We start from the raw sequence: 1,082,894 nt of genomic DNA, 5'->3' as shown, positions 1-1,082,894 counted from the left end.
CCGTGCCGGAGTTCTGGGGCGGCGTGAGAATTATTCCTGACCGTATGGAGTTCTGGCAGGGCAGGGAGAGCCGCTTGCACGACCGGTTCGTGTATGAGCGTGAGGGAGAAGCCGATGAGTGGACGCTCAAGAGGTTGAGCCCTTAGGCATGTGGTTACGGTGACCATCTCCACTCGATCTTCGTTAGACTTGCGAGGATATTGTCTTGCATTTGTAAGCCCGGTGCAGCCATTGACATTTACATGGTTATTAGACTAGAAGGAAAAAAGCGAGCTGAATGAAAGTATGTTGTGTCAATTGATTGACAAGTTACCGTCCCGGCAAGTTGGGTGAAGCCATTAACAGTCCCGTTCCAGGTGCTGAGTATTCGCACGCAATGCTAATATCTTAGGAGGGAATTATCGGCAATTTACATATAGGGATGAATATTCATCTTCTAGTCTTCCAGCTTCTCACCTTTCGGCCATATATGATGAGACCGCGACATAGGAAGTCTCAATTGGCATCAAAGACAGCATCGCATGTGAAGAACGGAGATTTAAAAAGGGAGGTGGGTCCGGAGTGGATCCCGGCGTCCTCCGGCCCCGAAGTCTCCGGCCTGCCACCTTTGGAAAGAAAGCACAAAACAACACCAAAACATCATCGAAAGGCGCAAAAAGAAAGTGATCATGATGGGGATCGAACCCACAATCTTCTGATTCGTAGTCAGACGCCTTGCCATTGGGCCACACGACCTCTTGATTGGTTGATAATCTGGCTGTCTGTTGCAGCTGAAGTCTCCGGGCCGAACGAAGGATTTGAGGGCGGCATGTGGGAAAAGCGGGTCTCGGGGCGGACTAAAATCTACGCAAACCCACTTGAAGAGGCATGATGAGAAAAGTTTTCGTCGAGGCCGGGTGAGAGCCGGACAGTAGTGGCAGTGATGTGTATTGTGCTTGTTGGTTATGATTGAGAGCAAAAAAAGAGGTAGAGTCAGTTGGGTAGGATGTCAAGAGTTGTCCAAACCTTGAAGCCCCTCAACACCAACGAAACTCTCACCATCTGCATCTAGCACCGCACAACACCAAGGCAAAAAGAAACGTTGATCATGATGGGGATCGAACCCACAATCTTCTGATTCGTAGTCAGACGCCTTGCCATTGGGCCACACGACCATCTTGTCTTGTGTTGTGACTGTCGGGTCGTTATTGCAGTCCATGCAGCTGGAGGGAGGTTGTTATCGTTCTGTGGCTGCATCTAGGCGTCATGTCGGACTGTAAAAGAGATCCAAATGAGACTCTGACAGGTCTTTGTTAGCATTGACTTGCATGTTGCAATGTGTTGGCGAGTACAGAGCTGTACACATTGATCCTGTTACCTTGCGCTTGGTGCTCCCTCAAAGTATGCGCGGGGTCTTGGAACTCTTGTCGAGTTACCCTACAAAAACAAGGTCCATGGAAAGGCTTGGGACGAAATGATACCTATGAGTATTAGCTATTCTCTTTTTCTTGTTCCCTTCTTTCGTTGTCTGGTAAATGTGTGGGTGGTGATTTCGTTGATGGATGTTGACAGATGCCTGATGACAGTTGTTGCTTTGACTGGAGATTACACTAACATGACTGACCGCCACATATCTCGGAGAAAGTGACTACCCTGCTCCCGAGACAAGGAACCTGAGTCACTATGTAACCCCTGGAGTACCACTTACACCAATGTACTATAGAATCTCCCAAGTCAGAAGTTATTGACAAGGTAGTGATGGGAATAGAGTCTTTCAGTGGTCAGTCTAGGGTATCTACATTGGCCAACATCTCAACCCGAGCACCGTCAACATGAGTAATTGACTCCCAATGCTTCACATGTGAACCCTTCTAACTCCAATAAATCCATTTCTCATATCAATTCATCCATCAAGGTCGCAAACACCACAGATATCCCGTGTCCCTCATATCTGCCGTGTCCCCAGCCAAGGAGCACCGCCCCACAAAAAAAGCACCAGTGACTCGTCCCTCCGGCGTCGGAATTGACTTTGGACAAGTTAAAGAGCCACGAGGGAAGCTCTCTTTTCGTCTACTCACACCCGACAACCCATCACAGCTCAGAGGACTCTAGTCAAGATGTCCCCCTTCAACCTCGAGGCCTGCGCAAGGCCAAACATCCTCGCCCTCCAGCCCTACCGCTGCGCAAGAGAGCAAGTTGCTACCCCTCCCCCGCTATGGACTCAAACTGACCAACCGTCCCGCAGCGATTACAAGGACGACGGCACAAACATTCTCCTCGACGCCAACGAGAACGCATACGGTCCTTCGCTCGGGGAAGATATCGCCAAGGATGGAGGATCCGATGTCGACTTTCTCGGTCTTCACCGATATCCTGATCCTCACCAGGAGCCGCTGAAGCAGCAGCTCTGCCAGCTTCGTAATACCCACGCTCATACTCCTAAGACGCTCAAGCCTGAGAACCTGTTTGTCGGCGTTGGAAGCGACGAGGCCATTGACGCTCTGCTGCGATGCTTCTGCGTTCCCGGCCGCGATCGCATTCTTACATGCCCACCCACATACGGCATGTACGCCGTGTCCGCCCAGGTCAACGACGTCGCCATTGTCAAGGTCCCTCTCCTCTCAGCCCCGTCCTTTGCCATTGACGTTCCCGCCGTGCTCGCCGCCCTGTCCAATGAGCCCAACGTCAAGCTCGTCTACCTGTGCTCGCCTGGAAACCCCACAGGTTCGCTCCTCGCAAAGGCCGACGTTCAGCAGATCCTCAACCACCCGACCTGGAATGGCGTCGTGGTGCTGGATGAAGCTTACATCGACTTTGCCCCAGAGAATGCTTCTCTCGCCGAGTGGGTTACCGAGTTCCCCAACCTCGTCGTCATGCAGACCCTGTCCAAGGCATTTGGCATGGCCGGTATTCGTCTCGGCGCTGCCTTCACTTCGCCCCCAATTGCTAGGCTTCTGAACAGCCTCAAGGCTCCTTACAACATCTCTAGCCCTACGAGCTCTCTCGCATCTTATGCCGTCTCTGAGCGTGGCCTTGCCGTGATGCGCGCCAACCGCGCGCGTCTTCTCGAGCAGCGTGACCGTCTTATCGAGGAGCTTCCCAAGATTCCTGGCGTGGGTCGTCTCCGCGGCGGCACCGAGAGCAACTTTCTGCTCTACGAGATGCTCGACTCGGCGGGCAACCCTGACAACGCGACAGCACTGGCCGTATACGAGAAGCTTGCCGAGTCCAAGGGCGTCGTGGTGCGGTTCAGGGGTAAGGAGCACGGGTGCCTAGGATGCCTTCGTATCACTCTCGGCACCGAGGCTGAGGTGACGAGATTCCTCGAGTCGCTGCGGGTGACATTGGCCGAGGTTAGAGGACAATAGAGGAAAAAGAAAGGGAGAAAAGGCGATAAACAGACGGCGTTCTGGTTGGATCTAGGTTGTCTAGACGTAATCTCGTGAAATTATAGAAGCAACGCTCATGACTTGGGCCTTTTTACAAGAAAGAATCCAGACGCCCATTCTATCATATCCTAATAACGCCTGTGGTCTAATCCTGGTGCAATATCTATAATACATGTATATGTGCTTAGGCCAGCCCCAACAGCAGGAGAACTGTGCCGATGCTAAACGACGCAAGAACAAGATCTGCCCGGGCGAGACTGGCGGCGTCGTCGCTCTCTGTGGGCTTGGGCTTCTCTGTGTTGGTAGGCGACGGTGTAGGAGTAGCCTTGACCCTGGACTCCTTGTTCCAGTCGGTGCTGCGGACCACCTTGATCTGGTCTCCCTGAAGAGGCACGGGGAGATCATCTAGCAGAAGACCCTGGACAATCTCGAGGGCGCACATTTGCTGACCAAGACCCGGGTTTCCGTCAAAGCCGCCTACCCACCATCGCATACCACACTCACGACCAGACTTGCCACCGGTGCAAGTCTTGGCAGCAGCCTGAGCTGAAGGTACGAGGAAACGCTCAACGTGGTCCTTCAGTGAGGGCTGCATCTGGATGCTCTGGTACATGAAGCGAGATAGATAACCCTTGAAGGTGGACATGTCCCAGTTGCACGTGTTGACCGTCTCGCAAGCCGCCTCGTACATGATGTCCGTGCTGTTATCAAAGGGGGAGAAGAACCAGTCAGTGCCATCAAGGAGCCGCTTGGAACGCTCCTCCCACTCGGGCTTGCCAGTGTAGTTTGCGAGGACGGCAGCGCCGTAGAGGTAGATGCCGCTGGTGTAGGTGAAGGAGTGGTAGGTGGTCTTTTCGCAGTTGTCGAGCACGCTGGCGCCGTCGTAAACGTGGTAGTTGCGCTTGTCGATAAAGCCAACCTCCCACGACCAGTCCCAGACCTTGTTCGCCCAGTCGAGATACGTGCTGTTGCCGGTGGCTCGGGCGAGACGAGCCGCGAGCTGGAAGAAGCCGCCGTTGCTGACCGAGTTCTTGTAAGTGAGACCGTTCGGGTTCTCGGGGAAGATCTGCCAAAGGAGGCCGCCGTTGCAAGCCGACATGTTCCAGCGGCCGACTAGCTCGTTGAATACGTTGGCGCTAATGTCGAGCCACGAGGGGAGCGTTGTATTTGGCTGAGGAAAGTTGCGCTCGGCGGCAGAGAGGACGGCCGAGCCCCAGAAGAAGAGGTCGTCGTTGCCCTCCTCATCGGCGTGCTCCGGAGGCATGTAGTCGTGGTCGGGGCCGAGGTTTGTGGGAGCCAGCAGGGCCTGGATGATTACATCGTTGTAGCTGGGGTCTCCGGTGAAGTGGTAGTAGTCCAGCATGACGCCCCAGAGGGCGCCGGCAACCCACCAGTAGTAAGGATCCTGGAGGTCGCCGAGATCCTTGGGGACGGTGGATGTGTTGCCGCTGTAGTACGTCATGGCGTCGTAGGCGATACTTGCTGCCACATCCTTGATGGAGTCTGGGCTTGTTAGTCGGGTGTGCGACAAACAGACAGACGCGACATACCAGGGTCATTGATGTCCAAGGAACTGGGAGCTGTCTTGTTAGCAGCCGCGGCGAGCGAGGCCAAACTGGCCAAGGCCCAGAGCTTCATAATGCTGGTAAAAAAAAAAATTGGTGTCGCTCAGCGATGATTGTGTTGATGTGGGTGTAAGTGAGCGATGGGTCGAGTGGGTAACGTCTGGTTTTGCGGGCGAATGAATATTGAACCCTCGCAGATAATGAATATCAGAGGCAGCCGATGAATAAGTTGAGTAAAGCGAGAGAGAAATCTATGTACGATTCAGACTGAGAAGTCGCGTCGAAGCTGAGAATTGAGGGAGAGAATGGCCCTAAAACGGATGGAAGGAGAGAATGAACGTTGTGGGGAGATAGAGAAAGAAGTAAGAAAAGAGAAGGAAAAAATGTCAGAGGGGCCAGAAGCGAAGCGATTCGACAAAGATACGATAACAGAATGGGAATACGAGGACGAGAAATAAGCTGAGGCTCGACAAAAGATTCCAAGGCTGGACCGGGCTAGATCGACCAGGGCATGGATAACATGGAGCTTGGGAAGACGGGAGAGGGCTCCAGGCTATTAATATCGCCCCCAACTAACCAGCGGGCTTCTGCTTTCAGGCCTGTCTTGTCTTGTCTTGTCTTGCAGTAGGCAGGGTCAGCTAGACCAAAAGCAAAGTCTAGATCAAGAGGAGCTGAGAGAGAGAGAGAGAGAAATCCATGCCTTTTTCTTTCTCCTCCGCAGTTGGGCTGGCTCAGCCTCTTCAGCCCAGGGATTATAACCCCTGAAACTCGGCTTCCCCATGGGATGGGATTTTGACCCACGATGCTCGGTCGATCAACCGTCACGGCTGGCCAGTGACATGCCTCGCATTGAGAAAATCCGTGTTACAGACAAAATGGCCATTGTTTCGTCTGGCCGCGCGGGTAAGGGCAAACACTCTACAACCCAGTATCTCCTGTTTGTCTGTTGCCGCTAGAGGAACACATGGCGGTGATCGACGGCGCCAGGAGAGAAAAAACGCCTTCGAAACAGTGTTGGAAAAAGCGCCAGGGGTAAAGAAAGACCCACTGGACGTGTCTTGGCTTGGGTGGCAGCTGGGACAGTACGGTAGGCTGAGAGGCCGCTGAGAGACGCTGAGATTGTGAGTTTGGCGCCATGGGGGTAGTCAACGTCATCAAGACTCCTGATAGGGCCATGTTGATGATGGCGCGTCTACGGAGAATTCAAGTAGATTATTCCTTCAAGGCCTCTCTTCTTGCCTGTATATCTTGTACTTCGTAGACCTCTGAATGCTTCACTGTCCAGAGTACAACGTAGCACGGAATCATCCCTGTAGCCCACCCGTCAGCTCTGCATAAACGTTACCCACACGCATTCTTCCCTTGCTTCACCTTTCCATCCATTCATCGCATCGCATTGCATCCCAGACCAAGACACACGCACACGCAAGCAAACGTGAAAAAAAGGGGGGTCGGCTTGAAACGTGAAACATGTTCAATCAGAAACAACAACAACAACAACAACATGAACCGTCCAACGCTTTCTGTCTCCTGTTTCGCCTGCGTCAACCATCACGATCGGTACCTTGCAGACGGCTGCTGAGTCAGACACGTAAAAAAGCAAGCAGGCAGGCCAGGAACAAGAAAACCGTCGGTTCTAGACCCTGTCCCTTTCCAGTGACATCAATGGCTAGAATGGTTTCGGTTCGCGGTGCTTACCCGACCGTCTGTGCTAGCTGTCAGCCCCTCAAGGTGACAAGGACGATAAAACATGGGACGAAAAGAGACGAGCAAACTGGAAGGGGAAGGGAGCTCACGGCCAAGACCTTGGCCTGCAGACGAAGAAAAAGACTCTGGTCTTGGCTTCTACACCAACATTCCTCGGGAGCCGAGATGCACCTCTCGTATGCGTAAATCATTCTCCTGATGCATGATCCGAGGTAATCTTGCGACCCTGAAGCCTCGCAGCAAGCCCGTCAGCAGAGAGAGACAGGGCTGACTTGCTGTCACTGTGATAGATCTGCCTATTTTTCGTCATAGACTTGGCCTCATTTCCTCGAGCGTTTTTGATATGCTGGCTGGCTGTCGGCACTAGCGGCGTGATCTGAGTCGCACAAACGGATGGTTCCAACAATGGGTGGCAGAAGGGTACCTGCATGTGGGATGGTGGTTTCACGAATCAACCAAGCTTTGTTGTAGCCGGCCGTTTGAACCAGAGCCTCGGCGTCTGACAAGGAGCAATCATTAAGCATGGCAGCTTGTAATGAACATGACCATGCATATGCGGTCCAAAAAATCTCACAAAAGCTCACGACTGTCACCCGCCAAGACTCACTATCCAGCCTCTACGTATCAGCCCTGACAGAATCGCCGTTCTCCATCAAATCGTCAAGATGGCCGAGCGGTCGAAGGCGCTGTGTTCAAGACCCACTTGAGTTCTCTTGCCCTCTAAACAAGGGTGTTTCCACAGTATCGAAAGATTCTTGGGTTCGAATCCCAATCTTGACATTGAAACCATCGTGAGATGTCTTTTTTTGCTTCATCTCACATTTCTTTGTGGTTCTGGTGCCCTGGCGACTCCATAGTGCCAGATACGAGTGGCACTTTCAACAAATAAGCCAGGATGGCCGAGTGGTCTAAGGCGCTGTGTTCAAGAAAGTTGAGCTTCTTCCCTCTAAACAAGGGAGTTCCACAGTATCGAGAGATGCTTGGGTTCGAATCCCAATCCTGGCAATTCTTTTTTTGCTCTTGTCCTTTTTTGTTTGGAATTTCTGATTGTAGACATCTGTCTGGGTGTGTTTGTGCGAGCAAGCCTGTGCCCTTGTATCTCTCTTGTCGTTGTCGGTATTCACCTTTATCCAAGCTGCTCCCTGTAGCGTATATTGTCACACACCAAAAGACCATCCGTCACGGCCAGCACACAAATTCAATCAGCTTGCTTATCCTTTGTAGTGTCACGATTAATCTTGCTCAAGGAGAGGCTGGCTGAACTGTCATTCAAAGAAAGACATGGCACCTCATGGCTCACTCAACTGCCGTAATTGACTCAAGACCTCACCTCATGCTGTGGACCAAATACCAAGCTCATGAAACAATCAAGGGGTCATGAAATGCGGCTCTGTGACATCTGTTTTTAACCATCCTATTCCCTTTCTCTCAACGCATTTCCCGCTCTTTGCCTCCATTCCCAATGCCACGCAATCGCGATGCCAAACGCCGAAACAAAACAGCCAACCTATTAACACGCCTCAAACAACCGGGTATCATCGTCCCAAAAGATCACGCTTCGTGCCACCCTAGGTTCTCGGTATTTGCTCTTCCCTTCTGGAACAAATCCTTCTCGTGGTGCTCGTTTGCTGTGCTCGTCACCTTGCCATGCTACCATAGCCATCCAGCAATACACATAACCGCAAACACGGCTCTACACACGTCGATGTGTCTGCTTGCGCCGGCACTGTCACTGTCGCTCTCGGTGGCCATCGGTACAGACACAAACTCGCTTGCTCCAGTCGGTGTCGCCCATGTCGCGGTGAAAGAGTCGGGGTCGTGAGGCAGTTCGGCCATGGTCAAGACGCCCCATTCCATCTGGCTGCCAGAGAATGTCGATGTCCAGGTTACCTCGGTTGGACCCTCATTCACACCGTTATCGTAGCCGTCGGCGAAGCTGGAGTATCCGGAACATGTCGCCCTCGTCTTGCCGTGGAGTGTGCATTCTAGATTGGCGGTGCTTTGTAATGTCAGTGCTCATGATCCTACTCGTCGTGATGTTGCGACCTACAGTGTCGATGTGTGAGTGCCATGAAACTGGATCGTGTCGGGTCCTTCTATTAGCACAAAAGGAAACTCGAGCGAAAGATCGCAAGCCGGTGGGTTCGAGTCGGTCGCATCGGGGCAAAAGATTGTGTAGGTGGTCTCCTGCGCTTCCGGATTCTTGAGGGGTTAGTTAACATCACGCGATTGGATCCGAAGCACTCACACTTGAGATGATACTCCCGCGCACGACGGACCACGACTCCTTGTTGTAATAGGGGAGATAGATAGGCGCAGTCGTGACGGCGGGGGCCTCCTGGTTGGCGGGCGCGGCTGTGCAGAGGGCTAGCAGAGCCAGCAGCGTCCATGAGAGGGTCAAGATCATCGAAGAGACGTGGGCGCAAACTCTTGCAGGGATGTGAGCGGATAGATAGCAGGGTTTGACAGCGCACGTAAGACTTGGAGCAGGCCCAAGAGCGAAAGGGCTACGGCACAAGAGAACAGCAGCTACGACGAGGAAACAGGATCATGGCCGAGTTTAAAGGGTCGGATCCGTCGCTGGAAGAGCCAAGCCAAAAGGGCCGCCGAGTAGAGCGCCAAGGGCTGGGCGGACGGGGTTAGAGGCGAGTCGACGGGCGAGAGTGTAGCAGAGGGAAAAAGGAAGAGAGAAGCGATGGCGTCTGCGACTCTGGGCGAGGCGATTGTGGTGAGTTGCCAAGACCAACAGTCTCCCGTCCAGGCGCGATGCCAAGACTTGGAGGGTGCCAAGAATGGCGCCAGTTTTGCGATATTTTTTGTTCTTTGCAACCAACATCAATTGAACGAATACCTATACGAATAAACTGGTGATATCATAAACATAAGAAACAGCCAGTCAAAGACCTTGACGTCTGCTTGAAGCTACTGCAATTAATTACCCAGTGCAGAGCCTCTCTTTGGTGGGTATCAACCCCATGGATCAAACCAAGGATCATCACGACCCACTATGAGTTGGCTTCCAGAAGAAGCTTGATTACGCGCTCTGGTTCATTCTTTCCCCATGAAAGCCAAATTGGTTCCCTCATGGGTGCTATTATTGGTTATGTTACTATGTAGCGGCCCAAACTGGCCGTTCGGTCACTCTGACGTCCACTGCCTCGCCGAATGAGACTCAAGTCCCAATTCAACCTCTCAAAATTAGCAATAGAGCGAGAATGTCAATCCTTTACGTCGCATCTCATTATTCTGAGTGTCATGTACTAGTAAATAGATGCTTCCCGGGCAGGTATTTAACCAAGAGAGCACCCGTTGAGGGAGCTCCCTTTGTAGACTCAACTCACCTCATCCATCCTCATACCAAAAATGGCTCGCTCTCTGGCCCTCCTTGTCGGTGCCGTCGCCGTCGTCGCGGCCGCTGAGACTAAAACGATCAAGTGGTGGATTCCAGAGGGCATTGAGACCAAGGGCTACAAGGCCTCTGTCGTCTCCATTGACGGCGAGGACACCACGTTGGCCGTGAATAAGGACTCTACCACCGGTATTATCGCCAGCGGCCCGTCCACTCTTACCGCGGCCATCACCATCGAAACTGATAATGCTATGAAGTGAGTTATTCGCCTCTCAAGAATGAATGTATCTGACAATACGCCAGCTATCAGGAGTATCACTGTGAGCTCGACCCAGACAAGGACCAAGCCAGCTGCACACACCAAGTTTCCATGTCGCGCAACGAGAACATCATTCAAGATGTATCCGACACCACTGTTGAAAGTTACCAGGAGACAATGGCGCCCATAATCGTCACCGCTGGTGCCGACAAGCTGGGTGACGACGCGAACACGACGGCAGCCGATAAGTCTTCTGCCGTTGACGAGTCTTCTTCTACTGAGGCTTCTGCCACGGCCGCATCAAAACCCAAGGCCACCGAAGCCGAAGCGACAAGCTCGGGTAATGCGGCGCCCATGATGACGCAGAATGCCGTGTTTGCCGGTGTTGCAGCCGTTGTTGGAGGTGCTGCTGTGTTGTTGTAGTTTATGGTGAAGAGTGTTATTAATAATTCGGCGTGTTTGCGACCTTTGAGAAGAGTACAGCCAGTATTCTTTCAGAAACGAGTTGGCAGCCTGAGATTATGGAGTTCAGGAAAATATCAGCGCTTTTACTTCTGCTTGGAGTACCGTCCCATCTTGAGTTTAGATATACAGAAGTCTTGACTTCTTCCAGCCATTAACCGATAAACCTGTGAAACTCAATGAATGGAGTACACGAACCAGCAACGCCTGACGCGTTGCTAGTGGTTCATCCTCGCGGGAGAATCCGATTGGACTTAAGCCAGGCCAACTTGATACAGGCACAAAAGCTTAATTCAACTATTAAAAAGGACAACATACCGAACAAGGTCGTTTTAATAGTTCCTTACAAACCCAACGCTGGTTCCCCAGTTTTAAGCGCGCGGCAGATCCACACTCGAGGAATCTCCCGGCGCGCCATCAGGAAATACGGATATAGACATTATAAATACCAATCACCGGGAGCCTCGTTCTCCTTTTAAAGGGTTCAATATCAAGTTCCAAGGTGAGAAGCCATTGTGATCAACATGACCCAGTTCAGAGCTCTGATCGGCATTGTCTCGCTTGCTGTCGCCATGCTTGCCCTCTTTGGCGCGGTGCCCCTCAAGGCTTTCTCATCGACGTTGCAGAGGGTTGGTTTGGATTGGTATGGGCAGCAGAAGAATGCTAGTGCTTCGTTGGCGACGCGATCAACTACAAAGACACCGGTTTACTTTTTCAGTCATGGAGGTGTAAGTCGTCTTTGCACGCATATACAGAGACCTTGCTGATGGCCTTCAGCCCGATGTCCAGTACAACACGGAGCACCCCGTGTACCCAGTCCTCCAGCAGATCGGAAAGGAGATTACACAGCAAGTCAAGCCAAAGGCTGTTGTTGTCTTTTCAGCTCACTGGATGGGTAAAGAGGACACTATCCACGTCAACAACGCTGTTGACACTGACCTGATTTACGAGTGCGTTGTCTGCTGACTGCTTGGGCCATTGCTGACACGTTGATAGCTTCTATGGATTCCCTGACCACTTTTACAAGGCCAAGTATCCTAGCAAGGGTGACCCTGAGCTCGCTAGCAAGATTATGGTCATGCTTTCAGAAGCTGGTATTCAGTCTTATGGAGTGAAACGCGGTCTTGACCATGGTGTCTGGTCTGGGTTCCACGTCGGTACGTGTATAGAGCATCCAATGCATAACATATACTCACATCAAGATAGCTTTCAACCCAGAGACAAACCCCTTGAACGTCCCTCTGGTGCAAGTTTCGCTCTTCAAGAACGAAGACCCTCACGCTCACTACGCCCTTGGTCGTGCCGTCGCGTCGCTTAGAGACCAAGGCATCGTCATCATTGGTGCTGGCATGTCGGTGCATAACCTTCGTGACATGCACTTCATGTTCGAGGGCAAGACGGAGCCTCTTCCCTATGTCGTGAGCTTCGACAACGCCCTTAGAGACGCGGTAGAGTCGGACCCTGCCGTGAGAGAGGACAAGATGGCCGCCGTGTGTAAGCGCGGAGACGCCAAGCAGGCACATCCCTTTGCCGACCACCTCATGCCTGTGTATATTGCTGCTGGCGCTGCCGGAGAGGACTGGGGAAAGAGGACGTGGACATTGCACGAAGGAAGCTTCGGTTGGGCGCAGTATCGATTCGGAGAGGTGCCTTCGTCATCATCGTAGGCTTGGGCATCGCCAAAAGTGCAGCAGTCGGAACGAGAACGATAAGTAGGATGGGAGGCGAGGCAGCAATCAGTCCGGGAGTTTGTTTCTATTTCGGCCCAAGCTGAACCCTCGGTCAGCGGGAACATGGTCAATTATATACCCAGCGTCCCAGGATGGTGACACAAAGGCAATAAAGCCAGCCGTCGTCTATGTGAGACCCCTCTTGGGCATCGCCGACAATATTCCCGACAATTCACCCCGCGAGACACGTCACTAGTCACTCCACGACGCACAGCCAGATAGCGTCATTGGATGGGCTGAGCGGAAAGGATTTTGCGCCCACATGGTCCCAATTGTTTAAGTAGTAACCCTGATCAGGGCTTGGTTAGTTAGACTTTGGTGCCGGCGCCCTTCACCAAATCGCCTTTGTTGTAAAACTCGACACTCGGAAGCAGTTCGCTGACCAGCCATCTTGCCGTCTGCGCGTGCAGTGAACCATGTCCAAAGGGCTCATGCGTCTTTTCCTTTCTCATTCGTCCGTTGCCGATGTCTAGGTTGCCCATTGCGTCGATAAGAATGTCGGGCGAAGATACGTCGTTGCGAGGAAGGGAAGAGTAGCCATCGCAGAGTGCTTGGAACACAACAACTTGGTCCTGAAGATGGACATCTGCCTGGCCTCCTGCAGATGTCTCCTCATATAGACCACGGCATACCTTGCTAGAGATCTGCGCCGAAAAGTTGTCCCTATTCTTGGTCTTCTTGGGCATGGATCCTAGGAAATCATGTCCCCATCGGATCCCCGACCCTGAGTGAGCCACCAGGAGGATGTACCACCGTGAATCGAGACTCGAGTCCTCAACCAGCTTAAAGTGGACATCTGACCCAGGAAATAAGTCTGCCAAGTCCTTTGTGAGTGATGCCTGGAGCTTCTCCTGTACGCTGATAGGCACAACCATGCTGACGTCGATAGACTTGACTTCATAGGACTGTGGGCGCTCGGGGGCTTTGAACCGCAGGCTCTGTCCTACCCTCAAGGGGAAAAGCTTGATCCATATCTTGCCTCTTGACTGGGGACCAAGGCTCCAGCCGCGTCTGATCAATCTCCTCTCAACGCGGATGGAGAAGCGACCTTCCAGAGTAGGCAGAAGGACTTGATCCAGATACTCAAAGCTGAGGGAAAAGGACACATTTGTGCCCCCTGATATCTCGAGCTCCACCGGCTCGTCAGATTCGTTGCCTGCGAACACCAGAAATGGCAGAATCGCTTGCAGGATGAGAAGCGTACTGGCTGAGCCAGACTCGGCCGAGATGCTGATGTTTCGCCGAAGGAGATCAGCTGGACCACGACGGGGGCAAAAAGTGACTGTTCTCGATCCCACGGTCAAACCCTCGACGTCTGCGTCTGTTGCCTCTGCCAGGAACTGAATGGCCGTGGCGTGTTGGCTTTTGAGTCCTGTGAGTGGTAAGCAGGACATCCAGACGCGTCGGTCGGCGCAACACTTACCTCCGCGCTCACGTCCACCCCTGATATCGGAAATGGTTACTGCCTGGCCGGTGAGAGCTGAAAGAGCGACAGCTGTCCTCACTAACTGCCCGCCACCCTCGCCTGTCGTTCCAGAGATTTCGAGGGGCTTCATTTGAGGGATGTGGCGGTTTGAGGGGATGGGTCTTTGTCCTGCAGGTTGTGTGCCTAGAAGTTTCGTTGGCCCAGGCTCAACTATTACAAAGCAGTCGCGTTGCACGAGGCGAAAAAACTCTGAGGTTCTCGTTTGCACCATATACCTACGGTACGATATATAATATCCAAGGGATCCATTGCGAACGATCATTTCTGGGGAAGCGTTTGCGGTGGTCGCCTTGTTTGAGTCACTGGCCGGGGTCGCTGTGACTGTTTGTTAGTGGCTGCAGTCACTTATACGCAGGAACGGCAAGGCAACCAAGGCTTCCCGCCCTGCCAATCCAGCAGTACGGGTCAGCCATTCAGGCGACAGCCCATGATTGACAGGGGATCGGCATGAATTCCTGTGAACGCGAGAACGCTGGTCATGAAGCAACGACTTGAGTCCAGTTGAAGCATTAATTGAGCCATTTGTTGCGACAGCCATGGAGTTGTGGGTTTCTAATGACTCTCATGCATACTCAGCCTTCGATAATAAGCCGGCAAGTCCGGCTCAATGAGTCCACGGTCTCGTGCACCATCTTCGGGGATCTCGGTCGAATTATGAGGAATACGAGCATGAGACATGAGGCCTCAATATATGATGAGACGGCAAGCCTCATGCTCATGCACATTGACAATCACCTCCCTCAGACACTTTCGACGTCACGATCCCGGTCGTCTGGGGGCTATCACACCCCGGCGGCCTGCAATTTGCGTTCGGTCTGACCTAGAGCAAGTTAAGGCGAGGCCTCATTTCTTTTTTCGAATGATTTATTCTCCTGGTCTCGGCGACCGAGTTTAAAGCCATTTTTGCCTCGTTTTCCTCCTTCTTCTGTACTCGGTCGCTGTCCCTCGGTCTCTGGGCATGGCAGCTGAACAATATGCGACTTACACGAATGGCTTTCCGCAATCCGCCCATAACCCGACGCCAAGTCACATAAAAATGGCTGTGTAGTCATGATGGGTGGTGATGACCCTCGTATGGACAAAAGTCATCATGGAGATATTGCTGTTCTTGGATCGTGCCGGGGCTGTGGCGAGCTGCGAACGGCAACATCTCAGCTTGTCGCCAACTCAATTGGTCCCTCGAGTCATGATCGCCGACGAGGCACCACCATACAGGGCGGCTCGACACCAAGGGCCACAAAATGGTTTGCGTACGCTCTCGCCTTCTGTGGCGTCACGGCATGGCCTGAAGGCTTGCAACCATTGAGACGGGTTATGTCAAATATCAAACTAGGGCGAAATAACCGAAACGAATATTAACCAAAGGACATGTCCAAAGAAGCAAAACAGACGAACTTCACCCCTGACTACCATGGATGTCCAATCTCGGCTTGAACGATCAAGGCTGTGCATATGTGGCAAGCAAACGCACATTACCTTGATCAAACGTCAACCTTGACGCGACATCAAGTCCTTGTTCCTCCCAGGGAAACAAATTCACCTCCTGGGAAGACAGCACCTTCCTCCCGAAACTCTTCCCGAAACTCATACTCCTGATGAATGCACCTTCCTTTCGAAAGCCCTCCTTTTTATGGTTCAATGCACCTTTTCCTGAAAGTCTTTCCGGAAGAACACATACTCCATCCGCCCCTTCCCTCCTCTCTCTTTATCCTATGTCCATCCCATGCAACCATCCATGCAAAAAGAATCCGTTCTCTATCATCATCATGCTCATCATCATCAGCGAAAAGTACCCGCTCTTCACTCGACGTCTTTTATGGTGTCGACCTCTTCGAACGCCTTGGACAACACCGACGGGCATCTCAAGTGAGGGTGCCCTTCCACACTTCGCGCGTCCAATCTCGCCATGCCCATCTTGAGGCCCCAGGACTGGCCTCTACTCGACGTTGGACTGAGTGTTGTTGGACTGAGTGACGCCGGACTCCGACCCATCTGACAGGCACAACACAGGCGGGTAGGACGATCGATACTGGTCGCGAGTGTCATGATTGAGATGCTCAGGGAAATAGGTCGCGAACTGGCTAATTTCTTGGTTGGCGAAGTATTGGTCGTCCCTTTCGTCTATACCCACGGCGGGTTGTTCTTCGACATACGGCATGACATTGTCTTCGTCGGCGTTTCCGGTCATGCTAGCGTCCTCGTTGTCGGGGGTCTCGGTTGAGGTGGGCGAGTTTGTCTGGCCGGCGCTGAGGCAATGTCAGTAACTTGAGCATTCCAGAAAGAGACATGTTTCTTACCTCGACCAACTACCCATGTTAACCGAGACATCAGACGCGGGGCCTGGCGGCTGGACGTTCCACTGGTAACGGCCATCCTGATAGTCGCTCCGACCGACATTATCCTGCTGGTCGTTTTGTGCGTAACCGTTCTGGTAACCACTGGGCTGGCCGTCGTCCTGGTTGTTATACCGGTGATTGTTCTGCTGGGAGACGTTCTGCTGGTTGTCGTGCTGTTGGACAACATACGGGTACGCATCTTGGCCTTGTTGGCTGCTAGGCTGATGGTCGCCTCGCCATTCATCATAGGCAGTGGTTCCTCCATACCCGAAGGTCTCGTCACCCTGAGAGTCTGTCAGCATGGCTCCATCCAGAATTGGGCCATCATCAGTGACGGAGTTGGCAACCTACCAAACTGTTCTGTCCATTAGCACCACGCCCCGCGGCCAAGTCATATCCGTTGTGGCCTGCAATATCATACGTTCGGGAGAGGTCTGCGGTCCCTGCAGGCACCGGTTCGTATCGATATCCACACCGTTCATCCAGACAGCACCAATACCCCTGACACCAGAAGCCATGGGTGCAATAACCCCATGCGGGGCAGATACGCTCGTCACTCATGATGACGCAGGTGTCGACGGCAATGTTTGGAATCGGGGTCTTGGTTCACTAGCGTGTCCTCCGATCCCACTTTCTTCTCAACCTACTTGGAAGCACCTGTTGATGAAGAGGAAATGATGGCTGGAGAGAGACGGCGCTCCACACGGTCAAACCGGCCTTCGGGGACAACGGCAACACTCTAACGGCGATGAAGGGATCGGGATAGCTGGACAGCACCTCCTTTCGGATCTCGGGGAAGGCCTCGTTGCCGCAGATTATCTCGCCCTAGTCAAGGCTAGTTGATCAGGAAGAGGGTCTGGGATCCCAAGGCCTGGTGACAGTCTTCGAGGTTGCTCGCACACGACGAACGATAGTTGCCGACTGGAGAGAGTGTAGTTCCCAGATCGAGAGCGGTGTGTCCGTTTGAGGGTTCAGAGGATCGAGTTACGCTTGGCTTTGATGGATTCGATCGCTGCGATTTTTTGACAAGGAGAACCCAAGGGGTTAACGATGGAAGAGGTGCGTGTGACTGCCTAGGCAGAGCGAGAGAACTAGCTGACCGGGGGTAACAGTGAGGAGCAACAACAAGACCATGACAGGCTGGGGAATGTTTTGGATTGTCGACAACTTGGGGCACCGACTCAAGCTGCCTGAAGGATGATGGAACACGACGGCTTTATAACGACAAGATGGAGAAGAAGCTTTCGCCCTCCGCCGTATGGACGATGTGGTTCAGTCATCAACGGGGGAGTGCGGTCTCGAGCCATGCTGCCTCTGATGAAGACAGCCAATGACGCGCCAGGAACCCCCGGCGTCGTGACAATGAGGCGGACCATAGCCCTTGGAAAAGATGAAAAGGCATTCATTGGGGGATTTCACCGACGGGCTCCTAGTGCCCAGTCCCTCGCTCACCGACACGGCATTGGCTCCTTTGCTGAAACGCCTTGCTGCACGTCATGGCGGAATTGGTCGAAAACGAAACGGATCGAGGGAGAAGGCACAGGACGTGTCGTGTGTTGAGGCTGGGAAGACCAAAGTGTCGCCAAAGCGCCACTCCACGATGGTAGAACCAAAGTGCTAGTGGGAGCCAACGCATCGCAGACGACTAGAATCCGCAAGAAAAGCAGAAAGGGGCAAAAGAGCAAGATCAGAAAAGATCCAGCGGGAGCGCGGCCACTCTTAACTCCCTCCTCCCTTGGGTTGAACACCCTCCCAGCCATCCGCCCATCCACCAGAGAGCCTACATACCCGCCCGCAAGCCAGTGCGACGTGTGCGTGGATAGGACTGGCTCGTCCATTCGAAATGGAGACGACCCTGGTTTTTGGCGTCTCTCCCGTTCAGGTGGCGTCGGTGGCCACTCGTCCCCCTAGAACTCGGCTTGTAGCAGATCAGGGCGCTGTGGGATACAGCTGAAGGCTACTAGCTATCAGTGATAACAGTGGCAGTTTCTTCCCTTGAAATGCCCTGGGGAGGGCTGTGACGGGGAAGCTTTACCGGTGGCTTCGCCCACCGATGGTTGCAAGTCTTAGTTGGCCCCCGCATCCTATCTCTTGCGCACCGATCAATGTACTGTATCTGTGGGAGCCCGTTACACGGGACGATCTAGATAGGGACGACATGGCGGCCGCCTGCACTTAATCTCGCAAGACATGATGGGCAGATGCAGCTATCCCCTTTGTCCCGATTGGCATTTGAGACACAGCCGACAGCGTGATGGCTTGCACCCTTGGAACCCAAGACTTCCCCAATCGGAAATGGATGGCTGGAAGGGTTACAGCAGCTGAATGCTCGATGGCACTGTTATTCGATGGCCACTGGATAGGTCTCAGCTGCAGAACGGGGCCGCATATTGTTGCCAATTCTGCATCTATTCATGGCTTGCTTGCTGGTGCCGCACTCTTGCGTTGAGTATGCAGCCAACAAGCAGATCACTTGGAGTTCGTGGTTGGTTCGAGATGATAACTCCACACCATCACCAAGCCAGAGTTCGACAGGCTCGTTCAGCTCGTTCAGCTTGTCTATTCAGTCTATGGAAAACGGTCCTTTACCAATCCCAACAAACCAAATTGGAATCCATTCTAATGATACAATCTGTCAAGTGACAGTTATGCCCGAACTTAGCGAGTGCTATCCAAGACAAACTAACCCATAGGAGACGAAAGAAATACCGAGAATGACTATAGAACAAACTCGAAAACAATCCATCCAACCGCGACACAGCCAAGACACCGAAACCTTTCTAATCTTAATGTACAACCTCGAACGCCAATCATCGCAAACGACACAGTCACCAACCACACTAGCCTTCGGTCTAGTGGCCTCCATAAGAGCTACCACCGTGGTTGGGACCATCGCCACAGTCAGGATAGTCTGGATTCGGATAGTACTGGGCAGGCCCATAGCTGGACTGGGTGTTTGCGTCGCCGTATGTGGCGTAGAAGCCGGCAATCGCGTCCCTAGCACTATCCTCCCTCTCCCTCTGGATGTCCCGACCGGACTGCGAAGATCCGGACGATGCCACTCGATGTCTGTGGCCTTCTTGGACAAACGACTCGGTCCGGAGGGCGGGATCCTCGGGGTCGTCCCGGTAGCCATGGAATCTCACGCGGGTGTTGTCACCATCCGGGGAGTACCGGCTGTCTTGGGCACTATGAAGCTGGTCAACAAACGCCGATCATGTCACGAATACACAACAGCAACATACCTTCCCTGATGGGCTTGAGGCGTGGATGGAGCTTGGGGTTGGTCTTGAGCGTCATAGTCTGCCGTCCCATATTGCCCCCCTTGGGGAGCGGCATAACCAGCATAGCCGCCAGTAGCTGTGTACCCAGAGCTCGACGCATAGCTGGGTGTGTATTGCTGCTGCTGCATTTGCTGCTGTGGTAGTTGCTGCTGCTGCACTTGAGACTCGGACTGGCGTTGTCCTCGATGATGCTGGTGCGTCTGCTCCCTACCCCGACTGCGGCGTTCTCGACGGGAAGTGCCACGGTGGGTATCTGATCGATGGGTCATGATGGAACAAGAAGCTGGATTTGGCGGGAATGAAGCAAGGAAGATGCGTTCGATGACAGGAAAGTCTTGGAGAGAAGGGACTCGAGGTCCTTGGCGAGCGGCAGACGGGCCATTTTATCACGACTTTCGAAACATCGCAGGCCAGCAGCACAGCCCAAGGCCGATCCATGGCAGATTTTGTGGTTGAAGCACATTTCGGTACCTCTAGAGGCAGTGCTCACAGTTGTGCTCCTAGTGGTTGAAGCTTGGGGTTAGCTTGCTCCGGGAGCATGATGGAAGGACAACGCACGCCTCAACAAGATGCTGCCTGAGCATCCAGAGCCAACCAAGGCCAGAAGGTGCTGGCCCTGTTGAGCTGTACTACTCTTCCAGGGGCTTGAAAGGTAGTCGTCGTCGCTTCATCCGTGGCTAGTCGTTCGGCATGCGTCAGGGGGAGCTTGGTCGACACAGTAGCTACCTGTATTGCCCTGCTTTTTTTCTGCGGTGCCCTGCTCAGGTCACAGGTGGCAGTGTTGCGTGGCCGCTTGTCTCCGAATCGACGAGTTACCCCTTTCTCTAGTGGGCAAAAGAAGGCGTCCAGTTCGCCCATGGGACGTGGGTCGCCGAGGCAGCTGCTATATCAGGTGCAGTAGCTTTTGCTGCATCTCGAGACTGGTGGGGCGGAGAAGTACGGCATATATTCCAGTGGAAATAGAAAGTTCTATTTACTGAGGATCGCGGGCTGGAGACGGACGATTCGACATGAGGCTTGAGGGAGTTGTGTTTCGGAAGATAGGACAAGGGCGGCGACAACGACGACGACACATGACCGGCAATTTTCTGGGATGCGCTTTCAGTCATGTCGACTGACGTATTTTTGAGGATCTGTCATGGTTGATGACGGGCTGATGGCAGGCGTCACGGGATCTTTTTGGTCGATCACTTTGTTGTTTGCAATTAATTGTTGGATTCGGTACTCGAGGGGTTGAAAGACGAGAAGATGGATTGAACCTGGACAAACAAACAACACTCGATTCATGAAGGGGCAACAACGGTTCATCAAGTCCAATCTCTTTTCTGCAGACCAAGACATAGTGTCCATGTGGCTGCATGTGTTGGTGCAAGGATTTAATCCTAACCCACCACAAAACTGAATCACATACGCGCACAGCAAATTCATCACCAAAGACCCCTGTCATTGTATTTCGCGCAACAAGACAGAGTTACACCAAAAGACGACAGCGGCAGCTGGCATGGCGCGGGTAGATTTCAATGGGAGGGTTCATGCAACATCACGTCGCATCGATGTACATGACAGCTGAAAACCGATGCTACCTAACATTCCTTCCACTGCGGCTGAAGTGGAAGAGTGTCAATCAATTCATGGAGAATTTTGGACTTGATTGAGACATACGCTACGCTACCGACGCTACATATCGATTTCCTTCAACAGCCGCGTTATCCGACTTGGCTTTCCCCATCCATGCCCATGCCTTGGGTCTCTTGATCTGAGGCCTCTGGTGTTGGTTCATTCGACACTCCAATCTCGTCCTGGCCTTGAGAGTATGTTTGCTTCCCCAACCTCCTGCAAGCCTCATCACACGCTAACTGAACCTCGGGCCAATCTTCCCCATCACACTTCAGAATGGATGGGCAACTCTTTAAATAGCGCGCTTGATGTGCATTGGAAGCACATCGAATGGCGTGATATTATGCGCCGTGGCTAATCACTTGCAAAGCTGCCATCGGTGCAGTCGAATCGAATCTCAAGCAGAATCGACTCTCGGCTGTCTGTGTCGGCTTCCGCAGACAAGGCCTTGTGGAAGGATCTCTCGACAAAGCCTGCATCACACGAGATGCTTTTATGTTGCTTCATGCTTGTCAGCAGTGGAAACAGTCTCAGGTCAAAGCACTCACTTCCTCTTATTGGGTGGGAAGCTTTTACCCCACCCTTCCATCTTCACGCGGGCCGTTACACGCTGCTGGAAGCTGAGAGTGACAGCCCTGTCCCGGAAGTGGAAGCTCTTTCGTCCCGGCAAGGGGAGTCCCGAGGTCCCCCCATCCCGACGGCTGCGCCGTTTTCCTCGCCTCTTGTCGCCTCTACCAAGAAGGAGAGGTCCCGGTTGACGGAGAGGTTGAGTCCCTCCCAGGGGCGATCGGCGGCACAGAGCCATTCCAATGTTCGAGGTACCGGGTCAGGGTTGTTGTCATCGCTGCCTGGAATCCATGACATGCTGCTGCCGCTGCCGCTGCTGCCTTCAGAGTCAGGGTGAGAGTCAATGTCGTGGCCGCCTGCCGATGAGATGTCCTGGGCAGGGCTTTCGTGACTCAGGAGAGAGTAAGTGTCGAGGCTTTCTTGTCCCGAGGCCGTCGAGACATGGCACCAGGAGGAAGAGCTTGAGGATGTCATAGTGCTTCTGCAGTGGGTCGTGCACTCTACATCGAAAGAAGCGGTCTTGATCCTAGGATCTACCATCCCCCTTCCCCAGCAGCTCCGCCCGATCCTTCTAATACCCGTATGGGAAATGCGGCTCAACTGGATGGAGGCCTGAGGCCGTGTTGCGCTAGTTCATGGAGTCGGGCCTCTATGATCCTGCCCGAGACTGTACACACATCTCACACATCCGCTGTGAACACATTCGCAACAGGTCCCAGGATACCGCTGCTTCACAGCAATATCCGGACGCAGATCGGGTTAGGCTGGAGTGGCTTAGTTTTTGCAGTGTATATGGCTGGCTCCAGGAGCACACACAGCAGCACAGCAGAGAATTCTCATAGCCACAAGAGGCTGTCGACGAGAGAGGCTATGCTGACGTTTCGTTTGAACGTGGTACACATCGAGGGATCGGCACTTGCTTGACGCCAGACAGCATGTCACTCTCCTCGCGCCAGAAGCCACGACACATGCTTAGCCTTGGGGCGGCTTGGGCGGAATGGTTGGTTGGGGGAAGCTCCAATTGGTACAACCTTCGAGCTCACATCACAGCCGCGGCGAAGGCAGGACAAGCCAGGGGAGACGTGGGTTAGCGCCTCCACAAGTGCCTCGAGATACGAGCATGAGCTGTCTCCTCTTGTCACCATCACCAGCCTCATGGCGCTCGAGTTTGCGGTTCCTATGATTGAGATACTTCTATGCAGTCTCGATGGGGGCGCAGTATTGCCGCGGAAACCTGGGCTGCACTGCACATTTCATTTCACCCAAAGTGCGGTACATCCCTTGCACCTTGCGCCATGCATCGTCCGCCTTCCATTATCCGCTTCATTGCAACGACTGGATATCGACGTTTATACAGTTCGGTCCACATCTTGACGTGGTCTCTTGTCAGCCAGCGCTTGAGTTGATTCCGTTCCCCCGAACATGGCACCTGCTTGGTGTCACAAAGCATGGCGCATCCCGAGACATGGGGCCAGCGCGCATGGCGGCCAACGGCAGTGGTTTCCCCCTGTCACATGGAGGATTAACTTTTCGAGAACGAGGCGAAGGAGGAAACCAGTGGCAGTGAGTCGTTCGACCAGGTTTCCCCTTCTTGTCGATAAGGCCGAGACCCTCCCTTGCGCTAGAAGCCGCTGGGCCTCAGATTCGGAGAATAACATGCTGACAAGGCGTCCGCGCTAGACCTGTGGGATTCAATCCTCGGCACCCCCCTTGTACAAGGGCATTTCACCAAGCTCCAGGGAAAAACTCGCCTGACATAGCCATCCCTGTTGCACAGGACGGAACATCGGGAGTCTAAGGGTACAAACAGGAACCAGAGGATATGTACAATGCAAGGCTGTGAATCAACAGCATGCACGGTTGTACTGGGGAGTGCGCCTCCATGTGGTTTTGCGCCTTTGTGCATATATGGAGCTGTACTAAGCCAACGCCCAGTGCAAGTGGCTGTCAGCCCTAACGCGACATTCACAAGAATACTTTATATCAAGTATTTCGTGGATAATGGAGAATTGCACGTCCATCTGGTTATCGGTTGCTGTCTACTAAGCAGCATGTTTCCAGCCCCGTCAGCAACACCGAGGCGGTCAGGGATGAGGCTCACACTTGTCAACCTCACCTTGGGCCTCCTGCTCGGCGGGGTTGAACGTCGAGAAATGCATCAGACAGCACATGGACGGTTGAAAATCAAACGAATATTTCCGTCTTCAACAGGCGTGACGTCAAACATGTACATGACAGGTCGCGTCATTGGTGGCCTCATGCGCACCCGACTGAGGCTCCGCAGATCGACCACCCACAAAGCCGGGGTAACGGCCGCAGGCGACACGTGGGAAAGGAACCGTCTCACCGGCTAACCCTAACCCCCGTCGGTGGTCTGGGGGAGGGACAGCAGCTGGCCTGGGCGCGATGTGCAACGGGTCACTCGAGATGAACTACCTCGGGAGGCAGTGTAACTAGACTGCTGTCATGTTGATCAACTGAGCCTCTGTGCATGGACATCAGAAATCAAGGCTTTTCAGCATTGCTTTGTCGAGTCTTGCGAGCCCAACAAATTGGGCCGAGACGACATCTGCAACTCGTAGAGATACCTACCACCATGGTGTGTAACGGCACACCCTAGTTGCACATCACGGATGATACCGAACCACTCCATCGGAGTCTTTTGATTTGCAGTGCCACAGAGAAGGGCCGAGGCAGAGATGAAGTGAAGAGGCATTGGGAGTGGTGATTCGACATCCCCAGGACGCCCCGGGGTGGGCTTGTTCCTTAGCTTGAGGCCGTCCGCCTCACTTTTTCCATCCAATGCCCTGTTACATCAAAAAGCAACATGCAGTCAGAGAACCAATCAAGGCGAGGTGAAAGCCTCTGCATCCTCAGAGACTCACATGTCCCAGGGATTATGTCGGTGGGCGTGCAGGTCTCGACGTGTTTCATGGAGACGGGTGGTGGGTGTGGACTCGTCAGGGACCAGGTCTGATCGATGATGGTGCTTCTCCAAATGTGACCCACGGTTTTTAGACCACTTACACGCGACTTGGTGAGGATTCGTGTCCTTGTTTTTCTTGGTGCCTGACGATAATTCCTGATGAGTCGCCGAGTCATGGGTTAGGTGCCTGACGGGGGAGGAGACGACGCTTGCATACTGCAGCTGACAGGCCTGACATCACCCCCGTCCTGTCAAATCAAAGTCTCTAAACTCTAATAAAAGTGATATCCAGGCCCAGTGAAGCTATTGGCTCAGAGTCGGCTCATCTGCTCTCACCGATTGAAGCACTGTCCACCAATCACCACGTGCTAATGACCTCGGCTGGGGAATAGGCCGTGCTTATTAGACGAGCCCCGGAAGGATTTTAGGTCAGAGATCTTGATGGACAGGATCAGCGTTTGATTCCGAGACACGGTCGGTGGAAGGTGGACGACATGGCTCCGTGGCCTCCGGGATTGGCCCACTTTTCCGGTCCGTGGACGGAAGGGCATGGCATCAAGGTGTTCTATGATCAAAGCATGGTGGTTACGATACAAACCAGTTTTAGGTACCTACTCAATACACATGGCTCATGACGAAGTGTATAATTCCCAAGTGATTACAGATCAGCAGGTGCTCGCAGCGTTGCCTGCAATAGTACCCAGCTTTGTCACTCCCTTCGCACCGTGGATACGGGGACTTGACAAGTGAAATCTCAATCTTGCATTGTTCTTAAGATTCCCATGTTTTTCTCGATAAATTCATGAACTGGTAAACGAGTTTTGTCTAATCAGGTATCTATTATAAATCGCTAATAGCACGAATTAGCATGCCGGACAACACCATAAGCTGGAATAGAGCGAGACATCTGTATCCCTAACACCCCAATCAGGTTCTACAGTAGTAGGAAGAACAACTCAATTTTTCCCATAAAAGCGTGTAACGGGAACAAATTTCAGAAAGAAGGGCACGGGCTTGATCAGAATGCTGAATGAACATCAGAGCAACCAACCGGAAGGAAATAACACAGATGTAATAAACAACTAAAGCTTATCAATAAGGTTCCATACCATAACAAGTGGGACAAGGACTAGGAGGCCTAGGACGAGGGTCGCAACAACAAGGCCGCCAAAAAGTGGCATTCTCATTTGCCGTTCTGGTCCACTCTCGACATTCCTCGGCCAAGCAGTGGTAGCGCAGCCCCCCTATCTCAAGCCTCCGGTTTGGCTTCTCAACCTTTCGTATACACTAACGCCTAACCATGACTGGCCTGTAGAGGTACTGGAAATCCCAATGGCAACAGCAATGCCATGGCCCCAGACCGTTGTGAGGAGATCTGTGGAAGAATTCATCCCATTTGCTCGAGACCTTGCCTTCGAAACGGAGGGAGAGTGTGCCCATGGCACATGCAGAGTCCTCGCAACATGACAAGCAGTCCCACCATTTGTTAAGCCAGACGACATCCGGATCCCTCGCCTCGCACTCGGAAGTTGCCCACTGAAAACGCCATTCAGCCAGGTCCCTGCCGTTCCAACTATACCGTATCCCTTTTGGATAATTCTTAAGCCACTCGGAACTGAGGCAATACTGCCGGGGAGATGCTTCAGCCGAGGGGTCGGTGGCCCATGGCACGGCCGACAGATGAGGGCAGCTCGTCCGGAGCTTTCGAATATCCTTGGAGGCAAGGGGGTTAAACAGTATCTTGAGACGATTATTAATCTCGGGTGCTGCTCTAGAGAGTGACGCGAATTTCTTCAGTGCCGTCTGTTCTTCTCGGGCGAAGAAGTTGGCCTCGGATGCGCCCATGGTCTTGAACCGATGTAAGCGCAGCATGTCCAGACAGCCACCCACCGGCCCTGCCAGGTTGTCGAGCAAGAACTGGAATCGGTACTTTAAGTTTGCTGCACCGTAATCATTTGCCTCCCAATATCTGCGGGTTTGATCATTTGGATTGTCTCGATTCCGCAGTTCGGTCATCATCTTGGCCGAGTAGACGGCAAGCTCATCGCGGAAATCTCGAAACTTAGCCAAGCACTTCAGGGACTCCTTCTGGCCTATTTCCCGGACCATGAATTCAACGCCGTTAGGGCAGCGCTTCTTTGTTGACTGAATATGGGCGCGAGTACGTGGCCAAGAACAAAACTCGATCTTGGGTGGATGTGCAAATGTGACTGGGTGATTGATTAGGAAGTACTCGTAAAAGCATGGCATCGAGCAGTTGTCATGGCAAATGTGATTTCTGATGCTTTCCTGAAGAACCTTTGCGGAGCGGCACTCCCAGAAGTTCTTGGCCTCCTTCTCCAACTGGCCTGGCTGTACTGGTTCGGTCGAGAAACGGATGGTGATGTTGCTCGGGTCCGTGGTAGCAGTGTCCTTGGACATGTTGCTGATGAGATGGTAGACATCATCTGCCTTCGCAAGCATCATAAACAGTGCGCCAACAAAGTGGCCTCGTCTAGGGGCCTGAAAGTGTACCACAATTTCCTCAGCGTGGGTCATCTCGAGCAGTCTCTGAGCAATTTGATCGTCCCGGTCACGGACTGTTTCAATAGCGCGATAAGTATGGCCCTTTTCTTCCCAGCAGTACTCAAACTTGAGCCAGGACCCATGGATATAAGTAGAGTCTACCCATATGCTGAGCTTGACGAGTTTGGTGATGTCGTTGGTCAGGTTGCACTGGCGGGAGAACTCGTCTAGTATTTGGCGACAGCACCGCATGAGTCCATTGGCATCGCCGGTAGTAGCTGAAGATGCCCAAATCATGTCCCTCAGCTCAAATGGGAGATGAAGAAGATATCCCTGGCGCTCCATCGTGATTATGAGGGAGAGAGTATTCCGGAGTTGTTAAAGACAGTTTCCAGGAACGTTGATGTAAACAATAAGTTGATAAGTAAACAACAAGGGGAGAGGAGTCACTTTATAAATACCGTTAAAACTCAGAGCTTGACTCACCCGGGCCCGGATGCTTTCCCAACGCATGTACGTCAGCGCAATCATGGTTGACTCTGAACTGTATTTCCACGTAGGTTTCAACCTTGCATTTTTCTACCTTTCTCAATAACTCTCGACTCATGGCCGAGACAACATGCGACTCTTTAACGGTCCTGAGGCTTCGCTGGCATAAATCTAGAAGTCGAAATGATAAATACAAGTTAGTTGTGCTTCAGAAGCGCTTCCATTGGCGATACAGGGAGATGACAGAGCCAAGTACTAGGTACGTTCGGTAACGCTTCATATTTTGCTGGTGTTTCCCCATGTCAAACGTCCTCCATCTAAGCAGTCTTGATCGTATTAATAAATAAGTCCCTCTCGCAAAATAGAACTAATATATAGCATTGCTCTTTAAGTATAATCTCTGATCCACTTGCTTTTGCTCGTAAGTCAACACGACTTCTCATACTGCTTGCTGATGCTTTGAGTAGGTTCACTCAGTCTTTGAGAGAGGGCCTCAGTCCAGAGCCTTCTCAGACCGCCGCAACTCCTAATTTTGGTCAACTCATCCGACTCCTCGAGGACAAACTGGCCCAAGGCAGTGAGTGATGTCGACATTTCCCTCTCGGTGGACGACACGCATGAACTGGTACGCGTTCTGCGGTGCTCGAAGGATGCCAACGATCGATCGTCTTCAAGACAATCTTCCGCAAGCCTGCCGAAACGTTGCGCCACCCTTGCTTGACAGAACGGGCTGCTCGATGTGCTGCCTTCGCCTACTCTGCCCGGTGCCAGCTTTTTCATTCCGAGGAGGTGTACAACGCAACCAATGACCTTCGTTTAGGGAGCGCCTTTGCGGAGGAGAAGTAGAAGGAGGAGTACCTACCCAGGTGAGTCCACATAGCCCCCCCACCCTTCGTTTCGGTACAGCGTGTCTTAAAGGTGCCAGCGTAGAGATGCACAAGACTTTGTACATAGACTGAATCTCGAATGTGAAGGAGATCATGCTTGAAGCGTGGTGCCGCGCATTTGCTCCATGTCGAGAGCGGGGCCTGTTCATCCATGGGGTCAAGACTAAGTCAAGTTTGGATAGAAAACAACTGAAACATCTACTACCCCATCGACTGTACTGTCTGTTCTAATGAGCAAGTGGCTTGACTTCGTAATATCCCAGAAGAGTTCTCATATGTCATTCTCTGTTCTGTGAGATTCAACACCGTGTGAAAATACCAAAGTGCCCCTGAGATTAACACCAGGTCCTCTACCACAGCATCTCGCAAGCATTAATCTAGGTATAGGAAGAAAAATAAACTGCATGTCTTTGCTTTAAGGGCGCCTAGGTCAACGGTGCAGAGGGAGTGATAAGGTAGGTTAAGTTAATTTTGACTAAATCTCGAATATGAAGGAGGATCGGAGATCATACTTGAAGGGCAGCGCTACATTTAGTTGCATTTTACGATAGGGAACTATTCATCAATATGACCAAGACTGAGTCGAAGTTAGTGATGGGAGTAAATGCCAGATCATACCCAACCTGTTTACTAATATACGACTTTGCTGAGACGTACTTCACCATTAGCAACCCAGAAGTAAGAAATTCCTTATTTTATTATATTAAATAGTCGCTGAGGACTCCTCGCTATTCTACTTCAGCCAGGAATGGTGACCGGTTTGCCACCAAGTTTTGATGTTCAAGCTCCATGACTCCTTGGGAAAAGGAAGAGCGGCTGCTGCGAGTTAATAATGATCCCTAGAACTTGAGCTCATCACTCACCCATTCAGATCAGGACGATGAAACGTGATGTCAAACTTTTGGCGAAGATGTCGAAAGACACAGGGCGATAGGGCCATTCCCCCGACCAGCACGATGGACTGACTAGTTAGCATGGGTACCTAAGTGGACATATCGTTCTCATCACAAACATTTGGCTTTCTCCCTATGGCATCTAGGGCCGCAAATTGTGCGTTAATGACTTGTTCGATAGTCTCCAAAGTCTTTTCGAAGAATTTGAGAATCGTTTCTCTAGCATTGGAATCAGCTCTCAGGTCCGGATCCAGGTCAGGGAGGATGAAAACGAACGGTTTGATCGACAACGTGCTCGATGTGCGTCGAAGCCGCCCGATGACGGAAGTGGCCTTTTTTGGCACTTGTAGATTGATGTCATCTCTCTCATCGCCCCGGAAGGTTCTCTTTATGCCATACTCCCACTCTTCAGCAATAAGCCGGTCTAGCTCATCTTGCGCGGATTTGGATGATGTCCTCCAACTCAGACCTGAACGGTTGAGCAGGTAGTCAATGAATTCCATATCGACCGAGCGTGTTCCAAACTCTTCACCTAAATTGCCAATTCGTCAGTCTTACAGGACTACTTCACAGAGGTCTCCAGTTTGTGGGTATACTTACTGTCCCAACTTATGAGTTGGTGGACTAGAGGAGGGGCCCCATGGACGACCTCGTAGCTGGCAGCACGCTAAAGAGTGCAGAAACGTTAGCTCGTTGTCGTGATATCAAACAGTGGTGTCCCAAGGAGTAGCACGTACCGCACCAGTGCCGCCACAATCACACACAATAACGACATCTCCTGACTGGAATTGATCAGTAGCAAGTTCTGGGCTCTCGAGTGCAAGAGACAATACCTCAATCATTCTTATGCGGCCTCCTGGCGACTGCTCCCTTCGTTGTTGCGCCCTAAGCGTATTCAAGATGGCCGCATCCATCGGTTCCATGAGATCGATTCCGATCAGTTGGTAGAAGTTGCCAAGCCGCTTGTCCAGCACATTCCATACCATGTCTCTGATCCGGTTGTGTGAATCCCACGGAAATCCAAGAGGCACTGAAAGAGAAACGACGATATTAAAATATCCGACCATCTCGGCCCTAATTTTGGCGTTAAAATGGTACCACAGGCCTCTCACATGAGCCTCCAGAAGTCCGAGAGCCTGGTCCCGAACTTGATCAACGCTGCTGGACAAGTCCTTCCAGAGGGAGAAACAGGTCTGTCGGTGAGTGTTTGTGGACTCGCGCAGTCGAGCAGCTTGTGAGATGGGATTCCCCCGTGCTCTTTTCGGGTCATAATGGGTGGAAATTTGAGAGTGCGGTTCAAATCTCGGGCCATCGGTACCGAAAAGCTCGAGATGTTCAATGTCGAAGGGCTGTGAGGGGTCCGCCCAGGACACAGACGAGAACCTAGAACACCAATTCAGTACGATTGCGCCAGTCAGCTTGTCTCAAAAGCACTTACATCTCACCCACGTCCATGGCGACGACGAGTGTCCTTGGCTCTATATGAATTCCCAGACGGGACAGACGGGACCGCCCATCGAGAGCCACCCCGAAGAAGAATTCATCTCGCTCCTCCAAGGCTGCGAGTTGCTCGCATGACCACTGTCGTATATCGCCCCAACCATGATGCGAGGCGCGCTCGTACCACTTCCTCGCCTCGCCGATGTCCTCTAGCACGTATGTGCCAGTCTCATAATGGTAGCCCATCATGTATTTCGATCCACCGTCGTCCTCAGATGCTCCCCATTGAGCGAACTTGAACGACAGTGCCGGGTCTGCCACAACCAGGGCCTCTTTGCCTGTGCTAGGTAGGAACCAGCGACTCAGATCGTAGGCTGCCGTTCCCCAGCCCTGTCTTGCTGCGAGATGAAAGTAGTGTATGGACTTGGCTGCGTCCACGGGACAGCCCAAGGTCCCCATCTCGTATGCGACTCCCACGCGCCACTGTGCCTTGGAGTACCCGATATACGCGCTCTTTTCGATGTACATGAAAGCCATGCTCGTGTCTTTGGGTAAAAAAGACTCATGTATGGCCAAACCTGGTAGGTCTCCTAATATGGCCAGTCCGTAGACATAGGCGCCTTGAGGAGCATCTTCGTCGGCATTGTCCGCAGATTGTTTCAACAGGGCCAACCCCTTTTCCAGATCTGGTTCCTCGAAATGGCTCGAGTGCAGATATCTGAAGGCCAGGTGGAGGCTTGCCGCAGCATCTCCCAGCCCCTCTCCTTTCTCGTAGTGCTTGAGAGCCGTCTCCCAGTCATCCCACTCTCGCTGATATAACTTGCCCAAGCGATAATGAGCGCGCCCGTAGCCACCGTCCGCCGCTCGGCGGTATCTGTCGAGTGCCTGCTCAATATCCACTGCGCGACCAAATTGTCCCAGCTCAAGCCATTTGCCTTCGTGATAGAGGGCCTCTGGATGGTCTTGTTGGGCCAAGAACTCCATGATATCCAAAGCGCTAGTCCTGAGTTGTCGCTCGGTATCTGGGATTGGTTGGGTTACTGGCTCTCTGCGCCTGACCTTTTCAGCAGTCATGGCCCAAGCCAAAACGTCACGAGCCCAGACTAACTGCATTTCCGGATCGTTGGAGTGGAGAACATGTTCTCGAGCGTTTTCCAGTATAGCCTCTTTTTCGTCGTCCGATGGGGGTATGTTTTCACCCGTAACGTTGGGGATCCCAACCACTGGAGGGGGTGGTGGTGCCTTGGGTCTTTCGGGTTCATCAGCGTCAATGGAAGGCTCCCGAGATGGCTCCTCCTCTTCCGCACTTAATACCCCGGTCATGTATTCTACACCAAGCTCGATGCTGATACGCAAGTTATCCTCCATGTCTCGCCGCTGTTGGACAGTGAATTCCGAGTCATGATACAGCTGAGCCATGGCTTGGTTGATACTGATGAGATGCTGCAGCGCAGTCTCGTTCTGTGTGTCAAGCTGGGCATGAGGTGACCATATCCCAATGATGTCTTCAAAAGCCGCCACCAAACTGTAGAACCCATCCGAGAAGACAAAGTCCCCGTGTGGCTGGTGAGCCTTCCAGCGAGCCACCTCGCGCTCGATTGCGTCTGATATTGTTGCCGTGATGCTGTCGGTTTCGTCTTCGGGGAGTTCGCTCATCTCTGACATTCTTGCCAAGTCGTTCTCAGATCCCATCTCGGGTGAATCAGACGAGGCTTCATCATCCGGGTTCAAGTCCCAAGGAAGGGCTCTCAATGCCCATGAATGAAGATGCTCTGCAATGTGGTCATCTCCATCCGGCCTCGAGTGCCCACAGGGCCGTTTGCAAAGAGGACACTGTGCCAATTCTACAAGCTTTCTCTTGCTCATGCTGCATAGTAGTGTCAGGCGATCATCCGGGCAGCTGTGACGGGATCTCATGTGACTCTCCCATAGCTCCTGACTGTCGAAGATGAATTCGTCGTCCTGGTCGCTCTCAAAAATGCAATCGTCACAAACCCAGCGCTCCTCGTTGTGTTGGCTCCTTATGTGCTTGATCCATTCCTCCCTGGTAGCATACAGGTCATGGGAATCTGGACAGTCTTGATAGATGCATGAATATGGATTCAAGTCTTGCGCGACATGGCCCCTATATATAAGGATTAGGTTCCTCATCAAACAACATGTGGCAGCCACAAAACATACCGCCATCTGGACTTTACTGTGTAGTCCTCGGATAGAACTTGCACGCAGTACGGGCACTGGAAGCTGCCCTTCTTGCCGGGGCATGTTGGATAGTCTTGTTTGATGCCGGTTTGCGTCATCTTGGTCACGACCGACATGGCCCCCTTCTTGGGTTCGAATGGCACGATGACAGGTAGGACGAATTGCGAACCTAGCTCCGTCGCTGTCAAAGTCTTTGCGGTCAGAGATTCCGCAGGCTCTGGGGATATGGGCAACGCTTTGATGGGGTCCGCAATTGGGAATGGCTCTTGTTCATCGGCGCCGAAAGCGCTTGGCTCTTTGGCTGGCCGAAGCACGGCATCTGGGAGTGGTGAAGGGACGATCGTCGGAGCCGCTGCTTCTTTGCCCTTGGTTGGGGCAGCACCCTTGCTGATGAAGCGTCTCGCGTATGCAATCCTGTTCCTTCTTGTGATGTTGGTCTCAACAAGCCGTTGCTGGTTCGATGTCGCCCGAGAGGGATCAACAATCCATGAACAGATCACGATTTCGACAGCCTTCGGTAGCTGTTCCTTGGTGGTTAGACGTCTAAGCTCGCCGAAAAGCTTTTGTTCGTAGGGTCCGACTAGAATCAGGAACAAGAGATGGCTCCTTAGCTGTGTGTACTCATCATCGTCTGAGTGAGCTTTCAGGTAGGCATCAGCTTTCAAGTAGCGCAGCTTTGCCCCCGATCTTCTAATGGCGATGGATATCTTTGCTAGCAGCTTCAAGTTGGTTTCAATGTAGAACCTAGGGTCAGAATCCTCGGTATTTGGGGTGTCTGCTTCGTCCTTATCCTTTGACTGATTGGCTTCGTCTGAGAATTCGGACCAGGACGAGCCACTTGAACTAGTTTCGGACTCAGAAGCCTCGCCCTCATGGTCATCGTGCATGGAACCTTGGCCCTCATCTGTTTCTGGCAAAACTGAGCTCCTGCGTTTCGGATACGCCTCGGGGATTAGACACAGACGTACCGGGTTGTAGGCAATCATTCAGCGCCTGTGCCAAACTATCGAGAAGGCCTTCAATGACTTTCTGGATGTCTGGTCGGTCTCTTAGTCGATAATCGAGAGAACTCCGACCAGTTTTTTGCGCTTTCAAGCCGTGGGACCACCACACAAAATCGGCAGCCCGATCTTCGAACCAGTCATCGTCGGCAAGCGTCTGGTGCTTTGATACATCTTGAAAAAGGGAGAGGCATTCTTCGGTCCGTCGGCAGAGCTCATTCGCGCGTTCCATGCTCGTACGCGCGCCGGAGGGCCATCGAGCCTCGCGAGGTCAGCGCTGAAATGAGTTGGCAGGGTTTGAGGGTGAGGCTGTGAGGTCAAAAAACCAGACCAGCGCAGAGATATTAGCTTATCCTTCCCTAAGGGTAGCTACTAGAGTAAAATAAGAATAATAAAATAATAAATAAAAAAGATATAATATCTTGCTTTATTTAGGATATTATTTGAGGATTTGTATAGAAATTTACTTATGATTTTTAAGAGGAATTAACTCCGTTCTGTCGTTCTGGTGTCTGGTGTTTCTTGGCCTATGCGCAAGGATCACATCAGCCTGAGGCTGAGAGTTGTCAGGAAATGAGGGGTCGTAGGACTTGATTGCATGGATGGATATGTAGTTAAGATTGGCCCCGCAAAGGTCGTGGTTGCCTGGTGAAAACGAGTTCTCTTTCATCTCTAATCCTGAACGAGTGCGGCGTGTGACTTTTGACGTTTGAGAATACATATTGCTATGGATAAGTGTTGGTTCGTTCTTTCCCAAACACATTTGCCCCCTCCTCGAGAAGCCGACGAAGATGGCACGTTCAAAGGGCCCCTCTGCCTGGGTCATTTCATCAAGGACCTCAAACACCTCGACCACGTGATCAACACAAGCGGCCCAGAGCAGCCGTTCCCGCTCGATATGCCTGTATATCGTTCGGGCCCGATCGAGTTTGAATGGGATTCGAATAGAGAATGCGGATTTGATGTTTCTGTTGGAGCCGATGTGCCTTCAGTACCGGGCATCAACGCTAAGGCATCCCTTGGTCTCGCCCTCAAGAAATCCCTCGGTACCTCTTGGCAGATTGACCAACTCGAGACTCTCACCGTTGATCCTACAAGGGTATATATCAATCGATGCTTGGCAGGCGAGCAGATTGCCGAGTTCTTAGAGGACAACAAGTTCGGCCCAACGTGGAAGATATTCATCGTCACTGGACTCAAGATTGTCCGTGGCAACTCTACTCAGAAAATCTCTCACGGAAGAGAAAGAGGTATCAATGGAGGCCCAGGAGTGTAAGATATCCGTACCCTCACCCCGCTGCTTCATCTAACTGGTGTTAGTGGAGTCGCTGGCATCGCAGAAGTCTCGGTCCAAGGCGGTTTCTCTTCAGCGACTTCTACTTCAACATCTGCAAAGAACACCCACGACTTCGTCTGGGCAGTGAGGCTTTCAAAGATCACCAAGGGTCTCTTTGACAAAAAGTGGTCGAAGAAGACCTACTCCCAAGGCGCGACCTTCGACATGGAGGAACGCGGTCGAAGCATTGAGAGCATTCTCTTGGACGAGGGCTTGGAAGATAGTGAGGTTTTCATGATGGACAACGACGACGACGAAGCCGGCCTAGGGAACATCGTGATTCCAGCCCAGTTAGGTACGACAGAAAATCAGAACTCTACCTAAAAATATAAAATAATTATTAAGATAATATGATAAGATTATAAAAGAAGGCTACTATTATTTTCATAATTTAATCCCATCGTTTTACTCATTATTAGGTTAGGTTCATCTAATGGCACGGCCCGGCCCGCCAAAAGCCACTTCCATTCCTTAGCCGAAAGTAAAAAAAATCATCTCCTTGGTTGGTGGAAACGGGTTGGTAGATCCCTTTGATCATGTCGCCGACCGTGACGGGAGGCTCTGTGTTCTGGAGTATCCATGCAATCAGCCCTGTGACCCCTCATTTCATTTGACAGGTCTCAGCCTCAGCCTGATCCAACTCTTGGTCAACTTCACATCCCTTCCAACAATCAATCAGCCACGGCAGTCAATGGCACATCACAAACATGGCCTCGTCCGACCCTCTAGTCGTCAACTTCGCGGTAGATGTCACTGAACGCCTGGCCACCGTAGCGCGGGGCGTTGGCGGCGTAAGCGACGACAAACTCTTCGGCCCAGCGTTAGCCGCCGCGCTCTGGCTGGTCAACGACCACCTGAAGAAACAATCGGACTCGGTGCTTGGAACGCAAGCACGTCTGTTGAAGTTGTTGAGTAATCTTGAGAGGATGTGCAAGGTATGAACCAGCGCCGATTAGCACGATCTACGTACGCCTAATTATTCCGGATCCCTAGCCGCCAACAGGCCCCAACACGTCCAGAGCAAAGAGTGGCCTCGATCTCGCCAACCGGTACCCTGGGTTAAGTCTGCTTCGCCAAAACAATCGCAAGAACGCTGTTGACGGCATACGCAAGCTAGCCTCACGCCGGAGCCCTGAGGGGAGAAAGAAGCAGCAGGACCTACTGCGGATCCTTGAAGCCTTCATCAAACCCCTCACTGTTGCAGACGAAACGCCAAATCCCAAGACAAAGGCTGAGGTCTGGGTAGGAGATGACTTCACTGGCTCAATGCGGACCCTATACAAGGTTCTATCTTCGTACATCTTTTGCAATACTGGGAGCGAGCAGACCCAGATCGCGGGAAGGCTTCGGTTGGCACTAGAGAGCGGAGCAGAGGGCGACCCTCCAGCGTTCGACTTGATGTTCCTTGCACATCCGCATCACGAGCTGCAGGAGGAGGCCTTCCGATGGCGTGAAACACGCATCGCCGTGGATCGCAGGTATGGGAACCCGCCGCATTTACGCCTGAGGCTTACCAAAACTCAGGAAGGCCAAATTTGCTGTCGCGGGTGACGAGGACGTGAAACTCCATATCAACGGCCCAACGCACATTGCCGACTTTTGCGAGAGAATCAGCACAAGGGAACAATACCAATTGTCCCTCAAGGTATCAGGAAAACAACTGCATTTTGTTGAATGGTGCGAAGGAGCAAGATCATGGGTCCCCAACACACCCTCTGTATCCTTATCCACCATTCTGAGGAACCACAAGCTGTCCCAAAAGATGAAGTATCTGCTCTCCTATCTTCTAGCCAAATCAGTGTGGCAGTTCTACTCCACTGATTGGATGGGCAAGGAGTGGAAAAACGAGAGCATACACTTCATGTTTGAGCGTCGCCAGGGAGCCAAGAACGCCGGTATCTACCTGAATGAACCCTTCATCTCCGCTCGCTTTGACCCAGACAGCAGCAGCAACGACGCTGAGTTCCGGCCCCACAAGTTCCCCAAGATAAAGGCCCTCGGGATAGTCTTGCTGGAGATCGAGCTGGGAACAGTCATCGAAGATCACTATGAAGAGGAGTGCTATGCCGCTGACGGAGAGCTCAACGCCGATGCGGACCTATATGCCGCCCTCAGGCTTTTCGATGACCCTGACAGGTTGGAAGACACCTTCCCGCTACTAAAGACTGTCATCGGGGACTGTCTACGGCCTACCAAGTTCATGCAGCACCGTCAAAGTGCTGAGGAGCTTCGCAAGGTCCTACAAGAGGAAGTGGTAGATCATCTGCACACTCTGATAAAGCTCTATGGCCAGCCAGAGAAGATTGACCTCAAGCCGACCGTACAGATGCAGACGTCACAGATACAAATAACACAACCACCCCGCAGCGCGCCTCTACTGCAACAACCACAAGTACCAAGGTAAGTTCCATTCATCAAATATTGTTGCTTCAACTGCTGACCCGTCAAAGAAACGTCCCCAGCCAAGAACAACAAGCCGTGAACGCAAAATCCGTCGCCTTCAATGGAGCTGTGGCAAGCAGGTAAGATATTTTGATGCGGACTTTAGCTGTCCAGACTGACCAGAGTCAGTATCACTCAGGCCTCGTCAAAGGCTTGGTTCGAGGAGTTGGACCAGCTTAACGAGGTCCTCTCCTCGCTGCCAAATGAGATTGACCAGACATACGAACGAGTTCGTGTTGCGGTCATTGATACGGGCATCAACGGGAGCGACGTTTATGCTAAGCATATACGAGGCTACCGAGATTTCGTTACAAACAAGGATGACATAAAGCAAGATAATACGGGGCATGGGACTAACTCGGTTAAGCTGGTATACAAAGTCTGCGCCGATGCTGAAGTGTATGTCGCTCGAGTATTTAAGTACGATGAGGCGGACGATGACACGCAGGACCTGATGTTGAAGGTGAGTGACAGAAACCAGGAAAACACGTAAAGGACTCTGATTAACAGGTGGCCAGGCGATCGAACATGCGAAGAATGTCTGGAATGTGGACATCATCAGCATAGCGTCCGGCTTCGAGCGAGATCACGCCTTGATGAGAAGAGCGATTAAGAGAGCCGCTAGTGATGGGACTCTGGTGTTCGCCGCGGCATCAAACTACGGAAATATCAGACAAGTTACTTTTCCCGCACGCATGCAGGACGTGATATGCGTCTACTGCACAGATGGTCGAGCCAAGGTCTCACAGTCAATCAACCCAGCTGCCCAAACCACCAAGTCCAAGAACTTTGCCATCCTCGGTGAAGGAGTTTCAGTGCCGCCGTCGATAAAAGAGCAGGTCACGGGCACTTCGGTGGCAACGAGCATCGCGGCTGGCCTGGCCGGACGATTACTCGATTTTTCACGGCAGAAGGATTGCCGGGAACGAATACGATGCGTGGGGAATTTGGCGAGTGTAGAGGGAATCTCCGCGGTTTTCAGTCACATGGCAAAAGGAGCCGAGGACTATAAGTATAACTGCGTGGTGCCAGGAAGACTCTTGCAGCACTTGGATGAGGGTGAAGGGAGGGCGATGAAGAGGGCGAGGATATGTGAGAGACTTTCAACAGCGTTGGAAAATATCGACCTGGATGTATGATATTTACCTAACCATTAAGATCTTGAATTAAAATGTTCAAATCATTTTATGATTATATACCCATTTATAGATAGGTGCGTTACAACACTGAGGACAACTCTTCTCTCATTCTAGTCCTACTGTATGCCCGGTGCAAGATCGGGTCCGGACTCCGTGAAGAGTGGGCCATGTATCCGGGGCGGGGTCTTGGCACTTCCCGATCAATCGGTCTCACCAATGGATATTGCATTGCTCAGATGTATCAAGACGCTTCCGTTACTGACAATGTCCTGGATGAATTGAATCCGTAATACTTTCACCATGCCAGGTTACTTGGGAGCAATAGAGCTACCATGGAGCTTGGTGGTGGTAAAAATGTGTTTAGGGTCGATGAAAGCTAGTTGGCTAGGGAGCTAAAGGAGGATCTCGTTGAAACCCAGATACCTCTGGATGCTACCGCCAAGCGAGTCTCAGGGTAAGTCAATGTGGTGTGATGCTATCTTGGCTTGTAGTCATTTTTATGTTGCTGTTGTAGAGCGCCCAGGGTAACTATAGTTCAACAGCATTTACCGTTCCTACGTTCCGTCGCCCAACTCCGACGAACCACCTAAGCTGATTCATGGGCGCATCTTCTAGAAATTGAAACGCCGTAAAACCAAGTCGTTTACGCATTAGAATTATAGGCAAGTATTCTATAACACCTACGTAGCATCCCGCACGTCTCCAAAACATGGCAGCAAACAGTGTTTGTGTTTGCCAAAAAAACACTCGCCCTAGGGTAGGCAACCTCAAACACCATCTGTTACAGAGGAAGCCCCGTTTCATATAAACTTGAGTTTGGTGGATAAGCTTAACAGGCATAGTCCATTACCTTTAAGGGTTTGGTTCATGCTTAATCACCCTTGGGAATCTTGCATCTCTCTAAAATTATGCTTGCTTTGACTTTTGGTAGGGACATTTCTACACCTGAAACCGCATTGGCTGGCGTAGAGTATTGCTCTTCATTTGAGCGTCACGATAATATCAATCTGGTAAACACCATTGACGGAGCCGTTTCACGGTCGCAATGAAAACACCGAAAGTGGTGTGAGATTCACGGCATAAGAAACAGAAGAAAACTCTTCGAAACACCGTTTTGCGTCTTTTTTGCCTCGTTTGCGACATTGATCAATGCTCAGCGGCGTAGGTAGGGAGACATTGTTTCAAGACCTCACCGCTGGGCTCCTTTGAGGCCGCAGCTGTCCAGAAAATCCCGTCCACTCGGATCAGATGATTTTTTCTTCTGTGACGTCGTTTCAGGTGGGAGAGCGGTGGGTGCGTATAATCGCCAAGGAAAAAAAGAGACAGGCAAATACGGTTATTGGAGGGTTTAGTGGCGATGATCATCAGGGGCAACAAGAGCGCAGCTCCTCAACGGCGCCAACTGCTTGAACAGAGGAGAGAATCCGACAGGAGGTCAAGGATAGAGTGCTGACATGGGTTTGGGCCCTCTTCCATGGGGGATTGATTACAGGGATCATTTACTGGTCCTGGGGCTGGGCGCTAGAGATTTCGACAGGCGATTCTTCGTCATTGGAGGGATCTCATCCAGATCAGGGGCCTCGCGAGTTTCACCGTCTCAATTGTCCAATAATGGATCCGCTCGCCGTGAGGCTCAAACCGAGGCGCCGGGGAAGAGGCACTCTTTTGGGTAGAGGAGGCGGCGGGCCCAATAGGCGACCCAGGTTTCAATTTCCGCCCGTGACATTTTTTCCGTCTATCAATGTCCATCTCGGTATGGGGAAAAGACCTGCACGGCCACACCCCTGAGGGCATCTCGAGTTGAGGCGCTGCAAGGGGCAGCAGAGCCCGGAGATGGATTCCGTCTGCCAGCTCTAGGCGGGAGATAGGCGCAGAGCTCGTCCCAATTCGATCTAGATTGCGTGAAAACTGCCGTTCCGAGTTCCCCCTTCGCTTAGAGAAGTGCTCAACTGTGGCACAGGGCACTCACTCACCTGGCACACCATGTCAACGGTGTGTTGACGAGATGAAAGATGATCCTGGCGTTTGCAGAATCTGCGGAACGCCTGGGTTCTCTTTCTCGTTTTCGTCTAGTTGAGAGCAAGGATGTGTGGGGACTTGTCCATCACCGAGGCTTCCATGGAAGCCCATCTCTTGATATATAAGTCGACGTGAGCCTCCCTCCTCTCACAGCTTTTCTTTCCTCCTCACACTCGTCCTTGCAAACACAATCTTTGTTGTTGTCCTTCATTCTCTTGTTTCACTTTCTTTCTATTGGCTGTGCCAAACCTTCATTCTTTGAACTACCTTGAAGTCGAATCTTTCCCAGCGAATTCCACGCTTCATCCAATCCTTTATCCAACTCAACATCAAAAGCAAAACAACAAACCATCAAGATGCGTTTCTCCGTTGCTTCCGCTCTGGCCATGGCCAGCACCGTCTCCGGCCACGCCCTCATGTATGGCGTCTGGGTCAACGGCGAGGACCAGGGTGATGGTCAGAACGTCTACATCCGATCTCCCGCCAACAACAGCCCCGTCAAGGACCTGACCAGCCCCGACATTGTCTGCAACGTCAACGGTGGCAAGGCTGCCCCCAAGTTCGTCTCTGCCGCCGCTGGTGACACCCTCACCTTCGAGTGGTACCACAACACCCGCAGCGACGACATCATCGACGGCTCCCACAAGGGTCCCATCATCACCTACATTGCCCCCTACACCGAGACCGACGGTACTGGTGCCATCTGGACCAAGATCCAGGAGGATGGTCTCACCGGCGGCAAGTGGGCTGTTGACAAGCTCATCGCCAACAAGGGCAAGATCGACTTCGACCTTCCCTCCGGCCTTAAGGCTGGCAAGTACCTGATCCGCCAGGAGATCATTGCCCATCACGAGTCCGATACCACCTACGACCAGAACCCTGCTCGTGGTGCTCAGTTCTACCCCTCTTGCGTCCAGGTCGAGGTTACCGGCTCTGGCAGCGCCGTCCCCGATGAGGCCTTCGACTTCAACACTGGCTACAAGTACACCGACAGTGGTATCCACTTCAACCTCTACGGTGGTGCCTCCACCTACGAGATCCCCGGACCTGCTGTCTGGTCCGGCACCAGCTCCGGCTCTGGTTCCGGCAGCGGCTCTGGCTCTTCTCCCTCTGCCCCTGCTGCTACCACTGCCGCCCCTGTTGCCTCTGCTCCCGCTGCCACCCAGCCCGCCGCTGGTGGCAACGACGACAGCCCTGCTACCCAGGCTCCTGCTCCCGTCCCTACCTTCTCCACCGTTGTCCGCCCTGAGTCTCCCTCTGCCACCCAGGCTCAGCCCGCTCCCGTCAACACCAGCGGCCCCAAGACCGGCTGCGGTTCCCGCCGCCGCCGCCGCTCCGCCAGGAAGGTCGCCAAGCGCAACGTCCTGTAAGCTTTTTACAGCGACTTGCACCCCCATGCGTCTGAGACGTGTGACTCTTCTTGGGATGGCTGTGGCCGAACTTGCTTCTCCCTAGTGGAGGGCGACGAAACTACATCTATCTAGATGGTTTTCTATTTGTGTATATAGATTTTGCTCTCGCGTTTGCAGGGACATGTCTTAAATGTATAAATTATTATTGTGACTTGATTTTCCAACATGTGACTTGACTCTCCTATTTCGAAACTGCAATTTGTGACTGTGATATTGAATCGGTACAAGCTCATTTCCGGCTCTTCCGAGGTGGCTTAGATTGATGTGTTTTGACATTTGGATTGGAAGTCGATATTCAACTATCTAACGAGCGATGACTTGCTTGGAGACTGTTCTAATGCGATGTGAATAGCTAAATCAGACCACGTAACTAACCCCTCGACCCTTCCACCATTTAAGCCTCAGTCAACTTTTCAGACTCGGTGTAAAACAACGGCAGAGGCTCAAGGTCCTTTCGCAGAACCCACTTCTTAAAATGCCACACTGCATTCTTGATCTGGTAGCTGGCATGCTTCCTCGTGCTGACACCAAACACCTGGTCGAGCTCCTCTAGCGTCAAGGCCTTGGTCTCGGGCACGAACAGCAGAATGAGGAACCATAAGACTGCACACCACGCTGCGTACCAGCCAAAGGCGCCCGTGGGCGTGAAGCTGGAGCGCAGACGCGGCCATGTCATGGAGATGACAAAGTTGAAGCACCAGGTTGTCGCCGTCGCCCACGACATGCCCACATCTCGTACATGAACAGGGAATGCCTCGGCCGAGTAGGTAAAGGGCACAGGGCCTTCACCAGGGGAGTAAAATACCTCGAAGAGGTACATCCCCGTCGTCACTAGTCCGACTTTGGCTTTGTTGCTGTTGGCATAAAAGGCCAGCCCGGTCCAGAGGAGGAACACAGAGAGCCAAGGGAATGTAAAGAGCAACAAGTTCCTGCGGCCCCATTTGTCAATCGTGAATAAAGCGGGAAGAGCGAAGACCCAGTTGAGGATGCCCGTTCCCATCGAGGCCAAGAGAGCCGAGTTGGTCGAGTATCCTGACTCGATGAAGATGGTGGTGGAATAGTACGCAATAATGTTCACTCCGCAGAACTACATGACGTTAGTTCATGTTAAAACAATTGGTCTAATAGGGGAGCAAACCTGTTGACCAAACATGACAATCCAAGTTGCCAAGGTTGCGCGTCTGTTTCGCGGCACAGTAAAAAGCTCGATAAACTGAGTAAATAGGTTCTTGCCCTTGTTCGCCTCACGCTCAAGTTCTACACCGACATATGTATAGTAGGTGTCACGCGCAGCCTGGACATTGGTGTATCTCAAGCGCTGAAACGACCGAAAAGCCTTGGAGATTTTGTTGTGCTGGATGTACCATCTGGACTGGTCAATAGGGAAGCATTCAGGGGTAAAGGTGATAAGCTTACCTGGGTGATTCAGGGCAATAGTAAACCTGCGCGCAGACTATCAGGGGCAGTACAACTGTGCTCCCAAGCATAAGACGCCAGCCCAAGTTGGGGTCGATGCCGGTTGAAGGGCCAAAGGCGCTGTCGTCATTAGTATGGCTCCTATGCAGCGATCGAAGAGTAGACATACACTCCCATGATGTTACCCAGCATGATACCAAAAGCAGTCCACATTTGCCATTCTAGTTAAGTGTTAGCTAGGATCTACACGATGAGAAATTCGTGACGACTTACGCATCACCAAGGCTCCTCGAATAAGGGCGGGCGCACATTCGGCAGCATAGACAGGAACAGTTGAAGACTTGGGACCAATGCCAAAGCCTAGAACAAATCTCGCAATGAAGAGATTCACCCAAGAGTTAGCAACCCCCTCCCAGACAGAAGCAATGGCCGCAATGAGGCACGAGATGAAGATGGTGCCTCGACGGCCGAGGTAGCGATTGAGGGGCTCGGTCAACCAGCATCCGATGATGGCGCAGCAGAGATAGGGAGCACCGACGATGAGTCCAGTGAGGTTATCCTGCATGCTAGCTGAGAACCGCGTCACGTCCGGCCCTGCTACATTGAGATCTGACAAGTATAGTGCCTGAGCACCATTATTGACAGTCTCGTCCATCCCCTGGACCGCAGCAGCCAGAGAACACATGACGCAGAGCCAGTATAGAGCAAAAGGCTGTGACCATCTATGAGTATGCTCTCGCTCGAGGACCTCCTTATCTTCGGCAGACAGCTCGGGCATGTACTGCGCCTGTCGAGGAGACTGCGCAACGAGTGCTCCCTTGCGAAAGTCGTCGTGAAAGTCCATGAGGTCGAACTTGCGGCAGAACTCCTCCACGTCTGCCATCAGCTCCTCCTTGGTTCTGGTGGAGAGAGGGTTCTCGAATGCCTTGGCGAGGTGGTCGGGGTCGACGGCGGAGGAACGACGACGAGGGGCATTCTCGATCCGTTCAGTGCTGCCCAACTCAGGGCCTGGAGTGGTTTCTTTGGTGTCTTTTTCCATTGTGCTTCAATTTATTACTAAAAATTTTGAAAACCTGATCATCATTTATCAAGCATTGAGTGAAGAAGGGACTCGGTCTAGATATAAGCGAACATTGTGCACTAACCCCAGACTCCAGAGCCCAAGTTCTCCATGCTCCCCACAAGGATCGACGTCTTAGATACCGTCTATCGACCTCAATGATTAAAAACCCGCCATCCATAAAGTCGTTCTGAGTAGTTGATGAGTCGCGTCCCCAAATATGACTTCATACCCGCGGTGTTCCCGAACAGAAGATCCAATGAATGAGGTCATCGAAACCACCGTCAGAACAAGCTTACTTGCCAAATCTGATACTAACCGGGCGGAATGATGGCATGGCGCTCAAACAAGATAGCGTTCGATGGTGTTGAGGACGGATAAGTCGGCCAGGTGTATCAGCGCTAATGCCAAGCACGGCATTCCTATTCTGTCATTTGCTCCTGTTCCCCAGATTTTCAAAAGTCCCCGATTAATCCCCATTGGTGGGTAAGGGATTTTGGGAGTTGATCGCTCTGACGGACCAATTGGGAGTTGGAGCTGTCGGGGTAGGATTGCAGCTGAGGGAGGGCGACACTTGTCGATCAGAAGTGTTGCGTCTTTGTCAACTCTCTCTCCGCAAACGCAGGCAGCAGAATTTCGAATCCGAGATAACCGATATATTCATGGGCTTCCTTGTCCAAATGATGCCTTATAGGTAAGCAGGAGTTTTACACTAAGTTGGTTGTTTGACGTATTGCCATGGTTTATCTAATGGTGTGAGGGGGTCGATCTGGTTAGCAATCAGGATAAGGATCACATAAACTCAACTCAAAACTGAACTATCTCGAGTCGGCATGGGTCTGTAAGATCACACTCATGAGAATAATTCTCCAATGACTAAGCCCTAGGAACAGCTTGCTTCTATCACAGCGTCGATTACAACTCCCGTGCCTCGAAACCCTCGAGTTCTCGATACTCCGGAATCCTCCAAGACCCCCTATTCTCTGGCAAGATCGAGAGAATCGCTTTGTCAATCTTCAGCTTGGTCACCAACGCCAACAACGAGTATGAAATCTTGATACCAAGAGCAGAGTTGGGATACGCTATCCCCGGCACAAGAGGTGGCAGCTTCTGAGACTGCTCTACATACGGTCGCAAAGTAGTCTCATACGCCTCCAGCGCCCTGGGTATGTTGCTGCTGTTCCTTGCAATCTCTCCGCTGAGAACACAGGCCCCAATCAAGGCGAGTGTTGTACCAACACCCGTCAATGGTGATGGTGCATATCCAGCATCTCCAAGCAGGACAACTCGACCCTTGGACCAAGTTTTCGTCTTGATTTGTACGGCAGGCTGGGCGTAGAAGTCGTCGGCTTCATTCATGGCCTCGATGAGCCGAGGAGCCTGCCACCCAGCATCCTGAAATATCTCGCTGAAAAGCTTCTTCTGAGAGGCAACATCTTTCTTCATGACCTCTTCAAACTCCTTGTCGTGGGACATGGTCAAAAGATACGCCTGCCCCCTGTCTTTGCTATGCCAGCGTGTCGACATGACTCTTCGACCTGGTGCGCTATACACCGTCGCCAGATTAGGATCACCTGGCTTCCGTGGGAGACCGTAGAAGCACCCATTCAAACCGAGATAGCGTGTATATGTTGACTCAGGCTCGTCTTGGAACATCCTTCGTCGTAATCTTGATCCTTGGCCGTCGGCTGCAATGAGCAAGTCGTAGGTCTCAGGGGTTCCTCCAGTGAGCTTCACATTGACCTTGTCGCCGACATTCTCAAAACTCTCGACTGACGTTCCAAACCGGTATTGTGTTCTTTCCTCTGCCGCATCGTATATGATCTTGCAAAGGTCGCCTCTCATAATCTCATACTCGCTGGTGAAGGATTGTCTCCCTTTACCAGAGTCGTTTCGCTCCAGCAGGGCTTTCTGGTCCCCATGAATGTCCACATACTGTAATCCACCTTCGTCGACAGCATGTTTTCGGATTTGGTCAAGTATCCCCATGCGCTTTGCGGCTTCGATGCCCTGCCCACGGATGTCAATCTGCTGGCCACCTGTACGCAGCGAAGGGAACCGCTCGAGAACGGTGCATGAGTGACCGAGCCGTGAGAGCCAGAAAGCAGCAGCAGGACCGGAAATTCCACCGCCCGATATGAGAACTCGTAACTGGGTCATTTGAGGTTGGCTTGTGGGCTTGCTGGGTATATGGGTATAGAAGGGACTGGTGAACTGAATAACAAAAAGATGCGCAATGGGGAATGGCTAGATAAGTAGGAAAAACTGTTCGGTTTTCTCGATGCTTGGGATGTTTGTTTATTTACTGATCTCGGATTACAGTGTTTGATCAAAACCGAGGACGTCATTGACTCTGTAAATGAGAGGGTGGATACAAGTGAGACCCTGACACAAGGTACTTAGGCCAACAAGCATAACGCCTCTGTTTAAATTGCTTCCTAGACAATTCGAACAAATAGAGCACCTCATTAAAATACCATGGGATGGATCTGAGAGGCATCGCAATCGACCAATCCTCTATGGTTTGCGAGTTGCGTCGATAGCCACGGTTGGGACGGGCAGGCAATCTCATGATGAAGATGATCAATGCAGCTCTTGGGTACACAGACTCACAATAATCGACCTTCTTTCAACATACAGAATTATAAAAGTATAGAAAAAGCCAAGAAATTAACCAAAATTGAGCCGTTATCCTTGTAAAAAGAGACAATCACAAGCAACGGAACCCCCCGCCTGAATCTGCCCCTCCAAAGTCCCCCGCCTCCACCTGCTCCCGTTCCTTCCTTCGGCTCCCCCGCATCCATTCCTTCCAGATCCGTTCCGCCATCCGCAAAACCCCAAACTCCCGTTCCGCGACAACCCGGCTCTACGGATCAGCCGCCCATCGCTAATCTTTCTTCCTCCTCCATCTTTCTTCCGCCAACCCAATTGCCTCTTCGAAAATGGCCCAGCCTCAAGGAAACCTCGCAAACCTCCTTCCTCCCTCGTGGAAGACTTCCGTCACTGCCTGGCTCGCCGAGGATACCCCCTCGTTCGACTATGCCGGCTTCGTTGTCGGGGACGAGCCCCGCGTCGCGACCCTCTGGGGTAAATCCGCCGGCGTCATTGCCGGTCGGCCCTTCTTCGACGAGGTCTTTACTCAGTGCGGCTGCACCGTCGAGTGGCACGCCGACGAGGCCACAGCGGTCGACCTGAGCAACGGCAAGCATCGTGTCGCCACTGTCAAGGGGCCCGTCCGCGGCATTCTCCTCGGCGAGCGCGTTGCTCTGAACACACTTGCGAGATGCTCCGGTATCGCTACGCGGAGTCAGAGGCTGGTGACGATCGCCCGCAACGCCGGATACAAGGGTGTCATCGCAGGCACGAGAAAGACAACTCCCGGGTTCCGCCTCGTTGAGAAATATGGCATGCTGGTTGGAGGCGCCGATGCGCATCGCATGGACCTCAGCGCCATGGTCATGCTCAAGGACAACCACGTCTGGAGCCGGGGCAGCATCACCGACGCCGTCAAGGCCGCCAAGTCTGTCGCAGGCTTCAGCATGAAGGTCGAGGTTGAGGTGCAGAGTGAGGCCGAGGCCGACGAGGCCATTGAGGCAGGCGCCGACGTCGTCATGCTCGACAACTTTACCGGTGATGGCGTCAAGGTTGCTGCGCAGAGCCTGAAGCAGCGTTGGCAAGGGAAGAGACACTTCTTGCTCGAAGTGTCAGGAGGCCTGCAAGAGGACAACTTTGAGGCCTACTTGTGCAATGGTAAGTCATATTGCCTTGTGTCAAAATTCTTCGCTAATAGAGGGAGACGTGGATATCCTGTCGACAAGTTCCATTCATCAGGGTGTACCACATATCGATTTCTCACTAAAGATCGAGCACTAAGTCAAAATACAAGATATCCAACGGCATCATTCCCATTGTGATAATTCTCACGCTCATCTCTATTATCCATGATGACGTTACATTAATCCATACATAACTCGTCGTTCAAGTCATGCCATAACCAAACAGGTCGTCTATGTTCAGCACTCAAGCATCGACGACACAGCTATCCCCGAGGTCTGGATCTGACCGTGAGGCACATGTGAATATTGTGAATCCTCTCCATTCATTCGTCTTCGGGCTAGAGATCATGTGCGATGCAATCAACTAAGAGACTCTTTTAATGGTCACCTCTTCGGAGTTGCGATGTAGCCGACCATCGATACTAATTAGGTGTACAGCCATGCGACCATGAGACTAGAAACCCAGTGGGACGTTCTAGCAACGTAAACTCAGACACGACGTCGTTGAAGAGTCCAGATTAAATAGACCCTTCACCCAAAAAGAAAAACTCGCCGAGAGAATCCGGGACGAGCAAGACTGTCTCACAGCGGCTTCGGATGGTCATGACACCAACGGCTGAGCTAGTCTCGACAGCGGCAACGATATCACGGATGTGTCTGATTTCATGGGGCCGTCTGCCCCTTGCGAATTCATCTGAGGATACTTAGTTGCATCACCTTCAAGGTGATGAGACGGGGTCATGCAAAGGTAGCTCAAGTGACCAAAATGCTTCTCCATAAGCATGTGTGAGGACAGTTCTGAAAATCTCTTCATCCTCAACTACCATGAAACTGTCCTCTTAAGAAACATCAACAGAGATTTACCCAATCACAATTCTCAACCAGGTCATCACCTAAAGATAAGTAGCCCGTGTTTGACAAGACATTCCAGAACGTCAACGTCTCGGCCTCAGTCCAAGACCACGACTCAACACCATCAATATGAAACTCGTTCTACGCAATGTCACGCGTCACATGGATAAGGGACTGTCTTTGGCGTAATCACTGTGCCATTTCATGTCTATCGACAAGCTTCTCTTTATCAGAGGCATTGCAAAACAAAACACCCTTTTGGTAAACCCCAACGGGCCTGACTCGGATCTCATCGTTGGCTATCATCCGCAGCCAGAACAAGTCCATCTGTGAGCCAGGCAATGAATAGAATCTGCGTGCGGTTCATTCGTGAGAAAAAGACCAACACAGCCATTCTTCCTTATCCCTTTCCATCCCTCGCGCGCCGTTTCCATCCGATGCGATTTTCATCAAAGACGCCAGGCATGTAGAGACAAGAACATGAGAAGAAAAATCGGCCAAGTGACCATGTTTGAGCAAAGAAGATCGTAAAGGTACGATGTTGCGTAACGTACATTTGAGAATCGAAGATGAGAAAAATGAAAAATAGTGCCTTGGACGCGGACTACCGGCTACGTTTTATACACTCGCAGTATGCAAGTGACGTGCCCAACCAAGAAGTACCTGGCTTATCAAATCCGGGGGTATAGACAGCCTTTACCGCTCATGACGAGAGGGGCCATTCGTGCCTTCTTAGACGGTGACGCGCTTCTCACCCTTGGGCTGGAGGACGTTGTCGCCGTAGCGGCCGCCAAAGTTACCTTTAATGCAACATTAGTCTCTTGACTTGAGGAGGTTGGAGTGTAGGACTTACCCTGAGGGTTGTAGTTGCAGACGGTGTACCAAGAGGGGTACTGAAGGACGGAGCCAGCAGGGCACTTGACAGTGGCGCAGCCGACCTTGGTGGAGTCCTTCCAGACAACCTGGGTGAAGTGGCCGTAGAGCTGGATGTCCATGCCATCAGGGGGGTTCTCCTGGCCGTAGAAGGCCCAGTTGCCCATCTCACTGTTGTACCACTGGTTGGTGATACCACCGGCGGCGGACTTCTTCTGCATGTCATCGATGTCGCCAGTAGCACCCCAAGAGGCGAGGTTCTGGCCGTAGCCACCGTTGCCCTGCGTCCTATGTAGGGGTCAGTGTACAGTTCAACAACACATCAGACTTATACTTACATGTCGTGCTCGAAAACGCAACCGTTGGCGGTGTTCTCAGCATAGCCGGCGAGGGTCTCGTCCCAGACCAGATCGGGAGCAGAGTGGTTGGAACGGTGGATGTTGTGGTAGTTGAGCATGATAGACTTGTAGTCGCCCTCAAGGGACAGGTCGTAGGAGCCGCTGGAGCTGCCAGACTCTTCAGTGGCGACGGGCTTAGCCTCCTCCTTGGTGGTGGGCTCCTGCTTGGTGGTGACAACGACAACCGAAGGCTCCTCCTTCACGGGCTCAGGCTCGGGCTCGACATAGGTAGGCTTGGGGGCGGGAGCCTCCTTGGTAGTGGGCTGCTGCTTGGGTCGGCGGCTCACGGGCTTCTTAACCTCAGTGGTGGGCTCAGGAGCAGGCTGCGAGGGCTCCTCAAGGAAGACAACGGCGGTGGGCGCAGGCTTCTCGGTCTCGGGGGCATCGCCCTCGGTGACAGTGACGGTGACATACTCATAGACCCACTCGGTGGTGAGGGCACGCTTCACGAGACGCTTCTCGAGAGGAGCGCGGATGGGGCTGGCCGAGGCCAGGATGGCGCTAGCGCCGACAAGGAACATAGACGCCTTCATGGTGATCGGTACAGAAGCACGAGACGAAAATGAGGTGAACTGGAATCGAGTCAGTTAAATAAGCTCGCAGGGAATTAGGTGTGGCTGAATTCGGTTGAGTCGACAAGGGATCAATGTCGCTTGACAAGAGCTGTTTCCGAGGACGTTGGACGAAAGCGATGAGGCTGGCTGGACAAGGGAGTGGAATGATGTTTCTTGTGGGGAATGTGTAAAGGAGCGTAGACGAGAACGTGTAAGACATTTGTTGATAGTGAAGATTTGGGGAAGGGGACCCATGAGCGACATGATATCTGCATTTTGGTGTTGCAGATGCAGCCCCTCCTCCAAAGGGAGAGGCTTTGTCGTCGATATCGGTTCTGACAGCCAAGGCGGGCGCGTTCTTTATCGGGGTGCTTTGTCGAGGGCAACACCAGATGGTGTTCACAAAAGGGAGGGAAATCGATAGTTGCTCCATCAAAGGCTGAGACGGTGGAGAAGGCGAGACAATGAGGACATGGGGCGGGTGCAGGAACACGAGTGCGAGGCTCAGACAAAGTGATTCAGGCTTACCTTTGTGGGATGCTTCGAGGTTGGTGGTAGTGGTTGGAGTGTCGCGTTGGGATAGTCGGACTATCGGTGGTGATTCAGAACCAGTCTGGGAGCGGTCGACAGCACTGCTGAAGCTGAGGGTTCCGTCTAGGAGCCTCGGAGTATCAAGAGTTGATGTGGTTGGACGACAAGGTGAGGTCCACCGATAAAGGAATGACAGAGAAGGGAGAGCCGAAGGAGCGACGACTTGGTCTGCTTTGCGATGCCGAAGGGGAAATCGGGGAGGAAGTCGAGGGCTATTTCAACGGTTCAACCGGAGGGGCTTGGCTTTGAGTTTTGTGGTAAAGGAGTGGACTGCAATGTCGTAGACACGCAAACAAAGGAGTGGACAGCCGAAGGTGGAGGAGAAAAGAAGGTCGGGCCCTGCTAGCGGTCGACAAGACTCTTGAACTTGGAGGGGGGTGAAGAGGGAGAGGGAAGAGGTCGAGATGGCTTCGGGCGGACGAGGACGTTAAAAAGGAACCGCACGGCGGGTCGCAGACGGCCAGCCGCTGCGAGACCAGGGATGATTGGCTGCGCGGTATGGATTGGATGCTTCGCAGGGGATCCAGGGATCTCGCCGGGGGCTGCAGAGGAGTCGAGCGAGTGCCTGGAGGAGGTGAGCCGGGGGGGTCCGCGAGGGGTGCGCTAGCACGGCAAGGGTCGCATCGCAGCACGTACAATGAGAAAATGAGCCAAGGCTTGTTAGTGAGAGCGCCTGGGTGAGGTCTGAAGCTTGTCGGTGGCGTCTCTTGGAAGCGTGAGAGTGGAGGGGAGGCGGACAGAGGTGGAGGCGTTTCGAAGGGAAAGTGAAGGGCGACGCCCCAGAAACGGGAAGGAAGGACCCCAGCGAGGAGGAGATGAGGCTTGTTTGGGGCGCCTCGCCAAGGGCATGGCAGCTGGCCAGCACTGGCTGTGAGGTTCCAATGCACTGCTGCTAGACTGACCCCTGGCGCTGAGCGCTTCCATAGTGGGGTCGCGTGAGCCAGGGGCATGCTTCCCTGTTGGGCGCTAGAAAGATCGTGCTGCAAGGCACCAGGCACAAGGCAATGCGCGAGTGCCTTGGAGACCAGGCATGACGAATGAATGTCTAGGGTGTCGGGTGGCATGGAAGCTTGGGAGAACTTGGCAGAGCAGATTGAATATGTCAATAGCTCAACAGGTATTCACTGCAGTCCAATACAGACAACTAACATTCAATAGATCCTCCTTACAATATCTCTAGCGCCAAACCTGACTCCATTCTCCATCGAACAAGCTAGCAATGGCGACACATCTCCACGGCGATGGCCTTCCTCGGTCGTCGGCAAACGCACGGACCAACCCTCAACCTCGAACAACTCGATGAAACCCCTGCTTTTCCGCTCCCCTTTCCCGCGCCTTTTTGACGCCTCTGATGAAATGGAAGAGCCCGCCTGGACCGCAAGAAGCGCTGCTGCCCGCGCTGCTGCATCGCCCAGGTCAAGCCCAACTGGTGCCGCATTAGCGGGCGCTGACACATCATCCATCACCAACTTTGCATTCTGCATTCTGCATTTGCGCATCCCCGGGTCTGGGCAGGTTTCAAGGAATACGCCGAAACACGTCAGGAAAGAGATCTACGACGAGGCTTGCATCTTGACTTCTTTCTTTGACTTGGTGAAGCCATCGCTTAGGCGGCAGATGGCGGCGGTCGAGACAGGCCCGAGCATCAGCGAGGCAATCAAACACGCGACCAGAGGCCCCGGCCAGGCTCAAACAGAAGCGGGATGAGAGCAATCAGCCGCGCATGCCCTTAGCTCCCTCCCATGTAATTGATCTAATCTCTCAACTGGCCTGTTGTTTGATGTTGAATTTGGAGTTGCCGATGCAAGCTGTTGGTGGTTGCTTCTTCTTGTTGGTGCTTCCCCTCCTAGATGCCGTCGTATCCTCTCCCCTGGACTCATCATCCCCCCATCATGGTACCTAAACGAGAGACGCTCACTCTACTTCTAACATCATACCCTGTCATCTCTCTGGCCAACGAGCTTACCCCCGATCGGTACCGGGCCCTCCGAATCGGCATCCAAATCGAATCGAGGCCCTTCTCCGCTGCTGATCAGCTCTCATCACGCTGAGGGAGAGTGGTCTAGCCCTCTGACTCGCCCATCCTTTCCTCCTCTAATGATCTCCAACCGGGCACCCCCCAGGAGCGGTCCACAGCTGACCATGCTGGAGAAAGCTGGGCTTGGCTTGGTGGAGAGTTGCTTGCGTGTTCCCCGGGAAGCCAAAAGCCAAGTCTGCCAGCCCTAGGGGACATGCAAGCCTCTGGTATCCAATGCGTACGTATTCCACATTCGCCATCTCGACTAGCCTGAGCTTCAATTGCCGGAGGCGTACTGGCCCCGAGGATCCGAAAAGCCTCGCCCTTCCCCCCTCGGTAGTAAAATCCAAAGAGCTGGTTTCCCTTTGCGGGTTACACGGACTAGTGTCTGAGCCAGAATGCCACAATCGCAGAGAGCTTCAGGTTAAGATTATGCCTCGTATCCCCTTTGGAAACATGGGCATCCGATGCATTCTGCTGCAAGAGGCCGAGCATCAACAAACACGAAACGCATTCCTTCAGGTCGTGATCTGCCATGCATTGACCTCACCTGTGTTGACCAACGGGAGCTGGAGGTACGTACCGCTCCCCTTTCCCGTCCCTTGCAGTTTGTAGATGTGGCGCGTGCTGTGGCGAATGCTGTTGGTCGGCTTTAACCAATGAAAGCCCCGTCGGCCGCCCTTTCCCCACCAAACAAGCTCCCCGGGAGTGGAGAGCCTCAAACCACCTCTTCACGGCGGGTCGAGGCGGGGCCTGCAAGCTTAGAAACCCGCTAAGGCCGTGCTCCGGCACTCTCTCTGAAACGGGACTAATTTGGCTGCTCCGTTCTTCATCTCCCGACCAGGGAGGGCATGGCATCTATGCTGCATTGCCAACAACGACGGCAGCAACTGCGCTCTTTTGCGGTCTGTCATGACTTGTCACCGCCTGATCTTGGCCTGGTCAATCAGAACTGCTCATCTCATGACCGCCATCAAAGACCCCGTCCTGAATGTCATCGGTCATGTCCAAGGCCCCGGAAATGCTTCGCAAATGGCCTCAAACTCGGCCGCCTTTTCCTTGCTCCAACCCGTGCAGTTCCACACTCGGGCATTGGCACGTCGCAGAGTAACATTGGCAGTTCTCTCCTTTGCTGCAGGCTGCCAGCACTGGTGAACCCAACCCAGGAGCCTGGGTCCAGTCCCGACACTTCCTTCACCTCCTCGACTGGTTGTCTGATCTACTGCAGGCCAGCCATGAACTGACCATGGCAGATTCTTTCAATGTGTGACTTCGTTGGCTTCAGTGGGCGCATTGCTTCGTTGGACGTACAACCCTTCCTTTCTCAGCTGCCTTGGTTTGCTCTCGCCTCACACACCCCCTCCCTTTTTGCCTCCCTCAAAGCTAAGGAAGCCATCACACTCATTGTCTTGAAACTACCAAGCTGACGAGACGGCGATTCAACCCCGATCCCCGAACATGGTCGACATGACACGGAAATCCTCTAGTCCCGTTCTCTCCCACAACCCGACCACAGGCTAATTGACATTGAGTTTCTGAAGCAATGCCTCCGCCTCGTGGCGTCCAGCCTCATTCCTTTCAACAACACGATCGTAACTTTTTTTTTAAAAAGAATTCCAGCAATCCCGAACCAGTCTCTAACTTAGTGTCCGGGATATGAGGTGGTCCAGGTCCCGGTGCTTCGTGGCCTAGCAGAGTTTATCGATCAGTAGCCGAGTCTCATTTCGATGCCGGCAGCACCGAAGACTCGGATATCCTCGTCTATCGGGTTTCAAGACCGGGCAGAGAATGTAGTATGTCCCGGTCCGAACCTCTTCTTCGGCTCCGTCTAGTTGGGTCTCGTACCTAGGCGCCAGTGTAAGTCATGGCTGAACTCAGATGCAATATCCGGCTCGACGTCTATTTCATCACCCATTCGTATAGCTCATTGAGACGTCGTATTCATGTCAATTTAGTTGATCCATTTCAATCCTTCATCATCCTTTAGACTTTGATTGATTGTTGTCCCCATCGCCAACATCCCAGCATCCCGGTCATATCCCAGCGCATGGCTCCCCTGCTCCCCACAAGCCCCTTTCACTCTCTCCCTCATCCCACAACGTGCGTGACATCTCACCATTTAATCACCGACTCGAAAAGCAATAAGGGAAAAAAGAGGGAAATTTCGCCAGTCCGCGGCTCTCCGGCACGCATCCAGAAGCACGAGAATCCTCCCCGCACGGGCTCCTTCCATGCCGGGGATGTTGGGCCGCTCACAACATGATTACACACGTCGGGGGAGGACATTTCCGGACGTTGCTGTCGTCGGAACAACGCAGAGGCTTGTTGTCTGTGCATTATGTGCGATGTGATATGTCGATCAGTTAGCTGGTTGGTTGATCAACGTGGAGGCGCAGATTGGCGGTTTGAGGTGCCAAGCGGAGTGTTGGTGTTGGCAACGTGTGCACTCCGCCATGAAACGTCGGTGGGATTTTCGTCTGAACTGGTTGGATCATGAAAATGAAACCGGTTCATCTTGTTGGGAGACGATGTCCTGGCTCTTGACCGTTCTTTCCAGCCTGTCTCTTTAAACAGATGTTCATACTTGAGGCATGAGTTGGTGGTAGTCAAGGGTAGGCATCGTCAGGTTGGATGTTGTATTCACCAGTTCTCTGAAGACGAAACACGCTGATACCTGTATCACTTTGTCAACTCACCGAGAGATGTTCTAGTGTACTTCAGAGCAGGCAATGCATTGAGGCCAAGGTGCATCTTTGTTGGGTACATTGCTGCTTGATGACGCGCAAACTTCGACATTTGTGTTTTCTCGCGCAATTAAGCTTCAAGTTTCGGTGTATTCAACAACGCATGACGCTTTTTATGAGTCAAAGACGAAAGGTTATCAAAGAACAGCTACACCATTTCTAATTATTTAACCCCCCGGTGTTCGCTGTTGTCGCTGTCACCACACCTTTGTTCCTGACAGTGATTCTTCGATAGATTCCATAGGTTATAGGGCAATAGGCCAAATATGTGATATAAACCATAGAAAACAGTTGCGGCGATGATGAAAAAGCATGAAGTTGGTCAACTGCGGAGCGGCCACGCATGACATCTCGGCTATTATTCTGAGTCACATGGATCTATTGAAATGATGTTCAGTCAATAACTGTCAAAGTTGGCAGTTGTTGTCGTGATCAAAGGCTCTCTTACATCTGCCATCGCTGACCCTATACCAGTACTGACCCAACCATCAATCACCAAAAAGGGGAGAAACCCGTTACCCTGACCAAGAACCCGTTCATCTATTCAGTAGCAGTTCTCGCAGCCTTCTCGGCTCCTTCTCCCTGCATCTCGTACCACCGCCAAGCCCAAGATGCGTGCCACACTTTTGCCGTGTTTGCCAGATCGCGAGCATCGCATTGTTTTCCTCATGGGAAACAGCATCTCCTGACATGTCGTGCGCCCCCTCGAAACAACCCGATCTGTTTCAAAGAGGCCCAGTTCTCGTGATGTTTTTCTTTCTTTTCCTTATTCTTGGAAGAGCTGAAAAAAAGGGAGGGGGGTAGATGACCTGGGCCAACCAATGGTGCGGGCCAACCTGGACTTAAAACACGGCGCTTCCAAGCGGCCAGTTTGTCGTTTCACCAAGCGCAGAAGCGCCCGATTGCCTGTCAAGCGTAGGTTCGTTGAGAGGAAAAGGATGGAATGGCCAAGGGCCGATGAGGATACTACTCTGACTTACCAGTAGTGGCATCATTTGAAGTGATTTCAGGAAATGAGAGGCAGACAGTAAAGCGTTGCTAAAATGAACAGCTGTCAATACATACGCAGTATAACTATAACTATAGTCCCACCATTAGATCTTTCTCTACTAGATTTCATTTCAGCCTTGAGAGAAACTCAACTACGACACCAACACCAAACCGAATCAGCCCACCCGAAGAGGCACTCGCCGTCTCGGAGCCCAGCGTATGAACAAAGCCGCTTCACCACCAACAATGCAGCCGAGATAGACGAGCCCAACCATTATCACCCTATTGATGACGCGCACGTTGAAACGAAACGGGTGGGCGCATGCCGACGAGTTGCTGCCCCCGGCCCCAGCAGTTCTGAGCGAGGCCGAAACAGATGGCCCGGCCACCAGACTTGGGATGAAGCCAAGGCGTGGTGGTCATGCGGCTGGATTGTTTGTGGAGAGGCTTTTGTGCCACCGGGAAAAGATCCAGTCATCGCCGAGAGAAGCTTCTTTGGGGTAGCATGATGTGACGAATCCTCAAACAGGTGGCATAGCTGAAGATGGCCCAATTCGTAACCATCACGACCCGATGGCTGACGAAGCCTCTCCGAAACTCGACGTGAACTTGGCATAATCCATGTCCTCTCCGCTGTTCAAGCCATAGTGCTGGGCTTCCAACCCTCGTCCTACCACCGGCAACGTTGCCTCCCACCTGCGTATCAGGTTACTACAGCCCAGGATGTCAATATACCCCAAACCCACCAGCAAGCACGGGGTTTGGACACCGCTGATAAGCTCGCTGGGTATTCTTGCTAGTTCGCATTTCTCTGGTTTCGCAAGCATGTCAGTTGGTTTCCACAACACCAAGCAAGGAGGGATCTCTTGCCAATGCAGGCTTCACAGCTTATCCGAGATGCGCGATATTCATGGAAAGCCTCCCAGGCATGTCTCAGAAGGCCGTGTATCGGGTGTTCAAGGCTTTCTACATCATGCTGCACGCGGGGTTCTCGCTCTGTGCCAGGTAGTAATGTGCTGACAACTCAACTCTGTAACTGTAGTTTGAAAATGACAGGTTGGGTTGCGAGGTGACTGATAATGCCGTGCTGGTTAGACGGGCCATGACATTCTGCAGAATCGGACACCCACAGCGTGCATCGCGGGGAACGTGTTGAGCCGTGAGCTGTCCGAATCATGCTCGTCTTCGCTTGATGTTGTATAACTGACCTGCGGCTCTGTTCGTTGTGTGAGTCTGCCTCCGAGCACCTGACGGCTCCTCTCGGCGTAACATCCTAGCAGCTGTTCATTGAGAAAGTACCAAGTACTTGGCTGACAAGCCATTGTGTTCAGATTCAACAATTGGTAATCCACTCTGTGATTCATTCATTCGGCAAATGTACATGATCGAATCTCGATCTTTCAATGCTTCCAGCTCCTTATTGCTTCGCCTCCTCCTGCCCCGGGATAAAGGGCTTGCCGTCGCCAGGGCCGATGCGCACGTCGGCAAAGATCTGCTTTGGTCGAAGGTGGACGGGGGTGACGTTGGTAGGCTGGTCAGGAACCTTCTTCTCGAGTTTCTGCGAGCTGGTGTCAGTAGATACATCCCCGGGTAGTCGTGTGCCGGGTGTCCGAGGTGGCATACCAGGTTGTCAAAGACACACTTGTTGAGCTTCCACTCAGCAGGGCGGCACTGCCACAGCTGATGATTCCGGTCGTCCAGGCACTCCCAGTGTTTGCGGAACTCGGCGAGGCAGTGGGTGTTGATGTCCTGAATGCTGTTGATCCGGTCAGCGGTCATGTCTAGCCCACGTATTGTAGCTTCCTCCAGTCCGATCCATGTCCAGAGAAATAAAGGCAACGTACACGCTGGAGGCGCATCGAGTGACCCGTCGGCCCTCCTTCAAGCACTCAAACTCTCCTCGGCCGGGGTTCTCGTTCTTGCATTGCATGTAGTCATCGTTGTAGTCGCGGCACCGGGCACCGATGAAGAAGGAGGCAGACAGAAGAGGCGCAGAGCTGGCACCGACCTCCTTCACGGCGGGGATATCATCGGGCAATGGGGTGGTGTCAATGAGCACCTGCTGGTTGAATCTGGTGGATCGATCGGTTAGCCATTTTCCAGGTGTCCCGGCAGCCAATTGCACCCGCTGGCAGCTCCGGTGTCTTCATCGAAGGGTGATCAATCGTGGGTGGACGTACTGGGGCCTGCGGGTAGACATGGTGCCGATGTTCTGCGCTTCCGGTCTTCGAACGTTGCGGTGATTCCAGAGACGGGAGTGGGAATGTGAGGTCGTTCGGCTAGGATTTGAGAGCGTAAGGACGGAATTGGTTCGCTGTGATTGGTTGGAGTGTGGGGCGAGGCTGGTGCACGAGGCTGAGATGGGGCGTAGTGAAGGTAGCTTTGTTTTGGTGGCTCCAGCTCCAATAATTTCGAGGTCGCCCAAAACAAAGGCAACCATCGTCGACTTGACTCTGCAGCCTCGCAACATCACAAAGGCTCTGCACGACGGCAATACATCAGCTTTGTCACTGCCCGATCCCCTAAGTCGCAGCGTCGTGTCGGTTCATCTCCTATAAGAGCGACTTTAGCTGAAGCTGAAGCTCAGCTCGCCGCGACACGAAGCTCCTATTCGCAAACCTTCGTCATGTCGCTCTTCGGTCAACCCAAGCCTACGGGCTCCTTGTTCGGGCAGTCGCAACCTGCGCAGACTGCGCAGCCAGCCCAGACGCAGGGCTTCGGCTTCGGTCAGTCTCAGATGGGACCCCAACCGGTCAAAATCAACTCTCTCGCCGCGTCGATCCAGCAGCAACAACAGGCTCAGCAAATGCCCACTTTATCTCAGTCCCAAGCGCAGCTAGCAAACTCGCTATGGCAGCCAGGCAAAGAAACCCCCCGTATGTTGCTTAACTGCTGCTTCTTGAGCGCGACGCAAGACTGACCATGAACCAGACCAGAAGCCCATCCTTGAGCAGATGAAGCTCGTAACGGAAAAGTGGGATGCCTCGAATCCCAACTGCGTCTTCAAGCACTACTTCTACAACAAGGTCGATGAGAGCATCGTCCCCTACTTTAAGCCTCAAGACTACGAAGACCCTCGCGAATGGGAGGAAGCTCTGCAGAACAAACCTGCCCCAGGCTTCATGCCCGCCCTCTGCCGGGGCTATGCTGCCCTTGCCGACCGTCTCTTGGTTGAGAAGCGCGCCCTCTCCGAACTTAACATCCGCCTGCACCAGATCAACGGCAGCCTGGACGCCATCCTCCAACGCCACGAACTCGAAACCGAGGTGCGAGCCGTCGCCGCTCACCGACGACAGACGACCATCAGTGAGCGATGTCTGGCGCTTGCCGCACGGGTACAGGTTTTGCGCAACCGCGGTTACGCGCTGAGCGGCGACGAGGATGATCTCAGCAGCCGACTGCAGTCGCTGGAGAGAGAAGTGCAGGATCCCGCGGTGGGAGCGAGGGAAGAGGAGCTCTGGAGCAGGCTTATCGTGCTAAGAGGGTATGCCGACCAGCTCAGCAAGGAGATGGACACGCCCGCCGGCACAGAAGGAGCCATCCTCGACCCAGAGCACGAGGCCAAGGCAAAGAAGGTAAGTTTATATGTGATCGCATTTAAGGATCGGCTTGGCTAACTTGCGCTAGGTGCTCGAGGACTACGAGAAGCAAATTCAGCATATCAAGAAGGAGCTTGAGTCTCTTTCGATTGACTACACGGAATGGGAGAAGACACGAAACCCCCACTCGAAATAGACGATGGTGGGTCAGGCTGTTGGGCATGGAAGGTAGAGCAATTACTTGTCTTTGATAATATGTACTTTTGTGGCATTGTGTGGGAGTCGGGACTTTGAGGATACGGTCATCATAGGCGTCACACGGGATAGGAATATTTCAAAAGCAAAGACTTGAGAGCAGAAGACAAAGCTTTGAGTCTCGTCTTGAATATTTGTAAGCACCACTGGTGCATGTGTGTGTATTCATGGGAGAAATATCGTTGCGTGGCTCCATCCACGTCTTCCAGGTATGATACAGATTAATCGTGAGCCTTCCCGTCTATCCGGTCCGCCTCTATCGTACACGGAGCGCCATTATCCGCAGAGCCTGCAAGCCCGAGACTCTATCAATGCAGCAGCATCCTTGGGTCATGTCTTTTTTCGATTCGTTCTTGGTGAGGGGCGGGGTTTAAAAGATCTTGCCGCAGAGGTCAATGGCGAAGGGGGCTGAGAAACAATTAGCGATTTGCTGTGGGAAATCTGAAGAGCGGGAGAAGTCATACAGAGGTACAGGAGGACAGCGGTGGCGACGGCCTGCTGGATGGTAAAGGTAGCCTCGGCCTCGAGGGCGCGAATCTCCTCCTGAGACTGCTGAGGGGGGGCGACTGCGAGGGGTCAGTTTGAGCTGCTCAATGTGTAAATGGTGCAGGTTCCATACATCCTCCGAACATGTTGACTGTGTATATAAGGGCGTGAGGGAATTCAGCGTTGGGCAGTGCGGGTTGTTGGAGCTATGATGCTATCTCCAAGTGCCAAAGAAATTTGACAAGCGCCTTGGGCGGCCGAGCCGCGCGGACCAATCAGAGCCTGCGATCTCGGCCGGGTCGGGGTTCTTATCGATAAGCCTATCGCCGAGTCCGGATCACGGAGGACGGGACGGGATTCAATACATTGCTCTGGGTTTCTTTTTAGAAACGAACTTCTTTTCAGAGGCTCCGTACTCATAATTCTGTTTTGAGCACTACCTTAAGCAAAGTTGCAATTAACACATCCACCGTTTTGCAACAAAGACGTTGGCATATCTCGCCTTGGTCACTCTCCCTCAATTACTGGGCGTCAAACCCAAGATGGGAACGAAACAAGTCCATTGCGAGGTGAGTTACATACCTCTTAGCACGAAACTTATTGGTCCATTCATTAGTGTGATCGGAATGGCGATTCTTCACTGCAATTTTAACCCCCGCCGAGGCCAGAGAAAATACAAGATGAGAACCAAAGGAGGGGCGAAGCATCTTCCCCGTGTATGGGCGGGATCGCAGCAGCACACCGGTGTTGCGGCTGGCTCAGCCATTTCACTACACTTTTGACACTCGCCGCGTCCGGATCACGGAGGAGTTTAGGACGGGATCCAATACAACGCTCGGTGCTTCCTTTTAGAAATATGAACCTCTTTTAGAGATTCCGTATTCATGGCTCATCATTGGCTCATCATTTGATTACTTTCTGAAGCAAGGTTGTAATCTTGGTATTCTGCCAACAGAAACTCCATCTTGGTGACTCTAGGTGGTACTTTAGCATATGGCCCAAATTTCTAACTACGTTACAAGACAAGGTCGGAGGAAGAGAAGTTGCAAGATGAGCCCCTGGTCCCTTGGCGCTTCGTGATCAGGCTTCTTGCTTTGACATGGAAACTATCCATGGCGGGCAGTATGTCTAAGCTGCGCATTGGCAGTGTTGAGAGCCGCACTGCGATGTCGAATACCCTTCACTGCGATTTTAGCCCGCTCCAAGGCCAGAGAAAATCCAAGATGTGAACGAAAGAAGAGGGCGAAGCACAATGCAACGGAGTATAGGCAATACAATTCGTTGGCCCATCTCTGCATCGGCGAGTCCGCACCAAGACGCCTCAGCCACTCGGCCATGAGTCACTGCGGGACGAGGGCATCTTCACTGCAATTTTAGCACACGCCGAGGCTAGAGAAAATACAAGACGAGAACGAAAGAAGAGAGCGAAACACATTGCAAGGGGGCATGCGTTGAACAAAACTGGCTGGTCCACCTGTGCCCCTTTCTATGTTCTCTTAGATTCGACGCCTAACCTCTCGTTCTTTGACCTCGGAGTGGGTTAATATTATAGTAAAAAGAAGTATCTAGGTCAGTACCTCCGAGCTAAAAAATTCACTGCAATATTAACCCACTCCGAGGTCAAAGAACGAGAGGTTAGGCGTCGAATCCAAGAGAACATAGAAAGGGGCGGAGTGCATTGCAAGGGGAGCATACGCAGGACGAAACATATTGGTCTATCTGTGCGAGGCCCTCCGCACATGCCTGATTTGCTGTCATTCTTCACTGCAATTTTAACCCACGCCGAGGTAAGAGAAACTGGACAACGGATCTGACGTAGCTCGCGGCGTCTGTGAATTATTGGTAATAGGTTATTGTCAGAAACAAGGTAGCCATTGTAGACTGAAAAGAAAGGTACGGTTGTAGTACATGGTTATGAAGATAGAAGGTGGCAGATCGTTAATGTCAACCTGAAACTTTCGAGTTCAAGCAGTCCTGTCACTGACCTAGGTATGGATATTGATATGGGTGGTTTATTGAACAGGTATCTGCCATTCATGGAACTAACAAGTCGAGAATTCATCTGTCCAAAAGCCATCTCTGTTGCGGCTCTGTAAGCTCGTCGAAACCTGGTTATAATTCACCAAAGGGTACTCCGTTTGAAGGGAAGACACAGCGCATGGTCCAGTTGGTGGTTCATATCCAGGGTATCATCCCTTGAATCTATTCATTCATCGTCATAAAATCGCAGATCCAAGACTCCTCATCTGCTTATTCTCTCTCTATATACCTTTTACTTGCTTTTACCATTTGCCAATCCATTATGCTTCGAAAACCAAGGACACACCGTCATCACCAGCCGTTACGATCCTGGCACCGGTTTCACCCTGCACAAAGCCCAGAACACCACCACCCTCGCCATCACCCCGGTGACCCTTCCACTCCTTCTGGAGACCAGCCTCTGCAGCGGTGGCGGCAGCGTTGGGGTTCGTCGCGCCAGCGCCACGGAGATCCCACCGGCGCACCACGCCGTCCATGCCGCAGCTGGTGAGCTGCCATGAGTTGGGGATGAACTCGAGCTTGACTACTGAGTGCTCCTCGTGGGCACCCGCGATGTGACGACGGACGGCGAAACGGCGGGTTGCGTCGTACACGACGATGGAGCCGTCGACGGAGCCGGCAGCGAGAAGTGTGCTGGGGGGAGTGTTGGGAGTGGTGACGACTGCGAGCGACTCGATACTCTCGGACTGGGTGTGAAGAGCGGCGAGGATCTGTCCACCAGCGGTAGATGACGATGCGCCGGCCGCCTTTCCTCCGCGGCCCTTGGCCTGAGGCTTCGCACCAGCAGGAGCAAGTCGAGGAAGGGAAACAATCTTGATAGCACCAGTAGCACCACCAACAGCGGCGAATGTGCCCTTGGGATCAATGGCAAGGGAGTAAAGACCACCCTCAACCTCAAAACGCTGGTCCTCAGCAGTCAAAGACACGGCAGTCATGCCATTGTCGCCAACAAGGTTCTTGGCCGCAGCCTCGCCCCAGACATCCCAGACATAGAAGCTACCATCCTCGGAGATGGTGGCCAACAACTGACCATCAGGGGTCCAGGCACCGGCTGTGCAAGAACCAGTGTGAAGGAAGTAAGACTGAACGATCTGGAGCGGGTTCGCCTTGTCGGAGACGTCAATAGTGTAGACCCAAACGGAGCCATCTGAAGCGCCGAGGGCGATGGTGTTGGGGTTTGTAGACGAGGGGCACGGCACAAGCCAGTTCACCTCGGGCACCTCTTGCGCTTCACCCAGGAAGTCCATCTTGAGAGAGGCGTCGGCCCCCACGGTGGCCTTCCATGCGCGTATCCTGCCATCGAGACCACCACTGACGAGAACATCACCCTTGGGAAGCGTCCAAGCGAGCGCATTCACTGAATCGGAGTGACCGTCGATGCTGAATAGGGAGTCGAGCTGGGTGGTCTTGCTGGCGGCAGCGCTGGGGTCGCTGGAGTAGCTGGCAGGCAGGGGAGGCCGCGCCTGAGCAGCAGAGTTATCAAAGACCCAACCGGCACCGGGAGCATCGTCTTCTTGGCCAGCCGAACCGCCGACGGCAATGATGGAGGGGTAGACGGGGTGCTGGGCGATGGCGAAGAGGGAGTCTTGGGGGAGGTCGAAGTAGCCGATGGAGTCGTTCTGCAGGAGAAGCTCCTCGTTGTCCGAGTCCATGGCGAGGTCATCGTCTTCGGGGATCTCCTCGGCGGCGTCGTCAGCGGCGAGCATCTCCAAGTCGTCGACAGGCTCGTTCTGATCGCGGGGATCGCGGGGGTTGGAGGACGACATGATGGCGGGGTAGTTGAAGGATCGAGATTTGTTGCAGCAGCTGTAACCCTCTGAGGGAGAAGGATCTTTAATAGATCGATAGACAAGAGATAGAGTCACGCTAGATACGACCGCGCTCTAGAAGGGTTTGTCAGTCGAAGCTTGCTTGATAAGCAGGCGAAATGTTTTTTTGCTGCGTCGTGGTTGACGGGGCAAGGATTTTTTTTCTCGACTGCGGGGTGGTGGCGGTCATGGCAGCTTCTAAGAAGCGCCAAGCGAATTGCGGAGATCTTTAATTGAACAGAACGAATTTCGAGATTCATCTTTCAGAATGGTTTCTTCTTAAGAAGGATATATATCTGCTGCTCATGTTGACTGGGACGAAAGTGAAATTGTTAGAAATCATTAAAATTGAAATTGCTCAACTGAAAGAAGCCCCATCGGACGCTCTTTTGAACCAGCATTCAAGGTTCCAAATGCCAAATATCTGAAGAATCTAGCAGTTCTCCTTCTCAAACGCCTCGCATTGTGAATCGTAATAGTATATACATAAACAGAGTTAAGTAGAATGAAGCGAAGGTTATGTTGCTGGTATCATCGCTCAATAGTGAAAAACCTCCACTCCAGGATATCTCTCCCCCACCATCCACTCTCCCTCCTCCACATCACCTTGGTCATGATCGAGGCGACGTTCCATCAGCCCTGTTGACAGCGGAATGGCTCAGCGCGGGCGAGCTACCGTCATTGTTCCAGCCCGTATGCATGGGGCCATCGCCGGGCAGTTCCGACACGTATGAAGAACCTGTGGGCAGCTCCTGTGGTATGCTCTGGGTTCCGTATAGCTCGCTCACGCCGTGGCTGGGTGGTAGTTCCTTGGTCGCGTCGGGGTCGTCGGTTGGGATGGCGGTTGTGCGGTTCTTGCGACGACGCCACCAGAAGAAGCCGCCGATGAGTGCGCCAATGACAACGATAGGAATTACAACGGCGATGGCGACGATACCGCCTGTACCAATTCCACCGTCGTTTCCACCGCCGCCGGACGATGATGTCTCGGCTGGTAGTTCAGTCGTGCTGCTCGTTCCGCTCGTTTCTTCAGCCGTCGTGGTATCCGAGGTTGTCGTCGCAGATGTCGAGGCGATATCGCTGGCTTCATAGACCATCTTCAGTCCGTACGCATTGATTCCATCGCCGCCGCTCATCGTCACGGCCGAAGTGGACTCGGTTCCGCTGACAAGAGTTGTGACGAGCAACACAGTCCTTGAATCGCCTGCGCTCCACGTGCAGTACAGACTCTCCCAAGGTCCCTCGAGAGATTGCGGGTCTGCGACGCACCACATCTTGATGCCGTTGCGCTCCGGGCAACACGTCACGGTGGTTCTATCATCGCCGCTGTTGGATCGTGTACAGCTCCTTTGCGCCGTGTACCCCGAGGGACACGCTGTCCCGGGAGAGTAGTAGGCTGTTGGGGCTGGGTCGAAGTCGTCGGGGAGACATGATGTTGCAAAGTCGATGCCCACGACTGTCCGGCTTGAGATGGCGTTGCAGGTGGTGCCGGGTGAGTAGTCGGTGGGAAGGGGTCCCACAATGGATATAGATGTGGATGTCATTGTGTTTGAGCGTCAAAGAGGTCGCCTTCTCAACGTCCTGCTATGATGGCGATCAACACCAAAGGAACAATGGTTGGATATCGTGTCGTACGCTGCAAGGAAACCCTCGGCGCTTAAAGAAAAGCAGAATGACAAAGCAACCTGCCACCGGCAACAACACCTTCATCTCTCACGCAGGGGTCCTTCAATCGTAATATGCCCTTAGTGTTCCAGCAGGGCCTGAGTCCAATTTCTCCATTCACATCGTGTCGGAGCGTCTGGGCCAGTTGTGGGATCGTCTTCCCTGCTCAGCCCTGGGAGATGGGGGCTATCGTTGCCTCAAGGGGGCTAGACTCGAGCCGCAGCCCGTTGGACACGGAGGAGGATCGTCAAGCTTCGCCTCTCTTGAATGGACCGCGATTCGGTCGATAGTCCTCTTTGGAACTTGGCTTCATTAGCTCACGGCTTCATTTGCTGGGTCATAAATAGCAGCTCAGACAACCTAGCTGCAAAGAGAACTGCGGCGGCTGTTGTTGGAGACTCGAGTGTCCCAAGGAAGCCACCATCCCCAACTCTTAAGTTTCAAAAGCTTGGCTTCGAGCCAAGAACCCATGTGAAACCGCCACATGCACCGGGCCTAAGGGGAGACGCTTGCAACGGCCGCAGCGGCTGCAACGCCTCCCGAGCAGCGCCCCAGACGCCGTCGTATCCTATTCGACAACCTGGCGATGGCTTCACTTCCTTCTCCACTGTGTATTGGCAGCATTCTTGACCGTTGCCCCAGCCAAGGCATATCGACATGCGATATCCTCAACCACTTGCGTTTGCATTCCCAGAAAACGCCGGACCCCAACTCGCTAACAAGAATAGACTCTCGCTTCTCAGTAGCGCTTACACCCGCTCCCTGCAAAAGCCCATCAGAAATCCATGACAAAGCAGGCAGTCTGGCGACTATCTCGGCCGCTGATTCGCGATGCCGCGTAAAGACAACCGCGAGAGCGAGAGATCCATTGGGCTGACACCGGGTATCGAACATGGGGCTATCCTTGATGTTGGAGATTGGACGACTCTGAGGGGAAAGTCCCGAGCAGGCTTGGATCCTTGCATGTAACCCTAGTCTCTGCTCGGACTCGTCAGAAGTGCGAGGTGCGCAAGGATCAGTTTTGCACCTCCACCCATCAACTCGGATATCGTATGTGCAAGTCTGCAGGTTAGAGTGCGAGCTGTCGGCTTGTCATTGACAGACGGGCTCAATTGGCAGCTTAGGATGGTCAATTGATAGCAATTGGCCGTTTCGTAGGTCACCTAGGATGAATATATAACCTGACTTCATTCCCCTATAGTGTAAGTTTGCGTCGTTCACAATGAAATCAACATGGACATGTGATACCAGAAACCTCAAATTGACCCGAGTCAAACTGGTAGACTACTATACCAGCATTGCTCGATAACACCTATAAGTTCGCCAATCTGCCTAAGATATAAGATATTGATAGCTACCTACGAAGCATTTGGCTCTTCCAGCTTAGTGAAGCATAGCCTAAACAACAACCTCCTGAATGGTATCTTGCATGTGCACCGTCAACGCCTTGATCCCCTGATTCTTCGCCTCAGCCTATCCATCTAGCACTTGGACCCAGTTCTTTTCGGACCGCTTCCTCCTCCATCGCTCCTTTGCAGCCTGACGAACAACCTTCTCCTCCTCTCCAACCTCACCGGCCTGGCTTGCCAACTCACGAATCTGGTACTTGATTCCCAAAGACAGCATCTTATACCACCCGCTGTGAATCTTACATCGCTTCCTCTCGCACATGCCCCTCACATCGTCGTCCTCGCCTAGAGGATCGCCTAGCTTGGATGCTTTGAAGATGGCCTCGCCTTCAGGTGATTTGGCAAAGGCTGCAAAGGCGTCTCGAGCGCTGATGGTGTCGAGACGCTGGTCGTAGCCGCAGATGTCTTCCTTGAAGTGACCTGCACTGATGGCTGCCTGACGTCGGCTGTGCGCGAGATCAAGGAGTGTGAGCATCTTGTGGCAGAGGAGTGTCTCTTCGGCAAGGTGGAACCGCGCTGCGGCAGCGTTTTCTAGAAACTCCTTCTCTTCTTCGGACAAATGCTTCGATGCATCCTCTTCGTTGTCTAAGAAGTGGTCAATAAGCTGCGCCATTAGAAACAAATGACGAAATGACTGACCTTGCTCCTTCTTTTCTTCTTTTGGCTTTTCATCCGAGAACGGGGTCTTGATCAGCCGCCATAGCCCTTCCTCATCCACGCCGGAAAGACCACTGCTCAGCAATGCCATGAACTCCTCCTGGACAAGCTGATCATTGATGCCCCCCTTGCCTTTTGTCTTGGGCAACTTGGCCACCATCCGCTCCCACCAGGTCTGGGCATGCTCGTTCGAACAAAAGACGCTCTGCTCCTCCTGTGCTACACGAGCTGCCCGCCGGCAGCCACTCAGGGCGCAAGTCTTTTTGTATAATGTCATGAGATCGTCGGTGGTGCAATTTGGGCAGATAAACTTCTCGATCAGAGACTCGCCAACGTCCTTACTCATGTTGATACATTCTCCGTGAAACCAATCCTCGCAGTGTTCGCAGAAAATCATCCAACGGTGGTCATCCGGGCCGCGGCAGAGACAGTATGGACCATTGTCTGACTCCTCGGATGCCGCTTCGGAAGGGGCTTGGCCAGAGCCTGATGAAGGCGTGGACTTGGACTTTTTGGCGGCTCTTGGACCACCACTGTTTTTTGTTCGCTTGGTATTCTTCTTTACCGCAGACGCGGTGCCCTTCTTCTTTGCTGCTGTATGGGAAGGCATGTTGGATGGTTCTGTGGTTGTAGATGGAGGATGAGAGGGAGACTTGGAAGAAGAAAGATGGGCATCTGAGGGAGGATGAGGAGTAGAATCGGCCACAGTATCGCTTCTGGCACCATCCTCAGCAAGCTCAAACCGGGCCTGTTCAGCCCCTCCCATTGTGAATGTTGTTTGTTCCATTGCTGACTTGTTGGTGTAGGTGAATGCAGATGCGGTCTCTGCAATCGTGTTTTTGCCCCTTAAAATAACCTGGTCACTTGACACAAACGCCGATTTTAGATTATACCCATGAGAAACACACCGACAATAAGTTTTCCCAATAAAGAAAAGCCCAATCCGTTGGGTATTCGCGAAAAATGATGAATCGGTGTAAATGCTGGCTCAATGAGGAAAGCATTCATTGAATGAACACTTGAGGAAATTGAATGACTAAGCATCCCATGCATCAAATCCGCCTCCACCCCACCTGTGTTTTGGTAGCCCGCCGGAAAAAGCTCGGGCCTCGTAATTTTGGAGAGCTTGTGATAATCGGAAGATGTAAGTTAGCAGAGACACAGCTTTTGCATGAGCTTCACCGAAATCTCTCCGTAGAGACAATTCGTCATGTCCAACCCGGTCGCGGCTTCCAGAGCCCTCAGGGGCGTCTTCTCTACCGTCTCAACACGGCAGTGCCAGCGGTGCTTCGCCAGCAGCGCCCTCCAGCCGAAACAGCTCCGGCCGACCCTCCGAGCACCCGTTCCGTCGAGACAGCCGATTACCCAGCGCCGGACCAAGTACAAGACGATCGAGCAGGCCAAGAGCCGATATAGCAATGGGGTATGAGTTGGCGGGATCTGCGAGAATGCAACCAGCAAAGAGGAAATGGACGCTGACAAATGCGCAAATAGCCCTTCTCATGGAAGGCCGGTATCCTGTTCGTCGGCACCTGCGGCTTGTTGGTGTGGTATTTCGAGTACGAAAAGGAGCGCATGCAGCGCAAGAGAATAGCAGAGGCTGCTAAGGGCGTGGGCCGGCCCAAGGTTGGAGGAACATTTGAGCTGGTGGACCAGAACGGGAAGCCCTTTACGAGCGAGATGATGAAGGGCAAATACTCTCTGGTGCGTTTCAAGCTATTTGAGAAGATGCCTCCGGGTCAATTTTGCCATTGGGAACATTGCTAACCTGTATAGGTCTACTTTGGCTTCACTCGATGCCCCGATATCTGCCCCGAAGAGCTCGACAAGATGGCCACCATGTTCGATATCGTCCAAGAGAAGGCCCCTGATGCTCTCCTCCCCATTTTCATTACTTGCGACCCCGCCCGTGATGACCCTCCCGCGCTTAAGGAGTACCTCAGCGAGTTTCACGAGAAGTTCATCGGCCTTACGGGCACATACGACCAGATCAAGGCTCTCTGCAAGAAGTACCGTGTCTACTTTAGCACACCGCAGAATGTCAAGCCAGGACAGGATTACCTGGTTGATCACAGCATCTACTTTTACCTCATGGATCCTGAGGGCGACTTTGTTGAGGCCCTGGGCCGACAGCACTCGCCTCAGCAGGCTGCTGCTGTCATTTTGGATCACATGAAGGACTGGAAGCATTAAGACGTACGGATTAATCTGTTCATGTAAAAGCAAAAAAGCGGTGCAGGAATCTTGGGCATGAGAGATGATGGGTTCTGTAAAAGTACTGTACCACCAGAACGATGATAGAAGGATGCCACGACGGTAAAACCACTCAATCAATTGTATACTTGTACATCTATCATCTAGCAGCGGCACAATCTTGAGAGTTTCCCCATATCAATTGCCTTGGAATTGTTGTTTGTGAGTTGTTGGGTCCATCTGATCAGCACGTTCATCAACGCGTATCGGATATTGGCGGGGTTTTCCGACGATTGCTGTTATCGCTTATGACTCTAACAAATAACTACGTGAGCAAGCTCCATGCCAACCGAAACATTTGAGTGACAACTCTTCTTTTCCACCACATCCGAATATTTCACTCAGAAATAGATCACCCACTCGGTTCTTCAACCGGAATTGGTCTCTTCTTTAACTGTGTAGCCACCAACTATGCAACGTTTCGGCGCGATCGGCCAGTGCCGATTGGCTGCGCGTCGGTGTGCCACGCCGATGACGGCCGCTGTCTCTAGGTTCCCTCGCGGTATCCAGGGAGGCTCACGGGCGTTCCGTACTTCTTCGCTCCTCTTTTCAAAGCCAGATGGGTCATTAGTGAACCCAAATGACTTTCAGGAACCTAGCGAGGCGTCACGAAAGCTGTTCTCTGAGATTGCGTTTGCTTTCGAGTAAGTACCAGATGGCACCATCATACTGCTTCCTCAACACGAAACTCGAGACATGCGTGCCATCTATGTTGAACTACAGACTACTAACTCCTGACTAGCATCGATGGCGTCCTATACCAGGGCCGAAATAGGGTGGAGGGAGCTGAGAAGGTGATCAAGATGATCCGCAGCAATGGCATCCGATATGTCTTCCTAACAAATGGAGGCGGCGTACCTGAGGTCAAGAAGGCCGATACTCTTCAAGAACGTCTGCAGATTGCCAAGCACGACGACGTGATACGTGGGAGGATGATCTTGTCACACACGCCCATGAGCGCCTGGAGTGACGAGCTCAAGAACCATGGCACCATCCTGATCACAGGCTCCCATCCCGAGCAGGCTCGCCAGATCGCACTTGAGTAAGCTGCTATCCCTGAATTTAAATGACATATTTTTGTGGCTAACTGTTTCAGTTATGGCTTTAAACGAGTCGTCACTCCTGCGGATATCCTCGCCGAGTGTAAAGATGTGTTCCCGTTCGATCACCTAGAAGGCGACATAAACGGAAGACCTGTGCCCTTGCCTGATGGAAAGCGAATTCCTCTTCTCAAGGATCCTTACACAACAAATATCCCGCACAATGCTCTCAAGATTGACCAGATTTTCGTCTGGAACGACCCAAGGGATTGGTCCGTTGATATTCAGATCATCCATGATCTCTTGATCTCGCATGAAGGTTATCTCGGCACCATCTCGCATAGGAACGGCGATAAATCATTGCCAAACAATGGCTGGCAGCAGGACAACCAACCCGGACTCTGGATCTCCAACATGGATCTTCTGTGGAAGACGAATTATCCCGTGAACCGCTTCGGCACCGGGGCGTTTATGGAGGCTCTCAAGGGAGTGTGGTCGATGACGACGGATGGAAAGGAACTCGAGTACAACGCCCTGGGAAAGCCATCCAACTATACATACAAGTACGCCCACGACAGGCTACTACAGTACTACCATGACATGGCCTGCAACAGGGGCAAGAACCCCTCGCACGACATTACAAAGTGTCACCCTCTACGACGCGTTTACATGATCGGCGATAACCCCGAGAGCGACATCCGGGGCGCCAACGACTTCAACGCCGAGGACGGGACCGAGTGGGTGCCTATTCTAGTTCGAACTGGCGTCTGGCGACAGACCTTGACGGAGAAGGAACCGCGCCACAAGCCGGCGGTCATTGTCGACGACGTGGTAGATGCTGTTGTCTGGGCACTCAACAACGAGGGTATGAAGGCAACAAGGGAGTGGCTCCTGTCAGCGATCTCGCATACCAAGGGCTATGTCAAGGTGCCGGAGCTGGAGCAGACGGGCATTGTGAAGGGGACAGGAGTTAAGTACCCTAGTGAAGAGGAAGCCAGCGAGGCGAAGCTTTAGGAATTACTGAGCATGGATTATAATCACAGCTGAGTATTCACATAGAGAATTACACGGTCAGACCGAAGATGTCTAGCAGATATTCTGTTAATCTCACTTTACCATCCATAACCCCAGGCTGAAGACAAGCTCAATCGAGGACGAGGAGTCGAAGAACATGACCAAAACTCGCTGAAGGAGTTACCGATGGGCCTGCATGTTTCGGAATGCGCGGTACGGTCCGCAGCCCCCAAAACGTTGCCTAGTGTTGAAGATGCTGTTGGCGCTAACGTCTCGGGAATGCCGTCTTGATGCATGTCGCGGACCAACAACAACACCATTGCAACGTTGGCTTCACACACGAGACCACCTGCTGAGAGAAGGTGTTGTCAGAAGAGGAAAGAGATGTAGGAGATCCTGAACTTTAACCGCAATTTCCGGTTCTGGTTGGCAATTGCAGAATCAGCTCACAAAAGGACTATCCGTTAGGCCTGAGGCTGGACCAACTTGAGGCCAGATGGCCATGTCTCAGGTTTCTTGGCCTGCAGCTGCATGAGATGGGATGCAGGTAATCGAGTTCTGTCCTTTCAGCTATGATGCGAGTGCAGCCTATAACCCAGCCTCAGACTTCGAGTGTTCCCAGCTGTGCCCTCTTTTCCCTCGTTCCTCCTTGTCCACCTCGATTTGGACTTGTCTTTCATTCAACTTGAAGCCGTTTCTACACCCTCCATACCTCCATACCTCTAATTATCCTTGGAGTATCGTTACATCTTCAAGATGGGGAAAAAGAAGAGTTCAACCACGAAACTCGACTCGCTTTACGATAAGCTCGAAATTCCGCAGGAGGGCAAGGTCCCATGTTTTGGGCACACGTTCTCCGGCATCCCATGTACGACCAATCCGAAACAACGAAAAGACGAGATTGAATCGATTCTACACGACATAATCGATACCATAGAGAATGGATGCGCAACCGGTTCGGACGAGGTTAAAGCGTTGCTTGTGGATCTAGCCGAGCGGCTTACATGTGAGGAAATGCATCACGATCATTTGGTTCCTTGCGGACGCAGTGACTGCGGCAAGCACAAATACGTTGCTTTTGTACTTGGCAAGAGATTGAGGAAATGGGATAAAGATTCGAATGGCGAAACACCAGGGAGTGCAAGGAGTAACACACCGACCGTGCCTCAACATCATAAGCAGGCTACATCGAGCGACGACGAAGACGAGCACGTGGAAGACGGCGATGAAGACTACGACGACGAGGATGATGACGAGAAGCTCAGCGAAAAGGACAGCGAGGAAGACGATGATGAAGTGACTAAAGTGTCTGCCAAAGAGTCGACCAAGTCTAACCGCCAAAGACCAGGACTCCACAGAGAGACGGCTATGATAGACAAGACGGCATGTGTCACACCAACCAAACAGCGCGGCAGACCAGGCCGCAACTCACGGCCGAGCACACCGAGAACGAGACAGCCAGTCGACGCCTTTGACTCTTTGTCAGTCATGGACGAAGGCTCGCCCTTGTCTCCTGAGTCGGTCATCTCGCCAGGAGTCAGCGAAATCTTCAGCCCTGTCTCGACTGTTTCGACACCAATGTCTATTCCTGACTCGGACATCCGCCCTCGGCGCTCTCGTTACTCAAGAGGCGAGGACGAAAGTCCAACGCGAAGGCGACGATCTTCGAAGGGCGACGACCTCACCGACGGTGCAAGGGGGAGCAGAAGAGCTACCGATAAGGACCCTGCCTCTAGCCTGTCACGAACCTCAAAATACGGCGATGACTCTACTGCCACGAGGGAAAAGCTTTCTCGAAAGGGAAACAAGCAACTCGATCAGAGTTCCCAATTGGTCGACCAAGACTCTGATAGCCAATGGCAGACGGACGACGAAGATGAGTTTGAGGAGCGACCTACAGGCAAGGGGAGAAAGGCATTACTTTCCCGGGACTTAGGGAGATGGAATTTGATGAGGTGCGCAAGTCCACGAATCCGGTGGGAGACCTTCTGCATCGCTTGCATATGGTCCCTGGAAAATCGAGTCGCTCGGCCGGCTGGGTATACTGCTTTGCTGAAAAGACAGCTCCTGGGTATCTCAAGATCGGATACAAACAATACAAGGACGACGATGGCAACACTGCGCTATCGCGCGAGGAGCAAAATAACAAGGACCAGGTCATGAAAAGACTTCGGGAGTGGGAGCGAGATTGCAAGCACAACATAGACTACAAGTTCATCTACTATATGCCGTGCGCGGCACGGACGATGGAGGGGTTAGTCCACCTGACGTTGCACAAGAGCAAAAGAAGGGCCCGTTGCCCCAACCCAGACTGCAAGGCGAAGAAGGGACACATGGAGTGGTTCGAGATTTCGGAGATCGAGGCCCGCAGGGCCGTGGAGGTGTGGCAGCAGTTCAGTAACCTCAAGCCATACGCCGGCAATGGGCGACTGGAAGATTTCTGGTTCAACCACACATGCAATGACTCCGAAACCCATAGGGACTCTTCGATCAAGAAGTGGCTGTATGAGCGATGGACCAAGGTGATAGTCCCAGCTGCACTTAGGCGCATCGAGCTGCAAGAGAAGGGGACTCAACTTGCAGAGGAACGGAGGGAAGCACAGGAGAGAAAGCAGGAACTTGAACATGAAATCCAGAGACTTAAGGGAGAGGAAAACAAGATTCAACAGGAGTTGGCTGAGTTGCAAAGCCAGCGCTGAGAGGACGGACTGGTGGTGTTTGTCAAAAGCCGGTTCCAAGCAAACCACAGAATGTAGTATTTTGCAGAGATTTCACCTTGCGGGCGCAATGACCACATCTTTTACATGGGACATCTACCATCACAGTTTCAGTGTACGAGGATCAGTCGAGCATTGACAAGACCAATGAGTTGTTGAGATGCAGCTCGGCCATTACCGGCACTACTTGCTTTTGTGCTGGGTCAGTAACACACCCCCGAGGTTGCATACATTGTATCGGCCTGACGCCGTGCAAGGGATGACATGACGATACACGTCAAACCAAAGGATGAGGTTCAAGGTCGGCAATGAAGCCGGCCGCAACTGAGGCTATAAAGGTCCACCGAGCCTGGGATGGAGCGTGTTCTGGAGCGTGGGGGAACATGGCGAGAGTCAGCCTGCAGGCTCTTGCAAGAGTACCATGACACGGCCGAGTGGGTTACCTGTGGTGAACTGTCGCCGTCGCCGTCGCCGTGACCGAGCCTATATCATCTATCTGGTCGCTTCATGTTATGCCGAGAGTAGCCCCCACGGCTTCGGTGCCCGAGTGGATCTTTTGTGCCGGGACCCGGTAGGCAGGATTCCGGATGGGCAGGCCACCCTCCGGCACGGACCGAGAACGAGAGGGTCAAATAGTTTCAGAGGAGTGAATGCGACTTCACATTATCACCAACTTATGGGGAGAATCCTTGTCTGAATGGTGGTGGTGGTCGGCGGTGAAGAATTTCTCCACGAAAGACCCCACCGAGAGCATGTGAGATACTGCCAAAAACTGCCACCGAGGATGGCCCAAAGTGGGATAGCGCCACTAGCCACCGGAAATTACGTCACCCGGCAAAACGGGGTCTAGACGCTTTCGACGCCTCCCGACAGCCGCATTCCCCTCCTTCCCCCGTGCCCCCCTTGTTCAGCGGAGAACTGCTTCTGGTCCCCTCCTTTCGGTGACGATTTTGGGGAACAGATTCCAAGGGATTGGGTAAAATATGCAGCCAATGAGTGACAGGACGTATTGCCATTTTGCCTCTTTTGTGTGACGTGGTATCGCCTCTCGCCAGACAATCCCAGGCCGTGAACCGCGAACCCTTGAGCTTCTGGGCGCCGCGGATGCTTCCGGTCCAGGGTCTACGGTGACGTTTGTTAGCCCAGTTCGAGACGAGACGGACGGGCACCGAATGGGAAACCGGGACTTTGTCGTACCTGCCTTCTGGCTCTCAGTGGCTCTGGAGCGGGAGAGATCATGTGGCCTCCTTCCCTTGTGACATTGGCGTAGTTTTTTTCTTCTCCTCCCTGCCTTGCTCGCGATTACTTTTACTCTCTTATCTCCCACTTCAATTCGAACTTCCTCTCTTCTTTCACCTCCAGATTCGCCTCCTTGATACGATTCGCTCTATCAATGCCCTTGTCCTTCTATCGAAAGACGTCTATTAAACGAAGCGAATCACAGGTGGCATAAAGCGAACAAGCCTTTTCGACCCTACCCAGACCCCTGACTCGCTGATAAGCGCACTCCTCCACCTCCCTGATCCAGCAGTCCAGGCCAGCCCACACACACGCGAGCCACTGATTGACCCTTGGACCGCTTTTCTTCTTTTTGGGAGCGAGAGGGGGACACAACCGACACATCTCTCGCATATTGCGTCCTGCAGCCTACATACGCCTCAATTATTTGCCAATTTCTTCCTCACCGCGACTCCTGTCCCCTCTCCTTGGATATTTTCCGATCAACTTCGAAAATCCTTTTTCTCCAGACGACAATCAATTGGACCCCAACAGCTGAAAACCGATAGAACCCCTCCTCCCCCGCCATGTCTGCGGCACCGAGCCCCACGATCAATGGCCTCTCTGCGCCCTTGCGCTCGGCACTCAAGAGCGAGGACGATGAACGCCCCTACCCGTCTAGTGGCTCTCTCAAAGGTACGTTGAAAAAGGATTCTGTAGATAGTCATCGCCTCGAATCACGTTCAAGGTGGTTTCCGATACTGGGGCTGGCGCAACTCAATTCCCCCTGAGCATGTGATGGAGCTTGACCCGCGAACGGATCCAGGATGTGACGCGCGCGGGCATGCGATGGCATTTTCGGGTCTGCTTGGCATCATGTTTATGATTGCCGAGCAAGGCCATGAGCAAGACGGACTGACGACTCGGTAAGTTGGCTCTGTGCCTTGCTCATGCGTTCGAGTGATTGTCCTCTGACCCGTTTGCTATGCGGCTTGCGCGTGCTCTCATCTTGTATCTGGAGTTTGCTTGAACACCACACATGAAATTCCTGCACAATCAATGTAAATGAGATCCAGAGCTCACACACCACAGCTGTACAGATTGCGGAACCCGAGTCCGAAATCCAGATGCTGGAGGATGAGTCCTTGCCTATGAAGCAGTTCTCTGCTGGCTTCAGACGACGCCTGAGCGGTAAGCTCGCGCCATCTCAACTCCCCAACGGTTCGTCCAGGTCGTCATACAGCGAAAGCCCTTCCCCGGCTCACCACGCCGAGGACTCGGGACCGACATCCCATCCCACTTCCCATCCTCACAGTCACCGCCGCCAGTACTACAGTGAGAAGCTTCTAGCCCAGGTTGGAGATTGGTTGGAGCATGAGCGTACCAAGGCAGCCGGGAGAAAGTCCAAGAAGACCACCCGTCGACGCAAGTCCAAGTCGCCTCCCAAGGCAAAGGGCTCCGAAACGGCCTCAGCTTCGGGCAAGGAGGCTGAGCGCTCTCAAGGGTCTGATCAAGAGCAGAATGGCCGCTCGCGCTCTGATTCTATTGACTCTGACTCAAGCGATGTTTCCTTCGACAGGCTTCAGCGCATTCTGGAGGACTCGATGGCTCACATGGGCTTCACGGCGGTTCCTCACTTTCCTCCCAAGTTGACACGTCCAAAGAACCGAAAGGTTCCCTCTCGGGCCTCGCTGCGTGGTGCCTCCTCCGATACCGACTATGTCGATGGAGACGCCATCGTTCCCAGCTGCGATGCTTGGCTGGACAATTCCAAGACCATGAGCTACGCAGGCGGTGGTAGCACTGAGGACTTGGCGGCCACCAACGGCTCCGACGATAAGGTCGAAAAGGAGCGTGAGAACTGGCTCAACTTCAAGAACGAAATCATTCGTATCGCACACACCCTCAGGCTCAAGGGGTGGAGACGCATCCCTCTTGGAGGCGGAGATAAGATCTCCGTGGAGCGTCTCAGCGGTGCTCTCACCAACGCCGTCTACGTTGTCCACCCTCCTCGTAACCTTGACGAGGTCGAGGGCAAGCGTATGCCTTCCAAGCTTCTGCTTCGTATCTATGGTCCACAGGTTGAGCACCTCATCGACCGAGACAACGAGCTCCAAGTGTTGCAGAGGCTGGCACGCAAGAGAATCGGACCACGACTGCTCGGTACATTCCAGAATGGTCGATTCGAGCAGTTCTTCGATTCCATCACCCTGACTCCATCGGACCTTCGCGACCCCGAAATGTCCAAGCAAATTGCCAAGCGAATGAGGGAGCTTCACGAGGGTATCGAGCTGCTACCTCATGAGAGAGAACGGGCCCGCAACATGGAGGAGTTGGGATCAGTGGCTCGATAATGTCGAGCGGATCGCCACCTTCCTAGACAAGGAGCTCGAGAAAGAGGCCAAGCCGCCGACGGAGCCACGCAACCCCATTGTCCACGCCTGGAAGAGCAGAGGCTACGTCTGCGGCACTCCCTGGCCTCAGTTCAAGGAGATGATTGCCAAATACCGTGCCCATCTCTACAACCACTACAAGGGCGGTCAACGGGAAGTGAAGGACAAGATTGTCTTTGCCCACAGTGACGTGAGTAGATGCACTGATATCCCTCGATGAGAAAATTGGCTAATACCTTGCACAGACGCAATATGGCAACATTCTTCGAATTCGCCCCGACGATGAAAAGTCACCGCTTCTTCAGCCTGCCAACCAGCACAAGCAGCTCATCGTCATCGACTTTGAGTATGCAGGCCCCAACACGCGTGGCCTCGAGTTCGCCAACCACTTCAACGAATGGACGTACAACTACCACGACGCCGCAGCGCCATGGGCGTGCAACGAGAGGCGGTATCCCACCCCCGACGAGCAGCGTCGTTTCGTCAGGGCTTACGTCGATCATCGCCCCCGATTCCAAGGAAACGGGTCCACTCCAAGGTTGGCTCCTTCAGACGGGAACTTGTCTAGTGGCACTTCCACGCCCATTGCGACGCCCCTGTCGACCCCCAGCAACCCTCCTGCCAGCAGCTCCAGCTCTATCGTGGAATTCATGCTTGATGCACGAGTGCCTCCCGGAGGATGGAGCGCTGCAGAGCGAGCCAACGAGGAGGAGCGAGACCAGCGCGTGCGAGCTCTGTTGGAGGAGACGCAGTGGTGGCGCCCGGCCAATCATGCACACTGGATCGCGTGGGGTATCGTCCAGGCCAAGATCCCAGTCCTTGACGACACTGTGAAGGAGGAGGACCTCGGACCTGACGAGTTTGACTACCTCAGCTATGCCCAGGATCGTGTCATGTTCTTCTGGGGAGACTGCGTGCAGATGGGTCTCGTCAAGAAGGAAGAACTGCCAGAGCTTCTGCAGAAGAGGCTGAAGATTGTTGAGTACTGAGAGCTGGCCTCTGTGAGTGAGCGGCGAGGAGGTTCGGATCGGAGGAACCAGAGCGGACAGCCGAGGTGAGTTGGTTTTGATCTTAATAACGAATGCAATGACACAGCGAACCATCCATCGCCTTGCATCCTATAGATTGAACAACTTTTGGATGTTTCCTTTCAACACTTTCTTAGTATCAGCGACGGCATAGAATCTTCAGTTGAAGAGATGCACAAGCAAGCTTTCGTATTTTCAACAATGCCATAAACGTATCTTGTAGATACTCAAAACAAAAAAATAAATATACACGTTGAAAACGAATTTGGGCTCGTGAGAAGGCGTGATGTCGTAACTTGTGTCATTTTTTTCATGCTTAAAAGTGTCTAGATGCTTATGCCCCTCCAGTTGAACATGTCGTAAATCTTTATATACATGATGATTAACTTAAGCATCGAGCTTCAGACGATCCAGCATGGCATCAATCTTGCCCAGCAGGATCTGATAGTTGATGGCATCCGAGGCAAACTCGTCCTCTGCGACCTCACCATCAAGTGTCCGCACGGCTCCCTCCTTCTCCGCCTCGCCATTTGCCTCCTTTGCCTCTCCGTTTGTCTCTCCATTTTGCCTAGCTGTACCATTCGTCTCTCCTGTAGAAATAGCGGCCTGATCCGCCATGGCAGCTGCCAACTCGGCGTCGAGCTCACCCGTCTCGTCCATCATCTCATCCAGACCAGCATCCTCGAAGCGTAGTCTGAATCGATCTGACAGGTAATATCGAATATCATCGAGCAACTCGATTGTGTCAGTCTCTTCACGTGCCGTCAAACGCTGGGCAGACTCGGCAATAAGAGCTTGGAAGTCCTCCTCGTCGATGTAATCCTCGAGGCGGTAGGCGAGATAACGGGCTGCGAATTCTTCGAGACGTTGCACGCGGAGGTCCCAGGCAGCGTGGATGACGTCGTAGATGTTGATAGGCTCCATTTCAACAGTCTCGTGGGCTTCTGCGTCACCTTCGCCGTCCTCATGGGCATGGCCGTGGGTGCGGTCGACCAGGACGTTGGAGGAACCGCTACCTAGTGTGCTGATGGCGACAGCAGCCTTGCTCTTGAGGCTGTCGAGGAACAGCATATCAGCTGCGTACAGAAGATCGAGAGCATGTTCGAGGGGGCAGACAACAGTCTCGGTGTAAAGGAAAGTGAGGATAATCTCGAGAACAGCCGGTGAGCAGTCGACAGTAACGACGCGGAGGTGATCAGCGCGGTGAGACTCGACAAAGTCGCCCGAGAACATCTTTTCAAAGTACTCGCTTCGGATGAGCATGGCCTTATGAGCGGGATAGAGGACCGACTTGGGGGATTTGGTAGAGTCGTTGCTGTTTCCGGCTGGTCCGATAGGTATGGTTGGTTTGTCCTCAGTTTGCTCAGGCTTTTCCTCTTCAGTCTCGACTGGCTCGTCTGCGCGCAAGAGAACGTCTGCAAACATGGCGTTGTCGTGTTGCCACTTGACATCCTTGACTCTATCTGAGTCTACCACCATCTTATGCCCCACGACATTCTGCTGGAAGAATTCCTCCAGTTGTCCCCTTGCTCGTTCCACCTCGTCTTGATACCGCTGACGAGCAAGTCTCCTGTCGGCCCCGGCGAGAATGGCCTCCCATAGTGACTCAACCTCGAGCTGCTTGCTAATTTTGGACAGTCCGTTGAGTATATCCTCTTCAGACGCATCGGTTCCCGTTGGTGCAAGATCTCGTGGCACCTCGCCCAAGTAGAGATACCTCAGGACGATCTGAAAGGCCTCAACGGGCACAGCATTGGCAAGATTCCAAGTAACGGTGTTGGGGGCAGCGGCCAGCTTGGCCTTGAAGTAAGGTGATCTTGCAGCGAGTAAAAACTTGTGCAGCTCAAAGGAGCGTGAGCCGGCGACGAGAGTAATATCTGCGGTGCTGGGTGACGGACGGCCCAGGAGAGTCGATATGTGGGAAGACCAGTAGACGTAGGGGTCTGAGGACTTTGAAAAGTCGTACTGTAGGAGAAGGTTGCGGATTCTGTCGTTGAGGGCGTTGTAGATGCATCGCTCGCCCTGGAAGGTGTTGCGCTCGGCCAGTGCGCCTTGTAGTTGTTGATGTGAGTTTCATGATGAGATACAACTAGAGACTATGCGATACGAAATAACACAATTGAACATGAAAGAGAATGAATTAAACTTACCAGACTCTAATAGTAGTTGAACAAGCTCATAATGTCCACACAAACTCGCCTATCACCGTCAGCCCCTCAGCTCAGAACTCAAACTGCATGACAAACAACCCACGATGATGAGGGGCGTATAGTCAAACTTGTCCTTGCCATTGATGTTGACGCCGCGGCTGATGAGCTCCTGACAGGTCCTCAGATCACCATGTCGACAGGCCATGAGGAACTCGTGAAACTCGGGGCTGTCGTCGAGGGGGTTCTCGTCACGAAGGACGCCGCTCTTGATGAGCAATGCTTCCTCGCCGAGTTTGCCTTCGAGTTCATCTTTGCGGAGGACCATGGTGAAGAAATAAAGTATATACTATATGCCTCAAATGGCTAACAAATAAAAGAATCCAAGTTAAGTTGTCTATAAGAAGTCAATTCTTATCTCCGAAAACCGTAGGCCTTGATTATCAAATCAAATCATGGACCCCTCCAAAAAGTCGCCATCACCATAATCGGCCACCAAATTCCCCTTAGCCAATCAACGTCGACCGGTTCCTCGACGTCACCGCCACGGTCCCCTTATCGATAACGAAGCTCTTTCCGGGTCAACCCCGGGTGGGCCTCGGTTGCCATAACAACGGCGCCAGGTGTTTACTCTGTGGGACGGACCGGGGTGAGTGAGTGGGAAGTTCAAGTTAGTCCAGGCCCATTTTCACGACCACGCTCTCTTTGTTTAAGCTCCGGTCTTTGCTTTCCCAACTCTTCTCCTCCTCATCCTTTTCAAACAAACCTTCTCTCACATCGCGAATAACCTCTACTAACCGACAGCAGGGTGTTTTTGTTTTTTACTTTACGTTCACATTGTTCTTTGCTTGTCCGTCTTGCGCACCTCGTCCCCCACCACCTTCCGACTCGATCGCCAATTTGAGTACTCGTTCAACGGCGTGAAAGCTACCGTCGAAGCAGGACTGCATGGGTTGGACCGGTTATTTATCGTGAATTGACTTTGATCATGTCTTCCGAGGACAAGTACGAGACGTTGGAGAAGATTGGTAAGTCACGCTCAAACTCTCTCTCACGCACCGCCTATTCACGGTCGACTCACCGACTGACACAACCACCCAGGCCATGGATCCTTCGGTGTCATCCGCAAGGTTCGGCGGAAGGCCGATGGCTTCATCATGTGCCGAAAGGAAATCTCATACCTCCGAATGTCGCAAAAGGAGCGCGAGCAGCTCCACGCCGAGTTCCAGATTCTGTCGACCCTCCGCCACCCCAACATCGTTGCCTACTACAACCGTGAACACCTCAAGGTCAGCCAAGACCTGCACCTGTACATGGAGTACTGCGGCAACGGCGACCTCGGCCGTGTCATCAAGGACCTCACAATGAAGGGTCAACGGGCCCAAGAAAGCTTTGTCTGGAGCATCTTCAGCCAGCTGGTCATGGCCTTGTATCGGTGTCACTACGGCATCGACCCGCCCGAGGTCGGCGCCAATGTTTTGGGTTTGACACAGGGGACTGCGGCAGGTCCCAAGGTTCCCGCTGGAACTATGACTATTCTCCATCGTGACTTGAAGCCCGAGAATGGTGAGAGTTTCTGGTACTTTGTTTACTTGTGGTGTGAACTAATAGCCCCCAGTCTTCCTCGGCGAGGACAATTCGGTCAAGCTTGGAGACTTTGGTCTCTCCAAGATGATCAAGTCCCACGACTTTGCTTCTACCTACGTCGGCACACCATTCTACATGTCGCCCGAGATCTGTGCCGCCGAAAAGTACACACTCAAGTCGGACATTTGGTCCCTGGGTTGTATCATCTACGAGCTCTGCGCACGAGAGCCACCATTCAACGCCAAGACACATTTCCAACTTGTGCAAAAGATCAAGGAGGGCAAGTTCCCTGCCCTGCCTGACGTCTACTCTCCCGAGCTTGGCCAGGTCATCAAGGACTGCCTCAGGGTCAACCCTGACCGGAGACCCGACACGGCGTCGCTGCTTAACCTGCCCGTGGTCAGGCTCATGCGCAAGGAGAAGGAGGTTGTCGACCTCAACAAGTCACTCAAGCTGAGGGAAGACGCTCTCCGTAAGAAGGAGAGAGAGGTGATGGAGAGGCTCGCTGGCCTTGAGATGGAGAAGGAGCTCATCCGAGAAGAGCTGGACTCGTCGCTGCGGAGAGAGTGGGAGGTCAAGGCCCGCCTCAAGATTGATCACCTGGTCAACGCCGAGATTGAACAACTGCATGTTCGCTTTGAGGAAGAGGTGCAGGCTCGGGTGGAGGAAGAAGTCCAAGCCCGTGTCGAGGCCGAGCTGCAAAAGAAGACAGTCGCCTTTGTCGGCTCAAGACCCCAGAGTCGCGAGGACGAGCACCCGACATCACCAGCCAAGTCGGATTTCAAGCCGGATTACCCTCACTCCTCAGTCAATACCAGCGGAGACGAGTTCCCCTCGACGACGGACCTCACTGAGTACTCCATCGATAGCCCCGAGAGCTTCCGGGAGACGAAGAAGACGACGCGCACCCCTTCGCCCGTGCGCAGACAATGTTTGTGGGCAACGCTGCTAATACGCCCATGGACATTGAGATGGGTTCACCCAGCCCCATCGCCGCCATTGAGTCGCTGTCCCTATCACCCCGTCGCAATGGAGGTACCAAGGCCCCGACTTACAACGCGGGCAACATCTTCACGGCCAACATCTTTGCCAACAACGCCAACCGAAGCTCAGGCGAGAGCCGGTGGGATAACCCTCGTGGCGAGCCGTCGTTGTCTGATTCTGAGGATGACGACATCATGCCCTCGCCCACTCGCAACATCAAGTCGTCCAAGAACCCCTTCACATCAAAGACTCGCCCTGTCTTGACGTCGCAGAAGTCGTGCCCCATCAACCGACTCAAGCCTGCGGCCTCGAACCCCGGCTTTGTGTCGAAGCAGATCATGCCCCAAGCCGAGTCTGGTCCTAGATCTCCCAACCGGCGACTCAGCAAGATACCATCTGCGGCGTCGCTTCAGCCTGAGGCCAGCACCGCTCAGGGTCTGACTCGCACTCTGTCGCTCAACAGCAACAGGAAGAACGCGGACGAGGCGATGGGCAGGATGGTTGCCAAGAACAACATGGCCAACATCAAGGGCCGAACCCTCGTCGAGCTGCAACAGGCTCGTGCTGGCGGACGTCCCATGAGCGCTGTTGTTCTCCCCACCACTGGTGAGAACGTGAGCCCCAAGCGGGCATTCAGAGACCGCATCGGCCTCGAGCGGAAGTCGAGCGGTGACGAGCCCGTGGCTGTATGGGATCCCGAGCGTGACGAGATGCCCAGTCCATTCCTCGTCCGAGCTCGACGCATCGCCCGGGTATAGGCCTCCTCGATGCTTGCGGTGCAAGAGCAGAGTAATCAGGCCAAGGGCAGTTGACGCCCTCGACCCTCGTTGTGTTCTTATTCTTTTTCACTTTCTTTTGTCTATTCTATTCCCCTACATTGAAAGAAGCAAGCAAGCATCATGAGAAAGAGACAGAGGAGGAAGTATTTGAAGGAGATGAGAGAGCGAGTTGTTGGAAACGAAACCATGGCAAGCGGCGTTTTATGGCGTAACAAGGAAGGGGGCAACACAGCAGCGTGAAACCATCATCTTTCCATGTTGGTTTGTTTGTTTGTTGGGGTTTTTTCTTTGTTGTTGGCTTTTTTATTTGGTCTGGATTATTGGTCGGTTGGCATAACTTGATGACGGTCGATCGGTTTTTGGTCTGGTCTATGATGAGGCGTGGGAAAGGGAGGGGAGGGGATTTGAATTGTGGTATTCAATGGATGAATGGATGGATGGGATTGATTGATTGATGGATATTGGCTTCCTTTGTTGTGTTTTAGACGTTGATAAAAAGACCATGATTCTTTAACTTGAGGTCTCTTGATAACGTGGTATTGTCTATTCGTGGTGGATTGAGTTGGCTCTATCAACTTGTACATGTCTCACTTACAGACATAGCCATTGAGTTGTATTCACTCACAGTAACTAACACCTTGATCTGCCCTTTGGGTATGCTATGAGGTTAAGTTACTTGAACTCCTCAACAGTTATCTATGGAGTATATCCTCCCTGAACCAATAACTGCTCGACTATCCTCCGAGCCAATAATTGCAAGTCCTCGGTGAGTCTCCAATAAGAAGCATCCACAAACAATCAACCCTTGTCTAGTTCAACTACCTGCACTTCAAGGTCATGGGCATCTTTCAAAACTCATCCACCAATTGGCCCACGATGGGTGGAATTGGGCATATATACCCTTGACGGCGGAAGCACAACCCGCCGCATCTCACTTGCTTTGGCTACTGCATCATCATATCATCAAACTCCCCCCAACGAACAACAACAATTCCCATCCAATATTCAATCAGCCAGCCTTATTTCCTTAAACCACGTCAGCTAGTGCCCCTCGAGTTGGGCATCACTGCGTCTGAGTTAGCTAGCAGCGGCAGCAACACACCAATATCTCTCCCTTGCAACGCCATGCATATGCATCCATCCCCCCTCCTCATCTGCACCCCAGAACCAGTCGTCCGGGCGAGGCGACAGTTGGAGGCGTGACGACTTGCAGAGACGACATGATGAGTTGTCTAGAAGCTCACCAAACGGAACAACTACCTTTGAACAAGAGCATCAACAACAGAGCAAGGGCATCCATGTTCATCATCACATCACATCGTAGAAGCAGCTTCTACACAAGTCGACAAACTTGAATTGGAGTATTTGCAATGCTCAAACGAGGAAATCAAGGGGGTATTTTTTTCTCTCCATCCGCAAGCTAAAACACCACACACATTTGACAAAACAATTAAAAAATAGAGCAAAAATAATAAACACATCCCATCCACCAACAGAGCATCATGTCAACGCCAAGTAGCACCGTGTCAGCCGTAAGTGTCCAAGAAACAAAGCAGAGCAACTATAAAAACAGCATTAAAAGGCGGCCGCGAGGCCAGTTCCATCTTGCGTTGCGTAGCGTGTTGTAGCCGTGAGGCCCGTCAATCTTCCGATATTCCCACGTTCCGGGCGCCCTCCCTGATAAAGTGTCGTGTCGTTAGAGGCTCTTGGTCTGGCCTAAGAGCCTGTCCATCTCGCCATGGTTGTTGTAGTTGTTGTTTGTGAGAATGGCGGTCCTGTGTAACCCGCGCAGGACCTTGTCTTTCTCCATCTCGTTTTGTCTTATTTTCATCTCTTTTTTTCTCCTTTTCTTTTTCTTTTTCATTTCGTTAGTCAATGGTCTCTAACCATTGTGATACCATGAGGCTCCTGGGAACCACCAGGGCGATTAGGGAGGGTCATTAGCCTGATTAATGTCGTGAACGGTGGGAGGTGCTGTGACGGGAGCTGTGGCCGTGGCTGTGGCGATGGGACGAATGGTGCGACGACGAGTGTCTGTGGTGATGATGCCGGCTCGAGGTACTGCTGCTGTCGAGATCACGCTCCAAGCTTTCAACCCTGGACCTGTAACCCTTGACAATCTCCTTGATATGGGCGATGCGGTCAAAGTCCACCTCGAGCTCATCCAGCTGCTGGAGGATCTCGGTGTAGCGAGCGATCTCAGCGTCGGCTCCCCCAATGATACCATCGGCTTCGTCGTACTGCAGCTGCGTAAAGCGCTGTGCTTCGTAGCTTAGGTGCTGTATCCGCTGCTCGATGCTGGCCATGAGATGGTCAAAGTAGCGACCCAGAGCTGATAGCGATGAGCTATCTAGCATCAAGAGGCCCTGGCTGCTGGCGCGGCTGGCGGCGCGCGAGCTGCTGGATCCCCCTCCCAGCGCCGCTTGGCCCTGGCGTAGCAGTTGGATTTCCTCGGCATCGAGGCCTAACTGGGTGTCCGGGACGGCCTGTGCCGACATGGCGGGCAGCCGCTGGAGGGGCTGCTAGCTACGGCGCGGCGGGGCCGAGGGGATCGTAGAGGCGACGGATGCGATTGAGGTCGGGGGGGTCACAGGAAGGTTCTGGTGTAATGGGTTGTCGCCGGACGGCGGTTGGGTATGTGCCGAGCTGGTGGGCGAGGAGAGATTCTGTGTGTGTATAGGACGGCTGCAGCGACTCGGGACATGGACTGTAGTGGTTCGGAAGTGGCCAAGAGGCCGAGGGGAGTCGGGACTCGGCGATGTTGTGGTAGAGATAGAGGCGCGGAAGATGGTGATGCCAATGGTTGCGACAAGAGCGCGCACAGAAGCGACGGTGATGGAGACGACCAGGACGACAACGGGGACAACAGCAGCTGCGATGGCGCTAGAATCGGCGTGTGCTGTGCTGCGCAGAGCATCATGATATCGCGACCGAGACAATCATGAGCATCATCGGCGGGGAGGGCGTGAGCGTATGCGCAGGTAGTGTAGCGTAGCGTCTCTTGACTTTGTTTGGAATGGTGTCAGTGTGGTGTCGTTGGGTCGATGTCGGGTTGGTAGGTTATCTTGTCTGGAGGCTCCCAGACCTCGCGGCACCCGAACGAGGAAGAAGAAAGAGGAGAGAGAAGAGGTGTGAGCCGGCTTCTCTTTTGGGGGAAAGGACGGGAGAGCCGTGATTGGAGAATGGGAGGAGCAACAAGACAGAGGGGAGGGGGGAGGACGCAGTAGAAAAGGGCCGGTATACCGACCGAAAGGCGGCGGAGAGTGGGCGGCGTGGGTTTCGGTGAGAGAGGCAGGGATGATTTGATGGGGGTTAAGGTAGACCCAGGTCAGTTGGTACCGGGGTCAAGCCTGACGTCGACCGGGGTGCGCTGCGCTGAGGATGAGTTGACCGAGTGGTGACGACGATTCGATTGATTTGCTGCTCGAGAGCCGAGAGGATAGGAGAGTCGAGTCAAGTCGACTTTGTGGGCAGCACAGCACAAGCAAGAAGGCAAGTGCAGAGGGAGAAGAGACGGCGCGTGGGAGGTGCAGCGACCAGCAGGGGTGTCGTTTCTTTTGATTGATAAAACCCCCGGCTGTTAGTTTCTCTGGGGCTGAAATCCGTCGATGTTGGTTGGTGGTGTTTTGGAAGGAAAAGACGAACTAGACCAGACAAAGATGGGATGGATGGATGGATGGATGGGATGCGGAGGGAGGAGAAGAGGAAGGAGGAGGAGACGAGGTTGCACGAGTTGCTTGTGATGCTTGCACGTGCAACTCGAACTGCCTGTCTTGTTTCAATTGAAGAGAAGGTTCTTGAGCCGCGGGACAGATTTAGGTAGAGTCAAGACAAGGCACGGGCGTGTGACTCGATCTTGTCTTGTCCTGTCTCGTCTTGATTTGTCTCGAATGGATCGCTCGCTTCGTATCGTGGAGATGGAAATCAGTGCGGCGGCGTCTAATAACAAAACAGTGACAATCAATGGATGGATCACCGCCTAAAGACCTTGCAAGACCTGGGGGCCAGGTACCGACAGAGCGGAAACCGGCGCAGCAGCACCAAATCTCAGTAGCGCGCGCTAGCTGAGCTCTCCAAGGCCGATCTCGAGACCGATTTTTTCTTTGTTTGCTTTTCACGGCAGATGAGAAGAAAGAAAAAGCAACGACGGCCGGTAGGGGAACTGTTGGGGCAGACAAGGTTCGGTTTGGCGCAAGAGCCTAGCAGGGCTGTTTGATGAACCACAGTAGCTGGCTATTGATGGTGGTAGTGAGTGGTGGTGGTGGTGCTAGACAAGGTCGGTGAGAGCTTGTGTGAGAGTAGGCGCCCAGACCGTGGTGAGAGGAAATAGGTCTAGTCGCCAAGGGAGGGAAGAGAAGAGGAAATAGGATCAGAGAGTGGGAAAAAGAAGAAGAAGAGAAAAGTAGTCGGCCAGAAAAAAGAAAAAGAAAGGAGGTGGTGCAAGAGAATGGAACGATGTAATAGTCGATAATGCAAAAACATAATGACCGAGACTGGCTCGTCGCCAAAGTCAGGAGATGGATCATGATACACCTCAACCGTCATGACCCGGGATGGATGGATGGATACATGATCAAACACACCGACCTCTATTACTTACTTACCTACTGCCTCTCCCCGTCAACCGATGCCGAGTCCACCACGAACGGGGAGCCGCAGATTGCTGGCAACATACGACAAGGAGCTTGCTTCTCTTCCCATGACCGAACCGACGGACGGAATCCCGGATCATGGGCCGCGCTGCCTTTCATTTCTCGTTTTCGTTTGTGGGACTTGATCTTTGTAGGTGGGACTATTATATCTTGTCTCGTCCTCGGTTCAACTTCCATCTCGATGCTAGGAACGGAGTAGTCAGGTACTGAAAAAGGTGAGGATGGAGACGCGGGTCCATGTACATCCAATATTTTTCTCTGACCGCTGCTCTCAGCCTCTGACAGATTCCCATGCTGTCCTGTCCTGTCTTGTCCCCTCGGCTGATCATGACGGAACCGTGCCACCTCGGGACATTTGAAAAGAAGTCCATGGATCCCCGGGCTTTCTCTGGTGTCTTTCACCTACCCACGCGCCTTGGGACGGATGAGAGCCACGCTTGCATGGGAGCAGAGCCACGCTTGCATCCATGGCAAGGGGAGCCACCCGCGGGGAACCGCCTGAGGAGCCCCGAGACGAGATGCGACGGTAGGTGCCGTCTGTCTGTCAATACAAGTCATGTCACGCCAGTCCGGGCGGTGACGGGAGCAACATCCAATGTGTATGAGTATTGCGTAGGTGCCTAGTATGATCCAGCAACGGAGATTGTATCCTACATGGAAGACTTCTGCTCAAACAAGCATCTGCCAGTCATCAATTCAATGGACCACACCACCAGCCCTATATCTACAAAGGAAGGTCCAGTACATACGTAGTGATTGCCAAACTCGGTAGGTGCTAATGTAATGCGCACGTGTCTCTCAATGCATGAGCTCCACTCATCCATTTCTCTCTCAAACATCCATCATCAAACATCCATTTCATATCCTCCATGACCAGAGGCATCCCATTCAAATAACCAACTCTTCATCTGTCATTTCCACCAAAGAGCTGCATCCTTTCCTTTCATTTCATCCTATCCGCAATTACAAGTACAAGCGCCGGCATCTACCGGCCCACATTTAGCTGAAACCTCTTCCAAGACATGTCCAGGCGCCCTGTCTCAAATCACCCTCATCACCCATCATCGCCATGACCATCGCCGTCGCCATCACTCACCCATCTACCTAGCCTCTCCGTCGATCCGGAAATCGGCCTCCAGCTCCCCGAAATCAAGCCCCCTCCAGTAGTTCTAGAGCTGGCGATTGGGCCCTTGGCTGTGGCGCGCGCCAGACGAAACACATCCTGGCAGGGGGCACACACGACGAGCAAGGAATCACTCGCCAAAGCCCCTTCAGCGCCAGCCACACCAGAGAGCGACTTTTACCTACCAGACAAAACAACCGCCGTTCATTCGACCTTGCGCGTTCGTCCCATCGCTCAAGGCGTTCATGTCGATTTGCACTGCATCTGCATCATGCATCTCGCCGCCGACGTGCAGGATCCCATCCCCCGTTCAGCCTCAACATGACGTCCTAGAGGCACAAGACCTGCGCACAGTGATGCTCTTCAAACCCCGGATTAAGAGCCTGTCCAACCCCGGAACCCCGCCGCGACTCTGCGCCTCCCCCGCCCTCACCCTCGCAAACCGCTCTCGAAGTGCGGATTAGAGTCCCCGATGTTGGTGCCCTCCATCCGATCACTTTGTCTGTTCTCATCCCCGTGTCGCATTGCGAGTGACCTGCACGAGGACATGTCTGTCAAGTGGTTGCTGCCGCTGCAAGTAATACCACCCCTGTCCCGCCGTATCTGTCCCTGCGTGCTGCCCTGGGATGCGGTGTTTTCACCCTCCAAACCGGCACCTGGCAATCAGTCAGTGTCTTCCTAGGGGTAGGCTCTGAGCTGCCGTGCTACGGCCGTCTTTTTGAAGGCGATTTGACGCCAGAGTAATACGAACGGATGGCGTGCTCTTTGCGCCCTTGTTCGTTGACCTAGCGCTGACACCCTCTGGTCGTGATGCCCTCGCCATACCGCCGCTCTACCTTTAACCGCAGCCGGGGAGGGGTGTCGCACGGGATCATGATCTTTACCCGCACGTTCCTTGCATTCTTCTCCCTTCAGCCGTGGCTGAGCTAGACCCCGGATTCTCGGAGTCTGACCGGTTTAAGACGTTGCGCGTAGCCCCTCGTAGCCATCGACTGCCCCAGACTCACTCTGGGTGGCTAGTCCTTGAGGATATGTGTCGCTAGATGTATGCTCATGACTTTCCACGCCATGACACCAACCTTTTGGGCCGCTTGCAGATTGGGAGCAAGGGCAACACAGAGCCAAGGTCCTTGGATTGTGTGACCAGCACTCAGCTCACGGTTACCGGACAATCACTCACGCTTTGAATACTCCTAGCATGCCAAGTCACTAGCATAATGATTCTGCTGAGGTGTGCAATTCTCTGACTGGTCCAGAGTTGGGTAACTGGGGAAAGGGGTTGACGGGGATATAGATCTCGACTTGGTATTCCCGAAGGTATCTCGTGATATCTTCAGCCATGATCCTGGGGTACGTCAAACTTTAAGCAATCCAGGCTACTTCCGCGCTCTCCGTCAATACCGAGGTAAACCAGAAGGTTGGGTAGGGAACATTCCGAGTTACGTCCCGCTCTCCTGATCTGTTCATGGCAACAGCATCTTGGCCGTCACGAACCCCAGTCAGCACCCATGAAGCTCTCAAGGGAATGATGCCGATTCTTCTACCAAGCAGAGAATACACCTGTATCATACATAAGACTACTAGAATACTCTGGTCTATAGGCCGAGGTCGTTTCGGGGCCGCTCATCGGGGGTCTCGTTAGACATCATGTCAACTCGGGGCGGTTCCGAGGCCTTGGGAAGTCACTGGGGTACGCACACCGTTCATGTTGACCCAGGCGACTATTGCCAGGACCCTTGCGATTAAGACCATCCTGTCAAGTTCGGCTCTTTATTCTATACTGCATCCACACGGCTCTCCGGGGTTTCGTTCGTTGACGTATACACCCTACCTCGGGAGACATCTCAGGGGTCTGTCTTTCATTCTCGGCGAAGGGTTACGGTTCAACAATCTAGCCACTGCACTTCCTTTCGAGACTCTCGCCTTCAGTACCATGGGAGTGTTTCACATGAGGCTTTTCCTTCCTCTGGCTACCTATTCATCAATCGGCGTTGTGGCAAGGGAGGTCAGAGTTGGCTGGTTGGAGGTAACTTGGCAGGCGAACAGGCAAACAAAGTCATGAAAGCGATAGACGTTGAACCTGATGTGAATCATTTGTCTCTCGGTTATGTTCTTCTTCCTTACTTGGGCAGTCATCCGCCGCCCTCCTTCTCTCCAGCTCGTCGCCTCGTTCTGATGTCTACCCCTTTTGCACAGCTGGAGCCCCTATCGCTCCGGTTCCAACCGCCACCTTGAATTCAACGTTCATATACCCATCACACGTCCATGTTCTCTTCCTTGTATTTCAATAGTTTATGTCCGCGATTTCTTCCTTCAACCCATGTCTTGCATCACAACTAATGGACAGTTCCAGATACAGGCCCAAGTCATGAGTAACTCCTGCACACACAATCTTTAGCCCTGGTGTCTCTTTGAAGGGCTTAAATATATTTATTTTGGTCTCTTATTCATCTTCAGTTAGTCTCTGATCCCGGACTTGCCCCCTTAGAACACGAGGGCCGAGTGTTCAAAGTCCACTCTTTGGATGAACACTACCCAAGGTAAGGCTTTGAGGGGGTAGTGTGCAAGTTGGTTACTTCCAACAGTTTCTCGTCATGCCCTTTTGCCAGAGTCGAAGACTTGCGCAGTATCTATCCTCAATTTGGCCCTTCGAGGAGCCATTCGAGGTTATTAGTTGTGGTCAAAGGTCATGAACCGCCACCCACAAACAAGCACAACCCCCTTCCCCCTAATTATCCCCTCACGCCTCATATTGCTTTCTGGAGAGGAACAAGTGTGATAGAGGACTTTATCTATAGCTGCAAGTGTGTACATGTGTTGTCCCCTCCACATCGCTCCGAGCTGAGCGCTCACTCTAGGGTAGCTCAGTTCATCAGAGGACGACCCTGGAACTGCGTGTTGCGTGGCAGATTGGGTAGAGTAACTGATTAAATATAATTTGAATAGGTTTATGATGATACTTGGTGATTATAGACAGGTTGTATGGTTATGGTAGATAAAGTGTGGACATATGGCAAGCGAGTTGCAACACCATGGTTGGACAACTGGCCTGATATTCACTACAACTCCATTTCAACAATAGCGAATATAAAAAAGCCCACTTAAAGCTCAATCATTTCATTTTCAACCAACAATTTTACATTAATACGACGTCGTGAAGCTTTGATTATCATGTTTTTGTACATCGTGACTCACAGACCGCTCTCCATCGTGAGTTCACAGCGTCCTTTCGCCCTCAGCTATGTCGACAACAAATAACCAACAGCCAGACACTATCAGTATGAATGCGTTAATTTTCCCTTTACATCTCTACTGTGACCTACAGCCCTACGAGGTCAAGAGCGAGCATCAAAGCTGAAACTTGCTCAGCGCCGAGCGAACTACTCACCGATTTTCTGGAACAAGGCGTGAAGTTGCTGGATGCCACGAAGACGCCGAGTTGGCAACTGGCTCCAGGCACCCACCCGTAACGTGGCATTGTTTCTACCAGAGCACGAAGCCTATTGAGAATAGGCCTTTTACGACGTTGCGCAACAATGAAGCCCAGACAGCTCATCAACATACTACTCCAGCCATCTGCAGCTACTCTTCACATTCAAATCGAGACCTCGGCTAACCTCACCTTCACCTCTCGGCACATGGTCTTCTCTATCACCACACCTTTGAGCCAAGCGTCTTATTTCCACAACTCGTCTCAAAGAGAAAGCCCCCTCAAGATGCAGCGTGACTACACCCTTTCCCACTCTCTCACCGCAACTGTGTAGATATTCACATCTAACAGGCAGACCTAACGCACACCGACCCAAAAAGGTTCCTAGCTTATAGACTCTGACGCACTCGCGACAGTGCACGTCTGAGGAGCCAATCGCGCCGCCAGGGTCGTAAACTATCGACTCCACTAACTATGCAAAGACGCTGGCTGGCAACCAACACTTGGCCTCTTGGTTTCCGGTGCAGTCGGCTGCGACGGTCTCGAGTAAGTTTGTCGAGAGAGCCCTCGTGCTGTGAAGAAGCTGATGCACCAGAAAGTGAAACAGGTTTCAACTCGTGGCTCATCAAGATCGTGGAGCCGCGTCTCGCTTAGAGTCGACAAACATGCAAGCGAGAGAGACAACAACTGAAAAGGAGTGAGATAAGCAAACAACCATTCTCCACCACCATCATCATGTCTCCCCCATGATGAAACAAACGTCTCCTCCAGAGCCTTCATCACCAACAGGCAAAAAGCAAAAAACCACATGGCCACGAGCGTCGTCCGTGCTTCGCGCTCGTGCCGCGGACAAAACGCGCTTGCATAGGATCCCATCCGGGGCAGCAGCAGAACCCTTAAGATGCTGCTCGGGACGGAGAAACGGGGGTCCTGGACGGCGATCACCGCTTAGGGCGCGCAAGCGTTTATCGGGGTTCACGTTCTGTCAGGTTCCGGTGCAGCGTGACATCGTGTGTTTTTCTTCTTCGCCCAGGTTTTTCTTCTTTCGGAGACGAGAGCGTTTGGCAGGGAGTGGCCCCTGCTCCCGAGACCTGAAACGCCTCGGCGTGGGACTTTGAGCCAGGGCTTAGTGTTTCCTTTTTACTTTCTTTTTTTCCGCCTGTGAAACTTGCTTATGTGAAGATGATAAAGAAAGCCATAGGAGAAGGGAGGACTATCCACGAGGAAAGGGAACTCAGGAGGTGGCATCCAAGGCCAAGCAATATGGCCATGCCATGCCATGCCATGTGGAGTGACGTAAGTAGGGAGGTAATGAAGATCTGTCAAAAGAGGGTTCGACTAAATCACGGCACTTACATGTAAGGCAGGACAATAGCAGTGGTAGTGGTAGCCAACCGAGTAGTCAGGCCAATGGGGTCAGCCGCTGGGTTAGGCCACAGTTGGCAATGGACGACACCCATTCCCAAAGTTGAAGCTGCGGCTGCCCAGTTTCCACAGACTCTCTGCCTGACCTTACCTGACCTGATTCGATTCCCGAAGTCGATCCCGTATCTACCAGGGCTAAACATGGTACTGGAACCGAGGGAGGAGGAAAATCATCTCGGTGGCCGAAGGGAGCAACTCCGTTCCGTCATCCACTCTGACGGGGCGTAGCTGGAACAGGATCGGTTTCCGGCACGTAATAGAGGAAGCAATCAAGGTTTACCGTGCCTCAAGGCCGCCGTCGTACCAGTCTCGGCTGGCAAGCAAGGTGATATCGTCTGAGACTGAGACTGACCGATCTTTTGGTTGAAGCTTGGCGGCTCAAGAACCCTGGCGGATGGATGAAGGTGCCGTGGGATATGGAATTCTCCGTGTCTGGTCCTGAGTCAGTTTGTGCAGGTGAAGGTGCAGACCAAGGGGCATAGAGTTTGCATACCTGGTCATCTTGAAGCCAGGTTAGGTAGGTTACGATGGATGAGACCCGGCTGGACGGTGGCCGGACGGCAGAAGGAGACGGAGAATGAGTTGATTCAAGTAAAGTCCGGTTGACAGAAGCACGGATAGTGTGGGTTGGCCGAGCTAGGCAGGGCAGCGTGGCTGCACGGCCAGGCTGCCAGGCTAGGCCTTACCTGAAGGATCCAAGAAGCCTCGTGGAAGAGGGTCCTCGTCGATCAATAGACACGGCAGACGGGCAAGGCAGGGACGGATGAATTCATGGTGCCGTACGAGTGGGAAGTGGAAGTGGAAGTGGAAGTGGATATCGACGCCCACGCCGCCGTCGGCAAACCCTCGAGAGGAATGGTGGCGGAGTTTTCCGTTGACGGTTAACAGCCGGGGACCGTTGAACCCTGACGACATGTCACCCGAGGGGCACAAGTAGGAAGGTGCATGCGCAGTCCGCGGCCGTGATCTTGAGAAGCTTGAGCGACGGGAGGGATCGAGGATAATGAGAGAAGCGGAGGTTTTGGTGGATGTCGTCGACGGTGACCATTCGGGATCCGATGCTTGCTTCCCTGCTGACCGGTCAAGAAGGGTATCCAGCGATCCCATACCATGCTATCCCGCGAGGATGGAACCGCCATGTGCTGCAGGGAACGAAGACCTTGTGTCGCATCCTCCATCAGGTCGGCATCAGGACAGGCAGCCTTGCAGCGATCCAAGCGCGTGTGCATGCTTCAGTTGGTATCCAGGAGACTCGTAAGCGAGGATCCATCTAAAGGCATATATGCAGGAGCAGAAGCAGAAGCAGCACTTTACATGCAAGAGCTGCAAGTCCACGACCCCCAGCTTAGAACAGAGAGCGAGACAGAGACGGCGTCGTGATAGTTGGACGACAGACTGCCATGTTGGTACGTAGTCAGACATGTGCAGCTAAAGATGGAGAGAGCAAAGACGGGCAGCATCGACGCGCACCTGTCAAAGTAGAATCTGGGAAGTCCCTTGCTGCACCGGCCGTCGCGGTGGCATTACGAGTGGAACATGGGGTGATGCCTTTCCCCAGTGTTTGTGTGTTTCCATTGCCGCCCTCGGGACTGCCAAGAGGAGCTCGAAAGGTAGGCAACATCATCAACAACAGGAGATGGGCCAGATCTCAGGGGGTCATGGTGTAAAAATCAGGCTTGGGAGTCCCGGCAATTGAAAACCGGCCAGAAATTGAGGGCCCATGCGCTGCGGGCGTAGGGGGGTGACGATGGTTGTGATGGTGTTGGAGGTTGGAAGTGAGGGACTCTTGAATGGGAGAGGCCGAAAATAGGATTAGCTCAAGGACATAAGTTGGCACAAGCAGGGAAGGAGGCAACTCAAACAAGATGAAGTCCTCGTATGTGACAATATCTAAGTTTGCCCGGCGGGACGCAAAAAGTCCCCGATAGGTAAGGATTCCCTTCTATAATTCATCCCAACTATAGGGAGAGGCGAAACCTTGATGCAGGAGAGGTGCTGCTGCTGCTCGGACTCTAATGGAGCGAGTGTGTAACAGTCACGCCAGAATCATCCATTCACCGCAAAACGAAGAAGCAAATTTTCACGATCGAAGGATTCGATCTTTAATGAAGAGCAAGAGAGAAACATGCAAGACCATGGGAATGGTTCTACCCAGAAATATTTCCCGCAAAAACCATGGAGCGTCCAAACAAACAGGCCTCATCCTGTACATGGAGACAATGGCGTACGCAGTGGTGCTGTCGTGGACGGGAAATCCTGACTCCGGCAGTGAAGAAAGAGGGTTGGGTGGGGTTTCAGGGGGGTCAAGGTCCCCGATTGGCAGCCAGCAGCCGCAACTTATCCACTGGAACCAGACCCCCGGCCACGGGCGTTTGGCCCTTCTGGCCTGCTGGGGTTTAGCGCGACCGGGCGCCAAGAAAGAGGAAAACCCCTGGGACCCGACGGATCTTTCTGGGGGGCGTTGGGAAGGGGAGGGTGTGCAGAAGAATCGAATCGGAGCCCCGGCAAGATGTGGATCCTTTTTTGGAAGCGCATCTCGAAGCTCTTCTCTCTCTGTTCGGGAACACAGACAGGGCAGGGCAGGGCATGGCCATCTCTCTCCGTGGCACAAGCCCAGGGCGATACGCCCTCCCACACACACTCTTTCACGCCCCCAACCCGCGGGTCCTGCACATCCACATCCCGTACCGCTGCTGCTGCTGCTGCTGCTGCTCATGTATGTTGTTCTGGTCTTGTACAACCCATGGATCTCCCCTCAACCACCCATATCCATCTCATCCACTGCTTTGGTCCTCGACCAGCATCACCCTGGGACACGATAGCGCCCTGCGATCCTTTTCTCCCCTTCCAATTGACGCCGTCCTGTCCCCTCTTTCTTCCATGAGCAATTCTTTCTTTCCCTCGGTTCCAGGCCTTTTCCCCACCGACGACCGTTGTTGGGAGGTACCAGGTCCCCAAAAACGTGGCCTTGATGGGATCCCCCTTCAACACTTTCATGTACAAGACATCCCACAATCGAGAACACAAACAAAAAAAGAAGTCAAACAACGTCAGAGCACACAAGAGATGAATGAAAATGGAATCCTTTGCATGTTGAAATTAACTCTGCCTGCGCCCGCGGATGACGTCTCCCGCTTTGCCTTGTCTTGCCGCGCCGTGTTCCCGTCTTTTTGACGTGACATTTGCATACAGTAGAGAAGGGCGCTGATGAGAGCCCCGATTCTCCCCTCGGAGCGAGCATCATCCATCGAGCAAAGACGAGGCCATCGTCAGCCATCGGCCAAGACCATCATCATGTCATGGTATGAGCTGCCCCCGTTCACACCGCCAACACGGCCAACGCCAATCTCTGTCGGGAATCCTCTTCGCCGACCTTAATTGTTCGCGCGTGTCAGTGTCAGGTACTAGGCTGAAGCACGAGCACAGTGATCGGCCTCGAAGCCATCCATTGCCGTGCCCGTTAAATGAGTCGTGCAATGGGGGATGGATATCAAGCTATTCCGGCACGGAGAAGCCAACGATAATACCCTATCCCACCCGGCCGACGCTCTGCTGCCATTCTTCCACCCTCGCTAAACCTTTGCACGCCCATGATCCAGCCGATCATTCCAAGCAACATCCATGTCCCTGACTGACCTAGGCCCCCAGCCCGTTCAACTTTCTGGCGTCCCTGTCCCAGCACGACGAGAGCACAGGACAAGACTCCAGAAAAGACACGAGGCGGGCGGAGCAGCATCCCGAACCGGTCCGTCCAGCCCTGACCAGAAATCCCCAGGTTTACCCCTACCCGCCCTGGGCTGGTTCCCTTTTGGCGCGCATGCAACAGCCCTTTCCGGGTTGACGGCGCGTCTGTTCGCCGTTGCACATGTAAGGCGATATAAGCCCGTCGGTATGGATGGATCATGTTGCGAGAAAACCCTCGGGAACTCGGCTCAGCAATCACGGACTTCAGTTGGGCCCTCGTAGGACTGTGGTCGTCGCCCTAATTGTCAGCTTCGTACCCAAGCGAGTCTTCCAAGGAAGTTGTTGCTGGTCGTCTCTTGGGCCCCTGTATTTCTCCGCCTCGAGGCAGTGTAGTCGACGACGTCACACTCTTGGAGGCGCAAGTGACACTGGCAATGGATCTCCAGAGCAAGGGTCCTGTCAAACTCAGAGTTGCTGGGTGGGATTCATGCTCTTGTTTACAGTAGCAATCGGCATAAGAAATAAAATAGAAATTATTCAATAACGGCAAGGAAGTCTTGACATCTCTAGCGCCCAGCGACCAATCAGATCCCGCTCATCTCGTTCTTCGTTCCTGATGTCTCACTCCTTTCCGGCAAACCAACAGCGACATTCTCACGCACAACTCTTCCACCACCAACCGCAAAACCCACACAATATGCACCTCCTGCCACCGGCTCAACCGCCATCTCGTACAAACAGACACTAGGAAATCTAGGCGTCATTTATTCCCTCTGCCTTTTCCCCTCTCAAAGCCGATTCTAGAGCTTCCATAATCTCCCTCAATTGGTCCACTTGCGAACTGCCGCACATACGCAGGACACACAAAATCTCGGAAATGACCGCTATACTCGCTTTACACGTAGCTATACCGCACGGACTGCTCAACCCATCAAGCGCATGAATCTCAAAATGTCTTGGTATATTGTTTAGACCCACGGCTGAAATAGCCTTGGCCTTCTTCTGCTCCTTTGCTCTGCTCTGTCGCTCGACTCCTATCAGTCGATGCCCTCGTCCAAAAAAACGCCATGCATGATGCTTCGCTAGGCCATCAACCCAGGTTCCAACTGTACGCCGTCTAAGTGACCTCGCCCGCTCCCAGGAGCTTCAACGGGCCCCGACAAATAAACAAACAAAAACAATAAAGTAAAGCACCACAAAACAGAGTGTCCAGTAATACAGATCCAGGTCGTGAAGCGAATGTAGCTTTTCCTTCCCTCCCCATCCTATTCCCCTTCCTTTCCCACCCTGTCCGCAACGCCGTGCCGGTTGAGCCTCCCAAACCGAGGACTCCGTGAGACCTTCCCCCGTGACATGTTGGAGAAAATATCGAAATCGTATCACCGAATTATCGTTCCATGAGGCGTCGCTCATCGACCACTGCAGTCATCATCTTCCTGGGCCCTTTAGCCTCGCATAACGGAGCCGTTGAACTCGAAGCTATGGCAGCCCCTCTCGTGGCGCTTCATGTTGCTGCGTACGCTGAATGCCTTGCCGCACCCGGCATGTGGGCACTTGAATGGCTTCTCCCCAGTGTGCGAGTGGCTGTGGATCCTTAGGCTGCTTGGTCGACTGAATGCCTTGTTGCATGTCGGGCAGATGTATCGGTCCTGGCTCTGCGGGAAAGCTGCTGCGCCTGTTGGGTTGAGGTAATGGTGATGTTGCCATGGGTTTGCCCCTGATGGAGCAGGTGCCGGCATGCCTACTGGAGGAGGGTACGCCTGGGGGAGAGGACGTTGATAGTAGGGGCTCATTTCTGGAGCAGGGGTAGCACCAGGGTGCTGTGCCGGAGGGTAGTATGTACCCATCGGAGGCTGGTTGACGTAGGTGGTGGAGTAGGGCTGCTGAGGATAGGCCGCCGGAGCAGGTGTCGCTCGAGGGATGGCCGCGGCAGTTGGCTGGCGCTGAACATCAGGCTCCAGCGGCGGTGTCGTCTCGTAATAGTAGGCTCTAGAAGCCGACCCAGGATACGCCTGACTCGAGGGCTTTCTTGCAGGAGAGTTGGCTGGTTCGAATGAAGCATCTGTACCCATGGGGGGTGTTGGGGGCAGTCCGCGGTGCGATGACTTTGCCCATTCTGATCCAGATCGGGTATGAGACGGAGCAGGAGTAGCTGTAGGAATGTGAGTCACCATTCCTTTTACCTTGTTCTCCAGGAAAGCCACTCACCTTCGAATCGAGGAGAATGTTGCCGTGAGGCGGGGGAGGCTTCGCTCGTGGGGAGCCAGCATCAGCCAGACCCAGAAGGTTTGAGATGGAAGGCAGAGAGCACTTGTAGTCTTCCATTGGGGGCGACGGAGGAGGATTCGGCTTGTGTCGAGGAGTGTAGTGAGTTTCGGGTTGAGTGTATTGACCAGACATAAACAGAGAAGTTGATGTATGCATTTGTAGGATTAATCACGGCGTTTCCAAGCGTCGGACCAAAGGTGGTTGGTTGGTCAGTGTCGGTCAGTGTATTAAGACAAGAAAGAGCAGCGCCAAGTAAGGAGGGGCTGCTTGTATTAAGGAAGAAGGAATGGCTCTGGCCGAGATTAAAGAGCCTATAGAGTTGCCAAGTTCGAGTTCGATGTGAAAGGTTCGCCAAAAGCTGGTGTTCGCAGCCAAGTTGTCGGGGGCTTGGGAACTTAAGTAACTCTCTGGTCCGGGAAAGGAACCTGTCAAAGTGGAGGGGACCCGTCTATCAGATCTGAAAGCCGTCGACGCCTTTGCTGGGCCTACACCCGCATACGCCCCCTCCAAAAGGCCCTTCTTCCAAGCGCAGCTGTCACAAAATTGGGAGTGGGCCCTACCGGTGCGCCAGGGCCTGGGACTGAAGGGCATCGTTGGCGGCAGGGTTTGAGAGCAGACGATAGGCAAGGGAAGGGGCCGGTGACGCTGACGGGAGGTTCCCTGGTGCCGCTCGATGGGCCTAGCCTCCAGGGTCATTGTCGAACATCTGTCCCGGCAGTGACGTCCCCACCTTGAGAGGAAATGTTGTGATGACTCTCGTGGTGATCCTGAGCAGGGGGAGGGTCCCAAGGCCCAGAGGGTGTGTGGGATGCCGAGGTGAGTGGAAAGGGCGGGTGTGGGTGAGATCCGGGAGTGTGTGCCAAAACTCTTTGCCATGCGCCAGGATGTTCATGGATCGCCCCGTGGTCAAACGGTCAATAGGCTGGTTGATGCACAGGAAATCGCCCTCATCCCTGTTCCCTGGTTGTGGCTCTCTCGGGGTGTCGATGGCATTAACCACAGTTATTTTGCTCCAGCCCACTTACTACATTGTCCGTCTCTTTGTTCCTGTAAAACGGCCGCCTCTCGAGCATGCCTCACTTCGCCAAAGTCGACAGTAACGTTAGGGTTTTTGCGCAGTGACCTCTGGCCCAGTAAACTACACCTCGGCGCCGGCGCCGGTGACGCACTCGCCCGGCCGAGATAACCAAGGCACAGGTAGAGGTGTCCATCTAACTTTCGGCCAAGCGTGCCATCCCGGCCGCCTCGCTGCATCGACTCCCGGGCCACTATTTCCCCTTTGGGTGTCAGTGCCGCCCCGAATGCTGAACCCCCAGGCTCTCCCTCCACCCCGGTTTGGTCGCTGTGGCTTGCGCGTAGAAGTCCCATATGCTTCTACTACCCCAGAGCTGGACTGGCGTCCTCTCTCGAGTCGCCAGGGAGCACCTTGAGACGTTGATTGACTCGAAACCACTGTTTGGCACGAAACCTCCCACATTGTTGCGCGTCTCTTTGATGCCCGGGAGAGCAAGCATTCTTCATGCCGACCGCCATCTAACAGCTCGTGTCTGAGATTTGGCCCGTGACCTTGTTTCTTGTCCGGCACGCGATAATTTCGCCATGTTCTGATCTGCAACTCTGGTGAGCGCTTCACATTCATTCTGTTCAACCCCTTGACGCCCTGGAGGTTGAAACTCGACGAGTTGGCTGGGCAGCTCCTCTCTGCCGGACATTAATTGTACTGGTATTAGTCTTCTGCCTTAGCACCGCAGCAGGACAAGTTGATGTCCTCTACCAGGCCCTCACACATCTGAACCCATCGACGGTATGACGGCTGCCGTGGTGCCTACCCGCTGCAGATTCTCTTGCACTGGTCTCGTGGCGTCGAGTTGTGATTCTGTAAGCGAGCTGGGCCGGCGCAACGACGGCGTTCCGGCACTGCGTAATGCCGCCGTACTGGCTGTGTTTGGGCAGCGGCAAGGGCCCCATGCTGCAACTGACATTTTGGTCGTTTTCGACAACGCCTTTCCCTCTGTCGTCACTGGGCAGGCAGGCTAATTTGGACGATCGTCGTTTTAGCGGGCGCTCCCCTTCCTCGCTTACACTGGCGGGATTTCTTGGCGCGGGCCAAGGAGGCGGGCGTGCAGTGATCGACCGAGCTTTTTCACGAGGGAGGGTACAAGGGAATGAAGCCAACCCGTCCAGCACCTTGCTTCTCCCCAAGTTGGTGGTCCAAGGCAACAATCGAGATCCCTCACTCTGACAGTTGTGGCTACTCTGGTTGGTGCGTGTGAATGCAGACAGATGCAGCAGGGCTCTGTGCCTCTTGGGACAGAACCACGAGTCTGTTTCAACCAAGTCCTAACCCCGATGCTGTACTGCGGTTGGCTCGTTGCCGGTCCGAGAACGGGTGAATAGCGGATGAACGATCCGTCCAAGGATGAGCATCCAGACCTTGGCAAGGTGCTGTTGAGACAAAGCCAGGCGAGCCGTCTTCAGACCGCGCGTGTCAAACTTTAAGCGACGACACGTGCGAAGTCCCTTACTTTGCTTTTGCTATTTCGTCGTGGCCGCGCCGTCGTCAGCCACGCCCGGCAGGACAAGTCAGCGCCAAGAAGAATCAAGCGCCTTATTCGTGTGCGCGGAATTGAACCTATTCCGCTCACACTTGTTTTCGAATGGCGTCTTTGGTCGTGGTAGCTGGAAGCGCTGGACTAACTAGAGCCCGTTGCGCTGCTGTAGACTCGGAGACGACGTCGGTTTTCGTATCCCTTTCCATGTCATTTCAGACGAAGATCGCGTTGCCCAAGTCCTCCCTCACCTGTCACTTGATCTGGCCGACGAGTGTGCTGCAGCATACGCTCGAGTGATGTGCGCATTATGCACGACAAGGTTGCTGTGCATGCTGTTACTGCAAGCTGTCATTCTGCTCGATGTGATCCCCATTCCCTATTCCGTTAAGTCTCAAGTCAACCGCAGCATCCAACCTGGAGTAGTCGTTCTCAACCCCCAGGATCCCAAGATTGCAACCCAGCCCTACCTAGCATCCAAGCATCCTGGGCAACTCTACCCTTTCGGGATGTGCCCTCACGTTCCCGTCAGAAGATGCCAGGCTGATGAAACGGTCATACTTCGGACCATCCCCCGATTGCCTGCCGTAGAACTCACGTCACTGCCGAGCCTCCGTAGTCTCGGACCTTTCTCAGGACCCGGATCTAGCAGCGACATGCTTTGGCACCTTGACGTTAGTCCTGAGGCACAGCCGGCCACGCCGTCGGTGTCTGGTGTGGGATGGGCGCTGATCGGCGGGGTACCACTCGTATACCGGCAGTGAGTTGTGGATCACTTGAGTGGATGAGTCGTGCGAAGCTTGATGTCAAGAGAGATTGCAAACTGGTGTTGTTTCAGGCGTCCCTCATAAGTTGGATCGAAGTATTGACTAGGGCAAATAGGGAGGTGAGGTGGGATGTTTCGACGGGAAAAAGATTCTCGGGGCTCCGTGATGCAACGCAACCCGCGCTGCTCTTGTTGTTTTGGTGGAGCCAAGGCCAACTGGGCCGGATAACAATTATCCAGTAGGTACCGAACTATTAGAGGTGGTGAGACAAGTCTGTCGCCGGGCATGAGGCTTGCATAGCGCACGACGGTCGCAACATCTGCGCAAAGACACGGGCAGCATCAACTTGAGTGCTCTGAGCGTCGAATATGGGGCTGCGTAGATGTTGGGAGCCTTGTCTTGGATCGAAGCACGGAACGGGTGGAAGTGAGGCTCTCCCGCAGTGTGGGCATGACCAAATGCCAGGCATTGCAGATCATCTGGGCTAGGAGTTTGCGAGGGATGTCAGCGTTGTTTCTTTTGGGGGTCAGCGTCATAGCCGCAAAACAGACGGCAGTTTGGGCAGATTCGTTCGTTACTCCACGTCCATACTCCCGAACCAGACAAGCCTCAGGCTGTCCCAACTGACCGGCAAGCCAAGCGGGATGATGATGGCTGGGAAAGCTGGGACAGGATCCAGCGCTTCTATTGGTGGGGGAGGAGGAGCTAGCAGCTGCCGGGGTTGCTTCCAGAACTGGTCGGTGGGAGAACAAGGTTGAGGCTTGAAGAAAATCTGTCGATCTCTACAGCCTCCTGCACGGTTCGGCGAATGCCCAGCTCAGCGGAACAGAGAGAGTCAGCGAATCCGATAGCGAATCCGAGGACTGTGGCTTATTTGATGAAATCGTGGATGAATTGAATGACGTGGTGAGCATGAAGCTGTCTTGAAAGGACAAAAAAAATATGGATGTTGTCAAGAAACAAGTCTTGGTTGTTGGTTGTTGGCTTTTTCCCAGGGGGCAGTGACTGCATTCTGAGGCAGGTGCAAACTGGCAGCGGTTGAATCATGGGAATGCATGAGACTTGCTGTTTCCCATCATCAAAGCCACCAAAAAGGGATGCGTGCATAGAAACCTCCACAGTGGACCATGCAACAACAGTTCTGACCCCTGCGTGAAAACAAAGTCAGCGGCCTTCACACGTCTGACCTACCCCTTCGGGAGAACACTGCTGGCGTTAGGGAGCCCCTAAGGATCTGACTGTCCCGAACGTTAAGCGAGTTGATCCCCTGTAGGGCCCCTGAGACTTAGCGCGCGTCGATGGGAGGCACCTGTCGAGACAGAGAGGCCAACGAACCTTCCTTCGGTTGCGTATCCTGTACGAGAATGGAAGGCGTTGGCCGATTAGTCAGACAGGTTTGATGAAGCTCACGGCAATCCAGCTAATGGCAGACATGAATGCCTAGAGAACCAAACAATCAGCTCAGCACAACATTGTCAAGTGAATCCTTCCTTCGCCAAGGCTCTTGTTTCTGCAGGCCTTGTCATGCCACTTTGTGATCGGTGTGGATTCATTCACCACAAGTCATTTTCTTAGACAATCCTTCGGGCGATGCGGGACGAGATGAAGCGAAGCGTCTCCGAGGGAGGATAGGACCTCGCGACGGAGAGAGCGCAGGACACGACGCGGCGACACGGACCTGGGGACAGCCTCGCGGAACGGAGGCTGATGCTGCCTGAATAGCTTCACCACTTGCTTGGCTCTCAACTCTGGGTCCGTTCATTCATATCCAAGCCACTTATAGATCACTGCTTAGCATTTGCTTACCAACGAGACCAGCGCGAGCCTCGCCAGATTTAGCACCCGAGACATCATCCGACCACCGCCACCATCCACGGCGATATATCATTAATTCAACACTGGCCACGGCATCGTGAACTGCGACCGTCAGCGGTTGCTAGGTGTTGATAGATTGGCATGCCCAAAACACGACCGAAATGTGCAAGGACATGCGACTGGGGTGAACCATGGCTCTGTATCAACCGCATCGACGGGAAAGTCCGAGCTATTGGTCAGCACCCGCGCCCCAGAAGATCAGCAAAGCCAGACGATGGATCCGAAAAGCCAAGGCGCCCGGTTTGGGGGCCTTGGGGGTCCCAGGAGACCAACGGGCCACGAGGATTTGCTGTGATCTTCAAAGACGGCGGCGATCAGCAGGGACCACCCTTGACGGACCAAGGTATCGGCCACGCGAGATGTGGATTAGACTCGATTCGGGAGCCACACACCCCCTTCGCCCTACCTCCCCACTCGTCATGATGGCCTGATTTTAATCTCTTGCGTCGTTGCTAAACTCGTCGAGTGTGACACTTCCGCCTTTGGTGCTGGACTGGGCCGACCTTAGCTTGCCCCGATGCGTGCGCTCGCGCAACCATGGGGTTAGGGGTTTGAGGGTTTGGAGCTTTGAGGCTTCGGTTGGGCTGCACTAGACTCGATGACGGACCGACAATGCGAGACCCTTTCTGACCTGTCGTTGTGCCGGACGCATCGAGTCTCTCCGCCGTCTCCGGTGCCGCACAATCACCAACAACACCATCGTGTTCGGCTTCATTACTCGACTTGCCCGTTGTCCCGACTCGACTCTAACAAGCTCTATAGCAAGCGTCCCGGTTTCAGGATGGATTCATCTCCCATAGACGGCACGGCATATTCCGCCTCGTACTCTTGTTCTATTTCCTGCTATTGACCGGCTTTTGCTCCCTTCCCCGAGAGCCAGGTGCCCCCAACCCACAGACCGTTGTCGACGACTCCACTGCCACGACGAGATTGCCCGTTTTGGCAATTCTGGTCCGTGTCGGGGAAACTTGATCGACTTCATCCCATGTTATACTACAGGACAACATAAGCAGTTCTTCCAGGGCCTCTATGGCCGGAACTTTCCGCCATGGCCTCTTGTTCACTTGGTTCCCTTTTCAAATCAGTCCATCGCCTGGGAGATCGTCGGCACGTCAGACCCTTAACCCAGCTTTACCGACTCCGGTTCCGACAAGGCAGAGTCCCTTGTCCTGGGAACACATGGATGGTGCCGCGGCAAGTCCTGCTGAGGGCAAGTCGACGATTGACTTTGGCTTCACAGGTATGCTGTCAACTCCATGGTAGTCTTGATGGGGGACACTGCATTAGGCTCTTTCCAGCTCCCTCTTTGAGAATAGCTGCCTCCAGTCGACCCTGGCCGTTATCCTTCTCGCCTGCCCCAAACTCGGGCCGTTGACCTTACAGCGGGTGTGCAACCTGATGCGATCCCCTTTGCAGCAACACGAGCATCAGGGGGTGTGCGCCATCAGGACGGATATGGAAAGCCATCCGTGTTCCACGTCATCTTTCTCACTGAGAGCTTTACAACCAACCCGTTGGTTGAAAACCAGGTTTGATGCGGTAAGGACGCCAATGTTGTCGAGTTTACGGTGGCCGCTCATGACCCCTACATACCATTCTATGTGGCCACCACAACTGATCTGTTGCGTCGGGTATGCGGCAGCATCACAAAAGGTCCAGAAGAACCCTTGTGGGTGAAGAAGGATTGAAGATCTACGGATATCCTAAGCGAATCGCCGAGCAGATGGTCTCTGGCAGGACAAGAGGTCACCTCGATGATGCTGATGAGGGTTGGGAAACAAGTCATGTGTCAGTTTTGATCGACTTGAGCCTTGACGGCTAAACAGGCACGCGGCCCGAGCCCTCCAAGGAGGCGAAGATCAAATTGGGGATGCCTGGTTTCGGAGCCGTCCCCCGCAAAGATGCAGACCTGATCACCGGGTGTAAGGGCTTCACGTTCTTGTTTGAGGCTCGATGTGATCTCTTGATGCGCCATGGTGGCGGAGTGACATGCTGACCTTGCCAGGGCAGCCTGGAGGGAGGCAAGGGGCGCATCGAGATTTTGGAGCTACCTGGAGCTGGCGCTGTCACATTTCAGATGCCTCCTTGCTGTCACTAAACCCTCTGAGGGGTTCAGAAGCGGGAGCCCATGCTTACGGGCATCAAGAGGTATGAGTTAATCCGGCGATTCAATGCCACATTCAGACACAGCTCGATGCATGATGGTCAGTCACTGTTGCCAGATGACCAGCTTCTCAACTTCTGTTGCTCCAAAGCGCTTGATGAAGCTCTCAGAGATACCCCCATATTCATAAGCGGCTTCCCAGCAATGGCTACCCGTCGCTAGGGATCTCCGATGTAACCGCACCGCAACCCTGCATGATACATACGGTTAAATCCACCAACGGCATGTGGCACTGTCGTTTCACAGCACCAACTATCGACTACGTTCATCCAACACCGACTGCTATTGAAGAGATGCCAATATCTGGTGGTTGGTTGTAGCGGCAACTTGATCAAATGTCCGGGTGCGGAATACTACCAAACAGTTGAGGGACCTCGGTCTGGACTGTGACAGTTGCAACAGCCTCATCACCTCAACAGCCTAGTGCGCCGACACGGCAAGGGGGAGCGGTGCGGCAAGTTATTGGCTTGTGATGATTACCACGGTCCGTCAACGGGACTCTCCCGGGAACCGTTTGAACTGGCCTCCCTTGCATTTGTTCATTGCCTGCCAAGGCAGAGCCCATGTGGCTTTGCGACGTTGCCCCTCGGGCGAATATCACTGAGAGACACCAAGGCAAGGCAAGGCGAGGCCAAAAGCATGGCCGTGAGACACGTCGGTTCGCTGGACCTGCGCGTGCTACGCCAGCCACCTCATGGCAGGGCGTGCGTCGACAAGAAGAGTCCCGAGAGGAATGTGGCTGTCATGGTGTAACGAGACCGCATGCTTAGCCCAGCCGCGAGTGGTGAGGTATTGCTTTTGACATGTGCTTAGCGCCAACTGCTATTCATAGCTGTCGATCTCTGCATCGTCGCCAGGTCGCCTCAGACATGTGGGCAACGAGAAAAGAAGCCACAGGTCTCGCCTCAATTCAATCCCGTGTTTGCTAGAATGGCAAAAGGTTTAGCCAATGCGACAGTTGGGCTTGCTTCGCCATGCTGGAATGTCTCTCCCTGTCATATACCGCCATCGTATGAGCGTGTCTCACTTTGCTTTTTCCTCATCTCTCCCCGCCATGTGTTCTCCCTCTGTTCAAGGGCGGACACAAGAAACATGATGAGTGAGGAGAGACGAGACAAGAGAACGCCCTGCGGTCGTTGACGCCACCCCGCACTCGTTCACAAACATTGCTTTTTACCGCGCTCGGGAGGTCGCATCTTGGGTGGCCAACGGCTCCTCCCCCGTGTCTGTACACTGCAGGTCTCGGATATCACATGGGCGAGAGAAGAGGCTGGTTGGCCACGCTCCGAGGGAGAAGCTTCTGCGGTGGCGGCTTGTGATAAGTAAGCCTCTGTGGCTGCTTTACTTGGGACTATTGTGTAGATCAAAGTGATGTATAGCTTTTGAGTCTGTTCTTTGAGTCTCACTTGCTTGCAACCGCACGAGGTTACATACAAGCAAGGAAGAAATGATGGAGTCCTGAAGCAATTGCAATAAGTCAAGGACCCGGTCAGGACTCGAGACCCAAGACCCAACTCACTCTGAATCACCGGTTCATGGTCGAGAGCCACATGGTCAGCACTCCACGTTCCTCCCCAGTTTCACGTGGACTCAGGCTCGTGGCAAGCAAGGGTTGAGAGACAATATTGAGAGACAGATGAATCTCCCTACCAAGTCTTGACTATCAACTACAGTATCCAGTCGAGCGGGTCTATCGTATCTGCCAAGTCTATCTCTGGAGTAACCCAATGCGCAGGCAAGTGATGGATGCTGATGCACTGTGTAACACCAATGACATTGTCTACAGATGACCAACCTTGTTGCCACAAAGTACCCAACAACGCCTCTGCCTTTGGATCCCTTCCGCGTATCTATTGCCGTTGTCTCTACCCGCATAGTCTCGTCCCCCCAACCACTTCTCCTGACACTAGACAGGCCCTTTCTAAAAAGTGATAGCTCCCCGTCTCCCTGCTGTAGGATTGTGGGATCCTATACCTGGTCATTCTCCACAGGCTGCCCGCGGAACCCGCAGATCTACTGAGAGAACAGGCTGAAGCCAATTGGCTTCCCGGCCGGCGCTCCGCGCCTTCCTTTCGGGAGCACAGTCGACGGGGGAGGCTCATGGGGGTTTCTAGGGGGAGCGCATTTGGAACTGGCGGGATGGTTCGTCGATCTCAATGAGAGGCCTGTCGGCAAGATAACAAGAAGCGGCTGGGTTCGGCCTAGGCCCATGACATGCGGCACGGGGAAACCGATGTTGGGCAATTGCTCAAGATGTTTCCTTGATATTCTGGCAAGGGGCAGGTGACATGGTGCTTGAGGTCTTGAGATGGTGCCGTTCTCGACACTTGCGGAATAGTCAGGGGATGACTGCCACGTTTGCGCACCGCTGGTGATCAAACTGTAGAGGAACAATAGAGTTCGCGCAGACCAGCCGGTCCATCTCCTGTGGCCGGGTTTACTGTGCCGTACCCTCTCTGGGTCGCTGAAGCTGGAAGCCCAACGGCTTGTTGAAGCGTTCAGCCCCAATTGACGTACGCTTTGAATCTCTCCTAAACCGTATGCGTGTAGGCCTAAGCAATAACACCATACACGCTAGCATCGCCCCTGAGGCTTGAGAGAGCAGGCAGGATGGCGGTCCCGCGTCGCGCGAGGTTGGAGTCGCGGTACCCTACGGGCCTGAGGTGGTTTGCACTGGAGTTGAGGTCCATGTCGAGAAAGGGGTGTGTCAGTGAGATGAGTAACCAAGGCAATGCATCCCGTGGATCCAATAGTTGAAGCTGCTCGATGCGACGAGGTTGCGGCGCCTCTGGACCAAGAACAACGATCTCGCCGCCCCTCTGGGGCCTCCAAGGGCCAAACCACTACCTCCAGATCTGCCGTGCCACAAGTTCCCCATGGCCCTGCGGGTAAACTGAAGCTGGCGCTGGAGATCCGAATTGAGTACAATCGGGGCTTCAATCTTCTTTCGTGATGCATGTGCCTGGATTGGCGATATCTTCACGAAACACTGCAATGCTACGCGCCAACACCAATCCGGGGAATGTGTAGCTGGTACTCGAGTTTGGCGTACTTATAGAGGCCTCTGGTGATCCACATGGCAATGAAAAGAGTTTTGAAGCTATCTTGATTGTTGTTCCTGAAGGCGTCAACTTGTCGATTGCGTCGTCCGCCTGGAATAGCCAATATCGGAAGCGAGTTGCCTAACAGAGCCACTTGTGTCATCCGGTAACACTGATTCCATCTCCTTGAGTGAGATCGATCCAGCCAGTGTAATCGAGAAAGGGGGGCTTTCAGGCGAGGGGAACGTCGGAGGGCAGAACCAGCACCGACGTGTTATTGCTGACGAAGTACCCAGAGTGCCCATGCCCACCACCAACCGCTGGACTCTACTGTCAAGGCCAAGCGTGCTGGAAGGAGACGACATAATTAGCGACTCACTGCTTATGTTTCTTTCTCACCGCTAAAATGCTCGAGCAGGTGATGGTATTCGGGGGCGTTCTGAATCCTGATGGAAAGGGGGACTGCATTGGCGTCCCCCTTTCAGCGATGCGAAGGCAGCCTAACCTGGCAAGGGCAGAACTTGATGGAAGATGGCTATATAACGAGCTAGAAAGGTATTTAGAAACCCATTCTGGGGTTGTCGCTGATCGACTCAAATGGGTGTCGTCGAGTCGAGCGTACAAACCGGCAAACTGCGACCCAGTGGAGTGAAATGAGAAATGGTGGTCCATGAATGTAGTATGACACTCTTCAAAATAACTAGAACGCGCTGCTGAATAAACTTGAGGCCCAAAAAGAAAATTAGAACCTTGAGGATGAGTAGTTGCACCTGGGATATTTGTAGTTGAATGGTGGTGGGAGGAGAAGAATAAGTGGCGGGTGACCCATTCATGGACGTGCAACCTCTAAGCGAATTGAAAGGACAGAGAAGAACATACTCGAATAATTTGGATGATGGGAAAGAGATTTGAAGGATAGGTTGGTGAGAGAGTGGCCTTATACTCGCCTTGTTGCTGAACAAGGAGCAGATGGCCGGATGTTGATAGGCGGTATTGGATATCCAGATGGAAACAGAGCTGCCGACCCTCAAGGGACCGTTCTGCAGGAATACTGTCAGCCTTCTAATTTAATTCGCCTGATGAGAGTCTAGAACCGAGTTGCTGTTTTGCCTCCTGTACTAGAGTCCTGGACTTCTACTCGCTGGAGATCTTTTGACGAGGGAATTGTGACAGAGATCTCAGATCAACAGGAAGCCAGTCACTCGGCAGTTGACATTATCACCCATGTTGGCCCATATTCTTGAATCTCATGCTTCCGCCGTCCTGGCCGTCCCGTCTTTCCATCAAATCTTTTCGACTGGGTTATGAAACAGGAGAAGCCGGACATGGGCTGCAACTCGACACTTACCCCCATAACCTGCGAAGCGGCGGAATTAGACCAGTAGCCACGAACACAAGATTCAATAGGCATTCGAGGTAAGTGCCCTTATTCTGGGGCATGACGTTCACGATGAGGCGGGTGTAGAGACGATCCATCCCGTGGAAGGCCCGATCGAGTTGAATAACGATTGTAACAAGCAGAGAGAGAGTGAGAGAGAAAATTGGACTATTTAAGTGTTTATAAGCCCCCAGTTACTACTTAATCTGTTGGCTTGCAGTCTTCTAAGCGATCTGTACAGCGTCACGGATGCGTCGTTGAGACGGACCAATACCACCCTGAACATGGTTTCATGCAACAGACCAACATGGTAGAACGCCTGGAATGCATCTAATTGCCTAATCCGTGCAGATAGATACTCAATGCCTCAACAGGGGCGTTCCAACGTGCTTTCCCTACTTTCTTGTGCCTGTTCGGGGTTGCCATTGGCTAGAGACACTCCTTCTCCGTCTCGCAACGGAGGAAGCCCCCTTCTCGGCCGACTGTCAACTGTCACGAGGATTTAGGTGTGCTGCCATGTTAGGATGATCGAACCATGTGGAAGGAGGGGTTCGGCCAATCTCAGTTGCATCGAGACGAGTGGCGTAAGAAGCATTCGGGATCTACAGTAAATGTCACCCTTTGCCGCCTTCTAGTGCCTTTAGTTCTTATCTCTGTGTGCAGCTAGCTGAGAGACTTTACTGGATCTAAGGGGTTTGAAGGTGTTTGGATACAATATCTACTTACCAAACCCATGACGTGAACCCGCCATCTGATATACATTTTCTTGTCGTTGATTGCCTATCACTCAGGGAGACTCGCACATCTCAAGATGGGAGCTCCAAGGGATGGGGCAGCCTGAAGATGGGAGAGGAGTGAATAGTTCGGGGCATGGGGTTGCTGCATGGTAGTACGATGGAGGGTAAGTGGTTGCTGGCACCATATCGAGTCAAAGGATCGGGCTGGAAGTGACTGCTGATCCCTCAAGGCCTGCCCTCTTCCAACACCCAAAGTCCCTACAGAGTCTTTTGATGTCCGGCCAACTGCGTTCATCCGGAACTAATAGTTCCTGCTGGATCTGTTGAGGCAATACGGTAGGAGCCTAACAGCTTACAAAGCCATATATTCACCGCAGGGTCTCCCTTGGTCCCCTGGCAACTTTATCATGCAAGTACAAAGATTATACGCCTGCAGGATACTTTTGAACATTGCTGACGTCAGAAATATCCTGTTCCTGGGCTTCAGCCAACAGCCAAGCACCCTTTGTCAAACCCCTTTTCACCTACATATATCAAAACCTGTCCGGCGTTAAAGGCTAGGCCTGCGAATACAGCGCTGCGGGCTCTAGTACTTTCTCCTGGAGATAACAGAGAATTTTGAATCGGTGCTGTCAATTTATTGACTGAATGTCGGCGGTATTGTTCCCCTTGCTTTGCTTCTCATTCGTTCATCAGCCACTTACATCTAGAAACCAACCTTCCCCAGGCAAAAACTTTGGCTGGCGTTGGCATGAAACATCAGTGACAGCACAAGATACCGAATTACCTGGACAGCCTGATCAGGCTGCGTGTGCTGTGAACTGTAATATGCCAGTTAGCTCACCTCTGCCAGAACAGACTCTCACGAAATAGCCAGTAAACCATGAATTCTGAGTGTGAAAAGGTCCATAAAGTAGTATATATATCTAAGGAACAGTCGATGACAGTCTGAAGGTTTGATTCTTTGATTTATGATTGGTTTATTATCAGATCAGGCTGCACTGCTCATGGAGCTGTCTCAGTCAAACCTTCGACAACCGTGTCCGTCAGCAGGCCATTTCTCGGCCAAACTCAATTGCAGCGAAATCTCTTCCCAACAACAAGATTCTGTATCAATGACGAGACTATGGATGGGTTCTTCAGTTATTCTTTGTATTTCCGAGGTTGCAACGTTGACGGCGCAGCATTAGCGACAGGTCACATCATGGAACCGGGCCGTTTAACAGCAGTTCTACCCAGAGCAAGCATCTGTACTACAAAGCTAACAACTGAGACAATCAATCAGATTTGGTATTTGGTCTACAAGACAATTATTGATGAGTGTCTTGACGCAGCAGTCCGTGGATTACTTGATGCTCCTGGGCCAATGGACTCAACCATCATTGACACCGCAACTTTGCCCTATCGCGGCTAAGATCTCAACCACTCAAGAGGACTCATCGGTGGCGTCTTCCCCTCAACCGATTGATACATCCTCATGACCGAAATTACAATGACAATGCATCCGGAATGCTCCTTGATGCAGAGTTTTCCATCTCTGGCACCTCCGAGCCTGGTGTCCAAGCCTAGAAACCTGGCATGCATCGCGGTATTAGATGTGAATGGCTGGTTTTTGAGGCAACTGGTTGCCTTGCGTTAGGCGGGTGCGGCTGAAAATCGGAGAACCTCATCCAACATCAATTCAACCTGTCATGGGCAGCGAAAATCGCTCAGATTAATAGGGGGGCCCATTATGCAATGCTTCTGTCCAAAGATGATCAAGGCGTTACCACATCGAAGTTTCCTCTTCTCTCATTCAAGCAGGGAATACAAAGGATGGATGGATTCCTTCACCAACACATGCGGCAAAACGCAGCACAGCAGAAATTCTAGGCTACTCGAACACGGTAACCCGCTCGATGGTTCATTGTCCACACGTGCTAGGGTCACATTCCAGTCTTTAGTAGCTGCCCTCGGCATGTCGGACAGAGGCATCCGAGTTGTACTTGATCAAAGCTCCTCGCTTCGATGACAATAGTCTCAGAGCGGGAACGGGAACGCGCATGAACTGCTCGTGTCTGCTGTGTGCCCAGGGTGCAGTCATCAGCGCGGGGGAAAGACTTGTCACAGAGCAGAGCCTCATGAACAAATGGCGAACAGCTGCAAGGCATCCAATCTGTTGCCCGATGTTTCATGGCAGTGGGCAGATCAACAGACGATTAAATCGTGACATCATGTGCTCCATCCCAAAACTCAAGGGGTGTCAACCAGCTCGGTGAGGACTTGATTGATAAGAAGCCGACATCGCATTTGCGATCTCCAAGCTTGAGAGCAACTGCGTTGCAACACATGCGGCTGTCACGTGTCGTGCGTGTCCTGGGCAGGCCTCAACAAGTACAGTATGCCTGACATGGATGCTGGCGAAACTTGAACCACTTGAACCTCGCACATTGATGGGTAACTTCTTCTGAGAGCCTACCAAGGTGCCCACGCAAGCCGACCCCACGACTAAGAACGGGGGTCCGGCCCCCAACCTACCTACTTTGTACACAACCACCACGCACGCGCGTCCTAACTCGGCTTTCTCTATCCACCAAGAGACACTCGGTCAACGTGATTCCATAGAATATCATGCTAATTGTAGATAGCAGCTCCAGCCGAGTTTGTACACGTATTGCTCCGTAATGCTGTTGCCTCGTCCCCCACGCACAAGATGGACTCGATCGGGCGCAATTGCGGTGAGAGACGACGAGGACAGCCTCGTCTTGTTAGCGGGCTGTCACATGGCCTGGCGAGGCTGCGCCCAAAGTGGATGCCCCTGCTAGGTCCGTTGCCTTTTCTGCTTGGGTCCTTCGCTTGTCAGAATTTGGGGCTAAGCAGGACGGACGCCTTGCGACGACGACGGACTTGGGGTTCGTTTCTTCTTTCAAGCCTCGCGGGACTGAGAATTCAGCTCGGGGCTTCACGATAGATACTTCCGAGGGAAACCTCGGGCTTCATATGGTAACCATGGAAGCTTCGGGAGTCTTAACGGGCATATGGGTATGTAGCTGCCTTGCAAGGTCCCGCGGGTTCCGAGATTACTCGATACAATGTAACGTTCGGAAAAGTTTCTAGAAGATTGATGACTGAGGTGTCTAGGACTCGAATGTGGAATTTTCCGGAAATGATTCTGGAAACTGCCCAGTGAGGACTGAGACTTTCAAGGCGCAACTATTTGATGTGGTGGCTGGCTGATCCAATTGCTGGTTGACTTGACAGCCATGATGCACCCCCCGAGTCTTCAAGTCAAGCGTTGACAAAAAGGCGTCCATTGCACCCTGTTGTGTAAAGCTCAAGGCCCAGGCCTTCAGATCTTCGTCGCATACTCTACCCGAGATAACTGCCGCGTCAAGTTGTGATACACTGCGGATGCAGATCATCAAACCTCGGTTTCGAGGCCCTGTCGCCAATCACACCGGTCTCCATGTATAGCCACGATCCTATCACATCGGTAGGATCCTTCAGGAACAGGAGCGGTTGCCTTATCTAAAGATAGGTTCCATGAGGCTTGCCGGTGAGTATCGCGATCTGTGTGGCCTGGCTCAACTGCGACATCGCCAACAACTCTAGCCGTGACGAGGCCATCCCTACTATCTTCAAAGGCAATATTCACATTGCCTTACATCCAAGTTTAGGCGCTGACGTGAAGCTTGGCAGGGGGTTCGCAAGCTGCGTGGCTGAGTCTTCAACTGTCAGATCGTCAATACTCCTAAAAGCCAACGCACACAATTGCCTTGCTCCAAGGGATAGGTGCTGGCACAAAGCACTCCCGTCACTGAAAATCGCAAGGCGCGCGATAGTGAACGGGACTGCACCATCACAAACGGGCTATGGGTAACATCACATCACTGTGAGGCCATCCCCGATACCCCTAGGATCAACATGTGCAATTGCGTGATATCTCAGTATAGGCGCTGGTAGAATGCATGGCTGTCACTGAGAACCACGAGATGAGTGACGGCGAAGGTGACTGTGCGGTCACAAGCAAGCCATGGGTAACACCAGGCGAGGCCATCCCAAATATCAGACATGTGCAATTGCCTTGCATTGAAGGACGGGCGCTGGCATTAAGAATGCCTGTGATTGAGAAACACAAGATGCGTGAGTGTCAAGAAGATGCACCACCACGAACAAGCCATGGGTAGCATTCACGGCGAGGCCATCGTGAGCTTTGGCTGTGACCATCCTCAGCTTCAGTTGTGGCCTTGCAATTTGGTTCGTATCAAAGCGCCCAAGGCACATTCAAGGGGGGCCATCCTCCAAATCCTGGCTGATATTTACGACCTCAATCAGACCGTCAGTGTAATTACGCGTGTGATGAGGCCATCAACAGCAGGCCTCACGGTGACCTCAGTCTCGGGTGGGTGATGCGATGCCTGAACCATACCATCAGCAATCAAACATGTGCTGGCAATGTATAAACCAACTTCTCACCTATTGGATCGGAACCCGAAGTTGTGCAGCCGGTAGGCAGGCCTCCGGGTCGGCGTCCAAGAAGACGGCGAATGAACGCGCAACTCCCTTTCCCCGCGTTTCACCAAGCCACACACGCCGTGACGCGTAGTTAAACACCCATGCAAAATTTGGTTCATTTGCTGCGCCGACCCAAGCCCAGTCCACGACATCAGGAGCTGCGTCAGCGACACCATTCTTTGCGAAAAGAAAATCAAACAAACACGTACCATCATAGAGACAATTGATTGCCTAAATAGGGATTATGGATCACATTCCTGGGGTGCGGGCGGTTACAACTGTCGCCCGCAGCCTGATTCTGCTTTCCTGGCCCCCAATTTGCTCAGTTGGTCCCGAGTGACTGGGACGTCATGCAGGGTCCTCTTGTGGAGGAGGGGCTCCACTTCCCCGGTCGGCCCGCTCCGTCGCGCTTTTTGACAGCTCGAGAAACGTGGTTTACCAAGTGGAATGCCATGTTATTGGGTTACTTCGAGGCATGCGATTCGTAGATATCCATGAACCAGAGTGAGAGTTGAATGGCTAACACAATTGTGCATGCCATGGCCATTTCAAAAGCACACCTTGTCAGATCATATCAGGGGGACGAACAAGGGTCACCTCCCCTTTTGGCTCACTGCCACCCAGTGTCTCCGGAATGGTTCACTCGTGAAAACAGGTACAACTCGGAGCTGAGCGCAACATTGGCGGTATGAAAACAATGGCTTCCCCTCCCGACAGGGGGTACGTCATTGTTTACGAACCGGTTCGTGACGCCACATGTCAGTCGCCCCGTGCTACCGAGCAGGTAGTGCTTCTGTGCCCCAGGCTCTACAAGCCTACGCCAGGTGCGCTGTTGGGGATTAGCCATTAGAAGCAAATCCAAAGCCTGGTCACCAATCCGAACAGGCGAAAAGCACATTTGTTTGGTTTATTGGCACTGGTTATCACTACATCGGATCTACCCAAAAAGACCTCCTCCAGTTTATCCAAGCCGTTTACACCTTCTTCTAATAAACAAGGACGGGGGATGACAGAGTAACAAAGGAAAAAGAAACATATTGAGCCCCAAAAGACCCTTTTTGAAGGCATGTATCCCAAACACAGCATCTCTGTAACAATCTGGATGCACCACAACCTGACATCACCAAACGAGCGTCCATCTACATTAGGTACCGTACAACCATCGAGTCGAACAAAGGACAATGACCAAGATCTCCCACATCTCGACCAAGCCCGCAATCCATGCACCGTCGGAACGTATATGGGTAGCTGACGTAGGTACGTACCAACGAAGGGGGCACGGAAGCAGAGGGTTTCCGCTTCCCCTTCGCATGGCGGCCTTGCGCCGGGGAATAGCGCCCCAGCTCGCTGGAGCTGGGGACACATTCGGGTCAAGGAGACGGGAACTGTCCCAGCGTCTCCCAGAAACCGAGATGAAATGCCTGTTGAATCCCATAAGGGGGCATTGTGTTTTGAATCCCGCGAATGCGAAGAGAACGTATATTGTGTCGTCTGAATTCCCAGCTTGACGGAAAGAAAATTGGCTCGCACTCTCACTTCGCCACAGAGAGCGTCTCTCCTGCCGGACATAGAAAGAAAGGGAGTTAGGGACAAGGGCTCACGGCTGTGAGTCGCCGAGACCAGTATAGCCGCCCCGGCTCTAGAGTGGTTGTAATCGTAACTCTGGACCCCAGCTTCTGCCAAGGGAAACCACTCATTGGAGAGGTAGATTTCCTGAACGATGTCCCAGTATGTCTTCCCTTTCCAACTCACCTGGCATAAAGTACGGAGAACCGCTCTCTTTAGACTCAGCAAGAAATTGCCTATCTTTCTTTCTGCCAGGCTGCCGGTGGAAATTCAGACTGGGACATCCTCCAGCTCCACATCATACTTGGCCGGGACTGAGAATTGTCGGGTTTCTGGGTTCCAGATGAGCCAGGATCCCGAGGTGGCCATCTTGCAGCCCAGAGACAGGATGCGATCCTTTCTCTCCTCCACCATAGACCCCAGCTCGAAATATTTCTCATCTTCGTCAATTTTGTCATTCTTGAACCAGTCGCTGGGGAAGTAATCCTCCGAGTAGATCAATCCCCGCATGGCAAAGTCCTCGGGGAGAGGCCGGGGCAACTCCCTCTCAGGACGTCGGAAATCGGAGTGGACTTCATAACCAGCCTCGCATGATACCAGGAGGGAGTTGAGCATCAGAGATGTCAGCTTCCATGGGAAAACCTCTTCAATGTGAGAAATGGCCCCTGGGAATCGTGTCATATGGTTCATGAATACCAGCACGGTGTGCAGGAATGGGAGCGTGTTGGTATCGCCCCATCGTCGCATCACCGTCTCGATAATTCGGACCGCGAAGTCAAGTGCCTGCTTGAACGTCTCATCTGGATTCGCCTCTACGATAGAGCTTCCGTCCATGGCAACGTCGTTATCTTCAGGCTTTTGTGACATAGCTCGCATGAGCACGTTGGACTCGGCACCATAGCCAAGAAGAGAGCAACCTGTTGAAATACCGATATAGTATCTGGCCTACTTAGCAAAAGTTCTTCGAAACGTTAATAAGATAAGATACTGACCCTGCGTCTAGCCATCTCTTGGTCACACGTCCAATGTAGCTATCGAGCTGCCCAATGAACTCGTCCATCGACTCTGGCAGTCTATCCTTAGACTTGCCAGAGAACAGAATGCCATGAACCCTCACAAATGCTGCATCGATTGGCGCCAGGCGGTTTGGGCTCTTGCTCAATACTGGGTCAAATAATGTCATGATACTCTCCCGGGCGCTGGGGAAAGGGATCAGGACACAGAGTGACTTTGTGTAGTATGAGAGCTGTTGCAAGGCATTGGGCCTGGCTAGAATAGCAAGGTGATGATAGAGGCGTCCAGTCGTGGGGGACTTATCAGAAGCCTTGCTATACCAATGGCGGCTAACTCCAGTCCACGTCTCGCGGTCCCGGATGCAGTCGTCCTCGATGGCCATTCTGTATCGGCCCAAATCTCCTAGGCACTCAATCCAAGTATCTTCAAAGGCAGGCACAGTCTCGTACAAAAGAGCGACAATGCTGTATGCCAGGTATAAAAACGTAAGCATATGTTCCAAAGACGCAGGAAGCCTGTGCCTCAGAAGTTCAAGAAACGAATGGATGCCATGACGCCACATGCGCGCAGGCATAGCATATTTGGATGCTAGCCGTCGCAGCGCAGGACTAGCCGATGGATGTTGACTGGCAAGGAAGAAGTCATGATGCTCATGTAATAATGTTCTGTGCAGAGCGATCAGAGCTTGCCACTGGTCGTTATTGAGCTTGGGATTGGATTCCGCGTTGGAGGATTGTGCATTGTCGACCTCTATGCATTTTGTTTCAACCATAACAAGGCCGGCATATATACCCTTTACTTCCGCAACAAGCTGGTCTTGGGAAATAGGTCTTGTCTCCGGCTGAGGGATCATGACTGACGTATTGTCCTCATCTGGTCCAGGCTGAGGCGAACTCTGTGGCGCCGTGATGGGGTTGTTGTTGCTGTTCTGGTTCGAAGGTGTTGGTCTTTGCGAGGGGACGGGCACAGCTCGAGTCTGATGTTGAGGAGCCTTGGAGGGTATACCATCTTCCGACGACCAGAGTTGCCGCCCAGAGGTATTCTTGTGAGGCCTTCCCTGGTCATTGCGAGCTCTGCTCCGGTTGTTGGATGGACTTGATGGCGGAAGGGGGTTTGTGGCTGGTGGAGGAGACCGGCGCTTAGTTTCGCGCGTGTCACCGTCAGGCTCGGCAACATTGTTGGAGGCGGGGGTCTCTCCGGCTTGTCGTTTGCGGGTATTTCGTGAAGTATCGGCCTTGGTCGATCTGCAGGAACAAGTGTGATGTGTGAGCAAAAAAGCCACAGCGGCAAGAATAGGGCAAGACAAGGGCAACATACGAAACGTATTGGTGATATGCATTGTCCACATCCTGCTCCGTCGGCCACCTTTGCTGGTGTTGGGGATCCGACGCGACGTGGTTCCGCCAGGATTCGATACTGCTCTCAACCTCGGTGTTGCATTCTGGGCATGTCAAGATGATCGATTCCCCTTCCTTGTCCTGGCGGTTCCGGTTCCGGAGGTAGTCAACCCATTTGTCTGTGATGTTGGCCATTGTTCATATGGGAAAATCATGGGAACACTTCCTGACCGAACTGATGCTGGGTCGGGGGTGTCCCGCTGCTCCGATGCCGTACAATGGCAGGAGCGCCTCAGTCGCCTCGCTCGTCGCGAATGCGCGCACTGCAGGCCGGAACAACACGTCAGTAAGGCAACAAAACAGAGGCGTAAGAATGGGGGCCGTAAGGCAATTCATGAAATGAGAGGCTGTGAGCTTTTAAAAGGACATGACAGCAGTCGAGTTTCAACTGGAAGTCGTCGTGGGCAAGGGAAACTGATTTCATAATGGGGGGTGCAGATGGGCCATTTTTCGGGCCCCTCTACAGTCACCCCCATTCGGGCATGCCAGGGATTTCAGTCGGGTACGTACCTACGGCCTTGACGCACGTCTGGAGTGAGGCGAAAGCAATCAGGGTGGAGAGGTGGGGTTCGCCAGTAGTTCGCAAAGTTGCCTTGTTTAGCAGAGCCTCAATTTCTGCACACACGCGTGAAGTCAGCGATCCCATCCCTCAATTCACGCATGGCGCCATGAGTGCTGGGGGTCCGTACCTTTTGCGTGGTCAAACGTATAGTGGTAGCAGTGTCGTGATGGCACTGGGGAGGATAATGATGAGAAGTTGGCAAATTGCGACGCCAGCTTTTCTCTTTGGAAAATAGAATGTGTGTCTCTCGATAAATCGCCACACTACGACGTGCTTGTGCCCGCCATTCCCACCGCCTGCAACGGGTGTTATGAGATAGGCAGACAAGAGGCAAAAATAACGGCGAACGTAGGAATTGATAAATAGAAAAGAAGCTTTTAGAAGGATCTAGAAGCAGTTGTGTCCAACTTCAACTTCAATACTTCAGTTAACAACGCAGAACAAGCTGGCCCTTATAGATTTGGTGAGTCCCAGGCGAACCTCTGTGAAGACGCCCAGTTTTCAGGTAAAAATACAACGCCCGCCCTCATGCTCGGTCAGCCAGGCAACTGCACTTTGGCGGACAGCCATCAGCAATTTATTTTCAACCCGATTTATTAAGAACCCGGGGGTGGGCACATTTATGCCTCGGATACTCCGCACCTATGCTTGTCATTAATACAGCCTGGTCCGCCATCTTTGCGACCCATCGCCTCCTGTTTACTGGGTTACCCGACTCTCCCCCAGACGATCGTCCTTCTCTTCACTCCGTTTCTTCCATATTCCAGTCGTCGTCGATAATCTCAAGGAGATTCTCTTCTAGCCTCATAGGACGTGTCCACAAGGCTTCGAAGGGAGCGGCCGCCAACCTCTCCAGCCCCCCTTTTTGAGCAGATATCGATTGGGTCCTCTCGACCGCGAGACCCGCGAGCCGACAGCATCAGCAAGTGCTAAGCACCAGTCATGTCTCGCACAAAAGCTTTCCTGGACTTCCCAAATCCCAGAGGTGTCAAGATGACATCTCTGAGGTTGCTGGTTCGCTCGCAAAAGCCGGAATCTCGAATACACACTGATGAGACGTTGCCAGTGGTCGACGAAGCTCGTGTGAGGCTTGTTCTCAGCCGGACATGGTCCTCAAGGGAGACCGTATCACGTTGGTCGGCCGAATGAGAAATATTGAAATGTTTCAACAATTTGGCGGATCGCTCGCCGAGTTCCTTTTCATCGATATTGCGATGATTTCCTTCGGTGGGTGTGACTTGGTTGACTCACCCCGTGCCCCATGATCGAGACGGGGCGAGGAATGCGGACTCGGGCCTCCGTGTACGAGGGCAAGTGCAGGCGAATATCCATCCGACTGGTCTGGGATGAAAGTTCATCCATCAGCGAGAACTGCCATTATGAACTCGAGGCTCCTGGTAGCCTGGGCCACATATGGTGCGGCGACAGGCGTGGCAGAGATTTCCGCGGCCCCTTTGTATGGGGCGTTGATCAGGCTGCCGAGTCAGTCATTTGCCTTGCGTGGCAAGGGGAATTGTAGTTATCGGGTATGATCTCCGAGAATACGTAAGTGGGCATAGCTGAAAAGCAAGGCGTGGAGGCCAGAGTTGAAAAGCCCAAAAGATAGAGGCGAGAAGAGAAGGGAGAGGCCTGATATAAGGCCTCAAGCCAACTCCTGCAGGAACAAAACAAGGAATTAAGCCCAACAAAATGTCTGCATTTTCTGGCCTCAATCTGCGTTGAACACATCATCAAACGCCACGTCAATTTGCGCCATCAGTATCAAAGAAAAAATTAGAGGGGCGGTTATTGGGCAGTAATGATTGTAAACGCTTGCCTCCGATCCGATGCCCCGATTCTTCCGGCCGGATTATGCGGGGTGTCCCCCGTCGCGTCCGAAGTTGCCACCGTCATTTTAGTGGGGGCGAGGCCGATGCCGCGCGCCTCACTCCTCATGCGGCCGTACCTGCATATTTGGAACTGACGCGGAATTACCAGGAAGAAAAAAAGCAAATGAGTGTGATGGGACGGAATCGTACGAAACACTTCGACCTCGGTAAGACCTTTTAGGCAGCTGGTTCGCCCTGGGGGCGAGAAAGGTTGCCTCAGCTGAAGTTCCTTGGACAAAAACCGTCCACTTCGAGAGTCTCGTCTAACGCATGGCGCACTTGTGTAGCCAATCAAACATGAAAAATCCACAGCCTTGTCTGTCTTGGCGAGAGGATTGTCTGGTAAATCGCGCTTGTGAGATCCATGGATGTCTTGCATAGGCGCGGGCGAAAAGGGGCCAACGAAGGCGGCCATGACTGGAATTAAGCCCAAGCGCCAACAGCCAAACGATTCCTGGCTGAGTTTCAACCTTTTGAACAATACCAAACCAACAGGGAATCCATTGATTGTCCGTAAAAGGCTGGAGCCATGGCTTGATTGCCTTGCCCCTGACACTGTACTCACCAGTCAAAGGGGTAACAGTGCCAGCCTTGTCTCACAGTCGCTATTCAGCCGCCGTGCGTGGTTGCCTTTCGGCTGGATGCCTTCCAGTCAGCCATTTGCAGAGCCGCATCTGTCTGCTCACACGCCATCGGTACGAGCTAGGGAAAATAGTTTCCGCTTATGGCTTTGATCTTATGAGCGGCGCAACCGAAGTTCCCTTCGCAATAATCTGACCTCACCAACCATTGGAAAAGAAGCCCCTGTGCTTTTTCTGACAAAATGGGACAATCAGCTTCGCCAGGATTGCCCTCAGCTAACCTCAGCAGACTCTCGCAACCATCAATAATAACAGCCACCGGATACGTGCTGACATGGAGGTCCCCTAGCCGACGGAGAGCGGCGAGTTTAGTCGCATCTAGACAAATAGCGGACATCACCGGTCCAAGCCTTTGGTTCTAAAGCACTCAGCCCTGGAGAGGCAACGTCCTCTTGATGCGGTCACGACCCCTCGCTTCCGATTTCCATTTGCTCAGAGCACACACACGGGTGTCCGCCTTCTGTCTCGGCTTGTCAAGGCGTATCGGCGCATCGGCGTATCGGTGGTGCCCTCCAAAAATGCAATGCTCCAGGGCGGCGTGAAACATATTTAATTTGGAAGCTGCCGTGCCCCCGTGATACACAACCGATACATGCCTGGACTGCCAAAGATCTGCTGTCTTGAGCGGCATGGCGGCTCTAATGCACTGTCCTGTGCCCACATGCAAGTCGCCGTCTTACATGCGTATCACATCACGTCAAGCTCAGCCTCTCTGTGATACTGTCCGGGCTACACGAGGAGGGATTCTCGTGCAACCCGATTTTACAGCGTGCAAAAATTCACGGCTTTCCTCCCTCTGCAGCGTGTGAACCAGGGTCGTCACATATTAAATAGATGACCTCCCCGCCATGTCATCTTCTTCACCCTTTCATTTGATGCATATTTACTACCTCCTTCTCGGCTCCTGCTTGTGTCTCGTCGCACATCCATTGGGCTTGTGCATCAACCCGTCCACTCGCTATTGTCATGGGACCAGGAGCATCTGCTCAACGTCGTCACCCGTGCAAACGCCCGCAGAGTGTTTCTGCCTGCTTTTCAAGGTAACCAGGCTCTGAGTTCTCGTACACACATTGTCTCAGAGGCTCACCTGGCTGGTCTTAAGCCACAACCAAGTCCATCACCCTATCATCTTCCCTTTAATGAGGTTGGTTGCATCTGGAATTGACTTTTAGTTGCCGCAAAACAGACAAAGAACCCAATGTAACTACATAGCACACAGACGCAATTTTAAGGCAACCAAAACTCAAGCAGGGCTCCGAAACCTGCGCCATCATGCTTTGCAAACGCCCTTTGTTGAGAAAGGGGTCTCAGCGGCAGGACCAACTGCAACTATCGTCATTCCCTCTGATCCTGAATGGCGGTAAGAACTGTTTGCCGCCGTTACCTCTGTTCATATGCGCTACTGCGAGCGCCTACATACAAACACTTGCCAGTTGATGAGTTGTCAAGTTACCACTAAATAGCGGTCTGTACGGAACATGTATGTCTGAGATCGTGGAAGCGGTGACGATCCGTTCGTTCCCAGCCCTACACGCACGGTCTATTCCCCACGTTTGGAGGTTCGAGAGCCCCCAACACACGGAAAATACTGCAACAAACATTGAAATCACGGAAAGGCGTCCATTCTTTGTGGGTGTTGGCTGCTACATTTTTCCACTTGTTGTTTTTCAGGATCAAACGACATCCTCCTTGGACCCAACTGCACAAACCAGGCGGTCTCCGCGGCAGACTACCAGCTTCCCCGGGCGCAGCCTGGTCGTCAATTACACGGCCTGCTTGGCCAGAGCTATTGACTGGCTAACGGGCGCTTACAGTGTTGGTCCAGCCCTAAACAGGGCGATGTGGCTGCCATGGATTTGGCTGGGGGAGCAAGCAGGCTGGAGGGGCATGTGATGATGTCAAGAGCTGAAGATCATGGAATGGCATGCTTGATCAACTCATCGCGATTGCGCTCATCCCATCGCAAGTCTCAATGGCGCGATTTGTACATGTTCAAGCCGCCTCGCCAAAAGGCGCCCAGGACTGCTCGTCATCCGATCATCAACATCCAGATGTGTGTGTGTGCTATACTGTTGGGTAGTGAATGTGAAACAGGATCAATGACGAGTTGCAAGCCATGTGAAAACTGTAACCACTTGGCTTTGGGAAGTAGGGTTGACCCGGGGCACAGATTGGCCAGGTTTCTCAATAATGATTGCATCCAAGACCAATACTATCACTTTCTGCCTTATCAGCCTGAAAGCATAATGTGATGAGTTGAAGCAAGTTTCCGTGGGACAACTTGGCTTTGTATAACGGTCAAGCTTCACTAAAAGTGCAGTGCTAAGTACCTGCACTTGAGAACGGCACAGACATTCGTAGTTAGGTACTTGGTAATCTCGGCTGTAAATAACTGAGGATAATTAGAGCGGGCATTAAGAAATGCAATTTGACATGCATGTATCATTTGCCGGCAGATTGAAATAGCAAAGGAGGGGCGCAGTGAGGGGAACCAGCATCGCGCGTGATAGATGGCCTCAGTCACACTCGGTGAGTGCCCTACGTGTTATGCAAAGATTAGGTGCCTCGCTACAAACAGAGTGGCAGCCATCATGGAGTGTGAATGCCTTGTTCTACACCAACCTCACCATTGGTGACAACATCATCGTATTGGTACCGGAGACTGCACTGCAATTCAATAGGAGGGTTTCCAGCTTGCCCGATAAGGAATCCCGATAACCAAGTCAATCCCAGGTGCAGCTGCTATGGTTGAGTCCAGTCTATAGCTCAGTTTCGAAGAGACAGGATAGTCGGGTGCAGCCTTGCTAATCAAGTCCAATAGGAGTTTCAGAAATCACAGATAGTTCTCTTCATTTATAACTTTATTTCAGGCGGTGGAGAGATAGATTCTCTGTCAATCATTCTGTGGCGTTGTGATTGGGTGATTGCCGTTGACGACACGAGTTGACAGTCGCTCAAATCTATTCCTATAACGTGAACCTAGCCAACGACTATGGATTCCTAGAAGACTATGCGTAACCTTGCTAAATAGCTAGGAGGTTCTTCTATTGGATATTAATTAACAAATGAGCTGACCTATGTAGTGGGTGGGACATCTATATCTCACATGTGGATTCATTGCCTCCTTGTCTAGGGTGGACTAAACTCGTGTGCAATAAGCTGCTACTGTTGAATGATAGGTTTTTGCATTAGCTCCGCAAAGCATCTTGAGTAAAAAATCTTTATGCAATGTAGCCGATGACAGTATCGCGATTCAGGAGCTTCAGGTTCGCAGTGGTTCCCTTCAACACGGTGCACACCAACTGGATCTAGTCTGGAAAAGGACAAGCATGCAAAACATTAATACTGCGTATGAACTACTCAGCTGCCTCAAGTAGAGCTAGTGTGTCAATAGTGTCTCCTGCAGAAAGTTAGGATGGGACTCATAGTCAAGCTACCCTCCACTGCAGAGCTCAAGGACGAGGAACTGGGATCGTATCTTCGACCAAGGAAAGAGGCTAGAAGTAATTGGGAACAGATAACAATCTGAGGTTCGGCCTATTGGCTCGATTTTATTGATGTCGACAACGCAAGCGTATCGAATTGCGTCTTTGGCTGTTGATCTGCTCCCCCTACCTTCCTAAGCACAACACAGATGACTCTGACAAAAGGACCCTGAATACCGGGGCACCTATGCATAGGAGCATAATAACTCAGTGCTATTATGTTTCATAATGTCCAAAGAGATATTCTTGTGACATACATGCCATGATCCTCTTCATACCTTCCCCTTGGCCCGGGCGTACAACTAGGCTCCAACCCAGATCACAGGGTCTATTGAACCAACACATGCCGCCCAAGCGAACGAATCAACGCTTTCAATTGAACTTGGCTTGGGGTTACTCCGAGGACAAGGTCCAGGAAGCTGAACTGCACCTGTCAAACCCAGCCCCATTGTGACTCAGATCGCCGGAGTCATTTGGAAAGGGGAGCCTGTAGCCGTGAAAGGAGACGGTAAGAATGAACGGGCGTTGGCACCAAGGTGTGATTAATTTATGTCCGCCTTCTCAATGGTTGTATGCATGGCTTGTGGCTATTTGTTAGAATTGCTGGTTGGCAAGCAAACATAGTCCTACCCGCCAAGGCGGCCATGCTATCAGCAGCAGGGCTGCGCCATCTGAAGACACATTTTCAACAACCATGGCGTTGAAACCGTTAGGCCCTGTTCTAGTGACGACAAGTATATCACACCGAGAACGTTTCATTCAGTGCGGTGCACGAGTGTGGCACTCGTGCGTGCAAGCGAGGCTGTCATTTCGGCAGAGGTGGTTGCCTTTTCTGCCCTCCTTACAATATCACCAGTTTTCAAGGTATAGCAGGCAGCAGCGGCATGGGTTATATCGCCGCAGTGCTGGGCAGATAACGTTTCTCTCGAGTCAACCAAGGAACTCCGGAGAGTGTCGGCTTGTGACCCGGGCGCCTGAGGCGCAGCGTTGCAACATCCGGACGGGAGGGTGACTTGCGGCCCGTTGGTCCGTTTTATACAATAGCAGTTATATATCCAGCTGGAAGAGGTCTCCCGTTCATTTGAAACTGGAAAGAATGTCTGTGGCATGCTCCTCGGATAGAAGGACCGCAATTCCCACTCCAGGGGAAGAGTTAAGAAGAGCAACAAAGAAGGAGAATCAAAGAGAACTTGTGCAGTGAATGAAAAGTCTAATGGAAATTTAACCCACGTCATGGAGTCAACAAGGCTGTCAATCCCAGGTGTTTTACATGGGTTGGCTAGGTAGATTGATGGCTGCCAGGGAACAACTCATACTATTGGACAAGCATTCCCCTAGTATATTTTCCAGGAAAGGAATGAATCTAGAAGACCGAAAAAAGAGTGTATTATACAACCTTTATCTACCAGCCCCTGTTGAACATTTTCTGCCGGGGCTGTGGCCTGAAACATTTGGAAGCATATCCAAGGTGCCTCTTTGCTAGAGCTGATGAGGGCAAGATTAACAAGTCTAAGAGTTGAGTTGTGTTTTCACGGTGGTGATTGACAATAGATACCTCCTTAATATCGTACCAGGCTTTCTATACTTTTTGTTGGGGGTGTTGTCCAAGATGGTGCAGTCTTGCCTCGGGCTGGGGTCATCTCAGTGCTCAATCTTGAACTTAAGACAACGCAGCGCTCGAGACTTCTCGAAAGGATTGAAGATGTCCGGAGGTTGTTCTCATCTTTGGGAGGCTTTAGGATCTATTAAAGGGAGATAGGGGAAGTTTCCTGAAACTTCCTGCCTGGGGGAGCAAGGTGGCCTATTGTCCTCTCAGCTATTTGACCAGGTTCATCTAAAGGCCGGTAAAGTTGTGCATCTGGTGCTAAGTTCAGGACAGTTGAGTAAAAGCGACACGCTGTTCCTGGTCTTGCTGGTAGTGACTGTCATTGGGAGCCTTCCGTTCGAGGTAGCCTGAAAATGACACATCATCTTGTCAACCATGTTGGTCTTGTCAACCATGTTGGTCTTGTCAACCATGTTGGTCTTGTCAACCATGTTGGTCTTGTCAACCATGTTGGTCTTGTCAACCATGTTGGTCTTGTCAACCATGTTGGTCTTGTCAACCATGTTGGTCTTGTCAACCCAAAGCGGTACCATATATCCAGGTGTCATGGATAGAATACCATCCTGCAACCTACCTGGTTGCAACTGGAGAAGTCGTTGTTTTCACCATCAATGCCACGGGAAAGTCAACACCTCAGTGAAACTTCAAGAAACCGGAGCCTGATTGCCGCCATCCACTCAGGTTGCAGCCGGAATGAGTCGAGATGATATATTATCTCGGTCTTTCTTCAGGAGCACGAAATGAAGGACGCATGTGCAAATCGCGGGTGACTGGACATAGATACGATCATCTACATTTTCATATATCCGCAATCGGTGTTTACTCTCCAGCTCATCCACATTACAAGGCATGGCTTCAATCACATCATGACCATAGATGAAATATTCAATGTAAGTTGCCCGTGTATTATGTTGGACTTTTACATGCGAGTTCAACTTTTCTATGGTGGCAGAGACCACAGCGGCTGTCTCGGTGACAACGGTGGCCTGCCTCCATGGGTGGGCGATTTAGCTTCAGAACACCGTACCTAACGATGGATGGATGCCGACTTGGGCGCCACTACCCCCTGCTGGTACAAAAATCAAGTCTCAGTAATGAGTAGTGAGTCCTGCAAAATTCTTGCTCCTTGGCTTGCAAAAGATCCATCCGTCCAAGTCTCAGCTTCTAAAATACATTTGGAAACACTGCATTTGCAGCCCCGCCATCGCCAGCCAGCACCTTGACCCAGGAATCAATTCAAAGATAATGGAACAAGACTATAATGTTGACGACTTGTCGCCCTCCTAGGCATAGGCAAAGTTCGCCTTATTTCCTCGTCGTCTCCCTTGAAGTCGTCTTGAGTTCAAGAAGAAGAGGTTTAAAGACGACGAGGTTTGAAGAAGAGGCTCAGAGAAGTCGGCCATCTTCCTGAAGATGCCGGTCACCGTCTTGCAGAAGTCGGTTGTTAGTGATCGTCTCAAAGAAGAGGAGCAGAAGAAGTTGGCCATTGGTTGTGATCTCGAAGAAGAAGAAGGGCAGAAGGGGTTGGCTGCTGGTTGTCGTCTCGAAGAAGTTGGTCATTTTCCTGAAGAGGTTGTCGTCCTTGAACTCTTATTCTTGCACTCTTCTTCTTGATCTCCTGTTCTTGATCTCCTTTTCTTCCTAGACCTCTTTTTCTTAAATTCTTCTTCTTCTTTGGCCTCTTCCCCTTCAAGGGCTATTGGCTGCAGGTAACCTCCAGCCTACATCCAATTTGGAGTGTTTGGGCTGTGAGCGATGCCCTCACGCACGTGTCTATATGTACCTACCGCGACTTCATATTGGCCAATGGTTAAAGATAATTTATCTGTGCCCTCACTTTAAAGATGCAAAGCTGGGAGCTGCACCCAACCGCTTCGTATTGTGATCACCTTCTCAATGTAACTTTGCTTAAAAACATTGCTTTATATGATGGACCAAATCTAGTTGATCATTTCTATCCTGTCCTTGATCGACACGCCCCTGGCGCTTCATCGAAAGGCTTCATATTTCTCAGCCTCCTTCCTCCTCTCCTCGACCCTCGCAATCGTCGCCGCGTCGTACACCTCCTCTAGAGGCTTCCCCGACTTGAAGACCTTCTTCTCGTGCCGTATGGCCTCCTCCTTGGTCATGCAGACAAGGTCACTCAGCTGGACGGTGGAGCACTTTTGCATGTCCTTGCCCTTGCCCAGCGTCGTCATGCTGCTGCCAGATGGCTTTCTCCACCTGATGAGCACCAGCTTGGTGGGGATCCCGCTGATGGCGCTCCTCCCGCGGTATATCTCCTCTGAGAGGAACGCCACGTCGCCGACAGTGATGGGCATCTTGAGACCTACTGTGTCACCGTTATGGGTGATGCGCGCCAGCTTGTCTTCGTAGCCCTGGAGTGATGCCAGGATACCCTCGTACATGCGATCACGGCCCTTGGAGGGAACGTAGTCGAGGGGATAGCCTGTAACGCTCAGGATAACGTGGTTCGCCACTGTAAGACCGAAAATGGCGGGCATGGTGCCGAGGACGGGAAGAATGCGAACGCGGAAGTTGGGCATGGCTGCTAGGTCGCCCACGGAACCCTTCTGGAACTCCTCTTCTGGCAGGGGGAGTAGCTCGGCCTTTCCAGCCCCTGATGTCTCTGTCGAGTAAACCACCGGAATGCCGCTCGTGATGCCCTTCAGCTTGAGTCTCCGCCGTGTCGCCCTCGATAGACCGTCGTCCTTGCTGCTTCCTATGTCTCCCACAATAATCCTTGTTGGATCACTCTTGCAACCGGCCCCCATGGCGCTGATGACGGGGATCTTATTGTTGTAGCAGTACTCGAGGAGAGACACCTTTGTCTCAATATTGTCGATGGCATCGATCACATAGTCGGGTGCTCGTCCATCCCAAGGCTGGAGCATGCGCTCTGCCACTCCCTCATTGAACTGCTCCTGTATCAAATCGAACTTGACCCATGGTGCAATGGCAATCAGCCGTCTCTGAAGGCACTGAACCTTGGGGATGCCGACATCCGCTAGGGTAGCCACGGCATGACGGTTCAGTGAGCTCAGCGTTACTTGATCAAAGTCGATGAGTCGAATCTTGGAAACTCCTGAGCGAGCCAGGGACGCAGTGCAGTGAGAACCGACACCACCGCAGCCCACCACAATGACGAATGAGTTGCGCAACTTGTCGAGACCTTCATCCGTCAAGAAGACCCTGTTGCGCGCCAGTTGCTCAAGGATGAGTTCCTCATCAAAGTCTCCTGCCTGAGCCCGGCGTGCTAGCGCCTGATTCCTGGCATCTTCCTTGTCGACAGGCGGTGCTGATGAGCCGCCATAATTGTTCAACTAAGCACTAGTCAGAATCTACAACTACAACAAGCCGGAGAGAGAGGAAAATTACTGGCTGAAGGTTTGGGTCATCGTTGGGTATCGAGTTCTTGAGCTCATAGACCCGCTCCTTTCGCTCAAGGGCCTGGTAACCGAGCAGCAGCGACGCGGCGGTGGCTCCGGACAGGACGGCAGTCGCCAAGAGCTGGAACCTGGGGTTTGAGAGGTTCTCTGACAAGAAGGACGACATTTTTTCTTAAACCCTTCTCGGAAGAAACCCCCTGTTAGCATTCGAGACGGTGTGCCTGAGCCGGTATGCATCTACGAGGTTTTTTGTGGGAAAAGGCGTTTTCTTAGTCAGCGGCTTCCCATTGGCTGAGGATTACCCATCGTCACCATGAGCTGAGCCCATGGTTCGACTTGAGCCTCAACCCCACGATCAGATCTATATTCGAAAAACCAATTGAATCGCCGGCGCCATGCGTCCCCGGCTCGTCGGCCGTGTCCGGCTCATCCAGCCCAGCATACGAACGCGATCACCGTGTCTGCGAACATTCACCTACCACACGCAGCTCACCACAAAGTCGAGGCCGAACCTCCCTTTTCTCACCATCCCCGTCACCAACCGCGCCGCAGTGCGCTACTTCACCACCGAGCGGAGGCAATGGCTCAAGCACGAGGCGAAGCTCGCCGTCCGGTACACCGCGTCCTTCTGGGGTCTGCTTGCCTGCTGCGGCGTCATCCTCTGGCTGGTCAACGAGGAGAGGCTCGAGAGGGAGTTCCCCACGCCGCACGAGTGGGGGTGGATGACGAGGAAATACCTGCGCGACGCCAACCTCAACAAGGATCCGGCCAATGGACAGGTCAGTTGGCCATGGGCGTTTGAGCTCTCTCGAGCTACGGTGCTCAGGTTGGAGGACGCCAAGGTCGACGGCCAGGACGTGACCAAGCTCTCGGACAGGGTCGACCCAGAGGCCGAGATCCCCGGGGAGTTCAACCCCTGCGACATCTCGGGCAAGAGCGAGGAGTGGAGGAGGGGCTACTTTGAGGCTATCATGGTGGCAGCAAAGGCCGCAGAGCACGTTGATGGCTGGGTTCGCGATCTTTCCCGCAATATCATCTCGCCTCCCGAGTTCGTCATTGGACCTTCTAACCCCAGACCCACGCCGATTCCCCCAGGTCAACCCCATGCGCCCCGCGAAGAGGATTGTGAGGTGGCCTACCCCGGTGCTGACAACTTTTACATGAAGATCCTGGCCACCAAGGGCTTCACCTCTCGGCAAAAGCTCGAGGCAGCTCTGGAATATGCCAGTTTCATGGAGTTCAAGCAACGGCCCGAGGGCGCCGAGGCTTTGTACAACCTCGCGCTCGCCGAGGCCACTCAGGGGCTCGACATGTCGAACCCGCCCTACAACCCAAAGACCTTTGTCCTCAATGAAAAGGCCGGTCCTCCCTCACAGAATATCCTCGACGCCATCACCGCCATCGCCACCCACAAGGCCCGCAATGGAAACATCAACGCCGCCCTCCCCATCTACCTCTCCCTGCTCAAGGCCCGCCGCTACCTCTCTAACAAGCCCCCTCCTTCCGTTGCCCCCAAGCGCAAGCCTACCTCGGTCTGGGGCCAGTTCATCGAGACTGTCTCTCAACCCGACTATCCCCCTCCTCCTCCGGATGGCACTCAGCCTCCTTGGCGAAGTCCCGAGGAGCGCTGCCAGGAGGCTTCTCTGAGCCTGTGGATTGGTGAGATCCTATTCGCCTCATCATCCAAGGACGATGGCCTCTCTTGGACGCGTGATAGTGTCGATGCAGCCGAGGAACAGCTCCGCAACATGGACCCCCTGAACGAGGACAAAACTGCCAAGAAGACATGCCGAGAGTGCCTAAGCGCTGGTCTCGACAACTGGGGCAGGATGGTTGTCAAGCTGGCCAAGGAAGAAGAGCAGCGCCGCGAAAAGGCCGCCTCGCAATCTGGCGTCTTCTCTTTCTGGAGCAGTTCATCGCCAACCACACCCAGTACCAAAAACCGATGGACGGCCGAGGACGCCGTTGTCAAGGAGCGCGTGCGGAGGACGAGAGAGCTCATCGAGGAGCTAACACCAGGTGGTCCCACCCTGGCTTCGCTGTTCAAGGCATAAGAAATGTGTAAAAATATCAAACTTGGGTTTCATGATGGGAGTATGATAGTTTTTGGGCGCTACCAAGAGATTGTGCCGTGTATCTTGTATGGTCTTGGTGTATGACATGAAATTGACCCTAGTCTATTTCTAATAAACGAAATATCCCCGAATATCATTCTTCTCCAAGTACAGATTCAACGCTTACCACGCGTCGCCCTCACGCCAGTTTTCTTTGCCTGAGCCCTGTGGGAGTTCCTCTTCCTCCTCGTCATCGGAGTCCCAGTCAGGGGCTTCACCAGTCTCTTCAAACTTCTTCCAGCGTCTCAACTCCTTGATCCGTTTCTTCATCTCTTCCTGATCCAGGGTGGCGACGCCGGGCTTGTTCTCTTCAGGCAGCTTGCTCCAGTCCTCGTCGGTAAAGTCGGTGGGAGGTCTCTCGGCCACGGCCATTTCGGGGTTGACAAAGCCCTTTGTGAGGGCAATCTCCTGGAGGTAGGCTAGAGCAGGTTCGAGAGCTCTGATGGCAATGAGTTCAACGTAGTGTGGCTCTCCGGAGGACAAACAGGGGCAACCCAGAGGTTCGATAGAGAGGGATGGGTTGCCTCGAGCTGTAGCCAGGGGAGTGTCGAGAGGTTCGGGGGAGACAAGGTAGGCACGAGTGCGCTAGAGAGGTCAGTGATAAGCAGACGAGGCTATGATATTGTTGGACTTACCTCGGCGAGGAATTGCTTGAAACCGTCATTGGTGAGCTTCTCGGTATTGTAGACGGTGCCAAACATGAGCATGCCACCCATCCGACCCCCCCATTTCTCCCAATTTTCCTTGTCCTCAAAGAACTTCAGCGCAACTTCACAGCTCTCTCCAATAGCAATGACATCGATCTTGGCTATGTCGTTCCACTCGGCAATGTTCTTGAAGACGGTCGCCATGTGGGCGTCAGCAGTCTCGCTCCCGGGGATCTCGTTGAGCTCCTTAATGTACTTGCGCCCAGTGTGTACCAGACTCGGCAGGGGAATATCAGTACTGTCCGCCACCGTGATGGAGCGCTTTCCCTCGGGCCACCAGTGTCGCTCTCCCATGTTTGCGAGCACAACGGATGGAGGACATGGCGACTTTGGGGTACCCTTTTGCTTGGCGATGGCCCGGAGGACGGAGATGATGCTGCCCTTTGTGAGGCCTCCAGGACCGCTGGCGACGCGGCCGGCGAGCATGCCGACATTCTGTATGGGTTCACCCAAGATGACGATGATGCGCGATGCGACAGTGGTTTTGGGCGAGATGAAGATGGGACAGTGCTTCTTGTCTGTGCCGAGTGGGATTCTCAAGAGACCCTTTTTCATCAAGCGATCGTGAATGATGTCCTGCATCGCACCTACACGAAACTGATTAGCCTCATTATCCAGGTTTGGGGGCAGCACTGGAGATCACCATTGAAGTGGAAGCGCTGGCGTTCGTTGACGCGCATGTTCTTGCTGATAAAGAACTTGTAGTAGCAGTCGGGGTTCTCGATAGAACGAATCTCATCCTCATCGTTGACAAAGTACCTGATGAATCTTAGCACGAATCTGCACACAGAGTTGATATCACAAACCCCAGGCCTTCGAGGTCGGATGCGAAAGAGGCATCCTTGGGGAGGCCAGACCAACGTCGGCGAAACATAGTATGTGAAATGTTAGCGATGTGGAAGTAGGAAAGAAAGTCAGGCTAGAAGAGAGGGGAGGTGGAGTTGAGTTGAAGAGGTGGTGATGGAGGTGGAAGATATTGAGGTAAGTGTTGTAGCGCTGCACTGATGGTTAGGATATGAACAGGTGCAGGCCAACGGCAGCGGGTGCAAACAGCAGATGCAAACAACAAGCGGCAGCTGAAATCTCAGAGCTCAAGTTTGGCGGCACGGAGCATACAAGCCCTCTTTACCTCATTGAGCACCTACACAGTTTTCTCAATCTGGATACGTGATGCTCAGCATATAGTGCCACGGGAGATATCAACAACTCAATTTAGGTAGTCTACCCATCATCGTATTAAATCAACACCAAGAAGCTCCGGATTTCAAGTGAGTCTAGACAAAGGAACAAATTACCTAGTCAGCTGTGCAAGGCTCTTCATGATCGACTGCTCGTCAAGTATCCTTCAACATTCATTTCATAGCATAAAAGAGGAGGGATATCCGCCAACCAGATCCTACACACAAACAAACCCTACCTAGTCATAGTAAAAAACGCCATCCTGGATGCATTCCGTAGTATCCCAAACACCATGCCAAACAATTAGTATCAAGCAAACAAATGCCCCTCACTGGTTGGAGCTGGGTGTGTATCGGCTGCGGAAAGCCTGGCTAATACTGAAGCGGCTTCCCGCGCCCCGATTCATGTGGCTAGCCAATGCCTCCTCCAAGGCAGACTGCGTTACAGAGGCATCTAGAAATGTGGTTAGCAGGCAACCCAAGCACATGCCAGGCAACTAGACAATACCATCCAGATCACTAAAACTGCTACCCATGCTGGGCGTTCCGTCGCTGCCTTCACGGGAGTATCCCCTGCTCTTGCTGCCTGGACTGCGGCCAGCCAGCTCCGCTGCTCGACGTGGTGAAAGGGGTCCGGGTGTCCGCTGCTCGCGCGACTTGCCTGGCCGATGGACCATTGCAGCAGAGCTAGCCGAAGAGTCAGATGTTTGAGACTGGTGGATGGCCTCCTTTCCATGTTTCTTATGGAACCGTTTGCCTGAGCCCCGCCCGTCTTCCCGCAGTGTTGAACCAAGGTCCTGGGCGGAGGTCTGATTTGATGGAGCCGTGTAGGGTTGAAAGGCAGGCTCTGACTCGTCGTCGTCATCATCTTCGTACGCTCCTCCATCGTTCTGTTGGAATCGAGGAGGCCGACGAATAATTCGAGACTGTGCAGGGCTGGATTCATCCTCAGATGACATGGTCGAGCTATCATCTGCTGGCCCGGGCGACGCGCTTTGTTCGTCTGGTGATGGATCCGGCTGCGCCACTCTTTCCGGCGACTTAGGCACGTTTGAGATGGGCAGTGATGTCAGACGTCGTCGTTGTTCACCGGCTCGTGTTGATGTTATGCCCATTCCCGGTCGGGGCGACGCCGAACCTCCCGTCATGTCCCGCAGAACTGTGGTATTCGTCGAAGGATTCCGTGAGATGACTGGTCGTATCGATGCATTCAGCGGGGTCCCGGTGCCGCTTCCCACCTCGTTGCGTGGCATGGGCGAATCTCGTCGGATCGATAGAGAGGACGGTGCTCGTTGATGACCAGGTCCCGTGGAGTCTGGTACTGGTGATGGGGCGGCCGAGCCGCGGACGGCGGCAGTGGCCTTTCGGACCTGGGCGCGGACCTGTGAGGCATGTCGTTCGGTAAGATATGCGACCTGCTGTAGAAGGAAGTCGACGGGAACATCGAAACGATCGGCACTGGAATCGGATGAGCATCAGCCGCACGGCAGTTGACAAACCAAGATGACCTACACCTCACTCCCTGTATCGAGTTAGTTACATGGCCATGGGAAATCAGCATTCATCATCTTACAGTCAATCTCCGTTTTCGCGGCTCCAGATAGGATCTTCCACAGAGCTTCGTCCTTGTTGGGGTCCCAGTTCACCTGTAATGCTCCCAGTTAGCCTCCCCATGACTGTTGGCGGCGTGAGGCGCATGATGCGGCGGAAAGAAGCGGCGCAAGGGGCCTTACTGGGGGAGGATCGACAAAGTCACCCCGGGGCATGGGCACCCGGACGAATACGGTGTATGTCGGCTCAGCCATGGTCCGTGGATGGCGAGTCGGTGGGATGAGGAGATGGAGGAGGATGAAAGAAGAAGCAGCTGGACCTGGTAGAAGCCGACCTCGAAGAGCTACCTACCTAGGACCTACAAGGTGCAGGGTTCCGGGATCGGCTTATCGATAAGCTAGCTGCCGCTCTAGCGTCCCAGACGTGAGACAGGCCCACTTTAGGGATCGACGTAACCGGGCACCTTCTAGGCTATGGAGGGAGGACAGACTATGGTCGAGCTTTCACAGAACATCACAAGAAATCATCCCAGCTTCCATGGCAATGCTCCTTTTGTGCGCCGTCCGGATCAAAGTTTTCACGCTTGTTTGAGTTTTATTGGAAATCTTCAACACGTCCACGTACCGAAACGCTCGGTGTGATCCACCAATTTGGAGTTTACAGCGTGCAGCAACAAAGTCTCACATGAGACGTCCATGCAGCTCTGCTTCCTCACGCTTCCCCATCTCCCTTTGATTTTGATCCCTCATTCCCCATCAGCAACCTGCCTATTCTAATATCAATGTTGCATCATGTCAGACAAGACACCCTGTCTGTCGGTCAGTCTCCCGTCTGTGACCCCTCAAGCGATTGGGCCAACTTTGCTCTCAAGGTTACAAGTTGACATTGCTTCATCAACACCCTTTCTAATCTCTAATTTCTTTGGCTTTCTAACGGGTACCTGCGTCCGGGGTATGACAATAAGCTCAAGCCAAGCGGCCTACCCCAACCTTTCACTCTCAGACTGCCACACCCTCCGCTCTGCAAAGCCTCATTCCTCCCCAATGATGGTCTCGCAGTCGCTTGACAAGTCATCCTCTCTGTCGGACTTGACAGACTCCTCTCGCTCCATGGCCTTCTTCCATAGTCCCTCCAGCTCATAGCACTTGACCATGACCCGCTTCTCCTCCTCGAATCGCTTCAGAGCTGCCTGGTAACCCTTGTCTCCATGCCGCAGCCGGCACGCCTCCATCTCATGCTTCTTCTCCCGGTTCCAGAGTCGAAGTCTGTCAACTCGGTCCGGTGTACGCAGACGCTTGGCCTGGTAGTGGAACTGGGCGTCACGGGCCCTAAGATAGTCCATGCTGATGTTGACCTTCTTGTCGAGTCTCGTGACATCGCTGATCACCAATTCGCGGTAGGTCTTGAGAGCTTCCAGGTCGTCGGATGGTGGAATTCGAACCCCCGGACCAACTCGAGGATGATGCGAAGTTCGTGGAGAGCCATGCCATACGCCAGACTGACTTCTACCTCTGTCTCGTCCATTGACATTTGGCTGTCACCGGCTTTGGGGACAGACGGATCGAATTGGGCAGACATGGCGATAATGTGTTGATGATCTCGAGTTCTTGTTGGTTTCCAAAATCAGGTATGGGTTGCAAAAGATTCGCTCGGTTTCACAGAGTTGCACGCGTTGTCTTCCATTCCTGGGCAGTTGGATGAGTAGAGCTCATCTTTATATCACTGTTCTGGGGACATGAAACTATGAATCAGCGATTCAGTTCTCTCGCGGTGTGTGTTACTCACCTGTGTTCCCAGATTACCAGGATTCATATTTACTGTTCTCTTACACACTCCTGATACCAACTTGCCTACCAATTCGACAACATCGAGTGTGATTTGAAGACTATACGTCACATATTCGATATGTGTAATTAGGAATGACCTTTCAAGGCAGACTGGTCGGGAAACTCGGGTCTGTGGTTCTGGCAACAATTGCGGTCACCAGGGCGGGCATTCACACAGGAGTTTGACTGGTTAGCAATCAGGTACAGGCAACTTGACCAAGATTAATAATACAAATGAAACAGTAGGACACGCCTGAGGATAGCATCCTACATCCAAGCCTGAGTTTTACCAAAGCTGTGGGTGCAAAGTTATCGGGTCAACATAACCATGATTTCCCAGCCCTTTAGGGTAGGCAACTTTGGCCATGGACAAGGTTACCATCTCTAGGCATTGAGCCGCAGTACAACAGCAGTCAGGTCCCGGGTCCAAAAGAGGTCTGGTGGCAAGTCTGTCGTGCATGCGTGGAGGCGTATAATGAGGCTGTTAATGCTTGATATTGAAAAACCGCCGTGGATCATTGGCTTGGCGATAGCAATGATTGCCATTTTGGCGGACGCTTAACCCACCCACCGTCACACACACGCAAGACAGGAGCACACAAGGCCCCTGTGGCACTTGACGCAGTCTAGCATCTCCGGGCTAAAACCTCGATTATTCCCCTGCCGTTATCAGTCACCGAAAACACGCGATTCATGAACCATGATATCTGAGCTGCTTGACTCGTGTCGAATCCGCAGAGTGTCCGATATGGGCAGGCCATGGCCGAAGGCGGAAGCCGCGCTAAAGACGTTGGATGCCCCGCGACGGCCATGACGACCCCGCTATCTTCGCCTCACCTCTCTCTTTCGTGCCGTCTCCCCCTCCGCCTCGTCTCGCTTGGGCTCTAAAAGAATCCATGGGAAGCTCAGATTCGCCCATTTAATTAATCGCTAGTGGACAATCACGTTGTCTCCGCTTAGCGACTCGCAGGGCATTTCAGCCCAGCTCCTGCATCTTCCTTCTTTCCGCTACTTGTCCTCGCATCAGCTGCGACTCCATCTTCTGAGAGTGAGACGTCACATTTCCCTTGGCTATAGCTGAGCTGCAGAAGCCAGCTTCCAACTTTTTGCCTGATTCCCCGACGTATTTTTGGGTAGCTGGCCTTTAACTAGCTTGGGCGAAAACGAACGACTACAAACCTAGGCCATATACAGCTTGACTGCGCATCTTCGAACCACATCACCAGATACCATCATGGTCGCTTCACAGCTCACTGCGTCGGCCAAGGCCATGCGCACCACCCCCGTGGCTGGCGCAGCGGCCGGCCCATCCGAACCGCTCCCAGCTCTTCAAAACCGCGCTGCTTCTAGTCGGAGCCCGTACATCAAAGATCAGGCCAGCAGCTTAGTTGCGTGGCAGCTGCTGGACGACGAGACCGTGGAGCGCGCGAGGAAGGAGAATAAGCTGATCTTTCTGCACATTGGCTACAAGGCGTGTCACTGTAAGTCGGGTCCCAGCTCTTGAGATATTAGGTCGCTGATAGCAACAGTCTGCCGCCTCATGCTGTTAGAGTCCTTCTCTAATCCCGATTGCGCCTCCGTCCTGAACGAGTCCTTCGTCCCCGTCATCGTCGACCGAGAAGAGCGCCCCGACCTCGACACCATCTATATGAACTATGTTCAGGCCGTGAGCAACGCTGGCGGCTGGCCCTTGAACTTGTTCCTCACGCCAAACCTGGAGCCTGTGTTTGGTGGTACTTACTGGCCTGGTCCAGCAGGGAGACGACATATTACTGATGACAGTGCCGACGAAGTTCTCGATTTCCTCACTATTGTGAAAAAGGTCCGAGATATCTGGAGCGACCAAGAATCACGTTGCCGAAAGGAGGCGACCGAGGTTCTCGGACAGCTTCGGGAATTCGCAGCTGAGGGTACCCTGGGCACTAGAAACATCTCGGCAGCCTCAGCTCTCGCGCCCTCAGGCTGGGGCGCACCAGCTCCCAGTCATACGAGTGCCCCCAAGGACAAGGATACCTCAGTGTCGGAGGAGTTGGACTTGGACCAGCTAGAGGAGGCTTATACCCACATTGCTGGGACCTTTGACCCTGTTTACGGAGGCTTCGGTCTTGCGCCCAAGTTCCTGACGCCCCCAAAGCTGGCTTTCCTGCTCGGACTTCTTAACTTTCCCCGAGAGGTGCAAGATGTTGTTGGCGAGGCAGAGTGCAAACATGCCACAGAGATGGCTCTCGATACTCTGCGTCACATCCGCGATGGTGCGCTGCATGATCATGTTGGAGGCACTGGATTTTCACGCTGTTCCGTAACCCCAGACTGGAGTATTCCTAACTTTGAGAAGCTGGTGGTGGATAATGCGCAGCTCCTTTCACTGTATCTTGACGCATGGAAATCGACTGGAGGGGATAAGCCGACAGAGTTTTTCGACATCGTCATCGAACTCGCCGAGTATCTTTCTTCGGCCCCGATTGCACTCCCCGAGGGAGGCTTTGCTTCCAGCGAAGCAGCCGATTCCCACTACAGACGAGGCGATAGGGAGATGCGAGAAGGTGCTTACTATGTGTGGACGAGACGAGAGTTCGATTCGGTGCTTGACGAGGTCAACAAGCACATGAGCCCCGTCCTAGCCGCTCATTGGGCTGTCAACGAGGACGGAAATGTGGACGAGCATCACGATCCTAACGACGACTTTATCAACCAGAACATCCTCAGGATTGACCGAAGCGTCCAGCAGCTTAGCGTTCAGTTCAGCATTCCTGAGGACAAGGTCCGACAATATGTCCAAGAAGGAAAAGTGGCCCTCAAGAAAAGAAGGGACAAGGAACGCGTGCGACCAGACTTGGACGACAAGGTTGTTGCAGGATGGAACGGCCTGGTGATATCCGCGCTGGCCAAGACGGCCTTGGCACTAAAGGGTCTCAGGCCGGAACAGAGCGCCAAGTACCTGGCTGTGGCAGAGAAGGCGGCCAAGTTTATTCAGGAGAAGCTCTGGGATAGCGACCGCAAGGTTCTGTACAGGATATGGTCGGGCGAGAGGGAGACGCAAGCCTTTGCAGATGACTACGCCTACCTGACACAAGGCCTCCTGGACCTCTTCGATGCGACAGGGAACGAGGCGTACTTGGTGTTTGCTGATACTCTACAGCGTGAGTTACCTTGCCCCAACTTATCATGCATTAAGCTGACTCTTTTGTAGAAACACAGCTGTCGTTGTTCTACGACCCTGAGGGAGCCTTCTTTTCGACACAGGCATCTAGCCCACACACTATTCTCCGCCTCAAGGACGGCATGGACACATCCGTCCCGTCGACCAACGCCATCAGTGTGTCCAACCTCTTCCGCATCGCAGATCTGCTGTCGGACGATAAGCTCGCCGTCAACGCGCGTCAGACCATCAACGCCTTTGAGGCCGAGATGCTACAGCATCCCTGGCTCTTCCCGGGTCTGCTCGCGGGTGTCGTGACGGCGAGGTTGGGGAGCCAGCGAAGGAACGTGAACGTCAACTATAAGCCCGAGAGACTTTCAGCATGAGGGGGTATTGCCATGGTGCTTTGGAGTCGGTGTTGGCGGCTGAGGGGCGTTAAAGGAGCGAGGTGGTGCTCCATCGGGCATCCATCTGATTTGATGTTGCTATATTCGAGATGTGCTGCCATTTATGTGGTGACCAGAACTTCTTGGCCAACTGACCGAGTATTTGAGTCCTTATCGAAAAGTGCTTGAATAAAAAAGACTGGGCCTCTTGAGCCTCACCATCAATCAATATTGTGATCAAATCTTGTCATTCAGGGGTATCTAGTCTACAGCGGCCACCGGCCCCTCACAACTCCACAACCTCGATCGCCCTCCCTTTTTCGATTTTACCAGCTAGGGACTTACAAGAGAGTGGGGTGACGTACCTCCCACGGCTCATAGGATTTTTCGGAGAGGACGGGGCTCAGTCCGTCCCAGTGCCCTTCCGGTTCATCAAACCCGTAAAGAAACTCTGAAGCTGCTCGTTATCGAAGTCCTTGGCCATGTTGTTGGCGGGTGTGTCGGCCTCTTCTGTGCCAGCTTCAGACGTAGACGAGTACGCATTGCGATCCTGGAGAAAACTGTTAGTTTATCATCACAAGCTTAACATATAAGTGAAACTCACCTTGAGACGCTGTAGCATATCGTCGGCGTCGACCTGGATGCCGCCCATGTTGAACTGCACGGGGCCGATGTGCTCGCTGACCGTCTTTTCCTCGCTAAAGTCGAGGTGCCGGGTGGCGCGGGCGATGGCGTTGTCGTTCCTCTCGGGGGCCTTTGCCTTGAAGGCCTCGAGGATCTTGAGCTGGCGCTCGAAAAACTCCTGCGTGTCGTCGCTCTCGACCGTGATCCACTTCTCGCCGTGCATGGCGTTCTCGACGACCGCGAGGCCGCCGCTGTTGGGGTCCCGGCACCAGGCCTCATACTGCCTGATTACGCTGTTCTTTCGCTGCTGGTTCTGGTACTCGTCCTCTTCCTCGTCGTCCTCGTAGTCTCCCTGGTCTGAAGGGTCGTGTGTAGGGTCTAGCGAGGAGCTGATATCCTCGGCCCACGAGTTGGAGATTTGCTCAGCATCGAAAGAACCGCCTAGGACGCGGATCTTGCCCCATGAGTCCCAGTTGGGGGGGACAGTGATCTTATCACGGTCGATAACGTTATGCTTGAGTGGGTGGCGCTTGAGAAGGGAGGTGATTCCAAGGGTCGAGTGAACAAGTGAGGGTAGTTGAGAGGGTGTATTTTGTGAGGTGTAGATGAGAGAAGCGCCGTCTGAGAGGTGTTAGTAAGTGACAACGAACAATGATATATCGACTTACGTCTAAGTAATACTGTTCGCAAATATTGCAATACCGTGTCGAAATCAGGTTCTTTCCAACCCTGACTCTTTTCCAGAAACTCCATCTTTTGGGACTGCTCAATGTTAGTCAACTGGCTCAGAGTACGATCAATGGGCTCTCACATTTTGGCACACCACGCAAAGTGGTAGGCCTAGAGGTTCCTCCCATTCACCAGGGCCCAACGGTAGAGAGCTGTCTCCATCACCGCTAGTCGCTGTCGCTGAAGGAGTTCCGTCCAGATTCGTCGCTCCTCCTCCTCGACCTCTCTCTTTCCAGGCGGTCATGACATCCTCCATCAAGGCGTGCTGTTCCGAATCAACCTTCTTAAGCACCTCCTGTATAACTTGAACCCAAGTCCATATTTGCCGGAGCCACAGGTGCGGCTGTGACCAGTCGAGGAGGATGATTAAGGCGGTATTGGGGATCGTCTCAGGGGTAAGGAGGGGAGCGACGAGGGAGGCGAATTCGGCGGAGGGTTGAGAGAGGAGGTAGAGCGAGACACGTGCCAACGTATCTGAAGCTGTTAGTCTAATGCTGTAAGGCGCGTGCAGAGCCACAAACCGTCTTGGTCGGCGTCGAGCACGTCGTAGTATGTGTAGCCCAGGGCAAAGTTGTTGGCGATAGGCGGCGTCTTTTGCCGGTCAAAATTGCGCCTCGACTCGGAGCTGGACAGTGACTCGAGGAAGTCTCTCTGATATTCGGGAGTGCCGCCTGCGGGCATGATCAGCTAAATCGAGCTCTGCTGCTGGCCTGTCTTCTCCCCGTACCTAGGACGATCAGGTTCTTCTCCGGTAGCCGCTTGCCGCTCGCGACGGACTCGAGCATCGACGTCCAGAGATCCTTCTTCTGCTCGCCATTGCGACCTTCGCCTTCCCCTGAGCCCGTTGTGTAGACTGACGCTCTGTTGTTGCTGGTCGTCATGGTGGCGGATGTCCACCTCAGCTAGCTCGCTGCTGGCACCGATAAATGACGGTCAAATCGCGGGACGAGATCAACGTAGATTGGGTCATAGACGGTATCCTGGGTAAGCTAGGAGATGTCGGAGACGACCGCAGCGGAATAGCTACGCGTCTTGTATCGTGTGTGGACAAAGGAGGTAAACGCTTAAGGATGTCGTAGGGGCATCTTTGCTCGGCGTACAACGACGGGTAGAGGCGTGCAGTAGGTGGTCGTTTGTCTGAGTACCTAGACGAAGCGTCTCGGGTAGGTAAACGGCGAGTATCTCGTCTTCCAAGGTCACAAATTCGATGGTCGTTTCTGATCGTCTCGTCGACCGCCGTCTTGATCGAAAAGCCCAGGAACGTGGCCAGGGTTGCCAGGTCCCCCCATTCAACGACGGGATAACCTAGACTACGGGGGGACCGTTTTAGCGTCGGTCCGGAAATTGTCCCGCAAAAAGGAACGGCACTGCGCGGTCGGGTCGCGGCGGTCTGTAGGTACAGGTACATGTTAGCGCACGGACGCTTGAAGCTTCAGTGCCCTTGCAGCGCATTCTGCTTCTGACGTTGCTGCATCTCAGCCTCGTGACTGTGCATCAACACTTTTTATACCTTGACAACTTGGGCTGTATAGATAACAGCTTGGCCCAAGATGAATCAGATTCGTGCGATCCAGGCGCTTAACAAGAAGGAAATCGAAAACGGAATGTAGGTCCTCCCAGCTGCCTCGAAGAAGCTATAGAATACTGACGACGACGCGCTCAGCACTCCAGAAGGTTCCTGGCATACCGACTACCGCGATACTGCCTACATCTACTTTGGCGGCCTACCCTACGAACTATCCGAAGGCGATGTCGTAACAATCTTTTCCCAGTTTGGGGAGCCTGTGTTCCTCAAACTCGTCCGCGACAAAGAGACAGGCAAGTCCAAGGGCTTTGGATGGCTCAAATATGAGGATCAACGAAGCACCGATCTGGCAGTCGACAACCTAGGCGGAGCAGAGATTGGTGGTCGCCTCGTCCGTGTGGATCATGCGCGGTACAAGGCTCGAGACGATGAAGACCCAGAAGAGTTCAAGGTTGGCTGGGAAGACATGATGAAGCGAGAGGGACAGGCCTTATCGGAAGACGAGAGCAGCGAGGAGGAGCAGAGACGACCTATGCTGCCCGAGGAGAGAGAACTGGCGCTGCTCATGCAGGAGCATGACGACGATGATCCTATGAAGGGATTCCTGATCGAGGAAAAGAAGAAGGAGGTCGAAGAGGCCCGGCGCAAGGCCGAAAAGAAGGACCGAAAGCACAAGCACAGACATCATCGATCGCACCGATCAAGGAGGGACGATAGCAAGGAAGACAAACATCGCAGATCGCGCCGGGATGAGACTCCTGTAGAAGGAGACGAACGACGCCACGAGAAAGAGTCGCGAAGACACAGAGATCGAGACGACGACCGTGACCGGCGACGGGATAGAGACAGGAGAAGGGACAGAGACGATGAAGGCGGCGAACGGGATCGGGATCGCAGGGGGGACAGAGACCGAGATCGAGACCGCGAGCATGGGAGACGTGACCGAGACGAGCATGACGAGTCACGGCATAGGCGATATAGGGACGAGGACGAGAAAGACAGGAAACCGAGAAGACGGAGTAGAAGTCGGTCGCCACGACGGCGCGATGATTAGCGCAAGTGTTGGAAGCGCACCCATAATCTAAAATCGAAATACACACCCTGAATCAAAAAGAACCGTGCCTATTCTGAACCCCAAAGAACGCCCATCCAGATTTGCCCAGCAATATCATTCGTGCCCTCACCCCTGTTAACCTGATCATGGCCTCAGCTTTGCTCAACTATTGCCCAGATATCGTTTCCAGCCTTCCCTCACGCAGTGTCGCTTGCCGTCCTCGCCATTTACAATGACAAACTTCTCCCATCGTGCGTCGTGTCCTGCTCCGATCACCACCAGGCTATCCTCGCCGATCCAGCCAATCACGCCCTTTGGTGGTTGCGATGTACCAAGTACAAGGCCCTCCGAGAAGGGGATGCCTCCTATCATCGTCTCGTCGCCGGCCTCGAAAGGCGCTGATGTGAAGGAGTAGACATCTGAAAAGACTCGAGGCATCAGAGGGATCTTGCTGAGAATCCCCCACTTCCCCGTGCCGTCTCCAGGGTCCGACCCCGAACCGCCGAGCTGCTGGCTCCGGTTCATGGCCGGCCGTCGTGGGTGGGCAACGTCAAAGATGTGAAGTGTGGACTTGTCCGAGGTGCAGGCAAGCATGGTGTTGCAGGGTGAGAAGGCGAGGGAGAAGATGGTGGCTGGGTCGATGCCACGGCGTAGCTCGGCGAGCCTGGCACAGTTGCTTGTCGAATAGACGCGAATAAGGGTGCCCATCTCACTGGCACTCGCCAGTAGTTCGCCATCCGGGCTTAGAGCAATGGCCTTGAGAGCCGAGGAATGCGCGGGGATGATGCTGACGTTGCCAGTCGCCAGCTCGATGAGCATGATCTGGCCGGGTGTTCGGCCGGGGAAAGCGAGCTTCTTTTCAGAGAGGCAGCAGAGTCCCAGGAGGTTATCGGCAGTTTCGTACACGTGAAGGAGATCTGGAGGCTTAGCAAAGGAGTAAACGCGGACGCTATTCTGAAGGACGACAGCGATGCGCTCCCGGCCGAGTTGGACGCCTCGGACAGATGTCAACGCTGTGATCTCCAGGGCCACCTTTCCCTTCATATCATCCCATATTATAGCCTGGGAACGAGTCAGTAAAGGCTCTCAGCATCTCAGAAGCGACATGCCTTGTTCATGGCGAACTTGGGATTCCTGCCTCCGCCGACGAGGGCGAGATAGTTGGTCATTCCCATCATCTGGACGAGACCAATGCCGGCGTTGAAATCTGTGCGACGGTGAGCCCCTGCGGTGGTGAGACGCGATCCCAGACAGACGTACCTCTTGAGGCCTTGAGGAGACATGACTTTGTGTGAAAGACTAGGAAATGCCTGTCAGTGAGACCCTCCCCATATTGTCTGCAGCTGGGTGGCTTACTGCAGATGCCCGAGTCAAGACCGGCAGCGAAGCAGCTCGCGTCGTTGTTAAACGAGACCGAGAGGACGGCCTCTGGGGTGGAGACCTCTATCGGCGGCCGTACATTCATCTTGTCTTGTATGCTTTATATGACGTTGAGTCTGGTGGTATGCTCGTAGGTATATCCGATTAACCGTGAGAGCCTGAGAGGGGTAAGAGGCGGAGGGAGATGATGCGTTGTTTGATGCCCACGATCGGTTATGTTGGAATCAAGGAATAAAAGAAGGAGCGCTAGGTGATGATTTAAGTATCACGAGTGCGACAACATCTCGAAGTTTGTCTGGCAACGGAGATATAAGGCGTTATGACACCTGGGTGCTCCTGTTCGGCGCAGGTTGCGTTGCAGATCCACCTGTTTGGTACCTGCACGGTGGAGGTTTGTATGAATTAGAGTGGGCGACGGCGGCGCTCAAACAAAGTCAGATGATTAGATAGATAAAAGAGATGCAGAAACAAGGTGCTGTCTCTCTATGCAAGAAGCTTCCAGTCTAAGCAAGGCTGCGGGTGTCTGTCTCTATTGTAAGAGAGGCTTTGTTTGGACGGGACTGTTTCATCCATCCACTGGACAACTCACATTCGCGGGCGGCGTCACGGTGTGAAACGTGGAGCTGTAATGGAGCTGGGGGGACCCGCCTATTTAGGTGCACAGCCACAATAGTCAAGCCACATAACGTTGTTGTATCCTATCGTATCAAGCCACACTTAAACCACCTCCCTTCCTGCCTTGCACTTTCACGTCCATGGCTGAGCGTTGGTCAACTCGATCGACATCGTGCAGGCGGAATCTCTCAGCTCCATCAAGATCAAGGGGCCAACATGTAAGCTTGAGCTGCTGCCAAGCCTGGGGCCTTGAGGATGGACGGCTTCTGCCCAATCCAGGCCTTTGCTCCTCGACAATGGCTGAAGAATCCTCCCGAGCCTGGTTTCATGTTCCCTTTCCACTTCTTCTTTACTACCCAAGTAGCCCAACCCCCGATAATTCATTTTTTTCTCTCTTCTATTCACTCTTGTTCCACAAAGTTGATTGTATCATTGTCCGTTAACAGCCAAGGAGCCGCCGCATCCTTACAGAGGAAGGATGTCCTCCAAATTAATGGCGTACTGGGGCTTGGCCTGCCCTGTTGGAGGCCGTTTCTACATTTTTGAGGAGTCCGAGGAACAGTTCATGGGCTGTTGTACCAGTGATCCTTGCGCCAAGGGTAACGGTGTGTGTCCGGACAAAGACCTTCGCACAGCGACATTCGATAGAGGCAGGAACGCGAAGATCCCTATGCAAGGTTGTGGCTCATCAGAAGGTACCGATTCTTTCTACATCTGCGGATTCGTGGATCCGCCCTTCATAGGATGCTGCGCACGGAATCCCTGTGGATCAGGATGTCCACGAGAGAGCCTAATCCCGATGTCCCTGAGCGAGATCGATGTCAACCGCCTCGATTTTTTAGAGCCTGTTTCATCCGGGAAGGGACGCAACGATACGACCGTTTCGATCCCGAGGCCAACCTTGACATCTGCGCTGGAGTCCTCCAAGGACCAGGGCAGCGATCAGAACCAGGCCAAGTACTCGATAGGGGTTGGGGCAGTAGCTGGCATTTGTCTTGCTACTGTCGTTACCGTTCTACTCCTCCTCGGCGCCTTTTGGAGATACTGGCAGTACTTGATTCTTTCCCTCCGATAAAAGCCCGGCACTGATAGTATATAGGTATTTACAGGGGCGTAGACGGACTGTGTCTGGCCCGAAGCAGTCTTCTCAACTGACCTACGCGCTGGTTCTTGATGATTCGTCGGCCCAAGATCCTGAGGAAAGACCCAAACATGCGGCGGAAGTCAACCCCATCACCGAAGTACATACCGAGCGACGCCTGCTCCCCGGAAGACTGCATCCTCTGGGTGTTACCTGGCTTCTGGGCTGGGCCTGGGACATCGTTCTGACCTTTATACCCACCTGCTTCATAGGTCAGTTCCCATTTCCCAGTTCTCTAAGGACATGTCAAACTGACCTAGTGCTCAGCCCTCGCTCTCGTTTCCGTCCATTTAGACGAACAACCATTATCGGACTTTGGGGAAAGGGTCGTCGAATTGACTCGCCTGAGCCCTACAATATACCCAATCCTGTTCGCTGCTGTTTCCAGCCGCTTCTACAAGGCATTTGCCCGATGGTGTCTTGAGAGGCCAAATGGAATTGGGCTGGCAACGCTGGAGCAGATATTTGGGAGCCAGAGCTTTGCTGCCGCCGTGGAGAGAGTCTTTTTTGTTCGGACTCAGGTTATCTATCATTGGCTCAGGGATTTTATTGATATGGGCAATGTCTCCTCTCGGAGGACAAAGCGCTTCCAGACTACTCGCTCCTGGGAACAGCACAACCATATCAGACATCGTTATCTATTTCTCCGATCCCGGCTCCCAATTCTCTGCGTTTCCTGCTTGGGCTTCGTTCAACAACAAACAGCGCAGCATCACAGCACTGTACTCGTCAGCCTTGATGTCCTCTCAGCAACAGAAGGGGTCAGTAAGAGATCTCTGGGAGCTGCAAAATATTCCTCAGTGGTCTCCCGAGAGGAAGATGGATGAGTGGTATGATGTGGAAGAGGATGCCTTTAGTCGTGGCGATAGCCATTACGCGTCCCTATTGGGAATCAAGATTCAAGGCCTCGACTCCTCAAGCACCGATCGACAGTATGATTTTATCGTCATGTCGTCCTACATGGACTTCAAATGCGTCTACGCCGGAAGGGGAGAGGATGACGGCGCTGGGCCATTCTCGATCGATATGAAGACCCCCTGGAGGAATGTGCTCACTCTAGAGGCGTGGGAAAGATGGAAAAGCCGTGACGATCTTCCACCCGTCCAGCTGACCTATACTAGCGTTGGCGAGGAACCTGCAGATGGAGGAGAGACCTCTTCGTTTTCCCTCAAGGTAAACTGCACTATGCAGACCATCACAGTTGAAACAGCCATACGCTGTGGCCCGCGGCCGTTGGCAACAAGCTGCTTCGCACGGCGTCAACGTCGCGTAAAGGGTAAACATGACCCGAACCGGCCACCAGAGCCCATCCTGAGCAACTTCTTACTCCTACAAAGGGTCATGGAGTACTGGCCCCTGGCGTCTGGGGAGGGTGACGGAGACGGGGATTTGGCATCGCCCACGGAGAATTATATTATGGGGGATCCGCATCCATTCGCGGGCCAGCCATACCGAGCGTGGACCAAAGAAGACCTCTCTATCTTCCCTGACGCATTCTCTAGACACTTCACGACGACCTTCAACACATATTGGGATTCCGCTTTGAACCCTTCTAGTCACGCCAATGTCTCGTTCACATCTACTCCAGCTTTCAACATTCTCAGTTATGGTGATAACGGAGACAACATTCAACCTTTCATGAATTCCGCCAGCGGCACAAGGACTGCGGTTCATCGTGTCTACAAGGCAAACCGGCTCTGGGTTGCCATCTTGCTTGCCACAACAACTCTCCTGCAACTCTTGGCCCTCCTAGGACTCGTCCTGCAGTTCTTTATCCGTGGACCAGATGTGCTAGGATTTGCAAGCTCTTTGACACGAGATAACCCATACGTGCCTCTGGCTCCCGGTGGGTCAAGTCTTGATGGCCCAGACAGAGCAAGGAAGCTGCGAGATCTGCGGCTCCAACTCGCGGATGTGCGGCCTGAGAGCGAGACGGGATATATCGCGGTTCGAGCGGTGCCGTCAGCTCAGGATGAGAACGAGCAAGAATCCAAGATGGAGTGGAGGCCACTTGACCGGAAGAAGCTGTATGCTTGAAGGGCAGAGGGGTATGAATCAGTAGAGAAGGGTTTGGTGTCCATGGCCATTTTAGTTTGTTCGTCGTGCTTGGAAAATGTCTACGTTATAGGTGAAAAGAGCAGAAAAAACACATCTTCATCACTTGTTTTATTTCAGGAGCCGGTAGTTATCATATTGATGAAACCTTGCTATGCTGTCAAATGGCAGCAAACATCACGTGATGAAACAGAGCAACCAAGCGCCACACGACTTTGCTCATGTGGGTCCCGCTAAAGTGGTCCCTTGAGTTGGCGGGAAGGCGGTCTGGCTTGATTGACAGGGCGTCGAGACGTGTTGTGGAGGGTGCTCCTTCCCTGTGGACGCTGTGGTACTGGCACTTCCCCTGAATCCCAGCCCAAGCCAGGGCAGGAGCGATTGGCCAGGTGCGAAATTGCCCATGCCCCTTGAGCGACCAAGTCTCAACCCGACCCGTATCCTCCTCTCCTTGCTCCTAGCCTCCTTTAACATTTTCCCCTTGGTTTCCCCAAGTTTCCACTTCAAACAACCACCCAAAACGCCCGTCTTCCCTCTCGACAAGAGCCCGTTGCTCGACGTTTGGTGCCTCCAACCCGTTCCTGCCGTTACCGTTCAGCTTCATCGTCTCCGAAAACCGTCGCCGAGATGTCGTCCCTGGGCGTACGTGCAATCCAATACCCCCTCGGCCCCGTTTGCTCCATGGGCCGGCCGATAGAGCTTCCGTCACCGCATCATACCTGCAACGGACACCTCACGCGCGCGTCGCCACATTCTGCTTGCATATAGCTGACTCTTGCTTCCCCATAGAAGATGATTCGCCGAAAGAAGAATGTCAAGAAGGGTATTCAGTTTTGTCTGATGGTCTGCGGTGCTTCAGGCACTGGTACGTGGCCCCTGGCGAGACACGCTGCGACAGCAGCTCCCGCGCTCTCGTCGCGACCCAAATCGTTCACCAAGCTCACCGTATGCAGGCCGCACCACCTTTGTCAACACCCTCTGTGGAAAGAGCGTGTTGGACCACAAGGAGTCCGACGATGCTGGCAGCGCGCACGTTGAGGATGGCGTCAAGATCAAGCCCATCACTGTCGGTGCGTCTAGTGAACCCCTATACAGCTTGCGCATGCATTACTGACATCGCTCCAGAGCTCGAGCTTGACGAGGAGGGCACCCGTATCTCTCTGACCATTGTTGATACCCCCGGCTTCGGCGACCAGATCGACAACGAGGCCAGGTGAGCTCACCTAGCAACCGACCCCTATACTCCCCGCTAACCCATCCTAGCTTCTCAGAGATCGTCGGCTACCTCGAGAGGCAATACGACGACATTCTCGCCGAGGAGTCCCGTATCAAGCGTAACCCTCGCTTCAGGGACAACCGAGTCCATGCTATGCTCTACTTCATCACCCCCACTGGCCATGGGTATGTTCCTACACGCCCCAGCCTCTATAATTCTTGCTCATATCCATAGTCTCCGAGAACTCGACATCGAGCTCATGAAGCGCCTTGCCCCACGTGTCAACGTCATCCCCGTCATTGGTCGCGCCGATTCGCTCACTCCCGCTGAGCTCGCCGAGTCCAAGAAGCTGGTTATGGAGGATATTGAGCACTACCGCATCCCTGTCTACAACTTCCCCTACGATATCGAGGAGGATGACGAGGACACCGTCGAGGAGAACGCCGAGCTCCGTGGACTCATGCCTTTCGCCATTGTTGGTTCCGAGGAGGTTGTTGAGATTGGTGGCCGCAAGGTTCGCGCCCGCCACTACCCCTGGGGTGTTGTCGAGGTCGACAACCCTCGTCACTCCGACTTCCTGGCCATTCGATCTGCGCTTCTCCACAGCCACCTGGCTGATCTCAAGGAAATCACCCACGACTTCCTGTACGAGAACTACCGTACCGAGAAGCTGTCTAAGAGCGTCGAGGGCGCTGCCGGAAAGTGAGTTTTGACTTGACCCTGCTCAACATGTTCACCACTAACTGCTTGCAGCGCTGACAGCTCAATGAACCCCGAGGACCTTGCCTCGCAGTCCGTCCGCCTCAAGGAGGAGCAGCTCCGACGAGAGGAGGAGAAGCTCCGCGAGATCGAGCTCAAGGTGCAGCGCGAGATCAACGAGAAGCGACAGGAGCTGCTGGCCCGCGAGTCCCAGCTCCGCGAGATCGAGGCGCGCATGCAACGAGAGGCGGCTGCTCAGGCCTCCGGCACGCCCGAGCCCAACGGCGAGGAGCCTACCAACTAGACCATGTCACCTCACATACTGGGTCTTTTCGCGGTGCTTCAAAAATGCGACGTTGGACTATTGTCGATTGCTGGCGTTGGTTTTCCTCTCCCACGACTAAAGAGAAAGATGAGAATATTCCCCCTGCTGCTGCTGCTGCAAAACTGAGTTGTCGTTTTGTTTTTCTTTTTCATCACCGCCCTGCTGCACCGGAGAGCTAGCTACGATTCTCGAGGCGACGGTAGAGATACCACATAACCTGAGGGGGCGTTTCCGTGGAAGCCAGACGGCGGGCGGGCGGCCGCTTGCGTGTAGAGGCATTCTTTGAGGGAGGGCCATTCATTCGTGGCTGTTGTGGGATGCAGCTGGGCGAGGAGCGTGTGTGGTGTGTCTTGAGGGATGAAGAGGGCCAAGCATGGCAATGCAGTTGGCTGGCGAGAAGGGCGTATCGTCTGTGTGACGATGCCTGCCCTCTGGCCATTTTGTGGCCATCTTAGACTTGTATTGGACGTGTATTGGTATCCATTCTGGACGACACATCCTTGATTGTTTCCTTTTTCTAGTGGCCTTCTAATGCTGATATCAAATACATTCAATATTTCTTGTACTGCCGACACTCTTTCACGAATGGTTATTCCACAAATGATATGTCAACTATCGATTGACAATTGGTCTACGCTAGTTGTAAAGGGATTAACCAACCAGCGGTTGATAGGTAGAAGAAACAAGGAAAACCAATTAAGTTATCCTCCAATAAACGCCAATACCCAAGGTCTTAGTCTTGACAACTTCCTATGCACAAACAACGAGAGACATTTTGATGAGACACAAGTCGAAACACAATCACTACACAGTAAGGAAAAGAACAGAAATCAATGATCCCACCGCTGATGGAGTCTCATTGCTGAGCCTCCACGTTTACACCTTCCGTCAGAATTCTGTCGAGTCAACCAGATTTAGTTGTTAGACTGGCTGTTGAGAATGCGCAGAATAGCGAGGAAGAGGTTGATGATGTCCAGGTACAGGCTGATGGCAGCGGCAATCTCCTCCTCAACATGGTGATGGCGGAGAACGAGCTGGGTGTCAACGAGGATGTAGCCGCTAAAGATGAGAGCCGCAAGACCACCGTAGATGAGCTCGCCGGTGGAGCTGTAGGGGAAGAACATGGCCATGAAGCCAAAGATGACGAGACCCCAGAGAGCGCCAAAGAGATAAGGCATCCATGAGGTGAAGTCGTACTTTGTCTGGCAGGCGAAGAGAGTGAGGAAGACGAAGATGCCCGCGGTGAGGACGACGGCGTTAAGAACGATGGACGTCTTGTAAAAGGAGACGATGACGGAGATGGTGTAGGCCTCGGCGAGAGTGAACAGAGAGAGGAAGAGGAGGTTGGTCGGGTAAGACTTGCGCTTCCAGTAGGTCAAGCCCATGAAGATCATGGCACCGAAGAGCTGTAACTGTGTTAGTAATTCAATCTGTTATTCTCGGAGGGGGACATACCGAAGCCCAGACGACGCCGGGGTGGCCCTGAATCCATTCCTTGTAGCCAGCGCTGAAGAAGGTGAGAGAGCTCACACCGGCGGTGGCGAGGAGCTGGACGGTGAGGATGGTGTAGACCTTGCGGACGAACTGGTTGCGGATGTCGACGGTAGCCTCGGCCACGGAGCCGCCGAACTGTCATGAAGTTAGCCTTGTCACTCTCAACTCTGAAGCTCAGGGGGAGATAATATCGTACCTTGAAGTCATCGGGAAGGTTGTCCTCGCTGTTGCGGGGCGCACCAAAGAGGCCCTGCGTCTCGTCGCGAGAGGACGAACCCTCGGCGTAGGCGGGGGGAGCGTGGGTGTAGTCGTCGGGGTCGCTCTGAGGCGCGGGTTGGTACTTTGTCGAGGAGGCCATCTTGACGACGATGCGTTTGACGATGGTCGCGAGGTAACGGAGAGGTGTCGGGAGGAGTTCGTGCAGTACGGATAAGGCTGCGAGGGACGTTTCGATGGAAGGGTGGTGACGACAGTTTGTCGATGATGCGAGGCCGAGGGAGGACGTCGGGGAGGTCATGTGGGGGAACTGTCCGACGAGTGTGGCGCTAGGCAACGTGATTGTGTGATTGGCTAGGGGGCGCAGGCGTGGCGTCAGCTTGGCATGGATGGTGGGTGCCTTTCCAAATCCGTCACCAGCGCTTTATATGAGCTCAAGAGTAGAGAGTAAGGGGCAAGGCACTCGCTATAAGGGCCATTGCTCTTGGAGGGCGATAGTCTTTGGCGTTTATTCAATGAACATCATCGTACTCCTTGGCCTGCTGCGATGTTGGTTTATTTCACCCAATACTGATATCAGGTACACCCAAACCAATAGATACGGAGTGCGTACACCCAAACATGACTTTCTGGGCTTCAACAAGGCAAAGTTATGGCCATAATGCGACGACCCTTGAATGTGGCTGAGTCTCTCAACTTCTAGTCGTGATATGCTGGCTCGCACGGTCATAGTTGGGCAGTTTGTTCTGACCTATTGCCCAGTTCAACAAGTCGTTGGTTGCTCAAAGGCAACTCGAGACAATGTCATTGTCCAGTTCAACAAGAACACAGCTTACAAAGAAGTTGTTTCATTGAAGCTGAGCTTCAACTGTGGCCCACTCTTTCGTCCTGACTTGCAAGACCTCATTATGGATCCATCTTCTGGTTGCTGAGTGCTTCTCGGATGTGTAATCTAGTACCGAGAAGCAGCCTTGAGTGATTGGAGGTTGATAGGAAGATCTCACATCCACCGGCATTTAACCTCAAGCATAACGTGAGAAATAAGAAGATAAAAGATAATTATGGCATCTACTCCACAGAATGCAAAGCTATTGGGACTATCAAGCGCCTTGGCGACGTAGAGATTATCCAAGATTGCGGGGCTGGAGGAGCAAGACGGCGGGCTGTTTTCGTATGGCGGCTTCTGAGAAGCATGTCACAGCTAAGCTAACCCGAGTGGAGAAGCGCTCCGCTGGAGTGCAGGTGATGTGCGCAAGCCAGAGCCAAGCTCGAGTGTTTATTTTTCGAGATTGGGTACAGCAGAGGCAAGATGGGATTGGCAGGGGGGGGGGCAGAGACGAATAAGAGGTCGGCAGCAAAAGCGAATAAGAGAAGAGCCGCCCGGGCACAGACACGGACAACCGAGATCAAAAGGCGACGGCGGCGGCGGGGAGGACGGAGGTGATCAATCATCCATGGCGGCGCGCGGGGTTTCCAGTTTCAAGCATGAATTGCGCGAGCTGGGGGTGGAAGGGAACGGAGACGGGAACGGGGGCTAGACAGGGAACGCGCAAAGCGCTTCCTTCACTGTTGCTTTCAGACGGACGACTAACATGGCGTACAGTATGCGAGGCAGCGGCGCGTGGATGCAGGCAACGATAACCGGAGATGCTGGGACTTTGGTCAAGAGGAGGGGGCAAGACATCAGGTTGCGGAGCTGGCCGTCTCGAGTTGAAAAGACGGTGGAGGAGGTTTTGGTTTCGATGGTGGATCGGGGTGTTTGAGGCTCGGGGTTGCGGATAGACTACCTACCTGCCTTGGATAGGCACCTACATCTAATACAATATTTACAAGGGCGGTGATAAATTGAGTCAAGCCTGGAACGTGGTCACCTTGGATGGTTGTACTTTGCAGTATCACGAGCACACCAGACAAGGTCAAATCACCCTCACCTCGTCACATTTGTGTACCGAGGTTGCAGACAGTCCATCACGTCGAATTGACCAATGAAACAGCCGGAGATGATCAGCCCGGCGCTGGCTCACCAGCTACAGGCTGATAAAGTGGCCATAACAGAGATGGTCGGGGGGAATATCAAACTCTGGGCCCTGCTTTTTTTTCTTTCTGTTGACCTGGACCCTTGTCCGCCCGGAGGCGGCATTTCGCTTCCTAGGAACCAGGTGTGCACAGGATCAAATCTAGGCTTATTTGCCAGAATCAGACGAGAATGACATCTTTGTTCCCGGCACTGAGAAAAAAATATGCAAGAAAAACAACTCGATTTTTTTCCTTTTTCTATTTTGTGTAAGCAAGCATTGGGGTTGAAGGATCAAGGTTTCGGGAGCAAGCCGCCACCAAGGCACATCAGATCAATTGACACTTTGAAAAAGGGGTGAGCAAAAGATCTACAGTGATAATAAATAGCCTAGGGGAATTGGATGGGTGCTAATAAGCTAAGCTTAAGAGGAACCAGAGGGTGAACGATTTCTGAGGTGAGGGGCAAGGGGGGGATGAGAAGAAAAGGGGACCAAGCTTCTCTTTTTTTCTTGCTTCTTTGCTTGGGATGATCTGCCCTTTTCCTTTTGACTCGCTCCTCAACGGAATGGAAGCTTTGGGCAACTGGTGGCTGGACGGGATGGGCCCTAAAACGCCCCCTTCCCCTCCCCTGGAGCTAGAGAGTCTGGGTCCAGGACTCGAGGAGAATGAGAACATCTAGAATCTCAAGAGGCTTCGTGTCTTTTCTTCCATGGAACGAGAGTCAATGCGTGCAGTTGCGCATCTGTTGTTTCCATCTGGCTGATGAGGACATCTCTGATGGAGGGGTGATGCACGACTGCCTCCATTGCCCCCGCAGGCGGCTTTATTGACTTGTCCATCCCATCATGATGCATCTGCCGCGAGAACAGCCATCCATTCCCGTCAGCTGGGATGACACGGCCAGGCCCACAAGATATGGCCGTTATTCATAGTAAATGGATACCCAGTAACCAATTGGGTCCTCTGCAGTCTTCCTCTGCGCGTCCCGGGGCAATGAAAAGAGGCCACACATTCATATCATGATGGACGTCGAGCACATCAGAGCTGCACCCGCACTGTTGCTCACCGCCTTGGATGGGGGAAATGCCCGTTGTGGGGCTCCTCTCTCCCTCAACAGTGCCCACCAACCCTTACCCCCCAGTGGGTAGGTACCTAGCGGGGGGGCTAGCTGCCCCCTACGCGGCTTGGCGCTGGATTGGATCTCTGTTTAGAGCCAAGGAAGCCAATTCATCTCCATCCATCGAGTGGAGAGGTCCAGTTCAAAATTGATCGGGTTCCCGTTTCTTCTGCCTTGCCTTTGTTCGAGTCCCGTCCCTCTTCTCCCCTCCTTCTACCTGTCCTGTACCGGTTGACGACTTGTTCCTCCGTCGTCTTCTTTCGCTGCATCTCATCCCAAGTCTTTGCTTGTTTGGTAAAGCGCTGGGTTGTTATATCACTACGACAGACACCGTAGCCGATCTGGTCTTTTCTTGCGGAAGCGACACCTCGCTGTATCTTTTCGCCGGACGCCAAAAGATACGATACGCAGACACCAGTAGTCGTCTCTCTGTCCTCTATCATCCTGCATCTTGTGGCCTCTACTTTTTCCCCAACTCGTGGATCCAGGGCCCTCCCTCGCTGGCTCTCCTTCCACCCGCCCGCCTATCAGCCACAGCGCCTCCCCCCTTCTTTCGCAGGCCAAGACAAGACACCGCACTCAGACGAGGGACGATAAGCACGACGACATCAACGGAAACACCATAACATAAATCACAAGCTCAACCATGAGCGACACAAGCTATCCTGCGCCGTCGCAGGCCGACGACAAGACCACCATCGCCGCCCCTCCTCCCCCACCCCAAGCTTTCACCAGCGAAAGCTCAATTGCAGATGCAACGGTGTCTTTACAAGATCCGCCAGCTCCAACGGCTCAACAAGCTCAGCAGCAGCAGCCCGTCCCCGAGACTCTCGAATCGAAATCGGCGCCGAATCCCAAGACAGCCAATGGCTTCGCCAAAGCATCATCTTCGTCTGCCCCCGCGCGGACACGGCTCAAGAGGGACAACAGCACCCCCAACATGAACGGGCCCCTCTACATGCAGACCTCGGGCAACAAGACGGTGCTCGTCCGTCGACTCAAGCGCAAGGAGGAGAGCACCTGGAAGCACCTTGCCCGCTGGTTTGTCGAGAACCAGATTGGTATGTCCTCGCCTCTGATTGAACCAGCCTCCCCTTTTCCCTTCCCGATGAAAATCTCATCCATCCATTCATCAATGTCGGAGGAACCTGGTCCATCTTGTGGGGTGGATGGACAGATCCCAGTCAATTGGATTGGCCTGGCCTTGAATTGAATTAGGTGTCGCACTTGGAGAGGCACCCCGCGTGGCACGGCATCCCTACCATTTCCGCTCCAGCCTCAAGGGTCCAGCCGCTGCTCGTTGGGTGACAGGCCCCCTAGCTTGGAGCGGGCGTCGGTGCCTCTGCGTGTGCGTCCGTGTGTCGTTCGGTTCGGCAGACATGGATGGATTTGACCTCTCGCCTTGATTGTGCATATCGAGCTCAAGCTGACTGTTTCTGTTGATAGGCCTTTCGTTCAATCTCCTCGCCCTCATTTTCCTCGCCCAGACCTTTATCCCCAAGGCCCGGGAACACACGTACAAGTTCTTCAACCTCAGCTACTACAACCCCAAATCAGGCCAGTACCGCATCGGATTCGATGATGCCTACTTCATTGCCTTTTGCATCATCCTCTTTACCGGCCTCCGCGCCGGCATCATGGAGCACGTCCTGGCCCCCATTGGTAGACTCCAGGGAATCACCAGCCGCAAGTCCTTGACTCGCTTCAGCGAGCAGGCCTGGCTCATGGTGTATTACAGTGTCTTTTGGCCCTGGGGAGTGGTGAGTTTGACCCGACTACGACTGCCGGAGCCATCTGCTGATTTGCTCAGTACATTTACTGCACTTCGCCTCACTACATGAGCATGAAGAACCTCTGGACCGACTGGCCCAACCGCGAGCTCGATGGCCTCATGAAGGGTTACCTCCTGTGCCAGTGGGCTTTCTGGCTGCAGCAGATGATTGTCATCAACATTGAGGAGCGTCGCAAGGATCACTGGCAGATGTTTACTCACCACATTGTCACGACTGCGCTCATCTACTCGTGCTACGCCTATCACCACACCCGCGTCGGCAACTTTATCCTTGTCATTATGGATGTTGTTGACCTGTTTCTGCCTGTGAGTATGCCCTTCCAGAAGACTGTTCTGATCTCTTACTGACACACTCAAGCTTGCCAAGTGCCTCAAGTACACCGGCTTCACCAAACTCTGCGATGTCATGTTTGGACTGTTTGTGGTTTCGTGGTTCATTGCCCGTCACGTCCTCTACATCATGGTCTGCTGGTCCATCTACAGTGATGTTCCCCAGATCATGCCAGTTGGCTGCTTCAAGGGCACCAATGACAACCTGATTGGTCCCATCGATCCTCCGGCCGGCTATTCATACCTGCTCGACCCCTTCCTCAAGCCTGACGGCCTTGTCTGCTTCAACGAGACCATTCAGTGGGCTTTCCTCTCTCCCTCCTCTTCCTCCAGGTTATCACCATTGGTTGGTTCACCATGATCGTCCGTGTCATCATCAAGGTCCTCAAGGGAGGTGATGCCGAGGATGTGCGAAGCGACGACGAGGGTGGTGAGGAGGAAGAGGAGGAGGATGAGTTTGTGTATGAGGAGGCCCAGCCCCTCGAGGAGGAGGTTGGCGTCGAGGAGCTTGACCTCAGGAACTGGGAGCGCCGATCTGGCGTTAGGAAGCAAGCTAGCAGCTCCGGAGTCAGCCTACCCGGCCACAGCGATCGCAAGGAGTTGCTGGGACGTATCGGTTGCGAGAAGCAAGTCGACTAGACAACGAACGAACGAGATCGGGATGGGAGTTTAACGAGTCCACGTCACGTTTTCCTCACTGAACTGCACTGCACACACATTGGGGCGATGCTCGCCATCTTTGGTCTATTTGGGCCTACATTCTGGTCCTCCTTTTTTCCTCCTTGACCATGACGAACGAACGGATTGCTTGAGCTAGACAAGAGCGAGGGAGAAACAGTTGGGGTCAGGAACCTCGCTACCTACTGCATCAGGAACTCTACCCAGAGAGATTTGTGAAGAAGAGGCAGAGAAGAGAGAAGAGAGACGGCCGCCATAGATGATGATGATTGCTGCTACTAGCAAAGGCAAAGAGAAAAGTTTGCTTGCTTGTTGACATTTTTGAGGGAATAGATGGAGATTTAAACGTCTCTCTACAATGATGCTTTTTTGGTTGGGCTCACACAGACAGACAGACATGAACTTGGATTGCGGGTGGTTTTTGTACATGTCGTCTTCTTTTTTTGACACTCAGGGATGATGACTTATACTGGAAATGATACCTTTGACAACGCTACTCGTTGAATTTCGTTATGCAATGACTGATTATTGAAGCAAATGTTTGATGCAATGACTCGTCTCTAGGACACGTGATGTTTCTGATGCTTCCTCCTCAACTTGACTAGTTCATGATGTGATTCAGGGGTTTAGTAGACTCTCCTTCACTCTGCCTTCTTCTCCTCTTCATCGCCTAGCAGCTCTCTCGCATACTCCCTCAGTTTAAACTTCTGTACCTTTCCGCTGGCCGTCTTGGGATACTCGTCGATCCAAAAGACATACTTGGGGGCAAGGTGCTTGGACAGCTTCGTGGAGACCCATGCTCTGAGCCCGTCCCTGGTCAAGACGCCCTCTTCGACGGGGGCACCAGCTTCTGCGTGGTCGGCTGGCGTCCATCCTGTAGCCGGTATAACGAAAGCTGCAACAGCCTCGCCGTATCGATCGTCGGGAACGCCTACAACGCTGGCCTCGCGAACACCCTCGTGAGAGAGGAGGCAGTCTTCCACCTCGAGAGGATGGATATTCTCTCCTCCGCGGATGATGAGGTCCTTGATACGGCCAGTGATGCGCACATATCCATCGGCATCCATCTCAGCCTCATCTCCAGAATACATCCAAATCTTGCCATCACCAGGATCCGGCTTACGCACTTCAGCCGTCCGCTCCTCGTCGCCGTAGTACCCCTTCATGACGAGGTACCCAGCCGCCGCAAGCTCTCCTCGTGAACCTATAGGTACGATCTGGCTGTGGTCGTGAGGATCGACAATCTTGAGACCAGTGTGTGGCATGACTCGGCCGACGGACGATGTGCGCTTCTCGAAGGGATCCGAGGGGCTCGTCATGCAGCTCACGGGTGCTGTCTCTGTCATGCCGTAGCAGATGACGAGGTCTTCGAGACCGAGGGTGTTGTAGAGGGTTCGCATGAGGGATTCGGGGACACTGCTCCCCGCAACAATGCCCTTGCGCAGACTCTTGGGAGCGTGGGGGACGACATCGCCGCGGTGGAGAGACTCGAGGACGGCGACGAGCATCGTGTTGACGCCGTAGAGGCCTGTTGCATCGTGGTCGACGCACATACGCAGTGTTGCGTCTGGGTCAAATGCCGGACTGGGGAAGAGAATGGCTGCGCCTGTTGTTGCTGTCGCCATGTAACCCAGCACGCAGCCGAAGCAGTGAAATAGAGGAGGCGGCACGACAATTAGATCTCCGGGGACGAGACCCATGCGGTCGGCGATGAAGGCACCGTTGTTGAGAATAGCGCGGTGCGAGAGCATGGCTGCCTTGGGAAGGGAGGTCGTGCCGGATGTAAACTGGATGTTGATAGTATCGCTGGGATCCAGGGGCGAGCTCGGTGTGACTGGCTTCACCGAACCATCGAGGAGAGATGAGTAAGGGATGAGAGCTCTGCTCGCCTTGAGGTCGAACTTGACGCCTGGATGGCTCTTGAGGTTATCAACGACCACCACCTTTCGCAGTGAGGGTACTGCCTCGCTCTGGATGGTAGAAGACTGAAGATCACCCACGACGCTCTGGAGGAGATGCTCATTGCAACGGCCCTTGCCAGGTTTATAAGCAAGATCCGTCACAGCGCCCATGACGAGCGTCTCGACGGCGAGATGCTTCAGCGCGGCAACAACCTGACGCTCATTGAAACCTGGGTTCAACGGCACAAGAATGGCGCCGAGTTTGAAGCACGCATACGTGAGAGCAGCGAATTCGGGTCCGTTGCCGAGGGAGATGGCGACTCGATCGCCCTTTTTCACGCCCAGAGAGGCCAGCGAGTGAGCCAAGCCATTGGAGAGCGAGTCCAGAGCATAATAGGTGAGAGTCGACTCAATCGCCGCCGGAGATGGCGATCGAGCGATGACAGCTTCACGGTCGCCGTGAGCAGAGACGACTGAAGCAAAGTGCTCGGGGATGGTGCCATTGTAGAGCACAGGCTGCAACTATCAGCATTCATGTAAAATCTCAAGAGTAAACGTCATCTCACCTCTTCAGATCCCCATCGAATACTCAATCCAGACGTAGCAAGCGTCCTCTTCTGGCACAAGCTCGTCGCCAACCTCCTGGGCATGGGCGACCTCCCCAGACACCGCCGTATCAAGCTCTGCATCATCATGGCGGCAGCTGCATCCAACCGAGACAGTTGTGTTGCGCTTTGTCGAATATCAGTGACGTGAAGCGATGTCCCAATGATGAACGCGTGTGTGGTATACAGTTTGTCCTACTCGAATTGATCCAAGATGAACAAAGCCACACAAGCGATGATAGTCATCCGGTGATCGCCTCGGCTATCCTCGCTCAAGCTTGCTTCTCCTCCTGCTCCTCTCCTCCCTCCCTCCCTCTCCACAGCGGCAAGACGAGCCGGGAACAACCATGGAACCCCTCAGCGGCACAAGTCGAGCGAGATGCACCAATGAAGGGCCGTTGAAGCCCGTTGAGGCCGCTAAGAAACCTGGGGAAATGCGGGGTTTGGCCGCCAGCTCCATCCAAGGTCCAGCTCGAGGAATGCTTACTCCGTCTTTGGACGCTGATATGACGGAGGCGTCTTGCGCTAGCAACGCCAAGTTGCGTACTGTAGCCAGACAAAGAACTTGATTGTCTTGTTGGCATCTCGAGAGATCCAAGCGTCGTGAGATCACCCCAATCAGCTTACTTGTTGTTGAGCCCCCACAGTATCCAAGCAACCCCATCTCCCTAGCCCATTGCCCATCCAACACTCGACCAGAATTGGAACCGTACATTGCTTGTAGCCGTCTTATTGATGAGGTATCTCTTGGACACTATCGTCGTCAAAGTCGTCTCGAGAAGGCATTGCCGTCTGCTCTGACCTCTATAGCCAGCAAACGGAGTCCATCCTCGGCGTGACGAGTCCTATCCCATTTCACTGCCCTTGTCTCCCAGCTCTGACTCCGAGCAACTCCTTCTTCTTCAACACCATAGGGCATCATAGTACTCTTGATACAGACAGTCCAATCAGCAAGAAAAAAAGAGATCAAAAACCAGAATCTATCCCAAAGCAAAAACCACTCTCCCCTTGCAATGCCCTCAGACCAAACAAAGTCTAATACCATTCCCCAGATTTTTTTAACGTCTCCTTCGCCATGCAACAGCCAAGGTCTATTCTATTAGTCCTCGACTAAAAAGCACACATGATGCGGAAACCAGCCCCAAGATGGACACCAACCGGCGTCATTAGAAAAGAGTAGCAGCGGAAATATAGGTTCGAGAAGCTTATCTTGAAAGTCGTTTCGAAACATTAGGTTATCGTTGGTTATGGTTCATCGTCCGGAGTATACTGTTATTGCGCAGGCGCCTGTTGTTGCTGCTGCTGTTGTTGCTGCGGCTGCTGCTCTCCGCCGTCCTCCTTCTGCTCGCCCATGTGTCGCTCGCTCTCGGGTTTCCAGGTTCCTGTCAGGCAGTTAGTATCGATCGATCCCTCAGCTTCATATCAACTTACCCTCAAAATCGTGCTTGACAAAAGCCATGGGGTCGTCAGGCTCCTTTGCCCCCATCTGTCCCACTCCTGGCGAGAAGCTTGTGATGGGCAACACAACCACATCTCCCACGCGCTTGCTCGTCTCCATACCGGTAAAGTTCTTATAGTCAATCACTCCCTTGCTTCGCGATAGGTCAAAGAATCGCTCGTCGTTAAAGTACTCCATGATGGCATCTGTCCACACAGCTGGTCCCGTGAACTCGACCACGTCGTGATCGACCAGCCTGTCCAACTTGCCCTGGCGCTTCATGCTGAGTGTCTGCTTGGTGATCCGCGTAATGATGTCGCGAAGTACGGGGTGTCCAGGCTTGCTTTGGATCGTCCACTGGCAGAACTGGATGCGACGGCTGTACCACTGAGCCCAGTCAGGGCGATCAGGGTCGGCTTCAATACCAATGACCAGGCCAATTGTCTCGCGTGGGATTTTCTCGGGCAGCCATCTGACAGAGCTCTGGATGGCATACGTGTCAATATCCGTGTAGATGCCACCGCGGGCGTAGAGAATCAGGTAGCGGAAGAAGTCGGCCCTGAGGACGGGCAAGGGAAGGGATCGGTAGGCGTCGATGACTTCGGGGACAGTGGCGTAGAGTAGGCGGATCAGGTTGACGGCCACGTCGTCGGTGATGACCTCGTGAACAAAACCTGGATGCTCGGCGGTCCAAGAATCATGTTGGTCCTTGAACTGGAAGTCGGCCTGGTCAGGGCTCTGCTTCCACGTCTGCCAGATGTAGGCCGGAAACTTGGTCTCGACGTCGTAGGGGTATGCGTAGGCGAGCTTTTCGTATGTCGACATGCCAGACATGTCAATGCGAGGACGCGTGCGACGCTCCTTCACCTCCATCTCTTTGGGCTTCTCGGGGGGTGGTGACACGGGGTCAGGATTCGAGGCAGGAGGAGCCTTAGTACCGGTATCAGCAGCGGCAGCATCTTTGGCGGCTGGGACGCTGGGTGTCGACTGGTGCGATCGCGACAGTAGGAAGAAGACTGTGAGGATAAAGACCGCAGCCACGATAGCGCGGCGAGAGTTGATCATGGCGGCGAGTTTATCGTTTCGTCGAGAATGTGCAAGATCGATTTCGCTCGAAGATTTGCTGGTAAGGAGCGAAAGTGCCCAGGCAAGGGGGCAGGGGTGCGCAGAGAAAAGCTCAAGAAACGAGGGACTGGGCTATACCGGCATGGAGAAAGCGAGTGTATCCAGGCGAAAGCTGGTGGTGACAACAGACGCAATGGCAAAAGCAGAAAATGCAGCACAACGAGGAGACGTGTCGCTCGTCCCAAGAATTTGATCGCGTCGGTCAGCGCTCCCGTCAGGTCGAGGCGGGCGAGCGAGGGATGAATTGCAGGCCAGGGGATCCGCAATTGGAGACGAGTGGATCTCGAACCGCTGTAGAGAAGCTGTTCCTACTGCAGCGGCCACGGACCCTGGGCTAAAAAAGAACAGCGACTGGCCCTCGCAGGTGGCGTCCTCGCAAGGCGGAGCTGCCGAGACTTTGGAAGGTCGCCGGAGCCAATCAACGGGAGCTAAGCGACAGATGCAGTGAGAGATACGATTGTGCGCCTGTCGTTATCTGGCCATTGATTCGTATAGATTCGTATAGGCTGAGCGGCGGAGGATAGGATAGGTAGTAGGTCGATGTTGATGAAACTGGGAGGATTGAAGTTGGAGATGGAGGAGGAGAAGAAGGAATTTTTGAAAGAGACAGACCCAAGCCTCAAGACAATACGTGGAACGCCGACAGATCCTGACTCGATACGGAGGAAGGAACGGAGGACGGAGTACGCGGCCTCTCATAAAGCTCCAGCTCCAGTGTCAGGGAAGTCACGGCGCGGAGGCAAAGGAGAAGGGCCCGGGGATGGGGATGGGATGGGACGGCACGGGAAAGTTACGATTGATGGAAGGGACAACGATGGCCCGCTTACGCGCACTTTGACAGCAGGTACCCTTGAAAGGGAGATACCCCTGAGAAAGGACCCAAGACGGGGGACCTGAATTTCAGGGAGTGCTAGGGCAGCTCCAGCAGGCTGGACTGTAAGGAGAAGCGCTCCAGCTGCCTCACGTCAGAAAAGAGGCGCTCTCTGGCGGCAACAGGCGTGGAACAGCGACAAATTTAGCGGTAGGGCGCTGTAGCACATGCAGCCACAGGGGGCGCGGCATCACTTCCTGGGAAACACGGCAACGACGCCTCTCTTTGTGACTGACAAGATGCAGGATATCAGGTAAAAATGTCCCGGCGCCAAGCAAAAAAGGGAGATTAGTCGCAAGAGGTGAACATGATGAAGAGACATTGTGCGTCAACCGTCTCCCCGGGGAAAAAGCCACATCTCTGTTAATTCCAGCCCGGATATCTCTCAATCTCAATCTCAATCTCCCTCAACTGAAGGTGACACCGGCCGCGACAATGGTGCAATGGAGTTGAGGTGTAGATCTTGCGCTAGACTCGAGACTTTTTGCCCTCACCGAACCCCTTGAACTGGCAATAACAAGGCAAATTACAGTCAATTCTGCATCCTGGACTGTGCACCCGAGAGCGAGTGTTGGTCCGGAAGCAAAGCAGGTAACAGGGCAACTCGTATTGCGGGTTTTCCCTGATACGAATATTCGTCTCGGTTACGAAGCATTGGATAAGAAGCCGTAACCGGATACTCAGCGTCCGTTTTCGAACTCGATTGACAAAAAAGCAAGCAAACGATTGAGCTGGATACGCATTTCTCAGCTGTTATGTTGGAAGAGTCAGTTTGATGGACATGGGGGGGGGGACCCTTGCTCGATTCCGTGGCAGAGCATTTTTGTTTCAGCGTCGACAGATGCCGCGTCTCAAGATATGATTTTGTTGCAACAGACTCCGGTTGATGGTTCGCGATGGATACCAGATTACGTGTCGGCAACTTTGAACTATATCATCAAAGCGACTGATGAGAGCGGATCTTGTCGTGGGGACGTCAGAGAAAAAGGGGTCCGTGATGCCCCTGAATTCTGGTCGACGAATAGCGAGCCCCTTTAGACATGCTCTCAGTAGCTCGCCTTTTGGACTCTTTTCATCCGTCACTTCGAGAAACTGTTACCGATCTGGTGTCGCCGCAACGACTTGCGATGCAGTTTGCGTTTCGCAAATGTTTACACACGACATATCTCCCCGTCCGCCAAGTCTCAAGTGCCGAGTTTGTCGAGTACCGGGCTTTCCCTTCATTCCCTCGACCCATGTCTCACCGTCGAGCAAGTGAAACCCATGAGGCTCTATCAGAGACAACTTCGTTGACTGGAATTCTTCCAAGAAACAACTCCCTTCAGTCTGGTGCCGACGGGCCGTTGCCAAGTCTATCGAGGTTGAACTCTGGGGTATGATGCGTTGTCGATGGACGAGTTGTCCGGATATCAGATTCCATACTTTTTCTTGGCGGCTTTCTTGCCCTGATTAGGAATCCAGCTGAGGTCTGACACAAGAGTCCATCGTGTCTTGTGCCCAGGTGTCTCCGCTGCCAAACGCACTCCCTCTGGCCAGCTCGGACTCGATCTCGTTCGCACTTACATAGTCATTCATGATTAGATTATACAAAACTTACAAGTTGAAGTATCGATGACAAAGATCAGGCTGACGAAACTCCGCGGGTCGGTGCTTGCTCAGCAAGAACGAATTCAAGCCTCTCCAACGCTTTGGCCATGGCCCCTGTCACTCCCATCCACTTCGACTAGCCTCGGCTGACCTCCATCTGGCGCCCTTCAACTTGTCGTCCAAGACGTCAAATCGACAAGGAGATCACTGCAGGGCGGAATAAAAGTTGCCATCGAGTTGCCGGAATCGGTGCATTCTACGACATGCCCACCCTTGCCCAGGCGTACAGCGCGCTGTGACGCCCTTTTTAGTCACCCGGTTGTCAAAAGTGTGTCCCGTGGCGATTGGACTGCTTCGTAAAGGAAGCCCTATCGTTCGCTCGCTTGACCGAGGTCACTTGTGGAATACACCCAGAGCCTTTTCTTTTTGTCGGAACCGAGGTCTTTTGTTTCCGGATGTACAACAACGCCCTGCGATAACAAGAAACGTGGGGATGGCGCCCTATTTCGAGAATCTAGCTACGCCGTCCTTGTTGGTGATCATGGTCCAAAAAGGAGGGAAAGGTCTTGTGGAGGGTCGAAAAGTCTTGGCAAGAGGGTAATCATGATGGGCTGCTGGATCTTCCAATGTCCCTCCCCCCGCGTCACCATGTGATGCTGTGCAATCATGCCGAGTTGATTGCCTGCAGGATCGAGCAGAGCAAAGGGGGTGAGGAGAGGATGGAGGGTGAGAGCTACGTTGATGCGTGCTACAGCACCTCGTGTACAGAAAACAAGCAACAAGCCACAGATCCCCTCGGGAAGCGAGAGTCTCCCCGGAAAAGTCTACAAAAACCCAGTGATGACGGGTGCCAACGAGTGCCCCTTAACGTTAGCAGCTGCATCCATCTCCAGTTGGAGTGTCATGTTAACCCCCAATTTGTCAGCCCCGGAAGCTTTCCACGGATATTTTCGTGGCGCGCGCGCGCCTTACACAGAGCAAGACCCAGTCAGCGCGGACATTGCTCGTTTCCCGCTCATGGAGCCAGACGGGACGGTGAGACCTAGGGATTCGGGGCTCGGTGACATTATCGAGTTTCTCAACTATTCCTGTAGGTAATACAAGCATACCTAATCTTGGCAAGAAAGCGAGAGCGAAATACAATCTTGATAATACTTGCCACACACACGGGCTCGGCGGCTCAAGATTGTCCGAGGATGCCGAAAGGTGAGGGAGCCCCGCTTCATCAGCGGACTTAAGCCCTGTAACTCCCAAGAGTCGCAGTAGGAGCTGCAATTACAGCTACAGCCCACTAAGCATTGACTTTTGTGCAGGGCGGTTTAAACTGAAGAGGGGATAGGATTCGGAAATAGTTGTACTCTTTCTCCAGATTCGTCTGTAAGCTGCGATGGATCTGGAATGGAATTACAAACACACACACAACCCCCTCCCCGGCGTCCGCATCCTCGGGTCCCTGACGGGCCCCGCCCCGATCGGCGATTAACCCACTGTTTCGTCCGGGGCTCGTCCTCTAAAACCCGCGCGGATATGGGCTTGAACAGGAGCAGCGAGCGCCGGAGAGGCGCTGCCCTTTATTGCTTAGTAGAGCCTGGGCGTCCGCATTCTGTGCTGTAAATCCGTAGGGTTCATGATGGAGCCGTCCATGTCATAGGTAGGTAAATGCGCAGGGTGGTTCCCCTGCTTGTCCGTTCGCTTCGGAGATTTGCAAGCATGACAAAAAAAATTGGCCTAGACAGTCCAATCCAAGGAGCTGGAGACGAGAGACCTGGACCCGAGGAGCGAGACCAGACCAGACCAGCTCAGCCCAAGCAAGCCTCCATGGGCGCGCCCACACCCACGCCCTTGTGTAGCCGTAGCCGTAGCGTAGCGTGTGCGTTCGCTGCTTCGCTCTCAGTGTGCTGTATTATGTGATGCGCCGCTGTCCACACCCGACCCGAACCCCGGCCTGGACGGGATGGGATGGATGGATGCTCTTATCCGCCTGGCCTACGAGCTTGCTTTTGGTTTAAATACCTTGCTTGGCCTTGTTTCCCTCTCCTCTTGCGTGCTCTGCCCTTCCCTATCCTAGTCGCACATTTCCCACCAAAAAATTCAACAGACTTGTCATTGCGTGGGCGTCCTCGACAACTCTAAAAAATCTAAATCATCCATCGGAGGTTCGGGGATTGCGACAGTACCTCCACCGGCGGCCCGCCGCTTACACAACGTCTCGATTCTTATAAAGCACGCGTTCCGACTTGGACGGGAGCCGCCATCAGAACCCGATTGATATAAGGAAGCGACATTTCGGCCGATCAATCAGATTCAACTCATTTATACATCACCCGACGATAACTGAAACTACTCGATGATATCCTGAGCCCGCGAATACCCGACCACTGAAGGACATTACAAGACAGCCGAGAGCGTCTACAGCTTCAGGTCTCTTACACGAATATCACCAGCATCAAATCATGGCTACCGAAACCGATACACTGTCCTTCTCATTACCCACGAGCACCGCGCCCACCGACGTCTCCGAGTCGACATGCATGCCCAACTCGGCCCCGTTCCTCCCACCCTCGCCCTGTCACCCTCAGGGCGCGCCCGCCCACGCCAACGCCGAGTGGGATACCACGATACACCCACTCTCGAGCCCTCAGAAGGTTTGCGCCGCGCCAACCAGCCCGTCGCCCGCCTTCAACTGCGGCCCGGGAACCAGCGTCGGGACATCTGGCAGCGGGAGCGGGAGCGGATGTTTCAATGATGGGGGTTTGTTGTATAGAGTCCAGGCCGAGAGGGAGTGCCGAGAGGGACCCGGGAAGTAAGTCAAAGTTGCCGATATATGAGACGATCATCAATAACCCTTTTTACTGACTCTGCTCTGGTTTGTTTCAGAACTGTTGAAGAGGCCTGTCAACGATCTCTCAACCACTTTCCATGCCCTGGTCTCGCCTTTCCCATGCCGGCCCTCGACTTTGACTTTCGCATCGCCGTCCGACTAAACCAGGAACCCGTCCACGTCGACTCCGGCAACACCAAGGAGATCACGACAGTCGCCGCCGGAGTGTGGTCCGGCTCTTTTGGCCACGGCCGCGTCATTGTGAGTTTCTCCATTTTTCTTACTCTTGCTCACGATTTGATTCTGCACGCTTCTGTCCAATTCATGGCTGACTGGTGAGGATTCTCTGTGTGGGTCGTGTAGGCAGGCGGTTATGATCTCGGCCAGGCACGCGGCTTTCGCCCCATGAGGCTTGTAGAGGGTGCTTTTGTCATTCAGACGAGTGATGAGCAACCAGCAGTGTAAGTGTCTTGTATCTATCTCGCCGAGTGTCTATATGCTGACTGAAACAAACAGCCTTGAAATGCGCACCCGTGGTTCCCTCTCTGGTCCCTCAGATATCCTCGATACCTTGCTGAGCCCTCGCACCCCCAAGGACATTGACCCACGCCGCTACGGGTTCCGCATGTTTGCGACATTCAAGACCTCGGACAAGAGATATGCCGAGATTGTCAACTGCGGCTTGTGGGTAGCCAGTGGTGCCTGGCGTGGCGAGCACCTTGTTATTGAGTAAGTTGCTCCGTGGCCACGATGACTCGTATGCTAACGATGCCTACAGTGCGTACCGCGTGACATGAACGATTTTAAGCGAGCCTTTTGAAAACTTTGGTCGATTAGCATTGCATAGGATCCTGGTCTGGCTGGATCCTGGAGCCTGGAGTTGTTGGTGTTGACAAAACCCGCGTCAGCTTTGACCGGCCGGCAAATGGACAGGACAAGGAATGAAATGGACGGTGCATTAAGCGGCGCAGAGCGGTCAAGGAACTTTTGGGTGATAATCTTTTTTTGTTGGTTTATTTAACGTTTGGGTTCACGATGGAACGATTGCTCTGGTCAATATTACACTCAGCGCGAAGCTGGATTGCAACTCCATTATGCTGGTCCACATTATGCCGTTGGTCTTCGACCGTGGACGGACGAAACTCCGAGGATGCTGGTACCCAACTGCCTAGCAAGGAAGGAGGTCTGATTGACCCAGGCAGAGAATGGTCTTCACACTCGTCGTCGTTCCCAATGGCTACCATGAACCAACCGGTGTTAAGGGCCGCCCCCATCCAGCAGACCCATACCGAAGTCTCCATGACATATCCATACACCGAACACCATCGGAGGTCGATTATTCATACTAGCACCTTGACTCGGATCTTCCGGACTACCGGCGGTCCGTCCTGTCCACGGAAACGTCCTTGATGCTGACTGAGGCCATAACAATGTCGATACCGTCAGCGCGATATTCTGGTGGGCCAAGTTACATATCCGCGCATTCCGACTCGGCTTCCTTTGATAGCGCCTAAACAAATCAGCAAAGTCAAGTAAAGGGGTGGATGTGCACTCACTGCTACGCCAGCACGCGACACACCTCATATCTGTAACCTTCCAAAAATATCCGCGGAAACTCACTTGAGTTTAATCGAGACCTCGAGATAGCTTAGCTTCCTCAAGCGGCTCTCGTCCTCCTCATCTCCCTCCACCACCACGTCGTCCACGGTTCCAACCGTCCCGGTCCTGATCTCAATCTCACAGTCGCCCTCCTGCTCGAACCAGCTGGCGACGGCGAGGGTCTTCTCAACCGCTCGTCCCGTGCCCATGGCCTTCACTTCGGCACTGTCGGCATCAGACCCGCCGGCGCGCTTAAGAGCCTCAATACGGGAGTGTACCGACGCGTGCTTAGGGGCCGCGTTGGCGGTCCGTTGAGAGGCGTCGAGTTGCTTGCGGGCACGCTTAACGACGGACATGAATGGCGTCTTTGAAGACACGTAGATGATTCGGGACTTGGATGATGCTGGTGGTTGACGCCTGGTAAGGGGGCGTTTCTCGACACGGGCACCTGGGCAAGTTAGTCATGGGTTTGTGAGATACGGTAGTAATTCATACCCGTTGTGATAGAAGGTAGTTTTTCCAAAGTCCCATATGTCTTCTTTGAAGCCTTGCTAGTCTCTTTTGAGGCCATGATGTCGATTTTGCCTTGAGCGTGTGCTGCCTAGGACCGTAGGCAGACGAGATTTTGGAGATGGTTCAGCGGATAGGCATTCAGTGACTTGAGGAAATCTCAATGATTGACTCCTCGCGCCTGACTGTATGATTCGCCTGTTGCCTAAGAGGAGACTATTGATGCGCGCCTTGGAAGTGTTCTTGAGTGAGAGAAGATGAGCTGAGATTGTCATGGCTTGGAGGTTGAAAGTTTGCTCCACCCCACTCTCGAATACCTGGCTGTACAACCTGAGTGAGCAAATCTACCATGTTTGATTTACAAAGTAAATAGATAAGTCTCAATAATGAGAACTTAATCTCTTTAAACCTCAACTACCTTTGACATCTCTTTCGTGTCCCAATTCTAACTGCAAACTCTCTCTCATTCTGAGCGCCACACAATTGCTGTGGCGCAGCTGCCTTGATGCCCCTGCGCTACTGCACCAACGGCCCGCTACCAAACGTCACTCGAATTTGGAGCTCCATCCAAGCTCAGTCCATTTCGGGACATTCCTCCATCTCCAACTCGCTCACCATCAAGCAATCACTCCACCGAAACCTCGTCCCGAACGACCGCCGCTTATCCCCCTCCCCCGATCTCATGGCTGCCTACTCAGGCACTTCACACTAGGCGCCGTCCATCCATCATGTCGATTGCAATCTGGCCTCCCATCTCCCCCGACGAGCTCAGGCTTAAAGCCGCCGAAACCCAGGTACGATGACGAGGAAATACGGAAGCGCAAAGAGAGAAAAAGATCACGAGGCGCAGGACAGGAAGCACACATCATGCTGATCTATCTTGAAAAGGCGCGCGAGCTGGACTGGATCGTCGAGGAGACGCTGCAGATCTGTCGCGATCTCAAGCATGGCCTCGAGGACTGCTATGCGCTCCTCGCGCCCATCGACCCGGGAAGCACCCTCGTCATGAGCACACATCGCAACGAAAAAGTAAAGGGCACGCTCACCCGCGTCGGCACTCGCATCGTCAAAGGGGTAAGAACAGCCTATTTGTTCCCCACACCTTTCAGCCTCGTTTCCTGCAAGCTGACGTTTTGAGCCCCCCAGCATCTCCATCTCCAGCTTCGAACGATACCCGCCCAGACGCTGTCGCTCTCCCAGTCCGACGTCATTCACATCCAGGCCCTCGATTCGCTGAACGCGTACCTAAACCAATCCATCGATCTCCTCTCCATCACCCTGTCCAAGCCGCAGGACGCCCGCTCCCTCTCCTCCACACTCGCCATACTCGCAGACTCCCTCTCCGACTCGGTGGCACTCCTCAAGGGTCCCCCTCTGACAGATGCCGACCCTGCTTGGCAGACGTGCTCATGTCCGCCGTACCACTTTGAGCCCTCCCCGGGGCCCAACCTCAGCTTTTATCTCGGCCTGCAGGAGAGCTGCATCGTGCTCTGGCTGCGTGCTCTAGAACCCGCGGATGCACCCGTCCATTTTGGAACTAAACTCGGCCTTGCCATCGGCACCTTCCGTCGTCTGGAACACGACGAGATGGACACCGTTTTCCGATACAATACCATGGGGAGCGATGCCGGGGGCTCCAAGCGGGGCAGTGCGCGCCATACCCCAGAGCCTAGATCGTCGGCAGCCGACGCGGAGAGCAAGGATGTGCAGGAAGTCTATGTCCGGGAAAAGGTGCGCGTCGAAAGTGCAGATCCGAGCCTCATCTCCCTGCACTCCAAGCTCGGCTTCCTAAGTCACATGCTCGGCCAGGCGCGGAGGAATCTGTCAGAGGTCCTCAGCGTCGACTCGTAGGAACATTGAATTGAGGGGGAGGCCATGTGAGCAGGCTTGCATGTAAATTGATTGGATACCCTGGCGTTGTGGTGAAAGTGGCTACTGTGACCCCTGTAGCTCACTCTTAAGCTTCCTTGATGGGCATTTGGAATCGGCACCAATTTATTCGTTGGGCATGATTGTCTGGATTTCAAGTTCCATTTGGTTTGATCTGATCTGACTGAGTCTGTAGAACTGTAGATGACACCTGTACATGGATGCAATTCATGGTCCGGTTCCGTCGCTCCTCCGCTAAGTCCGTAGAAACACACATTAATGACACAATACAAAGGAATTATGCATAGAACATGAACAATATGACCTCTAATCTCGTGCAAGAAGACATTGTCGAGTCGCCCGGGTCCGATTCGACATGACGAAGCTCCATTGGCTGAGACACTCCATCAGGAGCGTGCCAGCAGCCGCAAACAGGGTGTCTAGGCCACGGGAGACCAAGGCATGGGAATGAGGACCCGCGACTTCATGCTCTGGATCAGAGGAACCGTCTTGTGGACAGTGTCGCTCCAGCCCTCGACCTGCCAGCTCTGCTCACGGCGAGCGCGGCGCTCCTCGAGGTTGGCAAACTGCCACAGGTGGTGGACAGTGTTGAGATCGCCAATCTGGACGAACCAAGCGCCCACGCCCTCCATGACCTCGCGGCGAGCCTTGAGGCCTCGTCGCCAGTGCGTCTCCCACTCGAGAAGGTTGCCGGGGTGCAGTGTGTAAGACCGCAGCTCAAAGACGCCACCGAGCTGTCGTGGAGGGGTGGTCGGCCAGAAGGAAAACTCCTGCATCAGCGAGATGTTCTTGGAGTTGATCATGCCTTTGAGCTTGCGATCGAACTCGGCGAATTCGGGGTGGTGTGTGATGGAGTGTCGGGACTGGTGGTAGCCCTCGTACTTTTGATATTCCCAGATGTGAACTGTTACCCCGCGCATTCAGTCAGCACCTCGGCTTTTGAAGATGGAAGGGATTGAGGGATGCATACCAAACGTGTCGCAGTCGCCGACTTCTGTCCTCCAGCTTCCGACGAGATGCACCTTGTTCTCGGGGGCGTTGGCCATCTTGGGGTACCAGTGTCCCACAAGGTCGACATACTCGTCCACCTTATCGGGCTTGACCTCGTGGAAGACGATCGAGTGGACATACTTGCCACGGGCCAGAACTTGACTGAAGCTCGCCTCGAGCTGGGCGTCAAGCTCACGACCCTCCTTTGTGCCGTAGATGAGGTTCGTCAGAGGCCCAGCCTTGCGGGAGGGCTCTGGCTCCTTGACCTCTGCGGTTCGTCCTGCGTCGTCCTTCTGTAAGCCCTCGTCCGGCTTGGCGAACGGAACGTTAGCAGGCTGCGGGTGGGCAGGCAACTCACTGGCTTCTCGCTCCTTCTGTGCCTCGACCAGGTGCTCGCGGAATGCCTTCTGCTTCTGGTTGAACGTGTCGACGGCGGCGCGCGAGGGGTTGACGTCTCCCATGGAAGGCGTGTGGGCATCCAGACGAGCGGCAGTTGAGCTGAGAGCTCGCAGGCCAGCACGCGAGGTGACGGCGGCGGCGCGTGTGAATTGGCGACTCAGCATCTTGGATGTTGAGAGTTTGGAATGTACGGGTAAAGTATGAAGAGCGGAGGCGCAACGCGTGTCTGGCAAAGATGACACGGGCGCAGTTGGAGGAAGAAGGATGACGATCTCTCAAATGGTGTGGACGTCAAAAAGGCTGACGTTGGTTTTGGAAGATCTTAAATCGAACGAGAAGACGGGAGAAGATGCTCAAAGGAGGAAAATGGACCGAAGATGGAGTTTCAAGATGGCGGGAGGCAGAAGCAGAAGCAGAAGACAAAGTAGCGGCAACAGCTGGTTTGTTGGCGTCAGGGTAACAATTGGTGGCAACCCAAGAGTTTCTGGAGGGCACAGCAGGAGCGGGAAGGCACAGTATTTTTCGAGCTTGCCCTTGCAAAAAAAGGGTTTTTTAAGAAAAGCCGGGGGACGGATTGGATGGATGGTTAGGAGTTGGAGGGACGGAGCGGCCTCGGGTTACCGTGCCAGGAATGTACAGTATAATCACCCCGCACTTTCTGGGTACGGGCGTTTGTTGTTTGAGGTGATGACGAGTGGTTGAGTGTGTCGCACAGACAAAAAGACAAGGGGAGAGAGAATAGGCTGATTTGATGAGACAAGAAAGTGACAAGACTGGGCGGGAAGGTTTGAGTTGAGTGTGACTCGAGTACGTATCTCCCCTTCTTAAAGCTTGGGAGCTTGATGGAGCTGGAGCTCTATTCCCGATGATGTCACCTGCAAGGTTTCCATCACGTGTGAATGCTTAGCGTGCATTGGAAACGCGGGGTTCGGTGCATTGGTTTCTGCGGTTGCCGGGGTGGGGAGCAGCTCGCATGGCCCCGCCTTGGAGGTACGTACTCTCAGCCTCCGTCCCCTGATCTAGATGCCTCGGATCTCAGGCTCACAGCCAGGCACCCAGAAAACGTTCCGGGCTCGGCTTCGGCAGAACCCGCTCGGAGCTTGTTGGGTCTGCCGTTCGGAAAAAGGCTCGTTCTCAATACTCTCAATCAATCTCAAAGCAGCACCTTGCCGAAACTCCCATCAACCCGAACCTCAACCTCCCACGATACCCACGAATCCGTCATCATGTCTTGGCTCGGTGTTCAGCCCCTCAAGAAGTTCAACGCTCCCTTCTGTACGTCCAATTGCGACTCGTCCCCCTCGCCCGTGCGATTCCGCTGACCCCCGAATAGTGAAGCCTTACTGGCCCTTCTTCGCTGCCGGTACGTGAATTTGCGCAGCTCGCCCGACGAAACGGACCCCTCGACGAGTCTTTCCCCGCGCGCCCGGCTCCGATTGATGCCTCGATGAGTTTGGAACAGCAATTGATTCAGGATATAGGTGTTGTCATTGCCTACGGTGTCAACTCTGCCCAGAACGCCATGATGAACTGTACGGCCCCCAATGGAATGGAATACCCTCAGAATGCGACGACTGACCAGAACATTAGCCGCCGAGTTCAAGAACGACCCCCGCAACCCCAACGCCAAGACTGGTGGTCACTAAAGTCCGAACGGATTGAAGGAGATGGGATTTCGTCAAAGCACTGCATGAACGATCCGCTCGAGAGCGAGGCCAGGGTCCATGAGATGAGATGGGATTGTATCATAGAGTCGCAAAAGGGGCTTAATTGACCTATCGAACGATACACGCGGGTGCTGGGTGTGACAGGTGCAATTGGGATCGTGAACGCGTTGCTCCGAAGGTCCGAACTTACCAGATGATTGAATCACGAATATCCCAGGTGGCTCAATGCCTCAATTGGCCCATGGTTGCTAACTATACAGCTTTGTTTACATGCAAATTGGTGACGTATTTCCGCATGGCGTTTGGCAGTGGAGGAGTCACGTATCAGTTATCTGATCCCCAGATGTCTATTTCCTCTCACGCAATACTCCAGCTTGCATATCCCAACAGCAAACAAACTAGTATGTACTCAAAATAGTCATTGAGCCGCATTGTAGTCGAAAACTATATCCGAAGGACCCTTAACCACGGTTCACTTTTGGTGGGGATCAAACGTGATCCGAGTCGTGTAGCGGCCCGAGATAGGAACCTTGAAAGGACTGGATAAATCTCATCCTGACAAATCATCGCTATCGCTCCCTGTCGACTCGCACGGCGAAACCCCCTTGCAACGTTTTGTCAAACTTAGACATATAACATATAGATGCGTCTGCTTTTTGGAGTTTTCTCCATCACTAGACCTATTGCGACTAGACGTCTTTCAGCTTTTCCCTCAAGAGTTTGCTTATCGACAATGACGGCCACGTCGGGACCCAATGGCGCGAAACAACAAAAGCCCAACGGCAAGGGGGCTAAGAAGGAGGTCAAGATTCTGATGCTTCACGGTGAGTGTTATTCCGCTTACATACAACCTCCCTGGTCGTTTAGCTCGTCTTTGACCGCATACTACCCTGGACACTCACACTCATTTTCTTTGACCATGTGCTCACAATCTCAGGCTTCACACAATCTGGTGCTCTCTTCCGCGCCAAGACTCGCGCCCTCGAGAAGCTCCTCGTCAAGCTTCTCAACCCCATCTCTCTCCTCCCAGTCCTCATCTATGCCACCGCTCCCAACCGTCTGAGCGCGGAGGACATCCCGGGCTACCAACCCCCAGAGGAGCCTCCTGCCGAGGACTATCAACCCGACACCTGGGCTTGGTGGCGCAAGGACGAGGCCACGGGCAACTATCGTCTTCTGGATGAGGGCATGGCGACTGTTGCTGAGGCGATCCGTGAAGCAGGCGGTATTGATGCTGTAGGTGGTTTCAGTCAGGGTGGTGCCATGGCGGCTCTCGTTGCTGCAGCCCTGGAGCCGGAGCGGCCACTGCCAGAGGGCAAGGAGGGCGACTGGGCAAGAGGACTGAGAGAAGCCAACGATGGCAAGCCTCTCAAGTTTGGAGTCTTCTACTCTGGCTTCTGGGCAACACCCGATTCCCTCCAGTTCTGCTTCGAGCCCAAGATCAAGACCCCTACCTTGCACTACCTTGGTAGCCTCGACACAGTTGTGGACGAGAGCCGCAGCCAGGCTCTCGTGGACCGTTGCGAAGAGCCTCTCGTCATGGTTCATCCTGGAGGTCACCATGTACCTGTCAACAAGGAATGGGGAATGCCCCTGGCTGGCTTCATTAAGCAACATGCTGAAGAGAAGGAGCTTAAAGCAGACCTGTAGACATCATGATAAACTTACACCAGACCATAGACTGAAATAGACAAACAGATAGACTCATGCATCAAGTGCCATGTTACATATCCTCATCCCGAGGCCTATCTAACCTGTATAATTACAGACCACCCAAACCGTCATGAATTGTAAACCGCTCTATCTTGACTCCGAGTTCTTATTTGGCCGGCTGGATCCTTGCCATCATCTCCTCTTTGGTGATGAGATGATCGATTCTCTCCAAGAGTCCCAGCAAGCTCTTCATGTTGTGACTCCACTCATTCAGAATGTCATCAGCATCCCGAGGCTTCGCGAAGCTGACGATCCGTGCAGGTCGGTCAATCTTGGCGTACACAGTCTTGGAGGTAACCAGCTCGCTGATGTACTTTTCCGTCTCATCCTCAGCCAAGTCGAGCAGTTGGGTGAGGCGTCCCATCTGGATGCGAGTGTAGTACTTGGCAATGACGCGGACATTGTGCTCAATGACTCGCTTTCGGAAATCTTGCCATCGCTGGTGCGCCTTCTCGTCTGAGGACTGACCAGGCTGCACATCAAAGACATCCGTACTGCACAGGTGGGGGCCGAATCTCTTAGCAATCTCTGGCCATCGCATCAACTCGTGGACAGTAAAGAGTCGGAGAAGCTCAGCCTCAGGGGGGACTTCTGTGTTGCGGGTGTCCTTGTGAATTCGGTGGAGAAGATCGTGTTGCTCGTTGTCGTAGGGGGCGAGGATGACAAAGTAGATGATGCGCTGCAGGACCTGGAAGAGGTTAGAGAATGAATCCATACATGGGATCAACAACTTACAGGGCGAAGCTTGGCCGAATCCTCCTCGACTGCCTCTGTATCCAAAACCTGTCGGTAGTGCTTGCAAACATCAAGGTACTTGTCCTCATGCTTGGCAAGGATGATCTGTTGCTCGTAGTATCGCAGCTTCAGGTCGGTTGTGTCATCTGGCTTCTCCTCGGGCACCTCCTCGCCACGGGCCTTCTTCTTCTCACGTTCCTTCTCCTCCTTCTCGAGTTGCTCGGCCGTCTTCTTAGGCTTCCGGGCGAGGTATCGTGTGCTGATCTTGCGACCCAGGATGCCAGCCTGAGTCCAATCTTCGCTCTCAATGCAGAGAGCGACCTGAGCGAGGATGAACTCGGTCTTTTCCCGTCTGTCCATAGACCCAAAGGTCTCAACCTGAAGCTCGCAAAGGATCTCGGTGGCGGCCTTGAGGTCGCCCTGCTCCTTCTTGATGTCGGAGAGGATCTTGGTGACGCGGGCGCGCTCGACTTCGACAAAGATCTTGCCCTCTGTCACTGTTCGCAGGGTCTCGATAACGGAAAGCTTGGTCTTGAGGTCGGGGGTGTCGTCGAGGAAGCCCATGACGGTCTGGACCATCTTGGTGATGGCCTGCTTGAGCTGGCTGTGCTTCTTGGACAAGACCAAGGTCTGGTCGTTCATCAAACTCCAGTCGCCGGCATTTTTGCATAGTGTGACGATTGCGATCAATACTCGTGATGTCGACGCAAGATCGGAGGCCTGGCGTTTGGGTTAGCGGGGATGGGGAGCAAGGGCGCAAGACATACTTGTCGGGTCTGCTTTTCAAGCGCAGCGAGCTTCTCAATGGCTCCCTGGAGGTTGTTGGACTATACTTGGAGTCAGTGGAAGCTTCGGCTGACGATACAGAGCTGGGACACCAACCGCAGCCAGCTTCTCAGCTTCGGGGAGCTGCTGGTCGACCTCCTTGGAGAAGTCCTTCTCGGGCTTCAGAGCTCCTTCAGACATGGTGACGGGGAGCACGCAGTATTATCCACAGGTGAGGTATTGGGTAGATAAAGCTCGTGGTGAGGCGACGAGATCTGGGATTCGTGGATGGAGTTGATGTGATTGATCGGAGGTCGTGGGGCCTTGTTTGGTCGAAGGAAGCTGGTCACTTTAGTGACGAGGCTCACGCAAGAGGCTCCTGCCTGTCGCGCGTCTCCACCCACCACCAAGGCTGGGGCTGGAATTAGGTGGGACCGGTTCCGGGGCCTTCGTCACCCAGGTGGGAGTACACGTGACTTGACTTACAACCTCAATCGGTCTTCACGGCTCGTCGCTTTGGCATCCTTGACATTGATTGTGGTCATTAGCATCATTTATGTCGTATAAAGAGGGGGATTTAGCCTTGAATGGCCGGCGTTGGTCAATTCAGTGATGAAAAATTCTCGGGACGTAAAGGAGTGAATAAAGAACAGCTGCTGAATGGGCCTGTTTGAATTTGCGGCCGCGTCCCAGGCAGTATTTCAACGCGCCAAACACAGTCTCAAAGAAAGCCTGCTTCGCTCTTCAGAGTAGCACATGGGCAAAGCGCGTGATTGTCTAAATGTGCGTGGAAACAGCGGATGCCCGGGATGTTGAATAGCGGGCCTCTAATTGTTCTCTCGAGGATCACAGTTTCGTTTGCTGAACCATCTGTGATAAACAATTACTACATAAAATATCATTGTAAAAGGCATTTGATTGCTTTCTGAATTATGTTGCTGTATGCAAGATACCTAGTGAGGCTCTGGTCACCTCCATGCTGCCAGCATTCAACACACGCTTCATAGTGAGGAATTTTGAATATTTGAAAAAAATCAAAAGTATGTAGATCACTCGATCTCGTGTACATTTACATGCGTATCAAAGGGAGTGCGGACTCTCAGGTGGCTGGCATAGAAGATTGTCAGTGCCAGAAAATAGTTGGCCAACAGTTGGTTGATATGTCCCACTGCCCCTGATTCAGAGCAGTCTGGCTCACTGATGGAGGCGCCAGAAACTTGATATCAGCCTGTGAGCTCACTGTTTCTTATCTGGGCTCGCTTAGTCCCGCCAGAATTCCTCAATGTTTTCTTTTCGGTTTTGCCACTTCACCTCTGACCCCTCCTAATCCCCTCACCCGATCGCACTACGTTTCTCTCCAGAAGTCTCTCCTTAAATCACTTTCCATCGAACGCTCCAGCCCAGAGAGCAGATAACTTCATAGGTCTGGCTGGAAGCGTTCTATTATACCCTCTCCCGACGTCACTAGATTGTTATCTCTCCAACCTACCTACCTATCACCTCTAGCAGCAACCTGTCTTCAGCTCGATCCAAACCGTCTTTCGCACTTCTCGCTATCCTCAGCCTGCTTATACCTTCGCTGCTCATCTTGGGAATCTGTTTTCATGGGAACCCCCAAAAACGAAGGCGATGGGGCGCCTCAGGTCTCTGGTAAATCAAAGCAAAAGCTTATCTACTCTCCTCGTTGAATCAAACGCTGACAGTCTCCCCAAGCCAGTCTCCCGCAGACGACCAAGCCCCTGCTCATCGCTTGCCCTAACGAGATCTTGGTACACTTGGCTACCTACCTTCCTACCGAGAACCTCCTGGCGGTGGGATATGCCTGTCATTTCTTGCACAGAATCGTCAAGGACTTCATGATTGGACAAGATATAGCCTCAGATACAGGCGACGCACTCTTCTGGGCCTGTGAAAACGACCATGTGGGCCTTGTCAAGTACATTCTTGAAAAAGGGGTCAGTCCACACACCTACTTCTGCACCTGCGGAAAACCTGGTTCACGAGAGACCTCCGAGGCGAGGGCAAGTCATTCTGCTAGGACTGGCTGGCCATATTTCGAACCTCTTTGCGAACACGACACTAGCCGACGCCACGTCATGTATCCAAAGAATGGGCACAAGTTTGAGGAAGTCTCAGCACTCGTCCTCGCAACAAGATCGGACAGTGTTGCAGTCATACAGATCCTACTCGATCATGGTGCCTATGTTGTCGAGAAGAAAGGGGTCGTCGTTCCTGGAACTATCATGCCCTGGGATGACCGACTCTTCAAGCATCGATCAGCTCTAAGCCATGTACGATCCGTCGAGGCTGCCAAGCTGCTAGTGAAAGCAGACCCTAATGCCATCAATGATCCCGCCAACACTCGGTATACACCTCTCGAGGTAATACTCGCACAGAGCCTGGCCTATGATCCTTCGGGCGAACAAGAACTCTTCAGGGTTGTCGAGTTTCTGGTTAGCAAAGGGGCACGGTCTCGACGACAACACTGTCGAAGTTTTCTCTTAAACACTACTTTTACAGGCGGCCCTTTGCAGCTAGCCCTAGCAATCAACTGCGAGGAAGTAGTCAAGCTGCTAGTTGAGAGTGACCGAGTCGGCGTCGAGGACCAGAGCGGCGAATCGACCGAGGCATTCATACGACTCCTAAGCCCAGGCGCTGCCAACCGATGGTTCGGTGTGGCGACGGGATATCAATTCAGGTACATGGCCAGATATCGCTATCTTGAAACATTTGTCAAGGCTGGGTTCCCCCTGAACGAGCCCCTGGGCCCAGCACACCATCAAGGAGCTGATCCGCCTCGGAGCAGATGCGAATTTCACAGACGACACCAATATGCACCCTCTCGCCCTTAGCGTCTGCAAAACCAGAAGCCTCTGGGTCCGGGAAACGAGTGAGATGGGGTTAGATAAGCAACAGATCAGCCCACACTTGCTCGAGACGTGCAACATCGATGGGCGTTCCTTTCATGAAGAAGGTTTTACCCCTTTGATGTTTGCTACCAGCGACATGATCATGCCAGAGCGCTTCAAGACTCTCATCGACAACGGCGCAGACGTCAGTCTAACCGGCCGGCTCTTCCCGTCATCTCCAAAGATCAACGTCCTCCAGTGTATCTTACAGGGATTCCCGCGAGCCCATGAGCAACACGCGGAGTTGTACGCATCGCTTGACCTCTTTCTACTCAGACCTAGCCAAATTGCGCTGGGGTTTGCCGCCTTCCGTCACTACTTTGCAATGACTTCTTGGGAACGTCGCAACGCCAAGCTCGAAGAACTCTTCCGCCACATGAAATACCCTGACGACCTTTACACTCCTGAGGGCGAGAACGTCCTGGAATGGGCTATCGACAACCTCTACTCCCATGACATGAAAGTGGTTGTGGAGATAGCCACCCCTATTTGTGGGACTATGAGGGATCCCAACGACAAGGCATCATGTCTCGACGCGCTTTTCAGTCCTTCTCGATGCAAGAACTACCTCGAGTTTGGAACCTTGGACCTCACGCTCCAGATGGTTGATATCCTCACGACGCAAGGCTTACCAGCAATCGATCCCATCGAAGGAGATACGCTCCTACACCGCGTATGCTCCATCACGCCCAGGCTAGCAGACGAGAGCCGTTAGCAACGGCTAGCTCCTAAATACGGCGGAGAGTTCGAGTACTCGGACGACATGCTGCGAATCATCCAAAACCAACTGTTCGCCGGGCGAACTTACAGAGTGGTGCCCTCGGAGGTCAAATACCAGCACCTAGGGCTGTTATGCGGGGTCTATATCAAGTCTAGGATCAACAACATCGTCAAAATTGTGATGACACTTCTCGAACATGGCGCCGACATCAATGCCAAGAACGCAGTTGGCGAGACTCCATTCAGTCTCCTTAAGGCCAACGGACTCCTCCGGTACTTCCCAACTCAGAGGGATGCGGATGAATCAAAGGAGACAGAGGAGGACGAGAACGTGGTCCCAACGGAGGAGTAGGGGATTGCACTTCGAAAAGAATGTTGAGGGATGACTCTGGGCAGGGCCGCAGGATACTCTTGACACCAAATGATATACCCCTGTTTATAGGGTATAGGCTTTTGGTCTCGTCTACTTCAGGTACCTCTTTGTATGTTGGTTGTATGTTTTAATATTATTCCATTTAACTTTCATAATGAGGTTCACTCTTTGGCTTTTCTGGCTTTTCTTTTAGCTCCTCATCCTACTGATATAGCAGTAAATTGTATCTGCTCCCAAGTGTGCAGCATAGTTAACCCTGGAATATGCCTGAGCCCTCAGGTACCAGTTCCTATGCGTGGTTTGTTTATGCAAGAGTTAGGGAGGCCTTAGATGAGGTGGTGAGATAAAATAGAGGGGAATAATCTAAGGTTATGTAGAGTCTCTCCTTATTCCTTATTGGGTGATTAAATTTCAAGATGAGTGGTCGGGCAAGTATGATATCCAAAGAGTAAGTAGGTGTCGATCCTCAGTGATCTGCTGGAGAGCCATGTGAGTTCCTACCTCCAAACATATCATCTTTAAAAGATAAAGGCTAACTTGAAGCACGTTTGGGTGATCATTTGTTTCACAAGAATCAAAGAACACCAGGCCAAGTATCAACAAGCGTTGAGCTTGTGGCTGTATCAGGTAGCTTGGTCATCGAACGGAGTGCAGCATCATTTCAAGCTACGCCAGAGAGTAGCGATCAAGTGCAGCTATCTTGAAGACCATGAATACGCTACAAGGCCTGGAAAATCGACGATGTCCAGATTAGTCGACAGATTCGAAGCTCGGTAACCTAAAGCGTGCCGTAGTGTGGTCTATAGGAGTAGATACAACCAATCGTTCAACCAGTACTCACAACACCTTTGTGGCTGGTCACACATGAACTCTGGGAAGATACCAATCAAGGCAATGATGTAACTAATTCAGCATGCAAACATGGTGTAGTTTGCCTTCCCCCACGGCACGTGAAAGAGACAGAAGTATGATATTCGCACAGAATTGGAAGAGATTATTGAATGGTTGTCGAAAGAGAGACAAACAGAGTCCAAAGAAAGGTTGAAGTTCATGGAGGTTCAAATAAAGAGCCAGACCCACTTGGCTCTCAACCCCTGTCAGTTGGCCCGTGCACCGATATCATCACGCCCGTCGAGACTCACGACTAAACAAGTTGAATCAAAACAACCACCAATTCCATACCGAGACCCTTCCCAGCCCAACCTTGACTCACTCTTACCGCTGCGAAACTCAAACCAGGCAATTCAAATATCGGCGAATTCATCATATTACCCGGAATAGTCTCACGCCTTCGACAAACCCTGTGAATCCCACCGCTCTACCCCGCGACAACCCCACGATGGCCGCCGCCAACCTCGCGACGTACTCAGACTGCGTCTCGTCCCTCCGCACATCCCTCAAGTTCCTCGAGTCTTCAGTCGAAACCCTCGACAACGGAGTATCCGACTTTCCCCGCCTCGTGAACGTTCTCAAGACCGTCCGCGTGAGTGCCTCACCCAAATCTCCGCTCAAGCAATGCTAACGCCGCTTTAGCACTACGAACTCATCCCCCAACCCACACTCGCCGCCGCAGAAGCCTCCCTCCGCGATGACATAGGTCCATACATCGCCCTCCTCCTCGCGCGCGCCGACTCACAGATCGAGCGTCAGGAGCGCCGTATCGAGACCCTCAAAGCCCGCGCCGAGCTACAGCAAGGCCGCCTCGCCCGGCCCGACGACGACTTTGATGCAAAGCCCAAGAGGGGCGCCGGCTCCGGCAGCCGCAAGCTCACCGCCGAAGAGAAGCTCCGCGCCCGGGCCGTCCGGCAGAGGAAGGAGGCCCTGAGGTACGGCGTTGAGAGGCTCGAGCTCGAAGTACTGCAGAAAGAGAGGGAGCTGAGGAAGCGGCTTGAGGGGTGATGATCGGGCTGAGAGAGGATGTTCAGAGTACTAGAAAAGCTTGTGCCCAGCTGGAAGGGGGATCTACGCGGCCAGGATGAGACGAGATGAGCGAGATCTGGTGATGGAGACCGCTCATGTCCAAAAGACGCGTGGATCGACACGCAAGCGAGATCGGCGCCGGGCATACAGCGGGCCACGTCAAGATGCTAGACGGCGCCGATCCGGCCAGCGACGAGGTTGATCCGAAACTTGCTGGCCAGAGTCTCGCGGACGGATGCCACCCTGGCGCTAGAGATGCCCAAGATCCAAACCCGCTATTCCCCAGTTGGGACGTGAATTTGATACCCATTTCTACCAAGACTGCCGCGCGTAAACCTTACGATCCATAGACCCGCCGGACGAGCCCTATTCACACATGGCTCTCGAGTGCGTTCATTCCAATAGTCGTCGTATTCACCAAAGGCGAAAGGATACCGTGATCCCTCCTCATTCTAGCTACAGCTCGTCTCGGTACTGCCCATATCTGCACCTGGCATTTCCAGATTCCATTGACAAATACAGCCCAGTCGACTCGCGGGCAATGACCCCGAGATTTCCTCATCAAGTTCGGATCCCCCAGTCGCATTTGGCTTTTTCTCATACAGCACCACCAGCGGCCACAGCCGTTGTTTCGCCTGCAAAGTCGGCAAAGTCGGCAAAGTCGATCGAGTCAAAATCCTTATGGACTCACAAAAGGGGGTAATAAATGAAGTGAAGACAAGCAAGAGATGAGGACAATAAAAAGGAGACATTCGAAGATAAAATAAGGGAATGAAGCCAACTGCCAAGCGCCGTGGGCCGTTTTGTCAAAAAGGGGGGTTCGTCCCAAATATACTCCATCCAACATATTTCCCATCCCAGTACTGAACCAAATCGCGGAGTCGTGACTCTAAAACGTTATAAAACAAAACAATGAACGAGCAGCCCGTGCGTGGGTCTGACGGTGCTCGACGGCCCTGATGTCGGTCGTCGAACGGGTATCCCAGTGAATCCTTGCGTGGATCGTTGCTCATAACAGGATGAGGTAGTTGCTGGGTGCAATACCCGTCTCGCCATTCTCCTTGCGCGCTTGCCACCACCGTCCACTGACGTCTGAGACTTCGAGGATTTCGTGCTTGGAGAAGGAGATCTCGTTGGCGTCGTCGGGGTTGGCTTCGTAGCTGTAGATGGCCTTTGCCCGGTAGGGGTACTCGGTGGGCGGTACAACCTCGGCGTCGGCGCCGGGTGAGTTTGTCGCCTTGGGTTGCATGACCGAGTTGGTGAAGCTCTGAGGGACTGCGGAGCCGCGTCCTCCAACTTGGGAGACGCCACCGACGGGGAGGGGTTCTCGAAGCCGTTGAGCTGGGCAGAGGTGTACATCTGGGGAGGCTGGACAGAGTTGGACGTCTCAGGGCGGCCGCCACCACCGTAGCCGTTCATCGTGGATCGGTGAATTGTGGTCGACTCCTTGGCAAGGGCGAATGAGTCGAGGAAGGCTCGGGGGGTTGACGAAGGGTTGGATCCGAAGTAAAAGGTCCAGATAACCTGTGGGATTAATTAGCCGCGCTCTCAATTGAATTGAGACGCTACTTACGATAACCATGGCCAGCAGGATGAAGCCGGCCGAGGCAGCCTCGCGCGCACCGCTATCAGAGTACAGGAGCAGGTTCACGCCCGAAGAGACCAGGACAATTCCCGCAGCGAGATAACCGGTGACGGCGACATGGTATGTATGGACAGAGTCGCTTCCGATAACGACAAATACTCCGACGATCAGACACAGACTGTAGATGCATCCCCACCAGGCGAATGTCGGGAAAGGCGAGTCGTTAGTTTGTTGTATCCGTCCGATAATGCAGGCAACAAAGGTGATGCACCAGGCAAGCTGGACACGTTAGCGATGCGATCGTATTGAGCTGACGGCGGAAAGACGCACCATGGCAATGGACAACGTGGCCAGGGCGAAGGGGTCGCCGAGGATGTTGCTCATCTGGATGCCCTTGCGTCCGCCGTACATTCTCGAGTGGTCCATTTTCTGAAGCGACGGCGAGGTGACCGAGTACGATGGCATAAGGAAAGGAGGAGGTAATCAAGTTGGCGGAGGCCGGTCGGTGGTTGGGAGTCAAGAGGCGCTTTCTTGGGTTGGAGATTGGCTGACGAGCTGGGCGTAGGTAGGGCTCGATTGCTACCGGAGCATTCGGCCAAGGAAAAGCGACGAGAATGGCTGGAAGAGGCTGTGCTCGAGCGCGCTGCAAGTGGCCAGGCGAAGCTGTCGGCTGTCGATCGAAGGAGCCTCGCGGGCGTTTTAATAACGGCTGACGGTCGGGGGGGTTTTGGTTTTCGAGGGGAGTGATAGATAAAGAGGCACAAGGAGAAGTAGAAGTAGTAAGCAGTAAAGAAGAAAGGAGCGACTAAAGTTGGGGGATCAAAGCCCACGGGGATAAAGTTGGATGGATTTTTTAGCGGGAGAAGAAGAGGAAGATGGATGAAAAGGATTGAATTGGATGGATGGACGGTCTGGAATGAGAAGAGGAGGATGCGCCGCCGTGCGTGTAGTGGGTGAGCGAGCAGTGGGTGAGAAGGGGGAAGAGAAACGCGGAGACAAGGGGCAACCCAGGCGCAGCGCAGCGCAGGCTAACCTTACAGTGCTGCGCTGTAGGTACCGCAGTAGCCACGCAGTAGGAGGACGCTCGATTGTGGAGAGAGAGTTGGCCTAGGACTGCGGCGTGATTCGATAAAGAGTCCCGTCTTTTTTTGCGCGCGGCGCGATCGAAACAACAAAAACAGTGGCTGTCGAGTCTCTACGCAGAGACAGGCACAACAACAGGCGGTAGCGGTAGTAGCGGAAGACGAGACGTGACGCGGTCACGGTCAGATCAGGCGCTGGGGTGAAAGGTAAGTCAAGGCCAGGCAAGGTAGGACAAAGGTCAAGTCAGGTCAGGTCTGCTGACGGGCGAGAAAATAAGTCAGGGGCAATAAGAGCCTTTTTTTTCCCTTACTCCCAAGAGGACAGCGGGCCTGGTCCAGCAAGGGCAGCCTCGTATTTTTTTTTAAGAAGGGAGTATTGGTCAAAGAGAGCGGCCGACTCGACAGTGAAATTGTGTCCAGCAATGCGGGGAGAATGGAAAACAATAAACGAGGTGAATCAGAAGGGGAAGCTTTGAAAGAGAAATGCCACAGAGCAAAACGGAGCTGAGCTGAGAAGAAGGTGTGGAAATGGCGAGATCTCAGAGGGGAACCAGAGCCAACCGACCCAAGCTGTTCTGGGGCCTGGAATCCAATAGTGCTGTACAAGCCCGTACAGCGCAGCCTCTGTAGTGCGAATTGTGCAGTAGCCAGCAGAGGCCTCTGAGGTCCCGTCGTGAGGGAGGCCCCGAAATGAAGGGTGTCCCTACTTGACCCCCAGCAAATGGGCATGCGTCCTCCAGACAAGCCCGCCCGGCCCTTGCTTGTGGCGCCCCAGTGCGTGCGTCCGTGACGGGGTGGGTGTGATTTGACGGCCTCGATGGATATGGATGGAGATTTGATCCAACAAGGCCAGCCGGAGACCTGCAAGAAACCGAGTCCGTGATTGGATCAGGAGTGGTGGGGATGAAAAAACTTGAGAGAGAGAAAAGCGTTTCGTTTCAACGTTTGTTTGGGTTGGGGGACAATGAATGGTTCAGAGCAAGTGAATCTGAAAAAGTCAAGTCGAGCAGACGACCAGAGTCAAAACTCGTGGGTTGACCCCCAACTTATCTCACTCGTCGTCACAGCATCCAGACGTCTGCAGGAATGGATCACGTCTGGTGGTTGCTTGCTGAAGAGGGTGTTGTCCAAGCTACCAGACCAGTTCAAGCTCGAATCCAGCCTTGCAAAGCCAAGGGCAGGAATCCGACGCCTCTCGAGTCGATGACCCAGACTCTTTCTTCGCCCGCTAACCACATTTTACCCCGTTGTTGTTTGAGGTTCAACCGGGGTGGAGAGGGCCGGCCGTGATGGGCTGCACCAAAGCTTGGATGCAGGGGCCGTCGAGGGTTTCATGGTTGCCGCTCAGCGTAGCCTGCGTATCCGTAGGGTCACGGCCCTCGAGACTTTGGATCGCAACATTCAGGCGGTTTACGGCAAGATCGGGACGACAACAATAGGCCCTCCCCTCCCTTGCCGCTTGCTCGCGTGCGTGTATGTGCGTGTGCATCCCGTCTCCCTCGACCGGGTCTCGGAATGCAAGACATCTGCTCCGTCCAGTGGCTGGTGCTTTCAACCTCCAAACCTTGGATCGTGACGACAAATGCATGACCAAGCTGGCATCGCAGCAACCGTCCAGCCTCTGCAACACAGGCCGCCATAAAGCCCAAGCCTCCACGTCCAATGCCTTCTTGTGTCACTTTGAAAGCCGCTCACCTTGGCGCCGCCTATTTGCCATGTCGTGCCGCCGTTCGCCCCCGCCTTTGACGAGTTGCAACGGACTTGACGGATTGCTTGCATCGGATCCCAGCGGTTGCGGGTCGCTCCAAAACGGTCGGATCGGCACTGAGCTTATCACGACCAGCGGCATCCGTCCGTGCCTCCGGGGACTCTCCTGCGCTGCGGCTTTGTGCTGCAGGGCGGCGTAGCACGGCTCTCAGATACTCTGGAGTCTTGTGCCGCTGTCTCACAAGGTTGAGTGTGCCTGGTGGCTCTGTGATTTATCACCAACTATTGTCTTGGCAGGCAGTTGAGGTCATAGCCGTGGACTTGGGGGCTGTCTATCTGTCTCTCGCATCGTGACACTTGACGTTACAATCGCCAACACCATCAGCCGCTCTTTATCACTCTCCATGTCCCAGACTCAGCTAAAACTGTGACCGGGTGCCTCCCCATCCGCCGACGACGGCCCCGATTCATCCGATGTTGCACTACGATGTGCCTTGTGCTTGTGCCGTGTCAAAAGGCCCTTGAAAACTTTCCGACGGACTTGCTTTGCTTGCCCCTGCCGCTAAGTTAACAACAGCGGGTCTTGCATCCATCAAGCCCTCTGGCGCTGTTTTACCCCTGGCACCGCCGAAACTCAATCCCGCACCGCCACGTCTTGAACCGAGATCCATTGCCTGTGGCTGGGACCCGACTTCTTTATCCCTCGAGAACGCGTGGCATCTGATGAGAGCCCTTGCAAGCCCTATCGTTAATTCACCTCGGCTCGGTAGTTGTGAGCAGCCCTCTCGAAACTTGACAGGGCAGCATCTGAGGTGGAGCGAACCCCAGTCCTCCAGAGGCCTTGCTCCCAACGGTCAATGGTGTGTCGACGATCGTCTGGCATTTCCGTTCTTAGCGCCCACGGAACCCGGGACGCAGAGCCTGCACTGATCACGATCGGCATAGAGGTATCCCGCGCGTATCTGTGACGCTTCTCGCCTGGGGCTGGTTACAAGGCGCTTCGTGTCTAGGTTAACAGGGAGAGCGTTGCGAGCTTGAGTGCAGGGTTCTGTGGTTTGCGGTGGACGAGGAGAGCTTAGTAGGACTATGTTGTCATCTGGTACGATATCCACGACCCAGAGCAAGAGTAGGCGGCTGGTTTCAGGCTTGGCCCATGAGTCAACAATCGCAGCTTGAAAGACCAGTCAAGATCCACTGTGTGTGTCTAAGAACTCTCAAGGTGGTCAGTCAACGTAGACTTGGGAGGATGTGGGACTGTGTACCCTACACCGAGCGCATGGACACTGGTGTTTGAAAGAGTCCCTCGCATCAATCATTAGTTCCCATTGTCACAGTGAAACTATGAATGCAAGGGCAAGGCCTGATAATTGGGGAAGCGCATTCATTGGTGTCGGCTCTTGGCTAAAACAACTGGCCGAACAAACGACCCCAAGAGGGCCGCCTCGTGGATGAGATTCAACCAACCGCAAACTTTCAACAGCCATTGTGAAAAATCGATCGTATCCCACTCAATCGGAGCATGCATCAACTGTGGCTAGACCTGCACAATACTTTAGCTGCAGAAGTTTAAACTCCTGTCAACTCGCGAAACAAACCGTCACGTCTAGCCTCTCGTTCAAGGGCCAGTCAACGATTCATCCGAGGATACGGCGGAACCAGTCAAGTTGTTTTCTTGGGCAATGTCAAAGTTACACGTAGCTCTTTAGCCCGCCCGTGGAGTTGCTAGGAGAAGCTATATCCTCACGACTCGCTAGTGTCAGGTACACGAGTGCTGCTCCCTTGTCTTGACTCGTCATGGTGAGAGAAGGCTAGGTCACTCAGTTTTTCTCATCTCTCCTAGAAGTTACTCTAATAGAGGTGTGTTATACCAGATCAGACTCGAGGGATTTTCAATCGATACAGAGTATTGGTGGAAACAGCGGGATAATTTGCTTACCCAGGGATTGAATCAACACCCTGCATCTTGAATTGCTACTGAGCCATATGTGTGAACGAAGTTATGAATTTAGTTTCATCTCAATGACAATTTGGTGTCTGTGATGGTGAGATGGCCTTGTCCTTGATCTCTCCCCGTTTTGAGTAACGCAAATCAAGTTCTGTTGAGGTGACTTTCAGGACACACCACTCGCAGACTCGCCACATGATATAGCTTCAGCACTGGACACACACGCACTTGGTGGAACCCAGCCTGAGCGTAAGCTATCATCAATATTATCAACATCGCAGTTGTCGGCAAAAAGGTAGCACAAGCAAAAGCAACGACAGCTTCGCCTAATGAAGCAAAAGGAAAGTCTCGTCTCCCCACCCAGAATCGAACTAGGGACCTTTCGGTGGCAATTTTCCAGTTACAGCCGAACGTGATAAACCAACTACACCATGCGGAGATGATATTTGATGGAAGCTGTCAAAGGCTATGTCGTTTATGTGGACATTGTGAGATACTCCACCACGTTGGGTTAGGGTTGGGTTGGGAGTGGGGTCTCTGAGTTGCCGTTCCTGACTAACAGTCCTACCGCTGAGTATTTAATGACCTTGCAAGGAGAGGTAGCTGGGTTGGAAATGGTGAAAGTGGTGCTTTATCATGTTGAGCTCTATAGATGTCGCAAGTTTCTCATGCTGTTGTGCTCTATGTAGTATCTAGCTTCGGTGTATCCACTCAATCTATCATAGAACATGCCTCTTCTCCCTTGCGGACTGGCATGTTGTCTTGATCATGGCCGAAACATGTTGAAGTTCTGCCATGAGACATCGGCCCGAAGCTAAATATGCCGCTGCTGGGCATCAAACTCAAATTGCCCCTTATGCCTGGCCGTCACACTCGAACATGTCTTCAATTCCAATGGGTATCTCGTATGCATCGCTCATAACTCGTCCTCGGCTTCCAGTTCTCGCTCTGCCCTCCTCACTTGTCGTTCAACAATCGCCACCCGTGATTCCAAGTCGGCCATGGTTCTCGAGTTGTCGAGAACGCCTGTCTCGTACCATGATCGGATAACCGTCTCGCTCCGTTTCCGAAGATCGGCGATTTCAGCGGCCTGGGCAATCTGAGTCGCTTCGATAGCCTTCATCCTATCCTGCAACGCAATGAGGTTTGCGCTCTCTGATGGATCAGGTATCGGGCTGTCCTTGATCGCGGTCAGGGACGAGAGAGTCGCGGGAAACGCAGAGGCCGAGGCGAGGACGATGGATTGTATGGCATCACTGGATAGCTGCGATGGAGGATCGGAGGGAGCGGCCGCATGAAAAAAGTCTGGATGTGCCTTGTCTAGGCGAGATGAGCAAGTGTTCTAGCAGTATGCCCGTTGCGACGTACAAATCTTTATCAGTTCGGCATAGACGCGGAACTTGTCCAGGAGATGCGAGAAGCGCCGCTCGAGCTGGCCAATCTTCTCGACGGCCGACCGGTCTTGGGCCAACGCCGGCGACACAGTCTGGCCATATAGCAGATGCTCGATACGGAGGAGTCGCGACTCGAGCAGGTCGAGAGTCGAGAGGGTCGTGTCGTCCATAGTGGTGGCCATCGTGACAAGTCGCTGGCGCGGGACGTTTGATGCACGTCCGCGGAATGACGGTGTGGATGCGGTCAAGGGCGGAAGTGGGGGGTCAGGAGGATGTCATGAAATTGTGAGTGAGTGAGACCTGCTGAACCATGGCCCTTTGATGTCGCAGACAAGGAGGCGCATCTGGCCCAGGTGTTTGGATGGACGGCATCCAAGATGGGAGAGACAAAAAGTGAGGTCACCTGGTGGTCTTCTACCAGCATCATACAGTACAGATGTGCCGTAATTACAGTGCTGGACCTCCAGTTACACCGCCCGGGAGGCATCCATGATCTCACAAAGCCCCTGGAAAGCCCTGGATGGTCCCTCAACTTATTCCCCGGATTGGGACCCAAGGTTGACTGACCCGGCCTCTGATTGGCTGATCAACGACCGAGGCGCGTGCTCATTGGCCACTTTGGCTCGGCACAAGGCTCCAGCGATAGGTCCCCCCCGTTTCTTTGTTCCCAGGATCGTGGCAGAAAACAAGCGCCGTCAGGAATTCCCAGGTCCGTCGTCATCTCCTGACCGGCGCCTCTGTTGGTGTCTTCTCCCTCCTGCATCTCCTCCAACCACATCGGCCTCGTTGGCACTTCTCTCGTGACTCTCCGTCTGGTGTGTCGCGACCGGAGCGTTCAACCAGTCTTGGGGGCCTCTGTGCCGCAGGACGGTACTTACCGTGCAGTGCAGCACGCAACAGCGAGCAGCCAAGTAGCGCTCCCATTGACGCAATCTGGCCTAGGGCTGCCACTCGTGGCTCCGGTCGGTCTCGCCTCGCCTTTTCGTTGCGAGTCAGCAATCGGATTGGAAAGCCGAGGAACGCAGAGATAGACACATACCTACACTCGTGCACACTTTCGACATCGCAACATCTGAACGCCCCCCATCGTCGCAATACGTGCCCTTCCACGATCGCGCCGATTCAACCTATCGATACGAGCCTCTTCGTCGTAAATGACAAACTACTCGACTATATCTGATGGAAACGCTTCTACAACCAGAAGTGCCGGCGATATGTCTAGGTGAGACTCGCTCCCTTCCACGCCGACACCGGCCACGGTCAAACAACCTGATCTCGCTGACCATCTACTCCCCAGACCACGACGTCGCGGCCACAAGGATGGCGGCCATGGAGGCCAAGCCACCACGATCAGCAGTGTCGTGAACCTGCTGAATACCAGTGCGTCCCTCGATCGAGCCCTTGCGACGCGGTGCTGATAACGTCACAGTTGTCGGAGCTGGCACCCTTGCCATGCCCTCTGTCATGTCCCACATGGGTATCATGCTCGGCGTCTTTCTCATTATCTGGTCCGGCATAACGGCCGCGTTCGGCCTCTACCTCCAGTCACGATGCGCCCGATATCTCGAGCAGGGAACCGCGTCTTTCTTTGCGCTGTCGCAAATCACCTACCCCAACGCCGCCGTCATATTCGATGCCGCGATCGCGATCAAGTGCTTTGGAGTTGGCGTGTCGTACATGATCATCATTGGAGATTTGATGCCTGGCGTGGTGCTGGGCTTCCTTAGCAATGCCAACAGCGCTCCTTATCTGGTTGATCGAAACTTTTGGATCACCGCCTTTATGCTCATTATCATCCCGCTTAGTTTCCTGCGGCGGCTGGACTCTTTAAAGTACACCAGCATTATTGCGCTGGTCTCTATCGGGTATCTCATCATCCTGGTGATTTACCACTTTGCGGTCGATAAGCATGCCGACCCTGGGAGCATCCGCGTGATTCAATGGGGCGGAGCCATCGAGACGCTGAGCACTCTCCCCGTTGTTGTCTTTGCGTATACTTGCCACCAGAATGTAGGCGAACCTCACACCCAATTGCTGAACAAGTACTGACTGGTTAGATGTTCTCTATTCTCAACGAGCTCAAGGACAACTCCCCCTCCAGCGTTATTGGAGTTGTCGGCTCGAGCATTGGCTCTGCCGCCTCCATCTATATTGTTGTGGCCATTACTGGGTACATCACCTTCGGCAACGCCGTGGTTGGCAATATTGTTTCTATGTGTAAGTGCTCATCGTGGTCTATCTTGATCAAGCAGCTAACAAATCATAGATCCTACCGGAGCTGCTTCGACGATCGGAAAGGCGGCTATTGTCGTTCTCGTCACCTTCTCGGTCCCGTTGCAAGTCCATCCTTGCCGAGCTTCACTCGATGCCGTCTTGAAGTGGCGACCCAACCGTCACTCTTCGGGCAACAGACGAACCTCAACCCCTCTACTCCCTACGACTCCTGCAAATGATCATGGAGCTGACTCTACCATATCCGACCTTCGTTTTGCGGTTATTACAACATTTCTTCTAACGTTTGCATACATGACTGCTCTATCAGTCACCAGCTTAGACCGTGTGCTTGCTTTTGTTGGCAGCACTGGATCGACATCGATTAGTTTTATTCTTCCTGGTCTTTTCTACTATAAAATCAGCGACCCTGACAGTACATATCACCAGCGTTTGGTTAAGGAGGACGACGACATGGGAGAAGACTCCAGTACATCAGACGTGGAAGACTCTGCCGCCCTGGCTCAGAGCACAACTAGCGTTCGCAGCGGTGTTAGCATGGCGAGCAACGTCAGCACCCGCAGCAACCGAAACTCATGGCGATGGCGCAGAAAGTGGCGATGGGATCTTGAACACATCGAGCACCACCACCTCCGCAGGCTTTCCCTCGCCCTTGCCATCTACGGATCGGTCGTCATGGCCGTATGCTTGGGCATCAACATCTTCTCTGCAGCCACAGCTAACTAGACTGTATTTTTCTTGTACGGCCTCATTGGGGATGACGAATGTTGGGTATCAAGACGTGTGATAAGACGGCATATAGGCGTTTTGATAGCGAGTGAGCTTTGAAGACGGCTCAGGCGTTGTTTTAGATATGGTTTTTGGTGGCGCTTCAATACAATTCTTAATAGCGACAAATGGCGTGTCTCTGGTGACCTTAAACCCTCACCAAATATCGTACAGTCCTCCCAATTGCATTTCTCCCGGGTGCATGGTGACCTTTGGTGACCTGGTTGATATCGTCGTTTCTTCCCATCCAATCGTTCTCTGGAATTGCTCTCTCCATTCAAATCGGAATACACCTGACCCAAGCCAACGCCTCGAAATGCCTTTCATACATATCATACAGCCATGTTAGGCCTCCCTCAACGAACCTTGACTTCCTCCGTCTTCACGGTGCCCTTCTGCTGATCCTGCTTGGGCCCAAACTGCTTCTTCGGCAGGATGCCAACCATTGAGAGTAACCGCCATGCCGTGTCGGTGGGCTGTGCACCAACACCAATCCAGTACCTCGCACGCTGTGTGTCGAGCTTGATATCCTTGTGAAGCTTTCCGGAGTTGTCATACGGATCGGGCTTGGGGATCGGGTCGTACGTGCCGATAACCTCGAGCGGGCGGGAGTTGCGCGCCGTCCTACAGTCTCGTTAGTTGGGGCGAATTGGTGAGGGCGGATTCAGGGCGGTTTACCGGGCGTGGGCGATGACGATGTTGTAGAATGGCTGGTTTCGGCGCCCGAAGCGGGCGAGGCGGATCTTGACAACCATGGCGGCAATGGGCGAGGGTAATTGACGACGACGACCGAGATAGAACGGCTGAAGCTGGTATCGTGATGGTGAACAATTTCGAACCCCCCCGGAGTCCCGGAGCTTGGTTTTGCCGCTCCAGCCAATCAGAGGTGGAGCCGAATCCGGGGTGTTCGGTGTTCTTGCCCGACAGGCTCGTCGCTGAAAGCACTGCGCTGATGTGATGTCAGTCCCCTGAACTTTCCGACCTTCCGCCATTGACGACATTCCAAGTCACCTTACTTTTGCATCATCTGAACGATTGGCGTTTTTGCTGCTCCTGAAGCTATCGCGAAATATTGTAGTTTATTACAAGAGCTGAGAGATTCAAAGACATTATGGCAATCAAGGTAGGCTACGGGACACCGTTCTTGGAGCTTGTGTACTGACTTGCTTAGACCCTCGGAGCCAAGGCAGCTGCTGCTCTCGACCAGGAGCTCATGAGCACCGGTGCATTTTCGATCGACCAGCTGATGGAGCTGGCTGGTCTTGCCGTCTCGCAGGCTGGTGGGTGACTGTCCTCAAGCATCAGGCTCTGAGTGCAAGAGCTCAAAGTCAACAAGTTCCAGACACTAATTCTACTAGTTTACCGTCTTCAACCTCTCGAAAGTGGTCGTAGGATCCTTGTTGCATGCGGCCCCGGAAACAACGGTGCGTTCCAGTACTGGTCGTTCAAGATGACTTACTGACAACTTCAAGGCGGTGATGGACTGGTAGCTGCTCGCCATCTTCGTCACTATGGTTACAATCCCACCGTCTTCTACCCCAAACGGAGCAAGAATGATCTTTACCAGGTGAGCGATTCTCTCCCATTTACACCTTGATTCACCACGTGCCGGTAGTACGGTGTTGTTGCAATCCCAGGTTGGCTTGGCTTCCGGATGGTCCAGTGGATGTATTGTTTCTAGGGATCTCTTATGGTGTGCATCCTGTCAGTCCTGCAAGGATTGATGGGTGGAAGCAATTGTCGTCTCAGATCTTCCGAGAGTTGCAGTCCTGTCCCTCACACATAGCCAACTCAAAACACACATCCACCACGCATAATGGCCGCTTATCGTTTGCGTAGCGGCTTGCAAAACAGCTCGAAGACCTCGACGTCCCCTTCGTGGATGACTTTTCGTCAGCCGTAAGCTCGACGGATCACATTGTCGACGCCATCTTCGGTTCGTGCTCGTACTCGTCCTCCAACAGTGGTTGCTTTTAACCATTCACCCAGGTTTCAGCTTTTCGGGCGAAGTCCGGGAACCATTCCCTGCGGTAATCCAGGCTCTTCAGGAAACCAAGTTGCCGGTCACGTCGGTTGATGCTCCCTCGTCATGGGATATCGAGAACGGCCCTCCCGAGTCTGGGCTCGGCAGCTCATTTATGCCTACAGCACTTGTTAGTTTGACAGCGCCGAAGCCGCTAGTGAAGCACTTCAGGGGACGGCACTTCATTGGCGGACGGTACGTACCCGTGCAATGGCGTTGTCAGGTAGCAACTAACTCTCGGTCCAGATTCGTGACTCCTGCCATTGCAAGCAAGTATGGCTTTGAGGTTCCCGAGTACAAAGGCATCGATCAAGTTGTCGAGGTTGAGACGACTGGGCAGAAACTCTAAAAAGGATGTCGGATCGCTGGCGAGTCGAGGTTTTGGGGTCGGCCGGCAACTCCCTCCTGTCCTTCTCCCGAGGCAATATCATATTACATGACCCGGCAGCCTCCTCTCAGACTGTTCGGACAGACTGGGCTTGGACACTGTCCGTCACGCATGTCATTTCCCAGGAGCAGCAGACCTAGCGGGCAGACCAGCATGGGTGGATGAAATGCGTGACAGAACTCAACATAGACGAGATACTCTTTCCCGCAGACCTGGCATGCAGCCGAATGCTGCGTGCACATTTATCGTGAGCTCGAGCTTTGTTGTTCAGATTCTGATACTGGATAGGCGACGATAGGAGTCGACAGATGTGAGAATTGGGGGGGACCTGCACCAACGACATGGACAATGACGCAGAAAAGGGGCGCCGCGGAGAGAAAGAGACGAGTTGACAATAAGCAACAAAGACGAAAAGAGGCTTGACAATGATATCGTTGATCCAGAGGCCGTGGCCTATTGGGCTGGGGCGAGACGACTGTGTCTTGAGGACGGCCGGATAGGGCTGATATAAAGAGATGTGGCGTCGGATGGGCCTCTGGAGTCTGTATGGCGCAGAGGGGACAGAAGGTTGCCACCGTGGCCCAGCGTGTCCAGGGGTGGCTCCGGGGGTCACAGCACAGGGTCCCAGCCGGAGCTTAAAGGTGAGGAAGCGAGTCTCCGTCGGTCGGTCGTCTCAACCACAGGCGACGTTACCTGGCGGGCTCGTGGCGAAAGAGGGACATGATGGCGAGCGGATCAGATGGCGCCGCACTGACGGAGACGGAGCAGGAACAGGCAGAAACAAGAGCATGCGACGACGAGCCATTTTGAGAGAAGCGATATTAAAATCGTGTGCGTCCACCGAGGAGCGTCTGCTGGTGAAAACACACACTTGTCTGATCCAATTCGGGGCAGGGAGTCCAGGAGCCGGAGCATTTGCTCCTTGACCCGCCTGATAGGCGGGGGCGGCAATGCGGCGCTTACAAAAGGAAGTGAGTGCAAACAGGGTCCGCTTTTCCCTTCTCCAAGCTCCTCACGGACTGAGGCTGCTTTGCTATCGACCATGTCAATTGTTTCAACGGCCTCTCTGGAGACGGTCACTTATCTGCCGGCCGATCGGCGCCCCTGCTGGAGCCAGCTGGAATCGCCCTGCCCTGTCCTGGCTCTGGAGAGGTTGTCTGTCCGTTAGCCTCGACCCCCCGCGGCGCACGACACCCAGGGAGGGGCGTCTTGTCTCCGCTACGCTTGCGCCATCGATTCGCTAGTGGTTTGGGCGAGGTTCCAGAGGTTCCAGAGGGCCAAGAAACAGACAAAGAGGTGCATGCAGGCCCTCCGTATTGGCATCCATCCGCGGGTTGGTTGATCCTCGCTGTCGGTACGGGAGCCTCGGACGGCGCCGTTAACTAGCGCCGTGTGCGCAATGTACGTCCGTTGCACGCCCGTCCCAGCCCACCAAGGCCCAACTCAGCTGCTCACCTTATATCACGGGCCGTTGCGATAACCATTCCCGCTGAACGAGGTCAATGCCAAGCATCTCGGACGCTACCACGGTCAGGGTCCTGAGGGTGGTCCGGGATCCCGGGATCCACGATCGCGGATGGACGATGCGATGCCTGTGCTTGCTGCCTCCCAACTGCAGACACCACGACCGGGGCGACGGGCTGTCGTCTAGGGATTTAGACGCGCCATCACCAACAGGTAACAGGTACAGTAGTTTGCGGATCAGGGCGCCACAGGCCCAGTCCCAGTCGGGTGTACGTATCGCGGTACCCCCGGCAGTCAAGCCTTTAAAGCTCCGGCTCCCTCTGATTGAATCATGGTTCGAAGCATGCGCGCGGATTCCCAGGCGGTCCCTAACCACTGACAGGCTGTCGCGTGAAGCACCCCGGAACATGGTTCAACGATGCATGCGGAGCCTCGGCTGGGAGGCTAAGCAGAACGGTCCAGACCGTTGAGCTACCAGCTTACCCCTCGATCACCACGCTCACCGGGCTGTGAGGAAATGCTCTGAAGATCGGGAGAAATCACAAGGCACCGAGACGACTGTCCACGTAACTGGGATCCGTATTTGATATAATCTTTCTCGGTGACACTGGAAGTGGCACGGTTCTTTGTTGGCGGTGCACCAAACTTGGTTGGTGAGTTGAGACGGGAGTGGTTGATGGCTGGTGGGCCAAGTGTGGCGTTGACCTCTGGAGAAACGAACCAGGACCCTAGGGGACCGAAAAAAGACTTGATCCAAATTGAAGATCTTGCTCTTTTTGGTGTTTCAACAGAGAGCATCGCCCTTTTCAACACCCCACTATCAGCTCTCTTCTCCAGCAGTCGACGATTCCCCACCCTCCGCCACCAGTGGTAACGCGGATTTGGGAAACGGCAAAGTTCCTATTAGTGGACTTGGCGGTTTCTCGGCTTGATGCTCGGAATTTGATGCATCACATGGCAGGCAGAGGTGCCATGCCACGGCGGCCTTACTGCGTAGTAGCAGTGTCTAGGCCACTGACCCCTGCTGTCAGAAATGATTGGGCTGCGAGCTGACAACCGTTGACAGCATTTTTTGCCCAGGCCCAGGCCCTGGGGTTGGATTGGATTGATTGTCGACGCCAGACGCGCCCAACTGGGAAAGACCAACTCGAGTTCTCTCTGCATGAAGCAGACATGCACTCGGTGCAGAAGGACGTGCAAAGGTGGATCACAATTCAGGGAGGATCGGTGGAGATGAGAGACAACGCCAATAGCAAAGAGATTCTGATTAATAAGGTCGGCAGTAGCGCAGCCAGACACGCGCAAGTGCAAGTGCAAGTGCAGGCGGTGTGCGTGTGCGTTGCTGGCTTGTGCCAGAGAAGTTGTCCGCAGTTTCTGACTGGCCCAGCCTGCGTGCTAGCCTGAAGAGACACTTCGACAGGCATAACGCGCGCGGCTTTAACGGGGAAGTTGGGGGAACACCAAGGAGGCTAGGGCGGCCAGGGCGGAGAGCCTCGTCCGGGGTGGATCAGAAGTGCACATCAAATCTCAGCTTTGGGGGTGATATTGGCCATGACCGCCGAGATGCTAAAATCACAATCCCACTCAAGACTCAGGGTCTTTGTCCCCTCCCCTGGTGGCGGAGGATTTCCTCCTCCCACCCACATCAGCCCGGACGTCAGGAACTGGCTCGAGTCAAGCACACCCAGTTTCGTCAACGTCCAAGGACCCGGGAACCCGGTCCCGCACTCAGGGCCGTGTGGGGCAAGCCATGATCGACAGCCAACGTTGAGATGCTTCATTGACGTCATTGTTTCGTTTTCGACTGACCCAGTCCACCATTCCGCTGTTGACGAGAATCTTCCACGACTTTCGACGTCGTATGGGCCAGAAAAGTAGAAGAGGGTCTTGCATTTCTCTCGGGTCTTCTGGATGCTCGGAGTGGTCACGAGAGGGACCCGGAGCTTTTGGTTTCAACTGGGATGGTTTCGGGCTGACCGCAAGTTCGCAACCAACAGCTGGCAACTCACTAGTATGAAAACGTAGGAGGCTTCCGCGATTCTGTCATGGCAAATGTCAGGCATATCCTTCCCCCTGAGTGGCCATCCCGCGCCACCACTTCTACCTGAGTCGTTAGGCTCTGATACGACATTGCGATGATACCGTCAGATATGGATCCTGTTGGTTCTCGCTTCGCGCCACTCTCGGATTCGTTGTCGCCATCTTGAAATCTTTATCTTCTTTGAATGGGTCTCACCGGAGCTGTCGTTTCTCCAACACCACCCTCGACGCCAACTCTTCTTCCGCCTCCAGCAGTGGGGGCAACCATCCGAGGACACGAAGTCGACAACGTGTTCAACTCTGCCACAGACCTGGTTGGCGAGGCGGACACTGCGGCAAAAGGTCTTGTGGTATGCCAGGGTCTGTTCGCAGGCGTCGCATTTCGTAGAGTTGAGCTGGCACATGGTGAGAAGTTTTGATTTTGATGTGGATCTTGATACGGGTTTGCCCGTAAAAGCTTCTCACATCATGGATGAATATCCTAGCATCTTTGGATTTGTAATGAATTTTGCATACGTGTGCTGGGCTCTGGGACAGTGAATCACTTGCAATGGGGCAAGGCATCCGACCCTCAAGACCCTCCAGGTGAAGGCATCACGAGGTCTGCAGAGAGGGCACGTGTAAGCTTGCAAAATTTGATGCTGCGATTAGTCACTTTAGAAGCTGTATGTCCTACGATACTCTGTGGCGAAAGAAACAGTCGCAATGTTGGCATGTTGTGTGGTTTGAGACGTTGCCCCTTTTCACAGCCCAGCAGGCAGATATCCTGGCCACTCCCGTTACTACGCGATGAAATTTTCAAGACCTGTTGCAAGATCTTGAAATGACTCAGAATCGCCTCAAGTTTGCGTATGCCGTTGCGTGTGTTGCACATGTTTGGTCCCGAGTTCCATTCGCAGTTGTTCGTCGCATCAAGAGGGGACCCTGTTGCACGCTCCCGTCCACCATGCTCAATTCTTGAGAATTCTCTTGACTTGCTTTGATGATAATTTAAGCTTGCATTCATCATTCTTTAGACATGCCTTGATGAATGCTTAGACTTGCTTTAATGATTATTTAGACTTGCTTCTGTGATTACTTAGACTTGACAGGTATAAATCGAGTATGTTTGTAACAAATGTCAACAACCATTTTGGTACTTATACAATTTCTCCAACTCAACTGGCCGGTCTTAGCTTCACCAAGAGTCAAAGTCCCCCGGTTACTGACCTAGAACACTGCGTGAAGGTGTTGGCTATCGTCTTGGTGCTTTTGCAATAGTCAGGGACTTATGCATCATCGGCAAAATGTGAATGGCATGAGCCACCACAGAAGAGGAACTGCTCAAAGGATGATTGTGAGTACGCAAACTGCAAACAGGAGAGGCAAATCAGAACGTACCAAACAAACTGAGCAGGGTGTGCCGCTCGCGGGCCAGGCAGGGGGCATGGAACAATCGTATCTGTCCATGCGGGTGCCGTTAGGCCCAAAAGTGTTGGATCCGAAAAAAAAAAGGAAAGCTCGGAAAGAATAGAGGAATATGCCGTTGAAAAAGGGTGCCGTTGGGCTTCAGAATAGGAGGACGTATGTCGTAAACAAAGCATGTCGCTTGCTTCTCCTTGTACCCTTGGTTCCATCAACGACCAGTCCTCTTCACAAGCCAAGATCCCAAAATAAGGAAGCTCGAGATGTTCTTCGTAAAGTTCGGGAACTCGTTGAATAATGGCATTGGCAGCGTCTTGGAGGGCATGGACAAACATGTTGCCGCTCATCTCGTCCTGGGCGACATCATAATCTTGTTCCCAGATGGAATCTTCGCGGTGAAATTCCACGTCGATGAATCGGCGACCTTGATGATAGAAGGTCAGTTCCGCCGGCATGTCGGCTTGCTCCTTCGTGGGCACATGGTGCCGTCGCTTGATACGGTAGTCGATGAACAAGAAGTCGCGAACACCCGACTTCCAAGCTGCATCAATGGCTATGTTTGAGAGATTCTGCAGAATCATACCCCACTCATAATAGTCTGGGTGGTTCACTTCGATGCCCCATCTCGAATTGTACTTAACAGCCATGTGCCGCACGCCGCCGAAGTTGTTGAGTAGGAATGGGATCCCACCATAGATGCGGTTCTAGTCTAAGATGCCCCAGTCGTAAGCCTAGAAGCAAAAGAGATCCTACCGAGGGAACACCGTGATGAAGCGATCCTTGGCGTCGTCTTGCATTTTGGCCTCGTTTCGATAGGCCAGGGGCATGCGTCTAAAGCTATTGCTCCGGGTCCCATCCCGCTGCTGTTGATGGAAGACCTGATCGATGACATGCCTTGACTCCTTGCATGCCATCCAGAGGCCGCTGTCGATGAGGTAGGTTGAGGGATTGTTGTCGATCCACGAGGCGGGCTCCAGCTTGTCGATGAGTTTACCTTCGATAGACGTCGACCCCCACAGTGGTCCAACCAGACAAATCTCACGGTCGAATGTACTGTCCCTCAGTACCAAGGCATGATTCACCAATTTGGCTCTTCCGTCCGCTCGGGGACTGACGACGCCGAAGAAGTGTGCTCCTGGGCGGGCCGGGCCATCGGGGCGGAGGGCGCATCTCCAGATCTCCTCTCTCAGCTCGCCGGGGAGATTGGGAAAGATATGGAAGGTTTCCAGAGGCATCTTGGGAGCGTAGCTTGGGGGATGAGTGACGTGAGAGGTAGGGGTGTTTTTTGTGTGGTTTTGGTTGAGGTCGAGGTGTTGTTCAGTAGGTTGTGTGCAGTGGCAGGTTTGAGCGTGGACTGCTGAAGCTTCTGATCACTCGGCTATGACTTAGCATGAACTGCGAGGATGATTTATCTTTGTTTGGAAGCGTGACAGAGGTTCGTTTGTTTTCGTTCGAGTTCCCGAGAGGAGCATAAGTGACGATGGCTGCTGTGCACTGCTCGATTCATGGACTGCAAGGCCAAGTTAGTATTTTGGCCAGTAGGTGATCACTGTAACTCACCGATTCGATCAATCTCGGAACCTTGGACAATAACTTTCTGTGGTATTGTGTGCCCAAGTTGGGTTATAACAAAACTGTCGTCTGGGTGTTCTGCACAGTGCGAGGCAGACCGGCAGTGATTCACTGTCGAAGCGCCGAGGTTTGATAAGGGACTCGATGTTTATCAGGTTGGTTTCATGGCCATGGCTGTTCAGATTTGTGCGTGGAGAATTCACAGACAGGCAAGTAGGCAATAGAGGTAACAGAACATACGAGATCAATTTCTGGCTAGGTAGTAAGAAAAGCTTACAATCTAATGGTAGCTATGATACAGGCTAAAAAGACAGGCTAGAAAGACATAGGAAATTCCCTAGGCGAAGGAAGCGCCTTAGGCGACAATAGACTCGCTGTCGATACATCTGGCTCCGTCGTTCCAGCTTGACACGGGTCCCGCCGCGAGGAACTTGGGAGTTCCGATGGTGGGGGCAATGGGGAACTTGTAGATGTTGCCGCTGGTGTTTTCGGATCCGTACAAGTTTCCGTCGGCGGCCGCGTACAGGGCACCCCAGACGTTGTTGCCTGTGATGTTGCCGAATGCCTTGAGGGTCTGCCAGGTGTAGCTTGTGCGGCTGAACCGGGTCAAGGTTGACGATGTGGATGTGTACTGGATGGCATACATGTAGTCACCGCCTCCAGGGACGAAGGCCCAATCGGCCATACCATCATCGTGAGTTGCCGTTCCACTCAGGATGATCTTGCCATAGGTAGAAGAGCCGGGGTAGAGATCGATGGCCCACCAAGGTCGACCAGCATCAGAGAACCAGTAGCGACCTTGGTTGTCGATATCACCCATGATGACGTTGCGGTTGGAGACACGGGCAGAGAGTAGGGTCCAGCCACCGTCTGCGCCAATTCGGATGAGCTGAGAGCCCGTGTCGTCCATGACCATGCCGTAGATGTAATCGTCGTAACGGTTGTAACCGATACCGTTGATCCAACCACCGGGGCCGATGCCTGACTTGATAAGGGTGGTCTTTCCGGTGGTAATCTCAACACGGTACAGAGAAGTCTTCTGGAAGAGGTATCCGTAGACATCGCAGTCGAATCGAACGGTAGCCGCTGCAGCACTGCTAGTAGTCGTAGTAGTAGTTGTAGTAGACCTCGAGGTTGTGGTCGAGGTAGTAGAACGAGAGGAGGTTGATGACGTTGAAGAAGAGGATGAACTAGTGGAGGTTGACGTTGAATGAGATGTTGTGGTTGATGAGCTCGTGGTTGGTGCACGAGATGTGGTAGACGTAGTAGAAGAAGTGGTCGAGGAACTCGTGGTTGGTGCACGAGATGTGGTGGTAGACGTAGTAGAAGATGTAGTTGTAGAGCTCGTGGTCGTAGGCGCACGAGATGTGGTACTAGGAGACAAAGAAGATGAGGAAGACGCCGCATCATGATGCGACGTTGTGCTCGTGGACGTAGTCGTGACAGCCACCCTGGCTCTTGGAGTCTCGATGAGAATGGTGCCGGGATCATCTTCAGATCCGGGCGGGATGTAGGTAGTGAATGGACCGGTGAGCGTTTCGTCACCTTCGGTAGTGATCGTGATGTTGTGGTGGGGTGGTGTCTCGACGATGATTGTGCCGGGGTCTCCAGCGCGTCCAGGAGGTGAGTAGGTAGTGTAGCGGCCTGTGAGGGTGCTAGGTCCAGCAACGGTAGTAGTCACATTGCGCTCAGGAGGCATCTCCACGATAATTGTACCGGGATCTCCTCTGTTCGCAGGCGGCGAGTAAGTAGTATAAGGTTCCGTAATGGTCTCAACTTCGGTTGTGATAGTGACGTTATGGTCAGGGGGCAATTCGACGATGACGGTTCCGGGGTCTCCTCGGTTGGCTGGAGGCGAATAAGTTGTATAAGGTGCGGTGATGGTATCAACAACCGTCGTGATAGTGACGTTGCGGTCTGGCGGCATCTCCACGATAATGGTACCTGGGTCACCTCTGTTGGCCGGAGGCGAGTAAGCCGTATACGGCGCTGTAATCGTGTCGACCTCGGTTGTGATGGTGACGTTATGGTCCGGCGGCAATTCGACGATAATAGTACCAGGGTCGCCTCGGTTGGCTGGAGGCGAGTAAGTGGTATATGGCGCTGTAATCGTGTCGACCTGGGTTGTGATCGTAACATTGTGGTCCGGCGGTAACTCAACAATGACAGTTCCAGGATCGCCACGGTTGGCGGGCGATGCGTATGTCGTGTATGCCTGGGTGATTGTCTCGATGACAGTTGTGACGGTCACGTTGCGGTCAGGGGGAAGCTCAACAATGACAGTTCCGGGATCACCACGGTTGGCGGGTGCCGAGTAGGTGGTGTATGGCTCTGTGATTGTGTCGACCTCCTTCGTGATAGTCACATTGCGATCCGGTGGTAGCTCGATAATGATAGTGCCTGGATCGCCTCGGTTCGCGGGTGGTGAGTACGTGGTGTAGGGCTCCGTGATAGTTTCGACCTCCGCTGTGATGGTCACGTTGTGATCAGGAGGAAGCTCAACGATGACGGTGCCTGGGTCGCCAGCAGCTCCAGGGGAGAATAGGTCGTGTAAGGAGCCGTGATCGTGCTAACTACCTCGGTGATTGTAACGTTGCGATCGGGAGGAAGCTCGATGATGATCGTGCCTGGGTCGCCGGGGGAAGCAGGGGGCGAATAGGTTGTGTAGGCGGCCGTGATGGTGCTCACGTACTCGGTTGTGGTCACGTTCCTGTCAGGTGGCAGCTCGATAATGATGGTGCCAGGATCGCCAGCAGCACCTGGGGGCGAATACGTTGTGTAGGGAGCGGTGATAGTGCTCACGTACTCAGTTGTCGTGACGTTCCTATCAGGAGGCAACTCGATGATAATGGTACCGGGGTCGCCAGCAGCGCCAGGAGGAGAATAGGTCGTGTAAGGAGCAGTAATGGTGCTCACATATTCGGTTGTTGTGACGTTTCTCTCGGGGGGTAGTTCGATGATAACGGTACCAGGATCTCCGGCGGCGCCTGGAGGTGAATAAGTCGTGTAAGGAGCAGTGATAGTGCTGATGTACTCGGTTGTTGTCACGTTGCGCTCAGGAGGAAGCTCAATAACAACCGTGTTGGGATCACCTTGAACCGCGGCACGAGAATAGGTAGTGTAAGGAGCAGTTCTCGAGCTGACGTACTCGGTGACGGTGACGTTGTGGTCTGGCGGAAGCTCGATGATAACAGTACCGGGATCACCCCTAGCACCAGCTGGCGAGTAGGTGGTGTAAGGTCTTGTGATGGTGCTGACCACCTCGGTGATGGTGACGTTGCTGGCGCTAGGCTCCTCCAAGGTGGTAGTCTCCTCAGTAGTCGTGGTCTCGTCAACAGTGGTTGGATCGTTTCCAGCGACTCTGACAAGAGGAGTCTCGATGATGATGGTACCGGGATCACCTCGTGTGGCAGGAGGCTCGTAAGTTGTGAACATATCGGTAGCTGCGCTAGGGCGAGCACGAGTAATGGTGACATTGCGAGACTCCTCGGCAGTGGTGGGCTCATCAGATTTAGTGGGATCGGCCACTCTATCCTCGGGAACATCAATGAAGATGGTGCCTGGATCATCTGCTGAAGCCGGTGGTGAATAGGTTGTCCAAGAGGTAGGTCCAGATCGTGTAACCGTCACGTTGTAGTCAGGAGTCTCAATGATGATAGTGCCGGGATCACCAGCAGAACCTGGCGGCGAGTAGGTGGTAAACCGTGTAGTAACCGATGAAGGACCGGCCCGAGTGATGGTGACATTGTAGTCCGGGGTCTCGACAATGACGGTTCCGGGGTCGCCAGGGGTTCCGGGAGGCGAGTAAGTCGTAAACGGCGTCGTGACCGAAGGGGGAGCGGCCCTGGTAATCGTGACGTTGTAATCCGGAGTCTCGACGATAACCGTGCCGGGATCGCCTGGGGTAGCTGGAGGCGAATAGGTAGTAAACGGAGTCGTGATAGAGGCAGGGGCAGCTCTGGTGATGGTGACATTGTAATCGCCGTTGGGAGTCTCGACGACGACTGTGCCGGGATCGCCAGGCGTTCCAGGGGGGTTATAAGTAGTAAATGGAGTAGTGATAGAAGCTGGAGCTTCTCTAGTGATAGTGACGTTATAGTCAGGCGTCTCGACAATAATGGTGCCTGGATCACCCTTGGATGCGGGTGGCGAGTAGGTAGTGAAGAGAGTAGTGACTGACTGAGGAGCAGCCCTGGTTATGGTGATGTTATAGTCGCCGTTGGGGGTCTCGACAATGACAGTACCGGGATCACCGGGTGTTCCAGGTGGGTTGTAGGTGGTGAAAGGAGTAGTGATGGAAGCGGGTGCCTCCCTAGTGATAGTGACGTTGTAATCAGGGGTTTCAACGATAACCGTGCCTGGGTCACCGGGGTTGGCCGGTGGTGAATAGGTAGTGAATGTGGTTGTGATAGACTCAGGAGCGGCTCTAGTGATGGTAACATTGTAATCTGGCGTCTCGATGATGATGGTGCCAGGGTCGGTTTCTTGAGCCGGCGGCTCGTAAGTGGTGAAAGGAGTGGTGACGCCGGGAGGTCCAGCCCGGGTGATGGTGACGTTGCCGTGTTGAGCCAATGTCTGATCCAGATAGACACTGGTGTGGACGAGGACAGTTCCAGGCTCGGTGCCGGATGGGGGAATGATGATGGTGTTGGTCTCCACGCCGGTGGTCTCGGGGTCGCCGGAAGTAGTATCGTTCTTTGTGAGTGTAGACGGATCACCGGGAATAGTGATAGTCTCGAATCTCGTGACATAATCTGAGGTTGACTCGGACGTAGACTCAGCAGTGTCTGTGACTGGCGTGTAGATGACATGAGTTCCCGGTTGGCCATCAGTGGGAGGGATAATGTGAGTGATATTGTCAGTAACACCGGGATACTCAGTGTTGGGCTCAACCACAGTGATATGGTCGTGCTTGTCATCAGGAGTGATGGTGAGAGCATCAGGGTTGCTGGTGGTGCCATCGTCAGTCGAGGCTGGCTCCGTAATGGGCTCAGTAGTAGAAGCTGTCGGGGCCGTTGGCGTGTTGATGGTAGCAGCCTCAGTGGAAGTGGTTTCGGGCTCGGGTGTAGTTGTGGTTGGCCGGACCGCAAGGCGTGCTCGAGGAGTGTCGATGATAATAGTTCCAGGGTCACCGGCCGATCGAGGAGGCGAGTATGTAGTGTGAGGCTCCGTGAGCTCCTCAGGACCTTCTTCAATGACAGTGACATTGCGCTCGGCAGGAGTCTCAATGATGACGGTGCCTGGGTCACCGGGTGAGCCAGGAGGAGAGTATGTGGTGTAAGGCTCAGTGAGAGTGCTGGGGCCAGCTGTGTAGACAGTCACATTACGACCGGGATCTTCGCTCGTGGTGGCTGGAGCAGGAGCCGGAGTCTCAATAATGACGGTACCGGGTTCCCCAGGGCCGCTGGGAGGCTCGTAAGAAGTGATGGGCGAGTCGATTGTGCCAGGGCCAGGGTACTGTCGGATGACGGTAACATTGCGGCTATTATCAGAAGGAGGAATCGTGATCGCAGGAGGCTCAGTCGTAGTCTCGGGAGACTCAGTCTGAGGTGCCAAGGTCTCGATGATGACAGTGCCCGGCTCACCGTTGGTGGGAGCGATCGTTGTGACGGTGATGGGCTCAGAGTAGGAAGCTGTTCCAGTGTATGGCCTGTAAACTGTGACATACGAATCGCTCTGAGTCTGGGGCACCTGGGTCTCGATGATGACGGTACCAGGGTCGCCGTTGGTGGGAGCGATAGTGGTGACAGTGACCGGAGCGGTGATTGTGTCAGAACCAGTGTAAGGCCTGTAGATGGTCACGTAGGTAGGCTCAGGAGCGGCTGTGGTCGGGGCAGCCTCAGTGGTGGCATCTGGAGTCTCGATAATGACCGTGCCAGGTTGGCCATTTGCAGGAGCAATAGTCGTAACCGTGACGGGCGCAGTGATGCGATCAGGGCCAGTGTGAGCACGGAAGACGGTCACATAAGAATCATCTCCAGCAGGGACAGTCACGGGGGCGTTTGCAGTGGGAGTCTCCGTGCTAGGCGTCTCAATGATGACTGTGCCTGGGTCGGTGCCAGTTGGAGGAATAGTGGTGACGGTGATCGGGGCCGTGATGGGCTCAGCGCCAGTATAAGGCCGAGTGATTGTAATGTACGAAGGCTCGGGATCAGATGTAGTGATCGGTGGTGCTTGACCTGGGGTTTCGATAATAACGGTTCCAGGATCTGTTCCTTGAGGAGGAATGGTTGTGACCGTGGTCGGGGCAGTAATGATTTCGACACCACTGTAAGGCCTGTATATCGTGATGTATGAAGGCTCAAACTCCGAAGTCGTCTGAGCCTCTGGGGTCTCGATAATAACGGTGCCAGGGTCAGTGCCAGTGGGAGGGATAGTCGTTACAGTGATGGGGCCAGTGATAGGATCAAGGCCACGGTACGGCTGAGTGATTGTGATGTACGAAGGATCAAACTCGGTCGTGGACTGGGCCTCTGGAGTCTCAATGATGACAGTACCGGGATCAGTGCCTGCTGGTGGAATCGTTGTGACCGTGATAGGACCAGTAATGGGATCAATGCCGCGGTAGGCTCGAGTAATCGTAATGTACGAGGGATCAAACTCAGTCGTGGTCTGGGCTTCTGGGGTCTCAATAATGACTGTGCCGGGATCGGTACCAGTGGGAGGTATAGTCGTGACGGTAATGGGACCCGTGATAGGATTGACACCACTGTAGGGCCTGGTGATTGTGATGTATGAGGGCTCTGCGGTGGTGATTGGAGGAGCTTGCCCGGGGGTCTCAATAATAACCGTTCCGGGTTCGGTTCCTTGGGGTTCGATGGTTGTGACCGTAACCGGTGCAGTAATCTGGCCGGGACCCGGATAAGGTCTGTAGACTGTGACGTAAGAGGGTTCAGGTGCGGGCTCCGAGGTCGTGATCGGTGGTGCTTCGCCTGGGGTCTCGATGATGACTGTGCCAGCCTCGGTTCCTTGAGGTTCGATCGTCGTAACGGTGATCGGAGCAGTGATCTGACCGGGACCTGGATATGGTGTGTATATCGTAATGTACGTAGGCTGGGCTTCGGAAGTGGTAATCGGAGGAGCCTGGCCGGGGGTTTCGATGATAACTGTGCCGGGCTCCGTTCCTGAAGGCTCGATGGTTGTAACCGTAACTGGCGCCGTAATCTCGCCGGGGCCAGGATAAGGCCTATAGACAGTAACATAGGAAGGCTCAGGGGCAGGCTCCGAAGTCGTGATCGGGGGAGCCTGACCAGGAGTCTCAATGATGACGGTACCAGGTTGATCTCCTTGCGGCTCGATAGTTGTGACGGTAACTGGCGCCGTGATTTCTCCAGGTCCAGGATACGGCCTGTACACAGTCACATACGAGGGCTCTGGAGCAGGCTCCGAGGTGGTGATAGGCGGAGCCTGACCGGGAGTCTCGATGATAACCGTACCGGGCTGATCGCCTTGGGGCTCAATAGTCGTGACGGTGACGGGGGCAGTAATTTGGCCGGGTCCTGGGTAGGGTCGATAGACCGTAATGTACGAGGGCTCGGCAGAAGTGGTTGGCTGAGGAACAGGGGTCTCAATGATGACTGTTCCTGGCTGGTCTCCCTGAGGCGGGATCGTCGTAACCGTGATCGAGTTTGTGATGGGGTCAACACCAGTGTAAGCCCTCCAGATGGTGATGTAAGAAGGCTCGGCTGTTGTGACTGGCGATGCCTGGCCCGGAGTCTCGATAATGACTGTACCGGGTTGATCGCCTTGAGGCTCAATAGTCGTAACAGTGACTGGCGCAGTGATCACGTCAGGGCCAGAGTGAGGCCTATAGACAGTGATGTACGAAGGCTCGCGAGAAGTAGTCGGCTCTGGACCAGGGGTCTCGATGACAACGGTTCCGGGTTCGTCACCCTGAGGGGGGATGGTGGTCACTGTGATAGGTCCAGTGATGGGCTCGGCTCCAGTGTAGAGTGTGTAGACTGTCACATAGGAGGCGGGAGCTGCTGTCACAGGAGCTGCCTGGCCGGGCGTCTCAATGATGACGGTACCAGGTTGATCTCCTTGGGGTTCAATCGTAGTAACCGTGACAGGAGCAGTGATTTCGCCAGGACCGGGATAAGGCCTAAAGACCGTGATATAAGAAGGCTCGGGCGTAGCAGTAACAGGAGGTGCTTCGCCAGGTGTCTCGATGATCACAGTGCCGGGTTGATCACCTTGAGGTTCGATAGTGGTAACCGTGAAAGGTACAGTAATGATACCAGGGCCAGGATAAGGTCGGAAGACTGTGATGTAGGTTGGCGGAGGAGTGGTCGTTGGCGCCTCAGTGGTCTCTGCTGCAGGAGCTGCAGTCACTGGGGGCGCTTGACCGGGTGTCTCGATAATCACAGTGCCGGGTTCGTCTCCCTGAGGTTCAATAGTTGTGACCGTGACCGGAGCAGTGATCTCTCCAGGACCTGGGTAAGGCCTATACACGGTGACGTATGAAGGCTCAGGTGTAGCCGTGATCGGGGGCGCCTGGCCGGGTGTCTCAATGATGACGGTGCCGGGTTGGTCGCCTTGGGGCTCAATGGTCGTGACAGTGACGGGGCTGGTGATCATAGGGGTTCCAGTATACGGTCTGAAGACCGTGATGTACGATGGCGCAGCAGAAGTGGCGACCGGGACCGGAGTCTCGATAACCACAGTGCCGGGCTGATCGCCGTCAGGAGGAATCGTCGTGACAGTGACGGGACCAGTGATGGGGTCGACTCCGGTGTAAGCCCTGTAAACGGTGACATAAGAAGGCTCGGGGCTAGCGGTAACGGGAGGAGCTTGGCCAGGGGTCTCAACAATGACCGTACCAGGCTGATCGCCTTGAGGATCGATGGTTGTGACTGTGGTAGGCTCAGTAATGGGAGGGGTTCCTGTGTATGGCCTATAGATCGTGATCCAAGAAGGCTCAGGGGTGGCAGTGATCGGCGGCGCCTGTCCGGGAGTTTCAATGATAACTGTTCCGGGCTGGTCACCCTGGGGGTCGATGGTCGTGACGGTTGTGGGCTCAGAGATCATGGGGGTCCCAGTGTATGGTCTGAAGATGGTGATCCAAGATGGAGCAGGGCTGCTCGTAACTGGAGCGGGAGTCTCAATGATGATCGTGCCGGGCTCGTCACCCTGAGGGTCAATCGTGGTAACCGTAGTAGACTCAGTGATCATGGGGGTTCCGGTATAGGCCCTGAAGATGGTAATCCAAGAGGGCTCGGGGCGAGTGGTCACAGGAGGTGCCTGACCAGGAGTCTCGATAATCACAGTTCCAGGCTGTCCATCCGATGGTGCAATGGTGGTGACAGTCACTGGCTCTGTGATAACATCTGGACCCTCGTGAGGTCGGTAAACTGTAACATAGTAGTCAGCTTGAGAGGAGGTTGTTGGCACAGCCACCCTCTGAATCGGAGTCTCGATGATAATGGTTCCGGGCCCGTCATCTGTAGGGTCAATAGTCGTAATCGTAACTTCACCCGTGATCTCATCCGCCCCGGTGTGAGGGCGGTAGACAGTGAGATAAGACGCGCCAGGGCGAGAGGTGGTCAAAGGTGGGGCCGGAGCCGGAGTGGGCTCGGGGTCGGTGGGGGTCTCGATGATGACTGTACCGGGTTGATCTCCGGAAGGAGGAATCGTAGTAACTGTGATCGGCGCGGTGATGACGTCGGGTCCAGTGTGCGGCCTATAGACAGTTATGTAAGTAGCACCAGGCGAAGATACCGTAGTAGGCTCATCAGCCGAAGTTGAGGACTCGACCGGTCCGGGAGTCTCAATGATCACAGTACCAGGCTGATCCCCGGATGGCAGGATAGTGGTAACAGTGACAGGTGCGGTAATCACATCAGGCCCAGTATGGGGTCGATAGACAGTTATGTAAGAAGCACCAGGCGAGGAGACCGTCGAAGGAGCCTCTTGGGTTGAGGTTGGCTGGGCCTCGACGGGAGTCTCGATGATAACTGTTCCCGGCTGATCACCAAAAGGTGGGATTGTGGTGACAGTGACGGGTGCAGTAATCACGTCCACGCCGGTATGAGGGCGATAGACAGTTATATACGAGGCACCAGGCGAAGAAATGGTTGTAGGAGCCGCCTCTGGTGTGCTGGTGGTAGGATCCGGCTGAACTGGGGTCTCGATGATCACAGTACCGGGCTGGCCGCCAGATGGAGCGATCGTCGTGATGGTGATAGGTGCAGTAATCACATCGGCTCCAGTATGAGGTCGGAACACAGTCACATAAGACTCCTCCGGACCAGGAGGAATCGTCACCGTGGGGTTCGGCTCAGGAGATTGAGGCTCAGGGGTCTCAATGATAACCGTGCCTGGCTGGCCATTCGTAGGAGCAATAGTCGTGACGGTGACGGGAGCAGTAATAACGTCAGCTCCAGTGTGAGGTCTGTAAACCGTGACGTAGGTCTCCTGAGGGCCTGGGGAAAGCGTGACTGGCGGAATGTTGACCTTGTTGCCAGTCTGCAGGCCAGGGGTCTCGATAATGATGGTTCCTGGAAGCCCGTTGGTTGGCTCGATGGTGGTGACGGTGATGGGCGCAGTAATCTGATCGGGACCCTCGTGAGGCCTGTAGACCGTGACGTACGAGTTCTCAGGGCCAGGGGGAATAGTGACGGGAGGGTCAGCAGTCGGCGTCGGTGTCAAGGGGACGGGAGTCTGAATGATGATGGTCCCGGGCTGTCCACCAGAGGGCTCGATCGTAGTGACTGTGACAGGGGCCGTGATGACTCCAGGACCAGGATACGGCTGGTAAACCGTCACATACGAATTATCAGGACCAGGAGGGATTGTCACTGGAGGGTTTCCAGAAGACTGAGTCTCAGTAGGAGTCTGAGGCACCAAGGTCTCAATGATGACTGTTCCTGGTTGTCCACCAGAGGGAGGAATGGTAGTGACCGTGATCGGGGCTGTAATGGCACTCGCTCCAGTGTATGGCCGGTAAATGGTGATGTAACCATTCTGATCGGAAACAGTGAGAGTTGCCGACTCCGTTGGCGCGGGCGTCTGCGATACTGGGGTCTCGATGATAACAGTACCTGGCTGTCCACCAGAGGGAGCAATGGTTGTGACCGTAAGAGGCGCGGTGATAACTCCAGGGCCGGGATACGGTCGGTAGACTGTGACATAACCATCGTCTCCCTGAGGAACAGTGACTGGCGGAGATTGAGTCTCAGTGGGGGTCTGGGGAACTGGCGTCTCAATGATGACAGTACCGGGTTGACCACCTGAAGGAGCGATAGTTCCAACAGTGAGAGGAGCCGTGATAGAGCCAGGGCCCGGATAAGGCCTGTAGATGGTAACATAGCCACCCTGATCAGCAGGAATCGTAACTGGCGGAGGAGCAGTCGTCGTCTCAGGCTGAGTGGGATCCACGGGAGCTGGGGTCTCAATGATCACAGTACCAGGCTGACCTCCCGAAGGAAGGATGGTAGTGACAGTAATCGGTGCCGTAATGGGAGAACCAGTGTGAGGTCGATAAACCGTCACATACCCATCCTGACCCTGAGGAATAGTAACAGCCGCGTTGCTAGTGGTCTGAGCCTCAGTCGGCTCAACAACAGCCGGAGTCTCGATAATCACTGTGCCGGGCTGCCCGCCTGAGGGGGCGATCGTAGTGACCGTAATTGGCGCAGTGATAGGAGCTCCGGTGTGAGGTCGGTAGATGGTGATGTAGTTATCATCGTCAGCTGGGATCGTGACTGGAGGCCTGCTGGTTGGCTGGAACTTGGTAAAGACAACTGGAGTGGGAGTCTCGATAATGATGGTTCCAGGCTGACCGTTTGCGGGAGGCTGCGTCATGGTGATGGGATGGTCAATGTTACCAGGACCTGGGTAAGGTCGGTAGATGGTGACATATGGCCGATCCGAAGCAGTCGGGACGGTGAGCGTTCCGCCAGGAGTCTCGGTCGTCGAAGGAGCTGCCAACACGGGAGTCTCAATGATGACGGTGCCAGGCTGCCCATTGGAAGGCTGCTGGGTGTATGTGATGGGCGCAGTAATGGTGCCAGGACCTGGGTAAGGTCTGTAGATGGTCACGTAGGAACCACTAGGACCAGGAGGGATAGTGATAGGCCCAGCCGACGTCTGTGGCACAGTTGGGGTCGGAGTCTGCGTAGGAGGAGCAGGAGTCTCGATAAAGATAGTACCGGGTTGACCATTGGCAGGAGGCTGGGTCAGAGTGATGGGCGTAGTGATGGTTCCCGGACCTGGATAAGGTCGGTAGACAGTCACGTAGAAGTCCGAAGGGCTCGAACTCTGAGGAACTGGCGTCTCGATGAGAACAGTACCAGGCTGTCCATTCGCAGGAGGCTGAGTGATGGTGATGGGCTGAGAAATCGTACCAGGGCCAGGGAAAGGCGTGTAGATGGTAACCCATCGCTCAGGATCGGTAACAGTAGCCGGACCACTCTGCTGAGGCTGAGTCGGGTCGGGAACTGGGGTCTCAATGAGAACAGTTCCGGGCTGTCCTCCTTGAGGAGGAGTGATGATGGTGATAGGCGACGAGATCTTGCCAGGTCCTGGGTAAGGCGTGTAGATCGTCACGTAACCATCCGAGCCAGACACAGTGGTCGCGGGCTCTGGCGTTTCGACCGGGCCCTGGGTGGGGGTCTGTGGCACAGGCGTCTCAATCAGAACCGTTCCAGGTTGACCATCCCGAGGGGGAGTGACGATGGTAATAGGAGTATCAATCGTTCCAGGGCCGGGATACGGGGTGTAGATGGTGATGTATCCATCTGAACCAGAGACGGTGGTCGGCTGCTGAGCTGAGCTCTGAGTCTGAGCCCACTTGACCGGCGGGGGAGTCTCTATGTAGATGGTGCTGCCATCCGTGATGGTGATGGGAGCCGTGATAGGATCACCCGTGTGCGGACGGAAGACAGTGACAAGACCGCCGAAGAGGTGGGGGCCACGGTGACCTCGGGCGCCGGAGTCTCAATGATGATAGTTCCGGGCTGGCCATTGGCAGGAGGCTGGGTGATGGTGATCGGCTCAGTAATCGGCGATCCCTCGTGAGGTCGGTAGATTGTCACGTAGGGCCTATCAGAAGCAGTCGGGATAGTGATGGGCTCAGTGCCGGCCGGGGTGTTGAACCTGGTCGCTGGAGTCTCAATGATGATGGTACCCGGCTGTCCATTCGCAGGAGTCTGAGTAATGGTAATAGGCGCAGTGATGGGATCACCAGTGTGAGGCTGGTAGATGGTGATATAAGGGTTATCACGACTAGGAGGGATCGTGAGCTCGCCATTACCAGAATCACCAGGCTGAGAAGTGTGAACAGATCCATCAGGTCCGGTCTGGACTCCGGGCGAAGTCTGGGCGCCAGAGGGAGTCTGGGCAGTTGGAGTCTGCTGGACCTTGGTAACGGGAGTCTCAATGATGATGGTACCGGGCTGGTCTCCATCTGGGGTCTGAGTGATGGTAATAGCAGACGTGATCGGATCACCAGGATGCGGCCGAACAATGGTCGCCCATGGGCTATCACCACCAGCAGGAATGGTGATGGTCTCCTGACCCGGCTGGGGAGTAGACGGAGCAGGAGTCTCGATGACGACTGTACCAGGCTGACCTCCCGAAGGCGCAATAGTGAGAGTAATAGGCTCGGTGATGGGATCACCAACGTGGGGTCGGAAGATGGTCGTAGGAGAGTCTGGGCCACTCGGGATGGTGATGGGCTCATCAGGAGATCGAACTCTGGTCTGAGGGCTATTCGGGCTCGGGGTCTCGATGATGATCGTGCCGGGTTGCCCAGGTGCTCCAGTGATTGTGATGGTAGTAGGGACCGTGATGGGATCACCGGTGTGCTCCCTCACAATCGTGGTAGTGGAGCCGCCAGGGCCAGGAGCGATCGTAATCGGCGAACCTTGAGTCGGAGCCGGCGCGTTGGGAGTCTCAATAATGATGGTTCCCTTCTCACCTCCGCTAGGCTGAATCGTGATCGTGGTAGGCACCGTAATCGTGTTAGTTCCGTCATGTCCCTGAACAATCGTGACGAACGGGCTGTTGGGGTCTGATGGAAGAGTGACGACGACGTTCCTCTGCCCAGTTGGCAGCTCATTACCGGGCTGAGCAAACTTGTTACCAGGATCAATGATTCCAGTATCACCACTATCAGGAGTCGGAGTCTCGATAACGATAGTTCCGCCATCTCCACCTGCGGTCGGGGGAATGAGGATGGTAACTGCCGTGGAGATGGGAGTAGGCCCGGTGTGAGGACGGAGTATGGTGGTGAAAGGGCTGTCGGCGCTAGGAGGAATCGTGACTGTTTCGCCAGCACCCTGAGTTCCAGGAGGAACCTGGATGACGACAGTACCCTGACCGCCGCCAGGCGCCGTGATGGTAGTGATTACGGGTCGAGTGATGGAGACGGTACCAGTGTAGGTCTGGATGATGACGACGTTGGAAGTGTCGGCAGATCCTGGCGATCCAGGAGAACCTGCGCCAGGAGCATCTGCGCCAGGAGAGCCGGAGTCTGGAGAGCCAGCGTCAGGCGAACCAGAGTCGGGAGAACCAGCACCAGGAGCTCCTGAATCCGGAGATCCAGAGCCAGGTGAGCCAGCATCAGGAGAGCCAGCATCGGGTGCACCAGGAGATCCAGGTGTAGCCGTGTTTGGTGTCTCAGGCCAAGGAGTCTGAATGATGACAGTTCCAGGGTTCGTTCCTGAAGCAGAAATAGTAATCGTTCTGGGTGGCAGAGTCGTAGGTCCAGGGAATGCCTGAATGACAGTGAACATGGGATCCTCCAACGAAGGAGGGATCGTCAGAGCGCCGGACTGCCCAGGTGTGAAGGCCGAATAAAGCGTGCTAGCAAGCTCGACAATGACTGTACCGGCTCGCGTTCCGTCTGGCTCGGCAATCGTAGTGACAACATTGATGATAGTTCGCGTCCCTGTGTACGCCTTGATGATTCTCTCGTAAGGATAGTCGGTGGAGGGCGGGATCGTAATGGTGGGTGGCTGCTGAACCACGGCTGTGTTGGGAGAAGCTCCGCCAGGGGCGGACTGGTCATGAGGAAAAGCAGTAGCGGGAAAGGCGTCATCGTTGTCGTTGAGTGTACCATGACCTCCGCTTAGGGTTGTCTCGGCATGGGGAATTAGAGATACAGCAAAGATGGAACCTCGGATCTGTGTTGCGAGGTCTGGGATATCGAGTGAAGGAATGTCGTTGTTGTTATCGTCTTGTGCCTTGATGGCGGTAAGGAGTGTAGAGGCAAGAAGCCCCCGTGACAACCACATCTTGCCAATAAAGACAAGTATCTGAGGTTACACGAAGATTCGAGATCAATACTGTGCAAAGTATGAGGAACTTGGACTGCTCAACGTTCCCTCCGCGGCTTATAAACACCAGGCACAGGAACACGATCATCCCCAGAGCTCCCATCTTGTGGCTTCATCGGGGCATCCGCCCGTCTGCTTTCGTCGCGTTTAGAGTTCTCAATAGTCTGCGGAGAGCTCATCGCCCAAAAGAGTCCTGTTCTCGCCCATAGTCCGCATTCCCTGCCCTGGGGCTCCCACGAGGTTCTCGACGAACTTGGAATGTCGTCATTGAGCTAGGAGCTTTGACTTGGCCAGGAAGGCGATCGTGCCTTGCCTCCTCTCAGGGCGACATTCTTCGGCCCTAGTTGGGACCTGCATAATGTGAGCCGTGATTGGGTCGTGTCGAGGACGCTTGTGTCTAAACAGCAACTCACCAGGGACTGGAACGCGCCGATCCGATCGACCAAGGGATCGTCCTGGTGGGCTAGACTATGGTTTTGTCTAGCTACTCTTTTTGCGTTTGTCTCAATCGAAAGCGTGTCAAGCCACATCAGCCACCCATTGTCCACGGCCATAGCCCCATGGAGAAGGACGGATATGACTCGAGCTGGTCAGGGACCATCCGCAATCTAGACTGTCTTGCACCTCCACCCAGATCGACGTTTAAAGTTGTCTCTCCTTAAAGTTCTAATCTGGTCCTGAATGCCAAGCTCGAGATGACTAGCCATTTGCGTCTTACCCGGTCCTCCCGATGAGATCCGAATGCCCTCATTCGCTGCGCAGAGCAGGCGTGATGCAGCTTGGCGCGAGCGAGTGGCCAGGATTCAAGGCCAGGTACAGCTCTGTAAACCATATCTGTATGATCGCTTCAACGAGGCTGATTGATAGATTCCTCGGTTATTGTTGGCATCAGACTACCAACCCGGTTTGTCTGCTGGGAGTACCTGATCACGGGATTATCTGCAACGGAGCTATCCATCTCATGACGCTGAGAATCGTTGATCTCACTGTTTTTGGGAAAGACAGTTGACACAGGAACGCGATCATCGTCTTACTGGCTTTTCTGGGTTGCCCAACGACGCTTCCGTTTGTTCCACTGGCGTTGAAGCTGTCATTGGGTCGAATAAGAAGTGTCTCAGTCCACGATCTCGACTCGATCGAATGTCTCATGGAGCAGAAACACCTTCCAAGATCGTTTATGTGATCGATCAGATCAACCCACGTTGAGCAGCTCGTTTGCCATGTGGCTATTGACTCATGACAAATCGGCAGAGTAGCTTAACTAGACTTGATGTTAGCATATCTGATGGTATCTCTTAAGGAGATCAGTAACAACATTCACCTGGGTGATTTCCATCCCACCGAGCCGTGAGCCAGGTTCGCGGGGTGTCACGAGTCTCGAGCGTGGTTGTGATCGTAGTGTAGTCCTCGATGCGAAGGCCCAGACCATCCCCAGGTAGACACTAGTATTCGGGAATGGCGGTCGGTTGGCAGGATTTTGACGCCTTCAGGCACCTTCCGGCGCCTTTATCGATAGTGTAACTCTGTTGGGCACCTTGGCCGACAAGAATCGGACCACTGATTGCCCGAAGGCAGTGATTTGAGATCTTGAGGGAGGCATAGGGTAATCGCATGTAAGTCGGAGCAGTGATTGCTGTCTGCGAAAACATGATGAAGACGGGCAGAAAATGCATGGATATTACAGTCATGATTGCTGGCCTTGGATCTGATTGCCAAATTTAATTATTGGCAAATAATGCAATTGTTGTTGGGCGCAATGTCGAACGAAACATTGAAGGTTTTCAGGTTTAATGATCTAATAGATGGCGTTGAGACAAACCCACGACCCTGGGTATTCAGGCACCAACCAGTCAAGTGCCTCCGAGGGGAACCAGTGTAAGTTTTCCAAGGCTTTAGCAAGGAATAATAAACTTACACATGATTAATCGGCGAGAGCACCATCAGCAAGCCCCTTCAATAGTCACTTAAGCCATTTGGCCAAGCGAGACAAGAGAAACACGTGGTGGCGATAGTGACACAAGTCTTTTCGGACCAAGGGCTTAAACAAAAAACGCAGAGGGCAAAAAAAAAAATGACATCCACAGCTGCTGCTATGGTGAACGAAAACACCGAAAGAGATGAAGAAAACGTAAGTTGGATGAAAAAAAGACAAAGGAGCAAAAAACAAACCGACGTGGGCCTGATTCGAACAGACGCCTCCGAAGAGAATAGATTTCTAGTCTATCGCATTAGACCACTCTGCCACCACGCCTCTTGGTTGAAGATCATGATCTAATCCCAGCTTATAGTCGGTCGCTGTTTCCACAGCACAGTCTCACAAAATGGGCATTGAGTTCTATGGCAATCAAGGTTGTTCCCGATATTCATGGCGTTCGTGAGGAATTTGACGCCCTGAAATGTTTGCGGCGGTGCCTTCACAGACCGATTCTTCTCGGCGCCCCTGGACTAATGGACCCTGTCTCTGGCATGAACCTAAAAAAAGACATGAACTCGAAACAGAGGGATTGGCTTTCCTCCATACTCAAGGGCGAAGAGTGGATCCAAGGGTCTCGCGAGCGCCGAACTGGTGGGTCAAAGCTTGAGGAGCTTGAAGGCTGCAAGAAAATATGGGGCAGCCGAAGCTGCAACGGTCAAGTGGCCGATGCCGCAGAAAGGGCCGTGATGCAGTTCGCATCGCTAGAGAAGAGGTCAAGTCAGGCTCAGCCGGAAACTTGAGCTGTCACACACGGCCCGAAGAAATAGTTGCGCCGATCGAGAGCTAGCGAGGACAAGCGTGGGGGCATGTTCCAAGACAATGGGGTCCCGCTTGGAGGAGTCGCTCGAGGTTGTGGGGTTAGTTCACGCTTGTTCCTGGCTAATGACATTGGATGGATCACAATCAACTACGGAGTATCTCAGAGTGCTCTACCAGGTAGTCTACATAAATTGGCCGGTCTCAGCTTCACCAGGAGCTCCAGAGCTCCTGGCTACTGACCCAGAATACCACGTGAAGGTGCCGACCATCGTTCTGGTACCTCCGCACAGGCTCAGAGAGCCTTTGCATCATCGGCAAACCAAAAATTGGTTTGTGATCCAGTGCCTCCACAGTCAGGGCTGCTTCACCGGCCCGGGCGGATGCCGCTAGGCTGGCCACGGCCCGTGTGACAACAGACTCGCCCTTGGTAGTAGGGCGAAAGCCTAAGCATTTCAACCCAAACCGGGCTTTACTCCACCAAGCATGCATCTGTATGTTCAGACAAATCATATTCCAGATTTTGTCGGAGCTTCCTAGGTTCTGAAAGTCCTGGATCAATGGCTCGAATTCCGTCATCCACGCCCTGCCAAGGAAGGCTTCCGCGTACATGAAGACATCCCTTGTCTTCCCGAGGTTCTGATAGCTGTTGTTCCATGAGAAAGGAATGATGTGGCACACATGGGGATCATTTGTCCTCATTAAAACACATGCGTCATCGTCTCTGGCACGGCAGTCTCTTGGCTGGGTGTTGCTTCGGTTCTTCGGTTTGGGCTGGTATTCTGCATCTGGTTGGTCGTGTTTATTGGAGCCCTTTCGGGAACCTTTTTGGGAGCCCTTTCGGGAACCTGTTGAGGACAAGTTCGATGATGTCTTGAGCTTCTTGCGGGGTGTGCTATGGTTGCTAGGATTGCGAGGGGTGGGTGATGACTCAGGGAGTCTGTTGTCAGAGGCTTTGTTGTCCTCCGGGCTTGGCCTCAAGACTATGACGAGATGATTAGTTTGGACACCACGCAGAGGAGAAACTCACTACTCACAGTGGTCGACAAGATCCAGTATTTTTATCAGCCGTCCTCGTAAAGTGCCCTCATTGTTCGGTTGCCCGCCAGAGTCTTGGGGCGCAAGGTAGCCACCTGGCTGAAGGGTGAACAGAGGTACGGATAAGATTGTAGCGAGTTGCGCGGCGTTGAGCCTGAAGTCTGCGAACACCGGTTTGGCCCTGATTGCAGCCTCTAGCTTGATGGCAAAGTCACGTCGAATCTCGGCCTCATGGAAGGGCAACATAGTAGCGGGCTCTTGGAACGGCTGGTCTGCTTCCAGCGACTTCTTAAGCATCTGAAAGTGCAGTTCGTGCCTTGGTTCTCTCGCATAAAACTCGTCCACAAGACGATGTAGTCGGTTAAGGCGGCTGTCGCTATCACCCGGATTCAGACTCATTATCGCTTCAGAGGGGAGGATGGAATCGGGAGAAAGTCTTGCTCAAGAGTTGAGAATGTGGAGAGTGGAAAAAAGGGAGATGGCGAGTTGGAAGATGAGGCGCTGAAAAGTCGAAAAGAGAGCGAGAGAGGAGAAATCACATGCACTGTACGGGCTGCATGCGTGAACTTTCTTTCACCACCAACCCGATGCTCGCTGGCGTACAGTGCATATAAGGAAGCATCACACGTTAACACTGTACAGCCCCAAACAGTAAACACAATATTCATCAACAAATACCAACCGAAGCCTGATCCTGCCACTTGGAAAAAATCGCAGATGTATTAATTATTTGAGCGTAGATTCCGATGGACATGCCGCCTAGAGAACTTGGCTAACGCCTCCCTATCCCGAAGTCAAACCCCTTGCTGTTTGGTGAGCATGGCTTTTGTTAACCCTACTTAATGTTGGCTCACGCCTCCCTCTTTGCCGGAGCACATCTCTTGGGCTTTAGCTGCCACCATTATTTAAGTAAATATAAAAAGAAATGCCTTCGCTCAAACTGGGGAAGTGTATTTGACATGGCCAACGCGACCTGCTATTGAAGTGTGGCTATTCTAGACAGGCAGTGTTTAATATACGTGGTTTATGATTGGAAGTGTTTGAAGAGTAATTCAACCTCATAGCATACCCAAAGGTAGATCAAGGCAACCCAGTCAGAGAGATACAGTTTTACACATAATCAAGCCATCATGCCCAATGCCTTTCAACGCAAGAGTCAATATCAAATAAGCTCTGCACATGCTTCCGCGCTCAACACTCTGCCTCAACGAACCTTCTTTCATCACGATGATAAAAGCAGCCTGCTCTCCATCTAAAATCGGTGCAAACAACACCAACCAAGCATGATTGGAAGTGTTTATAATGGTAGCTAGTAGGAGAGAGGGTTTAACCTCGGAGCTTGTGAAGGAAACCGTGAAGTTTTAATAGACTCTCCTTAAATGAAAACCATCGTAGTATTCTTGTTCAATGCGAGGAACGGCTTTGGCCACTCGCGCCAATTCGAGATCTTGTGAGACACTTGATAGTCTAAATCAGTACAAAGCGGTCTTACTATGAGCTATTAAATATGCATCAATGCATGATGTCTCTTAGGAATGATAAGAGCATGAACAAAACTGTTCTCTAAGGTAATTTTCGTGTATATTGTCGACAGACTTCTCAGTGTCAAAGGTAACATCCATTCTTAGCTCACAACCTGTAGCCCCGGTACATTCTTTCAGTGTGCGATCAATGGGCTTTAAGTTCCTGATGAAGGAGTGTATTTGATAGATGCCTCGAATAATTTAGATAGTCCCATCTCGGACCAGACCCAACAGTCCCGTTCTTGAATAAGAAAGCAAAGTCTACAAAGTCCAACTTCTCGTCTCGGGTTATTGGAGCCCTCACGAATTCCCTCCTCCATGCTTACGACCTCGCTGTTTTCGGGTGTTGGCTGAGAGCTTGTGGTGTTGGCGGTATTCCGGGAAGGAACTAGAGGCTCGATGGATCAGGAGGAGAGGAAGGAGCGGACAGCCCCCGGGAGTCGATGGATGGGAAGGAGCTGGATTAGGGCACATGCACAAGAAAGATGAAGAAAATAAATGTTTCAATTAACCTGAATGTTCGATTTCTAGCACACAAAGCAGAAGTAAATTTCACAGTACCCCTGATTACCTACCACAATGGCTCGACGATCCAACAGACTTCGCGCCAGGCCGACAGACCCACCAAGATTCGGAGTCTCCTGCTTGCCAGCGATTGCCTCGATCGCATGAGCGCGTTCGCAGCGAATCTCGCACGGGACACTGTCCGCCCCCGCCGAGGCGAAGATGGGTTTTGATCGTGGTAAGCCATGTCATGTCGCCTTGTATTTTGGGAAATGTTGACTAACCGCTTGGCGTCTAGGACGCAACCCGCCCTGATGGCAGAGTTCGTCGTTCCCAAACGGGACCCAAGAACCATGGTTCATTGCTGGGACCGGTCACTGGTGAGTATTCCATTCCCAGTCCGATGAGAAACAAGCTGACCATACAAGAAGTGACGTTAAAAGCCAATCTCTCTAGATTTGTCATTCTACATCTCTCGACCAAGGCAGAAATGCCCCCGTTTCGACGCGACTCTCTCTCATCGAATACAGAAACGCCCCGGTTCAACAATGTTGGGGTTCGGGATTGATTTCGGGATTTGGATGGGGTATGGGTACAATGGATGTGTTTGCTGTTGCGATGCAGATCATTTGCAATACAAAAGTCATGATTCTAATTTCTCTGGTGTCTTCTGTGACTTGGTCCTTGTAGTTCTGCGGCGGTCACCACATAACAGCTTCTGTCTCGCCGTAGGGTTCCATATCACGCAAGAGTTTTCACCCGCTCCGTCAGTTGTATTCCACCTGAGTGATGCTTCAAGCCGGACAGTGCTCACAAGCACAAACATCTCGTGCCAACGCGACAGCCACTGTTTGGGGGACATTGGGAAGGTAAGGTTCAATCATTCGCGACTACTTTCTCAATTAACGGCCTGATTTCGAGTCAGGGCTAGTCTTAAATTACGCGCTACCACCAATGACGTCTTATCCACCACGCCCTGCCCTCGCCGGCCAAGAAAATATGCCACAACAAACAGTGCCGTGAAGCCCGGGGGAAATGTCGAATGTCGTACCAGACGGGTGCCGTTAGGCTCGATGATGAGAGGATGGAGTTATTCTCTCGGGCGTTGTAGGAGATGGGTTCCGTTAGGACCGAGATCACCATGTCTTGTTGTCAGCAGCTGGTTGTCGAGCGTTCTATGCTACTGGTCTGGAAGCTAGAGCAGCTCGTGCGCGATCGAAAGATTCCTTGACCTTGGGGTTGCGGTATTCTCCGTGCCAGTTCCGAGGGAAGTTTTCGTCACGGAAGAACTCGCGGTCCTGCAGGAGTGAACACTAGCACAGAACATGTGTAAAGTGAACAGCAGAGGAAGAAATACCATGAGCCATTCTGGGTCGACTGCAGTTACCATGCGCAGGTACTGGGCACCAGAAGAGCTGAAGGCCGTTCTTCTCACGCGAATATACACATGCATGGCGTTGAGCCGTGCAATGAAGCCCGACCAGCGTAGATGCGCCCACTATGAGCTTTTGTGCATCTGATTTCTTTCCGCTCGTCCATTCATCGAAGAGAATGAACTGCAAGAGCTGTGTTCTCTTGCTTCACCCATACTAGTATGCAGCTGATCCGATGCCCCGCCAGTTTGTACATCCAGAGAAAGGCGCCTTGGCGGTGTCGTTGGGTATAGTTCCGTAACGACAACCAGAGCAGCGCCAACAAACGCCTCAAGTTTTTGGTCGATGAACGAAGTCTAGCACTTCTTTAGATAGCATATTCTTTCCTCGTTTAGAGACTTTCCCTTGTTCTTTGCCGCAACGAGGATGATCAAAATGTCTTTCGGGGAGGAGCCACAGGTGGCTAGACGTTGAAATCTAAGTGATATAGTCAGAAATCAAGCATCTACGCATTTTCGGGAACTCTCACTCTTTAACTTATTCGCGGATTCTGGTGTTGGCATGGCCGACTTCGCATTCCGGGACGCGAGTCTGGGAATAAGGGTAGAGGGGAGATGCCACTCGCCAGCCTTCTTGTTGGAGATTAGACGACCTTCGAGGTATGTTGGGAAACGTGGCAAAATTTCAGAATCTTCCCGCTCCCCCGGAGCAAAAATCAGCCCATGACGAACGTCGTTCCTGAATAGGGAGACCGAACACGGGATAGGTGCTGGAAATGTTCGGCTTGGATCTATACCTGCCTGCGCAGATGTGGTCGGATGCCAGCGGATATAGCCAGCTGTGTGATTACCTTTACCCAGACACAGCAGATTTACTGCACGTACAAACGAGAACTGTGCGCCATCTCGGAATTAAGATGGATGGGAGAAGGAGGGTTCTTCAAGATCTCCTGGGGTCTGAAGTGGGGTTGCTCGTCAGGGACCCTTGCTCCGGACCTGCGTTAGCCTCAGCTTGGCCGCTGGGAAGTCAAAAATAACAAAGACACGGACAGGGCAAGGTACTCTAACTCCTCCAAAAGCCTAGAGTATGATTGTCAAATCGCAAGGATAAACCAATGAATAATAGTAAAAGATTAGTACAATGATCTAAAATAGCTCAATAGTATTTACATAATGTTTTATATATATTATCTACTTTAATAACCATCTTTAGATTCCCGCGGCGGCCAAAGCCCGCTTGTACTGGTGACGTAGTTTTATTTGGCGGTGTAGACAGCTGGTATGTGTGGGGCTCAGAGCCCTGGCCTTCGCCTATCTGAGCCCCACAGGGCTGACCCTGTCAAACATCAAGCGACCCCTCTAACCTCCTCCTCCTCCTCCAAATCAACCCTCACCCAAGCCACTTCCCTTCTTCGTCACCTCTCAACCCGCTCTCATCATGTTTGCCCTGGAACCAGTGGAATATACACCCACCCCCGTCCCCATCTCCCTGGCGGATATGATACTCGAACCCAACAGCACCGAAGAACGAGCGCCGGGAGCTCTCATCTCCAAGCCCTCCGACCTCTCGAGTGCCGAGAAGGCCACGGCCCACGACCTTCTCCAAAAGTGGTGCTCTCATCATAGAGGCCGCTCCGAGCCTCTCGTCATGACTTTCAACATGTATCGGTCATTCTGGCACGCTGTTTTCCAAGGTTAGGACTCTAGGGAAACCATCTACGCCGACCCAGAGGTGGCCAAACAAACCCCCCATGACACCCAAATCGAAGTCGGCATCATCAGAACTTCCCTCTTCAATATACGCATGGAGAACTCTGGTCAAGATGACCTGATCCGGGCCACGAGCTCCGACCAAGGGGAAACCCCCGCCTAACTGGGCGTAACCCTCAACCGTGAGGACCGCACTGTCTCTTTTTACTGCAAGGGCAAGAAAAGAGGGAAGATTAGTGTCTCCATGGTTGATTTCACTCTGTTTGAAGACAAAGCTAGCGCCTATCACGCTTGCGTCGCCCATTATAATAAGTGCGAGATTAGACGCGTCGAGACCTACAACCGCCAATACCTCCTGACTCTGGCATGGCGCCGCGTTGCTCATTTCTCCAAGACCGGTACCCGGTCTGGTCCCACAATTCTCACGAAGGATTTGCCCACCAAGATGAAGACCGTTGTCCTGGCTAGCGTGATCGTGGACGAAATGAACACACTCACGAATACCGCTGCTGCGCGTGGTTGGCGTGTTATCCCCATCGAAGATTATTTTTGATCAAAGTAAGCGATGGCTTGTTACATTCGGGGAACTATAAACTAACCACTTGACTTCCAGGACGCGACTCCTCTTGGTGATGCAGTACGTCGTTTCCTACCGGGGCCGTTTACTGGTAAGTACTCCATCTCCAAGTCGGGGAGAAACAAGCTGATCATGGAACTCAGTAACGTCAAAAATAAATCTGCACCTGGATTTGTCGCTCTCCATCCCTCGATCAAGGCAGAAATGCCCCCATCTCCAGAAATCGCCTCAACTTCTCGAAATTTGCTTCGCGACATGCCGTTTCAGACATGGGAACTCTTTGTTCCCGGGTCGGCTTCATGGCTAACGCCATCCAGCTTTAACGGTGTGTAGAGAAATTTTGCGTGTCTGGCGATGTTGGAATCCTGCCCTCATTTCTTTTTTTCCCCCATGTCGATGATGCAAAGGTTCTCTGAGCCTTTGCGGAGGCACCAGAGCGACGGTCGGCACCTTCACGCGGTGTTCTGGGTCAGTAGCCAAGAGCCTCACTGCTCTTGGCGAAGCTAAGACCGACCAACTTAGATAGATTACACTTCTACATGACTGTTGTTAAGCAAGCGACACCAGCCAGGGGCATTTAGTTGGCCTTCCTTTAGATAGCTCATATGGATCATTACTATAAGCTTCCCACTCAGTGACAGGGCCTAACGTGTCTCCAGGGAGCTGGCAGCGAGCGGACGTTTTCATAATAACCACACTTCAAGGTATCAGGCAGAGTGGCAAGCATTCCCTCTGGTGAGACATGACCTCGTGTCAAATGTGATCAATTGGCATTCATCTTCTATATAACGGTCCCTATTCTCAGCTTTTCGTTGAGATTTTCTTTTATTCATGCAAAAATATAACATTACCTTGAACCGAAAACACCTACATGATATCAATTTTCTAACCAACCCACTTACGCGCGTTCAGGAACAGCTGGAACCAGGGACCAAACTGTCCCCATTCCTCCAGCTGGTTGTCGGGCTTCCAAGAGCCCACATCCGCCATGATAGTGCGCTCGGGGTGAGGCATCATGGCAACCACACGGCCGTCCCTGCTCTTCACACCGGCGATACCCTGGGGGCTGCCGTTGGGGTTGAAGGGATACCTCTCCGTGACGGAACCGTAGTTGTCGACGTAGCGGAGAGGAATAAGGCCGTGGTCGTTGACGGATCCAATGTCGTTGGCCGACGAGAACTGGGCTCGGCCTTCGCCGTGGGAGACAACGATGGGGAACGACGAGCCGTTCATACCATTGAAGAAAACAGAGTTCTCCGACTTGTCGTTGATGGTGACCATGGAGAAACGGCCCTCGAATTGAGAGCTGGCGTTCTCAACAAAAGTAGGCCAGTGCTCAGCTCCGGGGATCAACTCCTTGACTACACACTGTTAGCATGATTCTGGACAGAGGGGGCATACGCACGTCGAGTCAGCATCTGGCAACCGTTGCAGACACCAAAGGAGAAGGTATCGGGTCGCTTGAAGAAGGCCTCAAAGGTCTTACGGGCACCATCATGCATGAGGATAGACTGAGCCCATCCGTTACCGGCGCCGAGGACGTCACTGTCCAAGTTAGCACTTCACACTGAAGGAAGAGAAAGGCTGGCCACAGCTCTTGAGTCCCAGATTACTTACCCGTACGAGAAGCCACCGCAAGCAGCAAGACCTCGGAATCCATCCAAGGAGAAACCATCCAGGATATCAGACATGTGAACATCAACAGCATCAAAGCCAGCGGCACGGAAGGCAAAGGCCATCTCGGCGTGACCATTGACACCCTGCTCTCGAAGGATGGCGACTCTGGGCTTGAAGACCAAGCTCTTAAGGTTGGTGAAAGTAGGGAGGCTGACATCGGCAGGGTCGAACTTGAGCTTGAAGTGCAGACCAGGGTCCCTGGAGTCCTGGATAGCATCAAACTCGGACTGTGCGCAGTCAGGGTTGTCACGCAGCTTCTGCATCTCGTACGAGGTGCTGGTCCACCACTGCTGGATCTTGGCGCGCTCGAGGTCGACAATGGTCTTGGACCTGTACTTGACAAGGAGAGACTGCTTGGAAGTAGGTCGGACGTAACCAATGGTCTTGATCAAGCCGTGAGGGGGGCCACAAGTGGCAAAGCACCTCTTGAACTTGGTCTCGTCACCACGGCGGATCTGGAAGACGGCACCCAGCTCCTCGTTGAACAGAGTGTCGAGCACCTTATCCTCAGACTCGGCAAGGTCATCGAGAGAGATGTCAGCACCGCATCGACCGGCAAACATCATTTCGGCGACAGTGGTGACCAGACCACCATCGGATCGGTCGTGATAGGCGAGAACAATATCCTCCTGCACAAAGTTAGTAGCTGACGGACGGCAGCATCGATTGCGACTTACCTGATGAAGCTGCCACAAGGCGTCAAAGAAGTCACGGATGATCTGGACATCGCGGACATCAGGAGCCTCGTTACCGATCTGGCCAAGGGTCTGGGCGAGAGCAGAACCACCCATGGCACGGAAGCCCTGGGCAAGGTCCACAAAGACAAGAACAGACTCGCCAACCTCTTCAACCCGACGAAGCTGAGGAGTCCACGTGCTGCGGACATCCTCAACCAGACTGAAGGCGGAGATGACCAGAGACACAGGAGCGGTAACGGTCTTGGACTCAGAAGTCTCCTTGTCCTTCCAAGAAGCCTTCATGGACAGAGAGTCCTTGCCAACAGGAATGGAGACACCAAGCTCGGGGCAAAGCTCCATACCGATAGCCTGGACGGCCTCGTAGAGGGCGGCACCCTCACCAGGGTGGCCAACAGCGGCCATCCAGTTGGCAGAAAGCTTGACGCGCTTGAGGTCACCGTTGACAGGGCCAGGCTTGATGTCGGCGGCACCCAGGTTCATCAAACTCTCAACGACAGCCATGCGAGCCGAGGCAGCGGCCGAGATGAGAGCGAGAGTAGGCTTCTCACCCATTGCCATGGCCTCTCCGCGTCGCTTCTTGTCATCGATGCTGAAGCTGGTGAGAGTCACAGCGACATCGGCCACAGGAGTTTGCCAGGGGCCAACAAGCTGGTCGCGGACGGACAGGCCACCAACGGTTCGGTCGCCAATAGTGATGAGAAAGCTCTTGGAGCCAACAGAGGGAAGGTTGAAGACCAGCTCAGTAGCCTTGGTGACCATCTCAGTCAGGTCAGAGCTGCCACACTGCTCAGTGAGGCTCTTGACGGCATCGAACGAACGGAGGTTCTTCTGGACTCGCTGAACGTCCTTTGAGATTCTTCGTCCAGGAGGGAACAGAACGTCCATGGGAAGGTTGATGGGATCGATGGGAGGGTTGACCGTAGGCTCACGGTCGGTCAGGATAAGCTTGGTCACACCGTTCTCATCCTTGGTCACGGCCGATCCGACGACCGAGAAGCCACACCGCTCTCGTCGGCAGATGCTCGTGAAGCGGTTGAGGCCTTCCCGGTTGACGAGAAGAACGTATCGCTCCTGAGACTCGTTGCACCAGATCTGGAGAGGGGACATGGAGTTGTCGGCACTCTCGACTTGTCGAAGCTCGAACTTGCCTCCGAAACCGGCATCCTTGACGAGCTCAGGGAGAGCGTTGGAGAGACCACCAGCACCAACGTCATGGATGAAAGCGATGGGGCTCTCTGGGCCAAGAGCAACACAAGTGTTGATGACCATCTGGGCACGTCGCTCCATCTCGGGGTTTCCACGTTGCACACTGTCAAAGTCAAGGTCGGCGGTGGCCTCAGAGCCGGTGTTGGAGGAGGCAGCACCACCTCCAAGGCCGATCAACATGGCGGGACCACCAAGAACGATAACGTGCGCACCCTCTTCGACGTGGGCCTCCTCCTTGAGAGCGTGCTGGGGTCGGACACTGCCGATACCACCAGCAATCATGATGGGCTTGTGGTAGCCCCTGTACTCAGGGGCCTCAGACTCGGCCTCGTTGGTGAGCAGAGTCCTGAAGGTTCCGGTCAGGGCAGGACGTCCGAATTCGTTGTTGAACCGAGCGGAGCCAATGGGGGCTTCCAGCATAATGTCGAGACTGGAGGCGTAGTGGGAAGGCCGTCCAATATCAACCTCCCAAGGCTTCTTGCTACCAGGAATCAAGAGGTCAGACACCCAGAAACCGCAGAGACCAGCCTTGGGGGAAGAACCCCGTCCGACAGCGCCCTCGTCACGAATCTCACCACCGCTACCAGTTGCGGCACCGGGGAAAGGAGAGATGGCAGTGGGGTGGTTGTGAGTTTCAACCTTGATCAGGGGCTGAACAACCTCACGGGTGAGCTTCCAGCTTCCAGTCGAGTAGTCAGGAGCCCAGTAGTTGCCCTCGTCACCAGACAAGCTAAACCGAGTTAGCAATGTGTAAATCAACCATGTCACATGGAAGCTGTGACTTTCAGGCGGGACTTACACAGCGGCGTTGTCGGAATAAGCGCTGATGACATATTCGGGGTTCGACTTGTGGGTGTTCTTGATCATGCCGAACAAGCTGTTCTCCTGGCTGACACCATCAATGGTCCACGAAGCATTGAAAACGTGGTGTCTGCAGTGCTCAGAGTTGACTTGGGCAAACATGAAGAGCTCAACATCGTTCTACCAAAATCAGTATTGGTTTTCAAATCCGGGCTCTGAGTCATACGGGAGAGCGGCCGAGAGCAGTGTATTGCTTGACCAAGTACTCCATGTTGGGTTCGTCAAGTCCAAGCCCAGCCTTCTTGTTGTGCTCCTGGAGAGCAGCCAATGGGCCTCGCTCATCGGAAAAGATGTCAACCACCTCAAGGGGGTGTCGGATGCCATGAGCGAACATGGTGTCAAGGACCGGGGGCGAAAGACTGAAGAACTCAGTCATACGGTCATGGACAACATCTCGGAACACCAAATCCTGCTCTCCATTGTATGTGCCCTCGAATTCGATGTGAATGACACGACCTCGCTCGATACGGTTGACGGTCTTAAGGTCGCAGACGAGAGCGATACTGGTGGCCTTGGAGCTCCATGGGGAAACGTTTCGGGGAGTAACGTAGATATCGACGGACTTGCCATTGTTCTCGGTCGCGGGAGCGTCGGCGGGCTGCTCAATGGCCTCGAGGATCTTCTTGATGCTGGCGAGGACGGCGGGATCCTCGGTCTCGAGGTCGACGTAGTACTGCCACGAGCCCGTGAGCTTGGCGACCTTGACGGGGCTCTGATCGTTGATGCGCTGCACGAGCTTCTGAACCTCAGAAGCCGTGTAGCACGACTCGCCGACCAGCACGTGGTACATGGTGAATGATGTCTGTTTGCAAAGCAGGATGCGCTTTGACGATGAACGCCGACGACGCGGGGAGAAAAAAAATGCGGCGGGGCAGAGATCAAGAGAAGGCGGGATGTGCGGATCCGGGAAAAAGTTGCTCCGCGCCACGAAATGCGGCTTTGAGCCTGAGCAGCCGTAATTTCCCGTCAATCTGCATCTCACTATATGTCCCCAGTTAATTGAATATTGTTATTTCTTTGAGGCATGAGAATCTTTGTTGACTTGTGATGGGATGTTTGGCACTCTCTTATCTTATCTGAGATCACGCACGTGCCATGGCGGGGCATGGCGGGGTTCGGTAGTTGACTCAGATGTTAGCCTGAGAGGGCACGGAGGCTCGCTGAAGCCTCAGCACCAGAACATGCATCCTGAGAGACACATACAAAGAGTGAGAGGTTATAAATTGGCAATCGGCCATAAGCTGACTGCAGAATGCACATGTGTTTCACGCTTTCTAGTTTTGTCCATTTCGTCAATTGACAGTCCTTCCGCTCAGTGCACCCCTGTTTGTGTGCAACCCTGGACTGGCTGGGCGCTCACCAACCCCTGCGCGGATCTCAAACTCCCGTCCACAATGGATGTGCATGTAAGCCTTAAACGGCTGGTAACATTGGAAGCTCAGTCAAGTCCTTGAATCAAATTGAATCTTCTCATCCCGCACATAAATGCCCTTTGTTCCACGCACGGGCCGACATGTTGAGAACCTGTAGCTACCCTAAATCCGGCCAGATGAATTTTGACAATCGCTTTGTCTCCCAACCCAAAGCCCTGATAACTGTCTGCTATAGCCCGAATTGAGCAGGAAGGGTACGTGGGTCTTATATTGACATTTATCTCTGTTGGGTGGTTTTAGGGGACATAGATGTTGGGAGTCCCTTTCCCCTCGCAATGCCGACCTTGTCTCAGCACTATTTTCCCACGCCCACCACCATTCATCGTGGAAGCCATCTGCTGGGACCCAAAGACCCTGCTTGGGATAGACATGAAATCAGAGGGCCAAAAAATCCGCATCCACTGTACCGGCAGCCCTGCAGGGGACTTCAGTCGGCGATGGGGCCACGCTATCACAGAGTCTCAATGCACAAAAGCACTGCAGTTGATTGACAAGCTGTCGAAGAAGCGACTGTGAGAGATCAATACGAACCACCTGGACTCACTTGTTTCTCAATGCCTTTGCCTCATTTGTCAACCGCATCAGCATGAGCGGGTTTCGTACGCCTGGGCTAGGGCCATCGAAGCGTCTGCGAGACATCGAGATTATCTAATGGCAGCTTTTGAAGGCATTCACGTAGCTGCGTGTTCTAGTCTTGTGGCCCAGTTGGATACAGGAAGAGAGCTGGTCGGGAAATTCAAAGACCAACAATTTGCCACCCAAGAGTCTTTCGCTCTATACCAAGATGCTCTTGAAATCAGCAAGAATGAGGCAAAGAGACAAGAGGAAAGGATTGATTTTCTTGAAATGGAGAATCTTTCTCTAATAGAAAGAGTGGAAGAGGAGTTGGCTGCTTCATACGAAGATAGGTTCGTTCATGAATTCCTCAGGGGCAAGGTCAAGGACGACCATCACCCTCCCTTGCTTGTGCAGGCAAAAATCAACGAAATGCGCCGCAAGAACACTTCTCTCGCCACCAACATTGAAAGGCTCTCTAAGCAAAACGATGCCTTGGAAAAAGATCTCGAAACGGCACACAGGGAGAGTGAAACGCTCCGAGACTCTGAGACAGCTCTAGTATAAAGGCTCAAATGCCAACGTCATGCTTTGCAACGAATCCAGTGGCAACTGAAGAATAGGACCGAATTTGAACAAGGGCTAAACAAACTGGAAGCCATTCTCAACAGTGTCGAGAAAGACATGGTGGAGCTTATCGCCCAAGGGGAGTTGGGGCTGGCTGCTGAACAGGAGCTAGAGCAGCAGCTAATAATGGAACGCGAAGAACACCATGCTGAAAAACGCGAATACCGAAGAGAACACAGAAAAGAGAGGGCTCGGAATTCAGCACTTGTCGAACGGGTGAAGGCTTTGGAGCTTCTTGAGGTTGAAGATGAAGGAAGAGATGGAGGGTAATTAGTTGTACTGGATCTGGAAGGGGATTTAAGACTCTGGGGCTTGGTTTAGACGTGGCGGCTGACTGAAAGAGCCGAGGAGAGAAACGTGGGCAACCGGTGATGGTCAGATAGAATACTGAGCAGGATTTTGGATGGGAAGGCTGGGTTGATATTGGTACGTAAAGCTGATGACACACCTAAATCTGGAAACATAATGGACTTGGCGTAATTCACAGGCGGTTGAGTCGCCCGGGTCGAGACCTCTCCCATGACCAGGAAAAGACAAGACACCGGAACGGAGATCCATATTAGCTCATACTTCCCTAAAGGTAGCCATGAAGGATAAATAAAAAGGATCTAATATCTTGATTAGATTAGGTTATTATTTTAAAATATTTGTATACATTCACTCATGAGTCTTAAGAAGAGTTAGATGTTCTTTGTCATTCTGGCGTCCTTGACCTACGTGCTAGGTGATGGATTAAGGCTGAATTCTGGCGTTAGGGGTAAGGCTTGCAGGAGCGTATTGGCAATAGTACAGACCGTGGATGGCGAGTCCTGGAAGATGCTAGTGTTCTGCTCCACTGAGAATGATCTTGGGCTGAAGATGCTTGCAGGAAATACGAGCCAGGCCTCATAATTTAGAATTCTAAATACCGAGGACGTGAACCCCCATATGCCGCCTAATCACTAGATATACATAGAGGCCACCAAGTACCTCGAAGAGTATAGAGAATAATGTATATCATGCTTACTGCCAGTCAAACCTGGGTGACGATCAGAACTGTAGCACAAGGGGATGCGTGATACCGGAACAGTCCCGAGTCCCCGTGGACCAGGGTGAAGATGTAACCCAGTGTAAGCACCAGAGACAATGATTCAGTGCATTGACTACGCGGTATTCAGGAACAGAAGCTAACTTGGACTGCAAAATTTGCGTCGACGTGATGGTTGCAGGGGATGTTGACATTGCAGTGCATCTCAGGGGGAGTTGCATGAAGCCGCTGTTAACCGATGGTGTGGTAGCGGGAGTGGCTTGGACGGCAGGAATCTATGTTAAAGCGACGTCCTCACCACTTGCAAATTCTTTTCGTATTAGGACCGCATGATGTTGGGACTTCTGCGTTGAAAATCATCAAGTTGGTTGGACGAGCTGAACAAAAGCCATGTCGCTTAATACAAAACAACGTTGAAGAAACCTCGTTGTCGTGGCCAAAATCTGTGCTCAAGACAAAGATTGGCCCGTGAGCCTGTCCACTTTGGGACATGGTCAAGGATGATAATATGAATCTTGTTTATCACGAGGTTCTTTTGAGATTATTCCGGTGACAAGGGCTAAGCAAGGACCTCGGGGTGGCCATGTTCTGGCCTTAGGACGAGCAACTTTGCTCAGTATGGATCGTGAAAGATGCCGAGCTCAAGACGTCCAAGTTGTAGAAAAAGTAGAGAGGGAGGAAAGGAACACTAACAGGTCATACTCAACACTCCATGGATGCCAACCGTGGCGGCCGAGTCCCGGATGCCGCGGTCATGGTCATCATGTGCCGCCAAGAACACCTTGTGAGCCTGACGTGTATTAACCTGACCAGCTGAGCCACACTACAGCCCGTGCACCGTAAATGGGCAGATGTCTGGTCGGCAAGTGAAGCAAAAGCAAGCAAAAGCACGTGGACATCGTCGCGGCCAAGCTCCGAAGCGTCGATGGTCGTCCTGGGGAAAAGGCTGGGCATCCTGGAGCTTCAAAAGAGGCAAACTGGCCAGGTTCAGGCTTCAACACACGACGTCGGATCAAGGGAAGGCTATTCAGCGGAGCGGATGGATTCATGTTAGGTAACAGATTCATTCCCCAGATAGGGAGCGAGATCAAGCAACGTGATCCCCAGAGTCGTAATACGGGTCCTGATGGGGCGGTGGGTAGGTATGAGGCCACTTTGGTTATCTGAGATCCACGGGCGGAGTTTACTTGATGGACCGTGAGTATGTGTATTTGAACTTGTTAAAGTGAATGTCGAAAACGGTAAAGATATGAGAACGAAAAGGGCGCAAAAGCGGTTGGCTATCTTAGCCGCCGATCATCGCATCGTCTGCGATGCCGCGCCCTGGCGTTGCTCGGCTGCTGGGTTAAATCCGCCTGTGCCGTCTTAGCATGCAAGTGTCCTGATAGCCAAGAAAAAGCTTGCATGAACCTTCCGAGACGGGCAAAAGAAGCAACTGAGCTGTCTGTGCAAACCAGGCCTAGCTAGGGCGCGCAGGACTACGTAGGGCGCAAACAACAAGAAGTGATTCCTCAGCTTTGCCAGCGCAAATTGCTCGGCCTTTCTGACGCGCCCTGCCGACTACTACCTAAACAACGACGGGAATTTCCAGGACTCTTTTGTTGTCATTGGCTCTAACATGCAAGGTTCTCGGGCCAACCCTCAGCACCTGAATCAATCACCGTCTTGGCATCATCGGTCACAACGGAGGCAAAAGGCCGTTGGTATGGCGAGCTAATGCAAGACTTGCTGGAACCTTGCTGAGCCGAGAAAATTAGCGCGCCTCGTAGAAAGATGGAAGCAAGAATGGAACGGCTGAAGGAAACAAGATGAGGCTCAATACCTCGGCGTGAATGCCGTGCCGAAGTGCCCCTGTCGGCGGCCCGGCAGTAAGCGGCCGTGGCTTATCGCAGATTTTTCTTGGTGATGGATGGGTGGTGGCTGCTTGTGACGCACGCAAAGGCGTTTGCTTTGCCACGTTTGCTTACCAACTGCCAAACGCTCCCACATGGACCGAGCGGTGAGATTGACAGTTTGTAAATCTTGATGGATCCAAGATTTCACATGGTCCAGACCTTGAGTTATGGAGACTGACCGTGCTTGCTCGGGGCCCCAGCTGGAGGCCTGGTAACTATAACACGCTGTGACAGATTGGATTCTGTCATGGCATTTACAACCAGCAAACTACCGTCGCTATTGAAGCTCGCGATCCACCTCTCTTACGTACGAGAAGAGTGCTTGTGTGTGCGGTTTGCCATGTGGTTGGTTGGGGAATTTACAGTAACAGGGGGATCTCCAAGTGTCCCGTCAATAATTCCCTGTCAAGGCTACATGGGGCAATGGCGTGAGTGTCTCTAATGGCTTGTCTGCAAAGGGCGCGGACGACGAGGGTGCGAGGCCATCTCCAACACAAGGTGGCACTGCGGAATTTGAAACGCTTCCCGACATGGATCTCGGCTTGTTACCTGAAGGAGTAAATGAGTGACAGAGACATGATTGAGTTTGACCTTCCTAATCTTTAACCTGAAGAAACTTACTACGTCGTACGGATGCGGCTCCTCTGTGACCCGTCATCAATCTCTTCATCGCAATCCCTTCTCGAACGCTGCCCCTTGCGGACTAGCCCTCACCACCATCTCGGCGTTCCCTGCACACACTTTACTCCATCGAGCTAGCATCGCTTGCACCACAGGTTCCCTTCTCCACCGCGCTACGAGGTGGGGATCGCCCCCCATCCGCTGTAAGCCGTGCCATCGCGGCGCTTTTGCCCTGTCGGACCGCGTTGGAGTCATGCTTAAACTGGCCCGAGACGCCCTCGTCGACCGGCTTTTGTCGGCCTTTCTGAGGTGACCCCTGGCCCTGTCTGACCCTTGGAACGTGGGAGACGACGCTACTCCAAAAACTCCAACGTTTTAGCGGCTTTCCCGATTGATAGCACGGCTAGCTGAGATTGGAGAATGAACTTCAAATGTTGGGACTTGGGCCACTGACTGACCACCTCAGCTTTTGGCCACCACAGGCGTCGGACGGTCCGGTCCGGTCACGATTCTGTGTCCAATCTCGCATGTTCCAGATCTTGGCAATGATAACTTCGTCACAGGTTGACAAGGCTTTCGTATTATGGAGAGTGTCATTGATGCCCAGGTCCCCGTCTCAGTCCCCGCACTCCGGGTCATCCCCGAACAGACTCGCCTCGGGCAAACCACATGGATGGATTGCTGCCCACCGTTATCAGCGACGCTAGTCCTTGCCCAATCCTGGTGTGACTACACGTCTCATGTCATATCTTGTATCTTGATATGGAGGAACGTACTGGTGGTACCTGTCCCTCCTATCTGTAGCACTGAAGCTCCAGCAGGTCTCTTCATAGGGATCTCTATCGATAAGAAGAGCAGAGTGTGAATAGTATAAACATTCCCCTCACAGAGCCTCATTCGCCTCTCCAACTTCTCCTCACTCATCTCCCTTGTTCTTACCTGTGTGATCCAGTCATCCATCTCGTAGAGTCGAGACCCAGGTCTGCCCCAGGTTGCCAATACCTTCCCCCGCCTTTACCCCAAATCCCCAAGAAAGAAGGCTGTGGGGCCTCCATCGGCGACTCCACCTGCCGTGTAGAGTTGACACCCTCCCACACACGGACAGACCCCGAACCTGAATCCGGGGGATAAATATCACCCTCCTTCCCCCTCTTGGGAACATTGCTCAGACACCATCAACCCCTTCTTTACTCGCTACTCCTGAAAACTTCACCAACATGGCTGAGAAGGAGCAAATTGATGCCGGCAATGGCTTCGACCTCAACCAAGAGGCGAGCCGCCAAGGCGAAAACGAGAACATCGAGTACAATCTCGCCAACTCGCACGACCAGCTTGAGCGAGGTCTCAAGAGTCGACACATTCAGTTCTTGGCTCTTGGTAAGTCACCGGAACTTTTCCATGTCTAAGTCGCTAACACTCTTAGGTGGTGCTATTGGAACTGGTCTCTTCATCGGTTCGGGCAGCATCCTTACCCGTACCGGACCCGCCCCCCTCTTCATGGGTTACCTTTCCATGATGGCTCTTGTCTGGATCATCATGAACGTCCTTGCCGAGATGGTGGTGTACCTGCCTATGCGCGGTATCACTGTTCCCTACTTCGTCGGCCGCTTCGTCGACCCTAGTCTCGCCTTCGCCGCCGGATGGAACTACTGGTACGCCTATGCGATGCTCATCGGAGCCGAGGCCGTTGCTGCTGGTATCATTATCGAATACTGGGAGCCTCCGGTGTCTATCGCTCTTTGGATCGCTATCGTTCTCGCCGTCATGCTCCTCCTCAACATCATCGCCGTCAGCTTCTTCGGTGAGGCCGAGTTCTGGTTCGCCAGTATCAAGCTCATCACCATCTGCGGTCTCATTATTCTGGGTATTGTCATCTTCTTTGGAGGTGGTCCAGACCAAGATAGCGTCCGTGGTTTTACATACTGGAAAAACCCAGGAGCGTTTAAAGAGTTCGGTGCTAAGGGTTCGACCGGCCACTTCCTCGCTTACTGGAGCGCCTTTATCAGCGCCGGATTTGCTTTCATCACATCTCCTGAGCTGATCGCCATCGCTGCTGGTGAGACTGTCGCTCCCAGACGCAACATCCCCAAGGCTGCTCGTCGTTTCATCTGGCGTCTGGCCATCTTCTATGGCGTCTCCTCCCTCCTTATCGGAATTCTCGTCCCCTACAACGACCCCAAGCTCCTTGGCGCTACTTCTTCCAACGCCAGTGCTTCTCCCTTCGTTATTGGCATCCAGAACGTCGGAATTCCCGTCCTTAACCACATCATCAACGCCGCTGTTCTGACTTCTGCTTGGTCCGCTGGTAACTCATTCCTCTACTCTGGTAGCCGTGTTCTCTACTCCATGGCTCTTAACAACCAGGCACCCAAGTGGTTCCGCATCACCAATAAGCACGGTGTGCCGTGGGTCGCTGTCCTCTTCACCTGGTCGTTCGGCCTCCTGGCCTTCCTCAACGTCTCCAACTCTGGCGCGACCGTCTTCAACTGGTTCGTCAACATCTCGACTATCTCTGGCTTCATCGCCTGGATTGTCGTCATGATTACCTACCTCCGCTTCCGCAAGGCTCTCATCTTCAACAACCTGCTCGATGCCCTCCCCTACAGGACTCCCCTCCAGCCTTACGCCACCTGGTTCGTCCTGCTTGTCATCTCCCTTCTCACCCTCACCAACGGTTTCGCCATCTTCCTCAAGGGCAACTGGGACGTCAAGAGCTTCATCGCCGCCTACATTACCATTCCCCTCTTCCTCATCCTCTACCTCGGCCACAAGATCTGGTTCCGCACCCCCATTTGCATCCGCCTCCAGAACATCGATGTCATTACTGGAAAAAGGGAGATGGATGAGCTCGCTGCACAGGATGTGCCGCCCGTTCCCAAGAACGCGCTCGAGAAATTCTGGTTCTGGCTTGCTTAAGCGTGTGTTGAATGTTAGATAGATATGAAGAGCCTTGATGGCGTAGAGCGCCAATTTGATACCCTCAGATGTACATAATGAGATGAAGAATTATCTGACCTTGTCCGCATGTCCACTGTCATACCCGTGATGATCTTGGATACCGTTAAATAAATAGTGAGAGGGGGGCCAGCTAAATCCTCATATGAGGATTATGATACCTTTATTCTGCCTTAGATCTTTTTATGATACATACTGATGATTATTAGAGGATAAACTAAGAAATCTTTGACAAGGGCGCAGCCAAAACGTCAGAACGTCAGAACGTCAGACCGAACAGGAACACCCTGACCCAGTTAATGGCAAGAAAACTGCCATCGTTAGATTGGGAATCGTTAGATTACCTCAATCAAGTCGTGATGAGCCAAGGCGGCCAAGCGAAAAGGAGAGAAATGCCGAGCGCCGAATGCAAAGAGGTAGAGCGTCATGTCGAACCATGAACTTGACCCATGCTGGAGCGTTGGGGTAGACTCATGCAGTTGTCGCCGTAATACCCACGAAGCAATTGGAGTTGCTTTCGCGTCTGCTCGAGAATCTGTGGCCCCGACAAATCCGGCGTGAAGAGACGTTTGCCCAACTGGTGGTCGGCGGCGATCAAAGGAGAGGGTGAATCCTCTAGGCCATTCCCGTTCTTCGAGGCGGCCACAATCCGGTTGCGAGCCAGGGCGATGAGCAGTCTTTTGTTGAACTCTTCAGCTCGGGCTGCCTCAGCCTGGTCGAAAATCCGCATGGACTGGATCTGGGTGCTCTCATAGGTTGTGTCTGGGCGATAGTTGATCTTGACCTTGTTCTGGGATACCATTCGCTGGTTATCGTCGCGGAGTTCGAACTTGACGACCTCTGGGTGTTCGGTCGACACCGCTAACCAGGCGGTGACACCGAGTTTGCGAGCTTTGGCCTCCTTTATCTCTGACTCGTCTTTGCCCTCTCTCTTTCGCTTTCTCTCGTTGGCAATCGACTCTGGGGCGTCGTGTGCCCACGTTCCAATCTGGACCGACATCTCACGCTTGTCCCTCTGTGTCGGGTCTTTTGGGATGTCGGGTGCGCCGTTTGTGCTGTCCCACTTCTTAAAGACGGCCTTGAGAAAGTTCTCAAGCATCTCCGTGGTCAGGGACTCTTCTTTGCCGTCGCCATCGATCCTCGCCCATGGTTCAGCAAGGTCACCGAGCATGAAGAGCTCAATACTGGTAAGGTCATACGCCTTGGCGATGACCTTTTTCGGGGCCCGAGACGGCGCTGCCACAAGGTCCAGCTTTTCGAGGATGTGACCCCGCGTGAGCTGAGCCCCAGTCGAGTCTTTCTGGGAATCTTTGGGCTCCATTTTGTCTGTTCTGAGATGGATATGCATGTTAGGCTGAGACCTCCGTGTAGTGGATGGAGTGGGCATACCGAGAGGAGAGAAGGGGTCGGGACGGTGTTGAAGAGGTGGGCTTCTTGATAGCGGCTTTCGCCCTTGGAGTGGCAAAGGCTTGAAGCGGGGAGAAAGTGATCCTTCTGAAGGAAGCTAGCTGAAGACGCCCGACTTGTTGTTGTTCTAAAGAGAGTGGTTAGTAAGATGGGCACTCTATCTAAGTTGGCCGGTCTTAGCTTCGCCAGGAGCTCCAAGGCTCCTAGTTACTGACCCAGAACACCGCGTGAAGGTGCCGACCATCGTTCTGGTACCTCCGAAAAGGCTCATAGAACCTTTACATCATCGGCATTGGGGTGAGACAAAACTCAGACGTGATTCCACCTGCCGCTAGACACGCAAATCTCTCTAGTCCGTCAAAGATGGGTGGCGTTAGTCATGAAGTTAGCCACGAAAGCTAGCCCGGGAACAAAGAGTTCCTCTATCTAAGACGGATACTGTAAGGCAGATTTCGAGAAGGAGAGGCAGTCTCTGGCGAGAAGGGGTGCCGTTAGGCGTACCCTCGGTGGGAATCTGCAAAAAAATAAAGTGGGCGTGAATACGGCGTGCTGTCGGGTTTCGAGACGCCTGACCGTAAAGTTAAATGTCGTTCTCAAAACAAAAGGATAAAAATGATAGCCATTAGGCCTAAGGTCGGGGATGTTGGAATGTCGTGGAAGGAAGGATGCCGTTAGGCCTGATTGATGATCTGGTTTGCAAGGTCAATTATTGCTCCTGAGATGGACATGGCTCATGACTTACTTGGTGCGGTGATGGTGGACTTGTGGCCTCCGTGGGCAACCAAACGTCAAGTTGCCTCGTATATCCTTCCGGTACCACTCTTGACCAACTAAGAGCTTCCATGGCCGGGTTTGCCGCGGAGCCTGGCGATCAAGTCCCAGTGTTCATCGAAGGCATCACACGCCAGCCTCAAGACCACAAAGAGTTTTTCGATAGACTCCTCGCGAGGGATTTCCGGATGACCCTCATCATCGCCCACGTTGCCAGATTGGGCGAATCCGGTGATGCGCCTACGACTCATGGCGAGTACTAGCCGCTTGTTGAAGTCATTCACCCGATGCTCCTCAGCCCGGTCGTAGATCGAGATACATCTTTGCATGGCCTTGAAATGCGACATGCCAGGGTTGTATACGACGACCTTGTTATGCGGAGCCTGTCGGAAGAACGTATCACGGAACGTATACTTGAAGCCGCCGTCTTTGGGAAGGCTTGGCGTTAGCCATGCATCCGCACCCTGCTTTCGAGCAGAAGGCTTCTTCTTCTGCGGCACCTCTGCGTCGTGGGTCTGCTTCCTCTTGGCGCCCGCAGTCTCAGCAAGTGAGGGTTGAAGGTCCTCTTCCCACGTTCCGATCTTGAGTCCCGTGTCTCTTTTGTTCCGACTTGGCTCTACCGGGACTTCTGGCGCGCCCTCTGAGCTGTCCCATCCATCGACGACGGCTTCCAGCAAGGCTGGCACGCACTCAGCCATCGACGGGTGCTGGGGCGAGGGCTCGGCCTTGCCGATTCTTGCCCAGTATCGAGCAAGGTCGACGAGCGATATAGCCTCACCCTTGGTCAGGCCCTCAGCGTCTAGGATAGGTGTTCCGGGAGCTCGAGACTCCGCAAACTTCAAACCCAGGGTCTGGCTCTGGGAGCCGGAGGGCTGGGGGTTATTCGTCGGGGCGTCCATGACTGAAGATTCTAAAGAGCTGGAGTTAGATTGAAGGACTCAAGATGGCCAAGATGGCTTGCATACTTACGAAGAGGGAGGGAGCAGGCAGTTCTATGAAGAAGAGCAGGGAGTAAGGGGCTTCGCAGGAGAAGGCAAAGCTTCGTGGTGATGGAGGTGATGGTGAAGAGGAGAAAAGCAGGATCAATCCGCAGGTTGTTTTCTTTTTGATCGTGCTGAAAACAAAAGCGAAACTCGTTGCCCATAAAATTCTGTTGTTATGATTCCTCGCTCCATCCTCATCAGTGCTCAGTAGTGCCAGGCACTGACGACACTGACGGCCCAGACCTCGCTACTGGCAATGCCTTGACCTGCATTGTGCCTTGCGAGCCTCCCAAAATGGACATTTTAGTTTCATAAATCTTTCTCTGAAGGCGAGGGTCAGCCAACCGGGTCTGCTGCCCGAAGTTGAAGCAGACTTTAGCATAGCAGGCTACTTGGTGCTTGGAGGAGCGTGAAGCACAGTTGCATCTAGCAAGGAATATTGCTCAAGGCGCTCCCGATATCTCAAAGATATTTACGTATTCATTGTTCTCTGACAATACGCGATGCGTAGATCTTGGGAAAACACCACTCACGGACGAGTAAGTGATTTCTCTTTCGCAGACTTCCCAGGCTTACATATCATACTCGGGAAAAGATGGACCAGGTCTTGGACCCCGCTCTTCCCAGGAGTCTTATCTGTCGGCCTTGATTCGACTTCACCAAGATCACGGCCGACTCTCCCACGAACTCGAACACCAGCAGACGCACCATTTAGACACCACCGCTGACAACCTACCTGCAAACCTCTATCCCCCGCAGCAGACTTCCAACGAACTGCGGCACAAGCTTTCACACTACGCCGATACCTGCCCAACCTTGCTGCCGATAAACCCCCTCTCCTCTCCCATACGTCACTCCAGACTCCCTCACGAGGGATCAATCACCCAACCCCGACGGAGTGAGACATAGACATCCCTAGGGAGGGAGCCTCGTGGGACCGAGGACCGCCAAGACCCCGGGAGCCGGGTGGAGAGGAATGAGCGGAGAACACCCAACCGCGGAGTACTGGGAAGAAGGAGGAGGAAGAGGATGTTGCGGCCAGTCAGCCAACCCGACCCAAGAAGAGACTCAGGCTCGAGGATGACGAGACCGATGAAACCGCGGAGGAAGAAGTCGAATACAGACACCCACTACTTTATCACCACCGATGACCCTGACCGTCTGCGTTTCCAGGGACGCATAAGATCCCTGATTGACATCCGTTCCGAAGAAGATATGCCGACAGCCCAATGGATGAAGCTCCCGCGATCCTACAGAGCCATGACTCGGGGCTTTCGAAACATGCTCGTGGAGAGTGATGTCGAGGAATTGGCTAGAGCTATTCTTCAAAGTATTCCCTAACAATCACAACAGATACTGGGCCGCCAGAACCTCAAGCCCATTGACCTCTTGGATCTACCAAAGGTTTCCAAGAACTTCCCCCACCGTCTGACATATCTGGATGTCGCCGTCGACAACAACAATAACGACGAAGAATTGCTCTAGAGGGTTTCGTTATCTTCTCGGCCTTTCCAACATCACCCCAGAAGAGGGGCAAGTTTGAGGACCGCGATACGGATGAAACCGTTGAAGACTGGATCAAATACCGCAATACCCACGTCCCTGTCAACGATCCTGACCTACGACGCTTCCAGGCCGGCATCCAAAGCCTCATCAAGAAACTGATCGACTAGTCCCGTTCCAGCGACGAGATGTCTATATCTCACTGGATGAAGCTCCCCAGATCGGAACGGGCCATGACCCGCGGCTTCAGGAACGTCCTCATGCAAAGCGATGCAGCACAACTGTAGTACCATTCTCAACCACATCCCGCATAAGTCTCAACAGATCCTTGGTCTACAAGAAGTCCAGCCTATCGATCTCTTGGATTTGCCTCGGGTGCCCAGTAAGCTCTTCCACCGCCTCACCTATGTCGATATCGGGGTCAACGTTGGTTCTTTAAATGTACGTACGATGCCGACTGTATTGCGTCCAAGTACCCCAATTAAGGCTCCCAACCCCGGAGTCCAGATCTAGCCCACCATGGATACAAAGCTTTACATTGGCTCAAGTTTGGCCGGCAGAGGTGGGTATACCCGCCTCCAAGTTCACGAAAAGGAATCCAATCGCGGCACGCCTGGCACAGGTGGCATGCACTACGGTTTTACTCGTCAAGCCGGGGTGGTTCCAAACTACCGAGTTGTCAGAGTCTGAACCAACCCCGACAGACTCCGATCAGATGGCCAAGCAGTCCAAGACCTCAAAAGGTGGATGCCGGTGTTCTTTGACGGTCTTCTCATTGTCTACCTCGGCACTTATCATGTCACCCACAAGTCGATCCTAGAGCAACAGACCGACCTATTCTCCGAAACATCATACGAGCTGGTGGATAAGCTGAGGTCTGGCCTTGATCTTTCCGAGGAGGAGGACGGCACGCAGTTCAAGGAGGAAACGAGACACCGGGGTGTCATTAGATTACACTGTCCTAAGAGTAGCTAGTAAATCATCATAAGAATATCATAAGATTATTAATTAATTAAGTTGAGCTATAGGTAATCTTGGGAGAAAGTTAGGGTTTGGAACACGTCCAGACGTTGCCTAAGCTCTAAGGCATGATTAACCTTGACCCTGGCTCTGGTCGAACAACACGCCGGATTGGCGCATGCGAGGACAGTCTCGAAGTTTGTATCCGGAATGAGATTGTCGGTGCCAAATCCACAGCAACGTGCAGTGTTGCATCCGTCGCACAACATCTCTTCATCCCAGGGATGGACCATTAACGTTGGTCGATGACAGTCATCACACACGCCGAGTGTGCCCAAAAGTTTCGGCCGAGTGTCCTCGGCTGATGACCATTCAAGCTTGGCGGCTTTGGCGAACTCATAGCATCTTTGGCAGCGGATTCCGTTCATCAGGCCATAGAGCTTGGCCCCCTTCGGAATTCTGACACCACAAGCCGAGTTCATGCACCTGGGAGAGTTGCCTCGGTTGAACCATTTCTGGTTGATGGCGTCGCGCTTATTCCCCAACTCACGAAGCCAAAAGCCGTTCGAGGTACCTTCTCGGGTGCGCATCGACCCCCCGTTTTCCTTGGCATATTTGAGACAGCCCGAGCAAAGGCGTGGTGAGAAGGGCCCCCGCTAGGGGAAGGAGCTGGATGGCTCCAATGAAGTCTGGTGACGCGACTGTTGGCGGAAGAGCAGAAGCTGTAGATCGTCGTTGACACTCTGGGTTGGCGCATCTATCGACCTTCGCCATGCCACCACTGACACCTTGCATTAGTGGCCATGCGTGGTTAAGAGAGTAGAGGTAGAGGTCGGGGAGGTCGGGGCCAGAACTCAGCTTCGAAATATGGCGCCGCAAAGGATAAGATGATGAGAACACTCACTAGAGCAATTCCAAGCAAAGAGGAATGCTGAGCACCGAGCGTCGAGTGCCGAGAACCCAGGGTCGAACCAAAAGACGCAGAGATAATAAAATGGCACAAGAAGCCCTCCAGAGCACTTCTTTGTGGTTGTTGTTGAAGACGCCGGAAAAGGGGAGAAAGAAGCCCACGAGATGAAGTCTCCGTTGTTATTGATGAGGATTAAAAAGCCGAAAAAAATGAAGCAGCTCGCTAGAGCAATTCTTCGTTGTTGTTGCTGATCGCTAGATCAAGAGGATGAGGGGCTTGCACAGGGCAACTCTTTCGAGCTACCCTCGAAGACCCTGGCAAAGAGCTTCTCTTTCCAGTTATCTCCGAAGACACCAGTAAAGCGCTCAAGATGCTCCACCGTGCCCTGGATCAGATGCTGCTTCACGTATTTTCGTTGGGCGAGGCGGTCGTGAATCAAATGATCTGGGTTGACCACGGGGACGGGCATGTCCTCGGAATTCCCATTCTCCGAAAAGTCCACAATACGCATGCGGGCCAAAGTGACGAGAACTTTCTTGTTGTACGTATCGATCCGCATGATCTCAGCCTGCTCGTAGAGGTGAATGCACTGAATCTCGGCCTTCTTCTGTGTCATACCAGGGAGGTATTTGATCTGCGTGCCCACGGCCATCTGAGATTTGCTGTCAAGAATATTGAACTTGAGAGGCTCCGAGCTTTTGGCGGAAAGAGCGACCTAAGCTGCTTCGCCGGTTCTGCGGTATTTCGAGGGTGTCGCCTCCGACTCGTCTTTGCCCTCTTTCTTGCCCTTTAGCTTGGAGGCACGCGACTCTTCGAGGTCTTTTGACCATTCTCCGACAATGACACCCTTCTCTCCTTTTTCGATCTTTGACTTCTTCTTGATGGGTGGCACCATGCAGCCGCTATCCCACTGGTTGAGGACTGCTTGGAAGAAGCCAGCCATCGCCTTCGTTGTCAGCGGCACCGCTTCTCCACTGCCTTCTTCGATCTTTGCCCACTCTTGGGTAAGGTCGCTGAAGAGGAAAATCTCATAGCCCGTAAGGTGATGGGCCTTGGTGATGGTGGTTTTGAGAGCACGAGACTCTGCAGGTTGAAAGTCCAGCTTTTCCAAGTAGCGCGCCAGCGTGGACTTCTCGCTAGTCGATGGCAGTGAACCGTCTTGGGGCTTCCATCTTGGCTTCTCTAAGGCGGGGATGCGTGTTAAGCTGGGAACTCCGTGCGATAAATGCAGCGGGCATACCTGGAGGTGTGAGGGGCCGGGCACGGCGTTGGGGGATGTTGATTCTTGGTCGCGCCTTCAGTTACCAAGTTGGTGACGATGTGGGAGAAAAGAAGGCGAAGGAGGCGGGGATGGGCAGAGTGATCCCCGGCCTCGGAGGGGGAGAGATCTGAGAGGGCGGAGTTGCGTGGGTTGGTGGTCAGGTGGAAGTGGTGGAAAAGAAGGAGAACGGCGGGGAATTTGCGACTTCCATCTTGTCAGCGACGAGCAGGTGTAGGTCACGGGTCGGTTTCTTTGTTGATGAGAGGATTTCGTGGGTGACTTAGTAATTTATTTGGGAGAGATTTAGAAGACTGTGTCGGAGAATCTGGTCGCGCTCTGGTGGAGGTATTACCCCCTTATCGCATTTTTGAGGCAGGTGTGAGGGCTGCCGCTGGCTTCCCCAAAACAACAACACAAACCACAACGCAAACGACAAACAAAACCTCACGCACCCGCAATCACGCCAAACAGACCCAAACTTTTGACGATAGAACCGAGGTCTCAATCAGCAGGCACCATCATCCCAGAAGCCCGTAGTTCATCCTCTTCGATGAATGGCAGCGCGGCGAATTGGCTGCCTGCACGAAGCCACACCAAACTGCAGCTATTGAGGTGCCGACAGGGTTGCACAAGAGGTGGAAGTGTCTCTTTCCAGCGTCGTTGGATGCGATGGTCGATCCAAGTCTTTCCATCAGGGCGGAAGCATTCCCTCATCTGAAGAGTTTGGAAAGACGGCCGCATTATCTGTCGCGTCTGGGGCCCCGATCCCATCTATATACTTGATCGACGTCGAGATATTGAGCTCCGAAACTTATCATTTCAAGGCCATAATCGACTTCCAGTGGGCCATAAGTATTATGACTGCCTTCAGTGGTGCTGCTGGGGCGCCACAGCTCCTACTTAGCGATGACGATTCCGACAAGCCTAACTTCAGAACTATGAAGTGGGTTAAAGACTAGCAATCTCAGCAAGCAACACTTCGAGACATCCAGATGTCAGGGAGCACACCCCCTCTTCCCCCCGAGGCATATCAGCAACCTCCTCTTCGGCCTTTGGTGCCCCAGCCTATCTCAGCCCAGCTGCCTTCGAGAGAACCAGTCCCCGATGCATCCCAAGCCAAATTGAGCCTGAGGACTCGACAGACTCAACCCGATACGCTTCCTAAGGTTGGCCAGAGTACCGAAGAGCCTGCAACTTCAACGGAAGCATCAGAACTACGCCCTGGTTGTTCTACTTGCATCTCTTAATTAAACCCTTGTCGATTCCTGCCAGTTTAGACGATAATCATCCTTAGCCAATGATGATTTTAGTGATGAGTTTTGCTTAAGGTAATAAAATTTCAATTAAGTTTCTTCCTAATTTTATCTAATACTGATATAATAGTCCCAATGCCTTCTCATTGTCATCTAAACTGTCGTTTGGTATTCTTCTTTGACCCTGACAATGAGCCAGAGCCTTCCTCACCCCCGAGCAAACGGCCTCGCTACCCAGCAGCTGCTACGGAGACTCACACATCTCAGCCATATCGTTCCCTCCCACCAGACGCATTGTCAATAGGGAAACCATGGATATGGCCCCTATTCGCGAAGCTGTGGGATAGATCGATGAAGGAAGGGTCGGTTTATCGCCTGTTCGCGAGGCTCTGGACCAACTGCGGTATCCCCGTCAATGGCCCCACGACGGAATCCAATACGCGCAGGACAACATCGAAGACTCGGCCATTGCCGCTATGCAGGCCCGCGACTCTTCACTTGCGGTCAACAACGCTGTCAGCGCCAAACAAGCGCCTTCGCCTAACGGCCCCCCCGCCACCACCCAAATCTTCGTCGCACGCAAGGTCGAGGGGCAGAGCGAGGTCAGGAAAATCGAGTATCGACTTGCAAGACTTGGCTGAACTTGAAAACGACGGTTAGGAAGGGTAACATCAGGCCAGGCTTGCGACAGAACCGCCAAACGACGGTGATCCTCGTGATATCAAAATGGTACAAGACGTGTACACAGCTGCGGCGGCGAACAGGGACATGGCGGTGATTTTCCCTGCTGGTATCGCACTCTCGAGAGCATCCGACCGGCTTGCCTGGGAACCAGGTCAGGCCCTTGGTGTTACCGAAGAAGGCTTTATTGCCGAGATCTCACGACCCCCCAACTTCTTGTCTCCCGCCGACCTCGCCGGGAACAACCAGTCGTCAACCTCGCGGGGCCATCAGCTCAAGCATGCCCGCCCAGAGATCGTGGGAGTTGGCTGGGGCGATTGGGACAAGCACCGCGATTGGGCGCTGCACGGACGGCACATTGACAAGACGTAGGTCCCCAGGGGAAATTGGACAACTGATCCCGAGGTGTTGGGTTTTGCCATCTTTGAGGGCGACTCGGAGGATGCTTCCCGGGGTGACAGGATCACCTATGAGGTGGACGAGGAGGACGAACTCCCCAAACCTCCCAAGACTCCCTATGAGGCTCTCCACCCACGGAAAGAGTTTGGTTCAGCCAGCAGGCGACGCGGAGGAGGCCGCGGAGGGCGCAACTCGGCCAACAATGGGTGGACACTCTGAGCAGACGGGCGTCCAGGCGCCCGTGTTGGGTCTCTCTTCGGACAATCGACGATCTACACCATTTCGATCACCCCCATCCTTTGGCCTAACGGTACCCGTCTGGTACGGCATTCGATCTCTTACAATCTTGCTGACATGCATGGTGAGTGCTATCTCTCAACGGCGTCGAGGTCATGGAAACGAGACTTAAGTCCCACGTCAGATTATCCTCCGCTAAGGATAGCGAGTATATTATGATAAAGATTTTATAGGAAGTAAGTAAGTTACTCTAAGATATTCTATTTTTAGGATAACTCTTTGACTATTTTAGGATAGCCCTGAAGACCCTCATTACCTCCCACCCATCTCTTCAACTCTCTCTTTCTTCCTCCCCACGCCTCTATCGAACTCTCCCATCGTCTCTTTTTCATAACCCTCGAAGAATCTTTAAAGATGGACGAATCACGCACTTCGACCCCAGCCCCTCGACGCCCTGAGCGCCCAGCTCCCCAGCGGATTAGCCTCGCGGAAACGATCAACGACTAACGACCGCGACACACTTGAGACCCGCCTCCCCGACAGTGTCATCATGGAGCCCTGGCACCTCACTCATGGCGAGAAGGCGACGATTCTCGAACTACTCACTACGCTGTGCCAATGCCGTGCGCAGGCGGCGCAGCCACCCGTCGTCACGTCGGAAGTGCACCACGCGGCTTGGAGGGCGGTCTTTTCGGGCTAGGATTCCTCCGAGACTGTCAACCTAAACCCCATCATCCGAAACAAGAAGATAACCGACACGACAGTTGAAATCGGTAAGATCGACGGCGAGCTCGACGAGTTCTACAAGAAGCAGCGCACAAACGTCAGCGGAACGCTCAAGAGTCGCGACGGCCAACCCGCCTTCTTGTCGCTTTCGCTCAACTCTGAGCGATACTCGATCACGTGGTATTAGAGGGATAACAAGGGCAACTGGGTTAACCCAGTCGCCATCCGTCTCACCAAGTATGACAGCATGACGAAAGCATACTTCGACTGTTTCCGGAATTATGACAACAACGAGATCAATCATGTCAAGTCGCACAACCAAGCTCTCTTTCTGGCGGCAGCTCGACGCCGGGTCGTTGAGTTCGCCCAGAGCGGCACGGAAGGTGCGCCTATTGTCGACTCTGAAGACCGGATTGACCGCGTTGAGCCCCTTGTTCTTGCGAGTGACCTTGTGCCGGCGATGATGGATACCTGGACGGAACTCGCCCGTTCCACCCGAACAAGGCGCTAGATCCAGTTCTTCTGCTAAGTACCAAGTTAGTCGTGGCCCGTATAGATCTAGGGCGATAACTAATAAGGCGAGCAGACCGACTTACGCCTCTCCCTCTTTCACAGTTCGTGCCCCCCGAGAAATGGTTTGCCAAACTCGAAGATACCAGTTTTCACGCTTCTTCTAAGCACTAAGGGGGTCATGACGTGTATAGACCTGAGTCGATAAATAACCTGGCGAACGGGCGAACGGGCGAACAGCATCTAAGTTGACGATCGGGTCGATACTTTTTTTCTCTATTCCAGCTGGCGACTTCTCGCGGGGCTTGTTCTCTAGGTACCTATTGTGTAATTTAGAACCTAGCCTGATTCAGAAATAACATGCCGATTGAAAGAGCGTGGGTGTGATTGCTTTACTCCTTCAATCTTCTTCGAACCGTGACTGTTGTGTTCAAGATGCTTGCGCCAACCAGCCTGTAGTTTGACTACAGACAATGGAAGTTTGTGAATATGTCCCTTTATCCCGAAAATATCACCAACAACAATATCTGGCGCTGTCTTACCTGTGATTATCACCCTGGCCACTGCAACTCTTTCGTAATGTCTCTTACGCCCCATCAGTTCCAACAAAGACCACTAACACGGCCGCGTAGGCTGCTGTAGCAGCCAGGATATCCTTAGGTGCAGCATCCTTCATAAACCATGCCAGAGCGACGGCAACTCCGACCACAAAAAGCGACGTCGTCAGAAGGCCGGTGAGCTTGGAGGGACGGAGAGACATGATGAGCATGGGCACGACGAGCGCTGCGCCTCCGAATATTGCCATTGCCAACCGGCCAAGGAAGCTCAGTCTAGCCTTTGACTTCTCCTCGGTACGTACACCAGCCGGGCTGAACCTGGCCCCGCTGACGAGAACATGGGCAATCTGAGCTTCGAAGGTGGAGATTTCTGCTTCAGAGGTAACTCTATGTATCGCTTCATCATCTGCCGTCTTGGAATTAAACTCTTGGGCTGCTTTGAGCTGAGACCTCTTTTTTTCAAGCTCGGTAAGCATTCCGGCAAGGGCCATTATGTAGTCGTCGCTATTAATCTCTCCAGGCTCCTTGCGAAAGGTTCTGTATGCTTCCATAGCACTCGCTACCGTGACCTGTCAGCCAACATGAAATGCCATAGTAAAAACTCCAGAAATACTCACAATAATCCCCTAGTGCTTGCCTGATATCGTCGATCCTTCGGAAGTTTGTGCTCTCTGAGGCGGGTTCCGCCCCAACCTCGGACGTGGGATTATGAATCACGGGGGAGAGGTCGAGGAACAACTGATACAGTTTGGCCCGCGAAAATAGAAGATTGTGTCGAAACAAAACATCGAGTACGGTTATCGGCTTGTGGCTTCTGAGAGTTTGGAGGTGGTTTTCCACTTTGACGTGGTCATCACTTCCCAGTTTGGCGTTGATGGAGAGTAAGAAATTCGGCGACCCCAGTGATTCTGTGCTCAGAAGCCTCGTCTGAAGGGTCTCCATCATACCCGAAAATGGTCCTTGCCGTGGAGCAAATCGGTTCGAGGTTCCACTGGAGGCTACCTCGGTAAGCACAACACGGGGCTGTTGGCTGCTTCCTGAGGGCCCATAAGTGTCAAGAGAGACGTGATGTTCTCTAGTAGTGTCTGTTGCCAACACTTCCCTATGGAACGAGCGGTCAACCTTCGTGAACGTAGAGGTCATCTCGAGGTCGATATCTGGCCGATCAGCTGGTAGGCCCCTCACTGGGACCGAGAGTTGGGCATGCGTGTTGTTTTCTTGTTCCCCATCATCTGGTCTCAATAGTGGAGATATGTTTGAGGCTGAACTCATGGTATCTGGAACCGAAGACATGGCTAGACAGAGACGAAATGTCAGTACGATACGGAATCAAGAGGAGTTATCAGATATTATGCTTGGTCAAGGGCTCGAACAAGCGGTGGTGGGTGGGCTTCTGAGCAACCCAACGGAAGTAACACAGCCGTAACACAACTAAAGCCTATACCCAAGCTTCGATAATATACTAACTAGCCAGTAAAGTTTATAACCATCAGAAAATAACGCCGTGATAACCTCAATAAAGCTTCTTTTGAGATATATAAAAGGCACCATCTCTCTCCTCGTATGAATGCCAAGAACAAGAGGCAGCCAACATTAACAACCGAATCCATCTCCAACAGGCTGTGCCAAACAACCAAGTCGCACAACTGTGGATGAGTCATTGGTGGTTATGGTTGGTGAGGGGGATGCAGGACGAAAGCTTGTATAACGATATAAGGTCATAAATGACGATTGCAATAACACAATAACATAACACAGCAGAAGGAGTAACACAACGGGGGATCAGACATTAAGCAATTGCCCACCTGTAAGCGCTGAAGTAAAATCCCCCTTGCTGGGTTAGCTGCCGCCTCTAATTTGAGGGCAGGGCGCTTGTATCTTCTTTGAGGCTTGCAGATTGGTGCACATGGTTCAGCTCTAAGCGCCAAAGACTTGGCGATATCTGGGCTAGCCAGTCATGGCCTATACTAGCAGTATGGAGGAGTGTTTCAGCTGATTTGCTTCTTATACTACTAGTTTAAATATAGCCTTAGTAATACTTCGAGAAATAATAACATAGAAAGATAAGTATAAAGGATATTAGTGCACGAGATATGAGAGTAACAAACACCAATCAAGACTCTAATCCAAGGCCTGAGCCTCACACATCTTGCGATAGAGGCCACCAGCCGCAATCAGCTCCTCATGCGTTCCCATCTCCTCAATCTTCCCCTTATGGAATACACAGATGGCATCCGCGTCTTTGACGGTGCTAAGACGATGCGCAACAGCAATAGTGATTCTATCGCCGCCCTTGGCAGCTTCAGCCAGCGCAGACTGTACGACCTTTTCGCTCTTCGTGTCAAGAGCGCTTGTCGCTTCGTCAAGGAGCAGAATCTTTGGGTTGCGGATCAACGCTCTTGCAATGGCGATACGCTGTCGCTGACCTCCAGAAAGCTGTATGCCTCCGGAACCAGCAGACGTGGAAAGGCCTTCAGGAAGGGAACAGACGAATTCCCAGGCGTTGGCGGCGCGAAGAGCGGACTCGATTCTCTCGTCAGAGACGTGAGGTGCTGCAGCAGAGGGCGAAGTGTCGGCTGCGGGATCATCAATGCCGAGGGCAATGTTCTCGCGGATCGATCCTTGAAAGAGGACTGGTTCTTGTTGCACGAGACCGACTAACTTTCGGTAAAGTCGTGGGTTAATAGACACGAGGGGCAACTTGTCGATGTTGATAGAGCCAGTTGAGGGATCATAGAAGCGTTCGAGGAGAGCGATCATGGTGGACTTTCCGCAGCCGGACGCACCAACAAACGCCACGAACTGACCCTTCTTAATCTAAACAATCCACTGTCAGTATCAATAACCATCGCGGATGGAGAACTACTTACCGAGAGGTTGATACCCCTGAGAACTGGGATACTGGGCCGGAGAGGGTAAGAAAATCGGACCTCATCAAGATCAACCGATGTGCCTCCAGAGCTCGGCCCGTTGTTTCGATTCTCTTCAGTCTCTTGGATGGCTGGCTGCAGTCCCTTGAGCCAAAAGACATAGTTCGCAGCATTGATGCCTTTGGTGACGCTTGTGGAGTACTGGAAAAGCTGAGCCGCTGATTGTCCAGCAAAGAAGACGCCAAGAAAGGCGACGAAAAACTCATAGATGGTGATCTTGTCGAAGGACAACAAACGACAACCATACCAGAAGCCCAAAGCCATGAACCAATACTCGATGGCTTGGGTAAAGGCAAAGCACACCATCATGGTAAAAAGGGGGCGCCTGCAATCAGCCACGGCATGATCCAATTCAGCACTGTACCTTTTGAGCACCACTTCCTCAATGGCAAGAGAGGACACAGTTCGGATGGCCGCGATAGCTTCCGAGGCGATAGAGGCGCTGGCCCCATCGCGTTCAGAGATATCGCGGCTGATTTTGGCATCCCATCGAATCTTCAGGTAGCCGGCACCAACCAGAGGAGGAAGACCAGCACAAACAACGACCAACCCAAGGTTCCAGCTGTGAACGATAGCGAGGATGCTGCAGACAGTCACGTTCAGGGCACACACCAGGATCAAGCTGACGTTGTAGCCCATGAGCTCAAGGATCGATTGCGGGTTGGAATCCACGCGGCTGACAAGCGCCCCTGTGGTGTTCTCGTCTCGATCGAAGAACTGGAGGTCTTGCCGGAGCATGTCATCAAGACTCTGCTTGCGAAGTTTATGGCTTAGCTGGTGGGCGATCATGTTGGTTGCGTAACCAATGGCAAAGTAGGCGAAAAGACAGCCACCGCCGAGAACAATGAACATCTTGGCATAAAAGTTGCCTTGCTGTTCCATCTCGGAGCCTGTGAGGGTAAAGATGTCAATTACATTGGCCAGAAGAATGGCTTGTCCTGGGAACATTGCGCCTAAGTGGGTTAGCAGCGGCATCAGATACGCAGACGTATAAACTTACCACCCAGGAGACATCCAGCCAGCGTGAAAAAGTACGGCCAAAGGAGTTCCGGAGTGTCTCGTACAAGGCGTGCCAGAACACACAGAACACCCCGTTGCTTATGAAGAGCATAGTTATCCCGATCCTGGTCGGCTCTCGTGCCCAAAGCCTCATGGTTCGTCAGGGTCCTCAAGATTTCGACAGTCTCTTCTCTGGTGTGGCCGGCAACGTTGGTCTCATCTGTTGAAGATACCGATTCATCATCATCGACGGACAGGTCCTGGATCTTGACAAGCCGCGAGTATACGCCGTCAGCCTGGATCAGAGACTCGTGAGTGCCTTGCTCCACGATGCGCCCATCTGTCATGACAACAATATTATCAGCCTTCTGGATAGTAGCAAGTTTATGCGCAACAACGATCGTGGTGCGACCCTTAGATGCCTTATCAAGGGCCTGTTGAACAATACTTTCAGCATATGGATCAAGCGCACTAGTCGCTTCATCCAAAAGCAAGATTTTCGGCTGAGAGATGACGCTACGCGCGATAGCAATGCGTTGTTTCTGGCCACCAGAGAGAAGCCCGCCCCGCTGTCCAATCTGAGTATCATAGCCATTGGGAAGATCAGAGATAAAGTCGTGAGCAAAAGCCATCTTGGCAGCTTCATGAACGAGCTTCTCCTGTTCTTGCCTGGGTATGCCCTCCCACTGTGTGCCGATAAGGCCCTGTTGGATGTTCTCGAAGATGGTACCATGGAATAAGACGGGTTCTTGCTGGACCAGGCGGACGTGCTTCCGAAGCCAGTGGAGGTTCAGATCATCGATAGGTCGGCCGTCGATTTTGATGCTTCCAGAGTGAGGATCATACCATCGTTCGAGAAGGCCAATGATGGTACTCTTGCCGGAGCCTGACGGGCCCTATGTAGAGGTCAGCATGGCGGGATGCAACTTTATGCAGCAGCTGCCACTTTCTCAACTTACCACGAGGGCGGTGACCTTTCCAGCAGGAATCTTGAGGGAGAAATCATCCAGGACAGTGACACCCGGACGCGTGGGGTAGGAAAAGGTGATGTTGTTCAGCTCGACTTCTCCGATGATGCTTTCAGAAGGTTGCTCTCCAGTGCTCGCCAAAGGGTCAATGCGGGAGTTTCGATCGATCAATACGAATAGCTTGGCAGCGGCGGTGGCGGCTCGAGTAAAGTCGATCGAGTACGGGGCGAGCATCGTCAAGTTGGTTGCGGCAATGATTACCGACAGGAGAACCCTGGGATTCTCTGGTTAGCAATGCCTTTGCCATGATTCATGTGGGAGTTGCTACTCACGTAAAGATGTCTCCTGGTTCGTCAATCTCTCCTCTGGCAAGCATCCTAACGCCTTGCCAGAAAGCGAGTCCATAACCCAGATAGATGATACAGTACTCAGTTGAAAGAAGAAGGCCGAAAAGGGGCGAGATCTTCTTACCAACGACATGAGCATCGGCAAGGTATTGGTCAAACTTGGAGACAAGAGGACCACGCATCCCAAAGGCATGAATCGTTCGCACGCTAGATAGGATGCCCTCGGCAAATGAATTGGCTTGGGCATGGATGGTGAGGATTTGGGTCTCGTAGCCAGCCATTATCCCTGCTGCTGCTCCATTAACCAGAAGAGTAGCCGGGGCAATACAGAGGCAGATGAGTGTGAGTTTCCATTGAACAACAAAGGCGATTATAAAGGCTGTAACAAAGGCAGAGAGTCCTTGGAAAGTCAGACCTAGCTTTTCGCTAATGCCGCCGTGTATCAGACGGCCGTTGGAGGTAGCTTGAGTTGCGACGGAACCGCCAGTGCCGAGATCGAAGAATGCCACCTCCTGCCTCAATGCCGCTGCCAGGTACTCGCGGCGGATGTTCCGAGTAATGCAGTGTGCCGCATATGTCAAGAGTGAATTGTAGATGTACGACAAAAAGAATCTACCAACGCCAAGGTAGACAAAGTAGAGGGCCAGTCGAGCGGCATCGTCGCGGAACTCGGCAGGGGACAGGCGATCGGTTGTAAACTTGGTGACGGTGGTGATGAAGTCGCCAAAGATGAGGTTCTGGAAGGCGATGCCAGCTCCAGAAGCGACGGCGGCGAAGATGGCGATGAGTTGCAGCGAGTATTCCGAGAAGTTGGCATATCGGAAGATACGTGCGTAGGCTGCAGAGGCGGAAAGCTCTTCAGGATCAGAGCTCTCGATACGCTCGGTGCTTTGGGTCGCGCTCTTTGTCGTCTTCTCCGCCCCCATTCTGCTGGTAGGGCTTCAGCCCCTGGATTCTAACACTGCGGGAGATTGAAGCGTCGAAGCAGGCGATCAGGAACAGACAAATATTGCTTAACAGATGATAAGAGGTAAAGAATACGGGTCAAAGATATACTTTATCAGCAAGGAGCGACAGAAAATGAAGGGACTTGTTAGAACAGAGATGTTATTGGAGAGGAATACCACGTGGATATTATACATCAAGGGACCTCAGTGAACCCCCCTTGTATCCAAACAACGGACAGCGAGTGACTCACCGGGGAAGAATTCTCTGCCGAGATGTCATTCCTCGGTGCGTCCGTATGGGAAGGCGAAAAATTGTCACAGATGCCGCGATCTTGCGGGCCTGCGTCCAGCGTTGAGCCCGCTCCCCTTCAACATATCAGCCGTGTAAGTCGGGCCAGCGCCCCACTGAAGTCAAGAAGCGCCAATCAGGTTGCTCGAGTCATGCCCTCGCGAGCCGGAACCTGCGGCCGCCGAACATTACTCATCTCCCGGTGGCCGACTTCATCCTCCTCCGAAAGCCCCACATCGCCGGCTGCTTTACTTCTCGGGGGCCGACTTCACCTTTCCCGAGGTCGCGGCATCTTACTTCCTACGGCCGTCCTCCCCCGAAGCGCCATCGCCGTCGCCGAAACCCACTCTTCGACGCGCTGTCGGTTTCCCGCTCCCAATGCCTTACGAAATCCAGCAACTGGTTACCTTACTCGTGGCAGCTGACCCATTCTATGCATAGTGTGGCCCTTGCCGGGCTCGCAGGTTGGCCAGTTGATGATCGACATCCGCAGCTCTGTGTGGGAATTTGGCGTGGTGCAATGCCCACGGAGTATTAGGTCGTGTCAACACTTCTCAGGGCCTTGGTCTCATTGTCCCTGTTCCTTTCACGAGGAAGGAAACCAAGGGCGCTAGAATTCAAGAGAGGGATTCGCCTTCTCTTCTTCAAGGGTACATACATGGCGTTACGGATGCCACGACACCAACTTGCTCAGGTTAGAGATCAAGTAGACAACCGGTTCTCCCAAGCCTCCCTGGTCATTCCAATCGCATCTCCCTATCCCTAGAGAGTCGAGGGGATCATTAACTCCTAGATAGGAGTTGGGATATCAAGGAGATCATGAACATCTGAATTGAAGTTGGGTTATTGAACCCAAATATCGTCTCGATCCAACAAATTGGCCTGTTAGGTTTGGGTTCTCATCTCCCCGTCAAAGCCCGCTTCTTGGCTACGGTCTAGAATGTAGGATCCAGACCAGCGTCTGAAGATGCGGATCGAGTGAAGTTTGATTAGGCCCTTCTTGCTGGACCTTGATGCCCTTGCACATAGATGGCTGAGCAGAGAGTGGTACCCTATGAGGAAAAGTCGAGGCCAGTGCGCTCGTAACGGGTGGAGGTTTGGCCGAATAGTTCGAGGTTGGGCACCGGAGTACTTTGGACCAACGTCATAGCCTCACGTTGGTCGTAGTTCTTAGAAGCAAGTAAAGCTTAGGAAGCCAGCGAGTGCAAAAATAAAATAAAATAAAGCCAGTAATCGCCACGAAAAACGACTTTTCAACAGTGTTTCTGATTCTCCTGTTTTTGAACCCAGGAGGATGGTCAACTGCCTGGGGCTGAGCCCATATCCTTTGAGAGGCGTTGTCGCCTTGGCCGCGGCCTTTTAAGCGTGCCTGAGGCTGTTGTTCGTCAGTTGTCACAGAGACTTTGGGAGCTCTGGTCGACCATGTCCTCGCCTGCCGCACAGCATGACGGAGGTTTGTACTGTCACACAATCAAGGCCAGGGAGTTCCCGTTAAATCCTTGACGGGTCTGCTGGATCAACAGCTTGCGCCATACGAGTAGGCGATGCAGGATACAAAGGCAGCAATCAGGATGCTAATCAAGCTTCAGACAAACCTCATCATTACCGGGTCAGCCAGAGTCACATCGCCACATTAAGGGACTAGCAATATGGAACCATCACACCACTATCACGGCAAGGTCCCCAACCTATTCACATCTGCCAGCGAGGGCAGATCCAGGCGAGGCTAAGATTCTTCTGGAGCATCGTCAGGCCAGTTCAGCTCAACTTTTTGCGTAAAGTATCGCGCATCCTCCCCCTTACTCCGGTCCTCCAAAGATTCCAAGTCGCCATTCCAGACCGCACCGAAGAAATTCTAGAGCAATATACCCTCCTAGAAGACGGGTTCGATATCGCCAATCTTTGCGCGCCAAGTTCCCGGACACCCCAACACCGCCATACCGCTAGCAAACTAGAGAGTCCAGCTCGGGCCTTCAGATGCAGAAGCCGCCAAAGAAAAGCAGCTTGCCCAATAGAAAGCCGAAAAGCCGGCTTTTTTGCGATGAAGGCGACCACGTTCTTGGTAATATCCTCCCTGCGTCCGATTTCAGGCGCAAGACACCGGGCAACCATCGCCTCGACTGGGCTTTGATCAGAGTCCCAGCTTTCCGACAGGAAATTAAGGCTCGGCTAGAGGGGCATGCTTGCTGTACGACTTGCTGAAGCGCAAAACGGACGGAGTACTAACCGACCTGGGCGCTTCAAGGCTAATACCTTTGGGGGCATATCAACATAAAGATAGGAAGTTATTAGAGAAGCTTCACTTATTCTCTACTATAATTTAAATACATTTCTTCCTTTCTTATAACTACTATTATATAATAATAATAAAGCTTATAAATAATAATTTACTATAATTTTATTATATTAGTATATACTTATAAAACTATTAAAAGAGATTTTATTTATATCTTACTTTCCTTACCCTATTTTTACTCTCCTTTTAATACCACTCTATTATAATTATCATAATGTCTATAGATAATTGATGAAGAAGCCTACCAAGACCAGCGTCATTTGTATGCCTCATGGCGAGATGGATGCGCCAAAGGCAAAGCCCCCAACCAGAAGGGCATCCCATCTTGCGTAAGTGGCAAAAAGTCCACACGAGGCGCAGCTAGTAATGTTATGCCAATGGTACGGATCGGGACTAGAAATAGCTGCGATATCTTCTGGGAGTTTTCTTCTAGAGGCTATTAGGCACTTGTTGATTGAACACGGAGACGCTCCAATCGCAGATCACGCATCTCCAAGTGTCGCGAACGATATCCTCAACGTAGATGGTCATGCTGCAGGTTTGACTGAGGGTGGAAATACTCTGGGTCAATGGTACCCATTGCATTGATGTGGCGCGCTCAGATCCTCGGGCGTAGACACATCCGTGGCATAGCCTTTTTGACATGGGACCCTTTAGGGTATAAGATCTGGGAGCGAGTCCAACGAAAGCTGGCCAGTCAAACTGATTCATAGAGTATCGTGATAGCTGTAGGCACTCTAGGTTGCCGCATTCGGGTGCGGAGACCATACTGCAGTTAACGCCTTGCTTTAATGGCCACGCCTAGTTCAATGAATCGTTATGTAGGTCAGAGAGGTCCAAACTAGCCCTCAACAGATCCACTAGATCGTAAGAAGGGCCACAGAACATCGACGGCCATATACGCGGCTCCGGTTTGAGGCTCCAATGGTATGTGCCAAAATATACCATCAACGAATTATCGATGAACACGGGCAGCCACCTTGTCAGTCCTGGTCGCCAGTTTGCCGTTCCATCATGTGGGGATTTAGCCAGACTCCAACAGCGCGGAAGTTTAGCAGTACATCGGGTTGTCTGGCGTAGGCATCATAGTGCCGATGATTTTGGAAGGGTTTCTCCTGTTGATCTTGTGCTGATGTTCCCTGTGTCGGTTCAAACTCGATCCAATGTACATCTTCACCTCAATTGAGTCTTTGTAGTCGAAACCAGGCTTGTTCATCTTGTTTGAAAGGCCAGGATGGAGGGAGACTGTCTGCCAGCTGGATGTTAGAACCACCCACACAGGATAGGAATATTAGTGTATTAGTCGGTGCAGGAAATCCTTTGAAACTTGAGAAAGGCTCAAACGATAAAAATGACTTGACATTCCTCTACCCCAGGATCTACTTCACCCTATTGGGCTCTCAGTTAAATGCTTAAAAAAGAGTTGTCAGCAGGGACTTCTTGCTTGTCAGGGCAGAGTTCTGAGCTGTTCCGACTGTTCTTCCCAAGTCTCGCCCGGCAAATTCCCTATTCCCTGACCAGAGCAGAGAGACTTTCTCAATAAGCTCTTTGCAGTATTCATCACCCACGCACGTTTATTTCGGAATATTGCATAGTTACTAAAGCGACCTATTATCTAAAGTGCGGCAATGGGGGGACGAGTGGCTCGACACTATCACATGAGATTGCTCTGTGGGGATAAATATAGATACTTGCTCAGTTGAAATAAGGTTTTTAGACTTTAAGGTTAAAATAGAATCGTTTCTCGGTTGCTAAATCGAGGCATGTGGTCTCTTTGGCCCACCCTAATTTACCTACGAGGTAGGTAAAGTCGGGCAGCCCCAGGGAAGGTACGTAGTGACATACATGACGACAACCCACTCTTCCAGTAGAATAAGAGTAATGGTCATGAATTCATCGATACTCAGAGCGGTATATAAAAGTCCATATAGCAAGGAATCCAAATAGAGGTGAAAACAACTTGAAGTAACCAGGAATGTTCATCCGACACTTAGAGAGCTCCGGAGTCAGGAACTGCGTCGAGTTATCCCCCTTCTCCCAAAATCAATCCATGCTGTCAATGTTAAGCTTATAAAACGCAATGGTTTGGACCATTATTTTTCGACTGTATCTTATAGCAAGTCTATCCGCGGCGTTTAGCCCCATTAAATTCAGAGTTCCCTCGCCCCATTTCTCAATTCTCAAGCCTCAACAAGGTATATAATACCGGGCCCTTCACACTTCTCATAAATCCTTTAATACGAAATTAAATTTCAAACAACTATCTTCATCGTATAAGTAGTTTAGGATACCAGTTTGAACTCCGAGACATAAAGTCTCAAGGGTCAAGTCTAAATAGGGGTCACATATCCCTATAACACTCACGTTTTTATAACAACCCAAGGACTTTTTTTAAGTATCAAAACATTATATAAAAGTTTATTGCTCGCTCACCAAACACCAGTATTCTTATGGTCTAGTATGCAGTGTGGATACAGATACAAGGGAGTTCAGACCTGCTGGGTAGGGACGCCAGAACGCATCACCTGGGCTGCCGTAGCCTGCATAATCTCCCTCTCCTCTTGCCCGCTGTTGTCTCCGAAAACCTCATCCATCTGTTCAAGTGATTTGCCCTTTGTTTCGGGCACAAGGAAAAACGCCCATACGGCAGCTAATCCGCACCAGCAGGCGAAGAATACATACGTTCCGAAGCCAATATTCTCTATCATAGGCGGCGTAATAAGGCCTATAATGAAATTACAAAGCCAGACAGTTGCGGTGGACAAGGCGACGCCCTTTGATCGAGTTGCGGTGGGAAAGACCTCGGAGGGTAGAGCCCAACCGAGGGGCGAGTAGGAGACTCCATAAGTCAGGATAAACATAAAAGCCATTGCAACAGCTCCCCAGCCTGCAGCAGAATGTGCTTTCCAGTTATCAGAGAAAAGACCGACAAGAATGGCCATAATTCCCCAGGAGACGAGGCCGCCGAGGCCGCCGAAGATAGCGAGGGGGCGTCGGCCCACCCGGTCGATTATAAAGAAGCAGACACAGACAGCAACGAACTGAAGGATGTTAAAAACACCAGACATATCGAGAGCCATCTGTTCGCTTTGTCCTAGGGACTGGAAGAGCGTTGGAGCGTAGTAAATGAAGGCGTTGATCCCACTAAATTGTTGAAAAAAAGCCACTCCGCAACCAACAACAGTTCGTCTCCAGGTATTAGGACTAAATAGGTCCAACCAGGTAAGAATTTCGAGTCTAATACCGTGCTTGCCGGGGTGGCGGCGCTCGAGGACGGTCTTCTGGAACTGGGCCTCAGCAACGATTCCCTTGTATTCCGTCTGAACTCGCTCATCATCTGCAGGAAGACGGCGCATTCTGGATAGGTTGGCAAGAGCATCTTCGTTGCGTCCAACAAGGGCGAGCCAGCGTGGCGAGTATGGGAAGAAGAAGATGCCGAAACCGACGATAGTGGCGGAGACCATTTGGAGGCCGAGAGGAAGGCGGAACGCGATCTCTCCATCCATATGACGGGTGCCATAGGTGATATAAAACGAGACGACGACGCCCAGACAGATCGAAATCGACTCAAGGACGAGTAGGGTACCGCGGAGGTTAGGGGGGGCGATTTCGGAAATATACAAAGGAGCACCCTAGATCATTATATTAGGCCAGGTCTTTGTTTCGTTTTTTAGGTAAGACTTACCATTGCAAGAGTTCCCACTCCAATTCCACCAATTGTGCGGCCCAGAACAAGCATCTCGTAGTTGACCGCCGCGGTCTGCAGCACAGCGCCCACATTGAAAAAAATTGTGACTACAAATATAGCCTTCTTTCGTGAGATTTTGTCTGCAAGCCAAGGCATAAAGAAACAGCCAATGAATGCCCCGAATTCCAACATTGCGGTCATAAATCCCTTGCCAAAGCCGCTAGTTGCGTATGGGAAGACGTCGTGGAATTGGTCCATGACGTTGATGATGGAAATCACACCTTGGTCGTACCCAAAGGAGAAACCACCCATAGAGGCAATAAGGGCAGCAGCAAACACGAAAGGGGACTGAATGACACCGGCAATGCCGCTTGGGCCGTAGGCCACATCCTCTCCGAGGTGGACGGGGAGGTCGGAGGGGATGATGTCGACATCCTCGACAGTGCCGTCCCCTTCGTCGTGAAAGACCTTCTCGTCTTTAAGGCTGGACATGGTGGAAGGCTTGACTGATGGTAGATGGAAAATGTGAAGAGATAATCGCTGAGTGAAGTAGAGAAAAAGGGTATCACTATGGATCAAGTGAGGACGATGCCACTATGAATCCAAGTGAAGAGGGGACCACTACCGGTCAAGTAAAGAAGAAGCCACTTGAGATCAAGTGAGGAAGAGATCAAAGGAAGCCGATGAGGCTGGATTGCGATGGAGAGTAGTGATCAACCAGAGTCTGGGGAGGACTCGGGCAGCTTATATAGTAAAACAAAAAGGACCCCAGTCTCTCCAATTCCCCTCAACTCCTAACAGACACGGCGTTGAACCATCTTCCTTGGCTCCAAACTTTAGGGTGCCAGGTCGTTGACAAACTCGACGACCGGGGGGGTGTCTGCGTCCCCCCTCCCCTGCCCCAGAGGAATGACGATTGGCCTCCCGCATGGCGCCACTAGGATAACACCGGTCAACCAAGAAACTTTGTCGCAGCCAGTTAGAGGGCACCAATTTGCCGCGGCCAAACTGACTTGGGCTGGACTACGAGTGGGCCTGTTTACAAGGGCCAAGCCGAACAGGGGGGCAACAAGCGGCAATGAGTTTGTCAGTGAATGTCACGGACAGTGATGGTTGAGCAGCATGATAAAAGATTATCCCTTTGCCATAAACTACAATACAAGTCTTCATCTGTCATCAGTCTTGCCAGTCTCATCAGCCCTTTTACCCCTGAGTGCGTTGCTCATACATCTTCAACGACCACTGTTAAAACATGTGGAGAATCTCCGCGGTTCCAGAGTCTGGAGAGAGAATAAGAAAGCTGGAGAAATGGCGCGGGGAAAAGACTCTGTGCCAGGGGGGAGTGTGGAGCTTGGGCGATGATGACGGGTGATACCTGGGGCATGATGCGGGGATTTTGCGGGATGGACGAGTCGGGTAAGGGCCACGACCCCCTGTACGTAATCACTGAACGCCGATTGGAACCCCCGTGGAACGTCTGTCGTCGCCTGAAAATTGAGGTGCCATGGCTCATGGATCAGGCCTCATGACGACCACGAAAGGCGCAGAGAGGCCTGGGGTCTGGGGTCCGGGGATGTCCTTCATGTCCATCAAGATTGGTCTGTAACCTCAGGAATCATGATACTTCTCCAGGGACCTTCCATCTCCAAGCTTGACACAAGTGGAAATTCTCCCCTCGGAACTGCTGTACGTAGCTTTTGGGGTATCCCTCCGGCTCTTAGTCTCCATGTGTTTGTGTGCCATACATGAGCTATCTCGCCTCATCCACCATGTTAGTCCACGCAGTCATGGACACGGCCATTGCAGTCTTCAACATCTCAGTTCTGTTCTCATCTTCACTTGACTCAGTCCCAATGTCCACCCCAGTTCCATCCAAGTCGGCTCCGAGTGGTGTTTCCTTCATGTCGGGTGACTTTTCGTAACAGCCCAACCGCGGGAATCAACCGGAGGTATCGCAGGGGCGTCCAGATCTAGACACTCGCTTCACCATGCCAAATGCAACGCCGCGTCTCACCCACACCCATTCGCTGGCGGTTGCCTGTCGCGGGCATGGCCCAAGCACACCTCGTGTCTGTAGCGGTTGCCCCCCAAACGCCAAGTCAAGACATACCCCAAGTACATCCGGCGGCGCTAACCCTTCAGCGCACGGCGATCGACGTCGAGGATCCAGGATGGGTCTTTGCCAGACGAGTCGAAGGACTACCTACCTCTTCAGAGAGCAGCCAGATAGCACGATATTCAATATCTCGACCTTCGTGATATTTCTTTAGACTTGAGAAACTCGAGTCTGAAGAGCATCCTCCAGGAGCAAAACTTCCGATACTTACTCCAACTGCACCAACTTCTCCAAAAATCCAGGTTGATCCCATCCAAACAGCGTTCTTCCTAGTATCCGCCACCTCGCAAGTGCCGCGGCCACTCCGTCGCGTGGCATCCATCTTGGTGCGATCGAAGCATGGCAGTGTTCTAGAAGGTTATTGGTTGAGTAAGGATCGACGTCCCTCCATCACGGTTTCACGTCGAGTCTGAATCTTGCTCTTGTCAACAGACCTCAAGAGCGTCGACAGCAAGTCAAGCCACTAGGCAAGTGATTTCAGTATTGAGCCATGCCCAAGAAGCATTCTCTTCTTGGTCATTCTGGGTATCTCCAATGTGGTATCATGCTTCTTTCATGAAATTCAAACTTGCGGCCAGGCACTGGCAGGCTCCGCAGCGTGTCCGTTGCCGGAATGGCCTCTTGATATCCCACTTGCTAGGTCAAAAATGGCCATGAAGGGTTGTCAAATCTCCACATCTTCGTACCTAACAAGGCCACTAGGCCTGTCTCAGCATTTGATATTCAGGTCCCCGTCAAAAAATTACCAAGCGGCGGATTAAGGAAAACACCCCGATGAATTGCCTGCCGCTAGCCTCCCCCACGGTAGCTATCCTATTAACATGTTTAGATTCTTCACAGCCATGCTTCGTGTGACAGGATGTAATCAGCCGTCGTCTGATGCGTATGTTCGTAAGTGAAATGCCTGGGACCACGAGCAGACGTCAGAGCGGATGATGCAAGATCCACCCGCGACATCCCCGGATTCCCCGGGCTTCCGGGCATAAAACAACCCCAGATGACGTGAGTCTTTTCTTGGGGAAGCAAGGGCGTCTAGTTCAGACTTGGTAGCGCTGCGAAAGGAATGAGAGTGGACCATGTCGACATGGGTCTCTAGGATCGCAAACTTGTGAAGCACATCGATAACATAAGGTTTCTAGGATCAACGGCAACCGGCCAGCCGGATGGCGGCACGCGGTAAGCAATGTGAGCATGTTTGAGTCTTGATGCATGAGCGTGTGGAGACAGCAAAGCTTTTGAGAAGATCGGGCATCATCAACTCAGGAGGTCCCCTCTGTGAAACCCAATTATCACATTATGCTCAACTCGATTGGCCATTCCATACAAGGCATGGAGCTGAAGAGGGATGTCCAAGCCTCTGAGGGTGGGACTCGGCGAACTGTGCGACCAGAGGTCGGGACTCTCTCCGGTCTTCTACAAGGAGCTTCTTGGAATATCACATCAAGGTTATCAAAGCAGGGATGAGGGAACATCACAGAAATTCTCCTGCTCCATCTTTCGAGGCTGAATGATGGTTGGCGTTTGGCATGAACAAGTGGGCAAGGGTGACACCAAAGCGTGAGTGGGGCTCGTCTCCATCCCCCGCACACGCTAAAATTCTTGGTTGGGGTAGCGTCTTTTGAATTGGCAACAGCGGGAGTCAGCTGATTCGGCTTGAGGCGGTGCTTCGGGACTTGCTTGGTGCTGCGGGCGTAGGGGAAGCTTGATTGTAAGGGAGAGCGGTGAGCATTGAAACTGGCTATACGTACCGCGTAGGAATTATCCATTATGGGATGCACGAATGGAGGGCAAACATCCTGGAACAATGGAATTGAGATTATGGTACGTACTTCAGGGCACGTGAGCAACGGTCAACCGCCTTCCAACTTGCGACTGCCCGCCTCAACTTCCCGTCCGCCTGCCTCAACCTAAACACGCAACCCATAAACCACGAATCGTAAACCATCAACGAAACAACAACATGGCACCGAAAGTCTAGACGGTTCGACGATCATGGCATTCTTCCACGGCCAAGAAGGGCAATGTCGCCCTCTCCGCAGCCCCACTAGCCCGTGCACCCCGGTCCGCCGCAACTTGCCAAATTGAGCTGACACTCGCCAACGCCGGCCCTTGTCTGACGAAAAACGTGCAACCTCGGTGATTTGCTGATTCCCTGGGCGCCCGCATCTCGAAAACGAAAGTCGCGCCGCCTATTTCCCTTTATGGACGACATCCTCTCCGGCGCGACCAGGGAGGGGAACGGACCGCCTCTTGGCCTTCGCCCACCTCTGCTTTGATGAAGGGGCAAAAGCCATCGCCCTAGATGCGAAGCCCAATGCTCGACGGCTCGTGATCTTGTCTGGAGCCTCGCGGCCAAGCTTTAGCTCGCCTCAATTCTTTCAGCATTATCTCATGACATCATTGCAACTGGAGTGACAATCAGACACAACTTGGGCGGGAAATGGTACCAGTCGACCCATCGCGACTCGCCCGGCTTCTCCTCATGCGGAGTAACCTAGCGAGAGCTTCGTCTGCCCACGTTTGCCTGAGGAGAAGCTGGTTGCGACAGCAAGCATGACCATGTCTTCTACGCCAGGGATGCTCTGTGCATGTCCCTTGCGTCGGCATTGTGGTACTACCACGATCGCAATCTGTCGATAATCTTGATGCGGTTCTGTTTGTCAGCTTGGGAGCGAGAACAGCCGCAACAAGCACCACCAGAAGACAATAAGCCATTGCTCTCTTCCGTTGAAACTTGGCGCACCGTATCGCAGCATAACGTTCATCTTAGGGCGAACAAACGCAGCGGCTGTCGAGTTTTGACCGAGTCATGGCCGTCATCCTCGGGAGTAACCCGGTGCCTTTGGTCAGGCGTGGGGACCCGGAAATCCCACTCCGCACCCTTGTCTGTTCATGTCCAAATGTCGCAATTCTCCCCGAGCCAGCCCAAGACGACGGGCTTGGTGTAGATGGGTCCAAGAATCGCATCACACGCCCTCTCACCACTCGTTCACAATGCCATGCCCTTGGGGCGGTGCATGCGGCATTTTGATCGTTGCCAAGAAGTCGAGCGGTTCCGTTGTTTTCAAGGCTCGCTTTTGGAGAAGGTCCGTTGACACTGCCACGGTTGTTGGAGAGCCGGTTTGATCGACTCGACTCGTCTATTGCCTCGGTGAAAGTACTGGGAGCCGACACGACGCCTTGGTCGATCTGGAACTTCTCTTGGATTGAACCCTGAGATATCAACATGTTTCAACATGCTATATACCAGCATAACAGCCAGCCCCGTCAGACAGTCTCATTCCGGTAGCATTGGCTTCAAGGATGGGCCATGGTTGTGTGATATGACTTGTACTCACCTCGGATACCTTCGACCCAACTGTGGTAGCACAGTCGAGCGGTTTCAAGCAACTTGGAGGTTCCACCTGTGAATGCTCTTGAAGAGCCCAGACAAGTCAATTCTTGCATTAAGTGCTTCTGCGACCAGTCGTGAACGGCTCTTGCCAACACGAGTTTGCTGTTATATCTACTCTGTCGTTGCTTTCAACCACTTCCTTTCATATAGTACAAGAGACTGGTCATTTCGGATTCCAAGTCCCAGTTCCATCTACGGAAATATCTTCCGGGCCTCACGATGCCCCAATTCTCGGTCAATTTTTCCGACCTGGGCCAGAGTCACGATGCAGCGTCTAGCGACCGGCAGTCTCCGCCGCCAAACACGCTATTCTTGCCGTGTCAGCTGAGATGAGTCGTTAACAAAAGGAGCAGTCCTCGCAACTGAATTCCGATGCCTCTTTTCCTCCTCTCGGATGTTCCGTTGTTCAGACATTACATGGGTTAGGATAATATCAAGGTCGACCTGCGAACGCAACCCAAGGCTTGGCCCGGACCACACGATGTTTCGAGGACTCCCGATGCCCGGCCGTACGATTCCGTAACGACTCGAAGAATAATGCCTTGTTTATCAAGGATTTGAACTCCAAATTCATGGTTGGATGGTAATCTGTCAGGATCATCACATCAACGTCGACACTCCCGATCAGAGCTTGGACATTTCTTATCCTGTCGAGAAAGGAAATGCTCGCCGCGGATTCCACGACCAGATCTGGCACCACATCTCAAGCGCTCCCAAACCCCTAACCCAAGAAAACGACTCACCTAACATCGAGTTCCTCGGCCGCTTCCTCACTTGGCATCAGGAGATGGATACGATGTCGATGTTGATGAGCCCCGAGCTGGTGCAACCACAGCCCAACCTCGAATACTTGGGCATCTAACAGAAACCCGTTCATCGACCCTGGTAGACCACGACACGTGCGATGGATTCCTAATCCGCGACCCCTTTTGCGATCTGAAAACGATCTCGGCGACGAACCTCATGGGCGCGAAAGAATACCGAACGCCGAGAATCATCCTCCTCCTCGCGTATCCCGAACGAGATTCCTCCGTCGGCAACATTCAAATTCGGAGATTCGAGCGATGAAGCTGCCGGGCCGGAACGACTGGACACGAGTCATAATACGGTGTTCACGAGTAGGACCAGGCATGTTGGGAACTCTAGCTGGGTTTCCTCTGGCTTCGTTTGGCCCCGGAGAGCTGTGACTGTCCCTCTTGCCCTGACATGAATCGATGTGAACCGATATAAATCGGCGTGAGTTGATGTGAACTTGACCGGCTTGTTTCCACTAAAGTGGGCGGAGTCTTTCTGGATATACCAAGGCCAATATCCATAGTTGTTGCGAGACAACCAATATCATTCCGACTCATTGTGCTCTGGGTACGAATCGCCAAATGCTAGGTAGAAGGTTGGTGGTCGAATCTGCCTTGAACTGCAAGCAAACGAGGACTAAACCTCAGACGAGATGATATTCTGGGGTTCTCCTTTTTGCTACAAGCAGACCCCAGCTCTCCAGTGGAAAGAAGTCCGGTGTAGAAATAATACCCGAGATGTCTGTACCTTGAAGAACAAATTCTTTGCCGTCGTTAACCAGGGTTTGTCCCATTTCCAACCAGAGCCGCATCTTTAGTTGCTGCATCTAATGCCGTTCGGCACGATTGAGGTTCAAGACAAGCAAACCTGTTGATTGCAGAACTCATGAACGATTTGGCATACCCTATCATTTTACGAGGGGATTTCTTAAACAGATATCTTCGCACTAAGTGGCGACTCATGAAGAACATGGGTGAAGGGCTACCCGGGTCGAAACATGAAATGATCAAATCTGACGTCCTGGCCAGGGCTACCTAGCACATCTCTGGCTAATTAAAGCAAAGTTTATCGAAATAATAACCTACATACCCGACAAAAAGATGAGATCCTAGACTGCTCGGCAAATGAATAGTCTGGGGAACCCCATTTTCACGATCTTCCCCGCGGAGAAGAGCTAGCATCGATCCCGACAGACTACCAAGCGAAGTGGGGATGATCAGACCTTGTCACGTTTGACGTCCAGTCTTGTTCAACACTGATTTCTTGCCCTTCTCGCCTCGTATTCGAGCTGAGGCTCAACAGAAGCTGTAGCCATGTCGATTGAGGCTCTGCCCTCACCAACCAAGCCCCGCAAGTCTCCGATGCCGGATGTTCGCGGGACGGTGATCCCTGATGACATAAGCTCTCACGGCCCAGTCGGCGACTGCCAAAACGGGCTTCACTTCCAATGAGGCGAACCTACGATTAATCCTCGTAACTTCTGAAACTCAACCCTTCCAACATCCAAACTCGCTCCATCGTGACCCAAATTGAGGCTCAACACTCGCCTCGAAATCCGAATTGCACCGCAAAAATGCATTTACGCCCGATATGGATCCTCGTCCACAAGTGTGTACGCACACAGTATCAGGGGGGTTGAAAAGCAGGGGTTGAAAAAACGCCTACAACCACATTTACAACCAATCATGATGGCAGAACCCGGAGCCTGATTGTACAAGCACATCCAAACCTCTGCGACGCCCATTCGTATGTGTATCAGGAGCATTTCGCACAGTCTGCGCCTCGTTTCCCTTTTCCAAATCCTCTTCTTCATCCTTTATCCTTGGGCCCATCACCCGCCATCCTCATTTGCTCCAAGTTTGTTTTACAAACCGCCGCCATCCTCGTCTGTGCCTGGTACCGGGTAACTCGCAAGGTCTAGCAGGCTGCAACGTCATCGGAGAGACCTCGGGCCCTACCCTGCGCCGACCGGTAGAACGATGGACCTGGAACCAACCAAAAACGCCAACGTTGGCATCACCACACAGAGCGTCGCCAGCATCGACCTCGACCCCAGCCAATATATCCCTCCGCCTCCAACTGAATGGGGCATAGAGGAACAACAGCGAGAGTATGAGAGAAGGTCACGCGCCAAAGCCTCACAATGGGTCAACAGGCAAGACAGCTCCCGGCCAGCTCCAGGTGCCATCATCAACTCTCTCCCTCTGGATGAGCGTATGCGCCATAACGACAAAATCGTAGGCCTAGTCGACAATATCCTGCACCAAACCTCCCACTCCGACGCTAGCAAATCCAAGCCTTCGTCCATCCAGACCACTACTGCCTTTGCCATTGCAGCCCGCCGCAATTACGACGGAAACACCTTCCAAGATCGCCTGCTGGGCTCCAATGCTGCATTTCAAGCTCCTGAGCCTACGTCGCCTTTCTCCGACCGCAACTCGAAATACCATGATACAGGGCATCATGACGAGGGCAGGCCGCCAGACACATTTGGCAGTGATGGATGGCACGCAAGCTTGTCCCGTCAGACAGCCCTTCCAACACGCGGGGTTAAGGAGGAATACTCCCCCCACCCTGGGTTAAATGAGGTTCAGTGGGCTTCGACCAACCCATCAGAGACGGATACTTGTTCTATTACAAGGAAGCAGCCAAAGCGCCAAAACAGCCGCTTAACGGACGACGAACGGGGCACCAGACGACGGCAAAAGCGACCCAGAACAGGGCGTCGCCTGCTGAGAACCTCGTCAGCAGCTCCGGGCTCATCCCAACAAGCAGCAAATCGCATTCCACAAACGGATCATGGGAGGTCTCGACAACAAACACAGAGGGAACCCCAGCCTCATCCTGACCCCGGCCCCTCCAGCTCATCAAGTTTCCAAAACGACCGAGTTGAGTGCAGCTCAGACGGTCAATTTTCAGAAAAGAACTTTGTCGGCTCTGAAGAAACCTGCTTCTTTTGGTTGCACAACAACGCAAAATACTCGACTCCAGGCAGGACTGCTTGTCAAGGACGGAAGATAGAGATTTCCCACATCGTCACACATGCCGTCGATCACCATGGGCTCATCCGGGTAGAGACCCGAGACATGGTAATCGCGCGTATCTGATGAGCTGCCAGAGGCACGACCCGGAGACCAAAGCAACAGGAAACTGTGGCAAATGCAAGTCTCTCCATGAATGGAGGGACGCAGACTTTGATGACCCAAGACACCATGGCATGGCCCTCTGTTTGCGCTGCTGGTGCGGGTTTACCAAGAGCGACATGAAGGTACACCTCGCTGGACCTTTATGCTCGTACATGGCAGAGCAGCCAAAGTCGATGAAGGTGTACATTTTGTACACTACCTTTTGCTCCAAGGATGACCCTCCAAGCGCGCCTCCCAATTTCGAGACACCGAGCCACGGCCGAAGACCAGCAAAGGGTCGAAACCGATCGACCGCGAGAGATCCGCAGCCGAAACAACAAGGGCGTAATCAACGGACCGGCCAACAAACTCCGCAAGAATCGTCCAACGGGAGCCAATTTCGCTCCCTACAACCAACGGGCAAGTCAAACAAGCCAGCAACTCCCCGACGACCAGGAGCATCACACCTGGAGGTACCTGCGCAGAATCCTCCACGACTCTCAAAACCAGCCCAAAGGCCGCCTTCACAGTCTTCACTCTCCCTCAGCCCTTCATGGGGGCAGGCAGCCACCCGAGGCTTCCAGTCCCAATCTCCTCTTCCTCAGGAGATCTATCGCCAGGTGAGACAAGGAATGTCTCTAGAGGATAACAGCCTCGCACTCTCCTCACTGCCCATGAGACAGTCAAGTTCTCATGGCCAATCCTTTCAGTCTGCGAATATGCAACAATCTTTAAGCGATTCACATAATCCTTTACGTCAGCCTGCACAATCAGCGCATCAATCGCCGATACATGAAGTCTCTCCGCAGTTCAACAATCAATCTCTTCAGCAACTCTTACAATCCATCCAAGAAGCTTTCCCTAATCAACGAGGACAAAGCTCATTGACACAGCTGGGCTATCAAGACTCGACCAACCAGCAACTGTTTGGCAATTTTATTTACACTGGCAACTTTCAAGAATCTGGTGTACCTCAGATCCAGACAACTCCAATCGACGATTTCAATATGGCGCTACCAGCCGAAACACCATTCTCCCAACCCACTCCTTCACAAGCCACTGCCTCGCAGGTTCCGTCTACTATGGGAGAACCTTTGCCCATGCCTTCACCTGATATGGACGAGCCCAGTTGGTTGCCTGATCTGGATGATGATGACGACGACCCCTTCCAGTACATCGGGTCTAATCCTGCGCTTCAGGAATCTATCAGCCGACAAGATGCTCCCATTCGTCAGCAGACAGTACGTCCTCGGGACTTGCCGCCCAATGGCTTGATACCATTCGGTCAACAGGTCAAGATTGAGCGAGACTCAGCGTATGAGTCAATGGGACAAACCAAGACGGAGCCGGACGACAGTTTCAACGCAATGTATCAAACTGAACCGGACAGGATGGAGATAGAGGGCCTTGGTCAAGATCTTACGCAGTGGTTTGACTTTGAGAGTGCTTGTGAATCACCTAGAGCATGCCAGGAGACACCATTTACCGGTCAAGACTTTTTTTGAGCGTTCACGGCGTTGAATGAGGGGCGGATTGTTTGGATAAAAGACTTGGCTCTGTTCTTTCTTTTGTCATTTATATATTTGGATGATGGGCATATATCTCTTTGCGTATATTGTCTTGTTATCATGCTCACGCACGACATGCTTACGAATGAACGACTTTTGGGACACATGATAGCCCCTTTGTTTGGCGTTTAAACATGTCCATTCTTGGGTTTAGCAGGCGCTATCATGTCAAAATCAATTCCCTTTCAATCAAGCAAGTTCTTAACCAAGTGCTTCGGTAATCATGGCCGTGTGTTTGATCCGTTCGTTGTCCCTGAACTCCTGTAATAACCTTTCTCGACGATATTAATCCCGTGTGTCAATTTCCAGGTCGAGCTGCACACCGTTCGAAATGCCGTAATCTCCAAGTGTAATGTGGTCCTTGAAGGGTCTCTCGCTCTGTCGCTTGAGAATGATCTGGCCGGGGTCTCGGCCGATTCGCGCCGCCACCATCATCTTGAGCTGTCCAACCGTGTCGGACTCTAAGCAGGGCACCGCAGCCTTTGTGCCGAGTCGGTCGTTGACGTTGACGATGATCATCTCTTCGCCCGCCTGGGCTACAGGCGCCTTCGGCTTTTCCTTCTTCTCCTTTGGCTGGTCCCTGTCACGGTCGCGATCTCTTCGATCACCACGGTCGCGGTCTCGGTCTCGGTCCCGGTTGTCTCTGCGATAATCGCGGTCTCGGTCTCTGCCATTATCTCGATCGCGGCCTCGGTCTCTACCGTACCCCCGATCGCGATCACGGTCCCGATCCCCGTGTCTATGCGGCGAGCGTCGGCGAAAGTCACGCCTGTCGTTGTCCCTCCGATCGCCCTTCCATCGGAAGCCGCCTGAGCCTCTCGGCCTGCGCGCGGGCGATCGCGATCGGTCCCTGGGCCTCCGGGGAGGCAAGTCGCTGTTGTCGCGGGATGGCTCTTCGCGCGGGGCAGGGGATTTCGAGCGAGCGCGAGGCTGCGGTGGTGGTGAGTCAGTCATGGCTTGTGATGTTTGACTTGGTGGATGATGGACAGAGAGTTTGAAGCTTTGGAGTTGAGGTATGATGATGACTAATCTGGAGAGACCCACAAAACTTTGTTTGGGCGTCGGCAACGGACCAACGGTTGGCTTCACGTGTTTCTGGTTGAGATCGCGACACCTGGAAGAGGAAGTCTTTCTCGCGTTTGCGATCTTGCTTTTATCCCTTTTTCACAAACTGGAACTGGTGGCCTCTGACATGTTCAAGCTGCGCCCGTGACTTCTCTTCCCGCCACAAGAGGCTGCTCAACGCCACGGCGCCTGAGCTACTCAACGACACAGCCTGCATCACATGCGCTCCCTCAGCTTGTTCTTGGAGGTAGGCAGCCAGGCAGCTCATCGGATAGAAGTAAAGTGGGCTCTTCCTGCTGCCTGCAATAACAAACAAATGCAATGGAAGACCGGTATTGCATTATTGCGACAACTACTACGTCACGTCCCCAAAGCGCGACCTGCTTAACCGACGACAGAGTCCCGCATTCCTGCGCATCGCGCCTGGCAACGAACGCTCATGTCTTGGTGAGGTTTGTTGACAACTCACAGGATAGGCGGAAAGCATTGATCTGCGCGATGCATGAGCTGGCATCTCGGATGGGTTTCCGCTAAGCAAACTTTCGGGTCCCAATACCCGCCTCTGCTCTGCCGCAAAGCGAGCGCAAGTTTGAATTGACCGTTGGTTCTCCCGGTTGCTACGGTGCAAAGGACTTGACGTCAACCTCTGTTGTCACAGATTGTCGAACTGCATGTGTCCCCGCTGGAGCAGGGCTGAGCAGAGACAGACAGGCCAGGGGTCAGGGACCTTGCAATTGGACCACGGAAAGCTGCCGCGGTTCCCCATTCTTTTCAAGCGCGTCTCACCAATGGAGAAGCGAGCAGCTAAAATAAGGTGGGAAAAAACGAGAGAAGAGGCCCGCTGGTCTCATGCGCTGGCTTCACACGGCATGGCCACGTCAAGACCTTTCTTTTCCCACTGGAGTGATTGGACCGACACACACAAGTCATGTTGAAGAGAACGGGCGGTGTGTGAGAGATTAAAAGAGCTCATCACAAATCAAGTTGCACAGCATGACTCAACACGAGGTATGCACCGTAGAGTGCGTACAGTACTAGCACGCGGGCACGAGTCAACCCGACGCGTAGCAAATCCGGGGCGGGTAGGTAGCCGATCATGGCCTCCGATCAGTGCTTACTCCCCCTCTCTCCAAGGTTGTCAGAATTCCTCCGTGTTCTATGAGTTCGTTCCTTGACCGGCATGGCACGGGTCATCAAAGACCGTTGAGTTTCCCACAACCTGACCAGGATGTTCCTCGGTGGCAGAGTTTCAGCTCGACGGAGCGAGAAACTGGCTTTGAGCCTTATGGCAAAGCAATAAGCCCTAAAAATACCACAAGGCAGTTTCAAAGTGCAGAAGCTGGACTCTGCCATTGTTTGCTCTTTGTTCTTGTCATGTAGGCAGCCCGCATGTCGCCATCACGCATTGCAAAGAGCAAAGCAAGTCAAAGAGGGTCGCAATTACAACGAGATGTCCTCATCAAACTTTTCATATTACAGTAGCGCACATGTCCGGAGCGAATGACCTCTTTTCGCAGTGATGATCGACGGGTGATGGGGGCTCTGTTCCCTCGCTCAACCAGAGAGAGTCAAGCAAGCCTCAGCGGAATAACAGCCACTGTCGCACCGGCCACGAGTGCCTGAATAAGGCAAAGCGCCAGGCACAATTTCAGAGGCGACGCAGGAACCGGGGCGGGTGTGCCTGGTTCCTGGCCAATCCCGAGGGGGAGGGAAATTGTGCAAATTTTACTCGACGGCTCTTGTGCCTTTTTGTGAACAAGAGGGAAGAGGGTCATTACCAACATCAGATTGGACAGAGCAAAGCTCGAGGTCATTTAGCGGCCAAGACCAGAAAGTGGCTCAACGTCCTGGGGCCGCCGAGATGGTTGGACGCTCACGTTGGGCACACTCTGACTCTAAGAGAGCCTCGCCGTCAGGTAATTCCCTCATCTCGCAGCCTGCGTTCATCGCCACTCGGCAAGACTTGTCGGTTCTGTTCTGTTGGAAAGTGCAGAGTTTTTCCATGGTTGCATCACCATCCCAACAGTCCGTCACCAAAGACCAGGATGGCCACTACCGGTGAAACCTTGCCTGCTCCAAGACATCTCAAGTTCGTCTCACAAAGACAAGAGAAGAGACAAAGGCCGAACAGTCGAAGGCCCTGGGCTGGCGCTTCCGGGGCATACAATGACGCCAAAAGAAACGACATGGGCCTACGACAGGGCCACGTCCCAGGGCCTGGTCGCCCGGCTCGCGTGCCTGAAGCTGTCGACATGCGCTGTAATTAATTTCCCTCGAGGGGGAGGCCCAGGCCAAGAAGCCCCGTTGACTAGGTCACTAGTACCTGAGACACGGCCCAACAAGGGCTTAATTCCGTGTCACCTATACCCAGTTTAATGGACTCCGGCCTAGCCCGCCCCTCCCATCCCACCATCATGGTCAACATCTGGCCTGGCGGCACTTTGCTGCACTTGAGCCGTACCCTGGTCAGGTCTCTCTAATGGAGGGCTCGCCTGTAAGGTCCCGCGGCGCCATTGTTTGCTGTTCGTCGCATAGACAGTGCCCCAGAGTACTTCATGGGTCCCTTCCCCCCGACGCATCCCGGACTCTCTCTTCTAGGATCCTTCTAGCCTTCAAACCTTTCGAAACATCTCTTCCCCACAGACTTCGTTGGCAGAGTCTATCGCTTCCTTTATAAACTTGCTTACATAGCCTGGCTTTCCGCTGTTTGGATTACAGAGTATTCCACTCGCTCACTTACACGACCGCCTCTACCTTCACACACACACACAAAACTTTTGCGCGCGATACACCGCTGCCTGCACGCTTTGAAAGCACTCACTTACACGGCCCATCAACTCACTCAACAAAAATGCATTTCTCTAAGCTTATCCTGGCTGTCCTGCCAGCCCTCGCCCTCGCCGAGGATACCACCACTCAGACTTCCACTGCGGTCCTTACCAAGACCTACTTCCTCTCGCAGATTCACACCGTCACCGCGACTGGCTTCAGCACTGAGGCTCAACCCGAGACCACCCAGGCTGAGACCACTTCCGAGGTTGAGACTGTCGCCGAGACCACCTCTACCCCCGTCATCGAGAGCACCAGCTTTGTCTCTGTTGTCAACGCCACCTCCCACGAGGCTACCCCCAAGAGCACCATCGCCAGCACCGCCTCTGTCGGAACCACTGGTGGTTCTGGCGAGGCTACTCAGGTCCCCGAGAACGCTGCTTCCGTTGCCCAAGTCGGCAAGATGGCCCTGGCTGGTGTCGCGGGTATGGTTGTCGTCGCCCTCCTATAGTCGCGTCCTAGTACGCAACTAGGGGGTGACCCTGATGACAGTGGATTTCCACTGTCGACTTCCGAACTCTTCGATGCGATCATCTCATCACTCAGTCTTTGAGACTCTTTTGCTTTTTACCCTTGGCCATTAGCGCGGCCTATTTCTTTACGATGAAACGACGTTAACAGCGCCACGATATCGACTGCAGAACGACACTCGCCGTCTGGCAAACACACTCTGCTTCACCTTGATGAGTCTTGAGACTCTGCCCTTTCTTCATGGATAGCCCGACTTGCTTCCATGCGCTTCATCGAGCACACCCGCTCCTTGGACACACCTCGCGGGTTTTCAACACTTAATGTTTCATTCATCCCCGGCGGCACGCACTTGCGCGCGTTGACTGCGCCATACACAGCTTCAGTCTGTGTCTTGTGCAATGCTCATGAGCTGCTGCCCATGTGTAAGGGTAACCGTTGACCTCGACCAAGCCTGTTTTATCTTCTTCACCCCCTTTTCCCATCTTTTCTAGACTCCTCAAGGATGTCTCTTCCAGGCTTGGTCAACACTCGACGGTTTTGAGATCAATCCCCTTCTCACATGGACTGCGGCCGGTGCGTGCTGCTGGCTGGAGATCCCTTTGAATTGTTATTCGGTCAACATCTCCTCCCGACTCTGCTGCCTCAAAGGGAGCCGGGACCAAGGAGACGGGGACGACGTCGGCGACGCGGGAAACAATCATATTCTCTTCAATACCTCTGATTCTTGGATGAACTGGTTTTTCTATACTTCTCTTTGGCGATACCCCCTTTAGGATGGTTGGTGATCCGGGCAGGAGCCTTCACACTTGTGACGATGCTTCACGACCCTTGGATGAAGGATTGACGTTTGGAGTATGGTTTTGTTTGATTCGGAGGGGTGGAAAATGATTTATATGAGAAGGAGGATTGGTGATTAGGTTCTGGAAAGGAACCGATGAAGGCCATTTGGCTCTTCCCAGTAGATAGGAGCAATAGACCTTGTCAGCTCAACATCTTTGTGTCAATATCTGTGAATGTTTGGCTGTCGGACCATTCGGCGACTGTTGGCCGACACATCGTTTGCTTGTCGGCGTATCGACTGTTCGCCTTCTATCGGCGACTTGATCCTCGGCTACCATGGAACTCATGGTCCGATGACTAATTTGTCCGTTGTGAAAAGGCGCAAATCAACCCTTGCAAAGGCGTTTTGGTGTTGTGATGGATCGACTGTTAGCTGCGAGGGAGCTGATTAAGGATATTGCGCCGGCCTATGATTGGCCAGTCTCTCGGATGCCACCCGGGCTCGGGCGGGTCGCATCGGCCTTTTCCCCCGAATTTCTGCATGGGCTTCTGCAGCCACTGAACCAGCTTTTGCTCAACATCCCCACGAACGCCTCAACGGTCTTTTTTATTCCTCCCCTTCCTTCTATAGACAAGAGGTCGGTTGCCTTGTCTCGATATCATGGCGTCGATAGCTCCCTCGCTCAAGCGGGCGCATGCCCCTCTCCGGAAGGCCCTCACCGCGTCTTCCACCATTCGAGCTTTCGCCACTGTACCTCCGACATCGAGCGAGCCCGCCAAGCCCAAGCGAAAGAGCTACTTCAAGGATACCACGGTTGCCGAATTCTCAGACTTCGTGGCCACCTCGTCGCCTGCGCAGCCGCTGTCGCCCGCAGAGGCATTTACTCTTCGAACCGCCGAAGTCGGCCCCGAGGGCAAGAAACGGACGATTACCAGACTGCCAGAGTGGCTCAAGACACCCATTCCTGCTGGAAACGACAACTTCAAGAGCATTAAGAAGGATCTGCGAGGATTGGGACTGCATACCGTCTGCGAGGAAGCTCGATGTCCCAACATTTCCGAGTGCTGGGGTGGTTCCGATAAGAATGCCGCCACTGCGACTATCATGCTCATGGGTGACACGTGCACCAGAGGATGCCGCTTCTGCAGTGTCAAGACGAACCGAAAGCCCGCCGCATTGGATCCTCACGAACCCGAGAACACTGCGGAGGCTCTGGCTAGGTGGGGTCTTGGATACGTTGTCTTGACCAGTGTGGACCGAGATGATCTGGCAGACGGCGGAGCACACCACTTCGCCGAGACGATTCGGAGGATCAAGCAGAAGAAGCCGTCTCTGCTTGTTGAGGCTCTGACTGGCGATTTCCGTGGTGACCTTGATATGGTAAAGGTTGTGGCCGAGAGTGGACTCGATGTCTACGCCCACAACGTTGAGACTGTCGAGGACCTCACCCCATACGTGCGAGATCGCAGGGCCACTTTCCGACAGAGCTTGAGCGTACTGAAGCACGTCAAGGAAGTCAAGGGCAAGGAGGGTATCATCACCAAGACCAGTCTGATGCTCGGTCTCGGAGAGCAAGAGCACGAGGTCATGGCCGCGCTTGAGGGTAAGAAGCCAGCCCTTTTGGAATGAACTCAACTAACAGTCGCAGAACTTCGCAAGGCCGATGTCGATGTCGTCACCTTTGGCCAGTACATGCGACCAACCAAGCGCCACCTCAAGGTCGAGAAGTACGTCACCCCTGACGAGTTTGAGATGTGGAACAAGAGGGCGCTGGATATGGGCTTCCTGTACTGCGCCAGCGGACCTCTGGTGCGCTCCTCATACAAGGCCGGAGAGGCCTTTATCGAGAACGTCCTCCGCAAGCGTTCGGGCGAGAAGGCCATGGCCAGGGGAACCCTTGCCAAGGCTGTTGCACTGGATTCGGAGACTCGATCGTCCATCTAGGGCTGCTTTCATTATAAAATTACACTACATAATCACGGGTTATGACCACGCGGTGGCCGCATCGGATGGCGTTCATTGGATAAGGGGGATGTCTTCAACTAGAAAAGCACGGCCTTCAACAAGGCTGGGTGTCACATACTCAACACAATCACTTGCCCGGAATGGGTTCATCAACATCATCCCGATTTCTTCATTCTCAGTGAGCGTCTGCAGGATATGCGTTATCATTGTGCAAAAGTTGTCCATGCTACACTTGCACTGTTCCATGAGTTGAGGGGCTCGCAGATCGACGGTGATCTGGTGGAGGTGCACAAAACCGTTGCTCGAATAGGTTGAGAAACAGTACCACTGCATGTGACTCTTCCATCTGACAGTAAGAAAATACAAGATGGATCAAGAGGATAGTTCCATGGTGCCGTGATTGAGGGGATTTCCATGCCGTTTCAATTCTGGTGCCCGAGGAAGGTGCAGGTCGCTCCCACGACTACATTCTAGGAAGGAGCATCAACACGCGCTTGCCTCGAGCATCAACTCAACTCGAAAGCACCTGGCATCTGCACATTTTCTATAATATTTTCCAACCTCACTCTCCAAGCTGGCTTTTCTTCCTTTCGACCTACCCCTCTTTCTACCCCCTCTCGTCTTCGTCCCTCGTTATGAAGTTCAAGGGGGCTCTCGCCCTTGCTCTTGCGGGCACGGCACACGCAAGATACTGGCTCGAAGATATCCCACACCTCGGAACTGCTCCCTACTACCCGGACAAGCTATACCAAGTCTTTCGCAACGTGAAGGACTATGGCGCTGTTGGCGATGGAGGTGTGTACACCCGATGCTGTTCAGGTTCTGGCTTACAGCGTATCTAGTTGCCGACGACACAGCAGCGATAAATGCTGCCATCAGTGCAGGCGTTCGATGTATCGCCGGAGTTTGCAAGGGGAGCACGATCTCGCCCGCGCTCGTCTACATTCCTTCAGGGTATGTTGCTTGAGGAAGGATGCCAGCATGCCGCTAACTTGGATAGAACCTACCTGATCAGCAACTCCATCATCGATCTATACTATACCCAGATTGTCGGTGACCCCAACGACCGTCCGATCATCAAGGCCTCTCCTGCCTTCTCCAAGGAAAGCTTTGGTCTGATCGATGCGAACCCATATCTGTGGAACGGCGCTCTATCCTGGAACTCTACAAATGTCTTCTTTCGACAGATCCGCAACTTAATCTTGGACACTACTGCTCTCCCTCCTGAGTTTCCAGCTGTGGGCATTCACTGGCCCTCTTCCCAAGCAACATCCATCAGCAGTTGCGTGTTCAGACTGTCGACTGTTCCAGGCAACGCTCACACAGGTCTGTTCATCGAGGAGGGATCCGGTGGCTTGTTGAACGATCTATACTTTTACGGCGGCGGCAATGCGACTGTTCTGGGCAATCAGCAGTTCACGGCACGCAACCTTTGGTTCTCCAATGCCGATGTTGCCGTTTGGATGACTTGGAACTGGGGATGGACCTTCAAGAGCACCGTATTCCAGAACTGCCGCGTCGGTATCAAGATGGATGATGTATCGAAGGGTGTTGGTTCCATCACTCTCCTTGACAGTTGGTTCGAGAATATTGACACTGCTATCTCGACAACACGCACCGACCCAGGCGCCGCAGGAAGCGCAGGGTCTCTGGCGATAGAGAATGTCAACTTTAAAAATGTCAACAATATCCTTGTTGGCCCTGAAGATACCGATCTTATGGGCTCTATGATGAGACCAGCAGGTGAATCTGTTTTTGTGATGGTAAGTACCGCGGAGGGAAGAGCCTGGAGTAATCTGACAGTATCAGGGACACTATGCCGAGTCTCGGGGAATGTTTGATGTAGCAGGCTACTACGCTCTACCATCACCTCGGGCTGTTACCCTTCTCGACCGCAATATCTATCTCGAGAGATCAAAGGTAGGTTGAGCCTCTGTTTTAAGGCGCTGCTAATAGCGATAGCCCCAATATGAGCAGGTTCCAAGCATCTTCTTCGTTTCAGCCAAAGCCAACGGAGCTTACGGAGATGCCTCTCATGATGATACTCAAGCCCTCAACGCGCTATTCAATTACACAGCAGCCAGCGGACTCATTGCTTACCTCGATGCTGGATACTACATGGTCACTGACACCATCTATATACCTCCGAATGCCAAAATAGTGGGAGAGGCCCTTGCGTCGATCATCATGGGTACTGGTCCAAACTTTCAAGACGTGGAAAACCCTCGACCAGTCGTTCAAGTCGGTCATCCAGGGGACGTTGGTCAAATTGAATGGTCCGACACCATTGTCTCGACCCGCGGCGCAACAGCAGGCGCCATTCTCATTGAGTACAATCTTTACAGTCCCGGTTTGCCATCCGGCATGTGGGATGTACACACTCGTATTGGAGGGTTTGCGGGAACATACCTCCAGGTTTCTGAATGCCCCGCGCTCAAAGCTACAGATACGGTTCAGCCAAAGTGTGTGGCTGCTTATATGAGTCTACACGTCACAGCGTATGCTGGAGGCTTGTTCACGGAAAACTGCTGGTACTGGGTTGCTGATCATGACCTCGAAGACCAGAAGTACCAACGAGTTACCATCTACGCAGGACGGGGTGTACTCGTCGAAGCCCGGAGAGGTCGCATCTGGCTCAGCGCAACTGGATCCGAGCATCACGTTTTGTACCAGTATCAACTCGTCAACACAAAGGACGTGTACATGGGCCATGTACAGACAGAGGAGGCATATTTCCAGCCTCGCCCCGTGGCCCAATATCCCTTCCCACTTGTGCCCATCCTCAGCGATCCTGACTTTGGGGTGGACTGTCAGAATGACCCTGTTCCTGCTGGATGTAATATGGGATGGGGCATGAGAGTCATGAATTCCAGCAATGTGGTTATTTATGGAGCGGGGCTCTACTCGTTCTTCAACAACTACAACGACTCGTGTGCGAGCAACAAGTCTCCGGAATTTTGTCAGGAGAGGATCCTGAGTTTCGCGGGTTATAATGAGGGAACGAGAGTCCTTGGACTGAGCACGGTGGGTACCAGGATCATGGTGGAGCGCGATGGTGTAGATTGGGTTCAAGCGATACAGAACAACAGCACATTTGCCGACACATTGGCTCTGTATCAGTCATGAGTATTTAACCATAATGTCCCCCGGCCAGGTAGGAAGCGCACACATAAGGTGTACATAGGGTATCAAGTGCTATACCAGTCATTTAACTAGAATCCCAAATTCCCCGCAAAGCAGTCAATGCAATGAAGACAGCCTCATCTGTTCTGATGGTCCTGCTGCCCTGGTTGGGCAGAACGTTGATCCAGTGATCAAACAGCTCCCTTGTCTTGGAGCCTTGAATATCCATGCTGCTCAACTCCTCATCATTCATAGATGCAAACTCGAGACCACGTGGGCCACCGAAGACAATGAGCAGATGGTTGAAGTTGACCCGTTTGCCATGAGGGAACGCCTTGGAGGCTGGGACTCCACGTTCCGAAGTGCCAATGCTGATGTCATAGCCATTCTCATACGGGCTCTCGGTGAAGACGCCGGACAGAGAGTTGGCCTTTCGAACAGTGTAACCCCAGTAATAGCCACCCTCTGTCCTTGGAGCGGCGGGATGGACTGGCTCGGGGTATTGGGTCTCATCGTCGGGGAACTTGAGTGTTATCCTGGTCTTTGGGGGAATTTCTTCCTGAATCTCAACTGGCTGATCTAACCCCACTTCAACAAGAGTTCCGGAACCCGTGCTTGTCTGGCCAGCAATCGTGACACCCTCGCGATAGGAAATCCACTCCTTAGGATGGGGATGATGCGGCATGTCGAGACTGGGCAGCAGCGCGGTGAGACGCAGGTTGGGGTGAAGAGGGAAGAGTGTCTTTCGCATAAAGGGCGGTGCCTCTAGGAAAGACAGAATATGGGTGAGGAAGTGGCATGGATCGGTATCTCCAGTGTAACCGTTCGGGTCCGTTTGACGAGGTCGGGCAGAGAGGGGAGAATCATCAAAGACGACGACTTCATCGACGGAGAAGACGGCGAGGGCACGAGCAATTCGACCTGGCTGGGTCATTCGCTGGTCGGCAGTAGCAAGACTGACTGGTCAGCAAAGAAATTGATGAAGGAATTGAGATCATACTTTGTAAGGACGCTACTAGGAATTGCGACGGATACTGTCCATGGTCGGCCGCCATCCGTTGGGTTGAAGGTTGCGGAAGGCTTGAAGGACGTTGTGTCCTGGGCATTGTGGCCGGTTTTCCGCTTCTATTCAAAGTTAGATATACAAGGACACCGGTTTCTTTGATAATTGACTTACCTTGGACTTGCGCTCGTGAAAAGACATTTTGATGATGGGGTTCCAAGCTGTGGAGCTTTGTCCATGCTCAGTGAAGCTCAAAAAGTTATTGCATTGATCCGGCAGAATTTGTCTGGGGTTGTCCACCGCCTGCCCGATCCGGTTCCCCGAGCACGCACATGCCTGCCTGCCTGCGCTTGGTCAGCATCACGACCAACGGAGCGATACGGATGATCTGGCCTTCATCTTGAAACTCATTCAACAACAACCATCGCAACCATGAGCGGCCCTATTAGTATCGGTTCTGAATCGGAGTGGAGCAGCCTCCTCGCCGGCACAAATGTTGTCATCGCAGACTGTAAGTCAACTCCCTCCGATGCCGCGCATCGTCACTAACACGCGCAAGTCTACGCCGACTGGTGCGGTCCCTGCAAGATGATCGCGCCGACCTTTGACAGCCTCGCCAAGGAACACTCGTCCCCTCGAAAGGTGGCCTTCGCCAAGGTCAACGTCGACAGCCAGGCGGGCATCGCGCGATCCAACGGCGTCTCAGCTATGCCCACCTTCAAGATCTTCCACAACGGCAACTGCATCGAGACCATCCGAGGTGCCAACCCCCCGGCGCTGACGGCGGCCATCAACAACGCTGTCAAGCTCGGTGGCGCGACCAAGCCTGGCGACGCATTCAAGACACCTGGCCGGACGCTGGGCGGAGATACAAAGTCGGCCTCACTGGCCAGGCAGTGGAGCCTGAAGGCACTTATGGATATGTTTGTAACATTCTTCGGACTGTACTTTGTGTCCCTGTTCTCGGTACGTTACTAGAAGGAACTGCAGGACGAGGGTGAGTTGCTAACAGGCTTCTAGTTCGATTCATACAAGGCGGCCGAGAAGAGCGTGTTCAATATTTACCGTCAACCCACAGTCCAGACTTCGAGTGGAGGGACAGTGGGTGGAGCGTCGAGGCCTGGCCCTCCGAGGTCTACATTCAAGACTTTGGCAGATATTGGTAGTGATTAAGCGATGAGCATGGCGTTGGCAAAGGATTCTTTCATGGGCATAATAATTATATCGATAGTCGAAGGCATTAGATCAACACTGATTCATAAACCATTATTCCGGAGCTTCCATATCCCTGTCCTGGCTTCCTCCGTATGAGCCTGCTCATGAGTGCGGCCATCATGATTACCACTTGCATCACGTGACTACGCGTAGCGGCGAAAAAGTTCTAGACGAGCTTCCAACCTCAGCCATCAACCCTAAAACTTGTACAATACGGAAAATGTTGTCAGCAAGGGGCATCCGGAATGCCTGCCCGAGGTGTAATGTTTCTTCTTCATTAGCTTCAACTCGTTTTTACACCCATTCCGCTCCTTCCCTACGATTACGACGAATTTCTCCCCTCCAAGCATCCCAGCCCAATAAGAGCACGGCAATTACACAGGCTTTTTCGACTTCGAGATGCTTGCGACAGGAAGCGGTGGCCCCGCGCGCATCGCCAGAAGAGATTGAGCAGGTTGTCCGAGATGCCAAGCAGCGATTCAGAGATACCTTGCCAAAGGGATATCTCAATGACGAAGAATACGCCCTCTACGAACGATTGTACGGTGCACCCTTGCGAGAGACTAGGCCTGAAGATGTTGGTATCCCAGAGCACGCCGACATGGGGCCCGAGCCCCCACGACCGGATAATGAGGGTACCATACTACGGGAGGTTGAGGGAGGCGAATTTGAGGAGATCGTCTACCAGATTCCCCGTGAGGAGGCAGCGGGAGACGAGATCGTGGAAGAGTCTGACGAGGTGCTGCCGCAATCCGAGCTGGTAGACTTGGCCATGGAGGAGTCACTACATCAACCTCCAGGATATGTCGAACTAGTGGCAAGAAACCAACGAGAGTACGATGTGATGCAAAAATTGGCCAAGGATTTTGAGGAGACCCGGCGACAACAACAAGAGGCAGAGGATCGAGTGGCGGCAGAGGAGGAGGAGCTCGCAGAGCGCCTGGCGGAGGCCGAGGAGACGCCTCAGTGGCCAGAGGAACAATGGAGGGAGAGAGTGTCTGGCGAAACTCTACGATTCCACCCTCTTTCCATTGAGGGTCGATTCCATGGCAGTCCCGTTGAGATTTCTCTGCCGCGGGACGAGCTGATCATGCCAATCCGAGACCTTCTGCAGCGAACGCACATTGATCATGTCAAGAGCGCAGCTGAAGATGCATTTGGTGGCGCTGGTTTGCCTTTATCTCCTGCGACGCCCGAAGGCAAGAGGAATGGCGGGCAGAGAGCTGCTGGCATTCACGCAGATTCCCGACACATGACCGAGATCGAGGCGGACGCTTTCATTGCAGGTTTCTTGCCACCTGCCTATGCCTCTGTTATGGCTACACTACGAGAGGTCCGGAAGCGAGTTGGAAGTGAGTGGCTGCAGTCTAAGCTCAAGGACGGTACTGGCCTTAGCGTTCTCGATGCGGGATCCGGCGGTGCTGGCTTGATTGCTTGGGATGAGATTGTGCGAGCAGAGTGGGATCTGCTGAAGGAAAATGGCCAAGTCAAAGGACTTGACCCTCCTGGCAAGCGAACAGTCGTGGTTGGATCAGATCGTCTACGACATCGCGCCAAGAGCTTCCTACACAACACTACATTTCTTCCTCGACTGCCTGATTATGAACATTCAGGGGAGATGCGTGGCCAGCATCTAGATGCAGGAGACAAGCCGCAGGCTCGAAAGAGCTACGATGTCATCATTGCGTCTCACCTCTTCCTGAAGGAGCAGCAGGATCACTACCGACAAGCTATCCTTAACAACCTCTGGAGTTTACTGAAAAAGGACGGCGGTGTCCTTATTGTTCTGGAAAAGGCTCACCCTCGTGGTTTCGAGGCTGTGGCTCATGTTCGCGACACAGTTCTGAAGCAGTTCCTTCTCCCTCAGTCGGGCCAGTCTGAGATCCCCCCTGAGGACTTCAACCCGGCTTATCAACGCGAGAAGGAGCCTGGACATGTCATTGCTCCTTGCACCAACCAAGGAGTGTGTCCCATGTACCAAGCCACTGGCAAGAGTACTGGCCGAAAGGATTTCTGCCACTTTAACCAGCGATTCGTGCGACCTACCTTTTACACTCGCATGCTCGGAAACAGCCAGGACAACCAGGGCGAGGTCGAGTTCAGCTATGTGGCTCTCAGACGTGGTGTAGCCAAGGAGAGCTCCTGGACTGGCAAGCAGGCGACGGAGGAGGCTTTCAAGGGATACGAACACTCGGAGACAAAGCCCGATATGCAGACGCTACCTCGAACGATCTTGCCTCCCCTGAAGCGTAAGGGTCACGTCACTCTGGACCTGTGTACCCCTGAAGGCAAGCTTGAGAGATGGACGGTGCCCAAGAGCTTCGGCAAGGTAGCATACCACGACGCTCGCAAGGCACGATGGGGAGATCTCTGGGCACTTGGAGCCAAGACGCGAGTTCTCCGACAGGTCCGGGCGGGCAAGGGACACGACGACGGCGGCAAGCGAGCGGGAGAGGGCAAGAAGCCTAGAAAGGTCGAGATCGTCATGGGTCCCGGGGGCATCAGCGCGAGCGAGAAGAACGCGCCCCGGGAGCGACGCGGCAAGAACAAGCAGGATAAGAAGAGCCGGTTGATCCGGGAGATCCTGGAGGCGGAGGAGGAAGAGGAGAAGATGATTGCCAAGCAGATGGACGAGGAGGTGGAGGCTGAGCTGGAGGAGGACAGCAGGAAAGGGCGTTGAGAAATTGTATCACCAATGTAAAAGTATAATGTACAAAAATGAGGCATCAGGTCGGGGTATGACATGAGGCGTTGGATATCATGATAGATCTCAACACAAGCACAACACAACGTAACGACATATTTGGACCTTGTTTTCATCCCGTTTGAAGTATTCTCGAGCCTAGATGCCGGTGCCATTGTGGGTCCCCCCGGACACTATCAAAATTTTCCTCCGGGTCTAGGATGCGATCTTGAGTGGGTTGTGCTTCCTCCTCCCACCACATTCGAGCCACGCCCGGTTAGCTCAATCGGTAGAGCGTGAGACTCTTAGAAATGCCATCTGATGGTATCGAGTACGCGATCTCAAGGTTGCGGGTTCGACCCCCGCATCGGGCTGTTCCTATAATTCGATTGCGAGCAAATTGCGAGGCTTTCTCTTTTTGCCGTTGTGAGATGCGGTTGTGTGGTGTTGGGGTGCTCACGTGATGTGAAGTTGTGATATCACGTGATCTATTCTCTTTTTATCCCCTGTCATTCCATCTCCCTGTGACCAACAGCTGGCCATCCCAATGCTACCCCTCCAGGGTCAGTCGTGATTTTGGCATCTCCTATCTTCAGCCGCCCATTATCACGTTATCATGGTTCATGCATCTCCGATTGCGGGCCGCGGAAGTCGGCGATTGCGCCTTTTGCGGCAGAAATTCTTTGCGGCCGCCCGACAGGCCGATAACGCCACGAGGGACGACGCCCCGCGGAGACTGAATGGCGTCAGTTCGTGCCAATCAGAAGGGGCTGATTTGGGTTGGAGGTGACCGTCTTGGAGGGGTAGAGGGGCACTTTCAATGGGCAAGGGTCTCTCTTTTTTTTTAATTTGCGGTCGGTCGTCGTGGGGTGTGTACATGGGGAGCTTGTTTATAAGCCGGACAAGTCTCGCAATTACGGCGTTGGATGGTTTTTGGGGGGAGCTCTCTTTTGACTCTTTGACTCTTGTCTTTGACTGATTCATTCAGCTGGTTGATTCAATATTTCCCAATCTGGGGTCCCGTCATCAAAATGGCGACAGCTTCACCCACTTCGCTCCTCGCCGCTCTCAACTGTAGAGACAACATCCACCTCGTGATCGGAACAAACCCTCTCGCAGCCACTCGATGCGGACAGTCACTCAATGCTGGAGCGCGACCTATCCTCATTGCTCCTGAGGGTGCAGAGCTTCACTATGCCCTGCAAAAGAGGATAGACGAGGGCCTTGTTCAGTGGCACAAGAAGCCCTTTCAGGACGCTGATCTGCTGCGACTTGGTCGCGAGGAGGTTGACGGTGTTGTCGATGCCGTCTTTGTTACTTCGGGGCCTCGAGATCCCTCCAGTGAGTCCTTTGTGTCAAATAACCATCAATTGAAGCTAACAGCCTAGGTCTTCACATCGCCGCCCTCTGCAAGCGAAACCGAATTCCCGTAAACGTCGTCGACGCTCCTCAGCTCTGCACATTCTCCCTCCTCTCAACACACTCGGACGGTCCCCTCCAGATCGGCGTCACAACCAATGGCCGCGGCTGTAAGCTAGCCTCGCGCATCCGTCGTGACATTGCTGCTTCTCTTCCCGCCGACCTCGGTGCAGCTTGCTCTCGTTTAGGCGATGTGCGCCGGCGCATTCATCAAGAGGACTCGCTCGGTTCTCAAGACGACCCTGCCTCCCTCGACGATTCTTTCGATCAGACAGCTCAGTTCAATAAGCTCGTCACAGACGAAGATGCCAAGAATAGAAGAGTGCGCTGGTTGAGTCAGGTCTGCGAATACTGGCCTCTTAAGCGACTGGCCGCCATCACAGACGACGATGTCGAGACTATTCTCAAGTCATACCCCGGAAACGGCCCCGACATCAAGCGTGACCCCGGTACTCCGGAGAAGCGCATCGGCACAATCATCCTGGCCGGCAGCGGACCCGGCCACCCAGACCTCCTCACCCAGGCCACCCACAAGGCCATCAAGTCGGCCGACCTCATCCTCGCCGACAAGCTCGTACCCTCAGGTGTCCTCGACCTCATCCCCCGCCGTACCCCCGTTCAGATCGCCCGCAAGTTCCCCGGCAACGCCGACCGTGCCCAGGAGGAGCTTCTCGAGATGGCCCTCGCCGGCGTGCGCGAGGGCAAGACTGTGCTCCGCCTCAAGCAGGGTGACCCCTACGTCTATGGTCGCGGTGGTGAGGAAGTGGCCTACTTCCGCCAGCATGGTCTTGGTGATCGTGTCTCTGTCCTCCCTGGTGTCACCAGTGCTCTGAGTGCACCCCTCTTTGCTGCTATCCCTCCCACGCAGCGCGATGTCGCTGACCAGGTCCTCATCTGCACGGGTACCGGCAAGAAGGGCAAGCCCCCTGCGCCACCAGAGTATGTGGCTAGTCGTACCGTAGTCTTCCTGATGGCCCTCCACCGCATCAACGGTCTCATCCGTGAGCTCACCACTCACATCGAGCTTGAGCCTCTGGCACCCGCCAATGAAGAAGCCGCCTCAGCCCAGCCTCCTCCTCCCCCAGAGCCATCTCAAGTCTCCCCGGTGACGGGCGAGAGCAAGCGTACTCTATGGCCACGCAACACTCCCTGTGCTGTCATTGAGCGGGCCAGCTGTCCAGACCAGCGAGTCATCCGAACAACACTCCAGCACGTCGCCGAAGCTATCGAGACCGAGGGCAGTCGGCCACCGGGTCTGTTGGTAGTCGGAAGAGCCTGTGAGGCCCTTTTCACCCCGGAAAAGGGCCGCGCCTGGGCTGTCGAGGAGGGATTCAGGGGTATGGAGCTGGAGGATTTCACGGTTGGTCTTGAAGCATTGCAGGCATGAGACTGTTGTTTATGCGATTATCAAAATGCGGAGTTTGGGCATAGCGTACGGTAGCATTGCTGGAGTTTGATAGAATTGAAGCCCTGTTTTTGGCACTTTAGGACCGTCAAGATACCCGAACACGATTGGTGTCCGGCTCACCGTCGTTCGCGTCGTTGTATGGCCATTGCCGTTCAATCCATTGTCACCCAACCCCTCGTTGTCCAGTTCGTCGTCGTTCGGGTCTTCATCGTGTGGTCTATCATTGTCAGGCTCATCGTCGTTTGAGTCGTCGAAAATGTGATCGTCTGACGCCGCATATTCGTTCATCCGCTCATCATGACATGGGACGTTGGGTATGCCCTCATTCTCAGGGTAGGTGTGTTATTCTCCGAATCAAATCCAACGCCAACTCACCCAAGGGATATGATACAAGACAAACGCACCCTTAGCAGCACAATCTCCTATTCGAAGCCCAATCAGTCTCCAAGAGCATCCCCTCACATTACTCGACGTCGTTGAGGCTCCGGCTCGTCCCAGGTAGATGGAGCCCGCCTCCTCGCCCCTGCCACACCCACCGACGCTGTGTATTGGACGTAGCCCTCTAGGAGTATCAACTCGCGATACTTTTCATCACCCAGACACCCCCGCATGGCCTCGTTCCGGAACGGCGCCACGAGACTGTTGAGCTGCTGATACGCGTCTTGCCACTTTTTGACCTTGAGCTGATGCTCCCCTCCTGTCTTGGTCACGACCAAGGTGTAAGGCGACCTGCTTTGGGTTGTCTCGAGCCTGAAGGAATAGGTGTCACCCAACAGCATTTCCTCAATGTGCTTTCGACGCTTCTGGGGGGCAGGAAACTCCCAGGTCTGCATAACAGGGGACGCGAGAAACGTCCTAAGCTCCCGACAGTCAGAACACGAACAGCCACGCGCATCATAAGTCCAGCCATTTGGCTCGACAGGGAGCGGAGGCATGGTGGTACGGATGAAATCCCGTATCAAGAGCTCAACAAGTTCTCCGAACTCTGGCACTGGCACAGCCTCCCCTCTTTCAAACAACCCAGCCAGATGTTTGACGAGACCTTCCATGATGGCGCGTGACCGGCCGATGTTGCGAGGCCATGAATGCCGCGACTTGGCCAGACTCGTAGAGGTCGCTGCGAGGAGTCTCGAAGCCTCCTCGGGCAATCCGCCAATGTGACAGTCTTGGATGCACCTCACAAAGGGGGAGAGGACGGGCTCAGGGGTCCCCCCATTGTAGCCGAAATCCTTAATTCGGAGTATGAGCTTGTCAAAACCGTGCTGAATGATGCTCCGGCGCATGGCGTTTGCGTTCAGGAATCCGGGGTCGTTGCTATGTAGCCACAAAGAACGCAAAAGATTAAACAAGTACGGCCTGCTAGCATGTGCAGCGATGTTGGGAAGAAACCTATCCAAGGTTTAGTCAACTCTGGTCTGAACACACCCGAGACCCAACTGACCTGTTCAAAATCCAGTCCGGCTTCTCGGATCGTTCCTTGATCCAGTCGAGGGCCAGGCTACAATCGAAAGAGTCCCATTTCTGTTCTGTCTCCATCTTCAAGTCCGACACACCCAGCACCCAGGCATCAAAGGACTGGGCTAGAGCCATATTCTCAATACTAAACTTGAGACTGGCACAGCTCTGTCGGAAATCTTGGAAGCTCCGCTCTGTCAGGGGGCCGAGCCTGGGAATGATCGGTCAGCTGAATAGCCACATGATGGCCAGCACATAGATACACCTACCAATCGTTCCAGTTGACATCATCTTGCTTGTTAAGATACTCCTTAGCCAGGTGCTGTTCAAGCAGCTTGGCCACGTGCATTGAATCCAAGTTTGTTGCAAATGATGTAACAGCAAGGGTCTTGTTATATAGAGCCGTGTCACCAGTCTCCAAACTCAATTCGAGGATTCTTTCCACGGCCATGGCTCTCAGCATTTCACCGGCTCCGGAAAGCCTAGTCATCGTGTCCAACAGGGCCTGCCTAGGCTTTGGATCATCTGGAAACCTCTCCATATCCGCGGTGAGTATGTTGAGGACGTTTTCAACAGCCTCCTGGCAGAACACCGTGCCGCCATAGTAACCGACACGTTTTCTAAAGTCGATCAAGTTAACGATATGCTCCCTGGGGACAATAAGAGCAGCCGTGTCGTTAATTCGGCGAGAGTATTCCCCTTCCTCACAGGCCCACTCAGGGTTGTCCTCTAGATCATCGCTATCAGGCTCGCGAAGCTCCAGATTATACTGAGAGAAGCCCAGGATCTCCTTCTTCGCGCTGAAGCTGCCAGATATGGGTAAGTCGTCGCCATCTGGTGTACAGACTGCGTCAATGGTGTGAGTCACCGCTGATACTTCACCGCAGTCCTCTGTTATCTCGTGGGTGATTTGTGCGAACAAAAAGTAACAACCCACTTCCGGACAAATGTCACTAAGAAACTGACAGACGGTTTGATCGTGGCCTTTTGTTCCCTCGAGCGATGCGGGATGGTCTTTGGCGATGTCGGCCAATGGAAAAAACAATTTGTCAATTCCAGGGAAGTTTGATGTCCACGCTCCCAAGATCTCTCGGACACGAATCATTGAAGACTGTATTACCTGGCCGGCATGGGGCCCCGGACGTGTTGAGCCTGCCTTCCACAGGTCATACGTGATGGCCAGACGATATCCGGAAGTCAAGTCGTCGACTTCGCATTTGACGCCCTGGAGCCAGGAGATGGCAGAAACATCCAGTGCAGATGACGATGCTGGTGAGAAGCAAAATGAGATAGTCTCGATGGACAAGTTGACGTTTGCGCCCTGGTGTTCCGATGGAAGGAAGATGACGAGCGTGCCAATGATATCGGTCGTATTCTCTCTAGGAGAGTCTTGTCTCGGGATTGGCCCTGGTCCGTACAGCATCAGATGTCTAGGCACAGACGAGACGCCTCCAATGTCGAGAGTGTTTGCGACATCGCCTGCAACTATCTGCAGGAACCCGGGCCATGCCGGGTTGGTCAATTGGAACTGTGCTTGGTCCAACTCCCATGCATTGCCAGTCGGGGCTCGGCGGCAGTGGCTCTTAATATCTTGAGCCGCTTGCTCATTGAGAGGCAATGGAACGATGGGATTCCCTTCAATTTTCAGGCCTGGGTTGATGAACGATGGGTACCGTTTGAAGGTGGCGATGCCGCCTATCTGTTGGATGTTGCTCAACGATTCAAAAAGCCTTCTTTTCCATTCGCCCACAGACACTCGAGGAGCCTCAGAGTCGCTATCATCGGGGATTTCGATGACAGTAGGTGGACCTGGCATGATGGTTTCGATGAGGGAAGCGCGTCATGAATGATGCCAAGTCGAGGTGGCTTCTCCGCTCCTGATGGACGACGCGACGCGTCGCAATTAATTAGTTAATTGGTGGCGGCTTGATTGAGCCAACTTTGGAGCGAACGTCATCTCGAAAAGGCAAGCAAGATGGAGGTTCACTCCAGGGATGATGATATGGTTAATGATGCATATTTAGCATATCTTTTATGCACCCGAACCTATGACAACATAACAAAGATCATGGCCTTGATGGTGGGTGAAGCTGAAATGGGTATCGAGAGGAGAGGCAGATGCTTGGCTTTCTACCCACCTCCCTTCCCTTGCTATTAATTAAAAGGGAAGCAATTCCGTAAGGAACCGGTTCGTGCCTTCTTATTAATCGTTTCTTTTCCCAGGCAAGAGTCTATCAGGGTGCTTCTGCGTCATAGCGCGTCTAGATACTGAAAACCATCACTGACTCTACTAAACCACCACGCCTCAAAGCCACGATACTCTTTTATACAATCACATTGCCCGAAAAGCTCACGATCCTGTAACGACATTCGTCGACATTCGTCGACATTGAGATCATTCCATACCACAGCTACACAAGCACGGCTCCAACCAGCTGACTCATCAGCCCCATCCTGCAGGCAGTCTCCGTTTTCGCAGTAAATCTCGGTGAGAGGCATCATGTTGATACACCTCCACTTTGCGGATGAAATGGCCGACCCTCTATCACGGCGAGCGACCGAGGCGGTGGGCGGGCTGGATCTGCCGTGGAGGTTTGCGCCAAGAGGAGATTACCACCCGGACCACAACCCAGAGGGATTGATATCCTTTGCCACAGCTGAGAATGCATGGATCCTCTCCTTGGTAACTAACGTCAAGCACTAACACCATTCAGGCTCTGGTAACACAAGAGTTGAAGCAATTCGTCGATGAAAATGTATGAGAAGCCCCATACAAAAGAACCCGTGCCAATGGCTCCTCCACACCCCGAAACCCTGACTTACAACCCAGGTCACCTTCTCCCTCGATGACTTTCTCTACCGCGGCAGCCATGCAGGAGGCCCACGTTTCCCCAAAGCCCTGGCCGTCCACCTCAACGAGTATCTTCAGCCACACGACCCCATCACCCCGGACATGATCCAGATCGTTGGGGCCGCTACTGCAATGCATGATATCCTCGCGTGGGGAGTTGCGGATCCCTATGATGGTGTCTTGACTAGCAGGCCCGTCTACGGCCGCTTCGAGCTTGATTTCGGTAACAAGTCTCAGGTGAGGGTCGTATACGCCTCCACAGAGGCCGAGAACTCTTTCCAGGATGATGTTGTCGAAAAGTTTGAGGAGGCCTTGATCCGATCCAGAAAGGCTGGCATCGACGTTAAAATGCTGTTGATTGTTAACCCACACAACCCGCTGGGTAAGTAAGTTGATCCCTTTTAGTGCAGACTAACACCTTTCAGGGAGATGCTACCCTCGCTCTACCCTCATCAAGATCATGCAGTTTTGCCAAAAACATCGGCTACACCTCCTGAGCGACGAAATCTACGCCTGTTCCGTATTCGACGCAGGGGAGGCTGCCGTTCCTTTCACCTCAATCTTATCCATTGATTCGTCGGACCTTATCGATCCAGACCTTCTTCATGTGACCTACGGTCTTAGCAAAGATTTTGGAGCAGCTGGTCTGCGTGTCGGAGCCATCATTACTCGTAGCAAGCCTGTCCTTCGAGCCATCGAGGCAGCCATGCGTTTTCACAACCCTTCTGGCGCCAGTCTCGCCATCGGGAGCGCCATGCTTGAGAACAGGGAGTGGTGCCGTGCCTTTATCGAGGGTTCAAGGACCAAGCTTGCTCAGGCGTACAAGCACGTCACCAAGGGGCTTACGGATATTGGCATACGATATCTGCCTGGCAGCAATGCGGGCTTCTTTGTCTGGATCGATTTGTCTCCGTATTTTCTATCCGAGCTAGGCGGGGAGAGGACTCGCGAGTTTGCTCTGGCTAAGAAGCTAAAAGAGGAGGGTGTGTTCCTGCACCCCTGCGAAGAACATTCGGTCCATCCTGGGTGGTTTCGACTGGTGTATTCGCAAGATGCGAGAATAGTAACGAAAGGACTCGAGAGGTGTGTTTTCTCTGAAACACGTCGACGCAACTAATGTTTTGTAGGATTAAGAGAGCAATCTCTTAGCTGATATCGATGGGTGGCAGTTGGGTAGAGAGAATCAACTTCGTCAGTGGCGGATCCATCCTAGGGCCAGAAATTTCAAAGAGTCAGTCCAAAGGATCAGATCTTTGTGTAATCTTGGATATAAGGAATCAGCTTTCACAATACGAGGTGCATGTGCCAAGGAGTCGATGCCAAGACTGAAATCAAACTTGTTTCAAGCATATTTTAACGACTTTTGATGCAAACTCGACGACCATTTGACAACCAATCACTGGGTAACGGCGTCCTCGAACCTCTTGCCCGTCAACATGAGGAAGGCCTCCCGGTATCGGTCTGAGGTAGCCTGGACAATCTCCTCGGGCAGCGACACGCCATCCTTGCCCTTCAGCCCCTCCTTGATCAGCCAGTTGCGGATAAACTGCTTGTCGAAGCTGTCCTGATCACGGCCAGGCATGTAGCCCGCAGCGGGCCAGAATCGGGATGAATCAGGGGTCAAAACCTCATCGACGAGGTAGATGTTTCCCTCGGCGTCCTTGGCAAATTCAAACTTGGTGTCGGCGAGAATGATGCCTCGCTCCTCGGCGTACTTGGATGCCTCTTCGTAAATCTTGAGCGACAGCTCCTTGACGCGGTCAGCAGTCTCGCGGTCGCCAACCTCCTTCCAGGCATCATCGGGGTGGATGTTCTCGTCATGCTCTCCGGCATCGGCCTTGGTGCTAGGCGTCCAGAGAGGCTGCTTGAACTTCTGGGCCTCCTCCATGCCTGGCTCGACAGAGATACCATGCACAGTTCCGCTCTTCTTGTACTCCTTAAAGGCAGATCCGGTAAGGTAGCCTCGCCTGCAATTGTCAGCCCCTGTGACCGGGGTAAGAAAGAGGAGCGGGCAAGGTCGATTGCTCGCTGTTCCACCACCAGTAACACAATGCTCCTTGGGGCTCATCAAACAAGCAAAGGGAAACTTACACAATGCTCTCCAGCTTCACGACCTGCAGACGGCGCACCTGCATGGAGCGGTCCTTGATGGCCTTGGCTTCTTCGGGGGTCACGCCGGCGGGAACGTCGAGGGTGATGAAGTGAGTGCGCAGGTCGGGGATGCGTTCCGTCAAGACCTTGAACCAGTGTGCCGAGATGATGTTCAGGATCTTGCCCTTGTCAGGGATGCCATTCTTCATAACGACGTCAAAGGCCGAGACACGGTCACTGGCGACGAAGAGGAGGGTATCGGCATCGGGAAGCTTGAACAGATCGCGCACCTTGCCGGAGGCGATCTTCTCGAGGGAGGACACGGGGATCTGAGTCTGAGCCATTGTAACGGATTGCTGCTGCGCTGCCGAGATGTAATGTGATGTGACACTTCAAAGAGGTGACAGTGATGAAATCGTGAGGAGAAAAATTTAGCCGGCCAGTTGGAAGCAGCAGAGATAAAAGCTTCTCCACTGAGTCATCGCCGTTTCCCTCTCCATTTTATCCAACTCTTTCCTTCCCCCGGCGGAGAAATGATGCCTCCATCTTGAAACGCCAGACGGATTTTTGAAATGGTTTGGCTTGACTCGGGGGAACACACACAGGTTCAAATTGACAGGGTAAGGATGGTGTACAGTGCGAGACAGTGTTGTGGTTACTCTTGACACGGTATGTTGAACAGGCACACATCCGCCATCAATTGTCAAGATGGCGGAAAGGGTTAACCTTGTAGCCTAACCATAAGCAAAGAAGGGGATAAATAAGAGTATAATCGTTTTCTAATGCTATTCAATTACTTATGATGATTTTCTTAAAACTCTTAGGCCTTAAATCTGGTCTTTTCGCCCTGATTACTAGAGGGGTTCAAGGACGGTACCATCCAGAGCAAGACGATACCCGGCGCCATGTAAAGCGATTTCCCTGTTCGATGATTCTTGCTGGATCGCCTTGAGTCCAGCATAGCGTATCTGTATTGTATCCTTTGCCCGCTCAGCGCAAGAGTCGGACAGGCGAAGGTACTTGAAGAGGGGGTCAAGAATGGCATCCTGAAACTCCATAGAAAGGCCATATGTGTTCATGCAGTTGATCCATTCATCATCATCTTCCGAGCCCGTGTCGAGAGAGGAGGAAATATAACCACAGATAAAGTCCAGAAATGTGACTTGAAGCCCGCTATCGTCAGGGTCGGTTTCGCGTCGTGGCCCAGTCGAAGGCCAGTTGTTCCAGGAGTTCCAGATCTCATTTGCCTTTGTCTTTGAGAAGCCAGCATATTCAAGCGTGGCCTGGGATATGAGCTGATCGGGGATAGAAACAAACATGTCGCTTGCTGCCTGAGATACGGTGGCATCAAGAGGTAGATGGCCATACTCCTGTTCACCGAACCGATTAAGTCGGCGTTTATGAATCTTCCTCATACCACTCGCATCGACAGGTCCGACGAGTCCTTGGCTCATCAAATGGGCGGTATCAAGAGGCGCAAGGATGTTGGTTCTAGAAAGGTGTTCCGACATGCTGAAGTGGTCGAGGCTCAATATTGGATAATGGTTGTTGGGGGGAAGAAGAAGGGAAGAAGGAGAGCAAGTTTAAGAGAAAATTCTGATAATTAAAGAGCTGAGAAACGTTGATTTTATCGCTGACCTTAACCCTGAAGTTTGTGAATCACCGCCGAGTGTTGGGCCATGCACAACCAAAGTTTGTGTCTGAATATGGCACAGCTGGGCCAGCTTCCATCCTGTTTGACCGGGCATTTAGGATATCTAGATACATATTCTCAGTAAATCCTCTTCAGTATTTCTTAAAATCTTTATACGATAGTATTCCTAGAAGAAGGGTGAACAATCTAAGGTATGATAGATTTTCCCCTCATTCTTATAGAAAGCAAGTCGGTGGCCAGAGGTGGTGAGGGCGCCGTTTCCAAATACTGGTTTTGAGATGGATATCAAGTTCTGTGTGATTCAAGTGGAATCTCTCAGAGAAAGAACACGTCAGAGCGTGTCGTTTTGGCCAAACGAGGACCTCATCACCTTGGGGCGCCTGGACAGAGCACAACTTAGTATGCATAGGAGGCCTACAGGCTCTACATAGTTTAGCGACGCGAAAGATACTCTCTCTTTACAACTAAATGTGAAAACTCTGCAGAGTTTATTAGAGCACAATACCGTTTGTCGGGAAGAGGGAGTTGAGCAAGTCAAGGGCTGGAACGCACCAGCCAATACTATAGCACACCATGTGCATTCTGAAGGCGCTCAATGAGTAAATATCGTGCCTACGCTGTGATCAACTTATCATGGTAAGCCCATTCATAAATTCCAAGTAAGGACCGGAAGAATCAAGACTCTTCCCCGAGTCTACCATAGCAATGCCCACAGCAAAGGGTGCAAGAACAGGGCGGAAACCTGGGTTCGGGGAATGCCCCTCGACTTGGCATCAAGGGAAGTATGTCACCCCTTTCTCCATATCTCTGCTAACCTGATTCTGGGATCGCACCAGCCTCGGCAGAAATGAATAGACCAATCCCCGGAATTAAAGCCGGATCGTATCTCAGATATCCACGCTTCTCAGTCTAGTTCAACGGGTCCTGAAAGGTCCCCCTGAGCTCAAATGCCGAGTTCAATGGAGACAAGTCCTGGCCTTGGTATGACTGCATAGCATGATCGCCGCCGTCGAGTTGATAGCCTCAATTCGATGCCACCCACCCTTTGGTCCGACTGCAGGGAGCGATCTGCATCTCTAGACAGTAGACACTAGCCTCACTCGAAAATGCTCTGCAAGATTCATTCCCTTTGCCGTGGTCACGCTCTCCTATAGTACCTCTTGAGTGTGGATAGCATCCACCTTCTAGCGTTTTTCTTGCTGTAGCTCCTGAACGGCGTTTCAGTCCTCCCAGTCTTTATCGGACCTCAGTATTTCAACATTCCCTCCATCCCTTTGCCCTTACTCATGAACATTTACTCTGACCATTCTGTAGCTATTGGCATCTATGAACGATCAATTCGACAGTCCGGCATTCGAGATTGCTGGCATCGGCCCCGGCCCCGATACCGGCACGGAGCGGAGTCGCCAATCAAAGCCCACGGAAGCCTCCGGGCTTTTCAACGACCCTACGCCGTACCTGTGCATAACACGGAGTGCCGGGGCTGGACCGACCAAGACCTCGGCCGTTACTCGCCAGATTTGCTGCTTGATCCAAGACATTTGCTGTGCCGTTCAATCAAATACCCCGGCTAGCTCCGACGCTATGCCGCTCATGTGGACCTTCAACGGCCAGCCTGACCTTCACGCTCTGCCGCTTTGAAACTGGGGAAACGGTCATTAATTCCCATGTTGATCCACGGCCGAGTCCCTCTGGTCCACGGGCCTCATTCGAACCCATGCCCCGGGAGCTCTCGTGTCATGACGGAGCCTCAAGCCACCAGGGTCTGCGGGAGCATTGATGGGCAATCTGAGCTTTGATTTACATGGGTGAGAAAAGGGAAAGTGTTTCGTAAAGGATGCCATGCCATAAAAGGGCAAGCTAAAGCTTAACTCGATAGCAATTTCAGTTGACAACCCTGCTCATGCAGATGCATATTCAGCTCCGGCTCTGTGGGTAACGGAGCCCACCCTCGGCACAGCAGGAAACAGACGGAGGCTGTCAACACCATTCGAGACGATATCACGAATGGCCTGAGTACGGTGGTCCATGTAGGCTGACATCACCTAGACGTATGTAGCTGCGATGCTCAATGCAGGACCAAGCCGACATCCAATCCAATGTCCTTATCTTCTCCGGTGACAACACTCTCCGAAGCTGCCGGAGCTCATGTAAACAAATTACCGCGGCTCAGACAACGGCAAACGCCGTTTTCACAGGCTGGTCTCATCAGTCTCGGTGAGTGGGTGAGGTTTGTCGACGATCAAGATAGCGCTGTTGCTGGGTTTCTAGGGCGGGCGCACCATCAATGGCAATAGACCGGTGACGAGCAAAGTGGGACTAAACGCAACGCCGACAAGATAGGGCACGCCGGCATCATGACGGGAAGAAGTGGCCTGTGGTATGAATGCCGGCGCGAATTCGCGACCCACGCCAGATGTTCAACACTAGGGTTAAGCTGGACGCGTCTCAACCTCCGTCATAGCTTGGTTAGATCATGAGATTCGCCCTTGGACCACTTGCTAAGACGCGGTCATGTCGATCCGACACCACCCCTGAATGACGGAACGCTCGCTCCTTGATCATCTTTGGTTCGGGTTCCATATGCCAAGAGGTTGAGGTAGCGGTACTAGCCAAGTGCCTCTCCAGATGGACGTTTCCTAATACCCCTTTCTCTCTGACATATTTGATGCAAACGCCAATGTTCGCGGTCCGATCTGAAGCATAACCACCTGCCTGCGAGTTCTAGATCAACGGAAAGCGACGGCATCACCATGATTGGCGGGGTTGGAACAAACTCGCAGGGTACGGATGCGTCATGGCAGGCCTCAAGAGCGGACAAGAACCACCGTCGTCGACGTGGGAAGCTGGATGGCAATTCTATCGCCGACTTCTGTGAGACCGTGTGCCTTGATGTTGAACGGGGCTTCATTTCGTATCAGCTGTAGGTCGACGACTTGGTGAGTTTGTAATCTCTGTATTCCCAGCTGCTGCGGGCATGTCAGCAAGGTATCCTAGGAGTATTACTGTCAAGACCTTGGAATGAAGAGAACCACTGTAGAAGATAGGAGATCTGCCATTCCTGGCGCCCCCATCAATGGACATCGAGGCATTAGGTGTAAGAGTGTTGCCAGGGCTGCTCAGGGTGGAAGATATACACGATATAGGATGTAGTTAACCGTGACAGAGATCGAGAATATTGTCAAGCCAACCACCTATGACGATTTTGTCGAACGACAAGGAAAGAAGATCCTGGCCCGTCGAGGGACGCCTGCAGCGCAATGATGCGTTGTCGATTGGATCTCGGAACAATTCTCTCCCAGGGACTGGGTGGCCATGTTGGCCCCAGCTTGTCTCGCATCTCATATGGGTTGACACGAGTGGATCAGCGGCGATACCTTTCCAATCAGGCAATTCGAAGGGCCAATGGTGGATATGTCGTCGGAGAATACGAGTCGGAATATCGGGACTTGTTGAGCCGTGGCCGTGGGCCGTGAGCGGCGCGATGCGATGCTATGGGTAGGGTAGGGCAGGGAGGAATGTCAAGCTTGGGGGCCGAGATGAGCACCACCAAGTCTTGGCAGAACAGAAATGAGGTTGGGAATGATGCCCTTTGCATGGAGCATAGCGTCCAATGCAAGTAATGGATGGCGTGGGGGAGAAGGAGAAAGCGATCGATCAGATTACGGATCATGGAGGAGGGGGAAATGGTGCCTCAGCCAACCGGACCTCGGACGATGCAGAGTGGAGGAAGGCGAAAGTCGCGGCCCTGCTATATTTCAAAAGAAAGGTGATGATGTACGGGGGCTCGTGTTATCACCAGAAGGGGAAATATCACATGAGAAAAAGCAAAATGAGGTAAATAATAGCCAAAGAACAAGCTGCCTAACAATATCATTCTTGTCATCCATCCATCACACAACACCCATCACAATCAGCCAGCCCATGGCCGTGATGATTTCCAGGTTGTGAGCTCCGTGAAAACGCCTGGTGCCCCGTCGTTGGCCCCTCCCAACATCCCTGCCCCTTGCATCCTGTAACCACTAGAGTCTAGCGGCCGTCCCCGCGGCCAATTACATGCAGTCTATTCGCCTTGTAACTGCCCTGGCCGCACTCTTTGCAGGGACGGAGCAGGTTCGCGCTTGTCCAACGTGCCTTCCATCTCAGTGAGTGTACCCTCCCGGTCCCTCTGGTCCCTCTGTCTGGTCCCTCTCGTGCTTTCCACTTCTACTGGTAGTCCTCACCCATCCGTCAGTCGTCACTGCACCTTCCAAGTTTTCTGTGTTTTGCCTTGCGACGGGAGTTGATCTGATCTGGTCGTTTGCAGAGGAAGGCACCGCTCCCGACACACTTTCCTCACCTACTGGACACACGTGTCGTCCTGTCATCCTGTCTTCTTCCCTCTTGTCTCCTCATCCTCCTGTGTTGTGCTGGCTTTCAACCCTCCATGTCTCGCCGTCCAAGGGCCGCATAGCCTGTACCCATACATACGCACGCACTGCAGCCCCCAGCTAGCCAGCCAGCCAGCCATCCATCCAGCTATTACTGTCCACCAACTGCAAGGCAAGACCAATATCTGTCCCGCTCAACGCCATCAATATCGCGGTGATGCCCGCCCGCCGCGGTCGCCCCAGGCCTCCCTCCCCCTCGCCCTTCTTCTCCCTGGTCTCCTGGCCTGACCTGGTCTAGGGCAGCGGTTTTCAGGCGCGCCTGCGCCCAATACCGCACACGGACCCGCGTGCGCGTGACTGACCAAAGGAACCTTGGAAAGGGAACTGGAACGCTATCAGAGTCAAAGGCAAAAAAAGTGAGGGTCAGGAAGCAAGCTATATCTGCATTCGTAGCTGGGGAAGCTGCGCGCGATCGTCCTGATTAGCTGCCCGTTTCCCCCCTCGCCTCGTCTCGCGGCAGGCAATCGCCTGACCTCGGTCGCTCGCCAGCCTCTGACGGCGGTAGGCGGCAGATCTCCTTTCCCCTTCTCTCCCAGTCCCAGACCCAGACCCAGACGCAGCCCTGGGAGAGCTGTTCAGAGGCACGAGAGCCTCCCTAGTCCTGACCCGCTGCCGGCCGGAGTGTGCGTGCGTTCGCTTGCCCGCCTCCCGCTCCCGCTTCCGCTGCCGGCAAAAGCCACCCGTCAACACAACTCGAGACTAAGTCGAGCCTAGTTTTCGCGGCACCGGGGTCCAGTTCCACTAGGATCCAAGCACACAAGTACCAGAGATCCTTCACTCACCGACACTTGCAATACGGAGTTCGCTCGTCATTCGGCCATCATGGACGGCCATGCCGTCGCAGAGCCCGCCGCCGGCGCCCCGATTCCCGCTGATCACGGCGCACACGGGATTGCCGGTGACGCCTCGGCCGCCGACCCCTCCGGATCCGTCATAAAGAGGAGAGCCCCGATTGCCTGTCGCCGGTAGGATCACTGATGTCACTGATGCAATTGATGCCGTGTTGCTGACCACCATGGTAGATGTCGTCGCATGAGAAGCAAGTGTGTCCATGACCGCGCCCAGCCTCCTTGCAAGGCCTGTCTTGAAGCCGGACTCGGTGCCGAAGATTGGTAAGTTGCCTGAATGTTCAAAGACAATCCCGTTGACTCGCGTTGGCAGCATCTTTCCCGTTCGAGGTCAGCCGGATCACGATCGCGAGTTCCGGCATCCCCGCGTAAGAGCCGAGAAGACGGCCCGGCGGGACCCCGCCAAGGTGCGACGTGAGATCCTTGATGCTCCTGTGCGACCTCTAGGCAAGCCTAGCGATGAGTGGGAGCGATTACCTCCGTTGCCAGACATTATCGATGGTGTCAATCGCTTCACTCAGCACTACTTTCAGCTCGGCTTCATCCCCAAGCAGCAGTTTCCTGATCGTCTGCTCAAGGACTATCGCTCAGTGAGCGTCTTTCTCGTCGTCAGCATCCTCAGCATCTCGGCTCGTCTGAGTCCTTCCCTCGCCACCCGTTATGGCTCGGGTATGAAGGCGGCAGAGTTCTTCATGGAGCGTGCCACCAACCTTGCCTATGGTGAGCTCTACCAAGAGCCCACGTTGGAGAGATGCCAGGCGTTTTACTTGCTAAGCATTGCGCAACAGGGAAGTGGTCTAAGAAATAAGAGTTATGTGAGTGGTGTGAAAGCTTCGTCAGTGTTCACTACTAATGTCACAGATTAATATGGGCGTTTCTATGCGGATGGCATCTTTGATGCGACTGCATCGAGAGGAGACGTATCGTGTTCAAAACCCCACTCCAGAGGTCATCATCAGGTCCGAGTCAGCGCGAAGAACTCTGGTATGTCAACCCGAGCTGAAGGAAGCGTCAAGCATCTTACTGAACATAGGTAGTGGATGCTACATAGCCAGGATCAGTTACACTCAGGCCCATACTCACCAGTATCCCTTGCTGCCTCGGACATCACAGCCCTTCTGCCATGCGACGAACACGACTTTGCTATTGGGAGAGAGCCCCCTTCACGGGCTGCTGTTGAGGGAACACCACCTGCAATCGAGAACCCAGCTCTCATTTTTGACCCTAACCGCTCTCTTTTCGCTTCACTGATCCAGGCTCATCACTTCTGGGGGATCGTCAGCCGTCGAGCCGTCAAATTTGCTCGAAGTTCTCGTCCTTGGGAGGCAAATAGCGAGTTTGCCTGTGTTGTGAAGAAGCTACATGAGTGGGAGAATGCACTACCTCAGGACCATCTCTGGAGCGCTCATACGTTAAAGAAGTACAAGGCCAACGGGCAGGATCTGGTAAGACTTTTGCCCAGTTTGAAGTCAACTACTGACTTGGCAGGCATACCTTGGGGTGACAATGGTGCCTCGTCTTTGCAATATCGTCCTTCGTCGACCATATCTGATGGAGTAGGTTTCTCTGTGCAATTGCCAACTCAATACTAACTTTGGTAGCATGTTAACCGTCACTTCCAAGGACGAACAGAGACAGAATTTCTTTGCCAATATTGCATATGAACTCTTTCTCAACGTTCGGCGCCTCTTTGAACAGATTGATGCTCAGTTCACCGGCCGCTCGCCAGACGAGAGTGTAGGGGCACAGATGGCTGCCTTTTGCGTTTACAGCTGTGGTCTATTCTCAACATACCTCTGCCGATACCCTCATAGTGAGACTCCCACCTCGGATTATCCCTGATGGCTTCTAACCATTCAGTCTGCCCGGATCTCAACATCAGCCGTGAAGGTCCCATGATGCTTCAACGTACCCTCTCGATCCTGATAGAGTGCAAGGAAGTCTGGCCTCTTGCATCTCGCTGGGTTGAGGCTCTCGAGCGGTTTGCCCGAGATCCCGCCGGTTCCCTCACGACAGAGAGTGGGATGGCAGATGGAAAAGATCCTATCCCCAACCCTGTCGCTATTCCTATCGCTGTCCCTTCCTCGGCCAACTCAGTCTCGTCTAGTACATCACCTGCGTCTTCCATGTATGCTCGGCCAGGGGCCCCTCTCGACACAACATCTCTCCGATCTCCGTCATCAAATGAAATATTAACGCCCTTACCCACGCCCACCACTCATATTATACCCTCCCACTTTCCTCCACATTCTCAACAGCAACCTCAACCACACCAGCACCAGCATCAACAACAGCACCAACAACAGCATCAACAACATCACCAACAGCGGCATCAACAGCAGCATCAGCAGCATCAGCAGCATCAGCAGCATCAGCAGCATCAACAGCATCAACACCCTCAGTCATCTCCAATAGCCGACCCCCAATCTTTCACACCACAACAGATTCCCTCTCATATATATATGCACACAGACAACTCGACAGGCCTCGGCATGCTCATGGAACCGTTTGACTCTCAAGGCGCTCTCCAAGGATACACAATGGCCCCAAATGGCAACCCTGCCCAAACAGCTGCCATCGCCGCAGCCGTAACACCAGCTCCATTCTATCCTTCAGCAGACGGTTACGAAGGCGAGCTACAATTCTATATAAACGGACCCCAGGATTGGATGCCGACAGATGGTGTGTTTGATGGGTATGGCTAACCGGTCACATGTCTACTTCGATTTGTCCGATATTCTTGTTTATTCCCTTGCAATCTTGAGCGGCGCATATACGACTAATGGTCCTCTGACTCTGACCATGGGGAGGTGTTCTTATTTAGCACGGCGACTCAAAACGGTGTTTGATGGGCGTCAAAGCCCGAATTACCAGTGTGCTTGTTTACATATTGCTCTTTTACACAAGTAGATACGATAGAGCCACGACAGTCAGAGACAGTGACACGTTTCACAATGTCATCACTTTCTGCAAGAACTGAACTGCACGGCGTGCGTCAACGCTTTGCTGACTATCGACGGCTACATACGAGATCACTTGATACTCTGTGTCCGACAATGTTTGGTTTCAACATCTCTTTTCGCTCAACTCTAAATGGTCCCCTACACGCTCCGGATTCGCATTCGCATTCGTTCGCTCCTCGAAAATCCCACCGAGCTCCTCACACGTGGGTATCCGAGTACGCCGTCTCCCGTCTTCCCAATCACTTGAAAGGGAGCAAGACCGACTCCATGGGGCCAAAAAAGCCAAAACAAAAGACAAAAAGAACCGACCGCCTTGACTCCCCTATCCTCTACATGAATTTTGGGTCGCCACCGCTTTTCATCCGCGCAGGGCATACATGACTTCTCTATTCCTTCGTTGCATCTGATAAAAAAATGGAATTGTGATGTGTAATGTGTAGTGTAGTGGGGGTTGGGCAAGGGAAATACATCGGGTAACGATGATATGTCAGGTGAAGCGTCATGATGGGGTATTTGGATTATTGTAGTGTCATATGGGGTCTATATACATGCAAGGGTCGTGGGGATCGTGTTATGAGGGGGGAAGGGAAGGGGATATCTTATTTTAGGCCGGCCAGGGCTTGCCGGCGTCGCCGTCATCGTGTTTGAATCAGTTCTGGGCCATAACGGTCTGTGAACCGCCCAGCTGACGCTTGACCTGCTCGCGAGCCCAGCGCGCGGTCTCAATAGTCCGAGGCTGGAACTCCCGGTTGGTCTTGGTCTCCTTGATCATAGCTGAGATCCAGTCCTGTCGGAAAGCCTCAACCAGTTCACCGTTAGGGTAGGCATCGGCAAGGTCACTGTTCATGTTAGCTGGGTCCAATCGAACTAGTCCGAGATACTTACCCAATGACACCCATAGCAGCCCGCATGAGCGACTCACTACGGTTCATATCGTTGGCAATAAGGCTCAGAAGCTGGAAGATGGCGGGGACATATTGCTGCAGAGCTTGGGCTAAGGGGGGTTAGCACTGGCTTGAGACTGGAAGCGGAGTGAACATACTCTTCTGGCTGACCTTCATGGCACCAATAATGCCACCCCAGGCATCCATAATACCCTCACGGAGAGAAATGACGTAGTCGAACATCTCGTAAGGGCCCTCAGGCGAAGCAGTCACAGTGGAAGCCTGCTCCAGAACCTGGGCAACCACGGACAGGTAGGTCTCGAAGTGGCCAGTAATGGCACCAGCAATGTCACCAAAGCACTGCAGGATAGCAGGCTTGAACTGGTTGGCAAGGGTGGTGCTCTGCAATTTGTTAGCCAAGAAAACTGAGAATGCCTGAGCGGACAAGAGACTTACCCTGAGGTTGTTGAGGAGATAGTTCATAAAGTTATCGCAGTAAGGCTGGCTGCGCTCGCCCAGGGAGCGGGTAATATCGCTGACCAGACCGATAGCCATAGAGCAGAGACTGGGCTCGTCCTGGTTGCCGAGGGCGTTGTACAGGAAGGGCGCAAAGGCATCCATGTACTTGATGAAGTCCTCCTCCATGGAGGTGGAGAGGGCACTGATAGTGGCAAAGACGGCATCAGGGACACTCGACTTGCCGCCAACGCTGTTGAGAATCTGCAGAAGAATCTGCATGATGCGGTCACCCTGAGGAATGATCTCCTTGTCGAGGCGGGAGATGATGGCCTGGAGAACGGTGCACAGACTGTTCTGCATCTCCTCAAGAGTGATCTTGTCCTCAACGCTGACGACCTGGTTCTGCAGGGGCACAGTCTCCTCCAGTCGCTTGATGATGACGTCCGAGAGCGAGGCAATAGGCTGCAGGCTTTCGGAAGCAGCGTTCTGCACAAAGACGTTGAGGACCTCGTAAGCGGCAGTTCGAACCGAGGTGTCAGCATCCGTACGAGCAGTCACGTCGAGCAGGGAGCTGACAGCCTGGTTGAAGTGAGGAGTAATGGGGTTGGCAGCAGCGCCGAGATCGCCGGCAAAGCGCTCAGCCAGGTTCATCAGGGCCCAGCAGCAAGAAGGTGCCATCTTGGCATTGCTGAGAAGACCCTTGAACAAAGACTCAATCAGGGTAGGCAGCTGAGTCTGGGGGTCAATAGCCTCAGAGCAGGCCTCGGTGATTCGGCCGAGGGCGTAAGCAGTCGAGTCCTTGACATGCAGGGACTGGTCCTCCATCATGCTGATGAGAATGGGGAGAGCCTGCTTGACGATGGGGTCCAGAGTCTTCTCATCGGGACCCTCCATGATGGCACCAAAGGCCGACACAGCGGCGTCTCGGTTGTGCCAGTCCTCATGGCGGAGGTTGCCCTCGACAAACTGCAGCACAGGGGCGATGATGGTAGCACCAACGGCCTGGGCGTACAGCTGCAAGCACTGATAGGCTGCGCGCGACAGGTTGTACTCGTCGTCGGTGGCGTCCTCATCCTGCTTCGTAAGGAGGGTGAGGAGAACTGGCACCACCTCGTTGGCAGCAACACGGGCAAAGTTGTAAAAGGGGCGCATCTGGTCAGAGCTCTCGACCTGGGCGTTGTCGTCCTCGATGGAGATCTCTTCCTCGCAGACGGTGCTCCAGAACTCGACAGCCAGCTTGGCAACATCCTCATCCTCAGACTTCATACCGAGAATGGTGAGACCGAACAGAGCCTTCTCCATGTAGAAGCGCATGTTCTCATAGTAAAGAGCCATGATTCGGTTGAGGCAGCCAAAGGCACCCTGCTGTATCCGCGAATCCTCGGCCTGGGTGGCCTCGCAAACGACCTGCATAATGTAGTTTCGCTCGCCCTCATGCTTGAAGTTGTTGCCGACAAACTCGAGCGAGTCACCAAGGGCGGTGATGGCGGCAAGACGAACCTCGCCGTTTGCTTCCTCCTTTCGGGCACCCTGAACAACAGCGGTCAGGATAGCGTTCGAGTGCGACACTAGGGCCATGCGGAGCTCCGAGTCTTGGCTTTCGCAGATGTAACCGATGGTGGTGAGAGAAGCCTGCTTCTGGTGGTCGGCACCCTCGCTGACATTCTTGACCAGGAAGGGCAAAAGGTCGCTCCACTGGCCACGGGGCAGCTCGATGGCGGCGATGGATGAAATGACCTGGGCGGCAGCAGTACCAGCCTGTGTGTTTGAGGAGCTCAGGGTCTGGAGTGTCAGCTCCTTGACCCGGTTCTTGGTATCGTCATCAGTCTGCTGCAGCCATTTTGCTTGCAGTTCTTGATGCCGAGTGAAATCTCGGGTTGTGAAGGCGTTCTTCAGAGCAATACCGGCGGCAGCTCGGATGGAGCCATCGGCAGAGTCGTTGGCAAGTTCTTGGACGAGGGTTGCGAGGTATAGGGGCTAGCGGTGGGTTAGCCAGGTTCAGAGCAATCAAGAGTCAGGGGCGCCGTACAAAGTTGCTCTCGGCAGCCTGGGTGAGTTGCTGCTCAGCAGCATTTCGGAGGTTCGCGTCTGGAAAAGGTCAGTACACATTTCATGGCCGTCGTCCGATAATCCGCCGCTGGAGGCGGTGCGGTGCGTCAATCGGCGGGGAAGGGAGCGGGAAGGAAAACTGACCAGGCGACAGCGAATTCGCGAGCACCTGGTTTATCTCTGAGCTCGACATTTTGGGCTGTCTAGAAACGTCTCGTCATGCGGTTTCAACAGGCGTCGAGGGCGAGCGAGGCGCAGAGGGTGGTAGAGGCTGGAGAGGAGGGAGAAGAGAGCCTTTGGTTTGGCGCACGTGTCGACAAGTTTGACGGATGGAAGAGAACTGGATGAGGCGGAGAGGCGGGGGTTTTTTCCACGACGGGGGGCTCAGGCCAGGAGAGGAAAAGAACGGGTATGAGGGTCCCCCAAGGGTCGGCGAAAAATGATTAAGGGTCAAACGAATCTCGCAGCCAAAAATATCGTTGTGATTGTCCGTCTCTGGCGTGTGAGGACGAGATGATGCTGAATGGCAAAAAGGCAGGGTGCCGAGAGGGAGGGACAAAGAAGTTGAGAGTTGCAGAAGGTGAAGAAAATTGTTGTTGTGGTAGAGGCTTTCAGAGAAGTTGATGGATGGCAACTGCAACTGCAGCGACCACAGCGGCCCGCACCTGGGTACCTACCTTGGCCGCTACCGCCACTTGGGCTAGCACTGTGACGCACTGTGCACCGGGCTGCGGTGAAATAGCGGCCTGGGCAGCCTGGAAGCTTTTGGTGTCAAGCAGGCAGAGAGACAAAGAGCGGCAGACTCGACACAATCAGCCGTCGAGAAGCTAATTCCAGCAGAATCATCTCATTCACACTGGCCTCTCTGAATCACCCACTGACGATTTACTGCGTCACAGAACCGAACCAGCCTGTTCTTCACTATGCTTCCACGCACGCAGAGCCTCCACACCGACGGCCATCCCCAGGCTGCGGACCCGTCATTTCCTCGGCGAATCAGCAGCTCCTGCTTACTGGCAGAACTTCGCTTAAGTGCTCCTGCCTGGCGCAGACCGACATCACCGCACTGTACGGTGACTGTGCCCCGCGGTGAACAAGATTGGCACCCACCTGGGAAGCACAGTGTCAGCACCGGCACCCAGTCTGGCAAGTACCTCCCCCTCCTCCCATGAGCAGGTACCATACGGACAGAGTTCACATGGAAAGAGCCAAATCTTGCCGTGCGTGCGTCTCAGAAACGGCAGGGTCTAACAGCACCATGTCCATGCCTATCTAGTCTTTAAACAACTCCAGCAACTTTGTTCAACTCATTTCTCGACAACTTGAACAACTCGCATCGAATCATCTCGAGTCCTTTGACTCATCTCGACCCTCCTCTCCCCTTCTAACCCATTCCCGTTGTTTGTATTGACCCTCTGCAAAAAGTAAATACAAATCTCCTGGGCAATCGTCCACGACCCACTCTTCCACGGCAACCACCGCTGCGCGCCGCCATGATGGGTCAACTCATTAAAGAAGCCCACGATGGGCACTTTCGGGCCGCACGCCAGTTTGAAGCTGACTTGTCAACTCGGGGGTCCCTGCTCGCTCCAACACGGATTTCAATTTGCCTTCCAGGGGTCCAGTCTGGGGAAGTCGTCGGCTCGTGCCCAGCTACCACAGTCCATCGCCAGCCAAATCCATCAGATTCCAAGCCATGCCCCTTGCAATGAACCTCATGGCTGAAGAGTGATTTGCCATGATATTCTAGCTTGTCCTCGGCTGCTCCCTTGCCCAACGTCATTTGTCTTGCCCTTGACTCGTACGCATTTCCTGCATACCGCATGCTCAGCATCCTCATGAGTTTCCCTTGGCGTTATTCATGTCGTCGACCCTGGCACCCAGATCCAGCGCCTCAACAGCATCGTGATACTGGTCTAGTAACAAACGGACTGCCGGGTCCGATTGTCATAAGAACGGTTTCTACCACGTACATTGTCAACAGCGCTCAGCGTGGCAATCAGTGTTTTGTACGACTTCCTTAGCGTCGACACACCCAACGCTCTGCTTTGACTCGTTGGTGGTCCCCTCGATGAATGTGGCGCCTTGACGTGGCGGCCTCTTTGATAATGTGCTCCTTATAGCCTCACACATCCAAGTTACACCAACGTTGCGCAAAGTGTTGGTCAGGCTAGGGATGGGGCCGTTGCTGCGACCTCTCACCTTGAACTCTCCGTCAGACACCACGCCCTCGATGTTGTGCATCGGGTTCCTAGTATCCAGGTCTGCCCAGAGGCGGAAGGCAGGGTGAGGCGAGTGTCGGACTTGGGTATGAGCCCATGACATAGAAGTTCTCAACTTAGCTACATAGGTAGTTTATAAGTGATGCTTGAGAAAGTTATATAGAGTTTATGGAAGACCTGGGTCATTCTCAGACAGCATTTTTGGTAAAACTAGCTAAAGAGGCACACCACCAGCCTGGTGTTCTTGATGAAGCCCATGGCCAACGCCGTTGGCGGCGACGCCAGGAGTTCCCTTTAGCCGAATTCGATCGACATACCCAAGTGCTGCTGCTTCACGAGACCGATTTGCGTCTGCGAAATACCGGGTTTCTTTAACTGACTCAGGGGCATAGCACGAAATGAATCAGACTCCAATTGCCATCGAGGTCAATCGACAACCATCTTTCTCCAGGTTCTGAGAGGATGAAGGACATTTCATCTACACAGGGGCCTTTGAGCCTCTGGAAGGTCCGTAATAGATCTGCCAGAAAACATCAAGCAGTTATCATGGGTAGCAACAGTACTCACACCACCGTCTTGACATGACGGAGGGCAGGTTTCTTGAACAAGAGCAACTCCACAATAGCGTCATGTGAACTCGGAATAAAGCACATACAGAGATAGCGAAAAAGAAAAATCACTCACATAAAAGTATTCAAAAGCCTCCTGCTCGCTTTCTTCTTCACATTGTTTACCAACTCGACCTTGGTTCATGCCAGAGCCCGGCAATGGCTTCGGCGAGTGGGGCACCGTTCGTTCGTCCATCATCACCGCCTCAAGTCGCCAGGCACCCAAGCAGCGGCTCTACCCCTCCTTCCATGTCCGCTGACTACTGAGGGTACGTACTCTCAGGGCGAGTTCGGCGGATTGGCGGGGTACCTGCCTGGAAAGGCGGCGCCTCAAGAACCGGATTTAATCGGACGGCACGTACCTCGAGCTATGAGGTCACCTCTCGACACCCCCGCTTCCACACTCACATGTATCACGAGCTTCTCACCACCATGAGTGTCACCAAGATAATCGCAGTTTGTAGGTAATTATAATGATTTCTGGTCATAACTCATAACATACGTACGTACCAAGCATCTACATACATCCACCCGCTATATGTGATTTCATAAGTTCGTACACCAATCCCAACATGCGAAACTTGAAACCCCGTCACTCCCAAACTGTCGTGACATTGCCCGTCGCCCATCCTCTTTCAAAGAAAAAATCCTGTAGTTTCATAGGTATCCGTAATCCAAATAGGCTTCTGTCCTTCTAAACGGGAAACGTCGTGACCTTCCATGCCTGACAACGCCGACGCATCAAGCAAACTTATCGCAGGTAGCCTCGGGGAGGGCGGCTGTCATAGACCATCTCGCGCTCTGTGATCTCATCCCATCGAGGGCCGTGGTGACGGTGACGAGTGCGCTCCCAGTCTTCTTCATATTCTCTCTCCCACTCGAGTTCTCGTGCGCGCTGCTTCCGGGCTCGTCGAATCTCATCAGAAATGTCTACCAAGTGAAGAACATCATCCTGCGATTGTTAGTCTGATTCCAGTATTTTGTGTTGACCAGAGTGACTTACATATTTAAGATAATCCATGATGTAGAAGAACTCCTTGGTCTCTTCATACTCGTATCCAACCTCCTCGATGGCTTCGCGCACAACCAGGTCCTTGGTAATCTCAGTCCACATGTCCTTGGGAGGTGCGGGTTGGGGAGCAGGGGGGCGGGATCGCTCCCGGGTCCTCTCGATCTCAATCTCGCGCTCACGGTCGTAGACAGACACGCTGAGACGATCACGGGTTGGAGGAGGAGTAGGCTCCCTGGGAGGAGGCAGAGCGGGAGCGGGAGCGGGAGCTGGGGCTGGAGCGCCCTCTCTCTCGGGAATGAACTTGCTCCTTCGGACGCCGCTGTACCTTGTCCAGTGAGTGTCCATGCTACCGCCGCCGATGCCGTCCATGCGGATGCGCTCAGTGCCTGGAGGGACATCTACAATGGTCCAGTCTTTGGTGGCACCACCCCAAGCCTCACCCATCTTGCCGCGGGAATCAATCTTGCTGGTGAGATAGTCTCCCTCCTCATCAACAGCGCTGGGTGTAGGCAGCGGGGCAGCCGACTGAGCTCGGCGTCGAGGCGCCTCTGGCTCCTTTCGAAGCACGATCTCATCATCATGGAAGTGAGATCGGCGCTCACGACTCTGAGATCGGGTTCGAGTTGTTCGGGAAATGTCCACCTCGGTCTTGTTCTTGGACAGGGAAATATCAATATCAGTCTCCCGTTCTCGCACCCGAGAGGGAGCGCGGGGCTTGGGCGGCGGAGGGGGAGGGGTAGGGGGTCTGGCCTTGATCATGCCTAGAAGAGTCAGCTTGTGATTAGAACAACAGGCATAATGTGAGTGGCTTACCATGGTCGATATCTCGGTAGTGAGTGATGACCTCACGCTCAATCGTTGGTCCGCGGATAGTCTGTGGCGGAGCAGGAGGAGGAGAGGGCTTGGGGGCAGGAGGAGGGGATGGGGCCTTTTCGCGCTCGACAATGCGAGTGCGGATTCGCTCACGCTCTTCAACAGCGGGAGGAGGAGGGGGGAGGAGAGGGCGACTTCTTGGGTCGTTCGATATATCTCACAACGCGCGCAGGCGAAGGGGCTCTCTTTGGTGGCTGAGAAGGCTCCCTAACACGCTCACGCTCAATGACTCTAGTGCGGGAACGCTCATGCTCGTGTTCGTGAGAGCTAGGAGGGGAGACACTGCGAGGTCTCCGGATGATCCGCTCCTCTCTAACACGGGCAACTGGGCTGGGGCTTCTAGGTCGATGTCGGTCAATGGTCTCAACCTGACGCTGGCGGAGAACCATGGGACCAGCTTCGGTTCGGCGGCCATCCTCCCTCAGAAAGGCGGGTGTGCGAGACTCCTCCCGAGCGGGCGGGCTAATGGTGACTGTGCGACGACGATAGTCGACTTCATCGAGGCCCTCTGGGGCAGAGCGGCGAGGAGCTGGGTAGTAGTCCCGCTCCTCAAAGTCGGTGGTCCTAACGCGGGACATTTTGGCAAAGGATATGTGGTATGATTCTGATTCTTTGTTGATGCAAAATTTGCAAGACCGAGTCAATCAGTCAGTCAGGCAGGTTGCCGCGTCGTATTATACGAGCGCTGAGATGGATGGCTGTTGTTGTAACACAAGGTGGGGTCTGGTCTGGTGTAATAGGTGTGAGCCTCAAGCTCGGGGAGGCGTTGTCAAGAACCCAGAAACAGGCCGCAAATCCAAATCGAGAAAGAAAATGCGATGTTTGTTGAAGAAGGAAAAGAAGTAGAGAAGCAGAGCAGCCAAGAAGAAAAAGAAGAGAACCCGCGAGCGTCAGGTGGGTTTAATGGCGCGCACGCCGCAAGACGCCGCAAGAAATCAGGGTGAGCAAGGAGCAAGCAACGTCGTCATCCGACAGCAATGATGAAAGGGGCCCCCGGCCAACGATAGGGTGTCAGCCGCGACCTTAGTGGAGGGGCTGGGTACTGGGCTTGGGCTTGGACGAGCGGGAGCTGCTCTGCTGCTGGGCAAAAGCGGGGATCTTCTTTGTCCTTGCTTGTTGTTTTTCAAGATGGTGGCAGCGGACCGGGACGGGAAGGGAAGCCTAAGAAGGATGATCTCTGTCTTGGTTGTCGAATAGATGTCGAGTGGTGTTGAGATTCAAGAGACCAGATGAGATCGAGTCAGACTGAACGAGGGCGTCAAAGAGGGTTTTGTTGGCGCCAAAAGCGACAAAGGCTCGATGCCATCCATCTTCTTTCTACACGCAGCCCTGGATGGAACTTGCAAGACAGGCCAGACCAAGCCAAGCCAGGTTGCCTACTCTGCGACCCCAAAATGCCCTATTTGCGACCCATCACCAACGAGGATGCCATGGCGGCCCAATGAGCCGGCACCTTTGCCCACGCGAACCGTCGTGATGGAGGGTCAGACCGTCGTCAGTTGCGCAGCCGGGAAGGACATGAGACCTGCCAGCCTGACGACTTTGACTCTGCCTCAACCTTTTTTTCTCTCGTGTCTGCCCAAAGGGCGTTGCCGAGAGCCCTGGCGTCTGTCGCTCTCCCGATGCCTTCCCTGTCCGTCTGTCTGTCTGGACTGGACTGGAAATTCCCTTTCTCGAACCAGATTCTGATCCCAGTTGCCAAAACCAAATCCCCACGAAAGCTCGTTTCTTACAACAAGGTCAAGGTCCGGCTGTGGAGTGGAGTTGTAGTGACGCAATAGTGCAGGAGCTCTCACAGCCTCCCCGGCTTTTGGCCCTTGGTCCTGCTTGGTCTTGGTCCTTGGCCCTTTGGTGCTGGATGGAATCCGGGAGCAGGGCTCAGAAACACCCCCTGCCGGGCGCCACATCGCCCAGTGCCAGCGAATCACCCATCAAGTCGAGGCGCGACTTCGGTGAACTCGAGAGAAAAGGTCCGGATGATAACAGAGCTGACAATGTATTTCTGGTAGAGGATGCGAGTGCTCACAGAAGCCGTTGCATGCAAATCATTGCCGGTCGGGATCGGCGATGGAGTACGACCTGTCGGTGTCGGGCATTGACACTGAATCTCCAAACAGGGATCGTCGTCATCGACCGGGAAGAGCTGGACTCGCTGAAAGAAGCTCTGATCCGCTTGCTTGTTGGGTATCGCCTGGAGCCCACAAGATGGAGGCGGACGGGGATGTCGCTGCCATCAAAGAAGCCTGACCGCCGCCTTGGTAGCCACTCTAGAGCCCGATGAGGCTTTTGCGTCTGCTCATTCGTAAGCCTTGTTAGCTGTCAATGCCTTGTCAATCCTGCTGGTGCCTTTTTTTCTCGACTTTGGCGCCGTTCCATGGTTCCATCGTCATCCATCACATGCTGCGGCTTGGCCGCCCGCACAGGCTTCGGTACTTGACAGGCGTGAAATCAAGGGTAACAGGGCACAATTGATCTAGATTCTTCTCCCGCTTCGCCGCACACATGCTTCTGAAAGATGGATGTCAAGTGGAATTGGAAGAAACAAGGATTCAAATGAATTTACAAGGGATCGTCAGGAAACTTCGTTTCAGTCAAGCTTCATGCCAAGGATCTTGAGGAAGGATCTGTGCCGTCGCGTTCCTGCCCGTTCCTCAGCTTCTACCCTACACGTGAACGTGGAGATGGCCATAGACAACCCTTGGGCTTAAGCCTGGACTTGGGATCTACTCTGATCTGCGCTGAGGTTCGGTTCTAACCTGTGAACCATGTGGATGCTTATTTCGTCCGTCTCCAACAGTTGCACGGGTCCATGCAGGTACCCTATACGAGTGGTTGTCAGAATGAGGCTTCTAGAATATCAATATTGAGGCGGCCCAAGGGCTGGGGATCATTGGGCCTAGTATCATGTTGCCATGCACTTTGCCCGGTAGACAGCCCCATGGGCGTGTGCATTTTGAGATCTAAGGGTCCTTCCAGGCTCTGACAACAAGTTCAAAACGGTATGACTGCAGCATTGTGCAAAGCCATCGTAGAATATGCCATCTCGCCCCCCCTCACAAACGAGAACCGCTGGCTATCGATCAAGTTCACTTTTACTTCTGCATATGCAATAAAAGTTAAGTTGGAGTGACGTGTCCAGAGGTGGACCCAAGGACATACGACGAGGCTGTCTGCAGATATGAAGCATCACAGCCCTGCAGGTTAGGGTTTTCGCGATGCCAACAGCAGAGGTGGCTGCCGTAGCAACACACTATATAGCCAATTTGGGGGGGGGCTTTGCATGATACGCTCGCCCGGAATGTTTGATTCTACAGTATCTAGGCCATCACCCTTGCTTCCATGCAAGGCTTCGAGTGGTGTCGACAGTGCCGCCCGCCGCCTGAGTATTCAGGCTGCGGTCCTGGAACTAACTAGCTGATCATACGAGCAGCGACGTGTGGCAATTTCGATACAAAGATGCCCAATTCATAGCTTCTTGTCGCTTGCTCGCAATCCAGTACCTTATTGTGATGCCGAAAGCACTATCGTGACCCCAGTTTGGGCATCACGCACTTGGCGATCTCAATACCCAATACCACGACCAGCACTGACCACTGTCATAGCCTGCATGGAGCAAGCTAAGAGAGATATGTTAAAAGCTAAGTAATAGAGCGATTTTGATGTTCCTTCATCTCATAAATGTCTTGTGCCCCGAGACTTGGAGCTGTAGCCGGACTACTGTGTTATCTCCCCGTTTCTCTGACCTCGGCTGAGTCCTCTCTGGGTGACTGGCTTATAACGACTACACTGACGGCGCTTTGCGATTTCCCACTCGCCCATAATAGTATCACTAAAGTGCTATTACTCACTAGGAGAAACGCAAGACTACTTATCCTCAATACGTCTGACGCGACTGACGACGAAGCAGACGCCCAAAGCGAATGGCGCAACCGAGGGAACTATAATACACCAAGTTCAATACCCTTAACCAAAAGACTCCAAAAACTAAACGATTCACTACTGTGCTAGCATTAAACATGTAGGGGCGACAATGTGAGGCCATAAAGGCCAACTAAGCAATACTATCACAACGCCCGACCAGTATCACAGCTTTACAGGCCACGCTTCGTGTCCTTAGCGATCAGCCCTGTCAGGCTCTTCTCCGGGCTCGGGTACTCGGGCCGGCCCGCCAACATGTTGACCACCTCGGATAGTCCTATCCAGTGGGCGACCTTGGGTCTTCGGTTCGGCCAGTCGGTGCCAGTCTCCTCCAGCTCCTTCATCTCCGTAAACACAACCTCCGACCCTTGGATGCCGATCACAGTCGTGCTCCGAGGATCCTTCTTAACGTGGTTGTGAGCATTGCGGCCAAAGCCCTCGAGGTGCTGGATGCACTTGATGGCCAGACGGACGGCTCGGCAGCGGTCCATGGGTGAGGGAACACCGCCCTGCTGGACGTGACCGGGGATGCTCTCTCGGCTCTCGAATCGGTCATGAGCCTCCTCACGGATAATGTCTGCAATGAGCTTGGCGTTGTAGACCTTGCTGGCCTTCTCGTTAACCAGGATCAGACGACCAGCGCGGGACTGGCCCTTGTCCTTCTTGAACACTTCCTTGAGGTGGTTGACATCCGAGTTGAGCATCTCGAGACTGACGCCCTCCTCGGGGATGTAGACGGCGGAAGCACCAACATCCAGGCCACTCAGGGTAGCAATGTAACCGGAGCGACCTCCCTGGGTCTCAATAACAAACACACGGCGACGGGTGGCAGAAGCTGACTGCTTGATCTTGTCGCAGTAGTTGACGAGCTCATTGAGGCAAGTGTCAGAGCCAAGCGAGTACTCGGTTCCAGGAACGTTGTTGGAGATTGTGGCGGGAAGCAGAGTCATGGGAATGCAGAGCGAGGGGTACGTGTCTCTGGCCTTGCGCATCTGAGAGATGGAGTGAAAGGCCTCGAAACCGCCGACGATGAACAAGGCATCGAAGTGATAGTCCTCGATCAGGTTGGCAATCCGCTCCATGCCAGACTCATTGGGAAGCTCTCGGTTCGTGCCAATCTCGGAACCACCCTTGCTAGCCCAGCCGTCAACCTCGAGCCAGTCAAAGGGACGGACGGATCCAAAGGGCTTGTCGCCGTGATGCCTGGAAAAGCCGGCGAAACCGTTGTGAATGGCCATGGGCTCATGGCCTCGGGAGATACAGTATGCAACAGCGGCACGCACGGCAGCATTCATGCCACCGGCAGGGGCACCGACGTTGATGAAGCCAATTCTCATGCGCTATTCAATTAGCATAGATTTCACAGAGGAATAATCAAACTCACGTCCTTCTCAGGCAGCTTCTGGTCGTCCACCATGACATTGGTGGTCAGCATGTAAGAGTTCCACTGATCGTAGAATTCGGCATCTCGAAGAGACATGGCCTTCTCAAAGTCCTTGGCGTCGACAGCCTTGGCAAGCTCCTTGGTCTCAGCAACAGCCTTCATCAGAGGCTTGCGGACAATCTTGTTTTCGTTGATAGCGATGAAGGGTGTCTCCGTCTCGGGGGTCGCATCGAGAACCGCCTTGACGGCCTCGACACCCTGTAGGGTAGCCAGCATTCGATCATAGGCGACAGCCGTTCCACCTCGCTGGACATGACCAAGAGTGGTGATACGGGTATCAAGAGCAAGACCACCCTCGCTCTTGTCGGCGAGAAGGTCCTTGATTTCTTCGGCAGTGATTTTGGTGCCGTCCTTGTCGCGAGCACCCTCGGCGACAATGACAATCGTCTTGCGCTTTCCGAGGCTCCGGTGCTGTAAGTCGTTAGCGCCATCATCATGGACATCATATGATGTCAGTCAGGCACTCACCCTTTGAACCACCAGCTTCATATCCTCCTGCCAGTCATGCTCTCTAGGTCTCTCGGGGATAAAAACAAAGTCGGCACCAGTTGCGACACCGGCCATGAGGGCCAGCCAGCCGCAATGCCGTCCCATGACCTCGATAACGAAGGCGCGCGAATGCGAAGAAGCCGTGGCCTCGATGTAGTCAACCATCTCGCAGATGCGTGCGAGAGCCGAGTAGCAGCCAATTGTGGCATCAGTTCCAGTAAGATCATTGTCGATGGATCCGACAAGACCAACAATGTTGAGGTGCTGGTATGGCTCGACCTGGCTGGCCGTCAACTGGCCATCCTGGACAAGCTCCTCCAGCAGAGAAGGCCACTCGGCGCGGAACTTGTCGGCACCAGTTAGGGAGCCGTCACCTCCGCAGATGATCAGAGCGTCAATGCCAGCAAGAACCATGTTCTTGGCGGCCGTCAAGCGACCGGGACGCTCGTAGAAAGCCATACACCGGGCAGTACCGATCAGAGTACCACCCTCAGAGAGCCAGCCTCGAACGTCGTTCCACTGCATCTGCCGGATAAAGTCGCCGCCCTGCACCAGGCCTTCGTATCCCTCATAGACACAGAAGGCATCGCAGTTCATGTGAAGCGTCATGCGCACGACGGCGCGGACGGCAGCGTTCATGCCGGGAGAGTCACCTCCCGAGGTCATGACAGCAATCTTCTTTTGGGAGCCATCTTGGATTCGGCGATGGCGGAAAGGACGCTGAAGGACGAGGCAGGTATCGGTCGGTCGGACAAAAGATGATAGGGTATAGGAATGCTTTGCCAGAGCTTGTTGAGGATGTCGAAGATGGGCCCAGTAAGAGAATGGAGGGGCCAGGCGAAGAGCTGTAGATAAGAAAGAGAAGACATTCAGTACCAGTACATGATCCGGAAAGAGCGTGAAGCTTACATGTAAGTGGTAAAATAGGAGAAGAGAACAGAGCAGCAGCAGAGCACAGCCAGCAAACTCAACGGACGATGTCGTCTCACCAGATTCCGTGAAGGGGGAAATTATTATGGCGCCAGCTTCACGAGCCAAAGCCAACCTTGTCGTGGTGACGCAGGTCAGGAGCGAGGGCAAGGGAGCCAAGCAAGACCGCCCGACTGACCGAGACGAGAGGTGTGAGAGGTCCAACGGACCCAATAAAAGAGGGGAAAAAGAGCTCTTATCGCTTATCGGCCCGCGCGGGGGACAAGTGTTGGCACCAAGGTGAGCTCTTCTGGTGGGATATGTTACGATTCGTAAGGTCAATTATTAGCACACTCACCTCACCTTCGTTTTGTGCTCTGCTCTAGACGTTCTAGTCTCGGTGGTTTTATCTTGCCCTGCCCTCTCAGCCCCTCCCTCTTCGCTAGGTATCGCACAAGTGAAGCTGCCATGCCGTCGACAATAATACCTCATCCGGAAAACTCTCTCTGCCCACCGCACCGGCTCAACAAGAACCCACGTTCCGGAGGTACTGGATGTAGACAAGCCGGCCAGGGCAGTGGACAGTGGGACAGACGTCTGCCGAGACGTCAAAGCCTCAGTCGCTGACTGGCCAAGCCGGGCCTGAGGATAGAAGTGCGCATTACCTCGGGCATGATTATTGCTCAGGGGTTCATCAGTTTATGTAGTCGTCGTCTCGCAGACTCGAATGTCGATGTGAAAGCTCGACTCTCGAGTCAAGTGCCGACATGGCCTGGGTCAACATCCAAATCCCATCCCGGTCTGCCGTCGTTGGCATGCAGCAGTTCGTGGGGCCCAAGGGAGAGAACAACGGTAGTGGTAGTAGCGAGATCTCACGATGCAGGGCGATTATTAAGACCACCCAGCGGAAAGATGATCGAGATGCGCCCTGGGCTGGTCTGTAGCGAGTTCTGTACTAGCCAGGGGCCAATTCATCACTGACGAGCCATGGATGGCTCATTTCACCGTTCAAATGTCAAGACACGCCACCCGCCTCACGGCATGTCGCAAGCCTCAATGTCGCGGGCCTCAGACTGAACCAGTTTTTGACAGGCAGAAAACATGAAAAACATGCAGCAAACAACAGAAACGATCCAAGGCAACGCCTAGCGCGCGATCGTGGCGCCGGGGAAGCTCATAGCGTCCCGCCAGCGGCAGAGCTGGAGCAAAGCAAGGCAAGGCAATGATGCAAATGCCCAAGGCTACCCAGCGCGTCGGCGCATTGAAAACTGACGAGTCACTGAGGAAACTTGATGGTCGAGCAGCGGCCGAGACAAGCAGCGAGGATCGCTGCGCAACCGTACGACCCCGGGGTCACGACTTGCAACCCGGGCAAAGCAAAGAAGAAAAAAAAGGCCCAAAGGTGAATCAGTCATGCGGCTGGAGAGACAGTTTTATGCGCTGGCAAGCGTCGTGAGATGGGATGGATGGCATGGTTGATGCGACGGTAGAGCGCGTCTGCTGACCCAGCTCTGAAGCGCTGAGCCGCCAGGACCCTGGGAGAAGCGCCCCTGAGCATGACGACAGAGGCCTCACTGGGCCTCAGGCCTGCCAGGCGTCAAGGCTTTTACAACTCTTCTGTCAAGCCGTTGACGGTGGCGTAGAGTTCCCAGGTGACCTACCTTAGGTACCGTCCGTCACCTAAGGCTCGGAGAATCATTGGAATTCCGCAACGGCTTCTGGTCTGATGTGCTCGGTATACATCCGTGATCATGACATCCCATGATCTCGGGCGTCTTAGCGCGGCAGACAGGAGGCGACGTCTGCCTGACAGGAGGACGAACGGATGGTTACAGCTCGACGGCATCCCTCTCAACACTCGACTCGACTCGGTCCCATCGGGAGAAGTTCCGGGGTCAGGCGCAGCGACGCCGTCATCAGTCATCACCCGCCTGTGCTTCCATCGTCGAGTCGCCGGCGTAATCCAGGAGAGGTCACTGGAAGGCCCGTGGCAGGTTGCGGAGGCGAGGTGCAGTGTGCTGCGGATGACGGACGGCGAAACCTGGGGCTCGTCACCATCACGGGGTCACCTGGCGGGTCGGTCAGGGCCATTGGATTGGGATTGGAGTCAATGGATCCTCTTGGGCTTTTGCTCCTCCAGGGCTGCTGCTTGGTCGAGAATCAACGTCACATTTCCAATCCCGGGCTTCCCTTTGATTGTTGCATCAATTCGCCAGTACCGGCGGGAGCCTGGCCTAGAGCGGGCCAATTGAAGCCGTGAGAAAGACTGAGAAGTGACGAGACAAGGTCGGATAGAGTCCAATGCCATTCAGGGTCCTTCTCTGGTTCATAGGGGTATCTCATGTGCCATGCAAATTCCGCAAGTCATCCTCTAGTCTTTCAATCCCGAAGTCGCTCCATCGGTACAACACCCGCGCGTCAATATCACGAGGGTTGGTCGTCGCGGGCCAGAACAAGGCGAGGCGAGATTGCCCCAGAATACGTGACCAACGTGACTCGCGATGGGGCCTCAGACCGGTCTCTGATGAGTAGGTGCTGGACGGCCAGCGGGCCACTCATCCGCGAGCCCAGCCTCGGGGAACTGTGGACAAGAGTCCCGGTAGGTGTGTGGGGGGTCTTTTGGCGTGGGCTTGCCCTGGCAAATTCAGGGTCGCCCTCAGTTCTGGGAGCATCTGGGCTCCTCAGCTGCCCGATTCGCGCGACGTTCGAGGCTCTGACGGTCAGGGATGTGCTCTGCTCGCGACGGAACCGTTTGAGGGGAAATGGGCGAACGAGTAGCCTTGTGACTAGCCAGCGGCCACGTCCACGTTCGAGATTCCAAACGGACCAGAGGAACGCATCGGCATCTTCCATAGCGCAGCTCCATCGGGAAGAGTGCATGGCAGCTCAAGGGAACTCCGAGAGGGAGAACAGAACGGTTTCCGCTTTCGGGTGACGGAAGGAGGACGGATGCGGTCTCGGGAGTGAAAACGGACGCTAAAAAGGGCATGCAGCCGCCCAAGGCTTCAAGGTTGCTACCCGAAGAGGTAACTTTGAAGCAGCCCTTTAGAGCTTAGCGGATCCCTTCCGATCTAAACCTGTTTGAGATCCACCTTGAGACCGCTTGAGCACGAGGAGAGGAACAAGTGCCTCTTCAGGCAAGGCCCCGTGGAACTGGTCAGCAGGCTGACTTTTCGCCTCCCCCTCTCTACCATCTCCACCCGTGCTCGCTGTGCTCGCTGTGCTCCGTGCTCTCCCCCTGGCAGAAGCCCTGTCCTTGTGCGCGCTGTGTCGCCGGCACAGGCCCTCGCTCTCCCTGGAAATCGCGGGTCTTCTGGCTGGCTGCTCAGAGAGCCAGAGGTACGGATGAGCGAGGCCTGTTCCGCCACCTCACCCCCCACTGCGCTGCACCGCTCTGCGCCTGCTACCGCCTCAATCCGACTGCCCACACTCCTCTTTTCTTATTCTACGGACCCCCACCCCACCCGACTCGCTCCTCCTCTTCCAGCGCACTCCAGCGCCCACTAGCACCTGCCCAGTAGATTTTTCCTCAGGGCACCTGGAAGTTCCTCCGCCGCGGTACCTCCGACTTGTACTGAGAGACTTCAACCTGAGCCGTGGCCGTGGCCCACCCTCTTCTGTCGCACACCCCGTGCGGTACGTACCTCGACCCCCTGTGGCTCCCACTCACACCCCCCCGGTCCTCGTGCGCTCCATTCACACAAAGCACACACCGCGACTCCCTTCCCCCATCCGTCTTGCTTCCCAAGTTCGCACACAACCCAAACAAGAATATCTATGTTTGATCCCCCCCGGACTCTGTCGTCCTCCTCCACATACACATACACCAACTACGCTGTACTGAACTTGAGCCGTAAAGTTGACGATACTGCACCAGCCAGCAATCGCCTCTGCATGTCTACTCGAGGATCCTCATGAACCCCAGCATCCTTCCCGACAACTCTCCCTCCCGCCACCAGCACCAGCACCAGAATTGACCTCGCCGAACGCGACTCCATCACCGCCGAACTCCAACTCCACCAACACTTTGGCGCATTGTCGGCTTCAGTCACGATTACTACCGCCGACGAACTCTGCGAATTCCCTCAACTGCATTCGATTGCACTTCGACTCTATCCCGACATCTACTACACCGACACCTAGCATCACCCCGTCGAGTAATCGGCAGGTTATGCCCATCATGCCCTATCGACTGGATACACACGTCTTGACTGTGGATGCAAACGTCATTCACAAGGTCGACACTGGCAATCCCGCCAACCTCTACAGCATGTGGACGGGTAAGTTACACCCAAGACGTGGCTCACTGGTGAATGCTGACAAGTCAGTCTTCTCTCGATGCGCAGACTCGGTTGAGCAAGGTCGAAGACTCGAGAACCTCAGCTGGCGCCTATGGCAGCGAGAAACCTTTGTTGTCGACAGCGAGGAAAAGACCACACAGACCCTTCCCCAGAACATTCCCTCCGAGACACGGATACCCGATCTTCCCCAACTCTCTGGCAGCGTCGAGTCCCTTGTAGATGAGGAGGCCGTCGACTTCACCTCTGTGTCTGCACCTCTCGAGATCGCTCGCCCTCGCGTACGACGACAGGACTCGTGCACCAGCACACGGAGCAAGCGCGAGCGTCACATTAGCTCTGATGACTTTGAGAAGATGATTGTGTCCATCGTCAAGGATAAGGGTCCTCTTTCTGCTCCTCCCCAGATCGCCCCCGTCTCAAAAGACTCACTACCCGCGCCCCCACCCTTTGAGCGCTCTGGATCTACTACGACCGAGTCGCAATCACCTGCCAAGTCGACCACCGAGGTGTCCGAGGCCTCAGCACAGTCCTCGCCCCAGAGCCTCTCCCGTACCACCGTCGTCCGTGGCTTCTCGCCTTCCCAGATGCCGATTCCCCGAACCATTGCCATCACCGCACAGTCCTCATCAGACGCGATCCCCGAACCCACCTCGTCGCCTGCTGCCAAGCCTGTGCAGTCCAAGAAGCCCGCGCGGTTTGCGCTCGGTGGCTCTTGTTCATCCAGTGAGCAGGACCAGAGCCTGGGCAACGGCAAGCCCGTCATTCCCATTATCAAGAAGCCTATGTTCCAGATTGGAGGCTCATCTGAAGAGGATGGCTCTCTGAAGAGCGCACTGGCTTCGTCGCGACCCAGCTCGCTGCTGTCGCCCCGCAAGAAGCAGACCTCTTTTAGCAGCAATGTCATGACCCGAACCATTGACGACGAGGCCGCCGTGGATTCAGACACCGACTACATTGACGAGAGCGCCATCGATGATGACGAGGACTCGTCGGATTGGGAGGACTCTATGGAGGAGAGCAACAAGTCTAGCATGGACGACAAGTTCTTCCAGCGAGTCGACTCCAAGCCTAACTTGACATCACGCCGATCTCTCATTACTCTCATGCTCGCTCAGAACGACCGCGCGCGCACTCTGGGTAACCACGCGTCGCAATCCACATCTGCCATTCCTCGATCTCGCATGGCCAATGGACCTTCACTGAGTGCCTCTCCTAACGACTCTGACGAGGCCCCTCTTATGATGAAGGGCATGCGCGGACCTGGCCTCAAGCCCATCCATGAGGTGCCCCGATCTAATGCTCAGCCCATCATGGTTGGTCCCAGCCACGTCCAGGCACAGGCTGCCTTGTCGCCTCGAACAACGCGCCGCAACATGCTTGCCACTGAACTGACCGAGTCTCTGCGCCGTCATCTCCTCTGGGAGCGACAACAGAAGTCGTCGACGGCCAACGCGGTGCTCAAGCGAAGGCATACATCACACGATGTGGCCAACCTCAAGCAGTACCCTGAGAAGCCATGCATGAAGAAGAGCGAGGACGTGAACGCGAGCAGCTGGAACCAATACTTTTCCAAGGAGGCCAGCGACGGATACCACTCCAAGGGGTGGTGAATGATTCGATACCCATATCACGCATACCATCAACAAACAGCTATACCCCACTACCTACTGCAACGAATACCATACCGGATGCAAGCGAGGAGCATGCATCACCTGGCAGGATTGCCATCATGTACATTGGGCGGCGCACGAGAGGCATCACATCATCATTGAGCGTTTGTTTTGCTGCAATTGGCAGCACGCATTGATTGTTTTTACAAGGACATTTAGCGGACTCGGAAAACTCGAGTCAAAATTTGTGTTGATCATTTTCATTTCTGCACTCATGGCTGGCGGCGTTGTTGATAACGTTATGATACCATGGACTCGCTTCTTTGTTTGTCACGGCCTGGATTGGCCCGGATTTCGCGCGGGATTTGGGTCTTGTTTCGGGGCATTCATTCAATTCATTCAATCGATTGATTGATTTATTGATCAATGATCAATCAGGCTCAGCTCAGGTCAGGGCGTGTGTGTACTCTAGTTTCGGCAAGGAAAGACGGGACGGACAAGGGCAACCTGAGGACACCACCATTATTACGACTATTACTACCTACGCGAGGAGGCGAGGCACGGTACCTGAGTTTGGACGGGAGCATGGGCCACGAATACAGTCACAGTACAGTCATGTTTTTTTCTGACGAGCGCGAGACGAGACGAGGCGAGACGAGGCGAAAACAAAAGTGGAGGGGAAGGGAGAGACTGGCCTTGGCCAAGGATGAGAGTTGATCCATGGCGAGGCAAAAAGAAAACAAAAAAACGAGTAGTCAAAAAAACTCGTAAAAAAGGGCGAATTGTCTATGAAAAGAGCTTTGTTTAAAAACATGATGAAAATTTCACATTCAAGCTAAAAGTACCATCTGGTGACGTGCAAGTCGAGTGTCATGATTGGAATGCCAAGTTGTGAGGTGCAGACAGGTTCCTGAGAGGTTCTGGTACCTGGACAGAACTCGAATGGATGGATGACGTGCATCTGGGTCATTCAGGTGTGTCCCTTTGGTGTTTGGCTCTGAAGTGTTGGAGCTGAAAATGACCGTGAACCAACAGGGAGGGCCACAGTTCTTGGGCCACCGAGTGGGAGTGTGGGTGGTGTGGCAGAGCGCAGGCCTTGCTGAGCCCGTGACTTGCAAGCACATGCCAGACGGAACAACAAAAAAATGATGGAAATGAGGGTGAGATCCAATGCATCCAATGCATCCAATGCATCCAATGCATCCAATGCAATGCTGTTTACTACCGTTCAGCTTCACATGTCAAGATTGACATTGACATTGGGGGCCTCCTCCCCATCTTTCACAAGCGGTCAACAACAACAACACGCACGCAATCCATCCCAATCTTTGTTGGGGATTGAGAATGGACAGAACTGCTAAGCCCTTTCAGACTCGGCCCAGAGGCTGCTGCTATCCCGAATGAGAACCCGTGCGCGGGAAAGCAACAGCACCAAAAGCTGACGGCGATGCTAGACTAGAGCTGAAAGACAACGGAGTCGGTCCTTGTCTAAGTTCCCCCTCGGTTATGAAACCCGAGCCCAACCACCGGTAACGCTAAAAAGTTGAACTTGCAAAAAAAAAAAATAATAAAAAAAATGCGTGCGTGCGTGTGTGTTTTCTCCCCCTTGATCTCAAGAAGTAAAAAAAAACTTCCGCGTCTGCGGGAGGATCTTAGAGGGGTGTGTCTGCCTAGGATTGCTTTTTTTTCTTTTCCTTCCCCGGGACCTGGGATTGGGATTTGCTGGGGTCCGGGTTAATTAACAGGGCGAAAGCTTTTGGGTTGCAGGCAAGCCACGGGTGAGCATTGAAGACGTGGTTGATCAAGTTTGGCATATGATGATGGTCAACCTACATTAGCATATGAAATTGTATGTATGATGATTTTGAGAGGCAACCTCAACGTGCCATTCTCGTATCCCAGCTGATGAATTGACTCTTTTAAAAAAAATCATCAGTGAGGGGAAGCTCATTGAGCAATTGAGCCCAATTCAATGACTCCTCCCATCCAGACTCGGGACTAATCTTGACCATTGCGGCGCCTTTCACTGGGTCTCGAAGATGGGAATTGTGGAAGAGAAACTCAGACCCCAAGATTGCGGAGCCGCAGTGAGCACGAGGGGGTGGCAGATTTTTTTTCTTCCTTCCTCATGTCACACAAAGGCGGACAGACACGCACACCCCTTGTCTGTCCTCATTCTGGGCCGAACACCTTTTTAGCCACGGCTTTCAATTCTGGTTCGCGGCGAATTGAGAGACATGATGAACCCATTGAGCTCGAGTTCATTGTGCCGTGTCCGTAGCTTGCATATTGTGCTGGTCCTCCTTTTTATGCACTCCTGATTGTGCACATCACATTTTCCAAAAACTTAACACGGCTGTGACTGACTGGGGTGGGTACGGACGAGGCAGAAGAGACAACGACGCCTCTCCCGTTCTGGATTTTCCGGGGAAGCCATCCTCAGTCGGTGTGGTGCGTGTGAGTAAGAAGTATGTGCCTGAGCTCAGACCTTGAAAGACCTATAGAATTGAGAGCGTCAACTGCGCCTCTCAGAAATCATTTTTCAATAATACCCAGAAGCTTTGACTTGATTATCTCCTCCTCTTTGTGGAAACATGGGCTCCATCATTGATAATCGCTCCCCCTCATCTCAAAAATCCATCCGCGTGAGCTTTGTCTTGTCTCCGCTGAGGCAAAATAAAAACCACAGGTCACACGGCGCGTCATTTGAGAGGGGGTAAGCCACAAGCTTTTTTTGCCCTGCCGAAGCTCCCCGGTTTTGCTTTTTATTATTTTTCCCTGCCTGCCTGCTTGGTGTGGTTCGGATCGAGAAAACGACGCTAAACCGGGGGGAGAGAGAGAGAGGGGGTGTGAGTCTCTCTGTGGCTTGGGGTTCATTGCTTCTTTTTCTTCATTGTGGCGTTTTTCTCTCTCTCTGCTTTTCTGACTCAGAGCCTCTTCTCTCTCGTGCGGCTAGCGGCTAAAAAGAGAGGCAGCAGCACCGCCGGCTAAATTGAGGGACATGTTCGGCTGGCGTTCGGGCGGTGAATGAGGAAAAAGTCTTTTGCCGGCATGATTTCTTACTAAGGCAGAAGAAAAGCCCACAGGAGGCATTAATTGATGGAGTTTCTTGGGGTGACTGAAGACTCAGAGGCAATTCGGGAATAAACAAAAGCCTCCAAATCACACGCGCGCAATTACCGATCGGGCTTTTCGGAGAAAGGTCCCTGCATTGCATCAAACTGTTCCCCTTGTGATTTGCCTCTTCCTTGAGTGGAACCCGATCCCATGAGAGCTCTTGAAATTCTGAAAGTCATGAGTCTCGAAATATGCAAGAGCTTCAAGCCTAGACTTTCCGATTTCTAGCTCCCAACTGACCGACTCTCAACCATTACGTGACGTGACGCCCTGGTGGACAATAACATCTCCGTCACTATCCGCTCGTCCTTGGACTCTACCACTCAACGGTCCGGTCCCCGAATCCCTACCCAGGCTTATTCATTCTCATGCACTTTGCTTTCCCAAGTATACATGTATACCTCGGGTCATGTCGGAACTTGCCCGTTCAACTCGTCGGCGGGGTGGGGCCTCCGGACTGTTCTCCGCGTCTCCGCCTGTACAACACCGAGGTTCGGGGTCCGCCCGCTTTCGGAAATCTGGGGTTAATGGCCGCAGACCTGCGCTGGCCAGCTAGATTTCCGGAGGGAGGGTGTGCAGAAGAGAAGAGGTCTCCGAGAAGGCCAGGAAATGCAACCAGGGTCTAACACTACTGCGTATTCTTTTTTCCCCATGGTAGCTGCGGCAATGCATACACATCCCCAAACCGAAAAGCCTTGACCGTCTTTGACGTCTGCGCGATATCTCCAACATCCATGTGGTGCAACCGTCCATCTTTCACCGCTTCGTTCATGACACCTGGTCCCTGAGCACGGGTACAGACAGACAGAACTGGAAAAATCTTCACATACAGTATGAAATCAGTGATGCATTCAAACCCCCAAAGCCGTCACAGATCTACAGGCCCCAAGTCACTCGTCCCCTTGGGGGCATCGACGGAATGGAGACAGATCTAGAGCCGCCAGCATAGCTGACATCAGAGGGTGACCGCGAGGCTGCGGGCCCTGTGACCTGATCAACCTTTTCAGCCCAGGCCGGCGGAGCAAGAAAAAGAAGCTTTGGCCCTGAGGAATTCCTCGTGGCCTTGGCTATGACATCGCCTGCATGAGTCGCGCGTTTAGACTCAAGGTTGGAAAGGGGTCCCCATTTCTCCCGCGCGTCTGCATTCCGTGCCTAGTGATAAATATCGAATTAATTGATTAAAAATCGAAATAAATTAAAATATTGCAAAAAACCTGGTTTCTTGTTCGCTTTGAATAAGCTCTGGAGCTACCGGAACCGTCCCCCGGCCGGGGTTGATGCTGGGGTCAAGCGCCCAGCGGAACCGCGTCCACGGGAAGGAGACGAGCAAGTTACGGAGCTGCGGAAACAAGACGACGAAGATGGTCCGGAGCAGCCTCTTTTTGCTGACGACGCGATGTTATGTTGCTGCACGGGTTAATTAACGGAAAGATGCCGTTGAAGGCCGAGATACGTATCTGGAAGCATCCCGAAATTGTTGCGATGCCTTTGACCAAGGTTCCCCATGTCCGTGGCTTGCTTCGTTAGCTGTCAATTTGACATCTGCCACCGTAACGTCAGGACCACCGTCATCCAAACGGTCAAGGTGGTATCGACATGACTGACAGTTGCCTGAATAGGCATCACCTCGTCGACATTGTTTTTTTTTGGTGTGAGAGAAATAGACCACGAGATGCCCTTCAAACACGCTGCATCCGGCAGTTGAGCAAAACCAACGTCACAACGGGCTGCAAGACTGCCTGTCAATCGTCATAGCTAGTTCTTGACGTCTTGATGTCTCTTGATATCCATGAATCGCCTTTGAGCCGTCAATCGAGGCTCGACATCGAGATCCGGGGTCGAGTGTCGAGTGGCTACGTCATAATCTGGGGTTTCTTGTGTGTCGCGCAACCACCCCCGGAATTTCCAATTTCGTCGCCAATCCCCGGATCCGCACGCACCGCAGCGCAGGGCAGCGCATCACGCGCCTGGGCTGAGCGTGCAATGAGAGGACGCCCTGGGCTATTGCGGGCGGAATGCGTTGTTTCGACTGACGAAATGACGAGACCGTCTTGTGGTGTTGTGGTTATGGCTGTTCTCGTGTCTTTTCTGCCGTCTGTTGTCTCTAGTGTTGCGACAATCAACTATTGTGGAAATAGTCACCACCCCCATCTCCGACTCCGTTGAGTTCTCTTCGCCGCCGCTGTCGGAGCGAGGTAGGTACCAAGGTACAGCTGATCTCTTCTCTTCAAAGTTGGGGGCACACACCAAATCTCGCTGGTGGTGTGCACCTCCAACTCGACCAATCACCACACGCCAGATGCTGACCTTCTAGAAGTCTTCTCCCGCACGTGGGGCAGCAACTCACACTCTGTCAATTCTTGATGATCACGCGTGGTCTTGTGTCTGCGTCAAATGCGGTACGTAATTGTTTGTCGTTGAGGGGGAAACTTGAGCTAGACAACCATCAAGTGTAGAAAGCGCGATATTTTGTTGCCCATGTCGGTCCGCCATGAGAAATGGATGCCACTTTCGGTCGAGCCGTCGCCGTGCGGTACTTCCTGGCAAGGAAATTAAAATATTTCTGAGAGATAAATCATTAAATGTTTTATCTCAACCAACAACCAATCTTTTCTGCTCAAGTGGAGAAAGACTTGTCACCTCCATCTCAGAAATATCTCCCCTGCAATCAAATCAAATCAAATCAATCAGCCTTGCAAACTCAAATTCTTCCAACAAGAACCGCCGTTGGGCAGCAAAACTGTTATTCATCAGACCCGCTGGCCCTTGAAGAACCCAGACAGATTAAGCCCGCGGACATGTCGAAACCCCGCCGACCCAGATCAGATCCATTCCAACGTCTCCGCTGATAACAATCACTCACATCAATCGCATCAGTCATCTCCGTGAGTGTTCCCGGCCACTCTGCGGCCCTGCTCGGTCGCTCTCGCTTGGACCCTTGCAATTCCTTGTCGGTCCGTGTCGGTACAATTGCGAACCGAGTCCCATGGCATCCAGTTTTGCATGCGACACGCTCGGTGTTGATTGGAGCCGAGTCTTTGCCCCCGGTTTCGCGCTATGCTTTGTTGGTTTCTCCCAACGTTCCAACACGTGAAATCCGCGTGGCTGCGATTGCGGTAGGGCTCACGGGAGGCCTGTGTCTCGGGGCACCACGAGGAGGCAAAGGCTGTCGGTCCGGGAAGCATTGTAATGCTCGGGGCTTCTGTGGACATGCTGATACCGATTGCAATGCCCCCCAACAGCCTCCCGGCGGCATCACCGACTGGAGAGCTTCATCAAGTCGACAAACGACTCAGGTGAAACTGGTTTGTTGTGGCTGATGGTCATGGTCATTTCCTTTGAATCTCCTTCGCCTGCTTGAAAGCTTGGTGGTGCGTCAAAACCTGCCTATTCTGGCCCCGGCGAGCTGGCCGACGGCAACTCATTCGGGGAACCTTGTCCAAACTCTCTATTTAGCGCTGAACCACGAGCAATGTCCCTTTTCATGACTCTCGCGGTATCCTAGGTACCGTCCTTGAACGCCACGTGGAAGAATCCCCGCAGACACGAGCGACTGACTTTCTGTTGTTGCCTTTTCCGTGCGGTTTTGCCGAAACATCTTCACGTCGGTAGTTGAGGACGGCCCGGCCAACCAGATCCTGATCAAGAGTCTATCTTAGTGCTGAGCTTGGTATTCTTTGAATTCCGTATTCATGCATAGGTGTAGAGTGTAAACCGACTCTTGAATGTCAAGCTGTCAACGACCAGTAAAAAGACAAAAAGAAACATACAACACCCGGCATTCGCCAGTCGTCACCGACCTGACTACTACTCGGGCGCTCTTCAGTTTATCGATGGGAGAGCGGACGGGATCCCGAGCTGTCTAAAGGCTGTGGTCGTATGTATTTGGCATGAGATCAAACCGCATCATAGGGATGCTGGATGGTTGCGTGAGCCGGGCCGTAACAACGAGACATCGATTCTCTTCTGGTGGATGCCTGCAACAACCAGTCCGTCTCTAAACGGGCGTTTCTGATGGACAGCTGTGCCTAGTTGCAGCCCAACCTTCAGAGACAACTGACCATCGTGAAGTTGGTGTTTCCATCACCAGTTTAACTTGACTGCGCCCCCTTGCCCGAGCAGCCAACCCCAGACATCGACCCATTTACCCCAGGTTTATCAGGCACGGGAACTGTAGCTGGTGGCATAAGACCTGGCATCATGCTATGGGCAGCTATGACCAACTGTGGTCAGCCTCTGGATCGCTGTTCTTAACACGTCATATTCTGTCGAATGTTGGACTCTTGGCCTGGGGTAGCACCCACCCCCAAATTCGTCCGATTTCCCCAATGTCCCAGACGGGCGGTTCTGGGCGACAGCAGGACCCCGGTCCGGGGAAGAGTCCTGGGGGTCACCCGACGGAGAAACAGCGCCGTGTCAAAGGACCCTGATCGGATCAGAGGGCCGCAACTGGACGGACCGCCGAGTCCAGCTTCTAGATTCGGTCGGCATCCCAACATGTGATGGCAGAGGAGGAGGCCTTGTGATGCGGAGAAGCCTGAACCTGGCCATCTCACTGCTGCGGGTGAATCGAGTGTCGGATCCGCGATCCTGGGGACCAAGAGGGAGGGTGCGTTGAAACGTTGTCCCTGGCGTCTGCGTCTGCGTCTGCCCATGTGAAGGATCGATCCGCGGCCCGTCTCGAGGGAGGGGGTGATGTTGACAACCAAGGATGAGATGGATGTTGATGAAGGGCCGAGTGGCAGCCGAGGAGTTGACGGCAGGAGTTGTCTCTGGCCGCCACGTGATGCCAGTTTCAGACGTCAGCATCATCCAGCTGAACTGTCTAGGTCCCCAGGTAAGAAGATTTTGAGTTGATCTTGGTCAGACTAGGAGGCTATGAAGACTTACACGGCAATGTCTTTTGAGAAGGGTGGGTGTAGATGGAACACCCCCGTTCTCACTGATTGCCAAGCTGCTGCAACCCATTCTGTGTCTTAGCTGCCCATTTCTTGGAAGCCCGGTTGCTACAGTTGGTTTTAAAGTGTAAAGAAATTATCGATTAATCAAATAAGACTAATAGACGGTAAAGTGGCGCTGAAACTTTCGTATTGAAAGCCTGCCAGTGTCAATTACATCATGGCTAGTTCTGTATATGCCACGTAATTGATGACCATGGTAGCTACACTTGAGCCTCAACGCTTCGGGAGCGTCGATAGTAGTCTCCACAATATGGCATCTAGCTCTGAACACATGAAGCTGACGGGGCTGCCGAGTCTGATCAAGTCGTAACGCGTGTTAGAACTGGTCAGAGGTTTGAGGAGGATTGGGAGAATGACCAAAGGAAATGATGTGAGCAGCGATGAAAAGAAATGCGCAGGTTAGAGGTCATCTTGGGAGCTGCTGGTGTGGACTTGAAAGGCATGGTTCCAACTCGGTGCAGGGGGTTCCTGAGTGACCAAGAAGATGAGGTGCAGTCGCGAGTTAAACAAGAGAACAAGATGCATACTATCATTGATACTGCCAGCTTCAATTTACGGCTATCGATAAGCTCCAAGGCCCTGCCTAGTGGGCCGCTATTAGTGACAGTGATTCACGTCCTCGCGTGTGAAGCTATTCAGAAATCCTTAGGATGATGCACCCTAAGTTTACCTAAGACTCTTTGTTTACATAACAAACAGCTCAGGCACACACGCCTTCACTCAAAATATTCCATCACGCGTATTTGTTGTTTTTCTGCATCGGCACAAACATTACAAACTCCCCCCCGATTTTCATCTGCACCGCCTTCGCGACTCGTCCACCCCTGTGTTCAAGATGACGACGAACAACCCCTTTAGACCCCCCTTCTCCGCCGAGACCCCTTCGCAGCGAGAGAAAGATCTTGCCGATGAGCTCAAGGGTGCAAAGGAGGAGATCCAGGCCAAGAATCAACGGGAGCTAGAGCTTCTCTCTCAGCTTCTGGAGGCCAAGACCTCTCTCCTTCAGACTTCGCAGCAGCGAGAACAGCGCCTCACGACCCAGCTTCAAAAGGTCAAGGCCGACCTCGAGACCACTCAGCAGCACGAAAAGACTCTTACCGCCCAGCTGGAGAAGTGGAAGTCCGACTTTGAGAACACCCAGACGCGCGAGAAGGAGACGGCCACGCAGGTTCAATTGCTCAAGAAAACCCTCGACGCGGCGAGGGAGCGGGAGAGGCTGGCCAACGTGAACGCGGACAAGATTAAGGCGGAACTCGGATTTTCCAAGAGCCGTGAGGATAACCTCAACAGCGAGATTGAACAGCTCAAGCAGGACCTGGAGACAAGCAACGGACAGGCCCAGACTCCTAGCTTCAAGCGCGCCAGAACAGATTCGTGGGGACCTCCAGGCCATACCCCAACGCCTTCGAAGAGGGGAGGAAGAGGAGGTGCTCACAGTCAATTCAGAACTCAGTGATCGACCGGCTTCAGCTTTCTTCTCTGGAGTTTCTCAGGAGTATGGCAAGGCAACCTAGAAAAGGCACCCATGTGTTGAACTTTGGAAGAATAAGGGCATGGCATGGTAAATCATCAGGACTTGGCGGAGCGAGCGAGAGCGAGATGTGGTTTTTAAATGTGTGAGAATATGAAGGGACCGGGAGATGGCAGAGAAACGGCCAAGTTGGGAGCTTTGATGTCACACATCATGTATTGTACAAGGAATTTGAAGGTCGATTTTCTCTCCCACTCTGAAGTTGTCGAGTATCGAAGACTGGGACAAGCCCCTATTCCCAGCGTGAATGCTCGTTGACAGGATCCAGCTGAACTCTAACCCAGCCCACTCAAGACAACCACGGGCAGAGAACTCAAGTGCACCACGCCAGCCCAGGTGATGAGATCCGACAAGATGGCACGGAAGTTCTTGAACCCAACGCTGATCTCTCGGCTTCCTGTCTCAAAGGAGAGATACTTCTTGACCAGCATGACCTGAAGGATGCACATAAAGACAAAGATGAAAATGGCAGGATTCCATTTCCTCGTCTTTCGGACTTTCGTGACAACCTCGCATGGCTTTCTGATGGTGACCGCACCTTTCGAGGCAAGACTTGCGGCTACTGTGCCCCCGAGAAGGAGATAGTTGGAGGCAACGTCGGCCCAGGAGGCTTCAGGTCGGATGTGACGTGCCGCAACAAGAGAGGCAACGACAAAGTGATCCACGACTATGCGTGACATGGTATATAGCATCCTAGTAATCCCCTGTGAGGATTCGTGGCTGAGAGGGATAATGTTTGAGCAAACTCGCAGTTGGTTCATGGCGCAAGCTGCTACAGCCAACCGCCCAGCCTCTGAGACGGTCAAGATATTGGAGGCCAAGAGGGCTAGAGACACAAGAAAGACTGTGATACTCTCGCACATCATCTGCAGGTGCCTCTTTGCTGGAGTTTCATCAAGGTGCAGCTTCTCATCTGATGCTGCAACAGCATCCTTGGCCGAGTAGTAGTGTGCCACTCTCGCAATAGCCTGGAATAGGGGCAAGCTGACCCCTGTTGACGAGAGGATTGTCCCCCGATCCACATCATCAGTCAACTTGGTGATTCTGTGAACCCAAAGTCCCGCCAAAAGTATCCCGAACTGGAGATACTGGCTTCCCCACGGATTTGATCTGGATGAACCGTAGGGAAGCGCTATCCCTGTGATAATGGCACCTGTGAGACCGATTGCCGCGGCCACCAATCCGTTGATCGATATCAGGCCTATCTCTGAAGCTCTTAGAGGTCGATCGAGGTATAAGCCGTATAGAAACAAGGTCGAGAGAAGTGTAAGGCCGCATGCAACTCCAAGCATCGTATGCGCCACAGGCACCATGAACCGGCAGAAGTAGGTGACCCTGTACTGCACTGGATGAACTCGAATGACCCCTAGCCATTTCAAGTTGCGGAATGCACTGTAAAGAGAATAGAAGCCGAAAAGCATCACCGCCAGCACCCAAACCCAGTTGGCAAGGTTAAACGGGTCTGTGAGAACGTGGGTGACAGTGTAGAAAGCGCATCCCACCCGGCAAAAGATGAGGATTGATGTTGATGCCAAAGACACCCAAAACATCAACCTGGATGTGTGTGGATGATAGCCAATGGTCTTCAGAATCATCACCGACCCTGGCCCAATGTCGCCCACCAGAGAGGCAAAGTATATGTATAGCGGCTTGATCTGATGGACCGGCGGCGAGATGAGGATGTTCGATGTTGCGGCGAGGCATAAAAGGTGGTGAACAAAGAGCTCGGGGAGAAGAGTCGGGCGACAGGGAGCTCGTTGGACCATACGACAAGCTGCGAGACAACGCAGACCTGGCCGGATGTGCTCAGGGGTTGGTAAACTCCCCAAGGTGTTGTGTGTATTGCCTGTACACAGGCCGGTAGCGAGACGAAGAGACCAATGACCATTCGAACGATCATGACTAGATACGGGTTGAGCTTCCGAATAATGTCTTCGCGCTCGAGTCGCCTGTATACGTCGGGTGCCCATTTGCGGAGCAGGTAGTCAACAACAACAAAGACATGCCAGTATGCAACGCTGGACATGCAGAAGCAGCACAATATGGCTGGGCCGCTCAAGTGTTCCATTGAGGCGGCCTTCGTCGCGATATTGTCGTTACAGGTGATGGCCATTCTGTCGTGATCCTGCTGGCGTTCTGGCTTTTCCTCAACTGAGAATTAGCTTTCGCTTGTAATTCATCATCGGGCCTGTCCTGCAGGAAGCCCGGTACATATGTCCTATAAACTCTGCGAGCTGTCCACACATGTTCGCGGGGCTTCCCCTTTGCCGTCAACATCGTAAATATGGTAACCAAGGAACATTATGGCTCTGCTGGAGCAGTTCCGGTAGTCATCCAGACCCTCCAGGTCAACAACCTCAGGAAGGTGGGCATCCTGGTGGTGATGAACACAGTCGCCCTTGTTCAAGCATTCGACGCAACATGCATCTGCGTCACTCTTCCTGTAAGTCCCTCCGTTATGTCTGAGCCTCTTCTCACCTTCTTAGGCTCTCGCAAAAGAACTCGATGCCTCCTTTTCCGAAAGTCTAAGCATGGGCTCAGTCTTTCTCCTCGCAACAGCCATATCCCAACCCATCTTTGCTGAACTCGCCCACGTCATCGGTCGAAGACCAGCATACATTGCCTCCCTAACCATCTTCATATCGGGGACGATTCTCTGCGGCGCAGCTCGAAACAGTCTGATGCTCCTGGCAGGCCGGGCAGTACAAGGAGTCGGCTCTGGAGGACCACAAGCGTTATCAGGCATGATATTGGCTGACCTCTTCCCTATTCGTGAAAGATCTCGATGGGTGGCGTATCAGAACGTGTCATGGGCCCTGGGAACGATTGCTGGGCCCCTTGTTGGAGGTGCATTCGTTGAGAACGTGGACTCGAACTGGGTAGGTTTATCAAACCGCAGGAATCGACATGCTAACAGCAACAGAGATGGATCTTTTGGTGCACCCTTCCTTTCCTCGGCGGCAGCTTCGTTGGTTGTATCTTCATGCTCGGGTACGACAGCGACCAGCGTAATTGGAGACTTATCAAGGATCTTGACTGGATCGGCATCCTTCTTTTTGCAATATCCTCAGTTTCTATCCTCCTGCCGTTGACCTGGGGTGGTTCCCGGTTCCCATGGAAATCGGCTCAAGTTCTCGTTCCCATTGGCGTCTCGATCGTCAGCTTCGTGGCTCTAGGAGCATATGAGAGGGTAGTAAAGAAACCCATGTTCCGGCAAAGCCTATTTCGAAATCGTTCAACCATCTTGCAGTTCATCAACGCCATGATTCATGGCATTATCATGTGGATGGTCTTGTACTATCTTGCCGTCTTCTTCCTTGGTGTCAAAGGCAAGTCGCCTCTGATGACTGGGGTATGGGCCCTTCCTGCGACTGTGACCGTCGCGCCGGTGGCTGCCGTCGTGGGAATAGTTGCATACAAGACGGGCAAGTATCAGGGCTTCATGATAGGTGGCTGGGGCCTTCTCATCGCCATCCTTGGCGCCATGACCGTCCTAGACCAAGACACAACAACTCATACCACCCTCATAATAATCCTATTGCTAGGGATAGCAATGGGTTTGCTGATCCCAGTCATGTCGATCGGTGTTCAGGCCACAGTCGAGGAGGGGGATGTTGGGCATGCCATTAGCATGATATATGCCTTACGAACTATGGGTCAGTGCCTCGGTATTGCCATAGGGATCACCGTCTTTTCCAGCCAGCTCAAGACGGAGCTCAAGAGCATGAACCAGGACACGGATCACGCCAACAACGCCATGAAACTTATCAAGGTCTCCATCGAACAGGGGGGATTTGGCCACGAGAGAATGACTGAGGCCGTTGTCTTGGCTCTGAAGCATCTCTGGGCGACAGGGAGTGCATTGGCGGGCCTGGCATTCATCCTGGGACTCTTTGCAAGATGTCCTAAGCTTCCAAAGAACCCAGAGGATCGTGTCGAGCAATCCACTGGATTCCCTGCAACCCCAATAGGCCGAGTCTGTGCAGTTTCGATAACCAGGGATATTCGCAGCCGGAGCCAAGTTTGAACCCGAGAGACTGACTATACGAGTATCTTCGGGCAGGCTGGCCGACTTCTCCGACGTGTATCCGGTTTAGCCCAACACATAAGCTTCGACGTCCCGAGCTCGCGGAAATCACACCCTCTGTTGGAGCCCAAGGGAGGCCGGGATCATTGTCAAACGTGTCGATCGAAAGTGCCGAGGGCCTGTAGCATGCATGCTCATTAGAAAGGAAATCACGTCTCTTGACACGGAACCAACAACCCCGGCGTTCCGAACCCAACAGCTGGGTCAGAACCCTGGATGTCACCTCGCTCCTCACTTTACCGAGCGACGAGGTAGAGGAGATCCAATCACGGTATCAGGTGAACCCCGGAGAATTCGCCAATTCGTTAAGTGCCAGGCAGCAATAACAGCCCGCGGTCGTCGGGTTTGGCTCCGACAGCGGGGGTCATGGGTCCGACGTTTGGGTTGTGAATCGGACCAGGGAGGCGAAGGGGGATTGGGGGTCCCGGTAATGCCAGGGTAATGATTCAGCCGGGGTTCTGAATGATTATTTGTTTGATTTTTGAATTGATTATTATTTGACGGTGGCAGGAAACGGTCGGCTGTGTGGTTGGCTGGGCCTTTCTTGTTTCTGCATGTCGTACACCGTGGTGGACAGTTGGTGTTGAGGTTATTGGGCGATGTGACAACAACAATAGAAAAAGCTGACACTTTATTTTATCAGCTTGGCCTCGCAAGTACTTTGCAACGACTTGATTCCCTTCATTCTATCGTCAAGTACGAAAGCAGCCACCGTTTTGGCTTCATCAGGCCACCGTTAGCATCGCTTAAAGAAAAAAAAAGATAAAATACCATAATAATTAAACGATAAATGCTGGGCATCAACCCACGGCAACCTTGCTGGGCGGGCAATTTCATGGCTTCTAGAAGACACCCATGACCCAGCCACGTCAGGGGTTGCCCGGCGCCGGAAGACCCTCCGCGGGCTGGCTCGAGTCAAGCATTGGGGCTTTCATTTGGCGACCATTGGCGCAGCCAGGGAATCAGATGAATCGAGTTGATGGGGGTCATGGCGCGCACGTGTGAGGGTGTTTGGATGCCGGGGCGGCCGTGGCAGCGGGGAGCACCATCGAGATGCTAAAAGGTTGACCGAGCGGATGCCTCCTTGGGCTTTGGAGTCTTCTAGTGCGACGTTTGCGATGCGAGATGGGGATGCAAGGTCAATAATTGTACAGAGTACTTGGTGTTGGAGTTGAAGTTGGGGCGTGAAACTGAAGCAGGTGCGAACGGGAGGCGTTCCTACTGATCCGATGTCCAATGTCCAATGTCCAGAGGCAGGTACCGCGTCGTTCCTTCCAGAGGCGTCAATCAACCATCTCGCATCTCGCACCAACGCTCTGACTCAAGGTATCCTCCTACACGTCAAATCAACCAGTTTCATGATATCGTCTGAGGCTTATTGAGCCCTTGATTCACCACTCAAAAGGCGCCGGATCTCATCCGCGTCCAGCCACAGAAGCCGACAAGGTCCCGTGATGGCGGGTGACGGTCCGTGGCGCGTCCGCCCGCACAGCAAGACGCCTCCTCAGGGCCTAAAGGCACCTTGAACCATTCAGCGTCCAACTAGGCGCGCTAGCCAAACGTCACGTTGTCTCTCGGGCTGTCAAACTTGGATGACAATGCATTGGCAGCTGGAGTTGCGGGTATTGTTGCATCGCCTTGAGATACTTGTACCGCACGCATCGCGAGTGTCCACTGGAGCCGATGACGACAATGCCCAAATGTGGCATCATCTCGAGCGGGGGAAATGGACCCTCTGTCGATTCTCACACTTGTCAGAAATACCCTCAAACGGCCAGAGAGGTCCGGTGACGCTTGACAAGGTGTGCCCATGGTTGACGACTGTGGGGTAAGTTGGTACGCCATGGCATTGGTCGTCGATTCGAGCCTGTTTAATTACTCGGTTCACTCCTGGCGATGGCCTCAATAGGTACGTTGGTCTGTCCATATCACGTCAAGGCGATGGTGAGGGGGTCAACCTGTTTGTAAAGAATTGCAGCAGTCTGAGCTGACGATGGCCTCGCGAGACAATAAACCGCTGGTCACCACCGTACCTGCATTATGCACGATGCCGAGTCTACGAGGCCCGAGATGGTTTGCCCTGTTACATGATTGCGGCCAACAGCTTGACGAGACGGAACCTTCAAGCGCGAGCGCCATGATTCCAGAAACAACGCTTTGACAATGCCGTTATCTCAGTATCTAGTCCCTCATCTCACCACATGCCACGTCTCAGCCCCCCACCATACCGAAATCATCCATCCCGCGCGGGAAGTCCCTGCTCGGCGGCCATTCCTGATAGATCAATCGGCAATGTCAACGGCTGGTCATGGCGTTTCTTCGGCCCTCTGTCTCGTACGTTGGAGATTTGCCATCTGTCAATCCGTATGTTCGTGCAGAGCTTGTAAAGTCCGGAATCGGCTCCGCATGGCACGAGAGCTGCAAGAAATCTGCGCGGACGTGTTGGCCATCGACACTCACTCTTTAAGGGTCACTCAAAATCAGGGTCAAGCCGGATCCGCAGCTGGGAATCCCTTGATCCCTTGATTGCATCGTGTACCTGTGCTCTCCTGGTTCCGCTTTCTTGCGAGTCTCATTCCTCTTTCGTATATGATCCCTGATAGATACCAACATGACCCTCAGTCGGCTCAATTATCACGCCAGTTCATCGTCACTGATCCTTCAGCTGGCCTGCGCTCGTATGCGGCGAATCGCAAAACCCCAGAGCCAAGACGAACCCAGCATCGCTGTTTTCTCCGCATCAGATCACGCTGCGGAGTGCCTCCGTCGTTCCGCGGTACTTGGATGCTGGGCTGGACCAGATGTATCTGACGGCGGTCAATGAGCTACGGGCTTACTAGAGTCACCATGCCGTCAATATTAACGTCGATATTACCGATAAATCGAATTAATCAACATTTAATGATTAATTTATCACTTTCCTATTTCCGCCAACCTTTGTCAGTCGATTGACCCCAACACAACTACCGCCTCCCAACACACCAATCTACAACAAATCACCACAACTGCTGTCACTCACCACACAAACGCCCTGTCGCACAATGTGGCACTCCATTACGACGCATTCAAATCACAATTCATCTACAGCGAGGGGTTGGCGAGAATAGAACAAAGGAGCGCAGGAATGGCTGTGTGGCCCCCACTCTCTTTGTATCTCGACGTTTCACATGCGCGAGATTTGCAAAAGGTGTGTCCATGATATTGCGAAACGGTGACTATCTTACAGATACAGTTGATGACTGGTGGGTGCTGGCGGTTGGTAACCGCTGGCTGGTCATGCGGCAATGTGATTAGCCAGCCAGCCTAGCTGAGGTTGCCAAGCTGACAGCGACATCGGATATCAGCCTCAGTGTTGCGTTGCGTTGCAGATCACTTAGGGCTTTGTATCCTTTGCAGAACCTCCAATCCTCTTGTGCTTTCTCGGGTCCTTTCGACTCATGGTCCTTTGGTCCCTGGTTCCCCTTCCACCTTCCCAGAACCCCTTGCCCTTTCTTCCAATGACACTCCTTCCGCAGAAGCCGCAGGCTTCGACGGCGTAGTTTTGCTCACGGCTACACCACCCACAGATCATCCGGTTCGCCCATTCGTTGATGTGATCAGACTCCTTGTCATGGCAACGATCACAAGGGAAAACGCGGCTGCAGCACGAGAAGCGGAACCACCGGTACGACTTGCGGTAGTGCGGGCAGGCTCCCCGGCCGGGCAACGGATCTCCCGCATGTAAGCCAAGCTTCTCCTGTTTCCGGCGCGGACCTGTCGCCGGTGGGGGAAGGGAGCCGGGTGTGATGAAGAGGAACTTGACTTCGGGAATCTTGAAGGTGAAGTGACCGTGACAGTCCCGGCAGACGTTTGTTACCGTCGAACCTCTGACCGAGACGAGGCCGGAGCTGGGTGTCGAGCACCTTGCGCAAGTTGGGACAAAGGTGCTTGGTAGCATATCTGCCACCTTGCAGCCGGCAAGATCAAGGAAGCCTGCCCTAGACGAATGCTCGTGAACCAGCGTAGGCCGGAACTTGACGGCAAACGGAGTGGCGCACTTTTTGCAGCTCGACGTCTTTTCAACATCAGGCTTTAAGCCTGAGACTTCATTAACCGTTCTGCATCGATCACATTTGACGGTGATGCCCAGGATCGAAATCTGCAGAATCTCGATATTGTGCAGCTCGATGGAGGGAAACGACACCATGGTACCGCGCTCAGGGGTTTCACCCGGCACGGGAGGATGTTCCTCCTCCAGAGAGACGCCACCGTCGCCGGCATTATCAGAATCAGAGCTCTCCTCCGAGTCTTCTCCATAGACATAACTCCACTCGGGGGGTCGAGGGATGACCTGGATATGGCTTGTGTCCGTTTTTGAGTCAGCCTCCTCTGCATGATCTTGAGCCTGGGGTGCCGATTTAGCTGCCTCGGCCTTGAGTGCTTCAGCTTGAGCCTGGGCTTGGGCTTGGGCTTGTGCCTGTGCCTGTTTGGCGAGCTTATGAAGATTTTGTGCGAGGTAATTAAGATGGCTCATGAGAGTCATCTGGGGTTGGGCTGCCGCCTTGTCGCAGAAGAGGTCCTCGACCGGCTCTGCGTCCTCGGGCTCAACATTATTGAGCTGGATGCGGAGGTTCTGCAGGGGATAGATTATTGGGATAATCAAGTGAAGACTTCTAACGGACTGCAGCCCCGGTGGCAGTTCTGACCGCCTCTGTGGCTCAAGAGGAAGAGTATAGACGATACCATCAGGCGAGCGACGATACTCTTGTGTCCGCTTCATCCGCGCCTCAAGCTGTCGGACTTCGAGAGCCCTGCGCTCCTTGGCGGCGGCGATTTCATCTTTTGTGTAAGACGGTTCTGGGACATACGACAGAGGCGCAGGTGCCGGCGCAGACTTTGCGGGCTGAACTGGCTCGGGCGCGGGTTCGGGCTCTGTCTTGGCCTCTTGTGCGTCCAAGTGTCTCGTGTCTCTAAAGGTCACGAGCTTGACTGTCTCGGCCTTTTGCTCAGACAGGAACTTTTCCAGATTCTTGTCTAACTCGCGCGTGTGAGCTAGAAGAGTAGCCCGTGGCCTCTCCTCAACAAGCCTGTCCCATCCTCTCTCAATGTTGATACCGAAACCCCTGGGGATGTCCTTGTTCTTGACATGCAACACCGGCACCTCATCCGGATACGCCTGCGGAACGCGGACATCACACTGGAGATGGGCCAACTCAAAGGGAAAGTCGGGATCCGAGGGTTTGATGTTGAAGACGAGCGAGGTTGCGCCGTCCGGGGCGGTAGACTCTTTGGGCGAGTACCTCCGGCGGAGCTGCTCGATCTGATACGTCCTCGGATCCTGGGCCTGCGACTCTGGAACGGGCTTGGGGACGACTCGAGATGAGGAGGCCTCGGCCACAGCCTGTTTACGGGACTGGGGTGATGTTTGGTTCTTTGTTGAGATCATGGTGGATGTAAGAGCTGAAGTTGTTGGTGGAGTGTTGACGGTAATGGTGGAAAGTGTTGGTGATGGAAGTGAGTGACTCAAAGAACCCAAACGCCGCGCAAACAGAATTGATTTTTCGTGTCAAGCGAATTGAATGTGAAGCTCTGCCTATGAGTGAGTTGACGATGGAGGCGAGGCGAGTTGATGTTTTATCGTGATGTTGAAGATGGCTAAGTGGCGAGCTTCCCCACCACAGACCAAGCTCAAGTTTCCTTACGTGATCAAACGAATTTGGCAATTGGTAGTGAGTGACTCACAGCGCGTCATTCCGCCTGCCAAATTTGAGGTTTTGGAATGTTCGACTCATGGGAAATCATTTTTGAGTCAGGAGTTATTTGATACTAGTAGATGAGTCAATGTATCTTAAGGAGTTGTGGTAGATATTCTATGCTACAGGCGAATCAGGTGTGTTAGTCAACTCACATCCAGGCTCAGATACGAGTTGTATGGAGGAAGTATCCAAGTTTTACAGCTCTCCTACTCGACTCGGGCAGTGTTGAATGATGTACAGTTGGTACAGATCACTCAGGCTGCCAATTCAAAAGCAAGAGCAACGTCTGCAAATTCATCGTCCCCTGAATGATACGGCGCCGTTTCTTGACCGTTTCGAGAACCAACGGCGCACATACCAATAGTTCCATGCCAGATCTGAACAAGCAAGCAAACAAAGGCATCCCTCCCGTCCTCTTCAGGGGCAGATTGCGAGTTCCAAGAGGCTTGTGCTTATGCGTAACCTGTCAGACCAGTTTTGGCGGCACAAGAACTGGGCACGCGGACCATCATGTCGAGACAAACGGGGTAAAGTTGTTTGTCGGACTCGAGTTTGTTCTTACCCCCCACAGGACATGAGCACAAGCACAAGCACAAGCACATTGCCGATCGAGTTTACGCGCGGTTTGCGTGCAGGGCAGTGTATTGTACCTACTTCACTATGCTCGGCGACGGCGGCATCAAGCAGCTTACAGTGCAGTGCAGCGCAGTACTCGATGCACGAAGCCGCCGGGAAGCCGCCCGCCTGGGATCCCATCACCCGTGAGGACGAGGGTGGACGTGATTGGAGAGGGACAGAGGAGAGATGAGAGATGAGAAAACATGCCACCTTTTTTGGGGGTGAGTCACGGGGGTTGTGCCTCGCGGGGCTGTGGCTGACAAGATCGACGGGAGTGTAGACAAGGAGTTTGGCAGGGGGTGTAGATGTCGAGATCTATCACCAGTTTTTCTGATGACGGGTTCAAAGTGATGGGTGCCAAGGGTGACGACGATGCCCAAGCAGACAGACATTGAAACAGGCTGAAAGCAATTACATTTTGAATCACACGATGCGATGGGGGAACAATCAAAAGGAATGAGGACCTCTCGTTATGGCTACAAACAATACGAGGCGGCGCTGTCGTGGCACCAGGGGAAGGGAAAGCCCATCAATCAAACGTGATGCTCACCAAGAAAAGAAAAGAAATGTCGATTAATCGAATTGGCAATGGACAAACAATGAATGAATGAATGACAACTTGACAGCCCTGCAAGCCATGGTTGGGGTTAGGCCGCCACGTCTTGTAGCACAAAGAAAGCCATGTAGGTGGGATGATGACGCCCATGGGGGTTCTTTGTAGTGATGATAGGACAGGAAGAATAAAGAGCACATATTTTTTGCCCTTTTTTTCTTTTCTAAAAACAGGGACCAGATCAAGTAGACATTTTTCTCTCTGGTGGTGGTGTGGGATCTATGCCAACTCAGCAAAAACCACGAGCAGATGACCTGTGGCCTCTGTCTTAATGGCCCTGCTATTAAGCACCTGCCTGCACCTGCCGGCCAGAAACAGAGGCCTCTCTGTAAAAAGTAGTGGGCGGTGAGGCCCGGGAACCCGGTGCGGGTGCTTGCATCCCCGGCAGTGATGGATGCCAGATTTAATTTAATCGGGAGACGCATTTATTATTATTATTTTTAATCATTATTTTATTCGATTATTATTTTTCGGCGCTTTTTCTTGCCGTTATACATATTTTTGGGGCTGAGGCCTTGGACGCCTTGTCCTAGCTCTACTGACCGCTACTACACCGACATTCTACCTATCCACACATGCGTACCTATCTATACCGACCCTCTATCAAATAATCTTTGCAAATTATCTCTCATCAATTAAATTCCATTTTATTTTGTATTTATCCGTCCAGCCAATTTATCCATTACCGTCCAACTCAGATGCTCATGCATCTCGCATGCACGCCATCGTCGCCCGCATGGTAAAGCGTTGACTCACTCACATGCTCCCCCCAGCCATTTTTACTCTTGTTCAAAAACGTCGGTGAGGATGGTCCCTCTTTCAGCTGACGGGCCGTTTCCGCTGTTGAGTGTGTGTGGCGAGGCTGCCTGCTGAGTTGTGCCCACGCAGGCCAGCGATACTCACGAGCTGACTTTGAGAGAAGACGGTGAAGGACCAAATCTCATGCCCGTCATCTTTTTTTGTTCCCTTCTTGGTCACGCTTCTCTCTCCAACGTCTCAGAGTTTAACAACACAACTCAACACCATGATACCACGCCTGCCCCACGTCAACCGACCCCAATCATCCGCCTCAATTGCCGTGAACCCGGGCTGTCTCAGTTTCAGTCCCCGGCCTTTCAGGGTCCGAGTACTTGTCTCGCACGCCCTGAACTAGATCCCATGATGACTTGACCGTCGGCCCATCGGGGCGTGGTCAAGACGACTCCTTCACAAGAAGAAAATAAAATTTGTAGAAAGCCCATGTGAATACCCTCATCGCGTGAGGTCGCGCGTCACCTCGGCTCCAACTTCCCTGTGCTGGTCCCTTCTGCCGGGCCCTTGACCCGTAAAAATCAGGGTCTTGATGCCCAAGATCTTGATTCTCACATGCAATGAGATCTGGCCATGTCATCACCGCCATGATTGTGTCCGTGACTGCCGTGAGTGCCATGACGAATACGTCAGCGTCGCCCATGTCAACCGACAAGACTCTTTTCACATTTTATCCATCGGCACTTTATCCATAAGCATATCGTACCTTATCCGTCATAAACTCATCCCAAAACGATCTATTCAAATATTCCCCCTAATTGGCTCTCGTATTCTTCGCTTCCTTTGCGTGCGTAGTAATTTCGCATTCGTCGCATTCAGAGCCGCTGGCCGCGCAACTCCACACCCTGCCACAGACATGAACCAACCAACATCTTCTAATCCGCCGTCAGCTTGCGAATAACCTCAGCCTTGGCGGCAGTTTGCTCGCTTTCAACCCGACAAGATGCGTGGCCTATGTAATGAGCAGTGTATATAGAATCATGGCGATGGAGAGGTGTAATCACAGATCAATACCAGATCATCAGCCCAATTCACAGATCAACCGTGACAGCTTGATTCAACCATCAAATCTACCAAAATGGCCGACAAAGAGTCTATATGGATGTACAACCCATCCTTTGCCCTCGCCATAATCGGTACTATCGTATACAGCATCATCTTTCTTGTCATCTCCTACCTCACCCTCATCAAGTACCGAGCTTGGTTCTTCATTGTCGTTGTCATCGGCTCTGCCATCGAGGTCGCCGCCTATATCCTCCGGTCATATTCAGCCAAGAACCAGTCCGAGCTAGTGAGTTATCCATCTGTCTCTCTTCTCTGCTAACATCTTAGGGCCCCTTTGTTAATACCCTCACCTTTACCGTGCTCGCCCCCGTCTTCATTGCAGCCGGCAACTACCTCCTCATCAGCCGTCTCATCCTTGCCGTACTTCCTCCATCGCGGCACCGAATTCTCAAGATCCCGGGTCGACGCCTCACACCCATCTTTGTCGCTTGCGATATCGTCGCCTTCCTCGTCCAGGGCAGCGGCTCTGGCATCGCAAGTTCCGACAACTGGCAGGGTCAGATGGAAAAGATTGGTCGAAACGTCCTCATCGGAGGTCTAGCATTCCAGCTCGTTGCCTTTTCCCTCTTCCTCTGCGTGTTTCGTCGGTTCCACGTCTTGGCGAATCGGATGGCCGTCGATGGTGCCCCTAACGGCTGGCAAAAGGTGGTGTTGGCAGTATATGTATCCAGTTCCCTGATCATGGTAAGTCGCCTGTACTTCTGGCAACATCCCTGACAACATACATTAACGATAAAGGTTCGCTGCATCTACCGGGTTTGCGAATTCGCCGAAGGTATGAACGGTTACGCGTTTCGAACCGAGTGGCTGTTCTGGGTGTTTGAAAGCTTGCCCATGATTGGTGCCATTGGTATCTTTTGCATCTATCACCCAAGCCGCTATCTTGGAAGGGATGGTGCTCGTCGCAAGGCTGTTGGCTCTCGGGACAGCGTTGAATTCGTTGAGAGACGGTGAGGGTGATCTGGTAGCGGTTCAAGTATGGCGACCTGATGGGAGTTTGAACTGCATCGATGGGATGCTTCTTCTAGGAAGACAATAGGGAGGAGGATTCTACGGGAGCTTGGTCTGTATCGGAGTGCCTACATAGAGTTAGCTTGACTTGAGTCAGAATAGACAACGATAGACTTGCCCTTCCACCAACGACAAGGTATCCGTCTCGGACAGAGTCGCTGTTCCCCTGCTCAAAAGGAAGGGCTCCCAGACTTCAGCGTCTTTATCAAACGAGTAGTTCAGACTCTTGACGAGCTTAACTGGCCACTCTGCATACTCTTGATATTGAGCGGGGAGTCGCCCCTGAATCTCTTCAATCCACACTTTCGACATGGCCCTTCTACAGTCATAACCATGTCTGCCTATTCCAGTCTTGCCGAACTCGTCGACTGCCTTCTTGCTCATGACAAAGTCGAGAACAAGAGTATGCATAATGACCAGTTGAGAAACATAATTCTGAGGGTCGACAAAGTGGGAAAAGTCGTTGCTAGTAAGCTCCCCTAATATATCATAAAAGAAGGACAGTTCACGATAACCTAAAAGTCAGCGAGATCTTGCGAAGGGTGGGATTCATACTTTCTGCCGGGTCTATAGCTGCCAGGCTCGCTATCTTCTCCATATGTGCGAGATAACGCAGCTCTGGGACACTCTTACAAAAGGGTGCAATTCTCCTCACGCTCGCGCAGAACTGGTTGGCAATGAGGGCATCGAGGTAATGTACGGTATCATCCCGCTGGGCAAGTACCTTTATCTTTTCGTAATAGCTGGATCTCGCAAACGTCTTGAAGATGGTCTGCTCCAGATCCCCCACCCCGTAGCCAACAAGCCAGCCTAAACAATGAGCTTACATTGACACGACCAAGGGGAAACTTACAGCCTCGGACCATGGTTAGAAAGTCGACCATGCCATCGGCCATGTAGGACGACTGAAAGGTCAGTACAAGCATGGCAGCGAATGCAGCTTCACCCCCCGATTTTGAGATGTTGGGCTGCGAGAGATGGCTGTTGAGCTCCCTAATTGCCGTGACTCGATGTTTTAAGGCAACTTTGTTGTAGTCAGTCGGCGTCAGAAGACCAAGATGCGATGCCCCAAGGCCAAGCATGGCGTGTAGCAGAAACTCGTACTACCTCCGCGTCAGTAGAGCTCTTGAGCTAAACCCTCAACGTACCTCGTGCGAAAGCTTGGAGGCCTGCTGCCACACTGTAAATCCATCTATAGGAAGAGGCGGGTACGCTTCGAACAGAAAGTGTCGAAAAAAGTTCATGTCGTTTGCATCATACATGGCCGGTGTTGTTCGCAACGGCCGGGCCACGCTGGATGATTGGCTTCGGTTCTGCTTGCCGAGATACTCGCAAGGCAAGCCTAGTCGCTGGCATGGGCCGCATTGGGGAGCTACTTCATCACATTTGACCTTGCGCTTCTTGCAGCAGACGCAACCTGCTCGAGACTTGGTATGTCCTTTTCTTGGGATTGGCTTTCGCTTGGTCAATGCCGTGGAAGCGCCAACGGCAGGGGACCCGACCGAGGATTCCGACATGACTTTGCTATGTATCTTTAAAATGGTGAGCCATAAAATGCTACGAGTTGAATCAAGATGTTGAAGTTAACGCCAAGTCAAGTTGGAGGTTGAAGGAAGAAGATCCATGTAAGCAGTTCTGGAATGGGACCAAGTTGCTCCGTGCCGTGCCTCCCAAACGAAATTAATCAGCCTCACTACCCATCACAACCTCAACCCATGACATATTAGAGAACAGCTTCATTTATCCATGGATATCATCTGCTATGGCCTCATAGATTGACAAGCATTCATTCATGGCTCATCTACTCTAAAAGTCGTTCTCATCTGCTCCCGCCACAATCACGTTGTTGACCTTCAACACCATGCGACATAATTGTGTCGCCAGCTGGAGCTGCTGCTTCTTGCCAATCAGCGGGTCAATGACAAACGCATCCTTCATGTCGTTGTTGCCTCGTCCCATGCAGTCAACTCCCAGCTTTCCACGGCCCTCGGCGCCAGCCTTGACCTGCTGACTCTTGACCTCGGCGAGAGTAGCAATAGGGTTGAGACCGCTGTTCTCGGCCAGTGTCATGGGGACAGTGTCAAGAGCCTCAGAAAAGGCGCGCATGGCATACTGCTCAAGTCCAGGGGTCTTGACAGCCTCGTCCTCGACAGCCAGAGAGCAGGCAATCTCGGCAGCACCACCACCGTACACAACTCGGTTATCGCGGACAAGGTTTCGCACCACGCAGAGGGCATCGTGCAGAGATCGCTTAGCCTCATCGATAATCTAGTTACTGTTAACATACCGCAAACTTCAGTCATGAATATCACATACCATCTTGTTGCTGCCGCGGACAAAGACAGTCACGGCACGGGTGTTGGCACACTCCTCAATAACCAGCATCTTCTCTCGTGTTGTGCCGAAGGACATCTCTCGCACAACACCGGCAGTGCCCAGCTTCTCCGCGGTAAGATCCTCGAATCGAGGAACTATTCGGCCATTGGTGGCAATGGCAATCAGCTCAATCTCAGGTCCACCCACCCATCGAACAGCGGGCAGCTCGTTCTGGAGGAGGAGATGGTTGGCCTCATCATCAAAGCCCCACTGGCAGATTGCCAGGTTGGCACCTGTATCCTTGATCTGCTGGATCATCTCGATAAACTTGTCCTTCTCGTAGTTTTGCAGCTTCTTGAACTCCTCGACGCTGGTGATGTCGAGGTGGTGCTTGGTCTTGGGCTTGGGGGGCTCAAAGGCGCAAGTAAGGATGGCAATCTTGGCGTCGTGCACTTCCGAAGGCATCTGGGGGTGAGAGAAGTCCTTGTCGATAATGACACCCTTGACGAGGAGAGTATCCTCGAGGGCACCTCCGACCTTGCCGTCCACCTTGATCAACTCGAAGTCGACGTCTTTTCGCTCGAGGTCGGCAACGGAGAGGACAGCGTCAACAGCGATGTTGGCAAACTGGTCGTGGGCCTTGGACACAATCTTGCTTCCCAGACTGGTTCGTGCAACCTTGACAAGGTTGGCCGTCTCCTCGCGCGAGAACTCGATCGTATCCGAGATCTTGTCAAGTTCAGCAACAGCGATATCGCAGGCCTGGTCGTAACCGTCGGCGATTCGGATGGGGTGGATGCCCTTGTCGATCAGGTCGGCGGCCTGCTCCAGAAGAGCACCAGCGAGGACAACGACACCGGTGGTACCGTCACCAATCTCATCATCCTGCGACTTGGACAGCTCAACTAATAGCTTGGCAACGTGGTTGGTAATCTCCATCTGTTGTAGAATGGTGGCACCATCATTCGTCACGGTAATGTCTCCGTCAGGCGAGATGAGGATCTTGTCGAGTCCACGAGGACCAAGAGAGGTCTTGATAATGTTTGCGACGGTGCGGGCGGCGAGGATGTGGGACTTGACGGCTTCGTTGCCAAACTGGCGCTTCTTCTTCCCCTGACTGCAAGACGTTAGGCGGGCGGTGTCGAGCGGGCTGACAGACATACTCTCTAACGACGATGAAGGGCCGACCCTGCTCATCCTTCATAACGGCCGCTATCACTGTCAGCTGGGAACCATGGCGAAAGGTGGTCTTGCGCAAGTACCGTTCGACACATCCAAATCTGTCCCTCGTTAGCTACCCCTCGCCCCTCGTGTCGTTTGGTGAAAATGTGCGGGACTCACTCAACGAATCCATCTTGACTGTGGGTTGTCCACCCGTGGGGAGCTGTATCGGCTATAAAAGAGACGATTACGGCGAAATCAAAAAGTCCCCCGGAATATGGTGACACCCTGGAGCTTCTGTCGCTTTCTTGAAGTGCCCGAATTTTTTGGAAGATTGGGGTTGCCTTGCGTTGCACACCGATCGGACGCGGGGGAAGAAAAGTCCGGTCCGATCAGGGGCTTGTCCAGGCTCTCACCCCGCCACGCCAGGCTTCGACGTTCGGTGTGACTTCATTCCACCCCACTACAGCTGTGCCCCGCCATTCGTCGGCATCATCTACGATACTGCAACTTTAACACCCCAACATTGCCCGTCGGAACTCTATTGTATTTCAAAGTTCCTAATTCTTGTTGACGTAAGTAGTCAACTCTTGAACCTTTCTTACTTCGAAAAACAACACAACAACAACACAACACACAACAACAACATCATCGCAACCACCGACAACAACACCCATCTGACTCGAACGACTCTACACAATGTCCCGTCATCGCATTGTCCACACGTTCAATGCGAACGACATCGTATCCGAATTCGACGGCGATGACTATGAAGAAGAAGAGGATGAACTCAGCCCTGAGGATCGTCGGGCCATGGACAATGGAACTGCCGAAGTCCGCAGAGCGCTTGGAACCGAAGCAAACAAGGTCACCAAGGCTCAGATTGAGGAAGCTCTGTGGCATTACTACTACGACGTTGACAAGTCAGTCACGTATCTGATGAAGACATTCATCGCCCCTGCCCCAAAGCCAGTCAAGAAAGCCCCAGAAGGTATGTCTGCGTCTTTTTACACTTCACAGCACCTCTTAAGGATTGGAGCAGACCACGGGCGTCTGTCAAATGGATACACCTTGGGCACCGACACTCCACGAGCCAACCCAGTCCCTTCTTGGTATTTCGACGACATGCCATGGTGCAATGTACCCCAAGACCGCCAGACCATCTTCATCGAGCCGGATCGTCCTCGAGGCGGGTTGCTAGGAGGTGCAGAAGAGCCTCCAAAAATGTCAAAGCTTCAGGCCCTAGCAGCTGCGAGGAAACGAAAGAATGAAGAGAAGAAGGAACACGAGAGAGTGACCAAGGGCATCAAGACGCTCTCTCTTGCCGATCAGAAAGAAAACAAGCCACCACGACGTCAGGCTCTCAAACCACCTACTATCACTCCAGTCGAAACGCCTGTGGAGCCTGAGCCTGTGCCTGTACCCCAGCCTGAGCCAGAACCCGCCAAAGAAGACTTTTACAAGAAGCTTCTCGCCGAAATGCCTATCATCCCTCCTCGGGCCCGCCCGTCTGCCTTTGCTCAGACACTCTGTGGATCTGCTCCGGCCAAACCCCAACAACCCGAATTCTTTCCAATGCCATACACACGCTCCCCCTTCTTCAACGCCAAAGCCTTCGCCGAGCCCAGTCCAGATCAGATTGTGCTTGCGGCTCAGGCGAAAGGTTCGAACTTTACAAGGACAAAGTAATGGGCTAATCTAATTCCATTCAGCGGGGAAGAAGCCAGTCAAGGCTCCAGCTGCGAAGAAATCTCAAAAAGAGAAGGACGTTTCTGGGGTTGAAAAGGATGTTGCCGAGCTTAAAATTGTTGAGGCGGCACCACCCAAAAGTAAGGGGCTTGATGTACTCAAAGAGTTTGAAAATAGTGTCAACAAGAGGAGCATCAGTTTTGTCGTTGTTGGTAAGCTTCACTCTACATACCTACATGAGCTCTCCTAACGATTCAGGCCACGTCGACGCTGGAAAGAGCACACTGATGGGCCGGCTATTACTGGAACTCAAGTTTGTCGAAAAGCACACCATTGATCGGTATCGAAAGCAAGCCGAAAAGTCTGGCAAGCAGTCTTTTGCTCTTGCATGGGTCATGGACCAGAGAAGCGAGGAGCGAGAACGCGGCGTGACCATCGACATCGCTACGAACCACTTTGAGACGGAAAAGACAAACTTTACCATTCTCGACGCCCCAGGACACCGAGACTTTGTACCCAACATGATTGCTGGAGCCAGTCAAGCAGACTTTGCCATCTTGGTCATTGACGCAAACACTGGAGCTTATGAGAGGGGTTTGAAGGGACAGACACGAGAGCATGTGTTGCTTCTGCGGAGTCTGGGTGTTCAACGACTCGTCATTGCTATCAATAAGTTGGATATGGTTGGATGGTCACAGGAACGATTTGATGAGATCACACAGCAAGTCAGTGGCTTCTTGACTGGCCTCGGCTTCCAGAACAAGAACGTCACATTTGTTCCAATTTCTGGTCTCAACGGCGACAACCTCGTCCGTCGAACGGAAGACACAGCTGCATCTTGGTACACTGGGCCTACCTTGATTGATGCCCTCGAAGATTCGGAGCCCTCAACAACACGAGCTCTCAAGAAGCCTTTCCGAATGTCCATCTCTGAGGTGTTTCGATCTCAGCTGGGCACGACAACGATTGCTGGGCGCATCGACTCAGGCTCCATCCAAGTGGGCGATGCTCTTCTGGTTCAACCAAGCGGAGAGGAAGCATACATCAAGTCCATCATGGTGGACTCGGACATGCAAGACTGGGCGGTTGCCGGGCAAAGCGTCAGCATCGCCCTGACAAACATCGACCCCATCCACATTCGAGTCGGTGACATGCTCTGCCATACAGCAGACCCCATCAACTGCAGCGACACATTTACCATGAAGGCCATGGCATTTGATCATCTCATGCCCATGCCTGTGGACCTCCACCGGGGGCGACTACATTCAGCCGGCCAGATTGTGTCAATCACAGCAACTCTCGACAAGGCGAGTGGAGCAATCATCAAGAAGAAGCCCAGAGTTGTTCAGCCAGGTGGTGTTGCACGAGTTGTCATCAAGCTGGCAGCAAAGGTTCCTCTGGAGCCAGGACAGAGAGTTGTGATACGGAGTGGTGGCGAGACGGTTGCGGCTGGACTATTAGAGTGATCCCGGTAGTTGAATCAAAGTTTGTCAATGTTCCATGCAATTCCTCAGTGTCGCACGTAAAGGCAGCAAGCAAATAATGCACGAACGTTGACGTAAGGTTATAAATACATCTCAGTGCCAATACCAGCCCCTATCTCCTATCACTCCAACTCCTGGACTCTGGTGTAAATGAGGGGTAGTGATACAGTTGATGGAAATTGTTCTGGACTATCTATCTGCTCGTTCACATTCAACTTTATCACAATGGAGGCAAGACGAGTGTTTAAGGATGCTAAAAATAAATTAAAGAAACGTGCTCATGTATAACTAATCGTACAGAGATCCATTATTACGTCGACCCTTAGTCGAGGAAGCCCTTCTTGCCATCACCATCAGCATCCTTGAGGGGGTTCAATCGGTCAATCAGCGAAGGCTTGCGAGCAGTGGTGGTGGTGCCAGCGCTGGAGGTGTTATGCATATCGACACCAGAGTCAGGTCGAGCCTAGGCATGTTAGTTTCATCATGTCAAGGTAGTCAGGGCACTTACGTGAGACTTGTTCATAGGGTCGTTGCTGAGAGCACCAGTCTTGGTCTGGCTGTAGTCGGTGCCAGCGGTGGTAGAGCCGAAACCAGTGCCAGCACCAATTCCTGTGGTGCCAGCGCCGACACCGGTGGAGGTGCCAGTGGTCTTGGGGTGAGAAGCGAGGCCACCAGTAGCAGCTCCAGCGGTAGCTCCTCCGGCAGTGGCAGCTCCAAGACCACGGCTCTTGCGAGACTTGCCAAGACCACGAGACTCCTCATCGCTGGAGCTGGAAGAGCTGGAGCTGGAGCCACGGCGGTCCTTGTGGCCAAGACCATGGCGGCTCTTGCGTGTAGCGGCGGCGCCAGCGGCGCCAACAGCAGCACCACCAAGGACGCCCTCAGTGGTACGGCTCATTCCATGACCCTCCCGGCCAGAGTGAAGACCGGATCCCTCAGCGGTCTGACCAAGGCCAGCTCCCTCTCGGCCGTGAGTAAGATTCTCTCCGTAGTTGTCACCGCGGCCGTGCAAGTGCATGCTCTTGTCGGCATCGAGCTGCTCCCTCTGCAGCTCCTTCCTGTAAGGCTTGGGGCAACCCTCAAACTCGGTCAACTTCTGAGCTGCCTTCTCAGCAAGTCCACCTCGTTCAGTGGTGAACTCGTCCAAAGTCTTGGTAGGGAGGACGGAAGTTCCATGGTGCACGGCGGCAGCATGGTGAGTCTCATGAATAGGAATAGTGGTGTGGACGACATGAGGCTGAATGGTCTCCTTCTGGATGACAGGTTGAACATGTTCGTGAACATGGTGATGGATACGCTCGCCAGTTACAACAGGAGCAGTGGTGGAAGAGTGGGTGGTGCTGTGAGTCTCGCTGGTGTCTCTGAACTTGGCAGCCTCTCGGTCGAGAGTGGCACGGGTCTCTTGCTCGTTTCCATGGTGGAAAGTCTTGTGCTCGACGGGAATGAGGTTGTGGTGGTGTTGCTCAGGACTGGAAATGTTAATTCATGAGGATGTACTCATACAAGGTACAACTTACAGAGTCTCCTTGTGAGCGATGGGCTGAATAGTTGTGTGGTGGTGCTCCTGGTGAACCTCCTTATCGAGAGCAGTAGTCACGTTCTCATGTCGGTGAGGGCGGACATGCTCCTCGGTGACATGAGGCCGGACATCCTCATCGACAGTGGTCTTGTGCTTTCCATCGTTGGAGAGGAAGCTAGAGACGGCTTGCTTTGCCTTTTCCATTTTGATTTTGTGTAAGTTGAGTGGTTGTGTTGGTGGTGATTGTGATAGTTGTGATGGTGATGGTGATGATGATGAGATGCAGCAATGGCAGAGACACAGTCATGATTATATAGCTGTCAGTATACCTCCGAAGCATACGCCTCTTCATCATGTCTAGCATCATGGACGTCATATCTAGAGGTTCAACCAACGGCGGCTGGAAACGTCTTGTTGGAGTGTGGAGACGAAACCATGGAGAGCTCAAGCCGTCCATGTCATCCCGCGATCGTCATTCGATGAAGGCTTAAACCCCTTAGGCCCGATACACATGTCAACGTGCTTTGTCGATATCATTGTGATCATTGCAGCTGAACGAGACACACGATGGCAGGCATCGACGTCATGGTCCCTGGAATGAGGACCATGAGCTCCGAGGAAGCAACGAGTATGTCTCACCAGCCCGGCTCGGCGGGTCAAGCTTCAATCAGCCTCAATCGACGACAGGGACCGGGCTTGAAAATCATCTGCAACCGGAAGGGAGCCGCGAATAGCATCGCCCGTAAAGGGACAGGACGGCCAAGCAAACAGGAAATGATGCTCCAGTTGGACCAGAGGCTGAGACTAGTTGGGACTGTGTGTTGTTTAGGCATGCGTTAGCGCCAGGTGGCTCTAGTGAGAGCGTCATCGAGCAGCGGGATACGCAAAGTTCCGTCCTGATCCCCGTCGTCGATCCTGGCCGTGGTCTGAGAATCGTGAAGAATGTCATCGGCGGTGAAATCGAGTCGATCGGGTCGTGGCATCAGATATGTCTTGATCACGGGATCGAAGAATGAAGACGGGAAGGTGCATCCGGAGGAAGGAGTCATCGTGAGGCATCAAGACAAGACACGTCGACACTCCTCTCCCTCGCATCATCAATCGTTCAATTTCCATGGCAGGGCGTCTCAGAAGCATCAAGAAACGGGCATCTCGTCTCTTTCATAGAGACCATGCACCGAATCTGTCAGAGGGAGCAATTCCTCCAAACAATGACAGCAGCGCGGATGCCTCTGTGAAGCCTCGCCATCGGAAATCATTGAGTCTTTTGAGCAGAAAATCCAAGTCTGATCAGACGGAACCACCTCCACGCGATGACTTCCTAGCTCATCCAGCCGTCCACCCTCTGGCTGCTGATCCAGCTCCACGGACTCCCAGGCTGGAAAGGCCGAACCCCGGTTTGGACTTTGCACCACCTGTCGAGAACCGATCTCATCACAGCTCCAAGGCTAGCGATGCTTCATCCCGTCTAGCTATGCAGCAGACCGATCGAGAGAGGAGGCTTAGTCACTCGGCAGACCCAGAAGATCTCCATGACCGACTATCGCGGCCAGCAATAACTCAAGAGACGGATCCTCCTACTACAAAGCACTTGCTCCAGGATTCCGACATGACCCAAGAAGCGCAGTACGAGCTTGTAAACGACCAGGTTCTTGCAGCCACCAACGGCGAGGCAGGTTTCCGTCTGCAAAACACGGTCGACATTGATCATACAGTCCACCCACGAACCCCGGTCGTCCACGAACAGATCAAGCCTCATGTTCACACCATTTACGAGCCAAAGCGTACACGCTCCATCCATCACCACGAGCACAGGACATATATCCAACCAATCGCTGACCCGGATCCCACGATCCTGCCTGAGCAGCACTGGCTCCAGACTGAGACCGGCGAAATGTACAGGATCCCAGATGAACTTGGAAGGAAGCTGATGTAAAACGGTGGCGTTTCAGTTAGATACAAGCAGGCGAGTGGCATTTACAATGGAGATAGTCTACAATACAAGCTTCTTGGCTTTAACATTAACGGTTTCCTGTCATGCTCTAGGGTAACGCCCAACTACCGCCTGGGCACTCACTATCTTGTAAATGCTACGGTGGCCTATCAGAAATGACAGCTCATGCACGGCATGCTGCAGGGGATTCCTAGCATCTCGCACAAACGGCAACACCTGACAAATATATTAATCAATTGGCTGGGTCTTGAAGCTGACACCTGGCAATATTAAGGACGTCGAGATCCTCCTGGTTTGGTCTGCTTGTCCAAAAGGACACTTTCGGTAGGTAGGCTCCGAGCCCCACCGCTCTGGAATATTCTACTAGGTGGTTGAAGAGGACACTTTGCGATAGAATTGACGCCTTCTAAGGGGCGGAATTGGGCATCACATTGCCTCAATTGTCAGACCAGCGCCTAATCAAGGCAATGCTTACATGAGTCACAATCACCACGTACGCGATAGAAGACGATAGAATGCCTAGTAACTTTGTTGCAACTGTTTGAAGCTCTCAGTGGTGGCGTTTTGCGCGGTGACCAACCCCTGCCTCTGGAATAAAGCCGCCGGAGGTGTGTGTCAGGGGTCACAGCCTTGCCCAGCAGACACTGTCCCCGGCTTTCACAAGAAGTCGCTCACAGCCAATGGCTCCGCGTCTCGGTACATGAAATGGCGGCAATGCACAGTGCACAACCCCCCCGGCGTCTCCACAGCCCGTGGACAGGACCCCTGTCACGTGGGGCCGCGGATGATGTGAAATCTGGCCTCTTGTGCAATCTGGACACCTTAACTTTTTTGGGGCACCAGAGTTCATAAGTTGTCGGCTTTCCCACTCAATCCCGCTTCTTTCCAACACCATCACCAAGATACCCTTTCACCTCCATACCAAGTGATCGCAGGGCTGTCTGTCGACTTGAGCCTTTGCTTTGCATTCCGGTTCATACTTGTTCTTTCCTTTTCCCACCCCGTCTTGGTTGCGACGACAAGCAGCTACACAGAGCATCATGGCTCGCTCAAGGAGCTCAATGGCCCTTGGCCTGGGACTCCTTTGTTGGATCGCCCTCCTCTTCTCTCCTCTGGCCTTTGTACAGACTGCTCAGGCTGACGAGATTGACAACTACGGAACCGTTATTGGCATTGTACGTTGCTCTGGCTAACTCTCTGCGACCCCGCTAACCAGTCAGGATCTGGGAACCACATACAGCTGTGTCGGTGTGATGCAGAAGGGCAAGGTCGAGATTCTCGTCAACGATCAGGGTAACCGAATCACTCCCTCATACGTCGCCTTTACCGAGGACGAGCGTCTCGTCGGTGACGCCGCCAAGAACCAGGCCGCCGCTAACCCCACCAACACCATCTACGACATCAAGTATGTTCCTCGACCCAGTTACAATCCAAACAGCTGCTAACTGTTTAGGCGCCTTATTGGCCGCAAGTTCGACGAGAAGGAGCTCCAGAACGATCTCAAGCACTTCCCCTACAAGGTTATCAACAAGGATGGCCGACCCGTCGTTCAGGTCCAGGTCGATGGTGCCAAGAAGCAGTTCACTCCCGAGGAGATTTCTGCCATGGTCCTTGGCAAGATGAAGGAGACCGCCGAGGGCTACCTGGGCAAGAAGGTCACCCACGCCGTCGTCACTGTTCCCGCCTACTTCAACGTGAGTATTTTCACTCTGATGCCCAGTAACAAGCTAACAGCTCCCAGGACAACCAGCGACAGGCCACCAAGGACGCCGGTATCATTGCCGGTCTTAACGTCCTCCGAATCGTCAACGAGCCCACTGCCGCCGCCATCGCCTACGGTCTGGACAAGACTGACGGCGAGCGCCAGATCATTGTCTACGATCTTGGTGGTGGTACCTTCGATGTCTCTCTCCTGTCCATCGACGACGGCATCTTCGAGGTTCTGGCCACCGCTGGTGACACCCATCTTGGTGGTGAGGATTTCGACCAGCGTGTCATCAACTACTTCGCCAAGAGCTACAACAAGAAGAACAACGTCGACATCACCAAGGACCTCAAGGCCATGGGCAAGCTCAAGCGTGAGGCCGAGAAGGCCAAGCGTACCCTTTCTTCTCAGCTCAGCACTCGCATTGAGATCGAGGCCTTCTTCGAGGGCAACGACTTCTCCGAGACCCTGACCCGCGCCAAGTTCGAGGAGCTCAACATTGACCTCTTCAAGAAGACCATGAAGCCTGTTGAGCAGGTTCTCAAGGACGCCAAGCTCAAGAAGACCGACGTTGATGACATCGTCCTCGTTGGTGGTTCTACCCGTATCCCCAAGGTTCAGCAGCTCATCGAGGAGTACTTTGGTGGCAAGAAGGCCTCCAAGGGTATCAACCCCGATGAGGCTGTCGCTTTCGGTGCCGCTGTCCAGGCTGGTGTTCTTTCCGGTGAGGAGGGTACTTCCGGTGTCGTCCTCATGGACGTCAACCCCCTGACCCTCGGTATTGAGACCACCGGCGGAGTCATGACCAAGCTGATTCCCCGCAACACTGCTATCCCCACCCGCAAGAGCCAGATCTTCTCTACTGCCGCTGATAACCAGCCCGTCGTCCTGATCCAGGTCTACGAGGGTGAGCGATCTCTTACCAAGGATAACAACATCCTCGGCAAGTTCGAGCTTACCGGCATCCCTCCCGCTCCCCGTGGCGTTCCCCAGATCGAGGTTTCTTTCGAGCTCGACGCCAACGGTATCCTCAAGGTCTCTGCCCACGATAAGGGCACTGGCAAGCAGGAGTCCATCACCATCACCAACGACAAGGGCCGTCTGACCCAGGAGGAGATTGAGCGCATGGTCGCCGAGGCTGAGAAGTACGCCGAGGAGGACAAGGCCACCCGTGAGCGCATCGAGGCCCGAAACGGCCTTGAGAACTACGCCTTCTCTCTCAAGAACCAGCTCGCCGATGAGGAGGGTCTTGGTGGCAAGATTGACGAGGAGGACAAGGAGACTGTAAGTGACCCTGCCAATGATACAAGACCACACGCTAACTTGCCCAGATCCTCGACGCTGTCAAGGAGACTACCGAGTGGCTCGAGGAGCACGGCGCTGACGCCACCGCCGAGGACTTTGAGGAGCAGAAGGAGAAGCTGTCCAACGTCGCCTACCCCATCACCTCCAAGATGTACCAGGGTGCTGGTGGTGAGCAGCAGGAGGACTCTTCCTTCCACGATGAGCTTTAAATGCATAGACAGGTTAGGGAAAAGAACGTAATTGCTCATTTTGATTGCTCATTTCGGTGTTTGGGTGGTGATGGGTGCGCAGGAAGTAAAGTAGATAGCGCAATGCCTTGATTTGACCACACCACACCTTTGACCTGTTGCCGTGAGTTCTGTGTTGTGATGTCCCGTGTGTCGTTTCGTGTGAAAGACCCTGTCTGTAAGTCGAAGGCCTGAGTGCCAAGCCCTGTGCCCCTGATATTTCGACCAGTCAATAACTCTGTATCGAGTTTACAATACAACATGCCTGACAGTCGGTGCGGCCCATTGACTACCCATAGACTAGGTACCCAGTTAGTTGTCGACCAGTCTATCGGACATGTGGAGTCGGTAGTTCCTATGCTGCCGCTCCTAGTTAATATGCCGACGAGTTGTCAACATGCCCAATCCCTATGCCAAGTCAACACAAGTTGGTGTTGGCGTTTGTTCCCATGCTCTCAATATTAGAGAGGTCCATCCGTTTATGGCATATTGCTGCCGCCCAGGCCTTTCCCCCGTTTGGGAGTTAGAGGTTCACTGACAGATGGTGACGGCCGGCAACTGGCCGCCAGTGCTGGTACGGCCCTGCAACACCGAGAAACTCATGATGCGTTGCAGCTGCCACCAGCTGGCAGAATTCAGGCGCTGCATTATATCTTGCTCGCCTTTCTCTCTCCTCTTCTTCTCCTCTTCTTCTCTCCTCATCTCTTGTGCTTAGTAGAATCGTGCTCGGCACAATCAATCCTTTGCACTTTCATCTTCACTCTGCGCTTTCATCGCACAACCTCGCCACACACACAAGCCCCCTTCACTCACTCACCATGACTGCTCCGGGTTCCGACTTTCTCGACTCCCTGAGCCACCTGTTCAGCGAGGCTGGATCTGGAGGCCGTGACGGGAAGATCGAGTTTGCGCATCTCCGTGCCACTCTCATCAAGTTCGTCTCCGCCTGCAGCCGCATGACTGCTGCCAAAGCGCGTGCGAGCCACAACCTCAGGTTCATCGATGGCAGCGAGCCACAGACCCTCTTGGCCCTGCCCCCAGGCAAGCTCCGCATCGACGACAAGATGCGCGCCGAGCTCGAAGCCACCACCACCGGAGACGAGTTTATCGAGATCCTCCGCGACCTGATCACCAAGCAGGTTTCTCCCCGCCGAAGCCCCCGAGGCCGCAAGAACACTAGCCCAGTGCAAACCCCTCCCGGAAGCCCCAAGGGCAAGGTCCAGCAGCGTGCCGAGGCCGCCCAGAAGAACAAGAAGACGGTTCGAATCAAGTTGCGACGCAGCGGAGAGCGACCGGGCACTGATGAAAAGGCACAGAAGACTCAGACTCAGACCCAGACCAAGCAGACCGAAACTGCCAAAGAATCGCGCCCCGCCATCGGCCAGGAAGCCCTCGCTCGGCTCGTCCCTAAGCTTGCTCAGCTCTCTTCCAAGCCTGCTGAGCTCGTTCCCAAGCCTGCTCCTGCCCACAACCTGCCGGGTCCTATGGATCTCGATGCCAACGATGATGACGACTCCAGCGAGGGGTTTGCTTCGAGCGAGAGTTCCGACACCTCTACCTCCGAGGACCAGTCCATCACCTACTCCGACAACGGAGACGCCCAAATGGGGGATGCCGTTATCCCCAAGGTTGAAGAGGCCGCGAATGCATGGACCGCTCAGCGCCGACCTCACATCAGCGAGGTGACTGCCGCCGCTGCCCAGTGTAACGCAGGAGAATGGGAGTCGTTCAAGCCCCAGTTGCTCGACATGCTGGCCCGAATCGAAGCGGACCCTACCGAAGAAGAAATCGAAGCCGCCCTGAAGCGCCTCGAACAGGCCGTTATCAAGACCAAGGCAGAGCGCCAGTTCATCCCCGACCGAACCTGGCAGAAGTACCACACCAAGCTCGTCAAGGATGCCAAGAAGGGCTGGTTCGAGAAGAACTGGGACGACAGAATCTGGAGAATCGGCAAGATCTGCTACCTCAAGGAAGAAGAGGCCGTCATGGTTGACCGCAACTGGGACCGCCTCCGCGCTGCCGCCAAGATGTGCGCCATCCTCACCGACATGACCGCGCCTCCCCAGGAGCCCAACAAGAGCGCCTCTATCGACAAGTGGCTGGCCGAGAAGCTCGACAGCATCACCTTCCTCAAGAAGGCCCTCGACTGCCGGGAGCATTACTCGGCCATCTGCGGGTTTTGAGGGATTGAGAAAAGTGATTGGACTGGAAGACGAAGTCGATAGAACGAGGTTCAAAAAGGTGAATGGAAGCCATGACGATGGGACTCACGATGTGACTCAGGACAGTGGGACTCGGGATAATGGGACACTTGCTTTGAGGAAATGAAGACGTGTGTAGATACCCTGTACAATTAACATTATGAATCATTTTGAAACTTTTCATGAAGTTGATGCCATGTGAGGTTATGGGTGGGCGTTGACTTCCATCGTGGTGGAGGAGTTGTGCTCACGTGACCTCGCGTGCTGACTTTGCGACGCGAAGGGCAGTCGCGTCAGCCCATGACGACATTGACTACTCTTTGTTTGATAAGCCATCTCGACATTGGACATTGATCTTTCGACGAGTCCCCAATAATTGTTTTGTATTCCATTCGTTGAAATGCCTCCAAAGCGCTCTGCTGAGGCAGTTCGCCGAAGCTCCCGACGCACCTCCAACAAAAGCCAGTACTTTGAGGCCAGCGAGACGGAAGAGAGCGATCCGCCCCCGAAGAAGAGACGCGGAAGACCTCCCAAGAAGCAGGCCAAGAGGGAACCATCAGAGGATGTCTATGAAGAGGAGCCAGTGCAGGAGCCCGAAGAGGAGAATGACGATGACGACGACGAAGATGCTCCCCCAAAAGTCACCATCATTCCGCTCGAGAAGTTGAGGGATACGGATGGAGTGGACTATGAGGATTTCAAGGTACACAAGAATACACTGCTATTCTTGCGCGACTTGAAGGCAAACAACAAAAGGCCGTGGTTGAAGTGTGAGTGCACCATACTACTCAGATCAAACACATGGCTGACTTGCATAGCGCACGATGGAGAGTACAGACGGGCGCTGAAGGACTGGAACTCCTTTGTTGAGCGTACATCAGAATCCATCATTGATGCTGACGAGACTATTCCCGAACTGCCGGTTAAGGACCTCACATTTCGCATCCATAGGGATATCCGCTTCAGCAAGGATCCAACACCTTACAAGGTATGAAGGCTCCGACTCTTTGTGATCTAAGCTTACAGACCACAGCCTCACTTCTCCGCCGCATGGTCTCGCACCGGCCGCAAGGGCCCATACGCCTGCTACTACATCCACTGCGAGCCGAAAAAGTCCTTCATCGGCGGTGGCCTGTGGTGTCCTGACGCTGGGCAGATTCAGAAGCTCCGCGCCAGTATCGACGAGCGGCCGAACCGATGGCGTCGGGTTCTCAACGATCAAGATTTGAAGCGGGTTTTCCTGCCCAAGGCTGCGTCAAAGAGTGACCCAGAGTCTGCGTTGCTGGCGTTTGCCGAAAAGAACAAGTCGAATGCGCTCAAGACGAAACCGAAAGGCTTTGTCGCCGAGCACCGTGATATTGAACTATTGAAGCTGAGGAACTTTACTATTGGGACGCAGATTGATGATGATATCTTCTTTGCCGACGACGCACAGGAGAAGATTAGCGATATTATCCGTCCAATGGTTGGATACGTGAGTTGTTCTATCTGATAGAAGCCAGCAGCTAACACCGTCAGATTACCTTTTTGAATAGCATCGTCATGCCGGATCCAGGTGCCGACGATGATAGCGACGACGATGGCGATGATGATGGTGATGACGACGGTGAAGACAATGGCAGCGATGGCAGCGACAGTGAATGATATTCTGGTTGTGCAACTTGGCTATTTTATTAAGCCTATCTAATTGACATTTCTATAGTCTAGCACATATCGAACAAGGCCACGCTGGGATCGTGGTCGCTAACCTCGCCCGCCGTATCCTGCCAAGTGTTGATGTGCAGATGCTCATACTTAACGCCGTGGCGCAGTTCCTTGCTGATAAACATGTGGTCAAGCGCCTGGCAGTTGGAGTCAAAGAGATATGTGTATCGCTCAGTCTCAGGGATCTTGGCAGCATCGTCAAGATCAACGAGGCCAGATTGCTTGACAAAGGTTCGGATTGGCGCAACCTGGGCGAACTCGTTAAAGTCACCAGCAGCAATGATATGCGCCTTGCGGTCCTTCTCGAGGATCTGGGCAATGAAGTCCTGCAAATGTTAGCCAAATCCAAAGCATGGACACATCAACTTACAGCAGTGACTTGGGCTTGCTGTGTGCGCTTCTCGACGCCCTTGTTGACAGGAGTACGGGGGTCACCATGGATCGAAGTCGAACCACCCTTGCTGCCAAAGTGCACGTTGACGGTGAAGAAGGGCTTCTGTGTTCCCTTGACAGGCTTCCACATGGCAACAAGGGGCTTACGGCTGTCGTCCCAAGCAGCGTTGGCGGGATCAATGCGGCCAGGGTTGTACTTGAGGGTAGGGCCGTCGAGCACCTCGTTGGCAGCATCGGAAGCTCCGGCGTTGGGCTTGACAAGCTCGACAACGTCCGGTCGGTACAAGAATGCTGTGCGAATGTTGCCACCAGGTTGACCACCGTCCTTGTTGTTCACGGGATCGACCTCAGTCCAGGCGTACTCAATACCGCTGGCTGCCTCAATACCATCGGCAAGGGCCGCCAGTGTCAAGTTGGCAGAAACAACACCATCATTAGTGGCACCTGAGTTGTCCTGAACCTCCTGCAGGAAGATCAAGTCGGGAGTGCGCAACTTGGTGACGATCTGCTCAATAACGAGAGGCAGGTGAGTTGACTGAGGGTTAAGGTTCTCAGTGTTGTAGTCGGCGACAGAGATGCCCTTGCAAGAGCCCTTGCTAGTGAAGCTAACGGCAGGGTGCTCGGCGTCAGAGCGCTTCTGGGGCTTGGTGGCAGTCAGAGGAAGAATGCGATAGAAGCCAAAGGCGTAGGTGACAACACCGGTGATTTCTCCGATATAGTCGCCGAGCTTGGTGTCGTCGGCATTCTTGGAACCATCCAGGGGCGAGCCAATGGTGATGGCCTCGGGGTTAGCATCTACATGGTCAGTTCTATATCCATTTTTATAGTTGTCATCTCACATACCACGGTCAAGCATGGTCAAACCACCATGGCGGTTCAAGCCAGAAACCTTCCAGTCGCCCCTAACCCAGAAATCACCATAGTTGTTTGGTCGGCTGATGGCATAGGCGCCACGAACGGTGACAAGCTCACCCGAGAGGCTCTCCCAAAAGTCCAGACCGTAGGTGTTGGGCTGCAGCTTGGGGTTCACCTCGGAAATGCGGCTCTCAGCATTGGGCACACCAAAGATATCACCATCATCCAGCTTGGAAAAGTGCTTCCGCGGAGGCTGAGGCGTGTCCTTGCCAATGACCTTGGGCTTGAACTCATTGTCGGACGACTTAACGACAATGTTTCGAGGAGAGGTGATTTCTGTGAGGTAGATGTAGTCATTGTTGGACCTGGCTTCCATGTTAGTGACACTCCTTCGCTTGCAGCGCATTAGTCTTACCTGTACTCCTCAACGAGGCCATCGAGAGTCACAATGTCTCCGACGGCAACCTTGCTAACAGCCGTCCTGCCAAAGACGTACAAGCCCTCGGATGTGACAGAGCTGCGGTCAGGCTTGGTGGATCGCAGGTAGAAGCCCGAGCTACCAACAGCCGTGACGAGACCCTCAACGTCGGTGACATTCTTCCCATTGTACGACGAAAGGTACTGGTTGCCATTGATCTCAGCAATGGTCAAGGCGGCGGCCAATGGCCCGAAAAGGGAAGTGAGAAGGTACTGGAGCTTCATGGTTCGGGTTCACAGCTGCGGTGCCGCTGAGTCGACATGATGGTTATCTGCTGGGCGACGTAGGTAGGTATTTGTACGACGCGCTGCAATCATGATGACGGGCCCTGCCGAGAATCAGTGCAACGGCAAAACATCCCAAACCGTCACCGAGCGCCGAGCGCAAAGAGTCTATCCCCATCATCAACCTTCTTCCCAGGGACCTCGGACCCGCCTTATCGCGTCCTATCGATCTGCGGTGCCCTGGCACGTTTCCCCATGCACAGCCTCCCATGGGCCAGTCAGCGTCCAGACGGACAAGGGCGCCTTGCCCGTTTTCGCAGGTCGTCCTGTATCTCATGGAATCGGGATCTTTTGATGTCTTGGTCGGGCGACCATGATAAAAGATGCAACCTGACTAACCTCCATTGGTCGAGTCATTGGTGGCATTTTGCCCTCGTGCGCGGTTACCTCAGGAGTGAGCTTCGCAAACAGAAGGAGCAGCCCGGAGCTATAGCTAGCTGCAAGTCTTGGCACTCAACATGGCTTCATCATTCGTGCAATCCTGGATGAAAGGGGTTTCCCCCAGCCAATGGCATGTGATGATTGGCACTGGCGGACATAGGCGGTATGCTATCTGCTTGGACCAGTCAACAGCTTTCCAAGCAGCTCAGAGAACATCTATAACTAGCCCGGCACCCGCCGTCCTCCTTCTATCTTGCATGGCACAGGGCGAGGGCAATCTTTGGCGAGCAACCTCACCTCTATCACCCGTTTCGCTGTATGTCAAATGGGAGGAGTGAGTAGCCTGCGAGGCATAGCAGGGACCAAAGATTGGGACATGTCCCGTCTTGATGCCTCGATTCAGGAGAAATTAACTCCGCTCAATAGTGCGCTATCCAATCGCTGACTCGACCGACGCTTGTTGCTCTTCAGAGCGGCGCGATAGGAAGATGAAAATTCCACCTCCCAGAGTCAACCACTCTAGATCCCCAAACTTGGCGCATCCAGTACCCATTTGTACCCAAAAGGATGGACACCTCTAAAGAAGACGCCGATTCCAACTCCAACTCAAACAAAACTCCTAGGAATAGCCAATCTGAGTTGTGCCTCGGCTCTGGTGTCTGGATCCAGCTGATTCGTGAGCTGATTCGTGATTGCTGATGGTTCGCTTATCCGGTAGCGGTTCAGCATGACGCTGTAGTCTATGTTGTCGTTCTATTCGAAAAGGATTCAGCCGGTGCTTGGACCAGCTATCGCCTTCCTGTCGGCCTTGTCCTTGCCCTTGGCGTCAGGATTGTCGAGGTCGCGGTACAGGTTGTGTTCGTAAATGTAGCTGATGACTTCGTCGGGAATTCTATCTTGGTCAGAATTGTCGACCATTTCATGAATCATGACTTACAGGTAATCAATGCTCATATCGCGCTTAAGGAGCAGTCGGACCTTGGTGCTGCTAATATCGTTTGTAACAACCTGCTCATGTTAGCGGGGCGACAGTCACACAAGAGCACAACATACCTGGCGGATGATATGGATATTGTGCTCCCACTGCTTGAGGTTTGCCAGGGCCGAGTCAATTTCAGTACCGGAACGCTCAAGAGCAAAGACACCGTAGTTGCCAAGGATATGGTCGAGATCGCGCTCGCCCCAGACGCCTGGAGTTGACATGGTCTGGATCAGGTCCAGGCCTGCCAGGAGGACGATTCGCGCACGCTTTCGACTTCCATCGCTGCATTCAATGCCACCCATGACCTCGTTGATCTCGTAATCGAAATGGTCGAGCACTCGGGCAGTAGGGATATAAGTCGGACTCTCGGCTTCCCATGGGTCTACCATCAACCACTTGGACGAGTTCTCAGTAGCGAGCCTACACATTTCGATACGGTGGTGTGCTGGGGCCAGTCCTTTCTTGACGTATGCATCGGACACTGTCGACGTCAGCACAAGTAGCTATGGGTGTGCTGTGTAACTTACCAGGACTCAGAACTCCTGCGACAACCTCGAATCCTGCTAGAGTTAGTAATCCGAAAGCAACCTGAAACCAGAATATCTGAATAACACACCCTCATTCCGAGCATGGTCTCTAGCCATGGGGAACATTCTCAAGTGCACTGCAAACAATTAGTCCATGGTCCGATTTCCAGGTCAGGAACTCGTACGAAAAGTAATTGGCGAGACTACAACTGTCAGCTAAATGCGCATCGGAGACAATCGGGGGTCATACATGAGCCACATGCGACAAGGACCAACGGTTGTGCGCGAGGATCGCACATGCGCTGAAGTCGATGCGCAGGGAAAACATATCCCTCGGGGGTATGCTCCTTGACGAAAGAATAGTCGCTGGTCATCTTGGCGGTCTGTGATGCTGTGGCCCGAGTTTGCGAATCGTGCAGGAGGGGTTCGCGGCCGGCGCCGATAGTTGGCAGCGGACTTGAGCGAGGGACGGTAGGGTCGGTTCAAGCCAATCCCTCCTTGTGAGGACCAAGAAAATCCAAATAGTTGCGCCTATCAAGCCGCTGGGCTGGCGAGTTGTGTCGAGACCGCAAGGCTGGCGTTGCGTCGAGATGGCGAATGGTTGACAACCAGATAGACGGGTGGCCAAGTACCAGGTACGTGAGTATCGAACCCGGAAGAGTGGTTCCAAGACGAGTTGAGTTGTCGCTTAGCGCGCAATATAAGCTGCCGGGCTTGGGTGGCGAGTAAGATACAATATCAGGTTGTGAGGGGATTTCGCTGAGCTTGGTCAAGAGCGTGAGCAAAAGAGAGATGTAAGAGTAAAGAACAAAGTTGGGAAGAAGGTTTGTTTCCGGACTTCTAGGAGAATCAATCGCCCTGGATCCAGGCAGGCAGGATGGTGGGTGGGTGGGCGCCCGTGGACGCCCAGAGCCTTATTAAGAAACAGTGGGGCGGACTATCCAGTGAAGGTACGGAACCGAAGGTACCTTCCAGCCTGTGGTAGGCCAGTTTCAGGCCGCTAAGGCGACATCGCCCCCAGTCTCGAGGTCTTGATCCTGCCATTCTCCATCCACATCCACACGCACCAACACGCGAAAGTCGAGGCCTTTCATGCACCAAACGCACGCCATCAGCCGCCATCTTCACTGCAGGAAAGAGGCTTTCGACTGCCAGTTTGGTACCTGTCACTACCTCTCCTGGCTGCCTACCCACTGTCAGCCCCTACGTAATGGGCTCCATGTCGACCAAAAACATGCCCAAAAGAGCACCTTGTCCTGGTCGGCGACGTAGTGATTCCTGGTCAATTCGGCGCAACTCTCAACACTCAACCGAAACCCTCACGTTGACTCCCACGTTGACTCCTGGTGGCGGGGAATGACGACGGCGATCTAAGCCCCTCCACCGAACCCGGGTCGAGGGAACGCAACAACGCAACCCCAGGTCTTGAGCTCACCCCAGCGCCTTACCACTGGCTAGTTCGTGTCGTTAGCGAACGACGGCTTTCAATGGCTTTGCAACTCTAGCCAGAGGTGCGTGATCAGCTCCTGGCAGCTCGGTGAGACATGCTTCAGTGCGGCGCCTACGGCCAATGTACCGATATCTCGACTGGGGTCACCTGCCCGAGTGGCTCTGCGGACAATAACACACAACCCGCGGCACACCAACGGCAACCACCCACGTCTTCTAGCCAGGGCCAAGGCCGTCAACCTCTTGGCTGCTTCAGAGCTGCGGCCAGAGAGAATGGATCGCTTCAGCCTGTGTTGATCTGGCTCGGGTGGATCTCGGACAGCTCTTGGTCACCAGAGCACCCAAACCGGATAGAATGGCTCAGGCTCATGGCACGGCTTGGTCAGCGAGCCAACGACTGTCCGCACCAACTTCGGGCAATCGGTAATTGCATCTTGGCTCCGCGGGAAACCCGTTTCCTACTCTAGGCACAAAATGCGGGGGCGATATTCCAGGCTATCTTGGATCCATGGATGCATTACACAAATCATTTACGCCAACAGGGAGCCGAGTTGCCTGCGTTCTTTTCTACCTAATTGTGCAGCATAACAACGCCAACAGACAGCGATAAATCTCGCAATAGCACAGCAAACCCTTTCTCGAGCTTCACTTGTCCCCACGCAATCCTTGATCCCCACGAGCAGCCCCAACCTTCTCCACCCTTCTAACGGTTTGTTACCAACTCGTGACGAAAAAATGCATCGTATCCAACGCAGGCAATGTGGTCTTTGTTCCGGGGAATCATATCATGATCACCTAAGGAAGCCAATGCCTTACGTACAGGCTGGTGCATTGTTCCAAAAAGGGGAATTTTGAAGAATGGGAATCCACCAGGAGGCCGCCTAATCACGAGTTTCAGGCACAAAGCCCACCGGGCTCCCGCAGAACCCTGAGTTGATCTATCTCTGACAGTTCCGCCATAGTTTCAGTCCGTCATCCAACCGGGAGGTTCACGGTTACAGAACAGCCCAGACAATTCGCTCCTATTCCCTGTGAAAGTTTCATTCAGCCTATTTGACACGGTTCAAGACTGAGAGACGAGTCTCGGACCAAGCGAACCAATTGATTCTCAACTAGGGCTACAACGGAGGTCCACCCGGCGAAATGTCGTCTTTCGCTATTCTGTCACGATATGCTACTGGGGGTTCCGCCAAGGTGACCGGTGAGAAGTACGGGTCTGGCCAGAAACCGCAATTCTTGCCGCCGACAACGGACCCAGCTTGCGACCTCGGCGCGAGCTATCCTGTTTCTGAATTCAAATTTTCTTGAAAGGATTTTACTCCCCAACAAGGAGTCATAGCGGAGAATGATTACAAGTGTCAGGCATTGGGTATAGCATGTTGGCAACTTGAGTTGTGCGCTGCATATGCTGATTTCAGCGTCGTGCATGTTTCTATTACTGACTGGTTCAGCTCAACACCAGTCACTACCTATTCTAGTGCCGCTCCCCACACGAGTATTTCTCCATCAGGGTTCAAGGCGATTCCCATCCCTTGGAACCTGCATCCTCCTTGGAATCGCCACACCCAACCTCCTTGGACTGACGAACGAGAGTGTAGCCCATCGATCTCCAGGTTGACTCCACGCGGAGAAGGTCAGATTGCGGATCCGCAACCTCGGGCGCGGGGGAGTGGGACTTGGAGTTCACTCTGTCCGTACCTCCCGAGCGTTTGCGGGGAAGGGCAGATGATGGAATGCATTGACGGTTGCTAAGTCCAAGAGGAGTCAGATCGAGTGTAGCTGGCCGTGCCAGGTGCTTCGTGGCCAGCTGTTCTGGTGCTGAGCGGCGATGCTACAACCTCGAGGCCAAATCCACGCCTCATCCCACGACCCCAGACTCGACCCGGCACTGGACGACTCCCCACATTCAGGAGAAACGTCAAGGACGTTGTGATGGCGTTAGCTCCCCTTACACCGGGGGCTAGCGCGAACCTCCCTACGGCCGGGCGGGCCATCACAGGGATGGGATGGGATTGATATGGCGTCTAGTCTGGGGACGAGGCGTGAGGGCTGGGTGAGGTTACTGGTAGGTTGTCTGACATGGATGTACATTCAATTTGGCTGGGTGTTTCTTAATACCCAAAGTCTTCCCACACAACCTTCTCCCCCTGAAGCCACTCTTCGAGGGCTGACAAAAGGGCCGGTCCAGTACACAAAAAGAAACGTGCATCCTGTCCCTTGAGCTGTTCGGCATCGGCCTTGCTCATTCGTCGCTCGTCCACCTCTGCGCCAGCCCGCTTTACCTGATCAAGAAGTTCCATGTTCCCCGGTTGGCCCGTGATGAAGAGCTTGGTCACGTTTGCGAGGTCTGGAATCTTGGAGAAGGTGTCGACTGCGAGGGGCAAGTCCTCGAAGCGGAGACTCCAGAAGAGTTGGAGAGGGGTGCCTCTTTCGAGAACTGCTGGTGCTTGTGCAAGCAGGGGGGTTATTCCCACGCCGGCAGCAATGAAGATTGACTTTGAAGCTTGAGGTGTCAGAGGGATACGGAAGCCCTCTTCGCCACCAAACCCGACGACGGGGATTTCCAATGGCACGCGGAGATTGTGCCTCCACAGAAAGCCAGTTACTGGGCCATGCTTCCGAGCTGTAATCTGGATCTCCTTTCTGTCAGGGGGACTCGATACGGTAAAAGTCCGTATATAGTCATCGTTGATGCTTTGAGGATCGTGATCGGCCATGTGGCTGTAACCACCAGACAACTCGGATTCAAAGTCGAGTGTGATGTATTGCCCAGAGTGCCAGCTTGGTATCGGCTCCTCTGAAGACAGCTCAAAGGTGAATCGGTTGATGGATGGTGTGAGGACCTCACGCTTGGTCAAGCTTGCAGATATTGTCTTCAGAGAGCTGGCTGAGATGTGCGAGTCGTGCTCAGACAGGAGATGGCGAACAGGTGGGTTATATGGTGAATATTGGCCCAGAGACCCGCGAAATGGGAGCCCGGACTTGACAAACTTGGCAGCTGTGACAGATATCTTGACGGCGAGGTGGGTTCTCGCGAGGAGGGACGAGGCCTCGTCACCGACCAGCACTGAAGCTCTACCCGTGAGATAAAGGACGTCTGCGGTGTTAAAGTCGGGGATCGCAATGCCCACCAAGGGATTAACCTTGAAGTTTCCCAGGGTTTGGTATAATCTGTTTCCAGAGACTGACTTGTTAGCTGCGTAATTGAGAGAGAGAGGATTCGGAGACTTACATTCTGGATAAATCAACTCGAGCTCATCCGGCTCATTCTTGATCACCCTGATGAAACCAGGGCTTCCACCACGATGATTCGTATCCATAGTCTCTCCGTTGGTACTCGACAAGAAAAGCATATCCGCAGAAGCAATCAAATTCAACGCCTCCTTCGGCAGCTGCAGCGTTTCCGATACAAGTTCCGGCTCCATCTCATTCAAGACGACGTCCTTCTTGTTGAGATACTTGGGACAGTTGCCCAGGCTCTCAGTGACGGCCATGGCCATCTGGATTGCCTTGCCGCCGTCCACTGTGGCACCGGCAATCATGTTGCCAGCCAGTTTGACGCGGTCTCTTGTCTCGAGGTCAATTGCCAGTCCAGCCATTCCTTTGCCTTGGCCGTCATTCGGCCTGTTGATGGCACCTTGCTGTATGCCATCTTCATCAATTCCATCCCAGAAAGCCTTAAAAACCGGATCGTTCTTGGTGTCGACAGCACTGTTGAATGCCAGTACATTCTCAGCCACCGGTCTTGCGAATCCACGCTCACCGCCCCAGATTGTCGTCCATGGTTGGCCGTCTTTGTCGAGAGTTCCGAGGGCGACAAGAGAAGACTGCATCACTCTCATCCCGTAACGCATGGGCAGACCCGGGATCGTAGGGTTGCCCTGTCGCGGGACTTTGAGCAGCTGGTGCATAGCACGCTCGCCCGGATGGAAATCAGATACTGCGGAGGGCATCTTGAATGTTGATTCACACGGAGGATGGAAGGATGGAGATGAAATTGACGAGAGCCCGTGGGTGACGGACGAATATATTCAATTGCTGCTTTCTAATGAATTACATGATGCAATTGTCAGCGGTCAAGCTTTGCGCCATTGTCACTGTTGATTACCTGACAAATCACCATTGATTCCTCAACAAGGGCGCGATTGACTGCGGTTCCGCCGTGACATCAGCATGAACAAGCTGCCATCGACGAATTGGGTGTTAACGGGCGCGGTCAGCCCGACAGCCAACTTCTCTATAGTACCTGCCCAGCTACCAGCCGAGGAGAAGATTACATTCCTACCTAAAAAAAGATCGCGTATTATGAAACAATGTAATAAATTATAAAGCATGCCTTTTATTATTTTATAATTTGATCTCGTCATACACAGGTAACCAAACCACCACTCCCGCTCCAGTCGTAAATCATTAGTATCACCACCGTTCAAATCATTCCTTTACCAATCACGTCCTCGTTGTGATTCAACGTCATAGTTGGGAGAAGGTCTGGGAGAAGGTCTAGGACCAGGTCCTGCTGTAGAAGCGCGTGGCATCGGACTGGTCAGGTTTCTTTGGGGTGCCCGGAAAGGCATTGGTCCTGTCATACTCCGAACCGGAGGGTTGATAGGTTGCTGTGGCCCGCCCCAGGTTGAGTTGACGGAAGGCGTGGAGCTCGTCCGCATGTCAGGGTTATAAGCCTGGTATTCTCGGGGAGGGCTTGGCGTTGGGGCGGGCGCAAAAGATCCCATGCCCATGGGCTGCGCATAGCTGTCTGTTGGTCGAGCACTGGGTGCGCGGGCGGGAGGAGGGAAGGGTGGCATGGTGTCGTGGGCTGGGCTCTCGGTGAAGCGACCTGGAGCAGAGAAAAATGAGGGATTCGAGTCTGCCATATGATTTGCTGGCTGACCATAGTTTGCTTGTGAGGAAATTGTAGATCGTGACTGGGAGTAGTTGTAGTTCAAAGGCGGTACCTCAGGAACAGGGGATGCAATCCTTCCATAGCCTGACTTGGAAGTTGAATGAGATGCATAGCTCGCAACCGACATGTTGGTGGCTTTTCTCGACAGAACATTTCGCTTTGCGTCCACTGGGCTACCTTCCCTTCCTCCGGGAGTTCCTGGCCGTGATGTATAAGGTGGAAGTGTTGCCATGGTGTCGTTGCGGTGCAGCATTGGCATGGGCTCCGTCTTGCTGACAGGACCGATATTTGGTAGCGTCGGTAGGGTGGCAGTTCGTTCCACGCGAGGCTTCTCGCCATTCTTCTTGGCAGCCTTGAACTCGGCCCTGAGTCGGTTGGCCTCCTCTCTGGCCAAGGCTTTGTTGACTGTTTGGGTGACAATCTTCATCAGTGCTTTGGTGACTTTGCGCTCACAGTATCCAGAAAGTCCACCGTCAGCGGAAGGGATCCAGTGGTAGAGGAAGAAGACCCAGAATAGGACGGCAGCCAGGAGAAACAGGGCTGAAAAGACCCAGATCACCACAGTAAAACACATGCCAGATAGGATCAGGGCTTGTTGGTAGTCCTCCTCGGCGAGAATCTTGATCTTGTCAAAGAAACCCGTAATCGAGTCACCAACGTTGTCCGCAGTCGGAGTCAACTTTGCCTCGTACACTGACTTGAGTGTAAAGGCATTGAGAACCTGACGTGGCCCAGAGCAGATAATGACACGAACCCAAGCTGTGAAAGTCAGTAGGTCACTACCAGTGCCGAGAAAGATGGCTTACACTGGAAGCTGAAATAGGTAAAGAGGGCAATGTACTGCGCACCCTCCTTGCTCTTGGTGAGCTCGGCGAAAACTAAAAACCTCTTCCATCCTTGAGAGCCGAGCCGAATCGATTCCCATCTAACAGCAAGGCTGTCCAGGTAACACTCTGCAACATTGCCTCGCTTGATGACTCGAATAGCTCGGAAGCCCTCATAAGCCAAGTTGATAAAAGAAAGAATGATGCAAATGGAGAAAATCCATTTTGAAACGTCAAAAGAAATTGCTGGGTCAATCTTGGAAGACCAGCGGTCAAAAGCAAGCAGATTGACGGCGGTAAAACTGTCAACGACATAGACAGCAACCGACACAATGAGCATCAGCCAGAGGTAAATGTAAGCAAAAACGGTGCCACATCCTCTGCTCTTAAAATCGCGAAGGTTGATGTACTCCCATCTCTGGTCTGCAACCTCCTCAATCTGCTTCTTGCGATGGCTGAGACAACCCATGATGAACGAACGGCCAGCCGAGGGGAATCGATGAAAGCAAAGTTGGTTGAAAGTGACGGATGTCGTAGTCCTCGCCCGCGAAGTCGACTATGCGCTATCCAGAGCAGCTCGGTAAAAGAAGAGTAAGAGAAAGCGATCGTAGATGTGCTGCAACCGGTGCGCGAATGATCAAGGCCTAGTGTAATGGCGGACACATGTCGAGGCGATGTAATAACGATGTCGTAAATTCTCGAAATCAGGAAATATCCAAGACGGTGTAGAAGCGTTTGGGTATCGAACGAGCGAGAGGCGGTGCTCTCGAACAATAGTTGAGCAGCTATAATCCGTGGCTGAATAGCAGGGTCTAGGTATTGTCGAGATGCAGATACGGATACAGGTGAATGGAATGAATGAGTGACGAATACGACGAAAACGGTCCAGAACAAAGAAAATGGAAAACACCGTGACAATAGATGGCTGGAAGATGAATGAATGAGAAAAGCCTGGAACCGGAAGCGGATGGGAGGTTTCAAATGAAAGGGGACGCGACCGAGGAAGTCGCACACGGCGCAGTTGCCATGCTCGAACCCGACCCGACATGACCTCAAACCTCAAACACTCCCGGGAAGGAGGGGTCGATCAATGTGGGAGGTGCGACCCGGCGTGGCGCCATGGCCTGCAGGTACCAGCCGCCCAGCCTTGATGGGGCTTAGCGCTCGGGGCAGAGAGGCCAAAACTCCAAAAGAGGAGGGACGTTTGAAAGAAATCATGTCCAGGGAATCATTCAAGTCGTTGATTGGTCTCGAGACATGGGCCGGGATGACGGCCGCTGTCAGCGGAAGATGTAAGTACTGTACAGGCGTTGAGATTCTGTACTCTAGGCGACAGGGGCTGGGACTGGTACAGAGCGCCAGCAGCCAACCGTTTCTTTTGAGTGGCTGATTTCTTTGTTCTAGTTCCTCCAACCGCCAGAAGGAATCCAAGATGCGCGAGAAGGCATGTCATCCAATCCCGACGCGCCAAGCGATTCACGGATAACCGCCAGCTTGTCGCTCATCTTGACGGCGGTAAAGATGATAAACATCCATCGCGGTACTGTACGACTCGACAACTCGGCTCTCTCGTCCTTGTGGTCATTGGCGACGGACGGGGTTTCAGCATAGTTGCATCACGACGAATCCCACGAATCTCTGTCTTTGGACGGATGAAACGTGCTAATTTTCGGGCTGCCTCCCCACACCAATCCATACCACAAGCACGAGACATGGCCGCACGAACGATTGCCGTCTTGGTCGCCGGAGCCCGGATCCGTCAGCGTGTAAATCATTATTTCGGCATTCGCCTTCAGGAATAGAAGCTCCCTCGTCAAGGCGCTCCCGACGATCAGCTCCTGTCGCACATCTCTCTTGATAATCGCGGACAGTAACAGTCCGTTTGCTCCGAAGCACTGGCCGTGTTTGAAGTCTGAAGGATTTCGGTCCGCGGCGATGATCATGACGCCGGACGGCAGCCCACACCTGTTTGTTTGAAACAATCTATGCCGTTGCTCATGCGCAAATTAACTTGGCGAGGCAGCTTGGACAGGCAACTTGGGCATTACATGGTCCAACAAGCTAGTCGAGCCAAGAGGTGGTTGACATGGGATCTCTTTGTTCAAACAACGCCACATTGGCAGCAGACAAAGACTTGGAGGCGCAGACACACTTGGACATTTGTGGCTGCAATGTTCTTTGTTCTACTCTAAGAGATGACAGTATCAGCTGCCGTGGCCATAATGGCAGATAAAACGATGGCCCTTTCATGTTCAGTGCATCAACATCAACTTGTTCATCATGGATCACCAACGCGAGCCCCCCTCGGTGGATTTCGTTCTGGGTTTGAACACCCGGCGGATTCATCCAAGGAGCCTGTTTTTGAGCTCGTCAAGGAGATCGGTACGAACCTATGGATCGCCGCCAGACGCGGAGATACCCGTAGAGAGCAGTTTCTTGCGAGTCCTAGTCCATTCGCAATCCAGCCAAGCGAGGGCTCCGACCAAGCTCACCAGGAGGCCAAGGCTTTGCACAAGCTACTGTCCAAGCACAACCAGGCCTACACTATCCGCCAGCTTCTCAACCACGAGAATCTAGTTTCGATCGTCGGTTCCCTCGAGCATCAGACCTTTACCAAGACCCAGGAACGAGACGAACAAAGCAGCACTCAGTTTCTGGTCTGGGACTTTTGTGATGCCGCCAATCTGACTGCCGTGTTTCAGCAGTATCCTACTGACGATTCGTCTTACTATCTTCCAGAGTCTCTCTGTTGGCACGTCCTTCGATCTTTGACTCGGGCTGTGGCATATCTCCACGACGGCAAACGACTCTACTTTGATGCCAACCTCTCCCCGGATGACATGAGAGAGTGGGTGTCTGTCGACACGGATTGGTTCCCTATTCTTCACCGCCGCATCGAGCCAGACAATATTTACTTCCAGCACCCTCGTGGCACTGAACAATATGGTCAGTGTAAGCTGGGGAACTTTAGCAATGTGGCCGTGACATGCCATACCGTCAGCGATGAGGAACTCTCGTATGAAGACCAGCTCGCCCGTGGGATGGCATTAGCTACGCGGGAGGGAACTGTGCCGCTGAACCACGCGCGAGGGCTGTTCAAGATGGACCCGGCGTTGATCTCGGAGGTGAATACTCCGCTTCTAAATTTGATCTCAACTCACACTTTATAGAGAATTCGCGGCTACACCCTTGGTGATGAGATGTGGTCCATCGGCTCCGTCGTCTTTACCATGATGACTGGCTTAGAGGTCAACTACTACTGCAACATGTGCGGCTGCTCACACGTCTTCTTCTGTAAACGAGATGGGTGTCTTGAACATGATGCCGCGGATAATGGTTGCAAGTGCCTCTTTGGAGGTTGCAAGCACCTGAGCAAGGACGGATGCCGTGAAGAAATCACTCGGTGGACTCGTTGCGGGCATAACTGTCAGAAACCCAAGATCAACGTCCAAACTTACATGGCGCGAGCACGATACACCAAGATACTGCGCACTCTCGTCAAGGATCTGCTTCTTTACGATCCTCAACTTGGCCGCAATCCATGGGTCAGAGCGGTTGAGTTCGCTCAGGTAGTGGAGGAGGCGTATCAGGAGTGGAAGAGGGACACAGAGGAGGGGAGGGATTATATTGATCTCGACGACGACATGGCTGCGAGATTCAGACGTGCTCAAGAGGATGCTGAGTCTTTGATGGACGAGGATGAATAGGCTCAACTGTAACTCAGTCGTTTCCTACATGACAATTCATTGACATCTACATCTGTGGCTCTTCATCATGAACCATCTACGACCAATGATCTTACACGACGCATCCCGACCACGGCGACCAATGGCGTTGTCCGGCCACTGTAAGCATTACGGAATAGTCCCCGCTGTTCCCTGATTGTGCCTGCCGCTCCAGCGTCGGGCCCCGCCATCGGCTTAAGCTGGAATCCGCTTCCCCATTCCCATCCATCGTCAAAGCTTCACCTCAGTTATCATCAGCATCTGCCCATCTCGCCGATACGCCGCGCCGCGCCGCCAACCCGATATACCCTCCCGAGTCGAGTACTTCACCATCTCCAGATCCCCGTGCCATCGACTCCACGCTCAGCCATGTCCATCTCGCATCCCACACCTCCTCTCCTCCTCACAAAGCGCCTCACGGCCTTTCTTCACGCCAACCAGACGGCTCAGCTGCCCACACTGCTCCTCACGTCTCCTCACGGAAAGCTCCTTGCCCACGCGAGCCACCAACCAGTCTCGGTCCTCCGAACCCACGCCACCGTCGCCGCATCCCTCCTCGCCATTCACTCCACCTCGGCGCCCGCCCTCGCGTCCGCCCTGCCCGGCTCCCGCACCCCCGATCCCATCGGCAGCTCCCCGCCCGACGAGGACGACGAAGACGATACCGACCGGCTCTCGCAGAGCCAGCAGCTAGAGTCGCACCCTTCAGCTAGGGGGAGGGGCATCAAGCCCGCCACAGTCACCGTCCAGCTAACAAGCGGCACCGTTGTTATCCGCCGGTTGAAGTGCGGTCTCCTCTTTGTCTGCGTCGGGCCCGCTAGCCCGGACGTGGCAGAGCACGCGGTGCCGCATATCGATCACGTTCAAGTCCCCGCAGGCGAGGCATCACATGTGGGCAGCCCAGACGGAGCCGACAGCATCCTCAGCACAGGCGCGCAGACGACGGCCAGCCTCGAAAGCACCATCGGCACAGCAGCCGTGGTGGCTGCCCTCCGCCGCCATGCTGCCGAGCTTGCGCGGTGGCTCGATGATAAGCTTGGAACGCTCACCGTACCAGAAGAAGGCGTTGGCGTTGAGTGATGTTCTGGGAGCGATACAGCATAGACGGCGTTTGGGTTTCATTGAGGGATATGCGGGTGCCAGTCTATGGCTTTGGCGTTGGGATGGCATCGTAGATACCAGGTCGATAACTATCTATCACGAGGCATTTCTTGACTCTGACTCTCTGCTCAATCTGAGGGTATTAATAAAGGAAAGCCACCTGAAAAGGCTGGTTCTATCTGCATCGCGTTCCCGGATGCCGTCCAAACCGCCAACACCCATAACGCCTCGGTATGCTTTTAATACACGCTGACAAGACAAAAACAAGGCTGCAAACAAACATCGGCTCGGGGCACCAGATTACTCAATGCTCATACGCATGATGCCATCGTTGGTGTCAATCATCCCCTGGAATCCAACGCGACCTTTGCTGTTGAGCCTCCCTGCAGAGCTGCCACCGGAAACATTGCCTGGTGTACTGCCAGACTCGCTCGGGGCACTGCTACCGCCCTTGTCTCCGCCATTGCTACCAGGTCGAGATCCCCATGACATACCGTCGCGTTGAAGGGGGCTCTGCATTATGGGAGAGTTGTGGACGCTCATGCCAGGACTTACGGCACGTCGCTTGAAGCTGACGGGGTCAAAGTCGTCGTCACGTCGACGCTTGCTGTTGATGCGGCGGGTGATCTCTGCAGCACTGGGAGGCTGGGGACCGGTTACCTGCAAAGTGTGAGTGGTCAGGACCCTGATTTGGGGTTGGGCAGGGGACTTACGGCTGCTCCACCAACTGACGGTGAATCCATCGCCACGTCTTCGCTGATTCCCGAGGAGGAACCTCGGGGAAGGAATGCAGCGGGAGGCGGTGTGGTCCTGGCACCGCCAGTACTGCTAGACTCTGAAAAGGTGTCCCAGAAGGTCTTGCCCTTGGAGTTTTTGATGGCGTGCTGCTTGAAGCTGCCCGAGAGGCCCATCACCACATCTCCCATGATGTCATCTTCGGGGACATCATTGTGGCCTTCTTGCTGTGTTAGGTTTGGCGACGAAGGGGCAGTCGTGGTTTGTGTTGATTCTGCGAGCGGCGGTGGGATTCTGGGCTCAAGGTCCATGTCACTCTCACGGACCTGCTTGACAACCTCGGCTTCTCGACGGAATTCGGCTTCGGCGGGAGTGCTCTCTTCCATGAGGGCTGCCCGGATACGGGCAAACCCTTTTGTCTTGGGCTGGACAACGTTAGTGAATGCAGTAGTAAATCAATCAATGCGCCACTCACAAAGAGGTTCCCTCTCCTCGTCACCACCCGTCGAATAACACTGCGCTGACCTTCAAGTCCGTCATCACCCATGGCTCGTGCCTCATCCGAGTCGGCACCAGAGATGTGCAATTGATTGGCCTGCCAACTGATGCTCTCGCGTCTAGCCCGTGAGGAGTTGCTGGGTGGTGACTTGGACAGAGATGCACCGCTGAACCCGAGGCCAAGAGGCCCCCGGCCCTTCTTCTTGGGCTGCTTGCGGGGCCGCTGTCGCTGTTGAAAACTCATGAGGCTGCTCATTGCGGGGGATCCAAAGGTTCCACCAGACCCTTGAGCCCCCAGGATCGGGCCAATCTTGTTGACCTGAGGAGTCGTCACGTAGGTCTCATCCATGTCCTCATCCATCAGGTCATCATCGTCCGAGCTGCTGGACGAATCAGAGCCCACGGCCTGGGTGCTCCCAAGAGAACTGCTAACATGCATCTTTTCGTTGCCCATGACGGACCAGAGAGATGTCGATGTCTGCTCGGGTCCTGCATAATGGCTCCTTCGGGTGGGAATGTTCATCGCCCGGCCACCGGCAGTGGGCGATGAGTCGGGCGATGACTGCTCGGCGAGGGTCGAGTGATGCAGGCTCGTGGCGGCGCGCGAGAAGTCGAGGCCTCGGGAGCGACGGGGGAGGATGTTTGTAGGAGAGGCGTAGATCTGGGAGTGGTCGAGCTTGGGGGAGAGAGGAGCGGGTTTGACATAGGGATTCGCTGGGGGTGGAGTGAATTCTCGAGGTGGCATATGTATCGAAAAGCCACGGTTCGACAGCGCAGGACGGCGAGGCGTCACTGGCTGGGGAGTCGGGATGCTGGTGTCGTCTTTCGAGGTTCGGCGAGACGCTTCGATGTGTGGCGAGGGCGACAAACGGGAGGGAGTTCCTCCTCCATCCGACATGGACCTTGTCTTTGTCAAGGGCGACCGACCGTGGGTCCGGGCAATGTCGACAGCCGCCTGCTCGTCAGGGGCCTTGAAGTCCTCCATGATGGCCGATTCATCATACTCGCCGGTAAGGTTTTGAGGTCGCTGCATGGTGGTGGCCTCGCGATGGGTGATAATAATGTTGAGCCACCCTGATCGCGGCGTTGATCAAGGCGCGATGGACAAGAGGAATGGCGAGGAGATCATGGCATCACATGCTATGGCGTGGAGGAGAGCTGCTGGGAAGCTGATGATGCAGGTGAGAGAACGGGCGGGCGATGGATGCGACAGGTGGGCGGTTAGCAGCAGAGTAAATAGAGATGAGATCCTGGCACGATGCTCTTTTAGGCTTGGGCTGAGTCCCGTCGAGTCCCACAAGCTGAGGCCCCGCAGTCCAGTGGCATTCGGCGTTGGTCTTGGGGGCACTTGAAGACGTTTATTTGTTCTGTTCATAGCAGATGGTTCGGCGATGAGGCTGGATAACCTTTGTTCACCTGTCCAGGACTTTCGGTGCCTTTTGTTGGTCCAGGGGTTACGAGGGCCTGTCATGTAGAAACGTGGGCGCTAACAGTGGAGAAGTCATGATGCCACGGTCAGGTTCACGCGAAGACGACGTGTGCCGTTAGGGAACGGGTATGCGCAGTCATCGGATAACGGATGCGATATCCAATGGATAGACTTGGTTCAGTTACACGACCGAGAAGCATCACCGAGGTTGACGCTTCTCAGCCACCTACCCTACAGTGTTTTGTGACGCCTTTTGCGGGCTGTGTTTCACCAGGTACCTGTCCAGTAGGGATCTATATGATATCCCTAGCTTTGAATTGCAAATATTTGTTCATTCTTCACCTATATGTGGTATGTAATTGGTGATGGTTGACAATGTCAATAAAGAATTGTTTGACGTCAGTCGCTTCCTCATCGTGGAACTGCAAAGTGGGGTCAGTGAGGGGCTCAACACCAGCTTCAGCTTCATCCTGCTCAATTTATCCAACTCGCAACTCTCACGAACCTGACTCAATGAGCCTTGCAAGAGCTGCGCAGCGAATCAGGGCAATCCAGAACTCTCTAACTCGACCAGTTATCCCTCGCGCCTCTGTCCCTGGACACTCCAGACCAGTCACCATGGCGGCCACCACTGATACCAAGAACTACAAGTTCAACCACTCGATGTAAGCGTAGATGACTCCGCAGCCAGACCTGCAGGCTGATGAGACAAGGATTCGAGTCAAGGACCCCAAGGAGTCCGGTATGTCAGGTACCTACCCTGATGGCTGGGCCCGCTGACTGGAGCTACCGTCTAGTCAAGTTTTACGAGTTCCTAGGCCTCAGCGTCGTGAAACGACTTCAGTTCCCCGAGGCCAAGTTCGATCTGTACTTCTTGGGCTACGACTCTCCCAATGCCGTGTCTCATGGGAACAGCGCTTTTGACAGGGAAGGCCTCATTGAGCTGACTCACAACTACGGCACTGAGAATGACCCCGAGTACAAGATCAACAACGGCAACAAGGAGCCTCATCGCGGATTCGGCCATACCTGTATCGCCGTTGATAACATCCAGGCTGCTTGCCAGCGCATTGAAGATGCCGGCTACAAGTTCCAGAAGAAGCTTTCCGACGGCAGAATGAGAAACATTGCCTTTGTTCTTGACCCCGATGGCTACTGGGTTGAGATCATTGCCCGAAACGACTACAAAGAGACCGAAGACGTCAAGGAGACGGATGTTTCCACTTATACCATGGTACGACCCAGTTCCTCAGGTTGATATTCGCTAACAGTATAGAACCACACAATGATCCGCGTCAAGGATGCCAAGAAGTCTCTCGAGTACTACAAGGATGTCCTCGGAATGTCTCTTTTTAGAACCCTTGAGAACCCTGACGCCGGCTTCAACCTCTACTTCCTAGGCTACCCCGGAGACCAGCCTTTCACTGAGGGCCAGAACCAGAGCGACATTGCCCGTCGCGAGGGTCTCCTCGAGCTGACCTGGAACTATGGAACCGAGAATGACGAGAACTTTAGCTATCACGACGGCAACAAGGAGCCCCAGGGCTTTGGCCACATCTGTAAGTGCAATGCACTCTTGCCAGTACCCAGCTGACATTCTAGGCGTCTCGGTCGACAATCTGGAAGCTGCCTGCCAGCGATTCGAGGATCTCAACGTCAACTGGAAGAAGAGACTCACAGATGGACGGATGAAGAATGTGGCCTTTTTGCTGGACCCCGATGGCTACTGGATTGAGATTGTGCAGAACGAGAGGTTTTCTGGCCAGGACAACTTTTAGCCGGAGCCAAGCAGGACAACAAAGCAAAGCAAATACAAGCAAATCGCGTGTCTGAAAAACAGGATAATCCCTTCTCGTAAGAGCCACTCGGAAGACGAGTAGCGACAGATCAAACGTGGCAATCAGCCTCGAATGCAGGCTCAGCGCTTCGCTTCAACTCACTCCCATCGGCAGCTGACGAACCTCGCTGTGAATGACACAAGACTTGCCGATGCGAACCCCACGGCGGCCCGTGGCTTGCAGTAGTTCCATACGGGGGTGGGAAGTGAGGGGTCGCAACCTTCAGGCCCAATGTTCGCGTGCCAGCTCCCAAGCCTCGTTCCCGTTTGCACGACATGGACGTCCCTCGTTGTTCTCCCCCGCGCTCTCACCGCGACATTTATCGACAATTGGTCACGTCTCACTGAAACTCGCGTGCAGAAATACCCCCGCGTCGAGAGAATATCCGTGGGCTCGGCGTGGGATTGGCCCTGGAGACGGGACTCTGCATTCCGTCCGTGACTTGTCATTGAAGGAATCACTCAAGTACTTTGCGGACGGTCAGAGTGGCATAGCCTCTCTGGATTGGTTCAGAAGTAGCGGGTGGCGGTCATCTCTTGAGGACAAAGGCGGAGACGTCATCTCGACTTACTTATACCGGGTCGTCGCCCTGAACCTTGATGGCTTCTCGCCTGCTTCTAGAGACCCGTCTGCTCTTACACAGCACGTAGACTATCCAACTCACCATGGCTCCTATTGCTACTTTTGATACGCCATCCAATGGCACCTCAAATCGTCCTCGCATTCTTGTCCCTGAAAAGGTTTCCCCTGACGGCCTGGCCCTCTTGACTCCTCACTTTGACGTCGACAACCGAAAAGGCCTGTCGCCTGCTGAACTCGTCAGCTTGATCCCCAACTACCATGGCCTCATTGTGCGCTCCGAGACTCAGGTCACGGCTGACGTCTTACAAGCCGGGAGAAAGCTCAGGGTTGTCGCACGAGCTGGCGTCGGCGTTGACAATATCGACGTCCCGGCTGCAACAACTCAAGGCATCATAGTCGTCAACTCCCCCTCAGGCAATATCATTGCTGCGGCAGAGCATACCATTGCACTTCTTCTAGCGACGGCCCGAAACATTGGCCAGGCTGACAGCAGCGTCAAGGCGGGCCGATGGGACCGATCCAAGCTTGTAGGCTCAGAAGCCAGCTCCAAGACTCTCGGAATCATCGGCCTGGGCAAGGTCGGCATGAACGTTGCCCGCATGGCGAAAGGCCTCGGGATGACGGTCGTGGCTGTTGACCCCTACGCGAGTGCCGACATGGCCCGTCAGGCGGGCGTAAAGCTTGTGTCTGGCCTGCAAGAGCTGCTCCCAATCGTCGACTTTCTGACCATCCACACGCCTCTTCTGGCCACCACGCTGGACATGATTGGCGAGGAAGAGCTGAAGAAGATGAAGAAGACAGCCCGCGTGCTCAACGTTGCTCGTGGCGGCGTGTACAATGAAGCGGCATTGATCAAGGGGCTCGACGAGGGATGGATCGCAGGAGCTGGCATCGACGTGTGGTCTTCAGAGCCTCTGGCCCCAGACTCGATAGCTGCCCAGCTCAGCAAGCACCCCAAGGTCGTGGCAACGCCTCACCTCGGAGCTTCAACGATTGAGGCCCAAGAGAACGTGTCAATGGATGTCTGCACGCAGGTGCTTGAGATTCTGCGTGGCGGTCTCCCCACCAGCGCCGTCAACGCACCCATCATCATGCCCGAGGAATATCGCAAGCTGCAGCCTTCTGTGAAACTTGTCGAGAAGATGGGTCGTCTGTATACGCAGCACTTTGTGCGACACAAGGGCGGAATGATGGGAGGCCGGCGCTTCGAGCTCATCTACCACGGTGACCTGGCCAGCATGTCCAACACAAAGCCGCTGTTTGCTGCGCTGGTCAAGGGACTGGTGTCATCGTTCAGTGACTCGCACGTCAACATTGTCAATGCGACGCTTATCGCAAAGGAGAAGGGAATTGTCATCAGCGAGACGCACTCCGGTGACTCGCAGTCGACCTATGCCAACCTGGTGACACTGCGGTCCTACCAGACGGGCAGCAGCAGGGAACAGGTGATTGAGGGCTACGCCAGCGACGAGCGGGTATTCATCTCCAAGCTGGGCCGATTCAACGGAGTCTTCACAGCTGAGGGGACCCTGATCATCCTGCACAACTACGACGAGCCTGGTAAGATCGGAGGCGTCGGAACGGTTCTTGGGATGCACGGCATCAACATCAAATCGATGCAGGTGGCCAGTCTCGACCCGGAGGCGTCCAAGGGAGCCGAGACTCCGCCGGACCCCAAGGGCGACGAGGCATTGATGATTCTGGGGGTGCTTGGGCCGGTGAGTAACGAGGTGTTGGAAGGGTTGAAGAACTCGGAGGGAGTGTTGGATGTGAGTCTGGTGCAGCTGTAGGTAGGTACCTTATTGGACAGGTACAGACACAGGTGTAGCCCTGGAAGCTTGGACCATAGATAGATTGGCCAATCAACTTGGCATTGACTTGGTGGTTCGAATTGATGTGAAATAACCCTTGAACTGAACCGAATTGACCCTTGTTTGAATATTCACTCAAAATTGTAAAATAAACACAAGGGAGACAAGGTCCGCATCCATGATGACTTCATGTTGCCATTGCGACCCTCCACTCCTGCGCCCCAATCGCCTCGCGTAATTTGCTAGCCGCGAAATTAGGGCGGCGTAGCACTGTTAGCTGCTGTAACCCAGTGGACTGTGCTGAACCGTCGGGCATTTGGACCCTGGGCTAATCGGCGTCTGGCCAATCACAGCCCCCGTGCCGCCCGCCGGGAGCTCCCTGCTGGCGTCATCGGCAACAGGTCGATGCTCTTATAGCTCGCTCACGTTCGTCCCACTTCTTCCTTCCACTTTCTTCATCACCAATCGCCTTTGGTGCGAAGGTCGTGACGACTACAAGCTTGCTTCGATTCTCATCTTCTCGCCAATCTTTCCGAGCTTTTCTTGACGTATCCTTGACTGTCTCAGACACATTCCAGCCACTATCGGCCTGTCACTTGTCATCCCGAGTATCTCGTGCCTCGGATCGCAGACGATTCAACAACATTATTCTTCATCCAGTCGTTCAGACGATAGTAGGATACTCGCACGACCTCGCGCATACATCACAGAGTCTCTCCCCGGAGAAACCGCACAATCATGACGCGACGCGCAGCTCGGTATAGCGCCCTACGGCCCGCCATCATTGGTATCGGCCGAGTCTTTGGCGCCAGCTTGACGGCAGTCTCGGCTCACCCAATTCAAGCTCAAGGCCATCCTCATGAAGAAGAGGGCGCTGACCTCTGGGTTCTCGCCGTTGCCTCGATGGCTCTGGTGCTCCTGGGTGGTGCTTTTGCCGGTCTGACTATTGCGCAAGTTCCCCTCTCCTCTTGGCACCACGCGACGCTGACCAGCATAGCCTGATGGGACAGGACAGCATCTACCTTCAAGTTCTCTCGGGCGACCCTACCGAACCGCAGCATAAGAACGCAAAGCGCGTGCTGAAACTTTTGAATCGCGGAAAGCACTGGGTTCTGGTTACGCTGCTCTTGTCAAACGTCGTCGTAAACGAATCATTGCCTGTTGTGTTGGACCGAACTCTTGGCGGGGGCGTTGCTGCGGTCGTCGGCAGTACAATCCTAATCGGTATGTCGGTACGACTCTGTCGGTGGTGAAGCTAACAACGGTAGTTATCTTTGGTGAAATCGTCCCCCAGTCCATCTGTGTACGATACGGACTCCCTATCGGCGGATACATGTCGACGCCCGTTTTGATGCTCATGTACTTGACTGGTCCTATCTCGTGGCCCATCGCCAAGCTCCTTGACTGGATCCTTGGAGAGGACCATGGCACTCTGTACAAGAAGAGCGGCCTCAAGACGCTTGTCACCCTTCACAAGTCCCTCGGAGAGCTCTCGGAACGACTGAACCAGGATGAGGTCACCATTATCACAGCTGTTTTGGATCTAAAGGATAAGCCCGTTGCTGAAGTCATGACCCCCATGGACGATGTTTACACCCTTTCCGAGGACCACATCCTTGATGAGAAGACAATGGATGATATTTTGTCCTCAGGATACTCGCGAATCCCCATCTATCGCTCTGGAAACCACATGGACTTTGTTGGTATGCTTCTTGTCAAGACTCTCATCACGTACGACCCCGAGGATAAGATCCCTGTTCGCGATGTGCCCCTTGGAGCTATTGTTGAGACAAGACCCGAGACCAGCTGCCTGGATATTATCAACTTTTTCCAGGAGGGCAAATCCCACATGGTGCTGGTTTCGGAATTTCCTGGATCGGATCACGGTGCCCTGGGTGTTGTTACTCTTGAGGATGTTATTGAGGAGCTGATTGGAGAGTAAGTCGATTTGCTCTCCTATTGACCAACCAAAGCTGACCAATTAGGGAAATTGTTGATGAATCCGATGTCTATGTCGATGTCCACAAGGCCATTCGACGCCTGACTCCCGCCCCCCGAGCCCGTCGTATCCAAGCCGGAGCTGCCGCCGTGGCCGCTACCGCTAGCAGGCAGGCACCTGAAGCTGCCATTCTTGTCGATGTCGACGAAAACCATGTGACCCCCAATCTCGAGACCGCGTCTTACCACAGCAACTATGAGGGCGGATTTCACAACGGAGCGAAGACTGCTATCCACATGAAGCGCAGAACTTCGGACGGCGGCATTGAGGGAACCCCTGTTGTTGTCAAGGCCAGCTTGGATGAGATGAGGCAGCAGCTGCGTCTGGGTCCCGCCAACCGAGCCACAAAACCTCTCAGCAACACTCGCGGCAGTGTCTTCAAGATCAAGCAGGGTCTCGGCGCAAATCAGGCGACTCCCCTCGAAACTCCAACCTCAACTTCAAGTCGTCTGCCCCCGCGAGCGGCTTCACACATTGGCTTCACAAGTACGCAGCGTATTGGAGGACATGAACGAACGCCGCTATTAGGCAACGACCATGAGGAGGCTGTTGAGGACGATGCCGATCACGGACCTAAAACTAATGGTGCAAAGTAGGAGATATGAGTATGACATCAGCGAGCAGATGTCTCTGGCAACTGCATGTACATCAGCGTCTCAGGCTAATTGGTAGCTCGAGCGAGGACAGTTAGTGTCCGCAATATTTCGTAATGACATTGTTCTCTTTCATTTTGGTGTTCTAATTGTACCAGATGGCATTCATGCCAAAACCAGGTTCAGGCACTCTCACCCTGGCCACGCGAGCAAGAAACTCGTCCTGCCAGCGGTAAATCTCCAGCCACCCTTCCTGGTCATCTGTAATGGCCACCCATTCGTCGGTCCAGGGGCACGGCGCCACGGCATTGCTATGTCCTCCACTCGTAGGCGTAGGGTTCAAGCAGATCTGACGCTCAATGGCGCCTGTAGATGACAGAGCAAAGGCGGCGACATAACCCGTGAGGTCAAAGGAGTTGGCTCGCGACGAGGCAAACAGATATTTCCCTGACGAAGACAGCACGCAAACGTCGGCGCGATACTGTGTCCACCGGTCAGGAATACCAGGAGGGATCAGAGGGTACTGTCGATGCGTGTAGACAGGGAGACGAGTAGCCGGGTCGATAAGGTATTCACAGATGCGGTTGCCCTTCTCCATGAGCGCATAGAGGTAATTGCCTGTGGGATGCATGGCAACCCAACGGGGATGATCTCGGTGATCGGGACACTCGACAGATCCCACTAGGTCAAGGGCAGCGTCGTTTTCTCGGCGGCGATGGACCCAAAGCTTATTGGCGCGGAGATCGGCCGAGTACAGGTACTCCTCCTTGGGATCAAAGACCATGCCGTGAATGCCAGTGTTGGGTTGGTAGGGGTAGTTTTGGACGTTTTCCTTGAGAGCCTTGGTGGTAGAGTCTGTCGTGAAGACGGCACCATGACCAGCATGATCATAAAATGGGTTGCAGTAGACGGCGTACGGGGGCTTGTTTGCAGCGAGGAGAAAGATGGCTCTTGTATTTGTCGTCGCGAGAGAGGCATTGGCTGACAAGTTAGTTGAGAAGCTGAGTCGTGGGCGCGAGACATACGATCGTGTTGCATAGGATGAGACACCTGATGGGTGATGGAAGTCGGCGACTCGACGGCAAAGCTGGACCACTTCTTCATAGCTGCGCCATATATGGCTTTCCGATCATGCTTTGACGGTCAGCTGGTGATCAATTGGTCTCATTTCGACTTACACTGAAAGTCATCCATGAGATGGGCTCGTCCTTAGGAATCTCGGTCTTCTTGATGAGGTCAAGTGTGAGAGCCTCATCGTCAAAGGCAAAGGTGAAGATGGCACCCGGAGGGGTCCAGGTGCCAACCATGAGATGATGAACAGGCATTTTGGAAGCAAGTCTTGGGATGAACCTCATAGACAAGAAAAGAGTCAATTGGTGTTGAAGAGGAATTAAAGTCAAAGACGAGTAAAAGAAGTCATGAGCAGCTGGTGACGATGGAGGGGCAGAAGGCTAAACATTTATCCCGAGAAACCCCACGAGATCCAACGGCGGGAGAGACGCACGATTTAAACACCCAAGCCTCGGTCTAAAGAGCGGGAATCTTGCATGTAAAAACAGGGACGCCCTCGGAGACGCGGTTGGCTGCTGGCGTAGGCAATTGAACGTTGAAGTGGTGGGGGTGGTGGTTATGGGGTTGTCATGGTGGAGAAGCCGGGGTTAAGACTTCGGTAGAGGGCGGCGGCAGATGGAGATGGAGATGGTGCATGTTGAAGAGTCGAGAGTCGTGATTGATCTGATGATGGAGATGGTGGAGGTGAATGGAGGAGATGCCTGGATGGGTTCCTGCCTTGAATACCAACCACGTGATGCTATGCTGAACCTCCATCTCTTGCTGTCCATTGCTGTTATCCGACATCGTCTCTGCATCTTCACTTGCATTCTCTTGATAGCCTCCATCTCGACCGAGCCGTACCGATTCTCGCCCCGTTCCCCACAGACACTGCAAGTCGGCATTAGGCTCGGCAGGGGGGATGAGAGGATGAACTATGCCTCCCATCACTAGGCGTAGGAGCACTTGAACACACGACAGCCCTATTACTCACGGACGATGTGCCAATTCATGGACACGGTGCAGGACAATATCGATGGCCAGATCAACATCTGACGGAGAACGCTAGCATCTTGACGTGATTCGGTTATCAAGCGAACAAAGCATTATCAAAAGGGAAATCTATATCATGGAGCATTGAAAGCATTGAAAACGTCGCTGTCTTTGGCTAGAGTGTTGTGGGTAATCAATCTTGCGAGGTAGGATTCTAGATCTATTTGTAGGACCATCCCGATCGTCGATCAACATTGACCACGACCACGCAAATTCTTGCCCTTTCAATTCTTCCTGTAACAATTAAACAGACGTCAAACATGCAAGGCCCAAATTTAATCCGCTCAGGCTCGTCCACGCCATCGTGCATCGGCGGTGCATCATCCACCCGTCACCGTCACTGCCACTGCACGCACCGATAAGATAGCACCACCGCCCCGTCTCCCGGTCAACCGCCGCGCCCCGATAAACAATCCACACCTGCACCGCAACGGCCTGAACCTATCTATCCGTGACTTGTCAACCACCTGTTACCCCGGTTTTTCCTTTTCTTCTCCCGCAATGGCATAGTCTCATCCGGCATCTTAGTCTGTTTCCTTCTTCACCGTCGGTGAAGTCTCTTGTTTTCGTTCTTATGTTCTTCAGCATCCTCTTTACCCAACGCTTTGTCGTTTGTCCTTGATCGAGCCAGGGCCAGTCTAGCTGTCAATCGGACTGTCTCAAGACGACAATGAATCCCAGCGAGGTCAACAGCTTCGAGCCGGGCCGACGCCCACGGCCCAAGTCATCGATACTCGAATCCTTTATGAACCGTCGCCAGGCCTCCAACGAAGACCGCCCTCCTCTGAGCCCTTTTGAGGGCACCACGCCTCCGATACAGCCCAAGATCATGGCATTTGAGAACTTTTCCAACCCCGGAGCCCTGGCTGAGCTGCAGCGCAATCAGCAGGAGCCCATCCCTCGCTTCCCTAGGCGAGACGACCGAGACGACCGCGGCCGATCACCATCACCGACCAAGAACAGTTTCGGCAACTTTACTGTCATCACGGCAGCTGGCAATGACACCAAGGGAACCAAGTCCCGCGACGTCTCGCCAACCAAACCCAAAAAGACCAAGTCGGGAACCAACTTGGCTGGTTTGCTGAGGCCCAAGACCCTCAAAAACCTAGGCAGGTTCGGATCCGACGAGGACATGAATTCCAAGGACAAGGAGAACAGAACACCCGATGAACCACCTGCGCCCACCCCCATATACGCCCAGTTCACATCAAACCCTCTGAGCCAAGAGCCACGGAGCCAACGTGCAAGTCTCGACGCAACAAGGAAACCAAGCGACCAGGACCTCTACATAAGCAATCGACCCGTGGTCAGAGAGAGACCAAAGTCATTCCACCCCATGCATACCAAGATGGACTCACCACCGTCACCAACAAAGGCCCGCTTCCCGAACGAATCCCGAAAGGGCTCCAAGGACTCGACCGAGTCCAAGAGTAAGAGTAGCCGCGGCAAGGTCCTGAGTGCCTTTACATTCACCCACGGCCGATCCAAGTCCATGTCGACCGTTGCCGAGCCCACCGAGAGGGTGCTCGATCCTAAGGACATCGACAAGCACCTCGAGGCCATGTTGGATCGACGAAACATTCCAGAGAACCAGAGGTACAAGATGCGAAATTTGAGCAACACCATCAAGATGGAGTTTATCCGTCAGGACTGGGCCGAGATGCAGGCCTTGAGGGCTGAAAGGCCCTGCTCTACTGACAGTGTGAACAGCAACGGCTCGGTTGATGCGGGCACGTACGAAGACAAGCCGAAGCGATCACGAGGAAAGAGTTTTACGCTCTCTCGAGGAAAAAAGGACAATAAGGAACCGAGCTCGCCCGTCAAAAAGTCCAAGGGTGACGGTACGCTTGGCCACCACTTTAGGAGCAAATCGACCGATAGCGTGATTAGTGAAGCTCCTCCTGGATCAAGCGGATCAGCCAACTCGGGCATCCTCTCCAAGATCAAGCTCCAACAAGGCCCGGGCGACTATGTAGCCTATCTCAGAAAGGTTCAGAAGCCTGAGCTCGTCGAAGTCGGCAAGGTTCACAAGCTCCGACTATTGCTGCGGAACGAAACCGTCGCCTGGATTGAAGACTTTATCCAGCAGGGCGGCATGAAGGAGATTGTTGGTCTCCTCAACCGTATCATGGAGGTTGAGTGGAGGTGAGTTCTGCCATCGGTTATAGTTGGGATCATGCTGACATATTGTAGGGAGGAACATGAGGATGCGCTCCTCCACGAGAACCTTCTCTGTCTCAAGGCATTGTCGACGACTGCTCGCGCTATGCAGTATCTCGACACGATCCAGGGTGACTTGTTTCCCAAGCTCCTCCACATGCTGTTTGACCCTGAGAAGAAGGGCCCCAGCGAATTCACCACGCGCAACATCATCACGTCTGTCCTCTTCACATACATCGAGTCTGCAAGCCCGACTGAGCGGGTGACGAGAGCAAAGAATGTCCTCTCACATTTGCGAGACCCAGAACCCAAGGAAGACGAACGGCCGTTGCCGTTTGTCCTGGAGATGAGGCAGGAGAGGCCATACCGCGTATGGTGTAAGGAGGTTGTCTGCGTGACAAAGGAAGTCTTTTGGATATTCCTCCACAACGTCAACGTCGTAGATCTCCCCTCGGAGCGCCCTTCATCGGCAGACTCCAACCCTGGTCCGTATACCTACATGCTCCGGCACTTCCCTCAGGAGCGCCCTCCTGTGCCGGCAGCGCCGTACGTGGGCGGAGTGGAATGGGATGCGACCAACTACCTGGCTTGCCATCTCGATCTGATGAACGCGATCCTGGCGTGCACACCTACAGTCGAGGAGCGCAATGCTCTGCGAGCACAGTTTCGCATTTCCGGATGGGAACGCTGTCTTGGAGGTAGTCTTCGCCTCTGCAAGGAGAAATTCTATGGAAGCGTACACGACGGCCTTCGCACGTGGGTCGCAGCGGCCGCTGAGGATGGCTGGGATTATAAGGATGTACGATATGGGCCGCCACCGGAGTCCCGGGGTTCGCCAAAGAAGGCCGGAGGGGGCCAGAAGAAAAAGGTTGAGCAGGCGCCAAAGATTGAGATGCCCAAGCTCGACTTTGGTCTGGATAAGCCGCCGGCGCCGAAGAAGGACGAGTGGCTGTGATAAGTCTGGAGGCCGGAATGTTTCTTCTTTCTTTGTGTATGGTTGTTTGGGACATTGTTGGTAGTCTGGTTGCGTCTGCTTGATGATGGCATGTTAATGAACTGATGACACGGCGTTATCGAGTGTGTATGTCGTCCTTTCACTCGTTATGGTACATATAAGCGTATTGTCTAGCCAGCCACTGTGTCCATGGCTTGGTCATCACAGGTTACTTCGGTGTAGCTTAAAGGCCTCGTAGACTGTCACCCCCTTGAGAACATCCTCCTTGACCTTGTCGTCGGCCGACGTCAGCCTGGGCAGCAATTCGACCACCGCAGACACCTTGTCCTGAGGGATGACGACCACCCCGTTGATTGGATCGCTAAATGCCAGGTCGCCTGGAGACACGAGGGTTCCGTCAATGTCCAGAGGTACCTGGGTGGCCCAGGGCACACTTCCGCCACCGGCTCCGACAGTGGACAATCCACGGGCCCAAATCTGCAAGTCTCAGAGTTTGAAAGTAACCAGGTTCATGGGACTCACAGGCAAGGAGGTGCTCTTGAGTTCCCCGATATCCCTGGCGCGCCCGGCCACGATAATGCCCTTGGCTTGGCACACCTTCATGCGAACTGCCATAATACCACCGCAGATGGCATTCTTCTGACCCTCTGGCTGCTTGAGAACGACAATCGTTCCTGGTTGTGTCAGATCAGCCCAGTGAACACCGCTGGGAATGTTCTTTGGCTCTGGCAGGTCTTCTCCTTTGCGAGCGAACAAGACTGTCGAGACTGGAGCGATGGTAACCGAAGCCGGCTTGCTCTCCGGGTGGCTGTAGAGGTCAAGGTCGGCAATGAAGCCGGCACCGGGCACCTTGAGCTTTAGGAGGGCATCTGAGATATCACAAGCAGTGTACTGCTGAAGCTTGGCAATGTTCTCGGCGTGAGAACCCATGTTGATAGGATAAGGATAACAAGTCGGTGAAGAATAGAGGCTCAAGGGCTATCTGTCGTCGTGTGAAACTGCGATAATCGCAGGAGGATCAGTTGTGATGGAGCTGGGAGCTCCGTGACTCCGGAGCCTCCATCAACCCGGAGGTCCAATCATGTTCGGTACCAGCACATGTCGATGCGAGGCCTTGTCAGGATGGTGGGGAGGCAGCGAGGGGCTTGCAGAAGCCAATCATGGAGACGTGGGATTCCGCCTTGCGGACGGAAGCTTGAGCGGAGCTTGAGCGGAGCTTGTTGCGGCTGCGAGGGAGGCTGCATAACCCTAGTTTAGGAGCTACTGTATGGAGCTCGCAGATGACGTCCCTTGTTGGCTCTTTTCTCCTCTCTGATTCTCTCGACTCAAGCGGGGTCGTAGGACAGGAAGAGAACGCATTGACGGGCTATCAATTCCACTCCAGGTATCAATCGGTGACGGAGGAGGCTCGGCTGGTGAGAAATGACGTGTCTCTTGAGCAAGGGACAGGTGACGGAGGATGGGAACCGTCCTGTCAACGGCCCCAGCCGCGATTGACGTCCTGGGCTCTGCATTGCCGAGTCATGATGAGGCATTGGAACCAGGTTGTTGGTGTTTCAGGGAAAATTCAACTTTTCAACCCCGCCTCAAAGTTGTAAGCGATTGACGGTGAATGGTGAGAAGGCAGGTGCGCATGCAGGGCTCAGCAACTCAGGGCAGGTACTTATTAGACCTATCCAAGGCCTCGAGCTGCAATGCATCATGCTCGCTTGTTCCTATAGATTCCGAGATTGGTGATGATTACCAAGTGCTCGATCTCTTGTCGTCTAGGATCCTACAAATGTCCCCAGGCGCATGGAACACTCCAGGGTCCGACCTGACGCAGGACGATGCACCTGGCATTACTACGGCCTAGCACGGCGGGTTGAGCTGCTTTATGCACAGGAACAGGATCCGAATCTCATGGTACAGAGGATAGCGCGCCTTTGCTGCCAACATCAGCTGTTGTCTTCTGTTTCCAGACAGTTAGACCCTTCTAGTCTGTTGCTGGGCGGGGCCGAGGCTGGGATCCATGGCTGGACGAGTTGGTCTGGATGCTGAGCCTTTGTTGAGCGTAGATGCGATGCTGATCAGTTTCTAGTGCATGACACCCCAGACTGAGACGCGACGAACCCAAGCCGCGCCGCACCGTACCGTACCGTTCTCGGTCAGCCGTTGGTGCTTGTCTGGTGCTTGTCCGAGAGCTGGGGCAGAGACCATCCCGGTTGTCCCGGTCTTGAGGGTTCAGTCGATTGCTGGGTCCTTCTGGATCCAATGCAGCTAGACGATGCATACCATACTGTAGAGACGTATCCGTAGTTGGCGTGGGATGAATTGCCCCTCTTCTGAGGCATCATGATTCGTGGTGTCGAGTCCCATGAGGAGCAGCATCAAAATAAAGCACACATGCTGGTGCCATATCCCGCCAGGGCTGAGTCGATATTTATGACTGCTGGTCTTGTGTCGTGAACCCACTTGGTTGGGCTGAGGTTGAGCTGGTGGATGCCGGAGCCTGGGTGGATGGGTCTAGCTTTCGCTAAGCCGGCCAAGACCAGTCGGGTGATGGACGAGGTTGACAGGCCACACGCCGGATATGATTCCCGTAAGGGTTTTGATGAGGGAGAGGGAGACTCTTTGGGTGAGACGAGGTTGATTGTAACTGTTGCGTTCAGGTCTCCGTTCCACGGACGATGGGCAGTCGCCGGATCTGCTAGATACGGGAGGGGAGGGGCTTTGGTCCTGGTCCTGTGAGGGGCATCAGGATCCTCGCTCGGAGGAGTTGATGTCAAGGTTGCAACGAGCTCAGCGTCGGGGCCAGGGTCTGGCATGCCAGGGGTATATGAGAGAATGCTTGTACTGGTATCAGGGCAGAGTGTTGGTGGCTGTGGTGTTTGAAGTTGATGCGTGTATAGAAGCCTGATGGTTCTATCCGATTGCTTGTTTGGGCAGCTCACAGCCAGGTCGGTCTCTGAAGGCATGGGTGTATCTCGAGACACAACGGAACTGCGTCGAGCACGTGGTGGACTGTTTCAAGAGGACCCAGGACGCAGATGATGATATTCATTGGTCGACTCTCGTCCCGGAAAGTGACAGTCACCCAACGTGGACCGTGACCGTGGACCTCCTGGCAGATCAGCACCGCGGCTCGGCCCAAAAATCGATCCGCAGCGCCCAACTTTGCATCTCCAACCTTACTCCATCCACTGACTGACACTGATTCCTTCCCTCATCCCTCCCACACATCAGCCGCTCTAGCCAGCCATCCAGCTGGAGACAGAGTACTGTACCGTTCGTTCTAGTCGCCGTACTGCATCTGCCGCGACTCTAGACATCACACCATCGCCGCCTGTCTTGTCTCGCCCGCTGCCTGCCCACAAATCGAAATCGCCCGCCAACTCGATCAAATCGCCGCCTCCCCCACCTGGTTACGGCATCGCTTCCAGCCACCAGCCACCTGGGAGTTTACTCCTGCTGCCTTGGTCCTTGGTCCTTGGTCGCAGGCCTCCCTCCTGTCTCTCTCCAGCTGTCTCTGCCGTCCACCCATCTTTCCCTTGGTCTACCCAAACTTGGCCGCGCCTTGGCCTCCAGCTACCGCTACCGCTACCTTGCCCTTGGCTTCTTCTCCTACCCAACTCGCAACAGTCCAGTCCAACAGTCCAAACGACCCACCCCCCACCAGCACCAGCACCAGGCCCCAAGGCCCAGAGGCCAACCCGGCCGCAGAGCCACTCGCTCCAAGATCTCGGAGCTACTAAAAGCTGCCTGCACGTCCTGACCTGCCGGTACGGAGCCTGGAGCCATTCGTCCACGAGCTAGGGTCGCTTGAACCCTGTCCGCGACAATGTCGATAAAGTAAGCCTCTTTCGCGAGCCTCTTCCCCTTGAGCCTTTCCTCTCCCCGTCTTGTCTTGTTCTACCTTGGCCCTTGGTCTCTTCCGTTCCCGCCCAGTCTCCGAGGCCCATCCTTGCCCGTGGCTCTCCTCCGTTCCGTCACCCTCCCGCCCGTCACCTCCGTGCCTCTCCGTCACTCTCCGCTCTATACCATCCCGTCCTGTCCTTGCACCTCCGTCCTATCCCCCCGTCCCGTCCCGTCCAGTACACGGCGCCCACGGCGTCCGCGGCATAGTCCGCCCGTCGACCGCCCCGCCATCTACGGCCCATGGAGTCATGGACCCCGCCCTACAATGGACAACCCTCACGACTATTTGATTACGAGCCGTCCTCCTTCGCGGCCCGTCGACCCTGACAATGCCGATAGCTGGGTTATGCTTAACCAGGGCGGCTTCGTCAAGCTTGGCAATGAACGCATCTTGATGAAGCTCGACTCGAGGATCTCATGCGACCTGTCTGTGCCCCAGGAGCTGAGATCACGATGCACCTCGTTCCAACGGAAAAGCGATAGGGGCACCCTTTTCCTTACCAACAAGAGAGTGAGTTTGTTCTGTTGTCTTGGCCGTCACCTTCTGACCTTATAGATCGTGTATCTACCATCGAAACCTACCCAAGAACCAAAATTCGAATCCTTTAGTGCCCCAATCTTAAAATTCCAAGACTCTACGACCTCGTCCTCGATGTGGTGGGGATGGGTCTGGAAGTCAGATTGCATCCCAGTATCTGGGGGTGGCATTCCCCCAGACATTCCACGAGTCGAAGTCAAGTTCACCTTTTCCGACGGCGGCATGATGGACTTCAATGAGACCTACATCCGGTTGAGGGAGCGCCTCTTCCAGTATCAAGAGATGCGCCGCGAGATGGGCCCTGGCGCTGATGTTCCCGATGAACCTCTACCAGCCTACGAGGCCCAATCTAGTCAACCAGCCACAGCCACTTTGGATACGCGGCCAGATCGATCCGACAGTGCCGCCAGCCGGAGGGCGCCAGATGAGCCACCGCCAGATTATGACGAGGCGCAAGCCCAGCAGTTGAATATCCGGCTGGAGGATCACATTCGGGGCGAGATTGACAGGGGAGTATACGAACGCGATGATTAACGGCCGCATTTCGACCACATCGAGGACTGGTCAAGATACCAAGATTTGAGCACTGCATTATGAACTGTCTTTTTTGTACCGTCGGGACTTTTGTATCGTAGCGATGGCAGACCTGCTCACATGATTTACGTTTGTCAATGGCTATCAGATTAGAAGAAATGAGATGATAGATCAAGCAGACTGGTGATGATTATTTGTTGCGGCTAAAGTGCGGGTCAATGATGACATAATCACCGGAAGACTGGAAGACGCTCGGATCTTGAATCACGTGCGGTATTTTTGACAAAGCCGGGTGCCTCTCAGCCAATCAAACTGCCTCAATTACCTAGGTTCCGGATCAGTTTTCATTTCGTGCCTCTGGCCGAGAGCTTCCGACCTCTTACGATCAGGAACGACAACGACACCTCAATCGAAACCACCACTCGCCATTGTGAATTCTTCCGCCTGTCGCAATGGGTATCTGGGACGCCTTCACCGATATTGTCGAGGCCGTGACGCCATGGAGCGTCGTCGAGGCTGAGGCTCCTGCCGAGCCCAAGGTACGGCTTTTTCTCACGCATTTTCTCTCACCCCATCAATTGCGTCACGCACCGGGCGAGGGCGCGGGCGAGGGCGCGGCCAATGCCCCGTGAATCCATTGACAAGGCTGACACTGCATAGGAGGAGCCCGAGGCCGAGACCGAGACCAAGGACGAGCCCGAGGAGGAGGCCGAGGAAGAGGAGGAGGATGATGAGGATGAGGATGAGGAGGATGAGGAGGAGCTCGTCGACCCCAAGGATACCCTCGAGGAAGGTTCGTCATACCAATTCATACGAATCGAGCGAAATACTGTGTCGTCATCGATCCGGACTGGAATTTCAATATGCTGACGCATCGACAGAGTGCCGGAACTCTCCCCAGTGTGCTCCCGCCAAGCACCACTTTGATGAGTGCGTTGAGCGCGTGCAGCAGCAAGAGAGCGAGGGTGGTGCCAAGGAGGACTGCGTTGAGGAGTGTATGTCACACGACGAGACTGCTAGTCTCGATGCCCAATCTCACACAATTGCTAACATGTACAGTCTTCCACCTGGCTCACTGCGCGACCGCCTGCGCTGCTCCTAAGCTTTGGGCTAAGCTCAAGTAAATACTCGATCAACCGAGTCATCCGATGCGAACGATTCGTATTGACGAGATGACTATACCACGTCGAGACGCCATGCCGGAACGAGGCAAAGGATACTCTTGCGGGGGCTTCCTTGTACGATTGGTCGTCTGTTGGATGTCAAGTCCAGAGCACTGTCTGACGGCGGCTCTCTCTGTATCATACGCTGCAACGCCTGAATAGATTTCTTTCATCGACTTGACTAATGCCAGTTTGTCTTGCTGGTTTCCAATGGATGGTGATTCGGTCTAGATGTTCCCCGGGCAGATGGCTCTTACACTCGTAGTTGTTGACTGTTGGGTCCTGCCTTGGCTGCCACACTAACGCAAGCCATGTTGAGCCCTCTAGTTGGTGTATCGAGGACAGCATTATCCCGATGTTGCACACGGAACATTGCAGGAACTGCAGTACAACTAGGGCCGTTAGACATGTTGCGTTTAGACGGACCAACTTGAGCATCACAGCATGTCGAAATAGCCTGGAGATGATGTGTCTTGTGTCTTGCATCGGAACCCGGCCCTTCAGAGCGCAGTCTTATTAAACTCGTTATCCTTATCCACAGTAAGATCGAGGGACCATGTCAAAGCATTGACAAGCCAACGTTGACAAGCCAGCATTGACAACATGGCCAACATTAGCAACTTAAGCGACAACGCACACTGAAACCTCGCTGCCAGGTAAACTGCATGCCGTCGTCTATTCTCTTCTATTCTAGGGTCTTCGGAGGAACGCCTGCATGTGCCATGGCCAGAGACCGGTCCGACCCCCATCACGCAGTGGTCGCCAGATCGAGGCTCTCGGATCCTGCTTAGCGTGTTAATCAATTCAGATGCGGCATGGGCAGGACAGATAGTCTGGCCATCATGTGAGATTTCGCAGATGTGACTTGGCAGGTTTTGCGAACCGAGGCGGCCAAATCGGGCAATGATGCCGGCGTGATGAAACCCCGTGCCCCCGCTGACAGAAGACGGCGACGGCGACTGGTGGCAGCGAGCAGCGAGAGCGGCGCAGACAGGACCTGGCACGCATGGCTCTTTTGTAGGAGATCGAAAGGGGGAGATATGGCTGATAGTCAAGGGCTTGGTTGGCTGGAGTCTAAAACGCCGCTGCGGCATGCCTCTCGTTGTCTGGCAGTGACCTATCAGCGTCCAAGCGCAGTCCGTTATGGTTGTAGTGCGTTGAGGATTCAGGAAGGTGTTCGTCAGGGAGGTGCAAGCGCAGGACGGATAGCACTTGCCGTGAATGTTATCACCTCGGCCGGCTTAAGATCTCCCCTCTTTTAGAGACGGTAGATCAAGTTTCTCCATCCTCCATCTCCATCTCCGTCTCCATCTCCATCATCTATCGTCAGACTTGTTTCGTTCCCGTCGCCGGAGGAATAAGCAGAGAAAATCACAGAAGCAATTATATACCCCTGCTCTGCCAAGCTGAAACAGCCCAACACCACGCGACAGTTGCGAGAGCAAGCCGGTCGAACCAACAACACGCTCCGGCTCCGACTCCGTGTCAGCGCAGCGAGGATCCTGGTAGTAACTCAGGTAATAAATACCAAGGGTGGGACAACGGTTCGGCACAGACCCCAGGACTAGACTCGACGAAACGAGACGGTATCCATGAGGCGATTGTGAGGTGACCTGGACCTCGAGACAACCTCCGGCGAATCCAGGAGAGATTCAGTTGAGCTGCATGTGCTTCTCCTTCCTGTCAATCCCCTGAGTGGAGTTGCTTTTGGTGGTGATTATAGCCATCACCGGACTGTTACTACTGCAACTCGGCCGCGATTCACTCATTTCGTTGTTGCGACCGCCGCCGCCACGATAAACATCTCCGACACTGCTCATCACTCCTTGCCACTGCCGACTGCCCTACTCTCTTTGATCAAGTTTTGGAGACCTGCAGTGTCCCTGAAATACCAGCCGTCGTCTCCACTGCATCAGCAATCCACAATCTCGCGGTCTCTTCTTGAGTCGACTTTTTCCATTGCCAACAACGCATGCGCGCCCAAGAAGAGAAGCAAGGGCGGCATAAGCGGCTCTTTGAATCATTCTCCATCATGAACAACGACGGCGTCGGTGGTCGCTTCTGGCGAAAACAGAAACTCGGATCTCGCGACTTTAGCCTCCAGGAGCGCAGAGAGGGCGATGGCGATGGTGAGGGAGATGGCAGCATCCACCAGGGCGCGTCGACCGAATATCGAACATACAAACGCCGCTGGTTCGGTCTTGCTCAGCTGACGCTCATGAACATCATTGTCTCTTGGGATGTAGGTTGAAGCTGGCTTGCGCCAAGATTAAGATGCTGACTGAAGCAGTGGATGACCTTTGCGCCTGTGTCTTCACATGCTGCCACCTACTACGATGTGAAGACCTCGACCATTAATTGGATCAGTACCGCCTTCTTCTTGGCATTTGTGGCCGTCTTTCCCATCAGCATTGCAATCCTGCACCGTGGACCCAAGCTGGCTTTCATGACTGCCGCTGTCCTGATCCTCATCGGAAACTGGATTCGATATGCCGGCGCTACCAAGGCCAGTGGAGGAAACATTGCATATGCTATGGCTGGAGAGATTATCATTGGATTCGCTCAGCCTTTCATCCTCGCTGCCCCAACCCGTTACTCGGATCTGTGGTTCACCAACCGTGGCCGTGTAGCAGCAACAGCCCTCACAAGCTTGGCCAACCCCTTCGGTGCGGCCTTTGGACAGTTGATCACTCCCTTCATGGTCAGCAAGCCTGGTGATGTATCCAGCATGGTTCTCTATGTCTCCATCATTGTAAGTATTGCGTCTTGGTTGTTGACCCAGCTAACATCTCAGTCAACCGTCTGCGCTGCCCCTGCGTTCTTCGTCCCGGCTAAACCACCTACGCCTGTTGGTCCTGCTGCCGAGACCCCCAAGCTCAACCTACGCGACTCACTTACCGTCATCTCTCGATCTCTGGAGCTCTGGCTGATCCTCATTCCGTTCTCCATCTATGTTGGCTTCTTCAACTCTCTTTCCTCTCTGCTCAACCAGATGATGGAACCCTATGGCTTTTCCGACGACGAAGCTGGCATTGGTGGCGCCGTTCTGATTGTGGTTGGTCTTGTTGCTGCTGCCATTTCATCACCCATTCTGGACCGTACAAAGAGCTTCCTACTCGCCCTCAAGGTTCTCGTTCCGATCGTTGGCCTCTGTTACCTGATCTTTATCTGGATGCCCGAGACGCGTTCTATTGCTGGTCCCTACGTTGTTCTCGCACTTCTTGGCGCGTCGTGCTTCTCCCTAGTCCCCGTCGCTCTCGAGTATCTCATCGAATTGAGCCACCCTCTCAGTCCAGAGGTTACCTCGACTATCGCCTGGGCTGGTGGCCAGCTCTTCGGAGCCATCTTTATCATCGTCAGCAACGCTCTTGTCGCACCCAAGGATGCCAACCCACCCGAGCATATGAAGAAGGCCCTGATCTTTCAGGCGGTCGTGGCAATGGCCGTGGTACCCCTGCCGTTGTGCCTGGGTCTCTTTGGTCGGCACGACAAGTTGACTCTGCGACGTATCCGCTCCGACGAGCAGAATCGGTCACGGACTACAGTAACAACTGTTAACCCCTGAGTGCGGGCACATACGGGAAGGAGAAGCGAAAGTACCAGCTCAATCGGAACCATAATAATAATGTCCTTTGTTGTTTGACCATGTATGTCAGTCATTCTCGCAATATACCCATGTAAGATTTGATCCAATGCTATTTATTTATTTTGTCGGTATCAATTGGGGCGTGCTTATTGAGGAATCTGTCAAGCAAGTATTAACTATCGTGGTATTCGTTACTGGCCAGTCTATGTCGGCTCTCTTTTAACCCTTTTGTCCATCTTTTCAGCTTCAGCCTCATCTATCCTCCGACAGACCCTCATACAGTTCCTCCTCGAGCAAAAGGAGTCCATGTGTCTCGCAGCTCTTCCATCTTCTTCCACGTCTCGACACCCAACTCTTCAAACTCAACAATATCCTCCTTGGTCACATCGACTGCTCCCCTCTTCCTTCCAATCGTCTTCCTAAAGACGCCCACGGCTGTGTCTTCCTTGAAGGATGTTGCGTCCTCCACCTTGCCCTCCCAACCCCAGCCTTCAACCTCGGTCTTCTTTACCTCGACTTGAAGGTGACGGTTTGAACTACTGCCCCATTTGATCTTCTCGGCGTCCAGCTCATCGAGGGTCGACTGTTCCTGGAGGGCAATCCATGCGGGCGACTTGGATCCGCTGTAGCTATCGACGGTGTGCCATGGGGAGCCTAGCCATCGACTTATAACCAGGGCCAGTTCGTATGCCCACATAAGGAACCACGGGACGGGAAAGAGTGTGCTGGCGACGATACCGGGGTGAGTGAGGTACATGCGAGGGCGGACGGGCTTTTCACGGGCTTCTTCCGGGTCGTCGGGAGTGAAGAATCGGTTGGAGTAGATCGAGGCTGAGGGAAGAGTTGCCGTAAGAGAGAGAACATCGGTAAGGCGCTTTGCAGACTCGTAAGGGCCATCACCCTTGAAGCATTGAAAGTCGGAAGTGTCAAAAACATTGCGGACCGCCTCGAGACTACTGGACCAGACAATGCGGCCTGGGGTTTCGGACTCTGATCGTCGGCTGAGAAGGGGGAGAAGTTGGTGGGCGAGGATGTAGTGGCCAAATACGCAGGCAGTAAAGACTTCGCCGAGCAATGGTTTCTCGGGCTATACATGTTAGTCCGGCCCAAACACTCAAGAGGGGAGACATACAAGGCCATACTCAGGCCGCTCGTTCAGGATGCACGTTGGCAGCGCCATCTTGAACGTCGGCCATGTCACGGACTGCACCAAGCCCTGCGTTAAGATGACCCAGATTGCCATCGGGTAATTAACACCCGACCAGCCACCATAGGCCGCATTAAAGACAGCTGTGTCAATTCTCGGAATGCGCACATCTCGAAGATACTCGCCCTCCAAACCCTCAGGGTTGCTCACGGGCCTGTGCACCAGCTCTTCGGCAAAAGTATACACCTGGCGCAAGTCGCACAAGTCGAGCTGCAAGCTCAGCACATGGATGCGCGCAACGGTATCCTCCCAACGGTACGAATCGCCGACTCGAGATCGCAGGGTGGTCGAGGTCTGGGCGGCGCGCTGGGCGTAGCTGCGCAGGGATCGGATCGTCTGCAGGGACTTGGACTTGGAACGGGTGGTGGGGATGAGGATGAGGTGTGACTTTAGGGAGCGCGTGGAGAGGAATTCGTCGATGAGGCGCTCGCCGATGCTGAGACCGATGCCACTGTCATAGATTATTAGCATAGCTTCGAGGACAGCCTGGTCAACCTACCTGTTGGCGCCTGTAATAAGGACAAACAGCTGCTCCTCGGCCGGGACATCCTCCCACGGCGCCTTTGACGAGGTCAATTGGGATCCCATCGCACAATATTCTATCAATTGACAGACTGCGAGTTGCTGGGAAGAAGCTAAAGCCCTCGATTACATCAATGAAGAGTGTACGAGCGGTGTGACAAGTAGATCTAAGAAGAAGCAAGTGCATGGCTGCCATCGAAGCCGCGCACGTGATGAAGCTTAATTTCCACTCCCTCACATCACGAACACGAATAAGAGATAGAGATAGGAGGATGGACGTTTCACAGCATTACTAGTAGCATGCATTCGAGAATTATTCATTACTCTTATATTTATTACAACAGTTACTGTCGATTTTCAACCTTTACGGTCGCATATTCCCTGCAATGCTCCGTCCAATAGGATAGTATCCCAATATTACTCCCGCGTCTTGTTGCTGCCCTCCCGCACAGCGGCGAGGATGAGGTCCTTGGCCAGCTCAACACCGTCCTTGGTTCCGATAATCTCAATGGCCTCATCCTTGGCCTGATCCCGAGGCACCTGGATCTTGCAGTTGCTCTGCTTGCGGATCGAGTTGACCTTGGAGCCGTTGGGGCCAATCACATGGCGGTATGTTCGGGGGTCAGGGAGAACAAGGTATCCTGTAGCATCGTGCTTCTTAGCCTGCTCGACAGCCTTGGCGATGGCCTCCTTGGCCTTCTCCACGTTCTCTGGCGTGCCGCGGAGGACCCAGGGGAAGTCGCTGTCATCCCCAGCGTCGACCTGGACAACCTTCCACGAGTGGGCGTCGGTCGCGGCATCATCCTCATCAGTGATCAGAGGAAGGGCGCCCACGTTGGAGCGGGTAGATGTGTCAGGCTTGGGAGGAAGAGGCTGTCCAGCATGGTCAACCGTGACCTGGTGGTTGTTGCGGAGCTGACGGAAGAACTGGCCACCGTTGGAGATGGAGTGGTGAAGGTTGCGAGGAACCTGGATGGTCTCACCCTGCTGCTGCTTGACCAGAGACAGAATGTGCTCCTTGGCCTTGGCAACGTTCTCGGGTCGGCCAGTAACCTTGACTCCAGTCTTTCCGTCTCCCTGGCGGGGGACATCGATGGAGACGGTGAACTTGGACTCGAGCTGACGCTTAGCATCACCACCTCGGCCGATCAGGGAGCGGTGGTTCTCGATAGGAACATCCACCACCTCGGTAACCTGGCTCTCACGCTCGCCAACAATCTCCTGGATGCGCTCAATGATCTTTTGCACAACATCAGTGCGGCCCTCAATCTTGATAGTGTTACCATCAGCCTCCTGCTTGGGGAACTGGATGGTACGGGCAAGCTCCCGTCGGTCATCAGAGCCACCCGCCTTGACGACAATATCGCGGAGGTTGGAACCTGGGAATATTAGCGAATGCACAACATGTGAATACAAGAAAACTTACCGCTAGCACCAATAAGAGCCTTGTGGTGCTTCTTGTCAACCTCAATGGTCTGGACGACAGTGTCGTCAAAGATGGCTCGCTTCTCCTCGAGGATCTTCTTGGCCTTGGCAACCTGAGCAGCCGTACCCTTGATCTGGATCTCCACGATATCGGTGTCTCGGTCAGCAGGCACGTCGATCTTAGCTCCGGTAGCCTGGCGGAGGTCGTCGAGGGCAGCACCGCCCTGACCAATGAGAGATCCAACCTGCTTCTGCTGAACGGCGACGGTAGCAGTGGCAGAGTGCTCCTCGAGGTACTTGTGGAGCGAAAAGATCTCGTCCCGAGCCTCATCCGCACCCTTCTTGGGACCTCGGATGATGACCTCGTCGGCAGGCTGCTGGCGGCGAGGCTTTCCGGCATCACTGGCAGCATCGGCGTTGGACTGGTCGTCGGCAGCGGGCTTGGCAGATCGAGGGAAGAAGATGTGGACCTTGTACCGAGTCTGCAGACGGTTGATCTGGCTACCCTGAGCACCAATAAGCTCACGGTGGTACTTGGGGTCAATCTTGAGAGTGTGAGTCGTCTCGTCAGCCAGGGTGCGAGCAAGACTCTGAATGTGCGAGCGAGCAGTCTCGGCCTTGGCCTTGGGACCCTTGAGCTCAACCTTGCCATCCTGGACCTGGATCTCAACATCGAAGCGGTCTCGGAGCTCCCTGATGTTGCTACCACCCTTTCCAATGAGGTGGTTGGCGAACTTCTGGGGGAAGTCAAAGGTCAGAGTGAAGCCACGCTCCTTCTCGTCCTCCTTCTCCTGCTCAACAAAGGCGTTGGCCTTGGCGGCAAGGGACTCAACGGCCGAAGCAGGACCTCGGAGAGTGATGGTTGTGCCGACCTTGGTGACCCGGATGGGGATCTGGTCAGCAGAGCGGCTCTCCTGTTCCTTCTTGATGAAGCGTCGAAGTCTCTCGTGGAACTTGGCGGGGACATCAAGAGTGGCAGTGGTGATGGCCTCCTGCTTCTTGATAAGCTCAAGGATGTGCTTCTGGGCATCCTGAAGTCCTTGCTGGAAAGCACGGGCTTCAGCATCCGTGGGCTTGGAGCGAGGCAGCTGGTAAGGGCCTTCGGCGGGGTCAGGGCCCTCGTACACAAGGAGAACGGGGACTTCGCCTTCAGCAGCCTCAGGAACGACCATCTGGACACCATAGTCCCGCTTGACCCTGGGGGTAACGTCATTGCGGAGGTGCTGGAAGAAGAAGGGGTCAACAGGGACAGAGGTCATACGAGAAGGAGGCTGGCCGTTGATGATGCCGCTGATCTCGGACTGCGCACGAATGGCATTCTTACCCTCGCGAGAGTAGAGCTCCCAGGGAAGGGCACCGCCCTCGGAGAAGGGGGTGTTAATGTGGGTGTGGTAGAGCTTTTCGAGGCGCTCAATCTCCTTGCGCTGTCGAAGGTAGCGGGTGACGTTGCCGGCGTGAACAGCAGCGCCGCCAGGGGCATTGCGGTGGAATCGAGCAATGTCGAGGTTGGACATTTGCATACCCATGGCCAGGTCCATGGCCTTTTCCAGACCAGCAGCAACCTGATCAGCAGGTCCGACAACAGTAATGGTGTCGTCGTCCTCGTCAGTGGGCAGCAGAATGGCACATCCAGTGTCGTTGAAGAACTGTTCGACAGGGACACCACGATCACCAATGATGAACTGGTGGCGGCCGCGCTGGATCGACAACTGCTCGGCAGCAAGCTGTCTGTGGAGCTCAGCAACCTGGCGCTCAATCTCGGCGCGGGCCTTCTGAACGGCAGCACGGTCACCAGCAAGCTGGATGTGGTTCTCCTCTTGGCCAGCAGGGGCAAAGACAGGTCGCTGACCAGGGACGGCGGTAACAGGAACCTGGCCAGGAGTGTAGGCCTGCAGAGGAGGGACACGGATCTGGATACCGTTGTTCTCCTCGAGAGCATGGGCCAGAGCATTGTCGGGGCCGGCAATGAAGGGGTAGAAGGCAGCGGGGATGCCCCGAACCTTAGTCTGGACATTGGCAGATCGCTCGCCAGCAATCTTCAAGATCTCGTCACGGGCAGAAGCAGCAGAAAGGGCATTACCCTCAATGGTGACATCAATGGTGGCATCGTCATCCTCCTCGTCGATCGGGTTGTTCTCGTCGACCTTGGGAAGCTGGATCTTGGCACCAGTCTTCTCCTGAAGGGCCTTGATCATGGAACCTCCCTTTCCAATGATATGGGCCCGAGTGGACTGGGGAATCGGGACCTTGATGGCAGTCTATGCACGTTAGACAATGTCGCAAACCGGTGGTACGATACTTACCCGAGTTCCGATCTGAGCAACCAGGTCCTTGAGCGCCTGTTGAGCAACGTCCTGAGGACCGGCGGCATCAAACTTGTAACGGCCATTGGCCGAGGTAGCCATGGAGATGGTGGCACGAGACTTGCGGTTGATGTCCTTGATAATGTCGGTGATAGGCCTCCTGAGCTGGCCACGGGGCAGGATGTACTGGGGGTCAAGAGTCACGGTCTCGACGTTGCGGCCGGGGATGAACATGGATGGCTTGTTAGGAGTAGCAGCTCCAGAGACGGGAGTCGAGGAACGAGAACCGCCGTTGGAGGCACCTCCATTGGTCTTGCCATTGGCATTCTTGGCGCCCCAGATAGGAGCGACATTGGCGGCCTTGCCCTTGGGAGCACCGAGCTCAGGGAACAGCTCATGCGATTGAGTATCCAGAGTAGCGGCGGCGGGCTTGGTCGGCTTGGGAATTGCGACATCGGCAGAGCTCGAGGCCTCAGCGGGGGCGTGGATGGGAAGGTCCTCATCCGGGGCATCCTCAACGGTGACGTGGTGAGGAGCTTCGGCGTGCTTCTGCATCAGCTTCTGAGCAGCAGAAAGCTCGGAGACAGTGTCGGCCATGATGAACGTATTTAGTCGGTTGGAGCTAGGTAGAGTACTATGAACTGATATGTTAGGGGATAAAGAACAGGTCGCAAATGTCTGTAGGACGTACAAGTCTGGTGGCTACAAGAGCAATGAAGCTTGCGGCCAAGTATAGATGCTTGAATTGGAGATTCGATGGAGGAGGATGATCAGATGTAATTGAGTCTTGTCTCTAGAACATTGTGCAAGAGACAGCAGGCAGTGAAACCGGTAACCAGAAGGAAGAACCAGAGCGATGCGAGAGACCGTAGACCGGAGAAGGCGACGACTCAGAGAAGATGGTTGAAGGATGGAGTTATGGTTAAAGTTGAGGGTGAGGTGGAAGTTCTCTTGACGACCTCTCCCCACGAAGTAAGTAGTAGCCACCTATCCCAGCAACAGGGAGCCACTGAATTTACGCGAAGCTTGCCCGACAGCGGGCACTAACCTGGTTTGGAAGGACACCGCTAGAAAGGGGAGGTGGGGTCGATCACGAGAGAATGCATGTGACTTGCGAGACGATTCTGGAAAGCTCCAAACTCACGTCAAGATCAAGACGTTGTCCACTCAAAAGGCAGTTTGCCATTCTCTCAATGTTTTTGTTTGTCTCTCTGATTGTCTCTCTCATCCTCGGTTGTTTTCATCTCTTCCTTTCCTTTGTTAGTTGCCATTGGCTTGTCTACATGTGCAAACGCAGCCTTGATGACTCGGCACGCGGGCCAGGAACCATGACACCAAGCAAAGTACAACTCCAGCGTGTCTTTCTTCCTTCATCTGAGTGCTAGGCACCCGGTGTTCCCAACCATTTTCGAAAAAAGTTTGACTGTCAACGGCTGAAGTGGCTGCGTTTGACCGAAAGGATCGAGAAGCTCCGAGACTTGAACGGAGTTTCTTCTGTTGAGGACACCATGGCAATCACAACTGCCAAAGACCATCAGTCGTTATAAAGTTGCAGCACGAGTATTCACACGTCAAAAGACGACGAACACCCAAAATATCCTACAGTATGTAGGTTTCAGGTTGGTCGGCCAACGCACAGGTGGGTTCTCACAGGAGTTCAGGAGCTGGCTCCAAGGTGACATCGGGCTTGCAACGCGGTATCGCAATGGTCTCCTGCTGTGAAAGCGTCTGCGCTGCGCTGCAGTCGACGGCACCTCACCCTCCGATCCATGACACGCTGTCAGGTACGGTGCTTGGCGCGATTCCCGCGCCTTCTACGACCCATGTCGGCTTCTGTCGCATTCGACACACTGGTGATCAATTGCTCTCAAAGACAGTTCGCAATGATGTTGTTCAGCTGACCTGCATCAGGATGACAATGCTGGCATCACACAAGCTGATTGTGCATGGAAACACGAAAGAAGCTCGTGTGAATGGCCATCCGACAGCTCGCTTGCGCCTAGCTGTGCACAGATCTACTCGTGTTGGAAGTCTACCATGACTTGAACTGCTTAGAAGGCGGCTGTCTCAAACTCGGTCAAATACGCACGAACACGTATGCAGGGGCGCAGAGGCTGAAGCGCGGCAGCAGGATTCGGCGGGCGCCCGTATCGATGGGTGCTGGGTTATGTGCTGTGCTCCAATGCAGGAGAGGATCCAAGAGAAAGCCACGACCAACGGATGAGTTGGATTGTGTCCGGGAGGGCTGCCGAGTAAGGATATCCTGTCGCAAGATTCGTACCAAAATGGCGACTGGCAACAGCATAAATTTCATGAGGCTGCAAGGTTACCCTTGGATGCGAGGCTATTGGGCGGTACTGGCCAACCACGACGAGGATGGATTCGCCCACCTCGTATCGCTTCATTCTTGACGCTGGAGAAGCTGCCGGATCTCACTGAAGCGGCCAGTATCGAGATTGAAGGACGACGATGGGTGAACTGGTGAGGATAGGTCTGGCTTGAAACGTAACCGGCGGCCCCAGAACCAGCAGCCGCCTGCGGGCCAGCTCATGTATGTCTCGGCTTGACACGCCTAACGAGCCGCCGGGGCCAATGGCAGGGAGCGAGCCGCTCATGTCTCGCCCCTACGCCGGGGAAGACAGTGTGGACGGTGGAGCTCTGATGTCGAGACTGGTGGCTTGAAACAGGGCAGCCAGAGGAAAGTCGCAGCTTGATGACTTCATGACGGATTGGCGTGCGATGGATAAATAGCATGCAGCTCGCCTACGAGAGCTAATGAGGACACGGTTGAGAAGACGCCTTCTGTCTCGGCGTTGGGTGTCAGATCTTGGTCCCTTGACGGATGAGATTAGATGGGATGAGGTGAGGTGACACGCCGTGCGAGCAATAGATGTAACGAGGGTAAGCACCAGCAGTCGCAAGGGCCAAGCATCACCAATGGTTGATGAAGGGATCAGTTAAAGGCCCCCATCACCACGTCTAGCTGTAACGGTTTCCGGGCGCAATGTTGCGGTTCCTGCTTGTGGCTCCACACGATCCGAGCAGAACTTGTCAAGAAGAATCGACTCGACTGAACTCGCCTCGCCAGAATCGTCAAGAAGCCTGATGATCAAGGATAACGTTTGCGCGGCGCCTCAGAGACAACGGGTCGGCCAGCCACGGCCACATCACCAATGCTTGACTCCCTAGACTGCCACCAGGGCGTCGACGAGTCTCCACCGGCCACGAGCGACCCAGGCTAGTCCAGCCTAGCCTAGCAGTCGGCCGGGGGAGAAATCACCAAGATTGTCCAGGACTGGGAGGCCAAACCTTGATCTCTGGCGTCTGTTGGACGTCTTTGAATCTTCCCACTCGGCCTGTGAGAAACTTGACAATCCCGGAGGTGCTCCACCAACGGCGCCCACTGATTCCACTCACACTTGATCGTGGTGCGTTTGCTACGCGCTTGGCCATGATCATGGACCGTGGGACCTTGGGCAGAGCCTGAGTCTGGGCCTAATGCCACCCCCCTTGTCCAGAGGTTATCGATGTTGACGGGACTGAATTCACGGATAGCGAGTGAATAGCGCTGGTTAGTTTGGATAGGCGTACAGTGCAGTCTAGATGAGTCTCATTGACCGTGATCGACAAAGACGAATTGAATAGACTGCAATGGGTTCAGCCTCGGCGTCTCGTGTGCGTCTCGCCCGTCTGAATAGACATGGCTTCGACAGCCTGCCAGTCTTGTGCATTCTTCGTCATTCTGAGGCATCAGACTGAAATGCGAGGCGCCAGGGGAAATCGGATGCGGTCCTACCATGGTGATCCCTCCAACCATGGCGTCGGACCAACCACCAAGTGCTCGGAAGAGGCTTTCACACTGTCAACGGCCCGAGAGGCGAGTGCGTTACAGTGATGGAGGTGGAGGGCGCGACGTTGGTGAGTTGGGAACGGGAGTTGGGTATCAGCGCCAGGTACTTGACGAATGTGCGTGTGCCCCGCAGATGAGCATGTACCTGCTGTGCCAAGTTGGCTGGGTCCAGGGTCCAGCCAGCATCGTCAGGTACCGACTGTTGGACTCGTCTGGCGGGCAGTCCCTGGATTGTCAGTACCTGGATTGGACTCGATAAGGAGTCTTAAGACGGATGATTCTCAATTGACGTCGGCCTTCACTCCAATATATTGTATCTGTTGAATGGCAACCTGAGAGTCAATAAGTGATTAAGTGTCAGCACGCAGGTCCCTGAGGCAAGTAAGCGCGGCACAGCACAGCAAAGCAAGCACACACAGCTCAGCGGGCACAGTACAGTACTTCTACAGTTCACATCCATCCCGCAGTAGATGACCCAGACAGGCCCTTGATCCCACAACGCCCCCATTCTCACATTCAAGGACCTGCCATCTCATCCACGGTCCCGCATTCCGATTCATCTCTCCCTCCCCTCCGGCCATCGTGCTGATGCTGATGGCTCTGCACAGTGTGCGTGCGTGTCACTCTTGTGCTTCTTCTCTCGTCTCCCCCCAACTTGATTCCCCCAACCCACTCCCGTCCGAATCTCCAGCTATCCTATCGAAGCAAACGCAGGAGCCGGAGCAGCACCAAAGCAGAAGCAGCCCGCCAGAGCTCACCACCAGCTTCGCCACCGCAGCATCCTCCGCCCACACACCCCCGCGTTGTGTCCCCGGTCTACAGCGCCGTACCAAGCCAGGCGTCTTGCCATTCTCCAGAGCCATCTCTCTGCGCAGGTCTGGCCGCCGAAGCCGCCTGTGCCTGTGCCCACACGTTTCCCTTCTCTCCCATCTCCTCCTTGCACCCACACCCTGTCCTCCACCCGCTCGACCCATCAAACCTCCGTACCTAGTAGCCGTCCTGAGACCTTTTTTTAGCCCCGAGGGCCCCAACTCGTCAGTTGCAAGGCTGCTTCTGCTGCCGCTGGATCATGGACGGCCCTGGATACACCTCTGCGTCGTCTGCGTCCGCTCATACCGCAACTTCACATCGTCGCAAGCTCATCAAGAAGCCTCCTTCTCACGCCTACGCCCGCTCCTCGTCCGGCTTCGATGGTGGTGGTGGCTTCGACGCCCAGTCCCTCGAGAGCAAACGCAGCTCGCAGAGCCTGAGAAGGGCCCCCAGCGCTCCCCCAGCCCGCTCCAACCCCGCGGCCGTCGACTGGTATTCCAACCAAGAGTCTGACTTGGCCAACAACACCATCCGTCCGATTCCATCTCCAAACTTGGCCCACGCCGACTTTGCCCCCGCCAGCCACTGGGCGCCCGTACCTCGTCATACCGACCGCCTCTCCGATTCCCACCTACGCCCTCTGAGCAGGACCGCCCCCGACGACCTGATCGGCGCCCCCTTCGACGGCGCAGCAATCCTGAACCGCATCGAGTCCACAAAGGCTCCGAGCCCAAAGGCTCCCGTCCACCGTCACTTTCCGCCCCAGTTCAAGCACCCTAACGACGTGAAGCTTGCGACTCCCGTTTTGCGATCTTCGGCCAGCTTCACCGCGATGGATTCGTCCCTATCGGAAAAGGGCCTCGGCCCAAGGGTCCCGACCGATGGCCCATCCATCAACCCCAAGCGATACTCGGATGACGGCAGAGATTCAAAGCCCGCCGTCCTGCGCAAAAAGTCAGGATTTTCGGGCTTCATGAACAGTTTGGTCGGCTCGCCCAAGAAGCCCATTATCTCGGCCCCAGAGAATCCCGTTCACGTCACCCACGTCGGCTACGACAGTTCGACCGGCCAGTTCACCGTCAGTTTTCCCGCCCATGGCCTTTATTTTGGTTAACAAGTCGCAGGGTCTGCCCAAGGAATGGCAACGGCTTATCAACGAGAGCGGAATTCCCGAAAAGGAGAGGCGAGAGAACCCGCAGACCATGGTTAATATTTTGCAGTTCTACAAGGAGACGACCGAACGGCCTCCTGAGGACCAGAGCCTCGAAAAGTTCCATCATGCGGGTAACTACGCCACTTCTCCGGCGACTGCAGCATCACCGGGCATGTACCCGTCAAACTATATGGGTATGTCACCGAATACTAGCTCCACGAACCCCAGGTTTCCAACTGTCAATCATGAAGGAAGTTTTGAGAATCCCCGGGCCCCGCCGCCCGTCCCCAGAGGTCACGTCCCCGGCAAGGACCTGATGCCCAGCCGTCCGGCCCCGAAGCCGCCTGTCAGCATGAACAACCGGCATATGCCTCAAGGGGCCTACGCCGCCAAGGATTCCGGCATCGGCATGTCCCAGCCCGGCGACGACTCTTACGGTATGTCCAAGGACAACGGTCCTATGCTCCCCGAGGAGCACCGGTCAAGGTCCAACTCGCGCGCCGCCGGACCTACACCCTACGCTCCGACAGGCCCCCAGCCCAACCCAGCGCTCGCCCAAGCTCAAGCCGCCGCCTATCAGCAGCAGCTCTTGCAACAGCAGCAGGAGCAGGCTCTCGCACAGGCACAAGCCGCTATGTCTGGTGGAGTCGGCCGGGCTCCCAGCAAGCGAACCCCTCACCAGACCGCGAACCAGCCCAATGCCGCATATGGACGTGTTCCCGATGCCAACGGAGCCGCCAATGCTCCTCGTCAGCAAGCCGGCCCAGCAGGTGTACCCGGAGCTAGGCCACGACACCGAGCTCGCCAGAGTGCAGCTATCGATGTGGTCGCCTCGCTCAAGCGGATATGTAACGAGGGTGATCCCCGAGACATTTACCGCGGGTTTAACAAGATTGGTCAGGGTGCGTCTGGTGGTGTCTTTACTGGCCATGAGCGCGGCTCGAATCGACTGGTCGCTATCAAGCAGATGAATCTCGAGCAGCAACCTAAGAAGGACCTGATCATCAACGAGATTCTTGTCATGAAGGACAGCTCACATCCCAACATTGTCAACTTTATCGACAGCTACCTGTGCGGAGGCGAGCTGTGGGTTGTCATGGAGTTTATGGAGGGTGGCAGCCTTACGGATGTTGTCACCTTTAACATCATGTCAGAAGGACAAATTGCGTCAGTGTGCCGGGAGACCCTCAACGGCCTGCAGCACCTGCATTCCAAGGGCGTCATCCACCGAGATATCAAGTCGGACAACATTCTGCTGTCCATGGAGGGCAACATTAAGCTGAGTACGTGGACCTGCCCGTTACTGAATGCCTGCTAACCGCAACAGCCGACTTTGGATTTTGCGCCACCATCAACGAGGCACAGAACAAGCGAACAACCATGGTGGGCACACCGTACTGGATGGCACCCGAAGTTGTCACTAGGAAAGAGTACGGACGCAAGGTGGATATTTGGTCTCTGGGCATCATGGCGATCGAAATGATAGAAGGCGAGCCGCCATACCTGACCGAATCTCCCTTGCGCGCGCTGTGGTTGATTGCGACCAACGGAACACCTCACATCAAGAACGAGCAGGATCTGTCACCCATGTTCAAGGACTTTTTGTACTTTGCGCTCAAGGTGGATCCTGAGAAGCGAGCAAGCGCCCATGATCTGCTTCGGGTAAGTGGTTTGACTCTTATATCAGATGTCGCTAACTGGTTGCAGCACGAATTCATGAAGCAGTGTGTGGACCTGTCTCAACTCTCGCCGTTGGTACGAGCTGCCCGAGAACAAAAGGCACAAGAGAAGGCTCGCAAGGGGCAGTAGGTACGCCCGAAGCGAACCATACCTCCCGTATATCCCCCAGAGGAACAGGAGAGAGCACGCCGCCGATGGTCGGCGTTTTTCCAACGACGATGACCAGTCCTTTATAAGGACCAACGCAACGACCAGCGACGACGTGATTCATTCACAACATCTAATGACCATTTTCTTGCACAAGTTGTTCAACTATCAATCATAGCAGGCCTTGCATCTTGAGGTGGAGTTGTCATGATGCCGCGTCAAGGTAGCCTCGGAGTGCATGGAGGAGACGCAAGCCGAGCCCAAGGTGCCAGCAAGCAGGTGGACGCGACGACGACGCCTGGAGGCACATAGAAATGACACGCTGGATATACCCCCTGCATACCATACGAACTGTTTCTTGCACACCGATCACGCCGAGTTCACACTCGAGGTTAGGTCTATTTACGTTGCTAGACCTGGCCCTCTCTCCTCACCAGCTTTGAATCATAAAAAAATACTTGTTTTTTGCTGTTTGGGTGCACAGGATTGGACGTGCGTGTTTCTTGATGAAAAGCTGGCATTGCATTCTCTTCTCTTCTATCATACCACCTAGCAACGACGAAGGTTATCACGACTCGACCGACTCAAAGGGTAAAGGCAAAAAGCAAAGCAACGCAAACGCAAAACGCAAAACGACAAAACTGCTAGGCCGGTTTCTGGTCTTGATCCCATGTCCCTCAGAGAAACTTGCTCTTTCCGTTGAAAAAGAAGCTTCCCTGCTCCCAGTGTTGATAGAAGGGACTCATTTGTCTCCGAAGCCTCTCACATCCCTCACCAGCCTTGACGGCGCCGTGTCCCTCCATTCCAGCAGGCAGCCCGTTGCCCAAGACGGCGAGGGTGCCTAGGGCGGCTGGTGCAGGCTGGTGCTTGATCTTGTCTTGGGAATGCGAGTGGAAGGGCGAGGAGAAGTGGAACGAGTTGCGAACTGAGGCGGCGGCGGCGCGTGCGGGGAGGAGGGTATTCGAGTTGAGGAGGCGATTCCGCAGAGATCGAGCGGCGCGGAAGAGGGACAGAGAAGGAGTGCAGAAGAGTTGCATCTTGATGTTTTGGTTGCTTGCTTGGAGGATAGAGTTGAAGGTGGTAGCTCTGATGACCTGACGGACAGTTGACTGAGTGTTGATGCTATGCAGTATGGGTTGGATGGATGGACGGAACGGATATTTGGAGATGGAAGGTAAAGAATAGACTTGCGAATGAATGCTTCTGACGAACGAACCGGTTTATTCATATCCCAGCCCCTCTCCCTTACCGCCGCCGCATAAACCCATGGATCTCTCATGAGCCGAAAAGGCGGGAAGCGGTCTTGAGCGGCCGGCCGGGAGGGGGTCCCTCTCTCGGGGCCCTCCGTAGACGCTACGCTAGATTGTGGCATGTAATATGTAGGTAGGTGTGTTTTGCGGATGCAGACCAGACCCCGGTGGAACGTGGAGGGACTTGGTTCGTTGGTCCGGGTGGGCGGACGAGGTCTTGTTCGTATGTTGTAGAGTAAAGGTCGTGATGCTCCGGATATATCACAGGCACAAAGTATTGCACAGACGATAGAGGGCGAGCACAATGTCTCAGCCTCCCGAGACATTCAACTCAATCTCAGCCTCTTTTTCTTTTCCTTCTTAAACGTGCTTCCTTCCTCTTCTCTTCACCTCATCTTCCCCTTCCTATCTGGCCCCTTCATGCTGGCATCAGCCCATCCCGTCTCCACCGCCTGCACATCCGCCGCAGCGTTGGCGAGTCGCTGCCGGATGCCCCGTCCCGGTTTTTTCGTTTGACAGCCCCGTCGAGGCGGTGAGCACGGCGCCGAGCAAGGGCTGAAGCGACTCAATTGCCCTTTTCAACTCGGTCGGCCCGTCTTGATTGGCCGCCCGGGTGCGCGCGGCCAATGTGAGGCTAGGGATTACGTGCATGGGGCATCAAGTGGAACGTTGTGCATGCTCTATCGTGAAGCGATCTGCGGCAAGGACAGGCAGGACATTGAGCCGGCGCGAGCTGTGCTGTGTCCGAGGCGCTTGTGACGATGCTTAAGTCAATCTAGCTTTAATACAATGCTTGCAGAGTGCATCACCACGTGCCGAGATGCCAACATGGTACAATCGCGAGTCATGTCACCGGCAGTCACAGTCACAGCCACACCGCAAATCCAGGAGTTGTTTCAATGTCATTCAATTAAGATCTCCATCTGGATCCTGTTGCGCCGCCTCTATGCGGGCAATCGCTCTGCTCTATCATATCTAGAGCTCTCTAGTGTATCTCATTCGTGCTTCCTTTTTTGCCCTTTCCAAGGGGAAACCGTCATTCCTTAACCCAAACTCCAAACAAACGAAAAGCACATCCCCTTCTAGGAGTGCTGCACGATCAAACCCATTTTCATAATACAACTCTCGCTTAGTAGCAAGTGTAACCACCGTCGATGATGCAGTTGGAACCCGTCATGAACTTGGAGGCATCGGAGGCGAGGAAGACGCAAAGGCCGTTGAGCTCGTCGACGTTGCCCAGGCGGTTCTGGGGGGTCAGGGACTTCCAGATCTTCTTCTGGGCGTCGAGAGCGGGAACTCGGTTGAGAGCAGTGTCCATGTAGCCGGGGGAGATGCAGTTGACTCGGATATCGTACTTGGCCCACTCAGCGGCGAGGGACTTGCCAAGCTGGATGACACCGGCCTTGGAGGCGTTGTAGCAGCTCTGCTCCTGGGGGTAGTTGACAATAGATCCAGACATGGAGGCGACAAGGACAATGCTGCCGGGCTTGCCAGCAGCCATCATGGCGCGGCCAACAGACTGGGACATGAGGAAGGATCCGGTAAGGTTGATATCGATGAGTCGGCGGAACATGGCGGGGTCGTAGGTCTCGGCCTTGATGTTGGAGTCGGCGATACCAGCCGAGTTGACAAGGACATCAGGAGCACCATAGCGCTCCACGACCTCCTCGACGGCGGCGTTGATGGCAGCACCGTCACGGACATCAACTTTGAAGAAGGAGACCGGAAGACCGGTCTTGTCGTGAAGCTCAGCAGCAGCCTCGTCACCAAGCTCCTGGTTGGCATCGAAGATGACGAGGTTCTTGGCACCAGCCTCAGCACAGGCGCGAGCCATGTAGTTGCCAAGACCACGGGCACCACCAGTGATGATGATAGTCTTGCCATAGACGCTCATGTTGCGCATGGTGTAGGGGAGCTGGTCGTAGACCTTGCGGGTGAGGGGCTGGACAGCATCGTTCTCGGCAGGAGGAGCAGGGCTATCGTGGGGGACCTGAGAAGCACCCTCAGTGACGTTGACGGTGTGCTTGTCGCCGGTACCCTGGCCAGCGCCGTAGACGGTGACGGGGACCTCCTTCTCACGAACAACGCTCTTCTTGTTGGCGGTGTCGTGGACACGGTTCACGGCAGTGACGGACATGCATCGAGTAGCAGTGCGAGGGAAAGCAGGGGCAGCAGCCCGGGAGATGCGGACGAGGTTGCGGGCGGCGAAAGACATGTTGATAGAGAGGGGTGGTGTTGAGGAGAGTAGAAGAGAGTGTGGAAGAGAGTGTCGAGGGTAGAGTAAGATGGGAGGAGGGGTATTAAAGGATCTTTGTCAAGTCCTTGCAAGGTTTGCTCAAGAGAGAGGAGTGTGAGGATGAGAATGCCGAAAGAAAGTTTATCGACGGGAGGCTTGATATATAGTTGATCTCACCAGTGATGGCTGTGGGTCTGACACTGACAGGCAGCTGGTGTTGGAGATAGTAAAATTTCAAGCTGGGGGCGAACTTTTTTTCGGAGACGAATGCGCAGGGGTCCGCTGATGCAGGATTTAGTGCGGCGGTATGTCCGTAAGGCAATGAGTTCAGACTTGTTCAGCTGGGGCTAGAATCAAGAGATCTGCTGCCAGGTTGGGGCTTTGTTGCTGAGGGAGGGTGGGAGCGGGGCCTGGATGATTCAGTGGAACCGGGAGTAGCAACGCGTACGAGTCTTGGGTTGCAGATCCTGAGAGGGCAAAGTCCGTTGTCGAGGTCAACGGGACGATCCTTGGAGAGGGTGGTGGTGTCCAAAAGGGAAAGGTTCGCAGGGCAGGGCAGGGCAGCTAAGTTACAGCGGGAGGACCGGTACTATTCTCGGGGCTCTTCAATAGCGACTCCAGAACGGCAACTATGTGCTGAGGGGTGATGTCGTTGTCTTGTCTTGAAAGACGGAGATCCGAGCTATCCTTCGGATCCGGGCGGTGCTGTGGCAAATGCAACAGATATATCGGGTGGTGTGGAGGACTGGGTTGGTGTCTGCACATCAGTCAGCTTTGTGTTCTGGCCCTTTGGAAGCGCCATCAACCCATGTTGACGGTCGCGAGGGGAGGGCGCCGAAGGTTGCAGAGTCACGTACTGCTAGACGCTGGGGTGTGTTTGTTTCAGGGCGAGGGTGTCAAAGGCTGTAGTCGCTGAGGAGTGTGCGATGGAGAGCAAGACGAGCCGGCTTGGACTGTCTGGATAGGGATTTATATAGAGGTGACAGCTGGGGGTGGAGCAGCAGGCAAGCTGACCGTCGCCCAAGCAAGGGAGCAACCTCTCACCGACTTCGGTGTAAGACGGTGAGCGAGCCATGGGGGTGTCGTGCGTGTCTTGTCTCGAAGGTACCAAAGGGGATGCACGTAAAGTCGCGGGGGACCGATGTCGCATGAGCCGGGGTCTCCCTCCAAGAGGCAGAGGGATGGAGGCTTGCGTGGTCACAAGATCGAGTGCGTGCCAGGGCACTGCGTCCAAGGCCAAGGGGCTGGAAAAGCAACGAAATTGCCAGACCAGTCAGGGCGTGTGATGGCGTTGAGTGATGGGGTATTATGGTTGAAGTGTCAATTTGGTGATGATTTGGTGTTTCCGTCACTTCCAAGATGTCTTGTTTGCTCTTGCATCGTCTATTCCTGCCACCTTCTATTCTATCAACTCGACGTTCTCTCCTCCTTCAATCTTCAGATAAACTTCTTTCACCTTCACTTCCATTCATCTTCACCTCTCCTTCATCCCAGTTTAATCCATTGGCGCCAAGTGCATGCATCTAGACGCCCTCACCGGCCCGGCTCTCTTTCGTCTCCATCTGGCCTGGCCTCCTTCTTTGGCAACGTCTGAGGTGTGGTCAAGATGGCAACGCGGGTTGGTCACTCCTTCCAATGCCCACATTCGGACTTGCATATGCAGTGGCTGCCAATTGTGCGGCTCCTCCCATCTTCCATCTTGTCTCCTCCATCTCCTCACCTCAACAATACACAAGCACAGCCTGCTTGTCGTTTCAGTACCTGCCCGCCATTGATGCTGTCAGACGCGATCAAATGACCATCACAGGCCCTGACTTTGTCCCTCCCCCGCGCCTGACCTGACGACTCTCGGTGTCACCATTTACTCAGGAACACGCATCAATGCGCCGAGCGATCAATCCCACCCCGACGCCCCATTCTTGTGGGGAGCTATGGCGGGTCCAGCGCCCTTGTCCAGGGCAGGTGGCCCGCGCTCTCAAGGTCAAGGCGCCCACCCGCAGGGTATGACAGGCGCTAAATCTTAGGGGCTCGGGGAGGTTGCAGGGATAGCTCTCTCGGTAGCTTCTCCCAGGTCCACCCACGTTCCGTCAGTATCGCGCTCTCGCAGCCAAGCATTCAGAGTTCCGCTTGTAACCACCAGTGGCAACAAAACCCTTGGCCCCCGAGCGGCCCGGGCACACTCACAGCTCTCTTCCCTGTCTAATTTTGGAGTGCCGTGTTTCTGCTAGGTTTCGGTATGCAGCTGCCCGGCCACCCGGCATACACCAGCACAGACGCGCTTTCTGGCCTCAACGCCAGAGATACTGGACGAATCGAGCTCAATTGAGCTGCCACTCAACAATTGCTGACTCTAATCCCCTCATCTCCTGAGTCCTCCTTACTGGTGACATCCGCTGCGGCTTGCAGTAGTCTGAGGGTGCAATGGGGTTGACTCGATTCCCCCTTTTCCCCCATCTTTTCAGGCAGACGGATTTTGTCCTCCACCAGCGCCCTACACCGCTGGCACCAGTCCAATTCAAGTTTGACCCCGGCTTGACACACTTGCAGACCCGAGATGAAGCACAGACAGGTAATTTGCATGTCCCTGAACCCAATTCCCAGCGACACGGCCGCAATCAGTCCCAGCAGATCTTTCCTTCCGAGCAGCGTGGGGTGTTTCGCAGGCCCAAGTCCGGCACACCGAGACCGCTTGATTTCAGGAGGTCATGTGGACTCTTCCCCGCGCATCATGATTGTCCAACGACGGCGGCAGCGGCCGACACGGGGAAACGAGACATTTCCACTCCTTACTCAGCCTTCGCCTGTCCCATTGGCTTCATCAACCTCGTCAGCGTCGTTCAACTGCATGTCGGATTCGGCCAAGTTTGCCCTATTGAGTCTGTTTCAGAGAATACACAATGCGATTTGTGGGCTACAAAAGCCACGGGCAACTCGAGGAAATTATCAAGCGAGTGACGGAGCCTCTGTTCCCAATGTCACCCTACCTCACCCTACCTCAGAATTTTCACTAGATACGGTGCTGGGTGTCTCGGTGTGCGGTGTAATATCCTTTACACAACTGCTTACTCGGTGCGGCCCAGCATTCCGTCTGCCTGGACACCAAGTTACACTGGAGATTGCCAAGACAACCTTAACGCCAGCCCGTGAGGCCCACTGCTAGACTGGTTCACCCCACCCTGAGGAATTTTCTTTTGGTTGCGTGTCCTCATGAGTGATAGGAAACACAGGAGGGCAGTCTGTCGCAGTGGGGGTTTTGTGCTATCGAACATTAGCGAGAAGGCGATTGGACGCACCTACGACGTAGTATGTGCTCCAATTCCTGTGGCAACAGTTACTCATGACGACATGTCATTTCAGGTGGTTGATAACCAAGGTCATGATCGGTGACCGGAAGACGGTGTGTCTGAATCACTCACCTCGTCAAGGCTTCGCGTCAATCGAGCTGCGGGTCTGCCATCAGACGATATTCCCTGCCGGAGGATCTTATGCATCACATCTGCAGCCCACATTGCTAAGGCAAACACTCACCCTGGTAGTTTCTGTACGCATTTCACACATTGCATTTCGGGCAAAGTCCATATCAATTCAAGAGGGCACCTTCAAAGGAGCTATCACCAGGCAGCAGAATACATTGGCTCTAATCTCAACACTATCAGTCCAGACTCGAGTCAACTAACGGCAGCTCATGTTGAGTGGCTCTGGAGGCATGAAGGATCTACTATGCATCGAATGATACCCAACGGTGTGACAAACACCAATAACAAGTTGAAGGGTTACCATGAGGCTGGCTCTGGTGTGATCTCGCCGTTGACCTCTGCAAGACAAGCAATGCCTCGTTCGCTAGCTCAACTCTGCGGCGCTGGGAGCTATCACGATGGTGGGGCACCGCATTGAGCGGGTTCCAGAATATCTGCAGAAGCCATCCATCGTTGGTCCAGGCAAATCTGCGATGCGCGTGGAGAACAGGGAGCACACAATGGCCAGGGGTGCACGGGCCTGAGCCTACCAGAGTCCGGGGTACTGGTGGATACCGGCATCGAAATTCGACTTCGCCCGACTTGCCGTGATGCCACGAGAATGAGCCGCCGATGTCGACAGCCACACGCGGTTTGCGGTGCGATGCGCAGTCTGCATCCGCCGCGCATGACGGCGGTCGCCGTTTCGGACGCTCGCCGCAGGGAATAGCCAACGCCAGGACCGGCCCGGCGCCGTGCAGCAATCTCCGATGCCAACCACGACTGACATGTCCGGGCCGGTATCAGCGATTGGTCTATCAACATCTAGACGCGCAATTTCCAGCTGACGGACTTGTAAATCCATGACTTTAGCTAAGTGTCTATTCGCTAAGCAATCAGATCTATCTCACTTGGCGCGTCAGACGCAAGTGCCGACTATCTCTCAGCCTTGAGCCTCTTGAGCCTCGAGTCTCTTGAATCTCTTGAACCTTCATCTTGCTTGGCCGTTGCTTCCTAGCTCCTAGTTCTCGAATTTCATACCTCCATCCAACACCAGTCAGCCCACAATGAGCAGGGTATTATTACAATCCAGACAAAATCAATCAACCATCCCGTGGCTTCACTTCCGCCCGCGCGAAACAGCTCAAGTAAAGATGGGCAAATAATCCCCTCAACACCATACTTAGAGACGCCCCGCCACAAACGCCTCGTCTCATCTCCTGCACCCCATTGCTTCTTGCTTGCTTCTTGCATCGGCGTGATCTCCGCCATATTTCCTTTGCCCCGGAAAAGAGGCAGCTGAGATCTATCGCGGGGTAATGAGGAGATGTTGGTCTGGGGTTGCCAACATCAACACCATCGTCGGTCTACCTCCGAGATCTCAAAGACGCCTCCGTCCGGGGTTCGACCCACCCCCGCTTCCTTCAACGAATCGCGGCCCCACAACGGCATCAACGGCCTTGGCCGTCGCTGTCGATGCGGATCAGATCAAGAAGTGATGCAATGTAGGGACTCTGCGAGATGAGTTAGCACGGACGCGTTCACAGTTGGGCGGGGACGGGAGTGACATACCAGAGCCCTGTTCTCAGCAAGAATTTCGAACAATCGTGGCAAGATGGGACGGAAGAGGGTCTCGTTCCAGCCTCCGGTTTCGCCGGTCTTTTCCTGTTTCTTGAGCAACTCCTCCTCCGCCTCCGTCTTGACCACATTACGCGCCATATTACGCAGAACGAGGGCAGCACTGAGGGGAATACCCGCCGCTTGGGGGGGTAGGTTTGGGTTCCGCTCGTCCCGCACTGTCAGGGTCTCCTCAAATGTGACAGCCATTGTCTTGGCTGGTATGATCCAGGCTCGCTCCTGTTTTCGAGACTCGCCAGGCAACATCGCAGAAATGTGTGTGCTGATGTGGCTTGCGAAATCACGGAGGTGCATCTTTGTTGGCGACCCATATCGCGAGCACTCGCCCCATGTGCAGGTAAACTCCTTTTCCACGTTGTCAAACTGTCCATCAGCGTTGCGCGTCTCTCCCATGTGTGAGGTAAGAATGTGGTTCCACATCTGCTCTGGTTGGAGGTAGAAGCTTCCGCACTTTTCGAGCTTGTTGCCAGGATTCGATGCCCAGAGACATCGGCCGTACTCTTTACCATCCGTGCTCAGAGGTCGCGGTCTCGCGCGAATACCGTGGATGATGAACTTTTGCTGAGGATCGCCTGGCTCTCTAAGGACTTGGGCGTTCGAATCCTTATACACAGACGTGCTATTCCTAATAAAGTCGGCAGGCGTGATGAGCGGCTGACCGATGGTCTTGAGAGGGCCGACAAATGCATTTTGGTACGCTTGCCAGGCAGCCAGCTGCGTCACGAAAGAGTTGTTGTCCTCTTCAAAGAAACATCGAACCCATCGGTGCACACGGTCAGGCTCTTCAAGCTTGAGCATCTCCTGGAGGAGGTCCTCAGGCATGGGAGCGATCTGGTCGCGGGCCGGAATTCTCTGCTCTGGGACGAGGATGAAATCGCGCTGCGTCTTGCGCGCACCATGAGCGAGCAAACGAGCAAGGTGGTCGACCAGGTTTTCCGGGGTAAGAGATCGCATGAGGTTGTCCACGTTGGACACGACCGCAGTGTACTGATACAAAAAGTCAAGGCAGGCATCGATGAGTTCGTCGTCGTTGAGTAGCAACCAGCTAGCGATTTGCTCAAGCACCGGTCCAGGAATGTCGCCCAACTTGTTTGTAGCATCGAGGTTCATCGAAATGCGGCCGAGTGCTCGAAGCGACGTGAGAATTGTACCACGGTCGTCCGAGGTCATTTGTGTGAGCAGAGTCTTGTACAGAGGGTCGTCCGACTCCAGAGTCATGAAAGGGGTCAGCTGCTCTGCGATATCCAGAGTAAGATGCTTCAATTCGACGAGCGAATCCTTGGGTGGTAGGTGCAACACGATGCAGATAAGGTCTCTGAGAGGGTAAAAGTCGGACATGTTGTGCGCATTTTCAGGCAGAGTGACCATGTTGCGTATTGTCAGCACAGCCTCGGTGATCAAGACCAGCTGGTCCGAATAGGATTCGGTCTGAAGAACGTCGGGTCGATCTTTTTCGATGAGATTCTGGATCCTCTCGAGGATGTCTGGAGTCCCGTAATTCCCGTCAAGCGCACCAACATCGTTGGGGTCGACAGAGTCCCACGACACAGTCCAGTTGACGTGATAGAAGAGCTGCCCGATCTCGAGTGCCTTCTCAACCAATCCTTCCGCTAGACCAGGAAAAGAGTCGAATTTGTACTTGTCACCCCGCTCAAAGGAGATTTTGACCAGGTGGTTGAGGGCGAATGCTTGCTCGGCAGCAATGTTCGATCGAAGCGCGTTCAGACAGCGCATGTAGATGTTTGGGCCGTCAAAGCCAGCTATGCATGTCAGCCAAGTCCCTTATCAAGTCGAATCACTTACTGCCAGGTTGCATTGGTTGACGGGGGTCAATCCGCTGAGGTTGCCGGGGCTTCTGGAACTCATTGGGCGCACTGCTCGGCGTCGCTACAGCTCGGAGCTGCAGTGGCTTGGAGAACCGCGGTTGGTATGCAGTGACCAGGTTGGACAAGTTTTCGGACGAAGGAGGGTGGTGAAGTACCGAGGGACCTCGATTCCTGGGTAGTTTTGTTGCTGCTGTGGCACAGGCATGTTCTGGTGATGTGAAGGAGTCTGAGGGTTTGCGGCTGGAGAGTTGGCATGGCTCGTGTGGTGAGCAGAGGAGTGCCTTGTTGTACGAGAAGGGCCAGTATCCGGCTGGAAAATAACACGTTGAGGGGGTGCTTCACGTAGGCCTCTAGATGCGCGCGCGCTCGCTGCAGGATCCGGGGCAGGTCGTTCGCGAGCCGGTGTACCATCATCACCCGAAGCCGCCGAGTCTGTGGCACCAATGTTGCTCTCCCGTTTGCCTCGGAAGTTTTCTCGAGTGCGGGTGAGGAGCCCAGCGCCCTTGGCCGTCACATCCTCCAGAATATCCTTTGGCGGCGGCTCCTTTCCGTGCACTGTGCTAATCTCAAAAGCGGCGAGGTTCTTGTAGAACTTTTCTTTCAACGAAAAAGCAGTCGAGGCTTCGTTGTTGGAGTAAATGCCCAGCTCAGCGGCCATGCGACGCCAGGCCAGCTTCTCCTCCGAAACCTTGTCGTAACCGCCGTTGGCGACGATGTGATTGAACACCTTGAGCAGATCAAGATGGGTCGCGCCGACCTTGGGTTCCGGGTCGAGCGTCGTGCCTCGCTTGGTGTGATAATCGCGGAGTCGCGTCATGAACTCTTCATATTCCGGGGTGCGGTCAATGGCATGCGCCGGGACATCGTTGCGAACGGGAGCCATCTTGGCGATCAGTGTCGGCGCAGGTGCGCAGCGGCTCTAATTAGAATCAGGTATCTGGTCACCTATGGACAGGCGCCCATTCGGGAGAGAATGGCCGAGGCAATGCGCTGATAGCGAGTGATTTTGCAGATGTCGTGGGCGTTGAATCGTAATCGTCGATGCCGTCTGTCGCATGGGTCTTTTGGTTTGAGTTGGCGCGGCGCGTCGAAGTCGAAGATAAGCTACCTAGCTATCGCCACGTGACCCCTGTCTTCGTGTTGGCCAATCGGCATGGCTCCTGCCCAACTTCAAGACAACAGTTATAAATGAAGTCGAGGAAGGTGCACAGGAGTAAATCAGAGGCATCAGGTGACGCGGGCTTCCTAATCTTTCTCCTCCATCGTGAATTTGAATCAATCTTGCTATCTACATCAACATGTGTGCTGTTCATCATGCCTGGGCCGCCGACTCCTGTCTCTTGCTGCCCCCTCAAGCGACTGGAGATCCGTGATGGAGGCTTGGTCAAAGCCTTTAATTCGCGCCCCCCTCATAACATTTTTAACTTGACCATTGAAGGCGAAATACCTATTGACACAGAGGCGGGGACTCTAATCCTTCTCATCTACCAGGGGTTCCAACAAGTGGTATGCAAATCAGTATTGCTACCGATCGAAACTGACCAGTAGGTTTCTATTCGACTGGGCGATCTAGCAAGAAACTCGCAATCTCCTAATGACATTGTGAGCATCGACAAACATCTCAATCAACTATGTATCACCATTCCTGGCAAAGGCCAAGCGATCATCGTGCAATTCGAAGAGAAGAGAGATTTCAGTGTTACCGTCTGTCTGCTACAAAAGTCCGATCTACATGTCAGCGACTCCATCCCAAGTTCCCCATCAACGACAAACGCGGCTTTTGATTCTTCAAACCATGGACCGCGGCTCTCTTCCACTCCGCCTATGGCCTCTGTGTCTCCGCCTCCACAGGCTTTCGGTGCTGACGTTCTTCCTGTCATGGATAGTCACATACACCCATCTCTACAACCAATGCCTTATCACCTACATCCACAGCGAACAACCTCTGTCCCAATATACTCTTCTCCATACTTTTCTCCATCTATCCCCCCTGACATGGCCCATCTGAACCCGTACAACATGTTTCTTGGTCGAAACAACACCAACATGCATATCCCTCGCGTTGGCTCGCCTCTCAGACATTCGTTCAGTCCAGAAGCTCAACATTCTTCCACCTCAAACGCCGGGTCAGTCTCGGATGGGTTCTCCCCCACAAACAGTCAGAGTCCTATGAATGTCGAGGGGTTTCACGCAACTGTCAACCCCATAACAATGGACAGGGAGAAAACCCCAGTCGACACGAGCCACAGTCCAAAGGCCGATTCTCAGGGATCGCAGTCGGAATCCGGTGACTTTCGGGATCTAATGCCACAGCCACGCAAGCTCCCATTTCAATCTCGCCCAAAGAGATCCATCTCGCAACCGGATACTATAGTACGAGACGAGGTGCAGAAGCTCAGCCCAGGAGCCAAACGAGTCAGGGGTGTACCCAACAAGACGACTTCGAATAAGGAAGTCCGGCGATTCAAAACTCAGGGATCTCAAACAATCGATCTAGGAGTCGATATCCCGATGAAGTCAACCCTGGCTCCCTTACCAAACGGCTTGATGCCAGAAGAGATATCCAACACCGGATGGAGGGACGTAGAGTGCCAAACTGAAATGTCGACTGATCCAAACGCAACTCAACAAATTTATCAACCGCAGTTCTCGGTCTCCGGTCAGACTGTACTCCTTACTAGCCCTGACGTGTTGAGAGAGTTGGACGAAGCAACGGCGAGCTTATTCGAACAATACGAAACAGACATCGCCAATGGTAGTGACAACGAAGTCTCTGCTAGATTTTACCTGGATCAGATATACTCGAAGCGCAGAGACTTTTGGTTGGCCAAACTCGAGGAGCTAGCAGCTGGCCAGTGGCAGCAGCTGTCAAGTTAGACTGGGCCTGACAGTGCCATAGTGAAATGCATATGGGATGAATCCGAGGTGCATGTGAGGTGGATTTAGTGACTGTTTGTTTGTCAATAGCTTTTCAGATACTAACAGTGTGCCAACTGACGTTTGATCTCCAACAGGGCATATATAGGGCTTCCACCATCCTTTCTCAACCTGTTACTGATCATCACCATAGCTCCTCTTCGAAGCTTTCTATCTTTCTTCAATTTGACAGCTCAAGTACTCTGAAGTCAATTCAGCTCATTCTTTGAGGCTCTTCTCTTGTCTTTCCTCAATTAGAGGCATCACCATCACTACAGCTCCTGTTCTTCTGCGGCACTGCTTTCTGTCTTCCTTCTCCTTATCGACTTCTTCCTCGCCTTTTATATCTTGATCACGAAACGACAGTTCGATCATAGCCGTCAAAACGTCGATCCCTACAAAGAAGGTTGCTGCGGCTGAGACCACGACATTCGAGGACACTGCTTCTCCCAGTACCCTCTTTGCTTCTATCCTCAACAGCAAGGCTTTGAAGGCTGCCTACAAGCAGTGCAAGAGTCAGCCGATCAAATGTAAGTCGTCCAGTACGCCGGTATACCAGCCGTTGTATCTCCTCTGCCTACAGCCAGCCTTCCATCTGTTCTATCACTGCCTATTTAAGATCGAAACTGACCAACCAACAGGCGCCAACGAGATTCTTCCTCGACATCCCATTTGGTACACCCGTCAGACTGGAATCCAGAAGTTGTTTGCGGGACTTGGACTCCCCAACGTCCGGACCAAGGACGATGGGGATGTCAAGCATTACACAAGCTCTACCAAAGAGAGAAACGGATCTCGACACACCCTAGAGTGGGCAGAACAAAGGGGCAACCACAACATGGTGGTGAGCCGTCAGGAGGCTCGACTCCTTTGCCGCGAAGCCCCCAAGCGCAAAGCAGCCAGCCATCCCCCAACAGACTATGGTATGCGCCACGAAATCAGCCAGCGGATGAAAGAGGTCCAGCGTGGCATCCTCCGGGGAAAGCACCTGAACCGGGTCTTTTACGTCGTCAAGATCAAGGACACCCCAAAGGAGGCCATCTAGTACCTCATACGGAAGGTTCCCCAGAGCACGAGGACCCTCAATTCTCCTCTGACTCTGACGAAAAAGGCGCGAGCGCAGTGGAGAGTTGAGCAAGGAAGCATCTCACACCCGAGAGCAGCAAGAGCCCATAGTTCATGGCACAGCATTTGCATAAAGCATTGCTTCATTTCGGATGGCACAAGATTGATGATCAGGAGGTCATGGCGATTTCAGGGGTATAATCGGACGGCGGTGCAGATATCCCACTCACACCACTTAGAAGCATATCCAAATCCATTTTGAAGACGGCTATTCTCCAATGCAGCCATACATAAACCCCCAATATTGCACCGAGAAAGATAAGTGAAATCAAGCAAAGTAACCAACCATCCGTCGCTCCTTGGGTAGATTCAGTCAAGATCAATCCAAGCCGCAGGGTATATCATCAAGCACCTTACTCCTTCATCTTGACGTAGTTACTCGGGAAGATGCCCGTTCTCGTGCCAATCTGGCCAGTCCTGGGCAGGGTCAGTGAAGAGTTATTCATTAATGCCAGTCGATACATACCACCAGTCGTTGTCGCTCTCGGTTCGCTTCAGAATCGTAATGACATCGCCCTTCTTAAAGCCTAGGTCACCAGGCTGGTCCGCGTCAAAGTTGTACACGGCGACAGCCTCATTCTTCTTGAGCATCGCTTGCTTGGCGGCAAAGTTGGGCTTAGGAGCTGCAGGTCGTCCAGGGCCAGTCTTCTTCTCTGCGCCAACGGGGCTGTCTCTGTAGACGTAGTCGTCACTGGCTCCGCCGCGCGCGGCAAAGGTGTTTGATCGCGAGGGAGCGCCGAAACCACTAGGTCGGTCGTATACGTCGTCCTGCCATGTGTTGGAGCGACTTGGCCTTCCAAAGCTATCGTCATGCGAGCCCGCGCGATTGTGCTGTCCCTCGCCGTATGCCGATCCCCGTTGGCCGTTCCACACCACATCGTCGTGCTGGTTGTCGTATACGGGCACGTCGTTGTACATGGCGTCTCCGGTAGCGCCGACCCGCATACCGCTGAAGACGCGCGAGTTGAGGATGTTCATGAGGGGCGCAGCTTGGGGCGGCGGTCGCACAGAGCCAGTGAGCAGTTGCTGAGCCGTGTAGCGGGTGCCGTACATCTTTTCGTTAGCATCGCGGCGCTCGATGATGGCGGATCCCTCGAGGGAGACGCCGGCGAAGAGACCCTTGGTTTTGGAGTAACTAAAGATACCGGAGAAGCTCCTCAGGGACGCGGCACCGGCAGCCTCGGCGTTGCGACCGACAGGTCCGGCGGCCAGAGAGACATTACCACCCAGAGTCAGAGATCCAGCTTGGGCAAACGTCTTGACAGCCTCGGCGTCGTTGAGGATAAACACAAAATCAGTCAACTCGAAGCCGATCTGGCCGCCGACGCCGGCACCACCGGTCGCGATGGCACTAGGAGCGCTCCAGGAGCCATCGGGAAGCCGAGCGACGACGAGGCCGCTACCGAAGCGACCGGAGCCGATGAAGCCGGCCTTGAGAACGGTGAGGATGGCGAGGCCCTGGGCGTTGGCGAGGACCGAAGGAGGAATGACCTTGTCGGGACCAAAGGCCTGGCGAGGGTTGATGAAGGAGGTGAGGATCTTGCCGCACTTTTTGCATTCCGCTGGAGAGAGCTAGGTGGTCAGCCATGTCTCGGCGCATTTGGGGAAGGCTTTCATGATGCATCATGACCTGCGGATGGGGCGGACTCACACGCCAGAGACGAGGGGAGGGGGTTGTTGATGCCCATCTTGAGCGATCTGGTTTACTTGCTGCAAAAGCGGAGCTGTTCTTGTATGTCGCGCGCTGAGGTGATGCTGTCGAGTGCAAGTGTAGGAGGAGCCAAGAGCTCACGATGTACGAGGTGGGGTTCACGACGTCGTCACGGTTGCTGCGCCTCGAGTCTTGGCGACGAGCTACCAGCGACGGAGAGAGATATACCGGTATAAGCACAGAAACGATATGAGCAATGCAGATTGTATACAACTTCTCGTCATGAAAGAGGCGGACTTGGAGCTCGCCCGCGCATACGTAAGGGGAAGGGAAGCTCGAGTGTGGCGCAGCTCCGGCACTCCGTTACTGAATCTCGGTCTGGAGACTGGAGCCACAGAAGCAGGCAAAACCACATGTTCCATGGCTGCCCAACCACGCGGTTTGCTCGATGATGTGCCCCTCCTCGGGCTTTACAAGTGCTCTCCAGACCCGGATTTCAAAACCCATGTCTTTTTGGCGGGGAATTTACCCACTCGTTGGTTCTCACCTTGAGACCGTGTGGCGGTGCGCCCCCCCCCCGGGTACGTACCCGACGAGCCGGGCGCGTGGCGGTCCGGAGTGGGAATCGTCATGGCACCGACCCCTTTCGAACTGGCTGGAGTTGACCTCGTCGAGAGGACACGACAGAAACCGACCGACGACTTGACGCATCACGAGCTTACTCTATAACCATCTCTCGATCGATCCCTCTACATATACCACGAGCAAACCCCCACCATGTCCGAAGCCTACGAGCGAGAGCGCCAGAACAATGCGCGCCTGGACGAACTCTCGGCCAAGGTCTCTGCCCTGCGCGGCGTGACCGTCGACATCTACGACAATGCCCGCGCGCAGGACGTCATCGACAACACCGTGCGTTTCCTACTCCGCCAGCGATTCCCGTCCACTAACCACCACAGTCCGACACCTTCTCCTCCATGACGACCCAGATGAAGGGCTCCGCCGGCCGCCTGACTCGCATGGCCGCCTCTGGCAACCGCGTCGCCATCCTCAAGCTGTCGGGCATCATAATCGCCACCTTTGTAGTGCTGTACTACGGCGTGAAGCTGCTATTTTGAGTCGGGCGCTGGCGTTACGAGTTATAATGGGCAGGCAGAATACAGGTCGACAAACTAACGGGTATAGACCCTCGGAGCATCAAGGTTGCCATGGAGCATGTTACACCGGGTGCTGAGCTTTCAGCGTGGGTTGGCGTTAACTGAATACATTGACATCACATTCGCATCCATCCGTACCGTATTGATCATTCATCTTTTTTGCATCTACATACTCCTAACATGCAACGCCCAAACATGCCCGGACCGCCGCCTTTAAATGTCCAATCATCCCCAAACGTTGTTGAACAGGTCCTCGTCTCCGCCGAATCCTCCGGCAGGCTTCGATCCGCTAGTAGTAGACGGTCCGGTGCTGCTCGTCCATCCTCCGAATTCCTCGTCAGCAGATACCTTGGGCGCCGGGTTGAAGCCTCCAGACGCTCCGGGGATAATAGGTGTGTTGGCAAAGGCGCCTCCCGAGTTTCCCCATCCGAAATCATTGCCAGCAGGCTTTGGGGGTTCAGGGGCCTTGGCAGGGGCCGGTGCTGCCGGAGCTGGAGTGGCCCATTCGTTTCCGCCCCAGACGTCGGCACCCGAGATACCGCCAAAGGCAGATGTAGTCGTTGTAGTAGTGGTGGCAGGAGCAGGAGCAGGCGCAGGAGGGCTCTGAGGAGAGGATAGGTTAAAGACAGAGCTAGTGGTAGCGGCGGGAGCGGCGGGTTTAGGTGGAGGGGGAGAAGAAACAGGGGCAGATAGGTCAAAGAGATCGCCCATGGCAGATTGAGCGGGCTGGGCGGGAGCGGGAGCAGCAACAGGGGCTGGTGCCGGAGAGGAGAAGCCGCCAAAGTTGGAAAAGTTGGATGGCTGCTTCTGATGCGTTGAAGCAGCCGGCTGAGAAGGCTTGCTGTCAAAGAAACTGCCTCCTCCAAGACCACCAAAGGCATTGTTGCTAGATGTGCTGCGGCTGGCACTGCCAAGACTAGCAAACGGATCGGGAGCCGCGGGTTTGGGCTGGTTGGAGATGCTGAGGCTGCTAAAGGCATCGTTGAAGCCGCCGACTGAGCCTTGAGGGTGATGGGCCATGGTGGGAGAAGCCATGCCGCCAAAGCCACCATGCTGCTGCGGTTGAGGCTGAGCCTGTGGTCGAGGTGCCGTGGCATAAAGAGACAGAATCGATTGCTTCAAATCGGGACGAGATTGACCAGGGGCAGTGCCTGTTGTGCTCGCTGGTCTTGGAGGAGCTGCCGGCTCACCGAAGAAGTCGAGTCCCAGCAAAGAATCCTTAGTGCTTGTGGTTCTCGGAGGAGCTGGATCAGCCTTGGGGGGGACTTTGGACACGGGTGCAGCGCTGCTCGATCGCACAGGAACTGGATCTCCGCCGATAAGATCCCCCTGGGGCGGAGGAGGGACGGCCTTGGGGGCTTGTGACTGACCCAACGAGGCCTTCCGGATGGACTCCTTGCGCTCTATAACCTGCTTCTCCTTGACTATGCTCAGGGGCACATCATCGTCTCCATCGACATCCAGCGTCGAGGGGTCCGGCATCGGGCCCTCCATAACCCAGCGCTTGAGCTCGTACTTTGTGCGGATAAAGTTCTCGATCTTGGCCTCGGAGGGGGCGTGGCCCGACGCCAGCTTGGCCTCCCAGTACTTGTTAGCGCGTGCATTTCCCCAGCTGAGGATGCTCTGGAGTTGCTCGTCGGTCCAGGAATCGAGGTCGACCGATTTGACTCGGCTGATGTGAGTGCCCATTCCGCGATGGATGCCCGAGCAGCGGATGCAGATGAAGACGCCGAGGTTCCAACTAGCCCATCGGGGGTCTGCAAGGTCAGCATTTCGTTACAGACAGACATCGAGAGACTTACGCTTGTTTCTCTTGCAATCGGCGCAGACCTTATTCGGCTCCAACTTGAGGAGGCTCTTGATGGTAGCTTGGTTTTGCGCCGCCCGCTCAGCGGCGGGGTTCGGGGCTCTCCTAGACATTGCGGGCGATTCGTGTGCGCGAGAGTAAAGGTGTCGCCGTCGAGGGCAGTCGAAGAGATGGGGCGCTCCTTGCGAGTGCTTCGAGGTGTTGAAAGTGGCAACCTAGAGAGTGATCGATGGATGATGGCGGCCTGGAGGTAGGGAGGTGCCAAGGTGGTCAGTGTACAGCGGTTTAGCTGCCCAGCGTTAGTGCAGCCCAGGACAGTAATTAGTACCCCTGGGTGCACCGCCACAATTGCAGCAGTGTTTGGGGTTGCAGCTGAGGACAAGGTTGATGATAAAGGTTGCTGATTGCAGGCATTGATTAATTGATGAATACGCATGTGAATAGATGCATTTTTTCTTTCAGTTTCCCAATGGAACCTTGTGACGGATGATCCGGCTCAGCCACACTTTATTATTGATATATATCCATTCCTGACAGATCATTCCCGTCTTTTCGGGATTTGGAATTCCTCTGGGCTGAGCCGTTACAGTCATAAAGCTAACGATACGCATAGCTAGTGGCTGTGCTGCGCCGAGTTCCATTACCTATGATGCAACTCTTCCTCGATTCCACACAATGATTTGTCAGGTCGCTGCGGGTAAGACATCGATACGCTGTAAAACGCTACCCTCGACTATGAGCTTCACCTGAAGCAGAATATAAGAGTCCATCATCACCATTGCCAATGCGCTTCTCATTCTTATCCACACTCATCTATTCATTCTCCAACATTGCTAAGAGATCTTCACGCATACCTCATATTCCATCTCACCCAGTTCCCCTCCGTTCCATGTCTGGTATTCCCTTTCTGAGTGGTCTATTTGGCTCGAGCTCCTCCAAATCCTCCGACATGTCGTATCCTGATAAACGCACCAACGACGAGTGGCGGGCCGTCCTCAACAAAGGTACTTAACCTCTCAGTCCGCTTCACTACTGTACTAACAAAGACAGAACAATTCCGCATCCTCCGTGAAAAGGGCACCGAAGCTCCTGGATCGGGCACCTACGACAAGCATTACCCCGAGCAGGGCGTCTACAGCTGCGCCGGCTGCAACGCGCCGCTGTACAAGGCCAGCCACAAGTTCAGCTCCGGGTGCGGGTGGCCCGCCTATTTTGACAGCATCCCCGGGGCCGTCGTCCGCCACGAGGACCGCACCTTTGGCATGGCACGCACCGAGATTGTGTGTGCCAATTGCGGTGGCCATCTCGGACATGTGTTCAAGGGCGAGGGTTTCAGCACGCCTACTGACGAGCGTCACTGCGTCAACAGCATCAGCTTGAGCTTTTCGCCTGACGACAAGCCTGTGGAGAAGCCGGCAGAGAACAAGAATTAAGTCATTGAGCAGTGGAGTTGACGGCGGAGCATGGGAACGGAGCAGAATGGAGTAGAGATTACGAGTCGATAGTATTAATCATGGTTTTGCATATATCCTTTCCAGCCTCAGTCAAAGATCTCGGGGAAGTATACCCACTCTTGGTCTTCCTCGTCCCAGTGTTTAAACTGCTGCGTCTCTAGGTCCCATGTCCAATAGTCGTCAGTCTCATCCTCAAAGGACTCAACGTCAGGCGGAGTCAAGGCCTCTCCTAAATTGAAGGCCTCTTCAATGGAAGGGCTGATGGTCCTGGGACGGCTGTCGCTAATAGACAAGGACTTGAGTCGGTCGTGTAAGCTTTCCAGTTTATATTCCCCAGTGCTCTGCTCGCAAATGTCAACGTATTGTCCCTTGTCGGGCTCAGGGTCAGTGGTTGACCCGGCATCTTCCTTTTTGTCTTGCTTCTTTTCTGTCGTCTGCCTCGGTTGAGACTCAGGTACTGGATGCTTTCTCTGACTCCTCACCCAACTCGTCTGGAGAGATCCCTTGGACTGTCTCCGTCGACACCGATGCTTCTCAGGGCTTGGTGCAAGCGACTGGCATGGGAACAAAGCCTTGAAAAGTTAGTTGAATCCAGTCGCCATCAAGAACACCTCACCTACCTTGACCGCCACATAACAAGGCGAGCCCGCAGCCGACTTTCTGGTTAGACATCGCATCTCCGAAGATGGGGACAAATTGGGGGCCAAAGAGCCAATAATACCGGGTCGACAGAATTTGTCCATCGGGGAGCATTGTCCTGTATTTACAGACCCAAAGTGTTCCAGAATGTCCATTTGTGGCAAGCTGGACTAGACACCGAGACTGGGTAAATGATGCGACTGAAGACGATAAATAAATATAGTGAAGCTCTATCGAGACAGCAAAAGTAGGAAACACAACGGCATATTTTAAGGTATTACGGAGAAAAGATTTTCGGCATCTGCGGACGATGAGGCTCAAGAAAGACGATAGTGGTTGACGTGGACAATGGCGAGCCTCATTCTAGAGGGGTTCGCTTCAGAGCCTACGCCCGAGATATGAGGGATATGAGGCTCTCGACGCATTTTCACGCAGTTTAAGGCGCAGCAGCTGCCTTGCCTAGGCGATAAGGCAGCGTGGCTCATGGATTGCATCAAATAGTGGAATTGTGAGTGATTTGGTGCCCAAAGTGCACATTCTCCGAATCAACTACGAGGCGCACCTCGGCGAGAGCACAGCCCTCCCATCGAACCATACGGGCTGTGGTGATTCAAGTACTGAAACCGATCTCTTCTCGTTTAAGCATGATTTTGGGTGTGTTTAATGGCCAATCGCCAGTCTGCCTTGTGCCGTGGAAGAAGCGGTCTGGACCGACTTTACAACTTGACTGGATAATAAAAAGTGCACTTTCAGTGCGGAGCTGTTGCCTTGGTATGGATGGATAACATCAAAGACAATGAGAATCATGACACAACATAAAGTCCACCGAACGTCTCGTAGACACTTTCATTTCATAAATCGAGCAATGCCCGCGCTTGATTAAAAATCTGGAGAATTTTACGTTTCCCGCTTCGCCATCTCGACCGCAGCTGTTGAAAACCTTTAAAGTGTACGGCTTCAGCTGCCTAATCTCACCCAACCAGAGTCCGCCATGACGTTGTCCGCTGTTCGGCAACGGAATCCAAACCGCCCCAATAAACACCATCGACGCCAGGCACTGTCTGTCCTTGATCAGATCTTTGACCAAGGGGCGAGGTCTCCTAGGAGTAGGAGAGCCTCGTCCATCGGCTCGCTGAACGGTCCGTTGGAAGATATCACAAGGCTATGCAACGAGTTGGAAGCCTCCAGAAGCGCTCGATCACAGAGACGCGTTCCAGATCTGGAGATTCTCAGTCCAGATGTCACCATGATGGACTTTCCCTCTCCGATGCCAAGTGAATCGCCATCTCCAACGTCGCCAACATCACCACTCTTTTCAATTCCTCAACCAGCCCCATCCCGCGTCAAAGATGGCGACATGATACGCATCACGCTCAAGATTCGCACAACCAGCGTGCCATGCATCGCCAAATGTTGTCCCAGAGAAAAGACCAGCGCCGTTGATGAGGATTTTGTCCGCACTTGGAGTGTTGCTTATCACCCCACTCCCATGATGAGATTAGAAACGCGAGGGAGCGAGTTCTGGTGCTCTCTCGACGTGGTTGATGTGGAAAAGGTCGGAAGCACCAAGAGAACACTAAAGTTGCCCATCCGCAAGTTTTCAGATCGACGCTTCAGTGTCACATTGGGTGTTGAAGCACTCACCTCGCTTGGTCTGATTAAGAACACAGGCAAGTTTTCATCCCATGTCACTCTCGGCAGACGCTAACCCGCTGCAGGTCCGAGATCATCTACCCCAGACCCAGGCCATGCCTCGGTCGACAACAGCCTGTTGCTTCCTGGCGTGTGGTCCAGGGGGTTTACACCTTCATCGCCGACATCGCCGGAGCCGCAGAGACCACCATTAAATCTGACCATTCCGTCGGTTCCAGAGATCAGGGTAAATCCTCCTCTCCTGGAATTACCTGGTGGTTCGACCTCGGCAGACGACTCTGGTTCCAACTCGGACATGTATTCAATAGTTTCATTCAACGAGGGAGCACGGAGTCCAGCACCTTCGGAGTGGGCATGGAGCGAGTGTTATGATTAATGATTTGCAGTATGATTTGGCTTGGTTTGGTTTGGTTGGAGTTGTTCTGTTACCTTGATATCCCGTTGCGCATTCGTTCAGGCCCAATCGAAACTCGGCTCTTGTTTACAGTACAATATTTCCTTGTGAATCTGCGTAATCCAATACCACGTGCTATGCTTAGAATACCACATCTTGACCGCTGACAATCAGCTTCTGTCCTTGTGACGCAACTCTCCAGAACCATCTTGGGGTCTTCCCCGCCGAAAGCTGGGGGATCTGGCATGTGAAAGGCGCTAAAATGTGGCGCTAGAACCGCCAAGCCTGGGGCGACGAGATGCCTCGGTCGGCGGGTCTTGACTCGACCTGTTGCGACTCTGACCTTGACAACATCCGAGGTCCCGAGACCATCTTGTATATTAATCTGTCGTCGCTCTTGTTTCTTGAACTCGACACTTCAAACCACTAGTAAATCAAAATGGGTGGTATGTTGGAGCCCAAATGCTGGCAGTATTCTCGCTGACATTCGCGACAGCTATCGATCGAATCTCTCAAATTGGCGGCCAGATCTCTGGTAACCCGACCGCCGGCGGTCGCGACAAGATCCTGGAGAAGCACCCTGATGATGTATGTTTCTTGAATCGCGTCGCATAGTGTACAGCTTCTAACAAATCAGATTGTCGTCACTGCCGCCTGTCGAACCGCATTCACAAAGGGTGGCAAGGGCGGCTTCAAGGACACCCAGGCTGCCGACCTCATCGCTGGCGTCCTCAAGGCCATCCTCGACCGTTCCAAGATCAACCCCGCCCTCGTCGAGGATCTATGCGTCGGTACCGTCCTGGCTCCCGGCGGTGGCGCCACCGAGATGCGCGCTGCTAGTCTGGCGGCTGGCTTCCCCGAGTCAATCGCCGTTCGATCCCTCAACCGACAGTGCTCCTCTGGCCTGCAAGCCACCGTCGATGTGGCCAACCAGATCAAGACTGGCATGATCGATATCGGCATCGGTGCTGGTGTTGAGAGCATGTCTCTGCAATACGGGTAAGTTGCCTGGTTATTGACACCAACAATGCTAACAGGTTAGACCTGGCGCCGTTACAGAATTCTCAGAGCTCCTCGAGAGCCACCCCGAGGCTGCCAACTGCAAGGTTCCCATGGGTGTCTTGTCGGAGCAGATGGCCAAGGACCTGGGCATTACCCGCGCTGCCCAAGACGCTTTCGCTGCCTCGTCATACCAAAAAGCAGTCAAGGCCCAGAAGGCTGGTCTGTTTGACGAGGAGATTACTCCTCTCACGGTCAAGGTTGAGGATAAGGAGGGCAACGTCAAGGAGATTACCGTCTCCAAGGATGATGGTGTCCGAGATGGCATCACTGCTGAGTCTCTGGGCAAGATTCGACCCGCCTTTGCCAAGGATGGCTCTATCCACGCCGGCAACGCCAGTCAGATCTCGGACGGTGCTGCTGCCGTGCTTCTCATGAAGCGCTCCACTGCTGAGAAGCTTGGACAGAAGATCCTCGGCAAGTATGTCTGCGCCTCGGTCGTCGGCGTCAAGCCCCTCCTCATGGGCCAGGGCCCCTGGAAGGCCATCCCCAAGGCTCTCGAGCAGGCCGGCATCTCCAAGGACGACGTTGATATCTGGGAGATCAACGAGGCCTTTGCCAGCCAGTGCTTGTGGTGCGCCAACGAGCTTGGCATTCCTCAGGAGAAGATCAACCCCAAGGGAGGTGCCATTGCCTTTGGTCACCCCCTGGGATGCACCGGTGCCCGACAAGTTTCTACTCTGCTGTATGAGCTGAAGCGGACGGGCCAGAAGGTTGGTGCGACGTCCATGTGTGTGGGAACCGGTATGGGAATGGCTGCTATCTGGGTGGCTGAGTAGTGTACGATACCTATGTATATCTAGCTTTGAGATTCATGTTAAAATCCTTCTATACGTGTTCCAATGTGCTTTTCGTTGGCAACCTCGACTAAGTGCATGCCCACGACGAGATCCATGAGTCCAAGGCCAACACTCTTGTAGATTACCGTACCGTCTCGCAACCACCGCACGAGATGGTCTTCCTTCTTTCCCTTTTCGTTATCCAAAGAGCTGTTGGAACCTTTTCGGAAGTGAAAGATTGAACCTGACTTGCGAGGATCTGAGCTGACTGAACTAGGACTCGATGGGGCATCGCTTCCAAACACTGTGGAAATGGAAGATCTGCCATGGTCGAACTTATCATCCGAGGCAAGTGATGTCTGGCTGCTGATGGGGTCGTCGGATTCTTCTATGGCTTGACGATGAAGCATGACGAGTTCTCCGAGCCTAGATGTGTTAGAATAGTCATGAATTCGCGAGATGACTTACTCGACCAGCTGATGAGGCCCAATTTTAGCTGCAACAATCTCGCCCGCTTCCTTGAGGACACCTTTGATGTTGTCGACCACAATCACACCACCCTCAGGCGCGTGCTTGTGATAGTGTCGGTGAGGTTTATCATACTGCTTGACAGCCAGCTGAAGAAGATCATCGGGCAATTCCCTCATCTCAGGCGTGTAACTTCCAACAGCAATGATCAGTCGCCCCTTTTTCCGTCCTTCGTGAGATGTCAAAATGGATGCATCAAATAGGTCCTCTTGCGACGAAGTGCAGCAGTAGATGACATCTGCATCCCGCATCTGCTCCTTCAGCAAGCGATTGTACTCGTGAAATGCGGGAATTAAGAGTCCAAACTTGACGTCGGTCCAACCCTCCCGTTCCTTGATCTCGGGTGAGATGCTGGCGAATTTCTTCAAAAGACTGGTGGCGTTCTTAGACCAGCGACGGTTGATGATGTGAACGTGCTTGATGGTGTGACCTCGCATCATGAGAGCCAATCTGATATGCCAGTACGCCTGAAGGCCGCTTCCAAATACAGTCAGGGTCTTGACATGGCTACGACGGGCTAGTAGACAAGTTGATGCGAGAGCTGTGCGGAAAGCAGTGAGGGCGCTGGCATGAACGATGCCCAGCGGTGAGCCATCCGGTCTAAACAAATTGACAACTCCCGTAGGAGTAATGGGTTTGGAATCAGCTTCCTGAGAAGCCTCTGCGGTGGTCAAGGAGATGACTGGACCCAGTCAGCATAGTTCGACCCTGAGGAGTAAACTCACCTTTACAGCCCATGCCACATGGAGCGCAAGAGGGCATATACAACGTCTTGGCTTGAGTTTCGGGGTGAGTAGTTGAGATACGATTCGGTTGCTGGTAAGCGGCCTCGAGAGCTGGAACGCCAGTCGAGAATTCGTGGAGTGATGAAGCCAGAACATGACGGAACTCTTCAAGCTCATCCACGGTGAGGCCCTCCAGGATGGAATTGACCTGGTCGTCGGAAAGAATGGTATAAGTCATCTTCTGCAGAGTGACTTCGAGCACCTGTAGACTAATGCTTTGCTCCAAGCTTAAGCACTAGGCAACGGCTTCTCTTCGTCGGTGATGGGTGGTGTTGGGGATGATGTAATGGGCACATCGTCGCGGGGATACGGATCTCCACTTGAGCACATGGGTGCGATATCGCTTAGGCTGCGCATCTTGAGCTCGATAGGGCTGGAGGGCATACAGAACATGGATTGAATATACTTCAGGTATACGGAGTAGGTGATAGATTGATAAATACAATAAGTGTAAGTGTAATGTCTTTAATCATAACCCAGACTACTTGGCGGTTGCTAGGTCACGCAGTCACATGCCGATCCGTGGAGCCGACTTTGTCTCAAATGCATGATTGGAATTGCTTCAGACAAAGGCAGCAACATTAACCACAGCAGTGCCACCTTTGATGGGCCACAATCGAATGCCAAGCATCTCGAGACCCTCGTGTAGGGTATCCTCTTGGCCCGTCAGCGTGAGGCTTGGCTCAGTGCCGCGATGCCGCGTAATTCTCTACGTACATCACTTGTTGAAGAATTCGCTGCCTTGAAATACGGCAAAAATACGACGAATGTTAACCGAATAAGAGATTCAACCAAAGATGAGATTCGAGTCCTATAAATCCAGGGTCGCGACAGTGATTAACCGTCATCACTACTGTCTCAACAACCTCGCCGACAGGGCCTCAACCCGGCAAGTCCCCTACAAGTCCCCTACAATCAACGCCCGCTAGGCCAATCAGAGCCCTCCCGCCGCCGCCAGCAACGGGTGGTCGCCCCGTAACCTCCACCTGCTTCTATTGACAGCCAAGCCTGCGCCGCCTCAAAATTGGAGCAGCAGCAGCTCCTTGCGAAAAGGCTACGTGCATCTTTACATCCAACCTACAACTTGCAACATCACATCACCACACACGTCGCAACACTCGCTTCATCCGCGCACGCACGAATACTCGATCGGAATCGCTCTATCGATACATCGGATTGTTTCCTCCTCGACCGCGCCCTTTATCGTGTGCGCTTCATCGCCTCTACATCCCCGAATACGAGATCGACGTAAGCTGTCAAGATGACGCTCAAGGAGGAGTTTCAGACGCGCAACTTTAGTATGTGGCTCTATGGTGATGCTGGAGACACGCAGATGCTAACCTGAGTGCAGGCATTTACGGACAATGGTAAGCTTGATGCTGCGACGATCTATACCGAACGACACTGACAATCCAGGATTGGCATCTTGTCCATGATCATCTGCTTGGCAGTGGGAATTGCCAACATCTTTTCATTCAACCCCGTCCGCATCATCTTTTGCGCCCTCGCAATGTACGTCGACCGGTCCTTTCTACAATCACAACTAACATCTCAGTGCGTCGGCTTTCATTATCCTATTCATCGAGGTTCCCCTGCTCCTCCGAATCTGCCCAACCTCGGGCAAGTTTGACGAAGCCATCCGCAAGATCTCGACCAACTACATGCGCGCCGGAGCCTACGGTGTCATGTCCACTCTGCAGTTTGTCAGCAACGTTTCGGGCGCCAGCAGTCTGATTGCCGCCGCCGTCTTTTTGCTCATCGCTGGCCTCTGCTATCTCCTTGCCGGTATCAAGGGTCAGGCTTTTGTCGGCAGCAAGACCCTCGGAGGCGCCGGCGTTGCGCAGATGATTGTGTAATGCTGCTCCAGACCGAAACGCGACGGCAGCGATCGAGGGAGACGAGACTGCGGCAATGTATCCGCGTTGGTTATGGGTGATGGTACTCAATGATTTACGGTTACTCCGGTGACCTATACCCGGCTGGAATTCGGCGTCTGGGATGAGGAACGGTTACGCTTGTAGTGTTTTGAGGGTTGGTGCTTGTTCGAGTTTAGATGTAAATTGATTCACGTTCATGGAATGCAAAAGGAATGCAGACGTTGCGAGCTAGAGTGCTCAGCGGCAGTTGTACAATGGACCAACGATTGACACATTTGATAGACCAATTCCCTCTGGGTCACATGCAGCTTGCCCAAATAGTCAATGGCGGCGTTAAGCTATTCGGACAAAGGACAGCTATCGGATAGTAACTCGTGATGTGCAGAACTCGCAAGCCTGCCACTAGAGGTTAGGTTGATGCTATTGAAAGTGGAGAAGCGGGCAGCATCGAGACAGCTCCAGACGGGACTCGGTACAAGGAGGTTACCGGATGGAGGCCTACTGGCCTGGTCGTGGCGTTGCCAACCTGCAGGCTGCTCTTGATGGAAGAGGGGTCTGCTGAGAGAAGCTGGGCATGGAATGCCGGATTACATTTTGCTATTACGATTATCTCTACAGGGTAACGAGCCGGGCCGGTCGACCCCTCGGTCAACTGCCTCGGTCAACAGGAGCTTTGGGGGATGGCGTCATGATGGGACTCGAGATGGATGTCTGGCATCACGGTGAGGGCGGGCAGCGGGACGGGATGTGATTCGACTGGAGAATTTGAAAGCGTCAGGGGAACAGAGTTTTTTTGCGAGGCACGGCCAGCAACCGGTCGAGGTGGTGTATGGGTTTATGGGTCCGGAATGGTTCGAGACTGGGAGTCACAATTCGAGTCTGATCAATGCTCGTCTTCTGCTGGAAGCTGAAAGCCTGCCGGTCAGACGACAACCGTTCCGTTCACCGCATCGTCCAGTAGGACGCCGTCGAGTAAGCGTCATTCCCTCAAACTCCCATGGACGAGCATCAGTCGAGCTAGTTGCGCGGCTCGATCGGTGGGGATACCTGCAGGACTCCGCCCATGATGGACATGGACATCCGGGATGCACTGTATGATGGAAGGTGATGTACGGTCGGTCGTCTGGAGCAGGACAGGGACAGGGGAATTGCTTGTCAAAACGCTTCAGGTTTGAAGACTTTTGCTTGATCAAGACCGTTTCCGTTGATTCATGCGGGGTGACGCACTGTGTGGTCTCAGTTGTTGGGCAACATTGATTAGAGGAGAGACATTTTCGACTGAAAACAACGTGATAACAACGAAAGCAGTCGGTTCGTATTAAGCAGGTACTGATAGTACACTTGAAATCGGCAAAGTATTTGGTCAAAAGGTTCTCATCCCAACATCCAGCGCTCACAGTGCGATTACCATGACCTTACTTGGCGCCATTCATCCCTGTTTTCACCCTTTCCAGTGACGACAACCAAGGTCACCAGCTTAGTGGCACAAGCCGTCACCTGGACGCTCAGCTTCTGTTGAGAGACCAGGATATAAGTAATTGGCCAGGAACGTGTTGGATCTCGTCTTCCTTTGTCCATTGAACCCCTTCCCTTATCCTACGGCCTACCCCAGGATCCATAGCGTACCTCAACTCTCACCTCCACTCCAATCCAATCGGTAAGTCCTCACCTGCGGTGTGCGGGCGCATGCAAGTGGGCGCTGCGCCATGTTCCTGTCATGGTCCCTATCTTTATAGCGCCGTGAACCGTGGATCCGATGACCACGATAAGCTCGCGGCCAAGCCAGTGGAATGGCTGAAGCTCAAATACCCGTCTTTCCCTGCTGCTGTCCCGTGAATTGGTTTTCCTGACTCAATTGGCTCCCGCAGTGAACCTTGTGCTGATTGCCCAGCTCTGACCCATCGCTGGTCCTTCCGTCAGCTTATACCTCCCGCCTCGCTCGCTTGAGCTTCTTCACATCGACATGACTGCTGCAGCCATGCAAACACCCGCCATCCCGCCCCGTCCTGTCAGGGACAAGGACGATCTATCGCCTCCCAAGATTCCTCCCCGTCCTAGCAAGCGTTTCGACCGCTCGATATCCCCCAACCCCGACCGCTTCGCCCCGTCACCGTTCAACGAGGGTATCCCCCAAAAGAGCCCCAGAACTCTCCGCTTCAGCCCCAACGACAATGCCCAGGAGCAGGACCCCATTGACCGCTCCGGCAGCGTCCCCATGCCCTCCATCGGTCAGGAGGGTCTCGAGTACAGCACCATTGCCAACGAGCTCAAGGCAGAAGAGGAGGAGACTGGTGAGAAGCCCCAAGCTGCTTCACCTGAACACACTCGCACCGTCGCCAAAGATTTGAAGCTCCATGCCCCTAAGCCGTCGCTTTCTGCCCACAGCGCCAAGCAGCGCGTCCAGGCCGTCACCCGCACCGACTCTGACAAGGCCGCTTCTTTCGGCATTGGCCGTCCTACCTCTCGCGACGGTGTCAAGAAGAAGGCTAGCACAAGCTTTTCGGCCAGCGAAGGCCGACCCGAGATTGAGGATGAGCAGGGTATTCCAGAGATTGGCCAGCGCGTGCCCATGAACCCCCATCTCGGTGATGTCCAGGCTCCTTCTCCCGCTCCTGGTTCTGATGAGCCCAAGAAGCACCACCACCGCAAGCACAGCTCCCGTGGTGGACCTCCTGGCAGCTACGGTCTTCACGGCCACGGAGTTGCGCCCCAGGACAAGCTTGAAAAGGATTACTACGACAAGCATCCTGATGCGCTGAAGAGGGAGCACCAGACACCTCTGCATGATCGCCAGAACGACTATGCCCTCAGCAGTAATGACCTGAACAAGCTCGTCAGGGACACGCGGAGTCGCGGATCTGGCCTCGGTAAGTTTGACACCGCTTGGCAAAACTTGACTAACAAATTCAGCTTCCGAGTACCAACCTACTCCCACCGAGGAGGTCGGCTTCCAGGCCAGTGAAGAGTATGCTTCTCGTCTGTCTCCCCGTCCCGCTTCTGGAGCTCCTGCAGACAAGATTCAGCCTCTCTCGTTCAAGTCGGAGATTACTGGTCCCGACGGTGAGAGCACTGTTCATGTTGATGATCCCAAGCACCCCGAATACCGCTCTTACGGTGATGAAGAGGCTGCTGTCGATGATGAGGATCACGAGTACACTGCGCCTATCCTTGCTCCTGACGAAGTTGAAAAGGAGGGCAACTTCCACCAGCAGCCTGCCGTCCACCCCCTCCTGAACGTCGAGGTAGCGCCAGTGAGATTGAGGAACCCACCAGCCGACCCTTGAGCCGATCAAGTAGGCCCAAGAGCCGACCTACCAGCATCTACAAGAACAACGACCAAGAGTTTGTGCCTTCTCCTCTGGATGATGTCAAGGAGTACGAACCTCTTTTCCCCGAAGAAGCCAAGGAGTCGGAAAAGCCAGCACCCGAGAAGCCGTCCGAGAAGGCCCGGCATTTCTTCCCCAGCAAGGACGTCTGGGAGGATGCTCCAAGCAGTGTGCATTATACTGCCGAGGTCTCAACACCAGACGAGCAAGCTGAGGCACAAAAGTCCGTGGACCGCCCCAAGACACCTGCTCACATCTTTGCCCAGAAGCAAGAGGAGCTTGCAGAGCAAGAGAGTGCTACCGACATTCCCAAGGCCCAGGAAAAGCCCATCTGGACGGAATCAAAAGAGTCCGACTCGTTCCTCAGCACCAAGAAGAGACCTTCCGCCGGTCGGCGATTCCCTAGCCGAGATGTATGGGAAGATGTTCCGGAGAGTCAGCTGTACGAGGCTACCGTCTCTGAAACGCTAGAGGAAAAGCCTGAGACCCCAGAGGAAAAGAAGCCCGAGATTCCAACCCGTCCCAAGAAGACAGAGGACCGCCCGGCTGTTCCTGATCGACCCAAGCCCAAGAAGACCCCGAGCGACGAAGGAAAGCCAAAGCCACCTGTATCCGACAAGCCAAAGCCTCATATTCCTCCTCGCCCGGATGTCAAGTCAAAGCCCCCAGTACCTAGCAGACCCGTCGGCAACAAGATTGCTGCTCTGCAGGCAGGTTTCATGAGTGACCTGAACAAGCGTCTGGCAATTGGGCCTCAAGCGCCCAAGAAGGAAGAGGCTAAGCCTCAGGAGGACGTCACCGATGAGAAGGAGAAAGCCCCGCTTTCGGATGCCCGGAAGGGCCGCGCTCGGGGTCCACAACGGCGAGCTCCAGCCCGAAGCCCCGCTGCGCCGGTCAAAACTACGGGGCCGTCTTTGACATTTTCGATTCCCCAGACACTTTGGTCAATTGACCCAGAGGGTTCTCTGTCTGTGTCTGGTGATTCTCTGGTGCCAGAGACGGCGCCCGAGACGACGCCTGAGGTTGAGGCCGAGGTCAAGCCTGAAGCTGAGCCTGAAGCTGAGCCAGAGGTCAAACCGGAGGAGGTTAAGCCAGAGGTCAAGGCCCCAGAGCCTGTGGAACAGCCTGCGGAACTCGAACCTGAAGTGCCTCAGGCCGAGACTGAGACTGCAAAGCCAGAGCCTGCACCAGAGGTCGAGGCTGAGTCTGCAGAGCCCGTTCCTCAGGAGCCCGCCGTGGAACCTCAGCCTGCAGCCGAATCCAAGGAGCCTGAACCTCAGCCCGAAGCGCCCAAAGAGATCAAGCCTGAAGAGGACAAGCCTGCAGAAGAAAAGACGCTCGTCGCCAACACGGCTGGTGAGAGTATCCTAGAGACGACGGTTGAAAAGAAGGATGGTGCAGTTGACCCGGTTGAGGTCGCTGACCAAGTGAAGCAGTAATAGAGGACGCCAGACCCGTACAATACATTCATTTATGGAGTAATCCAATGATTGGTAATATACAATAGCAAGTACAATACAAATCGTTACCTACGTCCCCACTTATCTTCATCGACGCCTCTTCTCTCCCTCTCGACAAGCTTGTCAAACTCTTGTTGGGCTTGTTCCTTGGCCAGGGGCTTTTCCTCGTCCGAACTGCTGAACGAATAGCTGTCACTAGAATTTGTAGAGCTTCCCCAACTCTGCGGCTCCGATTTTGGTGCCCAGCCACGAGGTTCCTGTTGAGTCTGAGGCTGCTGAGACTGTTGTCGAATGCGATCCCATGCTGACCCAGAAACAGAGCTGACAGGCTGATTTCGAGCGGAGGAGGCGACGGGTGAGGCATCATCATCATCGAGGACATCCCAATCATGATCATCAGACTGGCTCTCCTGTGTTTGCTGTGTCTGCTGTGCAGGGACTTGTGTTCTGTTCCAGGGAATGTTGTAGCGAGGCTGGTCTGAGCGATCGGTATCTTCGTTGCCCCACGAACCCTCCTCCTTTGGTGTATTGTTCTTGAAAGGCACCCTTGCTGAAGTAGGGTTGGCCATGACCTGCTCGACCCGCTTGCTGGCATCCTTGGTGAACTGCTCCAGCCTTGAATCCTGCGCCATGGCGCTCTCGACTCGGATAAAGTTGACAGTGCGGAAGACGGGCTCAACCATGAGCATCGTGACGGCGGCGTATGCCGTGAAGCGAAGCGTGTGCCATGTGAATCGTGGGTATCGACCGCGGATCTTTTTGTTGGTAAAGATGCTCGTCGCCTCGTTGGGGTTGAATCGACCGCCTAGCTTGGGCTTGTAAAAGGGGAACTGCCAGGTGTGGCGGCCTCGGTAGGTCATGTACGCGGCGAGTCCGACGGTGATGTACTTGGCGGCGGCATTGTTGTGGATGTTGTTAAGGGTGTACTCGGCGATTGCTTTAACCTCTTGGTCCTCGAGCTCTCGCCCGAGAGTCGACGCAAACCCGGAGGCTCTAGAGGTCGCGACGAGGAGGTTCCAATCGCGCTTGTACCCGATGAGCGAGGCGTAGAAGGGAGGGGAGTATTCATGGAACAGTCGGTTGATCTGGTCTTGCACCCTCGGTTGGTACTGGTCGCGCTGAGCTAGAGCTTGCTGGCGCCATTCCTCCATCGAGTGCTTGTAAGCCTCGCGGGTCGGGCCACTGGGAGGATTCATGGTTGCTCAATTGACGAATTCAATTGAAACGTGAAGTTGAACCGGATATCGGATGACGACTCGATGAATGGTGACGCAGGTGGGGGATGGACCTGCAGCTTTATCGATAAGACACGTGACCTGGCATCCAAGCAAGCGCGTATCGCGACGCGCTTCAACCATTAAACATAGCGCGTCTCCCTTCAGCATCCCACCTCAATTGCTGGGATGTTCAAGCTTTGCAGTCATGCCTCTGCAAAAGTCGTATTCTGATCAAGTCGGCCGGATTAAGGTATGATGATGAGTGGGTTTATGTGCTCCGCTAACAGTTTGAAGCGCTCGCCATGGCAACGATCGAGAAGCAACCCTGTTCAAACACCAAAGCCACGAGCACCAGTATCCGAGGTTACCAAGGACAAGCTCAACAAGTTTCAATATCATCCCAAACCCGACGACGAGGAAACCAAGGAATCTGTGCCCCAAGTGCAAGAAACACCTGCAACTCACCTGACCTGGAGAGATCTACTTGGACCTACAGGTACCGAAGATGAGAACAACACTTCGCCAAACGACCGACTGCTCTGGGATAGCAGGCCGGATAATCTTTACCTTTCCGCCTTGTCTCCCATGATGTCTAGGAAGGGACGAAAACGTGCCAGAAGTTCATCTCCAGTCTCGTCGCCCGCCCCCGAAAAGACCCCTTCCGTCAACGTCAAGAAGTTGGCACAAGCCTTGAAGTCACCGCACGCAGATCCGACGCTGGAGCTTTGGGACCGATACTCTTTAAACGCCGAGAACGCATCAGGACTCACCAATCCCACATTAGCACAGCTGATGGTTTCTTCATCGCCAAGACCAAAACCGAACGAAGCCAACCTCCGACGAGCAATAAGTTGTGGCCTAAACTGGCCAAAAAGGAGAAGAGTGGAGAGATCAACGTCAGGAAGTCTCAACAGTGAGAAAGAGATGGAGGCCAAGTCTTCCTTGGTGACTGCTCTGCTCGATACGGTGACTAGTAGCATCAACGGGAACGATCAGTCTCCTTCTCCAAAGAAGAGGCGGATATGTGCCACTAGTACTGGCTCTCCGCGACCCAAGGCACCGGCTTCTGATTACGGCGATGATGATTTTGACGATTTTGACGACGATACCATAATGCAGCTCGAAGCGAGCATCAACGCGACCCAGCTGGATCACAAGGAAGAGCCTGAGCTCCCACCCCAACTATTGGAGACAGAGAAAGACGAACCAGAGGCAGAAAAACCGGCAGATACACCAGACACGCCAGACAAGCTTGACGAGTTTGATGACTTGGACGATGATATCTTTGACGACGCCGAAGACCTCCTCACCTCTGTGGAACAGGCCCAAACCCTTACCCCCGTGGACCCCGACCCAGATGACGAATTTGGTGACCCCTTTGGTGGCGACTTTGACTTTGAGGCCGTGGAACTCGCAGCAACCCAAGCAGTTAACTGCCCGGACGTACGTCGAAGAACCTAGGAGGACCGCACATGCTAAGAACTGTAGAGACGGAAAAAGACAATTCAGCGATACCTGGTGACGAATGTGTTGGAAGGAGAATACATGGAAGGGCATGCCCGACCGGAAAAGGTGAGTTTTACCGTCAATTGTGGGATGTGGCTGACCCTTTAGATTCTTCTTATCCAAGCAGACAACTCCAAAGAGATGAGGACTCTCCATCTCAGGGGTTCGTGGTATGACACGCCAGCTCATCCGCAGGCTTACGTCCACGTTATTGGCAACTTTACACCAAGAGGGCAATGTATCATTGATGATGCCCACAACCTCCTTATTCTACACCCCGACCAACTTATATCGGCAACCGTGGTGGCTGACTCTTTCGGCTGCATGCGTCGTGCTGTGCTTCAAGACCGAGTCAAGGCCACAAGTCCCCCAACACCGCCCCTTATCTATGGAACCATGCTTCACGAGATATTTCAAGAAGCACTCCTTGCCAACAGATGGGATCTCCCATTCTTGTGCTCGGTTATTGATCGAATCACGGACAAGCATGTCGAGGATCTCTATACCATCAAGGTCGGTCTGGCATCGGCTAGAGAGCATCTTCAGTCAAAGATGAACGAGCTTAGTTACTGGGCTGGCGCGTTTGTATCCTCTCAGCCAACAGAGGATGCTGTCATCGAGGATCGAAACGGGAAGAAGGCCAACATGGCCGTCACCAAGTTGTTGGATGTCGAAGAGCACGTCTGGTCACCAATGTACGGGCTCAAAGGCAACATTGACGCCACAGTCGAAGTTGCAATGCAAGACGGCAAGGACTTCAAGACTCTGACCGTCCCATTTGAAGTCAAGACTGGCAAACACGCAAACAGCAACCACATGGCACAGACTGCCCTTTATACACTTTTACTATCAGACCGGTACGACATTGAGATCGCCTACGGTATTCTTTATTACATGGAAACCTCGAAAACGATGCGCATCCCTGCTATCCGACATGAACTTCGACACATGATTATGCAACGCAACCAGCTAGCATGTTACGTCCGAGAGAGAAGTGTTCAATTACCCCCAATGCTGAAGAGTAAGCACATGTGTGGAAAGTGCTACGCCAAGACATCATGTTTCATCTATCACCGACTAGCAGACGATGGCGATGGGGAGTCAAGCGGGATGAATGAAAAGTTTGACGAACTGGTCAAGCACCTCACTCCAGACCACGAGGAATTCTTTGTCAAGTGGGAGAATCTTCTCACCAAGGAGGAAAAGGAGAGCCAGAAAACAAAACGAGAACTCTGGACAATGACAAGCGCTGAGCGAGAAAAGAAGTCGCGGTGCTTTGGCGATGTCATTATTGAAGAGGGCTCAGCGTCTGTTGATACAGACAACCCAAAGATTAACCGCTTCCACTACACTTTTGTGAAGCAGAACCATCCTGCAGGTTTCTCATTCCTCGAATCGGAGCTGACGGTTGGAGAGCCAATTGTGGTTTCTGACGAAGAGGGACACTTTGCGCTGGCCATTGGTTACGTCACGGCAGTCAAGAGACGAAGAATCAGCGTGGCGGTTGATCGAAGACTACACAATGCACGAATTCGACAACCAGGTTTCGACGAGAACGATAACCAGACCTTTGCTAGCATCATGGAGGTTGCTCACGAGGGAGCTACCCAGGATGAGACCCATGGCAAGATCAAGGAGCCACCAATTCGATACCGACTGGACCAAGATGAGTTTAGCAACGGAATGGCGACTGTCCGGAATAATCTGGTTCAGATGATGGCCGACGATGTCTTTGGGTCGAGACAGATCCGACGGCTTATTGTTGACCTTCAAGCGCCACGATTCAAGAGTGTTCCAACACAGTATACCATATCAGACCGAGACAGCCTCAACGTTGACCAGCACCGCGCCATCGAAAAGGTCATGAGTGCCCAAGACTACGCTCTCGTCCTGGGAATGCCGGGAACTGGCAAGACGACAACCATTGCCCACATCATCCGCGCTCTGACGTCCCAGGGGAAGAGTGTCCTCCTCACTTCGCACACCCACACGGCTGTCGACAATATTCTGCTCAAGCTTAAAGGAGACAAGATACCTATCCTCCGCCTCGGAGCCCCTGCCAAGGTGCATCCCGAAGTCCAAGAGTTTGCTATCCTCGCAGGGCAGCCGATGAAGACGTTTGACGAAATCAAGGATGCCTGGCACGGCACGCCAATTGTAGGCACAACATGTCTCGGCATCAACCATCCCATCTTTCACGAGCGTACTTTTGACTACTGCATCGTGGACGAGGCATCTCAAATCACCCTGCCAATCTGTGCTGGGCCTATCCGGATGGCTCGCACATTTGTCCTCGTGGGTGATCACAATCAGCTTCCCCCAGTTGTAAGAAACGAAGAAGCACGTGAAGGAGGTCTCGACGTCAGTCTGTTCAAGCTTCTCTCAGACACCCATCCGCAGTCGGTTGTCAACCTGGAACACCAATACCGTATGTGCGAGGATATTATGACTCTCAGCAACACTCTCATCTACAATGGCAAGCTCCGGTGCGGCACGGAGAAGCTTCGCAAAAGAAAGCTCGACATTCCTCGGATGGACGCTCTCAAGCAGAGACACTACGATGCATCGACCTTTCACGCCGCTACTCCTCGATCGTTTTGTGCTGCACCAGGCCGATGCTGGCTATATGACCTCCTCGAGAGCGAAGCTCGCGTGCGATTCATCAATACCGACACTATCCTGCCACAGGTTCGCGAGGAGGCTCAGGGCAAGCGTATCGTCAACTCGGCTGAAGTCCGCATCGTTTCTCAACTGGTCGACAGTCTTTTGACGGTAGGAGTTCCGGAGTCCGAGATCGGCGTCATGACGCATTACCGAGCGCAGTTATTCCTGCTCAAAGAAAAGCTCAAAGGGTATGCCGGAGTCGAGATGCACACGACAGACCGCTTCCAGGGACGAGACAAGGAGGTTATCGTTTTGAGTCTGGTGCGAAGCAACGAGGCGTGCAATATTGGCGACCTGTTGAAGGATTGGAGGAGAATCAACGTTGCCTTTACCCGCGCAAAGACGAAGCTCCTCGTGATTGGAAGCAAGACGACGCTCAAAGGCAGCGGCAGCGAGAATATGCTCAGCAGATTCATCTCGCTGATGGAGGATCGAAACTGGATTTATGACATGCCCCCTGACGGCCTCGAGAATCACTATTTCGAGGACATGGGCACACAACTCACAACACACAGCCCGCAAAAGAAGACGCCCAGGAAGGGCAAGGAGAATCGGAGACCTTCACCCAGAAAGGCCCGGATCAGCGACAAGGCGTTATTAAAGGGGAAACTGATTACGAGGGATATCTTGAATGAAATGACCAACGGCGCATATAGTTAGGCGATGAGCAAGCATCAAACATTGGATTAGGTTTCGACGAGGTCGGCGTTCCAGGTCCTTTAAAAACTACTGCTGTTAACATGAATCAATCAACTGAAAGAACAATTACTTCCTAATCCAATTGTTAGCAGCATATCTAGCTAAATGGTTAAACCTCGAGCAGATAGCGAGAATATGCATTTTCCATAAGTACATCCTACCCAGAGCACCGGCCTATCATCTAAAAAGCGTACCACTATAAGTCATGAGCATAATAGACGGATGTTTAATATATTTAGGGAGATGTAGGCACGACAATATCAGACTCGTCTGTCCGTTCGCTTGCGTATGGTCCACAGCTCAGAGCTCGTGAAGAGGCAGGCAGCTGGCGGCCAGCTGTCCGAGTTTTGGCACTGAATCATGATGGCTACATAGATGAATATATAAAGGCTTCCACACTTCTCTTCCTTCAACTATTCCTTCCTCTTTCATACCAGCCAGCCACCCCATCACGCCCTCAGCACTCAAGACGCACTCGACTCATCAAACGCCATGGAGACTTTCGACCATGTCGCACGGAGGTATCTCGTCCTCCAAGGCGTTTTGCTTAGGGCTGTGGAGGAGGACGATAAACCTGTCATCATGGCCTTGATACAGCGAACCCAGACAATTTGTGATGACACGATCACACTCCTCTCAGACAAAAAGGAGGAGCTCGTTCGAGAACAAAAAGAGTTGCTCGAAGAAACACAGACTAAACTCAACACCGAACTTGAGAAGGCAAAGGAGGACCATGCCAACTTCAAACACCAGGTCGAGCAGCAGGCCAACGAGAAGTGTGAGAAGCTACTTGACGAAAAAGAAAAGCGTATGAAGGAGCAGAATCGACAAACAATCCAGGACAAGAAGGAAAAGGTCGACGCGCAATACGAGAAACGGTTCACCAACAGAATCACCAAGAAAGAAGCAGACCTGGACACCAAGTACGATGGACGCAAAACAGAGCTTGAAAGCGAGTACGCTCGACGCAGTGAAGAGCTGAACAAGGAGAAGCAAGACACCATTGCCACGCGGGATTCTTTGAACAAGTCTATCGAAGCGATCAAGCTCCTCAACGATTCCCTCGACACTCTATCACCGCAACGGCTGGGGCAGTCCGGGGTTGTTGGGACCCTACTCAGTCGACAGAGCCAGGAGGGCGATTTAACCAGTGCACCGCATCAAGCTCACGACACCGCAGCAAGCTATTTCTCTCAACTTGACTCTGCCACCCAGTCTCTCGAGGAAGAGCGCAGACGACAAGAAGAGACCCGTGCAGCTTTGACATCAGCAGACAACACCCTCACGGAACTCAGAGGTCGCATCGCTGGTCTGGAGGGTGAGAAGGCTACGCTTGAGGCTCGCCTACGAACGACAGAGGAGCAGCTCCAGCAGCAGACCACAGCCCTTGAGGAGAAGATCAAGGAGCACGAGAACGACAAGGAATCCCTTCGAGTCCTAAGATCCGCTCAACGTCAGGACGCGAGGCGTAAGCGCGCCAGATATGAAGCTGCTGATAAAGGACCAACTTTCTGGTACCGGACGATGAAAGACGCCAGCGAGGCGCTCGACTTGTTCTTCGTCGCGAAATCGTGTTCGATGAAGGCGAACGAGTTGGTCCCCCGGCTTTGGGACGTTCTAGACGACGGATCGTTGTACAAGCGTCTCCTCGGATTTCACAACAACGCTCAGGCATCCAACTGGAGATGCCTCAGAAGGCTTGTGACGAAAGGGTCGTTCGTGGAAAAGCCTCTGCCTGAGACCGGCTGCCCTCATCACCCTTCTGAGGAGAAGTGTCTGCAAGTCCGCATTGTAGAGGAGGAAGAAGGGGTAGAGCCATGGACTTCCGTATGGCCTGAGTGTGGGCGGAGCCATGGACTTTGATAGTAGTTAGAATTGTCATTAGCAAAGACTTGAACATATTTGTCCAAGATGTGAATTTAATAGTTATGAGAATTATTATTAGCAAAGACTTGAGCATATATGTCTAAGTGTACAGGAACTCATCAGGCTTAGAAATATTCACATTAATTAGGTACTCATTATTCAACAAGTTCAGCGCTCCACGTGCTTTCAAAGCTACTGTTGTTAGCATGAATCAATCAACAAGAACATCGACGTACTTTTTCTCTCCGACAATGAGCTTGGTAAACCTTTCGAGCTCCTCCAGCTGAGCAACGCAGCCTGTCAGACTCTCGTTGTACGAGTAACTGTAAATATCACTCCACGTCTTCTGTCGTTCAAGCTCGCGATACTCGGGACTCTCGGCCATTTCTCGTGCAACCTCGGCACTTTTGTGGAGGAGCTTCTTTCTCGCAGCGGCGGCACTGGGGAGATAACGCTGTGGCAACGTGAGTTGAGATCTCATGTTGCAAGGATGCTGACTTACAGGAACTTTGCGTTGTGATTTCAGGGCACCGGCGAGAATGTACAGATTGCCGAGGATAGCGGCAACGGCGTCTCGTCGGTAACTAAGGAGCTTTTCGGCGGCCACGGGGTTGTCTCGGATATAGTTTGGGTTGTAGAAGAGAGCTGATTGACGAACCGCAATGAGGTACTCAAAGAAGCGCTCACAAGACGCAGCCAGACACGAATACGGGATCGGATCGAAGGGGGCACGCAAGCGGAGTTCATGACGGGTCATGACGAGGAGTTGTCGGATCCTCACAAAGCCCTCGCGCATTCGACTCTCGAGCATTTCAGATCTTGTGATGACTTCTGGAGTTGGGTCTTTTCCCTCATCAAAGTAGACGTAATTCGCCACGACATCTGGCAATTAGCAGAGTTGGTATGAGAAGAAGACGCACACTTACTTCGGTACATGACGCTCATGAAGAAGAGCATTGATGAGAGAGCCGATCGAAGTTCATGTCGAGCGACGAATGGCCAGAGGAACCAGTTGACGACGATAGGAGTGGTTGTTCCGACAAAAAATACTAGGCCCTTGTGTACTCCTTGGAGTGCTGCTGATGATACGCCTGGATGGTCTCGCAAGCTGAGAGAAATGACCGTAAACGAGAGACATCCGACAAGACCGGATCGCTGTCATTGTTAGTCAGGTCAATCAAAGTAAGGTGTACCGGCATACCGGATGGGAACTCTGAGTGAAGCGATACATCATGGGAATCATGTATATAGCAGCAAACACTGCTATCACATATGGATTCCCGTTGCCGGCTGCATGTGCTGCACCACTCCACGCTGCTCCGAGAATTGCGGCAAAGGCACGAGTGAAAAGGTCCTGGACGTTTCCTCCAACGCGGGGGTGAATCATGATCCAACCCATGCACACAGCCCACCAAGCTTCGTATCGATTCCACCATGATCCGTCGCTCAACCACGCAGGAAGGGCCAATGCTGAAGTGAGAACAGCCACTTTGAGCGCATATCTGCTCTCAAATCCTTGAAGACGATGCAGGACTGTCCAAATTCTGTATCCAAGTTTGTCTCTCCTCGACGCTGGCTGTCCCCGAATGCTGGGTTCCTCTGGTCCGGTAACCGCCTCATAACTCTGACGATTCTCCTTACCCACCTTAACAGGCTCGAGTAGTTGTGCAATCTCTGCAAACGTTGCTTGGTACATGCCGGCAGTGACACCACCGCGATCATGCCGAACTTGGGCATTTGTTCTGTATATGGCCTTCCATGGGGGATACGTTGGGAGGTTGAGCCTCTTGCGGTTGGAGTGGAGGTGCATCTCATGAACCTTGTTCATGAGATTGACAATGGTTGCTGCTGCTTCACGGACGTGTCTCGCAAAGACGAAAAGCTCTACGGCTTGGCTGTCGTATGACTCAGTGGTGCCGCTAGCTAGGAGGCTTGATTCGGCCGCGTCAAAAGCTGCGAGAGCGTTGTTGAATCGCGCCTGAACCGGTATGAGGTCTGAGGAGACGTCTTGAGGTGGACCAAAATGCTTTCTCCAGCCAGATAGATCCATCAAAGCTGCATGAGATCTTTGCATACTCTCTGACATGCAGGCGAGCACTTCTCGTGTTGGAGCAGAGAGAGTCCGGGCAACCTTTCGACCAGCGTCAATCGACTCATCGTCTGAATCGGGGCCACCGACAATAATCTCAGGCGTCGTCCAGTCTTCAAATAGGTCTGTATCAGTGTCCATGGAGAGAAGGGCTCGGACAACGCCCTGCACCAAGTTACGCAACTCCCGCACGTCCACTGGACGGAATCGTGTAATGGTTATGTCGATCCTCATGTCTCGGTACGCAAGAGACATATCCATAAACGTTTTGGCTAGTCTCCGCCTAAGTCTTGTGTTTCTCGGACGTGGAATGATGAGGGATTCCTGAACTGTTAGCATGAATACGATGTCTGATATATACAAGCATACCTGCATTGTCCTGAACGACTTGTCGAGGGCAGCAGCCAAAGGACGATTTCCAGCGTCAGGGAATATGAGGCAGTTAACAGCCATGGCGATTGCTTGTCCCAAAAGCCAGGGAATGGCATAGCTTCGGAACTTGGGCCACTTGATATCCAGACTGCTAGCCTCGGCGAGAGTCGTAAAGGTAACAGCTATTCCAGCGCAAAGGACAGCTTGATAGAAGCGAATAAAAAATGTACGGATGTACGCAATGCTCGCCATGAAAAGGGCAAGAAACAGAGTCAAAATGCCACCATATCCAACTTTAGCAGCAAGAGTTGAAGTGGACAGCAAAAGGCCAATGATGCCCCATGCCAGCCCACAAGCAGTCCCAACAATGGTTAAAATAGCACCGTCCACTTGAGATCCAAATGTGCGTGCTGGATGGTTGAGGATGACGGATATAGCCATGATGTAGTCATATCGACCAAGCCAGTTAGACACTGTGGGCACCAGGCATAGGATATAAGCCAGAAAGAAAGCGAGAAAAGACTTGAGTAGCCTGATTCCGGATCTCGTAGTTGTGACCTTTCGAACCACAGATCGAAGCTCATGGAGTTGTCGAGGAAAAAAGGCCTTGGGCGATAAAGGGTGACTCTTTTCGAATTCCTTGGGTAAGATTGCTTTGTCCTCAATTTCTTCCGGCGTCAGAGGCTCCGGTGTCAAGAAAAGGGCATCAAAGAAGCCATCTCGCATCTCGGAGACGCCATACGTCTCCATGTTAATTCGGTCATCGGAAATGATTTGATCAATCTGCATGATGCTGACGACTGAACTTCGTCTGGAGTCAAACGAAGGTTGGAGACAGACCCCACTTGGGTCGAGATTGGCTTCGGAATACTCCGTCATGGTGTTTAGCTTGTCTCGTAAATGACTGCGACGCTATTGATGGAGGTTCTGTTGACACTCCAACGCTGTTGCCGATACCTGGATGGCGTATTGTCGATGTATTGATTGTCGTGTATGTTGACTTGATAACCGAGGCTATTGACGTCTCGTCTTGAATCCGCTGTCGATTGCCTAGTCGATTCCCCAGCTGGCCTGCTGCCGTCCTTTCCATCGGTCGCGATTTGATGTCGACTGCTTGTTAACATGTAGACGAAGAAAACAATGAGCAAACTGCGAGATGTCAAGCAGGATCATTCTTGGGCATTTGAATGATGTAACATGTGTGGCCCACCTTGGGCGCAAAGGACGTGCACTGCCAAGCCGCAGAGCAGGAATGGAGCATTGGGATTACACGACAAGATGGGATTGAGTGATTGATTGATGAATGCTGATAATTGATGGATGGTAGATGGGAGATGGGAGATGGGAGATGGTTGTAATTGATACAATTAATGGGATTATTGTAGTGTGTAGTAGACAACTGATGCCTTCCTCCAATAATGACGAACGCTTGCTCCATAACCAGATGCCGACTATAATCATGAAGAAGTGCAATAACATGCAAATAATCGAATTCTGGATGGACAATTGATGATGAATGAACTAGACGTGGTTGGTGACCTAAGTTGGGGTCCTGCAGTGGAATCCATCCCGTCTTCAAAACCGTCGCGGCAGGTACCGGTACGTACTCTTGGCAACCACGTGACTAGCTCCCGATCTACCGGCAACCTCAATTCAACCATCTCCATCCTTCAACATTGATCACAACCCCGCCGTCCATCGCCGATTGACCCTCGACGATACAATGGCAATCATCCGCGCCGCCGTCGCGCCCCTCCGCGCAGCTCGCGCCGTTCGATACCCCCGACAGCCCTCCCGGGGCTTCTCCGTTACCGCCCGACGACGAGGAGGTGGTGGCGAGCACCAATTCGAACCTCCCACCGGATGGCTCTGGGGTGTCAAGCCCGGCGAGAAGGCTGAGCCCGAGGGCTGGGAGTGGCCCATGTACATTTTCCTCGGAAGCCTCGTCGCTACAGGCGTCGCCCTCGCCTTCAAACCCGACACGACGTGAGTGATTTGCCACGGCCAATTGCTGCACGCCCGGAATACTGACGATTGATGATGGACAGCGTTTCTACCTGGGCTCTTGAGGAGGCACGGAGGAGATTAGAGCAGGAGGGTATCCTGCCCGACCCAGCCAAGAAGGACTAGATGTACATTACGGTGCGCGGATTCAACCGCAACAACAATTCAACGCATTATCTACGCTACAACATAGCTCCATTCGTGCTCCTCGTCACCGTATTGAATTCCCTCCATCCACTCCTTCATCTTGAGGGCAATCTCGCCGGATTCCTCAGTCTCGGAAAGTCCGCAGTTGACCAGCTCGCCCTTCCAGGAGATGGATCGCACGGGGCTGACAATGGCAGCAGTGCCAGCGCCAAACGCCTCGAGCAATCGGCCCTCCTTGGAAGCCTCGGCGAGCTCCTTCATGGTGTACTTGCGCTCACTAACCTTCCAGCCCTCAGGGACCAGACGTTCACGCGCAAGTGCGAGCACAGAGTCTCGAGTGACACCCTCAAGGATGGTACCGTCGAGGGGAGCGGTCACAAGCTCCTTTTGACCAGTCTCCTTGTTCTTAAGGGCGACAAACATGTTCATGGTGCCGACCTCGGTGACATATTCCTCCTCTCCAAAGAGCCAAAGGTTTTGTTGGAAACCACGGCTAGCAGCTTCAAGCTGGGGCAGAATGCATGGCGCATAGTTGGCACCAAGCTTCTTGTCACCGACACCACCGGGCCAAGCTCGAACAGCGTAGTCGGTGGCCTCTAGTGACACAGCCTTGAAGCCAGTAGGATAGTAAGGGCCAACAGGCGATGCAATCACATACAGAAGAGCGGAGCCAGGGGCACCAACTCCAAGTGTTTTTTGGGTTCCAATCATTGTAGGTCGGAGGTAAAGAGAGTAACCTCGCTTGTCAGGAATGAAGCGAGAGTCGAGCTGAGCAAACTTGGAGATGAGCTCAATGAAGCTCTTGGGCTCAAAGGTGGGGAGCGCAATACGAGCGGCCGACTTGTTCAATCGGGCCATGTTCTTGTCGGGTCGGAACAATCGGACCTTGCCATTCTTGTCCTTGTAGGCCTTCATACCCTCGAAGCATTCAAAGGCATAGTGGAAGACGCAAGTCGCAGGGTCGAGGGAGAGGTTCTGGTAGGGTGTGATTTTGGGGTCCAACCATCCGTCTTCTTGAGTCCATTCGATCGCGAGCATGTGGTCTGATGGTCAGCTTGGTCTTGAAAAAGTAGGAGGAGCTTACCAGTAAACTCCCGACCAAAGACAAGAGTCTCAGGCTTGCTCAGACTCTTGGGGTGGGAGGTCTTGGTGATGGAGAGTCGCGAAGGATCAAGACCCAATGGCTTTGCAGCAGAGGCGGCCTCTGCCTTAATGCTAAAGCGAGCGCATCGCAAGCTAGAGCGAGGCAATGAGCTCCTCAGAGCAGAGCGAAGAAGGGGTCTCATGCTCATGGTTGCGGTGGTGGTGATGAGCAAAGAGCTGGGGCTCGGTCGATAATTAAGTACCTAGATCGGAGGTGTATCGGAGGATTGCAAATTGCCCTTCGCGATAGGGTACTTCTAGGGACGCCGCCTCCAGGCGTTTGCAGCCGCGTTGGGCCGCCAGCCAGGTATCCCCAGGTTCCTAGATAGCCGCAGCCGCAGCCGCAGGAAAGAAAGGTGGGTGGACCTGAACGCGCCCTAGGAAGCGCCTTACCTCATCAGGCTTATCGTTTATCGGACAAGGTAGGTCCCTTCGATACTTGTCCTCACGTCATGCATAGGTCGCGACGCATCGCATCGCAACGACAACAACATGTTCTCCTCGGCGTTCAAGTCCATCTCGGCCACGAACATCACCGGAAACTACACCATCTCTTCGAATCCGACTTCGACGGCTGGCCCCTGGAAGATTTATGATGCAAAGAAAAAGTCGACCGGCAAGTCGTACAGCGTCTTTGTCTTTGACAAAAAGTCCCTAGACAGCCATGGCAGCACGTTGGGTCGCTCCGGAGCGGCCTCGTTCAAAAAGACGGTAGAGGAGGTTGTCGAGCGGTTGCGAAAAGAGGCGTCGAGTCTGGCCAAGCTCAGACATCCCAGTATCTTGGAGTTGGTGGAGCCCGTCGAAGACACAAGAGGAGGTGGCTTGCAATTTGTCACCGAAGCCGTGACAGCATCATTGTCGAGCGTGTTGCACGAAAAGGACGAACAAGAAAGAGTTGGGCCCGGTGGAAGGTCGAGTCGATTTGTCACTGAGGACTCGGATGGAGTAAAGCGACGGAGGGAACTCGAAATCGACGAGTTGGAGATTCAAAAAGGGCTCCTCCAGATCAGCAAAGCACTGGAGTTTCTACACGAGAATGCCGGCCTCGTCCACGGCAACCTCACACCCGATGCCGTCCTTATCAACGCCAAAGTATGTAGATACTCGGTCTTTTGGTGACTTGACTAACAGTCGCAGTCTGACTGGAAGATAAGCGGCCTCGCCTTTTGCAGCCCCCCTGATGGCTCTGACAAGCCAACGTCGATCCAAGGAATTAGTCTGTACGAGGTCTTGAACATGGATCCCCGATTACCAAAGGCCGTCCAGCTCAACCTCGACTATACCTCGCCCGATTTCGTCGTCGACAGCAACCTCAACTCTTCAGCTGACATGTTTTCGCTTGGACTCTTGTCGGTCGCCCTGTACAACTCTCCTCACGCATCTCCCCTCGAATGTCACGGCAGCTTGTCCACATACAAGCGACTGTTTTCGTCGTCTTCGAGTGTACCGTCTGTCACAAACAACTACCTCTCATCTCGACCCCTCCCCCGAGAACTCTCTCACGATGTCCTTCCTCGACTCATCACGAGACGGCCCGCTCAGAGAATGACTGCGCGAGAATTCCAGCAGAGCGAGTATTTCGACAATGTCCTGGTCTCTACAATCCGTTTTCTTGATTCGTTCCCCGCCAAGACTGCCAACGAAAAGGCTCAGTTCATGCGGGGTCTCAACAAGGTCCTGCCCTCGTTTCCCAAGTCGGTCATGGAAAAGAAGATTCTTCCGGCCTTGATTGAGGAACTCAAGGACCGAGAGCTTCTCTCACTCATCCTGCAAAACGTGTTCAAAATCCTAGACTTGCTTCCGTCTGCTAAACGCGCCTTTGGAGAAAAGGTCCGGCCATCGCTGAGGGAAATCTTCGTCGTCAACGCCAAGCAGCAAGAAAAGGACCCAGCCAGAGATGCAGGACTAATGGTTGTCCTCGAAAACATTTCCTCCATCTCCAGTAACTGCTCCGGAAAGGAATTCAAGGATGGTGAGTAACCTGCCAACTCACTTGAACCAGCTGACAATTTAGATATGCTCCCTGTCATCTTGGCGGCCATTGAATGCCCGACTCATTCGATTGTCGACGCGGCCTTGCGAAGTCTACCGGTTGTCTTGCCAGTTCTCGATTTCAGCACCATTAAGAACGAACTCTTTCCCGTGATAGCAACTGTCTTTAGCAAGACAAACAGTCTCGCCATCAAGGTCCGAGGTCTTCGAGCATTTGTCATTCTCTGTGGTGGCACAAATGGTGAAGATGACGGTCTCAACGGTGTGAGCAAGACTTCATCGTCCAGTGCCCTCGACAAGTACACAATGCAGGAAAAGATTGTGCCCCTGGTCAAAGCCATCAAGACAAAAGAGCCGGCAGTCATGGTGGCAGCCTTGGACGTGCTCCGGATTGTAGGAGGAGTTGCCGACGCCGACTTTGTCGCCATGGACCTTTTGCCCATCCTCTGGAGCATGAGTCTGGGACCTCTTCTGAACCTGAAGCAATTCCAGTCGTTCATGGAGCTCATTAAGAGTCTGTCACGGCGAGTCGAGGATGAGCAGACACGCAAGCTGCAAGAACTGGGCGGAACAACCACGACGCCCAGTGAAGATTTCATGGCCTTTGGTGGTGTCACAGGCACAACCTTTGAGCCCACGTCTGAGAATGACTTTGAGGCTCTCGTCAAGGGACGTCCATCCACCACCAGTGCCCCTGAAGAGAAGAAGCCCAGCACCCCTCAACCGCCAACATTTTCCTGGTCGACGCCTCCACCCACAACCAACCCGACAAAGCCTCCGCAAAAGGCTTTCCGGACAGTGACCCCAGACCTCGGTCGCTTCGAGGCAATGACACCGTCGTCGACGCAGTATAGCCAGCCTCTACAGCCTCAGCCATCGACCTTTTCTCCTCCTCCTCAGTCAACATTCTCGGCGCCTCCACAATCAACGTTTACTCCGCCGCCGTCGACCTTTACGCAGCCAGCACAGCCCACACAGCCTGCTACTGGAGCTGTCAACTGGTCTGCTGCCAAGAACACCCTGTCGGCACCCATGAACTCAATGTCATTAAACTCGATGACGCCCATGCAACCCTCCCGCAGTCCCTCATTCACTCTTCCTCCGCCTCCTGGGAATGCTGCGCCCGCGCTCTCTCCACAGACCTGGAGCGCCCCTTCGAGTCAAAGCATGGGGTCAGGCCATACAGGGCAAAAGTCGGGATTGGACAAGTATGAGAGTTTGATTTAGCGTAGTTGATAGATTTGAATAGACTTGGGGTCAGCGTTTGATTGATATGGATACCAGCATCTCTTTGTTTCACTTTTCAACTTGCAGCTCTCGATTTGAATGAATACGATACGGGGCTAGCCTGCAGGAAGAGAATCGGCATCTTCTCTGTTATAGATGGTGCACCATGAACTTAGAGAATCTGGGCAGATAACAAGGCTGTGTTTCGGAGAGTTGATGCAAGGCCAAGCTTTGCCAACATCCCAACCTTTTTATGCTGGTTAGTATGGATGGAACAAGGACATTACCTATCTAGTTATCAAGATTATAAATATCTGAGAATTTACGGCCAAGGCGTGAAGACACGACCATGAGCCCAGTCCACTTGAATCAATCTATCCGCCTTGAAGGTCCGCTTTTGCAACTCCCTAGCCGTGTAAGAGGGATTCGAGTAAGCTGCTCATTTTACCTATAAGCAGCATATTCAAGCAAGCGTGCAAATGCTATAAAACCCTTCACCGCGTGTGAAGAGTACCAGAACGGGCTTTCAAAGGTCAACTAAGAAGCGGCATCAAGCACGAAGCGTGGAACAACCACTACTGGAGCGGCACAGAAGGCCAAGTCGCCCATCCATCAAAGATCAGGCGAAGTTCATGAAGGACAGAGCAGAAATTACCAGAGAGTAGGCGACACTAAGAGGAAAGAAATAGAGCGCTCTCGAGGCTCAGGAGACTTCACGGGCGAATTCTTACCTATGATCATCACAGACGACCAGGGACAAAGACCACTGCCACACAAGGGTCTCCTCATGGAAAACAACTTTAGAAGGACGGTTAAGAGGAGTTGGTGGCTCACTCGAGAGAGTATTTGGTGTTCGCCCACCACCTCCGCTCGATTGATCGAACACTGGGGCTAGCGAGAAGAAGATTGCCCTTCCTGAGTACCGCCGTGACCCCGAGGAAGGCCCGCTGCTCAGAATCATTGCTTGCGTTGAGATTGAGTTAGATTGATTCATGTAGACTAAGCTCGTCTGTATCTAAATACCCAAGCCCATCCAGTTCCTCGGGCTGGTCCAAGTTATCTTTTATCTCTTGTCATATTAGCACATCGCTAGAACAGCTTCGAGCCAAGCCCGAGGTTGTCGGCTTCCATGTCTCTTCTAGTATACGAGTTCCGGAAAGGTTCGACCGATCTCTTGCGCTGTACAATCTAACTGAATGAATAGTAGAGGTAGACGTGGTCACATTCATAGTGAGCACTACAGCACCGGACTGCGACCATCAAGATGTAGTCGTGGTTGGCGTAATTAAGACATGACCAATGTTTGCATCAACAAGCCAAGGTCAAAACACGTTTATCTCTATTGGGTATTGCTTTTGATAACGTGGCGGGGTTTCAACAAATGGCATGATCACACTATGTGACACACGGCGCGGGCAAGCGGATTGTTATCGCCACCGGACCGAGAAGGCTTCAGATGGGTCAGAGAAAGCATTGAGATTAAGGACGCATTTTTTAACAACCTATACGGCAATGTGGACGATGCCGACATTATTAGCAGCCTCTACATGTATCCATTCCATTCCATACCATTCCATACCCATTTCCATTAAGCAGTAAATCACAACGCCTCCCACGCCTTCATACATCATTACTTTCGCTCTTCAAAGAAGTGGCGGCTCTTGAAGCCCGGCTCGGTGCGCACGTCAACCTTTTGCCCCTTGGGGATCATCTCGTGCTTGAAGGGCCAGTCGAGGCGGCGGCACAGCTCGGAGACGACAACGTCGCAATCACCGAGGAGGTCAATGTCAAAGTTGATGTGCGAGACGGCCTGGCGGGACACGTAGATCTGGGGAATGTGGGCGGGGAGCCAGCTCACAATCTCAGACACGGGCGTCACCTTGAGAGAGGTGCCGATGACGATGACGAGGTCGACCTTGTCGCGGTCGTTTTCGGTGAGCCGTCGGGAAAACTCGTCAGGGAGGGCTTCACCGAAAAAGGTAATGTCTGGCTTCATGACGCCGGCTGAGGGTATGTCGTACTCGGACTCGTCTGAGCTCTCGTCGGCACTCCATCTGCGACGCTTCTTGTCGGCGCCAGCAGAACGCTTGCGCTTCGGAGCGCCGCCAGTAGCGCGCAGGGTCTGAATGCAGCGTGGGCACCGGGGGATCTTGTCAGCCTTTATGTCGGGGAAGATGATCTCGCCCTGGCACTGGTAGCCGCACTGGACGCAGCTGGCGGTTCCGAAGGAGCCGTGGCACTGGATGAGCTTGTCCTTGGGGACGCCGGCCTTGACCTCGAGGTTGTCAATGTTTTGAGAGTAGTTTGTCAGTAGCTTGCCGCGCTCGTTGAGCATGGCGATGAACTTGTGAGTCGGGGTGTATCGGTCAGTGCTGGGGAGGATGTCCTTGGCGACCGAGTAGAAGATGGTGGGGTCTTGGCGAAAGACGGAAATGTCAAAGACCTCTTGGGGATCGTTGAGGCCGAGATGCTCCAGCTTGGAGTAGAGACCGGTTCCCTTGGAACGAAAGTCGGGGATGCCCAGCGAGGTGGAGATGCCGGCGCCGGTGATGAGGACAATGTTGGAGCTCTTGTTGATGAGCTCGACGGCGTCCTCGACCGTGTTGTAGCGGGTGAGCTTGGCGCGCTTGGACAGCTCGCGTGTGATGGCGAGCGACAGCAGGCTAAAGTAGGCATCGTCAGGCTCGCCTTCGAGGAAAGCAGGAGCGCGGATGCCAAAGGCGCTGAGGAGCTTCCTGGCCGTGTAGCGACCAGCGTCGACGGTGCGCTGGCAGAAGACGGCGGGGCCATACTCTCGGAGCTCCCGACGAAGTCTGCTAGCCTCCTCGGGTGTGCACACTTGAGGGTCTGATGGTCAGTGAGGGAGGTTGTTGAGAGAACGAGTAATCTTACCGTCAGTTGAAGGGGAATCGGTAGTCAACTCTTCAAAGACATCCTCGAATAGAGAATCAGTCTCCCAAGAGTCTCGCACGTCAGCGACACGTTCCTCCAGCTCAGCGAGGGCGACGTTGGCGGCGGCGTTCTTGATCTCATCCTCGGTCGGGTTATCGCCAAGCTTGTCAAAAGCGTTGGGTTGAGCCTTTCGCTTTGAGAGCGAGACGCCTTTAGCAGCACCTCGTTTGGTGTTCATGATGTGAAGAGCGATGTGAGAAGTGAATGTGTTGAAGCGAAACTGCAGTGTCCGTGCAAGAAGAAACAGAACAGAAACAGGGTTCAGCGAGTGTTATCTGCCGATGCTTGTGCGAGTGTTATGTAAGGTTGAGAGGATACTGGTAAAATGCGGACCGGAAGTCGGAAATACCGTCAGGTCACGCAGCGCTTCTATCAGTTGCTGGGAAACAAATCTCGTGACGGCGTGGACGGGATGGTAGAAGAAGAGAGAGGGAGAGAGAAGTAGAGATGAGACAAGGGGAGAAAACGAAAACCAAGGGGCCTAGCCAAGGGCAAAAAAGTAAGCCTCTGCCTAGCACTGGCAAGCACTGGAACTCAACCCAAATTCATTTCATATACCCGGCCACCTACTGTACTCATCTGGCTGTCACTGGTCGCAATTGCGTCAGGCCTGCAAACATAGACTCCCTCCATTGTTTGTTTGCCTGCTTCTGTTTGCATTGTTAGTTCTTGACCTTCTCCATCACAGTCACATTGATTGATTGATTGATTCATCACCTCTGTCAACATGGCTGTCATCAGTTGGCTGATTGGCTGGCTACACTGCCCCACGCCAAAAACACCAGATGCACACATTCGCTCAACGCGGTTTAGTAGCAACCTAGTCAACTCACACCACATTGCATCACGAGAATACTGTCCTGTCCGATTGCTCACATTATTATCTATCCTAAACAATACTATAACCATACCCGTCTATTACACTACTTTTGCTCGCTTTCCTCATCTGATCGAGCCATTGGCTGCCAGCCCGCTGCTACTCCCGCTGCAACAATACCTGCCATCACTGTAGGCGCTCCCAGCGCACTGTTGGATCGTGATCGTGTAGATCGTGGCCTCTTGCCAGAGCTGGGTGTCGCGATTGGCGATCCCTCGAATGGGTTGTCTTGAGTTGGTGTCTGCGGTGCGTTGAGAGAGTTGGATCGTGAATGAGATGGGCTTCTAGACCGAACCATCTCGACCGCCTCCTTGGGGTGTGCGATAGCAAACTTGAGGTTGTTGAGGCGTCCTCCCTTCATCCTTCGGAGAAAGTTGAGCTCATCTCGAACATCCGCCAGCGGCTCGGGATACATGTTCATCTCCTCATCCGAGATGGTGAGACCAGGCACATTGTTGGCCCGCTTCTTAAGAAACTCGGGAATCATAGCAAGCAGGAAGGTGTCGGGAACCAGGCGGATCACGATACCGAAAGGAATCGAGATGAAGCCGAGGACAATAGCAATGCCCCAAAGGGTGCTGGACTGTCCCTCCTCTGCAATCTGGAATGCGTGGCCGCCGACAAAGATGATGAGAACTTGACCACCACACATAATGGCACTGATGCCGATAAAGAACCAATTCTTGGTGAGTCCTTCAAAGATGTTGAACCTGTTATCCAGGCGACGGTTGCTACAGACGTTAGATGGTTACTACGTAAAGAGAAGAGAGAATACTTACTTCCACTGGTTAAAGATTTGCATCCACACAAACGTGTTGAAGACAAGCGTCGCGATTTCATCTTTGCTGGGAATGTTCTTTGTTGGCAAGACACCCTTGGGGCCTCCATAGTAGAGGAGGAACGTGATGGCAAGCTGGTAGATGGATTGTCCGAGAATCATCTTCCACATGGTGACCGAGATGATGCTCGATCCCTTTGGCTCCGGCTTTCGGTCCAGGACGCTCTCGTGAGGAGGATCAGTGGCAAGGGCGAGGGCGGCAAGAGTATCCATGATCAAGTTAACCCAGAGCAGCTGCACAGCGGTCAGGACAGAAGACTCTTCCTCGCTAGAGACGGCAGTGACAAATGTCAGGATGACGGCCGTCACGTTGACGGTCAGCTGGAACTGGAGGAATCTCTTGACGGCGTCGTTGACTGCACGACCCCACTTCAAGGCCTTGACGATACTGTTGAAGTTGTCATCCATCAGAATAATGGACGACGCCTCCTTGGCAACCTCGGTACCGGCGATACCCATGGAGAAACCGATATCAGCCATCTTCAGAGCAGGAGCGTCGTTGGTGCCGTCACCGGTCACAGCAACAGTTTCATTCTTATCCTTGAGTCTCTTGACCAAGATTCGCTTGTCCTCAGGGGAAGATCGAGCCAGCACGTGAAGTCGGGGAATGATTTGCTCCTGCTCAAACTTGGACAGGTTTCGGAACTCAGGGCCCTCCATGACGAGACTGTTGGGCTGGAGGATACCACACTCACGAGCAATCGACTCGGCAGTGATCTTGTTGTCTCCAGTAACCATGCGGACGACGACTCCAGCCTTCTGGCAAAGCTTGACAGCTTCGGGAACGCCTTCACGGAGAGGATCCTGGATACCAACGACACTGATAAAGGCCATGTTGTAAAAGAGATTCTCGAAAGGAACCTCGGTGCTACCCTCAACCTGGCCAGCATTCTTAGGGGGCCATGCAGGGAAGTCCTTGTAGCAGATTCCAATGGTTCGAAGCGACCTCTTGGCGTAGCTCTCGATGAGGTGGTTGATGGTGTCGATGTTATCTTGAGACATAGGGGCGAGCGAGTCATCGGCGGCAGGGTCGCGGAGGATCTGGCTACACTTGGCCAGGATGATTTCGGAGGCACCCTTGATGTAGAGACGGGCGCTGCCATTGGGAAGCTGAACGACAATACCCATGCACTTGCGACCAGAGTCGAAAGGAATCAGCTGAAGGACCTTGGCATTCTCTCGCTCTTCGCTGACAGGGCCCATGCCGAGGTGAGCCCTGGCAAAGATGAGCATGGCAGTTTCAGTCTTGGAACCGATAAAGGTTTGTTCGCCATCAACGTCGCCCTCAAAGGCAGTCGAGTTGAGAGAGATGGACTTGAGGAGAAGTTCCCGGACAGGAGCGCTGAGCATAGAGGCAAACTCGGAGGCGGAAATATCGCCACTGAGGTCGACCGGAGTAGAAGTACCGCTTGAATCTCCTTGGCGAGATCCTCCAAACCGATGGCTAGTTCCGATAGTTCCAGAAACAACCTGCATCTTATTCTGAGTGAGGGTTCCCGTCTTGTCGGAGCAGATGGTTGTGGCATTGCCCATGACTTCGCAAGCCTTCAAGTGTCGCACCAAGTTGGCATCTCGCAGCATTCGAGTTGTCGCAAAAGCCAGAGCCAGAGTGACAGCCAGAGGCAGACCTTCGGGAACAGCAACCACAATAATGGTTACGACAACAATAAAAATGTTAAGGAATTGTTGTCCCTTTTCAGCTGGGGTGACCGAAGGAGGCTGCTTAGGCAGGCGGACCAGGAATTGGATGAATAAGACGATGAACAGAAGCAGACCGGCAGCACCACCAAGCTTGGCGATGTAGGTGGCGATAACATTCAGCTTCGCCTGAAGAGGGGTCATCTCAGGATCCTCGTTAAGAGCCATGAGCGTCTTGCCGTAGGATGAGTAGACACCAACAGAGGTGGTCATAAAGGTACCGACACCCTCCATGATGCGAGCTCCAGACTGGATAAAAGGGTCCATCTTCTTGAGGTCTTCGTGGTTCTCGATGGCGGCAAACACTTCGTCGGCGCCTCGCTTTCGGATAACGTCAGACTCGCCGGTGGTCTGAGACTCGTCGCACTTGACATTGAAACCTTCAATGAGAATTCCGTCAACCGGTACCAGGTCACCGGGCTCAAGGTGAACAACGTCTCCGACCAACAAATCAAAAACCGATAGCTCGATCGTCTTTCCTGAGCGAACCACCTTGACGACGCGGTCCTGCTTCTTCTTGTTCAACTTTGTAAACTGTCGCTCCTTTTGGTAGTCGTTGAGTGATCCGACGATAACAACGATGGCGATGGCGACAATAATCGCAACGCCTTCGATCCATTCAACCTTGGGTTCACCCGGCTTATGAGCACCACCGAAAGTCTGATACAGGCCAACTGCCAGACTGATAACCGCGGCGATGGAAAGCAAGATCAGGACCTTGTCGTTATAGGTGATCCACATGAGCTCTAGCAAGCTCTTTCCCTTCTTCTCAGGAAGTCGGTTATCCTTGAAGACGCGTAACCGGTCTGAAAAGCCATCTCCTGATGAAGAGGCGTGGTGTGTAATGTGCTTTTTTGATGTCGCGTCCTCGAACGATACTTGGCCATCAAGACCCTTTTCGTCCACGCTCAATCCAGCCTTGCGGTCAGTCCGTAAACCCTTCTCCAGGCCATCCATGCCACCCAACTTATAAAAGGCCGATAGACTTTTGGGGTTAAACATTTTGTTAAGCTGGCCAGGTGTAAAGGCAAATGGGTTGTTTTCCACCTCGAAATCGGCCTCTGTTCCGACGTCTGGCTTCAAGGCCGTCTCATCGTTGATAATCTTCTTATGATCATATTCGGATCCCTTGAGCGTATCCACCTGTGTCGAGTTGGACGCCACAACGGTGGTGTCTCCTTGCGACGAGACAGATCTGGACATGTCCTCTGAGTCGACTGAATTCTGTCGCGATCGATGGTTCAGCGGCACAGCCAAGAAGCCGGCGCCATCGCCAGATTTTGATGTGACGGGACTCGAGACATTGTGAGGGCTTGTTGGTCGGCTATCCTTGTCGAAAGACATTGAAGTATTCAATTCGAGTGGTCGAGTATCAGTCGTCGTGGGACTAACAGCGTCGTCTGGAGAGATGGGAGAGTTGGGGCGCTCCTGGTTATTAGGGTTGACAGCTGTAGTGTCGATGGTGATTGTAGGGCTATTAAAGGTCAGTCGAGTCTCAACGGGAGGCCTGTTGACGTACGCGCGACGCCTCATGGGCGGATTCGACTCATCTGCCATGGCGACGGGGCTATGCAGATTCCGTATAGATGAAGGAAAGGCGTAGAGCCAAAGCGATGTAAGCCAATGAAAGAATTCGCCGGGAGCGGCTCAAGTTGATTGATGATCAAGGCCTCGAGTGCATGGCCGATGAAGGAGAGACGAGACGAGAAGGAGATGTGCGAAGTTGTTTTGGTTGAGGTGAGTGAGGCAGTGCAAATGGTTCCGCCACTGATTGGCTGGTGGAGACGGGAGCACGGGCAAGTGTTACTCTAGCAAGGACCAGGCGCTACCGAAGTCCTTGCCGGGGTTGATTGGTGATGCAGTGAGTTCCTACAGACCATAAGCGCTGGATGCTCAAGTTGTGCATAAACTCTGGAGAAGAAACACCGGTGCGTCCGTCCGAAGCGGCCTCTTGATGTTGAGTACAGTCCAGAGCAGAGGCTGAGTACATTCAGCAGGTGAGCACAAGCTCTGTCAATTCAGGAGATCTGGATGCAAAGCCAAGGCACTAAGCGCGGCCCCTTGCTGGCGTTAGTGGCATGACTTGGCGCCGAGGCCGCCCAACGTCGTGGAACATTGAATCGGTGATGGCGTCGATGGGTTATTCGTACGTATTCTTTCTGCGAACACGCACTGAATCCACAAGCTTGACGTCTGGCAGGCGCTCACCCCTATTGACAACGGAGAACGGAGAACGGGGAACGGAGAACGAGTATTCCATAGCTAATCTCAACCCCGGCTTCTATACCAGGGAATTCTACAAACTCATCAAACTAGCCCTCACCCCGGTCTAGCCGCGGCTTGCGTACTCGCCGGTTGATGAGCTTATTTGTCACTGCATCCGGGGACGCGTTTACTCGCAATGGCATCTCTGCACATATTATCGGGGATGCCAGGCTTTAACGATACGAGGATACTGGTTATGCAAGCTCCGTCAGGAGTTGAAGCAAGGATTCATCCTTGACGATCCATTCGAAATCCACCGCGCTATCCTATTGCGATATTGGTACCCCACCGACCAGGGCCAAGGCCAAGCTTTCACGGGATGCACTCTATCTTGTCTGCCCCTGTTGCAGCCGACTCGGTCGACCGACACAAAGTCAGTTTCACCAGAGCCAACCTGGTGCGAGGGGTGACAAATGTCCTCGAGGCTGAGTCGCGCAGACTTGCCACAGCATGACCTCCCGCGGCTGGTATTGAACCAAATTGCCGGAGATGCCCAGCGTCGATCATGAACAAACTGAGACATTGCCCCTTGAACATGACTTGGCAGGCCGAGACCGATCCACCGCGGCAGCGGCTCAACTGTTTTCCGCGACCAGCGAGCTGAGGCTGGAGGCCTGGATCTCAACAGAATCTGTGGCGGTGCACAGCCTCATGGAACGTATCAAGAGGCAGCCAGATGTTGTACACGTTGCTTCGAAGTTCGGGGCATTTACTCGAAGAGAAACAAAGCATCGTCATGATTCTTCACGTGTCGTCGAAAAAGAGTTGTCCAAGTTCTGGGCAACGCGACCACTCAGTCAACTGACCAATCAACGTTGATCCTTTGTTACCAGGCATCTTTCTGCAGCAAGGGTCATTAGCGGTATCATGGTCAACCTTCAAGTTATTCACCGCTAGCCCGAACGGTGTGCCAGATCGAGCAAGTCAGTGGTGGCTCAGCTGTAAAGGTTTTCGATATGACGAGTTGACTATGGAGTGCCTCGAGGCCTCGATGGAGTCTCGGCTACATCCCGTGAGGCTGCCTCATCCCCGCGTGACGACTACCTGTCAAGTCGAGCTGAGTTGTCACCGCTCCTAGTTAGCATGTGGCCAACGAGTGAAGAGCCGAGGTGAAGTTACGTCTAAGCCACCTCCAACATTGAGCTCATCACGATGGGAGCTCAGCTTGACAGGTAGAGCTCCAAGCCACAAACGTACACCAACTCAGTGGCGATCTCTGATATTGAAACCAGATGATCAAGACTTGTACTGCTGGCCATCTAAGCCTCGACACGGAGGTTACCTCTTCCGGTCTCGCGATGTTCAAGTTGTGTTGAGTCAGGTAATGCGTGGACGAGTCAGTCTGAGGCATTGTCAGACTAGCCGGATAATCTACTAGTTCTCAGGATACGCATACGCGATGCTGTTGACCTACGGCACAGCTCAGAGTCCAACACCAATAATCTTACGTGTGTGAGCATCACGATTCCACATAACACAACCTCAAACCAACGCATCGCCCTCCACGCGACAAAAGGTCATGGCATCCCATCCCTCACCGTCAAATACGTCCGACGGATTCTGTCGACCCCCAACTCCACCACCGTGGCTGTGTTATCATCTATCCAATCGGCATCAATCCTGATTATGATATTGCGACTGTGAAATATTGAAATTTGCGCCCGACCTAGTCCGACGGTTGTGACAGATGCAATACCCTGCTTCGGGAAGTTGGGCAAGACCCGGTAAAGTTGAGGCTATGCTCGTGGGGTTGACATGCCGTGATCGTCCACATTCCGAATCATACGACGGTAACCGGGATACCAGATAGGCACAGAGAGAGCGTGGAGGCACAGGCAAGGCAAACTCAGAAAACATTTAGACAGGACCGATAAGTGCCAGGCAACGCAGGCAATGAAGCATCAGACCGAGACACGCCGAGACAAAACAATAACTTTTAGACTCCTACTCATCCTCTACCAAGATCAAGCTTTCTTACGGGAACCATGTCCTCGGCACCCTGCTGGTCCTTTGGCGAGATGTTAAAGAATGGTGCAACCCCATGTCTCAATACCCCCCTTCCAGAACCCAGAGACGATATCTTTGAGGTCACTCCCAGTCTGCTTAAAGTCAGGGAACGCATTCACCTCGAGCAACCAAGCAGTTCCCTTGGCATCCACGAGAAAGTCGAGACCAAATACTTCAAAAGCGTTTGGCAGTGTCTGAAAGTGGATGGGCATGGCCTTGGCTGCCGCCTCAAAGACCTCGCCGGTCACCTCGCAGATCTGAGTAAAGATGTCATCCCGTGTCTCCTTTGACAGGGGCAGATCCCAGAAACGACGGACGGTGTTTTCGTTGGGCGAGTCCTGGAGACATGTGTTTGTGAGGAACGACTCAATATCTTCTGGGGCATCTGCCGGCGCAGTGTACGGCTTGCCAGCAAACAGGGCCAGCATGTGCTTGTACACCCAGACGTTGAGGCTTCCAGTGCACATGACATAAGTTCGAATGTGAAACTTGCGGCTCTCGCCTTCGACCAAAAGGGGCGGGTGAATGTAGGGCTGTGCAACAAAATGGCGTAGATGGGAGGTCATGATACCGTCGCCGTCGTCGTCATCATCTGCCTCGGGCTCATCGTCAGTATCAGGCTGATCCTCTTCCCAGGCATCAAAGATGGCTTGGAGCTCATCCATAGAGCTAAAGAGTCGAATGCCCTGGCCTCGGTCACTCATTCCTGGCTTCAGGATCCACCATTCCTTGTCATCAGGCTTCTCCTCGTTTCGTTCCATGCTCTCCCGGAGGTCAAACGCCTCCACCAGAGCATCGTCTAGAAACTCGGCAAAGTCAACCTCAAATGCCTCACTTCGCTTGACGTGCTCCTTGAGGATAGATGATGGGTTCTTGGCAATCCAGTGATCCACGGTTGTCGACAAATAGTGCTTCCGGATAAGAGCCTTTCGAATCATGTAGCTGTTGATGAGAGACGTCTTTTCGTGGCTGGCAGCGTACTCAAAGTCAATAGACTCGTAGGCAGTGATCTGGAGCACCTTTTCATCGCCAAACTCTGCGAGGGACGACTGTTCTTTAGTGGTCACGTCCAAGACGCCAGGGAACAGAGATTCGATGGCGGACAGAATGAGAGGCTGCACATAAGAATCCTCGTAAGAAACGATGGCTTGAACCGCACTCTTTGGCCGAATGGCCACCTCTGAACCTGAACTGCCCACGGTAAGGACTATTGTCTAGATACATTTCCTTCCAACTTACAGTTCTAGCTCCTTCTGGTTGGACTCTTCAGAATCATGCATAAAGTTGGCCTTGAGGGCAGTGACACTGACATTGTTAGCTTGTGATGGACTCGGGGTTAGTAACATACCTTGTCAGTCCCTCTTTGACAGCCCATCCGTCATTGCCTGGCTTGGACTCTTCCACACTCTTGTAGACATCTGTAAACCTGGGTGCCCATTTAAAGTGCTTGTGGACATGTCCTTTGCGTGTAGACGACCCAGCATCGTCCACTTCTCCTTCAATACCCTCTCGTATTCTCTCCTCCTCCTCATTTTCGTCCCCGGCTTCACCCTCAATCTCCTGGAAGCAGCCACCTTCTCTCCAGTAGTTCTGCAGCAGGTTTGTCCAGATGGCCTTTTTGTTTTCGAGGCCTTCCACGAGAGGCACGTTGACGCTGTAGAGATCCGCGCTGCCGTCCGTAGGCCACTGCTTGTACAGAGCCTCGATAACCTTGACACTGCGTCGGCAAGCTGCCTCGATGATGACGGGGTCGTGGTTTCGGGAGAAAAAGGCAAAGCTCAGTGCAATTGCCTTTTTCTGGCAAACAGCAGCCTCAAGTGCAGCTCCAAGAGTTCCCGAGCTCAAGGCAAAGACGGCCGTGGTGTTTCTGCCGTAGTTGGGTCCGCTGACAACAAGGTCGATCGGTCCTCGGTCCTGGAAGAAGTGGTGAAGGCCAATCTGGACGCACGAAGCAGGCGTTCCGTCAACCAGAATCCACTCCTCGACATCTCCCGAAGGTGAAGGACGATGATGAGTAGTGCCCTCAGAATCTTCGCCGTGGATGACAGACGAAGGACGGTAGTACAGAGGCTTGAGGGTCTGGCCGATCATGTGGGCCTTGCCAATCCATGACCGTTGAGTATGAGGCAGACAGACCGAGACGGTGTGGCCGGCTCCCTTGAGCTGCTGGATGAGGCAGCTCACATAGGGAGAGGCGTGAGACGAGGGAGGACCATCGTCGTTCGTGACTAGAATGTGCATCTTGGCTGTGGGATGGTGTAGAAGTGCAATTACGATGGAAAGTACAAAGTCGAGAGAAGTGGTGAGGGGCACGAGTGTGTGGTAGTGGGGCCCCAGTAAACAGCTAGCACGTCAGCGCCTCATGTAATTATCATGAACTTGTCTGTTTGTTTATTCGAATAGACTAATTCACGAGTTCTACCTAAATGTGATGAGTGAATTGAATACGTTCCAAGGAGACCTAACATTTTACCTCCCAGAGGTTCAGGTATCGCCTATCCTCAACGTCCTTTGCTTTCCTTTCCTTGTCCTTATTCCTGTGCGCGTGCATACATGAGTCCATTGTCCATCCAACGCCAAACCATCCATTAAGCAAGTAAGTAAGCGATATCAATAGTAAGCAATGCGTCATTAAACCCGGGTGCGTTTGGCTTCCGTTGGGCTGAGGGATTCGCCCGCTCGCTTGCGTGACTCTTTGTTGGGCTCCTTGGTTCGTCGCCAGGAGTCGAATGGGCTTCGTTGCCCCGGGGGCCTTGATGGGCGTTCCCTCGTCCAAAAGCTTGTTGATGGATCGCGTAATTCGACGAGTGTCTGGTGGTGACACGGGAAGCTTGGGTGCTTCGGGAGTGCTGGCACGCTCCTTGGATTGGGACTTTTGTGGTGTCTGGGGAACAATCTCTGGTGCTTGCTCTTGATCCAGCTCATCCTCGACGTCAGTCACAGCCTCTTCCTCTTCAATCTCCTCCATTGTCTTTGTCTTTTGGAAAAGAAGGCGAGGCTTGATGGAAGCACGAGTAAGAGGTCGGTTAAGGTAAGCCTCGACATCTTCCTCATCGGCTTGGAGTTCATCCAATTCCTCTGCCTCATATTCGGAAAACTTGCGAAAGAACTTCTTTCCACGGCTATGAGAGTTAGCATTGAGTGAGTCATTGTGGGTAGTGAAACTTACAATACGTAAACCATTCCGTCTTCGCGGCGAGATGCCTCATCAATAGTCTTGATACCCTCTCCGGGAACCTTGACCTTGCGCTTGCCTCGCTTGCTGGGCTCAGGCTCTGGGGCGTCGCCGAAGAAAGGGTTGCTGCTCTCATCTCGGGTAGGGATGCGATCCCGAGTGTCGGTGAAAATTTCGATAGGGTCTTCAATCTCCTCCGCAGTGAAGCTCTCCATGGAAATGCCGGTGTACTTCTTGGTGCGTCGCTTCTTAGGGCTGGCAATCACTTCAGACTCGGCAAAGAGATTGCGGGCGACGGACTTGATGTTGGCGGCGGTTTTCTCATTAGGGGGCTTCTGGGGAGTCTTGGAAGGCGTGGGAAGCATGCCAGCTGATCGAATGGCCGAAGAGGCAGGTCTGCTGAGAGCGGCTTGAGAACTTTCGCCCATGTTGATATGAGCACGACGCACAGCGTCAAGAGCAGGCTGGCGCTTCTTTTGCGGCGAAGGCATCGGGGTAGCGACGGACTTGGTCTTCTTGACTGTGCGCGGTGATCGTGGTTGGCGAGATGCGCCGGGTGAAGGAGTTCGGTTTGCGCGCTGTTCAGAAATTCGGGCGGATTTGCGAGGAGTGAATGGCTCCCAGTTGTCTTGGTATCCGAGGCGTGGAGTTGGAGGGCTGTGGATGCGGGAGGGCGGAGGGGGAGTCGTTGACCCGTGTGCGGCAACCATTTTGGTAGCGACCGATAATCAACTGTTTGTGTGTGCCTCGTCCCTATCAGGTAATTATGTCGTCGTGATGCTCGTCGAAAATGGGTGCTCCTTTGTTGCCAGGTCTACCCGGGAGCGGTGCGTCGAATTGGCTTTGTTTATTGAGGGAATATCCCACGCAGCGAACACAGCAATCGTAGCGGCAGACGAAACGAGCGGGTAAGATACGGTGGATGACGATAGGGTAAGGCGATGATGGATTCGGCTTTGATATATTTGATGATGGTAGAGTCGGTGATGGTAGTTTGATTGTAGGCTCAGATGACAACACTCGATGAAGGAGGAGAAAAGTGGCTGGGTGATTACCCTGGAGTGTGGCCCAGCCTCCCCGTTTCTGTTGTTGGGGCTGAAATTGGGCCGTGCCCCTACGAGCCGCACGCGTCCATGAGCCATGGGCGCGTCGTTACGCGACATGGATGCCCAATCACGGTGCAGGTTTCAGGCAGGCGTCAAACAAAGGGTGGGACAATGCCCCTCATCAATTAAGTTCCGTGTGCAAGTCAACAAGCGCCGAAACGTGCATGACAACCAATTTGACGGCCCAACGACCAGACTCTAACCGCCTGTCAACCGACATCATGTCCGACGACTACACACAGGAAGAGATTTGGTCCTCGCCGGTCCAAGCCGACCGTCCGAGGACCCCCAGGACTCCCAAGACACCCAAGACTCCAACCCAGGAACGTGAGCCTATAGACCATGAAGCTGCGCTGCGCAAGGAGCTCGAAGGTGTACGAAACATCAACGAATCCATCGAGGGCGTTATTGCGACCCTAGAGCGTGCCGGGGGCAACATGGATGTACGTGCCGTGCTCCGTGCCTGCTGCCACGTCTACTGACCTCTATAGACCGTATCCAAAACAGTAAACAATGCATCTGTCCTCCTCAACACCTGGACTCGGATATTATCACAGACGGAGCATAATCAGCGTCTGATCCTGGACCCTAGCTGGAAGGGTGCAACTGAAGACCTCGCCGAACAAGAGGCAGAGGCCATCCAAAGGCAGCTGGCTGCCGAGAGAAGAGCCGCTGAAGAAGAGCAGAGACGCGAAGAGTTGCGTAGACGACGCGAGGAAGAAGAGAGGCAAAGACTGGCCTCGGCCGCACCCGGACGCGGAACCAGGGGGGCCAGGGGTGGCCGAGGACGAGGCGGGCCAGCTGCAAGGGGCTCAAGTTATTCAAGCTCGAGCTATTCCGGGAGTTCTATCCCGGGTCGTGGGACTTCCAATATCGGCAGAGGATTCGGCGCACGTCGGGCTCGAGGGACTAAATGATTACTTCATGATACCCAACCTATTTCTTCTTGAAAAAGTCGCTCATCTTCTTCATACCCTTGGTGTTGACCTTTTTGAGCTCCCGGACACCTCTGCTTTCCATGGACTTTTTCTTCTTTTCCTCCTCCGCCTTTCTCTTCTTAACCCTGGCCTCATCCTCTTCTTCGTCTCGGTCTCGTTTTCGGGAGTAGTCCATGGAGTGTGATGCCACGGCTTCTGCGCGGAACTTGGCGAGTTTGGAGAGATAGTCGTCGAGAGAGGAAAAGTCGACAGCCTTTTCAACTGCTGTCTGCAATTCGGCAGCAAGGGATGGGGCAATGTAGCTCGAGCAGATGAAGCTAAATGCGACCCGTAACCTTTGCAGGCCTGTGACTTCGGGAGATGCTTGAATGGCAGTGACGACATCGTCGGTGATGGTTGTAAAGGATGTGGCTGTCGAAGGCTGGGTATCGGTCGTCGTGGACTGAGAATCGGTTGAATCGGCTGGTGTCTCGACTGTTTCGGTGGTTGGTTGGGAGGTTTCTGTCTTCAACTCTCGCTTCTGCGCGAGGACAGGGGCTTCAAGGGCCTTCTTGACAAATTTCTCCTCCATGCTGGCCGGCAATTGACACATCCTCCTTGCCTTTTCCAGTACGACATTGACAAGCTTCTCGTTGTTTACGCGAAACATGGCTTCGTCGCCTGCTTCGACCGTGTCGCAAACAGCCCCCATCCTGCTCTCAATGAGTTTTCGGGTCTTGTCGCAACGTAGAATCTCGGATAGATGCGACGACTCTTCGGGGAGATGGTCAAAGTGGTCATCACTTGACAGAAATAATCGCTTCTCTGATCCCTTTGTCTGCTCAGTGAGGGCTGGGAGAACCAGAAACATGGGGTCAATCAAGGTGGCCATGTACAGCTCCTGGCCCATTGAGATGTCTGCATTCTCGCCATTTTCAATCAGCCAGCTCCGAGGAGTCGCCTTTGGCGTCGCGATCTTTGTAAACTCGTAGATGCCAGTCTCGGGACAAACTAGATATCTCGCAGGGCGCGCGTGTCTGGGATTGGGTAGAGTGACGATTCGCGCATCGGGAGTGGCTTTCGAGGGTAGGATAAAGATCTTGGAGGGATTCTCTGAGCGGGTGAGGCTAATCTTGGAAGTCGTTGTTGATGCTGGCTCTGCAGGCGCGTCCGCCGTCTTTGTTGATCTTGTCCTTGCCATTTCGCGTCGATTGAGATGTAGCAACAATAAAATTACCACTGAGGCTGATAGTCAACCTCAGAGACGTTAAAGTGATTTGAACGCGCTGTGCTTTACGCGTCTCAGCGCGTGACAGGGATCCCGAAACGGCAGTTGGGCCCCGCTCAGTGCAGGAACATGCAGCCCCATCGCAGCAACCAGTTCCCTGCATCAACATTCTCCTTTCATCTTCCCGACACAAAGTAAACACTGCCTGACTCAGCGTATGGCTGGAGTTTGATGGCCTGGTCTATACGTACCTGACGTACCCCGACGAACATGCGCCGGATTACGGATAGGCCCTAAGCGACTGCATACCATCGGGCCGTTACTGGGCCACCCACCGCCTCGAGGCTTGTTTCGTCATGGCTCCAGGTGAGACTGTCTATTGCTGACCATGTGTTGAGAAATACTGACTTGATAGATTCCCCGGCAAAAAAAGAAGCTCAATGGCCTCCGAGGTCTCCTCATGAAGCTTTGCTGAGCACTCCCCGCGGACGAGAGCGATACCGACGTATGATGGAGACATCGCCTTCACCTTCACCGTCAAAGAGAGGTCGCAATCTACCTTCGATGAATCTTTTGGCTGAGATCGAAAATGATGAAGAAGAGGATGAAGAGACATTGGAGTTGAAGCTCCAGGAGATTCAGGCTCGGCTGAAGTTGAAGAAGCTACAGAGTGCCAAATCGAAAAAAGCCGAAGTCGAACTCCACACCACCACGTCAGAGTTGGCGATATCGCAAGTACGCCCAAGGCGCGCCGTAACTCCAGAGGCAAATCCTATTCAAGTTCCTGCATCTCCCGTCAGACGATTCCAGCCACCACAGACTTCTCCTAGCAGGGTGCTTCTGGGGATCGACAAAGGCCTCAAGGCTAAAGACATCTCTTTGAAGCGCGCGTCGAGTTACAGGGACTCCCAAACATCGATAGATATTGGCCACACGGGGGGTTATTTGCGAAGATCGAGAACCACGACAAATGTAACGGAATCGCGCCCTTTGAGCTTCAACGAGCGTCTCGCCTCGGTGAGGACAGAAGAGGCCGCACGAACCCAACGGCAGGAAAAGATTCAAAAGTTAAGATCGAATGCCTTTGGGATTGGTCAGGATGAGATGGAAAGATACAAGAAGAATGCTGTCGACATCCCGGATGAACCACTTCAAGCACCAGCCTTCTCGAGAGAAGAGATCATGTCCACCAAGCCACAAACAAGACCGACCCAGGAGAGCAAAACTCGAAAGAAGAAAACACCACCCGGCGAGGTTCCCGAAGATCAAGCCGCCGGATTCGAACCGTATTCAAGTTTCCATTTGTCAAAGCGGATTCTCCCTCATGGTGTACTCGCTCGCCATGTCTCAGGCAAAAAGGTCTATACACTCAAAGATCTCCTCAGGATTGTCAAAGCACCTGACTTTGCTTTACCCGATGTCGAGCAGGATATTGTCGTGTTTGGAATCCTCGCCAAAAAGTCGGAACCTCGTGCACACAAGCCGACTCAAGGAAGGAATGGCAAGACAGAGGACAGAGGAAAGTACATGGTCATGACACTGGTGGATCTGGAATGGGAGCTGGACCTTTTTCTCTTCAACTCGGGCTTTACACGATATTGGAAGCTCACTGAAGGGACTGTCATTGCGATTCTCAACCCCAATCTAATGCCACCGCCACCAGGGAGACAAGACACTGGACGGTTTAGTCTTGTCATCAATTCGGACGACGATTCCATCATCGAGATTGGCACATCCCGTGATCTAGGGGGCTGCCAATCCGTCAAGAAGGACGGCGAGTTGTGTGGTTCATGGATCAACAAGAAGCGAACTCATCACTGCGAATTTCACTCAAACGAGGCTATCCGCAAGCAACGAGGAACCAGATTGGAGGTGAACGGCAGCAGCTTTGGGTCAAGAAAGAACAACTCTAGAGAGACATTCAACTGGGGCCAGGAAAAGAAGCAAGAGTCGTCCAAGAAGTACGACTGGGAGACCAAGACACACTGGTTTGCGTCACGGACTATGAGTGCTTCCGACTTGATTGATGGAAAGGACAGAACTCCCAACGATCGCAAGGAAAGGGCCGAGTTTCTCAAGAGAGATCTAGAGGCCAAGGAGAGAGAGCGAGACATGATGAAGAAGCTCGGACAGATTGGAAACGCAGCGGGAAGGGAATACATGCGGCTAGGATCACGAGCAGCGCCAGGCACATCACAGTCGAGTCAGGCATCGAGCCAGGTATCGGACTCCGAAATCTACAGACCCGACGCCAAGTCTCTGGGGCTCTTGGGTAGAGATTCCGCCATCCATCTCAGCCCTGTCAAGCGGAAACGGCCTGACAGCTCACAGGCAGGTTCCCAAGCCGGTTCACTCGGTAGCAGCAGACAATCAGCACTCGGCTGGGGAGGCAACCTCAAGGACAAGCTCTCCAAGATGAAAGAGGGAGAGAAGCTACGCAACGATCAACCAGTACGGAAAAAGACTAGATTCGTGACGGACAAGGGAATTCGCGAAGCCGGCAGAGAGAGCCTCGGCAATGAACTCGTCGAGCGGCAGGTCAGGCTCGAAGACGATGATGACGAACTTGTTATTGTATAAATCTAAGATAAATTGGCGCTACAGGCATGGTTGGATTGGAGTTGGGCCTACGGGTTACGTTACGAGTGAACGATTTGGTCAGATTATTCGATATTGCTTGAATCAAGATATCCATCAGCCGAGACCGACAAGTACCGATATCTCATCTCGGATCAAAGGCTGCCCCCAAAGCGCACAGCCACCCCCAGTGATTTTGAGGAGACTCGGAGGAGACTCGAGGAGGAGTTGACGATGCGAGGCTGCGGCGCGGGCACAGTGCATTCCTTTGAACGCACAAAGATGGAGTTGATGGACTATCGAGTGCACTTGACCGGTTCAGCTGTCCGGGATGCATCCGGTCCCCGCACTGGAGAGTCGGGGAATGGCATTGTGCAGACCCCGCGGGGAAGAGTGCAGGATGTAAGTGATCAGAAGACATTCGGGGATGGCCGGGTCAGACTGAGGTTTTAACCGTGTTGGAGTTGTGCTGTGCTTGACCGTATGCGGTGAAGAGAGAGCTAACCAGGTTGTGTTCTTGAACCCCACCAGTTAACATGGCAAGCGTGGTCTCATTCACGAGGTAGAAGCTCAGATCGTGTATCTTCATGTCTTGGATGTCTTGATAAGAGTTGAGACTTAGCGGTTTGATTCAACCTCGTATATCGACGCAATAGGGTCAGGATCAACCATAACCTCCGCTCAAAGACACCAGCTTCAAGACATCAGCATCTTGGTCCTAATCCAGTCGTTGCGGGGTAACTGAGGTCTGCATGATGACGAGAGGTGCTGACAGTCTAATGTCATGCATATCGCCCTTGTCTGGGATATGAGAGCAGCTTGAACCGAGCGTGATTGAGGTGCGTCATTCACGTGCCATAATTGTCCGCTTGAGACTCTGCCACGCAGATGGTTACACAGAGGTCCATGACATCTCGTGACGCATCCTTCCTTTTGTTGCGGTATGTAGTTACTGGACTCTTTGGGAATGTCATCAACCTACAATGCAGCTCCATGCAAAGACATCCAAGATGAGGGTTCTACCGAGGTCACCTGTTGATGCAGAGCAGCTTATTTCCTCTCGATACTTGAACCTTATCAACAACGGGACTCATCCGGCGACGCTAACCCCCACGGAGAGTTGCAGAGCCTCGGTCTTGAGGCCCCATCAACCCCAGATTCGACGACTCCAATACTCCGCACTGTGTCGAGGCCCCCCTCACTACCAGATGCACGCCGGCGGAGTGGTTTGCCGTCTACCAATGTCGAGGCTGTGAATGACTGACCGGTTGATTTTTCCATCTTTTGATTGCATCAGTTAGTCGGCTTGCGAGTCTGGTCCCCGCAAGTTGGGCACGAGATCAGGAATCCGGAGTTGACGGTGACGAAGACAAGATGATGTGGAGATATCGATATCTTGTAATATAAAAGACGTTGCGTCCATCGCTGTCCATGCCATTCATCAGCAGTTTTTCAGTGTAAAGCATTGTGTATATATTCCTGACTGTTCTGTTGTCTCCCATCTTATCTCGATACTTTTCTCGGCTGCATCAACTCTTGAATCTACCTTGGCTGCTGTATCCTGGCTTACATCTATCTTACCTGCCTACCTACAGCCTGCCTACAGCCTACCTACAGCCTACCTACCTTGACTGATCGACATGTCCCCTCACAGCGATGCACCCTCACCTGTTGGGTCCTTTGGGGTCCAGCCTTACAACCAATGGCACTCAAGCTCAAGAGTCAACAACTTCTCAGACACCTCATCCGGCAGCTCCGTCGACTCGATAGACGTGCGGCACTCTACTCGCCCTCTGATCCCAGGGGTCTACGTCCCAACCATGTGCTTCTTTGACGACTCAGAAGACGTTGACACGGCTGCTATTGCCGATCACGCTTTGCGACTCGCCAGGGCTGGAGTCACCGGCCTCGCTACCCAGGGGTCCAACGGTGAGGCCGTCCATCTCTCTCACTCGGAGCGGCAACTCGTCACCGCCACCACAAGAGCCGCCTTGAATGACGGCGGCTTCTCACATATGCCCTTGATCGTGGGCTGCGGGAGCCAGAGCACACGGGAGACGATCCAGTATTGCCGGGAGGCTTGGGAGGCTGGTGGTGACTATGCGCTGGTGCTACCTCCGTCATACTATGCCACGTTATTTGCTCCGGCCTCGGAAACCATCCTGGAGTATTTCACAACAGTGGCGGACAAGTCCCCCATCCCCATCATCATCTACAACTTTCCCGGTGCCGTGGGAGGCATGGATCTCTCGTCGGACATCATCGTGACTCTTGCGGCGCACCCAAACATTGTGGGCGTCAAGCTGACGTGCGGGAACACTGGCAAGCTGAACCGTGTAGCCGCGGCAACCCGCAAGCTCTCTACTACATACAACCCAGCACGGCCAGAGTTCCTTGTCCTTGCGGGATCGGCTGACTTTCTGATCCCATCCCTATCCGGAGGCGGACACGGGATCCTGGCTGGGCTGGCCAACATTGCCCCGAGGGCGTGCATCCGAACGATGGAACTGTGCCGGGAAGGCAAGGTTTCCGAGGCACAGAGGCTGCAGGAGGTTGTCTCACAGGGCGACTGGACAGCCATCCAGGGCGGTGTGGTTGGTGTAAAGGCTGGGCTGCAGGCCTGGAGGGGATACGGAGGATTTGCCCGGAGCCCTCTGCCGAAACCTACGGCAGAGCAAACGAAACGGTGGAAGGAAGGCTTCCGGGACCTGGTGATGCTGGAACAAACACTATCATGATGGACACATGATGAGCGAGACATGATGAGATGGATGAGAGTCATGAGAAAAGAAAGGAAAAGAATGGTGGATGAGACCTACCCGGGACCTGCATGGGTAGAGGAGGGTGTTTCACAAAGCAGGCCTGGTATGACAGCACAGCGTGATTTTTTGCAAACCATTGTACTTACTCCCCTGTTCCCTATTCGATCCCTGAATTCAATTGTCTGATAAACCGACCCGCCATATGGGCTATGCTGTTTCTCGTTGAGTAAGACGTGGATCTCGTTGGGCCGGCCACGCTGGTTTGATGCTCCGCAAAGATGATCTGCAGGAACCGCTGGCAAAAGGGGAAACCAGGATGTCGATCAGCAGATGATCCCTCTGCCGTGTTTCAGCTGACCGGGGATAATTTTTGGGAATTGAATGCCGCTGGGACGTCAGTCAGGTCAGCGCGGAGGAGCCAAGAGGCCGGGGATCGGCGGAGAGGGAACAAATCAAGAGGCGAGGGGCGGTAAGCGAGTTGCTGCGTGGTTCTTTTTTACAACTTGTTTGCTGTAAATATTGGATTTGCGAGATGCGGAGTACATGGACAAACAAGCCAGTAAGCCTTGGCACGATCGGGATCTGGCCACTAAGATCATGGAGTGGCAGTCTTAGATCTGCTACGTGGTAGGCTCTCGCATTAGGTATTGCATATTGGCGTTGAGGCCCTGCGGCAGAGATCCAAATATGGCACCCGTCAGCGCTGTAAACGGTGCGCCTGCTCTCTTAGAGGCAGGATTTGACTCGGTAGGGATCCGATTTTGAACGGAAAGGAGCGGATTCTGAATATAGATGCCCGAAAATGGATGACTCGTGGATGTTGGTGATGTTGCACTCTATCGCCATGGCGTTGAACCAAGTTGCCAAAGAGGGTTGCCAAGATCATCAACTGATCTTGGATCCAAATGATCATCAATTCCGTCGGTTGGCGGAAACGTCGAGCTAACAGAAGACGTCACAACTCAATGATGGTAGGGCTCGTATCGGCATCCTATGCTTAGATGCTTTATGCTTTATGCTTGATCGGGACAAGGGCGGTGTGGTTGAGCCAACACGAGGTTGCCAGCTGGAGATGGATGCGTTACATGCGGACGCCCACAGATGGATGTGCACAGAGATCCACGACCTGCGTCTGGGTCTGCGCGTGTTGAGTCTGTAAGTGGTTGACCGAGATATGTATGGCTTACCGCAGGACACCCTTTTGACAGTCAGGCATCGTATGAGAATAGCCAAGCGAGAAGCCCGTAGTTAAATGCAATCTCAGGGGATTCGTCAGGTAATTTCAGCAGGTACCAAAGGGCAAATCAATAGTTCCAATAGAGTGGCATCACGCGCCAGGAGTGGCGGGCTAGAATCTAGACGAGGCTTTTCGCCCCTGGCGCCGTCCCCTTGAGTTCTGTAGTCAGCCCTTGCAATCAATACTCCGTCCCTTTACCAAGGAGAGCTAGTCCCAAGCTAGCAGCCACGAGAGGCGTGAGCGGGTGGCTGTTTCATGGGACTCAATGGGTCAACTCGGGTAGACGGTCATGAGCTAGCTTAACGGTGAGCACAACCAGAAGTGGCCGAGACCGTAATTAATCCGTCATGATCTAAAAAAAAACACCGCTCGAGAGCACACAAAAGGACTGAGCAGGCCCTCACTTTCAGGTGGCTCCGTTGAACCTGAGGGGAGGGCTGCCAATTGACCAAGCAGAGGTGCAGCCGCCCAGCCCTTTTGCGACCTGCATAGGGATTCACAAGACGGCAGAGAGCCTCGTATTTGGGCGTCTGCCGAGTGGTCCATCCTGGGCAGCAGGTGAACGTGCCGTCGGTCGTGGCTTTTGGCGGATTTACCTTGCCTTGCCAGCAACAACAACAACACCAGGCCTTCCTAGACGCCTGACGTAGGATTGACGCACCGAGACTCGTTTCTGGAAACCGGCTGACCCGTGGCTGCCAATCATTGAGCCGACCCGCCCGGTCTATTCGCGTCTGGGTGCATCTTGGGATCATCTTTTTTTGGGCTCGAATGGTTGGTGCATGGCGCATTGCATTGTCAGCTTGTGCGACCAGACGGCGCGTCGAGATGACCTCGGCCAGCCTGTTTCTCTGTTAGACGGCCTTGTTTTCTGGCCTTTGTCCTCAGCTCAGCTCAGCTGTGCATAGGTACATACAAACAGTCGGCAACCCTGCGCCGAGGCCTGTCGCATTGGAGCCTGCATGGAAGCATCAGTGAAATTACACAAGCGCCAAAAAAGACTGTTCCATGAATTTTAACCCAGCGCCAAAAATACGACCAGAGAGAAAAATCTCCACTGCATGCTGCCAGGACCAGTGGGCGCTACGCCATAGGCTGTGCTTCTCCTGAGAGGTGCTCCAGCTCCTTCGGCTGGCGGCGTTCGGCACCTCCAGCCCCAGCTTTCTGCCCGTGCTTACACGAGAGAGGCCTGCCATTCTACTGGTTCAAGTCCTGAGCTTACAGGCCTCGCTCAGGCACCGCTGACGCTACCGCCGGGCTGGATTTGCGGCCTCCCTATGATTTCTAGGCTGAGAGGCTGTGAGGCAACGGAAGCCAAGGCAGGTGGACCTGGTCCGCTCCCCTCCTCCAAGGGGCACAGACCTCGTGGCGTTACGAGCGTGCTAAAAAGTAACGTGCATGGGTGATATTCGCCCGTGGACCTCTACCCTTTTACCCTTCACACCCTCCCCCTTGTCACCCAGGGAGTCCAGTCGCGAACCCCTTTGCCCATGACAGAAGACGGGAGTTGCGGAAGCAGATGCGGAGAAGCCATGGATCCCCGTGTTGCGGTCGTGGTGATGGACCAGCCTAGTCTTGGCCCAGCTGGCTAGTCTGGGCCGGGACTTATATTCAGTCTCTTCCCCTTCTTTCTAACCGTCCGACTTGCTCTTTTCCTGGTTCAAGTCGTCTATTATTCCAATAGCACGACCCCAAGTACACTCGTTTCTAGCAGGTCATCATGTTCCTGGGCAAGTTCTTCATTGCGGCTCTGGCCGTCGTCGGCGGGGTGAACCCCGTTGAGGCCCAGACCCAAAACATCTTTATTACTGGTGTTCCCGTCTCTGGAGGAGGAGCTGTTCCTGCTCGAAAGAACATTAACGATCTCCAGCGAACTGGTGGTCCCCAATGGTAAGCTATTTGGAACCTTGTGTGCTGTTCAAGCTGACTCGTCAGGGATCTCTACATTCGCGCCCTCCGCTCCATGTACGATGCCAAGGAGACTGACCTCAAGTCTTACTTTCAGGTTGCCGGTATGCAATCACGTCAGGACTCACAATTCATTGTGCTAACTGTCTAGGTATCCACGGCAAGCCCTTTATCCAGTGGAATGGCGGTGGTGCCCGAGCCGGCAATGGCTGGCCTGGATACTGCCCCCACGGTGTATGCTCAATATTGACCCCTTTCAATTCGACCGCTGACCCCTCCTAGGAAAGCCTGTTCCTGACCTGGCACCGTCCCTACGTCCTGCTCTTTGAGCAGATCCTCGTCGAGCACGCCAAGAGACTCGCCAACCTCTACCCTACCAAGTACCGTCAGCAGTACGTCAATGCCGCCAACACTCTCCGATCCCCCTACTGGGACTGGGCCGTCGATGGCATCCCCAACGCCGTTGTCCCCCAGATGGTCAACGTCAAGGTCCCCAACGGCAGCGGCCTCAAGACCATCAACATGAAGAACCCCCTCTACACCTACACCTTCCCCAAGGACGCCGTTGCTGGCAGGTACGGACAGTGGGACGACGAGAACCGCTCTCGCATGTACAGATGCCCTGCCCCTGACAGCTTCCCCTCGTCCGCCAACGGCCTCCTCCGCCAGCGACCCTACAAGCAGTGGACATACGATGTCCTCACCCACTCGACCAGCTTCGCCGAGTTTGCTTCCACTGGCAACAGCGGTGCCTCTCTGGAGCAGATCCACAACGCCATTCACTGGGATGCTGCCTGTGCTGGTCAGTTCCTGATGGCCGAGTTCTCTGGCTTCGACCCCATCTTCTGGATGCACCACACCAACGTCGACCGTCTCTGGACCTACTGGCAGTTCATGCACCCCGACAAGACCACCTTCACCGGCTCCTACAGCGGTGGCTCTCGTTACTCTACTCCCCAGGGCACTCGCATCTCCCCCAGCTCTCCTCTCCAGCCCTTCTATGCTGCCCGTGGCCGTTTCCACACCTCCAGCTCCGTCAACAGCATCCGAAACTTCGGCTACACCTATGCCGGTCTTGAGTACTGGCGCATGTCCGGTTCTCAGCTCACCAGCTCTGCCCGCAGCACCATCAACAGCCTGTACGGCTCCAGCAGCAGGAAGCGTGGTCTTGAGGAGCGCGCTGATGGCAAGACCACCCGTTTCTTCGCCAAGGTCAGCCTCGATGTCACCGAGGTTGAGCGCCCCTGCTCCGTCAACGTCTACGTCTCCGGCAAGCGAGTCGGTGGCCTTGTCGTGATGCAGCAGCCTCAGGAGGGTATCGTCCACGGTGCCTTCTCCGTCGATGACGCTGCCGACACCCCTCAGCTCCTCGGTGCCTGCACCCCTACCAAGGTTGCTGACACCATCACCACCGGTCTCCAGGTTGAGATTGTCAAGGTATGTACCCCGTTACCCATATACATAACAACCCTTGCTAACCCCCCTTAGATCGACGGCTCCAAGATCCCCCTGTCCGAGGTCCCCAGCCTCGAGCTCAGCCTTGAGAACGTCCCTTACACTCCTCCTGCCGCCGAGGACCAGCTCCCCACGTACGGCGAGGCCAAGGACCAGCCCGCCGAGGCCGTTGGCGTCTCCAATGTCAAGGCTCTCAAGGCTATCAACGCTTGCGGCGGCAAGCTGCCTTCGTTCCAACCCCCCAACTAAAGGGGTACATCACCAAAAAATCTTCTTGTCATCATTTTTGCCCTAGCCGGCGCTTCCTTTGGCCCAAGAGGCTAGGAAAGGGACACTCGCAAACCGCACAATTCTTCTAAGTAGTTTTAATAGCTGGCAGACGCGTGGAGTCATTTTGTATTTCGCCAGACTAGGTCTATAGTTGCTGCAATAGTGGCCCTTCACCTTTTGTTTCTCTGATGTGATGTGTTGAATGTGCTCTTTGTCACATACACTGATGTGATGCTTGTGTTCGATATGCTCTGTTTCATACCTTGATACTAGATGAAGAGTAGTGGAATCGTGGAAGAGAATGCCATGGAATGATGTTTGACGTGATGTTGGCCTGTGAGTCAAGGAACTGAGTTTTCCTCATAAACATGAGGCTGGGTTGAACTGCTCACAATGACTTTACCATTGTCAGCTCATGACGACGTGTAGAGGCATTGGGCATGATGGCTTGACTGTGTTGATGACTGTATTTCTCTTGCTGGGTTGCCTTGATCTGCCCTTTGGGTATGCTATGAGGTTAAATTACTTGAATGACGACGTGTAGAATCACTGGTCGCATACCACGCTGGTGATGGTGTCCTGGGTAGTATTCATAAGTTCTACTGTTGAATCTGAACGTTGATGAGCCAATGCAAAAGTTCATCTCGCCATTGAGTAGTCATATGGTTGTAATATGGAACAGCAGAGTTACGTGCTACGTATTGGCTACGTTGATTTGTCTCTCGTTGGTTGTCTTGATCTCTTTGCCTCTGGGTATATACTTTACACATGCTATGACCCTGGCCGCTCAGACTATGCCGTCAACTCAAAAGGTTGATTAGACATGCATCCTAAGCTTAAGTATGAGGCACCCAGACCTATGCAACAATGACAACTGAACCTACAGTAGCATTGAAATTATGCTTCTTAAACTCGGTTGTCCGGGCGTGTAGTTATCAAGGCTCAGACCAGCGAAATAGAGTTCCACAACTAGGGCAGGGGTATAGCCTCATATACGACCTCGTATCTGAGATTGCCGGTTACTATACCGGAATTGCAGGATTGGCAGGGTTGCGTCGATGCAACGTCGGTAGAAAGTTTCTGGAAGTTCTCATTTCGTCTCGCTCATGGCATCTCGTCTCGTGGATAGCATCGGTCTCGCTCGCAACATCTCGTCTCTCATAAACAGAGTTGACTGCCGTGGACCTTGACCTGGGCAGCGACCTCAGAGTTCAACATATCCCAACAAGGGTTCCATGTTGACCGTCGCCAAGATGAGGCCAGCCTGCATCTCATCTCGACGGGTCTTGACAACTGCCGAGTGGATCTGAGGTGGTCACGTGGGTTAGTTGCTCAACATCGTGAGCCTGGTTGGTCCATCAACTTCCCACCACCGACTTGCGTCAATTGCTTTACCTTGAGACCCAGAATGTCTTTCGAGATTGTTGTCCCCTCCGAGAATGACGCCCCCAGCATGGCCAGTGTCCATCTGGCCGCAATGGATCCCAATTTGCTGATGCATGCCCAATTTCCGAATACCGAGAGCCTGGAATTCCTTCGAGGCTGGCTTTGCAGAGAGACGTTGGATCACGTCCGCAACGATGACAAGGGCGTCCTCATCGCCCGAGACACAGATACCGGGAAGATATTGAGCTTTGTCAAGTGGGCGATTCATGGCCTGCGGCAAACGCGGTCGGAGGCCGAAGACGAATTCCCGGCTTGTTGCCGGCGGGAGTATCTTGACTCATACGCAGCTCTCACCAAAGAAGCAAGAGTCAAGGTGCTCGGTGATAAGCCGCATTACCGTGAGTTTTCTCTTGTCGCCGCGTTGCTGATTGAGGCTAACGCGGGTAGACGTGTCATATCTCTGTACGGACCCAAAGTTCGGTGGTCGAGGAGCTGCTTCTGGGCTGCTTCGACGAGTTCAGACCGAGGCAGCGGCCGAAAATGCAGCAGTTATTCTTGAGGCTACCATGAACGCCGTGACCTTTTATGAGAGGCTCGGCTTCAAGGTCCAAGAGAAACTCGAAATGACTCTCCCAGCACGAGGATCCAGCGAGCCAACCGAGCTCTACGAGGAGAGGACCATGGTCTGGGCGCCTTAGACAGATGTCAATATTCGAACCAACTTTGATCAAGGACGATACCGTCTCCACCCTCACGTGGCAGAAATGCAACTCAACAACGGTTGAGATGACCGATGAGCGATAAACGTCTACTCACCGCTTCGGCGAACATGACCATAACGTGGATGTCGGCACTCAAGCTGATACGCCGATGGATCGCATTATGAACAAGCTATCGCACTTCACCTCAAACAGCCTCAACTCAAACCATCGCCCCGGACCGAACCATGACGATGACGCTCCGGAGATATCCAAAATCACAGGGCCGGGCTTGGCACCATGTAAAGACTCGGTCTGTGCAGGAGCATGGGCCACCGGGGCAGGACCGGCAACTCCCTCACGTCCCCGTCCCTGCAGCCCCCACGGCGGACAAGATGGATCGTGACGAGGACGAATGGCTTGTCGACTGTCGGGCAGCATCGATAGGCGCGCATGCGGCATGTCGTCAGGGACATGGAGTCTCTGGACGGGGAGGACTTTGTGGGCCAATCATGGAAGCTGTATTTGGCTCGAGACGTTGAAGCTGTTGATAATGATGGACTGATAGATCTCGAGTCGCGTGCGGATCCCAGAAGGGAAATGTTACTCATCGATTCGCATCATGAAATTGAAAGATGCCGAGGCGCGGCTGGCGGTATTAACTTGATGATGATGGGGAAGTTGAGTCGTTGTCATCGGAGCAAGTCGGAAGCGTCAAGACGGAGAAGGTCGGTAGGCAGGAACGGCAAGACAGAGGAGGGTCACAGATGGGAAGGAGCATCCATCGCAAGCCAAGCAGAATCAGGATGGAATAGACCGGCAAAGTGAAGCAGATGGATACCTACAGCAAAGGGTATCGATTCGCGGGTGGTCGGTACGATTCAACGTCGACTGTCGGACCCTCTCCATCGTCCAGTGTCTCGAGTCTCATTCTGCAGGCGAGAGCCAGTAAAAAAAAGGTTATTTTAGCCGCCAGAGACCGTGCAGGCAGCTCCGTTTTTCACTGAGGCCAGAGGCACCAACCCCCCGAGCCATTACGTTACAGCAACCGGCAGACCATGCAGAATGAGGGAAGACAGGCTCTGCAATCAGTTTTCCATTTGGTAATCGGCGTCTGTCTGCGCCCTCGGGACGGTCGACCTGCGTGTATCAGTACCTATCATGTCTAGCGCTGACTTGCCTGTCGATAAGTCCCGCGACATGCGACATGCGACGCTCATGCCGTCTGCGAGTTGAGGTTCCTCTTTTCTTTTTCGCGATTATCTTTTGCCATTATGTATTTCTATCTCCTCTACTTTTCTCGAGATAAGCTCTCTGCTACTGTCGTCCATTCAGTCTTTGCCCTCCAACTCAGCATCCATCCAATCCTGCCTATGGCGGGCCGTATCCTCTCTCACCAACTGGTCCAACTGGCATGAGACAAGACCTGGAGTCGGATCCGCGCATGCTACACCCTTGACGAAAATGAGCTGGTGTCTTTTTTCTTGGTATTCTTGGTCCTCCGCCGCCGAGGAAACCCCGTTGCGCTGGTCCTGCCTGTTTGGTGCTGGTTGCTAGGATGCAGAGGTTCAAGATGGTGATGGAGGATTCAGGGCTGGCCACGGGCTAGGTCCCTCAGCCCAGATACTCGGAGATTGAGCGAAGTTGACAAGGTTTGTTTTGTTTGATGGCCTCAGTTCTTGCAGCTGTACAGACACACAGACAGCTATGAGTACAGTACAGCCTCTCCTTGCAAGGACAAGCGAGACCGGTCAGGCTGTGACTCGACCATGGTTACACAGGCTCCATCCGGATCTTGTTCAGTGGACAATGCAGTGCAGCTTCCATGCCCTGGGGAAAGGGTACCCCAAGGTTCCCCATTCGGGACAAACTCCGTGCCCTCTTGGGACACCAAAAGGCTTGCCCCGAGCTGGGGATCTGGAGACCCCTCGAGGTACTTTTTTGTTTGTGGTGTTCCCCGCAAACGTTAGGTACCCCTCTCTCACATGCCTGTCTTCCACATTTGTCGCAAATCCTCTTTCTTGGCTGAGGCGGTCTCTCTTTTCTCTTCTGCTTTGTCTTCTGTCATGGTTGAGCGTTTATCCTGCAGATACTCATATTGACTTGACACGGTCAACTGACATTCTGTTTCACCTTGTCACTGTCATACTCCCCGAGCGTGCACCGGCCGTTTCAATGACATCAACTCTGATAGGCCTGCTAGCTTATCTCTCCGTTACCTGAGGGGCATTCTATCAGCGCACAACAGTATCCCTCGGATTATCTTCTCTCCAAGTCACGTCAGGTCAGAAATCACCATCTGAGACCTCGCCTTGCATCGCTTGTCGTCCAACGTCCAATCCTATCCCCGGTTCCCCAGGCTTTATCCCCGCCTGGAGTTGAACATCAGAAGCAGCCAGCCAGAAGCAGCCAACAGATCTCAGCGGGCGCACCAAGCCCAGGTCGTCGAGTCTGGTTGGGTGCTGGTGTATCGCCGCCCGCAAACATCCCGCAAGCAACCAAGCATCGCGCGACCTTCTCTGCGTCTTGACACGACTCCCACTCGACTCGATATCAAACTGACTCAAACTGGACCGAGACCGACTTCGGTTTTCCTCCAGCTCCTTAGTCAACTCTCCCCGCTTGCCCGCCTTATCAGCTAACCCCCCTGGTCTCCCGTCTGTCGACCGACTCCATCGGCGCCCATCTGCGCCCGCCATCCGTCATCCCAGCAAGTCCCTGGCATCCCGGCATCTTGGATCCCACTCTTTGCCCTCTTGTCTCCAACCACTTACACACTCGGACACCTCTTATCTTTTTTTCCCTCCTTCACTCCTCGCCTCGTCCGTCCACACTTCCCCAGACTGTTATCTCGCACCAACCATTGCTTGCCCGCGTGTGCGACTGGCACGCGCCCATCTTCGACTTTGATTTGGATAACGTGGTTCTATTAGCCATCGTCAACATCATCTCGCTGCTCAGTGGTTGTAGCTAGGGCATATTGCGTCAGCGTCACTGCCGACCCCGTGGGGCCATCTATCTCTCGCATCGCAGCCCCATAGAGTTGACGTTGAGGGCATTGCGGCTCAACATCTCGCGCCCGTTTCTCCCAGGGCAGCGGGCGCCTGACCTGACTTGATCCTGAACCTTGTCCGCCCTGACAGAATTGAGTTGCTGATGGTGATTCCATTGCCTCGGATACTCCAGATAGCACCCCGGCATCATGTCTCCCCAGTCCTCGGCCCCCGTGCAGAGGACGGCGCCTATCGCCATCGCTCCAAAGCCTCCACGGCCCGAGCCCTCTTATCGCCAGGACAGCTTCCATAGGCTCGAGATGGGCCACGGCGCTGCCAGTTCTGCCCCTGTCGAGGGTTCATCCTTCAACGGCTCCCCCATCCCGCCCTGCCTGGCTTGCCGCTACTCGCGTACCAGCTGTATCATGAACGACGATGACGATGGCTGTGCTCAGTGCCAAGCTGCCGGCTCCGAGTGTTCCCTGGCCTGCAGTCCCCAGTCCCGAAAAAGAAAGCTTCATGACGGCCAAGATGTTGGGAAAAGAAGGTCAGTCATCCCCAGCCTTCTCTCCACAACGGCTGCCACTCCACTCAACTTTTACTCCTTGATAACCGTCTTACTCGAGCAACTCGTCTGACGTGATTGGTCTTGTAGCTCTCCGGGTCTCGCATCCAGGCGACGAAACCACAACTCTAGCCTCTCTAGCACCGCCGCCAGCAGCTCGTTCCTGGAGGAGATGGCAAATGTCGGCGGCCCGACCATGCTGAAACGTACGCTTGGCCTCCAGAACGATCGCTACAGCCAATATATCGGTCCCACCACCGATTTTGAACCCTCCCTCATCAACCTCTCCTCCTTCGATCCCCACGACGAGAGCCTCTTGTCCAGAGGCACCCTCCGCAAAGTCAGTGAACACGACACCTTCTTGATGCTGCCTGACTCCAGCACACCAGGGCACGAACATGTGAAGCAGGACGCTGATCATGTCGAGTCCATTGTGGCCCCTCATGGCCGGCATCTGATCGACATTTACTTTCGGGTCATCCACCCAGGGTTCCCCATTATACAGAAGCATGTCTTTATGGAAAAGTACGAACGCTCCCATCGAGAATTCTCACCTCCTCTGCTGGCCGCCGTTTACCTGCTCGCCATCAATTGGTGGGACCAGAGCGAGGATCTTGCTGGTCTGCCTCGCCCCAACGTCAAGGAGCTCGAGAGCATTATCCGTGCGACACTGGATGAGGCCACTTTCCGACCAAAGCTGTCGACGATCCAGGCAGGCCTGCTCCTGTCCCAGAGACCAGAGGGTGATCAGTGGGCACCGACAGCCCAGCTTGTAGCTCTTGGACATGAGCTTGGATTACATCTGGACTGTTCAGGATGGAAGATTCCACCATGGGAAAAGGGGCTTCGGAAACGACTGGCTTGGGCACTTTACATGCAGGATAAATGGGGGGCCCTGGTTCATGGACGACCATCACACATTTTTGCTACCAACTGGGGAGTGAAATCCCTCACTCCAAATGATTTTCCGGATGTCGAATGGGACGAGAACGATACAGAGGAGAAGCTGGATATCGAAAAAGGCCGGATGTTGTTTATGCGGGTGGTACAACTTTCCGAAATCCTCTCCGAGATCCTCGACACCTTTTACACATTACATGCGATGAATACAGTCGCCAATGCGGGTGCGCAAGGCACACACCTCGTCTTGTCACTCGCAAAGCCGATCCAATTGAAGCTTAAGGAGTGGTATGGAGGGCTACCGCAGTTGATTCGACTTGATTCGTCTTACTCGTCGTTTAACCCAAGCAGCAGACTCTCGAGTATTGGATATCTCCATCTGGCATATTTTGCCGCCGAAATTACTCTACATCGACGAATTATCCGATCACTTGCTTCGGAATCGAATTCGGTTGATCCGTATGTGCAGCACATCTGTCGCAGTGCCGCCAAGGCCCGTCTTATCTCTGCCATGGATTTTGTCAACCGTCTGACACCGAACCACCTGCGATCGTTTTGGTACTTTGCGTCAAAAACCAACTTTGCCCTGATCGGCACGTTTGGCTCACTACTCTGGGCCACATCACCAGGACGTGAGGAGGCTGACTGGTATCGTCGGCGTCTGGGAGAGTATCGGTGGACTCTTTCAGTGAGCTCGAAGCCTGGAGAAGGAAAGGGGTTGACCGAGTTTGCTATGACCATGCTGGATATTTCGACAGGCCTGCTGAAGCAGCTGCCCGAGAAGCCGTCGATGAGCCGCAACGGTAGCCACGTCGACCTTTCGGTTTCGGCACCCCCATCATTTAGCGGTGGCATTCTCGACGGCTTGGGCGGCATGCCGAGCGCAGACATCAGTGCTATGCACAGTCCGCGCAGTGAAGATGAGGAGGAGAGCAGCGATGACGACATGGAGGATTATCCTACACGGATGTAGACAGGGTTTCGCCTGCTGATAAAAGAACGGGTCACGGCATGCATTCAGGCGTTGTGTCGTTACTAGATTGTTTTTGGTTTGGCAGGGCAGGAGTTGACATGGCGGTTGTCATTGGGCCTCTGTGGCCGGTTGTTTCTGGCTATTGATGTTTGATGAATGATACCTTCTCGGACCTCTGGGAGGCCGAGGCATGGACGGGCGCTGGATGACGGGATATGATTTGAATGACTTGGATGAGATGGGAAATGGGATGATTAGATTGAATGAGCGATGCAAACGGTATCACTACCAGTTACGTGATGTATCAACTCAAGTCAGGGACGGACAAAAAGCTGAGAAATGAGAACCAACATGCTGGCTTCGATGACTCCACATGCCATGCACGAGCCCACTGCCATGCGTCGGATCCAGGCCGAGATCCACCTGTCACGGGCCTTAAACCCAGTTGGTTCGTGGCCTACGTCAGAGCTAGAGGTTATCGTGGGTCGTGTTAGTGGTGGTTGTGCAACTAATGGCATGGTTGTAAGACACCCAAATATTCGAAGACGTGGGTGCATAATCAAGGGTCAAGTTTTTCTTGTTCAACATATAGACTCACTCTACAATGTGTGTTGATAGTGTTGAAAGGGCCTAGCGAAGAGATTGGTGAAATGTGGCAATTTGACAGTGACAACTCAACTCAAGCCTCATGCACAAGCATCTACACTCGACAACTCAACAATGCGTCCTTCTTCATCCAACAAAGCCTGACCAAATACTAGGTTTTAATTGCAAGGGGAGTACATGTACAGTTACTTCCTTGCAACCCAGTCAAGTTGTAATGGCGTTGGCCAATGTGCAGTTTACCATGTAGCAAGAAGCCACATGTTAGGCAACAATGCGGACAATGCAACATATGATTCGAATATAGAGACAATTAAACCCAACATAGTTGTTGGGTTCATGTCTTTGAGCCTTCGTCGTCACGATGAATGACGCGATATTTGATGGAAGGTGCAGCTAGCCAAGCATATATCCCCGCCTGTGGTCGAGCTCAATCTAAACTTCTTCATCAACACCATAGAACACAACCATATCAATTCATCAGGTTCTACCAATTCATCAATATGTGTCAGCATCCTTCAAACTCGTCCAGCTCACCCCGTTATTCAGCAGGCTAGATGCCATCTCCAAATTTAGGGCCCCTTACTCCCAATTCGATTCCAGCAACTCCAGAGGCCAGGCCCGACACTCCGGATACTGAAGAGTCATCTACAGAAGAATCGGGAGCTTTTGATTCAAGTGCTCCCCATGATACAACTGAGAGATCCTATACACCTGAGGCAGGGCCATTTGATGCTTCGAGATCAGTCTCCCCCTCTTCGCTGGGCTCGATGCCTCCTACCCCCGCTGCAAGATACTGTTCACCAAGTTCTCGCTTCACTCCGAACTCGATGCCCTCAACCCCAACCGCTAGACGTTATTCACCAGAGACAGGCCCATATACACCAGAGGCCTCCATCTCAGGCCCTCCTTCTACGCCGGGCTCAATACCACCGACCCCAGCCGCGAGATACTTCTCACCCACCCCAGAACTTGATGGACAATGTTCAAGAGCCCCGACTCCATCCGCAAGGCCCTACTCTCCACTGAGAAGATCATCGATGCCTGCGTTAGAGGTCTCACGCTCTAGTTCCCCTTCTACTCTAGGCTCAATGCCACCCACCCCACGAGCCGATGATCGGGATTCGGGGTCAGCTAGTCCAGCAGTGAGGCCTAATACTCCGGATGCATGGCCTAAGACACCAGTTTCCCCCTCTCCTCAGCGCCCGTTGCGGCTTACTCCAGCCGCAGAGGACTCGACTCTCTCCATAAGCCGTGAAGCTTCAGCTTCAGGTTCCTCTACTCCAGCTCGACGATAGCCTGCTTCTTTCGCCTCCAGAAGATGGCTGGTCCCGATCCAGGTCATTCCAGGAGTGTCCTATGGCTATCCTTCGTCCACCGCAGGTCCCTTGTGGCAGCCCACATCTAGGGATATTTTGAGGTGCCGATTATCCCGGTACAACACGAACACCAGTAACAAGGATTGAGAAACATATTGTTACTACCAGGAACGATCAGCGGCGACTCGGGACTTTTCGACATCAACTGTTTTTATCAAGAGCGCCAGACCATCTCTGATTTGAAGACTTTCCTACTACAATCGGCAATAGCTCCTCATGAACTCATTAACGACTTCGGAGAGTCTTCGAGTTTATTGAGACCTCGGATTAGCGAGCTTCTCGAGGCCGGTGAAACGTTGTGTGAACAAGGATCCGGGAACACCACGAGTAGAAAGCGACACCGACAGACATGAGAGAGGAATATGGATCACTTTCAACCTTGGCATGAGAGATGATCATCTCCATTCGTCTTGATCATTGGACGGCAGAAATTACACTCCGTTGGACCCAAACAGGATAGCTGACTTCTCAGTAATTGACAGCAGAATTGATAGATAGTAGGACGGAATGGTTACGTCTGGTTACGCTTGTACATCAACAACATCAACACAAAAGAATTAAAATTCAATTGCTTCCAAAACACCATCAAATTTTCCGAAGCCATTGACAATAAATTCCTGACAATATCGAAAATATCTTGATCGCTTCTTCCGGTGCCAAGATGATGTCCATGAATTCCAGCCACAGCACCGCCACACTTGAACAGAACAAAGACTCCACGTCAACCTCCTGTTGCAATGTCGCGTCTTCAAACAACCTTCGGAGCTCAGGTGCAGGCCATTTGACCGCCGTCTCGTCCCTCATTGTTGCTTCTACTTGTATATTTTGTTCCCAATTGCTTTCTCGCTTTCTCACTTCATAATGGCTCCCAAAAAGACCTCAAAGGCGACTGGCGCGCCTGAAGGCTTCACGCCTGAGCGCTTCGAGAGAGAGCTCAAAGACCTCGCAGCCAAGGCCAAGGAAGACACATGGACTAGACGCGCTGCAAAGCAGACTTCCATCTATTTGCAGACTGCTTTCATTCTTGGACTCTTGGGCGTTGCGTCCAGCGTTTCCCAGCTCAACCTCTCTCCAGTCTATGGCTCTATTCCATCGGCCGTCACCCATGCTCCCGTCATCATGGCTGGCTGCTTCGTCGGCTGGGCTGGAAACTTGTTTCTCCGCAACGTGTTGCCTCTGCCTACTGCTCAGCTCCTCCCTATCATCGCATTGAACGTCCCGGCAATCCAGTATCTCACCGGCGGCTTCAGTGACCGCCTGGGTTGCTGGTGGGGCCCTCTTGTCACCGAGGCTTTGACTCTGTTCCCTCTGGCGGTCTTCTCGGCTGCTTGTGTGGCTGATCAACTCGAAGATGCTAATCTGAGCATGCTCCCCAGTTTCGTTGCGGAGGCGGCGCCTGGCATTGGTTCCTGGGCTTTCTTCAGGCTGGCTGAGAGAATCGCCAGCGAAAAGCTTCAGGGTCTGATCGGCAGTGCGTTTTGGTTTACTCGTGTTGGATTGGAATTGGTTCTGGCCGGTATCTACGCCGTCTTCTCTCCGTCAAAGTACCTCGTCTTGGCTATTCCTGCGCTACTGCACACGGCCGTGCTGAACACGCATGTCATGACACCCATGGCTACGGCTTCGCTCAACAGCACCCTGGCTGCGCAGAATTGGACACTCCTGGAACGCAAGGAGTCGTTGACTGGATACATCTCGATCTTGGAGAACTTGGGACAGGGATTCCGTGTGATGAGATGCGACCATAGTCTTCTTGGAGGAGAATGGGTGCGAATCCAGGGACAGAAGGTGTCTGAGCCGATTTATGGTGTTTTCGTCATGCTTGAGGCGGTCCGGTTGATCCAGAGAGAGACTCCTCTTCCTGATGCTGAAGCCAAAGCCCTTGTTGTGTAAGTCGCCTTCTTTGTGGCCGTATCTTGCTAACAGTATCAGTGGTCTTGGTATCGGAACCACTCCATCTGCTCTTGTATCCCACGGCATTGATACTACGGTTGTCGAGATTGATCCAGTGGTCCACGAATTCGCCCAGAAGTACTTCAACATGCGCCAGAACAACCCCCCAGCCATTGCGGACGCTGTCAGTTACACTGCCAACCTCGTCAATCAGTCCAAGTCGTACGACTACATTGTCCACGATGTCTTTACAGGTGGTGCTGAGCCGGTTGACCTGTTCACCCTCGAGTTCCTGCAGGGACTTGGTGCTCTCTTGAAGCCCGACGGAGTGATTGCTATTGTAAGTCCCCTCAACCACATAGCTACTCGTGCTAACTGTTCAGAACTACGCTGGTGACTTTAGCTTGCCTGCCCCTCAGCTGATCTACCGCACTATCAAGCAGGTCTTCCCCTCGTGCCGTATCTTCCGTGAGAGCCCACGTGAGGAAGCCAATGTTGAGCGGTGGGGTAGCGACTTTACCAACATGGTTATCTTCTGCCGGAAGACGCCCGGGGACATTACTTTCCGCCGCCCGGTTCCTAGCGACTTTCTTCGGAGCCGCGCCCGACAGGCCTTCCTGGCGCCGCAGCACGAAGTCCGGGAGCAGGAGTTTCTAGATAGCGACGACACGGACGTCCTGGCTAAGAACCGGACCGGCAAGGTTACCAAGTGGCACCAGAAGAGCGCGGCCGGACACTGGAAAATTATGAGGTCGGTGCTGCCGGGCAAGATCTGGGAGCAGTGGTAATTGCATCTATTTTCTATCTAATCTTGAATAGACCATTCAGGGACTAGTCCTTGGCCACATCGAGAGAATACTGCGTGTTGTCGGTGTTGAAGTCCTTGATAAACTCTGACATGTAGCCCGGCACGTCAATCCGGTTGTATGTACTCGGAACTGGTTCTCCCATGGTCTGCTGAACAGGCACGACGCCAGTCCAGACTTGGTCTTGAATATCCTGGTTCTCCATATCGTGCCTCTCGTCGTGGGCACCACCGGTGCGGATCTTGGCACTGCCAGAGGCGATGCGGACCTTGAGGATGCCAGTGCTCTGAAGTTCAGCCTTGGTGGGTGGCAGACGAGTGTGTCGCCAGCGATCAGGCACGACGCTGTTGGTGATGAGCTCCATGGCATACATCCTCTCCTCCTCGTCATTGACGAGCGAAGCGTGACCAAAGAGGACCGTAGAACGGTAGTTGTAGCTGTGCGAGAATGACGACAAGGCAAGGACGAGGCCATCAACGTGAGATGCAGCGACGCACACTGGCATTCCCTCTTCGGCACCACGGCCGAGATTCATGATACGACTGGAGACGTAGCCGTGGAGGTAAAGATCCAGGGGGTCGCCGATATCAGCGCTGGGACGTTCGAAAGAGCCCATCTGGCCGATCATGGGGAGGATGACAGGAAAAGGCTGAGAAGGGGTGTTGAATGAGACATGAAGAATCTGGCACGAGTTGACAATTTCGTGGATTGTCTTGAGGGCATACACCGCGCGGTCATTTTCACGCTTGACGGTGTTGATGGCCTCTTTAGGGTATTCGAGATCGTAGCGACCCATGGTGGTTGAGAAAATGCTTGACCTTGACTGGTTTAACTGGCTTGGGATGAATGCTGAGTTACTGGTGATCAAAGTGTTCTACGCTCTTGCATCTTATACTCGTGATGATTCAACTGGTGTTGATATCGAGTCACCACCTCCGGAACCGAATCTTTGATTGTAGTCATTTCGGAGGATTGCACCGAGCTGAGGCGCTCAAGGGCGTGATTGTCAAACTCGCCAAGTACCATCGATTGCCTGTACTTGGTTAGACACGACATCTACATGTCCCACAAAGTATCTGCAGGTGAGGGTACCGTTTGGAATCATTCTGTTCCGGTGAACAAGTGGTGTGGCTGGCCCTCGATCTGACCATCCCGCGGATTTCGATTGGTGAGTTCGTTTCGCGGGGAAACCAAGCTGGACAAGATCGGTGGAGTAGCACGCATTAGCTTGCATGCTGCTCATGTCGACTGTAGAGTCAAAACCACGGAGTTTCCAGAAAGATGAACTTGAAGTCTGATTCGGACGCGGCCAGCGGCGGGTCGAGGCCGGAGGGCTGATCGGGGTGTTCTCTCGGCTCCGTCCAGCACCGGGCCGGTCGGTGAAGTTGATGGTGACCGGGAACGACCGGCAGACAAGAACGGAAGGACAAAGGAGACGTATAAGAGAGTGGTGAGTAAGAGGCTACTGTACTGTATCCAGGTGATGCCTTGGTGTTGAACGCGTCCAATGTCGTGGGACCAAGTTGTGGTCATTCGACTAGGAACCACCATCACAGCTGAAGCTTATCCAATGGGCACTACCCTACCCCAATACTACACCTTCAATGAATGCAGTGGAGGTGTAATCCTGGTGCTAATGCGAATGCTGATGCTAACGCTGATCAGAATCTGGGGAAGTTTTCGGGTGGAATGGGTTAGTTTGCTCTTGTCGCGTGTCGGTTGCCCAGTTGGGAAAGAGCGATCCCCGTTCACTCGGGCACCTTCGGATTGAAGCATCTCCAACTCTTGCTCCCTTGCTTTAACCATCATCATCCAAACTTGTCCTCATCACATCACCATATCCTCGGTAATAACGTCTTCTCCCTCATCATTAGCCGCATCAGGAAACCACAGTGCCACAATGCGGGTGATGGACCCTGACACCCTGCCCGTTGCATGACTTGCCTGGAGCGCACCAACGGCAAGCCTTCGATTGCCCCGCAGTCCCAGCTCTCGGTCACTGTCCGAACGGCAACTCTTGTCTCTTCTCACGATGATGAGGACAATGAATTCTCTTCTTCTTTTAATCTTCACTTCTTGATGCTTGGTTTGACTTGATCTTGATGGTCTTCAGGCCATGTCGTCGAGCACGTCCCCCAGACGTCAGGCACCAACGCTCCGGTTTCTCCCTATGCTCCAGCCAAGACGGATTCACTTCCCGACCCGGTTTCTATTACTGAAATAAGCGCTCTCCCGCTCTTATTTCTTTACTGTCATGTATTATCCGTCGCCTGGCCGTCCAGCCATCAAGCGCCGCCCCTTCGTCTCAGGTCTCGCCGTAACAGACGTCTCTGACGCCTGGGGTTTCACGCGAAACGATGCTACCGGCTACACTCGATGGGACCCCATGAGATGCGACATCCGTCCAATCATTGCTCAGCGCCGCGCCGGAATTCAATCGACTACTCAAGCGAACTCGAACGGCTCGAACACGGCCAGTTTGACGCGATTATCTGAGACGAGATGGTTTGTTGCAAGTGCAGATCCATATCATCAACGACTCATGCTTTCGTTGCTTTCGTTTCTTGCTTTTCTTTTGTATTCGATTCTCCAGACCGCGCAAGTTCGTGGTCACTCTTGGTTGATCCAGGTTCCATCCAGTCTTTAATGTTTCTTTCTTTTGTCCTTTCTTTAACCTAATGTCGTATCTATGAACACCTCTACTAACCGTCAGGCCTTGGTTGCGGCCTTTGCATTGTGAGTAACTCTCTTTATTGTGCGTCTAAGCTAACACAGGATAGTGGCCTCGTTGTCCACGCTGCGGCTTCAACCGTCCCGATCGTTTTCAAAGGTTGTTCGAATATTCTTCGAGATGGTCCGAGGCTGGCCCTCATTACGTTCCTTATTTCTTCTGCCCTGTGGGCTCAAGTCGACTTTACTTCTATTCTGATTAATGCCGCCTCGACGAGCTGCCAGGTCACCATCACCTTTGCTTCCATCTTTGATCAGTTTGCCCGGGTATCTGTGCAGCAAAGCCTGATTTGGATTTTGAACAAGTCTACAAAGGGGTCGGGTGTGGATGCATTAGCCTCTCAAGGTTTCGTCCTGGTGCGGCTCATTCTGGGAGGTCTATTTGTCGGCTTTCAACGACCACAGCTTGGTGATATCTGTCTGGCGCGTACATCAGTCTTGCCGATTGGTATCGTGGTTTCCGCTGTTGACCTTGTCTTTGTGGCTGCTCTTTTGACAAGAGTCATTTCTCATGGCAACTCTTGGGAGGGAGTTGTCAGTGGCCGAGCTGCTCTTTTCATGACTGTAGGCTTGGGTATTTGGACAGCAGTAAGTAATCCCAACATAAGGAGTCTTGTCTGACCGAGTATAGGCGAGTATCCCTCTCATACTAGGCATCGAGACCTTGCCTGTGGTTGTGCGAACTGTAATCCCAGCAACTGGCCTCTCGATTCTGATCGGTAGGTTATTCTTCCTACTGACGAACCATGCTTACCCTTTAGCAATCCTCGCTTACTTCCAGAGCCGTTTTGCGAAATCTGAACCCCCGACCGAACCAGCCTTCGATGCGTACCGACATTTGCAGAGCCGAGGAATATCGACCGCCGACTCATACCATTCGGTTCAACATGAAGAGGCTAGGAGGGACGTTTGGGAGGAGCCCAAGAGGATCCCACGCGCGATGACAGCTGTGAATAAGGAGCTTCCGGTAATTTCGATGCCAGCTGCCGGACAAGCAACTCTTGGGATGGGCGGAGTCCCGGTGCAAGGCCAACTATTCCCACCGCCTCGAGCCCAGACGCTACCATTGTCTATCGAAATGAAGAGCTTGGAGAAGAGACTCCGGCAGGACACGAAACTGGTCATATCGAATCCCATTTTGCGACACGACCACAACCCGCTCTCCAAGATTGCGACGGTGGACTTGGCGGTTGCGCAAAAGGAAAGAAAGAGACAGGAAGCATTGTTGGCGGCAGTTTCACATACCGAATCCTCCCATGACACTCCTACGCCGAAACCCACATCAACTGCGACTACGACGTCGGCGCTTTTATCTCCAGGGGTAGAAGAGATTCGACGACGATCCCCAAGGCAGCCATCGACACCAAATCTGTCTAATCTCAAGCCCCCGCCTCGACATTTGCCGTATCCCTCCCGGGCCACGCGAGAGACCGTCGTTAACTTCTCACTGCCGGTCGATGCACAGAAGCCAGCCACGCGCACGCCAAGAGCCCAAACGAAATCAGCACCGCCTATCAAGCCAAAAGATAAAGATATAGGAGAATCGGCAAGGATCACCTCGGTAGTTCATCGACCAAGGCCAATACCAAGGAAACCAAATGTCGATCGTCCAATCTTTCCAGCAGAAGGGTCCCCGAATCTACAACACCGCAAGCGATCACTCTCCTGTAGCTCCATCCTCAAGCTCGAGACACCGCCACCTATGCCCACCGATCCTCGGCTAAGCGAGCTTGCTAATTTGCTAGGGAGTGGACACTCCAAGGCGGCAGGTGCGAGAAGGCGGTCTATGTCTGTTCCTGAGCTTCCAGTCTTGAGTCTGGCTTCAAGCCCGGCGGCAAAGGTCCAGCCTGTGATAAGTCCTGAAAGCCCTGCCCAATCGACCCATTCCATCTCGCCTTCGGATGAATCAATCCCAACGCCATCGTCCTTGCACAAGAGAGGATACGAGCGAAGGTCCTCGCCTGTTCTTCCGGCCGACGGCTTTGACAGGCTCTCTCCTGGGTCCACGATTCCAGACGATGACTCTTTTCTCAACTGGGATATTGCTCCCACGCACGTGCAAGAGGCAGTTGCGGTTAAATCGACTAAAATCCAGCGGACCGGGCTCGGAGTTGCGGGGACCCCATCGTTGAACGAGGCTCACGGTCGCGGCCCCTTGCACCCCCTGCACGAGCCAGCTAAACAAGGCACCGGACTTGCATCGGACTTGCAAGGTGCCGAGGATTTCAACTCCGAGCGGGCACGTCAAGTGGGGGAAGCTCGGCCAACATTCTCAGACAGGGGGCGCTCAGTCAAGCTGCATCGGAGTCCTCCGCCTGCTCCTCTGCTGCTCCGCAACAGCAGGTTGCAGGCTGAACCATCGCCAGATTCTGAGGATGAGCTGGAAATGGCTTTAGCCAGGTCTGGCAGCAATGTCAACCCCGCGGAGCTGGCAGGGGCTTTTCCCACAGGTGACGAGAGGGCGACTTTGCTGGCCAATCTGGAGTTGGAATTGAACGAGCAGGAGAACCAATGGCAAGCAATTCGGCACACAATGCTCCGAGATTCCCTGTCGACTGTGTCTATGGGATCGCCCAGGCGCGACTCGCGACACGGGCAGCCGTTTCGACGAGCGCAATTGGAAGCAGAAAACGATCTGCAGTCGCTGCTATCGCAGACTGGCTTCAGAACAAAGTTGGCAAGCTCATCCTTCCCCGGATTGTCTAGTCCTACTCCTCCAGACACAGAATCTGAGCACGAATACGACGAGGAATCTGAGGTTCTGGTTGGCCAGGTCGAGAATGATGCCAAGGCGGCGAAGGCGCTGTGGCGCCCCATCACTCCTGTAGCTTCTGCCCCTAGTGCACCATCCCTCTGGACCCCTGCCTCCAAGGCAGCAGACATGGCGCCAGAGGAAACTCCAGACACCATCAGACGAGAAAGAGGTATCTGGAACCTCTGACGATTGAGAGCAACAGGCTGTGGGAGGCATCACGATCACCAAAACGCCAGGTTGCGCATCAAGGGCTCTGGCGAGCAGAAAAAACCCAAGTGGTGGAAGTCAAAGTCCAGCACTCAGCTCCTCCCCGCCAGCCCCCACGGCGGATCAAGCGTGTCACACTCCTCCCAGACATACTGGAGAATCCGGAGCCACTCCCTGATAGGCGCGGGACACTTGGGATATTCCAATTCCCATGGGGTGAGAGGTCTGACAGGGCAACGATGCCAGCGATGCCAACTCGAGGGATGTCTGGGTTGACAATCGGCGCCATGCCTGGGACAATGGCCAGCAGAGGGTCGGGGTCACAGTCACACATGCAGAGAAGCGTGGAAGTGGAGGTGGACACCACCACGGAGGTGATGGAGTCAATGGACGACTACGAACGGGAGGAGTTCTCTGACAGCGAAACGTACGACGACTCGTCCTCGTACTACGACAGCGACGAAGAAGGGTTTGACGAAACAACTCTTTGGGAAATTGTCAGCCTTCTGGAACCTGCGGAGCGGACAAGTGAATCCACGCCCGGGCCCCACTATGGTAAATCCGGGCTTCACTCCGAGCAAAAGCAAGAAGCGGCACATGGGCGTGCAGAACAGGTTGCAGACGCAGACGCAGACGCAGACGCAAACTCGGCCAAATTTTCAGACAACGGCATCAACAAAGGGCAAGCCCCAACTAATATCTCTTCGTCACACGCAGACTCACCCCCAAAGGCACCTGCAGGGCCCGACCAGATTAGCCAGCGGAAAAGCCCCCACCCACCAATGACGCTGGCGGACATGGATCTCCGGGAGCGAGTCAACGGAAAAGTGCGAGAGGGCGAGGGGCAGAGCCAGGGCAAAAACCAGGGTCCGGCAAAAATTGATGCGCATCTGATTACGCTTGGTGCGAGCTCGGCAGCCGATGCCGCCATGGGGACCCCTCCGAAGCCCGAGCCTCCAGTTGCTTCAATAAGCAAAAATCCGCCAGAGCGATCAATAAGCAGCGCGCCCGTGCCTCGACCCTTGTCTGGCGCTCCAATCAATGACGACAGCACCACTCATGAGACACAGTTTCCCCAGCTGCTTGCAAATCACACCCCTGCAGCCAGTGCCAGGCCCAGTCCCTTGACGTGGACTTTCACTCCCGCAGAGGCGACACCCGTCTGCATCCAGCGCAAGCACGAGGCGCCCTCTATCTCCAAGCCCGCCGAACTGCCCGCCGAGTCCGCTAACTCCGCCGCCCTTTTCCATATACAAAGCCGACGCGCCGACGCAAATCTCAACAGTCGTTTGTTATCTTTCTTCCCATTGCCTCCTCAGTCTTCACCACTCAAGTCTGAACATCCCAAGCTACAACATCAGCATCAGCATCAGCCTCAGCAATCTACTAGCATTTTTGGCATGGCTTTGTGGTCTCCAAGCCCTATCGTTCACAGCCCCACCAAGGGACTGGCCCAGCCAGACGAAGCTACCTGGAAGAAATATCTACCTACCGACGACATTGCTCGCGTTCTCCCTGCAAAGGCCGACCTTCCCATCATTGAGAGCAACTCCCTCTGGACTCCCCCAGCAAAGAAAGCCGACATTCCCAACCACGGACTTTGGGGAACAAAGACACCCCTGCCCGGCATGTGGTCTCAACCCCCAGTCCTCCCCAAGGTCTCCTATGGCCTCCCCCAGCCCGACCCTGAGACCTGGGCTACTTACCTCGTGGTGATGGATGACGTCCCCCGAGCCAAGCCCAGAGAGGCCGAGCCTGCCTTTGTTGAGAGCAGCAGCCTCTGGTCCAGCAAGCCCATTATCCCCGAGGTGCCATCCGAGGATGGTTTGTGGTCCGGATCTAGCTCCGCATCTTCTGCAAGCTCAGTAAGCGGCTCCGAGTCGTCTACCGGTACGCCGAGCGAGGCGGTCAATTTTGGATTGTGGGAGCCCACTCCCGCTATCATTGCGGACGAGGAGCCGACCGGCCTCTTTAGCCTCAGCCACCGTCGCACCGAATACCGCACCACCGACAAGGCTCCGGCGGCACTCGAAATGCGCCCGCCCCGACGACCTCTGGAGGCGTACCCCGACTTTGGATTTACTCATCTCTGGAACATGGCCCCTCTCTGGGATGCCAAGGCCAATGCCGCGGCTGTTGAGCTGCAGCGCGAATTGGATGGCCTCGTCCTGGAGGGCCTATTCAGCCTGAAGCACCGCCGGAACAATTTCCGTACTACTTCCGAACCCCCCGCTGCTCTGGAGACCAGACCCAAGATGCGCATCTCGCAGGAGCCTCTGCCGAAGCTCAGCTCAGATAGCCTCTGGTCTGTGCGCGCACCGGCCGAGACACCGGTCGAGCTCGACTGGATGGCTCTATCTACAGTCCGCCCGAGAACTACGTCTGTCGCTTCAGACGACTCGCTCATCTCGATGCCTCCTCTCACCAGAGCTTCCTCCATCAAGTCCGACAAGAGCGTCCGTCGCATCGACGCAACCCCCGCCGAATGGCTCGCTGCCCTGGATGAGGCGATCCGTGCCAGTGGACCATCGGACAAGGGTGCCATGGACCTGGACCCCAGCGAGACCAACTACCAGCTCTGGTCCAAGTCCGATGAGGAGCCTCTCATCATGGCGTCGGATGCCGATGAGCTGTGGAAGCCGACTTCCATCCCAACCCCTCGTTTCCTGGAATTGACACCTTCTCTGCGAGACTACGACAAGAAGCACGCCGAGTCGGGCACGTCGCACCGTGGTCGCACACTGGAAAAGTCGCGCCCGCCGCCCCCAATCTACCCCGGTTCATCGACCTCGGCCTTTCTCCCTGCCGCCAGCGACACGCCCCGCGACTTTGCGTCGCAGGGACTCTGGGCTCGCACTCAATCCCCGGCTGGATCGCGTGAGGACGGATCCTGGCTGGACAAGTCTCTTAGAAAGAGCTTGTCGTTTGTGCAGCTGTGGTAGTCAAGTCAAATTGTGACGTGATGATAGCGATTCGGACATTAATTTGGGCATGGCATGGTTGGACATGGTTACGGACATTGATTAGCGATGGTCACGAGTTGGACCAGAAATCTCGTGGTGTTTGGTTTCTTATCTCTGGCGTTGGTGTATACCACTTTGAAAATTAGCAAGCGTAAAAAAAAGCATTTTTGATTTGTCGCCATTATCCGTCCAATGAATGGTTCTTTCGTTGATTGATTCACTGTGAAACAAGACTTTTGCGGCTTTGAATGGCGTGATTGCCAGCCAGTGATTGCCGTTGTTACCCGAACTAGGTTTGCTGTGAGTGGAGCGTGACATGCAGCGGATAAATGCGTATATTGAGTCAAACGTGTCGTGGTGCTTCGACATCTAAACCATGCCCTCCTAGGTAGAGTTGGAATTGTCAGCGCAAGACCATGCAGCTGACCCTCCCGTGGCCTTGTATGAGTCGATAATTCCAACGACCGAGCCGTAGGTTCCGGCAACCATCAAAAAGGTACCGGCGACAATAATGAAGACGCTCCACCCAACCATCAGGTGCCATCGCACCGTACGCTCGTCCTTCCAGTGATCGTACAGCCACATGCAGCCCATGGGCTGAAGTGATAGGAAGGAACCAAAAAGAGCACCAATCAGGGAGACGAGGCCGCCGAAAACGGGAATACCACTAGCAACGATGTATGCCACGACAGACACGGAGAGGGTAGAGCCCAGCCACGTGATCCAGTGGATAGTAGTGTTGGCCGTGAGGTGCTTGGATCCTCGCAGGATGCGGATAAAGATGTGCTTGGCAGGCAACTATAACAGTCAGTTTGGCTGGAGGTATGCATGTGGGCGTCTTACGTGTGAGAGCAGGATAGCAGAACCAAGCAGGCCGGGCAGAGCAATGCCATAGCCAACCTTCTTGATAAGGGGACCAGCCGAGCCAAGAGCAGGCGACGCAACATAGGATCCGCAATAGTAGTAGACAATGGTGCCAACAATGATATACACGACAGTAACCGTGACTTGGCAGACTGTCAGGGCGCGAGTGTACTGGGTAGGATCGCGCATCTCCGAGACGATATTGAAAAACGCAGGAGTTCCGGCGTAGGTAAAGACGAGGGTGGAGACGGCCGAGATGGCTTCGGTGAAGCTGGGGTTGTTGACAAGCTTGTAGTCAGACTTCCATTCGCCAGTGACTTTCGGAGCGGCCGAGGGTTGATCTTGAAGGGCGACGGCAATGGTGACAACAAAGACTGCGTCCGTTAGATTGGCTCCATGCTGCTGCAGGCAGAGACTAACCAGAGACAATGATGCAAGCTGCACCAACCCACGCCACCCAGCTGATTCGGCCGAGGGTCTGGATGCTGGATACCATAAAGGTGACAACGGCAGCAACGGCCACGAAAACGGCCGTGCAGGCACCGTGGGTCGACAGAGCGTTGAGGGCAACCGAGATACTCAGCATAGCGGAGCCAGAGACGAAAGTAAAATCTAATATGTTAGACTGGAGCAGCTTAGGAGGTGAGGACAACTTACAGAGAGCGTACATTGCTCCAAACACCTCATAGCCAATGCGACCAAACAGCATCCTACCAACGTCGTCGATACCGTAGACGTGTCGATGGCGCATCTTGAAGACGCCCACAATGTAATCTGACCAGGTGGTGATACCAGCAATGGTGATGAGGAGGATGATGCCCGGGATCATGCCAAGAGTATCAAAGACAACGGGCATAGACAAGACTCCAAGACCTATCTGGGTCTTCATCATGAGGGCGGTTGTACCAATCCATCCGACATTTCGATAGTTTGGGCCGTCTTCAGTGATGGCACCAAAGACGGCATCGTGCTCGACCACGTTGTCCTCGAGGACCTCACCGGCTCGAGATGGAGTTCGAGGAGCACCCTCGGTGTCATACTCGGACTTGAAATCCTTTGACATGATGGGAATAACGATGCAAGAGTTAAGAGATGCAGGCGGAGTGGAGTGGAGAGGGGATGGGAGGAGTGAGTGTTTGATTTTCAAAACTTGGCAGGATGCTAAACTACTTAAATACTCGTCTAAGACTAGGGAGCTTATCAAGGCACTGCTAGGATCCTCGGTCAACGGGGAAGGAGCCCTGCTGTTCCGTCTGTCTGTCACTTCCCACTACCAGTCAAACGCTGCAGTTGGAGACGCGGGGGAGGAGCCTCTGGGGAAATGGAGAATCCGGGGTTGTTGGTTCGACTTGTCGTCCGCGGATAACTTCCATTCTCGAAGAGAGACAAGGTCGAGGCTCTAGTCGTGCTAGTTGGGTGCCGGGTCGTCCGCGCCAATTAGCTTGAGTCAATGCAACATCAGCAACTCTTTTTGGAAACAGTCGTCAATTCCGCCCTCCGCTGGTTCGACTCGTCTCCAACCATGCCCTGGCGTGCGCCCTTCTCCAATGACTCCAACATGAACGCCCCTTTTACAGGGTTCCCCGGAATTCAAGTCTCGTTCGGTGAGGCTCAGGTCACGACATGTTCCTGATAGTGACACTTCTCCAAGGGAAGTCTACAGCGGCCAGCGTCATCATCCCCACAAGTCTTCCCCTCAAGGGTTGCCATTCCGGGCTATCTCGGCCGTGCACCTCATAAATAGGCCTGTGCTCGGGGAAAGCCTTCCACATACATTGCCCGCACCACCTTGCTATCGCTGCGGAGACTGTCCCGGCATGCCCGCGACTGTTGTCAAAGGGCAAGTCTCATCTCGCCTACTCGAAACATGCTGATAGACCTATCTGGCCTGACTTTTTTCGCCTTGTTTCTCTCCAGTGACAGGGACAATATCGTCACTATCGTGGCGAAAACGCATCCCCGGCGACTAGTTATGACGCCGAATACACTTTTCCCTGGACTGGGGTCAAAGTTTATACCGCAAGTCATTCTGTTATCGATGGGTTTTACTAACAGTAACTGACTGACATCCGAAGAAGGAAGCTGGTGGGAGACGACTGAGCGTCATGCCCAAGAGCCTCGGTTAAGGTGTCCACTAAACAAGCATAGAAACTACCAAAGACTTCAACGTCCTAACAAGGATGTCCACCTCGGGCTTCCATCACGCTTTCCCCGATCCGTCGTTCCAATCCTTCCTCGACGACTTCTATGAACTCGACAGCGACGATTTGGCTGTTGGTACGATGCCGGCAATGGCTTCATCACTGTCTGCGTCAATACGGCCATTCATCTGCCCTAGCTTGCTAGTCAATATGCCAAGAACGACGTCGTAGCCTCCCTATCCGACATCGGCGAGGCTCAATACCTCAGCCATATCCACAAACCAGCGACAGTCATCATAAGCTGCCCTTCTAAGAGCCTTGAAGCTAGGCGGTGTTGGGAACACCAAAACGTCCTGACAGACTGTGTTCGACCGCAATAATTCCCCAGCCCTTCCAAGGTTCCACCTACTGATAACTATACGACTAAAGAGACATGTGTGATGTAGCGTGCTGTTGGTGGAGGTGGAGGCCTCGGAGGTACCTACCTACGTCAAGGAGGCTCGATGAGGGCCTGGGAGGCTGGGCAACCCAACAGAAATAACACAGCAGTAACACAACTAAAACTTATCAGCAGCACATCCGAGCCAGGGAACTAAAACACCGAGATATAAGAACGGCTATCCGAATTATAAAGCATGCGGTGTATGCTTTCTCAGAGATTGCAGACGAAAAAGGCGTCAAGGGCGGGCCTCAACGTCGTCAGCCACCGTCGAGTTCTGCCCTTTCGAGGAGGCGTCAGACTGGACCAGGAACAGAATCGCGACGTTTCCCAACTACAGCATGGTCCGTGGTGTTACCCATCGTATAGATGTGCCGGACGTCGAGTTGTGCATCAGGTCAAGGACGGCCATCATGCTCGACTAGACTTAAGCAGTATTATACAGTTACCGTACACGCAAAGCCCACGAGGGCATCAGGAACTCGAATAAATCGTCATGGCCGTTATAAACCTCTATCCATGCAATCATAACAGAACAGGGCAGTGTAGGCTATCAGATGGGATAGCCCTGATGCGACGTCAAAACAAAACCGCCCTCTTCCTTTCTCTCGCACCCGCGCCCTTTTCCGTCCGAACCTGTATGTATCCCAAAGGACCAATCCCCTTTCTTTTTGTTCTTCTTTGTTGCTGTTCGTCATTGTATGTTCAGCCTGGTATTTCCCTTGCCTTCCCTTCCCTTGCTTCGCACCCAACGGCGCGCGTCTTGCTTGTCGAGGGAGAGACGTGATCCTCTCGATCTAGACGCCCGCCAAATTTCCTCTTTTTTTCCCCTCCAGAGTAATCGTCAAAGCATTAAGGGCCCTGAGGCCACGAAGTGAAAAAGAAAACAAAAGAAAACGTTACGTTTCCTCATAAACACAAAGGGACAACGCAAGAAAATTCGTAAATAAACTGACAACCCCTCACAAGTCAAGTCATGCTCGCGCGAACGAGTACGGCATCACCGCCGCAGCCTTCTTGTTCCGTCTACCTTATTACTTGTGAAAGTCATTAAGAGCCTTCGTTGCTCATGCCGTTGGTGAGTCCATCGGGGGAGTTCATGGATCGTGACCAGTGGCTGCCAGGGGGCATCATGGCGAGTATCCAGAGGATCGAGTCGTGCTATGTCGGATTGGCTGTCCTGACGCATCGTACCCTGATCCGAGGCCGTCGCTATGCAAAGAATTCCATAATTATTTTGTACACGCTCTAGTGAGCAGGAGACGACTAGTTGACAGTCATCATTTGCATCCGCTGTGGCAGCCCGGATGAGGGCGAGTTTTCCGGTGACACCTCCATCAGTGAGTTGTTGCCGCGGCTTCGGATGCCTCTTCGTTGTGGGCTTGAGTTGGGGTCATCGAATACTCGAGTAAAGGCTGGGCTAGAGTCGTGACGCTCGTGTCGAGGGGTTTTCACTGGACTCTGCGTGATCTGATCGGCTCGTCGAATAATATCGGACAGGGAGTCCCGCAAATCACCAGCCCTCTTGACCAGAGCCTTGAGGCTGTTTGTGTCAAAGTGCACCTTGCCATCGTTGGGCGCTTGGTCGGATACGCGATGCTGCATAGCCCCAATGACTGAACGGACCACTCCGGATACGTCATGGGCTTTGCTGTGCCGGTTCTCGGGTGTCCGGGGACGGCTCGGTCGACTCGGCTGATGGTTGTCTGTCAGTGGCCAGTTGCCAAAGATGTCGTCCTCGGGGGAAAAGACGGATCGGCGGCGGGGAGAATGGCGTTCTCGTACAACAGCAGTCTTTGACATTGCGGGCTCGTGGCCGTCAAACGCAGCGTCGAGCCGGTCCATCGAGTGTGCGTCGAATCCTTCATCACCAAAGCGTTCATCGATATCGAATGCGTCAAAGTTGATCGACGACGTCGACTTTTGGTCATCATCCTCATCCAGCGACTCTTCATCGGGGGATGCCAGGGCAATGATACCATCAGCCTCCTCCCACAGGTGGCTCTGTGGTCCATCGAGAATATCCATGTCTCGCCCGTGGCGGCAGAGACGCTTCAGGTCGTTGACGAGAAGGGAAAACTCGCGAATGTGTCCCGAGTGGGCTTTGACACTCGGCTGCGTCGCGCGGATCGACTCTGGAACTGCAAACACCTTGTCATCTTTGTCGTTGCTACCCAGACTGCTGCCACCAAACTCAAAGTCGTCGTCCCAGTCCTCGCTGGCAGTCTTTGTCCCCAGACCCCAAGTGCCATATTTCGAGGCTGACTTGGAGTCATCAGGGGAGTCGTGCACCACGGGGACACTCTGGCTTCGCACATGTGTCGGCGTGGGACCTTTGCGGATGGCTGACCGTCCACCTCTAGAGTCCATCTCCTGCTTAGCATAGGCCGTTTTAGGCCGGGGTGACCGTCCAGAGTCAAACTTGTCGTGAGTCGGGGGCTCACTCCAGTCAAAGAGGGTGCTGAGAGGGCGTTCATTGTGATCGTGATCGGGGAGTCCATTACCACTAATGTTGGCGAGGGCGAGACGCACGTTGGGGTTGATGCCCCTGGAATTCAACGAGCTCCCTTTGGAGGGAGGTGACAGGGGGTTGCATGGAAGTTCGTCATCCCTCGCCCAATCGTCGTCAAAGTCGTCGTCCAAGGACAGCCTGCTGTACTCCTTGGTTGCAGAGATTGATACGTTGCGAGGGGACGAGTCGATCCTGAAGCGCGGTGACTCCCGGCGGTTAGCGTCCCGGTTGACGGTGCGGACAGGCGTGACGTTCTCGTCCTCCTCCATGATCTTGTCATCCTCATCCCAGGTCCGGCCGAGCATCTCATGGATGGACAGGCGCTTGGTCTTTCCATTGCCGTTCGCTGTGCTCGGTGGTGATTCGTCGTACATGGACTCCAGCGGAGTCTCGACGGCTCGGGCGCGACCAGATCCGACGGTGCGCAGCGAGTCAAACATTGTGTCACTCTTGAAGTCGGTGTCATCGTCGTCTCCAGAAGTACAGTCCCTGGTGTCCTCAGAACTCTCCATGGTAGAGGTCCTGTCGTGCTGCGGTGCCCTAAGTTGTGACATCGCAGTGGAGCTGACAGAACTTCCAGAGGGCTGGTTAGGCCGGGCGTGGTTGGAGACCCCGCCAGAAGACCCTAACCGCGACGCATCCACATGGAAACTTGAAAGCCTTGAAAGCGGGGGGACGGGCGACGACGAGTTCCTTTTACGCGTTCGTAACTGCGCAACAGCAGCTGAACCAAGGGACAATCCCTGCCGGCCCGGCGATGGTGATGATGGGGGGAGGGTCAATTCCAGCGGCGGATTGGCTCGAGCCTCGGCGCCAGCCTGCGCGCCAGTGACCGGTTCCGACACATGTCGCTTATTTCCGATCCTGGGTTCTGCGCCACGTTTTGGCCGCCGAATACTCCCTGACTTTACCGCCCACGTACCTGCAGAAGCGAATGGCATCGAGACGGATTTTCGGGGCACTCGAGAGGGCGTGCCCTCGGGGGACGGTGTTGATTCCACCAGCGCCGGAGCCGGGCGGGCTTCTTCCTGGATGTGAGCGGCCGGCAGCAGTCCTCTTGGGGCTGATGTCGCTGAAACCATTCTCGGTTTCACCAGATGGACCCTGCTTCGCTCGTCGTCGATGCAGATGCGCTTAGCAGGTGCTCGAGCATGCGGGCTCAGCTCACCGAACCGGCCCGAGCCTGCGCGGCCGATGCTTGATGTCCTAGAATGAAAAAATGATGCCCATCCACGTCTTGCAGATGCTGATCTTGAAGGGGGGTCAATCGCCGGCGGAGTGAGGAACTCGTGGGGTCGATGATCGTCGAATGAAAAATTGTTAGATGTCGGGGTATTAATTATAGGTGAATCAGGACGGAACTGCTGCAGAGTCGCTGACCGCTGGTGGCTCGTTGCAGGTCGTCGGAGAACTGGGAGAGTCGGCAGGTGGGATTTCGAACGTCGTCGCGGTGGGTCCGGGTCGTTACGGTTCGACGTGGATCGCTTGACGAGCTTGTTCGGGGGAGAGTTGGTGTTGTTGGGCCTCTGAGGATCGGAGCTGCTGAGCCGTGTGAGAAGATGGAGGGAGTGTCCTGGCCGGCGCTGGATCTCGAGCTCTCGTGACGAGACAGTGGACGGATGGAGAGGCGCCTTATCCAAGATCCATTGGACGAGATTGAGTCTCGAGACTCGGGGATGATGGCAGGCGAGTCGGGCTGCCTCACAAACGACGACTTCCTGCTGCTGACCTTGGGAGGAGTCGACTGGGTCTGGGGCATGGGAGGTCGCTGGTAACGGGAAAGGGGAGGTCTCGAGGCGGTGGACGGGCGTGGGAGGGTGTGATAGTGCGAGCCGTGTGCAGACGTCGCGACGGAGCTCGTTGCGGGCCGTGACGAAGCAAAGTTGGCAGCTGGAGGCCGAGAGTGAGAGCCGCGGTCTGTAGACACTCGTCTGGAATGGGAGGCAGGTCGAGTCGAGGAGTTGGGTTCGGTGGTGGGCTGGCCGAACACCAAACCACTGGCCGCTGCAGCGATGGCAGTGCCCGTTCCAACAAGCTGAAGACAAAGACGGTCAATGACTGCTGCAACAGGAAATACGGTGGGCAAGCCACGGCGAAGAGGGTTTGTGGGTGATCAGAGGGAGTGTAGGATGTGGGTGGGATAGGCCAAAGTCTATTAGCCATGTGATGACTGTGATGATGAAGTCGGCGCAGTGGGTTGGATTTGCGGGGGACAAGGTTAGCAGCAAACTTACACTTGGAACGGCCTGCATGGTTGCTCGAGGACGAGGAAGCGGAAGCCCTACTCAAGCGAGAGAGAGAATGCAGCGGCTAGCATTCTAGAGGAGGATGGCGGTGCTGAATACGGACGGGATGTGCATCGTCTCAAGCCATGGACCTAAAGAATCGAGAGTCGTCCAAAGCTTCCTTCTCTCGGGGAGAATCTGAGGTGCCGTTGTAACAATGCAACCCACCAGCGCTAGACGGACGTCCGAGTGAGAGGACGGGACTAGACCGGGACAAATAGCAAACAATCGTCGGTTCCCCGGTGAGCGTCGGTCGCTATGTCGGTGGGAAAGGATAACGGAGATGAGTGAGCGAGCGAAACTCCTCAAAGTGAGTGAGCTGGGCTGAGGATTCGCTTCCAAGGTTCGGGATGGAGCGAGCGGGCTGGCGAGAGCTGGAAGCTGCGGCCGCGGTGGGGAGACTGGACGCGCCGGCTCGAGGTGAAGCAGCCGCGTGATGGAGCTGGAGATCTGAAGCCGCCACTACGGGAACGCCGTTGGAAGAGAGTGAGGAAGGGGAGGGGGTGAAGGGTGAGGATGGGAAAGACGTTGTTTTCCTTCTTGGAGGTTTTTTTTCTGGTCCCTTTTCTCAGCTCCTCGGGCTTGCCCTGGCTTTTTTTCCCCTGGGACCCCTTCGGTGACGGACAGTGGCAGAATCCCAGTTGCCTACCAGCTCATCAATCAGCACAGCAGCGGCAGCGGCAGAGAAAAGAAAATAAAGCAGGAGGAACTGCAGGAGACCGGGCAGCCAGTAGAGAGAAAAGGTCAGCCGCTGGAACCAAACAGGAACCTGCTTCTCTGGCGAGCCCTGCAAGCTGGAGATTGCAAGTGAGATTTGGGCGAGGACGGATCGCCTCTGCAGGGATGGATGAGCACCGGCCAGGGCACCCAGGCCAGGCCCTGCCTGCCCGCCCGCGCCCAGAGTGCGTCCCTTATTAGCGGGCGGAGCCACTGAACGTCTAGCGCCGCTGCGGGCCTCAGGGCCCCTATAGAGCCCACCTCACTGGGCGCCCAGGCACTCTGCTGTGCAGTACCTGGCGACTTGCAGACCTGTGGGCTGCCGGCGGGCTGCGGCGCGGCGCCAGAGACCGAGACGTCCACTAACATGGTGAGCACATCGGGCAGGTACAGACACTGCCCGGGGGTGATTGGCGTCGGATGAGCTGGGGGGGCGTCTCAGGCGCTGAGCAGCAGAAGAGATTAGGGGAGCTGAATTGAGTGGAGAGGAGACGTCCATGGCACCCGTGGACCCATGGATGAGCATTACTTGCAGTAGTGAATTGCGCACAGCGGGTGAATTACAATGTCGATAGGCTGTGAATTAAAAATTGTGCAGTATATTACTCTCCAGTCTCTGCTATTAGGGGTTCCATCTGATCCATTCGACGGATGGAGGCCATCAAACTCTTCGTCTCAGGTCATTACATACGCATGTTAGCGCGCGCGCGGGTTGACCACCATCATTTGCCGTTCCAAGGAAGACTGCTATTCTGGTCCGTCCCTCTCTCGATCAGAGCTCCAGTCTACAGCGGAAAGCATCCTTGTCGTCCCTGGTCATGGAACCTCCGGGCGGGTTGCGTTGCTTCACCCGGGGGGACGTCCCTCCTTGGCTCTCCGGGGTCGCATCTCTTACAGCGGCATTTCTGCAGCAGAAGAGTGGCATGGTGCGCTCTTGCCTGTCTGTTTGAGGTGAGCAGAGCCTGGCCTGCTCATTCGACGACCGAGATCAGAGGAGATCATGCCAGGGTAGGCTCCTTGCCCTCTCTCCCATTTCGTCCTGTTCCCCCGGCCCCCGGAGGTGACGACGACGGGGGTCACAACGGGATGGAGTCCCTCCGGGGACGGGCTGCCAGAGGCAAGCACGAGATCCCTACCGTAGACTCAGAGACCGAGAAACATAATAACGGAGACCCTGTCGGTTGCTTGCCCAACGCGGCGAGTTTGCCTCGAACTGCCCGTGCCGTCTGCATCACCAACATGTTGTCACAGGTATGCCGCCTGGGTGATCTCGCCATCAGAGCTTGTTGGGTGTCATGGGATGCAATCATGGTCTAAATCTCCATCTGCATCATACAACGTGTACATGCACGCCGCGGTCGCACAACGGGCCCGTTCCGGAGGCCAAGGAGCGACCTGTTTATCAACAAGTCTGGGTAATTGTGAATCTACAAGTCAGAATAATCCTACCTCCATCAGGTATCAATTCGCGAGCTGCAGAGTAAGCAGGGCTTTTATACGACTGCTAAAAAGGGGTTGTGCTCCCATTGACTTTACATCTTGCATCTGAATTGCACTGGTGCGCACCGCCTGAGATCTGTCTGTCCAACACCATCTCGATGGCCCAGCCTGGGCTGTACATGTACGCCGGGAGGGAGGAAGGGTTCGCGTGCCTGCTTTCCAAGCAGTTCGTCTTCAGCACCATCCCGCTTCTGCACTCGGCCATCCGTCCGACTCCCTCACGAGCGAACGTCAACACACCAACAAGATACAAGTACTTGCCTACCTTTGGATACCTGTGCTTCAGCTTGCTTGGTCCTACTCCACACTTCCTCCTTGGTTCTTCATGCATGACGGTCCCATGGCGCGCCCCGCTCAGGAAAATGGCCGCCGGGGAACCGGCCAACAACAACGACGAGACTGGAATTCCGACGCGAGCATGAGCAAGACGACCGGAGGCAAGTCGCCTCTCTGTCCTCCATGTCCTGCTTGTCCTCCTCAACTGTCAGCCTGGAGAGCAGATGCAGATATCATGTGCTACCGGCCACGACGCTGAGAGTTCCAATGGCAACCTCAGGGACCCAGCTCAAGCGAGTGGCGCAGGGCAGGGTCCGAGAGAGTGTGTTGTATTGTGTTGAAAAGCTTCATGATTGCATCATGTGCCATCATTGCATTTGACTCCAGAGACATCAACAGAGCCCAGAGATGCGGCCGTCATGTCTCTGAATAATCTTTGGTAGCTGCTTCGGGGGTCACGGCCCGACCCAAGAGGAGGCATGGTTGTATGTTGACGAACCTGCCACGTCCCGAAGAGGTTCGTGTTTTACGACGTAGTCAAGTTTTTGGTAGGCTCTGCCAGGCTCTGCTCCGTAGTCTATGTCCCCTTTGAGAGACAATCGGCTTGGCTCGATATTTGCTCCTGGTGCTTGGTGCACCCCGACCTATACCACCACCACATATTGATGTGGTAGAGTTTATTGCCTTGCCTTGAGTGAGACGAGACGTCTCTTTCATTTCCAGAACGGGGCGCACGTGTCGCAGCGCCCTTGCAGATGCTCAATGCTGGCTCGTCTCGCAGACAATGGCATTGGACGCTGTCAGTTGTTGAGGCCCCCCATCTGCCTGTTTCATTGCCGTCCAGTAAACAATAACAACAACATCATCAACACGAGATGCCCTAGTCGGGGCGAAGCAACGCAAGGCAAGGCAAAGCAAGGCAAAGCGGTCTCCCGCCCCTGCTCGCATTGCTGAGGGGTTCCATGAAACGTCCATTGGCAACCCCTCCCCGAGAGTCATGGGTATCGGAATGTTTTCGACGAGCTTTCGATCAAGATCCGACGAGGCGCTTGCGCATCCCAGTGGGGCGAGGCATCTCGAGCATCTGCCCTTTCAAGGCGGGCACCATTCAGATGTTCCAAATGGAAATTTGCAGCGTGCACCAAGTCCATAAGCCACAGGCGATCCTCCTCGTGTTGAGGCAGAGGCCCGCCGCCTAGGACGGGAACAGGGAACCCACATCCCGGTTGCAGTAGAGTCAGGTCGAGGCCAAGATAAGGCTGGCTCACAAACTCTGTCGATGCTCGAAGCCTAGTGCTCACGAACGGTACAGTACATGTGTGTACCTGCGGAAGCCATGGAAACATGTCGTCGAAAAAACCACTCGTACCTGAAACAAGGCAGCCATGAGAAATCCTTCTTCTCCATCCCGGGGCGTCTGTGCTGGGTCATCCCTTGGTCCATGCAGAGTCTGATGCATCGTAGACGCATATGAATCTATCCCAGGGAGGAGGAGACGAAAAAACAATTCAGCCCCAGCATGCGAACCAGTAATCTTGCCACTGGAGTCATCCGAAACCCACCGATCATGTCTTGATCTGGCCATGCACCGAGGACTGTATCGTAAGCTCGGCTCTCACTGAATGATGTTGACGCCGACCAGTCCAATTTCCACAAGGCCTCCTCAACGGCGGCTAGGAGAACCGATAGACGTGCCAAGTGCTCATGGCTAGCTCACTTCTAGTGCTCACGATCCAGGCTGACGCAATGCCTGAGTTGCTTGTCTTGTGATGGGCCTAAACCCAAGTGCCATGGGATGCTTGTCGATTCCACACGGCCGGGTTTGACCACCAGGCCGATCGGCAAACAAATCCCTCTCCGCGGTGGCTGGCTAGAGTCCTATTTTGAGGCTCATGGCATTCTGCTGAGGCATCGAGGAATGTGTGCTTCCCCGCAAAAAATCCGACTCGTCACGATCGACGACATGTTGGTTGCATGTCTGTGGTTTCTTCTTGTTATCCCGTCCTCTGTCTCATGCGGCTACCGACGATGCGAGCACAGAGGCGCATGACGAACGAGGCGCGCATCTGTCCACGGGCCTGGAACATGCAGGCCCAGATCCGGAAGCGGACTATTGCTGCGAGCTGGGGCCTGTCGAGCGAGTTTTCAATAGACATCCTGGTAAGTTGGAGTTGGGTATTTGGGTTGGGATGAGACATTGGGTCCATTGGCATTGTAGTCGAGGAGCCGAGTATAATGATGATACTATAGTATACTATAGTAGTGATCATTACCTCGAAATCTGATATATCAATCAACATGAGCTGTTCAGGCATTTGTTCAAGCGACCGGTCCTGAAAAGGTCCACATGAAATTCAAAGCGAGATCTAAACAGCAAAGAGCTCCATACTGACATGGACTTCTCCGTTCTCGGTCCACGCTTCGTCGGCGGTTTGGAGCTATCCCACACCAAGTGGAGGCAGCGCCGAGCTCAGATGGACATGACGTTAAATCGACCATCGCTTGCGACGGCGCCGTGTGTAGCTCGGGCGGCCACGAGTGCCGGCGTCCAGATGATGGATGGCAGACCAGGGCAGTCGTGCTTCACCAAGTGAGACAAAAACGTCCGTGGTCTCGGCCCCTTGGTGTTGTGTGTGGTGGGGGGAATGCGGAACTGCAAAATCTTGATGGAGCCTCAAGAGCCGCAATCTCCCAGCAAAAACACAACAAAGGAAGAAAAGAGTCGATTGACTTAGTTATTCCTCTCGGCACGTAATGTACTGTACAGTACGTAATGGCGTGCAGAAAGTCCTTGCATCGATCTCCCGTAATGCACAAGGATATCGAGCGGATCTCCAATGCAATGTTGTGCAGAACCTGTACGCAAGACAAGCAACATGATAGCTCGGTCGGCACAAGATTGAACCAATGGCCACAAATGCAACAACAAAAACATCCGTCGACCGACACCGAGGTTGACGCGTCGCGGTCGCGATCATCCACAACACACATCGCACACTCTCGGCGGACTATTTTAGAGTTTTCCGGGGTGCGATTGGCGCACGAGATTCGAGCTGAAGAGCTGCTGAATGCGGCGTAGATTGGAATTCGTGGCATCTCGTCATTGCTGAGCCGTTGTCCAATGGCTCAATAACCAACATGATTTTTGATAAGCGATCCGAAAAGCTCCTGCATGCTCCCAGGGTGACCCTGTCACTGTCGACTCGAGTACCGGGTCCAACGTGGTGCAGAGTTGGACAAGACTGCGATGCGAACCTGAGCAGCCAGCACCTTGGCCTTAAGCTCGCATACCAGAATCGGGCGCTATTGACGACCTAGATGTCACGAGAGGCGGAATCGGGTGATGTATGCATGCCCGTTAATTTGGCTGGGAACAGGATCAGGATCTGGTTCCCACCAAACAGCTCGACAGCATTATCCTGGGTTGGAGCTGGAGGGGGAGGCTCCTCACCGCCAGTTGGCTCGTATCCCATCCATCTCCTCTGATTTGGATGTCTGGCCATTGCTGGCCCGCAAGCCAGCAGCGCCCAGCGAGAATCGATGAGGCTGTCATGACGGGCTTGACTACTGCAGGAGGAAATTGAAGGCTGTGGAGAAACTGCAGATGCTGATATCTGATTGTCCAACTGAAGCGAGGGATCAATATGTGAGGGTGATAGGGTAGGGATGCAAGCAAGGGACAGAGTAATCGATGGTAGCATTTGACGCGTAAGTACTAGGACTTGTCTTGGATGATCCAGAAATAGATCAGTGCCAATAATTCAATCTGGAGGTGTTGATGGATGAAGCATCAATTCTCGTCGTGAGCATGCAAGTCGAAAGGCTTACCCTACACCATCGTCGGGCATTAAACCTCCGTGCTCCGATGTCACCACAAATTTCAACGACACCTCAGTCTTTGGCGGGGCAGCTTTACTATCGAACGAGATACGAAACTTGACAGCAGTGACGCAACAGCTGCTGCGCATTGAATCAGACTAGAGTTTCGGGTATCAGCTGCCGAATTGTCATTACTTCAGCAACAACCATGGAGGCTGATATCAGAGCCGTGCTGCCCAACATCGACCCAGTCGTGTCCGAGTACTCTGTGGGATATCTCACCCACGCCTCGACTACCTACTCGGAGGAGGAGGAATCTTCTGGCGTGTCTCCCCTGAACGAGGCTGCCATCGCCATCACCGAGCTTCTCCTGTCTGCATCGGGCCAGGTGAATGCTGAGTTGGAGGAGAAGATCAAGCAGCTGGTTGAGAAATGGGTTGACAAGTACACCGAGGCCAATGGCGGTCAGAGGCGAGGCCCTTCGACCGTCAAGCGTCTCGACCACACCATCCAGGTGAGCCAGCAGCGCAACATGTCTTCAACTCTGGCTGTGGCCACTGGTGGCGTGGATCTCGAGTCGGCAAACGCCAGAAAGGTCGAGTCCAAGGTCGACCGCAAGAAGCTCGAGAAGGCCGAACGCAAGATCGCCGCCAAGCAGCAAAAGAAGACGTTCAAGACTGTCGAGTACGAGGCATCCAGGCTGCTCGAGCAACCCGATTCCACCCAGTCTTACGAAGAGTTCTACATGGCCGTCAACCCTCTCCAACTGGGCTCCAGCTCTGCAAACAAGACAAAGGATGTCAAGCTCGACAACATCGATGTGTCTATTGGTGGAAACCGTATTCTTACCGACACGACACTCACGCTTGCCTATGGTCACCGATATGGTTTGGTTGGTCACAACGGTGTTGGTAAATCTACGCTCCTTCGAGCTCTGTCGAGACGTGAGGTTGCCATTCCGACACATATCTCTATTCTGCACGTCGAACAGGAGGTAAGATCACACGGTATCTGGATCAGGAGGCTGCTAACAAGATAGATTACTGGAGATGATACCCCGGCTATCCAGGCGGTCCTGGATGCAGATGTCTGGCGCAAGGTTCTTCTCAAGGAGCAAGATGTAAGTACCTCAGCATACTCATAGGTGACATCGCTGACGACTGTAGCAAATCTTGGTACGACTCGCAGAGTTGGAAGAACAGCGAGCCTCCCTGGCCGATACCTCTGCCGATGCGGCTAGACTTGACCACGATAAGGAGACCCAGGATACCAAGCTCGGCGACATTCAAGCCAAGCTGGCCGAGATGGAATCAGACAAGGCCGAATCGCGAGCTGCTAGTATCCTCGCTGGTCTTGGTTTCTCGGCCGAACGACAACAGTTTGCCACCAAGACGTTCTCTGGTGGTTGGAGAATGCGTCTGGCCCTTGCCCGAGCCCTTTTCTGCGAGCCCGACCTCCTACTTCTGGACGAACCGTCCAACATGTTGGATGTCCCTTCGATTGCCTTCTTGTCAGATTACCTCCAGACCTACCCCAGCACCGTCCTCGTCGTCTCCCACGACAGAGCATTCCTCAACGAGGTTGCTACCGACATTATCCACCAGCACTCACAGCGACTCGACTACTACCGCGGAGCCAACTTCGACTCCTTCTACGCTACTCGCGAGGAGAGAAAGAAGGTGGCCAAGCGAGAGTACGAGAACCAAATGGCTCAGCGAGCCCATCTCCAGGCCTTTATCGACAAGTTCCGTTACAACGCAGCCAAGTCATCAGAAGCTCAGTCACGTATCAAGAAGCTCGAGAAGATGCCCGTCCTCGAACCCCCCGAGGCCGAGTACAATGTCAAGTTTACATTCCCCGAAGTGGAGAAGCTGTCGCCCCCTATCGTCCAAATGTCGGACGTTACCTTTGGCTACAACAAGGACAACATCCTCTTACGACACGTGGACCTGGATGTGCAGCTGGACTCTCGAATTGGTATCGTTGGTCCCAACGGTGCTGGTAAGACTACGATCCTCAAGCTCCTCATTGGCAAGCTTGACCCTTCGTCTGGTCTGATCTCGCAACACCCCCGTCTCCGAATTGGATTCTTTGCTCAGCACCACGTCGATGCCCTTGATCTCAACGACAGCGCTGTGGGCTTCATGGCCAAGAACTATCCTGGACGAACAGACGAAGAGTACCGACGCCGTCTGGGTGCCTTTGGTATCACTGGCACAACTGGTCTGCAAAAGATGGCTCTGCTATCCGGAGGTCAAAAGTCGCGTGTGGCGTTTGCTTGCCTGGCTTTGACGAACCCCCACATCCTGGTGCTGGACGAGCCTTCTAACCATCTTGATATCGAAGCCATGGACGCCCTGGCAGAGGCTCTCAACGAGTTCCAGGGTGGTGTTCTGATGGTGTCGCACGACGTGACGATGCTGCAGACTGTATGCACATCGTTGTGGGTGTGCGATGGAGGTACGGTTGAGAAATTCCCCGGAGATGTGCAGCAGTACAAGAAGAGGATTTCTGCACAGGCGAATGCGGCGGGAGTTGTCAAGCAGCATTAAGCTGGATGCTATGTTAGAGTATGAATGGATGTTGTTCATGCTGGTAACATCCACTCTGGACCATGAACTGTGATATGAATGTCAAACCTGTGGATGTCAATGAAGTGATCATGCCGATACTCTGATCCTAGCAGCTTCTAAATATCCATCATAGTGTTGTTAATAACCTCGGAATCTTAAATGCTGATCGGCCGGTGTCAACGGTGGTCCGGTATTGCAAGTTGAGAGTGGGGCGTCAACGTCGGGCTGTCGGCCCATGTAGCTGGTGCCGATATGACGCTGTCGGTTGAACGTTGGATCTGCAAGCCGTGTATCTGTTGTAAGACATAATTCCCGAGTTGAATTGAAGATAGATATATCCGTGGCATACGCACGGAGTATACAATTCATCTTCAACCCGCATTGTATTGAAGCTCCTCATGACCAGTTGGCAGCGCGCCTGGCCAGTTTGACGCGCGCACGGACCAAGGTCCAAGTCAACAAAGGAGCGTTAGTGGTCCAATCGCCTGGAAAGAACCGCCGTGCCCCTGTTTACCCCCTGGAACATTGGCGGTGAACAATTTTGACTCCCGCCCTCGCTCCAGAAGTCAACATTCCCTTCCCCATAAACTACACCACGTCCTGCCTCTCCCAACCCACTTCCTCTCCCCCATCTCGAAGCTAAGGCTCCTTCAGCTCTCGACGTCTTTGGCCCATTTCTTTCCTACTCCTCCAACCCCGTCCCACCACATCCGTCAACATGCGTGAGATTGTGAGTCCTCCCCGCAGTGCTGCTGTTACCGCCGCGTTGAGCTTGTGCCCCTGATTCTACCCCGCTAGGCGGCAGCTCGTGCAACGCCCGGTAGCTGCAGCTTCATCATGATCACCAACTAACGAGACTTTTCAAATAGGTTCACCTCCAGACCGGTCAGTGCGTAAGTATCGCGTCGTCTCTTTTGCTGGCAGGATGCTCATAACCCGCAGGGTAACCAAATCGGTGCTGCTTTCTGGCAGACCATCTCTGGCGAGCATGGCCTCGACAGCAATGGTGTTTACAACGGTACCTCCGAGCTCCAGCTCGAGCGCATGAGCGTCTACTTCAACGAGGTATGTTGCCCGAAGCCTATACCAAATCTAGCTGACATCTGTAGGCCTCTGGCAACAAGTACGTCCCCCGCGCCGTCCTCGTCGATCTTGAGCCCGGTACCATGGACGCCGTTCGTGCTGGTCCCTTCGGTCAGCTCTTCCGTCCCGACAACTTCGTCTTCGGTCAGTCCGGTGCTGGCAACAACTGGGCCAAGGGTCATTACACTGAGGGTGCCGAGCTCGTCGACCAGGTCCTCGATGTCGTCCGCCGCGAGGCTGAGGGCTGCGACTGCCTTCAGGGCTTCCAGATCACCCACTCCCTGGGTGGTGGTACCGGTGCCGGTATGGGTACTTTGCTCATCTCCAAGATTCGCGAGGAGTTCCCCGACCGAATGATGGCCACATTCTCCGTCGTTCCCTCTCCCAAGGTCTCAGACACCGTCGTCGAGCCTTATAACGCCACCCTCTCAGTCCACCAGCTGGTCGAGAACTCTGATGAGACCTTCTGCATTGACAACGAGGCTCTCTACGACATTTGCATGCGCACCCTTAAGCTGTCCAACCCCTCGTACGGCGATCTCAACTACCTCGTCTCCGCCGTCATGTCCGGCGTCACCACCTGCCTTCGATTCCCCGGCCAGCTGAACTCTGACCTCCGAAAGCTCGCCGTCAACATGGTTCCCTTCCCCCGTCTGCACTTCTTCATGGTCGGCTTCGCTCCCCTGACCAGCCGCGGCGCCCACTCTTTCCGCGCTGTCAGCGTTCCCGAGCTTACCCAGCAGATGTTCGACCCCAAGAACATGATGGCTGCTTCTGACTTCCGCAACGGTCGCTACCTGACCTGCTCTGCCATCTTGTAAGTTTTGTTCTCTCCATGCCGAGCAATCCCTAACATTTCACAGCCGTGGCCGTGTCGCCATGAAGGAGGTCGAGGACCAGATGCGCAACGTCCAGAACAAGAACTCGTCCTACTTCGTCGAGTGGATCCCCAACAACATCCAGACTGCTCTCTGCGCCATCCCCCCGCGTGGCCTTACCATGTCCTCCACCTTTATCGGAAACTCCACCTCCATCCAGGAGCTCTTCAAGCGTATCGGCGAGCAGTTCACTGCCATGTTCCGACGCAAGGCTTTCCTTCACTGGTACACTGGTGAGGGTATGGACGAGATGGAGTTCACTGAGGCTGAGTCTAACATGAACGATCTCGTCTCTGAATACCAGCAGTACCAGGATGCTGGTATTGATGAGGAGGAGGAGGAGTACGAGGAGGAGCTTCCTGAGGGCGAGGAGTAAAACAGTCCGACTGATCCAATGACATAGCCGGCGTGCACTTCTTTTCGGTGTAGTGTTGTAATTCAGGGGTTAAGATATCCTCAATGGCAGTACCAATGTACTGGCCGATAAATTCAGAGTACCATTGTACCAATCATTTTAAGAATCAATCTCCAAGCGCCTGATGTGACTGAAGTTATTGTGCTTGATGCTGGAGGTGACTGACAGGCACAGCTCCATTGAAGCTGACCTCTGCCAACACGTGATTGGATGACTAAGCGAAAAAGTTGAGCCCATTGCAGGTCACCTTGTTCATACAACCACATCGCAGCACACGACAGCCATTACGACACCAATGGCTGCCATGTTTGCTCCCAGCCGGGGGAGGCAATTGGGCCATGCCATTGCCTCCAACCCCGTCACTCTCCCCGGGTTTCTCGTACCGGCATGGCAGGCCACGACCCCCAGGATGGCGCCTCGGGCGACCGCCCTCTTCTCGACGACCTCGAAACGACCCTCCAAGCTCGGCCGGACACCCCTCTCGATTCCTCCCGGCGTGGAGCTGACGGTTGGCGAGCCGTTTGCGCACAAGGACCTGACGACGTACAAGCGGGTGTTTAAGAAGACTATCAGTGTCAAGGGACCGCTGGGTGCGTTTTACTTGAGGGATTGGAGGCTGCGGGTGCTGACTGGGCGTAGGAGAGCTGAACCTCGAAGTTCCTGAGTTTGTGACTCTTGATCAGGATACTGAGAACCGCATGGTTTCTCTTGGCGTTCAAGACTCGGATGTGAAGCAGCAGAAGGAGATGTGGGGTATGTATATTCAACCCCTCAGACGAGCACGACTGACAGCGCAGGCACATCGTGGGCATACCTCAAGAACTACATCATGGGCGTTTCCGAAGGCCACACGGCTATTCTCCGTCTCGTGGGTGTCGGTTACCGAGCGTCGGTCGAGGAGCGCGGAGCCAAGGAGGAGTTCCCCGGACAGCGGTTCCTGTGCCTCAAGCTGGGCTTCACGCACCCGGTCGAGGAGGGCATCCCCAAGGGGGTGACCGTCACGACGCCGGCGCCCACACGTATCCTCATTGAGGGTATTGACCGTGAGGTGCTCATGTCGTTTGCCGGGCGGGTGCGCAAGTGGCGGCCCCCGGAGCCGTACAAGGGCAAGGGCGTCTTCATCAACGACCAGACCATCAAGCTGAAGCAAAAGAAGATCAAATAGAGGATGTCGCCGACCTTTTGGTGGCCGGTTGGACGCAGACGCAGCTGGCGTGTGTATTCTAGTCTCGTGTACAACGTGTACTATCTTAGGGCATATACAAAAACTACTTTTTTCTCGCTCGACTCTACTACTGCTTTGCGCTCAGAACCTCCTGGACTACTTGGAGAACCTTGTCGTGCACAGCAGCAGGGGCGGCAATGACGCCCTTGTTGTTGGCCAGAGTCCGTCCGACGCCAAAGTCGAGACGCTTGCCGTGGATGTCTGTCACCTGGCCACCAGCCTCGCGGACGATGAGGTCGCCGGCGGCGTGGTCCCAGATCTTTTCTTGGTAGGTGGCCTTGACGGGCAGACGGAGGTAAATATCACCAGCGCCGCGGGCGATGGATCCGTACTTGGCCTGGCTGTCCATACGGACGCTGGGCTCGGTGATGCCGAGCTTCTGAGAGATGAGAGCCTGGTCGTCGTGCGCAGAGTGGCCAGCCTCGACACTCTCGCAGAAAGTGGCCTTGGAGAGGTCATCGAGGCTTCGCATGGAAATGGACTTCTCGGGCGCAAGAGCACCGGCGGTCAGAGGGCGGCTGTTTGCGCCGTGGCCCTGAACAGCAGAGAAGACGACACCGCGACCCTCGTCGGTGGCATTGGAACCAATGTCGCTGGTCAGACGAGCAGAGTCGTCGACAGGAAGGTTAGGGCAGCCGAGAACGCCAACCTTGACGTCGCCGTCGACCATGAGTCCCAAGCAAACAGCGTACTGCCCACCACGGAGGAAACCCTTGGTGCCATCAATGGGGTCGATGGCCCAGATGCGACCAGAAGCACCTCCCTTGCTGTTTCCTCGGTCGATGAGCTCGAGCATGTCGTCGACGTCCTTGATGGGGCCTCCGAGCTTGGCCTCTGCCTCTTCGTCATCGAGCTTTGTATCCTTGACGAGATCCCAGATGGTCTGCTTCAGGTTGGCGTCCTCGCGCAGCTGAGCAGCCTCCTCCTCGGCGACGATGGCGTCATCGGGAAAGTTGTGGCGGAGAGCAGCAATGATGAGGGCTTGGGCGCCAAAGTCGCCAATGGTGACGGGGGACTTGTCATTCTTGTCGACGGTGCCCTTGGCCTTTTCGTGAAAGACTCTCTTGGTGAGGATGGTAGCCCGCTGGACGGCCAGCTGAGCAATCTGAAGCTCGGAAGCGTACGCGGGGGCAGCCATTGTAGTAAAAGGTCTGTAGGAGAGGTGCGAGGAGAGAAGGCGGAGGCGGGGGAGGATGGAGGGCGAAAGTAAGATGGCCAGGATGACGACCAGGAGGGAGAGGAAGAGTCTTAAACGGTTCGAGACCCTGTACATTCGCGAGAAACAGCAGCAGCGTGGGATGGAGGGATGGCGTCTTAGCGGGTCGTCGGCGGGCCGTCGGCTGGTTGGCTTTCGAGAGTCAGCGGGATGTGGATGGATGTGGATGTGGACGTGGATGTGCGAGGGTCAAGTGGGATGGAGTTGACGTGACGTGGGAGAGTGTTTCGGGATGGTTCTGGATTGCGCAATCGCATGTGGCATGTTTATTGCAAATACAGCTGATTTGGTACCAACACTATATGATGATCCTTGAATAAATGAGTACATAGCATTGTAATATTTACAATTCAATATCCAATTAATACAGTCATTTCTTGATAACTTCAATAATACCCCGCCATCCTCCGATATCGATGAGGGGCATCTCATTGCACTAACAATTTCTGCATCCCTCACCACGGAGCCATCCGATTGGCCGACATTTCAAGCATCAAACTCCATCCCAGCCTCACCCAACACCATCAATTCTCCGACAATTTCCAATCTACAATTGACAACACACCAAACCCGCTGCAATGGCATCTTCACCCTCCAACCTCCGCGCCCTGTACCGGTCCATCCTCCGAGAGCTCCCTCCCCGACCGATCCTCGCTTCTCCCCGCTCACCGCTGCACACCCGCCTCCGCGACACTTTTGCTACTTCATCGCCGACGTCGCAGGAGGCTAGAGCTCATGCTGCTGCTCAAGCTGTAGCCTACCTCCGCTCGCAGCGACAATATGCCACTCTCCTGGAGCGATACAACCCGGGCATGGGAATGGATGAGGAGGAGCGTGTGCGATTGACGGCCCGGAGGGTTGGCATGGATTTGCCTATCGAGTACGCCAACAAGAAGTAATTGCGATGAAACAAATCGAGAGTTTATCGATACACGCACACAATTGGGATAAATGCACGATTGAACATACTACATCGACAAACTCTAGCCGAAACACAACCTCTTCAACTCCAAGAATCATGAACCGGAAGACGGGCACCGAGCCCATGTACGATCAAGTGTGTGGAACAATGTACGAACGAATGGAACGAGTGGAAAGAGGATACCCAATCACGAACCGACATCATCATCATATCTCATTCCATGCCATCAGATCAACAATTATATACAAAATAGAATCCAATGCTCAGCCTTTGGCCATAGGGGTATCAACATCTTATCTTCACTTCTAGACTCCTCCCACACCTCCGTCTTCAAGCGACTCGTCCCATCCGCCCATCTGCAGCAGCCATTCTCCCAGCCGCTCCTTGACGAGCGTAATATTCTCCCCCAGTGCACTCCTCCACTGGTCTTGCACCACTCGGACCTTTTCCTTGAGGTCCTCGGTAAGCCGTCGTTCTTCTGACTGTCGCATGTGCTGTGCGCGCGCGTCACGGTCCGCCTTTGGAATTGGGTTTCCGTTCTCATCTTGGGTCTGAGTCTCCAGCACCTTGCCCTTGGCATGTACCACTGCTTCCTTGACCTCGTGCAGCAGACACAGCAGGTTGGTATGTGATTCGATAAACTGATACGTGCTCTTCTCGGCGTGAAGTATCAGACTGAACAGGTACTGCATAGGATGCTCGTGATACGACGGGTTCTCTTCGAACTCGGCAGCTGGGATCTGGATATTGAAGCCTTCCAGATCCACCGGGATGTTGTCCAGCAGTTCGCAGAGCGGAGGTGCAATGTCCCAGAACGCCGACAGCTGCAGTGCGACTCCACGTTCCACAGCCTTTTCAACGACACCTCGGAAATCTCGCGCCCTTTCCAGAACCTCATGAGCATACGCATACTCGCGCTTGGCTGCATCTTCTGCGAAAAAGGCCTCTGCTGACTTGAGCTTCTCGGTATTGCCCGAAAGTCGGTAAGGGGTCAGTACGACACCGCAGTATCGGCTGTTGCGATCGGAAAGCAGATCGTAGATGGCTCGATGGAGGCCTTCGCGCGCCTCGAAGATCCATTTGAGCAGAGTCAGCTTTTCCAGCAACTCTGGTCTGTCATCACCCTCCTCTTGTGGCATGTCGGCATCGATTTGTCCATTGTCAATCAAGTGACGAGCCAGATCATCAAACAGCTCTGTAGCACGCGAGATGCGCCCCATCAGCAACTCATTCAGGGGTAGCACCACCTGGTTTTGGAATTGCTCGTATTCTGACTTTTCGAGCTCCTTCTTCTTGGAAATCTCGCCCGTTTGCGTATCCGATTCAATGACAGCTGCGTCCGCGTAGCTCAGACTGCCAGAGTTGATCTCATTCTGTAGGTTGGTCCTCAAAGCCTGGCGACGCTCAGATGCCGCTTGGGTAAACTGCTCGCGGCGCTGGGTACTCTCAGTCTCGAACTTTTCCTTTGTCTTGGTCACTTCATCCAACTCGCTCAATGCTCGCACGGCAGTTCGGATTGAGGTCAGTTCAGGATGGTTATTGTTGACGGCCGGATGGTGCCTCGGGTAAGGGGGCGGCATCGTGACGAGGCGGGAAACATCTAGGTGCTCTCGGTTGACCGTTGAACACGGACTCGAACCCAGGTTAGACGTTGATGTGGAAAAGGCACTGGGCTGCGGGGTTAAGCTGGCCTCTGACTGATCATGCCAACCCGTCTTCTCAGGTGGGTATTCGGACGACGAGCCTTGATCTTCGTGGACCGCTGGGGGCTGATCCTCCTCGACCCATTGCGTCTTTGTCACACCCATGTACTTGGATTCTCGCTTGGATCGTTCGAGGTGAGACGGGTTACCTTGAGAATCTGTCTCCCACCAACGGCTCGGGGGTCGTCCTCGAGAGCTGCCGTTCTCATAGTTTTCGCTCACGCTCATACTAAGAATCGGGGATAGAGAGGGCATGTAGTTGGTAGCCCAGTTGATGTTAGACGGGTTGTTTCCATTCGGAGATATGGGGACATTGGCTGAGCCAGGAGCTGACTGAGAGCTCTCCCCTGAAAAGCAGAGCTGGCAGATCCTCGACGAGAACGTGTCGGCTCAGAAAATCCAGGCGTCAACCCATCTTGCGAAGTACCTGACGTTCGTCTTTCTGTCGCCATAGGTCGGAATAAGTCTCGGGTCAAGTCAAAAATCTCCGAGCCCATAGCACCAATGGCAGTCGAATATCGCTCTCGTCGGATCCTCGACTCATTGACAATAAAGTCTGCGAAAAGGCGCACCCTGTCTGCATCTGTGGCGGCTCTCGACTCCTTGGCTGCGAATTCTCGGAAACGCTCAATTGTGTCAGTCGCAAACTGGTCGGCAGTCTGCGTTACAGCTAGGTGCTTTGGAACCGCACGGCCAGCTGATGGCGGCCGGGACGATTCCCGTACTCTCGAAACTGACGCAGCAGATCCAGATCGAGGAGGCGGAGTAGGGAGAGCCTTGGGCGCAACCGCTTTCGAGCTGGCATACTGCGCTTGCTTAGCAGCGTTAGGGGAGAACGGGGGAGTTTCTGCTTCTACTTGAGGTAGCTTTCCCGACCCCAGAGCCCTGGGTGTTGAATCCCGAGAATCTTGCCCAAACGCATCGGTCAAAGGTGTTGACTTGCTAAGTGTCGACCGAGCAAGATCGCTCGAGCTAGGTACCACGATATCCGCCATAGATTCTGGTCGAATCCGCTCATCAACGGAACCCCTAGTGCTGTGTCGGTTTCGACTTTCGTTTCGTCTCTGCAGGATCGTCTTGTCGTGGCGCACTGCTTTTTGCCGGTTCAAACTAATGAGACTAGACGAGGACGCCACAGATTCTAGCTGCGGATTGGGGTTCACCGATGTATTCAAAGTCAAGGCGGGTGAGCGTCCCCGGCCTGGCGCATTTGGCTGGTCGCTGTCAACCCAATCTGCTGGTGTCGGGGGGACAGGACCGAGGTTCGTCACGCCGGCTGGGGGTCGGCGCCTTGTCGGAGGAGATATGATGGGGACAACATTTCTATCCATACTCTGAACACTTTGCGACCTCCCAGATGCCGGAGGAGGTCCAGGAGGTGGTGGCGGGAGAGGCATGCCTGGTTCCCATCTTGTCTGGGAGGCCGAACGTGAACGAGCCGACGTCGGCGTCTCAATAGCACCAGCTGAAACAGCCCTTCGAGCTGCCGGTGGACCGTGGGGAAAGCCAGCCGCTGCCTCGGGATTTTGCTGATTAAAGGAAGGTTGTATTATCATGCTCTGTCGATGGTTATGAGCCATATGTGTTTGAGGAGGACTAGATGCTTGCTCGACATCTCTTCGCCGTGCCAATGTGGGTATACCGAAACGGCGTTCGCGCGAGTTGCCGCGACCACCTGGAGGAGGAGGAAACGATGGGTTGGCTATTTGTGGTTCGGGAGAAGGTCGATGCATTGCGGTATTGATCCTCGGCGGCGGTGTCGAAGCAGGGGTGGAATCATATACACTCATCGGACGCTGCTGCTGACTCCTGGGGGGGCTATATGGTGGGGGAGGGAGTGGTCCAACTAGATGGTGTTAGACAAGACGGACAGTAGAGCGGCAGACTTGCCTTGGGCTTCGCCTGCAAATTGAACTGGACGCTCGGCGACGGCAGCTTGTGAAGGACCCCATTCCTGAGGGTTGTAAGGCTGAATGGTGCTACTGCCGGGCGTCTGGGCAGACTGAAGGTGACTGGAGCTCATGGACACTGCGGATATGGGCGAATGCAGGGAGCTGTTGAAGACACCGAGTGTGGTGGTCAAGGGATGAAGGCCGTGACGGAGTCGCGCCGGATCGGGAGAAGTCATGATGAAGGCTGGGAGAGCAGGCGACTATGGTTTTACTCGACTGTCGACAGTCCAGATCCCTGGCGGCGACTGTGACGACTGCGTATCAGCGCACTGCTTTTGCTAGCTGGCTGGCTTGCGTGGGGTGCTGGATCCGCGGGGTGGCGGTTGGTGAGCCTGGGCGCGTGCAAGTGAGTCGATGCTCAGGTGAGAGAAGCGACAAAGTCGGCAGTCGAGAGATCGATTCAGAGGCCAAGACAAGGAACAGGCTGTGGTTTGACTTGATCGACCTGCAGAGCTGAACCAACGGCTGGATGGTTTGGGGTCAATTCAACAGATCTTTCACCAATCCATCTACCGGGCCGTGGTGAGGACGATAGCGCGTCCTCTGCTGCATTCGACAACTGAGACCAAGGTGTGATTGAAAGAGATGGATGTAAGAAGAGAGAGGTTGGGAACTTTTTGGGAGGAGGGGCTCTGCGATGGATGGCTACTACTGTAACTGACCCCTGCGCTGCGACAAGCAAGGCCTGAGGTGCCTGCCTGCGGGATAAGTGTGTGTGGACGTTCGATGGCAACACCTCCCTTTGGCGTTAGAGGAGCCAAGACTTGCAAGGGAAATGCATAAGTCCTCCGTAGTCTGGTTATTGCCGAATCCCTCGTGCTGGGGTCCGTTGGCTTGCTGAACGGGACCGAAACGGAGAGCTGGGGTGGGATGTCACCGAGCGGGACAGAGTGAATCCAGCCGAGGAGTGATGACTGATGGAGGATCAAGTGGACAAGATCTACAGGAGACTGGCCCTTTGAGTCAAGCATCGAGGTTGGATACGAGCTAGATAACTACGCAGCGGTGTTGTAAGTGCGGACAATCTCACTGCATCCTGACCGTTGCGCATGAAATTGCCCCAAGACACTATAATCCCTACAACATGGTATACCCGGAATGTCTGCTACAGCCAAGGACGGCTTCATTCCTGTAACTAACTCTCAGGCTGCAAGGACTCTTCTTGAGCATGCCACGTACAGTACATTACAATTCACGGCACCGAGAGAGAATCAGTCTGTCCAGAATCTCACCCCGCTGAAGACAGGACCCGGGATCGATTGGGCAGACGCAGGTCCACGGCTGTTCTATTCATAGACTTTCCCCAGGGCCTCGATTGGTCGGACCGGTTGACTATGCGGGCGAGTGTGGGTGTGGGCGCTTAATGGCGTCCCTCTCTGCCTGTCAAGTCTTTGATCCAGACCCATGACCAGGACGAAGCGGTTCGCCCTTGGTGCCCCGATTTGCATGGACATGGACATGGACATGCAGGGTTTGACTTGATGGGCTGATGTCTAGTGTATCCCGAGTCCGGCGTCTGCTCTGTTGAGGTGATATCCATTACCTCGGAGCCAAGGCGTGCTATGGGTGTGGAAAGACGGTCAACAGCCTCAATTCCGATCATCAGCTCCAGGGTGGTTGATGGCCTTCAATCCAACTCCATCATGGCGTCCATGAATCGCCATGACATGCAACGGCTGGCGAGCTGGTGATGTATCCCGCAGCAAGCCCTGAGCGGTTCGAAACGGTCAAAGCGGCAGATCGACGGCTCGTGCATTGTTATTGTCTTGAATGAAGCAGCTGACCGCTGTGTTGTTTCCGATTCTCCGCGTGCTCTGAGGTGTTGAGTACCAAGGCCAGCAGGTAGGTCGATAGCTACCTAGCATGACTTGACAAGGTCTTCACACCTTCTGGCCACCATATCTGGCCTCTCTAGCATGGACATGATGAACCATGCATCATGACTTCAAGATCAAGGTAGAAAGACTGTCTCTAGTCAGGCGCTTGTCGCGTCTCCTTTAGATGCACATGTGGCCAACCAACTGCGCGTCCGCGGCACGTAGCCCTGACATGAAAAGCGGCAGACAGATTGTTAAGGTCCGTCCTTCATTTCCCACGTACATCTGCATCATCTCGGCAACTGACTCCATCACGGCACGCCTGCTGTATTTGAAGCAGCAGCTGCATCTTCTCGAAGCAATTTCCTTGACTCGTGAACCATCTGACAACCCTCAACGGGCATCAATGAGGCCAGAACGAGAAGGTCTTGGCAATTGAAAACATCAGAGAGCCACCACCACAGCTGTCGACTCAATTCTTCACCACTCTCCGGTCGTGCCGATTCAAGATGGAAAAGTCGAATTGCCCTGTCGAGGCTGAACGAGGCTGGTTCGTGGAAATGAGCCCCACTCAAGCTAAGGTGGGGGCACAAGGCTCAAGCAAAATTCTAGAGGGTTCTCCGCCAACTCTTTCTTAACCATCAACTCTTCACCTCGACTTTTCCTCCTTCTTTCTCTTCTTCCTCCTTCATCACCACACGAATCATCTTCTACCAAATTGTAAGTATAGCAGACGTTTCTTTTTCTTTGCTTCGCATCTCGTGATGAGATACCAGCTGGCACCAGTCATAGAGCGACTTGTACTCCCTTTCATTGATGACCAACATGCTGTGGTCCAAGACCATTTCTGATCTTTGCGATTCTCCTCTCTTGCTTGCTCAACCTCAATCTGTTCCAAGCTAACCGGCAAGATTCTATAGTAACGCGCTCGACGACTTCACAATGGTTCTGCACAACCCCAACAACTGGCATTGGGTCAACAAGGACGTGTCGGCGTGGGCCAAGGACTGGTTTAACGAGAACCTGTCCAAGGTCGAGGCCGAGGATGGCGACGTCAAGGCCAAGGTGGACAAGGTGCAGAGCATGGACGGAGACGTCGATGTCAGCCAACGCAAGGGCAAGGTGATTACCATCTTTGACGTCAAGCTGGTGCTGCAATATTCTGGTAAGGCACGTGCATGTTGGTGATCTGCAAGTTACTGACCATCAGGCTCTGCTCCCGGTGAGGACGATGTCTCTGGCACCATCACTGTGCCCGAGGTCGCCCATGACACGGAAGAAGACGAGTACGTGGTACGTAACCTCCCCTGCTCCTACGTCTTCCGTGGTCCGTAGAATAAAGCCGCTAAGCCCCTCGTAGTTTGACGTAGACATCTTTGCCGACTCCAAGGAGAAGCAGCCCGTGAAGGACCTTGTTCGCTCCAAGATTGTACCCCAGCTGCGACAGGAGTTCCAGAAGCTTGCCGGCGCCCTCATCGCCGAGCATGGCAAGGATATCCAGCACGCCCCTGGCTCCAACCCCTCGAGCGGTTTCTCGACCCCCAAAGTCCACCCCCAGACCTCCTCCACCTCCAAGCCCGCTGCGGCCTCCGAGGCTGTAAAGACCAGTGGCACCGTGAACACGACGACCGTGACCGATAACGAAGAGTTCCGCACCACGGCCGAGGAGCTGTACCAGACCTTTGTCGATCCTCAACGAATTGCTGCCTTTACCCGATCTCCCCCCAAGGTCTTTGAGGGTGCCAAGGTCGGCGGAAAGTTTGAGCTGTTTGATGGCAACGTGTCTGGCGAATACCTCGAACTCGAGTCCCCCAAGAAGATCACCCAGAGCTGGCGTCTCAACCAGTGGCCCGCCGGCCACCACTCGAAGCTGCACATCGAGTTTGACCAGAACGACGTCGACCACGTTACCGTCATGCGTGTTACCTGGGAGGGCGTGCCCATCGGCCAGGAGGACGTGACCAAGCGCAACTGGCTCGAGTACTATGTCAAGAGCATTAAGCAGACTTTTGGGTAAGTCTCTGATCCAACGCAGCGCTGCCATGGAAGCTAACCATCCAGATTCGGCACCATTTTGTAAATAACGGGAATGGAGTGTGGAGTCCGGTCATGGGCGGTAGATTGAATGCGCTCTCTAGATGAGGGTAGTGACGGGGGTAAATAGTCGCTACCGTGGCGGCGGAGGGCAAACGTCGTCTTGGGTGGTCTACGCAAGAGACCTAGAAGCGTGTGGTTACGATATCATGAGCGACGTGAATGAATTAATGCATATCTACCTGTGCCGTCGTGGCTGAATGTTCTTGTCCTGTCTGTCTGAGTGCTTCATCAACTAGCCAGCACATTGAGTTGCAGTATGGTATCCGTTTCTGCCTGCTCGCCTTTTGTCGATAACCTAAGTCTCCCGATGCCAGGATCAGCAACCTGGTGCCCCGTGGCTAAGCCTGCTGATTTGTCTGATAGATTCATCGCATTGGTCTGAGCAAGGTATACATGCTGTCCCATCCAGGATGTAAGAGTAGGCGGCCCGAGCCATATGCGGAATGCTCCAGTCAGGACAGCAAATAGGCCAAGTATGATAAAGATGGCCGCGGCAAAGACGTAGCATCCCGTATTCTTCTCTGCACGCCATCCGACGTAGAATGGATACTGGGCATGCGGATACTCTTTAGCCATCTCAGTTGTGTCCTCTGACCCAAACGGTTCCTCGCCCGTGTCGATATGCCAATGCCGTGGCCGTAAGGACTGATACGACGACATGACGCCTCGTACGATACCACTGACACTTTTGACTAGTGATGTATCCGGGCTATTCACTAGGGCCTCTATCCAGGCGCTGTAGTACGGCAGAATACCCTCTGCGTCGAGTGACTTTTCAAGATCCTCCTTGCTGACAGAACCCGTCTTCGAGAGTGTGTCCACAATGCTGTCATTGCTCGCTGACAAGACGCGAAAATTGGGGCTATCCACGCTCGTGAGACGAGAACAGTCTGTACCCCTGACGTATCTGTCGACCTGAGCCACGGCGTAGTGCATCTTGTACGTTACACGCTGCACGACGGGTTCGCGGAAAGTGTCAGATGAGTGGTTCCGTCGCGCCCACTGGACCTGGAGATTCCCCGGCTCGACAACTTTGTATTCCAGAATAGCCCTTTGCGGCGGATCAAACAAGTCCTCTGTCGATGTCTTGATTCGTTGCCATCCGTTGGTGTTTTGTGTGATGAAAAAGTCACCCTCTTCCTCCGTCATTTTGGCCACCATGACCATCTCGCGTGTCAAGAGATATCCACTGTCATCGGGGTAAAAGATGTAACCGGATTTCGAGCTGGAGCAAGACGCCCGCCCAGTCATGATGATGCTTTGAGGCGGTTTCACATAAGTCTCATATTGATGTAGAAACGCTCGATTGATCCCTGCGCCTCGCGGAAAGTCGCTGATCCAGGGATTGAGGTCGTTGTCCAATGTTTCGTCGGCATTGCCCCCCTCCATAGATAGACGAGGTTTTTTGAACCTGACGGTTTCCTTGTCAAGGTTCTCGTACATGAAGACATCGGGGCTGACAATGACGAATTTGTAGGCGATAGAGGCAAAGATTCCCATGATCATAAGAAGATATCGTAGCGTGAGAAAGTATGGGAATCCTCTGAGGCCGTATCGGACTGGTGCTCGTGGCTGCGAATTGAGATATCGTGCATAGTCGAGTCCGGTGCCCTGCTGAGATTGCCGACTGCACCATGAGTCAAAGAAATGGATATACGTCTCTCCGAATCCAAAGGAGAGCAATCCAAAGGCGACACCAATGATGGCGATCCAGACTTGCATGCTCAAGTCGTAGCCGATGCTGAAGCGAACCTGACCCGCAGGTCGTGAGTATCCGATTTCTCCATCCTTTTTAATATCAGCAACAGCGTTAATTCCGACAAGAATCAAGACGATGCCACCGATGAATAGGGCGGAGAGAGAAAGAATGCCCACGGTCTGGAGCCGCTGGAGGAAACTCGGTTGAGGCATTGCGACATCACATGACCGGCTTCGTTCAAAACTGACAGTGAACACTCGAAGAGTGGACTCAATCCACGGCTAAGAAGGGTATTTATTCTTTTACAGCTTTCAACTTATTTACCTGAAACGAATCAGATGATCAGACATTGGACCGGCCTTTGGCACAGCCGCGCGCGTAGGATCCTTGGCGTGCAGGAAATAGCTAAGGACCAACAGCCAACAAGGATCATGCAGAGAAGGATGAAGGAGGATGAACATGTTGAGCAAAGTTAGATCCAACGCCTAAGAGCAGTTAATTCTATAATACATCTCATGAACATCATCGCCGGCGACGCCTCTCGACGTTGAGGTCGTCAGAACTCTGACCAAACGCATAGTCTGCCACAAATACGTCAACCAAATTGTCCCAGAATCCCATGTCATAGAGATTCTCGACATGACCGAGACCCCAGACTCTCTCCCAAGGTCCTTCTCCAGGAATCGGGGCGTCGTCCTTCGGAGGTCGTCCGTCTTGCGTGGTGATGAGGATCTGTTCCGTCTCGACGGGCCAGCGAGTATAGCGAGGTTCGACACGTTCATTCTTTCGTCGGTTGGCTGGCATAGAGCGGCGGAATGCGTAACCATCCTGCATGTCCTCCTTCCACTCTGACCACTTGAGTGTCTCGTTTGTGGTGGTGCCGCTCCAGATGAGGTAGATCGTGTAGAGAAGAAGACCCCAGACGAGAGGAGCCGTGAGGATGGCGAGGAGGGCCGTGGCTCCCATGTTGACATTGTCTTGGATCGCCCATCCCCAAGCAGCCACGTACTCTGTCCAGTCCATGCTTTTGGGCTTCCACCAAGACCAGTGAGGGCTCCATCTGGGTATTCTCGCTGTGATGATTGATAACCCAAGAACGCCACCGTATGTGCATAGAAGGGCAGTGGAGGCGAGTAAGAGCACAAAGTAGTGCTGGTTCCCATAGCCGACGCATGAGTTGATGAAGACGCAGTGGTGATCAGCTTTGGCTACGCAACGCTTGCAGAGGTTGCAGTGCTTGGATCGAGCAGGCTTGAGAAGCTTGCAGGTCCGACAGACGTGTCCAGGATGGAAGAGAGTATGGTCGTAGGGGTAAAGAGAGAGGTAGTACTCATGGTTCTCAGGCGTGATGTAGCCAGGGTCGGCGGCGCACGCAAGATAGAGAAACAGGTAAGGGAGGAAGACAGTGATGGCGACAGTAAACTTGGAAAAAGTTCCAATCTTGGACCAAGCTTCAGGAAGGTACATGTACTCGCCAATGCTCATGATGAGCAAGAAGAAGATCTACACGCATTAGTTGCCATGCTCCATCCATACAAGCATCGCAAGACTTACCACAACGGTCCAGTGCCTTTCATGCACCATATAGTTACCGAAGCGTGATAAATATTTCGACACCCTCCCTCCAGTGAGGATATTATCCACCCCCAGAACGCCATTGGGGATGTAAACCCATATCACCTTGTATAGAAAGGCTATTGGAGTTCGCCTATAATCGTCAGTCGCAGAATATACGAGGTACCTCTAACACCGACCTTAAAGCAGGTAATCTTCCAAAAAAGGCCACAAAGACCATGAAAGAGATGAAAAGAATCAACAACACGATGGTTTTGAACGAGCCCATGGTTGCTAGATTGACAACAGTAAGATGAAGACGCAAAGATCAAAATGGAAGACCAAAAGTGCCAGCTAAGCGCTTGGCATCAGGCTGCAGGCTGGTCAGAGTCTCATAATGCACAAGCAAAATGTGATAATCAACAAAATGAAAAGATCGAGCACCGTGAATCAGGTCCTACGCTCGTATATATGCAGAACAGTTTGAACAAAGAACAACCAACAAGGAGGCAGCCGGACTGACCGGTGTTGAGGGCATGCCTGTAAGCAGACACAATGCACGGTTAAGTAAATACGCCAGCCACACGTGACCCCGCGAGCCTCATCACACGCGTCTCCCATGCCCTCAGGCCTGAATCCCAACAAAGAACATCACATCAAACCGCAGGCGGTGCGAAAGACGTGATTGGTTGTTCGATGCATTCGGTGTGATGGGTAGAATCCTTCCTTTCAGATGAATTTTTCAACTCAGTCTTATCGCCCCTGACGTCTTGGCGCATTTGAATTCAAAAACGCGTATGCAACGGTTTATGGCAGCGCGAACGAGCCAACCTCACCATGGGCACAACCTACAATGGCGTCAACGGCGCCCAAGGAGGGAATATCTTCAAAGATGTCAAGTTCTGGGTGGCCCAGCGGGTGCCCTTGAGATCTACCTGGATTGACGACATCAAGGTACGTCATTTGATACTGAGTCGCGCAACCGCTAACAGTTCAGCAAAATGGAGGTTTAGTGGTACCTCTAGAGAAGCATGCGGACATGCTAATAGCGGACCACAAGAGGCTGGATGCGCCCCCAGGGTCATATTCATGGAAATTTATCGAGGATTCAGTCCGTAACGGCATTATCCAGATCAAGGACAAATATCGCATCGGACCTGATCCAGATCTCCCAAGACCAGTTGGCGCAAAGCATGGTGCCAAGACCACTCGCACTCCTTTCACCAAGGATGACGATGCAAACCTCGCCAGATGGGTGCTCTCTCAAAGATCTCAGCAGCAGCAAGGAAATGCCATTTACCAGCAATACGAGGCGATTGTAAGTGCCAGGCTTTAGTCGATGAATGAGGCTAACAGCTGTAGAACCCTCGACATACATGGCAATCATGGCGCGACCGGTTTGTCAAGAGGCTTCAACCACGCGGGATGGCAGCACTGGAGAGGTTGGCAGCTGAGGCGCCAGAGGCCGATGTGAGCGAGCCAGCTGCGCCACCTGAACCATCACCGCGCCCTGCTACTGAAAAAAGGCAAGCTGCCAGACAACCTGAACCACAGGCTGCTCGGGTGCCCGCTGAACCTCAAGACGCTAGACGATCTGAACCACAGAGCATTCAGCGGCCCAGACCACAACCTAACACTGTCCCCGAGAGCGCACCAGAGAGATCGCAGAGCCAGACGCGGCCGGCTTCTGCTCTTTCACAAGATGATCATACAAGGCAGATCTTTTACGAAGATCTCAACGACTTCAAGACCACTTCCAAAGCCGACATCAAGGAACGGCTGAACATTAACGGAAGGACCATCGACTTGTTTGACCTGGCAATGGCGGTCGATGCCAGCCAGGTGGATAGCCAGATGTATGACTGGTATCTTGTTGCGGAAAAACTAGGATTTGATGACCCAGACGAGGACACGGCCACCCAGCTGCAAGTATGTTATGACGAGCACCTAAGCGAGTTTGTCGCGGCAATGGCGGCTTTCGAGCTTGAGGACGAAGACAACGTGGAGCCAGAGGCTGAAGGATCCGAAGAAGACCCCTTTGAACAAGATGTGCCCGAACAGGCCAGCTCTCAGTGGCCTGCGAGCTATGTTCCCTCTTCACCTCCTGTTGTCATCGGAAGAAAGCGTTCTGCTGGTCAGCGGCAGCTCTCAGCTGGCCATGGGACAAAGAGGCCGCGTTACGACAAGGACATGGTTATCCCATCAACTCCAGACGCTGACCTGGACGCAGAGTTGCCTGCTGTCGAGAACTCGCCAAGTGCTCGCAAAAGCTCCCAGTGGCGGGGCTATGTCGACGAGAGTGAAGCCTCGCAGCATCTTCCACCTCTCCCCCTTTGCAAGCAGAATCTCAAGACCTTGGCACAGGTCAATCGCCGATAACAGAGCCCCGGCGCCAATCACTTGCCGCCACTCAAGAGTATCGGCAGGGAGAGCTGGATCCCACACCAATCCCCTTTTCTCTCAAACGGCCCCGCGAGCAGAGGGTATCTACTAGCCGACAAGCATCACGAGTTGAGCCTCGAAGGCCAAGCCGCGAAAGTAGTTCGAGAAACGGTGTTCCCAGGCAACCTCCTGAACAGGCCATTTCAACACCAAAGCCGAAACCAATGACCCAGTCAGCCCCCCGACGATCCCTACCCACGTCTTTCACCTCCTCACACTCCACCTCAAGACACACAACTACTGCACCTCCGAGAACTGAAACCGTCTCGAGAACGAACCCATCTCCGAGAACCAACCAATCAGAATCCACCAGTTCCAACCGTCGAGAAATCCAGAAATGGACAACATACTATGAGAACCGCGGATTTCCGCGTGACATCGTTGTAGAAGCCCTAAAGCGAACGACGCTCACTCCTGGAAACCTGGCACTGCAGGTCATGGAGTCTCTCCAGGCTGGCCGCGGGGTACCTTCTCGGCATGAAGGCATCTGGACAGATCGCGACGACGCCGACCTGGCCTTTGTGTCGATGGTTGATTTCTCCCAGTCTCCGACCAACACGAGCGAGGAGATGCAACAGCAGCGTGCTCAAAAGGCCCATAATCGTCTCATCAGAAAACACACATTTCAAAGGTTTGAACTGAGGAAAGCGTTTCTTCGCGCCCAGGCGAACCAAGGTCACTCGAAGGAATAGGGTCTTATACGGTGGCTGCTTTCAACGTAGGGCAATGGATTGTCCTAGCTCAGGAGTACGGTACGTGCATGGACTTGGGCGTGGATACCCAGACCAAGAGGTCTTCCAGGTGTTTATGGGAATGTATAGTTCTGAATTGTGTTGGTAAAATTGATAGCGAAGCTAATCATGGTGATATTCATCAGCTCCTTGAATCATTAATTGTAGTTGAAAATACGCCTTCCCATATCCCATTGGTATCCCGTTGCAATATACCCATGAACCCTTCATGGCCAATCCCAGTCAAGTCCGCACGAAAGCCAACACCTTCCCATCGTTAAATCCCACAACCGCTCTTATCCCGCGGCACCAAACGACCTGAGCCCAGTATAATTGCTGATAGGTCATGTCGCGGTCGTATCGTTCGTAAGTCATCATGCGTAAGTGTGAGTCGTCCCGTTGAATATAAAGCTCGGAGAGTTAAGTGACGAAAAAAGAGTCGCATACGAGCCGAAATTCGAAACGACAAGTCCTGCAAGTTCGCCTGGCACGGTTAGACACGGCCACATCATTAGATTGTTTACTTACCAGCGCCAACAAGCCAAATGTTTCTCCAGAGCGATGGTTGAAGTCCATAAGATCCCATGGTGAGTGATAGCGCTGGGAAAACAACGTGAGGCCAGAGCCCAGCAAATCCAAAACCGCCAAACACATAGCTTTGGAAGCCAGCAGCTGATACGGCAGTTGCATCAAGCATGTCCAAAACTTGGCCAGTCTTTAGCTGTGCTTGCTCCAGGCGTGAGTCGTGATTGTCGTACTTGACGAGTAAATTTCCGGCGAGTTCTTCAAGTTTTCCCATCCCCTAGACTGGTCAACAAAGTCATACATTGTCTGGATAAACTCACTGCTTCGATCTCCGCTTGCTTTTCAAGAATCACTGTCGTCCGCAATTCTGTCGCTGCCTTCATTGTGTTAGTGTGCGCTCAACAACGCCAAAAGCACTTACCATCTGGTCCTGGAGAGAAACAGATGACGCCATTGCTGCAGTGAGTGCGGTCACAAAGACATCAACTTCGCTGTTTGCTCTTTGGGTGGCAACTTCGAGTGCCGTTTCGTGGGAGGAAGCAATGTCAACAGCACTCTCCTTGGTTGTGCGGATCAGCATTGTGATGAGCTGGTGCAGGCTTCTGGCGTCTTCGAGTCCGCTTCTGACCGTATCTCCCGATTCCTGGTCATGTTAGCTGAGGGGCAAATGGTGGTTGATACCTTACCTGTGCAACTTGACCCAGCTGCTCTCGGAGAACGTCACTGGCGAGTTCTAGTTCCGATCGCAAGCGCTGAACCTGGGGGCCAAGGTTCTCTACTGAATCACTCGCAGCGAGGAATGCACGGTTGAGCGACTGTAAGCGTTCTTCCATCTCGATCTCAATTTTGTTCGTCATTGTCTCGAGGATCTTGGTGATTCGCTGGTAGAGATGGAGGTTCTCGGCTGGATTTTGATGAGCGTCGTCGTCTTCTTCCACAGGGCAACTAACCTTTGTCATGGTCTGCTCTAGCAGCTTCGCAAAACCGCAACGCTTTGTGTCGATAGCTCACCCAGGTGTTCCAAGCGGAATCCGACTGGGCAAGCCCCTCGAGGCAGTCGTCAATCTCGACCGTCGAAACATGGAGTTGAGGGACCGCTGGGACAGGCAGGGATGCCAGAGTCGATTCTCGAAATTTGGAGCACGTCGAAGGAATCATGAAGCTACCTCGTTCCAGGTCGCAGATAGCAAGGCTTGCTGCATATGAGTCGACAAAATCTCGGGCTGCTCGTCCACTGTCGATGTGAATGGTGGCTTCATCCTGACCGTCGAGGAGGTGACAGTTGTTGACTAGCAAACGCGCGGCAATCCGATGGCACAGAGGCTCCGACTCTAGTTCTTTTAGTTCTTCAAGAGCAGTAGTGTACGTGGTAGAAAGCCTTTCAGGTTGGCGTTGGAGTGGTCTGCCGGCACTGCCTTGCGGGTGCTGAATGGAGATGCCATCGCCTACCATGGTCAGCTTCAAACTTGAAAGGGGAATGCAACCTACCACTAGTATGCCTCTGGGTCCTCCATGAAAATCCATGTGCCTCTTGTGTGAAGGAAGCGAGAAGGAGGAGCACCCAAAGAAAGATCCTGAACATCTGGAACAACATGCTGAGAGTCAACCTGGGGAAAGGGGCGCCCAGCAGTGACGTGCTGTTGTCACTGGCAGGCCAGTGAAGTTTGGTTGAAAATCAAGGGCAGTCTGGTTCTTGCGGTTGGTGGAAAAGAAGAGATGCGAGTGAGTGTTTGGTGGAGGTGGGAGATGAGGTAGAGTGCAGATGAGTGTGTGGAAGGCACGAACAGCGGCTGTTCCCCAAACAGGTGGCAGAAAAAAAAGCCTCCCCACGAACACAATCAGGGCTTCAAGCATGTGCTCAATCTTTAAACGAGAGAACGGAAATCAGAGGTTCGTATGTGAAATAATTAAAGTCCAAATAGACAAAGGCTGTGGCAGAAATGCCTTTCGTCTTGAGGCCTGAAGCTCCCATCTTGCACGCTTCGGCATCATCAACACCCTATTACTCCTCGCCCACTCCAATGCGGTTATATAATGGCTCATTTTTATTCTTATCGAATTAGGTTACATTCATCTATGAATAGACCCAATTCAAGATACCTAGATACAATTCTCAAGGCCGCAAATCGTCCCGTCAATCCTTTTGATAGGATGACACTGACAAATGGGTCGAGTTGGACGACTTAATCACTATTCAAGCCAACAAAAAATGGCAAATTAAGAAACCACACTCATTTAATGTGCGATATACATCGCCAACTCCTCAGGGCCAGCCAGGAGTTTCATTGAGACTGCTTGTGCTCCCGGCCAGTGCAAGGAAGGCCAGTCCTCACAGTACCACAAGCATACAGACACTACCAGTTTTACTTGCCGGAATAACATATCTTCTACACTGGTTATTCAAATGGACTTCTATATACGGAATATAGCAAAGAAATCTGGTGAATAGGCCTGATATGGTGGTACAGGCTCTCGGGGTAAGTGAGTTTTACACAATCACTTGCTCCTTGAGGTATTGTGCTGGCTATTCAGGAACAGTATTATCACGACATTGGGAAAAGAGCCGTCTTACTAGGCACATAAAATTCCCCAGTTGAGAATTCCACAGATTGGATGGAACAGACATTCAGCATCTTCCACAATCCCCCGGATCACGTTCAAGCAGTCGCCGGCTTACACCGATGTCCTTCCTTGGAGGTCACCGATATTATCAAGCAGTTAATTTCCACGATAGGGCTATATAACCTTCCCCCGCCGATTGGTCAAAAGAGTCCGTAAATCATCCGAGTCAATTCCTAGCTGCCCGTACACCTCCGCGGTCCCGTCCCCCGGTCGAGATCGGGAGGGTCAACAAAGCCGATCGTACGGTTTTTACATGCGGCGGTCCCCACCGACAAAGCGAGACTGTGACGACATTCAGAACCGTCTGAAGGAAGAAAAAAAAACACAAACTGCCCTCGTGGGGCGCAAAATATCAAACTATTGCTTAATCTATACGGCGGCGAACTGCAGCCGTGCACAGAACCAACGTCATGCTGCGCGCCATCCAAGGCAGTCTTCCCTGAAGCCTTTCTCAAGGCCCCTTGACTGGCAGAACCTTGTCTGTATCCCCGAGGTTGCATCGGATCTGGGTACCGGTCGCTGGTTGGCGCTTGTTCTTCTGGCGGCCGTTGATTCGCCGTTTCCTTCATTTTTTTTTCTTTTTCCTTTTCGGCGCGCTTCACCGACCGTTGACCGTTTCAACGTCCCGCCTTTCTTTGAGGCTCTACTGCATACTCTACGATCGTCGCTTCACACAGCTCACCTCAACTATTAACGAGCCGGCCGTGTGCGTGCTGTTATTAGACAGCCCCCGTGCCGTGCAATTTCACTGAACCGCCATACGGATGGCTCATCACGGAGCGGTGCCGTTGGTGACTGTCCAGTATTCTCCAGGTATAACAGCACCGTCAAAGGCCAAACCGACTTCTTACCTCGTAATAGAAATACCAAATTTTAAACAATTACAACTACAGACTCGAATCTAGACGCACCAGATATAGACAGCATGTGCGTGCAGGTAGACCGACAGTTTGCGTGCGGACATATCGGCTTCTTCAACATCCGATGGTGTCCCCGTGCTCTCAACGGGTGTAAAGGCCCGTCGCATAAACACGATATTATCTACGTCATGGAAAGCTGTCCAGACTGTGTACGAAAGGAGAATCTCCCCAAGCCCTGGGTTGCCAGGTGAGGGAGAGCAAGGATAAATTGTCACGAGGATATGATGAATTACGGCGTTCAGGACTGAATATTTAAATTGACGAGATAAATACCACCACAAAGAAGAGTGACGAGTTATGAAAGGTAGACGTGATGTCTATGAAAGAATGACAGAAGAAAATATGCCCTTTGTTGTTTTTGAACTTTCCGATGCCGTGACCATAACCACCTAGAAGCTACTCCGTATCTTCATCCAGCCTAATCCTTGTGCAGCCTGGGACGTCTGGTCGAGGTTGTCTTGCGCTTCGTTGTGGTCGGCTTGGGCTTGGTAGTACTAGGAGCAGCAGTCGTCGTGGTGATGGGAGGCGGAGGAGTCGCTTGAATTAGTTCTACGCACCAATACACGTTGCGTAGGAGGTCGCATCGCCAGGAGTCGCCAAAATGGGAGTCTGGGTGCAAATGATTCCAATCTGCCCAGGACAGTCCGAAGGCAGTGGCTATGTTCCAGCATGTCCCTGGTGTTGGGAAGCCCAGAGCGAACTTGGCGCAGTTGTTAAAGAAGGTCCCGCTTGGTGGCGAGGGCGTGCTGATGGGTGCTCCGGGAGCTCTTGTCCTGACGCAGTACCACGACGCGGGGAGTTGGTTGCAATTGGACGGGGTGATACTCGGATTCATGTTCAGGAATGCCTGTTGACTGAGCCCAAAGGTGCTGGTGAACTCCTGGCAGGTCTGCCCGTAAACGAACTGATCACAGTGAGGATGTGACAGTTCGATTGGTGTAGCAGCAGATGCGGCTCCGGCGACAGCAGCAACCGCTGCGGTGAGTTGAACGATGCCCACCATCATGTAATTGAGACTATTGTCTGATGGGCTTCTGTACTTGGACTGGGTCGGTGAACCTGCTCCTCATCCTGCAGGCGAGAGAGCCCTAGATATACACATTCGAGGACATATCGAAGCACCTCAAGACATGAGAAAACTGGGAGCTGAATAGGAACCTAGACTGTCTGTCAATAGCTATTCAACACCAGATATAGCAGTGTTTGCGTCGGTCACCAGCCTCAATACCCGTGTCATTACCCGTGCAGTGCAGGGTAACTAGTAGATCAACCCAGTGACCCTTCACTAGGAGATATACTCCCTTTGTACGCTACTGACCAAAGGCAAGGCACGGATGCAGTTCGTTGCACGGGCAATGGCTTGTGCTGTGCTTGTGCATGAGAGTACTGTGCGGCGCATCCCATGTTCCCAAAAAGGAAAGACAGCGAGGAGAAACAAAAACAGCTGAACAACAGGGAAGACAGCGGGATAGGTTCCATGAGGGAGGGCATGAGGGGGGGCCAGCCAACCAACGGCAGCTTAAGAGGCCCACCCCATAAGCCTTTAGTGGTCTCGACGGGGACTAGAGCCTGCCAGCTGAGCCGAGAAGCTTGGGCTAGAGTCGCTAGCACGAGGCTGAAGATTTGTGTCGCAGGAAAACCGTTGCCAAGACCTTGTAGCACTGTTGTAGGCCGCGGTTTGAAGTGGAGAGATTGGCTGACGAGGTGAATGACAGGGGCCGCTAGAGAAGAAGGGAGAGAAACCAGGGGCACGTGATGCGCGGGCTTTGACGCTGAGCAGGGATCCCTTGCAAAGGTCAGCGCGTCCAGACGAATAGCAGCAAACCTTGGACGTCTGACATTCTCCAAACATTTAAACAAAGCGAATGACAGCCACCAGCAAGCCTCTCGGGCCAATGACAGGAGCGGCGCCGGGTCGGCGCGAGTCAGCCAATGGACGCGGGGCTTGGCCATCGTACAATTCCCCTCCTCAGCCTCGCCCATCATACGATGTCGGCCAGCGAGTGGACATTTTCTGCTACGCCAGCGGCCCAGCGCTCCCGGGGTCTCCAGGGGCCCTGGAGCTGGAACCGCAAAAGACGGGCCTCGTCGAGGTAAAAGTCACGCCATTGCGGCCGACAAACATCCATCACGACGTCCACCGGCAGTGGGAGAGGCCCCGTCCCTTGTGCGCTGCGTCTCGCTTCTCGCCTGCAGAACCAGGTGAAGAAAAAAAAAAGGCGTCTTTGTCTGTGGTCGGCATTGTCGCCAGCGTGCCTCAGCACTCACAGGTCACATACCCGGTGCCCAGAAGCAACAACTCAATCGCGAGGGAAATCCGTCAATCGCCCCCCCAAGCATCAGCCGCAGAGGGAAAAATTCGACTGCGGCGAATACGACGACACACAAGACGGCAAATCCGGGTTTTCCTTGACTATCCTGTCGTGTCCTGTCCCAATCCCAAGCAGTCTCAGGATTGACTCCCAGTTCCCCGTCCCCGCGCAGCCTGGGCCTGGGCTCTTGAACCAACGAATTGGGAGCCGCATCCGTCCGCTCGTCCTGTCGACTGATGCCTCTCTCCCCGTAAAACCCTTCACTCCCTCGTCCAACGTCTAGCAACCTGCTCGCCGTTGCGCCCGACTTTCACTCCTGCGATACTGCCGCCTCCGTTACTGGTAACTGTGGCTAGAGCCCGCACCGCACCGCAGCACGAGCATCCACCAGCACCAGGTCCGAGTCAAAGCTCGACCTCCTCATCAAATCTACAGCGAATCCCACCAGCAATCCTCCGCCCTGGCACGTCCGCCCTGGCCATCGCCGCCTCCGTCGACCCATCTCCGTCGTCGCATCCATCCATCTCATCTCTCCCGCTCGCTCGCACTCCTCTCCGCTCCAGACTCGTGTCCCGTCGTTAAGCTCTTGGATCTGGCCTCAATCTCGACGACACCCCACCACGCCATCGTGTATCGCCCCGTCCCCGGTTTCCTCTCTCTGGACTGCATCTCCGGCGTCATCCTCACCCGTCGCCGTCAGACTTGAGAAATCTTTGCATCGTCTCATTGCTTTTGCGAGGCTATCACCAACACCACCTGGATCGCCCCGCCTCTGTTGCCGTTGACGCACCAACGCCCTCGGCACCCCTCGACACCGTCGCGACGACCTTGCGATTACCCGAACCCCTCGAATGACTTGGCTGTCGTGAACAGCATCGATCCGACCTCACGCCCTCCTCGACACCGTCGCCGCGAATTGAGCCGGCCTAAACTTGCCTGGGCCGCTGACACGAGATCCCACGTCCTCGACGATCAAGGCCACCAGGCCGGGATGCCGTGTTAGCAATGGATCCCAATCTCCTCAGCTTTTTCTCGGTGCCCAACAACCAGACACTCAACCCCGTGGACCAGAACGCCGAGTCGTCAACCGGCGCCATCTCTCAGCAGCAGCAGCAACAACAAGAACCCTCGCCATGGAGACCTTTAGAAGGCGACATGGTCGACAGGACATCTGGTCCTCAAGGGGGGCCGGTTTCCTCTTACGACCACCAATCGTCTGCCCCTTCCGACATCACATTCACACAAGCCCCCATGCCATCACCCTACACCCAACATAAGACCGTCTTACCTACCAGGGGTCACCCGCGGACTCACCCAAGGAAAAGGGATGCACACGATAGAAAGCGCACCAAGGTCGACACAGAGTCGGCGCTCGAGTCGCTCGATTACTGGATCCAGTTTGATGATGATGAGGCCGAGAGGACAGGAAGTTATGAGATTGACTTTTCAAAGCGATATGACATGATGAACAACACCAGCACTACCCGGTATGTTTCAAGTCGTTAATGATGAATCAGGAGGCTGATGATTCGATAAGCCCGGGGTTTGGATCAAGCTCCACGACGCCAGGTCTCGGAACTGGCATCTACGCGACCGCCCCCCCGTTTAAGGGGAACGACTATTTTGATGACAACGCTCTAGATAATGCACTGTCCGAAGATGAAGAAGGTTTTGATTCGATGAGTCTGGAGGAGCACTTGTCCAAGATTGAGACGATGCCGCCACCAGAAGTCCCACCAAGGGAGGGTCTGTACTCGACGCCCCTCAGTTGGGAAAAGCCCGAGCCCGGACTGCGGATGGAGCCGAACTTTGGTGTGGGAGAAAGCCCTGGGGGCATGAGTACCGTGGGATACGGGCAGACGATGCCCGGAGTTGGCAACCAGGTTTTGAGCAATGACGAGCAACGGCGACTTCTCGCCATCGCCATGAACACTGGCCGGACACCGGCTAGTTTTATGCCTCCTAGTGGTTTCGGTCTTGGATTTGGAGCTGGGTTAGGCTCAGGTCTTCCGCCCGAGTTCAACGCAAGCATCGACTCCATCCTGGGAACGCCCGGGGAACAGAGCCAGAAGCAGACGCCAACGCCTGCCGACAGCACAAAGGCTCCATCCCGAAACCAGGATATCAAGACAGAGGCATCGAGTGAGACGGGTACTGCTCTCAGTTCCTCCAGACCGCAGCTCCATCGCTCCAATACAGACACCACTGACAAGGGCAAAGATAAGATGAAGTCTGGGGATCGGACAGCTCATAACGACATTGAGCGAAAGTATCGAACGAATCTCAAAGACAAGATCGCCGAACTCCGCAACGCTGTACCCGCCCTGCAGTCGATACCGGAGGATGGAATCGACGAGGGCGAGGGAAATTCACAACGAGCGCCCAAAGTGAGCAAGGTCAGTGGTGATGCACTCTACTCTATACAGCTCGACGACTGACATTCCGCAGGGCACCGTCTTGACAAAGGCAACCGAATATATTCAATACTTAGAACGGCGCAACAAGGCCATCATGAAGGAGCACCAAGAGCTGGCACGGCGTCTACAGGCATTTGAGCAGCTTCTCAGTGCCTCGGCTAGACAGCCATTCCTGATGCCCAACCACAGCCGGACGCTCTTCGACCCGAGAGGATTCTGCTGAAATAGACATTGTTTTTTCTCCAAGTGTGCTTGCTTGGGACTGTATAAATATACCCCAGAGATGAATCGTGCTGTACACACTACACTGCTCATCCTGTTTTCTGCGTCTACTCGACTGTCGCGTGCGCTTGCATACGTGAACGCATGGCCTTCAGATATGAACGCCATGGCTTCAGAGATGGACGAATGCATGTCTTGACATGGTATGGTATGGTATATGCATGGCATGGGCTTGTTTGTTGTGATTTGTTTTTGAGAAACGAAACCGAGGCCGAGTTATACGACCAGGCCAGGTCGACCAGGTGAGTGCTACCCTAACCATCGCTTACCAGACAGACAGCCTGAGGACGGACCACTGCATGCATCTAATTTCACCTGCATCGGGTTGTGGCTTGATCCATGATCCCCGGCCATGAACTGAACGCGGTTTTGTTGCTGTATTCAGCCGATAACAAAGGTAGGCATAGCAACAAAATTCGGGTGGGTCGTGGGCGCAACAGCCGTCATGGTCACATTGGTATTGTACACTTATGGAGTATGCTGGTCTATCGTCTATAGCTAGTGTACAGTCAAGTGTTATCGCAATGCTTCAATGTCGGCCACTTCCTTCACCGCCTCTGTGGACAGGATGTAGGGCGAATCATCATCTACACAAACGCTGTCCTCGATCCGCACGCCCATGCCTCTAAAGGCAGCCGGCCACCGGTCAGCGTTGGGTACATAAACACCTGGTTCGATGGTTACACAGTGGCCCTGCCGGAGGGTCTCTCGCCGGCTGTAGCCAGGGCAGTCGTGCACGTCGAGGCCGATGTAGTGTCCGACGTGGTGGGGGAAGAGCTGGTCAATGTTGCTCATGGAAACATCAAAGCCGATACTACGCAGCTGATCAACGAGGCCGCGGGCCGTGATGTTATGGATATCTTCGAGAGAGACGCGTGCGCTCTCACGGCAGAGTGAGACGCTGGTGCGCTGGACCTTGAGGACGGCCTCGTACAGGTCGCGCTGAGCGGGGTGAAGCGGCCAGATGCAGGCCATGTGCGGGATATGTCGGTGATGTACGTGCCATACTCACCGCCGGCGTCGATGAGAATGAACTCGTCTTCACGGAATGTGCTGTTGTTAACAGTGTAGTGGATGCAATTCGCCCGCTCGCCGCCAGCTATCACGGGAATGTATGCTGGGCCATCGCAACCTTTCATGGCAAACTCGTAGTCAAGGAATAAGTGCAAGTCCTTTTCTCGCTTCCAAGGCCTGCGCATGGCATCTGTAATAACACGGCCCGAGATCTGACCTGCAAGGCGCATGTTGGCGACCTCGGCCGGACTCTTGATGACTCGCAGCTTGTTCATGACGGAGAAGAGGGGTGTCCGCGCTGGACGAGACTCTCTGCCGGAAAAGAATCGCCATAGCCATTGGGCTGTCGCGGCGATGCTGCCCTTTGGAGGTTGAAAGTCGGCATAGACAAGCTTTGCAGACTCGAATATCTTGGGGAGGAGAGTCTCTGCCATATCTATGGAATGAGCCTCGTCGGCATTAAAGACATCTCGGGCAGCTTCGACGCCGTTGCGGTAGCCATTCCATTGCTCCTCTCGAGGGTTCTTTGGCTTCACAAAGAGACTGAAACTGTAGTCGCCATGCTGAGGACCAGTCTTTTGAATGACGGCAATTGCGTCACCCTCGAGCCAGCCGGTGAGATATAAAAAGTTGGACTCTTGCCGGTAGGGGTGGAAGACGGCGCCCGACTTGTACTGGAGGGATGCAGCATGAAGGACGGCCACGCTCCCATCCGTCATGGCATGGGCGAGGGCAGCTCGGCGGTCGGCATACTCTTGAGCCGTGATGCCGGGCGTGAGCTCGCCCGGTTTTAGGATGTGAGGATGGGTTTCGTGGACGGGTTGTCCGAAGCGGAGTTCGGCGGCGGAGACGGAGGCATAGGTACGGCGGATGACGGGCTGGCGGACGAGGGACGAGACATAGGTCTGACGGAGTACGGATGTTGTTGATATTGTTTGTTTGGAGGCGACTCGGAGAGGCAAATCGAGGCTCCGGAATGGAGCTCGAAGGAGCTTCATATTGACGTCTATAGGAGGATTAGCATTAGCAGGCGACTAGGAATTTAGCCCTTACCAGCAATTGGCCGTGCAATTGACGTCAATGACCAATGTTGGTGACCAGTCTGGGCCGAGGCTGGATGGTGAGGTGCAGACGGGATGCAGGAAAAGCTGACGAGTGAGGCTAAAGATGTTTCAACGCCTCAGTTATTACCTACAGTAGATACCTACGTAGCTAAGGGTCCATCCACGTTTTCATCATAACATAGTCAAGGCCATTCCCGACGCATTCATTCCTCTGCTGAATTCCCATTCAAGATTGTGCATGTCTCAAGCTTCCATTGTTTATTCCCTGTCTCGCGAAAAATCCCCGTCTCCGGGACGAGGCTGAAATTGTTGTTTGGTCTCGTCTCTCCCAATTTCCCGTTTCTGGCTTCGCGGGCTCTGGTTGCTGGGTGGCCGCCCGAGGCTAGGGCCGTGCGTGTTTTTGACAGTGGAGGCCCGGCGCCTCGCAGCAGGCCACAGAAGGCCGTCCGCTGGGGGGGCAAGGCCCCGGGAGGCCCCAGGCAGGCCCTGCTAGGCCGCGTTTAGCAGCCGTGCGAGGCCGCACCACCGCCCAGGACGGGCATAGCGCTGTTGTGCCAAGCGCGAGTCTCCAACAACACGACCCGCGGGCACGCTTCTCTCTCTCTTGCTCAGTCATCAATCAACCGGGTCCCTCACCTGTCTTTCTCTCGAGGCAAAACCAGCCCGGCCAAAAGGTCCGAATAACACAACCATCTGCCCCGGCATCTCTGGCTTCCTGCTCGTCTTTGACTTGTTCACTCTGTTGTTTGTTTGTCTCTTTGTCTTTTGCACTGCAGCCTGGTCCTCTGATGCATCGATAACGTCCATTCCCGCCGCTCCTCGCCACATTTTGTCCTCGTTTGACGTGTCTGACCTCCGCGTCGCGTGCTGTCCCAGCCCCTCACCACGACCACAACCAAGACCACAGCACACCGAAATAATCAACAATACCTCCAAATTCTTCAGCTTCGACGCTTGAACAGGAGCTTTTGCTACCCATCGCTTCTGCTCTGGCGCCTCATCTCCAGAGCAGGTTGACGAGTTTTTATGGCAACTATATCTGTATCGCCGACGCCTGCTCCCATCTCGGCCATGTCCTCGAGACGGGGCCCGTTGACAAACAACCCCAATGTCGCCAATTCACCCCTCCGGGGAGCTTCCGCATTGGCTGGATATGCCAAGTCGAGGCGATCCCATGCCACTGTCCAGCGTGAAGAGGCTTATGGCCAGCCTCCGCCCATGAAGAAGCAGGTCCTCGAGTATGGCGTGCAACGGTCTGCACGCTCTCCCACTCGGGCATCACGGACTGTCCTCGTTCAGCGAGGCGTCTCGCGTCCTCCTGTCAAGGAGCGAGCTTCAAGAGCTGTGTCGTCGAGGGATATCGATACTGAGAAGGAAGCATGGAAGAAGCACCACCGTGCCAAATTCCCCAAGATGGTCTTTTACTTTGAAAGCATCCCGGATGATATTCGTGCTAGACTAACAAAGCGAGTTACCTATCTTGGAGCTGTAAGTCACCTACAATTTTGCACGGACCTGCCTAACTCTTTTTAGCGCCAAGAACCCTTCTTCTCCATCGCCGTCACCCATGTCGTTACTACTCGATCGATCCCGCCTGAGAGGACAGAGGCCGAGCCTGACCATGGACATGATGATCACGAGCCAGAGGAGCAGCCTCAGACTATCAACCCGTCGTTACTGGACCGCAACACAGAAGCCAGGCGGAAGCTTCTCTTTGAGTTTCGGAACGCTCCTTCACGGTCACAGCACCTGGATGACCCCACGAAGCGTACCAAGGGTGCCAGGAACAACGATGTTCTGTACAAGGCCCGTGAGATGGGAAAGAAGATCTGGTCGCTCGACAAGTTTCAGAACATGCTGTCAGTTCTGCTTGAGGGAGAGACTGGTAGCTCGTATAGCTCAAGATCCACGAGCACCCGAGGCCACTACAGCAACTCGAGGGAGCCTAACCTGCTCCAGCTGCTGCACCACGAGCGTCTGAATGGTCCTTCAGACCGTGATCCCACGGCAGTTCACCGAGAGCTTTGCTATTTCAAGGGCCCGCATATTTATATCTGGGATATGGATGAGAAGCACAAGCCCATCATGGTCCGCGAGTACCCCAAGGTGGCTAACAAGGCCGATGGAGAGTGGCCACAGTTCCGAAGCGTTGGCAACGGCCGATGTCCTTTTGTGGAGGATCACGACGTCCCGGATAAGGATCACCGCCGGCAACAAGAAAAGGCACGGGCTGTAAAGCGAGAGGAATCGGTTCCCATTCTGCGACCACCGCAGATCCCAGTGCCCAAGCCAGTAACAGGCAAGCGGACACTTACAGAGATGGAGGATGCTCAGAACAGGGCCCGGGCTGTGACCCCAACCGAGCTGTTCAACCCCAAGGCGATCATGTCGAAGCCGGCAGACATCCGACAGAATGCCTTTACAGGCCGTGCTGGTACCGGCAGGCTTTTTGCTGGAGAGCCTGTGGCTTCAGGTGTTCAGCCCTCCAACATCACCTCCGCTATCCGGTCTCAGATGGTATCATCGACATCAGGCGTGAACGGAGCCAAGGCTGGAACGAGTAAAGAGGTCCATGGCCTGCAGCGAAAGGTGTTACAAAAGGCGGCTCCTGCGTCACACGACGTGAGCTCGCGTCGCCTTGCCGAGGTGTCAATGGATGTCGCATCTAGCAGATCGACAACGATGGGTCGACACACCTCGCGACCAGCTGATGTTCAAGAGGAGGAGCAAAAGACGGAACGGAAAACACAGCAGTCTCTCAAGAGCAAGCGGGATCTCAAGCCTGGCTACTGTGAAAACTGTCAGGACAAGTTCCGCGACTTTGACGAGGTGAGTTTGACTTCTATATCATGGCAAACACAAGCTAACTTTACTAGCACATTCTGTCTCGCAAGCACCGCAAGTTTGCCGAAAACGACGACAACTGGATTGAGCTTGATTCTCTCCTGTCACAACTCAAGCGAATGCCCAAGTTTTCTCCAGGATCCGACGAGGAAGAGGGATGGTAATACGGCTTCCACCTTAATACGATCAACCCTCAACTTCTCGCATCCCTACCATGGCCTCAGTGGCCCACGAATGCACCCAACGATACTCATGACGTCCATTTTCAGCTCGAAGCAGATTCCCTCGCAGTACAAAGCAAAGCAAAACAAAATCAAACAAACAACAGCAACAAAGATACCTCGTGGCTTGGTTATCAGCGCTTAATGGTGGCATTTCCGGCGGTCCTCGGGTTGAGATGTCTAATCTTGGTACTTTTTTCTTCTCTTCTACATGAAGTGCACGCAACGAACGGCGTAGAGCGGCATGGTTTATGCACTTTCTTGATGGTCTACTCGACGCATTTTCTTGGTTTCTTGGGCTTATCATCCACAACGGGGCGTTTTGTCGCGGTCCATTTCGAGAGCATGGCTAGGTGATGGCTGAGATGGCATTTGACGAGGGAGGGAGAGGAGGATGGGATGGGATGGCTGGGGTTGAAGGGAGATATCGCGTGGGACACAGCGATGAACACGACTACGACCGGGACCGGCTGGTCTGATGTAGATATGCGGCTAGGACATGTATATGTATCTGCATGTTAGACATGAGCGGACATTGTGAAGAGACTTGTACAGCACCTACAGATCATGTTCCTATCCCGACGTTGTGGCGTTTCTGGCGTTGCAGTAGTTGGGGTTTGGCTGTGACGCTACGGAACTATACGTACTGTAGATGTTGCGCCTGCAGCCACTTGTCGATTTTTTGCTCCTTCTCACCGTGAAATTGCATCCCATTTTCTTTTTTTCCCTTTTGTCTTGTCACCCGAATTTTTTGACTTTCCCCCCTTGCATTCAAGCCCCCTTGTAGATACCTCACTGCCCTTCATTCATTCGTTGGAGCTTCCTTCCCAGCCCTATGTTCCTGGGTTCAGACTCGGGAGAAAACTTTGAGGTTGGCACTTTCCCATCCTGTCCATCATTCTCCGATCACGGCACACACCCATTCCTCACGACATCTTGGCTGAACCGGTGACAGGTCAATTGACTGAAACATCTTCTCAACGCTTGCAATTGACCGACGCCCGAAGCGGTGTAAGCTGCCCGCCTTGTCTCACCCGGATCGTCCGTCGACTACAAAAAGTCTGGGGAAGAGGCCGCCATCTCCACTCAATCTCAACGTCCTCGAGCCTGCAAGTGTATCTGATCTGTATCTGCCCGTCATGACACACCTCAAGGCCTCGACCCACGCAGAATCCACCTTGGATATTTGGAGGCGTCTCCAGAGCCTCAAGGATGGCAAGGACAAGGTCATCCTCGACGGCGACAACCTCGACATTGCCTCCCTCATAGCTGTCGCCCGCTTCGGAGTCAAGCCCGAGATTAGCACCGATGAGGAGCTCGCCCGCCGCATCGCCTTGAGCGTTGATGCTCTTGCAGAGTATCTGTCTCATGAGTATGTTGTCTACGGAGTCAACACCGGTTTTGGCGGAAGTGCAGACGTTCGCACCGATGACTGGCTCGAGACCCAGATTGGCCTTCTCCAACACACCCAGAGTGCCATCATCACCATCTTCGACAAGAACCCGGGCAGCAATTCTGAGAGGGAGCCTTCTCATGTCATGCCCCCTGAGTGGGTGAGGGGAGCTATTCTGGCGCGAGCGAACCAGAACATGCGAGGACAGAGCTCTGTTCGGATGGAGGTGTTGGAGAAGCTGGTCAACCTGCTTCACTATGAGATTACTCCCATGGTTCCCCTCCGAGGCACCATTTCGGCATCTGGTGATCTCATGCCCATGTCCTACATCGCAGGAGCAGTCACAGGTAATCCGGATGTTTTCGTCCAAGTTGGCCAGGGCAAGTCGGCCAAGGTGATGCCGTCTTCTGAAGCGCTTCAAAATAGCGGCCTCTCACCAAGCGGACTCGGTCCCAAGGAGGCATTGGGTCTCATCAACGGCACAGCTCCCTCTGTCTCAGTTGCCAGTCTAGTTCTCCACGACGCACAGCAGCTTGCTGTGCTAGCCCAGATGTTGACAGCGTTCGCGTCTGAAAGCATGGGTGGCAACGTTGAGTGGGCAACCCCTTTTATCCATGCTGTGCGACCACACCCTGGCCAGATTGAGGCGGCTGCCAACATTAGAAGTTTCCTGCGCGGCTCAGAGTTTGTGGTTGGACTGGAGAACCGAAAGAGAACTGGCGAAGGACTCTGGCAAGATCGATACTCGACACGAACGAGCCCTCAATGGATTGGGCCTTATCTGGAGGACCTTTTGCTTGCTCAGCGACAGATTTCTGTTGAACTCAACTCTACATCGGACAACCCCTTGGTTGATGCGTCGGAGAAGGACGGCCAAGTCGTGGGAGAGGTGTACTCTGGGGGTAATTTCCAGGCTGTTGTCGTTACATCTGCCATGGACAAGACACGACTTGCCCTGCAGATGATTGGACGAATGCTCTTCTCCCAAGTCAGCGAAATCATCAGCCCCTCGACCAACAATGGCCTCGAGGCCAACCTCAACGCCAGCGACAAGGAGAATTTTACCATGAAGGGCATCGATGTCAACATGGCTGCCTACATGTCTGAACTGGCCGCTCTCGCCCATCCTGTGTCATCACACATCATGTCGGCTGAGATGCACAACCAAGGTATCAACTCGCTTGCCCTGCTTTCAGCTCGACGCACGATGGAGGCGGCCGATCTCGTTGCGCATATGTGTGCTTGTCATATTTATGTCTCCTGCCAAGCTGTCGATCTTCGAGCGAGTCACCGACTTTTCCTGGAAGCCATTCGAAAGGTACTTTCGGACACATCGGAGGATGGACCTTTCTATGCCTTTGGACTGGATGAGCCTGCAGTTGAGAAACTTGCCGAAGCGGTTTTCCCAACCGTTGAGTCAACTTGGTACGAGCGGAATGCTGGCTCCTGGAAGGATCGCATTATACCTACTGTCGACGCCACTATGGCTCCTGTTACCCAGTTCTTGATGACTGAGGAGCTCAACTGCCCTTTGTCTTGTCTTGCTGTGTTTAGGGCACAGTTCCACAAGTCAGTTGTTGCAACTGCCTCGTCCATCTTCTACCCCAACATGGCGATACGTCCCGTTGACGTGGCCACCAAGCTGGGTGACGGTACTGCTCCGCTGTACACTTGGGTTAGGTCAAAGCTGGGAGTCCCTACACATTGCGGTATTGATGATGACCCTCTGTACAATGCGCAGAAAGGCCTCCCAACAGAGAACAAGAAGACTATTGGTAGCTGGGTGAGCATGGTGTATGAGAGCTTGAAGAGCGATCTGATGGACATGGTGATGGAGGGTATCGAGAGCTCACGGGCAGCACCCCGAACAGAGGAGCAATATGAGAAGCTCTGCGCTGAGTTGGATGAAAAGTACTAGACGCATGTAAGAGTATAAGTTAGACATCTCACCTCATGATTAATGATGGTCAGGTTAGGCTTCGTAATATACCGACTTGACGTTTTTAATATTAGAGATCGATTTGAACGAGTGATAATATGAATGATAATCAATGTAGATGGAACAACACTGGGCGCCCATGATGGATGATTGCATGTCATGTAGTACAGTGCGCGAAGTTTTGCACTGTGTCATGCAGCCAGGCAGTCGCATCCAGTCACTGCTTAGGTACACCTTCACTTTCAACCACCTCACTCACCTACATCCAGCAACCATCTCTTTTCAACATAATCCCGCTCTGTCAACCGCTCCAGACCAAGTTCAACAATGTCCGATCATCCATCACAAGACCCCTCATCCCCCTCACCTTCTCCGCAAACGGCTTCTCCTATGCCGCTCGCCGACAACGACACCGCCAGCGGCGCCGCATCACCAGATCTTCCTCTGACTATGTCTGCGTCAGTTGTCCTGGCCGATCTACCGCGAGATGCGAGCGCGGCACTGGCTAGCGCAGGCAGCTTCAAGACGGACAAGGTGGTGGTACGGTTCAAGCCCGTGGGGTCGGCGCCGTCGTTGGCGCAAGACGTATGCAAGATCAGCGCAACAAGACGGTTTGAGGAGGTTGTGAGGTACCTCAGAAAAAAGCTGAGGTGCAAAGATACCGACAGTGTCTTTTTGTACGTGAACAGCGCATTTGCGCCGTCGTTGGATGAAGTGGTGGGCAACTTGCACCAGGTAAGTCGATGAGATGACGCCAAGGCGTTGCTGACAATCATAGTGCTTCAAGAACGCTCATGGCCAGTTGGTCGTCGTCTACTCGCTAACTCCTGCTTTTGGATGATGCTATTGCTGGTATCTTCTATCTACCAATGCTCGAAAGCGGGACATTGTCTACCCAAACTCCTGATATGCAACTCTAACTATATCGATGCACCGAACGTCAAACGCTATCAAATGCAGCCTCCATGGGTATCAATATTCGCTCACAGATCCTTGACCGCCTTGGTAAAGTTGTCAAGTTCCTCTGCTGAGATGGGATATGTGTGCTCAGGGCCGGGATATTGTCGTGTCTTGACTTCATCCCTGTACGCCTCGATGGCACGCATGCTCTCGCCCCAGACATCACCATATTTCTTGACAAACTTGGGCAGGAATCTTCCAGGGGGGAAGTTTCCAGTCATGTCGACTTGCACCAGAACCTGACCGGAGCAACCGTTGCCAGCGCCGATGCCGATGGTGGGAATGGACAATTTCTCGGTGATGAGGGCGGCCACCTCTGCAGGAACAGCCTCGACGACCATGGCGAAGCAGCCGGCCTCCTGAATGGCGAGTGCATCCTCCAAAATGCTCATAGCCCCAGCGCTGGTCTTGCCCTGGACACGGAAGCCACCAAGAGCATTCTGTCGCTGAGGCGTCAAACCAACATGGCCCAGCACGGGAATGCCCGCAGTGGTAATCTTCTTGATGGTGGGGGCCATCTCCTTGCCACCCTCAAGCTTGACACCCTGAACACGGCCTTGCTTAATGAAGCGAATGGCAGTAGCAAGAGCCTGCTCGGGTCCAATTTCATATGTGCCCATTGGCAGATCACCGACCTGTCGAGTTAGCATTGGACTTGACAGAGGGGAAGGGTTCTTACTGTAAAGGCCGACTTGGTTGCCCTCGCGACAGATCGGCAGTGCAGAAGCATCTCTTCTAGGACAACCTCACTAGTATCCTCCATACCGAGAGCAACCATGGCAAGACTATCACCAACGAGAACCATATCCATACCGGCATGATCGGCGACATGGGCGCTGGGAAAGTCATGGGCAGTCATGACAGTGATGGGTTCACCCCTGCGGTGCAGTGAGCGCAAGGTTCCGAGGGTAACCTTCTTCCGCTGGGTTGTCGGTGGCGATCCCATGGGAGAGTGGGAGCTGGACCGGATCTGCACGGCACCTCCGATGGCGACGGGCCGGGGGCCGAGGGTCCATGCCGGTTGGGATCGGAGCCGGGGCAGGAGGGAAGAGGCACGCCTCGAGATGGGGTTAATGACTGAGGACATTGGATAGAAGGGAGTTGTGATGAGAGTGGGTAGGAGTGGGCAGATGTCTTGGATGGGGTGAGGGATGTGTGGTTGGGTGTGACAGTCTGTACTGGCAAATATTGAAGCAAGAGTATACACCTCAAAGTGCCAAGAGGGACGTTTTTAATGCGGAAAAAAATATGGGAAATCAGATGGGCGACTTGGTAATTCTACGTAATTGCAGAATTGTGAATTAATTCAAAGACGGGGGCGTGCCGGCTTTTTATTCAACGTTGACCATGATGAACCCTACGTTGTATATTTGAGTATCTCTCTGTCCGGACCCGTTGGTGTTTTTCACAACCCCTGCGCCCCACGGCTCAGTGTGGTTCGTCTGGTAGCCTTCCAATGGGAGATTAAGCACCGCCCGAGGCCGAACGGCCGAAGGAGCCGGTTTTGGTTGGGAAAATTGGTGGGGTATGGGAGAATTAGTAAACTAGGGCGGTGTGGTGGCCTGGTCCATTGGTGAAGGCATTTCTGGTGCCTGGGGATGTCGTCCGTTGCTGTGCCTTGTTGTGGCAAGCCGAGGCAGTTCGGCCGTAGGGCGTAGGGCGGAGGTTTGGGGACTGAGAGGAGTACCGAGGAGCTCGTGATGGGGTTGGATAAGTAGGCTATTGTCTGCTGTCTGTTCCATATTGTTAGATGCTGTCTGAGTTTCATGCATACCATGTAAGCCATTAGACCCAGAGTCAAAGCTGGAGTCAAACACAAGGTTAGTCGAGAGAACCTGTTTGGTCAACAAACTGCATCAACGCTGAAAAAACCTTGAACCATGCAGTGATTGCCCAGGCAGTCAGTGGACATTGTCTTTGTTCTCGTTCAACCCCCTGCTTCACAGTTACCGTTACACGCAGTCTGGAATAGACTCTTGGGTAACGTCAGTGACCCATGTCGACCTGCATAGCCACGAGCATGATTCACCATATGTCTTGCTTCATGCTGTTTCAATAAATGCCGTTTCATGGATGGCGCAATAAGCCAATGAAGATCGACCCGCCCCGTGTCCTGTTGTGTCGTGGCGTGCTTTGTCGCAGCTATCCTGATTCCGGATAACTCGCGCTTATCGATACCTTGTTGCCCCGCTGTATTCGTTGGCGGCACCTGCCGTCTGCGGCTTATCACGGTCGTCCACATCATATCCTCGTGACTTGCCTTGCCTTGCCTTTACTTGACCTTCCCATCCCATCCCGTCACTTCATTTCACCTCCTCCTTGATCTGCTATTTTCTCTGCAACCATCTGTCTACAGCATCTGCGCCTTCTTCGACCGTACTCCCCCGACGCTGCAATTAGACCTCGACTCTCGCGTTCTCCCGTCTTCTCTCGCCCTCTATTCTACCGAGTATCCCCTACCGCGCCGGTCCCGGAGCTCTTTGGATACCCTCATAACCCCACATTCGCGCCGACGTCGACCGCCATCATGAGTAGCCCACGCCGCAGGATCGAGACCGATGTGAGTGAGAACCCCCCTGGTGCGACTGCAATACCCTCGCTAATCCGTGTCGCAATGTTAGGTCATGAAGTGCGCTACAACCTCTGGATAGTGTCAGTGTCACGGCGCTAACAGGCTTGCAGGATGTACGAGGCACGAATCTCTGCCGAGGCTACATGCTAACAGATACAGGCTCATGAGCGACTATGAGGTCACTCTGGTCAACGACAACAGTGAGCAGCATTGGGCTCTTTGTCGACTTTGCTAACAGGAAGCAGTGTATGCCCTCCCGCCCTGCTACCGCCTCATCCCCTAACGATCCTCCAGGCAGGAATTTTTTGTTCGGTTCAAGGGTCCCGCCGAGAGTCAGTACGCCAAGCTGGTATCGAAGCCTTGCTGACATTGGGCAGCTCCGTTCGAGGGTGGCATGTGGAAGGTTCACGTTGAACTCCCGGATACCTACCCATACAAATCCCCTAGCATTGGATTCGTGAACCGTATTTTCCACCCGAACATCGACGAGCTGTACGTGGCCTGCCATTCAGACGAGAATCTTCTAACTGTTTAGCTCCGGCTCCGTGTGCCTCGACGTCATCAACCAGACCTGGTCCCCGATGTTCGATATGATCAACATCTTTGAGGTGTTCCTCCCCCAGCTTCTACGATACCCGAACCCGACCGATCCTCTGAATGGCGAAGCCGCAGCGTTGTTGATTAGGGAGCCTAAGAGCTATGATGCCAAAGTGAAAGGTGCGAAACATGACTTGTCCAGCAGGCCTTGGCTCACAGCAACAGAATACGTGCAGAAATATGCCACCAAGGATGCGGCCGACGACGCGGGAGCCGAGAGCGAAGACGACGACGACATGTCCTCGGTGGCGAGCTTCGGCGACGACGACGACGAGCCCGCGGGCCAGATGGACGACGTATAGAAGGCCTATCATGGCATTGACTTGGGCGAGCGTTTCGTTTCGTTTGAAATATGGCGTCACGGGGACAGGGAACGGCAGGGAGCTATCATCGGACGGAGTTGCAGAAGCCCGCGGGCATTGCCTCGATCGGGCTGACGGAATTGTTTCGTAGGATTGGGTAGGTCGGCGCAGGACTTCGGTGGTCAACCGCTTGGATTAAGCTGGCCGACACTGCCCAAGGATGAATGTCGCAACAGAGCCGCTGAATATTTGAGTTTCGTATCTATAACATGGGCAAAGCCCGGGTATCATACTGGAAAACAGGACATGCGTAAAACAAATGTGACGTCGAGTTAATCTGAATCATAATCCACCAAGCCTGTTGCTGCTTCTTGTGCCTGTGCTTTGGACGGCGCCTCTGGCTCTTGGGGTCTTTTCCTTTTGAGTCCCGGGAGTCTTGAAGCTCCCTTTGGCTCACTTCGATTGTTGAGTAGGAAGGGGTCTGTGGATGCTCTGGTGTTCCCTAGAAGCTCCGATACCAGTGTCTCTTTGCGCCTCGACGCCTCCTTCTCGGTCTTGAGCTTGCTGCTGGTCTTTGCTGGCTTTTTATCACTCTTAAATAGGGGTTTGGAGAGGGCGCGGTCTCGTCCATTTTCGTCCGCGGATCCAAAATCCACCAGGGCTGCGCGCCGAGCATCCTCCTCTGTGGCGGGTACAATGTCAATCCCAAGACTCATCCGGTCCTGTAAGTTCTCCGTTGCCGCGGCAGTGCGCTCACGCTCCTTGCGTTCTTGGCGAAAAGCTTTTCTAAGCCTCTGGTTCTGCGTGTATGGGTCTTTCCAGTGCTTTGATGATGCCTCGGCGAGGTCGTCAATCCGCTCCGTAGCCAGCTTCAACTGCTCCCTATCCTCAATAGTTTTTTCCAAACTAGCAAAGGCATTTTTTCTTAGAGCTTCTCTCTCCTGATCTGTCAAGATGACCGCGTCCCCCTCACGCGGGGCATCCTCGCCCGTATCCCTCTTCTTCCCGCCCTCAACCACGACGTAAGCCGTGTTCTTAGGATCTGTCCTGATCTCAATCTCACCGCCGCAGTCTGCGTGGCGGAAACGAAAGCTCCATATCGGCGTGGAAAAGTAGCTTCCAACTCTGGACTTTGCAGCATTGAAGCGGACGCCCTGGCCGATGATGGTGGGCTTGGGGCAGGACGAGCACCAGACTGGGAAGGGCATCTCGAAACGCACGGTTTGCCCGCCCGCGCGGTAACCAGGCGGGCGCTTCCCGTGGAGACGGTTTCCGCTGGTGGTTCCCTCGACGTCTGGAGGGACGTAGCGGCCCATGTTGAAGCCCTGCATGATGACGGTTGGTGGTTGGTTGGCGTGTGTAGATGTGAAGAGTCCAGATGGAAGATTTGACTTGATATGCCGACAGCTCTCGGTGTGGGCCTGGCGCTGACAATGGCGCTGTAGAGAATAAATGCAAGGTTATCGATGAATATTAAATACTTTAACGTCTGATGTTGAGTATACAGATGATGTTGGAATGATTGTTGTGGGATGCGACTCCCAGTGTTGTTGATGTTTGTGGAGGAAGTTGAGAGGGACATGTGCACAATTAGGTAGAGATATCATGTGAACCCACACGCTGAACCTAACGTTAATAGTTACTGGAGAGCGCAATAACAAACTACGGCTACAATTAATTAATATCAATAATCGCTGCTATTTCTATCTATTTTAATGAGTTTGATCCTTTTCGCATTTGTGAAAAGCAGCAGTTGTTTGTAGGGTTGTGAGAGCTATTTCTTGTGTTACGGCAAATGCACATGTCACCACCCAAAGCAGTGTAACGTCTCATTCCCAGAATCTCTCGCCTTTGTATGGTCTGAATCGATTTCTTGTGAAACTACATGTCCCTCTTGGGCTGCGTCTACACCAATCCGGTTACTGGTTGGCCATCTCGAGCTTCCCGATTATAGGCTCAAGCAGCAGGGGCAAGCACTCGGCCGCGTCCTGACCAAAGAAAAAGTCTTTGGACTTGGAGTCTTTGGCTCCGTCGTTTGCGGCCTCCATGTTGATGACGGCCACTCGCGCGCCTTTGTCCCGAGCCTGGTCGATGTAGCCTGCGGCGGGCCATACTTTGGCTGATGTACCGATGACGAGCATCAGATCCTGTCTCTGTTAGTGTACATACTCAGACTATCTAAAGAAAAACTCACCACTTTGCCTTGGTCGAGCCAGTTGTCAATACCCTCTAGCATGTCCATATCCAGACCCTCATTGAACCACACCACACCAGGTCTCTGGAATCCCTTCCCACACTTGGGACACTTGGGGATCTGATCCTTCGGGATCGGCTCCAGAGGATGGAAAGGGTCCAGCAATGGAAAAGGCTTTCCGTCTTCTGGATCCTCCGAGGCCGGGGCGAGGGCCGGGAAGAAAGGGTCGTCGTAGTTGCCGTGCTGAATCCAGTCACACCGACTGTTGGAGCACTTGATGTCGAAGAGGGAACCGTGGAGTGTGCGGAGCTGTTCTGGGGGGTGGTTTGCTCTTGGAGAGAGGTCTTGAAAGTGTTAACATCTCTTCTCTGTGGTGATAACTAGAAACTCACTATCAACATTCTGCGTCAGGCACAAAAAGTCCTTATTCTTCTCTGCCAATGCAGCTAATGCGTAATGAGCAGGATTCGGCTTGACATTCAAGGCCATGTGACGCCGATATCCGTAAAACATCCAGACGAGGCCGGGATCTTGACCAAAGGCGGTCGGTGTGGCGAGGGTGGTGGCATCGTAGTTTCGCCAGAGACCGCCGGCACCGCGAAAGGTGGGAAGGCCGGACGAGGCTGAGAGCCCGGCGCCGCAGAGGGCGAGGATACGCTTGCTGGAGCGGAGGACCTCGTGAAAAGCGTCTACGTCGGTGCTGGGGGGCATGGCGGAGGATGAGAAGCGGCGTGTAAGAGAGTGTAGATGGAAGAGTGGCTGAGATTTGTATAGTTGGCGATGAATTCGTTGTAAGGATGTCATTGTTGATGGCTGGTTTATATCTGCAGAATGAGGTACATTCGAGGTCGCGAGAGTCACTCGCCGAGGACCATGATTGGATGCCCGGTTGATCTTCCTCAATGAAGCTGCAACCCGCAACTTGGCCCCCAATGAGGCTCTCGTGCAGCTCTGTTGATCCAGGTTGAACTCAGGCAGCGGATGCCATTTTCAAGCTTCTGCTATTAGCTGTGGTGATTGGTTGATTCTAGTGTATGCATCTGCCTCGTGTGTTGGGTAGAGTAGAGAAGTGATGCTATTGGCTTGTTGCAGCTGCATCGGGTGCCTGATATCGTGTCACACTCAACTGCCTGCTATCTGGTCCTTGGAGTATCAGCAAGGGATCAGGCTGTGCGTCAGTTGAAGGGTTCAGGTCACCCATGGCGAGAGCTTACGAATGCTCGCTGTCAAGATTCTTGCCTGAAACTTGGGGGTCGTTTGGTGATGCCATGGATGAGGTGTAGAAGGAAGCTACCCCAGTCTGAATAACTCGGCTACAAGAGTAGCTGTTGCAGTCGAATGCTTATCAATTTCTTGTTGATTCTTACTCAAGATGGTGAGTAGCACATTCAGCAAGTGGTAAAAGACAATGAACATGTTTAGACCAGACGACAACATGCCAACAGTCGTCGTCATCTTATAAATAGCCTCATCTGCCCCTTTCATGCCCAACTTACCAAAAGCTGGAACCGACAGCATTTCTAAAAATCTGCGAATACTCACCTGCAAGCGAACCCCGATCCAGAAGTGACCGAACAGGGGAACCCGAAATTACATGCCCTCCAGCCCTGTGGTCAAACGATCCAGGGGGACGGTGCGGCGAATTGGAGGGCGAATTAGGCCCTGGAGATGCCCCAAGCTCCGATCCTACAGCGGGGCGTGCTACTGATTAACGCCGGGAATATCGCCTGAAACCCCCCGGCTTGGCTCGTGGTGATGAGGGTGGCCATTCAAAAAGGCTGGCCCTCCCCGGAAGGAAAAATGAGACACGGTCAAGGACATTCATTCACTCGTTAATCATCTAGAGACTTTTTGTCTGCCGCTCTCTAACGTTGGAAATACACTCTTTAATACTTACTTCAAAATGGCCGCCAAGATCCTCCTTGCGGCTCTCCTCGCCGTCCCCGCCATCGCCAAAACCGACCTGTCGGGCTGCACCTCGTACGACTCGATCCTCTTCCAGGGCAACTCTCCCTACGTCTCCAAGATCTACTACGTTCCCGACACTGGCGAGGTCTGCGAGTTCCTCGACTGCGGCGGCGGCCGGGCTCCCCCCAAGACCACCGTCCCCGGCTGCGACTCGTACGAGGGCACCGAGACGTACTCGCCGCGCTTCATCAACCCCAAGACCCTCGGCGGCGTGGCTTCCGAGACTGCGGCTGCTGGTTCTGAGACGGAGGATGCTAGTGCTACTATTACTGAGGCTCCTTCTTCTACTGGAAAGGCTGGATCCAAGACTACTGATGAGTCTGAGGAGGACGAGACAACCGCTGAGGACGAGGAGACGACTACTGCTGAAGAGGCTTCAACTGCTGAGGACACCACCGCTGAGGAAACCACTGCTGTCGAGCAAACCACAACCACCAAGGACGCTTCCAAGACCATCACCACCGTCACCACTCAAGGAACTCCTGCTGCCGGCTCCGGTGCCGCCTCCTCCGGCTCCGAGTCCGAGACGGAGGCGGCCGCCACCCCGGCCTCGACGGTTTCCACCGGTGGCGCCGTCATGCCCACGGCCGGCGCCTTCCTCGGCTCGTGTCTTATGGCCGGTGCCATGTACGCTGGACTGCTCTAAACTCTGACAGTAGCATTTCTCGGCAGGGTTGGGGGTTTGGGGTTTGGGATAATACTTGTACTTAGGTCTCACTAACCCGTATCCAAACGTAATTACCCTTCTGTACCGAAGCTATCCATTCCGTCCATTCCGGCATGTCACCTGTAGAACCTCTACCTTCCTGTCACGGGTGTAGATAGCGCCGCCACCGCCGATATCAAAAGCCTTCCAATTGGTGCACACCCCCAGGTTTTCACTCTCCCCGACTTTTCGGGCAACAGATCCCGACCGAGACCCAGCAGCCGGTTCCACCACGACCAGCAATAGGGCGCTGGTCCTGATAGGCTGCTCGCCGGATCGTGGCCTGGGTAAGGCGAAATGACAAGATCGAGATACGCACATGGGAGTATCGTGGGATGAAGGAGCCGCATATAACGGCAGGGCAATTCCAAATTTGCTTCGAACAATTACAAATAGCAGGGTTCGTCTTGATACTTCAATGCTTGAGTCCTCAGCGTTGTTTACTTCATATCACTTGTCTTGATACTCAACTGCACTTCCCGTCTGTCCACGACAGCTTCATTCCACCAAGACCTCCTTTGTCTTCCCCGCAAACCTTGGATCTCTTCCCGTCTCACCTGACCCGCCCGTCGACCAACCGTCTCTTCCAGAAACCGGATTGACTAAACTCGACATCAATCACACGCCCCTCCCACGAGGCAAGCCGCCACTAGCCGTACACCCTTGGCTCACCCTGCCTACATCATCGTCTCCGTCCTTGAGAGAGAGGAAACCTGCCAGTCATCCTTGTCGAGGCAACAACTGTCCAGATCCATCATCACGATCCATCAACATCTCCCCCTCGAAAACAACACCAATAGTCCCAAGATGGGTTCTCGAGACTCGTTTGTCCAGGCCGAGGGCGTTCCTCGGTTCTGGTATCGCGACAACTTCTTCCTCACAAACGACAAGTCCTACTTGTGTTCCCAGACCTTTAACCAGTCCCTCGACGACAACTGGTGGAGCAGCCCTCTACCCCATGGACAGCTCCAGAAGGTCCTGAACAACTGCCTGACCTTGGCAGTCTACTGGACTCCACAGACTGCCGAAGATATGAAGAGTAAGTTGTCCACTCGTCTCTCGTTCGCGTGCTGACTTGATAGAAAACGGCATCGCTCGTCCCAAGGATGGTTCTCGACACAAGATGGTTGGCTTCGCCCGCGTGGTGACCGACTACGTCACCCTAGCCTACCTCACAGATGTCTTTGTCGTCGACGAGTTTCAACGTCGGGGACTAGCCTCGTGGTTGATGCGTGCCCTGAAGGAACTCGTCAACGACTGGAAGGACATGCGTGGCCTCCTCCTCATGACCCACGACCAAGCCGCCGCGAGGCTCTACCGGAGGGAGCTTGGCGCCATGGATTTCGAAAAGGGCCCCTCGGCTGGCCTGGTGATGCTGGAGATGCCCGGTCCTGCAGAGAAGCCCACCCCCAAGCATTGATGACTTGTCTCTTTTATGGTTTATAGCTAGCGGTGCAATTATCTTGGTTGTCGAGATTTACGTTCTCTTGTTCGAGGGCTAGCGCTGTGACCCAGACATGGCGGCTCGCATCTCGATGGCGCGCTTGTAAGGGGGGGCAATGGGCGGCTGGACCGGATCTAGAGAGACATAGTCCTCAGGGAGCTGGTACGAGGCATCGGAGTCAAAGGCGGATAGATCTCCACAAGCAATGAACGGTGCGATCCATCGACTGCTTCTCTCAGTGTCCTCGAGCGTTTCGTCGTAGACCTGCATCTCCACGATCCCCTCGTCCGCACTTGTCGCGTCCTGCATCTCAACATCCTTAGTCTGCTCCTTGAGCATCTCCTCCAGTCTTCCACCAACGCCGAGGGGTTCCTCGAGGCTGGCTCGGAATCCGGGCGGTGGCTGGAAGTTGATGCAGACAATAAATGCCTCCACGCTGCTGGCGCGGCTACTGCGTGGCTTGGCCACAATAACCTTTTCGAAAAATATCTTGAGCTGAGCGTAGAGCACGTCGACGTTTCTTCCACGGAAGATCTTGGCCACAAACTTGCCACCAGGCTTTAGAACGCAGAGCGCCAGGTTGAGCGCAGCAAAGAGTAGTTGCGACTGGACATAGATGTCAAGATCATGGAGACCTGTAACGTCGGGGGCACCGTCGCTCAGAACCAGATCAACAGGGTGTGATGCCTGGGTTCCCGCTGCCTTTGCGTCGTAGGAGGGATCAAGGGCGGAGAGCAGCAGGGGCACTGTCGCCGGGTGTGTAATGTCGGCGCGTAGAGTCGTGATACCCGCGAGCGGCGAGATAGGTTGAAGGTCGATCGACACAATCTTGACATCGTCTCGTGGCTTAGGAGCCTCCTCTTGCTTCTCTCCCTCCTGCTCGGCGCTGTTGACCTCATCGTCCTTGGGCAGAATACCCAGCATCTGCTGTCGGAATTTCGCCTCCTTGTCCTGCCATGCTGCCCGTCCAAACTTTTCTCCCTTGATCAACACCCGCGAGAGAACTTGCGACCAACTTCCTGGCGCGGCGCACAGGTCGACGACTCTGGTGACGTTGGAGAAGAGATCGAATTCTGCGCCTGTTAGCAGAGCCCCCTCCAGCCGTCGACTGACTCACCCTCATCCAGCTGGAGCAGCTTGAAGGCGCTTCTTGCACGCCATCCCTGCTCCTTGGCGAGCCTGTAGTAGGCGTCTCGCTTGTCCTTGGACGATTTTCCCATGACGTTGGCTTGAGTGTAGGATTGATGTTTAATTTTCACGGCGAATTTTGCCCCGCGTTATTGGTGGGGTCTGCCCCTCCAACAAATGCCTGCCCTAGCAACTCTATCGCTGAAGCAGAGTGTGAAGAATGTGAATAATTCGGAGATAATAATTGAAATATTGCTAGATCAATTGCTTCCAACGCCTTCTATGTCTTCACATTACCCTCGCTTTGTCTAAACACCAAGCTCGTCACCAACAACCTCCAGCGCTTCTCTCAGCAACCTCCCTACCTTCTCATCTCCAGCTACACCTGATGCTCGCACAATCAGAGGATACAACCTCAGTAGATGCTTCCTTCCTTCACTCTCCACGCCGCTCAACTCAGGGATAGCTCCACTCTCACTCTTCATATCCACCAACTTTCTTAGAATCCACAACAGCTCCTTTCGCTGGCTCAACGGCTGAGGCATCTTTCCTCGGAGAGGTTGATCGGCAATGTACGCTCTGAGCGTCAAAGCACAGCGCAGGATGAGGAATGGAGCGGCCGTGCTGGCGATCCGGCCATGGAGCTTAACTGGTGACTCGGCAAACCGCTGGTGTTTCGCGTCTGGGGACTTTGGCGTCGGTGGCTGAATGACGATTGCTGGCTCTTCTTTGGCGGATATCAATGCAAACAGCTCATCACAGGCAACATACGCCATGCTTGTGCGTTTTGTCGGTGGGATCGATACTGTTCGACCTGCACGCGAAGTATACAGCGCTGCCAGACCCTTCTCATGACTACCGTTGATGATTGACTCCTCGGCTGGTGAAGGAGCATGGATAATGGATGTTCTGAAGAGACTCTCAGCATAAGACTTGCGAGCCCTTTCAGAAACAGCTTCAGCACCAAGTGCTGGAATGATGAGTTCTCTAAGCTTGTGGAAAGAAGCAATGTCGAACGTCTCATCGGCCGCAAAGTCGGTTCCAGAGGCAGCACTCTTGCAATTTGCACTCAAGATTCCGTCGGCGACAGCGACGATCGTGGTCCAAATGTCTTGAACCACTCCCCGCTTGATGTCAAGGGTTATTATCTGGGACAGGGTGGCCTCCAGAATGACAAGGGCTGTGGAGGTGGCCAGTCTCCATGGCTGAGTAGATTTGGTGATGGTCGAGAAGCCATACTTGAGTGCAATCGGTCTGCACAAAGCCTTCAGAGCCTCGTAAAACGCACCGCTACGGTAGATGTCGGGATCTGCGGAGTGATTGAGAATGAGGTTCTCCAGCGTCTTCATGCTCGCCTTTGAGAGCGCAATGTAAGTGCGTTTGGGCCCTGGCTTAGACGAAGTGGCTTGGAATGGCAAGACAACAAAGTCTGCAACCTGGGTGATCATGGCAGATGGGACTCCGTCAATGTCTGTCCGGATCGTCTGGATCGCTTCGACGATGTGTGCCTGTAAAGGTGTCACATACTCGATATCCTGGACGTAACTACCAACAGAAGCCTCGTCCAAGGTCGCTCTCAGCAGACTCAGTATTCTTGCGACTCTGTCCACAGTGAGATCATCCTGAATCAGCCGATAAATCTCTGCCAAGGCAGAAACGTAGGCAATAAGGCAGTTCTGGTTATCCTCAGCCTTGCCCTTGGCAGGCTTTGAGATTGGAACTCCTCTTGCCCATAGATCCCACGCAAAGTCGACGGTAGTCTTGTTGAACACTGACTTGCCGTCATTGCTTGTCTGAGACAAGACGTGGGCCAACGCCTTAAAGGTTGCAGTATTAATATCCAAGACTTGAAAGTCGAGGAGTGTCGTGAAGTGGGTGAGAAGTTCTCGCCAGAGGTGATCAAATGAAGGATGGACGGTAAGAATGTCGAGGTAATTGGCCAAAAGACTCGAGATACCGCTGAGAACCACAACCGCCGTCTCGGTCCATTCGGTTCGGTCACTCTCATCCGCTTCATCCGATTGCGAGGCAGATATCTCTTGTTCGATTGACGAGAAAAGCTTGAAAATGACCGACTTGACGCAGATTGACCATGACTCAGGGCTGAGTCGATCACCATAAGCGTCGAATATTCGGAGTAAGGTCTGAATCGCACTGTTGCGTAGCTCAAGTCTGTCGTCTGTGGTGACAGTTGTCAGGCGAAGTAGGAGAAGCATCCACAATGCTGCGTCGGAGTTCTTGTGGTCGTGATCGGCAGCCATCTTCTCAAGATCAGAAACCTCTGTTCCCTGCATCATCTCTGCTGTTATGTCGAGAGACTCATTCTTTGCCGAAAGGAAGTCGGACAGAACCCAGAAGAACGTGACCGTCTATAGAGTGTTAGCTTGATCAAAAACCGACGGGATAAACTTACAGTCAAGGCAATGTTGAGATCATCGTCCTGGGAGCAGAATTTGTAGAGGGTATCAACCAAGATCAAGAAGCAAGAGTTTGGCAACGACGCCAAAAAGTCGGAGCAAATGAGTTGAAGCGAGTTGAAAGAAGATCGAATGAGCTTTGCTGATCGGGTATCAAGGAGAATCGGGTTGGCGAGCGAGCCACGACGGTCGGCAGGATCAAACTCTTTTGATATAAAGATGGTGCCAATGATTTCGAAAGCAATGTCCCATCCCTTGACGAGACTCTCCCCAGAACCTTCAATGATGCTTTTGAGGCCTTCAAGGATGATCTTGTGTATGTCGATATCAGTTGAGTGGCTGGCAACAGAAACCTCTCGGTCTCCTTTGAGCAGAGGCGCCAGCGATTTCCTCAGAGCCTCGAAAAATCGGAGTTGGATGTCGCCACGGATCTCTTCAGGGAACGAGGACGTAACACTGGCAGCCTCCAGAACCAGCTTCACAAGTATATCTGCTGCTCTGGTCCGAACAGACGAGTTTGTGGTAACAGAGGTTAATGTCTCGATGAGCTCCTCAGTCAAGACATCCCAGCCTGACTCTTCTGGGCTGTATTCCAGCAGTCTTTCAAGGTTGATGGTGGCAATTTCTCCAAGCTTGGCAAGTGCAAATTGGTCCTCTTGCGTCGAACCAGAGCTCAACTGCCCCGAAAATCGCCGAGGCTGTGTAGTCGGAGTCTTAAGTTGCCCATCAGCTTGGGGCTGTTTGGCTTCGGGTGGTTCGACAGGCCTCTGCATCAATAGATTGCAGATGGCTGCTACCACCTCCAGGAACGAGTCATTAGGAAAGTCAATAGTACTCTCAATCAGCCTCGACGCAGCCGTCTCGACAGCACGAACCTCGGATCCAAAGTTGGCCATGAGGGTAGCAGCCTCGCTGTCGCCTCCTTGATCGGATCCCCGACTCATAGTCGGAGTCCTGCCCGGAGTCTTTCCGCTCACAAATAGGACAAAGTCAGCCTGCTGAAGCGTCTCAAGGATAATGCTCCATGCCCCTCCTAGAGTTGGGCCTAGTGCAATGCCCAGATTCAGGAGTGCCCGTAGACAAAGCAAGTTTCGAGTGTTGAGCGACGCCACGGAGGCGTCGAAAGATGCTTGCCGTTTTTCTGAAGTAGGTGTAGCAGGGGTCAGGCTGTCGACGCTCAACAACCCTCGAGCATTGCTAAATAGACTTGATGTGTCCGTAGGCGTGCTTGGAGTCTGGGGGCGAGCTTGGCCAGCATTGACGCAGGCTGTAAGAACGTTAGGTGGCACGGCGGCTTTCCCCAGAGTCGTAAGGAAAGCATCTCGAGGAGTAGGTAGTTGCAAGAGGCCAGCGACGTGAGCGAAGCGCTGGAAGGCACGCACCAATCCATGATAGTACTCGGAGTCAAGGGCAGCATATAAGAAGGTGGAGCAAGTTGCAAGAATTGCAGGCCAGCACTCTTCGACGATGGTCGCACAAATCTTGACCTCAGAAAACAGGGGATGCTCCTCCAAGGATAAGGGATTTAGAGGGACTGGGTTTCTCTTGAAAGACGCCGACCTCTCTAACCTCCCCTTTGCCGAATTGTCGTCTGGCGCAGGAGAATCACGGCCTGTTTCCTGCTTTGAGGTCTTCTTCCGGCTCCGAGTGTCACTAGGGACTGTGAGAGGAAGGATAAACTTTGCAAGCCCATCAGAGACAGATGAGATACAAGCCAGAACCAAGCTGTAGATGTATGACTCTGGGATAGCCGGAGCCTCTGTCTTGTCGAGCTGGTCAATGCATGGAACGCGAACAGAGCTCCACTGCGTGCTGATACCAGTGGTTGTAGTCTCGGATCCAACGGGACCAGCCATAAGCATGCCACTCGCCTCGATGATGGTTTGGTCGGAGGAGGAATTCGGGTTCAAATTGGCGACCGGCAGTGTCGATTGGTGTCCAAGCCCAATAACAGCAGGCTTCTCGGTGCTCAGTCGTACGAACGTAGCTATCAGAGGCTTGAGTACATCCTTTTCTCCTTCTTTGGCGTCAAACATGGCAAATATGCGTCGAAGGAGGGCATGCTCAGCAAAGATTCCTCGAAAGACCTCCATGCACAAGGCCCTCTTCCAGATAGAATCATCTTGGTCGAGAAGCTGGGTCAGAATCATCAACGACTCGCCACATTCTGATGGCAGGATACTGATGTGTCTGCGGAGCATCGTGTAGAGAATACGAACGAGTCGTACGGTGGTCGCAAAGTTTGGCTTCCCCTTCAGAGCACTCATGATAAGAGGCATGACCCTGACCCGCAAGATCTGAGCCTGCTCGGGGTGGTTGCTGAAAACGGTTGCATGATTCGTAATGACGGACTCGATGAGCTCCAGGCCGAATGTCTGCGGAAGTCCTGAGACTCGGATGAATTCCGGACGTTGGTTTTCTGTCATAAGGCATAGATCATTAAAGATCTGTTGGTCAGAACCTGGTCAGAAAGCGGCCTATACACATACCCGATAAGCGTCCAATGCTGCAGGACGAGTCTCAGATTGTTCTGGGTCGCCTGTCGGAACATCGCCAACTTTTTCTGCTCCGGTTAGATGATTCCTTGTAGAGATCTATAAAACTTACTGTCCTCGGCAACAACCTTGTCAAACACTGATACAACCAGTTGTTGGAGCGTTGCCGCTGAAGTGTGGTTCACGATGGCATTCTTGCTGCTCTGGAGGGTGAAGCAAATGTTAAGAGCCGTCACCAGCAGGTTTCCCTTGAGATCCGAAGCATAGTTCTGAACCAGAGAAGGCAGTGCCTGCAAAATTTTGAGCTGTACATCCAAGCCAGCCGAGGTGGCCTGCATCAAAGCCTCCAGCACCTGGTTCAGCTTGGACCGAGGAAGAGCGTGAGCAACGATGAGGCGCTGCAGACAGACAATTGCGATGGCGGTGAACTTGGCATTCTTGGTCCCGCATGCGATGATGAATGGGTTGACAAAGTTGACCTTTTGGGATAGCTCTGGACAGGGTTAGATGGTGCTGGATTAACATGGTGAGGGTCAGACCTTCAGGAGCCGTCTGTTCCGAAGGGTTTCTCAAATTTCTCAACTCTTCAAGGGATTTCTCCGCTGCCTACAACGACATCAGAATTTGGGACCATACGCTGGCTGCAGCGACTCACTTGTCGCAAGTCATTGTGTTTCCTCTTGCTCTCCTGAATGAGATTCGCCAGCTCCGTGGCTAGGAGTTGCGTCGTCATCTTGGCCCCGGGCAAATTTTCGGCTCAACACGGAGCATGTGGCTTTTTCGCAAGTCCATGCAGCTCGAGATGAAATTCTGCCGCTGCACGACGTTAATCTTGTTGTGATGCTGTTGAATTGTTGTCGTAGGCAGTGATGTGTCCCTTGTAGATGAGGCGGCAGAATCGCTCACCGCCCGTCTCACGTGGGGCGGGTGACGCCAGTGCTCCGAATGTGGCAGGAAGGATATATGAAGTCGAGTTCAGTCACCAAATAACTAATACCTGGGAACATAGTATATGAAGATTTGTGGATCGCCTTGATAACCATTCTTTTTGTCTATCCAGGCCTGAATCGACAGAATAGTGAGATGGGAAGAGCAATGATCCATCCTACAAAGTTCACCACTAGCCACCCTAGAGTAACATCTCCATCACCAAAGATCATGATTCTGACCCATCATTTAACCATGAATTATGGGATGAGCTCAGATCAAGCATCCATACAACTCAAGAAACACATCCTTAATTCATTTTCTATGGCTCTTTCTGGTTTATTCTAAAACGACCGAGATTCGCCAATTGGCCCAAGCCTCAGCTCTAGTTACGCCGCTTCATCATGTTAGTACACATGCGGCTTGTTCAGGCAACCAAACATACCAACTCCATTATCCAAGCATTGCGCTGGTTCTAGCACTAAATTTTAAACGGGAACGTTGTTGAACAGGTACGACACAGATTCGCCGTTGTGAGTTCTCCGGATGGCCTGATTTGTTAGCAGGGTAAGTAAAAGTGACCAGGGAACATACCTCAGCCAGGGTGCCGGAAACGTCAATGACCTTGAGCTTAGGGCAGCGCTCGATCTTATCGCCAACTATCGAATGTTAGAAAAAACACCTCCGTAGAGGCAAGCCGATTACTTACGAGGGACGGCTGGTAAAGTTAGCATATGTCTGTCTGGTCAAAATGTTGGGTCACTCACTGTTGGTCACAACAAGGCCAGAGAGGCATGACTTGTTGATGGTCTCAATGGCATTACCACTAAGGATACCATGGGTAACAATAGCATAAACCTCACGGGCACCATGCTGGTTCACCGTCTCGGCAGCCTTGGCGAGCTGTGACGAATTAGATATGCTGTATCCCAGGTCGTCAGATGACTTACAGTTCCACAGGTGTCAGCCATGTCATCGACGAGAATGGCAACCTTGTCCTGAACGTCACCAACGAGCACCATGCGGCCAACAACGTTGGGGCGAGGGCGCTCCTTGTGGATGAGAGCAAAGCCGGTGTTCAGACGGTCAGCAATTGAGGTGGCACGCTTGGCACCACCGGCATCAGGCGAAACAATGACGCAGTTCTCAACGTCAAGGTTCTGGCTGATCCATCGAAGGACTGAGGGTTCTGCGTAGAGGTTGTCCACAGGGACGTTGAAGAAGCCCTGAATCTGAGAGGCGTGAAGATCCATAGTAATCACATGATTCTAAGACCATTAGTGAAGGCGATAGAAAAGGGCCAGTATCGACGCACGCATCCTGAGACCTGGAGCATATTTGCGATGAGCTTTGCGCTGATGGGAGCACGGGACTTGTCCTTCTTGTCCTGTCGAGCATAGGGAAAGTTGACAACAACAGCGGTGATCCGCCGGGCCGAAGCTGTGCGACAGGCGTGAATCATGATGAGGAGCTCCATCAAGCCATTGTTGACATCTCCAGGGGCGGTGGACTGGAGAATGAAGACGTCCTCGTCACGGACAGACTCGCCGATGGAAACGCTGGTCTCCTGGTTGGAGTAGTTGAGGCTCATGGTGTTGGCGATCTCAATGCCGAGTCTGAAGCCGGATCAGCAACTGCGCATACCCATTGCTCACCGCCGCGCCAGACAGAGCCAGCGCCAGGCAATTGGAGAGCTTCCATCTCAAGAACCTACCGACTGGCGACCTTGGCACTGAGATCCGGGTGAGAGCTGCCCGAGATGAGCTTGATTTCGTTCGCCATTTGGTCCAACATTGTCGAAGAGAGGAAGAAAAAGAAGCGGGGCTGAAGATTTTTTGGCGGCGATAAATATGCGCGGGGAGCTGAGGAGGATGGATGGCTGGATGGCTGGCTGGCTTGGGCTGGGCTGCACGGGTTGATTGACAGGGAGCCGGTATGTGATTCAGGCTGGTGATCAACGCCCAAGAAGAATTCCGTAAAAAGCAGGGATTTTGAGCAGGATGAAGCCGAGGATATGTATGACTAACATGGATTGGATTGGATGTAGGGATGTCAACAAAGAGATCAAACTTTTCCATCACGGGTTTTAGGTTGTGGAGCAACGCGCTATCGCCATCGCCTCTGGACAGTCACCTGGACTGGCAAATCCGGATCAACCTGTTGATGGGATTAACTAGCTTCCGGACAGAGCCGTAACTTAATCTGGGGAAAACAGGAATGGTAGAGGTCATCATGATGATTTTGATTGGATTCTGGATCTCTCAATTGCGTTGCATCTGCTTCTGTCGTCTTCAAGCCATGCCTGACCTTCCAATCATGGCGACGTCATCTTGGCTTATTCGATGAGATCCGCGGGGAAGTGAAAAAGGCAACTGACCGACTTAAGATCCAATATCGAACTATTTTACGATTATCCACCCAAATATTATCTTCTCTCATTATTCGTGCTTTATTTTTATTCATTTTACCAGCTTTCTGGTAAAATTCCTGTCCTCCGCAGCCTGCCCCTCCATTCCGGCTTGCACCGGAAACTCGCCGGGATATCAAGGAAAAATGGATCAGCTTCGGTAGTCCAATTCGCCGCCGCCTGAACATCATCTGCCCAACCAACAAGGCTCAACTGACGACCTCGATTTGCCCACAAGACATCGAAGCCATCATTGCAACATCTGACGGCCAGCTACTACGATCCGAATTTCGAACCAGCGATTTGATGCCCCGTCAAAGTCCTCCTCCTCCGAGTCACCTCACCGCTTGCCCGCCTCGCCCTGCGCATGGTCCAAACCATGTGGGATCAGGGTCATCATCCAGCATGGCACATCATTCCTTTTCGCCGCGACTGCTCTCGCCACGGCTGAGCCCCGCGCCTCCCTCGTCCCTCCACGACATGGCTCGCAACCGCAAGCTCCGCCTACTCGTCGCCGCGACTGGACCCCGCGATACGTCCTGGGCGCAAGCGCTCGTCGTGCGACTCTCCAAGAACCCTCAGATCGAAGCCCGCGCCATTGTCGACGATGTGGTGCCGCGGCTGACCCAAACAATCATCGTCATGCAGAACCGGAGTTTAGCGCTGGGAATGGGCGACCGGGCGGATGACGTCGAATTTTACCGACAACAAGCGTTTGAACTTGTGGAATGGGCAGATCTGATGGTCTGCGTGCCGTTAGATGCGGACAGTATCGCCAAGATGCTGGCAGGCGTTACAGATACGTTCCTCGGCGAAGTGCTTCGAGGATGGGATACGCAAAAGAATATTGTATTGGTGCCCGGCATGAGCACCCACATGTGGTCGAACCCGATGACGAAGAAGCATCTTAACAAGATACATCGGAAATGGAACTGGATACGTGTGGTAGCCCCGATATTGTGGCATTACGAAGGAACACCGAATCCGAAGCGAGTGCCGAACTGGAACGGCTTCAACGAGGTGCTAGGCATCATCAAGAACCAAGCAGACTTGCTAGGACTGGGCCGAGACGTCGAGATTGCGACAGGAATGGCTATGGTGGCTGATGTGGACGTGAAAGTTCAGTCAAAGTTGCCGCCAGAGATATGGACTATTATCCTCGACTACGCGGGAGATTGGGAACTGGCAAAGGCCTTGGGCATGTACACGAACCTTCCGATGCCTCCGACATGGACGAGCCGGCCCAAGGACCCAGCCGACCCCTTGAAGGTCTACGAGCACGAGCTCGAGTGGACCGTCCTAACATGCAACTCGGCAGCGATATGTAAGAAGATATCGCAATCTCCGCCGGAATTCCACGACATCTCGGCGTTGGTTATCAAACTGGTCATCAAGTTTGGGCTTATCGACGTGCTGGCGTATATGGAAGCCAACAGGCCGGATCTCTTCAAGGCGTTTGACGGAACGACGCTGCCGACCAAGGCCTCGGCCTACTATCCTCGTACCGATGTGTTGGACTATTGGAAACAGAGCAGATGGTTCAGAGAACGGCATATCTATGACGCAGAAGCCGTGGACGGCGCCTCCAAGAACGGGCATGTTCGTGTGCTGGACTGGTGGTGGCGGCGATCCGGACTGTCGATGCGATATACAGAGTCAGCTCTGGAGCAAGCTAGCGGGAGTGGGCATCTCCTTGTGCTCGAATGGTGGCGCGATGCCGCGGCGCAGGACGACAAGGTCGTCTTGCGACCGGGCCGGTCACTCTTATGGGCAACACAATATGGGCAAGCTGATGTGCTACGGTGGTGGGACGCGTCGGGTATCCCCGCGGCGCATGGTGATAGCGTTGCCAAGATGGCTAGCCGCTGGGGACAGGTGGACGTTTTGGAGACGTGGAGACGACTCAAAGGCGACGACAAGCTCGTCTACGACGCCGAGGTGCTGGTACCGCCTACCATATATCAACACCTAGCGGTCCTCGAATGGTGGCGCAAGTTTGCTCACGGAGAACTCCAAGGGATGGAGGGACGTAAGCAGCAGGTCGAGTTTCGAACTTGCAACATCGAAGAGGCGCTCGAGGACAGCATCGGAGACCAGAGCCCGGTTCGACGATGGTGGACACAGAACGGGCTGAACCTGGGACTACGAGATGAGGAATGGCTTAAGACGCGATATCTCTAGGGCGGCTAAGGGCTGGTCGGCGTCTGGACCGATACCTGCACCTGAGCTTAATCGAGGTGGACTGAATTAGATCCCGGGAACCCGGGAGTTTGGAACTGGAAGAGGTGTGGCAGCCCGATGGCACACCGTTTGTCTAGGATGGGAATCATACGCATCGCCGCGTGGCATCGTGGTAAATCGAAAAGGGGTGGGATCTTGACGGTGGGATTGCGGGGAGCAAAGGTGACATTACGCGGCGTGGGTGTTTTTGCACATCCTTTGGAGTTGCGCATGGGACTGAATTACGACTCTAGTCTGAATGATGAGCGAGGCTCTCTGTTTCTATTGCAGTATTGATGGGCGTTGATGTTGGGTCATACATGTCATGAACTACCTAGGGTAAACTGCGAGCATCAATAACAAGTCGGTACCGAAGCATAAACCGAAATCCCAGCCCAACCAAGAATCGCATCAAGTCAGCTCATACAAACTTCAAGGACCCTGAATGACCCGTGCCACATCCGTACGACCGTGTGTGATGGCATTCGGGGACAACGAGACTGGCCTGAGTCTCGTTGGCTACCGTTGAGCATCAAAGTCTTGGCAACGGCAGACATGGGAGCTGGGGGGGTAATTACACGAGGAATTAACGGCTCCGACATGAGTTGGTCAGCGGTTCCCTGAAGCAATCCTCATGGTGCTTGGCGCAGAAAAAATGCCAAGATGGAATTGATATCCGGGGGTGTGGATCGGCCTGAGGAACATGTTTGATATGGATGATGGCCCAGGTACAGGACCGGGCCGGTCGACGAGAGGAATAGGAAGGACAGGCCGACTTTATTTCAGGCACTGCCGAAGCCAGGACGTGGTAGGCAGCGGTAAGATACGACCATAGACGAGCTAATGGATGGTCAAACTCTGGCCCTTGACTCTATCTCGACAAGGGTGACATCAACCTTTTCCCCACTCACACACTAGCTCCGTCCTTCGGATGCAGGTCACCCTCTGCCGGGGGGTCTTGAGTCTCTTTCTAGAAGACGTGCTCGTCCATTCACAGCGGCTGATGAGAGCTTCCGTACATGCGCGTGGCGTAGAGTAGCGGTGGGCTGGTTCGATTTGGCTCACCAGGGAGCAAATGCCGGTGACCGGTAATTCCAGAGAACCCGAGACGGTCACCTTGAATATTGACTGCGATTCATGGCTTTGAAAGCGTGGTGAGAAAAAAAATTGAAAGAAAAAGAATGGGCCCTCAACTCAGCCGTTACCCCGGCTATCCACAACCAGTCCCCGTGCTGGCAAAGGGCTCCATATGTCTCGCCGTCTCTCTTCTCGTCTCCCGAGTCGTCCCCGGGCCCCTCAACATGGCACGTCCACAGCGCGACTTTTGTAGTATCCATTACGTTTTGGCGCCTGGGAATGGCAAGATTGTTCGTGGGGCCCCGCGAGACCCGAGGTAAAGGATTGATGAGGAGAATCTGGAGTCTGGAGAAATAAACTGGAGAGATTTCACCTTGTTTTCTGGAGAAGGACGGAGATCTTTTGCGGAGAGAGATCTGGGCGTTTTTCTGGGAGAAAAAGAAGCTATTCACGCTTGTTACCTAGGTGAAGGCCAAGGTGAATACGACGGCAAGCTTCGATTTGGAGAAGGCGCAGATTTGGGGTAACAAGCCCACATTCTCCTATCGTTCGTGAGGGGGGCGCCTATCGCTACCTGGGTTTGAGAGCGCGCTTTCCCTCTCTGCGCCTGTTGTTATCTCTCTAGGGCGTAATTCTCCAAGTGGAACGCGGTATCGGAGGGCGTTGAATTGGGGAAAGGGGGGCGATAAGGAGAGGGGAAAGCCATTCGGCCCTGTCTCCCCATTTCTAAGCAGGGGGTTCATGTCGGCCATGTTACGACACCTGACTTTGGCCCTGCTTGTGTTTTATTGTGTGTTGTGTGTGCGCTGAGTGTTTTGCTGAAAAAAAGGGCTCCAGCTGGGAATATCGTCACGTACGTAATGACCATGACTGTTTAATCGGTCGCTGTCCGACAAGAGTCCCACTTGCCACTGCCACGCTTAAATCCATGCTTAACTGGAAGTGACTTTTCCCCGCATTTCTCCTCTCCTCTCTCCTCTCGTCCTGCTCCTGGTGCCTCGTGGCCAAGTACATGTAGCCGCGCTTTGCTTTGTCGACCGGGTAGGTAGCCAAGCCAGCCACTCGTCCGCCTCCACATCGGGCATGAACTGGGTGAGACTCGGCGCGAGCGATGAACCAAGACGGTTCGAGGCCTTGACGACTTTCCCCACCGGCATATGCGAAGAGATGAGTTGGAGATGGGAGCTCTGATGGTGAGACTTTCTGGGGGCCTTGCAAAAAGGCTGATATTTATGAGGCCATACCGGAGCCCGTGGGAGAGGCAGAGACCAAACTTGTCGGAGCCGTCAGAGAGTGAGTTGACTCGGGCATCAACAGGATCAAGGTTTCGCTCGGCCCGTGAAAGGGGAATAACCAACTCGGAGCCGTTGCAGAAAACTACTGGCACTGGCTCGGAGCCGTGGATCCCATCTTTGTTCCCCCCATGCAAGCTGTTGGAGAGACGGAGCTGTAAGACCCCCTGCAGCCAGCCCCTGGTGTTGTGATGCTGTGGTGACGGGCACGACCGCCTGTAGTTTCTTAGACGGGCTCATGAAGCGATGATCCCTCTGGCTAAATTGCGGGTACCTCATTTGGGTTCTAAGCGTCACAGTTGACAGACGCTCGAGGCAGCAGCAGCACGCACCGCGTCAAGATAGCCTCTGATCTGATCTGTATCTTGCGAGTGGATTTTTCCCAGACCTGCCATGGATGCCAGGACAGACGAACGAACTGGCAGAAGGGAAAATCAACCCACCGACCCACGCCCGGGGAAAGTGCCTATCTCTGGCAAGGAGGCCCTGCCGTCTCCCCACCATTGAGATATCGACAGGGATGGTGGAGTACCGTACGCACCGCGCTTCGGAGTCGTGGAGATGAGGCAACCGAGTGGGAGCTAGAGCTCCACTCCGTTAGAAACGGCCAGTGGGATCGCCGTCTTTTGTGATATCGGTGGTTTATCTGCGATCCGTTGACTGAACAGTTTTACTAGACATTTGAGATGCGCCCGCTATTCACTCCACGGTCTGCGTGGTGTTGTAATAAACCAAAGAAAATGTTGTTGAGCCTCAGGTTTCATGGGCATGTATTTGCTTTGCTTCTCCACAAACCTTACAGCTGATGCTGTACGTCAGGGCGGTCAAAATTGGTCAGGTGGCTTATGCCAGGGTCATTCAAGCATGGGCAGCAAGCAATCAGCCTCTCATCGAGACTTGATGGATCGATATCGCTGCTGTGGCGTTCTGGCCTGTTTGACATGACGAAGAAGAGAGTAAGCTGCCGCCCGGCAAGGCTGGATCACTCAAAAATATCGCGGTCCGGTCGAGAATAATGACTCTATTCCCAATCGGCCATGGACTCAAATTCGACGCGGCCAACCAGACGAGGCTTTACTCTGTAGTGGGAGATCGACAAAACCCATAACTACCTACCTACGTATGTACATAATCAAAGTAAAGTGCAGGGATCCTGGTCTGGTTTCAACGGAGAGAAATCCAATCCATCCTGGAGAACCCACCCTGGTCTCGCCTGTCTTGGCACTTCTAGCGGCAGCCAAACCTTAGCTTCCCTCCTACACCACCACCACGGAAACAGACTCGACCTGTCCTGTATCTAAGGTTGCGCCTCCCAGGCTTGGGCTGATCCCCGACCAGCCGAGTCATGTCCCGCTTTCCCCCACATGAGGTTGTCCAAGGCCTTGAGCTACTTTGTCGGGACCGGCCCGGCTCTGCTTCTCTCACTCACCTGGGTATTGCCGCCGCCGCTCACCTCTGTCCCTGATGGATTTTGAGAGTCCCCTTCTGTCCAGGGCCCCGGTTCGCCTCCGCAATTGGGTTATCATGGCACCACCCGGTGTAGTCGTGGGTCATGTCAGTCACCGATCCCTCCCCCATAGCACGGATATGCACCCAGTTTCAAGGGACCCGGTACTTGGATGGGGATGGGTTGGTTCAGTTCGCTGACGCAGGACAGGCCAGGCTAGAGGTGAAATCCGAGGGACGGTTATGATGATCCATCGAGTCCTGCTCCCTCACACCATGCCGCTCAACCTGCATGCATACATAAAGAAGCCATCTCCCCTCCCCTCCAAGGTTTTAGCCATCACCAAGCCGGTGTCCTCGCTTGACATTGATCCTTCCACCTTATCTTTCAAATCTTGAGGAGTTGTATCATATCCAGTCTTTGAAACCTCAGTCATCATGGGTATTCCAACAGACCCCGAGGCCAAGGGCGGAGAGGCCCCCAACGTCTCTGACACTGCCCCTGGCATCCTTCTCGATGGAAACCACGTCGACGAGCAATATGGCCGAACCGTCCGTGGTCTCTCTCCTCGTCACGTCCAGCTCATGGCCATCGGTGGCTCCATCGGTACAGGTCTTTTCGTCGGTATCGGCGGTGTCCTGTCCTCAGCCGGTCCTCTGTCTGTCCTGCTCGGTTACCTCATCTGGGGTGTCTGCTTCGTCTGGCCTTGCAACCTGTGCGTGGCCGAGATGTGCGCCTATCTTCCTATCCGTGGATCTATCTTTGAACTTGCTGCCCGTTTCGTCGACCCTGCTCTCGGTAAGTTCACAGCCAACTATCACTAAAGTATCGGGCTAACAACCATAGGTTTCGCTATGGGATGGACTTACTTCTATGCTGGTCTGATGCTGGTCTGTGTCGAATACAGTGCTGTAGCGACACTTATGCAGTACTGGGTCCCTGACATCAACCCTGCTGCTTGGGTTGCTATGGCCATGGTTGTCTGCGTCCTTCTTAACGTTGTTGCTGTCAAGTAAGTGCCTTCGAAGCTTGATGCTGCCCCAGAAGCTCTAACCAGACCCTAGGTACTACGGTGAAGCCGAGTTCATCATGGCCTCGCTCAAGGTCCTCCTCCTGTTCGGTCTCCTCTTCATCACCCTCATCACCATGTGCGGTGGAAACCCCAAGAAGGACGCTTACGGATTCCGTTACTGGGGTGGCGGCAAGGCTATGAAGGCCTACCACGCCGAGGGCGATCTTGGACGCTTCTGCGGTTGGTGGAAGGTTATCCTCTACGCTGGTTTCACCATTGCCGGCCCCGATATGATCTCTCTCTCGTCTGGTGAGATCCAGAACCCTCGACGAACCATCCCCCGAGTTGCCAAGCTCATCTTCTACCGACTTGTTGGTTTCTACGTCTTTGGTGTCCTGGCTGTCGGTATCATCTGCAGCTCTGAGGATTCTCGTCTGCTCGGTGCCATTGAGAGCAGCGCTGCTGGTGCTGCTGCCTCTCCCTGGGTCATTGGAAGTGAGTAAAGCTCTTGAAAGTGTGACTGGAACAATACTAACCAACCTATAGTTGAGAACCTCGGCATCACTGGCCTCCCCGATCTCATCAACTTCCTGATCCTCACCTCCGGTCTCTCTTGCGGTAACGCTTACCTCTACTCCTCGTCCCGAACCCTCTACGGTCTTGCCCGCGATGGCCAGGCCCCTGCGATCCTCATGAAGTGCACCAAGGCCGGTGTCCCCATCTACTGCGTCATCACTGTCAGCGTCATCAGCTGCATCACCTTCCTCGTCGCCGGCGAATCCTCCGTTACCGTCTTCTTCTGGTTCGTCGACCTCACCACCACCGGTCTCATCGCCACCTACACCATGATGATCATCGTCTTTGTCGGCTGGTACCGCGCCCGCAAGGCTCAGGGCCTCGACGACTCTGCTCTCCACTACGTTGCCCCCTGGAACCCCTGGGCCGCCTACCTCGGCCTCTTCCTGGGTACCGTTGCCCTCATCTTCATCGGCTTCGACAAGTTTGAGCCCTGGAGCACGCAGGGTTTCATCACCAGCTACTTCTGCCACGCCTACGCCGTTATCCTGTTCGTCTTCTGGAAGGTCTTCAAGAAGACCAAGGTTGCCAACCCCGAGACGGCCGATCTCGTCAGCGGAAAGAAGGAGATCGACGAGGAGTGCAAGCACTGGGAGGAGGGCGGCATCGAGGAGAACTACCGCCGCGAGCTGGCTGCCATGCCCTTCTGGAAGCGCTGCTGGGAGCGTATTTGGTAATTGGTCTCTGCGACCTGCAGGCCTAGATTTGCTGTACAGTTGGATTAGCAATATGCAATATGATTATCGGTTATTGACTGAGAATATTGAAAATGCCTATGTTTTTGTGACATGTGAATGTTTTGCGATATATTCCTGATTTAATCCCTACTCTGGCTGAGACTCAGAACGCGAGAAGAAGCTATGGCGCGGGATTCATACTTTTCTACACTTGAATCTCAGGGACATAGAAGACAACTTGAAATGCCAATAGTAAAAGCCTTGGAGCCAACCGAGGGGAATATATATATATATAGCAAGGGATTGTTCTAATATGAGTTGTGAAAACCTTGTGGTTTCATACCAGGTAACTTAATGCCCGTGACTCTGGTGCCATGTTTTCAACCCCCTCTTACTCGGCAAAAAAGTCCGATTAGGAAGGCTGCCCATAGTCATCTGGTCATCCTTCATGACTGGCCTTGTCATTCCCATCCATGGCAGTCAGTCCCCTTTGCTTGTCCATGATCACCTCGTCATCCACATCCACAACCATCTAGTATCCCTCCGCGATAGTAGAGCTGTCCTTGGAGGAGCGGAAGTTAGTTTTTATTCCCAAAAACATTGCTAGCTCGGGGATTCAATCTGGGTATTTCACATAACATACCAGAAGAGTCACCTTTGTCACCTGCGCCCTCGTCCGAGGCAGTGTCGTCAGTTTCACAATCAACCTCAGGGGTGGCGGCAGAGGCAGCAGCCTTTCTCTTTCGAGTTTTGGTCGACACTTTCTCGGCAGACTCCAAATTTCTGCTTCTAGGAGCCAAGATGAGCCCATCCTTGTAATTTGGGTTGGAGAACAGAAGATATTGGCTCATCTTCTTTACGCCTGCGAGGAGGGCTGGCTTCAGTAGGTTGTCGTTTGCGATCCGAAGCTTAGATACTCTACGTCGAACAATCATAGCACGAGTAGGGTTTTTTTCTCGCAAACATGGTCAAGTTCTATCTAAGTTGCTCCTCTGTTTAAGATTTTCCTCGTGTGCGAAGTTCCTACTCTCCGTAACCTCCACCTCCACCATCCCGCAAGCATCACGCGACTCAAGATATCCCACAAACACAGCACGATCGCGAGATCTTCCTGGCTCACCCTTGTTCCTTGGTTCAACATCGTCGACGTGCATCCTCACAACCTCGAACACGACAACAAAGAACTCTGCGATCCCCACCTCCGACTGAAAGCCTCCTTGGATATCCTAGACCCTACAACTGAGGAAGCATCTGACGAGGAAGATGATGACGAAACAGAGGAAACCCCAAGGCTATCCATTTTGAGGCTTTTGCCGGCCTTGTCAAAATCGTAAGAGGTGTCACCACCTTCGGCGAGAAGACTGAGCGACAAACCACCCTGAAGCGGAAGTTAACCGTCCGCAGGGAGCGCAAAAGAAGATCAGACTTTTACCTACAGAATGTAAGATGGTCCATAGAAATGACATGATAATACTACAAAATGATTTGATTATTATTTTATAATTTATTCTCTTAGTGTACTTGCTATTAAGTCAAGTTAATCCTTTCTGTTGTCTTCGTTAAACATAGGGCATACAAGAAGATCCATGGCTCATAAGGCCCTTCAAGTCCAGAACGACAAGGACATGGTTCAGAAGAAGACACATGCTATGGTTAATAACAGCAGAATCTTTGGAGGATACGCGGACGTTATTGAGTCGCTTGGAGATGATGCTGGGGAGGAGCTTGAGCTTGATTCTGCTAACAAGCTCATTCAGCATAGAGGCGCTGAGAACCCAGAGGTCAACAGCTACGAAGCCTCTGGCTTCCATGACTGAGCCAAGGCTGGATTAATTGACAGTCTTCTGGCATGTTGAGATAGTGCTCTTGCGAGAGTTGATAGTTACTAACTTGTTTTTAGAGACTAGAGAGATGAGAGTTACTTAGGATGGCGCCTGTGTGCTAATCGGGCTTTGCTAGACGGTGCTTGGCGAACCTTTTATCCCGTCCTTAGGTTTTACTGGGAATACTGGCTCTTCTCTGGCGATAGATCACGGCCACTTTCTGGGAATGGAGATCATGGAATTCGGGGCCAAAAATGGAGATGGTGTCAAGGGTGAAGTCCGAATATGAAACAGGATTGCCCCAGGGAATACTACTTGACTAAGTTTCGCTACCATAAGCTTTGGTTTTCAGTTGTTTTGTTTATTTAGAAACGAGAAAGAAACAAAGAAACGCCCAGTTGAGATTCATATCAACGGGTTTGATAGTCGCCAAGAGATGATCGGTAGCCGAGACGGGAGCTCGATGATCACGGTAGCATCTCGATGCGAGCCTTATTTGAAGACTAGGTATTGTAATAAAACCAAAAGATATTAATACGGACACTCTTATTAGTACATTATAGCTCTTAGTCGTTGTATTACCATGTAACGTTCCTCTTGATTGGCGAGGTTCGTTAAGCAAGTCGCCATGTAACACAGCAATATAAAGCCATCCAGGATCTACAGTATCGAGATAGCGACTTCTACCCGAACCGATCCGCCGAGAGCATTAACGTCATTGCCCGGCCTTGCTAGGCAGATATCCATCGTCATAGTTAGTTTGCTACCGGCGCATTTAACCACGAAGCTGCGCAGATAACATGTCTCAACCCCAAACACACCCCGACTAGGGACAAACACCAGACACGGAGCAATTGCCTAGGTGCGCAACCGCGGAGGATCAAAGCCGTTCAAGGTACTGCCCCGCGCCGATCAACCGTGGTAGCAAAAGACCCTCAAGCGAGACGAGCCAAGAAGCGGGCTCGACCCAGAATCACGAGACGCACGCGGGTCGAAGGGAGCAACCGAGAGTCATGAGGAAAAGCAAACGTTGGGAAATATTGGCGGGTGAGGTCGGCGCAGGACAGTCAAAGAAGAAAGGTGAATGCATGTGAGATGTCACTGTTGGTTGCGACCACAAGCCGCCGTGGATAAGAGATGATGATCAATTTCATCTCTTCGCATGTGTTTGAGCAACATTCTGTGAAGAGACGAGATGAAAAAGCGTCGGTCGAGGTGTTCTCGCGATCTGCGCAATATATCCCCAACGCAGATTCCCTTACAGCTTCGGAAACACCTCAACCTTGCAGTTGCAGGAGGCTGAAAGACATTGGGCGAGATGCTTCTGGTGGCAGGCAGGGTTACATTGGAAGCCTGCAGGTGCATGAGCGAAGGAAAAAAAAACCTGTCAGCGGGATATTGTCAAAAGGACTGTTTTGTGATGTGTCGGATCCATGTGCACAAAGGGGGAGAGTCAGAATAATGAGCCCAGTTACGGTACGGATAATTACCTGAAACCACGACAGCTGGATACAACTGACATTTCAAGCCACTCTCTCAAACACAGGCGATCAAGGGTCCTGCGGTGACGTCGTTGGGGGCCTCCAGGGGCGTGTGCTTGTACTGTTTGCTGTGTGCTTCTTCGGAGTCCGGGGCCGCGGAGGCTCCTTGCTTTTTCCTAGACAATTGCAACCGCCGCACATGGAGGCTGAAATCTAACGATTGCCGACAGGCACTCAAGACATTAACGGGAGGCGGAAGACGGGTTGTGACACCGGGCTCGTTAATTTCGTTGGCTGCCGACCATCGTACGAGACGTCGAGTAGAGGGTATTAACTGTGCCCGCTGGTTCAATAGTCTGGCCTTGCATGAATCGCTAGCAGCAAGGGCCACCGCAAGTGCCTACAAGGCTGGATGGGACCGTTGTCTTTTGAATCAGATCACGTCAGGCGAGAGACCCAGATACTGATTGACAGGCACGGCACGGGGTCAGCATGGCATGGCGAGGCATGGCAGCCATGGCCATTTGCGTTTGCGTCTCTGAAGCGAACGGAACGAAGCACGAGGAGCCCAGGATTATTACCCCTGGCCGGGCAGGCGTCACGACGGACGGTGGATATGTAGGGAGGACATGGGGCGAAAACTACGGATACATAACTTACTCGACGGACAAATCCCAGGCCGAAGGATTACCCAGAGCTGCGCGTAGAGGCAGTTCGTGGTGATGATGATGTACGAGGGACCGTCTTCACCGCAGATGAAATCTCCGCGATGCGGCCGGGGGGGCGAAAGCACTTGAAGAGACGAGTCATGCGCACTCTGGGCAGGGGCACTTTGGGAGCGAAGTTGACGACCATGATGGATGAATTGAGTAGACGACGGAACCGAGTTCGCGGGTTCTACCAAGAGCCCGCCGTCTTATTCTAGTCTATTAGCGCTGGCGCTGGTGATAGCGTCGCCGCGTGGCTCTAAGCGGGGGGTGAACACGAAGCCAAGGAAGGGCGAAGATCGTACTAAAGTCAATGGACAACGTGGGCAGCATGGGATTTGACATGAGGCAAATGAGGATGTGCTGTATTGGATTGGATGTTGGGTTTATGACTTGCAGAGGGGATCCGATGAGCTTCGGATGATTGTCGCCAAGGATGAGAGTCCAGCAGTTGGGTTGGTGATAGACAATTGTCTGCTCCGCATCCGGGGGGAGCCAACAGAGCTGGACCGTGAGGTGGCATCGTGGGAGATCTACACAAGTTAACAAACACAAACGACTACCTTTTCGGATAGATTAAAAGAGATTGATTATTGATTATCACTCTTTCAAGGTCTACCTGCAATTTTGCAGCGTCTACAAAACACCCGGCGTAAAAAAAGTGAGGCTCTCCGTCCCGTGCCGCGCCATCCAAACGCACGGCGCGCAACCTCAGCCGAGCCCAGCGCTCGCTCGCTGGATGGATCAGGCGAGAGGCGAAGCTGTCCTTCTGGAATGGAAACCCATGCGGCCTGTGGAAACGGGTTGGAACATGCAGCTGAAACCAACACAATCGAGCGGTGCACGTGGAGGAAGGGGTTCCCGTATTCCATGTCTTGTCTCGCCCATATCACCATCAGTTATCACGAATCAATCTGCGGCTGTTCCGTCAGAGCAGGGAAGAGACAAGACTCAACTGACAGCTTGTCATGTCAATCATTCCCCCTGATGCCCATGCCAGGCCATGCCCCCTCGGGAGGGACCCGACCTCGTGCTCTCTTGACATGGAGATCCGGGGGATATGCCATATTGCACCGTGACATCGCCAGTAGCCGAAATGTCCACCAGAGAGGGACTCTCTCTGGCTAGTAGGCCGGACTAGCCAAGCGCGAAGAGTCCGTCATCTGCATACCATCCGTACCATCCATCTTTGGTGCCATGGGATGGGGACTCTTACTCAGCGCCCCGTGGCCGACGCTCGCTTCTCGTCCTTCCACCGACCGACCGCCTCTCCGTTGTGCTTCAGGTCAAGCACAGGGGGGGCAAGCTGGTCGGCTGGGCGTCTGCCTTTCCCACCACGCTGGAATTGGCGTCGAGCCGGTCGAGAGCCAAGCTGGTCACAGAAGCAATTCCATTTCCACCCCCCTGGTTTGTCATTGGCGATCTAGCTGGGATCATGGCGGAGGTGGCAGACCTCTGAGAGGATGCGAGAAGAACAGCGTGACGAGGGAGAGATCGTCGCCAGATCTGAGCAAGAAGCAACGACTGACCGCCACGATCCCTGACTGTCGGTGATTTTGAGTTGCCGAGCAATCTTGTTCCTGAACCTTTCCCCCTGGACACATGGCATCGCAGGTCGCCGCCTCGTCCACACGCTCGGACAAGGCGGCAGCTGAATCATTTCCATGCTGTTGCGTGCGCACAACACAGACCTCTTGAGCATCCAAGACCTTCTTCAGCGGGCAAGCCTCGCAGAAGTCTTCAGCAGTCTTCAGCGCCCTGCGTCCAGGGGGCGGGGAGCAGATCCTCTACTGCAGGGGTCCTCCTCTCAGGGCACCATCACCTGCACCAACCGGACCCGCACTGGACTCACCCCGTGTCGTGTCGCCCGCCCGTCGTCCATGTCTTGTCGCCGTCTCCGGGCCCCTGGACTGGACATCCATGGCTCACCACCGTCACCATCAACACAATCTAGCCTAAACCGCATCCCTGCTGCGCTGAAGAGAAGGATTGAGGGAGAAGGGGAGAGCATGTGAGGAATGAAGAGAGGGAGCGTGACAGCTGAATTGACTGATTAAACTCGTATGCGAGAGATCAAGTTCAAGTCTCGTCAGATTTGGATTTGGCCATGATGCGACCCCGGAGAGATGGAACAGTAATGGAAGGCTTCTCTGCAAGGTACGATGCCACGCAAATCCCACGAATGGTTAGACCTCCTGGCACCGCCGTACGACGAAGCAAATTACACCGACTTGCCAGCCCAGGCCTAGACGGGTAACCTGACCTCTCGTGCTTGGACACGCCCCTTGGCAAGCCATGACTCTTTTTGACTTTGGCTTGGCCCCGGACCAGACTCACTGCCATGGAAATGATGGCGGGGGGGACAGCAAGTGGTTTAGCTCTCGACTACCGTGCGCGTGGTGTTCATGCTGCTCATCTTTTGATGTGAAAGTGTGTGTTTGTGATTTGCTCCAATGAGTGCCGTGGATGATCCAGTTCCGTCTACCGCCACCACCAAAAGCCATCAAATCGTCTGGACCCGACAAACAGAAGTTACTTTTTCTTTGTTTTTTCTTTTTCTTGACATTTTTGCTTCTTTTTCCCCGACGGCAATTCGTCAGGCTGCCGGGACGTTTCTCACTTGCGTCTGCTTGCTTTCTTTCCTGCTTGCTTCCTGCAGAAGCGTTGTTCTGCAGCTCGCCGTCGACGCATTCCTCAGTCGATGGATGCTTCTGCCAGCCCGTTCAAGTTCGGCTAGATCTCATTTGCCCTCTCTCGCGTGCAGGTGGAGAGGAGCTCTTTTGCTTAGCCTGATCGCTCGGGCGGGATTGGCAGATTGCGGCCGGGATTGATTTGGATGAGGAAAAGCCCATCCATCCATAACAGAGGGAGAGGACGTATCCATCCTTGTCTGTGCCTGCCCGCACGCACCTGCACGCCCTCCGTACCTTCCTTGTCCTCCTAGTGTCTATGCAGCTCACACCCCAGCCCATGTCCATGTCCCTCCCCCAAGCAGAGCAAGCCCACTTCACTTCCATCCTATCCACCTTGCTTGGCTTGGACAATCGTCCCTTTTTATCTCGACTTGCTCGTTCGTCTTGTTCCCCAAGTTCCCCCTCCAATCCTTTGCCCGATCCCGCGGTCCTGGTCGTCGTCGATCGCTCTTGCTGAGGAACATAGGAGTGTTGGATGAGGCGTGAGGGTACTCTGCTGCATATCAGACACCCATCCTCGACTTGAACTTGCCCAGGTTATATCGAAATGCCACGCCCATGAGCGGACATTTGAAGGACAAAGACGAACCGACAGTATACGACCGATAATTGCAGCATCTGAGACGAATACCGAATCGATCACTTGGCCACCTAGTCAAGACCTCCGCTTCAGCAACTTCACCATCAACATCGACACCGCTCCTCCGCACATGTTGCTCTCCGTGCCGTCGACTTTGCGCTGACAGTAGAATCCCCGGGGGGAACCTGACGATCCAACCTGGGGACGGAAAAATAAGAGGGCACCCGTGAGGAATCATGGCCAAGTTTACTTTTCACGGCCGCAAGAAGCAGCCGCCAAAGGTGACCGTCACCGCCCCGCCTATGAGCAAGGCCCAAAAGATCCTTGGTGCGACCGCTCTCAATATCGATGCTCCTCACCAGTGGGAAGACTTTTCTGGCTCCAAGGTCAGCGTCGCTGCCACTGATGCTTCTGATGCTCCGACATACGCATCGTCGGCGAGGCATCAGCGCGGTGGTGGTCGCGAATGGGGAGATGAGTCGGAGATTGTGCCCCGGCAGTTCAGGAATAATGGAGCGCCCACCGACGATTACGACGATGACGGAGTCTCGGACATGACGAGCATCCTCAGGAAACGGCAGTCGTCTTCCACCCTTCACTCGTGGTATGACAAGTCCAAGCAGCCTCTGTCCATCTCCCAGCAGACGTCGAATTCAGCCATGGCCAAGGGTCTCCCCCCAAAGGCGCAGAGGATGCTGGATATGGACCATGCGCTGGAAAATTCAAAGTCGAGAAGGAAGAAGCCCGCTAAGCTGGACCTGTCTCACCTTATGGGCCGGTCTCGGAACAAGAAGAATGAGAACCAAGCTTGGGAGGGCCCTATTCTTGGCCCCGACCAAGTCGTCAGGTCGCCTTCCGTTCTGTCACCGTTGAGCACGCCCTCATTAAGAGGGAAATTGTCAAAACGGCCTACAAAGGAGAGTCTGAGGTCATTACATTCGGAGACGAATCGACCTGAGACAAACCGACCTACGATAAACCGACCTACGACGGGTGACAGCAACCGCCGAGGACATGGTCATCTTAACGGACTGCCTAATCTGTATGAGCATTATGAGCAAATGTCGTTCCGCCAGGTTATGGATGAAGAGTTGCATGAGATGGAGGAACCCCCGGAGAAGCCGAAGCAGACGGAACCTCAGCCCAAGCCGACAACTACCCACGCCAAGCAAGGGCATCACCCTGCACCGCCGGCACACCATGATGAGCAAATCGTCTCACAATATGCCAAGCGTCATTTGCCCCAGACGCCCCAGGCCATCCTGGCGAGCAAGCCTGGCCAATCTTCACCAACCGATTGCGCTGCCAGCGTGTCCAGCAGGCACACGCGCACGTCAAAGGCATCGAAACGCACCGATAGGAGTTTCCAGGAGTCAGATCTTCAGGAGAAGAGCGTGCTCTCACTTTCATCAGACTCTGAGGAGGATGAGTATATGGACTCATCGAGCAAGGGCGCTGCCTCTGTGCCCGAGTATGCGCACTCTGACGCAGGATCATCTATTGACTACAGACCAGCTACATCTCGGACATCCGAGAGTGCCGACAACAGCTCAAGACGATTGAGCAGATCGAGCAGGTCGAGCAAGCGAACCAGCTTTGCGGCCACAAACAACTACTTGACCATCCCGAATGGACATCACCGGCCTCCCGCTGTCAGCCCTCGGTCAAGCTCATTATCTGGAAGCTCTACAAACACCATCCAAGAGGGAACCGCTGGTCAATCACCCTCTCGTGTATCAAGCATGCAATCCAACTCGTCGGCAAACACAACCATGACATGGCAGAGCAAGCCTGGTTACGGCCTCCAGCAGGCCAAGGCTGTCACCATGCACCCTGCCCACGGGCCTTCGGAAACTACAACAGACTCGGAGCCAGAGAAGGAGGTGGAGTCTTCAGAAACCGAGCCAGAGGCTGAGGTTGACATTCTCCCTGCGCGGAAGTATGTCCCTCGCGACTCGACAACAACCAACCCCGACCAACCGACGCCTCCTTTGAGCCCCAGCTCAGTCGACTTTTATATCCGTTCCGCTCACTCTTCTATCGATGGTCACGGAAGCCATAACCGCTTCATGGCCGTCACCCGCCAGGAGGAGATGCTTCTGGCTGCTCTCCGTCACAAGAGGCAAATCATGCGTGAGACATTCCTCAATGAGATGGACGAAGGCGTCCGGAACGAGAAGCTCGCACCCAAAGGTCATCAGTCAAAACCTTCCGAGGCCACCATCACCGAGTCTTCTTTTGACTTTGACTTCCCTGCTCCTCCTACTTGCAAGGACAAGACAACCGTTGCTGCAGATGGTACCACCGTCCTCGACCTGAGCCATAGCGCCAACCAGACACAGCCCACGGCCAAGCCGACCAGTGTAAAAGAGACCCGAGCCCCTCCTGCGGCTCCTCAACTATCCATGAAAAAGGCTGCACCTAAGCCTCATAAGGATCACCACCAGCATGAGCGTATTCTCCTCTACCTCGATTCCCCCCTTGCCGCGGAGCACTCGATCGATGAAGCTGAGCCGAGTCCCGACCTGAGCGACTTTTATGAGTATGGGAACGAGTCCGAGGGCTCAGAGATTGTGTCTGAGGTCATCCTGTACGCCAAGCAGCGTCGTCACAGTGACCGAAAGAACAGTCAAACCAGCAGCAAGCGCCGACCCAGCCGGTCCCAGCAAAGCCCCAACCGACAGGCCGATACTCTCGAGGTCGGCGTGCCTCGCCCCGATAGCCCCATCTCCCCCCGATGCCCTCTCGGCTGTTCCCCGTCGGCCAACAGTCAACAAGAAGACGGCTCGGTTGAGCGCAGTTGGGCCTGCGCGATGGGGTTACGAGGACTAATTTCACACGTCCCCAGCGGACGACGATACGTTCTACAACACTTTCCTTTCTTTTCTTGATTCAACGCATTCTAGAAACCGGAGCATTCCTGGATACCTCGATCACAGCCATGATCGCACGCACATACATACAACCTTTCCTTTGTCGGCGATGATTTCTTTAAGATTTGTTTCTTTCAGGATACCTCAACTGGGTTCTTTCCGGAGCAGTAGGCGAACCAACATTGTGGACTGCTCCTTGCTATGGGAGCATCTGGTGGAGGGAGTTTCTCTTGACGACTATGCCCGACTGCGACGAACTATCCCCTGGATACTGAACTGTTCTATTCTAAACCACCTCTACAAAATGACGACTGCTTCGAGTCGCCTGAAACAACGAGTTCATTGGACGTGGGATTGGTCCTCAAGGACGGAGCGGAGCGGTAGCAATTTCTTTTGACGAATATGACGAAAAGCGAAACAAGACGGATAGGTACGGGACTGTAATATGACTGAAAGGGGGGCATTCTGGGTGGAAGTTTGTGTATCATATTGTAATTCGCGATAGTCGCATAACGTTCTCGAATACCGCAGAATAGCGAGGAGAGGGGCAGCTGGCTCCTTGTTCTCCAAATGGATAAGATTCATCTTGAAATTTCGACACCTTTGTTACGTGGTGGATGGTTTACGAGTAGGTAGAGCCCTCAGGAGGCTGGGGGATCTTCTTGTTGTGGGAAGAGGCCATGTATCTGGTTCATGTCAGTTGTGACTCCCTGGCGCCATGTATGAGCTTCCGTACCGTCGCAGTTCAATGAGGATCGTCTCCATAGTGTTCTCCCGCTTCCACTGGGCAAGGCAGGGCAGCTGACTGGGATCGACGACGCCGTTGGTTGGGTTGACGCAAGGCAGGTTGACCTGGCTGACGAACTGGATCGTGGGGGGAGGTCAGGGTACTCGGGGCCGCAGTGCATCTTGACGCTGTAGATGCGGTTCTCGTGGACGGACTACCAGCATATTAGCTGAGCTGCCTCATCATCTGTAAGCGACACGGCGGCCTGTAATAGGGACCTACATGAGGGGGACCGAGGATGGTGCCGTTCCAGTTGCTCATGAGGAGATCCTCGGGATCCTCAAGACCGTAACTGCAGGCCTCGGCGCCGAGACCCTTCTCACCCTTCTCCAGCTCCTCCAGCAGGCGGAAGTTGCGAGGAACCTTGGCAGCCATTGTGACGTATCTCTCTCCTCCGTACACAAACTAACCCTTTTAACAAACCAAAAAGAAAAGGAGGTGGAAGGGGGAGATCGCTTCGTGGGGGTGACGTTGTTGTAGTGGCGGTTGATATTGGGCTATGAACTTTCGGTCCAAGACATGGGAACGCGGGGCAGGGAGCAACAGACAGCGGCGGTGGGTGGTAAAGGGAGGGAATCTCCCCGATAAGAGTGACAAGCCCCGCCATTTGCACAGCCACACATGCCACCTTTCACGCCACGGGAAAGCACATACACGCACCCGGAGCTCCTGCCTTGCTTTGCGGAATAACGTCGGAGCTCCCGGAGCGGAGCTAAGAGCTTTTGCTGGAGCTGGGATTTTGGTTTTTCCACTGACCCGACTCGTGGAAGAGGGACGTCATTTCTTTGCCTGGCATCGTTGACTTCTGGGTTGCGATCCTTCCCTCTCCAGCCGCTAATTCCCCCTCAAACGCCGCAATCATGGCCATGTCCGTAACGCGGGCGGTCCTCCGGGCGCCGCAGCCGCGTCTCCTCTTAACAGCAACCGCCGCCGCCGTCACGGCCCGGTCCCTCTCGGCGCGCCGTCGGCCCTTGAGCACCACCTCCCGCGCCCTCCTCCCCGCTGGCTTCGGCTCCCCCGTCCTGCCGTCCTACTTCTCCAAGCCTCGGCTTCCAGCCAACACGATTGTGCGGTTCGTCCCCCAGCAGACAGCGTGGATCGTCGAGCGCATGGGCAAGTTCAATCGCATCCTCGACCCCGGTCTGGCCATCCTCGTGCCCTTTATCGACCGCATCGCCTACGTCAAGAGCCTCAAGGAAGTTGCCATTGAGATTCCTAGCCAGAGTGCGATTACCGCAGACAACGTTACTCTGGAACTGGATGGTGTTTTGTTTACTCGTGTCTTTGATGCGTATAAGGCGAGGTGAGTTGGTTCTCTTGAACTCGACGGCTGTCGACTATGACAGCCATTGAGTACGAATTGTACCATGAGAGGTAATAAGCTGACATTCTCTGCCCCTCTGTAGTTACGGTGTCGAAGATGCCGAGTACGCCATCTCTCAGCTCGCCCAGACGACCATGCGATCCGAGATCGGTCAACTGACCCTCGACCACGTCCTCAAGGAGCGTGCTGCCCTCAACACCAACATCACAGCCGCCATCAACGACGCCGCCGAAGCCTGGGGCGTGACCTGTCTGCGTTACGAGATCCGGGACATCCACGCCCCCGCCGCCGTCGTCGAGGCCATGCACCGACAGGTCACCGCCGAGCGTTCCAAGCGCGCCGAGATCCTCGACTCCGAGGGTCAGCGCCAGAGTGCCATCAACATTGCCGAGGGTAAGAAGCAGAGCGTCATCCTGGCGTCTGAGGCTTTGCGAGCGGAGCGCATCAACGAGGCAGATGGTGAGGCCGAGGCTATCCGTCTCAAGGCACATGCCACTGCTCAGGGTATTGATGTTGTCGCGAAGAGCATCCTCAAGGGTGAGGCTGGTGCCCAGGCTGCCGTCAGCCTGAGCGTTGCTGAGAAGTACGTCGACGCCTTTGGCAAGCTTGCTCGCGAGAGCACTGCTGTTGTCGTTCCTGGCAACGTCGGCGATATCGGTGGCATGATCGCCACGGGTCTCAGCGTTTACGGAAAGGTGGGCAATGCTCAGGCACGCTCCATGGCCAAGTCTCTCGTCGGACCCAAGCAGGAGTCCTCAGAGGCGGATGAGTCCGAGACCTCTAACGACGAGAAGCCCGGTATCAAGGAGACAGTCCTTGAGGGCTTCAACCAGGCGGCTGGCAAGAAATAAAGCAGCCAGACACCCCAAATCTTTCACCACATTCACGGAGGAACCGCATGAAATCACACCCACTCAACTATCAGACACAAACACAACCCACAATAACCATGAATAGCGGCGTTTAGCGGATGTACTTATAGGGATCTCGTGAGGGGGTCTATCATTACTCTAGAGCCAAGGGGGGACGGGGGAGCGCGCCAACGTGTACTATATGGTTTATTTTTCTTTTTCACTCAAAGCGTATGGCAAAAAAGGAGGGAGTAGGCTCGATAGTAGGCCTGATCCCGGCTGTATCTCACCTGTTGTTGAAACAGGGAGGTCAACAATGAATTGAAATATTCACGACTCACCAATATCTTGGCTCAGAAGTCCATCCGAGTATGATGCGTGGTATCTCATTGAGGTGTTCGCAGATGCGTATGAAGGCAGGCTCTAGGGGTCTCGACTATGGGGGGTTGGCAACAGCTTCAACTGAGAGATGGAGCAATAGATGGATCCGTAAGGTGTTGATATTGAGAGTGGGCATCTCACGACAGGTCACATCTTCGAATGTCAGGCACACAAGGGGTTCTGTTCGTTGACAAATGGGGTCAAGGTGGCTGAGATACATGTTCGATAGCGCAAGCCAAGGTGCATCACTCGCAGCTTGACGCAGGAACCAAGCCACGAGACAGCCTACATCAAGTCGACCTTCAGCCTCGTGTACCTATCCAACTTGTCACGACAGATGGTTCACTTATACAAGATTCGGGGCTCGCTCAAGGGTATTTATTATTCAAAGACACTGTGGTATGCTAAAACACATCGATACTAGCTGGGCTAATACCACGATCCCATGTTATATCGCTTCATTATTTCCATCCATGTTTCTCCCCAGGATATTCCATTGAGGCCGTTTCATGTTTCCGATAATAATGGCACAAGTCCCCTCATCACACCAACTCCGTATCGTATATGTCGTTTACAGCAAAAGGGGAACCAAAGCAACGAGGCCAACGAGGAAGCTGGGCACGTTGATGGCACCAGCGTTACTGCCGCCGCCGCCGCTACTGTTGCTGCTGCTGCTGCTATCACTACCGTCGTCGTCGTCGGGGCCACCAGACCTTGGTCCAGTGGGAAGAGGACGAGAGGAAATCGTGGGCTCTTCTCCAATTGTGGGAACGGGTTCGAGAGATGGCTCAGTGAAGGAGGGAGAAGAAAAGGTAGGCTCGGTCAGAGAAGGTCGAGTGATGGTAGCGTCGTCGTCGTCATCGTCACTGCTGCTACCGCTTCCGCTTCCGCTGCCGCTGTTATCGTCATCGTCGTCGTCGGAGCCACCGCTGCTACCACCGCTGCTACCACCACCGCCGGAGCTCGAGCCATATCTGCAAGTACCATCGCTCAGGCAGGTCTCGCCGGAGAAGCAGTACTTTCCACCACCGCAGCAGACGCTTCCCTTGGGCATGCAGCCATCGTCGCACTCCTCCTGGAAGCTGTAGCAGTTGGGACCGCTGGAACCACCAGAAGAGCCACCACCGGAAGAACCACCACCGGAACCTCCAGAGCTTCCACCAGAGCTTCCAGAGCCAGTAGTACACTCTCCTAGGCTGCAGGTCTGGCCTTCGTTACAGTAGCCGGTGCCGCAGCAAACCTTTCCTTCGGGCATGCAATACTGGCCACAGAGTTCCTTGCCCTTTGCGCAGCCGGTTGGTGTTCCCGAGCAGACCTCTCCATCAGGGCAGCAGCCGCTGGCAGTACAGTAGGTCCCGTCTTCACAGTAGGTGCCGAGGCTAGGGCTGCAACACTGGCCCCCCGATTCGATGCAGGCGTCTCCGCATGATTTCTGGCTACCAGTGCAAGTTCCAGTGAGACTGAAAGTAAGGGCTTGGGAACCAGCGCCAGGGATGAGAAGGCCCTTTTGGTGGGCTTGGTGAGTGTTGAAGTTGTAGTTGCTGGCTGCAGCTGCGAGGCCAGAAAGGGAGACGAGGAGAGTTGATCGCAACATGGTGAATACAAGAGACAACAAAGGCCCGGTGGCGTTCAGAGAAAGGGGCTTGAAGGTTTCCTTGAGCGTAAAAGCCAAGTACCAGCTCAAGTTCGTGGGACAAGTTCACCTCTTATAAGATCCGGGAGCAGGACCCCATGCTAACACTGCACCTAAGCAACTGGGCTTGATGTGCCGTGTCGTGGGCACGACCCGAAAAGCCTTCCGTCGAGTCAGAGGCCGGTTGGCTTCAGCCTAGCCCGGGGTGCTCATGCATCTTGTGGCGCCATGCAATATCTCAAGGGCCAACGTAGGAGATCGCTTCGTGATGGCTTCTTGCGGGTACAGTTCCCGCGCTAAGGCAGCAGATCGCCCACCAATTCGGACCGCATCTTCTCCCATGATTGCCTATTAGGCTGCTATGGCTTCGTTTGCCACGCGAGCTCGCGAGCTCTCCTTGAGCAACTCGTTCGGGCCACAGCTTCAAAACGAAAACTTGTTGAACAACAGATGGCCAGGATGTGCTGTTCCTGGGCCAAATTGGACTCGAGATCAAGTGTCAGACGGCTTAACCTCACCCCGCTCGAAATCAAAACAAGCTCCCGGGTCATCGTGCCCCAGCGCTGACGGACGAAACTTCGTTTTGCTCGGGTTGGTCGACTGGGGTTCAGCTGTAGGAATCCCTGCATTGATCCGATATCTCTAGCCTGGCCTATCGACAAGAGAGGAAGGACGAGGACGATCTTCGCGCGTTGACTCTTGTTGTCGGTCACACGGCACAAGACCCCAGGTCTAGCAGTCTAGAGCCATCCATCCACAGGCTTGTACCTCGCAGGTGTAGGATTCTCGAGCATTTCGCCACTTAGTGATTGGGCCTCAGTGCAACCATGATGCAGCAAGGCTGGCTTGTTTGCCCAAGAGGCATTTGCGACTTGTTGACCGGGGTATAAGTGCATGAAAGGGCTGAGTGTGAAACCGCCGCCAACAACGTTGAGATTAAACTTCTTAGTGGCAAGGGTCGGGGTTCCAAATTTGGATCTGACCACCAACGACGATGAGAGCTTGAGTGTTTGTCTCCACCAGCCCACCCTTATTCTCTGCCCTACAACGACGGGCTGGTTGTCTGAGCACACCTGAGATTGGATCAAGTGCCCTCTCAGGCTGGGTGCTATCCCAGACTGGAAAGAAGCTCGCGCAGGGCAGAATGGGCTTCATTGGGCCTGGCTGACCAACTCTCTTCCAATGAGGGCCTGCGTGAAATATCGCCGGACAACAGTCTGCAAGGTGCCGGGGGTTTGTTCTGCAGCTAAGTCGGCCGACCTGGTCCAGATGCTCAAGAGTCAAGCGGTCGGGAAACTGTGCTGTGCAGAGGCGATCCCTGGGGTCTCGAGCAGGCTGCCTTGTTGTTAGTTAATCAGTGATACAGGTGCCTCGACTTGCCTCTCTCGCATTGACGATCCAAATCTGCCTTGCCAAACGTAACGCCAAAGCAGTCTGTATTGTCTTGATATGGACAATTGTTAGTGTCGGACCTGATGTATTAGTGCCTCACTCAACAATGGCCTTGTGAGAACTGTCGAGAATGCCGGACTAGATAACAAAGAGAGCAACCTCATGAGAATCCATTTCAAGCTTTTGCCGTCAACATGTCCTGACATGCTGCCATAGATTACTCACTCATACCGCAACATTCATCTGTATCATGGTCCCGACAATTTCCTCACATGCCAACACAATCTTGAGATCTTCGCCCTTCTCCGCGGCCAGCCCGATAATCATTTCCTTACTCCCCACAAGCCTTTTTGCACTGCCTCGCCAGAACCAGACAAGTCGTCCATCTTTCCCCTCAACCACTAGCGATAGCCATGGTGTGCTACTGTTCCAGATTGGTGTCTCCTTGTTTGTGAAGCCAAGGACGGCTCGAGCAATCCAAAGCGGTTTGTCAGTTTGTTGCTCAACACAGCCTTGACCAGACTCGCCCGATGATTCTGCTGTCGGGTTGTATTGGCTGACAATCTCAAAGTCCAGCGTCAGGACCGGAAACCCCGCCAGTTGGTGCAGCATTGTTTGACCAAAAGGTGGATTTCGACTGAGAAGGCGCTCGATGTGGTAAAACTCGAGCTTGGCCAGCTTTCTGATGCTTTTGATGCCGGCCTTCACAAGTCGTTCCTTTTTCACGGCGCCAATGCCCTCGACTTGCAACAGCTCATTCTCACTTCCTTCCCAAACATTTGCCTTGGCGCTCCTTAGCACATCAAGAGCTGTTCGTACCCCCTTTCCGTCGCCACGTTCTCCCAGTATATCCACAAGGCATCTCAGCACGCTGTCAAGAGCTGAGTACATACGGCGAAGTTCCTGGCTGAGTTCTTTCCGGGCTGGCCCAGTGAGCTTGTTGGGCCAAGGGGCTCTTGACATGCTCAATTGAATGAGGAGAAAAACTTTGTGCCATGGCTGAGAGATGTTCTCGGAGATCGGGTAGGGGATGCCGGTGCAGTCGTTGATGGCTCTACAAAAGGCAGTCTCGCCTCTTTTGATCGGAAACGAACGAAATTCGGTCGCAAAGCAAGCCTTCTTGAGGATGTCTGAGCGAGTGGGGTGACCTTGGATGGTACAGAGCGTTTTGAATGTCGAAGGTGCCAACTTGTAGCGCAGCTGGATCTCGTGTGATCCTTGTGATGCTGTTGGTTGAGGTTGTTGAGCCTCGCCTGAGGAGGACGGTGTGAGGTTTGGATGGGATTGACCCGCCATCGTGAGCCTCGAATGGTGATGCCGATGACGACGAGAGGTGATGCAGCTTGCAGGAGTTGAGGACTCGGATGATGTCCATCTGAATGGTATACCTTATGCCTGCCTTGCTCGCTTCGATTGGAAGGAGACTGTACCTTCCTCCAGATGTGGCAGCGAGCAAGGGGTGAGAGATCTGGGCAGGAGCTTCCCATCAACATCAACACCTACCATCGCCAGCTTTTACCATCACTCAATAGAACGAAAATCTTAATGCGGCGGAACCATTCAGGCGTTGAATAATTCATTCTTTTCATACGCTGCGGTCTTTGCCAGGAGGTGCATCCCCTTAGGTTGGTCATTTCCCCTGAATTCTTGTGGTGGTGGGAGTTCGTAGCATGCGAAAGGGCCCCAACGGCTCCTTCCTTGACGCAATGGAACAACCAAATGCTTCACAGAGAAAGACGCTGTCGAGCTCCCGTGGGCTCGGATGCACGCAACATTCAAGAAGCGAGTGATTCACGTGGTGCTAGGATGGCCAGTATCACCACCCGATCATCATGGATCTCGACTCGGACTTCACATCTCGGAGTAAGCGATGCAATCCGTCTTGAAACCCGCTCCAAGGCTCAGTAGAACTAACTACAATACTGACACGAGACAAGACGCCGTTCTTCCCTTGTGACCATGTCTTTCCTCACCTCGTCATCAACGCCAGGGCCTTCCTCCTCCTTGATACCTTCCCAACATGCCTCGATGTTGTCTGAGCGGAAGGGATCAAAAGGATCTCCCAATTCTCCAAACTGACCTCTTCCCCTTCATACTCATCTTCATCTGCTTCATTGTTAGATTCTCAGCATCGTCCCTATCTACATCATTACTGTCCCAGAAAATATTAGTTCACTTATATCACTCTATTCAACTCCCGTTTCACGTCAATCAACCTCACCATGCCTTGCCGTTGCTACATAGTTCCCCCTCATCTTTTGCGTGGCATTGCCGACAGCCAAAGCAACCCAGAACACATTCGCAAAGCAGCTCAGGCCTCGCTCGCAGCTCATGACAGAATCACTAGTCTGCGAAAGGAGCGTCTCGCCGCCTTGACGACTCCTCGTGGCTATCAAAGCAGTCGCCCCGTCAACTTTCAGCCTCAGCACATCATCCCTGACTCCTTGCTTCGCCATATTTCTGAGTCAGATCAGGTTGATGAAAGCACTCGCACCCGTGCGAGGCGAGATCTGAACCATCTCCAACAGATTCTCGGAAGAGTCCAAGCCTCTCAGCAGGGTGAGTCAACCCGTGATTTTCCATACTTTTCTATTCAACTTCTTGCAGGTGAATCGTCGAATCAGTCTCTCGGTGCTGCAGCAGACGCAGACAAGGACAAGGACTCTCCCAAAGACGCCCCATACCGCGCCATCCATGACGCCCAGAACAGCAACGACGAGAGTGATCTTCCGGGAAAGCTCGTTCGCTCTGAAGGCCAGGCAAAGACCAAGGACAAGGCTGTCAACGAGGCCTACGACAACGTTGGTATCGTCTTGGAGTTCTACAAGAAGTATTTCAAGTGGCTTTCAATCGACAACAAGAACATGGATATTATCAGCACTGTGCACTTTGGAAAACGCTACGAAAACGCCTGTAAGTGAGTTCCACAACCACTCGTTTCCTTGCTAACAGTGCAGTCTGGGATCCCGAGAAGCTGCAGATGGTCTTTGGGGATGGTGACGAGTTCCTCAACAACTTCACTGGGTGCATCGATGTCATCGGACACGAGCTGACCCACGCAGTCACGGAACACACCAGCCCTCTTGATTACTACGGTCAGTCTGGTGCTCTGAATGAGCACATTTCTGATGTCTTTGGCATCATGGTCAAGCAAAAGGTTCAAGACGAAAAGTCAGATGCGGCAGACTGGCTCGTTGGTGAAGACTGCATTCTTCCCGGGGTCAAAGGCACGGCTTTGAGGAGCATGAAAGCGCCCGGAACCGCCTACGATGATCCACGTTTTGTAAGTTCACAGGCTAATTCTCCGGCAATAACTAACAGTATACAGGGCAAAGATCCACAAGTTGCTCACATGAAGTACTTCAAGACGATGTTTGAGGACAATGGTGGAGTCCACATTTTCTCTGGGATTCCCAACAAAGCCTTCCACCTTGTCTCGGTCGCATTTGGCGGATACTCTTGGGAGAAGGCAGGCAAGATCTGGTGGGAGGCGATGAAGTCTGGCAAGGTCCCTTCCAAGTGCACGTTCAAGCAGTTTGCCGATGTTACAGCCGACTGTGCCAAGGATCTTTACGGAGAGTCTGCTGCGAAGAAGGTCAAGAAGGCATGGAATGATGTCGGTGTCACTGGAAAGGACTCAGAGCCAGTGCCAGACAATTGGTGCAATATCGCCTGAGAGACAATGAACGAGTGGTGGAATAGCCAGAGCTGATCAGAGGCAGAAGTTAATACCATCCCTAGATAGACAGCCTTATCCTACATACATACAATACATCACGATAACGGAACCATGTTCGGCCAATGCTTTCTATTATAGACAAGTTCAACCAATAAGTTGAGCTATCAAGTAAATATGTACACTACAAAGTGAGACAGGCCTCATTGAAACTATAGCCATTCCATCGGCATGGGCTAATAGTTAGCCGCTTAGAGCTTGAGGGTCTGGCCAGCAGTTCCGTAGACGGCGCTCTTGGCCTTGCCGCTGCCGACAAGAGTGTACTTGTAGGGGATGTCCTTGCTGGAGAAGGAACCAGCGGGAGCGTTGGAAGCAGCACCACCCAGGGAGACGTCCTTGACGGTGATCTTGCCAGTGGTCTTGGAGTCGACGGAGGTGAGGGCAGTCTTGGCGTTCTCGAAGGTGGTGGACTCAACAAGGACGTTGGCACCCATGCGAGAGTTGACACCAGTGGCACCAATGTCAAGGTAGTAGTTGTTGAAGATGTGGACGGTGCCGAATCGGACAGAGGGGGCACGCGAGTTGACGTTGTACCAGTAGTTGTTGGCGTAGGTGACGTGGAGCTTGCCAGTGTCCTCCTTGGAGTTGCTGTCAGAGTGGCCGACAAGCGAGGCCTTGTAGTGGTCGTGGAGGAAGGTGTTGGAGACGGTGATGAAGTCGGAGGCGTGGGTGATGTCGAGGAGACCATCGTAGAAGTCCTTGCCGTTGTTCTTGTTGGAGGAGAGGTCGCAGTGGTCGACCCAGACGTTCTTGGAGGCCTGGATGCCGATGGCGTCACCGCTGCTGGCCTTGACGTTCTTGATGGCAAGGTTGCGGACAATGACGTTGGACTGCTTGTTGATGTACAGACCGACACCGTCGAGGGTGGCACCGGCAGCACCGACAATGGTCTTGTCAGACTTGACGCGGATCTTGGCAGCGCCAGAGATGGTGCCCTTGACGTAAATGACCTTCTTGCCAGTGGACTCAGCGGCAGCGCTGAACTGGGCAAGGGAGGAGACGGTGGTCACAGAGCCGCCGTTTCCACCAGTGGTGCCGCCGTTCTGAGTGGCGTAACCGATGTTGCAGCTCTCAGTGATGGAGGCACGCTTGGCGAGGACGTTGCCGGCCTCATCCTTGATGGTGGGGGTGGGAACGGCGCTGACGAGCGCGACGAGGTTGAGAAGACCGAGGAACTTCATCTTGACGGTTTATATATACTTGAAATTGGTTGAAAGGTGATGTGTTTTTGATAGTTTTCAAAGAGTGGAAGTCGGAACCAGTCCAGACAGTAACGAACGAATAACAAACGAGAGAATGAGGTAGAAAAAGCTTGGAATGAGGAACAAAGACAAGAGAAGTTGGTTTCCAGATGCCATCCGGTCTTCTTTTATACTTGAAGCCATCACAGGTCTTGGGCCAGATGCCGTTATTGCCGTAAGGACTCCACCTCTAATGAACAAGGACGCCAAGTCGCATGGCAAACAAGGAACAGAAACAAAGTCGCACGAATGGGAGAATTCTCCGATGACGATGGGGAACTGATGTCTGTGTGGAAGCCGGGGGGACATGAAACGGAGGCGCCCCGAGGAAAAGTGGGGGCGCCCGGAGCTCCCTTCGGAGGTGTTCTGTCCTAATCGGGATGCAGGGCCCGGGGACTGACCAGATGTAGGCCTTGCGTTTTCGACGACGGGAGAATGGGCGATCTATGGTAGTAGTCGGAAATGGGTGATCGGATCGACAGTTTTTGTTGATTCTGTTAACTACGACGCCTACAATACAGTCTGTCTACAGTTACAAGAGCTAGAATATGAAGGTGTAAGTGAAACGTCAGCTTATCACATCTTACTTGCGAACACTGAAGCCATCATCACGCAACATGTACCTTCCCTTTAATCTGCCCTATCACGGTCCAGACGGCTCCATCCGGCTTGGCGGACAAGGATGACATGTAGGTACGGTGAAGCGACGGTGAGGCACGATGCCCCTTTTGTGCTGAAATGACAGACACTCGAGCAGTGATTGAATAGTTGGGCAAGAATCGCCTCAAGATAGAGTAATAAGCTCAAAGATAGAAATGAGCGCCTAGAGAAAAGGTTAAAAGCGTAATGCAGAGAAGCTTAAAGTGGTAGCTGGCCTATCGTGATTGAGGTGTATGATGGCTAGTGAAGTGGTTTGGCTAGCGAACATACTAGTCAGGTCATGACGGTAAACATACTCTCTCCTGCTGTGGACTGGAGACCAGTATGGACAATCCTGGGTAGGTCTGTCAAGTAAACTTTAGGCCGACGCAAGCCTCACTCATTGCTCTCTTTTTTCCTCTACTCAATTCCAATTGAATGTTACGCGTACTTCAAACCAAACTCTCGAACCCATTCCGAGAGTCCCCAGTTCCCGTCGTGCACAGGGATACCACCCGCCATGCCGGGACTGTCAACAACTCCCCTGTCGCAGGTATACCCTGTCATCTGACAAACGCGCAAGCAGTCCCCATTAAAACATGGCACAGCCGCCCTCGAGGCAACGTCAAGACGGTTAAGTCGGATGTCAATCTGAGGGTGCCAAGTAAGTTGGACTCTGCCAAGTAAGTTCGACCTCTTGCCAAGTGAGGAGGATCATGGTTTCTGGAAAGGTTGGTGTTGACTTGTAAGCGGGTTGAGTCTTCCTTTCGGAAATTTGGTTCTTGTCTTGGCTTCCATTTTGGAGCGTGTTTCTGTATACCCCAGTTTAATTGATGTTTGGAATACAAAGATTTCATGTCATGAGAGGGTAGATTACCCTGTATTTGCAATGAGTTGTTTGGCTGCCATGCTGTTTGAAGGCTGTTGGGATATACTAGGAGGAAGAAACTGCGTATTTTCTACAGCCACGCATTCAACACTGTTGCTCAAACTAGTGGTAACTACAGTAAAAGTAACACATGCCTCTAATTCGTTGAATATCTGAAGATTTCTTAACCGCCCTGCTGGCTGTGCCAGGAATGAGTCCATTTCCTACCCAGCCCCTGGGCAGCTTCAACGACATCTCAAAGTTGGTCCTGACTCAACATGCCGCCTGCCAAGGTGATACATGACAAATGCAACTGGAGAATCCTGAAGTTTCTCCTCCAATCCAATATTCCAGGAAGACAGATTTTGCCAACAGACGACATTATCCAGGGGGTTGTGGATGAAAACGCGCTCACTCTGAATCCTCATGACAAGTCAACATGATATCAAGTGCCGGCCAAGATACACAGCCTCAAACTCAGGTCTTGGAAATACTACGCCAAGTGTCATGGAGTCCCTGACACCGCTTGTTCAATCCACTCCAGGATCCCTTCCCTTCGTAGTTTCTCCGGAGCCTTCAACAACGTGTCCCTCATCATCTTTGCAGATGAGCCCTCACCGACCTTGACTACCCTCTCGAATGCAACTCCGAGCTCGTGTTCTCCAGGGCCAAGAACTATATGAAGTCTAATTCCCGTCGCCGCCGCCGCAATCCAGAGAACCGCCAGTTTTACCCCTGGGTCGCCTCCGAATGCGCCACAGCCCCAGAGTCCGGTAAAGACAGCATCTCCTCGGTAGGATACGAAGCCTGCGGTTGCCTTTTTAATCTCTCGGTCGATGTTCTCCGGGTGCAGATCAGGTAGAGACCCTTCAGATGGTGATCCAAGCATGTCCATCTCCAACGCATCCATGAAGACGAGTCGACCGCCCGGCTGCTCGACATCCTCAGTCAGGGATGGCACACCAACACGACTCCATTCAATCTGCCTCCGTTGACCCTTGACACTCAACATTGCTCTTGCACCTGACACAACAATGACGGTGTCATCTTCGAGGTGTGGCGCGACCAGGACGACAGGATAACTCTCCGGTGCGATGCCGACAAATATCTCTTCCTGCGTCGCCGACTGACCGAACCCAATTACTTTGTTTGCAGAGACGACGGCAGCACCTCCTTTTCCTTGGAATTCGGGGTTCTGTATATCGGTTGTGTGGGTGTCAAGATAGTTGACATGAACTGGTGCCAACTTTGCCGCCTCCAGAGCCACTTCGCCCTCTTTCCGATACAGCTCGTATATGACGCAGGTTTCGGTGCCACCCGTAAAACTATTGTGATCCTGAAGCAGATCGGAAGCTTCGGGCAGACACTCAAAGTAGGTGAAGAGTGCTTCGAGGTACATCTCTACCGCTGCAGGATGTCGTTGCTCAGACGAATACCAGATGCCCAAGTCCTGGTAGCCTTCATCGTCTCTCTGAGGGACACTAGAGCATAGAAACTGATGTATGACCAAGCAAGCGACCTGGCCATGGCTCAGACGTAGAGGTAGGCCTGGTTGAAGAAGCTCAAGTCGTCCGCTGGGGAAGTAGGTCGGAAGTTTAAGGGCGATGTCACGCAGTTTCGGCCATATCATGCTGAAGAACTTGTCCTCGCCTTGGGTGCTCACAAATTCTTTCAGTGTAGCAAAGTTATTGTCTTGACATGTGCCTGCGTTGGCGGCAATGGTCTGCATCCGGTCTATGAGTTGTGAGACTGATGACACAGGAAGGCGAAGGAGATGCTGCAGTAGAGGCCAGAAGGGGATACAGCCAGATTCATCCTCGTCAACTTCAACATCGTCGGGTAAATCGCTGAACCGATCAAGAACGCGACAGGACGGAGAGTTGGGGAGAAGAAAGATGGGCGGTCGCGGCGGCATCGTTGATGCTTGGAGTTGAAGGCTCGGCGACAGTCTCGATGGAACTTCAAATGGCCATATGGATATAATCTTGACCTGATACAATATCTTAACCCTATAGCTCTTTAGTTGTCGCCAGATGTCATGGTGTTGGTGAGTGTCAAGGATGAGTCTTCACCGAAGGCAGCAAGCCTCTCAAGCCAGCCACTAACCAGTCACGAAGTCATGTCCACATAGACTTGATTGGATCCATATCAGCAGTACAAGACGAAACTATCACCAGTGCTCCTAAGCCTCCAAGCAGGTCACGATGAGGGGCCCAGACCAATCAAAGCTCTCGTTCATCACAATACCTTCAGTTCTACTATATGTCGCCCCAGATCAAAGTATACAGATGATAAGGCCTTATCAGCCATGTTTCCTTAAGTCAGCGCTAACTGTTAATGACCTAACACTGGGGCAAGGTACGGCTTGGAGGTCCTTGGGCACTTTGGCGGATAAATATATCCCATGAGGATCTCCAAGGAGTACCCAATGAGCCATAGACCGATCAAAGCTCTCAAGAGGAGAGAAACGTCATTCTCACCTCAATTCCGCCTTAGAATCAAGCAGCGCAATCATAACGTCTTAGCAACAAGACTCCCTATGCCACCTACCAACTACCAGAAAGACAACACGAAGACGAGGTATGGCTCGGAGGCCCTTAGGCACTCATGGGATCGAAGTAGTAACATCAATTGAGGAAGACAATCACCCCAAGACTTTGGCTCTATTCAGCCAAGCTAATTGACTTGACGGTTTGTCCTTGACTGAAAACAAGGGCTCCTCCAGTTTATTGACAAAAGTAGACTATGTGTAAGAAAATTGAATATTCATACCAGATACAGTAGCATCATGAGCCTCAAGCCACAAGGGGATTGATCCTTTGAATGTCAACCCTTGCGGTACCACAAAGACGACCGAAAATTAAATCCCTTTTCGTTCACGAGTCGAGGCATGCAAGGAGGATCATCCTTAGCGCTGTAAATCGCGTTGCATTGGCGGGCTGACACGCCGCTAGTTGACTTGCGATGATAACGAACAAAGGAGTAATATTGCAACTGATAAGCCAAAACATTCACTACGAGGGGCAATGTCCAAGCTGTGATAGTGTTCAAGGGCTGTGTCTCACAAATTCCTTCCCCCCGCAGTATCGGATCTCTCCTTTGCCTGTCACGTCATTCAACAGAGGAATCCAAGTGACATTCACGGTCCCAAATGCCTGGCGATAAGTCGATGCGGTTTCATATGTCAATCATAATCAACCAGGTTGTGTCTACCCCAGTTAGAGAGACAAGGATGTCAAGACGTGGGGGAGCAAAAACCACGAGGTCCGTCTTGAAGCATCGTCATTTCCCTCAAGGACCGCTACAGATGAGGCCAAGGCTCGAATACGAACGGCAGATTGATTAGTTTAGCCTTGGGTCAACAGGTGGTGTTGGTGTTGGGCAGGGCCTGCGTGCAGACTATGGGCGATTATTGATGTACGGCCAACTCAGTATTATCTCCGGAGTATGGATACGCGTCAGCGACTTATTGACTCTTGTTCCCCTTCAATAAAGCTCCCCCTCACGGCAAAAACGGCCCTTGTATCCCTCAAAGCTCGGTTCCCGGCATCTTCTAGCTCTTCTCTAGCGCCGCCTCATCGCCCAGACTGACGGGCCTTGGCCAGAATGGGAGGGAAATGAGGACCCTCTCTGTGCCTCTATCCGACCTGCAGAGACGTGGCTCTCGTGGAGTCTGGATGAAATGAGCAGCGCAGGGACTTGGCAGGGACTCGACAGGGTTTGATCAGGGACTCCGGATAAAGGCAATCGCTGTCATGTGTAATTCTATCAAAAGGTATCGTGCGAAAAAAGCATCCGCGATGCATCATTGTGTAAAATCCGACAATTCTAACCCAAATCAAACAACTCAAAATCAATCGTCCGCATCCGAGATGCCAAGTGTATGTAATCATCCAATCCATGCTCAATCATATCCTCAAACCACCGTGCCAAACATCGTAATCCCCCATGCCTAGCGCCTCGGCACCCCAAAGGCGAGATAAGGCCAAGATTCTTGTCTCTTTGGGATACGACCACTAGAGAGCAGGCCCATTAAAACGCAGCATCTTTGAAAGGTGTTGTGCCTGCCAAGTGCCCTCTTTGAATTGTGTGCGTGCGTGTTGCGCCTCTTTCCATTCCACAACTCTTCGAGCGATAAGGGGGCGTTGCCTTGGCGAGCGTAAGGATCGACTCGAATAAGTTAATTAGAATGGTCTGCTCTCTGCGTGTAGTCTGCAAGCTCTACATGCTTTGCGACCCCAGAACAAGATAGTGTACATCCAGAAGTGAAGGGTTTTAGATGAGGATCTGGGCCATGAAGAGACCAGCAGCAGCGAGAACGCTGCCGGCCAATCGGGCACCAGAGTTGACGGGAACGGTGCTGACTGAAGGGGCAGCGTCATCTCCAGTCTCGGTAGCAGAGCCGGTCTCCTGGGCACCGCCAGAGACAGATCCGGCCTCGGTGGTAGTGGCGCCGGCGTCCTTGGAGGTAGCAGCAGCAGTGGTGAAGGTGGTGGCGACCTCAGAGGTCTTAGTCTCCTGCTCAGTGGTTGTCTCCTCCTCCTTGGTCGAGGTCTCATCCTTGGTGGAAGTCTTGGTCTCCTTCTTGGTCTCGCTGGAGGTGGTCTTGGTCTCCTCCTCGGTGGAAGTGGTCTCGGCGGTCTTGGTCTTGGTGGGCTCGGCAGTGGTGCTAGTCTTGGTGACCTTGGTGGTGGTCTTCTCGTCGTCGTCGGTGGAGCTGGTCTTCTTCACCTTGATGCTAGTCCAGTCACCAGAGTTGTCGCCGTAGACGTACTCCTTGGCACCAGCATTCTGGCCAGGGGCGTCCTTGCCAGCGTAGTCGACAATGGTAACGCTCTTGTAGTAGGCGTTGAAGGGGGCATCGTCAAAGTCGGTCTATACTTGTCAGCATATTTCAATATCAGGGAAGGATCATGACATACGTAACCGCCAGCCCACTCTCGGGTTCCGGCGTTGCTGTCCTTGCCTCCAGCAACCCAGGTTCCGAGCTTGATCTGCATGGGGGTCTGGGGGAAGGCAGATCCGCCCTTGGCGTCGGCAGCGTTCAGAGTACGGACAACGGCATCGTCAATGAGCCAGTCAATCTTGGTCGAGGTCCACTCAACAGAGTACTTGTGAGTCGAGGTGAGAGGAGCAGAAACGGGGTGGTAGACGGCGCGGTCGTAGGTGGTGGTATCACCCTTGCTGAAGTAGTTGGACTGGACCTGGGCGTTGTCACCACCAACCCACTCCCAATCGATCTCGTCGAGGTCGTCGGACTGAAGGACGGCGCTGGTGACAACTCCCTGGCCCTGAGCGGCCTGGACAACGACGTCGACTCGGCCAAAGAAGATGTAGTTGTCTGTTCGGATGGTAGGAGCATCGCTCTCCTTGTTGATAACGAACCAAGCACCCTTGCCGTCGTACTTGAGGTTGGTTCCAATCATGCCGTGGAAGGCGTCGCATTCACCCTTTGTGAAGTCGCAGTCGACCTTGTTATCGCCAAAGGCAGGGTTGGCAGGGCAGGCTAGGCGCGAGTTAGCAATGATACAGGTTGAAACACACAGATATCCCACAACACCCATCAGGCAAACATACTCTTCTTGAGGGGGTTGCAGTCGGTATAAGTCTGGGCAGAGACCAGGCCGGCGGCAGCGAGGACCACCGCGGCGGTAGAAAGAGCCTTGGAGAACATTGCGTCGTGCAAAAGCTGTGTCAGGTTTTCAAAGGTAAGGCTGTTTGTTGTCTGTGGTGTATGAAATCAAGGTGCTTTTTCTCAAGGGCTTCGAGAGAGTGTCGCCGCTTGTAGGAGTTGTATATAAGTGATATAGCGAGAGACGAGGAGAGAATGGGCTCCGTGAGAAACGGGAAGCAGGTTGATTAATAGGGAATAATATATGGCCACGGCAAATAAGAAAAGAGAGGCAGTCCGGAGAGGAGCTGGAGATGGTGGTGTTTTATTGCAGCAGACGAAGACGGGACAGGGCCCATCTGCTATCGGCGCCTCCAGGACTAGCTTGGGCAGGCGCTTCGGGTCCGGTGGGTCAAGATTGCCCACGGTGGATTCCTTCCATTGTGAGGCAACCCCTGATGGAGCATGGAGCCGTCCGGTCAAGGGCAAGAGCGACCGGGGCGACGCCAAGATGGTCTAGGGGTCTCACCCTGGCGCAGGCCAAGAAAGAGCCCCCTACCACGGACGAGAGCGGGCAGGAAAGACGGTTCCAGCGGCCTCTCAGTGGACGCTACCACTGAGACGTGTTCCAGCCATGGTCCAGAAGCAGACGATGCTGCAGACAGAGACATCCATTGTATTACGCGGCCACCAGAAGGGGAAAGCCCAGCCACAGTGGCTCACGCAGAATTGACCTGAACATGCACATTCAACAGTCAACGATCCAATTCAATTGCCTCTGATATCCAATGAATGAATTATCGTATCGTTCAACCAGTCACCATCGTTACACCCAGAGGCGACTGCCACAAAGGTGCTCAAAGGTGCTCGGCACCCGGGACTTTACGAATCCGCACGTGCGCGATAGGCTGATAGCCCGACCGTGATCTGATCTCCCCATGACACTGGTGGGGAGAGGATGCCCATGACGTTCGTACAGGCGACAGGGCTGCTGCACTGCTACCGTACTGTGCTGCCACTGTCCAGCATCTGTCTCTGTAAGCGGCCCTCTCCTGATGACGAAGCTCCTTCGCAGCTCCCTACCTTATCTGTGCTGACGGCGCGTGGTTACAGTACAGTCCCTGAAGATCCACGATATCATCCCGCACGGCCTGTCTACCCAAGAACGACGCCGGAAAAAGTCGTCGTAGAGGCTAGCAGTGCCGAGGCCAATACGAGATGATCAACGACAAAGGGTTCGGGCGTCGTAGCAACCGTGACTGAAAACGAAGCCTTTCGGCCGCCGTTTAGTCGACGAGTCCACATTCGCACGCGCTTTACTGGAAATGGGACCAGGCTGCTTTCGGTAAAGGTCAACATGTGCCAGACGAGAGGCGCAGACAAGGTCCAGCAGACCCCTGAAGGCTCCCCCCTCTGTCAGAGGCTGCCACAAGCTCACACGGCGCCCGTTCATGCAGCACTGTCCTCTCAGGTCCCAGGGGTCTGGTTGGGGGGGCCGGCCGAACGTCGCCGACTCGCTGAAGGATGGAGTCGCTCCGGCAAGGAATCCCGGGTGATCAGATCGTCTGTCACTGAATCTCGTGCCTTTGCTCGTATCGCATCTCTGGCAGCGCAGCAACGTTGGTCGGCAGAGTCACCCATTTCGGTGGAGAAGCATCTGCAAACCCAAGTCACTTGCCCAGAGCAAACACGAGATAAGCAGTCGGTAGCAAGCTTGGCGCATGTCACTAGCAGCTTGGTCATTCAACTGAGATGTCGGTCATTGATTACGGTAGCTCTTTACGGTGCTTGGCTACTGCAAACAAGACTGCCACCGCCATGCGACCTCTCGGCTGACTGCTGTGCAACCAACCAGCCAATACGCAGTGCTCCGTACACAACATCCAGAGGGAGCACTTGATCTGATGCATGCCCTGCATCATGGAGCGGGCCTGTCATTATGCGGGAGAGGTCACTACAATCCCTGGCCCGGTCAGTGCCGAGTTCAACAATTGACTTGCAAGCAATCGAGTCTCGTCCGTCTTCCCCATCTCTCAGCCGGTTCTCCTCCTTTGTCCTTCTCCATCCTTCCCGCTTCGTCCAAGCGTCCTTGTTGATCCATCGTGTTGACCCATGGCCTTCTTTCACTGTGGTCTCCACAGAACAGAGCCGACGTCACCCTGATCTGACATTCCTGCAGGTTCTCCACGAGGCCATTTCTGTCGGAGGCGAGAAGAGATTCGGAGGCGAGAAAAAAGACTATCTGAGGATCTAGAGGGAGAAGCAAACACGAGCCTCCATCACGAGGCATCGCATTCCAGTCATGGACCGGCCGAGCCCATCCGCCACACCCAAGACTTCTTTATTGTGTGTTTTTTCTAATTTTACTTGTGGTCTTGGCCAAGCTTGGTTAGGCACTTGGCAATGCCTCCGTCTGGCCTGGCGTCTTTCGGGGAAATGCGTGTGAGGGTCTGTGAGGGTGTGTCATGGGTATCTCTGAGTCGCTGGGCGAGTCTGGCCTTTCAGGCTGTGGCCGCGGCGCCAGGGCTCTCGAATCAAGAGCCCTCCCGTCCCTCACTCATGCGAGGGGCCGTGGAGAGGCTTGATGGTCCCTGAGCTGAGGCCCTGGCACTTGCGCAAACTCTCCGTCCGGCTATTTCAGATCTTTGCTGACTGATAGGGACCTAATTATTACTTCTGCTTGGCTATCCCGTATTTCGGCCTCACCTGCTTTCGCTACACTCCGAGTCTGTTGTTACGAGAATCTCTTTCACCGCTTCGCACTATGAGTCTCATGAACCAATCCTGCGTTTCACTCTGTCACACTCAGTCTGAGCCTGGATGTGCATGACGTGATGATATGCTGAAGCTCGTTTGTTTGTTTTGTCGAGATCTTCACAACCTCTCCACCATTCTCTTCTCCGCCAACAACATGACAGGACTCTGCAAATCGCCATTTCAACTCTGCCCTTGGCGCTCAACAGTGCATTCAACAGTGACAGACAATGTTTATCGTGCGAGACTCGATCGGCCACTGTCTCTCTTCTCGCCCTAGTGTGCGCCGACCCGCCATGGGCCCCTGATCTAAAACCAACCCCGAGTTTCAGAATCCAAGAAGGTGGTCGAACCATGGACTCTGAATAGACAGAGTCGAGTCCGCCAAGCAAAAGATCCTACCGCGCGATTTATCTCGAGAAATTAGAGTTGCCTGATTGACACCGCCGAGAAGCCCAAGAGAAGCATCAATCTCATCAAACCTCCACAGACACGAGGTGATCGACCGTCTATCTCCTTGCCCTGCTCATCAGCGAGCACAACAGTACGTCAAAGGTCCACCGGCTTGGTCCACCACAATGTCTGTCAAGTCATGGATCCCCGCGGTTGCTGTCTATCCTACTCGGCCGATTACTACCTCGTTGAGCCGGACGGCGGATAATCGTGATCAGACATGAAGCATGCCCGCACGTCTCGGTTATTCATCAACCCTAGATGCCGATCAAAACACACAATTGTGAGCCCTAACCATGATCGAAGAGTTTTCTCAAACAAGGCGTGTAAATCCTTCCACTCTGTCTGTGGCCTGTTGCTCTCTCCATCGCCAAGTAGGATCCAGATCCTGTGCTACAGGCACAATGCTATGGCTTCCAAGACTCTCGCAACTCTATTCTTCGTACTGGCCCCTGACGAAACGGTTTCACTATGCTTTAAAGTTTCGTTTCCGCTAGACGACTATATGGGATGATTATCCGACCAACCAACTGCTGTTGGACAACCCCCAACGGAAGGATGCCCATGTATCTGAAACCGTCATTATGCGGCACGGTCATTGCAGGAACATCGGCCCTCTTGCTCGGAAATCTCCCCAACACGGGTCGTCGCCCTGTGAGTTTAGATTATCAAGTTTCATTGAGAGGAGCGCATGAGTTTTGATGTTTCGACCGGGCTCCCTCCAGGCAGATGATGCCTGTTTCACTTTGACGTGATTCACGATGCCTTCAGGATCATGAATCCTTCTTCTTGATCGCATGCGGGCCTGTCCATTCCAGCAGACCGGATGCATGTGTGGGGTAGCGCCGGAGTTCAACGCTGTGATGTCTCAGTTGTTAGTCGTCAGGTGAGAACCTGGCCTATGTGATGATGCTCTGAAGCTGATTTGGCAGAGTCTGCAACCAGACCTAGGCTCGGAAGGGCCGAATATTACAGTAGAAGCTTGTGTTTGACTATATCGGTCCTGCCGTTCTCTCCATGGGTGTATCCGATCAAGACGGCCGATATGGTTCAACCACCACACCTGCAGTCACTCATGAAATGAGTGCCTCACACCAAACAAATGACCCTACAATACAGTTAAGGTTATCAGGTGAGGTAGGTGCATGACTCTTGTGTGTAGCATCGGTGAGAAATAACCGAGTCATTGTTCTTGGGTGATGTGATTATCACAAACCCTCTCGGAGAACAAAGAGGTTTACCGAGGCAAACCTGTCCAACTGCCCAGCCTTGCTCACTTTAACTAGACAGCAATACCGCTGCGAATCATTCCATTCATACGGGAATTGAAAACTCGAGCCAATTACATAAATAATTGCCTTCAGCTTCCATTTTTGCTGCTTCTTGTTTGTAGGTGTAGGTGGTGGTCTAGGGTGGGAGAAGGAAGAATTGCCCAAGAGAAGACCGAATCCGATGCCAGATATCTCAACGGCGATTTAAGTGGAACGAACGAGAAATGAATTGACTAACCTGCTCATTGTTCCAATCGGATTTCATCTCCAGTATCATGGCACAACAAATGCCAATGCAAGCCTCATTGGCATCCATCTTGCTGTGTTACTTGATGAATGAATCACCACAGCCCCTACTAAATAGACACACACAGGCCAGTCCACTATCATGAAATTGTAACCAAACTGCACCAATAATGAACTGGTTTGTCCTAGATGCCTGGGCCCTGACCGATGAACTTCTTGAGGCGTGATCTAGCAGTCACATCTTGGCTCTCGATGATGACTTCAGTGGAAACTGACTTCTGACATATCCATGCCCCTTGAATACCACAATAGGACAGCAGCCCGCAAGAAACACCAAAGACTCCGTCGTCATTGCCTCGGATGCTCAAAATCCCGCAGGTCCGAGCGAGCAAAGTCTCCCACGACTCCGGAGCCCCCGGTCCATCACGATGAGCCACAACAGACTACATGCCCCTGCTGACAGCTGTCTGAATCGTGCAAGGTCCGATCCCCCATCGGAGCTGACAGTGACGTGCATGCGTAGTCCCGATCTCGTCTCGATGCGGGCGACGAAAAGGGTCAGCAGCACGCTAAGAAATGACAAATCTCTCAGATGGGGACATCATGCGATCTGAAGAATAGACGCCCGGTGGAGGCATACTCCAGATAAAGGGAGGGAAGCTGCCTTGTTCTGGAACCTTGTGGCGAGCAGCTTTTCCTCCGCCTCGACAAAGAAAGACAGCGGATCCCCTCCTTGAGACCGTCATCGACCTTACACCGTAACTTGGGGAAAAGAAAGAGTCCATTATTCCCACGTGGACCCAAGGCTACAAGCCCAGGGGGATCGCTGGCGACGGTTGAGGTTGTTGACGCCATTGTGGACGATTGGTGGCGTCTAGCGATGGCTTCTAGCGTCAGGGGTGGGAAGCCGTTGGGTCCTCCAACGTCAAGCCTCCAACGTCCATGGCCGTTAAAGGCCGGATTTGGTCAAGAGTGAAAAAAAAACGGTGGGTTTCTTGTTCTAGAATGTGTTGTAAACGAGCTTGAAGAGATGGTATAAGTACAAGAGAGAAGACAGAGAGAGTAACCAATTGATTCAACAGCATCTTCACTTTCATTCCTTTTTTTGTGCAGGCTCACATTCATTCATTAAAAATGGCCTGGAACAAGTCATTCATTCTTCTTCTTGCTGCTGCTGCAGTCTCTGGTGTTAGTGGAGGACCTTGTCGTCCCAGATCACCAACCTATGTTCCGACTTACAGTGTGCCGACTTACATTGCACCGACTTATACGATCCCTTCCAGATCAACCACTTCTTCTTCTTATTCATCATCCTCTCAAGATTCATCTTCTGCTTCTACCGTGGTTTCAGACACCACTACAACATCCAAGCCTATGACTTCAACCAGCACTGAGCAGAGCTCAACTTTCACTTCCCAAGAGACCTCAGCCAGCACTGGATCTACCTCTTCTTCTTCTTTCATTTATACTTCCGAGGCTACTCAGCCCACTACTATGAAGACCATCACTTCCAAAACAACCGAGGCTTCAACTGCTACTAGCGAGGCTTCAATCACTACCTATACTGTCACTTCCGAGGCGACTGTGGATACATCCACTTCAGTCACCCAGACCACAAGCTCGGAGACTACCGAGACTTTCACCTTCACTACTCAAACAAGCTCTATCAACATATATACTTCGACACTCGCTACGGATACCACAAGCACCTCTATGGCAGAGACTTTAACACTCACTACTGAAAATACATCTTCCAACACGGAAACATCAGAGTCAACAATTTACACCATCACTTACTCTACTCCTGAGGATACATCGGCTACAACTGTTGATGTTACTTCGTCCAAGACAATTGAGTCGAGCTTCACGGCTGAAACCACCACTGCTACTACGACGGGAACCACTAGTGAGACCTTGAGTACTGCCACAAAGTCTGAGACAACTGAGTTGTCGAGCGGCACGAGTGAAACAACCTCGCCTACAGCCACCGCGGAAACCTCAGTTTCAAGTGAGACCACTAAGGAGACTACGACAGCCACTACAACTACTGGAACCACCGAATCTCCGAGTGCCACCTCCGAAACTCACTCTACTACTGAGACAACTTTCACCTCTGAGCACGCTACTAGCACTACCGCCGAGGGTTCAACGACAGAGATTTCTACTACCTCGGGTGAGACGTCAAGCACGGGTACCTCAACCTCAACTAGTGGAACTGGTACTTCCGCCAGCACAGAGGCGACCTCTACGACAGGGGCCAGTTCTACTAGTTCGTGTGAGACTAGCACTTCTGCTACAACCGAAGACACATCTCCTACGGTGTCAACCACGACCACAGAGGCATCGACCACTTCAACCGAGGCTACTACATCTGCCACAGAGGTCTCCAGTACAACATCCGAGCCCTCAACCACCAGCACATCCACTTCGACTTCCACTGCCGAATCCTCAACCTTGACCTCTTTTACAAGTACCACTTCCTCCACCAGCACCAGAACCTCCACTACTTCTGAAGCTGCCACCACCTCGCCGTCCTGCTACCGCTACACTCTCTACGACAACCCCCCTGAGGGAGCCGACTGCGGTCACGAAGGCCACCGAGACGGCAAAAAGGCCAAGGTTCTCGGCTACGGAGACAGCGACAGCGTCGAGACCTGCGGACAGAGCTGCGCCGAGACGGAAGGGTGCAAGGCGGTCGTGTTCGGATACTGGGACGATGATATCAACAACCCCTTCTGCGAGTTGTTGGATGCTCCTCAGGCTAGGGCGGATAACGATGAGACGTCTTGGTTGTGGTATGATCTCAAGTGCTTCAACCCGGATTGTGTCAGTCCGCCTGGAAATGAGTGCGATTACTAGAGGAGGGGATTGTTCAAGTTGATTTATTACAGGGGTTGGGCATGGCGTTTAGACTTATACCACTTGAATTATTATATTCGGTTTGACAACGACGGGAAACGTTTCTTTAGTCATATCATGTCTTCGATCTTCAGATAGTTTGGGTTCCAGCCCTTTAGCATTACTACTACATAGTTGCGAATATCAAGCCTAGATTTGCGATCCAAAGCCCGACATAGATGTTGTATCGCAAAAAGATTCCTCCATCACTTTTATCTATACATACCCAGAGCGTCAATGGAATTCTCCAATTCGAGGACCGAAATACTCTCCCGGTAACAACGACTTCAACACACACGAACTGGTGCCATCACAGCCCTGGAATGGGACCCTGTTCCCCCACCAGTCAAGGCTGATGTCGTTATACTGCAGAGCAAAGAAGGTGAGGAGAGCTGAGAGGGCAATGCCAACAGAAAAGGCGGCTGCTAGGATGTAGTTGTACTGCCAGAGTTAGCTTGAAAATTTGACCAAGACAGAGGAATACATACCTTGGCCCAAAGCCCGAGATACCGCTTCTTGATGTACATCCAGGAGAACCAGGCGATAGGCACAGCAGGCAAGAGGTAGCCAATATTGTACGGCGCCCAGACATGTCCGCCCTTGAGGAGAACGACTGGGTGTGTGCTCCGAATGATCCTGTTCTTGGGATACTTCTTTCCAAACCACCAGAAAATCACCACCACGAGCACACCTACCGGGAAGCCCACCAGAGTCTCGACGTACTGTCCTCTAGGCCCAAACAACTTTCTGGGTCCGATGGTTCCCCAGAGAACGGCGCTCGTGAAGAAGCTGTTGAGACTAGGACAAGTGAATCGGTACGGCGCATTCGGCGTGCAAATGTTCTCCATGTGCATCTGGTACTGAAGAATACCGACATATACAAAGGTCGAGACAAGAGTCGGGACCATCTGCGCCCAGAACGTGAACCGCGGCGGGAGCTTAAGGTAGTGAGCCATCTTCATGTCGACGCTAAAGTGGATTGCGTGGGTGCAGGTGGTGTAGCCAAACGCCTTGAAGAGACTCAGTGAGAGGGCGTTTCCTTCGACAAAGGAGCCACCAAGGAACTCGGAGAGAACATTCAGGGGCACCTCGATTCCGGTTGTGGCACTTATGATGCCAATAGGCACAATGAATATAAGAGTAAGAATAACACCGAAGGGTACCACAGCTGGAGAGGTATGGGTAGGCCACTGAGTGATGGCAACTATGCCGACGATGAAAGCAAACGCGAGGCAGATCATGAACCACCACTCTGGAACCTCGCGGTAAGATTTCATGAGGCGGTTATGCACGTCGAGCACCTGGTCAGCCTCGACTTCTTGCTTCTTGGACGGACGAAAGCTATTGATCAGATCTCGGAAACCCATAGCGATATGCCGATGGTGATATAGAATGCCGTATGTGATGGCGGCCGCGTAAACTGCAAAAAAGAACAGGTACATGATGTAGTTGCCAGCAGAGAGAAAGGCGGGAGAGTACGCCTCATACTTTTCGGCGTCGAATAGTCCACGGTGGTCGAGGATGAATGAGACATTGTACAGCCCGCCAAAGTGGTCAAAGACGCGGTTCGAGTTGACGGGGAGATAGGCCATGGAGTAGGCATTCCCATAGTACATGCCAACAAGAACGCAGAAGCTCAGCAAGGCTCCGACAAGGACGTTCATGGTTGTGTGGATAGGAATAACGAGGGGGTTGACCATGGTAGTGGCCACGTTCCAGTCCAACGTCGAGAACGGATTCAATCCGAGTCCTGTGTATCCGCCCGTGATGATGGCCAGGTCGCGGTTGTTGGGAGCAATCCACGTCATCCAGCTGAACCAGGTCAAGCCGGCAAAGACGTAGTTGGGAAGCCAGAAGTAGCAAAACATGGCGGCGGAGGCGATGCTGAAGAACTTGAGGCGAGACATGTGCCATATGCGCTTGAAAGGTCCTAGAACGGGGGCATTGGTCTCGCCGTGGAAGGCAGTGTTCAAGGCGACGATGGCGAGACTTGATGGCCATACACAGTAGGATGGGTAGACCAGGAAGCGTCTGCAGAGGCCGGCGAGACCATAACCGATAAAGTTGGCAGACAAACCAAGAAGGATCTGATATCCAATGCTGTTGGCCCAGGGCTGGTTGAAGAAGAAGGGGAGATACTGTATCCAGGCGATGTAATTCGTGTACGGCGCCCCAACAGAAATACTCGCCATGATGGTTATCAGCATATGCTCCTTTCTATTAAAAGGCCCAGGATTAAGACTATGCCTCACGCCAAAGGCAGTAAAGCCAACATCAGGCAGCGTCTTTTCCAGAAACTTTCCAAACGGGTAAGCAAGTAGTTGCGGCACCATGGCGGACACGCCAATAGGCGGCTGGCGCATCTCGAAGAAGCCATTCACGAAAGCGATGGCGGCTGAGAAGATGAGGCCCATGAACCAGGCGCGGATGGTGGAGCATGGCATGGACGGGTCGTCGCGGTTGTTGACAACGGCGCGGACTTCGGAGTAGGGAGAGTTGTTTGTGATGAGGGCTGCCTGGATCTTTATTTCCTGGATTGTTTTTTGGTGTTTGTCTGGGTTGTTGAAGATGTCTTCATTGCCTGCTAGGTATGAGTATAGGTTTATGAATGAGAAGGGATCAACGTGCCTATGAAGGCTTCAATCATTTCAATGACGGCCAGTGGAAAGTTTGGATCTCGGCCGTAAATTTTATAAACTTGATTCATCATCTAAGTTGTGAGCACAATTAACCAACCAAAAGAGAATGAGATGGTCTCACTTTGCGGACGTCTTGGAGAGATAACGTGGCCGCTACCTCTTTGGCTTCGAGGAGGTCATCCTCGGTGACGTTGAGGTCTCTCTCTAACACATCCTCAACGTCGCTAGACGTGTGAGAGCCAGACATCAAACCCTCTCGAGTCTGTGATCGTTAGAGGTTGATAAGACGATTGGTATGAGACACTGACCTCTTCTCTGAATTCCACGCCCCCAGAGACGGGAGACTCTGCCTTTCGCAACTCTTTCGCCATTGCGAGGACCGATGTGTAGATACAGGAAACGACAGAAACACAAAAGACAGAGTTATCCTTTTAACTTCCGCGACCGTCAGGGATATATGTCGATCACAGTATCCGCGAAATCTCTCGTCATCCAACAAACGTGAGCTCCCATAGGGCTTGGGAAGAGAATAAGTTTAGAACAAAATCCGAAAGCACATGCAAAGAGGAAGTGACGTTTCAAGAGTTGACCCAACCAGAGAAACAAGAGCATGGACGATCCCTCTTGGCCATGGATCGAGCTGAAAAGATGACCGCATCTGCTGTGCCACTAATGACACCAGCACAGCCCATCCCTACTGCATATCTCCAAAGCATCATGATGAAACGCGCATATCTCTAAGGACCAGCCCTACGCGGCACAGACCAGGACGGTCCTCGACAGCACATTGAGGCGGTTCCACATGGAGCACGAATGCCTTGATTCAAAACTGGCTAACATGTGGGGATCTACAACAACTTGAATGACGGCATGAGCCAATAGCAATCGCTCGGAGACTTCAACTCGCCTAACTTGCCCAGTTTGGTCGAGTATCAAAGTCTCTTCCCAGAGAGAACCTTGCGGCGATTAAGAATCTGACAAGGGTAAACCGTCAGCTTAGTGCAAGTAAACGTCCAATTAACGGGCTCTATTAAACACAGCCTTGAACAAATTCGTCTTGGCACGATAGTAGCGTTTAATTGGTGCGAGAGCGATGCCGCAGTCGGCCGTAACCTGACTTACGACCGCCGACGCCAAGCCCCCCCAACGCTCTGATGTTCGGTCAAACTCCCAACATCACACCATTCTCACTCAGATATCACAAAATTTGGGGAGCCAAGAAGTATCTTCAGAACTTGATATTGATCGAACTAGAAACTGATTGTTACTGGGATGTGAACCGAATAATAGTACCCATTAAAACATAGCAAAACAACGGTCCCAGTATCATTGGCAAAGGAGAGAAATTCCACTTTTCAACTATTGCGCACCAGACGCAAGCGCGAGCGACTTCCAGTGGTCACGCTCTGCTTCCAGCCTCGCAATCTTGGCCTCAAGATCCTCCAGTCGCTGAGCCTTGCGCTCACGCGACTTTCGCGCCGCCAGGGTGTTGCGGGCACGCTTCATGGCAATGACATCGTTGGGATCATCCACAACAATGGGAGGAAGGGGCTTGTCACGCTTGCGAGCGTTCACTCCCGCCACCGAAGAGTGGCGAGTCGAGGGAGAAGTACCCGACTTCCGGCGGTCGGAAGACGAGGAACGACCAACCGACTCCAGATCATCCGACTTGGTCGCTGGTGAGTTTTCCACACTGGCCTTCTCAAGAGCAGACACATCTTGAGGGAACAGAGGGTACCAGGGATCACCAGAGGTGTCAAAGTCGGCGTTGCCAAAGTTGGGAGACACATCATATCCGTCGGTGAAGTCAGGAGACTCGTTGTGGATGGACGGCGAAGTCAGCGCCGTGAGAGCCGACGAGTTAGGTGCGGACATGAATGGCTCCTGGAAGAGCAGATCGTGGGGCGACACAGTCGCCAGGTTGGAGATGGAGCTGGAAGCACTGCCGCCCAGGTCAAAGACGCTAGGAACGGCAGGCGAGGAGAAGGCCGTGTTGGCCCCGCCCTCGAAGGCAGTGAACTCTTCGAGTTCGACGTCTAAAGATGGTGAGCTAGGGCAATCAGAGAGACATCTGGGTGACAAACCTGCGGCGTTCATCATCTTGGCGGTTTGTTGGATACTTCCGGTACTCTGGGAAAAAAGAGGAACAGGAGGCCTGGCAGATGTGTTCTGCTGTAGCAAGGTGGTGGATGACGAAGGGGCCGAAGAAGCGTAAAACTGATTCGCGGGGCGGTTGACAGGAGACGAGGTGTTACCGATAGCCTTGAGCAACTGGGCTACTCGTTGATTCTGGACAGCGGAGGAAGCGGGCTGTTGACGACGTTTGTGCAGATAAGACGAGTGACGACGCTGGTTTGACAGCGATGTGGTTGACCGATTAGGGGGCTGATCGAACAAGACAAAGTCCTGATGCTGTGTTTCGGGACTCTGGAACTGGTGCGCGGATAGTGCCGGCAGGCTGGGTTGCGTGGAGGGAAGCCATGATGACTGGGAATCCGTGGTTGAGACTAAAAAGTCTTGGCCTGAAATGTTGGCGGTGTTGAGGGAACTGGAGCTGATGCTATTCAAAGCGGTGCTGAAGTTCAGATCGACCAAAAGGTGAGCTGAACGGGGTGGTTGAGTGGGGATGGATGCGTTTAAGTCCGGGGACGGAATCTTGACGGTTGGACTGGGGACACTGGGGGAAAGGGGTTGTTTAGAACATCTTGACGACCGCCTGAGGCGCTGAGCTGTACTTGGATATGTGTGTGTAGAAATTTTTGGGGGTGGAGAGAAGAGGAAAAGAGAGGGAAAAAGTTGAGGACTGGAAAACGGGGAGAATTTGTATTTCTCAGGCAGCAACGCAAAGCGAGGAAAGGAATTGTGCGCCGCCAGAGAGGGTACTTGCAGCACAGGAACGGAGCCAGACCGGACACAGGCAAATAGAGTGCGTTTCCTCCAGCCGAGGATTCGCCGTCCAGGTACCGCCGCGGAGGGCGCCCTTTCGGAGAGACATGGGGCCGGGCAATGACTCACACTTTTTTGGGGCTTAGCCAAAAGAGGACTGGCCGGTCTCGCCGGTGCAACCAAGCCCTGAGACGGCCCCCAACAGGACAAGCAAAGCCTCCACCGGCAAAACACTGAAGGCCAGCCTGTGGTTCAAAGGGCGCACACACCACAACACGACGCACAGGCGCGCCCTCCTGCGTGGGCTTTTTTCGAGGCTGTCAAGACAGCGCCCTGCTTGATGCTGCTGCTTCGCCTGTAAAAGGGTTAGCGAGCACAGGTGAGGGCCGTAAGCAACTCGGACGGACCCTGCGCCCTCAGCGCCAATTGGCCGAAACTATCTCCCCAGTCTTTCGTCCTGATTGGGGATCACCGTTTGGAGCAGACGAGCCAATGCCGTGCTTACCAATTGCCCTCGGACTCCCATCACATCGTCGATAGCCAGTCTCATTTCCCGGATTGCTGCGGCTGACGAGGACGCTGATGAAGGAGACGCGAGTCCTGCTCCCACCAAGGAGTGCCTCTTTTGGGACATCGGTCTGCCTGGCAGTCTGCCTCCGGCCCGTCCATCCAACCCCCCGGTAGCCATCGGTCAATACGGTGGAGGCGTCTGCGATTCCTAAATGCCCACAGTAGACGGGTCGAAAATCCCATTATTTTTCGACTCTGGCGCACTGTGCCTGGAAAACGCTCCCCCTTCCCATGTAAGCCACCACAAGGGCGGCCGACAAGCCTTGCATCTCGCAGGGAGGCAGCCTGGAACGAAACTTGAGCCAACGAATACTCCGTACATGGGCCATGAGCGCGGCATCGGCCTTTTCGCAGTTGATGCCTTTTCTGGCTGAATTTACCGAATTTATGGCTTCATGATTCTCTTCAATGCCTGTCGAGATGAAGCAAAAAAAGTCCATCAGCACAGTTTTCCGAGCCACTCCGAAACGAGTCGTGATGGAGCAACTACCTCGCACTAACTGAGACGGTTCCCCAGAGCCAAAAGAAAGATGGTGTGGGTTGCGATAACGTCCCGCTGCTTGCCGGAAAAGAGAGTCTTGCGGCTAGGAATGCAGCAGGCCGAGCGTGCCGTTGTTGCAACGCACTTGAATGTGTACAGATTATCATTATGGTACATCCTGTCTTTGTACAGGCACTTCCGCCTCGCGTTAATTCGTATGCGCGAAGACGCAGCCAGATGGAGCTTCGCTGGCTCGGAGCCTCGGAGCCGCCAAACTGGGTTATCGCTTCGTCTAACCCAACGCCAACTTCCAGCAGGACGTCTTTATTCCGTTGGACGGAATTCTGCTTCTCATGCTCCCAGCTTGTCCAGGAACGAATCAGCCTGCTTCTTGGCTCTCCGCGCCGCCATGTCCTCCCTACGCTTCTCAATCTCCCTTCTCCTGGCCTCTTTCTGATCCTCGCGGGCCCGGCGTTGCTCCTCCGTCTTGCGCCGTTCTTCCGCGAGCCCCTCCATCTCGGCCGTCCGTGTCTCCTCGTCCTTGCTGAACTTGTAGAATCCCGTGCCCTTTGTCCGAATCTCCCAGTCGGCGTCGTAGTGCTGGTCCGGCGGTGGTGTCGCGCTGCGGTCCCTCTTCCGCGCCAGCTCTTCCATCTTCTCTGGATCTTCTGGGTCGAAGGCCATCGACTGCACAGCGTCGCCGTAGATGAGGTTGCTTGGTGCGCTAGGACGTGCCGACATGCGCTCTAGCTCTTCAGCTCCCAGTAGACCTCGTCGTGCTCTTCGTTCCAGCCTGTCCCTTTCTGCCTTGGTGACTTGCCGCACGCGACCAAATTCATCCTCATACTCGACCATCTCGCTGCTGTCGTCAGCATCGTCGTCGCTGCTTGTTGCGTAATCCTCTTTTCGTTCTTCCTCTCCCTCGGCCCATTTTCGATCAAAGTCCACCAGCGGAGCAGCCTCGTTTTCCTTGGGGACGTAATCGCCACGCTTCATGGCCGCGTAGAGCCGTGCCTTTTCCTCCATCCTTCGCCTAGCCCTTGCCAGCTCCTTCGTCTCCTCCTCGGTCCCTGCCACCTCTTTCAGCTGTAGCTTCTTTGACCCATCTGACTCCTTGCTCCGTTTCGGTTTGTTGCCCTTGAAGATGTCTTCTTTGCGTTCCTTGGAGGGGCGTGACCGGCCTGACGATGTTGGGCCTGACGCGTTTGACATCAACGATGTCAGTTGAGCCGTGAAATCAAGCGAACTGGACAACGTCGCATCTCGCTTCTGCTTCTTGGGCGCCCTTTGGCCATAAAGATTTGGGTCTTGCGGCATGATGCGTGCTGGGTAACGGTAGGTTTGTGAGTGGTCCTTATGTACTGTAGTTTGCGAGTCGATCGTGGTGAAGGGAAGTTTATGTCATGGAACGGTTACGGAGAGAGCTCAGCCTGAGGCAATCAGAGTACAAACAGCAACACCAGCTCGGCATGGAAAAGCCCGAAGACACCAATTTGTCAACTCTATCAAAACACCAACACTTCGGTCTATCTCAAATATTTCCAAAATGTTGCATGTCGTCGCACGTGGTGGGCGAGCTCTATTGCTTGCCCAATTGGTCGTCCATTCTCCGGTCGCGTAGGGTAACCCACCGCGGGGTTGGCCTGTCGTGCTCAAATGGCTTTCCTGATGCCCCGCCATCGGACCCCGAGTTTGTTCTTCACAAGCTTCTCGACAGTTAAAGCACAGTAACAGTCATGGCCGCCCCTAAGCAAGTTTACATTGCCATCATTGGTAATTCAATCTTTCCCTATATGCACAACCATTAAAGCTAATCAACAACAGGCGCCGGTGGTGTCGGCAAGGTCTTCATTGACCAGCTCCAGACCCTCGCTGCTCGGAGGCCTTCCCCGAAGCTGAGTCTCTCCTACATTGCCACGAGCCGCAAGGCCCTCTACAACGACGACTACTCTGCCATCAACCTCGAAAATGTCGTCGATACCCTCGGAGCCTCCTCCAAGGCCCCCCTCGCTCTTCCCCAGGTCGTCGAGTACCTTTCCAAGGCCCCCGCCAAGACCGTTCTCGTCGACAACACCAGCTCCCAGGACGTTGCCGAGCTGTACCCCCTCGCCCTGAGCCAAGGCATCAGCATCGTCACCCCCAACAAGAAGGCTTTCTCTGGCTCCTATAAGCTGTGGCAGGATATCTTCTCGGCCGCTGAGGCTTCTGGAGCTCGTGTCTACCATGAGTCATCTGTTGGTGCTGGCCTTCCCGTCATTTCCACCCTGAAGGATCTGGTTGAGACTGGTGACAAGGTTACCAAGATTGAGGGTGTCTTCAGCGGCACCATGTCTTTCCTCTTCAACTCCTTTGCTCCCACCGAGGGCCAGGGCGGCAAGTGGTCGGACGAGGTCAAGAACGCCAAGTCTCTTGGCTACACTGAGCCTGACCCCCGAGACGATCTCAACGGTCTCGACGTTGCTCGCAAGCTGACTATCCTGGCCCGCCTGGCTGGTCTCCCTGTCGAGTCTCCCACCTCCTTCCCCGTGCAGAGCCTCATCCCCAAGGAGCTCGAGTCCTGCACCAGCGGTGACGAGTTCCTCGAGAAGCTCCCTGCCTTTGACCAGCAGATGGAGGAGACCAAGGCTGCTGCCGAGAAGGCCGGCAAGGTTGTCCGATTCGTTGGAAGCATCGACACTGCTTCTCAGCAGGTCAAGGTTGGACTTGAGCAGTTTGACCGCTCTCACCCCATCGCCGCTCTCAAGGGCAGCGACAACATCATCAGCTTCTACACTGAGAGGTACGGAAGCAACCCTCTGATTGTCCAGGGTGCCGGTGCTGGTGGTGCTGTGACTGCCATGGGTGTGACTGCCGACCTGATCAAGGTTCTGTCGCAGATTGCTTAAAATCGAAAGTGCTAGCAAAATAAAAGCGTGCCCAAGAATATAAGTCTATTATCGTATTCTGATCGATCGAGGGAGGGTTCGTGACTAGCAGCGTAGTGTAGCCTTGTCTATGCCTGTCGCTATTGCCGTAGTATTTGTGTTGGGAGCGACAGCGGTGGGCTTTGAATCGCGAGGCGAAGCGGGGGAGCTGTTGCTGGCGGTTCTCCATGCCCAAACGACGAGGTCGAAAATGATGAAGAGAACGATAGGGACGAACAAGACCAAACCAACCCCGAACTATCCGCGCGTCAGTCTCCCATCAAGGGGGATGGGCCGAGCTGAGCTGCACTTACACAGACAAGGGAGATCCAGTGGACAACCGAGGAGTACTCAGTCAGCAGAGAACCGAATAGATTCCATGGCGCGTCAGGAGAAGACTCAGACATTGTGGTATACGGCACAAACAGCTTGGAAGCAAAAAAGCTCATGACTATGAAGGGGGTGATGTGGTTGTAGGTGGTAGAATCATGGGTTCCGAGGCCACCCAGAGGAGGCCGCAGCTCATCTCCAGCTGACAGGGTACACCTCCCTCCAATTAATTCGCATGTGAGGTGGGCAGATTCTGCCTCACCGCCTTCCCGACTGGGCAGCCCGCCAAGCACGCCCTCACATTTGGATCTGCCTCTGAATTTATCTCCAAATTGCAGGGTATCAAATATCGACATCACAACCAAAACATGGCGACAGAGCTTCCAAATAAACAAAAAGGCCGCGAGCTGAGTCGCGCAGCAAGGACCAAGGATGGGGTCACTCAGTTGCCGCGCAAAAAGTTTTACCGCCAGCGGGCGCATGCGAATCCCTTCTCCGACCACATGCTAGAGTAGTATGTACTTGATCTCATGGATGTTAAGCGAAATGTTCTGACATGTGAATAGCCCTACATCCCCAGATGACATGGATTGGTCGGTTTATTTTCCTCATTATGTTCAAGATGAGACCCCAGAAGATGCCACCAAGCCTCGTCGTCTCCGTAAAGATGTAGAGATTGTCGATATTGGCTGTGGATTTGGTGGTCTCTTGGTTGCTTTGGCACCAAAGTTGCCAGACACACTGGTTCTCGGTAAGTGAGAAAGGTATGGTCTGTGAATCCAGACTAACAAGCTTAGGTCTGGAGATTCGTACACAGGTTGCAGAGTATGTCCAAGAGCGGATAAAGGCACTGCGGTCACAAAACTCGGACAACATGTACCAAAACGTGGGATGTATCCGGGCGAACACGATGAAGTTTCTCCCAAACTTCTTCAAGAAGAGCCAATTGTCCAAAATCTTCATCTGCTTCCCGGATCCTCACTTCAAGGCCAGAAAACACAAGGCGAGAATTGTGTCGACAACACTCAACTCGGAATACGCCTATGCTCTCCGACCTGGAGGCATCGTGTACACCATTACAGACGTCGAGGACTTGCATATGTGGATGGTCCAGCATCTCGATGCTCATCCTGCTTTCGAGAGGATCCCGAAGGAGGAAGAGGAGGCGGATGAGTGTGTGCAGGTCATGTTGACCGAGACGGAAGAGGGTAAGAAAGTGGCCAGGAATAAGGGACAAAAGTTTGTGGCCCTGTTCCGGAGGCTTGAGGATCCTCCGTGGTAGTTAGGAGTCAAGTTGTAAAACTGAAGATGGGTTTATGAAACTGATATAACCGTAGTTCTATGTTTGTCGGATTCTGTGATGAGTGTCATTGGCTTGCAGTACTAAATGCGAGCTACGGGTATTGGATGCAATGCCAACCTCCAGAGGTAGGCCGAGAGGTGGCAGTGAATGCTTTCTCATGGAAAAATGATTGAGGAATAACACTCAGGAGAACTATTCAACGGCCTAGAATTATACCCTATTATATCTCATGTATCACTTTGAGAATCTAATAAGTGTCATGTTAAGGTCCAGCGTGGGGGTTCGACCATGTACTTCTCTCAGCTGTCCTGCTGCGAGAGCTTCTTGAGTCAGGATACAAGGAGCCACAACCAGGCTATGCCTCATAAAAATGAGGCTCCTCCAAAACAATGCATCATGTCGTCGAGCAGTTTCATCTAATATAGTTCCGTACCTGCAGTTGCAGTGGCTTCTGTAGGCTCTGTCATGGGTTTCCATGTCCCGCAGGCGTACCGACAGGGGTGGATGCATCAAATTACAGCATCCACCGTAATCGATAATGGAACCTAACCGGCTGATAGCACCACCCGCCCATTTGGAGCCACGACGACACTCCATCTCCAGACAAGAATGTCTTGTTTGAGGTCAACATCCTGGCGATGGCCCTCAAGCGCAGAGATGCTGCCCTCGCAGGACTTGCAGCCTTCATAGCCTGGGGCGTCGTCGCGAGCTGGCTCCCCGTCCTCCGCTGGGCGGGCCAAGCCTTTGTAGCTGGCTCCTTCGTCACCCTCGTCGTCCTCTTGGCTGCTCTTGTCCTCGTCTCGAGACGACCCAGCGACCGCATTTCACGACCGCACGCCGCCGCCTTTCTGGGACCCAAAGCATGGCGATCCGAGGTGCAGGCGCTGCGCCAGCGACAATCGTATACCCCGACCCCCATAGCTCCCGAGTCACCCCGCGTCTCCGAGGCCGTCGATGTCCTACTTGGCATGATAGGCCGCGACTTTGTGAGCAGCTGGTATTCCAACATTAGCCGCAATCCTACCTTCTCGAACCAAGTCGACAAAGCTATACGCCAGGCGCTGCTGAGTCTATGCGATTCCCTTCGTGACAAGGACCTGGCCGAGATCGTCACCAGCCGCCTTGTCCCCATCCTCACCGCCCACTTTCGAGACTTTTACGAGGCGGAGAAATCAGTGCGTGGGAAGAAGCTCAACCGATCTGTCACCGAATCCGAAGAACTCGACTTGGCTATTGCATCCAAATTCCGAGATGGCCGCTTACACCCCGCTGCGTCGTTGTCGTTCCCCGACACCAAGATGGTCCAGCAGGACTACCTTCGGACTCTCGTCTCAAAGGTTGTACCTCAGATCCTCCCTGAGACCATGCTGTCCAGTCGAGCCGTTTCCATAATTATCCGCGAGATTGTCAGCTGTGCTGTCCTATTCCCAGTTGTCCAACTGCTGTCCGAGCCAGACACCTGGAATCAACTTATGGAGAACCTTGGTCGTTCAATGCTTCAGGATAGATCGACGGTACGCAAGCTTCGAGCAGCCTTGGACCAGCACGCCTCCCCTACACCAAAGTCCAGCAAGCTAGCTTCTATGCCTCGAGTTGCTCCGGGAGACAGTGAGCGCAAGTTCGAAAAGTTCATTCGCGCCATCCGCAAGGTCAATAACCTGTCAGATGCCCGTCGTTTCCGCAGCGAAGTTGCCAGCCAGCTCAAGCGGGATTCCCTCCAGGAAAATCAAGATCCGGTTTACCTTCGACGATTGGAGATGGGGAAGCGTCTTCTTGACCAGAGAGTCAACCACCTCGCAGCTGGCGGAGACCGTCATGCCCCTGCCTCTGCTCCAGTACCAACGACTTCTTCACATTCGAGACTGGAAAACGCATCCCTGGTTGAGCTCTTGCGGGACTCTGCAGGGCTTTCCTACTTCATGGAATATATGGACCGCCAGCATTTCATGCCTCTGGTGCAATTCTGGCTCGTGGTGGACGGCTTCAGGAACCCTCTGGAGGATGATGGCCAAGATGACGAGCATGTGCCGTCAACGCTACCCATGTGGACAGACTCGGACCGTCAAGATCTTCAGCAGATTGAACAGGCATATCTATCAAAGGCCGAGTTGAAGGTCCCGGATTCTTCGAAAAAGGAGGTGAGAGAGTTTATCAAAGCAGGAAAGTCAGCCACACCGGCTCAATATTACAAAGCCCGTCGGGCCATTCTAAGGGCACAGAGTGCCGTTCTCGAAGAGATGCAGTCACGCTTCTTCCAGAGTTTCAAGAAATCCGACCTATTCTACAAATGTATTGCAGCCCAAGAAGCAGCCAGTGCCAATTCAGTTCGGCCAGTCCATCAGCCAGACCCTCAGTCATCTACGAATACTCGATCCAGCAAGACCTTACCAGCCAAACCGAGGCCGGTGTCACGCCTCGCCCCTCCGCTATCCAGTTCAGGAAAGCGTACAGGCTCTGCGTCAGACCTGAGAGCGCTGACCACTAACGGCAATGGGTCAGATCCTCTGACGAAAGCTAGACGCTCTCTTGATGAGAGTTCTATGAACCCCTTATTTGACGACGATGACATCGACAACGATGGATTGGTGGATTCTGTACAAAGCCTGGACCAGGATACGAACAGTCAACAATTACCAGACACGCAGGTTGTTCAGGCCGTGGAGCAGGCTCTCACCAATATCATGGAAGATAACCGGCCTCAGACTGCCGAGGACCTCCGTGCGTCTCTTTTTGGCGGTGGTGGAAGTGTTCTCGGAGGCAGTATTGACGACAATGCCTCGAGCCTTTTCTCGGGAAATGATAACGACTCCCACCGTGGCTCCATGGATATCGGGGTTAAACCCACTGTCTCGAACAAGGAGGGCGAGAAGCCAAGTTTATCATCTCTTGGCCTTGTTAGTGCTGCTTCAAGAATTGGCGTTTTTGTGGACGATGACCTATTTGGCGATGAAGACAAGGTTCCTGACGACGGGGATGCTGATGATGGCCCACCGCCTGATGATGAGGATGAAGTCCATGAAGCAGCCCCGGGAGATCTTGGATTGGCAGAAGCCATCACGGCACTTTCCAACGATATTGATCGTTTGGTTGCTCAGGAGGCGGTTGTGGAATCGCTGACGCGAAAAGCAGAGTTGACCAACAACACTGCTGAGCTGCGCATTCTAAGAAAGTCCAAGGCTAGTCTCCAGAGGGAGATTCGACGAAAGGAGCTTCAGCGGCAGCAATACGTGGTTCAGGAGAGTGATAATAGTCTCTATGGCCGTTCAACGATCAAGATCAAGTCCATCCAGGTGGGCAAGGAGGAGGACGGCAGAGAATTTGCTCTGTATGTCATCGAGGTTCAAAGAAATGCTGGAGAGCAGATGCCCGCAGCATCATGGGTGATTTCGCGGCGATACAGCGAGTTCCACGAACTTCACCAAAAGCTACGGTCCCGATATCCGTCGGTGCGAGATCTCGACTTTCCGCGGCGGCGCATGGTGATGAAGTTTCAGAGCGAGTTCCTACGAAAACGGCGGGCTGCCTTGGAGAAGTACATGCGAGAGCTGCTTCTCCTGCCAGAGGTCTGCCGGAGTCGAGATCTCAGGGCTTTTCTCTCGCAGAGTGTAATTGCGCAAGGACAGGACATCCTAGACCGTGAGGATAAAAAGGATATGATGACGCGCCTATACGACTCAGTGGCGGACGGGATGGACGACATTCTGGGAAACATCCCTGTCTTGGATCAGATCTCAGTTGCTGGCCAGAATCTGATTGCTGCAGCTACGAACCAGCTCAATACTGTGCCGCTCAACGTCAACGAAGATACATTCCCAGCTGCCGAGGCCGAGGCCGAGCTGAACGCCTTTGAGAATAAAGAGCTCGAGCCGTTCATCAAACCAATCTGCGACATTTTCCTCGAAGTCTTTGAGCTCAACAAGGGGAACAATTGGCTCCGCGGTAGAGCTGTAGTGGTCGTTCTTCAACAACTCCTAGGCGGCACGATTGAGAGAAAGGTGCGAGACAATGTCAAGATGCTCGTGCAAGAAGACTCTCTGTTGCGCTACATTGGCCTAGTACAGGACAGTCTCTGGCCTGGGGGTCAGCTGCAGCGAGACCGCAAGCCGCGCACGGCGATTGAGAAGAAAAAGACACGCACTGAAGCGAGTCTCATGCTGGCCACGCTGGTACCAGATCTTGCCGGAAGCGTTGTAGGAAGAGTCAACGCGCAGGCGGCAAGTCGGCGCATCTTTGCGACATTGAACAATTCGAGGTTAAAGTAGGTTTGCACATCACTTCTGTTTATGGGCTAGCTAACGGACACAGCGCACACCTGGTATTTACAATGATTGATGAAATTGTTTCAGTCATCTTTGAAGAGCTCTGAAGCATAACAAGGGCTTCTCACCCATAAGGCATCCATGGACATGATACGAGACACACGGCGAAGGCGTTGGGCGTCATTGACAGGGGATTGAGTTGGGCTGGACCAGGCTGTGGTGATTGACGACATGATTTGGCGGTTCAAAACACGACTCCAAGGCCCTGGATGGCTGCCTACGAAGGAAGGTAGAGAGAGCTCTGTTTATCAGGTCTGATCCATTGACAGACGGCCTGAAATAATATTAATGACACGATTCTCGCGATACTCGGACGATTTGATGTTACCTAGGTCTAAGAGAGCCCTGGAGGTTTGTGGGGTTTCTCCCGTCCTGCCCTGTCGGTATGATGAATGCAAGCGAGGGTGTTCGCACATGTGACGCTAGTCTAGCCTACAGTAGCTGGAGCTGGGCTGTCCACTAACAACCAGGGCGCCTCGACGCTGGAGCCCGAGATGTTGGTTACCGGGGCTATTTCCCGATCTGGCTTTTTGCCACTGTTCTCCGCCCGGTCACCAGCCCTTCAGTCGAGTCGCAAGAGATAGCACGCGCCCGCGCTGCCCTCTTCTCCTCTCCACCATCCAATCTCATCATCGCCATCAGCGTCGCTATCCCATCGCCATCATTGCTGGCAGAGATCCCTCGCCAGCCCTTTCTTGGTCCATCGCGCGACTGGCCCCGGATATCTGGAAACCCCGCATTTGGCTCGAATAACAAACAGTTTGCTCTCCCTGGATTAATTGCTTGCCCTTGACTCGACCCGACCCTCCTCCCACCGGCAACATGACGACGGAGGTGTCCTCCACCCGGCTTTACTTGGGAAACCTCCCTCGAAATGGTCCAGACTCATCGCCCTGACGCTCCTAGCCATGCCACTGACACGCTGCCGAACAGCTACCAAGTCCGATGTTGAGGCTCACTTTGCGACTCATGGAACCGGAGAAATCACCGAGGTCAAGCTGATGAACGGCTTCGGTTTCATCGAGTACAAGGATCCCATGGACGCTCAAGATGTTGTCCCGGGTTAGTCGACCCCTCTTCCGTCTCTGCGCTGACTGCTGACCATGACCCTACAGCCTTTCGTACGTCACCACTCCAGCCCTCGTCTCCATCTGCGCCCTCTGGCTAACACACCACTCTCCAAGACGGATCGAACTTTATGGGAGAACGACTCACTGTCCAGTTTGCTCATGGCCCCCGGCACCGAGAGGGTGGCTTCGGCAACCACGAGCGCGCCGCTCCGCGGCCTCGCCGTACCCCTCATCGAATGCAGATCACGGGACTCCCGAACGATACCAGTTGGCAGGTCTGTTCACACTCCCCGTTCCTTGTCGCTGCTGGATTCCATGGACCTTCTTCCCCTTGTGCCTTGCGCGGAGCTCTGGCTTTTCTGGCTTCGACCCATCGGGACTGCGCCGGGACTAGGTTTAGGGGACGACAACCACGGACCCCCTCCCCCGTTCTGCTTCCTGGTACTTGACTTGACGGACTGCATTCGCGTTTTGTGGATTACATGGACTTCCGGCGTTTTTCCTGCTCCTGGACAACGACTTACGTGGATTCTGGAAATAGGATCTCAAAGACTTTGCGCGTCAGTCCAGCTTGGACGTTGTCTATTCTGAGACTGGACGCGACTCGAACGGCCGAGGGTGAGTGGATTGATAGTTTTTTTTTTTCGTGACTATGGCTGACACAAGGTAGATTCGTCGAATTCGAGACTGCTGCGGACCTGAGGACCGCTGTAGAGAAGCTCGACGGTCGCGAATTCAAGGGACAGCGCGTCCAATGTGTTGCTGACGTAGAGTATCCTCCGCCCGCCTGCTGAAGCATATGCTGACTCGGCCCAGACTCAGCCTGACGTTCCCGCCCGCGACCGTGGTCGATCCCGCTCTCCGGGACGACGCCCGTACCCACCTCCCGTGGATGACTACGAACGCCGTGGTCCTCCTCGCGGCTATAGTCCTCGCCGCGACGGATACGGCTACCGTGACCGAAGCCCACGACGAGACTACTATGATGACCGAGCCCGCTATCGATCACCACCTCGCCGACCAATGGAGGACTATCCTCCTCCCCCTCCTCGCGGTCGCTACGATGACCCGTACCGACGCGACTACCCTCCTCCCCCGACCCTTATGCCAATGGTCGGCCGCCGTACGACCGGCCTCCCCGAGACTTCCCTCCGCGAGAGGGTGGATATCCCAGGGAGGGATATCCCCGTGATTACGATCGTGGTGGACGCTACTGGTAAATCCATCTCCTACAACCGCTTGAGCCGCTTCGTTGGCGGGACTGTCCTTAACCGGCGGTACTAGATTCAACCCTGACCAAAAGCGCCAAGTCTGCGCCACGCAGTCCGGACTGCGAATAGGTAGGGGAGGGCAAGTTTGATACAACCGGCGATAGGCAGGCAGGCGCAGCGATAATTGACGGACAACCAACGAGTCACTCTTCATGACGGCCAAACAAAAAGGAATGAGGAGGAACACTGGACGGCGCAGGGGATAGGGGGATAGGCTTGATGAAGGACATGACGAGAGTGGACGAAAACTGGGAAAATGCTGCAATGCAATCGCTCGCACACGACTTGAGATTTTTGGTGATTAACTCGGTAGGATCAAAGTGTATGACTAGGCAGGCACCAGGGTGGCTTACTATAGGACTTTGAGGATGTGCGTTTGGTTCAGTTTGTGTTATTCTCTTTGGGGGGATCTTTCTATGTTAGGTTGGGACCTTTTATTTCAATCCAGTATCCAATGTTTCTTTAGTAAGTCCAGAATTGATTCAACGTTGTCGTGTGCCTCTATATTGGTATCGAGAGGGTTTTGCGTAACAAGTGTTCCTCTATAAGGCGCGTCTATCCATAGATCCCAATCCAACGTCTTTTGAAGCAATTTTCGAGCCAACTCCTCGTCGTCGAGAACAAACCATCTAATCTAATGACGGACGACTTTACATGATGGGGATGCCCTCATACTCGGCGTAACCAAGCGCAAGGTTCATGTTTTCTGGTGAAGCTTGTTAGTAACCCTATAATTATTGTTCTTAGGAGAAAGGTAACTTACGCAGGCACTGGGTGCTAGCTCCCTTGTTCAGGTTGTCTATCGTGGCGCAACTTTGCATAGTTAGCATGATTTGGTCTCTTCAGCCAGATGATCCATGACTTACACAATCACGCGCTTGCCGGTCTTGTCAACGGCGAAGCCTCCAATCTCAACTCCATGCTTCTTGGAGATATCCTTCACAAGAGGCGCCTCGCCCACAACCTTGATGAGCTTCTCACCGGCGTAGCGGTCCTGGTAGAGCTGTCGGATGTCGCGCGAGGTCATGGTCTTGTTGAGAGGGATGTTGACAGTGAGCTGGATGCCCTGGAACCAAGAGACGACGTGCGGGATAAAGGCAACGGGGGTGCCAAGGTGGTGGCTGATCTCGCCTTCGTGGATGTGGCCCGTCAGGCTGTATGGGATGAGGTTGTCCTTCAGGAGGTTGACGTCGTTCTTGGGAGATGGCTTGGTTCCCGCGCCAGAGTAGCCCGAAACACCAAAGACGACTGGCTGGCCTTCAATGTGCTCGAGTAGAGGGGCAATGGCGAGCTGAGAGCCGGTAGCAAAACAGCCAGGATTTGAGATTCTGGTAGACTGAGTAATGTTGGACCGCTTTGTGAGCTCAGGCTGGCCATAGGCCCAGGTATCGTCGAAGCGGTAGTCGGCCGAGAGATCGACAATGACGCTCTTGCTATCGGCGAGGGCTTCTACGTAGGGCTTGCACACAGAGTTGGGAAGAGCCATGATCCAGCAGTCGACGTCCTTGTCCAGCCGGGCGACATCCTCGGGGGATAGGTTTTCGTAGATGATCTTGCGCTTGGTATATCCCTCAAGCTCCTTGCCATTGAGCTCTCGCGAAGACACATGTCGAAGGTCCATGTAAGGATGGTTGTTGAGCAGCTCGATCAGGGCTTGACCAGTGTATCCTCGAGCGCCAATAAGACCGATACGAGAAGGGACGTCGTTGGATGCATTCTTCTTGCCCAGAGGCGGGTTGGGGTTTGTCGTGGTGGCGTAGCCCCGTCGCTGCTTGCCCGCCACGGCTTGGAAGACTCCTCGGGCGGAGGTGACACGATCACGAGCAGGCGAAGCCACCAGGCTCCTCGAAGACGAGAGGTTTCGGGCGTTGTTGAGGAGGGGAGCAGACGAGCGAACGACTCGGCGGGCGCCGGCGCGCATGGCCACGGAGGTGGCAGAGAGCATGATTTCGGATGCTTCTCAGCGCAATTGACTTTGTGGCGAAGAGGTTAGGGTGGACGTTGTGGTGATGTCGAGAGCGAAAGTGCGCTGTGACTCCATCTTGTGGTGGGTTTTATCCCCTGCATCGGCTTCATGTACTACCTACGGTATTTACTTTAGTGCCTTGGTGGGGAGGCGCCGAAATCGCTCGAACCAGTCACGGCACATCCTTGACTTGCCTTTACCTAATTAGTATTCACAAAGCGGCAAGGCAAAGGCACATCACTTAGGAGGATGGAGCAAGAGCCTCCTGTTCGTGAATTCTTTCGATCCATATCAATCAGTTGATGCTGCATGTTGATAAGCAAAGCAGGATCTATCCGTCCGATGAAGGTACCCCGCGGCCCCGCTGATGCTCCACATGAAAAAAATCACCCACCCCTGCTTCATCATGACTCTTTGAAAGGAGGCAGTCGGCATTGTTTACTGATCTTTTCATGAGTCTTTTTACTATTACAAAACTGAGCCATTTCATGACCGGTCGGAGACTGGTCATTGAAGTGATTACAAAGCCATACTATCTTGATCACTGTATTTCTACGCTTTGGAATAGAGTCTCGTTTCGAGGAGCATCCCCCCACGGCGTTCGTTGAAGATTGGGGTCTTTAATTTGGATACCTTCTCTTGGGGCGGGATATAGGGCGGGATATAGTGCTTACAACGTGGGGGCTTTGGTCTAAGTGGAATCGGCGTCTTAGGAGCACTGAATGCGTTCTTGTGCAGAGCCGTGGGAAATAGCAAAGAGGAGCTTCCTGGTGGGGGTCAAGCAGAGGGTGCCGGCGAGACTATTAATACCAGTCCCCAAACCGTTTGTTACCGAGATGAAACGTAGAGTGAGCATGCAGCTTGCTTGTTGGCTCTTTCGCAATGAGCAAACTTGATGCTGTGATCGATGTGGGCAGAGAAGCCTAGACTTGGCTATCATCCGAGGAAAACAACTGTATCCTGCAGCGGTAAAAGTTGGTATACAAGCTGCTCATGAGTACCGACTTGCTATCCATGTTTGGTGTCTGATGCTTGAAACGGAGAGAAAGAATGTAATGACAATGCTAGCTGCACTGACACCCTAGGTTGAGTGATACTCTTTCTACACCTCGTCTGCCCCATTGACGTTATTGCCGTTGGAATCGATTTGCTATCTAAGAGTGGATTAATATTACGGATATACCTCCTCGGGGTCTTCATCATGACTTGGCTACCGACCTTTGGATAGGGCATGCAATGAAGGGTGCCCGCAAGGATCAAAGAGAGCGAGTTTTGACTCGCGCGACTAGAAAGTCGCACAGAAAGAAAGTAGCACAGAGTGCGTCAACCTCATGTACGGATAGCCCGGATTCAAGGCGCAATGCCGTTCCGGATTTGGCGGCAAGGGTGAGTCACGGGAAGCAGTAGCCGGGCATAGGATATACGCCCTCGCCCAAGGAGGGGGCGGACCACAGCTGATTCAAAGTAAATGAACAAGACCAAACAAGTTTGATTTTATGTTTCCAAAAAGGACCTGGATCTATCGCACAAAGTAGAAAGGATGCTCGAGCTTGGCGCCATCAGTTGCTCCCGTGGTGCCCTTCCCATAGTATACAATTAAAGAAAGAAACTCTGAACTCCCACAATAGGATGGCGATGACGTGATTCGCGAATAGTGATTGATAAGGGGATGGCGGGTGCGGATGCGGGTATGTGGGTGTATATATGGTGATATCCAATATGGAGGTTGATTAAGGACGGATATGGACGGTAAATTAAGCCGCCGTCTTCTTCCACTGGCCGTAGACACCGATAAGACTGCTAAGGGTACCGGTCAGACCGACGATGCCGTCGTCCAGGAAGCCGACCCAGCCGAGACCGGAGACGGGAACGCAGATATCGCAAAGGTCGCAGAAGAGCTGCTTCTTGGCGGCGGCGCGCTCACTGACATGTGTTAGTACGTGTATCATGATGATGAGGTAACAAGCGCGCATGACCAGATAGGCGAGCGCAAGGGAGTGGACGTCAACTTACATGGAGATGGTCTTGCTCTCGACAACACCCTCGCCCTCCTTCAGATCCACCTTGGATGCGCGCACACTCAGCTGGCGCAGAGTATACAGCTGACCAACGATGCTGAACATGATACCGATGGCCCAGAATCGGTAGGCCTCCTTCTGGAAGCGCTTGGCGTGATCCCACTTGCGGAAGCCGACGGCGTCAGGAATAGTAGCGGCATCGCAAGTCAGGTAACCAGCATAACCCAGCTGGCGACCGACCGAGGTGTAGCGCAGGACAGGGTCCATGGACTTGGCGTCGCTTGCGGTGGCGGCGGCCTTGAAGTGCTCGACAAACTTGCCAGCACGGAAGACCTTGCGCATGAGGCCGAACTGCTTCTTGAGGGTGTTCCAGGGGGCGATCTTGTCCGGGGTGCTGTTGGTGCGGAGGAGGTACCAGGCGTAGAAACGGGCAAAGTACTGCAGGACGCGCATGAGCTTGTCGCGACCGAGGGTTGTGGCCATATAGCGCAGGTAGTGCGCGACCGTCGGGTGGTAGATGAGGGCGTCGGCGACCATGGTTGCGGTGATGGAGGATCGATGGGAGTTACAGCACGTGTCGTATCAAGAGTTGATGGTGATGCGAGATGGCGAAAGCTCGGAGGTTATACAGCAGCAGCAATCAATATTTGGCGATGACCAAGGCCGGGCTAAGTACGGGATTCGGTCTTCACTAGTGAGGAGCCAGCAATTAGTGATGAAATGGGGCGAGATGGAGATGGATTGGCCGATGGAGAGGCCGATGGAGAATGGAGATGATGACAGTTCCAAGTCGATGCTATTGAAAAAAGCTGGGGAAATGGGAATGGATTCAATAAGACGTGCGCGGCGTGGGATGGAGTAAAATCGGAGACTTGACCGAGCCCGGAAAACGGGTTCACATGCCGAGGTCCGCCCTCGTGAGCGGGAGGGCAGCTTTTAAGCTTGAGGGGCAGGAGAGAGCGAGTAACACAAGCACAAGCTTGACTCGGCTCTCTCCAACGGCTCATATCTGTGCTGTGGTGCCAGAATAGGTACTTAATCCAGCTAAGCCCAGGTTCAGCTTTGGTAGCAGAAAAAGGGGGCAGACGACAAAGCTCCTATCGTCATCTTGGTTTCCATTTTCCGTCCCCGCAAAAAATATCCATAACAGGCCGTTTCGGTCTGGGGAAAAGAGATTGATCGCTACGGCAAGTGCCCGAGGCTCGGTCTGGTTCCTGTTTGAGAAGCAGCATCGATCCAGTGAGAGGACAGCACAGGATGGGGCCCGTTGCGCTTTTGGCGCCTTTCTCATGCTCTTCGGACTCTGTCCGTTCCTTGCATTCTGGCTGTCGCAAGACCCCCCGGCCGTCCGGATAACCTTTAACCCGGTGCCGGTGCCCCGTGAACGGTTTCCCAATTGGGATGAGGGGCGAAGGAGAAAGAAGGGAAGGCCACTGAGGGGATTGCACGTGATATAGGGAGCTGGGTTAAAAGCCTCAGGCAGCAAGTGCTCAATGGCGAGGCATCAACCCCCAAACCTTTGGTACCCGCTTTCTGCACCTCGGGATCTCACCTCCGACATCTGACAGCCGCCGCCCGCCCAATCTCTTCCGAGGAAGGTTTGGGAGCAGCCACAGGGATCTTCACCCCGCTCAATCTCGAAATCTGAGCGTGCCACCCCCACCGGGAGGGGAGAAGAAATCATGATGGCGGGAATTGGCCGGATGCTGTGGCGGTGACTTGATCAACGGTCCTCAGTCACTGGTCAAGACTCAATGCCATGATCCCCTTAGAGACCGACACCTGGGCAAGCAGCCGAATGCCCCTCCTCTCCACCGAAGGCAGGCACGCCAATTACTCAAGATGTGGGGAGAAACCGGGACCGACGCCAACCTGGAGCGGCTCCCGTAGCGTGCCTTACGTCTCGAATACTCTCTGATGGAGGGGCATTGGAGGCTGGAGGTTGGAGTGCCCCGGGAAATCCTCTTGCGCCGCTTCCCCTCGGCCGGCAATGACCCAATCGTACCCCAATCGACCCGCGTCTCGGGACTTGGACCACGCTGAGATTCGCCGAGGCCTCGCTGAGGACGCTGAAACTCGCTGCGTACCACCCACAGCCGTAGCCCGCAACACTTTGTCCGGGTCACGCAGGGCTGTGAACCCGATACGACGCCCCCATGGAGCCGCGAGAGCTCTGTTTGCTGCCCTGCGGTTGGTGCAATTCCCCACGAGACCTCGTCGCCGCTCGCCGTTGTCAGGGTAGAGCGCCCGTCGATGGCCGGCGTATCATCGTCATCCCGTCGTGAAGTCACGGACGGACGCGGTTGCTTGCTCATTCTCTTGCTCGGTCTTCGGTTCCGGACTTCTCTCGTCCGACTTGCTTCTTCTACCTCCTCCCTCCGCCTGATCTTCTCCTGATCTTGTTCTTTCATCTCCCTTTTCCGCTTCGCGATACCCTCAGACGACCCTCATAAGCCATTGTCTCTGCTGTTGCTTGACGGCTTAAACCTTGTGTGCTCGGCTTAAGCTCTTGTCCCTTCTTTACTCCAGCTTCCCCTCTCCTTCATTCCACATCCTACACCCCCAAAATCAGACACAATGGCTTCCAACGGTAACAAGATGCACGAGTCCGAGAAGGTCAACACCAACATTGTGACCCTCACTCGCTTCCTCACTGAGGAGCAGGCCAAGCACCCTGAGGCTACTGGTGACTTTACGTATGATGCTGCTTACCTCGGCTTTCATGATACCGAACTGACAACCGCCTGTTCAGCCTGCTTTGCCATGCTCTCCAGTTCTCTTTCAAGTCTATCGCCTACTACATCCGACGCGCCACCCTCGTCAACCTGACCGGTCTGGCTGGTTCCTCCAACATCACGGGCGACGACCAGAAGAAGCTCGACGTCATCTCCAATGACCTCTTCATTGAGGCCATGCGCTCCTCGGGCAAGTGTTCGCTGCTCGTCTCTGAGGAGGAGGACGAGATTATCTACTTCCGCGACGCCAAGGACGCTCACTATGCCGTCGCCTGCGACCCTATTGACGGTTCTTCCAACCTGGACGCCGGTGTCTCCGTCGGCACCATCTTTGGTATTCACAAGCTTCCTCCCGGTTCCAAGGGCTGCAAGGAGGATATCCTGAAGCCCGGAACCGAGCTGCTGGCTGCCGGTTTCACCATGTACGGTGCCTCGGCCCAGCTCGTCATCACCATGCGTGGCGGCACCGTCAACGGTTTCACCCTTGACAACGGTATCGGCGAGTTCATTCTGTCGCACCCCGACATGCGCCTGCCCAAGTCGCGTGCCATCTACTCAGTTAACGAGGGTAACTCCTTGTACTGGGAGGACAAGACGATTGGCTACTTCAACTCGCTCAAGCTAGCCCAGGAGAACGGCAAACCCTACAGCTCGCGTTACATTGGTTCCATGGTTGCCGACGCTTACCGAACCCTGCTTTACGGAGGTATCTTTGCTTACCCCGCCGACAAGAAGAGCCCCAAGGGCAAGCTCCGTATCCTGTACGAGTGCGCGCCCATGGCTCTTGTGTTTGAGAATGGTTAGTGCCAATTGAATTTGTATGGTTCCGTATGCTAACTTGACTTTAGCTGGTGGCCAGGCTGTCGACAACAACATGAAGCGAATGCTCGAGGTGGTGCCCGAGCACATCCACGACCGAGCCGGTATCTTCATGGGCAGCTACGACGAGGTTGAGCGGGTCAAGGCTTTCCACAAGTAAGGTGTGATTTGCTATGCGATGCTATGTAACAAATTGTTTTGTTGGGGGGATCATGGAAGCAGTAAAATACCAAAAAGCGAACATCATGAATGAAATGAGCATTTAATGACCAAGTCATGACACCATTCTCACCATGCCATGATACATGATGAATCTCATGATGCATTACCAGAACCGAGGAATGAGCTTGGGTGTGTTCTTCTTCCATTCCTGATAGTCCTTGCGATGACCATATCGCTTGTCGTACTTTTCTTCGCTCAATGGGATACCGGATACCTTTGTCAACAGCAGCGCCGCAAAGGCAGGGCTCACATATGACAGAGCTGTCGTGGTCAGTATGCTGCCCGCACTGCCAGAGAGGCCGAGAGCCAGCTGAACAGGCTGTCTCGCCAGGATACCAGCGGCGACAGTGGCGATGCCTGTCCAGAGGGTGATTTCACCAAAGTAGTTGGGGAATTGGCTGCGCGTGTTAGTCAATTGCCTACTCAAAGTCAACTGTCAGCATTTCATACCTTTTAGAGAACAACCCTCGAGCCATGAAATCCTCATCATGAAGCTTCTCCTTCTTCTCCTTCATCCAAGCGCTCTTTTGTCGATCAGCGATAACCTCGCATGCGAAGCCGCCAGCCCAGATGGTCAGCCCGAGGACGTCTGTAAGTAGGAGCTTGGGCACCGCCGCGGAGAGGACGGCCGGGGGCACGGCGTTGAGGAGGATGACGGGCGAGAGGCAGAGCGAGACCCAAAGGGCCTGGCCGAAGAATGCGCCGGCGAATTTAGGTGCCGACGTCTTGATTTCGTCGAAGCGTGAATCGTGGCCGTTTTGGAGGACTCGAGCAAAGAGGTATGATCCCACTACCATGTGTCAGATGTCATCTTGAGTAGTGTCAAGTGGCTTACACCGCGTCGCCCAAATTGCTACGGCACCTGTAAGCACCAGCTGTCTCCAGTCGGCGTGCCGCAGAACCGTCGGCCCTTGGCCGCGCAGGACGGAGATGACGCCGGGGATGACGGGTCCGACGAGGCGCGGCATGTACAGGCTTAGAGCACCGACGGCGAGGAACGTGAGGGAGCCGCTTAGGTCGTAGATGCGATCGGACTTGGCGGCGATGGAGGGGAGACCGGCTGCGGCTTGGAGGGCGAGGGCGGTCGTTACCGGGGGGAGGAGGGCGCGGAGGAGGGATGGCATTTTGACGGTGTTGCAAGCAGATGAAAGAACTCAGCAAAACAGAACGATGCCATACCCACTCATGCCGGACATGATTCTCTATATAAGGCTTGGATTGGGGGTTCTCCTTGTCTCACAAAGTACCTTTGCAGAAAGTCGTGACGCAATAGAGTCGAACCGGATGCTCGATGCCGGCCCGCCCCTCCGATCCCCGCGCCGAACGGACGAGCTCCGGGTCGGGACGCACGGGAGGACCGGGGGCACTAAACGGCCGATATGAGAAAATGCACAACGTCGACGACTTGTAGATGACTGTCAGCTTTTGTATTTTGTGAAGCAGCTGCTTGGTTTGGCCGCTAGAAATACGTCTGTTTTTCTGGACAATGTCTACAGCAGCCCGCAGAACAGCATCTTCCACCAAGGACGCGCCTCCGTCTCATCCCGCCGGGCTGGCTTCCTCAGATCCTCATCATCGCTGTCGTCTCCGTCGAAAGTCTTGTTAATAGCCGCGATCGAGTTGACGACGAGCTTGAAATCACCATCCTGCTGGTCAAAGAAGCTATATCATATCAACACAAGAGCTCGGAGTACCACCAGCGGAAGAAAAACTCACCTTCGCATCATGAGCGAAATTCTCTTGATGTCGCCAAGGTCCAAGGGCTTCGGATCATCAAGATCCCTGCCTCGATATGTAGCCCTAAACTCATCCCACTTCTTGACAATGATTCCTCCCTTAGCAGGCGGCTCAAAGTCCACCTCCCAGCTGACACCAGCCTCATCACGTCCATCCTCCCTCCTCTCAGGAATCGTATCCTTGACGGTGAGGGTGAACTTCTGCTCCGAGTTGCCCGCCCCGAGGTCCAGCTGCAGACCCTCCGTCTGAGAGAGGTCGAGGGATAGGTCGCCCTTTGTGCGCTGAGAGGCGAAGCCAGCGCCGCCGAGCGTCTTGGTGTCGAGAGTCCCGTGGAAGATGGCCTGCGAGGGGGGTCGCAGATTGTTAGGTTGGAGACGCTTGAGCCGCCTCGGACACGGTCGTCAGAAGCGGTCCAGAGGTCCTGAGACCAGGGGCTGGAGACAGTATCAGTATATGCTTTTTTCACGATAGATTCAGTGAGATACTTGCCGGTCACCGCCAAAGAGATATGTCAACTGGTTCGCCATCTCTTCCTGCCGTCAATTGAGTCAATTGATGTGTTATGTTTGTTTATTTATCGGTTGTCGAGAAGAGATGAAAAAAGTTAAAATTCCCCAGACTGTTTAATAACCCTTGTCGATCTAGACTCGTTTTCATGAGATGCCGAGACCCAATGACATAATTGACTCTCAACTCCCGATGCCAAGACGGGAAAGAGAAGAAGGGGAAGAAGCCCGGTTTGAGCATAATATCCACTATGTGCATAGTCACCGGTCGTAGTCTAAAGCTCATCAACACATGATATACTCCGTACAAGTTTGGATTGTGCATCTTGACGAATCTCATTTCATTTCATCTCATTGTGTGTGTGTTGGGTGGTGTCAACTATAAAATCAAGGTTCACACCTAAGCAGTCTACTACTACAACACTGCAGCATGGATGATACCGACACTCACTCATTCTAGACCCGATCCCTGGACGAGGCAAGCCAATCGACACGTCCTCATGGAAGCAGCCCCCTTTTACACGACTAAACCGACTAACTACTGCAAGGACAAGGACAGCATGTGTTTCCTCTCTGCTACAGTACAGTACAGTACCTTTCATTACCCCCCCTTTTGCAAGCCTCTTTCACAGCCTGATCTTCTCCTCATGACCCCTGTCTCACTGCTCATACGGACGGCGGCCGTCAATTCAACCTCCGCGTCCGCGTCCGCGTCCGCATCCGAGCATGCCGGACTACAATACTACACGTACTGTAAGTCGCAATCTCTATTATCCCGAATCCCTTCGGGTCTCTGAACTGCCGAGCCCGATCTCCCATGCAGCTTGTGAAATGGTACCGTCCATAGTACACGTCCACGTCCACCACAAGAGAAAAAAAAAACAACGCCCGTTTATGCCGTAGCCTACTTTCACCCTCCCAAACGCCAGCATCTGGAACCCAGCCCCCAGCACGTGGGCCAAGCCCCTGCAAGGAAGAAGAAGAGGATGGCGGGCTTTTAGAATTTACCGCCCAAAAACGATGTAAACCGATGTTGTACACGCAATACGCACGCCAGCAGACTTTCATCCCCCCCCCAGCTGAGGACCCGAGACCGAGGAGGAGGGGGGCGGGCGCGTTCTAGACAGTCCTTGTGCATTTGCACATAGCGCAGCCGCCTCAGCCCTGGTTTCTGCAAGCTCCCTCTCCTCTCACACCTTGGGCTTTTTTTCTCAAGCCATGGGCGGCTCTGCAGAGCGCTATCTGTTTTGAGCTTTTCAGCTGTTTCCAGGCTCTCAGCTGCGTTCTTGGCTCCGTCAAGACAAGGAGATTTGTGTCTTTGATCAGGCCAGGTGAAGTGAAAGTCCCTGTCGCACACATAGGACTTGCTTGTCTGCCTCATAGGATCAAATCTCCTATACTAGGTAGGATCGAGGCCCATGACACAAAGGCCCATGGTCATGGCCCACGTCCCAAGTCCTAGATCCTTCAACCGACTCATCCATCCATCAGACAGTCACATTGACACCATTGCTCGGGCCAGGTTCTGATTCGTACGCTGTTGCACATTTCTCCTTTCATCTAATTTGTTTGTTTCGATGGCTCGCGGATATCTACTCAACAAAAAGGGACCGGGGTCTTCCGACCCTGCAGCCGCCATCGTCGCCTCCATCCTCGCTCCCTGCCTGCCTGCCTGCCTAATCCCACCCATTGCGTCCATTCGTAATCCAAAATGTACAATTCATACATTGATTGATTGCCATAAACGCCGCATGTATCTTCTTTTCCATCGCCATCCCAGATAAGTAATCAATAACGTTCGTCCATCTTTGCAGCCGTCACAAGCCAACCAAGTCGAGCCCTTCGATGGTTGGTGCGTAAAAACGAGGGCAGACGATGTGAATCGCCTGAATGATGCCACTGGCTCAGAGCCAAGGCACCCACGGGGAGAAGAAGAAGAGTGTGGAGAGTGAAAGAATCCAAAAATATCAAAACCCGCCATGCTGTAATGCCTTGTGAGGCTCATCCCAACGCCTGAGTAAAGTGCAAATTCATTCGCTTTTGGCTCCCGGTTGATCCGGGTCGCCAGACCAGTCCCATGACTCCGTATTTACACTCATTGAGGGTGCATCATACCGGGCGAGCCGGGCATGGACAGAGGAGTGGTGGGATAGTCGAAGCCGGCCTCTGAACAGTTGGCCGAATGGTCGAACGTGTGCGAGAGCGGAGGAGTCTGGAACCCCATCAGCAACGTGGATCTCGAGCAGCCCCGCGGGGCATTTGACTGGCGTAACTCACATGAGGGTTGGACTGATCGTAGGGGCTTGGGGCGTTGAAGTCCATGGGAGGCATGTAGCTGTAAGCCATGTAAGGCGCGAGGCCGTCGTCGCTGGAGTACGACTCCCGCTTGATGGCGTCGCTAAAGTGCGTCATCGAGGGGAGCGTCATGGGCACGGTGGAAGCCGTTAGGTAGTTGGGGTAGGCGTCGGCCGTGGTCATGGTAGGGTAGGACTGGGCCGAGCCGTAGGGAGCGAGGAGGATCTCATCGGGAGCTGGGTAGGTCGAGTAGGTGAACTGAGGAGGGCTGTTGGAGCGGGCCCGGTCGTCGTAGGTGCCGGGGAAGAAGAGATCGTCAGTTGGCTCCATGGGAGGAGTGAACTGGCCCTGAGCAACCACGGGCTTGGCCTGGGCGGGCTGCGACTTTTGAGACTTGGAGGGCGATCGCTTCGACTTTGTCGTCTTCTGGGGCTGCTTGTCCGAGTCGGCATCGTCAGAAGAACCGGCGCGGCGCTCGAGGTCTTCGAGACGGCGCTTGAGCTTCTTGCCTGCGAGGTGTTAGCTGGAGCTGTTAGAGCTGTAGACTCAAGACATACGGTAGTTGCGCTGAGCAATGCGGTTCTGAATGCGGCGGCGCTCAGCAAGGTCAGAGATCTTGGTCCAGTCCTCATCGGGGTTGGCAGAGGCGCTGAAGGCACTGCTGGTTCCCGAATACTGTCTGGGAGGTGGAGGAGCTGCCGCGTAGGCGTAGGCGGGTTGTGACATGAAGACGGACATTGTGTGTGTTGGAGTTGAAGACTGGGGGTTGAAGTAGAGAGACGTCGTGGAGGTGTTGGTCGTCGCTGTGTTCAACGACGAAGCTTTAGACAGTTCCCGAAGCACAATTGGGACGAGCTGTGTAGTTGATCTGCCTGTTCTGTCTGCCGAAGCCTGCTGTCTGCCCTTTCTGTCCGTCCTTGTATGCGAATTGAGTAAGGCTGGGAGGGTGATGGGTATATATAAGAGATGAGTGATGATTGAGATGAGTGAGCAAGAGCAAGAGCAAGCAAGCAACCTTGAAGCTGGTGATGAACTTGGAGATCGATGGAGAATGGGTAGACTGGTGAGGGGAAGAGGCTGTAGATTAAATATACAGGATCCAAGGCCAAGCTGAGAGTGACGAAGGAGCTGCTGGGGCGTGGACGATTGAGGGGGACATGTAGCGCTGGATGGCCCATGTTCCTGTGTACTGCCTGGGTAGAGCAACGCAACTGCACTGCAGCATGGAGGCGTGTGGTCGCAATCCCTGGAGGTGCACGCCCTCACCAAAGGAAGCACACCCCCCAGCACGGCCACAGACCAAAAAAGGTCCTGGGTGGGAGGGGAGGGGGTGTGTACGAGTGCGAGTGTGTGTGTGGTGTCTTGGGTGGTGGCCGCCTTTTGGGAGGTGGAGGAGGCAGAGAGACTCGGCATGGATCCTCTGGCAGGGTAAATGGCCCTGGGCCCTGGGCCTGGCGCTGCCTGCCCCTCTGGCCTCACAGGGCTGCTGCTGTTACTGCTGGGAAGGTGCTACGGTGCTACACATGTGGGTACAGAGTGCACCTTCCCTGCCCATCCCATCACAACCTGGCTGAGCCCCAATGCAGAACAGGGTACGTACCTCCGCCTTTTCCATCCTTCGCATTCGTCTCGCATTTGGGGTCTTTGGGCAGCCCATTGGCCCCTTCGCATCGGATTCCCGAGTACTGGAGAGGAGAGGCACTGAGCTTCATTTTGCCGTATCCGTCTGCTCCCAAGAGCATTGACAATTACTACGAGCCCTATAATACCACATGAAACTGCCGCTCATTTGCCCTCCCGGCCCGTGCAAAAGACTTGGAGCGGATGGACCAGCGCCAACTCCGTGTCCGTGTCCGTTTGCCCACCAAGAAACAAGACCAATCTCGCAAATCAGATATAGCTGTGTCAAAAGGATTCACCATGGAAAAGGCGGTTCAACTAACAATTTGATTTGATCTGTCTCTATCTGTGCGACGGGAGGGGAGTGTCGCGGCAGTGGTGTCTGCACAAAAGAGCGGGATTCGAGCTCTCGAGGCAGAGAGTCAAATGCAACTTCGGGATCCATGGGATGGGAAGGGCATACCACCTTGACCGTCATGACTGGAATCCGTTGCTGCGCTGCGGTGCACATTGGCTGGAGGTGTACGTACCGGTGCGTATACTTTTGGGCATCACGTTCTCTCATCCTGCTATGCTATGCTCTGGTAGGTATGGATTGCGTATCCGTCTGCCGTCGCTCCCGTGAGTCGTTCGTCACGTAACATCAACGGTGGAGAGAGTGTGAACGCCCAGGCGCAGCCGCCGGCAGCAGCGAAAAAGGCGGAAGCAAAATAGAAGCATCAAGTCAAGGCAAGCCTTCAAGCCACCAGCAATGCCATGTCGCCGTTGAAACCTACAGCGTGCTGTGCTGCGGTGCGCTGTGCTGCGCTGTGCTTCAGCAGAAGACCCTTTGAACGGCGACCTACTAGACTCATACTAACTCACGCCCTGTCGGCGAGCCAGGTTCCGGGGTGATTGGACGGGAGCTCCAAGGCAGAATCCAGAGGCAGGCTAATTATGCCATGGATGCCCACAATAGCTCAAGCTCGAGTCGATTGCCGCGTCCGTCTCTAGCGGCAGCGAGCATCGCCTCGCCTTGTTGCTCTCCACTCCCGAGCCTCCCCGGCCTCGACCGACTGAGATGCTCTGAAGGACACAGACAATTCCAAAAAAGGTTTCGCAAAGCCATGGTTGCTTCAGTCACTCACCACCACCTACATCATTTGCGACGTGACGGACAATTAGTAACAAGCCCCCAGCAGCCAACCAGAGCATCACCATCCCAGGCTTCCATTTCGCCTCTAGGACCGCCTTCCCGGTCGAGCAGTAGGAAAGACTTGGCTTAGATATCGAGTTCGACCCAAAGGGACCTTTGGCCGGGCCGATCAGTAGCTCGTCTCGTTCGTAGGGCTGTGTGACGACACCATTCCCTAGCTGTTCTTCAGGCCTGACCAAGAGCCCTGCTGGGCCACGGCGATAGCGAACAGAGAGTCATCGGCGACTATCCACACCGTTGGGGTTTAGCTGCCCCCAGACAGATGAACAACAGCAATCCATCACCATCATGCCATGATGCCCCAGTCCAAGTCCCCATTGCCGTCGCGCCTAATCCACCAAGTGTCCCCCCAATCCTTCCGTCTGGCACCCTCCACACCCAACAGCATGGGACACGACCATGATTCACCCAACCGGCCCCAGTGCCATCCGCGTGGCTCATCTCTGTCGAGTCTTGGCTCTCTCCCGTGGCAGCTTACATGCATCATCCTCAAGTCAAGGGGGGAGGGTAGGGGACCCTTTGGAACGATAATGTCACTTGTCATCAACAAGCGTAGCGCCTCTTTCGAAGAAGCGTTGCACTCCAGAACTGGAATTTCGGCCGCTTTCACCACCAAGCTTTTTAACAAGCGCGCCCGCGCGAAGTTGAACGCGACGACAGCGAGGGACCACTGGACTCGAGACGCCGCTTGGCCCTGGCGGCCGACCCCTGCCCCTCCCCCAACTACGACGACGGTTCAGACACCTTCAGTGGCGACGCGTCGCTCCGTTTGACTCGATCCGCCGGGGACGGGACACGCCAAGGGGGAGAAAGAGGGGTTTTGCCCGCCGGCCAAACGGTTTAGTTACAATGTGTGCTGTCTCTTTGCGGCGGCGGTTGACGGATTGACGTCTGGCCTGCTGTCCATCCATGTGCTGTGCTGTGCTGCACCAAAACTACGTAGTAGAAATCCCACCGTTAATCGTGGACCGCGTAATTAACCCTCGAACCGACATGCTCCATTCTTGGCCTCTGCTTGGGCGCTTCGCCTAATATCCCCAAGGGCCCTGCTCCCACGGGGCACAGGACAGGCCAACGGCTTCAGTACCCGTGGACGGAGAAAATACCCTTGCTCCTGTGTTTTTCCTTAATCGGACTGCTATGAGGTTGCGTTGCGTTGCGTCGTTGAGGAGACATCCATGGGTATGGGGTACGGTACACGTAAGGTGCCCGAGCGACCCGGGGTGTTTGATGACAATTCACTCCGAAGTGATGGATTCCTCATCGCCCGCTACCAAGCGAGCGGGTCACATTGGCAGCGTCGATCAACCGCCTCTTGCGAGGGCTTTGCCTTGCAAATCCAAATCCTTCCCTTCCCTTGACCTTGCCCGAGAGACCCGGTCTTGACAAGACGGAGCTCCACGGAGTTCCAGCGAGCCGTGTGGCTCAACAACCTACCCAACATGCCGCAGCGCGGTAGAGAGAGTAAGCGCTGATTATTTTTTATTTTGGGGTATCGGTTACACTTGGAAGGGCTGCATTGACGCGCTGCTGTTGGTCAGCAGTCTAAAGTCTCTTTTCTCTGTCATTGTGTAAGTCGAGGGAATCACGGATGGAAGCCGTGGAAAAGCCATTGTCCAGCCGGCTCCGTAGACTGGGAGATTCCGGCTCCGCGTTACGGAGGCGGCCAGAGTCGGCCGCCGCCCAGGCTAAACTCCACGGTGGCGTCGCCGGCAACTCCGCAAGAACTTGCTCATTAAGATGAATGACATGTAGTTTATGAGCCATAACGGAACGACATTTTGAGCCCTATGCTAACATGCTGGGGGCCGGCGCCGGCGGACTAAACACCATGATCAAACAGTCCAAACTGCGGACCGTGGGGAGGGTTGCGCCCGTGGCACCTGCGCCTGGCGGAGGGAGGAGCGCTTTGTCCTTGTCCTATTCCAAATTGCGACGAATAATCGAACAAGGAGGGGGCGGGTTTTGTCCAAAGTCCGCAAAGTAGAAGTCGGAGAATAGAACATTAAGATAATCCTCAAGTCAATGACGAGATCCTTGTCAGCTTGAACTTGACCGATCGCTTCGGGGAACGGTAGGCGGGACGAAACAAGCGCCCAACAATTGTGACAAAACAAACGACACTAGAAGGCCGTTGCGAAGCCTTGTTACAGAGTGCGAGCGAGTCCAGTAACGAGACCATGTCGCGAGGATCCCCCAGTCAATCCCTGGCGCGCCATGTTGCTTTGTAAGGCTTGGTTATTTTTGGATCCACGGGCTCAGGCTCGCATCGGCGACCTCTGATTGGCCATGTCTCCCGCGAACGGTCAAACCCAAGAGGAAAAAGGGGACGACTCGGGTCTCCAATTCGACCGCCAGCCGCACGTCGCAACGTTTCAAGCAACCCTTTCCACCTTTTGTGTTTTTCCTCTTTGGGAGACTCGGACTCTGAGTGGCTGGAGCTTTACGGGTGGGGCGAGGGTCTGCGGGCGAGGCTTGGGCTTGGCTTGGGGCAGGACGGGAATTGGTGCTTTTTTTGGGTTAAATCTCCGGGGCTAGGCAGGGATTGAGATGGAATCTCTTTTGTGAGTGAGTGTCCGGAGAGTGAACCTCTGGTGTTGCACAGAAACATCGTGAGTTTGGAGGTCGGGTATAGCCTCATTATGCTGCAGTGACACTTGCTGCATTGGCATTGACCGTGACAAAGTGCCGATGCAAGAGAATAGGCAACAACCAAAGTTCCCCTCTTCAAGCATTTGCCACAATCTCGTCGTCTTTCGATTTGTCACATAGGACTTCTAGCCAGCCAGCAGCACATGGCATCACAGCGCGGCATAGCACGCACAACACAGCATCTCGGAACCTTCTCCCGCCGATGCATATCTAATTAAACAAAATCCGAATGAGGCGATATTCATCGAGTTTTTGTTACTAGTCAAAGTGCACGCCCTGCCACGACCTCGATCCTCCCGCCTGTCTGAACCCATGTCCAAAGCGTTGAAACAAGACAGCCATCAAAAAGAAGAGAAAAAAAACAAGTCAAAAAAATCATCTACAGAGTAACAAAGCCTAGAGGCTTCTAGCACGATCCCTATCATTTCCCGCAAGCCAATCCCGCTTGCATCCCCCACAATGTGAATGTGGGAAATCAGTCGACATTTGGGTCTTGGTACACGTCGACGTGTGTGCACAGGCCAAAGAGTGCTGCTTAGCCCAATTCCATCGGGGATCTAAACTTGCCCTGCTTGTTTGGGTCATATTTTTGCGATTGCTTCGGGCCTGGCGTCTACGCCCTGCGCTACGAGCAGGAAGAAAAAACCCGCCGCCCGTTGAGCGGGAACTTTTTGTTAGCACGGCATGGGATGGTATCTTTACTGCTAGCTGGGGGATGCTGGTCAAATGCCGCTGTAGATTATCGCCAGTCCTGGTCGAGACTACGTACAGTACGTGCTTGGGCCATGCGATCTGCGTCGAGCATTACATGGCGTCGTGCAAGATTTATTAGCCAGCAGGAGCTGTAGCAGCAAGCAGCAAGCAAGCAAGCAAGCAAGGCTGAGCCCATCTGCTGGTTCCACCATGCGCAGAATGCTTCCCTAACGGTATCCATCTTCACCTCTGCCTCAGCCTTACAGCCGGGACCACCGAGCGTCCCCGGTCGCTGCCCGCATATCTCGGGCGTTCTTTGTTCCTATCGTGGCATTCTGCCCGAACAAAATCACCCTACATCGTTGGTATGCCCTTGAAGAAACGCACAAGCACAAGCATAGACCCCTCCTCTTCATCTCGTCCAGATTCGTGCCTCAAGTTGCGCTCCTCGCATCCCCAAATCCATCACTTCTCCTATTCATCGCATGTTTCCAAACAACGACCTACATACATTGCGCACAAAGGGTCCCCCCCTCGTCGCAGATTGGGACTTTGGTCCTGCCGCTGCCGCGCGACACACACCTTTCCCCAATGCGGTCATATCTGTCGAGGACTCCTGGGGGCCCGAACCACCGGGTCTAGCTCCGCGCCCTCTGCTTCGCCTTGCCAAACCCTGCGTCTGTCCAATGGGCCGCCGCAATTGCCAGGCTGCTCTCGACGACTTTGACCCCCTGGGCCTAGCCCATCAGAGTGCATGGGGGGCCTGGAGCCTGGGCCTGTACGTGGCACCGTCCGTTATCCTTCACTGCTGCTGGCCTTGTCACAGTCTCAACCGGCCCCAGTTTAGCCCGATTCACTCGCGGCCTCTTGTTGTTGATCAACAATCACGGGGTTGCACGTTGGGTTGCATTCCCAAGCCCAGAATGTAACGGCCCTAGGGGGAATGTCCTGTATCCAATCTCTTGCGAATCCCGACATTTTGCGTGCTTATCAAGCGGCGGCCCCAAGGCAGAGGCAAAGGGCACTAGGCATGGATTCACACTGCCAGTCCCGCCCGTCCAGCCCTACGGGGTGAGGGGACCGTTGAGCCGTTGGGATTCGCTGCTTGTGTAAACCCCCCTTTTGCCCACCTGTCGTCCTCGTCCTGTTGCGAGGCCACCTGGGCGAATCACACCCGTGCTGGTCCGAACAAAGGATCTTTGGGGGCTGAAAGGGGGTGAGAGAGGGCGGCCGCCGCGCCCTGAGCCAGATCACTGGGACTTGTGTGTGGGCGAGTACCGTACCCGAACCCGTGCCTTTGGGCTGGGCTGGGCTGGTTTTGGAGTATTCCAATTCCAGGGGGAGGTGGAAGAGAGCTAGCAGAGCTTCGCCCTACGGCATGTCGATCAATGATGGAGCTTCACTCTGACTGACTCTGATCTTAATCTTTACTCTCTATTCTGTATGAGGCCCGTCTCGGCTACGGATTTTGCGGAGTTTCGAATGCCGTTTGTTCCGGCAACGATCTCTTGCTGCTGCAACCCTCCCCGACGCCCGTCTAATTCCCTGGGAGGGATGGTGACACAGGGACAATCATAGTTATCAAACGACGTCAGTTTGGTAAGCAATCGTCAGAGGTCATGGACGGGTGAAGCAGCATCATTCATCATGGTCACGTATGTACGGGGATCTGCACGTCAAAAGGACAAGACAGCAAGATGCCTTCGGCGAGCCCGTGGATGCCCCCAGCCCATGCAGCACGAGGCAGAACCAACGACCCAACGGCAGCAAAAAGCAAACATCCATCACAGCCCCTCCCCGCCCCCCCAAAGATGCTTCTGACAGGCGGCCGGTGTCTGCAGGTACTTGCTTGGCAACGGCTGCCGGATGGAGGAGAAGAAAAAGAAGACTGACGTGAGAAAGGACCCGGCACACGGAGAAAGAGCTATCGTCGGGGACCATAGCTCCGATGACACTCTTCGGGATTGGGGAGAGCTATGCTATCCTTAGCTTGCGGCAAAAGCGGCGAGCGGGATTGCGGCTCAGCCCAATATCCGCTGCCGTGGAGTGGGTGGACCGGGTATGTAGGAAGCGCAGGATAAACCAACGATCAGTACCAAGCAAGGGATTAACCGACCGCAGTGCTCCGTACATTTGGGTTAATTCTTTTGCGAGATTTGGGAACCGCGCGCCCACATCCCGGACGACGGGCGAAGACGCGGAAACAAACAGCAGAGACCCGGAGGCTGGGACATGGCCTCGAGCAAGAAATAGTTGAAGCAGTAGGTAGGTATCCTTGACCGCAGTGCAGCTCCCGGTCCCCCATCCATCCATCGAGGCTCCTCGACGAGGGTGGGTTTAAGGTTCTCACTCTTCTCCAAGCCACTGGGCGGGCGTCTTTCTTTGGCTGTAGCAGGGTGTATCATCACTGCCGCCAGCCCAGCAGCAAGGGGAAGAGCAAGAAAGAGGAGCGGAGACTTCTCTTGGGGACTCGTGTAAACGTAAACCCTCCGGTGGGGGAGATTGGGCCAAAGTCCCCGAAGCGACACAACCTAGGAGGGTCCCCTCCCCATCCACTGTCTTTCTGGCGGGCGTTGGATATCATCGATTCCATCCAAGATGCAGTCGCTGCAGACCACGTTTTTCCCTTCTCATCACTCCTCCTGAGCTTTCCCGGCTGGTTGGGCCGTGGGCCACGACAACCGCCCTACGCATCAATGTGGAGTTGTTGCGAAGAAGAGGCGCCTGCGGGTTTCCTTTCACTTCGAGAATTGGCTACCAATTGAGCACTAACGTGTACTGTAGAAAATCACATTATTTTAAGAGAAACCCCTTCTCAATGCCGCTTAATTATTGCAAACAACGGCGTCTGCAAAATCGGATGGTTTTTTTTTACATCGTCTATTGCTTAGAAATTAAGCAAGCAAAAGAAAGTGTCCGGGCTTAAGCTCCAAGCGTCTTCTTGGTGATCCGAACCCTGGAGACATCACCTTTTCCCTCTTTCAGAAGGGATCGCTACCTGCTGCCAGAAAGTGAAGGGGACGGGAGGATTCGAGAGGGGGTGTGTACTCAGGGTGAATGTGGTTGCGCCAGGGGGGGCTTGAATTTGGGGTCCAAAATGTGGGGACTCAGATGCAACGGTGTAAATCTAACAAATCTGTGCTAAATTCACTGGAAAGGGAACCTTTTTAGCTTCCAACTCATTGCTTCTTGTCTTAACTCCGATCACGTGTGGATTTAACAAACATTCCAAATGCTGATAACTCCGATGCCAATCCAAAGCTGGAAAGGGACATTGTTTCGAGGGATGGGGATGAGCATCATCATCATCAACATCATCATTGTCAGGAGCGAGCAAAGGAAAAACAGAGGCGAAGCCCAAAAAAGACCGAGCAAGAATGGGTGGTGGGTGTGTGCCAGGGGATGGGACAATCGCCTGCATTGGTTTGATCCACAGCATCGGAGCTGGAATGAGGAAAGGAAAAAAAAAAAAAGAAAAAGGTCCCCTCTAAAAAGCAATATGTGAACCCGACGCAAGGTTGATTCGGGTGGTAATTTGACAGCTACCCTTTTTCACGCTCAAAACAAACTGCCTTTCTTCTTTCTTTCTGCATCTCTTCGGTCCGCCATTTCCAGATCGGTACATCTCCTCCGTGGGCTGAAGATGCATCTCGGACGGTGGATTGGACGCGGCATGCCGTGGGCGCTTGATGCGGGGAGGGCCCCCCGGGTGGGAATGGGCTTGTCCGCTGTTTGGTACGGCAGTTTTGCTGGCAAGGAGAGAGAATGACGATGATTGATTTGATCATGATTACTTGCCCGTAGGGCTGCAGCAGATGAGTCCCCCCTACTCCCCAGATATGATGGGCTGTTGTTGTTTTATCCTGGCGGTGTGCCTAGCATGCCTAGCAGAGATGTCCCTTTCGGCGTGCCCGGGCCAGCGACGCGGTGCATCCATACAGATTGCGAGTTGCAGGTCCCCGATGGAGGTTGCATGCATTGCCTTGCCTTGTACAAGTCGTTGATACCCATGATAATACAAGGTCCCCTAGAAGCTGTCGTATTCTTGTTGTTGTATTTTATCAGTTGTCGAGTCCGAGGTGGATAGGCCGAAGTTCATCGGCGTGGATCCAATTGAGGGTATTCGAGATGTCAAGTTTCAAGAACCCCAGCCCTGCCATGCTTTGCCATGCTTGGCGCCTAAAGAGCAGAATTGTCACAATGGAAGCGGGCGCCAGACGTCCATGCTAGCAAGGGGACGTTGTTCTGGATGGTACTCCGTAGGGCTGAACGGAGAATAGTGGGTCCATACTCTGATTGGTCCAGATTCCGAAGCACCATTTCAAGAGCTCATCCCCGGCCGTTGTTCACTCGACCCAGCCTTTTTTCCGCTCGCTCCCCCTGGCTTGCCCCCGTTTTATCTCGCAGAAAGTTGCCTTGGACTGGGGGCTTCGGAACAGCAAATGTTAAGGATACGGATCCATCCCGGTGAAGGTCACGTTGTCCAGGACGAGGATTCTGGGTACCGTAACCAGCTGCGCCGCAGAGCAAGAGAAAAGACCCTAATCTTGATTAATAACAAAGAACGAGCTGGGAATCGAAACGGGCAGTCAATGGATGTCTACTGTAGCGCAGGGTGTCACCCGTTAAGGCCTAGCGTCGACTTTGGACTTGGGTTGTGACGACACCGGGTGATCTTCAACTGATGAGCAGCAGCAAGGCACAGCCCGCAGCAGAGCTTGTTTGGCGACCAATCCAATGGCGGATTCTTGAGAATCGCATCACAGGTTTCACATGTATGCGACAAGAGAAACAGAAAAGCAGCATTTCATGGCTTCGGAGCTGGACTTCTACTCTGGGGATGTGGCCCCCGATAAGGCAGCCACTTAGTGGGCGGGCTCTGCGGGCGGGAATGAGAATGGGGGATTTTCAAACGGGGGGACGGGAGGAACTCTGATTTCCGGACTGAGACAGCGGGGGAGAGCAGCAGCAAGGCAGCGACGATACCTACAGACAGAGATCAGTACAGTACAGTTGTAGAGTGAAAGGCGTGTGCATCGATATCGTTATGCAGCTCCGCCACGTTTTTCCCGGCCGAGCCACTGGGATCGTTGCGATTGGAAGAGAGCCACCCCGACTTTCTGGGCTCCCAGCGCTGGATTTCACCCTGTTGCAGCATGTCTCAGTCGCCTGGCACGCTCTCGCACCGCACACAACAACAAAAGCCAAGGACCTCGCACTCCAGCCTCATGCCCCTGCCTCTCTTGCGCCCACCCACACACACACACATACACACCACAACACACACCCTTGTCCAAACGATCATCCCCGCCGCCGCCCCTCTTCTTGTGGAGCCCCCAGAGAACAGAGCCGGGGTCCCGAAGTCCGCCAGTTCTTGGTGGGAGAAGGTGGTTTACAGTGGTGAAAAGGCGGAGGACCTCAAGAGCTTCTCTCTGGCGGGCGTGCCAAGCGCAGGTGGGGACTGGGGGCCCTTGTTCGGTTGCTTGCCCAATCTGCCATCCACCCAGAACGCGATGCGACGTTGGAGAATTTGGCAGCGAAGCAGAGAAGCAGCAGCAGCCGCATGGGGAATCTCGCCGAGTCGTAGCCGACAGGCTGGGAACCAGAAGTCTACACCCCTTGCTTGTTGGTTGGTGTCGTTGCTTGTATAGCATCAAGACACTGTCAACGTCGTGCATCGGAGATGGGCGCTGTGCGTATTCAGGTCGGGCTCAATGACTGTTTTCAACCCTCGGTCAATGGATCCTGTCAAGGAAAGACCTTGCGAGAAGAAGAATGAGCGTGTGATTTTGTCTCTTGTTGCACTTTTGCTCCTCTCAGCTCTTCTCGCATCCACCATCCATACGTTCGGCATCAAAACAATATGCCGTGAACAAACGTTCCCCCCGTGTCGTGTCGTCGTATACTCGCAACACCTCTACATTGCCGAGCCCGTACTTGCCTACTTGCGTTTCTCCCGCATTCGCTTCGCATGGATAGTTGGATGGTTGGATTCTGCCTTGTGCCGTGTTGTTGCTGCCAGTCTTCGGCGTTGCCGACGAGGCATCTCGAGACCACATCACGATGTCCCCCGTGCGGTATTCAGCCGGCCGCGAGGCTATCGACGCCTCACATGTGGTGCCGCCGTCCCGTGTCTTGCGAGGAGATGGGTAAACTGACTTGGACTGACTCAACGCGGTTTCTATCTTTGTCTTCCATCGTCATTGTGGCATCCATCCATCCTTCATCTTTGACTACAGGGTAACTGACTAAAACTGACTGACTACGCAAAATGACCCCAAGGTTTTAACAGACAGACGCCTTGTCGTCAGTGACTCTCCAGGCTGAGCAAGAGACAGAAAGGGCTGTCCCGATTACCAATCCTCCCGCCTCGAACAATTCCATCCCCCCCTTCGTGCGATCCAACGAATCGAATGTCTACAATCTCGAGCCTTTCCTCCCCTCCGTCATCCCAAAGATAGCACAACTCTTGGTGCGCAGGCTCGCTCGCCTCCGACGGCGCGGTAGCCTCTGGCTTCGACCGGAAGACTAAAGAGACTCGAACGAGATCTGGTCCCTTCGTCAAAGATGCAAAGCCAAGGGCGCAACGCCGTCGGAGGGGACCGAGCTAGAGGCCGTCGCACCCGCGCCCAGCGCCTCCGCGTACGGATGGTTGCCGACCCTGGAGGGGACTTGTACCTAGGGGACATGTGAAGATCTCTCTCTCCTCTCTCTCCGCCTCCATCAGCGGCGCGAAGAGCTTCTCCTGGGGCTAAATTACGACGACGCGATACGATACGGAATACGGTCCCCCAGGCCCCAGGTGGGGAAGTCACCGAGAGATGGAGTTTAGATTGGGGCCGGGCGATGGAGTTAACGGCTCTGCGGCAGGAGACGTCACTCCCTCAACTCCGAACCCTGTCGGTTTCTGCCTCTGATCCTCTGGTTAATCTCGTTCCTTGTTTTATTTTGCTTTGTCTCTCGTCTCTTTGATCCTCTTCTCGGCCCCAAAATGCGTATGTGAATCGAGCCGTTTCTCCTCTTGACGTAAATGTCCTTCGTTCAAGCTGCAACTTGAACGATGATGACGACGATGATGCGGGGGGAAGATACACACACTGGCTAAGACGGCAACTCGATCAAGTAGATGAACCTGGCTTGGTTCAAGGGGAGGCGGGCGCTCCGCAGCCGAGTCAGAACCCAATCGCTTGCGAAAGCTGGCACCCCATGCGCCCAGGTCTTTGCCCTCATGATAGTGACGTAGTTCTCTAGGGTAATTGATGGTCGAGACCGGGCTATTTGTGATGCAACATTGGAACTGAGGCGTTTTCTCTTTGTCGTTGAAGAAGTCGTAACGACGGTCGTGAGTCAAAGGGTGAGGCTATCACACGTTGAATCTCCTTCTCTGTGGGCAGTCGTCGTTTAGATTAACTGTTATGGCATGGTCGTTGACGATCATCTTGTCTGCATTGAATGTCCCCTCTCCACAACCCAGTCAACATTAAACCAGACGATCACCGCCAGGGTCACGGACAATCTTTTTACGCATTGATTATAGGTGCGTGACTCGACTAGACGAATCCTTCGTGCCATGGGAATAATATGCACCGCCTCTTTTCATCCCAATCGCTTCATTTATCTGTTTTGAATTGTAACACCTACCCACTGAGCCTCAATATACTCATCCAAGGAATATCTCTCAAGCAGTTTCCTTCAAGGAGCCTTCAAGGAGTGTACTTAACGATTCTTCAAAGGAATCAACCCTCAAATAATAAACATGAAACTCTCGAGGGCAAAATCTCCCGTTCCCGCGTGTTAGTTCCCATCCATCGGATCCAGCCCTGACCCAGTGTTTCAATCATTCCCCTTGCGCCCGCTGGGCTAGTCTTTCTATCACATTGATTACCTCATCCAGTTTTTTCCGCACCCAAAATTTGGCTGAGTAATGGGTAATTTGGAATAAACCTCGCTGTACCTATTCCACCGAACCGCGCGCATATTTGGTAATTCAACTTGATCAAGAAGCGGAGGTATCGGACTTGATTTGTTATACTATCTGCATCTTATCTGCATCTTATCTGCTCTGTAAGCGTGCGTGTCTTTGGAACACAATGGCTTCTTCTATACATCGATACTTGATGAAGGCAAACTCTGCATGTAGGTTTCCAAGTAAATATAAAGCAAACGCCACCAAAGACGTCACTCTCTAATGTCCATCTCCTCTCTCTACCCATCTCTAGCATCAAAGCTTCCACTCAGACACCTCGGAGTTAAACCCTTCATCCTCCGTAGCTACTCTACTACCACTCCGGCCATGTCTCGTCCCACTGGCCTCATCGCCTCCAAGGGCATAGAGCTCCTCACTTGGGGCACCCCCAACGGCGTCAAAGCCACCGTCCTCCTCGAGGAGCTGCGGGACGCCTACGGCAAGGACTACACCATGCAGGCCGTCAACATCAGCCAGAACATCCAGAAGGAGCCGTGGTTCACTGCCCTCAACCCCAACGGCCGCATCCCGGTCCTGGTCGACCACGACAACAGCGACCTTGCCGTGTTCGAGGGCAATGCTATTTTGAGCTACCTGACCAGGAAGTACGATCCTGAGCACAAGTTCTCCTTCAAGATTGACGACAATGACTACACCCGCGCCGAGTCGTGGATTGGATGGCAGCACGGCGGCCTCGGACCCATGTAAGTCACTTCACTGCCACACGCCAAAAGCATTATATATAGAGTAACCTGCTGACACTGCACCAACAGGATGGGCCAAGCAGGTCACTTCCTCAACGCAAAGGAAGTCATCCCCTACGGAATCCAGCGCTACGTAGGCGAGACGGAGCGTCTCATCGGGATCCTCAACGACCGCCTCTCCTCGCGTGACTACGTCGTAGGACCGGACCGGGGCCGCTACTCCATTGCTGACATTGCCATGGTCGGCTGGGTCAACGGCCTCCCTCGGTCCACCATATCGTGGGAGCAGTTCCCCCACGTTAGGGAGTGGCTGGCCCGTCTACTCGAGAGGCCGGCTGTGCGTCGGGGTCTTGCACTGCCGAGCGGGGAGAACAAGCCCACCGGCTTGGATCCTGTAAGCGACAAGGTTCAGAAGGAGAGGGACGAGTTGAAGAAGGTTGTCGATAAGGCCAAGGAGCAGTACGGATACAAGTACTCCTCGCCTTAAGTCAGCAAACGTGAGATGAGAACCATGTAACAACTTGATATTACTGTACCAAATTAGACGTCTTACATGACTACCATAAACCAACATACAGCACTCTTGAGTGATATGAATTGGACATGACAACTGTCAGCCATTCTCTAGAGGTTTTCAGAATAGCCATGGTATAACTCAAGCCACCATCTTTGGCACTCCAGTCTCACACCACACACTGCACATTATATACACACAATCATTCATCTCAAATGCCAATTCCATACTATAAGCACTCCTATACCTAACAAACACCGTGCCTCTGATGCATGACATGACATCCCATCCAACGCCTAAAACACCCCAAAACCAGGAATGTCAGGACCTCCCATATGTCCCCTACTATCTATCCGTTGCCCCCTTCATAGTCCACTGCCAGCTGACTGACCTGTGCTCCTTTCCAAGGCCGCATTGGCCTCGCCTCTCGAGCGAGACCTTCCTTGGTGCCTCCGGGTCAGACCTATCTACTAAGTGTCCACAGATGATACAAACTTGGCCCTCGGTGACCAAGACAACCCGACCAACGAAATAAAAATGGTAATGCACATGTCCCTGTCGCTATGCAACAGGATAATATAAGCCCTTTGGACCCAGTTCCGAGGTATGTGAAACAGAATGCAAGTCCCATAACCGTCAGCGACCACTTGAAAGAGAGAGTACCAGATCAGGGGCTCTGCTGGCATTCTGGTTCTCTGGCGCATCGAGCTGGAGGGGTTGCGGGTATCAGATGCTTTTGATCCGTCCCCTTTGCTTTTCCTAGAATGTCATGATAAAAACAATCCCATCCGTCCTCCCTATATCGCCGTATCAATGCACAATGGGTATTTCACAGTTGGGAGGCTCTCCCAGGTTTGGCGACTTGGCTTCTGCCTCACATGTTGTTAACGCCACCCGGGCCAGGGTCAACCACGTTGTCCGAGAGGTTGATGAGGAGCTGAGCGAGGCATCTCTTGGTTGCAGCATCGTCACGGAGAACGGACGAGAAGGTTGCATCCCGGAGGGGTTCGGGGAGACACTGGCGAAGAGCTTCACGTGCTCGGGCATTATCGCTGAGTCTGAACGAGGCACCATTAGTAACCACGTACACATCACACAATAACTATCCAACTCACCGCAGGAAGCATCTAACAACGTGCTTCAGCAGTCGCGCCGTCTGTGACTCGACGAGCTGAGCAACCATATTGCTCAACACAGTGCCGACCGCGTAGAATCGTTCATACGTCGCGCAAATGTAGTTGAGACCGTTGTCGTCGAGAAGGATCTTCTGGACGATGAAGATGGCCACGGTCTTGCTAAGCTCCGAGCCTGTCTCCATGATGCGCAGGCACAGAGGAATGATCTCTGTCGTGAGGAGAAAGTTAATCACCTCGGAAGAGTCATTCTTGACCAGCGCACCAATCACGCCGAGACTGGTCAGTCGAAGGTATTCGAAGGGGCGTGATTTGGAGGTCGTGTTGAGGAAGGGGTAGAGGAAGAGAGGAATGTGAGCTGCAACGTGTGAGCCAAGATAACAGTATCGAGCTACATATCGACGCACCATTCAGGAACAGAGTCCTGGTATCGTTGTGCGATGCAACGCACTGGAGAAGGGCGAGCGCGTTGCATACGCGGTTCGACGCAGCTGCGGTGAGCTGGGAGGGGTTGAGGAGGGTGTATACTGAGATGATTTCCTGAAGAAGCGAGGTCATAACACCTAGGACAATCGAGGTTAGCCATCTGTCTGGTATCGAGTCCTCGTGGGAGTTGGATACGAACCGAAGGAGTGCCACAGAATGAGGGCGAGCTCAGGAACCTGCTCACGCTTCTTGCTCAACTCCAGCAGGGCAGCCTCGCGGGTGTTTTCGTTGAGCAAGTCGGCAATAAACCCCATGGTGCGGCGGTTATCCTCTGAGATATTGTCGTGACCACCATCCTGACCGTGGCCGGGCAGCTGACCCGCGCCAGCCAGACGGCTAAAGTGCTGCTGTTGCTGAACAGCGGCGGCGGCGGCAGCGGCAACCTGCTGCTGCTGCTGCTGCTGCTGGGCATGAGGATGATGCGCGCCGGGTTGCTGGTGCATCCAGGACGACTCGGCGCCCTGGGGATTGAACTGGTGGTGTCCGTAGACGTGCGCCGCGGGCATCATGTTGGGCGGGACTTTTCTCGCTCAGAGGATTGAAGGGGAAGAGTTGAGGATACGTGGTCGAAGGTGTACGGGGCTTCTATGTGCAGCGGGTGTGTACGCCTGGTCGGATGCTCGATCGATCGATGGGCGCAGAGAGGAATGGGACACTTCGCGGATAGTCGGTCGAGGGCGCAATGTGCGGGCAGAAGAGGCGTCGTGGACAGCCGATGGATCGAGTACTCGAGAAAATCGAGGGAAAGAGGGAATCAAGGAGAAAGGAACGTCGTATGAAAAGCCTTTGTCGAGGGTTGAGAGGCGTGATATAGATGATGGGAGATGCTGGAGGTTGAAGGCGGCTGAGGGGAGGATTATCGTCGAAGGATAAAGCCCAAGGTCGTTGGCGGGTTGGTTTGTGGTGGTGGGTGGTGGTTGCGACTGGGGCAGGAGCGATTGGGAATCGGCACAATGATTGGTTCATTGAGACGCCTGTGGGGCTCAGATTCTGGAAAGAAGAACCGGGACAGCTTGCCTCTGACTTGGAGGACAAAAAGCTTGGACCCTGGAGCGGTACCCCTGTAGCGGCGGATGGCGCAAAGTCTACTTGGTTTTGGAGTGCGGGGAGGTCACTCGAGTCTCCATGGATGCCATCTTGACTGCCCTGCTTGCGGCCATGCCTCAAGCGAGATGGCCAGCCTTGTCGTACAAGCATCAGCCTCGTCATCCATCATCCTTGGACTCGACGTCGTGGCTGTCCAACAATAACATAATTTGGTGAGACACGGACAAACACCGGCCAACGTAAAACTCCCATTACATTTCTTCCTCTGCTTCGTCACTCTCGCCCCTGTCTCTCAGCCACTATAAATCATTAATACTATATGTGCTTCCTGTATGATCGCCCATGCTTGAAACAATGAAAACCGCCATCATGTCCGCCTTCGCACGTCTCTTATACAACCACCAAGAAACCCATGCCCCGGTCCCAAGTCGCAACTCGATGATACCCAGCCCAACTGTCCAGGTATGGCTTCCGTCTGTCCCGAAACTAGCTACCTCAAAGCCTCAGTTCCCGGAGAATATGATCAGCCATGCTCTTGTACTGCCACGTGTTGCCCGTCACTTGCTTGAACTGAATGCCGTGTAGTGATAGCAGTGGCACCTTGACGATAAAGATCTCAAACTCCAACACCATGCTTCCCCCAAGATCACTCTGCACTTGAGTGCTCGTCTCTCCAGGCACCCGTCTCGACTGGCCGCCGCTTCTTCCGGGAATGCTGTCAAACGATGTCTCAGAGTTGGAGAAGCTGCGGTCTGGGCGGCCAGGTGTTCGAGGCGTTGTGGGAGGTCGCTCCGATTCGCGGAACTCATCTCGCTCACGCTCACGATCGTCTCCCCTCATGAGACCTCCGAAGCTGAACCGCCTCTTGTGTCCTGGTGTCATCCCAGGGCTCATGGGAGGGTCTTGTACCCTGTTGAGGTCAATGCTTGGCGAATGACTGCAGCTGAACCCTCCCTTGATCTCTGTATAGTCCACATTGAGTTGCCGCAAAACTCGCTTGATATCGGTTCTGATCGCCGGCACTGATTTGCCCGATGTCGTTGATACACTGAACAGTCCCTTGAGGTATACCGGCTTCGCCAGCTCGGTGTCATCCAGTCGATCGGTGGAGACACCGCTCTGCTCGAGTTCCTGATCTGTCTCTTCGGGCACGTTGGCTTCTTGGGCTGCTTCTCTCCTCATGCGGCGCTGTTGGATGCTCTCCCTCCGGGCGTGACCGATCGACTTGGCCCGCATGCTAACTGATCGACTGTGCCCGTGGCTGCGGTGTGTGCTTAGTGAATCCTCGTTTAGAACAGACTGATCGGAGCCACTGGTGGCTGGGGCATCCTTCCTCCGCCTGAGATCGGCCGAGTTGACACTCGTTGATCGACCAAGGCCACCACCACGTCGAGACTCCTTGGTACCGCCAGCAGACATGGGCGGACTGAGAAGCTCGCTGGTCTGGGGTTGGCTGCTGCCAGAACGGAATCGCGCATCCGCTGCCTCGTCCCGCTCGCGTCGTCCACGACGGATGCTGAAGCTCTTTCGGGAGCGAGGGGTGAGGGTTCAGCTGGCGAATGAACCTGCACAACAGGAGGATGGGACCGGTCCTTGTCCAGTCGCTCAGGCTCCTTACGCTTCCGCGTGCTAAACCGACGCAGGAGACCAGCCGCAGTGCCCTCCTTCTTGTGGAATTGCTCAACCTTGGGCTCCGGGGGTGGAGGAGGCTTTGGCACTTCAGGCATGTCGTCCTCACCATGTGTGCGAGCGCGGGGCCTCGTGCGGCCACCGGTGGGCTTCTCGCCAGGCATCTCGTAGGCCGCAGCATTAGTATGAGCCTCCTGGGGTGGTGCGATTTCCGGCACCGGCTCTGGTTCCTTTGCTCTCTCTCGTTCGCGCATTTCGCGCTCCTTCTCCCTTTCTCTCTCACGCTCGCGTTCCTTCTCACGTTCCCGTTCACGCTCTCTCTCGCGCTCTCTCTCGCGCTCTCTCTCCTTCTCCTTTTCTTTCTCCTTCTCCCGCTCACGGGAGTGCGCTGCTGGTGGATGAGCCATGTCGGCATGATCCCGATCCTGCTTCTCCTTTACCAGATAATAGATAGACACGAGAGGGCTAAAGGCATTCATAGGGTCGGTGCCAATCTGGAGCGCCTCAGAACTTGGGCCCGTCAGAGTATCACGGCTGTTGCCAGAATTCCTCCGCTTGTAGAAATCAAATCCAAATGGCCTTCTCTTCTCGGCATCCTTGGTTGGCGGGGGAGTGTCCTTTTCTCGTTGATAGAGTTTGATCGCACGCTGGTATTCCTCTCCCTCGATAATCTTGGTGAGCTGTGCGTTGATGCTCTCAGGGGTGCCAAAGTTGAAGCCCTGCATGGCCAGAACAACCTCTGGCTCTAAGGGTGTCGTCAGAGGCTCACGGACAGGGAGGTAGTTCTCCGGTGGACCGTTGAAGCCTTTGATCATCCAAGGATGGTTTAGCACCTCCTGCATAGTCGCTCGCTGCTTAGGATCCGTGACAAGCATGCGGGATAGAAGATGCTTGCATTCTGAAGATTGGTCAGCACAAGTCGAGTAAAAGGAACAACATGCACCTACCACTTGACAACCACGCCGGGTAATCAACAAGACCTCTCTTGATCTTGGCGTGTAGCGCAGGCATGCTCTGGTCGTCAAAGGGAACTTTGCCACAAACCAGGACGTATAGGACGATACCGAAGCTCCACACGTCCACTTCCGGACCAGTATACGCCCTGGCCTGCAGGAGTTCAGGGGCGGCAAAGTAAAGGGAGCCACAGAATGTCTTGAGGTGACTGCGAGGCGCAAAGAGGTTGCTCAGACCGAAATCGATGATCTTGATATCGCCCGTCTTGCTGATGAGGATGTTTTCGATTTTGAGGTCTCGATGAACGATGCTGTTCCTGTGCAGATAGTCGAGAGCGCTCGCGATCTGTCGGCTAAACTTTCGGGCTTGCTTCTCCTTGAGCTTGCCGTGAGAGATGATGTAATCGAGCATCTGGCCTCCGTTGACATATTCGAACAGCATGTACCAGTGATGATTGGTACGAACAACATCGTGAACGGCACAGATGTGGGGATGGTTTAGGAGAGTACCGATGGCCGCTTCACGGGCAGTTCGGATCTCCTTGGACTGATCGGCGCGCTCCTTGTCGGCGCGAGACTGGTGGCCATCATCGGTCGAGCCACGGGGGATGATTTTGCAGGCGACCTAGCATTAGGCAGCGATTAGTATCATTCGCGGGGAGAGCTCGATCAAGATGTTTGCGATTGAAACAAGAGGGGCAGGTAGATGGGAATGAAACAAGAATTGCAGGGCGACGAGAACAAAAGACGCCAAAGACACACCTGTTCGCTGCCATCCTCCTTTCGGGCGAGCTTGACCTTGCCCATGCTGCCAGCTCCAATGGTCTTGCCTAGCATCCATTTTCCAGACTGGGTCGGGATGACGGTACGCGATCTCGCGTGCTTGGAAGTTGAGGGACGAGGCGGCGCATCGGCGTGGCCATGCTGCTGGGATTGGGCTGCATTCTGGGAGCCGGCGCCATTGCTCGTGGTGGCCGAGGGAGCCATTTCGGGATGAGGACTCTGGTGGTTGTTGCTCTTTGATCGAGACGAGCTCCGTCGATGGGCCCGCGAGGGATCGGGGCCCCTGGCCGGGGGTTGTCGGTCTCTGCTGGAGCTTCGTTGAGCGTGGGCGTTGACGGCGGCGACTAGGCGCGAGGCCTCGTAGTCATTTTGCGAAAGGGACTGCGGCTGATAGTTGCGGGCGGAAGAAGAGGTGCGTTGGTGATGGCTGCCGTGAGGGGGGAGATGCGAGTTGGCGGCGTTGGAGTTGGAGTTGGAGCGTGAGTGGGAGCGGGAGGAGTAGGACTGTGAGTGCGAGAGCGTGTGTGAGGGTTGGCGGGTGTGAGCTTGGGCTTGGGGGTGGTGGGCGGCGCCAGGGCCAACGGCGGCAGTGGGCGTGGCACCTGCTGAGGCTGGCGCTGGGGCAGCAGCTGCTGAAGAGGACGAGGGAAAACCTGGAGCTGGAGCACGACCAGACCGGGCAGAACGGGTCGAAAAGCTCCGGTTCGGGCCTCGAGAGGGATCAGCGAGAGCAGCCGTTCGTGTGCTCATGGCTGTTGCTGTTGCAGCGGAGACGGCTGACGTCGACGCTGCCGAGTTTCGGGCTTAGGGGTGCTGTATAAGGCAGTGAGTCGTTTCGTGTGCTGTGCTCGTCCACATGCGCTGGGAGGGGGTGATTTCGCAGCGACGGACAGTCGCAAATCGAGCGTATCCGTACGTAGTCGCAGTCGCAGACCGCCGACAACGTCCTTGCCTCTGCTGACCGGGTGCGACAGTGGGGAGACTCAAGAGAGACAAAGCAAGCGGTGCGCTGTCCTGGATTCCAGTGCTTCCTTGCCTTGGCTGTTGGTGGTGTATGCTCTGTAACTTGTGACGACGAGGGGGTGACACTGGCGGCGTAGACGAGATGGAACCTGGAGCAGGCAGGTCGATCCAATAACGGAGTCAAGGTATCGACACGTCTAAGCAGGCCGGGGCAGATGGGTAAGGTATCGATAGGGGCCAAGGTACTCGGTCTCGAGGGCAACGTTGGGTCGATATCAAAAAGACGGTCACACCGGCGCCTCTGCCGGGATGGGAGGGAGACAGACAGACAACAACCAGGTTTCCAACAATGCAGAAGTGAAATGGATGGGAAAAGGTAAGGCACGGAGCAAACAGCACAGGCGAGGGATCTAAAAAGTGACAAGCATTGGATCCAACAAGAGTCGATAGGTAAATGTCAGCCAGCCTGTTCCTGTCCCATCCACCTCCAGTATCCTGGAGGTCCAAGTCGGGGGGCGGGTAAAAAGAGGCAGCTCTTAGTGGGCTATCTGAACAAGGATGGACCTGCTGGGCCTCCTCTTACAGCTGAAATAGCCCAGTGGGAGGATGAAAGGCGACTTGGTCCCCGCGGGCATGTGCAGCGGGATGGCCATCACGCAAATAAATGAGACACCAGAACATCGACGAGGGTTGAATGAATCATTATAAACATGATAAAATTTTTTAGAATAAAATATATTAAAATAATCAGAGAAATATCATAAAGAGCAAATACTTCAGAACTCTTTTATTTACTCTCATTATACTCTTTTGGCTACCTTTAGGGGAGCATAAGCTAAGATGTCTGTACTGGTGTCTCGTTTTTTCCTTTGACCGGGATGCCCATGAGGCCCAGGATATGCCTGAACAGGCCCAAGTCGCCGAGAGCTTGATGCCAGGGGACGTGCTACAGCACCCGCTGAGCTGCTCCCTTGCGGAGCACAGCAGGCCTGGCATCTCACTAGGTAGGTCCATCCAGGGGACTTTGTCGCTAGCTCCTACTTTCCCACCAACGGTTATTGCCTCTGGGGTGGAGGCATCTCGCTCCAGCCAGACTTTCATTTCGCGGTCAAGAACGGACCCTAGAGGCTTGGCCCTGACGACGACACTCGGGCTGGTGCTCGACATCTAGCCGGAACAAGTCTTGGGATGGTTCAGAAGTCGAGGGACCAATTGGGGGATCATCGTCATTGGATCCACGATAGCTCACCGTCCTCGGCCAATTCCCTGTTTCCAGCAACACCAGCGCCAAGCACCTCATCCGACGACGACGTCTGCGACTGTACGTACGCACGTATGTATGCCAGGGCGCTGCGTCACCTGGTGGTACGCATCTCGATTGGAGACCAGGTTGGCTGTGAAAGAAATCAGCTCGCATACAAGGTGGACCTCTCGTTTGACTGGTTCCCTTTGAATGGTCTTGTCCCAAAGGGCAGCAAATTTGGGTGGCTTGCTGGCGAGGGGCTGGAAACGGGGGTCAAGCCTGGAAACCGGGTACAGATCTCATCCCTCTGGATGTCGACAGCCCGGTCTGGGAGTCTTGGGCTGCCAAAGGGAGCAGCTGGTGAGCCCAAAGACGGGAATCGTGCTGCCCACGTTGACCCCGTTGGTGCGATGTGATGTGATGCAATGCCATGTCTCGGGTTGCCGCCAACGGCGACAATCACAGGTCCTGTACGCAGTACACTCTGCTCGGTGGACGGTACCCATCTCATACTGTACCCGGGCGGATTGCCAAGACTAGACACCACTCGGCCCTCTCTGAATGGCGTCTCAGGCACCGAGTACGCCTCGCCCGACACACACATCCCCACTATCCATATCTCCTTGCTGCGTTGTCGTCCCATTTTACCAGAAGCCCTTTGCAGGTAGATCTGAGAAATCGTCACACAACGCTGCCCTGGGCGTCTATTAGGGCTTTCTCAGGGAGATCAAGTCGCCCTGCATACTGCACGGATGCATTCAAAGCACAGGCTCATCTGGATGCTGGGAAGTGGAGGCATGGATGGATAAAAATGTCACAGTTCCAGACAAAGACCCGTCAAGTGACGGAGATGAGACGGGCAAGGGCGAAGTAGAGTGGGACAACGCGTCGGCAGATGTGATGAGACGAATTATTTGAAGGAAGCCGAGATATTTACAACATTTCGACCCCGTATCCGTGACTATTATTATCGGGTACCTACCAACACGGAGGAGAGACCTCCGTTACCAGTCATCATGTTCGTAGCAGGGGCACAGTAGAAGCAGGGGCAGCTATTGAATCGTCATTGGTGACGATAGTTCACACGTCCTTTGGAGCTGCGTGCTGCCGTCATGCCACGATGAATCCCCCTTCAAAGTCTTGTCTCACACACGTGCACTTGCATACACGGCGTTGAACAAACTCGGAGGCGGCATATGAGGAGCTGCTTCTTTGGGTTCCATCATGGAGCTTCCCTGTCGCTTCCACGTCAGGGGCCGCTTGTCATCGGGAAGTGACCTTGAACTTTGTTCCTTATCGATAAGGCATGTTTCGACGTCGTAGCTCCAGATGGATTGGATGCCTTTGCGCCAGCTCCATCATCAGTTGAAACACGTTGAATGACGCCCTGTCCTGCATTTGCGCGGCCTTCGCTATCTACAGCCAACGAAATTCCTCTTTCAATGCCCTGATAATATTCGCGCCATTATACCGATATCCGGTCCCATGTCCTATAAACGCTCTCGCGCGACCTACGAGGCTGACCTTCACGCACCCTTTGCGACTTTTGGAACGCCGCTGCCTGACGACCCTGAAGCCCGAGATGATGGCTCCTTTGTGCCAATTTGGAAGCAGGAGGTGAGGGATGAGAGGGGTAGGAAACGGCTTCACGGCGCATTTACTGGAGGATGGAGCGCAGGGTTAGTACTACCCATTCATGTACGATTGACCTGCGCTGACCTCATGATAGATACTTCAACACGGTCGGATCTAAAGAGGGTTGGACGCCTTCAACCTTTGTTTCTAGTCGCAGTAACCGCCGCAAAGATGACGCCGCTCCCGCGCAACAGCGACCCGAAGATTACATGGACGAAGAGGATCTTGCTGATGCCGCCGAAGCTCAGAAGCTCCAGACCTCGCAGGCCTTTGCTGGCCTTGGATCTTCCGGGCAAGAAGCTGGCAGTGGAGGCTTGATGGGACTACTCAGAGCTGATGGCGATACCATGGGCTTGAAGCTGCTTCGGAAGATGGGCTGGAGGGATGGCCAAGGCATTGGCCCCAAGATTCGAAGAAGCGCCCGGCTCGACCTTGACGGAAGCTCCGAAGCTGGCGAAACACATTTATTCGCCCCCGACAACACAAAGATGATTCAGTTTCTACGCAAAACCGACCGAAAGGGCCTGGGCCATGAGGGGGAAGCCAAATTGACGGGCCTCAGCAAAATTACAGCTGCAGCAGACGATGACGATGACGACGAGGAACCCCAAAGCGGCGGTTTACGAAGTACATCTCTACTTTCTACAGGTAGACAAAAACCCAAGCCTGGACGCGGCGGTATCGGGGTGGGCATTCTAAACGATAATGGCTCTGATGAAGAGGATCCTTATGAAATTGGACCCAAGATTCGGTACAACCGCGTCATTGGAGGCGATAAGAAGAAGAAAAAGGTCAAAAAGGTGGCAGCTCCTGTCAATCCAGCTTTGAAGAATGCGCCGGTATTTGTCTCCAGGACTGCCCGAGCCGGCAATGGCCTTCGTCGGTGTCACGATGGGCGTTTACCTCTGGATGGCTTTGTTCTCGCCAAGATTACCGAGGATCTGGCTGACCTCTTGTTGGAATATGCACCGCCCCCTGTTCCAGAAGGATGGGTGTCTTCAAAAGCGCTGACAAACCAGGCGACATCTACAACATACACGTCAACGGCAGACGCAGCCAAAGCGTCTACACACGATGCCAAGTCAAGAGCAGCGCTTCTCGGGGAGAAGGCTCTTCCTGGAAAATCCGTGTTTGACTTCATCTCTAGTTCGGCGCGCGACAAACTGGCTGCTGCGTCAGGAAGAAAAGATCTCCCTCCCGGGCTTGGCGAGGTGCCAGAAGGTTTCGCCATGACGGAGGAGGAAAAGCAACAGGCGCTGTGGGACGAAGCACCCAAGCTGGATCGTGAAACAGCCGTTGCAGCAATATCAAGAGGCTCAGCTGGGCCATACGCAGACGACGAGGCGAAAAAGGCCCGTTATCGAACATATTTGGAACACTTTGCAACCGGGAACCAGCCGTTGCCGTACAAGCCCAAAGGAATGGCGGACGATGATTTCGCGCGGGAACTAGCCGAGTTTTATAACTGCGCTAGGATTTTCAAGCCCATGACGGGGTTCATGGCATCTCGCTTCACAACAGCGAAGAAACCATCAGTCACTTCAACAGACGGGTCAACAGGGGCTGAGCTTCTGTCAAAGCCCGAGCCAAAAGCGGCTGACCCGGCAGAGGAGGCAGCCAAGGTTGGCATGTATGGTAAGTTGACTAGAACAGTCGAGGACTTTTACCCAACGAGACTGCTGTGTAAGCGGTTCAACGTCAAGGCACCGGCGAACTCTCGACCAGACAAGGAAGCGGAGACAAGTAACTCAAGAGGCCCAGGGCCGATGGAGGATACGGGAGGCATGGCGGCCCCTGTTGGAGAGGCCAAATACATCGAGAGCGCTCCATCAACGACAGGAACAACGCCAACTCCCAAACCGGAGCCCGTTATCAATCCAGACAAGAATGAGGCTTTGGAGGGAAAGACGGCTCATGATGAGGTGCTTCGGGCAATCTTTGGGGACAGCGATAGCGAATGATATCCAGTAATAGAGCACAAAGAAGGCATTGGAGACTTGAATATATATGCTTGATGATACATAGATAAAATACTATGTCGATCCTAACTACACAGGGTCAGGGTGATTGATTGTTGACAATGGAAACCATCCATCACGACCCCTTCATTCATCCCAAGCCCAGCGCATGCAACTCCAACGCCCCTAGCGCCTCCACCTCCTAAAGCTGGGCGGCTAAGGACCCTGCTAGCGAGCAGGGGAGCGTGATGATTGGCTGGATGCGTGCGTCGCGGGGCTCCAATTTAGGTTCCACAGCCTAGAGCCCGCTGGATAGCGAGCCTCTCTCCGCTCGAGCTCAGGCTCAGGGGAGCAGCCGTCGAATGAGGGATCGCGCCGAGTGTGCTTGTGCCTTGAGGTTGTGCTGCCCATCCCGTCCCGTGGGTTGAGGTGCTGGAATCCATGCTCCATCTCGCCAACCAACCTCAATCACGCATCACATCACAATCGCCATTCAGCTTCACAGCGCGACTGAGAAGCCACTGTCTGGGAAACGAGGCCCCATTCGACTGTTCGAACTACCGACGCTTCACCCTGCTTTGCCTAGCACTCTTGCATTTAATGTTGCAACCCCGACACTAGGTTATTCGCCTCCTCAACCTCGAATCGGTGAACCAAGTCCTCTCGACCATCCTCTCTCTCCCCCCATCCATCTGCCCGCGCGCTCTCCCATCGTACGCCGATCTGGCGTTAGGTACAAGCCGCCACACTGTCTGAACCGCAGGAAGCTGGTATCGGACCATCTGTGTCCTTGGAGTTTGAGAAGAAGACGCCGTCGATCGCCTCATCGACGACGCCCAGCACGCGCACATCGTCAATCCATCATCGCGAGCCGACACCCGAAGACCTCAAGACCCCCGAACAGCCCGAGTCGCACATTCTCTTGAGCCGCGAGCAGTCTCCGCCGCCGCAGTATCCCGCCTCCGAGGCTTCTTCCTCGCGCCCTCCCCCTTCTCGTCGCTCTTTACCTCACCACCGGACCACGCCCACCAGCGTCCCAGCAAGTTCACCACCTTTGTCGTCACTTCTCACTGCGAAGGAGAAGCTTCAGGTTCTGCCGCGCCAGCATACGAGTCTTTTACCGCCCCGCGAGCAGCGCAGCCTTTTGACCCGGACCAGACCGCCAGTGCCTTTCGCGATCCAGTCGCAGAGACCAAGCGCGCACTTCCCCAGGATACCAAGGGGGATTCCAGTCGCAAGGACGACGACGCAGAACCGCCGCCGGCTTACTCGGAGGGAGACAGTCCCCTCCTCACATTCTCGTACCTGATGGCTGCCGCAGGAGGAGCTTCGAGTATTATTACTCAGGTGCAGCAGGGCGGGCCGCCTGTGAACACCATTGGAGATGTCGGCGCCGATGAAACGATTGCTATGGACCTCAGGTGAGGCTTGCGATGTGAAGCAGCAAACTCGAGCGGTAGAGACTAACTGAAAATAGGGGCACCAGGTTCTACCTCTCTAGAGATGAGTTGCTCACTTTGCCCGAGTTTGTGCTGCTATCCTTGTTCCCCAACGGACTCTTCCCTGAAGGACACATGGGTGGTTTCTCGGATGGTGATGCCGTGCAAGTAGACGTAAGCCTTTGCTCTCTCATCACCGTAAAGTTCACCTTACCAACATGTGCTACAGTACGACCCTGCTTCTTTGCAGTATATGCTTGACTTCTTCCGGGATGTGGCACAATCGATCCCCACAGACCCGTCACCAAGCGTGTCGCAGGATGAAGATGCGCCTTCTCTTGGGGCCTCGCGCGACGACTCTAAGCGAGCCGGCATCATTGTGCTCCGCGAGGACCTGGACTTTTACGCCATCCCTCCGCGACCAGACATTGGCCAGCTGGACATGATTGCGGTGAAGCGGGCCGCTGCAGAGGCTCTGCAGAAGCAGGACGGCATCTTTTCCGGTTTGAAGCGAAGTGACGAGCCCGGTACCACCGAGGCCCATCTTATTGAGATGTTGACGGCAGGGTGAGTTTGCTCCAACAGGTCCAAGCATGTGTATCATATCATACTGACCTCACCTTTTAGCGGCTTCAACCACGACGACCGATGGGGTCACCGCGCAGGCGAGCCCAACAAGGCCGTCATCTGCAGTCTGGCGCTCGCCCGGCTGCGCAGTGACATCCGCGGCAACGAGATGGGCAACAACGCCGTAGGCATGGCGCAAAAGCTCCTCCTCTTCTGGCGCAAGCCCGCACGACGATGCTGGTGGGAAGGCGTCGAGCTCGAAAACGTCGAAGGTGTCGAGGGCAAGCTCAAGGTCTGGATCCGAAGAGTATGGACCCTCGAGATGAGCGTTATTGGCCTACGTTAGACGGGTCGTCCTCCTTTTCCCCCTAGAGTCAAGAACGCGCTATAGTCCTCCTCCCCGATTCTCTTTTGTCTATTCTATCTTGATTTCCCCACCCCTTTTCTTTACACCTTCTTACTAGGCTATTCACATTCTTCTTTCTTCACTTATCTCGAGACCTGAGCTGTTGGAGGGTGGAGGACCACTGGGGAAAAAAAGAGAACATACGTTGAAGGGCAGGTCAAGTCGAGATTGCACGGGTCGGGCGTCAGGGTGCCATTGGAATGGTCTTTTTTTTGTTCTCTACTAAACTCTTTCTCTTGTTTTCTTTTCTTTGCCATGCTTTTATACAGCGCAGAGACGTTTGTACTACACAAAGACTGTATGTAGCCTTCTCTCTCTTGGGTCGCTGGCTAAAGGTCGGGTGGGGGGATGCGGCTGTGGTGGATGAGTTGTGTGAGGAGACAGAGTTGGATGGTATTATTGCATGTCAGAGATACAGCGTTTGAAGAGCATGAAGTGAGGAAAGAAATAGGATATCGTCATCTCTGTGTCTAGTGAGTGATGTGACTTGTTAATCTCTGGAGGACTGTGTCATGTTGACCTGAGTACAAACGCACAGCGGCTCGACCGCATGCCTCTGCCACCTCCATTTCCGTTTCAACCTTAATCGGATCTATTCTTGGATGACAGTTTCCATCCATCACAATTCTGTTTAGTAGCTGTATGCACATGGGCGGATGGGTGTTTTGCCCAGTTTCTCATGATCACTCACCTATGTTTGTCAACCGACTACTCCTTCCTCTTCGCTCGTGTGATTATCTCAGGCTACCACACCTAGTTAGAGAAAGAGCCATGGAGTTGGCTGCCCTGAGCCTGCCTTATGAGTTCTATGCCCAGGAACCCATCTCTGTCGAGTCCTAAGGCGGCCAGATTCTCCTTCTAGCATCCACAACTTCTTGTCTTGGTGCAACTTTCATCTTGCAAACTCTATCCTTTTCATCATTTCAGCATCTCGAATTCATACCTTTTCATATTTCAAGCATGGCGAGGCCCAAAAGTTTGACGGTGGCGGTCCACAAACTGGAAGCAATTCTCGCCCCAGGCCTACGACGAGAAGTTTCGCCCTGCACAGCAAGCGATATTGAAGATACGATATCGAAGGCGAACCTCGCGGATACTAATCTCCCCATGAATCAATCATGGATAGAGCTCCAGGCGCTTATTCAGAGATTGAAGAAGTGGGATCATACAGAGGAACCATTGTTAAGCAAGGATGAGTTTTCTTGCCTCATCTGGGTGAGCCGGATCCCAGCTCAATTGCATACGAAAGCTCACATTTATAGGGTCCGATGAAGTTTCTCCTTGAAGTGAGCTACCTGTGCACATCGCCTAAACGTTATGGGAGTGACAGCTGATGGTCATAGGCTGCGCAGAATGAGGAGATATTCGACAGACTGCTTGGCGCCTATTCCAAGATTGGGCAGGAGATTGCAGAGTCTGTGGAATTTGCTCAATTCACTCAATTCTGGGATGAAAACTTCTCCGAGGTGCTGGAATTCCATTGTGAAGCTCTGGAGCTTTTGAGAAACCCTGACCATCTCGACTAACAAATGCCAGGATTGGATGCACTCTTCAGATCAGAACCAAAACAGAGCCACGAAAGCCTTCAAGAAGTGCCAGAGGACAAAACAAGCAATACCAAGGACCCGAAAAGCTGTAAAATGACCACGGGTAGCGATAACGAAACACAAAAAGCCGAGGAGAAGCACAAGTTGGCCATGAGCGAGCTCAAGGTCAAACTTCAGAGCCCAGACTATCGGAGAGATCGTGAGAGATTCACCCAACACAGGATTCAGTTCAGTTCAGGGACTTGAATCTTCTCCAAGGAAAAATTTAAGTCTTGGTACTGCAGTACTGATAACACGATTCTGTGCATCAGTGGTCTACTTGGCATGGGTAAGAGGCAACCTGCCTCTCACAAGAGGAGGAGATTATTGAAGCTGACTGCAAAAACAGGCAAGACAGTGTTGATGTCAACAGTGGCCAACAGGCTCCTGGCCGAGAAGCAGTATTTCGGCAGTGAAACTTTAGTCGGCTACTTTTATTTCAGCCATGGCTTGCAAGAACCGCACAACAGCCTTCTGCGTGCTCTCTTAGAGCAATTCATGGACCAGAATGCGGTCTTATTGAGCGAACTGCTCAACAAGCATCTTCATGCTTACGCTGATGGAATAAGGGAGACAGAAATGCTCCAGAAACTTGTCAAACAAGCCATTGAGACGCGCCGCACCACCTTCTTGGTTCTGGATGGCCTGGACGAATACACCCACAAGGAACTAGACCAGACGGTGGAATGGTTACTCGCCACGGCCAAAAGCTTACCAGATGAGTCGATCTTGCGAATTATCATTTCAACTCGACGTGATAGTACTGGCTTGCATTAGCGTTTCGACTCGTACCCGTCGATACCGTTGGAGATATCTGCCCACACCGAGGATGTGCGGCGGTACTGTGGGAAGTGTTGCATAGAGATACAGGAAAAGTTCAGCCTGTTGCCAGACAAGCGGGAAGAGATTGCTGAAAGGGTGGCACAATTATCAAACGGCAACTTCCTCCACGCTCGAGTCCTCCTTGGCCATATACTCAGCTATCCAGCAACTAACAAACCGGGGGCTGCGTTATGGCCAAGTAGGTTGGATCCCGAGACGATGACTGGTGTGTAAGTATGCCCAGCCCAAACTTGGATCTTTCTTCCATGGTTACTGACAATGTCTCACTACGTAGATGGCAGTGGATCATGTCTCGGTTGCATAACTCGGAGGATGGACTAAAACTGCTAGGTTTGCTCCTGGCGGCGGAACGACCGCTTCGGTGGCGGGAAGCCCAAGCATTGTTTTGCATAGAAGCAGAAAAATCAACGATTGATGACAGCGGTCGTGACCGGAGCGTTCAAGCCAGGGAGTTCTGTGGAGGTGTGGTGGACATTTACCGCGTTGCGGGCGATGAATCGTGCTCCGAGGAGATGATTCGGATCCTGCATCCTAAGATCAAAGAGTCTGTACCACGTTGATGCCGAGAAGACAGTGACTGACGGATTGTGTAGGTCCTTGTCGGTGCGAGAACCAGGCATGCTCAACATTGGCCTTGAGCATGCCAAGCTATCCCGTTTCTGTTCCGAATACCTGACATCGCAACGATTCAGAGCTGGTGTCTTTGCTGAGAAAGTCATGACCTGGGAAGACATTGAATTTTATGAGCCCCTGGATTACACAGTCCAACACTGGTATCACCACGCCAAGGCCACTATCGAGGCTTACAGAGTTCATACCGAGTATGGCGAGGCTATCAAATCGCTTGGAACTTTCCTCTTGGCGCACATGAGGGGAGCGTCGTACTGGAACGGAAAGCCCCCAAAAAGTATCCAAGATGTGCTAGAGTTGTTCGAACACATACACGAGGACGCGCATGAGCGTAACTTGCAGTTGCGACTTGAGAGCCGAGTTAGTTTCATTCGGAGACAGATTGAGAACCTATACTGGAACAAGGCACACTCTTGGGAAAAGTATCTACTGGTCTGGACGGATCTGAACAGAAACTCATTCTCAAGTGCCCAAAACCATGGTGCTCCTTCTTCACTGGGAGTTTTGCAACCATCAAGGATCGAGATGTTCATCTGGAGCGTCACCAGAGACTTTTATTGCGCTGTTCAAAAATGTTTTGCGCATGAGCTTGGCTTTGAATCTCTACAAGGCCTGTACTGTCACCACTGGAGGTCGCACCAGCCTACATTCCTACTAAAGAGCCCTCAGTCTTCACAAGATCTGTCACAGACCCTCGAAGAAGCATCCAGTTCGGGAAACCCTGTCGTTGTGGAGGAGGCACTAAGTTTAGGCAAGTTCACAAAAAGCACTCTCACAACCACATTATGCATGGCGGCTAGCCGGGGCTTCCTGGCTGTCTGCAAGCTCCTCATTTCCAAGGGGGCAGATATCAATGGACCTGGGGACGAGTCCGTGGAAAGTCCACTGGAGGCGGCTGCTTCGCGAGGAGACGCAGACATGGTGAAGCTGTTCCTGGATCGGGACGTCCATCCTAAAATTTCCCCTGAAATTTCCAGCGAAGCTTTGGACATAACATGCAAGAATGGTCATTATCGTGCTGCTAGGCCGCTTTTAGACACGCAAGGCCTTCCAATTGAGGGCCCAGGGGACCTATTACTATATTCTATTCAGGGCGGCAGCCTGCCCTTGACTGAATACCTCTTGGGCCAGGGACTGGGGTATTCCATCGACGAAAACTTGGTCAACTCGATCATGGACACGTTTGAAGAGATTCAACATGGCCCCGAGGTTCTTGACATGATGCTGAGTATGGGTAATGGCATTCTCAACGGGAAGTCGATCGAGAGTGCCATCAAACGCGGGCTCATCCGAGAGGTGGAACTGATGTTGCGTTGCCCAAGGCTACGGCTCAACTATACAGAAGCAGATCGAATTTTACTGGCGGCGCTAGATTCTAACTCGACGGGACTCGTGCGCCTCTTGGCCAAGGTCAAGACTGTTGATGCACTGCCTGAAGCATCGATACAAGGAGGCTATAGAATGGTATGACATGGCGTTTCTGGTACCACAAGAGATGGACAACAACATTGATAACATCATTAATGACAACACTATTCGTGAATGGACTGGACAATGAACTTCTTTCTTTGGGTTAGGCGAGCTGGTGGCCGCTAAAAGCAAGTAGAGTATCAGAATTTATTTGATCTCTTTAACCAGGTCTTTGACTACGCTGCCCTTGTCCTCTTTGCGAGCTGAACCATGGGCCCATCTCTAATCCCAACAAAAATGTCGTACAGTTGATACTGGTCGACAGTCCGACGACCCTCGATGGCTTCAGGACTGCCACCTCCCAGGTTGCTAGCCGGGTCACGACGAATCTCAAAGTTATAGATAATCTTGGCCAGGACCAGGTTCATCTCGAGGTATGCCAGGTTCTTGCCGATACAACCTCGAGGTCCAGCAGAAAAGGGCATGAATGCGCTCTGAGCCAGGGCAAGTCTCTCGGCCGACGCACCCGTCGTGTCATCCTCATCAACGATCCAGCGCTCAGGCTGGAACTTGAAGGGCTCCGGGAAGTATTCTGGGTTGTGGTGCATGCAGTACGAGACTGTGCTCACCTTGATGCCCTCGGGGATGTACTCTCCGTCCACGACAATACCGCCCTTTTGAACTTCTCGGGATAGATCGGCGGGGACAGGGGGGCTCATTCTAAGAGTTTCTTCGATAAAGGCTCGGAGATACTTGCATGAGTGAAGAGTTGGTCCGCTCTTGATCTGATCGAGGCTCGAAAAGGTGGTTGTGATCTCGTCTGCCAACTTTTGCTGAACTTCAGGGTTTCGAGACAGATAAAAGAACGCAGCAGCAGTGGTAATAGCAGTAGTATCAGAACCAGCGATGATGAGGGATTCGCTCTCGCCAAAGAGCTCATCCGGGCTGTATCCCTTGCCTGTCTCGGGGTCCACAGCCTTGAACAGGTAGTGGAAAAAGTCGGTTCGGCCGCCACCTTCTGACTTTTCAGCAGAGTGCTCGACGCGAGCCCGCTCAGCGAAGCACTTTTCGACAAATGACTGCCAGTTCCTGAGGGCGGGGGGAGCGGCGGCTGCGAGGAGCTGGTTCAGGCCTCGGGGCTTGAGCCAGACCCAGAGGGCTGTGAAGGGGGAGTATGCGATCTGGTATTGTTAGCGAGGAGATGGGTGTGATGACAGAGTAGATCTTACAGGATGGAGAGTCCCCAAAAAGTCAGTCATGAGTCCAGGGACATAACGAAGCTCACTTCCAGGCTCCTTCATGCCAAACGACTTGCCAAAGCAGAGATCACCCAAGATATCAAAGATGAGATGATCAGCCCATCGAGCCATGTTCAACGACCTAGACCACTTCTCCCCGTCCCCAATCTCCTCGATGATGAGCTCGCACCAGCGGTCGACGTTCTCGTGGATGAAAGGCTCGCAGGAGCGGAGAGCCTTGTCGGAAAAGGCATTGTTCATGACGCGCCTCTTGCGGGCGTGGACGGTCTTGTCGATGGTGTTCCACGTCGTCATGGCGTGGACGTTGCGTGGGTACGCCTTGTAGTACTCGGCCTTCTTGACATTGGCCTTGTTGTTGAATATTGTCTTGAGGCCGGTTGGGGTGTTGACCAGGACGCTGTTGGGGGTGATGCGGAAGCTAGGGCCTTTGACTGTGTCAACAGGTTGCGTCTAAGGTGGGTGAGGTTTACTTACCATACTGCTGCTGCAACTGCCAGAACCAAATGTGTCGATCCTTCTTTTGCGTGTGGATGTAAGCTGGGAACGCCGAGATACGAGCCCAGAAGGGGCCCGGGTACTTGGCCAGGGGGTGGAAGTAGAGCCTGTAGATGACGACAGAGACGACATAGCTCAGTGCCAGTGAAGACACGAGCAAGATGACTTGAAGAGGAGTAATCCTCTCGACCACGAGTTGAAGAGACATTTTTGTTTGCCTTATCTTCACCAACTTACACAGCAAGCAACAAGCAAGCAGAGGAGTCGAGAGAGAGTCGGCGGGTATTAAAGAGTGAGTGGCCAAGACATTTCGTTAACCGCCCACTCACGACGAACTGATTATGCATCCAGCTGTACCCGACCTGATTCACTCGCAAAGATAATACATGCTCCTCCTGAATCATGCAGCCCAATAGATGAAACCATTTCCAGCCGCACACGTCTAGCGCAGGCACCTAGTTAATAGTAGTATGTATCCGTCGACCCAGGGCGCAAATATTCGGCAGCGCAGCGAATCTCCGCGTTTGGGAGTGTCCACCGGCGGCGCGGTTACAATAGTGGCTTGGTAAAAGGACGGGACCCATTGTCAGCATTATCCCTGAAGCTGAAGAAGAAAGTTATGTAACCGAGTTCTGGGAGTTTTGCGAGCTGCTGCTGCTGCCGCACGTCATGGTTGAAGTGAGAAATTGGTTGGTTCTGGGGAGGGTCATGGAGTTGGCAGCGCATGTCAAAAAGGACAGGATCATCCTCTCTCGATCGACACGTGGCGACCCAGAGATTATGGAAATGAGATCCTCCCCCAAGTTCAGCCTTTGTCATACGTGGTTTTCTATTCGCGCGGGTTTTGCGAGTGTTGTCCCATGTCTTGGTAGTTGGTCAACCAACAAGGCCCCGTCTCTGAATCTGCATCATCAACGCCAAGAGACTAGGATTCGGGCTGCGATCTAAAAGTCTCCGTCCCGTTTCCCCGGCCAATCAGATGCTAAGAAAAGGGTGACTGGAAATGGCACGGGCGGGACTTGGCGGGAAGGTCCTCGTTCCTTGTCAACTCTTTTCTCCACGCCCCGTCTCCCTCCCCCCTGCTCTCTGGAGATGTCCGCATCGACGGCGGATCTAAGGCTGAGCGGACGATCCTGGCAAGCGCGGCACAGCATCAGCTGTGTGGATTGAATCCTTCGCTTTCTCCTGCATGCCTTGGGTTTCCGAGTCAGGAACCGGTATCGAATCTGGAATGGTTCTTCTAGCCGAGTCAAGATTGGCTTCTGCGGCTGATCATGAAAGTGTCCTCCTAGTTCCGTGGACCATGGGGAACGCCACCTCGTAGTGTAACTGGGTCAAGGCCAAGGTTAAGGAACCCTCTCTTGCATCCTGCTGCTGCCGGGTCGCATTAAATGCAAAGTCTTTGACCCTCCCAGTTCCCTGTCCTTGGGAATGCATTGATTGTTGTTGTTGTTGGTAACCTGTCAGATCGGATCGTCAGATCTTCAAAAGCAATGGCCGAAAGCCTTGACAGCTATCGAGCCCGCCTAGATGGCGCGGCGATAGCGACCTATGTCATGGTCATGCTGATCGTTCCCTTAAAGATCTGGTGCAGGAAAAAGACGGGAGGGTTGGCACGGTTGGGGCTCGACGATGCCCTCTCGGTCGTGACTTTGGTGTTTGCCAATGTGTTTTTCTACATCACCATGATTGGTAAGTGTCCTCTCAATCCTCCAGGGCAACTCATTGACCTTTGATAGGATTGCGGCCATATCTTGGTCGTCATGTTGGCACCGATGTCTCGATGGAACAAGTTGTCGACTTTCTTCGATATCTCTTTGCGGCATCCTTGACCTACGTCTTCGCCATCGCTTTTATCAAGTTGACGATCCTCGCTCTGTACTGGAAGTTGTTCTCCATCACGGCACGCGTGCCAATCGCGATTCTCTTTAGTTCAGTCGTCATCTGGATGGTGGTGCTGGTAAGATATTCATCCCCCCTGACTGTCTTCAGCTGTTAACCTGTCAGGTCTTTGTCGCGACGTTTTCGTGTAACCCCGTCGAGAAGCAGTGGAACATCCTGATCGAGCATGGAAAATGCATGGAACAAAAGCCCGTCTACCTCGGAGGCTCCCTCCCCAACGTCATCATCGACTTTGTCCTCGTGGGCATGCCTCTCCCCTCTGTCTTTCGACTCAACATCCCCCTCGGACGACGGCTGATCCTGGCGGGCATGTTTACACTCGGCTTCTTCATCTGCATCGTGTCCATCATCCGATTGACCATTGTCATGTCGATCCGAACCGACGACAGAAATGTCACGTACAATCTGAGGGACTTTATGCTGTGGTCGACGGTTGAGATAAACATTGGACTCGTCTGCGCCTGTCTGCCGAGCATGCGTCCACTGCTCCAAGTCATTGGACTGAGTCGACTGTTCTCGACAGGACGTGGAACGAGTGAACCTAGCGGACCAACTGGAAACAGCAGCAGTTACCCGCTGTCTCGAACAGAGGGATCACGACCTCGCAAGAAGGGAGGCATCTTTTCCACACTGGCCGGTCTATCAAAGATTGACAGCAACGAAGACGAGTTCCAAATGATTGACAACATATCTGGACGTCAGGGTAAAAACAATGTCGAGATTGGCGCCTCACGAACAAGCAACGAGACAGACAGTGAGTCGAGAGCCACCGCTGCCATCTCGGTGCAAAAGGACTGGAGTGTCTTGGTGGTAGGCGGGAACTCGAAGCAGCGCAACGAGTCACGAAGCCGGGAATAGCAACATAAAAATAAGCGGTGTCTTGGGAAAATGATTCGATAGATAGTTTAATACGACGGTCAGGGTCCATCCCCCATTGATGGCAGTGGCTGACGTGCATTTTTGAAAGCAGGGGCCGTATGGTGATCGTGTTGGTTGGTATGTGTGCCAAGGAAAGTGGCTCTTGTCCGATGAGGTATTTGATGAATGAGGAAGAAGAGTAATTAATTCCTTGGAGTATTTGTTGAAGCTATTCACTTCCTTCCCGAACAATGGCAACAATGGCTTATGCAATATTCGATACCCCGGATCATCGGCCGGCAACGGCACGGCACGCGGCATCTGTGAGTTTGACTTGCGGGGAAGGAGCGAAGCCGTCATCCGACAACGTCTTTTTTAACGACAGCAATCTCACTCGTACCACTATTATGTAGAAGCAAACTAGCGAGTACGTCGGCAGTCTCGTATAGCAAATACCAGAAAACTCCCGTGGCGGCCGTGCACTGCCTCGTTCAACAAGGTGAAAAAAGCCAAGGAAATCATGGGCATGTGATCAGATTGCCCGTTCTAGTGATGCGTTGGCTGGGGAGGAGGGTCTTGGCGTGCACGCGACGAACAAGAGACAAGAACCTCAAAGAGGGTGAATCTCGCGCTTACAGTGACATGCATCCTGTTTCTGTTTCATATGCTCGGCATCTTTTCATGATGAGATTCTAGCACAGTATTCAATCTATACTCTACATTTCCCTTTACCTTTGTCCTGAATATCAGCATCATTGTTCCCTCACCGTCATGATGCTCTCCCTCCCCCGCATCCTGACATCACTCCTCTGCATCTCCCTCGTCTCTGCTCAATCCTCGGGCCAATGCAAGATCAATAGCCTCAAGACCTCGTACGCGGCTCCTGTCGCCGCTGACGGCTGGTCTTATCGTCTCGTCGCCACTGAACTCTCCCGACCGCGAGGTATCCTCTTTGATACCGAGGGTGCCCTAATTGTCGTCGACACCGGTGTAGGTCTGGTGCATCTGGAACTTGAGGATCAAGGGAGGACTTGTCTACGGGTTCGCAAGAAGACGGTGCTACTCGAGAATGAAGATGTAAACCACTTACACCCAATCCTAACTTCCAATACGTTTACTGACAACATCCAAGCTCAATCATGGCATCGCCATCTCCAAAGATGGCCGCACCCTTTACGCCTCAACTGACGACGAGGTTTATTCGTGGTCCTACGACCCTTCGGCCGTCCGCCTCAGCGAGTCGTCCGAACGTACCCTTGTCACAAACATGACAAACACTGGCCACACCTCGCGCACCCTCCTCCTCTCAGAGAAGCACCCGGGCGTGCTCGTCGTATCCCGCGGGAGTCAGGGCAACCATGACGTGGAAGCCGAGGACCGATCCACAGGCCACTCGCAGTTACGGGCCTTCAACGTCTCGGCTTTAGGTGAAAATTCCAAGCCGTATGATTACCTCGACGGCGACCTGCTCGGCTGGGGTCTTCGCAACTCTGTCGGCGTAGCGGAGCATCCGGAGACGGGAGGCGTGTACTCGGTCGAGAACTCGGTCGACAACCTCCGCCGCAGAGGTCGTGACATTCACCGCGACAACCCGGCCGAGGAGCTCAACTTTCACGGCTTCCTCAACGGATCCCGTGAGGACCAGGGCGGTAACTATGGATATCCCCTGTGCTACACCATCTGGTCCACCAAAGGCTTTCCCAGCCTTGGGGATCTCGAGACGGGTGATCAGTTTCCGGCTGATCGAACGGCTGGACAGTCTACGCCTAGTGATGAAGAGTGCAACACTGAATATGTGCCTCCGGTGCTTGCTTTCCAGGCTCACACGGCACCTCTGGATATCAAGTTTGACGGAAACGGTACAAAGGCTTATATATCGTTCCACGGCAGCTGTAAGTCCAATCTCTCCCCCATATATAACATTCGACTCACAGCAACCTAGGGAACCGTGATGAGCCCGTAGGCTACGAAATCTCCTCCGTAGCCTTCAAAGACGGCCGCCCAACGTCACCCTCCAACAGCACAAACGCCACAACGATCATCATCAGCAACCCAGACCTCTCCAACTGTCCAAGCGAATGCTTCCGTCCTGTGGGCTTGGCCTGGGACTCGGAGGGTCGTCTGTGGTTCAGCTCCGACAGCACCGGCGAGATCTTTGTTCTAGCCCAGGACGGCAGTGAGAACAGTGGCAATGACAACGATGACGATGATCGTGGGGAGAGCGGAGGTGATGACGATGATAGCGCTGCTTCCCAGTTCATGCGCCCGAGTTCATGGGCTGTGGTGGTGACGCTCGTGGCTATTATTATGGGTTTCTTTCTTGCATGATTGACGACTGATGATTGATGGTATGAATTGGGTTCATTCGCTCAACACGATTTAACGCAGGTTTAAGCATGCGTGCAATATCTTTGCTAGGAGTTACGGCGTCGAAGGAAGAACCGAGTTAGTTCAAGCACACATATACCACGGGACAAATACATTATTCAAGTTTCCAGCTCTATTACTATAGTCATGGCATGCTTTCCCTGCTAAAAAAGGGGCGATATGATATATATCACCTCGCAGTGTTTCCCCCATACAAATCAGGGAACACGTCGTTGTCTTAAACACTCGTAAAGGCGCACATGGTCACTTGGCGTTCCGTCAAAGAGATGATAGCAAGATAGTCACCCTTTTTTTGCCTTGAACGCCTTGCTCTCACCCTATTCATATCTCGTCCTGTCTCTCTATTCCTCGATCGACTTGACACACTCCCACTCTCCTCGGAGGTTCTCCTTCCACAGCGACACCTTGTTGTCCTGGCCGCTGACGGCCAGCACGTTGCCGCTCAGGGACCAGCTGACGCGCCACACGGCCGCCTCAAAGTTGAGCACCTTGGAGTCCCACTGCGTCGGGTTCGAGGGGTCCGAGGTCCAGATCCGGACCGTCTTGTCCTGCGAGGCCGAGGCGATGTAAGACTTTTGAAGCACTGTGGGAGACCAGGCCACGTCGCGGACCCAGTCGTTGTGTCCGACCAGCGGCTCGGTCTCCTGCTTGTAGGACTGCGAGGCGGGGTCAAAGGCCCAGATCTTGAGGACGTTGTCGCAGCCGCCCGTGACGAATCGTCGGTTGCCAGTGGCGGCGGGACCAGGAGCGCTGCTGACGATGCTACCGGGGGTAGTAGCGGGGGCCCAAGAGACAGAGTTGACGCCGAGGCCGTGGGCGGCGAAAGTGGTGTGGTCGATGCTGTTGTCCTTGAACTCGAGGACGCTCACGTTGCCGTCGGAGGAAGCGCAGGCCAGAAGGCAGCCCGCCTCGTGGGGGGACCACGACACGATGTTGACCGAGGCCTTGTGTAGGGGAAAGTCGTAGATGCGCTGCCAAGAGCTGTTCTGTCCGCCCTGCTCCTTCCAGATAAACACCTTGCCGTCGTAGCCAGCCGACGCCAGGATGTTGCCATACTTAGGATGCGCCCAAGCGACACACCAGACGGCGCCCTCATGTCTATCCCTCCAGGTCAGCTCCTTTCGTCCTTGTACCTTCTGCCAAGCCTCTCGCACTCACCCCTTGAGGGTCTCCAGTAGGCGCTGGGTCTCGCCCTCGATTTCAAAGATCTTGATGGTCTTGTCGCTCGAGCAGGTTGCTAGCTTGCGGCCGTAGTAGTCGAGGACAGCATCATGCTGGAGAAGCTGTCAGCGTGATTCGCGGGTTTTTGAGTGTATTGTATGATCGGTAGGAGGTCCAGCGATGCATTGCATAACTGTTGGTTGATCAAGGAACGTACAATCATGTCCTCATGACCAGAGTTGGAGATTACTTGCGCCGCCTAAAGGGGTCAACAGTTAGCTTGTTGCGATTCGACCATGTGATAATGAGAACGTAGAAGGCTTCGTGAAGCTATAAACATACCATGTTGCTAAGGTTTGCGCCAGAAATTGCAGCGCAAGGGGAATGAATGGAGGATGAATTAAGGGAGTTTGGCTAACAGAGGACACGATACCGCCCATGACCTGGAGCTAGGTACCTGCTCGCGGCGTGGCGGTGGTGACAGGTTGGCCCAGCCGCTCGACGTCACGTGAGTATAGGCATGACTGGCTGAGCTGTGGAACCCCACCTGCCGCATTAGTCTCCGGTACCTCACGGAGCCAGCGGCGGTTCTGGGAAGTACGTACCGAGCCTAGGGGTGCCTCGGCGCAGGCTTCCCCGGACGGCAGAGCGGAGCGATCACGAGCCACTGGCCATCGGATTTGATCTGTTCTTTTACATTATTCATCTACAGCGTGTCTACATCCTTGCTTCTATATACCATTCTTGGAGCATCTCTCCTCTACTGTTTATTCTCTGTACCACCTACTGCTATCTCTACATCCAAGACTCATCTCTACCCCCGCCATCGCCTCCTTCGCCGAGGTACGTCGGCACTGACATCACCACTGCACAACTTCTTCATTCTCATCCCATAAACCACAACCATGGCGGACGCTTCATGTAGCGGCGGTACACCCTTTAAGCGCCTCGTCGATCACCAAGCCCGAGATGTCAGCCATCATCAAGACCGGCTCGTCAACAGCGGTCCTCAGGGTTCCAATGTAAGCCCAGACGTCTTCCGTCCCGTCTCATCGCTTAACCGTCTCTAGGCCTTCAGATCTACACCACAGCCTATGCAAGGGCCAGATGGCTTCAGCGCATTCATGGATGGTCCTTCTACTCTACCTGGAGTCCCTCACCATCATGCCGCTGGGAGGTTAGCAGCGCAAGCTGCCATGTTGGAGCAGGCGCATCCCCAAGGATTTCATCCAGCACAACCCTCACACTTTCAATCTCCTGGTGTAGACACAAGTAACTGGGCTGCCGACTTCAACCGCTTCGCAAACCAACACCAGCAGCAACCTCTTCAGAACGGCTTCCCCCAGGCTGCGCCTCAGATGGCCATCCACCAACCTACTCCTCAAATGAACTTCCAAGCAGCCTTTGCTCGGCCAAACGCTGGTTTCGCGCCGCTCTATGGCCAGGCTAACGGCGCATTCATGGGGGCCAACGCAGCGACAGCCCAACGACCTGCCGCAGAGGCTGACTTTGACGATGAGGTGTCCAAGTGGATGGCAAGTAACGCTGGAGGCAACATGGAGCAGGTGGACGCCATGATGGACCAGATGGCTCGCGAGCTTGAACTCAACGACGCAGCTCTAGCTGAGGCCGAAGCAGCATCAAAGCAGGAATCAGATGCCGCTGAGACTAGGGAAGAGACACCAGTCCTAGAACCCCCAAACATCGCCAACCTATCCCTGGAGACCCAGGAGCCTGTGGTGGAGGAGCCAGTAACAGAAGAACCCGTGGAAGCTGCCAAGACAAAGTCGGATGTCGCTGATGCCGCCGAGCGACTCCTCGAGTCGGTCCAGCATGAGGACGGCGAAAAGTGGAAGAACTCAGTCTTCCTCTCTCTGATGCGAGATTTCCGCGATGGAAGAAAGGATATTGTCGACAACGAGATCCGCGAGACCCCCGAGAACGAGACGGAAGCACCAAAAGCCACGCAGTGACGGCTTCGTCCTCATATCCGTGAAACGGCATCTCCACATGATGCTCTGCCGCATCAGGACATGTCCCAGGACGTGATGACGGGCTTGAGTAACCCATATCAAGACGAGGTTACGTCGCGGTGGGAGGTTACGACATCGTCGACAGGATCGTTATGGGAGGTGCCAACGCCTGAAAAGTCTTGTGCTCAGCACCTTAGTCGGACATCGTACTAGGGCACTTTGACTCCGGTCTACATGAGTGAGCACGTCGAGAGGACGATGCAGGTCGCGCCAGATCTCGCGAGGATGGAAGAGGGGGAGTAGGACCAAAGACACAGACGGTGCAACGTACATATATATCCCCTCCTTGATCTTTGAACACAAGCCTTGTTCACATGTAATTCCCCGTGTGGTACTTTTCATCCCGTTGTTGGCGAGTACAAGACAAGACATGGTCTCACTACTGTTCGAGTTTGTCATGATAGATCTCGTATTCAGACACAATACTAAAGAAGCTGTGACAAGCCGTCATTATTCACAACTAGCTAAATTGAATATGATAACTAGATAACATTTCTTTTCGCACGCGTGCAGTCACTCCTATAACTCCTTATATCCGTATCCCATGTCCAGTCCAGATTCCAAGCCAAGATGCGTTGCACAATATAGATAATTCCCGCTCCTCCTCCCCTGATGCGCTCTCAAAGTAATGTAATGACAGAAATTCCGGCGACCCAAACGCAATTGCCGTATAAGATCGCGTCGACGCCAACCAAACCACCTGTGTACCGCCTTGCCATTCAACGAGGAATAGGGGATCGTTATCCATAACTCATGGTCCCCTCCGGCAAGGCTACCCGTAAACCTTGCCCCAATGGCCCGAACCCAATTTGTACATATCGGACCAGCTTCTTAATTTGACCATAGACAACTGCAATCGGCAAGTTCGAGCGATCCGCGTTCAGTGAGTCCTCCAAAAATCTCTCGTTTTGACTCGATATCCGACCGTGGCGAAAACAATTTAATCGAGTCGTCCGAGTCAACCTCTTCAATAACGACGGTGTGGCTGCCCTCGAGCGTTTTACACTCGCCATCCTCATACACCTCAACCTGTTGACAGCTCGCTACCGACTTTTCAGTCACGGGAAGGCGACGCTCTAGCATCTTAAAGACTTTGGGGTAGTAGGGTACGGCCTTGCCAAACTCTGTCGAGTAGGGGTCGTAAGAGGTAGCTGTTGTAGTAGCAGAGCCATAGGTGGTGGTGGGAGACGGGGTGTATGATGGGACTTTGGCGCCCTCATTGGGATAGATGAAAAATTCGAGAACAGTGTTGGGCCAAGTGCAGACCCACGGCTTCTCGCCTACCATAGCGTGGATAGGCTGCTTCTTGAACCGATTCGGATACGGGCGATAGACGTATTTGTAATTGTCGTCGTCGTCGTCATCTTCATCATCGTCATCGTCCCATCCTCTCTTCCGTTTGCTGATTGAGGGAAAGTTCTTCTCGGGAACAATGACAGTCTTGTTGTATGTCGTCTTGACCCACCACGCAGGACCGAAGTCGCTTTGGGATGTGTCGTTGACCAAGACCATGAGTTGTGGCGGAAGATTATCAGGAGGCTGAATGCCCCAGGGGAGGTCCGGGGAACCCTCCTTCGGTGTCAGTATTAGCTTGTAGGACGTCTGGGAGTGAGGCGTTGAGCTCTCCTTGACCTCGATCGACCATAGGGGGAAGTAGGTCTTGCATGTCCAGGCTGTAGCCTGGTCGGAATTGTTGAGACAGGACGTGGTCGTCCGCTTTGGCTCGACATTTGGGAGCGCATAGCGGCCCGTGGCCATAGGAGGTAGATCGGTTGGAATCGCTGTGAGAGTTTCGAGCTCATACGATGTCGTCGATGGCGATGAGGTTTGCGCACTAAGACCAATGTCAGGGTTAATTCGGCAAGATGTTCAAGATTCACTTACTCTTCAGGGGGCGGATGGCCGCCGGGAGGCCCATCTCGAGAGAAAATTGTCCCAATAACAGCACCCATAATGATGCCCATCACGACCAGGCCCACGGTCATCAAGCAAATAGCCCAGTACGGCACAATCCCCCAAAGCTTCTTCTTGGCACGTCGTTGCCATTTGTTGACTGCAGGTTTCTCAGCAACCTCAACAGCAGCAGTGTTGATGTCGTGATGACTGGTCTCGGATGTATTACTCCTGACCGAGGGGCGTGTCCTTGGTAGAGCCAGATCGTCGTCGGTTGAGGAAAATTCAGGGTCGCGAGTCGCCATGCCAATCCCACCTGCTCCGGGAATGTTTCTGTCTCTGTCTGGAGAGGAAGGTTCGGTGCTAGGCGTCTCGGTCGTGGGCTTAGGGACGTAAGCAGTGTCCGGATATCTCGTGTATGGCGGCAGTTCCTCCATATGTCCCAATGGGCCGATCAAATCACCCGCCTCCTCCCCATCAGGACCAAGTTGCCGCTGATATCCTGCTCCCATGCCATTGAATCCCACGGGAATTGATGGGGTGGTCGTTTCAGTCGAAGTGGTATTCTGAGTATAGAGAGCATAGGGATGAGTCGGACCACGAGGACCCCCGTAAGAACGGTCTTCCGGAATAACCGCGGCGGCAGTGGTCGAAGTAGTAGCTACGCTTAGGGTCCGTTGGGGATACATCTGGTAAGGGTGTGATGGACCAGAAGGGCCTGTGTAGGGGCTTTCCGCGCGTATAACGGGTGAGTCGGAAGACACGCTCGGAACATTGCGCACATGAGGCCGGCCAGCGGCCGACGAACCTTCATTTCGAAGAGCAAGCGAGTCGTGTGCCCGAGGCGGCTTTGAGATACTAGAAGGACGGTTTCGGATGGCGGGTGTTATCTCAGGAGACGAGGCTGTAGCATCCGGCTGGGGAGATTCTATAGGGAGCGTTGATTGGGAGGAAGCCTCGGATGGTAGTGACGGATCGGTACGAGGATTCGAAGTAGTAGGTTGAGTAGAGGAGGCGGCATTCTCGGAGGGCCGGAAGCCATCGGCCACCATCATGGCGCTGAGGTCGTAGTCATCGTCGGTAGCACCACTGCCAGTGGACAACCTCAACGAACGCGAGCGCCTGGCGGAAGACGGACGCGAGGTGCTGGAGCCCTTGCCGTTGGGGGAATCCATGGCGTGGTGGAAAGGGAGGCCACGGCTGAAGGCCAGAGACGCCGACGAGGGCGTACCCTAGGAATGGTCCGTCGTCGGGCGTTGAAGTCGACGTTCGGTCGTGTTGCAAGGGGGTCAAGGGAGTCGACGGTCGGGCAGCGGGTCAATGGCGAAGGGAGGCGGTCGAGGAGAGCGAGAGCGACGTGTCGGCGACGATGCTCTTCGAGTTCGATGTCGATGATGAGCGTTGACGATGGTGATGATGATTGTCGGGCTGCCCAGTTGGAGTTGAGATGGATTGGATGGATCGATGGGATGGACAGACTGCAAAAAGCCAAGAAAGCGAAGCGGGTTTCGAGAGGGAGAGACGGAGCGACTGAGTGGCCAGCGGAAGGAGCCCAGCGGGACGCAGGAGGGAGAGCAGGCCAACAGGAGATGGGCAGGAGCCACACCACAACACTGGGTACTGGGCCACTGGCCCCAGCGCGCTCCAGCGCGACTCTGCCCCAGTTAAACGCCCAGTCAGGCCAGGTTCGTGAAAGGGGAAAGGGCCCCAAAAGGGGACTAGACTGAACAAGGCCTAGGGCTGGCTCCAAGGTTTTTTCTATTCTTGCTTGGACCTGAGTTTGAGGGAAGCAAGGGGGGCCGCTACGAAAGTATGGGAGAGGGAGATGATTAACCACTTCTTTGCCAAATTTCGGTAAAGAAAGAAGGTTATACAGGGCATCGTGCGATAATTCAACAAAAATACAACATCCATCACCAGCAATTGAATGCCATGCTAGCCAACTCGCGCGAGTCGGGACATCCGAGGGGAGTCGATGCACTGCACGGATTTCCAGGTTTGGCCCTGCGGAGCATGCGGCCCCCGACGACGTGATTGGCGGGGACTCGATTTTACCTGGCTGTTTCCATGGAAGCACCAGCTTTGCTGCTCCCTCTCAGCCAGAGGTTTCAGCGCCGGCCGGTGTTTTTTCTTTCTCAGCGGACAGATGCACAGAACCTTGAGCGGGACCGGCGAGGTTTCATTCCTGCGTCATTGCGATGGAGACTTTTTTACAAAGACTCTATTTTCAGTTTGTGTGTGTGTGATTTGTTTTTCCTTGACTGTTCCGTTTCAATACGGGAGGGGGGAGGGGATGCGCATCAATAAATACGGCCCTCGGCTTCGTATTTTTTTGTATGGATAAATGCGCTGTTCGCTGCACCATCTCTTGACAATCGGATGTCGGCAATCATCAACCAAGCCTTTTTTCACCATCCATCAATCACCAATCTCAGCGTCATGTCATGCCTTCGCCTTCAGCTTGGCAACCAAACCCTACCCATCAAGTCGCCCCAGGGCCAGAACAAGCTTGGCTCTGTCGGGGTTTCCACGGATGAAAGAGGGAGAAGCGTTACGATTTGCCCTCTTGATTCTCTTGTCGCGTGCTGTTTTGGCAATGGCCTCATCGGCAGATTGAAGCTGAGTGATGAGAATTCACGTCGCAGAAAGGCAGCGTGTAGAGTGGTTTTTCTCGTCTGAAACTACGGGACAGCGCCCGACTTGACCTCGCGGTGTTTTGTACGGCTCAGGATATTTCCTCCAGTGACGGGCACATCTCACAGGCTCCATCTTGTTTCACGCTGCGCGCTGCCCACTTGCCGATCAACTCCTGTGCACTCATGAACCATTCCTCCCTTCCATCACATTCCTTGATGCGGTCATCCTCTTCGGACCGGGAGGGTTTGCAGTGGGAGATGACGATCCCGACCGACCGGGCCTGACGACCAATGGGCCGGGCCACGGCGTGCTCCAGCAAACGCCGTCCTTCGGATGATCACTCGGGGGAGGAGGATATTCACTCATACAGCAGACGGACGGGATAGAGGCCGGGTCCGCATCTGGTCCACATGTTACCCAGTATTCCGACTCTTCCAAGTTTTTTCCCAGATCCGAGCGTGCTCATCCAGAGTTCCAATCACCGTCTGAAGGGATCAAGGGTAGGACTCCATGACAACATCAGTTTTTTTATGGACGTGTCACTCACATGGCTCCCTGAGCCGACTGTCCTCTCCGATTAGTCGGACGTTATGCAGTGAACTCACTTCTCTTCCCTTCCAGTCTCTTTGGTGCAACCACTTCTCAGGTCCAGGCGTCGGAGACGTCGGACGCGGGTAGCCAGGACACGGGAAGGGGAACACGGGCGCAAAAGATGGGTAACTAGTCAAATCGTCTGGGTGTGCCCGTCCGTCTGTCCTTTGGAGAGACGGAACACCCAAGCAGAATTGCAGCCTTGGTTTGACCAAGATGCAGACGGCGTTGGACGACTTGTATGCATGTGTTGTCAATGAAAGATGGTGTAGAGGTCCTCCACGCAGCGAATACCTTTGGTTGTCATTCTATTGCAGGTCTGGCCATCTTATAATCGACCACACCAGGAGATTGAAAAAAGTGAAGCTGCCGTAATTAAACGTTCGCCCTGCTTTTTCGAATGGGCCATGTGCTGGTCGTTTCAACTGCCGACCTGCAGCCAGCTGGCCAACCACGGGGCAACCCTAATATTCGGGTTGACCTCGTGCTTGAGGGCATATGTGAGAAATACTCGAGCACTCGCATTTGCTGGTAAGAGACTTGAGTCGAGGCCCAGCTTTTGGAATCGAGGGACGAGTGAGGATCGGCTTGAAAGAGACTGGCCAACTACGAGTTGGTGGACATACCAAGATTCATCACTTGGCGATGGAGAACAACTACCTACCCTGAACTTTCAATAGTAGTCAACCCTGGGCAAGGTTCACACCTATACAAGAGGCCGCCAGCTGCACCTCTCGAGCCTTCATCCCTGACCCGTCAGCCCTATCTTGGAGGACCTTCCGTCTTTTCCATCAACCCTTCTTACACTTTGACCTCTTCAGCCGTTGTTGCAGCGCAGGTCAAGTCAACCGCGCTTATTCTTGCAACAAATCCATCAGTCCACGACCACCACCGGGTAACCTGAAGGGAGAAGAAAAAGCCCATCACCTCATCGTCCACTTCTGTCAGCGAACCAAAGTCCTCTTCGGACGCCTGCAGCTGAGCAACCCTGGCACCTCTTGTCCAATCGTCTATCGCTACAGCACTCTGACCGAAACGACGCCCGCATTCTCAGCCAGGCCACGCGGGGGAGAGAGAGACCAGATGTATTTCTTACTGTGTGACAGCTCGTGCAGCCTCATTTATCATGTATTCTGCATAGAAGGCAAGCCAGCTACGTGGACCCGGGCGGCGACCCCAGTCCCCCGGGCGGTCTCCCCGGGCGTAGCTTGGCCCTTTGCCTGGTTCGCATGCCGTTCCTCTCTCACCTGCATTTCGTCTCTAGTCATGTTCCTCTCCACTGAGCGAGCTAAAAAGTGATTCCCGCTGTGCTTATCTCGGGCCGTCCTGGTGGTTTGTCTCTGACGGCCTTGTATCGACCAGGTTTCACTGCCCCGTTGCTCCTGTCCACTCCTCTACCCCACGCCTAGAGTTTTCGAATTCGAGTTTCATAGCCAATTGAGTTAATGTCAAAGTTTTGTACGTCTAGTTCCTGGGCTGCGTACCAAATATCTCGATGCAATGCCGGCGAACCATGTTCATCACATCTCATCACCACATTGCGTCCGCTTCACCCCAAACTACTCGTCCTCGAGATTTGCACCTCTCACACCCTCAAGCGTCTTCGAGCCGCCATCATCTATCACCTCTCACGTTTACCCCTCTCTTTCCCAAAGGCGAGGCGGACTGTGGCGCACGATCGCCCCCCAGCTCGCACGGCATCGGACGCACCCCCCCTTTGATCATCTCCCATTCGCAGAGCCTCGCCATACGTTTCTCCATCTCACCGACACCGAGATCCATTGGTAGCTGAGCCCGTGGGGATACCGGCGAGGTACATGATATGCCTCCTTCTGGGGGGCCGTGTCGTATTGTCCCGCCCGGCTCTCTTGTACGCCCAGAGCCTGCCTGCAGGACGGCTCAACACACCCACTTGCTTCTAATCCTTGTCTCCCCTTCTCCTTTTTTTCTTCTTTTAGCTTCTCCTGTAAGAGAGAGCCTGCAGTAAATGTGCAACATCAAGAACAATAACGCAGCTGCCTCTTTTCCCGTCGCCCGCAGCATATGGACGCTTTCACTCCTGGCAGCCGCGGGCTCGCTTCGCCCGGCTGAGCTTTCGTAGGAGGGACCCCGTGGACTATAAACTTCGCCCCGAATCCTCGTACTTCCAACTTTTTGTATGCCTCACCTTTCTTCTTCAGCTTTTGCCTGTCGATCATTGTGCCCTCTAACAAGGGAACCCCATCCATTATAGTCATTTGTTGCCACTGCCTTTCCGGGATCTGCCTTTCACAACTCCATAGGCACGAACCCTCTAGTTCGTGAACTGCACATCATCAACTGCATATCCAAGGAATCTCCATCGCCACCCCGCCTCATTCTGATCTTGAACTGAACTGCCCGGTTGCCCTACTCAGCCATGTCGCCCAAGTCCTATTCTGGTGGCTCGTCCGTTTACTCGGATGACCGCTTCAGCTCCACCTCTTCCTCTTACAGCATCACTTATACCAAGCTTCCCAAGAAGCAACCCCTGTCTATTCGGTTCCTCTCCTGGGCCGCTGGCGCACCGTCCGGGGCCACCGCTGTCAAGAGAAAGACGCGGGAGCGGGATATCCGTGACGACAGGTCTACCCGCTCCGGAGGCTCCTCCTATTCCTACTGGAGCCAGCCTGACACCCAGCTCTACTGGGTTGCCAGCCCCCACAGCGGCAACTACTACGGAAGTGGTAGCAGCAGTACCAGCGGCCGTAGCAGCCGAAGCGGACGAAGCCGCAAGAGCGGTAGTTCCGGCTCCCGCAAGCACTTTGAGGGTGCCGTTCCCCGGCCGCAGCCCCCACCCCCGGTCCCGGCCAACGGCCACTTTGTCCCGCCCCAGCCCCCGATGAACCCACCACCGCCGCACATGGGCGGAGGTTTCGGACCCGGCCCTGGCGGCTTCGTCCCTCCACCTCCACCTCCCATGAACATGCCTCACCCTCCTCCTCCTCCACATGGCATGGCCCCCCTGCGATGCCAGGTGGTGCACCCTTCATCGACCTGACGGGCCAGAACCACCAAGGAGGCTACTCCCCCGATTCGGAGAGTTACTACACGTCGGATGAAGAAGAATGAATGATTCACGAAAATGACACCTGTATGAATGGGTTAATGAGCGGACCCGGGCCTTCCAGGATGAAGACCCCCTTTTGTTTTCTTGACATGATACTATTTTTGAAAGTCTTGTATAGTTAATGAGTTTACTTGGATGGCGTACCGGGCGTTGACGAAGGATTATGAACACCAGCTGTCGACGGACAGTTTTATGACAAGGCATGAGTTTGGATCATGTGTGTGTATGAAATGAGATACCTGAACTTTGATCAATGTTTGCTTTTACTGTTTGTAAGTCTCGAGTCCTGATTGGATACTTGAACCAAAACCCATGTGTAGATCAGGACCCATTGCCTCTCGGCAAGTGACATCATTCCTTTGTTTACTTGGAGCTTGGGTTCATAGCTTTAGAATGTGAGAATGATTGGCAGAAGAGGAGAGAAATCCATTGTGCGCTTCTATTAGCGTTTAAAGACTATCATCTTTTATAAGCTTTATCCTTTTAAAATCGTGAAATAGTGTAGACAAGAATGCAACACCCAACTATGCAGGTAATACACCAAAGAACCTCTCCATAGACATGTAATACAAAAATAATGCGCCAACAAGGGTATTCTCTAACAACCGCCTCTGCTTGGTCTTGTCTCTTTTCGCTTTCTCATGAAATATGACGCTTCATCTCTTAAAACTCTCTGCTCTCACCAATATCACAAATGTCAAAGACGCCGACCTCGGGGATATTCTTCTTGCGCAACGCCTCCTTGAGCATCTTGGGCGGCTCGAGCACCTCCTCCATGGTCAGCGCCCACGTGCCCCAGTGGATGCCCATGGCGCGGGTGCACTTTGTGTCGCAAAAGATCTCGACCGAGTCGTACGGGTTGGCGTGCATAGCCGAGAAGGCCACGCGAGGGTAGTATGCGCCAATGGGGATCAGGCCGAGATCGAAAGGTCCGCGGAGCTCGCCAATCTGCTTGAACTGTGGGCACCTGGGGAGAGCTTCGTAGTCGGCACCGTAGTCGTCGATTCCGGCAGGGATGGCTGGAACAGCACGGTATCCAGTGTCGCCACCGAACCAGACCGACTTTTCGTCGGCGCGAACAGCCCATGAGCACCAGAGAGTCGTGTCCTTGTCCCAGAGGGTACGAGCTGATGTGTGCTGGCAGGGCAGACACGAGATGCGGGCCGTCATCTCACGAGTATGGTCGCCGTCTCGAACGGTCACGCTGAGATCGGCATCCTCCCACCAGTCGAGCTCAGTAACGTGGTGGATGCCCGTCTTGCGGAACCACGTCTCAAGGCCGAGACCGACAAAGAACTGGGCTTCTGGGTGGTGCTTCTGGACCTCTAGAATGGAGGAGTGGGAAAGGTGGTCGTAATGGGAGTGGCTAATGACAACGGCGTCGACGATGGGAATGTCCTTGATATCGCAGGGTCGTGGGGTGTATCGCTTGGGGCCCATAAAGGTAAAGGGAGAGCAGCGGTCCTCGAAGACGGGGTCGAAGAGCACCCGCAGACCTGAGGGGAACTCGACGTAGTAGCAGGCATGGCCTAGCCAGGTTGCGCGAAGCTTGTCGGAGCTATCACGATCAGGGAGCCATTGGGGCTTGACGACGGGAACGGTAGGAGGGCTGGTGTCGGGCATCTTGAGGTCGCCGGTGATGGAAGGCCTCGAGGTGTTGTCAGCTTGGCCGTCACGGGATCCCTAGCTTTGGGACAGTTTCTACATACCAGACGACCCGTCGAAGCATGGTGCCGAAACCTGGAGAACCACTCCATGAAGGGTAAGGGTTCTTGAATCCCACTACAGTACCGCGCTTGATCTCATGATGGGGGTTCGAGGCGGCTTCTGCAGGAATGGTAGACCGGCCGGGGATCTTGGAGACGATCGAGGTAGTAGAGATGGGGGTCTTGGGAGCGGACGCGTCCTGGGAGCCGGACTCGGTGGAGGTGAGCTTGGCGGAAGCTGAGTTGGCGACGGAAGCCATGGTGGGCGAAGCTACCGATGAGCTGGTAGAGTACGAGTAGGTCTGCTGCTGCTGCTGCTGTACGGCTGCTGTATTTGTCTGTTGAAGTTGATGCCAGAGTTGACGGGTCGGTGGACGGAGCAGGCGCGGCATATGGTGGACGGAAGGGCAGCGGAGGCTTCGGGGCCGGTGGGAAGTTTAAAAGAGGGTAGATAGGGGGGAGGGGAGGAGGGAAGGATGGATGGCCGGGGGTGGTAAGGTGCCGTCCGGGGGTTGGTTGAGGCGGGAGGGATGGTATGTATGGATGGGAAGAGAGGCGAGATAAGTACAAGTAGGTAGCGAGAGGGTGTGCGTATGTGTATGTGGCTTATAGCGCAGCAAAGAACGGAGTTTAGAAATGTATGACGGTGCTTGTCCTGTACGAAAAGGGAAAGCAATCTGATTTTTCCTCCTCTTGCTGACGCCAGCAGTAATGGGGGGTTTCGTCTGGTATGGCTGAAGGCGGAGTGATTGAGATGTCCGCCTCGTCTCGTCCCGCGTATACGACCAATGGAGGTCAATGGGTACCCAACCAACGCAACGAGTCAGTGACAAACAATGTAGCCTTGGCACAAGACGCAGCACGGACAACAAAGAGGCTTGAGATCGAGGTCTATGCTTTTGAGGATCTTCTAGAAAAAAATGAAGCAAAGAGAGAGGTACGAAAAAGGGGACACACGCACCATCACTGTAGCAGCAGCAAGCAGCACAGCTTTTGGTTGCCCCGTAGGGCTTTAGCGGAGTTAATAGACCCGCATGTCCCCGTGTGTCCGACGCCGACCGCGTGGGCGGAGCCATTTCCCGAGCCATCCGGGGAGACGAGACGAGAGAGGAGCATTGCCTTGAAGAGGACGCGAGTGCGAGCGGGAACAATCCGAGGCCGTCGTAACTTTTTCCTTGCCTGTGATTGATTGCTCTCGCTTCTTTTTCTCTCCTTTGTTTTATCTTCCTTTTCTCAACGGTTCCAGGTAGACGCCGCTCCGTATTGACCGGAGGGCGGAGTTCAAGTCCGGTGTATCCATGCATAAGACATACATCATCCATCCATGCATATTGCATCCATGGACACAGACAATCAACAAAAAACAAACTTGATAAACCTTGATCATACCTCGGCTTTATCTCTCTTCTCGCTTTGAATACGAAATACCTAAAATGCACCTCCCATCACCATCACGCGCTGCATCTGCCGCCCATCCCCCCTCGCATAATCCCTGCAATCGCCATGTGGTTCCCCTGTGGCGCCTCAATAGCGCAGGTGTCTCAACGTGGAAGCCAAGCAAAGCCCCCTGCACCGGGGCATGGTTTGCCTGTTACGCTTTGATAGCTGCGGCTTCATGTCCGAATAGAAAACTGCCGCCCGTTGAGACTCGCTGCAAGTATCGAACCAGGTCAGGTCAAAATCAGGCCCGTGGGTGGTATTCTTCAAACCAAAACTACCAGGTATCTAGCGCATTATTGATGCAAGTCCGCTCTCCACCCCTATATCAACAAGAACCAAAACAGTGCACGACATCAACATAGACAAGGTCGACAAGACAAGGACCAGCCTAGACTGTATTCCAACCAGCTCGTCAATCACTCCGCCAAACGCCCGAAACAAGCCAGAAAGCCGCCGGAAAACAATTCGTCATCTCATAAGCGTCTTGAAAGATTGGTTCATGCGTCAGCGTCATCACATATCGACTTGTCGAGTGTCCTCGCCCATTTCCTCGCTGCCGAGCTCCTTTTCTAGCTCGTCTGCCACGAAGCCTTCGTAGTCATCTAGGTTCTTTTGAACGTGAATCTTGAACTTGATGACGTCGTTGAGCATCCGGTCAATCTCAGTGTGCAGCTCCTCACGGAGTGCGTTGGCCCGGAGCACAAGCTGTTCGTATCTATCATCTGGTCAGCATATTATCATCTTGTAACCCGCATCAAATAGGCTTACTCAATGGTTGTGTTGATCTCGCGTTGCTCCAGAACCTGCACTGAATCGGACAGACCAGCTCGCATGCGTGACAACTCCTTCTCCATCTTCTCAATTTGCGCATCAGACGCCAGCTTCTGCGCTGTTGTAATCTCCTTGGTCTTCTCATACTCCTCCTCTGCTGCGCGTACGCGGTGGTTGAGTGCTTCCACAGCGCTTCGCCTGTCTTCAATGGCTTCTTTGATTCCGTCCAGCAAGTCGTGGTCTTTCATCATCTCGTCCATTGCGGCACTTCGACGCTCTGAAATCTCCTTGCGCAGCGATAAGAAGCTCTTGCGGATCTTGCCTCGGAGGTCTAGGTTAAGAATGTGTCCTGGTTGGTATCCAGTCGCGTGGTCAGCCAGCAACCGGTCTGACGAAGCCGCCCCTGTAGACCCCTTGAAGTTGGAGGACGTGAGGTCCGAGCTGTCATTGACCATAACCTGGAGTTCAAACTCTTCTCCCTTGGCATTGGCTGCTGTCGATGGGATCAAGGCGATTTGGTATGCCACGGTGTTGTACCGATCGACCATCCGCTCGAGCTCGTCTAGCTTCCGGCTTGCGTCAATCTCCTTCTCCGACACCTTCTTCTTCACTTCCTCTAGTCGCTGGCCTGCTGACTCGATGCCTTTTTGCAGCCGTTCTCGCTCCGCAGTCATGCGGTCAATATCCTGCATGCTGATCCCCTGAGCATCGACAGCCTTTTGCAGACCACGTCGCTCGTCTTCAGCCTCTTGGAGCTCCTCTAGTAGTTTGTCGAGCTCCTCCTGCAGAACCTGTGACCGGCTTTCGTACTTCTCTGACCGTTGCATGGCCAGTGCATTGTACTCCTCAAATTTGATCTTGTCCTCCTCCATGATCTTGAAGTGGTTGTCCAGGACTGCTGGGTCGGGTGTCGACTTTTCCAGGTCTTCAATCTCCTTCAGCAATCGCGCGTTTTCCGCCTCGAGCATCTCAAGTTGTGACGTGTACTTCGAGTTTGACCGCTCAAATGCGGCGGCCATGGACTGCACATGGGGTGCCAAAACACGTTCCGCCTCCTCGTCACCCATATCATCGTCCATGGCCAGCCAGTCCCGGTATCCGTTGCTGAGAAAGTCAAAGATGATGCGGTCACCGCTAACGTCGACCCCGCTCTCCATACAAGCTTCGTCGTAGCTGCAGTTTGCGTAGCCATCCAGCATCTGGGCCAACTGCATCATCCAGTGAAGAAGGCCAAGGAATGTGCTCCAGTTTTGTCCTCCCACGGCAGAGATCTGGCTCTTGGTTATGCTTCTCTCAAAAGGGTACCTCATTTGCTTCAGGAGAGGCGGCACTTCCTGGTCGATGCTCTTTTGGAATCTGTAGCTGGGGTCGATGCGGTGGTAGAGCCATTGGAACATGTAGTTAAAATCTTTCTGCGTTGGTGACTTCAGCACATTCTGCGAAAGAACATGCTTCATCTCCATCTCGAAATTGTAGTTCACCATGTACTCCAGAATCTCTTGTCCAATGCGAGCTTGAAAGGCTCGATCCTTTAGAGGTCGGGGGTCGCGGGGAACGCCGGCAGGTTGGGGAGTGGCCTGGAAGAAGCTCTGGTGGGTCATGGGAGCCGCTGTCGACTGGCGAGGCCGGTATACGCTGCTACGTCGGTCGCCATCGGTAGAGGCTCGCGTCGTCGTCGCTCCGGGAGTAAAGGTCGGCTTCGGTTGGAATGAGGAACGCTTGACTGAAGACAGACCAAGGTCGGCGAGGTTGGTTCCGGACGACGAGCGCTTGAAAAGAGGTTGACTTGGGCGCGGCAGGGCGAGGGATTGCCTAGATCCCGACATGGACCGGACATGACTGCCTGGGTAATTGGCGCCACTGTTGGGGCCGGATCGCTTCATAGTCGAACCAGGCTGTGGAATGGCGCTGTTTGCGCTGATACCTCCAAGGGTCTATGCAGAGAGTTAGAAAAATGTTGCAAGCCAAGGCGCGCGTGTGTTGTAAAAGGCGGGGAGCGGTCGCACCTCTCTGGGTCTTCTGACACTCCACAGGCCCGTATCTTGGGACATATCCGGTGTGACAGGCAGCACGCGACTGCGATGGAAAGAACGCGCGATGTCGGCGAGTACTGTAGGTTTTGTTTTCGTCAGCAACTTGTCGGTGATGATGTTGACGAGGGGTGGGATGCGAGGGTGCGAAATAGGCGTCAGGGCAAGATTAGAAAGATTGGGCGCTGGAAGTGTGTTGCCCGGCGGGAAAGTAAACAAACGATCTCATCTAGCCTTTGATTGGCTAGAAGAAGACGTCGTGGTTTCGAGTGGAGCACGGTTGAGCTGGCAGAGTGGGGCATCAATTAACGTCGGCACGTGACTCAAGTCTCAGCGCAACTTCCCAAGACAGTTTGGTGTTGAGCCGTTCGTTTCGCTGGAGAGGTACGTACCGGCTGCCTCGGCTCGACCACGCATTTCCCGGGCCAGCTCCCGGCTCCAGACTCCGTCCCCACGCCTTCAACTTCGAGCCTCCGCAAGAAGCACATGCATTTGTCATTTTCCCTTCCATCATCACCCGGACCTGTTCGGCCATCACTCCTTCAACTCTCTGCGACTCGGATGCTGTGGTGAGAGCCGTCTGACGGCTACAAGTCAATCATGGCTATTCGCGAAGACCTCGTGGCCTCTGCGGTAAGTTGATCGCGTCTCCCAGCCACCGCGACCGCAAATGTCGGATCTGAATACTGACTCCTGAGTAGGCGCAATGTCGGTTTCTTCCTATTCGATAACACCAACGCCGAATACCAATGCTAACTGACCACAGTCTTGCAGGATCCCAGCGTCGCATCGTCTTCCGTCGAGAACCGCATCTCGTTCCTGCGAAGCAAGAACCTCACCCAAGAGGAAATCGACGTTGCCCTGGCCCGAACAGGAGGCAATGCGCCGCCTACACCGACTCCTTCGTATGCCGGCGCTCCCGCCGGTCCTCCTCCTCCTCAGCAATACTACCCGCCCTATCCACAGCATGCCTGGCAGCCGCCACCTCCCCCAAGAAGGGACTGGAGGGACTGGTTCATCATGGCGACTGTAGTTAGCGGAGTTTCCTACGGAGTGTACTCTCTGGGCAAGGTTTGTAACCTCTGGCAACACTGCCTCGTGATGGTGGACTAACAAGGAGGCAGCGCTACATATACCCCCTGGTGGCACCCCCGACGCCGGAGAAGCTCGAGCAAGATAAGAAATCGATCGAAGAACAGTTTGACCGAGCCTTCACTCTTGTCGAGCAGCTCGCGAAGGACACTGAGAGCCTTAAGACGGCCGAAAAGGAGCGAACAGAAAAGTTGGATGCTGCGATTGCGGACCTCGAGACCGTCATGACGGACCTCAAGGCGGCCAATCGAAGACGGGAGGACGACGCGAACCGAATCCGAGATGAGGTCCAATCCCTCAAGGATGCGATCCCCAAGGCGCTTGAGAACCAGAAGGGGCTGACCGATGGCCGACTGCGCGAGATCAACACCGAGCTTACCAGCCTCAAGACCCTGGTTTCGCAGCGAATGTCCAGCAGCGCTTCGACTCCTACAAGCTCAAACTTCTTGCGAGGTGCCAGCGGTAGTGTCAGTGGTGGTGCCAGCGGCGTCGGCAGCACAAGCACCCCCGCGGCTTCTAGCTCAGCCCCCAAGACCAACGGAGAGAAGACCGGAGCCGAGTCCAGCACAACCACTCCCGCTGCTGAGGTTCCCAAGCCTACCTTCCCCTCGACTACCTTCGCCTCGGCTCCCCTGGTCAACCGATCCTCGTCGCCTCTTGCCAACATGACTGGCAAGAAGTCCATCCCTGCCTGGCAGATGGCCATGGCCAACCAGAACGACACCTCGTCGACTCAGGTCAAGGCGGACGAGCCCAAGGAGGCGGCTGCTAGCGGCTCCAGCTCTTAGGAGATGTCCTGATATTTAGTCTTTTCTCTTCTCGCTTGTACAGTATCCTATGCATCTACAACTTTGGACAAATGGAGACTCTGGGATAATAGGGTCGGCTGATAGGAGTGTTTTATGGGGTAGTGTTGTAGCGTTAATCCGTCTTGTCAAATATCAATGTTGACCATCACCAGGCTTGGCCATCATTCGCAGGTGATCGTATCAAGATGTGGATGTGTGGTTACTGTAATTTTTCTTTTGCTGTCCCTCTGAAGCCACATCTTGAAGCCAATCAGATGGGCCAAACCAGTATGCGCCACCAGCTTCTTGATGCAAGCATGCAATGTCGAGTTCGCTGTTCGTCCTGCAGCGCATTTGCATGCGTCTCCTTGCTGCTTGTATATCCTTGACCACGCAGTTCCCGCAAAAATTACCACTTTGAGCAGTGTTGTGAGGCATCACCTACACCGCTCAACACACATAAGCATACTCTCTCTGATATAACTTCTAGCCAGCAAGGATTAAGACGAGTCATGATACAGAATATCCTTCATGAGTGCCATAGATTTTCAGAAGCCGTCTCGGCAGAGCAGGGACCGCGGACGCCGATGATCGGCACATCCATACCCCAGCAGCTGAAAACCGCTAGCCTGAACATCCGTGCCGAGGCTCGCTTCAAAGCTCATGATCTCTGCCCGCTTCCATCAACCGTCTCCTGGATAAACTATCCCCAGCTGATGACATGTCATTTTCTCATCGAGTTTCCCCGAGTGTGTCTATGCCGTGACGGGAGAGATAACCCGGCTGCGAGACCACCACTAGTGGCGAGAGTTCCCTGGTTGACCTTGTCATGGACTGACAGGAGCCGTCATTGGCTTTGGCGCAATTCAGGTCTCAATATTTGCTTGGTATTGGGCTCTCGTGCCAATAAGAGGAGCTACGGTGGCTGGCTGGGCGGTGGACAAGTCTCATCTTGATCTCAGCCATCCTTCCTTGCGACACCTCTCATCGCGACGCCTCACTCCGACCGCTTTCGTGTCTGTTCTTGGTTTCTAGATGAGGGTTTTTACAACGTGCTTGTTCAATGAATTAACGAGGATAAACCCAACAGGATACAGTTGACGGAGGATGAGCTGGGCGTCGGCCTCTTACTCCACCATCTCATTTGGATCACTTACATCACCACTCATACCCACAACACCATCATCACTTTCTCCTCACTATTGCGATACACCAGGTCCCTTTTCACTCTCAAGATGAACTCAGAAACCGTCGAGACTATCCGGGCGGTCATCCCCTTACTCCCTCTCATCCTCCGTCACTCTCTCCTCCACATCCTCCGCATCTCAGATACGGCCAAGTATCTCGACCTTCATAGCTCCCTCGTGGTCGCCTGCCTCCGCGAGCTGCTCGTCCCCCCAACCCCCCACAGCATCTCTTCCACGCAGAAGCTCACCCTCCGGGACCCCGGTATAAGGGGCCACATCTGGGTCAGCAAGTATGCCAGCCCGAGGCCACCAGAAACTTCCATCCGCGACACCCTCATCAGCACCCTCGAGCGCCTCGCGGGAGCCACCACATGCCGGGTCCCGGTACCCGAACTGGTCGACGTCGAGGCCGAGTGGACCGGCCACCGGGGCGGTGTGGCCCGCGGCGCTCCGCTGCCTGACGTGTCGGAGCGGGAGCGGTACCACGGCATGATGCGCGAGTGCCGCCGTCCGACCACGGTCCTGTACTTGCACGGCGGCGCCTACTACCTCTGCGACCCCTCGACGCACCGCCCTACGACCAAGAAGCTAGCCGAGCTGACGGGTGGTCGGTGCTACTCGGTGCGCTATCGCCTCGCACCGCAGCATCCGTTCCCTGCTGCGCTGCTCGATGCGTTGGTGTCTTATTTCACGCTGCTGTACCCTCCTCCGGATGCGTACCATGATCCTGTGCAGCCGGAGCACATTGTAATTGCCGGTGATAGGTATAGTACTATTCTCGGTGGCCCGGATAGCCACATGTTAACATGAACTTGATAGTGCTGGCGGCAATCTTGCGCTCTCGCTGCTCCAGCTCATTCTCGAGCTTCGTCAGCAAGACTCTCGGATTCTATGGCACGGCGAGCTGCGTGAGGTCCCCATGCCGGCTGGCATTGCAGTCAACTCTCCCTGGGTAGACGTCACACAGAGCTCGCCGACGTGGGAGATGGCCACGCCGACGCCGTACGACTACCTCCCCAAGCCCGAGACCATGGACAAACTAGACATCCCTCCATGCGATGCCTGGCCCTCAAACCCTCCTCGGCGCAACATGTACATTGCCGATGACCTAGCAGCTCACCCACTTGCATCTCTCGTTATGGCACGCAGCTGGAAGGGCGCGCCGCCCGTCTACATCTGCACAGGATGGGAGATCCTCGCCTACGAGGACAAGTACCTCGCGCGTAAGCTTGAGGCCGACAGCGTGCGGGTCGTGTTTGAGGAGTACGAGGCCATGCCTCACTGCTTCGCGCTGCTGCTGCGCGGCGTACCTGCCACGCGCCGGTGTTACGGTGGATGGGCGGCTTTCATCCGCGCCGCTGTAGAAGACCCCGCAGCGATTGAGACGAGAGCTGTGACAGTGAAGGCGAGGACGCTCGAGGAGGTGTCATTGCGATTTGAAGAGCTCAGCGATGTGTCGGAGAAAGAGATACAAGAGGGTGCTGCAAAAGGCAGGATTAGAGGAGAGGTTGCTAGAGGTGCCAATTGCAAAGTTATAGGTGACATGTTGATAGTTTGACATTTGCAAATATGCTAGAATACATATTTGGATACTTATGTAAATGATTGATATGCGAGATACTTTTTATATATACAACTTACACGCCTTCTATAATCTCCGTTATCAATCATATCGGCATCGTCATCACCCCCATCGGCTCCGCCCCCACAGCCTCCGGTTTCCGAACCCGACACCGGCCGGACCCACCAAAATTCTCCAACTTGCCTGATCCGCAAGCTCCAAGCTCCCTCCAACATCATTCAACCACCATCCCCGAGGGGTCCCCACGATACCAATGGAGCGCCACAAGCAGGCCGTCGCCTCCATCGCCTCGGCCGTTCGCGGTTTCTTTGAGCGCCGCGAGCCATACCGCATCTTCCATGGCTCCACGAACAGTACTCGTCCTCAGCTGACCGGCAAGCCCGTCGTCGACATCAGCGCTCTTCGCAATGTTCTCCAAGTCGATCGTGCCACTCGCACCGCCCTCGTCGAGCCCAATGTCCCCATGGACAAGCTCGTCGAGTCGACCCTTAAGCACGGTCTCGTCCCCCCCGTCGTCATGGAGTTCCCCGGCATCACAGCCGGAGGCGGCTTTGCGGGCACGGCGGGCGAGAGCTCGTCGTTCAAGTACGGATTCTTCAACGATACAGTCAATTGGGCCGAGATCGTGCTCGGAAATGGAGAGGTTGTTCGTGCATCGCGGGAGGAGCGTGCTGACCTCTTCCGCGGTGCCGCTGGTGCCGTCGGCTCCCTCGGCGTGACCACGCTACTCGAGTTGCAGCTCAAGGAGGCCAAGAAGTTTGTTCGCACTACATATCATCGCACTAGTAGCGTCGCCGAGGCCGTTGCCCGTATCCGCGCCGAGACCGAAAACCCCGCCAACGACTACGTCGACGGTATCCTCTTCTCCAAGGACCATGGCGTAGTTGTCACTGGTACCCTGACTGATGACAAGCCCGCCGATACCAAGATCCAGACCTTTAGTGGTGCCTGGGATCCTTGGTACTACCTCCACGTCCAAGATCGCACTCGAAACGTCCCCTCCGCTGGTCCTACCGTCGATTCCGCCACCTCGTCCTCCTCCCCGTCGATTACATTCCCCTCGCTGAATACTTCTTCCGCTACGACCGTGGCGGCTTCTGGGTAGGCGCAGCAGCCTTTGACTACTTCAAGGGTGTGCCCTTCAACCGATTCTTCCGCTGGTTCCTCGACGACTTCCTCCATACTCGCATGCTCTACCGCGCCCTCCACGGTAGTGGTGAATCCGCCCGCTTCATCGTTCAGGACCTTGGCCTGCCCTACGGCACCGCTGAGGCCTTTGTCGACTACACGGCTGAGAACTTCAACATCTGGCCCCTCTGGCTGTGTCCTCTGAAGCAGACTTCTCCTCCCACCTTCCACCCGCACACTGGCGAGACCGAGACCGCCGCCGATGGCACCGTGTCGACCCCTCCGTCTCTGAACATTGGCCTATGGGGCTGGGGCCCCACTAACCCGGATGAATTCGTTACCAAGAACCGCGCTCTCGAGGACAAGCTCGTCGAGCTAGGCGGTCTTAAGTGGCTTTATGCGCACACCTATTACAACGAGGAAGAGTTCTGGAAGCTCTATGACCGACCCTGGTATGAGGCTCTGAGGAAGAAGTACCACGCCGACACCCTGCCGACCGTCCACGACAAGGTCAAGGTTGATGTCGAGGCCCGCAAGGAGGAGCGTCAGAAGTGGAAGCGCTCCCTCAAGAGCAAGCCGCCGTTGGGTGGTCTGTATGGTATCTGGAAGGGTATCCAGAGCAAGGATTACATGCTGCACCGCCACGCCGAGTGGAAGTTCAAGGAGAAGAAATAGAGGATACCCTGTATGAGTATTGAGTGTTAGAGTTGATAGAGCTAAGGCTTTTAGTCTTGCTGCCGAGAGGCCTGTATACAAGGTTTGGGTATATAGAAAAGTCTTGGTTGTACACAAGCGAAGTCAAATATCAAAAGATGCCAATTTACTTAGAAATAGATGTCTTGTATTCAAATGCCGACATCTTTTGTGCGCCAAATGGTCGCATCTATGGGCCTTGACAGCTTCCAGCATAAATCAGCTTCTCCGGAGAGACAATATCCCCAATATTTACACAAGCCTTCGTGTCCACCATCGTAGGCTCAATTAGGGGGAATCCGCGTCAATCTCCTTTGCGCCCAAGGCGCAAGTCTATCGTCAAGCGCTGTAGTTCGCCTCCCAATGCGTCTAGTTTCCTCCCCTTTCAAGTCGTCATGTTCATGATATGCTCTCGGTCCAGGGTCGCGACTCTTGTGGGCTAGGCCAGCAAGTAGAAAACAACCCAGGTCAAAAATGAAAGAGAAGCAGAAGGGTCATAAAGCTGAACGGGCGCGGGTCCTCTATTCCTTGATAGCGTACTCGCGCTTGAACATGTCGTCGACCTTGGTAAGGTAGTAAGTTCCAGGGACAATGCCGGAGATCTCACCCTTGGGGGTGTAGTCCTTCTGGAGGTGAGCCTGCTTTCGGAGATCGCACATCTGCACAAAGTTAGCGACTGCTTGAACTGCAACTGTCTCATCCTTCACCCACCTTGTCGTAGTTCTCAGGGGGCACGGCGCGGCGGGCAGCGAGGCGGGTGGGGATGTCGAGAACGTCAGAGATGCGCTCGACGTTGCCGTTGATGCGGAAAGACATGAAGCTGGCAGCGAGACCGGAACCGTAGCTGAAGAGACCAATTCGCTTGCCCTCGAGAGCCTTGTTGTCGACGACGCTGATCAAGCTGGCCAGACCACCCCAGACACTGCCGCAGTACATGTTACCAACGTTGGTGGCAACCTGGATGGAGGGGTTGACGCGCTCCTGGAAGCGCTTCTTGGTGAGACCCATGAAGGTCTTCTCAACGACCTTGTCGGTCAGAGACTTCTCGTAGTCCATGTCGCGGAGCTCAGGGGCGACCTCGGCGAAAGCCGGGGAGTCGGCGTTGGCAAGGTAGTCGTGGTAGAGGAGTCGGGCATAAGACTTCTGGACGAGCTTGCAAGTAGGGGAGTGGAAGGCAAGGTAATCGAAGCGGTCGAGGTTGGTTCGGTTAGGGTCGCTGCCGTTGGTGACACCGTTGGTAGACTGCTTGGCCTCACGCTTGCAGTAGTCACGGTAAGCGGCATCGAGAGCCTTGGTGTAGCAGTTGATGGAGTAGTGACCATCGACGTAGGGGTACTCGCTGGTCAGGTCGGGCTTGTAGAAGTCATAGGCGTGCTGCATGTAGGTACCGCGCAGGCCAGGCTCAGCGACAATGGGAGCATTGGGGCCAATGAGCAGAGCAACGGCGCCAGCACCGCCAGTGGGACGGGCGTTACCCTTGGCGTAGAGGGCAATGTCACCAGCCACAACAATACCATCACGGCCGTCCCAAGCAGAGGACTCAATCCAGTTGATGGTGTTGAAGACGGCGTTGGTACCACCGTAGCAGGCGTTGATGGTGTCGACACCCTCGATGTTGGTGTTGTCGCCAAAGAGCTGCATGAGAACAGTCTTGACCGACTTGGACTTGTCGAGGAGGGTCTCAGTGCCGACCTCGAGACGACCAATTGAGTTGGGGTCAACGTTGTAGTTCTTGAGGAGGTTCTTGGTGGCGGTCAGGGCGAAAGAGTAGATGTCTATCGTGAAAGAATAGCAGAATCATGTTAGCAACGTGTTACAGAGCGTGTGAAGCCAGGCGCGTCGCCATGGATCATTTGCTGAGCTTGGGACCAAACTTACCCTCGCGATCATCGCAGAAGGACATCTTGGTCTGGCCAAGACCAATGGTGTACTTTCCAGCGCTGACGCCATCGAACTTCTCGAGCTCAGTCTGCTCAACATACTAGAGTGAGGCGGATTGTGGTTAGCTGAGGGCGTCATCGAGGGCTTGCGATGGAGGGGCAGGCGCTGGAATGGAGGGGCACACGACCCAGGAACCCGAACACGAGAATAACGCAGGGACTTTTTTTTAATTGAAAAAGTTGTGGTGAGGGGCAGCGGCCAACAACAATCCATTCCCCAATGCTCAGAGAGCAATTGAGGCACGAGAGCACGGGGCAGAGGGAGGACCCTGACTTACCTGACTGGGGAAGTAGATCTCAATGGCCTTGATGCCAATGTTCTGAGGACGGGCGGCCATAGTGAAAGATTTGGGAGGTGTTTGTCTTTCGTTGGGAGGTGACGGTGGAGGAAGATGAAGACAAGAAGAAGAGGTAGAGGAAGAGGAAGAGGATGTGGAGATGGAGGAGAGACGAGATATAATAACCACCAGGAAGGAGGGAAGGGAAGGGGGGGAGGGACCCGGAAGAAGGCGCGAGATTGCGGGTTTGTTAACTGAGATTGAGATTGGATCTCGAAACGAAATCTAGACGGAGCCCAAGCCTCTGGGGGGTGATGGATGTTCAGGCGGCGCGGCGGGGGCAAGGCAAGCTTCGGGACGTGGAGGGGTGAAGGGAGTGACCTATGATTGTTGGGCAAATTAGTTAGATCCAGAGGTATCAGGTTTTTCACCGCCCTTTGGCTTTGCCGCTGGACGATTGGCAATTGTGCTTGCTATCGAGGTATTTTGGGGGGCTGGGTGCAGTAATTGGGCTAGGCAAATGTCTTCATCCTCGGACGTGACCATGATGCATGGGATCCGACCTGGGAGACGGCACGGTGAGAGGGATGCTAAGACCAGACCGCCAGGACAACGACAATCATTTGTCCTGGTTGAGTCGAATGCATTGAGCACCTGGATTAGATCCGTAGATGTGTGTTACGCGAGATGTTGTGCTCTGTGTTTATCATGGAAGCACAGCCTGCCCGGGCTCGCAAGACACTCGACTCTTTGCCTGCTCCATGACCACTGCAACTGCAGCCCGCAGACAGAGTCTCTTGCCTCCTCCCTCCCGTCTCCTGTCAGGGGCACGCCTCAACCGGTGGGCGCCGAAGGGGAAAAAACGTGGTGGGCTTGACGTTTCGTTGTCTGTGGTGGGAGTGGGCTTGGGTGCTGTTGGTGGGACTTACACGGGGATAGCGAGAAGGCTGTTTGGAAACACGAACACGACAACTGGTTGGTTGGTCGATCAAACTTGGGGAAGGTGTTGGTTCTAGCCGGCAAGATGCTCTAGATGCAGCTGTTATCTGGTAAAAGTATGGGGAGGGATGGGAATCCTTTATATAGACGTCAATCTCTTGTGCTAGATGGGTGTAAGTGCGTGTTTGGCCAAGAATGTCCCCGTGTCGTCTGCTTAGGTTGTGTAAATGTTGAGGTGCTTGTTTGCTCCGAGGTGTTTCCAGATACCCGATCTGCCGGCCCAAGCCCTGCCTCCCATGCCCGGTCGCCACTCAAGAGGTACTTCTTTCACAGAGGTACAAAGACTGCTTCCAGCTGTACCTGTTCTAATTCGGCGCAAAATTCTCTGCTTGGTGATCCAACCCACTCTGAGTTTTCATTATCTGATCCCACGCTGCACTCTCACAGGCAGCTTAGCAGCCAAAACTCCACCGAGACCGGCTCCAGCTGGCGCCATCCATCCACATCACAGAGTGGATGGGATGGGACAGAAGGGACCGGAGCTCAGGGCCAGAGCCAGTCCCATTTCAGGGGACCACCCGCTAACGCTACTGTCGGGTGGTACGCAGGGGCTAGATGTTGTAGCGGGGGCCACAGCGTATCATCGCCCAGCATCACCTACAGTCGCACTTGCCCTGTCTGGCATTGTCCTTCCAGAGGTGGTCACCACACCCGTTTCCATTCTTCCACGACTCCACCATTCCATCTTCTTCATCAACCTCACCCTTGCGTACTTAGCCGCACATCAACGGTAGCCATTCGCGTTCACCAGGAAACGCCCTCGTCGTGAACTGTACCCGAGAACAATCTTGACGCCATCTTGTTCCCTTTCGCTTTGGCTGCATGCATTGGCCTTTCTGAAGGCGCCGTTCCGCACTCATGTGTGATGGGCACCACTCAGCAAGCGTCCCACTCCCTCAGCACTTGTGCTTCGTTCGCTCCATGTGCCGTCGGCATTCTCCTTCTTTGGGATATCCCTACCAGATCCAGATCTAGGTATTCCCGGGTTCAATCTCGGAGTCGGATCATGATTTCTGTCATAGATGATCTCGAAACCCTGTCGAGGCGAGCATCACGACATGCCTCGGCCAGTTCTATCTTGCTTGACCTGACATGTCAGAAGAACCTTCAACCATGCTCTCAACTCCATGGCCCTTCTTCAGTCAGTTCACGGCCGAGGCTCTCGTCACCCCCATGCTCCATTACCTTCTCGCCACGTCCATGAGGAATTTATTGTCCTGCGTCCCACGCCATGACCACATCTCTAGCGTCATCTTCCCGGTTTGTCCCTCATCGATGCGACCTTTGGACCATTTCCTGACTTGTGACGACGTCAACTTGCCCACCATTATCAATCGCTAAACTCGAGGACCGCCGCATTCCGTTCTTCGGCGTGGGTCGACAAGGACCCTTCTAAGTCTGATGCAGCTAGCCTCACGTCTTTTGCCTCAACCGTCCCGAGACTTGAGACACTTGGGCGTCTTAGTCCCCGGCTATATCCCACCTAAGATAATCAACGTGCAGGATCCTGCATCCCAGGCACCACCATCAGGCTTGATTATCGCTCGACGACTCCGGCCGGCTCGCCTGGGGCTTGGGTGGGCAGGGCACGTTGCGTACATAAGCCGCGGGGGTGTTGCGAACTATCACGTACCCGTACCCAGTTGCTTCGCGTCGAGCGGCATGGAAAGAGACCAAAGGATCTTTGCAATTTAAGAATCCATGAAAAGCTGAGAATACGCAAGACACTACGTATGTCTCTAGTGTCGTTATTCGGTCTCTTATTCGATTTTCGCTCTCTTATTCGACTCTTCGCTCTCTTATTCGGTCCCTCTTATTCGGGTTGAGGCTCCTCCAAGCCGCATTGCTTCTTTGTACCATGGTCGCAAGCCCAACTTCATCACCCACGCAGGTCCCTTGTCCGCTTCGGCACGTCATTAGTCTCATCCCACGGCTCCCACGGCGGCTTGCGTCCGGCCATTCATGGCTGGTCTTGCAGCGTGGGTTCTTTTCGATCCCGACTTGGCTGCTCCGGTCGAATGCCGAATATCCCTCTTACTCTCCGCTGTTGCGTGGAGCCGCGCATCTAGTCGAAGCAAATCTGCACTGACCTTGCCGGCCTAGGTTGTGCCCTGAGGCTCATTGGCTTGATCACTTCGATCTCCCAGGGGCCAATCCTTCCGCATCTCTCTGCCGAGACTAGGGATGCCCGTTGCCCCTCGTGTTCTCTGGCCGGCGGCTTTGTTGCCAGTGGAGGCCTTGACAGTACCGGTACCTCATGTCTTGGGGGACTTTGCACGATTGATTCCTAACCGCATCAATGCAAGGTAAGTTTTAATTCAAAATACTTGACTATTACAACTTGCACCCTGTTGGTGTAATGAAAGGTACATGACGAGTTGCAGGTGCTACTCTAACTATTGACTGATGTACTTGGTGCGAAAATGACAACCCCCAACGCCTATGATGCTCTGCCACATGAGCGGCCTTTTTTTGTTCTCGTTTATATCTCGTACAGTTGCGTTTCCGCGATGTGCTGGTCGTTAAGTTGTTCATGAGGTTTGGTCTGGGGTGTCGTAACCAGAATCAGAGGTGCCCTTGGGTCTCTTGGCTGCGGTATCCTCCTTGTCATCCTTCTTAGCCTCCTCCTTGGTCTCCTCTGTGGTCTCATTCTTGGTCTCTTCCTTGGTATCGCCCTTGGGCTCGCTCTTGGGCTCTTCCTTTGGCTTCTCAGCCTCTGGCTTCTTCTCTTCAGCCTTTTCGGCCTTGTCATCCTTGTCCTTCTTGGCTTCGTCCTTCTTGGATTCGCCCTTCTTGGTCTCGTTCTCAGACTCGGAATCAGAATCAGAATCGGAAGAATCAGAACCAGAGCTCTCGCCGTTGCTGCGACGCTTAGCCTTGGCCTTCTTCTTGCGAGCCTTGCGACGCTCCTCCTTGCGGACCCTCTTGGCCTCGGCCTTGCGGGCCTTCTCTTCCTCCTTGCGCTTCTTCTCGGCATCATCAATCTCCTTCTGCTTCTTCTCCTTGCGGGTCTCGACTATCCACTCATCCACAGCCGCGATGGCAGCCTCAGGATCCCGCTTGTGCTTGAGGAGTAAGCCCTGGATCTCAGCGGGACTGAACTCATGCTCGGGAAGCGCGGCAGCAAACTTTTCGGCGAGGGCCTCAATGCGCTCTGTCAGTTCAAGACGTTCCTTCTCTTCCAAGGCAGCCTTCTTTTGAGCGGCTTCGGGATCGAGTTCGTCAGACTTGGTTTGAGGAGAGTTCTCTCCTTCGTAAGGGGCATAGATGGCGCGGAAGATGGAAGAAATCATGCCAGAGTCGGCGAGGCCAAACTTGACAATCATGTCGACACGGCCAGGACGAATGAGAGCCTTGTCCAGCTTCTCGAGGTGGTTGGTGGTCATGATGAGGACGCGACCCTCCTGAGAGGCCACACCATCGAGGATGTTGAGGAGACCAGAGAGGGAGAGTCTACCAGGGAGGAGAGGGACAGCGGCGCCCTTTCCAGGGACAACCGGAGCGACAGGGGCTGCGACAGTTTCCTGTGTGGCGCCCTCCTTGCCCTCTTCACGAGTGTGGGTAAGACCGGCGGTATCGATATCCTCAAGCAGGACAACGCATCGTCGAGGAAGATCAGCGAAAAGAGACGCCAGGTTCTCCTCATTTGCCATGGCGGAACTCAAGCTGACCATGTAGATGCGCATTCGGAAAAAGCCAGCCAGGGCGAGACTGAGAGAACTCTTTCCAGTACCGGGAGGGCCATAGAGGAGATAACCACGGCGGTAGGGAATACCACGGTTCGAGTACCAGCGACGAGTGCTTGGGTTGAGGTAGTCGGTAACGTCGTCAAGGAGGTCCTTCTTTACCTTCTCGTTGAGGATGACGGTGGAAACGGGACGGCTGGCACGGGTCATGCAGCGCTGCCAGGTAGGATCACCGCCGTTGCTGCCAGAGGCACCGCGGTAGATCAAAGTCTTGCTCTCGTCCTTCTTCAGGTACTGCGCACGGGCATCGACGAGGAGCTCCTTGAGGATGCGGGGGTTGCGGCCGAAGCAAGAGATGGAGATTTCCTCACGCTCGCTCACGACAAGGAAGCCAGACTGCTCGCGGTTCTCGTGACGCTCGAAAAGCAGAAGCTGACCTTGATACCAGAAGAAGTGGGTGCCAAATGATGGAGTGTACTGGAGAGGCTTCTTGCGAGGGGCAGAGCCGTGAGAACCGTCACCGTCACCATCCTCATCCTGGTCCTCATCCTCGTCCCAGCGCCAGAGGAACCAACTTCGGGAGTTGATATTTGTGTTGACGATGAAGCGGCGAGAGCTTCGGGCGAATTTCTGGCTCGCAACCCAGGACATGATGATGTTGTAGATCTCGTCGTCGGTGCGGATGCGCACGACAGACATGAGATACTTTTCAATCATGCCCCAGGCATAGTCACTGATGTAGGTCCAGGCGAAGGTGATTCCAGAGATGACGAGGAGGAGGGGAATGTAGATGTTGAGGTCGATGCCGAGGTATGCCTGGATGGCAGAAGAAAAGACACTAAAGCCGGGGATGAGAAAGTCGAGAAGAGCGAAAGGGACTTGAGGCTTGAAAGCTACATCAGGGACTCCCAGGCCGGGACCCGAGGCGTTGATGTTATCCATGATAAACGAAGCTGACGAAAAACGCAGCGAGAGTGGTGATATCACGGTGTGTTGTTTTGTCGAAGATATCCGCCACTGGGAGGTAGTGGGTTGCCCAAGATAGTCTACGGCAGAGACTAGAGGACTAGATGGGGAAAGAACCAAGACTGCAGAAGCAGATGTTGTGAGAAGAAGAGAGGAAGGAAAAGTGCAACTCGAAATAAGTGAGGAATTTATACCTCTTGTCCACGTAGGAGATGTAAGTACATGATCGTATCTAACGCATATAAGACGATGCGGCCTGCAGTCCGTCCGCCAGAATGGATACACCCAGGCCCGGAGGAGGCATCCGTGTCCAGCCCTACAAGGCGGGGAGGAGACAGGGAGGGATGCATCTTACGAGGGGGAGGCTCTGATTGGGCGCAAGGGTGAGACGGCGACCTGAGTCACAGCCCGTATCTCGAGCTCCAGACCTCTTTTGGGTCTTATTGCGTCCCGCGAAACTAGGCATCCACGGCCTTGGGGATTGAAAATGTACGATGGGCCAAGTCTAGGCAGCGCTTACGGGGTCGTGTTGAGCGCAGAATGGACCTTTACTGGTCAATGGGACATATGCATCAACGGCCTGAAAGATGGGGGCTTTCTCTCTGTGCGTGTTCAATAAAGTCTCCGTGGTGGATGCAATGGATGTCTGCGTTGGACAAGGAGAGCGCACATGATGACTGCATCTAACCGATCACGCGACAATGAAGCCTGGGACAAGAAAAACATGGTTCCCAAAGGTCCCTTTGATTGCCTTGCTTTACCAATGAATCCAGGGTATCAAACAGTATGGAGTAGAAAAAAAAATGTGTTGTTGCGTTCCCGCAGCGGGGAACCAAAGCCACAATCAAAGCCTCCCGCCTCGCCGCAGAGTCACAGCGGAGATGCCGTTCCCCGCTAAACTACCCGGGAGTGGCTGTGCCATCTGGCCGAATGAGGTCATCACGGCATGTGTCGTTCAAAGGGCCTCCGATGAGTTGTTTGGCCAATTGCGAATAGTTTGTGATTAGGCAAACTCCAAGGCTTTTTATGTTTGTGCATGTTGACGCCATGTTATTGAACAATGGATCCATTATTGCTTGCTGGGGCTTTTCTTGTTGTCGTCATAGGTGGTCTAGAACGTCCTTAACAAGACGAATTGGAGAAATCAGGGTAGCTTCTTAACTAAGCCTTCAGGAATAACACGGCGATATCATCATGGTGCAGACAAGGCCGGTCAATACATGACAGCAAATCACGTTGTTCGCAGCCACTGTCGTGCTGGATACTGTAGTACTAACAGAACCTTGTTTCATATTGGTTGCCTCTTACAAGACGAAAAACACTGCATCATCTTCTGAGTGAATGTCTTTAGTTAACGGACCTTGTCTGCAAGCTTGATCAAGTGGCAAATGCCAACTCGGACCAAAGCTGCCTGGCAGCTCCAGCCACACTTGGGTTAGGTGACGTACCCTCACTCGCCACAGAACCTCGGCTTTGCCACATTGAGGTATAAGAGGAGAAGTCCTCACAACGACACTTGAACAGCAACTCTACTTTCCATCAACAAAGTGCCCTTTTTAAACCGAATTCTATCTCGAAAATCAGTCAAAACACACACAACACCACAAAACTAGCCTCTCAATAATCATGGGTCTCCCTACCTTCTCCGAGTCCACAACCAAGGACCAGACCCCGCAGCAAGAGACTCAGACCGAGCAGGTCGCTACTGGCGCGGGAGCCAACACGGGCGCCGGTGTGACAAGACCCAAGACTGAAGAGGAGAAGGAGGCTGATCGTTTGTATGAGGAGGCTATGGAGGAGGAGTATGCTAAGCGTGAGGGTGGCTCTTAGATGGGATGAGTTTATGTCATGAACTTGATGATGGGACGACATATGTGTTAGTAGGAAACTCTACTCAATAATTAAACAAAATTTTGGCGGTTACGGTATTTAACTGAATTAATGTCGACGTGAAAATGAGGAACACAGCAGACTACCCGTCATTCAAACTGAAGTTGGCTCCATTTGCTGTCAGTATTGCAAAGCTAACATAGTTGTTGGAGGATCTAAGTGTTTCCACTTGTTTTATTTGTTACAACGTTTCCTAGTTCTTTGTCCATGTGAGACGAGCCTTGCCCTCTTTGATAAGGTGCTGGATAGCTATGCTATCCAAGCCACAGACGATTTCACTACAAATATGGGATGAACCAAACATAAATTGGCGAAAAGATTTGGTAGATTCTCTTCCACGCCCGTCATAGCCATCGGGCGTTGCTATCCTCTCTGTCCATGTCACCAAATCACGGGCTTTATCAACTTTTCAGACTCCTTTTAATAAAGACAACAGCTTTGAACCCTGTATATCTAAACTGAAACAATACAACATTACAACTGAACCCAAAATCACAAAGACCTATCAAGTAGATGCCACTCAGCCCTCATGCTCCGTGCCTTGATAGCCACCTGTAACCCTGGGATCAACCTCATCCCAGTCCGGCAGCCACGGATGCCTCCTGTGCCCAAAGGCGTCCAGACTCCTCCACAGGGGCTTCTGGATCAGATGGCCGCCGTGCGAAAAGACGAAGGCCCCGTCACCGTCCCACTGCAGCTGCCAGGGCCCGTTGGGCGCGAACATGAGGTACAGGTACTTGAGCGTCCGCGACATCCACTCGCCCTCCATCTTGTTGATCCACTGGTCCTTGTCCTGGACTGGCCCCCCTTCTAGGTCGTATCCGTTTTTCACTGTTACGTCGTTTATGCCTACGAAGCCGTTTGAGACGCGGCATGTAGAGTTGATGCTTACAAACATGTCCCATGCGCGGTCTTGCCACTTGATATCTCCCGTCATGCGGTACGCGTAGTACATGGTCTCAAAGAGGTCCGAATCGAGAGTGTAGGAGCGCTGCGTAGGCCAGAAACCCGTTTCGTTGGCGAATGCTTCGAAGTGAACCGGCGGGAGGGGGTTACGCCTCGTGCCAGCTGTGAGCTCGGCATCGATCCATTTGAATGCGCGAGGGGGAAGGCCTGACGGCATGCTGTTGGCCACAGCCCAGCAGGTCTCGGCGATTCTGAGGCCAAAGTCGATGTAGCGCTGTCTCCTGAGGGTGGCACCGCCCAGGATGAACATGGCGCCAGCAGAGCAGCTTGCTATCGCACCTGTTAGCTTGATCAAGGGGGTGCGTTATTGGAGGTGCTCATACTAAACTCTGCCCTGGGTATATGCTGTGCATCCTGGAAACCAGCCAAAAAAGTCAAATTCCGATGGTTCATGGGATGCGAAGTGAGATGCTTCATCATATCCTCGACCGACTCGACCCACAGCTCCGCCGTCCGGTTATACCGCCTCGAGTCCATGTTGCGCAGCTTTATCATGCCGTGGTAGAAGGGTGCCGTGTTCTTCGTGTAACCTCCTTGTTTGCTGAAGAAACCACCCTGCTTGGTGTTGACCATGTCCGGGAACAAGCCCGGGATAGTCTTGTCGTGTAGGATGGGCTGCCCGATAAGGGCCTTGAAGCCGTTGACAAAGTTCTTCCAGAGCTTCTTGAGCCCAGACCGGTGGTGGATGCCATCCAGCTCCACGCCCATGCCGCCGGCTGCTCCCAGGGTCGTCTCTAGACGTCCTGACCTCTGTATCATGGGCGTCAAGAGGACACCCCCGGCGGGGATTCTTGTGTCCGAGCCAAAGGCGACCTTTAAAACATCCGTTAAGAGGACTGCCTGGTCCAAGAGGGCATTCAGGCTAGACTTTGTTGTGGCATATCTTCGATAGGGGCCATTGAGGAGGTCATAAGCTGTGTGTCAACATGTAAGCGGGATTGCGTCGAGAATCGAGGTTTGAGGGAGACGAACCCGAGACCATTGAGCCAATAAGTCGAATAGTCGCCTCGTAGACGTTGACTTCCTCGGCAACCAGCCTGGTGACGGTAAAAGTGGCACTGCCGATGAACCACATGATGCGATCCATGATGGTCTTTTCACCCATGATGATGGCTGTGGTTAACGACTCGATAGCCGTACTACCAAATCCACTCCTATCAAGCAGTATCAACATCAGTATCAGCATCGTGGGTCGCGCTACTCACAAATCATTCTCAAATGTACCACTCAACGGATTCAAGGTATCCTTTGGAAAGGCGTAGGTGTAGTAGCCCCGCCATGAGTGCCGGAAGGCCTCGGCGATGGCATCGGTTTTCTCAGAGTCGTCTCTGTACTGAGGCTCCTCCAAGATCTTGAGCGGGGGCTGGTAAGTCAAATCATAATTGTAATTCTCCCCCTCGTAATTAGGAGGCTTGGGGATGAGGGCGCAGGCGTAGCTTGCGAGGCCTATAACTAGGGGGAACACTCGAGCAAGGAACATTTTGAACGCCTATCAATGGTGGGTGGGTTAGTGAACATGAAGGAGAGAAAAGACCGAAGGTGCAAGGGGAGAAACCCAAGATGGATGGTAAGGACAGATTTTATTTCAAGGTTGCAAATGCAAAGTGTGTTTGATAGTGGTCACGCTTCTCTTATAACCGCTGAGTACCATCTATTTTGAGTTGAGAAGCCTCGAGAAATCGGTCCTTCCCTTCAGCCGGTCATGAAGGGAAATACCCTCAATGATGCGAGCTTGACATGGAATCGTTACAGAAAGAATAATCATAGGTGAATATATGAGCGAAGTGCTCTTATGAATTTATATATGATTAGTTAATTTCATCTTGCCCAACCCTTGAAACGATCATATATCTATCACCTATTCTGGTCAAGAAGCAGTTCACTGTTATCACACAAGTGACACTTCGTCCCTCTAACTGTGCATCATATTGGGCGCTCAGAGCAAGTCCTGTCTTGTCGCGAAAGGCTAGTTGTGTACCGCCCATTATGTGCAGACCTAGGATGGCTTCAACTTGCAACAAGTCTTATGTAAGTACCCGCGTGAATGATGGTAAACTTTCGGGTCACGGCCTGTACCCGAAACAACGTGGCCGGTTGGCAGGGCTAAACCCTTCAAGACCTCGACCAGCAAGGTTTTGGCATGGCCATCTGTGTTTGCAGTCGCCGTTGAGAAATGCGTCCTCTGGCTAAGTCTCTGTGACTTTGAAAAGACCATTCAGGGGCATTGCTTTGGCGGTTCCATACCCGTGACGACAGATTGGAATAGTATATGACCACGCCCTGTTATATCCGGCCAAAATGAGCAGCCTAGTGAGTCGTGGATGAAAATGCCGTTTGAGGCTGCTGTCACGTCCAAGCTGTAAACCGGACGAAAGAAGGCGTCATCAGCCGCTCTCCCGCAGCCTTGCCAATGCAGCAGCAACACCTCCATCAAGCTGGTCTTCCTTATCTGCTTGGCTCGCCCGCTTAGCCTCATCCGCCTGAGCTGTCTTCTTAGACGCCTCAATAGCAGCCGCCAGCATCGCTTCCTCTTCATCCTCATCGTCTGTATTGTCCATAAACTGAAACTGTTTTGCTGCTGGCTCCACCGAGGTTGGCGTGTCCTTTGCTGTTGACGGCCCGGCCGATGTCATTTCTCGTAGGGGCACACGTGAAAGCGGGAGTGCCTGATCTAGCTTGGAGGAGCGCTCTGTAGCTTTGGCACCCCTTTTAGCCGCCTTCTTAACTCTGAAGGGATCTCCGACTGCTGATGTCCACCTCTTGACCTTGATACCGCCCCAGCCGTTAAGCATGCCGAGCTGCTCGGCATCCGCGTTGACGGCGTTCTTCAGACTTCCAAAGTTGCTCACGAGGGCGACCGCATCCGACTTGTTCAGACTCCTCGGGACGGTGACAAACTCGACCAGCTTTTCGCCGTAGCTCGAGGGTTGCTGGCCGCGGATGGCGCCAAATGAGGCGTTCTCGTAGCTCTTGTATAATTCGAGGTAGCGTGCGGCCTCGGCGGCGGACCAGCACAGAATCAGGGTGACGTTATTGACGAGAGATGTCTTGGAGAGCTCCTTTAGTGATGCTTCGTGGTTTGGAATGTCGACCATGGTGAGGAGGACGCGGAGGTTGTATTTGCCTTGGAGGTTGCGGATTCGGGTGTAGATGTACTCGGGATGGAGGCGATGGTATTTGAGACTGTCGCGCAATGACCTGTTAGCATGATCCCATTCGCAAATGATCAAAGACTCACCTCAGAAAAAGAGCACAAGTGCCCAGCCCCAAGACAAAGTCGGCCGGGATATCGCTGTACTCCCACGGCATCGATCGAACGCTGGTCAAGACGGGATTCCCCTTTGGCGCGGCGACACGAGGATGGTTGAGCCGGACTGCTTCTGAGGCAGAGCCTGCGGTGTAGGCTGGACGACCTTTCCAGCGCCTGAAGCAGACGGAGGCGCCTTGTCGAGGCGTTGCGGCGTGGGCTGCTGGATCTTGCTCGGCGTGGGTTGCTGGATGGGCCTGCGCGGGATGGGAGTTGGATCTGCGGCAGCCATGGCGGCCAGAAGCTCCTCGTCTGCTCCGTAGTCGTCGTCCATGGCTATTGATCCTCTACAGTTTTTGCGACAAGGCTGATGAGCTGGTGGTGCACTGTATTCGCGCCTGAGGTGGCTTGTTGACTCTCCGAAATTCACGGAGTTGAAGGGTCGAGGTTGAGCTAGAGTGGGGCGTCTAGGATGACCATTAAACAATGGACAAGGCATGTGTTGCGCAGGATGTTCAACCTAAACTACTATATAAATTATTCGTCAATCATATCTGACTATCATCATAATCTATGGAAATCTTGAAATCTACACAAGAATTAGTACGAGCATTCAACTTAGCTTCGACACGCGCAACCAACTGTTCACCAACAACACCTCTACGTCATGGCAAACGAGACATGGGTCAACAAGCAAGGGGACCATGATAAGATCAAGGCGAAGAAAAAACATCAGATCTAGACCCGCCCCAAGGCTTTCAAGCATCAAAGCGCGGCCCAAACCATGCAGGGTCACATTCATCTGCAGTTAAAGCCCTCATCTACATGGAACGACCATCGTTCTTCTTTTTTGACATCGGATGCAGCCGATCTTTTTGAGACTGGATGATCACGATAGCCCTATTTTTATCCCTCATTCTTGTGTGTCTCATCGTCCGATAAATCGAAGGATGTGGCAGTGCCCAGCGTCGTCTTTCTCCACCGTGACAGCACCACTGATCTCGAGGACAGGACGATACGATCGGCAGATGCGTGTAAATGTCAAATATCAAATTGCTCGAGAAAGAAATTCCCTCTAGGTATCTAAACTAGGTATCCAGTATCCAATCCGATCCGATCCCATATGCAGCCGTTTCCGTCCAGACCGCTTCATGTTCCCCCGCCAGTTCCCAACCCATTGACCACACCCAAAACACAGAAACGCCAACCCCGTCTTTCCAAAATACGCCAAGCACGTTAATCCATCAAGGCACCGCATCACATGAGCCCATGTCTCAAGACCTAATCCACCTCCTCCTCTAGCCCTGCATACTCTTGCGGGTTCGGCAGTGTCCCGCCCGTCAGTGAGGAATGGATCGAGTACAGAGCAGCCAACCAACAGTCAAACATGGCCCCGACCTTCTCGCACCGTCCGTTTGGTGATTCGATTCTCGTGACCTGATCTCGTAGCCTCTCGTACGCTTCGATCATGACCCAGACCTGCAGCGCTGCCGTGTCGCGGCCATTGTGCTGCGGCCGGCCTGCGACAACGGAGGAGAGCTCCCTGGTGAGCAGATCGAGAGCGATCTGCAGGCTGACATTCTCCTGGAATGAGTGACCCGAGGGGGTTGTTGATCGGTACTGGGGAGTCTGGTCGGGAGAAGGCGGGGGAGAGAACGAGTAAGGCTTGAAGTAAATAGTATCACCCTCAAATGCCGCCAGGTTGGTATCTCGAGTGGCGGCAGATGGAGTCCGTAGTTTCGACTGGCGAAGGGGGGCTATCGGAGCAGGCGAGTTGGTGCGTGAAGATGACGGGCTTAATCTCCACGGATCGCTGCGAGGTACCTGAAGAGTATCGTGCGGCACTAGACCGGGCTCTTCAAAGTGATGGTCGAATGAGTGGTTATCGAAGGAAGAGTTCCCGAATGAATGCTCGGAGTAGCCGTCCCTCGATTCAAGGAGCTCCCGATACTGATCAGCGATGAGGTCGACACTCGTTGTCTTTTCCGGCACATCCAATCCCTTCCGTGCCAGGGCGTGCTGCTCCAGCTGTCCAATCTTGAAGACGGGCGTCTTGGCTTGTCGTCGCATGGTAGATGTTGTTGAGGCTGATGATGCTGGCGAAGAAATCGACGAATTATCAAGCGAGGGCCGTCTCTCTGGGTCCTGGATTGTGAGGTGCGAAAACTCGGGGATCTGGCGTTGAGAGGAAGCCCGCGATACTCTCGGCTCTCTAAAGAATCCCCGCGGCTCGGGCGGCATTTCCGGCTCTGAGAACCACGGATCAACCACGGTCTCGGGGCGAAGGTAGTGATTCCACTTGGCATCGCTCAGGTCGGGAGCGCCGTTCGAAACACGGCGATGCGTTGGCGAGTACAAGGAACCGTCGAGGCTGTGGCCGGACTCTGTAGAGCCACGCTTCGACTTGAGTCTGGGATCCGATTTTTGAAGCTTGCGCCTCGGGGGCTTCAAGCTCTGGCTCCTGGTGAGAGTGTTCTCCATGGTTGTTGTGTGTAATTCTAAAATTCGCTGACAGTTCGGTTTCAACTATATCGCATTGGGTGTGAGGCGAGGTGATAGCAATGGATCGTGGTTGAGGAGGTCCTTGGTGGGTAAGAGTTGTTGTGTGTTGGTTGTGGCCGAGTGGATAAATCGACGTTGATCAAGTTGACGAGACACTCGGGTATTGCAGCCATGAGAATCAAACAGGAACTGAGGACCAAGGAGTTTATGACGGGAGGGAAAAAGCAAGGTGCAGCAAAAACAAGAACGGGTCGCTTGCGACTGTTATGTATCCATGCCGTACAGTGCAGGACAGACAAGCCAGGGCACCACAGCGCAGGGCAGGGCCGAGTGTTGAGTACTCGGTAATTACAGAGCCCTTACCGCTTCCATCCTCCATCGATGGGCCCGTCACCCGAGAAGCGGGCACCAGCTGGATAGTGGCTTTGGCCTGCAGGTAGAGGCGCGTCGGTGCCGTGGGAAGCCCAATCGACGCAACCACGAGGAGGACGAAATACCCACGTCATGGGCCAAGGGCTACGAGAGCCCCAGTGGTTTTCCACCGTCTTGGTGGCTGGAGAAGCGTTGACGGACAGGGATGCGTCGCCAAGTTGCAACTTTCAAGACCTAGCAAGACCGGGGTGCCCAAGTGCGCTCTGCCCGATCGAGTACTAGATCGGCGGTGCTGAACTTGATGTTGGTCTGTTGAGAAAATCAAGAATCAATCAAGAATCGGCGGGTAACGCGACGCTCGAGTCCGGGTAAGAGTCAGAGTCTGAGCATCACGAAAGGCAGTGAGGGATGGTCCTTGTTCCAGAATTTGGTGAAAAGGCACAGAATGACACCCTGCTTGGCGGTGAGGGCTAGTCCATCAGTCCGAGGCCGATGCACTCTAGCCCGTCCACACTAAAGATTGTTTAGTTTCCTGACTTGATCCCTCCTCGGCCTGGCCAGGCTCTTTTTTTCCTGCGCGTCGCGTGGGTTGGGTTGGTGGACGTGTCTGTACTGTCGGTTGGGTTGGCTGATGTCATGTGCACACAGCGGGACCTGGGAGGACCCTTGAGATGAACAGTTAAAAAGCAAGCAAGCAGCCCACCAAACGTCACCCACCCTCAGCCGACGTGTCCGCGAGGCGAGGGAAGGGATCCATTCCTTTCCTTCCATCGTCTCGTCTCTTGCTCTTTCGAGGTTTGACGCGTCGGTGTTGGCCGGCCTCTGGTGTGGTCAGGTCTTTTGTGTGGTCTCTGATGAGGAGGCGTCCATGTCGAGGTTGAGTTGGAGGGTTAGATGTCAGGTCCCGATCACAGCTTTTATCGGCACGTGCATTCTTTGACTTCTTGGTTTCTTCAACCCTTTATTTTCAGTAAATAAACAACTGTTACAGCAACAAAATCATGAAAAAGCAATGTTTGGAGTCATCAATTCCTTGCTGAGAAACCTTGGCCATATTACTGGTCGACGGATGAAAGCCGCTGACTGATACCTCGGCTCAAGAAAGACGCAGCTACAGTGCTGATTAACTGTGCGGCACCCGAATTCAACACTGTTCTGCCCCTCCTCAGGGCCAGATGAAATGAGGGGCAACTCCTCCCAATTCTTGGTGGGGTTACAGTACCATCCATCAAATGCGCAAGACGGCAACAGACGGGTTCTCGACGCAACCACATTCTTCAAACTCAGCCTTGCCTTTGATCCAATCACTTTTCCGAACCTGGGCTCTCTGGATATCCGATTGCGGATCTAACTCCTCCCGCGGGGGGAACGTGATGCTACCAAATGGGGACAGCATTCATGCGCGGGGGCGGCGGGACAGCTGCGGGGGTTTGAGGCGTTGCGCCGTCATCTCACGATACTTACACGGCCAAGTCATTGCGCCCAATTGGCGCAGTCCTCAGTCATTTCACAAGTTTCTTTCGTTACAACACTAACATCGTCCCCCAAAGCCACCCCCAACCCCGGCATCTCAGTGCCGCTCTCCAAGCCTCACCAGCCAACCCTGAGGTCCTTTGCCTCTCCGAACAGCGAGAGCTTGCCGGTAACCGCCCCATCTCTACTCATGACAGACTGATCTTAGCAGCTCATCCCATGGGGGTTCAATGGGCGGAAACTGATTTATCCATCAATCAGAGGCCGGAAAACACTCCGTCATGGCATCTAGATGCTGCCCTTCCCCACATGTAGACGATGCGCCGTCTCATGAGCTCTGGGGATGAAGACGGAGGGGAGGGTATAAAGCATGACGCGCCCAGCTTTGGGGTCTACCTGGCTCAATTGAACATATTATCGTCTCTCAGCTCTCATCTCGACTTTTCTATCGTGATACTTGGTCCAACGTCTTGCTGCTGCAGCTCTCTGACCACAGCTCAACCCCTCCCCGCGTTCGGAGCTCACCCCACCTTAGCTCATGCTTCGTCACTGAGCTTCACCTCGACCTCTTTACCTTCGTAACAACTACAACTACGACTCGATAGAATAGCAACCATGGCTGAGATCACCATTACCGGCTGGAAGACCCGCGATGTTCGGTTCCCCACGTCTCTCGACGGAACTGGTTCAGATGCCATGAACGCCGCTGGCAACTACTCATCCGCCTACTGCATCCTCGAGACCGACTCACAATACACCGGCCATGGAATGGTTAGTGAATAGTAGACTCTCAGTCACGGCAGACATAGCTGACTCTCCCAGACCTTCACCATCGGCCGCGGAAACGATATTGTCTGCGCAGCCATCAACCACGTCGCCGAGCGCCTCAAGGGCAAGACCCTCTCCTCCCTCGTGTCAAACTGGGGCAAGACATGGCGCTACCTCGTCAACGACAGCCAGCTCCGATGGATCGGTCCTGAGAAGGGTGTCATCCACCTCGCCCTCGGCGCCGTCGTCAACGCCGTCTGGGACCTGTGGGCCAAGACCCTCAACAAGCCCGTCTGGCGCATCGTGGCCGACATGAGCCCTGAGGAGTTTGTCAGCTGCATCGACTTCCGTTACATCACCGATGCCATCACCCCTGAGGAGGCCGTGGCGATGCTCAAGGAGCAGGAGGCCACCAAGCCTCAGCGTCTGGAGGAGGCGCTCAACAGCAGGGCTGTGCCTGCCTACACAACGAGTGCTGGCTGGCTCGGCTATGGCGAGGACAAGATGAAGTCCCTACTCCAGGAGACCCTCAACGCCGGATACCGTCACTTCAAGGTCAAGGTCGGTGGTGACATTGAGCGAGACCGAAAGCGTCTGGGCATTGCTCGCGAGGTCATTGGTTATGACAAGGGCAACGTGCTCATGACCGACGCCAACCAGGTGTGGTCCGTCCCCGAGGCCATCGACTACATGAAGCAGCTCGCCGACTTCAAGCCCTGGTTCATTGAGGAGCCTACTTCACCCGATGATGTCCTCGGTCACAAGGCTGTGCGGGAGGCCCTCAAGCCTTACGGCATTGGTGTCGCCACGGGAGAGATGTGCCAGAACCGTGTCATCTTCAAGCAGCTTCTACAGACTGGTGCCATTGACGTGTGCCAAATCGACGCCTGCCGCATGGGCGGTGTCAACGAGGTGTTGGCCGTGCTTCTCATGGCCAAGAAGTTCGGAGTGCCCATCGTCCCTCACTCTGGCGGTGTCGGTCTTCCCGAGTACACTCAGCACCTGAGCACCATCGACTACGTCGTCGTCTCTGGCAAGTTGTCTGTGCTCGAGTACGTGGACCACCTGCACGAGCACTTCCTGCACCCCTCGGTTATCAAGGATGGATACTACACCACCCCACGGAGCCGGGTTACAGTGTCGAGATGAAGCCCGAGAGCATGGATCGGTACCTCTACCCTGGTGAGAAGGGTGTGAGTTGGTGGACTTCTGAGGAAGCTAGGGTTATCCTCGATGGTGAGAAGATTTAGATGTGGTTGAAAAATGCGGGATGCCGCTTGTGATTTAGAATACTCCATAGGAGAAAATGACATGATGTTATGAGTTATTAAAGATTCCTGCTTTCTAATTGTCCTGGAAGTATGCGGACATTTACAGTCCCAAGTGCCTGTCGAGAAACTGGACTATATCTTGCAACATGTCCGAGTTGTACCAATGAGCCAGATCTGGGTAGGTGTTGTACTGAACGGATACCCCCATTCTCTCCAGAAACTCTGCGGCTCGTCGGCCATGTTGGTATTCCACGTCTTGATCCTTTTGGCCATGGCCCATGAATACAGGGGTAGACAAGAAGGGGTATGAAGTTGGTGGGGGTGCAGGATCGAGTTCAGCTTCTTGTCGTAGCTCGCCAATGGCACGTTGTAGCGGCGTGGTCTCTTCTTCCTCGGGGTCTCTTTCGAACAAACCATCTGCTGAGGCCTCAGACTTGGTGTCCTCGTCCAATATGTCCATCATGGCATCAGCCAATGGCATAAAGCCGCTCATAACCACAACAGCACCCAACGGGTCACCCTCCCAGAGCAACGAACTCACCAAGGTCATGGCGCCGCCCTGACTAAACCCCATTAACGCGACTTTTCGAGAGTCGCCCCCCAGCTTCTCAATCTCATCTCTTAAGATCCCGTGGATATGCTCCACGCTGGGTCGCATCTCACCGCGTGCCTCGGGCTCCCAATCGCCGGTACCCTCGTACCACTGATGGATGAGAGACCGACGGTACTTTGTCGCTCGTGCGAGCGGTGCTGTGGGGAAGACGAGACGGGCGTGGGAGAGGGATTCTCGGAGGGTGGTTGTTGGCTCTGCAGATATAGAGGAGAGGAGGGGACCGTGGAACTTTTGGGCGTTGAAGCCTCGGCCATGAAGGATGACGATTGTGAGGCTGTGGGATGAGAGGGGAGATAGGACTATTGGAGACGGGAATTGGCCTGGCTGAAGGCGCGAGGGATTGATTTGTGGTATGTCGCCGCTCGATGACATGGTTGATGAAGGTGATGTGGGCCAAAGTGAAGCCTCTGGTGATGCATTAGCATATATTCTTGATGTAAGCGCGCAACAATCTCCAACAAGAGTAAAAATCATACACTTTATCGTATCCTGGTAAGATCTGTACCACAGAGCGATAGCTGGCATGCAGAGTCTATGTCTTGAAGCAATGTGGGTTCAAGGTTTGTATGAGCCAAGTTGGATGATGAGAGGACAAGCGCTCATAGGCCAGCACCACGAACCTACGACCAGACGACCAAGACTGCGAAACCACAACCTGTAAAGATTGTTACACAAAAAAACAGCAAATATGCATAAATAACTACAATTGCAGTTTATTACAAATTTCTACATGTATATGGATTTATTCATGGTTGACCAGCCACTACCGAGACAAACCACCATGTCATCCGCGACGTGTCAAAAACCCCACGTAAACCCTCCAACCTCATCAACACAATCAAAAATGAACCTCCTCGACCATGCCACGCACCCAATCCTCACCCTAACAGCCGCATTCACCGGCTGGAAGGCCCTCCTCCTCTCCATAGCCGTCGGCGCATCCGTCGGTCCAGACTACGACACGTCGACGTCGCTGTTTTTCGAGGCTGTGCATGAGGACACGCCTGGGCATGCTTCCCTCGCTGCGCGGCTGACGAGGTGGGACGCTTTGTATTTTATGCATGATGCACGTGTTGGAAAGGTTTATGAGCAGGAGTGGGCTTTTGGTGTTGGGTTGCCTGTCGTTGTACGCGGTGTGAGGCATCTTTTGGGTGTTGATGCCTTGGAGGCTACCGTTGCCGTCGCCGTCTCTCACGTCTCGCATCTCATCGCCGTGTTGGCGCTGTATCAACTCACTGTCGTACTCTTTGGGAACCGGAGGCTTGCGTTCCTGGCGGCTGCTGTGCACATCTTCTCCCCGGCGGGACTGTTCTTGTCAGCACCATACGCCGAGAGCACGTTTTCGTGTCTTTCGTTTATTGGAAACCTCCTCTTTGCCATTGGCTTCAAGAACGGTCCCGATTCTCTCCAACGAAACGTCGCCGTTGTAGGAGCCGGTCTAGCATACGGCATCTCTGCAACATTTCGAAGCAACGGGCTCTTTGGCGGCATCCTGTTTGCCGTCGAAGCTATCAGGAACCTTTTGGCGCTCACCAACGGCTTCACCATCTCGAAGGTTTTGAGACTAATTGCGCCTGTTATCGGTGGTATTCTCGTCGCGGCCGGGTTTTTTGCGCCGCAGGTGATTGCATGGATGAGATACTGCAATGTGGAAGGGGAGCTGCGACCTTGGTGTGTGCGTCTCATGCCGAGCATTTACACTTTCGTTCAAGAAGAATACTGGTAAGTCTTATACTCTTGCGGCTGCACCGTTTCTAACTGTTGAGCAGGGACGTTGGCTTCCTCAAGTACTGGACTCCCAACCAGATCCCTCTCTTCCTCCTCGCAGCTCCAATGCTCACGCTGCTCATAAAATCTGGCACCGAGTTAATGAGCGAGTCAAACCTAAGCCTCAGAACTACAGACTCACAGGGCCGAATTCTAGTTCGCACGCTGGCGGGCATGCAGACTCTACTCGCGGTCCTGGCCATCACCACCTACCACGTCCAGATCATCAGCCGTCTATCGTCCGGCTACCCGGCATGGTACTGGTGGGTAGCCTCATGCCTAATGAACAAGAAGAGATCAAGTCTGGGCTACGGCGTCGTCGTCTTCATCACCATGTACGCTGCGATCCAGGGGGGTTTGTTTGCGTCGTTTCTGCCTCCTGCTTAGATCATGTGCATACAAACGAGTGTTCTCGCTATTATTTATACATAGTCTTTTCTATACAAGCTTCTGTACTTGGCAGTTCCTATTAGGTTACAGTTAAACTGTGTTGCCAGTGATGGTCGCCGCCTGCGTCCCAAACGGGTAAATTTGAGTTGAATGTGAGGCTATGAATCACGGTCAAAAAAGGTACAATCAGGATAAACCTCACATTTACTTCGGTTTGTTTACAATAGCAACCTCAACAGAACAATAGGGTATTGTTTAGCTTTCTTTTCGTTCTCCTTCGTCCATATAAACCCACCTTCTGTCCCCCTTCTTCCCTTCTTCTCTCCCCCTCTGCATCATCGTCTCATCCACACGAGAACATCACCCAAGACACAGTCCTTAGCTTCTTGCTACTGTTCCCACTAATACTTCAACTTCTCTCATCTTTAAATTCTTTCGTCTTTAGCTTCTCGACCACTTCTTCTCCTCCTCATCCAAACGAACAACCATGTCGACTGAAGAACCCAAGACGAGCACTGCTCAGCCGCTGCAGGAGCAGCAGCGACAACAGCGACAACAGCACCAGAACGCAGATTCGACATACGGGTCAGACGAAGAGATTCTGATCAAACTCAAGAGTCTCGGACTCGAGGACCAACTTTCCTTGTCACTCCTCGCCAAGTTCAAGGAGCTAAGGCTCCAAGACCGTCCCTACTTCTCGCCTCCTGTAAGACCCCTTCCACCAACTCAACACTTCACCCTAACAACAAGATAGCCCACCATTCACTCGACCATCGCAGAGAGGGCAAAGGCTTGGAGCTCGGAGTACTGCGGGTACTGGAGTCCCAGCTGGGACGGTAGTATCCATCCGTACGCTCGACCCCTGCCGTCCACCATCCCTCCCGGGACAGAGTGTCCCAGCCAACGACCTACCACTGCCTTTACCTGAGGTATGGGGCGCCCAGTCATGGCCAGTATGGCTCTATAACGCAAGCCAAAGATTATGAATGGAAGGGGTAGAAGACTGAACGGGAGTATGGGATGATACCACTGGCATAGAAGCAGGCATGGGCATAGGGATTACGGAGTTCCGGTCATCACTTGATCCTTTTTCAAATCAGACATGATTTTTCTCTGGTCTTTTACGTATTCTCCAAGTGACTCTTGGCCCTGGTTGGTGGGCGAACTTGACACGTGAACTTGCCTGCTGATGCGACAAACACGAAGCCATTCACCCCGCCGAGATTCGCTTTCACTGGCGCTCACAGGACTGGCGTTGACATGTTTCAGCGGAGGAACAGCTGTCACTCAACTTATGTTCCATCTCTTCCCTTACCCCCCGTAACTGCTACGTGTTCTGCTGGACAGTCTTCTTCGCAGTCTACTAGAGCGACTTGGAGTCCTTTGGACTGATCCGCCAGAAGTCGCCCATGTTCAAGATCACGATACTCTTCTCAGTCAACTCTTGCCAATCAAAGAGCCACTTTCCCCTACAAGTCTCTGATACATCTGAACCAAGCCAACCAGGCATGGCTAAGGTGCCTGTTAATTCTTATTCTTCTGACGTGAAGACATCCACTCGGGACCTCCGCATTCTCGTCTCTCGAACCTAGAGATTGAATGCACCGTTCGTGACTGTCCCCTAAGTTGCAGAGCCGCAGAGGGCGGTGGCTTAGACGGAGTGTTGACCGGACAACTTTGAAACTTTGTTCACTCATATCTCAACATCACTCCTTGAACAACCGTATCACAACTCAACACCAAGAAGCTCGGTAACAAAACACCTTGATATTCGCTATCGAAGAAAATTACGAAGCTGATCGCTTCCGTCGCTGTCTAATATTGAAAAAAAGAAGAAGAAAAAAGTCCCAGCTCCAACCAAAGCGCCATATTTGAAACCATACCAACTTAAGAACCCATCATCTCCAACACACATCATTGCCATGCCAGTCTGTCCCGTCATGCCTTGAACGCCAACACAAATGGCCTGCTTCAAGATGGAGCTCATTCGATCCTGTTGGTTGAAGCTTCACCTCCAGTGTGAATGCCCACAGACCTTGTCTTTTGAGACTCAACCCTCGCTTCAAGGCCCATCACCAACGCGGTCAAATTTCGACTCCGCGCATGTGAGAGCAGCTCCGAGTCTGACTTCCTCCTGATGAGGAGCCTAGGTTTGAGCGCCAGAGCATGATGTTCAGCGAGGACTCTGTGATAGTCTTCCAGAGTCACCTGGGGGCCTAGCCTTCTCTTCCCAGAGCCGATGCCGTCTAGACCTTCGAATTTTCCTTGAGGCGGGCCGAGCCGTTGATCCACAAAGGGCTCCAAGTAGCCATCCAGGCTCTTGCTCATTTCGCAGGGCGGGAGCAGTGAAATCTTATTCATTGTGCCGTAGTTTCGCGCATTGCCCTTCGATCCAGAGGGCTCCAGTAAAGAAGTTGCCTCCGTAACGACCGGTTCTGGTGTGATCCTCGCTGACGCTGTTGATGCTTCCGCCTGATGTCTTCTTCCCTCCCTGTTATCTTCATCTCCTCCTGGTCCTTCTTCCAATATCGTGGATAATGCGCTGTTTGAACTCGAGCCCTCTTCCTCGTCGGACTCACGGGTCGGCCTTTCTGCTCCTCCAGGTGCGAACAACCTGAGTACGGACCATCGCCGGTAGTTCTAATACTCATCATCTGAGTCACTATTGTCGTTAATCCTAATAGCTCGCCATCTTCTATCCGTCAAGTCTTGGGCTGCCGTTCCCTCACTTTCAGGGTCAACGTATCCCTTACCACCAGCGATACTGAGTGCGACTGGAAGGAAGACCAAGGCGTGAAGAGCAGCGAAGACAACGAGAGCAAGCCAGACTCGGAAGTAGTAGATCTCAAAGATCTTTGACCGGGTAAAGGCAAGAACACACACACCCAGGAGCTTGGTGACAGTGATGCCAGAAAAGACAGAGCCACCAACGTTAACAAGGGCTGTCCAGGCTCGGGCGTCACGACCGCGGAACGAATTGCTGTTGCCCTCCATCACCGTTCGTGAGGGGAACATGAATGCTCTAGCAATGTGCGCGCAGAATTCGACCGAGATTCCAACGCAGATGATGAGGTTCACCAGCGAAACAGCATTGAGAGACACGCCGAAGACGGCCATTGCGCCCATGATGTCTACGACGCTCATCACAACTGTGAGAGAGACCACCAGTGCCGTGAGCAGCGAGCCCAGGAGCACAGATGCGACGACAAAGATAATGCCGACCGCAGCACACAAGAGACCCGCCGTCAAGGACACAATGCTGAGGTACTGGTCGAAGAAGATGTAAAAGACGCTGTACGGGAATACGTCGGCGCCGGTTCTCTCTCCAATCTCTGAAGCGATGCGGCGTGCCGAAGTGTAGGCACTAATAAAGTCATTCTGGCTTCTCAGAGGGGGTGTGAGCCGTTCTGAAGTGGCTGGCCGTCACCGCTCCCGCTTCGTTGATGACCACAGCCTGGCCGTATGGTGCTTGTCCAGCGAGGGGGCAGTCGTCGTTGGTCGGGCTCGAGAGGAACTTCTTAAGATAATGCACAAACTCTTCGTCTTCGGGCATTCCATAGAGCGTGGTGTTCCATGCCGGCTTGCGATCAGCGAAGCATGTCTGGCCATGCTCCACACAGCACTTCTCGTACATTGGGTTCAGCCAACGGAAGAAGTCGTCAATCCAGCTCGCAGTTGGCGCAGATATGTAAGAAATGTCGGATCTCTGTCGTTCAAGCTCGAGGGTGTTGGTGAGGGAGAGGTCCTGGCAGGTAGTGAACCTCGAGCAGACCTCTTGTTGCTGCTCACGCTTGGTGATATCCACTCCACGCGTAACAAAGTACACAGGAGGACCTGTCTCCAGGTAGTCATACAGGTCATTGAAATAAGGGATCAGATAAGAACCGTCAGGAATGGCGACTCGCTGGTCAAGGCCAAGCTGGATCTGTGGCAAAAGAGCCAGTCCAGCCGCGAACAAACCAAGGAAGATGGCGACAACAACAAGCTTGACCTTCTTTCCGAGCAGTCGAGGGGCGTATGTGTTCTTGATGAAGACCTGCAGCAAGCTCTCTTCAGCCATATCAGAACCACGGCTAGCCCCTTGCGCGAAGCCGTTACCACCATTGAGATGGATCCTAGCCTTAGTGATCTGCCAGCATGGCCACAGCTCGCATCGGTGGTCCTCAACCCGCATCTGGTTAAGTGACAGGAACGAGACAAACATGGTCATCTGAAGCAGAGCGTTGACCAAAACTGCACCAGCAGCGTATGCGGCAAAGTTTCTGACCGCCGGCATGCCCACGGCTGTTCCAAGCGCGAAGGCCACCGTCTCTGTGAGAGCAGAGAATAGAATAGAAGGACCCATGCGACCGAGAGCTCTGGCGACTCGTTCCTCAACCATCTGATCAGGGCAGCTGACGTTGACTCTCTCGAGCTCATGAACAATCAGGAAGATGTTGTCAACTCCCACAGCAAGGACGATGAACGGAATGACCTCAACGATAATGAGGGTCGCCTTGAGACCGACCCACGAGAAGAATCCAATAGATGCTGCAATCGACATGAGGACGATGATAATGCCAACCAGACCAAGCGTGATCTTGGACTCGACCAGGAGGACGGCGGGGTTTCTAAAGACGTGCTTGAGAGGAGTGCCCAGCGCCATGCAAGCGTAGACAAACATGACAATGTAGCTGATGACGACGATCTTGGCGTCTGTGTTGGTTGACTTGTTAAGCTCCTGTTCCAAGCTGATCTCGGTGTTGAAGGACAGGCGAAGGCCTCGCTCATTTGCCTCCTCCTGAACTTCAAGAAGTCGGTCACGCAGGGCATTCTCCCAGTCCACGGCGCGTGCGAGAGCATCGGTTCCTTCTTGAGCGTTGTTGACCACCCAAGTAACGGTGATGGCTCGGGCGTCCAACACGTCATCATCGTAACCACCAAAGATCATGTCGGGTTCAATGGGCTGGCCAAACTCTGGTCGACAGTCCACAGGAGTCTTGGCACATGATCGAAGATCATCCTCCCAGTGTTTCTGGTCAAATCCACCCTTGGAATACCAGTAGGCTGTAGGAGATTGAACAACGCAGGCATTTCCAGTGGGCTTGTAGCACAGGTCCTTCAGGAACTTGCCATACGTAGGGCTTTCGAGCTTCTCGATGCTCTTTTCAACATCCATCCACCACTTGAGAGTCTCATAGCTGAGGACGGGGCCGGGTCCGGAGGGATGGGTGTCGTTGACCAGGAACACCTTTTCGGCCCGATAGAAGGGGCCAAAGTTGGAGTCAAAGTAGGCCTTCTCCTGAGCGGCAGCAGACGATGGGCTGACCCAGAGTCGAGCAGGCTCCCTCTCGAGATCGAAGCGGAACAACCCAGCACTAAGGATGGCCACAACGAGCAGGCTCAGTCCAATACTAAGGCCCGGGAAGCGAGCCGCAGCGTGACCAAGCTGGTAGAATGCCTTGTCGCATTTGTCATTGACCCAATAACGCTTGGTCGGACGGTCGCGCATAGCTTCCGTCTGAACTGGACCGCCCTCATCCTCGTCGTCGCTATGCGAAGATTCATGCAGCAAACGCGTCCTCTCAACTTGCCGTTGCGCATACCTCTTCCAGGCGACGTGACCAAAGATCGATGCAAATAGAGCAAACAAAAGGACGCTGTAGATAAAGATGGATGCGAATGATAGACAAGGCAAGAGGCCCACGTGACAAGACTTGGAGTCCTTAACAGCTGGGAGCTCTGGGCACACCTCGGGACAGTCAACGCAGACACAGCGATAGGCGGGGTCTTCGTCGTTGCACTTCTTTGGCTTCATATCCAAAGGGTGCATCTCTGGGTCGCTATACTCTGTGGGGTAGTTGATCTGGAAGGGAGAGCCAACAAAAGGCTTCTTGTCACCGAGGAACTTGAGCATCTGGGTATAGTTCTTGGCACCACCGCCAATCAGGTCCATGGCCCTGCTGTTGGCGCCGCCAAACTTGACCTCCTTGCAGCTGTCATAGAAGCCAGAGCCATATTCCTCGGACACGAGCTGGTCGAGCTCCGTCACCAGGTGCTTGCCGTTCTTTTCGACCGAGTCGGTAACATTGATGAACAATGATTGATCAGGAGAGCAGGTAAAGGTACAGAATAGGTTGAAGAAGTTTTCTTTGCACGCGGGACAGGATCCGACGATGGTGGCTGGTGTGCCGAGTTCGGACTTGAGTGATTGGACCTAAGTGCGACGTTAGCATGACGACTCGATATCGAGATGAGGATGTGCTCACTTGTTCCAGGCTACAGCATACAGGTCCAGTCCTCCATTTCTCGCCGCAGAGCTCGACAAGCTCATTGCGAAGCTCTTCTTCGGGGTCTTGAGCTACATCGTTGTCGACGCATGGGAGCTCTTTGCCAAAGAGGCTCTGCTTGCCGCAATGGCCGCGGAACGCGCAACGTCCAGCTTCGTGTTTCGGAGTATATGGCTCAGCAAGGCCCAACCCAACCAAGAGGCCGGCGGCAGCTCCGAGCCGGGGGAGGATGCGTTGATGCATCTCGAGATGACGGGGCCGCGCGCGGCGGTGACCGAGCGGAAGATGGGGTCGGTCGGCCTGGTCGGTCGCGATCGGGTATCGATGTGGATATCTCTTGGTCGACTAGATGATGCAACGAGAGTGCGACGGCAGGGTATAAGATGCTGCAGAAGCAATCGTAGGCATGCGATGGAAGAAGTAAGAAGTGAAAGACGAGGTCGGTCTAAACAAGCTCCGAAGACGCGCGCCGAGCGGAGAGAGACAAAGCTAAATGACGGTAATAAACGTAAGGTATGGTGATGTCGTCGTAACGACTCAGGCGGGAGCTCGGAGGACGGTTACGGTACCTACCTCCAGTACTGCACAAGCTTGGCGGCGGGCGTTCCAGGTCACCTGCGTCATCGGTTCCTGGGGCAAGAGCGGCCCGTGATTCGCCAGATGAAGCATGACTCGGTGGCTGATGCGCTCTAAAGGCTGGGGTTGCTGGGGATCGCGTGAGCCTTCCGTCATGAATCATCAAATGAAGAGTGAGAGCTGCCTACCTGGGTAATTAGTTACCCTATTGAATCGCCGAGGTATGATATTGGGAGTCGGTGTGAAAAGAGCTTCCATTATCGTGCACTTGGCAACTGTAACTGTACAATTTGGTTAAGCTTTCGGTTTGTTGGGTGGCTTCTCCAACCAATTCCCGCCTGCATAGCCTCCAATGTGGCATGAGCGCCTAAATTAACGTTATACATTCATCCATGCGTGGCTTTCGATTGACAAGCCTTCAAGATGATTGACGCATAGACGTTGAAAGCATGAACAGCAGGACACAAGTTTTTCGCAATAAACCTTCAGCAATTCACGCTCTGCTTTCTACTCTTTCTACTCATATCACCAAGCTTGGGCTAGCAGCACAGCAAAAAGCGCGCGTTCCTTAAGCATGTCTCAGACCTCACGGCCTATTCCAGCCAGGTGCATATGCTTGGAGGTCATGATTTATAACAATCAGCAATCAGCTATTGCGAGCATACAAGCATATGCGTGCGTATAGCATCGTCGCGACACACAGTGAGCTACCTACCTATCCGGGTAAATAAGCATCTATACAAGCATTGTTCCCAACACGTGATCTGACTGGCTCAGCATCTTGATACGCGCTCCACCAACTGGGCTGCGAGTTGGAAAAAGGCCATGACTCTGTGCTATGCGTCATTCAACCAACCCAACTCTTCTTCTTCTTTCAACATCCCACGAGCGAAGAGACGAGAACTGGTGTCGACGGCACGAACAACATTTACTGTGAAATCCTTTACGTGTATCATGCTCTATTCTGGAACTGCTTATCTTCAACCCCACTCTATCCCTCCCCCATGCCCAACGAAACTTCAGAAGAACTTGTCCAGAAGCTGGTGGTATGTGGTTTACAGTCTTGATTATTTTTATGATGTGTATTGCGACCCAGCGCGAGGCAACCGCCAAGTGAGATGCGGGATACAGAGTCACCTGTCGTAGCAAGAACAGTCTGGCTCAATGAACGCGTCGCCAGTGTCAGACACATTCCTCAAGCCATGACGCTCAGCAGTGACCGAATTTTGTGATGTGTACTAACCCTTGGGTCAACAGGAATCTTTCCGCTCGCTTCTGGATGAGGCCCTCGTAGTCGCTATTGCGAGCGATCACGATCTCAAGCAACAAACCCAATACGAAGCTGCCAAGGCTATCTTGGATGGCCTTGCTCAAGATGTCACTGCAGAGGAAGCAACTGGGTTCAACCCCAGCGGTATCTCTGGTGTGGCTGAAGACCCAAATGAAGAAACAAGCACCACCGAGACGGGCAGCCAGCAAGCCTCTCGTGCAAGAGATACAGACACTTCTGTCAGCGACGTTACTTCGTCAACTGCAAGCACGGCGTACTCCATCCCGCGGCTCACGTCTTTCAATGACGACAGCGAAGAGAGCAAGGTGCTCCTCCTCCAGGGCATGTTCTCCGAGCTCAAGGAATTCGACATCAAGCATTCCTTGAAAAAGGCAAATGGAGACTTCCAGACCGCACTTGACGATCTCCTCAACATCCAGTACCTCAAGTCAACAGGCCAAGAGCAGAAAGGAGTTGATGGCTTCTTCCAGCCAGAGGCGAATGTTGGGAAGAAAAGAAAGAACAGAAAGAAGGGAAAGAAACCTTCGGTTGACGATACGCCATCGTCGAGCAGTGGAACTAGCACACCTGGAGACTTGAAGGAGATGAAACGTAAGCATTTTCTCCCATCATACCTTCTTGAAATAGTAACTCACGACCGCGACAGGCCAAGATGAGATTGCGTATCTTGCGGATAGGCTCGATCTGCCATTCGGCTTCGTCTCCGGCATCTTCTACAACAAGCGCTGTGCCAGCGGCGCAACAGCAGTTGAGATCCTGGATCAGTACATCGCTCAAGGTATCGAGACTCAGGACGAAGCGGCAAAGAAGTACGCCCAGGAACTCGCTCAAAAATACCGCAACGTTCCTGAAAAGTACATGTCGACCATCGTCCAGGTTACTGGCTCCATCTCGCAGGAGTCAGACGACATTGCCGCCCTGCTGAGCAAGCACTTTGCAAAGAACCCTTGGACGCAGAAGCTCGATCTGAACTACCCCCTCACGCCACTGCCGCAAGAGGAAATCGATGGTTTCGAAACTGTTACATCTGGAAAGGCCAAGATGACGAAGCCATTGGCCCCCAGACTAGGCAGCACTTTTGACCCCTCCGCGTACACGCAAGCTGCGGAGAAGGCTAGCCAGTATAATCGGGCCAAGCATGAGGCAGCAGCTTCTGCTGCACAGCTCAGTAGGCGAGGCGCCTCGAATCCTCTCTACCGACAGGCCGCTGGCTACTACGCAGAGGTTGCGAGGGAGCAGGGCCGCTATGCAGCGCAGGCCACCTCGACTGCCGCCGATCTCCTGGTTGAGAAGCAGAGCACAGCCAGCTCGATCGACTTGCATGGCGTCTACGTGCAGGATGGTGTGCGCATCGCCCGCCAGAGGGCGCAGGCCTGGTGGTCTGCTCTAGGCGAGTTTCGGTCTGAAAAGGCGCGGCAGCAGCCATTTACTGTCATCACTGGGCTCGGTCGCCATAGTGCTGGTGGCGTGTCACAGTTGAGACAAGCTGTGGCTGCAGCTCTGCTTCAGGACGGATGGAAGATGCAGGTCGAGACTGGGCGCTTCGTGATCAAGGGTCGACGATAGCGCATGTGCAATCCGCAACATTGTCCAGGCCGGGGTGTGTTTACCAAGGCTCAGCTTTGTTATTCAGCCCTGTGAGAGACACTCCGACTGGCCAGATCATCAAGATCTACCCTTCTTGCTGATCGGATGAGTCGATGCACCGGTTGCCGGGTCTTTCGGTCTCAATTCGTCGCCTTCTGAGTGGACGGTTCTGGTTTTGGAAACCTTCGCGAGACTTACGCAAGCTCACCCAAAACAAGGCCAAGCTCCAATAGCCCTTGTTTTCTTGGTTCCTACTGGTCAGAAAGACCTGTCAATCGTTTGTGGGCCAATAGATGACCCAGCTCTCCGGTTACTGCGCGAAGGATTCAATCCTGGAGGCTATGCTAGGCATGCACAAAACGAGAGGCTCCAAGGCGTCCTCTCGTAACTTTGTTGTTGTGGTGCAATGCAATCTCGCACTGGTGGCGCCTCGGCTGCTTCCCAGAAGGGAAATGCGTTAGCCATCGGGAGGTCGTATAAGTATTTGGGCGCTGGCATTTGAAGCTGGCTGGAATATCTGGGCATCAAATCTCAACTTACACACAAACTAAACTCGACGAAACGAAACCCATCTCATCAGAATCTTGAAAAATGGCGGCAAAGGGCCAGACTACCGAGGCAGCTTACCAGAGCCTTCCGAGGGACGACCCTTCGGCGGCTCTGCTGCACCCCGAGGAGCGAGAGGAGGAGGAAAGGAAGCCGTCCGTCACCATCACGTTTTCGCCCATCCTCCTCCTCCGATTTGTCGTCATCGCCCTCGGCATCACGGCCACCGTCTTCATCTGCATGCCCTGGTACCACGACGGCCTAGCCGCCTTCTTCGGCATCTGGTCCATCATGCTTATCCTTTGGAACTCGTACCACCTCATCAGCGGCCTCATCTACTGTGCCTGCTGCGGAAAGAAGGGTGGCAATAATGTGGTTGATATTACGCTTGGGAGCTTCTTCTGCTCGTTTGGCTTCGTGTCTGCGATCCAGCTTGGCTCTCCCCAGACGAGGAGCATTTTGGTCAAGTTGAGGCCTTATCTCATCAACTTGGTCGACCTTGGCTTCGGCGGCTTCTTCATCATCCCCAGTGTCTTGGCTTTCACGAGTGGCGTTTGGTATTATGATGACAATGTTGGCGGGCTGTGCATCACCTTGTCGTAAGTATTTCCCACCTTTTTTCACTCTTCATCTTGACGTCGAGCTAACTTCAATATAGGACGCTGGAGTTCATCATTGCGTTCCTGTCTCTGTTCAGCATCTTCCGCAAGGTCAAGCTCGTCTTGTACAAGGTCGAGGAGCACGACAAGCCTGCCTATACCATCCCTGAGCTGTACCGAGACGACACGTCGGAGCCCCGAGCCTCGACTTCCTCCGAGGTTTAAGAAGCTTCTGCGAAACACGGCATCTGAGGTCAATTTGTTCATCAGGGCGGTTCAGTAGTAATTCTCCTGGTGAAGGATGCCAAAGTCGTGAAGGAATAAACGGCAAGGTCACGACGTCTACGTTTGACGATACTGGGGGACTCCATGATAAGTTAAAGGGAAAACATCATTGTTTTGGTCTAAGTTGTTGCTATATCTGCCTCATGCCAGGCAACCATATCTGAACCTTTCGTTCCCGATGCTGCTTGCAACTATGCTCGCTACTAGGATAGCATGAACAATACACAAGAAAATAAACCACTTCATAACCGACTTTTTTGTGTGTCTGTATCATTACGCCTTCTTTTGGAGGCGTCGGCCAACATTCTCCCACACGGCCATGCCCGTGGAGAGGGTAGTCAGGAACATAACCAGGCTGACCACGCCAGGCTCGACCTTGACCCAGCCGACGGTGGTGGTAGGAAGAAGCATGTCGAGCGTGTCAGAGAAGATGCTGCGTGCCAGGACAAAGCCCTCCCTGCTGAGGTTTTGCAGCCAGGCTCGTCGCTCAGCCTTGCGCTTGGTGACGATGGTCTTGAGGCGCTCGCGCTCCTTGTCAAGGTCATCCTTGGACTTTTTCTCGTCGTCCTTTGTGGCGTCAGACTTTTCAGAGAGCTCCTTTTCAGCGGAAATGATCTCGTCTGCGTTCTCGGTGGGGATCCTGCTGACGCTCTCGGCGGGCACAACAGCAGGTCGTGTAGAGAACAGACGGAACACTCTGATGAACGAGACGATGATGGAGGTGTAAAGTCCAGCGAACCAGAACAGCTGAGACTGGTAATCAATCTCATCATACTTCTCCTTGGAAAAAATGCGCAAGTTCTCAATACCGCAGAGATCCAGAAGGGTCATGGTCTCCATCATGCCAAAGATGCCAAAGCAAGTCTTGCTCACGACCTCAAGCCACCCATCGAGGCCCTTGTCACCAGCGGCGACATAGAGGTTCCAGCCGGCACGGAAAGTGTCGAGGAAGCGGAAGAAACGGATGAACCGCCGAGAGACGTTGAGCTGCCCGCGGAGCACGCCTAGTCCTGTGGCCTTGGAGGCCTGGACGGTCTCGGAGGCGCCGGGGAGGAAAAGGGCTAGCAGGGCTGGGTAGCAGATGAGGATAGAGCAGGTGGCCTGGAAGAGACGCAGGATGCGCTCAATACCGACTGAAGAAGCTGTTAATCGCTGCTGTATGTACAACTGAGACAGTGAGTGAGAGATACATACCGAGGTCAGTGCCAAAGGCGACAAAGTGCTCATACGTGTCGACCATCTCGATGAGCCAGCTGATATTGAAATAGAAGAAAATCAACAACTCTAACAAAACCATCAACGTTGCAATCTATAGTCTATAACCGTAAAAAAAAGACGCTCGAGAAAGTGCAAACAAGAGGCAAGAGAAAAATGCAGAATATTGACTAGACACAGTTAAGCGGTTTGAATAGGCGGTGTTGGGCTTGGACCCCGGGCCCCCAGACCATTTTATTTAGCTCCAGAAGATAGGGAGCGAGTCAGCCGGTTGATGCATGAATTTGCCGCGGGGATCCCCACGGCCACGTCTGTTTGGCTTGACGTGGACGTTTTGGAAATGGCATCATTGGGCGCTTATTCTCTTGGTATTGACGAATAATAAAAGACGTGAATACAAGCAGGCGTTTACACGTTCAACACCAACAGTCACGACTTGCGGTGACTAGAAACAATGTGTAACCAACTTTCGTTACTCCCATTGAACACAAGTAAATATAACACAGGGCGTCTACGTAAATCTTGTAGCTATGCACAGGTACACACACGTATGCCCCCTCTAGCATCCTCTCCTCTCAACTGTCCTTTTCTAACTAGTCGAGACTCCAATTATTGACCAGGAGACACCAGCTTTCCCTGAGCCCTTGAGTCGTGACTCCATCCACCAGCCAGAGGAGCACCGCCAGACTCCTGCGCAAACTTCTGCATCCGGGCCTCCAACTCGGGTCGGAAGTGACGGATAAGACCCTGGATGGGCCAGGCGAAAGCCTCTCCCAGAGCTGAGACAATATTAGCATAATTCATTCACTTTGACGAGTGCAACATACCGCAGATAGTGTGACCCTCAACCTGCTTGGTGAGCTCCTGGAGCATGTCAATCTCCCGCTCGCGAGCCTGGCCCTTCTCGAATCGGCTCATGATCTGCTCCGTCCACTTGCTGCCCTCTCGGCAGGGTGTGCACTGGCCGCAACTCTCGTGGCGGTAGAAGTGGCTGAGACGGCTGATGGCTCGGACAATATCGGTGCTCTTGTCCATGACGATAACGGCAGCAGTACCGAGACCAGACTGGCTGTCCTTGAGGGCGTCAAAGTCCATCAGCTGGTCGTCGCAGACGTGCTTGGGCAGGACAGGAGTGGAAGAGCCACCAGGGATGACAGCCAAGAGGTTATCCCATCCACCTCGAACACCACCGCAGTGCTTGTCAATCAGCTCACGCAGGGGAATCGACATCTCCTCCTCGACGGTGACGGGGTTGTTGACGTGGCCAGAGATACAGTAGAGCTTGGTGCCCTGGTTTCGCTCACGGCCAAAGCCGGCGAACCAGCTTCCTCCTCGGCGGCAGATGGTAGGGGCGACGGCGACAGTCTCGACGTTGGTGACGGTGGAGGGGCATCCGAAAAGACCGACGGCGGCGGGGAACGGGGGCTTGAGACGGGGCTTGCCGGGCTTGCCCTCGAGGGACTCGATGAGCGAAGTCTCCTCGCCACAGACGTAGGCTCCGGCACCTCGGTGAATATAAACATCGAAATCGTAGCCGGATCCGCAGGCGTTCTTGCCAATGAGGCCGTCGGCGTAGGCCTCGTTGATGGCCCGCTGGAGGACGGCGGCCTCCTCGACGAATTCACCTCGGATGTAGATGTAGGCGGCGGTCGCGTTCATGGCTCGGCCGGCAATGAGGCATCCCTCGACGAGCTTGTGTGGGTCCTTTCGCATGATCTCGCGGTCCTTGCAAGTTCCGGGCTCACCCTCATCGGCGTTGACGACGAGGTAACGGGGCTTGTCGTCCTTGTCCCAGTCCTTGAAGTTCATGAAAGACTACCGAGCGTTAGGCAATTGGTGTCTCCCCGGCTGGTGCGGATGAGGAATCCGCTTCTCCAAAACCTACCCATTTCAGACCCGAGGGGAAACCAGCACCACCTCGTCCTCGCAGACCGGAGGCCTTGACCTCGCCAATGATCCAATCGTGACCCTTGAGGATGATCTCCTTGGTCTTGTGCCAGTCGCCCATCCGCTTCGCACTCTTGAGGTCGACGGGGTATCGTCCGTACAGATTCTGAAAGATGCGATCTTGGTCTCGGAGACCGCCGTACGTTCGCTTCGGGGCGCTGTCCTGGACAGTTGCCAGGCCTCTCACGGCGGTCCGTGAGAGGCTGACGGCCTTCTTGGGCGCCGCTCTCGTGGACAGCATTGTGCTCGTTGTCGGGTGGCGGATTGGAGATGGTTGACAAGACGGACGTCAGGATGCGGCACTTCGAGTTTCCGGGCGAGATTCGTGACCGGTTCAGAAATGGGGAATCAGTGATTGGTCAATGCGGACAGCGGATTATTCAGCCGCAAGAGTTAGCCGCTACTTATCCCCACACAGATAATCAGTCAGAGGCAAAGTCTTTTTCATCAGAAATGTTAAGCGCTTCCGGTACCTTTTGCCTTCGGCCGACTCTTTGAAGTCATCGATCCGAGCTGCTCGGTGGTAACGTAAGCAGGCAGCTGAGCTCTCTCATTTGACGATGCTAATCTGCTACATCGCATCGCAACACCAGCTCCCACCTATCACCGCCAATAAACGCCAACCTCGAGTTGGCTTTATATGCCATCTTGGCAAACAATGACGGCGTCAAGGCCGTGTGAACCCATACCTTAAAAGTTGGAGTCGCCATCGCCATGTCTAGTAAAAGGCACTCGATTCTCCCTGCCATCGACCGCAGCGGTCCTAGGCCACCCGTCAACTTCTCGTCCTCCCTCACCATCTCCAACAATGCGATGCTGCAAGGCACACACTCGATCACGATGCAGTCAGAGACGGTGGTTCATCCGCGATCGAAGTTCGAGTCCAACCTAGGATCCATCTTGATTGGACGACGATGTCTTATCCACGAACGGACGCATATCGGAGCTCGCCCTGCCGATATCGAGAGTGCGAAGCCCGGTGGTATAGCTCTAGGAGACTACGTGACGATTGAGGCCGGTTCAATTATTGAGGCTGGAGGCACTGAGATTGGCGAAGGTTCAACGATCCAAGCTGGAGCCAACATTGGTTGTGGTTCCAAGATTGGCAAGGTAGATGCCACCCACGAAGCTTCAAGAGTGTCAACTGACTGTTCAAGAATTGCACCATCACTCAATTGTCCAAGGTGGCACCAGGAACCATCTTGCCAGACAACACAGTTGTCTTCTCAAACGGCACAAGACGCATCGATAAGCGTGATATTTCCGATCACAAGAAGATTGCTTTGATCAAGCAACTTGCTATTTTGCGAAAAATGATACCCAGCGACCCCGACAAATTCAAATAAAGATACCCCTCAATAGACTCCTGTAACCATGAAAAACGAATGCCTCCCGGTTTTATTACACCTGACTTGCAAAGATGCCGCTACAACTAAACATGAGACTATTCTGCCGTCGGCTCTCGTCACTCTCTAACCCTCATGGTATTATCATTGCCAAGACAATGGCGCAAACAGCAACTGCCGAGACACTACCGACTTGACGCACTGCCGAGTTGTCTTCATCCTCCTCTACCTCCTCCTCCGTTGGGGCTGAAATCTCTGGCAGCGTGACCGACGCAACAACTCCGTACACGGTGGTGGTATACGCCTCGTGGCTGTTGGTTGTATAACTTCGATCAATCGATATCGTGCTTGATGCCGAGCCTGACGCTGGCATGGACGGGACCTCGGCCGTTTTATTGTACTGCTTCTGCTGGGAGATGATGCTTGAAGGGATTGGCGCAACGTCAAAGCCCTCGTCTTTGCAGACCGATTGGTCTCTTTCCAGTTGACTGAACATGAACTCGCCGAATGTTCTTCTGCAATTATAACAGCTGTGGTGCAGAGTTAGCGGGACTGATCTATACCAGTTGGGTTCAGGTCGCTTCACTTACGCTTCCTTCAAAGGAACCCATCCTGTCTCGCAAGTACACTTTGTGTATGCAGCACCGGTTTTGTCTCTGCACTCTCTGTCGATCTTGTTGAACGCCTCGCAGATGGAGCCATCTCCTGTACAGTACTCGCGACCCTCTGGGGAGATCAATGCCACAGATACCTGGGCGAGAAAGAGGCAGAAGAGCACTCTCTGGATAGCACTCGTTCGCATCATCTTGGACAGTCGCGACGGCATGAAAGAGAAGGTTCACCAACACTCCCAGTCTCAATCAGTTATGTGAACTGGCGGCCCAACCTGAACATCCAGCGGCCTCACCGAGCATCTAAAGATCACCCGAGCTTATGGCAAGATCAGCTGCCATCGCGCGGGCTAACATTGAGACTTTATTACTCCGCGGGGATGTTGTGCCTGGATTTATCCACCAGCGTCGTAGCGTTAAGCTTGTGGCGTTGAGTCTAAACGACCATCTTTATTTTCCGACTTCAGCTCATTCGCGACTCGTTGGTGTTGATAGGTTGGCCGCGGTGCCTGGGGACTAGACTGGGTCTTGGCATGGTGTAATTTCAGCCCGTCTTACAACGGCTCCTGCATACACTCGCGCCCTCAACCATGCCGTGCTTGCTTCTAGCGGCGTTCTCTCTCAGGGGCAAGCAGAACTGCATCGTTGGTGGCTGTCGAAAACCCGCCATGATTGGAGACGGCTAAAGTTCTTCAAGGCTGGCGGTCTGACCATTGGACCCTCTACCGAGGGATACGACCGAGCGAGACTGTCATGGTTTAACTAAATTGGACGCGGCAGATGAGCTCTGGAGCCAAGTCTGCCCCGTAAGGCGTGTTGCACAAGTTCCTGGATCGAGCCCGGGTGGGTTGTCTTGCAGCCCGAGGAGGAAGGCGGCCGGTTAGAGGAGACATATGGGCAGCCACTTTCTCCTTGTCTGTCGTGAAGCTTGAGACTTCTTCTGTACAGACCCAAAATAACAGAGGAAACCAGGTGCCGTGGGAAGGCTCATAGACAAGATGCCTGAGCTGACGGTTGGTTATGTTGCTGGTATCATTGCCTTTGGCATTGTGATAGGTGAGCTTGCTTCCTCTACTCGCAGAGTGCTTCTCGTGCGGCACGCGACAGGACATGAAGGGAATTCTAACTTGGACGATAGCCCAGCTATGGTGTCCGACTGCCATGACCTTTATCCTCGCTGGTCAGCTACGTGATCGCGAGACAGCAGCCACATGGTAAGTTACAACTTCAGCCTTGGCACTTGGCAAGATCCAACTAATTGTCATAGGACAAATGCTGGTCGATTCCTTCAGAGCTCTCTATGGCCTCCTCTACTTCAGGCAGACTCTGCCAAACGCCATGGTGTCCGCGGAACCATCTCCATGATGACCTTGGCTGTTCCATTACTTGCCTTGCTCGTCTCCCTTGCTGGTGTTATTACTCCTCTGGGACTATACGAGCAAGATGAACTCGACAGCCAGTCCACCTTGGCATCTTTTCAATACGCCAAGGACTCGAGTGCGTTCCTAATGGGAACCTCACCGCGCGACAGCAACAACTCGTTCACGCGAACATGTTCATTAACCCCAACGTGTTATGCGCCTTGTCCTTACACCTCGGATGTCACCATCTTTTCATCCGACGGGCTGTCCTTCAACTGCACGACGCTTTACGAAATCAACGCAACCGTGCCCAGTATCCTCCATGATATCTACATGAGCGGCACCAAGAAACGCAGGACAACCATCTCGAACTACTTCGACATTGAGTGGCGGCAGTTGACCAAGCAGTACAACCGAATCTACAACAACGGCACACCCATCGCTGTTGGCATCTTCCGCGCCCTCGAGTCGTTTGCACTCAGGGAAGAGATTAAACCTGTGGAGGGCCTGATTGTCGACAACAAGAACGGCGGTATCGGCTTGAGGAACCATACCCTCCCTGTTGGACATACTCGAGGCGCAACTTGGTCTGAAGACTTGCTCTTCTTAGAGCCAGAGATTGAGTGTGTGAACCTCAATGTCACCGTCGACTTTGAGATCAGCACCAGCTCCAAGCAGACCTCTGGCCTCGCCGTCACAAACCTGTACATGACTGACCGCGGCGGCTTCGTCCACCTCAACACGACCAACCCGGAGCATGACCAGCGTAACGGCGTCAACAAGCCCGACCTCAAGACGCGGGCGTACCAGGCGGCGTGGTACACCAACGGCGTCACAATGCTCTTCATGAACATGTCGGACCCGACCGACAAGGTCAAGGGGACAAAGGCGTTTGACCGCATCGACTCCAAGGTCGGCAAGAAGTGGAAGCTGCCCATCGCGGAGGTCGATCACACGACGTATCAGTCGCTGCAGTTCATGACAGAGTTTGGAAGGCTCGCTGGTATGACCAAGTCACTTGACGGAAAGGGGGAGGAGATTTACAAGAATCCGCATAATATCACTTCTGATTATTGGGATGCTGCGAGTAAGTTGTGCTCTACCCATCCCCTATATTCATCGCTGACTTTTTTTTTTTCTTCTTAAAGAGTTCATTTGCCAAGGAACTTCGTTGAATGCCCCAGCCTTGCTGAACAACACCTACGTCGCTTGCAACTTGCTCCGTGGAGTTCCCAAGCGAGTTGGCGGCGGCTCACCAAACCTCTTTGAAGACGGCAGCGAATGGAGTTCACCCCTATACACCTGCGCCTCAGCCGTCAAAGCCACCGTTAAGAGGGTCACCTTTTTCCACAACGGCACCAGCGACAGCATCGACAACCTGGTCGTCAAGGAGGTCAAGGAGAAGCAGTACAAGAGCAAGGACGACATGCCCCTCTGGGGCGTCGAGGACTGGTCCCTCACCCTCGCTCAGTTTGAGCCCATCTGGGGTATCGTCGACCCAGCTTTCAAGGGCTTTCAAAATGTCAGCACCACACAAGCTCCCGAGTTGTACCTCCTTGGTTCCGCGATGGACGAGATCTTCGGTCCTGCAGCCCTCAACCCGTCTTCTTCCACCATGAATCTCCCCGGTTCCATCGTGCCCATCTCGGCGCTTCATACCATCTTCAAGAGCGGTAGCGATACAGACCCCATCATCGACTTTACCGCCCGGCAGAGCATGAGTCTCTGGCTCAAGTGGAAAGAGCTGTCAGCCTCTGCCGAGACGGCTCCCAAGATCTACAAGCTCCTCTGGAACGACCTCGCAGCCTCGGCTCTCGTGGGCACCAAAGGCACCCTGGGCGCTCTCAACGAGGAGCCCGACCAAGCCGCCAGGCTACGAGTGATTCCAACAGTCCACAGGGTCAAGTACAGGTGGATGTTTGGCATCCCGGCCTTTGTTGTCGTCGTCTTCATGGGCCTCATCTTCCTAGCCGTAGCAGGCAGCGCCGTGACGGGCAAGTCCAGTTTCGGCCTCGTGAGGCATAGACTCAAGCAGGTCGCTGTTGGCCGTGTCTTGACCACCATCTTCCACCCCGACTCGAGCAGCTTCATCATGTCTCCTAGCGACTGGAGCAGAGCGAACGGCGAGAAGCAGATCGACATGGCTGGTGGGCGTCCAGCTCCCGCAGCTCCAGGAGGTCCTCCTCCAGCCGTTGTCAATTCTGTGCCGGCTCAATTCAACGTGCCTCCTCAGTTCAGCACGCCTCAGCAGTATCAACCGGTACAGCCCTACTCGCCACAGCCATATCCCCCTCAACAGCCGCCTCCGCCGCAATGGAGGGGGAGTCCTGCTACCCCTGACGAAGTTCACGAATTGACGTACTTTCCCGAGCGTAAAGCTTAGCTAACGTTGGAAAGGATCCGGGTTTAATGTGTTTTATTGTTTCATGTTTCATAGGTCGATGAACGATAATATCTATCTGTAGGGTATCATCAAGAAAAGAAGTCCATCCAAACTGATGTACTTGGTCATGCCTCCTCTCCCGTGACCATGTAGGGTTCCAGCCTGCCATTGCCTATCCACTCTTTCTCTGGAATATAGACGTGATGGCTCTTTGGGCGATGGCTCGATCTTGCTCCAGTAGCGCCAACGCCGTGATAATAGCCATGATGGCCCATTTGTCCCCAAGAGCCCCCGTCACTCCTGTTCCCAGGAACCGAAAATGCCCAATCTCTGTCGAATTCCGCTTGGCCTCAGTCCAGACTGCAACGATCTCCTTCCCATAGCTGTCCCTGATATTCCCAGGTAAAAAGTCCATATCTGCGCCGCCAGGAGGTCCTCGAGCCAGCCTCATAAGCTTCCAACCACGACGTTGGCCCCCTAGGCCCGCTACCGCATCGCACTTTGAGGGCCGCCACTCAAACTCTTCTTTCACTTCATTCCCACTGGTCCCAGATTCGATGGTGAAGTGCTGTCCACCGCGGAAGAATTTCTCCTTTACCTCCTGATCCGGGCATAGAGTCAGCGCGCCTGACCAAGCCGCCAACCCGACTGAGGCAGTGCAACTCCATCCTGAAATCTTGATGTATGCCAGCGGGGGATCATCGTCGGTGGGCCCCGAGTATATGACCATTGGAGACGAGAGTAGTCCGAGAAAGCGTCTGTCTGCTTTGCAGAGGTATAGTGGTTGACTTTCACGTTCGCCTAGAGTGTAGGTGCCAACTGGCATGTCACTGCCCTTGTATCGGTAGAGATTTAATGTATGTGGGAGTTTGCGAGGAACAGGCTCTGGCTCTGGCTCTGGGGTAGGAGCCATGCGAGGAGGAAGTGGAGGAGGTTGCGCCTGTGATGCCAGAGTTTCTGCCTCCGGAATGGGCGGCTGCGTTGTCAGGGACTCTACCTGCGGTAGTAGAGAATGTGTCAATGGCGACGGAGATTCATCCCTGTCGGGAAGGGGAAGCTGTATAGGTGGTGCTAGAGGCTCGTTTGCTGGTAGAGTGCTTCGCTCATCTTGGGTTTCGGTTTTTGTCACTGGCTCTGGCGTGGGTAGAGGGGTATTTGGCTGTGCTGTATCTTCTGGAATACTCATGGTCACAGAGCCAGTTGAGAAATGGGAGAAAGGATATAGATATAGTAGGTTGGGCGTATGGAGGGTGTAAGTGGACGGGTAGAGGGATGGAAATGAAAGAATTAGATCACGACTGAAGAGGAAGATATCAAGCTCAGCTGCAAGGGACGATTGTTCCTTCTCTATTCGACTTAGCTACTAATGAATTAATTATATCCCAGTGTAGTTCTTTCTATTTGTAAGAGCTCAAGTTGAAGATGCTTTCCTTTACCCTGTAGCTGCACGAAGCATTATTCTAGCTATCCACCACATGTGTTTATGCACACGCACACACCCATGCACAATAAACGGTAGCCACACCGTCACAAACGTGGATCGGCATGTGGGAGATACGCGTAATCGGATCATCCCAAGTCAACAAAAAGCCAAGCCAAGCCAAGCCGTTGGTGATTGACACCGTGGCAGGGGTCCAATTTGCAAAAGCTGGGGCTACCCGGAATGAAGGGTGGGAAAATTGATCCATCAACCGATTCATCGACGCCGGTGCCGTCCCGGCAATCCCGACGGGCATCATCCTGTCCCCGGTGAGCCGATGGATACATCATTGTATGTAGGGCTTGCCTCATTGCTGCATGACGTTTTGAATGTCACTGCCAAGGTGAGAGTGAGTAGAAAAGATAGCTTCAAATTGTAAACTCATGAGGCCCTAGTTGACACACCTCAAACTTGCTGCCTAGATGGTCGCTCGTCTTTAAATCCGACCTTGTCGTTCATTCATGATGTGGAGAAAAACATCAAAACAATCTCAATGCCAAGACCTATCCAATCTCATAAACACCAAATGCAAAGCGTCTGTGACGCAACTGATTTTTGTCCCCTGCCCCTATGTATCCGCTGTTTTCGTTGTGTAATAGCTGCCTGTTTAAAATACATCCATTGTATGCAATATAAAAACCTTGTAATGCTGGTAACGCCGTGAAAATGAGAATCAGAAACTGAACAAACCGCTTCGTCGCTTGCCCAGAGGGTAGATGATTAGAGCACTCATAAAGAGTCCGACAGCAATTCCAATGGCAATCTGAATCATCGAGGCCGCCACGTTGAACACCAGGTTGTCGAGCTTGCCTCCCTTCTCAACCTGGACAGAAGCCGTTCCGTTGATTGTCCCGTTGTTGTTGGTGAGCTCATTGGCCACACTGAGGCCGCTGAGTAAACCTCCGGTCGATGCTAGGCCTCCCGGCACCTGACAGAAAACAGCGGGGATGAGAATGGCCGCTGCGACGCCGTGCCGGAGTCGGGAGTACAGGTTCGCAAGCACGCCGACGGCCAGGGCGCCAAGTGTGCTGGAGATTTGCGGGCTGGACTTGAATCGTTGTCCACTCCAGAAGTTGACCATGTATCCGGCAAAGGCGATGATAACCATGATGGGTACCTGGCGCCACTTGGCCTGGTAAATCATGCTGATACAGACAACGAAGGGAGGCACGAAGATGAAACCGTAGTAGGGGTTCATAGGGTTTTCGCAAGTCGCTTGGTTGGAGGGCGTATCATCAAAGAGTCCATATAGCGCTGAGCCAACGGTGATGCCGAATCCAAGTAGAAGACAATAAATGATGGCGTACACAATGCGAATTGAACCCGGGACAATGGCCCTGGACTGAAGTTCAAGAGAAGAGCACACTACATTGTTGGTATCAGCATTGGCTCGCCACAAGATAGCACAGAGAAAAGATTCAACTTACAAACCATGTAACCAGGAAGAAGCATGACGATACCGCCTTGAGCGAGGGCACCAAAGCAGAACAGGTTCGAGTTGTTGATGCTGCCGAACAATCTGGCCAAGAAGCTGACGACGACTGTTGCGGTAACTTCAAAGACGTTGCTGTACAGGGCAGAGTTGGGAGCCACAATGAGCTGCAGTACTCCGACAAGACAGCCGAAAACAAAGATGAGCGGGAGATCAATCAGACGGGCCCCGAAAGAGAAGGGCGCGGCTGTAACGCTGGTAAGTCCAAAGATGATGACTCGCAGCCAAGCGTGGAACTTGTCCTTGCGCTTCATCAAGACATCCAGCTTGTCGGTAGCTTCCTCAACGCCGATACAGTCATGCATGACCTCCTTGTAAATCAGATGAACGTCCTTGAGCTTTCCCAGATCGATGCCCTGAGCCGAACGGACGATTCTGACTTCTGTCGTATGCGTCGACCTGTCGTCAAACGAGATAATCATACACCCCGGCAGGTAGAGGAACTGGCCATCGATCTCGAGGACTCTGGCAGTCATGCTCAGATACTCTTCCAACCGATGAGTTGGAGCTCCGTACAACATCAAGGCACGGCAGAGCTTGATGATGTAGTCTTGTCGCGATAGTGTCTCTGCAATATGAACCGTAATCCGAGCTTCCTGTTGTTGCCAGAAACCACTGAGCCGGTTGGCGCTGTGAGCTCGCTTGTGCATTGGAGGTCGTCCATGCTTCTTCCCGCCATGCTTACTGTCACCAGCCTGCTCTCCTTCGTTGGGATTGGCAAGCCGTGCGGATGCCTCGATGAGGTTGGCAAGCGTGTCTTGCGAGCGGTTCTGGTTATACCACTTCTTGCGGGTTGGCGTTGAGGCCCCAGAAGGTGTGCCCTGGACAGTAGGGCTGCTCGTTCCACCGATGGATGAAGCTGTGGAGGCATTTCGGTTGTGTCCTCCCTTAAACGGCGGATCGGGGGGTTTGTAGAGCTTCAATAGCTGAGACAGAACGCTGCCACGGTACTGCTCGGGCTCAGGCACATCATATACCACTCCGTCATAATTGCCATCATTCAGTTCGGTCAAAGTCTCTCGGCGCTGGCGAGGAGCTTCCTTGGCAGTTGGCGAGTTCTGGGCAGTGTTGTTTTCGAAGCGGTTAGTGTGGGATCGGACGAGCTTGAATGCCTCTTCTTTGAGTGTCGGGTGCTCATGCTCCCCAGATGGGATTTTCTGGAAGCCGTCTCGGTTGTGCGCCGAGTGGCTTAGGTCTTGAAGGGGGATGTTAGAGCCTGCAGTAGACTCGCGGTCGTCGTAAGCGGTGCCCACGCTGGATTCGAGTGAGTCTCTGGAAATGGCCGATGAATCTCGGCGAAGATTAGCCGCGATTAACCTGGCACGTTCCTGTGCAGCGGCCATTGCCTCCTTCGACTCGGGATCCAATCCATCGTCAATGTCCTTGCCAGTCACAGAGTTTGCAGAGTTGCCTCGTAGTAGTGAAGGCCTCGGCTTTGCAATGGGAGTTGTTCGGGTTTCGGGCGGTGGGCTGGACGGAATCACCGGAGGACTGGTAACCGCGGCATTGCTGTTGAATCTTACTCGGCCCTTCTCTTTCCTGATGGCAGCAGCCGTCTTGGGGCTTGGGGGAGTCTCGCTGCCGCTGGCAGGCTTGGATGAATCAGGACCGAATTCAAGGTCCGGTTCATCTCTGTAGTCTTTGGAAGAACCCTCCATCGGATCTGGTAGCAACAAGTAACGAACGTGTAAAGAGAAAAAAGATGGAACTGGGATGCAACTTGAGCAAGGATGCCCACAACAGATTTGACGACCTTACAGAAGCTCAGTCGTGGGGAAGCTCCGGATCCCATGAAAGGGACCGGCCTTGTTAATATAAGGCAGGAAAGGATCCATCGTCTGGTCCTGTCTGGTGCAATGCTCTAACGGACTCCGTACATATCCGGCAAGGGCAGCGATCGACTCGTGCACTTGGGGTCTCGTACAATGCCAACAGTGGAGTGACGTCAATGTGGATATTGCTCCCGCTTGGTGAAGTGGCACAGGGAGAAATTCAGACGCGGTCTTGGAAGCTTCGTGCGAAACCTCCGCTTGGAAATTTCGTTAGGTAAAGGTCAGGATCACGACCGACGTTGCGGCCATCGGGACGTCTTCCGAGAGGCGACCCCCGCCATCGGCCCACTGGTGGAAAAAAAAAAAAAACAATAAAATAAAAAAAACCTGCTGAGCTCATGACTCTTGGAACATTCTATTTTGATACTTGGCTGATCAAGAAAAAAAGGAGGCAAACACTGATTCATTCTAGAACTTCAAGGCTGACGAATTCCTTGACGTCTCTCTTCGCCTAGTCTCTTGCCTCTACGGACTGCCCTTCCCTCGTTCGTCCTGGTGAAGCCCCAAGAAATTGTAGGGGCTTGCCGAGGTCGGAAAGGTGTCTCAGTAGCCATGCACGATTTGTAGTTGGATTTCCTATTGGGGCAATAGCCAGTGACACCGCGTACCTGCAGGGACTCTTGGTTTCTGTCCAATGGCGTCTGGTTCCCAACCTGTCATCCAATCCTCTTTGCGGGGAACGGAGCAAATTCCGTGCGACGGTTCACGAAATGGGCAAACGGTTTGGGACTTTACGGCGAGGTGCATGCTGTGAAAACGCCAGGGTTGCACAAAACGGCATAGTACGGGCACAAGGTTGCACAAAGTAAGGGGGACATGTGTTAGATCTGGTGGCACAACTCTACTCCCTGGTATCTCATTGGGCATGCGTCAACCCAGAGCCGCATTGTCGTCAGACTTTAGCTTTCTTCGATCGGGATACTACGCGGCTACTGCTACTATAAACGGTAACACTGCAGCTTCAGATCCGGCAAGGGGTGGGAGTGGGAGCAGATGCTAAATTTGCATCCATGTCTTATTATTTGGATATACACCCACATCACGGCATCTCCAGGCACGGCCCTCGTTCCTCTCTACCCTTAATTCTAATGCGTCATGGCATCCTCAAACAATCTCCGGAGCTGATCCTTCTCAGCCTCGAGTTGGTTGGACAAACCAGGGGCCAAGCTCAGCACACGTGCCTGAGGAATCGTTCCCTCTACAAGAGCCTCGATGTGCTCCGTGCCGAACCCGAGCTCCTTGAGGCCCTTGGGTTGGTCTCCTAGTTCTGCCAGGAACTTGGTGATGGCCTCGGCGAGAACCTCGCCTGCGCTCTCGCGCTTGACGTTGGTGATGTCGACTCCGAATGCCTCGGCCGCGGCAAGATGTCGGTCTGGGTTGGAGGCGGCTGTGAAGCGGAAGACGGCAGGAGCTGAAACGGCGACCGACACGCCGTGAGGAATGATTGGCGAAGCTACTTGATATCCAGCGTGCTTGTAGCCTGGGTTCTGACCCGAGATAGGGTACGACATGCCTGGAACTCATTAGTCATGCTAGCTGACTCAAGTCACACGCGGACCTACCGTGGCAGAGATGAACACCAGCGTTTCCGAAGCCAACGCCAGCAAGAGTAGCGGCCAGAAGCATTTCGCTCTGGGCCTCAAGGTCATCAGGATCCCTCACAGATCGTGGAAGGTACTTGACAGTAGCACGGAGAGCGTGGAACGAAAACACATCAGAGATGGGGTTGGCTCCCTGATATGCCGGGCGGAGGATTGGGTTAGTAGGCCTTGGTGTTCGCTCATTGAAAGGAATGGCTGTCCAGGACTCGAGCGAGTGGCAGAGCACGTCGAGACCTGAGGCGGCCTTGACTGCTGCAGGCATAGTCCTCGTGTTGAGGGGATCGCAGATTCCGAGCGTAGGCTTGAGGTTCCGGTGGGCGACGCCTGTCTTTGCCCGCTTGGACACGAGGTCGAAGATGGCAGTTCCCGTCGTCTCACTACCTGTGCCAGCTGTGGTTGGGACGGCGATGAGGGGCTTTAGGGGCTTGTCGACGGGACGGCCCTTGCCGAGCGGCGCGTTGACAAAGTCGAGGAAGTCAGCGTCAGGGTACGCCGTATACAGGTTCATGAGCTTGGCTGTGTCGATGACTGAGCCGCCTCCGACAGCCAGGAAGGCATCAGGCTCATAAGGACGAGCCCAAGCGATGGCGTCCTTGATTCTACAATACTGTCAGAAAGAGCCGACATCGGGGCTTTTGAGAAACCTACGAGCTATCCTTTGGCTCAATTCGGACGTTGGAGTAAACCTCAAAAGGAACACCCTCTCGAGTGAGAGCCTCACGAACCTGTCGCATAGCATCTAGCTTGTCGACGGTCTCATCCGTCACGACACAAACTCGCTTCGCGCCCAGGTTCTTCAAGTCCATGCCAACCTCTTGCGTCACGCCGGGACCGAAGCGAATTGATGAGGCAGCCATCTCAAAGGCATACTCCTTCTGGCCTGGGTGCGTGGTCGGCGTGGCATACTTGCGCTGATGAGCATGTCTGGAGGGAGTGAGAACCGGCGGCGACTGGTGATAGCCGGGATTCGAGTGGCAGGGACATGAGGGCGGGTGAGTAAACTGAACGGTGCGGAGCAGGTTCGTAGCTCGCTTGGCGGCCTAGATTGACTGCTGTGAGCGTTGCTTGAACGAATTGGCTCAAGGTGAGTGAGAGGCGATACTCAATGCCTCAAACCTTTGCGGGGTTGTTACGTACGTTGGGAATAGCTCTTATGGCGGGCACCATGGTGGAAATGATGTCACCAAGCGATGTCACAGAAGCAGTACAGCAAGATGAGTAGAGAGACGAAGAGTCAGTGAGCAACAGCAGCAGCAATATGCCCCAGAGTTGAGAGGTTGAAAGAAGGCTTCAAGATGTGTCAATTGAAGCTGTGGTGGCGGCTAACATGCACGACACATTGTGTAAGCAGAACCTCGGATGGCGGACGACCAAGACCGCGATTGCGGGGTGAGAGACGCGCCGATCTGGGGCCCGATGTTGCTTAAGTTGTGAGGGGAAAGCGGGTAGAACGGAGTGAACGGATAGCGGATCTCTCTGGATCGTGTGTGCTGTATCACGAGGGCGTTCGCCCCGGCTATGGTGAATCTGGGGGCTGTTTTGGTGACGGCACTTTCATTCTGATTGGTTCCTTGTATCCGAGTACAGTATCGCAGGCCCAATGTCTCTTCTTTCAAATGACGTTGTTGTTCAAAGGTGAGAGGAGAGGAGTTGAGGGGAAGTCTGGGGAGATAATTTCCTAATCTGGCAACTCAAGTCAACAAAGCCGAAAGGGAAGCTTTGCTGACGGCTTCTCGGCCGAGACAATGTCTGGTGCTTGTCAAAGTGATTGACTTTCATCTTGACAGTTCGTGTTTTCGTTTGTTAGACCCGAGACTAATTTTAGGTCCTTCACCAGCTCGATGATTCACGTGGTCTTGTCTTCCCTTGTTATTCACTTCTCAACTCGCTTTAAGCGAAGATAGACAAGGTTGTTAGACAAACCGACAACTCACAACCAATACGAAGATCTCGCAATTGCATGCCTGACTCAGCAGCGACACAATCCAGGCTCATCACCTGATATCAGCAGATACAAGGCGTCATGGACGTCAAAGTGAGGGCTTTAAGAGTCCACAAACACCATAGGTAGAGACCTTACCTCTTCCAAATCAGCAGCGCAAACCGCAATGTCTACTTCAACTTCGTCTGGCAGAGCTCGTCTTCGTGATGTCTTGCCTCAACTTCAGCTAGGCAAGTGGCCAACGGGCGAACTCAACTCCATCACCGATGTCCCCGGTGTGCTCGTTCATACTCAGTCCATCAGACCCGACGCGGACGTCAACACGGGTGTCACGACTATTCTTCCTCGTCCCGACTGGTTCAAGTACTCGTCACATGCCGGAATCTTCAGGTTCAACGGCTGTGGTGAACTGACAGGCTCCCACTGGATCGAGGAAACGGGGTTACTCACCTCGCCCATCGTCCTCACCACCACATCCGCCATCGGCGATGGCCACCGCGGCATCCTGGAATATGCATTCCGTTACCACGCCAATGATGAAGGCGAGATGGGCCTGTTCATATTTCCAGTCGTCACAGAGACGTTTGATGGTTTTCTGAGCGACCAGAGCCGTTTCGCAGTGACACCGGAGCACATTGTGACCGGGATTCTGAATGCGGGCTCTGAGCGGGTTCCAGAGGGAAACACAGGCGGTGGCACCGGAATGATCTGTCACCGGTTCAAGGGCGGCACAGGGTCAAGCAGTCGAGTCGTGCAGGGATTTGACGCAGCCGGGGATCCCAAGGCATATACTGTAGGCGTGCTTGTCCAGGCCAACTATGGCTCACAGGAGAATCTGCACATTGGGGGAGTTCCAATCGGTCGAATCATCAAGTCAAAAAAGGCATCTGGCGCGGTGTTACCCGAAGATACCACGGCAAAGGAGGCTCGAAAAGACGGCAGTATCATCGTCGTCATCGCGACGGACGTCCCTCTGCTTCCCATCCAGCTCCAGCGTGTGGCCAAACGGGCCACTGTCGGGCTCGCTAAGGTGGGTGGCTATGGCAACAACACATCGGGCGACATATTCCTGGCATTTTCAACCGCATCCAAGATACCATTCCAGGAGTTGTCCATGGCACCTGGAACATCACTCACCAAGGACCCGTACCGACCTAGACCTAGAGCTATAGAAATGCTCGATGACGACTCGATCAACGGGGTTTTTGAGGCTGCAGCAGACGCCACAGAGGAAGCCATCTACAATGCACTGTGCATGGCAGAGTCGACGACGGGGTTCAAAGGGAGGACTGTGGAAGCTTTGGACCTTGATATGGTCAAGGACATTGTAGGGAGACGTCTTGATGTGTTGTAAAGGGCCGCCAAGCTGAATCAGAGCTCTCCACAGGGTTGCAAACTTTAGACATTGAAAGAAACTCGACAATTTCATCTGCATGAGACATAAATCCCAGTAATAGGTTCCTGTCGGATGACTGCAGGTTCAAAGAATCACGCAGCGCAACCTATCCAAGATGGAAGACAAACATAACTAAAGACACACGTGTTAGCGGAGCCTGACCTCATTCTGTGGCTTGCCATAGGCCGACAGCCACAGCAGCCTTCCAAGATCCGGAGCTGCAGTGGAGCAACAAAGGCAGGTACAGCCCAAAGCTCCAGTGCCCAGCGCCCAGGCCAAGGCAGGTGCCCACCCGAAACCTCCACATCGAAATAGGGAACCTCCAGCCACATTACCTACATTGACCTCGCCTCGACGACCAAGTTGTCCTCGAAACGAATCCACGTCACCGAGCGCCGAGAAGCGTCACCTCATCACGTCGACAACTGCGCCGTCGCCCTGCGCGCTTACCTGTTCGAATAGCCCGCTTCTTGTCGCGGGAACCGCTCGTTTCCTCCCCTGCCCGACCGAACATGCTTCCGCGCTCACCATTCGTCGCCCCTGCGTGATCCCGTTCCTCGCCGTTTGCTCATGGACCGCGCAAATGGGGGCGGCCCCGGCGCGGCTGCGGCTGCTAGTAGGGCAGAGCGCTTTGAGGATGAGAAGCGCCGCATCATAGAAAGCTGCTTCAGCAAGAAGGATGTGGACGGCTCCCGTAAGTCTTGTGGTTGTTGTCCGCCAAGCTTAGCTCTCAACTCCATAATCTCCGCGTCTGGTCCGCGAGTCCATCAACTTTTGGCCGTGGGGCTGTCGCCAGGAGACAGAGATCAAGAAAACACATGATGGCGAGTGTATCATTCGACTGACGAGCTTCGCTAGTTCATGAGACGTATATCACCCACATTCGAATCACCGAATTCTCCTCCTACCCAACGACCCCTCCTCCGCCCCAGGCCCGGACACCTGATGTCCAGAAGCCTCGAATCATTATCGTAGCCGTTCGCAAGTCCGGCCGAGTCCGCATGCACAAGTCCAAAGAGAATGCCAACGGTTCTTTTTCTATCGGCAAGACATGGAATCTCGACGACTTGTCACGCATCGAGTCCTACACCGGGCCCGAAGCCAACGCCAACCATCGCGACTGGGCCGGCGACACTGGGTTCCAGGTCACCCTCGGCAAGCCTTACTTCTGGCAGGCCCAGACAGATAAGGAAAAGAAGTTCTTTATTGCCAGTCTCATCAAGATCTACGGAAAATACACTGGCGGCAGGACTCCAGAGCTTTTCGGGTTCGAGCAGAGAGAGTATGAGCAAGTAATGGGAGCTACGAGACGACCGCCTGGCCCCGCAAGACCTTCTCTGCCACAACAGCCGTCGCAGCCGCCATCACAGCCTGAACAACTGCCGAGCCAACCTATAAACAGTTCACCAGCTCAGCGACCTTCGCTTCCGGGACATCCAGCCGCGGCCGCCCAAGAGATCCCGCGTTTCAGGACGCCGCCAGTTCGTCCACCTCCAAACATCACCAACTCGCCCGTTGGAAGTTTTGATTCGAGCGCTTCGAGGGGGGGCCCGCCGCCTCCTCGATGGATGGCTCATGGAAACAAGAGTCAGGACTCGGTTGCCAATTCTTTGGCCGCCAGAAGCGATGATGCTTCTAGCTTACCACCACGCTCTCGCAATGGTATGACAGGGCCGGGGGCTTATGGGAGGTTTGGGGAACCTCCGGATGCACGAACGCCGACAAACCTTACACCTCCGCAACCACCAACCTCTCAATCCTCACCTTCGCCAAAACCGCAGCCACCTATGCAACCCCATCAACCTGTTCCCTCACCTCTCCAACTTGATAGGCCGCCTCCGGAAAGAAGAAGACCCCCTATGGATCCCACTCGACCGCTTGACCGAGACCTGGTACCTCCGCCTTTGATTAGCCCTGGGAAAAAGGAGCCAATGGCACCTCCACCACGTAGCAGCGAACGGACTTTGCCAAGAAAGGATACTTCGAGTATGAAGTCGGCGAATAGCTCCCTTACCGGAAGTCTTCAGGATCGAGAGATTCCGACGTCCGCAGGACGGATGGCGGAATTGCCAAGGCATGAACAGACATCAGCACCTCCAGTACCCCCAGCTCTCAGACCAGGTTCTTCGAATTCGGCAGCGAGTGCCGCCCCTTCGCCGGCGCCGGCCTTCCAAACTGCCCCTAATTCGCCCCCTGAGCCTCCCGTCTCGGCCCCAGATGATCTTCCTATCTCACCACCTCGCAAAGAACCCAGCCCATCAGCAGGTGACTCAGACGAGTCGAGACCTGGTCTGGGCCCTATGATCAGGGTGAAGAAGTCAAGAAATGAGATCGCAGGTGCTCTATGGAAGGCTGCCGCTACTGCATCTGCGGCAACTGCCTTTAAGCCTCGACCTGGTGGTGCGGGAGAGCGTCTGCGTCAAGCTCAAGCCAAGGGTGATGAAGGACCCGACGGTATCACGGGCGTTGTTCCTGCGCCGCCTCGCCCGCCTTCCAGGGAGAAGGAAACGACCCCCGAGCAACCCTACGAGCAGGCGAAACCTACAGAAGAACCCAAGGTGCTAGAACAACCCAAGTCTACAGAGCGCCCCAAGTCTGCAGATCGTAGCTCTCTGGTTCCTGAAGTTAAAATCAGTCTTCCTAGCAGCAGGCCATCGAGTTCGCATGGGCCGCCCCAAGAAGCCAAGAAGTCAAAGGAACCTGAGAAGAAGGAGCCTCGCCGGTCTATTGCTGCAGGCAATGACGTGAAGTACCTCCAAACACTCGGTGTCAACCCGTCAATCTTGGATGAGAGGAGTGAAGAATTTTCTCAGTGGCTGGATTACTTCGGATGGATTCCTGGGGAGCAGATGCGAACACGCAACGTCGAAGAGATGAAGGCTGATCTCGAGCGTGAACTCAACAAGGCGCAGGCCGGAGGTTGGCTTGCTCGCTTCCGTGAGGAAGATGAGCGCGTCGATGCGATCAAGTTGGGACTTGATGTTGCTATGGCTGAGTGTGAGGAGCTAGACAACTTGCTCACACTCTATTCCGTTGAACTTTCGGTAAGTTGTTAAGTAAACTTGTATGGCAGTTCTAACAAGCAATAGACCTTGTCGGAGGATATTGCATATATTGAGGCCCAGGGCCAGGGTCTTCAGGTGCAGACAGCAAACCAGAAGTTACTCAAGAAGGAGCTCGAGTCTCTGCTTGAGACATGCGCCATCACATCGAACGAACTTGAAGTACTCCGAATGGCACCTTTGGACAATCTGCGCGGCTTGGAAGACGTTGAAAAGTCTCTGGTCGTCCTTTACAAGGCTATGATCAAGATCGATCCCACTCGCAGCGGTGGTGACAAGGTGGATGTGACGGGAGAATCAGACCAAGCCCATGGCCTCAACCCCGACTTCAAGCAAATGCGCATCGTCCAAGAGAAGAAGCAGATCTACGACCAGGAGAGTGCATCGTTTATGCGCAGATTCGTCGACTTCATGTCACGGCAGTTTGACGAGGCCTTTACAGAAACCAAGCTTGCCATGGAAGGGGCCTTGTCCCGCAAGGTGGACTCTACGCACCATGACCTCGGCCGAGACGTCCTGTGGAAGTACAGCCCACTGATGCTATATGCCCGCGACATGGACACGGAGCAATGGAACCGTCTCATCCAAATTTACCAGGATAAGAGTCAGCCTGTGTATCGGGTCGAGTTCCAGGCTGTGGTTGCGGTGTGGCGTAAGAATGCCAGGAAGTTGACGGGTGATGAGGCCGAATTGCTCTTCACGACTCCCGTCGAGAAGCATCAGGAGGGAGGTGTGGCTACCACTGCCAGAAAGTTGACAGTGAAGCGTAGTCAAACACTTGCTCGTGCCCTTCGATCACAGCGAGAGGATGGCGGCAGCAAGCAAAAGGCAGAGAAGAGAGGAGGTGCTGAGGGCAGGGACTTGCCATACGAAGTTTTTGCGGGCGTTCTCGATGACCTGCTTCCTCTCATGCAGATGGAGCAGAACTTCATCATCGACTTCTTCCACGCCACAACGCTCGAACAGATCGACTTCCCAGACTCTGTTGCTGCTAGGGCACCTCGAGACCGACGAGGTGGCGACCTGAGACGGCCTCGCCTCATGGAGCCAGACCGAGAGTTGGCCAAGCGCATCTTGCGCTCAATGGAGGTTGTGTTTGCATTCCTTGAGTCAGAGCTGCTTCGGCTCATGGAATGGGTGGTTGGACAGGATCCTCTGTAAGTTGAATGTGGTCATTTTTCTTGTCGATATGCTAATGATTACCAGACAAGGAATTGGAGTCCTGGCCACTCTAGAGAAGAAGATGGCCGAGATTAGCCAGTCTAACCAAGAGTACCTTAACACTCTGCTGCAGAAGCTCCACGGGCATCTGGAAGTGCGGTTTAAGAAATTTGTCGATGAGCAGATTCGAGCTATCGAGGAGACCAAGGTCAAGATCAGCAAGCGAAAGGGCGTCATCTCATTCATCCGCGTCTTCCCTGCCTTCTCAGCTGCCGTCGAGAACATGCTTGCTGGAGTGGATGCCAACCTTGCATCTCGAAGCACCATTGACCGCGAGTATGACCGACTACTCAAGACAATGTTTGACTCGCTCATGGTCATTGCCCGAGAGAACCCCGGAGTTAGTGTGACGAGCGGCTCTGCAGATCCCGAGGACAAGGAGGCTCTTAACTTCCACATCCTCCTGATTGAGAACATGAACCACTTCACGGAAGAGACGGACACTCGGGGATTGGATGTGCTTGAGGAGTGGAAGGACCAGGCGAACGCAACGTACGACGAGCACATGAACCTCTATCTGAACGCGGTGATGCGACGACCGCTGGGCAAGGTACTGGAGCACCTCGAGAACATGGAGGCGCAGCTCCAGTCAGGAAAGTCGGCGTCAACAATCGCAGCGCAGCCATCCAACAGCAAGATGGTGTTCAACAAGGTGCTTGGCAACTACGACTCCAAGGAAGTGCGCAAGGGCATCGAAGCGCTGCGCAAGCGTGTGGAGAAGCACTTTGGCGACGCAGACGACCCGGCGCTGAGCCGAGGCTTGGTGGCCAAGGTGCTATCGGAGTGTGAAAGGTTCTATGAAAACGTGGAGAGGCGAATTGGTGATGTGACGACCAATGTGTATGGTGGCGACGTCCTTTTTGAGTGGCCCCGTGCCGATGTCAAGGCTGCTTTCCGATGAAGCTATTGATATAGGAGTCAAGTCTTCGGGTATCGAGGAGGGCGATGGAGGATATGATGGGATGAATCTGTACCAGTAACTGCTATACTACCAGTCAGCATGTTTGACCAGCCGTGGGAGGTGCATGAGGTGTGATGGTTCGTGCTATATAAGAAGATGCGTATGGCGAGGCGCCTGGAGGTTGGCCTTTTTAGTATATCTCGATATATCTATTTGCCACGGACTCTGTATTTTGACGAGACATCTTTGATCTGAGTGGAAGTCTAGATGAGTACTATCCTCGAGATAGTGGAAGCGACGTCATTGTCCAATTTGTTGGTGACAATGACACGCTAAGAATAGCTCTCAATTAAAATCGGACGCGTTCGCGGGGAGGTAGGTGGGAATGCGCAGACCCTGGCGCCTTCCTGCACTTTAAGACGCGTCGCGTCGCCGCGTTTCACGCCAAGGCCACGCCACTTTACGCCCTTTCCCTTTCCTTTGGCGCCGAAGCTCCACCCATCATCCATTGACCCTGGACGAACAATTCATTGATTGCTTGCCAGCGTTTAAGCCCTTTCAACTGCAAACGAACGACATGTCGAGTTTAGACTATTCTGAGTCTTGAACTAGAACGATCTAAACCTTTTCACAAACCCCGAGTCAGCCCGGATCGCCCCGACAATGCCGCCCAAGACCCGCTCAGGCGGCGTCCCCGCCCCGAGTCGAGTCTACCACTCGACGCCAGCACAGCAGCAGGCGCATTTTCCTGCCCGTCGGAAGGTCGTGCGGACGTACGGGAAGCAGAATCGCAAGAAGCAGGCTGAGACGAGCGCCAAGATGTTGAGGCAGCAGACCCTGACCCAGATCGACTTTGTGTCGTCGAGCTTTGACGAGCAGGATCCGATCGTGCTGAGCGATAGTGAGGATGATGAAAAGGACGATGATGGGGATGAGGAAAGGGAAGCGCCAGATTTGGATCAGGAAGAGCAGAGGAATGATGAGGATGAAGAGCCCGTGTCCACTGGGAGAAAGCGACGAGGAACCTCCAAGAAGGCTTCTGCCAAGAAGCAAAGAACGAAACGACGCCGGACGATGGGCGACGACGACGATGACGAGGATGAGGACGAGGAGAAACCCAAGGCCGCCAAGACGAAGACGAAGAGATCGAACCGACGAAAGACGACAGGGGATGTACCCAGCTCAAGCTATCACACGCAGACATTGACCCAGTTCATTGGTCGCAATGGTCAGGCCCAGTACATCAAGGACTCTGAAGACGAGGAAGAGGACGATGGGTTTCAGCAGTGGCTTGGCGATCCCACAAGCCCAAGCCCACGGCGGGTTCAGCGCCTCAAGTCTGTTACCCCCATAAAGAGAAAACGCCCTGGTTCTGCCTCCAAGGCCCGGCAGCAGCCAGAGGAACCGATCGCCACCCGTGAGGACTCCATAGTCCCGCAGACACCAAGGAAGCGCGCCAAGTCAGCGGAGATTCCTTCATCGAGCCAGCTCTCTGCACCGCCAAGCATATCGTCCATGGCTAGCCTCATGATGGATCGCTACGGCGCCCCTGATCAGGTGGATGTCACCCCAGTCAAAGGAAAGGGGTCTTCGCCGGCTGTCACATCACCGCTTAAGGAGTTTACTGGAAAGCCGCGTGTTGCAACTACCCCTCGACGTCACGAGCGCATCATCCAGGACTCTTATGCCACTGAGAGCTGGGGCTCGCTTGCTCGTACTCCTCTCCGGGAACTGCCCGTTGACTCACCCAACAAGACTCCAAAAGGGGTCATTGAGCCGCTCGAGTCCTCCTCGGTCTTGAGTGAGATGGAGACACCCACAAAGCCTAGGCGCAGAGGTGAGAGCACCGAGCTGGGTGGAAGCCAGAGAAGAGACAGGGACGGCAGCCCCACGCCCAGAAGGAAAATGAAGCTGGTATCTCCAGGCCAAGGGAAGAAAAGGGTCCTTCTCGAGATTCCCGACTCGGAAGATGAGGATGACGACGACTTTGGGGAGAACGACGAGAACTTTGACGGTGGTGACGAAAACGACGAAAACACTTTCGTTGCTGGACCTGAAACTCAGTTTGTCATGAACGAGATTGCCTCATCTGAGGAAGCATTGTCCAGGACACCGACTCAAGCAGATCCCTCTGGTAGTGGAATCCAACGAAGGGTCCTTGGTGAGGTCTCAACTGGGGAATCGTCAAGTTCACGACTTGAATCTTTAACATCATCACCACCACTTCCACCTCTCAGCTCACGACCAACCACACTTCCTGCCCTCTCACCAACACCCAAAGCTTCGCGTCGCCCAGCGAAGCGTCTCCGAAAACCTGTCCATCGTCCTGTCCCTCCGACTCAAACTCAACCCCTTGAGTCTCAGCGTGTGCCCCTCGCGACTCTACAGGCTCTCCCACCCGCTTCTGCTCGCACCGATGTCCTCCTCCCGCTCTCTCAAGATATGCTGGACGATGTCATCGAGGGATTCCGGGTTGCCCTTGTGCTCCCTTTCAAGATCCCTGCCCAAGTCGTCCGCTTCTGGCTGTATGATGGAGAGCTGCTCCGTTTCCTCGCCTGCGCAGAGCCTGGCCGTGTGACCGAGGGCCCAGCATGGCGTTATCACCTAACTCAGGTGTATGAGCTCAACAACCCCGTTGAAGGCGACGACATGCGCGAAGAAGGCTGGGTCGAGGGTGATATCGGTCGTTACATCTATATCCCGCCTGCTGTTGTCGGCCAGTTGCTCTGGAACCTCCGGCACGCTATCTTCGATGAGAACGACAACGGAGACGGCGCCACTCAGTCCCAGGCCCCGACACAAGACGATGACGAGAGTGGAAGAGTCGACCTCTTTGCCAACTCATCACAGGCCCAGTCAAGGGATAAGAACCCTGCGCCTACACCCAGCATGAGCGTCTCTCAGCAGGTTGAAGCTCAACTCAAGAGCGACATTGCCCACTCTACCCAGTTTCCTACCTCGGACGACATCCTCGTTCCCTCTACACCTGAGGAGGAAAACAGCAATAAGCAGGATGCGACTCCTCCAACTACCCACGTCCCGTCGTCTCCTGCAACTATCAAACCTCCTCCTCCACGAACCCCTTTTGCGGCATCCTCCTACCGTGCCTCCCGACCTCCTCTCAGCAGCACGGTTAAGCCATCGACTGTCCGCCCCTCCCAGGCGACGACCGTCTCACAGGCCTCGACCCCGGAGAAGAACTCGTCGGCGTCACTTCACCGTCCGGACCTACATTCGTCTAGCAGCATTTGGCTTCCCCTGAAGGCCTACTCGACGACGATGGCCCTTCTTCACCACCCCTGCGTTTACCACCTGGCTACGCTGCGGGCTCGTCGCAGCTTCTGACAAAGAGTCAGATGCTGCCTGATAGCCTTGTCCGCGACGACGCGAGAGTTCCTCCCGAGATTTGGGACTCTGATGAAGATGATGAGCGACTATAGTACTTGACAGAGAGATGGGAGGTTTACTGTCTGTCTCGTTGCAAGATTTGTGATTTTTGTATTGATGAGCATGGCGTATTATTGACGTCTAAACATGGATGAACCGCTAGCTTTGGCGTTGGGAGTATGTATCTATCTGATAGGCATCGAGGACTGGTTCCCTCAACATGGATTAACAGGGTTGGATTGGAATGGAAAGGAGAGGAATGGAATGGATTACAGTACCAAGATAATTATCATAAATGAATCAAATCGTGGCAAAAAGAGCCCAAGCTCACTCAATTTCAGATAAAGTCTATAACTACTGCTGCTTGATTGAGGCGTTACTTGTTCACAACCCATCTTCCCTTTTCCCCTATGAGCCTCTCTCCTATCCTCCAATCCATCCCAAAGATGAGAGGAAGACTTGTGAAATTCTGTCGTACCGTCTGTTCCCTCAGTTTCTCATCAAAATTCCCTGCGCCTGGATTCCACCTAAGCCATGAATGCAATATTTGTGTTGTTTCTGTGGGCACGCGGCAAACAAAACCCGCCCTTTCTATTTCCTTCCTTCATTCATTCATCCCAGCGCGCCATCGTCGAGATAGGTAATGCCGTGTCGTGACGGCATCAAGCGAGTATGAGAACTTTTCTTGCCAATTCGTCCAAAAAGGAATTACCGGTATCATTTGCTCTGTAATGCATGGGGCGTCCGTCCATTGACATGCCCCTGATCAGCTCCAACGCCGCGTCACCTTCCTCTGTATTACATCTTTCGCCCCTTCAGGACTGATAGACCACTTTAAGACAGATGGAACGCCCCTTGGCCTTCCTTGACTGCCGTGAAAAGCTGCTTCTTCATGATATCAATGGTGGAGTAGTCGGGGAGCTTCAAGTAGTTCACACACGTCATGACGCTGGGAAGGTAGTCATCAGACGTGTAAGGGTGCTCGCTGGGCTTGCACACCACCGTGAACATGGGTGTCAAAGACTTGAATCCTAAAAGAATATTAGATACGGCTCGAAAAGACGAACATGTCATGCTCACCTCCAATTGGAAGCTTGGGGCTTCCAGTTGTAAACTGCAAGAAATCGCGACGCTGTGCAGCATCAAAATCGCTCATGGTATGGAGCAAGTTCTTGACGCTCTTGCTGTCCATGTTGTAGCCGTGATCCGCCTTGATAGAGTCAAGGAGAGCTAGTGATACGTTAGCAACTGCTAAACAATTAACCTGTCGGGAAAGGAAACATACTCTCAAGAGACCAGTCTTCATCGACTCGGCCAAACAGAGTCACAAGCTCGTCTGGGGTAAAGGCGCTCAACGCCGAGTAAGGGAACACCTGCGAGAATCCGGTGCGGAAGGCATCAACCTGCCGGCGAACACCAGAGCCAAGAGTCATGTCAATGACCTTCTCGAGGTACGAGTCCACGTTGTCAATGGTGACTCGTTTTTGGGAGCCGTTGCTCTCCAGCTCGATGCTGGGATAGCCGGGCAAGGTAAAGTCAAGGCACAGGTCATCAATCTTGACCCCGTCAATGACAATGTTCTCTGTGTCAGCCACCTTCTGCGCCGCCGTTCGAGCAGGATCCTCGTCGATTTCCTTCTTGGCAAGGGCGAACCTCTTGATCGCCTTCAGTGAGCGCGCCAGACCGGGGTCAACGATCTTGACAGCTCCCAGTGATGGCTTCACTCCACTCAAAGTCGCGTCTCCGATCCGGAAGAAGATTGGGTTGAAGTGGAGATCAATGATACGAGAGAGTCGATCATGGATCGTGCAACAAACTTTCCAAGCATCTTGAACAAGTGCAGAATACGCTCCCCGTTGGGTGTTCCGGCTTCCTCGTCACTCTGAGGTCGTGGGAAAAGACCAGTAGCGCCAGAAACGAATTCGTCCGAGCCGTTCGAATCCATCTCGCGCCAGAGCTTAAGCTTCCTCTTCGAAAACTCCTTCGAGACCGTCGAGTAGAATTCAAGCGTGGGACCAAGACCCGTGCCCACCTCCTCAAAGTACTCAACCTCCAGGATGCTCTGAGAGGCACCGTATAGCTCCATCACCTTCAACGCAGATTCCAGGATCTTTTGGCGAGATATCCGAACCTTCTGTCGCTGAAGTCGGCCCAAGAACGGCCTCTCATTGTTCCGGTCTCGTCTGTTGTCCTCCCCTGACTGTGTATTCTGCCACCTGGTCATCGATCGAGCATATCCGAAAGATGTGGACTGGAGGAAGAGATGCCGAGTCTCGAATGGGAAGAGGAAGGGGGGTACAGTCGTGCCAGGTCTTCGGACCAACTGGGCAGACAGTTGCTGGCCACGATCAGGGGGCTCCTCTAGTTGGCGGTTGAGCTTAGCGGTGAGCTTGGTATTCACAAATTGAGAGAGCGGCTCAACGTTGAGGCCGATGATGCTGGTCTTGTGCTCGACTAGAACATCCTCGATGTTGGAATTGAGATCATGGAGGATGTTTAGTAGCCGAAGGATCGATGCTGTGGTTGGGTGCTTCGCAAGCGATGCAGGAATACCGTGCTCGTCCTCTCCATCAGCCTCAACATTGGACGTGAAGGAAAGGGTTTCAGCTGGGGGAGGTCCAGGCACGCGCTTAAACTTGATGGGGTGCACAGTCGACCAGATGCTTCGGCTAAGGTGCTCATCTGAGTTAGATGCCGAGGTGTGAACGGCCCGGTAGATGGTAGTCTCGTTGGGGATCAGCTTGCTATCGAGACTAAACTCGATATGCCAGTCCTGGGGTACAGACTGGAGAGCTGAGGAATAAGACAAGGGTCGTGACGACGCTGAAGGTGTTGGTGTACCATGGCCTCCGGAAGGCCCGCCGGCACGGCTAGGTGCACCGGATCCAGTGGGAGTTGCGATTCTCGTGCCATCCTCCTTGCGTGCCGTCACATGTCCACCAGTAGCAACCTCCATGTTGACAGCGGAGGTGTCATCCGGTGTCGATTCCTCCTCCATATCTTCTTCCAATTCGCCAACAATAGCATCCAGGGCACTGCTCTCACCAGCATCCTCATCGTCGGTCAGCTGCTTCTCATCAGCGCACTCTAGTGTGTCTTGCATTTCATCAGAGTCTGCTGGCGGTGGACGGGGAGGCGGAGGTGTACTTGTGGCGGGATGTCGTCGTGCAGATCGCCGAAGAACGCCCTTGTCCCGAGACGGTCCAGCAGATTGATCTGGGGTCGCGGGGGCAGGCTGAGACTTGAGCTTTCGCAGTGGCCGAGAGCTGGATGGGGTTGGGGCGGCGGGAGGTGGCGGAACAGGAGGTCCTCCGGAGAATGGGCTCGTTCGCTCCGCAGCGGCCAGACGGGCAGCAGCCGCGCTACTAAGCGGAAGGCCTGCACTACTAGCCATGGCGGCAAGCGCTCGAGCAACACCATCTCTGCGAGCGGAGCCACGGGGACGCTCAGTAAGACTAATCCGTGGGCGTAGGTAATCGTCGAGAGACTTGAAGGTCGCGATAGCGTGGATCGACACCATGATATTTCGGTACGGGCGAGGGATATCCGACTCCTCATCAGCAACAAGGCGGAGGCGAATCTGCTTTCCGAGCATCGAAGCCGGGCTGCTGTGGTTGCCATCAAAGGTGTTGTGGTGGACGGTGATGACTTCGAAATGCTCTGACCTACTGAGCAAATCCTGAAGCTTGTGGATCATGACACTGAAAGGTGTCGCCGGAGACTCAGCGGTTGCCGTCTTGGGCCTCGACTTGACAGTGTATGCCATGAAGACTTCAAGGAATGTCGACTGGGCTGAGCGGGCCAGCTCTTCATCAGGGTTGCTAAAGATTTCGAGCAGAACCCGAACGAGGCCGGATGCCAGAAGCTCCGCGCTAGTAACACTCTCCAAAACATCCGTGTCGAAGTAAGACGCAAGCTTCGTGAACAGCTCCTTTCCTTTGTCGGGCGTGACATTCGAAGAAGAGCGCTTGAGATAATAGGTTTCGAGTTCACCCGCCAACTCTGACAGTGCATCCAGGATCATCGTTGCCTTGGTCTTCATGGCCTGGCCGTGGCCTTCGGTCTCGTGGGTCTCCAGGAACTTCTTGGCCACTTCGCGGATGCGAGTCTTCATGGACCGCACATCGGACACAAAGCGATGGAGGGGAATTTCGAGGGACATAGTCGATCCCCGGGAGCTAACAGGGGACATATCGTCGTTATGAGCCTCGTCGTTCTCATTCTCGTGCTCTTCGTCTTCATCTTCATCCGACGACTCGCGTTCTTCATCGTCGTCTTCATCGTGGTCAGAGTCCTGGTCTGAGGAGTGGTCGTTTTCTCTCCGTTCCGCTGCCTGTTCACCCTCGCCATTCTGCTTGCCCGACTCCTCCGGATGTGTCTCGGCAGGTTCCTCCTCATTTGCGATCTTTGTGATTTCCAGGAAGACGCCTTCGCGGTAGAATTGGTAACGATAGATCTTGTCGAGTCGACTGAGTAGGAGTTCGGCTGCCTGAAGGCCCAACATCACAAGAGATGCGTGGTCCTGTTGCGACAAGATCGAAGCCAGGAAAGATGCATAGGGGACGGGAGTCAGTGCCTCAACCAAGATATTCTCATCGAGATTAGAGAGCATCTTTAGCTGTGCTGTCAGAACCTTTTGGCGAACGCTCAGGTTGACAGTGCTGGAAAAAGCATCGGTCAAGGTGGGGAAGATGATAAGGGCGAAGCGGCGAACTTCATCTTTGCAACTCTCTAAAAGCTCGATGCGCTTCTCGTTAGCAGTTCTTCGGTTTCTACCACCTCCGTCAATGGACTCGGTCGATGCCTGAAGCTCGACAAAATCACCGAAGGATGGATCAGCGTTCCTAGGCAGGTTAGGCAGAAGCTCGCAAATGACATTGAGTGTCTCAATAATCTGCTCTCGAGGTCGGTGAATCAGGGCCTGCATGATAACAACGCTGTCCAGCTTGGATGCCACATCCTCAGTTCCGCTTGGTGGTGACACTCCTGTGAGAATCTGATACAAAGTCTCAACCACATTGAGTTTGAAGAGTTCTGCAGAGAGACGAGGACTTGCTCTTGCGGTGAATGCCAGGACTCGCAGGAACTGGGTGTGGATGCTGGATCCAATCATGTTGGTCGTACCAGGGACGAGAAGACGCAGCACACCCCGGAGTAGATCCACGCTGACCAACTCCTCAAGCTTAGACGGATGATATTTAAAGCTCTCAACGATGCCTGAAACGCAGAGAGACGCTTGCTCCACAACACGCTGGTCGTTGCTATTGAGGACGTTGAGGAGTGTAGGCATGACATCGCGAACCACTGGAAAGGAATCCTCAGGGATATTACGGCAGCAGTTTGCCGCGGTGGTAACGGCGGTCCTCTGCGTTCCCGTTGCAAAGAAGTCGAGATATGATAAGCAGGCAGTTAGGCCACCCTCGCGGACGATGCTTGTGGGATATTCGACAGATATCTTCTCCAAGGTGCTGAGAGCTTGTTCAGCCAAGTCGATAAAGGAGATCTCGAGGAGCTTCTGGCATAGGACTGGGACGGCGTTCCCATAGACGACGTTCGCCACGCTGGCAGGCAAAGCCTCCATTAGGTTTGCCAGACAGCGGCACGCCAGAAGCATGATCTCAGGGCTGTCTTCCTTGTTCATCAAGGTTACCAATTCCTTGACAAAAGCATCGGGAGAGAAGTGGCCCGAAAGATTATCCTCATTGGAAACCAAAAGGATCTCTGACAGCTCTTGAAGAGCTATCAGTTGGACTGAAAGGTCGTCCGACCGAAGGCTGCTGAGCAATTCCCGTAACCTATGGCTGAGGCCCGACATCATCCCAGTCAGTGCTCGCAGAGTGCTCGAAAGAGAACCTGGAGGTCCGCTAAATCCGCCAAAAGGATCTTCATCCTCATCGTCGTCGTCATCGTATCTTCGTGTCTCATCCTCGTCTTCGTCATCCTCGTTGTCTTCACTATCGTCATCGTCATGGTGATCGATCGGAGGGGGCGGTGGGGGCGGCGGCCCAGGGTCCCTATTCTCGTCGGTTCCCGTCATGACCGTATCCTGATCAGCGGCATTGTCGAGATTTCGCTTTGACCTCCGCGTCGAGAGAGTCGCGCCGGATGCTGGCTCTATATAATGGTAAGTTCCTAAACCTAAAAATAGCCACCAAATCTTCTCGGGCGATGCAAACCTTGCGAGGTGCCTGTTGGCTTCTTGGATCGACTCGACTTTCGACTAGACGAGCCGGACGGGATAGAAGGTTCGGTGGGATTCGCAGGACCAGAACGCTCGTTGCTGGAGAAAAGTTAGATTTTATGCTCCGTATACTGCCTAATGCTGCCCAGACTCACTCTGGACTATCCATATCTGCAGTTGTCTTCCCCCTTCTCCGACTCCTGGATGGGGGTGGGTGATTGTTGGTGGTGGCGGGGGAAGAAACGGCTTCGGGGATCTTCTGTCTCTTGGACCGTCGACCTGAAGACCCAGATGGCAAAGGTGGGCTCTTGTCAGTAGTAGGCCCTTTTCGCTTTCGAGAGGATGGGGTGGCAGTTAGTATGGTCGGAACGTCAGCAGCGGCAGCTGTGGCAGCAGCAGGAGCAGAAGCAGAGGATTGGGCTGCCTGGCTCGCTGCTTGACGGGCCGAAGATCTGGTGATTCTAGAAGACATGATTGGCATGAGCTTTGTACTGACGATGCATCTGGAAGAAAACGCAAATATGGAGAAAGTGTGTGAGTCGATGAACGTTGCACGAAAAAGGTGGAGGGAAGCGAAGGAAGGAGGAGAAGCACGAGCACGAGCCGTCCCCGCAGAACAACCGTTTTCAGTGATGGCGATTCGGTTCTGCAGCTGCCTCTCTCAGCCTGGGCCAAGGATTGGAGATTATTGTCGGCTTGGGAGGGACCAGCAACCCGATCACGGCGGCAGGATGATAAATCAGGCTAGCAGGCGAGAGGTAGACTCGAGCTGGGCAGGTCGTCCGGGGGGGGTTGAAGACGGCGACCGGCTACAGGCCCGCGGCGTGCGTGCGTGCGTGCAAACTGCGGTGGTGAACGTCTTGTGCGTGCCTTGTGCGTGCGTGAATCAGCGAGCTACTGGGCGGACACGGGTCCGACGACGGCATCCCTCTGGGTCGGCGCAGGTGGGTGACGACGGAGCCCCGTCTCGACTATCCGGCACAGGCGACGCAAGGAGTGGGAGGAGGCGGCGGCGTGCGGCTGATGGCGGTTGTGCGAGCTTTGCTTTGCCGGGGGATGAATGGCTGGCTGGTTGGCTGGCTGGAAGGCAGGCAGGCAGGCAGAGAGTGGTGAATGGTGAAGCGGCGCTGGGGGATGAGGATGGAAGACGGAAGAAGAATAAAGGGCTGGCCCTACCTCTGGGGACCTAGAGACGCGGCAGCGGTGGAGGAGAGTTTGGCAGTTGAGGTCGATGAGGTCGAGGGAAGTCGCACTTCGTTGTCACCTGCCGATTTTCGTTCTGCCATGCCCAGACGACCTACGCCATCAGGAAGGCAGCGGGCAGGCGCGGGCGCGGCGGGGTGGTCGTGGTCGTGGTTTCTCTCCGGTGTTGAGAGGGCGATGGGGTCGGGATGACGAGAGCGGGCGAAGAGATAGCGATATCCGTCAACTTACGGCGCGCAGAGATGGGCAGATGGCTTGTTAGCAAGTAGGTAGAGGCAAGCCTAGAAAGTCCGAGGGAGCAGGACAGAGTCTCGGTCAACGAGAGCGAGGGTTGTGAGAAGAGGGAAGGAGGCGGAAGTTTAGGAGGGAGGATTATTTTTGGGTTAATGGCATGCAGTCATGGGAGGAGAAGAAGAAATGCTCGTTGTTTCGGCGGGCTGGCGGATGCGGATGGCAGATGGCGGTTTACGGTTGACGTGTGTGGTCCACTAGGAGGAGAAGGACTCCATCCACCTATCCATCCATGGGGGCGAGAGGCTCTGGGCAGGCCACACGGCAGAAAACGACGTGCTCTGATGGTGCTACGTTTGCGAAAAAGTTGGGGTCGGCCATGTGCCAGGGAGCTAGAGCACTGTACAGGACCTCTGTAGGTGAGCCAGCCTTATCAACTGCAAACAAGCACTGTGCCGGGGGCTGTTGGCCGCATCATCCATGGCTGAGTACTTCTACTGTAAGGGAACGCATCCGTATCCCGCCGCGCTCTGCGGACAGAGAAGCAAAGCACCTCATCTCACAACCGACCCATTCACAGCCCACGGGGACTCACTCTCGCTTGCAAAGTCCCTTCTTTGTCGCACCATGCCACCCTCGAGAGTATTTGCTGCGGCAGCACCAAAGGCCATATCCAGAAGCAATGGATGGATGTGCCGGGGACAAGGCCAGCGCATCACCACCACCTGGGCTGTCGGGCCTCTCTTCTTTATCAAGCAAGACATCCACATCCATGGAGACAAGACGCGGGCTGGGTTGAGAGATCCCGCCCGCTTTGTGGAGAGGCCCGCTTTGCTTCATAGTGGCGTCCATCACGCAGCACCCCTCCGGGTAGGGCTACCCGCTGGAACCCACTAGAAAAGTCGCACTAAACCACCGTGACCGCCAACACGGTACAGGCCGTGGATGTTTTAGCCAGGCCTCGTCCATGACGGTTCTTTACACCGATCATAGGTAATTATTCATCGTGAGCTCACCTACTGCTATCCAATATCCTTGAGCTATGTTATGGATATCGCCATTATCAGTGTCCCTCCAATCTGATGGGTGTCAGAGTGCCGTTCTTCATTATGCACTCCACCAACAAATCGGCAACGGGCATTCACGCACCCCCAACCCATCATGCAAAAAGAGAGCCACGAGATGGAGAATGCCTGACTGCGGCACGTTGCCAGACGCATTGCCAACTGGCATTTTCCTCGTCGGGAACCATCCAGCCCGCATCAAAGACACAAAAAAGTAAACAAAAACCGCCCGACGGCCGCCTTGTCTAGGTAGCGGAACCCAACACCAGGGTCCCATGAGCACGCCGGCGCTTCATTGTGTGATTGGGTCATGGGTGTCTCCATCTGCGAGCTATGACCTGGTATGGAGGACAGAGGAGTCATGATAGTGATATGTGCTTTTGAACCACCGAGATACTCTCCTTTTTTGTTATTGCGTTTGGTGCTTTGTTGGGTAATTATCTACTTACACGGGCTTTATGGCTTCAGGCTATCCTTGCCTCCTTCAAACTCAGCAACGTCATACTCCTCGGGATACTTGTCCAACATCTCCTTCAGCTCTGCCATCTGCGCCTTCAGATCCTCTGTGAGCTCCTCATAGACGTCTTCAAACATGGCTCGGATCGGGGGCTTCTTCTCCCGCTCTGCCTCGCTAAACGCCTTCAGAATCTCCTTGCGAAGACTATCACGGGCCTCCTTCTCCTTGGCCTCGTCCCAAATACCTTTAGCCTCCATCCACTTACGGAGCCGGGTAATAGGGTTATCACGTCGCTTCCAGTCTTCGACTTCTACCCGCGCGCGGTATGCGAACGAGTCGTCCGATGTGCTGTGATGCGAGACACGGTAGGTCATAGCCTCGATGAGGACGGGTTTTCCACCGTCTTGGAGAGCCATCTCACGGGCCTTCTTGGTGGCTTCCCGAACAGCCCAGATATCGTTACCATCGATGCGGATAGTATCGATACCATAGCCAATACCTCTACTGGCAATACCGTCACCACGGTACTGGTCCAGTGTAGGTGTCGAGATGGCGTAGCCGTTGTTTCGGCAGATAAAGATCACGGGGCAAGATCTTGTGGCTGCAATGTTCAATGCAGCGTGAAAGTCTCCTTCACTTGCTGCGCCCTCGCCAAAGAAGGCTGCAACCACTCTAGGTTTGACATTGGGGTCCTGAAGTCGTTGCATCTTCAGGGCGTAGGCAGCTCCAGAGGCCTGGGGAAGTTGTGTTGCCAGCGGCGACGAGATCGAATGCTTCATCCTCATTGTTAGCTTTAATATCTTGCTTCAGTCCACAGGGCACTCACAATATTCAACTCCTTGCTTCCGTAGTGCACAGGCATACTCCGCCCTCGGCCAGGATCCCGCTTATTAGCAAAGAGTTGGCCCATAAACTCCTTTGCCGTCCACCCTCGCTCCTTGAACACGCCCTGCTCTCGATATTGGCAGAACATGACGTCCTCCCGATCCAAGACACTTGAGCTGCCAATGCTGACAGCCTCTTCACCAGCACTGACCATGTAAAAGCTCAGCCGACCTTGCCGTTGCGCATCAAACATGATCAGATCCATGATGGAAATGAATACCATGTCCTTGTATAGCCGAATCACCTCCTCGTCCGAGATATCGGGCTTGAAGGACTCGTCCACCACCGCGCCATGTTGGTCGACAACGCGGTACGTCGGCAGCGCAGGATACGACTCGGGAGCCTCAAACTTAAGCGTCGTTGTAAATGCACTCTTGAGGGCACCGGGGAAGGAAACAAAGTCGGAATTGGGTCGTTGCGAGAGACTGCTGGCTGATCGAAGAGCAAAGGGCACGGCCTGCGGTCTGGCGAGGGCAGCCCTTCGCAGGGCGACGTGTCGCAAAGCTCGAGACTTCATAGTGGCTGTGATCTCGTTCGAAAGGCAATCTCAATGCGTAGACTTCTCCCTTCTTCAATCAACTTCCAATTTGCGGTAAACGACAAGACGAAGAGGAGAAATAACATTACCGAGGGGGCTGTTCTCGGTCTGTATACTTGAAGCGACGTCATTTGAGCCGACTCCAACCGTATGAGCCGAGACTGAGATAAGCCGTTGCTGGACGAGGTTCGGCATACCCAGCCTCAAACAAACCCCGAAGCCATCCATTATCAGTCGGTAATTGCGCTGAGCTAAGTTTCGACACCCTTGCCGAGATGCCCTGTCAATCATCTGGCGATGCTGAAGCCAGGAACAGTCCATGAGGCCCTGTGCTTGCTATCCCCCACACGAGTCTTATCGATGTACCCCACATTCCGATAGACTCCAGATTTCCATGAACCCCAACTAGTGCAGTGCATGGCAGTTGTCTGCCACTGTCAGGATGGCATCGTTAAAGAGTAAACAATGGGTTTAACAGCCAATTGGTATTGCAGGAACTGCCATGCATCAGTGCATAGATTTCGAGACGAGGAAAATAAACAACTTTCAATACACCATCCATCATCCATCCACCAGTTCATCGTCCAACTCACAATAAAGCAACCGCAATCCTCATCCATCTTCAATCCGCAACTACGACACCAATCACGCAATGACCAACCCAGCAGTTAGCATCGCTCTTCTCATTCTTACTCTGTTTGCAATCTTTGGCCTCGTTGCCTGGTTCATGAAGGACAAGGTGCACACCTTTGTTCAGGCTCTCAGCGTTCATCGTGAGCGGAAGCGGGAGGGAGATCCAGCTGCTACAACAGCTGGAGACATTGCCTAGGCGTGAGTGATTCGTCTTCTTACAAAACGATATGTTTTGTTGGTTTGGTTCATCCTCTTCTGCTTCTCGCACCGAGACAAGCCACCGTGGCTGGTACAAGGCTGAACAAGCGCCACACCGCCCCCACTCATCCACCAGCAAATTTCCACCTCTCAGCCTCGTATGATTCTAAACTGACCTCTGATAGAGACCATCCCTCATACCTCCGAGGCCCAATTCTCGCCCACAATGGCCTCCCGCACAGCTCTCCGGAGCTTCTCCCGCTCATTGAACCCCTCAAGACGCCCTGCCGCTTTTGTCCGCCCCTTCTCCTCCTCCAATGCCCTCCGCAACACCACTCCCACCTCCAATCGCCCTACCCACTTTGGCTATGAGACCGTCACCGAGGGCGAGAAGCAGCAGCGTGTCGCTGGTGTCTTTACCAGTGTCGCCGAGTCCTATGATAAGATGAATGACTTGATGTCCCTGGGCATTCATCGCCTGTGGAAGTAGGCATATACCGGCTCTCCCGAACTTCTGGTTGTTCAACAGACTAACACGCAATTATTCAGGGACTACTTTATCTCCTCGCTCAACCCTGGTGCTACCAACCCTCCTGGCCAGCCCCAGCACATCCTCGACGTCGCCGGCGGTACCGGTGACATTGCCTTCCGTCACCTACAGCACGCCCACGAGTTCAATCGCAATCCCAACGTGACAGTTACCATCTCCGATATCAACCCCGACATGCTGGCCGTGGGTCGCCAGCGTTCCCTCGCCCTCCCCGCATCCCACCAGTCCGCCCTCTCTTTCCTCGAGGCCAATGCTGAGGTCCTCCCCGCTCAGCTTGAGGACAACTCTCTCGACCTCTATACCGTTGCCTTTGGCATCCGCAATTTCTCCAACATCCCTGCTGCCCTGAAGGAGGCTCACCGAGTTCTCAAGCCTGGCGGTGTCTTTGCCTGCCTCGAGTTCTCCAAGGTCGACAAGTATCCCCTGTTCAACGCCGTCTACAAGCAGTGGTCGTTCAGTGCCATTCCCTTGATCGGCCAGCTGGTCGCCGGAGACCGAGACAGCTACCAGTACCTCGTTGAGAGCATCGAGAGGTTCCCTAGCCAAGTGGAATTTAGGGACATGATTAAGGATGCTGGCTTTGTTGTCGCTGGTGAGGGTTACGAGGACCTGACCGGCGGTATCGCTGCCATCCACAAGGGCATGAAGCCCCTATAAAGTGCTCAAGAATATACGCATTATGTAGTCTACTTTCAACCCAGTCTCGGAATCAATGTTTTCAGGTTGGGCATGACAGAAAATAGCCAGTCAATTGTGGCAGTGTACAAATAGAAAGTCATTCACTCCAAAGCACCCTCGATCCTACCCCCTAATCCTTCCCCCCAAGAAATGCCATCACCACATTCACGTCCCCGAGATGCAATCAGGGCCCGGAATGATGTTTTTTTTTAAGATTCTCTTCGCAACTGAACTCCATACAGGTCAAAACTAAAGAAGCCAAACCCTCGATGCCGAAGCTCGACGACTCCGAGATCTCATTAGGTACACAATACATGAAAACGCAGGTTGAGGGATGCCCTCAGTTTTCCTGTCCCTTGAGCCCCCAGCAAGAATCGGGTAGAGGCGAGACAAAAAGGAGGTGCCACAAGGGCCAAAGCTAGGTACTGAGAATATGGGGATAAACCATAATCTCATGAGAGCTGTGTATCAATACTTAGATGTTGATCGTGATAATTATTCGGCGGGGGTAGAGGGGGCGGGCGACGAGGTACCAGTCTCGCCCTTGAGACCTCCACGGCCGCGGCCACCTCGACCACGATCTCCGCCACGGCCACGGCCGCCGCGACCACCACGTCGGTTCGATTCCGAGTCACTGGCGCCTCCAGCGCTTCGGTAGCCGCTCGTGCTGGTCGCTCCGCCACGTCCGCTGGCACCCCAGTTACCGGCACCACCTCGGTTGCCATACGACTTGCCCTCGCGATGTTGGAAGATCTTCACGAGGGGCTTAGATCGATCCTCTTGAGTTCGAGTCTTTACCTCCTCGGGCAATCGGGCCATGGCAGCATCACGATCCTCGGTCGTCTTGAATTGGACGACCTTGTTAGAGTTGCCCCATTTCTCGACCTTGAGGATCTTGGCCTTGTCCTCCTCGTCAAAGAGCTCTCTGCATTGGTCCTCGGTGCTAACGTTCATAATGAAGAGACCAATGATGTCGGAAGCAGGAGTCTTGGGAGCGGGGGAAGAAACGGGCTCAGGGACGTGGGCGGAGCCGTTAGCTGCAGCCGGGACGGGAGCCTTGTCAGCTTCCTTGCTAGGAGGGGGAGGGGCGGGACTGCTCGAGCTCGGGGCTGGCTGGGGGGTGGCGGGCTTCGGGGGACCAGGCAGGGGCGTCGCTACGGTAGGCTTAGCAGGCTGCACTGCAGATGGCTGTCGGCTCGTAGGCGGCGGGACGCTGGATTGAGTAGAGGGAGGGGCGGGCGAAGGAATTCCGGCGGTAGGAGCTGGTGCTGTCGCGGGGGGATACCGGGTTGCTGCTTGGCTCCTCGGTGGGAGAAGTTGAAACCCTGGGCGCGCATCTCTGTACCAATTCGGCCATCTTGGATCTCCAGGACGAGATAGCCGAAGGCCGCATCAGCAAGGTTGAAGTTCCACATGTTCTTGAATGCACTCTCGTCGACTTGGCCGAGAGCTGCCTGACCAGCGACAGGGCCGCCGAAGGGGTTGCCGCCTGCAGCAGTCGTGGGCATCTTCTCGACAAGCTGGAGGGCATTCTTAAGGAGATTCTGTTGGGCCTCATTCTGCTGAATGGCGGGCTCAACCTCACCCTTGACCGTCTCCCAGACGTCGTTGAAGGAGGCCTTGGAGGCGGCAAGCTTGCCTCGGTAGTGGTCGAGAGTCGGGTTGACGCTGAACTCGTTGTAGGAGCTACCGTATCGGAAGTGAAGACCGGCAGAGATAGAGAAGTCGGCCTTGAGCGTCACCGAGAGCTGGTTCAGGATACCCTCTCGCGCAGGAGAGGCGTGTGTGACAAAGATACGGGTCTCAGTAGGATCGTAGACTCTGTGAGCAGTATCAACGAGCTCTCCCATCTGCAGAAGAGTCGTCCACATGGTTCCCTGTCCACCAGCAATGGTAGTGCGGCCCTCACCGTTGTCGAAGAGCTTGTGCATGACAACAGCACCACCAAGGCCGAGTAGTCTCAGCTTGACGCCACCAACCTCCAAGAGCATCGATCGAGCTTCATCGATAATGTGCAGGTTGGGAACCTTGTACTCGCCGGTTCGGAACTTCTCTAGTACTCGGACATCCTCACAAGCACCCCAGACAGTGTAGACGGGAACATCGAGCTTGAGCTCTCCGCTGATGAGGAGAGAGAGTTCTGAGAGAGGTAGCTCGCTAGGGGGGAATCGAGTCTTGACGGGGCCGGGGCCGCCTTGTTGGATGGCCTTCTTGACGGGCTCGGAGATCAGGGGCGAATATTGGGCGACATGCTTAAGCGTCTTCTCGGCGATTCGTTCCAAGGAAGTGTCGTCGTAAAAACCAAAATCACCAGTGTGGATGATGTGGTCAGCCCGGGCTTGTCTCGCAAGGTCGTTGAGCGATCTCAGGTTTCCTAACACACAGCTCAGCAATGTTCCAGTCCTTTTCGTCGTAGAAACGCACCTCGCACATCAGCGATGCAGAGAACTCTTATGGGACCTGTTTGGACAATACGGCCCTGGTTTGGCAGAAGAGGCGCGGCACCGTGGGGAGGGAGGCCGCCGCTCGCACCGTTCTGGAGGTAGCTCGAGCCTGGGTTATTGTATGGTCGCGGCTGTCTTTGGTCAGCGATCGAGTTCGTCCGGCAGTATCTCGAATGTCTGCCTGGAAAACTCTGGGAACTCGACGAGCGCCTCATCGCGAAAATGGGTGTAGAGCCTCGCGGTCAAGACCATCAAACAGGGCGCAACAGCGGGACAACACGCGAGCGGGGGAGGGAGAGGAGGGAGGTAGAGGCAGCGCCCGAAAAAGGGCAGAAGAGTAGATAGGCCGCAGGTGGCCATCCATCTCCAGGCTCTTGACGATAGGAAGCTGCGACCTCGTTGAAGAGGACGCTTGGGAAGGTGCGAGGGAGATGGATAGGCAAGGTCATGGAAGGAACCATCTGAGGCACTCACAGCAGCCATTCTATCAATCAACTGATTCTTTGCGCTCGAAGCCGGTCGGGGGATCGCGTGGTCGACGTATCGCGCAGGTCAGGGTAAGCTCGGGGGAGAAGGGAGCTCCGGGGGAGGGATATGGATGGGTATCAAAAGAAGGTGACGATGAGGAATGGAGGATGGGGAGGCAATCACGGGGAGGTGGATTTTCGCAGCTCCAGCAAGGCTCTAGAGGTAGAGATAATTTCTAGAGGTGGCCCCAAGAATCGGGAGAAGACGCCGTTGCCTGTTTGGGCTTAGCCCCTCAGCTTTCACCTGTGACGATGTACCTGTCCGCTGGCACAGTCACCTTTGGGTTAGGCCAGGGGAGAGAACTCAGTGGCGGTTAATGTTCGGCGGTGTTGACGTCCGCTTGGAGTCAGTCAAAAGCTGGGAATACAGATACCTACCCGGGAGCTGCGATGACACTTGCAGGTGTTGTGCGTTTGCCTTGTCCGTTTTCTAAGAGTTGCATTTACTTCTGGTGTGGAAAGATAGCTGTGCTTGTTGCCAAGACTAAGTTTTCTTTCAATGTATTGTAATTAGGTGCTCATACTCTTTAAATGCATGCTAGCAGGTGGCTCTTGTGCTGTGATTCACGTCGCTCTCACGCCAAATCCTTTGTTAGACGGCTGCCATTCTGTATGATGTCCATCTAACTGGATGTATGCCGATTCTCCCTCTTGCTTGTGCCACTGAAACCAAAATCCCAGGTTCTAACAAAATTTTAAATCAAAGCGATGCTAGAGCATTTGTTGCTTCGCTCCGTAGCAAGTACTCGTGTGTGAGAAGTGTCATTGTGTGACGTTGTAGCCTCCCTGTTCTGAAGTCGCAGTTGCGCATTTCCAACTTGTAGAGTAGAACATATGTGATCTGCGCAAACGCAGCACTCAGGCCCAGACGGCAAAGAAAGCTCTTACCCCATGACTAGGTACAGATCGGACATAAACCAGGGAAAACTTGCAGGTGGTTGAATGCAGCTCAATGTCCAATGTTCCATAGAAGCCTGCTCAACTTACACGGACAAGAAGCATGGGAACACAATGGATCGAGCAAACTCGACTGTGATCAGGCAGAACGCATATATCTGCTATAGTCACGCATTTGACAAAGAGCTGTGAGAATGGATTGGGGAGACATGAATGATGAGCAGGTGTAGTCCAGATGAACCTGACCGACAGGGAAACGAGAACCAACCGATGCCAACGAGTGGTCCCATAGCCGCCCAGGAGCTGCGATAGCCCGAGTTGACGATGGCAGCAACGACATCACTGACCACAAAAGATCAGACCCATGGGGAGAAAAGCCCATGATAGGTGGAGCTCGACCACCCAAAGAAATGACGAGGGCGCTTGGAAGGGAGGCTATCGCCAGGACAGGCAAGGAGGCAGATGCGGAGTGGTGCGACTTTAGTTAAGCCACCGGGTTGTTGGGCGTCTTGTGGCGGGGTTGCCGACCAGGTTGTCCCACGTCTCTTTGCCTTACATTGAGGCGCCGGATTCAACAAGACGGGGCTGCATGAAACGCCTTGATACAATTGACAAGAAGGAAAGGGAAATACGATCCGACACAGGGGATCATTGTTCCAGAAGGATCAAGGTAAGCAGCAAGCTCTGATGTTCGGTAAATTCTAGTTCTTAGGTGAGGCTGTTTAAGGTCCACCCTGGTAGCGCAGATCCATGTCAGTTCGATTTGCAATGGAGAACTCCTTGTTTGTTACAAGGGCCTCACCATGGAATGGGTGATCGAGAACTGTATCACAAGTTGGTGATCAGGCAGTGGAATAGCCTGCGGCATTCATTGCTGCAAAGGCCGTCCACCTTGAGCGCGGCCTTGAGATCCCTCTGTTGGTAGCTGGTGTGTTGTCAGTATCCATGCATGAACATCACCTACGCTTGTCATGCCTACGTATGTTTCCCAATGTCAGGTCCAGTGTCAGGTCTAGCGAAGTAGTCATGCTCAGACGGAGCTATTAATGGTATTGATGTCCAACGGGTACCGAATCAAGAATGGCTGCAATGTCAAATGCAGGTCTTGCTTGAGAAAACAAAGCAGCTGGCACGGAACCTGAAGCCAACACATCGTATAAGTGAGGCCCTTGTGATTACAATCCGCGGCCTTGTCTCTGAGTGGAACAACTATAGCTCCTGGATGTGATAGAGCTCAGCCTCCCCAGGTCACCCAGCTTCCATCTTGGGCGAGTGTCTACCCTTATCTACTGTAGAACTTGTCTGGGTACTAAAACAAGACATTCATCACGAGACGAGGCCTAGAATGTTCGCGACGCACACCTGGGGCTGTTTCCATGGCCACCACCAACCACGGTTTTTGTACCCGATGTATTTACCCAGTTCACCTGACAGCCAAATTGACCATCATTCGACCATTCCACATAGAAGACTGGATGCCACACCTGACGTTGAATTCGTCGATTGTATCGTATGCCGGAAGTCGGAGACATTCATGTGGCCGAGCTGCGGCCTAACCAAGCAGCTTGGACCCTTTTTCAGGGTTCTTTCATTTGAGCTCGTGGTGACATGGCCGCGCATGGCGGTGCTTAGAGATCAATCAAGTCAGGAAGAAAGAGAGGACTTGCTCTTTCAAAGTCATTCACCGCCTCTGCGACCATGTCCATACGCATTTGGAACTTATATGGCCCTTAAATCTGCCGCAGTGGAGTTAACGGACCTGGTCTCCATCCTGGATATTGACAGCCAGTTCTCGGTCTAAAAGAACCTTGGAACGCCCGCCCAGGAACCTGGCGCTCGGTTGGCCCATTGATTACTGCCAGAGAGCTCCAACTCGCTGTACCGCCCCGACGGACGCCAGCTTTAGCGCCAGATAGCGCTGTGATGCAGTGGAACAGCCCGCTGGCAACCGCTGGAGGCGCCACGTGACACGTCTCATGCCCTGGTCAAGCGTCCTTTGATTGCGGAACACTACCCTTTCCAGGGCCATCCGACAGTATCTCGCCTTTGGGTGCTCAACGAACTAGGCTCGACTGTCTCCCTTGAACGACCCTTTGTCTATTTCCAAGTGTAGCCGTATCTCCTCCAAGACGCCCCGACGATCACGACCCTTTCGAAGACGCCCACATCGACTCTGGCTGCCCGTCATTTGATGCCAAGGGACCCTTGACGGACAGCGTCCAGACCAGCGGCTCCTCCCTTGGCCACCTCCCATGCGACAACAGACTTCGCGAGAACACCGACTCAGGAGGTGACTGCACCTCTCTTATCCTCGACTCAATACCGACCCTACGTCCTCCTGCGCCGCCCGAACCGTGGTGCTCGTACGCCCATGATAGCGCAGCACAAGCCTTGAGTATCGCCTTGACAGCCAAGCCAGGAAACCGCGGAGGCTATCGAGGGTGTCTAGGCCTCCGTTGAGGCCCCCCCAGCCGTCGATGATGGTACGTCTCATCATCCCCAGTCGCCAGTCTTGCGGTGCCGTGAAAACTCTTGATTCTGGCCCTCGACACCTCTCATCTCAACCGGATCTTGTCATGGTCCTTTCATCGCTCGTCCCCATCATCACATGGTTTTGTCATCGCCACCCTTGCTGATCCCAAGTCTACAGACCTCATCTCGACCCCGCGGCGATGTTGGCGACAGCTTTGCCCGTAGACGCGGTCATCTCTCTATTTCCGACCCAAGCCATCATGTCACCGAGGCTATCGGCACCCTTTACGGCGATGAAGACGACTCGGGATCCGAAGGTGGTCGACCACTGAGCGACGGCCGACCGCTGAGCTTCGTCGGAGGTCCATCGCCCTACCAAGAGCAGCTTCCACGACCTCCCCCAGAAGATCAGCTTTTGTCTGTCGACACTCGAAGGGGACTCCTGCGCCCCGAAGCCGATGCACCCGTTCTCGACACTACGTCCATTAACGGTGGCTCAGGCAAAAAACCTCAACCGCTTTCGCCAACCCAACGAAGCAACTCGTTTGAACAATCGCCTAAATCGCCCCTCTCCCCAACTCTGTCGCTTCGCGATGTTCAGGCCGACTCTCAGTTTTCCTTACCCAACATCGACAACCCGAATGATATTGCCCAGGAACTGAGCAACCTGCAAGCCCTGAGACGGTTATCCATGGACGTTGCAAACAACAAGGATCCAGATTTGCCGCCCATGTCCTTGATGGCTATGCCAGCGATCGCTCCGACCGGAGATGATGACGAAAATGACCCTTCGAGACTGCTCTGGGTTCCAGCAAGAGTGCACCCTGAGCTCGCACCGACCGAATTCAAGTCATTCCTCGAGAACCGAGTCCATTCGATACGACGAAGATCCGGTGATTCCTTCCTCTCCGCCGATAGCGAGTCAAGCCAGACCGACTCAACATCTGGGGGCTTGAGGCGGAAAAAGTCGATGCTATCACGTCAGATCGACAACTCTGGAGGGTACGTTGACGGCGCTGATCGGCTGGAGAGGAAACGTTCTCGCGGTCACAGCCATGAGCTCAGCCTGGAGGAGCTCGTCAAGGATCCCACAAAGGCTGTACAGAAGCTTGCACAGGAGTCTCAAGTTCCACCAACAGGCCCCGAGAGTAGTGCAGACGACATGCCGATCTTGCCCGCGGTCCCGGGAATGGGCCTTCGCAGATCGACACGCACACAATACCGCAAGGGTGGAAGTTTACGTTCGGGTGGCCCCCTCGCTAGGCGTGCTGGACATCGGCACCAGCCTAGTCAATCCACCGAATCGCTCTCCTCTACCTTGGATGCTCCTAAGGGTCTTGGTCTTACACGAGTTCAGTCAGAGCCCCTGTCAGACAACCATTCGCGTCCGAATCGCTCAATCAAGCGAACACACAAGTTCTCACAAGAGTCACTGGGGGATTATGATCCGTATGAAGGGACCACACAGGACGCAGAAGATAAGGCTGCAGCAGCAACAGGTGAGACGTTTCAAGATCAGCTCCCTATTCGGTCATCTTCGAATATGCCTACTATTGAAACATCAAACCATGATGAGGCTTCGCCTTTCCCCAAGCGATCATCGTCTCAGAAAACGGGCTCTCAGGCTGTTTCAAAAGGGGCCTCTGAACCAGAACCACCTGTGGAGGAGTCTCCTCGCTCAAGCCGACGGTCTGTGAGTCGACAGACCGTACCACAGTCGTCACAACCACAGTATACTTCTCGCTCTTCATACCCTCAAGGCCAATCCTTGAGCGACAACTTGGCGGCAAATCCTGCACCTCTCCCTGGCGGCGGCGCGACTCGGACAGATAGCCTAACATTTATTCCCACATTACCCCAGGAGGAACGAAAACCAGAAAAGAAGTCAAAGAAGGACCGAGATGATGACTCTAGCTCCACCAAGTCCTCTGGAAGCGCCTGGAAATGGTTCAAGAGCGGGACCGATGACAAGGACAAGAAGAAGGAGGAGAGCAGAAAGTCCAAGACCAAGTCAGTTGGTGACAAGGGCCAAGATAACGTGCGGCTGGACGTGATCCAGACTTCTATCGACAAGAATTCGTCAAAGGGTCGTGAGAGCCTGGTTCTTGATCGTGACAATGTTGAAAGTAAGCTGCAAGAGGAACGCAAGAAGGAAAGCCACCGCAAGAGCGACTCAAAGAGGGACAAGGACGGCCTCTTCGCCTCTTTCTTTGGTGGAAGCAAGAAGAAGGAGGAGAAAGAGAAAGAGAAGAACGCCAAGAAGAGCCAACATCTCAAGGTCCCCGAGGAGCCGGTATACAAGCCATTGGTCCCTGATATGGACTACCATTGGACTAGATTCCCTCTCCTTGAGGAGAGGGCGATCTACCGAATGGCCCACATCAAGTTGGCCAACCCCCGACGGTCACTCCTCAGTCAAGTGCTGCTGAGTAACTTTATGTACAGTTATTTGGCTATCGTACAAGCCATGCATCCTCAAATGAATGTGCCGATTTCACCCCAACAGAAGCGGCTGGAAGAGGAAGCTCGGCGGAAACAGCAAGAAGAGGAGTACCTGGCCCAGCAGAGGATGCAGGAGGAGCAAGATGCCCAGGATTCCATCGACCAATACAACTTCGATTATCACCGGGTAAGTACTTGACACCTCGGCCTCTCTCCAGCATTACTGACTCTTTCTAGGCGGCAGTGCAATATGCTGACTCTGGTAACGGAGAGGTGGATTATGTCGATGATGCTCAGATCTACGAAGATGAGCACGGCAACGACCACCATGATGACTACGACTACGATGGATCCGATGGTTATGGCCAGGGGGTCAAGGAGTACTACCAGTACCACGACACAGGGGACGACCGAGATCGTCGGCATGACAGGCGGGAGGACATGTGGTGACGGCCGGGGTAGTCGGGCACGACTTTGGCAGCAGACTCCATCCTTTATATATGTCATTTTGTTGTTGTTTTGACCATCACTGGCTATCGAGGCAAGTGCCTGATGGCAGTGTGTAGCGTTTTCAGTCCCCTACTTAGCATATGATGGAGTTTTTGGGAGATGAGCGCACGAGGGCGTCACAGGCTTGCAAAGGTGCATTCACAATTCTGTCTTTTGGGATGGGAGTTGGTGATGAGGCTGGCGCGGACTGCACAATCATGGATGAGCCATCTCGTGTTCCTTCTCTGATTTTCTTTGGGTTCTCGCTCGGAATTGCGTCTGCAAGAAGTGTTTTTGGTTGGGATTTACTTGATCGATGGAGCAAAGGGAGGGATAAGCGTATATATTTTGCGAGGAAGCGATGTCAATGGATGGCTCAGGTTCATGGAGGGGTAGGCTCATCTCTGCTGGAGGCCACTGCTTAAGGTATGGAGGACGTTGGAGCCACCATGAGCTGCGTGGCTGCCTGGTTCATAGAGCAGTGTGCTTGATGATGAGCAGCCTGCAATAGCGGATGAGGAACGAAGCTGTAGGATATGAACTAATAGAGATAAAATGGCAGGGTCGAATCCTTTGAGACAGCGAGTTCTGATAGACATAATACGAAGCTTTATTGCAGACAGCCTTTGGTCCCCAAGCCATGGCAAGGCGGATAGCTACCCAACCGCATACCTGTCTACCTATTCTACTTGACTGGCCATGCTTGTCAGCCCACGTCAATCCTTCCGAAGGATGCATCCATCCTCAGCATCAGCCCCTGAATATGAGGCGACTCGACAGAGCAACTGGCACATACGACCACAGGCGCTAGAGAATACGGGATCCCGTCCGCTCTCCCATAGTCAAACTGGCGACCGCTGGAGTAGTAGTCGGGTCGGTGACGACCGGCGAATGCCCGGTGTTGTATGTTTCTTTTTTTGCCATCCTGTCCTCCTTGTCCCCCGTCCAGAAGCGGCCTGAATGAAGCTGGTTGGTGGTGGTGCTGCAGCGAATACGAGGCTGAAGCCACTGCAGGACAACGATTTCGTCATGGCTGTCGTCAGCTTCCCACCGGCTTTTCCTGGGGCCGTTGACGTCGTTGAGAAAGAGGGTAAATCGTTTTCCACATGCAGTAATGTGAGGAATGCTCTGTTGCGATAGTTGCAAAGTTGTGGCTTTCTCAGCCAAGTCTAACGAGCGGTATGCCTCTGTCCTGAGAGCTAAACCCGTTTAAAAGTAAGAAATTGAACATGATGGCGGCATGTTCTCCCTGTCTTCTTGTTGTGTGTCTGCGTTTCTTTGACGCGCCTTCTCGTTCTCTCATCAAACTCATTCCTTAGGATTCCCCAGCTCCGTGTCCCGGTAGTAGAGTTAGGTTCTTCCCTTCGTACATGCATGTGGCCGTGAACTCAGAATACAATGTCCCGTGATGAATAGGACCGCCACAATACTCATGACACCTCACTTTCAAGCTGGTTCTTCTGCCGATCCTGACGTCTTGTCTTTGTCTTTGCGCATCTTGAACCCACTCAAGATGCGGCCAAACGACTTTCTCCTCTCTGCCTTCGGAGTGTGCTCGGTGACGAGTGTGTCGACACGGTCCAGCGCATCGATAAAGATGTGAAACTCAGCGTCGTCTTCGTAGCTCAGGTGCTCGTCCCGGAGAGCTAGGTATTCTGTTTCTAGGTCGCGGAGTGAGGACTCGCTGGATGCCGTTGATGAGCATCGTCTCGTCTTGATGGGACTGCTGATGGGACTGCTGTTGGCGCTGCTGTCCGACATGGTTGTGGAAAAAGGGGATTAAAGGTGATAAAGAAGTGAAGTGAAGAAGTGTGAGTTGAAAAGTAGAATCGAGTTATCGGGGGTCCACCCGAACCGAAAGGAGATGTGGTGTTCCTGGATGGATGGAAAGAAGATGAGGGAAGATGGGTGGCAAGGGTGGATATATGTATCGATAGACCAGACCATTAAGCTCGGGAGGTGCAGGGAGGGGTAGCGCGACATGAATCCATCCATCGGAAGAATCGTCTAGTCAAATATGATGAGAGCTGACATGTTGTGCTACTCGGCGCGTGCAATTGCGAATACTGCATCATGATTGTCAGCATCGCCTCCCGATGTAGTACCAATCATGGCCTTGCCCGCACCCAGGTGCGTGGCGGAATCCTCGGCCCATATGCGCTACTTGCACATTCCTCTAGCCTGCTTTGTTAGCGAGGACCGAAGAGGTCATATCTTGTCCCCGGTCGTTTAATACCGGACCCTGCCCGCTAAGTCAGTTCTTGTCGAGGGTCGGTGGACGGTCGACGGTGGACACTTCACTTGGTGGACCAAGAAAAGGGTGGTCTGATGCAAATCCAGGTAATATTTCTAACAAGTGACATCTTATACAGCTTGGGATATGGATACCCGTTTTATTTCTTCGGCTCCTCCTTCTTCTCCTCCGGCTTGGGTGTCGGCAGCTTGAATGACTCGGGTGTGCGGTCCTGTCCGGCTCCGACAGGCTCCCAGGCGCTGGATCCACCCTCAAAGTTGCGGAAGGCTTGGGTAAGCTCAAGGGGCTCGGTCACGATACGCTTCTTCTCCTCGTCGTATCGAATCTCGGTGTAACCAGTCAAGGGGAAGTCCTTGCGCAGAGGGTGACCCTCAAAACCGTAGTCGGTCATGATTCGTCGGAGATCGGGATGGCCGGCAAAGAAGACACCGTACAGATCGTAGACCTCTCGCTCGTACCAGTTGGCACCGTCAAAGAGACCGGTGATGCTGGGCACGGGGGAAGCCTCGTCGGCGTAGGTCTTGACACGAATGCGGGAGTTGTGGCGGACCGAGAGAAGGTTGTAGACAATCTCGAATCTGTTCTCGCGCGTGGGGTAGTCGGCGGCAGTGACGGTGCTGACCTGGGTGAACTCGGCAGCGGTGTTGTCTGAACGGTTTTAGCGGATTCCCTGTTATCAATTGACGGGATACCAACACTTCAGGAAGCTGAAGACGGGATAAACACCGAGGGCGAGATGTAGATGGTGAGCTCGTCCTTCCAGACAGAGAACTGCTGGATGTACTTGGGCAGGCAACCCATCAGCCAGGCACCGTATCGGTGCATGTTGTCAGCCTTGCTCTGGTACTTGTCGGCAGGGTTGACAATGGGCGCCTTGAGGGAGCCGATGTGGTCTCGGGGGGCCATTCGCATGTTGGGCGACTCCTTCGGCATTGCGACATATTGACGAGCCGAGCTGGACAAGCAGCGGATTGCTTGGTCGTTGAAGGCCTGGACGGAAGGCTTCGCGGGCCGCAGAGCTGAGGCCAGGGCCCTGCTTCGAGAGATCGTGGTCGCCATGGCCGGTGATGTGACGGTTCGAGGCCAATTGACGATGGGAGAGGTCCTCGAGACGAAATGCCTTGTGGTGTTGGTAATGATGCTGCAAGTATTGGCTCGAGAATCCTAGCGGCTGAGCCTTGACGTGAATTTTCCGGCGTTCTACCGGACATATACGGGTACCTCGATGCCAGGCGGGGTTGCCCGGAGACTGAAGGTAGCCGGCTATTGCACGTCCCCAAACTCCCTGGTGCTCTGACAGACATCCTTTCACGTGATTTTCAATCGCCACTAGGCCGAGATTGGCTTAGAGCGCTTTTGGATCTTTCTCTTCCCGCAGCCTCGATGCATACCGAACATCGTTCCTCTCCTCGTCCTCACAATTCCAGCATCGTATTTTGAATCTTCCCCACATCAACCTTTCACCCCTAATCTCAGACTGTCACCATGGCGCCCCAAGATTCTTTCATAGAAGAGGAGGAGGATACCTGGTGAGTTTCAACGCGTGCACCGGGCGCGCTTAACTGCTGGCACCGCTGGCCCTGCGCCCTCGGGCAATGTTGGGTACCTGAGCTGACACCCTTGACAGCCCTCTTTGTATCGAGGAGTTTGATCTCTCCGATCGGAATTTTCGACCATGTCCTTGCGGCTACCAGGTGCGATCGAATCCTCCCCGTCATCTATCGTCCCTCGTCAAGTGGCCACATGGCTAACCTTATTCGCAGGTCTGCCAGTTCTGCTTCAACAACATCAAGAATAATATGAATGGGCTATGTCCCGCATGTCGACGACCTTACGACGAGAAGACCATACAGTGGAAAGTCGTGACGCAGGAAGAGTACGTCGCCGCCCGCCGCTCGGGTCTCGCCACGCTGACGAGTGATTACAGAGTCGCCGAGTTCCGTGCCAACATACAAAAGAACCAAAAGAAGCGAGCCCAAGAGCAACGACAAAAGGAAGTACAGAAACGCGAGGCCGAGAAGGAGAACCGTAAGAATCTCATCGGAGTGCGCGTCGTGCAGAAGAACTTGGTCTATATCACAGGCCTCGCCCCCACCGTGCGCGAAGACGAACTACTCAAGACGTTGCGAAAGCCCGAATTCTTCGGCCAGTACGGCAACATCCAGAAGATTTCGATTAGTAACCGGAAGAGCTCGGATGGCCAACACCAGTCGCTCGGCATTTACGTGACGTTTGAGCGCCCCGAAGAAGCGACACGTTGCATCCAGGCCGTCCACGGTTCTCAGAACGGTGACCGAATTCTCAAGGCCCAGCATGGCACGACCAAATACTGCTCTGCTTGGCTCAAGAACGAGAAATGCGGCAACCCTGGATGCATGTTCTTGCACGAACAAGGTGACGAGGAGGATAGCTATTCGAGACAAGACCTGTCGTCCATGAACAGCATCCACACTCAGCGGCCTTTACCTGGCGGTGGGTCCTCGCGGTCTGCCTCTCGACAGCAGGCCCCTCAACCCACGCCGCCACCCGTCGTATCCCATCCCATGACTCGCTCTGTTAGTAAGGAAGGGTCGGAGAATGGCGTTGATGGATCGGCACTCCCGTCATCTGCCAACTGGGCGCGGAATCCTCAGCGAAGCCGTAGGGGTAGTCACGCTACTAGTGGTGCTGCGTCCAGCCCTGCTGTTTCGATGTCGTTGCCTGTTACCGCAGAGGCTGTTCCGGAGGAAGCAGTGGAGGATACCCAGGAGCCCGAAGCTGGCCCATCGACAGCCAACAAACCGAAGGAGCCAGAGCCTACGCCTGAGCCAATCAAAGAAACCAAGGGACTCCCCGAGAGCTCTCTCAAGGCTCTTTTGAAGGCGCTGCAGGGCTGCTCTCTTCCTCGTGTGGTTGACCCCGATTCAGACGATCTCGGCCCACCCTTGTTCGACGTCCGTGGTGGTGAAAAGCGCAAGGCTATGCGCGAGGAGGAAGACTCCCGTTTAAGCGGTGAGCAGGAGGAGGCCGCCGAGGCTCGCGAGCCTTCAGAGGGAGAACCGGAGACGGGTGGAAGCTTGGCTCTTGGAGGTGAACCGGAGGATCGCGACACAACTGGTGACAGCCGAGGCTTTGATCGTCGACCCAGCACTCAGCCTCCTATCCAACGAAGCACGACCGATGGTATATTTGGACCTGCCCTGACTGGACCTAATTTTAACCAAAGTTCAGGCAACCCAGGCTCGCGGTCCATGACACCTCAGCAACTCTTCCTTCGATCCCAGAGCGGATTCAACGATGTCCCTCCTGGCATCTCGAACCAAGGACAAGGTAGCACCTTCCAGGGACAAGGCCACAACCGCCAATCTTCCCGGTTCAGCTTTGCCAACGACAATGCGAGCTCGGCTACCAATGTCAAGCTTGCTGCCAACCCGCGCATCATGGCTCAGCAGTCGTCCATGATGCCCAACTCGTTCCAATCCCAGGGCAACAACCAGTTCTATGGCACCTCAATGCCAGGACCTCCCCCTGGCCTCAAGTCAACTGGCACCCCTCCTAGCATGTTTGGCCAGTTTGGTGGTGGATTTGGAGGTGCACCCAAGGACAACTCGACTGAGCTTCTTCAAAGTTTGATCAACCGCAGGGGGGCAGGCAATAACCAGGCCCATGATGCGGGAAAGCGTGAGTACCTGATCTCTTCTTTTTCAAACCAGTACCCACCATCCTCTACCTCCACCCCAGCTCCTGCTTCCGGCCATCCGGCGTCGCTCTACGGTAACCAGCCCGGAGCATTCCAAGACATGGGTTCCAAGCAGAAGAAGAAGGGGAAGAAGCACAGACATGCTAACACTTCCTCCTCTGGGGGGAGTGGTTTAGTAGATCTTGCAGACCCGAGTATCCTGCAGGCGCGAATGCAGCACCAGTCTCAGGGCAACGCCGGAGTTGGACAGGGCTTGTTTGGTGGTCAGAGTCAAGGTGGGTACAACATGATGTATAACGCCGGCTTCACGAGGTGGTAATGTTATTGTTTGCTTTTTGGAGCCATCACAATTCAGGGAGGCTGGGTGACGGGCCACGTCTTATTGTTTCTGGCCCTTTTTCTTCATGTACAGGGGGAGGCGTTCTTGGGCATTTCAGGGATGAGGCCAAAAGGTTGCCTTTCATCTTCCTCGGGGGGACACAAGTCAGTCACAAGCGCATTTTGATTCAGCAGGCATTTTGCGAGATCAACGCTGCGCAGAAGGCCAGCTTTGCATCAGGCGTCATCTTCGTTCTTTGGGGGAAAAGGAGGACACATCGAGAGCAACCCATGGGGTTTCTCCCCTCCGAGTTTTTCAGCAGGTCCATCAACGACCACGCGCGCATGAGGGTTCAGGTCAGGCAAGCCATCATCGTCTTCCACAAGCCCTTATGTATGTTAACAATGTCGAATCCGCCCGCCTAGGTTTGGCGGTTACCTTTGGTCAGAAATAGCATATACCCTCTATTCTCTCCAAGCTGCCCTTTATACTCGTTGTCCCCCCGTGGAAGACGATGGTGGATGCCGTAGCATGAACCTTGCTCCCCTAATATCCTGTACATAAGAAGCTGTGGTGTCGTAGTCTTGGTGTCTTGTTTTCTTGGTTCATCTCGAGCGATTAGTTGGGCGTCATGCTAACAGTCGTTTGAACAGATGACGAGCTACCCTCTCTCGACGAGGCCAGGAATTCAGTTGATGCGCTGGTCGCAGATGATCCCATCACGGACTTAGATGGACGTCGTTCAGTACCCCCAGGCCTAGCCCTTCCGCCAGGTCTACCTGCGAACATGTCCAGGCCGCCGTCCACCCCTGGCTCCTCGAGACTTCACCACGTTGTCCCTGCGCTGCCCAAGGTTCCACCTCCAGGATTCCCACAGGGTGCTTTGACTCCGGAACACTCACCCCGAAAGCCAGTCACGCCAATCTCCGAAGCCAAGAAGAACCTTAAGTCTCTTGCGGCCGAGAGCGGCTTGTCAAAGGAGATCACGGCACAGTCGCAAACTAAGCAGATAAAGGGAACCGCCTTGCAAGACGAGGACTTCCCGGCTTTGGATGCACTGAAGAATAAGGACCGGCCTAGCACACCGACACCAAAGGGAACCCCGAAGGCTAAGAGACAAGCAGAGAAGATTGTCGACAAGCTTCTGGCAAAGGCCGGGCCCAGCCTGGAGACCAAGAGTCAGGATGTGAAGCCGGCGCAAATCGCCAAAACGGCCGAGAAGAAGCCTGTTTCCATTGATACTCGGGCCGCAGGAGGTTCGCCCTCCAAGGCTGGGGAGTCATCGGCAACAACTGAGAAGTCGACGACAGAACTCTCTGCTGCTTTCCCACCTCTCCCTACCCCTTCCGCCGCCGGTATTTCATCCCCTATTACTCGCACTGCACCCAAGACGTTGCGTGTGGTTCCTACGCAAAGAGTCGAGGCGCCCCCGCCAGCTTCCCCTGCCTTGACGATGGCCTCGGTCGCATTGTCGGCGACATCTAGAGTCATCTCGGCTTCTTACAGGCCCGACACACCAGCCAGCGAGATGGTTAGCGACACCGCCTCGGTGATTTCGGCCTCTGTGACCCATTCACGCGCAAGCTCTCCACCTCCAAGCAGGATTGGATCTGCGGCGGTGAGAACGACGACCAAGAGCCAGCAACGGAAGCAGCGCAAGGATGCCTTGAAGCATGAGACCAAGCTGATTGCTGAAGCCCCGAAGGAACCGGAGGAGCATGCACCGGTCCTTGGGCGAAAGAAGAAGCAAAAGAAGGAGAAGCCTGTCAAGGCACCCCAGCCTCGTCCTGCGACACCTGTCCAGGAGCCAGCCAAGGCTGAGCCCACTCCTGCAGAGCCTGCTGTGCCAGAGCAAGCCAAGGAGAAGGAGCCGAAAGAGAAGCCCGTCAAGAGCAAGGCTGCCCAGAAGAAGGCTGCCAAGGGCAAAGGCAAGGCAAAGGAGGTTGAGCCAGAGGTGGCTCCTACGCCGCAGTCACCTCCCCAGGAGCCTGCTGCGACCGAGCCTGGGACCCCTGAAGTGCCAGAGAAGCCACAGCCAGGTCCCTCTTCTGTGTTTACCGAGATTAAGAACGCCTTGTGGTCCTCGAGCATCGACAAGTTGCACCTACTCAAGCCTATCTCAGGCAGCTCATCCCGCACCGATCCCAACTCAGCCAACAGCAACGCCAATAAGGCTGGCCATTGCAAGGACTGCTCTTGCAAGTGCGGTGAGATTCAGGATGAAGATCTGGCAGCTCTGCGCGCTGGAAAGCCTGTCCGCAAGCAGTTCCACGTGGACGGCAGCCGGATGCTTATCACCCCCAACGGAGACTGCATTCGTGGTCTTACTCCTGAAGAGGAGGATGCTTTCCTTGAGCTCCAGGCTGCTATCGCGGCTACAGCGGAGAACCCAGGAGCCTTCATCGCTCCTCGACATCAGCCTGGAAGCGGCGCCTTTTCTCTGATCAAGGGCCGAGCCGTGCCTAATGGTCGACCCAACATTTTCCCTGCTACCGCTCAACCTCAGTCGCAGGATCCTATTGGGAAGCTTCAACGTGAGGATGCACTCAGCTACATCAACCAGTACGTCCTCCCTCGCCTCAACCTGGGGGCCACCAACATGGGATTCCCTAAGGGGGCATCTCCTACCAAGGACGCGGCTGCTGCGAGCCTCAACTCTCTGGCGCCCTACTTCTACGGACCTGATGCTGCTGCTGGCGTTGGTATCTACACGCCACCTGATGGAGCCCGTGCGATGCAGGACTTTAGCTCGGCCGGCATGTCGAGCGAGGAGCGTGGCAAGAACTTTGGCATGGGCGTTAGTGGCATGCCCCTTATGAGCGTTGAGGATGCCGAGGGTGCCCTTGCAGCTGCTCGTCGCGAGACGGAGAAGCTGGAGAAGGGACTTAACCAAGTCATCCGACGCAACAGACGGCTGCTTCTTGGAAACGGCAACTGAGCAGCGGCTATGAATAGTGAGCTTTTGGAGCATGGAATTACGAGCTGAGGATGGGCGATACTCTCTGTCATCATTGTACGAAGTCTACGAAACAAGCAGGGATTGACACTCGTGGTGACGATGTGTCGTTAGTTATGTTGTACGAGTATCCATGTATGAATACGGAACAGTGACAGAAGGGTTGGATCTGTTACTTGGAAGCCTAGAGCTATGAGGAATGAATACGACACGTTGTGTGCTTTGAGGCTCCGACCTCGAAGTTGTACACTATCAACATCAACTTACAAACTCATATCTCGTGAACCTGACCAAACTTACACCGGCTATATGCAAACATCTACAATAAACCAACGCCGTAACCCTCAAATAATCATTATAATCAGCCTGTGATCGCATCACCTGAGTATCAGTGTCCCTTTTCCTTTTCCTTGTCCTCGTGGTTGTGTCCGTTATGGTGCGAACCATTGACTGGACGATGATGACCAGCTCCTAAAGCTCTAGTTTCAGCTCTCAACTGCCGTCTTCCTTCTGCTGACAAGGACTCGCGCAGTCTGTCCATGAGTCTTTCGAGAATCCACTCCGTCTCTTCCTGGCTTCCCATGAGCGGACTGCGGTTTCCCACCCAGGACCAAGCCATGGCCTCTTCCGACTCAGGGCTCTCCTCGTCGTTTCTATCCGGTGAGCCATAACCACCTCGTTGCGGGCTCCTACCGCGGCCATGATGATGGCGATGGTGATGATGTCTATGCCCGCTCTTTGGCTGCGCTTTGCGGTGCGTCTCGGCGTTGCCTTCGTCTTCGCCCATGAGCTTGAGATACCATGCCCACTGCTCGAAGCTGTAGTGATGAGGCTTGCGGGATTTTAGATGGCCAGTAAGAACCTGGATCTCAGAGATGAGGAGGAAGTGGAAGTCTGTGCCGGTGGGAAGTTCATCTTTGGCGTCTCGCAGACGGGAGAGGGACCGACGGACTTGGGAGGTAAAGGTTGAGTTGTTGCGGTGGTGGCCTATTCGTCGGGGAGAAGAATCTCGGTCGAGGTTTGAGTGGCGAGAGCGGCCGCGTGCGTCTTGCCCATGATTTCCTTCTTCTGTTTTGATTATAGTGTCGGTTATGTGCTGAGTGGTGTTACTTTGAGTTGACTGGTGTTTCTTGAGGTCTTGAGGCGCTGGAGGGTTCCTGTGATCTGGGAATATCCTTCCAAACGTGGTCTTGTGGATGATGTACTTGAGATCACCAGAAAAGTTGCCCTCGCCAGGGAGGATAGTGACGTTTCCGAGTCGCAGCGTGCTATCACGGACGAGCTTGACAACAGTATCTCCAGCATTTGAGATGAGAACTGTCATAGTCGGCAACGCGAGGAGAGACCAAAATACAAAGAATGACTTGCCCGCGTTGGATTTGACCGTCTTGTCGCCGTATCCAATGGTGGTGAGAGAGATGAAGCAAAAGTAGAAGCCGTCAAAGTACACCCAGCCCTGGTACGGCTTCTCGCACTTGACAAAGATGAAGGCCCCCAGGAGCCACAGGATGAGCCACGAGCCTGTGGATATGGCCATGGCCATCCAGCGACGACGGGACGACGTCTGGGCCTGGATCTTGCGCATGAGATCGAACTCGACCTTGCGACGCTCATACTCTGTCGCGGGGAGTTTGCTGGAGAACTCGGAGTCGGCGCGGTGTGGTTCCCGGATGGGCTCGAGGATATCGTCGTTACCTTTCTTAGTCATGCTGCGGACCATTCTCCGCCGCTTCTTCTCTTCCATCCGGGCATCAACCTGACGCTTTCCACGTTCGAGAACAAGGCTTCGGATAGAGCCAATGACCAGACCAAGACTGATGACGCCGATGAGGGCGTAGGGTATCATGAGGGCACAGCCTAGGGTCGTATCTGGCGCGAAGTCGCCAAAACCAACGGTGAAGAGGGTCACGTCGGCCCAGTAGACGCCGTCGAGATAGTTCCAGCCTTCGATGTTGGAGAAGACTAGGGCGCCGATGAGAAGGTACATGAGGAACATGATGGTCTGGAGCATGAGGGTGCGCTGGCTGGGCGTCAGGTTAAAGTCCTTGCCATAATGACGAGTCCAGGCACCATAGAACGTCACCATCATGAGCGTGGCGTCGACAAAGTAGAGGATGGCTGCCCACATGCCGTAGTAAAAGGCCTGTGACCAGATGAGCTCGTCTTTGTTAAACTTGATGTCATCAGTGAGTGGCCCCGAGGCCGTGGCTAAGAGCGAGATGAGAAGAATCGCCGAGATGTACCAGCCGATGATGGTAATAGGCTGAGCGATGGTGAAGCGGACGCGTCTGGCCATGTTGAGGAGGAGAAACATGTTTGAGATGATGGCCATGAAGAGCTGAATGGCATTGATGATGGTCAACCATGGGGGGTCAGTAACGTAGGCCGCGTCGTCGACGTCCTCGCCGGGCACGAGCTGCTGTCTCCATGGCCGAACGAGGGCGCAGATACTGAAGGCTGAGGCGACGGGGCCAAGGGTGCCGGCGATCATGGGGAATGCCGACGAGGCAAACCACCAGCGGCTGGCGATGTTAGTATATGTGAAGCGACTGTGGACTGATGGGCTCACCTTGGAGCTAGATGGGCATCATCATTTTCCATCCGCGTCTCATACGCGACAGTCTCTTCAATGACCTCGGACTCATCTTGGATGGTGTCTCCCAAGTTGCCGTCGTCCATGGGGCCTGTTGTGAGGCTACTCGGTGGTGTGAGGTGAGCTTGTCTCGATCAGATGATACATATGCGGCAGGATGCATCCATCGATCTCAGACGGAAAAAAAAAATGAGATCCGAGTACACAGATGATACAAAAGATTATTGTGTACTTCAGAGAGTTGCAATTGGGATCTTGAAAGGTCTTGGCGATGGATCAAGGGTCAAGGGTTCAAGTGAACGGTTGGGACGGAAATCTTGGCATAGGGAAACACGCGGACGATGACGTCTTTTTGTGTCCTTTAAAGCGGTTGTCTCATTAGATGGTTCGCTAGCTTCGCTAGATGATGTGCGGCTTTTCCGAATTTAGTTGCCCTGCCGTTGGAGCTACCTCTCGAAGTAGTCATTGTTTACCAAGACTTTGCAAAGGCTGACCAAGGGATTCGTAAAAGGGAGAGAGCGGTAACGGCGGATAAGAGGGAAAAGGCGGCATCACGAGTTTGAATCAAGCCGGTACTCGAGAGATATGCTTTATACTTTTACTATAATAATCTCACTAAATAGCTATTGGAATTCAAGCTTTTTGGCACTGACGCCCTGCTGACCCTGGAGCTTTGTCGATCGAGATAGGGTGATTATGGGTACTTTCAAGAAACTTGGCTGCCCCATATTTTGGTTGTCCAATGGAATTAATTCTCCCCACTCACCTCAAGTTTGTTCCTACATCGGCTCCTCGCCCTATCATTACCTTTTCGCGATCGAAGCAACTCGGCTACGCAGCTGATTGCTTCTTTTTACCTCATCGTGTCTTTTTATATGAACCCTCCCTTATAACTCTAACCTCGAGAGACCTTGGAGGGGTTGCCGAGTCAACCTCATGCATGACTGTTCTCTCAGCCATCTCTCACATTGAGCGTGTTAGTCGCGTCCTCACCGAGACCCCTTTTCACCTGGCTAATTCCGTTCTATATAGAAACCCTAGATCTCGCACCAGAGACGCGTTTCCGTGCAGCCAGTGCCTCGGGTATGCGGTTGCAGTATGCCAGCATGCCTTCTCCGCGTCTTCCGTGCTACCCGTAACCGCCCCATCAACGTTTGTGCTGGGAGGCCGTTTAGCTCTCAGAGCCATGAGCGGGTTAGTGTCAGAACCGGCTCAGCGGGCCATGTAAACATAGAGTGAGAAGCCTCCTTGGCCTATGTAAATGACGGAACTGACAGATCCACGATAGCCTCATCAATGTTGCTGAGCATCATCCACAATCTCCCCTCTTCATTCATCTCCCTCCATTCCCGATTAGCAATGGACAATATACTTCATTGCCCAATTTCCTCCAGGGAAAAGCTGTTGCTAGCATCAACTACCGTTGGAACTCGTTTGATCCTGGATTGACGCAGATGCCTTCTACAGAGGGTCTCTGGCCGACGCCAGTTCACGACACTGCGTTTGCCTACTCCTGGCTCATCGAGAACCTCGCACCCGAAGGCATTCAGCGGCGAGACATTTACGTCTACGGATCTCACCTGGGCGCGAGCCTGGCCACCTCGCTCGCCCTGACAGAGTCGCAGCCGCACAAGCCTTTCGGGGTTCGAGGCGTCGTGTCGTACAACGGCATCTACAACTGGACCATGTTCCTCCCAGATCACCCGGTGAACCGAACCACTTGGAGATCCAAGGGCACGGGGTTCATCTACAAGCCGCAGGGGAGCGCATACATGCACTACCTCCAGGAGCATCTGCCGGTCTTCTTCCAGTCAACCAACGACCTGTTCGACCCCTTTGCCAGCCCGAGCCTGTTCTTCCACAACCCGGGCTTGAACATCCCCTCGTCCTACAACATGTCGGAAGACGACGCTGCGTGGATCGAGGCCCTGACAAACCCAGACGCCGCGCCAGCTGTCCCGGAAAAGGCGCCACGCAAGTCTCGGCTGGTGTTCCCACCCCGCAAATCGACGCTCAAAATCCCCGAGACCCTGCTGCTGTACGACTCCCCGCCTCTGCCACAGCGCTCCGACAAGCCAGGGCGGCCCAAGGGGGCGAGGCCCTGGGGGAACTGCCTGGAGATGCAGGCTCGGGAGCTGGCCGAGATGATGCACCGGAGCATCGAGAGGGTCGAGCTCAAGGAGAGGGGTCTCTGGGATGAAGAAATTCACATGTGGGAGGATGAAGGGGAGCGGCGAGTCAAGGTTGAGGAAGCTGGGGAGGAGAGGGGGACGTTGGAGATGGACGAGAAGGGGAGGAGGTTGTTGAGGAGTGGCTGTCGGAGAGGATACGGGCGTGATCTAGAACATTTTGGCTCTTCTAGAGCGACCTGTAAAACCTGATATTCACCATGTAAGATAAGCAATGGAAGTTTCCGTCGGTTGGCATTTGATGGCATGTAGACTACGTTCCGTTGTTTAGCATCGGGCGGGTAGGTTTTTTCGTGGGGGCGGCAATCCATTGGTGACGGCACTAAAAAAGCAGCCCGACAAGAAAAGCTTGGGAAAGCTTAACAGGTGGAGAAGGGTCTGATAGGCTGTGACTTGGTGACCCTGGGAATGAGTCTAGAACAGGTAAAGAGCACGAAAAAGGAATCAGATGAGGACTTTGTTGCTTGGCAAAGAGGGGGAAAGTGTCGATGCTTTGTATCACTGGCGATATTTTGATACGGGTATTGGCATTGACACCTTCTCATGTCCCTCCTGCACGGCATCCTCGTTGCGCGTCAAAGGTGTCCAGGTGGTGGGTCGTTGAGAGATGCACGCTGTCGTCAGCGACAAGTGTTAGCGACGGTGGTATCTCGAGCCGGCAGAGCACTAACGAGTCACAAGACGGGGGTGTACCAGGTGTTTACAGTCCCCCATCCCTTTGATTCACCATCTGCTGCAGTCCTGGTTTCGGCTGTCCATCCCATCCCTTGATTCATTTCGAGCCTTGAAAATCAAGAGTGACAACAGGGACACGTTGGGCTCGCAAGATTACGGCTTAGCAGGTCTTCATCTATCCCTGGACACCTTGTGAATCATGATCCTTTCCTCAGGGGTCCTTGCTGCTATAATTATTTCCAGTCAGTCGTCACAGAGAGACAGAGCTGCAGGGCGATGTGGAACCTCCTGGCGTCGACGGTCTCGAACTTGGCACCACCCCTGGAAAGGCTTAATTTATCAGTGGCCCAGAGCTTCCCGCCTCAGATTAGACCACCCGCGCTGCGTGCTTCAGTCGAGATTGCATGTCACTCACTGTCCAGGGAGGGAACCCTTCTGTATTTTTTTGTGCTGTGCTCTGTTTGCACGAGTTTCATCTCCCGCCTGCTGGGGGGTAGGGACCCCGTAACACGACCCAGAAACGGCAAAAGCCAGGCGTTAACCAGGACTCGGATTCATCTCCACCCCCCATCTCGACCTCTTCTTCCCCTCCCCAACTTTCATCTTCTTCATCTTCACACAGCTTCGTTCTGTTGCTAAAGTCATCGCCTGCTACATCTGTCAGGTTCGCTTCTCTGAGCTCTATCTGGTACGTACGCAAATGGCACAGCATTCACCTTGAGCTTGTACTCCATGGGCTCTGTTAGTCGTTGCTTGGGCAAGCTTGGGCAAGCTGCTGGAGCTGACCTGACACCCGTATGTGAAGACTACGGTCGGTAGCTGACGATTACCTATCTGTAGAATCTTACCTTTGAATCCATCTCCGCCTCGAAATCCCTCATCATGCCCGGAATCCGTGAGTTTTCCTCTTGCGCCCACCTCCGATAGCGCACCTCCCAAGGCACCACCCAGGCAGCTCTACTGACAATACCCCCAACAGCTCTTCACGCCCTCGACAACCTCAAGGCCAAGCTCAAGGCCGCCTTCAAGAAGAAGGGTGAGAAGGAGCCTGCCGCCGAGAGCAAGCCTACCGAGACCACCACCGAGCCCACCAAGACTGAGGCCGCTGCTCCCCCAACCCCAGCCAGTACGTTTGATGATCTGAGATGCTGCTAGATGCAGCTCTCGTCCTAGTTGCTCCTTTCTAACTGTTCTGCGTTACAGCTGAGCCCGCTGCCCCCGTTACTGAGCCCACCAAGGAGGAGGCCAAGCCCGAGGCCGAGACAAAGCCAGAGGCTCCTGCTGCTGCTACCGACGCTGCCAAGACAGAGGAGGCTGCTCCTGGTATGTTTACCTGCGAAAGGGCAATATTTACGTGGTGATGGATGATTTACTAATGATTTTTCAGCACCTGCCACTGAACCTGCCGCTCCGGCCGCTGCCCCGACTACCGAAGCCGCTCCCGCTGCCGAGCCCGCCAAGACGGAGCCCGCCCCAGTCGCTGCCCCCGCCGCTGCTCCGGCCGTTGAGACTCCGGCTCCGGCTCCCGCTGCCGTCCCCGCTCCTGCTCCTGCTCCTACCGAGGCTGCTCCCGCTGAGGCCCCCAAGGAGGAGAAGAAGGATGCCGACCCCCCAGCTCCCGCTCCTGCTCCTGCTGCCGCCTCTTAAATGCCCCCTTATGATTGCTCTTTTTTAATGCTGCCAGGTGGAGACATCTATCTTGCTTTTACTTCAACGACAGCGGCCATGCTGAATCGAACGGGGTGTACTCGTGCGTCCAGTCGATGACGGCTGCATTAGAGACGGATTTCCTAGTTGCTTAGCAGCCTCGGCCTGCTTAGATGTTTCCTTTTTGTTCTAGCAGCTGGCTGGATACCCCGGAGGGAGAAGTGTCGCGACATGTTTTTTTCAAATCTATACCCTGCTTTTTATATCTAATGCACAAACACTCTCCATGCTCTCCAAGCCTGTTGACTCCATAATGTGCGCCTAAATAACCCTGTGTCTAAACCATGTCGAAGCTCCTATGAGCTGGCTACCCGTCCCTTGCCCACGGCGCTTTGGTCATGGTGATTTGCCCGCTTGTAGATTCTGACTTGGGTGCTCCGCCCTGAGGAGGTCTTGCAAGGGAGCCAGAGCTAGGCCCCGGTGGCGGCATTCGCGAATACGGAATGCCTGGGCCCGTTGGCGCTGGCATTCTCGTAGCCTGAGCCCATGGTGCAGCTGTTCCAACCCCGGATGGCGCTGCATGTGGCATTTGCGTAGGCTGATTAGCCATGTGAACGCTCTGGGTTGGGGTCGCTGCCTCCGGATCGATCTCCCACGAGAAGAGCGAGCCAAAGGGGAAGTGCTGGACAACAGGGAACTTGGACAGCACCTCGGCGTTGAACATCTTGATCATGCCCTTGTTGATCTTGCCCCAGCCGTCGCGGATGCCAGAAATGTCGAACAAGATAGGACTGTGCTCCCAGAACGGACCCTTCTTGACATCGTTGATGAAGCCGATGGCAGAGAAGTACATGTTGACCTGTCGCTGGTCCTCTACCACGGTGGCCTTTGTAACATCGCTGGGCTTCGGGGCGCCCTTGACTGAACCCTCGGTGGGCATGGGCTCGGTATCGTTTATGGGCCGCGCGAGTTGCGCGGAACCAAAGATGTAGGGCATGAAGGAGTGATCGTCGAGGCCCCAGACGCCATGAGAGCCAGCGGGTTCGAGGGTATATGTCAAGATGAGCTTCCTTACCACCCTCAGATATCTGTTCGTGTTAGTGCAAACCAAGGCAGACTTGGGAAGGGGCCATACGGTTCAATAACGTTGAGAACGATCTCCCGTTCGATCTCGCCCCCAGTGTTTCCATCCTTGAAGTAGCCCAGTTTCCATAGACACCCAAGAAAGGCGACGAAACTGAGTTCATGTCCCGTTCCGTAGTCTAGTCGCTGTACGCTTCCAAATCCGCCAAGAAGGTAGCTGGAAACCTCCTCCAACGCTGCGCCATCGCCGACCTTTAGTGTTTCGCCGAGTAGTCCTTCACCAAGCAGTTCGTTCAAGTGTTTCTCGAGAATCGCGTACCACTTGCGAAAGCTCACGTTTCCGAATCTTCGAGGGCCCGGGTCTGGAGGAGCATCGTCGATGAAGCGTTCGATCTTGGATAGTAGACTCTGGAGAGCTTGGATGGACGGCGATGTCGGCGGCTTGGAAGTGAGGGGGAATGTGCGGGGGCGGGGTGAGGAGGGTTGGTTGCGGGGACAGAGGGCGTGATTGAGCTGGAGGATGAAGATGCCGATATCGCGGTATGCGAGGCTGGTGAGGAAGCGGGCGACGTCGGGGCCCTCGTGGATGCGCTTCGAGGGCTTGGTGAAGGATGGCGGGGAGCTGAGATCCAGGACCTCTAGAGTGGGGGGTTTTGGAGGGGAAGCGGACGTCATGTTGAGCTGCTGTCTTGTGACGGAGGCCTGGCGTCAAGAAGTCTGCTGTGTGTTGGTGAAGGAAAAGGACGAGTCCTTGAGGTTTTAGTCGTCTGGATGGTGCGATGGAAGCTGAAAGGGGGATGTGTGTAAGTACCAGGTTGGAGACCAGAGCTGGCGATGGTGGATGCCCGAATTTAGTCAGCTATGCGACCTTGAGAGCTCAGAGTTGGGACGGAATTAGCTTTCGACGCAGTGAGTACTTGGAGTAAAACTCCAAAGGTCTCTTAGCATGATATTAGTGCTTTTCCTAGGCCGATATCATCATAAATTCTACTGCTATTTCTTGCTTCTTTGGGAGCTCATCAAGTTGATGTCATCTGTTGCACCCTGAGCTTGAGCTTCAGACTTGCCCCACCTTTTAACGCGCTTAGACGCGACTGGTCCTCGGTCATTCACTGCGAAGCAGCTCTCCCCAGACAATTCACGGCAAAGATGCCCTGACAACTACAAACTCCGACTCGTCGCCCATATTCGAATCGAGTGCCATTGAACAAACATCTATTAGCCAGCGTTGCGAGCCTGTAGCAGTGTCCCGGCTTGTCGCCAACATTGTGCGACCGGTCGTCGCAAACTTGCACCCCAACCTCCGGAATAACAAACGATCATCATGGTTCGCCTGCGATCTCAGGGCAAGGCAGCAGCCCCCATTTCTATGCCTGAGCCAAAAAGACGGGGAAGGTCTCGTGCTTCTACGACTACTATGACACCAATAAGAAGCGATGCCTCCGAATCCAGCACACGCCCGCGTGGACGACCACCTCGAAAATCGAAAACCTCCGAGGAGCCCTCTTCGAGCCAACGCCGCCAGACACGGTCGCATACGGATAATCAAACCTTCGAGAAATTGGGAACGCCCAGGAGGAAGCGTCGGCGCACTATTGGCGAATCCGAGGATCAACCTGCGAAACGTCAGCATAGTGATGATGCTGAAGGGGCTGAGGAGGAAGAACAACCCTCGCAGAGCCGTGACCAAGTGGAGGACGATGATGATGACGAATCGGCTCCCCCAGGACAAGACTTTTTCAAGAATATCAATAAGACCATCCTCCCGGATACCGAGCAGATCCACAAGTTGCCCAAGCTCCGACCCGATGACAGCGCTGAGTACCATTCGGAGAACGAGGGCCGGACTGGAATCGTAGTGCAGCTAGCACAATACGACAATGGGGATGTGATCGAAGTGGAGACCGAGGCTGCGGATGACGCTGAGGCTGAGAACGACGACGTGATCGAGGTTGAGGCTGAAATTGAAGACTCGCAGGCTGATAAAGGTGTCGAGATTGTGGATGAGGCTCCGGTACAGGCCGAGGACCAGGAGGAACTACGTACACCAGCAGAACAGCTTGCGTCTGTGGAACAACCCGAGCCTGCGGAGCAAGACAACCCTGAGTCGAGGCCAGATCCTTCGCAACCGGAACCTTCCCAGTCAGGTAAACGACAAAAGCGACGACAGAGCCAAAAAGCAACCTTTGGCGAACCTGATTATCGAGTACCTAGGGCTGCATCACCGGTCCTAGGCTCAGATCCTCCGAGGTCCCAAGTTAGGAGGCCTTCTAAGTCGAAACAACCCCTACTTAGCCAGGCCCAGGAAAAAGCTTTGTATGAATTTGTGGGAGATGATGAGGAAAACCACCAAGAACAGCAGCAAAGAGAGAAACAGGGACAGACATCTACAGCGGCAGCTCAAGCGGCGAGGAAAAGAGGAAGGACTCAATCTCAAGCAACGCGGTCACCCAGAGGAAGAAGGAGGGGTGTTGCAGAGAACACCGCTGCTGAAGAGCAAGACGGTTCATACGATGATGGTGATTCCGAGGCCGATGAGGAGCCATCAGAGCTGCCTCCGGCAGAGGATGCACCGGGGGATGACGTCGAGTCAGAGGATGAATCCGAGCCGGAAAATGATGCGAGCTACATTGAAGACTCTCTGCTGATCGAGTTACCTAAGGAAAACGAGACAGCCGTGACAGCCAAGATCCAGGGCAAGGTGGTGCAAAAGCTTGTCACCATCATGTCCTCATCAGAGTGGATGGGCAAAAGGAAATGGGACAGGGACGCAAAGTTGGACGCGGCATCTGCCAAGAGAGACTTTAAAGAAGCTCTCAAGAAGGGCTCCAGGCCCCTTCCACGATCCAAGGTCATTCTTACTCACGTCTATGGCCTATGGCAACTATGCCACAAAGTCCCCCGATCGCCGCGACTTGATGAACAGAACAAGTACTTCCGCGAGCACGAGGCTCAATTCAATCGGCTAATCACCAAGACCGGTGGCCTCATCGAGCAATACGTTAGGACTATTGTGCAGCAGCCAGGACCTGATCACGATGCTCCAGCCAACCAAATCAACAATCGTCGGATCATTTCCAAGTTGCACAGGTGCATCATCCCAATGCTCGTGTGGTTGCTGAGAGACGCATTCCTTGCTGGATGTGATATCCCGGATGTCATGATGCAGCAAGCTGTTAATCATACTGGCGAGTTTACATTATTGACCCTGCAGTTGCTGTTACGGATCTCAGGCTGGATTCGGAGGATCTGCGCGGCTCTGCTGAACTGGTCTGAACTCAACCCCCCTAAGCCGACTGGGAATGAGGAAGATTGGAAGAAAACGAAAGAAGCTTGGGAGAAGAAGAAGGAGGCTTGGGAGACGCTGAGCCCAGCTGTCGAGACAGCAAAGGAGGAAATCGAGAAAGCCCTGAAGCGAATCGAAGAACTTCAGAATGAGCCTGAAAAGCTCAAGAAGGCAATCGAGAACGACCGGGTGGTGCAACGAGAGCGTGAGAAGAAGCTGCAACAAGCGAAAGATGTCCGGGCCCGGCAGATGCAGCTCTTTATTGAGTCGACGCAAAGAAAGAGTTCTTCACGACAGGTATCGCACCGACCGACGCAAGAAACAAGTTCTTCGCGACCAGCATCATCGCGTCGACCAGCGCAAACAGGGAGTCAATCGCATCCCGATGCGCCGCGACTCAGCCGAGAAGAAGAGGCCCAGTACTTTGAAAAGCATGGATGGTACTACTGGGAAGATGATCGACTGCTCAGAACTATCAGGAGCTCGCGGCGCCCAGATTATCAAGTGCTCGCTTCCGTGTGTCATGAGAGGTCTTCTGCAGAGGTTATAGAGCGAGTGAAATACTTGAAGGACATGGTGCGGCGTAAGTATGAACGGGCTGGAACGGATCCACCACTCTGGACTTATGGACATGAGTAATGCGATGAGAATGGTTTGTTGATACAGGCGTTTATGCGATTTCAGGCGTTGTCTGGGATAACCGACCTTGATGGTTGTCCCTGGTTTCTTGATACCCGGGAAGGATTAGACAAATGACCTGGCTTATGAGATTGAGAGGAAGTTGATAGGATGGTCTTGTTTAGATCTGATTATAGCGTATATACTATTGACTTGCCTTCCTGACATTTGCATTGATGGACATGGCTACCTACCTGCGAGAGAGAATCGGCTATCTTGGAGTTCACGTTGTCGCCTGATACAATGAGAGAGGTCATCTCAACCATCTCAATGTTCGACCACGTTGATGCCGGGGAGAGAAGCCGATGCATGAACGGGCGAGGGCGTGTCGTGTCTCACGTCTTCGTGGAGGTGGCCTTGTGCCAACGATGCCGTGCCACATCATCAACGCTCTGCCGGCGTCACATCATGTCACATCATTGTCCACAACGGGCAGGGCAGACAAGACGAGTGTGGCCTCGCCAGCGCATGCATACCGAGTATCCGATGCACTAATCGACGTCGGTCTCTGGGGAATGTGTTTCATGGTCGCAGCCTGAGTTGTTGTCGCGTCTCTCCTCACACTCTCTCACTCCCTGTAGACGGGAGCCTGGAATTGGTTGAAGCGCCATGCTCTGATGAGGGGGACTACGCCACTGCCCAAGTAAGAATGGCGCAGGATCAGAGACAGCTGGTCTAGTTCATTTGTGGTAACAAGTCAACAAATCAAGCTTCATTTTTATTGAGCTGTGTCCGGGTCGGCGCGTGACTGACGCGCTCTGCGAGATTGGATGTGAAGATCCCATCAACCCGTTGAACCCCGCCCTTTGATTGCTTTGTGCGCGCTAGAGTTGAACTGAAACGGTCATAAACGACAAAGGGCCTACATACCCAAATGGTATGGAGTAAATAAACAGTTACTCTTGGTGGATAAAGGCCCATTGGGTTTAGGGAAAAGACGGCGGTGGCTCGCATTGCATTGCATATGGCGCGCCGTTCGCATGCAGGGCCAGACAGAGACAGGTCAGAGAAACGGCCTCTTTGCCGGTGGAAGCGCGGGTGGGTTGTTATCCGAAACAATTGTTAGTGTAGATCTAGTGTCAAACTCTTAACAAATTGCAACATTTATTTCAGCAGTGACTCAAGGGTGTCTGCTCGTGTCAGAGACTGGCCGAGACGCGTTATCCACTCAACGACGTTATCTCGATGACTCTGGACCAGGAACCAGACAGCCACCCGCCGTCCACGGTCCACGGGCTAGGACCCCTGGAGACCCGACCTACCGCCCCGCCCCCTGGATGCCAGCCGTAGCGCTCGCTACCAACCGCTCTTCACAGGGGCTCATTGAGGCCTGGGCCAGGTGTCAGTGGCCGGTGCGCCAAGCTACAGTCCCACTTCCACCAGTCGGTCGTGGAAATGGACGTCCGTAGAGCTGGGCGCCAGCCTGGGGCCCCCCATGGAACAGCTCAGGGTCGTAAGGTACGTACCCCGGTCTAATATCCTGAGCCCATCAAGACAGGACAACTTTTCCTCCCCTTCCACTTCCACTCCCTTCTCCCTCCTTTGGAAGCAAGCAGATCCTGTCGATAGAGAAGCCGTTATTGCCTTGCTCGACTGCTCCGCTGCCATTGCCCCTCTATCCCGCCTCTTCTTTGCTGCCCGTGCGGGTATTCTGTCCTTTAGCAGCCCGCGGTTTGCGCTGCTGAGAGAGCGTGGTTTTTGGTCGATAGGCAAAAAGGGGACCGAACAAAGAGGTCAGTGAAATTAATCGATCCCATTCCCTCTCGTATCCTTGACGTCGGGCTCCATAGCTCGTGCTTTCAGTTTCCCTGCTATTTCCTGATTACCCTGGTTGAACGGTCGAGCTGCGTGGTTCGACCTTTTCGGCTGGCAGAGGTAGCTACGAGCTCATTTGCAACGTCTAGCTCCATCTCCCAATCTCCATATCTACCCTCCTTGTCCATTCATTCCTTTTGCTAACTCTCTCATCTTGCAGAATAACTCTCCTTATATACATTCCCCCTGCAAACCATGTCCGAGACCGAGAGCTTCGACATCGTCCAGCCCGAGGAGGCTGTCGCTTCTCCTACCGAGGCCCACGCCGAGCCCGAGAGCCCACACGCAGCGACTCCTGCCTCGCCTGAGACGCCGGCCAAGGAGAATGGAGACAAGAAGCCAGTTGTGAAGCGACCTGGGGCTGCCTCGGCCACGAGCGCTACTCGTCGCCCAGGCTCGACGTCGACGGCTACCAAGCCTACCGCCGCCAGCACTCGCACTGCTACTGGTTTGAGCAAGCCCCCGACCCGACCTCCCACCTCTACTGTCCGCAGGACCGCGACCTCGTCGACCTCGACCGCGAGCCACAAGAGCAGGCTCAGTATGAGCGCGAGCGAAGACGACAAGAAGTCGACCACCTCGAGCGCTTCGGCTCGCAGGACGAGTTCTATCATGTCCAGCCCTGGCAAGGCAGCCGAGAGGAGGCCTCTTAGCTCCGCTACTGGCTCAGCTACTGCGACACGAAGACCCGGAACCACGACGACCACGACGCCGCGGACCGCGACAAGCACCCGAACCTCGACCGCCCATCCCCCCACGGCGACACGAACTACTGCCACTCGAACAGCGAGTGCCACCCCTACTAGCGATGCCCGAAAGCGCCTGTCTACTTCGGGCCCTTTGACTGCCTCTCGCACCGCGACTCGACCCACTTCCGCTTCTTCGGAGGCTACCAAGGAGATTGAGTCGCTCAAGGCTAAGCTGGCTGAGAGCGAGCACGAGATTGAAGCCCTAAAGGCTGAGGTGAAGACCTCGGAGGAGAAGCTTGCCGAACTCACTGAGCAGGTCCACAAGGCGGCAGGTGACGATACAGGTTCCCATACCATTGGTGAGGACCTTGCTGCTATTAAGGCTGAGCATGAGTCGGCTGTTGCTGCCCTGACGGGACAAGTGTCAGAGGCGAACGAGAAGCTCGAGACTGCGCAAGCTGAGCTTGAGAAGCTCCAGACAGAGCTTGACGTTGCAGTGGCCGCCAAGGAGACTACTGAGAGCGAGCTTGAGTCACTGAAGAAGCAGCTTGAGACCGCCCAAGCCGAGAGCGAAGAGAAGCTTGCATCTAGCAAGGAAGAACTCCAGAAGGCCATTGACGAGCACGCTTCCCAGATTGAGGAGCTCAAGACCTCTCTTGAGGCCCAGAAGACATCTGCCATCGAGGCCTTGGAGACTAAGCACAAGGAGGAGCACGACAAGGATCAGGCCGATGTTTCCTCCCACGAGACTGCTCTGGCGGATCTCAAGGCCAGCCACGAGGCCGCTACTGCTGAGCTGCAGAAGAAGATCGACGAACTGACTGCATCTCAGTCTGCCCTTGAGTCCGCCAGCGACGACAAGCTCAAGTCTGAGCAGGAGGCCCACACGGCCAAGATTGCCGCCCTTGAGGCCCAGGTTGCTGACACCAAGGTTGCCCTCGCGCTTGCCGAGACGACTGCTCAGACGGCCAAGGCCGAGGTCGCGTCTCTTAACGACGAGATTAGCAAGCTTCAGAGCAGCCTTGCTGAGAAGGAGACTGAACTTGAGGCGGCCAAGCAGGATCTTACCAAGGCCCAGGAGGAGGCTACTGCTGCCAAGGCTCAGGCCGAGGAGGCCCAGAAGGCTCTCGCTGAGAAGGAGGAGGAGATTGTCAAGGTCAAGGAGATGCAGGAAGAGCGAATGAAGAGCATTTCCCAGGATTACGAGCAGGAGATTGAGTCTCTCCGAGGAGACGCCTTCTTCAAGCGCAAGTTTGAGGAGCTTGAGGGTCAGCACAAGGAACTTGAAGACCAGCACAACGAGCTCAAGACCTCCACTTCGGAGGCTGCCGAGGGCCACGCCAAGGCCCTCGAGGCTGCTAAGGCTGAGCACGCTGCTGCTGTCGCTGCTTTGGAGGAGAAGCAAGCCGAGCACCAGAAGAACCTTGATGCCCTTCGTGCCAGCCATGCTGAGGAGCTCGAGTCTTCCAAGAACACTGCGGCCGCCGACCGGGATACCCGCATTGCCGAGATTGAGTCCCTGAAGGAGAGCCACGCCAAGCAGCTGGAGATTCTGAAGACCGAGGGCGCGTCCACGCACACCGACGAGCTCGAGGCTCTCAAGGCTGCTCACGCCAGCGTTCTGGAGACACTCAAGAAGGAACATACTGAGGAGAAGGAGAACCTCGTCGCTGGCCACGCATCTGAACTGGCTACTGCCAAGGAAGGGAGCGAGACCGCCCATGCTACCGAGATTGCTAAGCTCAAGGCTGAGCTCGACGAGGCCCGAGAAGCTGGCGAGGTCGCTCATGCCACTGAGATTGCCAAGTTGAAGGCTGAGCTGGATGATGCTCGGGAGGCAGGCGATGCTACTCACGCAGCTGAGCTGGAGGCCCTGAAGGCCAAGGCCGAGGCTGACAAGGAAGCGAGTGACAAGGCGCACGCCGAGGCCTTGGCCAAGGCTCTGGAAGAGATTGAGGCCGCGAAGACTGCTGGCAACGACGCTCAGGCGGCCAAGATTGCCGCCCTCGAGGCTGAGCACCAGGCTGCTAGAGAAGCGACTGAAAAGGCCCACAGCGAGGAGATCCTGGCATTGAAGAGCCAACTGGAGGCTCAGAGCGCGGATGATAAGAAGCACGCTGAGGAGTTGGCCAGCTTGAAGGCCGAGCTCCAGAACGCCAAGGATGAGCTTGAGAAGGCGCAGGCTTCCAAGAAGCAGGCCATTGATGAGGCTCGCTTCGAACTTGAGCAAGAACACGCTGCTGAGGTTGAGAAGCTCCTGTCCTTCAACGGCGAGGTCCTGGAGCGGATGAAGAATGAGGGCGCTGAGGCAAAGAAGGAGCTGGAGGAGCTGACTGCCAATCACACCAAGTCGATCGATGATATGATGACGCAGCACCGAAACAACGATACTCAGCTGGAGAGCAAGATTGAGAAGTTGACGGAGACCAACCAAGGTCTGGAGGCTGAACTCCAGAAGGCTCAGGTTGAGGTTGAGGAGCTGTCCCACCAGCTGGCCCAGGAGAAGACGGAGCGATTCACAGCACTTGCTGAGCTTGAGGAGGCAAGGAACGTCAAGCCTGATACTTCTGAGGTGGATGCCCTGAAGAGGGAGATCGCCACGATGAAGAAGTTCCACGAGGATGCCCTTGCTGGCGTTGATGCCGAGCTCAAGTCAACCACTGGTCGCTACGAGAGTGCACAGGGAGATCTGACTGCTGCTCAGACTCAGCTTTCAACCCTCAAGGACGACTTGGCCCTTGCCCAGAAGGACCTTGAGGCTGTAAAGGCTGAGGCTGAGGCTAAGCAAAAGACCGCCAAGGCCGACTACCAGGACATGCACGACAGCCTGACTGGCATTGCCGAGGAGGCCCAGAAGACGGCCAAGGATCTGGAGGCGAAGCTTGCTGAGGTGGTGGCCAAGGTTGAGGATGGAGAGAAGCAGGTGGAGGTCCTCGAGGCCCAGATCAAGGTCAAGGATGCCGAGATCGCTGAGGCCAAGGTGAGCTCAGCCAGGCGTGTTTATAAGACAGACTAAAACTGACACATTGCCAGGCCAACGCCGCCATCGCCAAGCCTAAGGGACTCGCAGCCAGCAGATTTGCCAACGCAGAGGAGGGCGACGACGCCGCCGCTGCGAAGGATGATGCGGCGGAAGGTGAGGAGATTGATGATCATTCCTCAGTAGCACTTGCTTCGGTGCGAAAGCCCCTTGCATGATGCACCGGCATGATTTCTTTGCTGTCATGCAGGAGTGAAGTGAACTGGAGGCTAACATGTTGACTACAGATAAGTAAGGCTAGACTGACGGCCAAGCAAATGGATACCCTCGATAGGGAGATGAGGGATCGTAACTTGCAGTAAGTAGTCCTGGGAGGCTGATGATTAGATTCATGTCAACTAACACAACTTTAGGCTGTTGAAGTCGATCACGGACGTCAAGTCGCCCGCTCTGGGCTCTGACCGACAGTACAACTAAAGTACCTAAACAAACGCCACCATCCAATCCGATGCAAGCTCGCAGTGTGTTGTCTTTTTTACAATCTAGTTCTCTGTAATACCCGCGGCCTCATGCTATGACACGAGAGCTGCAATTTTGCTTATTGCCTTTATTACACAACCAATGCCGGGAAGAGGGTTTGGGATACGGGGCACGGATGAGGATTGAATGGGCGGGTGGAAGAGAGGAGAGGAGAATGGCATGAAGGAGCAGATGTTGTCTCGGTATGTTTTTGGAGACACAGGATAGCATCCATGTATGTACGACTGTGTCTGAGGAACGACGATACCCCATGCCTTGTCATTTCACTTGATAGTGCCCTTTGTTTATGTGACTGCTATTCATCGAAGAATACAGGACTTGCTCTATCTTGTCGAGTTGATGTCGGTCCGAGATATGACTGTTTGTCGCAGTGTGGCGTCTTGGCCTGCAGCATCCTCGAGACTGCCGGCCATGTCTGGTTCAATCAACATGAAGTCTTTACAAGGTTTCTAGAGAAGGTATTCGTCTAATACTGTCGTTCATTGGCCCGTGAGGCAATAGTTAGCTGATGGAGTGTCAGGGGAATCGCACCGCCCTCAACACCACATCTCCACGCTCTAGCCTCACCTGAGACACGCCAACCAATAGCAAGTCATGCCGAAGAGTTCACCCCAAGAGCGGAGACAAGAGAGATCAGCACATCACTCAACCATTGCGACAAAGCCTGCTTATCTGGCGTACGTAGAAAAACGTTGGCGCCATGGTGACGTTGGGTGAATATGCAGGTCGCCGTTCTCTCTCACGCCTCTGGCGAATAATTTCACCGGAGGCTCGAACTCTGCCAATGATGCTTGCAGACGGGTGAGCACAGCCATCTCTCCACTGCATTCAGCTCAATCACTGTGGAGAAGAGAGTCGGGGTACTTGAAGGCTTGCTGCTCTCGCATCTGGCGGGGGAGCATTCATTGATCTCAAGAATTGACACGACTGTTGATCGAGAGAAACATGGACAAGTACACCATTCCGTGTGAGCCTGTCGCAAAGTCGGCTTCTATCGTGGCCGGCGACCACTTCCGCTTCACCCTGATCAATGACACGGTTCTCCGATACGAATGGTCTGAAGACGGCGTCTTTGAGGACCGTCCCTCGACGTTTGCCCTCAATCGGCAGTTTCCGACCCCCGAGTTCTCAGTGTCGGATACGGATGAGCAGCTTGAGATAAGGACCTCTTCGTTCCAGGTCACTTATAACAAGAAGCGCTTCGACCGATACGGCCTGGTTGTCAGCTTCAGCAACAAGAATACGCTTTGGGGTGCTGATTGGCGGTATGGAGAGGTTCCTCAGAACCTGGGCGGGACGGCGAGGACTCTTGATGAGGTTAATGGACGCTGCGAATTAGAGCCTGGTATTCTGTCTCGAGCTGGGTACTCTGTTCTCGATGACAGCAAGTCGATGCTGTTGGACGGGGCTGGGCTGGCGTCGCCTCGGAGACCTGGAGACCGCATTGATGGCTATCTATTCTGCTACGGCCACGACTACAAGCTCGCCATGAAGTCTTTCTTTGCCATCTCGGGCAAGCAGCCGCTTCTGCCGCGCTGGGCGTTGGGCAACTGGTGGAGCCGATATTATCCCTACACAGACGAGCAGTACCTGCAGCTCATGGACAAGTTTGAGAAGGAGGCGGTTCCGTTGAGTGTGGCTGTTATCGACATGGACTGGCACGAGGTTCACGGTGACCACATCCCTCACGCCGGGTGGACGGGCTACACATGGAACAAGAAGCTGTTCAAGGATCCAAAGGCTTTCGCCAGGGCTTTGCATGAGAAGAAGCTCAAGGTTACTCTGAATGACCATCCTCACGCTGGAGTTCATCACCATGAGGATTTGTATGAGGAGATGGCCAAGGATCTTGGACACGACACTTCTACTCGGGCGCCGATCTTGTTCAACCCTGTCGATCCCAAGTTTATGCACTCTTACTTGAACACCCTTCATCGCAGCCTTGAGAATGATGGGTGCGACTTTTGGTGGATTGATTGGCAGCAGGGGCCGTACTCGAGGGTCGTTGGTCTCGATCCTCTTTGGCTTCTCAACCACTATCATTTCCTGGACCACGAACAGCAGAATGGCAAAGGCAACGCCATCATCTTTTCCAGGTTCGGCGGTCCTGGAAGCCATCGCTATCCCGTTGGTTTCTCAGGCGACAGCATCATGACGTGGGAGTCTCTCGAGTTCCAACCCGAGTTCACGGCGACAGCTTCAAACATCGGCTACGGATGGTGGAGCCACGATATCGGCGGCCACATGGGCGGGTACCGCGATCATGAGCTCGCAGCTCGATGGGTGCAGTATGGAGTCTTTTCTCCCATCATGAGGCTTCACTCGCAGAACGGGCAGTTCACGTCCAAGGAGCCTTGGCTGTACCGCTCCGAGTTTGCGGCTGTCATGAAGAAGTTTCTGCAGTTTCGACATCGCATGCTTCCTTATTTGTATTCGATGAATTGGTTATCGAGAGAGAATGATGAGCCTCTTGTGCAGCCGCTGTACTGGAAGTTTCCCGAGAGGGACGAGGCTTACAGTAAGCCGAACGAGTACTACTTTGGGTCGAGCCTGGTGGTCGCCCCGATCGTGAAGCCTCGCGATACGAGGACCAACTGCGCCGCGGTTGACGTTTGGGTACCTCCTGGTCGACACGTTGACATTTTCACGGGCGTGGTGTATGATGGCGATCGGGACATCAAGATGTACCGAAGCATCAACGAGATTCCTGTGCTTGCGCCTGAGGGTGCCATCATTCCACTGGACAAGAAGAGTGAACCCGGGAACGGCTGCAGAAATCCTGACCACTTTGAAGTTCTCGTCTTTATTGGAAAGAATGGTTATTTTACCATGTGGGAGAGTCTTGAGGACGACGAGGTCCACGAGAAGGGTCTACATCGCGAGTTCCATCTTCGCTGGGAACAGTCTATGCGGTTTCTAGAGATCGGAGGTCACCCGTTGGACAGAAACTGGACCATCAGGTTTGTGTCGCTGACGGAACGGCCCAAGGGCCTGGAGGTTTACGACAACAACTCCAAAGATGTGGAGGCAAAGTGCTGGGTTGAAGAGTATCCCAACCTCCCCGGCTTGGTGGTCGAGATCCCAAAGGCCAAGGGCGAAAAGCATGATATTGAGTACGTTCATGTACTGCTGGGCGAGAGCACGCAGCTGAGCGTGCTTGACCACTCGAAGCGCATCCAAGACGCGATTCTGGATTACCAGATGGACATGGCGGCCAAGGAAAAGGTCTGGGGCGTTGTTCAGTCGTCTCAGCCCACTGCAGTCAAGGTTGGGCAGTTGATGAGCTTGGGGCTGGACCAGGAGCTGCTTGGGCCTGTGATGGAATTGCTTTTGGCTGACAGCCGATAGAATAGATGGATAGAAGAGTGGTAGATATAGGTAGAGTACGGAATACATTGATAGAAGGACTTTACATGGCTGTGCTCCGGTATGAACAGCTGCCACCTGTTTGCAAGTGTGACGGAGTTCCACATCAACACTCAACACAACCACATCGTCCGACGAGGCATGGTCGTAGATCTCGGCAATCATGAAGCAAATGAGGGTATCAAAAAGAAAATAGGCAAATGAGCAAAAAACATACAACACCGGGGATTCGCTGGTCGTCACCGACCCAACTACTAATCCAGCGCTTCGCAGCTTGACTATGGGAGAGCGGACGGGATCCCGTATTTTCTACGAGCTATGGTCGTATGTGGTAGGGAGAGGAAAGGAATCAGATTAAGAGGGGAGGTTGAAGGGCCATAGCGAGTAGTTTGTTCAACTGCCATTTTGTCAGACATGTTGATCTTGGAAGCAACATAATTGGCTTTGGTATTGTTAAACCCGGGCTATCAAGCTTGGTTTTGCAACGGCCCGAGACTAGAGCTCACGATGGTCCTCAACTTTGTTTCTCACGATAGTTAAATAATCATGCTTTCCGAACTCACTCTCCCACCTATTTGCCTACTAGGGTGGGTATTGGTACGAGGCTTCCTTTAATAATTCCAAACCACTTCAGTCACATCAACATTTCTATCCCAGCAAAGCATGTCTAATCCAACTAATACCAAAGACTTTTTGTTGCACAATGTTGAATATTCCGAGGTCGGTATAGTCGGTCCTTGCATGTTCACGGGATCAACATGGGCGTGTGGTTGGCTGGTCGTATTGAGCATGTCGAACGGTGGGGCAACACAAGACCAACTTGAACCTCTTCTCTTCCTCCCGCCACGTCTTCAACACTCGAATTCATCAACGGCACGACATCCCATGTCATCCAAGCTGAGAAACGCCAATCCCTGTGACGGATGCGCTCTTAGACGCGTCAAATGCGAGGATTCGAGGCCTTGCCGCGAGTGCCGGCTCAGAGGCATCGAGTGCACCGTCTTACGAGCCCGGAAGAAGCGTGGGCCGAAAGGAGGGCCGAGGACCGCGACGAAAGCTAGAGTTGAAGAGTTTCAGAGGAGTATCAAGGATCCCGAGAGTCATCCGGCAAACAGTTTTGAAGAAAATGCCGAGTCGAGCAGGTCACTGTCAGAGACGCCCTCATTACAAAGCAATCCACAGCCTCCCTATCGCCTACCCCTGGCTGACTACAAGCGCTTTCTCGGGGTTTTCAAACAAAATTCATACTCCACCTGGCCTGTCGTTGATTGCGACAAGGTTCTCTCGGACATGACCCAAAATGACCAAGACCACGAATCTCATGCCTTGGCAGCTTCACTCTGCGCAGCCACGATAGCCCAGCTTCGACTCCCAGAGCACACTAGCCAACGGAACACGCTGTCATCACTCCAATTTGCGACTGATTGTCTGCAATCTCGGGAGCAGTATGATTATCGTGAAACATTTTCCATAGCTTCCGTCCTGATACCTTTCTTTCTCCACGTTTACTACGCCAACGCCAACAAGCTGCGGACAGCTGGCCTTTTTTTGAGAGAAGCGATCACCTATGTTCAGTTACTGGAACTCGGACACCCTGAAAGATATTCGCACTTGTGCAAGAGAGAACGGGCACTTCGGCTCCGCGTTTATTGGCTTCTTTTGATTTCTGAACGGTTTGTGACTTCGGTATCAGCCCAGACAATCAACAGTCAATTGATTTCTAATAATAGGACATACTCTGCTCAACACGGATTGCCATCTGTGCTTCGAGCTATTAATGTCATGCCTTATCTCGATAATGATATGGGCGATGAACACCTAATGCAATCCTTTATATCACTAGCACGGCTCTTTGCATATCTCGAAGGCAACCTCACAGTGCCTTCCTACGGTCAAGAGCCTCTTGAACGACAGAAACTGGTGTCTTATCATGCAGATCTGTGCGTAGACTCGCACAATCAGGCTGCTCACGAGGCCCAAAGAGTCGACTTGTTTGTTACGCGACAATGGATACGACTCCTTCTGTGGGAGTATACGGCGCAGCATTTTATGATGTCTTGTTATCCCGATGATCAGGCTTTCTCGCTGTTTCTCCCAGTCAAAATTGGTCATGAAATGCTTTCACTTTTTTCAATGGTAACGAGCGCTGCCATCAAAGCTCACGGATATGGCATGGTAAGTCAATAAAATGCCCCGCGGCAACATATTTGCTCATGTATTTGGCAGGAACTCAAAGTATTCCGACTAGCAGATGCAATGCTGGACATTGTTGCCTGTACACCGTGCTCTGTCCGCGGAAATGGCATGCTCGTTGGCTCTGGGGATGTTCTGGCCACTCTATCCCGCGTCCTGCTTGCCGTTGGCGGGAAAGAATCCAGATTCTTGCATCGAATGCATGAGAGGATGTCACAATTGGAAGTGAACGATAGACAGTGGCCATATGCTGTCATCTCGGAATCAAAAGACGAGAACAATGATGGGAGGGTTGTTGACGTATCTTGACCATGCTCGAGATGAACGACAAAAGGAACAGACCGAGCAGATATCAAAAGAACTAGTCACAGTGTATGCAATGGGTAATGTTAGCGGGTTCGATTTGGACGGAGTAATGGGAAAATCAGGAGACAATTTTGAGAGTTTATCAAGAGTCATAGAATAATAAATGCTTGATTATATTTCAGCTAATTCAAACAGGGTACAGTCATTACACGTAACATCTCATGCGAGCTCACACTCAATCAGACTCTCAACACCATTGGCAACAGTCCAGATGTTGCAGATCTTGAGGCCAGCCTTGCCGAGCAGGTTCTCCCAGTTCTCCTGGGTACGTTCCCTCGAGGCCAGGAGCGTCAGCATCATGACGTCGAGGGCCGTAGCCTCCCACTGGGCGCCCGTGTTGGGGATGACGTTTTCGTTGATCAGGAGCTTGCTGTAGCCGGGCTTCATAGCTCCCATGGCGCTCTTGAGGATCTTGGTGCACGTCTCGTCGGACCAGTCGTGGAGGACTGAGTGCATGTAGTACGCGCGGGCACCTAGAGTCAAAGTTAGAGGAGTTGAGGAGGACGGGTTGGGCTCATGTACCTTTGATGGGCTGTTCGGTGAAGAAGTCGTACTTTGTTCTTTCAATCTTCTCGTCAAGCTTGGTGATTTGGTCGATGACAACGGGAAGGTCCTGTAGGACAAGACGTCCAGGGGCGTCAGGGAACTTTCGACGGAACTCTCCAATATCATGACCGAAGGAACCACCAATATCTACGAGAAGAGTTGCATCCTCACTCTGGTCGAAGTCGTTGAGCAGCTTCTCCTGAACAGGGAAGAAATCGGTGTCCATCCATGAAGGGCGACCTTGTCGGTAGCCGCCCATGTGAAGGTGGAACATCTGACCGTAAGGGGGGTTGGTGTGGAGGTGCTCGAAAAAGGTCTTTTCTGTGCTGTATCCGTGCTGGAGAGGAGAGTTGCTGATGTCTGTGGGATCCTTCCATCCGTTGTTGTTGGCGTACTCGTGGAACTTGCCAAGAGCGTTGATGCATGCACCAGAACTAGAGAATGTGAGTGGCATGTTTGGAGTTGAGGTTGGAAGAGGGTCTTACATGCAAGGGTATCCGGCGTTGATAAAGGGAAAGGCCATGGATTTGGTAAAGTTGTTGAGCTCATATTGGTCTTGTCCAACCTCGGTGAGGTAGCCCATGGCTGAGACATGGCGGAGGAGACGGGCTACACGGTTAGCATAGGTGTCGTCAACGTGGATGAGATAGCTTACAGAGAAGAGCAGGCTCAATCCCCTTTGCTTCAGCAACTTCGGCGACGTTGAAGGGGCCGTTGAGCTTGGCAAGGTAAGGCCAGAGTCCCTTGTCAGTACCGGCAGTCAAGGCACAGTGAAGCGAAGGCTAAGATGTGTTGTTAGACGGCATGGACTTAGGACAAAGAAGGTATTATCACTCACCTCAGCCCAGCAGTGACGGAGCATGGTCTCTCTTGGGGTCTCAAGTGACTGCCAAAGGCTCTTGGCCTTGGCCATGAGCTTCAGTCTGGCATCTGAGTCCTCCTTGTCAAAGGTCTCACCCAGAGCCGTGATCTCCTTGATCAGATCAGGGACGGCGTCAGCATTGGTAGCCTTCAAGGCAATAGACACATCCTCCTCTGAAAACTTCTCAGAGTCTTCGCTGGGGTCATGCGTAGTAACAGACTCGGCCCCGTCATGAATAGATGCGCTTCCAGAGCTCACACTCTGCTCCTCGTCGATGTTGATGACTTGGACGCCAGCCTGGCCGTCGGCTGCCTTGAACGCAACAACCTCTGGGAGGTTGTTTGTCTCGGGTTGAACGGTCTCGGGCATATTAAAAAAGACTTTGGAGAAGAGATATAAAGTGAGGTGTGTAGATTACTGCAAGAGAATGCAACTAAGAAGGTTAATTAATTGCTTTGGATGGAACAGAAGACTGCAGATAGAAATACTCAAGCACGTCTGCAGGTCACCTGGGCCACGTAAGGGTCAACCAGTCCGTTGGCTCTTGTGTCCATCTCCCTGTTCCTGCATGATGACTACCTTCATGGTTCTTGGTGCCCCCCCCCCCTGAGATAGTAGCACAGAATCGCCGCATGTCGTTCGAAATCAGACACCGGACCATACTCCGCGACCGTCTAGGTAACAGTTTAAAGCGATCTTGGAGACGGACCTCGCGCCACTTGCTCGCAAGGAAAGCGTCTGCCAAGGATGAACCCCTAACTGTTTCTTGGTGTCGACGACAAGTTGCGCCGGGACTAGGTGATCTTCAGCCTCGCAACAAGCCTTCCTTTAGGGGCAGGTACACGTGTACATGGTCTTAGCTAGGCGTAAATGTTCCGGAAACCTGCTTGATGGCCTGGTCACTCGACGAGCGCCGGATGCGACCTGAATCAGCTTTGGGAGTCTCACGATGCTACATGGAAGCGCAAAAGAGGTTTAGCTTGGAACGACGACTTCCTGATTAGCAAACAGGATGCTTTTTAATGATCTGCGTGCTATGTTGGTAGCGTAAGCCCGAAAGTCGAACGACCAGGGGTCCCGTCAGCATCCATACCCCTGACTCGCGGATGTCGGCAGCGGAACCGCAGACTAATAGCCAACGGCATTTGACCTGGGGGGAGGGGACAGAAGATGGTCGATGCTTTGCATTAGATGTGATAGCCTCGACTCTTTTTATCAGGCGTTTGCCGTTGGTGTCTAGAATGAAAGGGCGACGACCGTTTAAAAGCCATTGGAAAACTGTCCACTAAGCGCTTACTGGAGACAAAAATGGCTGGTCTAATAGAGACAGGACAAATTAGTAAAACGTCGACTGTCACTAGCCGCCAGAGCCACGGAGCTTTCCCACGCGGTTTGGACACAGTCTGGTCCTATTTGGGACGGATAGCGTGAGGGTCATCACACCGGCACTAGAGCAGTTGAGGCTCTCCCCGGAAACAACAGGAGCGCAGCATCATTCCTCTGTTGGTTCCAGCTCGAAGGACCCCTAGCTAGAGGACTTGGCCCGTTGCAACGCGGGCCGGGGTAGGGCTTCGGCACGCGCTTCCAGATGGTCTGTGAGCCGCGGGCTAACTAACGGTGCAGAACCGGGGTGGGCGAACATCACGCTATTCGTGTCGATCAGGGCCGTTTGGTCTGGCCAGGCCAGCTCATGTCTCGGCTCATGCAAGCCTCCTCTGGCAGCTGGAGAGAGGCGGGGAAGAGAAAGGATGTGCCGGCTGTCGCGGCTAAGGATCAGAAGCAAGTTGATCTTCAGTGGCTTGCATGTGGGGTGGGAAATTTGGAGTCTGGAGTTGACAGCTCTGATGCTTAAAGCATTCATCCTTTAACGACGAGTATGATATATCTGCTTCTTCTAGAATATTTGTTTGAGATACAGAGTTCAACACTAATCATGGTGCTCTAGCTCGTTTCTTGCCACGAGCTCATGTTCCATTGCCTTTCGCTGCTGACATCCGACGTGCCGCAGGTAGCGAGAGCGGTATGTCCTCTGCCGCCCTAGTGTTCTTAGCTTAACGGCTCCCCTGAGTTCCGAGCGCTGCTTGTGCTTTGAAGCCATGCATGAGGAGGATGAGATACCTGGCTTATCCCTGTAAGATCCTCCAGTCGGCCGACTCGAGTCAGAAGGAATCTGCCGAGTTACAGTTTGTGGCCCTCGACGGGTAACTACCGTTCCATTGTGCAAACTCCTGCCCGCCCGCGTCGATCTATGGCACAATGGCCACTTGTTCGTCCACCTGAATATGAAGGGATTTTGACATGGGGAGAGGGAGCACGAGCTGAAGATCCTCGAGGCGCAAATGCTCGTGGCGTTCCAACATGCATAATTAGGCACAGGGTGCTCGCTTTGGGCGCTATCCACCGCCCATCCCCCTCCCCTCCCTTTCCATTGTTGGTTCCTCCATTCTTTTTTACTTTTGGTTTATTCTTTGGGGCTTCTTTTTGTGTTTCTCCATTCTTCCTGCTTTGAACTTGTTTTTCTTGTTTCTGGCTGGCGAGAATGACGACCGAAGCTCCAACACACACCCAGGCCTACCTTGACTCCAACAAGGGTCCGGTCATCTTGGGGGTCATACTTACCGTGTCTATTCTCAGCACGATATTTGTCGCTGGGAGGGTGTACACTCGCAAAAAGATCCTGGGCGCCTTGCATCTTGATGACTGGCTTACGATTGTGTCGGTGGTAAGCTTCACCTCTTTGTCGGGTCTCGGAATGATACTGATTGCGAGTTGCGAATAGATATTCGTATGGACTCAGGTTGCTCTCTCTATAATAGCTGTCCGTCGGGGCAATGGCAGACACTTTGATACCCTCTCCCTGTCGCAGAAGCAAGATGCCATCCTCTTCACGATACTGGGATTCCCCTTTGGAGTCATGGCCTTTGGCATCCCCAAGCTAGCCGTCGTCGCCCTGCTGACGCGCATCATGAACCCTGGACGATTGCAGCAGGTCATCCTCTGGGGTCTCGCCGGGTGCTGCATGCTGAGCTTGGCCGTGTGCATCATCATCCTGTTTGCGCAGTGCAGACCTGTCCAGTCCCAGTGGGACTTTTCCATCACCGAAAAGACGTGCTGGAGTCCCTATATCCTGGTCGATTTTGCCATTTTTGCTGGAGGTGAGTCGGCGTCATTTGCTCGTCATCGTGGGCTTGGCTGACTCGCGATAGCACTGTCTGCGACTACCGACCTGTACCTTGCCGTGTACCCCGCTGTTATTCTGTGGCGATTGCAGATGAACATTCGAAAGAAGATTGCTTTGTCGTTTGCTTTGGGAATTGGGTCCATGTATGTGTTACCTTTCTCGGTTTAGCTTCAGTTGCTCATGGTCGTCTAGTTCTACCATCGTCGCCATCTACAAGTGTACTCGGCTTCCATCATTAGCAAGCCCAGACTTTTCTTGTATGTATTGGAGCTGAGAAGTATCGAAGGTTCACAGAGCTAACAAATGTGTAGATGATACCTCGGACCTGGTCATCTGGACAATGTAAGTACAGAGACCCCACACAAACCTAACACCTCAAGAGATGTGCTAACCCTGTCTCAGCATCGAAGCGAGTACCATCATCATCGCATGCTGCATCCCCGTCCTCCAACCCCTCGTCGATCTCCTCATGGGCCGCCGAACCTTCGACACCTCGTCGGGAGGATATAAACACTATAACTCGTCGGGATATCAAAACTACGGCTCCTCTCGAACGGGGCAGCACCGATCGGATATTGAGCTCAGCACAAGCCGACAAGGTCATACAGCGACACAAAGAGACATGTCCAATGTCAAGTATCTTGGCTCTGGAGCTGCAGAGCTCGACTCACAAGAGAGCATCCTCCAACATGACCATACCAAGACACCAGACCAGACTTCTATTCACACACCAGTATGAGCATTGCTGCGGGGCAAAATAAAGGAGGATACATGGCGAGCAAATTACTTGCACGCTGGAGTTGTTTGGAATATTGTTCAACATTGTAAAATACTTATGCAGACGTTTTCATGATTATGTATTGAGGGTATCAAGGCGAAGGAGTATCTAGATAGGTAGAATGGTGTTTCAGAGCAAAGGCTTGATAGAGATGGGCGTGCTAAGCGATTTAGCAAAAGCGAAGAGACTGCACTTTTTAGGACCTATGCCATTGATTTCATTCCAACCCGTCTCGTTTCAAGTGCATGTTTGCAGACGCACATCTGCTTATGGTGATGGTGACTTGAGCAGCCTCAACATGAAGCGACTTGAAAGCTCTTCTCATGCCATTGGAAAATCGTCGCGTTCCTATTAACAGAGTAGTGCGGTTCCTATTCTCTGTTTTGAACCTATGTCAGAGTGACATTCACTTTCAAGCGTCTCTAGTTAGATTCTGGCACAGGCGATGTTGATCACTGTGAGGGCTGCAGACAAAACTCCAGGCAGCTAGGGTGGGTGAAATGTTCTACGAAGATTATATAGATTGTTGGTATATTCTTAGTCCCGTGGCTGGCTGTGCGCATGTAGCACAAGTCAACATCCTCTGGCATATGTCAACCTCTTGTTTCTACCGGGTAGCTCCAGCTAGATCCTGCTGGTGACCGTCGTCGATTAGCACGAAGAAAGGCTATTGCCATTCTCTTTCAACTTCATCTAGAGTATGTTAGTGGGTGATAAGCTTTTGATTTATCCAAAGTCTTATCATCCCGTCGCATACATCGTTAGCAACGTGCTTGATCTACCCATTTTCGTCCCATGTTTCAGTTTGTGCGAACTACATGCTCAAATGATAAATCCAAGTTCAAGCACCTAATCGAGAATAATTACATAGATGCTGCTTCCCGTGCTGGTGCATAAACCTTCCTCTACTTAACCTGTGCTGTTGGTTTACGTTGTGGTACTTCAGTAATTCATCAAGCACGACACATCAAGCAGCCTCACATCATATTGTTTGAAAAATTCAGGTGATAAGTCCGCTCGGAAATCCTGTTAAACAGCTTAAACAAAATTCATCTGGCCCTCACGTGCTTGGATACCATATTGGCCTTCGCCTCTTCTGCAGACCCATGGGTACTTCCGCCAAGTCTGGGGCCCCAGGTTTGTCTCAAACTGGTCGACAACTGATTCAGGTGGCTCAACATGGCTGAAACTCGAGTAGCAATTGCTCACCTCAAGGGAGGAAGTGACATGCCCAAATTTCAAGCCTGAAACCTTGTGTCGACCATTTGTGAGACTTTTGAAGCGGTGAGCACTTGAGGCCCAGGGATGGCTCTCCGCCATAAAGAAGGCAGGAACAGGTGGGCCCCATCAACAAGGGGTCCTGCCAAGCTGTCAGAACCAGGCACAGATGACCTCGAGTAACACATGCTTGATCACATGACTGGTCACAACAAGACAAGTTTGAGGTCAGACATTGCCGTTTTTGTTTTCCCTTCTTTTCATCATTTGACTTCACGGCAGATATTGATTTGGTACACCGGCATCCGACTGTTTGCTCCTCACGTCTATCGAGACGATAAGAAGGGTATCCAGAGCTTTGAACGAACGACTCGGTGGGACCTGAAGTTGGCTATCGGCCTTTGTCCTCCTCTTTGTGCTATTCAGTCACAAACCAGCAGCCATGTTTCCATGGCGCGTAGCCTCAGCACGCTTGACGGCTAAGCCGATCTTGCGGAATCGGCTCAGAGCATTCTCCTCAAACCAGGCCTCACGCTTGGGATCGAATATGAACATGACCGCAACATACGCTGCCATGGCGGGTGCGGTTGCTGTGCCAGGACTTTGGTGGTGGGTGGCCACTCACGACGATGCGCCCAGTCTCGCCGGTGCGCCAACTGCGCATTTACTCACCGAGCCGGGCCCCTCCAAAGACGAAGTAACGCGGATTCTATCGCAGGAAGCATATTCCTTTCGAGTCAGAAACATTCCCGGAGTGGACAGATACGACGGCACACAACTGAGTTCCAACTCGCCATGCGAGGATAGGTTCGCCCACGGGAAATTTCCTTCGCCGTGGAATGACGGCAGTCAGTGGATGGCTTTGGGCGTCTTCGATGGGCATGCTGGCTGGCAGACTGCAGACTTGCTGGAAAAGCAACTCATACCCCATGTACAGCAAACCTTGAGCCAACTCAAACCAGCTTCGACGGGCGAGCCCATACCCGATGAGGATGTCCAGCGCGCTATCGCAGCAGCATTTGTGAACCTCGACAACTTGATTATCAAGACAGCCTTGGATACGGCACAGAGCACGGAGCCACTGCAGGACAAAATCAAGAAACAGGCCGTTGCTTATGCCGGCTCATGCGCTCTGCTGTCATTATACGATCCCTCCACCAACAACCTCTATGTGGCATGTACAGGCGATTCGAGAGCTGTTCTGGGGCAGAGAGGAGCAGACGGCAAGTGGGAGGCGATACCCTTGTCAGTGGATCAAACCGGCGACAACAAGGAAGAAGTTGCCCGACTTGCCAAGGAGCACCCTGGAGAGGAAAACATTGTCAAAGATGGGCGGGTTCTGGGCATGATGGTTTCACGCGCGTTTGGTGATGGCCGGTGGAAGTGGCCTTTGGAGTTTCAGCAGGACGCAGTCAAGAGATTCTACGGCATTCCACCTCTGACACCCAAGCATGATTTCAAAACTCCGCCATATCTGACGGCCGAGCCGGTTGTCACGACTACAAAGATCGACCCCAACAAGCCTTTCTTTCTAATCATGGCAACAGATGGCCTGTGGTACACGCTCAAGAATCAGCAAGCCGTCGATATCGTGGGCAAGTGGGTAGATTCGAGAACAGCTGGGGACACGAAAAATGAACCGGAACCAACATACGCACCATTCGAGTTTGGTCACTTTTGGAAGGGAGTGACCTACAGGTTTACTGGGGAGAGATTGACAACTGAAGACAACAACGCTGCTGTGAGTTTACTGCGTAACTCGCTCGGTGGAAACCATCATGAGTTGGTCGCAGGCCGATTGGCATTTGCCGCTCCGTTTGCTAGACGACTACGAGATGACACAACTGTGCAGGTTGCCTTTTTCAACTGCAAGGCCTGATGAAGGAACTTGGTTTCGGGTTGGCAAGGCAGGGGATGGATTTTGTTCGGTTGGAGGCGTGTAATTGGGCGCAAGGTCGAGAAAGAGCAACAAATTGTAACCTGGTGGTTTTCAGCATCGTTCATGTGACCAAAGAGTGCTGTCGTTGATGTATATTAATAGAACAAGTGCGAACGTGTTTTAAAGTCCTTCAATAGAATGATAATCAGGACTGAACCAACACCAGTTGGCTGGCATCTACCCCTCACAGTGAGACTTGTTCACGCTGATACCACCACTACAAGATGACCAGTCGACTTGCACATTGGCACATTGGCACATTGGCACATTGGCACCTTGGCATCTCTTCTCTCTTTTCTCCTCAGTTTTCGCCTCAACTGTGACTCGTCACCTTCTCCCCACGTTTTGTCATCTGAACTTTTCGCCCAGTTGCTTAGCACGCAGCAGGCTCAGCTTACGGCCTGACCACCATCAGCTTCGGTATTGCCAATTACAGTTATGAGAGCCTTGGAGGGCTGTAAGATAGACGTGGGGGTTTTACTGTGAGAGAGCAAAAGACTTGCAATTGCCTGATGCCAAGACAACTGGCTTTGCTTCTCGTACTGCACAGTCCGGGTTCTTGTGACATGTTACAAGCAACATCCTAGACTTTAGTTAAAGGCTGCCAACAGGTCAAGACGTGTATAAATCCAACCAACTCCTTCCAAAATCTGACCCGCTCAGCTGCTCCTGGCAACCAATAGCCACTCAATCTCGCTGAATCACCTCAAGGAGGAATCGAAAGAGGGACGACTTGGTACACTCGTTCTACTAGTAGGTTCCTACCAAGCTCTCACACCCAATCGATGGCTAGCACAACACATTGACTGACGAGGCTTTCGAGGAAGGCTACCATGAATAGCTCTACTCCCCCAGGAAAGCCACAGCCTCCGGCGCCGCCAAACACTCCAGACTCGACCCAAGGTCGCTGATTGTTTTGGGCGCAGGACTCTATTGGAATTATGGGCCCAGCCGGCCTTGTGGTGTCCCGTTGGTGACAACCTTAGGGATTTTGAGAGGAGTGGCAGATAGGCCACTCAGGACTCTGTACTGTTATTGCAACTTCTAAACCTAATAATGTGCCCTTTAAACATTTTTTAACCCGATACCTCTGCAAGCGATGTCCGTTTCATTTTACACGTTGACAAACATAGTCAATGTGTTCTTTGTTATAGTTGAAGCCCGGCCCCTGATGAGCCAGAAGGCCCGACAAACATAGTCAGATATACATTGAACCTTGAAATCAATAAAATCGCGCCTATGACACGATACGGACCAATGAGACCGGAACTTGGGCTGGAGACAAGCCAACATCTCAAAGCTAAGGCTGGAGGAGTTCGGGGCGGAGATTTCTCGGCGATGAAATAGGCCGTTCCCCTCACGACTCACAACTCTTACAAGAATGACGCTGGCAGCGGGTAGTAATACCTGTTACGGCCAAAGTTGACGGTTGATTTATTGAAGGGATTTCACGTATTTAAGGCCTAGCTCGTCGCTTCCATGCTGCTTATGGTGGAGAAGGACGGTACCGGGATAGACATTCAACTTGCAAGATAGATTCTCGACCTCGTTGCTTCGATATCTTGGTGTTTCAACGACTCATCACCAAAGACTAGCGTTGAATTACCCATATTAAACATGTCCGCCAACCCCGAGACGCATTTTGTGAAGCCAACTACTCACTGCCCCAACAATGTGTTCCCTGTGCTAGTCTATCGAGGGGTGCTCCCTGAGCCACACGACGAAGCCAGCACTACAAAATTGCTCGAGAGCCATGGCTGGACGAAAAAAGTGAGATTGCTTGCAGTGGTAGGGTGATGGGCAAGACTGACAGTACCAGGGCACATGGGGGACTATTACAGCGAAGCACTTCCATCCTAACACCCACGAGTGCTACGGCATGTGTTTTGATTCACAGACGATACACACTATGGGCCACTGACACAAAATAGGGGTCTTCCAAGGCGAATCTGAGTTGATCTTTGGCGCAGGCGTCGGGGACGACGCGAGCGCTGGTGTCAAATGCCACGTCAAGGCGGGAGACGTGGTGGTGGTTCCAGCGGGGGTGGCGCACGCTTCAGTGGGCAAGGAAGACAGGACCAAGGACAAGAGCGAAAAGTATCGCTACATTGGCGTGTACCCAGACGGGTCGCCGAAATGGCGCAACGAGTATGGAAAGGCGCCGTTGGAGGGGAGGGAGCTTGTCGATGAGATTGGTGGGGTGCCTTTTCCCAGTCAGGACCCTGTTACTGGGCCTGAGGGGGCTCTGTTAAGGATTTGGACCGCGGTGCGAGAGGCTGGTTCTGTAGCTTGAGGTTAGAGACATTAGAGGAGATGAATGATAATGTGTATGTGTGTTGATCGCTGCCATTTCCCGCCGTGTAGCATCTCCTTCTCCGACAAACGTGTGCTGAAAGAGGGGAAACTTCCCGTTATCTGCGGGCACCAATGGCCAAGACACGCAGTGGGTAGCGCGTATCTTGGTGTCGGATATTTGGAGTCGTATGGGGGACGGTGATTCTCCGCGTTCAACAGCTCGGCCTGGATGGTATCAAGAGATTGAGCATATGATATGGGAATGGAATGAAGCCGCGATAGATATGAGATTGCGACAGACAAGGCCGAGATCAATTGGAGGCTGTGAGCGAATGGGACGCGCAATGTAATTGATTGATTTGTGTTATCGCCCGGAGATTTACATAGTTTTCCGCGTCCCACTTGGTGATAGTTTCCCGCCGGAGTCACGGAGTTTTGAACCTAGTTTTCCGTCGTGAGATTAGCGGTTGGCCCGACCTCGCATGGCGTCCCTCCCTTGTTCGAAACACGATCAAGCCCAACGATGGAAAACGCGGGGAAGTGACAGTTAATCCTCGGTCCAGGCTTTGTCTCGTGGCGGAAGAGAGATGAGCGGCTTCGTCCCGCCTGGGTCATCTGACACTTTTCTCGGCCTTGGGAATCTTGAGCAACTGCGGAGTATGTCGGCTATCGTATCCTCGCTCCACAGTCTGTGATCCGCCCTGCCTCGATATCTGTGGAGTTTTCGTTTGGTGTGGATGGATGAGGACGAGGTACTTGGCCGACAAGTCTGTCATTGTGAGCGTACCGGTGGATGAGGCTAACACCAAAGCCACCAGCAACAACCTATCAAAAGATACTAAAGAGAAACTCGAGGGATGGATACCTGTGTCTCCAAGTACCCATTTTTTGCCATCCCGCGTGTCATGTCGCTATCCCGATTTCGCAAATGCGTTGCACTCAGTTGGCCGATTTCTGTGAAGCATTTATTGAGAGCCCGCCTCTGTGTTGTGACTCCCAACTAGACACTCTACAACTCATCAGCAACCTTTCACTAGTAACTATCTTCACTAAGAATTGAGTTAGTCGGAACAAAACCCACCATCACATCACAAACACCACATCGATCACCATGTTTGGCTTCTTTGGAGTCAAGTCTACCCCTCAAAAAGACTCATCCTCTCACGACGAGCCAAGGGCCTTGCCTGCATCATGGTACCGCTCCGCCGCCATGTACGAGCTTGAACGCCGAGCCATCTTTTCGCGAAAATGGATCCTCCTCACACACAAGCTGCGATTCAAGAAGGCCGGTGACTATGTCTCCTTCACAGAAGCTGGCTTCTCCTTCTTCCTCGTCATGGATCGCGACGGCCAGATCAATGCCTTTCACAATGTCTGCCGTCACCGCGCTTTTCCCATCGTCACCCAGGGCTGCGGAAACGCTGCCATCTTGTCATGCAAGTATCACGGCTGGTCCTACGGCTTCAAAGGCAACTTGGCAAAGGCTCCGCGCTTTGAGACGGTACCTGACTTTGACAAGACCAAGCACAACCTCCTCCCTGTGAACCTGCGCATCGACTCCAAGGGCTTCATCTGGATAAACCTAGAGGCCGGAAAGCCGAGCATCGCCTGGGAGGAGGATTTTGATGGTGTCGACACGCAGGAACGTCTGGCTCCGTATGATCTGATGAACGACTACCACTATGACCACACGTGGACTATGGAGGGCGACTACAACTGGAAGACTCTTGCAGACAACTACAATGAGTGCTACCACTGCCCTACGGGTCATCCTGGAGTCAATGCCGTCTCGAACCTGGCTGCGTACCGCGTTGAGACTAAGGGTGGACATATCCAGCATTTCAACCAGAACAAGGACGAGACCGACACGACGATGCAAGTTGCGAGCAGCTTCCTCTTCCCGAACGCCTGCTTCACCGTGACGTAAGCTCCTACGGTCTACTCTATCCGAACATTCTACTGACTGTCAATAGACCTGACTTTTTCTACATGATGCGCTGCATCCCCATGTCTGCGGGAAAGACGCTGATGGAGTACGACGTCTTCCGCCACAACAACACCGACGATGAGAATTTCAAGAGGATCAACGAGTTCTTTAAGCAGGTTCTCCAAGAAGACAAGGATCTCTGCAACGGCACGCAAAAGAACCTCGAGGGTGGAATCTTTATCAACGGCCAGCTGCACCCCGAGAAGGAAAAGGTGTGCTCCCCCATGACATCAGCAAACTTGTACAGGCTAACATATTTCAGGGACCCATCTTCTTCCAGGAGACTATTCGCCAGGTGGTCATGGAGCACCGTGCTCGAGAAGAGGAGGCAGGTCACGATATCTGGCCTGCGTCTCCGCAGCCGACGGCTGCCATGAAGACGGGCAAGTTTGAGGAGGAGGAGGCGTTCTGTGCAAAGTTGGATATGGGAGCTTGTGATGGTGCATCGGAGCAGCTGTCTTGGTAGAGTGATAAGTTGTAAAAGCAGATTATGTAGCGCATACCAAAATTGATCAGCTTGGAATACTACCATGTACCATTCTTTGTGACAGATCTTTGGCTTTTAGTTGTCATGCCTTTGCTTACGTCGATATATCTATCAAATCTCCAACTTTCACCAATTTTTAAGGCCGAGTTATTGTTGTTGATATCAATAATGTCTCCAAAAGGAGACGGCGGAAGGGCAGGTTATTCTTAAAGGGAGCCCGATAGTGAAGTTCAAGCCACATCCAAAAAATAATTTACCAAGGAGATATCGAGACAAGTAGATATGATGAGTTAACGATTTCGATGATTTGAAATGTCATTAATAGCACAGAAACACTTTCAAGGTGATTTTCAACAACGTTTGCTCTTGGGGAGCTGTATAAACATCCTCAAGTAGTCCTCTCATCCCACCTCCCAGAAGCCCTCAGAATGGGGCCGAAGTGCGTACAACGTACATCCAATAGAATAATAAAACCCAAAATTCCCACCCACATTAAACCATATACAATTGCCAGGATATAATCCTCTAAGAGGCTCGTCGGCCTCGGGGCTCGAATGGCAGAAGAGCCGAGACAATCATGAGCACAATGAACAACCCAGCACAGATGTACAGAGGAGTCACGGATGTGGTATCGGCAACCTGGGCGATGACTGCCGAGAGGAGTCCCATGATACGGTTCAGTGCTACGGCGATACCGTTACCAGTGGTACGGTGAGCAGAGGGGAGAACCTCGGCGGTGTACGCATAAAGGGTTCCGTAGTAGACATTGATGCAAATAGCTGTCAAGAATTAGTTTCTTGTAGGATTCAGAACACAGTGGAAAGTATATCTTACAAATGCAGCAACTCAGGGCAAGGTTCTGGGCCGAGGTCTTGACGGCGGTATAGCCAAAGAAGAAGGCAGCCGTGACGATTGCACCAATTCCCATTGTGTGCTTGCGTCCAAGGAACTTGAGCTCGGCGAGGTAGGCAGCAATCAGCGGTCCGATGGAGGCGCAGAGACTTGTGATGCTGTAATCTCTCCAAGTCGTGTTGAGAGACGGGTTTTCGCTTGGAACACGGCTGCTGATGAGGGCTCTGAAAACACAGGCTGTCAGTTTCCAAGTCATGAATGATCCAGTATTGAGGGTGACTTACGGAAGAAAGATGAAGAATAGGGGATATGCAAGGCCAATGAGCAACCAGGAGAACCAGATCAGAGTGGTGGAAATGGAAATCTTTCGGGTGACGAAAAGTCCCCTGAGATGGCTTCCAAGTTCCCGGACAAACTCCCCAACACCTCGGTGTGTCATTTCTGTCTCGACCTGGCCAAGTGACTGGAGCTGGGCGAGGGTCAGCGAGCAAGGCCTGTTGTGCTTCGCCGCGAGAGCCTGGAGCTCCTCCACGAGCTGCTCATCCTTTCCATGGGCGAGCAAGTGCTTGGGCGTCTCTGTGAGTTCAATCACCATGACACGGATGATGGACATGATGAAGATGATGCCTCCGGACGTGAACATGATGAGTCTCCAGGCCTTGTTGTTTTGCCAAGTACACGAGGCAGGGTCCGCGGGGTCGCAGCTCCATTCGCTTCGGGCTGTGTAGTTATCCCGTTAGCAACCATCACGACTCTGCGGAGGAAGAAGACAACTTACAGAAGTATCCCCAAGCGATGAATCCTGCAGAAGCCTGTCCGAATCCCCACCATGTAGCCATAGCCGTGACAAGCCATTGCTTCTTTGAGGGCAAGAACTCGAGGAACACGGTAGGATCAAGCACCAAGTTGCCACCGGCGCCGAAACCGAGCAGGGCAATGAAGGTGCCGAAGAAGGCCCAGTGAGTCGCAGCTCCCGAGATGATGGTCGAGATGGACGTGATGAAGAGGGTCGTGTTGAAGGCAATCTTGCGGCCGACCATGTCTGCACCGAAGCCCCAGAAGAGAGCGCCGACCAGGAGACCAGCGTACAGAGCAATTGTGAGACCGGTCGGGTAACCATTGTAGCCGATCTCGGCGTAGGCCTGGGAGGCGACGATGCCCTGAAGGACGGCGACCAGGGAGTCGACGGCGTAGCCGAAGCCGCTGAGACAGAAGAGCTTCAGGTGGAAGCTTGTCCAGCCGATCTCGTCAATTGCCTATCAGGAGTCAGCTGCATTCTTGAAGGAGGGAGTGCCAATTTCGTACGTCATTGACGAGGTGCATCTTGGCCATAAGAATAGGGTTGACATCCTCAGCACCCAAAACGTCCTGATGCGCATCGTACGTGGTGTTGGATGCAACACGGTAGGAGCCGGTGTCATTCTCTCCCTTTTCCATGTCGACCTTTTGCTGGTCGTCAATAGACTTGGACGACATGATGACTCTTTTTTGTATGAATGAAGATTGTAAAAGGAAAGAAAGATGAAAGAGTTTCTTGAAGTGTCGATCGATTTCTTTCACCGAGTCAGGATGCGGAGACACCGCGCCGTTTTTAATGCCAAACACGGAGAAATGCTCGAGCCTTTTTTTTTTTACTCGCCTCGACCAGGTCTTGGATAGCGAGCCCTTGGAGGAGATGGCCAGACTCTCCTCTATTCCCTGTGCTAAACAAGGACGAGGTAGAGCTTGGCCGAGACACACACACACACACACACACGCTTGACATGTTGGTGCTCTCGTTTCCCCAGGAGGGCGGAGAACTGAGGGCGGACACCATGAACAAATCGGCAACGACACGATTGGAGACTTGTTTGCGTGTTCCCACTCCTGTACGACGCCCCCCGCGATACCTAGTCGAGAAAGCCCTCGTCCCTGATAGAGAGAAACTGGGTCATCCGACTGGGGCCACGACTCGTAGTGTCGGCGGTACCTCCGAGATAGGTACCGACAAGGATTGGGAAGAGTCCAGCAGAATGATAAGCTGCACTTGGGACCCAGCTGATTGGGCGTCGACCATGGGTCTCGGTCTCGCCACGGACCCCCTAGTGCTCACATTAGCCTTATCCCAAGACGCGGGGTAAAGGGAGAGGCTAGACTTGAGATAGACGATATGGGAAAAGATGCGGGGGTGGGGACGGAAATCACGGACAAGTTTCTCGGTCCAGCGCGTCCGGGTCTGATATCAGGAAGTTGTCCGGGTCCCCCGGGTTATCGCTACGGGGAGTCGGGTAAGGGGACGTGGAGGGAGGTCAGGATCATCAGGGACAGAACTCTGTTTAGGCATAGGAGTCAATTGAGTTGGTGATGATGGCGTGAGTTGCTAGAAGAGTATGAACTCATACCTACCTACGAGCTCGATCTAGGATACGCATTGAGACTCTTGCAACAGCACAGGAGACATCCCTTGCATCCGGTGATGCCTATCTCGAGGCTTGGTGATCGATAACACTGAGCCATCTTCGTATCTTCAGCGCCCAGATCGCAATTATTTGGGAATCTGTAAAGTTCCGGGTTATGTTTGAGCTGGACATGAGCTTGGGTGAGAGAGCTGAGAGCCTAGTTTGTTTGGCAATCTCCTCATCTTGCGATAGCACTGATAAGCTCTGCAGGCTCTATCTCGCTGTGCTGAAGTATTCCTATCAGTCCCAATCTGAACCCCGAACTCTCCTTACAAGGTGTTTCCCTGACCACAAGCGTGGAAAATATCCGTGGTTGACATCCTCAACTCTGTGTCCTCGAGATTCAGTGGTACCTGGCAAACACTTCATGCCGAAAAGGGCAATACGCGGAACGGGCGCTGAGAACTCATCTGCAAGTTCACCGTTTCAACATCCATCCAATGCTATACCTATTCAAATGATAGCCCATTATGTATTGTGTCAATCCCAAATAGCCATAAAGTTATCCCTCGCGGTGTGTAGAGATAATATGGATGTTTGAATGATCTGGCTGGCTTCCCCGCGATGGCCTGGCGCACCGCGATTCGTGCTTATGCCTGGGCTTAACAGAGAACTCTGTCATAATATCGATGAAGCAAGCATATTACTAGTAAATACTCATCCATATATTCTAGTACCGCTTTACAATAGTAGTATAGAGTATTAAAACAAGATTCAATACAGACAGAGTCTCTTCCAAATGTATTTCTTTGTCTGTTAAAATGTGGTGAAGTGATGTTTCTAGCTAGCGGCGCACGGGCCACAACGACGCAAATATCATTGTGGCTGCCCCTCGTCCCAGTATCTAGGAGTCCTGGTCTTGGATCGACTTTGATGCGATAGCACTCAGCATGGACAGCCTGGATCGTATTATTCAGGAGGCTCAAGGCCTTCTTCAGCGGCTCATTGCTTCTAAAACGGCGATACAGCTGGAGCAGCAAACACAACAAACACTCCAACAAGCGAACCTCGGCACATCGCCACCAGCTCCAGTTGCAGTTGCCTCGTTATCCTCCACTCCGCAGAACCATGTCAGAGTCGCACTTCGCGATCTAACTTCTATCGCTCAAGAAGCCGTTATTTTTTCAACCTCGTTTCTATCTTCATTAGATCTGGACAACGGGACGGCCGAAACCGCTTCTTTCACATCCGGTGCGGCCACGGTATTGACTCAGCGGACGCCGCTCCCCCCGTCTCCTCCGGATCACACACTCTCCGCCGACCATGACCAGGCAACTCCCGTACCGGCAACCCCGCGACCAGAGCATGCTTTGCGCCCCAATACCCCGTCATCAATGGAGTCTTTTGTTGAGGTTCGTGATACGGCCGAGTCCTACGGATCGGGGAGAAAGGCGCCAAAAGGCAAGGCGGGGTTGGTCCAGGTCAACCCACGAAGAAGCCGAGGATAGAGGGGAGTGCATCCTCAAAAGGAGGCTCACACTCGACCGAACTTGAGAAGCTGATCCTGAAGCTCAAAAGCCATGATCATCTATGCCGAATCCCTCCATTCCCAGCAACCAACCCTCCAACGGCCACGATGCTCCAGCGAGTCGCTGCCATTCAGAGCGGCCCAGCAATACGCCAATTTTGCTCTCTTATCGCTGCTAGGAGGGATCGGACCACCGATATGGGCCTATTTCAAACCCAGAGTCAAGGCGTTGAACGAGCAATGGAGCTGTGGAGGAGCCTGAGGCTGATCACCGACAAGTCAGTACTGAACAGCTTCATGTCACGGCTTGTGCAGTACCAAATGGCTCTGGCCGTTGACAATACCAAGCAAGGCCGGATCCGTGCCGACCCAGCCGAGATTAACAAAATGATGGACAAGTTCGGATTCAGCGCCTCAGACCGCACAAAGTTCCAGCACCAGGTCACACAAGGCCGATTCTGGCGTCTAGTCTGCGGGCGATTCCCAGGACTCTTGTGCCTGATCCCTTTCAAGTCAGCAAAGCCCTATTGCTTGTCAGGGCGTGACTACCTCAGTATGAGAGGGGGCGAGCTGGAAAGATTTGCGAAGCTTGTCGACACCCCCTTCGTGGAGCGCATCTGTCAGGCTTGTGAAGCGCTGATTGACATGGTCTTGGGAGTCAAGGACGACATGATGTTTAAATGGGAAAAGGAACATCCTGTACTTCTGTCCTGGGAAAAGAGCCTCTCCGACGACATCTTGTTATCCCTACTACGACCGCACGAATACTGCGAGGAGAACCAGTATGATGGTGAAGAGTTCCCAGACTGGGCCAAGCCAACTGGTTGGCCGGATGAATGGCCCTGGAAGGCCAATCCCCTCGCAATCGTTTCAACAGAACGTCAATGCGATTTCTGCTCCGAAAGCAAGTGCCAATGTCTCTACACAAGACTGGTCAAGCGTAGGCCGCGCATCAAGTCATGGGGTAATCTGGGGTTTGGTCTCCAGGCAGTGGCTTCTCGTGAAGGAGAGGTCGCTTACAGAAAAGGCGAAGTGATGGGGCAGATCTGTGGCAAGATCGTTCCCAGTGGCACGTATCCTCACAACTCCAGCTGGGTTATGGACATGCACCGACCCGACATTGATGGGGAGACGGTCGTTTGTCAGATTTCCGTGGCCGGCCCCAGCAACTGTTTCTTGCACCTCAATCACCACTGCCGGGCATCAGCGCGCGTGCGCCCTCTGAGGGTTTCGAGTCATTGGATATGCGGGATTGAGGCAGTCAGAGACATCAGGCATGGAGAGCAGATAACAGTGAACTTTGGCAAGAGATTTCTTCGGAATCAGGGCTTGCGATGCGAGTGCGAAGCATGCCGGGAGACTCTGTAAACCTCCAGAATACAAAGACAGTTCTGATACCTCTCACATATCGGCATCAACTCAATGAGAATATACATGAGGATGTTCAAATAATTAAAAGAATTAAGATAGCCTTGGGCAATTATCTACAAGACTTCAATATTAATATCCGCATTTCGTTGCGACAAATAGCTGCCCTAAGGTAGAGAGACGGTGATGCCTCAGTCTAGTGCCTCGTTTTTCCTTCAGTGTGCTGCGCTGCTGCATACAGCCAGCCCATCGCACTCCATACTTTTAGCTACTTAAACTTCATCACTATCAAGTAGAGATGTCTCATAGATCCTAGCATAATCACACTGCCAGGATTTTCTGATCATTCGTATCTCATAGCTGCAGGCAACTAGCTTCAAGAATGTCTTTTGAGTCTTTTTAAGCTATTCAAGTCTCGTTTGCTCCATACAGAGTTATCACCAACACGGGCAGTACCCGTATGAGATACTGCCAATGTGTTTCTTGGTACGGCTAAACGGTCAACACCTCTGCATCCTCCCATGCAAAGATGACGTCGTCACCCTCCGGCAACAATCTGCCGTGCGGGAATAAGAACACCAAAAGTAGCGGCCGCTCCCTGAACTTGACGGCATAAACTGCCGGAGTCTTGGCCAAGACGCCGTATTTTTGCATCCTCCGGCAACGCCGACTCTCAATGGCACTTTATCCTCCATGGTTGCGGCATCTTTCTCCCGTACGCGACATCTAGTCGTTGCCGAACGCCGGACGTTTGTGAGAATGGCCATGGAAACTTCGGAAGGATGGCATTTGGGGACGTTGATGGGACTTGGCGATGGATCGTATTGTGTCGCATCAGCTTGGATGAGAATTATAAAAGAAGTCTTGAATGTCGCTCAGAGAATGAACTCACTACTCATCACTCGCATTCACATTCAGGCAACATTCGCCTTCAACATCTAATCATCTCTCTTCCGATCTTAACTCCAAAAGTCACATCACCAACCTTGTTTTTAAGCTTCTTCGACTCATTTAATACATAATCTCCCAAAATGGCTGTCATCACTGAAGCTCCCAAGGCCTTTGACTTCATCGTCGTCGGCGGTTTGTTCCCCTCTCAGCATCCTCATAAATACAACTAACAACTTCAAAGGTGGCACCGCTGGCTGCGTGGTTGCTGGCCGCCTGGCCGAGAACCCCAACGTGTCCGTCCTCGTCGTCGAGGCCGGCATTGACAACCCTTCTGCCGTTGACGCCATCACCACTCCCGCCACTGCCTTCACTCTCCGAGGTTCCAAGTATGATTGGTCTTTCAAGACTGGCATGATTGATCGTCCCGAGTACACTCGTATTGAGAAGCCCAACACCCGAGGAAAGGTTCTCGGTGGCAGCTCGTGCCTCAACTACTACACTTGGATCCCCGGTTCCGCTGCTACTTTTGACGATTGGGCTGAGTTTGGTGGTGATGAGTGGACTTGGAAGACTTGCAAGGAGTACCTCTACAAGGTTCGTGCTTCTTAGACACATTTACACCATAGTATCTAACAGTCCTTAGCCCGCTACCTATCACGATGACCGTGGTGAGCATCGCCCTGAGCTCAAGTATATCGGCGAGAATGGTCCTCTTCCCGTCTCACACTCAGATCTCCTCCCCGAGACTGAGGGCTGGCGCAACGCCCTCACCAAGGCCTGGGTCAGCAAGGGTGAGCCCCTCACTGATGACGTTCACAACGGCGAGATGCATGGTCTCTGGAAGTGCATCAACACCATCTACAACGGCAAGCGATCCTCCAGCTGGCGGTTCCTGGAGGGTAAGCCCAACGTCACCGTTCTTGGACAGACCAACGCGAAGCAACTCATCTTTGAGAATGGAAAGGCTGTTGGTGTTGAGGTCATTGGTCCTGATGGTCAGACTGTTTCTCTCCGTGCTCAGTACGAGGTCATTGTGTCGCTTGGTGTTTATGAGACTCCCAAATTGCTGCTCCTGTCTGGCATCGGTCCTGAGCAGGAACTCAACAAGTTCGGCATCAACTCTGTTGTCAAGTCTGAACATGTTGGTCAGAACCTTCTTGACCACCCTATTCTTCCTCACGTCTTCAAGATCAAGGACGGATACGGACTTGACAAGCACCTCCTGCGACCCGGTCTGGAGAAGGATGCTGCCGCCTCTGCTTACCGCTGGAAGAACAAGGGCCCCATGACCAGCGGCCTTCTCGAGCTCGTCGGTCTTCCTCGTATCGACAGCTACCTCGAGAAGGTGCCCGAGTACGTCGAATACAAGAAGGCCAACGGCAACATCGACCCCTTTGGTCCCGGTGGCCAGCCTCACTTCGAGATTGACTTTGTCCCCATGTTCTGCGACGCCTTTCAGTGGCATATTCCTACACCACCCACTGGCGACTACATGACTGTCATTGTTGATCTTCTGCGGCCTCTTTCACGCAACGGAACTGTGACCTTGAAGTCGACCGACCCTCTCGAGCAGGCAGACATCAACATCAACTTCTTCTCCAATGACCTTGACTTGGCAGCTATGCGCCAGGGTGTTCGCTTTGTCGACGACATTCTACTGAATGGCGAGGGTATGAAGGATATCATTGAGGAGGACTATCCTTGGGCTATGCCCCGAGGCTCTGATGAGGCCATGGACATTATGATCAAGGAGAGGTCCCAGACAGGCTTCCGTGAGTCAATTCCTATATCTCCCCTATTTGTACAAGTCTAACAGTGCGATTATTTCTAGACCCTTGCGGTACCGCACGACTAGGCAAGTCTATCGAGCAGGGTGTCGTCGACTCCAAGCTCAAGGTCTTTGGAGTCAACAACCTCCGAGTTATCGACGCATCCATCATTCCCGTCATTCCCGACTGCCGCATCCAGAACTCGGTCTACATGATTGCTGAGAAGGTTAGTGAACATGCCGATGTGCCTTATAGGCAGATAACTAATAGGTTTCATAGGGAGCCGACATCATCAAGGCGGCTTACCCTGGGCTGTATGCTTGAGCCACGGAGACATTGATCTAGAGTAGATACTGAGAATGTTCACTCTTCTCCTTTGTTCATAGATATATAGACTATAGACATAGCGCGATACATGTACATAGACATAATATTGACCGCACTTAATGCGCTGAGAAACAGGCTGTTCAAGCATTCTCCACCGCTGTGATAGTTCCATCCTGACCTATCGTAGATACAAAACTTCTCTTATAGTTGCATCCAGGACTTGACGTCAGTGTCAGTACTTAACGCTTCGTCAAGAGTATAAGGCCCCCATTGGGAAATTCATCTGCTCAGTCCTTTCGCTTCAGTGTTGCCCTGAATGCCAAAGGACTCACACTTGTCGCCTTGCCATCCTCATCCGCGTCAAAAATATAGAGTCCCATATCCAAAGCTCCATAGGTAGCTCCTCCAATCGTGGTCCAATCAGCCGAGAGAATGCCAGAGATCGTGCCTTTGGCCAGCTTCGGGGCGTCCATTGCTGTCAGAGCACGCATTGCCACTCGACCCGACTTCTCGTCGACCACGGTTGACACGAGGCGATTGGGCATGGCATCTGGGTCGTTGGGTGCGCCACTGGCCTCGGCTTCCGCGAGGAGATAGTCTGTGCCGTTGGAGATGAACCTCGAGATAGTTAGACCAGGGGGCGCACCCTCTGTCTTGTTTCGGGTGATGGTGATCGAGGAGTTTAGTCCCTCTGTTGTGGAAACATAGGTACCGCCATAGTTTTTCTCAGCTTCAGAAGCCGCTTGCTCCAAGAGTGCAGGCATGATGGCATTTACCACCGCATCACCTATCTTGCCGGCAACCAAAGCTCGTAGTGCTCTATCGGATGACGCTGCCAGGACGGAGAAGCCAATCTCGAACTCGGGAACCAAAACAAGGAAAGAGCTAAACAAACCCGCGTCGCCGGATTTGGTGTAAAGATCAATGACCAGCCCCGTCTCGGGATGAACATAGCGAGGGATCTCCCAAGGGCCGCCAACAGAGTAGTCCAATCGTGCGGTGTGTGTATGGGGCTTCATCCACTTGCGAGTGACGTCGCCTGGGAGAAGGGTGTAGTTGAGGATGCTTGAGCCAAACTTTGTAAGGTCATTCAGGGTGGACAGCAATGTGCCCGAGCTCTTGGCGGGATCGGGGGTCAGCAAGTACATTAACTCGAGCTCTGTGTTGTTGTTGACGGGAATGACGGCGTTGTCCCATTTGTCTTTGGGAGGGGCTTCGGTGTAAGTCCTAGACATTCCAAGTGGATCAAAGATGTTGTCGCTGAATTGTTCATCGAGCGACTTGCCGGTGAGGTTTTGTAGGACGGCTCCCAGGATGATGAAGCCCGTGTTGGCATAAGCTGGATTAGCCCATGGGAGAAAGGTTGGTGGACGATTCTCCTGGCTCTCGACATAGTTGTCATAGTCATCAGCGCAGCTTGTAATGTTCGGATCTGAGAAGTTGCTGCATGGCATGGTCGACAACTGAGGATCCTTCTGCATGTTCAGGGGTGGAAGTCCAAGTGCCGCCGCCGTGTCACCGACCAACTTTTCGCCAGTTGTGAATAACGGCCACCCATCGCGGGGAACACCGCTGATTTGGTTGGCCAAGGCGAAAGGCGTGATCCTGTCCCACTGAATGTGCTCTGTCGGGTTGTCTCTTGCTTCCTTTGCCGTGTCGGCAAGCTGTGGGAAGAAGTAGGTCAAGGGACGCTCCCAGTCGGTAGGATCCAGGTTCATGAGGGCAGAATAGACGGTGAAGAGCTTGGTTATACTAGCGATGCCGTAGATGGTGTCACCGTCGACCTCCTTGGTACCGTATTTGGCCCCCTTGGTCGTGGGGGAATTATGGTGGAACTGGAACTTGTTGGCCGCCCCATCGTCGCGAGTCGAGAAGAGGCCGACAGAAAAGGTAGTGTTCTTCAATGTGCTGAGAACAGGATCTTCTTCGGGGTCAATCTTGAGATAGCCTTGCAAGGTTTCGGTAAGATTTTCCCATCCATCGACGACATGGCTGTCTTTGCTAGTCAGGTCTGTGGGGGGAGGGTATCGCGGGCCGAGGAAGTCAGCCAAAACGGGGGGACCCGACAAGGAGAGAAGAGCGAGAAGGGATTGCCGGGAAAACATGATTGCCAGGATGTTTAGATGAACACTCGGCGTAACGAGTCTATCAACATTTCGTCTTTGGTTGGAAACTCGCACATTTTGTACCCATCTCGACAGAGACAGAGACAGCACAACTCTCAAACTATAACGACAAATTCGTCATCAATCTACACAACATATGTCATTGTCGTTGAACTCAAAGACTATATGCAAACGAAACAAGCAATTTTCCTCGCTATGAACTAATAGCGGCGCAAAAGTCCTCGATTAAGACATCACCAGCGACTCACAAATGATGATCCCAAGGCAGTGTTGACCGACCTGCAGCGGCTCGTTCATGTTGCATTGAAGGTGCATGGAAGAAGAGCGGGTGCTAAACCCAAAGCAGTATTAACGCGCCGCTGTGGTTCAAGTTCATGATGTCAAGCTTTTTGTGTCAGCCAACGTCCACGAATGAGCAGCAGGTTGGACGTGATCCCCGTAACGGCCTCAAGAATACTCTGTTAGTGACTAAGTCAGCATCAACAGCTTAATCTGAGAGGCAGAACTTTTATAGAGAAAATAAAACCTCCTACATAGTAAAAAAAGAGAATCCTATACTATGGAGGCTTTCATCAAGAGATAAAAGAAGCTTTACAATAAATAATGCTGCTTAAGCTTTAACAGTATTAGCAGACTATTCTTTTGCTTGGGATTTTCGCAACCGACCCTTGAAATCTGGAAACGCTTCAGCCACCGACAATATCTACCTCCACTTTCACACAGCAACTGGCCAATCGATACAACCTCTCATCTTCGGCTGAAGACAATCTGACAGGGGTTCTGCACGGTGTTTCCAGAATTGACGTACGGGGAGGCTTCCCTCTAACCCAATCTGTCGTTTCCTGGCGCTGTAGGGCTGCGAAGTTGTTCGATGCTCGCTGCGCCATCCAGCTACGGAAATGACCACCTCGACTATCTGCGGGATGGGCCTTTGCAGGGCGGGATGATGGATCAAGGCGTTCTCATGTAACAGGTTATATAAATGCCTCCTTCTCTTCCAGTTTGAGGTGGTTCATGCTTTGAGACAAGACAGTTCAATCAATCACTTTACTCTTGAGCTCTCCCTTAACTTACTTCCCTTCTTTGCAACACCGCACAATCATGGCGAACCCTACGCCAGACAACCTTTACGGCTACAATGCCAACAAGGTTCTTCCAATCATTGCTGCGGCAGTGATTGCGGTATCCTGCATTGGCCATGCCCTCCAGAACAGGTAACACACCAACAACAGCTTGATCAAGCCATAGACTAACATGATCTCCAGTCGATACAAGTTCTGGCGGGTGACATTCTTCATGTTCTACGCCGGCTTGTTTTACACCATCGGTTGGGTCTTTCGAATCATTTCGGTTCGCAAGACAGACAGCCTTGCTTTCTACATGATCCAGAGCATCTTTGTCTACCTTGCGCCACCCATCTACTCGGCCGCCGAGTACAACACTCTCGGGCGCCTGATGCACTACCTACCAATGCACGCCATCATCAACCCGAACCGCGTCGTTTACATCTTTGTCTTTTTGGGCGCGCTCGTCGAGACGCTCACTGCCATTGGCGCCTCTTGGATGGCCGCCGGTAATGGCAAGCAGGACAAGGACCGGTACGTTCAGGGCTCGACCTTTATGGCCATCGCCGTGGTCCTGCAGGGCGTTGTTGAGATTGCCTTTATCGCCCTGGTCGGTATCATCCACCACCGCTGCGTCAAGGCCAAGATGATGCCCAAGAACGTGAGAACTCTGTTCATCATGCTCTACGGCACATCACTGCTCATCATCGTGCGCTGCGTGTTTCGCGCCGTCGAGACCTTCCAGCTGAGGGACATCCTCTCAAGCGAAAGGGACAACAACGAGGCGCTCCTCAAGCACGAGTGGCCTTTCTACGTGCTCGAGACCATCCCGGTTGCCCTATACACCTACTGGCTCAACATTGTGCATCCCGGCCGATACCTCCCCAGCGACCCGCGTCAGTATCTCGACTTTGACGGCAAGACGGAGCGCATGGGACCTGGCTGGATCCATAACCGGCCCTGGTTCGCGTACGTGGCTGATCCATTCGACTTCATCGGAATGTTTACGATGAAGAAGCGAGACCCGTTCTACCTCAGGGCGAGCGAATGGCCCGAGGTGGACAACTGCTTCGCTCAGGGTCAGGGGTCGAACGTGGTTGGGAAGGCCAAGTACTCGGCAATCGCCAAGAACGAGTCGCATGAGTCTCGCTTCTGATGCAGGGCACAAGTATTGATGGCGCTAAAACAAAAGGAATGAGGGATGATGATTGGGGATGAAAGTGGCTGGCCGAATCTGAACAATGAATTCAGGTTCACAGGCTGGGCAACTGCACGTGATAAGCACGTGTGCGAGTCTGATGCTTCATATACCAGCTTGTCAAAGTTGATGTTGAAAGAAACCTAGACAATCGTTTTGTTTGCAAGATAGACTTTTATGTTATTTAGCGATACTGCAGTAGAAGCTTCAAGATACCATTGGCATTTTATTCTCATGTTCTATCCTCAACCATAAATCACATGGAGATCTTCATAAAGCTGGAACCACGGAATAACTAAATAGATTTAAACTCAACCTGACTACACTCTTCAAGGCCTAAAGCAGGAACCAAATTTCGTCTCAAACAAGCCAGTCCAGTCAGCGGCGTTCGGTTTGCAAGTTCCACCGCGCGGACGATCGGTGACTTCATCGCCCGACTCCGTCAGCGAATCGGCATTCGGGCCCCACAACAGGTCCCATCGGTATCGAGCGTTGCACAGGGCTTCCGACAATGACGTAGTTGGGGTCCAAACCTTTTTCTGCTCCTTCCATGACCTTGGCCAAGCCCCGTGAGATCGTAGGTCGGACGTCATCCATTCACAACAGTGACATTCCACTCTGAAGCAGGCCAAGACCTTTTTCGTCTCGAGTGAGAAAATCCCATTGAAAACTGACCACCAACAGGAAACCGCCCCCGTCCCTCCCGTTCGGTGAAATTTGCCTGTGCAAGGCAAGCGTCAGTACGTACCATTGAAGTCGCCCGGACTTGACGGGATTCACAGCCCCATCCAAATCGTGCAACGTCAGACCCTTCGCGGTCTCGATCCGGGCTTGTCAAGCTTCTTGCTTTTCTACCTATCAAAGCTAGGCCCCTTTAATAAGATATAGTTTGCCACTGCAATGGACCTTCTCGCTCTCCCGCCCACTCTTCCTAAACAATGCAATGGCCCTTAGCTTCCTCGCGCCAAATGCTCTACTAGCAAACCATCTTTAACTCGTCAACTCCCACTTCTCCCATCATCTCCAATAGCTCCTCCTTCCCTTCCCCAAACGTAAACGCTGCCGTCGCCGATACCATGCCCGAGGTGCGACGAGGCAGTCTTCAGATCGTATCTGGCTCGGCCGTCTCATCCACTGAAGCCTCCGGGCTGCCTGGCGCTGCGAATCCCTCCCGTCCCTCCCAGTCTCACCAATCTTCCAACGAACGTGTGCGCTTCGATGTCCCTCCAGAACCTACCCAGCGAAGGGATACCGCCGGCTCGGATTTCTCGGAAGCGCCTCGACGAAGCCTCTCGTATGCCCAGCGACCCGTAGCCGACGCCTATTACGATTCCCGAGCTGCCACCCAGACCGAATACAGACGACGAGCAAAGACTCTTCAAGAGTACTACGATGATAACCCGCATCTACTACCACAGTTGCCGTTCACGTGGCACCACGGCTGGAAGCGCTGGAGACTCTTCATATTCGCCTTTCTGGTCTTTGTCGATGCCTCGGCCATTCCCATCGCGCTCTACTATGGCATGTACTACGCCGGCAACGTCGAGGGATGGATCATCTTTGCCGTCGTAACGACCATCTGGGGCGGCCCCACGTATCTCGAGTTCGCGATCCGCACGCTCCGATTGATGAAGGTGGATAGGTTCTATCGGCCTCTTGGGACAAATTCTCGATGGTGCTTTGACATGTTGACGTGGGCATCTGTTCTCACCATCACTGCTGTCACGGCTCTTTTTATTGTTGGAAGTGCTCCTCATAATGTGTGGTTGAGAGTTCTGTGCATGCCTGCCCCGGCAATTCTGTATTGTCTTGGAGGTGTGCTATTTCTCATTTCCTTGTACAATTACATGGGCTGGCCAGCACCGTTCCGGATCAGCTCAACAGCCAAGGGAGAACAGGTACTTTCACATCTCAATCTCAATTGTCCACGTCATGCTAACTTTTGCAGGTACTACCGGGCGTATACTACTTCATCGAGGACGTCGTCGCGGTTAATGCTGGCGGCGGCCGACCTTACCGTGAAGCTTTGGCCGCCCGTTACAAGGCCAGTCCTCGCTTCCGGCGGATGATATACATCCAATCCTGGTTCTGGTCTATCCCAGCCTTGGTACTCGCTGTACCTCTTACTGTTATCTCGGTCATTCCCGAGGTTCCAGCAACAGCTGCTTACGGCGTCGCCTGGGCAGTCCCCTTCCTGTGGGCTACACTTTGGGGCATTATCTCAATCAAATGGTGCAAGAGAGATATGGCCAGGGAAAGGAGGGAGTGGGAGGCAGGAATTGACTCGGAAAAGGAACTTAAAAAGGAGGGTTCCACGCAGGTATAGATGGGGTGGTTCGATTACGTGCACACGAAGCCGGTCGTGGGGTCAAAGACTGGTCACGAAGCATATACGGAACATGACTCTTGGCGTTGAGGCCGATGATTACCATTATTTACGATTAGAATGAAATGTACATATCTTGGCATTGGCCATCTTGCCAAGTGTTATTGACTTCTGTCAAGGTTAGGTGCTTCTGCACAGCCTCCGGGAGACCCAAGAACCGAGGCTCAAATGGTTATATCAAGCTCATTATCGAGTGAAAGCTTCAAAAAAGCTATCAGAATGCCCAATCAGCATTGTCCTAAATGTTATCCCACGGCTAGGGTGACGCGTATGCACCCACTAGCCTCGGTCCCTTACCACCTCTTCAGACAAACAGACGCCCGGGCTTCCCGTCGTGGAATCATGGTTGCTACTGGCCCATCGGCGAGATAAGCTCAAGGATCTAACACCCATGTAGCCGGCAGTTGGGTTGACCGCATGATTATCATCTTTGACATTCCCGGCCGTTCCGAAACATCATGGGCCCACGGATGCAGCAAATCAACACCTGACAGGTCTTTGGTCAAGGGTCCAGAGAAACCGCCAGTTTGGTCTGGACCCGTCTATTTCGGCTTAGGGATTGTTCGGGAGTCGGGCAACGGCTCTAGACATGTCGGGCTTCGCGTCTACCGATCACCGACATTCGCGTTTGGACGGAGCTTGGAAACTAGCGTTGCCCATAGAGCCCGATGGGAATTATATTGTGATTGTCTGGATTCACTCCTTACGCCTATTTGAAGGTGACATGGCATTGGCCAGGTACGATGTATATGGAAATCCAGAACGGTTGTGATCTGGCTACTATTCGAACTTTGACACTTGCATACCTCCTCAGATAAGGTTTGTATACATACATACACATAGTCAATTTCCTGATATACAGTTCATTTTTCTAGCTTCATTCACTAACGTCCAACCCCCTACAACCGACCACCCCCCACAACCGACCACCTATTTTCTACCTTGCAACACCATTAGGCCACATCTTTAGACCGCGATTTCTCAACTAATATTGAAGCTATCGCTAAGCCGACTTTTGCATCGTTTTCGCTATGCCCGAATGGACCGAATAGAATATGTAAGATGCGTTATAGATGTACGCAGATGGCATTTTAATGAATAAGGCCGCCGACGCGCATAGGATACCGCGTTCCACCTTCAAGGGACGAATTCACGGCTATAATCCGCGAAAAGAGTATAACGAGGCCCGGCAAAAGCTTACGCCACGGCAGGAAAGGAAGCTACGAGACTAGATTCTTATCTAGCATAACCTAGGCTGCCCTATTTCTTACTCGTAAGTTAGAGACTTCGCCGGTAAGGTGGCTATATGTAATGGCTTTAAAGATGGTGTCGGAAAACACTGGCTTAAGGGTTTTCTAATGCGTTTTTTAGACATAAAGATACTTAAAGGCAAGAAGATTAACTCTAACCGCTATTATGGCGCTTCTACTAAACTAATTAAGGCCTTCTTTATGCTTCTAATGATGCCGCCTATTAAGAAGATTAAGCAGAAGTATTGTTATAATATAGACAAAGTCGGTATAATAGAAGGGATCGGACTTAATGGTCTTATTCTCGGTCGAGTAGAGAAGAAGTTAGCACTTTTAAAATAGCCTGGTTCAAGGTCCTAGATTTTAATTCTCGAGTATATCTCGGCGACGGGGAGAGTCTTAAAGCCCCTAGTGATCTTTAAAGGTAGATTAGTTTAATAATAATGGTTCCCTTATAATATTGACTTCCTTGAAGATTGGAACTTTATATGCTCTGAGAAAGGGTGGACGAATAACTAGATCGCGCTCTAATGGCTGCGTAATATGTTTATCCCGGAGATGGCGCCTAAGGACCCCCGGGAACCATGACTCCTTATTCTTAATGGTTATAGTAGTTATATGACTAAGGAATTCCTCTTTGAGTGCTATGATAATAATATCTATTTTCTATTCCTTATCTTTTACTCTTCTTATGTCCTCTAGCCCCTTGATGTTGCTGTCTTTGGTCCTCTGAAGACCGCGTACCGTCGCCTTCTTTCTGACTTCTCCTCTATCGTAGACTTAATGCTAATTGGCAAGATAACCTTCCTCGTTAACTATTATAAGGCCCGGATTGAAGTAATCACTAAAGATAATATCATAGCAGGCTGGAAGGCTTTAAGATTGTGGCTAGTTAATGTGGCCTGGGTCTTGATGAACCTGATGGTTATAGAGATACCTAAGAGGCCTAAAACGCCGCCTATGCCTATAGAAAGTCCTTCTGAATGTCCTCTAAGGACTCCTCGCTTAATGGCATAGGTGAAACGGGCACTTGATGTGATCTCCTTGACCTATGAGATCCCTCTGGTTGTGTCGCTGCTTATGAGGAAAATGGGGTATTATTGTGAGGATAATAGCGTCATATTGGAGATGTAGGCGAAGGAAATATCGATGTTAAAGCATTAGAATAAAGAATTAAGACTAAGGAAGAGGAAAAAAGTTATCTTTGATGGCAACGCTGAGTTTGCAAAGGTTCCTGCGATTAAGAAAGCTTGTGAGGCGATGCTTAAGATCGTATAGCCGCGCAGGACTGCCATGAGGGTTTCTAAGATAAAATAAGCTGATCTAGAGCATATATTCTATCTAAACCTTCACTAGTCAAAAAATTAGATTAATATGGCTTCCCGTTGTTGGTTATTAATTGATCATCGCGATCGCATGACCTTGGTGTTGTTGTGGAAACAGGTGGTCGGTTGTGGGGGGTTGGACGTTACTCATACACTTGATTGCTCTGATTGTGTATCTAGTATATTAGAGGGCTTTCAAAAGTCATAACGAATATCTACTTGCCCAGAGACGTATGAGAAAGAAGGCTCTCTAGATTGAGTACACTATTTTCTTTGAAGACAATTCGATCTCCAATTTTAATACTCAAGTAGATGATATCAAATGCCTTGTAGTGAGTTGGGAATATCGATTTATTTGCAAGCCTCGTCACTCAGTTCGTCTTCTTGACTAGCTCTTCAGTTTATTTGACATTTGATTTTCCTCTAAGAAGCACCAGACTTACTTTCAGCCTACTTCTAATGGCTTTATTCTTCTCTGATCTATTTGAGAACCCAGAAGCCAACGCAGTACTTCAAACTTCACTCAGGTCCTCCCACAGGACGAAACATTATTGGGACCGAGGCATCTGAAGGCCCTCCCCATGGCGAAAGATCCACTACAAGTCTTCTGGCCTCTTTAAACCCAAGCTTCTCATAGAGTCCACGACCCTCGTCTGAAGACTCAAGAACGGCCGAGATGCCCAAGCGATCTGCCTCGTTCAGTCCCCACTGCACCAACATGGAGGCAGCGCCGCGTCTTTGATGTGCCGGATCAGTATGCAGTAGTTTTAGATCTATTAACTCGTGTCAGCTTTTCTCATTTAATTCCAAAGTTTCTGGATAAGAAATAGATGGTGAGGCGTACAGGCATGTGGTTTGTCGTTCATGAGTTCCAAACGCATCCGATCCATACCACCTAGGTAGGCCTCACATGCCTCTGGATTACACCTAGGACCTCGATAAGAAGAGAAATCCGAGGCTTTTGGTGGAATTTCCCAGATGTACCACATTGCAAAAGCAATCATGTTCTCTCCCTCAAGGTCGGTATCAACAACTTTGGCCCATCGGCAGGCAGGATTTTTGTGTAGCCGTTCGATCAAGTCGGTCACCCTGTTGGTGCCCCCAGAGGAACTCGGATAGGGGAAGAGCACGCGGCCCAAAGGGTGTGGTCCGTATGCAATATCTTCGATGGCAACGGCCCGGGGAGCATCGGCCTCGTTGGCTGGGAGCACTTTGAGAGGCATTGTTTCGAGGTCACTGACTTGTGGTGGCGAGATTATAGAGTACAAGTGACGAAAAGTATCGCCCTTTTATATGCACAACAAATCGAACGAGGGAGTTCTCTCTTATTCACTACCATTCGGCGAGCTCATTTAGGCATGTAGATGGTTGTGCTCCGCTCTCGGCCGGGATGAGACCCGCGGGGGATTCAGCGGGGGACGGTCAGCAGAGTGACAGTGGGGGAGAGACAACATGTTTACATTACACTGACTGCAACGAAGAATCAACTAGCCAAAATTCGAGCATATTTCTTTATAATTTTATTAATGTTTATTCAACTCCTCAATTCTTATTTTTCTCTCTGTTGCCGTCGCAAACAGTATTCTTTGCCGACCTAGCGCTGCAAACCTGATGGAAGGTTCCAGTTTTAGCGCCGAGGCTGATAGGTGAGTGGCTTGCCCGGATTTTTTCTTTGCGCGACTCAGACGGAAGGAACCCGGTCGGCCGCCATTCTTTCCTTGAGCGACCTCAGATTTTTCAACAACCCTCGCCTTCAGCCTCGCCCTTCGGTCTCCCACCATCCCGCCCATCTCCTTCCCTCAACACACCAAGCAGCAGCCATGGATCACGGACGCGACCCCTGCCCCTGGGTCATTCTCAATGACTTTGGCGGTGCTTTCTGCATGGGCGTAAGTTTTTAACTCTTCGTTCCGGAGCTCTTTCAGCCGATAAACCGGGCGATAATCGCGACATGACGCTGGGCTGACATGATTTCCCTCAGGCTATCGGCGGCACCATCTGGCATGGCATCAAGGGCTTCCGAAACTCCCCCTACGGCGAGCGACGTATCGGTGCCATCACTGCCATCAAGATGCGCGCCCCCGTTCTCGGCGGCAACTTCGGTGTCTGGGGCGGTCTCTTCTCGACGTTTGACTGCGCTGTGAAGGGCGTCCGCCAGAAGGAGGATCCTTACAACGCCATCATCGCCGGTTTCTTCACCGGTGGCTCCCTGGCTATCCGAGGTGGTTACAAGGCCGCCCGTAACGGTGCCATCGGCTGCGCTGTTCTGCTCGCCGTCATTGAGGGTGTCGGTATCGGTTTCTCAAAGATGCTTGCCGGCAGCACCAAGCTCGAGGCTCCTCAGCCTCCTCCCAACATGGAGGCTTCTCTGTAAAGAGTGAAACGAGACGAATCATTACGATGACGAACCGCGATCGAAAACTTTCGACCGACCAAAACCAACCACCCCCACCTCTCAACTCCACCACCACGAATTTAGCAGGCCGGCTCTTGTCAAAGGAGCTGGCCCCTTGTATTTTCCACCCATCAACCACCACCACGGACAAAAAATCGGCTGTCGTTTAATCTTTCAATCCGCATCGGGCCGGCGTTCCAATTGTATAATAGAGAAGAAATCGGGAGGGGTATGGGAAGGGCGTGTTCTGGCTTAGCGACGGAGTTGCCATCCTTGTTGCAAGAACTGCGGATTGTCCTACGAAGGATATCTGATGAGAGAAAAAGGGCAATATGTGCAAGATCCCAAAGAGACGGATGGATTGGGAGTGCACAAAGGGCCAGCAGGTTACGAAACGAGAAGGGGAACTCCCTGCTGCTAAGATTTATGCTGCGTTGTTTTTTTCTTGACGAATTGGGTACAGATCGAATACATAACGACGTTCCCCGTTCCGCTCTATCTTGCTCGATGTTCTACGTGCTCATCTATAGCTCATCTGACCCAGTAGCAAAGACTCCCACCTGAGGCTTGCCCTCGTCATCAATCCAGGCCCGGAACATGCCCCCGCAGTTGAAGTCCATCAGGACTTCAGACCGTGTGTCTATAACCCGGCCATTTGAATCGCGGACGACTACCGATTCGATGCCAATGATGCCGCCTTCTCCCTCTCCTGTGCGACCCCATCGATCACCCGCGCTCTTCTCCAGTTCTCCGCCACGCCCAGCAACGTGGGCGATCGCCTTGACTCCCGACTCTGGCTTCCATCTTGCCATTGCGGCAACAGTTCGAACAGCGTTGACGCGGAGGAAAGAGTCACCATTTCCAGTTCCGGATCCTCCAAAGGACCTAGTCGTATAGGTTCCGCCCCTACTTGTGCTGAGGGTGTCGAGAGGAGAGTACATCATTGGGTTGGGCAAGCAGTCCGCCAAAGCTCCCCTCAGAGCATCACTCAGCACGAGAGATGGTCCTGGCTGAGTGACGGAGTTCTTCAAGCGATCCCATGTTGTTGGTCCCGTTGGATCGCCGTCTTCACTCCACTCCTCAGCCCAGAAGCCTGCGCCAACAACGGGCGTATCGCCAATACGTCCAGTGAGCTTGTTCGTTAAGCCACCCGTGCTGGTTGCGGCACATATAACCCCGTTCTCATCGAGAGCTACTGCTCCGCAGGTGCCCTGTGGGAGATACTCAGTTGCACTCCATGTGGCTTGTCCCTGGCCGCTCTTTTCCCGCTCCAGGGCCCGGATATGCTCGTCCCAGCGCTGTTGCGTGTAAAAGTAGCCGGGGTCGACCAAATCTAATCCATACTGCTCTGCCAGCTTCTCGGCTGCTCTACCATAGAGCTGGGTATGCCCTTGAGCCGAAGGGACGTCGAGATCATCTGATGACGCCCCCTGAGCATGTTTGCCTCGTCCTTCGAGATCGTCCTCACCATGCTCAAGCATCGCTTTAGCCAGGAGGATGGGGTTCTTCACGTGGCGGACGCCCATAACGCCCACACCTCGCTTCTTAAAGCCTCGGGATACCATCACTGACGCTTCCAGTTCGTTGATTCCATCACGAGTGAACACGGCGCCGTGTCCGCTGTTGAAGAGGGGGTTGTCTTCGATCAGCCGGACCGCATACGTCGCTATCTCCAGCGCAGAAGGACGCCCTTTGAGTTCCTTCTCTGAGACCACGACGGCTTGATTTCCCATGTACAGATCTGCTTTTGTAACCTAGAGCCTTCTAGTCAGCCAAACGTCGGGGGGTTGCGTTATCAGGTATCAACTCACTATATCGATGAGTGCGGCGCGATAAGCCTGGAGCTTGTCTGTGGGGTAGTTCCGGTGCTGGATGTTGCCTGCCCCGCCATGGATGATAAGCCGAGGCTTTACTTTGAGAGTACTTTGGTGTTGAGTTTTGTATTCCATTGTTCCTCGGTGTCTTATTCGTGTTCTAGAGCAAAACCGTTGAAATGAAGAAGTTAGCAGTTGATCATCCCCTCAAAGAGGGTTGGGGTGACCTTGGATACCTCTAGCCCCACTCCTGACCAGATCAGTTGACAACCCGGTCTAGAGCTAAGAATGACCTATCTCGGACTTGAGTGCTCTAAGATACAGAAAGTAATAGCCAGTCACATGTTTCAACACTCCTAATAGTGTATGTCCCTGGGTATAATGTTCGTGTTGCTATAGAATACATGGTCTTGTCCTCCTGGTTTGACGCCGATACTTGGTACACTCAATAACACCATCCAGTTGCCCGATTTCGCCATCTATATGGACCCAATACTCCAGGCTCAGGCGATCAAACTATCAAGCCAGCTCACAATAATTCGGACGAACATCACTGTCCTGTCAATGCGATTGCGGATTTGACTGCCTTGTCAACATCCTTGGGCCGCAAGCCTGGTGTCCTTCCTAAGCAAACTGCCATGCTAGTCATTTCTAGAGAGTGTTAGCATGCTGGCTTTTCCAAGGGATTTATGAGGTAGAACATACCAGCAACAAGTCGGTTGACATCAATCGTCACCTTGGTCTTCATCCAGCTAGAGTCCGTCCACGCTCGTGGGAAGTATGACGAGTCCATGAAGGATCCCAATTCGAGGTTAAATTGCTGATCAGGCAGTGGCATACTCGGCATTAGCGATCCCAAGTCATGGCCCATCGTTGGGGCCATAAGAGACGTCGTTGTCATGGACGAGGTTCCAGGTGTAAGAGTTGTTGGTCTACTGCTTGACCACATGTGAGGCGCGCCACCCATGCCTTGTTGAGGCATGGTGAAAAGCTCTGGGCCAGAAGTTGGTATTTGTGGGCCACCAAAGAAACTATTGTTGGCAGTGTTGTTCATGTTGGGGTTGGGTCGAAGATTCGGGGAACCGTCAAATTCCCCAATGTCGATTTCGGCATCGACAAAGTCTGCGTTTTCGGGGATGATGATGCCTCGTTGGCGAAGATAGGTCTCGACCTCATCGGCGTCAAAGAAGTCTCCCTCAAAACCCTTGTGCATCATCCGCATTCGAATATCAATCCGATCATCTCTCATGCTCTCGGTTTCTGAGTTGAATGGTCCCATCGAGAAGCCAGTCAGTTCTGGCGGCCTCAAAGGCTCCGGTAAGCCTTGGTTTCCAATAGGCATCTCGCTGGCAGGGACGTTCATTCCTGGCTGGGGCCCGTTTCCTCCTGGGCCCAGAAGAACGTACCCGCGCCACCAAGATTTGTGAACGGGTACTTCCAGTTGTTCAAGGTCTCTTTTCTTGACTTGCTAAGCACCATGGTAAGACGACAGATGATGGCTTCCCTGGGCTCAAACAACAGACAAAACCCAAACACCGCTGCGTAACGGTGGGGAGGAGGGTTGTTCATTGATACCAGCCTGAGGCCAGCCTCGACGGTTGCTCTCTGTAGGCGGCGACCAAAAGTCCGCTCGTGGGATGCATATGAAGATGGCGAAGGGATTCCGGGGTGAGGTGGTGAGGTAAACGGGTTGTGGCTGAAGGGAATTGAGGCCTGGGTATCGTAAATTGGGAAACTTGCGTTCTCTGCTGTCGGCATGGTGATGATTTCGTACGGCAAAGAAACAGGCGGTGTCAGTTGCTGCTGCAGAGGGTCCAAACTTGGTGGAGTGGTGAGTTGGGTTTCCAGAGGACCAGGACCAGCGGCTGATGGGTTTGAAGGAACAAACTCGTCACTCGGTGCACTAGAAGAACCCGAACCAGAGCCGTGCCTCTCCTGCGACCGGTCCTCGACCTGTGCCTCCCTTTGATCAGGAGCGGGAGCGGGAGCAGGAGTGCTTGCCTCCTTAGGGGCATCGTCGGCATTTCTGCGCGTGAAAGACAGGAACTTGCGAGTTGTGTCGTTGAGGCGTCGCGCAACCTCTGGGGCATTCTCGAGCATCCCTTGAGCTAGGACAAAGTCAAAGAAGTTCATGAATTCCTTGCCCATATCCTCATTGGTCTGCTCAAGGTCCCTAACCTTTTGTTCAAGGGAGGTGATGGCAGTGTCTTTGCGGTTGCGATAGGCTCGCTGGGCCAAGCGAATTTGGGTACGCCGGCGCTGGCTTCCATGTTAGTTTGTGGCTTTGAAGGAAGCGGCAATCCTTTTCCCAGTTGCGTAAGATCTCAGGACAGACTTGCCTCTTGTGCGGTCTCATCTTTGGTGTCCAGCCTAGGCCGACCTCTAGAGCGCTTCTTGCTCCGATCTCCATCATTATCATCAGAAGTCTTGGAGCGCTTCCGGCTTGGGGCCTCTTCGGGCTCAGACTGAGCTGGCTCGACCATGGTGGATGAGGCCCTGATGAAACTAGGTTAATATCCGGGGATACGTTGAGTATCAGTGTCAGCCTGTCAGGAGGTGGGTTACTGAAGCCCAGATGCCCAAGACAGCTGTTGAATGACTGAGGGCTCAGGACGATAGAACGGAGTTCAAAGTAGGTAGTTCAACAATAGCACGCGTGTATTTGTCAGTGATGACAGTTAGCACAAGCGGTAGTAGGGTATGTGCTCCAGACGAGTTCACGGTGTAGCGCGATGCAGAACAGAATGACTGAGGTAGAGACGCTCTGGCTCCGGCGGCGCCGGGGTCGGTCGTCCGGGATCCTGCCGGCAGTACACCCGTCTGCCGGGTGGAGATGAACGGGAGTTGCGGAGCCGAAGAATGATGAAATGGATGTGAGTGAGCGTGTCTTGAGATGGAGTTGGGGTTGGGGTTGAAGGAGGGCTGTGCCATCGACTCGGGTCCGAAGTGGCCACAGACGCCTTTCATTGGCTGGCGAGACCGGGATGATCAATCAAGATTGGCGCTATGGTTGGCCGAGATGTAAGGGTTTCACGTTCTGGGGATATCCGTTGAGTTCTTAGAGTCGCCAAACATTTCAAATGGCTAGTTCTTTTTCGCTCAATCAATATCAAGGCCCTCTCGTTATATGATCAAGTCGTTTAATTTCGTCTCGTTGAGGTAGGTTGAGCTCGTCATGAACACACAGGATTGTCGTCGGCCAGGGGACCTGAGACGGAGGCTTAGCAATGGCTCAGCCCTAAACGGTTAGCGGATCCAGGAGACTGGCGCGGGGAGTCCCCCACCAGAGAGGCAGTGTTGGTCCCACGAGACGAGGCCTTCCAGGGGATATTGATGATTTGAATGGAGGCCTTGACTGTGATGATGGCACGAGATTGAGAGATTGATGCACGAATCACGTAGAGACCCAACTTCTTTCGGTCTAAGCCACCGACCTGTGCATACCTAGCGAGCAAGACATTTGCTCTAGAAAAGACCCATTCTTGCTCTGCCTCTCTGTTGGAGAGACTCTCTCTAGGGTAACAATTGGTAAGACGGCCAAAAAATGGCCTGGCCTGTCTGTGCTTGCCGATGATCCATCGCCTTGCGACGACCAGGGTCTTCAATTCCATCCTTCCACCACAGCTAACCTCACTCTTCCCTCCATTTCCAACTTCACCTCAACTCTCGCCAGGCGCGTGTCATAAACTCGATCAAATCTTTCGAGTGCTATCTGGTACCTTTACTTGTCATCCGTAATCGAGCTTGACGATTCCGTCCCGTCATGGCTTCCATCTCATCTTGATCGCGCCAGACTTCCTCCGAATCGCCTCTAACCCCCACCGTCGATACCGGCCTGTCTCTTTGCAACACAACCATGGGCGACTGGGCCCGCGGGTGGACTAGAGTCGGGCAAGTAGGCCCGTCTCAAAATTATGGCCGTCCATGGGCGATCGAGCGCGAACACGAGGAGCTGAGAATCATTGATGGCTGGGGCAACGACGACAACTGGCCGGGCATGTGAGCAGTCCATTGGTGTCCTCCGAGAGGGTCGAGCCTAGGTTGCTGACCGTATTGCGGTAGAAATAAGCCTCTGTTTAGTGGTCCCGATGCGAAGCGATTTGATACAAAACTTTCCAAACTCGACGACCTGGGATTCGGCGCCTTCGGTCGCGTCGAAAAGGTCACCTATGGATCAGTCTACCTGGCGCGAAAGCGAATTACTCGTCGACGAGGTCGCACCATCGACGATTTGCGCCAGGAGTGCCTGACCATGGAAAAGCTTGGCGACCACCGACATATCGTTAAACTGGTTGCTACTTATGCGCCCCGAAGCCACGAGTTGTGCTTGCTCATCTGGCCTGCTGCTGTCTGCAACCTAAGCATACTTTTGGAAGACCTGGAGTCTCTCCGACTCGGCGATGGAGATCGCGAGGATATTATGAAACGACTGGATGATCTGGACATCAAGGACCTAAGCGCCATTGAGCCAACTCCTGAAGATCAGGTGCTCGATTCCGCGACAAAATGCCCGCTCGAGTATCTGCGCAGCGTGGTCGGTTGCATTGCTCGCGCCATGGCCTACTGCCATCGGAACGATGTTAGGCACCTCGATATCAAACCATCCAACATCCTCCTCAAGGCGGACCGAGTCTACCTCGCCGACTTTGGCATCTCAAAGGACGTCAGCGGACAGGATCAAACCATGACAGAGGGGTTGCCGGGAACTGAAAGATGGCGTGCGCCTGAGCTCTACGCCGGACATGGCTCCAGCATGCAGTTTTCAGATATCTATTCCCTTGGTCTCGTTTTTCTCAACATAGCGACTGTTCTCTACAACGTCCGGTTGGAGGACTTCGATAACGCACTAAAATATCCCGATAAGCTGTCACGAGAGGAACAACTATATGACCGGGAAAGGAAGTTGAAGGCGCACTTGGAGAAGCTCACATCTCATGCCTTGGTCACGCCCCCATTCATGTTCACTTATGAGGGCCAAGAAACAGTCAGGCCGAGACCAATCGTCAACTTGATCTCTCGAATGATCACCTCAAACCCCAAGAGTCGACTACATGCCGACAAAATCGACGATAAACTGTCAATGCTGGGTGGGATTCATCAAATATACCACGGCGAATGCTGCAAACGACCGATATCGTGGGTCGAGAATAAATGGGATGCCAAGTTTGCGGGGCTGGCGAGTCTCCGAAAGGAGAATGATCGCCTGAAGAAGAGGGTAGATGAACTCGAGGGACGAGACAAGACATACGAACTTCGGCTCAAGCATGAGCGTGAGGCGCATGAACAGGCCATCACCGCTCTCCAAAATAAGCTAAAGAGCATGGAGGAGAGATGCCACATGCTGGAGGCCGAAAAGGTTGATAAGAGGAAGGGTGCCGGCCGCAGTCCACGTCCGATGATGCCAAGACCGGCTCGAAGCAGCACTTTGTCTCTCTCATCGAGCATCGAGCTAGAAAAGTCACCCAAAATACGATCAACGCCAACAACGCCAGCACCGAGACCTCCTCTCCAGCCCATGTCTCGCTCGGTGCAGCGTTTCACGGCGCATCGCAAAGCACCACAGGCTCCGCAGAACGGCTCTTCTCCCCGCCCCCTCAACGACACGACACCCAGAGCCTCGAATGAGTTTACGACCTCAAGGTCACCGAGCATCACTAACCTATCGGGTTACACTTTGCGATCTCGCGGATCCGGCTCGAAGCTTCCTCTCCCTGTGACGCCTAACCGCAGCGAAACGCCAAACTTCAACCGCGATCAAAGCTTGACGGACAGCAGTATGGCGTCCTCCGTATTCTCTCGAAACAGTATTGAGACCACTCCAACACCCGTGCAGGGCAGCCCGGCGTTGAACCGCAACCCCATTCCTCTGGATTCTAACAAGGTACCTCAATGGGGTCAGCTCCCAGGATTGCTCCCGCAGCCAGCTGAGAGGCCGACAACCCCTGAACCGAGCAGCCCAGCCCTCACCATGCCACTCTCTCCCATGTCGTCACCCAGAACGCTCCGGTCAGATCTCGCCAGTGAATATGGGGATTATACTCGCCGACCCTCTTTACACTCGCAGCAGTCCCAGAAGAGTTGGGCTGAAGTAGCAACTGATGGCGAGACGCTTCGGAAGATGATCGGAAGACCGCGCGCCCACTCAAATAGGTCAAATCGATCGAATAGACAGTTGGAGGTGGAACAGGCTTGATTGCAAAGCCTGATGAGATACTTGCACTGGATATATGGGCAAGCATTATGATGTTATGAAACTGGAAAAAGTTTGCATCTTCAGGGTATGGTTTGGCATTTTGGATCCATATATCATTGTCATTTACACGGCGTCTTGGGCCAAAAGCATGAGCATACTGGGTAATCGTAGCCCATCAAAAACTGCCTTGCCTTTTATCTAACATCCTATCAACTCCATCCCATCATGCAAAATGTCCTGGGTATATGTTATACAAAACTAGTTATAGCCCCTCGTTACCTCCGAGACGCCTTTATGGCCGCGAACGCGTCGAGGGGAAACTTGCTCGCGAAATTTTCATCCAGCTTCTTTCCGCCCTTTCTGGGCTTGCCTCCGAATTGGCCTTGGAACATCTGCTGTTTCTCAAGCTCCTGGACCCTTTCCACCCACAGGGGAGCCATGAACGGGTCCTGGAAGGGCTTTGTCTCTACTTCCTCATTCCGGGCGGCCTCCTTCTGCCGAGCCTCCTCTAGAATCTTGTCGAGAGTTTCTCTCGCAGCAGTTGCAGCTTCGGTATCGTCAGGTGATGGACGTGGAATTCGTTCCTCCGCCTTCGCCAAGGCTTTTTCTTGCTGAACAAGCTCGTTGACCGCCTTGCCACGGGCAACCCAGTCTGACCAACGCCTGTCAAGCTGTGATTCGATCCATGACTTTGACAACTGCTCACTCCAGCGGTAAGACCCTAACGTGCCGTCGCTAATGACCTTGTCCTGGAACCCTTCGGCAGCCAGCTGCTTGTTTATGAGGGATTCCCACCGATCCTCTTCATCAGCGGAACCAAGGTTTTCCTCCTCGATGTCTAAAAGTGCCAATAAGTCCTTCCTAAATAGACTGGACCTCCTGCCAACGGCTCTGGACAGAACCCGAGGTTGTGGTTTCTTGATCCGTAGAAATACTTGGCCTCCGCTTGTGTTGGCGACTGTGGGGACTTTGCGCTCGCCGACAAAGGCGGCTTTGGGGAGGGGTCGGACTGTAGGTTTGTATTCTGGTGGCGCATCATGAGGGGAAACTTTGGTCAAAAGCGGAGGGTTTTGTCTTCTTGTCAAGGGAGGAGGGGCTCTGGAGCGGGATAGAGCTGATGCTTCGTTTCGTTGTTGTAGATATTGGGTGATCTGGGCGTGTTCGGGGTTGTCGGTCGTTTGGCCTCTTGTTAATAATGTGAGGAACTAAACGATGTGTTAGTAGCTCCTAGAGCAAGAACTCAGACTATGGCGTACTTTATATCCCGCAGCCATAGAATTATACACGAGCCTCAAGCTGGCAAGTGGTTTATTCTTCACGAATCGCTTCCTCACAATATGGGCTATTGGATGCGTCGGGCCGGGATGTTGGAGGTCTTTGGGTAAGGGAACTTTCTTTCCCGTCTTTATTAAGGCGCGGTATAATGCCAATGCGGCGACTCTGTGCCGCGAGTTGCGCGCTGGGACGAACGGTTGGCGGAACATGACGGCGATGGTATTGGAGGAGGGGCTAAAGGCGGTTGTGATGCTCTTGGAACATAATTGCCCTCGTGGGCCGCGGAGGTTGGGTTCGCGCCCGTGATACAGCTGAGTCTGGCTAGGTACAGGTTATCTCAGCTCAGCTGCCGTGGGCGCGAGTTTGCGAAGGATTCAATTGCACTTTCTCGTCGTTGGTACCATGAGCATGAGGCCGACATGCGGCTTGAGATTTTGCGATGTTTCGGTGATGACTAAGCCTGCAACCCCAGATTCTACCCAACTACCACCCGCCAACCCAACCAAGGCTTCCAACTTTTCTTCTAGCTTGTTTGCATGAAGAGATCAGCTGGATATGTCTTGAAAGAAGTGGCCTGTGTCTTATCGCGAAATCTAAGTTGCCTAACAGTTGTGCAGGACTTCCTGTAGTGAACGCGAATATGCCTTCACAACAATAAGGCTATGTCGAGTGGATTCACGGTTGATACTCCAACGTTGCAGGTGATAACTTGTGATCGACGAGTTCACGTGCCCTCAACTCTGCTTACCTGGTCAAGGGGTGACACCCATTACATATCAATGGAAGAAAACAGTTAGAACCACGCTAATGGGTAGGGCTGCATTGGGAGCTGATGAGGGCTCAGCTGGATGCTACCCTACAAAGACAGGATTTTCTCACCAGGTGACTCTCTTTGCAGGCAGCGCGAAGATCAATTCGTGATTTATCCCTGATATTTTAGACGTTCCGGAGTTCCCGGAGAGCAAAGATAAAAGTCAGGAGGAGAATGTTGACTCTTTCATGAGAAACTGACTCCCTTTGCGTGCCCACTTGGTCTTGTTACAAGACCGAGACATCCGCACGACTCGACAAAGATCGGACAAGCGAGAATGCCGAGGACAGATCTTGATTCCGGCATTTGTTCCAGATACAGGCCTTGATTCAGCCGCGCGCTTGCACCGGAATGACTGGAAGGTTAGTCATTGGCGGGGTGGTTGGCTGATCAAGTCAGACCTCGGTCGTCGGGCTCGGGGTGATGAAGATTCCGCGGCCGTCGAGTTGAAGAGCGGCATTAATCAGGAATCAGAAATGTTTGATCTGCAACCAGGGCCGGCGGCAAGTCGAATGCTTGCTGTTCGACAATGGTTTTCGCCAATTCTCGGACCTGCAGAGGCCGAAGGCGAGGCCATACACTTATAATGCCGATCCGGTTCTTGATCGTTTACACTCGCGATATAGTCCATATGCTTGTCTTCCTCCTGTCTACTTAGACTCAGTTTCTCACTTCTCCAAGCACATACGACCATACCCACTGGAGAACTCGGGATCCCGTCCGCTCTCCCATAGATAAGCCAGTGAGGGGCGGATTAGTAGTTGGGTCGGTGACGACCAGCGAATCCCCGCTGTTGTATGTTTTTGCTGCGTGAAGTTATTTTTGCTGGTTGATATAACTTCAGCGCTCTGTTTCTCCGAGTTGGCTCCGCGGTCGTTGATGATGGAACAAGGATTTGGAAGCTCGTGTTGGTGTAATTGGTGATGGCTTCAGGCTTTGCCCCAACAAAACAGCGACAACGCGAGAAACAAGGGTATAGAACATTAGCCCTAGTCTTGTCAGTTAGCAATTGGGCAGTTTTCCATGTCAGACAGGCGGTCTGCAGCGTGTGAGTTGGCATGATACACATATGCACGATGTATGTATGCGCTTTCACACCCATGTCAATAGTGCCATGCCCCCATGTCAACCCCATTCTCAAGCTTCACATCCATGATGCTTCGGGCTCGACCGCCATGTCCCGGAGAACTGGTCCGGTCGCCTGTTGTCCTGGTGCCGAAGAACTGTTCTTCCCTGTATGTCCTGATGGGAGTTTCTTTTGAGTTAGGACTTGTCGATGGTTCGCATGGGCGTGGGTAATCTGGCAGTTGGGCTCTGCTTGAGAGCTGGGAGCGACAGAGCGGCTCGTTGCGCCTGGCGTATTCGGGAGGGAGGCTCTTCACCGTCAGTATCGTTCGAGAAAATGATCTCACGTCCAACAAGCACACACAGAGCCTAGTCCCCCGCCAATCGCCCAGAAGGCTTCCAAACTTGGACGGCATGGACCATTAGGAAGCCAGCTTGAAACCCCGCGCACCAGTAGACTTGCAACACCGTCGAAAATCTTGCAGTTGACGGACCGCACACTCATGCTTGCTAACGCTGCCTATCCGCTTACTCAAGACGCGAGCGGCAAACGGGCTTGAATGGAAGAGGCCAACCCAACTCTGACCGCAAAATGCACGCGATCCATCTGATGGAATGGAATGTGGAGCGCTGCCACTTATGAATGCGTCCTGCTGGCGCTAACTTCCAATGAATCTAGCCTCCGTCCTTCCCGGGTCTGCGGGAGGCTGAAGTTTGCTAGTTTCTCTCAAGCAGGACACGCGATGATCCTAAGGGGCACTCGACAACTTGCAAGTGCTCACGAGTCTTGAATCATGTTGTTCTCCGTTCTCATTAAACTGGTTCGCCACCAGCTCGTACTCGGGTTTGCACTCCAAGAAGCTCGGATCAGCCCTGTACGGGAGGTGCCGCAGCTTGCATTGATGGAACAGACGACACCTCATCGTCCCGGCGGCATGGCCAACGGCCGGACCTCCTGAATGTTAGCTAACGCCCAGGGCCAAGGCAGCCAGCCAACAGCGGTCTCAGGTGAGCTCCCCGCCAGCTGCCAGCGCCAGAGTCAATGGCAGTGGATTTTCTTCTCCTCGAGGTGACGGAAGTGGAAGTGGGTGGTCGGCCATGTCCACGGGTCCCACGACCCCACCTCACTAAGCTACCAGTTACGTACCCGACTGGAAGGGACGGGAGAAGGAAAAAGAAGAAAAAATCATCCCATGATTATCATGGACCAGGTTTGCTTTGACACTTGGTCCCAGTAGGAATAAAAGGACAAGACCCAAGGGCGACAGGGTGTTTCCCGCCTCCTCTCATCGTTTGTTGCCCTCAACGAGACGAGCTTAGATGAAGCTTCGTCTTCGTACCTAGCTCCCTTGACCAACAAAAGCCCCCCAGCCTTCCCGTCCGGACACCAGGAGACTGGGTTGCTGAATAGGAGGGCGTGCCTGGTGACACGGACGTCGACTAGCACGCGACAAAGACGTAATTGAGGAACAGGCTCAAACTTTTTTTCCTTATGAGCAAAGAAGCAAACAAAACAAACATCAATAGAACCAGGATCCAAGAGCGGTAACCACCTGGGGAACCAACCAAATAATCGAAAGACATCCTGGAAGTCGTCAAGAGAAACAGACCACAAGGCAATCAGGAACAGCCGCGAGCTTGGGTACAGCTGGAGCTGGAGGTCGCCATCTAATATCCAATCCCTAGCCGCAGCGCAGATCGCAACAATTTCAAAGGGCGGCCTCATTCCCTTCCAGCTTACGGATACCACCCTTTCCGAGCCTCTTACTACACCATTTCGTCGTCCTCCCTCTCCTCATCTCATCTCTCTTAATTTCTTTCTCTCATCTCCCCCAACCTCTCGATACCAGCCCAGCAAAACGAAAACCATCACGCTCTCTCCCGCTCAGATCCGTCTTTCGGCGGCTGCACACGTACCAATCCGTAAGTCGCCCGCGTCTTTGCCCCCTGTCATCGCGTGTCTGCGGCCTACCTCTCCCCGGCGCCGCTCTCTCGACACCCCCTGGCCCAGCTCTTGATTAGCGGATGGAGTCGTGCAGCATCGTTGAGCTGTGCCTGACGGTTGACCGCTCTATCCCCGGCCACGAAGCGAAACTATCAGACCCATCAGCGCCGTCACAGCGGCCACATCGGTCGTGGTGAGCCATCGCCTACCCCAGCTTGCTCGCCCTGCCGCCCCTGGATCTGCCCATGGTCGCGTCTACCACGGTACATCCACGCATCTTCCACCGCTCCCACCCCTGGCCGTCTTGACCGTATTCTTTTTACCCTTACCCATGCGACCATGCCTCCTTGCGGCCTTGACCAGCCCTGCGCCGCCTGCAGAGATTCATAATCATTCATCATTCACTGAGGCCGCTTCTATCGAAGGCTGACTTTCAAACACCAGGCCCCACGCGATCAGATCAGCTCCCATCATATTCATCACTCTTCGAGCCGCTTCTCACGTAACCTCTTCGTCCTTGTCGCAGTGGTCTCGTCTCATCTCACTGAGTTACTCATTGTGTTACTCCTCCCTCGATATTGTTTGAGATCTCTCCCTCTCGCCTTCTACACCATCCCTTCACCGACCGGCCCGTGTCTTGTCCAAGTGCTGGCGTCCACGGGGGTCCGACTTCTCCCATCCTGTCTCCATCTCACATATCCTGGTCATATCAGACCATTTCCTGCCCCAGCTTGATATCCCACCAGATTGGTTCCTGTGTTCCTTGATTCGGCTCCGTCTGTGCTCGGCTCTCCAACTTGGCCAAACAAATATAGTCCCGGAGCCTGCCTCACTTCGTCTGGTCTTTCAACACCCTCACTCACACTCAGCTATCGTTTGCTCAAGTCGACTCGAGAAGGGGCTTCGTCTCCCGAAGCTATCCCAGTATATAACCTGGATCGAGCCGTTGCATGAGCTCGAGCAGAACTGGCTAGGCCACCATGTTTCTGCATTCCGGCGCCAGCCTACACGGCCACGAGTACTCGGCACACCGATCATCTACACAAGCTCCTCCCGGACGATTGCCATTCCTCCGATCCGCTCTTCGAAGGCCTTCAGACGCCGACGTCACAGGACCACCGGCGCCAGCAGCGTCACCTGCACCCCCAGCCCGGCCTGTGTCATATCATGAGAAGGCCCCCTCGATCACATCAGTAACTCCAGTTCGTCGAACGTCTCGGTCCCGACCCAAATCCGAATACATGCCCCGAAGAGAGCTCTCCGTTCGCTTTCGCGAGCCTGAGACCGATGACGATCTACCACCTTCGGAAGTACAGAGCGAAGATGAAGGCTGCTCAGACGTGGGCGAGCTAAGCGACTCCTCCACCGCAAGCCGGAGAAGGAGAAGAAAGCGTTCTCTCAGGAGATCAACGCAGTTTCTTCTCGCCCATCCAGCTCCTCGACCAGGGGCCAAGCAACGCCGACTGGTCCAGGTTCGCCCACGATTGCTTCTCCAGCTGCAGGAGCTGAGCGAGAAGCGCGCCCTTCCTGCTTTTGATGTCCTGCCTTCAAGCCTGATTTCAGGACCCCTTATTGTTCCTCGATTAGCAAAGCGATGTCCCTGTTTGTTCCGTGCCAAGCCCGTGCTTGGTCTTAATGACCTTCTTATTGTACGTAGCGAGGATTACGACACACCCACAACTCCAGGTTCTCTTGATTCCGAAGATTCGCTTGACCAGAGGGACGTTGTGGCAGTTATCAGTCCCTTGCCACACATGGGCGACGACTCGGCCGAAATAACCATGGAAGACGGGTCGACTTGGGAGTCAAGTCGCATGGCTAATGGCTCCTATGAATTTATCGGAGTGGATGAGCGAGGCCGGATCAGCACAGCGCGATGGGTTAAGAAGTCGTCTACGCCAGTAACTACACCACCTCCGGCAAACGGCGATCAAACACCTCCACCGAGCCCAGTTCCATCAGATGTTAAATGGACTTTCAGTATGATACACCCTGATACGCGAAGACACCCGATCATGGGTTCTCTCATGTCGAACACGCTGGACGTTTTCGATACTTACAACACCATGTCGACCTCAAGTGGTCGATATCCTCCCACGCGGTGTACTCCCTTGGACCCCAAGCTGGCCAGTGACTGGATCGTATCTAACCCACCCGAGATCCAATCCCGTCTGACCAAGGTGGTCCCAGAGGACATCAAACTATTAATGGTTGCCACGGCTTCATGGGTCAACCTGCGACACACCGGATGGCCAGCTTCGGCAATCTGCAGAGCGCCGTCAACATTGCAAAAGCGCACACCGAGTAACGCAGGCCCGCCGAGGGCTCAAACCTTTCCTGTTCGACCCAACCTCGCTGCTGTCAACCCCATACACCAGGTGCAGCACGCAAACACAAGCCCTCCCGGAAGCTCCATGGACAGCTCATCCTCGGAAATTCCCGGGCGCCGAAGGTCCATGTCCTCCAACGCTGGTTTCGTGAAGAGATTTGTGGTACCGCGAGCCAGCGAGGACGGACGACCACCACTTGATAGCCTCGACTTTGATATTGATAAGCCGCCTTCACGGCGCATGAGTGTCAGTATGCGTCAATTTGCGAACAAGATCTTCCGCCGGAGGAGCAACTCCCAGGCACAGGTTGAAGATTCTCTTAAATATAAACTAGAATACTAGGGTACCGGTCAAGGTCATGTAACATTAATATAACCAAGCCCTCATTTGGGTAAATTTCAATCAGCCAGCTGCAAGTCTCCGTCTCCTCTGTTTCAAGTCACTGCCCTATGCCTTATATGCCCTGCCGGAATCTCCACAGAATGGGCAATTCGATCCGAGACGGACGGCCGAGTGGGGCAACAAGTCTCTCCGGAGTCACTCGGGCCTCCCCCGCCGTTTGCCCAGTGAGGGGCCGGGGCCCAGACGCCGGCCGAGTGAAGAGCTGGAATGCACGATACCGAGGTGGAAGTCAGCCACAACTACGCTCTGCTCGAGGATGCGTCCGTGGTGCCGCAAAGTTGCCGCCAATCCGCCTGCATGTCGTACGGGCGTTTCTTTGTCTTCCTGCACCAAGGTACCTGACCATCTCACGCGCCTCGCCGCAGGCAGTGACAGAGACGCGCAGTCTGTCGGAGCGGCACAAGAGATATCGGCATCGCACTCTGGGGATGCATGTGCAAGGCAGGAGGAGCTTGCGTATGTTGTAGCGATACTTCACAGCTCCGTTAACGCCGTGGACTTGTTGCTGTCTCCAATCAAGTTCCCGTAAGATCTCCGTTTGTAAGCCTTGCTTCTTTGCGATGCCAAGGCACGAGGTGATAAATGAGGCGGTTGAAAAGCCACCCAGGAACTGCAAGTGGTCATTCTTGAGACATGAGATGTAAGCCAGCTATTTGGGAAACCAACATGACGTCTCATTGGACTACTGTGAAGTTCATGTCGATGACAACACGGCCCCAATGCCTTGGGTATCCCGACTTTACACCTGTTCATGGTAGTGGTGATTGGATGCGATCCGTGGCAGTGGAAGGATCGAGAAAGGGCGAGAAACCGAGCATGCAGCCTTCGTCAACCGCATTGCGAGATGTGATTGCTACCCGTTGTTGGTATCACAGACATGCACATCTTGGTGATCGCCTGAGTGCTGGCGTTGCTGAGGATCTCGCTTGCCGTGATTGAGCGAGAGAACGGGGCTTTGTGATCAGAGGCACAGGCCAGTCAAACACGCCACAGATCCAAGTATACGGTACGGGAGGTGCAGCGTTCTGGCCGTGACGGACGAGGTATCCAAGACACACAGCTTCACTGCTGGTCCCAGCCATGAACAAAGCCCCCCGGAGCTCAGGGCGTTAGGTGGGGTCATCCGCCGCTAACTCACTAAAAACTCCGGAACCAGAAGGCCTGGAGTGAGCAAGGGCCCACTGGTCGAGGGCACAGCTGCCCCAGAAAAAATGGACCCTCCGCTGGAGTGTGCCCGCCTAGGCTGCTGCTGCTGGCATCATCCATCATCACTGCAGTCCGACCAGGGCCACCTACGACGCTCCTCGTTCCTCCAACTCCTCCCCTCCCATTCTTCAACTCTTCACTTTCCGTTCCGCATTTCCATCAAGCATCGTTGCCCTCCCCAGTGCCGCTGTATGCTACCTACTTCGTCTTCTATTCCAGCCGAGCAAGTATCGATGCGCATTCGACATTTATTTCGCCCGCCGACAGAATAAACTTACCGCCCGAGCTGAGCCTAGCTGAGCTGAGCTGTGCTGCGCTCTGAGCTGTGTTGCCGCACTCGGCCATTCCCGCTGGCCCTGCTGCAAAGCTTCGGCAACCCACTCGTGACGAGCCGGACACGGGCCCGCGACGGTATAGAAGCCGACTGCATCGCCGACCGCCGATTACGACCCTCGATCCGTCCAACACTGCGCCGACATGGACGAGAACATCGGGCCCCGGCCTTCGGGAGCCCATGCTTCCATGCCGCCCACCACAGGAGCCAATCTGCTGGCAAACTTCATGCCCTATGAGCCCATCTCACGAGCCACATCTCCCGGCATCCCTTACCCGAAGACCGACGAAGATGATAGGAAACGCTACCGACCTCGAACATTTGCCTACTTCCAGCAGCTGCCATTCGAGGTAGAGGAGGAAGCTCAGCGCGATGCCGCCTTGCAGGGAATTCTTAAGCAGCTCTACATCGCCGTTCGCGCAGAGGACTTCTCTCCTGGCGCCCTCCACTGGACCAAAGAGCTTCAGGGCTGGCTCAATCTCAAGTTTGAGATGACGAGGGAGCAAAGGGCGAAGCTGGCGAAGCTCTACTACTCGCTTGCCCTCGCCCCAGGCTTGGACGCGACAGCTTCGGACCGCTTCCTACGTATGGTCTTGACACTAACTAGGTATGTACGATGGCCGCGGCACTGCATGTGATGGATACTGATTCATTGATAGGAAGAACCACTACTTGAAGCCTGGCGAAGATCTTGTCCTCGACTGGAGGCCCCTCTGGAATGAGATCAAGGCCTGGGTTTTGCCCTCTGAGGTCCCCGCGCACCAGAGCAATCGCAAGCGATCAGCCAAGCAGCTGCTCAAGCTGTGCACTCATGCGCACACATACTTTGACCCCGCCGAGCGCCGGGCTATGCTGGAGGAATTTCTGCCGTACTTCAGTGTGAACGAGCTACCGAACGCATTCATTGTCGTGGGCGTCCTGAATGCGCTCCTCCCTAGCCATCCCGCTCCTGTCAGTGAGCACCAGTCACAACCAAGCGACTTCTTCCCCACGCTCTTCCACCTGTGGTCCATCATCAACCGTTCTAAGGCATTTGATGTCTTCTTCATCGACCTCTTTTCCCGTCTCGCCCGGGATCACATGCACTGCTCCCATGTGCCTTTCGGTAGCCATGGCATTTTCACAAAGGACCAGTCCGATCTCATCTTCACAGCCATTCTCCGGCTCACACAAATACCTGTGGGTCAGGCTAACTCGCCGTACACCCCCTTGGACTATCTGTCCGGCGCAGGCGTGTATGTGGAGAAGGACAAGAAGAAGTATCCTGTGGCCTACATGATTTCTCGCTTGATTGTGAGCTCCTTGTCCCCCGCTAGCCTGCAGGGCGAGGATTCGATCATGACTAGCCTGGAAGGCTTCATGGAGTCCATTGATACCTTCTTCCACCCTTCGAACCAAGGCTCTTGGACCACGATGTTGGGCCAGCTCACATTATACCTGACTGAAGCCTTCGTCTCGCGATGGAACCGCGAGCAAAGTGGCGAATTGGATCTCCCTGAAGATCGCAAGATCAACGCCGAGCTGAAGAAACGCTTCGTCTCGTCTCTGAAGGAGGTGACCTTCATGGGTCTCTTTTCCAAGAGCAGCCGCGTGTCATACTACTACTACAGCGCTCTGCAGGGCCTTGCCTACCTCGAGCCTGATTTAGTGCTGCCGGGCGCCCTACAGAGGTTCTATCCCAGTCTTCAGGGTCTAGTTGAGGTCCACAGAACTACATCCAGCTTGAACGGCTTGCAGATGATTGCCAACATCATGTCCAAGCTCAAGGGATATCGTTGCCACATTACCGCGCTCCTGGCTCTTGCCTTGCCAGGAATCGACGCCAACGACCTAAATAAAACACAATACACACTCAATTTCATTCAGAGCGTTGCTTTCAGCATTCCCATGGTGCCCTTGGTCAAAGAGGGCAGCCACATCCACGACACTACCTTGGCCATGCAGTGGGTTCAAGGTGAGATGGAGCGTATGGAGCGCGAAGGGCAGAATGTCAAATTTGACTACAAGAACGAGCTCACCGATGAAGACGAGGCGAATATTCTCAGATCCTCGACTACCGGATTTGGCGAGTTCATTTTGACGCTGTTGGGCAAGGTCTTTACATTGCTGGAGAACCTACCAGACGCCAATCTGGTTCGTGGTGGGGGCACCCCTGAGGACAACGTCATCAACGCCTTGCCGGCTGCTTTGTCGCCATTGTTTGCATCGCTGTCTCCTGAGCTTTTCGACATGGCTCTTGAAAAGGTTGCAACATTTGTGTCAAGCCATGTTGTCCACCAGGCCAGAGATGCGATGGCTTGGATCCTCAACGCGCTGTGTAAGGTTAACCCTGAGAAGACGCTGAAGGTTTTCATCCCTATGCTGGTGGTCAACATCCGCAACGAGATTGACTTCAACAATGCTGCATCTGACCGAAGCAGCGGTACAGAGTATCTACCCAGGGACCGAGCCCTTGTATGGTACGTTAGCATGTTGGCAATGGCTGTCGTCCATGTTGGTAGTGAAGTCCTGAAGTACAAGGATGATCTCCTTGGAATTGCGGACTACATGCAGGAGAAATGCCGTGGTCTGCCCACCATCCTGGTCTCGAACTACATTCATCACCTTCTCCTGAACTTGACTCACACATACCCCATTGATCACGCTTTGTATGAGCCCGAAGTCATCAAGCGCGGCATCGATGTTGATGACTGGGGCAAAACAACCGCCCCGAACGATCTAACCATCCGATGGCACCAGCCTTCACCCGCCGAGATCGACTTTGCTGTTGAGCTGTTTGCGTCGCAGACCAAGACCGCCAAGGATCAGCTAGAACTACTGATGAGTGATAACCCACCAGTGAGCAGGACAGGAAAAAACAAAGAATGGTCCGATGAGGTTTCTCGACTAATGCAGCAGATCAGACTGGTCACATCTGGTATGGCTACCATGTTCGACCCCGAGCGTGCTGCAGGCATCATGACTGGCAACACTGAGGAAGACCATGACGTCGCTCGCGAGGATGACGACGAGATGATGATCGACGAAGACCCTCTTGCTGAGGTGGCTGAGGATGAAGAACTTCGACCCCAGTTCCGCTACAAGGCAGGCTATGTCCTCAAGTCGAGTGACCCAGCCTACCGCAAGATCCACGACCTGCGTGAGGAGCTGGGCCACCTTCTCAACAAGACGCACTCATTCCTGAATGAGAACCAAGAGGATGATGTTAACTCCTTCACTGCTCTTTATGCTGCCTATCGAACCTGGATCACGGATGTCGGTATTGAACGTTCCGCTCACCCCCTGGAGAGGCACGTACGACTCTACAAGTCGGACATTGCTGCCTTCAAGATCAAGGGACTCAGAAAGGTCTATCCGCGACCTTTGCTCATCAAGCGCGCAGAGGCATACCAGCTGTTGCGCCGAAAGCACAATGCTTCGTCAAGACAGAAGAGTGAATTGGATAAGCGCCTGTTGCTCGACCTTGCTCAGTCGAGTCTGTCACTCTATGCAGATGTACGACGAGTCGCGCAGAGCGCACAGGATTCGTCATTGAAGTCGCTCATCGGCAGCAAGCCCCTGGTCATCCCCGTCATTCTCGAAGGATTGCGGAAAGCAATTGAGACCAACGATCATGATCGTATCAAGGGCGGAATGTACACCCTCCTATTCACGTCCCTACTCAGGACCCTTCTCAAGGATTGGCGATTTGCCCCCGAAGCTATGCGTCTGTACATTGAGACTGCAGGCATCGACAAGCCCTCCATTCAGAATCTTGGGTCATCCGCGTTGTACACCCTCATCGACTTTGGCAAGCCTTTTGAGCGCATGATCATTGTAGACGACGTTCTGCTCGACACTATCAAACCTGCAGGAGACGTGTCGGCAGCCATCGAGACGCGCCACCAATTCATTTTGCAGCGCCGAAAGAGGGTGGAGGACTCCAAGGCGAACCTGGGACTGGAGTTGACGGAACGCGCCAAGGGGGCTCACTGGAAGATCGCTACACGGTGCGCCATCTTTGCCACAAATCTGTGCCTCCGATTCCACACCCTGGCACCGGCCGAGTTTGTTGACCTTGTGGCCAACGGAACGAACGATCCTCACCCCGGTCTGCGAGGTTACTACTTGAACGCTTTCACTTCGGTCTTTACCGCCGTTGATATGCGCGCGGTCTATGGGCACGAGTATCGCAACTACCTCCTCGAAAAGGAGGTCGGTGACCGGAACCGGGTTCAAGTCCAAGTCGAGAAGGGCGACGAGGAATTTACCCACAATTTCCTCGAGTCTTTCAAGCAGCCTCAAGACGCGGCGTACATGGTGGATGCTGACCATCCTGGCTGGCTCGTCTGGGGGAAGAAGTTTACCGCCTACCGAGCGAAGCCTCTCCCATTCGATAGCTACGACGGAGTAGAGGGTGCGCTGCGGGACCAGATGGGCCAGATCTTGAACCGGGAGTGGCTATCTCAGTGCTTTGACTACCTGAAACAGGAACCTCGCGACGCTACGACTGATAGATTCCGCATGAGCAACGTGTACCTCCTTATGCATGTCTTTGACCTGATGCACTACGGCAAGACGGTGGTCACGCTGGAGGACGTCAAAGAGCTGGTAAAGGATGTCTTTGGTGATGGCAACGACAAGCATCAGCATCGCGCAACATCAGAAATTTTGGGTGCATTGCTTGCAGGTTCGAGCGATGATCCACCAGAGATTCGCAACCGCGTGTGGGAGTACGCCGCCCCAATGATGCTCAAGATTTTTGCGGACGACCTTACACCGGACAACCTGCAATACTGGCTTACCTGCCTTCACCTAATCTTGGACTCTAAGGATCCCCGGCGATCACATGAGATTGTAGATGCATTGCGATCATTCCGACTCGATATGACGTCCAATGCCGCTTTCAAGGAGTCCTCCAAGGTTCAACTGCTCGAGTTCATTGTCGCAGATGGCGGCTGGCACTTCCGACATGAACAGCCAATCCTTGACGATTTCCTTGCACACATCGACCACCCGTACAAGGCAGTCCGCGAGGCAATCGGGCGAGTACTGTCGGTTATTTACAAGACTCGATACCACGAGTCGTTTGAGAACGTTAGCAAACTCCTGGATGAGAACAAGGCTGCCTCATCGATTGGTATCCGGCCTTACCAACCCACCGAGGAGTTCACAGCCACGATCAAGGATGTGTTTTCCCGCTTGGAGAAATGGCGACATGAGAGAACGCCTGGCCAGCAAACGCCATGCTCGTACACTTCGGGTTCCAAGACGGTGCTGATGTGGCTCGACTGCACCCTATCGTCGCATGAGTGCATCCAGATGGTGCCGTTCTTCCCCAGCCCCTTCATGGAAGAGCTGCTGCACATGATGGACGTGAAGGAAGATCCGGAACTCATGAGACTGGCGTACCATGTCTACCGCCACTTGCCAAACATCCCCTTCCGAGATGGAGAGGACTCGGAGTTCATTGATGCCCTGATCCGAATCGGCAAGACGTCGACGAGTTGGCACCAACGACTGCGTGCCCTAGTCAACATGCAGGTCATCTACTTCAGACGTATCTTCCTGACGAGAAGCGCCCAAAGAGAAGCGCTGTTCACCGCTGTCTCCGACATGCTGGGCGACCCGCAGCTTGAAGTGCGGTCATGCGCATCCACCACACTTGCAGGCATGATCCGCTGCTCACCTCGCCGCATCCGCGATCCCATGATCGCACACCTCAAGGCTCGTTTTGAGGATGAGCTGCAACGCAACCCAATGCCAAAGCGAGGCCGTCATCTCCCCGGCACTGACACTCCGGTTGACGTACACAAGCAAATCACAAGGAGGCACGCTGCAGTCCTTGGACTGGGTGCCTTGATTGAGGCATTCCCCTACGCTACCCCGCCTCCTGAGTGGATGCCAGAGGTGCTTGCGCTGCTCGCTCGAAGAGCCGCGGCTGACCCTGGAGTGGTGGGTAAAGCTACAAAGACCATCCTCAGCGAATTCAAGAAGACCAGACAGGACAGCTGGACGGTGGACCAGAAGGTATGTTGAGTGCTCACTGCTCTGCGGAGTGGCTCTTGCTGCATCTAAGATTTGCTAACCGATACGTGCAGTACTTTACCTCTGAGCAACTGGAGGACCTGGAGGGAGTGTTGTGGAAGAGTTACTTTGCCTAATGCGCATAAGCCCCAGGGAGGATTCGAGTTCAACCTCGTAGCATAGTTGACGCATGTCGGTTGGACGCGGACTTGTGCCCCAGGCCGGTCGATGCAGGTCGGTGAGAGATGTGTGGTGCTACATCCTGGCGGAGACCGGATACTCCTTTTGGCACCGCCTCTGTAATCTTATTGCGGACGGCCCTTTTGATAGACCTTGTATACCAAGAAGTAAGCGCCATGATACAAGAGCCCCCAGCGCCTAACCCCGCCCCGATGTTGGACGGATTCTGAAGTGTACTTGACCGACCCAGTGCAACGGTTCGGGATCTACCTGGTTCGGGTGGAGGGGATGAGTTGTCAGACCTGACGCTATTTCTCACGCTATATGCTAACACTGGAGTCCTTGACTTGGCCTGGCGGTGAGGCGGTTTTGTGGCAATTACCTGATGTCAAGAGAGGGTTTGTCGATGGCAGTGTAGGGGGTTAAACCGGGTCTCGTGGCAAACTTTGGCTGGTGAGGTCGATCATCAGAAGCATGTGAGTTTTGCTGGCTAGCGTAATTCGAAACCGCATCAATGGAGTTTCGTGTTGTAGAGATGAGATGAATGTGATGCGGTGTACAGACGAGGACGCCAGGGCTAGATTATTCTGCCTCGTGAAAGAATCACAGTCGATGGAGTGGAATGCCGTTTCCAGGGTAGGTTGTCTTGACTATAATCGGTCGTCTAGACGCTCGGTGATTTCCCAAAGCGTACTCAAGAAGCCTTGGAGCATCTCAAAGTGTATCAATGGGGTCTGTGGACTAGTGTCGCAGGGAATGAACCCGGGGAATAAAGAAAAAGGAGGGGAGAAGTGGAGGATATTGCGGCACAGCGGTTGACGGCAGTGTTCAATGAAACAGGGCCTTTAAGAGGGGACCAGCGATGGTGTCAGTAACTACCAGATCCAGGGCCCAAGAGAGTGGATAGAGTGGATAGGGCAAGCAAGGGACGGGACCCGACGAGAGGGGCACTATCTTTAATGAAGCCTGGATTATGGCTCGCCCTGGCGAGATTTCGGGAGCCTTGCGCGAGGCATTCGCGCATCGGAGGCCCAGCACAGAGGCCGGCACGTGCGCAGCGAGTATAGTAAGCGGTGATTGGGCAAGATTGGCTAGGCGCCCTGATTTGTGACGTGAGAGTCCAAAAGGGGTTAGCGAAATGCTTGGCAGATTATCAGCGCAGTTGCGCAACCAAACGCATGGCCGGACAGCCTGGTCGTAGTCAGCCTTCATCAGCCTTAGATGCAGCACAGCCCCATGCCCAGCAAGGGAACATTCTGCAGTTTGTCTTTGCCAACAATCAATCGCGAACAGGTATTTTCTGGGTTGAAGCGCTGTTTCATCTGTCGCAAAGAGAACAAGGAAAAAGAGCTTGTACGCTTTTGTCCGCGCGCTCATTCCTGTGAACACCATCTCAAGTTCTCCAAAGGCGTTAGGCTAGGCGCAAACAGCACCACCACCCCATCACTTCGCAACCGTGACTATCCCCGCCCGTCAGTGCATCAGCCGGCGCAAGACCCTGTGAGTTCTTTGATTCACCTCCGACTCATACGCCGCTTAACGTCCGCTAGACAAAGGCATCCACGCACACAGCCTCTTGCGCTTGACCTGTGCTGCCTCCTCTCAACAGCACATCACGCTTTGTTTCTCAAGGCCTAATCCGGGCTGCTTCATCGCAGCCGCACATAAATGGGCGCACTCTGCTCCAGGTCGGGGCCGGAGGATGGAGGACAGGACGACTACGACAGTCACCAGAGAAAACACAACATCAACACAACTTCAATGACGCAATCAACACGACAAACATCGCCTCCAACCTGGCGCCATCCGCCAGGCACGCTGACTCTAGCCGAGGCCCTCGCTGCGAAGAGCCATATTGAGGCTCTCAATGGTGAGATCGCGGGCAGGAGGCCGATTTTTGAGGCAGAGGATGCGGGGACGACCGGTTCAACAGCTGCCGAATCTGATGATCCCCGTACAAGAGATTACTTCAAGTTGCGACAAAGTATCGTGACATGCGAAAGGACACTGGATTTTGACCATCCGTGTCGGAGAGGGGCGACACCAGATGAGCGGCGCGCCGATGCTATTATTCAGGAGTTGAAGCGCAGGGACGAGGCGAATGTCTACGAAACGGCCCCTTCACGGACGGGCTACGGTGGTCAGCTACACCCTCGGTTCCCTGGAGATCACTTCTTGTCAAACAAGAGCCTCATCGACCAGACTGATCTCTTCGCTGTGGCACGGCGCATGCCCAAGGGCGGCCACCTACACATCCACTTCAATGCCTGCTTGGCTCCTCATGTTCTGTTGAACATCGCAAAGGATATGGATCGCATGTTCATCACAAGCGACTTGCCCCTGGTATCCGACGATGATTGCTCAAACTTTGATCGCTGCGAGATCCAGTTCTCCCTCCTGAGCCCCGAGAAGGAGACCCCTGGAAACTTGTTTAGCGCTACATACAAAGCTCGACAGACCATGAGGTTTAGCAGATTCCTCGAGATGTTCCCCCAAATATACACAAAAGGGGCAACTGCAGACGAGTGGTTACTGGAGAAGCTCATGTTCCATGAGGAAGAGGCGCATAACTCCCTACAGACGGCATGCGGGTAAGCCTTTCTTGTTTTGTACACTCACTTACCGGAATGATACTGATAGCTTATAGGGCTTGGGAAAAGTTCAATGGACGAACAAGGATGATGAAGGGTCTCTTCAACTACGAGACAGCATACCGACGATACACACGGCTCTGTCTCGAGGACTTTATGAAGGACAACATCACCTATGCTGAAATCCGGCCGAATTTTATGACGAGCAATCAGCTTTGGAACGATGACGGTACCAAGCTTATTGACAATAAGGGCATTATGGAGCTCATCATCAGCGAGGTGAATAGCTTCCAGGCCGACATGAAGGCACAAGGCAGATTCTTTGGCGGGCTCAAGGTTATTTACTGCACTCCTCGATCATTTCCACCGGAGAAGATCGAAGCTGCTCTTACTGAATGCCTCGAGTTCAAGAAGGTCTGGCCAGAGTGGATCGCAGGTAAGTAAACACAGGGACGCGCCGTCCGATGCGTCAGTCCAGATTGCTCACTATGTAATAGGTTTCGATCTCGTCGGCGAAGAGTCCAAGGGACGGCCCATCAAGGACTTTATCCCCGAGCTTCTCAAGTTCCAGGAGAACTGCGAGGCTGCTAAATTGGAAATCCCCTTCCTGTTTCACTGCGGCGAGACCTTGGATATGGGAACTGATACGGACGGCAATTTGATCGACGCCCTGCTTCTCAAGTCGAAGCGCATCGGGCATGGTTTCGCGCTCGCAAAGCACCCATACGTCATGCAGCTCATGAAGGAGCGCGGTATTTGCCTCGAACTGTGCCCAATCTCCAACGAGATCTTGGGTCTTACGCCCCGTGTCAGCGGACATACTATGTATCAGCTCTTAGCCAACAATGTCAACTGCACAATCAGCTCTGACAATGGAACGCTGTTCCGGTAAGCTACCTATGGAAGCCTCACATTAACACCCAACTGACAATTACATCTAGATCTTCTCTATCGCATGACTTCTATCAGGTCATGGTCGGCAAGGCGGGCATGGGGCTTTTCGGATGGAAGCAGCTTGTGCTGTGGAGTCTCAAGCACGCCTGTCTCGATCAGTCGGAATACGCCCGTGTGTACGCTCACTGGGAGACAGAGTGGAAGGAATTTGTGAAATGGGTGATCCAAACGTATGGTGAGGACACCAAGGCTGAGTAAAAGAGCGTTGAGCGGACTCAGCCGGGATGATGAACGAAGACCGCCGTGTGGCAATTGGCCAGTCTCTCAACCCCTTGCGCCTGTCCCTGGCTTTCAACTGTGGAAGAATCAGGAGACAACAGGCAACTGTTGAGGGGTATGTCGATATGGACCCGCTTTATCTCCAACGGCATGAAGAACGTTGGATGGAAGCGTACACACGACAGGCAAATGCAGCCGATAGACCCAAGACTTGATCGCTCAAGAGGTCAGTATCAAGTATGAGACGAGAAAGAGCGGGACGAGGAGAGATACAAGGCGCAGACGACACGTACGGAAACTGAATGATGCTTTGATGATTGGATACCCTAGAAGTTCCTAGTTTCTCTACTATCTAGTTGATGCCCGCGCGCAACAGATATCGAGGCTTGGTTGATGCGCTGAACACAGAGGGAGGCTGGACACGGGGGCGAGCGACAAGGTTTGTTTGTTTGTATATATTCTTTTCTGCTTTTGCGTTCCATTGCTGTTGTTTTACCAATGTCCTCGTACCACTTTTATCGAGGCATACTTCAATTTTCAACCGTTTTCTCGAGGAAATACCCTCACATATGTGAATTCACTGATGTCATTCGTCCATGGGAGAGGCTGAGCTGAGCGTTGATGACGGTTTCGTGGAGGCGCGGCTGCTGTTGCCCGTGGCGCAGCTCGCATCTGTGATCGAATAACGGCAGGATCCACCCGAGGACCCTTTCTTTCCCAGCTCTTGAGCTGAGATGAGACCCTTCCTTATTTCCAACATTAATCCTTCAGCATCGACCTTGGCCTATTTTTTTTTCTTTCATGACTGATCTGTAGCGTTGTGCCTTATTCGTGCTCTTTTGTTCTTAAGACTTTGGACTTGGCTTTTGGCTAGTCCTGATCTGACCAACCGTTACACCTTACTGCTGCTCCTATCTCGACCCCTTGCTTGGCGTTGCACCGACAACAGCATCAACACCTTGGACATTTAGAACTGTCAAATGACCGAGCCCGGTGATCCAGGATGGAAATGGTTCCCCAATGTCAAAAGCAGTTGGTCGCTGGACGTCGTGACGCTTCTCGCCGTAATTGGCGAGTCGTCCATGACTGAGCACTCTCAGACCATCACGGCATCTCTCCTATGCCTCCTCCCCCGACTCATCCCCGCGCCTCAGGCCCTTCTCAAGCCTTCTCGCCCAGGTCGAATGCCTGAAACATTGGCAAAAATGACGGGCGTCTACAGCGGGACGACACTCGACTCTGTGGGGTTCTTTGCAACCATCATCACACCTCTGGATGCGCTTCCTGCTTTCAGCTTCCGGGTACTTGAGATCAAGCATAGCGACCAAAGCCACTTTGGCGATGTTGAGATGCGATTTCCCTCCCGTAAGGATAGTTGGTATCGCCGAGGCCTTCACTTTATACAACAACGACGTTCGAGCTCATTCATAAAAGACAATGAGTCTAATGGCGGCCAAGAACTGCGGCCCGACCGCATTCCTCGATCTCCCGCGCTAGAAGATGGTGGGCTCCCTCTCCCGGCATCAGCAACCCCAACTTCAGCACGAAAAACTACAATTCGACTTCCAGAGGACACTGCCCAAGATGAGAACTTTGCGCCCCCAAAGCCGCTTGCGCGCCGAGCCACGGCCAAGTCAGTGGTTCAGGATATGCTTGCGAACCCAACTTTTGCCAACACCAAGAAACGTCCTGCTGTCCCTGCCGAGCTTTTCTCACCAATACACGTCCTTTCCGTCTTCTCCTGCTTTCTCAGCATAGCTATAGTGGGCTGCGCTATTCGTTGGAGGGATGGAAATGCTATTCTGGCTGTGTCTCTCATATCCTTTGCCTCGAGTGTGGTTGGATATGCTTCCTTCTGGCACCCCATCCTCATGAACCGCAAGCATACCAACGAAGTGCCTAGAGGCGATGTCATGATCCGCACACGCGAGGGTGCTTTTATCCTCATCAAGTGCACAGAAGAGGTCGCCCGTGAGCTCTACTCAGGCACTGAAGAGTGCCATTACCACGTTGGTGATCGCAGCTATCGACTCCTCATGGCACTTGGGACTACCCTGCTCATGTTGAGCGTCGTTCTTCTTGGAAACTGCACATGGAACTCGCAGATCTTCATTGGTGGATCGTACATTGTGCTCAATGGTCTCTATTGGGGCCTGGGCATGCTGCCTCCCTCATACTTCTGGGACCTCTCGCGGTATACTTGGGAGGATGTTACTCGCGACGATGCCAAGGACGCCCACCTGATCACGGATTCCTCAGATCAGCGAGAAGGCTATCCAAGCTACACACGCACTCTATGGTACGCTATTCGCGAGACCAGGCGTACAGGTTGGGTTTCTCGCAGCGGAGCCGCACCCGGGACGGACCAGTGGAAGAAATGGCTGGCAGAAGCGATGGAGAATGCCGCGAAAGGAAAGAGAGATTGGGAATCTGTTGCGAGAAAGGATGTTATCATGAAGGAAAACCTCGGCGACGAAGAATTTCTCGACGAAGCAGCTCAACATGCACCAGCGACAGAGGTTCAGACCGCCAAGAGACGACACCACCAAGATTGGGACAAGGATTCGACGTTTTAGATTAACTCGAGTCGCTTGTTCTTTGTCTGGACAATGGCACAGGAAAGCACCCATGCTGATACGTTGATTGACGAGGATACGATTATGGACAATGGATCTTGTGCGGGCATCTTTGTTTGGGAGCGATGGGATGATACTAGGAAATCTCCAGTTTGTATTTCTATAGACTGTGCAAAGCATGGCGTTCTTCTTCCAACGGATATAATACTAAAAGACGATGAAACCAAGGGATCTGATGCCCCCGGATACAATAGAAAAACCATACTGTTTGCAACTTTTAAAATGACATGCTTCTATGCCTTTCTGGCGCGCGACCGTCTCGTGTCCCAAACGCCGGCTCTCTGTAAAGAAAATGCGCCATGGCCCCCCCTTTTGATAGTCTCCAAGGTCCAGTAACCAGGTATAGGGGCCGATTTAATCGTCAAAGTAGATGCCCTTCTTCTCCGAGATGTCAATTGCACCGCCACGGTAGCTGCCCCTCTTCTTCTTGTTCTTCTCCTTGGTGAAGCCCTTGCCCTTGGTCACGATCAGGTCCTCGTGTGCGCGCTGCGAGTAGGTGATAGGGACGTATTCGTTGGACGCAAACTTGGGGTCGACCTTGATGTTCTTGGGGATGCGCGAGAAGGGCTCGTTCTGCTTCTTGCGACCGTTGGTCAGGACGGGGTCAGGGGGCAGGGGAGGGTTCGTCGAGTCTGTCTCGGCCTCCGGAGACTCCTTGCCGTCTAGGGTGACGGACGAGTCGGACGAGTCCTTAACCTCCTTGCCCTTTTTGCCCTTCTTGTTGTCTGAATCAGAGTCAGAGTCTGAAGAGTCGGATGAAGACGACGAGCCATCAGAGTCGGGTAGTGGAACCTGAGCCGCAGTCTCAGCATCAGCCTCATCGTCAGAGTCGGAGTCGGAATCAGAATCAGAGTCCGAGTCAGAATCCGAGCTGGAGCTGGAGCTAGAGCTGGAACTAGAGGAGTCAGAGTCGGATTCGGCGTTCTCGTCGTCGGAACCGCTGTCCGAGTCGCTTTCGCTGGAGCTGGAGCTCGAGTCGGATTCAGAGCTAGAAGACTGGTCCCGCTTCTGCTTCTTCGCTCGCGGCTCGTCGTCGGAATCAGAGTCGGAAGAGCTCGAATCGGATTCGGAGTCGGAGGAAGAGTCGGAGGAAGAGTCGGAGGAGCTATCGTCGACTGGGGCCTTGCGCTTGAGGTTCTTGGTCGCCTTGGGCTTGGGGGCTTCGTCTTCGCTCTCGCTCTCGCTGCTGCTGCTTGAGCTCTCAGAGGACGAGTCGGCGTCCTTCATATCCACATCCTCTCCATCGTCGCTGGAATCGCTGTCTTCAGAGCTGCTCGACTTCTTCGCCGAAGCCTTCTTCTTCTGGGACTTGCTAGGCTTGGCGCTGGCCTCGCCCTTGGAAGCCTCCCAGGTCTGGAAAACGCTGACGAGCGAAGCGCTGGTCTCGGCGCCAGTTGCCTGCCAGCCCTTCTTCTCTCTCTGCTTCTTGAAAGCATCGTGGGCACCCTTGAAAGCGTGATCGGAGAGGAAAGACTCTACCAAGTCCATCAGCTGGCCAGGGGGAGGCGCAGAGGCGGTATCATCGCTCTTGGCCGCGGCGGCCTTGTTGCTTTTCTTGCCCATGGTGTCTGCGGAGGGCTTGACGGGGTTCAAGGGATTGTTGGAGAATAGCCACGAGGGAGGGTTCTGTTTCGAGCCAGACATGTGCTGATGCCACGAAGCAAAGGTTAAAAAGTCGGAATGGCGGAGGAATTGGAAGGCTGAAGTTGGCCAAAAATTATTTCTTTGAGGCTGGAAGAAGCAGCGGATCGACAATGGCTGCTGGAAAATTTCTGTGGACTTGGTGGGGCACGTGCTGTTATCAGCGCTTATCGAAGAGCCCCACTGTTTAGCCAGGGATGATGCCAAGTACTCCTGAGATGGTCCCTGAGGAGAGAAGTATGATTTGCTAGCATGGGGGAAGAAGATACTTGAAATGATGTGTGAAACAGGTGATGCAAGCTGTACCCTGGTATTGGAGAAACCTTTGATGGCGCTAGCTCAGGGCAGGGTACCTTACTCCAGCCGCCGTCCCTCAGCGACCAAAGCACGTCCCAGTAGCTGCATCATCGCCTCTTTGGGTTTCTCAAACAAAACAATCCCCAGCTTTGACTCTGTCCACTTTCGTTCCCATCACGATACACGCCCCGGCGATCCTCGACTCGAAATCCCTTGTTTACACCCGAATCGGAAAAATCGTTCGAAAACCTCGTTCGCTGGTCTCTTCTTTTACCAGACTGTCCTTGCAGCGATCTTCTGATCCAGCTCTGATGGTGTTCTCTTTGTTGCGACTGAGCGACAACCACTTTGCATCGCAATCATGAACGCCACGAAGCGCAAGTTCAACACGCTTTTGCAAGGAATCGGTTCTTCACACTCGAAAACAGGCGACGATGCTGTGTCACATGCTGAGGCTGGTTCCTCGCCTTCGCGCCATGCAGCCTCAAGCCCTCCAGGCTCGACAGCACGTGTATCTGGTGTCGATGCCGAGTTACTCCAGAAACGTCGACGACTTGGCCTGCCAGACTCGACGGCGCCTGTTCTAGCTAAGAAGGGCAGCCTAACGGCTACCATTTCTTCCATTGTTTCCCGACGACCGCAAGCTCGGGATCCCTTGAAGAGCCTCAAAGAATCACCAGCAAAGTACTCTCCGAGTGATCGAACCGAACTCTTGAGAAGACTAGCCACTTTTCAAGAAATAACAGATTGGACGCCCAAGCCGGACAAGGTGAACGAGGTGGAATGGGCTAAGAGAGGATGGGTATGCAATGGCAAAGAGACAGTGCGCTGTCTGCTTTGCCACCGAGAGCTGGTTGTTAAACTCAACCGCAAAGTGGTTGACGGTAAAGAGGTTGCTGTGTTGGTGTCATCTGAGATTGGTATGTTCCGTCGCCTGGCGATGCCCTATCCACCATCTAACGTTTCGATAGAGGAGGCTTTGGTCGATAAATACGCTGATCTTATCGTCACCTCACACCAAGAGGATTGTCTATGGCGCAAGCGAGGCTGTGACGGTAGGTTACTTCGCTTGGAGAGGGTCAACTCCAAAGTGCTGACATCCTATTCCCAGATTCTCTTCTTCGCCTGTCTCTCGCCAACACGAGCAGCAGTCTCAAATCTCTACGAGAACGATACGATGAGCTCCTGTCGAGAAAATCCTTCCTTCCCTATGAGTTCAATCTTAGGCTCCCGGAAGAGCTGAAGCTTGACGAAATTCTTGCCCAACTGCCCGCTGATTTCTTCACCAACCCGGCGCCTGCCAACCCTGAAGTTGGATCTCGCCCGAACCGAGTTGCGCTGGCGCTTGCTCTGATGGGATGGCAGGGACTTGACAATCCTCGCATTGGTGCTGTCCCCAATTCCGCATCTTGCCATACTTGCCTCAGACGGCTAGGGCTTTGGATGTTCAAGAGCAAGGAGGTTGCGGACGATGGCGAGGTTCTTGTTCCTGCTCCTATGGACTTCCTGGACCCTGTTAGGGAACATCGTTTCTTCTGCCCCTGGTCCAACCCGGAGACCCAACGTCAGAGCCATGCCCATACTCGACCAGAGCAGGATTTGCCGGGGTGGAAAGTGTTGATGCAGACACTGGCTAATGACGCTCACCTTCGTAGCGTCTATGAAGGCCGCTCACCAGCACGACACCGAGCTCAACGATCGATCGGGGCCCCCTCAACCCCGCGGAGACCTGGGACCGCTGCTTCTATCACCACACCACAAACACTGCCTGCCATGCGCACCGCCACCCCAGACTCTGCTGGCGTAACGGGCTCGGATCATGTTGAAGAGGACGAAAAGGAGAGGGACGCAAAAGACAAGGAACGATGGGCAAGATTGAGGAGAGTGAAGAGTTTGTTCGACAACAAGGGCAGCAGAAAGCTGCGGCACTCTATAAGCCGTTCTATCAGCCGACCAGGAACAGCGCACTCAACAAAGTCGGGAGGAGGTCAGAAAGAATGATGTACATTGTATGGATTGTTTGGAGTATGAGCTTGATGATACCATAATTGCGGAAATAGGTAGTATGAGTGGCGCGAGATGCTTTTGGGAACATGATCAACCTTTAACTCAATATTGAATGTTCGAGCAAGGTTCCTTCGACTGGATCTTGTTGTGACGTCTGTGTGCTCTGCCGACTAACGTCCATATGCGAGTGGGATAGCTGAATGGTCGTCTGCCGTGACTAGGCTTTCCATACGATATCATCGAAGGAAACAATTTCCCCAGTGTAGGTCTTTGTCTCGTCCTGCTTCTCAACTTTTCCTTTAATGTCGTATCCAGCGAGTTCGAGGATTGCGAGGCGCACCCCCCCAATTCCGGCTCCATTGCCCATCCGGCGCTGTGTCTCCATCCCGGCTGCCGTAGCATATATACTCGTTATACGGTCTGATCCCTCTCTCCACTTGCCAGGGGCAAGTCTATCCTGCCTTTCGAGCTCCTTTTCAATTTCTTGGGAGAGAGTGAGGCATTCAACCGGCCATTCTTCGCCACATTTGTCCGCCTTGGTGATCACGACTAGAGTCCTCGTGTTTGTTCGAGCAAGCGTCTTGAGCATCCATGTGTCCATCCCATAATTGTCCTTTTCGGCGGGTATCAAAATGATGGCGCCTCGTAGCGTCTTCCTGTGGGTAAGATACTGGATGATTGTCTCGCCCCAACTCGCCTTACTCCTGTATCCATAACCTGGCGTATCCATGAGGATAAGGCTATGCTTGGGGGGAGCATCACCCTTGCGGATGAGCTCGGGAGCAATTTTTGGCCGGGGTCCGACTCCGTAGGCATTCATTGTAGTTGTCTTTCCCGGCCGGTGGCTCACTTTGGCGAGATGAAAGTCGGTGACGAGCGAATTTAGAAAGTGCGACTTGCCAGCGTTGGAGGCCCCGACAATAACAATCTCGGGGATGTGGTCGTTTTCGGCGTGATGGCTATAGGATGCTGCCGAGTAAAGCAGCTCACTCGGCTGCTGAAAGAATTTTGCAGCTGCAGCTTGAGCTGGCCTTTCCTTTTCAATGACTTGAGCTGTCTGAGCATTGCCATTCTTGTAACAAATGGACGTTTTCCAAAATAGGAGCCGGTTATGACCGCCCATGCCCCGCGAACCCTCCTTGTGTGGTCTGTCATGTCTGGCATTTTCATGATCGAGTGCTATAGATGCGAGAATCCTTTGACCACTTGCCCTTTCGCCACTTTTCCTTTGACCAATTCTCCTTTGGCCACTTGGCTTGAGATTTTCAGCGGGGGAAAAGGCGAGGCTTTCGCGGGAGCTGGGGCCTCGGGCTCTGTGTTGTTTTTTTGATGTGCGAGTACCGGACCTATGTTGGTACCGTTGACCGGAAATCGAGGAGAATGAGCGTGCATTTACTTGTTGGGGTCGTAGGGGAGAAGAGATAGATTTGCTAGGTCCGAAGGCGTGTAATAGCCGCGGCCGTATCATTTTGAAGACTTGCCTCCCGTGGTGAAAAGTAGATTGTTTGGTGATTGTCAGATATTTGACCCAGACTAGTCGTCTAATGGTGAAACAATAAAAATGTGAAATATTGAGGTAAGGGAACTAAAATTACGAGTAGGAATTTGCGAGGGTGAGTTTGAACAGAGAGGATGAATTTGAGCTGGCTTGAGTGAAGCATCACGACCAAAGGATTTCCAAGAGATGCATCACGTGACAGAAGAAGCTGCACAACTCCAGGAGATCCACCAGCATTACTGTAAAGATGGGCTGAGGGCGGCTCAAAACAAAAGTCTACGTTCCTGGAGGCCTATAACTTTGACTCTACTGCGTGAAAGGGGTTTTAAAGGTGGCGGCATCTTCTCATAGCCAAGCTGGCCTAGGCTTTTTCACCTGAATATCGTCAACAGGCTCTGTCTCACTCTTGTCGATTCTCGGCACCCACGAATATGACTACTACCAACCTCACAGAGCTTGACGCCCATGAGCAGCCCTCGGATGAAATGCGGGCGGAGTGGAAGAGCTTCATGCGCCAAGACCAGAAAAGCCTCCTCGATGACCCTCGCATTGATGATCCCCGCGCTCCACTGGAAAAGTCTGGCTTCCGTATAGTCACGACACTTTCAAGAGCGCAGATTGCAAGCAGCTTCGCTCACCTGAATCCTGACCTTGCCTCTGAAGCCGAAGGCGATGTCTCCGTTATTCATCATCCCCTGATACCGGGTTTGTTAAGAATCCAATGCTGCCTTGCCTTGTTCATAGCACCAACTAACAAGTGATCTAGGTCTTCTTATCCTCCCATCGCTACTCCCGTCGACAGTGCAGAGGGACCTGTTGGACCGTCTAGTACATCGCGATCTAAGTAACCCAAAGCATCAGACCAACCTCCATCTCCATTATGACCTCCCTTACCCGGAAGGTCAGCAAGATGACGAAAAATCGTTCTTCGCCCTTCACCCAGATAGTCCTGCCTCATTCATCCCCAAAGACCCCAACGTCCACAAGCCACTCTCCATCAAACAGGTTCTGCAACGAAAACTGCACTGGGTCACGCTGGGTGGCCAATACGATTGGACAAACCGCGTGTACCCTGACCAATCGCCTCCTCAGTTTCCTGACGACATCTCTCGCTTCCTGGAGGGTCTCTTTCCCGAGACGGTAGCCCAGGCGGCCATTCTCAACTTTTACACCCCGGGAGATACCATGATGATGCATCGGGACGTCAGCGAGGAGACCGACAAGGGCCTCATCAGCCTAAGTCTGGGCTGTGATGGCCTCTTCATGATCGCACCGAATGCCGCCCAGCCCCAGCCGAAGAGCGAAGCAGCTGGTGACAAGGAGTACTTGCTGTTGAGGTTGAGATCCGGAGACGCCATCTACATGACCCAGGAATCCAGATCTGCCTGGCATGGAGTGCCAAAAGTGCTCAAGGGGACATGCCCTGGCTACCTAGAGGATTGGCCCGCGTGCGAGGATGGCAAGTTTGATGAGTGGAAGGGATGGATGAAAAGCAAGAGAATCAACCTCAATGTTCGGCAAATGAAAGATTAAACCACGAAGTTTCAAATGGTTAGAGTTGTTGCGAGCTTGGATCTAAGGAAAGTAGGGATAAATCATGACGCTTGGTGCCTTGTTGTTTCTGTTGTGATCTTGTGCATTTCTTCATTCGAGGGAAGCGCTTATTGGTAAGGGGCTGCCTCTCTTCCGCTGTCATAAATTAATCCAGAGCGACTGGCTAGGTAGTTGCTCGTCTGCTTTGAGGATTGCATATCATCTCGCCATATCCCTATACCCCCCAAACGCCTCTGATCAAGCAAAGCCGAACCCCTGTGCATTTTCCAACGCCATTCCGAGGCGTTCCCTCAATACGTCTTTATCTCTATATTCGGGAAGAAGGAGAGTCCCGTAGCATGTATAAGCCGTGGGCAAGTGCCCGCCATCCCCCTCTTCCTCTCCGTTTTTCTGAATCACGAACTGAAGATTTTTGATGCCCCCAACCGGAACTCGATCTGAGGATGTCACGAACTCTAGCAGCTTGCGTTTCATCCTATCGTCGTACCTTCTCACGACAGACCAGAAGTCTTTAACAGTATGATGCGACGCGTCCCAACCAACGTAGCGTGCATACCGTTTGAGCTCCGAGATGTCAATTTCTTGGATGCCTTCCACTAGTGACTGCAGAGTGGAGGGGCTGAGTAGAGAAAGTGACTTCTTGTCTAGGCATGCGTTGAAGCCACGCTCGAAGGCGATGTATTGCCGCCGAATGGAGATGTCCGTGAGATAGCGAATGTAATGAGTGACGTAATCATCTCGGTTCTCGTTCGTAACCAGGGGCGCGTCGTCTGGGTTCGAAGTCTGGGGCGGAGCGACATCATCTGAGCTTGCAGCTGCCCTAGGCCAAACCACGCTTTTGTCTGCCGACATTTCCCTGGTGATGTTGGTACCCAAGGCAGAAACTGAAAACTCGTAGGTGCGGGCAAAGATATCCTCAACCAGACCATCCTTTTCGTCCCATTCTAGGAGTGTTGTCAACCCGCTCGCCAGGTCCGGCCACCCATCAGCAATATGGTGAAGCTCCGCCACCGGCTTGCCCAGTAGTTTCCGGTACAGGGCCCTTGGGAAGGTGATAGGCAGGGTCAGCCCGTTGAACAGGGCCAGTGACATCAAGAGGCCGACGAGCTCATACTTCCAATCTTCGGTGAGTGACCCAGGGGCAAACCAGGCCATGCGTGTCCGATCGTCGACTGTGAAGGCGCCATATGCAGGGTCTAAGCACTCTGCGATGGCCAATCGAAAAAACTCTTGCTGAACGCCTCCCGAATCGAAGCCCTCTTCCCCGCCTTCCTCTCCTAAATGCACCTTCAATGGGCGGAGAAGCTCCCTCTCTTCCCGCCTCCATAGTTGGTCGAACGCATCTCGAGCAACATTTTTGCGACTAATTTCGAGTATCAGGTATTTGGATGAGCCTGTTTTCAAGAGGTCTTGCAACACCCTCTTGTGGTGTGGGTTGGTGACGAGACTTCCAGGGTCAATGATGGCGCTCATCCGTGTTTTGAGAGAGCTCGACTCCTCAAATACGCGACTCATTCGAGCGAAATTGATAGAGCGGAAGAATGAGACTAGGGTATCGGGGCTGAATATGTAAGGATAGTCCAAGATATGTCGTCTCCAGCGCGTCGAAGTAAAAGATAACCAGTCAACCGGCATTTCAACGGAGTCCAATCGGTCTGACAGATAATCAACACGGAATTGGATATCGCCCAGAAGGAGAAGGTTTCTGTTAGTGTCTATGTTCGAGGTTAGCATGAGATTTGTTACTGCCTTGCAAACACTACGGCCAGAGGTTGTCAACTTACGCATGGTCTCGATGAATGACAAGGCTCCTCCGAAGGGTCCATCCATGGCGAAGTCAGGTTTTCCATTCCACTCGTTCAAGATGATGGTACGGGCCCAATCGAGAAGCACTGTCGGAACGCGTGTTTCGTGCAAGAGGCGCTCAGAATGCGCGAATTCTAGAACCGAGGCCGAGCCCGTGCTGAGAAAGTCGAGCTGGCTTACAAGAGGCTGGAGGATGTCTGGGTCGGGAGTTTTGATGTTTGAGGAAGCTGTAGAGCATGCCATGTCCGCAAAACAACGTCTGGCTGTAATTGCGCAAAATAATCGTCGGGCAAGTCTGACGGCTAGGTCGTTCGAGAAAACGTCATCATACCCTAAACAACGAGATGAGGGCTGTCGTGCTACCGCGGTACCGCCAGCAAGTGTCAGGCCGTTGGAGCGTATTCGCGACATTTCGTACAAGGTGCGTGAATCAGGCACAACCGGCGCCGCAGCGACTAAAGCATGCATGCAGATGGACATCAAGTACCCTGCATCAACACTTGAGAGCCCTTTGGCACCCCTTTGGACCTTCTTGCCCCTGACCCCAGCCAAGCGATCTACTTGAATGTCTTGTGAAGGAACAAACAAGCGTCCCGCTGCCAACCAAAGGCTGTGAAGAACAAGACTTGATGCAACGCGGTTCATGCGATAAAGACAATACCATAGAGTCTGGGAGTCGTAGAGTTTATTGTCGCAGGTGAAAGACTGCACCACAGCCTTCGGGTCCATGAGAACATTGAAAAGAGTTTGCTCATTGAAGCCCTTCCACTGCTTCTTAGAGATAGCCGTGGGAGACGACGATCGACGACTCAAGGGATGTGAGGCGTTTTCCGGCTTGGGATATGTGTTGCCCGTTTCCTGGGGCGTGGTAAGGTAGCTCTCTAAGGTCCCATCTTCTTCATAAACGTCACATATGAAGTTGATAAGATCAACATTAAGTCGGGATAACGCCTGGGGCAAGGCTTCATTCAACCACACAGATGGAGGCTCTGCGTCTCCCTCAACGGAGTCTTTCACTTGTGGTACCTGGGCACCATGTTTGAGATGACGGCTTGGCGTACCGAGATTCTCAGTGCTGTGCTCTTCTCGTGCTGCATATGGCGAAGATGGCGGAGAACCTGTCGGTATTGAAGGATGTGAGGGTTTTGTCACGTTTTCGAAAAAGGCGGGTCTTGCTGGCACTTCTGGTATTGCCCGAGCTGAGGTTGTGATAGTGGCCTTCGGTTGTGCTGGCTTGTCATGGAGGATACTGCTCATCCGAGGAGATAAGATGGTTGATTTGGTGTTGTCCCTTCTTTCGATGGGGTTTACTGGCTCGTAAGGCGTCTTCTTGGCTTTGGGGGATGCTCCACCCCTTGACTTCGAGATCGAGCCGTGGCCGGATCTAGCACCCTTGGCACAGAATGAAGCATCATTAAGTCCAATTTCAGGCTTTGGAGGGGCCATATCTTGTGCTTCGTTTGGCTTTGTGTTGGACCCAGATGGCGTGGATGCCTGACGTTCGGGGTGTGGTGCCGTCCGTACCTGGAGAGTATTGACGTCGATTGCTGGTTTCGTCCGATGCGGCCCTGCGATGTCGTTGACTTGCTGCGACATGACCGTCATGCCTCGAGGTGTGAGCCATTCAAGCATCTTGAAGGTTACGGTTCCAAAAAGGTTGGCGGCAAACGATCGATGATCTTTGCTAGCGGGAGCCTCAACGACGCGGATATGAGGTGCATCGTCGCTTTGCGTCGAGTTTGAAGCTTGGTTCGTATGGAGTTTGGTGTCGGCTTGAGCCGGATATGCTGGGTTGTTGGTGGAAGTGAGCACTGTTCCTTGGAAGGAAGATGAACGCGAACGTTGACGAGTAGAAGGATTATCCTTGCGCAGGATTGGGGATGCTTTGAGGGAAGACCTCTTGGAGTCGGGATGCGGAGGTGAAGGTGGTCGTGGAGAGAAGATCAAGTTACCAAGGGCTGCGGATGGCTCCTTGGATTTGCGGAGGAAGGGACATAATCCGTTTTCGGGATTGTCTTGACTAGCCAAGTATACAGCCAGCGTTCTTGCACTTGTCGCGTTGTACCTGCGGATGGGCGCTTTGCCGGCTAAACGGCGTCGACATGTGAAGCAGGTGGGTGTTGCGCAGTTGACGTTGTCGCAACCGTATCGCAGTTGAACCACGTATCTATTCGCAACAAGTTAACGCTCTGCTGGTTTTAGTTGCAATGTCTAGCACAAACCTCTCAACTAAAAGCTGAAAGTCGTGACGGCGACTTGCCCGATGAATGGCATAAACCCGCGCCGGGTTCTCGATGTTTTGAACGTATGCTTCAAGTTCGGGCGGAGCGTCAGCAGGTAAGCGGGCGAAGGGCGCCTCTTGCCACAAGCCAGCGACCAGGTCGACGTCGGTCGCCGGCTCAATGGAAGAGACCCGTGGTCGAGAAATCTCGGGCGTCATGACATCTGAAGTCGAGGTCGCGCCACGACGGGCGATTGGGAAGCAAAGACGTTGCTTGTGACAGGGTTGCGTGCGGTAAGGGGGTCGTGGTTCAGCTTCTCATTCCATCGATCGAGATGTCGATATCGGTGTCGCTCGGCCGTTTGAGTGTCGAGAAGAAATGGGTATCAAGACGATTATGATATAGCTTTATTGTCGTTATAGTTTTTAGAGTGTGTATATGGTTGGGATTGGAAAGCAGAGCAATGATTGAAGTTGTGATGATGGAGAGGAGCTGCTCGTCAGCCTCGCGCAGGACAAGCGCTTTGGCGATTCTGCGCCACTTCCCGTGCATGCCTGCCCGATGACGGGGGACCCGCCAGCCGCCAGCGAAGTGCAAGTACCAGACCCACCCAAACTGGCACACGGCGGCTTACCAACTCAGATGAAAAGCTTCGGGCCGACCTAAATCCCTGAAGTGCTGGGGTGAGTCAGCAGGGGGGCCTGGAGCCCTCCAGGAGGGGCTTGGAGGGGCAAAAAGGCAGAAAAAAGTCAGTTATTATCATCGTGATATCTGGATCTTGTGTGACGTTATCAGGAAGCCCCGCCAAATCCCACCAAACTTCGCTGCGAATTTCCCACTTGCAACCATCTCTCTCCCCAGGTCAAGATTCTGGATACAAGTTTTCGGTCATCTCTCACTCTACGCAAATTCAACACCAGTGTCGCCGTCTTTCGCATTTCGCCATGAGCGGGCAGGCTTCTGGGGCGGCGGCCACCTCGGCCTCGCATCCATACACCTGCAACACTTGCCAGGTTGCGTATCGCAACATCGACCTGCAGAAGGGTCATATGAAGAGTGACTGGCAGTAAGTGATGTTAGAGGTATTGCTGGAGTCTACTGACCACTTTCAGTCGATACAACCTCAAGCGCCGAGTCGCCTCGTTGCCCCCCATCTCCGCTGATGTGTTTACCGAGAAGGTCCTGCAGGCCAGGGCTGCATCAACGGCCGAAGCCGACAAGGCCTACTTCGAGCGGGCTTGTGAGGTTTGTCAAAAGACATACTACAGCGAGAATGCGTTCCAGAACCATCTGTCCAGCCAGAAGCACAAGGCGAAGGAGGCGACAACTACCACCAACACCGTCTCAGGTCGAGCCGACGACGAGACCACCTCTGTTGTAAGCTCTACATTTTCCCTTGGGGAACCTGTAGCCGCTGGGCGAGATGAAGTCGACTCAGATGCGGAAGAAGAGTTCAACCATGTTGTCGAAGGCCTGCAGAAGGCACGCATTGCTGAGCAGAGACCCTCACCCGTGAAGCGACCGTCCAACCCTCGACCGTCGGCCCAAGACCCTGAACATGAACCTGATGCAGCGCGCGCTTCCGACTCCAAGACTCCCGTTCCAGCCGCCCAAGAACCTGCTTCTACTTTGGAGTCGTGTCTTTTCTGCAACTATTCCTCTCCCACAGTCTCACTCAACACACACCATATGGAGAGGTTCCATGGCATGTTCATCCCCGAAAAGAAGTACCTGGTCGACCTGGATGGCTTGCTCAAGCAACTGCAAGATAAAGTTCACCAACACCACCAGTGCCTATACTGCGACAAAGTCAAGTCCACAGTTTTCGGTATCCAGACGCACATGCGCGACAAGGGTCACTGCAAGATCCCATACAGCAGCGAGGATGAGCAGCTCGATATTGGCGACTATTACGACTTCAGAAGCACCTACTCAGACGAAGAAGAATTGAGTGATGATGAGTCTGTCGTCGATGAAACGACCGGAGGTGCGAAGCTCGGAGCCCGGCGTGCGGCCAAGGTTACTGCCGAAGACGGAGAGGACATCGACGAAGGAGGAGATGTGGATGGCTGGGAGACCGACAGCTCGGCATCTTCACTGGACTCTGCGGATCTCACGGCTGTCCCAGCCGAAGGACACATCCATCAGTTCGAGCGTTTGGATAAACATCCTCACCATTCAAGACATGACACACGGCACCGGCACCAGGCTGATGGTTGGCATTCACATGCTCATAAGCCTACCCGCGCGGTGTTCTACGATGACTACGAATTGCATCTTCCCTCCGGCAAGTCTGTTGGCCATCGGTCACTGAACCGGTATTTCCGCCAGAATTTGCACAACCACCCCTCCCCTGAAGAGCGGGCAGAGCGCTTGGCTATCGAAGAAGCGGCACAAGATGAGGAAGGTTTGCCTTCCGATGGTCAGCTTGTCCATGCGAATGGTAGGTCCCGTGAGATGGTGCCTCGTGGTATGGGAGGCATGGTCGGTGTCACAGAGCAACACAAGCGCGGAGCTCGCAAGGCTGAGGAGCGCGGCCGAACACTTGAACAAGTGCATACAAAGAGGAACGACTGGGCGTATGGGAAGAAGCTGAACAACCATAAGAATTACTATTACCGTGAGAAGGGTGGTGGTTAGAGTAAAGAAATATAGGAAGACTCGAGATAGTAAAAATTAAAAAAAAAAAAAAAAAAAAGTATTTTAAAAGGCTACCCGTTGGCTCGCCTGGGCCTTGGCCCATATGAGCTATTAGCTATTATTTTATTTATTTTATTTATTTTATTTATTTTATTTATTTTATTTATTTTATTTATTTTATTTATTTTATTTATTTTATTTATTTTATTTATTTTATTTATTTTATTTATTTTATTTATTTTATTTATTTTATTTATTTTATTTATTTTATTTATTTTATTTATTTTATTTATTTTATTTATTTTATTTATTTTATTTATTTTATTTATTTTATTTATTTTAACTCTTTAATATTAAGTATTTTAATATATTTAAGAGGGCTTATAAAAAAAAATATTTAATTAAATATTTTATAATTTATATTTTAAATATTAAACATTTTTTAGCCTTTTATATTATATATAAGGTTAATATTATAAAAAGAAATATTTAAAGGGCTTTTAAAAAAGATATTTTTATTTCTTTTAACTTAGAAATTATAATTTTAAAACTTAATATTATTTTATTACTTTATACTACCTAAAATAAAAATTAAAGCATCTTAATTAATATCTTAATAATTTTAATAATAAAGGCTTTATACTTAAAGCCTAAGGTCTTAATAGGCTTAAATTAATAAGGTTTATTTATATAATTATTAATAGCTTTAATAATATATTAAAATTAGCTTTAGTTATAATAAATAGCTTATATCTTAATTAGCTAAAGTAATTAAAATCTAACCCTATTTATATAATAGCTCCCTTCTAATATTAACCTTTTAATTATCTTTATAATTCTTAATTATTTAAAGAAATTAAAATCTTAAAAGATTATACTTTTATTATCCTTATAAGAAGAGATTTAATTATAACTAATAATAATTATAACTAATTAATTAATTAATTTATAACTAGCTAATTAATTAATAATATATTAATAAGATTATAATAGCTTTTTATAAAGACTTTTAATTAATAAATTAATATAATATAGCTAATACTTATTAATATGCCTTCTTATATAACTAAAATAACCTTATTAAAGAGGTTTATAAGCTTTATAGGGGTATAAAAAATACTTATAATAAGCTATAAGAGATAATATTATATAGAGCTATTTAAAATATTATAATAGGTATATAGCCTATTAAATAAAAGGTTTAGGTTAAACTTATAATTATTAATTATAACTTTTTTCTTTTTTTATTTAGCTTTTTTTTATTTAGTTATATTATAAATAATTAATTTAATTTTATTAAAATAAAGCTTTTTTTATTAAAGGCCCTTAAAAAAAAGCTAAAGAAATATAAGTATCTTACTTAGAAAGAAATTAATCTTCTTAATAACTTAAAAAATAATAATAATATATATTTATATAAGGTATAGCTTATAACTCTTATTATTAGTATTAATATTTTTTATTATATTAAATAAAAAGATTAAAGAAGTCTTATAGCTAGCTAGGATCTAGCTATATAGCTATAAGTATAATTATATTAAGAAATAAAGGTTATTAGTATTATAGGTTTTAGAGGGATTAGTTCTTAGAGTTAGCGTTAAAGTTTTATTATTAAACCTAAAAAGTCTTAGCGCTAGGGCTTAATGCTAAATTAAAACTTAGCGGTAAATAAAAGTCTATAAATTTAATTAATTAAATTTATTTAGTTAAATATATAATATATATATCTTAGCTTATATAAATATATAAATCATAATAATTTTAATAGTAATTTTAATAATAATAAAACTTAATATATAATTATAAACTTTAATATTTATTAAAGAGAGAGCTAAGCCTTTAATCTCTTAAGTCTTAAGGACCTTAAGGATTATACTTAAGGCTAGATCTTAGTTTAAATACCTAAAAAGATAAATTAAAAGGTATTAAAATAGCTTCTTAGAATTAATCTTTAAAGCCTTAAGGTCTCTTAAGAAAGAAATAAAAATAATTATATATTTAGTTATCTTATTAAATATTAAAAATAAAAACTATTAAGAAATATATATAATATTTAATTAATATTAAAGGGTAAAAAAAAATTAATTATATAAAATATTAATTATAAAAAAAAGAAATTATAATAATAAAAGAAAAAAAATAAGTAATTAATTAATTAAATATTAATATATAAGTAATAGCTAAAGTATTAAAGAGTAATAATTAAGGGAAGTTAATATAATTAAGTATTTAATATTATAATATTTATAATAAGCCTAGATATAATATAAAGACTTATTAAGTAATAATTAAGATATTTAAAGAAAAATATAATAATTAATTTTAATTAATTAAATAATTTATAATATTTTTATTATAATTTTAATCTTAGAGATTAAGATTTTTAATATATTTATTTATTTATTATACTTACTTATTATATATATTAATATATTTTATTTTATTAAAGTAAAATTCTTTTTATTAAAAATACTTAAAAAAAGCTAAAGATATATAAGTATTTTATTTTTAAAAAAAAAAGATTTCTTTAATAACTTAAAAAATAATAATAATATATCCTTATATAAGGTATAGCTTATAACTCTTATTATTCATATTAGTATTTTTTATAATATTTAAGAAAAAGATTAAAAAAGTCTTAGTATAATTAGCTAAGATCTAACTATATAGCTATAAGTATAATATTAGAAAATAAAAGTTATTAATATTATAAGTTTTAGAAGAATTAATTTTTAGAGTTAATATTAGAGTTTAAACTTAAAAAATATTTATATTAAGGCTAAGCGCTAAATTAAAACTTAGTAATAAGTAAGAGTCTATAAGTATAATTAGTTAAACCTATTTAATTAAATATATAATATATATATATTTACTTATATCTATATATAAATATTAATAATTTTAATTAAATATATATATATTTTTTTTTATTTTTATAATAAAGTAAATATATAACATAATAACTTAGTAAAGGTAAAATACTAATCTATTATATAGTAAAATTAATACTTAAGGCTTTAATATAGTTAACCTTTAGCGCAAAAGAAGTAATTCCCTTATAATATATAATAGTTATAGGACTAATTATATAAGGCTAGGCCGCTATATTATAATTATTCCCCCCTAATACCTATTATCCCTAATAAGCGAGAAAATATAAACCTAATTATTTTAAGTTAATTAAGTGCCTTAGTTCTATAAAATCTTACCCCTAATTCGCCGGCTTTTATTTAATAATAATAAGTAATATTAGCCCTTATATAAATAGCCTTAATATTACTAGTAATATTAATAGCTAAAATAAATTTTTTATTTATTTTAATTAAAAGACTTTATTTATTAACTTTTATAAATTTTCTTTTTTCTTTATAATGATTTTTTTCTCTAATATATATATATATATATATAATTATAATAATACCCTTAAGAATTTTTCTTTAATTTCTTATATTTTTACTAATATCTTAATACCCCTTTTATAATACCCCTTATATAAATATAACAATATATTATATATTAATACTAAGTAATTATTTATATTTTTTCTTATATAGCGCCTTACTTTATTAATACCTTATAATATACTTATTATTTTTATTTAGCTAAGATTATATTTACAAATAACTTTAAGAAGCTAATTACTTAAAAGCCTATTAAATTTAAGTTAATTTCTTATAGATTCTTTAGTATTACCTCCTTATATTATACCCTTTATAACTAATATAATAAATCTTATAATAAATATATCTAAACTCTCTAATTTTATATTTATATTAATTTAAAGCTATTTCTTTTTTATAGTTTTAATAAGTTTTTAATAAATACTTTTTAATTCCTTATAGTATTATTTATTATTTCCTTTTAAATAATACTTATAATATTTATTTCCTTAAGGCTTATATTAAATATAAGTTTATTAATTTTAAGTAAAAAAATAATAATTAAAGTAATATTCTTATTAATATAATTATTAAAAATAATAATTTTTTTATATTATATTAATTATATTTATACTTTTTTATATTATAATTTATAACTTATATATTACCTTTAAAGTAATTTATATTACTTATAAGTTATTATTAAAATTACTATTAAAATTAGTATTATTTATATATTTATATAAGCTAAGATATATATATTATATATTTAATTAAATAGATTTAATTAATTAAACCTATAGACTTTTATTTATTGCTTAGTTTTAATTTAGCGCTAAGCCTTAGCGCTAATACTTTTTAAGTTTATAAAACTCTAATATTAACTCTAAGAATTAATCCCTTTAAAACTTATAATATTAATAATATTTATTTCTTAATAATAAAAGATTTATTACTTTTTATCCCCTTATATAAATATCTTAACTTAGGCTTATTATAATAATTATGCCTATAGCTATATAATTAGATCTTAGTTAACTATAATAAGACTTTTTTAATTTTTTTATTGAATATTATAAAAAATATTAATATTAATAATAAGAGTTATAAGTTATATCTTATATAGGTATATATTATTAATATCTCTTAAGTTATTAAGAAACTTAATTTCTTTCTAGGTGAAATATTTATATTTTTTTAGCTTTTTTTTAAGGGCCTTTAATAAAAAAAGCTTTTTTTTAATAAAATTAAATTAATTATATATATTATAACTAAGTAAAAAAAAACTAAATAAAAAAAAAAAGGTTATAATTAAAAATCGCGAGTTTAATTTAAACCTTTTATTTTATAAGCTATATATATATTATAATACTCTAAATAGCTTTATATAATATTATCTTTTATAGCTTATTATAAGTATTTTTTATACCCCTATAAAGCTTATAAACCTTTTTAATAAAATTATCTTAGTTATATAAGAAGGTATATTAATAGATATTAGTTATATTATTTTAATTTATTAATTAAAGGTCTTTATAGAAAATAGCTATTATAATCTTATTAATATATTATTAATTACTTAATTAATTATAAATTAATTAATTAGTTAGTTATAATTATTATTAGTTATAATTAAACCTCTTCTTATAAGAGTAATAAAAGTAATTTTAACCTCGTTAAGTAATTAAGAATTATAAGGATAATTAAAAGGTTAATATTAGAGGGGAGCTACTATGCGAAGGGGATTTTAATTATTTTAATTAATTAAGATATAAGCTATTTATTATAAATAGAGCTAATTTTAATATATTATTAAAGCTATTAATAATTATATAGATAAACCTTATTAATTTAAGCCTATTAAGACCTTAGGCTTTAAGTATAGAGCCTTTATTATTAAAAGTATTAAGATATTAATTAAGATATTTTAATCCTTATTTTAAGTAGCATAAAGTAATAGAATAATATTACTTATAAGAGCTAATATAATTTAATAAGCTCTAAGAAAAAAACTAAGGTTAAGCGCTCTTTAAGTAACTTAATTATATCTTATTCTTCTATTATTATATCCTTATTAATACTTCTTAAAAAATTAATATAAAATATTATTTCTTTTACCTCTATTATTAAAAAGTAATAATACTTACCCTTAGGCCTAGGCCTCTTAACCCTATATATTACTACTTTTTTACCTTAATATTTTTTTCTTTTTATTAATACTCTTATTAAAATACTCCTAAGTGTAAGGTCTAATACTTTAATACTTTTTTTATTTTAAACTTAGTAATAAGTACTATTAAATAGAATTAATAGCCTTAAGGCCTTTTATAATTTAATATCTAATATATTAAATTATATTAATAACTTAGATAATAAATAAATTATTAAGAAAATCGAAAACCTATTTTTATAAGCCCTTAGGTTACCTTAAGTCTTTATTTAATTTTTATTAATAATTCCCTAGTAATTTATTATAACTTATAATAATATATACTCTAATCTATAAGTTTAAGTACTAATTTTATAACTTATTCTTATTAAGCTAGAGATTACCTTAGTATTAATAGCTTTTAATAATTTAAATATTATAATTTTATTTTTATTTTTTCTTTTTTACCTTAATATAATTCTTAATATTTTTAATATCTTTTATATCTCTTATTTTATTATACCTTAATCTTGATCATTTATTTTACTTATTCTTTTTTAATATTTTTAAATAAACCCTAAGGTATTATTTATATCTCTCTTATTAACTTATTAATTATATTTTTACTTAGGGTATCTTTATATAGATTTAAAGGTTATAATACTTACTAAGTATTCTTATTTAATTTATTATTCCTTTAATATAATATTATTAATATTTAAAAGACTTTATATTAACTATTAGCTCTTAATTTAATATATTATAATTAAGTTTTAATTCTTTAAATTTTTTAAACTAAAAAGCGTTAAAATAATATATTTATTATAATTATTATTAAGGTATTAATCTTAATATTACTTAATCTCTCTAAGTTAAAATATTTTAATAATAAAGCTTTTTAAAAGGCTTAAATAAGATAATAAAATATCTCTTTTTTACCTTACCTTAATATTAAATCTTTTTAGCTTTTTATTATTTTTATGACTTTTTATATAGTCTATAAGGGGCCTTATAATAATAAAATATCTTTTAATAAAATAATAATAAAAATTATAAAATCCTTAAAAGACTTAAACCTTATAATAAGTCTTTAGCTTTTTTTATTTTATCTTTATCTATATTTAGTTTAAGTTTATTAAAATATTATTAATTTATAAAATAAACCCTAAGAATTTTATAATATCTTAATAAGAAATACACTTAGATAATTTACTACATAGCTTTAGTTTTTGTATTTTTTCTAAGATTATTTAAATATACTAAATATACTTTTCTTATATCTTTAAAAAAAAAAAATAATATTAAGATATATAATATATATAATATTTATAAGCCCTTAAAGCGCTTAATAAATATAATTTTAAAATATAATTAATATATTAATAAGCCTAAATAATATAATTATATACGTAAAGTAATTATAATAAATATAAAATATTATTTTGTATTTATTTCTCTTAGTAATTTAGATATAATAATATATATATCCTTTATATTAATTTTAATAAAGAATTAAACTCTTTAAATCTAATCTATAGTCTCTAAAACTAAGGGGATAAAATAATATTTCTTAATAACTACTTAATTAAAGTCTTTAATAATTTATATAAAGCTAAAAGGATATATTTTTATTAGGGATAAAAAGGATTAAGGATTTAGCTAAGTTCATAAAGGGCTAAATATACCTAAAAGTAAAGTTTTTTTTCTAAGTATTATTATAGCTTAATAAGCTTAGCATAAGAGAGAGGGTAAACTAGCTTAAATAAGGATTATTTTCTTAATAATAAATTCATATATAAATTTATTAGCTTATATTTTAAAATAATATTTATTTTCTTTAATAAGAAAATAATAATTAAATCTTAAAATTTTAATAAAATATTATTAAGCTCTCTTAAGTGATATATTTAATCCCTAGGGAGTAAGAAGGTCTTATTTACCTAAGTAATAATAAAAATCTTAGTTAAGTTTTTATAAAACTTCTAGAATTACCTTAATATAAGGATCTAAGCCTCTTTTTACTTATAATAATAGTATTATTTCTATATAATATAATTTATAATAATATATATATTAATTAAGATATTTTTTAATAATAAATAGGGATTTTTTTTATTCTTTAGGTTTTTATTAATATTAAGATATATATATATAAACCTATAAGTAATAGTATTATAATTAATTATTATAATTAAGATTTTTTATATATATTTAACCCTTAAGAGGGCTCTTTTTATTATATTAAAATTAAGCTTTTAGGTATAGGCCTACTTGAATATATATTAGATACTAATGATTTTATTAATAAAATTAGCCTTAATACCTAAATCTAAGATAGCCTTAATTTTAATAAGGTATTACTTATAAATAGCTATAATAATACTAAAAATACCTTGAACCATAAGTTAAGGAATCTAAGCTAATAACTAAGTTATTTTATTAGTTTTTTCTTTTTTCTTTAATAAATATTAACTTAAGACCTTAGGGGCTTATTATATTTTTACCTTAAGTACTTATTATTATTATAATTATAATACATTAAGATTTATTGTATTTTAAGAATTATAAGGTTCTTAAGATCTTATTATAATCTTAACCTAATAGGTATTAACTAAGATTTTTTCTAGAATTATAGGAATATAGATATAAATTCCTCCTAGTTATACTTATTATTTTTCTAGGGGCATAGCTTTAATTAGTCTTCTATCTTTTTTTCTTCTTATTTTTTATAAAGTCTTAGGACTATATAGCTAAGGTAATAATAGCCTTATAGGTATTAAAAAACTTAGGTAAATATATAACTAGGTAATTTTAAAAAGAGGGTAAGAATTTAATATAAAAAATTAAAGCTTTTTAATATTTTTTTTATTAAAGTTTTTCTCTAGGGAGGTAAGGTATTAATAAAAGGCTAAAAAGAATTATTTCCTTTTATATTTAATATCTTTAAGTTACATTATTAATGTAGGCTCTTAGTTAATAAAATCCTTAATGAGGTTAAGAGTTTATATTTTAAATCCCTTTTAATCTTTCTTAGGAGCTTCTCTTATATTCAAAGGCAACTTATTAATATATTAATCTTATTTTATTTAGCCCTCTTAGTATATATTATTAAGGACTAAAAAGATCTTTGTATAATTATTTTTATATTTATATTAGGCCCTTATAAAGGCTAAATATAAATTACTTAATTAACTAACTTTTTTCTAAGATATAATAAATAATATAAGCTTTAAAATATTTTAAATTTAGATTTCTCTCTTATTATTTAAGGATAAATTACTTATATATTAATAAGTTTTTAATATAGTTTTACTTTTATAAAGCCCCTTAATCTTAACATATATTTTAGCGTTTTATTTTTATAAGGCTTTTAGCTTCTTAAGTTACTTTATATATAATTAGACTTATTATATAAATATCTAATATCCCTAAAGGTATTTTTATTATAATAATAAAGTTATTATTACTTAGCTTAATTATAAGTATTAACATATATAAGGGCTTTAAGGAGCTCTTTAATATATGATTTTTAGGCTAAGAAGGTATAGTTAAAGCTCTCTAATTTTAAGGGGCTTTTTATATTATTTTATCTCTAAGAAGATATTTATTTAAAAGTTTTAAAATTATAATAAAGTAGGTATATAATATAATAGCTTAATAGAGGCGAAATAATAATATATTATATAATAAGACTAAAGCTTAAGGCTTTAATATAGCTAGTCTTAAGTATAAAAGAGGTAATTACTTTATAATATATAGTAATTATAGGACTAATTATATAGGGCTAGGCTATTATATTATAATTTTATAAATGTTTTTTTTAAATTTAATTTTTATATTTTTTAATATTAATTTACTATCTTATTTATCTCTAAAAAGTTTTAACTTTAATATTTAATAATATTATCTTATATATTATTCTATTATTCTATTACTTTATGCTACCTAAAATAGGGATTAAAGTATCTTAATTAATATCTTAGTAATTTCAATAATAAAGGCTCTATACCTAAAGCCTAAGGTCTCAATAGGCTCAAATCAATAAGGTTTATCCACATAATTATCGATAGCTTTAATGACGCGCTGAAACTAGCTCTATTTATAATAAATAGCTTGCATCTTAACCAGCTAAAGTAATTAAAATCCCCTTCGCATAGCAGCTCCCCTCCGATGTTAACCTTCCAATTATCCTTGTAATTCTTAACCACTTAAAGAGGTCAAAATCGCTTCCGTTATCCTCATGAGAGGAGGTTCAACCATAACCAACAATAACCACAACCAACTAGTCAACTAATCTGCGACCGGCTAACTAATCAACAACACACTAACGAGATCGCGATGGCTTTCCGCAAAGACCTTTAACCAGCGGATTAAAGTAGCGCGGCTAATGCCTATCGGCATGCCTTCCTATATGACCAGGATGACCTTGCCGAAGAGGTCCGTAAGCTTCGCAGGGGCGCGAAAAGTACTTATAATAGGCTACGAGAGATAATATCGTATAGAGCTATTCAGAGCGTTGCGGTGGGCACGCGGCCTACCAAACGAAAGGTTTAGGTTAAACTCGCGATCTTCGGCTATAACCTTCTTCTTCTTCTGCCTGGCCTCTTTCTACCTGGTTATGATATAGATGGTTAATTTAACTTCGTTAGAGAAGAGCTTTCTTTATTGAAGGCCCTTAAAAGGAAGCTGAAGAAACGCAGGCATCTCGCCTAGAAGGAAATCGGTTTCCTTAATAGCTTGAGAGACAATAACAACACACACCCGTACGAGGCATGGCTCATGACTCTCGTTATTAGCGTCAACACCTTCCGCAACGCTAAATGAGAAGATCGAAGAAGTCTTGTGGCCAGCTAGGATCTGGCCACGTAGCTGCAGGCGTAACTGCTGCGGTGAGCCTGGGTTAGGGTGTTTGTATAAGGGGATGGAAAGTGGCGAATCTCTTACTATTGGGAAATGGAGGTTATCGGCGTCATAGGTTTCGGAGGGATCGGTTCCTGGAGTTGGCGTCGGAGTTCTGCAAACCTAAAAAGTGTCGGCGCCGGGGCTCGGCGCCGGACTAAAACTCGGCGGTAGATGGAAGTCTATAGGTTCAATTGATTAAACCCATCCGGTCAAATGCATGATGCGTACATCTTGGCTCGTGTGAATATGCGAATGATAGTAATTTTAATAGTAATTTCAATAATAAATTATCTTATATATATTTTATTTATTATTTCTATAATAGACTTTATAACTTTTATAAGTAATTATATAAAACTATTATAATACCTCTAAATTTATTTTTTTAGGTATTTAAATTTAAAATTAATCTTAAATATAATCTTTAAGGTTTTTAAGACCTAAGAAATAAAGAATTTATTTGTTTTTTAATAAAAATAAAAATTTATAATTATATATTAAGCTTTAAAATTATAATTTTTAATAAAAAATTAAATAATTTATTTAAAAGCCCTCTTAAAATTTTTTTATTATAATAGCTTTATATATAATAAATAAAATTAAAAAAAAACTTTATTTTAAGAATATAAATTATAAAATATTTAATTAACTATTTTATTTTTAAGTTTAATATTTTTCTAAATAGCTTAATATATTAAATATTAAGTAATTAAACTAAATCAAAAATATATTAAGATTTAAACTTAAATAATTTAATTATTTTTAAAATATTTCTTAAAATTAATAAATAAATAATTTTTATATTTATAAAAAATAAAAAAAATAATATAAATTAATATATTAATTAATTATATAGTTATTAAAATAATTAAATTACTTAAAGTTAATCTTATTATAAATGTATTTATTTTAAGTTATTATAATAATCTAATTACTTATAAAATTATTTTCTTAATATGAATTATTAAAATATTATTAATATATATTAATAAAAAATACTTAAATTACTTAATTTTTTATATTACTTACTTATATAATTATAATTTATTTTTTATTTTTAAGTTATATTAATTTTAATGTTATATATCTTTTTATGCTTATAATTATTAATTTATTTATAAATATATTTATAAGAAAATATATTTTATTAAAATTATATATATTATTTTAATAAATAGTATAATTTATAATTAAATATATTATAAAATTATATTAAATATTATTAATATTTTAATTTTTTTACTTATTTCTTTAGTAATTATAATTTTAATATAGAATATATTTTAAGCTTTAAGTATTATTTAATAAAATTTAAAGCCTAGTATATATTACTTTATAATATATTATTATTAATAAGTAATTATATAATTAAGAGGGAAATCTTTATAAATATATATTAGAAGTATTATAAATAAAAATTCTTTTTTTTAAATTAAATAACTTATATAATTTAAAAATAATATTAGCTTAAGCTTAAATATTTTTAATAATATTATAGATTATTATATTATTTATATAGATTATTATAATATTAAAGTTTTATTTTTATATTAATTTAAATAACTTAAAGGGTAAATAGTATTTTTGATTTATTATTAAATTAAATTATATTAACCAATTAAAATATAATTAAATAAATTAAAAAGGTATTAATTAATGGAGTTATATTTTTTTCATTTATCTTACTTATTTACTATATCTATTAACTTTTTCTTATTTTTATAATATTTACTTATTATATATGAATTAATTAAGTGATTTAGAATATATATTATATACCTATTAATTAATAATTATTATATACTTTAGTAAGTAAACTTTTCGCCTTAAGTTAATTAATTTAATTTATATAAGTAACTTAATTAGTTTTTTTTTTAATTTTAATTTTTCTTGTTTTTATAATTTAAGTAAATATACTTCTTAGCCTTATAGATATTAAGTCTATTTTTAGTAATATAAGGCTATTAACTATTAGCCTTATTTTAGTTATATTTATCTATTATTTAATTAAATACTTTTTATATTTTTACTCTTTAGTTTAGTTATTTATATTCTTTAAAGAAAAAAAAAGTATTAAAATTCTTTATATTTAGACTTATTATTTAATAAGGGCTATAATTATTTTAAAATTCTTAGGGAAAACTTTATAAGGGGCTTACTTATAGTTAAGAGTTAATCTACTTATTAAGAGGTATTAAAATAAAATACTTATTTTTTGCCTTTATATTAGCCTTATATAATTACTTCTAGACTTACTTAGGTTTAAAACTAAGTAATTTTTATATTTCTTTTTTTAATATTAAGCTATAGTTATTAATAATAGATAAAATAATCTCTTTAAGTTATTAAATAAATTACTCTTAATTTTTAGTTCTTAATTAATATATTTTTTAAGTTTATTATTAAAATTACTATAAAAATTAGTATTATTTATATATTTATATAAGCTAAGATATATATATTATATATTTAATTAGATAGATTTAATTAATTAAACCTATAGATTTTTATCTATTACTAAGTTTTAATCTAGTATTAAGCCTTAGCGCTAATACTTTTTAGGTTTATAAAACTCTAATATTAACTCTAAGAATTAATTCCTCTAAAACCTATAATATTTATAACTTTTATTTCTTAATATAATTATATTTATAGCTATATACTTAAATCTTAGCTAATTATAATAAGACTTTTTTAATTTTTATTCTTAATATTATAAAAAATATTAATATTAATAATAAGAGTTATAAATTATATTTTATATAGGTATAACGTACTCCACAAGCGAGCCGACCGCACAAGCGAGCCGATCACTATACTGTACAGCTAAAAATAGCAATATCAGATTTTCTAAAATAAGCTATATAATTATTAAAAATATAAAAAATAATTTTTAGATATCTTATTAAAAAAGTCATGAGACAGTATTTTTTCCAGATTTTTAATTAATTTATCAAGCTTTCTATTTATAAAAATCAGAAAAAACACGGTGTGAATAAGGTTCCTAGCGCGCTAATAAATATGAATTTTTAGGACTTTTTTTCTATATAGGTATTTTACTAATTAGCTTATTTCCAAAATTTCAGCCATTTTAGGCTGAGTTTGAATTTTTAAGAATTATTTTAAAATCACGATTTAAGGTGAAAATCTGAATGATCGGCTCGGTTGTGCGGTCGGCTCGCTTGTGGAGTACGTTATAATATTATTATATTTTAAATTATAAAAGAAATTAACTTTTTTTATATAATATATATATTTTTTTAAGTTTTTTTTTAAAGGCCTTTAATAAAAAAAGCTTTATATTAATAAAATGAAATTAAGTATATATATTATAATTAAATAGAAAGAGGCTAAATAAAAAAAAAAAAAACTTATAATTAAAGATTATAAGTTTAACTTATACCTTTTATTTAATAAGTTATATATTTATTATATTATTTTAATTTATTAATTAAAGGTTTTTATAAAAAATAGCTATTATAATTTTATTAATATATTACTAATTAATTAGCTAATTATTAATTAATTATAATTAATTTTCTTTATATATAAATAATAAAAATAATTTTAATCTTTTTAAGGAATTAAAAATTATAAAGATAATTAAAAGGTTAATATTAGAGAGGAGTTATTATATAAAAGGGACTTTAATTATTTTAGCTTATTATGATATAAGCTATTTATTATAAATAGAGCTAATTTTAGCGTATTATTAAAGCTATTAATAATTATATAAATAAACCTTATTAATTTAAGCCTATTAAGACCTTAGACTTTAGGTATAAAGCCTTTATTATTAAAATTACTAAGATATTAATTAAGATATATTAATCCTTATTTTAGCTAATATAAAGTAATAAAATCATATTTTTTTAGTAATTAAGTAAATAAATTAAAAAAGTAACCTTAGAGTTTAATAATATAAATCGCCCTAGGTCTTAAAGGACTTATCTTATCTTACTTAGGTTAGCTTTAAGTATTAAACTATTATAATATTATAATAAATAAATAATATAATTAATATGTCTTTATATTTATTAATATATATTTTATTTACTATATATATATTAATTTTTAAGTATTATAAAAAATACTATAATTATATTATAATTACTTAGATTTATATAAAAAAACGAATATATTATAATAATTTTATAAGCTTAGTTTTTATATTAATAGTAGTTATTTATAATTCTAAGCTTATTAATATCTATATTCTAATAAATACCTTATATTTATTTTAAGTTATTATTATATATAATATTTTTAAGTTTTTATTTTTCTATTTAAGAGTTTAAGAATTAAGTATAAATTAATATATTAAAAGACTTTAAGCGTATTTTTATTAGTATTTAAGCTTAATAAAAGGTAGATTATAATACGCTTATTTATACTTACTTTTATTACTCTTTTAAGGTTTAAAAAGAGATAAAATATATTAAAGTGATTATATTTATATATTTTTTTTATAAGCTTAAAGAAGCAAAATAAATATCAAAGTAATAAGATTAATTAGCTATAATAAGATATTACTACAAAGTAAGGGATATATTCTATACTTAGACCTTTTATTATATAATACAATATAATAATAATAAAAATTACTTTTAATTTTATTTTATATATAAATAATACAATATTTAATATATATATATTTAAAATAGTATATAAAGGGCTTTTTATTACAAAAGGCCTTACCTAATTTTAAGCCTATTTAAAACATATATCTAAGTAGGCTTAGATTTTTTCTCTATTTATTAAAAAAAAAGAGATATAAGTTATCCTTAGCTAGAGTTATATTTTAGTTTCTTTATATAAAGGCATAAGTCTAATTAATATAATTAAGATAATATTAGAGATAATAAGAGTAAGTTTAATCTTTAATTAGACTTTAACTTATTAAATCTTTTATAATACTTTAGCGAAAAGAGCTTTATATAGGTAAGGGCTTATATAATTATCTAAGGTTTCCTTAATTTATAGATAGTTATGTATCCTTATCTTCTATTATGAGTTTCCTTAAGTGGTTGAGGATGAAGTGGCTGGATGGAGCACATAGTATTATGGCGCCCTATATTAAGCTATATATGCGATATTAATATAACTTAAATACTTATATAATTACCCCCCTCACTAAGGAACTTAGTCTTATAAGATTATGTAATTAATTTATTTCTTTATTTACTTAATATTAAAAAATAATTAAATTTAATTACCTTTTTATAATCTCAAGCTTTAATATATTACATATAAACTCTTACTAATTATTTAATTTACTTATAAATTCTTTTATTATAATATTAATAGTTATTATTTTAAATTATGCTATTTAGAATACTATTATTATAGCTTTTATAATTATTCCTTGCCTTTTAAATAATATATTTAACTTTTTAGTTTTTCTTTATATAAGCTTTTAGTTATTTCTCTTATTATTATAAAACTTTTAATAATATCTTTTTTTATATATATATATATTATATTCTCTAAGTTTAAATATAATTTAAATATATATTTCTAAATAATAAATATTAATAATATTTTTTATATATATTACTTAAAATATATTAATAAAGGTTTTTAAATCTCTTATATTATTAATAGCTTATAATCCTTTTTTATATTATTAATAAAAAAAATATAGCTATATAAGTTATTATTTATTTTATTATTCTTAGACTTTATTTTACCTAAAATAGGGATTAAAGTATCTTAGTTAATATCTTAATAATTTTAATAATAAAGGCTCTATGCCTAAAGCCTAAGGTCTTAATAGGCTTAAATTAATAAGGTTTATTTATATAATTATTAATAGCTTTAATAACGCGCTAAAACTAGCTCTATTTATAATAAATAGGTTATATCTTAACTAGCTAAAGAGGTTAAAATCCCCTTTATATAATAGCTCTCCTCTCTAATATTAACCTTCTAATTATCCTTATAATTCTTAACTACTCGAAGAGGCTAAAATCTTAAAGGATTATACTTCTATTATCCTCGTCAGAGGAGGTTTAACTATAATTAATAATAACTAACTAGTTAACTAATCTGCGACCAGCCAACTGATTAACAATATATCAACAACGAGATTCGAAGAAGTCTTATGGCCAGCCAGGATCTGGCCACGTAGCTACAGGCGTAACTGTGTTGGGAAATGGAGGTTATCGGCGTTATAGGTTTACTCGGAGGGATCGGTTCCTAGAGTCGGCGTCGGAGTTCTATGAACCTAAAAAGTGTCGGCGCTGGACTCGGCGGCAGATAGATGTCTATAGGTTTAATTGATTAAACCTATCCGGTCAAATGCATGATGCATATATCTTAGCTCGTATGAATATGCAAATAATAGTAATTTTAATAGTAATTTTAATAATAAATTATTTATTTTATATTTATCTTTTCTAAGTTATTACTTATATTTTAGAAATTTCTTATAAGCTCTAAGATATTATTTATAGTTTCTAAAATGAGATTTATATTAATATTTATAGGGTTATTAATAATTATATATCTTATATTTATACTTAGATTTAATATATTAAATATATTATTAAGAATATAATATATATTTAATAAATACTTATTAAGTATCTCTATAAACTTATATTATTAGGTATTAAAATCCCTCTCTAGATAATATATATCTAGATATAAGAGCATATTTTTAACTAAGAGATATTATTTCCTTTTTACTTTTAAAATATATATATATATATATATATTTACTTAGGTATTAAATAACTATTTATATATAAGCTAATGCTAAAAAGCCTTCTTTAAGGTAATTAATTATATTATTCTTATTACTATCTTATATATATATAATAATTATTTTATTATTATATTATATTATATTACTTAAAATAAGTATTAAAGTATTTTAAAAAAGATCTTAGTAATTTATATAATAAAGGCTTTATATTTAAAACCTAAGGTCTTAATAGGCTTAAATTAATAAGGGTTATTAGAATAATTATTAATAGCTTTAATAATATACTAAAACTAGCTTTATTTATAATAAATAGCTTATCTTTTAATTAGCTAAAGTAATTAAAATCCCCTTTTATATATAATAACTCCCCTCTAATATTAACCTTTTAATTAACCTTATAATTCTTACTTATATAAAGAGATTAAAATTACTTTTATTATTTTTATAAAAAGTAATTTAAGTATAATTAATAATAAATATAATTAATTAATAAATAAATAAATAATATAATAATAAGATTATAATAATTATTTTCTATAAAAACCTTTAATTAATAAATTAAAGTAATATAACTAATACTTATTAATATATCTTCTTATATAACTAAGATAACCTTATTAAGGATATTTATAAGCTTTATAAAGGTATAAAAAATACTTATAATCAATTATAAGAATCAATATTATATAAAGCTATTTAAAATATTATAATAAATATATAACTTATTAAATAAAAGGTTTAAATTAAACTTATAATTTTTAATTATATCCTTTTTTTTTATATTTAGTTTTTTTTTACTTAATTAAAATATTAATAATTAATTTAATTTTATTAAAAAAAAGCTTTTTTTATTAAAAGGTATAAAAAGAAGTTAAAGAAATATAAATATTTTACTTTAAAAAAAAGTAATTTCTTTAATAACTTAAGAAATAATAATAATATATACTTATATAAAATATAGCTTATAACTCTTAATATTAATCTTAATACTTTTTATAATATTAAATAAAAAAATTAAAGAAGTCTTATAGCTAACTAAGATTTAAGTATATAGCTATAAATATAATTATATTAAGAAATAAAGGTTATAAATATTATAGGTTTTAGAGGGATTAATTCTTAAAGTTAATATTAAAGTTTTATTAAACTTAAAAAGTATTAATATTAAGGCTTAATAATAAATTAAAACTTAGTAATAAATACAAGTCTATAGGTTTAATTAATTAAACTTATCTAATTAAATATATAATATATATATCTTAGCTTATATATAAATAATAATAATTTTAATAATAACTTTAATAATAAATATATATAATAATACTTTTACTTAGTTATTAGTTAGGGTAATTAATTACCTTAATAATTATATAAATATACTAAGGATAAATATTAAGGTTAAAGGTATTATTTATAAAATTATTAATATTTTTAATATATTGTATAATCTTATTAATTAGATATATTTTAAATTATAACCTAGCTCTTATTTATTTAATTTCTTATATTAATTCATACTCTTATTTCTAAGGCCTTATTAATTCTTTATTAACCCTTATTAATTATAAATATTATATTTTTTAATAAAAATAAAATAATAACTTTTTTAATATTACTTAAAATAAATATTATAAGGCTAAGATACCTAAGGCTCTTAAGGCTTTTAAGTTTATTAATAATATTTTATTACTTATAACAATTCCTAAATTATAATAATACTTTTTTATTTTCTTATTAAGGTTTTAATTATTAGTTTTTTTAGTTTTGTAGTTTTTATATTATTTTTTAAAGCCTAGCTATTATATTAATTTAATCTATATTATATTATAATACTTTTAAAATACATATTAAAGTTTAATTAATAACTTAATATAATTTAAGTTTATTAAAATTATATACTTTACTTTATATTATATATTTAAATTAATTGAACCTTTTTATAATAATTTTAATATAAGTTTAAATATATTTTATTTTATTTCTAATAATTTATTTTTGTAATCTTAAGCTATTTCTTTGTTATTATATATACTATTCTTAAAGATTTTTTAGGTTTATATATATTATATCTTATTAATTAACCTTTTTATTAAGTAAAATAAAAGGCTTTATATCTTATTACTTTCTATAATATTATTCTTTAATATCTTACTTATTAAGCTTATCTTTAAGGTTTAATTGATTTTATATAATATTATTAATCTTTATATAAATACTTTATAATGTAATAAATACTATATAAATATAATATATATATATTAATATCTCTTTAATAACTTAAAAATATAAGCTTATTCTTTATATTTATTAAATACCTGAGTTTTTATAAATTATAAAGCTAATTTAAGGTATTTATTCTTTTTTAATCTTTAGTATTATTTTATTAATTTCTTCCTAATAATATACTTATAATTTATACTTAAAGTTATAATATTGTATATTGTTATATTTATCTTTATTAAGATATATTTTATATCTTATAAGTAATAATTAAATAATACCTTTATTAAAAAGACTTTTATTATTAAGTATTTATTATTCTTATGAGTATAAATAAAATCTAAAGCTTATATTATTTACCTTTTGAGTCATTTTATTATATATATTCTAAGATATTTCTTAAGTATTTTATATATATTTTTTATTTTATTATTTATCTAAGGACAATATATAATTATTAATTAATAATTTAAAATTTAACTTATATTTTTTATAAGCTTTACTTTAAATTTCTTAATAGTTTATTCATTTTACTTATTAATAATCCCTTTTAATATATTAAAATAACTCTTAATATAGTTATAGTATAAGGCTATAAGTTTAATAGCGCTAAGTTTTTCTTAATTAAGATAAATAATATAGATTTAATTATTTTATAAACTCAACTAAATATTATATTATAATTATTATTATTTCTTTAAGTAATTAATAATAACTTAGTAATAGAATTAAGACTAATTTCTTAAAACAAGTATAATAATAATAATGATAATAATAATTAAATCTTTTTATAAGGCCTAAACCTAGGGACCTCAATACTTACATAAAGTAAGTAACTCTTAATATACTCTTTAATATCTTTTATAATAAAATATATTTAAGATAAAATTAGATATCTTTTATAATCTTATATAATATATTTTTATATTATTATAATATTAATAAAAGACTTTTATTTTTATAGCACTGAAATATATAATACTTAGTTTTTTGATATAATTTAAGAAATCTTAGGGGTTTATTATATAGCCTTTATACTTATTAATAGCTTTTAAAGTACTTATCTTAAACTCTTAGTATTACTAATCTTAGCTATATTATTTTTTAATTCAAACCTTAAATATTACAAAAAATTAAAAGAGAAATATTCTTTTATAATTTATAATCTCTTTTTATAATTAATTATAAAAGATATTACTTTAAATTAATAACCCTAATTATAGTTAAGTTCTTAGAGGCTTATTAAGAGTTATATATTAACTTAGTAATTTATACAATATATATGATATATATTATTATTTTATTATTTATATTATTATTATTTATATATTTATATAAGCTAAGATATATATATTATATATTTATTTAGATAAATTTAATTAATTAAACTTATATATTTTAATCTATTACTAAGTTTTAATTTAATACTAAGCCTTAATAATAGTACTTTTTAGGTTTAAACTCTAATATTAACTCTAAGAATTAATTCCTCTAAAACTTATAATATTTATAACCTTTATTTCCTTATATTATACCTATAGCTATATAGCTAGATCTTAGCTAGCTATAAAATTTCTTTAATTCTTTTATTAGTATTATAAAAGATATTAATATTAATAAAGAGAGTTATAAGCTATATCTTATATAAGCATATATTATTATTATTTTTTAAGTTATTAAAGAAATTTATTACTTTTTAAATAATATACCTATATTTTTCTAATTTTTTTTTAAGGGCCTTTAATAAATAAAGCTTTATTTTAATAAAATTAAATTAATTATTTATATTATAAGTATATATAAAGAAATAAAATAAAAAAAATAGGTTATAATTAAGGATTATAAGTTTAATTTAAATCTATTATTTAATAGGTTATATACTTATTATAATACTTTAAATAGCTTTATATATTATTATTTCTTATAGCTTATTATAAATATTATTTATACTTTTATAAAGCTTATAGACCTCTTTAATAAGGTTACCTTAATTATATAAAAAGGTATATTAATAAGTATTAATTATATTATTTTAATTTATTAATTAAAGGTTTTTATAAAAAGTAATTATTATAATTTTATGAATATATTATTTATTAATTAATTAATTATAAAGTAATTAATTAATTACTTATAATTATTATTAATTATAATTAAATCTTTTCTTATAAAAATAATAGATATAATTTTAATCTCTTTAATTAATTAATAATTATATAGATAATTAAAAGGTTAATATTAAAGGGGAGTTATTATATAAGAGGGATTAAATTACTTTAGCTAATTAAGATATAAGCTATTTATTATAAATAGAGCTAATTTTAGCATAGTATTTAAGCTATTAATAATTATATAAATAAACCTTATTAATTTAAGCCTATTAAGACTTTAGGCTTTAGGTATAAAGCATTTACTATTTAAATTACTAAGATATTAATTAAGATATTTTAATCTTTATTTTAGGTAGCATAAAGTAATAAAATAATACTATTATAGTTAACTAAGTTAATATACCCTTAATAATATATTTCTATTATTATTAAAATAAAAGTATTAAATATATTATATAAAGGTAGTGGAATTTATTTATGGAATTAAATGTATTCCTTATAGTTAGATTAATTATTATATAACTTTTTTTAAAGACTTTTAGAAAGAAATTTTATATACTTCTTAATAAGGTAAGTATAATATAAAATAGTAAGTATAATTAACTAGTAATAATAAACATTTAAATAGAAAGAATAAAACTAAGGAAAGAAATCTTAAATTAATAAGAAGTATACTTATATAATTAAAGAAAAAAAAGTTTAATTTAATATAGTTTAATATTACATAGTAATAATTACTTATAAAATTAAGGCTATAAGGACTACTAATATTACTTATTATATTAATAAAGGCTATAAGAAATTAATAATAATATATATAGTAATTAGCTCTAATTATAATAATTAAATAATTTAAATTCATAATATAAGGCATAAAATTAGTAAAATAATTAAAAATAATAAGATAAGTAAGAACCCCTAAAGGGGTGCTAAGAAGGGCCCTTAGAGGGGAAATTAAAATAATAAAAAAAGATGTTACCTTAAGAGAAAAAACGCTAAAAGTAAAAAAGATTTAATGAGAAAAACCTTAATTTAAATTAATGATTACCTCAAAATATTAACTAAGATAACTAATATTATAATTATAAGTATTAGAATTAAGATAAATCTATAAAAGTATAATATATAAAAAATAACTTTTAAAGTAAAAAGAAATATAAAAAGGGTAATAAAAATATAACTTATTATATTAAAGTTATAAATTATAATTAAGAGACTCATTTAATAATAAAATTAAAGCCTAGAAGTTATATTAGTTTTGCGCTTAATAGTATTTAAATTATTGAGGTAATAAATAAATAATATTTTAGTAATATATTTAGAGAAAAAATATTAATTTATTTTTACATTTCTCTTATATTAAAAAAAACTAAGAAGACTAAACCCTATTAGGTATATTATAATATAAGAGTATTAATTATTATAATTAATAAGAAATAACTTATTAAATATATTAAAAAGTAATTTAAATACTTAATAAAATTAATAAGATTATAAATGTTATAAAATCTATTACTTTTAATTTTAATTTCTTTAAACTTATAAAAAGAATAAAAGTTAAAGCTTATTTTATTATAATAGCTAATATACTTTATAAATTAGCCGGTTATATATTACTAAGAATTAGATTTTAATATAAATATAAAGTAAAGGTTAATTTTATTAATTTAAGTATTTTATTTAGATTTATATATAATATACTTATTAAAAGAGAAATGTTTGAGAAATAAGTCTTATTTTTCATCATAGCTAATTAAAAGCGGCTATATAATACTTATAAAAAAAACATAAATTTAGTTTTATTTTAAGTATTTATAAAAACCTACTTAAAGTATATAAATTAAAAAGAAATAATAAGGCTTCTTAGTTATAAGGGAAACATAAGTCTTTTTTTAAGAATATACTTAGTAAAAATACCTTAAGAATAATTATTTTTATAATCTTAATATACAAAATATCTAGATTTATTAAAAGTAACTTTTTAGCTATATCGAAAACGATAATAGTAAAAGTAATAAAAACCTTATTATTAGCCCTTTTAAATTAATAGACTTTTATAATATCATTAAGAAAGACTTTTAGATAAAAATAAACATTAAGAATTTTATACTAAGAAAGATATTATAAAAATAATTAATTAAAACCCTTAGAAAAGTAATTAAAAATAACTTAAACTATATTAATATTAGTTTTCTAAATTATAATATTAATTATCTTAAAGGTATTCTTTTAAGAGAAAATAAATTTAATATTAAAATTATTAACCTTAAAGGGGAATATATAATAAAGCTATTTAAGCTAATTACTAAGTATAATACTTATAGATATATAAGTATTATTTTTATATTTACAGAAAAAAAAGTTTTTAACTTAATAGTAAATAAATAAAACTAAAAGAGGATTATTAGAGCTTACTTTATAGGGATTAAAGACTAATAATTTATAAATAAAGTCTATAAGAAATTATATCTTATTAGAAAGATATATTACTTAGATATGCTTATACTTATTATATACTTAGCTTTTAGTATTTAAAGAGTTATTAATAATAAGAAAAAATATAAAATTAGAATTAATTTATACCTCTTAGATAATATTATAGTCTTAAATATATATCTTTTATTAAATTAAGAAAATATTATAATAAATATAAAAGATAAAAACTATTTCTAAATATTTAATAAAACTAGGTGTTTTTATTAAGTATTCATTTATAATATATATTATAATTAAATAATATTTATCTTTAAATATAGCTTAAATATTTTTAATATAGCCTTAATAAAATTTTAAAATTTCCTTACTTTTAAGTAATAACTTATACATAATATATTCTTAAAATATTATATATTTATATAGGTTTATAGTAATAATATAATTATCCGTTTTAATATTTTTATAAAATACCTTATATATTAAAAGATAATATTAAAATTACTTAATAAAAACTAATTAAAGATTACTATTAATAAGTCCTTTATAGGCTATAATACTATAAAGCTACTTAGATATATAATTTATAATAATAATCTCTAATAAATATAAGATTAATTTAATACTTCTATTAATATAATATACTTAATTAATCTTATTATTTTTAAGATAGCTAGATATATATAAAAAAAGAGATTATAATATAATATATATATATTTTTCTTTTTTAAATATAAAATATAATTATTATATAAAATTAAAAATATAATTAAATAATTAATTATAATATTAAAATTAATTCAGAGATTATATATCTTTATAATTAATTATATACTTATAAAAAAATTATATTTAATAAGATATAATAATTCCTTTTATTATTAAAATTATTATTAAAATTATTATTATTTATATTTTTATATAACGATCTCGTTGGTGTGTTGTTGATCAGTTGGCCGGTCGCAGATTGGTTGACTGGTTGGTTGTGGTTGTTGTTGGTTGTGGTTGAACCTCCTCTCACGAGGATAACGGAAGCGTGATCCTTCAAGATTTTGACCTCTTCAAGTGGTTGAGAATTGCAAGGATGATTGGAAGGTTGACGTCGGAGGGGAGCTGCTACGCGAAGGGGTTAGATTTTAACCACTTCAGCTGGTCAAGATGCAAGCTGTTCATTATGAATAGAGCTAGTTTCAGCGCGTCATTGAAGCTATCGATGATTGTGTGGATAAACCTTATTGATTTGAGCCCATTGAGACCTCAGGCTTTGGGTATAGAGCCTTTATTGTTGAAATTACTGAGATATTGATTGAGATACTTTGATCCCTATTTTGGGTGGCATAAAGTGATAGAATAATATTTTTATATAAACTAAGATATATATATTATATATTTAATTAAATGTATTATTAAACTTACTATTAAAATTATTATTATTTATATATTTATATAAGCTAAGATATATATATTATATATTTAACTAGATAAGTTTAATTAATTAAACCTATAGATATCTATTTACCGCTAAGTTTAGCGCTAATACTTTTTAGGTTTATAAAACTCTAATACTAACTCTAGGAATTAATCCCTCTAAGTAAACCTATAATACTAATAACCTTTATTTCCTAATATTATGCCTATAGCTATATAGCTAGATCTTAGCTAGCTATAAGACTTTTTTTATTTTTTTATTTAGTATTATAAAAGGTATTAATATTAATAATAAGAGTTATAAGCTATACTTTATATTAGTTATTATCTTATAAGTCCTTAAGGAATATAATATCTTTATTAATAAAATCTTTTTCTTTTTTTAGCTTTTTTTTAAAAGCTTTTAATAAAAAAAGCTTTTCTTTAATAAAATTAAACCTTTTATTAATATTATAACTAAATAAAAAAAGACTAAAAAAAAAAAAATATTATAATTAAAGATTATAAGTTTAATTTATATTAATTAGCTAAGCTTTATATTTAATTTAATACTTTAAAGGGCTTTATTTAATATTATTTTTTATAGCTTATTATAAGTATTTTTAATACTTTTATAAAGCTTATAAATTACCTTAATATAATTATTTTAATTATATTAAAAATTATATTAATAAGTATTAATTATATTATTTTAATTATTTAATTAAAGGTTTTTATAAAAAGTTATTATAATTTTATTATTAATATATTATTAATTATACTTAAACTTTTTTTAATATAAATATTAAAAGTATAATTTTTTAAGTTTTTAGCTTTTTTAAATACTTAAGAATTATAAAAATATTTATAAGGTTAATATTAAAGGGAAGAATAATTATATAAAGGGGATTTTAATCTCTTTACTTAATTAAGATATTAGCTATTTATTATAAATAAAGCTAGTTTTTATTAAGATATAAATTATATATAAGGTTATATAACTAGAAAAGAGCCTTACAAATAGAGGTATAGCATAGTTAGGCATCTTATGCTATAACTAGTATATCTTTTATAAAAGAGGTTTATTAGCTTAATTAATATACTACCTAAATATATTATAATTATTATAATATAATATAGGTCTCTTAGCGCGAGGTCATACATTTAATTCTTATTACGCGCATATAAGTAACTAATTATAATATAGCCTATGACGGCGGTAAAGGCTTAGCGGCAAATTAACTTATATTAGGCTTATACGGCGGTATATAATTACCTACTATAGTTAGCCTTAAGGGTTATCCTTTCTAAGTATTACTTCTAACCCTATAGCGGGGTTATATAGTTATATAAGCATTATAATCTAGGGGCTCTAATTAGTCTATAGGGTTATAACTTAGGTCGTGCTACTATAAGAAGGGGAGTAATTATAAGGATATAGATTATATACGAGGTTATATAACTACGGAAGAGCCTTATAGATAGAGGTATAGCATAGTTAGGTATATTATGCCGTAATTAGTTAATCTTTTGTAAAAGAGGTCTATTAGCTTAATTAGTATATTACTTAAATATATTATAGTTTTAATATATTATTAAAGCTATTAATAATTATATAAATAAATTATATTAATTTAAGCTTATTAAGACCTTAGGATTTTAATATAAAGCTTTTATTTTTAAAATTACTAAGATATTAATTAAGATATTTTGATTTATATTTTAAGTAAAATAATATCTAAGAATATTATTATTATTTTAAATCTTAAGGGTATTTTAAGTTTTATCTTTAAAAATTACTAAATAAAATAAACTTAAAGTACTTAATATAAGGGGTAAGTAAACTTAATATTAAAAATATATAAGAAATATTCCTAAATTTACCTATTAATATAGCTAAATGTATTATTAAAATATAAATATATAAAATCTTTTAGCTTTATACATATTTTTTTTAATTTTTTCTCTTATATTATATAAATAACCCTAAGTTATATTATATAAGTAAAGTTTTATCTAATTTATTATTAATATACTTAAATACCTATTACTAAAATTAATTATATTAATAATTAGTTTTTATTAAAACTAACTAATTGCCTTTAACCTTTATATTATTTTATTATTTTATTACTTTATATTACTTAAAATAAAGATTAAAATATATTAATTATTATCTTAGTACTCTTAATAATAAGAGCTTTATACTTAAACCTAACGTCTTAATAAGCTTAAATTACTTAGGTTTATCTATTTAATTATTAATAGCTTTAATAATATATTAAAACTAGCTTTATTTATAATAAATAAATTATATCTTATTTAGCTAAAATAATTACAATCCTCTTTATATAATAGCTTTTTTTTAATTATAATTAATACTAATTATAACTAATTAATTAATAATATATTAATAAAACTATAATAATTATTTTTTATAAAGACTTTTAATTAATATATTAAAGTAATATAATTAATACTTATTAATAATTTTATCTTATTATTTTTAATATTAATATATATATAATAAATAAATATAATAAAAATCTTAATCTTTTTATTAAAAATTATTATAAAAAGACTATAAATTACTTAATTAATTAAAATTATTAATTATATTTTTCCTTAGATATTTTAATTATTAGTTAATAAGTCCTTATATTATACTTAGGCTTATTATAAATATTATATTATTAACCCCTTAATTATATTAATCTTCTTTAATTACTATTCTTTAATAATTTTATTATTATTTAAATATTTATATTTATTTAATTAATTACTTATTTTTCTTTTTATTATTCTTATTATTTTTTTTATATAATTTAATTTTTTTTATCTTTTAATATTAACTTAATATCTTATTTACTTCTTAAAGGTCTTTAACCTTAGCCCTTAATAATATAATCTTATATATAATTCTCTTTATTACCTTTATAAGAGACTTTATAGCCTTTATAATTAACTCTAAGGAGCTATTATAATACTTTTTAATTTATCTTTTAAGGTATTTAGACTAAGATCTAGCCTTAAGTATAATCTTTAGAGTCTTTAAGACCTAAGGGATAAAAGGTTTAATTCCCTCCTTAGTAGGTATTAAAATCTATAGCTATATATTAAGCTTTAAGACTATAATTTCTTAGTTAAGGGGAATAAAGCTAGCTCCTTTAAAAGCCCTTTTTATATTTCTTTTTATTATAATTTTATTTTATTACTTTATATTACTTAAAATAAGGAGTAAAATATCTTAATTAATATCTTAGTAATTTTAATAATAAAAGCTCTTTACTTAAAGCCTAAGGTCTTAATTAACTTAAATTAATGAGGTTTATTAATATAATTATTAAATAACTTTAATAATATATTAAAATTAGCTTTATTTATAATAAATAACTTATATCTTAATTAATTAAAGTAATTAAAATCCCCTTTTTATAATAACTCTCTTTTAATATTAATCTTTTAATTATTTTTATAATTCTTAATTACTTAAAAAGATTAAAATATCTTATATTATCCTTATAAGAAAAGATTTAATTATAATTAATAGTATATCAATAAAATTATAATAATTATTTTTTATAAAAACCTATAATTAATAAACTTAAAATATATAATTAATACTTATTAATATACCTTTTTATATAATTAAAATAACTTTATTAAAAAATTATATAAGCTTTATAAAAATATAAAAAATATTTATAATAAGCTATAAGAAATAATATTATATAGAGCTATTTAAAGTATTTTAATAAGTATATATAACCTATTAAATAAAAGGTTTAAATTAAACTTATAATCTTTAATTATAATCTTTTTTTTTTACTTAGCTTTTTTTTACTTAATTATAATATAAATAATTAATTTAATTTTATTAAAAAAAAGCTTTTTTTATTAAAGGCCCTTAAAAAAAAGGTAAAAAAATATAAGTATTTTACTTAGAAAGAAATTAATTTCCTTAATAGCTTAAGAGATAATAATAATATATACCTATATAAGGCATAGCTTATAACTCTTATTATTAACATTAATACCTTTTATAATATTAAATATAAAAATTAAAGAAATTAGCTAGCTAAGATCTAGCTATATAGCTATAGCCGTAATATTAGTAAATAAAGGTTAATTAATATTATAGGTTTTAGAGGGATTAATTCTTAGAGTTAGTATTAAAGTTTAAACCTAAAAAGTATTAATATTAAGGCTTAGCGCTAGACTAAAACTTAGTAGTAAATAAAAGTTTATAGGTTTAATTTATTAAATCTATCTAGTTAAATATATAATATATATATCTTAGCTTATATAAATATATAAATAATAGTAATTTTAATAGTAATTTTAATAATAACTTTTTATTATAATAGCCTTATATATTATATAAAAAGCTAAAAAAAACTTTGTCTTTGAAATATAAATAATAAAATATTTAATTAGATATTTTATTTCTTAATTATAAGTCTTTTCTAATTACTTAAAGTATTTAATATTAAATAATTAAAATAAATAAATAAAAATAAAGTAATATATAAAGCTAAATAATTTTTTATTTTTTTATATAATATTTCTTAAATTTAATAAAATAATAATATTTATAATTATTAAAAAATAAAAAATAATAATAATTATTTAATTACTTAGCTATATATTAATTAAAGTATTTAAGTTACTTAAGACTAATTTTATTATTAATTTAATTATTTTAAATTATTAGAATAGCTTAATTACCTAAGAGGTTATTATTTTAGTATTAATTAATAAGATAATATTTATTTATATTAATAATAAGTAATTAGATCACTTAGCTATTTATATTAATTACTTAGATAATTATAATTTATTCTTAGTTTCTAAGTTATATTTATTTTAGCTTTAAATACCTTTTTAAACTTATAATAATTATTTTACTTATAATTATATTTATTAAAAAGCTAATTTTATTAAAGTTATAGAGATTATTTAACTAAATACTATATTTTATAATTATATTTCTTATAAGGTAAAACTAATTATAGATAATTATTAGATCTTTATATTTAGCTCTTTAATAATTATATTTCTAAAAGAAATATATTTTAAGCTCTAGGCATTACTTAATAAAATTTAAAGCCTAATATATATTAATTAGTAATATATTATAGTAAATAAGTAATTAATTAGCTATATATTATATATTATATAATTAAGAGGGAAATCTTTATAAATCTAAGTTAAAAATAAATTAAATAAGGATTTTTTCTTTTAGATTAATTAATTAGTATAATTATAGGATAATATATCATTAAGACTAAATGCCTTTTTATTAGCGATATAAGATTTAATAATAGACCTATAGAGAATTATAGCTTATTAAAGACTTAATTTTAGATTATTTTACATCACTTAAAGAGTAAGAAGTTTTCTAGCCTTATTATTAGAGTCTAATATACTAAATAGTTAGGAATTAATTAATTAAATAAAAAAGATATAAGGTAAGGGATTTTTATTTTACTTATCTATTATACTCGCTTATTATATAAACTACCTTAGTTATATTAATTAAACTTATATCTTTCTATTTCTCTTACCTTTATCTTTATTAAAGATTAATATATTATTAAAATACATAGGTTATATAAAACTATTTTAACTATCTAATAATTAATAGATTACTACTATATTAATAAACATAATTTATAAAATACTAATATAATAAATAAATATAAATACTATATATTTATCTAATTATATAATTAGGGGTCTTAGGTTATATAGATATAAAAGACCTTAAATAGCAAATTTAAGAGAGTATGAAATAATATAGCTTAAAACTTCAATACCTTAATATATTAAGTAAGTTTTAATATATTTATATATATTATTTATAATACTTAGCTAATCAAATTTTCTTTTTATTAACTCTAAGGTTTTATATATATATATATATATACCTTACCTTTAATTTGCTTTTTAATTTTATTAAAAAGATTTTTATAATATCTATAAAAGCTTAGGAATTATTAAAGTTTAAAAACTTCTTTAAAAAGCCCTAGATATAATAGCTCTAATATTTTATATTATAAATAATAGCTAATAGCTTTTAGTATATTATAGCCTAATAGTATTCTATATTATATAACTTTTAGAATTAATAGAAAATAAATTATTTTTAAAAGTGTATTTATTTAATAAAGATATTAAAGATTATCCAAATTAATATATTTATTTTAATTTTAATTACCCTTAATAAGCCTTAAGATTAAAAAATACTAATAAAATAAAATATATATTTTAGGCTTTTAAAAATATTATAAGTCTTTATAAATTAATTAAGGGATAATTAATATTAACCTCTTTTAAAGATATATAAATCTTCTTAATATTTTATAATTTTTAATTAAGCAATAATAAGCCCTTTAAGAGCTTTTTAAAGAGACTTATTTTAATAAGCTATTAAAAAACCTCTTAAAATTAATAATATAGTTTTTTTAACCCAAAGGTATATAATAATATTATTTATATATAAGATATAATATATATTAAGTCAATTAATAAATAATTAATAAATATATACTTAAAAAGTAAATAAGGTATTTATAAGGCTAAATAATATTAAAATATACTTAAAATATATATATTTTATATAAAAAGTATTATTTTAAGAATCCTTCTTATTAATATTAATTTAATAATAAGTATTATAAATATTAATCCCTATAGAGCCTTTATTATTAAAATTATAAGGATATTAACTAAGATACGTTAATTACTATTTTAAGTAAAACAAAGTCTAAAAATAATAAATACTGATCTTAGATATATATTTTACTTTATAAAGCATATTTAATAAAGTTGCTAATTAATTTATAATTAATAAAGAAGGCTACTTATTACTTACTTTATTTATTAAGTTAATATTATTTTTATATAAAGCTAATTACTTATATAAATTACCTTAAGTTAATTATTAATATTAATAATAATAGCTTCTTTAATTAATTACTTTTAGTTATATTTAAATAACTTTGATTCTCTCTTTAATAAGTTATTTCTCTTAATATAAAACCTGATTAATTACTATAATTCTAAGATTAATTATTAACCTATATTATAGAGATTTATAATACTTCTTTTATTTATGAGATATAAATTATTATTCAATTAGGCTATAAATAATAATAAATTATAATACCTATTAAGCTCTTAGATTGATTTTTTAAAGTCTTTTAAATTATAAAACTTTAATATAGTATAATAAATTATAAAATAAATAATTATTATAAAATATCAAAAGGCCTTCTTAATTTGTTTTTCTTAATTTTCTATTAATTATTTATTAAAATAAAACTAAAAAAAACTATAAGATAATAAGCCTTAAAAATTGTATTAATATAAAACTATAAATATAAGATAAGTCTTTATTATATATAAACTTTAATTTATAACACTTTTTATAGTAGCTTAGCTATAAAGATTTTAAGAGGTCTTTTATATATAATATCTAGCTAGGGTTATTTTAATTAATTAATAACTCTAATAGATATTTTATATTCTAATATTAAGATATTAAATTTAGAAATAAATAAGTTATATATTATATTAATATAAATATTAACTAAGCCTAATAGTAATACTTTAAGTATAAATATATAAATTAAAATAAGTACTAAAAGTATACTTATAATACTTTATTTAATACTTAATATTAAGAAAGCATAATAAAAAAGTTAAATAAGTTAAGAAATAGATTTAAATTTTATAATATATATTAATCTTAAATTTATTATAATAAAGATATAAACTATTTTAATATTAAACCATAATTACTTAGCTTATTAAGGTATTAAATAAGACTAAATAATATTAAAGAGCTTTAAGAAGTAAATTATTATTCTTAGATTTTATTTTACCTAAAATAGGGATTAAAGTATCTTAGTTAATATCTTAATAATTTTAATAATAAAGGCTCTATGCCTAAAGCCTAAAGTCTTAATAGGCTTAAATTAATAAGGTTTATCTATATAATTATTAATAGCTTTAATAATACGCTAAAACTAGCTTTATTTATAATAAATAGGTTATATTTTAATTAACTAAAGAGGTTAAAATCCCCTTTATATAATAGCTTTCCCCTCTAATATTAACCTTTTAATTATTTTTATAATTCTTAATTACTTAAAGAGGCTAAAATCTTAAAAAATTATATTTTTATTATTTTTATTAAAAGAAATTTAATTATAATTAATAATAATTAATTAATTAATTAATAATATATTAATAATAAGATTATAATAATTATTTTTTATAGAGACCTTTAATTAAATAATTAAAGTAATATAGCTAATATTTATTAATATAACTTTTAATATAATTAAGATAACCTTATTAAGGCAGTTTATAAGCTTTATAAGGGCATTAAAAATACTTATAATAAATTATAAAAAATAATATTAAATAAAGCCCTTTAGAGTATTAAATTAAGTATAGAGCTTAGCTAATTAATATAAATTAAACTTATAATCTTTAATTATAATAATTTTTTTCTTTTTTTTAATTTTTTTTTACTTATTTATAATATAAATAAAAGGTTTAATTTTATTAAAAAAATACTTTTTTTTTATTAAAGGCTCTTAAAAAAAAATTAAAAAAAAAAGGGAAAATCTTATTAATAAAAATATTATATTTCTTAAGGACTTATAAAATAATAATTAATATAAAATATAACTTATAACTCTTATTATTAATATTAATACTTTTTATAATACTAAATAAAAAGATTAAAGAAGTCTTATTATAACTAGCTAAGATCTAGCTATATAGCTATAAGTATAATATTAAAAAATAAAGATTATTAGTATTATAGGTTTACTTAAAGGGATTAATTCTTAGAGTTAGCATTAGAGTTTTATAAACCTAAAAAATATTAATATTAAACTTAATAATAAATAAAGGTCTATAGGTTTAATTAATTAAACCTATCTAATTAAATATATAATATATATATCTTAGCTTATATAAATATATAAATAATAGTAATTTTAATAATAATTTTAATAATAAAAGAGGTAAATTATAACTAAGATTATTAAAAGCTTTAAAAATCGTATTTTAAATAATAAACCTAGTATAAATATATTATTTATAATATTATTTCTAGACTTTATTCTACTTAAAATAAGGATTAAAGTATCTTAATTAATATCTTAATAATTTTAATAATAAAGGCTCTATGCCTAAAGCCTAAGGTCTTAATAGGCTTAAATTAATAAGGTTTATCTATATAATTATCGATAGCTTTAATAACGCACTAAAACTAGCTCTATTTATAATAAATAGGTTATATCTTAATTAGCTAAAGAGGTTAAAATCCCCTTTACGTAGTAGCTCTCCCCTCTAATATTAACCTTTTAATTATCCTTATAATTTTTAACTACTCAAAGAGGCTAAAATCTTAAAGGATTATACTTCTATTATCCTCGTCAGAGGAGGTTTAATTATAACTAATAATAACTAACTAGTTAATTAATCTATGACTGGCTAACTGATTAATAATATATTAATAACGAGATCGCGATGGCTGCTTTCCGCAAAGACCTTTAACCAAACGATCAAAGCAGCGCGGCTAATGCCTATCGGCATATTATTTATAATATTATATTTTATATTTTATAAATTACTAAGACTTTTATTATAATATAAATTAAGAATTAAAAAGTAATTATTATTTAATAAATTTTAATTATTATAATTCCCTAAGTATAACTTACTTAATAGTTTTAATTAGCTTAAGAGATAATTATATTTCTTATTATACTTATATTTATAATTATATAAGTAGGTCTTATATATATATAATAAGATTTCTTTAATTTTTAAATATATATTATAAAAAATATAAATATTTAATATAAAAATTATATATTATATTATATACTAATATTATTTTATTAATTCTTAAAGGATTTATTTTTTATTAATAAGATTTCTTTTTAATATTTTTATAAAGCTTATAAATCTCTTTAATATAGTTATTTTACTTATATTAAAAGATATATTAGTAAATAGTAATATTTTATTAATTATAATTAAATTCTTTTTTATAAGAATAATATATATAATTTTAACCTTATTAATATATTAAGAATTATAAAGGTAATTAAATAATTAATACTAGAGAAGAGAGTTAATATATAAAGGGGATATTAATCTCCTTAGCTATTTAAATAATATACTATTTAATATAAATAGAGTTAGTTTTAATATATTATTAAAGCTATTAATAATTATTAAATTACTTATTATCTTATATAAACCTACTATACTAAGCGAGATAACTTAATAACCTAAGTTAATTATAAAATTATATAATATTTATAAAATATATAATATAATTTACTTAAATAAATTAAAAAATACTATATAAGATATTCTTAATAGATAAATTAATAGTAAATAATTAAAAATCTTATTAATATATAATATATAATAAGGTTTTTTTATATATATTAAATTATTATTCTTAGATTTTATTTTATTTAAAATAAAAATTATAATATCTTAGTTAATATCTTAATAATTTTACTAATAAAAGATTTATACTTAAAGCCTAAAGTCTTAATAGGCTTAAATTAATAAGGTTTATTTATACTTATTAATAGCTTTAATAATATATTAAACTTAACTTTATTTATAATAAATAACTTATATTTTAATTAATAAAATTAATTATAATTTAATACCTTTATATAAGAATATTCTTTTAATATTAATATTTTAATTATTTTTATAATTTTTACTTACTTAAAGAGATTAAAATTATATTTATTATCTTTATAAAAAAAGATTTAATTCTAATTAATAATATATTAATAAAAATATAATAATTATTTTTTATAAAGACGTTTAATTAATAAATTAAAGTAATATAATAAATACTTATTAATATACCTTTTTATATAATTAAAATAATTTTATTAAAAAGATCTATAAGTTTTATAAAAATATATAAAGTATTTATAATAAGTTATAAGAGATAATATTATATAGATTTATTTAATATATTATAATAAATATATAATTTATTAAATAAAAGATTTATATTAAACTTATAATCTTTAATTATAAGTTTTCTTTTTTTATTTAGCCTTTTTTTACTTAATTATAATATATATACTTAATTTAATTTTATTAAAATAAAGCTATTTTTATTAAAAGCCCTTAAAAAAAACCTAAATATATATATATATATTACTTAAAAAAAAATAATTTCTTTAATAATTTAAAATATAATAATAATATATACTTATATAAAATATAATTTATAACTTATATTATTAATATTAATATTTTTTATAATATTAAATATAAAAATTAAAAAAGTCTTATTATAATTAGCTAAGATTTAGCTATATAGCTATAGGTATAATTACTATAATAAGCTTAGGTTAAGGTATTTATATAAGAGAGTAAAAAGTAATAAATCTCTTATTATTAGGAAATAAACGTTATTAATATTATAGGTTTTAAAGGTATTAATTCTTAGAGTTAATATTAGAGTTTTAATAAACTTATAAAGTATTAATATTAAGGCTTAATATTAAATTAAAACTTAGTAATAAATAAAAATCTATAAGTTTAATTAATTAAACTTATTTAATTAAATATATAATATATATATCTTAACTTATATAAATATATAAATAATAATAATTTTAATAATAATTTTAATAATAATTTTAATAATAATTTTAATAATAATTTTAATAATAATTTTAATAATATATATATAAATATATAACTTAATTATAATAATAAATATTATAATTTTTTAATTTTTAATTTAATTATATTTTAATTTAATTATATTATAATTATTATAATACTTATTAAGTTTCTTAATTAAAGGTTATAAGTTTAATTTTTATTATATATATAAAATATTAAAGGCTTAATTATATCTTAACTTATATTAAGCTTATAAATAATTAAATACATTAATCTTAAGAGTTAACCTTTATAATTACTACTTTTATTTATTAAAATTAAATTATATAATTATATAAATATAATTACCTAAGATAAAACTTAGTTTCTTTTATAAAATAAAGTTAATTAATTATATAAAATTAATATTATTAAAAAAAAGTTTAAGGCCTTAAATTATATAATTTAATATATAGTATTATAAAAAGATATAATTATAAATAAATAACTTATATATTTAATTATATAAAATAATGCCTTATATATATAAATATAACTTAATTATAATAATAAATATTATAATTCTTTTAATTTCTTAATTTAATTACTAAGTTATTTAATTTTAATATAAATTTATATTAATAATTATTAAGTTATAAAAAATTTAAATTATAATATAAAAATATATATATATATTTAAATTTATATTATTTATAAAAGAACTATTTTTATTTTTTTTAAATTTCTTTTTATTTTTTAATAAAATTTTACTAAAAGCTTTATTTAAGACCTAATTAATTATATTTTATATTTTTACAGCTTAGAGAAAACCCCCTTGCATGCGCCTTTCCCTAGTTGCACCAGAGTGCTCTTTGTCCTCATATATGCTTGAATGCCCTCGTGGCCATTCTCTAACCCAATTCCGCTCATCTTCCAACCACCCACTGGCATCTCCGCAGGGGATTCACCCCATGTGTTGATCCACGTGATGCCAGCGTCGAGCTTCTGGATAACCTCCTGGGCTAGTCCGACATCAGAAGACACGACACCCGCAGCCAGTCCCATTGGAGTGTCATTGGCGCGGCGGACTAGCTCTGGTAGCCATTCCTCACGAGCTCGTCCCTGGGTCTTGTAGGGCAAGATGCACATGACTGGACCAAAGATCTCTTCACGAACCACTCGCATCTCGTCGGTGCAGTTGGTAAAGATGACCGGGGGCACCCAGAATCCATCCGCTGTCGGGAGTACACTCTGGGCATCTGTTGATCCATCATAGAGCACCTTGGCTTTGTCGACAGACCGGCCGTGCTCAATGTACATCTTGACCTTCTCTTGCTGGGCTGCGCTGACCATGGGACCAAAGTTTGTCTTCTCGTCTCGTGGAAGGCCCATCCGGATTCCCTCTCGGGCCCGCTGGATGAGAGCCTGCTCGACGCGGCTCAACAGGGTATCAGGAACGAGGACTCGAGTGCCATTGGTACAGACCTGGCCCGTGGAGAAGAAGTTGGCAACCATGGCAGTATCGGCAGCTTCATCCACATCAGCATCAGGGAGGATCACAAGTGGACTCTTTCCACCAAGCTCCATGGTGATGCCCTTCATGTCTCCGGCCGCCTGGCCAGCGACCTTGCTGCCGGTGCTGACCTGGCCAGTGAAGCTCACTTTCGCGATTCCACTGTGTGCGACAAGGGGAGCTCCAACTGCAGGACCGTCGCCGTAGACGACGTTGAAGACACCTGGTGGTACACCTGCCTCGATGTAAATCTGGGCTAGTGTGTTGGCATGCAGAGGAGTGACTTCGCTGGGCTTGTAGACCATGCAGTTGCCAGCAGCGAGGCATGGCGCAGACTTCCACAGGGCAATCTGAATAGGGTAGTTCCAGGCACCGATACCGGCGCAAACCCCGAGAGGCTCATGGGTGGTAAGGACGAAGGCGTCAGCACGGAGCCGAGTGTTCTGACCCGGAAAGCTGCCAGCAGCCATGTGGGCATAGTATTCGAGAACATCAGCACCAGTGACGACATCAACCGTAGATGTCTCTGACCATGCCTTTCCAGTGTCAAGCGTCTCGGTCAGAGCCAATTCATCGTTGCGCTCGCGCAGGATTGCCGCCGCCTTGAGGAGTATGGCGGCGCGGCGCGGTGCAGGAGTTTGCGACCAGACAGGAAAGGCCGCGTGAGCAGCGGCAATTGTGTCCTCCAGTTGAGAGGGGGTTGTAGTATAGATGGTCGCAAGAGGCTTCGAAGTGCTTGGATCGACCGAAGTGAAGGTATTGGATCGGGACGAGGACTCTGGCTGAGGCCGGCCCGAGTGGAATGTATGAATCTCGGTGGACAGTGTCATGATGGCTTCTGTGGTAGGAGAACAGATAGACAAGAGGACGGGGGAATTGGGGAATTGTGCTCCTCGATTACAGTCGCGAAGCTCGTAGGAAGCGTGCGAAGATGTCTTTTCAAGAATTGGATGGCGGCGAAGGGCGATGTAAGTAGGCCAACCAACCTCACACGGATACACGAGCACAGGTGCTAAGCTGTGGTGGGGGGAAGGCATGAGGATGGGAGTGCTCCACCAAAGGGTCGGAGTACCTTTCAGCAGGAGACAGGTACTTGGAGCATGACGTGGGCATTGGTCACTCGCACTGGCCAATCAAGGTTGCGCCACGAGCCAAGGGTGAGGAGAGCTGAGTGGAAGGCCAAGTCGGGCGTCTTCAGAGTGATGGGCGATTGGAGGCAGGGGGAAAAGTTTGAGGACCCCATGCTTGGGATACGCTCATGCCGCGGCATTACTACAACGTGTAGGAGCGGCAGCCAAGGTCAATCAGTATCAGGTCTTGTCAAGTCGTTGTGAAAGCTGACAACCAAGAGGGAGCACCACCACCAACTTGAAGGGGTCAGTACCTGCCAAGCACAGGAGGGTACCCGTAAGAAACGGCCTATACAGTGCGAACTTAGTTGGGGAAATCTCCAAGCCCGGGCCGGGTGGAGGGTCTCGGCTCCAACTTGAGGTAACTTCGGCCGCAAAACATCAGGCCATTCTTCAATTAGCGAGAGGCATATATCGACAAAAAGAAAGGACAATCCGTCACTACGGCCCCAGGCTGGGAGATTCGGTGCATCTTACATCGGTTCGCAGGGGGGGGGGAGGAATTGTCACCCAGGATTGTTGGTAGTTCCGAAGAACCAGTGCTCGAGTCGCTGGCTGCGCAAAATACGCCGCTAGTGGTCGAAAGCGGGGTCCTGGGTGGACCTGTTCACGTCATTGCTCTGGAAGCTCCCCCAACTACCGGTACAGTGCTAGCGCGATGCAGATGGCACTGCTGTCTCTTATCACTGTATCTTTCCACGAAAACAAGGGTTTTGGGATAGCAAAGATTGTCAGGTTGAGGTATTGTTAGAGCGATTTCGCGACTTAATTGAAGGTTTCGTAGAGTGAAAGACGACAGAAACTAGACACCTATCCTGGTCCACAAACCGTTCCATGCAGAGCCATTAGGTAACTTGGGAACGACGGCTATCGCGGACGACAACAGCAAAAAAAAATCCCATTCCCAAAAAGATACGTTTGATACGATGATGCTACTGTGGGGCTGGAGAAGAGAAAAGAAAAACCACGGCAATGGGTGATCGAGGAGAAGAACGACGACCCCAGCCAATCAGCACGGTCCCGCACTCAATCTTTCAGATTCTCGATCTGACGGCTACCCCATACGCGCTATACCTGATCAGTATGCTGAGCAACATCCCAAACTTGGCGCGCTGCACGGCACATGGCAAAATTGGTTCGGGTGGAGAAATCCCCCGTCCCTGCAGCATGGAAAAGGGCTTGACGGAGAGGCGAGAGGGAGAAAACACTGCCTGCATTGATCAGCCCTGGTCCCTGGATGGATCGCAGACGCTGGGATTTCCGCCACCTGGCCAATCACGCCGTCCCAATCCGGTTCGGTCGAAGCATGCCCGGGCTGGAGGCCCATGGCAACACCATGATATCTGTGATTCGGGGCCACGCGATCGATGGCCACCACTTGCGAGGCTGTTGATGCATCACGGATAACGGCGGGCATACTCCGTACTCCGTGTCTTGACCCTTGAAACTAGCGGCATCCGGCATGTTCCACCGGCAAACCAGATACCAGGGTGTAGTCCTGTCGATATCGACGCTGACCTCCGACGAGATAACTCGAAAGGGCTGTGTCGGCGGGCATTATGGATGTCGAGATAGTTGGGGAAACACTACCATTCACTGTTGTAAGTTGAATAGTTGGCATATACTCGAGATCACGCAAACCCGTAGCTCTTCCGGTGCCATCTCCACGCCGGATCCGGCCAGCGGAGACTCTTTTCTCCAGTTTTCGCCGACTCCGCCGTGCCCGCCCCGCTCCGCCTGGGTAACCCGCCATTGCCCTGAATCCCTCGACCAACGTCCGTTGACGACCCCATCACGGTAATTAGCTCAAGGCCCCAGGGCACCACCCACGGAGGCTGACACCGACGGGCAAGTCGCCGGAGTCCGGTCATGTTACTTCTGGAATGACCGGGGGTGCTATTGAGATTGTCCCCCATGAAGGGGGTTACGTGTGTTGTTTGTGCTCCAAGAGATAGGTAGACAATGTCCGAAGCCCGATCCCAGCCTCTCCTATCCAGGCACCACCAATTGCGTAGCGTCAGTGCACAGCGCAAGCAGCAATTCAGAGTTTCGACTGACATCAATCGCCGTCTTTGCCTTGTTTCCTCTCCTCGGGGGTGCCGGTTCTGAGTCGGTGAAGAGCTTGCTAGGCCTTCTACCCCCTGCCCGCTAGGGACCCGCTCTCCCTTGTCCTCCCATGGTTGACCAGCCAAGTTTCTCTCCCCTCCTGTCGCCGCCGTCGCCGCCGCCCGTCTTGGTGTTTTCGCTCCACCCGCCATCATGACTAGCGCTCGTAAAAGCAGCCTTGCTCACCTCGGCCGGCTTCTGCCAATCAAATGCGCACACTCTACTCTAGAGGGTACTTGTTGTCGCCAAAAAGGTACATCCAGAGATCCTTCGAAATCTTGATCATGACTGTGTCAACACTGTATAGCGTGCTCATCAACCCTGACGCCCGCATTCATCTGTCCGGGACCCCACCGTAAGCTTGAACCCGTTCCTTTCAAAAGATCTTGATCTCGTCGTCTTTGAGCTTCGAGAGCTGCCAATCTTGTGCTTCAATTCAATCCTCATCCTCAGTTTCTTGGGTTTGCGCTGTTCACCTTGACCAATTCCTCCAACAGCAGCCTTGTTATCCTGAAAGAAGCCTTACAAGCATAAACTTTGAACCATCTCAACTTTTGCTTCATCTGAGCTTCTCACTCGCTTCAACATGACGACCCAGGTTCTTCCCGCTTCCGCCAGCTCGGCCTACGACTACATCATTGTCGGCGGCGGCACGGCTGGTTGCGTCCTCGCTTCGCGCCTCTCCTCCTACCTCCCCGAGCGCAAGGTTCTCATGATCGAGGCTGGCCCCTCCGACTTCAACCTCAGCAACGTTCTCAACCTCCGAGAGTGGCTCAGCCTCCTCGGCGGTGACCTCGACTACGACTATGGCACAACTGAGCAGCCCAATGGCAACAGCCACATTCGGCACTCTCGCGCCAAGGTCCTCGGTGGTTGCTCTTCTCACAACACCCTGATCTCTTTCCGTCCCTTCCGTCATGACATGGAGCGATGGGTTGCTCAGGGCTGCAAGGGCTGGGACTTTGAGAACGTGATGCGCCATGTTGACAACCTCCGCAACCAGCTGAACCCCGTCCACCCTCGTCACCGTAACCAGCTGACCAAGGACTGGGTCAAGGCCTGCTCCGAGGCCATGGGCATTCCCGTCATCCACGACTTCAACCACGAGATCAGCGAGAAGGGTCAATTGACCCAGGGCGCTGGCTTCTTCTCCGTCTCCTACAACCCCGACACCGGCCGTCGCAGCAGCGCCTCGGTCGCCTACATCCACCCTATCCTCCGCGGTGATGAGCGACGACCTAACCTGACTGTCCTTACTGAGGCCCACGTCTCCAAGGTTTTCGTCGAGAACGACGTCGCTACCGGTATCGCTGTTACTCTCAAGTCCGGCGAGAAGCACGTCCTCCATGCCCGCAAGGAGACCATCCTGGCTGCTGGCGCTGTTGACACTCCTCGCCTGCTCCTTCACTCTGGTATTGGCCCCAAGGCCCAGCTGGAGGGTCTTGGTATCCCTGTTGTCAAGGACATTCCCGGTGTCGGCGAGAACCTCCTCGACCACCCCGAGACCATCATCATGTGGGAGCTCAACAAGCCCGTTCCTGCTAACCAGACCACCATGGACTCGGACGCCGGTATCTTCCTCCGACGAGAGCCCACCAACGCTGCTGGCAACGACGGCGATGCTGCTGATGTCATGATGCACTGCTACCAGATCCCCTTCACTCTGAACACCGAGCGACTCGGATACCCCGTCATCAAGGATGGCTACGCCTTCTGCATGACCCCCAACATCCCTCGTCCCCGCTCCCGCGGCCGCATCTACCTGACTTCGGCCGACCCTGCCGTCAAGCCCGCCCTTGACTTCCGCTACTTCACCGATCCCGAGGGATATGATGCTGCTACCCTGGTCCACGGTATCAAGGCTGCTCGCAAGATCGCTCAGCAGAGCCCCTTCAAGGAGTGGCTCAAGCAGGAGGTTGCCCCTGGCCCTAAGGCTCAGACTGATGAGGAGATCAGCGAGTATGCTCGCCGTGTCGCCCACACTGTCTACCATCCCGCTGGTACCACAAAGATGGGTGATATCGAGCGCGACGAGATGGCCGTCGTTGACCCCGAGCTCAAGGTTCGCGGCATCGGCAAGCTGCGCATCGTTGACGCCGGTATCTTCCCTGAGATGACCACTATCAACCCCATGGTGACCGTGCTCGCCATTGGTGAGCGGGCTGCCGAGCTCATTGCTGCCGAGGAGGGCTGGAAGCCCAAGCACGCCCGCCTGTAAATGGTCGGGAGAGTAGTTAGTGTGATGCCTGCCTAGGTCTCTCGGAACGACGGCGCATGTATGGATACCAGGTGTTTGTATGATTTAATGATTAGCGCATGTTTTCTGCGACAGATAACAGCCATGGAGAGTATGATACGGCACAGGAATGCCGCCAAAGAGGCATTATTGCCAGCGTCGTTTGTTAGATGAATTCCAAATCTGTTTTGAGAACTTCTTTCGGAAGTCTTTGACCCGATTCCGTGCGTCGGTGATGTTTAGCGATGCTCTCACTGGCTCGGGTATCAAACCAGCCTGACGTAGCCATTGGCCCAAGCTTTTGGTCAGCACCAAAATAAGATTGGCCGAGGGGATGCAATGGTAGGTGGAACGCCGGGCCGACGAGTAGTTCCAGCAGAGCAAGGTCTTAATTACACCTTAATCAAACTAGGAGCCACTCGATGCGAAAAGGTTAGCCATGATGAAGATAGCAGTTTCTGGTATAGATTAAGATGGCGAATGATTCTGAAGGGTCCCGGATCTTCGGGTTCCCTGCGCGATGCATCGGTTGTGGGATGGGATTCCCAGGGATCGACGGAGAATCAGAGATTAGGAACCACGGCCCAAAGCTGCCATCATGGAACACCATGTGATTGATCGAATGGCATGCATCATACGGAGGATTGCATGCCACCTTCTTTCCGAACCCTGTATGCCGTTGATTGAATTCGTTGGAGATGGCAGACGAGTAACCCTGCAAAAGGGTCCAGATCCGAAGGGTCGAGATGGACGCTCGCGACGAAAGCGAGGTACGAGTGAGGCAAGTGGCTCGATCTTGTCGGTGATGCCGCTTATACTTCGGCGATGAAGGGGAAAAGCACGGCTGCGCGACGAATCTAAGGACGGAAGTGGCAAACTCATGGGTCGTGGCCCGGAGAGCCGTACCTTCATGAGGTCTGGAACAGGAAAGATGTGGGGAGCTACCGGGATTTTCGGGGCGGAGGGTCTTGGACCGAGTGGATGGTTTGACGGATGTCAGGGCCGAAACGTGCTTCGAGATCCACTCATCCCGCCCTCACGGCGTTTGTTCAAGGTCCATCAGCATGGGGCCCCTCTAGAACAGAGATAAAGCAACTGCGGAGGCAACGGGAGAATGACCTTCTCAGAGACCCGGTCCGCCCAGCCGTCTGCTAAAGGAGGCCCTCGCTGAATGGGGCCAGGCGTTTTCTGAGTGAGCTTTATAGGAGCAACCGCTGCAAGCTGATGAATGGCACGCGTTGGCTTCGGTCCTTGGTTTTCGATCTTTGGTCCATGAATTGATTCGAGTTGATCCAGTTCAATATCCCCATGGAGGCAATACCCAGGTTGCGCGAGGTTCTTATTTCTTTCCTAATGTTAAACCGTTAACAAGCACAGGCACCTCTCCACGACCAAGACTCGAGCGACAGCTAAGTTACCCGTCCGCTTGCACATCAACAGTACCATTTGGCACAACGTTTTCTAGAAGGGACAGCATCGGCGACACAAGCCATGGCTACACCATCAGTTGACCTGCCTCCACCATCTGACGACGAGGTTGCAGTGCCCATGCTTGACCATGCTCCAGGTCTAGCGTCCGCGATTGGCGTAGCGGCAGTGGCAGCCGTGGCTGGACACCAAGTTCTCGGAGGTGGCCTTCCCCGGAGCATTGACGAAGACTTGTGCCACAAATCATGCGACGGCAACGACAGTGACGGCAGGGGAAAAGAAGAAGACGGCAAAGGGCGACAGCACGATGAAGAGAAGAGGAGGAGGAGGAAAAAGAAGATAAACATTCGCGAAGAAAATCAGCAAAAGGGTCTAAGAGAGGCCCAAGAAAAATGGGATGCGGCAACAGCCATGGTTGCAGTCAGAACGGAGGCAGGAGCGGAGGCGATTCCGGGGAGTGTCGCATCAAGAGGAGAAGGAGGAGCTGGACTCGGAGCTGGAGTTAGAGCTGGAGAGCCTGAAGGGGTCCTCCCGTCGCCTAGAAAAGGCACCGATTTGGCAGGCCAACAGGTCAGAGCTGCACTTTCCCGCTCCCGCCTGGGTCGTTCAACCCCCTCATCCCCAAGCTTGGGCTCCCTCTCGGTCACAGGCACAAGCTCGTACCATCTCGCCAGCACCAACGCCAACACCAACAATCTTAGCAACTACACCCAAGGCGGCCGTATTACAAAGCCCCGACATCGCGCCTCTCTTTCAGCGTCAATTGCAGCGTCTCTTACAAGTGCCGTTGCTGCCGCCGAAACCGCCAAGTTCACTTACGGAGCAAAGGTTGCCGCGACTCTGGCTGCCACAACAGCGACAATGGTGGGGAATCTTGCAAGCACCACTACAACGGCCACGGCCTCGCCAAAGCTCAAGCACAACGGCCTGCCAACTTTACAGACGACGTCTAAGACTACGGCGTCCACCCCTACCGTTACCACCACCAACTCTACCGCCAGGGAATCTCCTGTGCTCTCTTTCTGGGGTCCTGAACCCATTGCGCTTCCCTCGCGTTTCTCTCGCATCAAGCGCAACCTCATTCGTGGACACGAGGCCGAGCTCGAAGCCAGCTGGACTCGTCTTATTGCTGCTCTCCGCGACGAGGTTAGCCGTATCGAAGATCTCGGCGCTCACTTGATTCCCTCGATTGAGTTTTCTGACATTGACGATGAAGCCCAGACTGCCCGCTTTGGCCATGATCTGAAGCGTTACGGTGTCGGAGTTATTCGCAAAGTCGTTCCACGAGCTGATACTGATACTGCTGTCCGCGAGACGGTCGATTACCTAGACAGCAAACGCCACATAAAAGCGCTCCAACACGACCCGGCATGTTTCGATTTCTTTTGGACCCCGGCTCAAGTCCGCTCACGCGCACATCCCAACGTCCTCAGCGCCCAGCGTTTTATGATGGGCTTATGGGAAACAGGCCCGGATGACCAACTTGTCACTAGGCTACCCATTACCTATGTCGATCGCATTCGAGTGCATGGCAACACGGAAAACCAGTCCAACGGTCTCAACGTACCACCTCTTGAACCCCCACAATCCGCCGATGACTGGATCCAAGCTCTGCAGTCTTCGGCTGGGATCATTGCTCAGGTTGACAATGGCTCTCTGGAGCGCTGGGAGCCTGATGGCTATCAACATGCAGGGACTTACAACAATATTTTCCATGGGCGCTGGGAAGACCATGATCCATGGGAGTGCACCAGTCGTACCTCTGTGACGACAGATCTTTATAACGGTTATGGTGCCTGTACTATTTTCCGCATGTTCCAGGGCATCTTGGCCCTTTCTACGGTTGAGCCTGGCATGGTGCGTCTGCTACCGTCACCCAAGTTGGCAACGGCCTACTACCTGCTCCGTCCGTTCTTCACCACCAAGAACCCTCCTCCTGAAACGCGCAGCGGGCCTGAGTGGGATGCCTACTTGGCTCCTGAGAACTGGCAACTGCAGCGAGACCCCGACTCTATCATTCACGGAGCTGTCCCGGGCCATGCACAGAGAATCACCGAAATCTGGCACCCGCACTTACATTTGAGAAGTAGCATGATCACATTACCCACGCTGCAGCCCGGCGACTACATTTTATGGCACCCTGATCTCCCATACTATCTCTCCAGCAACAACTATGGTCTCAAGACGCCGAGCGGTAGCAACAGCGAAGTCAGTATGCTTGTGTATATGCCAGCAGCTCCTCTCACACAAACGAACGCACTCTACTTGGCGCGACAGAGAAAGGCGTTCCAAAGAGGCCACCCCGGTCCTGACTTTGACTCCACTGGGAGGGGCATAGTTGAAGAAGACTCCGATACGCGACCTGGAGAGAAGGAGATTGCCGACGTCGGTGGCCCGGCCGCATTGCAGGCCATGGGCCTGGCTCCTTGGGAAGTCGCTGGAACCCGTTCCGGATCACCGCCTAGCGACAAGGCGAAATCCAAGGATGAGGAGGACGTGGATATGCAAGCTGAGACCAGAAGCCTGATGAGCTCTTCCTCGATCTCTCGAGCTGAGGCCGAGGTTGTACGTCTGGCCAACATCATCCTTTTCCCGGACCGGTCAATGATGGGATACTCGGTTTAAACAACGGTCTCATGCCCCAGCGGAAGACTTTTCTTCCTTTTATCATGTCTTTTCTTTGTTATTTGCCACGGCATGTTCACGAGCTGTGGATCGCATGGGGATGAGTTGGATATCGGTCGGAATGCATCACACGGAGTTGAGGGATTGATTGTTCATGGGAGATAGACACTTACAGTCGTTGCGTCTAATATTGGACTGAATAAAGAGGCGGATTTCCATTCAAACGATGAAGAGTTCTATACCAAAAACCACCTGAAACGCCGCATCCCCAACGCCTGTATCGCAGATCCTTACTCAATCATCCAACAATTTCATCCAAATACCCAACAATGTCCGACACCAAGCAGGCAGCTTCATCAGGCGACACTTGCTTGCGTGACCCAAAAACACCAATATCTAGTTGCGTACCATGAATTGAAGCCTCGATATCTATGGCCAGCTGTGATGATGAGCGTTAGTAAAAGTCTTCTTAATTGCACTTCTGTAGGGGAACATACCGGAATGTCATTCCTGAGAGCATTCTGTTGGAGCCAACTGTGGGAAAGACATGATGCAGGCTCATTGCCGACTCCGTCAAGCGCTTCAGCAGGCAGCACCTTGACGGAATTCTCGGCGGGTTCTATATCATCGGGGAGACTGAGGAAGTTCACGAAGGAGGATACGTGGACACCAGTCCACCGGGCAATCTCCCAAAGACCAACATCTGCCCGCCCATTCGACACGATGAGATGAATGTCTTTCTGAATGGATTCCGCAATAGCGGTCAAGGACCGATCGGCGGGTTCGTCCACCTTGAGCGGAACGAGATTCAATGTTGGGTAAGACAGAGGAAGACCATGGTCAACGCCTCGATTGGCGAGGTATATGCCGAAGACGACAGGCTCAGTTGGGACGCGGTCATTTCGCGAGGCAAGAACCTTGGCATATGCCGCGAGGAAGAGAGACTGGATGGATATGCCAGTTTGAGATGCCATTTTCCGAATGTGGGCGATGTCGGAGATGGCGGACTTTTGTAGGTGTGATACTCGCTCTTGGATACTGGCTGATGACTCGGTCTGTTCCTTTGCGGGAGGCATGTCCTGCAGGTAACTCGTCCAGAAGTCTTTCCTAGAGCTCTTGGCAGTGTCGGTAGATTGGCTGACCACAAAGTTCCTCCAATGTGAAAGACCCTTGTTGGGTTGGGCAGACTTCCCTTGGAGGAGCTCAGAGAGTCGCTGCAAGAGCGAAGGGAGGGCGACTCCGTCGTAAAGAGCGTGATGGATCTTCAGACGGAAGAGCCAGGCCTTGTCATCTTGTTCCGCGACATGGGCGCTGACCAATGGCTCAATAACACCAGTTGGTTCGGTGCGTAGCTCAGATGTCGACAGCGGAATTCGGTGACTCCTGAGGATAACTTGCAAGAAAGGGAGTGTAGTAGAGCCCGTGGCAATAAAGCACGTCCGCAGGAGAGGCGATTCGGAAACGAGGCTATCCCAAGCTGTCTGGATGTCATCCATACCAAACGACTTGTCGATCTTGCAGGGGAACTCGGGATAGAACACCGAGCCTTCGGCATTCTGCCAGGCACTCAGCATGTAAACCTGCATTGGAAGCGCAGGAAGCACTTCAATTTCCGTTTCAGCAATGTTGTAGTCACCGAGGAGCTTGCCTACGTCGACATCCTTCGGCGGCACCCAAGTTTCGGAACTTGCGGGCACCTGGGTTCCGTCTGTCGAGGCACTCTTCGCCTTGTTGCTCATCTCGAAGATGTTTGAAGCTTTGATGAGATCCTGAGGCCGGAGGTTCAGACCTCTCTTTCGAAGGAGCGACGAAACCTTGATTGCGCTGATTGAGTCGAGTCCGAGATGGTAGAGGTTGTCCGACAACTGGATGGACGGGATTGGAACGTTGGAGACTTGGTGGAGAACCTCGCGAATCTCAATTGAAGTGTAATCCCAATCTTCGACTCCGTTGGACAACTCTTCGGTCGGAAGAGCATCATCGAGGCCAGCGGTGGTGTCCTTGAGGGTCACAGCAGGCATTCCACAAATGGATACACCTCTTTCTTCGAAGGATAGAATATCTGAAGCACTTGATTTCATCAGGAATTCCATGATGCTATCAAGCATTGACATCAGTTGTTCGGGAGATCCTGCCAAACTGTACTGGGGTTGATAGGCAATTCTCCAGACCAGCGCATCAGACATGGCCTCGGCCTCCGCGCAAATCGGGTACTCGGTAGCTGATGATCCATCGACGGACTTCAACAAAACCGGACCTTGGTCGTTCTCGGATGATGGCGACCTTTGGAGGATGAAGAGAGTATTAAAGAGACCCCGTCCACCAATGTTCGTAGCCAACCGCGCTTTGCGGAGTGGATAGTGTTGGAACTCTCGGATGTCACCCATGTTCTCTTCCAGGTACTGAAGGAACTCTGAGGGCGAACCATGCAGGATGCAACGCAGGGCAACGGTATTCATCGTGGGGAACACGAGGTTGTCAGCTCCATCAAAGTCTCGTCCAGACATGATGATGCCGAATGTGACATCAAGGCTCCTTGTCTGTTGAGCCAGAGTGATGGCCCAACAGGCCTGGCACAGGGCTTGCAGGCTGATGGAAAGCTTCTTGCAGAGGGAGTTGATCTCTACGATATTGATCTTTGACTTGAACTCCCGTCTTTGCAACCCGTCCGTAGTTGGAGAGGAGCTTGACTCTTGCTTGGAGACGAGTGTAGGCGAAGCGCCGTCCAAGTATTGCATCCAAAACTCCTGGGCCTCGGGGCTTTCTGACTTGGAAATTCTCGTGAGGAAAGGTTCCACGGGCGGTTGCGACACCTCTCTGCCCTCGTAAATAGCCTGAAGATCTTGGAATAGCAGGCCCAGAGACCATCCATCATAGAGCGCATGAGCCATGGAGAGGATCACGAATCTTTGAGAACCAAGAGTCACCAGTCGCAGTTGAAATAGATTGCTCTCGCCATGGCCTGACCTTGCAAGTTCCGTTGCGGAGGAAGTAATGCGGTTCAGATCACTCAACTCCTGCAATTCCAAAGTATCAATGTTCATGTCTGATGGCTTCGACACAACTTGACAATATGTCATCTCGAGGTCTTGGTCATCGACCTCAAAGAAACCTGTTCTCAGGATCGGAGTATGGCGGACGAGTTCATTCCAAGCGGCTAGGAGCTGGTCGGTGTTCACGTTCTCCGATACCTCGAGGACATCGTGGTTGAAGTACGACTCGAAACCGGACTGGATCATGCCTGCAACGATCGACTCTTGGAGATGAGTTGCGGGGAGGACAGACTCAACAGTCTCCAAGTTCAGACCAGAGCTTTCGAGATGTTGCCTCAGACGACGCTTGGTGTTCTCCAGAGAGTCTTCTTCCGCATGGTTGGGCGAATCGGAAGAAGCAAGGTTGCTTAGTTCAGTGATCATTCTGGCAATCGTCTGGTAGCGCATGATTTGCGATGGCGGGAGAGTAATGTTTCTCTTCTTGAGTTTCGCTGAGAGTTTGATGACATCAATGCTGTCAAGGCCGACTTCCAGAACAGAAATCGTCTCGGTGACGTCCGAGGCTGTAACATCGGCCAGCATGGCGATTTCTTCCTGTATCACTCGAGCATCTCGGGTCCATTCAAACTTGCTCTCCTCCGCGGGTGCTGTGGGAGCGTTAAGGGATACGCCATTGGCGGGTGATTCTTGTACATCAAGGGCGGGCACTTCGCTGTCTGGCGATGACGCCATAAGTTCAGCATCGCGTTCAACCTCATCAAGTATCTCGTTCAACTTTGATGAGGACGCAATATGTCCTTGTGCAACAAGCGTGAGCCGGAGTTTGCCTGAACGCGTATACACAGCCTCGAGCGCCAGAGGGTAGTCAGGGCTGGAGTGACCATCAACAACATCCCAGGCTCGATTGTCCTTCTGAGCGGGCTCAATTTGGTAAGTCAACAGGTTGTCAAACAACGCCTTTCCATCCGAGCACCACTTTTGGATGTTCTTGAGGGAAACATGCTGGAACTCGAGGACAGAAGCGTTGAACTCGTGGCAACGTCGGACTAGAGCCGTCCATGTCTCCTGTGGGATTTCCTTCCGGTAGAACGGAACTGTGTTGAACAATGGGCCGATGGTATACTCGACGTCTGCAAGGCCAATGGCTCGTCCAGAGACGATGACACCCAAGGTTGGCTGGCCAAGACAGAATCTTTGCAGTGCCGAGCTCCACAAAGCCATCACCACTGCTTGCAAGGTGACATTCTGAGACGAACGCATCGCCTCTAATCCCTCGGTAGGGATTTCGCGCACAGCAGTGATGGCTGTTTCTGTGATATCCTCTCCAAGCTCGGGCATCGGCGTGAAAGACCAGTCTTGGAGATGACCTTCCCAGAATTGTCTGCAACTGTCGTGCCTGAGTAGTGGACCGTGGCTCAATGCTTCCAGGAATGGTGCGCCGTAGGGTGTCTCCTTATGGGTGTAGACAGCAGCAAGTCGATCCATCATGAGGTCAAAACTGTTTCCATCGTACAGAGCATGGAAAATGTGAACGACGAGGAGCTTGGACGTCGGTGTCTCAAGATAAGTGAGCAGCAGTGGTGTATGGATGAGAGATCTGTTTTGCTCAAACCCAGTCCTTCTTTTGCTCCTCAAGGGAACCCTTCAACAAGTTCTTGGTTGTCAAGAGTGTGTTCTCGCCAGGGGAACTGCGGTCTTGTCAAAGTGGCCTGGACAAACCCGTCAGTTGTGGGAACAAAGGCGGTCCTCAGAATAGCCTCCGACTCGATCAGGTCCTCCCAAGCCCTTCGCAGCAGGCCCACCGAGGTATCTTGATGAAGCTTGAGCTCAAAAGTATTGAAGTAGACACCCCGCTGGTCGCTAGTCATGGACCTGGAGATGATGCCTTGCTGCAGAGGCGAACAAGGAGCAATGTACTCGATGTCTGCGGGCTTCACGCCGAGACTTCGGCACACCATACCACGGTACCGATGGCCAAATGCCTGGATGGACTGCTTCACTTCCCGAACGAGCTTCTCCTGCTGAGCGGAGACACCCTTGGCCAGAGAATTGGCAAGGTCGCCAATCACGGGATTCTTGAGGAGAAGAGCAGGGGAAGCTGATTTGAAGTCACGGGACTTGAGCAGAGAAGACAACCGCAGAGCGGTAATTGAGTCCACGCCGACATCAAAGATACTTGTGGATGAGGATAGATCCTGCTTGTCGACGTTGCTGAACTCTGCAATGACCTCGAGTAACTTGTGCATCGTGTCCTGGGCGGCTTGGGAAATGGGAGTGGTCGAGGCGTGGGATAACTGCATGAGCTTCTCGGGAGACAGTTCAGCAAAGAGTCTCTTGAGATCCTTGATCTCTGCTTTGTTGTTCGGGGAAAGCGGGATGTAAGGTAGTGAGAAGATGTAAGTGGGCACCATGTACCCAGGGAGTTTCGCGCGGCAAGCCTCCTTCGCTTGAGCACCAAGGCCTTCTTCGTCCTGAAGGATTTCGAGAGATCCCTTGGTGGACTGTTTACCAACAACGAAAGACACAAGAATGTCTTTGCCGCTCGTGCCGTGTCGAGTGACAATGGTAGCCGCGTCTTCAACGTCAGCAACACCAGTGCGGATCGCATGGGTGATCTCAGCAATTTCGAGTCGTTGGCCACGAAGCTTGACCTGGTCGTCGGCTCGACCGAGGAAGTCAAAGCAGCCGTCGTGCAGCATGCGTACGAGATCTCCGGTCCTGTAGACTCTCTCACCGAACTCTGGGAGCGTCGGGAACCGCTCTTCTGTGAGCTCGGGTCGGTTCAGGTATCCCTTGCCGACGAGCTTGCCTGACACGCACAGCTCGCCAACACCACCACGGAGAACTGGAGTGTTGGTGTTCTGTCGGAACACGAATGAACCAACGTTGAGGAACTGGTTTCCGATGTTACTGGGCGGCCAGTGATAGGGACACGTTGAAACATTGTGACGCCGATGGTGGCTTCTGTTGGTCCATAGGCGTTGTAAATGACTGCCTTGGGTCCCCAAGCGTCCAGGATTTCTTGCTTGAGTTGCTCGCCTCCGGTGATGAAGACACCACGGCAGAGGCTTGGGACCTCGTCCGGATGTGTGAGTCGAGCCAGACTTGGGGTGAGATCAATGTGCGTAATGGCAAGTCGGTTGATGGTTGCAGTCAGGTCGTCTAGAATAAGGTCCTTGGGAGCTGCAACAACAGCGATTCCCACAGACCAGCTCCAGTATTGTTCAAGGACCGACACATCGAAATGGAGAGCAGCAAATTGCAACCACCGTGAGTCAATGTCCCAGTGTCCCCTGAAGAGATCCTGGAAGGCCATCATCGCCTGGACCGCGTTGTCGTGTGTAATCTCGCAACCCTTGGGGGTACCTGTGGTTCCGGATGTGTAGAGGCAGTAGCAGGTATCGGCTGGAGTAGCAGTTGGCTGGAATTCCAGTTGGCCATTGTCGATTGCCTCTAAGGCATGCTGGTCAATCTTGACAATGGTAGCATCTGTCTCGAAGTCCAGGGTCTCAGGGTTTGTTGCGAGCAGACAGGGAGCTTTGGAGTCACTGAGGATGAACTCTTTTCTTGCCTTAGGTGCTGTAGGATCGAGAGCAACGAACGAGTAGCCTGCCTTTAGGATGCCTAGAATGGAAAAGTAGGCCTCAGGACATTTGTCGAAATGGATAGCGATGATGCTCCCGGCGGCGGCCTGGCTGTGTAGCATATTGGCCACCTTGTTTCCCATGGAGTCGAGCTGCTGGTAGCTCCATTGTTGCTTGATGGGAGCTTCCCCTTGAATCCAGACACAAATTCAAGGGCGAGTTTCGTCGGATGCGAAATTGCTCCCATCTCCACGAACTGATGAAGCAATTGTACGGGTGCTTCAAGAGTTGGCGCTGCCGCAGGGAGTACAGAGTACAAGCCCCGAGACCGTTGCCAAGCATCATCTTCGTTCCCAGCGATGTTACAAGCGATGTCAATCAACGAAGCATCGAACTGTTCTGCCAGGAGCTTTGCTTGCTCTTGCGGAAGGATGTCACTGTAATAAGTGATACAGAGGCGAACTTCATCGTTCTGCACTGGCTCAATCTCAAAAGAAACTGGATATTCCACCATGGCCTCGTCTTTAACGAGTTGCCAAGGTACAGATGATGATTCTGTGTCGGGCATCTTTTGATAGGCAATGAGCGTATCGAAGATAGGGCCAGCTGGGTGGCCCAGCCACTTCTGGACTTGACTGAGTGAAGAGAACTGATGCTTGTGGAGGTGCTGGTTGTACTCCATCATGTAATTCACCAGCTCAGTATTGGATGGCACATTGCTCGCCACGATGGGAACTGTGTTGAGGCAGGGAAATGGGGCATCCTTGGTTTCATCCGCAGTCCTGCCAGAGAGTGCCACACCAAAGACCACAGAATTCTCGCCCAAGTAGGAGGCTAAGACTCGTGTCCACGCTGCTTGAATGACGGCTTGAATCGTGATGCTTGAGGCTTGCGTAGCTCGCCTAAGCTGCGAGTATGGCAACGCCGACGTGATTGTATCGGCCAAGACCTGTCTCTCCTCAACTCGCAATGGAGTCATGATCGGGAACTTGTTCACAACAGTTTGGTTGGCCTTGGCTTCCCAGAACTCCCGCTCCGAAGCCTGGCCCTTCAATGACTTGCTGAGAATGGCGGATACAGCAGGCTCGACCCTCAGTACTGGCAACGGTCCCTTACCCTCTAGGAGTTGTGATAGATCATCCAGCATGAGGTGAAGGGATGGCGCATCGTACAGGGCATGGTGCATGATCAGGTTCATCCGAGTCTCTCCAGGACCTTGGCTCAGGACCACAGCCCAAGGTGGTTGGTGCAGCGACTTCTGGACATCATTGCCCAGGTCTGCCTTCAATTGCAGGAGGTTGATGTTGTCTGACTCGCCAAGGTACAGAGTCTTCAAAGGCAGAGCCGACGACTTGGAAGTGTGCCTGACCATGGCAAAGGAGGTGTCGGGAGAGTTGACAGGCACAAACCCAGTTCTGAGCATGGGATGCCTCTCTTGGAGCGCCGCCCAGGCGCTCTCCATACTTTGAAGGGAAATACCCTCCGAGACCAGGTAACTCACTGCGTTCAGATAGTGATCTCCCCGAGACTGGATGAACGATGCCAGCATAGCGGATTGAACAGGCGTGCAGGGCAAGATCGCCTCAATCTCAGCGGTGCTGGGCAAGTGTTTGGCAACATCTGCAAAGACCTGGCGCGAAAATTGCCCAAGGTCATACTCCTGCGCGTCTTCCGGCTCAGCCTTTGAGGAATTCTCCAAGAGCTTTGCTGCGATCTTAGAGCAGCTTGGACACTCAATCACGTCGGAGGCGGAGATGGCGAATCCTTGTTGACGGAGAATAGACGCCACTTGAACAGCATTGATGCTGTCCAGTCCAAGTTGGAAAATGGTTGTGCGACGATGGATCTGGCGTTCAGACACTCCAGACAGCGTTGCAAGTACCTGGCGGACCTTGAGTTCGAGATCGCTCCACTCCTCTTCGCTGAAAGAAGACACTGTGATCTCAGCCCTCTCCTGTCGGGGCTCAAGGAGATCGAATACCGACTGGAGCGACCTAGGAATACTAGTTCTATCCATCAGTGTGGCGTGTGGGGAGAGGAGTATGGCCCTGAGCATGAGTTTGAATACATCGGCCATGGCGGCAGCGATTTCCTCAGGCACTATGCTCATGTCGCGATGAAGGTTGATGACAAGAGAGTTCAAGCTCGGGCATGGAACGACCTCGCAAACCAGAGGGATATCCATGTCTCCAGAGTCGCCTTCAAGCGTCCACACATCCTTCTCGATGTCTTGCAGCGGCTTCTGGAGCAGTAGCAGTGTGTCAAAGAGATGTTTGCCAGTACGATTGACAGTCCGCTGAACAAGACGCAAAGGAGTGAATTGGTATGCGAGCAACTCCGCGTTCAGCTTTTGCAAGTGTTTCACCAGATCGAGATTGCTCCAGCTTACGGTGAAGTCTGCTCGAACAGGAATTGTGTTGAAGCAAGGTGCAACTAGTCGATCAAGACCCTCCATGTTCAATGTTCGGCCACTCACAACATTGCCAAAGCAGACGTCAGGGCGGCGGTACGCCATTGCAAGCACAGTGGCCCAACTTGCTTGGCAAATTGAAAGCAAAGTGGTTCCGAGGTCACGGAGACGCGCCTGGAGCTCGGTAAGAGGAAGATCCAGAGATGTTGTGTGGGTGCTTTGGTCCATCTCGCTCGTTGTGGGTTGAGCAAAGAGGGTGGAGGGACGGTATCCCTGGAAGTGCTGCAGCCAGAATTGCTCCGTATCGCCAGGCAAGTTGGTAGAAATCGTCAAGAAGTCGCTGTACGACACTGGTGGGGGCAGCTCTGCACCCACTGCCAGAGCTTCAACTTCTTTCAGGAGTCGCTCCATAGCGACGCCATCGTAGAGAGCATGGTGACAGATGAAGGATAGGAACTCTGATCCTCGATACCGCAGCAGCGCCAGAGATACAGGAGGAGTCCGTGAGTCGACTGGGTCGGGAAGGGTCTTCAGATGCTCTTCAATGGCTCCATCGAAGGATAGTTGGTTGACATCCAGAGTCATCCAGGGAATGTTCCAGCCTTCGAGGACGATCTGTGCGATGGCTCGTTGAGAGTCCGTCGTAGTTTCGAAGCAAGTACGAAGGATGTCGTGCCTCTTGGCCATTGTTTCCCAGTACGACTTAATCGCAAGGGAGTCCATATTCAGTCGTAGGAGCACCTTGTTGTAGTAGCCTCTTTGTCCACGGGAAAGCATCGCCTCTTGGAGTGGTGTGCAAGGCAGGACCGCCTTCACAACCTTGGACTCCTTGGCAAAGGCTTCCTTCAAGCTGTCTACAAATGTGGGAGGGAAGAACTCTTGACGGCTGTCTGCAACAACGTGATCCTGAGACTGGGCGTTCCGAGAGATGAAGTGTGCAAGTTGTGCAACAGTCGGGTTGCGCAAAATCTCCGACACTGCCACTCGAGTCTCTAGGACCGAGTTGAGAGCACGACCCAGGTCAATCGCAGAGATTGAGTCAATACCAAGCACCGCGAAAGGAGTCCATCGGCCAAACTCGTCTCTTGACACCTTGGCAGATTGCATGATCGCCTCTGCGATTGCAAGTTCCGTCTCGCTCCAATCCCCATCGTCTTGGGTATCAAGAGGGGATTTTGAGGCTGCCTCTAGATACTCTTGGTCAAGGGCTTCGAAGCACGTGCGAAGTTTTCGCTTGTCCACCTTGCCACTAGACGTGAGAGGGACTGTAGAGATTGGGATTGAGTATGAAGGGACCATGTAGGCGGGGAGTCGCGACTGCAAATGGGCGATGAGAGACTGCTGGGTCTCAGCAACAACCTCCAATGCGCGGAAGGCAGAAGACTCGTTCTGTGGGACAAAGAACAAGGCCAGCTGCTCGGGTGCGCCCTTCTCTCGTCGAACCAGTAAAGTCACGGCTGAGCTGGCCAGAGATGTCGAGGTTGTGACACTGTTGATCTCGCTCGTCTCAATTCGCTGACCTCTGAGCTTGACTTGGTCATCAATGCGACCCAAGATCATCAGAGATCCATCACTCAACATGCGACCCATATCTCCAGATTTGTAGAGTCTGCCATAATGGGGGTGTTGAATGAATTTCTCAGATGTGAGATTCGGCATGTTGAGATAGCCTTGAGCGACCTGCACACCCCCAAAGCAGAATTCTCCAACCCAATTGAGAGGAGCAGTATCGTGACTCTCTGGGAAAAGGACGACAACAGAGGTGTTCGGAAACACATGTCCAAGGTGTTCAATGTGGTCACCTTCTGCCATTTTCTTAATGGTGCAAATGTTTGTCGTCTCTGACGGGCCGTAGCCCTGCCACAGCTGTTGCTGCCATCGATCAAACACCGATTGGGTCATGGGTTCACCAGCTGTAACAAGGAATTCGACGCCGGGTGTATTACGAGGGTCCACCAGGGATGCCACCGTGGGTGTCATACTGAGATGTGTGATGCCCAAGTCGCGGATTGACCGTTCAAGATCTTCGAGAATTGTGTCGTTTGTTCCAGCACAGAGGCACATGCCTGCATACCACGTGTAGAAGATCTCAAACACGGATACATCGAACGCTTGTGAACATGTCTGTAGAAGACGGCCCTGTGAGTTGGATGGTCTCGGATACAGTGTCTCAAGATACTCAATGTTGGCCATGATACTGTGCTGCTCGATAGCAACGCCCTTGGGAGTTCCTGTCGTGCCAGAAGTGTAGATTACGTATGCAAGGCGAGAGCCATCGGGGGGGTCCCGGGGTTTGTCGTAGGGAAAGCAGTGAGGGTGGCGTTGTCGATGTTGATTAAAGATGACTCTGATGAGAAAGTTATTTGGTCGAGGGACTTGTTGTCTACAACAAAATGCTCAACTTCAGCTTGACCCAAGATCTCTTGAATGCGTGCAGAAGGAGTAGAAGGAAGGATTGGAAGATATCCACAACCGCATTTAACAATTGCCAAGATAGAAGCGTACAAGCTAGGTGACTTGTCCATGATGATGGCAACCACCTGCCCAGCTTGGACGCCGCAATCTTGCAAGTACCAGGAAATATTATTCGCCAGAGCATTCAACTCTTGGAACGACATTGTGGTTTGTTGAAGCCCTCCCTCAAAAGCATGTGCAAAGACCAGCGCGTCAAGGTCTGGGTTGCGACTTGCTGCTTGCTCGAATGCTCCAGCCAAATCCAGGGTGGATTGAGGCAAGGCAGGCGTGATGTTATCAATAGAAGGATCACAGGTGACATTCCTCTGTGTCCATTTGATATCCTTGTGGGGATTCTCCAAAAGCAATGAGACGAGGGACTCGAGCTGATCCATCATGTGCTCAACTGTCGTCGACGATGAGAAAGCCGTTTGATAGGTAATTTGAAGGGAGAAGGCATCATTTGTGGGCTCAACTTCAAATAAGATTGGCGTTTCCAGGCGGTCCAGATGGCTGGTCTCCTTTACCACATTTCGGGCACGTTCCGAGCTGGTGAGAGATTCTTGATATACAAAAAGGGCGTCATAAAGGCTTTCGCCCGGTTGCAAGCCTGCAAGCTTTTTGATCTCAGATAGCGAGATTGTGCAATGTTGCATAACCTTCCTGTTGGCAGAGTGAATACTATTCAGGAGGTCGAGATTGGCAGTCATGGTATCAAGATCTGCTCGGAGAGGCAAGGATGCAATGCAAGGCCCAATGATGTTTTCAATGCCCGCAACAGGAATGGTTCTTCCAGATGTCACGGAACCGATAGAAACGTCCCGTGTCCCCAGGATGCCAGACCAAAGAAGTGCCAAGGATGCCTGAAACAGAACCTGGGGTGTGCAGCCCAATTTCTGGATTTCAGCGTCGACCCGTTTCCTTGGCACTGCCAATTGTCTTCGGCTCGACGAGATTTGTCTCGAGTCGATAGCCTTGCCCTGGAGTTTAGGCAATGGGACGCGGTTCCAGCCAAGAAGATGCTCGGTCCAAAAGACTCGCGATGCATCATCTGTTTGTGGGTTGCTGTAAAACTCGACGACCCCGTGAAAGGGCAGGTGCTGCGGTACTGTCCCCTTCAACAGGAGTTTTGACCAATCAGAAAGGAGAATATCCATGGACCAACCATCATAGATCGAGTGATGTAGGTGAAGGAGCAAGCGTGATGAACAGGCAGATGACCCTTGCTGGATCTGGATTCTCAGGGGGTTGAGGTAGTCCTGTGGCAACGAAAGCGAAAAGTCCTTTTGGAAGCAATCCGAAGACTTGATTTGCTCTGGCCGAAGATCTTTGAAGAGGACCGCGACGAACTTGCCCTCAAAGGTAGTGAAACCAGCACGAAGGATTGCGTTGCGACGTGTCAGTTCCACGAAAGATTCCGAAATCTCCTCTATTGTGTAGCCTTTGGGAACCTCGAGTGCAATCTGGTTGCAGTATGCGGTTGGGTTCTGAGCTGTCTCAGCCAGCATGGCTGCTTGCAGGGGAGTACATGGCAACACATCCTCAACCAACGCGCTGAGCTTCTCCAACTCAGAGTTCTCTCGAAGAACACTGCCAAGCTCAAGAGAGATGGCAGCCTCCTTCGGTAATGAATTGGTGCCTTGAGCGCCTGCTTCTCTCCGAGCGGTAGAGATAATGTCGGAAATAGTCTTCATCATCAAAAGACCAGCTGAATCCACAGCGACGCCTGACTCTCGAAGGGCTGAGGCGAGCTTGATGGCTTTGAGGGAGTCTAGGCCGGCAGATGCCAGAGACATAGACTTTTTGACTTTGAAATTCAGAATCTCAGACACAACACCGATGATCTTTGTCTCAGTTGCATCCGCAGGTTCTAATTCCTGACTGTCTTCTGCCATGTCGGCCTTGCGCGCCTCATGCTCAGCCTTTAGCCTTTTCCTATCGACTTTGCCGCTTGGCAATCGTGGGAACTCGGACATCAGGACAACTTCTCCGGGCACCATGTATTGGGGCAACCAGTCTCCACACTTCTTCAAGATAGCGTCCTCGGAAACTCCCGCGTCAACGGCGCAAAAAACAACGAGAATGGAATTCACCACAGCTGCGACCGCGCTGTGACATCCCGATGTCCTCAGAACAGCTTGCTCAACCTCACCGAGTTCCAGTCGCTGGCCACGGAGTTTGACTTGGCCATCTGAGAGGCGACCAAAACACTCCAGCTTTCCGTTCGGAAGCAGGCGAGCCTTATCTCCGGTACGATAAATACGGCCATAAGGAGAATCAATGAATACCGATCGTGTTTGTTCTGGCCGGTTGATGTAACCAGTTGCTAATTGGTAACCCCCGACAGCGAGCTCTCCAACCTCACCCTGAGGGAGAACTTTGAGCTTGAAATCCTCACTGTCCATCTCCGGAATTTCAATGATGAAGCAAGAAACAGTATCAAGCGGTACACCAATGTTACCCGTCGAAGAGTCACACGAGAATGCGGTTTGGAGAGTGCTGATATCAAAATTAGATGAGATGCCACGGAATGATGAGGTGGACTTACCAGTGAATCGTAGCCTCTGTAGGACCATACATGGCCCAGAGCATGCTGGGCTTGCTGTCATCTCCTCCAAACTCTTCAACTACCGGTGCGTTGAGCATTTCTCCGATAGTCAAGAGCACCTTCAGATTCGGCGCGTTTTCTCGCTTCCGCAACAAGCTCCCAGCGACAGTGGGCGTCAGCTCGCATGCATCGACATCCATGAGGCGCAGCACAGCAGGGAGATCGTTCAACATCTCGACTCTGCGAACAGTGACGAGAGTTACTCCTCGGAAAAGGGGGAAGAAGATTTCAAAGACCGAGACATCAAATGTCGGTGCTGCAAACTGCAGAAAGCGGGAAAAGGAGGGGATATGTCTATCATGGGCGAGGAGAGCTTGCGTGGCAGCGTCATGGGAGATGCCTACACCTTTTGGCGTACCTGTAGACCCTGATGTGTACATGAGGTACGCCAGATCTTCAGGTTGAGGAATTCGGTGCTGGAGGTCAACTTGGGAGGCTTCCGTGGTGTCTGCGTCTCCATCAACCGTGATGATGGTTGCACTGACATCGTGGGGGATCCCTGATGCCAGCTCTTTGGAGACGAGAACAACAGTTGCAACCACGTCGCTGAGGATGAATTTCACTCTTTCCGGAGGTGCATCAATGTTCAGAGGACAGAATGCTCCTCCAGCTTTGAGAATAGCTAGGAGAGAGATATAGAGGAGAGGAGATTGGTGGATGAGCACTGGAACCACGAGCTGTCCATTTTGACTGCCAGAGGCACGTGTTATCCGCCTGGCGAGCGCATCTGCTGCATCATGAAGCTGGCTGTAGGTGTAGGAGTGGCGACGGTTGTTGCCCATGTAATCCAGTGCTGTTTGTTGGTTTGGAGGCTTGACCAACTGGTGGAGGAGGTTCGGTCCGGGGAGCCTCGAAGCCCGGGGGTTGAGGATGGATAGCCTAGTAGCATCCATCTTGGCGAAGCTGTTGTTGCGGTTGCTGCTATTATTCGTGTCAAATGTCTAGTGGGTGAAAAAGATGGTGTCGAGTAGCACGGGCGAATACTCTCTGCGAGTAATGGGGACGGAAATCTAGAACAACAAGCAACACCGAAAACACAATACAGTCGGCGACGGTGACGGCGACGTTTGTAGACGTGTACATGCAACAGAAGAGATGGCCCTTTTGGGGAGTACATCAGTCAGTCATGCGCCTCATTCTGGGACACAGCTCGCGGACCAACACGCCATTAGCTAAGATTGGGTGGACCAACATCAGGCTGCTTTGGAGGCTTCCAACACCACGCGGAGCCAAGGCTCGGGGCGGGCGGGCACCAGCCGGGGTGCAGAACGGAGGCCGCGAATGGGGACGACGGCAAATCAAACGGACGTCAGCCGGATTAGAATCGGCGGTGCGATGATTCGTCGAGGGAGAGCTCCCGGCGTGGGAGGTTACACGATGCGGTTCGCCTTGTCGAGGGGGCGTGCAACGTGAAGTTGTAATGCATCCAAGAATCAGCCTGTCAGCGTCGAGTAATTACTCATCGTCGCTCAGCAAAAGCAATAGTGGCAGGGACAAGTGAGACTCGGCTGGGACGGCGCGTGGCGGGCGGGTAACAAGTCAAAACTTGAGGATGGGGGCAGGCAAGACAACCCAGGTAAATGACCCAAAGTTGATGATGCCGCGGTGGGTGGAGGGCAGTGAGGCCGTGGTGGTGGTGTGAGCTGGGATACGTGGGTTGCCGCTTTGGGTGCTTGTTAGGTGGGCCATCATGTCGTGTAGGCGTGGGGAGCATCATGGCTACAGCTGGGATACAGCGTGGGAGCGTGGGATGCCAGTATTAGCTCCGATGGACGGGCCAACCCAAGCCGCTTGGCTTCGGCCGCTGGAGGAGACGCAGGAGAGCCGCCGAGATTGATGGCGTCACGACTCTGCCGCCTCAAAGTGCACCAGTCCCTCCTATCCACAGCGAATCCACTGAGCACTAACTCTGTCGGCACATCTGGACTAGGTATAAACGAGGGCAAGGCACAAAACCCACGACCAGCCATCACATCCCACGAGGGGCCACGCCGTGATCACTGCTGGCTCGTGGTGTCCAAGGTTCCGTTCTGGGCAACCTGCTTGATCACACCGGGGCCAGGATCGACGAACCAAGGCCCATAAGGGAAAAGCTGGCCCCTCTTGGCACTGTCGGAGTCTGATGTAGGGGTTCAACGGCCCCAAGGGTTCCTGAAGAACCGTTGCAAAAAGGGCTTAAGGCGGCTATTGTGACTGCGAGAATCGGGGCCAGTAAGCAGGGCGCCAAGATCGAGGCTAGATGATGAAATAGCTTGCCGATGAGAGGATCGCCCTGAGCGAGCAATAACAAGGTCCTGATCATCGGAACCGAAGTCGCTTCCATTGGGCAAGGGACCCTCAACGGTTCGACCCGAGCTGAAGGAGAGCCCTTGTCATGATGGTTGTTCGCGTCGATTCATCGACCCATGTGCTTGATCTTATCTAACGTAGCTGGCATGACACGGCTCGTGACTTGGTAGCGGCGCTGCGCTTGTGCGTGTCCCGGCAATGCCATTTGAGGCATCCGGCCACGAGGTCAAACAGGTGCGTGGCTCACCGATGTTCTGTTGGTAGACGAAGTGGCGTCCATGATGAGTCTGCAGGGAGCCGAGAAATCGGAAGCCGGGATTCTCTGGCACGGAGAATTTGGTTTGGTGGTTTGAAGGTAAGGTACAGAATGAAGGGGGTAAATAGAGAGGGAAGAGGGGTGTGCGCGGGATGATGATCGATGGCACGGGATATGAAGATGAGACAGCAGCAGGCGACAATGAGTGGTTCAACCAGACTGCTTCTGATGCAGATCGAGGAACTGAATATGAGCATGAGACGAATAGCTTGGATGGAGGGTGTACAAGTGCATTGGGTTTGGAGCCGTCTCAGTGGGCGCTCTATTACCTTGGCTACGAAACGAAAAGATTGACTGTGAATGGGGGAAAGGAAGGATGCGATGGCTCGTGGAGCAAGCCACAGCACATGTCAGGCAGGAAGAGGGTGTGATGATGGCTCAGATGCGAGGTGGTGATGACCATGACAAGACGAAACGAGACACGACGTTGGTTGAGATGGAGGAGAAGAGATGGGAGGAGAAAGTAATTGCGGGGACAATGCGGGTAGGAAAGTGGGAAAAGAGAAAATGCCCGGCAAGAGGAGACGAAATTATGAGGCTCAATAACCGAACGATGCTCGGTCGGCACAGGCTCGGATCCCCGAGAGAGATGCGGTTCCGGACGACAGGTGTGGTTTGGAGGTTGAGGTAGCAGCACTAGGAACAAGGCACGTCGTAGCGGTGTTGGAGTTGAAGTTAAAGTCGATCGACACGACAACGGCTCGATGTCAGAAGGGAAGGGAAGAAACTGTTGCGGTCACGCAGACGACAGCCGTCGGACTAGGCCGGGAGCGAGATACACTCAGACCTTGCCTGGCCTGGCTGAAGCCGTGCACAAACGTGCGATGTACGGATGCAACGACAGCGCTTGAGTCGTTTTTTGGTGAAGCAAGGGAGGAGTGGAAGAGCGGCGTACGGCGACGGCGGCGCCTAGCGTCGAGAAGCGGTCGGTAGTCGCAGAGTCGTCACAGGCGGAGTAGTCTTCTGCCGATGCGGGATGCGGACACAATGGATGGATGGATGGATTCCAGCGGCGCGGGTGGGTGAGGATGGTAGATGCCGTGATGAACACTGGTGATGGTGGATATTTTGTCCATGGGCATTGATGATGTAAAGTGGGGAGGGTGGTGTGGGCTATGGCCCTATGGGCGTGGGAAAGTCGTGGGGTTGGCGACCTGCCTTCTGTTGATCCAATTGTTTTGAGATCCATGCAGTGGCTTCAGGTTCCCGTTAATCTCCTTTCAGTCTTGGAGCACGTCCCTGAAAGAACCGCCGTTAGTCACTGGCAGGAGGCGATCTAGTTTAGACGTTGTTAGCGGGCTATAGGGCCATCGAACATCTTCGGAACGATGGAGGTGAACTCAATTCGCCTCCTCCTTCGACCTCCTGTCAAGCAATTGCCGTATTGGCTCTGTACAAATCGCGGAGAGGAGCCTCTTTCCTGTCGTATTCCTGGGCGATCTTCAAGCCTAAAGCCTGGGCAAGCATGTACCTTCCAGATGAAGCAAAGTACTCCTTCGGCGCTCCAGATGTACTGTAGCCACTTCAAAAACTTCCGGGCATCCACCGATGCGTCCATCAAGTACCACAAAGGGATCGCCCTAGGAAACTCGCCGTTCCTCTCAACGCGGCCGGCGTCTGTTCACCTGCATCTTCTAGTTCGCCGAACAGATTCAGTCGTATTCACGCCCCAGGACAAAGGTCAGGCCCATGTGGACCGAAACCCCAACGACCCTGGGCGCTTCGGTACGTGAACCCCCAAGCAGAAAGAGAAGCAACATCTCCAAATCCTGCCGAGCAGTTGAGAAACCACCCTGGGCGGTGGCTTTCCAGCTAATGTTGCCATCCACGTTTGTGATTACCGGGATCCGCGATGGGAGCTACTGTAGGTACTCGTCCCTTCGGAACGGGAGTTGGATGCGATGCTCTGCTGGACGAACCAACAATTGATCTACCTCGACCATGGCGTTTGCCCAAAGGTTCTCGGCCTAGGCACCTATAGCGTGGGATGGGAAGCGGGGATTGTCTGACAGAGCGTGGTGGTGAAGGAAAAGAAACGGAAGAAATCTACAGTACCACGTCCTCGACGACGGAATCGCCTCTTCCATGGCCATCCCACGGGGAATTCCATCCGCCAAGTCGTCCCATGCCTGCATAATAGCTCGATATTCCTCCCCCTCCATTTCCGTCCTTGCGACGCTGCTTGCATGTCGGCGGCCCGGGGTTAAGCACCGTCTTCGGGGCTTGAGACGGGCTTCAGAGCCAGATTCTGCTTCTCCTTCCGAGTTCCAACGGCCCGTCCTTTCGCTCTGAAGCGAAATTCTCCACTTGTTCGATCGATTCAACAAGTCTGCAGCAAGGCTATTCCTCACTTGAATCAGCCCTTTGCATGGCCTTTAATGTTCCGCCAGGTGTAACTGCATTCGCTAACGGATGCACAGAGGGAAAAAAAAAGAGGTCCAGCTCCGAGGTCCAAAAAGAAAAGAAAAATTTTCAATTCCCCTCCTGCTCCTCGGCTCTCATTCGATCGGTACCTGTTCCAAGAAGAAAAAAAAAAGTCGAAACCGCAGGGGTGGCCCGGCCCAGGGGCCCAGTGTTAAGGGACCCCTGGTCCTCTCGAGCGTCGGTAACCAGTCAACCTCGCGCTTGGTGCTTGACGCTACTGTAAGTTGCTAATTAGATCTTATCAGATCCGGTTTATCAGATCATCAGATAATTCCCTCATCTCCACTCTGGAGCCCAAATCCGCACCGGCGCCTTCTCCCTTCACCCTCTGACCCCCCCGAGGAGGCCCCCAAAAATCCACCATGGCCTTCTGTCCGCCCTGTAACTTATTCGCCGCCCTCGGTCGACATGACTGTACAATACCCGGATCCTCGTCGAGCTCGCCAATCACGGCCTCGTCACCAACCCCATCCCTCACCCTCGTGCGGGACCACCCCCTCGCTCTCCTCGAACGACATTGCGAGACCTGGATGATCGGCTCAGATGGCGCCGACGCCGTCTCCCTCCGTCCTTGGAGTTCGTCAGGTTTCGGTCCCACGATTGACGGTTACGTGGGACTGTGTAAAAGTTTCAGGGGAGGAGAGCCGTCATCGGCGCCGGCCAAGGCGTTTCGTGCCCTTGCCACGAGCCCACGATCCCACGGAGTAATAATAGCCCCCCAGGACTTGGCCCAGTGGACTGGCACTAACTGAACTAGTCCCTCCTCACTGGGCCAGCTAAGATCACAAACATGGTCTCCGGCAGTGACACCATCTGCTCCCTTGAACTTACAAGGATCCAGACGGCTAACCAAGCCCGCGCTGGGTCGTTCCCAGGGCTTTTTACATATCTTATCTGATCATCCCAATCGATCACCACCGAGGTCGCACCATCGCCGTCGTGTTCGTCGACCGTCTTTGCCCTCCGCGGTAGATCCCTGACCAGCTCTGTCCCAGTGGTCCCCGACTCTCAACAACCCCCACTCCGCCGGTCCGGCTCCTCCTCAGGACGCAAGCTTCACGCGTGGCCATGACCACCCCACTTTGATGAGCGAAGCTGAAGGAGATGGCCGACGAGAATGAAGGTGAGGGAGCTGCGAGTGAGTGTCTGAGGGCAGGGATCAATCGAAGAAAAGGCATGGCAAGCAAAGGATACAGACGGAAAGACGCCCTGTCTGTATAGGGCGCAGAGAACATGCGCCCAGAGCCAAGTGATATTTACACCTAGTTTTGAGTGAGAGCTCTCGCTGTACACATACGCAAGCACGCAGCAGACGAGATGCCTCGCCGTACCCGTGCGTATAGGAAGCATCAATGTGGAGGCACAGCCAGTCCTTTCCCTTGCCTCCCGTCGTTTCGATGCCGTCAACGTAAAATGTTCTCCCACTCAGCCCATCTCTTCCAGACTCTGGCCGTCTCATGGGCCCTGACTTGGAATCCCTGCCCTCTCCTCTGCCCATATGCTGCCCATCCTTGCCGCTTTGAACCTTGACTGCCGGACTCTACCCACGCCGCCACGCATGCCCGGAGGGTCCCTCCACGCCCGGGGCCTGTGACGAGTTGGGAAAGCTGTTGCAATTTTTTTCCTGCCGTGGCCCGGCACGATGCTGTTCGGAGATGACGGGTGGGATGCGGCGTCTTGGGGGGAGCACTCTCTCTCACTCTCAACCACAACGGGGCAGCGCTACGGGTCTTCACGGTCCCTCGAGTCCCTTGGACCCGTTAACAAGGTCCACGGGAGGGTCCACGAGGCATGCCGCGGCCGTGGACGTGGACGTGGATGTGGATGTGGTCACGGAGGCGTCAACTGCGCGACATTTTTTTCTTCTTTCCCTCTGGTCCCCTTGCACTCCATTGCAGGCAGCTTTTGGTAGTTTGGCGCTTTCTTCCTTGCCTCATGATACTTGCTTGACCTGCCTGCTTCCTGGCAAGCCCCTACCTGGTAGAGTAACGACCCAAGACAGGGCCTGCATGAGGCAATCCCTGGATCCCCTTGTGTGTAGTGCTCGTCGAGCACTCACTCGTCGGCTAAACCTCCCGTCCCGAGGGGTCAAAGAGCCGCTTCGGAAGCGCGTGTGCCCAGCTCTCCATCGGTGTCGTTCACTAACAAGCTCCTCACAAGTTCTGATGACGGATCTTTTTGAGGATCTAATCCCTCAAGGGACAAGATACATAGATGACAAAGGAAGGAGAGAAAAAAAAAGAGGCCCTTGGCTTACGGGACCCATTCAAGCTAGAAGCTAAGGTCGGCGCTTTTCAGAACAGAATGGATATCCACGCGCCCCCTCCATTTCCGATCCCACCCTCGCCCTCCACGCACGACGCAGACCGACCTAGTCAAGCTGGGCTGGGCTACTCAGGCTGCTGGATGCTGCTGCTCACTTGCGTCTTTCTATCCCAAGCATAGCTCCATCGGCCGTCACCACTCCCTCCCACGCAATACTTGCTTGAACTTGCTTGGTTTCTTGCCTTGGTGCTGCTGCTGCTTCTGCTGCTCCACGCCCAGGACGGCCGGCACTGGACAACGACGAGGCATCCAGAACCGGCTCGGCTCTAGTGGGCTCTTAGCTGCGTCCTTCCCGGCTCAGTAGTGTCTCCATTCCATGAGTCCCTTCTCCCCTTCCCCATGTACCATCGAGAAGGTGTATTCGTATGTACGTGCGGCGGACCGTGGTTGTATTAGCATCCCCATGGAACTGACGCCAATGTACCTCAACCGCCTCATGTATGTACCTAGTCGTGCCGTCGGTTCGCGCAGAGCGCCGGTATGCGTTCTTTGATGTACCTCGTCGCTCTGAACCCGCACGCCCGCGCTGGCTCGCTGACCCAGCCTCGCAGCCTCCTCCAGAGTTGTGTACTTGGCCGCTGGTTCTGCTGCGCTGCTACTCCTCATGGGACCCGTAGTCTTAATTTGCTCCGAACTGAGAAGTGGCACGCAATGGGCCGGATGGGACTAAGAGAACGCTGTCGCCTGTAGATCCCATCCCCGACTTGACTACAAAATGCCCATATGTTCCCCCCCCCCATCCCCGAGGCCTTGTGTCCGTCTCCTCTCCTCTTCTTCTCCATAACCCTAAGACCTTCTCCCGAGAGAGACATCTCAAGAGCTTCCTTCATAATCTCAAACTCTCTTCCATCGTCCGAGATCCCATCCCACCTGGTTCGCTCTTGTTCCGTTGGTGTTTATACCCAATTGGACCACCAAGGAGACCTCGCTTGACCTCGTCACACTCCCGTTGGTCAAGCTCAACCGCGGAACTGTCACGCTTCTCTTGTGGCTAGAACTGTCAAGATTCCCTCGTGCGGAACGATAAAAAGCAAGCAACCCTCTTTTGCAGCCGGTGTCATCCGTTCCGGTTCGCTTTTAAACTGGACCTTCTGCTGGCCTTGTCTCCCACGTCACGACTCACGAAGCAACGACTCTCTGTAGGCGCATCTTTTTTTATAAAAGGTCGTCTTGCCCTCAATTCCCACTTCTTTTTCACTATCTAGACATATACCCCTTCACTACTCCACATCTGGATCCCAATTGCTGCTGCCGCCACCATGACCCCCCACAGCGAGGTTTCTCTTAACGGCGCCGAGTCCGCCCCGGCCCTGAACGGAACCAACGGTACCAACGGTGCCGCCAACGGTCATCACGGACCTACCAACGGGACCACCAACGGAACCGCCAACGGCAACGGCAACCATGCCGCTCCCGTCACCGGACCCCGAGTCCACAAGGAGCGCTCCAAGTATCTCGAGGCTGCCCCCGCGGATTCCGAGTTCGACCTCATCTGCGCCGGCTTTGGCCCCGCCAGTCTTGCTGTCGCCGCCGCCATCCACGACGCCCTTGCCGAGGGTCAGAAGCTCACTCCTGATGGCTCCGCCCCCAAGGTCCTGTTCCTCGAGAAGCAGACTCGCTTCGCCTGGCACGCCGGCATGCTCCTCCCCGGAGCCAAGATGCAGATCTCCTTCATCAAGGACCTGGCCACTCTCCGCAACCCCCGATCCGAGTTCACTTTCCTCAACTACCTCCACTGCCAGGGCCGTCTTGTCGACTTCACTAACCTGAGCACTTTCCTGCCTGCCCGTAACGAGTACGAGGACTACCTCCGGTGGTGCTCTTCCTGGTTCGACCACGTTGTCCAGTACAACAACGAGGTCCTCTCCATCTCCCCCGTCGACAAGGAGGCTGGTGCCGTCAAGAACTTCATTGTTCAGGCCCGCAACGGCAAGACCGGTCAGATCCAGTCCTACCGCAGCCGACATGTCCTCGTCGCCGCTGGTGGCCAGGCCTCGCTCCCCAAGAGCCTCCCCTCCAAGCACCCTCGTGTCCTCCACTCCTCTCAGTTCGCCAACTACGCCCCTCAGATCCTCACCAAACAGAACGCTCCTTATCGCGTTGCCGTCATTGGTGCCGGCCAGAGTGCCGCCGAGATCTTCAACAACGTCCAGAACCTCTACCCCAACTCCAAGACCTGGTTGATCATGCGCCAGGAGTTCCTCCGGCCCAGCGACGACTCTCCTTTGTAAGTTGCATCTTGAAATTCGAGGTATTTCTTGCTAACCCGAGCAAAGCGTCAATACCGTCTTCAACCCAGAGTACATTGACAGCATGTGGCCCCGATCTGCCAATGCCCGTCAGGCTCTGCTTACTGAGGCCCGCGCCACCAACTACGGTGTCGTCCGCCTGGAGCTGATTGAGCACCTCTATGAGAAGATGTACGACCAGAAGCGTGAGATTAGCGACGACGAGACTCAGTGGCCCCACCGAATCCTGGCTGGCCGCGAGATCGCCAGCGTTGACACCAAGGGCGACGTCCTGGAGATCAAGGTGCAGAACGTCCAGGATGGTCCTCTCGACGGCTTCGTCAACGAGGAGATCCTCGAGGCTGATCTTATCGTCGCCGCCACCGGCTACAAGCGCAGCGCCCACGTCGACATGCTCAAGGACGCCTGGTCCATGCTGCCCAAGACGGTGTCGGGGCGCACCGAGTTTGGCAAGGGCGTCAACGGATGGAACGTCGAGACCCCCGAGGGCGAGCGCAAGATCGCCGTCGCCCGAGATTACCGGGTCAAGTTCTCCCCCGGAGCCGTTGCCGACAACTCTGGAGTCTGGCTGCAGGGTTGCTGCGAGGGTACTCACGGGGTAAGTTTTGGTGCTGCGTCAGAATGTCATTATGCCTGTGCTAACTGCGTCTATAGCTGAGCGACACCCTCCTGTCTGTCCTGGGCACCCGCTCGGGCGAGATTGTTCAGTCGATTTTCAAGCAGTAAAAGCGTCACGACAGCATGAATGAATTGGTAGTATAATACGGGTAGCAAGGGCAGCGAAAATAGTCGGCCGGACTCGATGAGCAATCATCCGGCCTGGTCATTTTTATATCCTACTTTTTCTTTGAATCATTTATACCGCGATTTTAGCACTCAGAATGGTGGATTTTCAGCTCAGTTTCTTTTTGGTGTTTTCTAGACCTGGATAGGGCCCCAAAGAGGGCATCAAAAACAATTCGACTCTTTCACTATGAACACTCGTATCATGCCTTACTTATCCTTGACAATTGATCATTATCCAGTATCATCATTTTTTTCTTTGAAAGATTACTTTAGGCTCTCCCTCACTGGCTACAGCACGATCAGAGAGCGCCAGCCATCCAGGTCAACCGTTCTGAATGTCTCAGGAACATGCAACACTCCGCGATGCTGCACGTCGCCCAATCTGGTTCCTATTCGACATCAAGGCATTTTCTTCCTTCTTTTTAGCCAGCCCGATTACTCACCCGCGGAAACAAACTCGTTCGATGTTCCCTTTATCCGCCTCGGACCCCGTCGTCTTCCGCCGAGCGTAGCATCTCTGTAGGTCACAAAACGGTCAGACCTTCTAGAATCGGTAATGGCTGCGGTAATCTTTGCTCATGGCGATGACATCGTCCGGGCCGAGCACAAGAACATGTCAGGAAAAGCATGGGCTTGGCTGCGCGCATGCGGTGGCTCATGAGCCTATCACCATCGCATCCCGCAGGTGTCTGTCTCCGGGCAGCTCCGAAGCCCACCTTGTATCTCGTGAGTTGACGAGCATGCTTGTTTCAGCCGTATCTAATCTAAACTGAAGAAAAAAAGAGATGCTAAAGTCTGGAGATGTGATGCACAGCGCAGGCGGCAGGCCGGGCACCCTGGCATCCCTCCATTTCGCTGTAACCCACAACGCGCACGCCCACTCAGGACACGGATTTCCACCTTTGCTTTGCTTCTGGGCCTCGTCACGCACTCGCTGCATGACGGGCTAATGTACGTAAAGAACCTGCAAGAAATCTCCAAGGCCAGTGAGTGACAGACAAGGATGCGTTTTGGACGCCGCCCAGAGCGGTTTAACCCCCGGCTACAACCTACCAATGTATGTAAGGGAGAGTTTGACCAAGTAGCAATAGGAAATAAATTCCCTCGAGTCCAGGCCCTGTTTCGAGTTCTATCTGAGTGAGCAGTAAGAGAGCCGAGTTGACAGGGTTGTGACTCCTTGTCAACTGCTGTGCTGTGCTGTGCTGCAACTCTCTTTTCAGGCGCCTCTTTTTCTGACGCCTCTTGGGTTTGTTTTTTCCCGCCTCCTCATGCAAGGACAATTGCCATCCCATTGCCTCGGCTCCGTGGCTCTTTGACCTGTGAACAGTTCAGCCCATGTGCTGCTAGCGTTTCTGCCCAGGACAAGGGCCATAGGACCCCAGGTAGGCAGACCTGGCTCTTCTTCCAGAGTGCCCAGAGTGCCCAGAGTGCCTCGAGGATGGCTTCTTGCCCGGAGTGCATCTTCGTGTGACGCTTCGACGAATTGTCTGTCATGTCGTGTCGTGTCGGGGTGGATTCGATTCTAACCAGGGGGTCAAAGACGGTCAGAGCTGGCCAGGGTCATGAAGCGAACGAGCCTTTTTTTTTCCGTCCTCCTTCCTTCTGAAGCTGGGATTGGAAGACTCTGTCCATTATTCATCCATCCCGTGACGCTACGCTCCAAGACTCAGACCAGAAGCCGAGAGTCCATCCTCCGGCCGGCAAATGACCCCATCCTTCGTTGGCGTATCGCATCGATCGAGTGGGACGGAAAGCGGAGCGGAGTTTTGACTTGACAGCGCAGGCAGGCTAGAAGCGATCCATTTGCAGCCAGCCAGCCAGCATTAATCACGGATCGGATCAGCTCAGCAGCCCAGCACACGCAGCGCAGACGCAGCCCAGCCCCAGCCAAGGCACACGACTCTGAGAGGTATCCAATCCTGACCTCGGCACGCCGTCCGTCAGCTACGCGGATGACGGCCTGACTGACGACTTACTGGCTCTCCCCCGCGGGACTTGTATTACGCTACACTACACTACCTTGTCTACGCTGCCATGCGGCGGCTCGACGGCGCCGGCACCGGCTCTGGGGCTTCGGGTCCAGCAGCGTCGCCGTCACCTCAGCCTACTGGTACTGGTGCTGCTCCGCCACTGCAGCGTCTTCCCGTGAACCCACGTCGACACAAGGTTGCTCCAGAACGGCGCAAACGCGTTGTAACAGCGTAAGTCGAGGTTTGAGTCTCTTTAATCTATCTGTCTGTCTCCCTTCATGTATCCACCACGAGCCTCCATCCATCTACATGCATGTCCCAGATTCCGTAAACACAAGAGATCTTACCCTGTCTAACATGTCGTGTCTCTCCAAAGGTGCAATGCCTGTAATATCCGCAGAGTACGCTGCTCAGGCGAACGTCCTTGTCGTCAGTGCAGCTCGTCCTCGCGTGAATGCGTGTATCCCGTGCCTGTTGAAAAGGTCACAATTACGCGTTCTGAGCTGGAGGACCTGAGGCGCAAGGTCGACCTGTACGAGCGAGCCCTGCTGGATACGGTACCCGAAGCCATCTCCAGCGCCGTGCCTGATGCCACGAGGCGCCACGAGCTGCTCAGCTTACTTGGTCGTTCGGACCCTTATCAGGCTACTGGGGGGTTGGCCGCAAGTGAAGCAGCCAGGACGCCACTGTCCAGCGTCCAGCCTGGTGTTATCGCTGTGACGACGGCTGTAGATGGTCAGGTTCAGCTCGTCCCGGCACCATCTGAACTCCCTCCGCCTCAGCAAACCGACCTACAACGGCAATACCAGCATCAGCCGTTGCCCCAAGTTCAATTCCAGGATACCCCATTCCCTCAGCTTGCTGCTCCTCCCATTGTTCAAGTTCATCATCATCGACAGGACGATGAAGATGGCGTATCGACTGAGGGCCGCTTACTTCACGATCCTGATGGACACGCCCGCTTCCTCGGTGAGACAAGCGGTGCGACGTTTCTCGACTACTTAAAGGAATTCATGACAACCGTCCTACCTCTCGCATATCAGAATCTTCGTCCAGGTTCTGACGGCAGTGCATTCTTATCCAGCCTTGGCCGCTATCAAACATACGACTCACGGCCTCTACACGACCGAGATGTCGACCCTTTCTGGTTCCCTCCCCGGCCTGAAATGGAATACATGCTGTCCGAGCTACGATGCTTCCTCCAGGACGGTAATGGGAACTGGCCAAGCGGAGGTATCTACTGGTGGGGGGATCTCTCCTCGGCGCCCATCCTTCCTCCCATGGAACGAGACACTCCTCTCGCCCGCCTAAACAAATGCCGCCATCTCGCCTTCTATCATACTGCCTTTGCCGTCGTGTCCCAAGCCACGGCGACACCGCCGCAGGACCTGACTGTAGACTCTCATCTGAGCGAGTACTACTTCAGTCGTGCCCGTCTTCTTCTAGGAAATCCCCTTGACATTACACGGTTCACCGGCAACGAGGTGGCGACGTTAACATTAATGGGCTTCTACTTGATCGAGATGAACCGCCGAGATGCCGCCTACATGTGTGTTAGCAATGCCATGCACATCAGCATCATGCATGGAGCCCACCGAGTATGGGCAGATGAGGGTGGTAAAAGAGTCTTCTGGACACTCTACGTCCTCGATCGATACTTGAGTTGCCTAATGGGACGTCCTCCCACTATCATGGACGATGCCATCCGACTTCAACTCCCATGCGACGCACCGTAAGTCAACCCCCAGACCTCATGAGCAGCTTTTATTGACTATTTCACAGAGGAATGCCTCCCGCCGATGGCCTCAAAGCTCATGTTGAACTTTCGCGTATATCCGGCCATATTGTGTGCAACACATATCGTGTATCTCCATGGGATGGCAACACAGGACCGGTTAGGAACCTTGAAGAGGCCATCAGACTGCTTGACGAGTGGAATCTTAATCTCCCTCCTTCTCTCCAACTCTCAAGTAACGGGTTGAGCGATGATCCAGCTTGTTGTCTGCTACACATGAGCTACAACCAGGCAAGTCACAATAACCCGCTCCATAGTTGGATCTGCGACTAACGTCCGCCTGAAGCTGATCATATTAACCATCCGACCCCTCTTCTTCGCTGCAGTGAAGAAGTCATTCGCAGAGAGACTAGTCACGCGTCAATGTTCTCTACGTTCCCATCCCCAGCTCCCTCAACTAAAACGATGCACCGCCGCAGCAGACCACAATATTCGCCTCGCCCGCCAAATCCTAGCCCTCAACCACCCCCGGAAGCTCCTCCAAGCTGGCCTCCACTTCATCTTTAACGCCGCCATATGCTTGATGCTGCGGGAACTGGTAGTGGATGACGAGGTCGCCGAGCCTAGGGATAAGAGAGTCCTATGTCAAGACCTTGACTTTGTGATTGCCAGGTTCGAGGATGAGAGCCGGATTGGGAGCAACTACGGTCGAGACTGCGCTACGGTTCTTCGAGATCTTCGTGTTCTCGTTGGACGCCTCCGAACACCAGTCGACAGTAGCCTTGAACCGCTACGCTCCAACACCATGCCACAGCAGTCTACCACTACGACCTACGATCCGATCGAGAACCGGACCACAGTAGACATGGGACAGCAATGGCCGGAGAAATTGACTTCAGAGGCCCTCCAGCAGCCGATTCTTGTTGAGCAGGGACATATCCTCTATGATGAGCTGGTCTCTTGGATTGACGGGGATTGGCAATCATACAGCGGATATCTCATTTAACATTTTACACATAAAAAGGCATTTAGGAACAATAACGAAGGGTTAGCGATGTTTTCAAGAGCGATAGAACGTCATTCAATAGCTATTTGATAGATACATGAGATGTAATAACCTTCACAATCTAAGTGTTCACAGATGGGTTGACCCTAACTACCCTTTACTTCACTCGGCTCAAGACCCTATCAACCCTGAGTAGATAAGCTTCACCAAGTACCCATAGCTATTATGTGCCTTTGCACCCTTTCCTTTTAGATCGAAAAATACGTGGCTTAAATACTACCACAGTCTAAGCTACAACTCAGATAGGGTTGCCCAACATGGGACATCGAGGAGCTCCCCTTGTTGGCTTTTCCGGTTGTGATGCCAACCAACATTTACATCATGTCACGAATGCAACGTTTCAAGTGATAGAAGTAACGCGTAAGAAAAGCAAACCGGATTCACTTCAAACAATATCCATAAATGACATGATAATCCTGCTGTTCATTGTAGAAGACCCTTCCTAGCATATCGTTTAAATCCAACATTGCGCCAGTTTATTCTCCCTCACAAGCCTAAGCAGATACTTGCCCAGGTATTTGTGTCGTAGAATTCACGAAGAAAAAAAGAAAAGGGTATGTCCCTCAAGAAATAGACGATGCCTCCCTCTCCCTAGTTCTACATGGCCTTTCTTTCTTGTCCCAAAACTGTATCATTTCCCTTTGTCCCATAAACACCGTCGTTAAGCAGCAGCAGGCGCTCCTGCCTTGTCGTTTGCCGTCTCCCTCTCCAGGAGGGTTCCAAGATGTTGAAGGTCTTCTCGTGCGCGAGGATCTCGCTCAAAGATCTTCCGAACCACCTCCCACTCCCTGCGTGACATCTGCCACGCTTGCGGGAGGATGAACTGAACCGTCGGAACACTAATCAGGGGTCCAAGGATCTCTTGAGCCATAGCAGTACCGGCCTGCTGAGCCTGGTACTTTTGCGCCTCCGACATCTCCGTCGGAGCCGGCGGCTGGCTAGCTGGAGGTGCAGTCGGTGCTGGGACGGCAACTGGTCGGGTATGAGGCGGCTGTGGGATGGGCACCGGTGTCATCGAATGCAGGTGAGGTGGTGGCGAACTCTGGGGGAATGCTCCCTGGGGCGCCTGAGGTGTTGCCGGTGAGAAGGCAGGACCTGCTGACGCCGTCGAGTTACTTCGTTGAGCGTGTCCCATCGGAGTTGGCGACCCCTGAGCGCTCGCATCTTGTTGATTCGAGGCATTATCCTTCAATTGCTTAAGCTGTTCAGGATCGTTGCGATACACAAAGACCGCCAGCAACATCGGCTCAGTGCGAGTCTTTGGGATCTTGTTGTCAACAAGGTTGAGCATAAACTCGGGGTAATTATCCTCTCCAGGGGGAACAGGCACAAGATACGTGTCTCGCACATTTCCTACAACCTTGTCCCCGATCACACCATACCGCTTCTTGCTCACAAAGTAGTCGATGAGAGCGTTAAACTCGGCATGCGAAGCTGGAGACACGGGTGTAATGCTAACAACGATGATATCGGTGAAGCTGCTGTAGCGAAGACTGCAGAGATACTCTATGGCACTCTGCTCCGTGATGCGGCCAGCCACCGTCATTCGTCTTGGTATCAGTTTCGACCATGGCCCAACGGTGGCAAAGTTAGCGCCGCCGATGTGCTTGGCCGTTGCTGGGAAGTCCGCGATCGAGCTCATAGCCAACGCACCCCGCCAGATAACGTCGGGGTCCTGAGTCTCCTCAGTAGGAGAGTACGGGGGCGATTCGTTCTCCTCTTGGAGCATCCGGTCTACATCAGCATCAACACCCGGGCCATTAGCCGGGGCTATGGGAGCCGATGGACGGCGATTCTGAGAAGCAGTCGGAGACTTGACACTCGAGAAGACCTTGGTGATATCAAAGTCGGGATGGCTCGGTGATCGTTGCTTATCGTCATGCTGTGCTGGATGGGAAGCGAGGTCCGGCTTGTCTCCCCCGACAGGCTCTTTCTTAACGGTCTGAACCGGTGGGCGACGCGGACCTGCTGGGAGAGGCACTGGGGCGTCAGTAACAAACGACTCGTCGTCGATAACCTCTTCGCCCTTGTGCGTTCGTCGTACACGAGGACCTGTTTCGGATGTGTAGAAAATAGACTGCTTTTCGGCCTTGGCCTTCATCTCGGCCGTCTGCTTCTGCATCTCTGAAGAAGCAAGCTGCTCTGATGTCATGACCGCCAGGCCCGAAGGCGAAAGGGTTCTAGCCAAAAGTCCATGGCACAGTTCCGGGTTGTTCTTGAGGTTGAAGGCCAGTGTTTTGACCTGCTGGCTGTACTCCTTCTGTCCCTTGGTCACAGGGTGCGTGTCAAAGACGGCACGTTCGATTTGTAGAGCGAGTGTCTCGGACTTGGACTCGATCGTGCTGCCCTCCTCGAGCTGGAGGTTGCCTTGCTTCTGTATTGAGGTCAAGACATGGGTGATGGACTTATTCAACGCCTTGGCCGGTCCCATTCGCTGGTTAGGTAGCTCTCCAATCGCCTTGGCCAGGTCTGCCGGAGGCGTGTAGGAGACTGTAGGTACGGGCGCGGCTTCGTTCTCGGCTACGCGGCGGATCTTGGTCGTCTTAACGTGCCACTCAGGGTTAGCAACCGAATAAACTCCATGCGGGATACCAAAGAGACGACTTACCTTGCCATCAGTATCATGAGAGTCTTCTCGGGCCTTTCGTTTCCCAGTCTTGGTCTCCTTCTTCTCCTTGGGGGCATCTGGCGCAGGAGACGGCTTGGCCTTGGACTTGTCCTCGTCCTTGGTCTCGCTATGTCGCTTGCTCTTGCCCTTGCGACCGCCGCGCTTCTTCTTCTTGGCCTCTTCATGCGCTTGACGCCGGGCCTCCCAAGGCTTCTCTCCCTTGGCTATACCGTCGAGGAGCTCCTTGTGATCTTCGGGTCGGCATTGTTCGCACCAGTAATGCTCGGGGATCTCGTCGTCAAACGAGCTCACTCCGACACAAACGTTGTGCTGCCACGCGCCGCAGGTTTCGCAGGCGATCCAAGCCTCGCCAGAATCCTCATCCTGCTCGGTCGCGCCGCAGACGCAGCGGATGAGCTCGTCCTCCTCATCCTCTTCCTGCCCCTGCTGCTGCTCCTGTTCCTGCTCTTGCTCCTTGGCCTTCTTGGTCTTTTTTGTCTGTCGTCGCTTGGGGACGGTCGCCGGTTCAAGTTCGTCGAAGGATTTGGTGTGCTGGCCCTTGGTGGCGCGCACCGATCGTCGAGGTTCTGCTTCGCCTGAATTGTTGTTATTAGTTGATCTGTTGGAACGGCTGCTTTTGCTGGTTTTGTCGCGCTTTGGGGGAGGAGCATCGTCCTCAGCACCCTTTGGGCGTCTAGACGAATTGGCGGGTCGTTGTCGCTTACCGGACATGGTGTGAGGTGTGTGAATGTGTGTGTACAAACAGCGGTCTTCAAGTGGGAGGCGCGTTCCCAGGTCGGGTGATAATGTGTGAATGGCGGCGCAGTCGTGTTAGACGGAGGGGTCTACTGTTGCAGCAAGGCGTGGGACAGCGTATTCCCTCAGACAGACATTGAGCTAATTACGTGGGAGACAACTAAGAATCACGACTATGTCACGGCGAATTCTCCCCAGGAAATCCACGCGCAGATTTGTCTGCCTCTCCAACTTCTATCCGCCTTGGCGCAAAGAGATGCACTCGCTGTCGGAAGCACCAAACAGAAGGATTATCGTGGGCGCAAAGCTCAAAGACAGATCTCCTCCGCGTTGAGTAATGCGCAAAGGGATTCGAAAGTATGGCGGTTTGCAGTAGGAGTCACAGAATCCGAAAAAGGCGCGCGACGATTAGTTCGTGATGCCGATCCGATATCAGCAGGATGGAGCGGGTCGCGTGCCGAGGCTGCGAGTGCGCGCGAGCTCTGCTGGGTTATCCAAGACGGAATCCGCTTGCTCCGGGTGTCGCGTCAGGCGGGAAAAATCAGTCGAAATGGTCGCGAACCGTCCGAGAAACGGCTTCCCAGGTGGTGATGATGTAAAGGGGAGGTTTTGGCTTCCCAGGGTTGGAGGGGGAAGGGAGCTCTATGCGGAGGTGGAAAACTTCGGCAGTGGCATCCACCCACTCCTGCCCTACAACAGCTTGCGCTTGATGTGGTGGCGGGTGCTAGAGGTGGCAGGTGAAGCTGTTTGGTGCCTGGTGGCGAGTAAAATGCCTGATAAATCAGACAGCGACTCTCGACGTGAAAATGGCTTAGTCACCGCTGAGAGTGGAGCTGGTCAGCCTTGCAGCCGCACAGCCAATCGTATTGACTCCCGCCTCAGAGTGTTAAGGCCTCAGGCATCAATTTTCAGCCTAGGCCCAGGCACACTAAGCAACAGGAAAGCTAACGCGGCGCGGCGGCCTAGAGCTCCGTCACAGGCTACCTGGGCTGTACCGACGTAAACGAACCCACGCCTCAACCCCAACGACCAAATCATCACCGCAACCTCCTACTTTGGTAGACCTGCTCTTTGACGTGCCTGGAGAGTTGCATCCCTTCCGCTCTATCACCCGTATTACCCTCCGATCGTCGCCATCATGTCTCGTCGCTACGATTCCCGAGTGCGTGTGCCCTTGAAGCTCTAGCAGTTGGAAGCTCTCCCGCCAAGCTGACCGGTTCTGATAGACAACCATCTTCTCACCAGAGGGTCGCCTGTACCAGGTCGAATATGCGCTAGAGGCCATCTCACACGCCGGTACCGCCATTGGTATCCTGGCCAAGGATGGCATCGTCCTAGCCGCCGAGCGAAAGGTCACCTCGAAGCTGTTGGAGCAGGACACTTCGGCCGAGAAGCTCTACATCCTGAACGAGTGCGTCCATCTTTTTTTGCTTCTGCGTGAATACATTGATGTGATTGATGGGCCTTGCTGACTTGTGCCTGTCGTTTAGCAACATGATCTGCGCTGTCGCTGGAATGACCGCCGATGCCAACATCCTCATCAACTACGCCCGACAAGCCGCCCAGCGATACCTCCTCACTTACAACGAAGACATCCCCTGTGAGCAGCTCGTTCGCCGACTCTGCGATCTCAAGCAGGGTTACACTCAGCACGGTGGTCTGCGACCCTTCGGTGTCTCCTTCATCTATGCGGGGTGGGACCCTCGAAGACAGTTCCAGCTCTACCTGAGCAACCCCTCGGGCAACTACGGTGGCTGGAAGGCCACAAGCGCGGGTGCCAACAATGCTAGCGCACAGAGCTTGTTGAAGCAGGATTACAAGGAGGATTGCACCCTGAAGGAGGCTTGCGGTATGGCCGTCAAGGTCCTGAGCAAGACCATGGACTCTACCAAGCTCAGCAGCGAGAAGAGTATGTCACTCCCCAATTCATTATCTTAAGCCTCAGAACTAACCCTCATCCAGTCGAGTTTGCGACAGTAGGACAGACCGAGGACGGCAAGATCTACCACCGGCTGTGGAGCGCCGACGAGATCACGGCGCTGTTGAAGGAACACGATCTGGCAAAGAGCGAGGAAACCGAGGAAAAGTAGGGGCCAAGGCAATAGATTCTTGATAGATGGGTAGGAGGGGAGCGGGGCCACCCTAATCTGCCCCTGTACAATAATATCATGAAATGACCAAAGGACGAGACAACAAATCTGACCAAGTCAAGTCTAAAGAACATACGAAGCTCGCTCCGGCGGTGTGAAAGCAGGCTGGCAAACAGAATGAAGCCAAACGGTTTGAAACAAGTACGCCACTATGCCTAAGTCCCCAGTATCAGCGTCGCGCATTTCTCAAGTCATCCATCTCATATCCTACATCTGTCCCAACCCTGGCTGCCTCCTCGTCGTCAGTGACTCGTTGCCAGCCAGTTTGGGTATCAACGCCCGGCGGCGGATAAGGTTCATCGCATCGCTGGCTAGAGAGCCGGGGCCAGTGTCGTCGGTAGCTCCAGTATGCAATGCTCATGCCAAGAGCTGAGCCCACGCAGACATCGTAGACGTCGTGACGGTAGTCCTCGCATCGGGATATGGCGACGAGAGCAGCTCCAATGAGTGGCAGAAGACAAATCAGGGCGCGGCTAAGATCGCGACCTCCGGCTGAGTAACGGAAGACGTGAAGCTGCCCGGCGAGAAAAAGGCTAAGGAATCCCAGACCAGCAAAAGAGAAGGATGAGTGACCAGAGGGGAAAGATCGCCAGCCCTCCTGGAGAATGTGACCATCATGTGCTGTGCAGACTTCGATGGTAACAAGAGTGTTGGCCTTTGTAGTAGTAGCAGGCTTGCAGCGATCCAGCAAATCCGGACGAGGCCGGCCCACGGCGTTCTTGATAATGTCAGTGATGAAGGAGGTGAGGACGATGGAGATGAGGAATGAGAGATAGGTGACTTCGTGCTTGGCAGCTGATGACCTGGCGAAGAGATTGTAGGCGATTAGAACTCCAAGAGGGATGAACAAGGCGTATACGAAGTTCATAACTTAATCTTGTCAACTCATATCTCATAGGCTAGATGCAGTTAGAGAGGTTGAAGGAGAGACATACAGACGGGGACACGCTCCTTGACAGCAAAGGGGTATGAGATACGCAGATCATTAATGTAGAACATGCGATGAAACGGATTGACAAAGAGGACAATCTATTGAGGGCGTTAGGGGGTGTGAGTGTGCCAAGGGGAATAGAGGTCCGTACCAAGATCCATCCCGTGAGGAGGATGACGAAGCCAACATAATCGGGCGCATGAGTTGTCTATTGAGCGCAACAATAGAAAGGCCTAGTCAGTCTCTTATTTTATCTGTCTGTTTATGCAGACAAGCGACATACCCTCCATTTTCTTCGCAGGAATGAGATTGGCCCGCCGGACGAGCCGTAGCTATGAGCAGGAGCCATGACGGAATATGGGCGCAGGGGGGTCGCAACTGAGATCCTCGCGTAACATTGGTTGAAGGCGTCTTGGAGAGCAAAAGTCCAGCTGATTAAAAGATACAGGTATTGAGATAATACGGAGCACACAAGGCGGGCATCTAGGTCATGGTTGGGCCAGTGATGATATTCGCTCTGGTGTTGGAGAGTTGACAGATTGTAAGCTGAGATGATGGCGAGGTTGGTGTCTCGAAAAAGAAACCAGCCCCAGCTCCCCGAATTTCTGGGTCCGCTTAGAACAGAACCATTGATACTTGACTCGCTCAGACGGAGCAAATGACAATAGATGTCTTTAAAAATAGGTCAGAAGCTGTAATCCATCGTCTTCTAAGCTCGGACATAGTATCATTCGGTCGAGAATACTATCTTCTTATGCCAAGACGTTTGGTTCTTTGCTTGGAGATTGGTTGGTACCCACTACAGACAGTGAAGGACAGAGAGACTTTAACACGCCCAGTAGACATCTTCTCAATAACTTGATCATCACGAAGGAAATGCCATAGTCAATTCAAGGATATATACTTGAGATATATCAATATATTATTTCTAGTCCAAGGTGACTACTTTTATGAACCTTTCTGGCCTTGAACTTGGTTTAAAAAGTGCCTGCGTGAGTCTCTAGGGTAAGCACATTTCAACCGCGACCCACTCTTTCAGGGCCCAAGCTTCCGGAATTCTTCAACTTTGCGATCATCGAAGGCATGAACATCATCATGACCCTGACTTAATTCTTGCTTTAAACCACGATCCCTTCTGCACTCTCCTTCGCGACCCTCCGACTTCTCACAGGCTTCTACGGCGTACAGCTCTCTCTCTGGATATCTATCGATTCCAATACCGTCTCTAATGGTGTAGCTTGCGACGCGACGCGACAACTCAAGATGCTCAAATCAACACATAAACCATCAGCAGCCGCCCTGGCGCCGCTGCCTCCAGGATGGACCGAACACACGGCGCCGACCGGCCATACATACTACTACAATGCCGAGACGAAAGAGTCGACATACAAGCGCCCAGGGACCGAGCTCCCACCACCACAGCCGGCGCAACCACCAGCATCCACCTACCCTGCCTATGGCTCTATGCCTTCCCTCGCCGATCCCAACGTCGCCAATGCTTATATGGCGCAACTCAACCAACCGCAACATGGAGGGCCGCAGAATCATCAGCGAGGTGGTCATGGAGGTGGTCGGGGAGGTTTCGAGGGTCGACCACGCCCACAGCCAGTCGACAAGCCGAGAAGAAAAGAAGCGATTCCAGGCTGCGAACCGTGGATTTTAGTATACACCAAGTACTCGAGGCGATTCGTGTACAACCCGGTCAAGAATGCCAGTTACTGGCGCATTCCAGAGAAGCTGATGCCGGCAATCCTGGAGCTTGACAAGGAACGGCTTCGCAAGAAAGCAGAAGGACTATCTGTGGAAGAGCCAGAGGCCAAGAAGGATGAAAAGAAGGACGAGCCCACGGCGGCATCTACGACAGAAGTGCCAGGCCAAGAGAACGAGGATGACAGCGAATACGAGGAGGTCGAGGTGACAGATGACGAAGGCGAAGGCGAGGGCGATGACGGCGAAGGAGATCGCCCATCGAAACGACAGCGAACCGAAGAAGATGCAGCCGAGGATGAGGACGAGGACATGCCGATGGAGTTCACAGAAGCAGATTTTGCGGCGCAACTTCAAGCTATGGGAGAGGACTATGGCCTGGAACCTGGCGACTACGACGACGGCAACGCCGAGGAATGGCCAGAAGGCGCTGAAGGTGTGCCATTTACACAAGATGACGCCAAGGCGCTGTTTAAGGATCTGCTCAACGACTTCAACATCAACCCTTACAGCCCATGGGAGAAACTACTGGAAGAAGGAAAGATCATTGATGATTTGCGATACACCGCCTTGAGCACTACCAAGGCACGCCGGGAATGCTGGGATGAGTGGACACGAGAAAGGATCGCCGAGCTAAAGGAGCAAAGGGCCCGGCAGGAGAAAAGGGATCCTCGTATTGCTCTGCTGGCCTTCCTACAGGAAAAGGCAACACCGAAGCTTTACTGGCCCGAGTTCAAGAGGAAATACAAGAAGGAGGAAGTCATGAAGACCCTCAAAATCACCGACAAGGATCGCGAAAAGTCATACCGAGAGCACATCAGCCGACTCAAGATGCCACAGTCAAAGCTCAAGTCGGATCTCACTGCCTTGCTCAAGGCGCAGCCCATCCACCTCCTTAACAATAAGTCGTTATCAACAGGCTTACCTGACGCCATCCTTACTGATATTCGGTATATATCCCTTGAGCCCCAGGTTCGCGATCCTTTGATCGAGGCTTACGTGAGCAACCTGCCTCCGCCACCCGAGGACCCAGACGCAGCCAAGGACGACGAGGAGAAGAAGAAGCAGCAGGAGGCGCGCGAGAAGCGCCAAAAGGCTCTCGAAGACAGGAATCGGGCCGTTGAGGAACAGAGGAGGAAGCGGGACCGTGAGGTTGCAGTCAGCAAAGCTCGGCTGAGAGAGGAAGAGAGGGAACTGGAGATGGCTATGAATGTGGGGAAGCAAGGGTTACAGAGTCAATTGGCCAGCATGAAGGAAACCGAGAAGGAATCTTCATGATGTCCGTGTTCATCAGTCATTTCTAGCGTCTTAATGGTCTCGCGGGAGCCTCATCTAAATACATCTGCTGCAGAACCAACACCACCGTCTACAGCCCATACACAAAGGTCAACTTCTTGTCAGCGTATCGTCGGTCGTTGAGCCTCTCACTCTCGACCTCCTCTTCCGTCATCAAGCTCAACAGAACTGCTTTGCGCTTGTTAACCGCCTGCAGCATGAACCTGTACAAGAGGTAGCCGACCAATGCCACGGCGAGAAAACCCAGCGTCACGTAGAAAGGAATCCTGTAGTTGGGACGGTACCGCTGCCTGTAGAGCTGTGCACCGACAACACCGCCAAGGTTGCCAAAGCCGTTGACGCCGAGGACGAGGGCACGCTTGCCGGGTTCGGGGGTGTTGCCGCTGAGCCACGCCATGGTGAGAGGGGCGGAGATGTAGACGCCGGAGAGTAGAACGCAGAGCGAGATGTACTGTCCGACCGAGGAGGAAACGGTAACGGCGGGGATGAGACCGATAACAGCAATGAGGATGCCGACGACAATATGGTAGCCGCGCTCCTTGAAGTGATCGGAGCTGAGTGCGAAAGCATAGAGGCCAAGGGCACCGCAGACAAAGGGAGGAACCGTCATCTGAGAAGGTCAATGCAATGTTACGTATGAAGAGAAGGAGGAGTAACATACCAAGTTGGCGAGAATAGACTCATAGCCCAGTCCCTGAACAACAAGAGGCAAGAACACCGAGAACGCACTGCTAGGAACACTTGCGCAGATGTTGAGTACCAGCACAGTCCACAGCTTCCAGTCCTTAAGCGTCTCGATAAAGTCCCTCTTGCTCAGGCGGTTCTTCTCAATGCCGTCCTCGCCGTATTCGTGCTCGACATAAGCGGCGGTGTCCTGCTGCATCCGCTCAACGGCGAGGGCACGCTCATCGGGAGAAAGGAACCACGCTGAGCCGGGACCGTTGGGGAGCCATAACCATGCGACGGCGGCGAAAAAGCAGGTAAGAGCACCCTCGATGATGAACAGATACTGCCAGTTCTTCAGATGACTATTCTTGAGGTGGAAGATGCCGTATGCTGGAAAGTGTGAGTATGGATAAGGGGGCTGTGATACGAGGGGGAAACGCACAAATGGATCCGGAAAAGGCACCAGCAATGGCATACTGCCCGTAAAAGAGAGCAAGTCTGACGCAGAAGTCGTATCGAGGATAGAAAAACGACAAGTAGGCTACAGCAGTGGGATAGAAGCCTGCCTCAAAGGCCCCGATAAGCAAGCGGGTGGCGATGAGTGCCCCTGAAATCGAGTCAGCATACGAGAAACAGCCACACCCAATCCGAAGAAAACGTGGGAGAAAGAAAAAAAGATACATACCACGGCCCTTGATGAACGCCTGCCCGACTGTAACAGTGCCCCAGCCGAACTATCAAGCCCGTCAGCATCCAATTGGTAATCGCCGATCTTTGCAGTTCCTTCATCAGCTTACCATGAGGATCGGGATCCAATGCCTTGCTCCAATATATCGGCCCACAGCCGCAGAAACAGGCTGGAGGACGACAAACGTCACAAAGAAGAGCGAGACGGCTTCGTTGAGATCATCAGGTTTGGCACCGATGTCAGTAGTGAAGCCTACGTGTTGTTGGTTAACTCGGCCTGGAGAGTGAGATGTTGCGGTGGCATACCTTGAGTTTCGGCATTCCCAACGTTTCCACGATCGAGACCGTTGAACAAATAGAGAAGAGATAGTAGAGGAAGCAGAGCTACATCCAGCTTCTGGTTCAGAGCCTTGCTCCGTGCTGCGGTATCCTCATGCGAAGAGGTGTTGCCATGACCAGGCAGAGTCTTGTTCGCTCGAGGAACATGTTGGTCGGCCATTGTTGTTGCTATATGCTGCAGTTTGCGGTGGAAAGATGTCGTAAAGAACCAAGTCAAGGTGAATCTTGTTGAACTCTGTAGATTGTAGAACGAAGCTCCTGAGAGAACACTGCTCGAACTGCAGCGAGGCATGAGCCGTCTCTTATCCTCCAAATCTCGACCCGGTACGTCGTTTGGCAACCGTTTCATAGAAGCAGGCATCGCCGAGAAAGTCGCGATCGTGTATTTGCCTAGACTACCCAGCCCACGGACTTCTGGGGTGTCAGTCCAATGAAAGCCTCTCCCTCAGCCTCTCTCCCCCGTATTCTGGTCAGCGCGGGACTGATGCCGCTGTCATCACGTTTGTCAGTATCGTATGTAAGTTAGCCGTCCCGTCTAGTGTGACCTGTCAATGGGAAGAAGAATCTGACGGCAGACCAGATTCTCGGGAATGTGGCTGTCGAACACATCCGAACAGGCAGATGCTGGGACGCCCCTGGGGACCAATCTTGGCCATGGCCGCCCAGATGCTCGGGACGTGGGTGGTGTCCCCCCTGTGATTTCAGCCTGCGCGAGGCATATTACGACTAGAGATGGACCGTTTGACTGCTTTGAGCGTATCATTGAGCTCGGAGGCTCTGGGGACCCAGTCGAGATTCGGGGGCTAAACTGGGTCATCCCGAGCCGCAGCATGGGACGCCCGTTTCCATGGAATGAGTCCGCTGGCCGGCACCCACCATTACAGAAGTTCTAAACAAGGAACTCGATCCTTCAACTCTGATTCCGGACAAATCATGTTGCTTATGTGTGATCTCGCAAAACCGCTGTCATCTTTAGGGCTGTAAGGCTGACATGTACCCCGGAATTCCCTCCCCTCTGCCTGCTTAGGTGTGACATCCCTGGCGTCCCACTTGGACATCGTCCACTTTGTCCTCGCTTGTGGACAAGCCTGAGCCCCGAAGAACAGGGTTATTCTCGAATTTTCTCTTGGAACAGGTGCCAGAGCTGAACACCAACTGCACCTTCATTCGCCAGATCGTCACGCTAGAACACAACGCCCGGGCCAGGGAGTGACTGGTGAGTCTCATCATCACTGCAGCCATCAGCGGTGATTTCCCATTCTAGCTCCTTGGCTGCTGCACGAACCTGCGAACCTTGATACCAAAGTTCTTGAGGCGGAGGGGGGAAGATCAACAGGCAGGTGTCAGAAACCGCTCCACGAACAAGGTGATCCCGTAAGCTTCACGTTCGGTTTGCGGTGATGGTCAGACGCGGATGAAGCCGTCGAACGCACTTATCTTGATTACAATTGGCCGAATGAGATGTAATTCTGCAGACGGCCGAGGTAAGTGACCCGAATCAAGGAATTGGGGGCCACTCGGGCTCGACTCGGACTCAAAGATCGGTGAAGAACTGGTCCGCTCGCTTGTGAACCTCCCCCGCCCATTCAGAAATCCCCTCAGAAGTGGCAATCCCGTCTTCCGTGACGTAGTGATCGATGAGGCTCGAGGGTATCCATTCGAAATAGATGTTTTTCACGTCAATGCGGGTGTTTGGGCCTTTGGTTGTCGACGGCGTGAGCCCATCCCATGCTTGCGTAACCTCACGTGGATCATTCTCCTCTTGACCAGGCGGGTTGAACGGGAGTACCTTTTCCTTCTCGGATAATACGACGATCTTGGACTTTGGAGAGACATGTTTAGCCGTCAAGACGGCAGGCAGCGAACCCGTCTTGTTGCTAACATTGGCCGTCTTGTCGATCAGGTCCGCTCCGATTAACACGACATCAACGTCTTTGGCAGCAACGCCGACGCTTGCGTCGGTGTATATGACCAAACGGGCATTGACCTTGTTTTCGTTGACAAACGAGCCAATTGCACTCGCCATCTTGACACCTTCAAAGAGCGGCCGGGATTCGAGGACACGTACCTCCACGGGCCGCGACGTCTTTGATAGCACCCGCGTAATACCTGATGTAATGGTAGAACTGGACGAAAGGGTGAGGATTCTGAGTGGCTCGTCGCCTGAAATTGTTTGTTCCAAGAATGTTTCGAGTGATGCGCTGACTTTGGAGCCGGCATCTTGTCGTTCTTGGGCATATTTCTCGAGTTCTGCGATGGTGCCATCAACCGAGTCGGTCGAGACTGTACCTTGAGAAGGCAGCCGTTGCTCGATCAGTTTTAGGCTGGCGAGGACGACGTTGAGTATCGATGCCCCCATGCTCTCCCTCCCATTCTTCCAAAGATGCCATCCGGCGAACCTGACATTCCTCCACCACTGGTCTCGGGCACCAGTGTCGAGTTGCCGAATCACCTTAATGAAGATGCCAAGTGCCTTCGAAGCTAATTGGCGTGCTCCACTCTCATGATCTGTTTGCAAAGCGGTTAAGCCCTCGGCTAGAGTCTTTCCAGCCGCTTCGCCTAGATCAATGTTGAACCAGACCCTCCTCAAGCTCTCGAGGATACGAGGAACACCTTGGAAGCCTTCCGACTCGTTGACTACATCTGGGTCGAACCATTCGTAACCCTCGTGCTCCCAGTCGATCTGAATACCAGCTTCACCACGACCACCCTCCTTCTCGGACTTGAGAACGAAGCCGAATGGATTGATCGTCCACTTTCTACCGATAGACTCATCGGCGAACGAGAATGGCTTGCCTTGACGGAACAAGCGCAGCGAGTCACTTGTGAGTGTTGTCTCTTCTTGAATCTCCCGCCATGCCGTTGCGAGAGGATTCTCATCCGTCTCTTCTACACTGCCAGAAACGCCGGCATACTTATGCCTACAGCACCGTTAGTCTGATTGCAGAAGATCCATGTCAGTGGCTTGAGCTTACTGATATGTGCTCACTTGGCCGCTACGCCGAAACAGGGCCACCTGGGGCTTCTTTGTCATATCATCTTCAGGAAACTTGAAGATGAAGCTGGACGCAACTGCTCGATGCTTGAGAGGTGCCATGTTGGTTGAAATGGTGCGGGTTCTTAGTGATGAGATACACAATCCTGAAGTTCTGGAAACAATTGCTCGTGAGGTCATTGCGATGATAGTTTGGAACTGGAGATTGTCATGTCACATCTTATGAGGGAGGTACCGTGGTGAGCTCCGGACGCCGCCGAATGCGGCCTGAGGCGCCTCATCACATGACATTGCCGTCAACAAGGTGATATGTCAACTTCATGCTGCTTGATCTTCTTTGGAACATCGATTGACAAAAAGAAGAGATCATATGTGTAACCAAGGGCAAATTTCCTAGCACGCGGCTTTCTCTGCCATTAGCGCGCTATTCAGAGCTGCCGTCAACACCAATTACACCAGATCGAGTAAACTGAGCATCAACATCACCACCATGACTGGACCTGATGCATCAACTGAATAATATGGCAAAAAGGAACAAACAGCAAAAAACATACAACAGCGGGGATTCGCTGGTCGTCACCGACCCAACTACTAATCCGCCCCTCACCGGCTTATCTATGGGAGAGCGGACGGGATCCCGAGTTCTCCGGTGGGTATGGTCGTATGTGCTAGAGACCTCAGTAAGATAGGATTATGTCCTAGCATCTTCTTGTTCTTCTCATCTCTGCTAAGGATCATCTTGGTGCTCATTCCCTGTATTCAATTCGCCTAAGCTACAGGAACGCTGGTCTACCTATCAGCTCGCTTAAGTGTACTCTTCACTTACTCAAAGAAGACCCAACGGTGTGGACGTAAGCTCGTATCTGCCTCCCACTCTACCTGCCACAGCGAAACAGGATCGAGGATCATGTTCTTCAGCTCAAGATGGGAAATGATGGATCGACATCGTGATCCTTGGGACTCCGATAGATCGTCTGGTAGAGGGACGTTTTCGATTACGAGGTCATGGTCTCCGTGATGGACTCTGGCGGCCCGTTCCTAATCTTTCATCAACTCTCCCTGCCATAACTGGTCACCTCTTACACGCTTCCAGTTGACTCGCCATGTGATCTTGGATTCAAAGTTCTTGGTCGAATAGCGAAACAAGGTGGCTGACGACGGGGTTGCTTTCCACAACTCCATGGTCTCGAGTCGGGGCATGCGTGATGCGGCAGCCGCTGCCGCACGGAGTGTCGTGACCAGGACAAACATCTCGAATGGCGCCCGAGGTTCCTTGAGAATTTCGCAATCTAATGCCAGGCGACGAAGCTTGAACACAGGAAGGTTATCGAGGGGACACCGTCGGAGCATTGGAAAGAAATCCAATAGAAAACCCCAGCCATCGGTATCTGGAGCAATCGATAGCTCTTTAAGCTCCGACATCAGTGCGAGTTTCCGCATCGACTCTGCACCTGCCATAGTACGAACTCGAGGCAAGCTGAAATCAGAATCCGCGTCTTGATAGATGTGAAGCCGTTTGAGCTTTGCCGGAAGGGCATCAAGGACATTTTCAGGGCAGCCTGTGATGCGGTGTTAGCCTTGAAAGGTCTGCCAGGGGTAGCTCAACTCACACAATCTCTCACTGACGTAGTTGGAAGCCAGCCATCGCTCATCGCGGAACATCTCTAGGCAGGGGAAACTCTCCCGAAGAAGCTTGGCAAGAGCGCCGGAAGAAATGTTTCGGTAGAACTGCCGGCGAATCACGAGAGCCTGGACAATGTTAACCTTTGGGAGCACCTTTTGGGTATCAATAGGCCCACGCAAGGCGTGACTCCAACGGAAGAGAGGCTTCCCAAAGTCGAACCTGAGAGGTTCCGTGCTGCGGAACCTGTCCATTTCAGGTAGCTGGTATGCCATGTATTGGTGAGAGATGACCTCTGGGTGTGTATCCTGGACGTACTTCACGGATAAATCGCGATGCTGTCTGTGAAATTCGCCCTTGTCTACCAAATCTTCTTTAGTGATCCATGGGTACTTGTCAACCATTCTGAAGTCACGGTATTTGTGGCGATAATCGCTTGGTGAATGCGCGCTTAGCTGCAAGGTGATACCTCGGTCGTAAGAGATGTGATTGCCTCTTGCAAGGATACCCAAGAGTTTATAAACGGCGCGTGTGAACCTGGCATTGTTCCTGTTCTGGGTCAGCTGTCATCTGGCTTGGTAGACAGGATAGAAGGCTTACTGATGAATGATGTCCCTAGGTTCGCTCGACTGGCAATACTTGCATGTGTATGGGGCAAGCTTCAGGCGAAGCCAGAGGTGTCGAATATAAGAGAGTCGGAATCCCTTTGATCCTTCGGTTACCGAGCTAAGCATGTTGAGATCGGGTCCGTCGATAACCAGTCGCCGAAAGAAGATGGGCTCAAAGAAGTCCTGCCATTGCCGCGATACAGTGGGAAATCCTAGGCGGTCTTTTTTGTCGCTGTCCTCAAGGAGGATCGTAAAGATCGTGAAGCGAAGCTCATTGGGGAGAGATTCCCACGACATGATGCTATGGATGCGTGTAACGATAGTGGATGCAGAGTGATGAGTGTTGAATGTTACGAAGAGAGAAGTGTCAGACTCAAGTAGCCAGACTAAACGGAGGCATGCGAGAGGGAAGGAGCCATGTGCGGGTTCCTTCTCTGCCAGTCGTGCCGACCTCGCTCCTTTGCACCTGCGTATTGCCCCCCGATATCCATGGATCCAATACTTGCCTTAGCTTTCAATCCGTGTTTTTTTTTCTGGGAATTTCCTTCGCCGTCAAGCAACCAAATAGCTCAATTGGAGCGGGCTGATGGCGAAAATTCCACGATTGACATCCATTGCTGGATGACTCTATAGCAGCGAATGCCTCATTGCTGGTATTCAGGGTATTGTGAGGATGTAAGATGCGGGAACCAGAAATGCGTAAGAACCCTGTTTCGGGTATCCCCAGGAGCCGGGTTCAGTCCTTCAGAGCTAAATCAGCCTTGAATCCATGGAATTTATCCACGTTCAGTTCCATTAGACGTCAGCAGCTGCGGCGTCAGCTTTGCATTCTTCTTGGGTACTTGGCACAGTTAGCAAGCTGACGCTCAGATGAACGATTCATCGAGGTAAGCAGTCAAAGCCCCTGAATAGCTTCCAGTTCGCAAGCTAATTGAATTCAATTGGTTCTTGTGGCAAACAAAACGCAATCACCTTTGCCGTCTCATCCTTTGCGGCTCAGTAGAGGCTGAGTTTGCGATATACGAGATCAAATCCAGGATCTACACGTTGAAACCCACCCCCACACTTGATGACGCAACACGTCACAGCCGACGCCCAAAAGATCCAAGCAGGGAAGCTCAGCTTTGATCCTTTTAACTTCAACTCTCGTCCTTTTGTCTCGCCAAATTCACTGTCTCCTCTGCTTCAATCGCATTCTAAGCGTATCGCACACAAACAAGTACGCAACTCTTATACCCCAAGACAAGCTCTTGAAGCTACACCGTTGCTAATGCTGATCCACCTGTAGATCCACCCCAAACCTCCCCAGCGACCGACTGTCTACACCAACACAGATCCAAAATGGCTTGCGGCACCTCCTCTCTCGTCAACCGAAACGGCCCTGGTAGCGCCGCTACCTCCATCGCCGAGTCCATCATCAAGCCTGCCGAGGCTACGGGCACCAAGACAAAGTGCATCGAGTGCGGTGACTACGAGTGCTGCTGTATCCCCTGTACCATTCTGTAAGGGGTATTTATCAGTGACACGATCAAAACACGACATGGAGCTTGAAAGGGGTTTGGGCGCGTTGTTTGGGCATTGAAGGACATTGCCTTCATGCAATTTGACGCTGCGTATCTTTGCGTAGCTTCAGCGTATATATATCCAATGGACAACTGAGACACATTTCATGATCAATTCGTTACTTATCCAAGCTCTCTGGCTTGTTGTTTGTTTGCGCCCTCGCTAGGAGGGTGTTTTGTTGTTACTGTAATCTCATAACCCGACGGCACGCCTATGTCGAATAATGCATTGTCGCTGTCCGGGCTAACCCCCTCGAGCTTCGTGGTTCCTTTGAGAGTTTACTTCTTCTCCCCATTGATAATTCTGAATTCTGCGATCGGTTCATCTGATATTGGTGTGCATCCAGACCGCCCCGTGGCTTTGATTCGATTCTCGGTCATGAGCACTGCTGACAAGACTGTCAGAGGAGATGCTTCCGAACTGTGCCCCCGAAGGCAAATTTGAGCGGTTGTGAAGTCGCACGCGTATTCTCGAGCGTGGATGTCGCGAAGCGTGCCTTCTCGTCTAGGTAAACATCGCGTCCGTGGCAGCCCACACATCGGCCTCCCTCTGCGCCGCCAGCGCAGCATAATCCTCCTCTTCTTCCGCTTGCCCAAGTGGCTTGGGCACGTCGGGCACACTCAAGCTCCCCAGGCCATCGAGCACGCGGCGGGCCTTATCCACCTGCGCCCTTATGGCCATGGTCTCGGTGCGCGTGCGGTCCAGGTGCTCCTGCATAAGTGCGATGACTGATTCGCGCGCCTGGTGTGGTCGGTACTCGTTGAGGATGTGGTGAAAGTTGATAAATAAGGTGCGGAGATCCTGAACTTTGGCTTCGGCTTGCTCTGGGTTCTGTGCCAGCGTGCCGGTGAGCTCCAGGAAGTTGAGCAGTAGCGACTTGGCCAGGCGCTTCAGCTCAAAAGCGCGGTCAAAGTGCTTGACATCCTTGGAATCTGAGGGAGTAGTTGAGGGAAGGTTGATGATTCCTTGTTCCTCGAGAGTGGGGAGCTTGTCATCCAGCTGCGAGGTAATGCATCAGCGTGTCGCTCTGTAGAACAGTCCGTCAAACTTGACTCCTTACCATGTACTGATCGCCAAATACCCGCCATCGCCCATCAGCTGGCTCGGCTGGCGGCTGGAGGTTGATGAGATCCTCAGGTACATCGGGTACGCGCACCGTCAACGGCTCTCCTTCATGCTGACCGAGGTGCGCTGTCCTCAACGCTTCAATCCGAGACAACTTTTCAGGCGTAAAGTCCTTCCAGAATGGCGGAGGATTGGGAAACGTCGACGAGAGCGAGTGCGGCTCCTGCTGTTCGGCCATCTTTCAGCCGAGGGCGACAAGGTCACCTCATAAGATTGTGTCGGAATGAAGCCGGAAAGACAGGCGCGTGAACGAAGGCGGCCTGATAAAATCTAGAACCAAGACAAAAGGCTGAAATTCAGCCTTCGGCAACTCGCAAACGCAAAAAGGTCCCTTGAGTTTGGTGGGGGAGTGAGACTTTGGCGGGAGGATTGGAATCCACGTGGGAATGAGATCAGAGACAGCTTTGACAAAGACGAGGTCAAAGCTTTCAATGCAACAAAATTCGAGGGTTCAACGATACTACCCTCAGCGAGGTTAAAAGTCACTGCGAATCTGGCCCGTTGATTTGACGGTAATTAAAATAAAAGAGAGTTAGCTACAGCCATCCAAGAGCAGCGAATCTCCAGGTTGAGCGAAGCTAATGTTGATTTGCGCCGGTTAATTGTCGGCGGTTGCTCACCTCTCACCTCACCTCTGTTTCCGTCTCGACCACCATCCGCCGCAAGCGCCTCTTGTTCTTTAACATCAAACAACGTCATATGCATTCCTCGTCTTCTTTTCTTTTCTCTTTGTCTTCTTTTCCACTTATCAATCAAACAAGTTCCCTAAAAAAGGCACCGTTCCTCCAACGCCACACCTAATTGGCCATTTGAACGGCCGCCTTCATACGCTCTGAGTGGCCTGCTTCAACTCGTCAACATCCCTCCACACCGCATCTCCTCACGCTCGAATCATCCTTTCTCCTCCCAAACTACGTCCATGTCCGACGTGCGATCCCTTCTGCGGCAGCAGCGAGCCGCTCGCCGCATCGAACATCCCTATGCTGCCTACTCGGACGCAGGCAAGCTGCTCTGTACACTCTGCCATGAGCACATCAAGACCGAAACACTCTGGGACTCGCACGTCCGGGGTGAAGCGCACAAGACTCGTCTAATAAAGGCGCAAACAACAGCACCGGTCGTGGCCCCCAACGATCGAGAAGGACAAAGACAAGCGGCGCAAAAACGGAAGCACGACGACGCTGAGGATGCTACTGCTGAAAACGGGGACGGAGACGTCGAGATGGAAGATGCTGTGCGGCGGAAACGAAGCAAAACTGATGCAGCTGAGTTGGAAGCGGACAAGGAGGCTAAGGACCAGAACTTGACACCACCTCGGTTGGCCAGGAGGACATCAGCCACCCCGTCGCATGGTGTCGAGCTCCAGATCCCCTCACGGCCAGCAACTCCTGCCCATCGTGACGGCTCCTCCGCCTCTACCCCCGGAGGACAACCTAATCTCAATCAACAACCTACCACAACTACCCTGCCATCGCGCCGTCCTAGTACTCTGGCGACCGATGATCGGCCAACCACGACATTGCCACAAGTGGACGAGTCAGAATGGGCAGCCTTCGAGGCCGATATCGCCGCTACAACTGCCCCCTACGATGAGGATGCAGTCATTTCCGCACCAGCCATGACAGCTCAGGAAGCTGCCGATGCTGAGGCCCAGAAGGAGGAGGAAGCTGAGAAACGCCGCGCTCAAGCCGACGTTGATCTCGAGGACGAAAAGGAAGAGGCAACACGAGCGCTCGAGGAGGAGTTTGAGGAGATGGAAGAACTCGAGGCGCGCGTGAGGCGTCTGAAAGAAAAGAGGGAGGCTCTGCGCAAACGCGGCGAGAGCTTCAGCCAAGAAGCTGCCGCGGCCAAATCTATAGGGCTGGGCAAGGAGAACCTACAAACTCCAATGGTCGAAGAGAAGGAAGAGGAAGAAGAGGAGGACGATGACGACGAAGATGATGACTGGGACGGCTTCAGATTCCGAGCCGCCTAGGATCGACAAACTCAAGCATGGACTCAGTTAACAGATTCTAGCCCAACCAGGGGTCTCAAAGCCGCCATCCCAAGGTCGGCACAGGGGAAGCTTGACAGGAGCCCCCAGTTCTGTACAATCAATCTAGCCCGCATAATGTACTATACAAACAACCCTGCCATGCCATACGATAGGGCATGGGATATCCATGAGAACCGCCACCCTTGTCGCTGATGTCGTTATGCTAAAAGAGTGAGAAGGGACCAGCCCTCAAGACTGATCAGGAACGAGCACAAACAATGCAAAACACGCGGGAAAACAACCAGGCCTAGCCTACCAGTCCACAACCGCTGACATGGAACACGATATTAAATGCTGTGCGCTGACCCTTCATAGCACCGCTATTGGCAACTTACTGGGCAATATTTCGACCCTCACCGCGACTGATCCTCTCCCAGAACCTGCGCAATCGCCACACGCGCCCAATCCCCCGACTCTCCTCCCATCTCCGGACACCCTCTTGACGGACCCTGACTTCACGCCTCCACTTGGAAGCGATCCACTGCCGCAGCCCGTCTTTGACCCTCTCCTTCTCAATTGCCTTCTTCCTAGCTACGATCGCTGGCGCAACGTGCACAGGTACCATGCCAGGAACACATTCCTTTGGCAACACAGAACGCTCAACCAAGGCAGCGGCAGAAGGCCTGGCTGCTAGGCGTCGCGACAGGCGAATTGAGACCAGGGAGCGGGCAAGTCGTCGCGAGACAATGGAGGTCTGTGTCATGAAGATGGAGCGAGCAATGAGGTCAGCCAGGGACGGGCGAGAAGGTGACCAAAGAAGAGCCGGAAGATCTGTACGGACTTGACGAAGCCGGTAATGATGCAACACAGGCGCCCGAGATATGTCACGCAGGTGATGGTTTGTCTAGATCTCGGTCAGTCTGTGCTCATAGAGCCCCTGAGCTGTCATATTCTTCTCGATTCATCAACGCAGACATCGAAAACAAGTCACAAGGAGCTCAGGACGCTTGCTGACTTTGGACGGTCTATACTCACCCTAGACGCTGATAGAAGATCACTCACGTCCAGAAACCCCATGATTTGGAAAAGTACCTCATTTGGCATGCTCTCCAGGCATGGGGGGTCGAGGACTGCCCGAACATTACCTCCGCTGCAACACTCACTCCCCTCAGCCTGGGTGACAAGGCCAGCGTTGCTATGCGAGGAGGCTGGGCAGGCTGCCTCTTGCGGGAGGCTGGGAATCATCGACATGGCTGCGGGTTGGGCATCAGCGACCACAGGAATCGCAGGGCTGAAGGGTTTTCCATCCTCGACCGGGACTAAGGAGCCAGGATCATCAGAAGGAGGTGACAAGAGCGACAGACGACGTGTCTGCGAGGTGAGTTGGTCGGACGATGTGGCGACAGGCTTCATGATGGATCAAACACCTAGGCGCGGCAGGCGACGGAGGGCGCCGAGAGTGGGCGTGAGCTCAAGGGGAGTGAGACCAAAAGACGAGATTTCTTTTTCCTCCCTTATCCGAAAGAGCCTGGATCTCGGAGGCTAATTTCTCAATAGCCTTGAGCATCCGGGGAGGCGGAAGAACGGGGGCAAGGGGCGGGAAGAGACAGGCGTCAGGTAGGTGTCAAGAGGCCGTCACACGCACAGCTCGGTTGTGACTCCGAAGCGATGGCCGCGATGGCTGGCCCGTGGTTCTAGGAGACCACAATTTGGGTCAGTCAATGGTCCTTTGGTACCGCCGGAAAGACGACGAGGCAGGTGACCGGTGAGGAGGAGGTGGCGATGATCTGAAAAAATACGAGAAGAAACGCGGCGCGTGAGAGAAGAGGTCGCGAAAGGTGGTCAGGCTGGTCGCAAGGCCGGGACCCCAATACCCGATGCGTGAGAAAGAGGCAACCGAAGAAGCGGTGGGGACGGCGCGAGAGGGAATTATCTAGTATCGACACTATTGAGCATTGGCGAGTAGGCTAAAGTAGGAGTAAGAAATGTTGGGGCTCGAGGCGTGATCTCAGAGGCCGTCGCTGATGACGTGGAAAGGCTTTGGGATGGTGGATGAGCCTCGCGTTCTAAGCGCGCCGCGCGTCTCCAGGCCGTTTGAGCACGGAAACGCTCGGCAAACGTACAGATAAGAAGCGAGATTATGAGATTTCTAGAATAGAATTGATTGCATTCAAGCAATCCTCAGGATGAGGAAAAAGGTGCTAGAAAAGAGCGTTTTGCAAGACAAAACCATCAGGTATGAGGTGATGAGGCTGTGAGGTCGGTCGGCCCTGAAACTTGGAGTTGAGGGGAAGTCGAGGAAAGTGGGGGCAGTCGGCGGAGAGTGGACGATCAGATTAGGCTAAAGTGGGGCCGAAGCGCTTCTGCTTCGACTAATGACGGGCGCTTGCCAAGAGGCGCCTGCCGTCAATTGGTGGGAGACAGGGATGGCACCTGCCGCGATGCCTGTCTCAGAGTTCACGAGCAATCAGAGCAGGCAGGCACTTGATTGAACGAGAAGAAAAACCGTTGCAAGTACCGAGTTTACGGCCACGTTAACTGGGATTTCGTTTAGTCAAATTCCGGGGTTTGAAGCTTTGATGAAACTTGTGACTTTTTGACAGTGCAGCTCAAACGTGCTTGGCCCATGCTCCTGATGTTCTGCCCGGAATCTCGGTGAGGCTTTGGCCCCGACCAATGGACTCCTACCCACGTCTGCTCGCTCCTTCCTTGCGTGCCCATCAAGAACCATTCTCACACACATGATTCTCGTACCTGCCCCAGCCGGCCGTCTTTGAGGCCAGCGTTCCTTCCAGTGTTGGTTCCTCGCCCGCAAGCCCTGACCGACTCGTGACTGCTCGGGTTAGCACACAACCGTGAGGCAAAACAACAGAAATTTCACGATCAAAACATAAACATCACCATCCACGATCGTCATTCACCGGACAACGACAACAAAAACATCCACAGCCTCCCGCGGGCTACCGCAGGCACCCACCCACCCACACCCGCAACCACACGCATACATACATACATCCACATCCGCATTTCACGTGCATATGCTCATCACCGCCACCCGGAAGATCGAATCTGACGAACGAGCAAATGTCGTCTTTTCAGGCGCGCAGGAGCCGGCGCCATGCGTGGATCGACGACCCTGCTGCTGCTACTACTGCAACTCAACCTGCACGCCTGCGTCTTGGGCAGCTTTCTTCCACCGTGGTCGACGAGCCTGGGGCTGTCGTCTCTCTTTGCTCCTCGTCGCTCAACCATGTCGATGCAACGTGTGGTTCCTTGCTGTCTTGAGCTTGCACTGACGTAGCCATACTTTTCCTTTCTCGTGCAGCTCCTCCGCAATCAACGTACAGTACCCGCTTTAGCGGTCGAGGTGCATCTGCACCCGCTTCCGCCCATGCGTATCGATACATCGCCAGATGAGCAGAGTGAGCAACCTGCCGCACGCCTTCGATCACATCACATCGCATATATAGCTTTGTCGGGTTTCTTCGCCGAACTCCCGTTGCCATCGTCTTTTACCTTCACGCCCTTTCTCTGACGTGGAAATGAATCCACCCGATTTCTGCGGCCGTTTCTCCAGACCTTGACAGCCAGAACCAGGGCTCTAGACCCCAGGTGCTATCGACTGGCGGGTCCCATATGCATTCAGTACTTTCGTCACATCACAAAGTGGTCGATAGCCATGTTGATTTCCACTTCATCGCCGCTTGGCTTTGCATTGTCTCGCCTAGCTTTCATCGGGCTTCACCTTCGCCTCACTCAAGGGCGTTCAAGCTCGTTTCGTCTGGTGCGGCTCGTCCTCCAGGGAAGATATTGGCCTAACCTATCTTGGGCGACTCCCCATGGCTAGATACCGAAGTCGTGGAGGACCAGCAATTTCAATGTGCATCCGGCTCGCGACAGCCTGCTGATCAGCACTGACAGCGCACTCCGCTGCACGGCCGTTGGACTTTTCATATCTCTCGGCACCATGATTCAATGGATCGACCAAGTTGCTCGCCGTTACCATCACCAGTCAACCACGCTTTGGACTAGGCGTATCAAGATGGCATCTGAGTGATGATAGACCTGCTGCCAGGGCTTCAGGCTTTCACAAGGCTCCATATCTCCACTCCACCCTGACGCCCAGGCGCAAGCGCACTGCCAGTCTTAATGGTGCCGTGAAACAGTACCATGGCACGATATGCCAGCACCTCGCAACAGAACCTTGTTGCTGTGCTGTTTTTTTCAATTCATGGCCCCTCTCGTCAATCATGCTATCTCAATGCCTTCCTTTGCAGCAAGCATCCGCTATGTTGGCCTGGAAAAAAGGATGGTTGCACAACTTCTCCAGCTGCCACGGCCCGCGTTTCTCAACTGGTTTTGTCGCATCTGCCATCAAGTTTGTGGTGTGGCCGCTTCGTCAGATCCAACCCGTCGTCTGTTGTTCACCTGCTTCACATTTCGCGCCGTCGCAAGAGCTTGGCTTCCTGGGATGGCCACGCTTTCTGACCCTGGCCCCCAACCAATCATTGCCTTGAAGAACTGCCCATGCGGCGACAATGGAAACACGTCTGCCGCACGGGAAGACCCAGCCTCAAGCCGCTGCCCGCGCCTTTAGCCCCTGGCCCCCGTTCCATGTCAGTTGTCTCCCCCACACGGCTGCGACGCTGCTATTCGACAGCCTTCTTCGAATTCCTCCGCGACGAGCACGGGAACGGAGACTGTCTGGAGCTACGTAATGAAGCTAGAGCTGGAAGTGGGCCAAGCGACGTTGCGCCTGATGGCGCCGTCGACTTCGCCTGTCCCGACCGCGCGCTTCAAGGTTCAGCAAAGGGGGTTCTGAGCTTGAGAGACTTGACTGTGACCAATTGTCAATCCCCAGTTTCTCGTAGGCTCGGAAAAGAGATCTGATTTCTCCATTGGCCCCAGGTACGATCGGACACTCCCGCCCCGTTTCTTGCGAACAGGCTCCATGCAGCGTTTTCCAGACACATGATTTGCAGCAACCCAGGCGTTCGGTTCGATTTCGAGCCCGCCAAACTTGGTCGATGCTGGGGTCCGAGGCTCATTGGGCGATTTCGGATTGCGGAATTTTTCTGGCCCATCTCCATCCGGCCGTAGCGCAGCCTCTGCGCCGCAACGGCCTGTACGTGCTTCGTCATGTACGCACATGGTTGCAAGACCTGACCTGGCGCCATGTCGTTGCAATTGAGCCGCGCTGTTGCTCCCCGAGCCCCCAACGGCGTGTTTTCCCTCGACAATGGTCGGCAAGGACCGCGGCTACCGTTTGTACCTTGCCCCTGAAGCTGCGTCTGGTTCGAGGTGTCGGCCCTTTGTCAGTCCTCTCAGTCAGAGCCAACCTCAAATCCGAATCTTGGAATGAATACCCAAAAGCGGGCCGGCCCGGCCGCTAAACCGGGCCGTTGTGATCTTCCAGGCTGAGCGAGCAGGGAATGTGGATCAAGGCAAAGTCCTTGGTGATCAATTGACGGCCTGTGTGCCTGCAAAGGCCGGCTGGATGCTCGACTTGGTTCATGGCCACCATGATAGTCTCAGGTCTCCGAGTTGGCCGCCCTTCCTTTCTCTGCCTTGCCTGTTCCGGATGATGAGCAGTTGTGAACCCTCCCTTAGCTGAAGCTTACAGTTTGTGCCTCAGTCAGTGCATCCACCCACCCACACACGCACAGTCAGTCACCCACACCCAATATACATGCGCGAGGGCACACTCTTTGGCATAACCCAGCCACCGGAGTCGAGAATCAGACATGTATCCCCGCCGAGCCCAACAATGCCCAACGCGTTGAGGACGAGAATCAGTTTCTCAATGCTCTGTTACCCTCGCCCCGCCCTCTCACTCTCGTGATCTCATGCGGGCTGTGAAGTCATCACGGACGACTTGAATTGCCCGAGACGCAGGCCTTTCCCGAAGCAGAAGGACAACTCAGCAGCTCCCGGAAGCTTCGTCACGTTTCCCCGTGAACGACCCTTTGTCGCAGCCATGTCCCATGTTCGGGGTGTCTGGAACTGCCTGCCGATGGCAGTGGTTGCTGCTACCCGTACTCACTACCAGATCAGGTGAACCCCCTTGCCATTGGTGGTGGACTTGAGGGCGATAGAGCTCATCATTGCGACATTGAAAAGTCTGTTTCCCCGCCTAGCGTACAGTTGCGGCGAACTGAGATCGTGACAAGTCACTTGGAGATCTCGAGGCGTCATGACCAAGTACGCAGACCCGGATGAGATTACAGCCATGATGGCTATTCCACATCAATGCCCTGCGGAGAGGAGGCCCGCTTATGCTGGCGGGCAGTGACGACGGCTGCACCCGACATCGTGCGAGTATGAGACCGGGTTCACCTTTCGATCATTGACACTGACATCCAGAGATTGATGTGTTCAGTGCCTCGGCGGCTTGAACGGCCCCCAACGGGAAGCTCGCGGCGTATTCGACGGCTTTGATGTGATACTATGCTCGCTTTGCATGGTCACTCAACCATTGTTGCCTTGAGACGAGGCGTACACCATGCTTAGGCAGATATTCGGGGGGGAACCACTCTGAAGTGAGGCGGTAGGGGATGGTTGGAGTATATCAACGGCAGGAGAGTTGCAGCAGGACCCATGGAGCAGCGAAGCCGCACAGTGCTCTGCCTTCTGAGGCAATGATGATATGCAATGGCCGGGCTGCAGTGATAGCCAGAGGGGGCCTGCCACGTTGTGCATTCCGTGTGCCTGGCGCAGCCCAGCATGGTTCTGGAATTGCTTTTGAACCGTGGACAATGGTGTTCGACAAAGGCCCCCCTCCCCCCTGGAATGACCAACGGCTCAGTGGCGAGACGGAACTTTGGTTGATTCATGTGAGTCGGCAGCCATGCACGAAAACCATGCAAACTCCCCTATTCTTATCTGTTGCTGCCGCAGCAAGGCCTTGCAGCGAGATGCAAGTCTAGGCCGGCTGAGTTACTTTTCTCAGCTCAAGCCCTTGGTGCTTCTGTCCGGCCGCCTGGCCGCCAAGAGAATCTGTCGGGCTGAGAGAAGTCGACGCTAATGCATGAACACTTTGGAGAAAAGCCCGGCAAAGGATAGTTGCCTTTTCATCAGGGGCAGGTGATGAGGAGGCTTAACCTCCTCCTGGAAGCTCTCATCTACCCCTGGTGGTGATTGAGTGAGCTGGCATCCACCGGGAAGGCTAGGCCGTTGGTGTTGCCAGCAACAGAAGCAAGCCGCATGCCCAGGCGACTGTGACGGCGCAATATCCGAGATGGTGGATGTTGGGCAACAGCGGAAGCAATCGGCCGAGACAGGACGACGAGGTCTTGTCAGACAGAAAACGGCTGGCAGGGATGGCAAGGCGCGGGGGCATGGGAGAGAGGGGACGACCTCGTCTGGAGGCAGCTTTCAGCCCCCAGTGGCAAGATACTTGGAAAGTTTTCTCCCGGCTTTGATCCATCAGAGTCGGCGAGACAAGATGCACGAGAGCTCGGACGAGAGATGGCTGCCTCAACCCGAACCGGGAAGCCGACAGCATTGAAGACATGGCTCGTCGTAGAAGCGGCACGGCATGGTGCCGTAGAAAGCAGGATCTGTACTGTGATGTGCTGTAGACAAGGGAAAAGCGAGTCAAATGGCAGAGCATGAACTGCAGCCACTCTGTCGATGTGCTCCGTTGAGGGCGCCGTTGGCATCAAGCTCGAGCCCGCCGAGCCCGTGAGGCCTTGACGCACGGAGGAGGAGCAAAGCAGCGAACCAGAGCCCTAGTTTTCACCGAAATCGACAACCGTCGAGATTGCAAGCGGTCAGGATCCCCTTGTTCCCTGACACTTGTCCGCCCTCGGGACGAACCATGAGGCCCCACCGCGGCCGCAGATCGAGACACCCCCTTATGTAGGCTCGACTGGGACAAGTCCTGGAGACGACACGGCCGAGGCCAGGCCCGCAGCGGGAAAGACACAGGGCTCCCTGGCAATAACATGGCCGTATATGTGACCCGGCAGTCCCAAGACTGGGTGGCCAGAGACGCGTTATGGAAGAAGTGTGGAATGTTGACAGAACAGGAGCCGTTGAGGGGAGTGGACGGAGCAATGCCGAAGCAGGAAGCAGGAAGCAGCAATGGCTTCGGGAAAAGGAGACGCAGAAGGACAGAAACAGCTTTTTGGTGACTGTGTTTGAGGTCCTGCGAGGGAGATGGCGCAAAGAGATATCTGCTTGCCAGGTACGTACGTTCGGTATGGGAACGACAACAGAGGCTGACGGGGAGGCGACCGGGAGCACAGCAAAGGAAGACGCACACGCATACACACATACTCACTCGCTCACATACACACGCCCCCGCGGGTTTGTCCAAGTTTGTTTGTCCCCTTCGTCAGCCCTGGTTTCCTTGTTCTCCTCTGCAGCTCTAGCATTACCGTGAAGTGCTGTGCACACAACTACTGCAGTGGCATCTCGCGGTGTGGGGATGCCCCGTCCCTCTCCCCTGCTGCTGTTGCTGTCGTTGCTGATACTGCTAGGGGGGTGTGTGTCGTATCTCGAGCCATGATCAACGTGGCAAGCGACCACCGGGCCTCTTCTGCCATGCTACTAGGACAGAGACTGGGTCTGACTAGGTCAAGGCCCCTCCTCCTTCTAGATCAGGTTGACGGACGCTGGTGACGTTGACGGGAGAGGTAGCAACAAAACAAGCCAAGGAGAAACGAGGCTTGAGGTCAGAGTTCCCAAAGAGGGAAACAACATATGCGGAGACAACAAGCTACAAGAGAGTGGTTGTTGGGTAGGTCCGAGGTCAATCAATGGCCATGCTGCAGGGACTTGTGAGAAATACACCTGTACTCTTTTGAGGTTGCTGCGACGCCACACCAGGCCCCAGGAACGAAGCAATTCGAGGCTAGACCCCTCGGATAGTCGGGGTATGTCGCATGGCAGCGGCACGAGGGAAAAGATGGAGTACCAAGCGGATGGCTGGGCTGGGCTGGGGGGAGGGGGTGTGTAAGGCCCTTTTTTGGTGGAGGATGGTGATGCGATGGGGAGGGACGGCCATATGGGGCATCAAGTACGGGTACCCAATCGACGCAACCAAGCAAGCCCTCTTTTATCCCGCAGGAACAACAGCAGAAGAAGAAGCAGCAGCAGCAGCACGAGCAGAAGCACAAGCACAAGCACGATGATGGATGGCCTCTAGTTGGCCCGAGTCGTGTCCAGGGGAGGAGGGAAAAAAGGCGATTGCTTGTTGGTTGTGCGGGAGTCCCACTTGTGGATGTGGGATGGCATATACAGCACGACGATCGAATACACCGAGAGGTTCCTAGGTCGAACAAGTATAAGATAGCTACGGCGTCCCATGGTCCGGGGACAGACACCCCATCTTCATCTCTCCCCAGATCAGGACCACAACTGGATCGCATCGACAAGGGAATACAGACTACCTGGCGACCAAGACTTGCAGTTGTCACGACAGACTACTCCCTTCTTTAAGACGACTCTCTGTGTACCATCATCAGGGCAGAGCAAGTCTACGGCACGATTACAACAAATACCAACGACATTAGGTACAAACACATCAGTTCAAACTCCATCTTTGTCGTTTGAACGCATACAAGCAACACAAACAAACCCTCACGCGACCCTCAGCAACAGCCTGGTTCCAGGCCAACGCTCTTTTGGAACAATAGGGTGCTTCGCCAACTAGCAATACGTTACGTGAGGAACTAGTCGTGCTGGGCCTCTCAGAGTCTCGGAACCTGCTTCTCAACTTGACCGCAACTTTGTCTGCGCCATTGTATCGCTTGCAGGTAAGTCAAAGAACACATGCCTGATCATCGCCAACCTCACCCCATACCCCTCACGCCCCTCTCTCTTGTCCTTACCGGGGTACGGTCTTGTATTGCAGATGTCTTGTCCTCTAATAAGAGGCTCGGGGTGGATGGGATGATCCCGGGAGGTGAGACATGAAAGGGCAAGATGGTCTAAGCTGGGGAGAGAGGGATGCAGTGAAACAGGATAAGGATAGGAAGCTGAGGGGATGGGACGACTTGGAAAGAAGACGACGAGGGAGAGAGAGAAATAGAAAAGAAAGAAAGACCGGAGAGACGTCGGTGGCTAACCTACTGCTTCTAGGATTTCTCTTGACAAGGAAGAACTTGACTCTTCCATCGTCCCCCTCCCAAGGCTCGATCGTCATTGGACTCGGCTCGACTCGACTCGATACGGTTCGACTTTTACTCGGGACTTGACTCGAATCGACCACGGCTTCGCCTCCCGTCCTGTCTTGCAACTCGACTGTCCACCCTCGGTCAGTTCGCTCGCTACTGCCGGCCCTCCTCCTCCTCCTCCTCCGCTTCCTCCTCTTGGGACCAGTTGCAGCTCGCTATCCTGCTTCCCCCATCCCGACAAGTCGCCACCGGGCACACCCGTCGATACCCAACCAGTCAGCAACCATGTGCTACTTTGAGCAAACCCGCTGGGCATGCGGCTACTGGCGCTGGGGCCATTTCCGACAGCAGTGCAACAAGGAGTACCGGATGGGCGAAACGTGCGGTCTCAAGCTCGTCTACGAGACCAAGACGGAGCCCGATGTGTGTAAGCTCTGTCACGACACGGAGAAGAAGCAGCGCCGGTACGACAAGATGTACCGGGACGTCCAGCGCTGGCAGCGCGAGGGCAACCGAAGTGCCACCATTGAGCGGACGTGCGGCGAGATGCATGATGTGATGGGCCAGATCTATCGGATGAGAGAGGAGCACGATCACAGGCTGCAATCTCTGGGCCAGGTACGTATGAAACATGTTCATTTCCTCACCTTTTTGTCCTGCTCGAGCAAGGAAGAGGTCCCCCAGGAGGGCAAGACAAGTGAGAGACGGGCGGGAAAGACAGCAAAGAAGAGGAAAAGACAGAGGGGAAAAAGAGACGAAAACAAAAGAAGGAAAAAAAAAGAGGGACGGGAAGGCAAAAAAGGGTGTGAGGGGCGTGTGCGTGCGGTGGTAATGGATGTGTTGCATGCATACTGTACACTTGGTGTGGGCGTGGACATTGAGCGTGGGTGTGGGCTTGGACAAGAGAGGATCGAGAAACGAAACAAGAGAGGGCTGACTGGCTAACCATGAATTGCAGTGACGAGACTCTAAAGTGGACCGAACGAATCAGTAATTCTCAGAGACGATGACGGACGGACGATACCGAAAAGCAGGTGAAGAGGCCGGACAGGTTTGCTTTGCTTTGGTTGGAGCAGCGGCGGCTCACAGCACGCAACGGACGTTTTCCGAGTCACGGAGCGCATGTGTTGCAAAGCAAGAGGCAATACCATGATGAACATGAACCCCAGAAGCACCAAAAGAGAGTTGTACAAGAAGGGGGGATCGACAAGGGGAAAAAAGAACCAAGAGGATAAAGGCGGTGGGAACTGGGTGCTACGTGGACATGACAAGACAGACGACGTGGGCGATTTTTTCTCTTTTTTATTCCCCTCTTCCCCTCTCGGTCCATCTGACGAATCCATGATTTCCTTTCTGCATTTAGTTTTCTTTGTTATCTTTTCTTCTAACATTCTGGCGGCGGACTTTTTATTTTGTTTCACGACTATTATGAGGGAGGGTCCAGGTAGACAAGGCCCAGAAAGAGAGGATTGTCCGGAGAGCAAGGCAAGGCAAGGCAAAGAAACAAGGACGGGAATGGACATTTTTTTGTGGGATGGGTCCCCCAAGGCGGAAACCTGGTTTACGTTGCTCAACTATATCCATGGGTATGTGCAGAGCAGAGCAGAGAAGGGCGGAGGAAGGACGAGGAGGAATAGGTTATCTTTCAAAGTGTGTTGTTTCTTCCATAGGCAAGGATGTTGCTACACTTCCACCAACCCCTTTTTTAACTTATTCTATTCTCTCTCAAAATAAACCAGAACAAAGAGAAAAAAAGAAAACACACACAAACCTCCAAAGACGGGAGGAGGATCATCATTAAAAAGTCTGTTTTGTTCAGTTCCGCTACCTAACCCCCCTGCCCTAAGCCCGAGCCCCGAATCGTGGAAGATGCAGATGATGGAGGGTGGCAGTGCCGTGCTTGTGCATGGGCAGGGGTGTGTGGGCCTCGAAGATGAGGGAAAGGAAGAATGAAGGAAGGAAGACGGAGCCTGAATAGGGTCTCTCACTCGGTGTCTTTTGCTGGTGATCGGGAAACAACAAGACGCCGGCGCCCATCATGACGGCGGGTCCTTATTTGGCCGGGGGGTCACAAGCAAGGAAGCAAGCAAGCATCACGAGTGAGGGGGAGGGGAAGGGAAGAATAGACAAGCATCAAAATCTGCGAAATGGGAACAGTTTCCGAACATAAATGAGGAGACAAGAGACAACCATCCAGCCGAGGTAGGGAACACGACAGGCAAAGCAAAGCAAAGAAAGAGGAACAAGGGCAAGATGGCATGCAGTCGGGATATGTTTCCAAGGCACACATCGAATAGGAAGACGGCCAACTTGGAACGACTGACTGTGAACCTGTCGTGTCTTTTTTCCCTCAGGTTGCGCAGGGCCCTGAACCTTGGGAAAAAGCACCACGTCCCGCCTGTCTATTATGCAGCGTAACCTCATTTCGATACACAAAAAAAGATGGCACGCACACATGCCCTGGCTTATCGGGGCTTTCCAAGGAGGGAGGGGCTTCTTCCTAGCCCAAGGCAAGCCCCTGGCTGACGAATGAGCGGAGGAAAGGCGTGCGACGATGCAGGTGCGGAAGCACAATGCCAGGCCAGGCAGTGGACGCTGGGCCGCCCCCCATACCCTCAGTCGATCTGCTTGTGACTGGGCGTCGTTGAATGTGAGTGTCGGTCTGGGGGTGTGTGGGTGGGTGGTGCTTCATTGCGGTGGACCATAATGTCTGATATCGAAGGTTCGGAACGAGGATACGAAAGCAAGAACTGGAACCGACGGGCAGTAACAAGACGGCGATTAGCAGAAAGACACCAGGTATCGTAGGGATCGAGAGCGGGGACAGCTGGAGTCGACGATCGTGGAGTCGGGAGGCGACGGGGTGAAGCAAGATCGAGAGTCGTCGAGTCGTTTCGTGTCGTTGTACACCGGGCCTCTACTCTTTTGAGTCGCATGCCCAAAGGGCAGAGTTGCCGATTGCAGCACGGTATCGTCTCCCCAGAGAGAGAGAGAGAGAAAGCAGAGTGTAGCACAGCAGAACGTACCGTTGTGGCCTTGACCACAATAGGGCACCCCCGGGCTGTGGCCCTCAATCTCCCCTGCGGTGCGGTCATGCCGTACGTACTGTACGCAAGCAAGCAAGACGGAGCAAGCAGCGAGGGGCGTGGGGAGGGGGAGGGGGAGGGGAAGCTTGCTTGGCCCAGCATGATGCAGCAGCAGCAGCAGCAGCAGCAGCAGCAGCACCTACCTACCTGCCAGTAAGCTCCATACTGCGTACCTAGGTAGCGCACACTCTCTCGGGCAGAGCGAACAGCAGCAGTAAGTAAGTCAGGTGTGCGGCGGCCCGGGACTATGAGTGAGGGTGAGAGGTGGGGAACAGGTCCGCCGTCAGGGCTCACAGAAAGCAGGCTGCTTGGTGGCTGGCTTGAAGATCCTGGACAGCAGCCATTTCGGTGCTGGGCGATTGCAGACTGCAGGATTGGATGGGACAGGGTTTCGGTCTCCATCGAAGTGTTCGAGAAGAGGCTGGGGGATGGGCAACCACACGCGACGGGGTTGATCAAGGTCGTTGGTTGGTAGACAAAGAGCCAGTGAGTGAGTTCTGTTGACGATACTCGACGACGACTAGACGTTAAACCAAAGCAGGCCTGGTTGACCGAGCACGAATTTTGACCGCCGCCGTCAATCTTTCTCTCCGTGGCCTCTTCAGAGTGGTCCCCTGCTCGTCCGCCCCGAGGCGCGCATCTAGTGCCCGTCCTGTTCCTTGCTGGCAACTTTCTCCTAGCCGTAGGTAGGTAGTATCGGGAGCCTCTCGACGACGGCCCCTGGCCGAAGTCGAAGGAAAAAAACCCAAACCTGAGCCCTGTCTCGGACGGGCCCAGCCTCCCGTCGACGGGGTCCAGGGGCCCATCTCGCCGTGGGTGCGTGAGCAGGCGCAAGCAAGCAAGACACTCCCCGTCCCTCCATCGAGATGGCATGGCTGGCATGGCGGTTCCCGACACCATGGCTCTCTCTACCCGAGGGGACGGGCAAGGCCCATGGCGACCGCCCAGAGGCAGCGGCTTCCAGCCATTCATCCATCCCAGATGGCTGTCCTAAGGAGCGGCTTGCCCGTGGTAGTGGTAGCCCGCCCCCCATTCCCCCGTCCGTGGCCCCATGGATAGGTGGCCATGGTCCCCGTCCGCGTCCCCGTCCCCGTGGTGGCGGGCTAGAAGGGCCCTGGGCTCTGCCAGAGGATTCCCGAAGGCTTGGTACGTGGGCGGGATCTTGCTCACGGTCGACGAAAGGGATCCATCCAAAGCTCCCCAGTGGATGGAGCCCCATGCAAGCCGCCCATCAACGGTGCGAGCCGAAGCCGGAGAAAACCAATCTAAAACGAGGGCCGACGGCAAGCTAGAGCGACGGCCGCCATCCTCCTCGTCTCGATGCCCTGGTCTAGCGTCCTTTCACACCCCACTGACTGCCGAGCCACCTCAAGCCATGGTGAGCCAGTGCGAGGGGAGCGCACGTGTCTGATGCTTAATGGGTGCTGTCGCTTCTCGACAAAGTCACGCCTCCGAGGTGGGCTGCTGGGCACCGCCTCTAGCTCGCCGCTCGTGCTCGTCATGCGTGAGAATGTGCTGCGAAGACAAGAGGCCCATCCATCCATAGAGCATAGTGCGAACTGATGACGAGGGTTGGAGATTAGACCATGTAGGGTTCCATGCCTGGGCCTGGTCCTGGTCGGTCCTGGACCCAGCAGCAGCTCAACACCCAGGCGAAAGAGAAAATTGGAAAAAATTCTGTGAAATTCGATTGGTGTGTCTGTTTGTACAAGTCCACTTCCATGCCCACATCAATCAAAAGACAAAGAGTGAAGGAAAAGTTTCAAGAAAGTAAAAAAGGCCAAAAAAAAAGAAAGGCCCCATGCATCCGTCCGTATGAAATGAACGAAGTGAGACCACCGCCCGCGATTTATGCAACAGCCGTTTGTGTTTGCCGAACAGGAGGGTTGCTTTGCGTTGATGGCGACCAATGATGTGCCGCGCTGAATTAATCGAGAGTCTTGGATAGGTAGGTAGGAAATGATGGTTGGTAAGGAAATGTCAAAGAGTTTGTCGTTTCTTTTCGTTGTGTTGTCGTCACGGCTTATCCGCATGTTCAAGGTAAGATGCCATCTCCAACCAGCCAGCATGGGTGTTTCCGGGCTAAGTCAGCCCCCCAACAAGGCTGGGATATCGGAGGTTTCGAAGATAAAGGTACGGCGTGCATCGTCAGTTGTGTCTCGCATGGAAAAGGTGTTTCCATGCCGCAGCTGCCGACAGAGCCCCCACATCCAGACACTGGTTTCTATGTTTCCTGGAAGAGCACCACCGTATGTGATGGCCAGGAGAAATATTATTTTTACTGCATCGCCGCTGCAGCGTCCGCAAAGGTTCCAACAAGAGGACCTTCATCACTCTCGAGGGTCTTGATGCTGGCCGGTCCGTTCTTCTGCATCTCGATCGTCTCGTCTTCCGGTATCCAATCGACCTTGACGCCATTCGCGTTGGCGGGGCTTTCGCCTTGGTTGCTAAGTTTTGACACGAGGTGTTGGTATCGAGCGAGACGGGCACCTTGACCGGCGTAGGCGAACGGCGTCGTCGTTCCGCGGGGAGCGTTATCTTGTGGTGCTATGTCGAAGATGTCCACCATGTTGCTGCGCAAGACTCAGTCAGCATCAACAACCTCAACCCCTCCTTCCATCATCACAAACGTACTTTGATGTCTTGGCCACGACTCGCTGAAGGGCCTCGTTTTCTCGCTGGGCCTCGAGTGTGTCGTTCTCGCCGTTCAGGGACTGGTCTCCGAAACTACCGTATTGCATGCCGTTGGCGTCATCGTAAAGAAGGCGGTTCTCCTCTTCCTGGAGCAGGGTTAAGCGTTAGCTGACAGGCCTGTAGACGCCTTATCCATCACCCGCAGTCATGGAAAAGACGCAGAATCTCGCAGGCCACGCACCTCGTCGTAGGCGTCTCCATCACGCCGTCCCAAACATGATGCGCAAGCTCCCATCGTTACGTGGTCGCGAGACCAAGGTTCGCATATCAAATCGCAGGCCAGTAAGAGTCCGTGCCCAATATCGCCGTAGGCAGTGTATTATCGCGAGGTGGTGAAGCAAATAACAAGCAAGAAATGAACGTAGAAGGTTGTACCTGTGTCGCACAAACCTCGTGACCTCGCGATGAGCTCTTGTCGTCTCAGCTGTCGCGCCTGCCTCACGAGATTGCTTGGTGGGTCCCATCCACAGGAACCAAAGCGGCATCGGGTAAACTTCGGACCGCTCGCCATGTTACCAGTCTGCTGGGACGGGAAGGGGACAAAGCAAACATCAAACGAACGACGGCGTTGGGCCAAGAGAAGGACTTCAATCTTCGATTCGTCGGCATCGAGCGCCATCATGGGCTTTATCGACATGGTGGGCACGTCGATTAAAGATCGAGATCCACACCATGATGCCTCAGGCTCAACCGCAGTTCACCCTCCCTTGGTGCTCCTGACTCCCTCAAGTTGAGTTCAGCTTCAAACACGCGCCCCTTGACAAGGGATCTCATTATTGCTTGCCAAGCCGTCCAGGGCACCCTGAGCACCAACAATGTCTTTGTTGAAGATCCCTTGGAAGGGAATTGAACTCATTACGCAAAGAGCTAGTGCTTTTTGAACGACCATTCACAGGGAACTTGCTGCCCTTCACTGTCCCGCGCCTTGACTGTGTCTTGCTGCCGTTGTCCCTCAAACTATCCCCACGACATAGTGCTCTCCGCTTGTCAACGTCTCTTGCCGTCTTCTTCTCAACCCTGGATCTCCTTTACAAGGGCACGATCAATTCTCATCCTCTCTATTGCCAATGTCTCTTCACGATGGACCAACTCGCTCAGTCGTCGCCTTCTGCTGTCGATATTACCTCCACACTTGGCAATATTGTGTCTTCAGGAGCTCTCATTCACCCGATAACTTCATCACCCTAGGTTCGAGTTGAACTTTTTGGAGGCAACTCGATAGCTATAAGTATGCTCGACTCCTCTCGCTTCTTGGTTTGTCCTCATCATCCTCATCACTCCAACTCAATCATCCAATCCTCACTTCCTCTTCTCTTTCTGAGTCCCTCACTCTTGGACCAGTCTTTCCTACCATCAATCGCAACATTCACCTAATCCAAGCCTCAAACACCGCATCAGAATGGTTCGCTTTGCTCCCCTGACAGTATTGGCCCTGGCGCCTTTGGCTCAAGCACGCTTCGACTGGCTGCAGCCACGAGGAGCTGTCGAGGAGTGCCCGCCTTGTCCAGCGGAAGAGGCCTGCTCCCATACCGTCACCGTCACCGTCACCGTGCCAGCTGGGCCTCAGAAGACTATCACTGTCACCGATCCTCAGGGTGGTTCTTATCGGACCGTCACTGTCCAAGAGCCTGGCGAGTCTTATACAACCGTCACTGTCACTCAGTACAACGAGCCTCGCACCAAGTTTGTCTACATCAGCCAGGGAGAAACACTCGACCCACCCAAGGAGACCATCACCATCACGCATCCTGGCAAGACCGTGACTGTCACACGGACTGAGAGCGAGGAATACATCGTCACCAAGAAGATCAACGTTTATCCTGACGGCGCTGACTACCCTGACAACAACGACAATGGCAACTACTACCCGCCCGGCGCGAAGACAATCACGGTCACCAACGGCTACCCTGCTCCCAGTGCCGGCTACCCCGGCTACGAGGGAGGAGTCGTCACCAAGGTCGTCGGTGGCAACGGTGGGAAGTACTACGACAACGCCCAAACGGTTACCGTTGTCAAAGATGGCGAGGTCAAGACCCTGACTTTCACGCATTTCAACTACAACAAGGCCACCAAAACCATCACTCAACAGAATGGCGAGGTCAAGACTCTCACATTCACTCACGACTACGGCTACGGCAACAACAACAAGGTTGTCAAGACCATCACCCAGAAAAATGGCAAGGAGGAGGTCGTGACTGTCACTGGCGACTACAAGGTTGTTGAGACCATCACTGAGCAGGACGGTGAGGAGAAGACAGTGACTCTTCCCGGCTACGAGAACAAGGTCGTCAAGACAGTGACTCTGGAGGATGGCAACAAGAACAAGGTTGTCAAGACCATCACTGTCAAGGAGTCGATCGAGCGCGTCGTCACCAAGACCATCAAGGAGAGCGGCAAGCTCTATACCGTGATCGTCACACCCGAGCCTACCATCACCACCATCACCAAGGAGAACGGCGATTATGTCACCACTGTGGTCGAGGTTCCTTGCACCTACACCCTGACCGCTCCGGCCCAGTACGAGACTGCTACCGTGAAGGGCAACAGCTACAAGACCATCACGCGAACAGCCACCTATGGAAGTGGATCAGAGGTTGAGGTCATTGTCTATGACCCCAAGACTGGCTACTCCACCTGTGAGCGCAAGAAGGACGGTCAGCCTTGCCACCCTGGTTACGAGAACGACAAGACTGGCTACGGTGGAGATGACAAGGGCCACAGCGGCGATGATGACGAGACTCGCTATGGTGGTGACGACAAGCCTCAATATGGCGACAACGGCAAGGGCCAATCTGAGAACCCTGCCTACACCAAGACCCGAGGTAGCAACGGCAGCCAGACCTCCACCGACGTCCCCAACTATACCAAGGTCCGACCTCACGACGACGATAACAATGCCGGCGTTTACGACCCTGAAGAGACTGACTGCGACGAGGCTGCCGTCTCCACCAGCATCGCAACTGTCTACAACACTGTGATCGTGACAGTGGGTGGTGAGCCAACCACCACCGCCACCCAGACTACGGAGCAGACCCTCGGTTACCGTGATCTGGAAGGCTCAAACAAGCGTCGCTCTGCCGTCTCTGTTCAATGGTAGAGAATCTCTGATGATGACTCATGTTTTCCTTTGTATAACTAAAAAGGATGGGAGTGTGTGTATAATGGAGGATTAATGCGGGAGATGGCCTCGGATAATAGTCATTGTACAGTCTAATGAGTACCTAATGTAGTAATCATATTTCCTTTAGTATTCAATTCAATATTTCAATCAATTTTCTATCTGCTTGAACGTAAGAACACATGACGTGGCTTTTGAGGATGAAACCAATGGTCGACAAACTTTTACAACATTCTCGGCCTCCATTATAGTTGAACATAATTCAATCGCTTTCTCCAAGTTAGTATATATATTCCTATATTCCTTATGTTTTTTGCCATGCCCCGTCACTGACACTATCATTGATTCAAGATCTCTCAAATTCATTCGCCCATTCAGCGTCCTGGTCACTCTCGCTTGTCGCTTACCCTACATTGATGGTGATGCGATTTTTTGAGTTGGCTTGATGACTTTCAGAGACATCGATTTGGGATTTCCTATTCAGTTAATTAAACCCAGATGCTCTTTTTCAACTATAGCTTGAAAGATGCTCAATAATAACTGGTGGTGTTCTTCCCACGGAGCTGGAGGGAGAATGTCTGCACAGTGTTGCTTATCACAAAAGGCTCCAAGACCGTCTGCAAAACCACAGTGTGCAATAGCAAATGTTCCGTCTTGCACAGTACGTCCTTGTCACACGTTCCTCACCAGCTCAACCAACAACTCATATCATCAAACCTCCATGACTTGTGACATTCTGTCGTCTAAGCCACGTGTCTTTGTTCCTGGCGTGCCTATCGTGAGATGTGTTCGTCTGGAATGGAGATCAAACTATCGATACCAAACCGGGCGATGAGACATTGCCTAGCACCCTGACAACCCGGGGCCGCCAGGCCAGGCTTTGGATCCGTCAAATCGCCGGGTAGTGGATGATCGATCGTTAGGAGCTCCTCGAAGCCTATCGCCTTCGAGGGCCCAGTCTCGGTCCAATGAGTGGGTTATACGAGCGCCGTGTTTGCTTGTTGGCGGCGCCCCTTTGTGGCCGATCTTGGCCTATCGCAGCTCACTGACGACAGGGACAGTTTGACTGGCCGGAAGCATCTGCAAGGCACAACGACTATGCTTTGGCGCAAGGGGAAGTGCTTGTAGTGAGGTGTGGCGTCTATTCACCGCGTTTGATGGAGCGGGTCGGTGTGAGTAAAATACGGGAGGTTATCGAGCTCAACCTTGCTAATGTTTGTCTCGGCGATTCTAGACCCCAGTCTCTCTTCGAGGCTTCAGCGGATTCTTTGTCTTCCCAGCCCGTGGCTTTTCACGTATCAGTCTCGCCCAACAAGACGCCTTCATCAGCCAGAGCCGTCGCGCCCCGCCGTTACCAGGGACAAGCTATCAGTCTTCTTTTCCGAACCGGGTGTGAATGTCTCTGACATGTCTCAGCCAGGTTGGCTGACTACCGCCTGGATCCCTTCTGCCGATGTGCTTCGGCAGCTTGTCTCTCCTCTCTAATTGGAGGGAGGACTCTCAAAATTAAGCAAGAGTGGATGTGAGAACCAAAGAAAAAGGACGGAGTCGTCTTCGAACACACAACATGACATCTTCGACATGAAACGGAACAGGACTGATGCGATGCCTCAATTAAGCTTGTTTGGAAACTCCGGACTGAAGCTCAACGAGCTCCCCTGACCAGAATCGCCGTTGCCAGATCCGGCGAGACCCTGTTATTGTTCCCCGAGGCCAGAACGAGAAAAGCCCCTGACGCCGGACGCGCTTCAAGCTCGCGCGTAGTCCTAGGTCAGCAAGATTGAGGACTCATACCGTATGTGGCGGCGAGCACTGGACTCCCCGAAGCGATGACTTGATCCGTTGTGTTTGCCGTCCTCATTGGGACAAGACTGTCGACTGGGATCGATCACCATTAGCCAAAGGCGTCATGGGTAAGCCCTCGAGTGTCAATGGCTGTGGGGATCTTCATTGATAGACCCTATCTGTCTGTGCCTTCCAAATGCCAAGGATCTGAAGGTCGAGACCATAAAACCTAGTTTACTGGGCCTCAAGCCTCAAAGAACATTCGTCAGAATGCTTGTGGCGTCGTTCGACTACTTGAGATGACGATTCCCATGCATTCTGGTGTTTTTGGCCATTCGTTACTCCCAGATCTGTCTCATTCGGCCTTCCAAGATGAAGAAACCACAGGTTCCTGCGTCCTCTCTGAGTGTGGGCAGCAGGATATTCAGCTGTACACAAGGCCACATTGTGATATGTGCCATCGTCTTCATGATCATGGTGGCGCCTCTGCTTTGGAGACAGCGAGAGTATGTTGGGGTTGATCTACCTGCATTGGAGCCACATACACCATCAAAACTCGGTTACGACAAAGCCTCAAACAACACAAAGAAGCTCTTTTGGACGACCGACGACGAACATCTGCGGCAGTTGACATACTGGAAGCGACCCAAAGAGATTAAGAAGGTTATGGGCATGGTATTTTTCGGTCGGCGGCATTCCGTCTCTATTCTGGATTGCTATTTGAAGGTATGGCCTTTCACTACTCCGGGGAACTCAGCGAAGCATGATGCTGACGGTTATAGCGAAATCTTGTCAAGAACGGGGGCATGCTCGACGGTGTAATCTTCGTGGAACGAACTCAAGACGAACAGGACCTCAAGCTCCTAGCCAAGATGCTGAAGAGTGAACCAAGCTACGAGAAATGGAAGATCGAGATGACCGACGAGGACAACTTTACAAGCGGGTTTGGGAACTCGTACGACCGGGTCGAGGATGATGTTCTATACGTCAAGATTGACGATGATATCGTGAGTTGCCATGGTGTGTTCTATCTAGGTCTTGCTGACGGTGCTGTAGGTGTTCATGGAAGACAGCGTCATCCCCTCCATAATCAAGAAGAAGATGGAACATCCCGAGTACTACGTCGTCTCTGCCAATGTCGTCAACCAGCCACTGCTCAGCTGGGTTCACTGGAATCTTGGCGCGGTCAAACCCTACCTTCCTGAGGTCAACAACGAGGGAGCGACCAAGTCTTTCGACATTAAGGATTCGATGAAGTACGACTGGCAAGTCACCAACCTCCCACGGTGGAAAGGGCCGATCGATTTCAAGTTGGATGAGTGGGATGCCGACGATAAACAGCATCGTTGGCTTCCCGTGAAGCATCAGGGTGATCATATTCTCGACAACACGCCAATCGAGACGACCGAGTATCACCCCATGGGTCGCGGTTGGACCGAGTGGAAGATTGGTGCGCAGGAGCACTACAGCTTCCTCGAGAACCTCGAGCACAACAGCTTATCTCAGTATAAGTTCGACACATGGGACTTTCAGTACGAGCGGATGGGCATTCAGTTCATTGCCATGTTGGGCAAGGACATTAACATTGCCAAGCCGATTGAGCCGGATGATGAGAATCACTTTTCGTGCACAATGCCGCGACAACTCGGAAGACGTAAGTTATCGTGCCCTTCAATCAACATGACAGTCTACTAACGGCTATAATAGATGCGGTAGCTGATGGAAAAGGCATTGCTGTGCACTACAGCTTCGGCAGCCAGCGCGGCGGTATGGAACGAACCGACATTCTAGCCCGATACAGAGCCTTTGCGCGAGACAACATCTGCGCCAGCCCGATGTTGTGGAAGCCCGAGGACGACTGATCATCCAACACAGAAAAGGCACTTTGCCACATACTGTTTTCCTTTTGCATCTCTTTAAAATGATACACGAGAATTCTCAGAGCAAGTTGGTCGAGAATGAGACTACATCAGACGGCGTTCAGGATGGGAGCCAAGATACACGATAGAGATACACAGCATCATTCACTTTGGCGGACTTCATATGTTGATAGATGAGAGAACAGAATACCCACATCTTGCACCAAGCTTTGTTTTGACACAAAGACAATGACCATCAGTTAAATCTGGCATCAACTCCAGGAGTCACCGTCGCATCATGCCCCAGTTGCATTTTTGCCGACACCGTCAAGTTGGTGTCTTTTCTTAATCAGCCGGGCATCGGCTAAACTCACATATAAGCCAGGATTAGAGGCAAGAACCCCCCTTATATGACGGGGATGGCGCCGGCAATTCTCCCCTTGTTTGTCGCCTTCGCATAGGTACCAACCTAGCTACTTGACATACCCCCGGGGTCAGCCCTTAGTAAATCCTCATCAACAGTTGTCCATCTTATGACAACATTGATCTTAGGTTAGGAGAAAACGATCCAAGCTATGGTAAAGTTTTCATAGTACCTCTTCATAGTTTCTTCTATCCTAACCCCGAGATTTAGGTAAACTTTTAGTGCTTGGTAGATGTCTGGTCGAGTTGGTGTGTCAAGTATCTGCTCCCATTCACACCAATTATGAGTGACAGGAACATTTCCAGGTTGGCGTTCTGTACATAACATCAAGACTAAATTCTTACCGTTCGATTAGACAACAGCCGGACCGACAGATGTGACGGAGCCAGAGGTGTCAGCATCCTCCTCAGTTTGAGAGTGATGCTCCTGAAGCCCCCCTTTTTCATGGTAATGCTCATTTTCTTCGAAACGGGCGTCTTAGGTCTATCGCTATGGCCCTGTTTGGTGTCCTGTTGAAGTACCTGCGTCTTCAGCCACTACTGCACTCTCGCTCATCAATGTCGTCATGTCAGTCACGAACATGAAATCACATAAACACATGCTTGAGAGAAGAAGAGAAATAAATAAGCCAAGCAGCAGTAAGTTGCCACCTGGTGCGAGACTAAACGATCGTAGCATACAAGCAAAAAGGGTGGTTTTCGGTTTCCAACTTTGTGAGGTATCATCCGCAATTCATTAATCCATAACACGAACGCTTCAGGGAACAACTCGTCAACGCAAGCATAAGACTTTGAAGCGACTGGACCGCATTAAAAGCTCAGGCAGAGCTTTTTAGGTAAGAGACTTGGGGCTCCTGACGCTCTCAAAGTTGATGTCCTCCTCCTGGCGGACGAGGTTGGTCTCTTTTTCGACTTGGGCGAGATCGATGTGGGCAACAGCGTCGTCGCCGTCAAAGATGCGGGCAATCTCCTCAAGGGTGGGGCCCTTGGTCTCAACGTAGAAGTACCAGACAAAGATCAACTCGCAGAAGTCCCAGATGGTGTAGAAGAGCATGAAGTGCCAGTGTCGGGGGAGGTTGTTCCACGCGAGCTTGTTGGTTTGGCTGTTGCTCGTTAGTATTTCAAGTGTCGCAGTTGAGTTTATGGAGGCAACTTACTTTCCAATGGCGAGGATAGCCTGAACGACAATGTTCATGATCATCATGCCCTTGGCACGGAGATGGAAGGGGAGAATCTCAAGGGCGTAGGCGACGAGAAGACCTGAGAAACCAATATCGTAGAAGATGCCAAACAGCCAGATAAAGGCGATCTGAGCGTATCCGGCGCCACTGTTGGTGTATTGGACACCGCCGTCTGGCTCGTCCTTGGTGGGAGGAGTAGGAACTGAGGAGTTCTCGTAGATGGCACCAGCGATGGTCCACATAATAAAGGCCGTGACCATACCGGAAATGGCAGTGAGGAAGAGAGGACGACGACCGACCTTGTCGACAGAGAAAGCGGCAGCGATGGAGACGGAAAGATCGAGAATGGTCTTGCCAGCAGAGAGCTATAAGGGAGAAGCTGTTAGTTACATGATGTTTAGAGAATGGCTAAAACACTTACAGCGAGCTTTTTGTTCTGCTGCTTGATACCAGCACCCTCGTAGATAATATCCATATAGTTGGAGAACAGAGCGTTACCAGAATACTGAGAAATGATACCGAGGGAAACGATGATGCCGAGTCTCCACAGGTTGCCCCTGGTCTTGACAAAGTCGGAGTAGCTGGTAGCCTTGGCGGCGGCGCGGTCGGCCTGAATGGTGTGCTTGATCTCGCGGTACTGGAACTGCACAGTGGGGTTGTTCTCATCACCACCGGCATGGTGCTTGGCGAGGACTGCAAGAGCCTGCTCGGGCTTGTCCTTGTTGACGAGGAATCGAGGAGACTCAGGGACCCACCAGATGCCGCAGAGCTGGATGATGGATGGAACGGCCTGGATGAAGGTGATGGATCGCCACGACCAATCGCTGTTAATCGAGGCAGTGCCCCAACCGACAACGGAAACAACTAAAATGATCTATTAGCATCCTTAAATTATCTCGTTTGAAGAGGAGTTGCTTACTCAGAGATCCGAGGTTCCAGAGACAGTTGTAGACAGCAGTGAGAGGACCACGGTGCTGAGGGTGGCAGATCTCAGTCAGAAGCATAGGAGAAGACATCTGAGCCAGAGAGTTGCCGAAACCAAGGACAAAGCGACCAGCCATGTACACTAAACCGTAAAGTTAGCACTGATAGCTCAGATGGGCCGGAAAGGGGGAGGACTCACTTCCGTAACCGTTACAGAAAGCAGAGATGAAAGAACCAGCAATCATGATGACACATCCAATCACAATTGTGGGCTTTCTTCCCAAGTTGTCTGCAAGGTAGGGTGTAATGAAGAAAGACACGATCGAACCGATGTTGTACATGTTGATTAAAATACCGAGCTTGCTCTCGTTCTTGTACTCCGGGAAGTAGTCCTTCCACTTATCCATCTGCTGACTGGTGTTGACCATCATACCATCGTATCCAGTGGTTGCTGAAGCGATCAAGAGGAAGATGATGAGGCAATAGAGGTTCCGCAAGTGAGGTTCTTTGTACCAGGTCACTTTCGCGAACCGGGGCGCCTCGGCCTGAGCGACCTCGAGAGACGATCGGTCAGTGTTAACCGGGGCTTTGGAGCCTATCGGCTGCAAAAACTTTGGCAAAGCCATTGCGGAAAGGGGTTAACTCGATCAACAATGTGTGTTTGGGTTTGAGAGTTGAGGGCCACCCAGGTTGGAGTTTTGATGAGCGAATTGGCTCTTGGGTGAGGATGAACGAGAAAGGAACCTGAAAATACGGGGAAGAACGTTCCACTTATATACTCTTTTCGCGTAGCAGTGAATGCCATGTTGTCGATCCATCCTGGGGGATCAGAGCGTGGAGCCCCAGGTCTGTCACCTGCGCTGCCGGGTGCATTCCCCTCTACGGCGAGGGGAAGGCATAGAGCCGGGGATGGGGTGAGCAAAAGATCAACCGGGGCGGAAAGACGGGTAATGCACGTTGCCAAGAGGAGGTGTGGTGTCTCGATCTCGAGGGCTGGACCTCTGCATTCTTTTTTACTAGGGTCACCCAAAGAAACTCCTCCAACCCTATCCCCGGGAATTCAGGTAGATCTTTCCAGGGATGGGCTTAATTGAACAAGGGGTTGAGGCGCTGTGTGGAGAGACCCAGTCGACTCACATTCGACCTACCCATCCACGAGCTATGACCTGACGGGAGGCGTCACATTCTGCTCCGCTAGTCTCAGGAGACCATGCGAGAGCCGAGAAGAAAAACGAGAAAGGCTCGACCGTGAATGGACTCTTGGTTCCTGGGCTGAGGAGGAGGGGAGGGGGAAAAGTGTCCCATGGGTAGGTCATGAACCCGTCAGTTTGGAGCGCGTCGCAGCTTAAGCGATATTCCAAGCAGGCATGTTACCAAAAGAACCGCCACAAAGCGACGTTGAGGTTGACCAAGGTTCCTTTCGGCTCATGGGTTGATGTGGTCTTAAGAAATGGATATTCACCCAGACCTCATGCCTCTTTGATCCTCACTCGACCATATTGATCTTGTTTGCACTCATTCCAAACTCTTACTGAGATACAATTGAGTGCCCTACACCCTAATCTTCACAATTGTTAGAGTGCCTGGCGGAAGAAGGGAATCTGGATATCGAGCGCACTAAGCTCCAACAAAAGCCCACGCAGAGCGATCCCACCACACGACTCGCAACGCCTGCACAAACGTGGTAAAAGGGCCGTCTGGTTGAATGCAGCCGCGTCTTTTCCCGCATTCACCCACCCAATGGCTCGACGGCCCTGTGTTCCAGGATACCCAAAACGAGCAAGGTGTGATCTGGGGGTAACCTTGGGGAAGCGGGTCCCCGAGAAGGGACAAACCGTTTGGTTCGCCAAGCTTAATTGAGGTCCAATGGAGCATTTGCCAACTACAGCTCACATGGTATGATGCCCCCCTCTCTTTGAACATGGGAGTTGGGTATTTTGTCTCACGGCACCCAAGAACCTGGCTCGTTGTAACGGGGCATGGCTGGTTCTGTGCCGCTCGCGCCACAGACCACATGAAGGCACCTGCAAATGTCCCTCGGTAGTTGAGAAGCAGACCCAGCCAACATGTTATAGAACCGAACGGTTGAGGCCAACAACGATATTGACTCTGAAGTCGTTGAAATAAGAATTAAGCATAAATAAGCACAGAGTTATTAGGATAGGGAATGAGAAGAGCATCATCCTAAATAATGAAAAACCGTTAGGAAGAATCCATAATTTAGACAGAACTTTGACTGAAGAATTCTATGAAGACTTTGTGAAGAACCTCATCACTTGTTTCACCCACGGCAGGGCGTGTGCCAGACCCACGAGGCTTGGCGTTCACTTTCTCGGATCGCAGGCCCGAAAACCACTTTAACCCATGATTAATAGCTGACACAAGCCGAGATTGGCTCCTCGAGCGGACTTGGACGAATGGGGATTCGAGTCTCAAACTTGGGGGAGCTAGCCATGATCCCTGGGCAAAATGCATGAGCCGTTGTTTCGCGGGTATGCCCGTATTGAGCTTGTTCTACGATGAAGCATCGTCTGCCTGCCCCGTTCGATATGTTGATCTGGGCATTTAGGCGGTATGGAGGCCGCCGATGTCCCCTTCAACTACTCCATGGATACTCGGTGTGTCACCGACCTGATCGGTCAAAACAATACGAGTATCATGTCAACAATTCAGGCTTTATGGGACAAGCGAAAGTCTCTCAAGTCTAGACGCATAGCCAGTTGACCAATTGACAAGGGGTAAAAAGATCAAAGCCAGAGAACATGTCAATTTCCATCGTCCTCGTGCCTAGAAGCAAAACAAGTCCAGTCATGCGCATCCACCCATCTGCGCATTTCTCACGATGACCTCAACTCACCGTCGTTGACCCTTCTCCAACCGAGGTCTTGCAGAATGCGAAAAAAGGACCCCCGGCCCTCTGTTACGAATTTGGTGTGTTGCCCCTTGGGGTTCCGGAGATGCGGGAGAGATGCCGAACAGACGAGATGGGCCACACACCACGAGTCTTGCTCACAGGCCATGCTCGCTGACCGACTGTAAACTTGACAATTTCAGAGTTTTTCTAATTGTTGTTGAAGGATTTCATGGCAATGCCTCATAAAAAGGGGCGCAGGAGTTTTGGTATGTCTCGAATCAGGCAATCGCCGTCAAGACAGTCTGTTCAATCTTGGGTGAATTCAGGCAAAGTTATCCTTGAGACACACCTTTGCCGCTCTCAGGTGGCTCCACGATGAGAATGCAGAGCACCTGCATCGAGTTGCCTGCAGGGTGCAGCCGTTGTCCCCCTCCTCCGGCCGGATCCTCGGCCGTGGCTGGCGATCCCCTCCATCTCGTCCCCTCAGCCGTTGGTAAATCCGGGGACGCCACGGCTTTCCCACCGCGCCACGAAGATGCGCTGTCGGGTTCATCACAGGATTAGAAGCTTGTCTTTTGCCTAAATCAAGGTGTCACGATCCAGGTGTCGTCTGGTTTGGCTTTTGCTCTCCCCGCTCGCGTGTTTTTTGCCTCCTCCACACATACCCATGCATCTCGTCACGCTTCATCCCCTGCTTCATCCTTTCAAGAGGCCGGCTGAATTAGCTAAAACTATTCTTGGTGACAGCATCAATTAACACATGGCTTTTCAGCTGCCGGGGCTTGTACCCGAATTGCCTAGACGCGCACACACTGCCGAGACGCGTTGGGAGGCATCCGGTACCTATCTACACGAAGAAACCAGGTCCAAATCATCCAGGCCTCGACTCAGACATACAGCAATACAGTCCAGTTCCGCCAAATTATCCTCTTCCTTTCGTCCGGCCATTGTTCCTTTCCCGTCCCATACCAAACATGAAAGACAATAATAGCAAATATCCGTAACACACCCAATAAGCCCTTCCGAATCGTTATAAGACAGGTTGACAGTATAGTAGACAGCATAACTCGGCCCGCGATGCCATCAAAGGGTAAAACACCAATCCTTTGTTGTCGTGTCACAATTGGTCTGCTCAACACTCGGCAGGGAGCGCACCGCTCATCATGGCAATGTCTGACATCTCGTCGGTCTGTTGTTCCTCCGACAATCCTCTGCTGCCAGCTCCGGCCTCCAACTCCTCGATACTCGACAAGGCCTTTGCAAACTTCTCGCGCTCTCCTCTGAGAGTCTCCCGCCTCGTCGCCGTGGCAGAGTCCTCCGCCATAAGCCTCTCGTAGACGCTTGTGGAATCATGACCTCCCAAGCCGAGCTTGCGGTCGAGGTGATACGGTAGGTGACGTTGGATGTGAGGAATCATGCCGTTGGTGATGTGGAGGGCTACAGCGTCCGCGAACCGCAAGGCAGCGAGGCGGTAGTAGCCTCTAACATAAGCCACGACCTCGAGCTCCCTCTCAAATGAATCTGGACCAAGCTTGGCTAGATCGGCCTCGCGTCGCCTTTCGTCCTGGATACGTTTCTCATCTGTTAGGCTTTCCCAAGGAACTGGGGGTCGCCCATCGCCGTACCCGGCCGCCAGCATTCGCATCTGGTGGCGGTATCGCGTCAGCAGAATCTGCTCGTCCTTTTGGTACCGACGGAACGCTTCCTGGTTGACGGTGAACAGACCGTATGTCTCGAGGCGATACACCACATCAAGCGCACCAAGAGTCTCATGACGCCGCTCATCAAGGTACTCTGTGAGAATCTTGCGACACTCCTTATAGATGAGACGCTTGTTGAGACGAGCAAATGAGACTTCCAAGGCTGACTCAAGCATTGTGCTCAGGAGGTTCATAACCTCGTTGAGGAATGCCTTCATGGGTCCATCCCAGGGTTGAATAGCCTCGCGGCACATGTCGTTGTAGACCTCTTCCGTGATGATGTCTGGCACGCCAGCTCTGGTCTTGGCCTTGATCTCATCCCGAACCTGGCGAAGAGTCCTGAATCCTCGTCCGACGCCCGTGAACGGAGTGAACGGAGCCGGGAAGGCAGTCCGTCGGGGGCCGGCAGCGGGAGAGAACCGCGGAACACTGGCTCTCATGTCTTCGGGCTTGATGTGTCCATTGGTTCCGTTGGTCATTGGATTAGTGCGGGCTCGCTTGGAAGGGGTCGTAGGTGGCCCCATCGCTCGTCTTTTGCTTGGCGTATTGGTGTTGGTGATGGTAACAACCGATCCCGCATCAGACTCGTCGTCAGAGATTTCCAGAACTGGAATGTCGCTGCTGTCCTTGAGAGTAAACTTGGGCTTCATATCCAGCAGACAATCGCGAAAGTTCTCGGGCAGTGGGACAAAATGCTTCGAGAACTCGGCAGGCTTCAGTTTGGATCGAGCCTGCTCGCCAAACTCCATGACACTGGTCTGAACCTCGAGTTCAACATTGGATGGCAGTTCTGGCAGCTTGTTCAACTGCTCCACGATACCATTTAGATGCTGCTTCAATGTATGTTTGATGTGGGGGAGACTGGGAGGTGTTAGTACTTTTCTTGGCTGCCCTTAATAGGCATCGGTATGATAGCGTACCTCTTTGCGAACTCCTGGCCGAGCTTCTCAGAGAGGAATGCCTTCAGTTTCTCGATACCACACCGGTCGGAGAAGGAATGGAACGCAGCTGGCCATCTGTCGAAGCCGTAATCCACGAATACGTGCTCTTCCCATCGCTTGAGCTCATCGAGATCCTTTCCCTGTGGTCGCGACGTGATGAAGTATCCGAGTCCAGTTGTGTGAGCTTCTTCTCTCATGATGGCCAGCCACTGTTCGTGATTGCCGCCCTCCGGGATGAGGTCGGCTTTGGTGAGGACGCCGATGGTGCGATTCAGAGCTCCAAGTCTGCGGATGAGGCCAAATGTTGATGAGTTTTCGGCGTCGCTGTTCATGGGCATGGAGCACAAGATGATCGCGGAGGGATGCTGGATGTACTCCCGGGACAAATTCCTCACGACATTGACGAGGTAGTCGTCTCGGGCGTCAGCTGGGTTCTGGAAGATGCCGGGCATGTCGTAGAATGAAAGGTCAGGGAGTTCAGGGCCCTTGATCTCGAGGGCTACGATGTTTGGCGAGAACTTCGCAGCCACGGTCTCAGCGGCTCTGTCGATCGGAACCGTGTTTGCGATGCCACCGGAGCCGGGGACAAAGAGCTCGTGGCTCTTATCATCGTTGAGGATGGCGATCTGGGCCCAACGAAGAACCTCCTCGATGTCACTGTGGTCAATCATGGTCTTGAACTCATGCACAACGGTAGTCGGCAGCTTTCGCCAAGGGAAGAAGGGATCCCGTTCGGTGACGTCGTTCTCAGTGATGGGTCGGGACTCTGGGGGTTGGTAGGAGTATTCCTTCCGAAGCCACACGCGGCAGGACGGATCATGACTTCGTGACACTCGAATGTGCAGCGGGCATCTGGTGCAGGTTCCTTCACTTCGAGGAAGATCGAGGTTGGCGAGACCTGACATGAGACTCGATTTACCGGCAGACTGATCGCCGACGAGGACGAGCTCTGGAAGAGGGACATCGTGAGAAACACCAAGTTGCTGAAGCTCACCGAGTGTATCGTTGCAGGCCTTGAGCTTCTTTCCGATGTCCTGGAAGGACGTCTGGAAGAAGCTCCCGTCAACGGGGACCTGGCTTGTCGGGCTCTCGGCCGCGGCGTTGGGTCGCATCCTCAGTTCCCGTAGCAAAGGCTCAGGTTCTGTGAGGCGCTCACTTGGGGTTGCTTTGATAATGTCATCGTTAGATAGAATACTCTTGGGTGGGGCTGATGCAGGGTAAACTTACGGGCATCGGATCTGCCGTGACGATAAAAGGCCTGGTTGAGTGGGATGTGGCCGCTCTCGCTGTAGCCCGAAGTGTTAGAAGGAGTATTGCGTAGATCAAGGTTGACAGTGCCAGACTCTGGAATAGATGAATAATCCGTGGCAGAGTCGGGGTCTGGCTTGATGCGGCTCTGGCGAGGTCGGCGCCGTGGTGTTGATGAGTGAGTGTGAGGCATTGTGGTTGCCGAGAAACTGTAGGTTGCGCGGGAAGACATGAGGTGGATGAATTCACCCTGCGAGGGTAAACGCCCTAAAATTCAGACCGAGGGCTCGAGTGAATGAATTGCGCGCTTGTCGAAGAAGAGATGATGTCGTTGTTTTTGTGTGTTCGCTGCACCAGCGACAGGAGATGTTGATTCCCTGTACCTGCGGGTCGCAACTGCCGGCCCAAGGTGATGGAAGCGAGACGATGTACAGATGAGCCGCAAGCGTAAAAAGACAACTGTTGATAGTAGAAAAATACAGAGATTCTTCACTCAATCCTCGAGACAATGGGTTATCATGGGCATGAAAGGACAGGTCGGGTTTCACGAGGTTTGCTGCCATGCAGCTCCACGGTTTGCGGTTGGTTGCCTGTGCTTGCTTCTTTCACTGGGCGCTACCCGTTGCTCTGGGGCAACACGCTGCCCCGATACCAAGTGTTAGGGGGCGGATCAACTTGACCACAATTGAGACGAAATTCTGAAAGAAAATCGTTCATTTTTGAGTCTATAAATCACTGATCGCTCAGAGATTATTTTAAATGGCACATTCAAATCATCATCATCCAGCATTGAGGCTATGTGATGCACCTGTCATCCCATGTCCTAACAGGAATTATTGCTGCATGGAGTTGACCTGAAGAATAAAAGTGGGGTGGTTGGGCCCCAGGCTGCAGGCAGATAAGGTACGTACCTGCATTGCCCCTGAGCTGAGCATCACCAAACTGAGAGGTGAAGTGCAAGCCTTAGTCAGCATTCACTCAAAGAAGCCGAATTGACTTGCAAGGATCCAATGGGCGTTGAGTTCTTTAGATAACGGCTGCTCCCCGCTACCGATCCCCTAAGATCTCGGTGCGGTGGATTCCTGTCAGCTGGGGCGCTCCCGTCCCGGCGTCTTAAACCATGGCCGGCTCATAAAGAACCCCTCATCCGGGGCATCGTCACTGACAGCTTGATAACTCAGTTTGTGCTCTCCCCCACCAAAGTTTGATCATGGAAGATGAGATTCGGGTCCAATCGCCCTCATCTATTCGGCGCCGTCGCAGGAAGATCTCCAATGCGTAAGGTTGTGCCATCTCGGCAACTTGCCCTCACAATTGACACATGGTTGCAGGTGTATAGGCTGTCGCAATCGCAAGTCCCGATGCTCTGGGAGAAACCCCTGTGAGAGATGCGTTAGCCGCAAGGTACCATGTGTATTCGAAGAAAAAGAGGCAAAAGCTACAGTTTCTGTCGAGTGAGTGATTTGCTGTGGCAATGACGCTTCATGTCTGATGCTTGCAGGTATCTCGACGGGCTGCATGCTCGAATCAAGGCACTCGAGACTCAGCTCCAAGACACGCAGAGCTCACGGACGGAGGGACAATTATCTGTTCATGGTGATGCCGAAGAACAGGGATCGTCAGATCCTTCATTCGAAAATCCCCTCCCAGATCCTGAGATGCCACCGCCAGCCTCTGCTGTCCCACGCAGTCAAGACCCAAGGGAGGTGGCCGTTATGCATCAGCGCCTCGACTCAGAGGACTTGACAAACACTCTAGTGACGTCGGAACCCCAAGTAAAAGTTCATCGCTACGGACATCCTGGTACGTCTCTCCTTCGTCCTCCAGGCGACTGCAGTGCTCACCTCAAAGCCTATCTTGGGCACAGCTCGACTCTCAGCTTTAGCCGACACGTACGCAATCTTCTTCAACAATCATCGCCCATCGCAGATCCCGGAAGCGTGTCCGTGGAGCGTCGAGACATATCTTACATGACAAGCCTGCCACCGATTGCGCTTGATCTTGCCAGCATCCCACTACCACGACTCTCATATGCAGAGTACTTGACCAACACCGTGGTGGCGCATTTCGGGTCGCTCTACTCACTCTTTGAGCCAGAAGCTTTTCTTTGGAAATTGAGAGCATTCTATAGTGAACATGGCAAAGGCCAAGTTCCCGATGCGACACTATGGCACATCCAGATGCTTCTTGTCCTGGCATTTGGCAAGTCCATACTCTCCAGAGAACATTGTGAAAAGGGACCTTCTGGAATGGTATATTTCACCCACGCGATTGAGGCCATGCCGGACATCCGTAGGCTCTACGAACACCCTTTGCTGTCAATCGAGATTCTCTGTTTAGCGGCTCTGTTCATGCACGCAACCGACCTCCTACAAGAGTCCTACGTCACTGTGAGCCGAACGGCTTCCCTGTTTATCTATTTGCTGACTTTCTTCAGATAGGACAGGCCTTGCGCATGTCCGTCACCAACGTCATGAACAAACTCTTCCCAGAGGCTTTGCAACCACCCAACGTCGAGCACCAGCGGCGGCTTTGGTGGACGGTATACTGTATCGACAGGAAGAGCGCCGCCATGCTGGGCAGCCCTTCCGTCATGCGCGACGACGATATTTCGATCCCTTTCCCCGATATCAAGGAGGGAGATGACGTGCAGAATGCCTTTGCCATACATGTTAGGACCTCGTCCCACTTGGGCAAGATCCTAGACGGTACGCTCGAGTTCTTGGACTGATGACTCCAGCTCACAGATGGCAGCTATTTACGGGATACATGGCCAACAAAGAAACTTCCTCGTTGAAGTAAAGACCATTCTTTCGCGTCTCGCAGAGACCTCCTCCGTGCTTCGGGAACACTTGTGTCTGGATCTTCAACAGTCGAGGGAGTCGGTTAATCGCGAAGCCGCCACATTGCATCTGTTGCTTCACCAGGTATGTGATGATAGAGTACATGTGGTCAAATGTTAACGTCGGCTTTGAGTGCGTGATTTTAACCGTCCGACCGGTCCTGTTCTCCCTGTTAAAACCTCTCTTGAGCCCCGACACATCCTCAAGCAACACTCAGCTCTCGTCTCCCGCCTTCGAGTCTATGCTGAGGATGTGTATCGACTCGGCGATACATATACTCAAGATCATGTCGCTTCTGAAACATCAGATGATGTGTGGTGAGCAGCATGCATCAGTAATCTTGAGGGCATGCTGACTATCCGCAGATATCTTCTTACCCTACGACATCGACGCAGTGTTCTCGGCAGCTTTTGCTCTAATATTGGTCGATATCATCAGACCCGCCAATGAACTCCTCTGGGATCTACCTCAAGTCATGGGCCTACTCGATGAATATGTCTCCAGACACGTCGTCCCAGCACAGGCTTACCGGGCGGACCTCGTACAGCTCCTCGAGCTTCACAACAAGATACGCGGCGGACATGTTACTCCCTTTCCAAATCTCGGCGATGCAGGAGCTGTTGGACAAAACTCGAACCTCGCTGGATATGCTATTGCCCATCCCGGTCAGACTGGTGTGTCGCCCGACCCTGTGTGGTCGCACATCAGGAATGGGGATGACAGATTTGTCCAGCCGCACCCAGAAGCTATTCTGTCAGTTATCGATGATTTGGATGTTGAGGGAATTGACCTTCTGGATACGACTTTGCTGGATGGGGGCTGGATGTGGGAGTTGGACGATCTCTCAACTGATCCATAGCAGCGTTGCCAAAGCCTCTCCCTCGCACAACCATGGCCGCCTCCTACTACAGCGTCGCCCACGAACTACCTGGACTCGAGGCCAAGCGACGACACACCCCGAAGCCAGCCCCGTCCGACTACGGGCTGGTTGTCCCTGAACTGTCCCTGACGCACAATCATGACTGTAGTTAGAGGAGGGAGAGGGGAGTCCTTACGTCTCTCACACCCCCCTTGCCCTCTTCCCACTCTCACTCCTCCGCCAAAGAGTAAGGCTTCTTACTTTTCACCTACAATTGCCAAATTGACAAAATCCTTTCATTACATCCCGGGCGAGATCGGAAAAGGAAAACGACGCTTTAGACCGGCACAGCTCCCGCTCATAGGGCTGTAAAGCATGGATCTTTCGCAAATATTGAGGACGATCATATGCCCACTGCCAAGTCTATCTTCTTCTAAACTAAGGGAGATAGATATCATAGAGAGCCATCTAGCCGAAATAAACCGTGAAATGATTGACTGCATCACCATGACCAGATCCGACTCTCTATTGACTACTGCTCCTCTCGGCCAGCACTGAACTTGCTGGTTAATGAATAAAGTGTAATAAAGAGCGCCTTGTAAACCTCGTTCGTTGGTCCCCACCATCCTCACAGTAGCGAGTTCGCTTCTGCAATCTCTAATATGCCTTGTTTGTCACTGAGCTCCCCTTTCTGCCTTATTTCTTCAATGAATCACGAGCCCCTCCCTATTGCCACAAGTGACGATATGTGGCTAGGCACAAACAAAATTGTTTGCCCGGGAGTCACGTGTTGGCACATCGACGAAGTTCCTATGCATCTCTGATAAACAACTCTGATTAACACCTTGAAACAGATCACCGTCGCTTGTTTTTTTCTTCCTCGTTTCTCCTTAAAAGAAAACAGCAACACTCCTTCGACGCCATGTCTTCTAAGCCTGTGCTACATGTCACGGGGCCTAACGGCGAGCAAGTCCCTGTTTGTCTTTTTTCCTTCCCCGCCGCTGCCGATGAGCTCATCTCCATGGAGGAGTGGCTGGAGAATGCGAGAGCTTTTGCCCAGAGCGACCCTCCTCCCGATCCAAAGCCCACCAAGGCTGATGACGGCTTCGGTATGTATTCTTCAGCATTCCCCAAGGGTTATCTCTTACTGCGATACTAGATTCTAATATATTATAGACGTCGATAAAGCCACGTTCGACGAGCTCTGGGCTTACCTCGTCGAGAAAAACAGCAAGGCCCACCTCGAAGATTCCGACGTCGATGCCCCCAAGGCCAAGCTATGAAGAAGATGGATCAAGAACCCTTAAGGGCCTGAGGCCGATGTGAAGGAGAGTGGGTGTCGACCTTGTGGCCATATATTCAACCAGCCCTTTTTCTTCTAATCCTAAGTTCCGCAAGGCATGTGTATGGCATTATAAGTGTGTGTTGGATATTATCTAACAAATGCCTAGCGAAGACTTGCCGAAAGAAAGGGGAACCAGCCTGTAGTTGCTGCCGTTGTGGATTTTGCTGCTCTCTAGTGGGTTGGGCATTGGGGTCGAACTTTCTTGTTAGCCCTAATAACACATGAGTCTCTTGGGCATAAAGAGATGCTGCCTAACAAATCTTTGCTTTCTCCTCATGTAGATTCGTGACCCTAGATGAATCCTCTCTCCGCGTTCTCTCCTCCATGTACTCGAGCTTTCGTTAAAACGACTCGATGAAATACCTGTAACGTCACTGGGTTTACCCCATATGCCTGCCAGGTTGCCCAATGAATGGGATTATGCTCCCTCTGACCAAGCCCAAGCTTGGGGACTCTGGATCTCTTTGTTCTCGATGGGTCTTGGCGAATGCGCGAAGCAATTCTCAAATCCCATTACTTAGCACATGTACTAATTGATTTTACGTCTAAGAATAAGATCGTTGAGACCAAGAGGCATCCTAGAATCGCACAATGGCCCCCTGAAGGGAGGTGGTCAGACCGGATGTCATTGTTGTAGTTGGATTTTAGATTGACTGGTTTCCATTAATTTCCAGGGAAATCGAGCCCATCACGAGAGGGTTGTCCATATGGACTGCCGTAGAAATCAAACGGACCACCATGACCAACCTCCCGTCCTGCTGGACCACTCTTCCCACCAAGCTTCCTGTTCGTTCTGAGTGTGACCCAAACCACACTCTTTCCTCTACTCTTGCAATGCCCACACCGACTTGCTTCTGTATCTCTCAGTTCCCTTTCTATTCTCTTCTTCATTTCCTCGATTCATCATCGACTACGCTCTGTTCCTACTCACGACGCCTGGGCTCGATAAAAGTGATTTCATGAGGCGGGTGAGCGCTTTGCCTCCAACCTTCAGATTCATCACGATCACAACCTCTTCGGGTCATTTGAGACAGCGATGCATTGTTGAATCAGATTCTATATTTTTCTCATATCAGCCCAACCTTTCGTCATGTCCGCCGCCGTGTCCAGGATTACCGTGACCGGTCCGGATGGGAACCAACTTCCCCGACGAGCCGCCGATGAAGATACTCCGGCATTCAGGGGGTGGGGTTGGTGTTCTTGTGCTTGTCTTTCAAGGTTTAGGAAAGTCCTTGGAAGAGTTTATCGCTAATATAGTTGGAAGTTTATGCTTGTGGTTTCTTATTCTTGTCTAAAAGTTTGGAAGACATCATCCTTGAAGTTGGAAGACAAACATGCTCGAAACGATGAAACACACAGAGGTACTATTCATCGTTCCTCAGACCTACCTTGAATAACTCTAACGCAAATGCTGGTATCCTTATAATCTCGCCCATAAACAACTCCTCGCGGAACATGACTATTCTATATATCGCACATCTCTCATCACCATGCCGATCATCTCACATGCCTCCCCAACTGCCCGTCCCACCACTCATCGCTGGCTTGCTCAGCAGCTTCAGCGTCTCATCCCAATTCTTCCAGTCGATATCTTCCACCTCGCCGAGTTCCATGCTCAGATCCATCCCTTGCGTCACTGACGATAAGCCATCGGGGTTTAGCGCTCCGTGTTGGAACAGATCGTCTATGTCGCCGAGACCGCCGTTGTGATTGTGTTGAAAGTCATCTTGTCCCGGCCATGGCGAGAGGTGGTTATCCGGATACTGCTGAGGGTCATGGTCGTGGTATGTTGAAGTTGCTGCGCCGGATGCAGCGGGTGATGCGATGCTTGACATGCTCCTGAGGCTGGCCCCACCTGGGAAGAGACCGCCCGGATTAGAAGCCTCCATAGCGCCTCCTTCAAAGTACACTGCTATGCCTGGATTGCCAGAGTGGACGTTCTGCCATGCTTGATTAAGGTTGGCGTCGGACAAGGCATTATTTGTGGCCTCGGCGCTCTGGTTGGGGGGCTCTGGTTCCTGCACCTGGACACTCCTAGGTTGAGGAGTAGGCTGAGGACCGGCTCCCTGCGCTTGCTCTTGCATGATGCTCGTGGGATATTCCGAATTATAAATAAAGTCCCCCGATCGGAAAAGCTTTCGCCATCGAAGTCTCAGTTCCGACATGCGAGTCTCCATACCCGGAGCCGGACCGATGCGCTCGAGTACGGGCTTCAATCGATCCTCAATGTCGAGCTGTCTTGCAGCGGCCGGATCAGCTCGTAGTCGTATCATTTCAGCTTCGCGATGCTTCTTAGCCTTGGCGTAAAGCCTCTTGATGGGCATCCATGCCGCGGTGTGCTCTGCGTTGTTGGTGCCCTCAATGGGATGGTCGTACTGCAAGATCTGGGCGGCTTCCCAGGCTCGTTCCGACGTGACACTCCATGGCCGTCTTGACAACTCAAGGAGCATGTAGGCGATAGCATGCCATTGTCTGTAGGATTGGAACAGCCAGCGCCATTGACGACATCGCGGATCCACATTGAGGATGTGGTTGTACTCGACAATCTCAATTGTCGACATCCACAGTCGACTTCTAATCTCCTGCGACGCTTCGGGTCCAGTGCCTGGGAACAGCACAGGCTGGTAAATGATGAGACCGATTTTGGCCATGATGACTCTTGAAATGAGAGAGGCCATCCAAAAGACAGGGTCCTCGTCCATGACAACGTGCTTCAGGAATTTGTCCTCCATGCGATCGTAAACCTCGACAAGCATTCGCTCGCGGTCCTCGAGACTCTTTTCGACGTTCTTGGGATCAACCGGACGCATCTGCGTCATTGCCGTGAACAAGCGGCGAGAAAGAGCGATAATCTCATATCTGACGAGACAAATTGCCGTGTCAGTCCGTCCTTGACGAGGCGTGGGCATCTCGGTGAAAGACGGGTCGATATCGGTGTCGTTAATGTTAGTAGGCAACTGTGTATCAAAGTTCTTATCATTCACAATAAGATCAGAGCCCATCTCCTCAGCAGAACGCAGATCAATCGCCACAACGGCCCACCAGAGCCGACGTCGCATCTCAACCTCAAAGGGCGGGAGGCCAAGCTGCTGGCCGTCACGATGGAGACCTAGGGCCTGGGCCATGCGAACGCAGAGGCTGGTGAGGGTCCAGCATAAACGACTGTCGTCGTGGCACTTGACGACGGTGAGGTAGATGGCAAAGGCCTGGAGGACAGCCATGTCGGACGTGGTGAGGAGGTTGGCTTTTGCGAGGGCTTGCTCGAGGGCGAAGCGGAACTGAGCAATGTAGTGGGTCTTTGAAGCTCCGAGGTTGGTTTGGGCCTGGGATGTGAGTGAGATTGAAGTGGCTATTGTTGGAAGTGAGCTCTTACCTCGTCCGATTCCATTGAGACGACGGCTGAGTAGTAGATGGCAAAGACGAGGGCTTCATCGCCGGGACGAAGGTCATGCTCTCCACGTCTCACTTTGGTCATGAGCCTGCTCATGGTTGGGATGTGCAACACCTTGACCAATGGCTCAATGTTCTCAAGGTAAATCTGCCAGAGGAAAGACGTCTGCGCTGGCAAAGGATGAAGACCAGCCAGGTCGACCTCTGCAGACCGATAACCCAAGAGAAAGCTATGGTGATCAGAATCGGCAGCGAGATTCTGCGGAGGCGACTGCTCAGGTGTTGTGTCGTCTTGAAAATCGTCCAGGTCGTCCACAGCTTCCATCTCATTGCGAAGCTCGTCAAGCTGTCGTCGTTAGCTATGCTCATATCCATCGCGGGTTCACTCATGGTACCTCATCATTCAGCTTGGCAAAGAAGCCGCTGTTGACATATCGCGCAGTCGGTTCTCCATCGTGAAGGATCAATCGGCCAAGCTGCTTGTTCATGTTTGTGAAATTGCGACTCTCCGTCTCACGCTTGACTTCATCGGCTGTCTCTTTCACAATGTCGGATTGAGAGCTAGTGTGATCTTCTTGGGCCTTGGGCGATTCCGCATCATACGCGCCTGCGCTGCTACCGCTCAGTTCCTGGACGAGACCTTCGAGTTTCCGCAGTCGCTTGATGAGATCCGCCTCTCGCTCAGTAGGCACTGCCTTCGAGGGCACATTAGGCCTCGTCTGACGCGGTGCGCGACCTGGCGCAGGATACATGCAATCGCTCTGTGCGCGACGACAGTTACTGCAAGGCATCATCTTGTCGCAGCGGACCCTGCGCCGGCGACAAGTAACGCAGCTCCTCGGGTTCAGCAGCGGGGCACCCGACGCCGTGAGAGCGACGGGGCGGTCAAACGGGATGGTAGCCACGCCGTTCTGGCGCGGCGGCACCGGAGCACCGGAGGAGGCGGCATTGGACGAGTCATTATCGGGCGACGCCGAAGACTGCGGGTGGGCGATTGAAGCCATCGCGAGGCCAGTCGTTTGCGGTGTATGTTGTGCGGTCAAGCGTTTAGGTTCCCGCTCGCTTGGCTGAACCGAAGAGTCGGGCACCAGGTGGAGGCTTATTAATGACAAGGATAATGCAAAGCCGTTGGAGTCATGCTTTAACTCTGGTAGGATCTGCAACAAGATTCCCCGTCATCGTCGTCGTAGTCAATCAGCACTAGCAACGGGGCTTGGCTTCCCTTTGTCATCTGCAGTCAGCCTTGCTGGCCAACAATCTCTTGCCTGGCCCGCTCAGCTGTTACCCTGCTGAAACAATGGAGAATCAGCCTTAATCCAATGTCGGAGATGACGACTGCTGCTCTGTGCGTTGCAACTGCCGGGGCTGCTGCCTTGTTGGTCGAAAAAAGCTGATGACCTGCCACAATCTGCTGGGATTTGATCCTACAGGTGGATCCCACGTCAGTCCCCAAATGAAACTATTCCCAACTTTTACAATAAGGTTGTCTCAATTCTGACCATCTCTGCGAGATCATTGACCCACATCTAAAGATCAGAAAAGCCAAGGCTTTTATTATCCTAATACAGGTAATCTAAGATTGATCTGATATTCTTCTACCTAAAATTTCTGTGGCGAATTATAGTAGAATAAACTTTCTCTCGTTTTACAACAGCAACTCATTTGAGTTTGTTTAGATAAAAGATCTCGAGTCTATTTCAACGTCTAAGCTACAGTCCTCTTTGCTACAGTCAATGACAACATCCCGCAGCCTCTGGTCGATGAGGCCAGACGGTTCAGCCCTTAAGCGTAAAAAAAAAAAAAAAAAATGCTGACCTGATATGCCTTGCCGTCCTATTGGTCGCGTGCCTGCATGAAGGCGAAGCACATCGGCCAACACATGGTCCGCCAAGGCGCTGATTTCATGTAATGTTGATACGGAACAAATAGCAGAGGTTTCAACGAGGGCGTGCCTCTCATGAATTCAAGAGACATCGAGTTGTGGTAGCTCATCCTGTCTCCTCATGTCTTCTTTGAAAGGTGGTTCCAACTACCTAGGCTGTGAGTTTGCAGTGACTTCTCATGGTCAGCCGAGTATGCCGTGTAACGCGCTCTGATAGGTACTCAGGATGTTCTTCATGCAGCCTCATTTCTGCGCCACTTGGTGCACCAAGGCGGCCTTGTTGGGCAGATCAGGCTTTGGAATATGAATTCTCAGCTGCCCCCGCAAATGCGAGACTCTTTTCCCTCCGACAACTCTCCTGTCGATGAGACAGCATGCCGTCTGCTGCGAGGGCAGCTACTGAGCAACTTCTTCGGAAGTACCTTCGAAAACCTTGTCCATGAGCGACCCCTTGTCCGTCGCCGGCAGTGCCGTCGGCATCATCTCCCTGGGCATTCAGGTCTGTCAAGGGCTCATTCAGTATGCTGACGCAATCCGAGGGCGGCAAAAGGACGTGGACGATGGCATGGACGAGGTTCGATCGCTGCTCGCCGTTTTCAAATCACTCGAACAGACCATCGCACGCATCGAAACCGACAGCTCAGAGAATGCCAGGTCGCTCCTCGAACACCTCCGACAGGCTGAAGTGAAACTCCGAAGTCTGGAGGAGGTCTTGACGGAGGTCGGCATCCCGGTCAACACCTCTAGCACTATCAAGGGGAAGATGAAAGAAACGTACCGAGCGGCGATTTACCCCATGAAAAGAAGCAAGCTCGAGGGCGCCCGGCAGAATGTCCAATCCATACTGGGCATCCTCACAACCGCTCTGCAGACGGTAGATCTGTATGTTTGTTCTGTCTCTTGAATCGCGATAT

General features: G+C 52.2%; 336 protein-coding genes across 336 annotated transcripts in view; 168 read left to right on the top strand and 168 right to left on the bottom strand.

Moving 5' to 3' along the window:
• Positions 1–146, top strand: part of MRS44_006135 (uncharacterized protein) — a gene marked incomplete at both ends in the record, with an annotated part of 705 nt that extends 559 nt beyond the window's left edge. The window contains one exon of the mRNA XM_046274683.2: positions 1–146. This exon is cut by the window's left edge and continues 559 nt beyond it. Coding sequence (XP_046140287.2) covers positions 1–146 — 146 coding nt within the window.
• A 1,950-nt stretch (positions 147–2,096) lies between these two features.
• On the top strand, positions 2,097–3,347 carry MRS44_006134 (uncharacterized protein; the record flags this gene model as incomplete). Its single annotated transcript, XM_065621654.1, has 1 exon — positions 2,097–3,347. The coding sequence occupies one exon, from the start codon at positions 2,097–2,099 to the stop codon at positions 3,345–3,347; it is 1,251 nt and encodes a 416-aa protein (XP_065477726.1).
• Positions 3,348–3,552: 205 nt separating this feature from the next.
• Positions 3,553–5,006, bottom strand: MRS44_006133 (uncharacterized protein; the record flags this gene model as incomplete). Its single annotated transcript, XM_046268804.2, has 2 exons — positions 3,553–4,871; positions 4,919–5,006. 2 exons carry the CDS (start codon positions 5,004–5,006, stop codon positions 3,553–3,555), a joined length of 1,407 nt encoding a protein of 468 aa, XP_046140290.2.
• A 3,185-nt stretch (positions 5,007–8,191) lies between these two features.
• On the bottom strand, positions 8,192–9,047 carry MRS44_006132 (uncharacterized protein; the record flags this gene model as incomplete). The annotated part of the gene is made up of 4 exons (XM_065621653.1): positions 8,192–8,290; positions 8,342–8,639; positions 8,691–8,842; positions 8,889–9,047. The coding sequence occupies 4 exons, from the start codon at positions 9,045–9,047 to the stop codon at positions 8,192–8,194; spliced, it is 708 nt and encodes a 235-aa protein (XP_065477725.1).
• A 956-nt stretch (positions 9,048–10,003) lies between these two features.
• MRS44_006131 (uncharacterized protein) lies at positions 10,004–10,671 on the top strand (the record flags this gene model as incomplete). Its single annotated transcript, XM_046279287.2, has 2 exons — positions 10,004–10,245; positions 10,293–10,671. 2 exons carry the CDS (start codon positions 10,004–10,006, stop codon positions 10,669–10,671), a joined length of 621 nt encoding a protein of 206 aa, XP_046140292.1.
• A 563-nt stretch (positions 10,672–11,234) lies between these two features.
• Positions 11,235–12,377, top strand: MRS44_006130 (uncharacterized protein; the record flags this gene model as incomplete). Its single annotated transcript, XM_046268827.2, has 4 exons — positions 11,235–11,438; positions 11,488–11,660; positions 11,707–11,867; positions 11,917–12,377. The coding sequence occupies 4 exons, from the start codon at positions 11,235–11,237 to the stop codon at positions 12,375–12,377; spliced, it is 999 nt and encodes a 332-aa protein (XP_046140293.2).
• A 371-nt stretch (positions 12,378–12,748) lies between these two features.
• MRS44_006129 (uncharacterized protein) lies at positions 12,749–14,175 on the bottom strand (the record flags this gene model as incomplete). The annotated part of the gene is made up of 3 exons (XM_065621652.1): positions 12,749–13,812; positions 13,864–14,076; positions 14,142–14,175. The coding sequence occupies 3 exons, from the start codon at positions 14,173–14,175 to the stop codon at positions 12,749–12,751; spliced, it is 1,311 nt and encodes a 436-aa protein (XP_065477724.1).
• Positions 14,176–15,862: 1,687 nt separating this feature from the next.
• On the bottom strand, positions 15,863–16,823 carry MRS44_006128 (uncharacterized protein; the record flags this gene model as incomplete). The annotated part of the gene is made up of 3 exons (XM_046280553.2): positions 15,863–16,172; positions 16,224–16,546; positions 16,614–16,823. The coding sequence occupies 3 exons, from the start codon at positions 16,821–16,823 to the stop codon at positions 15,863–15,865; spliced, it is 843 nt and encodes a 280-aa protein (XP_046140295.2).
• A 2,291-nt stretch (positions 16,824–19,114) lies between these two features.
• On the bottom strand, positions 19,115–19,815 carry MRS44_006127 (uncharacterized protein; the record flags this gene model as incomplete). The annotated part of the gene is made up of 2 exons (XM_046268844.2): positions 19,115–19,451; positions 19,508–19,815. The coding sequence occupies 2 exons, from the start codon at positions 19,813–19,815 to the stop codon at positions 19,115–19,117; spliced, it is 645 nt and encodes a 214-aa protein (XP_046140296.2).
• A 1,951-nt stretch (positions 19,816–21,766) lies between these two features.
• On the bottom strand, positions 21,767–22,204 carry MRS44_006126 (uncharacterized protein; the record flags this gene model as incomplete). The annotated part of the gene is made up of 1 exon (XM_065621651.1): positions 21,767–22,204. One exon carries the CDS (start codon positions 22,202–22,204, stop codon positions 21,767–21,769), a length of 438 nt encoding a protein of 145 aa, XP_065477723.1.
• A 3,739-nt stretch (positions 22,205–25,943) lies between these two features.
• MRS44_006125 (uncharacterized protein) lies at positions 25,944–27,506 on the bottom strand (the record flags this gene model as incomplete). Its single annotated transcript, XM_046273373.2, has 1 exon — positions 25,944–27,506. The coding sequence occupies one exon, from the start codon at positions 27,504–27,506 to the stop codon at positions 25,944–25,946; it is 1,563 nt and encodes a 520-aa protein (XP_046140297.2).
• A 2,013-nt stretch (positions 27,507–29,519) lies between these two features.
• MRS44_006124 (uncharacterized protein) lies at positions 29,520–34,305 on the bottom strand (the record flags this gene model as incomplete). The annotated part of the gene is made up of 7 exons (XM_065621650.1): positions 29,520–29,962; positions 30,031–30,097; positions 30,168–30,212; positions 30,264–30,813; positions 30,869–32,995; positions 33,052–33,982; positions 34,041–34,305. The coding sequence occupies 7 exons, from the start codon at positions 34,303–34,305 to the stop codon at positions 29,520–29,522; spliced, it is 4,428 nt and encodes a 1,475-aa protein (XP_065477722.1).
• Positions 34,306–34,800: 495 nt separating this feature from the next.
• On the top strand, positions 34,801–35,733 carry MRS44_006123 (uncharacterized protein; the record flags this gene model as incomplete). Its single annotated transcript, XM_046274684.2, has 2 exons — positions 34,801–35,345; positions 35,394–35,733. The coding sequence occupies 2 exons, from the start codon at positions 34,801–34,803 to the stop codon at positions 35,731–35,733; spliced, it is 885 nt and encodes a 294-aa protein (XP_046140299.1).
• A 383-nt stretch (positions 35,734–36,116) lies between these two features.
• On the top strand, positions 36,117–39,280 carry MRS44_006122 (uncharacterized protein; the record flags this gene model as incomplete). Its single annotated transcript, XM_065621649.1, has 7 exons — positions 36,117–36,344; positions 36,403–36,887; positions 36,934–37,809; positions 37,860–37,931; positions 37,975–38,314; positions 38,370–38,984; positions 39,065–39,280. 7 exons carry the CDS (start codon positions 36,117–36,119, stop codon positions 39,278–39,280), a joined length of 2,832 nt encoding a protein of 943 aa, XP_065477721.1.
• Positions 39,281–41,365: 2,085 nt separating this feature from the next.
• On the top strand, positions 41,366–42,379 carry MRS44_006121 (uncharacterized protein; the record flags this gene model as incomplete). The annotated part of the gene is made up of 1 exon (XM_046278138.2): positions 41,366–42,379. One exon carries the CDS (start codon positions 41,366–41,368, stop codon positions 42,377–42,379), a length of 1,014 nt encoding a protein of 337 aa, XP_046140301.2.
• A 436-nt stretch (positions 42,380–42,815) lies between these two features.
• MRS44_006120 (uncharacterized protein) lies at positions 42,816–44,876 on the bottom strand (the record flags this gene model as incomplete). Its single annotated transcript, XM_046270365.2, has 5 exons — positions 42,816–43,508; positions 43,560–43,788; positions 43,838–43,957; positions 44,007–44,058; positions 44,111–44,876. 5 exons carry the CDS (start codon positions 44,874–44,876, stop codon positions 42,816–42,818), a joined length of 1,860 nt encoding a protein of 619 aa, XP_046140302.1.
• Positions 44,877–45,812: 936 nt separating this feature from the next.
• Positions 45,813–47,057, bottom strand: MRS44_006119 (uncharacterized protein; the record flags this gene model as incomplete). Its single annotated transcript, XM_046279844.2, has 1 exon — positions 45,813–47,057. The coding sequence occupies one exon, from the start codon at positions 47,055–47,057 to the stop codon at positions 45,813–45,815; it is 1,245 nt and encodes a 414-aa protein (XP_046140303.2).
• Positions 47,058–47,839: 782 nt separating this feature from the next.
• Positions 47,840–48,770, top strand: MRS44_006118 (uncharacterized protein; the record flags this gene model as incomplete). The annotated part of the gene is made up of 2 exons (XM_065621648.1): positions 47,840–48,647; positions 48,688–48,770. The coding sequence occupies 2 exons, from the start codon at positions 47,840–47,842 to the stop codon at positions 48,768–48,770; spliced, it is 891 nt and encodes a 296-aa protein (XP_065477720.1).
• Positions 48,771–50,257: 1,487 nt separating this feature from the next.
• On the bottom strand, positions 50,258–51,329 carry MRS44_006117 (uncharacterized protein; the record flags this gene model as incomplete). Its single annotated transcript, XM_046273374.1, has 3 exons — positions 50,258–50,325; positions 50,379–50,686; positions 50,737–51,329. The coding sequence occupies 3 exons, from the start codon at positions 51,327–51,329 to the stop codon at positions 50,258–50,260; spliced, it is 969 nt and encodes a 322-aa protein (XP_046140305.1).
• Positions 51,330–52,283: 954 nt separating this feature from the next.
• Positions 52,284–53,005, bottom strand: MRS44_006116 (uncharacterized protein; the record flags this gene model as incomplete). The annotated part of the gene is made up of 2 exons (XM_065621647.1): positions 52,284–52,506; positions 52,578–53,005. 2 exons carry the CDS (start codon positions 53,003–53,005, stop codon positions 52,284–52,286), a joined length of 651 nt encoding a protein of 216 aa, XP_065477719.1.
• A 235-nt stretch (positions 53,006–53,240) lies between these two features.
• Positions 53,241–53,648, top strand: MRS44_006115 (uncharacterized protein; the record flags this gene model as incomplete). Its single annotated transcript, XM_065621646.1, has 1 exon — positions 53,241–53,648. One exon carries the CDS (start codon positions 53,241–53,243, stop codon positions 53,646–53,648), a length of 408 nt encoding a protein of 135 aa, XP_065477718.1.
• A 5,461-nt stretch (positions 53,649–59,109) lies between these two features.
• On the bottom strand, positions 59,110–60,132 carry MRS44_006114 (uncharacterized protein; the record flags this gene model as incomplete). The annotated part of the gene is made up of 4 exons (XM_046268875.2): positions 59,110–59,250; positions 59,316–59,448; positions 59,537–59,764; positions 59,873–60,132. The coding sequence occupies 4 exons, from the start codon at positions 60,130–60,132 to the stop codon at positions 59,110–59,112; spliced, it is 762 nt and encodes a 253-aa protein (XP_046140306.2).
• Positions 60,133–60,318: 186 nt separating this feature from the next.
• On the top strand, positions 60,319–61,427 carry MRS44_006113 (uncharacterized protein; the record flags this gene model as incomplete). Its single annotated transcript, XM_046274687.2, has 3 exons — positions 60,319–60,568; positions 60,624–61,267; positions 61,320–61,427. 3 exons carry the CDS (start codon positions 60,319–60,321, stop codon positions 61,425–61,427), a joined length of 1,002 nt encoding a protein of 333 aa, XP_046140307.1.
• Positions 61,428–64,272: 2,845 nt separating this feature from the next.
• MRS44_006112 (uncharacterized protein) lies at positions 64,273–65,778 on the bottom strand (the record flags this gene model as incomplete). The annotated part of the gene is made up of 1 exon (XM_046268885.2): positions 64,273–65,778. The coding sequence occupies one exon, from the start codon at positions 65,776–65,778 to the stop codon at positions 64,273–64,275; it is 1,506 nt and encodes a 501-aa protein (XP_046140309.1).
• Positions 65,779–66,431: 653 nt separating this feature from the next.
• Positions 66,432–67,364, bottom strand: MRS44_006111 (uncharacterized protein; the record flags this gene model as incomplete). Its single annotated transcript, XM_046280554.2, has 1 exon — positions 66,432–67,364. One exon carries the CDS (start codon positions 67,362–67,364, stop codon positions 66,432–66,434), a length of 933 nt encoding a protein of 310 aa, XP_046140310.1.
• Positions 67,365–68,958: 1,594 nt separating this feature from the next.
• Positions 68,959–70,317, bottom strand: MRS44_006110 (uncharacterized protein; the record flags this gene model as incomplete). The annotated part of the gene is made up of 2 exons (XM_046279288.2): positions 68,959–69,479; positions 69,534–70,317. 2 exons carry the CDS (start codon positions 70,315–70,317, stop codon positions 68,959–68,961), a joined length of 1,305 nt encoding a protein of 434 aa, XP_046140311.2.
• A 444-nt stretch (positions 70,318–70,761) lies between these two features.
• Positions 70,762–71,744, top strand: MRS44_006109 (uncharacterized protein; the record flags this gene model as incomplete). Its single annotated transcript, XM_046274689.2, has 3 exons — positions 70,762–70,974; positions 71,046–71,255; positions 71,328–71,744. The coding sequence occupies 3 exons, from the start codon at positions 70,762–70,764 to the stop codon at positions 71,742–71,744; spliced, it is 840 nt and encodes a 279-aa protein (XP_046140312.1).
• A 471-nt stretch (positions 71,745–72,215) lies between these two features.
• MRS44_006108 (uncharacterized protein) lies at positions 72,216–73,858 on the top strand (the record flags this gene model as incomplete). Its single annotated transcript, XM_046268891.2, has 3 exons — positions 72,216–72,448; positions 72,547–72,846; positions 72,901–73,858. 3 exons carry the CDS (start codon positions 72,216–72,218, stop codon positions 73,856–73,858), a joined length of 1,491 nt encoding a protein of 496 aa, XP_046140313.2.
• Positions 73,859–74,614: 756 nt separating this feature from the next.
• MRS44_006107 (uncharacterized protein) lies at positions 74,615–76,557 on the top strand (the record flags this gene model as incomplete). The annotated part of the gene is made up of 2 exons (XM_065621645.1): positions 74,615–75,738; positions 75,795–76,557. 2 exons carry the CDS (start codon positions 74,615–74,617, stop codon positions 76,555–76,557), a joined length of 1,887 nt encoding a protein of 628 aa, XP_065477717.1.
• A 1,823-nt stretch (positions 76,558–78,380) lies between these two features.
• Positions 78,381–81,175, top strand: MRS44_006106 (uncharacterized protein; the record flags this gene model as incomplete). The annotated part of the gene is made up of 5 exons (XM_065621644.1): positions 78,381–78,489; positions 78,542–78,719; positions 78,872–80,076; positions 80,174–80,376; positions 80,432–81,175. 5 exons carry the CDS (start codon positions 78,381–78,383, stop codon positions 81,173–81,175), a joined length of 2,439 nt encoding a protein of 812 aa, XP_065477716.1.
• Positions 81,176–81,601: 426 nt separating this feature from the next.
• Positions 81,602–83,689, bottom strand: MRS44_006105 (uncharacterized protein; the record flags this gene model as incomplete). Its single annotated transcript, XM_046274690.2, has 3 exons — positions 81,602–83,265; positions 83,365–83,413; positions 83,468–83,689. The coding sequence occupies 3 exons, from the start codon at positions 83,687–83,689 to the stop codon at positions 81,602–81,604; spliced, it is 1,935 nt and encodes a 644-aa protein (XP_046140316.1).
• Positions 83,690–84,349: 660 nt separating this feature from the next.
• On the top strand, positions 84,350–86,690 carry MRS44_006104 (uncharacterized protein; the record flags this gene model as incomplete). Its single annotated transcript, XM_065621643.1, has 4 exons — positions 84,350–84,389; positions 84,463–84,927; positions 84,980–85,755; positions 85,818–86,690. The coding sequence occupies 4 exons, from the start codon at positions 84,350–84,352 to the stop codon at positions 86,688–86,690; spliced, it is 2,154 nt and encodes a 717-aa protein (XP_065477715.1).
• Positions 86,691–88,638: 1,948 nt separating this feature from the next.
• MRS44_006103 (uncharacterized protein) lies at positions 88,639–89,209 on the bottom strand (the record flags this gene model as incomplete). The annotated part of the gene is made up of 2 exons (XM_065621642.1): positions 88,639–88,772; positions 88,822–89,209. The coding sequence occupies 2 exons, from the start codon at positions 89,207–89,209 to the stop codon at positions 88,639–88,641; spliced, it is 522 nt and encodes a 173-aa protein (XP_065477714.1).
• A 13,261-nt stretch (positions 89,210–102,470) lies between these two features.
• On the bottom strand, positions 102,471–103,350 carry MRS44_006102 (uncharacterized protein; the record flags this gene model as incomplete). The annotated part of the gene is made up of 2 exons (XM_065621641.1): positions 102,471–103,177; positions 103,230–103,350. The coding sequence occupies 2 exons, from the start codon at positions 103,348–103,350 to the stop codon at positions 102,471–102,473; spliced, it is 828 nt and encodes a 275-aa protein (XP_065477713.1).
• Positions 103,351–122,134: 18,784 nt separating this feature from the next.
• On the bottom strand, positions 122,135–124,410 carry MRS44_006101 (uncharacterized protein; the record flags this gene model as incomplete). Its single annotated transcript, XM_046281904.2, has 3 exons — positions 122,135–122,804; positions 122,857–124,122; positions 124,196–124,410. 3 exons carry the CDS (start codon positions 124,408–124,410, stop codon positions 122,135–122,137), a joined length of 2,151 nt encoding a protein of 716 aa, XP_046140323.1.
• Positions 124,411–132,661: 8,251 nt separating this feature from the next.
• MRS44_006100 (uncharacterized protein) lies at positions 132,662–132,985 on the bottom strand (the record flags this gene model as incomplete). The annotated part of the gene is made up of 1 exon (XM_065621640.1): positions 132,662–132,985. One exon carries the CDS (start codon positions 132,983–132,985, stop codon positions 132,662–132,664), a length of 324 nt encoding a protein of 107 aa, XP_065477712.1.
• A 1,440-nt stretch (positions 132,986–134,425) lies between these two features.
• On the bottom strand, positions 134,426–135,992 carry MRS44_006099 (uncharacterized protein; the record flags this gene model as incomplete). The annotated part of the gene is made up of 2 exons (XM_046271974.2): positions 134,426–135,760; positions 135,816–135,992. 2 exons carry the CDS (start codon positions 135,990–135,992, stop codon positions 134,426–134,428), a joined length of 1,512 nt encoding a protein of 503 aa, XP_046140324.1.
• A 229-nt stretch (positions 135,993–136,221) lies between these two features.
• Positions 136,222–137,880, top strand: MRS44_006098 (uncharacterized protein; the record flags this gene model as incomplete). Its single annotated transcript, XM_046274691.2, has 1 exon — positions 136,222–137,880. One exon carries the CDS (start codon positions 136,222–136,224, stop codon positions 137,878–137,880), a length of 1,659 nt encoding a protein of 552 aa, XP_046140325.1.
• Positions 137,881–138,063: 183 nt separating this feature from the next.
• Positions 138,064–139,521, bottom strand: MRS44_006097 (uncharacterized protein; the record flags this gene model as incomplete). The annotated part of the gene is made up of 4 exons (XM_065621639.1): positions 138,064–138,525; positions 138,576–139,234; positions 139,291–139,406; positions 139,454–139,521. 4 exons carry the CDS (start codon positions 139,519–139,521, stop codon positions 138,064–138,066), a joined length of 1,305 nt encoding a protein of 434 aa, XP_065477711.1.
• Positions 139,522–140,154: 633 nt separating this feature from the next.
• On the bottom strand, positions 140,155–141,630 carry MRS44_006096 (uncharacterized protein; the record flags this gene model as incomplete). Its single annotated transcript, XM_046273375.2, has 5 exons — positions 140,155–140,279; positions 140,334–141,283; positions 141,338–141,347; positions 141,399–141,471; positions 141,559–141,630. 5 exons carry the CDS (start codon positions 141,628–141,630, stop codon positions 140,155–140,157), a joined length of 1,230 nt encoding a protein of 409 aa, XP_046140326.2.
• A 776-nt stretch (positions 141,631–142,406) lies between these two features.
• MRS44_006095 (uncharacterized protein) lies at positions 142,407–142,954 on the bottom strand (the record flags this gene model as incomplete). The annotated part of the gene is made up of 2 exons (XM_065621638.1): positions 142,407–142,778; positions 142,826–142,954. 2 exons carry the CDS (start codon positions 142,952–142,954, stop codon positions 142,407–142,409), a joined length of 501 nt encoding a protein of 166 aa, XP_065477710.1.
• A 1,482-nt stretch (positions 142,955–144,436) lies between these two features.
• MRS44_006094 (uncharacterized protein) lies at positions 144,437–146,727 on the top strand (the record flags this gene model as incomplete). The annotated part of the gene is made up of 3 exons (XM_046268944.2): positions 144,437–144,683; positions 144,732–146,342; positions 146,393–146,727. 3 exons carry the CDS (start codon positions 144,437–144,439, stop codon positions 146,725–146,727), a joined length of 2,193 nt encoding a protein of 730 aa, XP_046140328.2.
• A 403-nt stretch (positions 146,728–147,130) lies between these two features.
• Positions 147,131–148,961, bottom strand: MRS44_006093 (uncharacterized protein; the record flags this gene model as incomplete). The annotated part of the gene is made up of 6 exons (XM_065621637.1): positions 147,131–147,277; positions 147,332–147,972; positions 148,020–148,113; positions 148,175–148,554; positions 148,602–148,751; positions 148,808–148,961. The coding sequence occupies 6 exons, from the start codon at positions 148,959–148,961 to the stop codon at positions 147,131–147,133; spliced, it is 1,566 nt and encodes a 521-aa protein (XP_065477709.1).
• A 669-nt stretch (positions 148,962–149,630) lies between these two features.
• On the top strand, positions 149,631–150,659 carry MRS44_006092 (uncharacterized protein; the record flags this gene model as incomplete). The annotated part of the gene is made up of 2 exons (XM_046270145.2): positions 149,631–149,686; positions 149,744–150,659. The coding sequence occupies 2 exons, from the start codon at positions 149,631–149,633 to the stop codon at positions 150,657–150,659; spliced, it is 972 nt and encodes a 323-aa protein (XP_046140330.2).
• A 162-nt stretch (positions 150,660–150,821) lies between these two features.
• Positions 150,822–152,124, bottom strand: MRS44_006091 (uncharacterized protein; the record flags this gene model as incomplete). The annotated part of the gene is made up of 4 exons (XM_065621636.1): positions 150,822–151,721; positions 151,808–151,866; positions 151,920–151,958; positions 152,016–152,124. 4 exons carry the CDS (start codon positions 152,122–152,124, stop codon positions 150,822–150,824), a joined length of 1,107 nt encoding a protein of 368 aa, XP_065477708.1.
• A 1,008-nt stretch (positions 152,125–153,132) lies between these two features.
• MRS44_006090 (uncharacterized protein) lies at positions 153,133–155,832 on the top strand (the record flags this gene model as incomplete). The annotated part of the gene is made up of 4 exons (XM_065621635.1): positions 153,133–153,704; positions 153,754–154,007; positions 154,063–154,210; positions 154,410–155,832. The coding sequence occupies 4 exons, from the start codon at positions 153,133–153,135 to the stop codon at positions 155,830–155,832; spliced, it is 2,397 nt and encodes a 798-aa protein (XP_065477707.1).
• A 642-nt stretch (positions 155,833–156,474) lies between these two features.
• Positions 156,475–158,066, top strand: MRS44_006089 (uncharacterized protein; the record flags this gene model as incomplete). Its single annotated transcript, XM_046278141.2, has 7 exons — positions 156,475–156,489; positions 156,637–156,712; positions 156,801–156,917; positions 156,973–157,060; positions 157,111–157,248; positions 157,298–157,765; positions 157,817–158,066. The coding sequence occupies 7 exons, from the start codon at positions 156,475–156,477 to the stop codon at positions 158,064–158,066; spliced, it is 1,152 nt and encodes a 383-aa protein (XP_046140333.2).
• A 935-nt stretch (positions 158,067–159,001) lies between these two features.
• MRS44_006088 (uncharacterized protein) lies at positions 159,002–160,098 on the bottom strand (the record flags this gene model as incomplete). The annotated part of the gene is made up of 3 exons (XM_046278142.2): positions 159,002–159,493; positions 159,543–159,716; positions 159,778–160,098. The coding sequence occupies 3 exons, from the start codon at positions 160,096–160,098 to the stop codon at positions 159,002–159,004; spliced, it is 987 nt and encodes a 328-aa protein (XP_046140334.2).
• A 3,478-nt stretch (positions 160,099–163,576) lies between these two features.
• Positions 163,577–165,691, top strand: MRS44_006087 (uncharacterized protein; the record flags this gene model as incomplete). Its single annotated transcript, XM_065621634.1, has 6 exons — positions 163,577–163,991; positions 164,149–164,262; positions 164,377–164,690; positions 164,741–165,028; positions 165,081–165,329; positions 165,386–165,691. The coding sequence occupies 6 exons, from the start codon at positions 163,577–163,579 to the stop codon at positions 165,689–165,691; spliced, it is 1,686 nt and encodes a 561-aa protein (XP_065477706.1).
• Positions 165,692–166,371: 680 nt separating this feature from the next.
• On the bottom strand, positions 166,372–168,281 carry MRS44_006086 (uncharacterized protein; the record flags this gene model as incomplete). Its single annotated transcript, XM_046271975.2, has 2 exons — positions 166,372–168,147; positions 168,198–168,281. The coding sequence occupies 2 exons, from the start codon at positions 168,279–168,281 to the stop codon at positions 166,372–166,374; spliced, it is 1,860 nt and encodes a 619-aa protein (XP_046140336.2).
• Positions 168,282–169,508: 1,227 nt separating this feature from the next.
• MRS44_006085 (uncharacterized protein) lies at positions 169,509–170,739 on the bottom strand (the record flags this gene model as incomplete). Its single annotated transcript, XM_046268967.2, has 2 exons — positions 169,509–169,618; positions 169,668–170,739. 2 exons carry the CDS (start codon positions 170,737–170,739, stop codon positions 169,509–169,511), a joined length of 1,182 nt encoding a protein of 393 aa, XP_046140337.1.
• Positions 170,740–175,710: 4,971 nt separating this feature from the next.
• MRS44_006084 (uncharacterized protein) lies at positions 175,711–176,875 on the top strand (the record flags this gene model as incomplete). The annotated part of the gene is made up of 5 exons (XM_046268976.2): positions 175,711–176,060; positions 176,135–176,339; positions 176,442–176,539; positions 176,595–176,807; positions 176,857–176,875. 5 exons carry the CDS (start codon positions 175,711–175,713, stop codon positions 176,873–176,875), a joined length of 885 nt encoding a protein of 294 aa, XP_046140338.1.
• An 819-nt stretch (positions 176,876–177,694) lies between these two features.
• Positions 177,695–178,248, bottom strand: MRS44_006083 (uncharacterized protein; the record flags this gene model as incomplete). Its single annotated transcript, XM_046280556.2, has 2 exons — positions 177,695–178,125; positions 178,173–178,248. The coding sequence occupies 2 exons, from the start codon at positions 178,246–178,248 to the stop codon at positions 177,695–177,697; spliced, it is 507 nt and encodes a 168-aa protein (XP_046140339.1).
• A 667-nt stretch (positions 178,249–178,915) lies between these two features.
• On the top strand, positions 178,916–180,038 carry MRS44_006082 (uncharacterized protein; the record flags this gene model as incomplete). Its single annotated transcript, XM_046280557.2, has 3 exons — positions 178,916–178,981; positions 179,076–179,261; positions 179,334–180,038. The coding sequence occupies 3 exons, from the start codon at positions 178,916–178,918 to the stop codon at positions 180,036–180,038; spliced, it is 957 nt and encodes a 318-aa protein (XP_046140340.1).
• Positions 180,039–180,496: 458 nt separating this feature from the next.
• Positions 180,497–181,630, bottom strand: MRS44_006081 (uncharacterized protein; the record flags this gene model as incomplete). Its single annotated transcript, XM_046273377.2, has 2 exons — positions 180,497–180,981; positions 181,048–181,630. 2 exons carry the CDS (start codon positions 181,628–181,630, stop codon positions 180,497–180,499), a joined length of 1,068 nt encoding a protein of 355 aa, XP_046140341.2.
• Positions 181,631–183,866: 2,236 nt separating this feature from the next.
• On the top strand, positions 183,867–184,783 carry MRS44_006080 (uncharacterized protein; the record flags this gene model as incomplete). Its single annotated transcript, XM_046280559.2, has 2 exons — positions 183,867–183,957; positions 184,071–184,783. 2 exons carry the CDS (start codon positions 183,867–183,869, stop codon positions 184,781–184,783), a joined length of 804 nt encoding a protein of 267 aa, XP_046140343.1.
• Positions 184,784–184,952: 169 nt separating this feature from the next.
• Positions 184,953–186,547, bottom strand: MRS44_006079 (uncharacterized protein; the record flags this gene model as incomplete). The annotated part of the gene is made up of 4 exons (XM_046274692.2): positions 184,953–185,534; positions 185,582–186,301; positions 186,349–186,408; positions 186,464–186,547. 4 exons carry the CDS (start codon positions 186,545–186,547, stop codon positions 184,953–184,955), a joined length of 1,446 nt encoding a protein of 481 aa, XP_046140344.1.
• A 1,428-nt stretch (positions 186,548–187,975) lies between these two features.
• On the top strand, positions 187,976–190,327 carry MRS44_006078 (uncharacterized protein; the record flags this gene model as incomplete). The annotated part of the gene is made up of 4 exons (XM_065621633.1): positions 187,976–187,996; positions 188,050–189,044; positions 189,106–189,928; positions 189,971–190,327. 4 exons carry the CDS (start codon positions 187,976–187,978, stop codon positions 190,325–190,327), a joined length of 2,196 nt encoding a protein of 731 aa, XP_065477705.1.
• Positions 190,328–191,687: 1,360 nt separating this feature from the next.
• MRS44_006077 (uncharacterized protein) lies at positions 191,688–192,618 on the top strand (the record flags this gene model as incomplete). Its single annotated transcript, XM_065621632.1, has 3 exons — positions 191,688–191,831; positions 191,882–192,243; positions 192,375–192,618. The coding sequence occupies 3 exons, from the start codon at positions 191,688–191,690 to the stop codon at positions 192,616–192,618; spliced, it is 750 nt and encodes a 249-aa protein (XP_065477704.1).
• A 659-nt stretch (positions 192,619–193,277) lies between these two features.
• On the bottom strand, positions 193,278–194,279 carry MRS44_006076 (uncharacterized protein; the record flags this gene model as incomplete). Its single annotated transcript, XM_065621631.1, has 4 exons — positions 193,278–193,533; positions 193,584–193,792; positions 193,842–194,132; positions 194,184–194,279. 4 exons carry the CDS (start codon positions 194,277–194,279, stop codon positions 193,278–193,280), a joined length of 852 nt encoding a protein of 283 aa, XP_065477703.1.
• A 5,224-nt stretch (positions 194,280–199,503) lies between these two features.
• Positions 199,504–200,163, bottom strand: MRS44_006075 (uncharacterized protein; the record flags this gene model as incomplete). Its single annotated transcript, XM_046274693.2, has 2 exons — positions 199,504–199,907; positions 199,956–200,163. 2 exons carry the CDS (start codon positions 200,161–200,163, stop codon positions 199,504–199,506), a joined length of 612 nt encoding a protein of 203 aa, XP_046140349.1.
• A 1,032-nt stretch (positions 200,164–201,195) lies between these two features.
• Positions 201,196–202,939, top strand: MRS44_006074 (uncharacterized protein; the record flags this gene model as incomplete). Its single annotated transcript, XM_065621630.1, has 5 exons — positions 201,196–201,203; positions 201,279–201,361; positions 201,411–201,991; positions 202,039–202,198; positions 202,248–202,939. 5 exons carry the CDS (start codon positions 201,196–201,198, stop codon positions 202,937–202,939), a joined length of 1,524 nt encoding a protein of 507 aa, XP_065477702.1.
• Positions 202,940–203,337: 398 nt separating this feature from the next.
• On the bottom strand, positions 203,338–203,736 carry MRS44_006073 (mitochondrial 37S ribosomal protein bS16m; the record flags this gene model as incomplete). Its single annotated transcript, XM_046274694.2, has 2 exons — positions 203,338–203,605; positions 203,660–203,736. The coding sequence occupies 2 exons, from the start codon at positions 203,734–203,736 to the stop codon at positions 203,338–203,340; spliced, it is 345 nt and encodes a 114-aa protein (XP_046140352.1).
• Positions 203,737–204,092: 356 nt separating this feature from the next.
• MRS44_006072 (uncharacterized protein) lies at positions 204,093–205,353 on the top strand (the record flags this gene model as incomplete). Its single annotated transcript, XM_046281907.2, has 7 exons — positions 204,093–204,104; positions 204,153–204,261; positions 204,340–204,405; positions 204,454–204,548; positions 204,821–204,917; positions 204,971–205,199; positions 205,251–205,353. The coding sequence occupies 7 exons, from the start codon at positions 204,093–204,095 to the stop codon at positions 205,351–205,353; spliced, it is 711 nt and encodes a 236-aa protein (XP_046140353.2).
• Positions 205,354–210,164: 4,811 nt separating this feature from the next.
• On the bottom strand, positions 210,165–211,535 carry MRS44_006071 (uncharacterized protein; the record flags this gene model as incomplete). Its single annotated transcript, XM_065621629.1, has 3 exons — positions 210,165–210,245; positions 210,501–210,924; positions 211,054–211,535. The coding sequence occupies 3 exons, from the start codon at positions 211,533–211,535 to the stop codon at positions 210,165–210,167; spliced, it is 987 nt and encodes a 328-aa protein (XP_065477701.1).
• A 692-nt stretch (positions 211,536–212,227) lies between these two features.
• On the bottom strand, positions 212,228–227,111 carry MRS44_006070 (uncharacterized protein; the record flags this gene model as incomplete). The annotated part of the gene is made up of 3 exons (XM_065621628.1): positions 212,228–214,369; positions 214,450–224,698; positions 224,764–227,111. The coding sequence occupies 3 exons, from the start codon at positions 227,109–227,111 to the stop codon at positions 212,228–212,230; spliced, it is 14,739 nt and encodes a 4,912-aa protein (XP_065477700.1).
• A 2,113-nt stretch (positions 227,112–229,224) lies between these two features.
• On the top strand, positions 229,225–229,868 carry MRS44_006069 (uncharacterized protein; the record flags this gene model as incomplete). Its single annotated transcript, XM_065621627.1, has 2 exons — positions 229,225–229,281; positions 229,503–229,868. 2 exons carry the CDS (start codon positions 229,225–229,227, stop codon positions 229,866–229,868), a joined length of 423 nt encoding a protein of 140 aa, XP_065477699.1.
• A 226-nt stretch (positions 229,869–230,094) lies between these two features.
• Positions 230,095–231,321, bottom strand: MRS44_006068 (uncharacterized protein; the record flags this gene model as incomplete). The annotated part of the gene is made up of 2 exons (XM_046281908.2): positions 230,095–230,867; positions 230,922–231,321. The coding sequence occupies 2 exons, from the start codon at positions 231,319–231,321 to the stop codon at positions 230,095–230,097; spliced, it is 1,173 nt and encodes a 390-aa protein (XP_046140356.2).
• Positions 231,322–234,124: 2,803 nt separating this feature from the next.
• Positions 234,125–234,402, bottom strand: MRS44_006067 (uncharacterized protein; the record flags this gene model as incomplete). The annotated part of the gene is made up of 2 exons (XM_046280562.2): positions 234,125–234,247; positions 234,307–234,402. The coding sequence occupies 2 exons, from the start codon at positions 234,400–234,402 to the stop codon at positions 234,125–234,127; spliced, it is 219 nt and encodes a 72-aa protein (XP_046140357.2).
• Positions 234,403–235,759: 1,357 nt separating this feature from the next.
• On the top strand, positions 235,760–236,584 carry MRS44_006066 (uncharacterized protein; the record flags this gene model as incomplete). Its single annotated transcript, XM_065621626.1, has 2 exons — positions 235,760–236,015; positions 236,307–236,584. 2 exons carry the CDS (start codon positions 235,760–235,762, stop codon positions 236,582–236,584), a joined length of 534 nt encoding a protein of 177 aa, XP_065477698.1.
• Positions 236,585–237,493: 909 nt separating this feature from the next.
• Positions 237,494–241,840, bottom strand: MRS44_006065 (uncharacterized protein; the record flags this gene model as incomplete). The annotated part of the gene is made up of 6 exons (XM_046274696.2): positions 237,494–237,969; positions 238,014–238,153; positions 238,226–238,914; positions 238,963–240,919; positions 240,989–241,170; positions 241,217–241,840. 6 exons carry the CDS (start codon positions 241,838–241,840, stop codon positions 237,494–237,496), a joined length of 4,068 nt encoding a protein of 1,355 aa, XP_046140360.1.
• A 1,489-nt stretch (positions 241,841–243,329) lies between these two features.
• On the top strand, positions 243,330–243,935 carry MRS44_006064 (uncharacterized protein; the record flags this gene model as incomplete). The annotated part of the gene is made up of 2 exons (XM_046273379.2): positions 243,330–243,599; positions 243,645–243,935. 2 exons carry the CDS (start codon positions 243,330–243,332, stop codon positions 243,933–243,935), a joined length of 561 nt encoding a protein of 186 aa, XP_046140361.2.
• A 4,490-nt stretch (positions 243,936–248,425) lies between these two features.
• On the top strand, positions 248,426–250,124 carry MRS44_006063 (uncharacterized protein; the record flags this gene model as incomplete). Its single annotated transcript, XM_046271976.2, has 2 exons — positions 248,426–248,585; positions 248,632–250,124. 2 exons carry the CDS (start codon positions 248,426–248,428, stop codon positions 250,122–250,124), a joined length of 1,653 nt encoding a protein of 550 aa, XP_046140363.1.
• Positions 250,125–250,587: 463 nt separating this feature from the next.
• On the bottom strand, positions 250,588–251,484 carry MRS44_006062 (uncharacterized protein; the record flags this gene model as incomplete). Its single annotated transcript, XM_046280564.2, has 1 exon — positions 250,588–251,484. The coding sequence occupies one exon, from the start codon at positions 251,482–251,484 to the stop codon at positions 250,588–250,590; it is 897 nt and encodes a 298-aa protein (XP_046140364.2).
• A 916-nt stretch (positions 251,485–252,400) lies between these two features.
• MRS44_006061 (uncharacterized protein) lies at positions 252,401–253,240 on the bottom strand (the record flags this gene model as incomplete). Its single annotated transcript, XM_065621625.1, has 1 exon — positions 252,401–253,240. One exon carries the CDS (start codon positions 253,238–253,240, stop codon positions 252,401–252,403), a length of 840 nt encoding a protein of 279 aa, XP_065477697.1.
• Positions 253,241–254,584: 1,344 nt separating this feature from the next.
• On the top strand, positions 254,585–254,997 carry MRS44_006060 (uncharacterized protein; the record flags this gene model as incomplete). The annotated part of the gene is made up of 2 exons (XM_065621624.1): positions 254,585–254,654; positions 254,810–254,997. 2 exons carry the CDS (start codon positions 254,585–254,587, stop codon positions 254,995–254,997), a joined length of 258 nt encoding a protein of 85 aa, XP_065477696.1.
• Positions 254,998–255,346: 349 nt separating this feature from the next.
• On the top strand, positions 255,347–255,802 carry MRS44_006059 (uncharacterized protein; the record flags this gene model as incomplete). Its single annotated transcript, XM_065621623.1, has 2 exons — positions 255,347–255,473; positions 255,543–255,802. 2 exons carry the CDS (start codon positions 255,347–255,349, stop codon positions 255,800–255,802), a joined length of 387 nt encoding a protein of 128 aa, XP_065477695.1.
• A 1,154-nt stretch (positions 255,803–256,956) lies between these two features.
• Positions 256,957–258,699, bottom strand: MRS44_006058 (uncharacterized protein; the record flags this gene model as incomplete). The annotated part of the gene is made up of 4 exons (XM_065621622.1): positions 256,957–257,392; positions 257,462–257,869; positions 257,938–258,169; positions 258,579–258,699. The coding sequence occupies 4 exons, from the start codon at positions 258,697–258,699 to the stop codon at positions 256,957–256,959; spliced, it is 1,197 nt and encodes a 398-aa protein (XP_065477694.1).
• Positions 258,700–258,950: 251 nt separating this feature from the next.
• On the top strand, positions 258,951–261,228 carry MRS44_006057 (uncharacterized protein; the record flags this gene model as incomplete). Its single annotated transcript, XM_065621621.1, has 5 exons — positions 258,951–259,124; positions 259,559–259,827; positions 259,892–260,260; positions 260,403–260,652; positions 260,971–261,228. 5 exons carry the CDS (start codon positions 258,951–258,953, stop codon positions 261,226–261,228), a joined length of 1,320 nt encoding a protein of 439 aa, XP_065477693.1.
• A 21-nt stretch (positions 261,229–261,249) lies between these two features.
• On the bottom strand, positions 261,250–263,593 carry MRS44_006056 (uncharacterized protein; the record flags this gene model as incomplete). Its single annotated transcript, XM_046280565.2, has 5 exons — positions 261,250–261,776; positions 261,978–262,084; positions 262,307–262,327; positions 262,385–262,880; positions 262,939–263,593. The coding sequence occupies 5 exons, from the start codon at positions 263,591–263,593 to the stop codon at positions 261,250–261,252; spliced, it is 1,806 nt and encodes a 601-aa protein (XP_046140369.2).
• An 849-nt stretch (positions 263,594–264,442) lies between these two features.
• On the bottom strand, positions 264,443–268,491 carry MRS44_006055 (uncharacterized protein; the record flags this gene model as incomplete). Its single annotated transcript, XM_065621620.1, has 5 exons — positions 264,443–265,138; positions 265,192–266,204; positions 266,252–267,146; positions 267,210–267,492; positions 267,551–268,491. 5 exons carry the CDS (start codon positions 268,489–268,491, stop codon positions 264,443–264,445), a joined length of 3,828 nt encoding a protein of 1,275 aa, XP_065477692.1.
• Positions 268,492–268,785: 294 nt separating this feature from the next.
• Positions 268,786–269,226, top strand: MRS44_006054 (uncharacterized protein; the record flags this gene model as incomplete). Its single annotated transcript, XM_065621619.1, has 1 exon — positions 268,786–269,226. The coding sequence occupies one exon, from the start codon at positions 268,786–268,788 to the stop codon at positions 269,224–269,226; it is 441 nt and encodes a 146-aa protein (XP_065477691.1).
• Positions 269,227–273,586: 4,360 nt separating this feature from the next.
• On the bottom strand, positions 273,587–275,277 carry MRS44_006053 (uncharacterized protein; the record flags this gene model as incomplete). Its single annotated transcript, XM_046269053.2, has 2 exons — positions 273,587–274,729; positions 274,783–275,277. 2 exons carry the CDS (start codon positions 275,275–275,277, stop codon positions 273,587–273,589), a joined length of 1,638 nt encoding a protein of 545 aa, XP_046140371.2.
• A 5,499-nt stretch (positions 275,278–280,776) lies between these two features.
• Positions 280,777–281,157, top strand: MRS44_006052 (uncharacterized protein; the record flags this gene model as incomplete). Its single annotated transcript, XM_065621618.1, has 2 exons — positions 280,777–280,804; positions 280,850–281,157. The coding sequence occupies 2 exons, from the start codon at positions 280,777–280,779 to the stop codon at positions 281,155–281,157; spliced, it is 336 nt and encodes a 111-aa protein (XP_065477690.1).
• Positions 281,158–283,069: 1,912 nt separating this feature from the next.
• On the top strand, positions 283,070–285,720 carry MRS44_006051 (uncharacterized protein; the record flags this gene model as incomplete). Its single annotated transcript, XM_065621617.1, has 2 exons — positions 283,070–284,161; positions 284,209–285,720. The coding sequence occupies 2 exons, from the start codon at positions 283,070–283,072 to the stop codon at positions 285,718–285,720; spliced, it is 2,604 nt and encodes an 867-aa protein (XP_065477689.1).
• Positions 285,721–286,068: 348 nt separating this feature from the next.
• Positions 286,069–286,737, bottom strand: MRS44_006050 (uncharacterized protein; the record flags this gene model as incomplete). Its single annotated transcript, XM_046269056.2, has 1 exon — positions 286,069–286,737. The coding sequence occupies one exon, from the start codon at positions 286,735–286,737 to the stop codon at positions 286,069–286,071; it is 669 nt and encodes a 222-aa protein (XP_046140373.1).
• A 2,962-nt stretch (positions 286,738–289,699) lies between these two features.
• MRS44_006049 (uncharacterized protein) lies at positions 289,700–290,128 on the top strand (the record flags this gene model as incomplete). Its single annotated transcript, XM_046269058.2, has 1 exon — positions 289,700–290,128. The coding sequence occupies one exon, from the start codon at positions 289,700–289,702 to the stop codon at positions 290,126–290,128; it is 429 nt and encodes a 142-aa protein (XP_046140374.1).
• A 1,461-nt stretch (positions 290,129–291,589) lies between these two features.
• On the top strand, positions 291,590–292,873 carry MRS44_006048 (uncharacterized protein; the record flags this gene model as incomplete). The annotated part of the gene is made up of 2 exons (XM_046274697.2): positions 291,590–292,532; positions 292,578–292,873. The coding sequence occupies 2 exons, from the start codon at positions 291,590–291,592 to the stop codon at positions 292,871–292,873; spliced, it is 1,239 nt and encodes a 412-aa protein (XP_046140375.1).
• Positions 292,874–293,529: 656 nt separating this feature from the next.
• Positions 293,530–296,020, top strand: MRS44_006047 (uncharacterized protein; the record flags this gene model as incomplete). Its single annotated transcript, XM_046269069.2, has 5 exons — positions 293,530–293,689; positions 293,737–293,848; positions 293,895–294,657; positions 294,704–294,814; positions 294,857–296,020. The coding sequence occupies 5 exons, from the start codon at positions 293,530–293,532 to the stop codon at positions 296,018–296,020; spliced, it is 2,310 nt and encodes a 769-aa protein (XP_046140376.2).
• Positions 296,021–296,102: 82 nt separating this feature from the next.
• Positions 296,103–297,221, bottom strand: MRS44_006046 (uncharacterized protein; the record flags this gene model as incomplete). Its single annotated transcript, XM_046269065.2, has 3 exons — positions 296,103–296,973; positions 297,018–297,142; positions 297,195–297,221. 3 exons carry the CDS (start codon positions 297,219–297,221, stop codon positions 296,103–296,105), a joined length of 1,023 nt encoding a protein of 340 aa, XP_046140377.1.
• Positions 297,222–297,452: 231 nt separating this feature from the next.
• MRS44_006045 (uncharacterized protein) lies at positions 297,453–300,915 on the top strand (the record flags this gene model as incomplete). The annotated part of the gene is made up of 4 exons (XM_065621616.1): positions 297,453–297,531; positions 297,580–297,986; positions 298,041–298,121; positions 298,618–300,915. 4 exons carry the CDS (start codon positions 297,453–297,455, stop codon positions 300,913–300,915), a joined length of 2,865 nt encoding a protein of 954 aa, XP_065477688.1.
• A 1,034-nt stretch (positions 300,916–301,949) lies between these two features.
• On the top strand, positions 301,950–303,724 carry MRS44_006044 (uncharacterized protein; the record flags this gene model as incomplete). Its single annotated transcript, XM_046269076.2, has 2 exons — positions 301,950–302,259; positions 302,307–303,724. 2 exons carry the CDS (start codon positions 301,950–301,952, stop codon positions 303,722–303,724), a joined length of 1,728 nt encoding a protein of 575 aa, XP_046140379.2.
• A 9-nt stretch (positions 303,725–303,733) lies between these two features.
• On the bottom strand, positions 303,734–307,016 carry MRS44_006043 (uncharacterized protein; the record flags this gene model as incomplete). The annotated part of the gene is made up of 4 exons (XM_046269078.2): positions 303,734–303,962; positions 304,208–305,134; positions 305,187–305,411; positions 305,470–307,016. 4 exons carry the CDS (start codon positions 307,014–307,016, stop codon positions 303,734–303,736), a joined length of 2,928 nt encoding a protein of 975 aa, XP_046140380.2.
• Positions 307,017–307,700: 684 nt separating this feature from the next.
• Positions 307,701–309,200, top strand: MRS44_006042 (uncharacterized protein; the record flags this gene model as incomplete). The annotated part of the gene is made up of 4 exons (XM_065621615.1): positions 307,701–307,883; positions 308,031–308,433; positions 308,477–309,134; positions 309,179–309,200. 4 exons carry the CDS (start codon positions 307,701–307,703, stop codon positions 309,198–309,200), a joined length of 1,266 nt encoding a protein of 421 aa, XP_065477687.1.
• Positions 309,201–309,447: 247 nt separating this feature from the next.
• MRS44_006041 (uncharacterized protein) lies at positions 309,448–310,486 on the bottom strand (the record flags this gene model as incomplete). Its single annotated transcript, XM_046269081.2, has 2 exons — positions 309,448–310,018; positions 310,143–310,486. The coding sequence occupies 2 exons, from the start codon at positions 310,484–310,486 to the stop codon at positions 309,448–309,450; spliced, it is 915 nt and encodes a 304-aa protein (XP_046140382.1).
• A 510-nt stretch (positions 310,487–310,996) lies between these two features.
• Positions 310,997–311,653, bottom strand: MRS44_006040 (uncharacterized protein; the record flags this gene model as incomplete). The annotated part of the gene is made up of 1 exon (XM_046280566.2): positions 310,997–311,653. The coding sequence occupies one exon, from the start codon at positions 311,651–311,653 to the stop codon at positions 310,997–310,999; it is 657 nt and encodes a 218-aa protein (XP_046140383.2).
• A 776-nt stretch (positions 311,654–312,429) lies between these two features.
• On the top strand, positions 312,430–313,437 carry MRS44_006039 (uncharacterized protein; the record flags this gene model as incomplete). The annotated part of the gene is made up of 2 exons (XM_065621614.1): positions 312,430–312,432; positions 313,111–313,437. 2 exons carry the CDS (start codon positions 312,430–312,432, stop codon positions 313,435–313,437), a joined length of 330 nt encoding a protein of 109 aa, XP_065477686.1.
• A 3,611-nt stretch (positions 313,438–317,048) lies between these two features.
• Positions 317,049–319,779, top strand: MRS44_006038 (uncharacterized protein; the record flags this gene model as incomplete). Its single annotated transcript, XM_065621613.1, has 8 exons — positions 317,049–317,191; positions 317,249–317,338; positions 317,388–317,889; positions 317,936–318,058; positions 318,112–318,519; positions 318,563–318,630; positions 318,676–318,887; positions 318,935–319,779. The coding sequence occupies 8 exons, from the start codon at positions 317,049–317,051 to the stop codon at positions 319,777–319,779; spliced, it is 2,391 nt and encodes a 796-aa protein (XP_065477685.1).
• A 907-nt stretch (positions 319,780–320,686) lies between these two features.
• MRS44_006037 (uncharacterized protein) lies at positions 320,687–323,622 on the bottom strand (the record flags this gene model as incomplete). The annotated part of the gene is made up of 6 exons (XM_046269088.2): positions 320,687–320,876; positions 320,923–321,031; positions 321,080–321,323; positions 321,378–323,357; positions 323,410–323,468; positions 323,574–323,622. The coding sequence occupies 6 exons, from the start codon at positions 323,620–323,622 to the stop codon at positions 320,687–320,689; spliced, it is 2,631 nt and encodes an 876-aa protein (XP_046140385.1).
• Positions 323,623–325,406: 1,784 nt separating this feature from the next.
• MRS44_006036 (uncharacterized protein) lies at positions 325,407–326,455 on the bottom strand (the record flags this gene model as incomplete). The annotated part of the gene is made up of 3 exons (XM_065621612.1): positions 325,407–325,771; positions 325,969–326,026; positions 326,336–326,455. 3 exons carry the CDS (start codon positions 326,453–326,455, stop codon positions 325,407–325,409), a joined length of 543 nt encoding a protein of 180 aa, XP_065477684.1.
• A 555-nt stretch (positions 326,456–327,010) lies between these two features.
• On the bottom strand, positions 327,011–328,722 carry MRS44_006035 (uncharacterized protein; the record flags this gene model as incomplete). The annotated part of the gene is made up of 4 exons (XM_065621611.1): positions 327,011–327,211; positions 327,263–328,032; positions 328,085–328,300; positions 328,365–328,722. The coding sequence occupies 4 exons, from the start codon at positions 328,720–328,722 to the stop codon at positions 327,011–327,013; spliced, it is 1,545 nt and encodes a 514-aa protein (XP_065477683.1).
• Positions 328,723–332,235: 3,513 nt separating this feature from the next.
• MRS44_006034 (uncharacterized protein) lies at positions 332,236–335,578 on the bottom strand (the record flags this gene model as incomplete). Its single annotated transcript, XM_046269117.2, has 4 exons — positions 332,236–333,402; positions 333,447–333,917; positions 333,975–334,840; positions 335,533–335,578. The coding sequence occupies 4 exons, from the start codon at positions 335,576–335,578 to the stop codon at positions 332,236–332,238; spliced, it is 2,550 nt and encodes an 849-aa protein (XP_046140388.2).
• A 1,750-nt stretch (positions 335,579–337,328) lies between these two features.
• On the bottom strand, positions 337,329–337,784 carry MRS44_006033 (uncharacterized protein; the record flags this gene model as incomplete). Its single annotated transcript, XM_065621610.1, has 1 exon — positions 337,329–337,784. The coding sequence occupies one exon, from the start codon at positions 337,782–337,784 to the stop codon at positions 337,329–337,331; it is 456 nt and encodes a 151-aa protein (XP_065477682.1).
• A 1,300-nt stretch (positions 337,785–339,084) lies between these two features.
• Positions 339,085–340,815, top strand: MRS44_006032 (uncharacterized protein; the record flags this gene model as incomplete). Its single annotated transcript, XM_065621609.1, has 1 exon — positions 339,085–340,815. The coding sequence occupies one exon, from the start codon at positions 339,085–339,087 to the stop codon at positions 340,813–340,815; it is 1,731 nt and encodes a 576-aa protein (XP_065477681.1).
• An 8,913-nt stretch (positions 340,816–349,728) lies between these two features.
• Positions 349,729–350,349, top strand: MRS44_006031 (uncharacterized protein; the record flags this gene model as incomplete). Its single annotated transcript, XM_046269158.2, has 1 exon — positions 349,729–350,349. One exon carries the CDS (start codon positions 349,729–349,731, stop codon positions 350,347–350,349), a length of 621 nt encoding a protein of 206 aa, XP_046140390.1.
• A 350-nt stretch (positions 350,350–350,699) lies between these two features.
• MRS44_006030 (uncharacterized protein) lies at positions 350,700–352,537 on the bottom strand (the record flags this gene model as incomplete). The annotated part of the gene is made up of 2 exons (XM_065621608.1): positions 350,700–351,978; positions 352,047–352,537. The coding sequence occupies 2 exons, from the start codon at positions 352,535–352,537 to the stop codon at positions 350,700–350,702; spliced, it is 1,770 nt and encodes a 589-aa protein (XP_065477680.1).
• Positions 352,538–352,708: 171 nt separating this feature from the next.
• On the top strand, positions 352,709–354,451 carry MRS44_006029 (uncharacterized protein; the record flags this gene model as incomplete). The annotated part of the gene is made up of 3 exons (XM_046280568.2): positions 352,709–352,867; positions 352,911–353,303; positions 353,348–354,451. 3 exons carry the CDS (start codon positions 352,709–352,711, stop codon positions 354,449–354,451), a joined length of 1,656 nt encoding a protein of 551 aa, XP_046140392.2.
• A 3,433-nt stretch (positions 354,452–357,884) lies between these two features.
• Positions 357,885–359,936, bottom strand: MRS44_006028 (uncharacterized protein; the record flags this gene model as incomplete). The annotated part of the gene is made up of 1 exon (XM_046270369.2): positions 357,885–359,936. One exon carries the CDS (start codon positions 359,934–359,936, stop codon positions 357,885–357,887), a length of 2,052 nt encoding a protein of 683 aa, XP_046140393.2.
• A 3,429-nt stretch (positions 359,937–363,365) lies between these two features.
• On the top strand, positions 363,366–364,306 carry MRS44_006027 (uncharacterized protein; the record flags this gene model as incomplete). Its single annotated transcript, XM_046280569.1, has 3 exons — positions 363,366–363,578; positions 363,620–364,036; positions 364,091–364,306. The coding sequence occupies 3 exons, from the start codon at positions 363,366–363,368 to the stop codon at positions 364,304–364,306; spliced, it is 846 nt and encodes a 281-aa protein (XP_046140394.1).
• Positions 364,307–364,456: 150 nt separating this feature from the next.
• On the bottom strand, positions 364,457–365,880 carry MRS44_006026 (uncharacterized protein; the record flags this gene model as incomplete). The annotated part of the gene is made up of 4 exons (XM_065621607.1): positions 364,457–364,829; positions 364,879–365,173; positions 365,217–365,466; positions 365,512–365,880. 4 exons carry the CDS (start codon positions 365,878–365,880, stop codon positions 364,457–364,459), a joined length of 1,287 nt encoding a protein of 428 aa, XP_065477679.1.
• A 289-nt stretch (positions 365,881–366,169) lies between these two features.
• MRS44_006025 (uncharacterized protein) lies at positions 366,170–367,883 on the bottom strand (the record flags this gene model as incomplete). Its single annotated transcript, XM_046278146.2, has 3 exons — positions 366,170–366,631; positions 366,680–367,796; positions 367,843–367,883. 3 exons carry the CDS (start codon positions 367,881–367,883, stop codon positions 366,170–366,172), a joined length of 1,620 nt encoding a protein of 539 aa, XP_046140396.2.
• Positions 367,884–368,539: 656 nt separating this feature from the next.
• On the top strand, positions 368,540–370,995 carry MRS44_006024 (uncharacterized protein; the record flags this gene model as incomplete). The annotated part of the gene is made up of 4 exons (XM_046274698.2): positions 368,540–368,831; positions 368,883–369,503; positions 369,553–369,741; positions 369,788–370,995. 4 exons carry the CDS (start codon positions 368,540–368,542, stop codon positions 370,993–370,995), a joined length of 2,310 nt encoding a protein of 769 aa, XP_046140397.2.
• A 340-nt stretch (positions 370,996–371,335) lies between these two features.
• Positions 371,336–372,736, bottom strand: MRS44_006023 (uncharacterized protein; the record flags this gene model as incomplete). Its single annotated transcript, XM_046283793.2, has 3 exons — positions 371,336–371,476; positions 371,522–372,482; positions 372,531–372,736. 3 exons carry the CDS (start codon positions 372,734–372,736, stop codon positions 371,336–371,338), a joined length of 1,308 nt encoding a protein of 435 aa, XP_046140398.1.
• Positions 372,737–372,885: 149 nt separating this feature from the next.
• MRS44_006022 (uncharacterized protein) lies at positions 372,886–374,468 on the top strand (the record flags this gene model as incomplete). Its single annotated transcript, XM_046269266.2, has 4 exons — positions 372,886–373,003; positions 373,107–373,317; positions 373,362–373,486; positions 373,723–374,468. 4 exons carry the CDS (start codon positions 372,886–372,888, stop codon positions 374,466–374,468), a joined length of 1,200 nt encoding a protein of 399 aa, XP_046140399.2.
• A 1,058-nt stretch (positions 374,469–375,526) lies between these two features.
• MRS44_006021 (uncharacterized protein) lies at positions 375,527–377,705 on the top strand (the record flags this gene model as incomplete). The annotated part of the gene is made up of 5 exons (XM_046279290.2): positions 375,527–375,661; positions 375,707–375,891; positions 375,940–376,180; positions 376,228–377,475; positions 377,523–377,705. The coding sequence occupies 5 exons, from the start codon at positions 375,527–375,529 to the stop codon at positions 377,703–377,705; spliced, it is 1,992 nt and encodes a 663-aa protein (XP_046140400.1).
• An 836-nt stretch (positions 377,706–378,541) lies between these two features.
• On the top strand, positions 378,542–379,906 carry MRS44_006020 (uncharacterized protein; the record flags this gene model as incomplete). Its single annotated transcript, XM_046280570.2, has 1 exon — positions 378,542–379,906. One exon carries the CDS (start codon positions 378,542–378,544, stop codon positions 379,904–379,906), a length of 1,365 nt encoding a protein of 454 aa, XP_046140401.2.
• Positions 379,907–380,324: 418 nt separating this feature from the next.
• On the top strand, positions 380,325–381,568 carry MRS44_006019 (uncharacterized protein; the record flags this gene model as incomplete). Its single annotated transcript, XM_046269282.2, has 4 exons — positions 380,325–380,694; positions 380,743–380,912; positions 380,958–381,398; positions 381,443–381,568. 4 exons carry the CDS (start codon positions 380,325–380,327, stop codon positions 381,566–381,568), a joined length of 1,107 nt encoding a protein of 368 aa, XP_046140402.2.
• Positions 381,569–381,627: 59 nt separating this feature from the next.
• Positions 381,628–383,578, bottom strand: MRS44_006018 (uncharacterized protein; the record flags this gene model as incomplete). The annotated part of the gene is made up of 4 exons (XM_065621606.1): positions 381,628–381,954; positions 381,999–382,816; positions 382,865–383,241; positions 383,292–383,578. 4 exons carry the CDS (start codon positions 383,576–383,578, stop codon positions 381,628–381,630), a joined length of 1,809 nt encoding a protein of 602 aa, XP_065477678.1.
• Positions 383,579–384,787: 1,209 nt separating this feature from the next.
• On the bottom strand, positions 384,788–385,902 carry MRS44_006017 (uncharacterized protein; the record flags this gene model as incomplete). The annotated part of the gene is made up of 6 exons (XM_065621605.1): positions 384,788–384,911; positions 384,957–385,027; positions 385,073–385,482; positions 385,529–385,561; positions 385,618–385,665; positions 385,779–385,902. 6 exons carry the CDS (start codon positions 385,900–385,902, stop codon positions 384,788–384,790), a joined length of 810 nt encoding a protein of 269 aa, XP_065477677.1.
• A 2,588-nt stretch (positions 385,903–388,490) lies between these two features.
• Positions 388,491–390,930, bottom strand: MRS44_006016 (uncharacterized protein; the record flags this gene model as incomplete). The annotated part of the gene is made up of 2 exons (XM_065621604.1): positions 388,491–388,808; positions 389,113–390,930. 2 exons carry the CDS (start codon positions 390,928–390,930, stop codon positions 388,491–388,493), a joined length of 2,136 nt encoding a protein of 711 aa, XP_065477676.1.
• Positions 390,931–391,416: 486 nt separating this feature from the next.
• Positions 391,417–393,170, bottom strand: MRS44_006015 (uncharacterized protein; the record flags this gene model as incomplete). Its single annotated transcript, XM_046269287.2, has 2 exons — positions 391,417–392,636; positions 392,684–393,170. 2 exons carry the CDS (start codon positions 393,168–393,170, stop codon positions 391,417–391,419), a joined length of 1,707 nt encoding a protein of 568 aa, XP_046140406.2.
• Positions 393,171–394,923: 1,753 nt separating this feature from the next.
• On the top strand, positions 394,924–396,408 carry MRS44_006014 (uncharacterized protein; the record flags this gene model as incomplete). Its single annotated transcript, XM_046269291.2, has 2 exons — positions 394,924–395,826; positions 395,872–396,408. 2 exons carry the CDS (start codon positions 394,924–394,926, stop codon positions 396,406–396,408), a joined length of 1,440 nt encoding a protein of 479 aa, XP_046140407.2.
• A 67-nt stretch (positions 396,409–396,475) lies between these two features.
• On the top strand, positions 396,476–397,506 carry MRS44_006013 (uncharacterized protein; the record flags this gene model as incomplete). Its single annotated transcript, XM_046269290.2, has 2 exons — positions 396,476–396,548; positions 396,602–397,506. 2 exons carry the CDS (start codon positions 396,476–396,478, stop codon positions 397,504–397,506), a joined length of 978 nt encoding a protein of 325 aa, XP_046140408.2.
• Positions 397,507–397,827: 321 nt separating this feature from the next.
• On the bottom strand, positions 397,828–399,793 carry MRS44_006012 (uncharacterized protein; the record flags this gene model as incomplete). The annotated part of the gene is made up of 4 exons (XM_065621603.1): positions 397,828–398,040; positions 398,083–398,187; positions 398,241–398,687; positions 398,738–399,793. 4 exons carry the CDS (start codon positions 399,791–399,793, stop codon positions 397,828–397,830), a joined length of 1,821 nt encoding a protein of 606 aa, XP_065477675.1.
• A 1,014-nt stretch (positions 399,794–400,807) lies between these two features.
• Positions 400,808–401,967, top strand: MRS44_006011 (uncharacterized protein; the record flags this gene model as incomplete). Its single annotated transcript, XM_046274699.2, has 5 exons — positions 400,808–400,854; positions 400,903–400,931; positions 400,987–401,423; positions 401,466–401,748; positions 401,792–401,967. 5 exons carry the CDS (start codon positions 400,808–400,810, stop codon positions 401,965–401,967), a joined length of 972 nt encoding a protein of 323 aa, XP_046140410.2.
• A 725-nt stretch (positions 401,968–402,692) lies between these two features.
• Positions 402,693–404,399, top strand: MRS44_006010 (uncharacterized protein; the record flags this gene model as incomplete). The annotated part of the gene is made up of 1 exon (XM_046269295.2): positions 402,693–404,399. The coding sequence occupies one exon, from the start codon at positions 402,693–402,695 to the stop codon at positions 404,397–404,399; it is 1,707 nt and encodes a 568-aa protein (XP_046140411.1).
• Positions 404,400–405,158: 759 nt separating this feature from the next.
• MRS44_006009 (uncharacterized protein) lies at positions 405,159–407,015 on the top strand (the record flags this gene model as incomplete). The annotated part of the gene is made up of 4 exons (XM_065621602.1): positions 405,159–405,374; positions 405,431–405,644; positions 405,689–406,358; positions 406,406–407,015. 4 exons carry the CDS (start codon positions 405,159–405,161, stop codon positions 407,013–407,015), a joined length of 1,710 nt encoding a protein of 569 aa, XP_065477674.1.
• A 142-nt stretch (positions 407,016–407,157) lies between these two features.
• Positions 407,158–408,337, bottom strand: MRS44_006008 (uncharacterized protein; the record flags this gene model as incomplete). The annotated part of the gene is made up of 3 exons (XM_046280572.2): positions 407,158–407,993; positions 408,038–408,146; positions 408,191–408,337. 3 exons carry the CDS (start codon positions 408,335–408,337, stop codon positions 407,158–407,160), a joined length of 1,092 nt encoding a protein of 363 aa, XP_046140413.2.
• A 1,448-nt stretch (positions 408,338–409,785) lies between these two features.
• Positions 409,786–412,230, top strand: MRS44_006007 (uncharacterized protein; the record flags this gene model as incomplete). Its single annotated transcript, XM_046270397.2, has 2 exons — positions 409,786–411,260; positions 411,309–412,230. The coding sequence occupies 2 exons, from the start codon at positions 409,786–409,788 to the stop codon at positions 412,228–412,230; spliced, it is 2,397 nt and encodes a 798-aa protein (XP_046140414.2).
• A 201-nt stretch (positions 412,231–412,431) lies between these two features.
• On the bottom strand, positions 412,432–413,160 carry MRS44_006006 (uncharacterized protein; the record flags this gene model as incomplete). Its single annotated transcript, XM_046280573.2, has 2 exons — positions 412,432–412,707; positions 412,753–413,160. 2 exons carry the CDS (start codon positions 413,158–413,160, stop codon positions 412,432–412,434), a joined length of 684 nt encoding a protein of 227 aa, XP_046140415.1.
• A 1,439-nt stretch (positions 413,161–414,599) lies between these two features.
• MRS44_006005 (uncharacterized protein) lies at positions 414,600–415,187 on the bottom strand (the record flags this gene model as incomplete). Its single annotated transcript, XM_065621601.1, has 1 exon — positions 414,600–415,187. The coding sequence occupies one exon, from the start codon at positions 415,185–415,187 to the stop codon at positions 414,600–414,602; it is 588 nt and encodes a 195-aa protein (XP_065477673.1).
• Positions 415,188–416,392: 1,205 nt separating this feature from the next.
• On the top strand, positions 416,393–417,199 carry MRS44_006004 (uncharacterized protein; the record flags this gene model as incomplete). The annotated part of the gene is made up of 2 exons (XM_046280574.1): positions 416,393–416,638; positions 416,684–417,199. The coding sequence occupies 2 exons, from the start codon at positions 416,393–416,395 to the stop codon at positions 417,197–417,199; spliced, it is 762 nt and encodes a 253-aa protein (XP_046140416.1).
• A 452-nt stretch (positions 417,200–417,651) lies between these two features.
• Positions 417,652–418,323, top strand: MRS44_006003 (uncharacterized protein; the record flags this gene model as incomplete). The annotated part of the gene is made up of 4 exons (XM_046269310.2): positions 417,652–417,738; positions 417,860–417,992; positions 418,081–418,194; positions 418,259–418,323. 4 exons carry the CDS (start codon positions 417,652–417,654, stop codon positions 418,321–418,323), a joined length of 399 nt encoding a protein of 132 aa, XP_046140417.2.
• A 2,071-nt stretch (positions 418,324–420,394) lies between these two features.
• MRS44_006002 (uncharacterized protein) lies at positions 420,395–421,927 on the top strand (the record flags this gene model as incomplete). The annotated part of the gene is made up of 2 exons (XM_065621600.1): positions 420,395–420,604; positions 420,653–421,927. The coding sequence occupies 2 exons, from the start codon at positions 420,395–420,397 to the stop codon at positions 421,925–421,927; spliced, it is 1,485 nt and encodes a 494-aa protein (XP_065477672.1).
• Positions 421,928–422,222: 295 nt separating this feature from the next.
• Positions 422,223–423,743, bottom strand: MRS44_006001 (uncharacterized protein; the record flags this gene model as incomplete). The annotated part of the gene is made up of 3 exons (XM_046269319.2): positions 422,223–423,035; positions 423,081–423,606; positions 423,655–423,743. The coding sequence occupies 3 exons, from the start codon at positions 423,741–423,743 to the stop codon at positions 422,223–422,225; spliced, it is 1,428 nt and encodes a 475-aa protein (XP_046140419.2).
• A 351-nt stretch (positions 423,744–424,094) lies between these two features.
• Positions 424,095–428,002, bottom strand: MRS44_006000 (uncharacterized protein; the record flags this gene model as incomplete). The annotated part of the gene is made up of 3 exons (XM_046269318.2): positions 424,095–425,056; positions 425,104–427,360; positions 427,406–428,002. 3 exons carry the CDS (start codon positions 428,000–428,002, stop codon positions 424,095–424,097), a joined length of 3,816 nt encoding a protein of 1,271 aa, XP_046140420.2.
• A 4,322-nt stretch (positions 428,003–432,324) lies between these two features.
• Positions 432,325–435,027, top strand: MRS44_005999 (uncharacterized protein; the record flags this gene model as incomplete). The annotated part of the gene is made up of 4 exons (XM_046280576.1): positions 432,325–433,143; positions 433,190–434,501; positions 434,546–434,880; positions 434,926–435,027. 4 exons carry the CDS (start codon positions 432,325–432,327, stop codon positions 435,025–435,027), a joined length of 2,568 nt encoding a protein of 855 aa, XP_046140421.1.
• Positions 435,028–435,722: 695 nt separating this feature from the next.
• Positions 435,723–436,082, bottom strand: MRS44_005998 (uncharacterized protein; the record flags this gene model as incomplete). Its single annotated transcript, XM_046280577.1, has 1 exon — positions 435,723–436,082. The coding sequence occupies one exon, from the start codon at positions 436,080–436,082 to the stop codon at positions 435,723–435,725; it is 360 nt and encodes a 119-aa protein (XP_046140422.1).
• Positions 436,083–437,424: 1,342 nt separating this feature from the next.
• On the bottom strand, positions 437,425–438,510 carry MRS44_005997 (uncharacterized protein; the record flags this gene model as incomplete). The annotated part of the gene is made up of 1 exon (XM_046269395.2): positions 437,425–438,510. One exon carries the CDS (start codon positions 438,508–438,510, stop codon positions 437,425–437,427), a length of 1,086 nt encoding a protein of 361 aa, XP_046140423.1.
• Positions 438,511–443,437: 4,927 nt separating this feature from the next.
• MRS44_005996 (uncharacterized protein) lies at positions 443,438–446,333 on the bottom strand (the record flags this gene model as incomplete). The annotated part of the gene is made up of 4 exons (XM_065621599.1): positions 443,438–443,500; positions 443,559–445,384; positions 445,428–445,533; positions 445,614–446,333. 4 exons carry the CDS (start codon positions 446,331–446,333, stop codon positions 443,438–443,440), a joined length of 2,715 nt encoding a protein of 904 aa, XP_065477671.1.
• Positions 446,334–446,764: 431 nt separating this feature from the next.
• Positions 446,765–449,411, top strand: MRS44_005995 (uncharacterized protein; the record flags this gene model as incomplete). Its single annotated transcript, XM_046281912.2, has 4 exons — positions 446,765–446,956; positions 446,999–448,322; positions 448,744–448,896; positions 449,008–449,411. The coding sequence occupies 4 exons, from the start codon at positions 446,765–446,767 to the stop codon at positions 449,409–449,411; spliced, it is 2,073 nt and encodes a 690-aa protein (XP_046140426.2).
• Positions 449,412–449,844: 433 nt separating this feature from the next.
• On the bottom strand, positions 449,845–451,179 carry MRS44_005994 (uncharacterized protein; the record flags this gene model as incomplete). The annotated part of the gene is made up of 3 exons (XM_046270389.2): positions 449,845–449,908; positions 449,958–451,053; positions 451,143–451,179. The coding sequence occupies 3 exons, from the start codon at positions 451,177–451,179 to the stop codon at positions 449,845–449,847; spliced, it is 1,197 nt and encodes a 398-aa protein (XP_046140427.1).
• Positions 451,180–451,919: 740 nt separating this feature from the next.
• On the top strand, positions 451,920–452,260 carry MRS44_005993 (uncharacterized protein; the record flags this gene model as incomplete). Its single annotated transcript, XM_046269413.2, has 2 exons — positions 451,920–452,054; positions 452,102–452,260. 2 exons carry the CDS (start codon positions 451,920–451,922, stop codon positions 452,258–452,260), a joined length of 294 nt encoding a protein of 97 aa, XP_046140428.1.
• Positions 452,261–452,524: 264 nt separating this feature from the next.
• On the bottom strand, positions 452,525–454,219 carry MRS44_005992 (uncharacterized protein; the record flags this gene model as incomplete). The annotated part of the gene is made up of 2 exons (XM_046279291.2): positions 452,525–454,056; positions 454,102–454,219. The coding sequence occupies 2 exons, from the start codon at positions 454,217–454,219 to the stop codon at positions 452,525–452,527; spliced, it is 1,650 nt and encodes a 549-aa protein (XP_046140429.2).
• Positions 454,220–454,890: 671 nt separating this feature from the next.
• Positions 454,891–455,539, top strand: MRS44_005991 (uncharacterized protein; the record flags this gene model as incomplete). The annotated part of the gene is made up of 2 exons (XM_046274701.2): positions 454,891–455,110; positions 455,157–455,539. 2 exons carry the CDS (start codon positions 454,891–454,893, stop codon positions 455,537–455,539), a joined length of 603 nt encoding a protein of 200 aa, XP_046140430.1.
• A 107-nt stretch (positions 455,540–455,646) lies between these two features.
• MRS44_005990 (uncharacterized protein) lies at positions 455,647–456,303 on the bottom strand (the record flags this gene model as incomplete). The annotated part of the gene is made up of 2 exons (XM_046274702.2): positions 455,647–456,132; positions 456,181–456,303. 2 exons carry the CDS (start codon positions 456,301–456,303, stop codon positions 455,647–455,649), a joined length of 609 nt encoding a protein of 202 aa, XP_046140431.2.
• Positions 456,304–457,190: 887 nt separating this feature from the next.
• On the top strand, positions 457,191–457,907 carry MRS44_005989 (uncharacterized protein; the record flags this gene model as incomplete). Its single annotated transcript, XM_046274703.2, has 1 exon — positions 457,191–457,907. The coding sequence occupies one exon, from the start codon at positions 457,191–457,193 to the stop codon at positions 457,905–457,907; it is 717 nt and encodes a 238-aa protein (XP_046140432.2).
• Positions 457,908–458,685: 778 nt separating this feature from the next.
• MRS44_005988 (uncharacterized protein) lies at positions 458,686–460,084 on the top strand (the record flags this gene model as incomplete). The annotated part of the gene is made up of 4 exons (XM_046274704.2): positions 458,686–458,692; positions 458,743–458,834; positions 458,884–459,245; positions 459,289–460,084. The coding sequence occupies 4 exons, from the start codon at positions 458,686–458,688 to the stop codon at positions 460,082–460,084; spliced, it is 1,257 nt and encodes a 418-aa protein (XP_046140433.1).
• A 38-nt stretch (positions 460,085–460,122) lies between these two features.
• Positions 460,123–461,754, bottom strand: MRS44_005987 (uncharacterized protein; the record flags this gene model as incomplete). The annotated part of the gene is made up of 4 exons (XM_065621598.1): positions 460,123–460,510; positions 460,553–461,294; positions 461,338–461,589; positions 461,634–461,754. The coding sequence occupies 4 exons, from the start codon at positions 461,752–461,754 to the stop codon at positions 460,123–460,125; spliced, it is 1,503 nt and encodes a 500-aa protein (XP_065477670.1).
• A 904-nt stretch (positions 461,755–462,658) lies between these two features.
• On the top strand, positions 462,659–463,253 carry MRS44_005986 (uncharacterized protein; the record flags this gene model as incomplete). The annotated part of the gene is made up of 4 exons (XM_046269438.2): positions 462,659–462,695; positions 462,749–462,764; positions 462,814–462,909; positions 462,953–463,253. 4 exons carry the CDS (start codon positions 462,659–462,661, stop codon positions 463,251–463,253), a joined length of 450 nt encoding a protein of 149 aa, XP_046140435.1.
• A 1,999-nt stretch (positions 463,254–465,252) lies between these two features.
• MRS44_005985 (uncharacterized protein) lies at positions 465,253–468,039 on the top strand (the record flags this gene model as incomplete). Its single annotated transcript, XM_065621597.1, has 3 exons — positions 465,253–466,141; positions 466,185–466,525; positions 466,603–468,039. The coding sequence occupies 3 exons, from the start codon at positions 465,253–465,255 to the stop codon at positions 468,037–468,039; spliced, it is 2,667 nt and encodes an 888-aa protein (XP_065477669.1).
• An 86-nt stretch (positions 468,040–468,125) lies between these two features.
• On the bottom strand, positions 468,126–469,256 carry MRS44_005984 (uncharacterized protein; the record flags this gene model as incomplete). Its single annotated transcript, XM_046279292.2, has 1 exon — positions 468,126–469,256. The coding sequence occupies one exon, from the start codon at positions 469,254–469,256 to the stop codon at positions 468,126–468,128; it is 1,131 nt and encodes a 376-aa protein (XP_046140437.1).
• A 226-nt stretch (positions 469,257–469,482) lies between these two features.
• MRS44_005983 (uncharacterized protein) lies at positions 469,483–474,107 on the top strand (the record flags this gene model as incomplete). Its single annotated transcript, XM_065621596.1, has 4 exons — positions 469,483–469,527; positions 469,572–470,720; positions 470,766–470,849; positions 470,892–474,107. The coding sequence occupies 4 exons, from the start codon at positions 469,483–469,485 to the stop codon at positions 474,105–474,107; spliced, it is 4,494 nt and encodes a 1,497-aa protein (XP_065477668.1).
• A 531-nt stretch (positions 474,108–474,638) lies between these two features.
• MRS44_005982 (uncharacterized protein) lies at positions 474,639–476,009 on the top strand (the record flags this gene model as incomplete). Its single annotated transcript, XM_046281913.2, has 1 exon — positions 474,639–476,009. One exon carries the CDS (start codon positions 474,639–474,641, stop codon positions 476,007–476,009), a length of 1,371 nt encoding a protein of 456 aa, XP_046140439.2.
• A 214-nt stretch (positions 476,010–476,223) lies between these two features.
• MRS44_005981 (uncharacterized protein) lies at positions 476,224–479,262 on the bottom strand (the record flags this gene model as incomplete). The annotated part of the gene is made up of 5 exons (XM_065621595.1): positions 476,224–476,466; positions 476,515–476,894; positions 476,939–477,167; positions 477,214–478,425; positions 478,471–479,262. The coding sequence occupies 5 exons, from the start codon at positions 479,260–479,262 to the stop codon at positions 476,224–476,226; spliced, it is 2,856 nt and encodes a 951-aa protein (XP_065477667.1).
• A 934-nt stretch (positions 479,263–480,196) lies between these two features.
• MRS44_005980 (uncharacterized protein) lies at positions 480,197–480,603 on the top strand (the record flags this gene model as incomplete). Its single annotated transcript, XM_046274706.2, has 2 exons — positions 480,197–480,459; positions 480,522–480,603. The coding sequence occupies 2 exons, from the start codon at positions 480,197–480,199 to the stop codon at positions 480,601–480,603; spliced, it is 345 nt and encodes a 114-aa protein (XP_046140441.1).
• A 51-nt stretch (positions 480,604–480,654) lies between these two features.
• MRS44_005979 (uncharacterized protein) lies at positions 480,655–481,916 on the bottom strand (the record flags this gene model as incomplete). The annotated part of the gene is made up of 2 exons (XM_046269449.2): positions 480,655–481,667; positions 481,709–481,916. The coding sequence occupies 2 exons, from the start codon at positions 481,914–481,916 to the stop codon at positions 480,655–480,657; spliced, it is 1,221 nt and encodes a 406-aa protein (XP_046140442.1).
• A 343-nt stretch (positions 481,917–482,259) lies between these two features.
• Positions 482,260–484,986, top strand: MRS44_005978 (uncharacterized protein; the record flags this gene model as incomplete). Its single annotated transcript, XM_065621594.1, has 3 exons — positions 482,260–482,859; positions 482,905–483,739; positions 483,782–484,986. 3 exons carry the CDS (start codon positions 482,260–482,262, stop codon positions 484,984–484,986), a joined length of 2,640 nt encoding a protein of 879 aa, XP_065477666.1.
• A 1,630-nt stretch (positions 484,987–486,616) lies between these two features.
• Positions 486,617–488,116, bottom strand: MRS44_005977 (uncharacterized protein; the record flags this gene model as incomplete). Its single annotated transcript, XM_046274707.2, has 2 exons — positions 486,617–487,833; positions 487,879–488,116. 2 exons carry the CDS (start codon positions 488,114–488,116, stop codon positions 486,617–486,619), a joined length of 1,455 nt encoding a protein of 484 aa, XP_046140444.2.
• Positions 488,117–488,861: 745 nt separating this feature from the next.
• Positions 488,862–492,908, bottom strand: MRS44_005976 (uncharacterized protein; the record flags this gene model as incomplete). The annotated part of the gene is made up of 3 exons (XM_046269455.2): positions 488,862–489,546; positions 489,595–492,825; positions 492,871–492,908. 3 exons carry the CDS (start codon positions 492,906–492,908, stop codon positions 488,862–488,864), a joined length of 3,954 nt encoding a protein of 1,317 aa, XP_046140445.2.
• A 2,729-nt stretch (positions 492,909–495,637) lies between these two features.
• Positions 495,638–499,508, bottom strand: MRS44_005975 (uncharacterized protein; the record flags this gene model as incomplete). The annotated part of the gene is made up of 5 exons (XM_065621593.1): positions 495,638–496,814; positions 496,863–496,928; positions 496,972–497,869; positions 498,177–498,745; positions 498,793–499,508. The coding sequence occupies 5 exons, from the start codon at positions 499,506–499,508 to the stop codon at positions 495,638–495,640; spliced, it is 3,426 nt and encodes a 1,141-aa protein (XP_065477665.1).
• A 617-nt stretch (positions 499,509–500,125) lies between these two features.
• Positions 500,126–500,821, top strand: MRS44_005974 (uncharacterized protein; the record flags this gene model as incomplete). Its single annotated transcript, XM_065621592.1, has 2 exons — positions 500,126–500,347; positions 500,396–500,821. 2 exons carry the CDS (start codon positions 500,126–500,128, stop codon positions 500,819–500,821), a joined length of 648 nt encoding a protein of 215 aa, XP_065477664.1.
• A 19-nt stretch (positions 500,822–500,840) lies between these two features.
• Positions 500,841–502,022, bottom strand: MRS44_005973 (uncharacterized protein; the record flags this gene model as incomplete). The annotated part of the gene is made up of 1 exon (XM_046269473.2): positions 500,841–502,022. One exon carries the CDS (start codon positions 502,020–502,022, stop codon positions 500,841–500,843), a length of 1,182 nt encoding a protein of 393 aa, XP_046140449.2.
• Positions 502,023–502,405: 383 nt separating this feature from the next.
• On the top strand, positions 502,406–504,629 carry MRS44_005972 (uncharacterized protein; the record flags this gene model as incomplete). Its single annotated transcript, XM_046280579.2, has 2 exons — positions 502,406–502,415; positions 502,465–504,629. The coding sequence occupies 2 exons, from the start codon at positions 502,406–502,408 to the stop codon at positions 504,627–504,629; spliced, it is 2,175 nt and encodes a 724-aa protein (XP_046140450.2).
• A 1,637-nt stretch (positions 504,630–506,266) lies between these two features.
• Positions 506,267–507,364, top strand: MRS44_005971 (uncharacterized protein; the record flags this gene model as incomplete). Its single annotated transcript, XM_046274708.2, has 1 exon — positions 506,267–507,364. The coding sequence occupies one exon, from the start codon at positions 506,267–506,269 to the stop codon at positions 507,362–507,364; it is 1,098 nt and encodes a 365-aa protein (XP_046140451.2).
• A 2,981-nt stretch (positions 507,365–510,345) lies between these two features.
• Positions 510,346–512,237, top strand: MRS44_005970 (uncharacterized protein; the record flags this gene model as incomplete). Its single annotated transcript, XM_046274709.2, has 5 exons — positions 510,346–510,515; positions 510,561–510,637; positions 510,685–510,767; positions 510,816–511,970; positions 512,022–512,237. The coding sequence occupies 5 exons, from the start codon at positions 510,346–510,348 to the stop codon at positions 512,235–512,237; spliced, it is 1,701 nt and encodes a 566-aa protein (XP_046140452.1).
• Positions 512,238–513,666: 1,429 nt separating this feature from the next.
• MRS44_005969 (uncharacterized protein) lies at positions 513,667–514,342 on the top strand (the record flags this gene model as incomplete). The annotated part of the gene is made up of 2 exons (XM_046269499.2): positions 513,667–514,042; positions 514,092–514,342. The coding sequence occupies 2 exons, from the start codon at positions 513,667–513,669 to the stop codon at positions 514,340–514,342; spliced, it is 627 nt and encodes a 208-aa protein (XP_046140453.1).
• Positions 514,343–517,544: 3,202 nt separating this feature from the next.
• MRS44_005968 (uncharacterized protein) lies at positions 517,545–519,773 on the top strand (the record flags this gene model as incomplete). Its single annotated transcript, XM_065621591.1, has 2 exons — positions 517,545–517,882; positions 518,042–519,773. 2 exons carry the CDS (start codon positions 517,545–517,547, stop codon positions 519,771–519,773), a joined length of 2,070 nt encoding a protein of 689 aa, XP_065477663.1.
• A 2,843-nt stretch (positions 519,774–522,616) lies between these two features.
• Positions 522,617–524,436, top strand: MRS44_005967 (uncharacterized protein; the record flags this gene model as incomplete). Its single annotated transcript, XM_046274710.2, has 3 exons — positions 522,617–523,644; positions 523,688–523,988; positions 524,032–524,436. 3 exons carry the CDS (start codon positions 522,617–522,619, stop codon positions 524,434–524,436), a joined length of 1,734 nt encoding a protein of 577 aa, XP_046140457.2.
• Positions 524,437–524,479: 43 nt separating this feature from the next.
• MRS44_005966 (uncharacterized protein) lies at positions 524,480–525,250 on the bottom strand (the record flags this gene model as incomplete). The annotated part of the gene is made up of 1 exon (XM_046269511.2): positions 524,480–525,250. The coding sequence occupies one exon, from the start codon at positions 525,248–525,250 to the stop codon at positions 524,480–524,482; it is 771 nt and encodes a 256-aa protein (XP_046140458.1).
• A 1,458-nt stretch (positions 525,251–526,708) lies between these two features.
• On the top strand, positions 526,709–530,125 carry MRS44_005965 (uncharacterized protein; the record flags this gene model as incomplete). Its single annotated transcript, XM_065621590.1, has 3 exons — positions 526,709–526,959; positions 527,235–527,772; positions 527,816–530,125. The coding sequence occupies 3 exons, from the start codon at positions 526,709–526,711 to the stop codon at positions 530,123–530,125; spliced, it is 3,099 nt and encodes a 1,032-aa protein (XP_065477662.1).
• Positions 530,126–530,433: 308 nt separating this feature from the next.
• Positions 530,434–533,088, top strand: MRS44_005964 (uncharacterized protein; the record flags this gene model as incomplete). Its single annotated transcript, XM_065621589.1, has 1 exon — positions 530,434–533,088. One exon carries the CDS (start codon positions 530,434–530,436, stop codon positions 533,086–533,088), a length of 2,655 nt encoding a protein of 884 aa, XP_065477661.1.
• A 405-nt stretch (positions 533,089–533,493) lies between these two features.
• MRS44_005963 (uncharacterized protein) lies at positions 533,494–535,036 on the bottom strand (the record flags this gene model as incomplete). The annotated part of the gene is made up of 4 exons (XM_046274711.2): positions 533,494–533,907; positions 533,953–534,347; positions 534,394–534,585; positions 534,631–535,036. 4 exons carry the CDS (start codon positions 535,034–535,036, stop codon positions 533,494–533,496), a joined length of 1,407 nt encoding a protein of 468 aa, XP_046140460.1.
• A 2,783-nt stretch (positions 535,037–537,819) lies between these two features.
• On the bottom strand, positions 537,820–541,317 carry MRS44_005962 (uncharacterized protein; the record flags this gene model as incomplete). Its single annotated transcript, XM_046280580.2, has 2 exons — positions 537,820–540,996; positions 541,300–541,317. The coding sequence occupies 2 exons, from the start codon at positions 541,315–541,317 to the stop codon at positions 537,820–537,822; spliced, it is 3,195 nt and encodes a 1,064-aa protein (XP_046140461.2).
• Positions 541,318–541,606: 289 nt separating this feature from the next.
• MRS44_005961 (uncharacterized protein) lies at positions 541,607–542,436 on the bottom strand (the record flags this gene model as incomplete). The annotated part of the gene is made up of 3 exons (XM_065621588.1): positions 541,607–541,905; positions 541,960–542,280; positions 542,334–542,436. The coding sequence occupies 3 exons, from the start codon at positions 542,434–542,436 to the stop codon at positions 541,607–541,609; spliced, it is 723 nt and encodes a 240-aa protein (XP_065477660.1).
• Positions 542,437–547,870: 5,434 nt separating this feature from the next.
• MRS44_005960 (uncharacterized protein) lies at positions 547,871–550,214 on the top strand (the record flags this gene model as incomplete). The annotated part of the gene is made up of 3 exons (XM_046269529.2): positions 547,871–548,656; positions 548,702–548,782; positions 548,829–550,214. 3 exons carry the CDS (start codon positions 547,871–547,873, stop codon positions 550,212–550,214), a joined length of 2,253 nt encoding a protein of 750 aa, XP_046140464.1.
• Positions 550,215–550,953: 739 nt separating this feature from the next.
• MRS44_005959 (uncharacterized protein) lies at positions 550,954–552,572 on the top strand (the record flags this gene model as incomplete). Its single annotated transcript, XM_046274712.2, has 5 exons — positions 550,954–550,965; positions 551,105–551,128; positions 551,178–551,300; positions 551,345–552,135; positions 552,182–552,572. 5 exons carry the CDS (start codon positions 550,954–550,956, stop codon positions 552,570–552,572), a joined length of 1,341 nt encoding a protein of 446 aa, XP_046140465.1.
• A 343-nt stretch (positions 552,573–552,915) lies between these two features.
• MRS44_005958 (mitochondrial 54S ribosomal protein uL6m) lies at positions 552,916–553,776 on the top strand (the record flags this gene model as incomplete). The annotated part of the gene is made up of 3 exons (XM_046274713.2): positions 552,916–553,201; positions 553,251–553,364; positions 553,409–553,776. The coding sequence occupies 3 exons, from the start codon at positions 552,916–552,918 to the stop codon at positions 553,774–553,776; spliced, it is 768 nt and encodes a 255-aa protein (XP_046140466.2).
• Positions 553,777–553,903: 127 nt separating this feature from the next.
• On the bottom strand, positions 553,904–554,974 carry MRS44_005957 (uncharacterized protein; the record flags this gene model as incomplete). The annotated part of the gene is made up of 1 exon (XM_046274714.2): positions 553,904–554,974. The coding sequence occupies one exon, from the start codon at positions 554,972–554,974 to the stop codon at positions 553,904–553,906; it is 1,071 nt and encodes a 356-aa protein (XP_046140467.2).
• A 656-nt stretch (positions 554,975–555,630) lies between these two features.
• MRS44_005956 (uncharacterized protein) lies at positions 555,631–555,951 on the top strand (the record flags this gene model as incomplete). The annotated part of the gene is made up of 1 exon (XM_046269543.2): positions 555,631–555,951. The coding sequence occupies one exon, from the start codon at positions 555,631–555,633 to the stop codon at positions 555,949–555,951; it is 321 nt and encodes a 106-aa protein (XP_046140468.1).
• A 328-nt stretch (positions 555,952–556,279) lies between these two features.
• MRS44_005955 (uncharacterized protein) lies at positions 556,280–559,805 on the bottom strand (the record flags this gene model as incomplete). Its single annotated transcript, XM_065621587.1, has 3 exons — positions 556,280–558,024; positions 558,105–559,495; positions 559,549–559,805. The coding sequence occupies 3 exons, from the start codon at positions 559,803–559,805 to the stop codon at positions 556,280–556,282; spliced, it is 3,393 nt and encodes a 1,130-aa protein (XP_065477659.1).
• A 2,583-nt stretch (positions 559,806–562,388) lies between these two features.
• MRS44_005954 (uncharacterized protein) lies at positions 562,389–563,463 on the top strand (the record flags this gene model as incomplete). Its single annotated transcript, XM_046274715.2, has 3 exons — positions 562,389–562,611; positions 562,657–562,739; positions 562,807–563,463. 3 exons carry the CDS (start codon positions 562,389–562,391, stop codon positions 563,461–563,463), a joined length of 963 nt encoding a protein of 320 aa, XP_046140470.2.
• Positions 563,464–563,771: 308 nt separating this feature from the next.
• MRS44_005953 (uncharacterized protein) lies at positions 563,772–565,454 on the bottom strand (the record flags this gene model as incomplete). Its single annotated transcript, XM_046271977.2, has 1 exon — positions 563,772–565,454. One exon carries the CDS (start codon positions 565,452–565,454, stop codon positions 563,772–563,774), a length of 1,683 nt encoding a protein of 560 aa, XP_046140471.2.
• A 310-nt stretch (positions 565,455–565,764) lies between these two features.
• On the bottom strand, positions 565,765–567,085 carry MRS44_005952 (uncharacterized protein; the record flags this gene model as incomplete). Its single annotated transcript, XM_046283794.2, has 3 exons — positions 565,765–566,745; positions 566,797–566,950; positions 566,997–567,085. 3 exons carry the CDS (start codon positions 567,083–567,085, stop codon positions 565,765–565,767), a joined length of 1,224 nt encoding a protein of 407 aa, XP_046140472.2.
• Positions 567,086–567,633: 548 nt separating this feature from the next.
• MRS44_005951 (uncharacterized protein) lies at positions 567,634–569,930 on the top strand (the record flags this gene model as incomplete). The annotated part of the gene is made up of 4 exons (XM_065621586.1): positions 567,634–567,750; positions 567,794–568,114; positions 568,159–569,160; positions 569,223–569,930. 4 exons carry the CDS (start codon positions 567,634–567,636, stop codon positions 569,928–569,930), a joined length of 2,148 nt encoding a protein of 715 aa, XP_065477658.1.
• Positions 569,931–570,489: 559 nt separating this feature from the next.
• MRS44_005950 (uncharacterized protein) lies at positions 570,490–571,946 on the bottom strand (the record flags this gene model as incomplete). Its single annotated transcript, XM_046281914.2, has 5 exons — positions 570,490–570,771; positions 570,815–570,871; positions 570,916–571,137; positions 571,181–571,398; positions 571,445–571,946. The coding sequence occupies 5 exons, from the start codon at positions 571,944–571,946 to the stop codon at positions 570,490–570,492; spliced, it is 1,281 nt and encodes a 426-aa protein (XP_046140474.2).
• Positions 571,947–574,454: 2,508 nt separating this feature from the next.
• MRS44_005949 (uncharacterized protein) lies at positions 574,455–575,039 on the bottom strand (the record flags this gene model as incomplete). Its single annotated transcript, XM_046269573.2, has 1 exon — positions 574,455–575,039. One exon carries the CDS (start codon positions 575,037–575,039, stop codon positions 574,455–574,457), a length of 585 nt encoding a protein of 194 aa, XP_046140476.2.
• Positions 575,040–577,353: 2,314 nt separating this feature from the next.
• On the top strand, positions 577,354–578,988 carry MRS44_005948 (uncharacterized protein; the record flags this gene model as incomplete). The annotated part of the gene is made up of 3 exons (XM_046269594.2): positions 577,354–577,835; positions 577,886–578,744; positions 578,797–578,988. The coding sequence occupies 3 exons, from the start codon at positions 577,354–577,356 to the stop codon at positions 578,986–578,988; spliced, it is 1,533 nt and encodes a 510-aa protein (XP_046140477.1).
• Positions 578,989–579,563: 575 nt separating this feature from the next.
• On the bottom strand, positions 579,564–581,059 carry MRS44_005947 (uncharacterized protein; the record flags this gene model as incomplete). The annotated part of the gene is made up of 2 exons (XM_065621585.1): positions 579,564–579,907; positions 579,982–581,059. The coding sequence occupies 2 exons, from the start codon at positions 581,057–581,059 to the stop codon at positions 579,564–579,566; spliced, it is 1,422 nt and encodes a 473-aa protein (XP_065477657.1).
• A 1,137-nt stretch (positions 581,060–582,196) lies between these two features.
• Positions 582,197–584,133, top strand: MRS44_005946 (uncharacterized protein; the record flags this gene model as incomplete). Its single annotated transcript, XM_046270391.2, has 3 exons — positions 582,197–582,613; positions 582,659–583,954; positions 584,002–584,133. 3 exons carry the CDS (start codon positions 582,197–582,199, stop codon positions 584,131–584,133), a joined length of 1,845 nt encoding a protein of 614 aa, XP_046140479.1.
• Positions 584,134–585,329: 1,196 nt separating this feature from the next.
• On the top strand, positions 585,330–587,501 carry MRS44_005945 (uncharacterized protein; the record flags this gene model as incomplete). The annotated part of the gene is made up of 1 exon (XM_046269599.2): positions 585,330–587,501. One exon carries the CDS (start codon positions 585,330–585,332, stop codon positions 587,499–587,501), a length of 2,172 nt encoding a protein of 723 aa, XP_046140480.1.
• A 348-nt stretch (positions 587,502–587,849) lies between these two features.
• Positions 587,850–588,363, top strand: MRS44_005944 (uncharacterized protein; the record flags this gene model as incomplete). The annotated part of the gene is made up of 2 exons (XM_065621584.1): positions 587,850–588,257; positions 588,301–588,363. 2 exons carry the CDS (start codon positions 587,850–587,852, stop codon positions 588,361–588,363), a joined length of 471 nt encoding a protein of 156 aa, XP_065477656.1.
• A 142-nt stretch (positions 588,364–588,505) lies between these two features.
• MRS44_005943 (uncharacterized protein) lies at positions 588,506–589,569 on the bottom strand (the record flags this gene model as incomplete). The annotated part of the gene is made up of 2 exons (XM_046279293.2): positions 588,506–589,117; positions 589,162–589,569. The coding sequence occupies 2 exons, from the start codon at positions 589,567–589,569 to the stop codon at positions 588,506–588,508; spliced, it is 1,020 nt and encodes a 339-aa protein (XP_046140481.2).
• A 1,440-nt stretch (positions 589,570–591,009) lies between these two features.
• MRS44_005942 (uncharacterized protein) lies at positions 591,010–591,953 on the top strand (the record flags this gene model as incomplete). Its single annotated transcript, XM_065621583.1, has 4 exons — positions 591,010–591,134; positions 591,214–591,254; positions 591,432–591,546; positions 591,590–591,953. 4 exons carry the CDS (start codon positions 591,010–591,012, stop codon positions 591,951–591,953), a joined length of 645 nt encoding a protein of 214 aa, XP_065477655.1.
• Positions 591,954–592,285: 332 nt separating this feature from the next.
• On the bottom strand, positions 592,286–593,284 carry MRS44_005941 (uncharacterized protein; the record flags this gene model as incomplete). Its single annotated transcript, XM_046270374.2, has 1 exon — positions 592,286–593,284. The coding sequence occupies one exon, from the start codon at positions 593,282–593,284 to the stop codon at positions 592,286–592,288; it is 999 nt and encodes a 332-aa protein (XP_046140483.2).
• Positions 593,285–593,872: 588 nt separating this feature from the next.
• Positions 593,873–594,858, bottom strand: MRS44_005940 (uncharacterized protein; the record flags this gene model as incomplete). The annotated part of the gene is made up of 3 exons (XM_046269634.2): positions 593,873–594,100; positions 594,148–594,491; positions 594,540–594,858. 3 exons carry the CDS (start codon positions 594,856–594,858, stop codon positions 593,873–593,875), a joined length of 891 nt encoding a protein of 296 aa, XP_046140484.2.
• Positions 594,859–596,050: 1,192 nt separating this feature from the next.
• Positions 596,051–596,761, top strand: MRS44_005939 (uncharacterized protein; the record flags this gene model as incomplete). The annotated part of the gene is made up of 1 exon (XM_046274716.2): positions 596,051–596,761. The coding sequence occupies one exon, from the start codon at positions 596,051–596,053 to the stop codon at positions 596,759–596,761; it is 711 nt and encodes a 236-aa protein (XP_046140485.1).
• Positions 596,762–597,628: 867 nt separating this feature from the next.
• MRS44_005938 (uncharacterized protein) lies at positions 597,629–598,241 on the top strand (the record flags this gene model as incomplete). The annotated part of the gene is made up of 2 exons (XM_046269653.2): positions 597,629–597,860; positions 597,904–598,241. The coding sequence occupies 2 exons, from the start codon at positions 597,629–597,631 to the stop codon at positions 598,239–598,241; spliced, it is 570 nt and encodes a 189-aa protein (XP_046140486.1).
• A 78-nt stretch (positions 598,242–598,319) lies between these two features.
• On the bottom strand, positions 598,320–599,485 carry MRS44_005937 (uncharacterized protein; the record flags this gene model as incomplete). The annotated part of the gene is made up of 2 exons (XM_065621582.1): positions 598,320–599,338; positions 599,383–599,485. The coding sequence occupies 2 exons, from the start codon at positions 599,483–599,485 to the stop codon at positions 598,320–598,322; spliced, it is 1,122 nt and encodes a 373-aa protein (XP_065477654.1).
• Positions 599,486–599,701: 216 nt separating this feature from the next.
• Positions 599,702–605,038, bottom strand: MRS44_005936 (uncharacterized protein; the record flags this gene model as incomplete). The annotated part of the gene is made up of 6 exons (XM_065621581.1): positions 599,702–601,762; positions 601,807–604,185; positions 604,300–604,373; positions 604,418–604,798; positions 604,845–604,911; positions 604,961–605,038. 6 exons carry the CDS (start codon positions 605,036–605,038, stop codon positions 599,702–599,704), a joined length of 5,040 nt encoding a protein of 1,679 aa, XP_065477653.1.
• Positions 605,039–605,720: 682 nt separating this feature from the next.
• MRS44_005935 (uncharacterized protein) lies at positions 605,721–607,026 on the bottom strand (the record flags this gene model as incomplete). Its single annotated transcript, XM_046278147.2, has 7 exons — positions 605,721–605,783; positions 605,827–605,891; positions 605,942–605,950; positions 606,000–606,135; positions 606,183–606,500; positions 606,548–606,848; positions 606,947–607,026. 7 exons carry the CDS (start codon positions 607,024–607,026, stop codon positions 605,721–605,723), a joined length of 972 nt encoding a protein of 323 aa, XP_046140488.1.
• A 1,018-nt stretch (positions 607,027–608,044) lies between these two features.
• Positions 608,045–609,820, top strand: MRS44_005934 (uncharacterized protein; the record flags this gene model as incomplete). Its single annotated transcript, XM_046278148.2, has 1 exon — positions 608,045–609,820. The coding sequence occupies one exon, from the start codon at positions 608,045–608,047 to the stop codon at positions 609,818–609,820; it is 1,776 nt and encodes a 591-aa protein (XP_046140489.2).
• A 13,640-nt stretch (positions 609,821–623,460) lies between these two features.
• On the top strand, positions 623,461–626,115 carry MRS44_005933 (uncharacterized protein; the record flags this gene model as incomplete). Its single annotated transcript, XM_065621580.1, has 1 exon — positions 623,461–626,115. One exon carries the CDS (start codon positions 623,461–623,463, stop codon positions 626,113–626,115), a length of 2,655 nt encoding a protein of 884 aa, XP_065477652.1.
• Positions 626,116–626,719: 604 nt separating this feature from the next.
• On the bottom strand, positions 626,720–627,259 carry MRS44_005932 (uncharacterized protein; the record flags this gene model as incomplete). The annotated part of the gene is made up of 3 exons (XM_065621579.1): positions 626,720–626,783; positions 626,834–626,961; positions 627,107–627,259. The coding sequence occupies 3 exons, from the start codon at positions 627,257–627,259 to the stop codon at positions 626,720–626,722; spliced, it is 345 nt and encodes a 114-aa protein (XP_065477651.1).
• Positions 627,260–627,744: 485 nt separating this feature from the next.
• Positions 627,745–629,059, top strand: MRS44_005931 (uncharacterized protein; the record flags this gene model as incomplete). The annotated part of the gene is made up of 2 exons (XM_046269689.2): positions 627,745–628,187; positions 628,291–629,059. The coding sequence occupies 2 exons, from the start codon at positions 627,745–627,747 to the stop codon at positions 629,057–629,059; spliced, it is 1,212 nt and encodes a 403-aa protein (XP_046140493.2).
• Positions 629,060–630,011: 952 nt separating this feature from the next.
• MRS44_005930 (uncharacterized protein) lies at positions 630,012–631,034 on the bottom strand (the record flags this gene model as incomplete). The annotated part of the gene is made up of 1 exon (XM_046269688.2): positions 630,012–631,034. One exon carries the CDS (start codon positions 631,032–631,034, stop codon positions 630,012–630,014), a length of 1,023 nt encoding a protein of 340 aa, XP_046140494.1.
• A 1,527-nt stretch (positions 631,035–632,561) lies between these two features.
• On the bottom strand, positions 632,562–633,761 carry MRS44_005929 (uncharacterized protein; the record flags this gene model as incomplete). Its single annotated transcript, XM_065621578.1, has 2 exons — positions 632,562–632,603; positions 632,697–633,761. 2 exons carry the CDS (start codon positions 633,759–633,761, stop codon positions 632,562–632,564), a joined length of 1,107 nt encoding a protein of 368 aa, XP_065477650.1.
• Positions 633,762–634,297: 536 nt separating this feature from the next.
• MRS44_005928 (uncharacterized protein) lies at positions 634,298–636,141 on the top strand (the record flags this gene model as incomplete). Its single annotated transcript, XM_046279294.2, has 5 exons — positions 634,298–634,328; positions 634,710–635,024; positions 635,073–635,378; positions 635,423–635,748; positions 635,794–636,141. 5 exons carry the CDS (start codon positions 634,298–634,300, stop codon positions 636,139–636,141), a joined length of 1,326 nt encoding a protein of 441 aa, XP_046140496.2.
• Positions 636,142–636,392: 251 nt separating this feature from the next.
• MRS44_005927 (uncharacterized protein) lies at positions 636,393–637,382 on the bottom strand (the record flags this gene model as incomplete). Its single annotated transcript, XM_046274717.2, has 1 exon — positions 636,393–637,382. One exon carries the CDS (start codon positions 637,380–637,382, stop codon positions 636,393–636,395), a length of 990 nt encoding a protein of 329 aa, XP_046140497.1.
• Positions 637,383–639,454: 2,072 nt separating this feature from the next.
• MRS44_005926 (uncharacterized protein) lies at positions 639,455–640,864 on the bottom strand (the record flags this gene model as incomplete). Its single annotated transcript, XM_046274718.2, has 1 exon — positions 639,455–640,864. The coding sequence occupies one exon, from the start codon at positions 640,862–640,864 to the stop codon at positions 639,455–639,457; it is 1,410 nt and encodes a 469-aa protein (XP_046140498.2).
• A 2,360-nt stretch (positions 640,865–643,224) lies between these two features.
• On the bottom strand, positions 643,225–644,623 carry MRS44_005925 (uncharacterized protein; the record flags this gene model as incomplete). Its single annotated transcript, XM_046280581.2, has 3 exons — positions 643,225–643,824; positions 643,872–644,455; positions 644,527–644,623. The coding sequence occupies 3 exons, from the start codon at positions 644,621–644,623 to the stop codon at positions 643,225–643,227; spliced, it is 1,281 nt and encodes a 426-aa protein (XP_046140499.2).
• Positions 644,624–650,418: 5,795 nt separating this feature from the next.
• Positions 650,419–652,143, top strand: MRS44_005924 (uncharacterized protein; the record flags this gene model as incomplete). The annotated part of the gene is made up of 1 exon (XM_046283796.2): positions 650,419–652,143. The coding sequence occupies one exon, from the start codon at positions 650,419–650,421 to the stop codon at positions 652,141–652,143; it is 1,725 nt and encodes a 574-aa protein (XP_046140500.2).
• Positions 652,144–652,416: 273 nt separating this feature from the next.
• On the bottom strand, positions 652,417–655,192 carry MRS44_005923 (uncharacterized protein; the record flags this gene model as incomplete). The annotated part of the gene is made up of 4 exons (XM_065621577.1): positions 652,417–652,623; positions 652,671–654,763; positions 654,915–655,083; positions 655,130–655,192. 4 exons carry the CDS (start codon positions 655,190–655,192, stop codon positions 652,417–652,419), a joined length of 2,532 nt encoding a protein of 843 aa, XP_065477649.1.
• Positions 655,193–656,180: 988 nt separating this feature from the next.
• MRS44_005922 (uncharacterized protein) lies at positions 656,181–657,816 on the bottom strand (the record flags this gene model as incomplete). The annotated part of the gene is made up of 3 exons (XM_065621576.1): positions 656,181–656,857; positions 656,906–657,550; positions 657,786–657,816. The coding sequence occupies 3 exons, from the start codon at positions 657,814–657,816 to the stop codon at positions 656,181–656,183; spliced, it is 1,353 nt and encodes a 450-aa protein (XP_065477648.1).
• A 1,293-nt stretch (positions 657,817–659,109) lies between these two features.
• MRS44_005921 (uncharacterized protein) lies at positions 659,110–660,075 on the bottom strand (the record flags this gene model as incomplete). The annotated part of the gene is made up of 1 exon (XM_046273386.1): positions 659,110–660,075. The coding sequence occupies one exon, from the start codon at positions 660,073–660,075 to the stop codon at positions 659,110–659,112; it is 966 nt and encodes a 321-aa protein (XP_046140503.1).
• A 419-nt stretch (positions 660,076–660,494) lies between these two features.
• Positions 660,495–661,643, top strand: MRS44_005920 (uncharacterized protein; the record flags this gene model as incomplete). Its single annotated transcript, XM_046269707.2, has 2 exons — positions 660,495–660,531; positions 660,583–661,643. 2 exons carry the CDS (start codon positions 660,495–660,497, stop codon positions 661,641–661,643), a joined length of 1,098 nt encoding a protein of 365 aa, XP_046140504.1.
• Positions 661,644–661,727: 84 nt separating this feature from the next.
• Positions 661,728–662,068, bottom strand: MRS44_005919 (uncharacterized protein; the record flags this gene model as incomplete). Its single annotated transcript, XM_065621575.1, has 2 exons — positions 661,728–661,919; positions 661,976–662,068. The coding sequence occupies 2 exons, from the start codon at positions 662,066–662,068 to the stop codon at positions 661,728–661,730; spliced, it is 285 nt and encodes a 94-aa protein (XP_065477647.1).
• A 291-nt stretch (positions 662,069–662,359) lies between these two features.
• On the top strand, positions 662,360–667,556 carry MRS44_005918 (uncharacterized protein; the record flags this gene model as incomplete). The annotated part of the gene is made up of 5 exons (XM_046283797.2): positions 662,360–662,505; positions 662,558–662,742; positions 662,789–663,269; positions 663,329–663,419; positions 663,855–667,556. The coding sequence occupies 5 exons, from the start codon at positions 662,360–662,362 to the stop codon at positions 667,554–667,556; spliced, it is 4,605 nt and encodes a 1,534-aa protein (XP_046140505.2).
• Positions 667,557–668,521: 965 nt separating this feature from the next.
• MRS44_005917 (uncharacterized protein) lies at positions 668,522–669,967 on the top strand (the record flags this gene model as incomplete). The annotated part of the gene is made up of 6 exons (XM_065621574.1): positions 668,522–668,675; positions 668,729–668,734; positions 668,798–668,958; positions 669,225–669,301; positions 669,354–669,450; positions 669,500–669,967. 6 exons carry the CDS (start codon positions 668,522–668,524, stop codon positions 669,965–669,967), a joined length of 963 nt encoding a protein of 320 aa, XP_065477646.1.
• Positions 669,968–670,604: 637 nt separating this feature from the next.
• Positions 670,605–671,899, bottom strand: MRS44_005916 (uncharacterized protein; the record flags this gene model as incomplete). The annotated part of the gene is made up of 3 exons (XM_065621573.1): positions 670,605–670,660; positions 670,718–670,767; positions 670,821–671,899. 3 exons carry the CDS (start codon positions 671,897–671,899, stop codon positions 670,605–670,607), a joined length of 1,185 nt encoding a protein of 394 aa, XP_065477645.1.
• Positions 671,900–673,674: 1,775 nt separating this feature from the next.
• On the bottom strand, positions 673,675–674,475 carry MRS44_005915 (uncharacterized protein; the record flags this gene model as incomplete). The annotated part of the gene is made up of 2 exons (XM_046269753.2): positions 673,675–673,843; positions 673,934–674,475. 2 exons carry the CDS (start codon positions 674,473–674,475, stop codon positions 673,675–673,677), a joined length of 711 nt encoding a protein of 236 aa, XP_046140508.2.
• Positions 674,476–676,515: 2,040 nt separating this feature from the next.
• On the top strand, positions 676,516–677,652 carry MRS44_005914 (uncharacterized protein; the record flags this gene model as incomplete). The annotated part of the gene is made up of 3 exons (XM_046269730.2): positions 676,516–676,634; positions 676,691–677,472; positions 677,522–677,652. 3 exons carry the CDS (start codon positions 676,516–676,518, stop codon positions 677,650–677,652), a joined length of 1,032 nt encoding a protein of 343 aa, XP_046140510.1.
• Positions 677,653–677,817: 165 nt separating this feature from the next.
• On the bottom strand, positions 677,818–678,838 carry MRS44_005913 (uncharacterized protein; the record flags this gene model as incomplete). The annotated part of the gene is made up of 3 exons (XM_046279296.2): positions 677,818–678,112; positions 678,165–678,504; positions 678,550–678,838. 3 exons carry the CDS (start codon positions 678,836–678,838, stop codon positions 677,818–677,820), a joined length of 924 nt encoding a protein of 307 aa, XP_046140511.1.
• A 366-nt stretch (positions 678,839–679,204) lies between these two features.
• MRS44_005912 (uncharacterized protein) lies at positions 679,205–680,282 on the bottom strand (the record flags this gene model as incomplete). Its single annotated transcript, XM_065621572.1, has 4 exons — positions 679,205–679,376; positions 679,431–679,792; positions 679,846–679,885; positions 680,266–680,282. The coding sequence occupies 4 exons, from the start codon at positions 680,280–680,282 to the stop codon at positions 679,205–679,207; spliced, it is 591 nt and encodes a 196-aa protein (XP_065477644.1).
• Positions 680,283–682,052: 1,770 nt separating this feature from the next.
• On the bottom strand, positions 682,053–682,990 carry MRS44_005911 (uncharacterized protein; the record flags this gene model as incomplete). Its single annotated transcript, XM_046280582.2, has 3 exons — positions 682,053–682,169; positions 682,235–682,761; positions 682,810–682,990. The coding sequence occupies 3 exons, from the start codon at positions 682,988–682,990 to the stop codon at positions 682,053–682,055; spliced, it is 825 nt and encodes a 274-aa protein (XP_046140513.2).
• A 10,578-nt stretch (positions 682,991–693,568) lies between these two features.
• Positions 693,569–694,565, top strand: MRS44_005910 (uncharacterized protein; the record flags this gene model as incomplete). Its single annotated transcript, XM_065621571.1, has 3 exons — positions 693,569–694,041; positions 694,117–694,345; positions 694,392–694,565. 3 exons carry the CDS (start codon positions 693,569–693,571, stop codon positions 694,563–694,565), a joined length of 876 nt encoding a protein of 291 aa, XP_065477643.1.
• Positions 694,566–696,705: 2,140 nt separating this feature from the next.
• Positions 696,706–697,569, top strand: MRS44_005909 (uncharacterized protein; the record flags this gene model as incomplete). The annotated part of the gene is made up of 2 exons (XM_046270393.2): positions 696,706–697,082; positions 697,152–697,569. 2 exons carry the CDS (start codon positions 696,706–696,708, stop codon positions 697,567–697,569), a joined length of 795 nt encoding a protein of 264 aa, XP_046140514.1.
• Positions 697,570–698,470: 901 nt separating this feature from the next.
• MRS44_005908 (uncharacterized protein) lies at positions 698,471–699,724 on the bottom strand (the record flags this gene model as incomplete). Its single annotated transcript, XM_046269773.2, has 4 exons — positions 698,471–698,654; positions 698,712–699,087; positions 699,137–699,292; positions 699,355–699,724. 4 exons carry the CDS (start codon positions 699,722–699,724, stop codon positions 698,471–698,473), a joined length of 1,086 nt encoding a protein of 361 aa, XP_046140515.2.
• Positions 699,725–700,757: 1,033 nt separating this feature from the next.
• On the bottom strand, positions 700,758–704,377 carry MRS44_005907 (uncharacterized protein; the record flags this gene model as incomplete). The annotated part of the gene is made up of 4 exons (XM_065621570.1): positions 700,758–701,786; positions 701,828–702,789; positions 702,839–703,469; positions 703,607–704,377. The coding sequence occupies 4 exons, from the start codon at positions 704,375–704,377 to the stop codon at positions 700,758–700,760; spliced, it is 3,393 nt and encodes a 1,130-aa protein (XP_065477642.1).
• A 2,941-nt stretch (positions 704,378–707,318) lies between these two features.
• Positions 707,319–711,778, top strand: MRS44_005906 (uncharacterized protein; the record flags this gene model as incomplete). The annotated part of the gene is made up of 7 exons (XM_065621569.1): positions 707,319–707,512; positions 707,563–709,390; positions 710,048–710,159; positions 710,235–710,847; positions 710,904–711,039; positions 711,095–711,432; positions 711,493–711,778. 7 exons carry the CDS (start codon positions 707,319–707,321, stop codon positions 711,776–711,778), a joined length of 3,507 nt encoding a protein of 1,168 aa, XP_065477641.1.
• A 1,020-nt stretch (positions 711,779–712,798) lies between these two features.
• Positions 712,799–713,364, top strand: MRS44_005905 (uncharacterized protein; the record flags this gene model as incomplete). Its single annotated transcript, XM_065621568.1, has 3 exons — positions 712,799–713,053; positions 713,101–713,124; positions 713,182–713,364. 3 exons carry the CDS (start codon positions 712,799–712,801, stop codon positions 713,362–713,364), a joined length of 462 nt encoding a protein of 153 aa, XP_065477640.1.
• Positions 713,365–713,478: 114 nt separating this feature from the next.
• MRS44_005904 (uncharacterized protein) lies at positions 713,479–716,367 on the top strand (the record flags this gene model as incomplete). The annotated part of the gene is made up of 4 exons (XM_065621567.1): positions 713,479–713,584; positions 713,774–714,184; positions 714,598–714,811; positions 714,861–716,367. 4 exons carry the CDS (start codon positions 713,479–713,481, stop codon positions 716,365–716,367), a joined length of 2,238 nt encoding a protein of 745 aa, XP_065477639.1.
• Positions 716,368–716,543: 176 nt separating this feature from the next.
• On the bottom strand, positions 716,544–718,269 carry MRS44_005903 (uncharacterized protein; the record flags this gene model as incomplete). Its single annotated transcript, XM_046279297.2, has 3 exons — positions 716,544–717,488; positions 717,537–717,991; positions 718,041–718,269. The coding sequence occupies 3 exons, from the start codon at positions 718,267–718,269 to the stop codon at positions 716,544–716,546; spliced, it is 1,629 nt and encodes a 542-aa protein (XP_046140520.2).
• A 1,285-nt stretch (positions 718,270–719,554) lies between these two features.
• On the top strand, positions 719,555–720,821 carry MRS44_005902 (uncharacterized protein; the record flags this gene model as incomplete). Its single annotated transcript, XM_046278149.2, has 3 exons — positions 719,555–719,753; positions 719,801–720,021; positions 720,069–720,821. The coding sequence occupies 3 exons, from the start codon at positions 719,555–719,557 to the stop codon at positions 720,819–720,821; spliced, it is 1,173 nt and encodes a 390-aa protein (XP_046140521.2).
• A 771-nt stretch (positions 720,822–721,592) lies between these two features.
• MRS44_005901 (uncharacterized protein) lies at positions 721,593–723,149 on the top strand (the record flags this gene model as incomplete). The annotated part of the gene is made up of 3 exons (XM_046274721.2): positions 721,593–721,898; positions 721,954–722,713; positions 722,764–723,149. 3 exons carry the CDS (start codon positions 721,593–721,595, stop codon positions 723,147–723,149), a joined length of 1,452 nt encoding a protein of 483 aa, XP_046140522.2.
• Positions 723,150–723,550: 401 nt separating this feature from the next.
• Positions 723,551–724,715, bottom strand: MRS44_005900 (uncharacterized protein; the record flags this gene model as incomplete). The annotated part of the gene is made up of 4 exons (XM_065621566.1): positions 723,551–724,307; positions 724,368–724,492; positions 724,588–724,629; positions 724,713–724,715. 4 exons carry the CDS (start codon positions 724,713–724,715, stop codon positions 723,551–723,553), a joined length of 927 nt encoding a protein of 308 aa, XP_065477638.1.
• A 560-nt stretch (positions 724,716–725,275) lies between these two features.
• MRS44_005899 (uncharacterized protein) lies at positions 725,276–726,343 on the top strand (the record flags this gene model as incomplete). The annotated part of the gene is made up of 2 exons (XM_046280583.2): positions 725,276–725,392; positions 725,441–726,343. 2 exons carry the CDS (start codon positions 725,276–725,278, stop codon positions 726,341–726,343), a joined length of 1,020 nt encoding a protein of 339 aa, XP_046140524.2.
• Positions 726,344–727,234: 891 nt separating this feature from the next.
• On the bottom strand, positions 727,235–729,471 carry MRS44_005898 (uncharacterized protein; the record flags this gene model as incomplete). Its single annotated transcript, XM_046274723.2, has 2 exons — positions 727,235–728,237; positions 728,288–729,471. The coding sequence occupies 2 exons, from the start codon at positions 729,469–729,471 to the stop codon at positions 727,235–727,237; spliced, it is 2,187 nt and encodes a 728-aa protein (XP_046140525.1).
• A 4,451-nt stretch (positions 729,472–733,922) lies between these two features.
• MRS44_005897 (uncharacterized protein) lies at positions 733,923–734,543 on the top strand (the record flags this gene model as incomplete). The annotated part of the gene is made up of 1 exon (XM_046269799.2): positions 733,923–734,543. One exon carries the CDS (start codon positions 733,923–733,925, stop codon positions 734,541–734,543), a length of 621 nt encoding a protein of 206 aa, XP_046140526.2.
• Positions 734,544–735,275: 732 nt separating this feature from the next.
• On the bottom strand, positions 735,276–736,578 carry MRS44_005896 (uncharacterized protein; the record flags this gene model as incomplete). Its single annotated transcript, XM_046280584.2, has 2 exons — positions 735,276–736,260; positions 736,322–736,578. 2 exons carry the CDS (start codon positions 736,576–736,578, stop codon positions 735,276–735,278), a joined length of 1,242 nt encoding a protein of 413 aa, XP_046140527.2.
• A 1,693-nt stretch (positions 736,579–738,271) lies between these two features.
• On the bottom strand, positions 738,272–740,976 carry MRS44_005895 (uncharacterized protein; the record flags this gene model as incomplete). Its single annotated transcript, XM_046269816.2, has 4 exons — positions 738,272–738,473; positions 738,527–740,463; positions 740,536–740,744; positions 740,952–740,976. The coding sequence occupies 4 exons, from the start codon at positions 740,974–740,976 to the stop codon at positions 738,272–738,274; spliced, it is 2,373 nt and encodes a 790-aa protein (XP_046140528.2).
• Positions 740,977–741,159: 183 nt separating this feature from the next.
• MRS44_005894 (uncharacterized protein) lies at positions 741,160–742,439 on the top strand (the record flags this gene model as incomplete). Its single annotated transcript, XM_046280585.2, has 4 exons — positions 741,160–741,192; positions 741,261–741,267; positions 741,326–741,630; positions 741,684–742,439. The coding sequence occupies 4 exons, from the start codon at positions 741,160–741,162 to the stop codon at positions 742,437–742,439; spliced, it is 1,101 nt and encodes a 366-aa protein (XP_046140529.1).
• A 1,235-nt stretch (positions 742,440–743,674) lies between these two features.
• On the top strand, positions 743,675–747,011 carry MRS44_005893 (uncharacterized protein; the record flags this gene model as incomplete). The annotated part of the gene is made up of 4 exons (XM_046269829.2): positions 743,675–744,390; positions 744,446–745,171; positions 745,404–746,094; positions 746,151–747,011. The coding sequence occupies 4 exons, from the start codon at positions 743,675–743,677 to the stop codon at positions 747,009–747,011; spliced, it is 2,994 nt and encodes a 997-aa protein (XP_046140530.2).
• Positions 747,012–747,550: 539 nt separating this feature from the next.
• On the bottom strand, positions 747,551–749,307 carry MRS44_005892 (uncharacterized protein; the record flags this gene model as incomplete). The annotated part of the gene is made up of 4 exons (XM_046269834.2): positions 747,551–747,688; positions 747,741–748,804; positions 748,908–749,010; positions 749,248–749,307. The coding sequence occupies 4 exons, from the start codon at positions 749,305–749,307 to the stop codon at positions 747,551–747,553; spliced, it is 1,365 nt and encodes a 454-aa protein (XP_046140532.1).
• Positions 749,308–752,777: 3,470 nt separating this feature from the next.
• Positions 752,778–754,874, bottom strand: MRS44_005891 (uncharacterized protein; the record flags this gene model as incomplete). Its single annotated transcript, XM_065621565.1, has 1 exon — positions 752,778–754,874. One exon carries the CDS (start codon positions 754,872–754,874, stop codon positions 752,778–752,780), a length of 2,097 nt encoding a protein of 698 aa, XP_065477637.1.
• A 1,650-nt stretch (positions 754,875–756,524) lies between these two features.
• On the top strand, positions 756,525–756,728 carry MRS44_005890 (uncharacterized protein; the record flags this gene model as incomplete). The annotated part of the gene is made up of 1 exon (XM_065621564.1): positions 756,525–756,728. One exon carries the CDS (start codon positions 756,525–756,527, stop codon positions 756,726–756,728), a length of 204 nt encoding a protein of 67 aa, XP_065477636.1.
• Positions 756,729–757,308: 580 nt separating this feature from the next.
• Positions 757,309–759,234, bottom strand: MRS44_005889 (uncharacterized protein; the record flags this gene model as incomplete). Its single annotated transcript, XM_046283799.2, has 4 exons — positions 757,309–758,024; positions 758,078–758,668; positions 758,727–758,908; positions 758,960–759,234. 4 exons carry the CDS (start codon positions 759,232–759,234, stop codon positions 757,309–757,311), a joined length of 1,764 nt encoding a protein of 587 aa, XP_046140535.2.
• A 904-nt stretch (positions 759,235–760,138) lies between these two features.
• Positions 760,139–761,335, bottom strand: MRS44_005888 (uncharacterized protein; the record flags this gene model as incomplete). The annotated part of the gene is made up of 2 exons (XM_065621563.1): positions 760,139–760,952; positions 761,130–761,335. 2 exons carry the CDS (start codon positions 761,333–761,335, stop codon positions 760,139–760,141), a joined length of 1,020 nt encoding a protein of 339 aa, XP_065477635.1.
• Positions 761,336–762,282: 947 nt separating this feature from the next.
• Positions 762,283–763,482, bottom strand: MRS44_005887 (uncharacterized protein; the record flags this gene model as incomplete). Its single annotated transcript, XM_046269842.2, has 1 exon — positions 762,283–763,482. One exon carries the CDS (start codon positions 763,480–763,482, stop codon positions 762,283–762,285), a length of 1,200 nt encoding a protein of 399 aa, XP_046140537.2.
• Positions 763,483–765,963: 2,481 nt separating this feature from the next.
• MRS44_005886 (uncharacterized protein) lies at positions 765,964–767,265 on the top strand (the record flags this gene model as incomplete). The annotated part of the gene is made up of 2 exons (XM_046269851.2): positions 765,964–766,119; positions 766,171–767,265. 2 exons carry the CDS (start codon positions 765,964–765,966, stop codon positions 767,263–767,265), a joined length of 1,251 nt encoding a protein of 416 aa, XP_046140538.2.
• A 222-nt stretch (positions 767,266–767,487) lies between these two features.
• On the bottom strand, positions 767,488–768,372 carry MRS44_005885 (uncharacterized protein; the record flags this gene model as incomplete). The annotated part of the gene is made up of 1 exon (XM_046279298.2): positions 767,488–768,372. One exon carries the CDS (start codon positions 768,370–768,372, stop codon positions 767,488–767,490), a length of 885 nt encoding a protein of 294 aa, XP_046140539.2.
• A 472-nt stretch (positions 768,373–768,844) lies between these two features.
• Positions 768,845–770,154, top strand: MRS44_005884 (uncharacterized protein; the record flags this gene model as incomplete). Its single annotated transcript, XM_046274726.2, has 2 exons — positions 768,845–769,722; positions 769,770–770,154. The coding sequence occupies 2 exons, from the start codon at positions 768,845–768,847 to the stop codon at positions 770,152–770,154; spliced, it is 1,263 nt and encodes a 420-aa protein (XP_046140540.2).
• A 490-nt stretch (positions 770,155–770,644) lies between these two features.
• On the top strand, positions 770,645–771,085 carry MRS44_005883 (uncharacterized protein; the record flags this gene model as incomplete). Its single annotated transcript, XM_046283800.2, has 2 exons — positions 770,645–770,863; positions 770,912–771,085. 2 exons carry the CDS (start codon positions 770,645–770,647, stop codon positions 771,083–771,085), a joined length of 393 nt encoding a protein of 130 aa, XP_046140541.1.
• Positions 771,086–772,140: 1,055 nt separating this feature from the next.
• MRS44_005882 (uncharacterized protein) lies at positions 772,141–776,669 on the bottom strand (the record flags this gene model as incomplete). The annotated part of the gene is made up of 5 exons (XM_065621562.1): positions 772,141–772,748; positions 772,821–773,535; positions 773,585–775,688; positions 775,743–776,353; positions 776,427–776,669. 5 exons carry the CDS (start codon positions 776,667–776,669, stop codon positions 772,141–772,143), a joined length of 4,281 nt encoding a protein of 1,426 aa, XP_065477634.1.
• A 1,337-nt stretch (positions 776,670–778,006) lies between these two features.
• On the top strand, positions 778,007–779,859 carry MRS44_005881 (uncharacterized protein; the record flags this gene model as incomplete). The annotated part of the gene is made up of 3 exons (XM_046280587.2): positions 778,007–778,048; positions 778,260–778,884; positions 778,940–779,859. 3 exons carry the CDS (start codon positions 778,007–778,009, stop codon positions 779,857–779,859), a joined length of 1,587 nt encoding a protein of 528 aa, XP_046140543.2.
• A 612-nt stretch (positions 779,860–780,471) lies between these two features.
• On the top strand, positions 780,472–781,250 carry MRS44_005880 (uncharacterized protein; the record flags this gene model as incomplete). The annotated part of the gene is made up of 2 exons (XM_046269866.2): positions 780,472–781,025; positions 781,085–781,250. 2 exons carry the CDS (start codon positions 780,472–780,474, stop codon positions 781,248–781,250), a joined length of 720 nt encoding a protein of 239 aa, XP_046140544.1.
• Positions 781,251–781,583: 333 nt separating this feature from the next.
• On the bottom strand, positions 781,584–782,550 carry MRS44_005879 (uncharacterized protein; the record flags this gene model as incomplete). The annotated part of the gene is made up of 2 exons (XM_065621561.1): positions 781,584–782,452; positions 782,505–782,550. The coding sequence occupies 2 exons, from the start codon at positions 782,548–782,550 to the stop codon at positions 781,584–781,586; spliced, it is 915 nt and encodes a 304-aa protein (XP_065477633.1).
• Positions 782,551–783,134: 584 nt separating this feature from the next.
• On the bottom strand, positions 783,135–784,713 carry MRS44_005878 (uncharacterized protein; the record flags this gene model as incomplete). Its single annotated transcript, XM_046274727.2, has 3 exons — positions 783,135–783,304; positions 783,353–784,340; positions 784,411–784,713. 3 exons carry the CDS (start codon positions 784,711–784,713, stop codon positions 783,135–783,137), a joined length of 1,461 nt encoding a protein of 486 aa, XP_046140546.1.
• Positions 784,714–785,186: 473 nt separating this feature from the next.
• Positions 785,187–785,818, top strand: MRS44_005877 (uncharacterized protein; the record flags this gene model as incomplete). The annotated part of the gene is made up of 2 exons (XM_046269872.2): positions 785,187–785,582; positions 785,630–785,818. The coding sequence occupies 2 exons, from the start codon at positions 785,187–785,189 to the stop codon at positions 785,816–785,818; spliced, it is 585 nt and encodes a 194-aa protein (XP_046140547.1).
• Positions 785,819–785,951: 133 nt separating this feature from the next.
• Positions 785,952–786,623, bottom strand: MRS44_005876 (uncharacterized protein; the record flags this gene model as incomplete). Its single annotated transcript, XM_046273389.1, has 2 exons — positions 785,952–786,348; positions 786,409–786,623. 2 exons carry the CDS (start codon positions 786,621–786,623, stop codon positions 785,952–785,954), a joined length of 612 nt encoding a protein of 203 aa, XP_046140548.1.
• An 804-nt stretch (positions 786,624–787,427) lies between these two features.
• On the top strand, positions 787,428–790,173 carry MRS44_005875 (uncharacterized protein; the record flags this gene model as incomplete). The annotated part of the gene is made up of 4 exons (XM_065621560.1): positions 787,428–787,485; positions 787,568–787,643; positions 787,697–788,877; positions 788,975–790,173. 4 exons carry the CDS (start codon positions 787,428–787,430, stop codon positions 790,171–790,173), a joined length of 2,514 nt encoding a protein of 837 aa, XP_065477632.1.
• A 172-nt stretch (positions 790,174–790,345) lies between these two features.
• MRS44_005874 (uncharacterized protein) lies at positions 790,346–791,359 on the bottom strand (the record flags this gene model as incomplete). The annotated part of the gene is made up of 1 exon (XM_046281916.2): positions 790,346–791,359. The coding sequence occupies one exon, from the start codon at positions 791,357–791,359 to the stop codon at positions 790,346–790,348; it is 1,014 nt and encodes a 337-aa protein (XP_046140550.2).
• A 967-nt stretch (positions 791,360–792,326) lies between these two features.
• On the bottom strand, positions 792,327–794,803 carry MRS44_005873 (uncharacterized protein; the record flags this gene model as incomplete). The annotated part of the gene is made up of 2 exons (XM_046274728.2): positions 792,327–793,018; positions 793,081–794,803. The coding sequence occupies 2 exons, from the start codon at positions 794,801–794,803 to the stop codon at positions 792,327–792,329; spliced, it is 2,415 nt and encodes an 804-aa protein (XP_046140551.2).
• Positions 794,804–796,062: 1,259 nt separating this feature from the next.
• Positions 796,063–797,745, bottom strand: MRS44_005872 (uncharacterized protein; the record flags this gene model as incomplete). The annotated part of the gene is made up of 4 exons (XM_046269887.2): positions 796,063–796,490; positions 796,540–797,177; positions 797,227–797,618; positions 797,716–797,745. The coding sequence occupies 4 exons, from the start codon at positions 797,743–797,745 to the stop codon at positions 796,063–796,065; spliced, it is 1,488 nt and encodes a 495-aa protein (XP_046140552.2).
• Positions 797,746–798,686: 941 nt separating this feature from the next.
• On the top strand, positions 798,687–805,100 carry MRS44_005871 (uncharacterized protein; the record flags this gene model as incomplete). The annotated part of the gene is made up of 5 exons (XM_046274729.2): positions 798,687–799,847; positions 800,379–800,610; positions 800,775–802,960; positions 803,006–804,135; positions 804,185–805,100. 5 exons carry the CDS (start codon positions 798,687–798,689, stop codon positions 805,098–805,100), a joined length of 5,625 nt encoding a protein of 1,874 aa, XP_046140554.2.
• Positions 805,101–805,763: 663 nt separating this feature from the next.
• Positions 805,764–808,445, top strand: MRS44_005870 (uncharacterized protein; the record flags this gene model as incomplete). The annotated part of the gene is made up of 1 exon (XM_046274730.2): positions 805,764–808,445. One exon carries the CDS (start codon positions 805,764–805,766, stop codon positions 808,443–808,445), a length of 2,682 nt encoding a protein of 893 aa, XP_046140555.2.
• Positions 808,446–809,321: 876 nt separating this feature from the next.
• MRS44_005869 (uncharacterized protein) lies at positions 809,322–815,140 on the bottom strand (the record flags this gene model as incomplete). Its single annotated transcript, XM_065621559.1, has 6 exons — positions 809,322–809,518; positions 809,568–809,717; positions 809,773–810,205; positions 810,274–814,601; positions 814,664–814,767; positions 814,824–815,140. The coding sequence occupies 6 exons, from the start codon at positions 815,138–815,140 to the stop codon at positions 809,322–809,324; spliced, it is 5,529 nt and encodes a 1,842-aa protein (XP_065477631.1).
• A 2,482-nt stretch (positions 815,141–817,622) lies between these two features.
• On the bottom strand, positions 817,623–819,025 carry MRS44_005868 (uncharacterized protein; the record flags this gene model as incomplete). Its single annotated transcript, XM_046269889.2, has 2 exons — positions 817,623–818,396; positions 818,450–819,025. 2 exons carry the CDS (start codon positions 819,023–819,025, stop codon positions 817,623–817,625), a joined length of 1,350 nt encoding a protein of 449 aa, XP_046140557.1.
• Positions 819,026–819,698: 673 nt separating this feature from the next.
• MRS44_005867 (uncharacterized protein) lies at positions 819,699–821,084 on the top strand (the record flags this gene model as incomplete). The annotated part of the gene is made up of 3 exons (XM_065621558.1): positions 819,699–819,819; positions 820,063–820,363; positions 820,427–821,084. 3 exons carry the CDS (start codon positions 819,699–819,701, stop codon positions 821,082–821,084), a joined length of 1,080 nt encoding a protein of 359 aa, XP_065477630.1.
• Positions 821,085–821,600: 516 nt separating this feature from the next.
• MRS44_005866 (uncharacterized protein) lies at positions 821,601–823,764 on the bottom strand (the record flags this gene model as incomplete). Its single annotated transcript, XM_065621557.1, has 3 exons — positions 821,601–822,259; positions 822,391–823,479; positions 823,530–823,764. 3 exons carry the CDS (start codon positions 823,762–823,764, stop codon positions 821,601–821,603), a joined length of 1,983 nt encoding a protein of 660 aa, XP_065477629.1.
• Positions 823,765–827,581: 3,817 nt separating this feature from the next.
• MRS44_005865 (uncharacterized protein) lies at positions 827,582–830,337 on the top strand (the record flags this gene model as incomplete). Its single annotated transcript, XM_046273392.2, has 2 exons — positions 827,582–830,074; positions 830,125–830,337. 2 exons carry the CDS (start codon positions 827,582–827,584, stop codon positions 830,335–830,337), a joined length of 2,706 nt encoding a protein of 901 aa, XP_046140560.2.
• An 846-nt stretch (positions 830,338–831,183) lies between these two features.
• MRS44_005864 (uncharacterized protein) lies at positions 831,184–832,137 on the bottom strand (the record flags this gene model as incomplete). The annotated part of the gene is made up of 2 exons (XM_065621556.1): positions 831,184–831,575; positions 831,885–832,137. The coding sequence occupies 2 exons, from the start codon at positions 832,135–832,137 to the stop codon at positions 831,184–831,186; spliced, it is 645 nt and encodes a 214-aa protein (XP_065477628.1).
• Positions 832,138–832,769: 632 nt separating this feature from the next.
• On the bottom strand, positions 832,770–833,689 carry MRS44_005863 (uncharacterized protein; the record flags this gene model as incomplete). Its single annotated transcript, XM_065621555.1, has 2 exons — positions 832,770–833,252; positions 833,357–833,689. The coding sequence occupies 2 exons, from the start codon at positions 833,687–833,689 to the stop codon at positions 832,770–832,772; spliced, it is 816 nt and encodes a 271-aa protein (XP_065477627.1).
• Positions 833,690–834,115: 426 nt separating this feature from the next.
• Positions 834,116–839,566, top strand: MRS44_005862 (uncharacterized protein; the record flags this gene model as incomplete). Its single annotated transcript, XM_065621554.1, has 5 exons — positions 834,116–834,159; positions 834,258–834,324; positions 834,394–836,584; positions 836,722–837,021; positions 837,282–839,566. The coding sequence occupies 5 exons, from the start codon at positions 834,116–834,118 to the stop codon at positions 839,564–839,566; spliced, it is 4,887 nt and encodes a 1,628-aa protein (XP_065477626.1).
• A 406-nt stretch (positions 839,567–839,972) lies between these two features.
• On the bottom strand, positions 839,973–842,263 carry MRS44_005861 (uncharacterized protein; the record flags this gene model as incomplete). The annotated part of the gene is made up of 2 exons (XM_046269998.2): positions 839,973–842,106; positions 842,154–842,263. The coding sequence occupies 2 exons, from the start codon at positions 842,261–842,263 to the stop codon at positions 839,973–839,975; spliced, it is 2,244 nt and encodes a 747-aa protein (XP_046140564.2).
• A 1,012-nt stretch (positions 842,264–843,275) lies between these two features.
• On the top strand, positions 843,276–844,558 carry MRS44_005860 (uncharacterized protein; the record flags this gene model as incomplete). Its single annotated transcript, XM_065621553.1, has 2 exons — positions 843,276–843,371; positions 843,455–844,558. 2 exons carry the CDS (start codon positions 843,276–843,278, stop codon positions 844,556–844,558), a joined length of 1,200 nt encoding a protein of 399 aa, XP_065477625.1.
• A 1,215-nt stretch (positions 844,559–845,773) lies between these two features.
• MRS44_005859 (uncharacterized protein) lies at positions 845,774–846,688 on the top strand (the record flags this gene model as incomplete). The annotated part of the gene is made up of 5 exons (XM_065621552.1): positions 845,774–845,836; positions 845,882–845,936; positions 845,982–846,167; positions 846,245–846,364; positions 846,429–846,688. 5 exons carry the CDS (start codon positions 845,774–845,776, stop codon positions 846,686–846,688), a joined length of 684 nt encoding a protein of 227 aa, XP_065477624.1.
• A 367-nt stretch (positions 846,689–847,055) lies between these two features.
• MRS44_005858 (uncharacterized protein) lies at positions 847,056–848,446 on the bottom strand (the record flags this gene model as incomplete). Its single annotated transcript, XM_046283801.2, has 2 exons — positions 847,056–847,776; positions 847,824–848,446. 2 exons carry the CDS (start codon positions 848,444–848,446, stop codon positions 847,056–847,058), a joined length of 1,344 nt encoding a protein of 447 aa, XP_046140567.1.
• A 649-nt stretch (positions 848,447–849,095) lies between these two features.
• Positions 849,096–851,696, top strand: MRS44_005857 (uncharacterized protein; the record flags this gene model as incomplete). The annotated part of the gene is made up of 1 exon (XM_046274732.2): positions 849,096–851,696. The coding sequence occupies one exon, from the start codon at positions 849,096–849,098 to the stop codon at positions 851,694–851,696; it is 2,601 nt and encodes an 866-aa protein (XP_046140568.1).
• A 2,049-nt stretch (positions 851,697–853,745) lies between these two features.
• MRS44_005856 (uncharacterized protein) lies at positions 853,746–857,696 on the top strand (the record flags this gene model as incomplete). Its single annotated transcript, XM_046283802.2, has 4 exons — positions 853,746–857,219; positions 857,273–857,416; positions 857,507–857,577; positions 857,633–857,696. The coding sequence occupies 4 exons, from the start codon at positions 853,746–853,748 to the stop codon at positions 857,694–857,696; spliced, it is 3,753 nt and encodes a 1,250-aa protein (XP_046140569.1).
• Positions 857,697–858,704: 1,008 nt separating this feature from the next.
• Positions 858,705–861,107, top strand: MRS44_005855 (uncharacterized protein; the record flags this gene model as incomplete). Its single annotated transcript, XM_046274733.2, has 1 exon — positions 858,705–861,107. One exon carries the CDS (start codon positions 858,705–858,707, stop codon positions 861,105–861,107), a length of 2,403 nt encoding a protein of 800 aa, XP_046140570.1.
• Positions 861,108–861,914: 807 nt separating this feature from the next.
• Positions 861,915–863,627, top strand: MRS44_005854 (uncharacterized protein; the record flags this gene model as incomplete). The annotated part of the gene is made up of 3 exons (XM_046274734.2): positions 861,915–862,798; positions 862,856–863,300; positions 863,352–863,627. 3 exons carry the CDS (start codon positions 861,915–861,917, stop codon positions 863,625–863,627), a joined length of 1,605 nt encoding a protein of 534 aa, XP_046140571.2.
• A 216-nt stretch (positions 863,628–863,843) lies between these two features.
• Positions 863,844–865,461, bottom strand: MRS44_005853 (uncharacterized protein; the record flags this gene model as incomplete). The annotated part of the gene is made up of 5 exons (XM_046283803.1): positions 863,844–864,157; positions 864,207–864,664; positions 864,716–864,839; positions 864,886–865,012; positions 865,069–865,461. The coding sequence occupies 5 exons, from the start codon at positions 865,459–865,461 to the stop codon at positions 863,844–863,846; spliced, it is 1,416 nt and encodes a 471-aa protein (XP_046140572.1).
• A 2,170-nt stretch (positions 865,462–867,631) lies between these two features.
• Positions 867,632–869,012, top strand: MRS44_005852 (uncharacterized protein; the record flags this gene model as incomplete). The annotated part of the gene is made up of 6 exons (XM_046283804.1): positions 867,632–867,814; positions 867,872–868,247; positions 868,299–868,416; positions 868,466–868,530; positions 868,585–868,615; positions 868,676–869,012. 6 exons carry the CDS (start codon positions 867,632–867,634, stop codon positions 869,010–869,012), a joined length of 1,110 nt encoding a protein of 369 aa, XP_046140573.1.
• Positions 869,013–870,711: 1,699 nt separating this feature from the next.
• MRS44_005851 (uncharacterized protein) lies at positions 870,712–872,148 on the top strand (the record flags this gene model as incomplete). The annotated part of the gene is made up of 1 exon (XM_046274735.2): positions 870,712–872,148. One exon carries the CDS (start codon positions 870,712–870,714, stop codon positions 872,146–872,148), a length of 1,437 nt encoding a protein of 478 aa, XP_046140574.1.
• Positions 872,149–873,825: 1,677 nt separating this feature from the next.
• On the top strand, positions 873,826–874,501 carry MRS44_005850 (uncharacterized protein; the record flags this gene model as incomplete). The annotated part of the gene is made up of 3 exons (XM_065621551.1): positions 873,826–873,978; positions 874,028–874,091; positions 874,140–874,501. 3 exons carry the CDS (start codon positions 873,826–873,828, stop codon positions 874,499–874,501), a joined length of 579 nt encoding a protein of 192 aa, XP_065477623.1.
• Positions 874,502–875,614: 1,113 nt separating this feature from the next.
• MRS44_005849 (uncharacterized protein) lies at positions 875,615–876,956 on the top strand (the record flags this gene model as incomplete). Its single annotated transcript, XM_046279300.2, has 3 exons — positions 875,615–876,426; positions 876,477–876,702; positions 876,753–876,956. The coding sequence occupies 3 exons, from the start codon at positions 875,615–875,617 to the stop codon at positions 876,954–876,956; spliced, it is 1,242 nt and encodes a 413-aa protein (XP_046140576.1).
• A 546-nt stretch (positions 876,957–877,502) lies between these two features.
• On the bottom strand, positions 877,503–879,305 carry MRS44_005848 (uncharacterized protein; the record flags this gene model as incomplete). The annotated part of the gene is made up of 5 exons (XM_046270010.2): positions 877,503–877,756; positions 877,812–878,053; positions 878,114–878,549; positions 878,608–879,085; positions 879,135–879,305. 5 exons carry the CDS (start codon positions 879,303–879,305, stop codon positions 877,503–877,505), a joined length of 1,581 nt encoding a protein of 526 aa, XP_046140577.1.
• Positions 879,306–881,157: 1,852 nt separating this feature from the next.
• On the top strand, positions 881,158–881,715 carry MRS44_005847 (uncharacterized protein; the record flags this gene model as incomplete). The annotated part of the gene is made up of 1 exon (XM_065621550.1): positions 881,158–881,715. The coding sequence occupies one exon, from the start codon at positions 881,158–881,160 to the stop codon at positions 881,713–881,715; it is 558 nt and encodes a 185-aa protein (XP_065477622.1).
• Positions 881,716–881,843: 128 nt separating this feature from the next.
• MRS44_005846 (uncharacterized protein) lies at positions 881,844–883,103 on the top strand (the record flags this gene model as incomplete). The annotated part of the gene is made up of 1 exon (XM_046274736.2): positions 881,844–883,103. The coding sequence occupies one exon, from the start codon at positions 881,844–881,846 to the stop codon at positions 883,101–883,103; it is 1,260 nt and encodes a 419-aa protein (XP_046140578.2).
• Positions 883,104–884,134: 1,031 nt separating this feature from the next.
• On the top strand, positions 884,135–886,087 carry MRS44_005845 (uncharacterized protein; the record flags this gene model as incomplete). Its single annotated transcript, XM_046281917.2, has 5 exons — positions 884,135–884,186; positions 884,236–884,588; positions 884,638–885,766; positions 885,826–885,989; positions 886,043–886,087. The coding sequence occupies 5 exons, from the start codon at positions 884,135–884,137 to the stop codon at positions 886,085–886,087; spliced, it is 1,743 nt and encodes a 580-aa protein (XP_046140579.1).
• Positions 886,088–886,377: 290 nt separating this feature from the next.
• MRS44_005844 (uncharacterized protein) lies at positions 886,378–888,195 on the bottom strand (the record flags this gene model as incomplete). Its single annotated transcript, XM_046271979.2, has 1 exon — positions 886,378–888,195. The coding sequence occupies one exon, from the start codon at positions 888,193–888,195 to the stop codon at positions 886,378–886,380; it is 1,818 nt and encodes a 605-aa protein (XP_046140580.1).
• Positions 888,196–889,317: 1,122 nt separating this feature from the next.
• On the top strand, positions 889,318–890,436 carry MRS44_005843 (uncharacterized protein; the record flags this gene model as incomplete). The annotated part of the gene is made up of 2 exons (XM_046279301.2): positions 889,318–889,430; positions 889,482–890,436. The coding sequence occupies 2 exons, from the start codon at positions 889,318–889,320 to the stop codon at positions 890,434–890,436; spliced, it is 1,068 nt and encodes a 355-aa protein (XP_046140581.1).
• Positions 890,437–891,554: 1,118 nt separating this feature from the next.
• Positions 891,555–892,804, top strand: MRS44_005842 (uncharacterized protein; the record flags this gene model as incomplete). The annotated part of the gene is made up of 2 exons (XM_046270013.2): positions 891,555–892,376; positions 892,427–892,804. The coding sequence occupies 2 exons, from the start codon at positions 891,555–891,557 to the stop codon at positions 892,802–892,804; spliced, it is 1,200 nt and encodes a 399-aa protein (XP_046140582.1).
• A 3,154-nt stretch (positions 892,805–895,958) lies between these two features.
• MRS44_005841 (uncharacterized protein) lies at positions 895,959–896,662 on the bottom strand (the record flags this gene model as incomplete). The annotated part of the gene is made up of 2 exons (XM_046279845.2): positions 895,959–896,212; positions 896,284–896,662. The coding sequence occupies 2 exons, from the start codon at positions 896,660–896,662 to the stop codon at positions 895,959–895,961; spliced, it is 633 nt and encodes a 210-aa protein (XP_046140583.1).
• Positions 896,663–897,259: 597 nt separating this feature from the next.
• On the top strand, positions 897,260–897,813 carry MRS44_005840 (uncharacterized protein; the record flags this gene model as incomplete). The annotated part of the gene is made up of 2 exons (XM_046270021.2): positions 897,260–897,328; positions 897,421–897,813. The coding sequence occupies 2 exons, from the start codon at positions 897,260–897,262 to the stop codon at positions 897,811–897,813; spliced, it is 462 nt and encodes a 153-aa protein (XP_046140584.1).
• A 545-nt stretch (positions 897,814–898,358) lies between these two features.
• On the bottom strand, positions 898,359–899,783 carry MRS44_005839 (uncharacterized protein; the record flags this gene model as incomplete). The annotated part of the gene is made up of 2 exons (XM_046270024.2): positions 898,359–899,588; positions 899,646–899,783. The coding sequence occupies 2 exons, from the start codon at positions 899,781–899,783 to the stop codon at positions 898,359–898,361; spliced, it is 1,368 nt and encodes a 455-aa protein (XP_046140585.1).
• A 415-nt stretch (positions 899,784–900,198) lies between these two features.
• Positions 900,199–902,131, bottom strand: MRS44_005838 (uncharacterized protein; the record flags this gene model as incomplete). Its single annotated transcript, XM_065621549.1, has 4 exons — positions 900,199–900,299; positions 900,354–900,971; positions 901,055–901,855; positions 901,984–902,131. 4 exons carry the CDS (start codon positions 902,129–902,131, stop codon positions 900,199–900,201), a joined length of 1,668 nt encoding a protein of 555 aa, XP_065477621.1.
• A 1,373-nt stretch (positions 902,132–903,504) lies between these two features.
• MRS44_005837 (uncharacterized protein) lies at positions 903,505–905,841 on the top strand (the record flags this gene model as incomplete). Its single annotated transcript, XM_046270030.2, has 2 exons — positions 903,505–903,647; positions 903,711–905,841. 2 exons carry the CDS (start codon positions 903,505–903,507, stop codon positions 905,839–905,841), a joined length of 2,274 nt encoding a protein of 757 aa, XP_046140587.1.
• Positions 905,842–906,116: 275 nt separating this feature from the next.
• On the bottom strand, positions 906,117–907,325 carry MRS44_005836 (uncharacterized protein; the record flags this gene model as incomplete). Its single annotated transcript, XM_046270394.1, has 2 exons — positions 906,117–907,046; positions 907,098–907,325. 2 exons carry the CDS (start codon positions 907,323–907,325, stop codon positions 906,117–906,119), a joined length of 1,158 nt encoding a protein of 385 aa, XP_046140588.1.
• Positions 907,326–911,917: 4,592 nt separating this feature from the next.
• On the top strand, positions 911,918–913,609 carry MRS44_005835 (uncharacterized protein; the record flags this gene model as incomplete). Its single annotated transcript, XM_046270033.2, has 1 exon — positions 911,918–913,609. The coding sequence occupies one exon, from the start codon at positions 911,918–911,920 to the stop codon at positions 913,607–913,609; it is 1,692 nt and encodes a 563-aa protein (XP_046140589.1).
• Positions 913,610–915,352: 1,743 nt separating this feature from the next.
• MRS44_005834 (uncharacterized protein) lies at positions 915,353–921,352 on the top strand (the record flags this gene model as incomplete). The annotated part of the gene is made up of 3 exons (XM_065621548.1): positions 915,353–915,816; positions 915,869–921,218; positions 921,290–921,352. 3 exons carry the CDS (start codon positions 915,353–915,355, stop codon positions 921,350–921,352), a joined length of 5,877 nt encoding a protein of 1,958 aa, XP_065477620.1.
• Positions 921,353–923,063: 1,711 nt separating this feature from the next.
• On the top strand, positions 923,064–925,138 carry MRS44_005833 (uncharacterized protein; the record flags this gene model as incomplete). The annotated part of the gene is made up of 4 exons (XM_046270414.2): positions 923,064–923,986; positions 924,043–924,422; positions 924,484–924,874; positions 924,928–925,138. 4 exons carry the CDS (start codon positions 923,064–923,066, stop codon positions 925,136–925,138), a joined length of 1,905 nt encoding a protein of 634 aa, XP_046140592.2.
• Positions 925,139–926,139: 1,001 nt separating this feature from the next.
• Positions 926,140–927,735, top strand: MRS44_005832 (uncharacterized protein; the record flags this gene model as incomplete). The annotated part of the gene is made up of 1 exon (XM_046270048.2): positions 926,140–927,735. The coding sequence occupies one exon, from the start codon at positions 926,140–926,142 to the stop codon at positions 927,733–927,735; it is 1,596 nt and encodes a 531-aa protein (XP_046140593.1).
• A 414-nt stretch (positions 927,736–928,149) lies between these two features.
• Positions 928,150–929,439, bottom strand: MRS44_005831 (uncharacterized protein; the record flags this gene model as incomplete). Its single annotated transcript, XM_046280590.1, has 1 exon — positions 928,150–929,439. One exon carries the CDS (start codon positions 929,437–929,439, stop codon positions 928,150–928,152), a length of 1,290 nt encoding a protein of 429 aa, XP_046140594.1.
• A 655-nt stretch (positions 929,440–930,094) lies between these two features.
• MRS44_005830 (uncharacterized protein) lies at positions 930,095–931,734 on the top strand (the record flags this gene model as incomplete). Its single annotated transcript, XM_046270050.2, has 3 exons — positions 930,095–930,653; positions 930,705–930,788; positions 930,845–931,734. 3 exons carry the CDS (start codon positions 930,095–930,097, stop codon positions 931,732–931,734), a joined length of 1,533 nt encoding a protein of 510 aa, XP_046140595.1.
• Positions 931,735–931,957: 223 nt separating this feature from the next.
• On the bottom strand, positions 931,958–933,208 carry MRS44_005829 (uncharacterized protein; the record flags this gene model as incomplete). Its single annotated transcript, XM_046270049.2, has 1 exon — positions 931,958–933,208. One exon carries the CDS (start codon positions 933,206–933,208, stop codon positions 931,958–931,960), a length of 1,251 nt encoding a protein of 416 aa, XP_046140596.1.
• Positions 933,209–933,669: 461 nt separating this feature from the next.
• MRS44_005828 (uncharacterized protein) lies at positions 933,670–934,771 on the top strand (the record flags this gene model as incomplete). Its single annotated transcript, XM_046274737.2, has 2 exons — positions 933,670–933,943; positions 934,005–934,771. The coding sequence occupies 2 exons, from the start codon at positions 933,670–933,672 to the stop codon at positions 934,769–934,771; spliced, it is 1,041 nt and encodes a 346-aa protein (XP_046140597.1).
• A 258-nt stretch (positions 934,772–935,029) lies between these two features.
• On the bottom strand, positions 935,030–939,038 carry MRS44_005827 (uncharacterized protein; the record flags this gene model as incomplete). Its single annotated transcript, XM_046271980.2, has 3 exons — positions 935,030–936,507; positions 936,577–938,765; positions 938,821–939,038. 3 exons carry the CDS (start codon positions 939,036–939,038, stop codon positions 935,030–935,032), a joined length of 3,885 nt encoding a protein of 1,294 aa, XP_046140598.1.
• Positions 939,039–939,764: 726 nt separating this feature from the next.
• On the top strand, positions 939,765–941,460 carry MRS44_005826 (uncharacterized protein; the record flags this gene model as incomplete). Its single annotated transcript, XM_046274738.2, has 2 exons — positions 939,765–939,886; positions 939,933–941,460. The coding sequence occupies 2 exons, from the start codon at positions 939,765–939,767 to the stop codon at positions 941,458–941,460; spliced, it is 1,650 nt and encodes a 549-aa protein (XP_046140599.1).
• A 37,806-nt stretch (positions 941,461–979,266) lies between these two features.
• Positions 979,267–981,003, bottom strand: MRS44_005825 (uncharacterized protein; the record flags this gene model as incomplete). The annotated part of the gene is made up of 1 exon (XM_046270064.2): positions 979,267–981,003. One exon carries the CDS (start codon positions 981,001–981,003, stop codon positions 979,267–979,269), a length of 1,737 nt encoding a protein of 578 aa, XP_046140600.2.
• Positions 981,004–983,788: 2,785 nt separating this feature from the next.
• MRS44_005824 (uncharacterized protein) lies at positions 983,789–985,420 on the top strand (the record flags this gene model as incomplete). The annotated part of the gene is made up of 1 exon (XM_046270070.2): positions 983,789–985,420. The coding sequence occupies one exon, from the start codon at positions 983,789–983,791 to the stop codon at positions 985,418–985,420; it is 1,632 nt and encodes a 543-aa protein (XP_046140602.1).
• A 1,509-nt stretch (positions 985,421–986,929) lies between these two features.
• Positions 986,930–989,491, top strand: MRS44_005823 (uncharacterized protein; the record flags this gene model as incomplete). The annotated part of the gene is made up of 1 exon (XM_046270067.2): positions 986,930–989,491. The coding sequence occupies one exon, from the start codon at positions 986,930–986,932 to the stop codon at positions 989,489–989,491; it is 2,562 nt and encodes an 853-aa protein (XP_046140603.1).
• Positions 989,492–989,789: 298 nt separating this feature from the next.
• MRS44_005822 (uncharacterized protein) lies at positions 989,790–1,004,433 on the bottom strand (the record flags this gene model as incomplete). The annotated part of the gene is made up of 7 exons (XM_065621547.1): positions 989,790–989,930; positions 989,989–994,081; positions 994,204–995,378; positions 995,435–996,258; positions 996,435–1,000,825; positions 1,000,984–1,003,431; positions 1,003,481–1,004,433. 7 exons carry the CDS (start codon positions 1,004,431–1,004,433, stop codon positions 989,790–989,792), a joined length of 14,025 nt encoding a protein of 4,674 aa, XP_065477619.1.
• A 7,720-nt stretch (positions 1,004,434–1,012,153) lies between these two features.
• Positions 1,012,154–1,013,869, top strand: MRS44_005821 (uncharacterized protein; the record flags this gene model as incomplete). Its single annotated transcript, XM_046270072.2, has 3 exons — positions 1,012,154–1,013,121; positions 1,013,171–1,013,741; positions 1,013,798–1,013,869. The coding sequence occupies 3 exons, from the start codon at positions 1,012,154–1,012,156 to the stop codon at positions 1,013,867–1,013,869; spliced, it is 1,611 nt and encodes a 536-aa protein (XP_046140607.1).
• A 2,094-nt stretch (positions 1,013,870–1,015,963) lies between these two features.
• On the top strand, positions 1,015,964–1,018,640 carry MRS44_005820 (uncharacterized protein; the record flags this gene model as incomplete). The annotated part of the gene is made up of 4 exons (XM_065621546.1): positions 1,015,964–1,016,130; positions 1,016,300–1,017,631; positions 1,017,682–1,017,899; positions 1,017,952–1,018,640. The coding sequence occupies 4 exons, from the start codon at positions 1,015,964–1,015,966 to the stop codon at positions 1,018,638–1,018,640; spliced, it is 2,406 nt and encodes an 801-aa protein (XP_065477618.1).
• A 721-nt stretch (positions 1,018,641–1,019,361) lies between these two features.
• On the bottom strand, positions 1,019,362–1,022,040 carry MRS44_005819 (uncharacterized protein; the record flags this gene model as incomplete). Its single annotated transcript, XM_065621545.1, has 1 exon — positions 1,019,362–1,022,040. One exon carries the CDS (start codon positions 1,022,038–1,022,040, stop codon positions 1,019,362–1,019,364), a length of 2,679 nt encoding a protein of 892 aa, XP_065477617.1.
• A 1,162-nt stretch (positions 1,022,041–1,023,202) lies between these two features.
• MRS44_005818 (uncharacterized protein) lies at positions 1,023,203–1,024,154 on the top strand (the record flags this gene model as incomplete). Its single annotated transcript, XM_046270357.1, has 4 exons — positions 1,023,203–1,023,226; positions 1,023,291–1,023,475; positions 1,023,555–1,023,973; positions 1,024,027–1,024,154. The coding sequence occupies 4 exons, from the start codon at positions 1,023,203–1,023,205 to the stop codon at positions 1,024,152–1,024,154; spliced, it is 756 nt and encodes a 251-aa protein (XP_046140610.1).
• Positions 1,024,155–1,024,383: 229 nt separating this feature from the next.
• Positions 1,024,384–1,025,494, bottom strand: MRS44_005817 (uncharacterized protein; the record flags this gene model as incomplete). The annotated part of the gene is made up of 4 exons (XM_046270424.1): positions 1,024,384–1,025,084; positions 1,025,150–1,025,243; positions 1,025,297–1,025,353; positions 1,025,429–1,025,494. 4 exons carry the CDS (start codon positions 1,025,492–1,025,494, stop codon positions 1,024,384–1,024,386), a joined length of 918 nt encoding a protein of 305 aa, XP_046140611.1.
• A 914-nt stretch (positions 1,025,495–1,026,408) lies between these two features.
• On the top strand, positions 1,026,409–1,028,130 carry MRS44_005816 (uncharacterized protein; the record flags this gene model as incomplete). The annotated part of the gene is made up of 1 exon (XM_046274739.2): positions 1,026,409–1,028,130. One exon carries the CDS (start codon positions 1,026,409–1,026,411, stop codon positions 1,028,128–1,028,130), a length of 1,722 nt encoding a protein of 573 aa, XP_046140612.1.
• An 88-nt stretch (positions 1,028,131–1,028,218) lies between these two features.
• Positions 1,028,219–1,030,000, bottom strand: MRS44_005815 (uncharacterized protein; the record flags this gene model as incomplete). The annotated part of the gene is made up of 6 exons (XM_046278152.1): positions 1,028,219–1,028,758; positions 1,028,810–1,029,204; positions 1,029,257–1,029,421; positions 1,029,500–1,029,548; positions 1,029,612–1,029,754; positions 1,029,808–1,030,000. 6 exons carry the CDS (start codon positions 1,029,998–1,030,000, stop codon positions 1,028,219–1,028,221), a joined length of 1,485 nt encoding a protein of 494 aa, XP_046140613.1.
• Positions 1,030,001–1,031,374: 1,374 nt separating this feature from the next.
• MRS44_005814 (uncharacterized protein) lies at positions 1,031,375–1,035,361 on the bottom strand (the record flags this gene model as incomplete). The annotated part of the gene is made up of 7 exons (XM_065621544.1): positions 1,031,375–1,032,761; positions 1,032,816–1,033,033; positions 1,033,443–1,033,503; positions 1,033,662–1,033,873; positions 1,033,919–1,034,394; positions 1,034,446–1,035,005; positions 1,035,057–1,035,361. 7 exons carry the CDS (start codon positions 1,035,359–1,035,361, stop codon positions 1,031,375–1,031,377), a joined length of 3,219 nt encoding a protein of 1,072 aa, XP_065477616.1.
• A 1,044-nt stretch (positions 1,035,362–1,036,405) lies between these two features.
• Positions 1,036,406–1,037,071, top strand: MRS44_005813 (uncharacterized protein; the record flags this gene model as incomplete). The annotated part of the gene is made up of 2 exons (XM_065621543.1): positions 1,036,406–1,036,566; positions 1,036,885–1,037,071. The coding sequence occupies 2 exons, from the start codon at positions 1,036,406–1,036,408 to the stop codon at positions 1,037,069–1,037,071; spliced, it is 348 nt and encodes a 115-aa protein (XP_065477615.1).
• Positions 1,037,072–1,037,131: 60 nt separating this feature from the next.
• On the bottom strand, positions 1,037,132–1,037,930 carry MRS44_005812 (uncharacterized protein; the record flags this gene model as incomplete). Its single annotated transcript, XM_046278153.1, has 2 exons — positions 1,037,132–1,037,626; positions 1,037,688–1,037,930. 2 exons carry the CDS (start codon positions 1,037,928–1,037,930, stop codon positions 1,037,132–1,037,134), a joined length of 738 nt encoding a protein of 245 aa, XP_046140617.1.
• Positions 1,037,931–1,038,671: 741 nt separating this feature from the next.
• On the top strand, positions 1,038,672–1,039,727 carry MRS44_005811 (uncharacterized protein; the record flags this gene model as incomplete). Its single annotated transcript, XM_046270073.2, has 1 exon — positions 1,038,672–1,039,727. The coding sequence occupies one exon, from the start codon at positions 1,038,672–1,038,674 to the stop codon at positions 1,039,725–1,039,727; it is 1,056 nt and encodes a 351-aa protein (XP_046140618.1).
• A 391-nt stretch (positions 1,039,728–1,040,118) lies between these two features.
• On the bottom strand, positions 1,040,119–1,041,140 carry MRS44_005810 (uncharacterized protein; the record flags this gene model as incomplete). The annotated part of the gene is made up of 2 exons (XM_046281918.2): positions 1,040,119–1,040,631; positions 1,040,763–1,041,140. 2 exons carry the CDS (start codon positions 1,041,138–1,041,140, stop codon positions 1,040,119–1,040,121), a joined length of 891 nt encoding a protein of 296 aa, XP_046140619.1.
• Positions 1,041,141–1,050,133: 8,993 nt separating this feature from the next.
• Positions 1,050,134–1,050,809, top strand: MRS44_005809 (uncharacterized protein; the record flags this gene model as incomplete). The annotated part of the gene is made up of 1 exon (XM_046270077.2): positions 1,050,134–1,050,466. A coding segment is annotated over one exon (333 nt), but the record flags the coding sequence as incomplete, so codon positions are not given.
• Positions 1,050,810–1,052,463: 1,654 nt separating this feature from the next.
• MRS44_005808 (uncharacterized protein) lies at positions 1,052,464–1,053,834 on the bottom strand (the record flags this gene model as incomplete). Its single annotated transcript, XM_065621542.1, has 3 exons — positions 1,052,464–1,052,883; positions 1,052,955–1,053,077; positions 1,053,121–1,053,834. The coding sequence occupies 3 exons, from the start codon at positions 1,053,832–1,053,834 to the stop codon at positions 1,052,464–1,052,466; spliced, it is 1,257 nt and encodes a 418-aa protein (XP_065477614.1).
• Positions 1,053,835–1,055,212: 1,378 nt separating this feature from the next.
• On the bottom strand, positions 1,055,213–1,056,265 carry MRS44_005807 (uncharacterized protein; the record flags this gene model as incomplete). The annotated part of the gene is made up of 3 exons (XM_065621541.1): positions 1,055,213–1,055,507; positions 1,055,569–1,055,714; positions 1,056,071–1,056,265. 3 exons carry the CDS (start codon positions 1,056,263–1,056,265, stop codon positions 1,055,213–1,055,215), a joined length of 636 nt encoding a protein of 211 aa, XP_065477613.1.
• Positions 1,056,266–1,057,027: 762 nt separating this feature from the next.
• Positions 1,057,028–1,058,725, top strand: MRS44_005806 (uncharacterized protein; the record flags this gene model as incomplete). The annotated part of the gene is made up of 1 exon (XM_065621540.1): positions 1,057,028–1,058,725. The coding sequence occupies one exon, from the start codon at positions 1,057,028–1,057,030 to the stop codon at positions 1,058,723–1,058,725; it is 1,698 nt and encodes a 565-aa protein (XP_065477612.1).
• Positions 1,058,726–1,060,903: 2,178 nt separating this feature from the next.
• On the top strand, positions 1,060,904–1,062,393 carry MRS44_005805 (uncharacterized protein; the record flags this gene model as incomplete). The annotated part of the gene is made up of 4 exons (XM_046272495.2): positions 1,060,904–1,061,257; positions 1,061,314–1,061,538; positions 1,061,588–1,062,185; positions 1,062,239–1,062,393. 4 exons carry the CDS (start codon positions 1,060,904–1,060,906, stop codon positions 1,062,391–1,062,393), a joined length of 1,332 nt encoding a protein of 443 aa, XP_046140627.2.
• Positions 1,062,394–1,063,645: 1,252 nt separating this feature from the next.
• On the bottom strand, positions 1,063,646–1,065,544 carry MRS44_005804 (uncharacterized protein; the record flags this gene model as incomplete). The annotated part of the gene is made up of 5 exons (XM_046283805.2): positions 1,063,646–1,063,916; positions 1,063,971–1,064,359; positions 1,064,416–1,064,858; positions 1,064,914–1,065,060; positions 1,065,118–1,065,544. The coding sequence occupies 5 exons, from the start codon at positions 1,065,542–1,065,544 to the stop codon at positions 1,063,646–1,063,648; spliced, it is 1,677 nt and encodes a 558-aa protein (XP_046140628.1).
• Positions 1,065,545–1,068,904: 3,360 nt separating this feature from the next.
• On the bottom strand, positions 1,068,905–1,071,854 carry MRS44_005803 (uncharacterized protein; the record flags this gene model as incomplete). Its single annotated transcript, XM_046270078.2, has 3 exons — positions 1,068,905–1,070,333; positions 1,070,393–1,071,578; positions 1,071,641–1,071,854. The coding sequence occupies 3 exons, from the start codon at positions 1,071,852–1,071,854 to the stop codon at positions 1,068,905–1,068,907; spliced, it is 2,829 nt and encodes a 942-aa protein (XP_046140629.2).
• Positions 1,071,855–1,072,871: 1,017 nt separating this feature from the next.
• On the top strand, positions 1,072,872–1,075,363 carry MRS44_005802 (uncharacterized protein; the record flags this gene model as incomplete). Its single annotated transcript, XM_065621539.1, has 8 exons — positions 1,072,872–1,072,939; positions 1,072,993–1,073,115; positions 1,073,163–1,074,051; positions 1,074,099–1,074,369; positions 1,074,416–1,074,542; positions 1,074,589–1,074,636; positions 1,074,694–1,074,821; positions 1,074,870–1,075,363. 8 exons carry the CDS (start codon positions 1,072,872–1,072,874, stop codon positions 1,075,361–1,075,363), a joined length of 2,148 nt encoding a protein of 715 aa, XP_065477611.1.
• A 922-nt stretch (positions 1,075,364–1,076,285) lies between these two features.
• On the top strand, positions 1,076,286–1,076,646 carry MRS44_005801 (uncharacterized protein; the record flags this gene model as incomplete). Its single annotated transcript, XM_065621538.1, has 2 exons — positions 1,076,286–1,076,472; positions 1,076,540–1,076,646. 2 exons carry the CDS (start codon positions 1,076,286–1,076,288, stop codon positions 1,076,644–1,076,646), a joined length of 294 nt encoding a protein of 97 aa, XP_065477610.1.
• A 1,564-nt stretch (positions 1,076,647–1,078,210) lies between these two features.
• On the bottom strand, positions 1,078,211–1,081,102 carry MRS44_005800 (uncharacterized protein; the record flags this gene model as incomplete). Its single annotated transcript, XM_046272496.2, has 3 exons — positions 1,078,211–1,080,031; positions 1,080,082–1,080,444; positions 1,080,494–1,081,102. The coding sequence occupies 3 exons, from the start codon at positions 1,081,100–1,081,102 to the stop codon at positions 1,078,211–1,078,213; spliced, it is 2,793 nt and encodes a 930-aa protein (XP_046140631.1).
• Positions 1,081,103–1,082,894: the final 1,792 nt, after the last annotated feature.

The sequence above is a fragment of the Fusarium solani genome, assembly GCF_023522795.1.
Source record: "Fusarium solani strain SB1 chromosome Unknown bctg00000003_1, whole genome shotgun sequence".
NCBI lineage: Eukaryota > Fungi > Ascomycota > Sordariomycetes > Hypocreales > Nectriaceae > Fusarium > Fusarium solani.
This window is presented reverse-complemented; position numbering and strand designations above follow the sequence as displayed.